We start from the raw sequence: 1,153,433 nt of genomic DNA on the forward strand, positions 1-1,153,433 counted from the left end.
ATATTATATGAAACAATGTAAATTCACTACAGCATCAAAGAAATTTGATATTAAATTTTGTCAATTACAGTTTCACATTGAATACTCTCATTTTGTAATTAAATATAATGAATGTTGCACCAGGGATACATCAAAATTGAAAGGAAACTCTATTTGAAATTTTTATTAGCCTGGCATGACAATTCTTAGTTTTAATCTTCCAACATGTTTTTTTCTTATTGCTCTAAGATGATAATACAAAATATATTAGTCAAATCAGCTAAGTGATATGTTCTGACTATTACTATGCGTTTAATCGCAAAATTATAAAATAACATTAAAATATCTGTAAAAAAATTAATTATTAGGCAAGAGATGTATTATAAATGTTCCGACGATTGAGATAGCATTCTGTAATCCTGGTCTTGTTAAAAATAAAAAGGAGTTCGTTCTAACGCAGAAATGCAGTGCGAGCACGGGAAGTGGAAAGAGGGGGGTGGGGATCGATGAGCGTGAGAAAATGCTGGATCATGGGATGCTAGCATGTGCAATGTACGGAGCGAGGAGGCTAAAGAGGAGGTTAACGTAGTGGCGTGTTAATGAATGTTAGTGGGGTTATCATGGCACTAGTCGTAGCGGGCTTTGAGTCTAGAAATGGTAATAGTGTCAGTCTTTTGTTTACTCCTGCCGTCGATGAAAGTTACTTCGTAGGAATTCTCGTTAACTTTGCGAAGAATAGTTCCTTTATACTTATAAGAGGACGCAAAGGCTTTTGACACACCTGGAGTTGGAGTGGCATCTAGAATCCATACATGTTGTCCTGGTGAGTACTGTATTTGCCTAGAAGTGCGGTCTGCGTACTTTTTCTGCTGTTCGTAACGCTTGTTCAAGTTGTCATGTGCGGTCTTACGTATGGAGGTCAGGAGTTCAAGTCTCTGTGCGTTCGTCTGGGAAACATTGTCGGGGTTCGAAGGAAGGACTGCGTCAGCTAAGATCCTTGGGTTGTAGCCAAATAAAGTAAAATACGGGCTCTGGAGGGATTCAGAATGGATTGTAACGTTGTGGCTGAACGCTGCGCTAGCTAAATAGTCACACCATGAAGCCTTTTTCTCTAATACAAAAACTCTCATAGCTTTCTTTAAGTAACTAAATGAACTTTCAACTAATCCATTCGTGAAATGGGCACAAGTATCTACATATTTTAGTTGTATGCCTGTGATATTAGCTAACTCTCGTAAGAGTAAACTTGAATTGGGTGTTGAACGATCTAAATAGATCGTTTCCGGGATGCCATGAACTAAAAAGACTTTCTCAACTAAAGCTGTTGCTATGTTTTGTGCATCATGATTAGCCAAAGGAGCTGTAATTACGTACCTTGTACAACTATCAACTACCGATAGAAAATATTTGTATTTGTGCATTTTTGAAGAGACTAAAGGACCACATACGTCAATATGAATTCGTTGGAAAGGAATTTGGGCTGGTTGAAATGTTTGCAGCGTATGGGGTTTAGAACCTTGTGGTTTCTTTGATATCTGACAAGGGATGCAATGTCTAACCTTATCGTACACAAATTTCTTCATATTGGGGGAAAAGTAGCGCATAAGCATTAAATTATATGTCTTTTGAGCACCTTGGTGACTTCCATTCATTTTGTGTGCATGAATAAGATCGAAAACTTGATTTCTTAATGCATGGGCAATACAAAGTCTATCCCGATTACCAGTTTTGATTTTATTAGTCCTGTATAAGACTCCATTTTTGAGTACATAAGAATACGAAAGTTTCTCTAGCTTTGGATTACTAGGTTTGTCTTTGTTTTCTAATAAGTCAATAATGTCTCTGAAATAGGGGTCTTTACGTTGTTCTGAACTAATATCAAAATCTGCTGCTTGTGCATGAAATACTTGATGAAAAAATAAGATCATCATCATCATCTATCTTGTCAAGATTAGTCTTGTCAAGCGGTAAACTTGCACGGGAGAGTGCATCCGCAAGTTCATTTTTACTAGCGCTGACATACCTTATTTCGAAATCAAAATTCTGAAAATAAAGGGCTCTTCTTCCCAAAATAGAACTATGGTGTTTAGTTGAACGAAGATAGGATAAGGCTTTGTTGTCTGTGAGAACCACAAAATGTTGATTCATAAGAAAAAATTTGAAAGTTTTCAGTACGTAATATGCACCTGCAATTTCGAGTGAAAATGTGTCAGCTCTTTTCTCTGTGTCTGTTAAGGCTCGTGAACAATAGGCACATGGATGTAAATTTCCTTCTTCATCAGGCTGTAACAAGGCTCCTCCAATGCCAATTCCGCTCGCGTCAATGTATACATATGAGGGGCGTTTAGGGTCATAAGGGCGGAGGATAGGGGCGGACGTGATCATTTCTTTCAGTGTTTCGAAGCTCTTCTGGTGTTCATCAGTCCATTGAAACTTAACATTCTTTTTAAGAAGCTTGAATAAACATTCTGTTGGTCCTGCAAAACCTTGCACAAATCGTCGAATGAAATTTACAAGTCCTAGAAAACTACAAAGCTTGCGTTTGGTGGTAGGGGTGGGATATTCCAAAATAGCTTTCAGAATATGTTCTGAAATCTTAATTCCCTTTTGAGATACTAAGTTACCGAGGACTTTTACTTCGGTAAAAGCTAGCCTACACTTAGAGGGTGATAATTCAAGGGATGCTGTTCGTAACTTTTGAAACACTCTGTCCAGTATGTTGAGCATGTGTGGGAGATTTGAACTGTAAATAATAATATCATCAGTGTAAACAGAAAGTTCTGAACTGTCTATTCCGCTACGGGCAAGTTCGCTTACTCGGTTCATTACACCGAGGGATGTTTTCAATCCCTGGCATAACCTAGCATATCTAAAACTGCCAAGATTGTTAATAGAAAAGGCGGTAATGTCTTTAGAACGCTCTGTTAATGCAACCTGAAAAAATGCACTGGACATGTCTAAAATTGAGTAATATTTCTTTCCAGCCATCTCTGTCATGATGGTTTTTATGTCTGGGGATTGTAAGGAAATCGGAGCTATTATCCTGTTTAGGTCGCGGAGGTCAGAGATAAAACGATAAGTCCCATTGGATTTCTTAACTAATAGGACTGGGTGTCGATAGGGACTCCCTTCACAGCGTTCTATAACACCTTGGTCTAGTAATTTCTGAACTTCCTGTTTCATGGGCTCTCTGTAATGAAAAGGAATAGGGTAGGTTTTGGCGTACACTGGGGTGTCATCTGTCAGTTTGATGTCATATTCCAAAACATTGGTTTTAGTTAATTTATCCCCTGGCCAGAGAAAAATATCTGCATACGTGTATGCGAGCTTTAGAATTTTTTCTCTTTCTTCTCGGGGAATATCAGGGTTAACTGTGAGGAGGGAGGGGTCAAATTTCTTTTGACTTTCACTGATTTGTTGCTTTACTGTACTATTTTCATTACAAGAGTATGAAAATACGACATCTTCACTTTTATGTTCAAAAACGGAAGTAACGTCACTTAAAATTTCACAGGTCGATATTTCGCCTAATATTGTGTCACTTTCCAAAGTGATTGTGGTTTCCGTAGGGTTGTGTATGTGAATGACAGGTGACTGCGGGTTTACTGCAGCATTGGGAAGGACTACTGGATGCTGGCTCATAAGGGAAGCAGATGGTGTAAAAAGTACAGGCTTATGGGTATTAGGTGTCGTAGTGGTAATGTTCAAATTGATATAAGTCTTGGATCGTGGACTTAACTGAACTGTGTTTGAAAGGGTAGCTTTTCCCTCATACACATTTGCATTTTCAATTTGAGTAAATATGTCATGTGACAGCTGGTGAGTCTTGTACTTTGATCTTAAAATACTATAATCTGGAGTACGTCCTAAATGATAAAGAGTTATTGTATTGTCTTTTAATGACATTTCGTACCTCTGTGTTCGTAAAAAGTCATTTCCTAAAAGGGGAGGGACGTTAGTTGAATCTACAGGGAGGTTATTTCAGTCGTTCACCGCCAGCGTGACGGCCGTTCCGCGGACTCTTCATGCAACAGGTCCCGGCAAATTGCGTTCAGGAAGTCCGTAACAGAAACCGCTTGTTTTGTAATGTTTCCACTTTTCACAATTACAGTTACAATTACAATTGAAATAAGCACGTACCTTGTCGCACGGATGCAGGAAAAGGTGTCCTCCCAAATACAAATATTTCTGGCACCTTATTTCTGACATCTAATCTTAGATTAGTCATCGCTACTTTATTCTCAGTTGTCGCGACAGCGCCTGCAGCTTATCGGGGGTTGGGTGAGTTGTCAGCCGCGAGAGGGCGCTTCATACTGCACGTGTCGGCAGTGATGCCAACCGTAGGGACATGTCCCTACGCATAGGGACTTTTCACTAAATTTCGCCCGCGTAGGAACGTAGGGACAGATTTTGCCAAATGAGGGAAAACGTAGGTACTTTTTTCAATCTTGGTAAATTACATTTTATGAATTAGTTTATCTGGATACTTTAGCGAGGAGGAGAAAAAAGAACTAACTAACAGATCTCCATCAGAATTTTGGAACATGTTATCGGTTACCAAAAACTTTCAAGGCAAGTTCCTTTTTGAAAACATTTCCACTCTCGCGAAAATAGTGCTAACATTGCCGCATTCTAACGCGGAAACGGAAAGAATATTTGCAATGTTAAGTGATACAAAAACAAAAAAGGGAAATAAAATAGGACCAAAATTGTTAAAGAATGCAGGAAATACAGCATCACCAACCAACATCTATCTCTTCACAGCAGCAGCATGTATGACTTCAAATAACATAATCAACAGTAAACGACTCAACGTTATTCATTAGGGGTGTGCTGGATTCTTTACTTTAAAAAGTCGTTAATTCTCGACGTTTTCTGCCTTGTAAGTTTCTGGAACTTATCGAAAGTTGTAAGTTTTTATTCTAGAAATGCAAAAACAATCACTTAAAGTGAAAATGACTTGTAAAATTCGAGATTTCCAGTGCTTCGGGAAATTTCGAACATTTCCCGTCCAGAAAATTTTCCGACTTGGTCGGGAAATTGCAAATTTTTCAGTCCCGAATGTCGGGATTTAAAAAAATTACCGTCCCGATCCCGTCCCGACCCAAAAAATTCTGTCCAGCACACCCCTATTATTCATTAAGGCAAGAATTTACAATACCGGACCCTTCTGTAATTTCTATGCTACGTCTTATACTCACGAAATAATTATTCGTGATTATTTATCTCAAGTTAACATGTTGGGGTGAGGGGGAAAAAATGTTCATTAACGTGTAGAAGTTGTAAAATAAGCTTTTCAATTCTCGCAATGATTCTCCGTATACAAGTATGGTAGCCATATTTGTTGATATGAACAAATTAAAATTAGTTACGCTGTCTACAGCGTTGCCACACTGTTGATTTCATACTTGGAGAGCATGGATCGTGTAAGAATGGCGGAAGAGAACAGTAAAAAAGTTGTTAATGTTGTACAGATTGTTAGGTGGAGTGTGCAGGAGGATGGCTGTGGGCTAATTAATAAACTTATGGATTTCAGTATATTGCCCAAAGAACGTGCTTACATGTGACAGCGACAATCACGATGTAGAAGAACTGATTTGATTACAGGTAAATTTGGCAACAGTACATCAATCATAAAATTGCAGGATACGAAAATGGCGTCTTCGATGATGAACGTTTGCCGTTAAAGTGCTACGAAAATAATATTTTTTATCGGTTCGTAATCACAATTACCGCAAAACCATTCAGGAATAGCCCCACTGACCATTCTCGGTAAGTTTAGGTTAAGTTAGGTTAGGCAAACATAGTTAAAATTTGGGCTCGAAAAAAACATGCACGGGTAGCCCAACAAACCATTGACGGATAGCCCCACGAACCATTCAGGTACGGTTAGGTTAGGTTAGGATAGGCAAACATAGTTAAAATTTGGGGTCGTAGTAATATCAGGAATGTATATTTCGTTTTTTAAGTATTGGAAACACAAAATCTTCCGGTAAATAATGAGATCGTGCCGATCGCGGACCACTCAATGTCACTTATTTTGCAATTTCTACACGTGACCCCCCAAATCAAATTTTAACTTCAAATTCGTGATTAGGAGGCCTCAATTAGTGAGTATGCGAAATATTACAAAAAATCGGGGAGAGGTCCTGTATTGTAAATTCGCTCCTTCATTAATTGTGGAAGCACCGAGCAGAAAGATTTGGTAAGTAAATGTGTATATTTTATCTTCCGTTTGCATGCTCATGAGGTGTTTTTTTTTTAGTCACTTTACTTGGCGCAGGGACATTTGGTCAGTTGTAGGGACATTTTGACTACGTCTGTAGGGACATTGCCGAAAAATGGTTAGCAACACTGTCGGCTACCAGACGTAGTGAGTGTAAGCTCATGTTCACTTCTGTTTACGTTTATCAGTACGCGTGTTGTTTATACTGTGTTATTGAGTTCTTGTGCTATTCAGTGCTAGTGTTTTATTGTGTGCTAATTGTTATTTATTCGTTAGTTATGCCGCTAAACAAATATAGTCTTGAACAAAGAGTCCTTATGTACGATAATTAGGTGAAAACGAATTCTTGCAGAAAAGTGGTCAGGGATTACGATAGACAGGATCTCTTGAACCTAAGAAACGTGTTGTATTGCTGTTGAAGGAAGTCATTTTCAACATCTCTTATAACACAGGAGGTTAGTGATCATCATTATTATTACTTTTAAATATCATTTTACGCTTTCGGTTTGCTTTATACGCCGGGATGCTGTCTTCCCTTTCTGTCAACTGAGGATAAAGTAGCGATGTCTAATCTAAGATTAGATGTCAGAAATAAGGTGCCGGAAATATTTGTATTTGGGAGGACACCTTTTCCTGCATCCGTGCGACAAGGTACGTGCTTATTTCAATTGTAATTGTAACTGTAATTGTGAAAAGTGGAAACATTACAAAACAAGCGGTTTCTGTTACGGACTTCCTGAACGCAATTTGCCGGGACCTGTTGCATGAAGAGTCCGCGGAACGGCCGTCACGCTGGCGGTGAACGACTGAAATAACCTCCCTGTACTATTCTAAATGGGTGCGAATATTTACGCTTTCCAATTATGATAGGAAGAACTACAATTTCAGACACACTCAGTTTCGATCCAGACACACCTTGGATTGTGGATTGTACCTTGTATGTTTTTCTTTCAGAAGGAAGAAGATGGGAGGGGTAAATTGAGATTTGGGAACCCACGTCAATAAGTAAATCTACTCGTTTCCCTTGTATGCTACTATTAATAAAGTATAGGCCATTTCTCTCAATTGTAGGAACTTTATCTAATCTGGTATTATCTTCGATTTCGTTCCTGCAAGTCGAAGACCATTTTAGTTTAAACCACTGTCTCGTTGTGGCTTGTAAAAGCAGTTGTCGCTCTCGTGATTATAACGACCGCAAAACCTGCAGGCTGAGGTATTTGCATCGTCGCGATTAGCCTGATCGCGACGTTGAAACCTCTTGTTACTATTACCTCTGAACTGGCCTCGAGAGTTCGATCGAAAGTTACCTCTGTGATTAGCTCTATTATTATTATTCCTGTAAGAAGAGGAGTTATTATTCCCCTTGTTGAAATCTCTGTTCTGTGCGTTTTGATTAGCCGTTTTCGCAAATTCCAACACATTTGAACAAAAATTAAAAAGAGAACTTGCGTTCATCTGTTCGTTCGAAAAGAGGGACATGCTCGACATTTGTGACGATAGTTTGTTTATTTCATCACCAGAGGTAGCACTTTGAGCGTGTTCCACAGTGGCTACGGATGGTGGCGCCGCGGAGCGGGCACTATCAGAACTCGGCACATGATACATTCCTTGATACACTGTGTGGGAATTATTTACGGGAGCGCGATTGGACTGTAGACTTTGGACTTGATGAGTCGATGGTGGAAGGAAAGGAGATGGACACTGGTTGTATGACACAAACTGCTGAATCGGGTTGAGTGGATTACTGGGGAGGGGGGAATAGACCTGTGCATGCGAACAGCTGTGAAGTGGTGTCGGGGTGAATGTCTGGGGCAAGCTCGCCTGAGCGATTGCCTGATCAATTTCCAATTTCTCTTCCAACATACGGGAATTAATTAATGACTGCTGGCGTTCGAAATTCTGTAGGTGGGCAATTAATTCTTCTGTTCTGGCAAAATGCTTGTTGGTTAAACAGCCAATGTACTTGGCTCGCAGTCCCGTGATGATATAAGAGAGTTTGTTCTTCAGTGGCGTTCGGGAAGTATTGCTGGACTAATGCCTTTTTAGCAATAACATAGGTATGGATCGGTTCACTAATCATTTGCTTCTTTGCAAGTATTATCTGTACAGGATCTGCTGATAGGTATGATCCCTTAAATAGCGTACTTAGCTCGTCTTTGATATGGGCGTATGTCAAGTCTACAAAATTGGGTCGTTTCTGCATGTCATGAAAATAAGTTAAAGCGGTGTCAGTCAAAAATAAAGGTAACATCTCTTTACGCTTAGCTTCCGACCATCCTGCGGCGTGTGCTACATTTTGGAACTTGAGGAAAAATGAGTCAATGTCCTTAGGGTCATTTCCGCTAAATGGTGCCGGGTATAATGCAGTGGGGATTGGGGTGGCCATGTTAGTGGTGGAAATTTCTACAGCTACGTTACCAGAACTATTAACAGTGTTAGAGGGAGTTGAAACGGGAGCTGGGGTACTTGCTAAGGGTTGAGGTTGGTTTCTGTCGGGTGTTTGCAGTCCAAGGACAAATTGATGGTAATTTCTATTAGCAGACCTTAACCGTGTTAGTGGAGGGGAGGGAATTGGGGAGAAAGGACGTGAATTTATTGGATTTGCCGTGATTGCAGTAGCTAACTCTATGATTTGGTCGAGGGAGGAATCTAGGTGTTCGTGCAACGCTACCTGTGACGTATTCATAAACGAAGGTTCGTCGTGCTGACCAAAGAACAAATGAATTATTAATATATCGCTGGTCAAATAAGTATAAGCAAGTGTTCTCATTCCTGTGTGAATGATGCTTGAATACATGTTATGCAGAAGAACTAGATTTTGTTGAAAAAGGGGGGGGGGCTCGGCATAAAAGAAAAAGAGGGGTTGTTTTCCATAGGGTAATACACAAAATTGTCACTGGGTCTGACGCATCTTAAGCGTACTGTGGGAGTATGAATTGGAATTACTAAAAATTTACTTAAAAAATGCTCCCAAAGTGTGAGGGAGGGGGGGAGAGAATAATTTAATGTAAAGCAATTCGTACAGGAGGGTACTTAATTGCAAAAAAGGGCCTGAAGCATCTCCACCATGTTGTAATCCCGTTTTACCTGGGATCTGAGGTCACAGGGAAGTTTCATTTAAACATTTAGGTAGAGCTTAATAATATCTGTTGGCTGAACCTGCTCCGTTAGGAGGGTAGAGATATGGAAAGTTGGTGTAAAGGTTATTCACGCTTGTTCATACCTGGTAGGTGTGTGTGATGTCTTGTCCTGATGCTTCTCGCAGACCGAATCGTGAAAGTTGCCAAGGTTCTATCCAGCGACCCTCAGCTCACCAAACCGAGCAATCCCTTGCGCCTTGTAGCATGCTAGGCAGCGGTAACTCCGTGTTCCATCGTCGTAGTTCAGCAGTGTAATGTGTTGTAAAGTAATCGGACTAATTATCCATGTAGCGTCGATGAGTGTCAGAATCCAAAAGAGAGCGAGCTTCGGGTAGGAGCTTGCTTTTATAATCTCAGGCGTCGAAAGGTTGTTAAACCTTTCGAACACGATGGATCTTGTTTAGATCCACGCGTTTGCCTTCCAGTTCCTTGTTTTACGGAAGTTACAAGTTAGCGCATTCTTGGGATCACTCGCTGGTCGGACAAGTTCAGGAAATAAACAAGTGTGAATATTAACATGACGAGGTTTTCTCGGTTTAATAGTCTCCATATCTCTACAATAAATTATGAGCACTTTTACTTGTAAATGTCATCATCCTCCTCCTCCGCAGTTTCCTGCCTCTGGCTGTGTCGGCATAGAAGTCAAGCGTCTCCATTTTTTCCTGGTCTTCCATCACTCCTCTCTTTCCATGGTGTTCCAATCTTGTCCTGTTCTAACACTCTCCACTATCTGCTCTTTCCACAGACATCTTGGTCTCCTTCGATCATTCCAAAGATGTCGATTCCTCTTCTCTCAGTTACATCCACAATTTCTTCAGTCCTTCCTACCAGTGTTCCAATATTCAATGTCCCTATTCGTAGTCCACGTTTGTCTTAAATTTAAAGTCCAGCTTGCTTCTCTCTCTCTTCTCAAATTGTTTGTTTTCGGCTGTCGGCTAATTGGGTCTGTCGCAGTCTACACCTGGGTGGTGAGGCTGCCCCCTGTGGTTTCCCAGGTACACCCTTGTTTTCCGTTAGGGTTCTAACTCCCTTAGCCTTTCTGGATCCCTCCAGGTCCACAAGGCAGTGGAGACAAACACTTTTATGGCGGTGTTTATTTGCCATGACAAGGCTTTCGATGGGTATTTGTGATATTTGCTGAGTATGTCCATGCCATTGGACACCCTCCACACCCTAATAGCCTTGCTGCCTCAGTCCGGGACTGCTTATTTGGATTTCCCCTTATTTGTAGCTACCCCTCATACCCGAGGGAGGTTTCACTATGCGCCACCTGTGACCCGTCCAGTAACTGAAGCTCTCACCGGAACTCGTAAATGTAATAATGTTTATTTATATATACTTCAGAAAAAGGAACAATAATCTGATAAATTGATTATGGGTCCTACGGTTGCATTGACCGTATGGTCCTTACCATACATGTACGGAAATTTCATGGTATGTACGGACGTACGGTCCACACCTTAGTCCGTGCGCTAAATGTATGGCTTGTCAAAATTCGCACTTGCTGTTTTATCTCTAATATTTCCATAAGAAATTCTTAAACCAAGCATACGGACCTGGAGACAAAAATACGGTCTGTTTGCCAAGTGCGTACGGTATTATCATTTTCAAATGTTTGCAACGCTGATTGAAGCAGGGAAAGCAGGTAACTCCAGTCGCCCATTATGCAATCCCATTTCTCTCATTGTTGATTGGTGGAGCTGTCTTGCGTCACGACTTTCGCAGAGACTTGTTCTCGTTCCCCTGGTCTACAGTTAGCTGGTACATGGTATAATTGTTATGGTTACATGAAATTCACAGAGAAGCACTCGCAATGGAACATTTGGAATCAAAATGCAACCTGGGAATGTTATTGTGAGTAAAGAATTCCACACCCTGTGAAAAGCTGTAAATGTGTAAAAAAACAGGCCTGGAGTTAGTGTGACGATTGCCACCACACAGGACCAAGTACTTTTGAAATAGAAACAAAATTTATGCCCATTCACAAGGAACTGGATTTCAAGTAGGAATGCCCTAGTTGGTACTGAACTGGCTACCGTGCTGCTTGAAATGGCTGCTAGACTGTTTTTTTGTGACTACCATTTTCTAATTGCAACTGGCTTCTCGATTAGATGCTGTGGTAACAGCCAATCGGAGCGAGAGTTTGGTGATGTAAAGGATTTTTTGCCTGTACTTTCAGTGTTTTTGGTATATTTAGTGAACAAAATATTTATTTTTATGGATGAATTCATTGAATCTCGTGAGTTCACCTTCTTTTGAGCAAAATTCTAGCTTTATTTTTAATTTTGGCAATTGTAAAGAAAATAGTAGTACATGGGCGAATCAAAAAGTAAGTTACACCCAAACAGTGTTCCTGTACTAAAAGAGAGAAAATAATTATGCTTGGTGGCAGCACTGTCCGGAATATATTCTCCCCATACCCGAAGCAGCCATGCTGCAGCTGCTTTAATATGAGTTGCGCTCAATCGTCTGGTTTTTGTGGACACGAAGGCATAATCGGAGTGAAATCCATCGCCAAATTGTCGATGTGTATGGTGAGAGTGCAATGTCACACCCCATGATCAGGAAATGGTGCCAGATGTTCGAAGAGTAAAGAATGAACGTGAGCGACGAACAGTGTGTTGGGCAACTGTGAACACTATCGAGAAAACGGAGCATGTTAATGCAATCATCCTTGCCAACCGCAACGTGAAACTTAAATTGGAAGTGAACTGAACATATCCTACGCTAGTGTGCCTATGCTGATTCATGACCAGTAGGGTGTACAGTAAACTGTGCTCTCACTGGGTGCCACGATTGTTAACCGATAGCACAAAAGTCAACTCAATTGAAATTGGACAGAATTTTTACACACAAGAAATCGAAAACTGGTCACACGATTCGAAAAGTGTTTGGAATACCTTGGCGACTACGTCGAAAAAAGTTAAATGTTCATACATTTTTGTCCAATAATTACTTTCTTTCTAATGTGTTTTGTTAGTTTTATACGAGGGGGGGGGGGGGTGTAACTTACTTTTTGATTTGCCCTAGTAGTAGGAGCAGGCCCGTAGCCAGGCAGGGGCCAGGGGGGCTCTGCCATCAGCCACCCTTGACATTAGGAAAAACTATTTTGTAAAATTTGTTTGCAGTGAAGAGTGAAAATGTAGCCAACTCACAACTTTAAGGATAAATCCACAGAACATGAACAGCAGCTATTACATTCGCTCATCTTGTTTATGAGCAGAAGTAGCTGCAAGTATTTAGAATATTATCTAGACTTTGTAAGTTCTTTCATAGGGGAGCTTCTTTATCTGTACCTTTGCTGCCCCTGTTGCGGCCTCCATTTATACAGAAATCTGTGACTGTCATCATGCAAATTTCCTTCGCATCTGCATCAAAGTTCAACAGCTCCCAAGTTTTGCGAACGAAAGGGTGTTTCATTGCTTCAGCCGGTGAAGGAATGTACTGTAGGTACTGAGATTCAATATTGTGCATTTTTTGTGTGATATAAATATCTGTATCATCTTAAGCAGTATGGAGTGGGTAAGGGATGATAACAGTACCAGTCAATTAATACTTCGATAGATATTTTAAAAGATGTAGAAAAATGTAGTATTTTTGTGATGTAAATTTCATGTAACGTAATGACCCCTTCACCCCCACACACCTTCATTTAATACTTTTAAATTTTTAAAATATGGAATTGGTTTACCTGTGAGCACCCCCTGGAGATAAATTCTAGCTATGGGCCCGAGTAGGACCTATTCTCCTGCAACGTTCTTCGTCAAGTTGTTCGTCTGCGCAATGCCTTGAGGAAGCAACAGTCTACCAACAAGTTCTGTAAAGAGTATCGTGTGAGGCGAAAACTAGCAGATGAGCCAGTACCACACAACTAGTTCAAGTCCACCTGGAGAACCCAGCAGGAGTTATAGCCTCATGTGATTCAGCCATTATTGATGCAGCTCAATTTGTAATTGGCATACATGCTCAGAAAATGAAAACCTGTATATTCCCTGTCCCAGTTAACTGTAGAGCAGGGCCGTGCATATCGACAGAGGAGGAGGAGGAAAATAGAGTGGTGGAAGTGCAGCGTTGCCAACCATACCATCCTGACCGTACATGTACGGTCCAGACTTTAGTCCATACACTAAATGCAAGGCTTGTCAATATTTGCTATTGCAGTTTTATCCCTAATATTTCCCTAAGAAATTCTTAAACCAATCGTACGGACCTGGAGACAAGAATGGAGTCCGTTTGCCATGTGTGTTCGGTATTATAGTTTTCAAAAGTTTGCAACACTGCACAGCGAAGGAGGAAATCGGGTAACTCCCGTCGCCCATTACACAATCCCGTTTCTCTCACTGCTCATTGGTGGAGCCGTCTTGCATCACTACTTGCGTAGACACTTGTTCTCTACAGTTAGCTGGTACAGATAATACTACTCGTGCTTTTCTTCAGAGCTTGAAGTGAAGATCTGTAGCTGTGTGGGAGTAGGGGATGCTTGGTCAAGGTCTGCAATTGAAACATAACTCATATCTTGAAAACAATTCTAATAATTGTCTGTCAAGCTTCCTGTTTCTGCACAGCATTCCCAGACATTTCTCAAGATGGAAATTTTAACTGATGCATGGAAACATTACAAAATCTGACACAAAATTTGAATAACTGTCATCTTAGTCTCTAAATACTGGCATTATAAGGATTTCATACTAATGAATGGAATAGGTAGGTTAGGTTAAACACCAAATACTAGAAAATGAAAAGTCACTTTAGAATCTGCTGTAGGTCAGGATTGGGTCCAGCAAAAAGTAAAGAAAACTGCAGTCATTCCCCAGACCCATTCCTCAATCGTAGATAAACACATTCTTTACTTCTTTACTAATTTTGACGTTTACAATGTACATCAGTGCAGTAGCATGCCCAGGATTTTGGGTTACATAGCCTATGCATTTTTTGGTAGTTGCCCCTCATTTTGTATTTTTTTCCTATCTTTGACTTTTTTTTTTTTTTTAGAAATTCTGGGCCAAAGGGGGGTTATAACCCCCACCAACCTCCCCTTGGGCACGCCACTGCATCAGTGGGTCTCAACCTTCGTGAGCTTGGAGCTCTGTATATCATTTTTTAACAATTTTATTCATAAAGACCTTTTTTATTTTTTAAACTTTACACATTAATTAACATGTACCCTTGAAATTGAATATTAATAAACAAATTATGGCCTAACCATAAAGAGTAGTAATTTGATTATGTCTAGGCTTGGCAACTAATTTAAACCTAATATATTTGTTAAGTACTGTATCTCATGATATCATGGCCTGGTATAATTGATGCCATGGCCTGGTCTGGCTGTTAGAATCATGGATGTGCATAATTCAAATAACTTATGCTCCTTAAGCCAGGGGCGTATGTTCTAGGCTAGCAAGGGTATCTGCGAAGCCTGAAGCGTAGATATAAAATACAGGAGAAGAATAGATCAGAAATTGTAAATAAAATTATTCATATCGGTGAGATGATGATGGTGATTCTGGAATTGGTAACCTGATTTCTTATAAGATGGTAACCATATTTCCTATTAGTTGGCAACCTGATTTCCTATGAGTTGGAAAATTGATTTCCTATGAGTTGGCAAATTGATTTCCTATGAGTTGGCAACCGGATTTCCTATGAATTGGCAAACTGATTTCCTATGAGTTGACAACCTGATTTCCTATGAGTTGACAACCTGATTTCCTATGAGTTGACAACCTGATTTCCTATGAGTTGGCAACCTGATTTCTTATGAGTTGGCAACCATATTTCTTATGAGTTGGCAACCTGATTTCTTAGGAGTTGGTAAACTTATTTCTATTCATAGTCTAGGACCACGTGACATAATGGGATAGCCCAGATCTTGGACTCTGTATACGGTACTGCCTTAATCATATCTGAAATATGACATTTTATTTACATTGAACAGTCCATCATGACACTGGAAGCATTTCTGTAGTAACGTGTTATGTTTTAGGGGCCTCCCCGATGGCGCAGTGGTAGCGTCATCACCATCAAGGGGTCCCGGGTTCGATAGCCGCTGGAGCCACATCGTGGTTTGGATCCCACTTTAAACTGTAGCTCCAGTCCGGATTAGCCTTACTGTGCATAAAGTGGACTTAAAACGCCAAATCAATCTGTTATGTTTTACCATATTTTCATGTTTGATTTATGTCATTTAGTGTTGCTTCATTTTCATTTATAGCTAATCGCAACAATGAGGATGAGTGATGAATATGATGAAGGGACACTCACAAAGAACACACCCAGGTCAGGATTGGAATCCAGCAAACTGGCGCCATAGCGCACTGTTCTAACCGCTTTGCCATGGAGCTCGACCCGTCTTTCAATGTATCAGGTAATTAAGAAAGTGATACAGGTCAAGGAGAGAGTGTCATGATACTTCCAAGGTCCCCGACATGACACAGCACTGTTAATATGGTTAAGAAAGTCTTCTCACAACTCAATTGGACTTTTTTGGAGAGGGAGAATTTCTTAGGCTAATGGGGAGAGGGTGAATGTAACCAGAGAACAGGTAGATTGATTTTGGAATACATAAACGAATCCTGCACCCCTCAACTCCCCTAATTTCTTCCTCCTAAATTGCAATTAAAAAATTGCAAATAGAGTAGCAAGAATTAAATTAATCTCACAAATCTCGCTAAAGAAAAAAAATGTCCTTCAACACGAGGTTAGAAATGCATATTCAGCATAATTTATCTCTCTCTCTTCTATTATATTTATCAGTTTACAATGTGTTGCTATGCACTATATTGAGGACAATTATTGTCCAGATGAAGCACATCTTCTTTAAATATAATACATGCCCACCTTCCCATTTAAAGAAATGAAGTTGGATCCAAGATGGCGGACGTTGTCATGACATGCACCAAAATGTTTCCCCCTAAGCCTAACATATTACTACCATGACCAATTTTGCTGCAATCTGCACTTCCTTTCATAAGGGGTGGTCAGGGACTTTTGAGTTTGACTCACCCTGTAGAAACAAATGAAGTTATTTTATCTCTAACATTAATCATCACAGAATATTTTTATGCATTTTAATGTAGTTAATCACTTAATCAAAATGCATTTGCACATTTTAGTCTTTATGCATATAGCATAGCCTATCACATCACCATGAAAAATTCGCAAATAATATATATTTAAACAATTAGTGTGACTTGTAAAGGTCCAGGAATTTTAAATAAATTCAATTCCGGTCCAGGAGAGAAAATCAGCAAGCGTAAATGGGTTCTGGACCGTAAGGAACCTTTTTATCTGTAAAGTATTTCAATTCGGTCCAAGAACATTTTTTTCCAGATCAATTTAAATACGGTCCAGGAACTTTTTCCGGCTGAATTAAAATTCGGTCCAGGAACATTTTTCCGGCTGAATTAAAATTCGGTCCAGGAACTTTTCCGGCTGAATTAAAATTTGGTCCAGGAACCTTTTTCCGGCTGAATTAAAATTCGGTCCAGGAACCTTTTTCCGGCTGAATTAAAATTCGGTCCAGGAACCATTTTCCCGGATCAATTTAAATACGGCCCACGAACCTTTTTCTTTTAAATGAAACAATACGAAACTTGTACCGAATTTAAATTGTGAGAGAAAAATGTTTCCGGTCCTACAAGCGAATCCAATAGAACGGATTAGAATTTATGGGCCTGGACCTTTAATAACCCTGCCCCGTAGCCTCCCATCCCCCCCATCAACCCCTCTCTTTCTGCCATTACATACAATTTCAGACGCCGGCCCCCGTGGCGAAGTGGTTAGCACATCGCGCTACGACGCTAGGGGTCCCGGGTTCGAATCCTGGCCTGGGCATGGATGTTTGTGATTGTGAGTGTCCATTCATCAATTTCATCATATCATCACTCATCCCCATCTTCGCAAATTAGTCAAAAGTGGCACAAAAGGCGAAGTAAAATAAATCAAATCAAATAAAAAATGTCAGACGGTCCTAACAGGAGGCAGGAAATACACCTAAGTACGCCAATACTATAATATTTCAAATACAATATAAACAAAATTATACATTATAAATAAATTATGCGCGTCCATTTATTCACCACTGCAACGTTACTTTATTTCCGTCTGCGGAATATTTCTACTGCAATTAACATTGCTTCATGCAGACAGAACCTCAATTTGCTTCAACCCTCCTCGCGACTTGTGCGCCATCTACCGTGTATTTTTTAAAGTTTGACCGTATTCGCGCCAGGTGTGGAATCGTTAGTTGGTTGTTCGTGTGCAGTGTCTGCTTATTTGCTTGAATATACTACCGATTTCTTAAATATGTAACATTATTCTTTAATTAACGTGCCCTAATAATTATCCGTGTGATGTGTAAGCTTCAGGAGGTGTGGAAAACCTTCATGAAAGACGTAAGTACTAACGATAGGCTACATAATCAATCTCTGGCATAGGCGTGTAGATTTTTAAGACTGCTAGTGTCGAAAGTATTAGCAAAATTTTCGATTTAAAGTATAGTCATCGTGGTGATTACTGCTACAATGCCAAAGAAGAGCATAAGCTAAAATATGATAAAAGGCTTTCGTGATTAGATTTCTGATAATTAAATCTATTTGTGTTAATGAAAATACGGCGCAGGAGAAAATTATACAATTCTTTAAAATGACACACAAATGACGCTCGAATTGGTACTACGCCCACTATGTAATCGTGTTAAACGTTGTTTCATTTCTGTGCATAAAGTGGACTTAAAACAAGAAATCAATCAGCCAATTAAATGTTGTTTCTCTGCATACAAATCCCTTGGTGTTGTCCACTTGCATGAACCGACGTAGTATTTATTTGTGACAAGTTGGTCAAAATCGAAGCAGCTCAGCGGTAAGGGGTCGAATGGAAAGTTAACGTGGGTGCCCGAAAACTTCTGGTTTTAAAGTACGTGTTGCAGAATCTATCGTTTTGAAGTAACAGGTTCACCCCTCCTCACGAACATCTGGCCGAGAGAGTCGCACTAATTCAGCAGAAGCATGTCAGTTCCCTTGTATACTTGTTTTCGAGAAGTAAAACTTACCGAAGCATGTCATTCAATTATAGGCAGTCTCGTCCATGGTTTCACAAGTTCCTGTGTAGAACTTGATATAAATTTCATGTTTCGCGTGAATTTGTATCACGGAAATTTATGCAGTATTCTGTCAACTGTTTTATATCCATTAGCAGTGGCGTAGCATGGGCATTTCGGGTGGGAACGCCAAGTCCGAAGGAAAGGTCGGCCCTTTTTTGCTTAATAATTTACTTATGGAATTAGTCGCCACAGGTATTGTTCATTTGCCTGAAGTCAGCTGGGTTTTCAATAAAACATCACCCATGCATGTTTTAGCTAGAAAATGAGATGCCTCACTATGCCACAAATGTTTTGAACTCTGGTGTTTTATACTTTTCGGTATGACGCAAGTCATTAGAAAACCTACCTGAATCACAAGCGCCTCTGAACAACAGTAGACGTCATTGTTGTGGGCGATCCAACTACTGATTGATTTGGTTTATTTTACTTCGCTTTTCTACCACTTTTGGTTAATCGCGAATATGAGTGATGATATTTATGAAGTTGATGAAGGGACACTCATAAAGAACACCCGTGCTAACGTAGGGATTCGAACCAGGGACCTCTGTCGTCTTGGCGCGCTGTGCAAAACACTGACACGGAGGTGGGTGGATGATCCAACTATCGTACACTCTACTGACGTAACAGTGACGATTAGTAATTCAGACCACTTGTTTATTGCATCTTGGAATGGTGATAAACATTTTAAAATAATTTTGTCCACAGACCATTCGATGCTAAGAGTTTTCAAATGAATGCTAAACATTTCCATTGACCATATTAAGCAGTTAGATACTAACGAAAAAATAATAATAATAATAAAAAAATTGTTTTGTGGGTTAAGTGGTAGAGCAGGCACAGGCTGAACTTCTACCACGAGGACTTCACCAATTTATTTGACAAAAACTGTGTTGATCTTTTAGTTTTTAATACACATCGCTGTTCGTGCGATAAATTATACAATGCAATGGTCATTAAGAAATGGTATATTTAAGTTTGGTAAAGTTACGTCAGTCAATATTGGTATTGCAGCATCACATAACACGAGTGGCACGAGCGCGAAGAACTGGGTAGGAATTCTACCGCTGTCGTCTGCTTCAGAAGGCAGGAAGGGTCACATGAACCCATCACGTAGCCCTCTGCTCCGTACGCTGGCGTACGAGAGAGCATTTGCGCGCGTGCTGTAGAGATCCAAGCCTGTCCAAGCTTTCCCTCCAGAAAGACAGAAAGGAATATAGAGTTCTTTACGCCGAACCTGCCCGGCGTCCAGGCAGGAAAGGCATTGAAAAAATATGCTGGAACGAGTGTTGTTAGTGAAGCGTTGCAAGCGGATCGCGAAAAATAGCTATTATAATGCCATGAAGGTCAAACATATATGAAATTAGTCAAGATTTACTTTATATTTACAGCATTTACGTATTTTTGAAATTTTAAATCGGGGAACGCCGGGCGTATGAGCGTACTATAACGCTACGCCCCTGCTCATTAGGCTACAACTGCAAACCGAACATTATGTCGTGAAGTTTTGTTTTATTCTGATCACGTGCATGTTTTCAAGAAGCATATCTCTGCTTTCGGCAACAAATGTACAAATTTGGGTCTAACGTAACGAAAGTAAAGAGTTGCTTTTTCGTTACTTACATTAGTAACGTGTTATCAAAATTACATATGTACAGTAACTGTAATGGTATTTCGTTACTTTGTGTAAATTCAGAACTGAATAATTTATTTGCAAGTACGACACATGCTTTGTTGTGTTGTTCTCATAGTCCGTGATCGACAGTACGACCTCTAGAATTACTAGTAGTACAGGTGGCCCGGTTCTAAATCCTCATTTGGGGCTCGAATCATCATGTGGGGCTCGCAGTGGTGCCAACTCACCCCCCGAAAATTTCACCAACTGATATTTTGAAGCCTTTCACGGTGTATGTTAACCTCACAAGCAGTGTTGCTAACTCGGCGTAGCCTTTTATGGTGTATGTTAACCTCACCAGCAGTATTTCCAACTCGGCGTAGCCTTTCACGGTGTATAATTTTTTTAGCTTTTTTTTTGTGTGTGAGTGTACATGTGTTTGGGCGAGGCGTAGCCTTTTATGGTGTATGTTAACCTCACCAGCAGTATTTCCAACTCGGCGTAGCCTTTTATGGTGTATGTTAACCTCACAAGCAGTATTTCCAACTCGGCGTAGCCTTTCACGGTGTATAATTTTTTTAGCTTTTTTTTTGTGTGTGAGTGTACATGTGTTTGGGCGAGGCGTAGCCTTTTATGGTGTATGTTAACCTCACCAGCAGTATTTCCAACTCGGCGTAGCCTTTTATGGTGTATGTTAACCTCACAAGCAGTGTTGCCAACTCGGCGTAGCCTTTTATGGTGTATGTTAACCTCACAAGCAGTGTTTCCAACTCGGCGTAGCCTTTCACGGTGTATGTTAACCTCACCAGCAGTGTTGCCAACTCGGCGTAGCCTTTCACGGTGTATGTTAACCTCACCAGCAGTATTTCCAACTCGGCGTAGCCTTCTTTGAGGCTTGGGTTTTTTTGCCAATTTATTTAAAGAAAATTCTACTATATAATTTTTTACTGGCTAAGCTAACCTACAAATAGGAATTGGCAGCACTGACGAGGCTCGAATTATTATTTGACGCTTGAAACAAATCGCTAAATATAAAATAAAATAACAATGCCTATGAACCTGTTTGGCTTCAGGAAGCAGGCTATGGAGGCATTCGCCCAAAGTGCACCGTCGCCACCTGCGAGCTTGGACCTGTTACCCTCCCTATTATCTAAACTCAACGGTTTGTTGATTATACACTTGAATAGCATCCTGACCCAGTACGACGAGGATGTGGGCAAAACTTTCTACATATTCAACAACAACTTGAATTATTACCAATTCCCCATCTCCGGCAAACTGCAGTTTGACATGAATCCCGAGAATAAAGGAGAGGCCAAAATTTCCTCCGGCAAGAACATCTATCGCATCAAACACGATAGGATGAACAGTACCACCACGTACGATGTATCTGCTGGCGATCGCCTGTACATAGAGCTCTTGGACGACTACGACAAACTCATCCCTTTTTTCATAGAAATGAAAATTAGCTATCCTATAATAAATAACAATAATGCCTAACGATATTTTTGGCCATACGAAACGCGACGACCATGGCGACGAGCTTCTCATGCTCGACGTCAGGGTCAAGAAGTTGCGAAGCGATCTGCAGGCCCTCCAGTCCACGCTCAACTCCAGCCTCCAGTCCGAGATAGCTAGCTTGCAGTCTCAGTGCTTGGACCCTGTACTCAAGATTGATGCAGAGCTAAAATCGCTGCTGCAAAAATACACCGACCTTGCGTCGATAGACAATCTCGACAAGCTGGCACTGAGTGTGGGCAATCTGCAGAACGAACTTCTGAAGCTGCAACAAACGCAAACCTCAGACGTTGAACAGCTGAAACAACGCTTGCAGGACCAAACAAGCAACATCCAGACCGAACTGCAAACTATCATCCAGAGCATTAAAACACAAGACGACTACGATCGCGTGAACGCTAGTATTGCTAAATTGCGCGAACAGTTTCAATCTTTCAAAATCCCTACGTTGGAAAGCATCAAGGCTGAGCTACAAACGGACGCTTTGCATGCGGCCATCAACGAAGTAAAAACTAAACTCCAAACACTGGAGGATTTTATCAACAATCTACCGTCGTCTAGCGAACTGAACGCCATTGCCCGTAGCGTGGCCAACATCAAAGTCCAACTTGAGACCTACGAGGATTTCGGGAAGCTGCAAGGCACCATAACCCATATTGAGGATGCACTTGCTGTCATTAGAAATGATCTGGCGAACGTTCACGATGAGCTGGAAACCAAACTGCCGGGCATCAGGGATACACTGGCCAACGTTCAACAGCAAATCGCCAAACTGGAAAATCTGAATGCAGAATCCGAGTTGTCTCATTTCCATCACTTGATCGACGACATACAGACTAAGTTGGAAACCCTGCAACAATCTACTCCCACCCAGGATGACATAACACAACTGCAAGAAGGCATACGTGCTGCTGCCGATGCCTCCGAGTTGGACGCGGTGAAAAAAGCTTTGGAATCGCTCCAAAACACGGTGGCCACCCTGCCTACCTCTCAGGAATTGAAAAGCGTGAAGAGAACTCTCAACCGAATACTCAAATCCGACGACATCAAAAACATCCAATCCGAAATTGAATCGATACGGGGGTCTGTCGCGACTTTACCTACCAACCAGAACATCACCGAGCTGCATGAATTGTTTGCGGAAATTAGAACCCAGGTCCACGACCTTGTAATACAGAGCTCCAAGTTGACGCTTGTAGAAAGCCTGCAGCAGATTATTGCCAGCGTGAAAGAGCAAATTGGGAGTATCGAGGCAAGTCAGGAATCGACTATAGCTAATTTCAGCACCCAACTACATGACTTAAATGAAAAATTCAAGAGCCTTATTGTCGATGTAAAGATCAAACCAAACTACGACACTGTTGTTCACGCTATCGAGGAACACCTGGAATCGGTGAATGGCAGATTGGAGGATATAGAGACCGAGGTTCGAACCAACGTAAACACTTTAAATGCCAGCATCGACAATCTCAAGTCTACGATTGTCATCGAACTGTACAGCATACCAAACAGAGAGTTCTCCTCCCCTTTCAATCCAGGTTACAAACTCTACATGTTGACTCCTGCAAAAGCTTATCATCAATTTTTCCTCGCTGGCACACTTCAGTTCGTCAAGGTTTCCTACTGGTCTTTGCCTCACGCAACCCACTACCCAATCATGACCGTGACGAACATTGGCGATGAGCCTAAAATAAGAGGAGTTGAGCTGGTCGATTTCACACACCCCGAAAGTCGCGAGACTGCCTATGCCGAAGATGCCACTCAAATTATCGACATAGAAATAGGTGACAAGCTGTATATAGAAAACCCAGCATTGTCTGCAGCCAGAAATCCCATCCAGGCTATATTCTTATTTTCGCGCCATGTCTAGGCAGGGTATCGTGAACGAGCTGCATAAACCTGCACGACGAAACTACAAACGACTGGCGGTGGTGACCAAAGGCGTGGATGACCTTTGGCAGGCTGATCTTGTGGAAATGAGTAGCGGCAACCTGAAAAATTTACATAAAATCAACAAAGGATACAAGTATCTTCTTACTGTTATAGATACATTTTCAAAATTTGCGTGGGCTTTGCCCCTCAAGGCTAAAACAGGTGTGTGCGTAATGGAAGCATTCAAAACTATTTTCAATGAAAGTGGCAGGCGACCTCGATTTCTTCAAACGGATAACGGAAAGGAATTTTACAACTCGATATTTCAACAGTTTGTTCAGAAACAAAATATTCAACATTACTCGATTTTCAGTCACATCAAAGCCAGCGTAGTGGAACGTTTTAACCGTACTCTCAAAACACGCATGTGGAAACGATTCACGCTTCAAGGTAACCACAAGTGGGTCAATGTGCTTCCGGAACTCGTAAACGACTATAATCACAGTTTGCATAGCACGATACGCATGAAGCCTGCCGATGTCAGCAAGTCTGATGAGGCACGACTGATCTCTACTGTTTATTGCCCCAAGTACCGGCCCACTAACAAAAAACCGAAATTCAAAATTGGAGACCAAGTAAGAATTAGTAAATTTAAGCGCATGTTTGAAAAAGGCTTTACCAAAAACTGGAGTACGGAACTTTTCACTGTTGCTCGATTGTTACCCGGTAACCGTCACACGTATATAATAAAAGATAATCGCGACGAAATTTTGAAAGGGCGATTCTACGAGGAGGAACTCTCTAAAACAAAATACCCCAATACGTATCTTATCGAAAAAGTATTACGTAGAAAAGGTGACAAACTGTTGGTGAAATGGCTGGGACTCGAGGAAAAAAGTTGGATCGATGCAAACGAGGTGATTGTGTAACGGGTGCTTGGGATGTGGTGAGGCGACTACCAGATTTTCCCCCGGAGCGTCAGGCTAGGAAAAACGGCGAACTGTTGCCGGACAACATTCGCTGCCTTATTGTCGGACCTTCAGGGTGTGGGAAAACAACTTTACTTATTGATAATTTTCTTCTTGCTCCCGACTGGTTAGATTGGAAGAACAGGCACTTGTATGTTTTTTCCAAAAGTTTGGAGCAAGCAAAATATCAACAGCTGACAAAACTGTACGAAGGGCTGAGCATAGCTACTTTTGCCTCCGAAGTAATGCCACTAGACTGCTGCCATGAAAATTCGGTGGTGGTCTTCGACGATGTCATCCTGGAGAACCATAACGAAATTCGCAATTTTTTTACACAGGGGCGGCACAGAGGCATGGACTGCTTCTACCTTGCTCAGACTTTTTCTAAAATTCCCAAGCAGCTTCTCCGAGACAACGCTAATTTTATTTGCTTGTTTCGTCAAGACCACACCAATTTAAAACATGCTTACGATGATTATGTAGGCGGGGACATGAACTACAATCAGTTTTCCAAATTTTGCTCTTCATGCTGGAATCAAGATGATTTCGGATTCGCCACGATAGACATGACGAGGAAACCCAATGACGGAAAATACAGAAACAAAATAAACAACTTTCTAAACGTTGCGACGTTACAAGAAACGTCTTGACGTATTATAAATAACAAATGATGAAACGCAAACTCGCAGACGACAACTTGAAGCTGCGCGACTACCTGGCCAAACGCTTCAGGGGTTGGAAATCAGAGAATCGCGGAATTTACGAAGAGAAAAAGCGACAGGACCAACCTATTATTGATGCTATAAGTGGACTAGGTAAAGACATCAAAGATGTTACCGAGCAAAATAAAGATTTAATCAACGAGCTCGTGCCACTTGCTGCTCGAAATTATGCTGTGCCTACACCGATATCCAGTATTCACACTACCCCGTTCGAACTTGGAGCTGCACCTCTGAGACGTCAGGTTCTAGGCAGTACCTCTTCGGACAAGGTAGTTGAATTAGGTCCGTTGGCGAGAGATTACCTGAGCACTGGGAAATTTGAAAAGGACGAGGTGTTTGGATTGTACCCCTCTGTGGAACTTAACGAGGGTGTGGTTTGGAAAATTGGAAAGTCAAAAGTTACGTTCGAAGGTGACGACGTGAAAATTAATTTGGGCGAGAAGAACAGCTGGACTAGGTATCCTGGCACTGTGGGCCTGTGGGAACTTATCACCAAAAAGCAACCTAAAGATTACACAGACGAGGATTACCAAAGTTACACAGAAATTTTAATCATGACGGATGCCCTGTACCAAAACAACGATGCAACACAGAATCGCGTAAAATCAAGCAGTGGAGAAAAATACAGGAACCTCATCAAGCCAATATGGAACCAGCTCAAGACTGGCAGCGGTGTCAAACTCTACAATACCCTACCTAAAGAGTTTGTTTGGGTAGACGACGTAAGGAAGCTTGTAGATCGATTGCTGGTTATCGCAGGCGAGGAAAATGCAGGCAATCGCAACTTCCACAACGAGAAAGTGGGCATCATGGACATGATTAGCACCAAGCTTAGCAACTTTATTGTCAACGACAACAAAGGTATAGGTTACCTTATCAAAATCATCAACACCCTGCCTCCCAAATTCTGGAATGTGGCCGAGGGTCGAGGTCTCGTGAACGACATCATCAACAAGCTACCCTTCGAGATGCACCTACCAGGTTACCAATACTGCGGACCGGGTACTAAACTGGAACGGCGACTGGAGAGAGGTGACAAGGGGGTAAATCTGCTGGATGCTGCATGCAAGGATCACGACATTGCTTACAACACATATACGAATTTAGATGCGCGTCACGATGCTGATAAAAAATTGGAGCATGCCGCGTTCGGGAGACTCGTCAGCAGAGACGCCTCGCTGGGTGAACGGGTTGCAGCATTGGGCACGACCATTGCCATGAATACAAAACGAAAATTGGGGTGGGGGCTGTAATTAAATAACATACAGTAAAAAATGTCTACGCATATAACAGACTTACCAACAGAAGTGTTATACAAAATATTTACATTTACTTTCGACGATAGTCACGAGGATGTTAAAAAGCTTATTGATTTAGTTAAAATAACACCACAATTTCGCTTGCCCTGTGAAATGCTACTTCTGGATCATCTGAGAAAAATAAGCGATGTAAAATCTTCTTCTTCTCCCTATGCTCTTTTTCGGGCTGCTGATGAAAAATTGGCTGATAAGATGGACGAACTTCACGAGTGGAGACAGGGGAGGACATGATATACAGACGACTGGTATGCTTCAAATGCTGAAACCAGTAGGATCATCGATCACCTCATCGCATTAGGCAATGCCAAAACTTTTTTCTATAAATAACACACTGTAAAAAATCTACGAGACCAAAAAAATATTTCTTCGATATGGGTGAAAAAATTAGTGACGTCCAGGCATTAAAACAAATGCTAAATTTGTCAGTCGAGTATGTAAAAATTCAGGAATTGGAAGTGGACAAACCTTACGCAATAACTTCCGGTTCAATTGTTGCAACCCAGTATGGTCCCAAAGTACGTCTGTTGCTCAACGGACAATACAGTCTATTTTTACCAGATCGATACGCTAGCATGTTATCCGACGAGAAGCTATCTATTTTAATCGAGAGTACAACTCGAATCGTGTACAAGGGGACAAAAGAACTTCTTGGTAAGAAAACAAAGCACATAATAGAATTTGTTTAATAGCTGCAAAGTATATATAAATAACATACCGTAAAAAAAATTACACGGGAGGGAAAACAAAAAATCTCTGAACATATATAAAATAACATACCGTAAAAAAAAAAATTACATCATGAAGCCCAAGGGCGTCGTGTACCAGATACCATATTCGAATCTGAAAACGCTGGGTGCCCTCGATGGGTTACTCACCAAGAAACAACGCGAGAAGAAACGTTCATGCTTGTCTAAAGGACACGGAATGAAATTGCTGCTCAGCACTCCACAATTGAAAAAGTTGCAACATTCGCGGAAGCAGCAGAAGATTGGAGGTTTCATATTCAGCATTCCGGCCATCTTGGCAGCTTTGGGTGCAGTGGGCAGCTTGGCAGGAGGCAGTGCTGCCATTGCCAAAACCGTCATCGATGCAAAAAAGAACAAGGCCGAGCTGGAAGAACAGAAACGTCACAACCTGGCTATGGAAAAGAAGGGGAAAGGTGTGACCAAAAAGCGAAAAAGCAACCTCGATGCTTTGAAGAAATATAAAAAAAAGAAGAAGCCCTGTCCAACTTCGATATTGAATCTCTGATCGAACTGTTGGGAATAAGGAACTTCAGGGGTGTTTTCATGTCCGATTCTCTACCCTCTGCTGTGAAGAAAAAGGAGTATGGCGTGGTCAACCTGGACAGTTACAAAAATCCTGGTACACATTGGATATGCTACCTCAAAATTGACGATAACAATGCATTTGTTTTCGATTCGTTCGGTGGCACACCGCCTGCCAGGTTGGTGAAGTATCTCAGTGTTGCCAACCTCTACTACAATGACAAACGCATCCAGGGTTTCACCGATGTTAACTGCGGCCACCTATGCCTTTCCGTTCTCGCATACATGTCTAAAATAAATAACCCCTCAGTGGAGCATTTTCAGAAAGCATTGTGGTACCTAAAACACCATGGGAGTGTTCCATCTCACCAGCGAGACTTCGGTCTTGAAACTCGCGTTGCATGACGACATCATTTATCCTAAATCTATTGCTCTTCGTGCATTCTACAGCATGTACCTGATACCCAATGTCACGGAGCACAATAACAAAATTACTGTTGGAAATGAAAAAATAGTTATCACGCCAGGACAGTACAATCTGTCTACCTTGCAAGCCCAATTGCCAAGAAATATACTGCTATCTCAAAATTCTGTAACTCACAGAGTTGAAATTGTGTCTGCTACGGAAACAGTAGACCTAGGCACTGTTGGAGAGCTTCTGGGATTCGAGAACAACACAAAGCTCGAACCTGGCATCAAGCACATCGGTGCCAACATTCCTAAATTTCTAGCCATCGAAACTCTGAACATACATTGCAACGTGGCAGAAGGCATGATCACCAAATCCTCGGATGGCATCCCAGGCAGCCACAAGCAGACAGGTATCATCGCTACGTTCAAACCAAACTCTGAATTCATGGAACCGATTATATACACACCCTCACCACCGATATACTTCCCTATATCTCGTAATCGCATAGACAACATAGAATTGGCAGTGACAAACGAAAAAGATGAGGTGGTGAATTTTGCCGGAGCTACTACCACCGCCGTCGTGGAGATTAACATATAATAAATAACAATCATGGAGCAAATCGAAAGTTACGAGTTGCAATCTTTCCCACCCAATCGTCGCACGTTCGCCAATTTGAACGAACCGAACAGGGAGATCGAATACGATGTGGACGTCGGGGATGGGTTCATTCACCCTCACAGAGCTGATTTGTATATCAAGTTTGATGTGGTGAAGAGAGACAACGGGGAAGCATTTAACGCCAATGCAAATTTAAAACTTGTGGACAATTTTGTGCCGCATCTGTTCTCGCAAGTGGAAGTTAGAAAGCATGGCACCGTCATCGATAGGGTTGACTACCCCGGGATTACTTCTACAGCTGTGGGAACACTGAAACTCTCCAAGAGCGATGCGGCATATTACCAGGCAGGGGGATTCGAAGCAGATACAAAAATCAAAACTCGAAGCCACACAGTACTGTTTCCCATGCGCTTGCTTCCAGGCTTCTTCTCCGACTACACGGAGATTATGTGGAAGGGTGGCTTGCGCGTCACTTTTCGCAGAAGCGCCAATGACAACGATGTGCTGATGCGTTACAGCACCTTGGGTGCAGACGGTGCAGCACTTGCCAACACACTACCCGACGCAGCCAAGTGCGTCATCCAGTTCATGGAGCTGCGCATGCCTGTGGTAGAATACGAATCTAACTACGGTCTCAAGTACAAAGCCGATATTTTGAAGAACCCCCAAGTACCCATCCAATTTTACGGCTACCAGTGCGTGCAGAAACCTGCTTCTGGCAGCCATTTTGAATTTGATGTTACTACGCAGTTCAACAGCATCCGGTACGATATGCCAGAGTTTACCGTCGTGCTCTTCCAGACGGGGAAAGATAATAACCAAGAGAAAGATTCTAGCCAGTTCGATAATTGCAAAATTAAGAATGTTTACCTCAAAAATGGAAGGAATGAAGTTTTTCCACGCGAGAATTATAACTTAAACATTACAAACGATGATTACCTGAAACTTTACGAGGCGTACACAGCTTACAAGAGAGTGACCTCCGGCAATGTGGACGTGTACTACAACCCCGACGAGTTCATAGCTCGCAGACCCATGTTTGTCATCAACACATCTAAAAGAAAACAGGTGGTTGTTAACGATCGTACCAACATCAAGATTGTATGCGAGTTCCACGACGCCTTGCCTGCAGATACTCTGTGCAGTGTCATTCTTATTGCAGAGAAAACATTTGTGTATGACGTCAAGAATGAAAGAGTAACTGAACAGTTTTAGATACAAAAAAAAAATTAAAAAAATAGCACACAATAAGAAATGTGGAATTTTATATACACAAGTACAAACTACAATAAGCAGTTTCCCAGAAGTTTAATTTTGCTGTGCCATGCATGTAATCGAGGAAGTTGAAGTAAATTAAAATTGATTTTTTTTTCATTTTGCATTGCCTATTACTTTTTGTTGCACTCTGGGCAGGCCTTACTAGTTTGCAGGCGATAGTGGCCCCACGGAAGTGTATGGACCCCACATTCAAGAATACACCTCTTGTCGTCGTGTGCATCCAGAGCAACTTTCCTGACAATATTAGTTGTAAGCACATGATCGACGCTTTGGATACGATGCTCTTTTTGTAGAATGGGCGATTTTGTTCTGAGGCACTCGAGGTAATCCTCAAACTTGAGGTGCTCCCGAACCACTTGCCTGCTTACACCCTTTGCCTTTTTTGTTACAGAACCCTCAGCCCGGATCGCATAGGCTTTGGCACGAAGTCCAGCAAAGTCCACAATCACATCCCCGTCTTTCTCGTCCTTGAGTTTGCCGGGTATTTTTTTGTTTCGGGGCAGAATTCCATACCGGTTTGGCTGGGGATAGCCCGATGTGTCGAAGAGCTTGACAAGAGCTGGAACTTTGGCTATATCACCATACGCATCGGCCGTGCGAACATGGTACACCAAGCTGTCTGTGTCTGTGTAGAGGAGTGAGATATTGTGGTTGTAGTGTGCACGTAGTATGTCGTAATATGTCTCGAACATGCACAACTTGCTCAGATCCAAAACTGCAGCTCCCACATAGATGGGCTTGTTGAGTAGCACCTCGCCCCGGTTCATGTGAATCAGAGACATCTGTTCGTTGTAAATTGTTCGAGATCTGAACAGCGAGCTTGCAACAAGTCGACGACACTGTGTTTTCTTCGTCACCAACCTCACATCAACGCGATTTCGCACATTCTCCATGGTCTTCCCAAATACCGCATTGTTCATTAATTTGAAAAAATCGCGATCAAGTTCCGAAGTGGCAGCAGTGCGATGTTCGGTGTTCAGTTCGATGTACGGCTTCAACCATGGAGACTGCCTGAACAAGAGCACGCGGTGAACTGCTTTGACCGAGACCCCTTGCTGCATTAACCACTGGAGGTTCCGGTAGTGTAGCACATAACGCTTTTTGGGCTCCAAGTCCATGACGAGCTTTGGTTGATCTGAGCCAGGTGGACACTTGAATTCCGGAGCAGGCGAAAGGTCACAGAATGTATCCTGCAGCTTCTCGGGGAAGTCAAGGTCCACCTCGGCAAAAAACCCAAACTCGTCGCACTCTTTTTCGATGTCGTGGTATAAAGGATCAACCCACTCAAACTGTCCTGTTGGGAGTGGCTGCATCATGGAGTGCCCGTAAAGATTATTCACATCAGTGTACATGATGTAGCTTGATGGTTGGGAGCGGTCGTAACCAGTGGCCATGTGCTGATTGTTGGCGTGTGCGAAGCGTTGCGACACTTGGACCATGCCGCCCCGGATAGCTCTCTCGATGAAAAGCATGATATCAATATCGGAGATAAGGGAAAGTTTAACTTTAGTCAGCAGGAGCATGGCCGACCATGCCAGTCCAGGAAGGCTGTAAAAATATACAGGGTCCAGGTTGTAAATGTTTATCGCAGTCGCCCGGAACGCCTGGAACACATCGCCAAGAAGCGTCACATCAAGCTTCAGGTATGCATCGTGGTAATCACCAAAAGTTCGGCAACCCAACTTGACCCACATAGACTGAGCATGCTTGTACTCCTCGTCGGTAATACCTGAACCTCTCAGCTGGCTGTAGAATTTATCCTGGGGAGGCAGCAACTCTTCTTCGAACTTGGAAGGGTCGGTGACGTATTCGTAGGGGTAGACCCCTTTACGTCTGATGAGTGCGACATCTAAGTTCGGGAAACTTGATGTGGTAATGGCTAGTTGGTCGTCTCTGAGCTTCCCAGCAAGAGCATCCAGGCTTGCCTGGAGGAACCTCAGAGAGTCGAGGAACCGAAGCTCGATGCTCCTGTTTTTTGAGTCGCCGGGGATCGGCACCCACTTGCTGACGCTAATATAACGCTCCTCGTTTTGTGCCAGGACATTGATTCTTGCATTGTCGTACCCTAGATGTGTGACCAAGTGATGGAAATCATATCCCGAGCCATTGTGAAAAAAGACCGGTATGAAGCGCGGGTCCCTGGCTCTCAAGTTACACCTGCTGCACCACGGGCCAATGTAGCTTCCGGTCCCATAATGGTCATGGTGGTGGACCTTTTTGTTATCGTCAGTGAAGACCGAGTTGCAAACAGGACAATTTAGAGCTATTTCGTGCTGATGCTTGTCTTTGGGAGACAGAGGCAGCATGGGCTTGGGGGCCAACAGCACCTTCCCTATCTTGATGGCTTCCTGTTGCATTCTCTCCAGGAAGTGTTTGACCGGGTCGGGACCGCGATACACATAGGGCTCGGAGGCAATATGTTGGTCTCGCCACACCACAACATAGGAGTAACTCGAGGCCTCGTGGATTTGGAAAGGAATGGTAGAGGATGTTTCGGGGTTGGGCTCGCAGTTAGACAGAGGTTGAAGAAAGGCCTCGAAGTCTGCTACAATATAGGCAGGATGCTTCACCATAGCACTGTGCCTGCGAAAGCACTCTACTGCACCAGGTTCGGGCAGGATAGTTCGTGCAGGCTTGTTGGTACCACAGTAGAGCATGTGGCGAGCTAGCTTCTCAGCAGCAATGTTGGGACCTCTGATGCGCCGGTAATCCTGCTGTTCTCGATTGCGAAATGTAGACAAGCACCTGCGACACACCTCGACGTGGTGACTATCACTGCTCCGTTGGCTCGAAACAAGCCGAGAGAGCGAGCGAATGAGGGTGTAATGGTGATGGGTTTCGTCCTTGATGAGCAGGAGGTTGATTTCTCGTGCCTCGTTGTTGTTGCTCACGTTGCTCACGCGGATGGGGTAGACCTCATGTTTGTTCTCGAGACCGTAAACATTGATGGCTAATTGCAGGCCCAACAAGTCACGAGCACGAACCTCAAACTTGCGAATATGCGAGACTTCTACAGGGTAGGCAATCCCCGCCATTGCATCCTCCAGTTCCAACTCATACTGCTTGTAGTGTGCAACACGGCGTGGACTCTTTTCCCAAGGTATAGGGTGCAATGCTGCCAGCACCGACCAGAGGAAGCATTTGGTGTCTTTGTTCTGAATATTGAGAATAGCTTTTTTTGCTTTAACCTCGGGTGGCAGGGCAATATAGCTAGACCCTGCCAGTGGCAGGAATTTGTTAAGTTTCAAACAAAGTTTGTGGGGGTCGCCACACAGCGAACCGCCCGAGCCTTCAGCCTGATGCTCCTCGTGCTTTGCCACAAGCTCCTCGACAAACTTGTCGTAGATGCTGTCGAGGTCAGTGACATCTGCCTGATGCAGTGTTTTTGCTTTTGTGGCATGGAAGAATTTATATATTTTATCAGACGGTTTCTTATACTTGCAGCATAGCACAGCATAGAATTTAGTGGAGTGTGTGGCCAATGCATCGTTGAGGATGGATATTATCTTAGCTCGCTCGCTCCCCAGAAAACTACGCACATCGCAGAAGCTGTCTGATGTTATGTCAAAGTCTTCTAATAAATGCTCAAACGCAAACCGGTCTGCTTTCTTCGCCAGCTTGACGCGTTTGGCAGGTGGCGATGCATCGAGAGAGGTTACTTCTACCTTTCGCTTGGAAGGTTGCGGTAGAGATGTTCCAGTGCTCTTGCAAGTAAGCTGGTGTCGCTTGAAGTTGGGAATAGAAATATTTTTTCCACACTTAGAGCACAGTTTGGTCGCACATATTTGTTTTCCCGGCACACAAGTACGACAGTGCCTTTGAAAATGTTTACTTGACACAGCAGTTTGGCACGTAGGGCAATTTTTTACAGAACGCATAATGCAGAGATTTTTTGGGGGTATGTTATTTAATATCCAATGCTGTGCAATGCAAAATATAATTGTTAACTTTTTTTTTAAAAAAAAATCTTTTTTTGAAATATTCTCTATGACCTTACTTAGGTTTTTTCGCCAAATTATATGCTTCTAGTCTCCTATACTTTGGTGGAGCCCGTTCAGGTTCTATCCCCCGCCATGTGGGTTCCTCTGCCAATCCAGCAAAGGTGAGAAATCAGCGCTGTGCTCCGGCTTTAGACAGCCAATAGAAATTTTGCTTACTTAAACCAATCAGAAAACACCACGTATAAATTATTAGCCAATCAAAATCTCTGTTATTTTAGCTATCATATAAAAAAAATGCAAAATATCCCAGTTTCAATTCGATCCATTTATCTGAATCGAAGAAACCGACAATTCACATATCCCCATATCATTGTATGCTTGCCCTATTAGCACCTCTTTTGCTGTTGTGCTCAATTAGTTTTCACTAATTGGCGATTTTCTTGAAGAGGTCTAATAGAACAAGATACGGCGGTATGAGAAATATGCAAATTTAAAGATATTTTAGCGAATTACGCCGGCATAAGCTAAGTTCGTATTGCTAGAAGGCCTTCGTCGTTGCAAGTCACCTAACCCATTCACTGGCAAAAAAAATTAAAAATGTTGACGTACTGAAAAAAAATAACTTGTCCCACTCAAGCATTCATCGAGTTCCAACATTTGTACAGAGATGGCTCTGTTGTTGTCGCTTATCAAATATATATATAATTTTGGAATATCTCTTAAACGGTACGAGATAGCCAAAATCTGTTTGCAGATTTGTAATGTACACTCGAAGATAAGTAAAAGTGTGAATACAACCTATGCTCGGAAATCCAAAATGGCGACCGGAAGTAGGTTCATCTCTTAAACGGTACGAGATAGCCAAAATCTGTTTGCAGATTTGTAATGTACACTCGAAGATAAGTAAAAGTGTGAATACAACCTATGCTCGGAAATCCAAAATGGCGACCGGAAGTAGGTTTATCTCTTAAACGGTACGAGATAGCCAAAATCTGTTTGCAGATTTGTAATGTACACTTGAAAATAAGTAAAAGTGTGAATACAACCTATGCTCGGAAATCCAAAATGGCGACCGGAAGTAGGTTCATCTCTTAAACGGTACGAGATAGCCAAAATCTGTTTGCAGATTTGTAATGTACACTTGAAAATAAGTAAAAGTGTGAATACAACCTATGCTCGGAAATCCAAAATGGCGACCGGAAGTAGGTTTATCTCTTAAACAGTACGAGATAGCCAAAATCTGTTTGCAGATTTGTAATGTACACTCGAAGATAAGTAAAAGTGTGAATACAACCTATGCTCGGAAATCCAAAATGGCGACCGGAAGTAGGTTTATCTCTTAAACGGTACGAGATAGCCAAAATCTGTTTGCAGATTTGTAATGTACACTTGAAAATAAGTAAAAGTGTGAATACAACCTATGCTCGGAAATCCAAAATGGCGACCGGAAGTAGGTTCATCTCTTAAACGGTACGAGATAGCCAAAATCTGTTTGCAGATTTGTAATGTACACTTGAAAATAAGTAAAAGTGTGAATACAACCTATGCTCGGAAATCCAAAATGGCGACCGGAAGTAGGTTTATCTCTTAAACAGTACGAGATAGCCAAAATCTGTTTGCAGATTTGTAATGTACACTCGAAGATAAGTAAAAGTATGAATACAACCTATGCTCGGAAATCCAAAATGGCGACCGGAAGTAGGTTTATCTCTTAAACAGTACGAGTTAGCCACAATCTGTTTGCAGATTTGTAATGTACACTCGAAGATATGTAAAAGTGTGAATACAACATATGTTCGGAAATTTACAGAGTTCATAGGAATTGTTATTTTATAGAACATTGTCAGCCATAAGGTTAATTCACCCTCTTCTCCTCAAATCGCATTACATACATGTGGAAGACAGAGGTAAAAAAAAATTAGGTTAAATTAACCTCTCTCCGAGAACTGACCCCGAGCGCCCATTTTTAGCGAGCGCTATTTCAGCGAGCGCCATTTCAGCGAGTGTTTTTGTAAAGCGAGTTGGCAACACTGCTTGTGAGGTTAACATACACCGTGAAAGGCTACGCCTCGCCCGAACACATGTACACTCACACACAAAAAAAAGCTAAAAAAATTATACACCGTGAAAGGCTACGCCGAGTTGGAAACACTGCTTGTGAGGTTAACATGCACCATAAAAGGCTACGCCGAGTTGGCAACACTGCTTGTGAGGTTAACATACACCATAAAAGGCTACGCCGAGTTGGAAATACTGCTGGTGAGGTTAACATACACCGTAAAAGGCTACGCCTCGCCCAAACACATGTACACTCACACACAAAAAAAAAAGCTAAAAAAATTATACACCGTGAAAGGCTACGCCGAGTTGGAAATACTGCTGGTGAGGTTAACATACACCATAAAAGGCTACGCCGAGTTGGCAACACTGCTTGTGAGGTTAACATACACCGTGAAAGGCTTCAAAATATCAGTTGGTGAAATTTTCGGGGGGTGAGTTGGCACCACTGCGAGCCCCACATGATGATTCGAGCCCCAAATGAGGATTTAGAACCGGGCCACCTGTACTACTATTACTCGATTTGTTTAATCTATAGATTTTGATGTTTTATACAATAAGTATAAAATGTGTGCGCAAAACTACAAATAATTTGGCCCACATAGTGAAAAACATCCTATCTCGGAGTACTTTCACAGTTTTTTATTCGTAAAAACCGGTTGTATGCACATTCAAATAGTGATAAAACACGCGTAAATGATAACGCCACCTATCTTAGCACGTCTAACCTAACAAAAACTTAGAAAATTGCAGGATCGAACCTAACAACGCAATATTATTAAGACTCCTAACTAAGCTATACTTTCGTTTCTATTTTGCACAGTCCTTTGTGCTTTATTTGCTTTATTTTGTTTTATATTTTTATAAAAAAAAAACAATTAATATACTTATTGTAAATTTCTATTTCGTGTTTATGAAGCAGTAGGCAACGTTCTGGGCTGCTTCAGACTAAGGTTACTTCACCATAACATATTTCAGCGAGCTAAAAACAACTGAAAATGTTCATAAACAACATAATCTTAACAAGCCATGCAACGATTTTCAGTTTCTAGCTAGGGTACAACGAAAGGTCAAGGGTACCGAGTTTTCAACTTGTGCATGTACAGGGTGGCCCGTAAGTCCCTACCCATTCACATATTCTATGTGTCCAGTGTAATATTATGCGACGCCATGTTCTGTGAGACATTTTTCGCAACATAGCAGGTTTATTGTACCAAATGCCGCTGTAAAGCTGCCCTCAACTCATCATTGGAATTATAACGTTGTTTCGACACAATGTCCTTTATGTATCTCCAAAGAGAGTTATTATCACACGTTTGCAAGTCCGGAGTTCTTGCGGGCCATTTCATAGGCGCCGGGGATATTTCAGAACCATGACCTATCCATTTGTTAGGAAAAGTGGGCATAATGAGCCGGAGATGGGGATCTTGTTGAAACCAAACCTCATCTCTGATTCTAAGTTCATCGAGTTTCGGTATAAACCAGTGTTGTAACATATTGAGATATGATTTACTGGCCCATGAACATGGCATCGCATAATATTATGCGCAACAGCACACAGAAAAATCTATACACTAGATACATAAGATATATGAGTGGGTAGGGACTTACGGGCCACCCTGTAGAGTTAACTGGAAAAAACAGAGAACAGATGGCATCATTGTGTGAAAAGCGTTGCGCTAATGAAACGTCCAAGACTTCTCTGGTAACTTTAGAAACCAGATTACTTTAGTTTTTTTTTTTTACATTTCATGTGTTGCCTAACGTTAGTTGTGTTGTCAGGCATAGGTTTTTTGTTACCTATTTATACACGCCATATGCATTCATCTGTTTTGTGGCGGTCGTTAACTGGTAATTGTGAAAAGCTAGCGTGACCCGTGTGCGTATTTACAAACCCTATAGTGCTGCAGAACCAGAGGTATATAACACTTTCTTATTGGCTGTGTGCACCGGAAGTGTTTATGTTCCGTGTCCATTGTTCCTTGCTTCTTCATTTACAGCAAAAGTATGGAAAAATGAGCCTTATGATTATATATTAATAAAGTTTGTAATCAGATTGTCGAAATTATGTTAAGAAATATACGTTTATATAATAAAATATAATGTTTAAAATGCTATACGTTGGATATACATAATTTTCTCAATAGTCATTGGTAGTTACAATGTTTGCACTGATGTGACTTTAAATAGAAAAATCATTCACTTCAAGATGAGTTCTGATTTCTGTCTTCTAAAACATTGATTTAAATAATTTTGCTAAAAAGAACCTTAGTGTAAATGGGTTTCTTATCTAGTTGGGATGAATATCTGAAATCTATACTGTTAATTTGAACCCTGCCATCTAGCGTTAACTTGAAGGAACGCTGCATCAACTTCCGGAATGGCAGCCAATCAGTAGCCAAATATCGTTGGAGGTTTTGCAGTACTATAGGGTTTGTAAATACGCGACCCGTGTAGAGGTTCAGCTTTACGTAGTTAGTACCCTTGAAAGCCAGACTGGCGATAGAGTGATTCAACTGTAGATCGTATAGACGTAGTATGAATGAAGAGTCAATTGGTATAGGAAGGATAATTGCATTTTGAAAAGAACAAATAAATAACTGTAATGCCGTCCTAAGTATAAACCAATCGTCAGTTCTAAATGGACAATATTCAGCGAACAACTTCCCCCACAATTCATAGCGCCATATTTGGAGCAAACAAGTTAGATCTTGCGTTGAAAACATGCCGAGTTAAGCATTAGGCTATGCTTATAGTCTTTGCCGAAGTGATTACATGAGGAATGTGTGCTGTTTACCTTTTCGGAAGTACTACACAAAGCGTGTAATGTGGGAAAATCCAAATTTTCTTGCTGTATGAAGAGTACACTGCGTGAAAATTCAACTGTTGAATATCATCCATTCATATCATTACATTGATAACACAAGTGGATTGAACCACCATACTGAAATAATTTCATTATTTTGTAATAACATTAGTCGACACTAAAGTAATTCCTTAACTGCCTTGATTCGATTTCCATGCACTTATTTTATGGAATATTATTCCCATAACCTGAGAGGTAGAATTTATTAATTACGAGTTTATAGGAGACGGTTGAATGCGACTGAGTAGCTAAATAAAATGTCCGATTTTTCACCCTCTCTTCAATTCAGACGAACTATTTGTTTAGTTATCTTGTCAGGTATCTCTACTTGGCTCGTGTATGTTTGTAATGAAAGCGAAACACTAGCCAATACACGATACATGCGTTATGGAATAAAGATCATTTACGATTTTTCATTAGATTGTGTTGTGACTTGACTTTCTTTTTTAAATCCACTTTATTCTCAGGCTAATCGGGACTGGATCCAGTGGCGGGAATAACGCCCCCGTTGTGCGGGCAGGGGGCGCGCACGATCTTCGGGGGCACAGTAAGATTGATAACTAGGGAGCGGAAGTTGATGACCTAAAAATTATAGGTATATGACCTATAGAATGTTCTAAAAAAATGGGAAAAATGACGTAAAAAATGCAAAAAATGACCATTACATTTGTTATAGTTTCAGGTTAAAAATTTAAATGAAAAGGAAATTAAATAAAATGCAATCTTACTTTTAAAAAAAGGCACATTCAATTAAAATATGCAACGAGGATTTCCAATGGAAACAACAGAATAATTTTAAAACAATTTAACGAAAAAGTCGTATACACTGAATGAATTGGTGTAAAATGCATTAATTTCCCGCATCTTTGCCTGGTTATGTAGTGTGGAGTTTTTCTGTGGCAATGTAAAGAAAAAGAAATTATCCACGTAAGACAATTTTTGTATAGAAATGTAACAAATTGTATAACAAATACGGAAACCAAAATCAGGGATGCATCCGGGAAAGGGTGCATAGACACGCACCCCCCCCCCCCCAGGAAAAGTACGTCGGAAAGGTAACGTTTAACATCAGAAATTGTTTGAAATGTCTGAGTTTGCCCCAGACAGACACCTGGTGGTTTCCCCCGACACAACAAAGAGTGTCACCAGTTCAGCATTTCTTTTGCTCGTAAATTGCAATCCTGCAAGATATATAGGCCTATGTTCACCTTGGTGAAAAGACTCAAGAATATTACCCAAATGAAAGAAGTGACAAAATACACCGAATTTTGCGAAAAATGCTGGAAAAATGCCGAAAATCGGGGAAAATGACATAAAACCTGAAAATTGGCAAGAAAATGCACTTTAAAATAACCTTTTTTGGGTTCTAGACGAAGTGTAATATTGTGTATGTTTATTGGGCATCGTGTCCGAGATGTCAGATAAATGATGATATTTCATCAACTTCCGCTCCCTAGTGATAAATTACAAAAAAAACGATAGTTCACAAAAGTTTTCGGCGTTAAAATATATTTTCAACCTAACATTTTATATTTTCATGCCCCTACAAACAGAAAATGTTACTCACTAGAAAAGTAGAAAGTGAATTAGCAGATTAGAAGAAAACCTTCATTAGCTGAATAGTTGAAGTCACTCATTATGTCGCCCAAGGGTAGAAGGGGAGACGACAGGCGAGAAAATGCACTGGCTACACTGACTTTCACTCCTTCCCCTATTACCAATTTCTACCAAACGATAAAGAAAAGAAAAATAACTTTTGCGACGAACTGACAGAAGATGTGTTTGCTTTCTCGACCTCCTGGATTGTTTTAAAGTAAAGATATTCTACCGTGCTTTAGATATCCCAGAAACAATAGATTTCCAGAGTATGAATCAAATCAAATAAAGCTTCACCCTTTTTCAGTCCATAAAGTTGGCCAAAATTACTTGAGAAACACAATGACAAGAGTGAGATATTGTAATTTATGTAGTAATTTTCATATTTGTATGTACCAAATATAAATGTAGACGTAAATTAATAATTTGGAAAGAAGGACTTTATTTTTTATAATCGATTATAGGATCGGGGTGCACAACTGGAAGTTGCGGGGGGGCGCAGATCGTGTTGGTTACGCTACTGACTGGATATACAGTTTAAAGTGGACTTGGCAAAGCGGATCTAACCCGAAACCCCTTGACTACAAGGCGAGAGCGTTACCACTATACATGGGCTTCGCCAGAAATTTTTGTAGGGGTGGTCAGGCCGTAATGTAAAGTGAAATACAGGTGGAGCATTTTCGACTACCTATTTTGTAATGAAGACAGATGATGGAAATTTGACTGAGTAAACAGGGCACAAGTTGAATTACATTATCAATTAACCATTGCTGTTATATAAATAGTAATTTGTAGATTGTCAAGGGAATTGTTACGGGTAATAAGTCATATTGGTGGGAGGATATCCAACCCTTGCATATTAAGCCTTAAATTGATAGGAAAATTATGGTGGGCGATTGAAGAATTTAGTGGGAATTTCAGGTAGCGGGGATTGAGAATTATTTTTTGGGGGAAGGAATAACTATAACTATTACGTCTTAGATTGATTTTTTGTAGGGATCAATATCAAAAGGAAGTCTAAAATTGGCATGGACATTTTTCTTAGGAGGAGTGAGTATTAAATTTGAGGAGGAATAAAGTTTTGATAAAGTTTTGAACGGCTCTCTGTTACTCTTCGGGCTTTGTGACCAAGCGCGTTAAGTCGTCAACTTCCGATCCCACGAAATTTCCGGGTTCGAGCCCCGGCTTCAGAATTGGTATCATGGTATAAATTTAATCTAATCGTCACTAATCCTCATTAGCCGAAAGCAAAAGAAGAGCGACTTGAAATAACAAAAGATACAAAAACAACTTTACCACTCTAGTAATTTCTGATCAATAAATGCGTATTAGTTTTGATTGTTGACCCTTTAATGACAAACTTACGATTATTATTGTTAATATGAATTGCCGTAGAAGAATGACCAATCCGATCATTTAATTCATGTCGCTTTTTTAGTATTTGTTGTCCCTTCGGATCAGCTTCGAAACCTAAGGAGATTTTTAACTGTATGTCTGAAGGTTAGTGACAATGGTTCTTTAAATTACCGTCGCTCTTTCAGCAGGCGCCGGAACTACCTTTATGGCAGTGATCCTCTGTTGCCACGTTTACCTACGATGGAACTCGTGACCAAACAACGAATTAGGTCTACCGCTTGGGCAAGAAGCGGCAACTTTACAAAGCTTTCCTCCCCGAAGCAGCCACCAGGGAAACAGAATTTTGTCAAAATAACCCTTCTGCTCTGTGAATGAACACCTGTTCTAACAGCGTTTCTACTTAATTGGACATTATCCATTGTTTTTCTTTTTGATTGACCTCTTCTCTCATCTTCAGGCGAACAATTTTTGCTATGCCTGTAGTGTGATTGGAACTATGATAGTCAGTGATTTTCCTCCACATCTGGTCCGCTAAGCAACCAGTCTTAGATGCCCATTCGAAATCGACAGCTATAGAGCAAAATATGTTTGAAGTGAAGAGTCTTATGGAATGAAACATAGCTCGACTCCCCCTCACATTTGAATTTTTTTAGATAACTTGCGTGTACTTTGTATAGAAGGCACCACGAGACTGAAAATTCACACTATTTGGCATGGCAAATATACCTTATTCCAGCTTCGCTTAAAGTTTGATGCATATAATAATTGTCAGTCATTAAGTTCAACGCCCTCTGCGCGTGTGTTGTGATGGGTTACCGTGTTCCAATTTTGTTTAAATTCCATTTCATGCTCAGAAAGGCTACCCGAGGTGGGGCCTACAGTTTAAAATTGCATCCGAAACATTAGGCACTTGGGTCTCCACTGGGAATCGAACCTGGGACTCCTTTTTATAGGTGATTAACGCGTTAATGGCTTTACAGTTTCGTGAATTCAAGGAAGCCAAGGTGGTAAAAAATGTGACGAAATGTCTTATACATGAAACTAGCGAACTATATATATACAGGGTGTCGCAAAACACTTTCAACAACGCTTGGGTGCTGGTAGATATCACAAAAACAAGTAACTTTTCCCTATAAAGTTTACCTCGAAAGCGCTTAGTTTCTGCGCTATAAGCGCTAAAAGTCTATCCTGTACGTATGCAACCCAACACAGCAAACGCTGGCTCTGACATAACTATCAGGGGCGCGTGGCAGGGTTGCCACTAGCGTTCCTCTTAAGAGAGACGACTTAAAAACAACATCTCGGTAGTCTTCCCTGAGCAAAATCCAAAACATTAATGGTACTTGCGATGTTGTAAGAAGCATTGACAGTATTTATAAACTGACCAAGACAAATAATGGGCAGACTGAAATTCAAGATAACTAATTCTAAAATATCTCCATAATTGATTGATTGATTTGGTTTATTTTAATTCGCTTTTCTGCCACCTTTGGCTAATCGCGAAGATGAGGATGATATGATGAAATAACAAATGACACCAATGTTTAGACCAGGATTTAAACCCGAGACACCTGGCGCCGTAGCGAGCTGTGCTAACCACATCACCACGGAGTGTTTCGTGTATCATGCAATATTAACAATTGCAAGGAACACGTGAGATAGAGGAAATCCACGAACGAACAAATGTAAGCATGATGTGTTTGCTCCCTCGTTTCGAACACGCAGACTGAAATGTAGAAATTTTCAGCGAAAAGTGCAGGCTCGACCAGAACTCGAACCCGGGTTATTACAATTTATTTGAAAATTATTCCTATCTGTGCTAGCGTTATTGCTAATCGTGTTTGTCTCAAAAGGAAATAATTGCGAGGCTCTTTTAATTTAATGATTGATTCATTCATTGCTTGATTGATTTGCTTTATTTTACTTAGCTGTTTGTGCCACTTTTGGCTAATTTACGAAGATGGTGATGAGTGATGATGATATGAATAAATTGATGAATGGACACTCACAAACATACATGCCCAATCCGGGATTCGAACCCAAGATCCCTAGCTTATTTTAGAAAACAGTGGCAACCTATAAATTTTACTGACAACTGATATGCGTGTAAGAAAAATTATGTGTTTTAAAAATTGGTATCAAGAAAATTCCAACGATTATTTGCAATACTAGGAACATGCGAATTAAAAACTCCCTCCCTCTCTCTCTCTCTCTCTCTCTCTCTCTCTCTCTCTCTCTCTCTCTCTCTCTCTATCTCTTTCTCTCCACTCAAACTGGTTAATCTTGAAAGCTCTATTAAAGAAGTTGTAGGAAGAAATTAATATTTCACTGAAAGGAATCACATTGAGTTCGGTGCATACTTACTGCCTGTACTAGTTTGTTCTGCACTTCACGATATCGTTTGATATTGGTACATAAAGAGAAATCCTCGTGATTTACACTCTTTTCATGTGTGCGAATTAGTTTTCTCATTTTGTGTCTTTGCTTTGCATTCTTATCATGGAACGTGAAAAAAAATAATCAAAAGGAAACCATTGAGTACACGTCATAAATTGTACATATTTATCATTCATTGTAGTAACTTGATATCAACATTGAAATGTAAGATTAATATTTTCGGTATTCACCCAAATGTCAACTTTTAGTTCACCCTGGAAACAACGTTTTGCTGCAAACGAGCGAGATTCTGACATCTAGATGAATTTCCGGAATAATTCTTGTGAATTTATATTATTCTCATTGTACGTAATTTTCCTGCACTTTTGGGCAAATAGTAAATACGAGGACAAAAGATCCGCTGACATTTTTGTCCAGGTCGGAACTCGTGTCCGGAACATTCGGTAGAGAGAGATCATGTGTTTATAACTAAACGTACTCAGTCACCGAAGTGGCTCAAGAATATTCATCTGCCGGAGATTTTTCTTTCTTTTCAGCCTGCTTTTTATAACGAACTCGATTGCAATAGCGCTAGTTCACAATTTTCTAATAAATAAATTGTAATAACATTACAGTCTGCTTGTTCGAAACGAGGCAGCAAACACATCATGCTTACATTTGTTCGTTCGTGGATTTCCTCTATCTCACGTGTTCCTTGCAATTGTTGATATTGCATGATACACGAAACACTCCGTGGTGATGTAGTTAGCACAGCTCGCTACGGCGCCAGGTGTCTCGGGTTTAAATCCTGGTCTAGACATTGGTGTGATTTGTTATTTCATCATATCATCCTCATCTTCGCGATTAGCCAAAGGTGGCAGAAAAGCGAATTAAAATAAACCAAATCAATCAATCAATTATGGAGATATTTTAGAATTAGTAGTCTTGAATTTCAGTCTGCCCATTATTTGTCTTGGTCAGTTTATAAATACTGTCAATGCTTCTTACAACATCGCAAGTACCATTAATGTTTTGGATTTTGCTCAGGGAAGACTACCAAGTTGTTGTTTTTAAGTCGTCTCTCTTAACGAGGAACGCTAGTGGCAACCCTGCCACGCGCCCCTGCTAGTTATGTCAGAGCAAGCGTTTGCTGTGTTGGGTTGCATACGTACAGGATAGACTTTAAGCGCTTATAGCGCAGAAACTAAGCGCTTTCGAGGTAAACTTTATAGGGAAAAGTTACTTGTTTTTGTGATATCTACCAGCTCCCAAGCGTTGTTGAAAGAGTTTTGCGACACCCTGTATATACAAATTGTGTGTGTGTGTAAAACTTTCTCTCACATCCATTTCTCTACTTTCATTTTATCATCATTGCGTTCAATTTTACACCAGTGATTTTTCACTACGTTCTAGGTCACGTCACTTTGTGTTGTAAAGTATTGTCTGTAATTCAGTTTTAGTATAGTTGGTAGGCTTTCACCCTAGAATTTTTAAGGTCGGGGAAGGGAAGTGGGGCTCAACATCTGCGAGTTCAATTGAGAATACGAAAATGGAGCGGAATGATTATATTGCTACAATATCTTCAGGAAAGTTAAGAGTAATATTGAACTCCACCTCATACATCGCCTCTTGAGTAACCCTATGGTATTATTTGTTTGTAGGTAATACGGTATATTGACCATGAATATCAGCACAACCGAACGCATATAACGAGATGATTTATTAGTGTTACCAACCAAGCTAAAGGTGTGGAGTGCGTCCTGTTGCCTCTTTCATTACGGAATTCCACATGTAAAAATTGTTCAGCTCTTATAACGAGTAACCATTATAGGCTTAGACCAAACTCTGGTGTATATATTTCAATTCACTTCCTCAACAAATCCTTTCTCGGTTGACTAGATTTTAAGCGGAGAGTCATGCAGTTGTCTGCGAGTGTTCTTTTTGCAGAAGCAACAGCAGCTCGCTCGCACCCACAGTGCCCCGCCCACTCGACGAGACGCGTTGTCTGTGCAGTGCAGAACAGTCACAGTGTTGCCTCTCTATTCGATCTTTGTATTCTCTTTTGCCTGCCACTACGCACACATTTCAGACAATTCTTCCCACACAACAAATGGAAAAGCAACCAGGCAACTGTTAAATGGCTCTTTTCTAGATTTTGTATTAACGCTTTCCACGGTCAAGATATGTTAACTTGGTTCTGTTTCGTATTCCCACAATTTGGCTTCGTGCAGTAGGGGTTTATATTGCAAGCTAAAAGAAACGTATGCAGATATTGTAACATTTTAATTTTCACCCGTTTCATGATTGTATGAAAGAATATGGTGGTAAAATACACTACTTGAGACAATATCACTAATAAAAATTGGCCGCAACTGTGCCTGAGCGTGGTAAACAGTCGGTTTTTGATCTCGCTGCCGAAATTCCCGGGTTCGAGTCCCGGCCTGACCATAGTTATTAGTGTCCTTTCATGAATTTTATCATATACTAATCCTCATCGTTGCGATTATCCAAAAGTATCATAAATGCGAAGTAGAATTAAAGAAAGATAATAATAATAATAATAATATCAATCTAGCATCCCATTGCTACTTTAACAGTATCCGTTTATCAATTTCATCGATTCATCATTCATACTCATTGTTGCGATTAACCAATAAATGGTAGAGAAGCTGCGAAAAATAAGATGTAAAATAATAACAGAATTTTCTTCGCAGAAAGAAAAATAAATGCTCCCGAAAGCATGCAATACAGGAAAAGTGTGTCCTGTAATGTCAGTCTGTAAGCCAAATGTAACTCACGGAGAAGAAGTTTACGTGAAGGTTTCGTCTTCTACGAAGCAATACAGGCTTGGATGGCGCAGTTGTAGCGTCGTCGTCGTGTAATCAAGGGATCCCGGTTTCGATAGCCGGTGAAGGCACATAGTGGTTCGTTCGGATCCCACTTTAAACTGTAGGTCGACTCCCGATTAGCCTTACTGTGCACTGTGGACTTAAAACACCAAATCAACAACCAACCAACCAATACAGGGTTGGAAACACTACGGTTATAGGTTTGGAAACACTGCACTGCTCTACCAGGCGAAACTAGATGATATAAAATTCCGGGTTGCATAACGTAAGGGTGGGCGTTTCTTAATTTTCCAATGTACATACATGGGCTATATGCAAACAAAACAAATATTTGTACATATGCACATCGTAATTACAATGTACTGTCTGTTGAACATCTTGGCAATTATGTCATAGACTGCTAAAATGAAGACGTTGTACAGAAATATGTAGGCTACATAAGATTTATTTAAACTCTGAATGTAACACTCGTTCATGCTGGTTTATCACATCCACAACTACTTTGTACGTCTTATGTTAGAACTTTAAGTCCAGTGTGTTAGATCTTCCATCATTTAAATATTTAGTTGTTAGATTCGAATGTCATTCCGAAAAGCTAGCAAATATATTGGAAAGTTCCATACTTGATATTGCGTATGAAATGCAAAGTTGGCATTGTATTTTCTGCTTATTTCAAGTTATTTAACGACAAATTTCCATTTCAATCGTTAATGCATGTTTTCCACTTACATCGTAATGTCAATCTTCTGTCCAGATTTGGAAAAAGGAAAACATTTTACACAGATTCCCGTGTTTCTTAAGAGTCAACATCAATTTTGCTATTCGCGCCCATGCTATGTAGCTGGATGTTTAGGCCAGCGAGACAGCGTTGCCACATTTCAGGTTTCCAGCCTTTATATAGCAGGCCGTGACACGAGGCAGAAGGAAACTATATTATATACTTACTTTGGAGGAAACCACCCTCCCAGTGCATTTGTTATGCAGTGTTGCCAACCTCAAACTGTGTAATCGAAAAATGCTCCACCCTAGTATGATAATACAATCGATATTTTATTATGACAAATAATGTACTAATATTATTATATCTTCGATCCACCAAATGAGTGAATATCCATTACAACTTTTAAATTTATTTTTATATTTAACATGCAGAAATACAAATACTTATCTCATATTGTTATTAACTTCTACACGCTTCGTTCATGATAACTTTGAAAGTTAGTGGCAACTTGTGAAATTTTGAAAACCTGGTTACCATTTATTCTTTGCATTATGTGGTAGAGTATGATAAAATTGAAATTCTAACCTCTTTCCTACATTTTACCCTTATTATTTTGATCAAAACTCATTAAACAGAACAAGTATTGCAATAAAGAGGCCAAATGCACTTAAAACATATTATTCACTCCGGCCCCGGTTGCGGAGTGATTATCACATCGCACTACGACACAAGGGGGTTCCGGGTTCGAATCCCGGCCTGGGCATGGATGTTTGTGAGTGTCCATCAATTTTATCATATCATCACTCATCCCCATCTTCGCAAATTAGCCAAAAGTGGCAAGTCTAGTCGCCAGAGTCTCGTTAGTCTGTAAAACACGTTATTAGTGTTACTCAATGACTCATTTGTTGCATGCTGGTTAAATATGTTGACATTTTATTTATTTTAATCACAATATAGAATTAAATATGGACTTACAATTGTGAAAAATATAAATTTTCATTAAGCAAGCGACTCACCTGTCCAAGTAAAATACATTAGGCTTACATGGCATTAATTGTAATGTGAAATTCAAATACAAAATGTGCTATATTTTGTTGTACCATAACAATGGATTACCAAAGTTTCGGCATTCAATATCACATGAAGTAATGGAAGATTATTAAAAATACACAATACCTTTTCGAATGAAGCCCAAGTTCATATTCACATTTAGCCGGACCCTGTGGCCGAGTTGTTAGCACATCGCGCTGCGACGCCAAGGGTCCCGGGTTCGAATCCCGCTCGGGCTTGGTTGTTTGTGAATGTCCATTCATCAATTTCATCATTTCATCACTCATCCCCATCTTCGCAAATTAGCCAAGAGGCACGAAACGCGAAGTAAAATCAACTAAATCAATCATATTCACATTTGAATCATCGCATGCAATAAATTTCTGAATCTCTTCATCCTCAGGATGTATGCATATTGGTGACATACAATGGCTGCGTTGGGGCGGGGTGGGGGGGGGTAGTTGCCCGTCACCCACTTTTGCTCCCTTACTATGGGCCTCTTAATGCTAAGCCTTGTGTACATAGACAAAGTTCTGTCCTCCCCCCCATTTTCGGCACCGAATCGCCGCTACTGGGTGACAAGAATGTTAGAACAACAGATAAATTGTATATTGTCAAGGTTTATAATAAATATGAAGTACAAGACGAACAGAAGATTGGAAAACCTGTGGTATTTAACACAACAAGGGGAAAATTTAGTAATAGGATGAATGTGGAATATGTATGTCGGGAAATTACATATAAAAAATTAAAACCACCAAAATATGTGATAAAAAAATGTGCAAATTTTGACTTTTTTTTTTACCCAGTGCAGTTTCTGACTACTATTTGTCGATAGATTCCTATGCTAACGTATGTGACCAAATAGATATCCATAACTAGGCATTTACTTTAACAATTACATTATTTATCCAAATGTAAAAACCTGTTTTTTCCGGGACCTTAAATATTAAAATGCATTTGGCACATTTGTGGTTTTGGCATTGGTGGGACGGTATATGCAAACATATTGAGAAGAAAAATAGAGTTTACATACCGCGATTCGCAAAGATATTACAAAATAACATTGATTTCAGCATCACATGAAGAAGATATGTAGTTACATATAAATCCGTGCTAATCATCAATTTAAATTTCAATGTTATAGTTCCAACGCAAAGATTTAGTGATTATAGCCTAATTATATATTTTTGCAAACCTAAGTTATAACTAGGGCTAGGATCAGTGATGTGCCGTAGACTATAAGTTTACGTCTACATGCGTTGTCTACACGTAATCTACGCGTAGATTACATAGGGTTGTAGTTTACATAGACTACGTAGACATTCTAAAGTGCATTAAAATCAATTTTCAAGGGTTTCTTGAAAGGAGAGTGACATTTTCAACTATATTGGATCCTAACGAAATGAAAAGAATCCTGTTTACAATAAAATTTCTCTTCTCTTCTATCATCAACTATGGAAGAAGATAAATAGTATGAAAAACAAAAACAGATGGCAGTCGTGAGGCAAGAGTGGTCTTTTTCAGATAAAACACTAGAATATTTCCTATATTAGGTTTCTTCCTAGGTGAGAAATCGTTCGAATTTGGAAGAAAGAGTATGAAAAGTTCTCTTCACACATCAGCAACTGATACGCAGTATAATTTTCTTTTAATTCCACGGCGTCCTTTGCTAAGTTATCACCTTTCGCCATGTTGTTTACATAGATTACGTAATCTACGTGTAGAATGTAGACTATCCTTGTTTACGCGTAGACGCACATCACTGGCTAGGATTTTGATGCAAATGCATATTTTTTTTTGTAAGGCAGAAACATTGCATAAGTAGATAGGAACGTGTTTTACACGTAAGTGAATAAATTGGGATGCCTTTGTTAGGGCATTTGTTTGCATTTTTTGACCCTCATAGGAGTAAAGGTCATTTTTTATAAACTTTTTAAACCGTTTAAGTTATTTTTCGGCCTTTTAAAAGCCATATTATGCATTTTTCTACATTTTGGTGAAAGAAGGCACATTTTACATGCAAATGTAACCCTTTGAAGGAGAGAGGTTCCCGACTCTCGTCTCATTGCCTTCAGCGCAGTTCTGAACGCCTGTGTTTGAAGAAACAAAGAAATTCTGTGCAGTATTGTTGATACAAGCTGTTGTGTAACAATTCAGCTCAAATGATGTGATTTTCCCCTCTATCAGTAAATACATTGTCGCCGAACGGATTATTGTTAAAAAACAAGGGGTACAAAGTTTTGTGCTCTGTATCGGACATTTTGTCAGGGAAACAATTTGCACTCCATGGAATTGAAAGCGACTTAACAGTAAGTGATATTGTTCATTTCAAGTCAAGTTCATTGGAAGTCGAGAGAAGTTTTGTCATGTACAAGGCTCTCTTGTCCGACAATCATTCATTTTTGAAAATTTGCATATGATTTTCATTGTGTGCTGCAACTCAGTACTTAAAGTGTAAAAGATGACAAAAAGTGAACTTTCTTACTTGTACTGCCATATGCAATGAACATGTGATAGATACTGTAACGTTAATTTGTAATTTGAATTTCTCTTGGCAGTTTATAAATTTGTTCTACAAATCTTTCAGAATTTTTAGGTCATTTTTCTAAGTTTATGGAGCATTTTCTTGCATGTATTAGGTCATAAATGCATTTTTAAAGGTAATTTTTTGGCAATTTTAAGGTTATCAAAATCCTAGCCCTGGTTATAATATTTGTACCATGTAAGTAAAATTAGAGCAGGTTGATGAGAAATAGTGGGCAGCAAATTGCAAATATCCTATAAGGAAGCCTTTTACAGTACTGTAATTGTAATTCTTCAAATTGTTCGGAAGGAAGGGCCTTTTGGATAATCCAGATTATCATGGATTTAACAGCTTTAGAATTAGCTACACTGCTGCCACCAGTGTGAGAAAAATTCACCACCTTTGAGCCAAAGAAGAAAATCAGATTCGAACTTCATTTCCTAACGTAGCTTTCTTGTGCGAAAAAGAGCAAGATGTTCCAACAGAATCGAAAGGGATTATGACAACCTAATCCTCTTAGCATAGCGCTGACATTTCACCTGACATAGGCAGAGTACAAACGCGATTAGAAAATTATTTCTTCATTGTGCAAGATGGTTTTCCTCAATCTAGAATTGATTCTGGTGAAAATGCACTTTTTCAAGGAAATCTCGATTTGGACAACTTATCAACATGGCGTTGGACCTTCATTTCACTCTCGGCAAGGTTGCCAACTTAGAAATGCGAAATGTCACTACAACATAAATTAGTTTATTTTACGTCGCTTTACTGCAACAAAATCGCAACGATGGGGATGAATGGCGATACCATGAGATTGATGAAAGGACAATCACAAACAGACGCGGATATGAAACACACTTCCTACATAAGAATCGTCCTGGCTGCAAGTCTAGACGCCAGGGACTCGTTAGTCTGTAAAACGCAGTCCAGGTTGCATTACGTGGGAGAGTGGTTAACTTTTAGGTGCCCACCCAAGGTGGGTAATGACTGTCACCAACAGCCCCCCCCCTTTTGCACGCCACTGATCGTCACACCGCGCTATGACGGCAGGGGTGCCGTGTTCGAATTCCGGTTTGGGCATTGGTATCCTTTGAAATTCTCCCTTCATCATATCATCACTCATCCTCATCACCACGATTAGCCAAAGGTGGCAGAAAAGCGATGTTAATTGATAAAAATAATAAACAAATCGTCTCGACACCAAACATAATTTTGACTAAATTATTGGAAAGTGTAAACACCCTCTTTTCCTTATTATTTTTTCTTCCTTCATTATTTCTATTGTACATTTATCCACTTTTCTTCCTGTATCATTAGTTCAGCCTTTTTCTTATTTCCTTTCATCGTTTCATCTTTTCTTTTCATTCCTATTTTTCACTCTTCTTTTTTCGATCATTTATCTATTTTCCCTTCCTGTATCATTATTTTTCTTTATTTCTTTTATCCTTTCATTTTTCATATGACTTTCATTCTTTCCTTTCTTAATCCATTTTCTTCTTTATTTTCTTCCTTCATTTCATTCTTTCCTGATTTCTTTCATTTCCCATCCTTCTTTCCTGTTTCCGTATTGCTTTCCCAACAGCTTTATCATCTCTACACAAAAAGTTCCTTAAATATGACATTTTCACAGTAACAACAATTTTACAATTACTTTCTTCATGCTATAATTTTGAATTAAATTCAACTTTTCCCTAGTAATTGTAATGCTTCCAAAAATCCTGCTTTGTATCATGAAATTATAGATGATTAAAACTAATATTCCTGGTGTTGAATTAAGGAGGGTACCCATGAAACCATTAAGCATTTTTGAAATTACGGAGAGAATATTTTGAAATTTATTTTAATCACTGGCGTACGCAGAGGGAGGCTAATGGGGCTACAGCCCCTCCCGAAAATTTGAGAAATTAAAATTTCTAATAAAAACAGTAGCTAAAGAACTCGGGAAATCCATCCTCATAATAACCCCCGTTTACAATTTTTTGGCTTTGAACAACCTTAAAGACGAAGGTTAAACATGGTACAGTGGAATCCACAAGTATTACAGTGCAAAGTGTCGATCACCATGTTCGTGCACTTTATTTGTCCTAATAAGAGCTTCAAGAATTAAAAGAAAACTCAAAACAAGCTGTTAGCAACTTCTGCACCAGCATCTACATAAAAATCCATCGCTTGAAAACACATAGGATGTAAGAGAGAAATTAATGAAAATAGTCAGGGACAATTTGCACGGTAATACTCATGGATACAACTGTACTTAAGAAATATTTTAGTGTGTCCTCCCCCTCCCTAGAGCGCAGCTATGTGATATCCACTTTTACAATTCCAGCCCCCTCCGGAAATAAAATCCTGCGTACGCCAGTGATTTTGATGTATATAAGACTATTATAAAGGTAATGTGAAGTTATTATTTGGCGAACTTGTGATGAGCAAGATTTTCGCTCGTTGAGCAGACAGATAATTTACTTGACGCTGTTTGCTCAGTGATCAAAATATCAGTGCGTTTGAATAATCTGTGATCAATGTGGCTGCGTCGAGTGGACAAGATTTCGGTATTTGAAAAGCTGTTAATTATGGAAATAGAATAGTTGATGTGAACAAAACGGTCGACATTTTCATTTTCACACCCTTGCACAACTTTTAAAAACTACGGTGCTTATTTAATATTTATTATTTGAAATAAACAACAGTTTAATTTTAATACCATTACAAAAACTGGAATATTACATCACCTTCTGTTATTTGATCTTCCTCTCTAATTATGCTATATCGCAAGCCGTTCATTATAAATATTTCCTCATTGGTCGCCACTCGCAGCCAGTGATGTGCGTCTACGCGTAAACAAAGATAGCCTACATTCTACACGTAGACTATTTTATACACGTAGATCTATGTAAACAACATGGCGAAAGGTGATAACTTAACAAAGGGCGCCGTGGAATTAAAAGAAAATTATACTGCGTATCAGTTGCTGATGTATGAAGAGAACTTTTCATACTCTTTCTTCCAAATTCGAACATTTTCTCACCTAGAAAGAAACTTAAGATAGGAAATATTCTAGTGTTTTATGGGGAAAAGACCACTCTTGCGTCGCGACTGCCATCTGTTGTTGTTTTTTGCATACTATTTATCTTCTTCGTTCTTCCATAGTTGATGATAGAAGAGAAGATAAATTTTGTTGTAAATAGGATTCTTTTCATTTCGTTAGGAACCAATATAGTTGAAAATGTCACTTTCCTTTCATGAAACCCTTGAAAATGCAGTTTAGATTGTCTACGTAGTCTATGTAAACTACAACCCAGTCTACGGCGCATCACTGCTCGCAGCTCGCCACCCCGCCATCCTCATACGGTTTTCCTCTTCTTCCCTTTGCCTCACGAGATCGAAACACAAAAACGCTATATTCTGTGGCTCAAACCTGTGGCGAGCAAGGTTCAAGTTCGCTCAGTGCTCAAGTGAGCAGCGCTCGCGGAGCAACGCCTATTTGACCGTCAAATAGCTGAGCGATCACGTTGCTCGTTGAGCGCTCAGATACTTGACGCGCCCCTGGTGATGGAACTTTTGTCCTTTCTCTGCAGAGAGTGAAGCAATTACACCGAACATAATAACTACGTAATTTTTGCACGGTGTCTTCTCGAGACCACAAATCTGCTCTCAACACGAGAGCTTTACCGGATTTTTGGTTGAGAATTTTGTCAGAAGTTCGCGTGGGAAAACTATTAAAGTGAAGAACCGAGCTTATTTTCTGGTCTAAAAGCTTCCCGTAATTTTCAGGTTGACACAATCAGATTTCCGGTTTAATAGAACAGAAAAGGCTCGGGAAATTCATGGGCAATTAGACGAGGAAAACTAGATCACAGAATATATCCACGAGGTTCTTCCTTTTCTTCTTTCTCAGAACTGAAACGTCAGCCCTTTTTTGTTCTCTTTACAGGCTGAGTTGTAGTGTAAAAACTAACTGAACAATTGCCGCTGTTGACCTGTTACAGGAATCTTGGCGCGTTGCCAGACTGCACCAAAAATAACAGCACCATTCACCCGTTCCCTTGACCCCCATTTTACGTTCTTCGCCTTGACGGGCCAAGGAAAGTGCAAAACAATTAAAAATTCAACGTACCCGGACCTCTTGATTTAAGCTGTACTGAAAAATTAACCTGTGGCGCGTTAGGAAATCGAGTATTTAGGAGCATTGGAACATCTGAAACCACTTATCAGCTGTCGCTTCGCTTCTACCCGTGGACGAATCGCACTTAAGTTGCGTTCCGACAACGTTAGCAAATTAGCCACTAGGACCGTTGTTCTTAGATCCAAACCTCAATACAACAAATTCTAGTAACTTAATTCGACTTGATCTGTTCTAGAGTTAGATCTTAATTGTTAAGCAAACGGTTCGAAGTTAACTATTTATGACCAGTTTGTAAGAGAAGTGTAACACTTCAATTGCTGATAAAATGAACCATTTAACAAAGTATGCACCGAACGAGAATGTGATATTTCTCAGTGACGTGCGGTGACGTCGACACTTGGGGTAGCAGTCAGTGGCGTGCTCAAAGGGGGGTGTTGGTCACACCCCTCCTCCCTTTAGGGCCAGTATTCCTACAAAAGAGAAGAATGTCAATAACAGGAAAAGATTGCAAAATTATAAATGAGTACTAGAAAAAAGTACACGTAACCCCCACCCACATTCGAAAATAAAAAAAAAACTATTTGATTTGACTCTAAGCCAGAGATCCTGGGTTCGAATCTCGGATTGGCCATTTGTGTTCTTTGTGTGTGTCCCTTCATCAATTTTGTCGTACCAAACGTGGCGGAAAAGCGAAGTAAAATAAACCAAATTGAGCAATCAATCAATGATTTGATTTCATTTTTGTTACTTAGCGTCGCTTTTTTGTCACATTTGGTTAATTGCGAAGATGATACGATGAAATTGATGAAGGGACGAGCACAGGGAACGCCCATGCCCGGGTCGGGGTTCGAAGCCGGAACTCCTGGTGTCGTAGCGCGCTGTGATAACCTCTCCCCCACACTTGGTTGATTTGGTGACAAGTAACAAAACACAACACACTTTTTGTACTTTCTTCAATGATATTCATTTGACTTTTTGAGTTCTGAGATACATTTTTCATTCCAAATTATTTGATTATTCACTGCAACACATAGGACAAGAATGCGCACTCATTACGGGTTCGAATCCTGGTCTGGATTGTTCATATGAGGTCCCTTCACCAATTTCATCATATCATCACTCAATCCTCATTTTCGCGATAACCAAATGTAGCAGAAAAGCGAAGTAAAACAAACCAAGCCAACAACAATATGAACGCACGTTCTCTTGCCCAAATAAATACATCCGTATTTATGACTGTTAGAGGCCAAGAGTAGTATATTTAAATAAAACACTACTTAAACGAGAGTCAGAGAGAGCCTGAGCACATATTTGTAATTTAATCATTATATATTCCATATTTGAAAAAGAAAAAGCATAACATTATTGTCTGCACATAACACGTTCCCATTTCATAAATAATAAAACTACATCCCATATTATACATACGCACATATTGTACAACGTGTAAAATGTTGTGTAAATACAGAGAACATAAGTACTGCAGAAAATTTTACCCTGGGTTCTTTAGAGGATTTACAAAAAAAATATGAGAAACCAATCCCCTATCTGTTCTATAGGAGATAGACTGGGGGACCTGAAAGCCTGGGCTTTCAACCATTGCAGCGGGGGGCGAGGGGACAAGAGAGGTAGAGGTAGAAATCTTCCTTTTCCTTGGGCCGGCCGTTTCTACCTGGAAACTGGCCTGGCTGAAGAAGAGCGAGCTAGGGTATCCAGCCAGCTTTGCCCGCTGATCTCACCGATGGACGAGAAGCGCGTGGAAAAGGAAATGTTGCATATGAGCTGTGGTGGCTTTAACAAGACAATAAATATTGTGATTTGAATATAATTCGAGATGTGAGATTGATTGATCTATCTCTGCTAGACTAGCTACTCCTCAGTGCACGTCGCTGATATTTCTACACATTTCTGCCACAGATAAAATTCCACGCTTACTTTGCTTATAGCGACGAAATTAAATATGAGACTTCTCAGAGAATGGCATGTGGATACTTTTTCAAGAATTTAATGTTTTTGTTCAGTTACCAGTATCGTATGAAATTTCTCTAAACTGTTGACAGCTCGAAACCTTTTCTTCAACTTGTGACACCGTGCATATTCAAACTCAAAGTCCGTCCAAAAAACATTGTTGTAAAGATGATAAACTTTGCTGGGTATTATGACGTCATGTAATTCACTACTCTTCTAATATGGTTATGGACTAACCTGTAGTCACACACGGATTTACAAAACGATTTAAGATTTTGTTACATTGAATTTTTTTTTTTTTAGTTCGCTGGGGGTGCAAAATGTTCCGTGATGCAGGCCCGTAGCCAGGCAGGGGCCGGGGGGGGGGGCTCAGCACCCCCCTGGCACTGCCGCCAGCCCCCTTGACATTAGGTAAAACTATTTTCTATTCTAATTTTTTCGAGGTGAAGAGTGAAAATGTAGACAGTATACAGCTATTATTTTGTTCACAAGTTCGCGAGGGATAAATTCACAGAACATAAACAGCAACTATTAGATTTGTTCATCTTGTTTGTGAGTCGAAATCTAAGTACCGGCAAGTGTTTAGAAGATTCTCTTGACTTTAGAAAGTACTTTAATAGGGGAGCTTCTTAATCTGTAACTTCCCTGCCCCTGTAGCAGCCTCTCGTTTGACAAATATCTGGGACTTTAACGTCATCATCCACATTCCTTCCACAGCTGCGTCAAATGCCAACAGATCCAAAGCTTTGGGAACAAAGTGGAGTTTTATTGCTTCGGCCGGGGCACGGTAGGCACTATGATTGAAGCGAATATTGTACATTTCTACTTGTATGATATAAATACCTGTATCATACAAAGTGTGTATTAAGGGATGGTGTCGGTAGCAGTCAATTAACACTTCAATAGATGTTTTAGAAGATATAGAAAAAACTGTAGTACAGTATTTGCATGATATTTCTCAATTTTATGTTTTATAACAACATAATGCCCCCCCCCTAATTTACCTTGATTTAATACTGTTAAACTTTTGAAAACTGGACTTGGTTTACAAAGCCCCCCCCTGATAACCCATGAGCCCCCCCTGGAGATCAATTCTAGCTACGGGCCTGCCGTGATGTCTTATTGCCAAGCATAATATAGAAGGATGTTTCATTTGTATATTACTTGAAACATTCAATTAAGAAACGTTACTTTTGTTTTTGACTTTGAGTATCGCTTAAGATTTGAAAATCCACAAGCATTTCTTATCTACCCGAATAAAAGAGCTGAAATTTCGACTTCCAAATTCATGCTTTGTCTTGTGTTTCCTCAGTAGAAAAAATCGATTTGATGTACGGTGTACGAAAAGGAATAGTTAGTTTTTCTCTGATGGGAGAGCATTTATAAAACTCTATGAACTCAAAATGGTCAAGTTGGACGAAAAGAAGTAAATGTGTAGGTAATATACGACATGGATTTCAGCGTATCTTTAAACACCAGTTATAATGAAAGCTTTCTCAGAACTTTCCTCCGAAGCGACAAGTTCGCCTACTAAAGACTAGTCAAAGGTTATGGGAAAACTTCGTAACGTCTTGAAGGACCCTTCAAACAGTTAGAAATGTGGAAAACGATCCAGGAAATCCGTACTTCCAACAGACATTAGACTGTTCCAAGAGGTTACAAGTTTTAAAAACTTCAGACATTTCGGTGACACTCCTCGGCATCATTTCTCCTATTAGTTCACTCTCCCGCCGCAACGAGCGCTACGATCGAGAAGCCGAACTTCAATTTGCATGGTGATACAAGCGTAAGAGCATACTAAAGTGATAATTGCAACGCCGACCGACTTAAGATTGGCCGCAAAACACTTAATGCAATAATGGCAATGCCTTTCAAAGCAATTAGCACTGATCTTTGGTTGAGTGCTGCTATTATCGCGTTAGGGAGTTAAGTTTGAGTGTTGCCAAGTACTTTACGTTTCCCTCTTTAACTAAAACGCTTTCGACCATCTTGTATCCGCTCTCGAGAGTTCTTGTACACCTACTCATTCTGTGTAGCTAAGCGTTTTGGGTACTTTTGAAGGGTCATTACATTGTAATACCATAACCGCGTTTAATACTAGCCGTAGGTAACCAGAAGGTGAGTTTATATTCGTCAGGGGAAGAAAATATAAACTGCAGCTAAAGCCTTCTTTTGTTCCGTACGTTTGAAACCACTTTGAGAAACTTGAACAAGTTTTATGAACCAATTCAGAAGTTGGTTTTGTTGTACAACAGTTCATTTTGGAAGATAAATTTAAGCCGAAAGTTCAGTACTAATTACATTTATTTTCAGTTTGTTCGTTCTGGCCTGTTCTAACTTTATTCAACTATTTATATACTAATTTCCTGAGGGTCTTTTTGGTACATTCAATGGCGTGACTGTGAAAATTATGAACAGAACAATGAATTTCTACTGATTTCAGAGTTTTTTTTCGTATTTGATTCAATTCAGGGGAGATCCTCCACTAGTGAAATGGGGTCTTGAAGATATTCATGTTCAGGTACACAGCGTCTAAAAGACATCTGTAAAGTCGAAGTTGTTAATTGGAACCTGCATATAAAAGCATTTCCTTAGAATCTTTAACTGCCGAAATACTTGTATTCGCCAGAAGAATTGTTAAAACGTAAAACAAAGAAGCAAAGTTGTCCGATTAAACAATTGGTTCTGTCATCAGTGACGACGGCAAGAAACATATGAGCGGGGAGGAAATATTTTCTGGGGGGGGGGAGGGCGTCACATCTAATACAAGAGCATTTATTGATCTAGTTTTCCTTGTTTGCTAGCTCGAAACGACATGTTATTATGTCGCATCACATTATCTTATCCAACTAAATCATTAACTCTCCATCCTTCTTAAACCTTGTAACCTTTTCAAACATTGAAAACGATTGATTCACCCTGTAGAGGGATCGTAGTTCAGGAGTTATAGGAAAACCATACGCTCGAAAGCAATTCTTTTCAATCTTTTTTGGACATTGTGAATAGCCGGTTTAAAGACCTCGGTTTATTTTCGCATGTAGTCCTAATAAATGCGCACACATTAGATGATTAAGAACGTGTGTTTTATGGTAACATGTCAGGTGAATTTTAATGTAAGCGAATGAATGTGTGCATCACTCAAGGGGCGCCAACTTGTCAAAATTATTGAGGGGAGGGCTCTGATCACTGAACTAAATTAATGAATGACTCCCTCCCTCCCTTTTTTAAGTTTTGGCCTTAGTGTTCGGAATCTCATAAAAGCTAGGGGTGTCGGGACCAGGATCGTAAAAAAAAAAAAATCCGTCCCAATCCCGACTTTGGGAAACGATTTCCCTACTTTTCGGGATCCCGAACAGTCGGGAAATACCGAATGCTCATTTTAAAATGTCGTTATTTCTCGACGTTTTCTGCATTGTCAATTTCTGGAACTTATCGTAAATTGTTAGTTTTTAATACAGAAATCACTTAAAGTGAAAATGACGTGTAGAATTCGAGATTTTCAGGGCTTCGGGAAATTTCGAACATTTCCCGTCCCGATCCCGTCCCGCACACCTCTAATAAAAGCCCATGAATTCCTCAAAAATATCAAATTTTTTATTCACAATTCGAATGCAGAATATTAATTGTCCACGGATGTCACAAGTTTCGTCAACCTTAATAACAAAATATTCCAGACTTTTATTATCTGATACCCCGGAGCGCAAAACAGATCTTCCTAATATATCAATGATCTCGTTCTGAATGTCATGTTAGAGCCATTTGTAGCCCGAACGTCCCATCCACTACCCTAGTTCATGCACATCGTCTTTCGAAACTCTTTTTAATAAAAAAAAAATTAACAATACTCATAATTACATACTTAGTATATAGTAATAAGTCATATGTTTTGCTGTGTCTGGTCATATCCCCCCAAAGTTGAAGGTTTAGCGGTCTCAGCCCCCCAAAGTTCATGGTCTAGAACATTTCAAATGTGTATTTGAAGTTAAGTTCATGTGGCACAATTCAGAGTAAACTTTACAAGAGAAGCAAAATAATACATTAGATCCTCTTAAGCAATTTTTTTGGGGGGCTCTGCCCCCACATCGTTAATATTGGAGGGCTCGAGCCCCCCAAGCCTCATGGAGTCGGCGCCTATGCTCAAGGTATTTTCTACTGATACGGCGGCAAGGGAAGTGGGGAGCGGGGAAGCGACCAATACAGCACGATAAGAAACGCAGCAGCCAGTAGAACGAGGTTCACGTAGTACTTCTTCCCGTCGCATCGTGTCTCTCGGCGCCACTGCTGTCGTCTGTTTGGTCTGCGGCGTAATCCCCGCTCCCCCTTGCCAGAACTAGGACCGGCCACCGTAAGAGTAGAAAAGACCTATTAAAGATTTTCATATCTACATAGAAAATCCAAAACACATTTCCACGTTACTCACGTATTATGTGAATTCAATTGAAGTTGTACCGAGATCTACAGCTAAATTTGAACGAGGGTTCAGTGCGACGCTAATCTTTACTACACAGAGACACAAAATATATTCGCTTGGATCACCCTAAATCAATTTTGAGGTCCAATTACGATTTTAAACCTTAGTTTTAAAAGTTATTCAAACACAAAAATAGTTATTGGGGTTATTGTAAGTTTTTCCGACTTGATTACTGCCTTCATTTTAATTTTATACTTTCTGAAAATTACGTGTGGGGGGTGTAACCCCTTCAGCTCCCCCTCTGCGTACGCCAGTGTGAACGACCACCCTGTGGACACGAAAGCGAATCAAAGAAACGGAATTTAATTATATCCGAAAAAGTGCTCGAGTATGGACAACTGTTTGAAGCCTCTCACCCCGAAATTCTTCATTTGTCGGCTTCCTCGATTTGATTTGACCGGGACATCAAAGAGGAACGTTCTTTCATGACCGTGTATTGATTTTGACTTGCGGTGGCGCGAATTTATTTCCCCATCCCTCGCAACCATCAACCTTTTCACCCCCTTGCCATCTTTCAGTTTTTATCATGTAATTTTTTTTATTATTTTCGTCGTTTCTATACCCAAACATGTTATTTGATTCCTGATAATTTAAATTTCGCTGGCGTGCGAAATATATGGATTTTTTAATAAGGGGGGGGGGCTACGAAGGTAGCCCGCCTCCACCCGCATACATTCGAGGGTATGCGCTTAATATTCTGGTACCTTTAAGTAAACCAGGACGACAGTTTATCTGAATTTAACGGTTCCCCCGCCTTTTTATTTCTTTACATCTTTATTTTAAATTTTATACATAAATACAAAATGAAAAAAATAAGAAAAAATATACGAGGGCGGGCTCAAAAGTAATGCCTACTATTTTTTTTGTGACGGTGTAAAGACATTTTGGATTTTGAGCAACCATGCATTGTACTCTTCAGACTTACCCCCTTCTCCATTCCAAGTTTCAAACTTCTATCACCAGGGGTAGCTGAACTAGAGCGAGGAGAATGGCAGCATGTAACCATACTATGTCTGTGCACCTGAAACTGCGTCTGGTGACAGAGTTCCTAACAGCAGAAAATGTGTAACAGCAGAAAATGTGTCCCCCAATTGACATTCATCTCTCAAGAAGTTCTATGTCACACACGTTGAGAGTTCCTCGGCAGGGGTTTTCATTGTGAGCATGAACAGCCCAACATCATACAGTACTGACGTTACACATTCATTGCCATAAAAAGCCTTCCTTCTCTGATGAATGTCAATTGGGGGACACATTTTCTGCAGTTAGAAACTCGGTCACCACACGCAGTTTCAGGTGAAACGACATAGTATGGTTACATGCTGCCATTTTCCTCGCTCTAGTTCAGCACCCCCTGGTGATAGAAGTTTGAAACTTGGAATGGAAAAGTGGGGAAGTCTGAAGAGTCCAATGCATGGTTGCTCAAAATCCAAAATGTCTTTACACCGTCACAAAAAAATAGCAGGCATTACTTTTCAGCACGCCCTCGTATTATTCTGTACATACATTGTTGAATTGTTGTTTTAAGTCCACTTTATGTATAGAAAGGCTAATCGGGACTGGACCTACAGTTTAAAGTGGGATCCGAACTACAATGTGCCCCCAGCAGGTATCGAACCCGGGACCCCTTGATTAAAAGGCGACGACGCTACCACTGCGCCATCGGGGAGGCTTCTGTACGTACACTGGTAACTTCAAATTTATATTATTGTGTTCACCCATTCTGGAGACCGGAACAGATCTTTTGCAAAGTATTGTTTATTGTAGATAATAATGAAATAAACAATATATGGATTTTAAAAAAAGAAGCATTTCTTATACCGTAAAACCTCGTTAATCCGTACCCGATAAACCGGACTTCGCTTAATCCGGAGAGGAAAAAGGAACAAGAAAAGCAGAGTGCAATGTTTTAAATGTGGCTGGAAGTCAACAAGAGAACGTCCCAAAGAAAAGGCAGTCAACCACTGATAAAATTCTGTTTCCTGCAGACTTCGTACTGTACTGTATAGTGTATTTAGCATATGCCCTTTAAATACACCATAATAAACGTGTTTTGTTGCTATAAACGGAGTTTTAATGCACTTTCTACTGTTCTTTTACGTTATTTCAGTTAATCCGGACAACTTATTCCCCGATTAGTCCGGATTAACGAGGTTTTACTGTACTAAGATATTTTGCTGGTGAAGCATACAGATTTTGCACATTATATATGTGTACTAGGCTCAGCCGATACCACTTTCAACCGATACCCATAGCGATACCCTTCCCGATACCCAACGATACCGATACTTGAAGAAAGTAACAAAAGTTGTCCCAAAATATTGATTAATATTATTATAAGCATCAATTTAGGAGAGTTTTTCTTTAAAACATTAAAAATTATCTCAGAATATTATAATTAGAGCTGAGCCCGTACCACCATTTGCCGTTAGCGATACTCATCATATCACCAGGTACAACATAATATAATTTGTGGTGCAGTACGAACCAAGTGCTCCAGAAATAATACTAATATATGTGTTTATAATACGTTAATACGTATAATACATTTGTCTATTCATCATAATATGTAAATTAATTAATACATATTGCTGTTATTATTACATTAATAGTAAAAAGACGCTATGAAACAGATACAACAGCAAATATTCATAATCTAGCTTATGTGGAATTAAGACCCACAAAATTTGTATAAAAACAACCGTCCTGGCAAGGAAATTAATGTAAAAAAAGTAAACATTGAATATTTTTTGAATAACAAACAAAATTGTAGGTTCAGTTGATGAAAAGTACAGTTCCTGATTAATATTTTATGTATATTATTATAAGAAGTAGCTTACGTAATTCTTCTTTGTAGTACTACCCTTCAAAGCCGAATGTTCCCAATCTAATCTCGGGGGAAATATCTAGGGCTCGAAAGTTGAGGATAACTCTTTTTTTTCTCCTAGTGTCCGAAAACGAGGCCCAACATAATATATGTTCATTTTGGGTCATTGTACGCCAGAAAAAGGTGGGTTTTATTTGTCCTTTTTGGCGTTTTTTTTGTCTTGGTGGTCCCTTTTTAGCCTTTTTTTAAAGGTTTTAACGGCTTTTTTTGCAACTTCACCTTCTTTCGACTACGTTTTCACTGCCCATTCTTAATTCGAATCATCATCAGTTCATCACCTCTTAAACGTCCTTTCTGTAGTAAAGAAATAAAAAAAAATACATATATTTGAACCATCTCTGAAACGAGAGAAAAACATTTTTGGACTGAAATAAGATGCATTTCATTCATATAGTTCTGTTCCATACCACCAGAATTTTGTATTTTTTTATTCATTAAATAGTTTGGATCACATTTATACGTCCTTTTTTTCTGTTTTTAGGTCTTTTTATATGTCTTTTTTTGGCAATTTATAGGTCTTCAACTTCCGAGCCATAACCCTCGATTGGCCGATACCAGCAGTCACACAAAAGACTTGCATAGAAGGGAAGAATACAGGAAATTGCTGAATCCACTTCCTGCTTGAACGTGGATAAGACAAAGCTAATTTCACAGTGACCTTCATACCTCTCACCTCACCACCTGACCCAGCATTAGCGTCAGCATCCACCTATCTTACTTCCAGGAGCTTTCAAGCAAGAATTGGCAATGAATGGCTTATTTTATTTCCACAGCGTTAAATAAGGAGTTACATGCCTTCATGGTCACATTTGGGTTCATCTTTCACTTTTGATTCATGCCCGTTTCGGCCATTCCCCTCTCGCCCAGTACCGAAGGACTTGTTTTATTGGCTCAAGTGATAACCCGATCCAGAACGGAAGTACTGTTTCGCCCAGAGGGAAATGTCAAAGTAAAAATTCCCAATCGTGTAGAGCCATATACCGGGTGGTCCAAAAGTCACGGAACGGTCACATATCGTGAGAAATACACATCGAATCGGAAAACGAAAAAATATGAGTTTAATAAGTGAAAGAAAGTTATTCAATGATATCACACTTGATTCCCCACCACCGCCCCCTGGGGGTGGGGCGGGGACAACTGTGAAATTTTAAATGGAAACCCCATTCTGTATTGTAGAATCGGAAAGAGGACTTCATTCCGAGTCCAACGAGCTATTAACCATCCTTCTAGCTCAATTAGGAACGGAGATATGGCGATTTTAAATTTTCGCGCGCGCGCAAAAAAAAAAAAAAAAAAATCATCATAAAACCCAAGGGTAGACCTCCTTCCATATACTCTATTGAAAGGTCTTGACGTGCAGATTCCGAATCTGCAATCGCTTTCACTCTAGATTAATTAGGGGCAGAGCGTCCCTTCGATTTTTTTTTGGGGTTTTATGAAATTTTCACTTTTTTTTTTTTTTTTTTTTTTTTTTTTTTTTTTGCGAAAATTTAAAATCGCCATATCTCCGTTCTTAATTGAGCTAGGAGGATGGTTGATATCTCGTTGGACTCGGAATGAAGTCCTCTTTCCGATTCTACAATACAGAATGGGGGTTTCCATTTAAAATTTCACAGTTGCCCCCGCCCCGCCCCCAGGGGGCAAGGGTGGGGAATCAAGTGTAATATCAATGAATAACTTTCTTTCACTTATTAAACACGTATTTTTTCGTTTTCCGATTCGATGTGTATTTCTCACGATACGTATTCGTACCGAGACTTTTGGACCAGCCGGTATATCGAATTCACTCGCGATCTTCTAACAAATCGACTGGAAATGCAACGAAGGATGTCGCGCAACTATTGTGTTTGCCTAACCTAACCTCACTGGCTAATACTATTGCTGATATTGTGTTTGTACTGTGTATTCTTATGTACATGTATCTGTATTTATGTTATTAATGCATTAAACAATGCGACAAGGCTCCCCTTTGGAAGCCACACCTGATTATTTCGCCTTTTACTTTCACATTTCCGTTCACCTTCAAACCACCTTTTAAAAATTCCCTCTGGGCGAAAAGGTAGTTCCGTTCTGGCGCGTGTTATCACTTGGGTCAATAAAACAAGTTTTTTCGGTACTGGGCGAAACGGGAAGACACGTTCACTTTTAGTATTTTTTCTTGTCACCTGCTTCCCAGGGGGAAGGGGGGTTATCTAGCGTTTCTAGGAACATTTGTGGAACTTCTTTTGCTGGGTTCCAAAGCTTTCGCAAGAAAGGATGAACGAACCTTTGAAAAGCGCAAATGTTGAGACGAGTTGTTGCTTTTGGCCACTGTTCTAGCCACTCAAAATCATTGGTATCGGTGGAAAAAATCCAACCGATATTTTCCTATACCGATTAATCGATATCGGCTTAGCCATTTCTATATAAATTGCTGAGGAACATTTCTGGTTTAAGGTCCGCATAATAAGTTCTGCCAGTACACCGAGAAAGCATCGGTGTTAAGTTGCTGGAGAGTTAGGTTTCTGGGAGAAACAAGTTAATTAAGATTCCCCAATAAACTCGCCTGCATCTTCACGGGTCAATGCATTGCTGAGAAGTGAAACTGTTGCCTTGGGGGAGTTATTACATGAAGTACCCGAAGTTTGGCGGACGTTGCCGAAGTTTGAGAAGGAAAATTCGAGGACTGGAAGGAGTTGAAAGTAGAGGGCTGAATAAGGGGGAATAGAGGGAGGACATATTGGAAATTTCCAGTGAGAGATAAAACATAATTAAAGTAGAAAATGTTAGGGAAATAAGTGCAATAGAATCAAGTGGGAAGTGGAAACTTCTCAACCAACTTTCTCCAATATTTTCAGAAAAATTCCCACATAATTATGGAAATTACTTTCCTCCGAAATATTATACAGACGAATTTTCACTGATTTCCGCCTCTTTCAGAATTCACATCTTGCTTTACACCCAATGTAATTTTTATTATGTTCGTCATGTATTTAATTTAATTAACTTCTTGCCTAGTGATTGCATCGAATACTGTGCAGTAAATCTTCTGGACCTTGAAGAAGATGCTGCATGCCAGTGGTGCTCAACCTTCGTGAAACCGCGGCCCGGTAAATTATTTTTACTAAATGTCCGATCTGAACAATTGAAGACTGAAATTGTTAAACGCTGTAAGTGCCACAAGAATTCAAACACTGTTTTCCACGTTAAACTGTGAAATGTGCCATGCTTTATAATGTGGTAACGTGAAAAGTGGCTGGCAGCCCTCTAAGTAGTTCAAAGGGCGTGTAAAAAGGCACTAGTCTGAACGTTCGTACGAGTTGATGTGCTGAACGATGCGATTTCCCAACACTTTCGCTATTGGCACTTCCAACGTTTACCACTTTTAGTCCTCAATTGTACTCGTAAATATCTTCCAAATTTTATTTTTTCACTAACAAACTAACTCTCTAGCCTTCTAAAACCCGAAGGCTTATGGCTGCAGCAACACAAGCCTTCCGCCCATATCCTGGGCAAGATCAATCCAATCTTTTCCATCCTTACCGATTTCCTTTAGGTCCATCTCAACATTATCCCTCCATCTTCGCCTTTGCCTTCCTACAGGTCTTTTACCATCAGGTTTCCTAACAAGAATGTTTTTCACTGTACATTAATTAAAGTGTACACTTAAAAAATATTAATAACTAAACTATGATGTAATCATAAAGAGTAATATTTCGATATGTCTAGGCCTGTTGTCAAATATTAAATTAGCTGGAACCCTTGATATCTTGTTTTTCCTCCTCAGGCCAACATTATTAAGTTAACTTTGGTAAGTGTTGGTTTTCATTTCGATGTTGCACTTTGAACACCTGAAAAAGTCCTAAGTATCAGAATTTTTCACGAAAAAATATTTGTCTGTGAAAATTGCAACGGAAATTAAAACGACATACTTCTGAATATATCTCGACCCGGTATAATTGATGTCAGGGCCCAGTACCGGGCCGCGGTCCGACGGTTGAGAAATGCTACTAAACGTAATAGTAATCCGTTTCTTCTTAGTTGGTGCTAGAAAATACTTTCTTTATTTTGCTTCTTTTGTGACAGTATTTTTTTCAGTTGTGATTTAATTTCCATTTCATTCCATCTTTCACTTTTCTTAACTGAAAAGAATGTAGGTGTAGGAAGGTAGAAAACTACTTATAAACCCTTAATGTGTATCGTATGTGTGAAATCTTCAAGTCAGTCAAAAGTACAATAGCTTTTTCGTTAACATTTATAGATACTTTTCGTACAATTCCCCACAGCGACATTGGTCATCATCACCTAGGAACGGTTAACGCTTCAACTAGGCAACGCTGCATGGTAAATGTTGCCAAATTCGCCTTCGTTTGCTTTGCCTTTCCTGTACAGTGGGATGAACAAGTATTGCTCGGCAAATTGTCCATGACAATTTTAGTTTATTTTTATCTTGCACCCTACGTGTTTTTGAGGAATGGATTTTACATATGCTGGTGCAGAAGTTATCAAAAACTTGTCTGGCACTTTGTTTTAATCTTTGAACCTCTAATTTTAAAACAAGATAGAATAAATATGGTAATGGACAATTTGCCTGGAAATACTTACGCATCCCACTGTAGATGGCACCAGCGTACTCGTGACTTATTTCTTAAACTTTTCTGAACTCAATCTTTTTAGGACTCATGTTGCGAGGATTGAGTAATAAGTTAACAGCACGATCGTAACATGTATAGGAAACATAAAGTAGATGAGCACAATTTGGCAACGTTTAAAGTACAATGTTGCCTAATCGAAGTGTCAACCCTCCCTATAGGAGGATCCCTAACGTGCGGTCACTTGTAATACTTTTTCAAGAAAAGAAAGTTTTCTCTGCCAGTAAGTTCCAATTGCTTTATCTTAAGTGGAGTTCCTTTTCGTCTTCCGAATTCTAGTTTTTAAAATATCGCGACACAGATAATCATGAGAAAAGTGAACAAGATATGGGAAGAGTGTTCGAAAGCTACCGCGTCAGGAAGGCTTAAATACGAGGACATCGACGGTGCTGCCATCTGCCCGGTGGAGTTTTCATTCCGTCGCCTACCCTGATAATGTGGCAACCAGTCAAATTGTGATCGGGAGAGAGTGGGGTGGGAGAGATCTAGGTTCGCCAGATCTCTAACCTCGAATCGCAGGAACAAGGCTCGGAGAAATAGGCTCTTGGAGTCTTGTAACCATTGGAAAGTGTCCAAAAAGACTCCGAATTCTTTGGCGTCACGTCCACTTATTCTGCTGTCTTTTTTTTTCTCTCTCTCTCGTGTCTTTTTTCTGGCCAGCGTTCCGGTTTAGTCTCGCCGTAACAGTGGAGCAAAATGAATGGGCGCACGAAGTGTGGTTTAAAAATTGCTCCCGGTCACCTGTATACAATCTTTCAGAATCTGGGGATCTCTAGGTTACATGAGCATTTGCCCTCATAGTGGTTATAGTGACGGACTCGTTTTCTGGAAGATTCAGATTGGAATCTTCACCTGGACGTTTATGATCAGTTCGGAAGTTGAAAATACATTTTTTCGGGACCGAATGTGGTAGTGCTCAGTTTACATTAGGTATAACCAGAAAATACTGTGTATATATATACCGGGTGGTCCAAAAGTCACGGAACGGTCACATATCGTGAGAAATACACATCGAATCGGAAAACAAAAAAATACGTGTTTAATAAGTGAAAGAAAGCTATTCATTCATATCACACTTGATTCCCCACCCTTGCCCCCTGGGGGTGGGGAGGGGGCAACTGTGAAATCTTAAATAAAAAAAATATAGGAGCGGAGGGGGAAGGGGTCTACCATATACTCGATTGAAAGGTCTTGACGTGCAGATTTTTTTTCTTCCAAAATTTAAAATCGCCATATCTCCGTTCCTAATTGAGCTAGGAGGATGGTTGATAGCTCGTTGGACTCGGAATGAAGTTCTCTTCCCGATTCTACAATACAAAATGTTTTTTTAAAATTTAAAATTTCACAATTGCCCCTCCCCACCCTTAGGGGGTGAGGGTGGGGAATCAAGTGTGATATCATTGAATAGCTTTCTTTCACTTATTAAACACGTATTTTTTCGTTTTCCGATTCGATATGTATTTCTCACGATATGTGACCGTTCCGGCACTTTTGGACCACCCGGTATATTTTGCTTTACAAAAATTTATTTTGCAAATTTGTCAACCTTTTCATAGATGTAGCAGGTGTTTATAAATATTTTTTGGTTTTACTCCAGTGTTCAAAATATAGTATTTATTTTTGCTCCAATTTTTTAACATAGTGCTTTTTCTTACTGAATTCTTGCAACTTTATGGTGATTCCCTTAATTTTAGCAATATTCGCCTTTTGCAACCGACTTTCGTGGCGGAGTGAATAGCAGAGGGCGCTACGACGTCAGGGGTCCCGGGTTCGACTCCCGACCTTGACATGGGTATTCTTTGTGCTTGCCTCTTCATTAAATGAATCATATCATCACTCATCCTCATTGTCGAGATTAGCCAAAAGTGACAGAAAAGGTAAGTAGAATAAATCAACCAATCAATTGAAATTTGCTTTTTGCAGAATTCTACAACGGAACGTTAATCTTTTGCTTCGATTCAGAGCATCATTATCAAAGAAAAAAGTTAAATCTGTAGATTTTTGTTTTTTGTTTTACAACAAGCACATTTATTAGCAATATTGTACAGCCAACGTCAAATATAAATAGAATGTTGTTAGAAGGACAGACTTTAGAAAACCACGGGGACAATTCTACCAGCAATTACTTTAATTTTAGGATGCAAATTGTCTATACGAAAATAGCGGTGGGTTAGCATAGCGCGCTACAACTTCAGAAGTCCCGGGTTCGAATCCCGGCCAGGGTATGGGTGTTCTTTGTGAGTGTTCCCTTCAACAAATTCATCATATCATCCTCATCATCGCGATTAGCAAAAGTGTAAGCCAGCGACGCTAATTAACAAAGCAAATAAAAAATAGCGGTAGACAATTTGCCTACTGTTAATCTTTGCGACTGATTGTATATTAGAATACATAATTGGTACCAAGCAAATTGTCCATTTCCATGTTCATGCACTTTATTTTACCCAATGAGAGCTTCATTGAAACAAAACGCCAACGAGCTACTAACAACTTCTGCAGGAGCATACGTAAACAAATCTACTCTTAGAAAACATATAGGATGCAAGGGAGAATTAATGAAACTAGCCATGGACAAATTGCAAAGCAATACTTGTGCCAAATATTGAAATTGAGAACCTTCTTATTTTATAGATCCGTCAATCTTCAAACTTTCATAATTTAGGCTATCTTTGGCTCTTAATATCTCTAATGGGCACAATGTTAAAATTACGAATGTTAGCTAAAAAGAAGTGCATTCTGATAAGTCATTTACAATTTTTAAATGATAGAAACTTCTTTATTTCAAACCCATTCTGTTCCAACTGGTGTTGTTATGCTACCTACTCCTTGAGATTTTGTTCGGCATAATTCAAATGTCGCAAAATTCCCAACATTCTCGACTCATTTTCATAATCGAACAGGTACAACTGTGGAAGATGTAACACTACACCATACTGTTATCTCGGCCGTCCCTGTGGCTTATCAAATGTGAAGATTCTCACCCACCCAATATTGATAGTTGTATCTATTAACATGCCCCCCCCCCCTCCAACATGAATACTGCCTCATCAGACCACAAAATGTTGTCAGTTTTGGCCTTTCAACATGCCATGACAGAAAAGTTTCTACAAATTCCATCCTCCTGTCAGAGTCCTCAGGAAACTATTGCTGGATGCAGTGTGGGTTTTATCGCTTAAAAGAGATTCTTTCATGAGAAGTGTTGCAGTTGAATAGACTTCCATGACACCCTCGACACACAGATTTCTGGGGACTATTTGTGAACTTATCATTAGGGATGGCAACATTGTTGACTCTCCTCGATGTTGGCCATCTTCCGTCATGTGAAACAAAACCTCAATGAATGGAACGTTATGACACTAGTTGAAACAGAATCCGTAAGCAAATAAAGAAGTTAGAATAATTTACAAATAGGGAGTGACTTGTCAGACACCCTGTAGTAAAACTTGCATAAGAAATACCTAGCAAATTGTCCATTAACATGTTTATTCTCTTTGTTTTACTTATTGAATTGAAACAAAAAGTCAAACAAACTATTGACAACCTTTGCACTGGCATATAAATAAAACATGCAGTGCGCAAGGTAGAAGCGAATGAAACTTAATAGTCGTGGACAATTTTCCAAGCAATACTTGTGCAACCCACTGTACGTGGTGGTGTAACCGTTAGTGTGGCTACAACAGAGACAAAGAAACGTGGAAATATGGTTAAAATATTGTCTATTTCATATTAAAAAAGGCAAGATAGGCCTAATATGCAAGTGTTTCCTCACATTTGATAACGTTGTTACTACATATTGGGGTGACATCCTCCAGTTCAGTCCAGGATTCAAGCGTGGACACACTTGAAATCTAACGTGAATTTCATGGGCGGTAACTGTTATCCCGTACGCTCGAATCGCCAATGCTCTATAATTGCATCCCTTGAATGTGCCTGTTACTGGCACGCGCTAAGTTGGAGAATGTTCAGGTGCTGAGTTGAATGTTGATTAACCGGCCCATTAAAGAACAGCCATGTCGACATGTAACTGCTGCATATTGGTACCGACAGAATTCCTAACGCGGGACAACTTGATATAGAACAATATGGCTTTTCTCACTTATAAACGGAATTGCGAATACACTATTAACGATATTTCTTTATTTATCACTGTAATTAACTTTTATATATTCATTCTTTGGCAACATACTGTCATTACCCTTTTAAGGCATTTCACGAAAAGTGGTCCTACTTCATGTAAATAACAAAATGAAATCTAGAAAATATTATTGTTTTTAGTTGCATTAAAGTCTAAATGTTTTTGAATGCATAATTTGCATATTTCACCAACAAAAGTATCTGTGACATGCTTCACAGACAAATGATGCCAAACTTTGCTACATTTTTGAAACGTCACACACGTAACACATTTTCGTTAACGTTATGTCGTCATACTCAAGATTTTTTTCAATTGTATTTCATGGTTCTTTGAAATCAGTTCATTATGAATATTTCAACCCATTGGCATGTCCAGAACCTTACGTATTATGTGTAAATGCCACGCACGTAACGCTGGAATGCTCCTTTTGCAGAAACAGTAACAAAGTAAGTTTAGTTAATGCATAATTAAAATAATTAACTTTTATGAGCACGGCTCGCCGGTGTTAAAGTTTGTTTCTTATGAACTCCGAAATTTTACTTAATGTTTGTACCTTAAAGCTATTTTTTAATTAAAAATAGCCCGCGTGCCCACACACACACACTCAAACATATGCATTTATGTGTGTATGTGAAAGTAGCCCACTGAGAATGCAAGTGTTCTAAGTTCAACTTGTCACTTTTTCAGAAATTGCATTTAAAGTTTGGCATATTACAGCTGACAAAAAAATGTCACACTTAATTTAAACCATGTTTTATTATCATTGGGTCAAGTATCAATAATGAAATATGTTATTTTTCGATTATATTGTTCATTGTAACCGGGGGGGTTATGGTGCAGGCTGCGCCATCGATATTTTTTTTCGGGGGGTTCCCTTCAAATAATATAAAATTCAACATTTATATATTTTTGCAAAATTATGTAAACATTTTACACCTTAAATGCACCAAATTTAATCCATTAGATGAAGAAAATAAAGTGTTTAAGGGTATTATCGAAGGGGGGAGGGAATATCCAACTCTTACATATTAGGCCTTAATTGGCACGTGGGTTCTGGAGGATGATTCTGAATTAAACTTTGTGGGGACAGTATCCAACTCTAGGTCTTAGATTATGGCGGGTATTTTAGTTAGAGAGGCATTGAGCATTCAATTGAATGGGGTATCTAATTCTTGTGTATTAGTATTGTCTTAGACTGTTGCGGGAATTCTGGTGTGGAGACTGAGAATTATTTTTTTGGAGGAGGCAATATCCACTCTTAAATATCAACAGTAAGTCTAAAATTGGCATGGAAACTTTGGTGGTAGGATTGAGTATTACATTTAAAGGGAAATATAGGAAGCACTTGATAAAGTGCTAAATCTTAGATTGTCAAGGTATTTCTGTAGTGGAGAGAGAGTTCGAACATTAAATTTTGGAGACTGCATTTAGCGATATGGTATCCACACGTTTTCGACCCCGAACGTACCAAAAGAGAAGCTGGAAAAGATTAAATATCTCGGGATCCTAAGAAAGTATTGACACCCCATTAAACTAATATTCTTGAAAGTCTGAAAACAAATGGATGTAAAAATTTTCTTGCTCGTTTCGCTCGCAATAATTTGTTACGAGAATGCGTGTTTGGCGCTTTACTGAGGTGAATTTGAAATGTTATACTATAGCTGCATTACAAGACAAAATATAGTGCTTAGGTTGGTATACTGCTTAATTTAAAGCCGGTGCGTCGTATTATATTATCGCCCTGAGTGTAAGAATTTCTAGCTAGGGTTCTGTAATGTCTCGTGAAACAATATTTGAATCGGTCATACATCTGGAGCATGTTTTTTGGTTTGAATTTTCTACCTTTATCTTAAGGTGTGTAAACATTTGTGTTAAATACTAGAACTAAAAAATAAACACTATTTATGCATGTTTACATAATTTAATTTACTACACTTAACCAATCTATGAGCTAGCTTTAAGTTTTTTTTTCGAAAATCGAACAATTAAAAATATGGACAATTTAACATGGTATTTCATTCAAATAGACATAAATTATTATGTATTCATCCAAACTATTTTGGTGAGATTATGATGAACGATTTTAGGGGCGGTCTTGGGTGATGGACACCCCTGTTTAGGGAGGAGGGGCAGATCAAGTATAGTGTTCAGTAAAGCTAAGAAAAAAGTTACTTCCGGTAGACACGCTGTCGTAATTAAATACTTTGTGGGGATTACGATATGATTTGGGGGGGACCCATGACATGATTGGGGGGATGGGCACCCCTGATTGTAACAATATTACAAATACAAAATTGATACCAATGTTTTCAGGCGTACTTTGGCTAATTCTACCGTTATTACGATCAATCAAAAGGAACTGGGGAAAAATTAACAGGTGAGAATACTACTTCAGGAAATTAGGAACAAAAAGTGTACAATTTATACAACTATTAATAAGTACGTAAAAACTGGAAACTGTAACCGAAACATCACAAAACGTAACTTTTTTCATTGATTCTATTTATGCACAAACCTCAATTTCGCCGCATATTACGCTCCCAGAGCGCATCCCTAATTCCATCATCCTCGTAGATTAGCGGGTTTGTAAGGCAATGGAATACAGATCTTAAAATTTGAAGAATGCTGTGACGTCACTTTCGATGCTGCCAAACGTCTGGGGGATTACGAAACGTTTACGAAAGACGAACGCCGGTCTTTTTTTATTCCTTGGCGGCACAGATGTGTCTATCACACGCATTTATGTTTCCTTGTGCATTCCATGTTACCATTTTGTCCCCTTCCTTCAGGATAATCCACGGTAAATTTGGCAACGCGGCACAGACGACAAGTCTGCTTCGAATCACGTGTTCCAAGTTCGTTTTGCCTTGCCAAGACCCCGAGTCAGTGTTACAATCCCATTTCGCTTAATCTGTTTTTTAGATCTTTTGAATCCTGTTATTACATTGCGAAATCGTGGTAAACATTCTGTTCCTAGTTCGTACACTGAATGTCGAAAACGCTATAAGGTTAGATAATATTGTAGCCACCAAGATTATAAAATAAGGTTGAGCCATACAGTTCTGCTGCGCGCTTATTGGTTGCTGCAGACACGTCACTCTTCATCGTACTTGGGCCACCGTAAACTCTTGTTTCACTGCACGCTTGGACGAAATGCAGCTTCTGTATTTTGGCCTTGCCGCCAGGTGGAGCAGCCATCGGTTACATAAATCTCAATATGTGTTTTCAAGGCCACGTCACGAGTTTTCTGCGATTTGTGGGCTCTGCGAGTATTGGAGTACTTATGACGTCACGCGTGTTGCATACTCTCCTAGGCGCAATAGCTCCAACGAATATTGTGTTCGGTTTGAATGTAATGTTAGGGGACTCTATGGTTCCATAATGATCAAACACTATATTTTCTCTCTATAGATAGTATTCAGAGCCAATCGCCAGTGCAGTGGCGGTGCTAAGGTGGGGCCAGGGGGTCCGTGACCCGCAGAAATATTTCTAGCCCAAAGTTTTAAAAACAATACAATCGTGCTATCAATATGTAATTAAATAATTTGAAAAATATGCTTACCATATACATGTTCCGCAATTGACCTTTGAACTCATGGCAAATTTTGAAACTCTCTCAACAAGGAGAGTGTCTTTACAGTTATTTTAGTAAATATAGGTGCTAATGAAGATTAATTTCCTTCTTTGGCGTTTCTATTTATTTAATACAATAACGAGGTATATTATTAGTAAAGTTGTTGGACTCTTTAGTCCCGACTCTGAGAAGATGATACAATTTATACTCTCAAAGTTGATGAAGATTTATGAGAACAGAATACCGCAGGAACGCACTGTTTTATCGTAAGACATTTGTAAGCAAAGCTAATATATATATATATATATATATATATATATATATATATATATATATATATATATATATATATATTTAGAATATTAACTTTTAAAGTAAGATTATTCTTGTATTTTTATTTACGTACCGTCAGTATTTGGATATTTTCCAATTCATGGTAATGTTTCCACTAAATTTACACTAGGGCCGACTTTGCTTTGAGGAACGCATTGAGATCGTACTGCTGTCTGGGGAGAGAACTTCACGTGCCATTGCAAATGATTTTAATCAACGACACTCCCAATGAGATTCAGTGTCGCATGTGACAGTTGCACAATTACTCCAGAAGTTCTGGGAGACAGGATCAATCAACGTTAGGCGACGATCAGGGCGTCCCAGAACTTCCAACGACGCGTTAGGAGCATTCTGGCACTGGAATATGAGACATTTGCTACAATCATGCAGTCATAACTTTTTCCTGATTGAAAATAGGTTGGAAAAGCCTTCACCATTGCATTTCTCGTGAAATTCTAGCCTGACTTGATATATCACATCACCGCTTTCCCATTTTAAAATTTTTGAGTTGAATTCAATATGGCGGCCACCAATATGGCGGACGTCCGCTTGGAACACAACAATATGGTTCCCCTAGGCCTAACCTAGGGACTTTTGTATCACTCGGGTCATCTTTTACAGAATTCCGAACAGTTCGGGTTAAGTTTTAGGAATAAGTTCTGGCAGTTGTCTACGTAGAAGAGAAAGACATGAGACAGAAAAAAATGGCGCACACAATATTAGGTTGATCACGCAGCTGGTAGCACTTGGTACGTTTGCCAAACTTATCAGCTACTCTTTCTGTTCATTAAACACGGTTTGGGGGTTATACGAAGGCAATTAAACTCGACGTCCAATGTAAGGTATATCCTAATTACGTGGCGCTGCGTTACGCGTGTGTATTTGATTTAACGGCTCTCGTAGACAAACTAACTAACTAACTCTCTAGCCTTCTTAAACCCGAAGGTTTATGGCTGCAGCAACACAGGCCTTCCATCTGTCCCTATCTTGAGCAAGATCTATATACTCTTTTCCATCCCTACCGATTTCCTTTAGGTCCATCTCAACGTTGTCCCTCCATCTTCGTCTTGGCCTTCCTACAGGTCTCTTACCATCTGGTTTCCCAACAAGAATCCTGTAAACTCCTCTTTCCTCTCCCATTCGTGCCACATGGCCTGCCCACCTAAGTCTTCTTGATTTAATTATTCTAATAATATCTGGACATGAATACAAATTATGTAGTTCTAAATTATGTAACCTTCTCCACTCACCTGTCTCCTCATCCCTTTTAGGTCCAAAGATTTTCCTAAGAATCTTATTTTCAAATACTCTCAATTTATGTTCCTCTTTTAATGTAAGGGACCAAGTTTCACACCCGTATAATACTACAGGCAAAATTACTGTTTTGTATATTTTAACTTTTAGTTTCTTAGATATTAAACGAGAAGACAAAAGTTTATGAAGAGAGAAGTAACATGCATTTCCTGAATTAAGCCTACTTTTTATTTCCTCTTTAATATAATTTTCATTTGTTAATATTACTCCTAAGTATTTGAATTTGGAAACTGGTTCAAACGAGTTGTTATCAATAATTAGATTTTGATTATTACCTAACACTTGGTTTCGGCCTGTAAGCATATATTTAGTTTTCTCTTTGTTAACTTCCAAACCTATCTCTTTAGCAGTTTTGAAAAATATTTTAGCATTATTCTTAATCGTATTTATATCATCCCCCAGTAAGTCTACATCATCTGCATATGCTAACAACTGAGTCACACCATTTAATTTTAGTCCTTCTTTAGTTTCTTTTACCTTCCTTACAGCATATTCTAAGGCTCTCGTAGACAAGAATGTCTGAATTCTCGTGGCTGTGCCAAACGATTGCCGCGAAGCCTAAACTTGCCGGGAACGGATATTACGATTTGGCCACCATCAGATTGATACAAGAAATTGAGTATTTTTATGAGACGCATAGGCATCTAGTATCAGAAAGGAACACGCTATCGCTTTGCTGTAGATCAGTTTAAAATATGGCGGCTAATGTTCTGAAGGTACCGTCAGTGATTTTATGTTCTGGAAAATCCAAGGGCGAATAAAATAAAGCACACACGTGTTAGATTATGGTTTGTAGTTCCTTTTCGAAAGGAATGTACAGTGGGATCCTTGAGTATTACCGTGCAAATTGTCCATGACTATTATCATTAATTTTTCTCTTACATCGCTGGCGCAGAAGTTGTTTATTCATTGTTGTTATTAAGTGGGGGGTTGTGTGTCCCGCAACGTGATCGTGCGGTCTACAGCGCCAGGCCATCATTTCAAAACAAGACATGGGCAAGGGGAAAATAAATCATGGTTATGGAAGAATAACCCAGTTATCTTGGACTATATAAAATGCGGAGAGAGAGAGGTTACTTAGGGTCGAAATGGGCGTGGTCGTTCGTGTTAACTCATCATTCATCTTCATCGTCGTGATAAGCCAAAAGTGGCAGAAAAGCGACGCTAAATAACCAAAACTAAACAAAATTAAAGGTCGAAGAATTTCGGTCGTGTCCAGGAAGAAATTACTCGTACCGGTTGGCAACACTGTGGAGCAGAATTTCTTCCCGTCGCCAGAGTGCGCGCGGAACAGTGTGGGCTGCTCGGCGGCCGAGGGAAGAGCGTTTTCGAAAGGCTCGTTCGCGCTTGCCAGTAGCAACTAGTGTTTCGCCTTAGCACGTAGATGCGTAATCGTGCTCCCGAGTTAAGATTTTTTAAAAGAGAATTTCCGTTGATACAGCGCGTCACGTGGTACACTCGGTTAAAACACAAAATAATGCTTCTGTACTCGTCGACAGTGAGTGATTGAATGATATACACGCAAGTATCATTTAGGAGGATCTTTACCAGTTCTGCGCGTGTTTTGTTTGGGGTCAAGATTGACCAGTGTGGAAGATTCGTGTGACGTGTACATTTCGTTTCTACAACAATACACACATGAGCTTCTCTTGGTCGAACATTGTTGTACTCAAGATTTGTAAAATTCTCAGCCAAAGGCGCTGCAAATCTTATCACTCCATCACCCTGACTCCCTGTACAAGTAGTGTGGTGACCAGGCGCTGGTTTCGGAGACCTGTTTGTGTGGTTCTATAGTGTTCTAAATGACTCTGCCGTGGCAGGTAGTATACCCAGCCTTCTTCAGCAGGCACACATGTAAGTACATATGTGTTCTTTCTTTAACATAGAGCAGTGGCGTATTAAGGGCAGGGTTGTTAAAGGACCGGAACCTTTTTTCTCGCACGATTTAAATTCGGTCCAAGCTGTGTATTGCTTCATTGAAAAAAGGTTCCTGGACCGTATTTAAACTGATCCAGGAAAAAGGTTCCCGGACCGAATTTAAACACTTTAGAGATAAAAAGGCTTTTTACGGTCCAGAATCCATTTACGCTTGCTGATTTACTCTTCTGGAGCTTCAACAACACTGATTAAGGGGAAGTTACGCACTATGACCTTGAAATTGAGTTTTTCGCTGTTCGGTGATGTGTGACTTGAGATTTTCACAAATGTGACTCTATGAACACCTACATGATTTTACTGTTCAGTGAGTGATGGTACTTTCAGGTTAACTACTGATGCGATCGCAGAGACAATCTCGAACGAAAGATTTATTCGCAATTTTCTCTGTAATTCGTTCTAGTAGAATCAAGTGATGACTTAACAAGGATTCACATTTGTGAGAATCTCAATTGTCCGTTAGCTTTTTCAGAAAGATAGTGCTACAATGAATCTATAGTGCAAATATAGCGTTTTCAGTGGCGTGTCCCTTCAGATCATGGCATAATCACCATAAAGTATTTAAGTACGACAGCGTGTCTCCTACTATCCTATTACTGAAAGTAGCTTTTTATTTATTTACTGAACACTACTGAATCTAACCCCCAAATCTTCCTTTTCTTCATCAAACGGATTAAATATGGAGTATCTACAGAGCATTCCCTGACGTTTGCTACGAGACTCGGCAGCAAGCTGCCCGGCATCAGCGCTTGTCTTTCCCGGTGCACGGGTAAGCGACAGTCGCTAGAGTCGGCTATTAAAATTACAGTTTTCATATTGTGCACTAACCTTGATTACAGAAGGTGTTGAAAATGATGTCCCTCTGCTGCAACACATTCCTGGCATCTCCGAAGGAAATTGGCATTTACACGTGCAAGTTCGTCTACTGTAATTCTCCCGATTTTTCGTACAATACTCTCTTTTAACTCACGGATGGTGTGCGGATTGTCTTTGTATACTTTATTTCCCCATTTTTCTTTCCACTTTTATTCAGAACTGACCCTGTTACTCTAAACTTTTTTACGAGGTTTAATATAAGCGACTGTTGCGGACCCGTTCACCGGGAAAGACAAGCGCTGATGCCGGGCCGCTTTCGCCGAGTCTCGTAGCGAATGTCAGGGAATGCTCTGTAGTAGCCAAAGTGACTTGGAACCAGCTGAAGTAAATTACTAAGAAAATATATTCTTATATTCCGATTGTACACTCCCGCCTCATCGCACATAGTGCAGCACGGTGTAAACTTTTTAACGTATGTTTTAGAAAAATATATACATGTTGAACTTTATATTATTTTATGAAAGAAATTCCTCCAAATTTGGATGAGGAGGTCTGTGCCATTATCCCTCCGCTGTGGTCACTCTTGCAAACTATTATGTGTAGCAACACCTTAAGAACTTTTATTGGGACCAGTGGCGCAGGAATAGGGGGTAAATTGTGCCTCCTCAATACGTAAAAGGGGTGCAGTGCCCTCCTAAACCCATCAACACATATTGTATCCTCTGAAAATTTGTCTGACAAGTGATAATATTTATAGATGGTAGAAGTAATTTTTAGTTATGTAAAACTTTTGTTTCACCTACACTCTATGCAAAAGCACGAATTACTATTAGGAAATATTATTATTATCTTTTAATCTGGCATTTTTTCAAGAGTGAGTTATGAGTAAATGTTTTCAGGGAATATTAAAATTTCCGAAACGTGTGAACACGCTCTCTTCAAAACAAAAGGAATGGAAAAGTCTATTAAATCGAGAACATGTTCCGGGGTTAAAACAGCCTAGTGTTTTGCCAGTGAAATCATACAGATTAGGGCCCAATACAGTGCTGGTTCTCCATTTCCCCTCTTGCTTTCAGATATGTTAGGTTTTTACGTGAATTTTGTACCCTCTCAGATCAGAAACATTCCTGCTCAGATGGGGACGGAACTTCGAAGTTGTCTGTCACTATGCCTTCCAGGGGACGCCAGGTTCGTTCTCCGATGGAGGCACATTACACCCCACTGTAAACTGTAGGCCCAGTTGTGAGTTTGTGTTTTAAGTCCCCTTTATGCACAGTAAGGCTAATCGGGACTGGACCTACAGCTTAAAGTGGGATCCGAACCACTATGTGCCTCCACTGGGTATCGAACCTGGGACCCCCTTGATTACAAGGCGACGACGTACGGCCAGTTTTGTTCAGCCTATCTGAGCATAACGTGGACTGATAACACGTTGACAACCTTTGATACCGCAATCTTATTGCTAGTGTAGACTTTACGGAGGAGTATCGCAGCGTCACCCATTGTGGTGTAGGTGATCAAACGAGTTGAGTGTTCTACTCAAATTCTCCCCTACCGAGGATTTTCTGTCCGAGTCAGTATAAGCGAAACTTTAGACCTAAGTTTATGACGGCAGAATCAGAAAGATTTCCAGGACTATTTTCATCTGTAACATTTGCAAGATCATAAAAATTACATGTTACTTTGCTCCTCAGGAGACAGGAGGTTAACTAAAGTGCATTTAACTTGAAAATTTTCATAAACCTGAAAATTTAGGGGGGCAGCAAGTGCCCCCATTGCTCCCGCCTAGTGAGAGTGCCGAGAAGCCGCTGAACTGGCCGAGCACATTGAGTGTTTGACCTAGTCATCAACAGTCCCTTTTTCGAATCCTAGCGTGAACAGGATCATTATGCTTATTCATTCTCAGTAGCGTCGAAATTCAACATTACCCTAGACCCCTCAAGATTCTCAAGGTGTCACTTAACTGTTAACATGTGCAAATAATTCATTCTGAGTTGATAAATAGATGGGGCGACTGTTCCAATATCATTATCGAAAATCTATTAGCCTTTCGAGAAGCTTTGTCTTTCCTGTTTTGACGTTTTCTACCTGCAAAGAAAAGGCTAAAGGTAGCAGTGACGTCATTTTTAGGAACCCGCACAAAACCAGCTCTGGCGAATATGGCGGTTGCTCAAGGACAATTATATATTCACTAGGAAAAACTGTTTCACTGACCAGGCTCTGGGAGTTCACGTGTTTTGGTCTAATGTGAGATCATACCTCCAAATGATAATTGCAAAATTCTTTTGAAACTGTCACCATGTCTATTTTTCAACTTGAAATGAATTATTTGTATGTTATAGCTCAGGCATATTGGACGTCATGAATGACAGTATCATTTCTCCTCCTAATATCCACTTCCACAAAACATTTTTTTGTTTTAAATGGATGGATAAGCTTTACTTCACTATATAAAGTCTTGTAACACTATGGTAAACGATATTATGCTCACTAGGTGGCCCTTTACTTTCACGGATTCTGATTGTGTTATGATGACTATACTGAATCCTTTCTCTAGCATACAGTTATTTTATTTACGTACAATTCAACAAGTCACTACCACAATACATTACATTTTGTAAACGATTTTTTTTAAAATTGGTTTATTGGCATATTGGACGTCATGAAGGCGAGACAGTAGTATTTTGCCTCCTAATATCAACTTACACATAACAATTTTTGTTTGAGTTGGATGGATAAGCTTCATTTCACTAACGCTTGTATTCGTTTATCAGATAAGCAACGAAGTTACACTTTTAGAATTCTGAGAAGTTGATAAGGGTGCAGACGATTTCATCTCAAGGAATAAATATACACAATGCTGATATTATTTCAGAGAAGTCAAATTGAAGGGAGTTTCAATGCAAAGATGGTGATTCCGTGGGTGGGGACAAAAACAATCAGACTCCGTAACGTGATCTTGTTCCTGTCTCTCGCTGTTGCGAAAGCGTTTCAAAACCAGGAGAGTCCTATTGGCAAAGGATCAAAAATTCCATCTTGAGCCACCAGGAACTTCCGTTCCGTTACTTCAGAGCCAGAATTATATTCCATATTCACCGCAACCGCATTCATTGCTATTGTGTAATAGTTAACTTCATAGACGGTATTCACCACGTCAGAAGCTGATAAATGAAAGAAAACAGACTAGGGACGGACGTAGATTTTTGATTTGATTTGCTTTATTTTACTTCGCTCTTTGGATAACTTTTGGCAAATGGATGAGGACGAGTGATGACATGATAAATTTGATGAACACAAACATCCATGCCCAGGCCGGGATTCGAACCCGCGACCCCTGGCGTCGTAGCGCAATGTGCAGGACGGACGTCGAATTCAAACGAGAGGTTCTGTATGTTACTCTCGAATTTCTATTTCGTTATTTAAATCTAGATACCAGGCTTCTTTACAAAATTCTAGAAATCCAGTTTTGTTACTCGATTAAAGAATCCAAAATTCTTTACTCGATTCTCGAATTCTTGTTTCGTTACACGATTCTATATACGGATTTTTTTACCCGAAACGGTACTCTATTCATGAAGCCAGGATTAGTTGCTCGATTCTCGAAGCCAGGATTCGTTACTCGATTCTTGGAGTCGGGATTCGTTACTCGATTCTAGGAGGTAGTATTCGTTACTCGATTCTAGAAACCAGGATTCGTTACTCGATTCTAGGAGCCAGGATTCGTTACTCGATTCTAGAAGCCAGAATTCGTTACTCGATTCTAGAAGTTAGGATTCGTTACTCGATTCTAAAAGTCAGAATTCGTTACTCGATTCTAGGAGCCAGGATTCATTACTGGATTCTAGATGACAATATTCGTTACTAGATTCTAGAAGTCACGATTCGTTACTCGATTCTAGAAGCCAGGATTCGTTACTCGATTCTAGGACCCAGGATTCGTCACTCGATTCTAGAAGTCAGAATTCGTTACTCGATTCTAGAAGTCAGAATTCGTTACTCGATTCTAGGAGCCAGGAACCGTTACTCGATTTTAGAAGCCAGTATTCGTTACTCGATTCTAGAAGTCAGAATTCGTTACTCGATTCTAGGAGCCAGGATTCGTTACTCGATTCTAGGACCCAGGATTCGTCACTCGATTCTAGAAGTCAGAATTCGTTACTCGATTCTAGAAGTTAGGATTCGTTACTCGATTCTAAAAGTCAGAATTCGTTACTCGATTCTAGGAGCCAGGATTCGTTACTGGATTCTAGATGACAATATTCGTTACTAGATTCTAGAAGTCACGATTCGTTACTCGATTCTAGGACCCAGGATTCGTCACTCGATTCTAGAAGTCAGAATTCGTTACTCGATTCTAGAAGTCAGAATTCGTTACTCGATTCTAGAAGTCAGAATTCGTTACTCGATTCTAGGAGCCAGGAACCGTTACTCGATTTTAGAAGCCAGTATTCGTTACTCGATTCTAGGAGCCAGGAATCGTTACTCGATTCTAGAAGCCAGGATTCGTTACTCGATTCTAGGACCCAGGATTCGTCACTCGATTCTAGAAGTCAGAATTCGTTAGTCGATTCTAGGAGCCAGGATTCGTTTCTCGATTCTAGAAGCCCGGATTCGTTGCTCTGTTCTAGAAGATGTTATCAAAACTCATCGCAATTATTCAACAGATATTTTTATAGTTACAACAGTCACTTTCCTACATTTATCTGTGTCTACTTGTCTCAATGCTGAGATAGGTCTTCAACATTACATGATGTAACAGGAGCGAACTTCATGTTTTGAACGTGAACATTCCTTTACTTTGGATCGTAAAATAAGTATTCTTATCTACAGGAGCGTAGGTAGGCTGTTGTGGGCCCCGAAAGGCCGGAAGACTGTAATGAGTTTTCCTGACTTATTATTTTGTTAAACTGACCCACTGCAGGTAGATTTTAGTTACGTGTGGGAGCTCACGCGTACAAATGCATGTGCAATAATTATGCAACAATTTCCACTGTCCTAAGCAAAGGTTACTAATGGGTTTAATTATGCTAGGTTTAACGCAATTATTACAAACTGTAAACGTTGGCTGGGAATTCGGCGTATTCGAGCAGCTGACTTGTAAAGACAAATAAACACATCATTAATCTTAATCAGGATAATTATATTTATTTACTATCCTGTATGCTAAAGCTTTTTTTTGCATTCTTAGATCTAATTAATATAAGCTGTAATTTGCGGGGAGAGGGGGTAGTCTGCCCCCAAGGCCACCAGGAATCTCGAATCGTCCCTGCCAGGGTTGGCAAGGTAATTTACTCGTTACGTTTTTAGCGTAAGTTATGCGTAATTTACTTCGCGTAGAAGACCATTTTTTTACGCAGATGTAAAAACCTAATTCGCTTTCGTAAATTAGTCATATAAAAACTAATTATATTGCATTTTAACCTTTAATTTTCTTACATATTTCAGCACAAAATAATTATTTTCTGAAGATTGTTTATTCAGCCACCTCACACCCTCACCCTCCCTAACAGATTTTAAAAATTGATGCATCTGTTGATATATACGGCTGATTACGACAATTTATTTGGATTGGATTTCTAAGTTTTAGTAACAGCTTCAAATTCCTTTTTCATATGTATATATAACTGTAAAATAACACGTTGATTGTCAATTGTTAAACGTTGGATTGAAAAAGAAACAGCTGATTGAACAGAACATTTAACTACTTATTTTATCCGATTTTGCTTCCAACACTGAAAAAATACTTTGCCGTTATTTTAATTTTCACTGAAAAAAATTGTTATACATATTAAATGTTTTTATGTATTCGGAAGGAAAGTTTTTTAAAGCCTTTTTTTTTGTTTTCTGCCACTGCCAACTGCATAACAATAACTTTTAATTTTTATGTTCGATTCTAGGTTTTTACGTTTTACTCGTAATTTACGTGTCATGTAGAAAACTTTTTTTTACGCCTAATTGCACAACTCTGGCCCCTGCTTATCTCCCTGTAACAAAAACTACAAAATACATTCCTATCGATGACGTAGCACTCCCACATGAGGATGCCCGAAGGGAACAGAAGGTTTCGACGTCAATCCCCCCAGTTTGACAGTACGTGTATTTTCCAAATGATACGCCACCTATTTGTAGATCTGGAGCCTGGAGGCAGTGGCGCTAGTGTAGCCACGGTCAAGCCTGAAGTTAGCATATTGTGTAAGGTCACAGATATCATGCATCATCTACCACAGGAAAGTCTTTTTCAATTAGCTGTTACGTCAATGTTACATGTAAAGGTACAGTTACTCACAATGTTGTTCGTACAGATGAATTGTGAGAAGGAAAAGAAAGCAAACGTTATAATAAGCCTTAGTACATTAGGTATTCTACCTACATGTAGTTATAATTGTAATGGTGATTTATCTACAACAGTTTGTTCCCACATAAACATTATTAATGACGAAAAAACATACACTTTAGTGTAAGCAAGGTACTTTTATGTCAAAATTTCTGTTCGTACACTTGCATTGAAAACAGAAAAAGGAACATGAAAATGTTACAAACTGAGATAGTTTAATAGCCAGATGCATAACCCTTGGCCTTAATAACCGCTTGGCATCTCCTGTTAATAGAAGCAACCAAGTTCTTGCAGATATCTGGGCTGATTTCCTTCCACTCTAAAGCGACTGTCTTCTTCGGATGTTCTTTTGACTTTTACTCATGTATATGCTCATAAATACTCAATCGGATTTTGATCTGAACTTTGATCTGGCGCTTTCAACTGCTTTGGTACATTCAAAATCAACCAATCCCTGTTGAGTTGAGGAGTATGTTTGCTGTCGTTATCCTACTGTAACGTGAACCCACGTGACAACCCCATTTGCTATTTATTCACATTATTCTTCAGGATATTATTACGGACATGTTTGTCCATGATTCCATTACTGTCTTGCATTTTCCCAACTCTTTTAGTCGACATACAGGGCCAGATCATAATGGATCCTCCACCATGTTTTACCGTAGGCGTTGTATTGGCAACATTGTCCTGCGTATTTTCCTTCCTCCACACTCTGAACACACCATCTGATTCGTGCATGTTTATTTTGGTTTACTCGGACAAGATCACGTTGCCCCAAAACTCCTGATCCTTATGTAAGTGCTCTTTAGCAAATCAGACTCTGTCGATACGATTGCCCTGTACGAACAACATTGTGAGTAACTAGCCTAAATGGAATAGAATTGCACCTTACTCTCTGCTTTCATATTAATAACTAGCTGATTGCCCGGGCATTTATTTATGCCAATCTTCTATTAGACAGGAATATAATGAATTCTAACTATAGTGTAAAATGAACTTGGAGTTGAATTGCATTGGGAGTGTCACTATTCATCTCAGCGGCCCCGAAAACTATGGATTCCACACTAATATCGGTCGTTTTAAATGTCACCCTCTTCCCAGCCCCACCCCTAGGGGTGCCAGGTTGAACGCCATTGGGAGTGTAACTATTCATCTTAGCGACCCCGACAACTATGGATTCAACACTAATATCGGTCGTTTTCGATTATTTTTACATGTCAGCCCCTTCCCACCCCATCCCTATGGGTGTCATATCCCCACAGTATTTCTTTACAGATTGTAAGTCATATGTGTACCAAGTTTGGTCATCGTGAATGTCACCAATTAGCTTAGAGACTCCGAAAACTATGGATTCGACACTAATCTAGGTCATTTTTAAAATTTTATTTTTCACCCCCTCTCACCCTCCATCTCGATAGGTGATGAACTTGGAGTTAAACGGCATAAGGTGTGTCACTATTCATCTTAGCGAACCCGAAAACTATGTCGCTTCGTAGCATCTCCAACGGAATGTTGTGGATCTCTTGCCGAATTCGCTCCTTCCAATTATCCCTGGTTCTTGGAGGGTTGTCCTTGAATACTTTGGATTTGAGGTAACCCCAAAGGAAAAAGTCAGGAGAGGTTAAATCGGGTGAACGGGCAGGCCACGGAATATCGCCGAATGTGCTGATGAGACGACCATGAAATGCGAGTCTAAGCACATCCATAGACACTCTGGCAGTATAGCTAGTTGCACCATCTTGCTGGAAGAGTTTTTCTTCATCTGGGTCATAGTCAGGAAAAAGTTACCAATATGTCAGAATAACGTCCAGCGTTTACCGTCACCGTGTTACCGCTCAAGGTCACGCCCTTCACTCTCATAACCCCCAACCACGCCCGCCAGCCATTCCTGAAATCTTCCCGTTTCACTGCCTCTCGCAACGTCATGGGCGGATTTACTCTGAGACTCCGACAATGTCATAAAAATAACAATATAAGTTCATGTCAGGGCATTACGGTTTCGTACACAAACGTTTATTTTGCCTATTATCGTGTATAGTGCCTATATGTGCCTATTTTACCTGATTTTCGACACGAACTTGGTATTAAAGCAATTCAAATGTACAAGCCAATATTTTCTGATTGTGTTAAACTTTCACTCCGTATTGTAAGAATTCTACTTCATATTTTTCCTACGTTTTCAACAACCCAAAACTTCTTTCTGGAAGGATGTGTCTTTCCAAAAATTCCTGGCTTCTATTGTACATGGTCAGCTGCCTACTTAAAGAGAAGCAAACGGCGCCATTAACCGTCCCATTTTTTCCTTAAGCTGTAAATTACTTTCATTAAAAAATTGAAGAAACATCTTGTCATTTGCTATCATTGACTATTTCTTAATGACTGCCAAGAGCTATTGTGTGACAGTGATATAGTAGTTATGTAATCAGAACAGAGTAATTAAAGGTCCAGGAATTTTAAATAAATTCAATTCCGGTCCAGGAGAGAAAATCAGCATGCGTAAGTGGGTTTTGGACCGTAAAGATCCTTTTTATCTGTAAAGTATTTCAATTCGGTCCAGGAACCTTTTTTCCAGATGAATTTAAATTCGGTCCAGGAACCTTTTTTCCAGAATGAATTTCAATTCGGTCCAGGGACCTTTTTTACGGAAGAATTTCAATTCAATCCAGGAAACCTTTTTTCCCGCATCAATTTAAATACGGTCCAGGAACCTTTTTTTCAGGAACAATTAAAATACGGTCCAGGGACCTTTTTTCAATGTAACAATACGCAACTTGGACCGAATTTAAATTGTGCGAGAAAAAAGTTCCGGTCCTGCAGGGGAACCCAATAGAACCCATTAGAATTTAACAACCCTGAATCAGAATGTCACTAACAACCTAATTTCTAGCCCTCTTAAACCCGAAGGTTTATGGCTGCAGCAACACAACCCTTCCATCTGTCCCTATCCTGGCCAAGACTAATCCAATCCTTACCGATTTTCTGTAGGTTCATATCAACGTTATCTCTCCATCTTTATCTTGGCCTTCCTAAGGTCTCTTACCATCAGGTTTCCCAACAAGAATCCTGTAAACTCTTCTTTCCTGAGAAGAATGTCAAGCGTATATTATTTTCTTTGCATTTGGTTCTGCCATATGAAGTGTAGATCCACATGTCTACTCATGTGTGTTGTCTTAATTAAATAGAGCATGATTTAAATTGTATTTATAATGGGCCTCCCCGATGGCGCAGTGGTAGCGTTGTCGCCTTGTAATCAAGGGGTTTCGGGTTCGATACCCGGTGGAGGCACATGGCACAGTGGTTCGGATCCCACTTTAAACTGTAGGTCCAGTCCCGATTAGCCTTACTGTGCATAAAGTGGACTTAAATAACCAAATCAATCAATCAATCAATCAAATTGTATTTATTTTGATAGCAGGTTAGTGCCCATTTTGTAGAGTTTAGTGCCTTTTTGCCTGCCTGTTTCGGATTATTTAGTGCCTAAGATTCGGTCTCTAGTTAATACTCTTCAGAAAGACAAGGTCCACCACGTGACGTCATCACGTTCATTGAACATTCCAAATGGACCTTCCTTAATATACCCACCTTGATTGCAGCATGTTTTCTTTTCATAATCTCCAAATAAAATAATCTCCATAATCTTCATTCTAAAGACTAGAAGTAAAACCATAGCTTCATATTAAAGTCATTGATGTATAATATTTCATTCGCGTGACGTATATAACCCGCTCCCTGTACGTTTCTTTCGTCATTGTACCCTTATGCAGCTCTGATAGTTATGGCTTAAAAAAAAACCTCCCATAAATATTTTGTCAAGAACGTTCCTCTGGCAATTTGCCAACCGGGGCGGAAGTATTCATTCCATTATTAGTAGCGAGTCGTTGGGATCAGAAGGTTGCACCAACGCGGAAGTTACTCTGGTTGTCGAATGAAATACGGACGTGTAACTCAGCCTTAGCGGAATCGTGCCAATGATAATAACGCTAAACCATTCTCGTCATTGTTGCAATCATCAGATTTCTTATGAATGTTGTTTCCTTTCGAGTGCTTTCTCTTTAATTGTCGTGGTTTGATTGTTGAACTTCCAGGCAAGGTAATTTACTCGTTCAGTTTTTTACTTAAATTACGAGTAATTTACTTCACGTAGAAAACCAGTTTTTACGCAGATGTAAAAAAATAATTTTCTTTCATTAATTAATAATACAAAAACTTCAGCACAAAATCATTATTTTCTGAAGCTTGTTTATACAGCCACCTGACGCCCTCACCCAAACTAACAGATTTTTAAAAATAGAACTGTTCTTTCCAGTAGCGTAACTTATACGCTCTGAGCCCCCCCCCCCCCGCAACTTTCAATTGTGCGCCCCTATATCTTCTAAAATATTAATTAAATCTACATTTATATTAAGCATATACAAATATGAAAATACATACATGTAATTAGAATCAATGCAAAAGCTGGTACGGAAGGTTAAGACAACAAACAAACTGCCAAAAATTATATACAGTAAAATCTCGTTAATCCGGATCTCGATAAGCTGGACTTCGCTTAATCCGGACATGCATAAGGCCAAAAGAAAAAGCATAATGCAAGGTTTTAAATATGGCTAGAAGTCAACAAGAGAACTTCCCAAAGAAAAGGCAGTCAACCACTGATGGATGAAATTCTGTTTCCCGCAGACTTTGAACTGTACTGTATAGTGTATTTAGGCGTATGCCCTTTAAATACACCATAATAACACCATAATATCACTCTTGTCACTGTGCTTCTTAAAAAAATTTAGATTAATTTTAGCTTGGAAAATTACCTCTCAGCTGATGAAGACGTCACAGGTAGGGTCAAATACAGCATTTAAGCAGTGCATACGTCCAGAATGCAATAGCCAGAATTTTGTTTTCTATCAGGAGTAATTCTGCAACTTCCCTGATAAATTAATTGTTTAATAATTGTAATAAATTATGTGTGAATATACGCGTACAGAACACATGTGTTTGAGACTAAGGAACAAAAATCTCTAAATTTCTCAGGTTTCTGAAAATCTTTGGTTGTAGCCCACCCACCCCCCTGTATATTGTATACCCCTGGTCCCGCATCCAACTAGGGCCGGCCCTGCCCAGGGTTGTGCAATTACTCGTGAAAGAAAAGGTTGTCTACATGACACGTAAATTACGCGTAAAATACATAATACATTTCCATTCGTGTGAGCTTCACAGCATCACTACATATATTTTGTTTCCTTTCTTAGCGTGTCCTGGGTTTGATATCCTGTGGAGGCACTTAGTGGTTCGGATCCCACTTTAAAGTGTAGGGCCAGTGCCGATTAGCCTTTCTGTGCATAAAGTGGACTTAAAGCACCAATTCAATCAATCAAACTTTTCTTTGAGCATAATAAACACCATTAAATGATTACGAGATTAATATAATTTCACCAATAGTGATTCTGATGTCTACAAAGTCATTATGTGCATTATTCTATAAATTATTTATTTAAAACAAAAGTTGTTAATGTCAATATTTTGTTGCATTCACGATAAGATGTCGTATTTCGGAAAACATAGTAGCTAAATTGTGGTTAGTGTGTGGCAGAGCCCACTTGAAAAAAAGACCATTTCCAGACCCAGTGGGTTTTTTCATTAACTGTGGTATTTCAATAATTTCTGAAATGAAGGAACGTCATAGAGGTGTATACTAATGAAGATTGCATTTTAGATTCTTAGAATGCGATCACGAATGTCATTATAACTCGAGATTAATTTTGCTATCTAAAATGCACAACACTTGTAATATTGAAATGAAGTAGAACGAAATATCAGAGCTCAATACACCAATTAAAACGTTCGATCTTTATTAAGAAATTACATAGGCCTATATTAAGCTGTAGATTGTGCAGGTACTTTAGACAAAAGATACCAATATGTATGTTGAACAGCAAGATTGAATACATTCGTTACTGCAGTTTGTATACCAAATAGCATAGAATTACATGATTACTACATTATTTCAATAACACACCTATTACGTTCTACGTAACAGTGTATTTCTTGGGAAAAAGAAACTAAAAACAAAACACAACAGATCGATTTCTCGATTACACAATTTAGTATTAGAAAAAACAATCAGTTCTGTTTCTGGCGGTCGTATATACCCACCTTACCAATCAATATTTAGAGATTCTCTATCATTTGAACGTATAAACCTGTATAGGTCTACCTTCAACAACTTTACGGCCTTATCTACCTTGAGTCTATTGCGTAATTTATTTCAAAAGATGAAAAGATTCTTTCTATTGAACCTTCTGACAAAAGTCGTAATTATTGTATCCATTATTGATACATCATCTGCTAATATCAATTCAAACATATAAACTTGCTATCAACAGAGGTAACCAGGAAATCGTAAGAGAATAAAGGACCCAGGTGGGTTGGTTTTATTTAAAAAAAAACGGGTTTTTTCAAACCCTGGAGTGTGGCCTGGCAACTGTGGATTACTTGAAGCTTCTCGAACAGCTTAAATGAGAGATTTAAGAGTAACGTAAATAGGTATTTTAAGAAGTTAGTCAAGTGAATACTTTATAACCGGAAAATACATTCCTTCCGTGGATGATTAACAGATTCCTTATTAATCATCATTCTTAGAAAATAAGTCTTTTTGGCATTATGTTTAGAACGTGTTTTTGTTCTTAATTAAAACAGTGTTTAAACATGTTTAAAACAAAACCGGTTATATTTGTTTCTTTTCTTTTTAAACTGAGATTTTACCATTTCATCTTATCACCATTCGCGATTAACCAAAAGTGAAAGAGAAGCGAAACAAACATTTCAAAGCTTCACAAACGTGTTCACCAAGATCCAAGGGTGAACCTAGGACACGTGGCTTTGCCGCGCCGAGCACCACGACATCTAGGTCCCGTAGTCTGCACTACAGTTTCCAGTCTATCTCCCCCTGTTCTACTCTTACTCTCAACCTCAGCCCCTTCGTTCCCCCTCTCTCTATCAATCTGAAACTTTGTGCTTCTTTTCTTCATTTCTCTGCCTTCATTTTCTGCCCTTTTTCTTGTAGTTTTACTGTGTTGCGAACAAGAGGATCGCTTCCTCTGATCTCGAACGGAGGTCTCGTACTGTTTTTAGATAGCTTCTTCAGTTCTACCCCGCGGCTGCTAATATTCTTTAGCCCCCCCGGGTCTCCTAATAAGTCTACAGAAACCAAACGCCGCCTCCTCGACGGAAATACCAACTTCGCTCACAAACAGTTATTACGGAAAGAATTAATCAGCACTTTTCCTCTTCTCATTCCCACTCCGAGGCTATTCAAACATCCCTTCCCCTTTCCTTGGTTCTTTGAGATTAGCTCTTAATAATGAATGCGTATCTTGCTGCCCTATCTAGCTTAGTTCACTTCGAAAGGCCCCCCTCAATATTTCATGTTTTATACTTTATTACGATTGAAACCAGGCTTGTAGAAGGTCCAGGAATTTTAAATAATTTCAATTCCGGTCCAGGAGAGAAAATCAGCAAGCGTAAATGGGTTGTGGACCGTAAAGAACCTTCTTATCTGTTAAGTATATGAATTCGGCCCAGGAACCTTTTTTCCAGATCAATTTAAATTCGGTCCAGGAACTTTTTTCCGGCTGAATTTAATTACGGTCCAGGAACCTTTTTTCCAGATCAATTTAAATTCGGTCCAGGAACTTTTTTCCGGCTGAATTTAAATACGGTCCAGGAACATTTTTTCCAGATCAATTTAAATTCGGTCCAGGAACTTTTTTCCGGCTGAATTTAAATACGGTCCAGGAACCTTTTTTCCAGATCAATTTAAATTCGGTCCAGGAACTTTTTTCCGGCTGAATTTAAATACGGTCCAGGAACCTTTTTTCCAGATCAATTTAAATTCGGTCCAGGGACTTTTTTCCGGCTGAATTTAAATTCGGTCCAGGAACCTTTTTTCCAGATCAATTTAAATTCGGTCCAGGAACTTTTTTCCGGCTGAATTTAAATACGGTCCAGGAACCTTTTTTTTTTTCAGATCAATTTAAATTCTGTCCAGGAACTTTTTTCCGGCTGAATTTAAATACGGTCCAGGAACCTTTTTTCCGGTTCAATTTAAATACTGTCCAGGAACATTTTTTCCCGGATGAATTTAAATACGGTACAGGAACCTTTTTTCCGGATGAACTTAAATTCGGTCCAGGAACCTTTTCTCCAGGATCAATTTAAATTCGGTCAAGGAACCTTTCTTCAATGAAACAATACGCAACATGGACCGAATTTAAATTGTGCGAGGAAAAAGGTTCCGGTCCTGTAGCGGAACCCAATACAATTTACGGATACCTGGACCTTTAACAACTCTGATTGAAACCCAACATTATCCTTGTTTTATATTATTCTGATACAATATTTATAATGTTTATCGTATTATTTATTATTTTAAGGTAAAAGTACCCCTGTGCGTGTGCACACATGCCATGGAGTCATATTGTGCGATGTGGAGATAGAGCTCCAAAAATTCTTGATCTTGGCTACAGATGGAATCACGCCCGGTCGCACCCCCCCCCCCCCGGGGTATCTCCTAGGTACCCATTTATACGAGGCTGGGTGGGCGTCAGAGCCGCGCAGAAGCAAGGAAATTTTTGGAAAATGTCCTTTTCCCAGGTAGGATGCTCTACGAACTGAGCTATCGCGGCTCTTTTTTCATTATTGTTGCAAACCTATTTTGTATTTTAGCATCGTCGCCTTGTAATCAAGGGGTCCCGCGTTCGATATCCGGTGGAGGTACATAGTGGTTCGGATCGCACTTTAAATTCTGTAGGTCCAGTCCCAAATAGCCTTACTGTGCATAAACTGGACTTAAAACACCAACTCAATCAATCAATCAAAAAAACTCTTTGTATTTCTGTGTACAATTTCTCTTACAGTGGTATATTCTAATATATTAAGCCGACTTCCATTGTTGAATGGTTAGCACATCGCGCTACGACGCCAGGGGTCCCGGGTTCGAATCCTGGCCTGGGCATGAATGTTTGTATCACTCAACCCCATCTTCGCACATTAGAAAAAGTGTCACAAGAAGCGAAGTAAAACAAACAATCAATCAATCAATCAATCAATCAAACAGTCAAACAAACAATCGAGCAAACAATCAAGCAAACAACCAACCAATCAATCAACCAATCAATCAGTCAATCAATCAATCAATTTTGTTTTAGTTAAGGGACTTATATCCGTATTGTGTAACTGGCAAAAATATAGCCTATGGGCTGATATGCCCATAGTAAAATCAATCAGTTATTATCATTGTATTACCATGCACATTTTCTGTTTTTTTTGTTTATCTGTTTGTTTTTATTCGGGTGCGTAAGGGGTGGCCACTGGGAAGGCAGTCAAATATCAACTTTCCTTTCTTGAAATACACCCTGGAAATTGTACTCTTCCAGGCTATCGAGGTTTTGGCGTCTCCAAACTACAGCCAGTATAATCCGCTGTGGGGTGTGTGTCCTGTCGACGTACGTTTGTGATTTTCCCCTCATCTATTCCATGCAACCACCTTTCATCCTCATCGTCGCGACTAGCCAAAAGTGGAAGAAAAGTGACATAAAATACAGAAACCGAACCAGAGACCAGTTATACAGTAAAACCTCGCTAATCCGGACTAATGGGGGATAAGTTGACCGGTTCAACGAAAGTCCGGATTAACTGAAATAACCTAAAAGAACAGTAGAAAGTACATTAAAACTCCGTTTATAGCAACAAAACACGTTTATTATGGTGTAATTCAAGGGCATAGGCCTAAATACACTATACAGTACAGTACAAAGCATGCGGAAAACAGAATTTCATCAGTGATTGACTGCCTTTTTTTTGGGAAGTTCTCTTGTTGACTTCTAGCCACATTTAAAACCTTGCATTCTGCTTTTTTTGAGGGGGGGGGGCTGTCCGGCTTATCGGGGTCCGGCTTAACGAGGTTTTACTGTAATTTATTTATGGTAGGATATCCATATTGATACAAAGACATAATTTGGTGTATCGACAGACTTATCATATACTATTTTAACAGTTCACTCAAGAATATTTAACCAATTGAATATCGATTAACCAATATCTGGATAGTACTCATAGAACTACAACTCATTTAAATATATAATGTAAATTAATGTTTTAAAGAGTCCAATTATTTTAAAATATGTTACATTATAGTTAATAGAATGTTTATGTACAAGTATGCTGTTTAAGCTTTATCAACCATATAGAGGTAATGTTATTGTGCATTATTATGTTATGCTTTTTGAAGTCAGGAGTAAATTCTTGCTATTTATGTATTTGAAAACATTCTAAATATAGAATAAATCCAATTTATATCAAGATTCGCAGACTTTCGACGTGACCTTCGACCACGTTTTGGGTTTCTCAATGCTCATAATGCCTTTGCAAATATAGGAGTGTATTATTTAATGAAGGGACACGAGTGAGAACGTTCGCTTATTTGAAAAGTTTAGAACGTACATAATATTGTACAAATATTCAAAATAGTATTGTGCCTTTTCTTAATTACAAACTGGTTAAGTAATATCCGTTTCAAAATATTTAGTTGTTTTACATAAACGAATTCAATAACGACACTAAATTGGATAAGCAATATTTACGTCTTTTGTCATTTTCACGTTTTTAAATTTAATTGAAAAATAATTGTATTCCGTCATTATTCCTACCTTGGTTCTGTAATACATTTTGCCGCTCATATTTTGAAAGACAAGAATTCAAGTATAACTCACTCACCGTAGCTTTCGTGGTGAAAATAACCTTTTTTCAAGTTCCCTAGCAACGTCCGTTTCTATGGTCAATAACGAAAATGGCAAACTCGAAATAATTGTTTACGTTTTATTAAGAGCTCTTAGAGGACAAAGCTTCTCGTGATAAGGGAGGCTGGTAGTAACAAATCACAATTTTGTTTGTATTAACTGAGTGCGGTTGTTTGTTTATAATAGATCGCATTGTTGTTTTGTGCTATATTGTAGTGGGATCCATAAGTATTACCAAGAAAATTGGCCATCACCACTTTTACTCCCTTTGCTTTATGCAATGACACAAAACACCAAACAATCTCCTTACAGCCTCTGAACCAGTATACGTAAAAATACTGTCCTTTAAAATACGTAGGATGAATGGTCATGGACAATTTGCTGAACAATACTTATAGATCCCAAGGTACACGTTTTTACTCGCCAGTGACGTCACTGTGTATGAAACTTCAATGTTGTTTCACTCATAGGCAGATGATATTCACGGAACTTGTTACCTTCCACCCCTATTTTGTCAGTGGACTCCTCCAATCTGCGCATGCGCGCTTGGGTTGATGGTATCAACTAACGCAGCCGTACTATACAATCTTCAGCCGCAAAATGCACTCTGCTGTGAAACTTGGAAGAAATAAATGTAGAATCATTTAATTAATTGTAGGTGGTTTGTAGTCTATTAAGATGTCATTTTTTCTAAGGATAGCCATGGAGTGTTTGGGTAAAAAGAAGTTGTGACATTTGCTGCTGGTATGTGGGATCACATATGAATCTATAATACTGAAAGAAATTTGAAATCTGAAATTTGACGGCGAAGAAAAAGGGCGGGCATTTGAAAACTGGATACAGTTTCATGTTTGGAAAGATGTGGAAGGGCGCGACATCTATGTTTCGCTATTCTGATGAAGAAATTTACAACTTTGGCTGTTCTGTTCATATTACTATCTTCAGAAAACCCAGAGTACATAATATATTTACCCCCAGACTTTCCCATTGCCGGGTCTCTCTGCCAAAAATGAATATACAGGGTGACCAACGTAAGAATGCTCCTGTGGCGCAGTAGTTGAAATTTCAACCATAAGCAAGCGGAGGGAGCGTGGGCAATGCAATCGGCTGCTTGCATTGTTTCCGTGTTCCTGCGTTGACTGTGGACTGTCAAAAGGCGTGAGAGATGGAGAAGCGAGGAGAGAGAACAAATGACTGTGCACTTCAGTTCATGAGTTTTCCCTGGCATTATTACCTTGGTAAAGCTGTAAATCTAAAGAATTTAATTTAATAAGAGAACGTTCTACTGACGCTGCTTCCTTCTGGCTTTCATGGCAGCAACTGATGAATGAGAGACTCAAAGTCAATTCATGTTCTTTTATCTTGCTATTATCACAATATTGTCTTTGTCTTTGTTCCTCCTGCTCCTTCAGCGTCTCATTTTTGTACGGCCCCCTAAACTTGCGGCCCCTAGGTTATAGTCTAGTAGTAACCCCCCTGAACCAGTTATAGTCACAAGTCTGACTTCACCACTGAATTCCTGGTGAAATTCTAGCCCAAAACCATACCCCACATGCCCCCCTTCCCATTTAAAGAAATGAAGTGGGTCCAAAATGGCGGACGTTGTCATGACATGCACCAAACAGTTTTCGCCTAGGCCTAACATATTTCTACCATGACTAATTGCTGTAATCTACACTCCCTTTTATTTTATAAGGGGTGGACAGGGACTTTTGACTCACCCTGTATGTTACTGATGATGATTTAACAAAATAAATATAGCCTAAGTATATATCTCTGTGTGAACAGACAAGGTAGCTTTGAAAAAATATATAGACTCCGATTATTTCCGTAAAATCTCCAGTTGACTGCACTGGTTAAGTTAGCGAGCCTACCAACAGTCTATATCGTGAGCAAGAGTGTTATTGATAGGCGCTGGCACGAGATGACGTCATCGGCTTACTTGTTGATTGGATGAATCGCGACTTGTGACACGCTTCCAAGCTTCAAGATGCATACCAGCCAGATATTTTATGGGAATAATCTTACTCTAACTAACTAGCGAGCCTACCAACAATCTAGAGCATGGGCAAGGGGGTTAGCGATAGGTGCTGGGCCGAGATGACGTCATCGACTCACGTGTTGATTGGACGCACAGCGAGTAGAGTTCGGCCAAGGGAAACGAAACTAGCTGGATAGTACGATTCCAAACGCGAGAGGGGAAGCAGGTAGAACACTCACCAAACCACCCTGTAGCATCTTGCTTGCATGGGCTCGCTTGTTGTGTTGTGTTGTCTCTTACAATTCGTAACAAATCGTTTCGAAGTGGAACAAAGAAAAGTGTGACGTTTTGGTCCCTTGTACATTCTACAAAACGCCCTCGACATAATACACAATGCCACAAACCATTCAGTTGCTATATTTTCTTTATTTTATTTATAATACTTTGTATAATAATACTATTATTAGTGAATACTATCCTGATTACTGCTGTGTAGGTTTACAAACAAGTTTATCTACTAATATGATGTAATAAATACTTTTCTTATATACTCTGTTTGCTTATATAGTATATGGATGGCTATTTTCTTTTCATTCTGTACTGTTACGTATACTGTTCTACGTATTTTGGCGGCAATGTTACTACGTTTGAAACTTCATTGTTGTTTCCACAGCAGACCCGTTTCCTGACCCAAAGTGCAGTCACCCCTGTACGTATTTTGCCAATGAACACGTCCAGTTGACGCATGCGCACTTCCGTCCATGGTCTCAGCTAAGGCAGCCAGACAGTACCGACTCGCTCCCAAGCAGAACGGACAGGGACGATACGAAAATAAGCCTACTCTACGCGTCTTAGTTTCTGTTCTGAATGAGCGTTTAGAGTAGCGACCACAAAATAGGGCGAACCTAATTGCTGAGAGCAGCCTTTGATTTGCCAGGCAGCATTTTACAGCGCCGCCGCCTTTGTGAGGAAACAGCGTGTCAGCCAAAGATACTGCCACGGACGGTCTTTGCGCCTTTCCCAACTCGAGCCGTTAAAAACAAGATTACTGCACTTGGCGTAAAATTGGCCTCGGGGTTAGGGCCTCTTCGGTTTTCAAGCGGGGATCTCTCAAATTAGCTCTGAGCTCGCTTTCTTCGTTTGTTAGTTTCTTGCACTCTTTCTCTTTTTACGGGACGTTATTAATAATTTTTGGCCGGCTAATTTCGATCTCTCGCTGCTCGCATGGCCGAAATGGGCATCGGTGCTTCACTAATAAGGCTGCTTTTATCCCGAGTCGAGGCGCGTGCATAACAGGTCAGTCAATTACGGTAGCGAGACGCGCATTGGCTGACTGGCAGTGACGTCGCACGAGGCGTATGGGAGCCGGGAGAAATGTTTGCAGCTTAATCGTCGTGTGAGAACCAGAGGGACGTGGCTCCAATTTATCAAATTTATATGAGAGAGGAAAAAATATATTCTTTGTCTTAAAAAGAATCAGTTGATAGGAGATACATGACTCCATCTTGTTGCTCAGAATTAAAAGTGGAGATGTATAGATCTGATTTCAAATATAGATCTTCAGAGGAGATTCTGAAAACTGCACTTTTTTGGAGTTACGAATCCTGTTTATCTTCAGAAATACACATGTCAAGAGGAACTTCAGAGATATATCACAGATTAACAAGATCGCTTACTTCCTATCTCTCCTTTGTAATCTGTGCGTATACCAAAAATTTACCTTGTTCGGTTTTTTGCAGCCAGTGCAAGGGGCCTGGATATATTTTACAGGGTGCGAAATCCTGGGGGGGATTTCCCCCACCCCACCAACAATCTAGGTATCAAAAATTCCCCCCACCTAAAATTTCCGGGTTACAACAAACAAAAGATAAGCAATTACTTTTAATTTCAAATATACTGTACTAAGAATGATATCGAATACATACACAAATTAGTGTAGTGAGTGTTCAATACATCAATATGCACAATAAAAGTAAAACAAGAATGCAAAACAATAATAACTAAGAAATCTAATTGATTTATATTAACATAAAGAAAGAACTAAATAAAAACTTACACATAATAAAACCACTTCAACTATTTCATAATTTATTAACATCTTTAACCAGTTAGTAAAGGAAGTAGTTTGCTACATTGTAATATCTAATGTACATGAAAGTAACAAATTTATTTTTTGTGTGTAATTAATAATATTTTTAATTACTAATTTAGTAATTTCATTGAGTAATTTATTTTAACTTTTAATAACATTATAAATATGTATTGTATAATTTATATGTATGATTTCGCAACCTGATATTTTAAACTTATAACCGAAATGGGTTTACATTATAACACATAAAAACAGACATAATCAAAGTTCATAATAGTTGTTGTGCACAGACTATTACAATTGGCCATAGCTGCCAGTTCACCATGCATAATAATGCAATATTGGAAATGTCATCTTATGATATATATGACAGTTTCTTTGCTTCCCGTACGACAAAATACGAGCTCGATTATCATGAAATTGTGTTCTAGGGATTGTATCAAGAGGACATGAAAGTTGGTAGAGTCTTTTCTGGAGTTGAAAATGCTTGACTCGTCCTCGGTATAGTCTCGATTTCTAAACATCCATCTCGTTCTTGCCTCGATCTCGTCTCGACACTTGAAACATGTGGTTTTCACAGCGTCATAGTGAAGCTATTCTATTGACTTCTCGTTTGGACGCTACGAACCCTAAAAAATAGGAATGTTATCCTGTATGTATGCAACCACGCATCACATGTTCAAAATTGGAACTAATGGATGGACTTTGTAAGTATTACAAACTTCTCTATAAATAATCGGGTGGATAGGAACTTGATATATTTGAAGACGTTGCATAGAAAACTAGTTTGGTTTTGGTTAAATATCATACCAGTCTCGAACGAGAACGACAGTTTTGGAATGTGGTCTCGATTTTATAGTAATCTGTTTTGGTCTCGTCTCGAATGGTTTGTTCTCGTTCTTGATGTCTCGAATTTCGAGACCGTTGTGTTTATCGAGACTTGTTCTGCCTCATCTCCAGAATGAGGAAGTCTGTATTGTTCTCGGTCTCATTATTGTCTTACACGAGTCGCTACACATACACAATCACACACATACACACACACTTCTAGCAAACTTTGTGTCATTCATGATGTGCTCCATAATCGTCAGCACGTTTCAGTAAAGCCCCGTTTCCATTACCACAAATTTGCCGCGCAACATGACGTGCGGCATGCGACGCGGCATGCGCCAAGCATTTGTTGAAATGGAAACTGTCTGCAACATGCCGCGGCGCAAGTGCCGGGGACAAAATTGCCCCAGACGATTTTGACGCACAACATGCGCCGCGGACAATGGAAACAGCCTGCAGCAAGTTCCTGAGGCACGAGCATGCGCACTAGAGTAGAAAGAGACGACGCGACGACAACCACGTGCTCGCTGCAGGGACGGCGACAGGGGTGGGCACGGGTGGGCAAGCGCCCACCCAAAAAATCCTGTGCCCACCCGATTGCCCACCCAATCAAATTCAATAAGTACATATACTCGGGGATATATGAATGATTAAATATTTAAGTATAACCTGGTGTTTATAACATGTATATTTTACTTGTGAATATTATCTATGCTGGAAATGTTCCCATATTATCAACCCATAAAAAGCCACTTTTGTCATTGTTGAAACAAAAACTGTGATCAAAATGAATACTTCCATGTTTAAAAGCAGAGTAGGCTTAGGAGGCTCAAAATTATGCAGGGTATGATCAAAATTATATCAGAATTGAGGGCGAACTTGAGGACTGCAGCTCCGGGCCTCCACTACGTATGTACAATGTACATTCCGGCCTGGCTATGGTTAAAATAATCTCCAAATAAACAAATCTAAACATCATCTTAGCGTTACTTGTTCCAGCAACACAATAAATTATTTCGACTTTTTAATTAATATTAGAATAATTTAATCAAGAAGACTTAGTTCAAGAAGACTTAGTTAGATGGGCAGGCCATGTGACAGGATTCTTGTTGGGAAACCTGATGGTAAGGGACCAGTAGGATGGCTAAGATCGAGGATGGAGGGATAACGTTGAGATGGACCTAAAATAAATCGGTAAGGATGGGAAAGATTGGATTGATCTTGCCCCGGATAGGGACAGATGGAAGGCTTGTGTTGCTGCAGCCATAAACCTTCGGGTTTAAGTATGCTATATAGCAGCCATGTCCAACGCGTCGATCGCGATTGACCGGTCGATCGCGGGGCGTTTGTTGGTCGATCGCAGTTATCTATTGTAATTATACGAATATACGTTATTTGAATTCAACTTCTATAATGTATAATGGCTGAGTACGTACAAATTTTTGCAAAGATTAACGATTAATAGTAGCTCACTGCCTGTTGTGACAATAAAAAGTAGATCACTGCTTGATTGAAGTTGGACATGCCTGCTATAGAGCATAATATAATTTTAATTAGCTCTGCATTGATATTCCAGAAGTGTTCCTTTTTTTTCATTACAATTTTTATATACCTGTGATCTTCAAATATCAATATGGTATACGAAATATCAACTTTATAGTCGTTCTACTAATAAGAAGGAATCACAACAATCACTACAATACCGAAGGGAATAAATTTTAATAAAGCAGTTATATGTGGAAAAAGCTACAGAATTATTCAATTGCTAATGAGTGGCTTATCTTATTTAGAAATCCTCGTTCCACACATAAATTTTGTCACATGAATCAGCCGAAAATGTCAACAGAATCTGTAGATGCAGCTGAAGTAAAGAAAAAAGTTATGTCACGAAGTATACAGAAGACGATTTTGTTAGTTTGTTTCTAAGCCCACTTTCATGCTCAGATAGGCTAATCGGGACTAAACCTACAGTTTAAGTTGTAGTCAGAACCCGTGAGCATTGTGCTTCCACCAGAGGAGTCGAACACAGGACCTTTTCATTATAATGCGACAGCGTTATGCCATTGGGGGAAAAATATACAGAAAGAATTCGCACCAAACGTGGCATTTTATCACCACAGAACATGCGTCTATTTTAAGAGGGAGATTGCCTGAGACAAATATTTGAGACTTTCGGAAAACAACGTCATTGTTCACGGAATTAGCTGCCTTGATCTACTAATGAAACCCTGTGCAATTGAAACTACCACCTCAACTTTCTAAGAGCTATGGGCTAATGAAACTCCATTTTTGGAAGAGTAAGTTGTGGTTGATTTGTTTTATTTAAAGTCATTTTTCTGCTAATTTTGATAATGACGACGATAAGGTTCAATGGTGATTAGATGAAAGTAACGAAGGGGCGAAAACAAACACACGCTGACACTCAAAATACAAACCCTCATAAATTATTACTTTGACAGTGGTTCCAGGCGCCAGAGACTCGTTGCCCCGAAATAATAAAGTTTCCAGAATATGCTGCACAGGATAGAGGTTGACATTCTAGTGTGTTCGAAATGGTCACGCCATACAACCCAATGAAAAATAGATGAAGTATTACTGGTACGATGAACAACTTCGATGAATTCCTTGTGTCCTAAATCATTTTGTTACCTCAAAAAATATGTTCATGTAACCATACGTGAATTGCTTCTCCCGCATTAGTAATATGACAGTTCTTCAGAAAACAAATAGCAACTTAGATAATAATTTCTTAAATTCTGAACAGATTTCTCAATCTTACTTGTTTATTACTTATGACGAGTGATATTTTGTCAAAATAGCTTTTCATTAGCCTAGGGATACTTAATGGACAATGAACAAATAATTTGTTTTCAGTGTGTGTTTTAAATCATTTCTAATAAGACGTTCATTTTAATCCAAACGTTCATGGCGGCGATTACGACGAGCGGGAAGTGGGGGATGCAGTTCCCCAGCCACTTTTTGCCCCCGCACTATGGCCTCTTTATGCTAAGCCCTTTCTACGAAGAAAACGTATATTCAGGGGTGCCCACAGGGGGCAGGCTGCGCCATCGAGATTCTTTGGGGATTTTTTTCCCCTTCAAATAATGTAAAATTGAACATTTATATATTTTTCCAAAATACAGGTAAAAATTTTACACCTTAAATTCACCATATTTAATCCATTAGATGAAGAAAAGAAATCGTGTAAGGTCATTATTGAAGGTGCGAAGGGGGAGATAAATATCCAACTCTTATATATCAGGCCTTAATTGACACGTGGGTTCTGGGGGAATTCTGAATTAAACGTTGGCGGGGACAGTATTCAACTCTAAGTCTTAGATTATGGCGGGTATTTTAGTTAGAGGGGGATTGAGCATTATGGTATCCAATTCTTGTGTATTACTATTGTCTTAGAATGTTGCAGAAATTCTGGTGTGGAGACTGAGAATTAATTTTTTGGAGGAGGCAATATCCAGTCTTCAATATCAACAGTAAGTCTAAAATTGGCATGGAAATTTTTGTGGTAGGATTGAGTATTAAATTTAAAGGGGGAGATAGAAAGCTCTTGATAAAGTGTTAAATCTTAGATTGTCAAGGGATTTCTGTAGTGAAGAGAGAGTTTGAACATTAAATTTTGGAGACTGTATCTAGCGATATGGTATCCACACGTTTTCGACCCCGAACGTGCCAAAACAGAAGTTGGAAAATACTAAATATCCCGGGATCCTAAGAAAGTATTGACACCCCGTTAAATTAATATTCTTGAAAGCCTGCAAAGAAATGGATGTAAAAATGTTCTTGCGTGCTTCGCTCGCAATGATGTGTTTGTTGCAACAATGTGTGTTTGGCGCTTTACCCCGGCCGGTTCAAATCCGGAAATTTTTCTAACGATGGAAGCGGCCCCGCCGCCCACCCAGCGTCGAATAACATGGGTACCTGGGGGAAACCCTGGGGGGTAAAGGCGGTCAGGGGCGTGATGCTGATCACATCACCTCACTCACGACCGGATCAAGAAAGTGTGGGACGTTACCCCTACACCCCCTATACGCCTTCATGGCGTTGTGCTAAGCACAGGGGAACACTTTACCTTTTTGTTACCTTTTTTTACTGAGGTGGATGCGAATTTTTATGCTATAGCTACATTACAAGACATGAGCAATATTCATGCGTAACATCACTTCTTAAAATATAGTGCTTAGTGTTGGTATACTGCTTATTTTAAAGCAGGTGCATCATTTGTAACAAAAAGCTAAGGAAAAAGTTACTTTCGGTGTAGGGATTACGATATAGTTTCAGGGTGCAAATAATATGATTGGGGGGGGGGGGGCAGATGACATGGACATGATTTTTGTGAGGATGCGCCATTGGCCTTGGCGGGGATGGGCACCCCTGCGCAGTAGCGTACGCAGGATTTCATCAAGGGGGGGTGTTATTTCTAAAACTTTTTTTTTCCAAATTCACATTACCATTGTTTTATTATACTTTAATTAAATAATAATAATCACAATTAATTAATAATACTTATAATTAATTAATTAGCTAAATTAATACTAATAATACTACTAAAACCACTACTACTGCTATTAAGTAGTAGAGATCTACATAAATATAGTATTTATGAAAACATTAGAACGAAATTACTTTCTACTCATTCGATTTTTATCAAATCCTGGGAGCATTTTTTTGTTTCTTTGTTACGAAATAATTGTCTGGTCAACGAGGTGAGACATTTCAAGGGTGAAGAAGATCCATAAATACAAGAAAATATATTAAAATAAATTGAAATAATCAAAGTATGGAACTCATCCAAGGAGCTGCGGTGATCTGGTCGGTAGAGCGTCTGACAAGTGACAATCACGCGGGAGATCTGGATTCGATTCCCGAAATTGGTTGGAATTTTTTCGGCATCTTCGCCGCATAAATGTCCCCTATAATTCACATCTGGATTGTCTCCCTGTTCTTACCAATAAAACATTTTACAATAGTTAAGCTTACTGTCTTTTGAATAATTGTCTAGTCAACAAGGTGAGACATTTTGAAGAGAGACATTCAAACGAGCTGCGGTAAACAATACAATGGGAAGGCGGACTGTTGACTGTATTCTTGTCTGCCTAGCCTTTGTCTATACATTAGCCTCTTAACGTACCAACAACTTTATTTAGTTAATTCTCATTGGTCACACACAAAAAAATACATGTTCGTTGAACACTGGCGTACGTAGAGGGGTGGCCGATGGTGTTCCAGCCCCTATCGAAATTTTGAGAAAATTAGAATTTTCAAATAAAAATCCGTTAAGAACTTTAAAAAATCAAAATGTGTAAATGCGAAACCTCTTTTAAAGTGAATCCCGATTACCATTTTTGTCTTTGAATACAATTTTAATAGACTGAAAAGCTCAAAAAATACGAAATATTTTATTATGCATCCTGACCCCCAAAACGGAGCCATGTGCTATCCACATTTACTATTCCAGCCTCTCCCGAAAAAAAATCCTGCGTACTGCAGTGTATTGAACATTGTTGCAACTGAGATACAAAACAACTTTTTTTCTCTTTTAAATCAGTTACCCTAACCTAACCTCATAAACTCGTGTTTATTTTCAAGGCATCACTCTGAAAGACGCTTGTGTTTGGAATGCTGTGCTTTTCTCCATGCTGCATGGAAATAATAATTCAAATTATTATTATTATTAGTAGTAGTAGTAGTAGTACTAGAAGTAGTAATAGTAACATTATTGTCCCAGATCTTTGACTGTGAAAAATTGGCCATTTCATTTTTTTTCCACAGCAATTTTCATAATATTTCACAAGCTCAAAGGGGGGGGTTTAAACCCCGTAACCCCCCCCCTTGCGTACGCCACTGCCCCTGCGTATATTGTCCTTGCCCCTCAAATCTTGGCACCCTACAAACATTCAGATAGATTTGTCAGTTGTACAAACCTTGTAAGCTAAGAAAAGTAACCTCCAAGGAGTAAGAAAACTCTTTCAGTCAAAAACTTATACGATGAAAATACTATGCTCAGGAACATGCATTTAAATTACGAGAAACTGCACGATTGTCTACCATCGCACTTTCTATCATTGTCGCCGAATACATAAAATCAAGTGTGTGTCTTGTATTTGCAGCACAAGCTTAAATCTAATTCAAATTTATTTCACTGTATTAACATGCATGAAAGAATGTGATTAGAATGTATAGCTGGGGTATGGTTGCGCATGTGTAAACACTTCCTTGAAATAATTGTGTCCATCAGAGACAAAATGAAAGGAAATAAAACAAGATGCGAGAATAATTAGAAAAGAATAAAGAGGAAAACAAGGAAAGGGAAAAGAAGTAAGAGGAAAATCGGGAGTGTAAGAGAGAGGGGGATACATACGTCTTACGTACATATACATGGTCTTACATTTATACTGCCCACCCTAATCTATCACTATGGAGCTTCTGCCCACCCGGTCGAAAATTTCTGGCGCCGCCCCTGGCTCGCTGTTCGGACTGAAGCGGCGTCACGATACAACGTCCTGTTATTTGAGTGTAGTTGCACGCAGGGGCGCCGACTTGTCAAAATTATTGGGGGGCTCTGATCACTGAAATAAATTAATGAATGACTCACTCTCTCCTTTTTTAAGTTTTGATCTCAGTGTTCGGAATCACGTAAAAGCCCATGAATTCCTCAAAAATATCAAAATTTTTATTCACAGTTCTAATGCAGAATATTAATATTGTCCACAAATGGATATTTGACAAGTTTCGTCAACCATAATAGCAAAATATTCCAGACTTTTAATATCTGCTACCACGGAGCGCAAAACAGATCTCCCTAATATATCAATGATCTTGTTCTGAATGTCATGTGAGAGCCATTTGTAGCCCGAACGTCCCATCCACTCTCCTAGTTCATGCACATCTTATTTTGAAACTCTTTTTAGTAAAAATGTTAACAATACTCATAATTATATACTTAGTATATAGTAATAAGTCATGTGTTTTGCTGTCTCTGGTCATAGCCCCCCCAAAGTTGATGGTTTAGCGGTCTCAGCCCCCCAAATTGATGATCTAGAACATTTCAAATGTGTATTTAAAGTTAAGTTCATGTGGCCTGAGTAAACTTTACAAGAGAAGCAAAATAATACATTAGATCCTCTAAAGCAAAATTTTTTGGGGGCTCTGCCCCCACATCGTTAACATTGGGAGGGCTCGAGCCCCCCCAAGCCCCATGGAGTCGGCGCCTATGGTTGTAGGTGAGTGTTTGTTTTGTGGACAATATGGAGTGGTCGAAAGATAAAGTAGTAAAACTTATAGAGCAATATGAACAGGAGTCAGTGTTGTGGAATGTCACCAGTACGCGCCTGCCATAACCACAAACTCTCCACAGCTGTATTGTCCATCTTTACACAACTTAAATCACCACCAAATTATTACAATACAAGAGAAGAAACACTGAACTACTCCAAAGCACTGCACAACTCTACACTGCGGTCCTGCACTCCAGTGTTGTTGCGGGCGTATTTTGCAGAAGCAGTTTTGAGTTGGAAACAGTGCACTAAATGACGCGCAACATGCGCCGGCGCATGTTGCGCGTCATGAGTCTGGAACTTGTCAGAATGGAAACTAGGCTTTAGGAACATATTTGGCTCAAATATGGCGCACTTTTACACGCATTGTTCTCGCGTTGTTCAATTTTAAGTTCACAGCCAGTTCTTATCATTGAAGGCTTTGGAAGCTCAAAAGTTTCAAACATCTTAAACACCTCTCTATCTAACTTTGCTCAGATCTGCAGGAATTTCCCTCGTTCAAGCGTCAGGATTCATTTATTCCCGACACGACAATTACAGGCCTCATTCTCCCTCCTTCGTAGGGAAGAAAAAGTTCTCCTTAAACAGGCCCTTCCTCTTTAATATATCCTGTTTAAGGCATCCCTTTTCATTAAGAACCGTGCTTATGGAGCATATGTAATCAACAACAGCATTCACGAGCGCCTACGGAGGGATGGGGAGGCGCATTATCGCGTCGAAGAACATCCGGATGTTCTGTGCTGTTGTTTGCTAGACTAACACTCACTCGGACGCCGTGAAGCAGTGTTCTCTGCCTGGGGGAGGAATGAATTTCATCAAGCTGCAAGTGTTTGTATAGATGCCCAGCATGATTATTCATGTCGGCAATTCGCCTCGTCACTTGGTAGATTAGTCTAATTACAAACAGTGCTGGAGGAGGTAACTTAAGGCTGGTAAGTATCGCGACATAAATAATTGTGTAACTCTCATTTGGCAGGCGGGTTCTCACATGCTCTTGATAAAGGAGAGGAAGTCGCTGGTTCTGTATTCTGGATTGAATTTGTTATTAGGTAAGATGTGCTTAATTATCACTAGGGCTCCGAAGTTGAGAAAAATACTTTTCTTTCCTAGTGTCCGAAGACGAGGCCCAACATAATACAGTAAAACCTGTCTATCCCGGAACAAGATGGTTCCGAGCAAAATTTTCCGTCTTAACAGTTTTCCTTCTTATACAGGGTTGACTTTAAATACAGTATGGAGCGCTGCATGAAATAATGAGATTTACATTTCGCATTACTTATAATGTGGAGTACTAATGCATGTACGTACATGAATAAAAATGCGATACAGTTGCAATAAGCATATCAGAGATTACAATTATGTAACTACATAACATGTTGGTACAGTTTTTACAGTATTGTAAGAACGTATAGTACGTACTTATGTATCTTTTCGAACCCGGGACCCCTGTCGTCGTATCGCAATGTGCATAGAGGGAAAGAGAAAGATGGAATAAGATAGGTGAAGAAAGATTAACAAGAAAAATAGAAAGATGACGAAAGAACAGAGGAGAAATAGACAAAGAAAGGTGGAGAAAGAGGGTAAGAGATGATAGAAAGAAACTGAATCGTAACAGCTATGAGTATTGTAGCGCATTCTTTCATATCGACAATGTTACCGATAAGCGAGTGGCAACAGAGGCGTGTTCCACTTACAGTATTGCATTGTTTTCTTGCGAGCGAAAAAAAAGGAAGAAATTTCCGTCTTACTGAGAATAAAAACATCTCGTTGGTCTTCAAATGGTGTTCCGTTTCCGCGTTAAGGAGGTTTCCTCCTTAAGCAGGTCATTTTCAGCTATAAAATCTGTCCGTTCTGGGGACTTTTTTTTTCCGTATTTATAGGTTTCCTTCTTATAGAGGTTCCGGGATATGAAGTTTTTACTGTATATGTTCATTTTGGGTCATTGTAGGCCAGAAAAAGGTGTTTTTGTGTCCCTTTTTTGTCTTTTTCGGCGTTTTTTGGCTTATTGGTCCTTTTTTAGCCTTTTTTTTAGGTCTTTACGGCTTTTTTTGCAACTTCACCTTCTTTCGACTACGTTTTTACTGCCCATTCTCAATTCGAATCATCATCAGTTCATCACCTCTTAAACATCCTTTCTGTAGTCAAGAGAGAAAGAAATATATTTGAAACATCCCTGAAACGAGAGAAAAACATTTTTGGACGACTGAAGCAGGTACGGTACAAGGTCCTTTAACCGTAACTTGTCTGGAAGGTCGCGCCGTAAGTGGCAACTTTCTCTTGTTTTGAAAACTTTTCAGTTTTTTCGCACTGTGTGTTCCATACCACCAGATTTTTAAATTTTTTATTCATTAAATATGTAATTAAAAAGTTATTAATTAATTTGGATCACATTTATACGTCCTTTTTTCCGTTTTTAGGTCCTTTTTTGATATTTTTAGGTCTTTTCACAGGTCTTCAACTTCCAAGCCCTAATTATCACATTCGCAACGAGATTGGTACACATGAGCCACTGTATGTAGGAAAGTGGACAAGCCTGGACTCCTTGCGTTGTGGGCAGCGCCGGCGCCAGGATTAATCATCTAGGGGTTCTGAGGGGATGCGGAAAGAAATTTAGGGGGTGCGATGCTGAAAGTATGGAAAAAGTAAAAAAATACGCATGGAACCTTTCAAAACTGAGGGAGCAAGGTGCCAAAACTGGTGGGGGGGGGGGAATTTGCTTTCGCTTGGTAGATAAGGTTTAGCATAGCGCAGGGGCAAAAATAGCAAAAAGCGGGGGCAACTGCATCCCTAATCGCCGCCACTGATTAACATAAATTACTCATTGAAATGAAATTATATGTGTGAAATATATAACTTTTGATTGACATTCATTTTCAGGGAAGCTGTGCCCCCCTTGCCCCCCCCCCCACCCTGGACGTCCATGATGATGTGCATTAAGTCTTACTGTATACTCCAAGAAAGTGACCATACAGTGTAAACATTCAGATAGACGTTGCAGTCTTATTCAACTATGTACTGAAATACAATATGAAATTATCCTTGCCTTTAAAAACACAATTTTTGAACTTTTCAATGTAACCAATGGAGGTACAAAATGCATATAGTAGGGGAAAGTGGGGCACTTTGCAACATGGGCACGTTGCAACAGTGCTTTTTCTGTTATGTAGGATGGCTCTACTGCGTTGCGCTTACTGTCGTTCCAACACACGTTGGTAGGTGTCTCTGATGAACCGTTCGTTACACCAGTTTTTCAGATGTTGTCAGAGTGGAGGAAGAAAGAAGAATTTTGAGGACGGTGAGTAATTTTTAAGAATCTCTTACAATTTTTAATACGCAATTCCTATAAACGACCACAGCATGCGACATGTGGTCAATTGAAAGCATGTTTATTGAAGGTGTGGAAAGTGATATTGCTTTTTATGTTATGCAAATTTTTGTGCAGGCAAGAATAGCTTTCGTAATCAAACATGTCGGTGAGGCAAGTTGCAACAGATGTTGCAACTAACCCCACAATGTTGCAAACTGCCCCATGACAGACCAGCGCTTTAATAAGATGTTGAATGTAATTGTTCACTGTCCCGAATGTGATAAATCGAAATACGGTTTATTGTTTACTAATTTTACAATCTTTTCAAGTAAAAGAAAAATGTGATCGCATATATTTAGTCCTATATTCAGTAACCAACACACATTTTGAATTTTCACTTATTTATTGTTATACAAAATTACACGCACGTCAGTACGGCAAGAGAACACTATATTTCACTTAGTAGTGCTAGATATATACGTAAATTGTGAATGAATTTTTGTTTATAATCATGTGCATGTAATTTCTAGTAGCAGCACGGAACATTAATATTGTTATGCTTTCTGAAATGGTCTCTTTCGTCTTGCAGATTTATTTCTAAAAAATTGTTCCTTCTTATGTTTCCACCGTATTATTATTATTATTATTATTATTATTATTATTATTATTATTATTATTATTATTATTATTATTATTATTATCTATTGTTTCAGGTAGCCTGCAAAATGAGGAACTACAAGAGGAAGACCCAAAAGGGGACTACAGCGCCTGATGTGATGGATAGAGCAGCAAATTTAGTCCTGGAACACGAAGATAACAAAAATGTCAGCTTAAGACAAGTGGCTGCAGAGTTCAACATTCATTATTCAACCCTCTCAAGATACATACAAAAGAAGAAATTACAAGAAAGTGGTCCTCATGAGGGACAGAACGTAAGTTGTGGTTATGCGAAACCGTGAAAAGTGTTTTCATAGGAAGAAGAGAATATCTTCAAAATGTACTTGCAGCGTTCCAGTGAGATTATGTTTGGATTAACACTACAGGAAGTGCGAAAATTGGCTCATCTCTATGCAGTTAAGTTTGATATAAGTGCTCCTTCATCGTGGTCTGTAAACGGAATGGCTGGTATTGAATGGTTCAGGGGATTCCTACAGAGAAACAAAGATATTTCGGTGCGCTTGCCTGAATCAACTTCTTTAGCACGAATGTCCAGTTTCAACAAAGAAAATGTGGGCATGTTTCTTGACAAAGTTTCCGAAGTTCTGTCCAGAAACAATTATTCATCCTCAAGAATTTGGAACATTAATGAAACTAGTGTCACAACTGTCATGAAACAAAATAAGGTTGTAGCTCGAAAAAGGAACAAAACAGGTTGGCATAGTGAGCAGTGCAGAAAGAGATGAACTTGTGACAGTTGCAGTGGCAGTTAGTGCTCAAGGGACTTTTATACCTCCAATGCTAATATTTCCACATAAGAACTTTCGGGACCATTTCATTCGACATGGCCCAACAGACTGCATTGGAGCAGCTACTGGTTCAGGTTGGATGATTGAGGAAACGTTTGTCCAATTCATTCGACACTTCATTTCTCAGGTGAATCCTAAGCTTTAGATGAATGCAAAAATAATAATATTACCCTTTTGTCATTTCCTCCACACTGTTCGCATCGACTACAACCGTTAGATGTCAGTGTTTTTGGTCCATTTAAGAAAGTGTGTGGCCGAGCAATTGATTCTTGGCATAAGAATCATCCAGGAAAAACTCTTACAATCTACGACATACCACAGATAGTTAAAACAGCATTTCTGAAAACAGTTACCCCTACCAACATAACATCAGGTTTTGTTCAAACAGGAATATTTCCCTTCAATTCTGAGGTGTTCCAAGAAAGCGACTTTGCGTCGTGTTTCGTTTCAGATCGACGAAATCCAGCACAACAGATAGATAGTAGGCCTCCCGTATCTGATAGTGATGACATAGTCCTAACTGCCAGGTGCGATGCAGTCAGTGCCAACTAAATCATCTTCAGGTGATGTTCAAAATGAACATTTGCTATCGCAAATTGAAATGCCGGGTCCAAGTGGCACACAAATGTCTTCAGTAGTGAGTAGATCTAAAGTTTCCTTCTCTCCTGAAAATGTTCGTCCATACCCAAAGGCTAAACCCAGGAAAACGACGAATCGTAAACGTAAACGAAGTGCCATTCTAACAGACACACCTGAAGGCTTTGGAAGATGCAAAGAAGAGTAGAGCAAAGGAAAAGGGCAAGAAGAAAATTACGTGCAAGGAAACATTATTCCAAAGTTCTTGCAAAGAATATCACTGTTTAGTGTGTGGAGAATCCTACAAAGAAGAAGAAGACTGGGTGCAGTGCAAACAATGCAAAATGTGGTCCCATTGGCTGTGCGCGGAGAGAAATCCTTATTATGTGTGCATTGATTGCAAATAGTGTCATTTAGACAACGCATAATCCCTGTTGCAACGTACCCCAAACACTGTTGCAACTTACCCCATGCATGGGGCACATAGCAACACTCGGACCTGCTTTAAATTAACAGACTTTTCTCACTTGAGGTTCAAAATTAAAATTTCATATTTGTTTCTTAAGTAGCCAAAAGATGTACCATTTCATAGCATATTTGTAACTTGTTCCAACTGTAACAGTTTTTGAATAAAAAAAATTAAACTGAAAAGTGTTGCAAAGTCCCCCACCTTCCCCTACATTGTATCTTCCGCATGCCACTTCAGGACAAAACGCGAAGTCCACAGCAACTACGCCTTCGTTAAAATCCCTTCTGCCACACTATCACCAGCAACGAACTGTAAAATTTCTTCGTGAACATTGGGCCTCTTTATAACAGTTTTTGAAAAAGCCTGAAATCGTACATTTACTAGACATGTTACGTGGAACAAATACATAGAACGTATTAGAGCCCAACACATATAGTTCTGCCGTGCGATGCGCGACACAACTCAAGAAGCAGTGTTGCTAATGGCGCAGATAGAAAAATCGGTGCAGTGCGCCGATGCACAGCTGTTACGTACAACAAGAAAATTAGATAATTCAGGTCTATCTAACGTTGAGTTTTAAACGTCATGCATTATACCAGGACTAGGATTTTTTCTAACAAGAAAACTGCCCTTGTTACAACTGGCATTAAATAATTTCCCGAGCACTGCTTGGTGATACCTTGAAAGCAGCTGAATTTTTTGCTCCAGTGTGAGGAACAACAAGCAGGTGGAAAATAAGCCGTTTATCAACAATGCAAAAAAAAAAAGCAAAGAAACAAAAAATATAACCTCACATAAGCTGTAGGCAATTATCGAAAACCACAAACAAACCACTTGAAGAAACGAAAGAAGAAAAATTCATAACAACAATGCTGACGGAAAAGAAGGGCCGCTGATCTTTATAGAGGCTGCCACAAGTACAGAAAAGCAGTGGCGTGCCCAGGATTATTGAAAGGAAAGGGTTACGTGTACTTTTTTTTAGTAGTCAGCCCTCATTTTGCCACCTTTCCTTGCCTTTGAAGTTCTTTTTTTTTAAGGAATATTGGACCAAAGGGAGAGGTTATGACCCTCACCAACCCCCCCCCCCTTGGGCACGCCACTGCAGGAAAGTATGTACTCGTACATCGGCATCTCTTTCAGTGCTTGCTTGTCGCATACAATAATAACGATATTACTTCAGTACCTAACATTGTGCTCAATATGACATGACCATGACATAATATGACACTCTAAGGGTTAGTGTTTTCAGTTGGACGTAGGGTGTGCTGAAGGGGGTGCGGAAGAAAATTAAGGGGTGCGGAAGCACCCCCTCGCGACGCCCTGGCGCCGCCCCTGGTTGTGGGTTTCACAAGAATATGGAAGATGGTGGAATCTGTTCACTTTGGAACATATGACCACGAGGCGGCAGCCATGTTGGTTTCTCCAGTGCTTCGAGTGGAAATTCAAAGATGGCTTTCTTCGATTTTTGAGCTTTATTCGTTGCGCCCTTCTGTTTCTGACAATGCTAATCTTGAATTTAAACTTACTTCAAACTAGAAGTTAGCAAGTTTAAAAAATATATGAACATTTTGAATCGTCTATGTCACTCCAATGTCCAATTCGGACACTGTTAGATTTCCAAACTGAATTAATTTTCCTCTTAATCCGAGCCCAATTCTGACGATAGACAAACGTATTTACCATAAAACTCAAACTCTTGGACTATTCTCAGAATATTATGGCACAGAAGTAAAAAAAAAGCCTTGAAAAAACAAGAAACCCTCGTACATGACTGCGAGTATGACCATGAGTCTATCATTGCATTTGTTTTGCAGGCATATACATATTTCTTTTCAATTTCAGTTGAATCTAAAGTTTGTTTACTTGAAACATTTCTAAAGTGCGGCCGACGTTATTCCCGGGCTTCAATAGAACAAGAGCGCGGGTAGATTTCAAGAACATACTCGTCTGATTGGCTGTTTCTAGTGCCTGGCGTTATTCCCGGCCTCCAATAGGATAAGAGCGCTTGGAGATTTCAAGAATGTACTCGCCTGATTGGCTGTTTCGAGCAAACTCCAGTGACGCAATCCCGCAAATGACCAATCACATCACCTACTTCCCTCGGTAACACAACAGCGTAACTGAAAGGGCGTTTTCCCCTATCACTAATTTTTTAAATAATAGATGGCTCTGTTTTCATCCTTGTTTATTTAATTCTAATATTTGTTATACCACTATTCTTCTGACTCCTTTAAGTATTACTTTTTCATCAAGTTCATTTTGACGTTACTAGAGAAAACGCATGACATTTTAAATATATTTGACTTTGTTTAATTGATCAGAATAGGAGGAAGCCCAAAGTTATTTTTGAAAGTATATTCATGATATATATTTAATTTTAATTAGAAAAATAAAGATTGGGTTTGAATCGTCCAGATGGTGTGATAATTTGAATATAGACAATAATAATAATAATAAATGCCGACTGTGCTTATATGATAAACACGTGATAAATGCTTAACTTAGAGATATTTTCGTCATTTGGGAAAGTGATTATGAAGTAATGGCGGCTATTGGGTCCCAAAATGGGAAGGATGGGTAAGGTAGCAACACTGAGGGGACAAGGACAGTTTTCTTCCCTTAAGGTTTAGGATAGTGCGTGGGCAAAAGTGTGGGTAACTACCCCACACGTCCGCCTAATCGCCGCCACTGTTCAGACGCTTTGATACGTAAATGCAGCGGTAACAGCTATGCGTATTATCGAACCTAGTAATGGCTGTACGAAGTTCAATATGTAAGCTAGGATACAGTTTGCAATTTCGATTCAGGTCAATTATTACTTTAACTAGTTTTTTAATTGCTTGAACATTAAGCCTACTTCAAAGAGCAGCGTTTCCCAATACACGAAACTGATTGGTCAAAGGGAATCCTTTAAATTTATTACAGTGTTGCTAGATTAATCCTAGTTTTTGTGAGCACAGTGTTGCAAGCTTACAAAAAAAATCACTAAAAAAAGTTAGTATTGGTTTTGCGGATAACCTTATGCATTGAACAGCACGTAAAGAACAGTGAAGCATTTTATCATTAAATTTAGTTTTCTCTAGAGCAGTAATTCACTTTTACGGTATTTTCCTTATTTTTGGCTTGCCATAGGAAGAGATACATGGTAAATGATAATACTTGAGTTCTGTGACGATCGATTCAATGCAACACTTACCGACACGAAGGTACGTACGTTTGGTCAACGCAATTTTTTGGTCACCCTGTCGCATACACATGGACAAAAAAAAGACCTTCGACAGAATAAAGAGTAGTGAGGAATATCATGAACAAATTGTTGCATTAGGCCCAATATAAGTTACCTTAATGTATTAATCAATATATGGTTCAGATAGGTGTAATTATTGAGTGCATTTTTTACTTAGAATATTTTCAATTCGTAGTCATGTAAGATAATCAATATTCACACAGCGAACACCATCCCGGGAAACGTTTCGTGGGAACATTGATCACTGTCTCTTAAGCTTCCAAAGGGTTATTCACATAGACAGTCCGCATATTAAACTGCTGTACTGGCATAAACTCAGAATTATGTTTTGGTTTTTATTTCAGCACCACGTTTCCACCTGGTGGTGGAAATCTGAACTAATAACCTTTTTGTCAGCATTCGCTTCCCCATAGCCTCCATAGTCTTCTACACCAAGTTTCACTCCAGAGGGTTCTGAGTATGTTATTTGAGCGCCGCATTTCCACCTATTAGTGGAAATTTGGACTAATATTTTTTTTCGTCAACATTCGCTTTCCCATGACCTGCGTAGCCTCTATAACAAGTTCCACCACAATTCGTTGCTTCAAACGAGCTCCAGAGGTTTCTGAGTATGTTATTTGAGCGCAACATTTCCACCTGGTGGTGGTAATTTGAACTATGGTTTTGGTAGCATTCGCTTCCCCATGTTCTGCGTAGCCTCTACTCCAAGTTTCACCACAATTCGTTGCTTCGAACGATCTCCAGAGGGTTCCGAGTATCTGATATTTGAGCGCCACATTTGAACTAATTTTTTTCGTCAGCCTTTGCTTCCCCATTGACTCTATAGCATTTAAACCAAGTTTCACCGAAATCCGTTGCTTTTAGCAGGTTCCAGATTGCTCTGAGTAGGATAAATTCAATTATGATCACCCGGTATATCGCAGAAGCTGAGAAAATCATCCGCCAAGAGACGTATCACACAGCTAGACACGTGAGCTACACTTTACGCTCGATAACGATCTTTAGTTTCACCGCTAAGGAGCGAGACTCGCGCTTGGGTTCAACTGTTTCTTCCGCATAGTCGCCTAGCCAGTTGGTGAATCTAATTTTCCAAGTTCACCAGTAAATTATCAGTCTAAACCTGCTTAATTGGTTCATGTATTAGAAACTGTATGTTCGAGGTGGACAATTATGAAGAGGCTATTTTCGAGAGGCATGAAATTGTAAAACAGGGTGGCAACTCATCGGGCATTCCTTGAATTCCGGGAATTATGCGTGATTTCTGCGTGAATTCTTCTCCGTAGACTTGAAAATTGCAACTTTTATTATTCTAAATTGCATTGAATTTATACATACGAGGGAGAATCAAATGAAAACCGCAATTAATTTTCTTCCACTATTTTAATGCAGGGATAATGTTTGATTCTACATTATTTTTCTATATAGTCCCCTCCCAGTTCAATGCACTTACGCCATCGGATAGGTAGTGCTTCGATACCGCGTGAGAAAAATTATTTCTGTTGACTGTGTAGCCACTCGTGCACCTCCGATTGGACGTCTTCATCAGACTTGAACCTCTGCCCTCCAAGATGTTCCTTTAATGGACCAAACATGTGGAAATCAGATAGTGCCAAATCTGGTGAGTATGGCGGATGTGGTAGGCACTTGAAGCGTAGCTCATCGATGGTTTTCATGGTTGCACGAGCAGAATGAGGACGGGCGTTATCATGTTGAAGCAAAACACATGCACTCAGCAATCCCCTTCACTTTGTGCGTATCGCTGGCCTCAAATGGTTCTTGAGAAGGTCGGTGTAGGTGGCACGAGTCACTGTCGTACGTAAGGGCATGTAGTATTCCAGAATAGGACCTTTCTTATCCCAGAATAAAGTCAACATGACTTTCCCTGCAGAGGGCTGGCTGCGAAACTTCTTTGGTTTCGGCGAAGACGAATGTCGCCATTCTTTGCTTGCACCTTTCGTCTCCGGTTGAAAATGGTGCACCCAACTTTCATCCCCGGTGACAATGCGAGCTAGAAAATCCTCACCCTCCTCTTCATAACGCCTCAGCAGCTCTTGACATGCGTCAACCCGACGGACTTTCAGTTCCTGCGTCAGCTGTTGAGGAACCCACCTGGCGCAGTTCCGAAGCTCATATGCAGCAAGGAAGCCATTTCAGCCAGGGTGACATGCCGGTTTTCCTGAATAAGCCGATCTGCTGCGGCTATGGACTCCTCTGTCACAACTCGCTGAGCCTGACCCGGACGGGGAGCATCAGTCAATAAAGTCATACCTTCTGTGAATTCATTGCACCAATCGTATACTTGCCGCTGTGACAGACAGGCGTCCCAATACTTCGTCTGCATTCTCCGATGAATATCAACCGGTTTCCATAAAAATCGAATAACTCCACGCTGTTCCTGCTTGGTGCAACTGCATAGTGGTGCCGCCATCTTGAATCAGCTGTTACTCACATCCAAGCCCACCTACCGGCACTGCTTCCTACTACCAGCTCGGGAAGACGTCAAGGACTGTGTCTGCAAATTTCCAAACGCCTAGAAAGATAAAAGATTTTTAATGGCACTTTTGCGGTTTTCATTTGACTCTCCCTCGTATAGTTTTCGCAGTTTAACTTTTTTTTATCGAGGAAGGGAAATAAAGCTCCGGGGAAAACAAAAGAGAATTCTCTCAATCCCTTTACGTCTCAGTGTCCTTCGGAGAACAATCTGACAAGCGGAAGATTATTCCAAAAAGTCTTGAAGTTGACTACGTAAATTTGAGTTTGAAATGTTTACAATAACCAATTTTTGGTATATTTGTCGTGTTTGTAGATGTAGTTCAGAGTCTGCAAAATGGCAAATTTAAACTCCGCTCCTTAAATTTAAATATTTAAATATGCAGGGTGAGTCAAAAGTCTTTGGACACCCTTTTATTTTGAAACGTGACACACGAACCATTTCCGGTAAGGTTAGGTTAGGTAGGGTCACGTATAGGTTACAATAGTTAAAAATTGGTTTCGAAAAAAATATGCGTAGCCCCACACACCATTCTCGCATAGCCCCACGAACCATTGACACATAGCCCCACGAACCATTTGCGGAAACGTACCTTCTTCAGTTACAAAAACACATGTTTGGAAACACTGACCGGGATTACGTCATCACACACAGGCTACATCCACCTGGAAGTAAATGTATGCGAGAGCTTTCGTGCATCGGTCACACATTTATATCGAAAAATAGATGATTTACCGGCAAAATTCAATGAACGATGCGAGAAAACACTTCCCCGAACTTCCACAAGTCTAAAGAAACTGCATTCGGTAAGTAATTTCTCCTGTAAATTTGTAGAAATCCGTTTGTCCATTACGAGAAATTTACCAGTTTTTCAATGGACGTTTCTAGTGCAGCGCTTGTCAAACTTCTTTCTCATTGTACCCTAAACCTCTAATATACCCTCACTATAGGTTTTCTCCGAAGAGTGGGTTTTGGGGAATTTTATTGGTTGTCTGATTGCTGGGGCATTTTTAATGTACTGGAGGCGCGTATCTGCAATCGAGCGAACTGGCATTCGGGCTGTATGTGGGAAGATGGTAAACAAATACACATTAGAATCCCACGTTTATTATTCCATTGGGTGTTCCTACATTTTCAATTTTTATGATTGTTTAGTTTATTTATTGTTATTAAGCACAACAGGCGGATGCCCAAGTACAGTGTTCTACATTTCTTGCTTTGAGTGTGTAAATTTACAGTTTGATAAGAAATATTATTGTGCAGAAATATAAATAAACATAAAACATGTCAACGCTAAATTATATGTGTATACAACAGTTAACAAACAGAGTTATAATAATACATGTTAATTGAAGAGAGTGGAATAAAATATCTAACTATTATCTACAAAAATAGCCTACATGATTACAATATTTCAATTATTAAGTACAATGCACAACATATTTATCTTTACACTCAGTATTTCAGATTTACCACCATGTACAAATATATATATATATATATATATATATATATATATATATATATATATATATATATATATATATTTGTACATGGTGGTAAAGATCTGATATATAAGGAGATACTAATATAATATATTATAAATTACAGTATAAATCAAGGATAGAAGCTATTTACCTTGAAGAAATACATTAATTATGTGTGTAAGGACCTGTAAATAATTGACACTGTAGAAAGTACGTATATATATGTAATTGAGTATAAACTACGAAAGAAATATATATTTACAAAAATTGCTCTTATGTTTACATTGTTGACATTTATTCTTTCATTCCTTGAATAACTTTTTTGAATGTCCCAATAGGCATGTGAAATATATATCTAATTTTGGTTCCCTTTCGGAAGATCTGTTGTACAGTTCACACATTCTCCTGATAGGTGATTTATTTATAATGTTCGATCTTCTGTTACTACAGTGAAAGAGGCCCCCTTTGGATCGTGTCTTGGAAATAGGAACACGTATGTGTATTTGTTCTAGAAGATGTTGCACTTGAATATTATTGTTCATGATTTTGTATAAGGAACAGAGCAATTGCATCTTCCTTCTTTTGCTGAGAGAAGGCAGGTTGTGGTGTTTACAGAGGGAAGTGTATGATTCGTATCGGGGATATATGCCTGTTTCTTTATAAGTGGCGTACCTTACGAATTTAGACTGTAGCATTTCTATTTTATGCGTGTACTTTTTGTCCTGAGGAGCCCATATTTCTGCTGCATATTCTACTTTGCTTCGGACTAAAGCGTTAAATATTATTTTCATTATTTCTTTGTTCATAAACTCTTTACTCATTCTAATTGCGTACCCTCATTTACGACCCTTTCAACATGTGTTGCAAATGTAAGTTTTGAATCAAATGTAACTCCTAGATCTCTCATCTCGTTAACCCTTTTAATTTTTGTCTTATTTATTTTGTAATTGAATTCAATTTGCTTTCTGTTGCGCGAGTACGTCATCGCGCAGCATTTTTCTATGTTCAGATTAAGATAATTTATTCTGCACCATTTTGTTACTGTATTGATTTAATTTTGTAACGATTTGCAGACATCAATATTACAAATAGTCCTACCGAATTTTAAGTCATCCGCGTATATGAGTCTGAATGAGTCACGCAGGTACTTTGATAAGTCATTGATTAGAATTAAAAACAACGGAGGTCCGAGATTCGAACCCTGGGGGACTCCTGAGAAAACTGCGAACTCTTCTGTTAAAATTCCATTATATGTTCTGCTTACGGTCTTTTAGATAAGAAGCAAAGAAATTTAGTGCTGGTTTGGAGAGGTCGTAACACGAGAGTTTACTCAACAAAATATCGTGGTTTTACAAAATTAATAATGCAAAACACGTGTATGCTAAGAAATACATATATTTTTTCCCAGAGTCATTGAAAAAAGTTAAGAACAAAAATAAGGGTAGCACAATTTTGGAGTTTCTATTGTAAATCCTCAGAGTTTCTAGTGAGAAAGATGTGCCTGCATAGGCTGACACAGTTTTTTGATCCCTGGATGTGCACTTGAAACTTTCAAGCGAAGATTGGGCTCCAAATTTAGTCTAGTTCGGTACTTGTATTTGGGTACACCACGGACGAGTTCAAGTTCTATCCAAGTTGGGGGTTTTAAGTCCACTTTATGCACAGTAAGGCTAATCGGTACTGGACCTACAGTTTAAAGTTGTAACAACCCCGGATCGTCACAAGTAAAGACGGATCCACCTCTATGTTTGTTAGCTTCTATGATCAACTTTTGTAACTGTTTAATGTAAATAGTATTAGTTCAAGATTGTAACGAACTCGGATCGTCACAAGTAAAGACGGATCCACCTCTACGTATAATCAACTTTTGTAACTATTTAATGGTAATATAGGTAGTTCAATATTTTCCCGCTCGCTTACGCTAGCATCGCCGACCTTATACAGAAGGTTGATCCGTCTATGTGTGTCCGATTTTGACGTCTCACCTACTTTAGGAAAAACCACGGGACCACCAGCGGTTGCCCTCGATGTGAGCACCATGGGTCCTGGCAATAGCCCTGCACCGTAACTTCCATTGTAGGAGGCTCCGTTGAAGTACAGGAACGGGAATCTCGAGCCACTCCTCTTGGCAGGCTTTCCAGAGGCCACGGACAGTGGTGACACGACGAGATGCAAGTGCTCTGTTCTATAGGCCAAACCCGCAAAAATCCATGGGACTGGCATCAGGTGACTTCATTGTTATGTCCTGGAAGCGAATAGCCTGGATGTCGGTGTCTGCCGCCATTTGTTGCAGAAATCTCTGTGCAGAACGAGATGTATGTGATGAGGCCTTATCCATATGCACACGGACCTGATTTATTGCATTTTCATACAAACGGGGCAGATCGTCTGTATAAATTGGTGTGAGGATATGTTGCTGATAAAATGCGGAGTTGATTTTGCAGTTTTTAGGCACCTGCCGAATCGTTAACTTGCCTTCATAGCAGTATCCCGCAACAACCACAAATCTCGTCGCGAAACTTGCTTTGCACTGATGGATGAAGTCAGGACGGGTTTTTGCGCCTTGTGGGGTGTACGTTACGGTTTGAATTTTGCCACAATCGGATAGATAAATACATGCTTCATCGAGTGTAGCAACAAACTTCCACTTTTCCCCGGATAGATGGCGTTCGTAGAGTCGCCTGCAGTGAGTCTTTCTCTCCCTCCGATGGGCCGCAGTGAGGAAGTGTCCACGACTTTTAAACACCATCCCGATCTTTAATTTGTCACGTAGGTTGCGGTTCACAGTTGACTGTGCCACGTGCATTCGTCTTGCCATCACACGTTGCGTAGGAGGGTTTTCCTGTAGGGCAATTGGGTGCAACTTCCGAGCTACAGGTGGAGTCACCGCAGTACACGGTCGCTTTCTACTCCCCTTTGTGGGTGAACGAAGTGCTGGAACGTCGTGGTGTTTATGTCTATTAATTATATTCTTGATGGTCGTTAACCCCAATGCACATCCATTTTCCCCGCACTGTTTTTTTATTCTGTGTCACGGAAAACTTGGTGTGGAAAAGTGCTACGACGTAGCCTTCCGAAAATCGGTTCACCTTGGAAGTCATGATGCACACACCACACACACGCGAACTTGGCGCGATACTAGAGGCCTTTGGCTTTCACCTGCTGTTTGAATCATTCAGATCGGTCGATTCTGTAAGCAGGGGTGAAGGTTTAAAATCGGATACATATAGACGGATCAACCTTCTGTATAAGGGCGAAAGCTTGGCTGGCAAGTTAGTTAGACTCCGCTTGTGGGCGAGAGAAGGTGTGCTCCGCTACGGCGAGAGACCAAACACCCGATCCCTGAGAACTATGGAGTCTCATCTCTCCACTGAAGATACAGTTAGCATTATGGGTAAATTTATGCACATTACGAAATGTTGTCGTTCTCCGCAACGCCCACGCCGTGCAGGTGCGTGTCTACGTCCGACGACGGAGGACGTTGCAAAGTGGGATCCGAACCACCGGGTATCGAACCCGGGATCCCTTGATTACAAGGCAACGACGCTACCACTGCGCCATCGGGGAGGCCCACCATGGACGAGAAATTACTCTCCGAGCTGATCGCGTACCACCCTTATGTAGTTCATGTACCCCTGCGGGTACGCGTATCACAGTTTGAGAACCACTGTTTTAGTGTCTTGTGTTTGTCCTGTGCACTTTAATCCTTTCGTAAGGGGCTTTTTACACCCCCTTTTTAACTCTCAGGAAAGGGTTTTGGATAAAGAGTTATTTCCTCGCATACATTGAAGAATGCAACATGACCATGTGCGACGACGCACCCAAAAAATTTGCTTCATCCATTCATTCATTCAAAGACAAAAATGAAAACCGTGGTTATTATAAAAAGGCGACATTTTCTCAAAATTTCGGAGGGGGCTGCAGCCCCATTAGTCCCGCTGCATACGTCAGCATCAACCAGTGATGTTCGTCTACGCGTAACCAACAATAGTCTACATTTTACACGTAGACAATTTTATACTCGTAGATTACGTAATCTATGTAAACAACATGGCGAAAGGTAATAACTTAGCAAAGGGCGCCGTGGAATTAAAAGAAAATTATACTGCGTATCAGTTGCTGATGTGTGAGGCGAACTTTTCATACTCTTTTTTCCAAATTCGAACAATTTCTCACCTAGGAAGAAACCTAATATAGGAAATATTGTAGTGTTTTATGGGAAAAGGACCACTCTTGCCTCACGACTGCCATCTGTTGTTGTTTTTTGCATACTATTTATCTTCTTCCATAGTTGATGATAGAAGAGAAGAGAAATTTTGTTGTAAATAGGATAATCTTCATTTCGTTAGGAACCAATATAGTTGAAAATGTCACTTTCCTTTCATGAAACCCTTGAAGATTAATTTTAATGCACTTTAGATTGTCTACGTAGTCTATGTAAACTACAACCCAATGTAATCTACGCGTAGATTACGTGTAGATAACGCATGTAGACGTAAAATTATAGTCTACGGCACATCACTGGCAACAACACCGAATAATTCTGCGCCAACACAAACCTGGTCAGGGGCATGTTTCTCAACGTGCTAAAGGCCTAAGCTGATTTCTTTTTTCAATTTAAGGAAAAAAAGACCGTTCTTTTCATTCACTCGCTTTCCTTCCCACAACGCGCCATTCCTCAAGTTAAATCAAATTAAACTACCTCCTTCCACGAAAGAGATCCTTGTTAAGGAAATTTTGACGGAAAGATGGCAGCACCGTCGCCTCTCTTTCGCACCCGTGAATATCTGTTTATGAGAAAGTGGGTCGTTTTAATGAGGGTGCTCAGAACAGCTGAAAATCGGGAAGTACAGCGGCAAGGAGAGAGGGACAAGAAAACCACTTGCGTTTTCTTCTCTCTTGAATTAAGGTGCACAATCCCATTAGCTATGTATTTACAAATAAGCATAACATTTTCGGATTAAGTCTTCCTAATTGAATACAAGATGTAATAGATTTATCTTGTGATTTGTATCTGTTCAGCATAAAAATACAAGTGGGTAAAACTTCGGTATGGTCCCAACACCTCTCACTCGTTTCTTTCGTCATTTTCAACATTCGTACTTACCAGTGGCGTATACTTAGTCCAAGATCTGGGCTCTCTCACTATGTCACGTGGTCCTAGGCTATGAATAGAAATAAATTTACCAACTCCTAAGAAATCAGGTTGCCAACTCCTAAGAAATCAGGTTGCCAACTCATAAGAAATTAGGTTGCCAACTCACAAGAAATTAGGTTGCCAACTCACAAGAAATCAGGTTGCCAACTCCTAAGAAATCAGGTTGCCAACTCATAAGAAATTAGGTTGCCAACTCACAAGAAATCAGGTTGCCAACTCATAAGAAATCAAGTTGCCAACTCATAGCAAATCAGGTTGCCAACTCCAGAATCAGCATCACCATCTCACTGATATGAATAATATTATTTAAAATTTCTGATCGATTTCTCTCCTGTATTTTATTTTCTAGACTTCAGGCTTCGCAAATAGCCTAGCTAGCCCATACCTATTCTGCATTACGAAAGATTCTTCAAGGTGGTATTTCGCTTTTTTCACGAAAATAATTTCAATTTGTGACATGACGAGTAATTATTGTTGTTCCTTATTTCGCTTCCGTAAGACACAATATGGCGAGACAGCTTGACTAGCGTGGTACATCATCATTAGGTATGCAGTGTTTCCAACCTTGTCAACTGAAAAATCCCCACGAACCAATCACCGATAGCCCCAATTCATGAATAGCCCCACGAACCATGCACGGATAGCTCCAATTAACAGAAAAATCCCCACGAACCATGCACGCTTAGCCCCACAAACCACTCACGGATAGCCCCAATTCATGAATAGCCCAACGAACCATGCACGGCAAGGTTAGGTTAGGTTCGGTTACGTTAGGCAAACATAGTTAAAATTGTCATCTTGTTGCAAAAAACGGCGTGGTTGGAAACACTGACAGGGAGTTACGTCATCAAACATTCGCAACATTTGGTTCACGTAGTGCAAGGAAATGAATGGAACGACAATTGTGAGTCGGAGAGATATTTCTGTTCAAAAATACATGATTTCCCGGTGAAATAGATTCCACGATGAAAGAAAATACCTCCACGAACTTCTAAATGCTACAGAAACTCATTTCCGTAAGTAGTTTCTTGTGTAAAAATGAAGAAATCCGTTGGGACCGTATCGAATTGTTACCTACAAGTGTTCTTCGAACCATAGAATATCGACACGTTATGAATAGATCATAAACCTTTTTGGATCAAAAGTTTTATGATAAATTCATATCGTGTCGATATTCTATGGTTCGAAGAACACATATTTTTATGTATTCAATTATTTCTTAATGTGCTTGCTTTTGTATTCATTCTACAGGGTGAGCCAGAAGTCACAGGACACCTTATTTTAGAAACGGGATGGAAAATTAAATATCTGCATAACGAGGCTTACTTTCAGACTATAACCGCAGCATTGCCGATATATTGAAATCCGCCATCTTGGATTCATTTCACTCTTACGTAGTATTGCCAACTTCACATGAATTTTCCCTCCAAAAAAAACAAAAAAAAAAAAAACAGATTTACATGTAAATACATATCTTCATATGAGTCTGAAATCAATGATACGAGGTGTGGCTAGAAAAAAAAACGGACTGTTGCTACAAAATCTTTTATTGGTTATTTTGTACAATATGAACATTATCCCCTTCAAAGTACTCCCCTGCTCTATCGATACACCGTTCCATACGAATCTTCCATTGCTGGAAACACTGCTGGAAATCATTTTCTGAAACCATGTTCATGAACTTCGTCGCTTTTGTTTTCACAGATTCTACAGTCTTAAATCTGGTTCCTTTCAGCGCTGATTTGACCTTGGGGAATAAAAAAAGTCGCACGGAGCGAGATCCGGCGAATAGGGTGGATGTTTTAACACTGGAATCCCATATTTGGCCAATAAAGCCTTGACTGACAATGCCGTGTGGGCAGGAGCATTGTCCTGATGAAGAATCCATGACTTGCTTTTCCACAAATCAGGTCGTCGTCGTCTTATTCGCCCACGAAGGGTCGTCAGCACCGTTATGAAATAATCTTGGTTGACAGTTTGGCCTTCGGGTACCCAATTCGACCTTCTGTACCCGACGTGCATAACATTTTGCTTCATTCTGTTCCTCCTTTCGACAAATGACTGTTTTCCGTATTTACCCGTACACAACATTGAAAATGGATTCGTCCGTCCACAAAACCCTGTTCCACTGCCGAAATGTCCATCCCCGGTACATTCGTGCCCACCGTAGTCGATTGCCTTTGTTCAACATGGAAAGGAAGGGTTTACGTTTCGCCTTGTACACTCGGTAACCGCATCGCTGTAGGTAAGGGCGAATGGTTTGGGTTGACACTTCAATGTGAAAGCGTTCTCGAGTCCACAGTCGTAATTCGGCCACAGAAACATGATTGTTGGTCTGGATATAGCGCCTAAATATCCGTAGGTCACGCACGCTCAGCAGGCGTTTTCGACCGGGGGCCTTACCTGGCTCTGTAGTACCCGTATTTTGGTGGTGTTTGATGATGCAGTGGACGGTTGACTTGGGTAAGTTCAGTTGGCGCCCTATTTCCCGTTCACTGAGTCCATCCCGTTGCAACTCCACCACTCTTCTCCTCACGGTGTTGTCAATAGGTTTGCCCCTGGCCATGGTGATGATGCACTGCGGTTCGTCGGTGCACAGCACGCGCTTATATACGGCGGACTCCCTTATCGTGTCCGTGACGTCATGCTTCCGTCGAATGCGCCACTATCTGGAATTTCCGTATGGGTCTGGTGCCTGGTCGAAGTTCAATGTCACGCGTATAGTTCCCCGTTTTCGTTCTTTACGTGACCTTGGGTGCAACATGCTGGGATCACGATTCTTGCCTGCTCACACGCCTCCTCTTACACACATGCGTCACTTCTGCGGGTCACCCATTCTACAGCCTATGCCTCTGTGCATTTAATCACGTATTCCTTTCTGGTCGAACTTCATTGTCACCAAGGTTGTATATATTCTGTAGGCTAACACACATTACTGAGGATCGAACTTGGATGAAATCTTCATATTTGTCAAAACATGTATAAAGATTGAAGAGATCTGATACATTACATCTAGACCAGCGGTTCTCCAGCTTTGTACCTTTTAGTCCTTACTAAACGTCTAATGTAGCCCCACCAAAGGCTTTGCTGAATAGTGTTTTTTTGATATATTGGCGGCGTGCATCTGCAAGAGAGCCAAATGGCATTCGGACTGTATGCGGACAGACAATAAACAAATAAACATTATAATCCTACGTTTATTATTCTATTGGGTGTTCCTACGTTTTCAATCTTTATGATTAGTTACAAAACAAAAAAATGGAAAACACGTGTATGGTAAGAAAAACTCGGTACCAGTTTTATAGATCGGAGACACATTAAATTCGGATATTTTGTGTTTCGGATGGTTCGTACTTACCAATTGTGTATTGCGGAACATAGTTCAAGGTGCCATTATGCTTTTTACACGAAAAAAACAACAACAATTTTTCACTTTCTGAGTGCTTTTTTTTATTCCTTTCTTCGCTTCCGGAACACACAATATGGCGGGCATATCTTGACTCACGTTGTGGGTATGCAGTGTTTCAACCTTCTTCACCAAAAAATACCTACTATCGTGTTCCTCACCGGTGGAAATTATACATTATGCACGGGTAGCTGACGTATAGCCCGGGTAGCTGACGGATAGCCCCACGAACCATTCACGGATAACCCCACGAACCATTCACGGATAGCCCCACGAACCATTATGCACGGTAGCTGACCGATAGCCCCACGAATCATTCACGGATAGCCCCACGAACCATTTCCGATAAGATTAGGTTTGGTTACGTTAGGCAAGCATAGTAAAAGAAAAAGGGGGTTGAAACACTGACAAGGGCTTACGTCATCAAGCGTACGCACCATCCGGTTGTCGTAGGGCAAGAAAATGAAAGCAATGGCAATATATTCCACGATGAAAGAAAATACCTGGACGAACGTTGTAAACCTTGGAGAAACTCATTTCCGTAAGTAGTTTCTTGTGTAAAATTGAAGAAATGTGTCTCCGATGTATGAAACTGTTACCAAAAACTCAGTATGTTGACCAATGCAGAAGTTTACAGAAAAACAGAGAAGAGGAAGGGATTATCTACGAAGTGAAGTGTAATAAATGTCAGAGTGTGTACATAGGAGAAACGAAAATGAGGCTGAAAGACAGGTTGAAACAACATAGGGATGATGTACGACTTAAGAGGGAGAGAGAAATGCGATATTTAAACACACGAGAGAAACTGGACATGACATAGAGTGGGATGAGGCTAAGGAGATAGGAAGGGAGAAGAGAATGCTAGTGAGAAAATGGAAGGAAGACAAGGAAATAGAGAAGAATGGTGAAGAAGACACAATGAACTGGAATGGGGGACTGAAGATGAACAAAGAATGAAAGAAGGTGTTAGAAAGAATGGAAAGGACAGGAGAGAAAGAGGAGAGAAGATGGAAGAGGAATGAAGAAAGAAAGGAAAAAGAACGTGAGATAAGGAGTCCAACCACTTTCCAGATAGGAAATGTTTAGCTAAATCGCTTGTCAGGTGAAAGGACAGTTGACAAGGGTAGGCCACCTGCTGTAATGTTCCAGAAAAAAACAATTTTCTAATAATCTTGTGTCTGGAGGGGAGTAACTTTTGTATACTCGTATATATATCTTTCTGTTTTATATCTTGTTTCATTTGTACTCGGTACAGAGAGTGAAGAAGACCTTGCTACTTGTAGAAGGTTGAAACGTTACGTTTAGTTTTTGTTTTAAAATAAAATAAATTGTCTGCCTTGGTCAGCATATTGAGTTTTTCATATCGCGGAAACAAGGCTTAATGGTGTTATAAAATGTATCGTAAGAAGTATATATAAGAAACTTTATACTTTTCATGTATTTCTTCCAGAGTTATTGAAAAAAGAGTAAAGAGAAAAAAGTTTGTAAACAGTCAAGCATACTTTTGGAGTTTTCTTTCTTGAGAAGGATGTGCATTCATAGCCTGACAGTTTCTTGATGTCTGCTTGCGTACCTCCCTTCAAGGAGTTCATGTACCCCTGGTGGTACGCGTACCACAGTTTGAGAACCACTGATCTAGACAAATCTCTTCAGTACCTGATCTGAAGTTTTATTTTATTACGCACTGTGCCCTCTTCCAGTTACAGTGCGTTTAGTTTCGCATTTCTCTTCCAATTCTTTTATTACTCTCATAATAAGTTGGCTCCTTTTGTCCCTCATCTTATTCTTGGTAATTGCATTAATAACGAACCGACCAATACACTCCGGCAAGAATTCAAAGGAGCGACTCCGGTTTCTTCTACGAGCTCCCTCTGTGAAGCTCCGGGCTCACTTACCGGAAAAGTTTCGAAACCTGCTTCAGCAGCAGTAATGCATCTCCATGCTAAAATTGGGAAAGTTAGCTGGGGAAAATTCCTCCAAATTTGCTCTAGAAGTTAGCGTTTTTGGAAGTCTTCGTCGAATGATAGGATCCTGATTGCCTCGCTTCATTTCTCTTCTCGCCTCGTTTCGTTCTTTGGTCAAAGCAACGGGTGCGTCTCAGCAGAAGGGTTTTAATAAAATTTGACAAGCATGGAATTTGAACTTCCTGGGAATGATATTTCTTAGGAAAATCTCACCATCAGCCTCATCTTCACCATCACCCTCACTTTCACCATCACCCTCACCCTCACCTTCACCCACCATCACTTTCACCATCACCCTCACTTTCACCATCACCCTCACCTTCACCCACCATCACTTTCACTCAAATCCTGCGAAAGGCAGATGTAATTTAAACCTATAAAATAATACGTATTTGTATTGTTATGTTACGTCACTTTTATGCTAGTCGCGAAGATGAGGATGAGTGATGAATAGATAAAGTTGACGATGAAACAGTCATTACCAGGCCAGGACTCGAACCCGGGAACTCAGCTGACGAGATCGAAAATCGGCGAATTAGCTTTCTCGGTCACGGAACTGGCTATAAACAATACGTAAAAACAAAGTAGAAAATTAAAATCTGTCACACTTTAAAGAAACATATAATATCCATTTTAAATTTGTAAATCATTGCGAAGTTTGCTGTGCAAATTCCATGAACTATAGCTCTCGCCACGAAAATAGTCCAGTCAAGGTCACACGGCCAGTGTTGCCAATGAGCAACAGTTCCAACCGAAGAAATCAACAGCATACGTACAACGCGCGCAGTTTCGTCTGAGCAGCTTAGAAGAAGTGTGGCAACCCTTGAGGGCCAGAGGTGTGGAGGAGGCAGGGAGTGCTCCGACCTTGACTGTTTTCGGGGGGAGAGCTATAGTTAAAAATATTATATAATCTTGTAAGAACGTTGTGTGAATTTTTTTGTCTAAAATGTTTTCCTCCCATGATTACAAATATGAACATTACGACAGATTATGCTTGGAGAAAAGCCATTTCAGATTCTCTCACCCCTTTCCGCAAGCATCTCCACAGAACCATGTTCGAGAATAAGTGGAGCATCACTTTCACACATTCAGCGGACCATCATGCCTGTAGCTAACAAGTAGACGTATATGGAAAGTCACATTTTGCCTAGCAACTCATAACTTCGTTCCCGCCATATTCAGCTTTTAAGAGAGCAACTTTTACAAAACACTGGCTGGCGCTTTTTACATTTCTGCACTCCAATTAGACGCTTCCAGGCAGCCAATTGCCAAGCGAGTTAGTTAGCGAATCATAATGGGTGTGTCCGGCGAGGGAAGGGGGAGGAAAATGTAACGTACTACCCCTCAAGCCTGTCTCGCTTGTCCTCCACCCCCAGAGTATCGATTCTAGTGATTACATTAACGTTCATGTGTATGTGCCCAACTCCCTTGGTCGTATCGCAGCAAAATGACAAGTAATTGAAGGGAAAATGAGAATCAAAATTGCGGGAAACCGCCATTGTGTGTTCACGTGTCTCGGGACGGACGGGCACTGTTAAATCTGGTTGCGTTTCCAATGTGGAAATGAGAAAATTGAATTTCAAGAGCGCGGGCATCGAATGAGCGCATTTCTGCCCAATCGGTTGAGATTTATAGCTTACGATCTATTAGAAAATCCGGACGTCATTGAATTTTATGAAAAGGGGGGGGGGGCGAAACCCAAAATTAATTATTTAAAAAATGTTTACAAGTACAGGTTTGGTATGGCAGGTATACGGTACATCAACCTCTACTTATAGTGTTGGCGTTAAGATGCGGCTAGGCTGGGCCACAGCCCCTTCCAGAGAGAGCGGCTTCACCCAGTTTTCAGGAAACACAATATGTGTACATAATGATATTATTGCCATGTACAATATTATGTAATAACTTTCCAACTTCTGAGGATTTTGTGTACCCCCCCAACACAGTGGCGGATCAAGATAAAATTTTCAACCAGGTAAGATGATTTTTTGTCGGCGACCCCTACTTTCACCTTACCCCGATCCTCCTTTTCAGCTTCCATCAATAAAAGCATGACCATGTTAATATACGATTCTAAGGACGAAAAAGTATAGCCTCATTTTAAATACTTTAAATGTTACTGTTAAAGGACATGTTTTAATTTTGTATTTATTTAATACCTGCATAATGACAGTCAAAATAACATTAATCTCTTAGCTTACATTGCTTCATCATTCTGCAATATACTTACTTTGTTATGCAGCAGCAGTGGCGGCGATTAGGGAGTGGCGAGGGGGCAGTTGCCCCCCACTTTTGCCACTTTTGACCCACCACTATGCTAAACCTTATCTGCAAATGGAAATATACTGTCTTCCCCCCCTCAATTTTGGCACTTTGCCGCCACCCCGGTTTTGGAACCCAATCACCGCCACTGTGCAGCAGTAACTTGAATAAATTCTTGCCTGCATAAATCCAACTCTTTTTAAAACAAATAGCCACGCTTACGTAATAAAAAGTAAGGTTTTGCCCACTTAGTCTAGTCACAAGGATGAGCGATGATCGATGAAGCCACATCCACGCCCAGGCCGGGATTCGAACCCGGTGCACATAGCGTCTTAGCACACTGTACTAATACTCCGCCACGGATGTCCGCAACTGCATAATAGGGTTGGGAAGTTGCACACGTGGAATTTCATTAGTAGTGGGGTTTGACCTATTATAAACTCGAGAAATGAAGAGCTCCCCTCAAGCAGAATTGCCTACACTTAAAACTAGCTCAACATGCCCATATGAGCTTTTTGCTTAAGTGTATCACCCCCTCTAATCCAAGATTTTTGTAAAAAATGCCCTCGAGAATTTCCTGTGAAATGAAGAGCCCCTCAGATTGATTTGCCTACACTTATAAAAGGCACTTCTGTGAGATTGTTGTCCATAAACTTGTTAAAAATATGCCCCTCTTGATATTTTTTTGGCCACACTTAAAACTAGGCCACCCACACCCACACCCACACATATTTACTTCTGGTTTAAGTTCAATTGGATACCAGCTTCAATTTGTTTATCTAATATTAAAACAATGCAATTCTTCTAGAATTGCTCTGTGACCCTCTCATTTCTTACATCATATGTTTACATGTTTCATATTGATTAATGTGTGCAATTTCTGAGTATTGAAGCTTTGCGTGCAAACAAAATTGCATCAGCCAGGAAATTCCCGTGAAAAATATGCCCCCTCGGAATTTCCCGGCTGATGCAATTTCTGAGTATTGAAGCTTTGCGTGCAATGCAAAATTGCATCAGCCGGGAAATTCTTGTAAAAACAAAATTCATGGGAAATTCCGGTTTTTTTCTTCTCGGCCCGGCTTAGGGTATATAAAGAGATTTTGCATTGCATCAGCCAGTATTGTGAGAGTGGTTGAGGAGTACAGATGTGTTGTTACAGTGCTTCTCATACTACAGGCCTGTTTGTTTTAATATAAAACATATATATATTTGCCCCAGCCTGTTATACAAAAAATCAATACATAACAAGGTCATTGCCATTCTAGACATGCATGTCCGTGCAGGTATTTGTGCTAGGGCAGTGTGAATGAATATTTTTTTTTTCCACTTGTAGGCTATTGGCTTTACAACCTGTCATAAGATAAGCATAGAGTTTTGATTTAAAACCCAAAAAAGTTATATAATAAACCGAGGATAAAAATTAATAATAATATTAATATTATTAATATTAAGTATATACACTAAATATACAAATCACACTGCTGAACCCAACTTATATTTTTTATTCAGTATAAAGTTTTGAATTGAAGCCCAGAAAATCTTATATAATAAACAACAACAAAAATGCCAAATCAAAAATATTGCAATCAATGCAATAAAAATATATTTAGCTCTAATTGGGCCAGACACCAAAGGAATTGTAACCCAGACAAATACAGAACTCCCACAAAAATATGCCCCAAATGCAATAGAAAATATAGCATGGAATATTTCACATATAAACATAAAGATACTTGCTCTGCACAGTCATCAATATTGCCCCCACAAGCATCTACATCTGGTCTGAAAAGGAAGCATGAAGCACCTGTTAATGCTGGACCTGCAAAACAGCCACGCTATGCACCACCTATCCATAGCAGTTTTAATGGCCAATTAAGAGATTATCGGTTTGTATCAGAGCCAAGATGTGGTATTGAGAATTTTTTGAACAGTATAAATTCTGATGTGCAGGCAATTCTTAATGCACAAAATGGCTCTTATAAGCTGTCCCTCAAATTGTTTACACAATATAAGAAACCAAATGGCACAAAATTTACACAGCCCCACATAACAGAAACTGTACCTGTATATTCAAATGCAAATTCAGACAAAATAATAAGCAGTTTGATGGATCAATTGAATATTAAACACTCTGAATTTGCAGCAAAAGAGTCTGGATGGAGCCTATGCGGCTCTCCACACAAGTTATATGTTAATATTTCTGAATTCAGCCCATTGCAAGGATCTACATATCTGCCATTACCTGCCAATATTAAAAACAAAAGAGCCGTGGTTAATATAGAAAATACCGACCAGAAATGCTTTTTGTGGTGTATATTAGCTGCTTTGTTTCCAGTTTCAAGAAATCCTCAGAGAATAAATTATTACAAACAACATGAGCACGATTTTGATGAGGCAATGGAGGGTTTAGAATATCCAATATCTGTTCAGAATATTGATAAATTTGAAAAAAAGGCACGGGATATTAATGGCAAACAATTATCTATTAATGTATTTATTTGTTCCACTGGCCGTGGCAATTGCTTGATAGAACCTCTCAGAATCAGTACAATTGATGATGAATCTGCTATTCCGATTGATTTGCTCTTAATTGAAGGGGATGGCACATATCATTACACTCTGATACATAATCTTGAAGCTTTAGTGAGAACACAACTAGACAAATCCAATACAATATTCAAGTTGTGCAGAAGATGTTTAAGTGTATTTGATGGTAGAAAAATGGTGAATGGGGTTCCGGAAAAAAATGCAGAAATTGCTAAAAACAAGTTAATTGAGCATCTGAAATACTGTAAAAATCATAAACCTGTTCATATGGTGATGCCCAATCCAAGAGAAAATGCAGAATTTAAAAAGTTTGAAGCCTTGTTGGAACACCCAGCATATATTGTCTGTGATTTTGAATCAAATCTCAAACCTCTTGCATTCTGCAATCCAGATCCTGAAGAATTTTCAATTACACCATACCAGCTACATGAACCTTCCAGCTTTTATTATGTGATTGTACAGGATGGTGTTGTTAGTAAAGAATATTCATACATGGGAGCAGATGCCATCAAAATATTTGCACATAGAATAGAAAATGAGTGCCGTGACATAGCATCTAATATTTTATTAAAATCAAAACCCATGTTGCCTTTAACAGAGAAACAGATTGAAGATTTCAACAAAGCAGAAAAATGCCCGGTATGTGATTCTGAATTTTCAGATACAAATATCAAGGTGAAACACCATTCTCATACAGATGGTAAATTCAAAATGGCCCTGTGCAATAGCTGTAATATTAAGATCAAGAGACCAAGATTTGTCCCCATATTTTGCCATGGAGCATCCAATTATGATTTCCATCATTTGATCAGATATGAGGGGTTTGACAAGCAGAATTTAAATATTTTAGCTGAAAATGATGAGAAATATATATCTATTAGCAAAATAATTAAAGTTAATGGTGTTCCTATTCAAATAAGATTTCTTGATTCTTACAGAATTTTATCTGCTAGCCTGGCCACACTGGCCACTCAATTATCTGATGATCAATTCAAAATTACATGTGCTTTGTTTCCAAATCAGGACCTGAAATTAATTAGGCGGAAGGGTGTATATCCATATGATTATGTTACAGATTTTTCTAAATTTGATGAATGTTTTTTGCCTCCACAACATGAGTTTTACAGCAAAATCAGAGGATCTGGAATCACTGATGATGATTATCACCATGCCCAATTGATGTGGAACAATTTAAAATGCCAGACATTTGGTGATTATCACATGGCATATTTGAAACTTGATGTGACCCTCTTAGCTGATATATTGCAGGCATTCAGAAAATCATCAATGCAAAATTATGAGCTGGACCCAGTGTATTTTTACAGTGCCCCGGGCCTAGCATGGGCTGCAATGTTTTTAAACACTAAAAAGCATTTGGATCTGATCCAAGATCAAGATATGTATCTGTTTATGGAGCAATGTATAAGAGGGGGGATGGTGCAATGTTCTCAGAGATATGCCAGAGCAAATAACAAATATATGCCTGATTATGATCCAGCACTGCCATCAAATTATATACTATATGTGGATGCAAACAGCCTCTATGGTTATGCCATGATGCAAAAACTGCCATATGCAGGGCTTGAATGGGTTGAAGATTTTAATATTGAGGATCTTCAGGACTTTGATGACAGTAATTATGGCCTATTCTTAGAGGTTGATCTGACAATTCCTGATGATTTACACAACAAATTTTCTGATCTGCCCCCAATTCCTGAGGTTAAGTGCTCACCTGGCTCTAAACAGAAGAAATTGATGATGACACTGGAGCCAAAACAGGGCTATGTCATATATTACAAAAACCTCCAGTTCCTGATGCATCATGGTGTTCAAGTAACCAAAATTGGCAAAGTTTTGAGGTTCAGGCACTCAAAATGGTTGAAACCATATATTGATACAAATACAGAGCTTCGAACATCTGCAAAGAGCCAATTTGATAAGGCATTGTTTAAATTGATGGTCAATTCTGTGTATGGCAAAACAATTGAAAATGTCAGAAAACATACCGATGTTAAAATAATTACTGACCCCAGCCTGAGCAAAAAATTGGTTGCAAAGCCTAATTTCAATTATAGAAGAATTTATGATGAAAATATGGCACTTTTCAACATGAAAAAAACAAAAATTAAGTTTGATAAACCTATTTATGTAGGGGCTACAATATTGGAATTGGCCAAATCACATATGTTAATATTGTATTATGATGTGCTGAAACCTTTTTATGGTGATAGTGTAAAATTGATGTACATGGACACGGATAGTTTTGTTCTTGATATTAAAACAGAAGATGTTTATAAAGATATGTCACAGCCTGAATTGCTTGAATATTTTGATACCAGTGAACATACAATAATTCAACCCCACAACAAAAAGGTGCCTGGCAAGTTAAAAGATGAGACACTTGGTGATGTTATTGTGGCATTTGCTGGGTTAAGGGCCAAGATGTACAGTTTTGAGACATGTAGTGGTGCTGTTGCCAAAAAGGCCAAGGGCATTGGCAGAGTAACTGTTGAAAAAGAGCTTGAATTTGAAGATTATAAAAATTGCCTCAAATCCCAGAGTTTAATCAAAACATCAGAATCCAGAATCCAGAGTGTGGATCACTTATTGACTACAAATATTGTAAGAAAAGTGGCTCTGGACCCACATGATGATAAGAGATTTATTTTATCATGTGGCATACATACTTTACCATGGGGTCATTGTGATTTGAAAAATGGGGATCAATGCACAAGCACAGAGCATGATTTGAAATAAATAAACATGCCTATGAACTTATTTGGGTTCAAAAAACAGGCTATTATGGAGCTGCCAACACCACAACCCTCTTCTGATATAATATCTAAACTGAGTGCCTTGTTAATTATTCATCTGAACAGCATACTTACAGATATTGATGATAAAACAGGCAAAATATTGTACATATTTAACAATAATTTAAATCATTACCAATTACCTGTAGGTGGGCAATTGCAATTTATTACAACTCCTGAGGGTGATGTCAAAATTTCAATAGGGAGAAATATTTACAGAATTAAGCACTCAAACATGATTTCCGGCACCGTTTATACTGTTTCTACTGGTGACTGCTTATATATTGAGGTCCCTGGATCTTATGACAAGCTTATACCCTTTTTTATAGAATTAAGAATCAGATATTCAATAATAAATAACCACTAAACAAAATGCCTAATGATATTTTTGGCCATACAAGACATGAAGATCACAGTGATGAGATTCTTATGCTTGATGTCAGAGTCAAGAAATTAAGAAGTGATTTACAAGCTTTACAAACCACTCTCAATGCCAGTCTTCAATTAGAAATTACAAATTTGCAATCACAATGCATGGACCCTCTTCTGAAAATTGATTCTGAACTCAAATTGTTGCTTCAGAAATATACTGATTTGGCCACATTGGATAATTTTCAAAGTTTGGAAGAAGCTGTAGCAGCTCTTCAAGCCAAATTTAAGACCCAGGCCACCAATTCTGAGCAATTGAAACAGCAATTGGAAGAGCAGATAAATAATGTCCAGGCACAGCTCCAAACAATTGTCAAAAGCATAAAATCACAAGAAGATTTTGATCTCGTGATTTCCACTCTAAAGGAACAGATTCAATCACTACAAATACCTAATCTGGATCCTCTGAACAATGCCATAGCCGAGGTTAAAGAAAAAATTGAGACACTTGAAAATTTTATGAACAATTTGCCATCTTCTGATGCTTTGAATGCAATAACTCGCAGTGTAGCAAATATTAAGCTGCAACTTGAAACATATGAAGATTTTGGAAAAATTCAAAGTTCCATAACCCATCTTGAAGGTACAATAGCAGCAGTGCAAAGTGATTTGGCAAATGTACTAGAATCCAGATTGCCCGGTATTGTAGATACTCTTGTCAGTGTCCAGCACCAAATCACAAAGCTTGAAAACCTCAACACTGAATCTGAACTATCTCATTTTCATCACTTGATAGATGATATTCAAACAAAACTTGAAATTTTACAACAATCCACACCCTCTCAGGCAGATATAGCCCTGCTCCAAGATGCTATGCAAAATGTGGCTGATGCTTCTGAATTAAACAATGTGAAATTGGCACTTGAATTTTTACAAAATACAGTGTCAAATCTGCCTACATCACAGGAACTTAAAAATATTAAGAGGGCAGTGAATCGCATATTGAAATCAGAAGATATCAAGAATATCCAGGCAGAGATCAAACATCTCACTCAGGCAGTGGCCACTCTTCCAACTAATCAACATATTAATGAATTGCATGCCCTTTTTGAGGATATCAGAAGACAGGTCCATGATCTTACAGCTCAAAATTCAAAATTGGCAATTGTTGAAAATTTGCAACAAATTGTAGCTAATATCAAGACACAGCTAGGAACCATGGAATCCAATCAAGCAAATGCTCTGTCTGTTTTTGCCACCCAGCTACAAGAAATTGTGCAACAATACAAAAAACTTGTTGTGGACATAAAAATCAAGCCAGGCCATGATGATGTTGTTAGGACCATCAATGAGCATCTTCAATCTGTAACAAGCAGATTGCTCACAGCAGAAAAGGAAATAACAGGCATAATTGAAAATCCTAAACATACAGTAATTCTTGAATTGTACAGCATCCCCAACAAAGAATATGATTCTCCATTTACACCAGGTGGCAAAATATATATGCTGTCCCCTGCACAATTTTATTACCAGTTCTTTGTTGGGGGCACATTGAGACCTATCAAGATCAAATATTGGCTTCAACCACAGGCACACCACTACCCCACCTTATCAATAACAAATGCTGATAACAAAGTGAAAATCACCAGTGTAGAATTGGAGGATTTTACAGATCCCAATACATTGGAAACAGCCTATACTGAAGATGATGGCTCTTTGGAATTTAAAATACAAATAGGGGACAAATTATATTTAGAAAATCCTGCAGTCTCAGCTGCTGAACACCCTATAGTTGCAATATTCTTGTTTACATATTATGTCTAGAAAAATTATTGTTGATGAATTACACAGACAAGCCCGACATAATTTTAAGAGACTCCCAGTAGTCACAAAGGGCATAGATGATTTATGGCAAAGCGACTTGATTGAAATGGCAAGTGGACAGTTGAAAAACTTAGACAAAATCAACAAGGGCTACAAGTATCTACTCACTGTAATAGACACATTTTCAAAATTTGCCTGGGCTGTGCCACTCAAATCCAAGACTGGAAAATGTGTTACAGAAGCTTTTAGAACAATCATCAATCAGAGTGGAAGATCCCCGCGCTATTTGCAAACAGATAATGGCAAAGAATTTTATAATTCAGTGTTTCAACAATTTATTAAAAGCCAGGCAATACAACATTATTCGAGTTACAGTGACCTCAAGGCCTCAATTGTAGAGAGATTCAACAGAACCTTAAAAAATCTTATGTATAAACAATTTACACTTCAAGGTAATTATAAATGGATTAATATTCTTCCAGAACTTCTACATAAATATAACAATTCTGTCCATTCCACAATCAACATGAAACCCTCTGAAGTAACTTCATCTGATGAGCAAAAATTGATCAGCACTGTTTATTATCCTAGATATCAGCCAACAATAAGAAAGGCCAAATACAAGGTGGGGGATCAAGTAAGAATCAGCAAATATAAGCACTTATTCAAAAGAGGCTTTACAAGAAACTGGAGCACTGAATTATTTACAGTGGTTCAAATTAAACCCGGGACCCTTAACTCATATATAATAAAGGATCACCGAGGAGAAATTCTCAAAGGCAGGTTCAAAAATATTTAACCACACCTAAAGACAATAAAGATGAGGTGTTTGGCTTATATGCTGACACAGAGCTTGATGGTAGCATCATACATAGAATTGGCAATTTCAGAGTAACATTTATGGGGGATGATCTGATTGTATATTCAGAATCTCATCTTGGAGAAAAAGGTGCTTTTGTTAAGTACCCCGGAACACCTGGATTGTGGGAACTGATGACTAGGAAAAGGCCTGGCAGCTATACAGATCAAGATTATGAATATTACAAAGAAATATTAATAAAATCAGATGCTCTATACCAGAACAATGATCCCACACAAAAAAGAGTCAAGTCGAGCAGTGGGGCAAAATACAACAATTTAATCAAGCCTATATGGTCACAAATCAAGACTGGCAGTGGAATCAAACAATACAACACCCTGCCCAAAGAATTTGTGTGGGTTGATGATGTCAGGAAACTTGTAGATAGGTTATTGGTGATAGCTGGGGAGGAAAATGCTGGGAACCACAATTTTTACAATGAAAAAGTTGGAATTATGGACATGATAAGCACCAAATTGTCTAATTTTATAGTGAATGACACTAAGGGGATTGGATATCTTATAAAAATTATTAATACTCTACCACCTAAATTTTGGAATATTTCTGAGGGTCGGGGCCTTGTTAATGACATTATAAACAAGCTGCCATTTGAACTACACATTCCAGGCTATCAATATTGTGGTCCCGGTACAAAATTGGATCATAGATTAAACAGAGGGGATCCTGGTGTTAATCCCCTAGATGCTGCTTGTAGAGACCATGACATAGCATACAACACACATTCTGATCTTGACAAAAGACATGTTGCAGACAAGAAATTAGAAGAGGCTGCATTTGGCAGATTTGTAAGCAAAGATGCTTCTTTAAGTGAAAAAATAGCAGCATTGGGAACCACCATAGCTATGAGCACCAAACAAAAATTGGGGTGGGGGTTGTAAATATGTATATAATAAACCTACAATGAAGGCCAAGGGTGTTATGTATCAAATACCTTATGCAGGTCTCAAATCTCTTGGGCCTATTGACAGTCTTTTAACCAAAAAACAGCGCAAGAAAAAAAAATCTTGTATTGCAAAGGGGCATGGTATGAAATTGTTGCTTAGTACCCCCCAATTAAAAAAATTACAGCAATCAAGAAAAAAATCACATGTGGGGGGATTTATATTTACCATCCCTGCCATCTTAGCTGCTCTCGGGGCTGTGGGGAGCTTGGCCGGGGGATCAGCCGCCATAGCAAAAACAGTAATAGATGCCAAGAAAAATAGGGCAGAATTAGATGAATTGAAGCGCCATAACCTGGCCATTGAGAAACAAGGCAAAGGTGTTAAAAGAGCCATGAATAAGTTTAAAAAAAACAAGAGCCGCTTACAAACCAAGATATTGAAGCTTTAATCAAGCCACTGGGCATCAAACATTTTAGAGGTGTGTACATGTCTGATTCTTTACCAGAACAACCACTCAACAAAGAGTGTGGCATTGTTAATTTGGATGAGTACAAAAATCAAGGCACTCACTGGATTTGTTATCTTAAATATTTAAAAAATGAGGCATTTGTGTTTGATTCATTTGGAGGTGCTCCACCTGAAAATTTAATAAAATATCTAAATTCAGCTAATCTTTATTACAATAATGCCCGTGTTCAAAATTTCAAAGATGTTAATTGTGGACATTTGTGTTTATCAGTTCTTAGATAAATGTCTCAAATAAATAAACCATCAATTGAAGATTTTCAAAAAGCCTTGTGGTATTTAAAACAACATGGGGGTATTCCATCTCACCAGCCAAAATTCAATATTTAAACTCAAATTGCATGATGACATAGTATATCCCAAAACAATAGCTCTCAGGGCATTTTATGGCATGTACCTAATCCCCAATATTACACACCACAACAATACAATTGCAGTAGGGGATGAAAAAATTGTCATTACTCCAGGGCAATATAATCTCTCCACTCTAAATGCTCAATTACCCAGAGGTGTAGTGTTAAGTCAAAATTCTGTCACTCACAGAGTAGAAATTGTATCTGCTACAGAAACAGTGAATCTGGGTACTATAGGAGAGCTGTTAGGCTTTGAGAACAACACAAAACTTGAACCAGGCATCAAACACACTGCTATGAATATACCCAAATTCTTAGCCATAGAGACTCTGAATATTCACTGTAATGTAGCTGAGGGTATGATCACCAAATCAAATGGCATAGGCACTCACAAACAAACCGGCATTATTGCAACATTCAAACCTAATTCTGAATTCATGGAGCCTATTATCTACAATCCATCCCCAACATTATATTTTCCTGTGTGTCATAACAGAATAGATAATATTGAATTGATGGTCACTAATGAAAAAGAAGAATTAGTTGATTTTGCTGGAGCCACAACAACTGCTATCATAGAGATTAACATTTAAATAAAAATACATACAAGAAGAAAATGGAAAATATTGAGAGTCATGAGCTACAATCATTCCCCCCAAACAGGAGGACATTTGCAAATTTAAATCAACCCAACACAGAGATTGAGGTTGATCTTGATGTGGGGGATGGATTTATACACCCCCACAGAGCAGATCTATACATCAAATTTGATGTTGTAAAGCTCGATGGAACAGATTATCCGGCAAATTCAAATATAAGATTGGTTGATAATTTTGTGCCGCATCTATTCTCTGAAATTGAGATCAGAAAACATGGCGTTGTTATAAACAGAGTGGATTATCCCGGCATTACCTCCACAGCTTTGGCCACATTGAAATTATCCAAAACCGAGGCTTCTTACTACAAAATAGGTGGATTTGAGGCTGGTGATAAGATATTATCTAAAAACCACACAGTGCTGTTCCCGATGCGCCTATTGAGGGATTCTTCTCAGATTACAAGGATATTATGTGGAAGGGTGGTTTAAGAATCACATTTAGAAGAGCTGCAAATGATAACAATGCTTTGATGAGGTACAGTGCATTAAACTCTACAGGGGAAGCTCTGCCTAATACCCTACCAGATGCAGGCAAATGCATTATTCAGACTATGGAGTTAAGAATCCCGGTTGTTGAATATGAGGCCAGTTATGCTCTTAAATACAAAGCAGATATAATAAAAAATCCACAAATTTCTCTACAATTTTATACATATAAATGTGTACAGAAGCCCGCAACTGGTACATATTATGAGTTTGATGCTACAAATTCATTCTCCAGTATTTAATATGACATGCCTGATTTTGTAGTGGTATTGTTTCAGACTGGAAGACACAACAATCAGGAAAAAAATTCAAGCAAATTTGATAACTGCAACATCAAGAACATATATCTTAAAAATGGCAGAAATGAGGTATTTCCTAGAGAAAATTACAATTTAGACATGTCCAAGAATGATTTCCTGAAATTATATGAGGCATTTTCGGCATTCAAAAGGGTCACTACTGGCAATACTGATATGTATTACACACCAGATGAATTCAAAGCACAGAGGCCCATGTTTGTAATCAACACTTCAAAAAGGAAACAAGTTGTGGTGAATGACAGGACAAACATTAAAATTATCTGTGAATTCCATGAGGCATTACCTGATGACACCATATGTAGTGTTATTCTCATAGGAGAAAAATCATATGTTTATGATGTAAGAAATGAGAGGGTCACAGAGCAATTCTAGAGGGTCTCTGCATATTACATTGTTTTAATATTAGATAAACAAATTGAACCTGGTATCCAATTGAACTTAAACCAGAAGTAAATATGTGTGGGTGGGTATGGGTGGCCTAGTTTTAAGTGTGGCCAAAAAAAATATCAAGAGGGGCATATTTTTAACAAATTTATGGACAACAATCTCACAGAAGTGCCTTTTATAAGTGTAGGCAAATCAATCTGAGGGGCTCTTCATTTCACAGGAAATTCCTGAGGGCATTTTTTACAAAAATCTTGGATTAGAGGGGGTGCTACACTTAAGCAAAAAGCTCATATGGGCATGTTGAGCTAGTTTTAAGTGTAGGCAATTCTGCTTGAGGGGAGCTCTTCATTTTTCGAGTTTATAATAGGTCAAACCCCACTACTTTAATTGTTTCACTGTATACAAACTTGTTTAATCTAGGAACACCACTGTGGTGATTTATTACAATTTCCATAAACCCGTTGATGATAATTGTTTCCTAAAACTGATAACAGATGACACTGCAACTGTGCTAATATTAATTAGTACAGATTGCAAAGGTTTTACGATTCTGGGTTATATTTTGAACGGAAATTATGAGAAAAAATGCAGTTAGGAAAATAAAATGTTTGTTGTGTTCATTTAAATCATCATCTTCACGCAGATAATATAATAAAAATATATTTTGTTATTAAATTATATATGTTTCCCTTAAAATGCCGTATTGATGCTTGTTTTGACATGCACTTGTATTGTACGTGATCTGGTGTGGTTTAATCATGAATTTTGACAAGTTTCTATCATTACGGAGTACAGAAAATACCGGACGAATAATCTGTGAATATATTTATTTACGCCCACCCACGTTCGCACGTAGCTTAGCAATAACCTTTTGAAACTTTGCTTACAAAGAATGTGGCTATATCAGGTCCTTGCAGTGTCTGTATCACTCAATGCCTTGGTTTTGAAGCCAGTGGGCGTAGCTTACGTTGGTCAGTGCAAGATGGCCGCATATACTTCAACTAATGACTTCAACTATGACAGAAGAACATCGCGTCGCGTGCTGCAAGCGCTCGCAGGCTGGAAGTAGCATGGAAGTAAGCTGCAACTGCAAACGCGGACTCTAGGTTTACACTTAAATACTACAAAAACAAAGTAATAACTAGCTATATTTGCTTATGGAATGTTATTCCTTCAGGTTAGTCACTTTTGTTAGTCAACCACATGTTGAGCAGGCCACCATTGCTTCCTAAATCTTATTCAAAAGTACACAAAATTATATACATACTATCTTCCGGCGGCTTCGAATGTTTTGTTCTGACTTCGCCGGTGCTGTCACGTGACCCGGCTTCAGAAACAACTCACAGAGCTTACTCCTTCCCTTCCTACCTCCACGGGTTATACAGGGTGAGGCAAAAAGATGTTAACACTGTATGGGAGACTAAATATTCGAAATGGTGAACATTGAGCCTGACATTCTGTTCATGTTTTCTGACGAAGCAACATTCCACATCAGCGGTCGTGTGAACAAGCACAACTGTATCATATGGGCGACTGAGCACCCGAAGGAAGTTCGAGAGCACATGCGGGATTCCCCTAAGGTGAACGTTTGGTGTGCCGTGAGCAAATTTGGAGTGATTGGACCGTTCTTTTTTGAAGAACAGACCGTCAGGGGAGAGAATTACCTTGCCATGCTCAGCACGTTCATGGAGGTACCACTTGCCATTCTCCAGGGAGGGTACTTTCATCAAGACGGCGCCCCTGCCCATTACAGTCTGCTGGTTCGGGATTACCTGAACGACACGTTCGGTAAACGCTGGATTGGTAGAGGTGGTCCTCTCCCATGGCCAGCACGTTCAGCCCACCTGACGCCATGCGATTTTTGGCTGTGGGGCATGGTCAAGGATCGGGTCTACGCCAGCAAACCTCGCAACCTAGTCGACCTGAAACACCGCATAACTCACGTCATCGCTGGAATTCCTGCCCAAATGGCCCAGAGGGCCTTACAAACAACAATGAACAGACTCAATTAGTGCATTGATAGGAATGGGTGCCAAATTGAAACCCTGTAACCAAATCCCTGCTTGTAATTGAAAGTCATTAAACACCCATTTATTGTTAACATCTTTTTGCCTCACCCTGTATAATTCAATATTTATTACAAATTAAGATTTTCTGTACAGAAACTTCAGAAGTGATTTCCACTTTGAGAGTAGGAAGTTGCTGGGAGTTTATTTTTGAACCGTGGGCAAGGGAATAGGCACACATACATGCACTGGCATATCAAGGGGTGGGCGAAGTGGGCCACCGCCCGGGGCCTCATGCCTGAATGGGCCTCGCGTTTCATGAGGTGGGAAATATAGAAGTGAGGGTGGGAAATATAGAAAAGGCTAATTTTTGTAGGCAATAAAATTAAAACATTCTCTTTTTATCTGGCTTTAAATGCTTGTTAAACGTTATAATACGTCAAATCAGTGACGCAACATACAGGCGGGCGGGCTCTAAGCCTAAGGGGGTCCAGAAAAAGTAAAAATTATTGTCATCTTTCTCGTGTGAAACATTTAGGCAAAAATTCACGATAACTTGCGTGGACATTTTTACCCATTCATTATTTTCTCGAATAGAAAACAATTTATCTTGTCCTTTATTCTTTCTCTCGACCTCGCACTCTCTATTTTAATAGGTTAACAATAAAGCACCTCCATATGCCACGAAGCAAGTGCGAGGTATTTAAATGCTGGCGTCGTTTTCAACTCAAGAAGGCAATGGATGATATAAGCAGTTCTTACTTCCTTCCCACAACTTCATATTTCATCTCCCGGAAAATAAAGTCATTTTTATGGAGATTGAAATTATTAAATATAATTTTCTTCAGTAATTTATTATTATTTAAATATGATCATTTGCTGACGTCTCCCTGAAGATTTTGTATCGATTCACATTGAGATTTCAAATTTAAAAACTGATGTGGGGGGGGGGGGGGGGGGCTCGCATTCTAATCTCGCCCAGGGCATCGCGAGATGTTGCTACGTCATTGCATACATGTAATGTAACCATTAGAATCGATTCTGTTAGAAAAATGGAGGACAAGCGAGACATACTCGAAGGGTAATACGTTACATATCCCTCCCCTTCCTTTGCCAGAATAATTTGTTTCTGTACTCGTGAATTGTAGTACACTGTAAAAGGAGCAGAAGTAGCGGAATACCCCCATTCCATTGGTTCCACATACTACTGTATTTTAAATTGCAGCTTCAGTCAGGATTTGCATACCTGAAGATAAAGTAAGCTTAAGGCGAACTAGAGCGAACATTAGTTTTGTTTTTAGAATTAGAAGGTTGTTTAAATCGGACTATCCGTTTCTAAAGGTAAAGGTAAAGTGCTCTCCTGTGCTTAGCACCACGCCATGAAGGCGTATAGGGGGTGTGGGGGTAACGACCCACACTTTCTTGTTTGTGTGTACGAATATTTTTTTCCTAGACTGAGAAAGTTAAATATTTTTTTGGGGTTCGTCAGTATCAGGGACAAGCCCGTAGCCAGAATTTTATTTCGGGAGGGGCTCATCCCTTATCAGTCGCCATCTACAGGCGAAAAAGTTGGGGAGTAGAAGCCCCGAAGATGAATTTCTCAGAATATTCCAAATTATTATAAAAGATGTTTCATCACTGCTAAGGAAGTGAAGATAATTACCCCACCATACACTATTTGAATTTAATATTTGTAGGATTTCATGGGGGCTTCAGTCCGCCTGGCTACGTTCGATTGATTAATTTGGTTTATGTTACTTCACTTTTCTGTCACTTTTGCTAATCGCGAAGATGAGGATAAGTGATATAATGAAACTCATGAAGGGACAGTCACAAAGAACTCCCATGTCTAGACCACGATACAAACACCTGCAGTCGTAGTGCGCTGTGCTAACCACTCCGTCACTTTGGTCGGCTCCCCACCAAATTCTATATTCATTTACGATATGAAATAAGCATATTTTGTTCTGGATTTTACACGAAAAATTATAGCAGTCTCCCTCCCCCTCTGACCCTATTTAGCTACTGACCTGGTTTTTAGAACACAAGTATTGTATCGCCACTAAATATACACAAATGTAACTCATGTCGTCCTTCTCGCTTTTGTTTAGTCTTACCATATTTGATAATTACATAAACAGCTCCGAATGTGACAGCACCGATTTAATGATATTAATATGTACATTACAGAAATACAGGTGTATAATCATCATCCAGTCGTGTACTCTGTCATCCTACATTCTACATCTAGCAAGCTCTTGTAGTCATGGTAACCACGGAATGCAAACTTCGTTACTCTTTTTTTCTTTTGTGGCTACCCGAAACATGTTTCTCTGTCCGCCTACAAAGTGAGGTTGTTGGAAGAGATAAGTAACAGAGAGAGAGAGAGAGAGATGTGGAAAGAAATAGATAAGGAAGATGGGCCTAGTGGTGGGGGAATAGAATACGGAGACGAAAAAAGTAAAATTTGATCTAGAATACGAGTGATAGTAAAAGATGAATCTCCAGACAAAAAGGAACACGGGGGGAGATAAAACAGCACAACAGACAATATGGAATGGGAGAATGGAGGAGAGAGAGAGAGAGAGAGAGATAAGACAGACAGGTAGTGGATAAAGAAGAGTGTGAGACAGAACATAAAACAGGCAAGAGAAGATGAGGGATTCGATGCCAGATGAGAGAAATAGAGACTGACACATGGGGATAAAACAGGAGAACTATATAAAAGAGAAAGGAAGTGTAAGACAGGAGATTATAACAGAGAAATAGTTAAGAGAGTGAGAGATAGAGGGGATTAAGACACAGAAACAGTTCAGATAGAAAGAAAGAATGCGGCATAGAGAAGAGACCAAGACAGAGAAACAGATTAGGGAGAAATAGACAGAGAGTGAATATTGGTAAGAGAAAGGGAGCAGATTAAAACATAGAAACAGGACAGATAGAAAGAAGGAAGGAGGCATAGAAGAGGGAACGTTGTGAGATTAAAACAGAGAAACAGGTAAGGAAGAGGTGGAGTGAGAAATGAACGAGATTAAAACAGAGATTAGGGAGAGAGAAGTGTAACATATAAAGGAAGAAAACATATAAAGAGAAAGAGAGGGTGAGAGATAAAGAAGATTAAAACAGAGAAACGGTAAGGAGAGGGAGGGAGTGGAGCTAGAGGTTATTAGGAAGAAAGAGTTGTGCTATAGAAGAGAGGTCTGTCCACCCCATTTTGCCAGAGTATACGTTCTGGCACCCTCTTCGATCAGTACTGCAGCTATTTACACCTGTCATTTTATTTGGGGTCAACTCGCCCCATACGAGGGCCACTATTTATATTTTGAGCCTTGGCAACACTGATTGAAGTTAGGCGCGATTTGACGTTTGCACGGAATCGTCTGGCATTATTGACCATAACGTACTTCAAATGTTTTGTCAATAGCTTGATTTGTGTTGTTTATGTTACCTTGGAGATTGCGCGACAACAATAAAATGGAATTAACTCGTGAACATTTCCGTGCGATGATTTTTTTACGATTTTCGACGTGGATTATCAAGACAAGAGTGCATCGATCAACTTACTTCCACATTTGGCGATGAAGCCCCATCCTTTGCCACTGTGAAACGCTGGTATAACGAATTTAATCGTGGCCGCCATTCGCTCACCGACGAGATTCGCGAAGGTCGTCCAAAATCAGTTGTTGTTCAAGAAAACATTGATGCTGTGCAAAACCTAATACTGCAAGATCGTCATGTGACATACTGTGAGATTGAGGCAACCATAGGCATTAGTTCCACCAGCATATATAAAATATTACATGATCATTTAGCTGTGAGAAAGGTATGTTCTCGTTGGATCCCACACAATTTGACAAAAACTCAAAAAGACGCTCGCGTCAATTGGTGCAAACAAATGCTCAATAAATACAATCGTGGAGCTTCAAAAGACGTATATAAGATTGTAACAGGTGACGAATCATGGATATATGCATATGAGCCGGAACGTAAACAGCAATCGACCGTATGGGTGTTTCAAGATGAACCCAATCCAACAAAAGTTGTTCGCGCTCGAAGCACATCGAAACAAATGGTCGCCTGTTTTTTCGGGAAAACTGGTCATGTGGCAACTGTGCCTTTAGAGGAACGTAGAACGGTCAACTCTGAATGGTACACAACAATTTGTTTGCCAGAGGTCTTCGGTCAAATACGGAAAACAAACAAACGCCGTCGGATCATTCTTCATCAAGACAATGCCAGCTGTCACACATCTCGTCTAACAACCGACTTTATGAACAGTCAAAAAATTGAATTGATGGGTCATCCGCCGTACAGTCCTGATTTGAAACCCAATGACTTCTTCTTGTTCCCGAATGTGGACAACGATTTTCGTCGGCGGAAGGCGCCGTTGATGCGTTCAAAAACCATATTATGGAGGTGTCTCAAGAAGATTGGAAAAACTGCTTTGACAAATGGTTCGAACGAATGCAAAAGTGTATTGCCCATAAAGGAGAATACTTCGAAAAACAATAAAGCAGTTTTCAATGCCAAATTCCTGTTTTTGCATTGTTAGGCTCAAAATATAAATAGTGACCCTCGTAGTATCTAATTAGTACACATAAGAGCATATAGGTGGCAGTGTATAAAAGCTTCTGGATGCACCTTCCAGTCAATTTAAGAAGCGCTTATTAGTTAGTACCCTAGCAACATAAAGACTTAACCAAAAAAATCAGCAAGTTATATATTTTCCCTGTAGAACCTCGCCTCCTGAATTCCCACAATTCCCCTTGCATTTGTATCTCCCACTGCTCTTTTCAAATGATCCCACATGATAGAAGGATTGATCCAAGTAGCCATTTGAGGATCGTCGTTGTAATTTCCATTTAAATACCTTCATTTTTAAAGACCCTAAGGCAATCATTGCTTGTTCCCTACTGCCTTTTCCCTCCTGTGTCTGGCCCGAATTGCCAATTTCCAACCGCCCGCCGAAAAGGTTTGAAAATAGGAGCCACTATCAGGATGGGATGGAGAGAGAGAGAGAGAGAGGACCAGACAATGAAAGGACTGCGAAAAAGCACAGAGGAGAAGAAGAGGATTGAAAACCATGGACGGATTAGATGCAAAAGAGATGCTTGTTCTTTTATTGCTTGGTCTAAAAAAGAAATCTTTCGACGAGGCATCGTATCGTGGCTTTTTTGTCGTGTTGTTTAAAAATTGGGTCTTTCGTTCTGATGTTACTGCTGTGTAGGTAGTTGCTCTGTCTTGTCCCCCACCCGTTTAGTGTTTCTCTTAAATTGGTCCAGGATTGTGCGCCAGGGTAATAAAGGAAGCTACGGAAGACGAGAAGAAAAGACCACCAAACGAACGATGTCACAAAAGAGGTTCTATAGTGGGTAGGGCGTAACTGTGCTGCTTGGGCGCCAAATGCGAGTGACGTAACGCTCACGTGAGTGAAGTAACCATCCAGCTCCGTTCTGCCGCGATAGCTGATTGGCACGACGTGGATGAAGCGTGTTTACTGGAGGGCGGTTTTCGCGGGAAGTGGGTCCAAGTTACATCTCACGTGCTATAGTTCAACAGATAACTTAATATTAGTACTTCTCTGTTCGGATTGGGAATTTAGTTATCTGTGACTAGAGACACATATTTTTGGTAAATAAAAAAAGCAAAATATCAATTTCGGGTTCAAAAGCGGTAAATAAAATAAAATTTCGCTGTTATAGCGGTGATACATATAAAATGAGATTTTGGTTTTAAAAATGTGAATATGACCCAAATTTGATTTAAAAACTGCATTTACTACACAAAATAAACATATCCCTTCTAATAGCACATTTATGTCGTTACCAGAATATAAAGTTTATTCTTGTACAGAGGGGTCCATTTTTGCTTCTCAAATATTTACAGAAGAATTAATCAATTTTCCGTGAATTGCATAACTCTCAGGATAAGTCTGACTTCAGGAAGTGTTGCGTCGGTAAATAAACTCTAAATTTCGTGTTGAAGAGTCAACTTCGCATTTTGCAGTTCATTTCGCATTATTTCGTGACAAAACAGGGTAGGAAAATGTACCTCACACCTTTCAGAGACATGAAAAATTAACATTACAATGTGTTATTTCATATTTCGTGTTTTCGTCAAAAACGAAATATGCATGCCTCTATCTATGACCCATGTAAGCCTTAGTATTTTGGATCTGCTCTTATGCCACCAGATAAATAACTTCTTGTTTTAGTATTACTGATTGCACTAAAGCCGAATCTGAAGGCCCGGGTTCGATACCCGGTGGAGGCACAAGTGGTTCGGATCCCACTTTAAACTGTAGGTCCAGTCCCGATTAGCCTTACTGTGCATAAAGTGGACTTAAAACAGCAACTCAAACCAAACCAAACCAAACCGAATCTGAAGGCAATTTACAACTGCAACGTTCTTCACTTAAATGTCTATCTGGATACAAGTCGTCACAAAGTTAGTCCCCTAACTCCCTGTGTCGGGAACATGACTGAAATTTAACTCTCAAAGCGTGCTGGGTAAGAACACAACACGATCATCATATTTTGTTCAATGTTATAATCTCATACATACGAACCGCCATATACATTTACAATCAATACACAGATTTGTATCAGTGTCTATAGATTAGCAACGTATTGCTCTCTCCACGAAAACAGTCCAGTCAAGGTTGGAGCTTCCGCCTTGCTTCCTCCACACCCCTGGTCCTGCAGGTTTGCCACACTTCTTCCAAGCTGCTCAGTAGACACTTCGCGCATTGTACGTATGCGGTTGAGTTCCTCGGTTGAAATTGTTGCTCATTAGCAACACTGTAGGTGGGTGGCGTGACCTTGACAGGACTGTTTTCTTAGCGTTAGCTTTAGTGCCAGAAGGTATGAAAAGATCAATTCTGATAATAAGGGCTCGGATAATTATGCATTTTGCATATTGCATATGCATATTTAAGGATTTTTAACTAAAAGTTAGTTAGGAGTAATAGTAACAAGTGAAAATTTTATTAAAGAGGAAATAAAAGGTAGGCTTAATTCAGGAAATGCATGTTACTTCTCTCTTCATAAACTTTTGTCTTCTCGTTTAATATCTAAGAAACTAAAAGTTAAAATATACAAAACAGTAATTTTGCCTGTAGTATTATATGGGTGTGAAACTTGGCCCCTTACATTGAAAGAGGAACATAAATTGAGAGTATTTGAAAATAAGATCCTTAGGAAAATATTTGGACCTAAAAGGGATGAGGAGACAGGTGAGTGGAGAAGGTTACATAATTTAGAACTACATAATTTGTATTCATGTCCGGATATTATTAGAATAATTAAATGAAGAAGACTTAGGTGGGCAGGCCATGTGGCACGAATGGGAGAGGAAAGAGGAGTTTACAGGATTCTTGTTGGGAAACCTGATGGTAAGAGACCTGTAGGAAGGCCAAGACGAAGATGGAGGGACAACGTTGAGATGGACCTAAGGGAAATCGGTAGGGATGGAAAAGAGTATATAGATCTTGCTCAAGATAGGGACAGATGGAAGGCCTGTCTTGCTGCAGTCATGAACCTTCGGGTTTAAGAAGGCTAGAGAGTTAGTTAACTAAAAGTGCATATTTCATATGCAGGTGCATATTTGTATGAAAATAAGTTTTGTTGATGTGCATATTTTTGTACCCACAACCAACACCGAGCATATACAGTAATTGTTTTCTTCTCCTCGCTTCTCTTTTCTTTATATTTTCTCTGTCTTCCTTCTTTCAACAACTTCAAACAAGCATCAAAACTATACAATACGTTAAAGAGCCTCCCGTCCATGTTGAAGATCCTATGTATGTACAGAAATTGGATGCAGTATTGAAGAAGAACAATGGGTATGCAACAATGGTGAAAGTTTGCAAAGTTCTGCATACAAATGGAGAACGTGTGCATGATCTGGAACTTGATGTGTCTGACTTTGTTACCCTAAAATACAGTCCACTTGTATCTTGCGAAGTGGAACGTGTGTTTCTGATTACAAGACTACTCTAGCTGAAAGAGTTTTAAGTTCGAAAATTTGAGACATCATGTTGTTATAAAATGCAATCATGATCTTGATCTGTAATGTATTGTGTTTCATTTAACGCAGAACCATATTATAATTGAAAAAAATCTGTGTAGCGAATGAGCATTCATAATAATGCATATTCATTGCTTGGCATGTAATCTTTCACAGTTTGTAATATACAGGATTTATAAATTAAACAGGTTTTTACAGTGCATATTTTACACTTTTTTAGTGCATATTTGCATGCATATTTTGCATTTTTTTAATGCATAACTATCCGAGACCTACTGATAACATTTCAAACTCAATCCACTAATATGCAAGAATATTCAGAATTAACGTTGGGTAATTCTTGCTAGAAGTGTGACGTCATCAGCAGTAGGCTATGGCACATTTTTGAGACTGAAGTTCACCAAGTTCAGTTAACAGATTGTCGCTCTAAGTAGAGTTGTCTGTGATATATCGAAGTAACAAACGTTAAAATAACAACAATTCAAAACAATAAAACATTGAATCATGCAGTGTCGTATCACAATTCCTTATACTTCTTTCATAGCTGGTAATAACAAAAATATTGCGATGAATCAAATATCAATAAATGTAACAATAGTGCTGAATCTTTACTTGTAAGAATATAATATTGTGTTTTTTCTTATATTGTAGGTAAGTACCTTGTTCATGGCGGCCATTAGACTAGGGGAAGGCTTGAGAAGTGATATAACGTAAGTAGTGATTGCTTTCATTGCATTCTAACTGAAATATGTGCATTTTTGAGCAAGATTCGAGATGAAAATCCGTAATAGTGACGTTTTGAGTCTGCGCATCAGTGGCGTATTTATGGTATTTTCTAATGGGGATTGAATGATCCTTCCCCCCGCCTCCCCCCGCCTCCCCCCGTTTCTGCCATAGATTCAATGAAGGTTTGTATTCGGCGTGCATAATTTAATTTAATATAATTTAATATAATTTAACCACAGATTAAAGCGACAATTGTGGCCATCAAGGGAAACTCAATGTAGTACTTGTCCAATTTTTTTTTAGTTTACTGGACTAAATGTAAATTTACCACAAGTATTTATTTAATCCATTGCCAAAGATGTCAGTTATATATAATACTACCTGATTAGCCGGTGTTGCCCGAGTATTTATTTATCCAAATCTTGTATTAGACAGGAAGATAATGAATTCTAACTATAGTGTAAAATGTAATTAAATGTGATCATGAATGTCACCAATTAGCTTAGCGACTCCGAAAACTATGGATTCGACACTAATCTAGGTCATTTTTGGCATTTTATTTTTCACCCCCTCTCACCCCCCAATGCCGATAGGTTATGAACGTGGAGTTGAACCGCATTGGGAGTGTCACGAAAACAATGGATTCCATTCGCAACACAGCCTGAATGTTAGACAACCCGAGAAACACTATCGTTGTGCGGATTGCATAGAGTCACGGGTGTCTGTTTGTGCGGAATTTAATATCGGTGGTTCTCGATGTCACCCCTTCCCACCCCACCCCTAGGGGTGCCAGGGGTGTCTTATCCCCACAGTATTTATTTCCAGGTTGCTAGTAATACGTTGCCAAGTTTGGTTGAACTCGCTCCAGGCGTTCGAGAGTTATTGCTGAACAAACAAACACACACATATACACATAGAAATAAGAGAACAGATTGTGCTTTTGCGTTGACTAAATTTTCCATGAATTGCGTACTTGTTAGAAAATGTAAATAAGTAAGTTAAATGCATAATTCACGAAAAAACAGGGAAGGAACAAAAAGAAATATAGAAGATGATAAAAAAAAAGAAAAAAAAAGGACAAAAAGTACTAAAAAATGACAAAAAGTACTAAAAAATGACCTGCATGCCAAAAATGCTGACTCTAAGTGAAGGGAAACTAACTACTATCAGGTTTAGCATTTGTTCGAGGCTCAGAAAATAAAATAAAGATTTTCAACTTTCCCTGTACTCTCTTAACCCTAATTGACATTAGTTTTATATCACAATTTGCAGTCTTGTTTTGGAAATACAGTAACACAAAACACTGGCGTATTATTGAATACGGACATATTGATGCAATTATTCATTCATTATTTGGCCAAATTATCCTCTTTCTTTGCAAATTGATCCTCTATGCATTCATGCTTCCATGCTCCTTACATTGTAACGTTCTTGAATGTTGCTGACGGCAATTATATGATGAGTGACAAAATGGATTAACTGTTCAAAGGGGAAACAGATTTTCATTGGTTAATACGCTGGGATCCAATTTCATAGTTATTTGACTCCGAACACTGATGCATTGCATATTGATATTAGATTTATCTATTGAGAATTATCTCGCTGTGTGAAGTTACTTGCATGTAAATGCCTCAATCAATGACACCGATTAGGTTTGTCGTCTTGCTGCTTTCCGTTCTGTTGACTGTTTCTGATGCGGTGAGCTCGCTGGTGAGGCGTGTCGAGTGGACCTCTTTGCCGTCTAAGACAGTGTTGCCACAATGTGAGTGCACAATTTCCCTTTCCAAGGGGCAAAATTTCCCTTTTTGGACCATTTTTTCCCTTCACCTAAACAAATATAATAATAATAATTATTATTATTATTAGCAGTGGTAGTAGTAGTAAAAATTTCGTTGGTCCATGATCGTATGAATAAAAAAATGTTTTACAAATTTTTCACATACATGTAAGCTTCATCGCTTTCTGCTCAGATGTCCCAGGAATCCATTAAATCGTTAATTCTAATCGTTACAATTATCCTAAGATACAGAAAAGCGACGGACAATAAACTTAAGAGAAATATAAATAGATACAGGTGAGCAGAAATAAGAAGGATCAGAAAAAAATAAAAATGTGAATATGAAACTGGAATTTGACATAAACTGTAATATATATAGAGTCAGAAGTCTTAAAATTTTCCTGAAATTGTGATACTTTTCATCGAAATTTACTTTTCCCTTTTGGCTAAAACTTCAGTCCGAATTTCCCTAGAAAAAGGGAAATTTCCCTTCATGTGGCAACACTGGTCTAAGGTTGTTGGCTCTCATGCTGATGTAGCTGATGAGACTTGCTGATATCATAAGAAGGGTAGATTATACTGATCGCATTTCCAACTGGCGGCTGGGAAGCGACGAATCAGCGATCATTTGAATTCTCTTCGGCTGACATCGGACATGTTCGAGTCACCCGAACGTTGCTTGCGGGCCGAAACAAATGAGCGCCCGATACACAGCAATGTTGCCAAACGTACTGTAAAACGGAGAGAGAGCAAGTCAGTGCCGTTGCTGGATAAAAGTTGTACAATAGAACACAAAGCCAGGGTTGTTAAAAGTCCAAGAACCCATACATTCTAAAGGGTTCTATTGGGTTCCGCTGCAGGACCGGAAACTTTTTACTCGCACAATTTAAATTCGGTCCAAATTGCGTATTTCATCTAAAAAAAAAGGTTCCTGGATCGTATTTAAATTGATGCGGGAAAAAGGTTCCTGGACCGAATTTAAATTCTTCCGGAAAAAAGTTTCCTGGACCGAATTTAAATTCATCCGAAAAAAAGGTTCCTGGACCGAATTTAAATTCATCCGAAAAAAGGTTCCTGGACCGAATTTAAATTCATCTGAAAAAAGGTTCCTGGACCGAATTTAAATTCATCCGAAAAAAGGTTCCTGGACCGAATTTAAATTCATCCGAAAAAAGGTTCCTGGACCGAATTTAAATTCAACCGAAAAAAAGGTTCCTGGACCGAATTTAAATTCATCCAAAAAAAAAGGTTCCTGGACCGAATTTAAATTGGTCCGGAAAAAAGGTTTCTGTGACCGTACTTAAATTAATTCAGAAAAAGGTTCCTGGACCGTATTTAAGTTGATCGGGGAAAAAGGTTCCTGGACCGGATTGCAATACTTTACAGATAAAACGGTTCTTTACGGTCCAGAACCCATTTACGCCTGCTGATTTTCTCTCCTGGACCGGAATTGAATTTATTTAAAATTCCTGGACCTTTAACAACCCTGCACAAAGCACGGAAAAATAGCACACAAAAACTGTACAAACAAGGTAATGAAAGCAACTCATAAGAACAGACGTACACTTGGCAACGGAAGAGCGATGTTACACCTACAGCTTTTACTTCGCAGCTGAGGCCGTTTACACTCATCAAGCCACACCTTTTAAGACGATTGGCGGACAAATATGGCTATACTGGATTGCAGTGTATCAACCGAGCACTTCGATGTTTCTCGGAATTTTGAGAGAGCGTCCAAACAATGTTTCCAGCTCGAGTAGTTTGTGACCAGACTGAAGAATAACCGCTTGTGCGGCGGTAAACCGCATACATGCAAACAGTTGCAAGTGGTTCCGAATCAGAGCGCAATACATGCTAAAATAAGTATAATGGTGGCGGGATGCCTATGTAGATTATCACATCTCAGGGCAAATAGTATTATTCGTACCAAATAACTATTCTTTTGTCGAGACAGTATAAAATACGCAACGTGTCAAAAGTAATTCTCTTCACAAACTGCACGATTTCTTCAGTCGCATATTATTTTTCTTGATTTCGTGAAGACCGATTTTGAGAATCCTCTCCGATGGCGCAGTGATAGCGTCGTTGCCTTGTAATCGAGAGATCCCGGGTTCGATCCGGTGAAGGCATGGTTTGGATCCTATTTTAAACCGTAGGTCCAGTCTCGATTAGCCTTACTGTGCATAAAGTGGACTTAAATCTCGTCTCAACTCCTTAACAAACCTTTCGAAGAATCAAAAAAATATACAAGTAAATACATTTTTGTCGCTTTGAGGTAAATTCTCATTTTTGGCTAGTCCTCCTCTGTGGCCTTGCTGTCTAAGGGGCTGTGCTTTGGGCTCCCACTGCTGGACCGCATGGGGTTGAGTCCGGGGAGCTACGAGTGAGTAGCGTATTACAATGCTTTACACAGTCCGTTCGAAGAATTTTGAGAATACTGATATTTTATCAGAGGGACCACCCCTGAATAATTATCTGATAAATATCATCGCAATTAAGATGCCAATTTTCCGGTGCAACATGTCTGTTGTCACTCAGGCTGAAGAGCCTGATGACAGTGACAAAGTTCCGATTCATAGGTGGCAATACTTACAGGCAGGAACGACCTTGGCAGGAAGGAACTCTCATTGGCACCATGTTGACAACTGACTCAAGAAGCCCCGCGACCGACAGAACTCGAAGTGCTCGGATCCTACGCTGAAATAAACTATAGGTGAGCCACCAGTTGTGCCTGCGAGTAGTATAGGGGAGTGGAAACAATAGGTGCCATGTAGAACAGAAGAAGTGAAGCTCGATATCTCGGTGCGATGAATGGAACAAGTCATAGAATACTCGGGCGTGGAAATAAATTAGTACCGATGGCTAGAAACCGCAAAGTATAGGCGGTGTGAGCCAATTTAAAGCAACCAGCAATCGTGCGTGGAAACAGACGACGAGATCTGCTGATGTAAAGTTAAGCTGCTAGTTCGGGTAGCTGTTGAACGCAATGTTAAATCATTGTTCCTAGAACCAATCTACGCTTTCATGACTCACAAAATATCTGTTTTATTTCAAGTATTTGCTGCTGTAGTTTGCCTTTGTACACTTATGTACATTTTGATAATCAACTTTAATGCTGAGTTATTCTTCAACCTGCTATAACCTCAGTTGATATGACGTCTGACTACCATGCGAGAGACTCGGGTTCGATCCCGGCAGGGGAGAACCTGGATTTTTACCACCTGTTCAAGCGGCGCCCACCCAGCGTCGTATAAAGTGGGTATCTGGAGGAAACTCTGGGGGTAAAAGTGGCCAGGGGCGTGGTGCTGACACATCACCCCAACCTTCGGCCGTGATCACGAAAGTGTGGTGCCCCAACTCCACACCCACTTTACGTCTTAATGGCGTGGTGTCAAGCACAGGGGAGCACTTTACTTTTTAGATCTGAGTTTTGTTGGTTTCCGGGCTATAGTTTGTCCTTGATGTACATTTTGATATTCAAGTTTAATATTATGCTGAAATTTTGAAATATCGTCCGAGTTTAGTGTGATTGCGGTCTACAGGGTGTATCATAAGCAATAGCGCAAATTGACACAGGTGAAAGTACGCGATAATAGAAGCAAAAAAGTCTCAGTAAACATGGGTCTACAAACGAGCCATTTTCGAGATAATTGCGAATGTGTGGTTACAAGCCGCCACTGACTTCATTGTTTGTAAAAGTCGTCCTAGTTGGTAAAATGCTAATAATATGTGCGAGTGTGTGGTTAGAAGCCGTCACTGATTGCATTTTGCAAACACCGAGTGCTTTACGCCTTGCGCGTTCCGAGGTTTGCTCTTCGTTCACAAAAGAGAACATTTCCGAAAGGTGGCGTTGTAATCAAAGAGGATGGATACAATCAGTACAGAGAATTGTACATGCTTGTGACCAATTCCGAAATGAACCGGGGGTGTTCGAAAGAAATCGAAACTCAATGCGGAATCGCATGCAGTATTGGATCCAGAGGCAAGGATACACTTTGTACCCCTCCTATAACATGTACGAGTGTACAGTAATTGTAACATGTAACATACTAACGTTTGTTAAAGTAAGTAGAATGTTCAATAAAAGCAGTGAGATCTCCAATGATTTTCTTACTGTATTATTAACATTTTACCAACTAGGACGACGTTTACAAACAATGAAGTCAGTGGCAGCTTGTAACCTCACATTTGCAATTATCTCGAAAACGGCTCGTTTGTAAACTGTGTCAGTTTACGCTATTACTTATGATACACCCTGTATAGTTTGCCTTGTACACTTTTGTACACTCACCGCCAATAAAAATGGGACACCTAGATCCTGAAATACACGCTTCCCTGCAAGGCGCTGTGTGTGTGTTGCCTAACTCTACGGCGGTGGCAGAAGTTGCCATTGAAAATTTGCTATTGAAATCTACTTAGCGCCTGTAGAGTTATGCCACACACATAACGTCTTGCAGGAAAGCGAGATTTAAGGAACTAGGTGTCCCATTTTTATTGGCGGTGAGTGTACATTTTGCTATTGAAGGTTAAAATTATGCTATCGAAATTGGAAAATATATTGTCAGTTTTGTTTTGTTTGGAATTTACCCTTGTACATAAAATAATATACATTTTGATTTTTAAGTTTAATGTTATGAACCTTGTAATCATGTGATTTGGTTCCCGGTAGAAGTACATTGAAAGGTGGTTTGTATCAGGCTTGCTACAGGTCCATGAATTTTATTAAATTCAATTCCGGTCCAGGAGAGAAAATCAGTAAGAGTTAATGGGTTCTGGACCATAAAGAACCTTTTTACCAGATACACTTAAATACGGTCCATGGACCTTTTTACCAGGTAAATTTAAATACGGTGTAGGAACCTTTTTCCCGGCTCAATTTAAATACGGTCCAGGAACAACCTTTTTTTAGAATGAATTTAAATTCGGTCCAGGAACCTTTTTCAGATTGAATTTAAATTCGGTCCAGGAACCTTTTTTCTGGCTCAATTGAAATACGGTCCAGGAACCTTTTTTCCGGATCAATTTACATAGATCCAGGAACATTTTTTTCGGATCAATTTAAATTCGGTCCTGGAACCGTTTTTCCGGCTCAATTTAAATTCGGTCCAGGAACTTTTTCCGGATCAATTTAAATTCGGTCCAGGAACAGTTTTTCAGATAGAATTTAAATACCGTCCAGGAACATTTTTTTCAGATTGAATTTAAATTCGGTCCTGGAACCGTTTTTCCGGCTCAATTTAAATTCGGTCCAGGCATTTTTTCCGGATCAATTTAAATTCGGTCCAGGAACAGTTTTTCAGATAGAATTTAAATACCGTCCAGGAACATTTTTTCAGATTGAATTTAAATTCGGTCCTGGAACCGTTTTTCCGGCTCAATTTAAATTCGGTCCGGGAATTTTTTTCCGGCTCAATTTAAATTCGGTCCAGGAATTTTTTCCGCATCAATTTAAATACGGTCCAGGAACTTTTTTCGGATTAATTTAAATTCGGTCCAGGAAATTTTTTAAATGAAACAATACGCAAATTGGACCGAATTTAAATTGTGCGAGAGAAAAAAGGTTCCGGTCCTTGACCTTTAACAACCCTGCCTTGGATACCAGATTAAACTTAAGAACTAGTCTCAATTACACTTTATTAGGACACCTAAAAAAAAAACGTTACCACATTTTCAATGCATATATGGAACGAATAGGAGAACAATATTTGCAACTTCCTCGGTTTCCAAGCGCTAACCACTAATCCACGTAGATAGCAGATTGGTACAGAAGATGCTGTATACGAGGATCGCATTCTATTGGAACACTTTCGCATCTCTATGTTTACACGTGTCGACAAGCCTGTAATATTTATCCCGGCCCAACTTTGGCACTTCCTTCAATCTTAACATCACTTGGAAAGAGGAGAGGTAAAGAAGGGGGGGGGTTACGTCACTTTGCGGCGAAGAAAACGAAGAGGCCTCTGGACAGACGACTTTGCCTGTCAGTCGGCGGAGCTTCCTAAAATAACCACGGGGAGTCAAAAGACTGGCCCTGAAGAAGCTGGCCAGTAAACGCTGCCAGCGGTGGAAATCAGTGTTGCCATCTATCGAGTTTAGGGACCAGGCGGAGTGAATTTTTTTTTCCTGGTTGCGAGAACGTGGCTAAAAATACTCGTATCCCCTTTGCACAAATTCTCGCTGTTGTCTGCTCGAGTGTGTGTCAGGATCGAGGGGATGTGGGTCGCTCTCATTGGCTTCTATGGTACAGAGAAAAATAGAGTTTATTGAATACCACCAGTGGCGTGCCCAGGATTTTCGAAAGAGGGGGGTTACGTATACTTTTCCTCATTTTTGCTATCCTTTCGTTCATTTCATTTTTTTGTTTTTAGAAATACAGGGCCAAGGAAATAGGTTGTGACTAGTGTTGGGCCATATATCGTACAGGCGATATCAACTAGACGATATATCGTTACGGTATTTTGGCAATATATCGTAACAAAGCCTAAGTCTGTACATTTTCTAAAAGCTTCAATCTGACCAAGGTTCGTTCACTTATTCTACCAGCCAGTTGCTCTTCTTAGGCATGTCAAAAATGCAGAGTCAAGTGCAGTGATGTGCGTCTACGCGTAAACAACGATAGTCTACATTCTACACATAGACTATTTTATACACGTAGATTACGTAATCTATGTAAACAACATGGCAAAAGGTGATAACTTAACAAAGGGTGCCGTGGAATTAAAAGAAAATTATACTGCGTATCAGTTGCTGATATGTGAGGAGAACTTTTCATACTCTTTCTTCCAAATTCGAACAATTTCTCACCTAGGAAGAAACCTAAGATAGGAAATATTCTAGTGTTTTATGGGAAGAAGACCACTCTTGGCTCACGACTGCCATCTGTTGTTGTTTTTTGCATACTATGTATCTTCTTCCATAGTTTGTAATAGCTATATATCGTCACGATATTCGGCGATATATAACGTGTCACGATATTTATCGATATATTTCGTGGAGACGATATATCGCCAATATCACGATACGAAAAAATATCCTATCGTATTGTCTGTGACGATATTTTTTGACGATATATCGCGATATCAAGTTTCCGATATCGTCCATCCCTAGTTGTGACTCCCCGTTGGGTACGCCACTGGACACCACTGTGTCATCGTCAGAGAAGCAAATTGAAGCGCCGTTTAATGTGTTACCGAGACATGATATATGGGAACAAATCACATTAACAAATCCTGATTTGCCCTACGAACTGATTTCTGACTAAATGATACATCCACAAATCAGAATTTGTTTATGTATTGTTATTGCAGCCCACAAAAAATTTATATTGAAACGTTCTCCGCCGCTATAATAGAGAGTGTGGTTAAGTAACGAGAACTCCAAAGGTTCACGCTGAACCAACACCTTCTTATGTAAAAGGCTTGCTTACACTCTCTTCGTTTACGTGGAACGTCATCAAAGGTAGACCATGAATCTCATCATATCAACATTACAGTCTCAAATGTGTACACTTTCTTTCACACACACTAGAAGTACCACGTTCAATCCAAGTCTGTTTTCTGACTACTTAAGATTCATTTGCGACTGGAACGTTGTTATTTCGCTGTGCTTCTTCACCTACCACTGATGACGTTGCATTAAACGGAAAGTCTGAGCGCAGGCCTTGTATATAAGAGAGTATTGGTCGAACCCTTACAGGCAATATATGGTAAGACCGTTGTAAACAGTTAGTGTAGGTTTATTTGCAGTGCATTATGTGCAATATCTTTCTATTCTTCGTCCGCTGTAAGAATGAAGTCAATGGACACAAATACATGTGTGTGAGAAATCATATTGGTTGTTCCAACGACATCTATGGAGTAATCTTGCGCGTAGCAATACCGTGCATATGAAAAAGCCATAACATTCAACGTAGCTGCTAGATAGAAGTTGTAGAACCTTGTTTTCAAGGACGTATTTAAGAGGGGGTCCTGTGGTCCGGACCACCTCGAAGGACTTACCAAGTTGTAAAATGAAATAATGAAAATTTACTTTTCAGCACAATACTGTACTTGATTGTACAATAATCTATGACTATTTATTTCCTATAAACTTGGAAGACAAGGATTATTGTTTTTATAATATTTATTATTCTACTGCTTTTGAATGGCAGTACCAAAGAAGATTTATGCACATTACCACTCACGACAATATACATAAAATATTAATCAGGAAATTTACTTTCAGTCAACCGGATCTAACATCTTTTTTTATTAATCGATAAATACACAATTCTTTATAAGGGTCTACCAATTTGAACGTCAGAACTTTGAAAAGTGTTATGGCAACGCTGACTGGAATGACGAGATGGAACTGTGACATCTGTGTGCAGTAGTCTGTGGCAAGTTATCATGGAGAGAGAGATACAATGCAACAACGCATAGAAATTATTCGAATTTATTATCGAAATTCGTGTTCAGTTCGACAAATATTTCGTGCATTGAGAGGAATTTCATCTTTTTTCTGATGAAGAACTTTTTTTTTTCATGGCTACGTTAACAAACACAACTGTAGGATTTGGGCAGATGAAAATCTTCAAGTGATTTTGGACGTATCCCTTCATCCTAAGAAAGTGACTGTGTGGTGTGGTTTTTGGGCCAGTGGCGTGATCGGGCCTTATTCTTTTGAGGACCAACATGGAAATCACGTGACTGTCAATGGGGAGCGATACAGGAATATGGTGGTGCAGTTTTTGTGGCCTAAACTGGCAAATCTTGACATCAACAATGTGTTTTTCCAACAGAACAGTGCAACTTGCCACACAGCTCGCCAAACAATGGAATCATTGTATTTAAAGTTCCCCGAACGAGTTCTGTCCAGAAAGGGTGACGTGTACTGGCCACCAAGATCGTGGGACCAAACCCCCCTGGATTATTTTCTATGTGGTTATGTCAAATCTAAGGTCTATGAGACTAAGCCACGCACAGTTCGTGACCTGAAACGATCATCGACTGAACCATTGAGGCTATACCGCTCAATATGTGTGCAGACGTACTGGAAAATTGGACATTCAGAATCCATTCCACCCGCCGAAGCAGAGGAAGACATTTGAACAACATATTGTTCAAAACATAATGCCATTGTTTGCTCTTCAAAATAAAATAAAAATATATATGTCATTATCACGTGTAGTTTTCATTCTATCTAATTTTAAAGATCTGACGTTCAAATTGGTAGACCCTGACCTGACATTAATTTCCTTCTTTTTATACAAATTTTGGCGATCTAAAGTACACGCAAGCTACAAAATAAATATATGATATTATATCTATATCCTTACACCATATTCTTAGGTATTCATGTGATAATAAAAATGCATTATTAACAAATTTACATATTTTAATCAATATTTGATTTAATTATAACTTAATTATTTTAATTTAAACATTTACATTATTATTATTATTGAGACTTTTGATTCGGACCCCCCCCCCGAAATGTATTTCTAGATACGTGCCTCCTTGTATTATAAGCTTTAAAACTACCACCAATGTATTCATGCGCATAATAACACCAGAACACACACGAAAGGAACTATTTCTTATAACTAGGTCTCGGAAGTTGAGGAAAAATCCTTTTTTTTCCTAGTGTCCGAAGACGAGGCCCAACATAATATATGTTCATTTTGGGTCATTGTGGGCCAGAAAAAGGTGGGTTTTATTTGTTCTTTTTTGCCTTTTTCGGCGTTTTTTGGCTTATTGGTGATTTTTTAGCCTTTTTTAGGTCTTAACGGCTTTTTATGCAACTTCACCTTCTTTCGACTACGTTTTTACTGCCCATTCTCAATTCGAATCATCATCAGTTCATCACCTCTTAAACATCCTTTCTGTAGTAAAGAAACAAAAAGAAAGAAATATATTTGAACCATCCCTGAAACGAGAGATAAACATTTTTAGACGACTGAAATAGGATCCGAAGTCCTATTTCTGTAATACTAGTGTGGTTAGGCCAAATATGATTCTTCAAATATGATTTTTCAAATTATGTTAATCTAAAAAAATATATAATGTCTGAAAGAAGATGCATTTCATTCATATAGTTTTTTCGCACTGTGTGTTCCATACCACCAGAATTTTGAATTTTTTTTATTAATGAAATATGTAATTAAAACTGAAGTTATTAATTAATTTGGATCACATTTATAAGTCCTTTTTTCCGTTTTTAGGTCCTTTTTTGATATTTTTAGGTCTTTTTTTGGCAATTTATAAGTCTTCAACTTCCTAGCCCTACTTATAAGTTACGTGGTTTTGTTTACAATAACTTCGATCTCGTAGTGGATAGCGAATACGTAGACGGAAAAAATATTTCTTCTTCCCTTGAAGAAACCGTGTTGAAATATACAAAATTTCAAAATTGTCTCACGAATACGTCATCTTTATAAAGTTAATGATTTACCTGCAAAATGTCTTGATTTTGACTGCGCTTAGAAAAAGAAATCTGAATCCGCCTAAGAAAACAGAAATGGCGCGCATTACAAATTTAAACTAGGCATTTTTATTTTCTCCATCATGCACTTCGCCATCGAGGACTATAATTTCTGTTGTTCACTCCACTTCCGCCTCCGAGAACTGCATTAAAGAAGCTTTGGTGATTTCCTTACCCGTAAAAACGGATCCAGTATGCGCGAATAACCGTCACAAGGAAGGCAGAAAATGTTATGGCTCTCGTTAAGCACAAATCCTTAAAAACTATATCCAGTCTTCCGTATGCTCACAAGGTGGCTCTGCAGTCGTTAACAAAGGAACATCGCATCCAGATTCAAATGACACAGCAATTTTATCGCTGCTCGAAAGGAAACGTTGCATAAAAATAGTTTTAAGATATCCGTGGAGATTTATTTCATGTAAGCAACGGCGTTAGTGGCCTTAGGAACATATTTCCTTCGCATTCACAATTGTAACGTTGAATGCTTACATTAATTTAATATTTGTATAATACGTATATGTTATGGGATAATATATTAAGTATGCACACGATTCCGTTCTCGTTTACCCTGTTGTACAGGGTGGTCCAAAAGTGTGGAAACACATGAATAAAAATTGAATGGCATTATATTTCCAACAAATAACATTGCAGGTTTGTAATAGGGGTGTGGGAAAATGTTATAGGGCATATGACGATGACGGCCGCCATCTTGAATGCAACTTTTAAAGTATCAACATAGGGTCCTATCTCACTGCGCAAAACAAAGAATGTCGCAGCTCGTCCGATTTCAAGTGGAAAAATTGCATCGATATCACCCGTTCCGATGTCGTGGTGTTTCCATATTTTTGTCCATCTCCTGATAAGATGATTGATGAAAAAAATAAATTAATGAACTGACAAGCATCGGTTGATCAAAAAGTATAATAAGTCGAATAAGATTCAAAACCTTCTCGACCAGGAAAGAACTTCAAAATAATTACCAGGAGAAAAATTATCAACATTTACCATAATTACTTAAAGCTGGCTACCCTGCTTACTGCGACGCGTAACTTCAATATCGTACAGTACGCGTATGCCCGTACGCATGAGTGCACAAAGCAATATGACGAAGGGAGGCAAGGCACAATACCAATGGACTAAAAATAAATATGCACTGGAAGATTCATGAGAAATAGGTTTCCATGGAAACGCCAGTGTTTTTTTTCAATAAATACTATAATCCTCTACGTCTCTTGTTTCCCCTTTAATACCAAAGAAGTGGATGATCATATATTCGGTACTTAAAGTATACAATTGGAACTTAATATTCGTTAACCCAATATTTATTACAAAACATATTAGTACTTATACTTTCCAAATACAATTAAATCAACAGAAATGTCTATGGATTATCTCCCAGTTAACCTAGTTTAATTTGTCCCATTTGATAGTCAGCCAGTCAGTAAGTAAAGGCTACACGAGTCAGAGCAAATCGCAACCCAGCCCAAAACCACCCACAGCCAACTTGACCCGGAGCAATCCACCTAAAAAAATCTAAACTAAAACAATTTCCTTTTCTTGCACTTTTAAAAACTCAAAATAAATCAATGGACTTTAGGTAAATTACACCCGGCCATGAGGGCCTATAAAGGGCGATAGACTGTAATGCAATATACTCAGCCTGTCCAGCCAGTGTCCAGTACGTCAGAAGTCTCTCGTAGTCGACAAGGATCTGCCACGCTAAACTTCTCGCTCGCCCAGCGCAGAAGCCCAGCCAATGGCAGAACCTTCCAGAGTCACCTGTCTGTTGAGTCTCCATCCGTCATTCATGAGCAATATTACACTATGGGCTTACAATACACATTTCCGAAAATTAAGAAAGATATTTTATTTTATTCGTGCTTTTTATGTGTATATGTTTCCTGTGAATATAAATTTGCACACTGAAGCGTGTAACGAAAAGAACGTGAAATATACCGGGTGTCTATAAAGGATGTGTACAACTTCCTTTTCCTGTAGAATGAAAACTAATATACATATGTCTTCTCTGTTACTGGAAAACTAACTGACAACTGTGAAAGTTTGGCAACGTTTTGCTAGTTCGGGACTCCGGCGAGTGGTGGCGCTAGTGGGCTCAATAAACAGAAATGGCGTCTCCCCAGGAGAAAGCTGTGTGTGTCTTGTGATTTTTTCTTTGGCGCTTTATCAAGAATATTGTCTACAAGACGTACGTGGTTTATCGCTGCGAGTACGCATTAACGCAGCCTTTGGTCGTGTAACACCGGACATTCTGTAGCGTACATGGGTGGAACTGGACTGTCGTCAGGATACCCTACGAGCAACGAAAGGTGCGCATGTGCAGACATACTGACCGTGTTGCACAAAACCTTCACTTGTGGCATATGCTTGAGGCATATTAGTACCTTGTAATATATCGTCGTTTCATTTTAAAAGGAACCTGAAAGTGTACAGTTCATTTGTGGACACCTTATAGTTAGGGCAAGATTGGGGAGTAACCTGTAACGGTTACTCGTTACTTCAGCGTTATTTTACTTACGATATATTTGTTGAATTCAGAACTACATAGTTTCTTTATCCGTCCGAAGGTTAAAATGGGGCCTTCCGATTGTGTATTCAAGCAGTGGCGTACACTCAGTCCAAGATCTGGGCCATCTCACTATGTCACGTGATCCTAGGCTATGAATAGAAATAAATTTGCCAACTCCTAAGAAACCAGGTTGCCAACTCATGATAAATCAGGTTGCCAACTCATGATAAATCGTGTTGCCAACTCATGATAAATCGGGTTGCCAACTCATAGGAAATCAGGTTGCCAACCCATAAGAAATAAGGTTGCCAACTCATAGGAAATCAGGTTGCCAACTCCAGAATCAGCATCATCATCTCACTGATCGATTTTTCTCCTGAATTTTATTCTCTAGGCTTCAGGCTTGCAGATAGCCTAGCTGAGCCTAGAATATACGCTCCTGGATTCAAGGTATATACACTTTTATGAGAACCCCTAAAATGCAAATGTATAGTATGGGAGACAAAAAAAAATACAGTTCACATGTGTACAGTCTTGACACCTTGAGAGGTTGCTGTACCGTCGCTAGTTGCAGTGGCGGCGACTGGGTTCCAAAACTGGGGGGGGGGGGGCAAGGACAGTGAATGCACCTTCCCTTGGTAAATAAGGTCTGGCATAGTGCGGGGGTAAAAGTGGCAAAAAGGGGGGGCAACTGTCCCACCCCCCCTAATCGCAGCCACTGGCTAGTTGACTTCATGCAGGGCGGTCCGTTCTTAATTACGTCAGCTTGGTAGATTTCATATGACTGCTACATGCGGCAGTTGACCATTTTCGGATTGACGTCTTTAACAAATCACGTCGTAACATTTGCTTGCTTGATTGATTTTATGTTTTAAGTCCACTTTATACACAGTAAGGCTAATCGGGACTGGACCTACAGTTTGAAGTGGGATACGAACCACTATATGCCCCCTCTGGGTATCGAACCCGGGACCCCTTGATTAATTAAGGTTGCACCTTAAAATCCTTTCCCTACCTATCACGATTCATTTTCATCTTCAATATTAGCCAAAAGTGTCAAAAACGGTTGCCATTTGTGTGTCTTGAGAAAGGGTTACCCTTACACCCCAATTAGGGATGGTACCTAGATGAGACTATATACATTGTTTGAACTATCAACCCATTTATTATAAAGGGTTTCTCAAAAAGACGAGATATTTTTAAACGTAGGTACAGAGAAGATAATAAATAGTTGCAAGAGATGTAATCATGAAAATGAATAGTGAAGAGAATGGCATTACATAATTACATACCGATGAACAAATGGGTTGGATTATGACTTGATGATGACGTCCAGTATGTCACCACCTTTTCTAATCAACCATTCCTGCAGTTCGTCGAGAGACATCCTGCAGAGCTCGATGTAACATGTCTACAGGAATCTTGGCGATTCTTCAGTTTCAGCACGTCCAGTCGAAGGGACTGGAACATTCACGAATGAATTCTAGAATTTTGGTCAAAATTTGGGTCATTTTCTGTTGTTAGGTTTGCAACACTGTTAATCAGAAGTCATCGGCCAATGTTGGCCAGTAGGAGGAGGGGACACGAAGACATGCGGTGTTTATTAGAGAACAGCTTATCTAATCAACGAGAATGTTTCATTCAGAAACTTCGTACATGTTGCAAATTCCGATTTTCTATGTCTCCTAGTTACTAGTTTTGTGAAGTGGAAATCTATTGGAATGTTCAGAATTCTATTTGTTAGGGAATCATCGTAAAGTTTAAGCAAGATGTGTCCGTAAACTTGTTAAAGAAGTGACACACTTGATGTAAGTGACATCTGTCGGGACTAACTGAATGCTTAATCAGGAAGAAGTGTATGCAACTCGATGAAGTATTGTAAACATTTTCGGGAGCAGATTCAATAAAGTGTTTAGTGAAGAAAGTGACTTTCAGTAATGGGATAATAGACAGACACGCTGCCGTGTCAAATGACAACCTTAATTTGGTTTTGTTTCTTATGTAGTAGATTTCTGTATGTAGGGTTGCGCAAGTTTGCTGCAAGTTTGCACTGATCTATATACAGTAAAACCTCGTTAATCCGGACTAATGGGGGGATAGGTTGACCGATTTAACGAAAGTCCGGATTAACTGAAATAACCTAAAAGAACAGTGGAAAATGCATTAAAACTCCGTTTATAGCAACAAAACACGTTTATTATGGTGTATTTAAATGGCATAGGCCTAAATACACTATACAGTACAGTACAAAGTCTGGGAGAAACAGAATTTCATCAGTGGTTGACTGCCTTTTCCTTGGGAAGTTCTCTTGTTGACTTCTAGCCACATTTAAAACCTTGCATTCTGCTTTTTTTTTAGTGTTTTGCCTGTCTGGATTTAGAGAAGTCCAGCTTATCGGGATCCGGATTAACGAGGTTTTACTGTATATAATTTGAACTTTGGTTTAGTGCTTGTAGAGTGGAGTCCTCAAAATCGGATCACTTTCAAATGAAGTCATTTTTTGCGACACGAACTGAACAGCATCCGACAGGTACATCATTGCTACATATGTTCCCGAAACGCTGTTTTTTACATTTGCATATTAATAAAGGTACATATTGAAAACTAAAGGAACTACAAAATTATTTTTTTTTGTAAAAATGAACTGCAAACCGGATCACGTGTCCTTGAAAGCGGATCATAGGGTACGGGCTGATATATAACTGTGGTGACAAATATATTTATCCCAAATTTCACTAACACCTTTTACTACACAAAAGTACACTAGATCTGAAGTACTTGCTTCTGTTACAATTTTTGATTGTACATTATTTAAAGGACAGTCTGTTTCGTCCACATTGTAGATACATTGCGGATTTGAAGTCAAGTTAAGCTGTTGCAACACATCACTTAAAAAGTCCTACTACCTTTTCTGAACAGCTCATGGCACGAGTCCTGGACAGCCCTTGAGGTTTTTTCAGTTTCAAAGTGTTATGTCTCTTGATAAAACCATAGTACCAGTTCTTTCCTTCAACACCTTTGTTTTCTGGTAAGCCCTTAGAAAGATAAATTAACCGATCCGCCAACTCCTTTTCTTGTTCTTTGACCAGAGTGGGTGGATGCCCATGATCCTTCACTTCCTCTGAAGAAATTCGTCGTTGAAGTGTTGTATAAGGGACACCGTACAAACCAATGGCCTTTCGGAGCGACAGGCCTTCTTCCTTGCATACACGTACTGCCTCAGGCATTGCAACTTCAGGCCACTGCTTTGTAGGCCTAGGGACGTGTGGTTTGCTCTTTCTCCTTGTCATGGTTCCTTGCAAGTAAAAAGAAAGCAATACCTTAGTGTGCTCAAAATTGTTACACTGTTATTTTCAATATCTAACTATTGTATTTGAATTACATTAATGCTATTATTTCTATTCACGACTTTACTAGTTATAGATCTATCTTTTATATGTTATTAGAAGTATGTGTGTGTGTGTGTGTGTGTGTGTTATCCGTGTTTTCCTGTTTTCTAACATCTACTCATACATTCTGTTTACATATTGTGCTATTGTGTGGTGATCCGTTTCCATTTCTCATACACTCCTCCTTTTCTGCTGAGAGTATCTAACTGATCTCATAACAAAAATAATAACATTGCTGCACACCTAAGAATTAAGTCTAAATTCCACTAATCAATCTGACGTCATCTTCCATCAGTAAATACCCTGATCGACAAACCTGATCGACAAACTTATCTTGATATGCGCGTAGATCTGGCAACATGGCACTTGGTTGCCATGACAAACGGTACTGCCATCTGTTATCGAAAAATTACCGCAAAATCACCTTTAGTACGGCGTTAAAGAACTAGTATAAGAACTGCAAAGTAAGACGAGTAACAGCAACAATGACCATGAAAAAGTCAATCACATCGTATTTGTGTAGTATTCCTTCTATTTATAACACACAAACATCAACACCAATTACAACAATGCTTTACCTTATGAGCTTAACCAAGTACTGAAGAAATATTTCACAGCAGTAAACACGCGCAATGGCTCGCGTCAACGGTTTGTTTCGAATCGCTTTGTCGCAATGAATACAGAGTGAACACTGTACCCGTCCGCTACTGTCTGCACGAGGCATGTGGCCAATCTGTGAGAATGGTAAAATGCATCACCACGTGATCTGTTCAGCGCTGGAGACAGTAAACCTTAGGGCGATCCGGTTTGCAGGCCAATCAAGTCTTTGGGGCCCACGTGCAGTCACTTATTGAGCCACTGCGAAGGCCTTTCCACCCATCTGCCAGCCAACTGAGGCCATTGTCGAACTTTCTCCTCCATTACTAAACATGCTGGTGTGGCAAGCATGCACAAAGATATTGAATTTTCATTTGCCGAGAAATTTCCGTAGGTTTTAGGTTGACAGAGGGCAAGAAACCACCCCTCTTCACTGGTGCAAGTGTGTATAGGAGGCGCCATCTTTAAAGTACCAAAAATGGCGTTTTGAAGCTCGCTTGATTAGTGTTGCAGCCTTGAGGTCGTTTTGTAAATAACAGTTGATACCTCATGTAAATTTGAGCTGTATGCAGTCTGCCCTACAATTTTCATTGGACTTTTAAGGTTTTTCATTTGAATCCTAGCAAGGGCACCCGCAGGATTTTTCTCAGTGTGGGCAGTCTCACAGAAACTTTATTATTATTACATTACTATCACTACTTCTACTACTTATGTTTTTTTTTAAAAAAATACATACATTTGTAATTCCTGTATTCTGTATATCTACGCAATTTGCATAACGGTATACTTAACACTTATAGTTAGTGTAAGCTTAATAATAATAATACCAATAATAATAATTGCTGTAACTTATGGCCTAACCATTCTAATTAAATTCTCTTTCCAGAAACCTCAAGTGGGGCAAGTGCCCCCGCTGTCCCCATGCGGGCACCCATATCTCCTAGTAGATTAATGGATTGATTTCCTTTATTTTACTTTGCTTGTTGTGCCACTTTTGGCTAATTTGCGAGGATGGAGATGAGTGATGATATGATGAAATTGATGGACACTCACAAACATCCATGCCCAGGCCAGGATTCGAACCCGGGACCCCTGGCGTCGTAGAGCGATGTGTCCTAGTAGATACAAACATGTTATTTTTTACTTCAAGAATCAATTCTGCACATCAAAGAAGGTCATACTTTCTCTGTGATTTGAACTCAAGGCCTTTTACAGCACGATACACAAATCACTAGACCACGGGGTGAGACAGAAACCTTGCAGAGAGAGAGTGAGGCCAGCCGACGAGTGGTGCCAAATGATAACGCCGGCATTGTACTATAGATAGCAGCTCTGTCTATAGTTAGTTTGCCTCTGTAGTAAACAGGGAGAATAAAAAAAAGTAGCCCTCGCCGATTTCTCACCTGAATTCCCTTGGCGCTCAATGCGCGGTTAGATGATGACTCATTGCCTGTCGGAAGCAAAAAAATTGGCCCTCTCCGAGATGGCTGAGTCTCGCGCCAGAATTATGAGATTTCAGTATCTGGCCAGCGGACTTTCAACAGCGGGGAGTATGGTGTTTGGGAGAAGTATGCGAGTCTTGTCTGTCCATTCCTCTTTCCTGCCTTGGGAAGTTGAACGTGACGATGGACGAAAGAAAATAAAGAGGAATTGCAGAAATGCGTTGTTGGGAAGGCACGTACGGGGCCAACAGAGAAGGAATGCGCGCGATGAATAAACAGCTATTTTTTTGTTGTTACGGTGCGGGCGCCAACTTATATGGGCATGTGGGGCTCTAGCCCACTCAATAATTTGCCTGTTAGTTTACTTTATTTTTTAAATAGCCTGACACATCCTTCCCCCCTTTCCTTTGTTTTTTAATCTCTTTAATTTGGTATGTGATTTCTGTGTTCAATATTTTGACCCATTTCTGATGATGTCAGAGAATAGCGACTTGCCTGTATGTGTACATCTTGTAAGACTCGTTACCACAGGAATTATGATGTGTATTTTGTTTCTGTTTTGTCTTTTAGTTTTTGGTGGAGTTGAGCTAAACTGAAAATGAATGACTTATGATGGATTGTTGTATAAACCTGTTAAGCTGAATTGTAAGACGTCATAATTTCACAGAAACAATCGGAATTACTCATATAAGTATTTTCCTTGACAAGAAGTAAAATATACTTCTTTATCTTAGTAATATTTTGATTTTTAAAAACAACGAAGTGTTCTTTATACCCTGAATGGCATCTAGCGAATGCTGTGAGAAGGGTTGATAAAGGTACAGGATTTTTAAATAAATTCAATTCCGGTCCAGGAGAGAAAAATCAGTAAGCGTAAATGGGTTCTGGACCGTAAGGAACCTTTTTATCTATAAAGTATTTCAATTAGGTCCAGGAACATTTTTTTGAATCAATTTAAATACGGTCCAGGAACTTTTCCTGATCAATTTAAATTCGGTCCAGGAACATTTTCCCGGCTCAATTTAAATATGGTCCAGGAACCTTTTTTCCGGGTCAATTTAATTATGGTCCAGGAGCATTTTTTCTATGAAACAATACGCAACTTGGACCGAATTTAAATTGTGCGAGGAAAACTGTTCCGGTCCTGCAGCGAAACCCAATAGAACCCATTAGAATTTATGGGTACCTGGACCTTCAACAACCCTGGCTGTGAGTTCTCATGTGAATATGTTCTCGTGTTTTTTTGTTGTTTTTTTTTTAAATAATGTTGATTTGTAAAGAAGAGAAAGAAGAAAAGGAAGAGAAAGAAAACGAGAGAAGATTTGGAATAAGGAGTATGGGGAAGACCACAGAAAAGATGTGCAAAGTGCTTAGGAAAGCGGGAATTAAAACTTACAGGAAGGGAGGGAGAAGCATCTTAGGAATAGCGAGGAATGCAAGCAAGAAAAAGGAAAACAGAGAAGAGGAAGAGGAAGGAATCATCTACGAAGTGAAATGTAAAGAATGTCAGAGTGTGTACATAGGAGAAACGAAAAAAAGGCTGAAAGACAGGTTGAAACAACATAGGGATGATGTACGACTTAAGAGAGAGAGAAATGCAATATTTAAACACACGAGAGAAACAGGATATGACATAGAGTGGGATGAGGCTAAGCAGATAGGAAGGGAGAAGAGAATGCTAGTGAGAAAATGGAAGGAAGCCAAGGAAATAGAGAAGAAAGGTGAAGAAGAAACACTGAACTGTAATGGGGGACTGAAGTTAAACAAAGAATGGAAGAAGGTGTTAGAAAGAGTGGAAAGGACAAGAGAGAAAGAGGAGAGGAGAAGGGAAAGAAATGAAGGAAAAAGAGCGTGAGGTAAGAAGTCCAACCACATTCTATATGGAAGTAATCACCTTTTAGGTAAAAGTACAGTTGGCAAGTGAAAGCCACCTGCTAGAAAGTTCCTAACAACTTTCTAATAGTCTGGAGGGGAGTAATGTTTGTGTATATATCATCCTGTTTTGTACCTTGTTACATTTGTACTTGGTGCAGAGTCTGAAGAAGACCTTGCTAGAAGGTTGAAACGTTACGTTTAGTTTTTTATGTTTTATAATAAAATAAATTACTGCCTTGGTCAGCATATTTAGTTTTTCATAATCATGGAAACAAGGCTTAATGGTGTTATATGTTGATTTGTTATGAAAAGAACGTGTCGAGTCCCAGCACCTAATGAAACAAGGCTCTCATCATTATACACTTATACAATTCCCACAACTATTGTAACGAGCAGTGGCGGCCATTCGGTTCACAAACTAGGGGGGCAAGGACAGTTTACTTTCCCTTGATACATAAGGTTTAGCATAGTGCAGGAGCAAAACTTGCAAGAATGTGGGGGGGACAACTGCCCCTTCCCTTCGGCCCCTCTAACCGCCGCCACTGGTACCGAGTGTTATCAAAACATTTCATAACATTTCGTTAAATTTCCAATACGATACTTTTCATTGTCCTATGTTATTCTACTATCCGTGGTCACATCATTATTAGGGAGTATAACGGCTTATAACCAGGATATAAAAAGCGCTGAAGAATACAAAATATTCACTAAAATTGATGAACATGGACAGATTTTGGAATCGCCTGCAGCGGTGATTCAGGTTCGCAGATTATAGACATCCTGTGGTATGGGTGGTACATAGGTCGTTGAGGGGTTAAGTTCGGTGACCTTGGTTGCCAGCGGATTAGTGTGAAATGCTTTATTCGCCACCATGTGGCGCCTCTGTCGGCCGTTTTCACAACTACGCCGGTGAAAAGTTTTAAAAAAATAATCGAGGATTTTATAATAGTTCAAGCCCTGATTCGAACGCCACTTTGCTTCAAAGAAAGTTCTGACACATCAGTTTCACTCTGTCAAGTCCACTTGGAGCCCTGTATATCCTCCCCTCAAACCTTTCCCACCAGTAGCGTTGGTTTTAGGAACTGACAGCACTTGTCAAGTCCACGTGGAGTAAATGAGACGTTGCCAATTCAGTTTCTTTAGAGATTTCATAATTTGAGATTGCGATTATCTTTGCTAGGTTGCGTCATTGTGTTGTGCTGTTTTTATTTTATGTACAGTGTGGAGACCTTGGGAGTGTAACGTTGTCGCAGTTCGTGTTGGTTGTCTAAACAGTGCAGGTAAACGTGACAACAGCGCTTCTCACGGTTGGCTTCCTCTCGAGCTATGTCCACCATACCGATCTGGCGTTCCAATCAGGACTTGAACTTTACATGTTTCTGTATCGCAAATTATGTCGAAAATTTGAAATCCTTTCTTGGACTTCTTAATTACCGCGTGTATGCAAATTTTCTTATTCCATTGTTGTTTATTTGTATTCATCATTGTTCAGAATACTTAATTAGCCGACCTCCGTGGCGGAGTGGTTAGCACATCACTCATCCTCATCTTTGCGATTAGCCAAAAGTGGCAGAATGCGAAGTAAAATAAACCAAACAAATCAATCAAAAAATATTTAAATATTTTGCAAAGTTTAAGAGTCAAAAACTTATTTATTACAATGTTAAAGCATTATACAGTGGTCTGGGGTATCTCAAACAAGCAAGGAATTTGGTTGGACACAATGAGTTTGAACCCATGATTTTGGTTGTAGCGATCTGGCAACAGTACACACTGAAAGAAATTGGAGTTGGAAACAGTGACTAGAACTCTGTGCGGGGAACAGGAAGGCGTGACCTTGACCCGTCGATTCGAAAGCAAGGAATAATAGCATATTTCATTCTATGGACAATGTGGAACGTGTATTTGAACCTTTCTCGCGTCCCTATGGATCTCCTATCGCACACACCTAAAAAGTTGATGATCCGTAAAGCTCCAGAGCTCTAAATTGCACCAATCAGAAGCTTGCTTGGAACTGACCCGAGGGCCTTTTCCCATTATGGTGTCCCGGTTCTTGGAACACGGTAGGTTGTAATTATACGTTAAGTGACAAACACCATTACATTCTCCACAGAACCTGTGAAAGTAGCACCTTTTTTAGAGCTCAGTATGGCCCTGATGCTTGCATGTATGAATAAAACTGAGGACCCTTTCTATACCCTTTGAAGCATTTATTACATTTTGTATGTATAAATGGACTGAGAACCTGCTCTCATCAAGAGCATCCACTCCCTCAGTTAATGGGTTGTGTGAATATAACAGCAGCTACCCATTTTGCAGCACGCCCTCCATTCCTTATCAATAAAAAGGGAGATAATCTTCTGCCATGAAGAGCACCTACCTTCTTAGTTAATGGGTTGTATGAATAAAACTGCGCACCTACTCATTTCTCCACTTTGTAGCATGTGCTCTATTTCATTTGAATAAAAAGAGTGAGAAAACTGCTGCTATGAAGATCACCTACTCCCTCAGTTAATGGTTTGTATGAATAAAACCCAGCACCTACTAATTTCTATACTTTTTACAGGACGTTCTGCATTTCGTACGAATAAAAAGGCTTAGAACTTGCTTTTATAAAGAACACTCTAATGGGTTGTATGTATAAAACTGCGCACCTACCCATTCCTCTACTTTTTGTAGCATAAACTCCATTTGCATGAATAAAAAGGCTCAGAAGCTCCTATCATAAGGAGAAGCTTCTCTGTCAGTTAATGGTTTGTATGAATAAAACTCAGCATCTACTCATTTCTCTATTTTTTAGAGCACGTTCTGAATTTCGTACGAATAAAAACGCTGAGAACTGCTTTCATAAAGCACTTTATGAATAAAACTAAGCATCTACTTATGTCTCTATTTTTTGTAGCATGTATTACATTTCGTGTGAATAAAAATTAGCACGTATTTTCTTAGTTAATGCGTTGTATGAATAAAACTGAGCACACTTACTATTTTTTTTTTACTTTTTTCGGGATGTACTCCGTTTTGTGTGAATAAGAAGGTTGAGAACCTGCCTGAACACCTACTCTGTAAGTTAGTGGGTTGTAGGAATAAAACTGAGCACACCGACTCATTTCTAAACGTTTTGGAGCACGTACTCCTTCCGTTTGAATAAGACATCTGAGGACATAATCTCTCAGTAAGCAGCTGCTGCAGTGACGAGCCTGTGATCACACATGCGCTTTCGCATTTTGTGCGACCGGTCCCGGCTTCGAGCTCTGGTTTGAACTCCCAACATTTCGGCATCGTGAGGACAACTGAGGAACTACTTGTATACACTAGCAGCGAACTATGATCTGGAAAGCCAGAAGACATTGGTGACGAGACTCGACGGGTTGACCAATGAAAAGCCGCTTGACAGACCTCGAGCAAAAAGTTTTAGCAGTCGCTTTGTTTCTTTACCCAGTATTTTCCAGATGCCTTTGACCTAATCTAAATTTCCTTTTCTTTTTTTGATTTTATTTCGTTTTATTTTCTGAAATTGAACATTACTATGTGTGGTCCAATTTTTCGGTGAAAAACGGAATGTTCCTAGTTCTAGTGGAAACCACCACCTAAACAAACCTACACGACAAACAGATGCTAGTCTAGATGACAGTCTGGAGGAATCTTGTAGCCCTCACCAAGAGATTCTAAAGATAACATTTCCCAACTGTTTCAAGGGGATCTCAATTCTGTTGACATAATTCGACGTCATGAGTAATTCCCGTCCGTAGGACCCAAAACCTGTGACGTATTTAGGAAAGCAGAATCCCTCCCTTCATCCATTGTGGAGCTTCCCGAATGTCTCCTCATTTCAAAGTGGATCCACCTCCCCCCCCCGCAACCTCCCGACGCCTCATTCACACACGTCTGGAGACCATAAATTAAGGGGATGGCTCTCTGCAGGTGTTTCTCCGGACTGCTGCTAGATGCCACCACTTTCGCCTTTCTCCTTGTATACTCGCTCTCTGGTTACCCCTCCTCGTGGGAAGTGGATTTTCGGTGAGGCTCTCAGCAAGCGGCCAACCGCAGAGATCGTGGCGGTGGTTTACTCGTAGAATTGGGGAGAGAGAGAGAGAGAGAGAGAGAGAGAAGAGAGAGAGAGAGAGAGAGAGATATGTTGAAGTTAAGAGAACACAGAAGATAGATCAGTCAAACCCTTCTTGCACGAATGGACGTCCCTTCAGGGACAACAAAAGATTGTACTACAGCTTGGTGCAGATGACCTGAAGCTATTAATTCCAGAACCTGTGACGTCACGAGAGAATTTCGTTCCAGTAGGATGAATTCTTGCCAAAATATTGGAGCCGCTTCTGTGGGCATGGCTACAAACTTATTCGTTTTTTTGCCATCTTTGTTGCTATACATTCTCTCTTTTTCTTGTTTTCTTTCTCTTTATTTCTCTGTATTAATCTCCTTTCTCTCTTCTATTTCTCACTTTCCTCTTCCCGTGTGTTTATTTTTGATCCTTCATTTCAATTTTTAGTTATTTATCCCATTATGCTACTTCTCACGATGCAGATTGCTCCAGATTTATTTTAAATTATTTCATTTCACGTACTCTCTGTTTCCATATCGATCCGTTCCTCTTTACCTCTTTCTTTCGAGTCTATGTTTCTCTTCGTCCTCTAACTTGCTAAGTATCTGTTTCAGCACGTTCACTCTGTGCTGGGGAGCAGGAAAGAATCCCCGCTCCAAGACAGAAACAGATTTTTTTTTCAGTTTCGTCTCCTCAGCAATTATAAGTGGTGAGTCAGAACCAAGAATACTAGTATCTCTGGATTGTGACCAATATTGTTCAGATGAATTCGAGAGGTATGGAATATTAGAGCTCTTAATTTATCTCTGTTTTAATCTCTTCCTCTTCTCCCTCTCTCCCATTCGCCTTTTCTGCCGAATCCATTTCTCTGCTTTAATCCCACACCTTTGATTTCCTTACCAGTTTCTCTGTTGTTGTAATCTCTTCTCTTTCTCCAACATCTTCTATCTCTTTTACCTGTTAATCTCTTTTAATATCCCTTCTCTTTTCTCTCCCACTCTCTATTTCTCCATTACCTGTTCCTCTGGTTTGATCTTCTATTTTTCCTATTTATCTCCAACTTTTTCTTTCTCCTTTCCTTTCTATCCCCACTTTCTCTTTCTCCCTTACTGTTTCTCTGTTTTAATTTGTTCTATTTCCTTTCTAACTCCATCTTCATCTTTCTCCCTTGCCTGTTTCTTTGTTTTAATTTGTTCTATTTCCTTTCTATCTCCCACTTCAGCTTTCTCCATTGTCTGTTTTTCTGTTAATCTCTTCACTTTGCGTTCTATCATTCGTTTCTTCTTCTACCTTTCCTTCCTATCTCCCACTCCCTTTTCTCGCTTATCTCTTTTTCTCCATCTCCTTCTTTCCATTCTTCTATACCTCAGATTAAGCAATATTCAGCAATACTATTCTGTCTGGTGTGATAAACAGCTACCCAAACCTATGGTTAGTCCTTGTGAAAAACTTACCGACACGAGCCCCTTTCTCTGCAACAAGCTCGAATAGAAGCAGACGACTGTGGATTGACACCTCTCTCGGAAAGCAGAGGGCAAACGTCCACAGCTGGAAGGAGAAGTATTCAAGGATCTTTGCCGAATGTTTCTGCCTCCGTGAAAGTCACTGAATGGGAGAGGCGAGATGCCTGTTGTAGCGTGAGGGAAGATGCGAGAAGGAACAAAGTTCCTCCTGTTTCCAGTCAGGCGTGTTCCTGTTGATACGAGACGAAAGTCCTGTAGAGTTCGTCGAAAGCTGAAACTGAGGGAAGTTTCTGAGAGAATGATCCGAAGAGCTGTTAAAAGGGACAACAATTGCCCTTATTTACATTCTGGTGTTATTGACGTCGAAAATAAATATGCCTTCTCGATGGCTCAGTGGTAGCGTCGTCGCCTTGGGATCCCGGGTTCGATACCCGGTGGAGATACAGTGGTTCGGATCCAACTTTAAACTGTAGGTCCTGTCCCAATTAGCCTTTCTGAGCATAAAGTGCTCGAGAATTAATAATAAATTCTGCGTGAATTTACTACACGAACATAAAAGATTACATCGGTGGATAGCACTTTAGGAAAGGTAGGTTTGTAAATGAGTCACCGTGTTTACGCATATAACTTCTTTGGATGGTAAATTATCTTGATTGATTGTAACTCACCTTGCCCATCCTCTCTATCTTTGTACGCATATACACAGCGTTCGGAAGAATTACCTCCACCAAAAAGTTGAAACTAATACTGCTACACTAACAAAATTTTGATTTTCTGTGAAGGTAACTCATCAAGTTTCAGAATATCTAAACTCTGGTCCCACAATATCAAGAGGGTGCTCTGCCCCTTGCCAAGTGTGTTGCAACATCTGTAACGGATTCACACGCGTTTATCATTCTCTGTTGAATATCATCCAGGTTTTGTACAGCCACGGACACTTCTGGCTTTTTTAAAATTTTGAATTGTTGTCTTAAGTCCTCTTTGTGCACATGTAGGCTAATAAGGACTGGACATACAGTTTGATTGATTTCTTTTATTTTAGTTCGCTTCTTGTGCCACTTTTGGCTAATTTACGAAGATGGGGATGAGTGATGATATGATGAAATTGATGAATGGACACTCACAAACATTCATGTCCAGGCCAGGATTCGAACCCGGGACCCCTGGTGTCGTAGCGCGATGTGATAACCACTGTGTAATGTGCCTTCATCGGGTATCAAACCCGGGACCACTTCTGGTTTGTAACGATCTCATTGGAAGTCAGTGAGATGTTGCAACCCAGAAGTGATGGTGAGTGCTCTCGAGTTTGGTAGACTAGGTTTTTTTATATACGCCATCGAAATAATTCTAATAGGGTCAAATCTGTTGACCTGAATGGCCATGCTTTTGGACCTGATCTCACATTCCATCTATTTGGAAACTGTTCATTAAGGTACGCTCTGTTGGGGCCCCATCTTGTTGGGAAATGTACCCTTGTGGTATCCGAGGGATTGCTTAATGTGCAAGCCGTAGCTTGAGCAAAGAATGAGTAGTGTAATCCGGGCATGAAAACCTACAACGACGACTGGAGTTCGTCGTGCTGACCACACGTCACCCCGTACTGGTTGGGTAATCTCCCACCTCTGGTGGTAGGTATTTAGGCCCTGTCTCTCATGGGCTTTTGCGCCACGGGTATTTATTTTGCTTCATTCTTACGTACGCTGATGACATTAACATTATAAGAGAAATTAAGGACTCATTTGACATCTCCAAAACGACATCATTTCTCTGGTGTAAACATAAGTCTCCATGACAACTATATGTGTAATAGCATTCCTAGGGCCTTTGCTTGCCCAGTGTCAATACATCACGACATATGTTTAAAGATCCCAGCCAGCCAGACATTTTGGTCAGCTCTTACTTGACTTTTGTGACAAACTTTCAGAAAATTATACATAATTAAGGTATTACTAATTTGGAGCTTCGTGTCATCTTGCTTTTGGTTAGCCTTCATTTACATTGTTGTTTCTTTCCAGTTAAATGACTCCTGCTGTACCGTAGTAATTATAAGTAAAGAACTAAACACGTAATAAATCTGTTTTGCACATAAATTATTCAATGACCACATTATTATATAAATTAATATATATTATTAATTTATCTAATGTTCATTAATAAAGTTTTAAAATCAATGATGTTTTAATATAAAACAACATGTTTTTCACAATCTTTCAAAGGTTTTAATAAAATAAAGTGAAATGTAATGAAAAATGGATATATCGGTTTAACAATTAAATTCCTTTTTTGATGCTTTTTCGCAACAGAAAATCTTCCTGTTATTCTCCCATCTATTGGCAAGAAAACAAGGTTCAGGTAGCTAAAGTGTAAATGCACTCTTAATACAAAAATAACTCTTCCCACACACCTTACAAGATTTTGTCAAAAATGTCTCACGGAAAAGCACTGAACGATGTTCTGATTAGCTATTTTAATACCGGTTGCTGAACAAATGTCTGAAGGCAAATACGCGAAGCTTTCTTCTGAATGTGGACTCCCGGGTAGCCAAGTGCGCTCTCGCCTTTGGTGCGAGGGGTCTCGGGTTCGATTGATTAGCTGTTTGCTTACTGGTTGCTGAACAAATATGTGAAAGAAAATACATAAAGCTTTCTTGTGCATGGTTTTATTAGTTGTTTTCCAGCTGGTTGCCTAACGAATGTTTATTTTTTTCTGCTTGCTCTAATAAGGTGCTTTCTTGCTGGTTGTTGAACGAATGTCTAAAAGAAAATACGTGAAGCTTTCTTTTGCATGTTCTTATTAGCTCTTTTCTAACCGGTTGCCAAATAAATGTCTAAATGTAAATACGTAAAGTTTTATTTTGTTTCCTGTGATTAGCTGTTTTCTTACCGGTTGCTGAACAAATGTCTAAAAGTAAATAGTAAAATTTTCTTCTGCTTGTTCTGATTAGCTGTTTTCTTAGCGGTTGCTGAACAAATGTCTAAAGGCAAATACGCGAAGCTGCTTCTGCATGTTCTTATTGGCTGTTTTCTTGCGGGTTCCAAAACAAATGTCTAAATGTAAATAGTAAAATTTTCTTCTGCTTGTTCTGATTAGCTGTTTTCTTAGCGGTTGCTGAACAAATGTCTAAAGGCAAATACGCGAAGCTGCTTCTGCATGTTCTTATTGGCTGTTTTCTTGCGGGTTCCAAAACAAATGTCTAAATGTAAATAGTAAAATTTTCTTTTGCTTGTTCTGATTAGCTGTTTTCTTACCGGTTGCTGAACAAATGTCTAAGGGCAAATACGTGAAGATTCTTCTGCATGTTCTTACTGGCTGTTTACTTGCCGTTATCTGAACGAATGTCTAAAATTAATACTTGAAGTTTTCTGCTGCTTGCTCTGATTAGCTGCTTTCTTGCCGTTACTGAACAAATGTCTGATAGCAGATAACTCATCCACAGTCGTGACCACAGCTCCAAGTTGGCAAGAGCTGCCTCTCCGTCTCAGACTGTCAGAGAACACATTCTTCTAGCTTGTTAGAATGGAGCAACTTCGCACACATGAAGAGCTGCGGAGACGCTCAAAATAAGTTCCGCCTACAACCCCTGTCTGAACTGATTGGATAGGTGAGAAAGCTTTTATCTGGTCTCTCAAAGGCTTCTGTGTTTTGACAAAGGCGTCGGTACCGCTTGACATCAACATTCGGAAACAAAACCTTCGGGAGAAGGCAAAAAGAGACTGATGTGTCGATTCGCAGATGTTTCATCTTTTTGCGGTTTATAACACCGCCACTCCCAACAAAGGGAGACATTGTAGTGGGCGTGTCAAAGAGAACAGTTGACGTTGATGACAATGACAATGTGTAATTCATACCATTGATCTGCAGAAGCGACAAAATTTCATTATAAATATATCTTCCGGGCATAAACCGCGCCAAATATTATTTTTCAGAGATTTTGAAAGCTCATGTATCGACAAACGTTTGGGTGATTTTGCCCAAATGCAAGTGCTAGCAAGTATTCTAAGGCATCTAGCTATTGTACGAATTTCAGCTCAATTCACAGCATTTGCTAACCGTGCAACGTATCAGTAACTGAATTTTCGTACGCCATTTTCAAACACTTTGACCTATTTCGTTCAAATGCAATATCATACCAGTATCTGTGCTATATAGCTGCAATATAAATTGTACCTTAAAATATCTATCGAAGTTAAATGAAGCTAGGGTAACTTAGTCATTGGTAGGCCTCCGTGGCTGAGTGGTTAGCTCAGCTGAGCTAGGGGTTCCGGGGTCGAATCCCAGTTAGGACATGGATTTTTTGTATAATTTTTCAGCGCAAAATGCAGGCTCGACCAGGACTCGAACCCGGTCTCTGGCATACCGTGCCATTGCTCTAACCACTGAGCTACCGAGCCGACCTGGCCCCGCCTGATTATCCTCGCCCGTCGGGGGATACTACAGCATAGGGGTGTTCCTTTAAAAGAAAAGTCGGTTGAACGTCTGACTACCATGCGAGAGGCCCGGGTTCGATCCCCGCAGGGGGAGAACCGGGATATTTTCATCTGTTCAAGCGGCTGCGGCGCCGACCCAGTGTCGTATATAGTGGGTACCTGGAGGAAACTTTGGGGGGTAAAGGCGGCCAGGGGCGTGGTGCTCATCACATCACCCCTACCTTCGGTTGTGATCAAGAAAGTGTGGGGCCTTAACTCCACACCCCCTATGCTCCTTCATGGCGTGGTGAAAAGCACAGGGGAGCACTTTACTTTTTATCAAAGTTATCATGATCATAAAATTGAAATGTTGGCATCGACAGAAAGAGAAATAGATAAAGATAAGAGAAAACATAGAAAGGAAAACAAAAGAGAAAGAAATGATAATTAAAAAGGCAGAAAGAGAGCGAAAGAAAGAAGAAGAAGACAGAGAGAATTAAGAAGAGATTGAGAGACATAGAGTGATAGAGAGAGAGAGAGAGAGAGAGAGAGAGAGAGAGAGAGAGAGAGAGAGAGAGCGAGGAATGCAAGAGAGACGTGGGAGAGAGAAAAATCAGACCTCTTCCCCTGCAAGCCTCTCCTAAATCAGATCTCATCAAAAGGTGCGGATTAATACAAGGTAGGGACACATTGCACAGTGATTCGGATTCCACTTTAAACACCTTAACCATTATACAGGGTGTACACAAAGTATCTGACACATTTTAATTATTAATAAATCCGAAACTAATGAAGATACAAATTAACTGGTGGCATTGATAGATAAAGTAAAAAGGTTTTATGTCTTGTATCAGTACACTTCTATAAGTGTGCCTTGTGTCGTACGGAGAATGTCAAGGCGGTAATAGATTTGTTCACACGTTCGGGTCAGTATGTCAACATCCATAGTAGATATCGAGTTGTTTATTCTTGCTTTCAGTTCATATGTTCATCACTTTTGCCTCATAGAACTTTCTGCCACATATCCCCAAAGAAAAAGGAAGTTCAATAGGGGTTCTGTCGGGTGATTTCGTGGGCTAAGGAATCGGACCACCACGTCAGATTCAAGCCTTCGTTCATAACACGACGAACAATGTTGACGAACCTTATAAAAGTGATGAAAAAAAGCCAGGATAAAGAATACAGGACATAAAACTTCTTGAGTTTATCTATCATTGCCACCAGTTAATTTGCACCTTCCTTAGTTTCTGATTTATTAATAATTAAAATGTGTCTGATACTTACTGTACACCCTGTACTATTTGGGAAGCTCAAAGAAAAAGAGAGAAGTGACAAAGAGTTCACGCCTGATGCGTATGTAACCCAACATTCGATATAGTCGTGTGGGTTGCAACCATTCAGGCGCGATAGTGTGTTACACAACGTCACATTTCGTGTTATTCGCATTCCGTGCCCCAGCATTTCCCCAGAATTTGATTATATCTACATAAAACCGTAACAATTAAAAGCTTTGTTGAAATTCCCTATGAAAAGCTCCCGTTTAACGACCATAGAGATTAAATTAGAACAAATACGGGCCAAACATTGAGCCTTGTAATTCGCACGTGGAATTTATTTTGATGTGGTTGCGATCAAACTCATTCCATATTAGGGAGACTCAATTTAATATCCTAACTGGATTAAACCGGAAGTTTATTTTGTAGTGACAATACAAAAATTAAAAATATTATATTATGTATATTAATAGTGGTGATAACAATATATGTCAAAATACAGCATGGTAATTAAGTAATAAATTTAAATACGAGGCAGGGTCATTTTATTTTCCGAACATCTCCAGCTGACTAGCTAGCGAACCTACCAACGGTGTATAGCGTCAGCAAGCGAGATAGGGATAGGAATTGGTTTCAGGTGACGTCAGCGACTCGCTTGGCTATTGGTGACCTCGAGAGTTGTGATTGGTTCCCAAGCTGCAAATGGAGAACAGCCAGATGTGTCGTGAAAATAATATCACTGTAGCAAAGTATGCTAGAGCAACTGATTAGAAGCAATCTTATTGTAATAAATGATTGATACATAATTGAGTGTTACAAAGAAAGACACACATGTAAAGATATAAATATTTTTAAAAAAGTACATACAGTGAACCTGATAGAAACTACGACTAAATAATATGTGTTATTGCGTAATTTATTTATATTATGAATTGACTTCGAGAGAATCCAATTTGCTGATTCATCCAGCATAAATTTTGCATTATGTCTATAAATACGTAATCACAGTTAAGTTTTTCATGTACCAACATTGCGCTTACATGCCATCAAATCTCGGCCTGGGTGTTCTTTGTGATTATCCCTTCATCAATTACATGTAATCATCACTCATTCTCATTGCCGCGATTAGCCAAAAGTGGCAGGAAAGCGACTCTAAATAAAATATTGCAAATACAAATTATCAATCTCTATATGAAAATGTTCTAGTTACTTTGCATATATATATTTACAGATGTTCATGATTTTGTTATGTTGTTGAGCATAAAAGAATGCACGAAGAAATCAATATGTACAGTCAACGGTAAAGATAATCGTAGGCAAATTGTCCACCGCTATTTTAATTACCTTTTTTATTCTACATCCGGTGTTGTTTTAAGGAATGAAACTATGTTGGTTCGAAGCAGCCATTGTTTTCTGCTTATTGACGTCATTATTTCAATACATTGTCATCATATTGTGTAATACAGACTGAATGAAAATGGTGGTGGACAATTCGCCTACTGTTTCTTTCGCCGTTGGGTGTAACTACCTATTTTAGACAAGGCATGTTCTCTGATCACGTGATGTTATAAGAACACTTGAAATGGAATTAGTGAAGGGACGTTTCAGACAATTCTGTTGAAATGCCCCTGTGCTACACCGATTAATTTTTAATAATTAAAGAAAAATTAAAGAAAAAAGGGGGAACACCCGAAGTAAGCCCGCCTCCACCTGAATACATTCGACGGTATGCTCTTTGTATCCTGGTGCCTTAAAATAAACCAGGACGTCAGTTTATCTGAATTTAGCTGTTTTCCCGCCTTTTTATTCTTTGTTTTCATCGTTATTTACAACTTGCATACATAAATACAATAAGAAAAATAAAATTATATATTAGAGCATTGTATACATACATTGGTGTATTGATCCGACCGAAACATGTATTTTGCAAAGTAGTGTTTCTTGATTTAAGGATGTTAGTTTTTTAATAATTAAACTACTAGTAGTGTAGTTTTATGTTGAGTTAGTTTTATGTTAGTTTATGGCTAGTTTTAGTTATCTAACTGTTGTTATTTTGGGTATGTTGTAAATAGGTAGCTCAACTATTCTGGAATCCAGAACAGTTAATGGTTTGAGAGGTTTAAAATTATTGGGTTTTGAGGGCTTAGATGGGGCTAAAATGTTATAGGAAATTCTTTGGAGGGTTGGCTATACCGATTGTACAAGACAGCCAAATTCATAGAAAGTTTCTGTAAAATTTTAAGTCGAATAAGTATACCCTGAGTTTAGTGTAATCTAAGTACAGTTGGCAACACTGCTTCGCGGATATTTTTATTTTTATTTTTAAAGTCGCGTAGCTTGAAGTGCAGAGGACTGCACAATTGAACTCGCAGTAAAACATTCGAGAACGTGGAACAGTTTTTTTTCCTTTATCAGAATTGTTGTAAACGACAGAGAGGAAGAGAATGAGAGCAAAAGAAGAAGTTTGCGTCTCTTTTTTCGCGCCAGAGATATGTGGGAGCGATGTAGAATGGAGATAACCAAGACCGAAACGCATCGCTGTTTAGTGAAATGGCGCGTGTGGTAAAAGGGGGATCGTTCCGTTGCCACGTTACCTTGGGTTGCTATCTGCCGTTAGCTGTCGTCGAATCGAAAGCGAGAAAACCAGGAAATGAGGGGGGAGGGGGAGTGTGGTTTTTTTCAAACGACGCTACGGAGAACTTTCACGGTGCCATTTGCAAAAAATCAACCATGCGCAAGGACGTATTTAAGGGGGGAGGGTATGTGGTCCGGACCTCCCCCCCGAAAAACTTACCAAGTACGAAAACAAGACTAAACAGCTCAAATGTACACTCAACGGCAAAAGAAACAGTAGGCGAATTGTCCACCACCATTTTCATTTGGTCTGTACTTACACAATGTGATGACTAGGGCTCGAAAGTTGAGGAAAAATCCTCTTTTTCCCTAGTGTCCGAAGACGAGGCCCAACATAATATATGTCCATTTTGGGTCATTGTAGGCCAGAAAAAGGTGGGTTTTATTTGTCCTTTTTTGCCTTTCTCGGTGAGTTTTGGCTTATTGGTCCTTTTTTAGCCTTTTTTAGGTCTTAACGCCTTTTTTTGCAACTTCACCTTCCTTCGACTACGTTTTTACTGCCCATTCTAAATTCGAATCATCATCAGTTCATCACCTCTTAAACATCCTTTCTGTAGTAAAGAAATAAAAAGAAAGAAATATATTTCAACCACTCCTGAAACGAGAGAAAAACATTTTTGGACGACTGAAGCAGGTACGGTACAAGGTCCTTTAACCGTAACTTGTCTGGAAGGACGCGCTGTAAGTGGCAACTTTCTCTTGTTTTGAAGCTTTCAGCACGGTGTATACGACCAGACAGCACGCGCCTGCAAAGATCTCAAGTCAGCTAAGGAAGTGCCGCGCAGAGGTTAAAACTGAAGTTATTAATTAGTTTGGATCACATTTATAAGTCCTTTTTTTCAGTTTTTAGGTCCTTTTTTGATATTTTTAGGTCTTTTTATGTCTTTTTTTGGCAATTTATAGGTCTTCAACTTCCCTAGTGACGACAATGAATTGAAATATAGACGTCAATAAGCAGAGAACAATGGCTGATTCGAACCAACATAGTTTTATTCCTTAAAACAACACAGGAATTAGAATAAAAAAGTAATGAAATTAGCGATGGAGAATTTGCATACCATTATCTTTGCCGTTGACTGTATATGAAGTATAGACCGTTAAGTACAAGACGACCTCAAGGCTGCAACACTAATCAAGTGAGCTTCAAGACGCCATTTTTGTCACTTTGAAGATGGCGCCTCCTGCATACACATGCACCAGCGGTTCCTTGACCCCTGGAAGCCTAAAACTCATAGACATTCTACGGCAAATGAAAATTCATGCTTACCAAACCAGCAAGTTTACAAATCGAGGAGGAAGTTCTCCGCAATGGCCTCAGTCCGCACGCAGATGGGTGGAAAGACCTTGGCAGTGGCTCATAACTGACTGCATATAGATTCCAAATATTCTTCTTCTTGAGGTATACAGGCACTAACTCTGAGTTGAAGATATATGTGGATCAGCAATGGGTCTATGTTAAAATGCAGTAAACTTCTGCAACCTTAACACTAGATAAGGAAATTAAGGTTTTAATTTGACTGACCCTCGTACATATTTAGCATTTGTTGTATAGTTCTTGGAAGCCAAGGATTATATTGGGATAATATGACCGTGAAGGTTAATGTCAAAGAAGATTTATGCAAACAACTAATAAAATATTAATCAATAGCTTCATTTTTCATCAACAGTATCTAACAGTCTTTGTTATTCAATAAATATTCAATTCTTTATATATTGGACACTAATTTCCTTGCCAAGTTAGTTGTTTTTTATAAAAATTGTAGCGATCTTAACTACACGTAATCTAGTTAAGTAACTTCTATACTTACACCACTTTTTTTACCTATTCATGTAATAACGGTTATAAAATATGAATATACATATTTTAATTAATATTAATTTAATTTAGCATAATTATAATATAATTATTATAATTGAAACATTTATATTATTATTTTCTCTTTCCGGGGTGATCCTTCCCCCCAGGCCACCCCCCAAATGCATCACTGCATTCACCAGCCTCGGCCCCTGGCCAGTCTCCATTGCATGGTTTTACAATTTTGCCTAATTTTCGGAGATGACCACTCAGAGAATCGAACCGGATCTTCTGGCAAGTGTTACTCCTACCTCTTTTTACTTTCCCCTGTACTCAAACTCCACGAATTTGGCTTGTGCGCCCAGGACAGGAATCAAACCTGGAACCTTCGGCCAGGTGACCCTAGAAGCGTTAATTAATCCATCGGAAGAGCTGGATCTGGTTCGAAAAGGTTTGATTTGGCAACACTGCTTTCAGAACTACAAACACGGGAAGAGCGGACCGCACGTTCGAAAGGAGAGACAGGAGACACATTTCTATTCCTGTCACGCGAGTCACGGCTGGAACTTGAGACGTCTTTAGAGGCGCCATCCACTTCGGACGAACCATCCGACCACGAAACAAAGAGTAAATCGGAAATGATGGAAAATAAAGGAAAGGAGGAGGCTGGAGAGACGAAAACGGAAAGGAAATGTCGTTCACTACTAACAATTTTGAAGTTCTCATCACCGGTCCCCTATTCCCCCCTTCTCTCTCTCTCTCTCTTTCTCTCAAACAAAGCCGCCAACAAGAGGATTCGGGGTCCGAAATTCACGGCAGGACCGGTTTTAACAAGCGCGCGAGTCTAGGCCTGGCTCTGCTGGGTAACAAACGTCTTCCGGTTCCTTGTCTTCATCTTTTTAAATCTCTCATTTTGCTGTTTTTAATCTTCTTTTCTCAGTATCTTCTTTGATATTTTTCTCCACTCATTGAGTCAGCGAAATCTTCCCTTTTGTCTTATTTCGTTTTCGATTCTTCGAAATCTTTCGGTTCTTTAGTACTTTGCTCCAAACATTTTGTTGTTCCATGTTATTTTTCTTTCCCAAGCCAGTCTCCATGACGGAGCGCTTAGCACATCGCGCTACGACGACAGGGGTCCCGGGTTCGAATCCCGGCGTGGATGTTTGTGAGTGTCCATTCACCAATTTCATCATGTCATCACTCATCACTCGCAAATTAGCCGAAAGTGTTACAAGAAGCGAAGTAAAATAAAGCAAATCAATCAATCAATAATATGTAGTCTTTCTTTTACTCAATTCTTCTTCTCTTTCTTTTCTTTTCCCGTTTCTCTGTCTTCTTTTCAGGTAGCCGCGGTGGTCTAACCGGTTGGGCGTCTGACTACGACGCGTAAGACCCGGGTTCGATTCCCAGAGAGCGCGATCTAAGGTCGGAATTCTCCGGCCTTGTCCCCGCATAAAGCGGCTGGCTCTGTGGCTCACCCAGCCTCAAATTAATGGGTACGTGGGGGGTAACGCTGGAGACTGTGGTGCTGATCACATCACCTCCAAAATAGCCGAGGTCCAGAAAACTCCTAAATGTGCCTTTATGGCACGGTGCTACATGCACGGGGAACCTTACCTTTGCCTATATTGAACTCAACAAATTTACACCAATTTACAGTTGTACAATTGTAGTAGTTCAATTTCTTACATAACAAATAGAATAACAATAGCTGGGTTTCATGTGACGTTAGGTTGCGCACAGCCGCCATGTTTGCGGCTAATTTTATTTGTCGTTTTCAAGGAAATATCCACCACGTTCCTTACATCTGCACCAACTGCACGTTTGTCCAGTCCCGCCCGCTTGTTTGGTCCCGCCCGCTTGTTTAGTCCCGCCCGCTTTTCCAGTCCCGCCCGCTTGTTCAGTCCCACCCGCTTGAATTCCGTGTGCTTAGAAGAACTCGCCTCAATCATGGCTGCTCGAAGCCACAATGCAACGGTTTGTGACGTAGGTGAAACACGCCTATACTGTACAGTTTTCTAACATATTTGAATCTGCTTTTAAGCCAGTGTATTCATAACTGTTTCCAAATATGACATCGCGAACAAATCGATGCTTTTATTCCCTTCTTCTATAACATTGTAGAGCGCAGTCATTCTCCAAATTGGTGATCTTTTCATGATACCCGTTCATGCTCTGCTCACGTAGAAGATTCTATCCTTAGTTTTAAATCCCATCCTGAGCCTGGGTGTTCTTTCAAGTGTGTGCCCCTTCATCAAATTCGCCATATCATCACTCACTCATCGTCGCGATTGGCCAAAGTGGCAGAAAAGAGATGTAAAAAAAACAGAATTAAGTCAATCAATCAAACCACCGATGTTCCTCCACGTCTATCGAACCAGGGCTCTCTTGATAACAAGTAGTGTCCAGGCGATATCAACAAGACGATATATCGTCACGATATGTTGGCGATATATATAGTGTCGGCAATATATCGTCACGATATATTGGCGATATATCTTCACGATATTTTGACGGTATATATCGTGTAAGCGATATATCGTCACGATATTTTGGCGGTATATATCGTGTGCGCGATATATCGTCACGATATTTTGGCGGTATATATCGTGTGGGCGATATATATTTACGATATTTTGGCGATATATATAGTGTGAGCGATATATCGTCACGATATTTGGCGGTATATATCGTGTGAGCAAAATATCTTCACGATATTTTGGCGGCATATACCGTGTGAGCAATATATCGTCACGATATTTGGCGGAATATATTGTTGCGATATTTTGCGGTATATATCGTCACGATATTCGGCGGTATATATCGTGCGAGAGATATATCTTCACGATATTTTGGCGGTATATATCGTGGGAGCGATATATCTCCACGATATTTTGGCGGTATATATCGTGTGAGCGATATATCGTCACGATATTTCGCGGTATATATCGTGTGAGCGATATATCGTCACGGTATTTGGCGATATATATCTTTGAGGCGATATATCGCCGATATCACGATTCGGAAAAATATCGTATCGCGTGTGACGATAAATCGCGATATCAAATTTTTCGATATCGTTCATCGCTAAATTACAAGGCGACATAGGGCAGGGAAATCAATCAATCAACATACAACGTTTGTCAGATTTATAGCATACCAAGTAAAAATAGTTAGATCTTCACAGAGCAGTGAATTGATTGTCCCCATCCAGTGCCCGGCCACGTACAGAAAGAATTGCAGTTTCGACGAAACTCGTCGCATCTCCAAACAGCATCCCGGTTCCCTCGGGACCATCATTCCCCGCAAATAGCCTCTCGTGATAGGTGACATGGAATAGCAAAGGGGTGTAAATGGAGAATCCGGCTATCGCGATCGTCCCCAATAGCTTAATTGCGGATTTGCATTGGGGAGCTGTTCCCTACACGGGCACACAATCCCTTTCAATGCGAATAGAACTCACAGTACAATGGTTACTACTCTGTCTGTTTCTCTCCCTCCCCCTCACCCTCTGTCTGTGTTCCTTTCTCTGTGACAGGGTTAGGAGACCAGCCTGGACGAATTCAACTCGACTCTCGGTCCTATTTATTTTTAGTTTTGATCTTGCTGATGGATTAATTTTTCTTACATTCTTCTATTTCTCAGTTTTGCATTTCCCTGTTTGAAACAGGGTTTGGAAAATTTGTGTTTTTTTTTTTCAAAAAAAGAAACAAATAAAACAGTTTTTGTTTCAAACAGTCTTTAAATAAACTAAACGTTTTAAACAAAATTCCAAAAAGACTTATTTCCTAAGAATAATGATTAATAAGGAATGTGTTAATCATCCAAGGAACAAATGTAAACACTTGATTAACTTCTTAAAATAGCTATTTATGTTTCTCTTAAATTTCGCATTAAGCTGTTCGAGAAGGTTAAACTAATCCATAGTTCCCAGACATCACTCTATCCACATGGTATTTACATCACCACCATGCCATTAAACATTTTTGAGTAGAATTCAATATGGCAGACGTCCGCTTGGGACACACACAGGTTCCCTCTAGCCCTAACCTGTTTCTATCATGACTAGAGCCCGGAAGTTCAGGCATTTATTTTCGTTAAAATAGGCAGGCAAAAAGGCATTTATAATGTGGAAAATAGGCACTAAAAATGAAAAAAAGGCAAAATAAACCGAAAAAAGGCACATTTGGAAGTCACTTACTTTTATCTATAATTTCTAGCAAAATGTTAAAATCTACATTGGGAAGAGCATTTCAATTTTCTCCGTCTTGATTGCACATAACTACAAGGTGTTTTGTTTAAGTTCTCAACATTCATTGATAGTCGTCTGTCAGAGAGAATGTTTTTCATAATAAAAGATGATCATTCTACTTCGATAGAAGTTATTGGAGCATACATAAAACAAGCTAATGTAGCTGGACTCATTTTGGTAACAGCATTTTCACCTTTTAGAATATCACAAATTGTTTTCAATTGTTTCAAGTCCTCATTTGCACTCACTACCTGTTTGCACTTTTCCGCAACAGCTGACCCCTTTTCTCCTGGCACTTCCATCATATGCCCCATAGATTCCTCGTAGATTTTCATGGATGCTATAATTGTAATTGTCTCTGGCAATGCACCATAATGTGCAAAAATAAACTTGAATAGCACAGGAGTTTTTCCACTGAAGCTGCTTCATTTTCTGGAAGAGCATCTATCACCTCACTGATTTTTTCAAGGTCGTTATCAATATATAGCTGCTGATATCCAGGTTCCCCATCTGGTCAAGACTGGTTGTGGAGGTAAACTAAGCTCAGATGCAACTTCCTTAAATTTTCAAGTTCGAGAGGGAGATTTCAGAAATATCTTCTTTGTGTTCGAAATCAACCTGTCCACTTCAGCAGTCAATCATGCACAAGGAAATGTTAACCGAAAGGCAATATCCTAACTGAGAATGAAATACATTTTTCTCACACTTTTCTCCTTCAGCAATGTTGAAACATGCACGAGTTCAATATTACTTAAATAAGACGAAAATTACTCGCATAATAAACGGAAGAAAAATAAATGCCAACAACGTTTTTTCGGAGAAAAATAATTTATATACACATTTTTTTTTAAAAAAATGGTCAAATTTCATTGAAAAAGGCAAAAAAAGGCATTATAATTAAAAATAGGCAGTGGGGTCCCAAATAGGCAAAATAGGCAAAATGAAAAGGCTTCTAAAACATTCGAAACAACATAAGAAACGTATATCCGGAAAACTTTTATCAATATATGCAGTAGATAGAAAAAAGGCATTTTGCCAAACTTCCGGGCTCTAATCATGACCAATTGTACGCAGCCTAACTCCTTTATACAGAGCATTCCCTGACATTTGCTACGAGAGACAGCGGCAAGCGACCCGACATCAGCGCTTGTCTTTCCCGGTGAACGGGTCCGCGACCGTCGCACGCTACAGTCTGTTTTTTTCGCTCTCCCTGCCTTCGCTCTCTTTCCCTTTTTGTTGACGTTGCAGACTGACGCCAGTATAATCCTCCCTCGGAAGTTGTGTTGTGTGGTGTCCGTATGTTGAAGACTGTGGCTTAATATGGCACCACAAAAGTTTACATTACAACAAAGGATTTATCTTGTCGAGTGTTACTTCGGAAAGAGGAATTGTGGAGAAGTGCGACGACGTTTTGCAACGAAATTTCCTAGTATTCCCGTTTCACATAGGACCACTATATTAAACTTCGTAAAAAAGTTTAGAGTAACAGGGTCAGTTCTGAATAAAAGTGGAAAGAAAAATGGGGAATCTAAAAGATAAAGTATACAAAGACAATCCGCACACCATCTGTGAGTTAAAAGAGATTATTGTACGAGAAATCGGGAGAATTACAGTAGACAAACTTGCACGTGTAAATGCCAATTTCCTTCGGAGATGCCAGGAATGTGTTGCAGCAGAGGGACATCATTTTCAACACCTTCTGTAGTCAAGGTTAGTACACAATATGAAAACTGTAATTTTAATAGCAGACTCTAGCGACTGTCGCGGACCCGTTCACCGGGAAAGACAAGCGCTTGCCGCCGAGTCTCGTAGCGAATGTCAGGGAATTCTCTGTAGTATACTAGCTGATAGCTCGGCGTTGCCCGGGTATTTATTTATCCCAATCTTTTATTAGACAGGAAAAATAATGAATTCTAACTATTGTGTAAAATGTAAAGAAAGCAAGCCTCACTGGAAATTGTAATATCTTAAAGTTAAAAGGGAGATCCGTCGGAATGAGTGGTATCCGTGGGATAAAAACTGCTCCACCCTCTTCATTTTCTGTTAAGATAATCGCTTCAATTACATTGCCCAGCATCTTCTTTAGACTCAGCCTTGTGCCGTTGCAAAATTTTGGCGCGTCGAGGTTACGTAGTCAAATAATTGGAGATCCCAATTTCATTTTTCACCCCCTCTCACCCCCCATGCCGATAGGTGATGAACCTGGAGTTGAACGGCATCCGTAGTGTCACTATTCATCTTAGCGACCCCGAAAACTATGTGGATTCCACACTGATGTCGGTCGTTTTCGATTATTTTACATGCCACCCCTTCCCACCCCCACCCCTAGGGGTGGCAGGGGTGTCTTACCCCCACAGTATTTATTTCTAGATTCTAAGTCGCATGTGTACCAAGTTTGGTTGAAATTGCTATAGGCGTTCGTGAGTTATGCCGGAACAAACATATATACATATTGTAGCGTGACGTCGGGTAAGGTACGGGATCGAGTCACGCCGGGACGTAGCTCAGATAAATACAGTAGGTCTTAAGTTTGACTTGGCTAACCACCTCTACCCTTAAGGAGGCTGATGAAGGATTGTTGGGAGCCTGTGTTGTTGAACGCTACTCACCCCTTGCTGTTGGTCTGGCCCTCGGCTTCTGGCGTCGGCGACGGTGACAGGTGTCCGCTGGAGAGATCGAAGATGACGATAAGAGACGGCAGGCAATTCGGCGACTTGTTTTATTCTTGCAGATTCTTCGGTTGGCTTAATCCGGACTGCTATGGACTTCTCGCTTGTTGCCGCCTCGTACTGTCGCGATCTCTCAGCAGGCCGTCGTCCTCTTCTCGTCGATCAGTTTGGTGGTGATATTGGAGCGAAGTGAGAGAGCGATTTACTGTCTCCAGCGGTTTTATACATTGGATTTGAGTCATAGGTTGTTGGACTTTGCACCTCCACTGTGCACCTGGGGTATCCCTGGATGCAGATGGAAATTTACAGTGGAGGTGCACTCACCGCCGGCGAGGGCCGTTGCCTTGCTGACTGCGCAGAGCCGAGTGGAAAATTCTAGTTGCTCGGCTCTGCATCCGGTGGAATGTGGGGTGAATGAGCGTTCAACTTGCGAGCTTCTGAGCGATGTTTGAGGCAAATTAATGTTTCGACTTTTATGCTCCCAATTCCTTCATCAATATATACACACATGCATTTATATATATTTATAAATAAGATAGGGCGCATTAAAGGACTTTGGAATCACCCTATACTGGCTCCACATATTACGAAACTTACTTTGCCATGATGAAAGTTCATCCTGACGTCAGCCTATTGAGTGATAATCTTCTCCAGCAAAACTCTCCAAAATCTGCTTCCCGCGAAGTCTCAATGCTGGCAGAGAATCCCCTTATGCCATTACTGTGTTGGTAACTTCCAAACTTTTTCCCTTCTGTGGGAAATCCAATTTCCCAGCATGGCAACATGCTTCCACGCATTGATGGTTGCCCGGCGGGAAAGTTTGTCACGAGGAGGAGTAGATGCGTGCTTGAAGAGGGAAAGTTCGGGTAAGTAGATTTCCCTCAGAAATCATAGCATAAATGCACGTGATATACACCCTTTTTCTCAAGTCGAAAGAGAAAGTACATAAATGTGGTTGTGCAAAAGGTCATGTTTTCATTCAGTCAGTCTTTCTCGTCTTCTGGCTTAATAGGCAGATTATTTTCACTGCAACTTCCAACAAGATCAACTTCCCCTGGGTCCTTTCCCCACTAACAGTTGCTTTCAGCGTATCTTGGAGTAGACACTTCCTTCTTATCCATTGTCCAAACCAGTTTCTTTTTCTATTCTTGATCACTTCCACTATTGTTCCTTGATTTACAATCTCTCTCTACCCCATGAACTCCCCAGCTAACCATTGCTTTCAGCGTATCTTGGAGTAGCAACTTCCTTCTTATCCATTGTCCAAACCAGTTTCTTTTTCTATTCTTAATCACTTCCACTATTGTTCCTTGATTTACAATCTCTCTCTACCCCATGTACTCCCCAGCTAACCATTGCTTTCAGCGTATCTTGGAGTAGGCACTTCCTTCTTATCCATTGTCCAAACCAGTTTCTTTTTCTATTCTTGATCACTTCCACTATTGTTCCTTGATTTACAATCTCTCTCTACCCAATGTACTCCCCAGCTAACCATTGCTTTCAGCGTATCTTGGAGTAGGCACTTCCTTCTTATCCATTGTCCAAACCAGTTTATTTTTCTATTCTTGATCACTCTTGTTGCTTTATTTACAAACTCTTTCTACTCGAGCTCCTTCCCAGCTAACCATTGATATCAACGTTTGTTGCATTAGCTACTTGCTTCTTATCCATTGTCCAAAGCAGTTTCTTCTTCTATTATTGATCACTTCTACTATTGCTGCTTTATTCACAAACTCTTTCCACTCTAGGTCCTTTCCCCGCTAACCATTGTTTTCAGCGTATCTTCGAGTAGCCACTTCCTTTTTATCAGTTGTCGAAACCGATTTCTATTTAGCTTCTATATCACTTCCATTATTACTCCTTTCTTTCACAAACTCTTTCAACGCCTGACATCGTATCTTGTAGCAGGTAGTTCTGTATTATCCATTGTACAACCGGCTTCAATTTTTATTTATCACTTCCACTATTGCTCCTTTTTTCTTACAAACTCTTCCAACCTCTGACCCTTTCCTCCTTAACAATTCCTTTCAGCGAATCTTGGAGTAGCCACTTCCTTCTTATCCAATGTCCAAACCGGTTTTATTTTGTTGATAACTTCCAGCATTGCTCTTCTTTCACCACATCCTTTCAAAAAGAGTATCATCTATTACTCTGTCTGTCCACTTCAGTATCTCCATTCTTTGCTGTAGTCGCATTTCTAAAGCTTCTAATCGCTTTTCATAGCTTCTTCGGAACGTCCAGGTTTCCGCACCATAGAACGCTACACCCCACACAAAACACTTCATTAGTCTCTTATTTCTGTAATCAAAAGCAACGTCCGTGGCGTCATGCGTTCGAATCCCGGCTTGCGTGTTTCTTGTGAGTGTCCATTCATCAATTTCATCATCACTCATCCTCATCGTCGCGATTAGTGGCCGAAAGGCGAATCTAAATCGTATCAATCCTATACAATTTCATATTTTATTATGCCCCGCACCTCCACCACGTATCGTTGCCTTAGGAACCGGGGATCTTCAGACGTCCCTTGAGTTGCGATAGTACTTGTCATCATTCATACTCGCTTGGCGATTAATCTTCATGCGAGAGGTTGTACCTGAATAGCATAGAATGGCAAATGAACACACAATACACACTATTTGGATTCTAGGTCTCACTAAGATTGTCTCGGTAAGGAAAATACCTGTTTCAACTAGAAGCTGATGTTCTCCGAAGACTCACCGTATGGAAGTAGAACGTAGACTTGTTCTTACTGACGTCAATGTGTAGGTAGTGAGAATCGACACCTCTACCTTGGTGTCAGACCTGCATCAGGCCTTCAGACCAACGTGCGAAGAAAGACCACTCTCTCTGAAGTAGTGTCTATTAAGATCTGCTCACTGATCTGATCTCAACTGACGAACTGACTTTGATCCCCCTCTATCAGAATATACACTATTTATCCTCCAAGGATTGCTCTTGTAAATACCAGGTCGATGTACATCTTTACTTCCTCGAAGTTGTTTGTTAACTGGTGCCCTACTAGAATTGATGTAACATCTTTACTCATCAATACTTGGAATTCCTAGCAACTGCTTCCTGGCTGTGCTTCTGATAGACAAGAGTCGAGAGTAATTACCTTTGTGGTCATAATAAAATATGAAATTGTATAGGATTGATACGAAATAACAAACAAGGAAAAAACCTCATGCAATATTCATGGTAGAAACGTAGGACTTGTTGGGATTTGTAGTGTGAAATAAGCCTTGAGTCTTGGCGTAGGATCTACCTTTCCGTATTCTCCATTGTCAGCACCTTTCCATTACAATTCCTGGAAGAGTGACTCTTCAAGTGCACTAACAAACGACGTTACGTATGCAAAATAGCCCAATTGGAGAATAGTAAGCAGAAAAGTGGAGGTATCTGCCGGAAAATGCCATCTATGGATTCCCCTGTGCCAAGAGTGTTTCAAGATCTATTATTTAATTACGATGTTCTGTGGGCGTGGTCTCAAAAAGGTTTCTGTTTTTTTTTTAACCTCACGGTACTCTCCCCTCTTTTTCCACCGTTGATGTCTTCGGGGAGTTGACTGAAAGGTTGGAATTAAGGAAACTAGATTTTCTACCACTGCATTCCATTACCGTACTGAGTGGGTCCGTGTGGGTGAGGGAGGGAGGGAGGGAGGGGAAGTTGCTGTTAGACAATTCAATTATCAGGTTTCGCAAATCAGGACGAGGGGAAGTGAGGTGAGGGGGTGGGGTTGCTGCCTTCATGAAAGGTCAGGAAGGAGGAAGGCAAACTCTGGTTGCTCTGTGATGGCATGCTGGGTACTTTAGCAGCAATTCCTGATGGGAGGAACAAGCAGGGGCGTATCTAATCATTTCGAAAGAGTTCCATGGTCACTTTTTAGTAATCCCTTTTTTCTTTTCATGTCTACATGGACTTTAATTGTATATTTTGTCAAAGTCCAGTCCTGAACATGTCACCACTAAGAAGGTTTTCCATATTCACTCTTAGAAGAAGGTCGAGTTCGTGTTTTAAGTCCACTTTATGCACAGTAAGGCTGTAAGGAGGAGGTTAATGTTTCAAAAGCTCGGGTCCTAAATGATTCGAATAATGAAGTATCGATATGAAGTGTCGGGTTTCGGATATCGGATACTGTAGTCGGGTTTTCGATATTAATTTAGGAGTCTTGATTCTAATATCCAATCCGGATGCGATTTACTATTTTATTTCTAATTTCTCTCTCTCTTCTTGTCTAAAGAAAAAAACAGTTTTGCGCACAGACTTTAAAGCTATCAAAGTGACAACGTTCGATCAAAATCTGTGCGCAAAACAGGTCAGTGAGATTTGTACGCAATTTTGGATCTAAAGTGTGCGCAATTCGGTTGTGGCGGGTTTCCGAGTCAGGTTTGCCTATTGGATCCGGGAGTCGGGTTTCGGGTAGCGGATTGGAAGACAGCTTTCAGATATCGGTCAACGATTTGAATCGTGCTCCTTCCGGACTTAGTTAATTTTGGATTCTGTTTCCAGCATCCTTCTTCTACCGTTGTTAATCTGGATGCGAACATGAACCCGGTCCTTTCATGAATTTAACCATTTATTAGTCTCTCTGTATTCACCGTCAAGAAGTAAGTGGTCTCTGCTTTGATGATAGTGGCTGCTAATGTTTTTTATTCTTTCTCTCTTACTCCCATTTTCTTCTTAACTCCTCTAATTCTCTGATACTCTACTCTCTTTCTTGACTTTGCTATTGAATTATCCTAACGCCGGTAGGCAACACACACAACACGCAGGAAGCGAGTGTTGCAGCACGTAGGTGCCATACTTTTATTGCGGTTGACTGTACGTACATCGGTGCCAAACCTCAGAACGATAAATACTTGATAATGTGTGTCGCGTGAATAATTGAGCGTTTCAGCGTCAAGAAATGTCGCCGCGCACATTTGAACCCTCACAAAATCCCCCAGATATGTCTCGGGAGAAGCTCAAAGTCAGATGCGGGGTGTCTCGAGTGGGTGGAGGATCGAAGGGTGGGGTTGGAAGAGTGATGCATTATTTATAGACGGGGAAAGGGAAGGGGTAGTTGCTTCAGCTGGGGAAGCTTTTACAACCCCTTTGTCGCATTCCAGAGTGGAATTCCTGTCGCAAAATACAAACCTATTTTGTAGAACCCTCCCTCGCATTCTCTTCAAGATTCTATGTTAATTCTTCGTTATCACTCCTTCAAGAATAACAAGTTGAGGATTTCTGTATCCGCTGCTATTTACATTATCTTGCTTTGCCTCGGCGTATGAAAAGGGGTGGGTGGGTGGGCGCCAGAGAAGAATTTCCGCAATCAGGCGATCGACGATCTTGTTAAATCGCTTTGAAAGAAGGCAGAGACTGATGAGCGAACGGCGAGAAGGAATTTGGACCACAAAGGATGCTGGGAAAAAAGGAGGAGAAACGCTCGGATCTCACAATGAAATCGTGCGGCTTGCTGCTTGGGGTGCGCGGAGCAATATTATGGCGGAAGAGATTTGCTTGTGGCGTCACTTTTGGATAGATGTTGCGTTGCAGGCTGAATGTGTGCCAACTGTATATCCATTGTGCCCAGAAAATGTGTTCCGAATATGTGGCGTATATGTTCCGAATGAGTGGTAATGTATTGCGAATATGTGCCGTGTTTCGAATGTAGAGTCACTCGGGGGAATACGCCATACTTTTTTCTTTTGGCGGTTTATAGCTTCGCTAAATGAAGGAGTGTCGCAATGAAAAGGATGTCAAATGAAAGCTACATGTTTTGTTATTGTTACCTATAAGTTTTATTATTGTAAGTCTTATAGCAAAAGAACCATAGAAAAATATACAGATGAACGTAAATTTGGGCAAATCACCCCGTGTTCAGGGTAAAATGCCCACCCATTAGGGGTAAAATGCCCAATACAAGAAACAATTGTTGTAACACTTGACATGACATATTTAAAGGAAAATAATACGCGGCGTTAACTGGAAGATTATTAACGTTTGTTTCGTAAACAGAACATCATTTGTACAGACAAGCATAGCGTTTCTAACAACATTTATTTTGAATTTACCATAGCCTCTTTTACTGTTTACTTTTGTGAGAAATTGCATTGCACTTTGGACACATTGACGTGGATTTGGTACATATTTCATACATCCACATACTACAACGAATACACTGATCCAATCACATTGTGGTCCCTTCTTCTCATAATAATGTCCATGGGCATATTGTACTTAATTTCTGTGCGCATATCACCACACAGCTACAAGCAGAAAATTGAATTACTGGGTTGGCAACTCTGAGCACCATGCGGCAGTTTCGCTCTGCAGATATGTTTCCCTCACTCTTGATCTTTACACCAAATATAATTTAGTTTCTTTCTCTCTTGGGAATATTATTGCACACTGTTAATACAGCAACGTTCAAAAAATTATTACCTCAAAAATTGTCTTCTTACCTCATGAAAATAACCCTGGATGGCTTCAGATTCTTCTCATAAGCTCCAAACCTGCTGCCTCGTCTCACCACGGAGGGCGCTTTCAAACAAGAGCCGCAGAGTTGCCATAACGTTAACGTTGCGCGAGATACGAGGGGGTGGGCTTTTAATCCCGATGGGCATATTCCCCCGAGTGACTCTATAGTTTATATGTTCCGAATATGTGGTCTGTGTGTTCCGAAAGTGTGGTAAATGTTTTCCGAATATGTGGTCTGTGTGTTTCAAATGGGTTGTCAATGTATTCCAAATATGTGGTGTGTTCCGAATGTGGTCCATGTATTCGGAATGGGTAGTGTGTTTAGAACGTATGGTAAATGTGTTCAAATATTCGGTTATGTGTTCCGAATGTGTGCTAAATGTCTTTAAAATGCGGGCCGACGCCACGGGTTCCGGGTTCGAATACCGGCTTGGGCATGCGTGTTGTTTGTGAGTGTCTTTTCATCAATTTCATCATATCACTCATCCTCATTTTCGCGATTAGCTAAAAAGTGGCAGTAATGCGAAGTGAAATTAGCTAAATTCAATATTTCGAATGCGTGGTTTATTTGTTCAGAATGAGTAGTAAATGTGATCCCAATATGTGGCATGTTTCGAATGTATGGCAAATGTCTTCCGAATACATGCTTTATATGTTCTGGATGAGTGATCAGTGAATTCGGAATATGTGGTGTGCCCCGAATACGTGATCTATAGCCATATGTTCCTAATGAATGGCTGGCCATTGTGTTCCGAATACGTAGTCTATGTGTTCTGAATGTGTAATAAATGTGTTTGTAATACAGGGCGCGGCAGAAATATTGAGACGATTTAAAAATCGCGACACCAGAATCTCTCGACAGATGGCGCGCAAATGCATGTGCCATTGTGTACAGCAGTGCATACATAGCCTTCAGTAGCCCTGAAGCGTTGGTCGAGTGAGCATCGTGCATTTGCAGTGGAATGTTACTTTAAGAATAAACGATTAACGATGTAGTTTCAGGCGCCAGTTCAACACTGGAAAAAATGAGAAATTTCCGGCAAGACAGACAATTCTGAATTGGGTAAGAAACTTCAGAAAGACTGCATCAGCCACAAGCAAGAAGAGTCCAGGACGTGTCCAGGAACCGTGCGAACTCAGGAAACTATGGGGAGGGGGGGGGGGGTCAGGGAAGCTTTTCTGCGTAGTCCAAAGCGTTCGGTTTGTCCGCATGCAGTGTCGCTAGGCATGTCTGACAGAAGTGTGCGATGTATTTTACACTTGGGCTTGCATTTTCACCAATACAAAATTCAAATGGTAAACAGCAAATTCTGCTGGATTGCTGTACCATTCTATGACTGCTGTACGCCGAAGTGCAGAGGTTTATTTGAGGGAAAGTGGTGCCCACCTGAGTGAGATTATTTTCAAGTCATAGGCATCACATGAAATGCTTTTGTATGTACTTCCCAGTGATGTACGTGTTTACATTGTTATTCTGAAGTGTAATATAGATTTTGCAAATTCATATTGTCTCAATATTTCTGCCGCACCCTGTACGTTCTGTCTGTCTTCGGAATGAGTGGTAAATGTATTCCAAATATGCGGTGTGTTCCGAATATGTGGTCTATATGTTGAGAATGAGTGGTCATTATGTTCCTAATATGTGTATATATGTACGTGGGCCGTTCAATATATAAGTTTCCGTATGCTGTAAAAAAATTATTTTTAAGATACATTAGAAAACTATACATAAATGTGTAGGAGGATCCTTCCTCACTTCTCCACATAATCCCCATAGAGATTCAGGCATTTGTCCCACCGTTGCACCAATTTGTCCATACCCTTTGCAAGGAAATCAGGGCTCTGGCTATTGAGAACTATTACGCTTCACTTCTTCATCTGTTTCGAAACGGTAACCTTGCAATTCAGACTTCAACACCGGAAAAAGATGGAAATCACTCGGTGATAAATCGGGGCTGTGTGTGGAGGGTGAGGCAGCCGTTCCCACCCCAATTCTTCAATTTTGTGTTGTGTTTGCACTGCTGAGTGGTGGGGGGGGGGGGGGGGCGAGCGTTATCGTCAAGAAGAATGACACCAGCTGACAGGAGACCTGGTCGCTTATGTCGAATTGCGTTTTTCAGTTTATCCAATGTTTGACAATAACGGTCAGCATTAATTGTTCTTCCTCGTTCCAAAAAGTCCATAAGCAGAACGCCCTTAGCTTCCCAGAAAACGGTCACAAGCACCTTCCCAGCTGATCGATCCATCTTGAACTTCTTCTTCCCAGGAGACTGTTTGTGCTTCCACTCCAGTAGCGTACGCAGGATTTCATCAAGGGGGGTGTTATTTCCAAAACTTTCTACAAATTCACATTACCATTGTTTTATTATACTTTAATTAATTATTAATAATAATAAATTAATTAATAATTTTTATAATTAATTAATTAATTGGTTTAATTACTACTTGCAGCTGCTATTTATGAAAGGAATAGAACAAAATTACATTTCTTTTGTTTCAAAATAATTGTCTAGTCAACGGTTATTTGTATATGATAAGTGAGACATTTTAAGTGTGAAGAAAATCCATAAAAACAAGCAAATATATTAAATTTATCGAAATAATCGAAATATGAAACTCATTCAAGGAGCCGCGCTGGTCTAGTCTGACAACTTCGTGGGATATCCGGGTTCGATTCCCGGAATTGGTTGGAATTTATCCAGCCTTGTCTCCGCACCCAGCCTCATAGCAATGGGTACCTGAGAGCAATCCTGGGGGATAAAGGCTGCAGGAGCATGGTGCTGATCACATCACCTGCAAAGTGGCCGAGATCGAGAATGTGTGGGGCCCACCACACCACTACGTGTGCCTTCATGGCACGGTGCTATATGCACGGGGGAATTTACATTACCTTTACCTATGGAACTCGCCCAGGATGATGATGAAGCGCGAGAATACATGTTGCTAAATTCCACTGAGTCTATGTTTTCGTTGAAAAGTAAGTTTATAGACATTCCAACACATTTATCACTTCTAGGTGATTCACTAAGCACTTCTTCAACATTATTTAATGATGTGGATGTAGACTCAGCATCACTTGAGAGTTCACAAGGGGATGTGAGATCAGTACCGGGAAGAACGTTTGCAATAACGTTGGTACACTGCGACGAAGCAAGGAATTTTCACAATTCTCGCGAGAGTCACTGCGCGACTTTTTGCAAAAAAAATTGCAAAATTGAAGTTTGCGGCCGCTTAGATTGTGTTTGGAATGTTGTGTTTTTCTTCATGCTGCATGGGAATAATAATTCAAATTATTATTATTATTATTACTGTCGCAGATCTTTGATTGTGATAAATTCGCCATTTTTATTTTTTTTCTACAGCATTTTCCATAATATTTCAAAAGCTCAAGGGGGGGGTTTAAACCCGGTAACCCCCCCCTTGCGTACGCCACTGTTCCACTCCATGGATGTTTTCTTGAATTCGGGAGTGTAATGATTGACAAATGTCTCATCCCCTGTCACAACACGCGTGCACCATCCATGCTTCTGAACTCCTTATAACGCGAGCCCGCGTTTTCAGAACAAGCATTTACTTTTTGACCTTGAGCGCATGCGCCTTCACGTCTGATAACGAATCCATTGTTGTTCCTTGTAGACGAAGGATGGCGCTTGCCAACCATGTGCTTCTTTTTAATGGTATTGCTTTATACAATATTTTATAGCACAGGGAAACTTATATATTGAACGTCCCTAGTACATATGTAATATAATGTTTGGTGTGTTCCGAATATGTTGTAAATGCATTCATTACGCTGTATTTGTTTCGGATGTTTGGTAAATAGCCTATGTTCCGAATGGGTAGCGAATATATTTCGAATGTGTTCTGAATACCTGGTAGGTGAAATGAAAAAGTCTACACGTTATACGATCAGGATATACACTAAAAGCCTAAATGCAAATATGTTTTAAATGTTGTGGAAATATACCTTAAATATGATAAATATGATTGGATGTAATACTATGTAATGCATTTGAACATATGGTAAATGTACTATAAACGAGTTGTAAATACGTATATGCTTCTAATGCAGCCCGTACCCAGGATTATTTTGAGGGAGGGGCCAGACCCGAAAATGTGTTCAAATAGTTCTGTGTTCCACAAATTAACGTTTTCAAATTTCCTCTAATTTTCTTATACCAGTGCCATTGAAAAGTCATGATAATTCTATATTTAGAAAGTAATACATTTATAAATAAAATATTGCGTATTAGCAATTATTATTATTACAATAACGAACATGCATAAATGTGAGTTAACAAAAGAAAAATATGGATACATTTTCGCATCACGATTCGCATCAGTTCGAAACAAGTGGGGACAGAGTAACGAACGCACTGTCCTGACTAAATTGGTGAATCGGACGTCTGGTAGCCTTGCATTAATGATTATAAAACTAGAACCACCCAATATTGCAGACTGGAGACTTCTACACTACAAACACATTCATTTTATTCAAGGGCAAAATTGAAATTTTTACAAATTTGGAAAGTCGTCCATGTTATTTTCGTACCTTTTGATAGTTATAACACCATTAAGCCTTGTTTCCATGATATGAAAAACTCAATATGCTGACCAAGGCAGTAATTTATTTTATTATAAAACATAAACTAAACGTAACGTTTCAACCTTCTAGTAAGGTCTTCTTCAGACTCTGCACCAAGTACAAATGTAACAAGGTACAAAACAGGACGATATATATGCACACAAACATTACTCCCCTCCAGACTATTAGAAAGTTGTTCTGGAACATTCTAGCAGGTGGCTTTCCCTTGTCAACTGTACTTTCACCTAAAAGGCTAAACATATTTACTTCCATCTAGAATGTGGTTGAACTCTGTATGTCACGCTTTTTTCTTCATTGTTCTTCCTTCTTCTCTCCTCTTTCTCTCTTGTCCTTTCCACTCTTTCTAACACCTTCTTCCATTCTTTGTTTATCTTCAGTCCCCTATTCCAGTTCATTGTGTCTTCTTCACCTTTCTTCTCTATTTCCTTGGCCTCCTTCCATTTTCTCACTAGTATTCTCTTCTCCCTTCCTATCTGCTTATCCTCATCCCACTCTATGCCATGTCCTGTTTCTCTCGTGTGTTTAAATATCTCATTTCTCTCTCTCTTAACTCGTACATCATCCTTATGTTGTTTCAACCTGTCTTTCAGCCCCTTTTTCGTTTCTCCTATGTACACACTCTGACATTCTTTACATTTCACTTCGTAGATAATCCCTTCCTCTTCCTCTTCCTCCAACCACATTCTAGATTGAAGTAAATATGTTTAGCCTTTTAGGTGAAAGTACAGTTGACAAGGGAAAGTCACCTGCTAGAATGTTCCAGAACAACTTTCTAATAGTCTGGAGGGGAAGAAATGTTTGTGTGTATATATATCGTCCTGTTCTTGTACCTTGTTACATGTGTACTTGGTGCAGAGTCTGAAGAAGACCTTGCTAGAAGGTTGAAACGTTACGTTTAGTTTATGTTTTATAATAAAATAAATTACTGCCTTGGTCAGCAAATTGAGTTTATCAACTTTTGATAGGTTCACATTGAAATATTTCATGGTTCGAGGGGGGCATGGCCCCCTCCCATGGGTACGGGCCTGTTCTAATGTGCAAAATGGCTAAATGAATGACAAATGTGAGCGTGTGTGGATTGATAATTACATGTGTACGTGGGCATAGTATGTGATAAATGCAGTTAAGTGGAGTTGCATACCGAAAGAGAACACCGTTGAGGATGTAAAGAAGATTGGAAATCGAATCGAGACCAGGGAAAAAATGCCTTTGCAGGCAACTGCATCAAGACTGCAACTCTTCCCTTCATCGTGATTAGTGCGAACACGCATGTCGCATCGCCGGTGGATCATTACATGCGTGATTATTCTTTCGTCTTCCCCCCAGCATCCGCACGTTATTCCCACCGCGGGAGGTCGCACTCATATCTGATTAACACGCATGGTGACCTCCTCCCAGCATCCATACGCATATGTCGACCGCACCCCTCCCTCTATGCAGTGTTGACTCCATCTCTCTTCTGTCCGCTAATCAGCTCAGCAACTCTGCTCTTGGACATTGTGAGCCCAAGTTAAAGCATGATATTCAAACCAGAGGCAGCTGGTTCGATTCCACTAACTCTCTAGCCTTGTTAAACCCGAAGGGTCATGGCTGCAGCAACACAGGCCTTCCATCTGTCCCTATCCTGAGCAAGATCTATATACTCTTTTCCATTCCTACCAGTTCCCTTTAGGTCCATCTCAACATTATCCCTCCATCTTCGTCTTGGTCTTCCTACTGGTCTGTTACCATCAGGTTTCCCAACAAGAATCCTGTAAACTCTTCTTTCCTCTCTAAGTCGTGCCACATGACCTGCCCACCTGAGTCTTCTTGATTTAATCATTCTAATAATATCTGGACGTGAATAGAAATTATGCACTTCTAAATTATGTAACCTTCTCCACTCACCTGTCTCCTCATCCCTTTTAGGCCTACTCTCAATTTATGTTCCTCTTTGAATGTAAGGGACCAAGTTTCACAACTGGTCCCATTCCTGGTTACTGAAAATGTGCTGTCTATTATCTGATTGGTAAGAAATTTGTTTCAAATATGGCAGACATTCAGAACATAGGAATCGAATGCTCTTCTTGAGCATACCTCTTGTTTTGTCAGAGCAGTAAAGGGCAGTCCGAAATTGTGAAATGTGTTAACCGATTTCGCTCAAACGCAACACTGGAACAGACGTTCAAAGCATCTTGAAGCTAAGTCAATTTCAACTCGAAATCTCTAAATGTAATGGGTTTTTCATGGTCAAGAAATTGGCAACTTTCTCTCACCACGTTTACCATTCATGTGTATCTCTACAGCAGGGGTCGGCAAACTACGGCCCGCGGGCCAGATACAGCCCACCGCCTCTATCTCTATGGCCCGCGAGCTAAGAATGATTTTTTTTTACATTTCCAAATTCTTAAAAATTTCAAAGTGAGATAATATTTAATGAAACGCGAAAATTATATGTGTCAACAGTTGTGTCAACGGTGAACTTCATTCGTTCTCGTGGACTGAACGACCGTCAGTTCCATGATTTTCTGTCAGAAGTGGAAGCTGAATTTCCTGACTTGCCCTTTCATAGACCAGTTCGATGGCTCAGCAGTGGTAAAGTTTTTTCCAGATTTTTTGAACTTAGAGCAGAGATTGAAATTTCTCTCAATGAGAAAAACCATCCTCAACCACTATTATCGAAATTGGAAATTAGCTTTTGCTGCTGATATCATAGGATATCTTAATGGATTTAACTTGAAACTACAAGGTAAAACAGTGCTAATATATGAAACTTATTCTGCGGTAAAGCCATTCCGACGACAACTGGCTTTGATTGAGTCACAAATCATGTCAAACAGCTTAGTGCATTCCGAGGCGATATATTTTCTGAGCTCAAACAACAGTTCCAGCAACGTTTTTCGGATCTTGATGTATGTGCAGAAGACATTTCCATATATCAAAATCCATTTCACTGTACAATCGAGGAACTTCCACCTAACATTCAATTGGAAGTGATTAATCTACAGTGTGATAACATGCAAAAAGGCAAATTTCAAGAGAAGAATCTAACAGAATTCTATAAGTGTCCTCCAAGTGATTAATATGGTGAACTATGATCATATGCTCGAGGTTTGATCTCTGTATTTGGGAGTACCTATCTGTGTGAAAATACTTTTTCAAAGATGATATATGAAAAATCTCAACATGTCAGCATTACCAGATGAACATTTGCAATCAATTTTGATGATAGGGAGTACTAACTTGAACCCCAAATTTGGTGAAATGTTGTCTCAAAAAAGCAATTTCATTCATCTCATTAGTAAAGCTGTGTTTCAAACAATAATTGTAGTCTACTGAGTATTTTTATTACGTTACATGTATATATATTTTTTGTGTAAACTTGTTTTTTTTTTAAGTAGACCTACCTAAAAATATCATCCAGTTTGCTTCTTGGCCCGCAGAGTGTAAAATATTTTGTTTGGCCCTTTACAAAAAATGTTTGCCGTCTCCTGCTCTACAGCATTGTTTCCACCTAACACGTTATGTACAGAAATTCACATACCGCAGTCTTTTTAAAAATGAAAAATATAGAAAGAGGAGCGATTTAGACAAAGGTTTTATCTAATAATCATTACAGAATGGTGTAAATTTAGATGTACTCTGATAGTAGACTACGATAGATTTTCACTTTCTGTCAGTGAGATATAGTTTGAAATTAATCGAAATTCGACTCCTTGATCCGATATCCAAATCTTGGATTTTCACTCGTCATTTTCCGAAACAACCAGGAAGCGAAATTCGGATCTGCCCATCCCTTCCTGTTTTTTTAACGTTAATATCGTCACTCTTCCCAGAGTTAAAATTTACTTCGCCAAACTAGCTTTTAGCTCCATACTCTTTCACATCTTATCCCAGTACCTGTCAATACAACTCCAGCTGTCGCAAGCAACAGGACTCTTGACACGCACCTGCACTGGTCCTCTAGGGCCTGTGAATGGTCATAGCTAGGTTACTTCTCAGTCAGGCTAACAGGCAGGGGCGCCGACTTTTCAAAATTATTGGGGGGGGGCTCTGATCACTGAAATAAATTAATGAATGACTCACTCCCACCCTATTTTAAGTTTTGGCCTGAGTGTTCGGAATCTCGTAAAAGCCCATGAATTCCTCAAAAATATCAAAATTTTCATTCACAGTTCGAATGCAGAATGTCAATTGTTCACAAGTTTCGTCAACCATAATAGCAAAATATTCCCGACTTTTACCACGGAGCACAAAACAGATCTCCCTAATAAAAGATCACATTATATAATAGTAAAGCAAAAGAATTATTGGTATGTACAAAAAAATAAAGAAATATAAATTTACCACACAAGTATAACAATAAATGATCATTATTTTTCTGACAGGAGAATTCAACTAATGATGGTTCACTATGGGATATGTACTGTATATGGACGTATATGAACGATCTCGTTCTGAATATCACGTGAGAGCCATTTGTAGCCTGAACGTCACTCCCCTAGATCACGCACATCGTCATTTGAAACTCTTTTTAGTAAAAATGTTAACAATACTCATAATTATATACTTAGTATATAGTAATGTGTTGTGATGTTTTGCTGTCTCCTGTCATAGCTCCTCCAAAGTTGGTGGTCTAAAGGTCTCAGCCCCCCCCCCCCCAAAGTTGATTGTCTAGAACATTTCATATGTGTATTTAAAGCTAAATTCATGTGGCACAATTCAAAGTAAACTTTACAAGAGAAACAAAATAATACATTAGATCCTCTTAAGCAAAATTATTTGGGGGCTCTGCCCCCACATCGTTAACATGGGGGGGGGGGGGGCTCGAGCCCCCCAAGCCCCATGGAGTCGCGCCTATGCTAACAGGTTAAACAGATGACCAGGCCCTAACTGGTCACTTGTGTCGGATTTATACTTTCCTTTATGAAATGAAAAGTTTATGGATTTCTTCCCCAATATATGTCTTAGATATTGTCCTATAACACGTTTTTCATGCACTTTATGCGAAATATAGGGTCTTTCATTAAGAGTGATACTTTTTAAAATTTGAATAAAAAATAAACCACTCAACGTATGAAAGTAAATTGTGCTTTATTTTGAAGCTTAGACATTGCAGTTATGTTCTGAACAAAATATCGTTCAAATGTCCACCACGTCTTTGAACACACTGACGCACACGATGGCTCCAATTGTTAATCACTCTGTCCAACATTAGTGGCGTTATGTCTGCGATGGCCTGACGAATGTTCGCCTCCAAATGTTAAAAAGTTCGTGGCTTGTCAGCATAGACCTGGGCTTTGATGTAGCCCCAAAGAAAAAAATCCATGGGTGTTAAATCACACGACCGTGGCTGCCAATTCACACATCCACGTCTTGAGATGATCCGGTCGCCAAACTTCTCCCTCAGCAAATCGAGCGTAGCATCAGCTGTGTGGCACTTAGCGCCATCCTGCTGGAACCACATGTTTTCAATATCTATGGTGTCAAGTTCTGGCCCCAGAAATTCGTGTAACATGAATTTGTAGCGGTTGCCATTGATGGTAACGGTTCTTCTCTCATCATCTCGAAAGAAATAAGGTCCAATGACGCCGCCACACCATAAACCGCACCACACAGTGAGTTTTTCTAAATGCAATGGCACCTCATGGACCACTTGTGGGTTCTTCTCGCTCCATTAACGACAATTTTGCATATTGACGAATCCACTAAGACAACAATGCGCCTCGTCTGAGAAGATGATTTTTCCACTGAAATCAGGATCAGTGGAGCCATCGTGTGAGTCAGTGTGTTCAAAGCCGTGGTGGACATTTGAACGATATTTTGTTCAGAACATAACTGCAATGTCTAAGCTTCAAAATAAAGCACAATTTACTTTGATACGTTGAGTGGTTTATTTTTTTAAATTTTTTTAAAAAGTATCACTCTTAATGAAAGCACACGTGTTAAGCCTTCGGTATGAAGAAATTACTTACAAATTTTCCGATTTTTGCTATCTGCCGTCTTCTTTCAGTCGTGCTGATGATAATTTTTTCACCTCCTTCTTTATTGATATTTTTCTTTCCAGAATCAAATACAGGCTGACATAATTTTTACAAAGTTATATAATAACAAATTTGAATGATTTTTGAAAATATTGTCTGACTTTATCTTATATTATTGAATAATTCGAAAGCAAAATAGATTTGAAAAATAATCGCTACCATGTTGAAATATGGTTTGCTATGGTGAACAATAGATGGCTCTGAACTTTGAGTATTTTTGTATAATTTTTCTTTATTGTTCCTGAATGTTTTACTGTGGTAGAATTAAATTAGTATCTTGTAAGTTACATAATTTAGGTTTAATTTAAAATTGAGAAGATAACCATATGTAAAAAGATAACAAAGTTTAATTTGTAATTGTCATAAAGAAAAATGTATGTAATTGCCTTTTAGATAAGTATAAGAAAAGCTGACCAAAGAATTCCATACATGAAATTAATTTCTCTCCTAATTTGTAATATTCTAGTAATTTGTTATCTGTAATTGTGTGTACGTAATCTTGTTCTCTCTTTTATTACAGGTAAGTAGCCAGTTCATGGGACTATTAGAGTAAGTGGTGAAGTACAGGAGTGACCCAACGTAAGTAGTAATTGTTTTCCTGAATTCTAATTGAAATAAGTGTGCATTTGTGTGCAGGCACCTATACGAGATAACAAAAATTGGGGCGGATTTGTTATTGAGAAACAAGAATTGGGAGTCAGGCAGGATCACATCCGTGACGTCAGAAATAGGATGACTAATATTGAAGTCGGACTGACGTTTTAAAGTACTCGCGAAGAAGCACGAACCATGGAACACATAGGCCTGAGCTGCGACTCGAACCCGAGACTTTCAGTAGTGAATTCGTGCCAATACGCTCAGGATATCGATGAAACTGGTTTTAGATATCCTATAGAAGCGACTTTTCAGTTATATATTCCTAGAGGCAAGGCACGTATTTAACCTTACGCTAATTACTGATTTCATGTTTTTCCTTGTTTTATGGGAGAGATAATTGTGGCAGCGGTATATTCTTTTGGACATCAAAGACGCATTCCAGATTTCAGAAGTCATCCCTCGAGACTTGAGTCTCACCCCTACGCGCTCATGGTCGCGCAAGTGTGAAGGCTTGCATTAGTTTCTTGAGGTTCGTTTTCATTTGGTATGTTGATTTGGAGCGAAAGGCCTGCACAATATTTGGCTAACAAATATGCGTGATGGGTCTCCCCGATAGCGTAGTGGTAACGTCGTCGCCTTGTAATCAAGTGGTCCCTGGTTCGATACCCTGTAAAGGCACAGTGGTTTGGACCCCACTTTAAACTGTAGGTCCAGTCCCAATTAGCCTTTCTGAAAACAACAATTCAATTCAATTATGCATGAGCCTCAGCAATGGTACAGCGTTTCTTCACTCTGTTTTCCGAAATGCAAGGTCCATGAAATGTAACAAAAACACACGTGTTAACGAAAAACACTAAGCTTAAGCTCACTTTATGCAAATGTAGGCTAACCAGGACTAGATATACAGTTTAAATTGGTATCTGAACCACTATGTGCCTCCACCATGATCGAACTCGGGCCCCTTGGATTACAAGACGACTGCATTACCATTACGCCATCGGGGAAGCCCAGATGTAAAAGAAACAAGATCATAAATAGTAATAGGTAATTTGCCTACCATTAATCTTGATCAACAACTATAGCACAATTATTACAGTTATTGTAGACTTCTATGTATGTAGCCACCCGTGTATGAAATCTACGATCACCAGGAATGGAACCTTAGGCGTAGAAGACGGTAACGAAAAACTTTCATATAGAGGAGTACTATTGCTGCCAATGTAATATATAGTCTCAGGAACTATATAAGGTGGCTTACATGAACGCGCGCTAATATGTACTATTTTGAAAGTAATTTTTTTAGAGTTGCCACCACTGTTTTTTAACTAGGCACACCCCTTCAGACAGTGATCTACTATCTCTAATATTGTGTTCAATATCAAACTATTATTCTAAGTATCAAAGTGGTAATTTTAAATTATATTCTCTCTTCTTTTCCTTTCATTGATATTTGGCTCTGTAGTAAATTTACATGTAAAATAATATTTTCCTTCATGTTTTCATTACGTAATCAAACGAATAGTGCATATTATTTTTGTTTGAAACATTTGAATACGATTTTTATTTATTACATTATTTATGTATAGTGTGTGCTATCAGTAATTGTGGATATTTTAAAGTATGTCAAAACAATGCACGAAGTCAGGTTTAATGAAATTAGTTGCTTAATTGAAAGCACAAGCGTCATATAAACTTCTAATAAACTGGACACAAACAATTATTTTCACCTGGCCCGGGCCCCTTGAAGATCGGGGACCTTGGACGAGTGTCAGTAGCCCCCTTGCCACCAAATTGCCTAATTTGGTGTTAAAAGTACATAGTTGGCAACAATGCGAGACATTACCCTCCTTCCTGTGGGGAAAATTGCCTAAGTTGGCGTTAAAAGTGCTTGGTTGGCAACACTGCGAGACATTACCCTCCTTCCTGTGGAGAAAATTGCCTAATTTGGCGTTAAAAGTGCTTGGTTGGCAACACTGCGAGACATTACCCTCCTTCCTGTGGAGAAAATTGTCTAATTTGGCGTTAAAAGTGCTTGGTTGGCAACACTGCAAGACATTACCCTCCTTCATGTGGAGAAAATTGCCTAATTTGGCGTTAAAAGTGCTTGGTTGGCAACACTGCAAGACATTACCCTCCTTCATGTGGAGAAAATTGCCTAATTTGGCGTTAAAAGTGCTTGGTTGGCAACACTGCGAGACATTACCCTCCTTCCTGTGGAGAAAATTGTCTAATTTGGCGTTAAAAGTGCTTGGTTGGCAACACTGCAAGACATTACCCTCCTTCATGTGGAGAAAATTGCCTAATTTGGCGTTAAAAGTGCTTGGTTGGCAACACTGCGAGACATTACCCTCCTTTCTGGGCGGGGGGAGCAGTGGCCCTCGCTCGCGCTGCTTGATGTAGGTCCTCCGTTGATTCATGTAAAGGCATTTGTTCCAGAGGCCTCTCCCGGAGGAAGACAGTGTCCAGACAGACAAAGTTGCCGCTTGGCGCCGGGTCTCCCGAGGGAAGCCTGGGATTCTGGAAGCTGCTGGAATTGCTCCCGTTTGGGCTGGAGAACGCTCTCTCAGATTGCCCTTCCCTTGCGATCTGAGGAAATCGGCGAACGCTTTCCCCCGAGGATCTGCCTCTGTGTTGAAAGCAGAAGGTAGCCAGCCAGGAGAGCGTGAAGACAAGTTTCGACAAACGAACGCTAGAGGACTCTGCCTCGAGTATGAATCGGTAATAGATGCTGCTGCTGATGAAATATTAAAAACTCCATGTAGGAAGGCTGAATATTTGCTTTTTAATTATTCCTACTTACACCGTTATTTACAGTTGTGGTTAAGAAAATAATTGTAGAAGCTGATTGTCCGTTGTTACATAGCATCATGGCAAATATATCGTTAATTCTATTGAACAACGAATGAGTCCAGGCAAGCAGTGATGTGCCGTAGACTATAAGCTTACGTCTACATGCGATTACATTGAGTTGTAGTTTACATAGACTACGTAGAGATTTAAAGTGCATTAAAATTAATTTTCAAGGGTTTCACGAAAGGAAAGTGACATTTTCAACTATATTGGTTCCTAACGAAATGAAAAGAATTCTATTTACAACAAAATTTATCTTCTCTTCTATCATCAATAGAGCCCGGAAGTTCAGGGAAAAAAGGCACATTTAGAAGTCGCTTACTTTTATCTCTAATTTCTGGCAAAATGTTAAAATCTAAATTGGGAAGAGCATTTCAATTTTCTCCGTCTTGATTGCACATAACTACAAGGTGCTTTTAAGTTCTAAACATTCATTGATAGTCGTCTGTCAGAGAGAATGTTTTTCATAATAGAAAATGATCTTTCTACTTCGACAGAAGTTGTTGGAGCATACATATAACAAGCTAATGTAGCTGGACTCATTTTGGTAACAGCATTTTCACCTTTTAGAATATCACAAATTGTTTTCAATTGTTTCAAGTCCTCATTTGCACTCACTACCCGTTAGCACTTTTCCGTAACAGCTCACCCCTTTTCTCCTGGCACTTCCATCATCTGCTGCATAGATTCCTCGAAGATTTTCATGGATGCTATAATTGTAATTGTCTCTGGCAATGCACCAAAATGTGCAAAAGTAAACTTGAATAGCACAGGAGTTTTTTCACTTCACGAATTGAAGCCGCTTCATTTTCTGGAAGAGCATCGATCACCTCACTGATTTTTTGAAGGTTGTTAGCATAATATATAGCGGCTGATATCCAGGTTCCCTATCTCGTCAAGACTGGTTGCTGAGGTAAACTAAGCTCAATCGCAACTTCCTGAAATTTTCGGGTTCGAGAGGGAGATTTCAGAAATATTTTCTTTGTGTTCGAAATCAACCTGTCCACTTCAGCAGTCAATCATGCACAAGATATGTTAACCGAAAGGCAATATCCTGACTCAGCATGAAATACTTTTTTCTCACACTTTTCTCCTTCAGCAATGTTGAAACATGCGTGAGTTGAATATTACTTAAATAAGGCGAAAATTATTCACATAATAAACGGAAGAAAAATAAATGCCAACAACGTTTTTTGGGAGAAAAATAATTTATATACACATTTTTTTTTAAAAAAAATGTCAAATTTCATTGAAAAAGGCAAAAATAGCCATTATAATTAAAAATAGGCAGTGGGGTCCCAAATAGCAAAATAGGCAAAATGAAAAGGCTTCCAAAACATTCGAAACAACATAAGAAACGTATATCCGGAAAAATTTTATCAATATATGCAGTAGATAAAAAGAGGCATTTTGCCAAACTTCCGGGCTCTAATCATCAACTATGGAAGAAGATAAATAGTATCCAAAAAACAACAACAGATGGCAGTCGTGAGGCAAGAGTGGTCTTTTTCCCATAAAACACTAGAATATTTCCTATATTAGGTTTCTTCCTAAGTGAGAAATTGTTCGAATTTGGAAGAAAGAGTATGAAAAATTATCTTCACACATCAGCAACTGATACGCAGTATAATTTTCTTTTGATTCCACGGCGCCCTTTGTTAAGTTATCACCTTTCGCCATGTTGTTTACATAGATTACGTAATCTACGTGTATAAAATAGTCTACGTGTAGAATGTAGACTATCGTTGTTTACGCGTAGACGCACATCACTGCAGGCAAGGCATTACTCATCCCATCCTTTCCCACCCTGTCACCCACTTCCCACCCCCACCCCTTGAGAGAGAAGAGAGTCTCTCCCTCCCTCCCTTCTCTCTCCCCCCGCCGCCCCCACCCCACCCCGAGAAAGAAAAAAAAACAGCTTGCTAAGGTTATTTATCTGGAAAACAAGGTTACACGATATCATTGTATTTTAATAAATTCTTATGGATTTCGACCTACTGAACATGGATCAGAAGCATTGTTTGACAATATTTTCGGAAATATTGTATCCACTTGCTTCCTAAAGTACTAGTTTATCTAATATGCGAAATTACTAAATGTCAGTTCAGTTGTTTGTAAATACTTACTTGTGATATTCAATCTGCGTAGTGTCTTTTAAATTGAGCCTTTGTGATTATGAGTTGATGATGTGATGTTTTACAATATTATGTCAGAGTGTCAGTGCTTTTTCTCGTAAATCGCTGGCTAGTGCGCACTTGTACCTTGGCATATCAATAGCTACCACTACACTAAGTCCCGTCCGAAACTCAGTTGTTCTGTGCCCGTATTTAATTTATCTTTATATGAGTTTGTTTTTGTTTCAAGTCCACTTTATCCACATATAGGCTAATTGGGACTGGACGTACAGCGTAAAGTAGAATCCGAACCACTATGTCGTCGTCACCTTGTAATCAAGGGGTCCCGGGTTCGATACTCGGTGGAGGTGCAAGTGGTTCGGATCCCACTTTAAACTGTAGGTCCAGTCCCGATTAGCCTTACTGTGCATAAAATGGACTTAAAACAACAAATCAATCAATCAAACCAACCACTATGTGCCTCAACCGGGTATCGAACCAGGAACTCGCTGATTACTAGGCGGCGATGTTACCACTATGCCATTGGGGAGCCATATATTTACATGTATCCTCCGAGAAAGTGGATATGCAACGTAGCCATATGTAGTTTTGACAGCAAGAGGAAACCGAGTGTTGTAGGCAATGCATTTAAGGTCACTTGGACGAAAAATCACTCAATTATTGCATTGCAGTATGTAAACAGAGAGGAATAAATAAATAAATCATTTAATGGAATCGACGATGAAGTTATTTCTAGCTCCGAGATCTCGCTTCAGATTTTTTTAGGGGGAGGAAAGTAATTATGGGAGACAATTAGAAATTCCATATTTTCGAACTGCTCGATTAACCTTGCTAATGAACGAACCCCCCCAAAAAATGTCGCGCAGGTTATTAAAAAAACAATGACACGTTCAAGGTTTAACGATTTCTTGTATTAAGCGAGTACCTTAGGTTGTTTTAATTATCTGATTGAAAAGTTGATATTTTTCCTCATGGGTTTTTCATGTGGCCGGTACTGTAGCGCCAATATATATGAAACTGACATCCCATCTTCTTTCTTTCACCCTCACGCTTTTCCCCTGTGCTGTTAGGCAACGGCCCTACCACCAGTGATGTGCCGTAGACTATAAGTTTACGTCTACATGCGTTGTCTACACGTAATCTACGCGTAGATTACATCAACTATATTGGTTCCTAACGAAATGAAAAGAACCCTATTTACAACAAAATTTCTCTTCTCTTCTATTACAAACTATGGAAGAAGATAAATAGTATGCAAAAAACAACAACAGATGGCAGTCGTGAGCCAAGAGTGGTCTTTTCCCAATAAAACACTGGAATATTTCCTATATTAGGTTTCTTCCTAGGTGAGAATTGTTCGAATTTGGAAGAAAGCGTATGAAAGGTTATCTTCACACATCAGCAACTGAAACGCAGTATAATTTTATTTTTATTCCACGGCGCCCTTTGCTAAGTTATCACCTTTCGCAATGTTGTTTACATAGATTACGTAATCTACGTGTATCAAATAGTCTACGTGTAGAATGTAGACTATCGTTGTTTACGCGTAGACGCACATCACTGCCTACCACCCCTGACTTACACATACGACACCAGTTCAGGGTCACTACTCATCGGTAATTCTGCGTGAATTTCTCTCCGTAGACGTGAAAAAGTGCAACTTTTATTAATGCTAAAACCATTGAATTAATATATATTTATAAATGCTCTGAGACACGATTTTATCAGGTTAGCTTTTATTTTTATCGAGAAATTAAAAGAAAGCTGCTTAAAAAAACGAATTTTCTCAGTCCGTTTACTTAGTGTCCTTTGCAGAACAACCTATCTGACAGACGGAGGATTGTTGCAAGATAAGATCTCATGAAGTTTATTAGGTAAATTTGAGTTCGAAATTCTCATAAAATTAACAATTTTTCGTAGATTAGTATATCCCGTAACATTTGTGACGTGTTTGAATATGTATTTTGAGTCTGAGTATGTGAAAAGACAAACGTAAACTACATACAGTATGCGCCAAAATATACAGAACTGAAATGAAAAGATGAACAAAAGTATAAGACTTGTTAGAATATAGTGACTGGTCTATATGCAACCCAAATGACAATCGTGCATTTTGGGTTGCATAACTGTCAGGAAACCTAAGGTTAGGTTAGGTTAGGGCATGTGGATTGGACGATTGTCAGTTGGGTTGCATATATACCAGTCACCTTTTTCAAACTCGGTCCACCTTCACGACCGCTTCCGTATGAGCGGAAATAATGCTCAACTATGAATACATTTTCCTCCGTCGAGAGACCCATTTCCAACAACAACTGCACAACACAACTTCCTTTTCACTACTGCGAACACGTGCAGCTGGAGCTATGCCCCGTCGACAAACGCGTGCGCGAGTTTCAGTACTGTATATTTTGGCGCATACCGTATCTTAAATTAGATATTTGATATTCCGGGTGTCCCAGAAGTCTTTCCCTGATTACAAACTTTATTCATATCCGCTATATGCAATGTAGAGATGTGAAAGTGGTGCCAAAATGTTGGAAACTAACCAAGTTTATTTGTTGCAGGTTTGAGTAACGTGGCTGTAGTGTAGCCCTGAAAACCGGAAATGTTCACAAATCACGAGACCCGGTCACCAATAACAGTGCAGAGGAACTTTCAAATGTACAGAATTCTTTTTTCTAGAATATCTGCCATCAATAAGTTGGTATTTAAAAAATGGAATTTATCTTCATTCCCAAATCCTGTCAAGTCCAAGAAACATTGTATGGAAAGATGCCACCCGATGTCAAGAGCATTAATTCTGGATTCCTTGGCACTGACACTGTTACACTACAGCCACATTACTGAAACCTGCAACAAATAAACTTGGTTAGTTTTCCAACATTTTGGCACCACTTTCACATCTCTACATTGCATATAGCGGATATGAATAAAGTTTGTAATCAGGGAAAGACTTCTGGGACACCCGGTATATATATATATATATATATATATATATATATATATATATTATATATATCGTATAAAAACTCTACCGTTCTTATTGGGGATCGAACTTAGGCTATGCCAGCCTAAAGCTACTAGCTTGGTTTGGGGAGAGGTACACTTCTAGCTTGGGGTGACACCCCGGAGAAACAACGTTAACCGTAAACAAGCAAAAGGGGGGCTCGCCCGTGTGAAATAAGAAAACACTTAAACATTGGATTTTAAGACTTCGATGGTTGACTGATCAGGCAGGGGGGGGGGGGGTGAGAACTATAGAAAAGATGATAAAGGCATATTCGTTTACCTGTAGATCTAGATGTGAAGACATGGTCCCTGAAATGAAACTTCAATAGCGCACCACTCTCCGCGGTATCAATCGATAATCAGCCCATAACGTTTGAGACAAGAACTGTTCACGCGATAAATTTCTGAGTATAACTGGGCTGAGGAATGATCTCTCGAACTATTTATGGAGCATTCAAATTTCTGATCGTTAAAGCCGTTGGCGAGTATCGTTTTGTCGTTAACGGTCTTTTATTGCCTAAGGCTGACGTTGCGTTATTTCAAGGCTTCCTGTGGATTTATGTTAGAATCCCGTGTCAGCGGAGATTTCAGATCCACCTCTAGCTCTTCATCTTTGGTGGAGTGATTAGACTATAGAGTTATGACGCCAGGGGTCCCGGGTTCGAGTCACGCCTTCGGCATGATACGATATATATATATATATATATATATATATATATATATATATATATAATGGAATTGAATTAAAAGTTTTGGATACAATGGAAGGACACAGACCCTTTACGTTGTCAATATATTTGTGGGTGGTGAGAGGCGTAATATGTAAGGTTGCAATATTGAAAACATCTGCTTGTACCCTTGAATTTTGTGGAAAGTTCACCTTGAATACCGGGAATTATATTTGAATTTTATCATGATCCGAGAGTGACCAACCACTCTGTATCTCCACTGCTTTCAGCCTAGCGCTTCAGGTATGGTGGTGGGTCAGTAATCTCTGCTTCCCAAGTCCGTGAAATGGTATAAAGTGATTCGATAACAGTGGGCATTTTATAGCAGGTCGCATCTGTGAAATTAGCTTCAACAATCCTCTTGTTAGGCAACACAAGAATAGTGTTTCATTTTTTAATTTATTAGAGTTACGTGAGCACCACTTCTCCACCCCCCGGAGCTTATGGGGAGAGAGAGAGACGAGAGGTGAGAGAGATATAGAGAAACGGACATAAAGGACTATGCAGGAGGAGTGGGAAGGACGCAGAGAGAGAAGGTGGAGATAGCAAGGAAGAGACAATGATAGAAAAAGAAAGAGAGAAGAGAGACAGCAAGAGATAGGGTGGGAGGGAGAGAAAGATGAACAAGAGAGATAGATAATGAAAGAAAAGGGATAGTAATACAGAGGGAGTGACAGAGAGAAAAATAAAATTTGAGAGAAAGAAGAAAAGAGTTTGAAAGAAAAATAGAGTTTGATAGAAGAATAGAGTTTTGGAGAAATAAAAATAGAGATTTGGAGAAAGAAAAATAGTGTTTTGGAGAAAGAAATATAGAGTTTTGGAGAAAGAAATATAGAGTTTTGGAGAAGGAAAAATAGTGTTTTGGAGAAAGAAATATAGAATTTGGAGAAAGAAATATAGAATTTTGGAGAAAGAAATATAGAATTTTGCAGAAAGAAATAAGGAGTTTTGGAGAAGGAAATATAGAGTTTTGGAGAAGGAAATATAGAATTTTGGAGAAAGAAATATAGAGTTTTGGGGAAAGAAAAATTTGAGTTTGATAGAAAGAAAAAGTTGAGTTTGATAGAAAGAAAATAGAGTTTTGGAGAAAGATAAATAGAGTATGGAAGAATGAAAAAGAAAGAAAGAAAAATAGTGTTTGAGAGAAAGGAAGAAGATAGTTGGGAGAAAGATAAGGAAGAAGAGAGTTTAGGAGAGAGAGAATTAGAAAGAGCGAGAAAGGAAAAGAAAGAAAAGAGTTGAGAGAAAGAAAATGGAGTTTGAGACTAAGAAAAAGAGAAAGCAAGAGAAAGAAAGAATAGGAGAGAAAGGCAAAGAAAGAATAAAAGAGAGAAGAAGGGCAATAGGGAGAATAGGAAGGGAGCAGGTGCAAGATAGAGAAAGAAATGCAAGAGATGCAAATTTAGAAAGAAAAGAGCGAAAGAGTTAGGGAACGAAGGTAGAGAAAAGAAGAGAGACGAAGTAACAGAGAGCGATCAACACACACACACACACACACACACACACACACACACGTTATGTGGAAAGGCCAGAAGTTATACAAGAATCGGAGCAAAGATCAATGAGGGAAGAAGAATTGGGGTTGAGGGAGCAGATACCTAATTTGCGATACTCCAACAGGTCCTCAGGCTCCCTGTATTCACCCCCACCCATCACTGGGAAACATTCCCCATTCTGGAAGGAGGGGTGGCACTCCCACCTCCGACTTGGCATTGATTGTGGCAGATGTCGATCCACTTTGGAGGGAAAATTTCCCTCGCGACGTCACTTCCGAGTGCTGCCATCTGGATGCTGGAGGTCTATGAAGATGCACTTCTCGTTGCGGAAGATATTGCATTTCTCCTTGTCACATTTAATTGTTTCGTTTCGTCTGAACGTTCTACAAAGTGTCTCGCAACTTGGATCCTTATTTTCATTTGATTTATGTACACTCAGGAGCAAAATTGTGTTAGATGCCGATGTAAGCTTGGTTTATGAACACTCAGGAGTAAAATTGTGTTTGATCCTGTTAGCTTGATTGAGATACACTCTGAAGTAACACTGCGTTGGATTTTCATATTAGCTCAGTTTATGTACACTAGAGAGTAAAATTGTGCTCGAATCTTATATAAGTTTGAGTTATGTACACTCAATGATTGATTGAATTGGTGTTTTAAGTCTATTTTATGCACAATAAGGCTAATTGGTACTGGACCTACAGTTTAAAGTGGGATCCGAACCACTATGTGCCTCCACCGAGTATCGAACCCGGGACCTCTTGATTACAAGGCGACGACGCTACAACTGCGCCATCGGGAAAGCTTTTAGGTTAAACGGGAGAAAAATTGTGTTGCATCTTGACATTAGCTCAGCTTATATACACTCGGTAGTAAAATTGTGTTTAATCCTGATTTTTAGCTTGATTTATGTACACTTGGAAGTAGAATTGTGTTGGGTCTTGACATTAGCTCAGTTTATGTACACTCAAGTGTAAAATTGTGTTGGATCTTGGCATTAGCTCGGTTTATGTACACTTTGAAGCAAAATTGTGTTTGATCCTAATATTAGCTTGATTTATGTATAATCTGAAGCAAAACTGTGTTGGTTCCTGACATGAGTTCAATTTATGTACACTCGGGAGTAAAATTGTGTTAGATCTTAATATTAGCTGGTTGATGTACACTGTGGAGTAAAAGTATGTTGCACTCATGCACAAACATTTACTACATATTACTGACGTTCCACAGAGGCTTATACAACCTAGCAACCTGATATCTGGGGGCCAATAAAATGCTGAATTGGCCCTTACCGTAAGTATCACAACGCCCCTGATGCTCGAAGAAGTGTTCCTTATATACAGAGTGTCTCAAAATGGTGTTTACACTCTTTGCACGTTAATAATGGGAACAATAATACCGCAAGTATGAACTTTTTTGCGTGTCACATACCTTAATGTTGTAGATGTTCATTGGTGGCAATGCTTTGTCTGCAATGCTATAGAACAGATCGACAAATCAACACACGGCAGATATGGTTTCCACAGGAAGGAAAGTACAGGTAATTGGGAGATCTGTGTTCTTATTTCACACTTCTTACATTGCTCAAGAGAAAAATTACTCACCTTTGCCACTCTGGGTACACTAATTCCTACCACCTTGTGGGCTGTGATGGAACTAAAAACAACAGAATGCGTGCACACGCTCACACACACTCAATGTAGATATTGCAGCTTCACAAAGTCCAGTACAGTTATCTTTAATAGTTTCTCTCTTATTAACATTCAAACATTGTAAACACTATTTTGGGACACTCTGTATATTATTCTTGTGCAGCTGGTTGAAGATTTGACAACAACCTACAATTTCTGACGTCTTATTTTATAAAGGCTGTCATTCAATGACGTCACATTTCCATCTGCATAGGAACTTTTTCTAATACGTTTCTGTGTACATAGAATGGAGTTACTTTGCGTTTTGCTACCGAAAATTGTCACAAGAAACCCTGAATATCTTTTCTGATGGTTTTTTATCAGTAGTAGCACCGCCCTCTTTCCACGTCATCGATGAAGACGGAATTTTTGAGGCCAAGAGCACCGTTCGGCAGCTGTCTGCTTCCATCTCGACAGAAGCCCCCTCCCCTCCGACCCTCTCGTCGGATAAACCATGAAGAATGTGCGATATTTCAGTCTGCAGACATCTCGTCTCGAGCGCATATTTCCAGACGTGGTTCTTGGTCTCCAACTACCACCAGTAACGGGTTGAGAGGAAAAGGGATGAAAAAAAACATACGTAGAAGCTCAGTCGGTCGATTGCCTGTAGAGAAATGTTCATGTCTATTAAACGTAGTGATGGTATAAAGACGGAATAGTAATCATAAGTATCATTTCGTGAACGAAGAAACCTGTCTTGTTTTTGTTTCGTGAACTACGAAACCTGTCTTCGTCTCATTTTGTGAACGAGGAAACCTGTCTTGTTCTCGTTTCGTGAATGACGAAACCAGTCTTCTTCGTGTTTCGTGAACGAGGAAACCTGTCTTGTACTTGTTTCGTGAATGAGGAAACCCGTCTTGTACTTGTTTCTTGAATGAGGAGACCTGTCTTGTTCTTGTTTCGTGAACGAAGAAACCTGTCTTGTACTTGTTTCGTGAATGAGGAAAATGCCTTGTTGTTTCGTGAACGAGAGAACCTGTCTTGTTGTCGTTTTGTGAACGAAGATATCTGTCTTGTACTTGCTTCGTGAATGAGGGAACCCGTCTTGTACTTGTTTCGTGAATGAGGAAACCTGTTTTGTGCTCATTTCGTTAACGAGGAAACCTGTCTTTTACTTGTTTCGTGAACGAAGAAACCTGTCTTGTACTTGTTTCGTGAATGAGGAAAATGCCTTGTTGTTGTTTTGTGAACGAGGAAACCTGTCTTGTTCTCGTTTCGTGAATGACGAAACCAGTCTTCTTCGTGTTTCGTGAACGAGGACACCCGTTTTGTTCTCGTTTCGTGAACGAAGAAACCTGTCTTGTACTTGTTTCATGAATGAGGAAAATGCCTTGTTGTTTCGTGAACGAGGAAACCTGTCTTGTTCTGGTTTTGTGAACGAAGATATCTGTCTTGTACTTGTTTCGTGAATGAGAAAACTCGTCTTGTACTTGTTTCGTGAATGAGGAAACCTGTCTTGTTCTCATTTCGTGAACGAAGAAACCTGTCTTGTACTTGTTTTGTGAACGAGGAAACCTGTCTTGTTCTCGTTCCGTGAACGAAGAATCCTATCTCGAACTTCTTTCGTGAATGAGAAATCCTGTCTGGTGCTTGTATCGTGAGCGAGGAAACCTGTCTTGTTCTTGTTTAGCTAACGAAGAAATCTGTCTTCTTGTTGTTTCGTGAACGAGAAAACCTGTCTTGTTCGTGTTTCGTGAACAAGGAATCGTCTCTCGTTCTAACTTGTCTTTTGAATCTGTCTCGCTCTCTCTTTGTGAACGAGAAAACCTCCCTGATTCTGGTTTCGCGAACGAGAAATTTGACTCCTCCTCGTCTCGTGAATGAGGGAGGGAGCGGGAGAAAGAAAAATGAGGGAAATAGATTAAAGGAAGATATATATTGAGAGCAGCAACAGGAGAGAGGGGAAAGGAGAGGTGTAGACAGACAGACAGACAGACAGACAGACAGAGAGAGAGAGAGAGAGAGAGAGAGAGTGAGAGATTGTAAATTCAGCAAAAACGAGAGAGAGAATCGGACAAGAACACAGAAAAATTGAATGAACGTGATTGAAGAGAAATAAAGGGTAAATAAACGGAGAGAGGAAGTGTGAAAGGAGAATGAAGAAAGAAAAACTATTTTTGAACTAGAGCAAGAAGTAGAAAACTAACGCAAGAGATAGAGAAAACTACAGAAATGCAGGACCGTAAGCGAAAGAGAGAGGCGACAATAAACCACAGCGCAAGTGAATCAGAGTCAGAACACCATTACCCAAGAACAAGGCGCAAGGGAACCCAACTCGAGAAAGCGGCAATGCATCATTTAAGAGAAAGCCCCCAGAAGCCGCCCAGGCCGAAAATCCTCCGCCCTACGCCGAAACTAGGCTTCCAAGTGACGTGGCGGGGTATTTGTTTAGATCAAAAGGTTGCCGCCCCATTTAACATAAAATTAAACCCGTGACGGAAGTGAAGGAGCCACCCTTGAATGAACCTTCCATGTACTTCTCTCACACCCGTTTCCACCCCTAATTCCTCAACTTCCCCCTTGCGGCTGTTGTGTGAGCGTCTTTTTGAGGCATCGTGGGAGTTAAGCTAAGAAACAGCATTGCTACAAATGCCCTTTGGAGTTCTGCGAGTTTCGTTGAACACAGTGGCCTAGAAAACTTAAAAACCTAGAAAACTTATCCCGTTTCCCGAAATACTCGAGGGAAATTTTCATTCTATGGCGAATTCCAAAAGTTCGAAAACTAGCAAAGAGACAACTGAATACATGCTCACATAGCGGACAAAATGTTCTGTAGTTTGTGATTAAAATTAATTTGAATGAGTTTCCAAATTCAAGTACTTAAGAGTGATAGTTATTAACAAGTACACTTTTGGTGCCATTGTTGCCACAAGAAAGCACAATTTCCGTTTCAATGCGCAAAAATTCCCTTTCAAGTAGCAAAATTCCCTTTCAAGCAGAAACATTTCCCTTTCAAGACGAAAAATTCCCTTTCAAGACGAAAAATTCCCTTTCAAGACGAAAAATTCCCTTTCAAGAAAAAACATTTCCCTTTCAAGAAAAAAATCCCTTTCAAGTAAGAACATTTCCCTTTCAAGACGAAAAAATCCCTTTCAAGTAAGAACATTTCCCTTTCAAGACGAAAAAATCTCTTTCAAGACACAAAAATTCCCTTTTGAACCGCAAATTTCCCTTTCAAGTAGCAAAAATTCCCTTTCGAGCCGCAAAAAAATTTCTCTTTTCATCCAAATTTATTTCTGAAGTTTTTTTTTCCGAGAGACGCGTGTCGCTTCCGTCTGCAAGCTCCCTTATATTGAAGAGGAGCATAAAAAAAGTTTTCGAAAAAGCTTCATCTTTTACGCGTTTCGGCATCGTTGCTAAATTTTCTTAACAGCTAGGGAAATACTTCAGGTTCTCATTCGAACTTACATTCCGAAGAAGTAGATGTGTTTTAACGTGATGTTACCTTCCGTAACTATCCGTAACTATCTTTGAAAATATAGGAGAAATATTCAGTTTCATTGACTTCGAAATGAAAATGAAATGCACTATCGTTTTCCTTCACTATACATTTCTTCAGTAGAAACACATATCATCCCGGAATATTAAACCTAGCTCAATCGTGCCGAACAGGAAACTTACCTGAGGGGGGAGAGGTAGGGGGGGCTCAGAGGGCCACAGATGTTTTATCACTAAAATTCAAGAGAGCATTTTCTTACTGAATCAATGTTTTCTTTGTTTTTTTACGTAGGCGCAGATAGTTTAAGAAATTACCATCATTAATAAATATAAGAACCAGTTGTTGCATGAATGTCACACACACATTTTGTCATTCACTGAACTTAAGAAAAACATACTAATGTTGCATGAATCCCCTTTTTGTACATATAGGCGCAGTTATAAAGTAATGATTAGGCTTCGGATAGTTATGCATTTTGCATATAGCATATGCAAATGCATATTTTCAGTATCTTCAGGATATATTGCATATTTTACCGATTTTTTTCTTACAAATGCTTATTCTGCTGTTTCTGTCTGAAAATTTCCTTTCCTTTGGAGCAATTCAGAAACATGATCCAGTATGTGTTCGCGAAGAATTCTGGCTACAAGCTCCTAAAGGACATTTGCTCTATTCATGAAGGGAAACAAAATGTGGACGGTATTACAAGTGAACGGCACGTTTCCGATTTGTTGAAATTGCAACATGCGCCTATTGTTTCTTGTGATGTGGAGAGAGTATTTTCAGAGTATAAAAGTATTCTCGTGGATAACAGGCATATGTTTACTTTTGAGCATCTGAAACAATAAGTAGTTATTAAGTGCAATAGTAACCTTTCATGCTGAGTAGAATGAGAGACAGCTGGTGAAATTCCACCTTCAGTGAAGTCAGACAGTTAGTGGACTTATGATAAAAATACATATACAAAAACCATATGTAAAATATGGTCAATTGTCAATAAGGTAAGTCAAACCATATTTTTTTACTTATGTAAACAGTGGAATTAATAAATAGCTATGGCTAAATTTACCCAGTTTGATGTAAATTTTTAAAATTTTAAATGCATATTTTGATCATTTAAAGAACATATTTCGAACATATTTGCATGCATATTTAAAGTTTTTTTTAGTTCATAACTATCCGAAGCCTAGTAATTATAATAATTACAAAGAAACACCCAACTAATTGTACACTGTTACTGGCATGAGTGCCATACCGGAACACACATCGGGGTGGGGTGGGGGGACTAGGCCCACCATGTGTATTTTGCCTCCTTATGTACTTTACCTTTATAATTTTAAGAACAAAAGAAATACAGAAGCTTTGGTAACACCCTAGGGAAAAATAATTTATTTTCAATTCTTTATGAAAATGTTGAAAAATTGAAAAACAAGATGTGGTGTGCCTCTCTCCCCCCCGGTAAGATAGGATTAAGACAGAAATAAAGAGGAAAAGGAAAAATATTTTTGACCGTAATGAACCTTCTCACCCAGCAGTGAAAGAAAAACAAACTTGAGGAAACTAAGACTTAATGGAGAGAGGAAGAAATAAAAAATCGAGCCTTGAGGAAACGAAGCTTTCTTAAGAAGCTTTAAAGCATCCCCTGAAGGGATTTTTTTTTCCAGAAGAAAAAAATCTTGCAGAAGCTGGAAATCTTAATTGGTCTTCTGTAACTGCAAACGCAGTTATTAGGGATGCCTTTAAAAGTTTATGCCTCGCTTTATATTAAAAATAAACTGTGCGATAATACTTAAACGCGTTAAATTCTTTAACGCTACCCCAAATTAGTTGCAGTTTGATTTTTGCTCAACAGATGGCACTTCAGTCTTTGAAAATTTCCAGTTGTAGTTTTAATTGTTTTAATGAGCAGACACGTGTACAAATACATACACATCAGCCTGTTATTAATATTATTATTTCTCTGCATAATGTAGTTAGTTCATTTACATGCCATCAGGATGAGCTTATGCCAAGCAGTAAATGTCTTGTTTTAAGATTAACATAAACTTTCAAAAAACTCAATATGCTGACCAAGGCAGTAATTTATTTTATTATAAAACATAAACTAAACGTAACGTTTCGTTTATGTTTTATAATAAAATAAATTACTGCCTTGGTCAGCATATTGAGTTTTTCATATCATGGAAACAAAGCTTAATGGTGTTATAAAATTTCAAAACCAAATGCCATACAGATTGCATTGCACAGTTAATTTCATATCGAATCATTGTCAGAGTCACTGTTCCCCAAGTGTGACGAAATATGAGTTTTCTGTATTAGTGTTGCATACTCAGTCAGAATGTTACACACATCCTGGAAAAATCTTATGTATGTTTTGTAAAGTTATGGAAATATGCAGAGGGGGAGCTGATGCGGCTACAATGCCTCTCGAAAATTTGAGAAAATCATATTTTTAAAATGATACGGAAAGGACTCGAGAAAAGACTAAGTGGTAACTGAGTACCTATCTTAAAGTGATCTAGATTACCATGTTTGGTAATTATGAAATATTTTATTGTAGTGGCGGGGTGTCAATACTGGGTAGGGGCAAGAACAGTTCCCTTGGTAGACAAGGTTAGCATTAAGAGACCATGGTACGGGGCAAGAAGTGGAAGGGGGCAACTGCCCCCCCCCGCCCCCTAAGCAAGGAAGTAACTCTCTCACAGTTCCAGCTACTTACTTCTAAAAATAGTTAGTTACAGTTAGAATTCGTAAACACCTTATTTTTGTTGGAAAAATAACAATAATTTATCTGCTACTCGCAACCCTGCACCTGAGTAAAACAGATTTATGATTGTGTTCTGTCCATCTCCCATTATCTAATTAATGTCCCTGGTGTGACACGAAACGTAACGTGTACTCGCCCCACTTCTTTTTCCCGCTTTGAAAAATTCAATAGCTTTAATTGAATGCACATGTGGTGTTCTTTTTTTCGCATTTTTTTGAGAGTTGTCAATTAAAAATCAACAGCAATCAGAATATGCCATGTTTGCAGGACAACTCCCACTTTTATATATGATTGTCACACAATTTTTTAAAGCAGAAGAAATGGGGAAAAAGTTCACCCCGTTAAATTTACTAATATAGGAAACACGATACTGGTGAATGTGATTTGGAACACACCTTGAAAATAATCATCAGTTTCATCATCATCCTCGCCATGAGGTAAAAGTGGCAAAAAAGCGGAGTGAAACAAACCAATTCAATCAATCAATCAATCTTCACTGATTGTCGCGAGTAGCCTATCGAATCAGAAAAGAAGCGATAAGCATTATTATTATTATTATTAATAATAATAATATTATTATTGTTATTATGTCCTTTATTTAGCGGCCGAGGTTCAGCCGTAGGCTGCTCTACCACCTAACCCTTGTCATGGGCTACATAAGAAAATATATGTATATATAATAATAATAATAATAATACATGAATACAGATAGAAAGAATGATTAAAACTAAAGAGAAATAAATAATTTTATATATACCTACAATTATAAATATGCTCATTACAGTAACAGTAGTCATTAAATAATACAAATGTAAACAATATGAGCGTAAAGGCAAACTTCTTTAATTGTGTCATTGCTTACGGGACACCCTGTAGAAAAATGTTCCATAACCGACCGTTAGTCAACTCTGTGTTCTCTCCAGGAGGAATTATTGCAGTAGTGTAATTTAATGACAAGCAGACGCTAACTAGGTTTTACGAGAAACTTATTTAATTATGCCATTACGTTTGGGACACCCTGTAAAAAAATGTACCAGAACCGACCCGTTAGAACCACCTGTATGTTCTCTACAGATGGAATAATTGTAGTAGCATCATTTAATGACAAGCAGACGCTAACTAGGTTTTACGAGAAACTTCTTTAATTATGCCATTACTTTTGGGACACTCTGTAGAAAAATGTACCAGAACCGACCCGTTAGAACCACCTGTATGTTCTCTACAGATGGAATAATTGTAGTAGCATCATTTAATGACAAGCAGACGCTAACTAGGTTTTACGACAAACTTATTTAATTATACCATTACTTTTGGGACACCCTGTATAAGAATGTACCAGAACCCACCCGTTAGAACCGCCTGTATGTTCTCTCCATGTGGAATAATTACGGTAGCGTCATTTAACGACAAGCAGACCCTAACTAGGTTTTGACGAACTCTGATATTTATGCAAATTCTATTCGTGCATCATCGACAAATAACAGCAGAGTGAATATGTGAGGTCACAATGCATGACCACTTTGACAAGCTCCCTTCTGCAACAACCAACATCTGTTGTTCGCTGTGCAGGCACGTGTTGTCCCGACTGTGTGGCGCTGTTTCGACAGTTATCGACGATCATGTAATTCCAGTGACTGGGTCCAATTGGGAAGCTTTGTGTTGTTACTGGCCCATTCAACGGTCCAATGACATTGTGCCACCAACAATGGAAAGAGCCCCACGTAACTGGATGGAACCGAGAAAATAAAGTGTCTGGGATGCCCTCCATCGGTATCACAACACTTGATATGTTGTTTGCCTCCAGCGGGCCTCCACGTATTTGTCAATACTGTAGATTATCTGCAGGGGCAGAGCGTGTGGGTGACTGGTTCAGGAATGTTCGATTTGTAATGTGCTGAACATTACGTCACAGTTGTGTGTTAATTGGACTTTGGAATTTTGAATTCGTTTATTTTGTATATTGTCAACTCTTGAGTGTGTCACAGAGAGGGTTTGCAAGGTAATTTTAATCCTTAAGTTTATTACGTAAATTATGCGTAATTTACTAGTAATTTACTTCGCCTAGAAAACCAGTTTTTTCCGCAGACGTAAAAAAAAACTAGTTTTCTGGGGACACGTTTTGGACATTATTAAAAAGAGAATGGAAAAATAAATTATAAGAGAATGGGATAGTGAAAGGGTAGTGAAGGCGCTGGAAACCATTTGGAATAACGGTTACAGTATAATAGGGGATAAAATAATGTTAATGAGTAAAGAACTAAATATACATTCTAGCCTAAGCCCAGCATTGGCTGAATTGGTTATGAATGAATGGGAAAATAAAGTAATAGAAAAAGGAGGTGACCAATGATTCTGATTTGCAGATATGTGGACGATTGTTTTGGCATATGGAAGGGAACGAAGAGGCAGCTCGACACATTAGCCAAAGAAATACAAGATGAAGAAAGAGGGATATTATTGGAACTCGAAATAGAAGAAGAAGACAAGATAAGCTTCCTAGATATATTGATGAAAAGGAAGATAGGACAAGAAATTGAAATCACTTGGCATCAGAAGAAGTGTGCAGCAGGGGTATTCTGCCACAAAAGAAGTGATGCAAGTGAGGTGACAAAAAAAAATTATAAAGAATATTGAGGACAGAATCAAGAAAATATGTACGAAAGAATGTGAAAAAGAAGGCAAAATAAATAGCCTATGGAAACAGCTGGAAAAGAATGGGTATGAGAAGGAGTATAGACTGGACATAAACAGAAGAAGGAAGAAAAGTGACAGGGTAGAATTGGAAGAGAAAGAAAAATAGAGGTTTGGAATAAGGAGTATGGGGAAGACCACAGAAAAGATATGCAAAGTACTTAGAAAAGCGGGCATTAAAACCTACAGGAAGGGAGGGAGAAGCATCTTAAGAATAGCGAAGAATGCAAACAAGAAAAAGGAAAACAGAGAAGAGGAAGAGGAAGGGATTATCTACGAAGTGAAATGTAAAGAATGTCAAAGTGTATACATAGGAGAAACGAAAAAGAAGCTGAAAGACAGGTTGAAACAACATAGGGATGATGTACGACTTGAGAGAGAGAGAAATGCAATATTTAAACACACGAGAGAAACAGGACATGACATAGAGTGGGATGAGGCTAAGCGGATAGGAAGGGAGAAGAGAATGCTAGTGAGAAAATGTAAAGAGGTCAAGGAAATAGAGAAGAAAGGTGAAGAAGACACAATGAACTGGAATGGGGGACTAATGATAAACAAAGAATGGAAGGAAGGTGTTAGAAAGAGGGGAAAGGACAAGACAGAAAGAGGAGAAAGAAGGAAGAAGAAGGAAGGAAAAAGAGCGTGAGATAAAGAGTCCAACCACATTTCACTTTCAGGTGAAAGTACAGTTGACAAGCGAAAGCCACCTGCTAGAATGTTCCAGAACAACTTTCTAATAGTCTGGAGGGGAGTATTTTTGTGTATACCGCGTGAGGCACCTAAAAGTACCACCTGAAATAGCGAAGAAACCAGAAACAGTAGCGATGTGAGGTTTGCGGGAAACAATAATATCAAATGGGGCTCGTAAATCGGAGGTATGGGGTGGGTCGAAAAATATCGACAAATGGGGCATCTGGAGCAAAGTCATATTTTTTTAAATGGAACGATATACAATAACATGCATAATGTAAAAGAGCACACGCAGAGAAACAACGCCGTTGGTCTCATGCATCTACTGCACATAGGAACGAAGATATGGCCATGTGAAAATATGTAAACAAACTAACAAGTGGCCCACTTGACCGTCAGTACCACGGCATGTAAGACTTCTCAGGTGCCTGACAGAACTGCCTTACGCAGAGCAAGTTTTGATAGCAGCTCCACGAGATCGTGTTAGTTCATAGCAAGCAGTCGTAGTGGTAAGAGCGAAGATTATGGTGTTCACAAACATAGAAAAAGCGGACATAATCCTGATTTATGGGGAATGCCGAAAGAATGCCTCAGAAGCCTACCGTGTGTACGCAGAGAGATATCCGGACAGACGACAGCCATCTCGACGTCTGTTTGGTAAATTATTTATTAAATTAAGAGACACCGGAAGTGTAACACCACGAGTACGTGTGCGGAACAAGCCAACTACAGGTGAGGCAGGTGCAACAAATGTTCTCGTCGCTGTTGCTGTGAATCCGCACGTTAGCTCCCGTGAAATTGCCAGGGATGCTGGGATGAGTCAGCGAAGTGTATTGCGCATTCTGCACACACACAAGTTTCACCCATATCATATCTCCCTCCATCAGGAACTTCACGGGAATGATTTTGTGGACCGTGTTCGGTTTTGTACATGGATGTTACGACACGACACACCCGATTTGTCACGTATCCTCTTCACTGACGAGGCAACTTTTACCAATCATGGAAATGTCAACCTAAGGAACATGCACTATTGGTCTGTGACAAATCCACATTGGCTTCGCCAAGTGGAACGCCAGAGCCAAGGAGTGTGAACGTGTGGTGTGGTATAGTGGGTGAACATCTCATTGGCCCTTTTTTTTATACAAGGGACACTGAATGCTGACCGATACATACAGTTTTTACAACATGAACTGCCTGTACTATTGGAGGACATACCACTTCAGACAAGGAGGGACATGTGGTACCAACATGACGGGTGCCCAGCTCACAGTGCAAGACGCGCTACAGCATGTGTGGCAAATACATTTCCAAATCGTTGGATTGGACGTGGAGGGCCTGTCAAATGGCCGGCTCGTTCCCCAGATTTGACACCGTTAGACTTTTTTCTGTGGGGAAAGCTGAAGGACATTGTCTACCGGGATGTGCCAACAACTTCAGTGGATATGCAACACCGCATTACTGCGGCCTGTAGGGACATTCCCTACGAGATGCCACATTCTGTGCAACGATCTTTGCGTGGGCGCCTCGTTGCCTGTATCGCAGCTAACGGCCACCACTTTGAACACACTTTTTGACAGGTTTTCGTTTCTTACGCAGTGGTTCTTCGACATACTGTCATGGTCATTTTCATTATGCTGTAACACTGTCAAATACATGGTGCTGACGATGTCTACTGTATTTTTTCTTTCTTTAACACGTTCTGTCTTCATCTTGTCCAATGGCTTCCGACATCTCATACTTGTACATGCCGTGGTACTGACGGTCAAGTGGGCCACTTGTTACTTTGTTTACATATTTTCACATGGCCATATCTTCGTTCCTATGTGCAGTAGATGCATGAGACCAACGGCGGTGTGTTTCTCTGCGTGTGCTATTTTATATTATGCATGTTATTGTATATCGTTCCATTAAAAAAAATATGACTTTGCTCCAGATGCCTCATTTGTCGATATTTTTCGACCCACCCCATACCTCCGATTTACGAGCCCCATTTGATATTATTGTTTCCCGCAAACCTCACATCGCTACTGTTTCTGGTTTCTTCGCTATTTCAGGTGGTACTTTTAGGTGCCTCACGCGGTATATATCTTCCTGTTTTGTACCTTGTTACATATGCACTTGGTACAGAGTCTGAAGAAGACCTTGCTAGAAGGTTGAAACGTTACGTTTAGTTTGTTTTATAATAAAGTAAATTTGTGCCTTGGTCAGCATATTGAGTTTTTCATTTTAGAAAGTAACTTTTAATCGGTCAGCCCTAGTCCAGGAATTGTAAATAAATTCAATCCCGGACTGGGAGAGAAAATCAGCAAACGTAAATGAGTTCTAGACAGTGTAGAACCTTTTCATATTTAAAGCATTTCAATTCGGTCCAGGAGCCTTTTTTCCGGATGAATTTCAATTCGGTCCAGGAACCTTTTATCTAGAATGAATTTAAATTTGGTCCGGGGACCTTTTTTGCTGCTTCAATTTAAATACGGTCCAGGAACGTTTTTTCATTGAAACAATACGCAACTTGTACCGAATTTAAATTGTGCGAGACAAAAGATTCCGGTCCTGCAGCGGAACCCAATTGAACCCATTAGAATTTTCAGGTTCCTTTAGCTTTAACAACCCTGCATTAATTATATTACATTTTAAATTTTAATTTTGTTACATATTTCAGCACAAAATCAATGTTTTTTTAAAGATTGGGAACTAGACAATGAACAGTCGTTTCACACCGTAACGGCCGCCCAACCCTGCATTGGGTTGGCAAAATCTTCAAGTGACATATGCCGTCGTCGCATTGTAATCAAGGGATCCAGGGTTCGATACCCGGTGGAGGCACATAGTGATTCGGATCCCACTTTCAACTGTAGGTCCAGTCCCATTTAACCTGTATGTGCCTAAAAGTGGACTCAAAACGAAAACGCAAGCGATATATGTCGCGTGTCGCTTCGGTGTGAAATCTCATTTAGACCGTCATTTCTTAATTAATTGATTTATTTATTTATTTACTGCCCTCAACAGAGTTAAACCTCCAATTACAGATGGCAGAATGGTTTACACAGAAGAAAACAAAAGAACAACGAAAACAACACAATTAGCAAATATATAAACATACATCAACCGATAATACAAGTAATCAATATTGAAATTAAACAATCTTGTCCTTTCTCTTGTCTTTCAGCATACAAGAACAAAGACTTGTGCAATAATTACAGACATAAAATACCTATAGATATATAATTGTAGAATACAATGGAAATAATGGGGAAAATGGTGATAACGAAATGATTACAGTGTATTTGTTGTCATAATTCTGATTCGATCATTTTTTAAAGGTAACCAAGAAAGTTCTTGCCGTTCTAGAGCAGTGATGAACAAAGAGCAATACAGTGGACTGTACGTACCTTTAGGTTTCGAAGTAATCTCCATCAGCATCCAACACCTTTTGCCAACGTTCCTGCAGCTGCACAATACCCTGGTGATAAAACTCGGCAGGCTTGGATGCAAAGAAGTCCGTGAGTGCGTTCCGCAGGTCTCCCTCATTTGCGAAGGATCTCCCACGGAGATGGTTGTCGAGGGAATAAAACAGGTGGTAATTTGTTGGTGAAAGGTCCGGTGAATATGGTGGAGGGTCCTCTTTGCCACATGTGGCTTGGCATTGTCGTGCAGGAACAGCATACACTTGCGATTCACCAATGCCGGCTCCTTCTGCCGAAATGCACGGTGCACCCTTTGCAACTGCTGAGAGTAGAGGTCAGCAGTGATGATCTGACCAGGTGGAAGAAGCCGACAATTCCACCATACAGAGAGCATAACCTTTCGTGGATGCAGAGGTGGTCTTGAGGTGTGAGGAACAGGGTAACTTGGCGACAACCAATGTCTGGTACACTTGGGAGTGTCATAGATGACCCACTTTTCGTCACCAGTGAGTAAGCGATCAAACATGGGTGTTACTCGTTGTTCCTTGTTGGCTGCCGACAATGTGTGGGGGTACCCACGTGCTTAACTTGTATGACTTCCCTATCCAATGCAGGTGCAGTCTGACTGTTTCAGCATAAACATGGAACCTTTCTGCAAGTTCATCACACGTTAGACCACTGTCCTCCTCGATGGCTGCTTTCAGGGCCTCGTCATCCTACACATGTGGTCGTCCGCTGCGAGGTTCATCCGAAAGGCTCACATCTCCAGAACGGAGTTTCTGGAACCAATGCTTAGCAGTGCGTTCGTTCACGGCATTCTCCCCAAATGCCTGGCAAATGCGGCGACTTGATGCGGCAGCTGACAGGCCTAATTTAAAGTCATACAACAATCACACGCGAACAAGCTGCTTCGATACCTCCATTACTCTTCGACAATGGGACGAGCTATGACTGCTGTGTGTGCGCAACGTGCCTGTATTACTAACAGTCGATGGTTAGACTAACTCCCGATCACTTGGCAGGCACGTGCGTCATTTCGTTTCCTCTGTGAGCGCATGATTAATGGGACGTCAAAAACGGCAAGAACGTTTTTGGTTACCTTGTATATAGTTTGAATGGCAATGATAAATCTAAGGCCCGGTTAATAATTGAAAGCTTATTATAGAAATCACACATTCTACTTAATGGGCTGCTTTTATATTTCTCAGTTTTTGGAATTTTGGGAATCGGTAAGTTTCGCCCACGTAAATTACTTTTTCTCGTATTGAATTGTACTTGACTCAGGAAATAAATCAACTTAAGAAGGATCCCAAAAACAAGATTAACGTACACGTTTTTCCTCTACTGAGGAAAAGCTTTTCCTCCAACCAATCGAAGAGACATCCAGCGTGTATCCAGATATGAATTTCCTCTTTTCTAAATTTAGAGAATTCATAGCAGAGTACCAAGGCGTGCATCTAACTTGATGTTATTGAAATATTCTAAATAGTTTTGAGGTCCTGCGTGCAATAAAATTTATTAGGACAGAAAAGAAGAAAAAAAAGTAATAGATGGCTGGCGTATGAGCGAAATGGATAAATTCCTTTTTGTGTTTCCTTGACAACAGCTCTGTACCCTGACGGCGAAATTCCCATATTGTAGTCATTCTGTTATACTTTTTCCAATTTCTGTCTTTTCTCCCTGAAATCTCTCATATTCTCTTCGAGATTCCGGGATATCCATTGAAATGCATCCTTGCAAAGAAGGAGGGGAGGGGGAGAAATAGGTGGTATGGAAAGATTGGAATTACTATCCAGGCTTTTCCTCCATTGTGCTTTCCTAGAGATATGTTTGGACGAAGAGATTTGGCAAAATCTATTTATTAACTTGCCAGCACCCTCATACGGCGAAGTGATAAGTTAATCAGATCCTTCACATAGGAATATGGAATTTTATATAGAGGAAATAGAGTGAGAAAATATATATATATAAAGAGGAAAAAAGCGATGTAAGGAAATAGGATAAGAGCAACGTTAGGTGTATAAGGGGTTAACGTTGCCACAACTTTTTTGCAACATTACCTTGCTGCCTGTGTAATTTACGAATATAACAACAATGCATATTTAAAATATGGTTATTTCGCATGGTAAGCTATTAGCAATCTTGCCAAGGCATTTTTGTATATAATACATATGCGTAACAAGAGAAACCCATGTTTGTAACGTCACAGTTTCTCTTTACAGCTTATGAAAACTTTTCCTGCTCCACCAAAATAGGCAATTGTTAGTCTGGAGAGTTTGATGAATTAACCAATCTCTAACTACACCCTGGTAATGTTTTTTTTGCAGTACTTAGCTCCTGATTATATAGTCTGGGATAAAAATATTTATCATGGGAGTTTCACTTGCATTCACCACATTTCATTTTCTCATGTTCCTTACAACTTCAATATTCACACATCTTTCGAGGGATAATAAAACACATTTTTTCACTAATTACATTCGAAGTTATCCTTATTTGTGTTACTAAACTTATGTTTGTTTTGCATTTGAGTCGCACTGCCATCTAGTGTACGCTGTAGGAAATATAAGCTTTGGTGGACAGTGCACACACAAATTCAGATTAAACAAAACACTCCTATCTGACGTTTGTGGCTCTCATGGTTGTGACCATCCAAACTAAAGCGCATTCAGTGGAACGTTTTTTTTGTAATGTGGATGCAACGTTATCACAACGTTGTTCTCCTGCATACAACATTCATCATTAATACAACATGCATACAACGTTGTGGCAACGTTAGTGTGTTGACTGGTAGAGAGAAAATAGAGAAAGAGAAAAATAGTGATAATAGAGAATGAAGGAGTAATATACAGAGATAAACAGATTGATTGATTTATAATTTTTGGGTGCGTCGGCACGTACAGTGTAAAAGTCCCCATGGGAAAAGTTAAAAATGCAAGTCGTAATTGAGCCTGCATAGGATAAACAAAACACATTACAAAAAAGTAAGGATAGTTTAAGAAGTACCTCAGAATCAGTGGAAGAGGCGCGCTCTTCTCAAAAACCTAATAATATTAGCTAAAATACTGTCATCGTCTCCCAAAATAGATGATAAATCATTGGGAAGGCTTAAACTCTGTCTGAGGTAATTAAAATAGATACATTCAAGAAGAATGTTTCCAACACTTAGCACGTAATAATAAGGGGGGATTATTTTCGGATATCTGGTTCAGGAGTCGGGTTTTTGATATCTGGTTTAGGAGTCGGGTTTTTGATATCTGGTTCAGGAGTCGGGTTTTTGATATCTGGTTCAGGAGTCGGGTTTTGGATATCTGGTTCAGGAGCCGGTTGCGGATATCTGGTTCAGGAGTCGGGTTTTGGATATCTGGTTCAGGAGCCGGTTGCGGATATCTGGTTCAGGAGTCGGGTTTTTGATATCTGGTTCAGGAGTCGGGTTTTGGATATCTGGTTCAGGAGTCGGGTTTTTGATATCTGGTTCAGGAGTCGGGTTTTGGATATCTGGTTCAGGAGTCGGGTTTCGGATATCTGGTTCAGGAGCCGGTTGCGGATATCTGGTTCAGGAGTCGGGTTTTTGATATCTGGTTCAGGAGTCGGGTTTTTGATATCTGGTTCAGGAGTCGGGTTTTGGATATCTGGTTCAGGAGCCGGTTGCGGATATCTGGTTCAGGAGTCGGGTTTTTGATATCTGGTTCAGGAGTCGGGTTTTGGATATCTGGTTCAGGAGTCGGGTTTTTGATATCTGGTTCAGGAGTCGGGTTTTGGATATCTGGTTCAGGAGTCGGGTTTTTGATATCTGGTTCAGGAGTCGGGTTTTGGATATCTGGTTCAGGAGTCGGGTTTCGGATATCTGGTTCAGGAGTCGGGTTTCGGATATCTGGTTCAGGAGTCGGGTTTCGGATATCTGGTTCAGGAGCCGGGTTGCGGATATCTGGTTCAGAAGTCGGGTTTTTCATATCTGGTTCAGGAGTCGGGTTTTAGATATCTCGTTCATGAGTCGGGTTTCGGATATCTGGTTCAGGAGCCGGGTTGCGGATATCTGGTTCAGAAGTCGGGTTTTGGATATCTGGTTCAGGTGTCAGGTTTTAGATATCTCGTTCATGAGTCGGGTTGCGGATATCTGGTACAGGAGTCTGGTTTCGTATATCGGGTTTCGGATATCCTTAAAATATACCAGGAGGTCAGTTGCCTGAATTTTTTACGGTTCCCCCGTCATTACATTTCTTATTTATTGGTTCAGTTTTACAATATATAACATACATATTATTTAGACATTATTTAGAATGTCCTTTGCATACAACAAAATATCTATATTGCAATCTAATCTTAATTTTAGTATCTCAATCAAGGAGTACAAAAAAATATTAAGACAAGTGTTTACAACATAAATTATAAGATTTAGTGTTATACTTAGCAATATATCACTGCATATGAATAAAAATGACTTTTTTTGTCTTGTTCTGTATTGTTTTGGGTGAAGCACTTCTAAATTGCTAATTGAGTGTTATATGATTCTATAGTATAGTTTAGTCATTTATATTACTTTATATTTGTGTATGTGTTCTACCTGTCTTATGTCTCACTGTATTATATTATGTGTTTCTCTTGTTTTTGTATTTGTATTTTTATTTGTATTTTTATTGGCTACCTTCTGTAAAAGGAGAAAATTTCTCTGTTGAAGGAAATAAATAAATAAATAAATAATATAATACATAGTATAAGATATACAGGGTGGCTCAATAAGTCACTTAACACCCTCAGTACAAGGCCACTGCAGCATGGAACGTGAAAATGGCGATGACCAATCGTCGCTTGGCCAAAGGGGAACCACATTGACGTCACCCGCATGGTCGGCAGCCATCTTGATGTCCGCCATCTTGAAATCAACTTCAGAAATTTAAATGGGAAGGGTTGCGCAAGAGGGACGTCATATTGAGCATGTGTTATAACTTTGTGGTATTGTTAACTCTGCAACAATTAAAGTTAGGTGAAAACAAATGTCACAGTTGTTTTCCTGGTAAAATTCTAGCTCATTTTGATATGTCGCACGACCCACTTCCCATTTAAATTTCTGAAGTTGATTTCAAGATGGCGGACATCAAGATGGCTGCCGACCATGCGGGTGACGTCAATGTGGTTCCCCCTTGGCCAGGCAACGATTGGTCATCGCCATTTTCACGTTCCATGCCGCAGTGGCCTTGTACTGGGGGTGTTAAGTGACTTATTGAGCCACCCTGTATAAAGAATAATGCAAACATTGTTAGTTTTTTACATAATTAATTGTGGTTGATCTCTCTATTCTGGGGACCAAAACAGCGTTATTCACTTCGTTTGTCATTTGTTCAACCTGTATCTTTGACGGCGTATTTTGTTATGTATTTAATTTAGAGCTGGAAAACCAAAGCCTGTTAATGTTAATTCTGGCAACCGGAACCAGCAGGGTATAGAAATTGTGTTCCTTAGTTTATTTATGTAGTGCAATTGCATCGATCGCGCCAGCGCAATTAAACCTTAGTGCTTATTATGTCGAACACTTAGAACAACGTTGCAGGTAGGGTACAATCGAGGGGTCCAGTCCTTGGAGTAAATGACGATGTGTGAGACGGCTGTGTCCAATTCACAGCCGCGTTAAGATATCTTCTTCTTGGCCGGGACTATGAGTGCCAAGTAAAGTGCTAGTCTTGAACGTATCACCTGTTCGGCATCTTTGACAGAACCCCAGAGGAAGCCGACCGGACCCGTATCTGGTTTCGAGCCACCACCTGTTTTTCGGCAAAGCGCTGTTGTCACTTTTGCCTGCAGTGTTTAGACATTCATTCATTCACTGCGACGTTTTACACCCAAGGTCTTTATATTGTATAAAGAAATAGCAAAACACAATAACACAACCTAGCAAAGATAGAGAACCGCAACCTCGCGTTTAGAAATCTCTAAAGAAGCTGAATTAGCCACATCTCATTTAGTCCACGTGGACTTGACGAGAGCTGTCCACGTGGACCTGACATGTGGTTGTTAGGGGGAAAACTGATCTTTCGGAACTTTCTTTGAAGAAAAGTGAGGTTGCTTTCGGGACGACAACTATACCAGGCTTGATAGCTTGGAGCCTGTTCCCTGGTATCTCACTCTGCTTGCCACGTGTCAAGAACGTAACAACGACAAACATTCAGCAGGTGCCTTCCTAGCAGAAGGTGGACGAGAACAGAGATAAACAGAGAGAGAACATTGAAAAATAGAGAAATAGAGACACTATAGACAGCGGATAATAGAAAAATAGAGGAAATGTTAAAAAAAAAAACTGTCATTATGTACACTCACGGGCAGTTCTGGGTTGTAACACTCTCATTAACTTTCAATTGTATCTTTATAAGCCAGAAGTGTCCGTGACTGTACATTTATGTACGAACCTTCAACAGAGAATAAATATGCACACACACACACACTTACACATACTCACATATTACGCATACCTACACATGAGTAGATTGATTGATTATTTTATGTCGCTTTGGCTGATCGCGATGTTGAAGATCAAAGGATCTGCCACTTTTTGGCCAATGTCGAAGATGAGGATGAGTTATGATATGATGAAATTGATGAAGGGACACGCACAAGAACACCCAGGCCGGGATTCGAATCCGTGATCCCTGGCATCGTAGTTAGCGCTGTGCTAACTACTCCGTCACGCAGGTCGGCTATAACAAAAACAATAATACAAATAAACATAAAACATGTGCATTTTGAATGCCAGTATTCGTAAGGTAAAAGAAACATCAAGAAAGCATCTTCCCGAAAAGCATCTTCCCTAAGAGAACATTCCCGAAAAGCATCTTACCTAAAAGAACATTCCCGAAAAGCATCTTCCCGAAGAGCATCTTCCATAAAAGAACATTCCCGAAGAGCATCTTCCCTAAAAGAACATTCCCGAAAAGCATCTTCCCGAAGAGCATCTTCCCTAAAAGAACATTCCTGAAAAGCATCTTCCCGAAAAGCATCTTCCCGAAAAGCATCTTTCCTAAAAGAACATTCCCGAAAAGCATCTTCCCGAAGAGCATCTTCCCGAAAATAAGATCACAAATATCAGCCAGTGTGGCCATAGCGTTCTGTACGCCAGAAGAGTTGGGTAGACACTGATCGAAGGCTTACACGCTACACTTCCCCTTTAACAGAGGAATTTTTCCGGAGAACTATTCCCGATGGTTTTGGTTGAAGAATAAGACTGGAAAAAACGGAGGAAGAAGAACAATGTTCTATTTTTTGTCACCCTTGTAGAACTTCTCCCCAATAGCCAGGCTCCGGTGGTAATTCGTGCCCCCCCCCCTCAACAAAAAAGTGAGGGAGGGAATCGAAACGCAAGTCAATAGTCCTCCGTCTTACTTCTTGCCGGTTTCAATGGACCGGGAATGTCGTCATCAACCTTATCCGCGAGATGTCACGAGGAGGGGGGTCCGGAAGGGGACGGGGGTGGTCGAGGAACAATGGGGGGTGAACCCCTGGCTTCATCCCGGATCCGATAGTGCGGGGAAGGGATGCTTCCCGAATTCTTTGATAACCGGGAATTCCAGAGCCCTTTCCCGATAACCCGTACCTCATAAACCTTCATTCCGCAGCGAGGCCAAAGCTATTTCTCCCCAGAAGAGAGTAGGGGGTTGAGGGGGGTGTCAAATGATCTTCGACGGAAGGGAGGAGAGACTGCATTGTTCGGTATATGGGCAGTTCCTAGCGAACTTCCTGCTCTGAGAGCATGGTCCAAATTTGTCGCTCCCAATCCCCTCCCCTCTTTCTCTTTTTTTTTATCGTTATCATCTCCTTTAGAAGTTATTTATCTCTCTATGGCTGTAGTACGGAGAGTTGCACTCTTCTGAGGATGGGGAAAGTTTCAAAATATTCTTTCTGGACAATCGGTACTGACCTTACCGTTTAAAGTGGGCCCGGAACGCGCATTTACAAAACCCACTTGGGAATCGCTACTGTAGACGTGGCCAATAGTACGATGCTTCTTACATAACGCAACGGTCCTCAGACACGCCAGCTGCTACATGCACCATGGAGGAAATACGAGGCCCAGGAGCATATTTACAAAATCCACATGGAAATCGCAACTGTTTGAGTGGTTAGTGACTTCAGCCGATAGTAGCGATACGAGGCCCAGGAGCATATTTACAAAATCCACATGTAAATCGCAACTCTTGCCGTGGTTAATGACTAGCCAATAGTAGCGCGTATTTTACATGACCCAATCGTCCACAGACTCGTCAGCTGTTACATGCACCATGCAGGAAATACGAGTATCAGGGAGCGTATTTACAAAATCCACGTGGAAATCGCAACCGTGGGCGTGGTAGATTTCATCCGGGATGAAGCCAGGCGAATCGAATCCTGGACCGCTCGCACCAAAGCCGAGAGCGTAAATTGTTTGGCTACACAGGAGCCCACGTGGTCAAGTCAGTAGCTAAATAATTCAGGCACGGCACACTTCTGAAATGTAAATACCGAAAGCTTTCTTGTACTTAATCATTCGCAAGTACCAGAACAACAACTCAAGTGTGCGCACATTGCGTCACACCTGGCCAAATTAAGATAAACTGTAAGCCTTGGTAAAGTCAGTGCGGAACTCATAGGATCTTCACGGCGTTAAATACACCCACCTCAACTTCTCTCCAAGTTAAAGTTTCTTCCGCACTTCCTTTGTCCTAACTTTCCCCTTGCGGAGATGCGTAATTTCTCTGGGGGTAGACCCCAGGTGCACAGGAAGCAGTGGCGGGGGAGTGTCCTTGTTCATGAAAGCCTGACAGACTTCCAGGCGGAAGTTGATTTGCCTCCAGTCTGCCACTCAACAGTTTGCCGTCCGCACGGGATCGAGAAACGCAACCTCGATCTCTCTCGTGAAGGTGATGGTTGCATAAACAACAGGATACTTCAAAGGGCGGATGCTCAGGATTAGTGGTGTATTTACCTTTCATTACTGAGGGTGGGGTTTTGTTTTGCGAAATTGTACGTGTCTACAGCGTCATCACACACACCCCAGTCTTGACAAGCAACATGACAGGTGGTGACATCTACACTTTCCAAATTTAGTTACAGGACACGCCCTTCCTTAGCTCTTACAATACTAAGAGTTGTGAAAATCTTCATTGCCTTGTATAAAAGTGACATTAAACTGTTGATTGGCTTATTTTAATTCACTTTTCTGCCACTTTTGGGCTAATCACGAAGATGAGGATGAGCGATGATATGGTGAAATGTCTAGAAACTAGACTTTATACCTTTCTCCGAGTCTCACCTAAACTACTCTTATATCTGTGTGATCAGCACCATGCTTCATCGGTCTTTACCCGTCCAGGTACCCGTTTATTAGAGGATGGGTGAATCCTAGTGTCTTTGGGTACAGTGATATTGCCAGAGAAATTTCCACCTGACGTCAGCCACCACGGGGATCGAACGCGGTACTCCCGAGTTGCCGTCAGACGCTCTACCGTCCTGATCACCGCGACTCCATTTAGATCTGATTGATTTTGCTCCATAGACGTGAAAATTGCAACTGTTATTAATTCAAATACCATTGACCTTTTGCATATTTATAATGACTGGACCTCGTGTTTTAGGTTTTGAACCTATTCTTTTCCTTTACAGGTATGTAAGAAATAATAAGTTGTGTCAGCGTTTCGTTAAAAATACGCAACAACTGATGAAGTCTTATAGTTACTAAAGAAACCTATTTTGCTTGTTAGAACCTATTTTAGGTTTATGTGCCTAAATCGAACGTATTATTAGGTTTTTATATATTTTTGAAGGTTTTACAGGATTTTTATGTCACACAGAGGCATTTGCTTTGTTTGGTTTCGCAAAAATACAATCACGAACGTCTTTGAAACGTCTTCTCTGTCGATTTCCCTTCCTCCAAGTCCATGGTGATTTTTCAAAACTCTAAACAAAGCGTCTGGTGCCACTGTTACCTGTACAATCCGTAGTTGTCTGATCTGTGTGGTCTTGCTCACTTTTGCGTCACTTCCGTGCTTTGTGGCATTCACGCCTTGCAAACTAGCATTTCAGCATTGAAGTTTGTACCACTGTTTTTGTTGAAATATTATTTTCAGCATAAACATAATCCTCACAGACAAAGTTGCGGAGTTTGACTGTGGATGACATGAAAAAAGATTGTTGCCTAAGTAAACAGCGAAGAGTGGATTTTAATAGCAAATTTCCAATGGAAAGTTCTGCCATCGCCGTAGGGTTAGGCAACACCCATAACGGTATGCAAGGTAGTGTGTATTTGAGGATATAGGTGTCCAATTTTCATTGCCGGTGAGTATACCTAATCAGCAGTTTTCAGGAATCTTGAACTATTTTACGTTTTTTTGAACCTACTTCAGAATTTTTGGAGCCTAACTTAAGACTTTTAGGACCTATTTTAGGATTTTTAGGACCATTTTTTAGGATTTTTAGAACCTATTTTAGGGTTTTTAGAACCTACTTTTAGGGTTTTAGGAACTATTTTAGAATTTTTAGAACCTATTTTAGGATTTTTAGGACCTATTTTAGGATTTTTAGGACCTATTTTAGGATTTTAGAAACTATTTTAGGATTTTTAGGACCTATTTTAGGGTTTTTAGAACCTACTTTTAGGATTTTAGGACCTATTTTAGAATTTTTAGAACCTATTTTAGGATTTTTAGAACCTATTTTAGGATATTTAGGACCTATTTTAGGATTTTTAGAACCTATTTTAGGGTTTTTAAGACCTATTTTACGATTTTTAGAACCTATTTTAGGATTTTTAGGACCTATTTTAGGATATTTAGAACCTATTTTAGGATTTTTAGGACCTTTTTTAGGATTATTAGAAACTATTTTAGGATTTTTAGGACCTATTTTAGGGTTTTTAGAACCTACTTTTAGGGTTTTAGGACCTATTTTAGAATTTTTAGAACCTATTTTAGGATTTTTAGAACCTATTTTAGGATTTTTAGGAGCTATTTTAGGATTTTTAGAAACTATTTTAGGGTTTTAGGACCTATTTTAAGATTTTTAGGACCTATTTTAGGGTTTGTTGAACCTATGTTAGGGTTTTAGGACCTATTTTAGGATTTTTAGAACCTATTTTATGATTTTTAAGACCTATTTTAGGATATTTAGGACCTATTTTAGGATTTTTAGAACGTATTTTAGGATTTTTAAGACCTATTTTAAGATTTTTACGACCTATTTTAGGATTTTTACGACCTATTTTAGGATTTTTACGACCTATTTTAGGATTTTTACGACCTCTTTTAGGGTTTTTAGAACCTATTCTAGGGTTTTTCGAACCAATTTTTAGGATTTTTAGAGCCTATTTTAGGGACCTAAATGCACACTTTTTAGAACCTAAAAATCCGAGGTGTTATGGATGACCTGAGGCAAGTTTTTCACAGTTTAGCTTTTACCAAGGAAGGAAAATAAAGCTGAATGGAAAATAAAACAGAATTCTCTCAATCCGGTTACTTGTTAGTGTCATTTGCAGAATAATCCGACAGGCGGAAGATTATTGCAAGATAAGATATCTTGAAGTTGATTAGGTAAATTGGAGTTTGAAATTCTTATACAATTAACATTTTTTTTTGTAGATTAGTATATCCCGTAACATTTGCGACTTGTGTTTGTAGATGTATTTCTAGTCTGAGTATGTGAAATGGCAAATGTAAACTCCGTATCTTAAATTAAATATTTCAAATATATACACCGTTTAATTGAATTATAATTTTTGGATACATTGGAATCACACAGACACTTTTTATTGTTAATATATATTTGTGTATGTATGTGTGTGGGTGGTTTAGAGGCGGTATTGCATAAGGTTGGAATATAGAATTTTTGGAAAGTTCTCCTTGAAAACCGTGAATTATTCTTTAATTTTATCTTGGTCCTAGAGTGGCCACACTATTATAAGAAAAACTCAAATATGCTGACCAAGGCAGAAATTTATTTTATCATAAAACATAAACTAAACGTAACGTTTCAACCTTCTAGCAAAGTCTTCTTCATACTCTGCACCAAGTACAAATGTAACAAGGTACAAAAAAGGACGATATATATGTACACAAACATTACTCCCCCTCCAGACTATTAGAAAGTTGTTCTGGAACATTCTAGCAGGTGGCTTTCCATTGTCAACTGTACTTTCACCTAAAAGGCTAAACATATTTTCTTCCATCTAGAATGTGGTTGGACTCTTTATCTCACGCTCTTTTTCCTTCATTCTTCTTCCTTCTTCTCTCCTCTTTCTCTCTTGTCCTTTCCACTCTTTCTAACACCTTCTTCCATTCTTTGTTTATATTCAGTCCCCCATTCCAGTTCATTGTGTCTTCTTCACCTTTCGTATAATTAGAAAAAGGGGTGGCAGTGCATTTCTCTAATCGCCAGATTCATTGCCGCACCCTATATATACATATCCGCGGTAGCTCAGTCGTTAGGGCGTCTGACTACCATGCGAGAGAACCGGGTTCGATCCCCGGCGGGGGAGAACCGGGATTTTTTTTCACCTGTTTAAGCGGCTCCGGCGCCCACCCAGCGTCGTATAAAGTGGGTACCTGGAGGAAACACTGGGGGGAAAGGCGGACAGGGGCGTGGTGCTGATCACATCACCCCCACCTTCGGCAGTGATCAAGAAAGTGTGGGGCTCTAACTCCACACCTCCTAAACGCCTTCATGGCGTGGTGCATAGCAAAGGGGAGCACTTTACCTTTTTTTATATATACCACCCTTATTTTAAATACTCCACACTTGAGGCAAAAAATGCATAATACATAATTAAGACAAAAATAACTACTCTTTTCATTGAGGAAGAAATTGCAAAAGAAATTACAAATAGAATCCTGAAAAACTCAATATGCAAAAACTCAATATGCTGATCAAGGCAGAAATTTATTTTATTATAAAACGTAAACTAAACGTAACGTTTCAACCTACTAACAAGGTCTTCTTCAGACTCTGTACATTTGTACTTGGTGCAGAGTCTGAAGAAGACCTTGCTAGAAGGTTGAAACGTTACGTTTAGTTTATGTTTTATGATAAAATAAATTTCTGCCTTGGTCAGCATATTTGAGTTTTTCATATCATGGAAACAAGGCTTAATGGTGTTAGAAATAGAATCCTTACATTTCCATTTATTTGAAAATAACATAACTACGATGACCTCCGTTTCATATCACATACACTATCAGCACAGCTATGCTATTAGTCTTTGGGTAGGAATTTGAACCACCTCTTCCCGGATCTGATCTTTAAGTTCATTGAGGGTGTGTGGGAGTTGATTAGAAGACTTTTGCTTTCAAATATCCACAAAGAAAATAATCACACTCGGGCAGATCCGGTGATATGGCTGGCCAAGGAATATCCCCGTTTAGGGTTGCTACGCGTCTGGAAAACCTTGGAAATGAGGGAAATGCCATGGAATTTTGCAGATCGTCTGGAATGTACATGCATTTTGGAGTCTGCAAGAGAAAAGGTTGCAAAATAAACAAGCAGTTCACTTCTGGATTTGGTTCTTGTGATTCCACTCCCCAATACTAGATATGAGAAAGAACATGAAAGTAAAACTTGCAGTTCAAATATCTGATTGATAACTAAAGTACATTGACAATATGATCATAATTATCGGAAGGGTGAAGATGAGGTTATCGTCTATTATGTTATGGATCTTAGTCTTGTTGGACATTTCCTACAGATTATATATTTAATTGAAAAACACAAGGTTCAAAAGCAAGAACCATGATGATATACATGTCTGGGAAAATTTCATTTTTGGACTGGAAAACCTGTTAGGGAATTTCATAATAAAAAATATTAGCAACCCTGCCGTTGTTGTTTTTGTAATTCTCTTACATTGCAAATACTCGCTGTGCCCTGTTCTACGATTTCAACATAACTAAATGGTAAAGGAGGGGCTGCAAGATGGCGCAGTCACGTGGTACCTCTGTTGCAATTACCTATAGGGGAAGGAAGGGTAATGTGGCCAGTGCGGGCAAAGTGGCCATATGAGTTTTCTTCGCTGTATAGTGCTGACGCCACGCGAGAGCCGGGCGAAACAGTCGCCACGGATGCTGTCAGTGTTGTCTGTGACTTCGAAGCGGGAGGCTGCACTATTCTTGATGTGAACTCATTTTATTGTTTTCTCGCAAGTCGGATTTTAGCTACGTGGTACAAATTGTTGATTATAGCTAAATAATAGTAAGTGTTATAATTATATGCTCTTGTGCTGTCTGATCAGCGTGAAATGACCTTTTAAATAATGTGTGTTTGAAAACGCTAAGTCATGTAGGTTAGACGTTAGACCACAGTTTTTGTAATGGCGTCATTCCGGGCAAAGTGACCACGTAACAGATAGACTCGAAAGGCAATGAAGGATGGATTAGATGTTTAAAATGTAAGAAGTGGGCACATGAAGAGTGCGTCGGTTGTGACGCAAATGATGTTGAGTTTGAGTGCGAATTTTGCAAATAGGCCTACGCCTAATCCTTTATTGATAGACTATTGATTACGAATTACTATTTACTTTATCTTGTAAAGATTTCATATTTAAGATAATACTTAAAAAACATAATACTTATTCTTCATGTGTATTACTTCAGCTTGTGTTGATTAAATACACACTCTGAATCAATGTGATTTGTTCATTTACCTATGCAGATAAAATGGGAAGGGGCTGGCCACTTTACCCAACCTAGGCGTGCAAAGTTGCCACTTCGTACTTTTTTTTAAAAAAGTAACTTGTACATTTCTAAACAACAAGAATTAAAAAAAATAAAATAGAAATTGGAAGTAAAGTTATTATACTTACTATTGGTCTATGTTTCTATAACTTTGTTGATTAAAAAGGTATGATAAGAATTCATCAAACCTTAGGGTGGCCATTTTACCCTTCCTTCCCCTATCCAGTGTTGCAAAATCGTCCGATTCATTGCCGCACCCTGCGCAGACAAGGTTCTATTGCCATTCTCTCCAGTGTAGTGGCAACACTGTCGTTGATACAAATATAATTCTCTACAGACAGAGTAATGGTCAGCTGCATTCCTTCCCTGCGCGTTTCTCCAACTCACGTTCGTGCAATTTGTGAGCTTAAATGAAAAAGAAAAAGCAACAACAGCAACAACAACAACAAAAAACAACAACATAGAGTCCAGAGAAGAGCATCTTCGAACCAACGGTTGAAAAGCCGAACAAAGGAGATTTCGGAAACCGGATTTGACACGGCACGTCTCGCTCGGAAAACTCTGGAAACTCTTCCATTTCCTGACCCAACCCACCCCCTCCCTTCCCCGCTGCATCTTTTTTTCTCTCCTACCGGGCAAAAAAAAAAAAGTTGGACATGGTACACGGTCGAAGAAAGGCACGGGAAAGAGAGAGAGAGAGAAAAATGTTACTTTCTATCCCCTGCCCGGTTCTGTTTCCTTGTTGGTTCGTTGCTTGTTGTGCTTCCCTAATTTTCTTGCCCTGCCTTCCTTTGCAACGGAACAGCTCGATGGAAATTTACAGCCAGATTTCAATAGCACAGAGAGAGAGAGAGAGAGAGAGAGAGAGAGAGAGAGAGAGAGAGAGAGAGAGAGAGAGAGGGAGAGGGGGAGGAGGGGGAGTATCCTTTTTCGAATTGACAGAGGAAAAATATCATGCTGGGAACAGCTAGTGGACCTCAATTGCATATTTATGAACATTTTTTATTTGTATTTATCGGAGACTCTTTTTCAAAAGATCATTTCTAGAATCCTCTCGAAAAAGCATTTATGTCATAAAATGCACTTCTACAGTTTTTATGCTTATTCTTTTAATAGCAAACATCACAGACATCACTGTTTAGAATGCCCATTATAAAGGTATGCTAATATTTTCTTGATTTGGTAACATTATAGTATAAGGGTGACGGATTTCTTCAAATTTACAGGAGAAAGTACTTACGGAAATCATTTTCTGTAGCGTTGTGGAAGTTCGTGAATGTAGTTTTGATCCATTTTAATGCGAATACATGTTGTTTTCTGCGAAAATCTCTGTCCGACACGCTGTTTCTGCTGCCGCCGTTTGCTTTCTGCACGAGAGCACAATGTTCCCCGTAGTCAGTGTTTTAAACTCGCCGTGAACACTAGAACATGACGTGTCGAGTATTTTTTTTAAACTATGCTTGCCTAACCTAACTTAACCTAACCTAACCTTACGGAAAATGGTTTTTGGGGCTTACGTGAATGGTTTTTGGGGCTAACGTGAATGGTTTTTGGGGCTAACGTGAATGGTTTTTGGGGCTAATGTGAATGGTTTGTGGGGCTAACGTCAATGGTTTGTGGGGCTAACGTAAATGGTTTGTGGGGCTAAGGTCAATGGTTTGTGGGGATAACGTCAATGGTTTGTGAGGTATTAGCATTTTTTCAAATCCGGGCACGAAAGTAGGTATTTTCCGGTGAACGAGGTTGCAACACTGCATAAATCGACAAAACACTCGCACAACGCACCCTGAACCAGTACGCTATCGCCCGCCATAATGTGTTACAGAATCGAAATAACGAGGAACAGTAAGTACTCGTAAATGTAAGAAATAGACATTATCTTAGTTAGAAATGCATTATTTCACCTTAGGAAATGTTCCGCATTCCAAAATAGTATGTTAGCAATGTACAAAAGTGCGAGATATATGATTTATAGGTATATAATATAATACTATAATAAATTAGTACCCTTGATTTAGCCGACCTTCGTGGCAGAGTGATTAGCACAGCACGCTACGACGCAGAGGTCCAGGGTTCGAATCCTGGCCTGGGTATGGGTGGTGTTGGTGAGTGTAGGGGAGGGTGGGGTAAGTAAGACAGGTCGGGCAAGTGCATAAGGGTAGAGTTCCAACTAGGTTCTTCGGCGATTGGTTTGTGGAAAAATGAGAATTAACATTAGGATGTTGCATAAAGGTTGGTTAAATATTTTAAAGATGTGTTCGGTACTGTCGTCACTCTGTTTCGCGATTGTTGAACCTAACTTATCAAATTTCCGGGAGAGTAAACAATTGAATTGCTGATAATGTCCTGTCAAAGCCACGGGGGGATGAGAAAAGAAAACAAGCAACTTAGTGCTAATTTTAAGCTAAACAAGCATTTTTCCTGCGCATAGGCTAATCATAGAATCATGGCGCAATCTAGATTTATCCACCCCGACATTCTAGAAACTATCCAGTTTCAAGGTAACATTCACGAGGATGTATTAAAATTCATTGATAAATTTGAAAGTTTAGCTATTCTTAATGAGTGGAATGACTTAAAGAAAAGGCAAATGCTACCGGTATTTTTGGGTGATTCAGCATTGGAATGGTTCAATACTTGGAGTCGAACTCAGGAAGCACAGGATATAGATTTTGTAACTTTAAAAACTAAAATTGTGGAAGAATTTACGGAACCGGGGCACACTTTTCAATTAGAAGAACAAATCAGATTACTCTTCCATGAGGAAAATGAACCTGTTTCAAAATAAGAGAGAAAAACAGTTATTGTTATTAAAATTAGATCCTGCCATGGACATTAGTGAGCAAATTAAGCAAATAAGCGGGGGTTTACAACCTAACTATATGAAAGAAGTTTATAACAGGGAATATGATTCAGTGCATGAAATGTTACGAGACCTGAAAAATGTTGAACAATTCAAATATCTTGTGCAAAAACGTAAAATTCTAGAAACTGAATGTGAGACAATGAAAGCTCTGTCATTTTCTGAATCGAGTCGAACATACTACATGCCGACTCAGCAAGCTATCACGTTGCAGCGTACGGTCAATGGTCATGTTGACGTAACATTTTCTCAGGCTAATCGGGAGATCGAGGAACGATTAAATGCACTGCAACAAGACCTTGATCGATTACAGCCGAACACGGGACTCCAGACTCATGAGTCAGATTTAGTTTCGCAATTTCAGAATCTTGAGGCTAAAGTAAATGCACTTGCAGAACATCGGAAAAAACATTCATTTACTGAGTCATCATTCTCATATACAGTTAGAGAAAATGAACATAGAGATATAAACAATAGGAGAACCTATTATCATAATAGTAATCATAGAGCTCAGAATAGAAATACTTGGCATAACAACCAAAATAATAATCTCGACACACAGTCGCAACGTTCGCATCGGGGGCGATGGCGTACCTTGGGTACGATACGATATTTATTGCATAAAATATATCTTTATGGACCTCATACTGGCATCCGGTGAATGTTGCATTATTAAACTCGCATACAGACGTGAAGTAAATAAAACATGTTGGGTGGAGTAAGAGAGCCCACCTAGAATCTTAGACAGTCGCATTTGTTCCAAGTTTGATTGCTTCACTAGTAGGTTATTGTTTGTTGCGTTACTACAGTTATAGTTTAATTTTAACAATTCCCACATGTGTATTGAGTAGTATGCGTGCTAATATTTTTGTTCTGGGGAATGCCCACTCATTCCTTTTGCCAGTTAATTTTGCTGTCTGAAGGACTCCCCAGCACATTCCATTAAAGTGGACACATGATTTAAGTGATTTAGAACGTTTGTGTGGTGAAAGTTATTTGCCAAGTTTCAGTGTTAAATTTCTGTATCTGGCTGGTCTCATTTGCCCCACCTGGTGAGGCAAGTGCGTCCACATGCAGACTTGACTTATTTCAATTTTTTAACAGAGGTTAATTTTTTTTTGTATTTGAACTAGATAAAAATGTTCATAACTGTTCTACGTGTAGCCTGGTAGAAGCTTATTTCTTCTCAAATAAATAATGTGCCCACTATGACCTTTCTTTTCTTAAGGGGTCTCACTTGCCCCACTCTCCCCTACCTTCATTAATTTCATCATATCATCACTCATCCTCGCGATTAGTCAAAAGTGGTAGAAAAACGAAGTAAAGTTAACCAAATCAATGAATTAATCTCTTCAAAAGATCATTTCCAAAACTAGACGGAATTACCGCTTGCCAAGTGCTCTTAACTCCTACTGCATGATGTAATGGTTAGAGCAACGCAGGGGTGCCCATCGTCCCCATGGCCAATGGCGCGTCCCCTCCAAATCATATCATTCGAGCCTTCAAACCATATCGTAATCCCCACAAAGTATTTAATTACGGGTCTACCGAAAGTAGCTTTACTGACCACTATAGGGGAGAGTTGCCGAAATTGGACCGTTGCCTAAGTTGGACAGCCTTTGTTTTTGCCTATAGAAGAGTGTTTGAAACAGGTGAGTTGGCACTACTTGTTGGCGTCAGTGCCATGTACAAATGGCTGAATGGTCAGTCAACTAGAGACGTTCGACGAAGTAGAAGTGCTGTTATTGTGTTTCCATTGTTCGTGTTACAATTATTGTGCTTCGGATCTTAAGCTCTTGTGTAGACTAGGGATAAGTAATCAAATGTCCTGTAGTATATTATAAAAGTGCCATTCATTAACCACTAACTGCATGTGGTTAAACTATGGTTTCGTTGCGTATGTTCGTGTAGCGTCATATTTTTATTAACAGGGTATAATTGCCTAAGTTGGACCACCACTTGTTTCCCAAATTGGACCGGGGTGGACAGAGATGGAATTGCAAATGGCTATAGCAGCATGCAATAATGGGGACTAAGGTTTGAACGAGTGTAGTAGAAGGTATGGTTATTTTGGTTTTACAGCTGACCGAATGTTCAACGTGGATGAGTCAGGTTTCACCACAGTCCAGAAACATCCACAAAAAATTGTAACAAAGAAAGGAAAATCACAGGTAGGTGCTGTTACAAGCGGCGAACGTGGAGTAAATACCCCAATGGTGTGTGCAGTGAGTGCTGCAGGTGTCTAGATACCGTAGACATATACATACGTACATGCCTTTTGTGAACGGTCCAACCTAAGCAACCTGTGGTCCAAGTTAGGAAACCAGTTGCCTATAATGGACCGATGTCACTACTTTCGTTTATGTACCCTATTATATTGGTTCCTGAATTTCTTGTTATAATACATATATGAAGTGAAAGCTAATAGTTTGTGCTTCTCATTCCTACAATTTCGTTCTTTTTCTGTTTTTGATGCAGAAGCAAATATTACAAAATGGTCCAATTTCGGCAACTCTTCCCTACTTGATCTGCCCCTCCTCCTAAACAGGGGTGCCCATCACTCAAGACCACCCCTAAAATCGTTCATCATAATCGAGAATAATCCTTGTCTCGTAATGCAGCTATAGTATAAAAACTTAACATTCACCTCATTAAAGCGCCAAACACGCATCCTAGCAACAGAGTATTACGAGCGAAGCGAGCAAGAGATTTTTTACATCCATTTCTTTGGAGGCTTTCAAGAATATTAATTTAATGGGGTGTCAATATTTTCTTAGGATCGCGAGATATTTATTTAGTCTTTCCCAGCTTCTCCTTTGGCACGTTCTGGGTCGGAAACGTGTGAATACCATATCACTAAATGCAGACTTCAAAATTTAATGTTCGAACTCTCTCTCTCCACTACAGAAATCCCTTAAAAGATTAAGATTTAACACTTCTAACAAGACCTTCCTATGTCCCTCTTTAAATCCTACCTCCAATATTTCCATTCCAATTTTAGACGTACTGTTGATATTGAAGAGTGGATATTGCCTCCTCCAAAAAAATAATTCTCAGTCTCCACACCAGAATTCCCGCAACAGTCTAAGACAATACTAATACACAAGAATTAGATACCCCCTTCAATTTAATGCTCAATCCTCCATTAACTAAAATACCCGCCATAATCTAAGACCTAGAGTTGGATACTGTCCCCACAAAGTTTAATTCAGAACCCCGTCCCCCCAGAAACCACGTGTCAATTGAGGCCTAATATTTAAGAGTTGAATATTTCTCCCCCTTCGATAATACTCTCAACCTTGGATTAAATATGGTGCATTTAAGGTGTAAAAGTTTTACATATATGTTGGAGAAATATAAAAATGTTAAATTTTATATAATTTTAAGGAAAAATCCCCCCACCCCAAATCTCGATGGCTCAACCTGCGCCATAACCCCTCCCTGTGGGCACCCCTGGAGCAACGCTCTTCGAATCATCATTCATCCTCGCGATTAACATTAATAGGTTGAAAAGTGACTCAAAATTAATACAACCCGTCAAGTACGATGTTAATTGCACCCCAAGAATGAAAAACTCAATATGCTGACCAAGGCAGAAATTTATATTATTATAAAACATAAACTAAACGTAACGTTTCAACCTTCTAGCAAGGTTTTCTTCAGACTCTGTACCAAGTACAAATGTAACAAGGTACAAAACAGGACGATATATATATATAGAAAAATTACTCCCCTCCAGACTATTAGATAGTTATGTTTAGTTTATGTTTTATAATAAAATAAATTTCTGCCTTGGTCAACATATTAAGTTTTCATATCATGGAAACAAGGCTTAATGGTGTGATAACCCAAGCATGAGTATTAAGTAACTGAAAAACTATTATTTGTTATCAAAACAAATGTGCTCTGCAAATGATAATGATAATTTTTAAAAATGACTGTAATTTAAACATGTCCATACACGTATTGACGAGCACAACATATCACTCACTGAAAGAAAGCACCATTACAACAAAACAAACACGCCAAAGTTTCACACTTTCACATCAAACAGAAGAAACACAATTACTACTGATGCACACTCAAAGAAAGGATATGCCTAAATAGAGATATTTTAATTATTGTTTCCTTTAGTCAGTGTAACTTGACATATACTTGATTTATTATGTTTTATACTTATTCACAGATGGCAGCATGGTATGATTTGTTCCATTTTGTAAATTGAGATATATATTTATGTGCTTAAATCTAACAGTAATACTAACATTATTTAACATATAGGTTACGTATGATATTCATACATTATAGTGTTTCGTTAATTGGTTATTTTCTATATTATTAATTTGTTCGACGTACTCTATGTCAACGTTCGTCTGTCGTAACTGATTGTATTGAAGACGAGAATAAGAGTATATACGGTTTGCCTGTCGTACTTTGTTCTAAAGACCAGAATATTAAAAACTAATGACAAGGGAAAGCCACCTGCTAGAATGTTCCAGAACAACTTTCTAATAGTCTGGAAGGGAGTAATGTTTGTGTATATATATCGTCCTGTTCTTGTACCTTGTTACATTTGTACTTGGTGCAGAGTCTGAAGAAGACCTTGCTAGATGGTTGAAACGTTACGTTTAGTTTATGTTTTATAATAAAATAAATTACTGCCTTGGTCAGCATATTGAGTTTTTCATATCATGGAAACAAGGCTTAATGGTGTTGTAAAAAGCAGTGGATGAAGATGAGTATAACCAGTGCGTAGTTAGAGATCAGTTAGTTCATTTGAACTCTCCAGTCTAACTATTGCCTATTTTTGTGGAAGTAGGAAAAGGTTTATTATCTATTTGCCTTGACTCATCTCACCCAACAGGCCGCTAGGTGCCGGGGCTTGTCCCGAGTTGATAGCTTTCTGGAGATGAGGCCTGCTCTAAAAAGGTTTATTATCCAGAGTATATACTGTATTCATTAACAGAAGAAGTCCTGGTCTGTCATTGGAACCAGAAGTTATTCATATGTACTTCATAGACCGTCTATTCAATGAAAACGTTGACATTCAATTATTTTGCCATGACGACGTGAAAAATAGCTTTCCCAGAGGATGGATACATTACGGGAGTAATTTCTGGCGTAAAACCTCCACTTTTACCTGTTCTGTTGTGTCACTAAAGGAAGTAGGATTGTAATTGGTCACATGCGGGGTTGCCTTTCCTACGCGTCACAGCAGGCCCTCGGAACAGCCAATCAGACGAGCGAGTTATTAAATTCTTCCCGCGCTCTTATGCTATTGGAGGCCAGGAATGGCGCCACGCGCTCGAAACAGCCAATCAGACAAGCATGTTCTTGAAATCTTCCCGCGCTCTTATTCTACTGGGGCCCGGGAATAACGCCAGGCGCTCGAACCAATCAGAGCACATTCTTGAAATCTTCCCGCTATTAATGCTATTGGAGTCAAGGAATCGCTCCAGTCGAACTTAAGAGGTTCCCTATTTTTGTTGATCCGAGCTAACCACTATTTGCAGTTCCTCCCACAGCAATTCATCAAATCCAAGGTTTACGAACGTAAGGTCAAAGACCCAATGGAGTCACTACATGGCATCAGGACAGGATTAGACTTCATCAATCTAGATTTCTCTCCATGAGTAAATGACGTAGCGTATTTTAACATGAGTGGAGGTCGTGAAGATTTACAATAGTCATTGGAGTTATGTTGGGTCAAATTATACAGTACCTCTTTTTTAGAATTTCAAACTTCCTTGCTTGAATTAGATGGTGACTTTAGGAGCACCCTGTATTTGTTAGATCTTATTACGTGTTTGCATAAGTGCATTATATTTTTTTGTATTAATTTTTAGTTTAAAATATTTTGAACACTCACAGTAAAGTTCATTGTTCATTAATTTAATCATTTGTTCAATTTATAAACACACTTATGTATTAGCGGCATAATTTAAACCAGAGAGATTCCGTTGTCAATTAACTTACTAGGATGTTTTGATGAACAATTGCTAAACCATAGATATGGTCCCATACTAGTTTAAAATTCGATTAACCTCTCATTTTTCTCGTCTACACAAGCTTAATTTAGTTAATAAAACCCTCGACACGTGCCAAACACGATGTATGATGCTTTGCTTTATTTACACATCGCAAATGCCTTTCTTATTTACTGCTTTTCTTTTTCACTCTATTCATGTCTACTCACAGTCACAAGGCCGCGTCTTTTCCCACTCTCTGAAGAGATTTGGAATGTCTTTATCATAAATCTCTCCTTTTTCTACACGTCTTTGTTGCGAGCTCGTTTAAAATTCAAAACTTTTCACAAAAGAAGTGTTTGCTACGGAAATAGTATATTCCGAAGGAAAATACTTTCTTGTAGATTCTTGAGAAAGTTCATAATGTTCTGCGCCCTACAGGGTGATTCAAAACTCTCAAGCAGTGTTATTAATGTTGTCACAAATACATGTTCTGTTGTAGAAACGTGGCGGGGTTCGACCAGGACTCGAACGCATGTCTCTGGGGTTATCGTGCTCGTGCTTTCTCAAGTGAGATACCACGGTAATAAGCTATACGGTCGACGTAACAGTTGACGTCATCAAGTTTCCAAATACAGTAAAACCTCGTTAATCCGAACCCCGATAAGCTGGACTTCACTTAATCCGGACAGGAAAAAGCAAAAAAAAAAAAAAAAAAAAAAACAACAGAATGCAAGGTTTTAAATGTGGCTAGAAGTCAACAAGAGACTTCCCAAAGAAAAGGCAGTCAACCACTGATGAGATTCTGTTTCCCGCAGACTTTGTACTGTACTGTATAGTGTATTTAGGCCTATGCCCTTTAAATACACCATAATAAACGTGTTTTGTTGCTATACACGGAGTTTTAATGCAGTTTCTAATGTTCTTTGAGGATATTTCAGTTAATCCGCACTTTCGTTAAACCGGTCAACTTATCCCCCCATTAGTCCGAATTAATGAGGTTTTACTGTATTGCATTTCAGGAATGCTTGTTATTACAACAGTCACATAGAGACAGCTTAGGTTACACAGTGGATGCGAAAATTGAAAGTGAACCCATGGCATTGTTTGATATTGTTCATGACGTTATTCACGAACAATAAAAGCGGATTTTTCAACTCGAAACATGATTGTGGCACATGCAACCACTCTACACAGAGATGCTTCTCAAGGTCACGAGTCGAGTCTTCTGCTTCGATAGACAAATGTTTCGTGCAAAAGTTGAAAAACTTTGAATTCCCTAGCGAGAAAAGCACTCTGTACACAACTGAAGCACTCAATATGCTGACGAAGGCAGAAATTTATTTTATTAATGAAACATAAACTAAACGTAACGTTTCAACCTTCTAGCAAGAGAAAGAGGAGAGAAGAAGTAAGAAGAATGAAGGGAATAGAGTCCAACCACATTCACTTTCATGAGAAAGTAAAGTTGACAAGGGAAAGCCACCTGCTAGAAAGTTCCAGAACAACTTGAGGGGAGTATTTTTGTGTATATATATCGTCCTTTTCTTGTACCTTGTTACATTTGTACTTGGTACATAGTCTGAAGAAGACTTTGCTAGAAAGTTGAAACGTTACGTTTAGTTTATGTTTTATAATAAAATAAATTTCTGCCTTGGTCAGCATATTGAGTTTTTCATATCATGGAAACAAGGCTTAATGGTGTTATAACTGAAGCAACCAGCAAATTTTGTATGGTACATACTATACAGACAAGTGGGAGAGGGGGATCGAGTAGGCAGAAGCGAAACAGTACAAGCTGCTGCAAGGGCTGGTGTAGTCCACGGGTTTTCTTCGTTAACGTCCAAGAACTGAAGAGAGCCGCCGCCACGAACGTGGGTGGGGTTAAACAGCGGGCGGGTTGTTTTCGTCCAATCACACTCAACCTTAAGCCAATGGGCGCAGCTGTCATTCTGCTCGTCTACTCCACGTGGAGTCCTTGAGCCAATGGGAGCAGCTGTCATTCTGCTCGTCTACTCCACGTGGAGTCTCAGTCACATGACTGCGGATACGCTGTTGCCGTACTTTGCAACTTCAATGTGGAGACTGTGGGAAGTGTGCGCGGAGGGATAAGGTGGCATAGAGTAGATGTGTGGTCAGGGTCGTATTAACCTATGGGCAACTGGGGCAATTGCCCCGGGTACCCCACCAAAAGGAAGCTGTGAAGGGCCTCCACTAAAAAATATTTTAACCATCTGGCTATGCTTGTGAAAATTACATAAGAAGTTGTATTTTCAAAATAAAACAAACTTCAATATTCTCGTATGTCTACACTCTTCTGGATCCAATTGTAGAACAGGTCTCAGTGGATCTGTTTGTAGATATCTGAAGCTCAGTATACTTTATACCATGGATTGATTTGGCTGTGGTGTGAAAATAAGGCACACTTATTCAAACAATCAATTCTCAGATACGATTAAGATAATAAATAATCCTAGGAAGTACATAACTTTCTTTTCTTAATAACATCGTATTAGAACTGTGAGTTTTTCTAGGGGAAAAATTGTGGAGATACTAGCGCTCTCTTTCGGTGCATCAGTGAACTACGGGACATCTAACTTTAAGCAGCGCTTTTGTGAACCGCGCTAACATAAGCTAACGGACGGCGGAATGAGTTGATTGTTTCCTTTCGGCTTTCGTCCATTCTGTACTTTTTTCAACAGTGTGTGACTTACGTGTTATTGTTGAGTACTGACGTGTTATTGTTGAGTACTGACGTGTTATTGTTGAGTACTGACGTGTAATTGTTGAGTACTGACGTGTTATTGTTGAGTACTGACGTGTTATTGTTGAGTACTGACGTGTTCGTAACTAGACATTTAGACACAGAATTTTACTGCTGCTATAGCGCTACAATTTTCGTCCTGTAACTTTATTTTACTGCACTATTCTCCCTGCAAACCTATCTGCGATATGTTCGATTGTGAATGACTACTGATTCTACAATCAGGTCTACCATTTCAACTGCTGAAAATTGGTGGTTAACATATTGAGCTAATAAAGCTTCTAGTAAAAAAAATAAAAAAAAATGGGGGACCCCCACAAAACATTTTGCCCAGGGGCCTCCACAAACTTTGATACGGCCCTGTGTGGGGTAACACTGTGCGTTGAATGTGATTGTTGCAGCTGGTGGGCGCGTTCCGTGGACTTCAAAGGCAGCCGATCGTTAACGTAGCTAGCGCGTCGACTATAACTGCAGTCGCTTACCACCCCCTCCACGCAATCCCTCTCACGTGTACATTAGTGGAGCCATCTCGCGTCACCACTTGCGTGGAGGACTTGTTTTTGTTCACTTGCTGCACAGACTCCCGAGAGAAAGTGTACTGGCCCAGTCCAGCTCAGCGTATCTGAATGGTAAGGAATCCTTTCATGTTGTAACAAAAAACAGGCAGATTTTGAAGCCAGATGACTATTCCCAGCGTTGCCAGTTTTGTCACTGGCTCGATTCTTTCTCTGCAGTGTTGCCAGTGTCACTGCCACCGCCTTTTTTATAAATTGGCTCTCCACGCCCTCAGTGTCTCGGTACTCTTGAGAGAACAGTCCCCAGTTTGTCTTAGGATACCAAAGGACCACTTATCGTCATCTCACACTCGGGGGGAACAGGAGAAGAGGCCCCCTCTTTTCACTCACACAAAATGCTTTGTTTTCCGCTCTGGGTCCGGAGAGCTCTGGGTTAGAGAGTGCATTGCTCTCGCCAGGCTAAGAATTTAGGTCCCGACACAGAAATAGCTCTGTCCACTGTCTCCAAATCGGCCAGGTGAGGGCCAAGAGGGGAGAGGGGGGAGGGAGGGAGGGAAGGATGCTGCCAAGTAGACGCAAGGAATCTCCCGAGATTCAAAGCCAAGAGTAAAGCGGGGAGCAGGAGAACAGCAAGAAAGAATTGGCAAGTTTGGGATCAAAGAGTTGAAGCTCCTAGGAATCGCGTATGGTGTGTGTCGTGTCAGTATCGCTTGTGCGTGTACTGCCTCTTTGAATTTCTTCATCTTATGAGTAGACGTCGGATTTTATGTTTTCAACCTATTTTTTTCCTTTGCAGGTAAATAAGAAGTAACAAGTTATATCAGTTTCATTACAAAACAAAACAACTGCCTAAAATAACCTATTTTGCTTGTTTTAGAACCTATTTTACATTTATGTGCCTAAATTAAACAATTTTTTAAAGGTTTTTTAATATTTTTTTTTAGATTTTACAGGATTTTTATATCTCACAGAGGTATTTACTAGGTTTGGTGGCGAAATATTTCAATGACTGGCGTGTTTGAAACATTTTTTTTGTCGATTTTCCTCCCTCCAAGTAGATGATGTTTATCAAAGCTTTAAACAAAACAAAAAAATGTCTGACGTCACTGTTACCTGCAGACAGTGGCGACGAAAGGGGACAGTTCCCCCCTAATTTTTATCCCTCCACTATAGACTCTTAATGCTAAGCCTTGCCTACGAAGATAAAGTGAACTGTCCTTGCCCCCCCCCCTCCTCCCTATTCTCAGTTTTGGCACCCAATCGTCTCTACTGCCTGCACAGTCCCAAGTGCAAACTTCTGATTTGTGTGGCCTTGCTCATTTTGGCGTCAGTTTGGTCCTTTTTGGCATCCACGCCTTGCGAAGTAATATTTCAGCATTCAAATTAGCACTACTGACTATGTTTCTTTTGAATGATAATTTTCAGCACATGAAATGATCCTCACAGACAAAAGGTGGAGTTTGAGTGTGGATGATGCAAAAAGATTCATGGTGGTCACTAGGACCATGATAAAATTCAAGTATAAATCCTGGTTTTCAAGGCGAACTTTCCAAAAATTCAAGGATACAAGCAGATGTTTTCTCTATTCCAACCTTACGTAGTACCGACTCTCAACCCTCCCTTCCACACACAAAAATATTGACAATATAAAGGGTTTGTATGATTCCAATGTTCCAAAAAAATTACCTAATTAATTTCAAGATATATTATTTTGTAATAATCCTCCGTCTGTCATATAGATTGTTCTTTAAAAGACACTAACAAAGTAAACGGATTGTGAAAATTTTGTTTTATTTACTGTGTAGCTTTCTATTTCATCCTTAAAAAAAATGAATGAAATAAAAGCTAAACTGAGAACTTGCCTCAGGGCATTTATAAATATGTATAAATTTAATGGCATTTCGATTAATAAAAGTTGCAATTTTTCACGTCTACGGAGAAAAAATGGAATACAGAAAACATCCGCTTGTACCTTATTTCATGTCTTGCCAAAATGCATGAGCCAATAATTCACGCATCATTTCCGGTGCCAATAATTCCCGTGTAAATTCCTGGAATTCAAGGAATTCCAAGTGAGTAACCACCCTGATATTGTGCAGCAAATTATACATACGTAATTCATTTTTCATATCAACAAGTAACTTTTGCTAACAGCACAAGTTCAGTATTATAATAATTTGCAGATAATTTTGAAAATGATATAAGGAAATGAAAATTTGTTTAGAAAATTAATATTTAGTTATTACGGTTCTTGAGAAATTTTGTTTTTAACGATTGTATCTAATCAGTATTTTTGATGAATTTTGTACCAAATTAAGTCTTTTTGCAACCTATTTCAGGATTTTTCGAGGCTAATTTAAGGTTTTTAGAGCCTATTTTAGGATTTTTAGAGCCTATTTTAAGGTTTTTAGAACTTATTTTAGAATTTTTAGAGCCTATTTTAAGGTTTTTAGAGCCTATTTTAGGATTTTAGAGCCTATTTTAAGTTTTTTAGAGCCTATTTTAGGATTTTTAGAGCCTATTTTAAGGCTTTTAGAACCTATTTTAGGATTTTTAGAGCCTATTTTAAGGTTTTTAGAACCTATTTTAGGATTTTTAGAGCCTATTTTAAGGTTTTTAGAACCTATTTTAGGATTTTTAGAGCCTATTTTAGGATTTTAGAGCCTATTTTAAGTTTTTAGAGCCTATTTTAGGATTTTTAGAGCCTATTTTAAGATTTTAGAGCCTATTTTAGGATTTTAGAGCCTATTTTAAGTTTTTTAGAGCCTATTTTAGGATTTTTAGAGCCTATTTTAAGGTTTTTAGAGCCTATTTTAGAATTTTTAGAGCCTATTTTCAGGTTTTTAGAACCTATTTTAGGATTTTTAGAGCCTATTTTAAGGTTTTAGAACCTATTTTAGGATTTTTAGAGCCTATTTTAAGGTTTTTAGCCTATTTTAAGGTTTTAAGAACCTATTTTAGGATTTTTAGAGCCTATTTTAAGGTTTTTAGAACCTATTTTAGGATTTTTAGAGCATATTTTAAGTTTTTAGAGCCTATTTTAGGATTTTTAGAGCCTATTTTAAGGTTTTTAGAACCTATTTTAGGATTTTTAGAGCCTATTTTAAGGTTTTTAGAATCTATTTTAGGATTTTTAGAGCCTATTTTAAGGTTTTTAGAACCTATTTTAGGATTTTTAGAGCCTATTTTAGGAACCTAAAAATCCGAGGTCTGCTTATGAGACATTATGTGCACCCTCTGTCGTCCGCCATTTTGTATATTAGACTACCCACAGGATAAGTGATGAATCAGGGGGTGGCCCGGGGGAAAGTGGAAAAGTCACCTCCGGACAGGGGTTTATCCAGAATTTTCCATTTGGAGGGGTGTAAGCAGCGGCGGCGCTTGCGTACCCCTCAATTTTCCTCCGCGCCCATTTCAGCACCCCTTTTTCAAAAAGCAATGTTCAACCGAAAACATTAACACAGTGTCATGTTATGACGTCCATAGGCGCCGACTCCATGAGGCTTGGGGGAGCTGGAGTCCCCTCAATCTTAACGATGTGGGGGCAGAGCCCCCGTAATGATTTTGCTTAAGAGGATCTAATGTATTATTTTGCTTCTTTTGTAAAGTTTACTCTGAATTGTGCCACATGAACTTAACTTTAAATACACATTTGAAATGTTATAGAGCATCAACTTTGGAGGGCTGAGACCGCTAAACCATCAACTTTGGGGGCTATGACCGGAGACAGCAAAACACATGACTTATTACTATATACTAAGTATATAATTATGAGTATTGTTAACATTTTTATTAAAAAGAGTTTCAAAAGAAGATGTGCATGAACTAGGAGAGTGGATACAAATGGCTCTCACATGACATTCAGAACGAGATCATTGATATATTAGGGAGATCTGTTTTGCGCTCCGTTGTAGCAGACATTAAAAGTCGGGAATATTTAGCTATTATGGTTGACGAAACTTGTGACATATCCATCCGTGAACACTTAATGTTCTGCATCCGAACTGTGAATAAAAATTTTGATATTTTCGAGGAATTCATGGGCTTTTATGAGATTCCGAACACTGATGCCAAAACTTAAAAAAAAGGGAGTGAGTGAGCCATTCATTAATTTATTTCAGTGATCAGAGACCCACCCCCAATAATTTTGGCAAGTCGGCGCCCCTGATGACGTAGTCCTATCGGTTGACTCATGTTTGGTATTGAAGTGAGACCGCTGCTATTATTTAGAATAAGCAAGGCAAACATTGATCCTAAAGTCGACGCGCTAGCTACGTTAACGAGCGGCTGGCTTTGAAGTCGACGGAGCGCGCCCACCAGCTGCAACAATACATTCACCGCACGGTCGAGGCTCCACGTGGACTAGACGAGCAAAATGACAGCTGCGCCCATTGGCTCAAGGACACCACGTGGAGTAGACGAGCAGAATTACAGCTGCGCCCAATGGCTGAAGGTTGAGTGTGATTGGACGAAAACAACTCGCCCGCTGTTTATCCCCACCCACGTTCGTGGCGGCAGCTCTCTTCAGATCTTGAACGTTAACGAAGTAAATGCGTCAACTATACCACAGATCCTACTCTGAAAGAGAAGCGCATTTAATTTTCTGAACTAGCGGAAGTCTCTATAAAGATCAGCGACCGGTGTTCTTTCGTCAGCATTGTTGTAAAGAATTGTTTCCTGAAGTGTTATGTTTGTGGTTTTCTATGATTGCCTAAAGTTCAGTGTGAGTTTATTATTTTTTTTTGGGGGGGGGGCATTGTTGATTAACGGTTTTGCAGTATTTTTCTCCTATTGTTCTTCCCCTTTTACCCAAGCCTCACTGGAACGAACATTTTCAGTTCCATTCAAGATATCATCAGGTCATGCTCGGGAAATTATTTACACGGCTCCCCTGGAAAATGGAGGTCAGAAATTACAAATTCATTTCAATTACAGTAACTATTATAATAGCGTTGCAGGAACATGATAACTTCAAACTGACGTTTATTTTAAATATAGACAGAGAGAGAGAGAGAGAGAGAGAGAGAGAGAGAGAGAGAGAGAGAGAGCAACACTAGTAGCGGGGGAAATATACCTATACCTATAGTTCGACCACAAGGAAATAAAACCTTGCGTCAAAAGCGTTCGCGCATCTTCCCTGCCGTTATCGGTGCTCGGGGCAGTGTTGCCAGGTCAGACTTGAAAAAATCAGGAGATTGTTCCACCAGAAGATCTGCTACAAAATCCAATGATCTAATAGTAGCGGATAAACGACGTTTTTTTTTGGGGGGGTGGCATAGGCGTGCGCACTTGGGGGCAAGGAAACGTCCGCAGATTTTTCCCAGCGAGGGTGGAAAGATGTTTTTTTTATTTTTTTATCAGGCGGGTATATATACATGTATAAAATAATTTGCCCACGCTACGAAGTCAGAGGTTCTACCTAGTAAGGCATGGACGTTTCACTGTGTTTGTAACACTTCATCCTTGTTGTCGTACTTACCCGTAGAGGCACAAAAGCGACGTAAAATAACTAAAATAGAAATAGAGTTTGGGGTGGGATAAAATACAACCATCTAAAAATAGTAATGTAGTAAAAGTAATAAAATAATGTCCTAGCACATTTCACAGTTCAAACAGCACTTTTCACGGCTGAGTGGAGTTCCACTCCACATCTCCCCTCCATGTTCAAGTAAGATGAGCAGGAAACGTGATTTTAAGCTGGCCGTTGGAGGTTCCATAGCAATAGTTTATTAAGGAATTCTCCCGATAAATCAATAGGCCTAGCAACGCTGACGTGAGCCGCGCTGAATATTACTTCCCCCTACCCTGACCCGCACTCGCCGGCGCGATGTGCTTCTGCGCATTTTTTTTTTTTTTTTGCTTGTCGTTCCACTATAGTTTTAACCCCCTACCCGTGGAAAAATATCTTGCTTCCCTCTCCCTGAAAATATCCTCCGGTCGTCCATGTATCTTATTGGACTCCCTCAACAAGCTTTTTCTTTCATAATTCTAAACTTCTCGTTGTTGTGCTAAAATCAAGCCAAAATGAAGGACATCGCTAGTATTCTTCAGTTTCATATCACCCGTATCCTATTAAAATTTGATTGCTATTTGATTTTATAGCTAAACACATGCATGCACGTTTCATGTGTTGTTTATTTTCAACATCGCGCCCCCTAATTTTCATTCCGCACCCCCTAAGCGGTTCGCGTACATAAGCTCACCGGCAGGAGCGTATATTCCAGGCTAGCTAGGCTATCTGCGAAGCCTGAAGCCTAGATAGTAAAATATTGAAGATAATGGAAATCCTTAGGAGTTGGCAACCTGAATTCCTAGGAGTTGGAAACCTCAATTCTTAAGAGTTTGCAACCTGAATTCTTAGAAGTTGGCAACCCGCATTCTTAGGAGTTGGCAACCGGAATTCTTAGGAGTTGGCAACCTGATTTCTTATGAGTTGGCAACCTGAATTCTTAGGAGTTGGCAACCCGAATTCTTAGGAGTTGGCAACCTGAATTCTTAGGAGCTGGCAACCTTAATTCTTAGGAGTTGGCAACCTTAATTTTTAGGAGTTGGCAACCTTAATTATTAGGAGTTGGCAACCTGAATTCTTAGGAGTTGGCAACCTTAATTCTTAGGAGTTGGCAAACTTAATTCTTAGGAGTTGGCAACCTCAATTCTTAAAAGTTGGCAACCTTAATTCTTAGGAGTTGGCAACCTGAATTCTTAGGAGTTGGCAACCTGAATTCTTAGGAGTTGGCAACCTGAATTCTTAAGATTTGGCAACCTGAATTCTTAGGAGTTGGCAACCTGAATTCTTAGGAGTTGGCAACCTGAATTCTTAAGATTTGACAACCCGAATTCTTAGGAGTTGGCACCGCATTCTTAGGAGTTGGCAACCTGAATTCTTAAGAGTTGGCAACCCGAATTCTTAGGAGTTGGCAACCCGCATTCTTAGGAGTTGGCAACCTGCATTCTTAAGAGTTGGCAACCTGAATTCTTAAGAGTTAGCAACCTGAATTCTTAAGAGTTGGCAACCTGAATTCTTAAGAGTTGGCAACCTGAATTCTTAAGAGTTGGCAACCTGACTACGGTTGGGATAGCAACGTGGCTTCCTTGAAGACGCCAAGATTGAGCCTAGTCTTCTCCCTTCCTCCATAGCCTAGGACCAGGTGTCATATTGAGCTAGTCCAGGTCTTAGGCTCAGCATACGCCACTGCTCACCGGACATAAGCTCACCTATATTAATGCAAAAGCGGACAAAAGCTCACTACAAATAATGCAATTGTATTATAAAATAATAATTGACTTTTTTTGACGGTGCCTGGTCGCAATTAGCCTTAAACCCCTAGAACGATGCACCGGTAGCCCCACAAACCATTCACGGTAAGGTTAGGTTAGGTTAGACAAACATAGTTAAAATTTGGAGTCGTAGTAATATCAGGAATATATATATATATATAGTATTACATGCCCAACGGATCCAGTCTGTCCCTTCTTTTTTTCACTATATACTCGTAACCATCAAGGACCAATTTCTTTTTTCCCTTTTGTGTACCTATTACTACCATTCGTTTGTCCTCCACTTCCTAACGCTACGCCTCTTGGAATTATAATGTTCTTAATCTGTTACGCTTTAATAATGTTGGTCTAAAGTGAAAGGAACAAACAGCCAATGACGATAGAGAGGGGATATTAGGAGAGGGGGATATGGGAATCGTGTAAATATATAATTTTATATAAAAAATATAAATAAAATTATATGTTTTATATGTAAGTGAGCTTATGTCCGCTATCGGTGAGCTTTTGTTCGCACTTGTAATACAGAGCATTCCCTGATATTCGCTACGAGACTCGGCGGCAAGCGGCCCGGCGCCAGCGCTTGTCTTTCCCTGCGAACGGGGTCCGCGACGGTCGGTAGAGTCGGCTATTAAAATTACAGTTTTGATATTGTGTACTAACCTTGACTACAGAAGGTGTTGAAAATGATGTCCCTCTGCTGCAACACATTCCTGGCATCTCCGAAGGAAATTGGCATTTACACGTGCAAGTTCGTCTACTGTAATTCTCCCGATTTCTCGTACAATACTCTCGTTTAACTCACGGATGGTGTGCGGATTGTCTTTGTATACTTTATTTTTTAGATTTCCCCATAAATAAAAATCGCAGGCTGACCTAGAGGGTTTTTGAAACACCCGTTTCTTGTGAGAGGCGGCGAATAATTTTCCGAGGAGTCGTGAATTGAAGTACTTTTTTGATTTTAATGATCTAAAAAACTTAAATACTATAGAAAATGCCAACGGTTAAACCCTAGACTTGGTCCTAACAAATATTGAGAATGTAACGATACTCCTGTAGGATGCACTAGCGCCGGAAGATACTCACCCCTAGGAATAAATATACCACGCCCCAAACCTAAGCGTAAAACTTCAAACTCGAGTATTATGCGATACAATTTTAAGAAAGCTGATTTCGTCAGTATGTTTCCCAATTTTAAATCAGCTAACTGGGAACAATTACATAAATACAACGATGTCGATCTTGCAGTGGACAAATTTTATGAAATAATTAAGTGTATATTTGATGAATGCGTCCCATTCTCCCGCTCAACTTATTCTAATCAGTACCCATGTTGGTTCACGCTAGATATTATAAAAGGTGTAAAGATCAAGTCACACCATCATAAAAAATGGAAACAAAAACAAGGGAATGTAGGGTATCACGAAGCAAACTTTAAAGCCCTAAGAACGAAATTAAAAGCGGAAATAAACAAAGCTTACCAAAACTACCTTAACAGCTGCGAAGCTAATCTGACTCGCGACCCAAATCTCTTTTGGTCTTTAGTTAAGAATCAAAGGAAGAATCCACCAGCCCAACCAACCAAACTCAATGGTGAACCTATTGATAACAATAACATCCAGAATGTTTACGCTACATATTTCGAATCTGTCTTTACCGCGGAACCATCCTCTTACGAAACCACACGTACGAACGCGCTTCCGAAATCCCAACTTAGTCTCTTAAGCATCCCAGAAATCTCCATCAAGAAACTCAAACCAAACTCAAAGCCATCAAGAAACTCAAACCAAAAAGAGCAGCTGGACCGGACCTAATCCCCCCCTACGTAATTAAAGGTTGCTCAGAGGCGCTCAAGTTCCCTCTCCACACCCTCTTTAATTTAATCTTGAAAACAGAAAAATTCCCCGCAAGTTGGAAAACGACGGAGATTTGTCCAATCCCCAAAGCAGCAGATAAGAGAGACATAAGTAACTACAGACCAATCGCGAAACTGTCAGCTCCAGCTAAACTCTTTGAGCAAATTATTTATAATCATATTTACTCGCATGTCAAACCTATCCTTTCTCCACACCAGCATGGATTTGTAAAAAACCGTTCAACTGTGACTAATCTCGTCGAATTAACAAACTACGTTGCGTCAACTATTGACGATAAACGACAAGTCGATGTAATATACACGGACTTCTCGAAGGCCTTCGACACGGTACACCACGATACTTTAATTCAGAAACTAGCTTACATCTGCCTCTCCCCGCAACTTATAAAACTATTTGCTTCATATTTACAGAATAGACGACAATATGTCATGCACCAAGGACTAAGGTCCTCCTATTACGTAGCCAGCTCCGGTGTCCCCCAAGGTTCGAACCTAGGCCCCCTGCTGTACTTGATTTTCATTAACGATTTACCAGATGCACTAAAAAACTTCGAAAAATTCATCTTTGCTGACGATGTCAAAATTTTCAAAGAAATTAAAAGCGATCACGACTGCACGAAATTACAAGACGAACTTAACGAAGTACTTGATTGGTGCAAAAACAACAAGGTTAATCTCAATCTCAAGAAATGCAAAGTAGTGTCATTCACACGTAACAAACATCCCATCCAATACTCGTATAACATTTCCGACGTAGAAATCCTAAGAGAGAATACTGTAACTGATCTTGGAGTCACATTTGACAAAGTTTTAAATTTCCAGACACACACTGCGCGCATCCTCAGTGAAGCGCACAGGAACCTAGGATTTGTGATGAGAATGGGTAGCCAGTTTAAGAAAAAAGAAACCTTTTTGCTACTTTACTATACATTTGTCAGATCAAAACTTGAATATGCCTCAGTCGTTTGGGACCCGTTATTTATAAAGGAAATCGAAAAAATAGAGAAACTCAAAAATAAATTCTTAAGGTAATTATTATATGAATTAGATGGCATTTATCCAAAATTCACTTCAGGTGACATCTTACGCAACATGCTGAGTGTCCCGTCCCTAGAAAAAAGAAGACACATGCACCAGTTAACCTTCCTTTCGAAACTTGTCAATGGAAAAATAGACTCTTCCGCACTTCTCGCAAAAATAAACTTTTATGTTCCATACTCAAAATTAAGACCCAGAAATGACCTCTTCCAATTTCCACGCGGTAGAACCAGGATGGCTGAAACGGATCCCATGAGAGGTTGTGCGCGTTTTACAATATATATAGTCTCTAATAATAGCTACTCCTGACATAGATCTATTTAGACCTAAAAGCAAACATATTATGTGAACCCTGTATAATAGCATTGTAACCAAATATGTTGTATACTTTATGATATACCACCCTTGTATTATATATAGTTATATATGTATAGTCGTATGTAATGATTATTCTGTTCCGTTTTATACGTAGTTATTTTTTCATTGTCTTTGTTTTCTCTTTCCAATTCTTAATTACTTGTTTTGTCAATATGTATGTGAACTTAACTCAGTTAACCTCAAAACACTGTAACTGGGCATTTGCCTGTAGTGTTTAATAAATAAATAAATAAATCTCATCGAACTTTTATTCAGAACTGACCCTGTTACTCTAAACTTTTTTACGAGGTTTAATATAGTGGTCCTATGTGGAACGGGAACAACAGGAAATTTCGTTGCAAAACGTCGTCGCACTTCTCCACAATTCCTCTTTCCGAAGTAACACTCGACAAGATGAATCCTTTGTTGTAATGTAAACTTTTGTGGTGCCATATTAAGTCACAATCTTCAACACACGGACACGACACAACACAACTTCCGAGGGAGGATTATACTGGCGTCAGTCTGCAACGTCAGCGCAAAGGGAAAGAGAGCGAAGGCAGGGAGAGCGAAAGAAAGAGACTGTATCGTGCGACCGTCGCGGACCCCGTTCACCGGGAAAGACAAGCCCTGACGCCGGGCCGCTTGCCGCAGAGTCTCGTAGCGAATGTCAGGGAATGCTCTGTATAAGACTGGCAGTGAGCTTATGTCCGGTGAGCTTATGTCCCTCCCCTCAGCACCCCTAGATGATTAATCCTGGCTCCATCGCTGGGTATAAGGGTAAATATTAAGCTATAAATTGGGCCTCTGTCAAAACATTTAGGGGGTTTTTGAGGAAAATTTGGGGGAGTGTTGGGATTAATCACTGCCTCCGGAACTGGGAAAGACCCCCGAACATTTCAGTAACTTGGCAGAGCATCCGGACAATAGTTAAGAAATGTGTCAGCAATGTTCACTTTGACCATATTTTCCGTATAACTTTCTCTTTCTGGCTTCTTCGTAATAATAAGCACTGATTCTGTCTTCTTTATAATTAAAAGTCAAAACAATTAACAAATTTAAATATCGTCAGGTTTGATCACTTATAATTATACTCTATCCATGGAATCTCTGGAGCAGGGCAGCGCATAACGCTAGAGAAGGGGAGAAAGCGAGTCGGCGAACGAAGCTGTACACGCTGCTGCAAAGGCTGGTGGCTGCAGTCGCTTTTACCCCTCCACGCATTCACGCTCCCTCGCACGTGTTCATTGTTTGAGTCACTACTTTTGCTCGCTTCAGAGATTCTGGGGACAAAGTATACTAATATACAGGGTGAGTCAAAAGTTCCTGACCACCCCTTATAAAATAAAAGGCAGTGTAGATTCCAGCAATTGGTCATGGTAGTAATATGTTTGGCCTAGGTGGAAACTTTTTGGTGCATGTCATGACAACGTCCGCCATCTTGGACCCAACTTCATTTCTTTAAATGGGAAAAGGGGCATGTGGGGTATGGTTTCGGGCTAGAATTGCACCAGGAATTCAGTTCTGAAGTCAGATTTATGAAAACCTTAATTCCATTTCATTGAAACTCAACAATGGGAACAGAGGCGCAGGGCTCGTACAATGTAAGGTTCTATTGTTGTAACGAATTTCAACTTCTTGCAGCTAATTTAACGGTTAGTCCGTCAACAACTTGCTGTGGAATGGTGGTGACGTGCTTGTATAGTTTTATCGAAATTTACACTTAATTTAATTTAATTACATGTAAGAAGTAAGGTGTAATATTAAAATAATATAATTTAATGCCAATGACATCCCCGTGAAGTTTGATGTCATCCCTGGGAGAAGAGTGACTGATTTCAACACTGCACAGGATATTCAACAGACTGGGAATCTTGCACTTGACAACTTCTATTTTCTTTTCCATATTCAGAGTTCTTTTAAGTTCGCTCAGATAGGCTAATCGAGACTGACCATAATGTCTAAAATAAGATCAGAACAATGTACTTCCACCCGTCGAGAAGAAGTAATTTTAACTCGGCTTCGTATTGGACACAGCCGTTTTACACATGCTGTAAGGACGGGACCTTCTAATGATTGATTGATTGATTTAGTTTATTTTACTTCGCGTTTTGTGCCTCTTGGCTAATTTGCGAAGGTGCGGATGAGTGATGACATGAGGAAACTGATGAATGGACATTTACAAACCACCAAGCCCGATCGGGATTCGAACCCGGGACCCTTGGCGTCGCAGCGCGATGTGATAACCACTCGGTCACAGGGTCCGGCAGGGGACCTTCTTGAATGCTATCCATAATTACTATGTTGTCTTTTTATCTGGACATCAGAATTAAAGCGATTTATTGGCTCATTTAGGGCGTAATTGTAATTTCTTCATTTTAAATTTCCCAATTTTTAAAAAGTAAGTCGTATTATCACTGTCCCAGATTGACCGAAATGAAATCATAAATTCCCCGCTGTAATCTTCATTCTGCAATTTTCCTCCGGTTCAAACGTACTCTGCTTGTCATGTGCAAGAAACCACGAGATATAGCATCTGAGGGTGATACAATGTGACTGAAGCCGCACCCCCTCCCCTTCCTAACCGACACTAAACAATCCACTCCTCCAACATCCCCCCCTCTCCCCAAGAAGCCCCCTCCTCAACGCGTTCGCTCCGGAAACCCCGGAGCATGTCCGTTAATTCTGCTTCATAACGTTTTCTTGGCCGGATTCCAGACACATAAAGATGGGAGAGCCAGCTCTTTAAAGTATTCCCGAATGAACCATAACGGAGTCCCGGAAAGTTCGGGGGATTCTCTATAAACGTGACATATTTTGCTTTTTGTTAACTGGACCTCCGGGATTTCCAGTGCCAACTCGCGGAAAGAGTTAGCTCCCTTTGTCTTCAAGGAGGAATAATCGCTTACCGCCATCTCGCGGCCGTTTTCTGAAGCAGGCAGGCTCTTCCTCCACAATGCTTCGTGTTGGTTCCCAAATTTCATATTTTCAAGAGTTTTGCAGCGATTGATACGCCGGTTTCACTTTTAGCACACTTAAACGAGCTCCGCCCCGCCTTTCGACTTGTGACATCATAAGAATCCCAGTGTGTCAATGCTAAAAGAAGTCCTGGTAAAATTTTACAGTACCGGACGCTTCCGTAATTTCTATCCTACTTCTCACGAAATACGTAGTCCCGATGAAGTATCTGAGGTTAACATGTGGGGGTGACGTGTAGTTGTCTGTGACAGTGACCTGTCTTTCAGCCTCTTACATAGGAGAAACTAAAAATGATGTACGACTTAAGAGAGAGAGAAATGCGATATTTAAACACACGAGAGAAACAGGACATGACATAGAGTGGGATGAGGCTAAGCAGATAGGAAGGGAGAAGAGTGTACTAGTGAGAAAATGGAAGGAGGCCAAGGAAATAGAGAAGAAGACACGATGAACTGGAATGGGGGGACTGAAGATGAACAAAGAATGGAAGAAGATGTTAGAAATAGTGGAAAGGACAAGAGAGAAAGAGGAGAGAAGAAGGAAGAAGAATGAAGGAAAAAGAGCGTGAGGTAAAGAGTCCAACCACATTCTAAATGGAAGAAAATATGTTTAGCCTTTTAGGTGAAAGTACTATTGACAAGGGAAAGCCACCTGCTAGAATGTTCCAGAACAACTTTCTAATAGTCTGGAGGGGAGTAATGTTTGTGTATATATATATCTTCCTGTTTTTGTACCTTGTTACATTTGTACTTGGTACAGAGTCTGAAGATGATCTTGCTAGAAGGTTGAAACGTTACGTTTAGTTTGTGTTTTATAATAAAATAAATTACTGCCTTGGTCAGCATATTGAGTTTTTCAGTCCACGTAAGGTTAGGTTAGGTTAGGCAAGCATAGTTAAAATTCAGTTCGTAAAACAATTCACATGTATTTCGAAAAAAAAAACACATTCTTTCCGCTTATTTACCATTTTCAAAACGCGACCCCCAAATATTAACTTCAGATTCGTGATTACGAGGCCTAAATTAATGATTATGCCAAATATGAAAGAAATCGGAGAGGCGTCCGGTATTGTAAAATCGCTCCAAAATCTTAACCTAAGCCCGCTTTAGACGGAAGTATCTTTCTTAGCATTCGTGTTAACATTTATGCATGACCAACATGCTACCGTACAAAGCGAAAACTCTTATGGCACACCACACGCCATGGAATATTTCATGGCATTTCTCAAGGATAGAATAGGCCCTCTTTCAGTAGCATTTTTCGTAGCCAATCAGAAGCGCGCTCTAGGTCACGTGTGCAGTTGTAATGGCGGCCGCGCGAGATGTAAACAATGTATCACTTCACATTTTTAAAACACGATAACTACTCAACCAAGAGGAATAACGTTTGTATCCAAGTGACACGTGACAGGGAAAGAGAGAGGGAGAAATGAAAATGAGAGAGAGAGAGAAGATAAAGTAATAGCAGAATGCGTGAGTCAAGAGAGGAAAAGAACTGAATGACATAGAGAAGGGAAAGGAATATGGGCAGAAGAAAGAGCTAGCAATGAAAGAGAGGGGGGAGAGAAATGATATAGAGCGTCTCAACCTTAAAAGTCAGTATGGGTTAAATGGAGCGCGGCGTTGCCAGATCAACAAACTGAGGCGCATCGAGTCGCTGTTAATCGCTAATGATAGCGACAAATTTACTTCCTTAATATCGAATAGGAAGTCTTCAAAATCTATGTATTTGATGCATTTTGTGACGTTCAGAACACTCCGCAACATCAGCCGTTCTCTTAACCGCCTTGCTGATATTCATTCAATTTAAAAAGTGATTTAACATGCGCATAACTATTATGCGCTCTTTACCTCGAAGTTTACCTATAATGCGTCTTTTTCCAGCTTCTCTATCCATTATTAAACTAAATATGTAACTTACATGCAATCCACAATTATCGCACAGCACACTGCACTTCCTACGAACCGGGACACCTGCCTACAACTGAATTGTAACCTCGGCGGCGCGCAATAAATTTGATACGCGAAACAGCCCGCGTAAACAAACTACGATTGTGCAATAAATAACGGTGCTGTGGGGTAACAATGCATTCTAAAAATAACTTCAAACAATGGTCAACACTTTTCGCGCTTGGTCTACACGTGTATTGCGACAAACCGAAAAGTTTCTCGCTAACCAACTTTTTCGTGTTACGGTCTGATTATTTATACAAAATATCCAATGTATACGACATAACTCTTGTCGTAAGCAAATTAATTCCGTCACGCGATGAATATCGTATCTACAAATATCATAGATCCCATAGGAAAAAAAAACTGGAGAAGTTGTTCAAGCGGTTTGATATTTATGGCTTTTAAAGTATTTACTACAAAACAATTAAGCGTTTTGCAAAATTGCATAATTATGGAAATTTCAGATCACATGAATTTATGACAGGTTATATAATGTCGTCAGTAAATAGAGCATAAAAAACTCTACAGGATAATGATTTCACTGTTTGAAATTTATGACTTTTACATTTTGTAAATTTTGTAACATCTGGCAACGCAGCGGTGGTAGAGAAGGACAGAGCTATTGGCAAAACTCGTGTATTAGAGAGAGAGAGGGAAGTACTCCATTTACTTCTACACTGACTTTTAAGGTTGAGACGCTCTATAGCAATGCAGAATGCGTCAGTAGAGAGAGAGAGAGAAAGAAGAGAATTTAAGAACATGAAGAAGGAAAGAGAACATGGGACAGAAGAATGAGCGAGCACGAGAGAGAGAGAGAGCATAAGAAATAGTGAACTCAGAGAAGCGAAAGAGACAATCACTGGGAATCATTTGGCCAAGATCCTTGCTTGATTATCAAGCCAGAATCGCAGTAGAAAATATGAATGGAAACGAAGGCCATCCACGCAACCCTTCGCAAATTACGCTGATGGGGGCTGCTGACTCAGCAGGAAAACTCTGAGTGCACGGGGTTCGATCCCCGCCCTCCAGACTCGATAATTACCTCTGCCAGCACTCAATTTTGGCGGCCGTCCAGTGCACACCTGTTTCACCTGCTAGAAAGAGCGCTTGGCTTCCATTCTGCGTTATATTTTCAGGAGTGCAAGACCCTAATTGCCACCCCTTGCTCGGCCAACGAGCTGCAGGATCCTAGAGCGAAGAGCGCGATAGAGCTGAGTTTACGGCTCCTGCTGCCCAATCGCTTGCATTGTACAGTCAACGGCAAAGATAATGTTAGGCAAATTGTCCACCACTATTTTAATTACTTTCTATTCTACGATCTGTTTTGTTTTAAGTAATGAAACTATGTTGGTTGACATTGTTCTCTGCTTATTGAAGTCATTGTTTCAATTCATTGTCATCACATTGTGTAATACAGACCGAATGAAAATGGTGGTGGACAATTCGTCTACTGTTTCTTTCGCTGTTGTGTGTACCTAGGTCTCGACTCGATCTCGTTTCGAGAATCGATACGAGACAGGTTTTCTGAACATCGAGGCTAGAACGAGGCCACCAAGAATCTCGTCTTATTGAAGAGCTTTGGTTTACTTCGACACACAAAGAACACCCATCCTCAGGCTGGGTTTCGAACCCGGGACCTCTGCCGCCGTAGCACGGTGTGCTAACCACGGAGACTGTCAAGAGAGAATATGCTGCATTTGCTTCATTGTGCGTACCAATGTGCTAGCTTGGCTGGAACAGCGCGGTAGGCCCTTAATTCACTCTTGGCAATTTCTGAAGAGGTTGCACACATTCAAGATATGAATACCGTCATTTCGAAGGTTCGTTGTGTTGAAACGAGTTATTAAAACAAAAACAATAGTAAGGAAAATTGTTACCTTGAAAGATCTCTGTACGTCCATATACAGGATGCTTCAAAAGTCGCGTAACCTTAACTTTAATCGTTTACAATATGAAAACCATGAGCGATATTTACATTTGATTTTCTTCATTACGAAATCTTATTTTTTTAATTTACTTTTTAATAATTTTATTTCAAACTTATCTCTAATGGAAATTATATAACAGCTCAAGTAAAGTAAAGCTCTCCCCTGTGCTTAGCACCACACCATGAAGGCGTATAGGGGGGTGTGGGTAACGCCCTACACTTTCTTGATCCGGTCGTGAGTGGGGGTGATGTGATCAGCATCACGCCCCTGACCGCCTTTACCCGCCAAGGTTTCCTTTAGGTACCCCATGTCATTCGACGCTGGGTGGGCGCCGGGGCCGCTTCCAACGTTAGAAAAGTTCCCGGATTTGAACCGGCCGGGGATCACAAGTTAGAGATGTTTATTTTTCTCGAAATACAAATTTGGCAAATGGTGTTAGAACTTAGAGAAAGGTTATATTTGTGTACTCTATTACTCACGTCATGCATTTCACGACTAATACGATTAATGTCCAGCGTTTCGTAGGTTTGGAATAGCAATACTATGGAATTAATAGAACATAGTCTTGCTTGGCAACACTGCAGAAAATGTGTCCCCCAATTGACATTCATCAGAGAATTAAAGTTTTTTTATGGCAATGAATGTGTAACTTAAGTACTGTATGATGTTGGGCTGTTCATGTTCACAATGAAAACCCCTGACGAGGAACTCTCAACGTGTGTGACAAAGAACTTCTTGAGAGTTGAGCGTTGAAGAGGCTTAACTCAAAACAAGCTGCTGACAACGTCTGCACTAGCATACATAAAAATACATCGCTTAAAGACACATAGGATGTAAGAGAAACATTAATGAAAATAGTCATGGACAAATTGCACGGTAATACTCATACTCAGGGATCCCACTATACCATACGATTGATCGATCAGTTGTGTTGGGATTTTTTTCCTCTTTACTATTTAGTACAGCTATCTAACGAAAGATGGCACCACTAGTTTCAAAATTTATGAGGAAGGATTGACGTCTGCTTCTTATCTAAAGGCTAGTTTGATTTAGTCAAGATTGTGTTCATTATTTTTTTGTGTAAACGGATTCAATGAATTAATTATTGAATGTCGTTTTATTCATAAAAGTTTCGTCAAATTGAATTTCCCTAAGAGGATAAAATTAACTCTTTCAATTTATATGACGGCCATATTGAAAAATTGATTTATTTGTTTGGTTTTGTTGGATTTTCGTGGCTGAATATTGTAACGGATAGCATTTTGTGGGAAGTTGATGGTTCTCAATTTCCGGCACACAGATTGTCCGCCATCTTGGATTTGGAGTGGCGCTGTGGTAATCTCATTTTGGGTTTCGTCACAGCATAAAAGCAACGAACAGTGCTTTTATACTTTTTATCCAATACTTACCTCAGTGGCGTATCCTGGATTTTCATAAAGGGCAAGATTTACACAATTTTTTTAAAACATATATATTATGGAATGGGGGATAGCATTATACGTATTCAATAATTACTAAATATTGCATAACGTATAAAGTAATGAAATATGGATAATAAAGGTTTAAAACTCAGCAGGTTATAAAATCACTTGATATTGCGCAGTTTGAAAATGCCTCACATACTCCTGTTTCTTATCTTTATGATTACTACACAGGCCGGTTAAAGAAGGACAAGTCTATCATTTTTAACTATTTCTTGTTTTTCCGAGAAAGAGCGAAAGTTGAATGGTTTTTTAATTAGGTCCTGTATCACACTCTCTGTTTTATTTTCCTTCATTTTTTTTAAATATTTCGGGAAAATACTGCACTAAGTCATGTGAAACTTTGAAAGAGGCCCAGAAATAAAAATAAACCAAACTTTAAACTAAATGTGCATTGCACTGTACCTCCAACGAGAAAAATCAATCGCTGCCACTGATCTTTGTTGAACGAAACAACGAGCACACTCTTCTCTGTAGCTGTCACCTGACCGCATGCAGCCAACGCGATATTCACGCATTGTGAGGAGGTCGCTGATGCGGTACATCCGACAGCTTGCTCTGCGACGACATTAATGAGCATTTCTACATTCTAAATTTCTTCCTATAGGAGAAGTATGTATTTTACACGAGAGCGCTCAACTAAGCTTATATTACATTTCTTGGATCTGAAGTGAAAGGAAGTTATAATTATTTTCCCACAATTGACGCATGCGTCCAGAACACGCCTCTGACTTACCTTGTATTTTACGGTTCTTCGTTATCAAATCTTTTATGGTGGCAAGACCATGACAACTCTCCATGGCCACGTTGTGGGCTAATTTCGAATGTGAAGGACCGGAAAATCAGAATGTTCCAGTTGAATTCAATTACGTTTACCGCACCATACTATCATACAAAAAATTCGTTTCGCAACATATGGCGACTGTGTACAGCAGCGCCACTTTATATACCGTGCGTCCATTTCGATCTTCAGCCGAGAGATCGGGAGAAGCGTGGCGGGCGGCGCTGGCGGAGATGCCGACACTTGCGGCCTGTAATGTCCGCTTATTTTTATGGACATATGCAGACATTTACACAAATATTGCAAAACAAGCACTAACCTGTGTTATAAGAGTTGTACAAACTGATATCCACCAAGTGCCAAGTGTGTAGACTTTCGGGGAGAATACGTTGAATAGCCTGAAACTTTCGTGCCTGTAGCTAAAGTCCTGGGTCGGGCCGAGAACTTATCAGCCCCCCTCGTAACGTGAACCTTGCGGCTGGCATTCCAATCCTCTCACTGACACAACACACATACACACTGCAATAACACAAACAAGTAACGGCAAGTAACCAATAATAACACTTGCGCACAGTACGAAATTAACACGCTCTTGGTTTACATTTGCTCGCCACTATATTCACAGCTCTGTCGCGAAGGAACAAAAGACTCGAGCTCGGAGATTTCGGATTGCAAGGAAGCTCACGAACACCATTGACTTTTAACGGTTTCGTCTGCAGCTAAATCTTGATACAGTGTTGCACACTCGAAACCTCCAAACGATCCCCATCGGCACAAAACTCTTTCAAGGATATAAACTTAAGCAGGACGTTACTGGTCAAAACTATGATTAAAATGTTTCATTATCTGTGGCTCTTAACATCGTTTCTAAAGTGTATTTATTTGTGTATATAAGGGCAGAACTTGGATGAATTACAGATGATAAATTATAACACAGGTTAGTGCTCGTTTTGCAATATTTATATAAATGTCTGCATATGTCCATAAAAATAAGCGGGCATTACAGGCCGCAAATGTCGGCATCTCCGCCAGCGCCGCCCGCCACGCTTCTTCCGATCTCTCGGCTGAGGATCGAAATGGACGCACTGTATATGTGATCATATAATTCAAGTATTTGAGTCCGCCCAGTGCTTTTGAAAAATTTGCCCTCCTGGCTGTGTCTCTTTCAGATTACACGTACTTTGTACTTTTTCAGCCTACTCTGTCTCTGGGATCTGTAGTGGAAGGCCGCGCGTAACTGTAGAGAAGGGGTCAAATCGAGTGGCGGAGCAAAGCAGTGCGCGACAGCAGCCCTTCATGCACTCACATTTCCTCTTTCGCGTTCATTTGCTCGACCCATCTTGCTCAGAGTATAGATACATATTTCCTTGAAGACAATATTGTGATTTATACGCTAACCCCCTTTGACAATTTTCCACAAAAAACACAGTCTCTTTTTTCCAGGCAAACGACACGAGTCGTCTGCAAATAGGTGATACTGATGAATATTTCCTGCGAGGCCTCGTACACAGGAAACAATATACTCTAGGGTGGGCGTAACAACTGTTGCATACGTAAGAGATTACTTCCCTCATGTACCTGCGTGATGTCCTCCCTTTGTGTACGCAGGAAACGGAGGTAAAAGCATGCTCTTCGCTCGTTAATATTTACGCTGTGTGGGAGGGGCCTTGCCTTGGGAGCGTGTAGAACTCATTTGGGTAATTTAGTGCTAATTAAACCAGGAACAACAGGGTCTCTTAAGCTTCGTGCTGGTCATGTAAAAATCCATTTGGAAACGGGTTGCCAACTCTGTGCGTTTTATGTTAGGAAGAGAGCTTCGATTCGTAACTTTTCATTTATCACAGGTCCCCATTATATACAGGATGATCCGTTTGGGATGGAACGAAAAGTAAACGTCGCACTTTATTAACAGTTATTGAGGCGGTTCTCAACTGACGCATTGGTAGCGTCATCGCCTTTTAATCAACAGGTCGCGGGTTCGATACCCGGTGGAGGCACACAGTGGTTCGGATCCCACTTTAAACTGTAGGCCCAGTCCCAAACCTTTCTGTGCATATGCAAAACGGGCATTAGTTGTTGATTGACTTAGCTTATTTTTACCTCTCTCTTCTACCAGTTTTGGCTAATCGCAACGATGAGGATGAATGATGACGAAGGGACAATCGCAAATATATGCAGACGACATAACACGAGCCCCAGAGAGGATTATACTGGCTGTGAGTCCAGACGCCAGGGACTCGCTAGCCTGCAGCAGTCCAGGATGGGAAGGGACATTTGGGTGTCCTTAGAAAGGATCACCCCTTGCATCCCAAACAGGATTGTCTATGAAATTGTATTATATAATGCATTACAAAAAGTAATTAGTGAGTTGAAACGGATTGCTAAAAAAATGCTACTATAATTACAAGGGGTGAATTTCACGTATGCACCTAAATGTCAATCTCTCTCTCCCACGTAATACACCGTGGACTGCTAACGACAGACTGGACAGTGGCCAATACATCATTTCAGAGAGGAGTAGAGGAAACTAGAAGATACCTATCCACCAGGAGCGTATATTCTGGGCTAGCTAGGCTATCTGCGAAGCCTGATGGTTCTGGAGTTGGCAACCTGATTTCTTATGAGTTGGCAACCTGATTTCTTATGAGTTGGCAACCGGATTTCTTATGAGTTGGCAACCTGATTTCCTATGAGTTGGCAACCTGATTTCCTATGAGTTGGCAACCTGATTTCCTATGAGTTGGCAACCTGATTTCTTATGAGTTGGCAACCTGATTTCCTATGAGTTGGCAACCTGATTTCTTATGAGTTGGCAACCTATTTCCTATGAGTTGGCAACCTGATTTCTTATGAGTTGGCAACCTGATTTCTTATGAGTTGGCAACCTGATTTCTTAGGAGTTGGTAAATTTATTTCTATTCATAGACTAGGACCACGTGACATAGATAGCCCAGATCTTGTACTCAGTACACGCCACTGCTATCCACCCTATAATGTTTCATATATTTAAGGGGAAGAATTACAGTTTCGCACCAGTTTACTCAATATCGTCCGAAAGGGCACTGCTACTAAAAAAGAAACAGGGCGTATGCAAGAGTATAAATTTCTCCCCATGTTAGAAGTGGAAGCGTAAGCTAGACACGATATTTGTAAAATATGACGAATAAGAATTTTCAGAATCCCATGTATTCCTTACGGGGAATCATCTTCAAGTTACGGCTAATCAAATGGAAATTTCGACTTTCCGGTCTGTCAGTTACATCTTCAATCTGTCCTCTTTCCTTTGATATATTTTTGTATGCCATCGGAAGTTTGATATTCCCAAGAGAACGAATAAAATAATACTCCCAAAATAGCAATGCATTTCTCTCTTCCTCCTGGAAGTGTTGCCAAACCTGATGCGCATAAAAGAGCTAAATTTCAGCTTAAATGGAGTTACAACTGACTGATTTACGAAGGCTGGATAAAATATCTCCTAAGGTAATTTTAGGTGTCAAAGGGGCGGGGTTGTTATTAGTATTAACTCTAAATTGATGACAGTTTATTCTTTGTTTTCACCGTCTAGATCCTGCGGCATCACCCATTTCAATCGTATAAAGTCGAAAGTAAAGGATTCCCTGATAACAATATTATGCCCATTTCACGTCAACAGGGCGCTATAAAAATGCAGCTGGGAAGGTAAGAGGGGGGATGGCATCATAGTGGGGTACGGGGACGGGTGTTCCAGTTCACGCCAACGAGTGCACGAAAGAGCTAAATCTGGCTCCAAAACAGCTAAGTTTGCAACAGTGATCCTAGCTGCTGATGGCGGAAGAGCGTATCGGAAACTGTTCCTCATGCTCTTAACAACTTCTATAAAGTATTTTGCTACTATTTACATGGAATAGACACCTCAGTGGTGAGTACATTGAGTGGTTTATACTCACCAGATGGCCATTCGCTCTTATACCGCGTGTTTCAAAATGATTTGAACGATTTCAACTCCTTATAATTTTTTTATTAATTGTGCCATTTACTTAGAATTTTACACATAAGTACTATAACTGTCCAAGTTTTAGTGGTAGAAATTGTAAAACAGTAAGTCACAAATGCTCAATGTGAGCTCTCTTTGTTACCCTACATACATCAGTTCGGTAGTCCAATTTGGTAGGCCTGTTGTCTTGAATTGTTGATACCAATTACGAATAAAGTTCTTTGATGATGGTTCTTCACGAAATTTGGTACGAAACTCACGTTCAACACTCACAACAGACTGACTAACGTGAAATTGTAGGACGCAAAATGCTATCTCTACACCACAGGCAGCCATCTTGCAACTTGTCACTCTGCAACCTGGCGGAAGAACTTCGAACTACTACGATCATGCAGAACAAAACTTAAGGATGTGGTCGAAAGTATTTCAATACAATTTTAATTGTTGATAATGTTTTAACACTCATGGAACGATTTCTTATCGTTCAAATCATTTTGAAACACGCTTATATATATATATATACCGTATATAGTCTTCGTCGCATTGCTTTCGTGATTCAATTGATATTACACAGGTTGCTTAAGGACACGAGGGACAGTTTCCACGTCCAGCCAGACGCGAGAACCCGAAACTGCTTCTCCCCACCAATCTTTCTCCACGACGAGCTGGGGAATGAGAGGTCTTTGCATGTTCTCTTGGGAATATCAAACTTCCGATGGCGTAGAAAAACACATGAACTGAAAGAGGACAGGTTGAAGATTTTGCTTGTGTCAGCAAAAGTCGAAACTTCCATTTGATTAGCCGTAAGTTGAAGTTGTAACTTCACTCTCTTGTAATATGTTTTGCTTTTTTCAGTAGCAGTGCCCATTCCGACGATACTGAAATGAATGCATGCCTGATGTGAAACTTTCACTGTACGCCAGGAGTCCCCAGATTTTTCCGCGGTTCCCAAGTCAGATTGTAGGCCTGTCTCTAGTGGAACCACAAGCAAAGAAACCTGCGCAGAAGCACATCGCGCTGGCGGGTGCGGGTCAGGGTAGGGGGAAGGAACATTCAGCGCGGCTCACGTCAGTGTTGCCAGGCCTATTGATTTCTCGGGAGAATTCCTTAATAAACTATTGCTATAGAACCTCCAGCGGACAGCTCAAAAACACGTTTCCTGCTCATCTTACTTGAACATGGAGGGAGAGGTGGAGTTGAACTCCTCTCAGTCGTGAAAAGTGCTGTTTGAACTGTGAAATTATGTCAAACGCTACTCAATTGTTCTAGGACATTATTTTATTACTTTTACTACATTACTATTTTTAGATGGCTGTATTTTATCCTACCCCAAACTCTATTTCTATTTTAGTTATTTTACGTCGCTTTTGTGCCTCTACGGGTAAGTACGACAATAAGGATGAATGATGAAGTGATGTAATGAATATATATGTGTGGGGGGGGGGGGGTTGTGTGTGTGTTTATTTCTAGCAGATGGGGAGGATAGGTGAACCCTAGCATAAGCGTTGTTATCTTCAATTATTGAGGAAGACATGCTGTATAATTCACCAATGTATTTCACATACGTAATTCATTTTCTCATTATGGTGCAGGACGCGTGCCAACCCCTAACCAGTGATGAGCGTCTACGCGTAAACAACGATAGTCTACATTCTACACGTAGACTATTTTATATACGTAGATTACGTAATCTATGTAAACAACATTGCGAAAGATGATAACTTAGCAAAGGGCGCCGTGGAATTAAAAGAAAATTATACTGCGTATCAGTTGCTGATGTGTGAAGGGAACTTTTCATGCTCTTTCTTCCAAATTTGAACAATTTCTCACCTAGGAAGAAACCTAATATAGGAAATATTCTAGTGTTTTATGGGGAAAAGACCACTCTTGCCTCACGACTGCCATCTGTTGTCTTCTTTGCATACTATTTATCTTCTTCCATAGTTGACGATAGAAGAGAAGATAAATTTTGTTGTAAGTAGGATTGTTTTCATTTCGTTAGGAACCAATATAGTTGAAAATGTCAATTTCCTTTCATGAAACCCTTGAAAATTTATTTTTATGTACTTTAGATTGTCTACGTAGTCTATGTAAACTACAACCCAATGTAATCTACGCGTAGATTACGTGTAGACAACGCATGTAGATGTAAATTTATAGTCTACGGCACATCACTGTCCCTAACGATAGCTGTACACCGAACACCAGAAGAAGGCAAATTGATTTGTTCTTGTTAGCATGCGACTTGATTGGTTTCTCGGGAGAATTCCTTAATAAACTATTGCTATGGAACCTCCAACGGCCTGCTCAAAAACACGTTTCCTGCTCATATAGCGGCATGGCCGTCCAGAAGGAAGTGCAAGGATGGTCGCCACCTCCCTCCCCTTCTGGAAAATGAATGTTGACATAAAAATACCTATTATTTGAGACGTATGAGTTGATTTCAGGGATGTAGGAAGGTGATAATTTCAAAGTCAAGTGGTGTTTTCTGAGAGGGCAACATTATTAAGGGGTAATATGACTCGTTTACCCGCCTTATAAATATACATTGTTCCCCCCTCGCTGGAAGAAATTTGTGGACGTCCCTTCCCCCCCACAGTGCGCACGCCCAGCCGCCCCTCCGCCCCCAAGAACGTCGTTCATCCGCTACTATTAGATCATCGTATTTTGTAGCAGATCTTCTGGTTTCCCAAGGAACAATCTCCCGATTTTTTCAAGTCTGACCTGGCAACACTGCCCCGAGCACCGATAACGGCAGGGAAGATGCACGAACGCTTTCGACGGAAGGTTTTTTTCCTTGTGGTCGAGCTATACCACTTACAACGCTCAGTTAGTATGGTTAGCTTGCTTGCATTAAGTTACAAAAATAAACACATATTTCAAATTAAGAAACAATTTATGTATAAAAAGTACTAAATAAGCACATGATTGGATTGATGCGATGGTCCGATTCTAAAGCCATGTGTAGAATAACAAGTGTCACTTTATTGAAAATATTAGAATTTTTCGCGGTGCCCCTGTAGGGCAGCCACGACGCCCCAGGGCGCTGCGACGCACACTTTGGGAACCACTGCACGCCTTAACCCTGTGTTGGGCGTAATATTACGCCCTTGGTCACCATAGCTTATTCTGTGTTGGGCGTAATATTACGCCCGCGAACATCTCTGACTGAAGTAACCTGTGTTGATCGGAATAATACGTTTATTGTTTGTGAAAAATATGTTTTGCTATTGAAGAAACAACCACCTTTTATTTAGTCACGATTTTCAGTGCCGACGAAGAAGAAGAAAAAGAAAAAGAAGAAAAGAAGAAGAAAATGAATAAAAAGTAGAAGAAGAAGAAGAAGTTATGAGCAAAGTAAACTGTTTTTGTGTTATGCTGACCAAGTTCAAACTTGAGTTCGTTTGTGTGCCGCGCTTAGTCAGTAGCTTTATGTACATTTCTTTTGGTATTGCGTTATTTGAACTGTTATTGATTTATTTTTGGTTTTTGAGTTTGTGAGTTTCGAATAGTATCCAATAGTATTGTCAAACAGGATTGCGAAATATTTTTTCCCTCATCCCTCATACCTATTGAAGATATTGCAACGAAACTTGGCCGACGCATTACGTATAAACCATAGCATTTTTCAAGTCATATTATAATGGGGTACCTATATCCAGGGCCGGTCAAGGGGGCCCCAAAGTTACCAAGAGGGGTTTTTCGGAGGAAAATTTCCCGAATTATCCCCGATTTGCCTTTCCGCATACATGATGTACACATATGCGTGGTACCATTTGAAAGCCTGTTCTATTCTGAAGAGAAGGACGTATGAACCATGATACTGGGATAAATTGTGCTGAAGCAGTAGCTACTTAAAAATATTACTACGCAAGCTCAGAAAAAAATACCCAGAACGGGAAACCATTTTGTCAGAAAATTTCACAGGTAAGGGGTTAACTCGAATGATATGAATTTTGTAAAGAAATTTGAACCATAAGAAAGAACAAAAAAGGAGGTTGTTCTACTCAAGAACCATCATTATTTACCGCACTGTTTCTGCCGTGTCAGGCGGACAAATACACACTCACACTTACACAGACAGAGTCAGATCAATACGGGACAGCATCAAGCCATTAATTGCGTTCGACGTGAAAATGGATGCAGCTAAACATTCCATCAAGTTCGATGATTGCCTCTGAGTTATCCGGACATGGGGCGTGACATTGGGATCTGTGTTTCCTCCTTCCCCCCATCCATTCAGCCACTCTCCCTCTCTTTTTTCTTTTTATAATACCGACGTACTATCGACCCTTGAAATTGGATTTGTCCGATCTAATTAATGCCAGGTATTTTTTTTAAACGCTGTGATTCATCCCCCCCCTTTTCCCTTAAAATACTGGCATAACATCTGTCAGATTTCTGCCAACAGTTTTGAATTGTTTCTCCGGACTGTGTTCACCAATGACAAAACGCAATTTCTTATCGTTATAAATATTTAAATAAGAGTGTTATTTAATTACCTTTCTTAAAATTGCTATTCGACATACAATGCGTTTGTCGATCAACTACTTCGCGGAATTGTGGAGGTATTCTATGGTCCAGAAGTTCCCAAAGTGTGCGTCGCGGCGCCCCGGTGCCCTTGGCTGGCTTACAGGGGCACCGCGAAATGTCCCAATATTCTCAGTGAAATGACACCTGCTTGTTTAGTCAAAGAACTCCGGGGTTTTGAAGCTAAATATTTTATTAAAAACTGAAACTCAGGAAAAAGTAAATACATATTTTTGAAGGTAATGTTATCAAGTTTTGTTTGCAATTTAGTAAATTCCAATGTGTGCCCCGTTTATAGCACGGCACACATCCAAACGATAATCGATTTCTTGCAACGTCCTGGCCGGCATGTCTGGGTGATGGTTGCCACAGATGCGATAACTCTTTGCCTTAGATGGTTGACATCGTGAGTTTTCTCCGCATAAACCATGTTCTTCACATGTCCCCATAGGAAAAAGTCTAAGGGAGTAAGGTCCGGACTTCTTGGAGGCCATGCAATAGGCCCTTTCCTTCCAATCCACACTTCCAGTTTCTTTAAACGCCTTAAGCCATTCACGAATGGTTTTATCCGAAGGCGCAACACCACCATACTCGCGTCGACAGTTCCGCTGTTCAGTAATAACAGATCCAGTTTCTACAAGCCATATCACACAGAGCGCCTTCTGTTGTGGCGTCGCCGTTGCACTGAACTGTACTGACTGCGTTCGGCTCGGCCACTTCAAGGTCAAAGTTGCGCAGCGTTGCCAACCTTTGTTGGAATAAATTCCAAACGGTGTGAATAAAACTTAATGAGCTACTGATTTCAAAAGTAATAACTAACCTGAGTTGCCTAATACTGTTTGCGCGCTATCATTGTTTAAAACCCCGGAGTTCGTTTATAGACACCCTGTATGTGTTTATTTTTTTAACTTAAGGCAAGCAACGACACTAACTGAGCGTTGCAAGTGTTAGATAGGCCTAGATTATTATTATTACTATTATTATTATTATTTTACAGTATCCTTCGGTACGTAAAACCATGGATCAGAGATACTATGAAGGACAGTAGCTTAATTGGTCTCTGACTCTGGTTGATATTTGTGCACTGTGAAAGGTACAATAAGCCAAAGAATTGTTCGTTCATCAACAAAGTGATAGGCTAGATGCTTATGATAAGGAAGCAAGGCGAATCCAGTTTCTATCTAAATACTAGAGTCGAATATGAACTTGTATACACCACCAAAGTATTTTCAATACAATTTAAATTTATGATTTGCAAAGTACAGTCCCTACCAAAAGTTTAAGACCACCAACGTTTTTCATATAAATGATTCCTGACGGAAAGTTTTTGGTACAAATATGGAGTGAAATTGTATGGAAGTAAGATAGTGTGTGAGGCATATATTGCCGAAAAAAATATTGGTATACGTCGTGTAGTTCTTGAGATACGAAAGTGGAAAATCAATTTTCTTAACTGAAAAATTCAGCATTTTGAAGTACAGATGAATATGTATACACGTAACCGACGTCGTTGTGACAGTACTGAATTTTTTACAGTGGAACGTGCGAAGGTTTGGGCGCAAGAAAAGAAAAAAATAATTTTTTTCTCATTTTATTTTTTTCCCTAAAATTCGCAAAAAAATAGCGAATTTTAGAAAAAAAAACGAGAACTTTTTTTTTGATTTTTTTTGCGCCAAAACCTTCGTCCATGTTCTACAATACTGGAAGAAATTCAGTACTGTCATAACGACGTCGGTTACGTGTATACATATTCATCTGTACTTCAAAATGCTGAATTTTTCAGTTAAGGGGAGGAGATACAGTTACGCACCAATTGTGCATTTATTTCAATATCGCCCGAATGGGAACTGCTACTAAAAGAAAAACCCTGGGTGTATCCAAGAGTATTAATTTCTCTCCATGTTGCAAGTGCAAGCGTTTTTTTAATGTTGATTATTAAGCTGGACACGATGTTTGAAAAATATGATGAATAAGAATATTTGGAATCCCATGTATTCCTTATGGGAAATCAACTTCAACATCAAGTTACGGCTAATCAAATGGAAGTTTCGACTTTTCCGCTGGTAAAATACATCTTCGAACTGCCCTCTTCCCGTTGACATCTTTTTCTATTCCATTGGAAGTTTTATATTCCCAAGAGAACGAATCAAATCATACTCCCATATGATCAATGCTTTTCTCCTTGCCTCCTGGCAGTGTTGCCAAACCTGATGCGCATAAATGACCTAAATTTCACCTTAAATGGAATAAAAACTGACTTTCAAGATGCTAGATTTATGAAGGCTGGATAAAGTGCCTCCTAGGGTAATGTTAGTTGTCAAAGGGGTGGGGGCACTGCTATTATCATTAACTCTAAATTGATGACAATTTTTTCTTAGTTTTCAACATCTAGATCCGGCGGCATCGCCTATCTCAATTATCCACCGACGATCGTATGAAATAGAAAATAAATAATTCCCTGATAACAATATTATGTCAATTTTACGTCAAACACGGCGCTATAAAGAAGTAGTTGGGTGGGGGGGGGCGACGCAGCCAAGATAACAACACGTCACGTGCAAAATGTATAATTTTGACAGAGGTTGGTCTATGTGGGCCGGAACCAGTGATGGCATCACGATATTCATAGCCGAACGAGTACACGAAAGAGCCAGATCTGGCTCCAAGAGAGCTAAGTTGGCACACTGTCATGGACGGAAGAGCTTGGGAAGAGTCCCGTGGAGACTATAATCGCATGGCCTTAGGCAATTTGATTTTCTACTTTCGTATCTCAAGAACTACAAGACGTACCAATAGTTTATCGGCAATATATGCCTCACACACTATATTACTTCCATACAATTTCACTCCATATTTCTACCAAATACTTTTGGTCAGGATTCATTTATATGAAAAACGTTGGTGGTCTTAAACTTTTGGTAGGGACTGTAGTACCTAATAATAATACTAATAGAGAAAGTTTCTATGACTTTGCCCCCCTGAGAACAAATCCTGCGGGCACCCTATACGCCTTCATGGCGTGGTGCTAAGCACAGGGGAGCACTTTATCTCCTCCCCTTGCTAGCCAGAAATTAAACTCAAGTTCTACGTGAATTTTTAGTCATAAGACAGGCGAAATTTGGCGCATCGAATTAACTATACTGAATATTGATGGTTCTTGAGTAGGACATCCATTTTTTATTCTCTCCTTATAAGTTCAAATACTTCACAAATTCTTTGCCGGCATCTATGGCGAAGTGGTTAGCACAGTGCACTACGGTGACAGGGGTCCCGAGTTCCAATCCCGCCACGGGTGTTCTTTGTGAGTGCCCATTCACCAATTTCATCACGCCCGACTCTGTGGCCGAGTGGTTAGCACGTCTCGCTGCGACGCCAAGGGTCCCGGGTTCGAATCCCGGTCGGGCTTGGTTGTTTGTGAATGTCCATTCATCAATTTCATCATTTCATCAATCATCCCCATCTTCGCAAATTAGCCAAGAGGCACAAAACGCGAAGTAAAATAAACTAAATCAAATCAAATCAAAACCAATTTCATCACATCCTCTTCTTCGCGATCAGAAGAGTGACAGAAATGCGAAGTAAAATAAACCATATCAATCAATCAAACTCACGGTATGCAACCCGAGTCTACACGTGTGTAATGCCGGTTGCATACACGAAAGTAACGCAGTAAAGATTATAAAATTGTGGACCCAAACTCGATCAAATTGTCTTCCAAGATAGGAATTTAGAATTATCATAGAATGCAATTGATTGGTTGATTGAATCGATCCGTTTATTTGTACCATCAGGACAACCGCGAATGGAAGAAAGCGAATGTAGCGTTCCTTACTTTATGTGCAACTGTTTCTCTAGAATCATATCATAGTATATCAGTTACATCAAGTTTCTCACAACTATTGTGATTTATATATGATTATAATGTGCAGGTTATGTTACATGGACTTACATGATATGTTAAAACAGCCAGAGATTACTTAAATATTTTCAAACTTCTTTGGGAAGCCTACCCTGAACCAGCTCACACACTTCACAATATTTCTACTAGAATATTGAGAAGAATGGATCGTTTTCTTAATAAATTGGATCAAGTCTACTGTATTTTTTCAAGAATTATTCTTAATAATAAGAGAGGAATCCACGTATATTGTAATGTTATGTATTTTGAGGTAAGAAAAATTGATCATAGAAAAATAAATAATTGCACTCTAAATCTGTATTTATCTTAAAATAGCAAGTACTTTCCAATGTCTTGTATGCCAGCCTTTTCTTGCCAAATCTAATGAACACTACATCCTGCCATCTCTTGGAAGTAATCCAAACTACTTCCTGAATACAAGTGGTCGATTTTCTTAGTGATACGGGACAATTTTGCAGGTAATACTCTTGTGAAGGACATACAGTATTGTTTATACTAATATTCTCTCTGCAAGTTCTTCATTGCCCAGTGTTGTATTCGGATGATGCGCATAAGACATCCGCGCATTCAGGACTGCCATTACGTCAGATTGACCTGCGCAGAAGACAACCGTGCATTTAGGACAGTCATTACGTCACATTGACCTGCGCCGAGTAGTATAAACCTTCCGTGGTTGGGAGAAGGTCGTCTGCAAAGTGAATCTGACCAGGAGTGTTCACGCGGAATATCTAATTCTCTCGACTTCACAAGAAACAGGGCTCCTAGGTGGTCGGACTTCTATGGAGTTGGAAATTTCTCGCCGAACGAGCCCATATATGCTGCCTGATACACCGTGTACCGATAGATTTCCTGCATGGTTTTTTGATATTTGCACTAGTGTGAGTGTATTTCCATGGTAACGCTTCATGCAAAGAGCCTCAAGCAGAGACTGGTGGAAAACGAATGAAAGTAAACCATGGGCATATTTTCAAATTCAGAATCTGTGGGCAAAATGACCTCTGCAGCATTACCCGCAGCAATATAATCGGAACCTGGATTTGTTTTACCTCCCACTTCCCCCCATCGGTTTATAAACACAAAACAACATGTAGAGTCATTCGGGGTGAAGTCGGCATATTAAGGACAAAATGCAGTAGTATTTGCTTATATAGATAATTATTTGAAAATGAAAATGCATGGTACAAACTTTGAACCTTCTGCAGCAAACGCAATATAAATTTATGTGTATGTGTAAAGTAATAAAATTGTAGGAAAAAAATATAAAGAAGTAGATGCATTACCGGCTTCACCCCAGCAAACGGGGTGAAGTCGGTAGGTGGGCGGGGTGAAGTCGGTAGTACATGTTTATCAATAATCATATTTGTACCATCACATATTCTTCAAGCAACACCATCAGAACATCATCAGGCATCTAATATATCATCACCATCACATCATCAGACGATCATCACCACATCATCACAAGTCATTCCATCATAACTTCTCAACATTTTCCACACACAAAGTACATGGGTGAACCAAGTGCACTTTTATTAATAGTCATACTTTATTCTACCCTGTATAGATCCTATCACCACATATTTAAAAACTACTATTGACCCTATCACTAGGCCTACATTATCATTATGCATCTCTATCATCACGTCATCATATGCATCGGCTACGTCATAACTGCTCAATATTTTCACAACACATTTTCTGTTCAACATTTTCCGCACACAAACTGCAATTTATGAAAAGCGCCGACACAGTATTCATGATACCATTTTGCACAACGTTGACATTGTATCCACTCCAAGAATTTGCTGCACGTCTCGTTGCTGCATGACCGTCCACAAAAACCGCAAATATTTCCTGTATCAGCTGAATCTACAGTGTTTGCCGACCTGTCGTCAGTACTTGCCGATGCACACCGAAGAGACGTAGGTGTGGGCTTAGACCTGCCTCTTCGCCCTGACAGCTTGGAAATGTGATCGGGACAGGTCAGTATTTCAGTTCCCTGTCTGGTTCTTGTTACTTTCTGCTGGGACGCCCCCTTTGCGGGTGAAGGTAGAATCTCCCTCACTCCAGTCGTGACATCCGAATTCTGTCTTGGCTGTTCAGAGTCCGTTGTCCTTGTTTCTTCATTACGCGCCTCAGATAAAGAGACGTCAATAATTTTGTCATCGCTTATCGCCAGCCTGTTCAGTGGAAATATACCAGTAGCTGCAAGCTCGATATTTTCCATGTGCAAGGAAGTACCGACTTCACCCCACACAATAGTGCCGGCTTCACCCCATATAGTGTAGTTCTTCGTTTTGTACCAACTTACAATCAGTTTAGCAAGCAACACGGTACTTACTTTCTACACTATACACACAAACCTTACCTTATCATTTGTAATAATACGCAAACCAGAATAGTTAACGAAACACATTCTACGCCTTAGGTTATCAAGTTGGAAATTTATAAGCGAGGTGACAAAGAGCGCGAATGAGACACCTTCAAAACAAGAAAGCCTCGTGGTTTGCTTGCTGTGCGTTCTTCGTTCCTCGTTTCCTCTCTGGCTGACAGAGTATGACTAACTGGTGCCAAAACAAGAGTTCGTTCAGTCCCTCAATACACTGTGATGTTGCTAGTTCTCCATACGCTTCGCGTTACCGACTTCGCCCCACTACCGACTTCACCCCGAATGACTCTAAATGCATTCGCCTTTGGCGAGTAAACAACAGGTGCCTCAGACGGATAGAATAATTTTCGCGTTTTTCGCGAATTCAGTTCTCATCAAATCTGTTGACTCGTTGCGTAAGCACGTGCTCAAGTTTCGAATCCCGTTTAAGATATTTGATTGATTTGGTTCATTTTTACTTCGCTTCTGCCACTTTTGGCTAATCGCGAAGATGAGAATGACTGAAACTGGTAAAGGGTCACTCACAAAGAACACCCATGCCCAGGTCAGGATTCGAACCTGGGATCACGCTGTGCTGTCCCTACCGCCACACAGGTCGGTGAAGTTTCAGAGTTGATAGACGATATGTCAAGAATGAACCCGTAGAATTATTAAGTTATCTTGCAGTTAACAAGTACTGGGAAGGTATTCAAAGTTCCAAAATTGGTGCAGTTTATGTTTGGTTGTTGAGCTTCACTTTTGCATCGACCCTCGTATATACTGCTGGAGTATAATTTTCTAGAAAGACCAGCGGATGTAGTAAATTTGCTGTGCCCGTTTTAGAGGTAATCTGAGCCTTATAGAGAGCATTTTAAAATGCCGGAGAAAGCAGGAAATTGTGAAGTACTCTCACGACCACCAAAGTGAGGTCAGTATCGGGTCGCTCCTGTTGCCGCGGTTAACAAAGAAAGAGTCGATATAGAGAGTAAAGAGGAACAAATAACAGGGAACGCCGGAAAAGGTGGCCAGGTTAGAAAAAAAAGGAGACAATTACTGCGGCAGGATGACGTCACCGACCCTCCCGGCCTTTGATTGGAGACTGGCTCGGGTCCCAGGTGCGGGTCGGGGTTCAGTCGGGGCCCCCTGAGGCCCCATTAAGGGACGGTCAGAGAAGATCAGGTTGGAGACCGCTCGCGATAGATTGTAACCGCGCCCGGCCGTTTGGGAGGGCGCCAGGCTGAGATGCTGCGCCACCTGGACCTCATCGGAAAGATGCTCCGTGAACAAATGATCCCGCAGGAGTCTCCACGGGGGAGAAGCGGGGGCACTTCCCCCAAGATCTCCACTCGCAAGAGAGGACAATCTCTAATCTGCGCTGGCGATATCTTAGGAGCTTCCAGAAGTAGAGAAATAGAATTAGGTGGATTGAAGAGGGTAAGAAATACCTACAGGGTGTCCCAAAAGTCATGAAACCAAGTGGACGTACGAAACTTTTGTACAAAAATAGTGTCTTGAAACTTGCACTGGGTATTTCCTTTGTCCTTTTAAACATTAAACAGGAAAATGATTCTCTGCATCAACATTCAGTATCAGGAAGAAGTACTAAGGTGTAAAGAAGCTATTGTGTGAGGTAAGAAAAAACATAGATAAAATACAGCTATGGAGTCGCTTGCGATAATTTTCGATGTACATCTGTGGGCCTCTATCGAAGTGATTAATGAACGATAAATCTTGACGCATTTTATGCATTACGGACGATTTATGAGTTAAATAGTGACATATTCACAAAAAATACACAAAAACTAACATATCTTTCTGTTCAATACATTTCAAACCTTTTTTTTTTTATCTGGACATTGATTGATAAACATAGCCAGATGTTGAGCACACTTGGTGCTACCCCCTGACACGAGCAGTGTTGCCAGTATACTTCGTAATTTCGAAAAACACTGCATAAAAGAATTTTACACTGTCGGGAAAGTTCAAACATTTTCTGTCCCACAAAAAATTCACCATATGTAGACGACGTCAGGAAATTTTGCATTCGTAAAAATCTATTGGGAATTTTATTGTATAGCCAGATCATATGTTTTAACTCTTGTAGATGTCGCTAAAATATTTACAAGCTTTATTGTTGGACTCATAATTGTAGTAACCGTATCTGAATAAACATTTTTTAAACAGTTTTTGATTTGTATTGTGTCTTGGATACGAATGCAGTATATCCGTTATAAAATAATAAATTGTAGCCAAAATATGAGTTGAATTTTGAAACCGCAGAGGAAGACTTTATGGAGGATGTTACATCACATTAGACATCAGGACCGTAATTATCCTCCAGACCTCAGAATGGCTGCTGTGTTAATTACATGCGTGTGGGATGAATGTGTGGAGGTTCCCTTGAGAACGTGGGTGTTGAGGGGCGGTTACCTCATACTTTTATGTAATGGCTCTATGACTTTTCCTGGAAAACAACACTTACTTAACTCGCATACAAGGTACTTCCCTCTTTAGCGTACAGGCAAAAATAAGGTTATGATGTAAAATCACACTGAATCAGCCACCTGAAACCCGAAACACACATCAATTTGGCACATTGCTTATCATTCATGTATCTTGAGAGTTGAAACCATATCCTTTTATCTTCTTTCAATTATTATGTATTGTGAAATGCAAGTACAGCTACGGACACGTGATGCTTGCAACTACATCATTGATATTCAGTGGCATCGTTACAACACAGATCTGTCCGAGAGTGTACAATAAGAGCAAATCACATTATTGTATCTGTTGTGTATTTATCGCAATGGAGATTTCATTTGATTTTTGTTACTTAGCGTCGCTTTTCTTCCACTTTTGGGTAACCGCGACGGTGGGGATGGGCGATAATATTTTCAAATTGATGAAGGAATACTCACAAAGAACACCCATGCCGGTTTCGAACCCACGACTCTTGGCGTCGTAGCGCACTGTAACCACTCCGCCACAGAGGCCGGCGGGAATATTCTTGAGAGCAATGCTAGAGGTATTTTTGAAAATATTAATCTTGAAAGTCCTATGATTGTATCTGTTGTAGATTTACCCTATTGGAGGCCTCAGAGTTTTGTGGTTAGTTCATTCGAATCGGCTTAATTACTTTCAATAGATGCGCTTTGTGTGAAGTATGATAAATACAGCAGTCAGCTCACGAGAAGATCCCCAGACAAGGGGAGACGGGGTGCGGCGGTGAAGGGCAGGACCGGTCCATTTGCAGATTTTAGGGGTAGCAGGAAGTCTTCCGCTGCGGTCTATAGTGTCCTTTTGGAAATGCGTGGGAGTTGATTTGCGTCAATCACACAGAGCGTGTGTCTGCGGGAACAGATTACTGCTTTTTTTCAGTGTCCAGAATACTTTTGTATTGCTTATCCTGTGCATTATATAGACCATATTTCAAAGATTTTTTTAAAAAAAATACACGGCAACGACTTTAGTGTTACCAGATGACAATTTTAAAAAAGAGGACATTTTTAGATTGCAAAATGTTAACTTTCGACGAAGATGCAGATGTCAGAAATGCTTTCAAATCAAAACCTCAAGTGGCGCGGCGGTGACAACAGAAGAGACGCAAAGGTCCAACAATTTTTCTTTGTTTGTAGAAAAGTTTCTTGGCTTTGCGCTTGCAACTGAGAGTGTTGTATTTCTTTACTTTGAAATTGAAAACGGAAACAATATTAACAATTATTTACAAATAATATTTTGTTACTAATCTTGAAGTTAAGCAGTTGTCTTTATCCCAGAAAAGATGATATTTCCAATTTTTTCTAAAAACCTGCCCGGACCATTTTAGGACCCGAAAAGAGGTTTTGTCCGGGTTAAAGAGGACGTGTGATAACCATAAATGACTCCATCGGTCTGTAACTCGTTTATTCTGTAATTCTTGACATTCCTACTTACCTATTCTGCATTGCAAAAGATTATTTAACAAGGGATTTAGCATTTTTTTTAAACGAAATTAGTATCTATTGTCGACATGTCGAGTAATTATTGTTCGTTCTTTTATCGCTTCCTGACTACGCAAAGTAGCGAGCAAATCTTGACTAGCGTTGTCGATATGCTGTGTTTCAAACGGCAAAGTAGTGTTTCAACCTTCTTAACAGAAAAATTCCCGCATAGCCCCAAAAACCAATCACGCATAGCCCCAAAAAACATTCTGGATCGTATAAACATCCACGAATAGCCCCAAAAACCATTCACGATAGCCCCACGCACCATCGCGGTAAGATTAGGTTAGGTTGCTTTAGGTTGGGCAATATAGTGAAAAAACTACCCCAAAAACCATTCCCACATAGCCCCAAAAACCATTCACGCATAGCCCCAGAAACCATTCTGGATCGTATAACCATCCACGAATAGCCCCAAAAACCATTCACGATAGCCCCACGCACCATCGCGGTAAGGTTAGGTTAGGTTGCTTTAGGTTGGGCAATATAGTGAAGAAACTGTGTGTTTGGAAACACTTACCAGGGATTACGTCATTAGATGCTCGCAACATCCGGTTCAAGTACATGGATGGAAATGCAAGCAACAGCTTTCGTGCATCGGACGGACATTATTATAGAAAAATACATGAATTAGCGGCCAAATACATTGAAAAATGCGAGAAAACAGTTCTACGACCTTCCGAAATTCCACAGAAACTCAATTCCGTAAGTACTTTCTCCTGTAAATTTGAAGAAATCCGTTTCCCGTCTGTATTAATAGTGAAACAGTAATAGAAAATAAATGCTCTCAAAATTAGTTACTACTTCATTATGTTTGAATTTAGTCATGGTGGCTGTGAGAAGTTTCAAATGTGATAGTGAATAAATAACACTATTCAATAATAAAAAAATAATGGTGACCTATAGAAATACACACCTGCTACAGTTTTTAACCCGCGAAATGAGGAGAAGCTTGTTAAAAGAATGGCTTCACTTTTGATTTGTTTAAATCCACTTTATTCAGACATAGACTAATCGGTAATGGGTATCGAGCTCGGGCCTCTTTGATTACAAGTCATGACGTTAACACTACGCCATCTGGTATGCACTTTTGATCCATACGTTAGTTCTATATGTTACTGAGTTCAATGAACAATAGGTGTGTTTCACCTACGTCACAGTGTGTTGAATCGTGGCTTCAAGCAGCCATGTTTTAAGCCAGTTCTTGTAAGCATACGGTATTCAAGCAGGCACGTGGGAGTTACCAACACATATATTAGTAATTTAAAACAAACGTGCAGTTGTGCAGACGAGACGAACGCTATGTTGTGGATATTTCCTTGCAAACGACAAATGAAATTGGCCGCAAACATGGCCGCTGTACCCTTCTTGACGTCACACGAGACCCACCCATACTCAGTAGTCTGTAAAGATCATAAGTGCCAAGAGAAACAGCTTAAGGCAAGTCAATAACGTGATCAAACACATGCCCCTGGTAGGTTATGCAATTCGCCAATTCCTTGCGTGTTGCTGGATTGCCTACCTCTGAGGCGACTCAAACTCAATCCAACCTTCCTTGAGACCGTACTAAACATGGTGGACGATTTCGCTGTTGACGAATGGACCTTCGCTACGGTACTTGTTGATGCCACAAAATCGGCGGATCATATTACAAACGCCCTGCTGGCTGGACGCTAAATTGTTTCAGTTAAGGGCGAACAAGTGTAATGCGATTAGATACCATCGAGTATACTTAATCCCCGTATTGCCAACAGGATTTATGAGGACTGGCCACACATTTCGTCAGATTGATAGTCATCCTGCCGCACCCGTTGTAATACGATCCGGGCGTCAACGGCCAGACAGTCGTCGGATGAGGGATGGGCCCTGACGGACATATATTTCATTCGCGGGCCGGCCACGAGGCGGTTAACCATTTAATGGATAATTGATACGGTGGCGAGCGTTCGAGCAAAAGGCAGATTAAAATGAATCGGATGGATAACGTGAATCGCATTCACAAATTGACCGCAGATCGCTGCCAGCGGTGTTTTCCAGAAAATGGACACTTTTCGCCGCTCCAATTGCCATTCTGTTACGGTGGCTTTCAAACCTGAAGTTGTCCCGTAAAAAATTGTCAGCTGGCATAATTTCAGTGTTGCAAATGCTGGAGTTTTTCACCAAAGGTTCTGTCTAGTACTAGACCTACGAATATAAAACTGTTACGGTGGTGTTGAAATCTGAAGTTGTCCCGTATAACATTTGTGAATCGCCATAATTGCAGTGTTGTAAATTCTGGATTTTTTTAACCGAAGCTGGTGTCGTGTTCTGAAACTACAAGAAATACAAATATAAAGCTGTTTCTGCGTCGGTAAAATGTGAAGTTGTCTTAAATAAAATTTGTCCACCGGCATAATTGAAGTGTTTCAAACTCTGGATATTTTCAAGAAACTAAAAGAGCTACGAAGATAAAAGGCGGTGAAATTTGAAGTTTACCCAGTATAAAATTTGTCACCCGGCATAATTGCAGTGTTGTAAATGATGGACTGTTATACCAAACTGTGTGTCGATCGATATCTCTGAAACTACAAAAGTCATAAAGATAAAACTTAGTGCATTTGTTAATGTGCATGTGGGTCGGTGTCATATAAGTGAGGAGGCACATATGATACATATGTGACTCCCCAAGTGCCCTCCGATGGTGTGGTGGTAACGCTATCGCATTATAATGAAAGGGTCCCAGGTTCGATACCCAGTAAAGGCACATAGTGGTTGCGATTACTTTAAAATTTAGGCGCCGACCTGCGTGGCGAAGTGGTTAGCGCAGCGCGCTACGCCGCCAGAAGTCCCGGGTTCGAATCCCATGCAGGGCATGGGTGTTCTTTGTGAGTGTCCCTTCATCAATTTCACATTACTCGTCCTCATCGTCGCGATTAGCCAAAGTTGCAGAAACACGAAGTAAAAAGAACCAAATAATAAATTGTAGTCGGTAGTCCCGGGCTTGAGGCACATAGTGGTCCGAATCCCACTTTAGACTGTGGGTTGCAACTTGACTTTACACTGAATATAATCTATACAGTACGCGAAGGATGAGCAGACTATTACTAAAGTTAAAAATTTACTTTCATGTCCTCAGCGCTCAACTGGGTTTTCATTATATTATATAACTTACGTTGAAAGAATTAAAAGAGCACAATTTATCTTCCTTAAATCATTATTTCATCTCATTTGCGACTTTTAACAAGACATTTAAGTCAATCTTCTTACATAACAAAAACGAAACGAAATCCACAACCTTAAAAATATTGACATTGATACACCGTTCTTGATATCAATGGTTCCCTGTTAATTTTACATACATGTGTACACCCAACGGCGAAGGAAAGAGAAGGCGAATTCTCCACCACAATTTTCATTCGGTCTGTATTACATAATGTGACGATAATGAATTGAAATAATGACGTCAATAAGCAGAGAGCAATGTCTGCTTTGAACCAACATAGTTTTATTCCTAAAAACAACACAGGATTTAGAATAAAAAAGTAGTGAAAATAGTGGTGGGCAATTTGCCTACCATTATCTTTGCCGTTGACTGTACAATGAAATAAAACAAAAACTGTTATTTGTGAATGAAGAGGGCAGTCACAGGGTCGAGTCCCAGGTATCCTTTCTGTGCATAACGTGGACTTGAATACACAAACTCATGACTTAAGTTTTGAATAAGTTCAGTATCGTACTACATACAGTTGAAGCGCCTTGAGCCAAGCAGGGTTACTTCCGCGAGTGATATCAGGCATCAGCCATCTTGGGGCTCGTGATGAACTGTTCGGCAGTGTTCTTCATGTGTTCCCACCGGTGAGGCTCGGGAAGACGAAGAAGAATACGAAACACTGTACTTTGTGAACACAACGATATTAGAATAATGTACCCTGTTCACAGTCTGCCGTTTCGGAATTGTCCTGAAGTTCAACAGGCAAGAAGCAGTATGCAAAAGGGTGGAGCAAAAGTTCCAGCAGGGGAAGAAGGACTTGGTTAGACCCGTCAAGTTTGATCTTTAAGCTCGATTCCATGCGTAGGGCGTCGCTTTTCAAAGCACGTCGTTCACGTAGAAAGAGTTTAGGATGCAGGAACGAGAGACAAAAAAGGTGCATCGGTTACTTTGCTATTTTCTGCACGCACCTCGCTCTCCTTGCAACACTTATCCTTGTCTACACCTTAACTGTTGCTCGATCTCTCGACGTCACCGCCAGGTGTCTCTGACTCCCGTGTCCCATCACTTTGAACCTTGATTTTTCGTAAATGCGGTAACAACGAATAACGATAATTGTTGCAAAATAGTGTTTATGTATGTTCAGTGTAATTTTTCAAGCATTAGAAAATAGCTAATTGTGCCATTTACAGCGAATTTCAACACATTTTAAAAACGAATATTTCCGCGAAAATCCAAGATTCTTGTGTGTTAGGCTTAAAATTCACAGCGAATATCCGTGGCGGAACGGTTAGCACAACGCGCCACGACGCCAGATGTCCCGGGTTCGAATCCCGGCCTGCGCATGGGTGTTCTTTGTGAGTGTCCGTGGCTCATCACATCATCACTCATCCGTGCCTCCCCGATGGCGTAGTGGTAACGTCGCCTTGTAATCAAGGGGTCCGGGATTCGATACCCGGTGGTGGCTGGTATCGGATGCATTTTCAACCATTCCTTACAACAAACCAAATTAATATAAGATACATTTTATCTTTCATAAAATATTTGAACTCACGATATTTGACTTGGTGCTAGTCTTAACAATACTGGAAATCTACTCTATTATGCGCGTATCAGCGTGCCACACTAAAGCATACAGTCTCTGTCTCTTTGCAAACCAGCAGCATGGAAAGAGGATAAGTCCAATTCATTGCCCAAAAGGCCGAGGTAGGAATAAAGAGGAGTGGTTAACTCGTAAATGGGTGAACAACTTCAAGGTTCTCTGAAACAAGGAAAACCGTGGTCTTGTGATTTTCCAAATATGGATAATTGCTCTAGGACTAAATATGGAAATCTGACGATTACCCATCATGAGCAAATTGAGGAAATGGACTTATGTACAAAGAGCCACTAAGATCGAAATGACTTTGAAAGGTCACTAGTAAGCAAAGGGACAGAGAAATTGCTGCCCGACGCCAGAATGAACCAACCAATACCTCTGTGTAAGGTAAATGGACCTCACTTTATTTTAAAATCTTGTATAGTCTCCAGCACAGATATTAGGACTTAGCTAGTTTAGGATAGGAACTTAGAAATATTCTACCTATGTAAGAACTGTGTCAATAAACTATACGAAATATGATAGAATGTTTTATATTTTCAAGTGTTTAAGGATTTCAACTACATACCCCATGTAACGACCCTTATTCACCAAAGGAGCCTCATGCCTCAGTAGTGCGGATCCCGCTTTAAACTGTAGGTCCAGTCCCGATTAACCTTTCTGTGCATAAAGTGGACTTAAAAGAACGCTTCAGTTCATCACTCATCTTCATCATTAGCCAAAAGTGGCAGAAAAGCGAGGTATAATAAACCAAGTCAACCAATCAATTAGAATTTACAATATTAATGCGTGTTTTTCAAACTTTTATCAGACAGCTACAATAAACCACGTATAAATGGATGTTTCACACGATTTTTCATCTTTTATCGGAACGTTTTGCTTTACCGACCAAATAGGCGCGGCTCTGACGGTCATAGAGTTTGCACCTGCCGTCACACGGGAGCCGTAACACGCGAGAAATGGAAAATAACTTCCTCGAATGTCGCTACAAACGTATGGATAACGAACAGGCCTAGGTCGTGGCACTTACAAATTAATACACTAGTTTCGAAGTACAATGAAGGTACCGTACCATTCTTTAGGTATATTTAGCAAAAAATGTATGCTAAAATAAATATGCAAATTTTGAGAAAGATAACACCAAAAAGAGAAAAAATCGAAGTTTCTACCAATCACCTATTTCATCGGCTCGTCATTCATCCTCAACGTCGCGATGAACCCCGGAAATGAAAAAGTGACATAATTTAACCTTAGTAGAATCATAAGAACCATCGGGGCTTGGAAGATGATGAAAGGAATTCTTTCTTGACTTTCATGACATTGCTAAACAGTGGACTAAGTAGGTGCGAGAAAAATGGGATTCATGACAACTATATTCGGGGCCTCCCCGATGGCGCAGTGGTAGCGTCGTCGCCTTGTAATCAAGGGGTCCCGGGTTCGATACCCGATGGAGGCACATAGTGGTTCGGATTCCACTTTAAACTGTAGGTCCAGTCCCGATTAGCCTTACTGTGCATAAAGTGGACTTAAAACATCAACTCAAATAAAAAAAGACAACTATATTCCACCTATTTTTTTTAGCCTTCCCGATGGCCTTGTAATTAAGGGGTCCGTGTTCGATACTCGGTTGAGACACATTGCACAGTAGTTTCGATCCCAGTCTTAACTGTAGATCCAGCCCCGATTAGCCTACATGTGCATAAAGTGGACTTAAATCGTATTCTGCTATAGTGCCATGAATTGAAGACTAAAATTGGTAAACGCTGTAAGTGCCACAATAATTCAAACACAGTTTTCCACGTTAAACTGTGAAATGTGCCATGCTTTATAATGTGGTAAACGTGAAATGTGGCTGGTAGCCCTCTAAGTAGTTCAAAGGACGTGTAAAGAGGTCACTAGTGTGCACGTTCTTACGGGCTGATGTGCGGAACGATGCAATTTCCAAACACTTTCGCTTTTGGCACTTACAACGTTTACCACTTTTAGTCCTCAATTTTGAGAAGGTGGTTTTTTTGGTTTTGATTTATGTTTTGTTATTTAGCGTAGCTTTTCTGCCACTTTAGGCTAATCGCGACGATGAGAATGATAAAATTGATAAATGGACACCCACAAGGAACACTTAGCCCAGTCCCGGGCTTCGAACTGGGGTCCCCTAACGGCGTGGCGCGCTGTGCTAACCATTCCGCTACGGACCTCGGTGAGTATCTGTTTTTAATTGTTTGTTTATTTGCTTTTCCCATTGTTAATATAATTCTGTTATAACAATACAAAAAAACAAATATGTCCTCTGAGCCATCCACTTCAGTTTTTGCATCGTCATTTCCCGCCCAAGTGGTCTCTTTTTGCATGAGTTCACATGAACATGAAATTTTAAATAAAATCGTCATGGATACTGAATACGGTCCACCACGATGCACCAGAAGAGACGGCATACTCTTTGTACCGTTAAAAATTTAATTGTAGGCCAGCGAATTCGATGCGCTAGCAGGTGCTCCAGCGCGCGCTGGCTTCTGGGAAATTTTGCCGAACAAAGTGATTGCAAAGACCTTATTATCGGAAGCTGCCCCATTCAATTTAGGCCCCTCCCCGTACTACCTCTTTAGCCAGCGTTCGCATCTGCTGCTTCGATTAACCGGAAAATCATTTAGTTATAGATCTTTGGACTTTTCCACCCCACCCCACATCCCTTCTAGCCTCCAATAAGAATCAAGCAACTATAAATTACGTTCGTGCAGAATGGAATATTGATCAACCCCATTCGATCGTTTTTCCTTTCTATTTTGCACACTAGATGGCTCTGTGTATTGTGTCCCCCATTCAACCTCTCTCCCGCGCACAACAATGCCTACCTAGGTAGCATATTGTCCCTGTAATGGAAGCATTATAGAACCAAGCCAGAAAGATACCCCGTAACGACCTTGCATGTTAAAGAATAAACGAACATAAAATTTTACACCCAGCCACCAATATAATTACTTCTCCCTGTACAGATGAAATTGAAGGCACTATTATTCTCCCCAGGTTCAGCCCTTAATTTTGGGTTAGGGACATAACTCGACCCATGAAAAATATACTGCCTGTTAAAAATGCATTATGTGTTGTTGCAACAGCTGACAGGGCCTCTTGTACATGGGACAAACTTGACGACCATTACGAAAGGGTATTACCGAACACCTAATTCCGGCCTCGTGCATATAAGATTCAATTATTCAAAAATGCCAAAGCGTTGTTTAGAATGGCAGGAATGTTTTTATGGGAAAGCACAAAGCCAGGCTATAAATTTTAGCGTAAAGTGAAGAGAAATGAAACTTGACATCTAAGATACTATTATTTTTATGGCACTGTGTTACGAGAGTAATTGTAGCATCTTTTGTTATTTGAGCTTGGAAGGTAAATTAAGGGAGGTGCATCCCCTAAGCGTTTTATTAAGTTTTAAGAGAAGGACTTAGTCTTGGAAAATTTATAAACGCTTTATAAAAGCATAAGCAACCTGTTGATTGATTAAAGTAGGTTATTTTACGTCACTTTTCTGCCATTTTGGCTCATCGCGACCATGAGGATAAGTTATGATATGATTTAACTAATGGACACTCACAACGAACACCTACGCCGGGATTCGAACTCGGGACACCTGTGAAAACCTCTACGCCACGTATGTCAGCAGATTTGAATTGGACAAAGTCGAACTAACCTTTACCCAGGTTCCCCGCAAACTGGTCATGTATCTTAATTGCCTAACTTGTTGCCCATAATAAAGAAACCAGTAACTGTCTACAAACAAGCATTACGACCTATACCGCGTTTGTTACAACCTGTCCCGGTTCCCGCGCTAGTTGCTCCCTGGCTTTTCTCGGTGCTGGGGAAAGTCAAAGCCAGGCAGCCAATTAAAATACGCAACGTCGCAACAGCGTCTACGTAAGCGCCTCTCTTCTGGCTTCCATTCGCTCCTCGCTGCCCAGCAGACGATTTTTTCCTCGTTTCTCATTGGCACCGAAACTGTCGAGCGCTCCCTAGCGCGGGAAAGGGGACAGGTTGTAACAAACGCGGTATAAAGCGAGTTCTTGACATCAACTTTACCTCAAATAATAATTTAATGTTCATTTCTCATTCCCATTTGATATAGGTGAAAATTAGAAGTTCTTCAGTAAGTTTCGAAGTACATTTTTAACTCAGACATCCCTTTGAAGATCTATGTTCTACAGTTCATAGCATACAGATGGAAACACTGAAATGCATTTAAGAGCTTAATAATACATTGCTAAGTTGAGGAAAACACAAGTAATTCTATATGACTGTGTAATATCTAAGCAGTGACATCTGTTGAATATAATTTTGAGGAGGTCACAAGGTTTCATGAACAAGCATTACAAATGCATATGGTTTCGTATTTTGTTCTTTATGTAGTGTAGAGAAAATCATTCAAGAGCATGATATACATGTAATAAAACAGCCCATTATAAAATCACGAGGGACTACAATGGTTAGCGGATGTAGAGTGAATAGAAAAGGAACTATACCACAGAGAATATTAAGACAAAATTTATATCGAAGAAGGATGAAAGGAGAAACGGAGATGCGATGGATAGTGATGTTGAAAGTATATATGGATGATGGAGATTAAAGGATGGTCAACGAAGATTGGAATAAGGTAGATTGTAGGTTGGATGTGATGGAGAGCTAGAGTGAGACAAGGGCTGCAGTGCCTGACATAGATATGAACAGAGAGGGAGAGAGAGAGAAAAAGGGAAAGAGAAAGATAGAGAGAGGGGGAGGAAAGAAAGGTGGAGGAAAATATAATGGGAAATAGTGATTAAATAGAACGTGGAAGAGGAAGAGAGAGTGAGAGATGATAAGAAGAATTAAGTAGAGAAGAAAGAATAGAGGAAAGAGAGAGAAATAAAGGAAGAGGGAATGAGAGAGAGAGCAATAGAGAGAGGTAGATAAAAAATAAAGGAGAAGTAGAGAGAAAAGAATAATAGATACACAGTGAAAGAAAGAGAGAGGAAGCAATAGTGAGCAAGAGAGAGAGAGAGAAAAGGAGGAAAAAAGGTGGAGGAAAAAGATAAAGGGGAATAGTGATTAAATAGAATGTTAAAGAGGAAGCGAGAGAAAGAGAGTGAAAGAGAAAAAGAAAAATTAAGTAGAGAAGAAAGAATAGAGGAAAGAGAGAGAAATAAAGGAAGAGGGAATGAGAGAGAGAGAGAGAGAGGTAGAGAAAAAATAAAAGAAGTAGAGAGAAAATAATAATAGAGACAGAGAAAGAAAGTGAGAGAATGAAATAGTGAGCAAGAGAGAGAGGGGGAAAGGTGCAGAAAAAAGATAATTGCAAATAGTGATTAAATAGAATGTGAAAGAGGAAGAGAGAGAAACAGAGTGAGAGAAAGAGAAAGAGATAAATAGAGGAAGAGGGAATGAGAGAGTAATAGAGAGGCAGAGATAAAATACAAGAGAAGTAGAGAGAAAAGATTAGACACAGAAAAAGATAGAGAGAAAGAGGGAGTAAAAGAAAAAATGAAGAGAGAAAAATAGAGTGAAAATAATGGAAAGAGAGGGAATGAAAGAAGGAGAAAGAGGATGACAATGATATAGGGAATTGAAGAAAGAAGGAGAGTGTAGGAGAAAGATATCGAAACAGAGGGGATCTCAAGAAAGAGAAAAATATGAAATGTAGAGATCATGGGATCGAAGATTGTAATAAAGGATGATTGTTGAAATGGCAGTTCACCAGGATATGTGGTGCTATAGAGAGAGCGAGAGATGAACAGATTGGGATGGAGAGAAAAATATATTGCTCTTGGTTTTCATGATATTGTAAGCATCCTTTTCTGTTGTTTTTTTAAAATATTTCTTTCATACACTTCACTCTTTTTTTGAATATTGGTGAAAGACACATTTCCCACAGCAATATTCGTAGCTCGAATGCTGGGAACTACAATTTCACAATCCGCGTTTTCAATTAGCAAACTCGCCGTCCGGTGCATATTGAGTTGGTTACCAAGGTGATTTGGAGGAAAAAGCCTTGTCGAAGTGTCTCATCTCCCTCAGAGCGGCTTTGGAGAGAGGAAACGTGGTGGAAACTTTGAAATATAAAAAAAAAATACCGCCGGGGCAATGATCTCGCATCCTGTGTGGATCATATCTTGAATGTCGTCTCAGTAAAACTTGAAAGACCCACTGTTCGTCTTTCAAGCGTTCGCTGTCATTCGCGGCTTTTCCACGCATCATCAGAGAAATCCGTTGGTTCGAGAACGGTTGGGGACCATTGTTGATCTCTCGAGCGGAAAGTAGCTTATTGTTGCCTCTCTCGTGCAATTTACATCCTCTCTTTTATTCATTCTTTCCATTTCCTCCATTCATCATTCTCGCTAAACACCCGAGAGTTGTGCATTGTGATCCACTCTCAAAGCTTTTTCCTTGACGATTCATTCAGTGCATTGTTACAAGCTATAACAGCCACGTTCTTACAGCGTGCTATGATTCGTGAGAAAAGTACACACTTGCCAATCCGAGAGCGCCCTTTCCCATAAGAAGCGGTCTATAGAGAACCACAATATACACCATCGTAAAGAAGCAGATCATTGCGGTGAAGACTTTGGTACGTGGACTCTATCCTACATTAAATAATATTTTGTCTTTAAAAATAACATAAGATGTTTGTTAATTGTGTATATAGTTAATCGTCAAACTCATACACTTCATACAAAAGTATACATTTATTATACCTGGAGTATAAGTCACGAAACTTTCGGAAGGCTTAATACACACATATTGCAGGAAAACGAGATTTAGCGTCTCGATCTACATCCAGTATAATCCTCCGTAGCAGGCCCGTACCCAGGGTAGGGACAATGGAGACCATGCCCCTCCCCCCTCGAGCCATGACATTTTTAAATGTGAACCTATAAAGTGCCACGACGATTTTTCAAACTTGTAAACATTTCAGTTTTGTCCTTGCATAAATTAATGTGTTTATTATGTAGAGAGGCAGTCTCCAGCAGTCTGCGATATTGGGTACTTTTAGTTTTATAACCATTGATGCAAGTCTACCAATGGCGGCGATTGGCGTGGCCTGGGGGTAGTCACCCCCCCCATATTTCCACTCTTGCACCTGCACTGTGGCCTCTTAATGCCAAGTCTTGTGAACCCAGCCCCGGTGGGATTCGGATCCAACTTTAAACTGTAGGACCTGTCCCAATTAGTAAATATGTGCATAAAAGTGGACGTAAAATGAATACTCAAACTTGTCCACTAAGAAAAGTAAATTGTCCCCCCCCCCCTAAGTTTTGGCACCCAATCGTTGCTACTGGCTACCAGGCGAAAAAAAATGCTATCATTTCCTTGGCTAACCATAGCTTGCTTCACATTTAGATTTCTTTATTGTAATAATATTTGCTAATGCATATAATTTAACATATATATTATTCTCTAAAAATAGAATTGTCGAGGGGGGTAAAGGCGGTCAGGGGCATGATGCTGATCACATCACCCCCACTCACGACCGGATCAAGAAAATGTGGGTCGTTACCCCCACACCCCCTATACGCCTTCATGGCGTAGTGCTAAGCACAGGGAGCACTTTACCTTTTTTTCTCCTTTACTTTAGAATTGTCGATGCTGTTCAATGGTTCTGATATAAGAAAATAAAGGGAATTTGAAAACATTTTTGTTTGTGAAAGTCGGAACTATCCTAATACTTCTGACCAATATCGAAGATCGGGTGCCAGAACTGGGGAAGGGGAGGGGGCAAGGACAGTTTTTTTAACTTGGTAGACAAGCATTAACAGGCCATAGTACGGGGACAAAAATGGCAAGAAAGTCGGGGGCAACTGCCCCCAGGTCACCCCTAGGCACCACTGTGTGTAAACACTGATCTGCCCCCAACCTCAAAAATTCCTGGGCACGGGCCTGCTCTGAAGGGTTGTGTTTATCCTGTGTTTTTGCTTTGTACAGTCACGGACACATCTGGGTTGTAATGGCATAATTTACTTTCAATGGAATCGCTACAACGCAGAACTATCCGTGACTGTACACGTATATGCTGAGTGCCTCTTTACAGCCTCACCTTTTACCCTAGGTAAGATAGTTTAGTCCTTAGAGACACGTATTGAATTTAGTTTCGGTAAAGGGCTGGGCACTGTATAATGTAACTGCAACGGTTGCTCTACATCCTCACATTTTAAATAGAATTCAAGGAAACATGTTGAAACATTTATGGACATCATGTATACAGAAAAACAAGACACCGCAAATATTTCAAGGATAAATCAGTAACAGAGTAAAAACATGCGCATATATCTCTCAAAGTGGCGAGATAATCTGGGGATAGGCAGAAGACTGACCCGAACAGACCTTGCTTTGTTATGAATTTCGATCTTAAATCGTAAATGAAATGGACTGATTTGGTCGATTAGGATTGTAAGTACCTTAAACAAGCCAACAATGCTTGTAAACTTATTTCAAATAATCTCACTTTGTCACCCAGCACTCAGAAGTGTCCAAGTCCCTTCTTACTGCTTTGTCTCCATGGTTACCCATAACAGCTCCCAGGTACTCATCTTTCCGTCTTAGCTGTTCCGCGAAGATTTTCAGTCTTCAACAGAGATACAAACTTGATCCTCGAGTCACGAGGGAGCAGTGCTGTGACGCAGATCCTTCTCGCCAGGAGACTATTTACTCCAGAAACCACATTTCATCCAGGACCTCCGATGGGAAACCGCAACAGGATGCTGAAGTTTGGGAGGAAACTGGATGCCGAAGAGCGATCTTGCGGTTGTCTGCTGTTTCCCCAAGAACAAGGATGCTCTCAGACCCAGACAAGTATATAAGACGGAGCATCTTTCATGGTAGAGACGCCTGTACCCTGTCGTCCAATAAGGGGAAAGATGACGTCATCGTGTTATGCACAACTGTAGCATCAGTATATGCTTTCGTATGTCCTTTCTAAGCCATCCACCACATACTTGGTAGGTAATGAACAGGAAGTCATGTGTAATGGGACTATCCTTACAAAGTAATGTGATGTATACCTAATGAACATATAGCAGGTGCTCTCTGAACATCTGCTAAGGATTCGTTGAACAATTTCTAGGCGCTCGTTTGACATACGCTAAGAATTTGTTGAACAACTCCTAGGAGCTCGATCAACATATGCTAAGGATTCGTGGAACAGCTTCAGGCGCTCGTTTGACATATGCTAAGAATTTGTTGAACAAGTTCTAGGCGCTCACTGAACATATGCTAAGGATTTGTTGAACAACTTCTAGGTGCTCGTTGTGAGTATGCTAAAGATTCGTTGAAGACTTTAGGTACTTGTTGAACAAATGCTTAGGATTAGTAGAACAGTTTCTAGGCACTCGTTGAACATCTGCTGGGGACTTGTTGACCAACTTGTAGCCGCTCGTAGAACATCTAAGGATTCGTTGAACAAATTCAAGGTGCTGGTAAAACATAAAGCAGGTGAACATCAAGTAGGTGCTCGATGAACAGCTCCTACACATTCATTAAATATCTGGAAGGTGCTTGCTGAACGTCTGGTGGGGGTTTGTTAAACATCTGCTTATTGCGAAAAGGCAAAATCACAGGAAAATATTATAATTGGTTTCAATGAAGGTTTCTTCTTTTGGGTGGAGGGAGTTACGTGGCGATGACTCTCTTAGGTGGGATAGGTAATTTCTTTGAGGCATAGGTGTTTTAGCTCAATTACAAAATGATGTATCTCCAGTGTAAGATCAAGAAACCTGTTTAGTGTCTGCGAGAGTGCTTGTTGTGGGCTAACTTGAGATACCATGTTTCTTACAATTGTTTCAGAAGAGACGTGTGGTGAGCTCAACCACGTATGTGGTGAACCCAGCTAGGTTGAGGTTCGTGTGTTGATCCGAGCTAGGTTGAGACTCGTGTGGTGAACTGAGCTACGTTGAGACTCGTCTGGTAAAAAAATCTAGGTTTAGACTCGTGTGGTGAACTGAGTTACGTTGAGACTCGTATGGTAAACAAATTTAGGGTGAGACTCGTATGGTGAACTGATCTCGGTTCAGACTCCTGTAATGAAGGGAGGTGGGTGGAGAATCTTGTGTTGAACTAAGCCAGAACAAGACTCGTGTGGTGTAACTTATTAGGTAGGCAGCTAATGTACAATATTAATTTGGTGAGCTAGACTAGGGACAGGCATGTCTAGTGATCTCACCTCGAGTGTGAGCTGTTCTGGAAAAGGACTCCATCTAGTGAGGTTGGGCTCATGTAACTTAGCTAGTCTATTCTGCTTCTGAAGTTGTACGACATGCCCAACAGACGGAGACACACGCTATACCAAATGGCATCAAGGGATACGTGTAAGTGACGTCAGCCTGTCAAAACTCAACCCACGGAACACCAGATGCGATTCCTGCGCTTGCACCTTCACTGTGAAGGAAATTGGAAGATCCCCCTTGGGGAAACGAGTGTCAAACCTCAAATGTCGGAGGTGAGAGAAGCTGCGATGGACGTCAAGGATAGAAACAGCCTTTTCCTGGAGGAGTCTTAGGAAATGAGTTGTTTCCCGTCTTTCTTCCTTCGAGTAACCTTCCTCCCCATCTCCCGCCGGTGAGTCTTGTCGAACAAGAGGTCAAGAGGACAGACGTCAAAAGGGGGAAAGAAAAAGAGAAGAAACTTTATTCCATTAACGCTGTTTACTGTTTTTCTCTGCTTCTTTCTCCCCTGATGGGAAAGTAGAGAGAGCTTGGGGGGCGGAGATAACGGAGGAAGTGTCAGTTCCCGCAAGAAACTGATTGGGTGCGAGAAGTTCTCCGGAACTTGTCATTTGGACAAAACAATCTCTCTCGCGCGTACCATTTGATTATACTTCGAAGTTGGAGAAGGGCTTCAACACAAGATTCGTTGGTTCCAGTATCTGGGTAGCGCCTGTCTCGTACAGTTTTCACCTCTTCCGGTGACACATCTATCTATTCTACCTCTGAAGCGTTCTCGAAATAGCAGAGAAAGTTTTGTTGTTATTATTGTTATTACAATGAATCTAATGAAATCTTAAAAACACGACAAACATTACAGCTCAAATTTACGTGCGGTATAAACCTTTATTCATAAGACAATCTCACTGATCATGTGAGCTTGAAAACGCCGTTTTTGTCATTTTAAAGATGACGCCTCCTCTACACACTTGCACCAATGAAGAGGAGGGGTTGCTTGTACTCTGTCAGTCTAAAACTTAGAGAAATTTCTTGGCAAATTATAATTCAATATCTGTATAAATGCTTACCACGCCAGCAAGTTTACTAATGGAGGAGAAAGTACGAAAATGGCCTCGGTTTGCAAGCAGATCGCAGTGGCTCATAAGTGACTGCACGTGGGCCCCAAAGACTTATTCTTCTTAAGGTATACAGGCACTAACTCAAAGTTGAATATAAATGTAGATCACCAATAGGTCTGCGCTAAAATGCAGCAAACGTTTGCAACCCTACATGCAGAAATCTACTAGATAAAAAACAAAACAAATTAACGTTGTTATTTGACTCCCCCTTGTAATTCTAATACATAGTATCTAGACGAGAACAAATTAAAGCTTTCATTTGACTCTCCCTTGCAATTCTAATACATAGTATCTAGACGAGAACAAATTAAGGCTTTCATTTGACTCTCCCTTGCAATTCTAATACATAGTATCTAGACGAGAATAAATTAAGGCTTTCATTTGACTCTCCCTTGCAATTCTAATACATAGTATCTAGACGAGAACAAATTAAGGTTTTCGTTGGACGCTCCCTTGCAATTCTAATACATAGTATCTAGACGAGAACAAATTAAGGCTTTCATTTGACTCTCCCTTGCAATTCTAATACATAGTATCTAGACGAGAACAAATTAAGGCTTTCATTTGACTCTCCCTTGTAATTCTAATACATAGTATCTAGACGAGAACAAATTAAGGCTTTCATTTGACTCTCCCTTGTAATTCTAATACATAGTACCTAGACGAGACTTAGGTGACTAGAGACTAGATAAGGAGACCGAATAAGGTAACTGAGCAATTTTGGGACATTGCACATAAATTGGAATGTTTTAAATTGTCATGATCGATATCTCGTGGTTTGAATATGGCGGACTTTGAACCTACTGGAAAAATAGGAGTGGTTATTATGCCTGGAGATATTGTAGTTTCGTTTATTCTCTAGATCTCTCTATTTACTGACAGATAATTACCATTACATTGAACTTACTATTTTTTATAGTTTACGCTAATTGTAATTTTCTGCAGAATGGTTATAACATCTCGCGTAGGGATGTGACGACCACCCCATCGCCCAGTGGCTTACTCACTGCAGTTAGTCAACCAACAGAGTGAAATGGTCAACATTTTGCTCTGTTGGGATCTAAAGAGCTGTCCTGTCATGGCTCTATGAGCGTCCCACAATTGGCAGAAGTGGGGTACGGTTGGAGGACTACGATGTGACCCTCCCAGCTAGATCCGAGGGATCCACTGACCAACGACATCTGCGGTCCTCCATTCATATTCGGGGTTAGGCGTAGAACTGACCACTCTGCACTGTAAAGGAAAACATATGTCAAGAAACAGCAATATGAGGGCATGGATGTTCTCAAGGTAGAATATTCCGGATGCAAAATAGTCTCTCATTCTGAAATCGGGCGGGGACTACTTTGGGAGGTCCCTGGACTAAGGATAAGATCTACATTAGGAATACGGATATTAAATTACACATCTCAGAAATTATTAGAATAATTAAATCAAGAAGACTTTACTGGGTAGGCCGTGTGGCACGAATGGGAGAGGAAAGAAGAATTTACAGGATTCTTGTTGGGAAACCTGATGGTAAGAGACCTGTGGGAAGGCCAAGACGAAGATAACGTTGAGATGGACCTAAAGGATATCGGTAAGAATGGAAAAGATTGGATTGATAGGGGCAGATGGAAGACTTGTGTTGCTGCAGCCATACATCTTCGGGTTTAAGAAGTCTAGAGAGTTACACTCTGTCCCAGCTATCTCTGCAGGTGAACGAAAATACGTCTCTGCGCTAGTAGTGTTGCGAGATGGCTCCACCGATGAACACGTGAGAGGGAACGGGATTGCGTGGAGGGGGAAGCGACTGCAGTTACCAGCCTTCCCAGCAGCGTGTACTGATTCGTTCTGCGCACTCGATTTCCCCCCTTCTCTGATACTATGTGCGGCCTTGCTCTAGAGATAGCTCGGACAGGGTATAGTTACTAGTTTTTCAAAGTTTTTACGTTCAGAAATAGCCAAACGTTTTCCATTTCGGGGGGAGGGATGGGTATTCAAAATTAAAGTCGCCTTGTGTCTAAGTTGTTTCGTAACCTGTACATAAGCTGGACTAGTACCACATGATTGCTTAAATTTCACAAGCAACAGGCGAGGCTCAGTGGGGACAATTAAAACATTAAAGCTAATGTTCAACATGGACACAGACCACAGAGTTTCTCTACGTGCTCCGTTGTTTTACCATTATCGCACTCCTAATCCCTTTTCATCTCTTTGTCTCGTGCCCTTTTTCCATGCTCTTCACGTCGCGTTTTGTCCTGCAACATCCTGCTTCAGCGCTTCGCGGTTTTCGTGTCGGCGGACGTCCGATTCCGAGAGAAGCTTTGCCCCTAGCGTGCCGCAACCACACGTGTAGCAGTGTAGATTGGGTTGCGGAAGAGCTAGGATAATGCTGGTTTCCGCTTTACGAATGGGCTCAGAATTGGGGTAAATGGGAACTTCACGTAACTCTCTCTCTCTCTCTCTTCGTTCATTTCCTTCCTTACTCTGTCTTTCTCTGAGAATGTGAATGTCATTCTATCTCTTCTTCTTCTCTTTTCGTTACAATATCTCTCTGTACGTCTTTCTCTTATCCTTTGCTTTACCGTTCTTAGCTATGTTCCCTACTCGTTCTCTCTCTGACCTTATCTCTGAATGTTGGTTGGTTGATTTAGTGTTTTAAGTCCACTTTATGCACAGTAAGGCTAATCGGGATTGAACCTACAGTTTAAAGTGGAATCCGAACCACTATGTGCCTCCACCGGCCCTATCTCTGAATGGGCACGTTCTTAATTTTCTCAATTTCTCTCTCACATGTACATACACAAACGCACACAGGTGTGTGTTTGTATGAGTATATGTTTAAGTTCCCTTTATGCACAGAACGGCTAATCGAGACTGGAACTACTGTAAAAGGTGGGGTCCGAACTGTGATGTTCGGACCCAGGACCCCTTGATTATGTATGTGTGTGTTTCTCTCATGGGTTTCTTAGTCTACAACATTCTCTATTCCTCGTGCTGACCTCCGAGGCGGAGTGATTAGCACAGCCTGCTACAACGCCGCAGGTCCCGGGTTCCAACCCCGGCCTGAGCAAAGGTGTTCTTTGTGACTGCACCTTTATCAATTCCATCACACATCCTCATCTTCGCGATTAGCCAAAGGTTGAAGAAAAGCGAGGTAAAGTAAAACAAATCAAATAATACCTCTCTCTGATCCTGATCCACCATTTTTCTCTGCATTTGTCCTTCCTCCTCACCTTTGTTTCACACTCACATGTACTAGGGCAAGTCAAAAATTATCTGCACTTTCACCAGAACTTTCTTTAGGTTGGCCACACTGCCTTCAGAGTTTGTGTGCTAAAAGCTGGTACTCTTGTGCTTATGTGGCCGAAGATTTATCTTAATCGCTCCTTTTTTCTTTCTTTTGTTACAGAGTAAATATGGCCTCTTGACTGGCAGTATGCACCAAGGTAAAACCGATATCAGTGATATGAAGCTTATCATAAATGATTTCGCGCACAGAACCATGACTAACAATTGCGTGCCCAAAATTTTCTAAAGGGGAGGGTTTTATGTATACTTTTTTTTAGCAGTCTGGCCTCATTTTGCCGTCTTATCCTGAATTTGACGTTCTTTTTTTAAATGGAATACTGGGTCATAAAGGGGGGTTATAATCCGCCTTCGGCATGCCACTGATACCTAATTTGCATAGAGCATGGCACCTCATCAGGTGCCGCCCTGTGAGCCATCGGTTTGTCAGAATCGTCTAGAAACCCACAAATTCTAATGGGTTCTATTGGGTTCCGCTCCAGGACCGGAACCTTTTTTCTCTCGCACAATTTAAATTCGGTCCAAGTTGCGTATTGTTACATTGAAAACAGGTTTCTGGACCGTATTTTAATTTTTCCTGAAAAAGGTTCCTGGACCGTATTTAAATTGATGCGGGAGAGAAGGTTCCTGGACCGAATTGAAATTCAATCTGGAAAAAGGTTCCTGGACCGAATTGAAATTCATTCTGGAAAAAGGTTCCTGGACCGAATTGAAATTCATTCTGGAAAAAGGTTCCTGGACCGAATTGAAATTCATTCTGGAAAAAAGGTTCCTGGACCGAATTGAAATTCATTCTGGAAAAAAGGTGCCTCGACCGAATTGAAATTCATTCTGGAAAAAAGGTTCCTGGACCGAATTCAAATTCATTCTGGAAAAAAGGTTCCTGGACCGAATTGAAATTCATTCTGGAAAAAAGGTTCCTGGACCGAATTTAAATTCATCCGGAAAAAAGGTTCCTGGACCGAATTGAAATTCATTCTGGAAAAAAAGTTCCTGGACCGAATTGAAATTCATTCTGGAAAAAAGGTTCCTGGACCGAATTGAAATTCATTCTGGAAAAAAGGTTCCTGGACCGAATTGAAATTCATTCTGGAAAAAAGGTTCCTGGACCGAATTTAAATTCATCCGGAAAAAAGGTTCCTGGACCGAATTGAAATTCATTCTGGAAAAAAGGTTCCTGGACCGAATTGAAATTCATTCTGGAAAAAAGGTTCCTGGACCGAATTGAAATTCATTCTGGAAAAAAGGTTCCTGGACCGAATTGAAATTCATTCTGGAAAAATGGTTCCTGGACCGAATTGAAATTCATTCTGGAAAAAAGGTTCCTGGATCGAATTTAAATTCATTCTGGAAAAAAGGTTCCTGGACCGAATTTAAATTCATCCGGAAAAAAGGTTCCTGGACCGAATTGAAATTCATTCTGGAAAAAAGGTTCCTGGACCGAATTGAAATTCATTCTGGAAAAAAGGTTCCTGGACCGAATTGAAATTCATTCTGGAAAAAAAGTTCCTGGACCGAATTTAAATTCATCCGGAAAAAGGTTCCTGGACCGAATTGAAATTCATTCTGGAAAAAAGGTTCCTGGACCGAATTGAAATTCATTCTGGAAAAAAGGTTCCTGGACCGAATTGAAATTCATTCTGGAAAAAAGGTTCATGGACCGAATTTAAATTCATCCGGAAAAAAGGTTCCTGGACCGAATTGAAATTCATTCTGGAAAAAAGGTTCCTGGACCGAATTTAAATTCATTCTGGAAAAAAGGTTCCTGGACCGAATTGAAATTCATTCTGGAAAAAAGGTTCCTGGACCGAATTTAAATTCATCCGGAAAAAAGGTTCCTGAACCGTGTTTAAATTCATTCTGGAAAAAAAGGTTCCTGGACCGAATTGAAATTCATTCTGGAAAAAGGTGCCTCGACCGAATTGAAATTCATTCTGGAAAAAAGGTTCCTGGACCGAATTGAAATTCATTCTGGAAAAAAGGTTCCTGGACCGAATTGAAATTCATTCTGGAAAAAAGGTGCCTCGACCGAATTGAAATTCATTCTGGAAAAAAGGTTCCTGGACCGAATTCAAATTCATTCTGGAAAAAAGGTTCCTGGACCGAATTGAAATTCATTCTGGAAAAAAGGTTCCTGGACCGAATTGAAATTCATTCTGGAAAAAAGTTTCCTGGACCGAATTGAAATTCATTCTGGAAAAAAGGTTCCTGGACCGAATTGAAATTCATTCTGGAAAAAAGGTTCCTGGACCGAATTTAAATTCATTCTGGAAAAAAGGTTCCTGGACCGAATTTAAATTCATCCGGAAAAAAGGTTCCTGGACCGAATTGAAATTCATTCTGGAAAAAAGGTTCCTGGACCGAATTGAAATTCATTCTGGAAAAAGGTTCCTGGACCGAATTGAAATTCATTCTGGAAAAAAGGTTCCTGGACCGAATTGAAATTCATTCTGGAAAAAAGGTTCCTGGACCGAATTTAAATTCATCCGGAAAAAAGGTTCCTGGACCGAATTGAAATTCATTCTGGAAAAAAGGTTGCTGGACCGAATTTAAATTCATTCTGGAAAAAAGGTTCCTGGACCGAATTGAAATTCATTCTGGAAAAAAGGTTCCTGGACCGAATTTAAATTCATCCGGAAAAAAGGTTCCTGAACCGTGTTTAAATTCATTCTGGAAAAAAAGGTTCCTGGACCGAATTGAAATTCATTCTGGAAAAAAGGTGCCTCGACCGAATTGAAATTCATTCTGAAAAAAAGGTTCCTGGACCGAATTTAAATTCATTCTGGAAAAAAGGTTCCTGGACCGAATTGAAATTCATTCTGGAAAAAAGGTTCCTGGACCGAATTGAAATTCATTCTGGAAAAAAGGTTCCTGGACCGAATTGAAATTCATTCTGGAAAAAAGGTTCCTGGACCGAATTTAAATTCATTCTGGAAAAAAGGTTCCTGGACCGAATTTAAATTCATCCGGAAAAAAGGTTCCTGGACCGAATTGAAATTCATTCTGGAAAAAAGGTTCCTGGACCGAATTGAAATTCATTCTGGAAAAAAGGTTCCTGGACCGAATTGAAATTCATTCTGGAAAAAAGGTTCCTGGACCGAATTGAAATTCATTCTGGAAAAAAGGTTCCTGGACCGAATTTAAATTCATCCGGAAAAAAGGTTCCTGGACCGAATTGAAATTCATTCTGGAAAAAAGGTTCCTGGACCGAATTTAAATTCATTCTGGAAAAAAGGTTCCTGGACCGAATTGAAATTCATTCTGGAAAAAAGGTTCCTGGACCGAATTTAAATTCATCCGGAAAAAAGGTTCCTGAACCGTGTTTAAATTCATTCTGGAAAAAAGGTTCCTGGACCGAATTGAAATTCATTCTGGAAAAAAGGTGCCTCGACCGAATTGAAATTCATTCTGGAAAAAAGGTTCCTGGACCGAATTTAAATTCATTCTGGAAAAAAGGTTCCTGGACCGAATTGAAATTCATTCTGGAAAAAAGGTTCCTGGACCGAATTGAAATTCATTCTGGAAAAAAGGTTCCTGGACCGAATTCAAATTCATTCTGGAAAAAAGGTTCCTGGACCGAATTGAAATTCATTCTGGAAAAAAGGTTCCTGGACCGAGTTGAAATTCATACTGGAAAAAAGGTTCCTGGACCGAATTTAAATTCATTCTGGAAAGAAGTTTCCTGGACCGAATTGAAATTCATACTGGAAAAAAGGTTCCTGGACCGAATTGAAATTCATTCTGGAAAAAAGGTTCCTGGACCGAATTTAAATTCATTCTGGAAAAAAGGTTCCTGAACCGTGTTTAAATTCATTCTGGAAAAAAGGTTCCTGGACCGAATTGAAATTCATTCTGGGAAAAAGGTTCCTGGACCGAATTTAAATTCATCCGGAAAAAAGGTTCCTGAACCGTGTTTAAATTCATTCTGGAGAAAGGTACCTGGACCGAGTTGAAATTCATTCTGGAAAAAAGGTTCCTGGACCGAATTTAAATTCATCTGGAAAAAAGGTTCCTGGACCGAATTGAAATACTTTACAGATAAAAAGGTTCTTTACGGTCCAGAACCCATTTACGCTTGCTGATTTTCTCTCCTGGACCGGATTTGAATTTATTTAAAATTCCTGGACCTTTAACGACCCCTGTAATCATCTCCCGAACTTGTTGAATCTTGCTGCCAGTGGTGGGGGTTGGTGGGCATCCTGCTTCCGCTTCGTGCGTCCCGCTTTTCCGGTCATTTTTAAACCTCTCGATCCACACACTTCTACGCGATAGAGCACTGTCCTCGTATTGTACTGACAGCCTGCGATGAACTTCAGCTCCTGATACACTTTCAGATCAGAGAAACGGATCGCTGATCTCTGTGTCTTCCTTGGTGCACACTGCCAGCAGAGCGGCCATGTTTACACTGCTAGAAAGGAGCCAAAAATGAAGCGATTAATATGAAACCTCACCCACGTAACCGCAAGAGTACCTTCTTCCAGCATGTCAGCGCTGAAGGCAGTATGGGCAACCTAATGAAAGTTATGGTGAAAGTTCGGATAATTTTGACTTCCCCTCGTGCAAACATACACACATATCCCCCCCCCCCCCCGTCTATGGGCTTGTTTATACCTCTCATGGCTTTCCAATTATCGTCATTCTCTCTCATCGCCTTGTAACCAAGGGGTCCCGAGTTCGATACCCGGTGGAGGCACATAGTGGTTCGGATCCCACTTTAAACTGTAGGTCCAGTCCCGATTAGCCTTAATGTGCATAAAATGGACTTAAACACCAAATCAATCAATCAATCAATCAATCAATCTCTGTATTTTTCAATTTCTCTGATTGTGATTCTCGGTTTAACTGTGGTTATACCTGATCCCCCCCTCTTTCCCTCACTCTCTTCCGAGGTGTAAGGGGTAACACTTCCGTAACTGCAGTCTTGCAGACTAACGAGGCTCTGGCGTGTAGACCTACGGCCAGTAGTGTAGCCCTTATATGTACTGACAGGGTGGCTACTCACCGGGAATTCCTTGAATTCCGGAAATTCCTTGAATTCCGGGAATTCCTTGAATTACGGGAATGAATTAATTGAATTCCGGAAATTCCTTGAATTACGGGAATTCTGCGTGAATTATTGGCTCTGAGAATTATGCGTGAATTCTACATGAATTTCTCTCCGTACATGTGAAAATCTGCGACTTTTATTAATCCAAATCCCATTGAATGTATACATATTTATAAATGCCCTGAGGCAAGTTTTTCACAATTTAGATTTTATTTTTATCAAGGGAGAAGAAGAAAGCTGCTTGGAAAATAAAACAGAATTGTCTGAATCCGTTTACTTTGTTATTGTACTTTGCACAACAATCTACCTGACAGATGGAAGTTTATTGCAAGAAATTGATTAGATAAATTTGTAAATTCTTGTACACGTAACAATTTTTCGAAGATTAGTATCTTTAGTAACATTTGCGACCTGAGTTTGTAGAGGTATTTCGCGTCTGAGTATGTGAAATGGTAAATGTAATCTCCGCACCTTAAATTGGATGTTTTAAGTAGTATATATACTGTTTAATTGAATTGAATTAGAATTTCTGGATACATTGGAATCACACAAACCCTTTATATCGTTAATATATTCGTTTGTGTCGGTGGTGAGAGGCGGTAATACGTAACGTTGAAAATGAGGTAACATTTGCTTGTATACTTGAATTTTATCATGGTCCTAGAGTGGCAACCCTGACTGAGCGCCCCTTTACAGCCTCAGCTTTCAACTAGGTAAGGGAAATTTACTTCTTAGATACATACCGGGTGGTCCAAAAGTCCCGGAACGGTCACATATCGTGAGAAACATACATCGAATCGGAAAACGAAAACATACCTGTTTAATAAGTGAAAGAAAGCTATTCAATGATATCACACTTGATTCCCAACCCCCGCCCCCTGGGGATGGGGCGGGGGGCAACTGTGAAATTTTAAATGGAAATTTCTGAATCTGCATTCGCTTTCACTCTAGCTCAATTAGGGGTAGAACGTCCCTTTCAATTTTTTTTGGGTTTTATGAAATTTTCACTTTTTTTCTTTCTTTTCCTTTCCCGAAAATTTAAAATCGTCATATCTCCGTTCCTAATTGAGCTAGGAGCATGGTTGATAGCTCGTTGGACTCGGAATGAAGTCCTCTTTCCAATTCTATAATACAAAATGGGGGTTTCCATTTCCCAGGGGGCAAGGGTGGGGAATCAAGTGTGATATCAATGAATAGCTTTATTTCACTTATTAAACACGTATTTTTTAGTTTTCTGATTCGATGTGCATTTCTCGCGATATGTGACCGTTCCGGGACTTTTGGACCACCCAGTATGTAGATTTTAGTTGGGGTTTGATAATGTGACGGGTGCAAATAACCCAAGTCCTGATGCACCTATCATTTCATACAATCTCCTCTCTCTCTCACACACAAGCACTGTTTGCCCTTACCTAGTCCTCTCGCTCTTTGTGCGAATTTCTTTCCCCTTTGTCACTGCCCTTCAGTCTGTTTTTTCTCTACCTTAGTTTACGTTCATTTTTCTATAACCCAGTCTCACCCCTCTCTCTCATTACACTCTCTGTCTCTCATTTTATTCAACCCCTGCTACTCTTCAGAACGAACCTCCAGTCATGTGTAGAAGGGAACCTTGTCCGCAGTGTTACCAGCTGCAGAATTAATTAGTTTCTCATGGCTTGGAAGCTGATGAAAAAGTTATTGCCTTTCTGGGGCTTGAAGATAATGCTAAACCTAAATAGTAGTCAGTTTCCATTCAGTTAGAAACAGAAAACATTGTTTTCATTTTGCATTTTCCAGTATTTTTCGGCTTTTAAGCAATTCCTTTTCCGTTTTTGTTGCATTTTCCTTCCGTAACATACCCCATCGGTACGAGTAGAATCTTGCCCAGACTTGCTTCTAGATTTTGTTGGGAAAGAGGTTTTTACACAGGAAACGGCCGATGCTCACCTTGCGGGAGCGTATATTCTGGGCTAGCTAGGCTATCTGCGAAGCATGCTGATTCTGGAGTTGGAAACCTGATTTCTTATAAGTTGGCAACCTGATTTCCTATGAGTTGGTAATCTGATTTCTTATGAGTTGGCAACCTGACTTCTTATGAGTTGGCAACCTGATTTCCCATGAGTTGGTACCTGATTTCCTATGAGTTGGGAACCTGATTTCCTATGAGTTGGCAACCTGACTTCTTATGAGTTGGCAACCTTATTTCTTATGAGTTGGATAACTGATTTCTTATGAGTTGGCAACCTGATTTCTTATGAGTTGGCAACCTGATTTCTTATGAGTTGGTAACCTGATTTCTTATGAGTTGGCAATCTGATTTCCCATGAGTTGGTAACCTGATTTCCTATGAGTTGGGAACCTGATTTCCTATGAGTTGGCAACCTGACTTCTTATGAGTTGGCAACCTTATTTCTTATGAGTTGGATACCTGATTTCTTATGAGTTGGCAACCTGATTTCTTATGAGTTGGCAACCTGATTTCCCATGAGTTGGTACCTGATTTCCTATGAGTTGGGAACCTGATTTCCTATGAGTTGGGAACCTGATTTCCTATGAGTAGGCAACCTGACTTCTTATGAGTTGGCAACCTTATTTCTTATGAGTTGGATACCTGATTTCTTATGAGTTGGCAACCTGATTTCTTATGAGTTGGCAACCTGACTTCTTATGAGTTGGCAACCTGACTTCTTATGAGTTGGCAACCTTATTTCTTATGAGTTGGCAACCTGATTTCCCATGAGTTGGTACCTGATTTCCTATGAGTTGGTAACCTTATTTCTTATGAGTTGGATACCTGATTTCTTATGAGTTGGCAACCTGATTTCTTATGAGTTGGCAACCTTATTTCTTATGAGTTGGGAACCTGATTTCCTATGAGTTGGCAACCTGATTTCCCATGAGTTGGTACCTGATTTCCTATGAGTTGGCAACCTTATTTCTTATGAGTTGGATACCTGATTTCTTATGAGTTGGCAACCTGATTTCTTATGAGTTGGCAACCTTATTTCTTATGAGTTGGGAACCTGATTTCCTATGAGTTGGCAACCTGACTTCTTATGAGTTGGCAACCTGATTTCTTATGAGTTGGCAACCTGATTTCTTATGAGTTGGCAACCTGATTTCCCATGAGTTGGTACCTGATTTCCTATGAGTTGGCAACCTTATTTCTTATGAGTTGGATACCTGATTTCTTATGAGTTGGCAACCTGATTTCTTATGAGTTGGCAACCTGATTTCCCATGAGTTGGCAATCTGATTTCCCATGAGTTGGTAACCTGATTTCCTATGAGTTGGGAAGCTGATTTCCTATGAGTTGGCAACCTGACTTCTTATGAGTTGGCAACCTTATTTCTTATGAGTTGGATACCTGATTTCTTATGAGTTGGCAACCTGATTTCTTATGAGTTGGCAACCTGACTTCTTATGAGTTGGCAACCTGATTTCCCATGAGTTGGTACCTGATTTCCTATGAGTTGGGAACCTGATTTCCTATGAGTTGGGAACCTGACTTCTTATGAGTTGGCAACCTTATTTCTTATGAGTTGGATACCTGATTTCTTATGAGTTGGCAACCTGATTTCTTATGAGTTGGCAACCTGATTTCTTATGAGTTGGTAACCTGATTTCTTATGAGTTGGCAATCTGATTTCCCATGAGTTGGCAACCTGACTTCTTATGAGTTGGCAACCTTATTTCTTATGAGTTGGATACCTGATTTCTTATGAGTTGGCAACCTGATTTCTTATGAGTTGGCAACCTGATTTCTTATGAGTTGGTAACCTGATTTCTTATGAGTTGGCAATCTGATTGCTTATGAGTTGGTAACCTGATATTTTGTAAGTTAGCAATGATTTCTTATGAGTTGGCAACCTGATTTCTTATGAGTTGGCAACCTGATTTCTTATGAGTTGGCAACCTGACTTCTTATGAGTTGGCAACCTGACTTCTTATGAGTTGGTAACCTGATTTCGTATGAGTTGGTAACCTGATTTCGTATGAGTTGGCAATCTGACATCTTATGAGTTGGTAAACTTATTTCTATTCATAGCCTAGGACCACGTGACATAGTGAGATAGCCCAGATCTTGGTCTTAGTATACGCCACCGTCACCTTGGGGGAGGTGAATGAAGGACGGGGCAACATGAACAAAACCAGGTAATCTATTAAGCAAGGTCTTTTTATTGTCAGCACTGAGAGGAGTTACACTGCTAGGGGAGAGTCTGTTCGTACCGAACGGAGTAAGTTAACCCTTTTCCTGTAATCTGCAATTCTCAGTCAGAAGGGCTGTTACTTAAACATCTGTCATGTTACTTGCTTATTACGTAGTTTAGTTACCTCTCATCTGGCCCTTAGGGCCATCGTAGCCAGCAAGTGTTGTAATTTAAGGATGAGCTACGACCCCATTGGTTCGATCCCCCAATCTGCAGGGTAGAACTTTACGCTTCATTTTTTAGATACTTTTTGCTTCTTCCCTGTTGTTTAGTGAATATTAAATACATTTGCTACCGTAACTTACATACCGGGTGGCCAGAATTAAAGTTACCCAACTCAGAGCCCTTTGTAGCCTGTTTGAGGCATCGTAGAACCAGAGCGTATAGAAGGAATAGTGTGCGCACTCCCTGAGTTGCCGTGGTCCACCACCTAGTGTGAAGCAAATCATCCTCTACTGATAAGATTAATGATACATTGCGACGAGTACTTACTTCATTATCATCTGTCCGCAAGGATTGCCTTTTCATGGGAGATTTTCGCTTCTTTACTGTCTTAGAGAGGTATTTGGTCAGATTAGGAAATATATGAGGATCTGCTTCTGGTTTTAATTTCCACCTTTGTCGTGGAATTTCTACTGTTTCGCCATCCACTATGAAAGAATCCACTTTCACTAAAAGGTCAGTGGAAAAATGAATATCGCACACATAGCAAACATGACTTAGTTTTTTATCTTTTCTAGGGATGGCACTCTCCCATTTTGAGAAACCATTACTGTCTTTAGGTGGCCTAAAAAAAATGTCTACTGCCTGAAGAACAGCGGTCATATCCAGATCTACAGCCGGGTACGAAACACGTAGGCATCTTGTAGTTTTCGCTCGTTGCTGTCTCAAACACAATAATAATGCGTTGAACACAACACAAACTAGTCACAACGGATCAATCACAAATCTAACGACACTAAACTCAATAACGTAACAACGTTGTCATTAATAAAAGTACACAGTGTTATTCTAGCACAACAAAACACAACGCTCTACGTAAAGCGCGGCCGCACTGCAAGCAGAAGACGCTCGTCGCAAGCGAAGGTGCTGCCAGTGTTTCGGTGGGGCACCGCTCTATTCACTTGGCTTACGGGAAGAAACCGAAGTGCGCACACTTTCTCTTCTATACGCTCTGGTAGAACTCTCAAATTTGGTGAATCCACTATGCAGACCATGGGGAAGAGGATTGCCATAAAACAATAGTTCGATTTTCCGTCACCAGGTTGAAATGTGGCGCTGTACTTCCATGATGGGTTGTAATAATGACGTAAACTGGTCGAATTGGTTATGGAATTGCCTTTTCCTTGCAATCTTGCAAAAAAACGAGAGATTGTTTTCTCGCAACTTCCAGCACTAACGAAGTCTTTCTAATTAATAACTCAGCTAAATCACTTATGTTTTCAATATTAATTATTAGAGCGCCACATTGCAACCTGGTGGCGGAAAATTAAACTATTTTTTTTTATCGCCATCCTCTTCTTCATGGTCTGCATAGTGAATTCACCAAATTTCAGTTCTACGATGCCTCAAACAGGCTACAGAGGGCTCTGAGTTGGGTAACTTTAATTCTGGCCACCCGGTATTTAATTTTCCTAACTTTGTCTTTTTATAGCAAGTACGTAATTGATCGAATATATGCTCAATGTAAAAACACGTTGTTGTTTTTAACTAAAATCTTTGGCAATGGATTGAATACGAGAATTACGGTAATGTTACTACTCCTCCAGCAAACTTAAAATACTTTGGGTGAAGTCCTGCTTTCAGGTTCCCTTGCTGGACACTATTATTGTTGTAACCTGTGGTTTTAAAGCGAAATTTTTCACAACATAAAATAATAATAATCTGATGCATTCGAAACAAAACTGACCGCCTACTGTAACGTGCAAGGTCTACTGGGAAAGGAGGTGGCTGACTTATACAGAAAAATATATTGTGGTGTATTTTCAAGTGAAAATAAGGAAAACTAAATTAGCACTTGATTTTCCCTCTTTGTTTCGGTAGTTTAAACCACAAAACAACGGATTTCATCGAATTTTTCAACTACTCTCTAGTGATTTATGAAAAACTAGCAGATTACCCGGTATTTATTTATCCCAATCTTCTATTAAAGTTATCCGTGGAAGAAACATGGCGATCTTAAATCCACTCTGCATTACGTAATAGACTGCTCCTGTAACGTGTTGATTGTGATCGAGAAAGGAAGTTTCTCTCTCTCTATCTCTCTCTCTCTCTCAAATGTCATCGTGAATGTCACCAATTAGCGTAGCGACTACGAAAACTATGGATTCGACACTAATGTAGGTCATTTTTGACAACTTAAATTTTTGTAACTTTTGGTAATGTATTGATTAACTGGATGCCGGAGTAAACAGGTCCTGTTTGGTATGCAATTAGCCGTACTTCGGGAATGTGGAAATTATCTTTTTGTCTGGTATTGTAACTGTGAGTTTCTATGTTCTTTGGATAGTTCGATTTTGTTTCGTGTATGAAAGTAAGTGTTTCAAGTATGTACAAACTTGGAAGTGTTAATATACGGAATTTTTTGAAAAGAGGTTTACATGTATCAGTTTTGTGTGCATTTGCCAAAATACGCAATGCTCTTTTTTGAATTTTAAAAATCCTCTGCGATTGAGCCGAGTTCCCCCAAAATTGGATACCATACCTCAAAATACTTTCGAAGTTTGAGAAATAGATATTTAGCATACATACTGTATTGAAACTATTTTTTAAGGTTCTTAATTGGTAACATACGGTGTTTAGCCTCTTGCATAAATGATATATGTGAACTTTCCAGTTTAGGCACTCGTCTATAAATATTGCAAGAAATTTTGTATTGTTAGTAGCTGTTACAACGGCATGCCCTACTGTGAAGTTATCTTGCTTAATAGAAGAGTTTTTGGCTCTAGATACACCACGTCATGAAGTGTAATATCCTGCAAGGTGGGTCCCGGACTGAGAAAGGTTGAAAACCACTGATCTAGAATGATTGATTGATTGATTGATTTGGTGTTTTAAGTCCACTTTATGCACAGTAAGGCTAATCGGGACTGGACCTACAGTTTAAAGTGGAATCCGAACCACTATGTGCCCCCACCGGGAATCGAACTCTGGGCCCCTTGATTACAAGGCGACGACGCTACCACTGCGCCATTGACCTAGAACGAATCTGCAATAATTTGTTTGAGGCCTCCCCGATGGCGCAGTGGTAGCGTAGTCACCTTGTAATCAAGCGGTCCCGGGTTCGATTCCAGGTGGAGGCACATAGTGGTTCGGATCCCACTTTAAACTGTAGGTCCAGTCCCGATTAGCCTTACTGTGCATAAAGTGAACTTAAAACAACAAATGAAGCCAATCCAATGCAATAATTTGTAGAAAGGAGAATTGTCTTCTGTGTTGCCAGCTGTAGAAATAATTAATTCCTGACATGAACCATTTTAAATTCTCTCATGTTGAAGAGCGTACTACGTGGAAACATCTACGTACTTGCATTAAAGTAGTCGTAGTTGAACATTCCAAATCCGACCACACCGAGAATTACACATCTCCTAAGGATATAACTTCCAATGTGCCGAATTGTCCTGCGGCTGAACCGTATGACGCGTTAACTCCTCTTCCCCTTGTCATGCAGATAATTCCCCCAGGACCCTGTTGAACAGCGCCATCAAGCAAGGACGTTAACGCGATGGTGACCATATCCACCCCCTGGTGGCAGACAAGGAAATTACTCCCGTCGTCCCTCGTATAATCGTAAACGCCCCCCGTCCCATTTTACCCCGTTCTTATGGGAGGTTTCCGTTGCATTGTGGGATATAAAGTTTGATGGCCGTTGGCATAACTGATTTGAGGAAGAAAACTGATCGTCCGGTGTATGAGGGGAGTTCCCGAAATCGTACACCACGTGCTCATTTATCTGGGATCAGTTTACATGCAGTGGCTCGTATCTTCGTTAGATGACGATGTGTGTGTGGTGAGCACGTGGCTCTTTCAACGTTCAAATTCGCCGAAATTTATCTCGGTTAAGTGGTGACCTGATTTATTCAATGACTAGCCGATTACCCGACGTTGCCCAGGTATTTATTTAACCCAATCTTCTATTAGACAGGAAAATAATGAATTCTAACTATAATGTAAAATGTAACTAATTTTAAATGTGATCATGAATGTCACCAATTAGCTTAGCGACTCCGAAAACTATGGATTCGACACTAATATAGGTCATTTTTGACATTTTATTTTTCACCCCCTCTCACCCCCATGCCGATAGGTGATGAACTTGGAGTTTAACCGCATTGGGAGTGTCACGAGAACTATCAATTCCATTCGCAACACAGCCTGAATGTTAGACAACCCGAGAAACACTATCGTTGTGCGGATTGCATAGAGTCACGGATGTCTGTTTGTGCGGAATTTAATATCGTTGGTTCTTGATTATTTTTGCATCTCACCCTCTTCCCACCCCCACCCCTAGGGACGCCAGGGGTGTCTTACCCCAATAGTATTTCTTTCCAGATTGTAAGTCATACGTGTACCAAGTTTGGTCCGAATTACTCCTGGCGTTCGAGAGTTATGCCGGAACAAACACGCATACATCCATTTTTATATACATAGATTTGGTTTATTATATGTCGCATTTATTCCACTTTTGGCCAATCGCGAAGATAAGGATGCACGATGAAAATGAATAGTGGACACTGACATGCCCAGGCCTGAATTCGTCATAGCGCGCTGTGCTAACCACTCAGCCACAGAGGCCGGCTCTTGACGTTCTGAGTCAATCTCACTTTCTCCGTAGTGTTGCTCCACATGACATACATTATCTCCATTCCTCTCTCCTATCTCTTTCTCTCTCTATCTGTTTTGCTTTCTTAGTCTTCCTAGCTATATCATTTCTCTTTCATTCCTTCGTTTCATCCTGATTCGAGTCTCGGCCTGAGCATGGGAGTTCTTTGTGGGCGTGCCTTCATCAATTTCATCATATCATTACTCATCTTCATCTTCGCCATTAGCCAAAAGTGGCTGAAAAGCGAAGTAAAATAAATCAAACCAATCAAGCAAACCTTCATTTCTCTACTTAACTCTCCCTCTCTCCACGTGAAACATCATTCTCTTTCTTTATTTTTCTCTTATCTCTGTTTTCTGCAATCCTCTTCTTCTCTCTCCCTCTCTCTTTCTTTATTTCATTCTCTCTCTCTTTCTACCTAAGCCCATCTTTCTTCTTCATTTTTCATGAATCTCCTCTCTCTCTGTTTCCTGCAATCCTCTTCTTCTCTCTCCCTCTCTCTTTCTTTATATCATTCTCTCTCTCTATCTCTTTCCACCTAAGACCATCTTTCTTCTTCATTTTTCATGAATCTTCTCTCTCTGTTTCCTGGAATCCTCTTCTTCTCTCTCCCTCTCTCTTTCTTTATTTCATTCTCTATCTCTTTCACCTAAGCCCATCTTTCTTCTTAATTTTTCATGAATCTCCTCTTTGTGTTTTCTGCAATCCTCTTCTTCTCTCTCCCTGTCTCTTTCTTTATTTCATTCTCTCTCTCTCTATCTCTTTCTACCTAAGACCATCTTTCTTCTTCATTTTTCATGAATCTCCTCTCTGTGTTTTCTGCAATCCTCTTCTTCTCTCTCCCTCTCTCTTTCTTTAATTCATTCTCTCTCTCTCTCTATCTCTTTCTACCTAAGACCATCTTTCTTCTTCATTTTTCATGAATCTCCTCTCTGTGTTTTCTGCAATCCTCTTCTTCTCTCTCCCTCTCTCTTTTTTTATTTCATTCTCTCTCTCTCTCTATCTCTTTCTACCTAAGACCATCTTTCTTCTTCATTTTTCATGAATCTCCTCTCTCTGTTTCCTGCAACCCTCTTCTTCTGTCTCCCTCTCTCTTTCTTTATTTCATTCTCTCTCTCTTTCCACCTAAGACCATCTTTCTTCTTCATTTTTCATGAATCTCCTCTCTCTGTTTTCTGCAATTCTCTTCTTCTCTCTCCCTCTCTCTTTCTTTATATCATTCTCTCTCTCTATCTCTTTCCACCTAAGACCATCTTTCTTCTTCATTTTTCATGAATCTCCTCTCTCTGTTTTCTGCAATCCTCTTCTTCTCTCTCCCTCTCTCTTTCTTTATTTCATTATCTCTTTCTACCTAAGCCCATCTTTCTTCTTCATTTTTCATGAATCTCCTTTCTCTGTTTTCTGCAATCCTCTTCTTCTCTCTCCCTCTCTCTTTCTTTATTTAATTCTCTCTCTCTCTCTATCTTTTCTACCTAAGACCATCTTTCTTCTTCATTTTTCATGAATCTCCTCTCTCTGGTTCCTGCAATAATCTTCTTCTCTCTCCCTCTTTCTTTCTTTATTTCATTCTCTCTATCTCTTTCTACCTAACACCATCTGTATTCTTCATTTTTCATGAATCTCCTCTCTCTGTTTTCTGCAATCCTCTTCTTCTCTCTCCCTCTTTCTTTCTTTATTTCATTCTCTCTCTCTTTCCACCTAAGACCATCTTTCTTCTTCATTTCTCATTAATCTCCTCTCTCTGTTTCCTGCAATCCTCTTCTTCTCTCTCCCTCTCTCTTTCTTTATTTCATTCTCTATCTCTTTCCACCTAAGACCATCTTTCTTCTTCATTTCTCATTAATCTCCTCTCTCTGTTTATGTGTGCCTTTACCCCTCGCTCATATTACACGATTTAACCCACGCTTTCTCATATTTCGTTTTCGTTCGTGCCCTTGGGTGTAAATTTCAATTTCGCCCGTTCTACGCAACCCACATACGGTACGCGACCCGCAGCTCGACAAACACAAAGCACCAGGAAGCCACAGGAGTTCATTACCGTCCCAGCAGGACGCCTGCGAAAAATTAATACGACCGGGAATAGGATAAGAACGGCACGAGATTGCACTATCTCTCGCCACCTCTCCATGACGACGTCAGCGCTACGTCATAATAACGGTGGCAAATGAAGAGGACTTCAGAGCAAGCCAATAGAAAGGGCAGATATAGACGAAATGTAACTAATAAGACATGGCTGAAAGGGCAGGAACCATCAAAATTCCAGCAAGTCCCTCGTAAAACGTGAAACTCACCCGGGGCACATAAGGAAGGCAGAGATGCGACAAAGGCCCCGAGAATATCTGGAGACGGAAGGTAGTCTGTTATCTTCCTGATAGCTGGTTTCAGGAAGGGCCTTCCCAAGTTCTCCAGGGCCGTTCTATCAAGGAGGGCGGGTCGCGTCAGCAACTTTTAGCGGCGGTAATGGGGGTAAGGACAATATAAGTCGTTTAAGCCTTGAATGTGCGGAATTTCAGGTTCTCGTTGGACGAGACGAGAGACCGGAAATGGAAAATAAAGAAGACTGAGTGATTTTTTTTTCAAAAAGGCAGTTTCTCGGTCATCAAAGTTCATAAAGCTAATCCTGGGGGCTGAGTTAGGCTTGTTAAAGGGAGTTGATCACTCAAACTTAGGTCATCAAATGGGTTATTGTTAGTGTACTTAACAGCGAAGTTGTGCGTTTGTTTACGTAACGGCTTTCCGTCTCTGTTCTTGTTCAACTCAGGACATTTCAGCAACAATGTAAAATGTATAAGGGGGTGTGCCAAATTCTGGCTTTTCGCCAGTGACGTATTAACAGGGTGCATTTTTTATGTGTGTTTGTTTGTGCACTGTTTGGTTACTAAGTTACCCTGGATTGAACTTCTCAGTTAGCTTAATTGGGTAACTAAATTGTAGTCCTTGACTTGGTCACTGGTGTCGGAGATTGTACCTTTCTTAAGTTTTTTAGTAATGAAAAGGTATGGAACTTGCTTCCAATAAAGATTGGTTGGTAAATTTGTTATCTCCGGAAAACGGCTGAAATTTGCTAGTTCATTTAATTTGAATATTCGTACTTACGTATTCTGCATTGACAAACATTGTTGAAGTTGGCATTTCGCTTATTTCACGGAAACAAGCTCTATTTGCGACATATCGAGGAAGTTTTCTTCGTTTCTTTTGCCTTCGGTAACACGCAAAATGGCGGTTACAGTTTCACTACCGTATTCGGCATGCAGTGTTTCCACCCCACTGCACCCAAAAATACCTACGGTAGCCCCGCAAACCATTGACGCATAGCCCCACAAACAAATTTGCGGAAACGTACCTTCTTCAGTCACAGAAACACGTGTTTGGAAACACTGACCAGGATTGACCGGGATTACGTCATCACACACAGGCTACATCCACCTGGAAGTAAATGGGTGCAAGAGCTTTCGTGCATCGGTCACACATTTATATCGAAAAATAAATGATTTACAGGCAAAATTCAATGAACGATGCGAGAAAACACTTCCCCGAACTTCGACAACTATAAAGAAACTGCATTCGGTAAGTAATTTATCCTGTAAATTTGAAGAAATCCGTTTTCCGGAGATAAGAATTTTACCGATTGGTTTATTATCAATAATGCACAATACACAATGATACTTAATCCCTGGCAATCTTAGATTTAGGTTAACTGTTGCAGATTTGATGATAAATCTGAAACGGGTAACCCTTCCAAGATTATTCACAATTGCTTTGGTATCGCAAGCAACTAGATCCGAAGCAGCAGGTTATGAGAAACTAGCCCAAGCAAATTGCAGCGTCCTAAGACCTTGTAGTTCTCCCTACAAGGTAAACTTGTGATACCAGCAATAGGGTAAGAAAGCCCAAATATACAGACAACCGGCTTACAAAAAACCAAGGAAACTATGTCGATATTTACATGTAACTATGGATTTACATAATTACTTCATGCAATTTAGAATCTTACAACATTACATAAAATAATCAAACTTGTAAATAACTTACCTTCCTAATATATTTTTCAAATGCCAAAAACGTTTACATAATTATTCATTTTGTTGTTTTTAAAAAACGCAGATTAATTCTCGAACATTCTTAATCTTGTGCAAGTCACAGATAATGTAAGCTTGCGCAGATGTTGATTTCCTGCTTTACAAATGGTAACATGAACTAATTCGACTGGGGCGACACAACTGAGTCGCCGTGACAGTCAGCAGTTTCACGGTTCAACAGATATCGCTATGTACGGTCTTGCCACGTTCCACGTACATCTTTACACCGCTGAATAAAAATCCGTATAAAATCGGTTTCGCAATGTGAATTGACAATGATAATGGAAATTAAAAATAGATGCAAGGAGCTTCAAGACAAGACCAATATTGTATTTGTAGGACAACCCAGCACCAAGAAAAAGTTGTTTCGCAAAATTGATAAGAACTATCTTTTGACCAATTTTAAAAATATGAAAATCAGGAATTATGTTTAAAACCTTTCTGCCAGCAGCGTATTTATATTGCATCACGATCGGACCACCGGTTTTTTTATTTATTGCATTTCAAAGGGAGCGGTTGATTTCAGAATTCCTAAAAACGGTTTGGATTCTCAGGACGATAGAAAATAAAAGGCATACTCGAAAAAAAAATGGTTACCATAGATTAACGCAGAACTGAATAAGCTTAATTTTGGTTTAACTTGTTTTTATGTAGGTCTACTGTTAGAGCCACTCGGGTGAATATGCCCATCGGGGTTAAATGACCACCTCCTCGTATCTCGCGCAACGTCAATGTTATGGTAACTCTGTGACTCTTGTTCGAAAGCGCCCTCCGTGGTGAGACGAGGCAGCAGGTTTGGAGCTTGTGAGAAGATTCTCAAGCCATCCAAGGTTAATTTCATGAGGTAAGAAGACAGTTTTTGAGGTAATAATTTTCTGGATGTTGCTGTATTTACAGTGTGCAATAATATTCCCAAGAGAGAAAGAAACTGAATTATATTTGGTGTGAAGATCAAGAGTCAGGGAAACATATCTGCAGAGTGAAACTGCCGCATGGTGCTCAGAGTTTCCAACCAAGTGATTCAATTTTCTGCTTGTAACTGCGGGGTGATATGCACACAGAAATTAAGTACAATATGCCCATGGGCATTATTATGAGAAGAAAGGACCACAATATGTCTGGATCCAGTGTATTCGTTGTAGTATGTGGATGCATGAAATATGTACCAAATTCACGTCCATGTGTCCAAAGTGCAATGCAATTTCTCACAAATGTAAACAGTAAAAGAGGCTATGGTAAATTCAAAATAAACGTTGTTAGAAACGCTATGCTTGTCTGTAGAAATGATGTTTTGTTTACGAAACAAACGTTAATAATCTTCCAGTTAATGCTGTGTATTATTTTCCTTTAAATATGTCATGTCAAGTATTACAACAATTGTTTCTTGTATTGGGCATTTTACCCCTAATGGGTGGGCATATTACCCTGAACACAGGGTGATTTACTCAAATTGACGTTCATCTGTTTATTTTTCTATGTTTTTTATGCTCTAAGACTTACAGTAATAAAACTTATAGATAACATTAACAAAACATGTAGCTTTCATTTGACATCCTTTTCATTGCGACACTCCTTCATTTCGCGAAGCTATAAACTGGAAAGAAAAGGTTGGTCGTATTCCCCAGAGTGACTCTACATACATCCAACGTCCAAGCGAGAACTTCCCAAAGAAAAAACAGTCAACCACTGATGAAATTCTATTTCCCGCACACTTTCGGGAAGAAGCCACAATTGACACAGAAATACCCTCAGCATATTCTCGTAAAACTGGTCACTATAATACGTGTCTGTACAAACCTATGCCCTTTAAATACACCATAATAAACGTGTTTTGTTGCTATAAACGGAGTTTTAATGCACTTTCTACTGTTCTTTTAGTTTATTTAAGTTAATCCGGACTTTCGTTTAACCGGTCAACTTATCCCCCCCATTAGTCCGGATTAACGAGATTTTACTGTATTTTAATTTCCGAAACACTTGGATCGCAAAGATGAGTGGTGATGCGATGCATGAAGGCTGCAGACGCCAGAACAATGCAGTCCAGTGTGTATTACGTGGAAGGGAAGTTGACACGGGTGCACAAAAAGATGTAAAACATTTAAAATGAATATAGCAGGCTAGAATATGCTCGCTAGATGTCAGCTACATCGAGTTCTAATACAAACATCGTTAAAATCGATATTCAAATAACGCCGATAGCCATCAGTAGGTCGATATTGGAAATCTACGCAAGCTTTCTCAAGCGTTACTTCATCTCGGGACTCGAAATCGTATATATGATTCATTTGAACGTGGTGTTGTGTATCGTCCTGTATATTTAGCGTGCTTTATTGAATTTATAGATGCATTAAGAAATTAGGTACGGTAACAAAATTTTAGCTTCGAATATCATGGAAATAAGCATCTTTTCTTAATTGTTTTGTGAAATGTTTTGGTATAAGATACTGTAGAGACAACTCGTTTCAAAGTTGTAGTAAGGCACAAACTATACCGCGTTTGTTAGAACCTGTCCCGTTTCCCGCGTTAGCGATCGCTCAACAGTTTCGGTGCCAATGAGAAACGAGGAAAAAATCGTCTGCTGGGCAGCGAGGAGCGAATGGAAGCCAGAAGAGAGGCGCTTACGTAGACGCTGTTGCCACGTTGCGTATTTTAATTGGCTGCCTGGCTTTGACTTTCCCCAGCACGGAGAAAAGCCAGCGACCAGCTAGCGCGGGAACCGGGACAGGTTGTAACAAACGCGGTATAGTGTGTTTGTGTAGGAATGTAATATATGTCGTAATTCATTGTTCTTTTGCTAAAAATTAAAAGAAAAAGACTTCCTCATTTTCACTACTTCACAAAATATGTAACCCTGGTTATTGCTTGTCACTACATAATATTTACATTCATACGACTCAATAGTTGCCGGCACCCGTGGCGGAGTGGTTAACTCGGCGCGCTACGACCCCAGGGGTTCCGAGCTCGAATCCCGGTCTGGGAGTTCTTTGTGAGTATCCCTTCATCAATTTCATCATATAATCACCCATCATCATCGTCGCGATTAGCCAAAAGTGGAAGAAAAGCGACGTAAAATAACCGAACCCAACCAATCAACCGAAAACACGCGGTTTTATGTTCGCTTGGCTCGCTGTATTCGCTGAATTTGCTACGCAGGACATAGCTAAATGTGCTGGCTACACTTGCTATGCTAGCTACGGTTGCTATGGCAACTAAGCTTCCCACGCTCGCTTTGCTCGGTGTGTTCATTATTTGCACTATGATCAGGTACTTCGTTGCCTTCTAACCTCCATAGTGATCCCTGATTAAGATGTATTTCTCTTATCTGTAAAGAATTTTAGAGATTTGTAATATACCAGGTGACTAAAAAAGAACGGGAAATTTTGAATCGTGTCGTGGCAACGCTGGGAGGTTGGTAACACTGAATGGCATATACAACGCTGTTCACAACATCTTGCCATTTAGTAACCATGAAGCAGTGGAGCGGTGGGCAGCGTGCCTTTGCGGCCAAAGCATATTTCATTGCATGGCCTCCAAGATCGCCTGACCTCACAGCATGTGACTTCTTCTTGTGGGGTCATCTTAAGAGCGATGTTTACCGTACTCGACCTGCTACGACAGAATAACTTAAGGCAAGAATACGAGAGGATATTACCAGGATTTCTGTTGCAATGTTACGTCACGTCATGCACAATGTATCTCACAGACTGCAGGGATGTCTCCGCAGAGACATCTGTCGGATGTTATCTTCAAGAAATAACTTAACGGTATGAAATTCAACAATGGCACACACTGTATTCACTGGCTTCACTAAATGTTTCAAAATTTCCCGTTCTTTTGAGCCACCCGGTATAACAGTAATTCGAGAATTATTGTATTTTGTGTTTTATTGATAACTGGAAGTAATTTGAGATATTCTTCCATTGCTTCCAAAACGGTACACAAATTATATTTATAACTCTAGAGAGATTCTATTGTTCTCTCCACGAAAACAGTCCAGTCAAGGTCAGAGCCTCCCCTTGCCTCCTCCACACCCCTGGCCCTGCAGGGTTGCCACACTTCTTCTAAGTTGTCCAGTCGACACTTGGCACGTTGTCCGTATGCAGATGATTTCGTCGGTTGAAATTGTTGCTCGTTGGCAACACTGTAGGTGTGGTGGCGTGACCTTGACCGGACTGTTTTCGTGGCGAGAGCTCTAGTAACCCAGAGGAGATATCAGAAGCAACACACACTGTTCCGTAAGCTAAATTTACGGTAATATCCTGGGAAGTAATTGGCTATAAATTATTGTTTTTACGGATAGATTCTTTTGGAGTTTACCTGATGGCTGAGTTCCCATGAAATAAATCCTGGCTTTGGCCTTAATTGTGTAATTTTCCTGCATAGTATGATAAGTGTTAAGCCAAAAAGGATAAGATAGTAAGTATCCCAAATATCTCATCAAGTTCTATGAGCCAATTAAGGAAGAATAAGAAGTGAAGGAATGGATAGAAGATTCTGTGAATTCCGCTTCAAACGAAGAAGGGGCTTGGGGATTGATAACAAATTGCATCAGAAGGTTGCAATTAAGATTGCTTTGGAAAAGCGACAGCAGAGGGTGTTTTTTTTTGGAGCGTAGTTCGATATTTATTCCTCGCCGCTAATTAAATTCGCTGCGTCCTTATTAAACTCGTTAATTCTCTCTCTCTCTCTCTCTCTCTCTCTCTCTCTCTCTCTCTCTCTCTCTCTCTCTCTCTCTCTCTCTCTCTCTCTGTCTCTCTCCTCCTAGAAGCTGGTTCTATTTATATCCTGATCGCTTCTCTCTTGTGCATTGCATTTCGTTGTACAGTCAAGGAATCAGTCTTATTGCCGATGAATTCTCCTTACACTCTATCCCTGGAATCTTTGGAACAAGGCCGCGCATAACGGTAGAGAAGGGGAGAAAGCGAGTGGGCGAAGCGAAGCAGTAAGGGAGAGGAATCTTTGTCGTCCCTTTTTTTAAAACACAAAAATTTGAGTTGGAAAAGCTAAGTGCAGAAATGGAAAACAACACGATTCAGTAGAATATTATATACATTTCTTATACAGAGCATTCCCTGACATTCGCTACGAGACTCAGCGGCAAGCCGCCCGGCGTCAGGGCTTGTCTTTCCCGGTGAACGGGGTCAACGACAGTCGCACGCTACAGTCTGTTTTTTTCGCTCTCCCTGCCTTCGCTCTCTTTCCCTTTCTGTTGACGTTTCAGACTGGTGCCAATATAATCCTCCCTCGGAAGTTGTGTTGTGTCGTGTGTTGAAGATTGTGGCTTAATATGGCACCACAAAAGTTTACATTACAACAAAGGAATTATCTTGTCCAGTGTTACTTCGGAAAGAGGAATTGTGAAGAAGTGCGACGAAGTTTTGCAACGAAATTTCCTGGTGTTCTCGTTCCACATAGGACCACTATATTAAACCTCACAAAAAAGTTGAGAGTAACAGGGTCAGTTCTGAATAAAAGTGGAAAGAAAAATGGGGAAATCTAAAAAATAAAGTATACAAAGACAATCCGCACACCATCCGTGAGTTAAAAGAGAGTATTGTACGAGAATTACAGTAGACGAACTTGCACGTGTAAATGCCAATTTCCTTCGGAGATGCCAGGAACGTGTTGCAGCAGAGGGGCATCATTTTCAACACCTTCTGTAGTCAAGGTTAGTACACAATATGAAAACTGTAATTTTAATAGCCGACTCTAGCGACTGTCGCGGACCCGTTCACCGGGAAAGACAAGCGATGATGCCGGGCAGCTTGCCGCAGAGTCTCGTAGCGAATGTCAGGGAATGCTCTGTATATGTGGGCTGTATATAAATAATATACAAAATACTTGCGAAAAAATAAGTTTCTTAAAAATGCTCAAATGCACGAAAGTAAGGAATGGGTTGCCTAATATCGTCCCCTGCAACCATAATGAGAAAAACTTAAGCAGATGAACGTTGGACTGAAAAGGAACGCAAACGTTTATCTAGGCACTTAAGCAAACTGAACATGTGAAGGGAATAGGTGGCTTCTGTCCTCCAGCACAGTCCTCGTGGCACCACTTTTACAAGTCGAGCATTGCACCCACTTTTCACCATTCCTGTCGGCAGAAAATAAACCATCACAATACAAGCACACGGCATCTTCTTCACTGTCTTCATAATCCTCGTCTCCGTCTGGATAATCGTCATCGCTGTCGTCATCATCTGTGCTTACAAGTTCAGGTTCTTCCTCATCTTCCGATGACGAACTTGGATATTTGATGTTCTTCTTTCTGTTCTTTCTTCAGGCCCATTTCTTTCTTGCGAACTGCTTCCACGGCTCGAACCATAGCTTCTTTATCCCACTGTTTTCTTTGTTTTGTTGGACCAGGAGGCATCTGAAACGATGAAAGCGCAATGTAATTGGGAGCCTAATATCGTCCCGGGGACGGTATTTGCACACATTAGGGGACGATATTCGTATCTATCCTATAAGCACTATGGCGTCGTGATTGAGCATGACGTGGTACGAGAAACGACCAATCAAATACATTTAACTATACTTTACAACCTCTATTTTGATGTACTAGATTAAGGTAAAGTGAAACACCTACCTTTCTGTGGTGCGGTGGTAATGAATACAGCACTCCTAAACTTTTGGAAACAGCAACTTATTTTCCACAACACAATCGCTAGCGTGCACAGCAACCTTTGTTATCTCACTGCATACTAAACAGGCCACGTTCAAATAGTTCTGCCTGTTTTCCGTAGTTGGCAGCACGTTACAACGCCAATACCATGGGGGACGGTATTGGGAGAGGGGGCGATAATCGGGCCCTTCCCCTTACACGCCGTTGCAAACGTTGCTAGCTGCAGTCGCTCGTCCTCCTCCATTGAATCCCGTTCCCTCGCACGTGTTCATTGGTCGAGCCCTATCGAGTCAGTACTTACACAGAGAGTATAGTAATTATGTTTTCCCCTAGATGCTTATGCAATCTGGAACTGATGACATGTTGCGCGTGAAGCATATGCTATCAGGCTGGATTAAGGTACGGACTGGTTTGATATGTTGTTTTAATTCCACTTTATTGCACTGATAGGCTAATCGATAATGGACCTACAGTTTACAGTAGGATCCGAATCAGCTGTGCCTTCACTGGGTATCGAACCTAGGACCCCTTGATTACAAGGTGACGACGTTACCACTACCTTATCTGGGAGGCCCAAGAACGGAATTATATATACACATGCTATCCTGTTTATTTAGCCCTATGAGACGTAGGCAGCAACATAATACCCCCCCTGACAAATTTGTGATTTTGTTGTTGCAGATTTGGGCATGAATCGATCCTGCCCATCAGTTTAATCTCTTGTGTTCAGACGTATTGAATAACATTCATGCAAATGTTCCTTTACTTTATTGTGTGTAGATGGCACCAGTAGCTCACTACATTTTTTCCTTGCCATCTCTGATTGAAGAAATGTAATATTGGAAGATGTGGAGATTAGGTTTTATATATTTTTGGTCTCGACTGTACACATGGGTACACAATGAACATTACCTAGAAGCTTTGCGAACATTAATAAGTGTGCACTGGCCATTTTGTTAGGTATTCACTGAAATATACATCTAGGTGTTTGTTCATAATTCCTATATGTTGGTACAAAATGTTCTTAGTTAATTGTTAAATGAACATCAGGTTCATGCTCTGAATATCAGTTAGGTACTCAACGGCACCAGTTGAACATCTACTTGATACGCACCCACTTATTGTATCATTTTAAGTGTTTAACTAACTAACTCCCTAGCCTTCTTAAACCCGAAGGTTCATGGCTGCAGCAACACAGGCCTTCCATCTTTCCCTATCTTGAGCAAGTTCTATATACTCTTTTCCATCCCTACCGATTTCCCTTAGGTCCATCTCAACGTTGTCCCTCCATCTTCGTCTTGGCCTTCCTACAGGTCTCTTACCATCAGGTTTCCCAACAAGAATCCTGTAAACTCCTCTTTCCTCTCCCATTCGTGCCACATGGCCTGCCCACCTAAGTCTTCTTGATTTAATTATTCTAATAATATCTGGACATGAATACAAATTATGTAGTTCTAAATTATGTAACCTTCTCCACTCACCTGTCTCCTCATCCCTTTTAGGTCCAAATATTTTCCTAAGGATCTTATTTTCAAATACTCTCAATTTATGTTCCTATTTCAATGTAAGGGACCAAGTTTCACATCCATATAATACTACAGGCAAAATTACTGTTTTGTATATTTTAACTTTTAGTTTCTTAGATATTAAACGAGAAGACAAAAGTTTATGAAGAGAGAAGTAACATGCATTTCCTGAATTAAGCCTACTTTTTATTTCCTCTTTAATATAATTTTCATTTGTTAATATTACTCCTAAGTATTTGAATTTGGAAACTGGTTCAAACGAGTTGTTATTAATAATTAGATTTTGATTATTACCTAACACTTGGTTTCGGCCTGTAAGCATATATTTAGTTTTCTCTTTGTTAACTTCCAAACCTATCTCTTTAACAGTTTTGAAAAATATTTTAGCATTATTCTTAATTGTAATCACATCATCCCCTAGTAAGTCTACATCATCTGCATATGCTAACAACTGAGTCACACCATTTAATTTTAGTCCTTCTTTAGTTTCTTTTGCCTTCCTAACAGCATATTCTAAGGCAAAATTAAAGAGCAATGGAGATAATGCATCTCCTTGTTTTAACCCATCATGAATTGTAAATTTGTCAGACATATTAATGCCTACACGAATTTTACTTTCTGTTTCACTGGTGCATATTTTCATCATACTAACAAGCTTCTTAGGTATTCCAAACTCTACTAATATATTATATAATTTATCTCTTTTGACCGAATCATATGCTTTTTTGAAATCAATGAATAGCTGATGGACATTTTGATTATATTCCCACTTTTTTTCAAGTGTCTGTCTGATGTGAAAAATTTGATCTGTAGTTGATCTGTTACGTTTAAATCCACATTGATAATCACCTATAATTTCATTAGCATATGGGGTTAGTCTTGTTAAAAGAATGTTAGACAATATTTTGTATGTTGTTGAGAGTAGAGAAATTCCACGTTAATTATTGCAGTTCATTTTATCACCTTTTTTAAACACAGGAACAATTATGGATTCTTTCCACTGTTGAGGGATTTCTTCTTTATTCCATATTAAACAAATTAATTTATGAATTTGACATATTAATGAATTTCCACCATATTTAATTAACTCAGCTGGTATTAAATCAATGCCAGGTGCTTTGTTATTCTTTAGCCTTTTAATAGCATCTTTAACTTCAGTCAAGTTAGGTTCTGGAACTAAAGGTTCTGCTGTGTGTACTTCATTTACTTCTGATTTATCTCCTACATGGACATTTAAAAGGTCATTAAAGTAGTTCTTCCATCTATTTAGAATATCGCCTGGGTCAGCTAGAAAATCACCGTCTTTATCTTTTATCAAGTTTACTTTAGGTTGCCACTCCTTTCTAAACTCATTTACACCTTTATATAGATCTCTGATATTTTTATTTTTGCTGTTTGTTTCAATTTCGTTAATTTTGCTTTTCAAGTAATCTCTTTTTTTACTTCTAAACGTGCTGTTAACTTCTCGCTTTATTCTATTACAATTGTTTAGATTTGTATCATTAGAGTTATTTAACCACCTAAGTCTAGCCTGATTTCTTATTTCTATTAGATTATGACATTCATTATCAAACCATGGCTTACTTTTTCTCGGTTTATGGTATCCTATACTTTGTTTAGCTGCTGATTCTATTGCATTACGTATGTGCTCCCAATTCTTATTTACGTCTGTTTCATTTATATTTTCATCATCATTTAAATCCTGCAAAACATCAAATCTATTTGACAGTTTAATTTGGTAATCTTTCTTAATTCTTTCATCAGTAAACTTTCCTGTATCAAATTTTATAACTTTTATATTTTGTTGCTTATGATTTATCACTGAGAGTCTTTCTCTTAATTTAGCAATTACTAAAGAATGGTCACTGGCACAGTCAGCACCTCTATGTGTACGAACGTCAATTATACTAGTATACCTTCTCTTATCAATGAGAATATGATCTATCTGATTATGAGTTTTACCATCTGGAGAAGACCAGGTATATTTATGGATATCTTTATGTTTAAAAGTGGTACTTTTCACAATTAAATTCTTTGAGGTTGCAAAAGTAATCAATCTTATACCATTATCATTACTTAATTCATGAAGACTTTCTTTACCAATCGTGAGTTTAAATGTCTCTTCTTTGCCAATCTGTGCATTACAGTCACCTAACAGAATTTTCATATCATACTGAGAAAATTTATCAAAGACCTGTTCTAACTCTGTATAAAAATCATCTTTAGTATTATCATCTTTATCTTCCGTTGGTGCATGTATGTTTATTAAAATAATTTTACACCACCTACCCTGTAAAACTGCATATGATATCCTATCATTAATAAATTCTACTGTTTTAAGAGCCGAGATAATTCTATTATTTATGAAAAAGCCTGTTCCAAAATTATGATTTTCAGTACCACCATAGAAAAAAGTATAATTTTTAGTTTTACAATTCCCTTCTCCTGGCCACCTAACTTCCTGGACAGCTACTACATCTAATTTATACCTAACTATCTCATTAACTGTACACTGAAATGCCCCAGGCCGGTAAAGGCTCAGAACATTCCAGGTGCCTAATTTAATATCCTTATTCCTAACGTAGATCTTATCCTTAGTCCAGGGACCTCCCAAAGTAGTCCCCACCCGGAGATCCGAACGGGGGACTATTTTACCTCCGGAATATTTTACCTTTGGAACATCCATGGCCTTATATTGCTGTTTCTTGACATTTTTTTTTACAGTGCAGAGTTGTCAGCTCTACGCCTAACCTCCAATATGAATGGAGGAACTACTACACAAGACAAACACAAACACATTATACAGCACAATTACTACACAAGACGAACACAAACACATTTGACAGCACAACTACTACACAAGACACACACAAACACATCACAACTATAACACAATATAAACACAAATAAATATATAAATAAAGAAATTAATTTATATATTTTGCCTAAGAGCAATAAGCAGAATATATTGAAGGTTTAAAACCAAGAATTATGTTTGATATCAAACTATTATTTTATGTATCAAAGTGGCAATTTTAAATTATATCCAATAACATTCTGTATCACAATTATTTTTTGTTTACATTTCATTGAGTTTTGATGCTGTAGTGAATTTACACAGTTTTGTATAAAATAATATTTCCTTTTCATGATTTCATTCCATAAATAAATGAATAATTCTTTTTGAAATTTTCGAACACGACATTTACGTACTACTTTGTTTAGAATATGATTTAAGTATTTTTAGGTATTTTAAGTATGTCAAAATAAGGCATAAAGTGAGGAGAATCGGATTAGTTGCTTAAGGAACCACCAGCATCCTGTATTCTCATAAGCAGTGAATGGATTTATATTTAAGAGAAACTAGAAGCGAATCCCATACGTGTGCCACAAAATCGTTGCTTCTGGTGCTGTTGTCAGGCTCGCAACTAGTACCGATGGTGAGGTTAGCAATGGGGTGCTTGACTTGGGACTTTCTTCCAAAGTCGCCAAAATGTTTGTAACAACTAGGAGCCGATGCTGGAGCTTTCGTTCTCTATTGTTGACAGCAATTGCATATAAATAGCAAAAGCAAACAGTTGGGAGGTGTAAAATTGAAAGAAGAAAAACATTTTTATTCGGATGACAGAAAACATAATTAACGCAATTGGAGGGTATAAAACAGGATTTAAACTTTTGTTTGTTTAACGTCGCTTCGGACTTTGTCAGTTATATGCAAGAAATTCACCCAACTTTTTCAGTCACAAGTGGACATGTAGCTATTGTGCGAATATAGAGTATATGTTGAGAAATGTTCTGAAATATAGAAATAATGTGTAAAAGTAAGTAAAATATATAAAATATGAGCCAAAACCTAATATATATACAAATATGGAAAATAAAAATGGAATTTTTCGAGTCTACATGCAATGATGTGCAAAGATAATACAAAATTTCAACTTCATATACAGGGTGTCCGGCTTAGACCTTTAACATTACAAAAGAGCATAATTTTGCAGAGAAACCCAATTTCATTACCAAAATTTACATTTTGGTAGAAAAACTCATGCATTTTTTTGTCCTAGCACCAGCACTTCACACAACCTCGACATGAGCCCCCCTGTGGCACGGCATATGTCGAACCGATATTCCAATTCCGTCCAGGTATTCACTAGCATTTGAGGGGTCACATTGTTAATCGCCTGACGAATTATGTTACGCAGATCTTCCAAGTTCTCGATGGGCATACTGTAGACTTGGTCCTTGTTGAACCCCCAAAGGAAAAAGTCTAGGGGGGAAAGATCCGGCGAGCGCGGAGGCCAAGCAAGTGGTTTAGATCCTCTTCCTATCCATCTTCTGGGAAAATGCTCATCGAGAAATTCTTGTACAATGATGGCAAAATGTGCCGGAGCTCCGTCTTGTTGGAAAATGGTTTCTGGAGGCATTTGAGGCACAGCATAATGCTAAAGCATGTCTAAATAATTCGTTGCTCTCACTGTTTCTTCAGCAAAGAAGAACGGGCGTATTATCTTCCCTTTCATTGACCCAAACCATACATTAACTTTTGGCGAGTCTCTCATAATTTCACGAAACTCATGAGGATTGTCACTTCTCCAAATACGGCAATTTTGCTTGTTCACTTTGCCACACGTGTGGAATGCAGCTTCATCAGAAAAGCACACCTTGCCCAGAAAAGCATTGTTGTTGTCAATTTCGGTTAACATTTTGCCGGAAGACGTCTGCCTTTTAGGTTTATCATCAGGATAATTTCGTTGATCTAACTGGATCTTGTACGCCCGTAGACTTAACCTTTTGTGCACAACGTCATTAATAGTAGACTGAGGAATGTTAAGCTCTAAACTTGCACGTCTTATTGATTTTCTTGGACTTCTTGTGAATGCAGTGCAAATCACTTCAATGTTTTGCTCTGATACCTTCCCCTTCGCGTACTTCCCGCGCACCGACACAACACTTCCAGTTTCTCTTAGTTGTTATCCCACTTAGCAACACTTAAATAGGAATGAACATTGTCGTGACGTTGAAGATTGAATTCACGCCGAAGAGCACGTTGAACAAGCTTTACAGGTTTGTTTTCTGCCAGTGAAAGAACGCAGAACACTTTCTGCTGAACCGTCCACTCCGCCATCTTGGAATTTATGCGTTACACGCGCATGCGCGTCACGTCAACTCGAAGTACTGGTGATTCTCGCAAATGGCCACAGTTGCCAGTCCCATACAAACAATAAGTTTCATTTGAAGTTGAATGTAAATAACGTTATACTGTTTTGTAATGTTAAAGGTCTAAGCCGGACACCCTGTATAAGTATGTATCTACATATAAATCTGTTCCCTGCTCATAATAAAGCATGCACAAACAATATTTTTTATCTGACATGAGGGTCCCTGAATAATAAGGCCTTGGGCGAGTGCCAGAGTTGCACCTCATGAGGGCCAGCTCTGGGGTGTTGCATGATGAACCCTACAAGTGACATTAGTAGAGGAATGCACATTTTGTTTCTGACGAAAACATGGAATTTGAAATAAATGTTAATTTTTCATGTTTCTGAAAGGTGTTAGGTGCATTTTCCTACCCTGTTTTGTCACGAAATAATGCGAAATGAATTGCAAAATGCGAAATAGACTCTTAAACACGAAAATTTTAAGTGTTTAATATGTTAAATATCTATGATGACGTAATTTGTTTTGTTCAATTGGGTAGTCTGTTATGGTTATGGACTAACCTTAAAACATTTGATTGTGGGTTGTAAGGTGAGAGATATTATAAATGTTGGTGGATAATGGAAGTGATTTTGGAAATGTGAATGTGTTAATTTGTGTAGTCAAGAACAATTATGATCTTAATACAATTTTGTTTGTAATAAGAGTTTAATTGCGAGTGCAAGTGTAATATATTAACATTAACTGATATCTAAATATATTTTTGGTGTGCGAGAGTGAGTAAGGTTTACGCAAACATATCCTTATCTGATTTCCCACAACCTGAGGGCTTCATAGTAGGCTGATAAGTCTCATGCTCGCCGTTGAGGAATAAAAGTAAGTTGATCTATTGAGAATAATCCGGGGAACGTAACATACTAGATAGTCGTTGAACATCTGCTTAAGGTTTGTTGAACATCTGTCAGGTTCACGTTGAACATCTCCTAGACAGTCATTGAACATATGAAAGGAACTCTCGTTGAACATCTGCTAGGTGACCGCGAGGTGTATGGAGTGACCTTTCCAAAGACATCAAGATGCCATCCTCCCTTCCATGTAATACAACCTGGACTGCATTTTGCAGACTAACGAGGCTCCGGTGTCTGTACTCATAGCGAGCATAATGCTCTGTGCGGCTCGTGTTGTATCCTGTTCATACATGTTTGTCCTGTCACCAATTCATCTTATCACCTTTCATCCTTATCTTTGCGATTTTTTATGAGTTATTCAACGAGTGCCTAGCAGATGTGTAATGGACACCTAGAGTTTGTTGAACGAGCACCTTGCGGATGTTCAGCGAGCGACTAGCAGATGTTCAACGAGTGCTTAGCAGATGTTTAATGAGCGCCTAGAGTTTATTCAACGAGCGCCTATAGCAGATGTGCATGCAACGAACACCTAGCAGTTGTTCAACGAGCGCTTAGCAGATGTTTAATGAGTGCCTAGAGTTTATTCAACGAGCGCCTATAGCAGATGTGCATGCAACGAGCACCTAGCAGTTGTTCAAAGAGCGCTTAGCAGATGTTTAACGAGCGCCTAGAGTTTATTCAACGAGCGCCTATAGCAGATGTGCATGCAACGATCACCTAGCAGTTGTTCAACGAGTGCTTAGCAGATGTTTAACGAGCGCCTAGAGTTTATTCAACGAGCGCCTATAGCAGATGTGCATGCAACGATCACCTAGCAGTTGTTCAACGAGTGCTTAGCAGATGTTTAACGAGCGCCTAGAGTTTGTTCAACGAGCGCCTATAGTAGATGTGCATGCAACGAGTACCTAGTAGTTGTTCAACGAGTGCTTAGCAGATGTTTAATGAGTGCCTAGAGTTTATTCAACGAGCGCCTATAGCAGATGTGCATGCAACGAGCACCTAGTAGTTGTTCAACGAGCGCTTAGCAGATGTTTAATGAGTGCCTAGAGTTTATTCAACGAGCGCCTTTAGCAGATGTGCATGCAACGAACACCTAGCAGTTGTTCAACGAGCGCTTAGCAGATGTTTAATGAGCGCCTAGAGTTTATTCAACGAGCGCCTTTAGCAGATGTGCATGCAACGAGCACCTAGCAGTTGTTCAACGAGTGCTTAGCAGATGTTTAATGAGCGCCTAGAGTTTGTTCAAGGAACGCCTATAGCAGATGTGCATGCAACAAGCACCTAGTAGTTGTTCAACGAGTGCTAAGCAGATGTTTAATGAGCGCCTAGAGTTTATTCAACGAGCGCCTATAGCAGATGTGCATGCAACGAGCACCTAGTAGTTGTTCAACGAGTGCTTAGAAGATGTTTAATGAGCGCCTAGAGTTTATTCAACGAGCGCCTATAGCAGATGTGAATGTAACAAGCACCTAGTAGTTGTTCAACGACTGCTTAGCAGATGTTTAAAGAGTGCCTAGAGTTTATTCAACGAGCGCCTAGAGTTTATTCGAGCGCCTATAGCAGATGTGCATGCAACAACACCTAGTAGTTGTTCAACGAGTGCTTAGCAGATGTTTAATGAGCGCCTAGAGTTTATTCAACGAGCGCCTATAGCAGATGTGCATGTAACAAGCACCTAGCAGTTGTTCAACGAGTGCTTAGCAGATGTTCAAGGAGCGCCTAGCAGATATTCAACATAGTATCTTCAGAGAGCACGTTTGTTAAGATGGAGCTTCCACCAGAATCCTGTCCCGTTTTCGGTACATGATCTTGTGCATCACCAAAATTGGTCCAGCGTCTCCATCTCTCTATGCCCACATTGCAGGCTTATTTGGCAGCAGCGCGGTGGAGAATCTTAATTGGTTCTCGAAATCCCTCACTCCCTTCCCCCTTCCAGCCCCGGGAAGGAACATTGAACTTCGAAGGAAGTTGGCGCGTTCGGGTGGGGATAGTGAGAAACTGTGTATCACAAGGTAAGCCCTTTAGCGAAGCGAGGATTAACCTTGTCATTTTACTTCCGACACCACCTTACACGTCTAGCCTCTCAGCGCCCTCTTTTTCCCATTTTTTTCTCTATTGAGAATTTGCTTCACATCCAGAGCTAGTGGTCCATTCACAGCTACCATTGTGACTTTTTTATCTTAGGAGACTTGGGATTTCAAAGGTAAGCTTTACACAGTATCCATTATATAGATTGTTTGAAGAAATCAATTAAATGCACTCGGGCATTCCTCTTATTGGAAGTCGAGTTATCTCAAACATTAACACACTCGATAGCGAGAATGGTAGAAGTTCTTAGAAATTTTACATATTTTTTCTGCTTCTCCGTGTCAGTTGCAAGCTGTTGGTAAAACCGGGGAGAGAACGTTTGCTAAGGATTATAGGATTTTTCGGGGATTCGAATCCAAAACCGTGGCAGAGTAGATACTGGAGGGTGTAAGGAGTGACCTTTCCATAAGCACCCAAATGGCAATCTCGCTTCCACATAGCAAACCTTGGGCTGCATTGTTGCTGAATAACTGACTACCGTGTGAATTCATAAACAATGTAATTCTCTGTAGGGTTCGTTGTGTGTCGTCTATATTAGGGATGGCCAAACGGATCCGGATCCGAGAGTTTCGTATCTCAATCCCATTATAATATTACCACACCTTAAAAGGTATTATGATCTTCGATTACAAAGAAATTTTTCATTACTTAGTCCTACAAGATTTTTTCTTCAAGTGTTGTTCCTAAAATAATTTGCTACGCATCGGCTAACACACTCGTGCACAAAAATAATCTTACTTGTTTATCATGAAATGTCAGAGGTGATTTTGTAAATGCCATTGAAAAGAATATGTATTCATTCGAATGTATTGGAAATGAAAACACACATAAATGTGAGACATTCCATTCCATGATGAAACCTTTAACACATATAACAAGATAGAAATGTTATACAAAAATTATACAATTGTTCTACAGTTACAGTTTTAATAATTGAAATAAAACATTATAATATAGGCAGTGTTATATAATTACAAAGTGTAAGACTAACAATGTAAGTGTATTAATTACAAATCACGCACGCGCACTCACACACTATATATATATATACAGGGTGTACCAAAAGTCCCATTACCTCCCTTTGAATTGTAGACAAACCTGCAAAATGTTATTTTAACAGCATGCGTAAGATGAGAGAGGATGGTATACTATTAAATCAGACAAATGACTACCATTTACTCCACAGGATCTGTGCACACCGCCATTTTCATGGCGCAGTATTATTCACCTCCAGGTGCTATGTGAAATCCTCCGTAACATGGCTGGTGTGAGGGAAGCAAACTCACTGCGAACAGCTTTCTTGAAGTTCCTCAGTTGTCCGATAGCGGTTATGGGCGACTTTCTGTTTAAATGCCCCCATAGCGCATTATCACAAGATGTCAGATCTGGACTTCGGGTTAGCCATTTTAAGATAATACCTCAATGATATGTTCAGAGACAAATGGATTGGACGAGGGTCGCCAAATTTACCAGCACCTCTAAAATGGCCACCCCGAATTCAAAGTGGTGGTTATGGGACTTTTGGTACACCCTGTATATTAGCAGGTAAGAATATGCTATTAACACATTCTTACTTTCCAAAGAAGCGCTCATGTGGGATGGCCAAACAGATCCGGATCCGAAAAATCGGGATCCAAGGATTATCAACATTTAGCCTCATCTTCGCGATTAGCGAAAACGGTCAGAAAAGCGAAGACAAATCAAATCAATATCAAATCAGAAACCTCCAAACAAAACTCCACTTTTAAGCAACAAAAATTAATAATTCCCTTCTTAAGGTTGCAGAGCTCATCAAGCTTTCTTCAAAGATTGCTATAAAAAGGTTTTCCCCTAATCAAAATTTTAGAGTATTTTCTACTGGGTTACAAGAAAAGGTTCCTTGCTATAAAAAAGATTTGCATGAGAGCGTGAAATAGCCGCTTTCGCGGAAACGAATTTGGCGCCAAATCTGGCCAAGGTATTCTGGCGCCTTTTCCTCGGTGCAGTGAACAATTCCAGTACAAAGGAGCAATCCTGGACAGGAAACCGAGTGCAAGGCGGAATAAAAACAATTCATCACCGTGCAGTGAAGGTTTATTAACTAACGTTGCCCTTCGGTGAGCATTTTGGTAACTACATGGGTGGTTCCCTGCATTTTTACGCCAATAATGTCAGTCACTAGGAAGAAGCAGTGTTGCCAAACTGCAGTCCAAAAACACACTAGATTATGGCTTTCTGGTGTTTCGTACCTTGCAAAAACTATCGATGTTAAGAAAACAGCCAGAACCAAGCCTTCCTCCATGAGCTAGTGGCTATAGCCAAACATAGTGCGGGAAAGAATATTCAAAGCCAAATTTTGGGCCAAGTTTTTTTTTAATATGTATATTTGACGTCACTTTTCTACCTCCCTAGGCTAATCGTGACATGAATAGTATTTGTCTACGACAACTGGTTTAGTCCCAAGGGAGGCTGGGAAAGAATTACAAATTTTATTCTCATGTGATATATAATCAGAGCTCGACCATAAGTTTAAAGTGGAAACCGGATCACTCCACTGTGTCCTCAACTGGAATTGAACTCGAGGCTTCTTAGTTACAAGCCGGTTCGCTACAGTGGAGGCTAAAAACACACCCCTTGGCGTGGGGATGGACTTTTTTCTCAAAGGAGGAAGGTCGCTTAATTGTAGATGTCGGAGGAAGATTATCGTTAAATTTTTTACGCTAACATAGGATGATCGCTTGATTATAGACATCAGAGAAGGACGATGGCTTAATTATAGACACCTAAGGAGAATGATCGCTTAATTTCATACGTCAAAGGATGGTGATCGTTTACTTTTAGGCGACAAAGAATGGTGTTCGTTTAATTTTAGGAGTCAAAGGATGGTGTTCCCTTAATTTCATGCGTCAAAGAATGGTGATCGCTTAATTTCATACGTCAAAGAATGGTGATCGTTTACTTTTAGGCGTCAAAGGATGGTGATCGCTCAATTTCATACGTCAAAGAATGGTGATCATTTACTACCGTGCGTTCATTTCGATCTGCAGCCGAGAGATCGGGAGAAGCGTGGCGGGCGGCGCTGACGGAGATGCCGACATTTGCGGCCTGTAATGCCCGCTTATTTTTATAGACATATGCAGACATTTATATAAATATTGCAAAACGATCACTAACCTGTGTTATAACACGCAAAAGTTCTTCTGTAATTCATCCAAGTTCTGCTCTTATATACACAAAAAAATATGCTTTAGAAACGATGTTAAGAGCCACAGATAATAAAACATTTTAATCATAGTTTTGACCAGTAACGTCCTGCTTAAGTTTATATCCTTGAAAGAGTTTTGTGCCGATGGGGATCGTTTGGAGGTTTTGAATGTGCAACACTGTATCAAGATTACGCTGTAGAAGAAACCGTTAAAAGTCAATAGTGTTCGTGAGCTTCCTTGCAATCCGAAATCTCCGAGCTCGAGTTTTTTGTTCCTTCGCGACTAGATGAAGACAGAGTTGTGAATATAGTGGCGAGCAATGTAAACCAAGAGCGTGTTAATTTCGTACTGTGCGCAAGAGTGTTATTTTGGTTACTTGCAGTTACTTGTTTGTGTTATTGTAGTGTGTATGTGTGACGTGTCAGTGAGACGATTGGAATGCCAGCCGCAAGATTGACGTTAGAACAAAGATTTTTTTATGTATGACACGTACCTACGTGAAAACAAACTCGTGTCGAGACGTGTGTAGGTAATTTGTACAGAAATTCCCATGCGTTTCAACTCCACACAGAGATACGGTTAGACATCTTGTCCTTAAATTACGAGAAACTGGATCGTTAAATTTTAAAACACCTAAGCAAAAACGACGGATTCTAACCGAAGCAAAACTCGATGATATTGGTGCAGCGTTAGAACGTTCTCCAAACAAACCTCTACGCCGTGTTTCACAAGAGGTGGGCGTGTCAAAATCATCGGCACTTAGAGTCGCTAAGCTACTAAAATTAAAACCATACTCTTATAACACAGGTTAGTGCTCGTTTTGCAATATTTATATAAATGTCTGCATATGTCCATAAAAATAAGCGGGCATTACATGCCGCAAATGTCGGCATCTCCGTCAGCGCCGCCCGCCACGCTTCTCCCGATCTCTCGGCTGCAGATCGAAATGGACGCACTGTATTAGGCGTCAAAGGATGGTGATCGCTTAAATTCATACGTCAAAGAATGGTGATGGCTTAATTTCGTACGTCAAAGAATGATGATCGCTTAATTTTAGGGGTCAAAGGATGGTGATCGCCTAATTTCATACGTCAAAAAATGGTGATCGTTTACTTTTAGGCGTCAAACGATGGTGATCGCTCAATTTCATACGTCAAAGGATGGTGATCGCTTAATTTCATACGTCAAAGAATGGTGATCGCTTAATTTTAGGGGTCAAAGGATGGTGATCGCCTAATTTCATACGTCAAAGAATGGTGATCGTTTACTTTTAGGCGTCAAACGATGGTGATCGCTCAATTTCATACGTCAAAGGATGGTGATCGCTTAATTTTAGGGGTCAAAGGATGGTGATCGCTTAATTTCATACGTAAAATAATGGTGATCGCTTAATTTTAGGCGTCAAAGGATGGTGATCGCTTAATTACATGCGTCAAAGGATGGTGATCGCTTAATTTCATACGTCAAAGAATGGTGATCGTTTACTTTTAGGCGTCAAAGGATGGTGATCGCTTAATTACATGCGTCAAAGGATGGTGATCGCTTAATTTCATACGTCAAAGAATGGTGATCGTTTACTTTTAGGCGTCAAACGATGGTGATCGCTTAATTACATGCGTCAAAGGATGGTGATCGCTTAATTTCATACGTCAAAGAATGGTGATCGTTTACTTTTAGGCGTCAAAGGATGGTGATGGCTTAATTTAATAAGTCAAAGAATGGTGATCTTTAATTTTAGGAGTCAAAGGATGATGTTCCCGTAATTTCATACGTCAAATGAAGGAGTCATTTCACACGGTTTGGAACCTCTGTCTTCGTAGAGCATCACGATTCTGCCACTCTGGCAATGGAGCTTGTCTCTCATTTAAACTCACGCAACATACACTCAACAATTAAGTGCAAGAGCCTGAAATGAAGTGACTTGAACAATCGAACGGTAGAAAGAACTGAAAACACTCTTACCGAAAACAATCACAGAGCTGTGCCGAAATAAGACTTTAGACCGTAAGGTTGATATTTTAGTTTCCGCTCACGTTCTCCATCAAACCCCCTTTCCTCAACCCTGATTCACCTGTTCGTAAGGGGATGAATCTTCATACATCGTCCCCCTGCAGGGAAGCGACGAGGATTCAGGCGTCTGACCAACATCCCACAACAAATGGCCCCAAAGCGGGTTGTGGGACACAAATAGAAAGGATGGGACCCTTTCTGAATAGCGATGAGGATGGGTATTAGGCTCATGATATATAGCTGCTTTGAAACCTTTGATGTCAAAATTGCAATCGTGGTCAACAGTACGTGAGGAAGTTTCGCTATCCCTCCACATTTTCGGCGGTACTTTCCGTCTACGAATTAACGTCCTGCGCACGGCAGAAGTAGTTCCCTAACACGTCCATAGATGGCGACTCTGGAAATTATAATCAGTCGAATCACTGTTTGGCAGGAGGATCAGAACGGCCAATCATAGCTGGTCTTGAGATTTGCAACGATATGTTGCCAACTGTAAGGAATTATCCTACATGTGGGTTTTTGTGACAGTACGTTGATAGCGCGTATATCCTAGGATTTCTTTGTGATAGTAAAAGTTTGAATTTCGATATCACATGCACTTCCAAAGATATAGTGGAAAGTAGCACAGTACCGGACTCTGGATGTTGTGTAAAGTATTTTTAAGACACTATATGATACAGGAAAACCCAAGGAATATAGAGATTAGGTAAAGCCATCCGAAGATTGCCGATCTTGCACGAACGCGTGACGTCACCGGAGAAGCAGTGAGCTCGGCTGAAGCAGACGGCCCCTAGCATTTATATGGGAGATTCAGAGAGCGAAAGTATATTATTACTTTTAGGAGGGGGGAAATAATAATTGTCATCCTTCAAGATGGTATTGAGGCATCCTTTGAATGATTAGTAACATAATTGAAAACGCGCTACTTTTAAAAGGGGGCAAAATACATGTGAAGAAATGTATTTTGAAAATCCATATTCCTGAAACTTTCTGACCGATGCGCTACAAAGAAGTTGCGTGTTCTCCTTTAGAATTTCGTCATTTTACAAATCGTAATATAATTTTGACAAAAACGTGGCATGCTAAAAAAGAATTAAAGAGTTTAAAAAAAATTATTGATTAATAGACTTAGTTTATTTTACTTCGCTTATCTGTCACATATGGCTAATTGCAAAGATGAGGATGCGTGATTATATGATGCTAGTGTAAATTTATAAGCTATTAAAATTTAAAACTTATTCCTGTTCGAAAAGAGAAACTGCCAAGTCAAATTAATATTTCGTAGAAATACATATATTTGTCTTTCATGAGGCCAAGAGAGTATTCGGAGGGGACGCTGGCTTGGGAAGGCTATAGCCCCGGATCTCGATCTGCAAAGGGGCTTCCAGTGGGAAAACATTGCTATGAAATAGTCCAGAAGAAGGGACGAAATGATTTTTTTTAAATGGCTCAAGAATACAAAGATATAAGTGGATATTTGACAAGCTTAGTCTAAAACTTACAACTGAAGTCGTACGTGTGTGGGGGGGGGGGGGGTTGGCTACGTGAGGTAACACAGTGGAATATGATTCACAATACTAAAATTAAAATAAATATGTGGGAACAATAGAAATCAAAATATGTTGTAGCTAGTGACAGCACAATAGTAAATATGGAGGGGTAAATCATATTTTCCTGGGGCAATCATTTTTATTATTCCGATACATACGACACAAAAATGCATATTTTGGCTAAAAGAGCATTCATTCATTTATTTATTTTGTCGTTTTACTGGGGGCAGATAAGAGAGAGAGAGAAATTGTCGAACGGGAATTGGGGGGCGTTCCTGCCCCCCCCCCCCGTAGTGTGGTCACTGCCTATGGCTATGCTGGAGAAGAATGCACCAATTAATACGCTATTAAATAAAACAGATACTTTTAAAACTTTTAATCAAATTATTTGTGAACTATGATTTAAATTTAGAGAGAGCACATACCTGTTTAATTTAATTTGGATGAGTTAACTTCTGAAGACTGCCATTTCCGAGCCTTCTTCCGGTGTAACTACACTGCCCTTTGAGCCGTAGCTGCTGCGTTCAGGTGGCGGAACGAGCAGAATACTAATTAAAACAAATATGTGACAAATATATATATAAAACAAACAACGTGTTGAAGCTATTGACGGCGCCAAAGAAAATACAGAAGACAAAGAACGTGGAGAGTGCAGTGATATTTTACGGGAAGCAGCAGGCACGTATCCAGGAATTCCTTTCGGGGCGGAGGCTGAACACCATTTTTTAAAGGGGTATCACAATTATTTCTTTTTTAATAAATCACTCAAATGCCCAGCACGATACTGCCGAAATATTCACTTTAGAGAGAGAGACCTTCGATCTCTTCGTCTTTCGACTCGTAGCACTACTCGAAGTTCCGCTGTCGTCAATGTCTTTAGCTTTGGGATCGAACTGGAACTAGTAGTAGACTTCGTTACTTTACGGTATTTAGTCCATTTCACTTTCGAATCACTATATCTTATAAAGCAACCAATGGACACTGACTGATCACTAATCGACTGTATGAATTGTCACACTTACCTCTAAAGTCTCCACCCTTATATTCTAGAACGTTTCGCAGATATCAGGATTCGTAAATATTGCCAGTAGTTCGACTCCTTCTCTTTTTCAAGAACGTTCCCTCTCGCGCTTTCCAGAGATTAAAAAATTACAATGAATCCGAATCGCCCTACCTGCGGCGCTACCTTTGTTGTGCAGCTTCCAAATGCTGACAAGTCTCTTCTACATAGTGTTCAAGTTCGCTACGACAGCACCGAAAGCGTAAGAAAAGTTTACGTGCAATATTATCAACAACAGGGTTATAGAACATTCTCCGTCTTGCCTTGATAAGTATTTCTCTCCTAAAATTATCGTCACATTATTCAAGAAGACAAAAACCTAATTTTATCTAGTGTAAAATGAAAACTTTCCTGGTGGGGGGAGTCCACGAGTTACGATCCCCACCTTGGATACGCGCTATAAACAATAACAGGGTCCGTAGAACATTCTCCGTCTTGCCTCAATAATTATTTATTTCCTTAAATTATCGTCACATTATTGAAGAAGACAAAAACCTAATTTTATCTCGTGTAAACTGAAAAATTTCCTGGGGGAGGGGGCTCGAGACACCTGATGCCCACCTTGGATACGCAGTATTAACAATAACAGGGTTATAGAACATTCTCCGTCTTGTCTCGATAATTATTCCTCTCCTTAAATTATCGTCACATTGTTCAAGAAGTCAAAAACCTAATTTTATCATTGTAAACTGAAAAATTTCCTTGGGGAGCGGGGGGGGGGGGCTCGAACTACCTGATCCCTACCTTGGATACGCACTATTAACAATAACAGGCTTATAGAACATTCTCCGTCTTGCCTAGATAATTATCTCTCTCAAATTATCACCATATTATTCAAGAAGCCAAAAACCTAATTTTATCTAGCGTAAACTGAAAATTTTCTGAAGGGGGCTTGAGCCCCCTGATTCCCACCTTGGATACGAGCTGTTACCAATAACAGAATTCTAGAATATTCTCCGTCTTGCCTCGATAATTATTTCTCTCCTTAAATTAACGTCACAGTATTTTATTTGACACCACAAGAAACAAAAAAAATCTCATTTTATCTAGTGTAAACCGAAAACTTTCGGGGGGGCTTGAGCCCCCTAAGCCCCCCCCCACCTTAGATACGTGCCTGGGAAGCAGTCACGTTTATTACACCCTTACATTTACATACAATATTATAATGTTCTGCTTTTAGATCTCGCACAATGCCTTTTTCACAAAAATGGGCAATCCCGCATTCTTTATATCAATCAAGCTGTGATATTTTAGATTTCTTCCGTTAGTTTTCTGATAATAGTTTTCACAGCTTTCCATAGCATTTAGGCATGATTTCAGTTGACAAGAACAAAATAATCTTATTTCAAAACATGAGCAAAAATAAATCCAACGCGCTTAAGTTAAAACTCCTTTACATTGGAAGCCTGGAGAGAACAAAACAGGGGTTCCTTCGTAACACGATTTCTTGAAAACCATTTTACACATTTGAATCAACTTTGTGATAAATTGATTAGAAAGGATGAATCTTAACAGTGAAAGTTGTAACTTTTCCCTTGCTACTATATTTTAGAAGATATTCGTTGTCAAATTTCTCAATATTTGCATAAGGAACCAGCCTTTTCGTGCCGAGTGTTTCGATGGTGACGTCATGCATCCACGGACAACTGCGCATACGATCTGCGCCGCCGAACGAGCACCCCCTGACTCGTACTGGCTACGGTTTAAAGAATAGAAAAACACATTGTTGATCTGAATCTGTTGGTTACAATACTGTATAAGTCTAATTACAAACAGTGCTGGAGGAGGTAACTTAAGGCTGGTAAGTATCGCGACATAAATAATTGTGTAACTCTCATTTGGCAGGCGGGTTCTCACATGCTCTTGATAAAGGAGAGGAAGTCGCTGGTTCTGTATTCTGGATTGAATTTGTTATTAGGTAAGATGTGCTTAATTATCACTAGGGCTCCGAAGTTGAGAAAAATACTTTTCTTTCCTAGTGTCCGAAGACGAGGCCCAACATAATACAGTAAAACCTGTCTATCCCGGAACAAGATGGTTCCGAGCAAAATTTTCCGTCTTAACAGTTTTCCTTCTTATACAGGGTTGACTTTAAATACAGTATGGAGCGCTGCATGAAATAATGAGATTTACATTTCGCATTACTTATAATGTGGAGTACTAATGCATGTACGTACATGAATAAAAATGCGATACAGTTGCAATAAGCATATCAGAGATTACAATTATGTAACTACATAACATGTTGGTACAGTTTTTACAGTATTGTAAGAACGTATAGTACGTACTTATGTATCTTTTCGAACCCGGGACCCCTGTCGTCGTATCGCAATGTGCATAGAGGGAAAGAGAAAGATGGAATAAGATAGGTGAAGAAAGATTAACAAGAAAAATAGAAAGATGACGAAAGAACAGAGGAGAAATAGACAAAGAAAGGTGGAGAAAGAGGGTAAGAGATGATAGAAAGAAACTGAATCGTAACAGCTATGAGTATTGTAGCGCATTCTTTCATATCGACAATGTTACCGATAAGCGAGTGGCAACAGAGGCGTGTTCCACTTACAGTATTGCATTGTTTTCGTGCGAGCGAAAAAATATAGGAAGAAATTTCCGTCTTACTCAGAATAAAAACATGTCGTTGGTCTTTAAATGGTGTTCCGTTTTTGCGTTAAGGCGGTTTCCGCCTTAAGCAGGTCATTTTCAGGTATAAAATCGGTCCGTTCTGGGGACTTTTTTTTTTCTTCGTATTTACAGGTTTCCTTCTTATAGAGGTTCCGGGATATGCAGTTTTTACTGTACATTTCATTTTTCATGTCTTCTTTATTTGATCTTCCTTTCTTTTCTTCATTCATTATGTGATATTCCAACTGAAAGATAGAAAAACGCCCAATTACACAATTTCAAGACGAATGGTGTTTACTTTCATCTGTCCGGTACTGGGAGTAGACCTACCGTCCGGTACTGGGCCATATATACGTGTTACGGTCACAGACGACGCATAGTTAACACGATAGCAAAGGTTGTTAATGGTTTTCGATCTTACTTAATCATAAATTAATATATACCTATTACGATTCATGAAACTTATCCCTTAGGAAAGATTATTCTGCTGCAAATTATCTTCCGTCCTTCACTTTCTTCTTACAACGTGCAGAAGCCGCAACTTGTTGTGACGTAATCTGTGACATCGATTACTCCAACTGCACCAGTAGCTCCATACAGTCGTGTCTAACATTTTCATTGCTGTACGTGTATAACAACTAGCGGGGATACAGAGAAACAGTTACTGTCCGGTACTGTGCAACTATCCCCAACACAGTACAATTACTAAATTCTTATTTTATAGCACATATATGTTTTATTACATAACTTCCTAACCAATACAAATAAATTCCTGAAATAAGTTGCAACACACTCCCAAAAAATGTACTTTCCTTCATATAACAGAATTGTTTTGTTTTTGGGTGCATGTTACAGCGAATTAAACTTAAATATTCTGTTTTGCGAAATAACATTTCTACTTGTATGTTACAAGCTTAAAGTACCGTTAATTTATAAATACTAAATTGAATAGTAATGATTGTATCGTAAGACGGCACATGAACTTTACTGGTAGTCATATTGAATGCCATAGCAACCTTTGCACATTGCCCCTATGATGGCATCAGACGAATTTGTGTTCAAGAATGTTCTTCGACAATCATCTGCAAACTTGAAGCTTGGCTGTCTGACTGAAAAAAAATTAATTTCAAACCACAAATTTTCTTCTGTTACAACCATTCTTAGCAGCATCACATTTCCCTCTCTGGATCCACTTCTAGAATTTTCAAGTGACGTAATGTGTGAAAAGTTACTGCTTTGTACTGGAAGGGATTTATAATCTTAAACATTGACTTTCTTTCATATTAGCTCAAAAACTGCTTTATTTATAAGAAAACTTAAATATTTATTAATATGTTGCGAATTAATTTTTTGGCTCTGACTAATTTCTATTATTTTCGCATTTCAGTTGCGACTTGTTTCACGCTGCTCATTCTCGTTCATCTGCATCAAGGTAAGTTAATATAATTTTTCTACACATTTTCCACTATTATGTATTTTGGCTACCTCTCGAGTTATTCTTGTCACTTGTGGTGGAAAGCATTGTGTGCGGTATCATTGTGTCACGTCTTGAATAATTTCTGATTTATTATTATGACACAGTGCCTTTGTTGTTACAGAGTACATTGTAGCCAAGTTATTAACTTCCAGTTATATTGTTATCTGTAAAAACTCCCCATTCTGTTTCATACGTGTACTGTAGCTTAATTTAACCTGGAATATTAGAAGTTTAAATTACATGAACGTGTATAACAGGTTTACTTCTTTGCAAACCCAGTTCCTGTAAAAATAGAATTTTTCTAGCTTTACTAATAAGCTTTCACAAGGACAAATAAAAATAATTTTCATTATTATCAAATACAGATTTGAGCGTTATAGTGTAATATAATCTACATAGTTTCAAATTACAACTGAGTCATACGCGATGTTTCTTTAATCACTACCTTTCCGCTTCCTCGGATGCATAGTTTGAAGCTACTGCCATCTGTCGTTCATTTCTTATAACATAATAGACCCTTTGATGGAAGTCAAGGTACAGCTCTGACAATGAGAGAAAAACTCTCTGACGTGGAATTTTCAACCCTAGGCGATGCAATCAGCTGACTGCCATGCAGTCAAGCCCCTGCGTTGCCAAAATCTGTGGCGTTGTTCAACATATTGTTTTCAACACACCTATATTCAGTGACAAACCATACGTGGCGAATTCTTTTAATGTTGTCGAATTCTTTGACAACCAAACAAGGGAATACGAGGTGTGGCAGAAAAGTAATGAGACTGATTTTCTTTTAACCATGCAAATCAAGGTTATCCTCTTCAAAATAGTTCCCTTGGGCAGCTACACAGCGACGAAGGCGTTGTTTCCATTGTTCGTAGCAGTGCTGGAAGGCTTCTGATGGAATACCTTTCAGCTCGTCGGTTACGCTCTTCTGGATATTATCCAAAGTATCAAAATGGCGTCCTTTCAAGTGTTTTTTTAGCCGGGGAAATAAAAATAAGTTACAGGGACTGAGATCAGGCGAATACGATGCCTGAGGAACCACAGGAATGCTTCTTTCTGCCAAAAATTCATTGATGGAGACTGCCGTGTGACATGGGGCATTGTCGTGGTGCAGCATCCAAGTGCTAAAATTTGATGGACGGTAGACTGGTTAAAATTTAACTCACTACTGATCATTCTCAACGTCAATCGACGATCTGACCTAACAAGAGACCTCACTCTTTCCACATTTTCGTCCATTTTTGAAGTTGAAGGTCTTCCCGCACAAGGTTCGCCTTCCACTTGTTCTCGGCCTTCTAAAAAGGACTTGTGCCATCTGAACATTTCTGCCCTAGATAGTACATGTTCTCCATAAGCCCTTTGTAACTTTTTATAAGTCACAGTAGCGTATTCGCTAAGCTTTACACAAAATTTGACGGCAATACTTTGCTCATACGTTTTGCCAGTCCATTTTCGTAACGCACCTCGCAAACACACCTTCAATTCAGGCGCTCTCAAAAATCGCCTAGCAACGTTAGCAAGTTGAAACTTGTACTGAGTCAACGACAGGGGTTAACCTAACTGCCATATGAAGGAGAAGGCAGCAGCGTCGTCGATTCTTGCGGAGTGTTGCCTGTATCGTTACTTTTCTGCCGCACCTCGTATATGGCAACACTTTGGCACAAGCGAAGGGGAACATTTTCGTCTGCGTGAGTGAAATGAGTAAACAAATGCTTGTAACACTTTACTATAGGGGTGACGGATTTCTTACTTTTTACAGAAGAAAGTACTTTCGCAAATCATTTTCTGTAGAGTTGTGGAAGTTTGTGAATGTAGTTTTGATACATTTTAATGAGAATGCATGTTGTTTTCTGCGAAAATCTCTGTCCGAAACGCTGTTTCTGCTGCCGCCATTTACTTTCTGCACGAGAGCACAATTTTCCGTGTGTTAGATGACGTAAACCCCGTAGTCAGTGTTTCAAACTCGCCGTGTTTTCTCTATAACATGACGTGTCGAGTATTTTTTTTTAATTTTTTTTTTAACTATGCTTGCCTAATCTAAGCTAACCTTACGGAAAATGGTTTGTGGGACTAACGTGAATGGTTTTTGGGGCTAACGTGAATGGTTTGTGGGGCTAATGTCAGTGGTTTGTGAGGCTAACGTCAATGGTTTGTGAGGCTAACGTCAATGGTTTGCTAGGTATTAGCATAATTTCATATCCAGGGACGAAAGTAGGTATTTCCCGGTGAACAAGGTTGCAACACTGCATAAATCGACAAAACACTCTCACAACGCGCGATGAACCAGTACGCTATCGCCATAATGTGTGTTACAGAATCGAAATAACGAGTAACAGTAAGTACTCGTAAATGTAAGAAATAGGCATTATTTTCGTTAGAAATTCATTATTTCACCTAAAGAAATGTTCCGCAATGCAGAATAGTACGTTAGCAATGTAAAAAAGTGATAGGTAAATGATATATAAATGTCACCCGTATAGTAAAGTAGTACCCAAATGCGCATCTACTTTACTTCGATAGTTGACAGCGGTCTTTGACTTTCTTTAACATTTTTCTTCTGCCAAATATAAACACTCCAATTTATAACAAAATATTATGCTAATCTTTGCCTGAACAGAGAAAAACTCGTTTTCACTCTATTAACAAATACTGATTTTGGCGTTACATTGTAATATAATCCATATATTTTCAAATTACATCTAAGTTATACGCCACACTTCTTTATTCGCTACTTTCCAACTACTTTGAGTACGCAGTTTGGACACTGTAAGTGTGTTGAGTTTCCTAAGACATCTGCCTTCAAAGCTGCTGCCATCTGTTGTTCATTTTGCATAACATAAAAGCGCCCTCGATGAAACTGGAGGTAGTTTGTGGGATACTTTGAAAGAAGCACGTAGAAGCTAAGTAGGCTCTGGGATATAACAAGGAATATTATTTTGTGGACATTTGCGAGGCCTTCATTGCGAGAGCAAATGCGGAAACGTTTTGAAAGCGGCTCAAGACGTAGCGAAAAGGGACTGAAGTATTCAAAAAGTGAGCGTTCCGCATTGTTAGTTGAAAATGGCGGAGGCAAGAGGAAAAAAGTGAGCATCGCAGAGCGAGGAAATGGGGGGGAAAAAGGGACTCCAAACGAAGAGAAAATTGTTATTGTGTTGTTTTTGTGAAAACCTGGAGAAAAGCGAGTTTTTCTCATGGTGTTGTTATTTGATGGAGGAAAGACTACAGGATACAAGAATTTTGAAATGATTTCGAGACAGTTATTTGCTATCGTTTTATTTGATTGTTCTTATTTAGACATACAATGCCGCTTTTCTCTTATTGTTGATAGCTAGGATGGAGATTAATGAAAGTTAGAGCGGAGCGTGGTGCTGATCTCGTCACCTCCACCATGTCTGTAATCGCTTCTGTGCCTCCGTTCACACTGTACTTTACCTTTTTTACAGTAATTATAAACACACACATACAGGGTGACACAAAAGTCATGTTACAGAGGTAAATTGCCACCATGGTCGCCAGACCTAATACCCTGGATATTTACTTTGTGGGAAACAAAAAGGCCATCTTGTACACTAAGGAAATTAAGAGCCTGGTCCACCTCTAAGAAAGTATTACAATCATCATCTCCCAAATTACCCCTACCAGACAGGCACAATTAGGAATATACGCGAAAGGATGAAAAAATATTTTTGACAACACATTCCTAATTACACAATACAAGTTCCCCATCTGACCTTCTGTTGGGAAAGATTAATACCATATTTACCATGTTTGGGAGCTTTTTTAAACTCCAACTGGAAATTGCTTTGCAACATGTCTGGCCCGCCTCAACCGAATTGCGCACACTTTAGATCCAGGATTGCGCATAAATTTCACTGACCTGTTTTGCGCACAGATTTTTTGAAATAAAATACAAGGGTCGTTCAAGGTTGACCGGGACTTTTATTTCTGCAGAGGAAATAGGTAGCAGAAGAAACACCAAACTATGTCAGTTTTTCAAAGTATTCTCCGTGCGCGCCGAGGCACCGTTGCCATCGTTCCGGCAGCTCCCGAATTCCTTTGGCGCAGAAAGAACTTGGTTGTTGTCGTAGCCACTGGAGGACATCGCTCCGCAGTGCTTCGTCTGTCGTGAATTTCTTCCCTCCCAGATGGTCTTTAAGGGGTGCAAACATATGATAATCACTGGGGCTAAATCCGGACTGTAGGGGGGATGGGGCAGAACTTCCCAGCGCATGTCGGCCAGAGTTGTTGTTGTCACATTGGCCGTGTGAGGGCGGGCATTGTCATGGAGAAGAATGACATTTACAGACAACATCCCAGGTCTTTTCTTGCGAATGGACTTTCGTACAGCACCACTCAACAATGTGGAGTAATTCTGGGCATTAATCGTGCTCCCTTTGTCCAGAAAATCCACATGGATAACGTCCTTCATGTCCCAGAAGACACTTGCCATGATCTTTCCACCGGACGGCTGCGTTTTGCTTTTCTTGGGAGGCGGGGAACCTTCATGCCGCCACTCCATGCTGCGTCTTTTGGTCTCTGGGGTTGAATTGTGCAACCATGTTTCATCACACGTGATGATGGATTGCAACAATTCATCACCTTCTGCTCGAAACCGATTCAGAAGCTGTTCACTGACCGTCCTGCGTGTCCACTTCTGATCGAATGTCAGCTGGCGGGGAACCCACCTTGCACAGATTTTGCGGAAGCGTAAGTGGTCGTGAATGATTGTCTCAACACTCCCGACACTGATATTCACCTCGGCAGCAATATCCCGCACTGTTACTCGCCGGTTCTCAAGAATCATTTGCTCAACACGTGCGATATTCACTGGTGTGACTGCAGTCGGGCGAATGTGTCCATGCGCTTCATTTGTCACCAGCTCCCGTCCTTCGCGAAACTGCTCACACCATTCGTACACTCTTGTCCGCAACATCGTTTGTTCACCATACTGTGCTTGCAATCGTCTGAAAATCTCAGCTGGTTTCACTTTCTCCTTCACGAGAAATTTGATTACACGCCGCTGCTCCACAGCCACAGACACACTGCTTGCCGCCATGTTCGCTGCAACTGCTGCGCATGCGCGAAATACGTCATGCCTGGCGCTAGTTACTCGCGAAGGAATACATTACGTCCCCCGCACGTTTCATCATGATCCGGCTATTCATCGATTTTTTACGTACGAAAATCCCGGTCAACCTTGAACGACCCTTGTAGTAAATCATACCAATTTACTCAAACTCAAAAGTTAGGTTAGGTTAGGTTAATGACTGCAAGAACACGTGTAAGTTCACACACACACACACAAGCACAACAGAAGTGAGAACGGCTTGAAAAAATTTTACATCTGACAACATCGCCTCATTTGTTTTGTGCGCAATCCTGTTGTCAACGGGTTATCAGACAAAACTAATAATACCGGAAAAGTGTGCGCAATCCGGCTGTAGCCGTCGGGCCTTATCTTGTAAGATAGTGCTAAGCCATGATATAGTCAGATATTGTCATTTTTTACAGCAGTATTGGGAGTGCAGATTTCCTGAACCGAAACTCGCGAGTTCCCAGTGGGAAACTTAGATTACACGATTCGTGAAACGTGGCATAAGATCCATTCTAGAAATGTCACTCCAAATACTACCCGAACATCATTTTCTTTCAAAACTCTATCGTTCCGGTGTGTGCCTCGTCGAGAAAGCGTGGAGCTTTACATAGAGTTTCATTATCTTACGTAGCGTTATCTGTTATCGCGAATTTAACACAGCGATCCTAGTTTTGATTACTAACAATAGATGGCTCTAGAGTAACTTTCCAGGGAATATATCGATTACAATCAAAATTTCAATCGAACTGAAGGGAAGAACTTAGAGTTTTTGAAGAAATAAATCGACAAGTTATAAAAATTACCATATTTCCATGCCGAGCCCACACGGGTACTACAACTTTGCCCTTTCGGTTCACTCCCAACTGAAAAAAATTGGCGTAAGAAGCATTCATGCGGAAGCCGTACGCATCGACTGATCTAAACCACAAAAGCGAACCCATGTTTAATTAGTTTTTCCCGCCATCCGCCTGCGCTTCCGGTTAAAATGATGTGAGGCTAGAATTCTGAGTGACAGTCCGGGGGGGAGAGAGGAAAAAAAGAAGCACAAAGCATCCTTTTTTTTATTTGTTCCAGGTACAAAAGGGACCCGTGAACAACCCCGTGACAATTGACAGATCTTCAACAGGCGAATTCTAGTGCCTTTGTGGTAGACAGAACGCACTGGTCTTTGTAGTCTTGCAATACGTCGATGGGAGGTGTGCTTCCAGTTTTATTTTGAACTGAGGTTTCAGCACTTGCGATTGAAGTTGCACAAATGATTATATTCTTGTCTGTTATTATATTACAGTATATATTATATACATATACATTTTATGCTTTATAGATGTTCAGAAAATGTTTATCAACTCATTTTTTAAAAACGAAATTTAGTCTCCTAAAGCACATGCGTAGCATATCCGTTCGATTAAGAAATATTGACCCTGGCAGACCTTGTCAGCTCCTGCTCAGAAATGTGTAGGGTAAGCCTTTCACAGGAAATGGTAAGAACACTGGCCTTTGGCGAGAGGTGACGAGAGGCCAAGCGAGGGTTTAAATAGGTGCGCATGAGAGCGACACGAGGTCTTTTAATCTGGAATCATCGGAGAAGCAGTAGCTACTGGTCTTATTTCTAAACCGAACAGGGTAAGCTAGTTTACACCCTTATCTGCCATTCGCATGGCTCACTTCAGTCTAAACCGAATCATGAGTTTATTTTAATGATAAGTTAGACATTTGTACTTGCCGTTTAGGGCTGTCTCTACCATCAATAGTATTAATCGGGAGGGGCAAGTTACACCCCTAATTAAGATCCCCGCGTTCATGTTGGAACGCTACGCATGTTCATAGATTCTGTTTTTGATGTTTTCCTCCTGAAGGGGGTGTTCATGAATTGGCTTTACATTGGCCTTTCCAAAGAGGATGTTCGTATATTCTGTTTTTTATTTGGCCTTTCAAAGGAGATGTTCTTAAATTCTGTTTTTGATTTGGCCTTCTAAAGATGATCTTAAATTCGGTTTTTCCTTTGGCCTTCTAAAGGAGATGTTCGTAAACTCTATGCGTGCTTTGGCCTTCTAAAGGCGATGTTCGTAAATTCTGTTTTTGATTTGACCTTCTAAAGAAGATGTTCGTAAATTCTGTTTTTGATTTTGGCCTTCTAAAGAAGATGTTCGTAAATTCTGTTTTTGATTTGGCCTTCTATAGGAGATGTTCGTATATTCTGTTTTTGATTTGGCCTTCTAAAGGAGATGTTCGTAAATTCTGTTTTTGATTTGGCCTTCTAAAGAAGATGTTCGTAAATTCTGTTTTTGATTTGGCCTTCTATAGGAGATGTTCGTATATTCTGTTTTTGATTTGGCCTTCTAAAGGAGATGTTCGTAAATTCTGTTTTTGATTTGACCTAAGGAAGATGTTTGTAAATTCTATTTTTGATTTGACCTTCTAAAGAAGATGTTCGTATATTCTGTTTTTGATTTGGCCTTCTAAAAGAGATATTCTTAAATTCTGTTTTTGCTTTGGCCATCTAAAAGAGATGTTCGTTAATTCTGTTTTTGATGTTGGCCATCTAAAGGGGATGTTCATAAATTCGGTTTGTTTTAATTTTAGTATTCGAAATACCTTTAAGTTATTGGTCTATGATCGGTGGTAGCAGAAACAATAAGACTTTACGAAAATCAGCAGCAGGATAACAATGCTGCAGCTGAATCGGAAAGAGTGAAACGCTCGCGGGCACCTTCTCCAAAGTGACATTTCCGCAGCATGACGCACGAGTTGAAGGGGAAGGATGGTTTTGCTGATCCCGTGGCCGGACATCTTGAGGACGTCAAAGCGGGTTGCGCCTGTAACCAGATCGGTCTTGGCTTTTATTCCTGTAGGGAGGAGGGATGACCCGCGGTCAGATCCCAGTAACAATGCCCGAAACGATAAATCAGGGCGAGGAAGACAGGAGCCGTGCATGTGACGGTGACAAATGTATCGGTGAAAAGCCGACCGGGCGGAACACTCTTGGCATTCTCTGTATGCTCTCTCTCTCTCTCACTCTCTCCACTTCGGACATCTCATCACATCCTCTTGCGGAACCACACCCAGAGGATTTTCAGCACGCAGACACGCTCTGCACCGAAAGAGATGGCTGCTCTGAAGGGACATGTTGGAGCTCCTGTTACAGCGTCACACTTCTTACATTTAAACAAAATATGCATTGCAGTGTCTCATCTATACAGCTATAAGATGTAGCTTTTAAAATACAAAGCGCATTATACAAACATATTATTCAGGGGTGAGAGAAAGTGATAAAGAGGATACAGACATTGAGATGAACAGAAAAGGAGAGAGGGGAGAGGACAGTAAGGGAAAGTGCAGGGTAAAAAGAAAGGGAGACAGGAATAGAGAGTGAATGTGGTAGAAAGAGGGTGAAGGGAACAAAGGGAGAGAGGAAAGAGGGTGAAAGTGGCAGAAAGAGGGTGAAGAGAACAAAGGGAGAGAGGAAAAGAAAGTGAAAGTGGCAGAAAGAGGATGAAGGGAACAACGGGAAAGAGACAGGGAAAGAGGGAGAAAGTGGCAGAAAGAGGGTGATGGGAACAAAGGGAGAGAGGAAAAGAGTTTGAAAGTGGCAGAAAGAGAGACAGAAAAAGACAGTGAAGGTGTCAGAAAGAGGGTGAAGGGAAGATAGAAGAGACAGAAAAAGAGAGTTAAAGTGGAAGAAAAGGGTGAAAGGGACAGTGAAAGAGACAAAGGGTGAGAGACAGGGAAAGAGGGTGAAAGTGGCAGAAAGAGGGTGAAAGTGGCAGAAAGAGGGTGAAGGGAACAAAGGGAGAGAGACAGGAAAAGAGTGAAAGTGGCAGAAAGAGGGTGAAAGGAACAAAGGTGGAGAGGAAAAGAGAGTGAAAGTGGGAGAAAGTGGGTGAAAGGAGCAAAGGGAGAGAGATACATGCAGAGAGAGTGAGACAGTATGAAAGAGTGACAAGGAAAGGAAGAGCGAGAAAGTAGCAGAGAGTTAAATGGACAGAAACAGAGACAAAGGAAGAGAGAGACAGGAAAAGAGAGAAGGTGTTAAAGTAGCAGAAAGCGCGTGAAAGGGAGTGTGAAATGATGAGAGATATGAAAAGATGGGCAGATATGAGAGTGGAAAGGACAGACAATGGCTGAAAATAAACAAAGTAAGAGAGAAAGGTAAAGAGAAAGTGATAAAGGGAACGAGACAGGAAGACAGTGTGAGAAGGAGAAGTGTACAAGTAGTTGCCGTTACCGAAACTCTATAAAATTCACATTTAATATTGGAATTCGTGGATGTGGCATTTCCAACCTCGCCATACAGATTTTCCCGAGGTTGGCCAGGCTGGGAGATCTCCAGTCTCCACGGTTGTCTCTGTGGTTGTCGGGCATTCTCCTTTGGGCTTTCGACTTTCTGCCACCCCCAGCCGACCTGTTTGTTTTTTCTGTCTGTGCAAATAACGCAGGGGGGAAGCGTCCTGAGGGACTCCCCCATTCCCCCCCGTCGTAGCGGCAAATAACGTCCCCAACCAAAGCTCTGAAAGATTTTTACACGGTGCTGAGATAAGAGAATTTCTCCCTCTGAGGAGCCACAAACGGGATTCGGTCCGATTGTTTTTGCGCTGCGCAGGATTCGAACGCACGAATTTTTCATTCACGTCTACGGGGGGGAGTCACTTGAATCCTCTGGAATACGGAAAACTTTATTAATTATCTTCGTATTTCTTTTCTTCCTGTTTTTTTTTTACTTTGATAGTTCCTCCTTCTTTCTCCGTCTTAGAATGCTGTTTCGGAAATAGCGCTACTGTAGCTGGCTACAAAATTTGTAGCTTCGCTACAATATTCTTGTCGCTTGTAGTAATAAAAAAATGCCATAGCTACATTTCTTGTAGGCGTTTTGAGGTAAGTTTAGTATGTGGCAACACTGTTTAGTGTTAGCTTCTTCGCATCAGAAGAGAAGTATAAAAAGAAGAAATATCACCAATAACTGTTTACTTTGTTTCTTAGCAAAAAGTATAAATACCTCGTTCTGTCCACATCCGTGACGGAATGGTTAAAGCACGCTACGATGCTGGGTTCCGGGTTCGCATCTCGATCTGGCCATTGGTGTTCTTTGTGAGTGCCCCTTCATCAATTGCTGATCATCAGTCATATGCATCTTCACGATTAGACAAAAGTAGGAGAACGAAAGTAAAATAAAGCAAATCAACCGATTTTGCTCGTTCTCGTAAAGATGTTGATTCTTCAATCAAAATGTTCAGAATACTGCCTTGTAAATACTAACAAGGGAGGTTATCAAAGTGTCCCCCTCCAATTTCAATGAAACTAGGCAGGTGTATAAAGGGGCCCAAAGGAAGAAATACGTGTTTTTTTGTTTTGGGCTAAAAAACTTTTTTAGGGGGCAACCCCCGCTCAAATGTCAAGATGAGGACAAATTGAAGTGGGGATCTGACCCCGAAACCACGTAAATATGGCATAGGAAGAAACAGGGGTCATAGGGCCCCTCTATACACCTGCCAAATTTCATGGAAATCGGAGGTGGACACAGGAGTCAGATCCCCACGTCAATTTGTCCTCATCTTGACATTTGAGGGGGGTTTTGCCCCCTAAAACAGTTTTTTAGCTGAAACAAAATAAACACGTATTTATTCCTTTGGGCCCCTCTATACACCTGCCAAGTTTCATGGAAATCGGAGGGGGACACTTAGATAACCTGCCTTGTAAGTACAAATGCAGCAGACACACACACACACACACACACACACACAGAGAGAGAGAGAGAGAGAGAGAGAGAGAGAGAGAGAGAGAGAAAATTAAGTGGGACTGATGAAAGAGTTGGAATAAATGATTGATTGATTGAATTTTTAAGTCCACTTTATGCACAGAGAGGCTAAGCGGGACTGGGTCTACAGTTTTAAGTGGGATCCGAACCACCACTGTGTCATGTGCCTTTACCGGGAATCGAACCCGGGACACCTTGATTACAAGGCGACGACGTTACCACTGCGCCATCGGGTAGGCCCTTGGAATAAATGAGATAGAACAGATAAGTAAGAGGGGGGGAAAGGAAGCGCAGAGACAAGGAGGGAGTATTGGAGAGGGAAAGAAAAGAGACTTAAAGAAATAGAGAGAAAATATTGGGTGCACTGGAAAGTAAAGGAAGAGAGTGAAAGAGAAATAGACGAAAAGAGAGAATTAGAAAAGAAAGAGATGGGAAAAAGAGAGAGATGAAAATAATTGAGAAAGAAAAAGGGAAAATGAAAAGGAGTGAGAAAGAAAAAGAGGACGAGATTAGTAGGAAGAGAGCAGGAAAAGAAGTGGGAAAGAGAAGTATAGGATGGAAAAAGAGAAAGGAAGAAGAGAGAAAGAGAAATAGACATACGAAAGGATGGAGTGTGAGAGAAAGGAAAAAGTATTAAAGAAATAGAGAAAAGAAAATTCAGTGCGATGAAAAAAAGGATAGAAAATTTAGTGATAAAGAAATGTGACGAAGAGAAAGCAAGCATGAAAGGAGGGAATGAGAAAAGGAGAGAAATTAAATATAGTAGGAAAGAAAACGATAGACAAGAAAGATGGGATGGAAAATGGAGAATAGACTGACGAAAAGTGGGAGTGAGAGAGGAAAAGGAAGGAAGAATCAGAGACAAGAGGATGCGGTGTAAATATAAAAGGGAAATGAAGTTGAGTGATTAACAAGTACAGTGTGTAATTATTACTTAACTTTTTTTACAACACAATTGCTACACGCAAAAACAAAGCTATTGTACTTAAAATTGCAGCGTGTTCACCATTCCTGGCACTTCTAACGCTAGAATAATGGCGAGGTGTGTCTTTTGATTGCATTGAAATCCAGCCTATTGTTTCGGCGCGATTCACAGATTGTCAGCGAGCCAAACACGTCATCACGATACCAGTCTCATTCCTTTTGGAACATCCCACGCGAAAAACAGAACCAAGCATGGAATAAAAGCAAGAGAAAAAAACAATGAATGAGAGACAAAGTGAAAAAGGATGGGGGGGGGGACAGTGATCTCGTTCTCTTCTGAAAGCAACAGTGGCGTAACGTGAGCCTCTCTTTTTCCTCCTTCTAGAGCTGCCTTTAATCCACTTTGTTTCTCACAAAAAAGAGCAGAGGGGGGGGGGGGGAGAACAGGGACAAATCCACACCTTCGCAATGCTGCTTGCATACACATTTTCACCAAAACGACCCAGTGGTTATATTCTGTGAATAAGGGAAAACAGCATTAAAAAAAGAAGAAGGATTTGTTTATTCTGTGCTCTTCCTACCACAATCAAGGAACGTGTTCAGAACCACTGATTTCTCTGTCTTTAAAGGTGCAGTTGTGAAGCGCAAGGGGGAGCTGCCTGGCTTAGTATTATCACGTCCTGCTCGAAACTTTAACCCCCCCCCAAAACGCTCCGCACTCCAACCAAAATTAAATCCATTACAGAAATTTATGGCGGTTGAAAATTGCAAGAGGGGACATTGAGAAAGCTTTGAGGAGTCTATGCGGGGAGATTTTCAAGATCCACTTTTCTAGAAAGTTTTGTCGAGTTGGCGGTTGTTACTGCAGGACGGTGATGGTGCTTGAAGGGTAAATGGGGAGATAGAACTACCCTTTTTTTCTTGCATAGGCTGTTTTGCCTTGATATTCATGCTGGTTTGCTCCCAGCTTTAGAACTTGTAGGTACTAAGGAACTAATAGACGAAAACGCTCTAAACTATTGATATCTGAGGAGTTTCGTAACATCCTTTGCTAAAAAGTTCAAATTCCAACACGTTACAGCTTAACCAAGGTGATGAGACCCTTGTGAACTAAAGTGCAGTCATTTGGTTTCTCCTCTAGCCAGTGGCGTGCCAAGGATTAGCGAAAGGGGGTAAGTGTACTTTTTTAGTAGTCAGCCCTCATTTTGCCATCTTTTCCTACCTTTGATGTTCTTTGTTAGGAATATTGGGGTAAAGTGCGGTTAGGACCCCCACCAACCCTCCCTTGGGAACGCCACTGCCTCACCTTCGCTTGTGTCCGAGGCCCTCCGTGTTGCCATAACTTTCCTCACTAGCTTCATTGCCAAAACTTCAATATGACGGCTCTTTTTCCGCTTTTCCTTTATCGCACATCACTTCTGCAACCTTACATTCTGACGTCACCAGAGACTCCTTTTATTTATAGGCTAAATGCCCAATTTGTTAGGTTAGGCCTTCTCTTAGCACAAATAGTAAATTTGCAGTGTATTTTTGCTAATGCAACCAAACCTAACAGACCTAAGCTATCAACGTAGGTAAACCTCGTCTGACGTCAGAACAGGTTGCAGAAGTGTTGTGCGATAAGGGAGACCCGTGTACGGTTATATTCTTCATGACGATACAAACAGTGTTCGTTTTGGTAACGTTTAAGTTTTAATATTTGTTGAGATGTTAAGATCTTAATTGTTTGTTATTTCAAATAATGTGCAAGTTGTCACAGACAACTATAGTTAGATTGATTCAGTTGTGGTTGGAACTTGTGTATATGTTTATAAATGCGTCAAAATATGTTCGTGTTGACGTCACTTTCTCGTCTCAGCAGAGGAAGTGAACCCACCTGAATGTTTCTCACCTGACGACAGACTGAGTTTGGAAAACAGGTGAAGAATCAATAAGAACTTGGAAACGGGGAGAATTCAAGAATAGATTTTCGGTTTTCAAGTTTTCTTCTTGCCGATAAGTTGAAAGTAAGCAATTAATTATGTAATTTGACTTTCGCTATATGTGAGTGAATTGCCCAACGTTAGTATTGAAGGTTCTAGTGTTTTATTGGTAAGTGATTATGAAATATACGCGATTATAAAACTGCGTTTAACTTTGAAAACAATGTTGTGTTTCTTTTCTGTCCAGCAAGCCCTGATGATTTGCAAAGATTCTTATGTTCCCGACTAAAGGAGTAGCGGACTAACTTTCTGACGACTGGTGTACAACCGGGGGACGTTGCAGACGTCGTCGGACGCCAAGTTTCATGACAATATAAACTCACGGAGTTTAAAGGGTGTTCTTTTCTGAAGGCACCCAAATGAAAGCATTCTTGCAGACTAATAAGGCTCTGGCGCCTCGAATAAAATCCTTTGCATGGATTGTGCTGTGGAATGTAGTGTATAAGTATTGACCTTCTGCTGAGGCACCTAATGGTCAGCCTCACTTCCACGTAGTACACCCTGCTAATTGCTTCTTGCAGGACAGGATAATCATCTGTGGAGTAGGTCAAGCTGAAACATGCACTTTGCTGACTGTGAATGTCATTTACGTAGAATATACAGTTCTCAATTTTCAAAATGTTGGTAACTACTTTTTGAACAGCCCTTGTAATTTGAGTGTTTAAAATTGTATATTGACTGAAGCCTTGGGTGGCCAGGCCAGGTGGCACGAATTGGACAGCAAAGAAGAGTTTACACGATTCTTGTTGGTAAACCTGATGGTAAGAGACCTGTAGGAAGGCCAAGACGAAGATGGATGTATAACGTTGAGATGGACCTAAAGGAAATCGGTAAGGACGGAAAAGATTGGATCGTTCTTCCCAAGGATAGAGACAGACGGAAGGCTTGTGTTGCTGCAGCCATAAACCTTCGGGTTTAAGAAGGCTAGAGAGTTAGTAAAGACACTATGGAATACTTTGACATTCTGACATCCGTAAGACAAGGTTTTGGACATATCTTTGCAAGAAGGTCCACACGTGAGCCGTGCTGCGTGGGGTCTTTGAAGGTCCAGGAATCCATAAATTCTAATGGGTTCCGGAGCTGGACCGGAATATTTTTTCTCGCACAATTTAATTTCGGTCCAAGCTGCATATTGTTTCATTGAAAAATTGTTCCTGGACCGTATTTAAATTCATCCTGAATAAAGGTCCTTGGATCGAATTGGAATACTTTATACATAAAAAGGTACTTTACGGCCTAGAACTCATTTACACTAGCTGATTTTCTCTTCCGGACCGGAATTGAACTTATTTGCAATTCCTGTAAATTAACAACCCTGGGATTGTTAAGGATTCAGAAATTCATAGATTCTAATGGGTTCTATTTGGTTCCGTAACAGGACGGGAACCTTTTTCCTCGCACAATTTAAATTCGGTCCAAGTTGCGTTTTATTTAATTGAAAAAAGGTTCCTGGACAGAATTGAAATTGAGCAGGAAAATCTGTTTCTGGGCCGTATTTAAATTGAGCAGGAAAAAAGATTCCTGAACCGTATTTAAATTGATCCGGAAAAGAGGTTCCTGGACCGAATTTAAATTCAGTGTGAGAAAAGGTTACCGCACCGTATTTGAATTGAGCAGGAAAAAAGATTCCTGAACCGTATTTAAATTGATCGGGTAAAAAGGTCCCTGGATCGAATTGAAATACAGGGTGTCCGAGACGAAACACCCTAATTTGAACTGTCTGTAATACGACATGTATTCGATGCATAAAGAAGATTGATACAACAATGGATACACATAGTTATGAAGTTGTTTTTGTGCAGTCACACCATTTCTACATGTGCCCCACGAGTGGCACGGAGGATGTCTGATCGATACTCGATTTCACACCAGGTAGCCTGTAGCATCTGTGGCGTAACTGTCTCAATAGCAGATCTGATCCTCTCACGAAGCTGTTCCTCAGTTGCCACTTTGATAGAGTACACCTTGTCCTTAGCATACCCCCACAGGAAGAAATCCAGGGGAGTAATGTGAGGCGACCTGGGTGGCCAGGTAATTGGACCACCTCTCCCAATCCATCTTTGTGGGAATTCTTCAGTCAATGTGTTCCGAACATCCAAATGCCAGTGTGGAGGTGCTCCATCCTGCTGGAAGAGCAGGTGTGGGTGTCGATGTCTTATCTGAGGGAACACAAAATTAACTAACATATCAAGATATGTGTGACCAGTGATAGTTGCCTCTGCAAAGAACAAAGGTCCAATAACTTCATCCTTGAGTAAGCCACGCCAAACGTTGACCTTCGGGCTTTCTCGTTGATACTCTATGGCCTCTCGAGGATGTTCACTACTCCAAATTCGCACGTTGTGTCTGTTGATCTTACCACTGAGGTGAAATGTTGACTCATGAGAAAACGTAACCTTGGCCAAAAAGTTGTTGTCTTCCTCGATGCGCTGAAGAATGTCTTCGGCAAACGTTGCTCGTTTGGGTTTATCGTCGGGTTTCACCACATGTAGCTTTAGGCGCTTGTGTAGCACATCGTGGACAGTTTATTTCGAGACATCACGCTCACGTGACGCCAGACGAACAGAGTTTTTGGGACTTCTTGCAAATGTATCTGAAATGCGCCGAACATTCTCCTCTGATATTCTTGAAGGGCCACGACCATGTCTCTTAGCAACAGATCCTATCTCTAGAAACGCTGCTTTCCACGCCTTGATTCTCTTGGCATCTGGAGGGTCTCTGTGATACTCTGCACGGAAACGTCGTTGAACTGCGATAATGGACCCTAATTCTGCATACTACCACACGGTTTGTGCTTTTTCAGCATTCGTTGTCATTTTCTTTTTTTCGGTTTTCAACACCTGCAATGAAAATGATCTTGCTATTACATTGCATAATTAAAATTTCCACAGCTAATCTACCATATACCTTCTTCTTCCATTAGCATCACAACCCTTTGTGGGTTTTAGCTTTCTCAGACAAATCATTCCAATCTTTCCTCTTCTTTGCCATTTCTTTCCAATTTCTAACTTTGAGAATCTTTAAATCTTCGCATACATCTTCAATCCATCTCATCCTAGGTCTTCCAATTGGTCGCCTTCCCATAGGTTTCCATTCTAGTATACGTTTTATAGTTCTCATGTTATCCATTCTTTGTATGTGGCCTAGCCATTTAATTCTTTGGCGAAGAGGGACAATAACGCACCAGGCATGCATTTATTCCAATATCGTCGGAATGAGCAATGCTACTACAAAGATCTCCGCCAGAAATGAAGAGTATGAATTTCTCCCCATTTGGCAAGTGGAAGCGGTTTCTTAAGTTGATTATTACGCCTTATGCGGTCTTTGAAAAATATGATGAATTAGTATTTACAGAATCCCATGTATTCCTTATGGAGGAGCAACTTTAAATTCAAGTTACGGCTAAACCAATGGGAGTTTTGTATTTTCCTTCTGAAAATATAATCTTCAATGGATCCTCTACCCCATCATATGTTTTTTTCCGCCATCGGAAGTTTGATATTCCCAAGAGTACCAGTAAAGTAATTCTCCCATATGCGTAATGTTAAATTTCTGCCTGTCTGCTAGCTACCCCCGCCACACGCTTCACCCCTCGAGGCTCGTCGCGGAGGGCAAAGGGGGAGGGGCGAGAAGAGGTCTGTCTACTGGTCACCGAACGAGAAACACATGTTCGTTTTAGAGGAAAAATATTTCTGAAGGGTCCTCCAGAGTAAACAAGCTTGCAGGGTGGGATTCGCGACAGGCAAGAAGGCCCTGGAAGCTCTGAAAAGTAGAGACGGTAGAAAAACAAAGCAGACAACAGGGAATAGATTTCAGGTAGAAAATCAGGAAACATATTATACAGTTTCTTGTAATATGCAGTAACGTACTTGAACAAGCCTGGAAAATTACGGGCAGAATGCAGGAGAGGCATGGAGTTATTATAATAATTATGTAATTCTTCATGGATTTGTCTCAATGTATATGTAACCGAACAAATACAGTACATATTTACATTATATCCATATTTATTTGGTTTACCATTGTTTAACTATTGTTTTAGTGTAACTTGTACCTCTCCTCATTGCAATTTTTCGTTTCCGCACATTATATATTAAACTATGGGACATCTCTGCTTCAAGAACGATGATTTATTAGTGCTGGGGTGGGAAATAAAACTGTGTTATTTTGTTCACAGGGCTTTTTTTTAATTTCCATGAACAAATTGTCCGGATAATTTTGGGATGCTCTGTGACTTCGGACGATAAATAGACAGGTTCTTGTGTATTGAATGTTTATTTTGCTTTTACTGAATGTGAATTTCACACTGAACGTATGTTTAAAACGAAAAAAATATATACTTTACATTTCCTACTTTCAAGCATACTACTACAGAGCATTCCCTGACATTCGCTACGAGACTCGGCGCAAAGCTGCCCGGCAGCTTGTCTTTCCCGGTGAACGGGTCAGCGACAGTCGCTAGAATCGGCTATTAAAATTACAGTTTTCATATTGTGTACTAACCTTGACTACAGAAGGTGTTGAAAATGATGTCCCTCTGCTGCAACACATTCCTGGCATCTCCGAAGGAAATTGACATTTACACGTGCAAGTTCGTCTACTGTCATTCTCCCGATTTTTTGTACAATACTATCTTTTAACTCACGGATGGTGTGCGGATTGTCTTTGTATACTTTATTTTCCCATTTTTCTTTCCACTTTTATTCAGAACTGACCCTGTTACTCTAAACTTTTTTACGAGGTTTAATGTAAGCGACTGTCGCGGATCCATTCACCGGGAAAGACAAGCGCCGATGCCGGGCCGCTTTCCGCCGAGTCTCATAGCGAATGTCAGGGAATGCTCTGTATTTTGCCGAATTTACTTTCCATCATGGAAATGCTTTGGAAATGATCAGAATTCCATCGAATACTATGTTTACTTTTTCTTCGTACAAGGGAACTATTTCAAACAGATTCATACAGTGATCCACAAATAGACAAATTTTGTCAGATTTTTTCGTGTATTTTTCATACATTATGCTTTTCAAGGAGTACTGATTGTAGCCGCTTGTGCGTCATAACCGATGAGTCCTTGAGGAACAATGGACTGGCTAAGCGTGACAGTGCCAGTGACCTGGCTCCAGGTTCGATTCCTGCTGGAGGCACATGACACAGTGGTTTCGATCCTATTTCAAGCTGTAGGTCTAGTCCCGATTTGCCTACCTGAGCATAAAGTGGATCTAAATTGCACTTCAGAAAACTTGTAAGTGGTATGTTTTCCATCGAAGTTCATTCTCCATGTATGTATGTATGTATGTGTGTGTATCAATCCTTTTCTGAAAAATATCCGGTTTCCTTGCATCATTTATTCATAAACTCCTCATTTGCGAAGAATGGACAAATTATCCAGGCATTCTCCAGAATCTAACGTTTACACTGATAGATGATACATATCAGTATTTTTGTTTCCTAACTTCTGTGACTGTAACAAAAGATAATCAGTTTCAATTTCCAATGCGTTTACAAAATTAAACCCAATTTTCTTATGTTATTACTTAATTAACCCCTAATCTGTAAGTAATTATTAATATACTGTATATAGTATATATGTATGGGAGAGAGGGCCAAGGCCCTTCGAGGGCTGTTAAGCCATGGGTTATTTTATATATATATACAGGGCTCGAAAAATCCCTGTCGCCAGGTCGCCATGGCGACTAAAAAATTCAGCCTGGCGACTGTGATATTTTGCTGTAGTATTGTCGTTTTCTTTAAGTTTGCATGTACGAAATTTTAAAGATTCCAAGTTCAAATTGCAGTACAGCGTAAGTTAGCAATTTTTTATCAACGAATTTAGCAAATGATTTTTTTATCAACGTTGTGAACATTCCATAGAATCAGTAACAATTTCTTACTCTTTGTCCTCCAACCCCCCCCCCCCCATTTCCAGCTTTCTCACACGATTTAGCGATGTTTTGAATACGGTGATGTTCAGCTTCTTATAGATTGATCGATTTTTGATTGACTTTCTTTATTTTACTTCGCCTTTTGTGCCACTTTTAGCTAATTTGCGAAGATGGGGATAAGTGATATGATGAAATTGATGAATGAACACACAAAAACATCCACACCTAGGCCGAAATTCGAACCCGTAACCCCTTGCTTCGTATCGCGATGTGCTAACCACTCCGCCACGGGGGCCGGCTCAGCTTCTTGTAGTATGCACAATTGCTAGTAGGTGGTTTCTTGGCGCCTGCTTTTCAAAGCTGGCGCCTAGCTCTGAAGAAGATTTTTCGAACACTGAATATATATATTCACTGATACTTTATTTTCTAACTGTTGTCACTGTAACAAAAGTTACCTCTTTCTGATACATTTTCAAGGACAAAGACAAGAAGTAAGCGGGGTGAAAGTTTGTTGGGGAACTAACATCCGGGACATTGGTTGCTACTCTAGGAATGTCAACATTTATACAGTAATTTGAAAATCATTTGTTTCCAAGAGTAAAAAGAGAGGGCGTCGTGCTAGTATAAGATGTTAGTAACGTCATGGGACTTACAGGTACGAATTCCCCTACATGTTTCAAACCTTCTGTATCTTTATTTACAAACCCAGGCCAGTACTTCAATTTTTTATACTTGGTTGGAGTCCCGCTTGGTTTTTAAAGTTTTGCTATTTACCTTTGGGTTTTTTTTGCCACTTTTTACTAATGTCGACGATGAAGATGAGTGATGATGATTCGCCGGCGGATTTTTGCATATTTTTTTCCTTGAGGAAAATCCACATGCTGTCAACGAATTAATTCATTTGACTCGATTTAAAACACTTGGTGCATATTTGGGTTTGATGTTCATATTAATTGCATATATTAGAAGACTTGGCAGTTTCGTACCAGGTGTACATTTATTTCTACATCGTCGGAATGGGTACTGCTAATAAAATATAACCATACCACATGATATAGTGTGAATTTCTCCCCATGTTGCAAGTGTAAGCGATTTCTAGTTCATTAGCAATACACTATGTTTGAAAATCATGATGAATAAATGTTTATAGAATCCCCTTCATTCCTTATGGAGAAAAAAACGCAACAACTTCACTTTACATCATATGACGGAAATATTCAATGTGATCAGTTCATATGCCGGCCTCCGTGGCGGAGTGGTTAGCACGTCGTGCAGGGTTCATCCCGGGTTCGAATCCCGGTGAGGGCATGGGTGTTCTTTGTGAGTGTATCTTCACATCTTCGCGATTAGCCAAAAGTGAAAAACAGCGAAGTGAAATGAACTCAATCAACTCACATTGTGAAAGGATAGTTGATTTATTATATTATGCATCTCTGCGCCATTGGAAGTTTGATATTCCCAAGAGTATAATAAAAATAATACTCCCATGAGCATTTTCTCAGATTCCCTACAACCATCTAACGATAGACCCCTCCCTTGCCCCAGTAAATTGTGTTGTGACAAATAGTAGTTAATAATAGTAAATAATATAACATTTTGATCTTTTTTCCGAAGGAAATATTATTGTGGAGACCTTCGTGGTTTAATATTCGTGAGCCCTAGATCATGCAATATGCACAAATCTCGATTTCTAGAACAAGAATATGTGCCGTTCAAAATGTTCTGGGTATATGGTTATGTACAGAAGAGGCGATTGGGTGCCAAAACTAGGAGGCAAAGGCAGCGCCTGGATTTATCATCTAGGGGTGTTGAGGGGGTGCGTAAAGAAATTTAGGGAGTGCGATCAGGCCAGTACCAGGATGTTTTTGAGGCGGGCCAAGTCCGAAACCTTGGTTATATATGTATATAAATTGTCATGAAATATAACATAACCCACAGCTCTACAGCACCTTGAAGGGCCTTGGCTTACCTACCGATTGCTGGTCTCCCTCCCACACTGTTCCTCCGTCACCTGTTTATAGCGTGGAGGTCTCAGACCAGTATTGGGGTGACGGGTGATCAGCCCGACGGACCCCCAGCCGTTTTACTGTAGGTCTTCTCGACCGGGTTACGCTCACTCACTCGGAGCTTCCCAATTTCCTCACGATGGTGGGTTGCCACCGGCCCTATACGTAGGCCGAATAAATTCCGACCAGAGCCGGATTCGAACCTACGCCGTCCCGCAGCGAACGATCTCAAGACGAGTGAACGCCTTAACCCGCTCGACTACGGAGGAGGACTGTCATGAAATATATGTCAATTATTAAATAATTAATATCATTAATTAATTCATTTATTTATATATATTTATATTTATAAACATATATAAACAAAATTACTTTGGTACATTTATAAACTAGCAAATTAATTCCTTTAACGACTGGTTCAAAATGTCAAGAAATTAGAAGATAGGTGAAATGTTTCACTTATTAAAAACATTTCACCTATCTTCTAATTTCTTGACATTTTGAACCAGTCAAAGGAATTAATTTGCTACTTTATAAATGTACCAAAGTAATTTTGTATTGCTTTTTATTAAAATGATAATTAAATTTTCATACATTTATTGTGTTATGCTTCTATAATGGTGTAAATCTATTAATGGTCTCTCGAAAGGAAATATTTCCTTATCAGAGTTGTAGCTAGAGATTTCAGTGTCCAGGACGAGAATGATTTTCGCATCCCTGCACCAAATTTGCACCCTCCCCTACCTAGACGTAGCTGGCATACTTAGACATTGTAGAAATTTTATGCACCTACTCTTTTCCGTTGAATTCAATGACAACAACCTTCGCAGCTACAGCTCCATTTCTTACTAGTCCAATTTGATATAATTTTAAAGTCTTATCAATGACTGTAGAAGTACTTTTTTACCTAATGCTGTTACCAGCCCTAAAAAAAGAGGGAGAGAGAGCAAGAGATGTATGCAACATTCACACACAGGCTGACATCATTCTTTGTCATTCCTTCTTTGTATGTATTCGTACCTTGAATGTATCCACCAAAACTATGGAATTATCCTAATAATGAAGAACATGTCTGAATGTGAATTAACCACAAAAAGAGAGCATTTTCTGAAGACTGCAGTTCGAAAAAAGTCAAAAGAGGGAGCAAATAAGGTGAACTGTCCCGACCAAATTGGAACATTTACTAGCTTCGCAGAAATTGTTATAAAACTAAAATTACTAAGAAACTAAAATTACTAAATATAGTAGACTGCAGACTTCTGCATCTCTTTAGAGACAACCTATTCATTTATACAAGAAGAAAATCTAAATTATTGCAAAATCTTTAAAAAAATTATCCATGTTATTTTTGTAGGTTTGCATCAAAATATTTCATGGTGATGGGGGTGAGCGGCTGCCACTTCAGGACCAAACGCACAGTGGACAGGAACTTCGACTTCGTTAAAATCCAATCTGCCACACCATCTCCAATCCAACAATTAACTGTAAAATTTCTTCGTGAATATTGGGCTTCTAATTGTCTCTGAACGTATTGGAAGACAAGGATTATATTGGGATCATATGGTTTGGAAGAACAGGAAGAACGTATTTAGGGGGGGGGGGTCTGGACGCCCTGAGAGCCTTACCAAGTACTAAAATGAAGTAATGAAAATATTAGCATTTGTCGATGGTTATTAATTTCCTCTGAACTTTTTAGAAGGCAAGGATTATATTGGTATCATACGGCTTTGAATGACAATACAGAGAAGATTTATGTACGCTACTACTCAAAATAATTTATGCAAAAAATATATATCAGAAACTCACTTTTCTCCAACTACATGTAACATCATTTTTGTTATTCGGTAAATATTCAATTATTTATCTATTTGACATAATTTCATTGCCAGGTCACTTGTTTTTATGTAAATTATTTCGATTTTAACTACAGATAAGCTACGTAATGAATATGCGCTGTTATATCTCTATTCTTATAGTCATTTTACCTAATCGTGTAATAATAATATAATATTAATTTATATATTGTAATTAGTATTAATTTAATTTTATATAATAATTTAAACATTACTGTTATTAAATATTATTATTCCTGAAAAACTTCGTTCGGACCCCCCCGAAACATATTTCTAGATACGTGGCTGATATATATATACAGGGTGGGCCAAAAGTCGCAATACATAGGACAAATAAATATGTTGTGATAAGAAACAATGTATTCATATAATATCCTCTACGTGGTTACCATTGGTTTGCAATACGTTTCTTCCACTCTTGATGAACACGCATTAGAAAGAACACTTTAAAAAATAAATAAATAGAAAAACTTAAAAACAAAATGTTATTTTCCTATGTATTGCGACTTTTGTTCCACCCTGCGTGTGTGGGTGTGTATGTCTGTATATATAATATTTATGCATATATATATAGTGGTTGTACACACGCACACACATCTCTCTCTCTCTCTCTGTGTGTGTGTGTGTGTGTGTGTGTGTATTCTTCGCATTTGGCTGTTTTTTACTTTTCGGACGCTCTTTATAGCTCACATTTTTAGATTGCGATTTTCAAATCAGCACTGTTGGAGAAGGACAGGAGACTTATAATTCGGTAGAAAACGATAGTTTACCGGTTGACTGAAGGGCAGGTTTTGGCGACTAGTCGATCGAGACTGAGATGGCTGTTTGATATTCGATACCTGACTTTCAAGACTAGTCGGTATGGTATCTGACTGCCACGCGAGATACCCGGATTCGATTAAGGTTGGAATTTTTCCGGCCTTGTCCCCACTTAAAACGGCTCCGGTTTTCACCCAGCCTCAAATCAGTGGTTACCTGGAGGAAACCGTGGGAGGTGAAGGCGGTCGGAGAGTGGTGCTGATAACATCACCTCCAAAGCGGTCGAGATCGAGAATATGTGGGGCCCTATACCCCACATCCACTAAATGTGCCTCCTCTGCACGGTCCTACATGCACGGGGAACTTTGCCTTGACTTCCAAAAGACGAGACCAACGTTGAGACGTGCTTCTCTAAAGACTGAAATCACCGAGACCTACTGTTCGACACTCTCGTCTCGTTGGATAGCTGGTCAATCAGAATGTGTGGCCTTCGAGAAATTTACCTAAACCAAAGTCGCGCTAGACCTCAGAACTCGAAGGGATTGGTACAAGTTTGTTACATCTCAATATTCAAAATTGTAATGACAGGGCCGAGAACAAGACAAACTTTGTAAAATCGAGACGAGACAGAGACCTACTGTTCGATAATGTCCCCCCGTTGGAGACTTTGGTAAACTGTAATGTAGGCTATGGTGTTTGAAAAATACCCAAAAACATAAATACATTATTATTTAATTTATCACATAAAAATGAGAGTAAAGTTAATTCATTTCATTCCTCTGAAGACCTAGGGCGCCCGAAGAATTTTTGTCTGCAGGAAGGTGAGGCATGTCTTCATCTTTAGTCATTAGGAAAATATATATTACCTATATTAATATTATTATTATTATTAGGGCTGAGCTGATAGCGATGCCGATGTATCGGTATCGGCCGATACCAGTGATATCGGTATCAGAAAGTATCGGTTGGAATTCTTCCACCGATATCAGCCGACACTTTCCCGGCATTTTGGTCCTTCACGAGCTCCGCAAAAATGCCGCGCAACCCTTTCGTAGAGTCTAATTATCCTGGAAATTATGCAAAAGTCAAACTTTCTTTTCACCAATTTTTGCACCAATTTTGCAAGACAAACTATATTTCTTTATGACATAATATATATTTTAATATTCTGATGCAATTCTTGAATATTATAAAGCAAATTTCTTGGTAAATCGATACATATAATTGGAGAAGAATATTTACACACCAATATTGATCAATATTTTGAACAAATTTTAATTATTGCAATTTTCAAGTATCGGTATCGGTGAGAGTATCGGTATCGGTGAGGGTATCAGCATCGGTATCGGTTCAAAGTGGTATCGGCTCAGCCCTAATTATTTTACAGATCATAAAATTCTAATTGAATTCATAATACTTTGGCATTGTTGACAAGTTCATATTTGAGTCCACTATCATTATAAAATAATCGAGAAAATAAAAACATATAGAGATCACTTTCTCTGCTCTCCTTCATGGTATCCCTGATGCATGATTTTACGCGCCGAAAGATTCTGCAGAAAAAAAAAAGTAATTGAAAATACCGTCGCGTGTATTGTCAATGTCAGTTTCCGACTTCCGTAAATGATTTCTGCACTTTCTAGATCCCGAAAACGAAAGTCTAGAAATGTCAATACAAATTCAAAATTTAAATTTCATGAACTTGTTCCAGATATCTCAGGGGGAGAAGTTCGCTCCAATCTGGTGGCTTCTTTCCAGACGTCACAGCTTTAAAACTCTCATATTGCAAGAAAGTTGACCGAGGTCTTGTTTGGGTGTCCCTCGCTCCCATCAACAGTCATAAATTATATTGCCGCTAAGTGGACGAGGGAGGCAGCTGTGGACTTGCCTGCTCTTCGAACGACCCGCTTCTTGTGCAGTGTTCCCTTCCGCAGTGTTTCCAACGAGTGTAAACCTCGGCGAGTTTTTAATTGTCCCCCATCGCCATCGTATAATGTCTGCACCATTGATTAATTTTTCTAGTTCCACATTATTTCTTATTCTCCATATATCATGTTCTATCTGTACCGGGCCAAAGATCTTCCTTAAAATTTGTCTCTCAAATATACTTAGTTTGTTTCTATCTTTCTGTGTTAGGGTCCAGGTTTCAGCAGCATATGTAACCACTGGTCTTATCATAGTAAGATATATCTTCATTTTTGTATTTCGTTTCAGAAGTTTCGATTTTAACAGGGATACATTTGCATAATAGGCCTTATTACCTTTCCTTATTCTTTCATCTATTTCAGATTCTATTTTATTGTTTTCATTAAGTGTAGATCCAAGGTATGTAAAATTACTAACACATTCAAAGGAGTAATTATTTATTAATATTGACCTATTATTATTCATGTTTGTTCTATTAATATTCATGTATTTAGTTTTATTTTCATTAATTTGTAGTCCTACTCTTGCAGCTTCCTCACCTAGACTTATAAACGTTTCTGAAAGAGCTTTCTTAGTTCTTGCTACAACAGCTACATCATCAGCATATGCTGTGACTTGTTTTAGTCTAGTACCGAGTCAAAAACTAAATTAAATAATGTTGCTGAAAGTGGATCTCCTTGGCGGACTCCTGTCATGACATCGAAAAAGTCCGATCTTGCATTTTCAATTTTAACTGAGGCTCTAGTGTTTTGAATTGTCATTCGAATTAATCTTACTAATTTATTTGGTATTCCAATTTCTTGTAACCTTTGTAATGTTGTTGGTCTATATATTGAATCGAAGGCTTGTTTGAAATCAATAAACAAAACATGCAAATCTATATCATATTCATAGCATTTCTCGAATATCAAACGCATCATCAGGATGTTATCTGTTGTACTTCTGTTATTCCTAAATCCACTTTGATACTCTCCTATAATGTCTTCAGCATTAATGCTGTTAATTATTGCTGCAAGTATTTTATATAGGTTGTTTAATAGTGATATGCCTCTATAATTTTCACAGACTGTTTTATCTCCTTTTTTAAGTATAGGGCACACTAGTGTATCTACCATATACCACCTAACAAAATTGTCTTGGTTGTTTATTATGTTCAATATAAGTGTTTTAAATTAGGGCGTTTCGTCTCGGACACACGGTACTTTACAGATAGAAAGGTTATTTACTGTCCAGAACCCATTTACGCTTGCTCATTTTTTTCTCTGCTGGACCGGGGTTGAATTTATTTAAAATTTCTGGACCTTTACCAACCCTTGTGCTGCGTCCGTTGTAATACGACCCTCTCCTCTCTGAAAGAAGTGGAAAGGGCAGGGCTTTCAGATGCACCAAAGTACCCCCACTCAGGAGGTCGAGTTTCAGACTTGCAACAGGTACCGCAGGGAAGTGGCGGTTCGTCGTCTGGAACCGGACAGCAGTTCGCTCATCTCTCGCGCTTCAACAGCGAGATGAGGGGGGGGGGATGGAGGATTATGAAAGTGTACAAAGCGGAGATGACAGGTTTATATTCGCGAAAATGCACGAGAAATGCGAGCAGCGTGGAGGATAAAGCGGTTGCCATGGCAACGGGAAGCGGAAGAAAGGCCAGATTAAGAGGACGTTCACTGCAGGACGGAATGCAAAGGTTGTGATTCTCAAACACCGTGTTCCACCCGCAGGTCCCCAAACACCCATATGTTTCCTGTTCCATTACTGTATTCTGTCGTTCGTACTCGTTAGTCTCCCAATGAAATATCATTTGAATGTGACAATATAATCGTAGACACATATGCTTATGTCAAATATCCGTCCTGGCAGTTTCAGCCCACAATCATCTTTTTTTACTTTCATACTATCTGATTGCCCGGCGTTGCCCGGGTATTTATTTATCTGAATCTTCTATTAGACAGGAAAATAATGAATTCTAACTATAGTGTGAAATGAACGTAGAGTTGAACGGCATTGGGAGTGTCACTATTCATCTTAGCGACCCCGAAAACTATGTATTCCACACTAATATCTGTCGTTTTCGATTATTTTTACATGTCACCCCTTCCCACACCCACCCGTAGGGGTGCCAGGGGTGTCTTACCCCCACAGTATTTCTTTCCATATTACAAGTGATACGTGTACCAAGTTTGGTTGAAATCGCTCCAGGCGTTCGAGAGTTATGCCGGAACAAACATACACATATACACACACATACATTTTTATATACAGGGTGTTTCCGGGCTGATGATACAGATTTTCAGGGATGATGGAGAAGGGCACATGTATCAGTTTGAGATAAAGAACCCTGGTCCGGAAACGACTTAGTCGAAAGTTATAAGCGAAAATTGGTGTATGAAGATGTAAATCTTTTATTATCTGCACAAGTTTGACAAGCTGCTACATTCATAACAGATGTTCAATGTGGCGTCGCACAAAGTTCTGGCACCTGTAGTAGACTGAAGAGGATCTCCTGGCAAGAATTCTCGCTGCCTGTGACATTGTTCGAACGACCCCGGGGATGTTCGAACGGGTACGCCAGAACTTTGTGCGACGATATGCCTGTAGCGAAGCTGGGGGACGCCACTTTGAACAACTGTTGTGAATGTAGCAGCTTGTGAATCTTGTGCAGGTAATAAAAGTATTACTTTCGACTAAGTCGTTTCCGGACCAGGATTCCATATCTCAAATTGATAGAGAAAAAGGTCTAAATATGGGCCCCCCTTTTTGTGTTGTCATTTTCGGAGGAAAAAATTAATATATCAAGCACCTTGCATATCTATGAAATATATACTTAAATGTAATAGCATGCTAAAGTATAGAAGGTCTCCATTTTTTTTAAAAAAAAGGCAATTTCCAAAACATGATGAAATGATATATTTCAAAATTGTGGTTTAAATATGGGCTACTAGTGCCAATATCACAAAAAGCAATTAAAATTTAAAAAAAAACAGTCATTTATCGCTAAAACATTATAAAATTCATATTTATGAATAATCTGTTGTTTTGAAAATCACGCGGAATGGGAAAAATCGAAATTAAGAAAAACATCCAAATATTTGTTGAAAATGTGATCTCAACATAAGACCTCATGTCGTAGCCCATATTTAGACCATCACGATATTTTTCTTCTTCAATTTTTTTTCGCTCTCTGTGGTATATATTTTACAAACGAATCATGGTATTATAAAAGCCCACACTTGTTTTATGTACCGCTAATATCATGACCTATACAAAGCAGACGAGAATTCAGAAAACGCCTAGTTATAACATACCTGCAAAAAGTTTTCGGAGGTCGAAATTCTATAACAGCGTTCAAGGCCGAAACTAACCACCACTTTCTCTTGCGAATTGACGCCGCAAACTTTGTCCTTGGCAGATAACCAGTTCCCATAGCCTCTGCAGCACCCGGGAGCACTGATAACTCCAAAACCCATATTTAAAGCTTCTCCTCTACATGTGCCCTTCTCCATCATCCCTGAAAGTTTGTATCATCAGCCCGGAAACACCCTGTATATGAGAAGATATCACTGTTATGGTAAGGCAGCCTACACTACATTTTAACATAGAGATAATGACTATGTTCACTTAAGTTTCAATTCCACTCTGTCGGATCCCACTTTAAACTGTAGGTCCAGTCCCGATTAGACTTACTGTGCATAATGTATACTTAAAACACCAAATCAATCAATCAATCATAAACTGCAAATGATGCACTTTTTGGTGTCATAATACACACAGAAATGAATCAATTGGGAATATGAGACAAGATCATTTCAAAGATAAAAAAATTTCACTTTAACTGTGTCAATTGATGCATTAAAAGTGAAATTTTGAAACTTAATTTTGAAATTCTAATACTTGCGTTGCAAGTGTTCAAGAGTGTGCTTTTAAAAGCCCTTTCCGAAGACACCCAAATATCACCTTCCACACACACCTTGGATTACATTTTGCAGACTAACGAGCCTCTGGCGTCTGGATTCACAGCGAATATAATCAATCTTCTGTGGTTCTTGAGGTCTGTCCATACACAGTGACGGCGATTAGGAACAGTTGCGCCCCCCCCACACATTTTGTCACTTTTGCCCCCTCTAGTTTTGGAACCCAATCGCCGCCACTGCACATACACATTTGTGGTTGTCTCCTCGTCTTCGTGATTAGCCAAGAGTGGCAGAAAAGCGAAGTAAAATAAAACAAATCAATTAAAAGTAAGGATGATTTCTAGTTTCGTTTTTCAGAACGTCGTTCAACACGAGAACGTTTCCATGTCTTTCGCTCTTTCAAAATAGAGTGGAGAAAAATAAGTGATATTACTCGCTCCTCTAGCACCCTAACGGTGCTTCATAGAACAAAAACGCACAGAACCTTTTTTTGTAGAGAATTTTATGTAGATTATTTTTCATCATAACCTTGTTTGCTGTAAAGTGCTTTCCAAGCAAGATATTTGCAAAACACTGATTTTAAGCGCCATTTTTCAAAGATGGCGGCCAAATCCGGGCTGGTACAGGGGTGCAAAATTAATATGTTGTTAAGATTCCTTTTTGGAAGATAATACAATTTGTTCCAGCTTTCCCTGATTTGGACCCCAAAATCATCCCTTGTTGACTGGCCTAATATGCCATTGGCCTGCCTTGAAGAAGCATTGCTCGTTTCATGTTAGACGATTAGATATTGTTCACCACCCCTAGATGAATCAATTTCTAAACATGAGGCAAGTCACTGATAGTCTTCAGTGTTCTTTGCATGCTTTCATAAATGCCTATCAACAGTTGATTAGTATTTGATGTAGTGGCTAAAGTGTACATGCATGTTTCATGCCATCGTATGAGGAATCTTATTTGGAATGTATGTTACGTACCCAATAGGACCCAGTAATGTAAATAGTTTGCCAAAGAGGAATAGAGATGGCAGCACCAGGCGTGCAAGTTTAAGAATTACCATAATATACGTGGATAACTTTATAAATAAGAACAAAGCAAATTGGAAAGATGGAAAACAATAGAATTTAATATAAGAAGACAAAGAATACATATAAAGAAATACATTAATGTATATACTTGATAAATCAAACTAGTGATCATATGTAAATTGATCAGAAAACTAAAGAAGACAAAGCACTGCTACAAATTTGTGTCTGAACAGATATTGCATTTGTCTGATTGATTTACGATTCCCATAGCGGAAATTTTGTTCACATCAGTGGCGGCGCGTTCCAGTCGACGCCTTACAGCACTTTTGGTTGTGCGTTTCAACCGTAGCACCTATTTGGATGCGTGTGTCAGTCGTTTGGCACCAAGTATACACTCTGTTGTACCCAGTGTTGGCGCGTTCCAATCGCAGCCGCAAGGGAGGAGATTAGCATATTTTCCAAGGCTTACGGGGAAAAGGATAAAGGAATTCATTAAATCGTCAAAAAACATAAATAAATGGAAATCCAGAGGGAAGTTCACAAAGAAGGAAGTCCAGATCCAGAACGTCCATTGAGAAGGAAGTCCAGATCCAGACCGTCCATTGAGAAGGAAGTCCAGATCCAGACCATCCATTGAGAAGGAAGTCCAGATCCAGACCAGTCCATTACGAAGGAAGTCCAGATAGAAGAATATTCTAATAGAAAAGAAATAATAAAAAAAAACATATTGAGATAAAACTTGACTGTAGATGAGAATTATAGAGAAAAGTAGCTCATCATGTAAATATTCTATTTCCATGTATCCTTGTTTATATAATATATTCGTTTAAACGTCTCCATTAGAAGGCATCCTGTGTGGTTTCGTTGTCTACTAAGAACCCTACCCTGTAGATAAGCTAGCTGAGGTTTATGATTAAGATTTATGCTCCTTGCACCAAATAGAGGTAGCACGGAGCTCACTAATCATCATTCATCCTAGATGGTAGAGCAACTTGCTGCTCGTAGTGAGCTCGGTGGTAATGAGCCAAAGGTACTAAAGTAAAAGGTACTAAATAAACAACTAGAAATGCCAAACAGTTAACACTTCGATTTTAAAACCTTCGAACCTTAACCATAGGCTAATTACCTGGCCAACGTGAATTCTGATGATGAAGTTGAGACGAAGTTATAGAACGAAGTGCAAGCTTGTTTGTCAGGCCAAGTCAGTAAACTGACTTTCTTAGCAGACCAAAGCCGAAAAGCGCTGTTCACTATTCCAATCCAATCCAAAGAGTGATCCTTCTACCTGTCTCCTCTGTCCCAGTTACCAGTGGAGACTTCCTCCACGCTGATTCGTCAAGTTTTTGACTTCTTAACAAAATTACAACCTGCTTACCTGTGAGCAGAACTCCAGGAAGTATCCTTACACTTGAGTCTGTATATTTGACATGCCTAAGAAGAGCAACTGGCTGGTGGAAATAAGTGAACGTCCCTTGGGTCAGGTTGAAGTTCTGAAGCTTCTAGAAAATGTACACGCTTTGTTACGCTATGTTTGTTTTGAACATCGCACCCCCTAAATTTTGTTCAGCACCCCTGTCAGATGGGGAAGCGAGTTTCGTGAAAATTATCATCGTTCTTGCAAAAGCACACGTATCATCAGCAGTTTCAATTCACAATCACGCAAATCTAGGCGATCGGAAGCGACATGCGAAATACTTATCTGAACCCACTTTCGCAAATCTTTCTGCCTATAGTCTGTCTCTAGAATATGTAGAGCAAGTCCGCACATAAAGGAAGAGAAGGGGAGAAAACAAATGGGCGGAGCAAAGATATGCGTGCTACGGCTGGTAGCTGCTGCCGCGTTTTCCCTTCCATGCACTCACTTCCACTCTCACGTGTTCATTGGTCTAGCTTTCTCCAGTCACTACTTGCGTAGAGACTTGTTTTCGTTCGCTTCCTCCACAGATTCCCGAAGCAGAGTGTATGATTTCAACCTGCTTTTGCTCGTGTCTGTACAAATATGCCTAGCGGCCACTGGGAATCGAACCCGAGACATCTCGACTCCCAAAGCACTTAGGATATAGATCTTTGGGTTTACTAATAAGAAATTGTCTCAATTTTAGCAGTACTACTTCTATTAAGCTTCTGTATAGTGCCTTAGTTAGAAGCAAACTAGAATATACATCTATTGTTTGGTCGCCACTTTACAAAACCCACATAAAACAAATAGAACAAGTGCAAAAAAAGTTTTTGAGATACCTATATTACAAGAGGTACAACATGTCTGCATACGCAAACAGAGTTTCATATGTCCTTTTACTGAAAGAATTCTCATTTATGACACTCAGCAGTAGAAGAGAATTAGGACAACAGATATTTCTTTATAAAATTATAACTGGATTGTTGGATAATATAGTTTCTTCACCAAATATGTTTCAATACTAGCACATGTAATTTAAGAAAAAGAAATTTATTGCTATATAATATCCCTAAAACTGAAAAGTACAAAAAATCACCATTAATTAGAATGAGTAGTATGTATAATAGAATAACATCCACAAATCCAAATATTGACTTTAATCTTAACATTTTGGAATATAAAAATGCTATAAAAGCCACACTTAACAGAGATACTTTCACAAATGGTTGATTATTTATTGTATCCACATAAATGTGTGTGTGTGTGTATATATATATAATGTAAATATATGTATGTAGATAAGCTTAAGGATATGTGCCCATTAATATGTGTATGTGTTTATTTCATTGTTGTTTCTATCTTACTATGATCATATTTATTCTGTACACCTCATGTGAAAGGTGATAATATTGGTTGAGGATATATGAATAATTTATGTGTGTTGTGTATATGTTTGTATGTGTGTATGTATATGTGTATATATATATATATATATATATATATATATATATATATATATATGTGTGTGTGTGTGTGTGTGTGTGTGTGTGTGTGTGTGTGTGTGTGTGTGTGTGTGTGTGTGTGTGTGTGTTGTGTGTGCGAGCACGTCATTACTCTACGTTATATAAGTGTACTTATGTTATAGTTAATAACTATGTAATATGTAAGCATGTTATTTAATCCCATTTATATTCATATTCACATTATTTATGTTATATTAATGCCTCTGTAATTGGAGATATCGTTTCTCTGTAGAAGGCAAATAAATAAATGAATATTGGTCTGGGTTGTTTTTGATTGCTTGCTCCAGAGACTACCTAGGCAGAGTATACCTCGCCTTTGCGTTTGGATTCGCCCACTCGAGCTTAACATTAAGAGGTACAGGGTTCAATACCCGGTGAAGACACTTGTGGTTTGGATCCCACTTTAAACTGTAGGTCCAGTCCCGATTAGCCAATCCGTGCACAAAGTGGACTTGAAATTTACAGACGTGCTTCTTTGCGATCAGACCAACAATGTTATCATTGCTGCCCCTTTCCTCCTTTGTCATGAGTAAATGTTGATGACCTAAGAAATATAGGTATATGACCTATAGAATGACCTAAAAAATGGGGGAAAATGACGTAAAAAATGGAAAAATGACCATTAAATTTGTTAGTTTCAGGTTCAAAATTGAAATGAAATTAAACAAAAATTCAATCTTGTTTAAAAAAAAAAGCACCAAATTCAATTAAAATATGCAACGAGGATTTCCAATGGAAACAACCCAATAATTTTAAAACAATTTAATGAAAAAGTCATATACACTGAGTGAATTGGTGTGAAATGCATTAATTTCCCGCATCTTTGCCTGGTGATGTAGTGTGGTGTGTTTCTGTGGCACTGTAAAGAAGAAGAAATTATCACGATCCACGTAAGGCAATTTTTGTTTAGAAATGTAACAAATTGTTTAAAAAATAGGGAGACCAAAATCAGGGACGCATCCGGGAAAGGGTTCATAGACACGGCCCCCCCAGGAAAAAGTACATCGGAAAAGTAATTTTTAACATCCGAAATTGTTTGAAATATCTCACATACAAGCAGTTTCTAAATATTTAACAATTTTTTTCCACAACTTACAGAGAGTTGCAGTACACCACCATTGTCTTTCGAAGGTTCTCAAACGAGAATCTTCTTCTGTAGTCAGCCAGACTCAAGAATATTACCAAAATGAAATAAGTGACAAAATATGACGTAACAATAAACCGAATATTGCGAAAAATGACGGGAAAATGCCTAAAACCTAAAAATTGGCAAAAAATGCAAAAAATAAAAATGTTAAGTGCTCCCCTGTGCTTAGCACAACGCCATGAAGGCGTATAGGAGGTGTGGGGGTAACGCCCCACACTTTCTTGATCCGGTCGTGAGTGGGAGTGATGTGATCAGCATCACGCCCCTGACCGCCTTTACCCCCCAGCGTTTCCCCCAGGTACCCATGTTATTCGACGATGGGTGGGCGCCGGGGCCGCTTTCAACGTTAGAAAAGTTCCCGGATTTGAACCGGCCGGGGATCGAACCCGGGACCTTGAGCATGGTAGTCAGACGTGTTACCGACTGAGCATTTTAAAATTATCTTTTTTGGGTTCTAGACGAAGTGTAATATTGTGTGTATTTAAAGGGCATCGTGTCCGAGATGTCAGAAAAAAGATGACATTTCATCAACTTCCGCTCCCTAATCATGAGAGTCGTAGTGTATATATGTGACATAAGGAGGGAGACGAGTGGTGCAACCCTTATGGTAAACTTACGTTTCTTCTGCACAAGTTCTTCACCCTTTATCAACTTACCAGCGGAACAAGATCATCCTTCTCAATATTCAGCACGGTCCTCCCCTCGAGAACTTTGGAGTTTGTGTTCGGTTTCCGAGAAATTCAAAAGACCCTTGATGCGCGAGTATCACCATCGCTTCTTTTCCCTTGACCGGCAGCTCCCTTTCATGTCTTTATCCGGAATAGAGGAAAGGAAAGTAGTCCCCGTTCGCTACCAAAGATATGGATCCTTCCGCCATCCGAACCGAGGTTAAATCAAAGACCGACCGGCGGCCCGAAAACTTAAAAGAGGGGGCGCATCTTTCTTGAAGGAAAAGTTCGGCCACAAGTTACCAACGGAGCCCCCCCAATATAAGGAGGGGGGTTGGGAGGTGTCGGATGTTTGATCCCAAACGCCTCGTTTGGAAAGTTTCCAAAAAACGAGAAGGTTTCCAAAAACCTTTCCCCTGACGTGAAGCTTAAGAGGTAGGAAATATCCTCCTCTTTAAAAACGGAATTTTCTCCTTTCTCCAGCCAAAGAAACCGAAGGGAAAAGAGGCCATATTTTACCAAGATACTACGTTCGGATGAGCTAGTGAGCTTAAATACATGATAATGGACTTAGTTGTGCTTTGTAACCTTATATATTAAGTGTAGTGAGTGTGTTGTCTGCTCTCTCATGTACAGTCTTCCCTTGATGCTTGCTGAGGACTACTTCGCCTATCCGCTGCTTCCCGCGCCAATAAAAAAGCAGGAAAGAGGCAATCGAAGCGAACTGCCTTCCGTTTTTGTCAAATTGTTATTTACCTCCAACATTCGCTGCGTGTATTGTTCTTGTGTTCTCTCCATGCTTCCTCTCGAGCACTGTTGCCAACTTCTGATCACACGAAAATCGTACACTCGTTCCATACCGAAAGAGGAAGTTGGCAAGAATCCTACAATTTGAGGACGTTCTTAGTTAACACTTCTGCAAACGCCATACCAAACGAGGAAGTTGGCAAGAATCCTACAATCTGAGGACGTTCTTAGTTAACACTTCTGCATACGTCATACCAAACGAGGAAGCCAGCAAGTATCCTACTGTTCGAGAGCGTTCTTAGTTAACACTTCTGCAAACACCATACTAAACGAGAAAGCCAGCAAGTATCCTACGATTCGAGAACGTTCTTAGTTAACACTTCTGCAAACGTCATACCAAACGAGCAAGTTAGCAAGTATCCTACAATTCGAGGACGTTTTAAATTGCACTTCTGCACAAAACATATCAAGCGAGGAAATCAACAAATAGTATTTTGGACATGACTATTCTGTTCTCTTTCCCTGAGTCGACTGGTGAGGTTTACAGAATCGAACTCTTTGTTGTTTGACATGCTAAAGTAGCGGAATTTGATAGTGGTTGAGTACATAAGTGTTCTTGTTGCTGTCACGAGAAGGGTGATGAAAGGTGTAAGTTAGGTTAGGGAAGTGGAAACTATTGCTGACATGTAGTACAGAAGATGAGGCGAATCAAGATATCTCTGTGCGATGAATGGAGCCAGTCATTTTGTACTAGTGTGTGGAAACAGGCCAGAAGATCAACGAATATCTTCCTATCAGATGTTGATTCTTGTCCATGTTCTGAAAAGATTCATTCAGAAATGGACACTCCCAAGTTTTCCTGTAGCTGTGTGCTGTACAGTTTCGGCTCGTGACTTTGAATTAGGTGAAGAGCTAGTAGGATAAAAATGGGGTAATAGAGGAGTATAGATCAATAGTTACACATACTGATTAGAAAATGCGGTTTCTAATAAGAATGTGTAACTATTGATCTAATTTTCTCTATTTCCTCACATGTCCCTAATCTTAACCTAGTTCAGAGCACTAGTTCGTTCTCTTTATCTGGTTGTTGGTGTTAGAAGTTTCCTGCCCCTGACTTCAATTTGCGTTTTCTCTGGTAGTATAGAGCGACCACAAACAAATGACTTCGGCTAAAATCGTTCGCGCACCTTCCCCTCGATCCGTTTCGCTCGGGCCATAAGCAAGCATGGTTCACCCTGCCCCTCCCCGCCTCGCGGGGGTACGGTGCACAGAGTCGCGGGTGTGCGCAGGCCTTTTTGCTGGTGGTTCCACTATAGCATGTTGTTAGAAGTTTGAGGTCTGTGGACTTCTGTCTCTGTCGTTTAAAGTGTGGTCGGAGTTGGTGGTCCTCACAAGAGCTGTAGTTTGTGGTCCTTACAAGAGCGAAGTTCGTGGTCCTTACAAGGGCAAAGTTTGTGGTCCTTACAAGAACAGAGTTGCTGTTGTGATGTACTGATGATCTGCTGACATCTGCTTCAATATCTGGCTCGTGGAGCTGTATCGGTGTGCCCCTTAATTCGTCATGCTGGATATCTGAAGTTGCAGAGAAGGCCTCTATCATGTACTACTAGCTATAACTACATTAATTAGATCTCGGTAATCATTAGCGGACATCAGCATTTTCCCAAAACTCCCATCTGTAAAAATTGTTAGCAGGAAAGAAGATGAGTAAATCGAAAGAAGGAAAACATGGGCTGACATTAAATCATGTCACATGTGCAAAAACACTCAGAGACCGAGTGCAGGTGATGGAGACTTGACAAACATCAGCGTGGCGCCATCTACCAAACCAACATGCGGTTAAACAAGGCTGTGTCAGTGTTTGGACGACAGTTTTTTTTCACCCTTCCGTGATCTGTCACCCGTATTATTTATTTGATGCGCACTTCGTCCCGTCTCCATTAAGTTCGCCGTGATGTGTTTTGCTGCGGGAGAGCAAAGCGTGTGCACATGTGGTCATGGAGGCGAATCAGATGCTCCATTTGTGGGGTGGAGTTCAGACCTTTCCGTCAACAAGCGCTTCCTCGTATTGCTAGAATCGTATCAGTGTGTGTTCTGTGTGGCGCAGATGGTTCGGTTGCAGGAAGGAGTGTGTTTGTGCATAGGTAGGGGCTTGCTAGGAGACGGACACAGATACGAAAACAGCTTGTACAACATTTAAATCTTAAAAATACACTCTGTCTCGAGAATCTGTGGGGTCAGGTCGCGCATGACGGTAGAGAACGGGAGAAAGCGACACAGTGCGCTGCTGCAAACGGCTGGTAGCTGCGTCTTCCCCTCCATGTACTCACATCCCCTCTCGAGTTCTACTTATCCAGAGGTCTTGTTATCGTTCTGCTCCAGAGATTTTTGGGACAGAGTGTATGTTCCTTACGAACGTCAAAAATATATATAAAAAACACTAACATACTACTACAAACAGGAAATGCATATTGGACAGAGTAAAAAACAGACAGTACAAAACTGTACGTTTGAAGATACGAAAGCCTTTTTTCAAGGTTTCGCTTCATCATGTTATACATACACCCATCTTGGATTGCGAGATTTAAAAATCTGAGGAACCTAGTAGGGCATCTTATTTCAGGAACCATCTTATTTTGTTTCTACGTAGTTTCCTGACCATCTGTGGGTCCAAATACATACTTTGGAATTTAATGAGCAGGATTTACGCAATTCTAACAGACCTTACACACTTTTGCATTTGTGCTGCCACCTGGTATGCTCAATAGAAACTAATTTACACACAGTTTATGAAAATTTTCCACTATTTGTGGAAATTTCCAGAATTAACTTAAAATTATACCAGGGTATCATTGGGGATGACTTTATTCCCGGGGACAAAGAGTCGGCTTGGTTCCCCCGGTGTACAAATAATTACGTTAAGTGATTTAGCTGAGTTATTAATTAGAAAGACATTTGTTAGTGGCTGGAAGTAGCGAGATAATAATCTCTCGTATATTGCAAGGTAAAGGCAAATCCATAACCAATTGGAGCAGTTTACGTCATTATTACAACCCATCATGGAAGTACAGCGCCACATTTCAACCTGGTGGCGGAAAATTGAACTATTTTTTTTTTAATCTCCATTGTCTTCCCCGTGGTCTGCATAGTGGATTCACAAAATTTCAGAGTTCTACGATGCCTCAAACAGGCTACAGAGGGCTCTGAGTTGGGTTACTTTAATTCTGGCCATCCGGTATATATCCTCAAACTCAACTTCATATGGTCAACATTTGTAAAAGTTTACTCAAAGTTTACTTTATGACGAGATAGGCTAAACGGGACTGGACCTACAGTTTAAAAAGTTGTATACGAACCAATTCGGAAAAGCCAATTGGGACAATCAACATGGTATTTTGCCTCAAATAAGAGAATAACTATTCCAGAAGTTACGGACTGACACTCTACAAACAGTTTTCTTTATATTTTATTAGCTGATTACCTGGCGTTGCCCGGGTATTTAATTATCCCAATCTTCTATTAAAGTTGTCCGTGGAAGAAAAATGGTGATCTTAAATCTACTCCGCATTTGTAATAGACTGCCCCTGTGACTTGTTGATTGTGATCGAGAAATCAAGTGTCTCTCTCTCTCTCTCTCTCTCTCTCTCTCTCATGTCACCAATTAGCTTAGCGATCCCGCAAACTATGGATTCCACACTAATATCGGTCGTTTTCGATTATTTTTACATGTCACCCCTTTCCACCCCCACCCCTAGGGGTGTCAGGTGTTTGGACGGCATTCGTAATGTCACTATTTATCTTAGCGACCCCGAAAACTATGGATTCCACAGTAATATCGGTCGTTTTCGATTTTTTTTACATGTCACCCCCTTCCCACCCCCAACCCTAGAGGTGCCAGGGGTTTGAACGGCATTTGTAGTGTCACTATTCATCTTAGCGACCGCGCAAACTATGGATTCCACACTAATATCGGTCGTTTTCGATTATTTTTACATGTCACCCCTTTCCACCCCCACCCCGGGGTGTCATGGGTTTGACTGGCATTCGTAGTGTCACTATTCATCATAGCGACCCCGAAAACTATGGATTCCACAGTAATATCGATAGTTTTCAATTATTTTTACATGTCACCCCCTTCCCACCCCCCACCCCTAGGGGTGCCAGAGGTGTCCACAGTATTTATGTACAGACTGCAAGTGATATGTGTACCAAGTTTGGTTGAAATTGCTCCAGGCGTTCGAGAGTTATGCCGGAACAAACACACACATATATATTTATATATTAGATTTATTTCCATATGATTTGTGAAACATGTAATAAAAATTGTAAGCCAGGAAACTTACAAGTAGAGTCTTTCTTCTTGCATAGCAAAATTTCCTCAAATATATTCTGCCAGGACATAAGAACAAATTTGAAGATAACCAGACTGACAGCATTGGCAAATCCTTTAATCTGGGTTTTCTGAATGAAAGTGGATCAGGACTTAAGAGATTTTTTACAGATAAATTTTAGTTTAGAAACAAATGCATTGTAAGTTTATTCTCAATCTGAAAATATTCTCCTTGAAAACAATGTACAGCACATTGCTCGTCACTGATGTATAATTTTGACCATCAAGGTTGACATTTTTCTGGAAATTCTCAGTAATGCTGTGGAGTACTACTTGGAATTTTCTGTACAGTCTGTTGCAAAGGTTGCAGCAAGACACCTCCAAGTACATTGTATCATATTTCAGCCTTTTTTCACCTCCCTACAGATGTTTCAGTCCACGCAGGTGGGAAATATACGCTGAATATTAACAAGCAGTTTCTCCAAACATGTTTCGCGGCATTGGTATCACCGAGTCTGTTTCCCTATTCCCAGGAAAGGGCGAAAGTAACTTCTGGGTAGCAGGTGTTAGATGTAATAGGGCACACCTGATGCATCTCGTTCGCCGTTCATTAATTATGAACGCATCATCCTCCCACTGGGAAAGCCAAAAGCTTCTACCAATTAGGATCTTTTTTGCTCCCTTTTTGTTGCGCCACCCTCAATTTTTTTCACGGTGCAACATAATATTGGGTGATCGTTTTCACCTTAATGCCCTCGCTTAAGGGAGGAAGTTAAAACCATTAAGGTGAGAATAAATTAATAATCTGCATGCCAAATTAAGTGTTTTTTAGTTGATTTGTTGGGTGCACAGTGTTGTGGCGCCCTCTGTTAGCGTGCAAGGTTGAAGAATTTGCAAGTGAATGGATGGATTCGTCTCGCGTATGCTGCACGTGCTTTGGATGTTGGGAAGAAGTAGTGTTCTATTTAAATATCAAAAGTTTCTTCTTGAAGATCGCTATTGAAGTTACGCCAGTGCAAGATCACTTGCCTCCGGGCAGGGTATGTTACGCCTGAGTGGAAGGGAGTTTAATTTTCTGACGCAATATGTTTTTAAAGTTGGATCTCCGTGGAAATATATTTACTGACTGCGTTTACAACCTGTGGCGTGCATATGACAGGGGCTATTAACGAGGGTAGGTCGTTCCCACCTGGTACACGGAAGAGTTCATTACTTATAATTAATTTCTTCCTTATATTTGAATTATTTATCTCTCTTTTATAAAAAACACTAAGTTGCTGACCAAGGCAGTTTATTAAGATAAGAAACACTTAACAGGTAACGTTTCAACCCTGTATCAGGGTCTTCCTCAGACGAAGAACTAAACTAAAAAGATGAAATATACACACAGAAAGATTACGTACACATAGCAGGGTGACTAGCCACACAAAAACAAACCATGATGACTGTCCTTATCTTGAACGATTTCTCCAAAGGAATTAAATACATGTCGCCTCTTGACAGTTGACTAATGGGTCTACCACACTGACGGGTGGTGGACAGGTCAAGATTAGGAAGAGTCTGGAACTACCTGTTTATCATTCCCCCACCCCTCCTGCCTTTTGGGATCTGGATGAATACCTCCTCCCTTGGTCCTCTCCTCTTCTCTATCTTCCTTGTTCGTTCTTCTTCTTTCCCTCCTTCCTTTTCCTCATCCAACACACTCTTCTTGTTTATCTTGAGTTCTCCATTCCAATTCATGTCTTCTCCTTTCTTCTCTATTTCTTTGGCCTCCTTCCATTTTCTCACTAGTTCTCTCTTCTCTTTTCCTATTCGCCTAGCCGAATCCCATTCTACTTCATGTCCCGTTTCTCTAGTGTGTTTGAATATTGATTCCTGTCTCTCTTCAATCTCACATCGTCCATGTGTTGCTTTAACCTGTCTTTCAGGGGAGTTTGTAGATCAAGTTTTGATAAGGAATCCATGTCCGAAAACATATCGGTTTGGTACTACACAGTAATTTCACATCTCCATCATCATCTAATCGGGAAAAAATTGTGATGGAGTGACACGATGCGGAAAATGCTCTGCATACAGACGTTGCGCAGCTCTACCACTACGTCCAGCTTCGCCGTAAATTAAGAACATGTCGGTGTTCTCGGCAAGCGTGTATTCAGCCATACTCTACTGTCTTCCGCAACGACTGAATAGCAACTGGCGTGAAGGTCGAAGCGCACCGGATTGGAAACGGAGGACGGTGGAAGCAGCACACGTGACATCAGGTGACTGAAGACGTCGCCCTCCGTCAAGTGGGTTGCCTACCGTGTGAAATTATATGATCTTGTCATCTGTGTAGTACCAAAACTGTACGTTTCCTGACATGGGTTCCTTATCAAAACCTCATCTACTACGTCCCGTCTGCGTAATTACAAACCCTATAGTGCTGCAGAACCAGAGGTATATAACACTTTCTTATTGGCTGTGTGCACCGGAAGTGTTTATGATCCGTGTCCATTGTTCCTTGCTTCTTCATTTACAGCAAAAGTATGGAAAAATAAGACTTGTGATTATATAGTAATAAAGTTTGTAAACAGATTGTCGAAATTATGTTAAGAAATATACGTTTATATAATAAAATATAATGTTTAGAATGCTATACGTTGGATATACATAATTTTCTGAATAGTCATTGGTAGTTAAAATGTTTGCACTGATGTGACTTTAAATACAAAAATCATTCACTTCAAGAAGAGTTCTGATCTCTGTCTTCTAAAACATTAATTTAAATAATTTTGCTTAAAAATTAACCTTAGTGAAAGTGGGTTTCTTATCTTGTTGGAATGGATATCTGAAATCTACACTGTTAATTTGAACCCTGCCATCTAGCGTTAACTTGACGGAACGCTGCATCAACTTCCGGAATGGGAGCCAATCAGTAGTCAAATATCTCTGGAGGTTCTGCAGTACTATAGGGTTTGTAAATACGCGTCCCGTCTACAACCCCTACAAGTGTGTAATAGGAATTCTGAATCACCCTGTATATACACTTTCGCATCCTCTGCACTTCACCTCTTCTTCCTTCTTCTTGCTGGCTATACTTAACAGTGCGTCCTCCCTTCCTTCCTATTTTTTATTTGTTTCTCTACATTTTGCCATTTTCCGATTTCCTTTCCTGCAGCGGAGGAGTGGTTAGCACAGGACGCTAAGACGCCAGGAGCCCCTCGTTTGTATTCCAGCTTGAGTGTGGGTGTTCTTTGTGAATGTCCCTTCATCAATTTCATCATCATCCGTCTTCATTTCGAAAACAGAACATATCTCTACCTAACACAAGAAAACATTGTGCGTTTTGGTGTCATTTCCAAAAAGCACATGTCTCTACCTAGCGCAATTTTTGTGTAATAAATAGGGTTCGGATTTTTATGACCGAAAAACTTCTGTAATATGCATGCATTTATGCCCTTAAAATTAGCAAAATATGCCTTAAAAACTGAAAATATGACGAATAGGATATATGTAAAATTTAAAATGACTGACATTTAAAAAAAAATATATGAAACACAATTTACAAAATATTTTTTGTAATTTCTCTACTCTACTCTCAACAACATATCAAATATTATCTAACATTCTTTTAACAAGACTAACCCCATATGCCAATGAAATTATAGGTGATTATCAATGTGGATTTAAACGTAACAGATCAACTACAGATCAAATTTTTCACAACAGACAGACATTTAAAAAAAGTGGGAATATAATCAAAATGTCCATCAGCTATTCATTGATTTCAAAAAAGCATATGATTAGGTCAAAAGAGATAAATTATATAATATATTAGTAGAGTTTGGAATACCTAAGAAGCTTGTTAGTATGATAAAAATATGCACCACTGAAACAGAAAGTAAAATTCGTGTGGGTATTAATATGTCTGACAAATTTACAATTCATGATGGGTTAAAACAAGGATATGCATTATCTCCATTGCTCTTTAATTTTGCCTTAGAATATGCTGTTAGGAAGGTAAAAGAAACTAAAGAAGGACTAAAATTAAATGGTGTGACTCAGTTGTTAGCATATGCAGATGATGTAGACTTATTAGGGGATAATATAAATACAATTAAGAATAATGCTAAAGTATTTTTCAAAACTGCTAAAGAGATAGGTTTGGAAGTTAACAAAGAGAAAACTAAATATATGCTTACAGGCCGAAACCAAGTGTTAGGTAATAATCAAAATATAATTATTGATAACAACTCGTTTGAACCAGTTTCCAAATTCAAATACTTAGGAGTAATATTAACAAATGAAAATTATATTAAAGAGGAAATAAAAAGTAGGCTTAATTCAGGAAATGCATGTTACTTCTCTCTTCATAAAGTTTTGTCTTCTCGTTTAATATCTAAGAAACTAAAAGTTAAAATATACAAAACAGTAATTTTGCCTGTAGTATTATATGGATGTGAAACTTGGTTCCTTACATTGAAAGAGAAACATAAATTTAGAGTATTTGAAAATAAGATCCTTAGGAAAATATTTGTATCTAAAAGGGATGAGGAGTCAGGTGAGTGGAGAAGGTTACATAATTTAGAACTACCTAATTTGTATTCATGTCCAGATATTATTAGAATGATAAAATCAAGAAGACTTAGGTGGGCAGACCATGTGGCACGAATGGGAGAGGAAAGAAGAGTTTACGGGATTCTTGTTGGGAAACCTGATGGTAAGAGACCTGTAGGAAGGCCAATACGAAGATTGAAGGATAACGTTGAGATGGACCTAAGGGAAATCGGTAGAGATGGAAAAGTGTATATAGATCTTGCTCAAGATAGGGATAGATGGAAGGCCTGTGTTGCTGCAGCCATGAACCTTCGGGTTTAAGAAGGCTAGAGAGTTAGTTTAATTTACAAAATAAAATTCGGCCATCTGTGCTGAAAAACGTTTCACCGAACTCTGTCAAAAAACTTTTTAATTTCACACTCTCTGGGCACTTCACTTCGGCATCGTGAAATTAGAACAACGTACGCGTTACCTGCAAAATTTGTTCCCATACTTTCTGGAGCAAAGATGGTATCTGGATGCACTGCGAACTGGAAACTTCAAACCCTAAACGACAGGCTTCCTTTCTCCCCCTTTCTTGACACTGATGCGCTTTCTCACTGAAAATAATGTAGAGGGAGATTATTTCTATAACATCTTTGGCTGGTATGCATTTGAAGCTTCGGAACGAGTCACAACTCTCGAAGCAGCCAATCAACGAAGCGAGCCGCTGACGTCATCTCAACCCAGAACCTATCTCTAAGCCCCCTGCTCAGGCTCCACACGCCCACCAGGATCGCTAGACAGACTCGCGTAGTCCTGTTCCGAAAGTAATTCGACTCTACACTTCCAATGCTGTCTGGTTGCCGTGTATACAAGGGGAGGGGAGGGGCAGAACAGCTAACGATAAGGAAGGAACAACAATAGCCTAACAATCTGTAAGCCGTTTGAGGACAACGAAAAGAATGATTGGAAAAGAATTTCACAGTTTATTTTTTAAAGCACGTCCAGGAAAAATACACCGTCGGTTATTTTCCAACCAAGGTATAAAACAAACTGAAAAAATCCGCCGTTTAGATAAGTTTGCGAAACAAGCCAAGAATTTATTTTTAAACACTGGAAGTAATGGGTGTTCAACATGAAACTATGCTTTTATTCCACACTTTTGGGCCATAATATGCCCTAAACCTAAAATATAGTAAAAATATGCATTTATATGACCAATAAAAACAGCGTTATTGATTTCAAAACACCAAGAAACGTGCTTAAACTAACTTAACAAACAGAAAAGCAGCCCCTGGGAAAATATGATGTCATAAAAATCCGAGCAATAGTAATAAATATTTGAAATCAGAGATAGACTTCATGCTCACCCTGTATTACAGATTTTCCACATCACGGACACCGTGCTATAGTTTCTGTCCGCTCTCGCATGCAATGTTGCCAAGTCTGCGCACAAACAGGAAAATATTGGAGAAATCCTGGCGCCTTTTATACAGCGTAGGATGACCGATGGATCTGTCCAAAGCAACAGTTGGTCAGTCAAGTAATTCTGTGTACACACAGCGCTCTTGCCTGCAATCAATGTTGAACTTTCGCAGTCCATTTCGGATTCCTTTTTCACTCCTGCAGCGCCCTCTACGTCACGTGTTGATTCTCCACATCCTTTTCTTTTGGAAACGGCAGGCGGAGAAGAATGAAACTAGACGAAGAATGGGACAGTCCTGGGAGTGGTCTCAGCAGAGAAGAACGTTCAACGGATCTGGAAGAGAAGATGAGATCACGTGAGAGAGAGAGAGAGAGAGAGAGAGAAGAGAGAGAGAGAGAGAGAGAGAGAGAGAGAGAGAGAGAGAGAGAGAGAGAGAGAGAGAGAGAGAGAGAGAGAGAGAGGATTCTACATTACGTTTGCTCCATTTCCCTTCAATTCCCTCTGGCTTCCGGTTTCACGAGGAGGGAAAAATGCGGATTTCGGACCGAGTCAAACATGCGTTCTGATGATTCCACGTTCACTGGAGAAAGAAGAATTTGAGCTTGACGAAAGGGGGCGACACCTTACAATTATAATTTCAAGCTCGTGCCCCGATTGTGTGCAGGGATCCTTTTGCTGAGCTCGGGCCATCTTATTATTATATTTATTTTTCATATTTACCGTCAGCACTGCTTGTATAAAAGCACTCCAATGCTGCTCTGTACGTTTGCCGATTTGCTAATTTTACATCGCTTTTCTGCCAATTTTGGCTTATCGCAAAGAAGAGGATGAGTGATGAAGAAAAATAAGAAAGGGGATTTCATTAAGAAAATAATGAAGAACTTTTTTTAGCCACTCTACATGTAACACATTGTTGATTCCTTGTACAGTATGAACTAAATTGGAAAATTTAGGGATTGCTTAGTAAATACTCCTGTTTTGGAATGGATTGTTAGTGTGTGGTACATCTTAACTGCCACGTCCTCTCACGTGAGCATCTGCCAGCTTAGCACAGGGTAGAAACAATGAGATACCTCTGGGCACAGATCAGGGTGACTAACACTACGAATATATGGAAAGAAACAACAATAGATTTAACCCACTACGGAGGGTACAATTCGTAATATATTCTTGAATAATAATGTACAAATATTAGATAACTTTGGAGATCTTTCATACAATATTTTCTTCTATTTTTATTTCTTATTAATTGTAGCCAATCTTCTTCTTTGGGCTTCTTCTTCCTATAATTGCTAAGGCATCTTCTTCTTATAACTGATAAGGCATCTTCTTCTTGTAATTACTAAGGAATCTTCTTGTAATTACTAATGCTGCTGCTTCTTGTAATTATTACATATTGTGTATTTTTCCTTCTTTGGGCTTCTTTGTCGATCTTATCCAAATTGACGGAAATATTAAGAAAATCAATCTCCCAGACAAACAAAGAGAAAGAGGTTTGTTAAAGATCGCCGCCTGGCCGGCGCTAACCTTAACTTGGAGCTGCAATAGATGCGCCTACCAAAAGTGCTAGGGTGCCTGCCGTGAAATGGCGCTACACCTGGGAAAAACAAAAGCCGCACGAAACTCTCAGTTCGTGGGAACCGTAATAGACACAGAATCCTAATTACAATTCGACTTCTTTACTTTTATATAATGATCACTTATGCTATTACTGAATATTAATTACCCTTTCCACCTTATTTATATCCTATTATTGTGCTCAGTTATTTTATTTCTTTCATTATAATTAGTATTAATATCTACAATCATTATTTCACCACATCATCGCTTTCCTCCTTCTTCTTTCACAACGGCAAATGTCTTCTTGAGTGCTGCCATCTCTGACCCACTTTTTAAACTGCTTTATGCATCATAAAACATATGCGTCGTTCTTTTTGGATGCTGCCATCTATGATCCTCTACCTCAAACACCAACAATGCAGTTTGTGTACGTGACATAACATTGGATGTGCATCCTACACAAACATTTCATTCATTTTTTATTCCATGAGTTGCCTTAACCTTCTGCTGGGCACGTGGGGTCTCTTGAGACCCCACATGTGGTTTTTCAAGGGTAATGACTAAATTAGATATACCTGTGTCACCAACGGTAACACATCTTATTTTGATTTATTTTCTATAGCATCGTCATATTATAACCAGTGATGTGCGTCTACGCGTAAACAACGATAGTCTACATTCTACACGTAGACTATGTTACACACGTAGATTACGTAAACTATGTAAACAACATGGCGAAAGGTGATAACTTAGCAAAGAGCGCCGTGGAATTTAAATAAAATTATACTGCGTATCAGTTGCTGATGTGTGCGGAGAACTTTTCATACTCTTTCTTCCAAATTCGAACAATTTCTCACTTAGGAAGAAAGCTAATATAGGAAATATTCTAGTGTTTTATGGGGAGGTTCATGACTGCCATCTGTTGTTGTTTTTTGCATACTATTTATCTTCTTCCATAGTTGTTAATAGAAGAGAAGAGAAATTTTGTTGTAAATAGGGTTCTATTCATTTCGTTAGGAACCAATATAGTTGAAAATGTCACTTTCATTTCATGAAACCCTTGAAAATTAATTTTAATGCACTTTAGATTGTCTACGTAGTCTATGTAAACTACAACCCAATGTAATCTACGCGTAGATTACGTGTAGACAACGCATGTAGACGTAAACTTATAGTCTACGGCACATCACTGATTATAACCGAAAAACTAATTTTATTTCTTTCGTTAATTGGTCCTAAATATAATGCCACTTCGGACGGGCACTTGGGGCCTATGAGAACCTCAATGAATATTTCAATTTATTGTTTCTTCTAAAGTTTATTCTGTATGACATATCTTACTATAATAAAATAAATTTAAGATGAAAACACTTATTTCAATTACAGTAATGATCCACCAATTTCAATTTCCTTAAAACATAAAGCTGGGGGTCTTAAAATACCCCAAGTGCCCATCCACGTATTATTTCCAACGTGCCCAACAGAGGGCTCCTTCCAGAAGCTGTTCGATTTGTTTTTAGCAAATCCCACAATTACAACTTTTGGCTTGTTAGTTAAGAAGTTCCCCCAAAGTTCTAGGTAGGAATATGGCGTCAGCTGGTTTTCCTTCTGCCGGGGACAAGCAGATACTTCGAGTGAAGCAGTAAATTAAGATATGGCCAGTGGCGTAATCCTTCTTGTTCAGATGGACCGCAGTAAGGCAATACCGAAATATCAAGAGAAGTTCTACTGGCTGGGGAAGAAACATTTCACAACGGAAATCAAGTGTTTAGAGTCTTTAAACGGAGACGAGTTGGGGGGGGGGGGGTCAAATGGATGACGTTACCTACTGATGGGACAAAGTAAGAACCGATTCCAATGTCAATGATTTCTTGGGCTGATTCCAATGCCTGAAATTTCTTACCGATTCCAATGTTGACAGTACATTGGAATCGTTTCAATGTTGACAATTTCTTGGACCGATTACATTGAAGAACATTTTTTAAACCTTTTTCAATAATTTCTTCGGCAGATTCGAATGCCTGTAATTTCTTGAACCGTTTTTAATGCCGATAATTTCTTGGGCAGATTCGAATACCAGCAATTTCTTGAACCATTTTTAATGCCGATAATATCTTGGACCGATTCGAATACCAGTAATTTCTTGAAAAAATTTTAGTGCCGATAATTTCTTCGAATACCAGTAATTTCTTGAACCATTTTTAGTGCCGATAATTTCTTGGGCCGATTCGAATACCAGTAATTTCTTGAACCATTTTTAGTGCCGATAATTTCTTGGGCCGATTTGAATACCAGTAATTTCTTGAACCATTTTTAGTGCCGATAATTTCTTGGGCCGATTCGAATACCAGTAATTTCTTGAACCATTTTTAGTGCCGATAATTTCTTGGACCGATTCCAATGCCGAAAATTTCGTAAATCGTTTTCAACGCCGACGTTTTCTTGCATCGATTCCAATTCTGACAATACATTAGACCGTTTTCAATGCTGTTAGTTTCTTTACCCGATTCCAATGACGATTAATTTATTGAACCGATTCCAATTTTAAAACACATTTGTTATATTTTCCTTATTGCAAAACTAAACTGCAGTTGACATACCAAGAAGCATATCGATGTCATCTATAATTAAATCTATACTAATGCAAAATTAGAAATCGGAATCTTTCACATTCTGAGTTGGCAAATGTTAGATGTCGCTCTCTTCCAGGGGCGGCGCCAGTAATTTTCGACCGGGTGGGCAGAAGATCCTTATTGATAGATTAGGGTGGGCAGTATAAAAAATGTAAGACCATATATAGTATATATGTGTAAGTAAGACGTATGTATCCCCCTCTCTCTTACACAACCGATTTTCCTCTTACTTCTTTTCCCTTTCCTTATTCTTTTCTAATCTATTCTCTCATCTTGTTCCATTTCCTTTCGCTTTGTCTCTGATGGACACAATTATTTCAAGGAAGTGTTTACCATGCGCAGCCATACCACAGCCATACATTCTAATCACATTCTTTCATGCATGTTAATACAGTGAAATAAATGTGAATTAGGTTTAAGCTTGTGTTGCAAATACAAGGCACATACTTGATTTTATGTATTCGGCGACAATGATAGAAAGTGCGATGGTAGACAATCGTGAAGTTTCTCGTAATTTAAATTCATGTTCCTGAGCATAGTATTTTTGACTGAAAGAGTTTTCTTACTCCTTACTCTAACTTTTCTTAGCTTACAAGGTTTGTGCAACTGAGAAAACTATCTGAATGTTTGTAGTAGCGGCGGTTAGGTGCCAACATTTGTGGGGCAAGAACAATATACTTTTTCTTGGTAGAAAAGGCTTAGCATAGAGAGGCCATAGTGCGGGAACAAACAGTGGCAAAACTGCATCCTCACTTCCCGGTCCTCCTAATCGCCGCCACTGAATGTTTGGATTAAAATGAACGTCTTATTAGGAATGATCTAAAACACACACGGAAAACAAATTCTTTGTTCATTGTCCATGAAGTATTCCTAGGCTAATGAAAGGCTATTTTGACAAAATATCACTCGCAAACAAGTAAGATTGAAATATCTGTTCAGAATTGAAGAGATTATTAGCTAAGTTCAGTGGCGTACGCAAGGGGGGTTACCGGGTTTAACCCCCCCCCTTGAGCTTTTGAAATATTGTGGAAAAGGCTGCAGAAAAAATTAAAAATGGCTAATTTATTATAGTCAAAGATCTGCGACAGTAATAATAATAATAATAATAATAGTCTACTACTACTAACAATAATTTGAATTATTATTCCCATGCAGCATGCAGAAAAACACAACATTCCAAACACAATCTAAGCGGCCGTAAAGTTCAATTTTGCAATTTTTTTGAAAAATGTCGCGCGCGACTTTTGCGCGAATTGTGAAAATTCCTTGCTTCGTCGGAGTGTGCCGACCTTATTGCAAACGTTCTTCCCGGTACTGATTTCACATCCCCTTGTGAACTCTCAAGTGATGCTGAGTCTACATCCACATCATTAAATAATGTTGAAGAAGTGCTTTGTGAATCACCTAGAAGTGATAAATGTGTTGGAATATCTATAAACTTACTTTACAACGGAAACATAGACTCAGTGGAATTTAGCAACATGTATTCTCGCGGTTCATCATCATCCTGGGTGAGTTCCATAAATGTAAATTTCCCCGTGAGTAGATGTTGTCCGCGCCAGTGGCTGTTTGTGCCCTCGGGCGTTTAATATTCGCAATTAATTTGTATGTACTTATAACTAATTTGCACGGGTTTTAATTAATTCGCATGTATTTAGAACTAATTTGCAAGTACTTAGAGTACTTTACATTTATGTATTTGCTTAATTATAACTTTTATGAATATATAATTATTTATTTTATGAAAAATATGTATATAGAAGGTAATTAGAGGTACTAAACGCTATGCATATGGTTTTATATCCATTACTGCAAAGTATGTAATGTATAAATCGATAATATTAATGTTTATAATATTGAAAATAAGAGTTTATGGTTTATGAACCGCTATGAACGGTAGTAATGGGTGTAGGTACAGGTGTTAATGGTACGAAAGAAGACGGTCCCGGTACTCGAACCCGCGATATGCAACGTTATTAATTAGTACTATGTAATAATTGCATTATATTATGAAACACGGTGGTGCAACACGCTAGACAGAATACTGTCTCAGAATCTCGACTCGGCTTTGATGCCAGACAGAGAGAATGAATTAATATTCCGCGCAGGTAGACGAGAAAGGAATTTGGGGAGTGTGCGTTCAAGGTCAAATGACGTCAGAACGCCAGGACAAAGAAGGAATCTGATTCACCAATCAGAGATCGCGTCGGTAGGTTTTCAGAACCGGTTTTTTCAAGGTTAACCAGTACGCAAGAACAGGAGAAAGGTATGCAATACTGTACGGCAGGGGAGGGATTCAACCAGACAACAAAGGATGTCTGGAAATGCGCAGCAAGGGTCAAATCTCTGAAGCTATGCGTCGCTTGTAGAACCGGTTTCCGCCGCCAATTAATATTCCGCTCAGGTTTACCCCAAGGCACAGGACGCACACAAGGAAAAAGGATTTTTGGATACCCAATTAGATTGGAGCGAGAACTTTAATTTGAACAAGGAGAATGAAGCGTAAGGGTTTTTTATCTGTACTAGGAAGAAGGGAGAGCTATCAGGGACTGGGCCTACAGTTTTCACTATTTGCTTTTATCACAGGGTATCGAACCTAGGGCCCTTTGATTATTGATTTAGGTAGTAAATTTATGTTACTGTGTGCTATTTAATATATTATTGAGTTTATTTTTTACCAAACTTTGACTTTATGTCAAACATTTTCACAGCTTATTCTTATTTTTACGAAAATAACACAATTCAATCTGTTCAGGAAAGACTTTTAGTTACATTTTCGACACACAAAGTGTGTGTTCTCAACTTCTATCTGTTTATTGTACAATTTTATTCATATTTTTACCAAAATAACACTATTTGTACTATTCAGGCAACATTTTTTATTAAATTTTGGACTCACAAAGACATTTTTTAACTTTTAACTTATTATTTTACAACTTTGTTAATTTTTTACCAAAAATAACACTATTTGTACTATTCAGGCAACATTTTTTCATTAAATTTGGATTCACAAAGACATTTTTTCAACTTTTAACTTATTATTTTACAACTTTATGTTAATTTTTTATCAAAATAACACTATTTATACTATTCAGGCAACATTTTTTATTAAATTTTGGACTCGCAAAGATATGTTTACAACTTTTTAATTTATTATTTTACAATTTTATACCTATTTTTACCAAAATAACACTATTTATACTATTCAGGAAAGACTTTTAGTTACATTTTCGACACACAAAGTGTGTGTTCTCAACTTCTATCTGTTTATTTCACAAGTTTAGGCTTATTATTACCAACATAATACAATTCAATCTGTTCAGGAAAGACTTTTAGTTACATTTTCGACACACAAAGTGTGTGTTCTCAACTTCTATCTGTTTATTTCACAAGTTTAGGCTTATTATTACCAACATAATACAATTCAATCTGTTCAGGAAAGACTTTTAGTTACATTTTCGACACACAAAGTGTGTGTTCTCAACTTCTATCTGTTTATTTCACAAGTTTAGGCTTATTATTACCAACATAATACAATTCAATCTGTTCAGGAAAGACTTTTAGTTACATTTTCGACACACAAAGTGTGTGTTCTCAACTTCTATCTGTTTATTTCACAAGTTTAGGCTTATTATTACGAAAATAACACAATTCAATCTGTTCAGGAAAGATTTTTAGTTATATTTTCGACACACAAAGTGTGTGTTCTCAACCTTTATTTGTTTATTTCACAAGTTTAGCCTAATATTTACTCAAATAACACGATTTGAACGTTTTTTTTATTACATTTTGGACACACACGCACTCACACACACACATCCACACACACACACACACACAGATATATTTTCCAAGTTTACAGGATTATTCTCTAGTTTGCTCAAATAACACAATTTAGATGTATTTTGAATTAAATTTTGTACACATGAAGTGTGTTTCGTCAAGTTTTACCCTTTTATTTTACAAGTTTAGGCTTAATATTACTCAAATAACACAATTTAATCCAGTCAGGAAGGATTTGTTATTATATTTTGGATGCACAAAGAGATGTTTTCAACTTTTTTACTGATTTTTTGCAGGGTATGTATTAATTTGTATTTATTTTGTTTTGTATCATATATACATTTACAAATTTTTAACTTAGAGTTTAGTATTTATTTAAATCTTTTCAAAAACACTAAAGAAAAAGTACTTTTAGCTAAAATGTAAGCCACAGAATATATTACTATTATTATTATTATTATTATTATTATTATTATTATTATTAGGGTTTACTGATTTCCACTATGCTATTTTTGGTTCTGTATTTCTATATGTATTTATTTAGGTCAGGTTACGCCTGCTACGTAGGAAAGTTTGTTTATTTTAGAGTTTGCTGAGTACGTATTTTGTTACTTTTATACTAAGTTTCCTAAATATATCAGGTAGGGCTCTCCATATACTTTTGTTTTTGCTGTTTGGAGATGATGCGATCAGCATCACTCTCCATCTGCTTTTTATTTTATGTACCCAATATTATTTTGAGGCTTAGTGAATTCTAGAGCCTATTTATGCAGGAGAGAGGGCTTGAAAATTTTGATCTCAGATAACGCACAACTATTATTTTAAAGGATATTTTATATTTATTATGTGCCACTAGAATATCAAAGCTTGCTTAATTTTTATGTCTGTAACGCTGTTATTGTATTTCTAGCTAATTCTTACTGGATAAAGTACACGAAATGTTTTTCATTTCGACTATTTACCTTTATACGAGGCCCAATTTTTAGTGTAACGAAAATTATTGTGTGTCTATAAAGACTGAAATTTTTTACCGATGGGTCCATAACTGGACGCTTACCAACATCGTTCTTTTTTTTTAAAAAAAATAAAAATAAAATATAACCATTTATCAATATATTGACAATTCACAGGACAAGACGAAGTTCAAAGACAACTGACTATATGGACCATAGGTCCACTTGCTAAACTTTTTTTCTAAGCTAGAAGAATAATTTAGCCTTATAGCCTTTTTCAAGGTATTTTTGAAGTATTACTAGTTTTTTGGGTGCATCAACATTTGGGTTATTTCCATTTGGTTTATTATACGAGGCTACAATCACTATCTGAACACTGAAATTCTCTGATTGAAACTAAAACCTTAGGCTGTAACTAGAGACTTAGTATGTATATCGACAATTTATAGGACAACACGAACCTTACAAAGGATTGTAGGTGATGTAGGCCCACACGCCAGAGCTTTGTTAACCTGCAAGAAGCATTTACAGCTAATGCTACGAGAAAATGAGGTTGATTTTTTACTGTTTCACAAAAATGCTATTTTTTATACACCCAATATTTGCTTTTTCAAGTAACTACATGTACCAGAAGTACTTACAGGCCAACTCTAACTAGACTTCGATTTATGTAAATGTAGCAAGAACTATATTTCTGAGGAAGTACGTAAAAGCAGATTACCCGATTAAAGTATCTGAAAAACAGATTTTTCTATGCAAGTATATTTTTATTGACTGGATTATTTAACAGATCAAACAGGAAGACTGCAAAATTCATTAAATGTAGTTCTATAGTATAGGTGGTTTCAGAGATATAAAAAGAACAAATATAAGATTTCGCTTTTTTTGCTTCTGAGGCTAATCGCGACGCTAAGGGTAAATGGCGAGGAAATATAACGGAGGAGAAACATTCCCAAAAGTTATGGGCTGCATGTAAGTTAATACCACAGAGATATTACAGTAGGTGTAGGTTCTACCACCAGAACTTTTCTATTATAATAATACTGGTTATGCTGTACTGTTAGCCAAAGATGCTGATATTTGAGAAACTTAAAAGCTTATTTGCAAAATTTTAGATAAATAATAATCTGTTAGACTGTAAACATATTTTATATTTAGGCTGCACAAGATCCGATGACAAAATTTAAAAATTGTTATCGCCCAGACAGGGACTCGAACCCTGGACAGATTGAATTGTATTATGTTGGTAATAATAAGCCTAAACTTGTGAAATAAACAGATAGAAGTTGAGAACACACACTTTGTGTGTCGAAAATGTAACTAAAAGTCTTTCCTGAACAGATTGAATTGTATTATGTTGGTAATAATAAGCCTAAACTTGTGAAATAAACAGATAGAAGTTGAGAACACACACTTTGTGTGTCGAAAATGTAACTAAAAGTCTTTCCTGAATAGTATAAATAGTGTTATTTTGGTAAAAATAGGTATAAAATTGTAAAATAATAAATTAAAAAGTTGTAAACATATCTTTGCGAGTCCAAAATTTAATAAAAAATGTTGCCTGAATAGTATAAATAGTGTTATTTTGATAAAAAATTAACATAAAGTTGTAAAATAATAAGTTAAAAGTTGAAAAAATGTCTTTGTGAATCCAAATTTAATGAAAAAATGTTGCCTGAATAGTACAAATAGTGTTATTTTTGGTAAAAAATTAACAAAGTTGTAAAATAATAAGTTAAAAGTTAAAAAATGTCTTTGTGAGTCCAAAATTTAATAAAAAATGTTGCCTGAATAGTACAAATAGTGTTATTTTGGTAAAAATATGAATAAAATTGTACAATAAACAGATAGAAGTTGAGAACACACACTTTGTGTGTCGAAAATGTAACTAAAAGTCTTTCCTGAACAGATTGAATTGTGTTATTTTCGTAAAAATAAGAATAAGCTGTGAAAATGTTTGACATAAAGTCAAAGTTTGGTAAAAAATAAACTCAATAATATATTAAATAGCACACAGTAACATAAATTTACTACCTAAATCAATAATCAAAGGGCCCTAGGTTCGATACCCTGTGATAAAAGCAAATAGTGAAAACTGTAGGCCCAGTCCCTGATAGCTCTCCCTTCTTCCTAGTACAGATAAAAAACCCTTACGCTTCATTCTCCTTGTTCAAATTAAAGTTCTCGCTCCAATCTAATTGGGTATCCAAAAATCCTTTTTCCTTGTGTGCGTCCTGTGCCTTGGGGTAAACCTGAGCGGAATATTAATTGGCGGCGGAAACCGGTTCTACAAGCGACGCATAGCTTCAGAGATTTGACCCTTGCTGCGCATTTCCAGACATCCTTTGTTGTCTGGTTGAATCCCTCCCCTGCCGTACAGTATTGCATACCTTTCTCCTGTTCTTGCGTACTGGTTAACCTTGAAAAAACCGGTTCTGAAAACCTACCGACGCGATCTCTGATTGGTGAATCAGATTCCTTCTTTGTCCTGGCGTTCTGACGTCATATGACCTTGAACGCACACTCCCCAAATTCCTTTCTCGTCTACCTGCGCGGAATATTAATTCATTCTCTCTGTCTGGCATCAAAGCCGAGTCGAGATTCTGAGACAGTATTCTGTCTAGCGTGTTGCACCACCGTGTTTCATAATATAATGCAATTATTACATAGTACTAATTAATAACGTTGCATATCGCGGGTTCGAGTACCGGGACCGTCTTCTTTCGTACCATTAACACCTGTACCTACACCCATTACTACCGTTCATAGCGGTTCATAAACCATAAACTCTTATTTTCAATATTATAAACATTAATATTATCGATTTATACATTACATACTTTGCAGTAATGGATATAAAACCATATGCATAGCGTTTAGTACCTCTAATTACCTTCTATATACATATTTTTCATAAAATAAATAATTATATATTCATAAAAGTTATAATTAAGCAAATACATAAATGTAAAGTACTCTAAGTACTTGCAAATTAGTTCTAAATACATGCGAATTAATTAAAACCCGTGCAAATTAGTTATAAGTACATACAAATTAATTGCGAATATTAAACGCCCGAGGGCACAAACAGCCACTGGCGCGGACAACATCTACTCCCGTGCATATAGCACCGTGGCATGAAGGCACACGTAGTGGTGTGGTGGGCCCCACACATTCTCGATCTCGGCCACTTTGCAGGTGATGTGATCAGCACCATGCTCCTGCAGCCTTTATCTCCCAGGATTGCTCTCAGGTATCCATTGATATGAGGCTGGGTGCGGGGACAAGGCTGGATAAATTCCAACCAATTCCGGGAATCGAAACCGGATCTCCCACGAGGTTGTAAGACTAGACCACCGCGGCTCCTTGAATGAGTTTCATATTTTGATTATTTCAATAAATTTAATATATTTGCTTGTTTTTATGGATATTCTTCACACTTGAAATGTCTCACTTATCATATACAAATAACCGTTGAGTAGACAATTATTTCGTAACAAAGAAACAAAAGAAATGTAATTTTGTTCTATTGCTTTCATAAATATATTTATGTAGATCTCTACTACTTAATAAATAGTAGTGATATAAGTAGAAACAGCAGCTGCATTAGTAGTATTATTAGTAGTAATTATACTAATTAATTAATTATAAGTATTATTAATTAATTAATTAAAGTATAATAAAACAATGGTAATGTGAATTTGTAGAAAGTTTTCGAAATAACACCCCCCACCCTTGATGAAATCCTGCGTACGCTACTGGCTAAGTTGCTATTGGTTTTCTGAACTCTCATGTTACTAATGCGGGAGAAGCAAGCAATACACGTATGGTTACATGAAGTTATTTTTTGAGGTAACAAAATTATTTAGGATACAAGGAATTCATCGAAGTTGATCGCCTTACCAGTAATAATTCATCTATTTTTCATAGATGACTTGGGTTTTATGGCGTGACCATTTCGAACACACTAGAATGTCAACCTCTACCCTTTTGCAGCATACCCTGGAAACTTTATTCTTTCAGGGCAACGAGTCCCTGGCGTTTGGAACCACTATCAAAGTAATAATTTATGAGGGTTTGTATTTTGAGTGTCAGCGTGTGTTTGTTTTCGCCCCTTCGTTACTTTCATCTTATGACCATTGAACCTTATCGTCGTCATTATCAAAATTAGCAGAAAAATTACTTAAAATGAAACAAATCAACCACAACTTACTGTTCCAAAAATGGAGTTTCATTAGTCCATAGCTCTTAGAAAGTTGAGATGGTAGTTTCAATTGCACAGTGTTCATTAGTAGATCAAGGCAGCTAATTCCGTGAACAATGATGTTGTTTTCCGAAAGTCTCAAATATTTGTCTCAGGCAATCACCCTCTTAAAATGGACGCATCTTCTGTGGTGATAAAATGCCACGTTTGGTGCAAGTTCTTTCTGTACATTTTTCCCCAATGACATAACGCTGTCACATTATAATGAAGAGGTCCTGTGTTCGACTCCTCCCTCCTCTGGTGGAAGCACAATGCACACGGGTTCGGACTACAAAGTTTAACTGTAGGTTTAGTCCCGATTAGCGTATCTGAGCATAAACGTTGTCTTAAAAACAAACTATCGAAATCGTCTTCTGGATACTTCGTGACATAACTTTTTTTTTTTTTACTTCGACTGCATCTACAGATTCTGTTGATATTTTCGGTTGATTAATGTAGCAAAATTTATGTGTGGGACGAGGATTTCTAAATTGGATAAGACACTCATTAGTAACTGAATAATTCTGTAGCTTTTTCTATACATAACTGGTTTATAAAAATTTATTCACTTCAGTATTGTAATGATTATTGTGATTTCTTCTTATTAGTAGAATGAATATAAAGTTGATATTTCGCATACCATATTGATATTTGAAGATAACAGGTATATAAAAATTGTAATGAAATAAAAAAGGGACACTTCTGGAATTTCAATGCAGAGCTAATTAAAACTATATTATACTCTCTAGCATACTTAAACCCTAATGGCTGCAGCAACACAAGTCTTCCATCTGTCCCTATTGGAGGCAAGACCAATCCAATCTTTCCCATTCTTGCCGATTTCTTTTAGGTCCATCTCAACGTTATCCCTCCATCCCCGTCTTGGCCTTCCTACTGGATTCCTGTAGACTATTCTTTCCTCTGCCATTCGTGTCACATCGCCTGTCCATTTAAGTCTTCTTGATTAAATTATTCTAATAATAATTAAAAAGTTGAAATAATGTATTGTGTTGCCGGAGGAAGTAAGGCTAAGATGATGATCTTATTTGTTTATTTGGAGATTATTTTAACCAAACCCAGGCCGTATGTGGAGGCCCGGAGCTGCAGTCCTCAAGTTCAACCTAAATTCTGATCTAATCTTGATCATACCCTGCATAATTTTGAGCTTCCTAAGCCTACTAACTGCTTTTAATCATGGAAGTATTCATATGATCACAGTTTTTGTTTCAGTAGCTCTTTCACTTTCTAATGATAAAATTGGCTTTTTATGAGTTGATAATATGTGAACATTTCTAGAATAGATACTATTCACAAGTAAAATATATGTTATGAACACCAGAATATACTTATTTATCGAATCATTCATATAGCTATCTCCAAGTATATGTAATTCTTGAATTTGATTGGGTGGGCAATCGGGTGGGCACAGGAATTTTTGGGTGGGCGCTTGCCCACCCGTGCCCACCCCTGTCGCCGTCCCTGCTCTCTTCTCTTTATTAATCATGATTCTCACATGCGCACTTGATTCCATGAATGTGAAATTCAGATATTCAACTTTAAAAAAGGTTTTTTGATCTTTAAGTTTTCTGAACTTCGGGGATGGAGTTCTTCTGTGGAATTTGGAGTTTGTGGAAATAAAAGAAATCGCTAAAAGTTATTGTTGAAGTTGTTTCTTTTATACCATTATATCTTAGATTGAGAGGGAGATAACTTATCTAAGACAGGTACTAGCTACGTTGGACTGTTTCATAAACTAACAAAAATCCTGTATTACTAATAGGTTATGGAATCCACCACTTAAACCTTATACCTCTTTAAAGTATATAGGAATAAAAATTAAGTGGTGGATTCCATAACATAAAGCTACTTAGTAATACAGAGTTTTTGTTAGTTTGTGAAACTATCCAACGTAGCTAGTACCTATCTTTGGGGAGAAGGATAGAAGTTATCTCCCTCCCTCATTCTCAAGAGACGGTTCACCAGGCGCCGGGGCTTGCCTAGTGTGGGTTTCCTGAAGAACGAATCATTCTCAAAAAGGATTAACTTTAACAGTACACACATGTTTGAAAATGCTTCATGTGATTTGCTACTTCTGTTACGTATGAAGAACTCAATATGCTGACCAAGGCAGACATATATTTTATTTTAGAACATAAACTAAACGTTACGTTTCAACCTTCTAGCAAGGTCTTCTTCAGACTCTGTACAAAGGTACTAAACAGGAATATATATACACAAAAATCACTCCCCTCCAGACACAAGATTATTAGAAACTTGTTTCTGGAACATTCCAGCAGGTGGCCTTCCCTTGTCAACTGTACTTTCGCTTGGCAGGCGATTTACCTAAACATTTCCTTTCATCTGGAAAGTGGTTGGACTCTTTATCTCACTCCCTTTTTCCTTTCTTTCTTCATTCCTCTTCCTTCTTCTCTCCTCTTTCGCTCTTGTCCTTTCCTCTCTTTCTAACACCTTCTTCCATTCTTTGCTTATTTTCAGTCCACCATGCCAGTTCATTGTGTCTTCTTCACCTTTCTTCACTATTTCCTTGGTCTCCTTCCCTTTTCTCTCGTGTGTTTAAATATCGCATTTCTCTCTCTATTCAGTCGTACATCATCCCTATGTTGTTTCAACCTGTCTTTCAGCCTCTTTTTCATTTCTTCTATGTAGACACTCTGACATTCTTTACACTTCACTTCGTAGATAACCCCTTCCTTTTCCTCTTCTCTGTTTTCCTTTTTCTTGTTTGCTTTCTTCGCTATTTTTAAGATGCTTCGCTCTCCCTTCCTGTAAGTTTTAATGCCCGCTTTCCTAATCACTTTGCATATCTTTTCTGTGTTCTTCCCCATACTCCTTATTCCAAACCACCTCTCATTTTCTTTCTCTTCTCCCCTGCCACTTTTCTTCCTTCTTCTGTGTATGTCCGTGGCGAAGTGGTTAGCACAACGCGCTACGACGCCAAGAGTCCCGGTTCAAACCCTGGCCTGGGTGTTCTGTGTGAGTGTCCCTACACCAATTTCATCATATCAACACTGATCATTACGATTAGCCAACAGTGGCAGAAAAGCGGAGTAAAATAAACCAAATCAATCAATCAATGAAACCACCATCGCAAGTCTTGTAAACGTATAACAAATAGGCTGCAAAATAGCTAAAGTAGAATTTACAAGTACGTCATATAGATTTTCTTTTTAGCATCTTTGTTGAATACTCTATACACGACAGGAGCGTATATTCTAGGCTAGTTAGGCTATCTGCGAAGCCTGAAGTCTAGAGAATAAAATACAGGAGAAAAATAGATCAGAAAATGTAAATTATATTATTCATATCAGTGAGATGATGATGGTGGAGTTGGCAATCTGATTTCCTATGAGTTGGCAACCTGATTTCCTACAAGTTGGCAACCTAATTTTATGAGTTGGCAACCTTATTTCCTACGAGTTGGCAACCTGATTCCCTACGATTTGATTTTTTTTGATTTGATTTAGTTTATTTTACTTCGCGTTTTGTGCCTCTTGGCTAATTTGCGAAGATGGGGATGAGTGATGAAATGATGAAATTGATGAATGGACATTCACAAACAACCAAGCCCGACCGGGATTCGAACCCGGGACCCTTGGCGTCGCAGCGCGATGTGCTAACCACTCGGCCACAGGGTCGGGCTGATTCCCTACGAGTTGGCAACCTGATTTCCTACGAGTTGGCAACCTGATTTCCTATGAGTTGGCAACCTGATTCCCTACGAGTTGGCAACCTGATTTCCTACGAGTTGGCAACCTGATTTCCTACGAGTTGGCAACCTGATTTCCCACGAGTTGGTAACCTGATTTCCTACGAGTTGACAACCTGATTTCCTACGAGTTGGCAACCTAATTTCCTACGAGTTGGCAACCTGATTCCCTACGATTTGATTTTTTTGATTTGATTTAGTTTATTTTACTTCGCGTTTTGTGCCTCTTGGCTAATTTGCGAAGATGGGGATGAGTGATGAAATGATGAAATTGATGAATGGACATTCACAAACAACCAAGCCCGACCGGGATTCGAACCCGGGACCCTTGGCGTCGCAGCGCGATGTGCTAACCACTCGGCCACAGGGTCGGGCTGATTCCCTACGAGTTGGCAACCTGATTTCCTACGAGTTGGCAACCTGATTTCCTACGAGTTGGCAACCTGATTTCCTACGAGTTGGCAACCTGATTTCCTACGAGTTGGTAACCTGATTTCCTACGAGTTGACAACCTGATTTCCTACGAGTTGACAACCTAATTTCCTACGAGTTGGCAACCTGATTTCCTACGATTTGATTTTTTTGATTTGATTTAGTTTATTTTACTTCGCGTTTTGTGCCTCTTGGCTAATTTGCGAAGATGGGGATGAATGATGAAATTGATGAATGGACATTCACAAACAACCAAGCCCGACCGGGATTCGAACCCGGGACCCTTGGCGTCGCATCGCGATGTGCTAACCACTCGGCCACAGGGTCGGGCTGATTCCCTACGAGTTGGCAACCTGATTTCCTACGAGTTGGCAACCTGATTTCCTATGATTTGGCAACCTGATTCCCTACGAGTTGGCAACCTGATTTCCTACGAGTTGGCAACCTGATTTCCTACGAGTTGGCAACCTAATTTCCTACGAGTTGGCAACCTGATTTCCTACGAGTTGGCAACCTGATTTCCTACGAGTTGGCAACCTGATTTCCTATGAGTTGGCAACCTGATTCCCTACGAGTTGGCAACCTGATTTCCTATGAGTTGGCAACCTGATTTCCTACGAGTTGGCAACCTGATTTCCTACGAGTTGGCAACCTAATTTCCTACGAGTTGGCAACCTGATATCTTAGGGGTTGGTAAATTTATTTCTATTCATAGCCTAGGACCACGTGACTTAGTAAGGTAACCCAGTTCTTGGACTCAGTATACGCCACTGACACACGATATTAACACTGTAGATTCCAGGTTCGAGTCCTAGTATGGGTCTTGGTGTCACTTCTAATCATGAATCCTCATTACCTAAATTAGCCTACAGATGGAGATGTGACATAAAAATAACAAAAATTAATAGAATAAACATTTCGAAGTATAAATCTAATTTGTCTTGACTTGTTATTAGAATCTCTTTGGCGTATCCTGAAAATTTGATCTGGATTACTGCAACAATTCTTATTTATTCTATAGACCTATATTTAGGCTTACCATATTTTTTTGGTTCCAAGCCAGGACATATTCGCGATCAACTCGTTCCTGCTGAATTTCAGTTTTTTTTTACAAAATTGAAATTACTTAAAAGCCTTAAGATTTTATTGGAACATTAAACTACAAATTGTACAAAAAAATATTAACATTATTTTCGAAAATCAATCACTTAATTTTCAAATGTTTAATTGAATAATACATTTTCTGGTGCTTAGGAAACCTCTCTGTTCTAGGTAGCATTATCTGTTAGTTGACTCAGTGAGTTGTATTTTTCACGAGACATGACTTTTTTCAGAAATGGCTTGTTTGTTTTAATAAAATCATAAAATTCACAACATGAAAGTTCTGAATTAATTTTAACATTCACCAGATGTTTAACAGTGGATACTAGAAGTCTACCTCTTTCTGCAGACCAAATATTCCCCATAATTGAAAATACTCTCTCAACTGGAGCAGTTATATTTCAGCAGTATAACAAACCAACTTTTCTTCAAGTTTGTATTTTCTCACACACTGCAAATGATAGTGAGTCAAAATTTGAGCAGTTTCACCTGACACTTCATCGAAATGTAAAAGTTTAACTTGAATTCCCTCCTATGCTGAAATATCTTACAACAATTGGAACAAGTTTTACTTGTTTAAACTATCCATGGATACTGTAACATAATTAATGTTTTCTAAAGAAGGCAACACATTATCGAAAATAAATGAAATTGTGGGTCATATAACTTTTTAACCAGTTTAGAAGTGCAGTCTGATGTGTTGAAACTGAGTTCGTGTCTAGCAGTGTGGTATGAAAATGTAGCTTCTTTATCAGCACGCTCCAGATCACTGTTATTCCCACCTTTGGCTTTAAAAAAATCTCTTATGTTTGCTGAAGCGGTAGCTTTAATAGCACTCCTATGTTGAACTGGTTTTCATACATGGGCTATGTATTTGGCAATGGGCAAAAAAGTGTGGAAAGTGTGTATTTAACGTTAACCTGCAGCAGGAATTCTTGAAACTGTGTGACGACAAAGACAGTGAACGTGTGCAATGTACACTCTGTAATGGAGTATTTTCTCTTGCACATAAAGGAAGAGGTGATATAAACGTGTAGACGAGTTACTTCTCACGCTCGCAAGACTACAAGACGCTCACGGAAACGGAAACGCTCGGAAGTCGATATCTCGAAGAAACAAAAGGTATAATCGATCCTTATAATCGATCGATCCTTGCCGGTCATACATTCTGGTCGTGAATATTCAATACCGGTAGCTATTTTTCATGTTCAGATTCTCAAAACCCCAAACATTTTACAGTCCCGGACATTACCCCGGACAGCAATAAAAAGCCGGGACAGTATGGTAAGCCTTCCTATATTTATTATACAGATCCCTGTGTAGATGATTTAGATATAATAGAAATAAAATACCGCAGGCGAAACAAACAAAGAAGTAAGACAACTTCAAGTGTTTTGACAATTTCGATATTTTTTTATAAAATTTCCCTATTCACTGAAAATTGGACCTGATTTCCCTTCAACAAGGGAAATTTCCCGTCATGTTGCAACACTGTCACTGACAAGCGCGGCACAGGAAACAGGAAGGAACAAGCAGTTTTCTCCCGCCAACGCTGTTTGCAGCGGTGAAATACACCGTAGGCCGCGTGTTTTTAAATAGCCATTCGCTTCGGCTCCCTTGCCCTCCCCGGGGGAGGAAACTCAGTGGTCAGAAGGGTGCGATGAAGAACGATCAGTCTCGTACATAAACAATTCTCTAAGTTCTCTAAATAATTTACTTATTTTCTGGTTTAGAAGCCTGTATTAATAGTTTGCATAATATTCAATGAGCAAATCCTCATGGATTGTTCAAGGTTGAGCGGGATTTTTATTTGTAGGAAAAAAATTGGAAGTTTTACAAGCACCAAGCTACGAGGTGTGGCTAGAAAAAGCCGGACTGTTGCTACAAAATCTTTTATTGGTTATTTTGGACAATATGAACATTATCCCCTTCAAAGTACTCCCCTGCACTATCGATACACCGCTCCATACGAATCTTCCATTGCTGGAGACAGTGCTGGAAATCATTTTCCGAAACCATGTTCATGACCACCGTCGCTTTTGTTTTCACACATTCTACGGAATTAAATCTGGTTCATTTCAGTGCTGATTTGACCTTTGGGAATAAAAAAATAGCACGGAGCGAGATCTGGCGAATAGGGTGGATGTTCTAACACTGGGATCCCATACTTGGCCAATAAAGCCTTGACTGACAATGCCGTGGGGGCAGATACATTGTCCTGATGAAGAATCCATGACTTCCATTTACACAAATCAGGTCGTCGTCTTCTTACTCGCCCACGAAGGATCGTCAGCATCGTAATGAATATTGTTGGTTGACAGTTTGACCTTCGGGTATACAATTCGAATCAATTCACCGACATTTGCAATGTTTGATTCAGTTTTTGACGTGCAAGACCGTCCAGGACGCTTGTCGTTCGCAATCACTTCTCGTCCCTCTCTAAACCTTTGAAACCACTCAAATACTTGAGTGCGTGATAAACACACATCTCTGTACAGTTCCATAAGTTTCTGTGGCGGATTTTCCGTGTTTGATAAGAAACTTCAGACGGTTCACTTCGTCCACAAACTACAGAAGAACTGAGCGCCGCGCACTTTGGGCAATCACAGAGCCGATAGGCAAGATATCACGTTATGCACCCATGCACCGATTATCCTTGACGCGCTTGCCGTTTGTCGACAGCAACATCAATCCGTTTTTTTTCTAGCTACACCTCGTACGTGAGTTTTTCAACGGAATCCCCCTGAGCATCCAGGCACCACTGCCATAATTGTGTCAGTTCCCTGAGTCCTTTGGCGTAGAAGGAAGTTGATTGCTGAGTTGCCGCCGCAGGACACATTTTCTCAGTGTCTTCAATTTCTTCCCTCCCATAAGCGAATCAAACAAATCTGATAGTCACTGAGTGCTACGTCCGGAGTGTAAGAACATGGACCAATACCCTTTCAGAGAGTTGTTGCTGCCAAATTGACCATGTGGGGCCGTGCATTGTCATGATGAAGAATGACATTTGCAGATACATCGGGACGAACTCAAGAAGGAAGCAGTGGCGGCTGTCCAAGGGCAACAAGTGCAGATGTTTTCACCTAATTTTCATATTAATATTGACATTTTTCATTTGTTTGTTAAATTAAACTGTTTCCCAGCATAACGCAAACAATAATACTCAAATATAACGCCGCTCGGCGCTACGCACTTGAAGAGTTCGTCGTAGCATAAAGAAACCAAGGGCAGACGCCGCCAGGTTGCGGAAGACTTTAGCCGGTTGTCATGGCAACGGTGACGTCATCTAGCGTTGGCCTTGAACGGGTGTCGCCTTCCAGGTGCAGCAGTTCTCTCGTCGACAGAAAACATTGCACCCAGTGGTTGTGGCAAAATCGTTGCGTTCTCGCGAGATCTTGTTCTGCGTGTGTGTTTCGTGTTTCCTATCGTGTGTTGTATTCATGTGTTGACCTGTGGTTTGTACAATGAACCCAGTAAATGACTTAGTGTGTAATTTGTTACAGACACTATTTTCCAGATGGACTGATGAAGACAAAAAAGACGTTTTAAATTGTGGGCGGCCCACTGACATACTTCAAATATCAGTTAAGCGAGAGAAAAAGGCAGGGAAATCGTACAACATTAAATTTAAAAGTTCCTGGTTTGTCGTCTTACCTTGGTTGTGTAGTTGTCGATATTTGCAATTGTTGTTCTGCTGGCCTTGTTTACTGTTTAGCAACAAATACAATGTGTGGAATAAAGAAGGGTATAACGATTTTGTCAATATAACGCGTTCTCTGCATAAGCACAATGATTCGGTGGAACATTTTAAGTGTAAGTTACAATTCATTTTTTTGAAAAAAAAAACAACAGGAATACCATAGAAGATGCCCTTCAAGAAAATAGTAGGCTTTTAAATGTACGGTTCAATGAAAATGTACGATTAAATAGGCTTTTCCTACAATTAATAGTTGACGGAACGCTGTATTTATGTAAACAAGAACTTGCGTTCAGGGGTCACGACGCTTAATCGTAGGAATTTCAAGGAACTTGTTTCGTTATTAATATCGAGAAGTTCGTTAGAAATACAAAACCATTACAAGAAAATAAAACACCGTGTTCAGTGGTGACTCTAAGACATTAAAACACGAACTCATTGCATGCATTTCTAAGTACTTAGAGGAATATGTTAGGAATGAAATTAAAGCTTCAAGTTTTTTTTCTGTTCCAAGTGTTTTTCTGTTACTATTTGTTTTTTCATTGCCTATAAATGTAGTTCTTCACCTGTTATTTTAGGCACGAGCCGCTACTGGGATGAAGGCAAATCCTCTGGCAGTTTTATCCTTCCCCAGCTATTTATCACTTTTTTACATAAATGTCTCGGTGAATGTTGAACGACCCTTGCATTAAGGCTAAATGTGTATTTGAGAAAACGACAGTAAAAGCGGTAAAATGGAAAATGCACCACTTGGATCTCTGTGTGTAAAGAATGAACTTCAGTATTTCAAGACTCAAGATCTGACCCAACATTTTCCCACACTTCGAAGGGCCTAACACGCTTAAAAGTTCAAAAGCTCTTTATTGACTTTAAAGGCGTTACGTAGATCAAAATACATCTTCATTTGCTCTGTTGCATTCCTGCGTCAGTGAACACTGTAATAGGTGTACTTATAACTTGGAGACTTGGAGAAGCATGGAAAGGTGATCGGGGCGGGAGAGGAACGCCATATTTCTTGCAGACTTGACGTCTGGAAGCTTTCAATTCTTGCCCAGCTTCCATAAAGCACACGTAAGATTCTGGAATATCCTACTGTTCCTCTCACCACCCTGATCCATACCGACGCTGTCACTCCCAAGAGCCAGGGAAATCCCCTTAAGGAGGGCCCCTTTCGGCCAGTGGTGCCAAGTCAGGATATCAAGAAAGCCCCAAATTGAGTCAAAAGTCACAATTTCTATCTTACTTCTATTTCCACAAAGGGCGACCTTGTGGAAAGTCAACTTTTTCTTCCAACTCTGGAAACGGCTTCCGTGGAGGCTAACGAGGTTCTGGTGCCTGTCCCCATACCCAGTATAATCCTTGTGGATGTTCCCTTCCTCCATTTCATCTCATCATCATTCATCTTCAAAGATGCAGAAGAACGTTGCAAAATTACAACAAAGCGAATCTAACCCCCACTATTCCTTCCCAGTTGGACATCATATATTTGTTGCAAACTTAAAATATCCATGTTTTAATATATCAAAAAAAATGTCACTGGTGGAATGGTGATATTTTGAAACTTCAGGAAGGCCGTAGCCAGAATTGATCTCCAGGGGGGGCTCACGGGTTCTCAGGGAGGGCTTTGTATATCAAGTCCATTTTTCAAAAGTTTAACAATGTTAAATGAAGGTAAATTAGGTGTGTGTGTGTGGGGGGGGGGTCATTAAGTTGCATAAAGTTTAGAAATATCACACAAATAGTACATTTTTCTATATCATTTAAAATATCACTTGAAGGTGGCTGCTACTGAAATCATCCCTTACCACACACTCCATACTACGTTTGATGATACAGATATTTATATTACGCAGAAAAAGATGGACAATATTCAATCATAGGGTCTACTGTACATTCCACTCCCTGGCCGAAACAATAGAGTTCCCCTTCGTTCCCAAAACTTGGGAGCTGTTAACCTTTGACGCAGATGCGGAGGGAATTTGCATAATGACATCAAAGTCACAGATTTCTGTATAAATGGGAGGTTGCAACAGGGGCAACGAAGGTACGGATAAAGAAGCTCCCATGTGAAGGAACTTTCTGAAGTCTAGAGAAGAGAAATCTCCTAAATACAGTTTGCGCCAAAATATACAGTACTGAAATGAAAAGATGAACAAAAGTATAAGACATGTTACAATATAGTGACTGGTCTATATGCAACCCAAATAACAATCGTCCCTTTTGGGTTGCATAACTTTCAGTAAACCTAAGGTTAGGTTAGGTTAGGGCATGTGGAGTGGACGATTGTCATTTTGGTTGCATATAGACCAGTCACCCTTTTCAAACTCGGTCCACCTTCACGACCGCTTCCGTATGAGCGGAAATAATGCTCAACTATGAATACTTTCTCCTCCGTCGAGAGACCTATTTCCAACAACAACTCCACAACACAACTTCCTTTTCACTACTGCGAACACGTGCAGCTGGTGCTATGCCCCGTCGACAAACGCAACCACGTATTCGAGATGCGCGAGTTTCAGTACTGTATATTTTGGCGCATACCGTACTTGCCGCTACTTAAGACTTCTTTTTATAAATAAGATGAACAAATGTAATAGCTGCTGTTCATGCTCCCTGAATTTATCCTTCATCAAAGTTGTGATCAAAATAACATCTGCTGTCTACATTTTCACTTTTCACTGCAAAGAAATTACACAAAATAGTTTTACCTAATGTCAAGGGGGCTGACGGTAGTTCCAGGGGGGCTCAGCCCCCCCTGACCCCTGCCTGGCTACGGCCTGACTTCAGGGCACCCTACGAGAGATCGATTAGAATACTTTAAACTGTCTCTCTCTCTCTCTCACAAACACACACACAGATGTCGCCATGTGTGCATGGGCGTAACTTAGGGCCTAATTTTGAGGGGTCAGAATAAAACTTGGACCTAGCTTTTGAGGGGGCAGAATCAGACTTGGGGTCTAATTTTGAGTGGCCAGAATCAAGCCTAGGACTTAACTTAGGAAGAAGATATTCGAAAAGGTATCCATCTCATAATATTAAAGTCAAGGATTATTTCCTAAATAACTGTAACGTTTGTGAAATCACAAATATTACTCTTTATTATTTTACTCCTGAGATTCCCTAACTTGTAAATTTTATCAAACTTTAAAATTTAAGGAGGGGGCAAGTGCCCCCTTGCCTCTGCCAAGTTACGCCTATGCTAGTGTGCATGTGACCTAGCGTCAGCTATTTATCCACACACCCCAACACCCCGTAACACTTCCACTCAAATTTCCTCAATACCCCTCTAAAATTTTAAACAAAGGCCCAATTTATGGTTATTTTGACACAATTTATACTTAACACCCCCCTAAATACGAATCTACACCCCCAGATGGAAAATTCTGGATAAAAACCTGAGCAGCGGTAACGTCGTCGGCCTGTAAACAAGGGGTCTCGGGTTCGATATACGATAGAACCCAGTAGCTCCAACTTTAATTATTTTGGGACGGGCAAGATCGGCATGAAGAATACTTTATATATGTAAATATACATAAAATGTGTCCTTCTACGTGAATTGGGAGAGGGGCTTTGATGGTGCCACTTAATGGCTTAAACTCTACATTCAGTCCCGATTAGCCTATCTGTGCATAAAGCGGACTGGAAACAAAGTTTAGCCTACCTCATTGGCGTAGTGTCACTAGGACGCCAGTCGTCCCCTGTTCGAATCTAGATTTGGCCATGAGTGTCCCTTCGTCAATTTCATCATATCATCACTCATCCTCATCTTCGCGATTAGCCACAAGTGGAAGAAAAGCAACGATAAATATGTGTGTTTCTCATTCCAATCACGCTATTCGTGTTTACAGTGATTTTTCGGGTCAATGACGGAGAGGGGGGGAAAGTGACCAGATCTGGTTAAGAAACTGCCAAGTCGGCAACACTGCTCCCGACCTCCCACGACCCACCTTCCCAAAGTTTGCTCTTCTCGGGCAAAGTGGGGAGGGTCTTAACTGGGGAGATTTTGCGGGGCAGAGCGTTCTTAGTTTTTCATCACAATGGGAGATGAAGGAGAAGAAGTTGATGGAAGGTGGCGGAGGCGAGAGATGAATGTGGTTGTCGACAGGTTCGAATCTCGGGCACTTAACATCCCTCCGGAGCCGAGATCTTAATTCCTTCTCCAGGGATGGATGTTCTTTTGAAGCTTTCACCGTCTTGATTTCGTTTAGCAAGAGACTCGGCTGCTCCATCTTTGGAGTTTAGAAGATCTGGAAGGCGTTGTTTACGAAAGGGTGTTTCACAGGTTGTCTACCAGTCAAGAAAGTCAAGGAAAAAGTAAAGAAACCAACCAGTAGGTGAAGAAAGTCATGAAAGTCAAGAAGAAGTAAAGAAACCAACAAGTAGGTGAAGAATGTCATGAAAGTCAAGAACAAGTAAATAAATCAAGAAGTAGGTCAAGGAAGTCATAAAAGTCAAGAAGACGTAAATAAACTTACAAATAGGTGAAGAAAGTCATTCAAGTCAAGGAAAAAGTAAATACATCAACAAGTAGGTCAAGGAAGTCATGAAAGTCAAGAAGTAAAGAAACCAACAAATAGGTGAAGAATGTCATGAGAGTCAAGGAAAGAGTAAAGAAATCAACAAGTAGGTCAAGGAAGTCATGAAAGTCAAGAAGACGTAAAGAAACTAACAAATAGGTGAAGAAAGTCATGCAAGTCAACAAAAGTAAAGAAATCAACAAATTGGTCAAGAACGTCATGAAGGTAAAAAGGTAAAGTGCTCCCCTGTGCTTAGCACAACGCCATGAAGGCGTATAGGTGGTGTGAGGGTAACGCCCCACACTTGTCAAGTAAGTCATGAAGATCAAGAAAATCTAAAGAAATCAGCAGGTAGGTTAAGAAAGTCAGGAAAGTCAAGAAGAAGTAAAGAAATCAACAAGTAGGTCATGAAAGTCATCAATAAGAAGTAAAGAAACCAACAAGTAGGTCAAGAAAATCATGAAAGTCAAGAAAAAAGTAAATTAATCAACTAGTAAGTCAATAATAAGTCAAGAAATTATACTTGTGGTCAAGAATTTTTGCTACTACAATGACTGATTGATTGATATAATTTTGCTTCGCTTTTCTTGAATGATTTCGTTTCTATTACTTCAATTTTCTGCTCCTTTGGCTAATTCTGAAGATGAGGATGAACGCTGGTAAGATAAGATAGATTAAGGGACAATCACAAATATATAGGAATGACAACATGAGCCCCACATAAGTGTATACTGGCTGTGAATTCAGTTGCCAGAGCCTCGATAGTCTGCCAAATGTAGTCCTGGATGCATTAATAGAGAAAGCAAGTCTAATTCTCATGTTAAATACAGTTTCAGTTTTGATCTTAACTGACCTTTCGAATGGGGGTTTTCATTAAAAAAATATTTACTTTTTTAAATTGATAATTTGCAACTTTACCTAAGTAGGGGCCATGTAAATAAAGATTAAGAGAAGCAAGTCAAGGTAAATAAAAAAAAATATAATATAATTAAGAATTTTGGATTTGTTATTTTGGTAGACACCGTTTTAGGACGGAAGAAACTACCTGAGAAATCTTAGCCAAGGCTAACACTGACTTGGCTATCCTGGGGGAAAATCATGACTACGAGAGTCGTGCAAAAGTCATAGAGAAGTATGGTAAACTAAACAGTGACTACGAAGGTCATGTAAACGTCTAGGAAATCAACACTGGAGAAAGCTAAGATAACCGTATTGGGTGCGGTTTCCCCGGGTGCCCGGCGCCTCCATCACGTATAAAAACCCCTAATTTTTTTGGGATCCAACTCAGGCTATGCCAGCCTACAGCCACTCGCTTATGCGAGGGACACCTTTGTACAAGTAACTTGGATTGACTGGTCTGGCAAGGTTTCTGGTAATAGAAAAGGATGTTCGTTTAGCTGTAGATCTAGATGTGAATATCGTCTCTGCTGATTTGGTGCGCATGCACGGTCCCTGAAAAGAAACTTAAATGGCGTACCACTCCCCGTTGTAACTCTTTACGTATCAATCTATAATCAGACAATAAATTGGAGGCAACAACTGTTCACTCGATAACTTTCTGATTACAACTAGGGCTGAGAAATAACCTCGCGACCTATTTAAGGGAGATTCAAATTTCCGATCGTTAAAGCCGTTGGACGAGTTCAGTTTTGTCGTTAACGGTGTTTTTTTGCATAAGGCTGACGTAGCGTTATTTCAGCCGATTTCCTGTGGATTTCCGTGTCAGCAGAGTTTACAGATCCATTAAAGGTCGCCGGTGTAATATGCTTGTATGAAGCTACTTCCAGCGCTTTAGCCCTTGCCAAAGAGATTAGTCTATCGAGTTATGACGCCGAGGGTCCGGGTTCGAGTCACGCCTTCGGGGTGATATTCTTTGACCATGATAGTCAGGGAAAATCAGCTTCTAACTACAAGAATCGAGGAAATGGCATGGAAGTTGTTAACCTCTGACTACAAATGCCATGGAAAAGTCAGGGAAATTATCCTATGATCACGAAGTCACCAAAAAGGGAGGTAAATCAGCGTATGACTATGAGTGTCATGGAAAAGTTAGGGAAATTAATGCATGACTACAATAGCCATGGAAATGTCAGGGAAATTAGCCTAAGACCACGAAGTAACTGAGAAGGGGAGGATGGAAATCAACCTATGACTACGAGAGTCATGGAAAAGTTATGGAAATTAACATATAACTACAAAAGCCATGGAAAAGTCAGGGAAATTAGCCCATGACCACGAAGTCACTGAGACGGGGAGGATGGAAATCAGCCTATGACTACGAGAGTCATGGAAAAGTTATAGAAATTAACGTATAACTACAAAAGCCATGGAAAAGTCAGGGAAATTAGTCCATGACCACGAAGTGACTGAGATGGGGAGAATGGAAATCAGCCTATGACTACGACAGTCATGAAAAAGTTATGGAAATTAACGTATAACTACCAAAGCCATGGAAAAGTCAGGGAAATTAGCGCATGACCACGAAGTCACTGAGACGGGGAGAATGGAAATCAGCCTATGACTACGACAGTCATGAAAAAGTTATGGAAATTAACGTATAACTACAAAAGCCATGGCAAAGTCAGGGAAATTAGCCCATGACCACGAAGTGACTGAGACGGGGAGAATGGAAATCAGCCTATGACTACGAGAGCCATGAAAAAGTTATGGAAATTAACGTATAACTACAAAAGCCGTTGAAAAGTCAGGGAAATTAGCCCATGACCACGAAGTCACTGAGATGGGGAGGATGGAAATCAGCCTATGACTACGAGAGTCATGGAAAAGTTATGGAAATTAACGTATAACTACAAAAGTCATGGAAAAGTCAGGGAAATTAGCCCATGATCACAAAATCAATGAAAAGAGGAGGATGGAAATCAGCCTACGACTACGAGAGTCGTGGAAAATTTTAAGTGCCATTGCTGTAATTGTCACGAATGTGGATTTTGCCACATGTTTGTAAACACCTTGATTTGCTACAACTGGTGTTCATGTGTAACAACAATGCTTTAAAATATGTTCTCTAGCGCGAAAAAGAAATCAGGAAACTTATTTCGTCCAAACGAGTGAAAATTTCTTTGTGAATTGCATTTCAGAAGTAAATGAGCTTTTTTTATAACGCCTCTAACCATTTAGCTACGCTTAAACTCCTTCCAGATTTTCAATTTATATTAAAATGTGTGCCACTATTACCAATGTGTTTGCGTATACAAGTCAACTGAAAACCTTAATTTGATTGTTTTTCGTGTAGATTTTTGAGTGTAAGACTTTAACACTTTACAATTTTGAACAGAAAATATTTGTTGGTCTAGAAGACATATTTTCAAGTGCTGATTAAGTGGCCTGCCCGGTTATGTGTGCATGATTGTGTGTGTGTGCGTGCGTGATGCCATTTACGCAACGTCTACAACTTGACTTAAACCTCGTCGCGTTCTAGGATCACATTGGAAACTTGAAAATACGTTTTCTCTCGCTTCCAAAAGTGGATATTTGATATATGGGGCGGGGGATTTCAAATATGTATGGAGGATGTGTGCTCTAGTCTCCTCCCCCCTCCCCCTTCCCTCCCCGACATTTCTGCATTATGCTTCCGTGGCCCTAATGTAGCTGACTTCGCAATTTCTGAAGACGTGCGTGTGTGTGCGTCGGTTATACGAGACGGGAAGGAGAACCATATTTCTTTTCTTCTTTCTCTTCGGAGAAGTTTAATTCGTTCCTCGTAGCTTTCCGGGCCGTTCTTTTCGACGTCAGGGGGCGCTGTGGAATTTAGTGGGACTTTTTGGAAGAGCTTGTGTAGACGTGGAATTCAGACCAATACGAGAAACAGGATGATTTGCATGTATGATGTCACACGTTTCTCACACTTCTTACCAGGAGTTAAAAAGTTATGAAAGAAAACTGGGATAAGGTGGCGCATTTTGCATAATGTCAGTTGGCAACACTGTCCGAATACCCCCATGCTTAAGGATCGGTAAGGCAGTGTTGCCATATCAAGGGACATTTCCCTTTTGCAGGAAAATTCAGACAATTTTAAGAAGCTCGATGGAAAATAACAAAATTTAAGGGACGCTTGAAGATATTAGACACACATATTTCCAAGTGCCAGTTTCATATTCATCATTTTTTGACGTCACATCCTATTTCCACGTCATTGGCTATTTGTGTATTTCTATTTTATTTATGTTACAGCGTTATGTTTGTTATCTACATCTTCAGTTAGAAGCAGCGATGAGAGTGGACAGTGGCGGCGAATGGATGCTAAAACTGGGGGAGCAAGGACAGTTTATTTTTTCTTGGTAGACAACGAGAGCTCATAGTGCGGGGGCAAAAAGTGGGGAGGTAGCTGTTCCCCGTTAGCGTATTTACAAACCCTTGAGTGCTGCAGAACCAGAGAGATATAACGCTTTCTTATTGGCTGTGCGCACCGGATGTTCCATGTCCATCGTTCCTTGTTCGTTTATTTACAAGAAGAGAATGAAAAAATCAGATTTGTTATTAATTTGTAATAAATTTTGTAATTAGATTGTCGATATTATGTGAAGAAATATATTTTTTTACGAAAAACTGTAAACAAGCTGCTATTAAATCGTTTTCTGGTGATAAAAATCAAAGCCATAAAAGTATATTAATGTTTAATATCTCTGAAAGGGCTTGTGAAGAGATTACTGGATTGTAGGAGAAATTTCATATAATTAAAAAATGTCATTTCTGCGTGCAAACCACTTCATCATATATGCCACTGACTTCATTGTGGTATTTTTGCAGCAAGTTCAATATTGGCTACAACACCATTAAGCCTTGTTTCCATGATATGAAAAACTCAATATGCTGACCAAGGCAAGAATTTATTTTATTATAAAACATAAACTAAACGTAACGTTTCGTTTCAACCTTCTACCAAGGTCTTCTTCACACTATGTACAATATGTATGTTACATTTGTACTTGGCACATAGTCTGAAGAAGACCTTGCTAGAAGGTTGAAACGAAACGTTATGTTTAGTTTATGTTTTATAATAAAATAAATTTCTGCCTTCGTCAGCATATTGTTTTTTGCAATATAGGTTAAGTGTGCATATTCTGAAAGATCATAAGTAGTTACACTGCACTGATGGGATTTTGGTAACATTATCGTATGAGGGAAACGGATTCCTTCAAATTTACGGGAGAAAGTACTTACGGAAATAATTTTCTTTAGCGTTGTGGAAGTTCCTGAATACAGATTTGATCCATTTTAATGTGAATGCGTGTTGTTTTCTGCGAAAATCTCTGTCCGACACGCTGTTTCTGCTCCCGCCATTTGCTTTCTGCATGAGAGTGCAATGTTCCGTGTGTTAAGATGATGCAACCCCGTAGCCAGTGTTTCAGCCTCGCCGTGTTTTCACTAGAACCACGTGTCGAGTATTTTTAATTTTTTTTTTAAACTATGCTTGCCTAACCTAACTTAACCTAACCTAACCTTACGGAAAATGATTTTTGGGGCTAACATGAATGGTTTTTGGGGCTAACGTGAATGGTTTTTGGGGCTAACGTGAATAGTTTTTGGGGCTAACGTGAATGGTTTGTGAGGCTAACGTCAATGGTTTGCGACGTATTAGCATAATTTCAAATCCGGACACGAAAGCAGATATTTTCCGGTGAACGAGGTTGCAACACTGCATAAATCGACAAAACACTCTCAGAACGCCCCCTAAACCAGTACGCTATCACGGCCATAATGTGTTACAGTTTCGAAACAACAAGTAACAGTAAGTACTCGTAAATAGAAGAAATAGACATTATCTTAGTTAGAAATGCATTATTTCACCTTAAGAAATGTTCCGCAACACGTTAGCAATGTAAAGAAGTCCGAAATATAGAGTAGAGGCGGCAAATGTGGAATACCGTTTTTGTTTTGAACTATAATTACTTTATTTGTGCACATTTTGATATGAAAATTCAACAAAAAAATTCAATACACATTCCCTTTTAAAAAAAACACTCAAAATATTTGAAATAATTAATGTGCTTTTGAAGAAAAGAACATTAGTGAATAAAGTGCGAAATGTCAACAAAATGAAAGTGGGGGGTAATGTTGAATACAGTATTCCACATTACCCTCATAATTAGAGATTACACAACTTTGACACTTAGCCTTATTGTTCTGTTCATTTCTGTTCATTCGTCATTCGTTATACAGTTAAATGAAAAACTACAAATTTACTTGTAAAAATCGAAAATAAACATATCTCCCTCTGATGCACCAGAGAGCTCATGGGCCCACAATTCACACAATAAACACTGGATCCACTTACTGCCTGGGACATCAGTCGACCAATTCTCTCCACAGAACAAGCACTCAGTGTCTGGGTTCCTCGGACCTACACTTTCACCAATCACACTACAATGATCACAGGTGATTCCATCACTTTCAATGGTCGATTCACTTGTTGTACTTGCAAATGTCTTCCTGCTTCTTGCCACGCTGCGTTCTGGATTTTGCCATTTCATCTTCACACTGATTTCATTCTTTGAAGATACATCTCTTGCACGAGTTGCTTTTCTTTGACTTCTTCTTTTCTGATTCATGAAGAGAGTGTTGTAGAGAATGTTTATCAGGTGTTCCTGTGAGTACAGTTGACGAAGTGGTTCGGTTTCCCTCTTGGATTGTGCATTACTTGTAGTTGGAACTGGAGATATATCCCATGGTGTTACTGCATGGTTGGGTTGAGTTGATCGGCGAGTGTACAGCATTTGTAAACTTTTCACTTGGTGAAGTTGTTTCCTGTACAAGCGGTGTGCGATTTTCAGTTGGCGAAGATGTGGATGGTTGTGAATTAACACTATCAGGAGGTAGAGAGACGTCATTACTGGCTGTGTTGGTAGCTCCAATGAAATCACTATCCCTAAAAACGTTTGGATTCAGGGGATGAATCCCTGTGCATTTGAATCCATTAACAGCAATCTCGCCCGACTGAGCACGTAGGTAAGCTCTGGAAAAGAGTTCTCCTACGTCAAAATGAGTTGCTCTGCTCCCATGGTTACGGAGAAACAATCTTAACTCCTCGTTGTGATATCTCTTCAGAGGGCCCAAGAATGTTCTATCAAGAGGTTGTAGCTTATGTGTCGAGTGTGGTGGCAAAGAAATTATAACAACAGATTCTTCCCGAGCTAGGTCAATAACCTCAATATTCCTGATGTGGCTGTAGTGGCCATCAAGTATGAGGAGTACTGGGTCATCTTTGCTTGGCTTCACTTTACTGATGAAGTGACGAAACCAGTTAGTGAATATTGAGAGTTGAATCCAGCCTGAGGGATGGTACGCTGCGATGGAACCTGGAGGTGCATATTTCATCAGTTGAACATTTTCATTTTTCCTTGGAAAAAATAACATGGGAGGGACAAATGAACCACCCGCACTCAAACATGTTACTACAGTTATTAGTGATCCTCGCTCAGCGGATTTCAGAGTACTCACCTGTCTTTTCCCCTTTAATGCAATGATTTTGTCCTGTTTGGTTTGCACCACAGTAAGTCCACTTTCATCTACGTTATACACACGGTCAGGGGAAAAATTGAACTTCTTGTAGGCATCTTCCAAGTTGTTGAAAAATTTAGCCACGTTTTCGCTACTGAAGACATTTACTCTCGCAAATGAGGTTCCAGTGGGATTTCGAAGAGTCACTACATCTTTATGTCTTGCATAAACAATCTAAACCAGTCTTTACAAGCACATTCTCTTACCACAGAGAATGGGTGCTTCACATTATTTCTAACAGCTAATTGATAAGCAACTGAACAAATGTCACGTTTTGTGAGTCCGTAGTAACGAGATTCCATTTCTAGGACATAACTGACAAGATCATTTTCCATGGCTGGAGAGAGGATTGGCTTTCGACCTACACGTATTCTTGCAGCGTCATCTGCAGATTTGTCAGAATGTTCTCTAACTAATCTAAATAATGTGGTCCATGGAACATCATATGTTTTGCTGGCACGCAGAAATCCCATTTCTTTTTGCCTGACTGCTGGCACTGCCTGCGTCATTTTCTCTGGGTTCCACTTTTGCTGTACTCCTGCTTTCGGCATTCTGGGAGGGTCTGTGAATCTGCAAAATATAAAGAGACCATTTTGAGCATTAAATATGCAGATTAAATATAGGATTTTTTGTCATAATACATTTACAGTAATTATTCTATCTTAACATGGGCACAATTTCAATTTTTTTCTGCAAGGGTTTAGGAAAATCTAATTTCGTAATAAGAACAGTAATAAGGGCTGAAGAAGGAATGGCTGCCGCATAATAAGATCAATGTCGAGGGAATATTTGCCAAAAATGTTCTCATTAACAAGTTGCAGAAATTTTGAGGGTGTCTTGAACCCCCCACAACATGATAAACATTCTCTGCCATTTAGCTGTACCTTATAACTGCATGTAGGAAGTCATAAAACTATAAAAATGTGATTTTAACAAATTGTTTCAAGGCCTGAAAAAGGTAGGGTAATGTGGAATAGTATCCCACATTAACCACCCCCACCTATTCCACATTACCCGCTAACTACTTTTCTTTTTTAATCTTAAATTAGATAATAACGGAAACTTCCAGGACACCTAATTGACAATGCTTATTTAGCTACGACATTGGTGAACAATGTCACATAGAACACTTGCAGAAATCTTACCTTGTGTTTGCTTCGTGTGTACAAAACGACGGTAACGAAAAAAAGTCAGCTCCCTCCAAAACAGCTTTATGTGCTATGTCAGCATACATTCACAGTGGATGACGGGGGTTGCTTCAGTGCTGCCATCTGTACATACCGTCTGATGGTTCCAAACTACCCCGATAGATGGTAGACGTATGTAGTTGTAAATATCATGGTATTCCACTTTTGCCGACCATTCCATATTCGCCGCCTCTACTCTATGATTCGTAGGTGTTTCCCTCATACGATAATAGTACCAGGATTTTAAATAGGAGAATCGCATCGAGAAGAATTTTGCTTTTCTGGCTATCAAACATTAATTTTAAAAACGTCCTAAAAATCATCCATACAAGAATGAGATCATTGATTCTAAGGATAAATCTCTAAAATCTACACTGTTAATTTGAACCCCGCCCTCTAGCGTTTTCCCTAACATCATTTAGCGTGAAGGAACACTAGATAATGAACTTTCGGAATGACAGCCAATCAGAAGCCACATATCGATGGAGGTTCTGCAGCACTATAAGGGTTTGTAAATACGCTCCCTGTTCCCTTCCTAATAGTTGCTACTGAAGATGAATAATGAACTTGTGAAATGGGCGATGGAACAAAGACAATTGCGCATTCATGTTTGACGAGGGTTTGAACCTTGGACACACGGCCCGATTTATAAGCATTTTTATGATTGATTTATTTAACATTTTCTATATACAGCGTGTAACAAAAGTCCGGGAACACTTTTCATTTCAAAGAGTAAAGTTGTAAGTTTTTTTCTCTTTGCAGGTATTACGTGTAGTTCCATATATCGTCGCTAGGTGGTGTCATAATCAAGATGGCGCTTTCTGGAGCTGAGAAGGCTTTCTTCGTGCTAGAATTTGACAAAACAAAGAGTGCAACGGATGTCCAACGAAAATTTAGGATGAAGTACGGGAAAGCAGCACCAACCAGGAAGGCAATCTGCAATTGGCATGTAAAGTTTGTTGAAACTGGGTGTTTGTGTGTCAAGAAGAGAAATAGTCGACCAGGTGTGAGTGAAAATGACATTGAGCGAGTGAGAGAAGCCTTCACAAGGAGTCCGAGAAAATCTATACGCAGAGCTTCACGTGAGTTGGAAATGTTAAGAATGACTATGGCGTGTTTTGCGTAAAAAATTAAACATGAAACCGTACAGACTACAGTGCAAACGTTATATCCTAAAGACGAAGACCGGCCGCTGAAAGCGCCATCTTGATTATGACACCACCTAGCGACGATATATGGAACTACACGTAACACCTGCAATGAGAGAAAACTTACAACTTTACTCTTTGAAATTATGTACTTCGTTAATTTGTAAAGCTACTCGTTTGGTTACAATAAATTTTTTAAAGTGTTCAGGGACTTTTGTTACACGCTGTATACACTAACATGAGCTATTATTATGACAGTTTTTAGACGAAGGGAAATATTGGGTGAAAGAAGAAAATTCTGTCCCTTGCAATGATAGTTTGCCCTTAAAGCCCGACCGCCAAAAGAATAAACTTTATAGCAAACCCAGACTTTCCGCCTCCAGTTGTGGGAGTTTCAAGGGTGGGAAAGCGGTGTTGATACATGCCTGATTTTTGTCCAGTCGTACACGACATCCTTTACTCTCAACATGCACTCGTCGCTCGTATTTCAGGGAGATGCAGTGAATCGGAGACCCAGTCGCTTGCTACGTGCCGGCAAACATTAGGCTTCGCCGTGCTGACCCTGTTGGGGGTGCCGCATGTTTCGAAAACGACTTGAAAAGAAGAATTTGGCAACACAGAATACCTCGAGAATTTCGCCTCACCACGGCAACTGGACAAAGCCGATTGCTTCAGCGGCTCATGTGATCCTCCCTGGACAGAAAGGACAGAAATAGAATCTTGAAGTTTATTATTTTGCCGAACAGGCTTTAGATTATGGCAATACTGCTGCAAGGCTCGAAATTGAAGTTCCAAGATTCATAACATCCAGGGTGGTGAATAAAGTTCCAAGATGAACAACTTAAGGCAGGTCGAAAACATGCGAACGGTGTTTTCGTCCTGAGTTGGCAACTCTGCAGCTCAGGTGCCTGTTCCTTGTCTCATTCGGAACAAAGTTTACCCCTGAAACAGCCGCCACCCAGCGTAACAGTCCGTGCCCAGAGCTGGTTGTGCTATTTCATTAGCGGAACTCTTCAAATTACACTCCCGCCGTCGCATACATAATTAAAAGGACTATTAGCTCGCTTTAGCGGCGCAATACCTCACCCTTGGTATTAATATTCAGGGAATCCGTGTAGCCTGAGAAGAGATATTCACTGATTGGAGTTACTGCCTCTTCGTCCCTCCCTTTTTTCATACTCTAACATCCAACCGCGTGTCGCTTTTAAATCTGGCTTAATATGAGGCAGAAGCTAAGATGGAATTCAAAGATTTTTCTTTTTCCTTTGGAGCTTTCTTTTTTCAGCTTCGGGTAAATTAGTCGTCGAGATCTCCTGTGTCGAATGGGAAGACTTTTCTTCACGTTTGGAATCAGCAATTTGGAGCTCGGACTCTTAGCTGAATGGGAGACGGAAAATTAGACTGGTTTTAAAGTCATTAAATTAGCATATTCGCAGGAATGGAGATTAGGCAGGAAATATTTTTTTTCAAACGTCAGCATCTCGGAGATTTCTAGCTTCATGTAGTACATAAGCATGCATAAACACAAATGAATTCACTAGAAGGGTTCAGAAGGTAAGTTCCAATTCGACGGAAGTTTCTGTGTGCTTTTGTGTGAGCAAACATCTTGTTTGTGTTGACTTGTGTGAGCAAAGACGTTGTTTGTGTTGACTTGTGTGAGCAAATACGTTGTTTGTGTTGACTTGTGTGAGCAAAGACGTTGTTTGTGTTGACTTGTGTGAGCAAAGATGTTGTTTGTGTTGACTTGTGTGAGCAAAGACGTTGTTTGTGTTTACTTGTGTGAGCAAATACGTTGTTTGTGTTTACTTGTGTGAGCAAATACGTTGTTTGTGTTGACTTGTGTGAGCAAAGACGTTGTTTGTGTTGACTTGTGTGAGCAAAGACGTTGTTTGTGTTGAGTGTGTTGACTTGTGAGAGCAAAGACGTTGTTTGTGTTGACTTGTGTGAGCAAAGACGTTGTTTGTGTTGACTTGTGTGAGCAAAGACGTTGTTTGTGTTGACTTGTGTGAGCAAATACGTTGTTTGTGTTGACTTGTGTGAGCAAAGACGTTGTTTGTGTTTACTTGTGTGAGCAAAGACGTTGTTTGTATTCACTTGTGTGAGCAAACACGTTGTTTGTGTTCACTTGTGTGAGCAAACACGTTGTTTGAGTTTACTTGTGGGAGCAAAGACGTTGTTTGTGTTGACTTGTGGGAGCAAAGACGTTGTTTGTGTTCACTTGTGTAAGCAAACACGTTGTTTGTATTTAATTATGACGAACAAAGAGACTTGTGTGACCATATACGTTATCTGAATTGACTTGTGAGAATAAACATGCTCCTTGCGTTGACTTTGAGAGTCAAGATCTTCTTTACGCAAGCTTGTATGAGCAAACATGTTGCTTGCTTGCATTGGTTTCTTTTCTTTTTTGCGCTAACGTGTGTGAACAAATGTGTTTTTTTTTTGTGAGAAAACGTCGATTTCAACAACGTACCATATTTATTTATGCATATATATTTGTGAAAATTCAGGAACAAATTTACGATATACATCTGTACAAAAGAGGCCTGTTAGCCTAAATTCATTAATTATCACGTGTATATTACCCAGAATAATTTTGTTTCGACTGTAAATCAGAAATTTACTTCTGTATACCGTACCGCATTTACGCAAGTATAATCTGTTTTCAAGTACTACATATGCCGTCATTTCCTTTGGCTATGTATGTCTATATTATTCTTTTACGTTCATAGTTAATATACTTTTCAAACCATGTCCGAACTTGAAGTTTACACCTGTTCTGTATATATTTAAGAATTATTGCATTTAAAGCTGTTGTTCCATCTTTTGGCATCTACTCCAAACTATAAATAATGGTTTGAATGTTCCTAATATTGAAATTTGTTTCTTCCATTATAGTTTTTCTTGTATGCACAGCTTTGTCATATTTTGTCGTTCTTTCTGACCAATACTATTCGTTTTATTTACAGGAAAGGAAACAGATTTGATGCTAAAAGACTCATCCTCTTTGATCTCAATCGAAAACAGTCCTCAGTGCCATAATTTCACATTTGGAGACCCTGACAAGAAAGAATTCTACTCGCCCAGATATCCCGAAAATTATCTCCGTGAACTGGACTGCTTTAAAAGACTTGAAGGTAAGTCAAAAACAATATCGGTTTTCTTGTTATTTTACCTGTTTATTTCTTATTTCGAAATTTGTTACGGGTCACAGGCGAACTTGTGTAGTGTTCGAATATAAGGCTGTAAATTTGTTTCTAGCTTGTCCTCAGCACCGCCATCTTCATCACTAGTATTCTGTAATGTAAAAACTGAATCTGGTTGGAATTGTGGACGTTTTAGAGAACATATGCACGTTTGTTGCTAACGTTCTACAATCTTTTAGAATTGAAAATAGAAAGCAGTGTTCCCTGCGTGTCCTCCCGTTTCGCCTTATTGCGTTTTCACCCCCTCCCAATACAATTTGAAATGATTTATGTGACACGAACTTTCTAAGGCGAAACGGGACATCCTGTTTCGCCTTACACACAAAATATTTCCCACCTGGGAATATTATCGACTTGACGGGTAATTCATAATGGGAGCGCAGAGCTTGTGATGTTGCGTACCTTAGCTCCAATTCTCCTGTCGGTTAGGTTAGGTTAGGTTAATAATACATTAATAATAATCAGTGGCTTATGTTGATCCCGAGATCTGGATTATCTCACTATCTATGACACGTATTCCTAGGCTATGGAGGAGGGAAACCCTGAACACCGTGTATAAGTGGATAGACACCCATTTTTCTCGTTCTCGGCGCCTTCAAGGAAATCTCGTTGCCATGCCAAGGGTGGCTAATTTGTAAAATACTAGTAAGAAATCAGGTTGTCAACTCCTGACATATCAGGTTGCAAACTCCTGACATATCAGGTTGCAAACTCCTGACATATGAGGTTGCCAACTCCTGACATATGAGGTTGCCAACTCCTGACATATCAGTTTGCCAACTCCTGACATATCAGGTTGCCAACTCCTGATATATGAGGTTGCCAACTCCTGACATATCAGGTTGCCAACTCCTGACATATCAGGTTGCAAACTCCTGACATATGAGGTTGCCAACTCCTGACATATGAGGTTGCCAACTCCTGACATATGAGGTTGCCAACTCCTGACATATCAGGTTGCCAACTCCTGACGCTAACTCCAGAATCACCATCATCTAATTGAAACGAGTAATTTTATTCACAATTTATAATCAATTTTTCTTCTGTATTCTACTCTCAGGTTTCAGGCTTCGCACATAGTCTAGATAGCCTCCAATATATGCTCCTTATAATAATGACCCTTCATGTCGATAATATTCCCTGGTGGGAAATTTTTTCTGTGTAAGGCGAAATGGGATGTCCCGTTTCGCCTTAGAAAGTTCGTGACACATAAATCATTTTAAATTGTATTGGGGTGGTAAAAACGCAATAAGGCGAAACGGGCCTTAACCGTTCCGTGGACATATTAGTAGGAGGTATTTCTTTCGTCGTCCGATTTCGCCTTCTTTTGTCACCTTGTAATCAAGAGGTTCATGTTCGATACACGGTGGAGGAATGTACATTCAGTCTCGGGAATTTGTGGATTAAGGCCGCGCAAAACGGTGGAGAAGGGGCGAAAGCGATTGGGCGAACAAACTAGCGCGCGCTCTTCCCGGAAAAGTGTGTGTACTCTATCCCGGCAATCTCTGCAGAAAGGCCGCGCATAACGGAAGAGAAGGAAACGAAGCAGTACAAGCACGTGCGAAGCTGCTACAAAGGCTGTCTTTCACCCCCTTCCACGCAATCCCGTTCCCTCGCACGTGTTCATTGGTGGAGCCGTCTCGCGTCACTACTTGCGCAGATACTTGCTTTTGTTCGCTCGGTCCAGAGATTGCCGGGACAAAGTATAGTGGTTCGGATCCCAGTCCCGAATAACCTATATGTGCATAATATGAACTTGAAAAAAAAAAACTCAAAAGTTTCTCCGCTGATATTCGCTGGACCATATTGTTAGTTAGTGGAACACGGCATGTTAATACCAAGCTGAGAGCTCATAACTGCATCCGCTTGTGTCCAAAACTTCAAGATTTGTAGGGAAGTTTGAAGCTGACTTCCTTGAAGGTAGAGCTTCAGAGGTTGCGAGCTTGCGATAATTTGTCAGGCGTCAAGAACCAGGCAACACTTTGTGTTGCCTAGAAACAGGTTTGCTTGACGTAGGACCCTCAGGAGTACCAGAGGTACGTTGAGAAAAGAGAATCAGATAGCGTAAATATTTGAATTATAGAGAAGGGAGAGATGGGGCAAACTTGTTACCCTGCCCCCGTGTCAGGGCAACAGTGTATTTTTTCCTTATTGCAATATTCATTAATATGTTAAATAATTATGTAATTACGTGTATAAAAATATGTTTCTGTGATAAGTGTATCTCAATTTGTTATGCATTTTTAGGTTCGTATATATTCCATTTATAAAAACCATGTAGCTCTCTGTTCTTTCTTCGTGTTTCGAACGTTCAGGAAAAGGCGGGCAGTTTAGCTGTTAAAGATTAAAAATTTTGAAAGAAGGGCCGTTGGCAACAGACGCCAACCAAACATATATAAACTCCCAGATGAGAGTGGGGGAGGTCGGCTGTTGGAACTGAGACTTGGAAGGGAGAGGCTGTTTTTGCTTCGGTCAGCTAGGATCGGAGGACAGGTCTCCCGAAACGGATGCTGTAAGAGATTGGATTGCCGGGCAAGCTAGTGCCTTGGTGTCCAATTTATAGGTAAAAAGGTAGTTTGTACTGGATGTTATTTTGAAGTAATTACGGTGCAGCCTAGTGCCTTGTCACCGTGGAGTGATGAGAAATGTACACGTCGGGCGACCTCGCGCCTGTTAAGACGTTTCTTGGAGTTACGCGAGTCTACCTTGTGACAAGCGTACTCCAGATGTAATTCATGAAATGTAAAGCATCCAGGCACAAACAATAGAGATTTCCAACATCAAAATTAGAGTTTTGGCCCGGTAATTAGAGAATTGAACGTTCGGATACGACTTTTATATACTTCAAATTTTACGTTAATTAAACTATAGAAAATACCCAAAATTTCAGTTTTTAATTTCACAGTTGCTGGACAAGGTAATTTATCCCCTATAGCAATAAGGTTTCGCAAAGGTTATCCGTTGTCTCTTGTAGTTAATTATATAATTATGTTGACTTGTAGCAACCCACGTGCATTGTCGTACAAAGAAAGATACCCCTAGACAAATCTGAGTCGAGTACGAAGTGCACCGCACCTCGAGTGCGGAGGTCAAGTGTGGCGGGGCCAGGCAAGTAACAAACTTAACTTCATAACTTAGTTGTACACGTGAATCTACCAATGGTAAAGCGGCACGGAGTTACTTGTGAGTGTCCCTTCATCACTTTCATAGCATCTCATTATTCATCCTCGTCGTCGCGATTAAACTTCGGGAGACAGAAGTGTAACGTTTTCAGTTTTTCTTAAGTGCAACTTGTGCACAAACAGGCTGATAGGGACTGGGCCTACAGTTTACAGCCGGGTTGATAAAGGTCCAGGAATTTTAAATAAATTCAATTCCGGTCCAGGAGAGAAAATCGGCAAGCGTAAACAGGTTCTGGACCGTAAGGAACCTTTTTATCTGCAAAGTATTTCAATTCGCTCCAGGATTTCTTTCTGGATTTCTGGATACGGTCCAAGAATCTATTTTCTGGATCAATTTAAATGCGGTCCAGGAACATTTTTTCTGGATCAATTTAAATACGGTCCAGGAACATTTTTTCTGGATCAATTTAAATACGGTCCAGGAACATTTTTTCTGGATCAATTTAAATACGGTCCAGGAACATTTTTTCTGGATCAATTTAAAAACGGTCCAAGAACCTTCTTTTCTGGATCAATTTAAATACGGTCCAGGAACATTTTTTCTGGATCAATTTAAATACGGTCCAGGAACCTTTTTTCTCGATTTCTGGATCAATTTAAATACCATCCAAGAACCTTTTTTTCTGGATTTCTGGATCAATTTAAATACGGTCCAAGAATCTTTTTTCTGGATCAATTTAAATACGGTCCAAGAATATTTTTTCTGGATCAATTTAAATGCGGTCCAGGAACATTTTTTCTGGATCAATTTAAATATGGTCCAGGAACATTTTTTCTGGATCAATTTAAATACGGTCCAAGAACCTTCTTTTCTGGATCAATTTAAATACGGTCCAGGAACATTTTTTCTGGATCAATTTAAATACGGTCCAGGAACCTTTTTTCTCGATTTCTGGATCAATTTAAATACCATCCAAGAACCTTTTTTCTGGATTTCTGGATCAATTTAAATACGGTCCAGGAACATTTTTTCTGGATCAATTTAAATACGGTCCAGGAACCTTTTTTCTCGATTTCTGGATCAATTTAAATACCATCCAAGAACCTTTTTTTCTGGATTTCTGGATCAATTTAAATACGGTCCAAGAATCTTTTTTCTGGATCAATTTAAATACGGTCCAAGAATTTTTTTCTGGATCAATTTAAATACGGTCCAGGAACCTTTTTTCTCGATTTCTGGATCAATTTAAATACCATCCAAGAACCTTTTTTTCTGGATTTCTGGATCAATTTAAATACGGTCCAAGAATCTTTTTTCTGGATCAATTTAAATACGGTCCAAGAATATTTTTTCTGGATCAATTTAAATGCGGTCCAGGAACATTTTTTCTGGATCAATTTAAATACGGTCCAGGAACATTTTTTCTGGATCAATTTAAATACGGTCCAGGAACATTTTTTCTGGATCAATTTAAATACGGTCCAGGAACATTTTTTCTGGATCAATTTAAATACGGTCCAGGAACATTTTTTCTGGATCAATTTAAATACGGTCCAAGAACCTTCTTTTCTGGATCAATTTAAATGCGGTCCAGGAACATTTTTTCTGGATCAATTTAAATGCGGTCCAGGAACATTTTTTCTGGATCAAATTAAATACGGTCCAGGAACATTTTTTCTGGATCAATTTAAATACGGTCCAGGAACCTTTTTTGTGGATCAATTTAAATACGGTCCAGGAACCTTTTTTCTGGATCAATTTAAATACGGTCCAGGAACCTTTTTTCTCGATTTCTGGATCAATTTAAATACCATCCAAGAACCTTTTTTTCTGGATTTCTGGATCAATTTAAATACGGTCCAAGAATCTTTTTTCTGGATCAATTTAAATACGGTCCAAGAATATTTTTTCTGGATCAATTTAAATACGGTCCAGGAAAATTTTTTCTGGATCAATTTAAATACGGTCCAGGAACATTTTTTCTGGATCAATTTAAATACGGTCCAGGAACCTTTTTTCTCGATTTCTGGATCAATTTAAATACCATCCAAGAACCTTTTTTTCTGGATTTCTGGATCAATTTAAATACGGTCCAGGAACATTTTTTCTGGATCAATTTAAATACGGTCCAGGAACCTTTTCTCTCGATTTCTGGATCAATTTAAATACCATCCAAGAACCTTTTTTTCTGGATTTCTGGATCAATTTAAATACGGTCCAAGAATCTTTTTTCTGGATCAATTTAAATACGGTCCAAGAATCTTTTTTCTGGATCAATTTAAATACGGTCCAGGAACCTTTTTTCTCGATTTCTGGATCAATTTAAATACCATCCAAGAACCTTTTTTTCTGGATTTCTGGATCAATTTAAATACGGTCCAAGAATCTTTTTTCTGGATCAATTTAAATACGGTCCAAGAATATTTTTTCTGGATCAATTTAAATGCGGTCCAGGAACATTTTTTCTGGATCAATTTAAATACGGTCCAGGAACATTTTTTCTGGATCAATTTAAATACGGTCCAGGAACATTTTTTCTGGATCAATTTAAATACGGTCCAGGAACATTTTTTCTGGATCAATTTAAATACGGTCCAGGAACATTTTTTCTGGATCAATTTAAATACGGTCCAAGAACCTTCTTTTCTGGATCAATTTAAATGCGGTCCAGGAACATTTTTTCTGGATCAATTTAAATGCGGTCCAGGAACATTTTTTCTGGATCAAATTAAATACGGTCCAGGAACATTTTTTCTGGATCAATTTAAATACGGTCCAGGAACCTTTTTTGTGGATCAATTTAAATACGGTCCAGGAACCTTTTTTGTGGATCAACTTAAATACGGTCCAGGAGCCTTTTTTCTCGATTTCTGGATCAATTTAAATACCATCCAAGAACCTTTTTTTCTGGATTTCTGGATCAATTTAAATACGGTCCAAGAATCTTTTTTCTGGATCAATTTAAATACGGTCCAAGAATATTTTTTCTGGATCAATTTAAATACGGTCCAGGAACATTTTTTCTAGATCAATTTAAATACGGTCCAGGAACATTTTTTCTGGATCAATTTAAATACGGTCCAAGAACCTTCTTTTCTGGATCAATTTAAATACGGTCCAGGAACATTTTTTCTGGATCAATTTAAATACGGTCCAGGAACATTTTTTTTGGATCAATTTAAATACGGTCCAGGAACATTTTTTCTGGATCAATTTAAATACGGTCCAGGAACATTTTTTCTGGATCAATTTAAATACGGTCCAAGAACCTTCTTTTCTGGATCAATTTAAATACGGTCCAGGAACATTTTTTCTGGATCAATTTAAATACGGTCCAGGAACATTTTTTCTGGATCAATTTAAATACGGTCCAGGAACATTTTTTCTGGATCAATTTAAATACGGTCCAAGAACCTTCTTTTCTGGATCAATTTAAATACGGTCCAGGAACATTTTTTCTGGATCAATTTAAATACGGTCCAGGAACATTTTTTCTGGATCAATTTAAATACGGTCCAGGAACATTTTTTCTGGATCAATTTAAATACGGTCCAGGAACATTTTTTCTGGATCAATTTAAATACGGTCCAAGAACCTTCTTTTCTGGATCAATTTAAATACGGTCCAGGAACATTTTTTCTGGATCAATTTAAATACGGTCCAGGAACATTTTTTCTGGATCAATTTAAATACGGTCCAGGAACATTTTTTCTGGATCAATTTAAATACGGTCCAAGAACCTTCTTTTCTGGATCAATTTAAATACGGTCCAGGAACATTTTTTCTGGATCAATTTAAATACGGTCCAGGAACATTTTTTCTGGATCAATTTAAATACGGTCCAGGAACATTTTTTCTGGATCAATTTAAATACGGTCCAGGAACATTTTTTCTGGATCAATTTAAATACGGTCCAAGAACCTTCTTTTCTGGATCAATTTAAATACGGTCCAGGAACATTTTTTCTGGATCAATTTAAATACGGTCCAGGAACATTTTTTCTGGATCAATTTAAATACGGTCCAGGAACATTTTTTCTGGATCAATTTAAATACGGTCCAGGAACATTTTTTCTGGATCAATTTAAATACGGTCCAAGAATATTTTTTCTGGTCAATTTAAATACGGTCCAAGAACCTTCTTTTCTGGATCAATTTAAATACGGTCCAGGAACATTTTTTCTGGATCAATTTAAATACGGTCCAAGAACCTTCTTTTCTGGATCAATTTAAATACGGTCCAGGAACATTTTTTCTGGATCAATTTAAATACGGTCCAGGAACATTTTTTCTGGATCAATTTAAATACGGTCCAGGAACATTTTTTCTGGATCAATTTTAATACGGTCCAAGAACCTTCTATTCTGGATCAATTTAAATACGGTCCAGGAACATTTTTTCTGGATCAATTTAAATACGGTCCAGGAACATTTTTTCTGGATCAATTTAAATACGGTCCAGGAACATTTTTTCCCAGATTAATTTAAATACGGGCAAGTAACCTTTTTCCGGCTCAATTTCAATTTGATCCAGAAACCTTTTTTCAGGATGAATATAAATACGGTCCAGGAACCTTTTTCCCCGCATCAATTTATATACGGCACAGGAACCTTCTTTCAATGTAACAATACGCAACTTGGACCGAATTCAAATTGTGCGGGGAAAAAGGTCCCCGTCCTGCAGCGGAACACAATAAAATCCAATACAATTTATGGGTTCATGGACATTTAACAACCTTCGTTTAAACTGGGATCCAAACCATTATGTGCCTGCACCGGGTATCGAAACGTGGCTCCTCGAAGAAAGGCAACATGACGTAACCAAATAGATGTAACTTGTAGGAAAAATACTTTGTTTTTGTACTCAAGTTAATGCACATAGCCCAATCGGGTCTGGTCCTACAGTTTAAATTGATCTACTGAGCTGCGCGTGCCGGCTCAATTACTGTTTGCGTTATATGCTTATAGCCTGACAAGTTAAGTCCCAATATGCGCAGATCGCTGCGGAGCACTTCCTATTACGTCATCCTCCCCACCACTCTTCTACATACTAGTCTGGCCTTGAGACTACGAGTGGTGCCAACTCAGCAAAATTAAGCTAAAACAAATATGACAAACTATTTTTACTGTGTGGATTGACGGTGCCGGCTCATATCAGTTTATCAGTGGTTCATTTGATTTAATCCGGTCTTTGAAAATGCGTGCGGTGCGCGGATCGTAAACTGTAGTATTACGCACGCGAGTTAACGTTTATAACGAAGAGAAACTACTGGGCGAATGACTTCATTTTCTGAATGCGACATCGAGCAGTGACCTAGTTTTTTTTAAAGCCGAGTGGGGTGGGGGTTATTTTGTTTATCGTACAACAATCACTACGAGAAGGCAATCTGATAACACGTCTGCCTGTGTTCTTTTTTAAAGCATTGAAATGTTCTTGCTCTTTACTCTTGGCTGCATATTTTTGAAATGCAAAAATCAAATCATGCCGGGTCCAACGAAATCCACAATCTGCTCTGGAAAGCCCCTTAGAGGACAGGCCAGATAAATTGTTTACAATGTTGCAACATATTTGCGAAATCAGAAGGAGTATATTGTTGTCGAGTCCACAAGCGCCGCCATGGGAGTATCTAAATGGATGGTTTTTCAAGTTTTAAAAGAATTGGATTGGATTGATGTGTTGTTTTAAGTCCACTTTATGCACAGTAAGGCTAATCGGGACTGGACCTACAGTTTAAAGTGGGATCCAAACTACTATGTGCCTCCACCTGGAATCGAACCCGGTACCTCTTGATTATAAGGCGACGACGCTACCACTGCGCCATCGGGGAGGCCAAGTTTTAAAAGAAGGAAAAGATTCGTTGGCGAAAGATGAGCTGAATTTCTGTACTCTGACAGGTAGAAAACAGCCCAGGAAAAAGCGAATACAAATTTCGTTGAAAATCCTCAGACCATTCCGCTCCCTCCTGGTTGCAACACTGCGAACCAACGTCGCTGCGGAGAATGGAGTGGGGAAATGTGGTGTGAGATGCGCAACAGCTATTTGCAGCGTCTTGTTTTTAAACTTGTCAAGTTATAGGAACGTAGACCCCCGTGGCTGAGTGGTTAGCACAACGCGTTGCAACGCCAGGTTCGAATCCCAGGCTGGTCATTGGTGGTCTTTGTGAGTTTGAATTCACTTGTTGTCTAATCGGGACTGGACCTGCAGTTTAAAGTGGGGTCCAAACCACTGTGCAACGTACATCGGGTATCGAACCCGGGACCGCTTGATTAAAACGCTGCGACGTTACCACTACGCCATCCGTGAGGTGTTCTTTGTGGGTGTATCTTCATTAATGTCATGTTCATCGTCGCGACTAGCCAAAACTGGCATAAAAGCGACGCTAAATAACACAAATTAAACATCCTTTGAAACATATTAATAACGGGCAAGGTCACCGCTAAAGCCAAGCCCTGACGCATAAGAAACACTTTTTAAAAAGTGTCTGGAATCATTGCAAAACCTGATTTATTATTAGCTGTGGATGATGTTTGCCCGTGTCAGAGCACAGCGCTAACAGAACCCTCTTCAAGAGAGATTAATGCGAGGCTCGTGTGGGATTCCCGACACCTCATTGTGCGTGCGCACACACACGCACCGAAAAAGCGATATCGTCCTCGCCTTTAATATCCCATCAGCCTTTCTCCATCGACACGGTTCCTCTTCTGAAAGTTGATTACGTTGCGAGGCGAACTTATCGGCAGAAGCTTGCGATCTTCGCCCCATCTCTCGCCTTCTTCGCCGCGATCTTCCCTCTTTTTTTCACCCCACAGCTCAATTATCAGGCCTTATCTTGCTACACTGAGCGTAGGAGGCGCGCCATGCAACGTTCCCGCGCAAGAGCTTCGCTAAGAGACGCCTAATAGCTTCTAGATGGCGCTAACTGCATCGTTTTTGCACCCCCCGTCCGCCCTCGCTTCCTAGATTAATATTCGAGCCTGCAATCTCCCTAAGTTTTGCAGACAAGGGGGAGGTGCAGTTAACGGAGCTCTCGAAGGAATCGACGTAATCTCGAGGAGGAACATGATTGGTCACTTCAAAGATGTCCGGGTGAAATTAGGAACCATCGTGTTAACGCCCCCCTTAAGTCTTTCTTGAGTGGCTCCATCTATTCTTCGCTCTTCAGTTCAAGTATTGTTTACGGTGATCGCTTTCGTTGGTCCCTATCTGGTTCTGACCTCCGTGGCAGAGTGGTTAGTGTCCCTTCAACAATTTCATCGTCCTATCATCACTCATCCTCCTATGAGCTAAAAGTGGCAGAAAAGCGCCACTAAATAATAGAGACTCAAATCACAGTCTCCCTAACTTTAGGCTGGATTCAGTTTTTTCAAGCTTTCTCAAGCCCACAGCCGCAGTTCGCCTAAACTTACTTTACAAATGTCGGTACATAAATGCAGATATACGAGGTGTGGCTAGAAAATAACCGGACCGATATTGCTGTCGACAAACGGCAAGCGCGTCAAGGTCAAGCGGTGCATGAGTGTATAACCTGATATCCTGCCTATCGACTGTGTGATTGCCCAGGGTGCGCGGCGCTCAGTTCCTCTGTAGCTTGTGGACGAAGTGAACCGTACATCTGTGCTCCGTCGGAAAAATGTTAAGTGTGAAAGTGGAACAGCGTATCAATCTCAAGTTTCTTATGAAACTCGGAATATACACCACAGAAACGTATGATTTGTTTCAGGAAGTTTGAGTTTGAGTTTGAGTTGGTGTTTTTAAGTCCACTTTATGCACAGTAAGGCTAATTGGGACTGGACCTACAGTTTAAAGTGGGATCCGAACCACTTGTGCCTCCACCGGGTATCGAACCCGGGACCCCTCGATTACAAGGTAATGACGCTACCACTGCGCCATGGGGGAGGCCCTTTGTTTCAGGAAGTGTACGGAGATTAGTGTTTATCATGCACTCAAGTGTTTGAGTGGTTTCAAAGGTTTAAAGAGTGACGAGAAGTGATCGTGGACGACTCGCGTTCTGGATGGCCTTGCACGTCAAAAACGGAATCAAACATTGCAAATGTCGGTGAATTAATTCGAATTGTGTACCCGAAGGTCAAACTGTCAACCAACATTATTTCATTACGATGCTCACGACCCTTCGTGAGCGATTAAGAAAACGACGACCTGATTTGTGGAAAAGCAAGTCATGGATTCTTCATCAGGACAATGCCCCTGCCCACGCGGCATTGTCAGTCAAGGTTTTATTGGCAGAGTATGGGACCCCAGTGTTAGAACATCCACCCTATTCGCCGGATCTCGTACCGTGCGACATTTTTATTCCCAAAGGTCAAATCAGTACTGAAAGGAACCAGATTTAAGACCGTAAAATCTGTGAAAACAACAGCGACGGAGGTCATGAACATGGTTTCAGAAAATGATTTCCAGTAGTGTTTCCACCAATGGAAGATTCGTATGGAGCGATGTGTCGATAGTGCAAGGGAGTACTTTGAAGGGGATAATGTTCATATTGTACAAAATAACGAATAAAAGATTTTGTAGCAACAGTCCGGTTTTTTCTAACCACACCTCGTAGAGTGTAGTCGTGCCACCTATTGGATTGGTTTTCAACAGAGTTAGTCATTGTTGTTTTGCATACCTGCTGGGTTCTGGCTATGTTGGTAAGGCTTGGCATTAAATAACCACTTACTGATAGGCTTCATAATCTTATGGGGGTTTGGCTACCACACCGATATGATTGGGCAATGGAGAGGTTTGGAAATCATTATTGGTTTTGGTTAGTACACCAGTATGATTGGGTTATGAAGATCCACATAGGTTTGAGAAACCTGATTGGTTCTGGCTTACTAGTCTTGTAGTGGATGTGAAGGAAATTTTGGAGACCTGTTGGATTCCGTTTATTGTCGACTGATACAGTTGGCCATTAAGAACCAGTTATTGATAGGCTTTATAAACAATTTGGGTTTTTTCTACAACTGGTACTAATGGGTAATGGAGGGCATTAATTACTCAGAGAAGGGTTCTGACTATCACTGGCATTAATGAGCAACTGAAGAGCTAATTATTAATAGATTTTGAAACTTGTAGGGGTCTGGCTTACTACCAGTATTGTTGTGTGTAGATATGGATATTTCTATGCATCTGACTCGTATGTAAGATTAGTGATTTGTTAGGGTTCGAAAAGCGTTGAGTTCACTGTAACCGATTTTCTCATGTTGAGCAATTTGGAAGTACCCGTAAGGAAGCATGTATGGACTAGATGACTAGGTAAGTCTTCTCATTGGCTGCAGTCACCGTTGGTTAACAATTAGTAACGAAAGACAGGTGCAAATCCTGCAAATTAGAGGAAGGCACTTTTGGCGTATATGGAGATATAATTTACATTCTTCACAATAGTGCTTCGTTTATCTATGACACTAATAGTGGCAAGGAATATAGTCGTACAATCACGGACAGTTATGGGATGTATTGAACTGTTGAAATTCAATGGGATTGTTACAGCTCAGAAGTGTCTGTGATTGTACATCTACAACAATGTATTTCTCAGCACGTAGGTGCCTGCGTTGACGATAGGAGTCAGTGCATAAAGACAACTTCAGGCGTTTGAATTGGACACACAACTTCTAAGCTCCTTCTCTTCCCTGAGATCCAGTGAATGGAACCTGAACGTCCGTGTCCAACGAAACTGCCGAATAAAACACACTGGGCCTTACACAAAGCTGCTTACGTGACCACCACGTTGATCCGGACAAGGTTCATTCCTTTGTTTGCAACATCGTGGAACCATCAGTGTTAATTGTGATTGCGAGTCTGAGTGTGAAGCAAGTTCCGAACGGGCATTATGGTACATTCAACCCTCTGTTTGTTCGCAGGCTTGCAGTTAATAGAGTGTAAATCTCTGCAAATCCTTTGAAGATTTGCAAGTTGAAGACTGTGGCGCTATCTGCCGGCAGTTTTTGGTGTCCTGCTTTCTCGATCATGCCAGTTGATTGAGGAACCAGGGACTGTGGGGTTTGAAACTCTCGAAACCTGCACATAGGCTATACAATCATATACATAGTATACATTGTTACAATCGGAGGTCCTATGAGTTCTGAGCACTCTTTGTCTTTGTGTGGACATTTCTGGTTTCTAACGGTAAGTTTAATTCATCATAAAAGTTCTTCATTTAACTTGGAATTGACACAAAACTTTTATAAATGGCCAGAAGATGTCAGGACAGTAGAAGTATTGGTATTGTGTTGTTGTAAACTGAAGCACCTTTTCATGAAGCTGAGTTTTTTTTTTCAAAAGAGAACAAACATTTTTGAAAATAAAGACCTTAGTCGTTCTGTATATTTTCTCAACATAGACATTCTCTCCTGGCCTCAATTTTACTATCTCTGTGTTTAACGTAAAAGTTCATGATTTGAAATAACTTCAGAATCAGTTCATTTTGTACACAAATAGGTAACACTCCATAATCCAATTTGTTCCCATACAAAACTTGAGATTACCACCTAGATCAGAGTTTATAGGTTAATACGTTTATGAAACTTATTCAGTTATTCAAATTACAATTTCAACTGTAGGTCAGGTCTGTGTTAACGTATCTGAACATAAGAAGGGCGTAGGACAAGCATTTTCCTGCACAATAGGAAATTCATGAAACGAACTTCCCTTCATTCTACAGCTTTTACTTTTACAGAAAAACACAGAGCAGTGAGCTGATTCAGTTCTAACACAAATTAACAAAAAAACATTATAACTAACTTCGTATCGCATTAATTTGGTCTGTTTTTAACCTTACGAAAGCTACAAGGCAATGCGAAACTGTGTAAACGGAGTATCGTGGAATGACACGCTATGAGCGCCGCAGCGGCAGAAAAGTGTACTATGTCCTGTCTCTGAGAATGCTCGGGGATACGGTATTTTTATGCAGCCGGATCTTCAATGTGTGCCCAGTTCCTCAAGAACAAATGAGTCGGGTAGAATAATGGTCCTCTCTTTTTCATGCGGGCCGGTACGTCGACGAACAGAAAACCCGAGCACACAAACTGTGGCTTTGGAGAGCGGAAAAGAACAAAACTTACCTTTTCCCGCACTCTTCCGCACAAAAGAAGCGGGATTCCACAAGAGAGCAAAAAAAAAAAAGAAGAAGAAGAAACACCGGACAGATCCCTTCTTCCACGGTAATGGAGTGACTGTGGAGGTTCTCGCAGGGCAAAAAGCAAACAGGTCCTTTTCATTGTTGAAGAAAAGAGATGACGTGGGCATTCCGAAGATTTGCTGTGACAGAGATGATGGAGCACGACTGAAGTGGTCCGCTGCTGGAGGACATTTGCCGAAAGGATCGATCACGTGGTTCGCTACTCCTCTTGTCACTTGTGGATGTCCTCCACCAGAGGGGAAAAGGAACAAACCGATAACCAGTGTGATAGAATTACCGCCAATACATGGATTTTTCAGTATCAGCAATTTTCAAGATTCAATCTGGAACTAATTCTATCAACAGCCGACCTCCGTAGCAGAGGGGTTAGCACATCGCGCTACGGCGCCAGGGGACCCGGGTTCGAATCCTGGCCCGGACATGCGTGTTTATGACTGTGCATTAATTTATTTATGTATTGCAATTTCTAGTACAGCAGAAGCCATTTTAAAGAGACACAACAGTAAAACAGTACCCTGGTGTTAAGAGAACACACGAAACAAGATAAACTAAAATAAACAAAATATAAACAAATATAAACATAAACAAGCCAAGACATTACCAAGGTAAACATATTACTTTCACAATGCATTACTTACGTACAATTTTTTCTAAGTTGGTGATAAAAGACGAATATGAACTGAAAATATCTACTTGGTTTGAGATAATATTGCATTGGTTCGGCAGCCTATGGAATAATGAACGTTGTATGAGTGATAGTCTGGGAGTTGCAGTGTGGAAAGTCTCCTTGAGAGTTCGTGGAGTGGGATGCTGCATCTTAGGTTTCCATTAATGATCTTATGTAGTAATTTCATATCTGCAACGTATCTACGTGATTCTGGAGTATTTATGTTTAAGTTTACAAGCAGATCTTTCTTGGGTAGGTGTCTCAGGACCGGCACTCTATATCTAACGATGGAGAGGAAAAAGCTGAGAACATTGTCGATCTTGGAGGTATGAGAATGGGCAGCCATGTTCCAGATGGGTGAACAGTATTCTAGAATGGGGGGCACAAAAGTTTTTAAGCAAATTAGAGAAAGTGGCACTAGAAGCGAAGTAAAATAAAGCAAATCAATCATCACATCCTCATCTCCGCGATTAGCCAGAGTGGCAGGAAAGCAAAGTAAAATAAATAAATCAAAATCAATCATATATCAAGATGATTAAGAGTAACCTAACCTAGCCCGGAACATCCCAGATACTAGATCTGTAACTAGACAGGTATACCCTGTCATCACTACACCTTGGATTTTTAGGTTCTAAAAAGTGCGCTTTTAGGTTACTAAAATTGGCTCTAAAAATAAAAAAAAGTTCTAAAAATATTAATTAGGTTCTAAAAATACTAAAATAGGTTCTAAAAATCTTAATTAGGTTCTAAAAATCTTAACTAGGTTCTAAAATCCTAAAATAGGTTCTAAAAATCTTAATTAGGTTCTAAAAATCCTACAATAGGTTCTAAAAATCTTAATTAGGTTCTAAAAATACTAGAATAGGTTCTAAAAATCTTAATTAGGTTCTAAAATACTGAAATAGGTTCTAAAAATCTTAATTAGGTTCTAAAAATTATAAAATAGGTTCTAAAAATCTTAATTAGGTTCTAAAAGTATTAGAATAGGTTCTAAAAATCTCAATTAGGTTCTAAAATACTAGAATAGGTTCTAATAATATTAATTAGATTCTAAAAATACTAAAATAGATTCTAAAAATCGTAATCAGGTTCTAAAGATATTAGAATAGGTTCTAAAAATCTTAATTAGGTTCTAAAAATCCTAAAATAGATTCTAAAAATCTTAATTAGGTTCTAAAAATCCTAAAATAGGTTCTAAAATTCTTAATTAGGTTCTAAAAATCCTAAAATAGGTTCTAAAAATCTTAATTAGGTTCTAAAATACTAAAATAGGTTCTAAAAATCTTAATTAGGTTCTAAAAATCCTAAAATAGATTCTAAATCTTAATTAGGTTCTAAAAATCCTAAAATAGGTTCTAAAAATCTTAATTAGGTTCTAAAATACTAAAATAGGTTCTAAAATATTAATTAGGTTCCAAAAATACTAGAATAGGTTCTAAAAATCTTAATTTGGTACTAAAAATCCTAAAATAGGTTCTAAAAATCTTAATTAGGTTCTAAAAATCCTAAAATAGGTTCTAAAAATCTTAATTAGGTTCTAAAAATACTAGAATAGGTTCTAAAAATCTTAATTAGGTTCTAAAAATACTAAAATAGGTTCTAAAAATCTTAAATTAGGCTCGAAAAATACTAAAATAGGTTCTAAAAATCTTAATTAGGTTGTACAAATACTAAAATAGGTTCTAAAAATCGTAAATTAGGCTCGAAAAATCCTGAAGTAGGTCCAAAAAAACTTAAAATGGTTAAAAAAATACTGATTAAGTACAACCGTTAAAAACAAAATTTTAAAATAACAGAAATTTTATTAGAAACTACATACAGCAAAAAATATATTTTCTAGCCAAATTTTATTTTGTATACATCGTTTTGTATTTCTGCACAATACCAGGTTGGCTACTCAAGGGGAATTTCCTTAACTTTCGGGATTGGAGGGAGGCAATTCGACAGAGAGTATGTGTCAAGTACGTTACTCATTGAATTTTTTCATCACCAAACAGAGCAAATGCCTCTGTGTGATATAAAAATAGTGGAAAACCTAAAAATATATGTAAAGACCTAAGAATAGGTTTAATTTAGGCGCATAAACCTAAAATAGGTTCTAACAAGCAAAATAGGTTATTTTAGGCCCTATAAAACTTCACCAGTTGTTGCGTTTTTTAATGAAACGTAACTTGTTATTTCTGATCTACCTGCAAAGGAAAAAAAAATAGGTTAAAAACCTGAAATCCGAGGTCACTAGCGGCGCTAAGACTTTATTATTAGGGTGTGTGCGATGTTTATTTAATTAGAAAAACATCAATTATACATTTATTTAGTCTCAACTATAGATGCTCACAGATTGTTGTTGTCATGAAGAAGCGTTTGCACCCCAAAATCATCATCTTTAACTTCATCTGATTTAATAGAGGAAAACAACCAAACCCGGACCACTCCCAAAGCCGGACCGCTTCCTGTTTCCGTAAGTAGCTGCTGCCGCGTGGTGGCAATGGGCGAAACACGTCAAGAATAACGAAAAGATTGCGAAGGGAAGGTATCAGCAGTAACGTGCAAGTATCAGGTGCTGTAGTCCGCCATGACTTGTTTTTGTGTGAATGAAAGTTTGTACATCGGTGCACAACAGTGGGAATTTTGCTAATTAAGAGAGAGATAAGTAGCAATCTTGTTACAATTTAGACACTAGTAAGTATTGTACTTTGAAATATGGTAATGGTTTCTTTGAAGATACGTGTGGTTTTATTGTATAAACAAGTAGACTCCACGAGTAAAATGCCCTAAGTAGGATTCCTCAATGAATGCCAGTGGCGTCTCGTGGCCTCAAATTTGGCCGGTGCTTATTTTTTAAAGAATTTAAAATATAATGACAATTCACATGAATTACAAAAAATAGGTATTTTTTTCTTCTAGACTACAAAACTGGACTTACTTTTTTGAAAGAATTTAAAATGTAATGACAAATTACATGAATTACAAAAAAACGGGTATTTATCTTCTTCTAAACTACAAAACTGGACTTATTTTTTTAAAGAATTTAAAATATAATGACAATTCGCATGATTACAAAAGAAACAGGTATTGTTGTGAAACATACCTTTCTACGAACGTTGACTCCTGTTCTTTGATTGATTGATTTAGTTGATTTTACTTCGCGTTTTGTGCCTCTTGGCTAATTTGCGAAGATGGGGATGAGTGATGAAATGATGAAATTGATGAATGGACATTCACAAACAACCAAGCCCGACCGGGATTCGAACCCGGGACCCTTGGCGTCGCAGCGCGATGTGCTAACCACTCGGCCACAGGGTCGGGCTACTCCTGTTCTTCTGTTCAGCAAATTTTGTTATTACTTTTTCGATGAAGCCCTCTATGTTTGAAATGTATTCTATCTCTATTGTAAGCAAGTGCCAAGGCATTTGGTCTGTCTTGTCCCATCGCATTTCTTAAGCAGGTTTTAATACGCTTCAATGTGCTGAAACATCGTTCAGATTCAGCTGTTGCCACTGGAGTTATTAAAACTATGTTTGTCACTTTTACTGTTTCTGAAAAGGTACCCTCTAAATAATTTTAAATAAAAAATGAATGCAATCTACTGATAGAGTTTATGTTTTTCATCTCTTCACTACAATAAAGAACACGAAGTTCCCTCTTTAGTTTTCCCTCTTCTATGAAGGGATAATAAATCTGGGAAGATGCCTCTGTTTAAAGATTGTTCTCTTTCATTGTGTCCACGTAGAGCAAGTTCATGTCGACCACAGAATTGTAAGCAATCGATAATTCTATTTAATATATGCCTATTTTTTCGGACAAATTCATTGTGTCTTGTAATTGACAGCCTATGTCCTTCATCAATTGTGTTCGAACAACAACCCTGCCAAACTCACTCAAACATAGCGAATGAAAGCTACCAAAACACCACAGAACAACACGCGAGATCGAAGGCGACGCAACGGAACTAGCCCCGATTCAGCACTCAAATCCATTGCACTCTTCCCTCCTCTCTCTGCTAGCATGTGACCTTCACTGTAGCGTAGGTGGGTGTAGGCCACGCCTTCCTTTGCTACTTGCCCCGGAAAACGATAATTGACATCAATGCTGCTAGGAGCGCTGTCGTATCCATTGCAACAGACGATGAATTTACGTGCGTAAAAATCGCCTTTTAAAAGACTGTGTGATAGTTATGCGTTATGGTGATTGATAATTACGTGAATACGTCCGTTTTTCTTTAGGGGCTAAGCCCCGGAAGCCCCAAGGGACGAGACGCCACTGATGAATGCCTAACATTACAATTGTAATTGAAGCAAAGGGTCGTTACTCGTTAGTAAAGCCCTTTTACATATTGTTTCAGATGTTCAAGGGAAAAGGCAATGCAGGTGGGAGAAGGTGGGATGTCCAACAAATGGATAGGGCGATTGACGCAGTTAGGATATTGGTAGTCTATATTATATTACTTTTGTACATCTATATTCTTTATGCAAGCTCAATAAATGTAATTCATTTACTACATATGATATATTTACATTTCTTTGCGACTTTTCCAATTTTTGGAACTGGTTAAAGGAGGGGTCCGACTTGGCCACTTTTTCTCCGTTGTTACTTTTCGTCCCTTTTTACAGAAATGCTTACTGGCAAAGTAAAATGCGCTTTAAGGTGGATTATGTTACTCAAAACGTTAGCAAACATATCAAAGAACCCATTTTATTACATTTCTAATAGAATCAATATGCCATAATGACACCGGGGATGAAAAACAAAACGGGATTCCTACTAAGGTCACTTTCCTCTATGGTTGGCAGAAGGGATACTTGATCTTGCATCTGATAGGAGGAATAGTTGTTTATGTGGTTTTTGAGTCCACTATTATACACAGAAAGGCTAATTGGGACTCTGCGAGCAGTTTAGAGTGCCATCAGAACTGCTATGTGCCTCCACCAACTATCGAACCCTGAAGCAGGGTTCTTAAAGGTCCAGTAACCCATTCCGGTCCAGGAACCTTTTTTCTCGCACAATTTAAATTCGGTCCAAGTTGCGTATTGTTTCATTGAAAATAGGTTCCTGGATCCGGAAAAAAATGTTTCTGGACGGTATTTAAATTCAGTCTCAAAAAAGGTTCCTGGACCGTATTTAAATTCAGTCTCAAAAAAGGTTCCTGGACCGAATTTAAATTGATCCGGAAAAAAATGTTTCTGGACCGTATTTATAATTGAGCCGGAAAAAAGGTTCCTGGACCGTATTTAAATTCAGTCTCAAAAAAGGTTCCTGGACCGTATTTAAATTCAGTCTCAAAAAAGGTTCCTGGACCGAATTTAAATTGATCCGGAAAAAAATGTTTCTGGACCGTATTTATAATTGAGCCGGAAAAAAGGTTCCTGGACCGTATTTAAATTCAGTCTCAAAAAAGGTTCCTGGACCGTATTTAAATTCAGTCTCAAAAAAGGTTCCTGGACCGTATATAAATTGATCTGGTAAAAAGGTTCCTGGACCAATTGAAATACTTTACAGATAAAAAGGTTTTTTACGGTCCAGAATCCGTTTAAGCTTACTGATTTTCTCTCATGGACCGGAATTGATTCTGTTTCAAATTCCTGGACCCTGCCCTGAACCCCTTGATAAAAGGCGACGACGACGATATTACCACTGCGCAAGCGAGGAGGCTCTTGTTATGAGGAATGCATAGGAGATTGTTTTTGAATGGTTGTTAAGTAACAGTTCGTTCTCTGATGGTCAGTTTGGACTGGACCTACAGTTGTAGCATGCCTATCTGGAGCAATCGAACAAAAATAAGTCTGTGCGGAAATAGCTACTCGAGAGGGCTCGATCAATGGAGCTGAATGGATGGGAAAACGCTGCAGCTACCAGCCGCTTGCAGCAGCACGCACTGCTTTGCTCCGCCAACTCGCTTTCTCCCATTCTTCACCGTTCTGCGCGGCCTTGCTCCACAAATTCCCGATACATTGTGTAATCACTATGAAAATTTCGTTAATGATATTATCATTATTATTATTATTAAGAAGAATTTTGAGGGTGTGAAAGGGGATACAGGGTTGCCATCCCATACTGTAAAGAACCTTAAAAGGTCACTACACTGCTACTGCCTCTGGGGTGGTTCTACAGTAAAGAAAGGACCTTACAGGTTCGGGATGTTACCATTGGGGGAAGCGGTAGCTTGTAAGCACTTGCTTTGCTGCATCCTTCATCTGCGGAGGTACCTTGATAAACGCATCCTACACAATATTTTAAAAAAATGGCAACTCATGCATTTTCAGGTTAAAAATGACCTCAGACTGCATTGGCAAAGTTGGTGTATGAGAGAAAAGCATATTACCTGTCTCGTTCTCGAAGAGATGATCAATAAGAATTTCAAAGTTAATTCTCACACACACACACTGTTACTAGTCTCTTAAAACTGTCTCTTAACTTCTCTGCACTTTTATGATCCCAATAAACTTTCGAACTGACGTTAACTTTCCATAATAAAGATCGACTGTCTTCCAAACTAAACCTGCTCTGTTTCAGACTCCCGCTCGACTCTCGTTCAAAATCACAACCGCCTTTCCAAATCCAAAATCCACAACTCTCGTCTCAAACTCCAAAACCCCGACTGTTCTGTTCAAGATTTAACTTGGATGCTGTCCACCTAAGCTCCTCCTACTTATCTCCGTCTCATCCCACTTTACCTCTGAAATAACTGGAAAATGTTTTATGCTAAAGTTAACACATTGTTTAATGTTTCCTTACTGCTACTTGGCTAAGCGCAACTCGAAAATGAGAGGTACGCTACGATATTGTATGCATTTATACAGAGCTTTCCCTGACATTAGCTACGAGACTCGGCAGCAAGCGGCCCGGCATCAGCGCTTGTCTTTCCCGGTGAACGGGGTCCGCGACAGTCGCTAGAGTCGGCTATTAAAATTACAGTTTTCATATTGTGTACTAACCTTGACTACAGAAGGTGTTGAAAATGATGTCCCTCTGCTGCAACACATTCCTGGCATCTCCGAAGGAAATTGGCATTTACACGTGCAAGTTCGTCTACTGTAATTCTCCCGATTTCTCGTACAATACTCTCTTTTAACTCGTGGATGGTGTGCGGATGTATACTTTATTTCCCCATTTTTCTTTCCACTTTTATTCAGAACTGACCCTGTTACTCTAAACTTTTTTTTACGAGGTTTAATATAAGCGACTGTCGCGGACCCGTTCACCGGGAAAGACAAGCGCTGATGCCGGGCCGATTGCCGCCGAGTCTCGTAGCGAATGTCAGGGAATGCTCTGTATTTTTTATTATTCTACGTCGCTTTTTCTGCTACTTTTGGTTAATCGTAACGCGATTGATGATTATATAAAATTGACGAAAGGACACGTGCATACATGACTAGACCGGAACGCGAACCCGTGAACCTACGGTATTGAGATTGAGTCTGGAATCTGTGGAGCAGGGCAGCGCATAACGGTACAGAAGGGGAGAAAGCTAGTGGGCGGAGCAAAGCAGCGCGCGCTGTTGCCTTCAGCATGCAATCACGTCCCCTCTCACGCTTTCACTGGTCGAGCGCTCTTGCGTCCTACTTGCGCAGAGCCTTGTTTCCGTTCGTGTGCTCCGCAGACTAACGAGATACTGTGTAACACACTTAACTATACCCTGTCCCAGAGAAACGAGAGAAATCTATTGGCCATAGCGAGGCATAGACGCCGATGTGCAGGCTGGTAACTTCAGTAGCTTTCCCCCCTCTCCACTCAATTCCGTTCCTCTCACGTGTTCATTGGTGGAGCTGTGTCTCGTCACTACTTGCGCAGAGACTTGCTTTCATTTGCCTGCTCCACAGTTAGCTGTGACGGAGTATACGATACTCGTACGATTCTCAGTAGTACACATTTACAATACAAATTATATTGTTGGAATCAGGGAAAACAGAGCACATGTTAAACAAATACAGAGATTGTTTCTCTGGGAAACAGCTTAAATCCTGTGGCGATGACAGGCTGCATCCTCTTTTGTTTTTCGTTTCATTCAATTAATATTACACCCCAGGTGGGCGCTAATGCCGCTGGTAAAATCAGAGATTTGTTGTTTGTTTGTTATTCGAGTTTTTGTGCAATGCATTAGATTTATTAATGCTATTAGTGTATGTTTGATATTCTCTGAAATGCTACAGAGGCTGGATAATATTTTTAGTTTTCGTGTCTTTTGTCCTTTAAACGCTTTTCTGCGAAATTCTGCGGATTAAGTATCAAAACATATAATCTTCTTAACACTTTTTGTTGCTCATGTTTAAATTCTTTCCCAAAGGATGCAAAAAATTACGATAATTCTACATCCTAATTTTATACTTCTCGGAGCATATACTTCTACTGCCATAAGTAGAGAAATAGCAGTAGAATGTGTAGCAAAAATGTCATCCGCAATTCAAACTTTCAGTGACGTCTTCATATACGAGGGTTGTTCAGAAAGTCCCGTTGGAACGTGGAAGATGTGGGCGAAGTCAAATGCGAAAGGGAAGCAGATAGAAACACCGTTGTTCGTTATCGTTACTTTCCTGTGTGTTTGTGATGTGTAATAGCTGTTAGAACTCGTTATAGTGCAGAAGGCCTTAGAAAGATCGCTTCGCGGGCTTACAGCAGACAACAATATTGGGGGGGGGTGTCTGCGAGAACCAATCAGGTCCGCGAATGAGCGAGCCCGGTTGCCACAGCTAGCTCTCGCTGCACCCTTCTGGAAGGGTGAGTGACCTCTGCCTCTTGCTACCTCGGCCTGTTTTTTCGGCTGAGGAGCAGACGACACGAGAGTATCGGCAATAGTGTGCGAGCGACGTCTGCTGTTAGCCCGCGAAACGCTCTTTCTAAGGCCTTCTGCACTATAATTGTACAGCACGTTGTTAACAAAGTCATTCGAAGAGAAACATGCTTCCTCGTATGCAGCCGTCACCCCTATTTTGCAGTTGGACCAGTCCAGTTGCGCATGCGCACTTGAGTCAGTGACTCATACAAACGCGCTGGCCCTTTCTCTCTAAAGATGGCAGTCTCCTACGTAGTCTTAATTTCGCACCAGACCTTCTTGTTGCACTCAGCGTTCCAAAAGTATTTGCATTTCAGATATAACTCACTTTCGTATTATGAATGATTAACTCCATTATAACACGAAATGTGACGCGAATATTATTAAAGAAATTTGACACTCATGCAGTTCACATATAGCCTTTTTCATTTATTGTTCTTGTTTCTCGACACTACAGAATATCCATGTGTAGTGCATAAATATCTGTTCGGATAATAGATTAATTGATTTGGTGTTTTAAGTTCACTTTATGCACAGTGAGGCTAATTGGGACTGGACCTACAGTTTAAAGTGGGATTCGAACAACTATGTGCCTCCACCGGGAATCGAACCCGGGACCCTTTGATTACAAGGCTACAACGCTACTGGGAGGCCCTAGGGATAATAGACAAATGGGTACAAGAAAACTCGGGTGTCCCCGGCACTTTCCGTGATGGTGTGGTTAGCACATAGTGCTATGGAGTCAGAGATCGTGATTGCAAAGCATCAGTTGCATTTCTTCGTCCTTTTCCATCGCTCTACCATTAATCTTCACCGTCGTGGTTAAACTGGACAGATAAAAGAACGACGTGAAATAAACCGAAAACAAAAACGCACAACGAATCGTCCATATTTCATCCGGGATTCGATATCAGAATTACTACCGTGTTACAATAACCTATATGCCACGGAGACCGTACCAACCTCCAACCGCCGGCGGAGGGCAAACCAAAGCTTTTATCTTCAAAGCAATGGTCCCCCACAAAGAGCTATTTGAATTTGAAATTGCAATATTTCCGTGAAGAATCTATACCATTCTTACTATTAATTATAACTATATTTATTGTTAATTGTCAGTTCTTTATATCAATTAATGTGATCTATTGCAGTGTTTGGAATGTTACGTTTCAAAAAATAACTATTTATAGTTAATCTTTTCAAAAAGTAACTATTTATAGTTGCTATTTTCAAAAAGTAACTACTTATTGTTGCTCTTTTCAAAAAGTAACTATTTATAGTTGCTCTTTATAAAAAGTAACTATTTACAGTTGCTCTTTTCAAAAAGTAACTATTTATAGTTGCTCTTTATTAAAAGTAACTATTTATAGTTGCTCTTTTCAAAAAGTAACTATTTATAGTTGCTCTTTATAAAAAGTAACTATTTACAGTTGTTCTTTATAAAAAGTAACCATTTACAGTTGCTCTTTATAAAAAGTAACTATTTACAGTTGCTCTTTATAAAAAGTAACTATTTACAGTTGCTCTTTATAAAAAGTAACTATTTACAGTTGCTCTTTTCAGAAAGTAACTATTTATAGTTGCTCTTTATAAAGAGTAACTATTTACAGTTGCTCTTTATAAAAAGTAACTATTTACAGTTGCTCTTTTCAAAAAGTAACTATTTATAGTTGCTCTTTATTAAAAGTAACTATTTATAGTTGCTCTTTTCAAAAAGTAACTATTTATAGTTGCTCTTTATAAAAAGTAACCATTTACAGTTGCTCTTTATAAAAAGTAACTATTTACAGTTGCTCTTTTCAAAAAGTAACTATTTATAGTTGCACTCATGCAAGGGTAGCTAGTTATCGTTGTTCTTTACGAAAAGTAACTAGTTATATAGTTGCTCTTTTCAAAAAGTAACCAATTATAGTTGCTCTTTTCAGCAAGTATCTGGCTATAGTGACTCTTTTCAAAAAGTAACTAGTTTCTCTTTTTAAAAAAAATAAGCCTACAGTTAATCTTTCCAAGATCTTTTAAAAGGTTCGTCAGAAAAGTTAACTCGTTACTTAGAACCACTGGTATCATTGAAATGAAATGTTTAAAATTTTGTTTTTCTCGCATTGTATTCAGTTTCCAGGGGGGAGGGCTGTGGCCCCTTTCGGACGCTTATGTGTACATAGGATCGTTTGTTTCCATCAAGGAGACACGTGTAGGTACGCCTGGACTGTCCAATCCAGAAAAGAAATATTAAAAGTGGGCAGACAAATGATTAAGTGGTTCTCTTGTCTCCATGACAAACGACGCCATCAAGAATATGAAGCAATTTGCACCTCTATTCCCGTAGGCACAGTTACATGGGGCGAGCAAGTGATTTTCCATGCCCAGAACATTAATAATATTTAAACACTTCCATTCGGTGTTCGCAAAGCGAGCAAGCTCTTTAATGTGAAGATATAACGTGTAATGTCTGAACTTCACTTCCGAGAAAGGCCTGCAGAGGTCTCTGATGTCTGATGATTAACACAGAACAAGTACACTTTACACAAATGTCGACACATTAACAGATATTTCAAGAAATATTCCTTTATTTAATTTTGATATTGTGAAGTCTTTGTACTTAGCAAAATCGACTTGTAACATAGGTATACATGTGAAGAAAGTGTACATTACCACTGAAATATGATAAATCTAGAATGAATTATATGTACAAACGTATTGATAGCTAACATAAATTTCATGTTATCCTGCAGATTTGTTCACTTTACAGGGTGAGCCAAAAGTCCCATTATCCACTGTTTATTTTTCTCATATTGATGAATAATATTCATGATCCAGTATAGTATAAGAGGAGATACATTTGATCACATGAGGCTATATACAACAACTTCTTCCAGAGTGTATCTGCGTATGCCATCATTTTCATAACAGATAATTATTCGCCTCCAAGTACAATGAGAAATTCTCCTCAGCATTGCTGGAGTGATTGAAGCAAATGAGTGACTGGCTTCTTTAAATTCGTCAGTTGTCCCATAACGTTTGCTAGTCATTCTGTATGATGTAACCCCACAATGCATTATCACACGATGGCAGACAGATCCGGACTTCTGGGTGGCCACTTCAGAGGTGCTGGCAAATGATCAGAACCTCTTGTTTACAAACCCTTAATTGAGATATTCTCATACGGCAATAGCATAATGTGCTGGTGCACCATCCTGCTGGAACCAGACTCGACTCGATTTTGCAGTTCAGGAATAAACCAGTCATGTAACATGGTGAGATTTTTTAATTTGGTTCACAGCTCCTTCAAATAAATATGCACGGGATGTGGCAGACATTGCAGCCCACATCATCACGTACTTCAAGGCGAATATTTATCTGTTATGAAAATGATGGCGTACACACAGACAATCTGGAATGAGTTGTTGTCTATAGCCTCATCTGATCAAATGTATGTTCTGTTATGCTATACTGGACCATGAATATTAATATGAAAAAAATAAATAGGGGTGAACGTTTGGGGAGAAAGCGAGTGGGAGGAGCAGACCAGTGCGCGCTGCTGCAAACGGCTGGCAGCTGCAGCCACGTTTTCCCCTGTCACGTGTTCATTGGTCGAGTTCTCGTGAGTCACTACTTACGCTGTGGTCTTGTTTTCTTTCGCGCAGAATCGAACTTCGGACTTAATTTTGGGGGCGCGGGGAAGGGTTGAAAAGTTTTCGATCTCATAAAAATGGCCTCCAGGTTTCATTGCTAAGTAAGTGTTACATTTACGACATCACAAATATTACTCATGTTCTCCTCACGTCTCAGGACGTTAACAAAAGTAAATTTTCATAAACCTGAAGTTTTGGGGGACAAATACTCCATTTGCCCCTTCCAAGCTACGCCTACGAGTCGAGGCGCCGAAACCTGGCCATATTAGGAGTGGAACTGATTTAAGCGAACGGGTCATAAGAATCGGGTCTTTCCTGACACGTTCATCTAGTGATTACCACCAGCTCGCGGTAGCCCACAAGGTGATATTTCCAGGGAGGGAAGGGATACCGAGGAATGGACCGTTGCACTCAAGATGATTGGACCAGAAGAGTAGAAGAAGAGGGCGCCAGTCGATCTGGATCGCAAACAAAAGGCGACCATAAGAAATCCATTTCCCTCTCCGAGTCGCACCGCTATAACCAAAGTTTTAGAGGACATCGTTCGCTATGACGGGGGGTCCACCGAATGAACCGCTCACGGGGATTACGTTTGTGCTTTCGCTGCCTCGTTTTGTAGTTTGATTCCTGTTCCCCTCCTTGCATCTCTTTTGGAACCGGAAGCATGGCAAGCCCCTTTAGTCATTCGGCTGGAGGAATTAGAGTTGCTGGCCCGTAAACTGTCTGCCTCGGTATGTTTCGATGCCAGAAGATTTTATTGTGGCTTGTAAAACTTTTCTTCTCCCCTTCTTCCCCCACCCTTTGCCTCCACCTTCACGACACAACAGACCAGTGACGTAAGGCAAGTTGTGCTGTTAAAGTCCTTCCTTGTAGCCAAGAACAGCAACAAGGAAGACCATTTGGTTAAGGATGCATTTAAGTACTTAATTAAAATATCGAATAAATTCTTGTTTAGCATTTATTGTATCGCGTGATCCATTTGAGATGTCACAAAGTAAATCGTTGTATACAATAGGTTAATGTGTATCTCTGAGTAGTTTCTTGTAATACCGGGTGGCCAGAATTAAAGTTACCCAACTCAGAGCCCTCTGTAGCCTGTTTGAGGCATCGTAGAACTCTGAAATTTGGTGAATCTACTATGCAAACCATAGGGAAGAGGATGGCGATAAAAAATAGTTCAATCTTCCGCCAACAGGTTGAAATGTGGCTCGGATACCAGTTTAAACTGTAGGTCCAGTCCCGATTAACCTTACTGTGCATAAAGTCTACTTAAAACACCAACCCAATCAATCAAACGAAAAAGCGTGAAGCTTGTTCCCAGTTTATAAATATTATTAGAAATGGCCAAATTCGGATAACATTTTATGAGGCATCGGATACTTTTTTATCAGGTATTTTATCCGGATATCGGATATTCTTATATCCAGATATACGTATTATCCGAATATTCGAATTATCCAAAATGTCGGGATATCCGAATGTGTGCATTAATCGGGACGTTTTATTGTTTTGCCTTTTCACGGTCTATACACATATCCTTTTATTAGTCACGTTCGTATTTCACTGTACAGATATTCTACAAATCCTTCATCAAATCTGTACTATCCGAATTATCCATTACATCCGAAATGGATTTCGGATAATTTGAAATCCAGATATACCTTATCCGGAGCCATCCCTAATAAATATAGGAAAATGAGCAGTGGACCTAATTTAAAATCAATCGACGACCGATCTACCACCAAAAGTAATGAAATTGGCATTAAATGTATAATTAGACATAAAAATAGAGATATAGGAAATAAATTGTCACTAAAAGACGAGACGCAGTCGATAAGAGAAGCATTGGCCATAAGACAAGAGTAAATGACCACCGCATATAGGAAAAGAGGCGCCGAAGTGAAAAAAAATAGGTGCTGAAATGGGGAAATTTGTACAGAAAGAAGGGAAATAACACTAAAATGGAGGAACTAAGACACAAAAGGAGAGAAAGATCATAATAAGGAGGAATAACAAACAGGAAGGTGGGACAATTACTCTAATAGTGGTAAATAGGCATTGAAAGGAGCGAAATATAACTAAAGAGGGGAGTTAGACATCAAAAGGAGGAAAATATCACTAAAAGGGAAAAAGGTAGTCATTAAAGGGAGGAAGATGTCACTAAAAGTGGAAAAGTAGTCATTAAAAGGATGAAAATATCACTAAAAGGGGAAAAGTAGTCATTAAAGGGAGGAAAATATCACTAAAAGGGGAAAAGTACTCATTAAGAAGGATGAAAATATCACTAAAAGAGGAAAAGTACTCATTAAAAGGATGAAAATATCACTAAAAGGGGAAAAGTACTCATTGAAAGGATGAAAATATCACTAAAAGAGGAAAAGTACTCATTAATAGGATGAAAATATCACTAAAAGGGAAAAAGTAGTCATTAAAATGATTAAAATATCACTAAAAGAGGAAAAGTACTCATTAAAAGGATGAAAATATCACTAAAAGGGGAAAAGTAGTCATTAAAAGGAGGAAAATATCACAAAAAGGGGAAAAGTAGTCACTAAAAGGATGAAAATATCACTAAAAGGGGAAAAGTAGTTATTAAATAGAAGAAAATATCACTAAAATGGAAGAAAATATCACTAAAAGGGAAAAAAAAGTACTCATTAAAGAGAGAAAAATATCAGTAAAAGGGAAAAGTAGTCATTAAAGGGAGGAAAATATCACTAAAAGGGGAAAAGTAGTCATTAATTGAGGAAAATATCACTAAAAGGGGAAAAGTAGTCATTAAGAGGGGAAAAGGAGTCATCAAAAGAAGAAGAATATCACTAAAAGGGAAAAAGTAATCATTAAAGGGAGAAAATATCACTAAAAGGGAAAAAGTAGTCATTAAAGGAGGAAGATGTCACTAAAAGGGGAAGAGTAGTCATTAAAGGGAGGAAAATATCACAAAAAAGGGGAAAAGTAGTCATTAAAAGGAGGAAAATATCACTAAAAGGGGAAAAGTAGTCATTAAAAGGAGGAAAATATTACTAAAAGGGGAAAAGTAGTCATTAATTGAGGAAAATATCACTAAAAGGGGAAAAGTAGTCATTAAGAGGGGAAAAGGAGTCATCAAAAGAAGAAGAATATCACTAAAAGGGAAAAAGTAATCATTAAAGGGAGAAAATATCACTAAAAGGGAAAAAGTAGTCATTAAAGGAGGAAGATGTCACTAAAAGGGGAAAAGTAGTCTTGAAAAGGTGGGAAATATCATTTAAAGGGGAAAGAAGTTATCAAAAGGAGAGAAATATGACAATAAAGGGGAATTAGTGATTGGAAAGATGGTAAAAATTACTAAAAGGGGGAAATAGGCATCCTAGTTTTTACAGACCCTTATTATCTTTATTGTCTTTTTGCCTATTTGGAAAGTTTTTAGTGCCTCTGGTTCGTACGATAAGCTGGAGAGACCGGAAAAGCCACGCAGACGAACTGTAATGGGGTGAGAGCACGTATTTCTTAACCGCCCCTCGTATATATATCTATGCATTTGCACCCGGCTTAGGGCAAAGTACCTTATCCATCTCGGCGAACAAAACAGTTATAGTAATCATATAACGTTCCCACTCTCAACGTGGTTTCGTTTTTTGCAAGTTTGTGCTTTATGGCATGTATAAATCTTTTACGTCGAAGAGGAAATATTCCCACGCCTGCGGGGGACAGCAGTTTAAAAGGGGGGTCGTTTTCCCGGTAAAACAAAGCCTGGAGTTTGAATGGGATTCGATTTCATGGGACATTTGCTTTACATTAACCATATACGAGATAGACACAGAATTCCGAAGAGAAATTGCACCAAAGGAAGGGAAGGAGCGAGGGAAGATGCAATCAGATGAAAAATGCTCAAAGGAAAATCCTTGAGGGGGAGAGGAACATGGGGAACAGGAATATTGCTGAAAAGAGGAAGAGAAGTCTTAGCCAAATAAGGAAATGATAGAAAATCTGGGCCCAATCAGACGGAATATGAGAAGCAAAAGCACAGGTTTTGCACAAAAGGGATGTTTTCACCCACATATTGTTGTTTTATGACTCTTGTTTTAAGATCGGTTTATGCATTAATTACACACACACACACACACAACAGAGATCCAGAATCGTTTATTGGGTGGTGTAGCTATTCATTATTTATCTTACAGATGGTTGTCACTCGCTTGACCTAAATGTGAGATATGCGAGATGTTACACTCGATTAGAATGGAAAAAGAAATTACATGTACAATAAATGGATTTTGTACTCTCCACGACTGAACCGATATGGATTTTGATTTGCTTTATTTTACTTCGCCTTTTGTGCCACTTTTGGCTAATTTGAAAAGATGGGGATGAGTGATGATATGATTACATTGATGAATAGACATCACAAACGTCCACGCCCAAGCCAGGATTCGAACCCGGGATCCCCGTCGTCGCAGCGCAATGTGCTAACCACTCCGCCACGAAAGCCGGCTGAACCGTTATGGACATTGTTAGGAAAAGGATATTACTTGCCTCCCGCTTGGACGATGATTTTTCCGACAGATTGTCCTTTCAACAATGGTAATTGTCACACATCTGACCTCCCTGTCAGAATTCACTCTGTTCACGCACCACTGTTCAATAATCGCCCCCCCCACTATCTTGCTGTTTTAATCCCTGCTCCTCACTCTATCTCGTTCACTCGCCCTGTGTCCGCTCTCTCTCGATTCCACAACAGCCTCTCAAGTCAATAACCTAACGTTTGAGTCATTACTTATTAAGCATTCCTTTGTCTGCTTCCTGCTATGTTAATGATAGTAGCAGACTTGTCACTTCTATCCAACGCCTTGGGTAAGATACGTATTATTGACCACTTACTATACTCTGTCCCGGTAATCTGTGGAGCAAGGCCGCGCAGCGAGTGGGCGGAGCGAAGCAGTATGCGCTGATAGCTGGTAGCTGCAGTCACATTTCCCTCTACATGCACACACTGCCTCTCTCATTGGTCGAATCACTACTTGCGTAAAGACTTATTTTTGTTCGCTTCCTCCAGAGATTCCCGAAACAGGCAAGTAATATTGGGAATTTTCATAATTAAATTAATTACAGTGGTTCAACCAATGCGACTAGAAAAGATGGTCAGCTTGTTTTATTTTGTACCGCCCCCACCCGTCAACTTGTAAGGATTACCTGTCCTAAAATGTTCCTAGCATGTTAAATCCTAGAGGATACAGAAAGTATGAAAAGATAAGGTAAGGTTCCGCGTTTGTTAGAACCTGTCCCGTTCCCCGCGCTAGCGATCGCTTGACAGTTTCGGTGCCAATGAGAAGCGAGGAAAAAGTCGTCTGCTGGGCAGCGAGGAGCGAATGGAAGCTATAGCCTGACAAGTCCCAATATGGGCAGATCGTTGCGGAGCACTTCCTATTACGTCATCCTCTCCACCACTCTTCTACGTACTGGTCTGGCCTTGAGACTACGAGTGGTGCCAACTCAGCAAAATTAAGCTAAAAGAAATATGACAAACAATTTTTACTGTGTAGATTGACGATGCCGGCTCATATCAGTTTATCAGTGGTTCATTTGATTTCATCCGGTCTTTGAAAATGTGTGCGATGCGCGGATCGTAAACTAGTATTACGCACGCGCATTAAGGTTTAAAACGAAGAGAAACTACTGGGCGAATGACTTCATTTTCTGAATGCGACATCGAGCAGTGGTCTGGTTTTTTTTTTTTAAAAAAAAAAAGACGAGTGGGGTGGGCTTCGTTTGTTTATCGTACAATAATCACTACGAGAAGGCAATTTGATAACACGCTTGCCTGTGTTATTTTTTAAATCATTGAAATATTCTTGCTCTTTACTCTTGGCTGCATATTTTTTAAATCAAATCATGCCGGGTCCAACGAAATCCACAATCTGCTCTGGAAATCCTCTTAGAGGACAGGCCAGATAAATTGTTTCCAACGTTGCAACATATTTGCTAAATCAGAAGGAGTTAAATAAACTTAAGTATAATGTTGTCGAGTCCACAAGCGCCGCCACTGGAGTATCTACATGGATGGTTTCTCAAGTTTTAAAAGAATTGGATTGAATTGATTTGTAAGTCCACTTTATGCACAGTAAGGCTAATCGGGACTGGACGTACAGTTTAAAGTTGAAATTTCGTTGAAAATTCTCAAACCATTCAGCTCCCTCCAGGTGGAAACACTGCGAACCAACGTCGGAGGATGGAGTGGAGAAATGTGGTGTGAGATGTGGAACAGCTATTTGCAGCGTCTTGTTTTTAAACTTGTCAAGTTATAGAAGAGAGGCGCTTACGTACGCGCTGTTGCCACGTTGCGTATTTTTATTTGCTGCCTGGCTTAAGCTTTCCCCAGCGCGGAGTTCACGCGGTCTGCAGCTGCAACGCCGCGCGGTTTATGCTAGAAAAGCCAGCGATCAGCTAGCGTGGGAAGCGGGACAGGTTGTAACAAATGCGGTATAAGTTGTCCATTGGATGGCATACTTCTTTTTGTTACTTTTTCACTAAAAAAGGTACGAGGGTGGATCATTAAGTACCGCACAACATTTTTCCCCGCGATGTTATTGTGGCTGGGACGTTGAGATTTTACAGAGGTATAGTTTGAAGTTCGCGCTAGAGACGGAATTTGTTCGATCAGGTATAACTCTTGCGGCAGAAGCGTGAATTACTTAACAGAAATGACACGCATGTTATTGTCGTCAACATGTGGAAAGCAAAGAGCTGTAGTTCGTCTTTTGTGGGCGAAAGGACAAACCTGTAGTGAAATTCTCAGGAAAATGTTGGGCGTGTATGGGGAAGACTATTTGGACCGTAGCAACATCTCCAGGTGGTGCACATTCTTTCAAGGAGTCCGTGTGAACCTTGTTGACTCGTCACGTTCCGGTCGACCAGTAACAGCTGCAACGGAACGGAATGTTACAGCCATTGAGCAGGCAATTCTCAACGACCGGCGGATCCATCTGAGAACCTTGTCAGGGCGGTTCAACATTTCAGGCTTCCATCCGTTTGGCCCAATGAAGAAATTCCTAGGTGGCCAACGCTTCAATTCCGATGTCGGTTGTGAGCAGATGGCTGTATTCCCAATTTACGGAGTTCTATGAGCAGGGTTTATTGAAACTAGTGCCACGATGGGGAAAATGTGTTGAAAGACTTGGCTCCTATACCGAAAAGTAGCTAAAAGATGTGGTTTCAATGTGTATAATTTATGTTGTCTTACCTATTAAATCTTTTTTAATAAAAATTGTTGTGCGATACTTAATGATCCACCCTCGTATAAATACGATCTGGGTGTAAAATAAATCCTCAATGTATGCTATATTTTTACCATGATGCCAAACACTGGGTGCTAGGTGCCAGGTTTAGCGCATTATGCTAGAGTTGGCATCACTGCTTTGTGCAGTGTTGCGACAGTAAGTGTGCGTGAGGTATTTCCACAATTCAGATCTGCCAATCCTTCTCATTGCTGAGAAATGGATCCAGGAAGGAAAGTGGGCGCTGGGAAGTCACGAACATGGACTCTTTGTAGGGAGGACATCGGATAACCACAATTTTCGAAAGTTTTCCGGGTCCTGGGACTAAAGGACCATTTCCTCCTTCGGCCAAAGGAACGTGCGTGGATCGGCACGTATCCATTTCTGCCCGAGATGTCACGAACCTTGCCGAAGTAAGCTACGACCACTTCGGAAAGCCCTTCGTCACTCTCTAAGGACCAGTTCCCAGCACCGTGATTTCCTTGCGATCTGCGAAGGGCGAAAGACAGAGCTTAATATGTGGCCTCGAGGATGACCACAGTACCTGGCCTCTGAGGGTCGGTTGAGGAGGGGGCGGGGTAAATCAAGATTTGGATCACCGAGGGCCGAAGTATCTTACAATGCCCTTGTGGTCACTTCAGACGCATCCTTGTTGCATGCTCACTGCAATTCAATTCAGCTCTGAAGATCAAATCACATTTATGCATACGGACAGAACACAAAACGTGTCATTTGACACATACGGGGTGATTCAAAAAGGACTTTAAACTTTGAAAGCATATAGAAATTTATTCAGATAACTTACAGAGTCGGTTGAGGTGCCAATGCAAAGCAAAGCACATCAAGTTTGTCATACAACATTTGTAATGCGGCATACATTCCACCTGAAGTCAATTTCATTCCAGACTTTCACCAGTAAGTCAGGCGTTAATTCAAAGTCTCAGCTCAGCAAGATCAGCAGGTAAAGTTGGTACAGAAACCCGATGTGTAATGAAACCCCCAAGAAAAATCGAGCAGGGTTCAAGTCTGGGGAGTAAGGTGGCCATGCAATTGGACCTGCACGACCAATCCACCAAACCTGGATACTCCGTACGAAACTTACGTTGCACTGCAGTTGCTGATTGCGTCTCGTGAAACCAAAACACACAGCGAGCACGTTCCGCACCAGTAAAATTAGCCATCTTCAAGAAGAATGGTGACAGCGCCACTGGTGGGTGAGTTCGGTACTAATGGATTACGTGAGTCAAAACTTGATCTGTTTTGCTTTGCAATGGCACCTCAACCGACTCTGTAAGTTATCTGAATAAATTTCTATATGCTTTCAAAGTTGTATAGTTCTTTTTGAATTACCCTGTATATGTTGACTCCAATAACACATTTACATTCATAGAGTGCAAATGATTGGTGTGTCAAATGCATAAAAGGGCACATTTAATGCATCAATTAACACAGCTAAATGTGAAATTTTGTTATCTTTGAAATCCTCTCGTCCTATCTTCCATATTGGTAAATTTTTATTGCATCGCGTGGAACACAACAACATATAATTGCCATTTTATGCCGAATTCTTCCTCTGAAGAAGGCTGAAATGTTACATGTATAGAATGTCATGATCTCTTATCTTGCAAGCGTTGTGTTTATAGAGAAGAAAATCATCAAAGATACCATTTTGGGGTTATATTTTCTAACTTTGTTTCAAAGTAAGGATTTTTTTTAGTTATACACGAGCGATGAACTAAAATTTAGACTTTCTGTCGTGGAGTTGACAATTGAGAGTCAGTGTTCGATGGTGCTGCACTCTTGTGTCACAACTGAAGACATGTTAGATCAAGCCCTCTTTTTTTTCGCTGTTCAGGTCTGCTTGAGGAAGTTTCAGTAGATTGGAGGAGAAGTATTGCGTGTCCCGTGGGTCTTCCCTTTGTCGATCCGCAGGGCGGAAGGATACTTTGTGGAAATGGCCGCTTCGTCAAATAACGCCTAAAGATCTTTGAAGTCGCCCGACGCGGTAGAACAAAATGCTCTGATTCCTTCAGGACTTTTGTCTCCGCCATGCGTTGGAAATGACGCCTCGAAGATTTCCTCTTTGCACTCAAGGATTCTCGATTTGATCCCGTCTCCCTGGTGGTGGACTTTGGGTGTGCTGACGAATGTCACACTGAAGAAAGTTCTTTTCATCCTTGTTTTCTGAGAAACGAGAAAATTGCAGTTTAAAAGAGTCATGTGGATTAGAGAAATTAAAAGGTTAACAGTTTCATATATCGGAGACACATGAAAATCGGATATTTTGTGTTTCGCATGGTTCGTACGTACCAATTGTGTATTGTGGAACATAGTTCAAGGTGCCATTATGCTTTTTACACGAAAAGAAACATAATTTTTCACATAGAGAGTAATTTTTTTATTTCTTTTGTCGCTTCCTTAACACACAATATGGTGGGCAAAACTTGACTACCGAAGTGGGTGTGCAGTGTTTCCAACCTTCTTCACCGAAAGAACCTACTACCGTGTTCGTCACGTGTGCAAATTGTACATTATGCACGGGTAGCTGATGGATAGCCCCACGAACCATTCACGGATAGCCCCACGAACCATTCCGATAAGGTTAGGTTAGCTTTGGTTAGGTTAGGCAAGCATAGTTTGTTTTTTTTTAAAAAAAAGGGTTGGAAACACTGACAGAGGGTTACGTCATCAAATGTATGCAGCATCTGGTTCACATGGGGAAAGCAATGGCAATTGTGCGTCGGTGAAATATTTCTCTTGAAAAATATATGATTTCCCGGTCAAATAGATTCCACGATAAAAGAACGTTGGAAACCTTAGAGAAACTCATTTCTGTAAGTAGTTTCTTCTGTAAAAATGAAGAAAAGTGTCTACGATATATGAAACTGTTACCATTAAAAGTACATTGAGGTTCTCGTGTGTTTGAATGCTCATTACTAGAGTCCGGAATTTTGGAAAAATGCCTTTCTTTCTCTGGTGCATTTGTTGATATGTTTTTCTTTATATATATTTTTATGCTGTTGCTAAGGTCTCCAAACTGACCGAGGCATTCGAGCTACTTCCCACATTTGAAAATATATGACGAGCAACCAAGTGTGAATTGAATTTTTTACTATCTATTGTTGGTTTATAAAAAACTTCAAGATATATATATTTACAGCACTAAGGCGCCAGGGACCGCAGGTTCGAATCCCGGCATGAACATGTGTGAGTGTGGGTGTCCTCCCCGATGGCGAAGTTGTAGCGTCGTTGCCTTGTAAACAAGGGGTCTCGGGTTCGATACCCGGTGGAGGCACATGGTTCGGATTCCACTGTAGTTCCAGTTCCGATTAGCGTTACTGTGCACAAGGTGGACTTAAAACACCAATTCAATAATCAATCAATCTTTGTAAGTGTCCCTTCATCAATTTCATCATGGCATCACTCACTCTCGTCGTTGCCGTTAGACAAAAGTTGCAGAAAAGCGACGGTAAATAGCAAAGATTAAATCAAATCACATCAAAATATTATTTTTAATTTCTCTGTAACATACAGCGTCTGTCATTTCTTAAAGAGAGTTCAAAACATGTAAATACTTTTCTCAAAGACAGTAGAATTTACAAACTTGTGCTTAGTGATTACCATTTCAATGAGGAGTGATATTTGTTATAGATCGACCACAAGGAAAAAAACCTTGGACGAAAAGTCCCCGCGCACCTGTCCCTTCTTCCGTTCAGCTCGAGCCATAAGGAAGCATGGTCCACTCTCCCCTTCATCTCCTCGCAGGAGTACGGTGCACAGGAGTCGCGGGTCTGCGCAGGTTTCTTTCCTTGTGGTTCCACTATAGGTGAATACATTGTCACAGATATTGGAGCGAGTTGCCAAGATGTCCATTTATCGGAAAAAGCAGATCTCTCTGCAAAAGTTTAACTTAAGTATTGTCGCTCTTATCTACAGTGTATTGTAGCCAAATTCCTCGCGAGCTACTGGAAATGATCCTGCTTGACGATCCCTGGTTTAGAAGCTCATTCGTTATGCCTATTTTGTATTCTACTGCCTCTTTTTGCCATGAAATCTTAGAATGTTTTTTTCATTTTTCATAATTTATTTTTCTTTCAAAACCATTAGCAGGAAGGACATTATGGTGTTGCCAGAGACAATTACAAAGCTTGATTGATTTGCTTTATTTTACTTCGCTCTGTGCCACTTTTGGCTAATTTGCGAAGATGGGGATGTGTGATGACATGATAAACGGACACTCACAAACATCCATGCCCAGGCCGGGATTCGAACCCGATGTGCTAACCACTCCGCCACGGGGGCCGGCTTGTGTATAATTGATTTTTATTTAAAAATCGTTAGGGCTATTGATTAGCGGGGTAATATGAGACAATTACAAAGCTGGAACTAAAGGCCGAAACTGTTACAGCAGGAAGTCGGACATTTTGGTGCCAGACATTTCGGTTGCGGGGCATTTTCTATCAGTTTTCTCTCTTGCACACCCTTTCACCTCTGACTCCTGATTCGCTTTCAGTGACTGTATGCATGGGCGTCGGGAGGAGGGGGGGGGGGTGGAACCAGTGATGTTCCGTAGACTATAAGTTTACGTCTACATGTGTTGTCTACACGTAAACTACGCATAGATTACATTGGGTTGTAGTTTACATAGACTACGTAGACAATCTAAATTGCATTAAAATTAATTTTCAAGGGTTTCATGAAAGGAAAGTGACATTTTAACTGTATTGGTTCCTAACGAAATGAAAAGAATCCTACTTACAACAAAATTTCTCTTCTCTTCTATTATCAACTATGGAGCAAGATAAATAGTATCCAAAAAACAACAACAGATGGCAGTCGTGAGGCAAGAGTGGTCTTTTCCCCATAAAACACTAGAATATTTCCTATATTAGGTTTCTTCCTAGGTGAGAAATTGTTCGAATTTGGAAGAAAGAGTATGAAAAGTTCTCTTCACACATCAGCAACTGATACGCATTATAATTTTATTTTAATTCCTCGGCGCCCTTTGCTAAGTTATAACCTTTCGCCATGTTGTTTACTTCGATTACGTAATCTACGTGTATAAAATAGTCTACGTGTAGAATGTAGACTATCGTTGTTTACGCGTAGATGCACATCACTGGGTGGAACTGGTCGGTGAACCCCCTTGAAATTGCCAGCGTTCATTTAAAGATGTAAGAAAGTCGAAAGCTTGTTACTCTTATTGTTAAAAACAGAACTAAAGTTAATTTAGTTAGTATTCGAACAGAGAAATCAAAATAATAATGCATTGGATTGAGAACATTGAGTGCAAAATACACGAACAAAGTTATATTCTACCATTTCATCCAAAGAACAATGGTTTCACAACAAACTTTATGAAAAAAAATCCCCCTAAGATTTAAAGCCTTTTCTTGAACGAGACGTGCAAAAGTTAATATCAAAATGCATTTCAGATACTAACTGCATAAAATTCAAAATAAATATTGGAAAATAGTTGTGCTGGTATTCACTCGTTTGGTGGATCGAGTCTTCCCATTTATATAATAATAACTAGCTGATTGCCTGGCATTGCCCGGGTATTCATTTATCCCAATCTTCTATTAGACAGGAAAATAATGAATTCTAACTATAGTGTAAAATTAACTTGGAGTTGAACAGTATTGGGAGTGTCACTATTCATCGTAGAGACCCCGACAACTATGGATTCCACACTAATATCGGTTGTTTTCGATTATTTTTACATGTCACCCCTTTCCACCCCCTCCCTAGGTGTGCCAGGGGTGTCTTGGAGATGAATGGCATTCGGAGTGTCACTATACATCTTAGCGACCCCGACATTTATGGATTTCACACTAATTTCGGTCGTTTTTTATTATTTACATGTCACCCCCTCCCACCCCCACCCTATAGGTGCCAGGGGTATCTTACCCACAGTATTTCTTTCCAGACTACAAGTGATACGTGTACCAAGTTTGGTTGAAATCGCTCCAGGCATTTGAGAGTTACGCTGGAACAAACACACACACACACACATATATAGCATAATATTATTATTATTATTATTTCGAATAAAATTTATTTTTGTTAGTTTATAATATTTATTATTGTATAATAACATTTATAACCGTGGTAATAAATATTATTTTTCTATTATTCAACTTTAATTATTTGCCCGACACCACCTGCAAACATTTCTGGCGACGCCCATGACTGTATGTGCTAAATCTCGTCTACATCACTTAGAAAATGACTTTGTTAGTAAACCCCTCTCACGGTGGGAAGAAAATAATTCATGATGGAGAAAGGAAAAAGGCATCAAATGTTAAGCACCAAAATGTCCAGGCACCGAAGTGTCTTGACACCAAAATTACCTATACCTTGTCCCAGCTAACTGTGGAGCAAGGCAGCGCATTGCGTCAGAGAAGCGAGGGAAAGCTATTGGCCAGAGCGGAGCAGTAGACGCTGAAGGGAAGGCTGGTCGCTTCACTTCAGTCGCTTTCCCCCACTCCATGCAATTCAGTTCCTCTTACGTGTTCATTGGTGGAGCCGTCTCTCGTCATTACTTGCGCAGAGACTTGTTTTGGTTTGCCTGCTCCACAGTTAGCTGGGACGGAGTATAGCACCAAAATGTCCTGGACCCCGTATATATCGGTGCAGCAGCTGCTTGAAGTACCAGCAGACAAAAGTTAGCTCTTGCAGAGAAGTGCAAACGTACAATGAGTGCAAATTTGAAATTGGAAAAATTGAAAACAATTGTGATATTCTCAAAGGTAGAGTCTGGTTGCATGTATACTGCAATTACTTCTGTTGAAGTATAGATCATTTTCTGTTAGGAAAAAGCGTTCTTTCTGATGCATTTTACCACCCAACTTCTCGTCGGTGTATACGTTCTATTTACGTTACTGGGCATTGAAATCCATTGTTAATCCAATCAATGAGGGTTCTTAATTAAGTGATTTTTCCTGTTCTTCCTAATTGACTTATCGATTCCAACAATTAGCTTCTCCCCCATTTGTCTGTAGATAAATAAATGACTACCGCCCCCTTCCTCTAACGCCAGGCGTACTAACTCAGCTTAACTAAAGGGATTCTGTAATTGACATCGAAGGGAAACAGTCGGGCGGCCTGTTCCCTAATTCTCAGTACAGTGTGGTCGAGACATCACCAAACGTAGTGTTATATCCAGTGATGTGCGTCTACGCGTAAACAACGATAGTCTACATTCTACACGCAGACTATTTTATATACGTAGATTACGTAATCTGTGTAAACAACATGGCGAAAGGTGATAACTTAGCAAAGGGCGCCGAGGAATTAAAATAAAATTATAATGCGTATCAGTTGCTGATGTGTGAAGAGAACTTTTCATACTCTTTCTTCCAAATTCCAACAATTTCTCACCTAGCAAGAAACCTAATATAGGAAATAGTCTAGTGTTTTATGGGAAAAAGACCACTAATGCCTCACGTCTGCCATCTGTTGTTGTTTTTGCATACTATTTATCTTCTTCCATAATTGATAATAGAGGAGAAGATAAATTTTGTTGTAAATAGGATTCTTTTCATTTCGTTAGGAACCAATATAGTTGAAAAAGTCACTTTCCTTTCATGAAACCCTTGAAAATTAATTTTAATGCAATTTAGATTGTCTACGTAGTCTATGTAAACTACAACCCAATGTAATCTACGCGTAGATTACGTGTAGACAACTCATGTAGACGTAAACTTATAGTCTACATCACATCACTGGTTATATGACAATGCGAGCTCGGGAGGGGTTTTTTGGTGGAGGCAGAGTTGATTTGTTCTTTATGTAGAGTCGCTTTTCTGCCACTTTTGTCTATACCCTGTCCCAACTATCTCTGGAGTAGGTGAACGAAATCAAGTCTCTGCGCAAGTAGTGACGTGAGAAGGCTCCACCAATGAACACGCGAGAGGGAACGGGAGGGGGAGCGAATGCAGTTACCAGCCTTCGAGAAGCGTGTACTGCTTCGTTCCGCCCACTCGATTGCCTCCCCTTCTCTGCCGCTATGCGCGGCCTTGCAGAGATGGCTGGGACAGGGTATATTTCCGACGATGAACAGCGGCGACTGGTGGGTCTGATTTAGGTGAAGGGCTACAGGGAACAAAGTGTGTTAACAGAGAAAATTAATTACACACACTTATTTGTAAATTGGGTTTTTAATAAGTAAGAACCCGGATTTATAAGTACAAACAAACAGTAAAATAAGCAAGTTAATAAGCACAATAATGATAAAAATAAGCATCAAAATAAGCAAAATACAGGAAAATCTGAAAAAAAATATTTGTTTATTAGATCTCTTAACTTATTCAAAGCTGTTACAGGATGTAAGGAAGGTCATCCTGAGATTTTCTTGTGTGAAGCTCCTGTGTCTGTCAGTAAAGAATGATTTGTACAGTGAAAAGGTTCTTCCCACGTAGCATGACATCACAGGCGCATGTGAAAAACACCACAGTTCTTCGGTGAATTCCTCTTCAATGTCTGTTTCTTCACCAGAAATATTTTTATAAATTTGACACAGTGTTTTGTAACCGGGATTTTTCAGTAATACCTGACTGAGCTTGTCGGACAAAATTTTACCAACACCGTGACTTTCTGAAGACAACGTTACTGAAATTTCATCAATAAGATTGATTGATTGATTGATTGATTTAGTTTATTTTACTTCGCGTTTTGTGCCTCTTGGCTAATTTGCGAAGATGGGGATGAGTGATGAAATGATGAAATGGATGAAAATGGACAGTCACAAACAACCATACCCGACCGGGATTCGAACCCGGGACCCTTGGCGTCGCAGCGCGATGTGCTAACCACTCGGCCACAGGGTCGGGCTCATCAATAAGAGAAAGCGAATGTTGCAATATATTATTTCGAGCTTTCAACTGTGTTATAATATCAGGTAATTTGGAAAAATGATTATGGGTGTACTGCATCTTTCTTTGGATGCCGTTTCTCTCGTGCGGCTATTTAGAAGCATTGATCTCGTCATCCCAATGTCGTCGTGTGATTGAAATAGGATTGAAATATGACACATTTGGGTAAAATATGCTATTTTAAAGCAAAATCATAAAATAAGCAGTTTCCTGCAGAAATAAGCATTTATAAGCACTTTCAACCTTAGTTAAATAGCTCATTAAGGTACGTAATACGAGGTATAGATAACCTTTCTTCTTACCATTAGAAGTCTGGAAAAGAATATGAATTTCGCTTGTGTAGCCCTTCACCACCAGCACGACGCTGGATGATGATGAGTGATGATCTGATAAAATTGATGAAGACACACTCACAACTGGCACACATGTCCAGTCCGGGATTCGAACCCGGGAGTCCTGGCGTCGTAGTACGCTGTGCTAACCACCCCGCCACTGAAATCGGCTTATTGTGTCAGTGATGAATATAATAGTAGAACGTTACTGTTCAGCCCAAACCATAAAGTTTTGTTCTTATATGCGCTTTTTTTGCCTCTTTTTCTAATTTTGGTAACAGTAGTATAAGCCGGAGACACATTAAACTCATTTATTTTCAAATAAAAATCATTGCTACTTACCTCACATGCATACCGGAACATTTTTCAAGCTGGGGATCACCTTTTTTTCCATGAAAAAAGCGTTATTTTTAACAGTATAATCATTTATTGGTCGTTGCTAAATTCGGCGGGCAAATCTTGACTCACGTTGTCTGTCGTCAGCTGATATGCAGTATCGTCAGCTGATGTGCAGTGTTTCAAAACTTAGGAACCGATAAATGCCGCACAAACTATTCACAAAAGGGTTTTAAGCGAAAATTGAGGCTAGACTTTACTTTACGTCCTTATCTGCATGGTGATTGCTTCTTTGCGTTCGCGGTTCGCGATCGTGGTGCGGCACCCGGCATCTCTTCGGGTAAGTACCTTTTTCTTTTTACACTTTCTGTTCACGATAGCCCCACTATCCATTCACGGGGTCGAGGTATTCCTACGAGGTTAGGTTAGGCCTGTTAGGTTAGGTTCCATTAGCACTCATTTCACCCCTAAATATGTGCTTCATCATCTAAAAAATTCCTCAGTACGTTTAATTACGCATATCCGGACAACATCGGTTTTTCTCGATTTACTCCTTCAGGAAATTTTTCCTCGCTTTGGGATTTACGTTGTTGAATTCCTTATAAAATAAGCTTTCCAACGATATATGACACGTATTCCTTAGGAAAAGGACGTAAACTAGAGTCTTACCTTATATTGGAAAAAAAAAACCGCTCACACGTCATCTTGTAAAACTACCGCGTGGTTGCTACACTGACAGGGGGTTACATGATCGAACGCACGGAACATTTGATTCACGTAGTCGACGGTAATGGCGGCACGAGCTATCGTACAACGGAGATGCATGAATGACGAAAAAATACCTTACTTACAGGCCAAATAAGTTGCACGATTCGAAAAAACAATTTCCCCGGCTTCAGAAAGTCCTCAAGAACGCAATTCCGTAAGTACTTTCTCGTCTTTTCTCCTGTAAATTTTAAGAAATCCGTCTCCTGCTTATACTATTGTTACCCTAATTTTCCCTGTCGTTTTTGCAGGTCTTATTTAGAACTAATCATTTTTAAAACCTGTTAACTAAATTTTAGTCGTATTGGATTCTCTCAAAAATACTACATGCGCAGTTTGACAGATGACAAAAAACTTAACGTGTTTTTTTCACGAGATATGCAACTGCTGCAAAAGACATAGGCAGATGGCGCTGTACTAAACATGTTTAAAATAAAAAGGAAATAAGTTTCTTACGACGTTATTGCATTCTAATTGATGCAAGAATTTGCTAGAAATTACAGGAAATAAAATATATGTACAAGTGTGATAGATAAACTCTGTGATCTTTACTGTTATCTTTTTGTTGGACATTACCCCATTTACATTTTATAAAAAAATTATATATATTAAACAACCACGCAGTTCATGTGAGATACGGTATATAATACAATTGTGTACCTCCAAACCTCAGAAGGTTTTAAGTTGGTTTCTGCCTGGTCAGTCATATTCACAAATGCCGAAATAAAATACAAGACAAAGTAAATGACAAGGACTTGTGCTTTAATTACAGATATACCAAACCAACACGTCACATGTGCCAGATTCTGGTTGCTACTAGATGGCGGGTGAAGCAATATCGAATACGATTTCCTTCATTGAATGCTAAAAAGAAGATAAAATACAGATAAATTGTGACGAACTGAACTCTCATACAATTTATTTACCTGATTTCACCACATGAGATTTATGTATTTTGTTTTCTTGCGTTGAGTAACTTATGTTACGCTTGTGCAAGATCAGTTTTAATGTAGTTCTCTAAGAAGTCTGTATGGAGATCATGTGACATTTTATAGTATTAGGATACTGTGGACATCTTTGTGTCAGTTCCTTAATGGTAGAGACGAAAAAATGAAAAAAAAGTATTTTCCATTTGGGCTAAAAATATAATTTATTTATGTATATTTTTAGTTTTGCTGCGTACATTAAAAGGGTGTCGTAAACAGCCCACAGAATGTGTTCAGCAAGGAACTACTTTCTTTTCTTCTTTTAACCATTTTTGTGTCGAGTTATCAGGTCACTGACTTGAAAGAGAACTATTCACATCAACGATAGGTAGAAAAAAATGATATTGAATTGACCTTGTCATAATCCAAAACAATCTTAGGGACAGATTCAGAATTTGACACGTTCAATAAATTTTTAACCTATTGTGGATGTGAACAATTCCGTTTCTAAGTCTATATTTCGACTCAAATAATAAATTCTACATTTTTATACCATAACCATCTCTCTTGGTGGAAAAAATTGAATTGCACTAAGTATACTGATAAAGTAAATGATATGCAGCTCATAAGTCGAACGTGAATGATTCTAGTTTCCAACTTTTCCACGCCTTTAAGCATTGGCATCTAACGTTGCAACGTTGTCTGATTTACGGATGAAGAAGGTGCAGCAATTGGTTGGTTCGAGGATGTGTTCGGTACACGTCACAGCAGGCGCTTCTGGCAGCGAACCAGACTTAGTTCTCTTTTAAAACTGTCCGCGCTATTGTGCCATTAGCCACAAAACGATTTTGGCATGAGTTAAGTAGTATGCTATTGATGATCTTTATTTGATGTAATTTAGTTACGCTATAGATAATTGAATGTATTTCGAGGCTACACGTTTACTGAATTGTTGCGAAGGCTGGAGGTGACTGAAATTTTTGTATATGCAGTTGAACCTCGTTTTTACGTTTTACTGGGGACCAAGGTGAAAAAACTAGAATTCAAGAAAACTTAAAATTCTGCAAACTTTCATACTATTTTACTCTATTTTAACCGTTAAGACTGAATGTGTAATGCGGGAAAATGTAGAATCCAAGAACGTTAAATCGGGGTTCCACTGTAGATAAAAAGTATAGGGATACATACGAAGCAATGGTTTAATGAGGTAGAAACTCACGAATGTTGAAGAAACAAAGATTGATTGATTGAATTGCTTTATTTTACTTCGCTTCTTGTGCTACTTTTGGCTAATTCGTAGCATATCCCATCGGTACGAGTACAATCTTGTCTAAACGTGTCAGAACCTGCTCCTAGATTTTGTTGAGGAAAGTGGTTTTAACACAGTAAGCTGCGGTGGCTCACCCTGAGCAAGAAGTACAAAACCAAGGACGTTGTGAACGGTAAAGAATGAACATGTTATACCCTGTCCCAGCTAACTGTGGAGCAAGGCTGCACATAGCGGCACAGAAGGGGAGGAAATCCAGGGGGGAAGCGAAGCAGTACACGCTGCTGGGAAAGCTGGTAACCGCAGTCGCTTTACCCCCTCCACGCAATCCCGTTCCTCTTACGTGTTCATTGGTGGAGTCGTGACGCATTTTCGTCTTGTTTTCGTTTGCCTGCTCCACAGTTAGCTGGGACAGAGTATAGATGTTTGATTATTCATAAACTTGTAAAGAGATTGAGATATGATAAAGCAAACAGAACAGGTTGTTTAATGCAGAAATCTTATGATGCAACTGGCATGCAAGGTTTTTTCTCTTTTAAGTGGGTTTTAATGAACTATTATTAATATTTTACACAGAGGGTGTTGAACTTAAATGTGTATTGAAGAAAGATGTGAGAATACACATCTTCAAATGATGAAAAAAAGTTGCAAACATTTTCGCCTACATTTTCTGCTCTAGACTTCATGTCTAGAGCTTCTTCAATGCTGAACTCCTACAAACCCTTCTCTGATATTGCTCTATAGAGTCTGCACAAACAATAAGAACCAAGTTTTGATGCTCGAGAGTCTAGTAACAGTTGTTCAATGAAAAGATTCAATAACATAATTCCCTATGTGGGCGCGTAGTATGCAGGCAAAGAATGGAACCAGGAGAGAAACAGAAAACTCTTCACCAATAATGTAACTAAGAAAGCGGCCTCGCTTTTCGTTCACCGTTTCTTTCCCCATTATCCGAACTCTTCGTCTTGCCGTCTCCCCTTCTTCCCCTTTCCAGAGCCCTCCCGCAGTTTCCTGTTGCTTTCGCCCGTCAGCAGCTTTTGCAAAGACGTAGACTCATCTTGATTCAATAATGTTATCCTCTCTCCGCTCTTCTCTCCTGAGATATGCGACTGCTGAAAAAGAAACGGATAGATGGCGCTCTACCGGAGAAAGCTTGAGATAGGGCAGAACGCAGTTTCTCGCGACGCTGTTGCGTCTTACTCGTGCACAAATTTTATACGAATTACAAGAAAGACGCTGCCAGCAAGTTGTAGCACGTGAAACATTATGACCATTGCTGATATCTACTTTCTCTGATCTCGCAATTAAGTATTATAGAAATTATAATATATGATAAACACGCTGCGTTACTCTAGGATGGATTGTTAAATCCAAAGTCTATTAGCTTAGCTAATCGGGAGGGTAAGGATGATTGATATTACATTCCGGCTGTGTTAGTCGCGACCATCGGCGCATGCGCTATCTGGACGAGTCCAGTGGGAAAATAGGGGTGGCAGGTGCAAGTGGAATGCAGACGGGAATTCCCTGAAGATCGTCTGTGCTACATTTTGAAAAGGTTCTTACGAGCTGTAACACCCATCATAGTGTCGTTGGTGACAGATATCTTTGGCTCTCCAACAAGTTACACCCTCTTTGATGATGGTGTATGCCAGATTCCTCGTTCTACGCGTATTGGTAATTAGAGATCACTGAATTACTTAACTTTTAAGTAAATATTTAAGAATTGTTAGCATGGCAATCTTTCGGTTATCTGCGAAGTGGAAAGATGATAGAAAATACAACAATAATAATAAGAACAACAACGAGAAGGAGGGTAAATAATCTGCGCATTCGCATTTCTATACTGATTGATTTTTGTTATTTAGCATCGCTTTTCTTCCATTTTCGGATAATCGCGACGATGAGGATGAGTGATGAAATGCCGAAATTGGGGTATGCCAACCTTACGTGTGCCGGCCCTCGTCTCGGAGTGGTTAGCACATCGCGCTACGACGCCAGGTGGTTCCGGGGTCAAATCCCGGCATGGATGTTTGTGAGTATCCATTCATCAGTTTCATCATGTCATCACTCATCTCAATTTTTGCAAATTGGCCAAAAGTGGCACAAAAGGCGAAGTAAAATAAAGCAAATCAATCAATCAACGTTACGTGTGACATTTCGCACACAAAATTATAGTTTGTAAACATGGGATTGGATTAAAATATTCATAACGAACTCACTTCATAAAATTATGAAGTACTTTGTGGTGTCTACTAACGAATGGAAAAAAAACATTGTATGTTAACATGCATGAAAAGTATTAATAAAAATGTGTTACGCGTGTGACGCTTTACGAATGTAGCAAAATATGATTTAATTTGTCTGTAAATCTACATATGCTAATATTTTTTGTTGGTGAAATATGAAAATTACTCACAAACATTTAAACTTAAAGCAATTAAAAACACTAATAATTTTCAGATTAATTCATGCCGCAATTGATAAACGGACACTCATAAAAAATATCCTTGCTCGGATCGGGATTAGAACCCGGGTGTATATCTCTGCTGAGTTGGCAACCCTGTTTAGGGTAAAAGGAAGGGCAATTGCAATAACAAGGAGTTAGTTGGTAACACTGCCCAAAATAAGGGAAAGAGGAGGAACATGGTTTGGAGCCTGTGGAATCTACACCCAGTCTTCCTTGCGATAGTTACGAGTTCCACTGACGTCGCTTGCATGCTGTGTGAGGGTTTTTTTTCGCCGGGACGCTTTGAAGTAAGTACCGGGCCGTAAGTAGACGTCGCCGGTGGCGAAATGAGGGCCATTCGGTCCGGCGGCGGCGTCAGGACAAAATCTGCCAGGTGAAATGATGGCCGAGTTACGACTGTCTGCTTCCGCCGTCGTAAAAGGTCTCACGTGCTGCGAAAAGACCTCCGCTGGAGGGGGAGAAAGAAGTAATTTCGGTCGCGGAGGTGTTATTTTACAGGCGCCCCTTGCGGACGGATACAAAGCAATGTATTTAAAAGGCAGCAAAATTTGTTCTTATGTACCAGGTGTGTCGTTTAATAATTGTTAATTTCGTCGCTGGATGGCGCTGGAAGCAAGGGAAACAGTCTCAACTGTTACGTCAGTGTGTTGCCAGGACAGTATCTGTCAAAACGCCGTGGGTGTGCAACCGAGTGCGAGTGATCGTGATATTTGGTTTGTGTGGTAAACATGTCGACCTTCAAACCAAATAATGAGCATGTGCGGCACGTCCTGCTTTTCTTGTAAAATCAAAAGAAAAACGTGAGTGAAAGCCATCGTATCCTTGGGGAAACTCACGATGACAATGTCCCAATGCAAGACGCATGTGTGCGTTGGTTTCGACGATTCAAAAGTGGTGATTTCTACTTGAAAGACAAAGATCGCCCGGGCCAGCCGAAAAAAATTGCAAGACGCCGAATTGCAAGCACTGTTGGACGAAGACGATACGCAAACGCAACAACAACTGGCAGAGAAGTTAAATGTTGGTCGCCAAACCATATCTGATCGTCTTCATGCCATGGGAAAGATTTGGCGACAAGACATGGAAAAGTAATTTTGCAGCACGACAACGCCTCATCACACACAGCGAAAACCGTCAGACACACCATTTCTGCACTTGGCTGGGAATTCTTGCCCCACCCGCCATACGCACCAGACTTAGCCCCTTCGGGCTACCACTTGTTTTCATCGATGTCTCACTCACTTTCCCAGCAACACTTCAACAATTACGAAGATGTCGAACAATGGCTTGCTGACTGGATCACCTCAAAATGTGAACGATTTTTCTGGTAAGGCATCCACAATTTGACGAACAGATGGGCAAAATGTATAGCTAGCGATGGCGCATACTTTGAATAAAGCATTTGTTACCTTTCTCCCCAGAAACACTTGTTTTCTTTCGGATCAATTTAAAATTATTAACAGACACACCTGGTATTATTGGAACGTCAATAATATTTAGCCAAAGGAGACGAATAGATGGCGCTCTACCAGAGGAAGCTAGAAATAGGGCAGAACTTAGTTTCTCATTGCGCTGTTGCGTTTTCCTGGTGCACAAATTCACAACAAATTACAGGAACTATACTGTCAGCAAATTGTAGCCCGTGATTTACATGGTCTTTGCTAATATCTGCTTTCTGTTTTCTCTCAATTATATATTATAGGAATTATAAAGCATGGTAAAACAACACAACGACTTATTCTAATCCTAATGGTTTGCGAGGTAGAGAGATTTCAGGCCGAATCGACAAGACACGTGTTGTTTGGATACCAACCATGCAAAATAAATGCAATATTCCAAACGAAGCGACACGACAAGCTGCACGTGTCGCTTATCGCTTGTGTGTCGCTCGGACCAGGCCGTTTTATCAATAACGATGCATCGTGTCGCCTCTGTTGTTCGCGTATGCGCGGTGAATGTTTACTTGTAGACTACAGGTGCCTGTATCGCTTGGCGCTTTGGTGCGAAATCACCGTGTCGCTTCGGTCTGAAAGCTAACTTGATCTCCTACAATTTGGATTTAACTCTTTAGGGAGATTTCAGACCGAAGCGACAGGCGACATACGTCGCTTGGAAGCGATCACCACAACCTGTCGAACTAAAGAGACATGATCAGTTGCTCGGACTGGGCCGTTTTCTCAATACCGTGCATCGTGTCGCCTCGGTCTGTTCTTCGAGCATATTCAGCCTAAGGAAGATTTCAGACCGAAGGCGCAAGCGACAAGCGCGTCATGCCGCTTTGAAACGAGTTAATCAACAGCAACGTTTCACACCGTAGCGGCATGACAGGCCGCGCAAGTATGCGTCCGATTGGTTGTTTTCTCAAGCGACACTTGTCGCTTCGGTGTGAATTCTCACCGGGCGACACGCGACATGTGTCAGCAAGGTTCGCTTCCTGTCGCTTGTCGCTTTGGTCTGTAATCTCCCTTAGACTTGTCGCTTGCCACTTCGGTGTGAATTCTTCATGACGCTTGCCGTTTCTTACCGAAACCTCCCTTACAGCTCGCTTGAAAATGTTCGCCAAGGCCTTTTTGACACACCGACTGAATGAAGATTGTCAAGACAGGGAGGTCCCCGAAATCGATATTAACTTAATTTTGGTATTCCTTCCTCTCTTCTTGAGATCACTTTGGACTTCCCTCTCATTTCCAAAGTGGCGGAAAACGAAAGTCGTGGAAGAAATTGCACATTGAGAAGATCGGGCTTCAGGGAGAGATGATGACGTCACGGCAAACGCAACTCGACTGGTGGAAAGCTCTGTCAGGAGTTAAGAGGGGCTAAAACATTGGATTAACGGGTCGAGAAGAGCATCTCGTGTCTTGTGAAGCAGGCAGGGGCTCGCTTGCATTATATGTAATGCTGACGTCACCAGACACTTTCTTCTCGCGGATTGATTCGGGTGGAATCACGCAAGGTCTGATCCAGAAGTTCGCAGAATGATTATCTCATCCGGTGAATATCACACTTGCGGATGCTTCTAAAACCTCATGCCACCTAGGGCACTCCGTTAGAATTCTGTTACTGTGTTTGATGTATCATCTATTAGGATGAAGACTGATTGATTTATTTTACTTCACGTTTCTGATAGTTTTGGCTAATACCATGGAGGATTATACTGGCTATGGGTGCAGACGCCAGTGCCTCGGTAGTCTGCAAAATATAGGGTGTGCTACATGCAAGTGAGGTTGATATTTGGGATCAGGAAGAAGAAAAACGATGTACAGTCGACATTGAAAATTGAAAATATGCTTCAAGTTTTCTATCTTGTGAAACCCATTGGTGTTACTAGCACCAAATGTTACCTTGCTTTTTTTAAAATATTTAGCGTGGCTTTTCTTCCATTTTTGGCTAATCGCGACGATGTGCATGAGTGATTATATGATGAAATTGATGAAGGGCCCATCATAAAGAACACCCATGCCGAGATTCGAACCTGGAACCCCTGGCGTCGTAGCGCGATGTGCTAACCACTCCGCCACGGAAGTGAGCTACTTTCTTTGTACTTTTGCCACTTCTCCTGTGGGTTCATTGCCAGCCTCTGAGGCGGAGTGGTTATCACAGCAAGCTACGACACCAGGGGTCCCAGGATCGAATCCCGGCATGGGTGTTCTTTGTGTGCATCCCTTCATCATATCATTACTCATCCTCATATTTTAAATTAGCAAAAATGGAAGAAGAGTGACGCTAAATAACGAAAATCATACCAAATCATCGCCGCGATTAGCCATAAGTGGCATAAAAGCGACGTAAAATAACCTAATTCAGTCAATCAATCCTCTTGCCGGGAAATAACTATTGCAATTGATGCTAATCCTGCCAGTCATGAGAATCGAACCCAGAAGTCCTGCAAAACTCCTGACAAGCAACCCGGAACAAATTAGGATCCTCCTTTGACGGCCAACCCGTGGATACATTTCTAGGGGAATCTTCATGAGCTTAAACCGAGAGCGGTCTCCAACCCAAGAATCCGATATTTATTCAGGGCACGGCTCCCCCTCTTCTCCCACGCTCGGGTGCGTTTATTCCTACCCCTCTCGGAAGATCACCTTTTCTTTCATCTTCTTCTTCTTTGTCACCAGATCATCACGCAGCGTCCTTCTTCTGGAGCACGAGTAACCAATAGAACTAGCCCAATCGCCACGGAATTGGTGAGCGGGGAGGATTTTGAAAAGGGGGGAAATACCCCCACCCCTCCGTCCCTCTAGAGAAGGAAGAGCATCTTCTGGGTCTTCTTTGCGGAAGCCATAATAAAGCAATTTCCAGGTTCACGTTGCCGCGTTGCACTCTACCCCCTTTTCCCCCGTTGTGACGCGGACACAAGGATACCTGAGTTGAATACCGGAGACCCACCCCACCAGCCCCCTCTTTCCAACCGCCGAATGGAACTACGTGGGGAGGAAGCCGAGTTTGAAGTTGAAACTGTGTTTTGCTACATTGCAGACTTTTCAGTGCAACAACGCCTTCTTATACACAAGGCCTGCGCGGACACACTTTGCGTACGTGTTACGTCATCAGTGATAGGCCAACGGAGCACAACACGTTGTCACTATCAGCGTTTAAGTCATAAGTGAGAGTTTTTGCACTTGCTCTAATCACACTGCACTCTGTCACTATCTCTGGAGCAAACAACGAAAATAAGTTCAGGATGAGTCAAGAGATAGCGTGGATTGTAAGATAAATAGTAGAAAATGATAACTTTACAATCCCCAGACTTGGTGCATATTCAGTCTTTTTTCTTCAATTATTAGCGATTTTCAATCTGACAAAACATCCTTATTTAGGGGTGGTGATCTCTTAAGCTGGGATCACATATAGGCATACTATTGTCATGGTAAATCCATTTTCCGCCTATTGGGACTATAATGCTGACGATATGTTGTGACCCATAACCTACCATTGATGACGTTGCGTGTTAACATTCTCAGATCAGGCCTTTTGTATAAGAGGGCGTTGCTTCCAGCTGCGAATTCTGCATGTTACCGCGTTTATCGCCAGTAAAGGAACTTTTTATATATATATATATATATATATATATATATATATATATATATATATATATTTAGCATAATGTGTGGGTATTTGCTCATTATATATTATGCAAACTATTAAACAAGCGTCTAAACCAGAATTTAAGTAAGTTATTTAAATAACTTAAAGGCACGTTTATGCACGCCACTGATTGTTCTCCATCACACCCTTCTGACGACAGGGCTTCCTCCCCGATCGCACGCGGGGAGAGGGAGGGAGCCGAAGATAAAGTAGATGGCCTGCGTGGTCAGTTCCACCGCTGCACGCTTTCTGCGCAGCGCTTGGCAGAGGCAGTGTTGCCACGTGAAGGGAAATTTCCCTTGGTGCAGGGAAATTGAGGTCCAATTTTAGGTAAAAAGTGAGATTGTATGAAAAATATAGAAATTGCTGGAGAATCTAAAGTTGTTGGATTCCTCTGTTTGTTTTACTTGCATGCCTTCATTGGAGTTTTATTTCTATTATATATAATTAATCTAGATGGGGTGTATAGTACATATATTGAATTGGTGTTTTAAGTTCTCTTTATGCACAGATAGGCTAATCGGGACTGGACCTACAGTTTAAAGGAGGGTTGTTAAAGGTCCAGGTATCCATAAATTGTATTGGGTTCCGCTGCAGGACCGGAACCTTTTTTCTCGCACAATTTAAATTCGGTCCAAGTTGCGTATTGTTTCATTGCAAAAAGGTCCATGGACCGAATTTAAGTTGATCCAGAAAAAAGTTCCTGGACCGTATTTAAATTGATCTGGAAAAGAAAGGTTCCTGGACCGAATTGAAACACTTTACAGATAAAAAGGTTCTTTACGGTCCAGAACCCATTTACGCTTGCTGATTTTCTCTCCTGGACCGGAATTGAATTTATTTAAAAATCCTTGACCTTTAACAACCCTGGTTTAAAGTGGGATCCGAACCATAGGCGCCGACTTTGGGGGGAGGGGGGCAAGGCACTCTCTGCCCCAAAAATTCACGTAGAAGGGCACCTTTGTATGTATATTTGCATATATGGCCCCCCAAAATATCTTATGGTCGCGCCTCTGATCCGAACCACTGTGCAATGTGCCTCCACCTGGTATCGAAAATAATAAACATATAGGGTGATTCTTTATGTAGTTTACAACTTCAATAAATTAAAATTATTTATTGGAACCACATACAGACTTGGTTTATATGTCAGTATGCAGCAAAACACTTCAAGTTTTGACTCACGAAGTGTGTAGTTGCGGAGTTGATCACATGCGGCGCCACCGGTCTATCGTTGAAAATGGCGACTTTCACTGGTGCGGAAAGAGCTAAGTGTGTGTTCTGGTTCGAAGAAACCAAGTCAGGAACGAGTGTACAGCGAAAGTTTCGCACAGATAACGGCAAGGACCCGCCCAGCAGACCAACAGTGTACAAGTGGCACCAGACATTTATCGAAACAGGTTGTTCTGTGCGACACACAAAGGCTCCAGGGCGTTCACCCGTGGCTGACGATGTGGTGGAAGCTGTTAGGAAGAGCCGCCACGGTCTCCAGATTATACTCCACTCGACTTTTTTTTTGTGGGGGTTTGTAAAAGATAGGGTGTACACCCCTCCCCAACCTCATAATCTTCATGAACTTCAAGATCGCATCACAACAGCCATCGCTAATGTTACCCCTGAAATGCTGGTTAATGTTTGGCAGGAAATTGATTTTCGTTGGGATGTATCCATGATGACCAACGGTGCACACATTGAACCATAACAGATTTCTAATAAAAAAAACTTGAAGTGTTTTGCTGCATAATGACATATGAACCAAGTCTGTATGTGGTTCCAATAAATAATTATAAATTATTGAAGTTGTAAACTACATAAAGAATCACCTTCGTACAATGAATAAGAAATGTTGAGGATTTTTTTTCTTCAGAATACGCCACTGGTTGCTCCATGCACTGCCGTACGCAGAGGGGGAGGCTGAGGCTACAGCCCCCTCCGAAATTTTGAGAAAATTAATATTTTCATATAAAAGCGGTGAAGAACTCGGGGAAAATCAGTAGTAAATGTAATTCGCCTAAAAATGGCCTTTACAATTATCAGCCCTTCCTGAAGAAAATCTTGCGTACGCCAAGGCGTCACGTTGTATGTTCGAATCAAAATGTTGTGTCTGACAGACCATGACCTGCGGCTGTACGTCCACCTATGAATGGGGATGTCCAACGTACGTGGGTGGTAACCTGCCAAAATTATACCAGTGTTGCCAACAGGCGACAAAGACGAGAGGACAGTTGCGAAAAGTTTGACTAACCCGACATGCCAAGCGTAGTTCAACGGTCCCTCTCCCCCCCCACCTCAAGAAAACAACGCTCCCAGATCCTGGCAACACTTCAAGCTGGCATTCGTAATACTGCCATCTTTAGTTCACGGGAAAATATCCAAAGACCTTCAAGCTCTCGTAACAATTCCGTCCCACCTTTGCGATTGCCACACGCCTTCAGCCTTGTATGTGAGCGCAAAGCAAGCATTTCTGCTTGAAAACGCATGATAACGGAGTTAACAGCCGTGAGGAAATGCTAGAGGAAGATTGCACGGTGAAAGTAAGCCAGGGAAAGGAGTTGTACAGTGAGCGGCAATGAAAATGGTTCAGCTAGATCGTGAAATACTCATATTTCATGCTAGTTTACTTCCTCGTAAGTTTAATAGCACTTACGTAATCACGAAACTATTCATAACATCTAGACAAAAGCAAACTACACGTAAATTTTTCATATTTTGAAATATCCAAGAGGTTTTTCAAATTGAAAGGAAAATTATTAAAAATTCGCCCATTCGGCTGCCAAAGTTAATCCGTTTAAGTAAAAGGAAAACTGCTATATTTTGTTCCTTTCATTCAAGTTGTACCGAATCAATTAAATAACATATTAAAAGTATAATTTTACCCTCAAGATGTGTAAAGATCTCAATGATGTAAATCATGACTGTAATATATATTATTTAAAATTATAAACACAAATAACTTTCTGTTGTAAAATTGGTATTTTTTTACTGAAATGCTTTTTCCCGAACACCCTAGACACTTGTTCGTGTAATTTTATTTTGTATTATCTTCCACATTGTATTGCTTTGATATTCGTTGTATTGTTACGCTGTGTAAATTGGTTTTTAAACTAGCATAAATGAGAGACATCTCTAGTTGAGTAGGTAAAACTGTCAAATCCGGGAATCGGATTTCTTCAAATTTACAGGAGAAAGTACTTACGGAATTGAGTTTCTGTGTAATTTCGGAAGGTCGTAGAAGTGTATTCTCGCATTTTTCAATGTATTTGGCCGCTAAATCATGTATTTTTCTATAATAATGTCCATCCGATGCACGAAAGCTGTTGCTTTCATTTCCATCCATGAACTTGAACCGGATGTTGCGAGCATCTGATGACGTAATCCCCCGGTTAGTGTTTCCAAACACACAGTTTTTTCACTATATTGCCTAACCTAAAGCAACCTAACCTAACCTTACGGTGATGGTGCGTGGGGCTATCGTGAATGGTTATTGGGGCTATTCGTGGATGGTTAATGGTTATACGATCCAGAATGGTTTTTGGGGCTATGCGGGAATGGTTTTTGCGGGAATGATTTTTGGGGCTATTCGTGGATGGTCATACTATCCCGAATGGATTTTGGGGCTATGCGTGAATGGTTTATGGTGCCATGCGGGAATGGTTTTTGGGGCTATGCGGGAAATTTTCTGTTAAGAAGATTGAAACACTGCTTTGCCGTTTTAAACACAACGCTTGTCAAGATTTGCCCGCCATTTTGCGTGTTCACGAAGCAAGAAAAGAACGAACAATAATTACTCGATTTGTGGACAATAGTTACTAATTTCGTTAAAAGAAAAGCAAAATCCCTTGTTAAACAATCTTTCGCAATGCAGAATAAGTAAGTACGAATGTCAACAATCACAGAATAAACGAGTTCCAGACAATTCCCGGCTTTGATAGTTTTACCGTTGAGTAAACATGCAATAAAATTTAAGTTTGCGAAAATATCATCTTTCCACGTCGCATCGTTCCAGAGGCGAAGCTGGAAGTGTCTCGCGGGAAAGTCTAATCATACGGCGCCCTCTGCCAGAAGCGCAAGGCGCTAAAATAACACTTATCCAATTTGGAGGACAAAGACTGCAGATCTTAGGGCAATTAGGCATTCCACTCTTTCCCTCGGGAGCAAAAGAGGGGTGGGGTGGGGGGTTAAAATATCGCCCGTCGCCTGCAAGCGAAAAGGTGGTCGCCTGGTTATTGCTCGCTCGCTTCAAAGCGTATTGCCCTTTAATTCGTTCCTTCACTAAGGAAAATCGATTTTGCAATTACGCGTTTACCCCGGTGAGAAGGCTTTCAGCCACACGAAGCTTGCCTTGCAAGCACTGAAGAGATAGGTGTGACTGATATTTCGATATATAGATATAGAATCGATGTTTTTAAAATACAGGGTTTTCCAAAAGTCGTTCCCACATTTAAATTCACTATAACTTTGTAGCGAACGGTGATATTTCAGTTAAATAAGGTTTGTACTGCACACCTGGCAACACTGAGCATTGAGAGGATCACGTGACTGCGAGCGATCAGGTGATTCCAAGATGGCGTCGATTCAGGACGTAGGTGGATTGGCCGCGGTGGAACCATATCATGGCCCGCAAGGTCGCCAGACCTTCCTTCGTGTGGCTATGTCAAGACGGAAGCGTACGCGGGAAACCCAAGATAACTGGATGGCCTCAAAGCAAAGATTTCTGCAGTCATTGCAGGAATTTCGGATTCAATACGAGATTGCAAGAATTCATCGATGTGAATTGTGACCAGTTGGAGGCGTGGGAGGAGGACGACAGACATGCAGTGTTGCCAGGTAAAACTTCAAAGACTGCTGTGAAGAACAGACTTTATTTCACTGGAAAGTCTCTGTTCGTTATACGTTATAGTGAATTTAAATGTAGGAAGTACTTTTGGAGAACCCTGTATAGAAGCGTCTATGCAGCAAAAATTGGAATCGTACATTTTGGAGCCAGACATACTGGTACGGGCAGTTTGGTACCTGAACTTTTTTGTGACTGGCTAATTTTTGGTGCCACGCACTTTGGTGCGAGGCCAATTTTATGCAATCAACATTTATCTTTGCGTAAAGAAAAAAAGTTTTGAATCTATTGCTCTTTAAGCAGCCACAAGTGTTCCAAGTCGAACAGAACAGTTTTTGAATGGTACTTTCCGACGCAGGACTCGCCAAACAATTAGTCAGTAAGTTCTTAATCCTAAATACTTTTACAGTGGTGGCGATTGGGTTCCGAAACCGGGGGGGGCAAGGATGCCTAACTGGGGGGGGCAAAGACAGTATATTTCCGTTTGCAGATAAGGTTTAGTATAGTGCGGGGGCAAAAGTGGCGAATATTTGTGGGGGGGGCAATTGCTCCCCCTCGCCCCCCCCCAATCGCCGCCACTGCTTTTATAGGTGGATAAGAATGGTTAGAATTTATGGGGGCGATACTAAAATAACAGAGTTGCCCTACTAATCTTGAAAAGTCAGAGAATGTCATTTAAAATAGTGTCAAAAGAAATGAAACTGAAGGAACCAGGAAACATAGTTCTACATTTGGCTACTATGTATTGTTCAGGCATTTTCTTCAACAGGTAGAGTCACATTACTCCCAGAACATCTCCTTCTGACTTCGAGAGTCTAGTTAGTGAGCCTGCTAACAGGGGAGGTCGTGACGAAGAGCGTTAGCGATAGGTGCGGGATTGAGATTACGTCAGCGGCTCGCTTGCTGATTGGTGGCATCGGGAGTTGAGACTCGCTTTCAAGCTGCGAATGCAAAACAGTGAGAGATGTTACGGAAGTAATCTCACCTTACCTAGCTAGCTTGTGAGTCTACCAACAGCGTAGAGATTGAGCAAGAGGGTTAGCGATAGGCGTAGCCTTGAGATGACTTCATCGGCTCGCTTGGTGATTGGTGGTATCGGGAGTAAAGGCTCGCTTTCAAGCTGTAAATGCAAAACAGCGAGAGATATTACGGAAGTAATTCTGCTCTATGTTTTGTATTTGGAAGGAAACCTTTGAGAATGGTGCCATCTACGAGTAGATCTGGAAACTGTGGTACATATTTTCACTCTAATAAATTTACCACAGAAGTTATAGAAAGAAAACATTCCATATATATCTTGAAACGACGCCAGAATGAACTAAAAATTGTAACTAACCCCTTGACAAATTTTGACTGTAAAATTACAAACATTGAGAAATGAAGTCTGAAACCACAATGGAAATAGCGAAAATAAAATTTTCCAATACATTTCTTGTAGCTACAATTACAGGCTTCATTTCCTCAGCTGGTCTCCTTGAAATCGACCTCTCGAGTTGAACACTTCGAGAGTAATTATGCAAATGAAATTCACGTTGAGCCGTTGAAGTAAATTAACTGGAATTACGAGGATTTTGCGTAAGTCTGAAGCCGAAGAGAATATTCCCCATTTATTTTTTTTAAGTTGTTACTTATTCTCCCCCCCCCCCTTTCTGTTATTCGGATTAGTAGATTTATCACGCTCCGTTCCCATCTCCAGCAAATCCGCACAGGGCTAAGAGCGCGTTATGTGATCAAAGTTGGGTTTTCAAATAGTTTACGGTTCATATACGAGGGTTGTTCAAATTTTAATGCACCTAAATATCATATCTGGCCGCGTTTCAAAAAATATATTCGGGGTTGCAAACGTTTGTTGCGAGTAAACTGCAGAACTTACCTCGCCGAACGAAGGAACTGTTTAGCAACCTGCAAATACATGCTAACATCACCAAACCTGGCCTGCCTAACCTATTTACATGCTTATTTATGCTGTTATATACCTACGTGGATAGGTTAGGCAGATCAGGTTTGGTCCTGTTAGCATATATCTCCCCAAGTTGCTAAGGTGATCGCTAGCCGCTGGTGTATTCTTGAGTTGTAGTTCACATACGGCGTTACTGAACGCTATGGCTGCTAAGTGTGTGAAGAATCCATGGAAATTGTTGAAACAATTCTTAGTTTTGTTTCTCTGTTACTCGTTTCCATGGAAACGCCATCAAAATGAATGCGACGAATTATTTTAATTAAATTCGACGAAGATCTTAATATTGACTGACTCCCAGAGTGTATTACAAGCGCTTCAATCCTTTTACAAGAATCTTTATAAATTATCGCCTTATAGTGCCAATTGTATTAAATTAGTTCAAACAATGCAAAAAGCTGGAAAAACCATTGAGTTTACTTGGGCAAGGCCTATAGTAATATTACAGGCAATTCGCATGTTCATGAGTGTACAAAGAAAGCCGCGTGGGTAAATTTTCCATATCCGGAAAACGGCTGAAAGAAGCTAGTTGTGTCAATTTTAATATTCGTACTTACGTATTCTGCATTGATAAACATTCTTGAAGGTGGTATTTCGCTTATTTCACGGAACGAAGCTCTATTTGCGACATATCGAGTAAGTTTTCTTCGTTTCGTTTTGCCTTCGGCAACACTCAAAATGGCGGTCACAGTATCACTACCGTACTCGGCATGCAGTGTTTCCACCCTATTGCACCCAAAAAATACCTACGTAGCCCCACAAACCATTGACGCATAGCCCCATGAACCATTCACACATTGCCCCACGAACCATTGACACATAGCCCCACAAACCATTTGCGGAAACTTACCTTCTTCAGTTACAAAAACATGTGTTTGGAAACCCTGACCGGCATTGACAGTGATTACGTCATCACACACAGGCAACATCCAGCTGGAAGGAAATGGATGCAACAACTTTCGTGCATCGGTCACTCATTTATATCGAAAAATAGATGATTTACCGGCAAAATTCAATGAACTATGCGAGAAAACACTTCCCCGAACTTACACAAGTCTAAAGAAACTGCATTCGGTAAGTAATTTCTCCTGTAAATTTGAAGAAATACGTTTTCCGGATATGGAAAATTTACCAATGAGGGGTTTGATTGGTGTCGAAATTAACTTGTAACAGTTGGAAAATCATGGAGATCGTTTGCGGAATTCAAGCCCCAGAAACCATGGGTTCACAATGTCAGTGGTACAAGAAATGTAATTGTTTTAAGCCGGTCCCCGTGGCGGAGTGGTTAGCACGACGCCAGGGATCCCGGGTTCGAATCCCGGCCTGCGCATGGATGTTTGTGACTGTCCATTCATCAATTTCATCATATCATCATTCATCCCCATCTTCGCCAAAAGTGGCACAAAAAGGCGAAGTAAAATAAATCAAATCAAAATCAAAATAAGAAAAAATTTTGTTTTAATTAACAGACTTGAGATCGGGTCATTTATGTACTAGGCAACATTTATTCAGAATTGGAGTAACGAACAATAAGACATGTGAATGTGATTGGGAAAGTGCAGACGCGCAACATATAATCCTGGAATGTCCAAAATATAATAGGGAAAGAAATACATTATATACAACTTTAAATAATTTAGACGTTCAGCTTCCAAAAAATTTGGATGGGTTAAAGTCTGTTAACATTTTTAAGAAAGTGGAACATACCATTGTAAAGGGGAATGTTTTTCCTTTTGAATCTAATGTCTGTGAAATAGGGTGGAAAAGACTGATATTTTTAATGTAAAGCAATTATGTATGTTTTTTATGCATATTAAAATAGACAAAACACGGATTAAAATCTGTTAGGTGTAATAATAATAATAATAATAATAATAATAATAATAATAATATGTCAACCTGAAACCATTGATGTGCAGTAGACTATAAGTTTACGTCTACATGCGTTGTCTACACGTAATCTACGCGTAGATTACATTGGGTTGTAGTTGACATAGACTACGTAGACCATCTAAAGTGCATTAAAATTAATTTTTAAATGTTTCATGAAGGGAAAGTGACATTTTCAAGTATATTGGTTCCTAACGAAATGAAAAGAATACTATTTACAACAAAATTCCTCTTCTCTTCTATTATCAACCATGGAAGAAGATAAATAGTATGCAAAAGACAACAACAGATGGCAGTCGTGAGGCAAGAGTGGTCTTTTCCCCATAAAACACTAGAATATTTATTCTATTAGGTTTCTTGCTAGGTGAGAAATTGTTCGAATTTGGAAGAAAGAGTATGAAAAGTTCTCTTCACACATCAGCAACTGATACGCAGTATAATTTTCTCTTAATTCCACTGCTCCCTTTGCTAAGTTCTTTCGCCATGTTGTTTACATCGATTACGTAATCTACTTGTATAAAATAGTCTATGTGTAGAATGTAGACTATCGTTGTTCACTCGTAGACGCACATCACTGCCTGAAACGTTGCATTTCTGTACGTTATGTAACGGGTATGTAGTAGCCGTTAATGGTTTGAAATTGGTCATGGCCAATTCGTTATGGTAGCTGGCTCACAGTCAAAATTGACAGTCTTTCAAGTAATTTCTCCCGTCAAATTTTTGTAGTGTAGAATGTATTCTGTGTGGTAAGTTTCATCATTCATCACAAATTTTGAGTGACATCAACATTCACTGAGATGGTTACCGAGAATATGAGCTTTGTTTATATACTTGTCACAGTTTTTGACGTATCAACAATGGGATACTCAGCGCACTAGGTTTTATCTATCTACTTATCATTGTTCTTGAGATAACAGCAGATATTGAGAAGAATATCCAAGTACCATCTATATACTCATCACAATGTGTCACATCGTAACCCAATATCTGAGATGATTAACAAAAATCCAATATGCTGACCAAGGCAGAGTTTATTTTATTTTAAAAACAAAAACTAAACGTTACGTTTCAACCTTCTAGCAAGGTCTTCTTCAGACTCTGTACCAAATACAAAAGAAATAAGGTACAAAACAGGAAGATATGTATAAACAAAAATCACTCCCCTCCAGACACAAGATTATTAGAAAGTTGTTTATCTGGAACAATAAGATAAGAACGTGAGATAAGGAGTCCAACTACGTTCCAGATGAAAGGAAATGTTTATCTAAAGGTGAAATAACAGTTGACAGGAGAAGGCAACCTGCTGGAACACCTGGAAAGGAATGTTCCAGATAAACAACTTTCTAATTATCTTGTGTCTGGAAGGGAGTTTTTTGTGTGTATATATATATCTACCTGTTTTGTACCTTATTTCATTTGTATTTAGTACAGAGTCTGAAGAAGACCTTGCTAGAAGGTTGAAACGTAACGTTTAGTTCATGTTTTTAAAATAAAATAAATCCTGTCTTGGTCAGCATATTGGATTTTTTGTAATCATGGAAACAAGGCTTAATGGTGTTATGATTAACAATCGTACCAAGTTTCATGTATCTACTTATCACAGTGTTTAAATAATCAACATCAGTTATAACTTTTACTAAGTTTCATATATCTACCAGAGTTTTTGAGTATAAACCCTCACTGATACAGATAGTCAGCGTACCTACTTTATGAAGTATCAAGAGTTGCGAAACTTATTAGCGAGCCTACGAAGTTTCATCCATCCACTTATAACATTTTTTGTGATATCAACAGTCACTTAGATTGAGAAGAAACTTACCAAGTTTCATTGATGCAGTTAACACAGATTTTGTGATACCAACAGTAACTTAGGTCACCGTAGGACATTGAATGCCCGTAGTTCCATGCGCATTAGGCTTGTGCGCCTGGTACGCAGCTCCGTGGGCAATAGGCTTGTGCGCAGCTCCATGCGCTGTAGTCTGGTACGCAGCTCTATGCGCAATAGGCTTGTGCGCAGCTCCATGCGCTGTAGCCTAGTACGCACCTCCGTGCGCAGTAGGCTTGTGCGCAGCTCAATGCCCAGGCGCTAATTCAAATCCCGTTGGGTCAGCTTTTAATTGCCGTAGAGTATAAATGTTTACTGATTCTTACTCTCGCAATAAGAGCTTTCGAATGAGGATTAACAAGTCAGGTCCAAAACCAGAAATAAGGAAAGTAGCTTATCATAGGTCCTACACGCTTTCCCCTAAGGTAGGTAGATAGTAAACTTACCAAGTTTTATTTGTCTATCAGTGTCTGTGAGATGGATCCCGACTATACGTAGATTCATCTGTCTACTTAATCACAATTCTAAGACATTAATGCTATATGAGATGAATAATAAACTTACCACGTTTCATCTCTGTACCAGGAGCGTATATTCTAGGCCAGATAGGCTATCTGCGAAGCCTGAAGTCTAGAGACTAAAATACAGGAGGAAAATCGATTAGAAATTGTAAACAAAATTATTCATATCAGTGAGATGCTGATGCTGATTCTGGAGTTGGCAACCTGATTTCCTATGAGTTGGCAACCTGATTTCCTATGAGTTGGCAACTTGATTTCCTATGAGTTGGCAACCTGATTTCCTATGAGTTGGCAACCTCATTTCTTTTGAGTTGGCAACCTCATTTCTTTTGAGTTGGCAACCTGATTTCTTTTGAGTTGGCAACCTCATTTCCTATGAGTTGGCAACCTGATTTCCTATGAGTTGGCAACCTCATTTCTTTTGAGTTGGCAACCTCATTTCTTTTGAGTTCGCAACCTGATTTCTTTTGAGTTGGCAACCTGATTTCTTTTGAGTTGGCAACCTGATTTCTTTTGAGTTGGTAACCTGATTTCCTATGAGTTGGCAACCTGATTTCCTATGAGTTGGCAACCTGATTTCCTATGAGTTGGCAACCTGATTTCTTAGGAGTTGGTAAACTTATTTCTATTCATAGCCTAGGACCACATGAGATAGCCCAGATATTGGTTTCAGTATACGCCATTGTTCTGTACATACCACAGTTTGCAAAATATCGACAGTATCTGCCATGGATAGCTAACCTACCAAGTTTCATCTAGCTAGTGGTCGCAGTTTATGAATTATCTGACATAAAGCCAGCTTACCAAGTCTAATCTATCTTATCACACATTTTGAGACATCTCTACTCTGTGAGGTGGATGCCGTTGCTACAAAGTGTCATTCATCTACTTAATCGCAGTTTTTTAGAGATATCACCAGTATCCGAGATGGATACCCCACCATCGTTCAAGAATTTAGCCAGTAAACGCGCTGAATCCATGTTATATGAACTTCCATGTTGCTCAACACAAGAAAATATAGCATCTCTCTTCTTCTTCAGAGTTCCTTCTCTCAAATCCGTTCTCCGCTCCCTCCTTTTGTGTCTCTCTCCGTCGGGCGACCTCGTTTTTTTCATTCCCGGCATGCATCCATTTTGTCTCCGGTTTTAAAAATAAGTCTAAGGTTGTAATTAACTCGGTAGAATCCCACAGAGTCCTAAGGCTTCATTGGCAAGAAGTGGACCATGGCGTCAGAGTTTCCAACCGTACTTTTTTTTCACTAGTTTCGGACGAACACTCCCTCCCCAACCTCCGAGAAGATACAATCGCAAGATGAATGCGTTAGTGGGCGGGGAGAGCTGGATGGTAAAGGGAAAGGTGGGTTAGTTTGATAGCGTTTAAGCCTGCGAGCAAAATGCCGAGGGTAGATAAACTGGAATGATGAAGGGGCGAATTTGGGGAGACCAGGAAAACGTTGAAGGAGAGACAAAACATATTCCACTTCGTTCTGGCGCTCGACAATAGACAAGATCTCAGCAGAGCTTTTGATGTTGAGCTCAATAAAGTTGCCACCAAGGGAATAAGCGGATTTATGAGCAACGAAATCCTTTTAATATGGATTAAAACACAAGATGCACCTGGAAGAGTTGTAGAGTAGGAGGCATGGCCATATGAATGGGGACTAGTAGATGGAATTGGCATTTGAAAAAGCTTTAGAAAAATAGATAGGAACTTTAAAAGTCTTTAAAGAAGAAATTGACACTTGACAATGCTTTAGATCAAGAAATGGGCATTTGTACACACAACGGCAAAATAAATAGTAGGCAAATTGTCCATCACCATTTTCATTCTGTCAGTTTTCCACAATGTGATGATCATGAATTGAAGTAAAAACGTCAATAGGCAGAGGACAACATCTACTATGTATCAACAGAAATTCATTCCTTAAAGCAATACAGGGTGTGGAATAAAGAGTAATGAAAGTAGTGGTGGACGATATGCCTACCATTATCTTTGCCGTTGACTGTACAAGAGTTTAGAAGCAGAAATTGGTACTTGAAAAACTTCCTAAGAAGAAAGTGGCACTTTAAAAGCCTTTAGAACCAGAAATGGTCAATTGAAACTATTTCAGAAGAAGAAATGGACACTTGAAAATACTTCATCAGAGGACTCTTCAAAATATTTTGCAAGAAGTAATTGACACTTAAAGACTATTTTAGAAGAAATAAGTGCTTGAAAACAACTTTTGAAGAATAAATGGGCATTTGAAAAGATTTCAGAAGAGAAATTAGCACTTGAAAAGACTTTAGAAGAAGAAATTGGCACTTGAAAAAAGCTGTAGAAGAAGAAATGGTACTTGAGAAGGCTTTAGAAGAAGATATGGGCACTTGAATAGGATTTTAGAAGAAGAAATGAACATTTGAGAGACAAATGCCACTTTGGAAGCAGCATAAAGGAGAAGAAGACTTAAAATAGTGTATAAAAGATGAAACTATTCCTTGTACATTGATTCAAATATGCATTTATAGAGATGATGCGCAATACGCTCCTGGCACCTTTACTCCGAGGATTGTCCGCAAGTAATCCTTTTAATAAAGGAGCCATATTGCTATAAAAAATCCTTCTTGAAATCACACACCCTAGGAATCGACCCCAGGTCTCCCGCATGGCAGTCAGACGCCCTACCCACTAGGCAGCGGCGCCTCTTAAAATACTAGATGAAAATATACTCTCCAATTCCATTAAAAGAAGGAAACTTGATACCTTACAGAAAATAGCGTGAAGTTTCAAAAAGGGCTAGTAGAAAATGTATGCTCTTGAGAGGAGTTTCAAATGAGAACATATCCACTGGAAAATCAGTAGCAAAAGATCAATATATGCATGAAAAGCATGTGTGGAGTACGAAAGAAGGGAACATGTATTTGAAGGGTCTAATTGTTGTTTGAAAATGCACTGAAAGAAAATAAAGATGTGTCTGTAGTGAAATAGGCTTGAGAGATTAAACACACTAAAAGCACCCATTTGATTGTTTTCGAAACGGCTCGGCAGAGTTAGGACCAGCTGTTGAAATACAGTAAAAGAAGAAAAGTGGCTATGAAAGAAACTTTAAAAGATTTTTCTTTTGTGGACAAGTAAAAGGTTCTACAAGAGAATGGCCAGTTGAAAGGCACTAGATAGGCTTTTGATAAGGTAGTAGCAGAGTTGGGAATCTGTAGATCAGGATATTTATCGAAAGGTGCAAAAAAGGAGAGGGTACTGAAAGGAAAGATGCTTTCATTTCAAAGTGTGATGGAATGTAAAACTGTTGAAAAGATCCATTACTTTTTTTTGTTTGAAATTGTCAAATTAGTGTCATACCGATCACCTTTTATAGATGTCAAAGAGAAGGTGATCGGTCACTAGGGATCGGAAGTTGAGGAAAAATCCTTTTTTCCTCTAGTGTCCGAAGACGAGGCCCAACATAATATATGTTCATTTTGGGTCATTTTAGGCCAGAAAAAGGTGGGTTTTATTTGTCCTCTTTTGCCTTTTTCGGCGTCTATTGGTCCTTTTTTAACCTTTTTTACGTCTTAACGGCTTTTTTTTTGCAACATCACCTTCTTTCGACTACGTTTTTACTGCCCATTCTCAATTCGAATCATCATCAGTTCATCACCCCTTAAACATCCTTTCTGTAGTAAAGAAATAAAAAAATAAAGAAATATATTTGAACCATCCCTGAAACGAGAGAAAAAAACATTTTTGGACGACTGAAGCAGTAACTTGTCCGGAAAGTCGTGCTGTAAGTGGCAACTTTCTCTTGTTTTGAACCTTTCAGTTTTTTCGCACTGTGTGTTCCATACCACCAGAATTTTTTATTTTTTTATTCATTAAATATGTAATTAAAATGAAGTTATTAATTAATTTATATCACATTTATACGCCCTTTTCTTCGTTTCTAGGTCCTTTTTTTGATATTTTTAGGTCTTTTTATAGGTCTTTTTTTGGCAATTTATAGGTCTTCAACTTCCGAGACCTAGTGATCACCTACTTTTTTAGATGTCAGAGGAGCCGATCATTCTTTTAGGCGCCAAGCAAGAGGCGATCGCCCTCTATAGGAGTCAAGGAGGTAGCGATCACCTGTTTTACACGTTATGGATCCGTCCATACCTATTAAAGTATTTGCTATCTCTCTCGCCTTGTAATAAATGGTTCCGGGATCGATATCCGGCCTATTTATCTATGGGCTATTTTCATTCCAGATTAATAACAAAAAGCGAACTTGAATATTTTATTCACTTCAATTCACTACTTTTGGGCATATTAAGTTATTAGCAGTTGGCAACACTGCACTTCACTTCGGAGGATCCTGTTTTTGTCTATTTCTCCTTCCTCTTGGCGCGAGTTGCGATTCTGAAGGGATAACCGCCTCCGACAAAGGGAACCTTATATTGTGCTCGGGCATATTGCGCAACCCAAGCCCAGCACTGAATCAAAAGCTAAGTCATTAAGCCGGTCGGCTCCCTAACAGCTGCGAGGTTCCCACTCTCTCAAGAGGTCGTTTTGGAGGGAGGGTCGCTGCCCCCCTCACCACCCCCTTTCCTTCTTGCTGATTGATGCCCGGAATGTGAGAACAATTCATTATCGCTATTCCTGACTGATATCCTACGTGCTTTGCGAGTCGGGAGGTCTCAGGTTCGATTCACAGTGTCCGTTACACATGTTCTTGTACAGGCATGAGCAAAACTGGGTTGAAATTGTACACTCCGTTTCGGGAATCTGCGGAGCAAGCGAACGAAAACAAGTTTCTAGGGAAGTAGTGATGCCCAAAATTTCAGCCATTTACGTTAGAGATAGTGAAAATAGACACGGAACATAAAATGTAGCTTGAAATGTACTGCAAACAATGTTTCTTGCCGCAGCTTTCTATCATTTTTCTTAGCTGAGTTATTATAATTATGGCTACTGTCTGCAAAGGCCAAAAATGTCTGCCATTTTTAAACAAAGCCAAATTTTAGAATAATAATGCCTTGAACTGCCCTTGCATAGGGGTTGAAACAACAATAATATGATTTTTTAAAAAATGGTCGAGCATTCGGTTTTGCAATAAACGTGATTAGATTCAGGGGTGCCTATCCCCCCCAAGACCCATGACACACTTCCCCCGCATTTATGCCGAATTAATTACTCAAATTATTTTTGTCAGGCAAGACAAGAGGTGCAAGCACGAATTTTTGTCTGGGGGGGGGGGCAAGTACCAGGATAAACGTACCAATAATAATAATAATAATAATAATAATAATAATAATAATAATGGCTTTACTATTGCTACTACTAGCTACTACTACTACTACCAGTAATAGTAGTAGTAATATCAAATACGTTATTATCCTCATAAATTACGCAAAAAAGGGGGTAGAAGTCTGTGCTAAAGCATTTGTTGGAACAAGCGATTTGAAATATTTTTTCAACACCGTCAATTTCCCATTAGCTAATAATGGAAATCAAGCACACAAACTGTATTTTTGAATGGCAGAAAATGAATGATAAATGCAATCCGAAGATACATGTGTAACTTTCATGTACAACATATGTTTTACAAATATGCGACATAAAATAAGAAAATACATATTCAACAAGCTAACACTAAATTGTGTACGTATTCAATACAAATATACAACACATATTATTTAAAAAAAATTTAGATTTAATTTTTGCAATTGAAAACAATATTGATTTAATAGGGCGTAAATAAATTCACTGGACGCCGCGGCATTCTCTCTTTTACAACTTTTTTTTTTTAGATCATTCGGCGCCCATTATGAATGTACATTTACTGCTTACAATAAGTTTATCTGTGGTCGTACTATACAGAAAACTATCTTTATTATGATTTTATGTCAATATTAAATCAATATTACCGTGGAATCGTAAGATTTCATCATATTCATGTGACTAGCGAGAAACATGCGCCAAAAGAAGTTCACAAATTCGTACACAAAACATTTATCCAGTTATTTTTGTTTTGATTCCAGTAACGATGCAGAATTATGAGTGTACATTTACTACAAGTAAACAACAAGAGCAGAGCCATCTACTGAGGAAATATTGCAACACCGGATCTCTATAGCAGATGCCGCCTTACTTGCAATAAATCCGGAGGTTGATGACTTTCAAAGGTCACGCTGACGGCAGTGTCCCCCGCAATAAAGACAACAATACGCCGCCATTTCCCGAAACACCACGTATGAGTTCCTCGAACTCGTTTTCCCTCTTTTTTTATCCCGAATCTGCACGCGATCATTAAGCCATGCAATGAATTGGAAGGAGGCTGAGAAAGAGAGAGAGGGGGGGAGGGAGAAAGAGAGGAGGGAGGGAGAAAGAAAAAAGAGCAACCCGCGGTGTCCCCACCATTCTCGAAATCGTTCCACATTCTTTAATCTACAATGGTTCTACGTTCTCATACCAGCTCGTCCACAGCAATCATTTTCTTCCAGACAATGCTCCGCCCCACACATTATTTTCTTTTTTGTCCCCCTTCTTCTTAATTCGTTCCTCCCCTTCTTCGGTTCTCCATCCCTTCGTTAAAAATAAAACTGGGGAAAGGAGAATTGAGGACCGATGAACGTCACCAGGGCCGCAGCCAGACTGGCAATTAAGTTGGGGGCCCCCGGTCTGGTTTATTGTCGTGTCTTTTCCCTCACTGGGAAATATTTCACCAGGAAAGGACCTGCCACCGCAGCCGTTCGGATGTGCGATTCATTAGGAATCTTAAATGATTCTGATTTATTTTCTTACATACGGACTCTATACTATATATTGAAAACAATATTGATTTAATAGGGTGTAAATAATTTCACTGGACGCCACGGCATTCTCTCTTTTACAGCTATGAACTTGACGAAAACAAGAAAAGCAGATTATGCGAGTGAAGCAACGAAGAAAATTTTACAAAATATTTTTTTATTTGCATAAAATTTGAAATCGAAGGGGTAATTGCTCCTCTGTGTTTGTCCCCCATTGCTACCCTAGAATTGACTTCCGGCGAAGTTTGATGGGTGGGGGCAATTACCCCCTGCCCCTCTGTAGTTGCGTCACTGTATAATACATACAGATTTAAGCAATATACAGAAGTATGTTTACTTTAGATACTTTAGGCTCATTGCCATTGTTAGTCAACCTTATTCTGCACAGTCTGTCTGCTCGACTAACCTTGTATTAATGCGAATACCACGCCCTCTCCCCTCCATCCAAACAGATTCTAGAGGCATAAGAGGTGGTGTTTCATTTCAACCCTATCGCTGCGATCACCCACTGGTAGGTAGAAAAACTATACATAAGAACCAAAACTAGAAATCAATAACAAGCAGTGATGTGCGTCTACGCGTAAACAACGATAGTCTACATTCTACACGTAGACTATTTTATACACGTAGATGACGTAATCTATATAAACAACATGGCGAAAGGTTATAAGTTAGCAAAGGGCGCCGCGGAATTAAAAGAAAATTACACTGCGTATCAGTCGCTGATGTGTGAGGAGATCTTTTCATACTCTTTCTTCCAAATTCGAACAATTTCTCATCTAGGAAGATACCTAATATAGGAAATATTCTAGTGTTTTATGGTAAAAAGACCACTCTTGCCTCACGACTGCCATCTTTTGTTGTTTTTTGCATACTATTTATCTTCTTCCATAGTTGATGATAGAAGAGAAGAGAAATTTTGTTGTAAATAGGATTCTTTTCATTTCGTTACTAACCAATATAGTTGAAAATGTCACTTTCCTTTCATGAAACCCTTGAAAATTAATTTTAATGCACTTTAGATTGTCTACGTAAACTACAACCCAATGTAATCTACGCGTAGATTATGTGTAGACAACGCATGTAGACGTAAACTCATAGTCTACTGCACATCACTGATAACAAGTCAATCAAACAATACGATCCCCCCCCCCCGTGGGCACCCCTGATTAGATTAGACAGGTCACGTTTGGTATGTGCTGTACATGTACTATTACAAGTTAGTGTTAATAACAGAACTAACAAATATATCCCCTTGTACGAACATCTGGTAAGGTAAGAATTTATACTCCTTCCTGCGATTAACTTTTGTGAGGAATGAAAACTAGGCTGCTTAAAATATCTAAATTACTAAACATCCTAATCTAAATTTAAAGTTGGTGCTTAATCTCATAATGCAACATTAAAACGTGAGGTTCTTTGAGCTTATCGCTTCATACTTTCACCCGTCTCACCACAGGCAGATAATGCTACACTAGTGCCATCTGTTATCCATAAAAGCTAACCGATGGATATATGATTTTTATTATTTAGCGTTGCTTTTCTGCCACTTTTGGGTAATCGCGACGATGAGGATGAGTGATGATATGCAGAAATTGATGAAGGGACACTCACAAACAACACCAGTTTGGGATTCGACCGACACGGAATTCAGCTACATAACTCTGGCGACTGGTCCTATGGGTAGTATAATTCTGTGTTGTCCTGTGTTTTGTCCTGATGTGTGCTCAGTTTTTAACCGAAGTCAGAATATTTTAATATTTTAGTTACACTACACGACAATTATGTTATTTTAGTCATGATAAAGGGCTGGACCCCGTATAATGTGACTGGTGCAAAATAGCCTATGTTCTAACGCACCCAAAATTTTGAATTCAAATCAAATCAAATTAATACACGTTGCAGGCTGTATTAGCTTGAAGAGAAATCGTAAATGCGCGCGCGCGTATACGCACATTGTGTTCAAGTACTGACCACACACTTACCATATTTTTTAGACCCACTTATGACCCCCCGTCACTTTCAATGGCACCAGTGACCCAGATAACTGAAATCCGGTACCCGATTTTCGGTTCCGGATTTGGAAAAAAAAATAATTTCGTTTCCTGATTCAGGTACCAGATTTTCGGTTCCTGATTTGGAAATATTAATTTCTGTTCCTGATTAAGGTACCTGATTTACGGTTCCGGATTTGGAAATACTAATTTCGGTTCCTGATTCAGGTACCTGATCTTTCGGTTCGTGATCCGGGTACCCGATTTTCGGTTCCGAGTCTGGAAACTTGTTTTTCGGTTTCGTTTCCGGGTTTTGGAATATCTAGTTTGATTCCGGATGTTCTTTTGTTGATTCGAGCATCCGGATTTCAATTCTGGGCCCGGAAACAAGATTTTCTGTTCTGGATCCGGGTACGTGGTTCTCATTGGATGGAGATCTGAAAATGGGTGTGGATTTTGTTTTCGAGTTGTATCGCATTGTTTTACGAACAAAATTTTAACTAAGCTTGCCTAACCTAACCTAACCTAACCTAACCTTACCGGAAATGGTTCGTGGGGCTATCCGTGAATGGTTTGTGGTGTTACACTTTCCTCACTGCGCAAGACGCCATTTTTCTAGAAGAACGCTCGAACACCGTTGCCAAACTTACCGGCCAGGTCCATCATCCTTAACACTCCACTTAAATAACTGATGCACATTAACAATTTTATCACTCCTCTGTTCCGCCATGCTTCAACGAATAATGCTCTGCACGTAACGAAGCAGTAGTGTGACAATGCTGTAGACAGCGCAACGAATGCCGAACGTCATTTGTTCATATCATCAAACATGGTTCCTATGTTTCTGTATGGAGAATGATCGCGGTAATGAAGAAAGTAATTTTGCAACATATATAGACGTAAGTGTATACAATTTCTATACGTCACCCCCAAATCTTAACTCCAGATACGTTACCAGGACTGCATATTTAGTGAATATAAGAAGTAGGAAAGAAATTGGAGATATTCTCTATATTGTACATTCTTACCTGAAAATGTTTGACTATTCCTAGTAGAATAGTGACGTAGTAACATAATAATAGCCGAACTGCAAGAGATAAATAACAATTTATTCGTGGTGTACAAAAACATTTTAATAGTATAGTATAGAGTCCAGAAGCGTATATTCGAGGCTAGCTACGCTATCTGCGAAGCCTGAAGCCTAGAAATTAAATTACTGAAGATAATGGAGATTCTGAAGTTGGCAACCTGAATTCCTAGGAGTTGGCAACCTGAATTCTTAGGAGTTGGCAACCTGAAAACTTAGGAGTTGGCAACCTGATTTCTTAGAAGTTGGCAACCTGAATTCTTAGAAGTTGGCAACCTGAATTCTTACGAGTTGGCAACCTGAATTCTTACGAGTTGGCAACCTGATTTCCTATGAGTTGGCAACCTGATTTCTTAGAAGTTGACAACCTGAATTCTTAGGAGTTGGCAACCTGAATTCTTAGGAGTTGGCAACCTGATTTCCTATGAGTTGGCAACCTGATGTCCTATGAGTTGGCAACCTGAATTCTTAGAAGTTGCCAAACCTGATTTCTTAGAAGTTGGCAACCTGAATTCTTAGGACTTGGCAACCTGAATTCTTAGAAGTTGGCAACCTGAATTTTTAGAAGTTGGCAACCTGACTACCGTTGGGATGGCAACGTGGCTGTCAAGGATCAGCTTCTTCTCCCTTCCTCCATAGCCTAGGACCAGGTGTCATAGTGAGTTAGTCCAGGTCTTAAGAGTCAGCATATGCCACTGATATAGTCCGTGTGTAAGAAAATAAATCAGAATCATTTAAGATTCCTAATGAATCGCACATCCGAACGGCTGCGGTGGCAGGTCCTTTCCTGGTGAAATATTTCCCAGTGAGGGAAAAGACACGACAATAAACCAGACCGGGGGGCCCCCAACTTAATTGCCAGTCTGGCTGCGGCCCTGGTGACGTTCATCGGTCCTCAATTCTCCTTTTCCCCAGTTTTATTTTTAACGAAGGAACGGAGAACCGAAGAAGGGGAGGAACGAATTAAGAAGAAGGGGGACAAAAAAGAAAATAATGTGTGGGGCGGAGCATTGTCTGGAAGAAAATGATTGCTGTGGACGAGCTGGTATGAGAACGTAGAACCATTGTAGATTAAAGAATGTGGAACGATTTCGAGAATGGTGGAGACACCCCGGGTTGCTCTTTTTTCTTTCTCCCTCCCTCCTCTCTCCTTCTCCCTCCCCCTCTCTCTTTCTCCCTCCCCCCCTCTCTCTCTTTCTCAGCCTCCTTCCAATTCATTGCATGGCTTAATGATCGCGTGCAGATTCGGGATAAAAAAAGAGGGAAAACGAGGTCGAGGAACTCATACGTGGTGTTTCGGGAAATGGCGGCGTATTGTTGTCTTTATTGCGGGGGCCACTGCCGTCAACATGACCTTTGAAAGTCATCAACCTCCGGATTTATTGCAAGTAAGGCGGCATCTGCTATAGAGATCCGGTGTTGCAATATTTCCTCAGTAGATGTCTCTGCTCTTGTTGTTTACTCGTAGTAAATGTACACTCATAATTCTGCATCGTTACTGGAAGCAAAACAAAAATAACTGGACAGATATTTTGTGTATGAATTTGTGAATTTTTTTTGGCGCATGTTTCTCGCTACTCACATGAATATGATGAAATCTTATGATTCCACGGTAAAATAGATTTAATATTGCTATAAAGTTATAATTTTCATAATAAAGGTAGTGTTTTGTATAGTACGACCACATCTAAACGTATTGCAAGCAGATATGGAACTTTAAATTACTCTCTTCAAGTGCGAGTGGCGCCTCTCAGCGGTGGATACTAGAACTTCTTGCAGCGAGTAATTTAAAGCGCAGAAGGTTTGCTGTCCGAGTTCCATATCTGCTTACAATACGTTTATCTGTGGTATGACATTCAAATACGTTACATAATTATGCTTGGTGAACTGACAGCTGTCTTCCCAGCAGTGTACTGCTTCGCTCTGTGCACTCGATTCTGCCCCCTTGTCTGCCGCTTCAGAGATAACTGAGACAGAGTTTAGGCACACGTAAAGACACAGGACAACACAAATTCACAGACGATTATACTAGCTTTTGTTCCAGGCGTCAGAGCATCGTTGGCCTGTAAGAAGCCCGTCAATAAAGGTTTCATGTAGGTAATAATTTCGTTAAAGCTGAATTTTGGTCAGTTGTTAGAACACTACTAGCAGTGTCCTAACAAACATTTCGTAACCTTACCAAATATAAAATACTATTGTTTGGTTCAAGAATCGTTAAGACTTTCAACTAGCAGATTCACATAAAATATTATAAATAGTGAGTTTTTCTACAAAACTATTAATTTTATTCTTCAGAATTAGATTTGTTGATATATTATGAAATGTTACACTATTTGGATAATTTCTAAAAAAGAACGGAAGTTGACAGGTGCCACCGTTCCCGAGATATATCAAATCAAAAATATCCAATATGGCGGACTCTTTTAAAGATGGCGGCCGTCAGCACTCAGGTGGCGATTGGCTACTCAACTGAACATGACTGAAGTGGTATAACAATTAATTCTACCAAGTCTCTTGCTTTTATAAAAAAATTAATGGTACCGCCGGACTGTGATAAAGACGCACTTTTTTGGCACTATCCTCCATTTGGAGACACATTTTCTGATGTATCTTTAAGTAAAATACATTAAAACTTACATCGTTTTAAAGCTTATAAATTGGGCTACAACTTTTATTCGAAACAATTTCTTGTGATTTAATTTGTTGAAAAGTTACAAGGTAAAAACTTTAGAAAGTACTAGGAAAACATCATTTGTTTAAAGATTAATTTTTAAATTACGGCAAAAGCATCAACATTATCAAAAACTTAAACAGAATCTTTTTTGTAGTCCGTTTAATGAGGATTAAGACTGAACAAAGATTTTCTGTCTATGACCATTGGTTACGGAGATACAGGTCAATAACTGAGAGTCTGCGAAATTGAAGTTGGGGGGGGGGGGGCGCTGGAGGTGAAGCACCGCCGGTAGGGGCGGGAACTTTTGGGATTTTGCACTACTAGTAGTGCTCTTACAACTGACCAAAATTCAGCTTTTGCGGAATTATTCCCGACCTTGGCCTTTTTTGTCCTTCATTGACTGACCCTCTAGGGGTGTACGGTAATATGTGGAAGTGAGGTGAAATTTCTGATATTTATCCACAATAGCAGAATGAAAACTTTCTGTACGTCAGAGCGGATGGATACCAGAGACAGTTTTCCTCCGGCCAAACTCTACCTGAGAGAGCCGGAACTAACTTCCTCGCATTCCCTGCTGGAGGAGGTCCTAACTTTTCCAGTGGTGATTAATCGCAGGGTTTTAACTACCCAAATTGACATCCCTATTACCTCTGTGGCCCTGGGCGGCAGCATGTGATATTCGTCCTCCGGGGCGAATTCATAATGTAGTTGTTCTCCTCGACTTGCGAACGTGACCGGAATCCACGTCCGGACTCCGGGACCGGAGCAATTTACATCGGATCTCTCTGTTTCCGGGTCGGGGAAAGGAAGATAGCAGGAGTCATGCGCCGTCAACCGTTTTGATTTTGTTTAATGGCGGAATTACCTGGAGGGATTTTCTTCTACTTTTAGCAGCGTTCTGCGAGCACGTGACTTCCGGGCTTTCCTCCCCGTTGAGTAATGTACGTCATGATTACGTAAGCGTCAAAGCACTACTGTCTAAAGAAGGGCTCAGTCGATAACTCTTTGAGCCGTTTCTATTACTGATTCCCACCGATACCGATAACAATTAGTTCAAAATATTACTGGTTGATTATTCCATTTCAATTGTAAGCATCAATTGACTTGAGTTTTGCTTTAAAATGTTCATATAATGCATCCAACATACAGAGCCCCAATCCCACCACTGACATAAATGTTCTCCATGAAGGAAGTCCCAGAGGTAAAAAGTTATCCATGAAGGAAGCCCCAGAGGCAAAACGTTCTCCATGAAGGAAGCCCCAGAGGTAAAACGTTCTCCATGAAGGAAACTCCAGAGGCAAAAATTTCTCCATGAAGGAAGCCCCAGAGGCTAAAAGTTCTCCATGAAGGAGGCCCCAGAGGTAAAAAGTTATCCATGAAGGAAGCCCCAGAGGCTAAAGGTTCTCCATGAAGGAAGCCCCAGAGGCTAAAAGTTCTCCAAGAAGGAAGCCCCAGAGGCTAAAAGTTCTCCATGAAGGAAGCTCCAGAGGCAAAAAGTTCTCCATGAAGGAAACTCCAGAGGCAAAAATTTCTCCATGAAGGAAGCCCCAGAGGCTAAAAGTTCTCCATGAAGGAGGACCCAGAGGTAAAAAGTTCTCCATGAAGGAAGCCCCAGAGGTAAAAAGTTCTTCATGAAGGAAGCTCCAGAGGCAACAAGTTCTCCATGAAGGAAGCCCCAGAGGCAAAACGTTCTCCATGAAGGAAGCCCCAGAGGTAAAACGTTCTCCATGAAGGAAACTCCAGAGGCAAAAATTTCTCCATGAAGGAAGCCCCAGAGGCTAAAAGTTCTCCATGAAGGAGGCCCCAGAGGTAAAAAGTTATCCATGAAGGAAGCCCCAGAGGCTAAAGGTTCTCCATGAAGGAAGCCCCAGAGGCTAAAAGTTCTCCAAGAAGGAAGCCTCAGAGGCTAAAAGTTCTCCATGAAGGAAGCTCCAGAGGCAAAAAGTTCTCCATGAAGGAAACTCCAGAGGCAAAAGTTTCTCCATGAAGGAAGCCCCAGAGGCTAAAAGTTCTCCATGAAGGAGGACCCAGAGGTAAAAAGTTCTCCATGAAGGAAGCCCCAGAGGTAAAAAGTTCTCCATGAAGGAAGCCCCAGAGGCTAAAAGTTCTCCATGAAGGAAGCTCCAGAGGCAAAAAGTTCTCCATGAAGGAAACTCCAGAGGCAAAAATTTCTCCATGAAGGAAGCCCCAGAGGCTAAAAGTTCTCCATGAAGGAGGACCCAGAGGTAAAAAGTTCTCCATGAAGGAAGCCCCAGAGGTAAAAAGTTCTTCATGAAGGAAGCTCCAGAGGCAACAAGTTCTCCATGAAGGAAGCCCCAGAGGCTAAAGGTTCTCCATGAAGGAAGCCCCAGAGGCAAAAAGTTCTCCATGAAGGAAGCCCCAAATGCAAAAGGTTCTCCATGAAGGAAGCCCCAGAGGCAAAAATTTCTCCATGAAGGAAACCCCAGAGGTAAAAAGTTATCCATGAAGGAAGTCCCAGAGGCAAAAAGTTCTCCATGAAGGAAGCCCCAGAGGTAAAAAGGGCTCCATTACGATCCCCCCACGAAATCGTTTCAAAAGACCGACTTATCCCTTTTTCAAGGGTGAAAAATGCCCTTTTTATGCGTCTCTAGCAAGTTCCGTTTCCAGAGGCTAAAAATTCCTACATTGTTTCTCACAGATCAGGAACACACAGACAATTCCTAGTAAGGAAACTTTGTTCAAACAAGAGTGATATCTGCATAAGAGGATTCAGTCCAGTTGTAGATATTGGTACTCAAAATATCTACATCCTGGCTGTTTTAATAAAATGTTTACACTTATAACAATTATTTCAAGTTTGCAATTTTTGTTGACCATGGAAACGAACATTGCTAGGAAACGTGATGAAAGGTTATTTTCAAAATTATTAGCGTCCGAATTAATTACAGAGACAATGTAGGAATTTGCGGGGAATGACGGAAAACAATTATTTTTCAATTGTTTTTAATAATGTTAAAATGACAAAAGAAGTTATTATTGCTTTCCCAATTTGGTGTCGCTATTGAATTCGTTTATGTAAAACATCTAACTATCTATTTTGAAACGGACATTACTTAGCCAGTTTATTATTAGAAAACAGACAATAATATTTTGAGTATTTGTGCAATATTAGAGCCCCGTACACACATAACGTTACGTTCTAAACTTTTCAAATAGGCAAACGTACTCGTTCGTTTCCCTTCCTTGACTTGACAATAAGCAATGCCGAGTCAGTCACCTGTAGCCTCTTCCTGGTTTCACACCTGCTTACATGTTTACGCTGCTGGTGACCCGGAAGAGCTTAGGTAATGTCTGACACTTCATTCCTGATTGTCAAATTCCTGCCTGGAAAATGATCGTACTGTCTGGGATTTTGGAAGTTCTTTTCAGGAGCGTATATTCTAGGCTAGCTAGTCTATCTACGAAGACTGAAGTCTAGAGAATAAAAAACAGGAGGAAAATCGATCAGAAATTGTAAAGATTATTATTCATATCAGTGAGATTACCGATGCTGATTCTGTAGTTGACAACCTGATTTCTTACGAGTTGGCAACCTGATTTCATATGAGTTGGCAACCTGATTTCTTACGAGTTGGCAACCTGATTTCCTATGAGTTGGCAGCCTGATTTCTTATGAGTTGGCAACCTGATTTCCTATGAGTTGGCAACCTGATTTCTTATGAGTTGGCAACCTGATTTCTTATGAGTTGGTAACCTGATTTCTTACGAGTTGGGAACCTGATGTCCTACGAGTTGGCAATCTGATGTCCTACGAATTGGCAACCTGATTTGTTATGAGTTGGCAACCTGATTTCCTATGAGTTGGCAACCTGATTTCTTACGAGTTGGTAACCTGATTTCTTACGAGTTGGCAACCTGATGTCCTACGAGTTGGCAATCTGATGTCCTACGAGTTGGCAACCTGATTTCTTATGAGTTGGCAGCCTGATTTCTTATGAGTTGTCAACCTGATTTTCTATGAGTTGACAACCTGATTTCTTATGAGTTGGCAACCTGATTTCCTATGAGTTGGCAAACTGATTTCTTATGAGTTGGCAACCTGATTTCTTATGAGTTGGCAACCTGATTTCCTATGAGTTGGCAACCTGATTTCCTATGAGTTGGCAACCTGATTTCTTATGAGTTGGCAACCTGATTTCTTATGAGTTGGCAACCTGATTTCCTATGAGTTGGCAACCTGATTTCTTAAGAGTTGGCAACCTGATTTCCTATGAGTTGGCAACCTGATTTCTTATGAGTTGACAACCTGATTTCCTATGAGTTGGCAACCTGATTTCTTATGAGTTGGCAACCTGATTTCTTAGGAGTTGGTACACAGCCTAGGATCACATGACATAGTGAGATAGCCCATATCTTGGACTCAGTATACGCCACTGGTTCTTTTGTATTAATGAATTTCCATTATTTGTGGATTATTACGCAATAATACATGCTGACATTTTCAAAGAAATCAAGAGCATCGAAAAACCCAAAATGTGGGCGAAGGCATACAAGAAACTTTTGTAAGCCTTTATGGAGAATGTGGTTATACCTATAACACAAGCATGGATGCCGGTTTTTATTACGATACAATTACCACCAAAAATACAGGGTGAGCATACAAGATGATCCAGATTTGTAACATATATGCGGGTGCGAAGATGAGGCCATATTACGAACACTTTCCTACGTGGCTGCAAGCATCCGATTAACACTCCAGAAACTGTAAAAGCATTGCAGTATATTGTTTGCAGATGGTGCCTGAGTTAAAGGCATGCTTAACCTCGGCCGTTTATCGAGGTGGTGTGATCAGTAACCACGCTCCGGCTGCCATTATCCTGACTCGAGGCATCCAATTTGACCCAATTTGCATGGGTATGATTTCGTCAGATACATGAAAATACTTATACGGTATATATAATATAAGCTATGGTATAAAAGCTATTACAGTATAAGAAGATTTTTTCTACATGCTGTACATATGTGATAAAGAAGTTTACATAAATTGTACATTATGTTCACAATATTAAAAACAATTATTAGCATATATACATGTAAAATAAATTTATATAGCTGATTTTTAAAATTAGAGATACATTATTCCATCTATGAAATTGTTGAATTTCTTTGTATACTTGATATTTGTACTCAGTCTAATTTATAGTTCAACTAGCTGATTTCCCGGCGTTGCCCGGGTATTAATTTATCCCAATCTTCTATTAGATAGGAATATAATGAATTCTAACTATAGTATAAAATGAACTTGGAGTTGAACGGCATTGGGGCTGTCACTGTTCATCTTAGTGATCCCGAAAACTATGGCTATTTCGCACCTTCTGTGTAGGCAACCAAATTTGACGTGCGGTGTAGCGGGAAGTATAACTTGCAGGATATGACACACGAAAATGCCACGCAACAGAATGCTATTTTATGTCCCCTTTCCACCCCAACCCATACGAGTGTCAGGGGCGTCTTACCCCAATAGTATTTCTTTCCAGATTATAAGTCATATGTGTACCAAGTTTGGTTGAAATCGCTCCACGAGTTCGAGAGTTATTCCGGAACAAACGTATATACATACATTCATTTTCATATATATAGAAGATAATGTCATGCAGAGCTCTGTCTGTGAGGTATTTATTGATTAGCTGCAATTTTTTCTTTAAGCAAGTGGTATTTTTTAGTCAAGAGGGAAGGTTGTTGTGCAATTTTAAACCCGCAGAATGTGGTGATCTGTCTGTCAGAGTTAATCTGCCAGTCTGGATATGGAAGTTTTGTCTTTGTCTTGTGTTATGTCCATGAATTTCTTTGTTTGCTTGTTTGTCATTAAGTACACAGATAATAGATTTATAAACATACAGTGAGTATAAAGTCATAATTTTATTTTCGCGAAAGACAATTCTGCATGTGGATCTGGATGGTATTTTGCATATAAGTCTGACAGCCCTTTTCTGTAGTGTGAACACTCCTTTTGTATGTACGTGAGCTGGCGTTGTTGACAAGTTTAGACTTGAATCTACTATTTAAATGGAAACTGGATTCGCCTTGCTTCCTTTCCATAAACATATATCATTTTCCTGATGAACAGCTCCTAACTTTTCGCACATCCGTTGCTACGACGAATACGCGACCGAGCGTACCATCGACAAAACATACCAGCGACAAAACGTACCATCGGCAAAACATACCAGCGACAAAACGTACCATCGACAAAACATACCAGCGACAAAACGTACCATCGACAAAACATACCAGCGACAAAACGTACCATCGACAAAACATACCAGCGACAAAACGTACCAGCGACAAAACGTACCTACCACCTGACCGGCTACCTGCGAAGGGTCTTCTAATGAGTCTAAAAATATTTGCGATGCGCCAAAACGTACCACTTGATGGGACGGCATCAAAAATCATTCACCGAAATTACGATTTTATGATTTTCTCTAGTTTTGCTGATTTCCATCACACTTTAGCCACGCTTTGGACTGGCAAAATTACTATATAATGTATATATAGCTATTTTGGCGTGTTTAAAATCTGCTGTGGTTAAGCTGTCGTTCACATTTTTCTTTTGTTTTATCATTTCGTCTTTTCCTCGATTTTCGTTTTAGTTACGTCAGTTCTAACCTAACCTAACGTAACTCAACTCAACCTAGCCTAACCTAACCTTTGTCGTGTAGGTTGCCTAGAGTATCGTTGTAAATCTTGGTAATTGGCGTGTCTTCCTGTAGAACCCTTTTCTTCGCCTCTTGCATACGCTTCTTCACATCTAACTGAGCATCATTCGGGACTCCACAAACGTGATCACTCGATGGGCCACTAACAACTTTATTCTGTTTTGGTTTTAAGTTCAAGAGTTTTCCTTCAAGTGGTACGTTTTCTCGCGGAGTAAATATTTTGAAGGTAGGTGTTTATCTCAGTGGTACGGTTTGTCGCGAAAACCCAAGTGGTACGTTTTGTTGCTGGTACGTTCTGTCGGGACACCGTTACGACAGTCAACATGATTTGAATGTGTCTGGTGAAAACATTCTCGTTATTTTGTCGGACATGAGTTGTTGTAACTTACAGGGTGCAAGTCACAGGGAAAACTATTAGGTTGGTGCGAATGAAATGTCCGGTCCAGGTGCGTCATTGCCAAAGGCCAAAAAAATAAAAAATAAAATACCTGGTTAATCAAAATAGTCGCCGTCTGCAGCCACACACTTTATCATCGCTCAGCCAACAATTGGATTCCATGGCGAAAGAAGTCTGGAGTCTGCGATGCAAAGATCTCCTCAACGGCATGTTGAACCGCCCGATCATCAGCGAAGGTCTTCCCTATCAGGAAGTGATCGAGATGCCGGAAGTGATGGTAGTCAGTGGGAGGGAGGTCGGGAGAATATGCTGGATGAGGAAGGGTTTCATATTGCAACTCATTAAGAGCCTGCACCGTCCTTTGCGCGACATGTGGGTGAGCATTGTCGTGCAACACGAGGACACCATGTCTGTGGATCATTTCTGGATGCTTGCGGAGAAGTTTGCGGTGCATTTCATGGAGTTCAGCACTGTAACGATCTGCATTGATGGTTTCACCTCGCCTGAGAAAGACATGGTGGATCACACCCACCATAGACCACCATACCAGCAACAACACCTTCTGTGGGTGGAGAGGTGGTTTCGTAAACCGCCCTGGGCGTTGATCACGATCCAACCATTCTCCTGATCGTTTACGATTGTCATAGCAGATCCATTTTTCATCTGAAATGACAATCCGATGCAGGAAACAATCCCGGTTATTCCTTACACTCAGAGACCTGCACACCTCCAGACGGCGAGTCTTGTTGACCGGTGTCAAATCATGTGGTACCCATGAGTCCAACTTTTTCACTTTACCTATCGCACGGAGATGCCGAACGACAGTGGTATGGTGTATGCCTAACTCGTCTGCAATGGCATGAACACTTTTCCGAGGGTCCGCTTCCACGGCGTTCCTGAGGAGCTCATCCGAACATGATGTTGGTCGATGGCCACGGGGCTCATTTTGCAATGCTGTGTCACAGGAACGAAATTTGACAAACCAGCGGCGAATGGTGCGTTCATTTACCATTCCTGGCCCAAATGCACTGTTAGAGTTTTTGGCGGCTTGCTGAGCAGAATGTCCCAGTTTGAATTCGTAAATACAAGTCACTCGCAATTGTGTGTTCTCCAAGGTGCACTTTCAGACGACCCTTTTCCTGACTGTCTGGATGCTCCATCCTGTTTGCTGGACGTATACAGAGTTTATGACGTTAGACCCGTGACCTCAGTCAATCCCTGTGTTGTGTTGTTGAGGTGAGTTTCCCACCAGACGTCAAAGTGGACATTTCATTCGCACCAACCCAATATTATTTGTATTAAAATATCGCTACAATTTCACCATACGAATTACATAAACTTTCCTAGATATCTCAGCGGGTCAAGAGCCCCTTCAGCCCCCCGGCGGGCACTCTTGGTTAACGATTGTACATTACAGGGATAAGGAATAAGAGAATTAGCAAGAATTTGCACATCTTGAGGGAAGCAACATCGTATCTAACGTCTCCAGCACAAAAAAGATGCCAGTTGTAGACCAGCTCTGTATGTGGCACAGGCTACTAAAAAGGAGAACTCCGTTTAAAGGATTTGGCTAAAGTCCAGACCGAGGAAGACTCCAGAAAAAAAAGATAGAAAGAATATGAAACAGCGGTGATTCCATGCTCATTTCCCCCTCCAGCGGAACCGCTCCTTGACTGGAATTCCAATGCAGGTCACGGGTCTGGAAACATAGAAGCTGGAGTCTCTTTCCAGGCTGGAACGAGGCTGAACGTCCCATCATAACACCGTGCAGGTCTTCTGTTGCAACCCTGGTGCACCATGAATCATTGAAATATGGCGGTGTCTTGGAAGTTTGGCCGATTCTCTGTGATTCTGGACGGCGGTGGGCCATGGCGGCTGGCGTAGTCACGTGGGAGCCTTCTCTTGTTTTCTTTTATGAGCTTCCAATCGTGGCTGAAATTTGAACCGGCGAATCACAGGATAAACCATATGAATTGTCGATTGTCTTTCTGTGGCTACAATCTAGATGGCACTGCGGTTGCTGATGTGGATCACGTAAGCTTATAACCATTTTGCAAATGCAATTCGCAGCTGGTTGTCGAAACGCTTTCCATTATTTAAAAGATGCAAGCGTAGATGTTTGCCCAAAGTTAAAAATGACCTTAGGAAACATCTGTTAAGGAATGAAATAATTAGAGAACTATGATCAACTAATTTTGTAATATGGTAAACCGGGGAATATCGGGTCACATTTTTTAAAACTGTTTAACTTTGAATGGGTGTCGGGGCGACAGCAACTCAAGCATATTATTATTATTTCTTCAAAGATTTGCACAGTTGAAATTAAATAGAGCAAATATTGTGGCATTTTTCGACTCTCATGACAGAGCTGCAATTAGGGGAGGGGGAGAAGGGACACTGCTACAGAAGGTGAACGGTGAGGGCGACGAAAGATATGGAGTGACAAAAATAAGGAGCGACGAATGAAAAGGGGGGCAAATGATAATGGGCGACGAATGATAATGGGCGACGAATGATAATGGGCGATGAATGATAATGGCCGACAAGTGATAAGGTGCGACGAATGATAATGGGCGATGAATGATAATGGGTGATGAATGATAATGGGCGACGAGTGATAAGGTGCGACGAATGATAATGGGCGACGAGTGATAAGGTGCGACGAATGATAATGGGCGATGAATGATAATGGGCGACGAGTGATAAGGTGCGACGAATGATAATAGGCGACGAATCATAATGGGCGACGAGTGATAAGGGGTAACGAATGATAATGGGCGACGAGTGATAGGGGACAACGAATGATAATGGCGACGAATGATAATGGCCGACGAGTGATAAGGGGCGACGAATGATAATGGGCGACGAGTGATAAGGGGCAACGAATGATAATGGGCGACGAGTGATAAGGTGCGACGAATGATAATGGGCGACGAATGATAATGGGCGATGAATGATAATGGGCGACGAGTGATAAGGTGCGACGAATGATAATGGCCGACGAGTGATAAGGTGCGACGAATGATAATGGGCGACGAGTGATAAGGTGCGACGAATGATAATGGGCGATGAATGATAATGGGCGACCAGTGATAAGGTGCGACGAATGATAATAGGCGACGAATGATAATGGGCGACGAGTGATAAGGGGCAACGAATGATAATGGGCGACGAGTGATAAGGGGCAACGAATGATAATAGGCGACGAGTGATAGGGGGCAACGAATGATAATGGCGACGAATGATAATGGGCGACGAGTGATAAGGTGCGACGAATGATAATGGCCGACGAGTGATAAGGGGCGATGAATGATAATGGGCAACGAGTGATAAGGGGCGATGAATGATAATGGGCGACGAGTGATAAGGGGCAACGAATTATAATGGGCGACGAGTGATAAGGGCGACGAGTGATAATGGGCGATGAAATATAAGAGGCGACAAATTATTGGAGGCAACGAAAAGCTTGCGACAACAAAGAAGCAATGCGCAACTTATATCTTTACTTTTGTAACTAATATTAATATAGAGGTATTCTGTTATATGCTCTAGGTTTCCATAGCCTGGCAATGGTAATAGACTATGCTGATTACAATTGAAAAAATAGGCAAACAATTGACATTACAACCTGTCGACATTTCCCATTCCAAACACGTCACTGTGACGTGTTCTTGAAGGAATAAAGAGAGGTATAAATATTTCGGGAACGGTGGCCGACGGGGAGACCAAGAAACTCCGGGGAATTGCCCCCAAAATGGAACTGACCTGCCCTCTAATGGGAATTACTCGAAACTCCGGTCACGTGCTTCCTATTCGTTAGGCCTTGCAGATTAATGGCGGCATAAAGCACTCCGCGCTGCCTCTTGCCTTCCCTGTTCCGGTGTATCTTCTTCAAGTCCATCTCTCTCTTCCTCCCCCCCCCCCCCCGGCCTTTGTTTCGGAAACCGGAGAAACGAGGCAGCAATTCGGTGAAGCTCCACTTCTGTTCTCGAGAATGGGCTGAAAATATAGATGGCTCTGTTGTCGTGACAGGTTCGGGCGGAAGTGAAAACTGTAAACAATCTAGCGCGCTGTATGAAAAGGGGTGAGAGAGCGGGAGGATTCCTTTTCCGTGCGATTGTTGCTTCCGTTCGTAGCTGAATTCGCACGTGCAGCGGAAAAAGTTGAGGATACAAAGTCCGAAATTCAACATGGAAGAGAGGGAGCCACCGAAACGGTTGTTTATCTTGGAGATTGCCAGCTGTCTCTTTTCTTATACATCACGTTTCAGCATTCTGTGCCTTCATTCTCAGATGCAGCAGTTTTTCTTCGTTTTTATTTTAGTATTTTTTTTTTTACATCCGTGATGGGGATCCGAACCTTGATCCGTGATCCAGTAGGCAAAGGTGCAGGGGGGGGGGGGTTATTTATAAAATTTGGGCCCCTAGGCCATCTTTTTTTGGGGCCTTGTAGACATTATTATTATTATTATTATTATTATAGAGTTTATCTATCATTGTCACCAGTTTATTTCTATCGTGATTAGTTTCTAATTTATTAATAATTGAAATGTGTCAGACACTTTGTTTATACCCTGTGTGTGTATATATATATATATATATATATATATATATATATATATATATATATATATATATATAGTGTGTGTGTGTGTGTGTGTGTAGAAAATGTATGTCAGTGGCGTATACTGAGTCCAAGTGGTCCTAGGCTATGAATAGAAATAAACTTACCAACTCCTAAGAAATCAGGTTGCCAACTCATAAGAAATCAGGTTGCCAACTCCTAAGAAATCAGGTTGCCAACTCATAAGAAATCAGGTTGCCAACTCCTAAGAAATCAGGTTGCCAACTCATAAGAAATCAGGTTGCCAACTCATAAGAAATTAGGTTGCCAACTCACAATAATGCAGGTTGCCAACTCATGGGAAATCAGGTTGCCAACTCATAGGAAATCAGGTTGCCAACTCATAGGAAAGCAGGTTGCCAACTCCAGAACCAGCATCATCACCTCACTGATATGAATGATAATACTTATAATTTCTGACCGATTTTTCTCCCGAATTTTATTCTCTAGACTTCAGGCTTCGCAGACAGCGTAGCTAGCCCAGAATGTACGCTCCTGGTGCAGATTGAACTTTGTACCCCCAAAATCCAAAACCCTCCTGCGCCACTGATGAGAATGAGAGATGCTTTCTCGATCACGAGATAGGGACCTTCCCGATGGCTTAGTGGTAACGCCGCCACCTTGTAATCAAGGGGTCCCGGGTTCTATACCCGGTGGAGGCACATAGTGGTTCGTTTTAAGCAGTATAGGTTTAGGACCGATTAGCCTATGTGTACATAAAGTGGAGTTAGAAAACAAACTCAACCAATACCTCACGAGACGAGACTGGGTCTGCCTCTGGCCTTTATGGAGCAAGGCCGCGCATGGTGGATGAAAAGGGGAGAAATCGAGTTGGCGGAGCAAAGCAGAGCGCGCTGCTGCAAACGTCTGGTAGCTGCAGCCCCGTTTTCTCTTTCAGGCGCTCTTTGGTCGAGCCCTGTCCAGTTTCTCCTTGCGCAGAGAACTTGCATTCGCGTACTCCATAACTTCCCGGGACGGAGTGTAGTTCGGCGGAAGGAAACGTGGTGATATACTGGAAGAACCTTCAGGTTATCTCTACAGAAGCCTGATTGTTGGTTATGACCACAAGCGATCACTAAAAAACCTTCACGGTAGAAGATAAATTCGACGACGCAACCCATGAATTACTAAAAAAAAGAGGAAAACTTTAAAGAGAAAATGAATTCTGCATGATCCCATCCATGTTCCTGCTGTATCGATATCAGCCGTGATACAGCCTTTCCCTCACTTTCATATTCGCTCGTGTAACACGGTGTTTGCAACAAGGCTTAAAAAAAAGATAGAGAGAAAATAGATTTATGTCCGTCGACTGTAAGTTATGAGTGATGTTTATGTATATCCCCCCCCCTGCACGCCACTGATTTTATGGCGTGTTTATGGCCCCCTGACCAAAGGGGCCCGGATCCCTCCCCCCACGCATAAACTTGATGACATTGGTCTTCCAATGAGTGCAAGCAAAATGAATTTCGGAGACGGGGGTGAGGTGGTACGAGAGGGGGGGGCTAATATAAAAATGTTGGCGAGTGATAGAGTTGCTGTTTTATGTCATATTTCGACCGCGTCACCGCCTCGTAGACCTGAAGTGGCTACACTTCAAAGTGCTTCTCTTTTACATGAATTGCGGGCTTGAAGCTGTTCACGGCTATGAACTGTGTAGCGTCACGTGTGGATAAGTATGTCCTTTGCTTTAGTAGCCCAACGTTAAAGATCCAAGAAATAAAACAAGATATATATATATTTATAGACTCTCTATTTAAGATAGAATCCTTCCTTGCATAAAAGGTAGCCCATAAAAGAAACGAATTATTTATTCATGAAATAATATATAAATATATGAGCATAAAGTCTTACCCTAATTATGATTTTTTTTTAGGTTGCGCCTCTGTTACAGGAATTTCAACCATAAGTAGTGTTTCAACAAGATGGTGCACCGCCACACTGGGAGTTAACTGTTCGCCAGTTCTTGCATGACACCTTTCCAGACAGATGGATCGGTAGAGACGGTGCCATATCATGGCCACCGCGTTCGCCGGACATAACCCCTCTGATTTTTTTTATGGGGTTACGTTAAGGACACAGTGTTTAGTTCACCAGTTCCTGATATGCAAACTCTTCAGACCCGAATACGGGATGCTATAGAGACGGTGACGGAAGAGATGTTGGCAAAGACATGGAGAGAAATTGAGTATCGCCTAGACGTTTTAAGGGCAACAAAGGGAGCACATGTCGAAGTGTACTGATAACAAAACATTATGAGTTAAGCTACCATTTCCAACAAACCGCATATCTGTATCTAGCATAGTTCTTTAGCAATAAAAGTTTGTAATCAGGGAGAGACTTTATGCTCACCCTGTGTGTGTGTGTGTATATATATATATATACACACACACACACACATATATATATATATATGTATATGTATATATATATATATATATATTCATATATAATCCTTCATTATGTAAATAGACTACAAGGAAACAATAAAAATATTTACTTACAGAACTACAGGGTGATTTAAAAGTCCCTTAACACCTTAAAGGAGTTAGGCTGGGTACAATCATGATAGAAACAGGTTAGGCCTAGAGATGTTAAGGGACCTTTTAATCACCCTGTATAATGAAACACGAAATTTTTTGCAAAACAATAAGTGAAATAAGTATATTTAGTATAAAGATTTTGCTGTAATCACTTATAAAAACAGCCTATGAGGAAACAAATATTATATATTTACGAATAAAATATAAAACAATATACGATATTTAGAATATTTTTTTAGGATGGAATTCTTACTTTTTAAGACTAGTCTATTAAAAAACGACGAATAAATTATTTACGAAACAATAAACGAAAGAAACATTTTTTTATATTCTTCTTTAATATGGAATTCTTTCTTATGAAAAATAGTGTACAAAGAAACAACATTTTTGTTACAAGACAATAAATAAAACTAGTATATTTACAGGGGGAGCAGAACATTTTGGTGCATTTCTCCTTATATCCTTTCACCTCTTACCTCTGTCATTCACTTTCACTTTTCAGTGACTATAAATACTGAATGTCAGTTACAGATATTGGACATTAAAACTAAAACACCTGGTAAAAAGCCATAATTTTTATTTAATTAGGTGTTGGGCGCCTTTGGCGGCCAGTACAGCAGCAACACGACGTGAGAAGGATCGATAGAGATTCTGCATCGTGTGCAGAGGGATTTGGAGCCATTCCTCCTGAAGCACAGTGACAAGTTCAGCACTCGATCCTCTAACAAACCCCATACAGGTTCAATAATGTTGAGATCCGGCGATTGAGCGGGCCATGGCAGATGTTCAACCTCACTGTCATGCTCATCGAACCACTCTGTGGTAAGTTTAGCAGTGTGAATAGGGCAGTTATCATCCTGAAACACAGCACCACCGTCCAGGCAGAGTGTTTGAACCATAGGGTGTAAATGGTCCTCCAGAATGGTCCTATAGTCCTTGGCAGTGACACGACCCTCGAGAACAATTAGTGGGCCAAAGTCTGCCACGATATTGCCCCCCACATCATCACGGATCCGCCTCCATGTTTGACTGTGGGTACCAAGCAGTCTGGGTTGTATGCATCAGAGGGACTTCTCCAGACGAACACACTCCCTGTTGTTGGGAACACGATGTAGCTGGACTCATCCGAGAATATGACACGTTTTAGGTCATCCAACATCCAGTTTTTATGAGTCTGGCACCACTGAACCCGCTTTACGGCATTTGTGCTACTGATGAAAGGCTTCGGGATAGCAACCCTGCCATGCATGTTAGCCTTATGCAGGTATCGACGGACTGTTTTCGTGCAAACAGGTTCTGTGAGGTGTGTATTCACTTCTGCGGTGATTGCCGATGCGGTGGTTTTCCGTTTTCGTGCAACAATCCTAGTCAATGCCCTGACGTCCCTTTCCGACAACTTCCGTTGTCCCCTGCAGTTGCTCCTCCTGGATGTGGTTCGTCCTTCCTGTTCATATGCACACATCACCCTGGTTACTGTAGCTCGTGAGACGTCACAAAGTGTTGCAGTTTTGGACACAGATGCATGTGTTAGACGCGCCCCTACGATCTGCCCTCTTTTGAAGTCGGATATGTCCCCCATTATATCGCTCTACACACACGATTTGACGTTTACTGACGAACCTCTTCTACTACCAAGGACCCGCAAACGTGACTCATTGCCCATAAGTACGATTTCAACTACCAGATGGCTCTGGTGAGTCCCGCAAACATCCCAGGCTATTTGCGTAGGTGTTTCAGTTTCAATGTCCAATACCTGTACTTCCTAATCACTTCAAAAATGTGTTCTGTAGTGAATTGTTCTCATGGTGGAAACAAACAAATCCATGATGGATTTTCGTATTTAAAAGAAAAAGCCAGAAATGATAAAGTGTACTGGCAGTGCTCTCTGAAGAAGCAGTGCAAGGCCTGTGTCCACAGTGTGAACGGTAAAATTGTGAAATTTGTAAATGAACACACACCTGCACCAGATGCTTGTGGACCAAAGGCTGAAATGAAGACCAGTGCCAACTCAAGAAAGCAGTCAACAACTTTTGGGGAGATTTTTGGAGTCTGCTGAACCTGAAGTGGCGTCTCATCTGCCGCCTATTGACATGATGAAAAGAACACTACGCAGAAAGAAGCAGCAGTCTATTACGGCGCATCCACTGCCTACCAGCCTTTCTGAATTGGAGATTCCAGAAGAATACAGAATCACAAAAACCGGACAGCAATTTCTGTTGTACGATTCTGGCCAAGAGAATACCAATAGGATTCTTCTATTTGGAACTAACACCAGCCTGGAACTTATCAAGAATTCATCAAGATGGTTTGCGGATGGGACATTTAAGGTTGCACCTATCAGCTGTATACAATCCACGTGCAGATAGAGAGCTCGGTACTTTCAGCGTTTTACGCATTGATGACAAACAAACAGCAACAAACATACGTAGAATTACTTGAAAAGGTAATAATTTCTCCTGTTAGAGTTTATTTCTTTAAAATAAGAATATGTATGAAGAAGTTACAAATTCAAGAATTCATACTATATATATATATATATATATATATATATATATATATATATATATATATATATCAGTGGCATATACTGAATTGAAGACCTGGACTATCACTGTAACCCATGGCTCTAGGCTATGGAGGAAGGGAGAAGGCTAGGTTCGCGTAAACCCCTCGTATAAGTGGTTAGACACACACATTTTGCTCATTCTTGGCGTCTTTAAGGAAGCCACGTTGCCATTGCAACAGCAGCAGTTGCAAACTTCTAAGAATTCAGGTTTCCAACTCCTAAGGATTCGGGTTGCCAACTCCTAAGAATTCATGTTGACAACCTCTAAGGATTCGGGATGCCAACTCCTAAGAATTCATGTTGCCAACTCCTAAGGGTTCGGGTTGCCAACTCCTAAGGGTTCGGGTTGCCAACTCCTAAGAATTCATGTTGCCAACTCCTAAGGATTCGGGTTGCCAACTCCTAAGAATCCATGTTGCCAACTCCTAAGGATTCGGGTTCCCAACTCCTAATAATTCATGTTGCCAACTCCTAAGAATCCATGTTGCCAACTCCTAAGGATTCGGGTTCCCAACTCCTAATAATTCATGTTGCCAACTCCTAAGAATTCATGTTGCCAACTCCTAAAAATTCATGTTGCCAACTCCTAAGGCTTCGGGTTGCCAACTCCTAAGAATTCATGTTGCCAACTCCTAAAAATTCATGTTGCCAACTCCTAAGGATTCGGGTTGCCAACTCCTAAGAATTCATGTTGCCAACTCCTAAGGATTCGGGTTGCCAACTCCTAAGAATTCATGTTGCCAAATCCTAAGGATTCGGGTTACCAACTCCTAAGGATTCATGTTGCCAACTCCTAAGGATTCGGATTGCCAACTCCTAAGGATTCGGGTTGCCAACTCCTAAGGATTCGGGTTGCCAACTCCTAATAATTCGTGTTGCCAACTCCTAAGAATTAATGTTGCCAACTCCTAAGAATTCATGTTGCCAACTCCTAAGGATTCGGATTGCCAACTCCTAAGGATTCGGGTTGCCAACTCCTAAGGATTCATGTTGCCAACTCCTAAGGATTCATGTTGCCAACTCCTAAGGATTCGGGTTGCCAATTCGTAAGGATTCGGGTTGCCAACTCCTAAGAATTCATGTCGCCAACTCCTAAGGATTCGGGTTGCCAACTCCTAAGAATTCATGTTGCCAACTCCTAAGGATTCGGGTTGCCAATTCGTAAGGATTCGGGTTGCCAACTCCTAAGAATTCATGTCGCCAACTCCTAAGGATTCGGGTTGCCAACTCCTAAGAATTCATGTTGCCAACTCCTAAGGATTCGGGTTGCCAACTCCTAGGAATTCATGTTGCCAACTCCTAAGCATTCGGGTTGCCAACTCCTAAGAATTCATGTTGCCAACTCCTAAGAATTCATGTTGCCAACTCCTAAGGATTCGGATTGCCAACTCCTAAAAATTCATGTTGCCAACTCCTAAGGATTCGGGTTGCCAACTCCTAAGAATTCATGTTGACAACTTCATAATCGCCATTATCTTCTTATTGAAATTAGTTTTATTCACAGTTTATAATCGATTTTTCTCCTGTATTTTATTCTCTAGGCTTCAGGCTTCGCAGATATCCTAGCTAATCCAGAATATATATATATATATTGCTCCCGAAAAGACATATAACGTCTACTTTACTCACCATTTGTATCAGTTTCAATCGTAGCCACACAAACATATGTATTCCATATATGCATGTTCCAGACAGAGAACCTCTTTATCATTTATAATCTCTGCCATCCAGTGACTCTCTACAATTTCCACAATGTAGTAGAACGTGGCTTCATGGAGTAATGTTTTCCCCTTTTGTTCGCTAATTAAAAATGTTATTTAAAAAATAAAAGCCACCAAGGAGAAAGGGGGGTATGTTGCGGCACATTGTTTGAGGGCACCGCAACACCACACCGGAAACGAGATTCCGAAAAGGGATGGGGATTGACTTCCTGTATTTCCCCTGTTCTCGCACGGACGTTGTGGCGGCGTTTGATTGCATCGAATCGATTTAAACCCTCCCTTCCAATGTAAACTCTCCCACTCCCCTTTCCCCCCCTTAACGCACCTCGTAATTTGCGGTTAAAAGACCGTCATTGGGGGAAAATCACGGTGTTCTGTCTTTTTTCCACCACCAAATTCCCTTTCTCCCCCTTAGTGCAGCCTTTTTTTCTTTACACCTTTTGACAAAATACTTGATTGGCGTTATTGCGTCCACGGCACATCTAAAAATAGTTCTGGAATTCCTTCTTCTCAGATTTCGCCCTGAAATCTTTTCATTCTACGTAAGTTCAAATTCCTGCTTTTTGATCACTGTAGTTCGGTTAGATAATATTCTGATCGGCTGACTTTTCCTTGTGCTCAATTGCTATCAGAACTATACTATTGTTTGTTACTTTAAAATCGGCGGTTCAAGGTCATACTTGCCAACTCGCCGCTCTTCTCTGCTTTCTCTATTTTCTGTCTCTTTCTCATATTTCTCCCTCTCTAATTGTTTCTTTCGCTGTGTGACTTTTGTATTCTAAATGCTTCTCAAAATTAATGTTATCATTAGGCTAGAGCCCACCTATGCCCAGCCGAAGGCAACGTATGTACCCGCCGCGGTAAATATGCGATAACGCCCGGACACCTTTAACTAATTTATTTCCTTAATTTTACCACTTTTTCTGCATTGCGGAACATTCTCTAAGGGAAGTTATGCCTTTTTCCATAAAATAGTGTCAACTTTTCATATTACGAGTGATTATTTGTCTTCCTTGTTCCGCTTGGGTAACAGACAATATGGCATGCACTCATCATGGATCATCGCGCCGTGCTTGTGTTTTGTCGTTTTGGATTGGGTATGCAGTGTTTCAATCTTCTTAACCGAAAAATACCTACTTTCGTGTTCATTATGTCATCACAAAAAACTGACGGATAGCCCCAAAAATCCATTCACGATAGCCCCACAAACCATTGCCGGATAGCCCTAAAAACCATTCACGATAGCCCTAAAACCATTCACGTTATCCCCAAAAACCATTCACGATAGCCCCAAAGACCATTCACGATAGCCCCAAAAACCATTCACGATAGCCCCAAAAACCATTCACGATAGCCCCAAAAACCATTTCTGGCAAGGTTAGGTTGGGTTAGGTTAGGTAAGCATAGTTAAAAAAAAAAAAAAAATTCTCGTAAAAAAAATGCACGTTTGGAAACACTGACGAAACCGTGTGACTTTCGACGCTCTCGCCATCTGCACGCCACAATGGAAACAACGGCATAATATGGCAGGCAATGCAAGTTTCTTACGTAAAAAGTGATTAATTCTTGTTCGGCAGCATTCAAATACAATTTTTTTTATTTTCCCGTGAAAGAAAATACCTCCAAGAACGTCCAAAATGCTAAAGAAACTCATTTCAGTAAGTACTTTCTCCTGTAAATTTAAAGAAATCCGTCCGGGCGATATCGCATATTTACCTCTGCCTCTAAGAAACGCCAGCATTTACTTACTTCAAATATATCAAAAATGTAAAGTAGATTGGCAGATGGCGTTGGTGATTCTTAACCATGTACACGAATAGAGAGGGTCGTATACCAAACATTGCTTTAGTTTTGTTTGAAGATAAATATATACTGGGAATACGAATATAACCTTCTAACTCTTAACTCTATTGTATACAACTTTGCAGGACGTAAAGTGAGGAAATTCCGTATGTGTACACACGTGAATGTGTGATAAAAGTAAAGACAGCAGGTTCTTTCCAAGCTCACGTTTGGATTGCAGCGGTCGGTTCAATTATGTTCGCGTAACATCGTTTACTTTTGTGTTCGAAGGTGCTCCACGCGGTACAGAAACAAGCGGGAATGGGTGGCAAAACTACTGTAAGCCGTAATTTTCTCATTGTAGATGCGATAGTTGCTAATGCACCTTGTTACGAATAGACTGCCATGAGCTCTGGAGGAAATGGCTGTCGAAGAACTTTGACTCATTACACAGGTTTGCATGGGTTTGGGTGACTCAGATGATTGTTGCCCCTGAATAACTTCAGCATGTGGTTTCCAAAAATTAAATCCATTTTTACCCATCACGTGTAATTTTTTCAGAAAAGAGCAATATTTTAACTGCCTTAATTTCACAATAAAATGTGTAGTTCCATGATTTCCTCAATAGATGGCTCTGTTTACATGATGGTAAAATATTGGCTTTCTACAATACAAATCCTCCAATTTCAAACTATCAATTCACATGGAATAGTAAGCATTTAATCCATCTTTCATCCTCACAAGAAACATTTATATGAAAATTGTAAACTTTGAATACGTAAATTCCATTTTCGAAATCTCTTATAAAAATTTCCTTCACAAAATGTCCAATGTGTGTTGATTGAACTTGCTCATGAGAAAAATCATGATCAAGGGGAAAATCCTGACTTGATGGGAAGAAATATATGTCATGTGCATGATCAGCAATCAAAATACTTCCAGAATCACCTATTGGTTTGTAAATATCCGAAACGTCCTTTGATTAAATTTATTTTATTGCGTTCTGTAATAGACTAATGGAATGGCGAATATGAGAATTTTGATTATGAAATTGTGAAAAATCCTGACGTGATGGGAAAAAATGGATGTCATTTCCGTGATCAGCATTCAATATACTTCCAGAATCACGATTTCAAATCATCCAATTTTTTTAAAAAAATGCAGGGTGGTGTTATACTTCCTTTTAACACGCAAACGCGGCACTAAGCCACGCTTGGCAACATTGTCTGAAGACAACCGAACGTTCACGTCCGTGATTGGCATATAGTAATAGATCCTAAGGTCAACAACCTGCTGATTTTACATTCAGTATAGCTATAGGAAGATCGGGACAACTGTCGCTGTTTTATCGTTATAAAACACACAACGAGAAGAATTCGTTAAATACCGTACTATCTGGAGCAGTTATGTAATCAGAACACAAGAAAAATTGTGGGTGGAGCAAAATTGCAAAACAGTATAAGGAGAGTAAGTGGCCAATATGAGGGTGGTGAATAACGAGCAGCTAGGAATACATGAAATGAATTTAGGAAAGACGAGATATGGAGGATGATCACATGAGGGTTGAAAATACGAATCGTGAATGGGGAGAGTGGAGAAATCTGGAATCAGAGGAATGCCGAGGCAGAAGAAATGGACAAACTAGAAACTGGAGATAATCATGATGTAATTTCGAAAATATAAGCAGTATTTAACCTGTATACTAAACTTGATAAATATTAAGTGTATTATTTCAATGTGCAATTAAATTAGAAGCTGCACAACTGTGCTATACCGACTTGAAAATAATGATTCTTCCTTAAAACCAACGACTATTCATTTGTGAGTGATAAGGTTCCGTGGTAAGCACAATAATTGAAAAGTGAGTTCAGAATGTTCCTGGATCTAAGGTACATCAACTTTGTATTGCAACGAATTTTGAAATTAGTTTATTTACGTTTCCGGTTAGGGCTTTCGTAGTATTTATTTTGCCTTAGCACGTTCATATTTACTGGAATTGATAAGAAAGTAAATGTTTAAGGCGGAAAGTGATGACAACCATATTTCGGAGGTTCAGGCTTCTATAAATACATTACCGTCTTCACCGAACTGTACAAGACATTGACTCATCTACATAAATGTTTAACGCTTAACACAATACTTTGAGACAACTGTAGTACGAGCCGCTTAAGGGCGTTAGGTACAGTTTCGAACAAGTGCACATTTATATCAGTTCTGTCAAAATGCTCTTGAATATTGATAAAAATCCTTCCATATATTCTAGGGTATTACTTATCATTGTGTGGCACATTGAAGAAGCTCTTGCCACGTCCCTAGCGTGAGCATCTACCAGCTTAGCACAGGGGAGAGACAATGAGATACCTCTGGGTACAGACCAAGGTTACTAACGCTGAGCATATATGAAAGGAAACAACAGATTTAACCCACTACGGAGGGTACAATTCGTACTATATTCTTGAATAATTATATACAAATATTAATATCTTTGTAAATCCTTTTATACAATATTATTCTTCTAATCTTCTTTATGCTTCTTCTTCTTGTGATCTATATAGCCTCTTCTTCTTATGGCATCTTCTTCTTATGGCCTCTTCTTCTTATGGCATCTTCTTCTTATGGCCTCTTAATTAATATGGCATCTTCTTCTTATAATTAATCTGGCATCTTCTTCTTATAGCCTCTTAATTAATATGGCATCTTCCTCTTATAATCAATATAGTATCCTCTTCTTATAATGATTAAGGTGCCTTCTTCATGCAATTAATAAGGCTTCTTCTTCTTATAATCGCTAAGGTAAGGCTTCTTGTAATCAATAAGTTTTCTTTTTCTCTTTCTTTGTTGATCCAAATTGACGTAAATATTAAGAAAATCGATCCCCCAGACAAACAAAGAGAAAGGGGTTAGTTAAAGATCGCCGCCTAGCCGGCGCTAACCTTAACTTGGAGCTACAGTGTATGCGCTTCCAAATGTGCTTGGGTGCTGCCGTGAAATGGCGCTACACCTAGGGAAACAACCAAAAGCCACACGAAACTCTCAGTTCGTGGGAACTGTAATGGACACCAAATCGAAATTACAATTCGACTTCATTACTTTTGTATATTAATCACTTATGCCATTACTGAATGATAATTCCCCTTTCCTCCTTATTTATATCCTGTTATTATGTTAAATTTATTTATTTACTTCCTTATAATTAGTATTAATATATACAATCACTATTTCATCATATCTGCTCTTTCCGTTATCTCTATTTACAATCGTATAAGTTCTCCTGGGTGGTGCCATCTCTTATCCACCTTCCAAACTGAATTACGCAGCATCTTTTATAACCGTTGTTCCTCTTGCCTGCTGCCATCTATGGTCCTTTATTTCAAAGAATAGCAATGTAGTTTGTGTACGTGACACAAAATTCCCCTCCTCTGGGTAAAATTTTTCCTTCTGAGGAGATTCGTATGCAAGGAAAAATTTTCTTCAACATCTATTCTTACTATTCACTTCTCATATGTACTTTTCAACATTTGTTTAACGTCTTCCGTACAATTATATCTTTTTACATTATCTAAGTTTTCTCTTCTTACTTCCCTTGTCCTCATATCTTGTATAACTATAGTGTTCCTAAACGTTTATAATACAATATACGGACCTTCGTATTTGAAAAACAGTTTTTTAATTGTACGGTCAATGGCCTTACTTATTGGGTGTGTTTTACAATAAACTATATCACCCCTCTTTACTTCAATCTTCTTTCCTTTCACTTCCTCTTTTGACGTCCTCTTCTTTCTTTTGTTATACAGATCATTGAAAAATTCTTTCCTTGTTCCTCTTTCCATAACCTTCTTTGGCCATTCTAAATCATCAAAAATCATCGGCTCTGCTTCATATCCCAAGAAAATCTCTGTCGGACTCATATTTGCCTCAGCTGATATAGAGTTATTTAATAATAGAACTATCCTGTTAATTACTGCATACCACCTTGTATGATGATCATGACAGTACATTCTGAGAAACCTCACAATCTCTCCATTGTAACGCTCAATTGGATTTGAACTTGGGTGATATCTTGTTACATTAATCAATTTTATCCCTTTGAAATATAGATACTCCTTGAAATACTCTGAAGTAAATTGAGTCCCGTTGTCTGTCAACATTTTCTTTGGACTACCATAATGTTTGATGAATCCTTCATCCAACTTCTTGACTATCTCTTTGGTTGTGGCTTTCTTTAAAGGATAGCACATGATAAACTTGCTACATATGTCCACACACGTCAATATATACAAAAATCCCTTAGACCTAGGTAATGGTCCTATTAGATCTATAGAAACCATGTCTAATGGCCATTTCGCGATAATATGTAATTCTTCTTTCCTGAATTTTATCTTTGATGGTTTAGTTTGTACGCAAACTGTACAATTTCTAACATGGTTAACAACGTCACTCTTCATAGTCTTCCATACGTAAAATCTTCTAGCTAATCTCAGCGTTTTGTCAACTCCGAAGTGGCCGGATCCTTCATGCACTACTTCGAGTACTCTTCTTATCAAGGTTCGTGGTACACTAATCCTTACTTGATTCGGATTCTCATAACTAACTTGGAAAACGATGCCATTTATAACTTTGTATCTGTTCTTTATCTTAGACATCCTTGTTTTCGTGTTTCCTTCCTCTCCTTCCAACACCTTGATAATCTCCCTTAATTCCTCATCTTCCTCTGTTCCAACTCGCCATTCCTCTTCTTTAATACCATTTACTTCTTCCTCAACGATAGCGTTGATTTCTAGCCTAATGACTTCCTCTGGTTCCTGATTTCTCTTTAAAGGTGCTCTGCTTAGAGTATCTGCAACATGGTTTTCCTTTCCTTTTATATCTATAACATCAAAACTGTACTGTTGCAGTAATATTGCCCATCTCGTAAGCCTTGCATTCCACTGTCTTGCAGAATTTAACCAAACTAGACTCTTGTGATCTCATACCACCTTGAATCTTCTGCCTTTCAGATATGCAGAGAACTTTTCTATTCCAAATATTATCGCCAAACACTCTAGCTCGCTTATAGTATATGCTCTTTCAAAGTTCTTCAAGCTTCTGCTAGCATATTGTATCACATTATTCTCATTGGATTCGTTTTTCTGAAATAGGTATGCTCCCAATCCAATGTTTGATGCATCGGTACCTAAAAAGAACATTTTCCCGAAATCAGGTTGGCTTATAGCTGGAGCTTGTATAAGGTCTTGCTTAAGTCTTTGGAAAGCCTCCTCTTCGTCTCCTTCCCATTTCCATTTTATATGTTTTCTGAGGAGTTCATATAATGGCTTGGCTTTGCTTGCAAAATTGTGTATAAATTTTGATCGCCAATTACATACTCCCAGGAATCTTTGGAGTTGTTTCCTTGTGTTTGGTCTTGGGAACTTGCTTATAGCGTCATTTTTGTCTGGGCACATCTTTATTTCACCTCCAGATACTACATGACCTAGGAAACGTATTTCCTTCCTTGCAAAAGAGCATTTTTCCAATTTGACAGTTAATCCTGCTTCTGCCAATTTACTTAATACCCAATCTATTTTTTCTATGTGCGTCTCCCAATCTTTCGTATGTATACACATATCATCCACATATATAGCAAGCCATTCTCTTGTCTCTATGCTAAATATTCTATTTAGAGCCGTCATAAAAGCTGACACTGATGAATTTAGACCATATGGAAGCCTTCTAAATTGAAATAACCTTGACCCATATCGAAACGCTGTATATTTTCTAGACTCTTCTTCTATTTCTACCTGAAAATATCCCAAAGTCATATCAAATGATGTGAAGTATATGCTGCCTGAAAAAGTGTGTAGTAATTCATTTATTCTTTCTACTTGATTTCTGGGAAGTAGCACGTGTTTATTTAGCTCCCTTAAATCCAGTACGGGCCTCACACCTCCGTCCGGTTTGTCTACCACGTGCATTGGGCTTACGTGTACGCTATTGGAGTTCTCTATTATCCCCCAACTTAACCATTTCTTCAATTCCTTTTCTACAGCTTCTCTCTTTACAAAGGGTATAGGATATTGCTTTGACACTATTGGACTCGCTGTGTCTACCTCAATCCTATAGGTGTATACATCCGTTACTCCTGGGCGCTGGCTAAATATTCCCCTATGTCTCAACAAAATATGTCCTAAATCTACTTTTTCATTTTCCGAGATCCAATGACACTCATCCACTTTGGCTTGTATTTCTTCTTTCGATGCATTATATTTATGGTCCTCTCTTTCGACCTCTTTTTCATATTCACTTTTTATATTTTCATTTTCAAGTATATCATCGTAGTCTTTCTTCTTATATACTGCATCATGTTTATGATATACAAGGCTTTGCTTCCTAATGCCTATTTTGCTCTCAGAGCCTTTTATTTCATCTTCCATAGGGATATCTACTTTCATGTTCTCCATTGATTCTAGATTTAGCCTTTTTTCCTTTATGTGTATGTGCCCATTGTAGTTTTCTAAGAAAGGTACTCCTAGGATGATATCACACCTCAAACCCTTTATCACCAAAAATTTTACCTCGAAATTAGCTCCTCTGATGCTCATCATTATGCGTACCGTGCCCTGAATTTTGTAGTCTTCATTTCCCGCAGCCATAACTAATCTGACTTTGTCTTTCTCAGAAGCGTCTAATTTTGCTTGTGGGTATTTCTCTTTAATTCTCTGCCAAAATTTATAGCTCATTACTTCGACGACACTCCCACAATCGATCAAGCATTTAACCTTAATTTCAATTATTTCTGCTTCCACATACAATGATCTTCCAGGTTTTAAGTTTTCAAAACTCGGCTCTCCAATCAAAAATAACTTCAGCATTCCTTCTTCGTTTATCTTATATTCTCCCTCCATATATTTATCAGTTTCTTTTGCTCTCACACCTGGGAGTTGCTGCGAGAGCTCTACAAGTTTAGCCTCTCGGCCGCTTCCATGTTCCTCGACTCCTCATTTATCTGCTGCCATCCAGCATTTCCTACTTCGTTCTGCACTTGGCTTCTGACTAATTCCACTGCTTCTCTTCGTTCTTCATTTAACACAGCATTTCCCCTCTCGTTCCTCTCGTTATAATTATTTCCTCTATGTTGCCTTTCATCTATCTCCATCCTTCTTTCTGAGTTTCTTCGATTCGCATTTTGCCAATAATCATTTCTTCCTCTATAGGCGCGGTTTCCTCTCCACGGTCCTGTATTTCTTCTATCATAATTTCTTTGCTCTTCCTGAACATTATTTCGCCTTCTGCTGTTTCCGTTATCTTCTAAGAATCCTCTTCCTCTGCCTCTATATGCATTTCTGACTTCTATGTTCCTAATCCCGAATTCTTGTTTCCGGAATTTCTGCTCTGGACGTTGTTCCTCTTCAGGATGATGCCTCTTAGGATAATATCTACCTTCCTTTTCCTTATCCCATGACCTTTGAGTCTTTTTCAGCATGTCATCTGTTCTGAGGTAGTCTATCAAATCTTCCACCTTCCTTATCTTTACTACAGCCACCGCTCTTTGCGTCCATATTGGTAGCGTTTGTATCACTTGTCTAACCAACTCTTCCTCATTCCATTTTTCATTTAAATTTCTGAAACTCCTTAATGTTTCCCATGTGTGTGCTTCCAAACTCTCAACCTTGGACCAATCTATATATTTTCTTTTCAATGTCTCCAGTTGCCTTTCCTTAATTTCCTCGCTACAATAATATTCCAAAAATTTTTTACTGAACTCTTCGAATGTTCCAAACTTGTGCTGATTTAACTGATACCAGCCTGCCGCCGACTTTTCAAAACATCCTTCGATTAGGTCCAGTATCATATTTCCTGGTATCCTCATTAGCTTCACGTTAGTTGTTAGTTCCTTCAGGAATTTTCGTGGACACTTGTCAGATATATTTCCATTAAACTTGGGCAAGTGTTGTAATTCATTAGGTTTAGGGATTCTTGTCTTATATCTTTCCTCTTCCAAATTAATTCCATTTACCTTGTCCAACCATCTTCCATTGTCGCTCCCTTCTTCACTACTTTTCCATTTCCTTTTCTTTCTCTTATGATTCCTTTCATGCTTTATTTCCTCTTCTGTATTCGATTCATCACTACTACTTTCCTTTTCTATCCTTTTCTTTTCGTACTCTCCTTTTCCATCATTTCCTTCTCTGTTGAAACCTATTGGCTTATCTTGTATTCTCATATCCTCTATTTTAGAAATTATTTCTCTCCATTGTACTTTACTTTCTTTTTTTCTTTGTCGATCTTATTTTCGAGGTTTTGTATTTTCTTATTACTCTCCTCTAATTCTTCCCTAACTTCTTGTCGTTCTCTAATTATCATTTCTCTGAATTTCAAAGTTTCTTTTACTATTGTTTCTCCTGTCGCAATCTTCATTTCTTCTACTCTGTTTTCTACTTCCTCTATTTTGGAGATGTTAATATCTATCTGCTTCTTATTTGCCAAAATTTTGTTTTCTAAACCTGTACTCCTCTGCTGACATTCTTCATTCACCCTTGAAGCTTCCCTTTCGATCTTTCTATTAGTCTCTTCATATCTTTTATCTGACATCCTCATCATTTCTTCTATCTTTCTCTCAAATGTTTTCCTGTTTTCTTCACATATTTCTGCCACTTCTTCCAACCTTTCTTTAACTTCTTTGCTGTTTTCTTCCAATTTTTCTTTAACTTCCTTGCTGTTTTCTTCCAATCTTTCTTTAACTTCTTTGCTGTTTTCTTCCAACCTTCTGCTGTTGTAATCTTGACTTTCTTTTATTTCCATCATCATTTTAATCAACATCTCCATCGTATTTTGTTCTTCTTTCTTTCCTTCCTTTTCCTTTAACTTTACTTTCCTACATTCCTTGCATTCGTATCCTTCTCCCCTTTCACATATCTTCTCATATTTTTCTTTCCGGATTCCTTCACATAACCAGTGTTTCATTTCTTCACATATCTTAAACTGTATTATTTCTTCCTTATTTCCTTCTTCGCCACAACATATATATTTTTCTTCTTCCATTTTTGCTTTATTTATCTTTGCAAATTCTTGTTCTTCGCGTTATTTCAACCTCTGGTCTGTATCGTGCCCCACACGTTGGTCGCCATTAATCAATGCCACGTCCCTAGCGTGAGCATCTACCAGCTTAGCACAGGGGAGAGACAATGAGATACCTCTGGGCACAGACCAAGGTTACTAACGCTAAGCATATATGAAAGGAAACCACAGATTTAACCCACTACGGAGAGTACAATTCGTACTATATTCTTGAATAATAGTGGGAAACATGATAGGATAAGGACCGGAAAGGAAGAGCTCTCTTCAGCAGATTTGTTTACACTTAAACCTAGCTCAACATGAGCATATGAGCTGTTTGCTCTAGTGTGGAACTCTGCCTAATCCAAGATTTTTGTAAAAATGCCTTCTCAGAAAGGAAGAGCCCCTCAGATTGATGTGCCTATACTTACAAAAAGGCACTTCTGTGAGATTGTTGTCCATAAACTTGTCAAAAATATGCCCCTCTTGATATTTTTTTTTTACCCACACCTAAAACTAGGCCACCCTCACCTATATACACACCCACACCCACACCTACACATATTTACTTCCAATTTAAGTTCAATTGGACCTCATCCTCAATCCAATATTAAAACAATGCAATATGCAGAGCTCCTCTAGAATTGCTCCGTGACCCTCTCATTTCTTACATCATAAACATATGATTTTTCTCCTATGAGAATAACACTACATATGGTGTCATCAGGTAAAGCCTCATGGAATTCACAGATAATTTTAATATTTGTCCTGTCATTCACCACAACCTGTTTCCTTTTTGAAGAGTTAATTACAAACATGGGTCTCTGTGCTTTGAATTCATCTGGTGTGTAGTACATGTCAGTATTGCCTGTAGTGACTCTTTTGAAGGATGTAAATGCTTCATATAATTTAAGGAAATCGTCCTTGGACATGTCTAAATTATAATTTTCTCTAGGAAAGACCTCATTTCTGCCATTTTTAAGATATATGTTCTTGATGTTGCAGTTATCAAATTTACTTGAATTTTTTTCCTGATTATTGTGTCTCCCAGTCTGAAACAGTACTACCACAAAATCAGGCATGTCATATTGAATACTGGAGAATGAATTTGTAGCATCAAACTCATAATATGTACCAGATGCGGGCTTCTGTACGCATTGATACGTATAAAATTGCAGAGGAATCTGTGGATTTTTTAGAATATCTGCTTTGTATTTAAGACCATAGCTGGCCTCATACTCAACAACAGGGATTCTTAACTCCATGGTCTGAATAATGCATTTGCCTGCATCTGGTAGGGTATTAGGCAGAGCTTCCCCTGCAGGGTTTATTGCACTGTACCTCATCAAAGCATTATTATCATTTGCAGCTCTTCTAAATGTGATTCTTAACCCACCCTTCCACATAATTTCTTTGTAATCCGAGAAGAATCCTGGCAAGAGGCGCATCGGGAACAGCACAGTGTGGTTCTTAGATAATATCTTATCACCAGCTTCAAATCCGCCTATTTTGTAGTATGAAGCCTCGGTTTTGGATAATTTCAATGTAGCCAAAGCTGTGGAGGTAATGCCGGGATAATCTATTCTGTTTATAACAACGCCATGCTTTCTGATCTCAATTTCAGAGAACAGATGTGGCACAAAATTGTCTACAAGTCTTATATTTGAATTTGCAGGATAAGCTGTTCCATCGAGCTTTACAACATCAAATTTGATGTATAGATCTGCTCTGTGGGGGTGTATAAATCCATCCCCTACATCAAGATCAACCTCTATCTCTGTGTTGGGTTGATTTAAATTTGCAAATGTCCTCCTGTTTGGAGGGAATGATTGAAGCTCATAACTCTCAATATTTTCCATTGTATGTATTTTTATTTAAATATTAATCTCTATGATTGCAGTTGTTGTGGCTCCAGCAAAATCAACTAATTCTTCTTTTTCATTAGTGACCATCAATTCAATATAATCTATTCTATTATGACACACAGGAAAATATAATGTTGGGGATGGATTGTAGATGATGGGCTCCATGAATTCAGAATTAGGCTTGAATGTTGCAATGATGCCGGTTTGTTTGTGAGTGCCTATGCCATTTGATTTGGTGATCATACCCTCAGCCACATTACAGTGAATATTCAGAGTCTCTATGGCTAAGAATTTAGGTATATTCATAGCAGTGTGTTTGATGCCTGCTTCAAGTTTTGTATTGTTCTCAAAGCCCAACAGCTCTCCAATAGTACCCAGATTCACTGTCTCTGTAGCAGATACAATTTCTACCCTGTGAGTGACAGAATTTTGACTTAACACTATACCTCTGGGTAATTGAGCATTTAGAGTGGACAGATTATATTGCCCTGGAGTTATGACAATTTTTTCATCACCAACTGCAATTTTGTTGTTGTGGTGTGTAATATTGGGGATCAGGTACATGCCATAAAATGCCCTGAGAGCTATTGTTTTGGGATATACTATGTCATCATGCAATTTAAGTTTCAATATTGAATTTTGGCTGGTGAGATGGAATACCCCCATGATGTTTTAAATACCACAAGGCCTTTTGAAAATCTTCAATTGATGGTTTATTTATTTGAGACATATATCTAAGAACAGATAAACACAAATGACCGCAATTAACATCTTTGAAGTTTTGAACACGGGCATTATTGTAATAAAGATTAGCTGAATTTAGATATTTTATTAAATTTTCAGGTGGAACACCTCCAAATGAATCAAACACAAATGCCTCATTTTTTAAATATTTAAGATAACAGATCCAGTGAGTGCCCTGATTTTTGTACTCATCCAAATTAACAATGCCACACTCTTTGTTGAGTGGTTGTTCTGGCAAAAAATCAGACATGTACACACCTCTAAAATGTTTGATGCCCAATGGCTTGATTAAAGCTTCAATATCTTGGTTTGTAAGCGGCTCTTGTTTTTTTTAAACTTATTCATGGCTTTTTTAACACCTTTGCCTTTTTTCTCCATTGCCAGGTTATGGCGCCTCTGCTCATCTAATTCTGCCTTATTCTTTTTGGCATCTATTACTGTTTTTGCTATGGCGGCTGAACCCCCAGCCAAGCTCCCAACAGCCCCGAGAGCAGCTAAGATGGCAGGGATGGTAAATATAAATCCCCCCACATGTGATTTTTTTCTTGATTGCTGTAATTTTTTTAATTGGGGGGTACTAAGCAACAATTTCATACCATGTCCCTTTGCAATACAAGAATTTTTTTTCTTGCGCTGTTTTTTGGTTAAGAGACTGTCAATAGTTTTAAGAGATTTGAGACCTGCATAAGGTATTTGATACATAACACCCTTGGCCTTCATTGTAGGTTTATTATATACATATTCACAACCCCCACCCCAGTTTTTGTTTGGTGCTCATGGCTATGGTGGTTCCCAATGCTGCTATTTTTTCACTCAAAGAAGCATCTTTGCTTACAAATCTGCCAAATGCAGCCTCTTCTAATTTCTTGTCTGCAACATGTCTCTTGTCAAGATCAGAATGTGTGTTGTATGCTATGTCATGGTCTCTACAAGCAGCATCTAAAGGATTAACACCAGGATCCCCTCTGTTTAATCTATGGTCCAATTTTGTACCGGGACCACAATATTGATAGCCTGGAATATGCAGTTCAAATGGCAGTTTGTTTATAATGTCATTAACAAGGCCCCGACCCTCAGAAATATTCCAAAATTTAGGTGGTAGAGTATTAATAATTTTTATGAGATATCCAATCCCCTTAGGATCATTCACTATAAAATTAGACAATTTTGTGCTTATCATGTCCATAATTCCAACCTTTTCATTGTAAAAATTGTTGTTCCCAGCATTTTCCTCCCCAGCTATCACCAATAACCTATCTACAAGTTTCCTGACATCATCAACCCACACAAATTCTTTAGGCAGGGTGTTGTATTGTTTGATTCCACTACCTATCTTGATCTGTGACCATATGGGCTTGATTAAATTATTGTATTTTGCCCCACTGCTCGACTTGACTCTTTTTTGTGTGGGATCATTGTTCTGGTATAGAGCATCTGATTTTATTAATATTTCCTTGTAATCCTCATAATCTTGATCTGTATAGCTGCCAGGCCTTTTCCTAGTCATCAATTCCCACAATCCAGGTGTTCCGGTGTACTTAACAAAAGCACCTTTTTCTCCGAGACGAGATTCTGAATATACAATTATATCATCTCCCATAAATGTTACTCTGAAATTGCCAATTCTATGAATAATGCTGCCATCAAGCTCTGTGTCAGCATATAGGCCAAACACCTCATCTTTATTGTCTTTAGGTGTTGTTAAATATTTTTGAGCAAGAAGACCCAATTCAATAGGATCCTGAGTTGCTTCAATTCTTCTAGGAGCAACAGGACTAGGTGTATGAATACTGGAAAGTGGGGTGAATGGATAATCTAATATGTTCCTTGCAGCTACAGGTACAAGCTCTGTGAGCAAATTTTGATTCTGCTCTGTAACAGTTTTGATATTCTTACCTAAATTATTAATAGCATCAATTACAGGCTGTTCTGTTTGTTTGTGTTTTTCATAAATTCCTCGGTTCTCTGATTTCCATCCCTTAAATCTTTTTACAAGATAATCTCTTAATTTAAGATCATCAATGATTGGCCTTTTCATGTTTATTTATATACGTCTCAACGTCTAGAAAATGTTTCAACGTCTAGAAAATTGTTGATTTTATTTCTGTATTTGCCACTGTTAGGTGTTCTTGTCATATCAATTGTAACAAACCCATAACTGTCCTGGTTCCAGCACTTGCTGCAAAATCTGGAAAAATCATTGTAGCTCAGGTCCCCACCTACATATTCATCATGTATGTGTTTGAGGTTGGTATGGTCTTGATGAAATACACATATAAAATTGCTGTTGTCTCGGATCAGTTGCTTGGGTATTTTTGAAAAAGTCTGTGCCAGGTAGAAGCAATCAATGTTTTTGTGCCGGCCCTGTGTAAAGAAGTTTCTAACCTTGTTTTGATTATCCAATATAATATCATCAAACACAACAACAGAATTATCGAGACACTCATCAAGTGGCTTAACATCTGGTTCAAAAGTGGCAATATCCAATCCATCATATAGCTTCATCAGCTGCTGATATTTTAATTGTTCCAAGCTCTTAGAGAAGATATACAAGTGCCTGTTTTTCCAGTCTAACCAGTTGGGTGCCAATAAAAAATTATCAACTAATAGTGTAGTTTTACCACAAGCAGATGGCCCAACAATAAGACACCTAATATTATCAGGTAGCAATTTGCCATTTCTCTTATTCTGCTGTTCAGGTTCTGGCAGCCTTTTTATAACATCCCAGGTGTTCATATTATCACTTTGTTTGCATCGATCCAGCTGTTTTCCGGATGACCCAGCCATTTGACAAGTAATTTGTTGCCTTTTCTGCGGATGATTTTTTCTATGAGATATGTGTCAGGCTGTTTAGTTTTGCTGAGCTCTTGTTCATAGAACCTGCCTTTGAGAATTTCTCCTCTGTGATCCTTTATTATATATGTGTTAAGGGTCCCGGGTTTAACCTGAACCACTGTAAATAATTCTGTGCTCCAGTTTCTTGTAAAGCCTCTCTTGAATAAGTGCTTATATTTACTAATTCTTACTTGATCCCCAATCTTGTATCTGGGTTTTTTTGCTGTTGGCCGGTATCTAGGATAATAAACAGTGCTGATCAATTTTTGCTCATCAGATGAGCTTATTACTTCAGAGGGTTTCATGTTGATTGTGGAATGGACAGAATTGTTATATTTATGTAGAAGTTCTGGAAGAATATTAATCCATTTATAATTACCTTGGAGGGTAAATTGTTTATACATAAGATTTTTTAAGGTTCTGTTGAATCTCTCTACAATTGAGGCTTTGAGATCACTGTAACTCGAATAATGTTTTATTGCCTGGCTTTTAATAAATTGTTGAAACACTGAATTATAAAATTCTTTGCCATTATCTGTTTGCAAATAGCGCGGTGATCTTCCACTCTGATTGATGATTGTTCTAAAAGCTTCTGTAACACATGTTCCAGTCTTGGATTTGAGTGGCAAAGCCCAGGCAAATTTCGAAAATGTATCTATGACAGTGAGTAGATACTTGTAGCCCTTGTTGATTTTGTCTAAGTTTTTCAACTGCCCACTTGACATTTCAATCAAGTCGCTTTGCCATAAATCATCTATGCCCTTTGTGACTACTGGGAGTCTCTTAAAATTATGTCGGGCTTGTCTGTGTAATTCATCAACAATAATTTTTCTAGACATAATATGTAAACAAGAATATTGCAACTATAGGGTGTTCAGCAGCTGAGACTGCAGGATTTTCTAAATATAATTTGTCCCCTATCTGTATTTTAAATTCCAGAGTGCCATCATCTTCAGTATAGGCTGTTTCCAATGTATTGGGGTCTGTAAAATCCTCCAATTCTACACTGGTGATTTTCACTTTGTTGTTAGCATTTGTTATTGATAAGGTGGGGTAGTGGTGTGCCTGTGGCTGAAGCCAATATTTGATCTTGATTGGTCTCAATGTGCCCCCAACAAAAAACTGGTAATAAAATTGTGCAGGGGACAGCATATATATTTTGCCTCCTGGTGTAAATGGAGAATCATATTCTTTGTTGGGGATGCTGTACAATTCAAGAATTACTGAATGTTTAGGATTCTCGATTATGCCTGTTATTTCCTTTTCTGCTGTGAGCAATCTGCTTGTTACAGATTCAAGGTGCTCATTGATGGTCCTAACAATCTCATCGTGCCCCGGCTTGATTCTTATGTCAACAGCAAGTTTTTTGTATTGTTGCACAATATCTTGAAGCTGGGTGGCAAAAACAGACAGAGCATTTGCTTGATTGGATTCCATGGCCCCTAGCTGTTGCTTGATATTAGCTACAATTTGTTGCAAATTTTCAACAATTGCCAATTTTGAATTTTGAGCTGTAAGATCATGGACCTGCCTTCTGATATCCTCAAACAGGGCATGCAGTTCATTAATATGTTGATTGGTTGGTAGAGTGGCCACTGTCTGAGTGAGTTGTTTGATCTCTGCCTGGATATTCTTGATATCTTCTGATTTCAATATCCTATTCACTGCCCTCTTAATATTTTTAAGTTCCTGTGATGTAGGCAGATTTGAGACTGTATTTTGCAAAGATTCAAGTGCCAATTTTACATTGTGTAATTCAGAAGCATCAGCCACATTTTGCATAGCATTTTGGAGCAGGGCTATATCTGCCTGAGTGGGTGTGGATTGTTGTAAAATTTCAAGTTTTGTTTGGATATCATCTATCAAGTGATGAAAATGAGACAGTTCAGATTCAGTGTTGAGGTTTTCAAGCTTTGTGATTTGTTGCTGGACACTGACAAGGGTATCTACAATCCCAGGCAATCTGGATTCTAGTACATTTGCCAAATCACTTTGCACTGCTGCTATTGTACCTTCAAGATGGGTTATGGAACTTTGAATTTTTCCAAAATCTTCATATGTTTCAAGTTGCAGCTTAATATTTGCTACACTCCGAGTAATTGCATTCAAAGCATCAGAAGATGGCAAATTGTTCATAAAATTTTCAAGTGTCTCAATTTTTTCTTTAACCTCGGCTATGGCATTGTTCAGAGGGTCCAGATTAGGTATTTGGAGTGACTGAATCTGTTCTTTTAGAGTGGAAATCACGAGATCAAAATCTTCTTGTGATTTTATGCTTTTGACAATTGTTTGGAGCTGTGTCTGAACATTATTTATCTGCTCTTCTAATTGCTGTTTCAATTGCTCAGAGTTGTTAGCCTGGGTCTTAAATTTGGCTTGAAGAGCTGCAACAGCTTCTTCCAAACTTTGAAAATTATCCAATGTCGCCAGGTCAGTATATTTCTGAAGCAGCAGTTTAAGTTCAGAATCAATTTTAAGAAGAGGGTCCATGCATTGTGATTGTAAATTTGTAATTTCTAATTGAAGACTGGCATTGAGTGTTGTTTGTAAAGCTTGTAAATCACTTCTTAATTTCTTGACTCTGACATCAAGCATCAGAATCTCATCACTGTGATCTTCATGTCTTGTATGGCCAAATATATCATTAGGCATTTTGTTTAGTAGTTATTTATTATAGAGTACCTGATTCTTAATTCTATAAAAAAAGGTATAAGCTTATCATAGGATCCAGGGACCTCAATATATAAGCAGTCACCAGCAGAAACAGTATAAACAGTGCCAGAAACCATGTTTGAGTGCTTAATTCTGTAAATATTTCTCCCTACTGAAATTTTAACATCACCCTCAGGGGTTGTAATAAATTGCAATTGCCCACCTACAGGTAATTGGTAATGATTTAAATTATTGTTAAATATGTACAATATTTTGCCTGTTTCATCATCAATATCTGTAAGTATGCTGTTCAGATGAATAATTAACAAGCCACTCAGTTTAGATATTATATCAGGAGAGGGTTGTGGTGTTGGCAGCTCCATAATAGCCCGTTTTTTGAACCCAAATAAGTTCATAGGCATGTTTATTTATTTCAAATCATGCTCTGTAATTGGGCATTGATTCCCATTTTTCAAATCACAATGCCCCCATGGTAAAGTATGTATTCCACATGATAAAATACATCTCTTATCGTCATGTGGGTCCAGAGCCACTTTTCTTACAACATTTGAAGTCAATAAGTGATCCACACTCTGAATTCTGGATTCTGATGTTCTGATTGAACTCTGGGATTTGATGCAATTTTTATAATCTTCAAATTGGAGCTCTTTTTCCACAGCTACTCTGCCAATACCCTTGGCTTTTTTGACAACAGCATTACATGTTTTAAAACTGTACATCTTGGCACTTAACCCAGCAAATTCCACAATAACATCACCAAGTGTCTCATCTTTTAACTTGCCGGGCACCTTTTTGTTGTGGTGTTGAATATTCAAATAGTCTGGCAATTCACTGGTATCAAAATATTGAAACAATTTAGGCTGTGACATATCTTGATAAACATCTTCTGTTTTAATATCAAGAATAAAACTATCCGTGTCCATGTACATCAGTTTTACATTATCACCATAAAAAGGTTTCAACACATCATAATACAATGTTAACATATGTAATTTGGACAATTCCAATATTGCAGCCCCTACATAAATAGGTTTATCAAACTTAATTCTTGTTTTTTTCATGTTGAAAAGTGCCATATCTTCATCATAAATTCTTCTGTAATTGAAGTTGGGCTTTGCAACCAATTTTTTGCTCAGGCTGGGGTCAGTAATTATTTTAACATCGGTATGTTTTCTGACATTTTCAATTGTTTTGCCATACACAGAATTTACCATCAATTTAAACAAGGTCTTATCAAATTCGCTCTTTGCAGATGTTCGAAGCTCCGTGTTTGTATCAATATATGGTTTCAACCATTCTGAGTGTTTGAATCTCAAAACTTTTCTAACTTTGGTCACTTGGACACCATGTTTCATCAGGAACTGGAGGTTCTTGTAATATATGACATAGCCCTGCTTTGCCTCCAGTGTCATCATGAGCTTCTTCTGTTTAGAGCCAGGTGAGCACTGAACCTCGGGAATTGGGGGCAGATCAGAAAATTTGTTATGTAAATAATCTGGAAATATCAGATCAACCTCTAAGAAGAGGCCATGTTCTCTGTCATCATAGTTCTGAAGATCCTCAATATTGAAATCTTCGACCCATTCAATCCCTGCATATGGCAGTTTTTGCATCATAGCGTGACCATAGAGGCTGTTTGCATCCACATACAATATATAATTTGATGGCAATTCTGGATCATAATCAGGCATATATTTGTTATTTGCTCTGGCATATCTCTGAGAACATTGCACCATACCTCCTTTTATATTTTCCTCCATAAACAGGTACATATCTTGATCTTGGATCAGATCCAATTGCTTTTTGGTGTTTAAAAACATTGCAGACCATGCTAGGCCCGGGGCACTGAAAAAATACACTGGGTCCAGTCCATAATTTTGCATACAAAATTTTCTGAATGCCTGCAATATATCAGCTAAGATAGTCACATCAAGTTTCAAATACGCCATGTGATAATCACCAAATGTCTTGCATTTGAAATTGTTCCACGCCAATTGGGCACGGTGATAATCCTCATCAGTGATTCCAGATTCTCTGATTTTGCTGTAAAACTCATGTTGTGGAGGCAGAGAACACTCATTAAATTTAGAAAAATCTGTAACATAATCATATGGATATACACCCTTCCGCCTAATTGATTTCGAGTCCTGATTTGGAAACACTGCACGTGTGATTTTGAATTCACCATCAGATAATCGAGTGCTCAGTGTATCCAGGCTTTCAGATAAAAATCTGTAAGAATCAAGAAATCTTATTTGAATAGAAAATCCATTAACTTTAATTATTTTGCTAATAGATATATATTTCTCATCATTTTCAGCTAAAATATTTAAATTCTGCTTCTCAAACCCCTCGTACCTGATCAGATGATGGAAATCATAATTGGATGCTCCATGACAAAATATGGGGACAAATCTTGGTCTCTTGATCTTAATATTACAGCTATTACACAGGGCCTGTTTATATCGACCATCTGTATGAGAATGGTGTTTCACTTTGATATTTGTATCTGAAAATTCAGAACCACATACCGGGCATTTTTCTGCATTGTTGAAATCTTCAATCTGTTCCTCTGTTAAAGGCAACATAGGTTTTGATTTTAATAAAATATTAGATGCTATGTCACGGCACTCATTTTCTATTCTATGTGCAAATTTTGTGATGGCATCTGGCTCCAAGTATGAATCTATTTTGGTAACAACACCATCCTGTACAATCACATAACAAAAGCTGGAAGGTTCATGTAGCTGGTATGGTGTAATAGATGATTCTTCAGGATCTGGGCTACAAAATGCAAGAGATTTGAGATTTGATTCAAAATCACAGACAATATATGCTGGGTGTTCCAACAAGGCTTCAAACTTTTTAAATGTTGCTTTTTCACTTGGATTGGGCATCACCATATGAACAGGTTTATGATTGCCACAGTATTTCAGATGCTCAATTAACTTGTTTTTGGCAATTTCTGTATTACATTCAGGAACTTTTTTTGTTGTTTTTTGACCATCAAATATATGTAAACATCTTCTGCACAACTTGAATATTCTATTAGATTTGTCTAGTTGTGTTCTCACTAAAGCTTCAAGATTATGTATCAGAGTGTAATGATATTTGCCATCCCCTTCAATTAAGAGCAAATCAATCGGAATAGCAGATTCATCATCAAATGCACTGATTCTGAGAGGTTCTATTGAGCAATTATCACGGCCAGTGGAGCAAATAAAAACATTAATAGATAATTGTTTGCCGTTCATATCCCTGGCTCTTTTTTCAAATTTATCAATATTCTGTACAGACATTGGATATTCTAAACCCTCCATTGCATCGTCAAAATCATGTTCATGGTGTTTGTAATAAGTTATTCTCTCAGGATGCCTTACAACTGGAAACAAAGCAGCTAATATACACCACAAAAAGCATTTCTCATCATTATTTTTAATATTGACCACAGCTTTTATGTTTTTAATATTAGCAGGTAATGGCAAATATGTGGAACCTTGTAATGGGCTGAATTCAGAAATATTAACATATAACTTGTGCGGAAAGCCACATAGGCTCCATCCAGACTCTCTTGCCTCAAATTCAGAGTGTTTAATGTTCAATTGATCTATCAACCTGCTTATTATTGTGTCTGAATTTGCATTTGAATATACAGGTACAGTTTCTGTTATGTGGGGCTGTGTAAATTTTGTGCCGTTTGGCTTCTTATATTCTGTAAACAATTTGAGAGAGAGCTTATAAGAGCCATTTTGTGCATTTAGAATTGCCTGTACATCAGGTTTTTTACTGTTCAAAAAATTCTCAATGCCACATCTTGGCTCTGATACAAACCGGTAATCTCTTAATTGGCTATTAAAACTGCTATGGATAGGTTCATAGCGTAGCTGCTTTGCTGCTCTGGCATTAAGAGGTGCTTCATGCTTTCTTTTCAGACCAGATGTAGATGGTTGTGAGGGCAATGTTGATGGCTGTGCAGAACAAGTATTTTTATGTGTATATGTGAAGTATTGCATGCTGTATTTTCTATTGCATTTGGGGCAAATTTTCGTGGGAGTTCTGTATTTGTCTGGGTCACAAATCTTTTGGTGTCTGGCCCAATTAGAGCTAAATATATTTTTATTGCACTGATTGCAATATTTTTGATTTGGCATTTTTGTTGTTTGTTTATTATATACAATTTCCAGGGTTTCAATTCAAAACTTTATACTAGATCAGTTGGGTTCAGCACTGTGCTTTGTGTGTGTGTGTGTATATGTGTGTATGTATGTATGTGTGTTAATATTTCTCGCTTTGGTATTTATATAAAATTTCCTGGGTTTTTAAATCAAATTTTTATGCCTATTATGACAAGTTGTAAGGCCAATAGCCCACAAGTGGAAAAATATTGATTCACACTGACCTAGCGCAAATACCTGCACGAACATGCATATCTTGAATAGCAATGACCTTGTTATGCATTAATTTTTGTATAACAAGCTGGGGCAAATATAAGCCTGACCCTAAATAAGAGTGGATTACAACAAATATCAGATTTTTTATTGTTCAATATGAATATTTAAACCAAACAGGTCTGTAAGTATGAGGAGCACTGTTAACAACACATCTGTTCTCCCCTGCCACTCTCACAACACTGACTGATGCAATGCTCGGAAATTTCTGTAACTAGCGGCACTGGTATTGATTTTTGTTTTATATGTTCTCCCCAGCGCCACTAGTTATAGAAATTTCCGAGCATTGCATCAGTCAGTGTTGTGAGAGTGGCTAGGGTCCAATTGAACTTAAATTGGAAGTAAATACGTGTGCATATAGGTGTGTGTGTGTGTGTGTCTTGGCATAATTTCAGGTGTTGACAAGTTTATGGACTGGCTGATGCAATTTTTGTAAGTATGGGCAAGGAGCTCTTCCTTTCCGAGCAAAAATCTTGGATTAGAGGGGGTTCCACACTAGAGCAATGCTCATGTTGAGCTAGGTTTAAGTGTAAACAAATCTGCTGGAGAGGAGCTCTTCCTTTCTGAGCAAAAATCTTGGATTAGAGGGGGTTCCACACTAGAGCAATGCTCATGTTGAGCTAGGTTTAAGTGTAAACAAATCTGCTGGAGAGGGGCTCTTCCTTTCTGAGAAGGCATTTTTACAAAAATCTTGGATTAGGCAGAGTTCCACACTAGAGCAAACAGCTCATATGCTCATGTTGAGCTAGGTTTAAGTGTAAACAAATCTGCTGAAGAGAGCTCTTCCTTTCCGGTCCTTATCCTATCATGTTTCCCACTACTATATACAAATATTAATATCTTTGTAAATCCTTTTATACAATATTATTCTTCTAATCTTCTTTATGCTTCTTCTTCTTGTGATCTATATAGCCTCTTCTTCTTATGGCATCTTCTTCTTATGGCCTCTTCTTCTTATGGCATCTTCTTCTTATGGCCTCTTAATTAATATGGCATCTTCTTCTTATAATTAATCTGGCATCTTCTTCTTATAGCCTCTTAATTAATATGGCATCTTCCTCTTATAATCAATATAGTATCCTCTTCTTATAATGATTAAGGTGCCTTCTTCATGCAATTAATAAGGCTTCTTCTTCTTATAATCGCTAAGGTAAGGCTTCTTGTAATCAATAAGTTTTCTTTTTTCTCTTTCTTTGTTGATCCAAATTGACGTAAATATTAAGAAAATCGATCCCCCAGACAAACAAAGAGAAAGGGGTTAGTTAAAGATCGCCGCCTAGCCGGCGCTAACCTTAACTTGGAGCTACAGTGTATGCGCTTCCAAATGTGCTTGGGTGCTGCCGTGAAATGGCGCTACACCTAGGGAAACAACCAAAAGCCACACGAAACTCTCAGTTCGTGGGAACTGTAATGGACACCAAATCGAAATTACAATTCGACTTCATTACTTTTGTATATTAATCACTTATGCCATTACTGAATGATAATTCCCCTTTCCTCCTTATTTATATCCTGTTATTATGTTAAATTTATTTATTTACTTCCTTATAATTAGTATTAATATATACAATCACTATTTCATCATATCTGCTCTTTCCGTTATCTCTATTTACAATCGTATAAGTTCTCCTGGGTGGTGCCATCTCTTATCCACCTTCCAAACTGAATTACGCAGCATCTTTTATAACCGTTGTTCCTCTTGCCTGCTGCCATCTATGGTCCTTTATTTCAAAGAATAGCAATGTAGTTTGTGTACGTGACACTCTTTATGCTGATCTAGAAAGTGACCAGTTAATAAAATATCAGAAAATGTGTATACGTTCTCATATATTTCTTATGGGGAATAAAAGTGCGCCATCTTTAATTAAAATTATTCACAAATCAAAGCCACATTTTGGTAATTCCGGTCTGACGTCACTTCCTTCGACTTTTCTTTTCTGGTCATGTGGTATTACAATTTTATTATCATGTTAGTATAGTAGATAGAAAGTAATATAGTGAAACCTCGATTTTACGTCTTTCAATATTTTATAGCATTTGCTCTATTTCGGGTCATGGTGTATGAATGTATGTTGCGGGAAAATAGGAACCCGCGAACGTAAAATCTAGGTTTCACTGTATTTCCATAAGGGACAATGTAAAATAACAACTTCTCGCTCTCCATGAAGAAAAGTGTACCTCTAGTCCTTAAACAAACAATCGCATTTGAAATTTCGATACCTGTTGAAGCAGCACTGTTTCCCACAGACGCGCATTTCCCATAAACTACAATGTTCCCCCATAAAGTATCCTGGAGCCATATATTTTCACCAACACATGTTTTCGACGCGTGCTCTGAGCCCCCTCTCTCGGTGAAATATGGCGGAATGCAAAATTGGTACAAATGCTCTCTTACGTATACATATCCCCAGCCGAAATGAATCTGTGGCCAGAGGAAGGGGGCGTCACAACTTGGGCCTTCAGCTGGCGTTCCCATCCATCACAAGACTCGTCGCTACGACGTGGTGCGATCAATAACTTCGCGGACTGGTCGGAGTGGATGTCGCTCGTGAGCTTTGTTTCTAATGAAATACTACAGGTGTATCCTTGCTTGTAGTCACGTACCGATTCGTATGATTTTCAGCCATTCCGACACGAGTGCGCATTCTAACATATCTACATTTACTTGTGTATGCTCAGTATGAAATGAGCCGCGTTAAAAACGATCCGTCATGGTGATCCATCATGTTGAGAGGTCGATTAACGACTTCTAAACCGAAAATTCCAGGTTTGAATTCTTGCATAGATGTTCGTTTGTCAGTGTGCCTTCATCAAACTGCATCTAATCATCCTTATTATCGTGATTAGACTAAAGTGACAGAGCAGAGACGTCAAATTAGGACAATACAGTAATTAACTAGACTACAAAGAAAATTCAATGCTATTAACGATTTTATACAAGGCTGTCCAAGCCTTTTTCGTTTTTAGTTGCAAATTTGCTCAAAAGATGGCTCTGTTTTTAAATTTATGTCTAGTAAGTTAATTGCATGTGCTATTCAACTTAATGTTCAGCAATCTATGATATAGTTAATCATCTTATCGTGTAAAAAAAGGTTTGTCATAGATTCACTTTACATCGCCACTACAAACCTTGCAGATCTAATCACAGCTAAGTTTCTTGTTGAAGAGTTAGAGGTTCATTTCATTTACTTTCATGGTACAACAGCAGGTGACAGTACGGTACTGTGTGAGCAAAAACCAATCACGTTTGCGAACTGGCCACCGATGTTGCCCAACATTGTCTCATTTATGTTGAGGTCAGTGGCCTCTGCTTGCTATGGCTGGCGCGCCAGAGGTTTATTGCTTGTGACGATGTACAAGTGACGTAACACTCAGTGGCGGGAAGCAAACAGAGTTTTGACAAAACAGCAGTGTAGTAGTGTACTAGAAAATATTTACTTCTAAAGTAGCGCTGTTTGCTGCTCTAGAATCGTTATTTTCTACGTTTTATTCTAAGTATGTTATGGCAACTGTGACAGAAATCCTGTTAATAACATGGTCCCTGGATATCAGAGAGTCGATTTGTGGAAATGACTCGTTTCTATGAATTAACGTCACTCTCATCTTCAGGAAAAAGCAGGGGGGTGGGGGCTAGAAGAAAGGGGAGGAAATGTTATTCAAGGAAACCGTCACTCAATCAATATAGCAGGATTTAATTAGGTTGACGATGAGCGTTTTGAGTGGAGTTATTAAATCCATTAGTGGACTAATTTGGATCGTTCGTGGGAATTTCCTCGACTTCAAGATAAACAGGAGACGGGATAGAAAGCAGATTCAGTGTTCCTTTTGGATGACGACTGAACCCTTCTTGCTTCTTGGGGGCGAGTGATTCATCTTGGAGTTCATTGTGTTTGTGTCAAGAAGTTCTTTTTTTGTTTAGAGTGCACTCTAAGCCGAGATGGCCTAATTGGGACTGGACCTATAGTTCTACTGAAATTTTCCTTCGCTGAGAACCATACTCGGAATCCCTTGAATGTAATGTGACAGCGTTAGCTACTACTACTCTCGGGGAGGTTCCTGTTTGTATCATGAGAAACCTAATGTTCGTGTGTGTGTATCTGTGTGTAGAGATATTTTATGTGTCATTTGGTTCTTTTATGTGGTTTTGTACCTATCTAGGTTAATCACCGTTAGAATGAATGGTGAACTGATGAAGTAGTTGAGGAGGAAAACAAAGTTAAATCAGAAACTGTCAGTAGCGTAGCGTCCTAATACGCCCATACGCCCGGCGTTCCCTGATTTATAATTTCAAAAATGCTTAAATGCTGTAAATATAAAGTAAAACGTGACTAATTATATGCATGTTTGAGCATAATGGCATTATAAAAGCTATTTTTCGCGATCCGTCTACAACGCTCCACTAACAGCTCTCCTTGTAGCATTTCTCTAATGTCTTTGCTTGCCGGACGCCGGCTAGGTTTGGCGTACAGGACCATACCTGCCTGTAGGCAGAGAGAAGGAGGGAAAGCTTGTGGCTTGTGGCTTGCTCTCGCCATACGCGGGCGTACGGAGACCTGATTGGTTCTAGGGGCCATGTGACCTTTCCTGCCTTCCGATGCAGACGACAGAAGTAGAATTCCTACCCGGTTTTTAGCGCTCGTGCCTCTGCTCATGATGTGTGATGCTACAATAAGCAATATTGACTGACGTATCTTTCTTTAATGACCACTGCATCGTGTAATTTATCGCAAGAACAGTGAAGTGCATTAAAAACTAAAAGAACAAAAAAGTTTTTGTCAAACAAGTTGATAAAGTCCTCGTGGTAGAAGTTCAGTCTGTGGCTGCTCTACCACCTAACCCACAAAACTATTTATTTAAAAAAATATTTTTTCGTTAGTATCTAACTGCCTAATATTGTGCCAGTGGAAATGTTTAGCATTCGTTTCAAAACTCTTAACATTGTATGATCTCTTGACAAAATTATTTTAAAATGTTTATCAGCATTCTCAAGATACAATAAACAGTGGTCTGAAACTCTGAATTACTACTACTAGGCACTGTTACGTCAGTAGAGTGTACGATTGTTGGATCATCCACCCCCCTTCGTGTCAGTTTGTTTTGCACAGCGCGAGAGGTTTCCGGTTCGAATCCCGAGCCTACGCATGTTTGTTCTTTGTGAGTATCTCTTCATCAACTTCATCAATATCATCACTCATATTCATATTTGCGATTAGCCAAAAGTGATAAAAAGCGAAGTAAAATTAACCAAATCATTCAATAGTTGTATCATCCACAACAATGAAGTCTACTGTTGTTCTAAAGGCGCTTGTGATTGAGGTAGGTTTTTTAATTACTTGCGTCATGCCGAAAGGTTTCCTTGATTATAAAATATTGTTTTGCTACACATGTGTTACGTGTGGAGCAAAATACTCCGAATGGTGTGCGGTGTTTCTGACTTGAGCAATCTAATTAAAAATGGTATAGAACAACAGTGCTCCAAGCATTTATTGCACACTGAGGCATCTTATTTTCTACATAAAACAAGCATGGATCATGTTTTATCGGAACCCGGCTGACTTAATGAAATAAACACAATGAGATTGTGATTTTACATTGACAATACATATGTTGGCTAATTCCATAAGTAAACTCTTAAGCAAAAAAAAAAGAAAAGACCTACCCTTCCTTCTAACTTGGCGTTCCAATCCGAAATGCTCATGCTACGCCACTGGAAACTGTAGATGTGGAAAACGTAGTGAGGTGGTAGAGGGGGCGGCCCTATTTTCTTTGGGAACAATGGCATATAATAGGCCCCTAAATACCATACAGCGTGCTACGCCGCCAGGGGTTCCGGGTTCAAATCCAGGCTTTGGAACAGGTATTATTTCTGAGTGTCACTTCATAAGTGGCAGAAAAGCAACGCTATATGACAAATATCAAATTAAATGGAAGACATGGCTTTGATGGTTCTTATCGATTGTGTGCTGGATGAACCCGGATGAACAAGGCTTTCTTGACACACTAACACTATACAGCACATGCGTGTTTGGAAAATAACAATACAGTTACTCTAGTCTGAAAAATGAACATTAAGTTATCGAGGCGTATAGTGTCACTACTAACCTCAACTTAGTTTAAGGCAAGGTGTTTCGGATTTAGTAAATGAATTACCTGAGTGTACAGAAGTCCGGTCCTGATGTTCCTACTACACTAAAGTTCAAATCACCAACACTGAGATCTTCTGTAAACAAAACCACGTGCGTGCAGAAAGCATTGCAAACTCATAGAAGTAAAATAATCCACACGAAAATCCAGCGTTGTTACAGGATTCATTACGTAAAGTAAAACAACGGCCAATTTGTAGTATGGGATACGCTGCCGCAAATGACGTCTCACTTTAAACCCAATGTTCTTTCTTTTGTACTTATTGCTTCACCTTTATGGTTAACTCTTCGCACCAGTAATCATTTCCCATAAATTTGGCTTCTCTCTTGCATGCGAATTGAATATATTTTACTTGCATTTTTTAGACAAAATGATATAACTGTGGTAATGTATATTTCTAAGGTTTGATATAGATAGGAGTGTATTTGAAATTTGTTTGTAAATTGTATCTTAGTAAATAAAATATATAATAGGCATAAACAGCCATTTGCAATGCTGCAAGTCCAATAAATATATTAATGATGATGATCAAAACAAGGCAAAGAAAGTTCGTAAATTTATTGCGGTTGGAAACTTTGACAAGCATCCTGATAACGATTTTTGTTCCGCCAAATATAGTGCACTTCGTAAAATAACTTGGTGACATGGCAAGGTAAGATAAGTGTGAACATTTTGTAGGAATATGAATTGTAACTTTCAATGAGCTTAGAGATTTGTGTACATAATGATATTTTATAACATTGGTTATTTTCTAAAAATAATCTTGTGAACAGCAAGGAAGTAGTGCAACTTAGTAATATTGCCTGACTTATCCTTAGAAAATTAACATGCCGAGTTCTATGCGTGCGGGAAAGTCTCCGTTTACTCCGAGCTTGTTTTCAAAACACCAGCAAGGATAGCCTTTGAAAAGGGGTGAGAAACAGATTCTACTCAATATTTATGTAACGTTCTGTCAGTAGTATCCTGAGAAACCAGTAAATGAAGTGGTTAAGTTGGTATCCCAGTGCTGTGGTGTGTCAGTGTCTGCAGTTTTAAGGGTTATGAACGAGAGAATGGCCGGGAGAGTAACAATGTATGCGGCTGCATATTCGTCTGATGTTTTGAGAGGGAGTTCTCACATTCAGAGGCTCTTATATAAAATAAATAGGTGCGGCGATCTATGAGTGTCACAGCAGATGATTGCGGTCATGAATCAGCTGACGCGGAGTGATACATCGAATCGGTGAGACGGTTTGTTTACAGAAGGTCTCAGGGTTGGTGATTTACACTTTAGATGAGGAGTTCTGAATGGGACCACTTTTGCTCGCTCGTCCTCGTTAATCGTAGACACACACACTATGTAAAATATCAGTTCTGGCAGTTTTAGCCCAGAATCATCTGCTTCATTTTCATATATCACTGTATTGGCAAGATAGACTGAACTACAATTTAACATGGAGATAAGGACTATGTTCACTTAAGTTTCAATTTCACTTCGTCTTTCACTTCACGATCCATATTTCAAGGCCCACTACCTCGGACAATTACGGTTGTACGTGTACTATTGGGCTTCGAGCGTAAACCGCCCTTTTTGCCTGTTCAAGAGTTATTCGCTCGAGCGAAGAAGCTCTCGACTCCGTACGCTATCTAGCGCCATCCGTGCGAACTATTTGGCTCCCGAGCGAAATCCTCTTCCTGCGGCACTCTAATATACACTTAACGTTGTAGGCTTGCTTATCCGTGACCGAAACTTGATTTTCACGTCATCTGCATATGCGTCCGCGAGTGTGTGTGTGTGTTAATGTCCACTAGAAGGTCCGACCTTGCCAACAGCCATTCGTTCAGCTGATACAAGTTTTGAGTTTCTGCCAACTCTGTATCCATTGACTTTATTCACGAATTGATCTTGCGAACTTTTTCCCTCCTCCTGCTAATGTTTTGGCAGCACTTTCTGAACGCGAGGCCGCGAAAGATCTTGTACCCTAAGGAAGATTCGGCCAAATGACGTTGCGTGGATGAATACACTAAGGTGCAGTGGCGTGTCCTCGGCACAAACAGCCCATTGAGGGCCAAGCGGCTTTTCGTTACGTCAGGGCGCCATGTCCTATCGCCGCGTTTTCTAGTTTTTGAGACCGGAATCCTCCATCAATCTTGCCCAGTAGCGCACAAATACTCCAAATAGGGTATGATGAAGAATATAGAGAATGTCTCTAATTACGTTAATATTTTGTATACTAACTAAATTTCGCCTTCTAATCACGAATCTGTTGTTAAAATGCCGCGGACGCGTGTAAAAATTCATGGGTAGCCCCACGAACTATGCACGGGTAGCTCCACAAACCATTGACGGATAGCCCCAAAACCATTCACGGATAACCCCACGAACCATTTTCGGCAAGGTTAGGTTAGGTTCGGTTAGGTTAGGCAAGCATAGTTAAAATTTTGTTCGTAAAACAACGCGACAAAGCTTTTTAACAACAATTCGTGATTAGAAGGCCAAATTTAGTTCGTATACCAAATATTAACGAAATTAGAGACACTCTCTATATTCTACATTGGCTCCAAATAGTACTGTCTGTTTTCTTAATAATAAACTGGGTAATTACTGTCCACTTCAAAATAGCTAGATGTTTTACTTAAACAGCGACACCAAATTGAAAAAGCAACATTACTACTTCTTTTGTCATTTTTACATTTTTAAACATAATTTACACAATTGTTTTCCTTCATTCCTCGCAAGTTACTACTTTGCCTCTGTAATAATTTATGACGTGCATATTTTGAAATACGAAAATTCAAGTATCATTCACTTACCCGTAGTTTTCGGGGCATCCTTTCTTTAAGTTCTCTAGCAACGTCCGTTTCCAGGGTCAACAACAAACATGACAAACTCGAAATAATTGCCCCGATGGCGCAGTGGTAGCGTCGTCGCCTTGTAATGAAGGGGTCCCGGGTTCGATACCCGGTGGAGACACATAGTGGTTCGGATCTCACTTTAAACTGTAGGTCCAGTCCCGATTAGCCTTCTTGTGCATAACGTGGACTTAAAACACCAAATCAATCAATCGAAATAATTGTTATACCTCTAAATATTTTATTAAAACAATCTCGATGTAGGTATTTTCGTACTAAGTACCAGTGGCGGAGATAGGGGGTAGGGATGGGCAGTTGCCTCCTACTTTTCGCCACTTTTGTCCCCGTACTATGCTTAACCTTATCTACAAAGGAAAATAAGATGCCTCCCCCCCAGTTTTGGTACCTTTCCATTCCCCCCGGTTTTGGAACCCAATCGCCGCCACTGTTGAGTACCAATATCTTTACTGGATCTTCTCATGGATGTGTCACTCTTGTTTGAAGCACGTTTTCGAACTAGGAATTGATTGATCTGTGACCCAAACTTGATTTTCACGTCATCTGCATATGTGTGGGTTGTGTGTGTGTTAATGTTCACTAGAAGGTCCACCTTGCGAAAAGCAAGGTTTCTCTGAAAAACAATTTAGGATTCCCCCTCCAAAACGGAGGTTGCAATGGACGTGAAAAAATGACATTTTTACGCTTAAGAGCGGGGCAAGCGAGTGATTTTTAAATTCTCTCGTTGTTTTCAGAGAATTTAATGGGGAGTCTTAACGGAGCATTTTTTGCCTCTGGGGCTTCCTTCATGGAGAACATTTATGTCAGTGAGTGAGTCTAAGGTAGACGTATTTAACTCTGTTCTCCGTTCAGAATAATGCTGTTCATAGTAATTATTTTTCCACTTTGTACATAGTAACCTGATACAAAGTTCATTAGCTGATTCAACTTTTTGAAGGCAATTCCTGGCTGTCGGAAACCATAGTTCATAATGATAACACCATTAAGCCATGTTTCCATGACAACCAAAAGCTCAATATGCTGACCAAGGCAGAATTTACTTTATTTTAATTCATAAAAGTAAACGTTACGTTTCAACCTTCTAGCTAGGTCTTCTTCAGACTCTGTACCAAGTACAAATGAAATAATGTACAAAACAGGAAGATATATATACATGAGAATCTCTTCCCTCCAGACACAAGATTATTAGAAAGTTGTTTATCTGGAACATTCCTTTCCAGGTGTTCCAGCAGGTGGCCTTCTCCTGTCAACTGTTGTTTCACCTGACAGGCGATTTAGATAAACATTTCCTTTCATCTGGAACGTGGTTTTCTCACTCTCTTTTTCTTTATCCTTTCTTTCTTTATTCCTCTTCCTTCTTTTATTCTCTTCCGCTCTTCTCCTTTCCGCTCTTTCTAACACCTTCTTCCATTCTTTGTTTATCTTCAGTCCCCCATTCCAGTTCTGGAAAGGTATGCTCCAGATAAACAACTTTCTAATAATCTTGTGTCTGGAGGGGAGTGATTTGTGTGTATATATATATATATCTTCCTGTTTTGTACCTTGTTACATTTGTACTTGGTGCAGAGAAGGTTGAAACGTAACGTTTACTATTATGTTTTAGAATAAAATAAATTCTGCCTTTGTCAGCATATTGAGTTTTTGATAATTCACAAGCATATTCAAGAATAGGACGAACTAATTATGATAATGTGTGTATGTACTTCCGTTAGTATTAATATTAATAAAACATCTTCAGGTGCGTTCCTTAGCGCAGTTGGAAACTTGGAAGTCTCTTGGAGAAGTATAAGACGGAAGGTACATACCAGTTTGCACTTGTTTACATAGGATCTGTTCAGCCTGTGGTGTTTGCGCTCATATTGGGGTGACATCTCAAACTCGCGGTGAGCCGGGCAATTAATTAAATTGTCCCACAATGACTGAGGAAGCCTTCTTGCGTGGTAGGCCTTGTACGTAAGAAACTCCCACCGAGGCCTACGTGTCGACTTAGAGCGTAATCAGCTTTCGGGGCGGATAGAATTCCTCGGCTTCCATGGGTATTGTCGCCGATAGCGTGGGGTTGCAACCCCCCAACCCACCCCCCGCGGCCTCTTTAATTAGCGCCCTTGTAACACTGAATGTTGGGACGTGATGAGGAAGCGAGGTCATTGTGTTCGTGGAATTTATTCGGCCGGTCCCGTGTCGAATTACTGCACACTTGCTGTAGGGTTGCCACATGACTAGTATTTTCTCCATGGGTGTCACTGTAGAAGGGTGTCATGCTTCCCTCAGGGAGATTTCACACCGAAGAGACAAGTAGCTTCAGGATTTTACTAATTGGACGCAGGCTTGTGGGGCCTATCATGCCGCTACGGTGTGAAACTTTGATTGGCTCTTTCCAAAGCTGCATGTGTCGCGCGTCGCTTCAGTCTGAAAGGTGCTTTAGCAGTGGTTTCCAACTTCAAAAGGTCCGAGGGCCAACATTATATCCAGCAGTTGATTGGCGGGCCGCATTTTTTTGAGGGGTGGGGGGATTAAAAATTACAAAAAATGTAAGTACTGAACTGAAAATGTAGTACTTTCGCATGATCCAAATTTCTAAAATGCTGCAATAAAATAATGGAATCACAAATCAAAATTGAATAATTAGAATTTATTTCTCAAAAACCCAATACTTATGGATGAATACAAATAAGAATCCTTCATAGTAAGTGTTCAATGTGAAAATTGAGCCCGATCTGTTTCTTTTATAAAAGTTGGAATGTCCACTTGAATTTCTGTATTTGAAAGTCTCAGATGGTGAAGCAGAGAAGAATCTGCCAGTCAGCTTCTGTAGCGGTTCTTGATGAACTTCATTAAAAAAAAAAAAACACTTTCACACGTGTATGTGCTGCCGAATATCGATGTCATTCTTTGATCGAATCAATTCTACCTGTGATATTGTCTTTCTTCACAGAGCTTCCATTCCTTCAGTAAAAATAGAACGTAAAAATACATAAAATTAATGTATTTTGCAAACTGGCTTCGCGACCCGCAAGAAAAGACATCGGGGGCTGCCAGTTGGAAACCCCTGCTTTAGAGACTTTAAGACCGAAGCGCCACACGACAAGCAACACAGGGGTTTCGCACCAAAGAGACAAGTGACACGAGTCCCTTCAGTCTATTAGCAAATATTCACCGCGCATGCGCTAGGTGACAAAAAGGAAGTAAGAAAGTGGCTCAGTCCGAGCGACACGCGCAGCTTGTCGTGTCGCTTCGGTTTGGAAGGTTGCATTTATTACTGAGGGTTTGTTTCCACGTGTGACTTTTCGCTTTGATCTGAAATCTCCCTTCTATTCACGAACAGTAGGTTTTTACAAATCTCTTCCCGCCAAATAAGCACTAAGTGCGCCAAATAAAGAACCAATCACAAACGACTTGATCAGCTGGCACCTGCAACTGATTGGTCCGTCACCTATCACGTGCTCATGTACGCCAAAAGTTTTGGAGCGTACACGTTTTTCTTCAAGAATTATAGATGGAGAGAATCTTCTTTATTTTTCGATTAAATAACAACTCTTGCGTAAGAAAATCCCCGAAAATTTATTCGAGGAACTAAAAGCAAGAAGGGAAATTCACAACTACAAAACAAGAGAACAGCAAAACTTGAACTTTTCACTCACTGGAAATTTTCAAATCGTCTTTTACACTTTCCGCAGCAAAAGCATGGAATGAACTCCCCCTTCCATAACCTCCCTCCCCAGCCGTAACAAATTTAAAAATAAGATAAAGAATCTACTGTTAGATGAGCAATATCTCTGTTCAAGCTCCCACGAATAGCACTACACAATACAGCTTAAACTGCATTCAAGCCTCGCCAATCCCTGACAAATCTTCAACCACTATACTGTAATATTTATAATATTTACATTGCTCTATCTTACCTCACAAAACTAGCATAATTATGTACATTAATATCAATATTCTTGCGTGAATCTCCTGCTCAGAAATGTTCAGTACATGTGTGTGCGCGTGTTTCTTGTTTTCGTGAGTTTTTATTAAAAAACTGTCTTTGTTCATGTCCTTGTAACCATTTGTTTTTTTTTATTTTTCATTATTATGATTTTCTATATGTACAACAGGTAATAACACTATTAAGCCTTTATTCCATGATATAAAAACTAAATATGCTGACCAAGGCAGAAATTTATTTTATTATAAAACATAAACTAAACTTAACGTTTCAACCTTCTAGCAAGGTCTTCAGACTCTGTACCAAGTACAAAAGTAACCATTTACACAACAGGACGATATATATATGTACACACACACAAATATATTCCCCTCCAGGCTATCAGAAAGTAGTTCTGGAACAATCTAACAGGTGGCTTTCCCTTGTCAACTGTACTTTCACCTGAAAGAGAATGTCGCTGGACTCTTTATCTCACGCTCTATTACCTTCATTCTTCTTCCTTCATCTCTCCTCTTTCTCTCTTGTCCTTTCCATTCTTTCCAACACCTTCTTCCATTCTTTGTTTAACTTCAGTCTCCCATTCTCTATTTCCTTGGAATCCTTCCATTTTCTCACTAGTATTCTTTTCTCCCTTCCTATCTGCTTAGCCTCATTCCACTCTATGTCATGTCCTGTTTCTCTCATGTGTTTAAATATCGTATTTCTCTCTCTCTTAAGACGTACATCATCCCTATGTTGTTTCAACCTGTCTTTCAGCCTCTTTTTCGTTTCTCCAATGTACACACTCTGACATTCTTTACATTTCACTTCGTAGATAATCCCTTCCTCTTCCTTTTCTCTGTTTTCCTTTTTCATATTTGCATTCTTCGCTATTCTTAAGATGCTTCTGCCTCCCTTCCTGTAAGTTTTAATGCCCGCTTTTCTAAGCACTTTGCATATCTTTTCTGTGGTCTTCCCCATACTCCTTATTCCAAACCTCCTATCCTTTCCTTACTCTTCCAATTCTCCCCTGCCTGTTGTGTACCTGGTTACTTTTGTACTTGGTGCAGAGTCTGAAGAAGACCTTGCTAGAAGGTTGAAACGTTACGTTTAGTTTATGTTTTATAATAAAATAAATTTCTGCCTTGGTCAGCATATTTAGTTCTTACAACAGGTAAATATATAAACGGGGTTAGGTGGGAAAACAGTCACAGGCTGCACCTCGTCCTTCAATAAAGAAAATTTGAATTTGATTTTGAACAAATAAGTACACAAATATATAATAATCTATGCTATTGTTCTACATGGAATAGAAGGTAGACGTGCTTAGTTCGCGAAGCACATAGGAACCAATATTTCCAATTCCTTATTTATTAAAATGTATTTGCAAATACTTAGTAGACGCATGTGCCTTCATCCTTAGATTTTTACTAGACTTTTTAAAGTCTGTCCTGAATTACACGATTGGCTACAGTGTGAGCTGCTTGAAGTGAAATTTCTCAAAATCTTGCCTCCTAATAATGCCCTGTTGTACGATTTGACTGAACTTACTTGCTTCACTTACAGCTCGCACTGGAAAAGTAAGGTGAAGTAAAGGACAGGTATTGTTGTAGAGTTATCAACCATGAAATTTCGGGATGTGCAGTGTGCAATGGTGCCACACGTAGGAAGAGCAAAGCGATCAAGAACCAAGAGTTTATCTTTCCAGCGCACAAATGGCAACGTTCACGATGCGGCGTTGCCTAGTACAAGCTTCAACTTTTTTGAAAGGGAAATAGACAGTTGTCTTATCTGACTTTTCCAAACAAATAAGCCCCTACTTACCTAGGTAAGCTATATTTTTGTATCACGCATATATTACAAAGCAGAATGAGAACATGCATTGTCGTGAACATCGGAACAAATACGATACGAGCAGTCAATCTGGCAACAGCCCAAATTCTGCCGGCCGTCTAATTTCATGCACCCGACTATAATATACACAAAATATTTGTTCACAAAGAGTGTTTCTGTGTCTGAAGGGACCTAACCCTCATCCAATTAGTACTTTTATTTTATTTAAAAAAGCACTTCCTCGTTTGTCGTAACCTTAGACTTCGGTCAAACCACGTGATACGAACCTGGGGGTACGTACTTGACTATACTATTTATACCACGGCTACATAAATCTTATTCTCAGAAAAGGCTCCTTCTTCTTTCTTTTCTTCCTTCTATTTTGGGAAAAGGCTTCTTCTTCTTTCTTCCTATCGTTGATTAGTGAAATGACTTCTTCTTCTTTTCTTTCTTCTAATTTATTTTCTTTCCTTTTGAAGCGTAATCATATACGTGCTCGCTTTCCCCGTTTTTTGCATTATACAGCAACTCAAGCTATACTTATAGAAAGATTAGGGGCGTCTAAACTGCAGTAGCGCCACTCCTATATAACGACCAAAAGGGGACTAGCCCAGGATCGCTAACAGCAAGCGCTGCCTATGGCCCAGTGCGTCTAATAAGGAGCACAACCGTAAGTGCTGCGGGGCGTCTAATTTGACACAGCGCCACCGAGGGACGGACAAACACAAGAGCTGACGATGTTCTCCTCGTCAGAGGTATTAAATCAAATTTTGATCACTAGGATCAAAAAGGATACATTTCTGAATTAATTTGCTCACTTATTAACTTTCCTAATTGTTTCATATACGAGCATATTCTTAATTATCTTAATTTGTTATTTACAACATTTTATTCACTCCTTCTATAATTTTTATACTCTTGCTTTATGTATTTTGCATTTACTATAATATATATAATCACTCTTCTCCGCTTCTCGTTTCTACAATGAACTCTGCTCTTCTTTATATGGCGCGCTGCCATCTATCGTCACTCTCGGAAAACATTTCTTCCTTGCATTTTTCATTGTGTCGTCGGAACTGGCACGTGACACACGATACCGATGCATGAAAATTGTAACAACTAAAAGTTGTTGAAAATATCATTAATGTTAGTGGTTGAGTATGCCAATGCAATTATAAGTATCAATTTTGTTTTTTGTATTAATATATTAAAAAATTACTACGTCAGAATATAAAAATACTGCGAGTATCAGGCGTTACCCGTGTGACCGGAGGGGGGGGGGCGCATTGAGCATTTGTAAACTTTATTATGAGTATATATAAATTTTAGGGCCTTCTCTTTCAAATGTTATGTAGAACATTCACACAGGGTGCATAGTTCAGGAAATACACGGTACGAAATCAAGTTAATCTTTTTGAATGGCGCTGTATATTGCCGGACCCCATATCCTTTTTGTCCTGAGTCTGGACTTGTGGGCTCATCTCACTCAGCTTTGGCATGCAATTCTGCGGAGCAATGCTGCTTCTTGTATAAACATGATGCATTTATGAACATAAAGAAAAATAAACCGCCATACAAGTAGATAAATCACAAGTCGGAACGAAATGACATGTCGGAGAGAGAATGAATGTAGCCATTCATGTTTTCAGCTCCAGAGAATAACTTCTCCGTCCTCTCTGTCAAGTTCTTCAATGCTCGGAATGGATTTCTTCAAGTTCCAACGGAGCGAGCCAAGAAACTTGGCTGATTGATGCGCGAATCAGAGTCGAGAAGTTCCCAAGAAGGAGAAGAGAACACGCGGAAGCTGTCAGAGAGATGATTATTTTATATTCATGACAAATCTCGACACTAAGCGCTCACCAACTTCAAATTTAAATCAGAAAAGGTTTCCGAAAGTTGATTCCGAACTGAAGAAGATGCTAAATGTGTTCCAGATGCCTTGAGGAGCGGAATAAATGTTGAACAACTGTGATAATTGTTCTGGATAGTGATATAACAAGGACTTATGATGTTTATTGTGAGCGTCCGTGTTAATTATAGATATCTCGTGAACTACTGGAGCTAGAGAGTCAAAACTTCGTAGACTCATAAATGTGCCACAGGGAATGATGTCCAAACCAGACCCGGGGTGTAAGAGGAGGCCCTTCCACGTAGTACACCCAATTGTCAATCTCACTTCCACGTAGTACACCCAATTGCCAACATAATTTCCTTGTGGTACACCCAATTGCCAACCACACTTCCACGTAGTACACCCAATTGTCAACCTCACTTCCACGTAGTACACCCCATTGCCAACCTGACTTCCACGTAGTACACCCAATCGCCAACCTCACTTCCACGTAGTACACCAAATTGCCAACCTAACTTGCACGTAGTACACCCAATTGCCATTCTAACTTCCACGTTGTACACCCAATTGCCAACCTCAATTCCCCGTAGTACACCCAATTGTCAACCTCACCTCCGCGTAGTACACCCAATTGTCAACCTAACTTCCACGTAGTACACCCAATTGCCATTCTAACTTCCACGTAGTACACCCAATTGCCAACCTCACTTCCACGTAGTACACCCAATTGCCAACCTCAATTCCACGTAGTACACCCAATTGCCATTCTCACTTCCACGTAGTACACCCAATTACCAACCTCACTTCCACGTAGTGCACCAAATTGCCAACCTAACTTCAACGCAGTAGACCCAATTGCCAACATCATTTCCACGTGGTACACCCAATTGCCAGCCACACTTCCACGTAGTACACCCAATTCCATTCTCACTTCCACGTAGTACACCCAATTGCGAACCTCACTTCCACGTAGTACACCTAATTGTTAACCTCACATCCACGTAGTACAACCAATTGCCAACCTCAATTCCACGTAGTACACCCAATTCCATTCTCACTTCCACGTAATACACCCAACTGTCAACCTCGCTCCCACGTAGTACACCTGGACTGCATTTTGCAGACTAGCCAAGCTCTGGCGTCTAGACCTACGACCAGTATAATCCTTGTACGTCTTTGGGTGTGTTGTCCTGTGTTTAATCCATGTGTGTACTAAGTGCCTCTTTTAACCCAGATAAGAATATTTTAGTTCCTCAACATTACAGTTATGTTAAGGGGCTGGACTCCGTATTATGTGACGTGTGCAAAATAGTCTGACAGACTCAAAATTATATCAATCAATCGAGGATAGATTCCTCGAAATGAGTTCGAGACTGACTTCCAGAGTCTCGTCTGGTTCGAGGTTTCAGTAAATTACATTCGGTCCCGGTATTCTCTGGAGCAAGCGAACAGAAACAAGTCTCTGCGCAAGTAGTGACCCGAGAGGGGTCATCAATGAATTCGTGACTGCTCGCACTGCTTCGCTCCGTCCACTCGCTTTCTCCCCTTCTCTGCCATTATGCGCGGCCTTTCTCCACAGATTCCCGATTCACATTGTGCAATGTCAAACATGGTCTGTGGGGTGCCTGAAGTAAAAAATATGCGTGGGACTGTGATGAAAGATGTTCGGATTAATTCAATAGGTTATAATTCCTCAATTCTTGTGACATACTCTTAACACCTCTGTCCGAATTATCTTTTGCTTCACAAGCAGTGTGCAACATAACGTTGATTATCATAATAATGTGCTTAAAATATTTTGGTTTAAAAGTCTTAGTAATAGGAAGAAATATTATAATGGATATATAAACAATTAATGGTATTTTAGAAAATACGTACTTCCTCGATTAAATATGGTTTAATAAAGAAAAAATAATATACAGAATTGTTTGATTATTAAGATTTGAAAAACTTAGAAATACAAAACTCACCAATGTGTCACAGTAACACTATCCTTGCTACTAACTACCAGTATATAGATCTTTCACATCTGGTTGACAGTCAATACTGTGAAGTAAAAAATATTAATGGAATGTTAAATATCAATGTTAGTACATATATTTCTTATGTTATATATACATATGTTATATAATTCTTATATTACCCCTCGCTACAGAGTACTGATTAACGTTGACACCTTGTAATCAAAGGGCCGGACCCTGTGGCCGAGTGGTTAGCACATCGCCCTGCGACGCCAAGGGTCCCGGGTTCGAATCCAGCTCGGGCTTGGTTGGTCGTGAATGTCCATTCATCAATTTCATCATTTCATCACTCATCCCCATCTTCGCACAAGAGGCACAAGACGTGAAGTAAAATAAACTAAATCCATCCATCAATCAATCAATCGTAATCAAAGTATCCCTGATTCGATTCACAGTGCTTTGAAGTGTACGTCCAGTGCCTGTCCACAAAGAGAGAAAAACAGCAGCGAAGTAAATTAATTTGGATCCTTTTTTATCTCGAGAGTTTGCAACACTGCGTCAAGATTTTGCTGGTCAAGTGCTTCACATACCGAGCCACGCTGTCGAACTTACAAAGTGTGCGTTTCATGCTGGCTTGGAGGAGCGCCAATGTTGTCGGTCGGTTCGCTTGATAAAATGCAAAGGAAACAGATTAAACAAAAAAAGTCATGGCAAGGTTTGTGGTAAATAAAGTATGCGGCTAGCTTCACTGAACGCGGAAAACATAGCGAAATGAAGGTAATAAGAGTAAAGAAGTGGTAACGATGGAGAACACACACATAATGATGTCGTGCCCGCACGGAACGGGAGCCTTTGTAATTTGAAATTAAAGGGATGATCGGAAAGTTAGTTTACGTGGCTTCAAAAAGTATGGCAGCTTCAAACTTTTCCACATCTTTCTGTAAACTTGGAGATTTCGGGTACTTTAGAGTTTGCCACACTGTGTCCTCCTTGAAATTGTCATGTTTTGTTGAATTTATATTTTTTGTTACTTTCGTCGCTATTCCACATCTCCAGGTTAATCGTGACGACGATCATGAATTGAAACCCAGAACATCCGGCTTCATAGCATGCAGCTCTAACCACTCTCCACGTCGTCTGGCTGATTTAGCTTAAAGTGGAATCTATAGCCTGATGTCAAGAGGTTTTCATGCTTATTTACGTCATAGTTACCTAAAGATTTATCTAAATGGTTGCATATCTGGTTACACGTTCTGTATAAGTTACTTGTAACTTGACTGATTACATAATTTTTATTAGTCTATCCTGAACAAATTGGAGTCCCCTACTTTAAACCTTCATTATTCAAATAGAAATTCGAATAGATTATTAAATCGTCCGTATCTATTTGCAATTTAAAATTTAACTCTTCGGAAATCAATAAACACTTGGGTAAGTGATAATACCATGATTTTTTGAAAACATGTTAACGCTCGAAAATGTTAGTTGCTGCAAAAAAAGTGTAATGAATCTGCAGGGACATGTTAAAAAACACATTTTTCACCCATTGAAAATCGCAATAATGCGAATTGTGAAACTATTCGCGAATTTCAACGCATTTTGTGCTTATACATTGAAACACCTTGTGTTTTAGGTGTAAAAAGAAAAAGTACCATACTTATGCATGTATAACGCGTGTAATGTCCAACATTATATCAAAGAGAATACTATAATGGGTGTTACAAATTAAATAATTCCGGCAGTCACATAGAATGACGTTTAAATGGATATTTCTAACGATTTTTCACATTGCACATACCTTTTTACTTTACCGAGCGAAGTGGTGAGATTTTGGCGGAGATCACGTCCGTATCTACCGTCACAAGCGAACCGTAATATCGGTATTTATTCCGCGAGGAATAATGGTCAAACCAGTTGCAACACAGCAATCTGCCACGAGCAGGCATGGCCCATATGATCAATTTAAAATATTAATTTAAAAGCACAATGAAGGTTTCGTTTTAGATATGTAGGAAGAAAATGTGATGAAACGCGAAATTTTGAGAAAAATGACATTAATACACTGAAGAACTTACCCCTTGAGATAAAGTCACAATTAGCACTGAAATCTGCTATCTAAGAATTTTACTGAATTACATTGTCTGTTGGGAAATAAGAAAAGGAATATCAGAGCCATCTGTTATCAGCTCCGGCTACTAACTCAGATCCACTCCCCGACGCTAATGAAGCGGAGATTTTGTTAATTACCTTTTTATTATCTTCGTCTTGATTCCTTTTGTTTAATTTCGATACGCCCCCCGCGTCTTCAACCCCCGGCTACTTTATTTCGCAATGTTTGATCCCAAATGTTCACTGCTTCTTCCTCGAGGCGAGTCTACTGTCCTCTCTGGCTCGCGGAACAGCCCGCTTTCATCAAAGAAAATTGCAGTCTCTTCTCTTAATGTATTTTTCCCCTTAATGAGTAGATCATCTGATAGGAACTCGCCAATGTACGAGGGTCAATCGATAAATGAATCGTGCTTCATGGACTTCCGTGAGGAACAATTCCTTTGCAAACATTTAAGTTTGCCTCAAGTTTTTGAGCGCTCAGTGATCATTGCTCAACTGCTCAGTCAGCAAACATTTCCCTGAGTTATCGCTCAAGAAAGGGGGTGTCCGAAACGAGCATAATTCTCTCTCTCACTGTACAGTCTTGAAGCATTGGACTGGAAGCGAAAATCTTTCGAACTGCACTTCGACTGCAGCGCCTCATACGATCAGTAGGTATAACTAAGAACACTTTGTTTCCCGCTTTATAAACACCTATTTTCACCACAGAAATCTCATTTTAAAAAGTTCTTACACTTATATTTCCACACAATAGAAAAACTACAGCCAAACAGCTGGACTTCCATGTTTTGAAACAATCGAATGATTACAGTAATTGAGTGTGCAGTGACTTTCGAGCTCCACGAGGTGACGTCACTTCCGACAAGACCGTATTTCAAGCCAGCTTTTTACATCCAGGTCACGGAGTATGAGGCAGCTGACGTCATTGGCGTGGCGTCACCGGAGTGACGTGTTTGTTGTTAACGTTGCGCACCTCAACATGATTCTTGAAGAAACAAGAGTAACTCATATATATATATTTCAAATTCATTTTTCTTCCTTATTTTGAAAACCACAACGATAAGACATTTTCAGTATAGTAGTTAAACATATTTTTAAAAAATGAGAAAAATCTATTTTCGAGCTCAAGTACGCTTCTGTTCCAGAGATTGCGTTTCATAAAAAAATACTTTTTGATCGACCCTCATATAATACATAATCATATTTTAGCAAAGCTGTGTAACAAATATCATCAAAATCGGTGACTATGAGGGTCAACTCCTTCCTGTCTGAGTTGACATGGAATGAAAGTGTGTATGTAGCAGTACTGCATTATTCTTTCGAATAGCATGGAAGTGTTCCCCTCTTATACCAATTGAAAGTGCAATTTGTCACGTGACCAACAACTTGCATTATGGTTCTTAGTAACAATTTTAACGAAGTCTCACATCTCCTCCTGGGCAAGTTTCATTAATCCTCATTTTTCCTATTTTTTTTTAACGAAAGTCATAAATTATATTTAAATCTGTATAAAAGAAAAGTGCTTTACGCATTTACTTTCAAAAATTTGTCAATTTAACAATTCAAAACACATCTTAGCTCTGCGAGAATTACCATAATAATATTCTGCAATTCATGACTACATCTTTTTTGCAATGTATTTCGCAAACTACAGCTGGCAACACTTCACTTGGCTCAGCTACCTGGCTGACATCTGCCGTCATAAATCAGTACTAGTCCAGTCGTAAAGTCGGTTTTAAAATCTCAAGGTAGTTACGATCAGCTGGTCCCTGAACGTCGTTGCCCCCTCTCCCCCCCTTCCATACCGCCGGCTCCAGGCGACGTCGAAACGTAATATCCTGTTTGCGAAATCCTGTAGACGCGCAGGGAAGGGAAGGGGGCAAGGGGGGGGGGCGCTCAAAGATGCTGAGTTGAATCTCGCCAGATGAGATGGTCCGTTCGCTGCCCCTCTTCATTCCGTTCGCTTCGATGCTCCGTCCACGTTATGCATTCAATGTTATAGACCCTTCGTACGCTACCAGGATAAAGTGTAATACTACGTAGGTTGTTAGCATTGTCATATGTACAGGGCGATTAAGAAAAATCGTGCAAAATGGAAACGGGAACTATACGCACGGCCATGAAATCAGGCGGGTGGCAGTAGTTCGCGCTGTTGCCACGTCGTAGCCCGACCCCGTGTGTTCGGAAGTTTAAGAGAACGAAAGATTTCGTTTTAGAGTTGGTCTTTGTAATCCATGTGATAAACAAATCGCGAGAGGACCTTCAAAGTAGAATCAGAACCATTGCACTCTGTACCTCCACCAAGGATCCACGATGTTTACAGAAACCAAAATTACATTTTAAGTCCGAAATATATAAGCTTGAGATTACCAAAACTCGGACTTAATATGAACCCTCATAGTTGTCTTTATGTGAATTTGATACATACGAGGGTTGCTCAGAAAGTAATGCTCCACATTTTATTTCTCATTACGGAATGACGAGGGCAGTGTGCAAATGTAAGGATAGCAACGTTGAAGTTTAATGCCCACATGTGTGTAAGTACATCGTCGACCAATAGATAGCGCCGCAGTAGTGGTCCGTGAAAATGGCGTTTGTGAGTGACACGTTACAAAGAACGAGCTGTAATTGAGTTCTTGGTGCCGGAGAAAGAGAGTGTGGGAAACATTAAAAAAAACCGGTTGTGTACTGTGTGTGGACGTTCTGTGGTCTATAGGAGCACCATTGGACGCTGAATGCAGACAGAAAGTTCAGAAAGTGGAGAAATGGAGCTCCAAAATCGGTGACACGAACTGGTACAGGGAAAAAATTCATGCCTTTGTTTCGCGCTGGCGTAAGGCCGTAGACGTAGATCGAGATTATGTAGAAACGTAACATGCGTAAAGGAAACATTCAGTTATACTTTGAGTGACTTTCATACATTTTGGTGGCATTACTTTCTGAGCATCCCTCGTAGTATATTGCAGCATGTTTTTAATGTATAGAAAAATGTGCAAATTATATTTTCATTGTTACTTCCTATAATCCTACAGTATTTTCTGTATCTCTCCCATGAAAGTGTTCTAGATCCGCCTATGGTGTTAACATTTGCAGGAACTTTTTCACCCAGAAAGTGCAGTGAATCAGGGCGTCCCGGATTTGATTTTCGGTGCAGAAACGTACAGATTTTGTTCGAATCCCACTTTAAATTGTAGCTGCTTTTCCAATTTGCCTGTCTGATTAAAGAAACAACCCTTCTCGGAATACATCCCGAATTATTTTCACAGAAAAGTGAATGTATATGATTTAGTGAATAATTACGATGGATGGCAACACTACTCAACAATTCCGTCGGCGCTCATCCTTACGAATTCCACATTCCGATCCCTCCGGCGTCGATATGGATGGTATGCTGCCTATGGGGCCGTACTAATAACTATGCCAGTACTTTATAAGACTACGTGAGCCCCTTAGTGTGCATTAAAAAAGCGGAAGTAGAATTAAAATGCAATTTAGAATGTGCCACGTGCCACTGTAAAAAAAAAGCTAAGTCGAGTATTAATGGAGCCTCGTTAAGCAAGGGTACAAAGTTAACTTTCATCTTTTAAGCAACGTTGAAGCATCGTTTGACATTCGATCATTTAACTTGGCTCGCTTTTCACTCAGGGGATTCTCATTTTTGAGGTTACGTCATTCATGAGTAATTCTATGAAGATTAATGCCTTCTTTATTGAAAACGTAGAAAAATATTTTCTTGTTCTCAGTTTAATGCCCACATGTGTGTGTGTGTAAGTACATAGTCGACCGACAGATAGCGCCGCAGTAGTGGTCCGTGAAAATGGCGTGTGAGTGACACGTTCTCAGAAGAAAATGGTTAAAATCATTATACTATAAACAAGTTTTGTATATTTGGAAAACTGACATTAATTTTCCCTGTAAATTTCAAATTTCGGGAATACGAAAGTAGATTACTTTGTTCATCACAGGGAAGAAGTTTCACTTACGTTGAACATAAGAAGATTGAAAATACAATTCAGTAAAAGAGTCAACTTTACTTTTCAGTTTTTGCTTTGAGTGCATTAATTTTGTTGTATATAAGTTGTAGCGTAAGGATGATATAAACGTTGTTCTTTGTTCCAAATTTCGAACAATCATTATTCAACAATGTCATTGTTAAACGATTGCCACTATAATTGATAACAGTAATCGTGAAAATTTTAGCCCTGTTCGTTTGTTATTCTCATATACGTGATATTAAATAGAAATTTAGATCAACTTACAAGAATGTTACATACTGTTGTAATACAAGTTGGTATTAAGCTAAAATTCGAATTTTTTGAAACGAAATATTGCCTTGCTCGCATTGATAGGCTGTTATTAATTGAGGAACAATTATTCATTGAAACGGGTGCGAATAGTACCAGTGAAAAAGCATCCTGCTGTTGATCACGCTGTCTTACGCTACCATTATAGTCATTCACATTGACTACTTTCTGGCTGTTGTTACTTCAGCGCCACATTACCACCTGGTGGTGGACGTTTGAACTATATTTTCATCAGAATTCGCTTTGTTATGGTCTCCACAGCCTCTATACCAAGATTCAGCGCCATGCGATGCTTCCAAAGTTCTCCAGAAGGTTCTGAGTAGGGGAATTTTTATTCCAAGCGCCACATTTCCACCTGGTGGTGAAAAAAGGAAGTAAAGTGTTCCCCTGTGCATAGCACCACGCCATGAAGGCGTATAGGGGGTGTGGGGGTAACGCCCCACACTTTCTTGATCCGGTCGTGAGTGGGGGTGATGTGATCAGCATCACGCGCCTGACCGCCTTTACCCCCCAGGGTTTTCCCCAGGTACCCATGTTATTCAACGCTGGGTGGGCGCCGGGGCCGCTTCCACCGTTAGAAAAGTTCCCGGATTTGAACCGGCCGGGGATCGAACCCGGGACCTTGAGCATGGTAGTCAGACGCGTTACCGACTGAGCCACCAGCAAATTTGAACTATTTCATTTTGTCCGCATTAGCTTCCCCGTGGTCTCCGTAGCGTCTGTATCGAGTTTCATGGCAATCCGATGCTTCAAACGGTATGAGTAGGCGACTTTATGACCACCCGGTATTTTTCTTGCTCTTGAAATAAGGTGCATGTATATGTGCCGAATATCCACAATATATTGTTGTTGTTTTTTTAACGCAAAATATTATGTAATGAATTTGTCTTATCATTATGTTTGAAGTGGGTTGCTCGTTGGTAACGATTTATCACAGAATAAAAATGTTCCACAAACAGTTCTCATTGTCACTATAAATCCAGAATGGAATCTAAAAGCACCTACGCGTAAACAACGATAGTCTAAATTCTACACGTAGACTATTTTATACATTTACATTACGTAATCTATGTAAATAACATGGCGAAAGGTTATAGCTTAGCAAAGAGCGCCGTGGAATTAGAAGAAAATTATACTGCGTATCAGTTGCTGATGTGTGAGGAGAACTTTTCATACTCTTTCTTCCAAATTCGAACAATTTCTCACTTAGGAAGAAACCTAATATAGGAAATATTTTAGTGTTTTATGGGAAAAATACCACTTTTGCTTCACGACTGCCATCTGTTGTTGTTTCTTGCATACTATTTATCTTCTTCCATAGGTGATAATAGAAGAGAAGAGAAATTTTGTTGTAAATAGGATTCTTTTCATTTCGTTAGGAACCAATACAGTTGAAAATGTCACTTTCCTTTCATGAAAATTAATTTTAATGCACTTTAGATTGTCTACGTAGTCTATGTAAACTACAACCCAATGTAATCTACGCGTAGATTACGTGTAGACAACGCATGTAGACGTAAACTTATAGCGTACGGCACATCAATGCCTACGTGCCAATTTTATAGTTTCGCGCATCTGAATTCAACAGCGTTAATCCTGCCGGTCATTAAAGAATGGCGAACCGGGGTGAAGTCGATGTTCAGCTCAAATCTTCATGGCAAGTAGACAAGACTCAGGTTCATTTACCTGCCGCTTTCAAGACTTGAAATTTTCGCTGAGACAGTGCATCATTAATAACTCTCCATCCTTCCCTACCCAAGTTCATAGTTACGCAACTCTAGTTAGGTTATTTTTAGTCCATATTTTTGTCTTTTTTCTCGTCCCCCTCCCAGCCACAACATTTGGGTCGGTAACAACCAGCTCGACCTGAAGTCAGCCAACTGTCTTAAATGAACTAGCAGAAAGAAGATGAACTGCTTGGCTCAACCCAGATCAGAAGACTTCTCCTCCCAACCACAACCAGGAATGGCCACGTGATGTCTTCATGGAGCTGGATTTGTGGAGGGAGGAGTGACGTAAGAGTGACATTGGCTTAGAATGTCACGCTCCTAAATCAACTTGTAATCTTTTCCATCGTTTCCACTCATTTTAAGTACTTTTGCATACTCCTCAAAAAGTCTTGTGTATCATCTTTGGTTTGCAGTGATAAAATAATAGACCTAACTTCTATATTTTATTCTACTCTAGTGGAAGTCTTCAATCTTGTTACTGGAACTTTCTCTATTTTTCTGCTGTTGTGTAAATCTTGTTCAATGTCTGAAGTCTTTATTGGAACTTTATCTATTTTTCTACTGTTTTGTAAATCTTGTTCAATGTGTGAACTTCTTACTGGAACTTTCTCTATTTTTCTAGTGTTGTGTAAGTCTTGTTCAATGTCTGAACTTCTTACTGGAACTTTCTCTATTTTTCTACTGATGTGAAAGTCTTGTTCAATGTCTGAACTTCTTACTGGAACTATCTCTATTTTTCTACTGTTGTGAAAGTCTTGTTCAATGTCTGAACTCTTTACTGGTTCCTGCTGTTGTAAAAGTCTTGGAAGTCTTGTTCAATGTCTGAACTTCTTACTGAAACTTTCTCTATTTTCCTGGTGTTGTGAAAGTCTTGTTCAATGTCTGAACTTCTTACTGGAACTATCTCTATTGTTCTACTCATGTGAAAGTCTTGTTGAATGTGTGAATATCTTACTGGAACTTTCTATAGTTTCCAACTGATGTAAAAGTCTTGTTCAATGTCTGATCTTCTTACTGAAACTTTCTCTATTTTTCTACTGTTGTGTAAGTCTTGTTCAATGTCTGAACTAACTTCTTACTGGAACTTTCTCTATTTTTCTACTGGTGTGAAAGTCTTGTTCAATGTCTGAACTTCTTACTGGAACTTTCTCTACTTCTCTACTGTTGTGTAAGTCTTGTTCAATGTCTGAAGCCTTTACTGGAACTTTCTCTATTTTTCTACTGTTTTGTAAATCTTGTTCAATGTCTGAACTTCTTACTGGAACTTTCTCTATTTTTCTACTGATGTAAATGTATTGGAATTATATTTCAATCTTCTTACTGGAACTTTCTCTATTCTTCTGTTGGTGTGAATGTCTTGGAAGTACAGTTGAATCTGATTACTGGAACTTTGGTTGAAAGTCTTGGAAGTCTAGTGCAACCTTAACTTATTGGAACATATTTTATTTTGTTCACTGTCTGACCTCCTAATTGGAACTTCTCCTATATTTTACTCTACTGTTGTGAAAGTCTAATCAAAAGGCTTCACTTATTATTAACTAATCCCTGCAAATTTTTACTATATTATTCAGGTATTGAGTAATACTTAAATAATACCAACCATAGACAATACCAATGCTTGGACAGTGGTAGATAGGCATATAATTCCAAATGTTGCAAGTAGCGCCATCTCTGGGAAAGTTTGGCTATTCCTGTACTAAGATCAACATTATTTCCATTTACGACAAGGTACAGTCCCGTTCAAAAAAAATTCGCATGAAATATAGTCCAGCGTCTCTTGAAATTATGTTGGTAGCTTTGCAACAAGAAAGTGCTGCAATAAAAAACGATCTAAAAATATGAATGACGTTGGATTCGGAGGAGGTAACGTAGTGACTCGCAGTCTTGTTCACAGGGAGATCAACAATGTTTTTGAACGGTACGGTACCTATCTTATTACGCGAAGACTTCTTCTTTGAAAACCAAACACCTCAGAAAAACACGCTCTTTCAGCCAATTACGTACCATCTTCTTTCTCCACAAGCCCACTTCTTCTAGCCTAACAGTCTGGAGAAAACAATTTTGATTGCGTATGATGTGAGCTAATATTTCCTCAACGTAGCAATGTTAACTTGTTTGAAAATCGCGGACGGAATTTTCTTCAAAGTAGATTGAGTGACCTCGCCCCCCTTCGCGGAAACCAAGAGCAAATACGGATTCCGAAAGCGAGGTATTGTGAGGACTCGTGCCTCGCTGAGAGGAACATACGAAAGGAAAGGATGCGATGACTCAGAGGGATGCTGGGAGGTGGGGGAAGGAGAGAAAGATCTCTTCTGTAACATCATTTGGCATTCGGCCAGCGGCTGCTAAGATTGGGCAGAGCTCTTTTCTATAATTTGAGGAATCAGAGAGTCGCTTGTGGGTCTCCCACTCCATATCTTCTGCTTTCTCGAATGCAAAGTAAATAATTATCTCCTCTTTTCTCTCTCTCTCTTTCTTACGCTATTATTTATCTCTCTCTTTCGCCGCATCTTCCTATCTTTTCTTCTCTCTCTTTCTGTCGCTTCCAAACTCTCAATCTCCCTCACTCATTCCCCTCTTAATCTCTGGCCAGCCCCTGCGGCGAAGTGGTTAGCACATCACGGATACGAATCCTGGCCTGGGCATGAATATTTGTGAGTGTGTCCATTCATGAATTTCATCATATCACCACTCATCCCCAACTTCGCAAATTAGCCAAAAGTGGCACAAAAAGCGATGTAAAATAAAGCAAATCAAATAATCTTCTCTCTTCTTTTGCTTCTTCGCATACTCCCCTCATTCTCTTTCGCTCACTTTCCTTTTTCTCCCCCGCTCACTGATCTCTTTATTCCTCGACCACTCCCCTCTTTCTCCCTCGCTCAATCCCTTCATTTTCCCTCGCTCACTCCCCTCTTTCTCCCTCGCTTACTCCATTCTTTTTCCCTCGATCACGCCCCTCTTTCTCCCTCGCTAACTCCCTTCATTCCCCCTCGCTCACTCCCCTCTTTCTCCCTCGCTTACTCCCCTCTTTCTCCCTCGCTCACTCCCTTCATTTTCCCTCGCTCACTCCCCTCTTTCTCCCTCGCTGACTCCCCTCTTTCTCCCTCGCTGACTTCCCTCTTTCTCCCTCGCTCACTCCCCTCTTTCTCCCTCGCTCACTTCCTTCATTTTCCCTCGCTCACTCCCCTCTTTCTCCCTCGCTCACTCCCCTCGATAACTTATCTCTTTCTTCCTCGCTCACTCCCCTCTTTCTCCCTCGCTTACTCCCCTCTTTTCCCTCGCTCACTCCCCTCTTTTCCCTCTTTCTCCCTCGCTCACTCCCTTCATTTTCCCTCGCTCACTCCCCTCTTTCTCCCTCGCTCACTCCCCTCTTTCTCCCTCGCTAACTCCCTTCATTTTCCCTCGCTCACTCCTCTCTTTCTCCCTCGCTCACTCCCCTCTTTCTCCCTCGCTCACTTCCTTCATTTTCCCTCGCTCACTCCCCTCTTTCTCCCTCGCTCACTCCCCTCTTTCTCCCTCGCTGACTCCCCTCGATCACTTATCTCTTTCTTCCTCGTTCACTCCCCTCTTTCTCCCTCGCTCACTCCCTTCATTTTCCCTCGCTCACTCCCCTCTTTCTCCCTCGCTAATTCCCTTCATTTTCCCTCGCTCACTCCCCTCTTTCTCCCTCGCTCACTCCCCTCTTTCTCCCTCGCTCACTTCCTTCATTTTCCCTCGCTCACTCCCCTCTTTCTCCCTCGCTGACTCCCCTCGATCACTTATCTCTTTCTTCCTCGTTCACTCCCCTCTTTCTCCCTCGCTCACTCCCTTCATTTTCCCTCGCTCACTCCCCTCTTTCTCCCTCGCTAATTCCCTTCATTTTCCCTCGCTCACTCCCCTCTTTCTCCCTCGCTCACTCCCCTCTTTCTCCCTCGCTCACTTCCTTCATTTTCCCTCGCTCACTCCCCTCTTTCTCCCTCGCTGACTCCCCTCTTTCCCTCGTTCACTCCCCTCTTTCTCCCTCGCTCACTACCCTCTTTATCGTTCTAAGAGTTTTTTTGTTTGAGTTGGTGTTATAAGTCCACTTTATGCACAGGAAGGCTAATTGGGACTGGACCTACAGTTTAAAGTGGGATCCGAACCACTATGTGCCTCCACCGGGTATCGAACCCGGGACCCCTTGATTACAAGGCAACGACGCTAGCACTGCGCTATCGGGGAGGCCTATATCCTTCTAAGAGTTTGGCGACTTATGTGGCAGAGTGGTTAGGACAGCGCTAAGAAGCGAATGATCTCTGGTACGAATCGCGACCTGGACATGGGTATTATTTTAATGTATCATTATCAATTTCATTATATCATCACTCATCCTCATCATCATGATTTGTCAAAAATTGACAGAAAAACGACGTGAAAACCTAATTCAATCAATTAATGTATCTAAAAGCTGTTTTAACCCTCTTAATGCAGAGACAGTCTAATCAGGACTGGACCTACAATTTAAGTTGAGATCAAAACCAATGTCCTGTAACCTACAAGTCCCGGGTTGGAGTCACGATCGATTGCACAGTGATGCGAATCCCACTTTAAACTGTGGGTCCACTCTGGATTAGCCTCCACTGTGGAATATATGTCTCTCGGGAATCGAACCAAGGACCCTATGATTATAAGGACGCTTCAGTAACCAATACAGTCCCAGGAATATGTGGGAAAACGATGCGGCGATGTTGGCGACATCTATGAGCAGTCGATTCGACTATTTGTCTCGAGTTGCTTCTAAACTGTTACGCTAGATGGCAGAATCGACGATCGCTATCTAGAGTCCGTGGATGTATGACTTGACGTCATATACGAGTACTTGCGATCCATTCTCCTTATGGAGAGCTGAGATTTACTTACAATATGGCGACGTCTACCAACAGCTGATTCTGGTAGTTCAAGAAAAGAATTACTGTAAGTTTCTTTATTTCAAAGTAAGAATAATAATTATCATCGTAAAATTAAGATGATTATTTCCTAGTAAATTGTACGTGAATTTGTGAGTTTCTATGCAAAATATGTTTGTGTTCCTCCATTTAAGAATTTGTGAATCTAGTTGATTGGAAAGGTTGATTATATTAATGTCGAACTTGTAACTAGTAATATTCCTTTAGTTGACACGAGAAAAGTTGATTCTGGTTTGTGCGTTCGTATTATTGTTTATATGATGTCGAAAATTGAATAATTCGAAGTGTAAAGGCGACGTAGGCTACTTACTTTCTGGTCACAGTCCAGAATAATCAGTTAAGTTACTTCTTCTGTTTAAAAGCATTATGTGGACGATGGTAAACTTAGCGTGGAATAAATATAATGTCCATCAATGAAATTTACGACCTCGTTCTATTTTTATGGACTATTTCACAAACACAGGGTGTTCGGCTTATATGTATAATAAAAGAAATGGCCATAAATTCTTTATTTATAGATATTTATTTATGAAACTCATTATCCAGATTGAAGAAAGTGGAAACTTTTTTATTTTAAAGTTATGTCCCATAAACCTCAACATGGCTTCCGTTGGTGGCACGACAAATATCCAGTCGGTATTCCATCTCCCTCCATGTGTTTTAAAGCATTGTAAGTGTTACATTGTTCACTGCAGCACAAATTCTGTTACGTAATTCTGCAAGATCATGCACCTGTGTACAGTACACTTGGTCCTTAACAAATCGCCACAGAAAGAAAAAAAAATTCAAGTGGAGTGAGGTCTGGGGATCTGGGAGGCCACGGAAGAAAAGTTGATCCTCTTCCGATCCATCTATCAGGAAACTGCTCATTCAAAAAATTGCGAACTTCTATGGCGTGGGGAGGGGGGAGCACCATCTTGCTGGAAAATTGTTCTGTGAGGGAGTTGAGGCACAGCGTACAATTGAAACATATCAAAGTAAGTGTTGCCATTAATCGTGGGCTCGGCGAAAAAGAAAGGGGCCAATGATTTTGTTATGGACAACCCTAAACCAGACATTCCATTTAGGCGAATCCCTCTCGTATTCAATGACGACCCGGGGATTTTCTCACCCCCAGATGCGGCAGTTGTGCCTATTCCCCTTACCAGATATGTGGAATGTTGCCTCATCTGAAAAAACAAACAGATTCGAGAAATGCATTGCCAGTGTCAATTTTTTTTAACATGTCAATAGCAAACTTTTGTCACACTTTTCTGTCATTCGGCAAAATCTTCTGATGGAGTTGCATCTTGTATGCCCGTAGGCGCAATCTTTTGTGAAGCACGGTATGCACAGTTGGTGGGATGTTTAGTTGTACACTAGCTCGTCTGATGTATTTGCGCGGACTTCTTTGAAACACCTCTCGAATGCGTTCAACGTTCTCCTCTGACACTTTACGCTTGACATGCTTACCTGCTTTTGACAACAGACTTCCAGACTCTCAAAGTTGTTTGTCCCATTTCATAATTGACAGGTAACTTGGAGCAGCTGACCTCGGTGGAAGGTTGTACTCAGGACGAAAAGGGCGCTGCACACGCAACGCAGATTTACATTCCACAAGCGACAACACACAGAAAACCTTTTGCTGAGCCGTCCACATTGTGACTCACTCTTCACAGCGTGGCGTGACTTTTCTGCGCATGCGCATTGGGGCGCGACTTATCTACACGTTGCACATGCGCATGAGTGGATTTAGAATTTCCAATATTGCTCTTTTCAATGGTGCCAACCGTTACTTATTAGCACTAATACTTCTTACGTCATAAAATGTTCTTATGTTATACATATAAACCGAACACGCTGTATATTGTGTATAATATATAGTATTTCTGTCAAAACAGCAAGATCTTTGTGATTATTTCAATGGAATGTATCAAGTAGTAGCATTTAAAGTGTCTGGAAACGTAAAAGAAACACTAAACAAGTTCCTAAAATGAGAATTTCCTACTTAAATGCCCTGTACGCTTTCACGGTCAGTCAATGTGATTTCATGTAAGCTATTTGCTATATTTTCATCTATGTTCCGTATGGAAGAGTAGGAGAGAGACGAGATATTATCTCAACCTCTTCTAACGTCAAGTGCAAGGGGAGATTATAATTATTAACTGACATGTAAGGGAATATAAGTTTATAATATGCTCAACAACTCTCTTCTCTTGTTGTCTCTCACTTCCCTATTTCTCTCTTTCTCTCTCTTGCTTCTCTATTTCATACAACCTATCTTTTATTGTTATTTCTCTCACTTCCTTATTTCTTTTTTTCTCTCTCTTGATTCTCTATTTCTTTCAACATCTCTTTTGTTGTTCTTTCTCTCACTTCCCTATTTCTTTCTTTCTCTCACTTGCTTCTCTATTTCTTCCAACCTCTCTTGTGTTGTTCTTTCTCTCACTTCCCTATTTATTTATTTCTCTCTCCTACTTCTCTATTTTTTCACCCTCTCTTTTCTTGTTCTCTCTCACTTCCCTACTTATTTCTTTCTCTTTCTTGCTTCTCTATTTCTTTCAACATCTCTTTTGTTGTTCTTTCTCTCACTTCCCTATTTCTCTCTTACTTCTCTATTTCTATCACCCTCTCTTTTCTTGTTCTTACTCTCACATCCCTATTTCTTTCTTTCTTTCTCTCTCTCTTGATTCTCTATTTCTTTCAACATCTCTTTTGTTGTTCTTTCTCTCACTTCTCTATTTCTCTCTTTCTCTCTCTTGCTTCTCTATTTTTCACCCTCTCTTTTGTTGTTCTTTCTATCACTTCCCTATTTCTCTCTTTCTCTCTCTTGCTTCTCTATTTTTCACCCTCTCTTTTGTTGTTCTTTCTATCACTTCCCTATTTCTCTCTTTCTCTCTCTTGCTTCTCTATTTTTCACCCTCTCTTTTGTTGTTCTTTCTCTCAATTTCCTATCTCTCTTTCTCTCTCTTGCTTCTCTATTTCTTTCAACCTCTCTTTTGTTGTTCTTTCTCTCACTTCTCTATTTCTCTCTTTCTCTCTCTTGCTTCTCTATTTCTTTCAACCTCTCTTTTGTTGTTCTTTCTCTCACTTTCCTATCTCTCTTTCTCTCTCTTGCTTCTCTATTTCTTTCAACCTCTCTTTTGTTGTTCTTTCTATCACTTCCCTATTTCTCTCATTCTCTCTCTTGCTTCTCTATTTTTTCACCCTCTCTTTTGTTGTTCTTTCTCTCACTTCCCTATCTCTCTTTCTCTCTCTTGCTTCTCTATTTCTTTCAACCTCTCTTTTGTTGTTCTTTCTCTCACTTCCTATTTCTTTCTTTATCTCTCTTGCTTCTCTATTTCTTTCAACCTCTCTTTTGTTGTTCTTTCTCTCACTTCCCTATTTATTTATTTCTCTCTCCTACTTCTCTATTTTTTCACCCTCTCTTTTCTTGTTCTCTCTCACTTCCCTATTTCTCTCTTTCTCTCTCTTGCTTCTCTATTTTTCACCCTCTCTTTTGTTGTTCTTTCTATCACTTCCCTATTTCTCTCTTTCTCTCTCTTGCTTCCCTATTTTTCACCCTCTCTTTTGTTGTTCTTTCTATCACTTCCCTATTTCTCTCTCTTGCTTCTCTATTTTTCACCCTCTCTTTTGTTGTTCTTTCTCTCAATTTCCTATCTCTCTTTCTCTCTCTTGCTTCTCTATTTCTTTCAACCTCTCTTTTGTTGTTCTTTCTCTCACTTCTCTATTTCTCTCTTTCTCTCTCTTGCTTCTCTATTTCTTTCAACCTCTCTTTTGTTGTTCTTTCTCTCACTTTCCTATCTCTCTTTCTCTCTCTTGCTTCTCTATTTCTTTCAACCTCTCTTTTGTTGTTCTTTCTATCACTTCCCTATTTCTCTCTTTCTCTCTCTTGCTTCTCTGTTTTTTCACCCTCTCTTTTGTTGTTCTTTCTCTCACTTCTCTATTTCTCTCTTTCTCTCTCTTGCTTCTCTATTTCTTTCAACCTCTCTTTTGTTGTTCTTTCTCTCACTTTCCTATCTCTCTTTCTCTCTCTTGCTTCTCTATTTCTTTCAACCTCTCTTTTGTTGTTCTTTCTATCACTTCCCTATTTCTCTCTTTCTCTCTCTTGCTTCTCTGTTTTTTCACCCTCTCTTTTGTTGTTCTTTCTCTCACTTCCCTATCTCTCTTTCTCTCTTTTGCTTCTCTATTTCTTTCAACCTCTCTTTTGTTGTTCTTTCTCTCACTTCCCTATTTCTCTCTTTCTCCCTCTTGCTTCTCTATTTCTTTCAACCTCTCTTTTGTTGTTTTTTCTATCACTTCCCTATTTCTCTCTTTCTCTCTCTTGCTTCTCTATTTCTTTCAACATCTCTCTTGTTGTTCTTTCTCTCACTTCCCTATCTCTCTTTCTCTCTTTTGCTTCTCTATTTCTTTCAACCTCTCTTTTGTTGTTCTTTCTCTCACTTCCCTATTTCTTTCTTTATCTCTCTTGCTTCTCTATTTCTTTCAACCTCTCTTTTGTTGTTCTTTCTCTCACTTCCCTATTTCTCTCTTTCTCTCTCTTGCTTCTCTATTTCTTCCAACCTCTCTTTTGTTGTTCTTTCTCTCACTTCCCTATCTCTCTTTCTCTCTCTTGCTTCTCTATTTCTTTCAACCTCTCTTTTGTTGTTCTTTCTCTCACTTCCCTATTTCTCTCTTTCTCCCTATTGCTTCTCTATTTATTACTGTTTTTCCCACTTTCCCATTTCTCTCTTGTCTCTCCCTCTCTTTCTCGCTTCTCTATTTGTTCTCTCGTTTCTATCGCTTCCCCTCTGTCTTAACTTTTTGATTGTGCCACCCCCTCCTCCCTTGGAAAATTTTCTGCGTGCGCATGGGTACACGTATATAATTTCTTGTGTATTAGGTGCATTCAAATGAAAGGGTCCATTTCCTTGCAGAAACTTTATTACAGTAGTTGGCTACACATATTCACCGTATGAGGTAAGACACTGGTCCCACTTTGAAACAAGGTTATGAATTACTTGGTAGAAGAAGTCCTTGTGCTGGGAATGAAACCATTCCCTGACAGCTTCCTGCAGCTCAGGACTCGAGGCAAAGCGTCGTCCTCTGAGTTGTTTCTTCATAGGTCCGAAAATGTGATAATCACATGGACTCAAGTCAGGACTGTATGCAGGGTGGTCTAGCACTTCCCAATGGAATGATTGCAACATATCCTGTGTGTGTCTGGCTGTATGGGGACGAGTATTGTCCTGGAGTAAAATGATGCCTTTGCTGAGTTTTCCTCGACGCTTATTCTTGATTGATGTCCGTAGACGATGCAGTGTTTCACAGTACGTGTTTGCGTTAATTGTGTGTCCCTCCGGAAGGAACTCCACTAGCAGTGGCCCTTGGTCATCGAAAAATACTGTCATCATAAGTTTGCCGACTTTAGGTAGTGACTTGCTTTTCTTTGGTTTTGGTGATCCTGTATGCTTCCATTCCAAACTGTCCCTCCTTGATTTCTGGCTGGTAATACGGGCAGATGGATTCATCTCCAGCAATGATTTTGCTGATAAAATCCTCACCTTCATTCCTGTATCGCATCAAATGAGCCAATGACATTCCCATTCTGCACATTCTTTGTTCCTCTGACAAACACTTTGGCACCCATTGTGCGCACACTTTCCTGTAACCCAGTCTGTGCCTCACAATGTCATGCACACTACCCAATGACACGTTCGCTAATAGCTGCCAGGGATATTCGTCTGTCTTCTTGAATAAGGTTGTCAATAGTAGCCACTGTCCAATCAGTAATGCGATTTTTCAACTGTCCCGGCTGAGCATCGTCCTTCAATGTGTTTCGTCCACCACGAAAATGCCTACACCATTTTCTCACTGTTTTGTCCGATACACATTTTTCATACACAACTTTCAATCTCCTATGAATGTCCGCTGGATGTACTCCTTCAGCATGAAGAAACCGAATGACACCCCGCTGTTCTTCCTTGGACACGTCCCTTAATGGCAGCTCCATTGTTCAGCACAGCGTTCCACCTGGGGGGAAGAAAGTGAAGGTGATTAGATAACGGACACGTGCTACCTGGACACACTTGCGCATGCGCAGATGCCTCATTACTAAAACGTCACATATACCTGTGGGTATACAAAACACATTAAATTACTGTCTCGTATAAAACGCTTTTTGAGAAAAAATAAAATGGACCTTTTCATTTGAATGAACTAAGTATATCGAATTGTGTGCACATTTTCTATTATTTTCAAATGCATTTACTCCAGTAAATTCGAATGAAATTTCTCAAAATTCTTGTCTTTTTTTCCCCCAGCCGAACCCGGTTTCCTGATAAAGCTGGACTTCAGGGACAAATTCTACATTGAGCCAAGCGAAAACTGCCAGTACGACTACTTGGAGATCAGGAACGGAGCCCACGGATACTCGCAGGTACTCGGCAAGTACTGCGGGCAGCAGTTCCCGCCGATAACCTTCTCGTCAGATCGCTTCTTGTGGCTACGGTTCCACACGGACTCGAACCTGGAGTACTCAGGATTCAAGGCGGTTTATCAGTTCTTTCCACGCCCCACATCACGTGAGTTTATGCTTCTTTTAGTTGTTCTTATTTGTACAGTCACCGGCAATAATGTCACACTGGTATTGTGAAGTACTAGTTTCCCTGCAAGGTGTTATGTGTGTTGCATAACTCCACAGGCGCTAAGTTGATTATAAAAGCAAATGTTCACACAGAACCCAAAACGTGTCAATTGACACATATATTTTGATTTCAAAAACACGTTAACGTGAATAAACTGCAAATGATGCACCTTTTAGTGTGTCAAAATACACATAGGAATGTATTAAAGGGTATTTTTATGAGATGAAGTTCCGTGTGATGCACTAAAATGCATCAATTTGGAAGATCAGACAAGATCATTTCGAAGATAACAAAATTACACATTTAGCTGTGTCAATTGATGCATTCAGAAAACACCGAGTTAAAACATACCTGCACAAAGTTTTCGGAGGTCGCAATTCTATAACAGCGTCCAAGACCGAGACTAACCACCACTTTCTCTTGCGAATTGACACCGCAACCTTTGTCCTTGACAGATAACCAGTTCCAATAGCCTCTGCCAGGCTGCAGCACCCGGGAGCGCTGATAACTACAAATCCCATATTTAAACCTTCGCCCATATTTAGACCTTCTCCTCTAGTAGTAGCAGTAGCAGTAGTATCATCATCAGCAGCAGTGGTAGTAGTAGTAGTAGCAAGAGTAATAGTAGTAGTAGTAGTAGTAGTAGCAGCAGCAGCAGCAGTAGTAGTAGTAGCAGCAGCAGCAGCAGCAGTAGTTGTATCATCATCAGCAGCAGTGGTAGTGGTATTATCAGCAGCAGTGGTAGTAGTAGTATCATCATCATCAGCAGTGGTAGTAGTAGTAGTAGCAGCAGTAGTAGTAGTAGTATCATCATCAGCAGCAGTGGTAGTGGTAGTATCAGCAGCAGCAGCAGTGGTAGTAGTAGTAGCAGCAGCAGTAGTAGTATTATCATCATCAGCAGCAGTGGTAGTAGTAGTAGTAGCAGCAGCAGTAGTAGTATCATCATCAGCAGCAGTGGTAGTGGTATTATCAGCAGCAGTGGTAGTAGTAGTATCATCATCATCAGCAGTAGTAGTAGTAGTAGCAGCAGCAGCAGCAGCAGCAGCAGTAGTAGTAGTATCATCATCAGCAGCAGTGGTAGTGGTAGTATCAGCAGCAGCAGCAGTGGTAGTAGTAGTAGTAGTAGCAGCAGCAGTAGTAGTATTATCATCAGCAGCAGTGGTAGTAGTAGTAGTAGTAGCAGCAGCAGTAGTAGTATCATCATCAGCAGCAGTGGTAGTGGTAGTATCAGCAGCAGCAGCAGTGGTAGTAGTAGTAGTAGCAGCAGCAGCAGCAGTAGTAGTAGTAGTATCATCATCATCAGCAGCAGTGGTAGTAGTAGTAGTAGCAGCAGCAGCAGCAGTAGTAGTATCATCATCATCAGCAGTGGTAGTAGTAGTAGTAGTAGTATCATCATCAGCAGCAGTGGTAGTAGTAGTAGCAGCAGCAGCAGCAGTAGTAGTATCATCAGCAGCAGTAGTAGTAGTAGTAGTAGTAGTAGTAGTAGTAGTAGTAGTAGTAGTAGAAGCAGCAGTAGTAGTATCATCAGCAGCAGCAGTGGTAGTGGTATTATCAGCAGCAGTAGTAGCAGTAGTATCATCATCATCAGCAGTGGTAGTAGTAGTAGTAGTAGCAGCAGCAGTAGTAGTAGTATCATCATCAGCAGCAGTGGTAGTGGTAGTATCAGCAGCAGCAGCAGTGGTAGTAGTAGTAGTAGTAGCAGCAGCAGTAGTAGTATTATCATCAGCAGCAGCAGTGGTAGTAGTAGTAGTAGCAGCAGCAGTAGTAGTATCATCATCAGCAGCAGTGGTAGTGGTATTATCAGCAGCAGTGGTAGTAGTAGTATCATCATCAGCAGCAGTGGTAGTAGTAGTAGTAGTAGCAGCAGCAGAGCAGCAGTAGTAGTAGTATCATCATCAGCAGCAGTGGTAGTGGTAGTATCAGCAGCAGCAGCAGTGGTAGTAGTAGTAGTAGTAGCAGCAGCAGTAGTAGTATTATCATCATCAGCAGCAGTGGTAGTAGTAGTAGTAGCAGCAGCAGTAGTAGTATCATCATCAGCAGCAGTGGTAGTGGTAGTATCAGCAGCAGCAGCAGTGGTAGTAGTAGTAGTAGTAGCAGCAGCAGTAGTAGTATTATCATCATCATCAGCAGTGGTAGTAGTAGTAGTAGCAGCAGCAGTAGTAGTATCATCATCAGCAGCAGTGGTAGTGGTATTATCAGCAGCAGTGGTAGTAGTAGTATCATCATCATCAGCAGTGGTAGTAGTAGCAGCAGCAGCAGCAGCAGCAGTAGTAGTAGTAGTATCATCATCAGCAGCAGTGGTAGTGGTAGTATCAGCAGCAGCAGCAGTGGTAGTAGTAGTAGTAGTAGCAGCAGCAGTAGTAGTATTATCATCAGCAGCAGTGGTAGTAGTAGTAGTAGTAGCAGCAGCAGTAGTATTATCATCAGCAGCAGTGGTAGTAGTAGTAGTAGCAGCAGTAGTAGTAGTATCATCATCAGCAGCAGTGGTAGTGGTAGTATCAGCAGCAGCAGCAGTGGTAGTAGTAGTAGTAGTAGCAGCAGCAGCAGCAGTAGTAGTATCATCATCATCAGCAGTGGTAGTAGTAGTAGTAGTATCATCATCAGCAGCAGTGGTAGTAGTAGTAGCAGCAGCAGCAGCAGTAGTAGTATCATCAGCAGCAGCAGTAGTAGTAGTAGTAGTAGTAGTAGTAGTAGTAGTAGTAGTAGTAGTAGAAGCAGCAGTAGTAGTAGAAGCAGCAGTAGTAGTATCATCATCAGCAGCAGTGGTAGTGGTATTATCAGCAGCAGTAGTAGCAGTAGTATCATCATCATCAGCAGTGGTAGTAGTAGTAGTAGCAGCAGCAGTAGTAGTAGTATCATCATCAGCAGCAGTGGTAGTGGTAGTATCAGCAGCAGCAGCAGTGGTAGTAGTAGTAGTAGTAGCAGCAGCAGTAGTAGTATTATCATCATCAGCAGCAGTGGTAGTAGTAGTATTAGCAGCAGCAGTAGTAGTATCATCATCAGCAGCAGTGGTAGTGGTATTATCAGCAGCAGTGGTAGTAGTAGTATCATCATCAGCAGCAGTGGTAGTAGTAGTAGTAGTAGCAGCAGCAGCAGCAGCAGTAGTAGTAGTATCATCATCAGCAGCAGTGGTAGTGGTAGTATCAGCAGCAGCAGCAGTGGTAGTAGTAGTAGTAGTAGCAGCAGCAGTAGTAGTATTATCATCATCAGCAGCAGTGGTAGTAGTAGTAGTAGCAGCAGTAGTAGTAGTATCATCATCAGCAGCAGTGGTAGTGGTAGTATCAGCAGCAGCAGCAGTGGTAGTAGTAGTAGTAGTAGCAGCAGCAGTAGTAGTATTATCATCATCATCAGCAGTGGTAGTAGTAGTAGTAGCAGCAGCAGTAGTAGTATTATCATCAGCAGCAGTGGTAGTAGTAGTAGTAGTAGTAGCAGCAGCAGTAGTAGTATCATCATCAGCAGCAGTGGTAGTGGTATTATCAGCAGCAGTGGTAGTAGTAGTATCATCATCATCAGCAGTGGTAGTAGTAGTAGTAGCAGCAGCAGCAGCAGTAGTAGTAGTAGTATCATCATCAGCAGCAGTGGTAGTGGTAGTATCAGCAGCAGCAGCAGTGGTAGTAGTAGTAGTAGTAGCAGCAGCAGTAGTAGTATTATCATCAGCAGCAGTGGTAGTAGTAGTAGTAGTAGCAGCAGCAGTAGTAGTATCATCATCAGCAGCAGTGGTAGTGGTAGTATCAGCAGCAGCAGCAGTGGTAGTAGTAGTAGTAGCAGCAGCAGCAGCAGTAGTAGTAGTAGTATCATCATCAGCAGCAGTGGTAGTAGTAGTAGTAGCAGCAGCAGCAGCAGTAGTAGTATCATCATCATCAGCAGTGGTAGTAGTAGTAGTAGCATCACCATCAGCAGCAGTGGTAGTAGTAGTAGTAGCAGCAGCAGCAGTAGTAGTATCATCATCAGCAGCAGTGGTAGTAGCAGTGGTAGTAGTAGTAGTAGTAGTAGTAGTAGTAGTAGTAGTAGTAGTAGTAGTAGTAGAAGCAGCAGTAGTAGTATCATCATCAGCAGCAGTGGTAGTGGTATTATCAGCAGCAGTAGTAGTAGTAGTATCATCATCATCAGCAGTGGTAGTAGTAGTAGTAGCAGCAGCAGTAGTAGTAGTATCATCATCAGCAGCAGTGGTAGTGGTAGTATCAGCAGCAGCAGCAGTGGTAGTAGTAGTAGCAGCAGCAGTAGTAGTATTATCATCATCAGCAGCAGTGGTAGTAGTAGTAGCAGCAGCAGCAGTAGTAGTATCATCATCAGCAGCAGTGGTAGTAGTAGTAGTAGCAGCAGCAGCAGCAGCAGCAGTAGTAGTAGTATCATCATCAGCAGCAGTGGTAGTGGTAGTATCAGCAGCAGCAGCAGTGGTAGTAGTAGTAGTAGTAGCAGCAGCAGTAGTAGTATCATCATCAGCAGCAGTGGTAGTGGTAGTATCAGCAGCAGCAGCAGTGGAAGTAGTAGTAGTAGTAGCAGCAGCAGTAGTAGTATTATCATCATCAGCAGCAGTGGTAGTAGTAGTAGTAGCAGCAGCAGTAGTAGTATCATCATCAGCAGCAGTGGTAGTGGTATTATCAGCAGCAGTGGTAGTAGTAGTATCAACATCATCAGCAGTGGTAGTAGTAGTAGCAGCAGCAGCAGCAGTAGTAGTAGTATCATCATCAGCAGCAGTGGTAGTGGTAGTATCAGCAGCAGCAGCAGTGGTAGTAGTAGTAGTAGTAGCAGCAGCAGTAGTAGTATTATCATCAGCAGCAGTGGTAGTAGTAGTAGTAGCAGCAGCAGTAGTAGTATCATCATCAGCAGCAGTGGTAGTGGTAGTATCAGCAGCAGCAGCAGTGGTAGTAGTAGTAGCAGCAGCAGCAGCAGCAGTAGTAGTAGTAGTATCATCATCAGTGCAGTGGTAGTAGTAGTAGTAGCAGCAGCAGCAGCAGTAGTAGTATCATCATCATCAGCAGTGGTAGTAGTAGTAGTAGTATCATCATCAGCAGCAGTGGTAGTAGTAGTAGTAGCAGCAGCAGCAGTAGTAGTATCATCAGCAGCAGCAGTGGTGGTAGTAGTAGTAGTAGTAGTAGTAGTAGTAGTAGTAGTAGTAGTAGAAGCAGCAGTAGTAGTATCATCATCAGCAGCAGTGGTAGTGGTATTATCAGCAGCAGTAGTAGTAGTAGTATCATCATCATCAGCAGTGGTAGTAGTAGTAGTAGCAGCAGCAGTAGTAGTAGAATCATCATCAGCAGCAGTGGTAGTGGTAGTATCAGCAGCAGCAGCAGTGGTAGTAGTAGTAGTAGTAGCAGCAGCAGTAGTAGTATTATCATCATCATCAGCAGTGGTAGTAGTAGTAGCAGCAGCAGTAGTAGTATCATCATCAGCAGCAGTGGTAGTGGTATTATCAGCAGCAGTGGTAGTAGTAGTATCATCATCAGCAGCAGTGGTAGTAGTAGTAGTAGCAGCAGCAGCAGCAGCAGCAGCAGTAGTAGTAGTATCATCATCAGCAGCAGTGGTAGTGGTAGTATCAGCAGCAGCAGCAGTGGTAGTAGTAGTAGAAGTAGCAGCAGCAGTAGTAGTATTATCATCATCAGCAGCAGTGGTAGTAGTAGTAGCAGCAGCAGCAGTAGTAGTATCATCATCAGCAGCAGTGGTAGTGGTATTATCAGCAGCAGTGGTAGTAGTAGTATCATCATCATCAGCAGTGGTAGTAGTAGCAGCAGCAGCAGCAGCAGCAGCAGCAGTAGTAGTAGTAGTATCATCATCAGCAGCAGTGGTAGTGGTAGTATCAGCAGCAGCAGCAGTGGTAGTAGTAGTAGTAGTAGTAGTAGTAGTAGCAGCAGTAGTAGTATTATCATCAGCAGCAGTGGTAGTAGTAGTAGTAGCAGCAGCAGCAGTAGTAGTATCATCATCAGCAGCAGTGGTAGTGGTAGTATCAGCAGCAGCAGCAGTGGTAGTAGTAGTAGTAGCAGCAGCAGCAGCAGTAGTAGTAGTAGTATCATCATCATCATTAGCAGTGGTAGTAGTAGTAGTAGCAGCAGCAGCAGCAGCAGTAGTAGTATCATCATCATCAGCAGTGGTAGTAGTAGTAGTAGTATCATCATCAGCAGCAGTGGTAGTAGTAGTAGCAGCAGCAGCAGCAGTAATAGTATCATCAGCAGCAGCAGTGGTGGTGGTAGTAGTAGTAGTAGTAGTAGTAGTAGTAGTAGTAGTAGTAGTAGTAGAAGCAGCAGTAGTAGTATCATCATCAGCAGCAGTGGTAGTGGTATTATCAGCAGCAGTAGTAGTAGTAGTATCATCATCATCAGCAGTGGTAGTAGTAGTAGTAGCAGCAGCAGTAGTAGTAGTATCATCATCAGCAGCAGTGGTAGTGGTAGTATCAGCAGCAGCAGCAGTGGTAGTAGTAGTAGTAGTAGCAGCAGCAGTAGTAGTATTATCATCATCAGCAGCAGTGGTAGTAGTAGTAGTAACAGCAGCAGTAGTAGTATCATCATCAGCAGCAGTGGTAGTGGTAGTATCAGCAGCAGCAGCAGTGGTAGTAGTAGTAGTAGCAGCAGCAGCAGCAGTAGTAGTAGTAGTATCATCATCAGCAGCAGCAGTGGTAGTAGTAGTAGTAGCAGCAGCAGTAGTAGTATCATCTTCATCAGCAGTGGTAGTAGTAGTAGTAGTATCATCATCAGCAGCAGTGGTAGTAGTAGTAGCAGCAGCAGCAGCAGTAGTAGTATCATCAGCAGCAGTGGTAGTGTTAGTATCAGCAGCAGCAGCAGTGGTAGTAGTATCATCATCAGCAGCAGTGGTAGTAGTAGTAGTAGTAGCAGCAGCAGCAGCAGCAGCAGCAGCAACAGTAGTAGTATCATCATCAGCAGCAGTGGTGGTGGTAGTATCAGCAGCAGCAGCAGTGGTAGTTGTAGTAGTAGCAGCAGCAGGAGCAGCAGTAGTAGTAGTAGTAGTATCATCATCATCATCAGCAGTGGTGGTAGTAGCAGGAGCAGCAGCAGTAGTAGTAACAGTAGTAGGAGCAGCAGCAGTAGTAGTAGTAGTAGCAGCAGAAGTAGTAGTAATCACGGTTACTACGTATCTGAAAAACCTGAAAATGCCAGGAAATTTGGCAGATCATCTGGAATTTACGTGCATTTTGGAGTCTGCAAGACAAGTTTATTTATTTATTTATTTCCTTCATCAGAGAAATTTTCTCCTTTTACAGAAGGTAGCCAATAAAAATACAAATACAAAAACAAGAGAAACACATAATATAATACAGTGAGACATAAGACAGGTAGAACACATACACAAATATAATGTAATATAAATTACTAGACTATACTATAGAATCATATAACACCCAATTAGCAATTTAGAATCGTTTCACCCAAAACAATACAGAACAAGACAAAAAAAAAACAAGAAAAAACAAAAAAACGTCATTTTTATTCATATGCAATGATATATTGCTAAGTATAACACTAAATCTTATAATTTATGTTGTAAACACTTGTCTTAATATTTTTTTGTACTCATTGATTGAAATACTAAAATCAAGATTAGATTGCAATATAGATATTTTGTTGTACGCAAAGGACATTCTAAATAATGGTGAATTCTTGAATTTTTCTGTTTTAGGAATATCATAAGACATCAATTGCCGCAGCCTTAGACCACATTTCTTTGCATTGAAACATATCTTTTGGAGAATAGTAGGGTTATCTATGATACCAGTCTTTGTTTTGTACAGAAATATTTGTCGTGTTATTTCCATTCTATTAATAAGACTTTCATAATTAAACTCATTAAGTAGGTCATTGTATGATAAGTTATTATAGTATGATGGTACATTATACTTTTTGTAATACAAATATCTTAAAAATCGTTTTTGAATTCTTTCAATTACCAACTCCTGGGATTTATAATATGTAAACCAAACATTAGAACCATATTCAAGCTTACATCTAACTAATGCATTATACAAGAGAGAAATACTGTCTACATTAGTTAGATTCCTCGTATTTCTTATAAGAAAACCTAATGATCTAAATGCATTGTTTACCATGTATGATACATGTTTGTTAAACATCATATTACGATCCATAATAATGCCTAGGTCCTTAATAAAATTTATTCTTTCAAGCTCTTCTCCACACATAAAATAGGAGATTTTAGAGGTATTTATTTTACTTGATAACTCCATAAAAGAACACTTCTTGATATTAAATTAAGGTCATTGTTTATACTCCTCTCATACACCATACCTAAATCTCTTTGAAGTTTCCTAATGTCTCCATCATTATTAATTTGTTCATAAATCTTTATGTCATCAGCATACATGAGACATTTAGAATATTCAATTTGTAATGGTAGGTCATTTATAAACAATACAAAAAGTAGTGGACCAAGATTCGATCCTTGTGGTACACCTGACTTCACAATATATTCAAACGACTTCGATTGTCTATAGGTTACATATTGTTTTCGACCATTAAGATATGAGGCCATGAGAGGAAGAAAATCACTAGTCAACCCGAAACTTGAAAGTTTGCGTAATAAAATATTGTGATTAATTGAATCAAAAGCCTTAGCAAAATCAAGATAGATCGTATGTATAGGTAATCGATTTCGATTGCAAAATGAACAAGTGATCCAGATTCGGTTCTTGTGATTCCACTCCCCAAAACGATTCAGTTCAGAAACTTACGATTCTCAGTCTGGTACAAAATTTTGGTTCCTTCAAATTTCGGTTCTGCATCCGTTCTATCTGCGATCTAGGTTCTTGGATTCGTCTCGTTCCTAACCTCTTTACATTTAAATATGCACAGCATCTGGAGAAATTTTTGTTGTGTAGGAAATGCGCTATAAAGTGAAAAAGGTTTGTATTGCTTATGTAGATAGTGTCTCATATGAAGCTTTTAGTTGGCGGAGATGCATTACAGCCGATAAATTTGTATCAGTTGTGACATCATGATGTTGTTCGTCGAATATGCACGTGTTTTGTGCGTGTAGGACAAAATTTGCTTTTGAAAAACTGGAGCGGAGTGTAAGGAATTAAACGTACGCTGGTCGTAAAGCAGTGCTAAATATTTTGCTTATATATTTTTTGCTTATTATTTAATTGAAAACACAATGTTCAACAAAACATGTCTGGAAAAAAATATTTTTTTGTACTAGAATACCTGGAAATGTCAGGGAATTTCATAATCAAAAAGACGTAGGAACTCTGATAATAATAATAATAAGTATTATTATTATTATATACCAACCGTTAAGAGTTTCTGTCTGTCTATGTTTTCACGGTGGTCATATGTAGGTAGTCCCTGAATACAGGATGTGTTTAGCGAATATCTGATCTAATGCCTGGTATGTTTATTTATCTGTGTTCAAAACTCCATTTTGTCTAGTAATCTGTGGTGGAGGTACACGTGATGAGATGATGTGTATCACAGTTCAAAACGGAAAACAAATGGAAATGAAATGAGAGAAGAAAATATAACCCTGATTCTGCCTGCCTGCCTCATTGACTCACTTGTTATCTACATACCTTGGTCCGGGGGAAATTACTTTAAATCTCGATGTTGTGAAAAGTTACAGGCTAGTTTCTTAAAGCCACGTGTGGTACTTGATTTTGTTCAGAGTTACCTAAACAACAGGGAAAAAGACACGTGCGGGTCTCTTGTTTTTCACCTCTTGAGCTTTCTGACAGCAGCACCGAGCGACTTAAACCCTAAGATTGATCTACTGCAGCTGACCTCTCCTGTAGCATCCCCACCACGCCTCGCCGTACGTTTTGTCTATTTTTTTGCCTTTCCAATCTTCATCTTGGTAGCTTCTTCTTTACTGTTGCCTTCTGAACTTCTCTTCTGTTGAGGCCTCTCCTCTTTTTTTTCTAACCGATTTGTTCTTTTCCCATCTCAGAATTTCTCCATTTGGTACTTTGTCTGCTTGTGTTATTCCCAGAATTCGTCAGCTACTAGCAACTGTTTTCTTTTCTACACCAACGAGCCACTGATGGAATTGGCTACCTTCGCAAGTTGCAGTAGGGCTTCGAAATTGAAGACCTCAAAATAGCCAAAAATGGACATATAAAAATACCTAAAAATACCAAAAAAAGGACATATAAATGTGATCCAATTTAATTAATAACTTCAGTTTTAATTACATATTTAATGAATAAAGAAAATACATAGTTCTGGTGGTATGGTACATACAGTGCGAGAAACTGAAAGCTTCAAAACAAGAGAACGTTGTCACTTACAGCGCGACCTTCCAGACAAGTTACGGTTAAAGGACCTTGTACCGTACCTGCTTCAGTCGTCCAAATATATATATATATATATATATATATTTAGTACAGAAAGGATGTTTAAGAGGTCATGAACTGATGATGATTTGAATTGAGAATGGGAAGTAAAAACCTAGTCGAAAGAAGGTGAAGTTGCAAAAAGAAAAAGCCGTTAATACCTAAAAAAGGCTAAAAAAGGACCAATAAGCCAAAAAACGCCCAAAAAGGCAAAAAAGGACAAATAAAACCCACCTTTTTCTGGCCTACAATGACCCAAAATTAACATATATTATGTTGGGCCTCGTCTTCGGACACTAGGAAAAAAAAAATTTTCCTCAACTTCCGAGACCTACTTATCATTAACATATCCTGTCTAATATCCTTCCATTTTATCCAGCCTCAATGCTTATCCTCTCAAATAACACCAGCAGGAGAAATAAATGACGTCACCTACCACTAACATGAAATATATATATGGTTTGGTCATTCTGACGTATAAGGCAGAAAAGCCAGTACAAGCAATCGGCACGGCAAACCAAATGGAAAGTAATGCATAACATGTTGGTTCGGTTCTGTTCGGCACACTTCGGTTCTGTTCGGCACACTTCGGCTCTGCTCGTCACACTTCGGTTCTGCTCGGCACACTTCGGTTCTGCTCGGCACTTAAGCGGAACAATCCGAATGCCTCCCCGAGAATTAAAACCAATTCTGAACATTCGTCTCGATCCACCTAGACCACTATGGTGCATCTCTATTCATTACTGAACACACTCTTGTGCTGTTGTATGGGGAAGAGAGCAGGAGAAATGAAGCGGGACTTTCCCTTTATACCGTGCGTCCATTTCGATCTGCAGCCGAGAGATCGGGAGAAACGTGGCGGGCGGCGCTGACGGAGGTGCCGACATTTGCGGCCTGTAATGCCCGCATATTGTTATGGACATATGCAGACATTTATATAAATATTGCAAAACTAGCACTAACCTGTGTTATAAGAGTTGTTCAAAGTGATGTCCACCTACACGCCTGGGAATTTCTGTACAAATTGCCTACACACGTCTCGACACGAGTCTGTTTTCACGTAAGTGTCATACATAAAAATTCTTTGTTCTAACGTGAACCTTGCGGCTGGCATTACAATCGTCTGACTGACACAACACACATACACACTGCAATAACACAAACAAGTAACGGCAAGTAACCAAGAATAACACTCTTACGCACAGTACGAAATTAACACGCTCTTGGTTTACATCTGCCTGCCACTATATTCACAGCTCTGTAGTCGCGAAGGAACAAAAAACTTGAGCTAGGAGATTTCGGATTGCAAGGAAGCTCACGAACACCATTAGCTTTTAACGGTTCGTCTGCAGCGTAATCTTGATACAGTGTTGCACATTCGAAACCTCCAAACGATCCCCATCGACACAAAACTCTTTCAAGGATATAAACTTAAGCAGGACGTTACTGGTCAAAACTATGATTAAAATGTTTTACAGAGTATTATCTGTGGCTCTTAATATAATTTCTAAAGCATATTTATTTGTGTATATAAGGGTGGAACTTGGAAGAATTACAGAAGAACTTTTGCGTGTTATAACACAGGTTAGTGCTCGTTTTGCAAGATGTCCAGAAAAATAAGCGGGCATTACAGGTCTCAAATGTCGGCATCTCCGTCAGCGCCGCCCGCCACGTTTCTCCCGATCTCTCGGCTGCAGATCGAAATGGACGCACTGTATAAGTACCCATTCCTCTGTGACGTCTCCGATCTAGGTTCTTCACAAATGTATCATGCACCCTGCTACCTTCCTAGCTACGTAATCACTGATTACTAATCAGTTACATACCTGATGCTCTCTGCTGCTCCTAAAAAGGTAAGTATACACTAAAACATTTCTTAAAACATTGTCATCATCTCCCAACATGAATAAATAACAGTTGGGAAGGTTTTTCTGAGGAAAGTAAATTTGATTTGACTGATATGGTTTATTTCACTTCGCTTTTCCGCCACTTTTGGCTAATCGCGAAGACAAAGATGAGTGATGATATGATGAAATTGATGAAGAGACCATGCCCAGGCCGGGATTCGAACCGTGTGTGTGTGAATTTTATTTTTATCACGAGATTTTCACAATGCACTTTGACGGAGTGGCCATAATCGCATCTGGTTTACCACTGGCGCTATCTCTGATTGTGTGACATTATTACCAATAACGGTACCCTTGCCCGTCTGTACCCCTTGAGAAATTGAAATATTTTGCATAGTTTATGTAAATTATGTTGTTTATGAACGTTTTCAGTTGTTTCTAGCTCGCTGAGATGTGTTATTGTGAAATAAAGTATGTCTGTTACTTTAGCATGAAGAAGAACAGCCGTAAAGCTTCCTGCAAAGTGAATATAGCACCCATCACGACATTCCACAACAACAGCAGACGGGACGCTGCCTACCGTTTCAGAAATGTATTATAAAATAAAGTAAATCAGACACGTAGGACTGAAAACTTATGAAACCAAACTAGAAGTGAAATTACACTGGGGAACAGTGAAATTGCGGCACAGTGTTTGAGAGCTAATTTAGAGCGATTTCATGCTGCTGAATAATGATATAATAATATATTTCCTGAATTGGCTCTAATTTATGAAATAAATGCAACTAAACCAAAATGGCGGAAACATAAGACATACATATAAATGAACTTCCAACAACAATTTAATATTTCTTTTTATTATAAAAATAATATAATATAGGCCTATGATCGTAATAATTAATGAAGTAACAAACTATGTGATCATTTTCCTGCTGTATTGCACTAGCACTTTCATCTGATATCTCAACGTCAAAAGGTACATACTGGTAAAGGTAAATTTTCACTGTGCAGTATTGGCGGCTTTGCTGACTTTACATTAGGGTACACCCAATTACGGTTTTTGAATCTATTCATGCCCTTAACATTCACAGCACAAAAATAGCAATCATTAACATGATTTTTTGGTTCACTCCATGTCATGGGCACTCCAAATTTGAGTCCCTTTCTTCCGCCTTGGCCCCAATAACGAAGTGATTCCAAACAAGTTTTGCAAACTATCTGTGGGACCCATTTTTTATTCTGTTGTCCCAGAATTTTGGCAAAATAAGCCTGATACAAATATTGAAACACTTACTACGTGAGGAACTCATATTTTCAATGTCTTCACATTAAACGCATTTCGCTTAGTTATACTACAAAATTCAACATTAAGAGATATACTGCCTGGCAACGCTTCATAAGTTGCCTAGCAACAATTTACAAATAAATAAATAAGTTTCTTAATGGGAATTTCAGCCCATTATCAAATTTTGATATTACCGAGAAAAGCGTGGAGTAATTTTACCTCCTACATTTTCCATGGTGTGTTTATTTTCATAACTGGAGTCAATTCAATTGAACCAATCATACAATTGGCAATCACAGCTGTTTTGTGTGCTGAAACTGTTATTAAACTTTATGCCACAAAATAAAATATTTTTTTCTGTTCCCCAGTGTTATCGTTAGAAGTGTTATATTTATTGGTGTTTATACTAATACATAGATAGGTTAGGTCTGGGCTGATAGCAATTTTCGACGATTTTTTCAAGTTGGGAGTGCTAAGTTTGGTGAAGTGATATTTTGCATGGCATGTGTTCTTTAGCTATATGAGTGTGCATGTAACAGATTTTTACTAATAAAAAGCTGGGAAAGTTCTCCGAGATGGAAGGTTTTACATACTCAGGCCATACTTTGGGATCAAATATCTCAGTTTGGTTCTGTTAACCTTAGCGTGTAGCAGAACAGCGCGGGGGTTCGTGCAAGTGAATATAGCACCCAACACGAAATTCCATAACAGCAGCAAACGGGATTTCGTCTACCGTTTCATAAATTTCTCGAGGGGGTACAGTGGATCAACAGCCCCCAAATGACATCCTTACTAGGTTAAACATTATTGAATCAAATGTATAGTATGTGACAATAAATTTATATTAAATATATACTGATATTCCTATTTGTCTTCTTATTTTGTAGAAATTCCAGACCCTCCCTCAGAGATGTGTGTTAAGAATATAAACGGGATAGAAGGAATAATATCAAATAAAGACATAGAACAAGAACGGATCGAGTATAGCAGAAAGCATCCCTTCCCCTTGGACTGTATGTGGGTTATCAAGCTGGAGTCAGATTACAAGGTGAGTTGGTATAACTTCTTTTCCTGTTCGAAACACGAGAACCATGTTATAATTACTGTTCACAAATTATACTGATATGAGGCCGTTTTGCTTCAAGGAAAATATCCATATATACTTATTTTCAGATATGATGGGATAGGTAGGGAAATAACTTTAATATACATTTTGGAGAAGGTGCATTTGAACTGGTAATAACAAAACATTTACAGAAATTTGTCAATTTTGTTTGGCTGGGGAGCAAAATTTTCATAACGTGTGCAAATTTATGCGGGGATTTAGCCCCCATGATCATCTTTATGACTACGCCTCTCATGATGTTATTGAAAAGCACTAAACTGTATTTATACAAAATATGTTACCATTCTAATAGCACATATCGGAGCGTAATTAGGTTTTTCCTGTGCAAAGATTTTTTTTTTTTTTGCAGCCAAACTGATCAGTGTTCAGGGTTTTGCATATCTCACAAATTGTAGAAACTGCTATGTTGTACAATAAACTTTAATTACAGTGAACATTACAGTGTATAATGAAATATTTCCTGTTTAGTCAAACAAGAAATATGCATGTCGATAGAGATCAACAATTATGACACGACCCTCGTATATAATTTTTTGTTTACACACCTAAGCTTTATTGGATCTTTATAATCATGTCTTAATTTGGATTTAATTCGTGAGTATTTATTTAAAACGTTTCTGTATATGGTCAAACGCGTTGCGTGCATGTAAGTATTGATAAGATATCTTAAAATGGATTTCACCATTCAATTTGGCAGAAAATTTCACATGACATTGATATGCCACATTCTCCTTTTCCTATTTTAAAAGAATATGTTGAATCGAAAATGGCGGATACAAAATGGCGTCAAGTATGCAGTATTTGGTCTCCTGGATACTGCATGTGGTTCCATTCATGTACAGTGACATCTGTAGAAATAATATTGTTGGTTCCACACTTTTGAATAACCCTGTATTTTCCATTCGCCTTAGTATCTTTTAAAATATTATTTTAAAAGCTTTATACGCTGAGCATTTAATCGTTCCATGAAGATAGGACTCAACTTATTCTCGAACCTGGAATAGTGGAAGTGGTGTTGTCAACACCACATCGCGCCCGCCTTTACTCTAGGAATTAAAAGTTGGGCGAGCACCAGATCCGATGACGTGAAGTACTAATTCTGAATAAAAGATGGCACCACCGTCAATCCTGTAAAATAGAGCAAGAACTTTCACAAAATCTTGTTGCGAAGAATTGTATATTCTCAAACTATTTGCGGTATATGAAGTATTTCAATCATGAAGTAATAATTTTGTTAAAAATACTATTTTGTTAATATGTGTCACACCTTGAACTGAACTCTTGTCTAGGATAGAAGTGTTGCCTTATTTACATTAGCTGCCAATGTAAAAGAGATGGAAAAGAAGAGCGCAAGAACATTATCCAAAATTTATGCAAATTTCTCTGCAACGCCCTGTATTTTAAAAAAACAATCAAAATACTTGTATACCTGTCTGCCTTTGGTTAATTTTACTTGGAGTTATCTAACTAACGAACTAAATGTGATCCTAGTTTTACAAATTTTGCATTCACCCATGTGAAAGTTCGTAAGCAACGCTCAAATATTCCTGCAGCTCCAAATTTAATATTGAAATTATTGCATGAAAAGAACAAGGGAGTAGTACAATTTCGTGACCACTAGCATGAATTTGTTTAACATTATTTTATTGCAAGTATTTTTTTTATAGAAATAAGGGATCTCGGTACGCTAGGAAAAGGGGTTCTGTCCCTCCCCTCCTTCTTCATCAAGCGAACAGAGGTTATTGGGCTGTGCAGGTTTAATTAATTTAATCAGACTTCATTCTGCACCCGCTAATTACACAAACACTACCCCCGTAAGTCTCCTCTTTTGAAACGTCCGAGCCGATTGTGATTGCGAGACGAGAGACCCCCCCCCCTTTTCATCAGGTTGCGCCTCGCTTCCTGGAAAGAGACTCTGCATCACGTGCTGAAGTACAGTCGACATCAATAGTGGTTGCGGCACTGTATCCTTGCAGGTTCGTGACCCGAATTACCTCTGAGCATGTCGGTTTGCCTACTTTCAAGGGTGGAATCTCTTATGCTGTTATGCAAGAATAAATGACAGCTCATTTTTCCTTTTGCTCATGTGCAACTATCTTCCTTGCTACAGGTACAGTGGCGTTTATGACAATCAATACCATATGGGTCATTCACATCGGTAATTAATTTGGTTGATTTCATTAATTTGCATCTGTAAGAGGTAATTTTCAAAGCTGCCGCCCTACATTTGTTATTCATCATTGTGGGCTGTCAACTCTAGAATCGCTCATTTGATGACAGCAGCATAGTGGACAGCTGACCGAGCTGTTCATTTGAACTGATTGCATTCAGAACGTGTCCTCAGCTCACTGGGTGATTCGGTAAGCACAATTGTTGTTATCCTTTGGTACGGTTTGTGAATGTGATTATCATGTTAAGAAAAACAATGTCCAAGTAGTGCATTTTATGTTTAATACACTATCTTAACTTGATATATAGATGCAATGAGGCACGTGCAATGAACATTACATCTCCGAACAGATGAAAGGAATCGTTTCCAAGAACGGGGAAAAGGAGCGGTTCACATGGACTCGTCGTACAAGATGGTAAAAGACATGGACGTTTAAATTTTGACAAGCAGAAGGAATCCGTAGAAATCGTTGTGTTCCAGGGATTATGAAGTGATCGAAACAGTGCAAATAAGGCACTAAGGACTGCAATTTATGTTTCGAAACGAATATGGAAAGGAACGATTGTGTTGCGATGGATAATTGAATTTATGCCGGACATGGTGATCTTGGGATTGGTTTCCGCGGCAAGATCGTAAGTATCAAAACCTTCTTATAACTAAGTGGCGCCACATAATTGCAGGATAAACTTCGTCATAACAATACATTCCTGCGATATATTATATGCTAGCATGCGTGTGCGTTCGGAAATGGCCATATTTCGGAAATACGTGTGATCGAAACACGTGGTCGTATCCATACGCATCGGTAGCCATTTTGAGGAAAATTTAAACTACTAGTCTTAAACATTTGCATGGAGATCAGTTATCATAAGTATTCTGTTATATTTATGCCTAGCGTATTCTATATTCACTTTTAGCAATTTGTAGCCTAAAGAGTAAAATTGTTAAAACAAGGTCAAGGTCACGTGATGTATTCACAGGTGTGAATGTTTACATATTGCTGAGTGACAGTTATTTCCTTAGCTAAATTTATATTTCAAGAATTCAAATTTTCATTTGATGGTGAAGATATTGTAAGTTCGTAACAGTTTCATAGATCGGAGACACATTAAAATCGGATATTTTGTGATTCGCATGGTTTGTACTTACCAATTGTGTATTGCGGAACATAGTTCAAGGTGCCATTATGCTTTTTACACGAAAACAAACGCAATTTTTCACATTCTCAGTGTTTTTTTTATTCCTTTCTTCGCTTCCGGAACACACAATATGGCGGGCACATCTTGACTCACGTTGTGGGTATGCAGTGTTTCAACCTTCTGCACCGAAAAATACCTACTATCGTGTTCGTCACCGGTGGAAATTATACATTATGCACGGGTAGCTGACGGATAGCCCCACGAACCATTCACGGATAGCCCCACGAACCATTTCCGATAAGGTTAGGTTAGGTTTGGTTACGTTAGGCAAGCATAGTAAAAAAAAGGGGGGGTTGAAACACTGACAGGGGCTTACGCCATCAAACGTACGCAGTATTCGGTTGCCGTAGGGCAAGCAAATGAAAGCAATGGCAATTGTGCGTCGGTGAGATATTTCTCTTGAAAAATACATGATTTCCCGGTCAAATATATTCCACGATGAAAGAAAATACCTCGACGAACGTTGTAAACCTTGGAGAAACTCATTTCCGTAAGTAGGTTCTTGTGTAAAATTGAAGAAATGTGTCTCCGATGTATGAAACTGTTACCTGTAATTTCAATCTATGTGAAATTCTCCAAATTTTTCTATTTCTAAAATAATAAGCTTCACCGGTATCAAGTAAAATATTGCCGTGTATTGTATAGGAAATGTCACCATAATATTTGGTGATGGCTTATATTATTTGGTTTGCATTGTTTTAAATGATACGGTCAGAGTTTACTAGGGCCAGACAGACGTAATAATGTTAGCTGGAAAAGTAACGTGCTGCCTAATTAATTAACGTTGAATGTTTGTTGTAAGCCTGATCCAAGCTAAATTAATTTTGACCTGTACTCTAAATAATAAAAACATCTGTTGCTATTTAGTGGCGTTACCATTTAACCTCAAAGGTCCCTCAGTGTAGAATATAGTGTCTATGAATGTACTAATGAAATAATTCTCTTACAGAGGGGGAATTCATATCGCATTGGTCACTCTGTCATAATTGTTGCTCTTGAGAACATGGGTACAGTGTGGGAGTAATAACAATGACAAAGGGATTGGACAGTGTCTATCTGGTTTGAATTCTCAATCTATACATTTTCCAATCTGTAGGCTAGTCATTCTCAGGCATTGCTGCTCAAGGCCATGGATATCGAATATCTTTACTTTTAAAGGTGCACATGCATAAGGGCTTGGTGGGAGGTTCATGGGTGGTACGTCCATTGAAGAACATATGATCTGGTGATTTCAGATTATTGCCTAACATTCCAGTGGTCAACGCTATGGAGTAAATGGTTGTATAGGGTGTTCCAAGAAAGGGAATATATCTTCTAGTAAATAGGATTGCAACCGGAGTGAACTCTAACTTAGGTTTCATGTAAAATAGATTGAACGTTTAAATGTTATATCGCGTTGTGTGGCATAGTGTGTTTGATCTTATTTGATTCTCGTGGTCCTCTTGTCATAGCTACCAGCGCTACCGATGAGATGGGAAGGCTTTGAAACTCGGGGCTCGAGCGAATGAGGTGGGAAAGTTCAAATAGGATAAAGTTTGATTAAATTTCATTCCGCCAGTTTTAGCTCGCTATTTAGGCTTTGAATTTCATTTAGACTTCGAGTCTCAGTTTATGTAGCAGTTCACTGAGGCTCGTTGCACGTTGGCAGAGAATTTCGTTGGGTAGGGGGGAGGGGATGCACGAAATATTTTTTTCTTCTTTCTATTATTCTTTCTCTCATCCTTGTTTTTTTTCATTTCATTATATAATTTCTCTGTCTTTCTTTTGTGTTCTGATTCTCTATCTCTCCTCATAACATTCTCTTTTCTATTTATTTTCCTCTGCGCGATTGATGGCAGAGCAAGCTGGTGAAAAAGTAATTAAATAGAAGTGCGTCATGGGCAATAGAAACCTAAATGTCTGAACAAACTGAGGATAATATAAGGTTAAATCGATGCTTAAACAAGCTGAGAATAATAAACGTTAAATAGAAGTGCGTTATCGATGCCAGAACAAGCTGAAGATAATATTAGGTTAAATAGAAGTGCGTCATTTATTTATATATATATATATTTATTTATTTATTTATTTATTTATTAAACACTACAGGCAAATGCCCAGTTACAGTGTTTTGAGGTTAACTGAGTTCAGTTCACATACATATTGACAAAAAGTAATTAAGAATTGGAAAGAGAAAACAACAAAGACAAGGAGAAAAGAACTACGTATAAGACGGAACAGAATAATCATTACATAACAACAATATATAATACAAGGGTGGTATATCATAAAGTATACAACATATTTGGTTACAATGCTATTATATACAGGGTTCATATAATAAGTTTGCTTTTAGGTCTAAATAGATCAATGTCAGGGGTATTATTGGAGACTATATTGTACAACGCGCACATCCTCCTAATGGGATCCGTTTCAGCCATCCTGGTTCTACCGCGTGAAATTTGGAAGAGGTCATTTCTGGGTCTTAATTTTGAGTATGGAACATAAAAGTTTATTTTTGCGAGAAGTGCAGAAGAGTCTATTTTTCCATTTGCAAGTTTCGAAAGGAAGGTTAACTGGTGCATGTGTCTTCTTTTTTCAAGGGACGGGACACTCAGCATGTTGCGTAAGATGTCACCCGAAGTGAATTTTGGATAAATGCCATCTAATTTATATACTAAATACCTTAAGAATTTATTTTGGAGTTTCTCTATTTTATCGATTTCCTTTTTAAATAACGGTCCCAAACGACTGAGGCATATTCAAGTTTTGATCTGACAAATGTATAGTAAAGTAGCAAAAAGGTTTCTTTTTTCTTAAACTGGCTACCCATTCTCATCACAAATCCTAGGTTCCTGTGCGCTTCACTGAGGATGCGCGCAGTGTGTGTCTGGAAATTTAAAGCTTTGTCCAATGTGACTCCAAAATCAGTTACAGTATTCTCTCTTAGGATTTCTACGTCGGAAATGTTATACGAGTATTGGATGGGATGTTTGTTACGTGTGAATGACACTACTTTGCATTTCTTGAGATTGAGATAAACCTTGTTGTTTTTGCACCAATCAAGTACTTCGTTAAGTTCGTCTTGTAATTTCGTGCAGTCGTGATCGCTTTTAATTTCTTTGAAAATTTTGACATCGTCAGCAAAGATGAATTTTTCGAAGTTTTTTAGTGCATCTGGTAAATCGTTAATGAAAATCAAGTACAGCAGGGGGCCTAGGTTCGAACCTTGGGGGACACCGGAGCTGGCTACGTAATAGGAGGACCTTAGTCCTTGGTGCATGACATATTGTCGTCTATTCTGTAAATATAAAGCAAGTAGTTTTATAAGTTGCGGGGAGAGGCAGATGTAGGCTAGTTTCTGAATTAAAGTATCGTGGTGTACCGTGTCGAAGGCCTTCGAGAAGTCCATGTATCTTACATCGACTTGTCCTTTATCGTCAATTGTTGACGCAACGTAATTTGTTAATTCGACGAGATTAGTCACACTTGAACGGTTTTGTACAAATCCATGCTGGTGTGGAGAAAGGATAGGTTTGACATGCGAGTAAATATGATTATAAATAATTTGCTCAAAGAGTTTAGCTGGAGCTGACAGTTTCGCGATTGGTCTGTAGTTACTTATGTCTCTCTTATCTGCTGCTTTGGGGATTGGACAAATCTCCGTCGTTTTCCAACTTGCGGGGAATTTTTCTGTTTTCAAGATTAAATTAAAGAGGGTGTGGAGAGGGAACTTGAGCGCCTCTGAGCAACCTTTAATTACGTAGGGGGGGATTAGGTCCGGTCCAGCTGCTCTTTTTGGTTTGAGTTTCTTGATGGCTTTGAGTTTGGTTTGAGTTTCTTGATGGAGATTTCTGGGATGCTTAAGAGACTAAGTTGGGATTTCGGAAGCGCGTTCGTACGTGTGGTTTCGTAAGAGGATGGTTCCGCGGTAAAGACAGATTCGAAATATGTAGCGTAAACATTCTGGATGTTATTGTTATCAATAGGTTCACCATTGAGTTTGGTTGGTTGGGCTGGTGGATTCTTCCTTTGATTCTTAACTAAAGACCAAAAGAGATTTGGGTCGCGAGTCAGATTAGCTTCGCAGCTGTTAAGGTAGTTTTGGTAAGCTTTGTTTATTTCCGCTTTTAATTTCGTTCTTAGGGCTTTAAAGTTTGCTTCATGATACCCTACATTCCCTTGTTTTTGTTTCCATTTTTTATGATGGTGTGACTTGATCTTTACACCTTTTATAATATCTAGCGTGAACCAACATGGGTACTGATTAGAATAAGTTGAGCGGGAGAATGGGACGCATTCATCAAATATACACTTAATTATTTCATAAAATTTGTCCACTGCAAGATCGACATCGTAGTATTTATGTAATTGTTCCCAGTTAGCTGATTTAAATTTGTGAAACATACTGACGAAATCAGCTTTCTTAAAATTGTATCGATGTCAGAATAACCTGAGGATAATCTAAAGTTAAATAGAAGTGCGCCATCAATGCCAGAGCAATCTGAGGATAATATAAATTTAATTAGAAGTGCGTCATCAATGCCAGAGCAATCTGAGGATAATATAAAGTTAAATAGAAGTGCGTCATCGATGCCAGAACTATCTGAGGATAATATAAAGTTAAATAGAAGTGTGTCATCAATGCCAGAACAATCTGAGGATAATATAAAGTAAAACAAAAGTGCGTCATCAATGCCAGAGCAATCTGAGGATAATAATTTAATTAGAAGTGCGTCATCAATGCCAGAGCAATCTGAGGATAATATAAATTTAATTAGAAGTGTGTCATCAATGCCAGAGCAATCTGAGGATAATATAAAGTTAAATAGAAGTGCGTCATCGATGGCAGAACTATCTGAGGATAATATAAAGTTAAATAGAAGTGTGTCATCGATGCCAGAACTATCTGAGGATAATATAAAGTTAAATAGAAGTGTGTCATCAATGCCAGAACAATCTGAGGATAATATAAAGTAAAACAAAAGTGCGTCATCAATGCCAGAGCAATCTGAGGATAATAATTTAATTAGAAGTGCGTCATCAATGCCAGAGCAATCTGAGGATAATATAAATTTAATTAGAAGTGCGTCATCGATGCCAGAGCAATCTGAGGAAAATATAAAGTTAAATAGAAGTGTGTCATCAATGCCAGAACTATCTGAGGATAATATAAAGTTAAATAGAAGTGTGTCATCGATGCCAGAACTATCTGAGGGTAATATAAAGTTAAATAGAAGTGTGTCATCGATGCCAGAACTATCTGAGGATAATATAAAGTTAAATAGAAGTGTGTCATCAATGCCAGAACAATCTGAGGATAATCTAAAGTTAAATAGAAGTGCGTCAGCGATGCCAGAACAATCTGAGGTTAATATAAAGTAAAATAGAAGTGCGTCATCAATGCCAGAGCAATCTGAGGATAATATAAATTTAATTAGAAGTGCGTCATCAATGCCAGAGCAATCTGAGGATAATATAAAGTTAAATAGAAGTGCGTCATCGATGCCAGAACTATCTGAGGATAATATAAAGTTAAATAGAAGTGCGTCATCAATGCCAGAACAATCTGAGGATAATATAAAGTTAAATAGAAGTGTGTCATCAATGCCAGAGCAATCTGAGGATAATATAAAGTAAAACAAAAGTGCGTCATCAATGACAGAGCAATCTGAGGATAATAATTTAATTAGAAGTGCGTCATCGATGCCAGAGCAATCTGAGGATAATATAAATTTAATTAGAAGTGCGTCATCAATGCCAGAGCAATCTGAGGATAATATAAAGTTAAATAGAAGTGTGTCATCGATGCCAGAACTATCTGAGGATAATATAAAGTTAAATAGAAGTGTGTCATCGATGCCAGAACTATCTGAGGATAATATAAATTTAAATAGAAGTGTGTCATCGATTCCAGAACTATATGAGGATAATATAAAGTTAAATAGAAGTGTGTCATCGATGCCAGAACTATCTGAGGATAATATAAAGTTAAATAGAAGTGTGTCATCAATGCCAGAACAATCTGAGGATAATATAAAGTAAAACAAAAGTGCGTCATCAATGCCAGAGCAATCTGAGGATAATAATTTAATTAGAAGTGCGTCATCAATGCAAGAGCAATCTGAGGATAATATAAATTTAATTAGAAGTGCGTCATCGATGCCAGAGCAATCTGAGGATAATATAAAGTTAAATAGAAGTGTGTCATCGATGCCAGAACTATCTGAGGATAATCTAAAGTTAAATAGAAGTGTGTCATCGATGCCAGAACTATCTGAGGATAATATAAAGTTAAATAGAAGTGCGTCATCGATGCCAGAACTATCTGAGGATAATCTAAAGTTAAATAGAAGTGTGTCATCGATGCCAGAACTATCTGAGGATAATCTAAAGTTAAATAGAAGTGTGTCATCGATGCCAGAACTATCTGAGGATAATCTAAAGTTAAATAGAAGTGTGTCATCGATGCCAGAACTATCTGAGGATAATATAAAGTTAAATAGAAGTGCGTCATCGATGCCAGAGCAATCTGAGGATAATATAAAGTTAAATAGAAGTGTGTCATCGATGCCAGAACTATCTGAGGATAATATAAAGTTAAATAGAAGTGCGTCATCGATGCCAGAGCAATCTGATTAATATATAAAGTTAAATAGAAGTGTGTCACCGATGCCAGAACTATCTGAGGATAATATAAAGTTAAATAGAAGTGCGTCATCGATGTCAGAGCAATCTGAGGATAATATAAAGTTAAATAGAAGTGTGTCATCGATGCCAGAACTATCTGAGGATAATATAAAGTTAAATAGAAGTGCGTCATCGATGCCAGAACAATCTGAGGATAATATAAAGTTAAATAGAATTACATCTTCGATGCCAGAACAAGTTGATGATAATATAAAGTCGAATATAAGTTGGTCATAAATGAGTATGAGCCTTTCTCTATTATAAATGATTCCGTAAATTCCTCATGTAGGCTATTTAGGTGGGCAGAATGGTGGGCTAATGTTATTTCCCGATGGGGTAAACGATAACTTGCGTAATTACGAAGGACGTTCAGAAACAGGCACAAAATCTATATCAACCACATAAATCAACATACTTGAACTTACTTCAACGAACGTATTAAGATTCTTTCGATAATTTACTTCCAATTTCGGCTCATGCCATTGATCATAATAATAATAAACATCTTTTACCAAATTTATACTCAATATTGATTGCGGTTTTTATTCTTGTTAGGGATGAACTTATTAAGGGGGTTGCAGGAGGGTGCACGTCCCCTACTAAATCTGAAAGTTGCAATAAAATTCGTCAACTAACGAGACGATGATCGCGTTCCCTCTTTACCTATAAAATTTAGCGATCACGCTCCCAGGGACGGCTGAACAGAAAATGTATCTTCACTGACTATAACAGAGAAAGGTTTGGTACCACCGAGAGAAATTCGTTAATCCGCTTCTGATTTAGAAAACAGTTTTACACGAGTTAATTCAAGGAGCATATAATATACATAAAAACCCACAGCACAAGTATCTTACAATTTTGTAGTAACTCTAGCTGGGTTTGGTAACATCCCAACATATCGATGCCAGTAGTCGCATATAGGCTCCTCCCACACGCTGCTCTTTACTCTACTGCGCAGGCGCGAGTGGGCGACTGCGCAACTCCCTGCGCAGAAGGCTATTCGACAAGATTCACGACTTCAGACATAGATGTCAGGAAAGTAAATGAACTCTGGTTGGTGTCATGTTTGTTTTCAAACTCATGTTACAGTTTTTAGCTTTGGCCAGTAAATAGGATACATTTAAAGTAATATAAAAACGGTTTAGTGTTTCAGGAAGTTCAGTACGGCGTGCGACGTTCTCTTTAGGCAGTTTACAACTTGGGGGAATATTTTTGGGATGAAATTGGGAGATGCGCGTCACTCCTGGTAGAGTATTTATTTCTGCCTCAGAATTTTCGAACTTAGGATCAAGGAGAAGTCTTCACACGCGTGGATGTTGACGTTAGAAGCTGTGCTTCTGCATATACACGGGGAACCTTCACTTCCTGTTATCGACAATGCTTGTCGCATAAATCAGGAGTCGAAGTAGGTTAATACCCACGGACAAATTGGAAATGTGTGTAGCAAAATATCAGGCCAGGAAGTTGTAAAAGGCCATCCATGTCTGCTCTGTTGAATGTTGGTTCTGGTGGTGGGGTATTTTGAAGACATTCCTTCTCGTATCTATCGGGAATTTTCAGGACTCAATTTTGGTTTCTCAGTAGTTCTCTTGCACTCAACAGTTTTCGCTGTTATTCTGTTCCGTTATGTTAGGTTCCTGGTTGTGCTTGTCACGCTTAATCTGTTTCGCATTTATTCCGGCACACATAATACTGGAGAAAATGCAGAAGACATAAGACTTTTCTTCTCTGAGGGTTCAGCATCCTCCATTTTGAACGTTTTGAACCTCCTGTTCAGGGTTCAAAATCGTTGAAGGCTGGTGGGGTGGAGTAGCATGATCTTTGTTCTCTCTCACACACACACACACACATACGTGGGTTAAGTCATACGTCATGGCAACTATTTTTTTCTCGCGTACAGGGGACAATACGAAAAATCTAAGACATACGTTTGAAAGTGTATGGAATGTACTGTCGAAAGAAGCCACCAGATGGTGTATGTGAACAACTGTGGGGTAGTAAGCACGCACCCAAGTTCAGTCGGTGAGTGACGGCGTTCGAAAATGGACGTCATGAAGCCGGGGCAACGTTCGTACGTTAAAATAGCAGTTCTCCGTGGCAGAAATGCACGGGAATGCCATACAGAGCTACGGGAAGCTGTGGGTGTGCATGCCATGCCCTATCGAACAGTGGCGAGGTGGGTGGACGCCTTCAAACGGGGCAGTGTGTCAAGATCTGCCTCATAACAAAACACTGTTGTCCAATAGCTATCCTGTGTTCTGCCTCGTCCCTACGACAGTCTCCTGCATCCAGACTTTATCTGGTGGCTTCTTTCGAAAGTACATTCCATACACTTTCAAACGTACATCTTAGATTTTTCGTGTTGTCCCCTGTTTGCGAGGAAAAAAACAGTTGCCATGACTTATGACTTAACCCTCGTATATATCTAAACTCCGTACAAGCTAACTGTAGACCAGGCGAACGAGAACAAGTCTGCGAAAGTAGTGACACTAGACGGCTCCACCAATGAACAGTGAGAGAAACGGGATTGTGTAATGAGCGACGGGAGTTCCCCGATTTCCTCCTCAGCGTTGCAACCTTTTGAAAAGGATAATACCGAACGCACATGGCAAACGGACCGTATTTTTGTCTCCAGGTCCGTACGATTGGTTTAAGAATTTCTTAGGGAAATATACGGTACAGTTGGCAACGCTGCGCTTTCAACACTCTATTATCCTCCTCCTCATCTGCCAATATGCGCGGCCCTGCTTTACAGTTAGTTGGGACAGGCTATATATATAATTTTTATTTTTTTACGTATGAAAGTAAATCACTAGGTATTTAAATATACATATTAATATATAGAGTAAAATATATTAATATGAAAATATAAAGTAGCAAATTAAATATTTTACCAACTGATTAAAAATGCCAAGAAATTACACAATAATTGAAACAGTTTCATTATTTATAAGTTTTTCTTTTTGGCTTTCTATTAATATAAATGAATTACAATTCATACCTAGATTTGTCTTAATTTTTGTTTTACTTATATTGTGCATGAATTGTTATTGGTGTAGATCGTTAATGGTCTCTTGGAAGAGAGAGAGAAAGCATTCAACACTAAGAAATGTACACACACACACACACACACACACACACACACACACACACACACACACACACACACACACACACACACACACACACACACACACACACAGGACAGTAGCAAGGATTTTATTTCGGGGAGGGGATATCATCCCTAATCAACACGGGCTATAATTGTCATTTTACAATAATAACTTTTATAAGTCATTAAAATATAGCTACGAATTTTAATCCAAATTTATTATTATTATTATTATTATTATTATTATTATTATTATTATTATTATTATTATTATATAAATGGAGAAACTTTGCTTCTCGATCCACCTCCCCCCATATGATTAAATGTCCAATAAAACGGTTGTTCATTATTATTTCTCTTACATTTTGTACAGTTAGTGTACTGAAATTCATAGTTATTGTATTTTGTTATTAACTTTTACGCATTCCGTTCAAAAAAAAAAGTTTTAAAAGTTAGAGGTAAATTTTACTCATAACGTTTATATTGTGTGACCTGTCACAAAGAAAACTATATATTTTGGACGCTGTGGATCCATTTATTATTTGAATTAAATGGTAGAATATAAACATTAACCTGGTTCCTCTATTATACACTAAACCTTTTTCGATCTAATGTTTAATCCTGCTAAGGAAGTAAAATTAATTACCACTATACACTATTTAAATTAGATATTTGTAGGATTCCTGAAGGACTTGAGCCCCCTTAGCCCTCCCCCTGGCTATGTGCTTGGAGACGCACTTTATTCTTCGTTTTTGTGTGTGTTTTTTCGATATTATCCTTCGTAAAGTACACTTCTAGTCAAAACTAATTGCTTATATTTATTGTAACAAAAACTCTCCCCCCTGAAAACTTTTGGTGGGGGATTTTTAAGACAAGATTTGTCCGTGGGGGGTAAACCCCCCTGGCTCCCTCATTTTTTCTCGCCCTGCCCCTAAGAAGAAATCATGTGACACCGTGGCGGCATTTTTGACACCAAGAGGTGTCAAGATTACCGAGACACATTGGTGGAAATCAGGTTAAGATATACCACAGTCCCACGACGAGGGACCCTGAAGAACTTAAAATTTACCCCAGATCCCAGAAACAGCCAACCGAACCCCAGCAGACATTGATCTCGCTTGCACCGTCCACACAGCGATCCTGGAATTAAATCACCTTCCAGCCGCCCTCCAGGGACCGGAGGGGACAAAAGCCTTCTAGAAAGTCTGGAACTCTTAGTTGCAGAAGTTTCTCGAGTTCTGCACCGGGGGCTGAACGCCAGACTCACAGGAGTTCATCTGCGTTATGACGACACAGCTACTCCACCTAGCGGGCATGTTGAAATAGGCTCCCAAATAAAATTCCATAATCGACTAACCAGAGAGAGAGACGGGTCCTGCAAGACCTCATTTTGAGAGTCAATAGACTTGCATCCTGTTACAGAGAGGTTCTTTTGGTGTACCTAAGCCGGAGCACACAGAAACGGTTACCATGTTAAGTGTTTACATTGTGGAGCGGACCGAAAGCAGGGTTTTTGGAGGGCTGGATCCAACAATCAAAGTGCATGGCTTGCTCATCAAGAATCCACGTTCCTATATGCAGATGATGTGTGCTTGAGTTTTTACGGCAACGTTTCATCTACATGCGTTGCACAGCTAAAAATGTTAATTGAGGTTTTCTAACGTGATGTGAGCTCTAAGAATTGAATAAGAATTGAAAACAAAATGTCCAGGAAACAGAGAGCGCTCTCTTTCTCCGGAGTCAGAATGTTAAAGAAGAGAGAAAAGTGATCTGTATGCGTTAGTTGTAACCGTCGACGCAAATGCGCATGCGCCAGGTGGATGAGTTCAGTGACCGAGTGGGGGTGACGGCTGCAAGTGGAACGCAGACGGCGAAGCAGGTTCTGTGTTAGTCGCGACCGTCGATGTAAGTGCGCATGCGCCAACTGGACGGGTCCACTGGCAGAATAGGGGAGACGGCTGCAAGTGGAACGCAAACGGGGAAGCAGGTTCTGTGTTAGTCGCGACCGTTGATGTAAGTGCGCATGCGCCAACTGGACGGGTCCACTGGCAGAATAGGAGAGACGGCTGCAAGTGGAACGCAAACGGGGAAGCAGGTTCTGTGTTAGTCGCGACCGTTGATGTAAGTGCGCATGCGCCAACTGGACGGGTCCACTGGCAGAATAGGAGAGACGGCTGCAAGTGGAACGCAAACGGGGAAGCAGGTTCTGCGTTAGTCGCGACCGTTGATGCAAGTGCGCATGCGCCAACTGGGCGGGTCCACTGGCAGAATAGGGGAGACGGCTGCAAGTGGAACGCAAACGGGGAAGCAGGTTCTGTGTTAGTCGCGACCGTTGATGTAAGTGCGCATGCGCCAACTGGACGGGTCCACTGGCAGAATAGGGGAGACGGCTGCAAGTGGAACGCAAACGGGGAAGCAGGTTCTGTGTTAGTCGCGACCGTTGATGTAAGTGCGCATGCGCCAACTGGACGGGTCCACTGGCAGAATAGGGGAGACGACTGAAAGTGGAACGCAAACGGGGAAGCAGGTTCTGTGTTAGTCGCGACCGTTGATGTAAGTGCGCATGCGCCAACTGGACGGGTCCACTGGCAGAATAGGGGAGACGGCTGAAAGTGGAATGCAAACGGGGAAGCAGGTTCTGTGTTAGTCGCGACCGTTGATGTAAGTGCGCATGCGCCAACTGGACGGGTCCACTGGCAGACTAGGGGAGATGGCTGCAAGCGGAACGCAGACGGGGAACCAAATCCCGTCAAAATCGTTCTTGTTACACATCCGAAGAGTTCGTTGCGAGTTTTGAAACTATCAAACGTCGCAAAACAGAAAATGTGAGTGGGATGTAAGGAGGTGACCTTCCCTGAAGGCACTCAAATGTCAACGTCTCTTCATTTTTACAGGCTGGCGAGGCTATGGCGTCTGGACTCACAGCCACTATAATCCTGTGTGGGGCTTATGGTGCGTCCTGTTTATGTGTGTGAATGTCGTGTCATCAGTTTCATAGTATGAAACCAAATTTCGATCCAAATCCTTTGACAACCATCCAAGTCCACGCCTTATCACAACAGAATGTCTGAGGCCGCCACTGTGTTGACTGAATTTATAGCAGAAAATATTAAATATGCACCGGGGCCCCAGGCTCCCCTCCCCCTTCCTAATTACGAACCTGTTGCTTCAGTTTAGAATGGGCGTGGAGGTTTCAACTTTAATAGACTTGAAACCAAGTAACCAGCAATAACATTTCCCTAATGACATGTGCTGATCATAATCTACAATCTTGAAAAACTTTTAAAAAGGGAGAACGATGCCCCCATGGTTGACTTATTGATTCGGGCTGCGGCTTGTGAAAATGGACCGAGACGGTATTCGTTTGATGGATGCCTCTAGGTCTCGCCTTTCACACTTCCTTCCGGTCGCCGCTGACCGCTTCCTCCTCTCGGCGGCTCTTTGAAACGTTGACATCCGCGACAGCTTTCTCCCCACCTCTTTTTCTCTTCGGTCAGGCAACCCTTTCACGCTTGTCTCCCTAATCCCGTGGCCGCAGCGGCGCTGCGATATATCTCCGGGCATTGATAGGCTCCGCCTCAAATTACTCTCCCCAGAATGTCGAGAGCTTGAACCTGTGTGTTCTGGGAGGTTGGAGGAGATAGGTAATCTACATTTCTATAGTGGTAGCCAACACCGTTGGTGTAACGTAACACCCTGTTGTTTGGGTGGCAAGAGTGTGAATGCATGTTAGCAAACATGGAGACATGCCGGTCATGGTTGTCCTTAATGCACCAACACCGTTATTGGTTACTTTAGGTTATGTAGTAGAGAGGGTTTCGCTAGAACGCCAAATAGTTCGCACGGTCGACGCTAGATAGTGTATGGAATTCAAACTTCTTCGCTCGAACAGGCAAAACAATCGGTATACGCTTGAAGCCCAGTAGTACACGCATAACCGTCTGTGCCTGTGGTAGTGGGGCCTCAAATATGGATAGTGAAGTAAAAGACGCAGTGAAATTTAAACTGAAGTCAACTGTAGTCATGGTATCCTTGTTAAAATGTACCTTAGCCTATTTGTAGAGGAAACGAACGGGAAAAAAGGGTCCAACCCCGAAATAATTGCAACACAAATGTTTTATGTGCCAGATTGTGCGGAATGGTATAGTGCATAATATATTAAAAATCCGCCATCCAAATGTTTGGGAAAAATCCGCCATCTTGGAAAATGGCGGCAAAAATTCAACTCAAAAATAATTAAAAAATAATATCTCGAAAACGGTGCATTGTACACAACAGGTGAAGATAACCAAAATGAAAGAACAGAAAATTTGCTAAATTTTTGTTTTTGTTTGATAGAGCTACCATATATCTTAATTGAATTAGAAAGATTCAAATATTTTCCTTAATTCTTCGAATTAGCGTAAAAGTTGGTTTCTGACACAAAGAACAGCAAATATGTAAGAAACTATGTAATTTACGTTCTAAAGTCACTGAACCAAATTCATAGCTTATGATTTCCTCTAGGGGTTGTTTTTTATTTCGTGCCTCTAGAGTCAGGGGTTGAGGAGATATGTAGTTTAATGCAGAGTCATGTGTTTCCCTAAATTTGCGTTCCATTTCCTATGATATTGGTTGATTGATTTATTGATTTGATTTTTTTTACTTCACTTTTGTACCACGTTTGGCTAACTTGCGAAGATGGGAATAAGTGATGATATGATGAAATTGATGAATGGACACTCACAAACATCCATGCCCAGGTCGGGATTCGAATCAGAGACTCCTGGCGTCATAGCGCGATTATATTGGTGAGAACGTAATATCTATACATTGTTATATGCAGTGTTTCCTTCGTGGTGTTTGTTAGTTACATGTTGTTTATGTTGCTTAAAAATGTATGCACACAGTGGCGGCGATTAGGTGTCGTCTTAACTGTGCGGGGGGGGGGGGGGGCAAGGATAGTTTACTTTACACTGACTGCAATTAGAGAGAAGCGTATTGAAAATAGAATTCGGGCAGATGTTTTTGGGTCAAATCCACTGGTAGACAAGGCTTAACATTAGAGACCACAGTGCGGGGACAAGTGTGTATGGGGGTAGGACTGCTCCCCATGACCCCATTCCTTATCGCAGGCACTGTCAATACATTGAACCAATATGATATGGTAAAATACGGTTCTAAAGGGTCACTTTGCCTTAGATTCCATTGCAGAATTTTTCGTAGATACCTGGTGCTAACATGTTAAATGGCATCATTTCCTCTTCATACAGACGTGCACTTGTAGCACAGGTGTTACCCCTGATGCAACAAAAGGAGAAAATTTGCGTATGAATGTCAATTGGGGGGCACATTTTCTGCAGATAGAAACTCGGTCACCACACGTAGTTTCAGGTGCACCGACATAGTATGGTTACATGCTGCCATTTTCCTGGCTCTAGTTCAGCAACCCCTGGTGATAGAAGTTTGAAACTTGGAATGGAGAAGGGGCAAAGTATGAAGAGTACAATGCATGGTTGCTCAAAATCCAAAATGTCTTTACACCGTCAAAAAAATAGAATGCACTACTTTTCAGCCCGCCCTCGTATATATAGACTGGCGTACTTTCGACGTGGCGTTTGGCCACGTCTTGAACTCTCGCATGCGTGACCTTCGGCCACGTTGTGGGCGCAATCATATTATAGATGGGTTCGTCAATAAAAACCACTTTGAAAATGTCTGCGTGTTGTATTGGATGAAGGGGAACGTGTGTATAAGTTCGCTTATTTGATAAGCTTATAAAGTAACATTATGTGTGTACGTGCTCTAATATTGTACAAATATTCAACATATTATTGCCTATTTTCATAATAATAAACTGGGTAGATATTGTCCGTTTCAAAATAGTTAGATATTTCATATAAACTAATTTAATAGGCAGTATTTACGTCAATTGTCATTTTCACATTTTTAAACGTAATTGATAAATAATTGTTTTCCGTCATTCCACTAAAATTCTTTTCTATCTTTCCTCTGTAATAAATTCTGACGCTCATATTTTGAAATATGAAAAGCCTAGTACAACACCATTACCGTAGTTTTGGGATTGAAAATAAACGTTCATTAAGCTCCCTAGCAACGTACGTTTCCATGGACAACAACAAACAAAGATATTAACATCTTCTTGTTCAATAGTCATATCACTAGTATCTAGTAGGTTTTAATATAACTGTAGGAAATTACCTTGAATAAATACATAGTGTTCAGCACCAACATTAGTACTTTCTTTATGTTCTTCAGAATCAGTGCTATATTCCAACAAAATATCAAAGAATTGTTTGTTATTATTCCTCTAAACATTTAGTTGAAACAAGCACGATGTAGATATTTTCGGATTGAGTATACAAACATCTGATTGTATCTGGACTGAATCATATCCTTACTATGTAGATGTCACCCTTGTTTGAGGCACCTTTTCAAAAGCAGGAGTTCATTCATCTGTGTGCTATTGATCTGTGAGAAATATAATGTAGCTAGACAATTAAGAATTAAAGGAAACAATGCGTGCTGCGAAATATGTCCGCGGAAACGGTTGCTATGGACATGAAAAAAGGGCATTTTGAGCCAATTGAGCGATTTTTTTTATTTTCTCGGTCTTTTGGGACAATTTCATGGTCGTAATCGGACATTTTTCGCCTCCGGGGCTTCCATCATGGAGCACATTTATGTCAGTGGGATTTGGGCTATTGGACTCGCGCACTTTCGACGTGTCCTTCGGCCACGTCTTGTACGCTCGCCGGCGTGACAATCGATCACTTTTTGTGTTCTTGAATGCTCTAAATGCATTTGAAGATATCCGAGTGTGTCATTGGAGTAAGGGAAACGAGTAAGTGCCTTTGCTAATTTGAAAAGTTTAGAACGTAACGTTATGTGTGTACGGGCTCTAATATTGTACAAATATTAAAATTATTATTGTCTATTTTCTTAATATTAAATTGGGTAACTAATATCCGTAAATTAAATGCTTTATACATACGAATTCAATAGCGACACTAAATTGGAAGAGCAACATTTACTTCTGTTGACATTTTTGAACGTAATTGAAAAATAATTGTTTCACGTCATTCCCTTGAAATACCTCATACCTCTCCTATGTAATAAATTCTGGCGCTCATATTTTGAAATTCGAAACGTGTAGCATAATTCACTAACAGTAGTTTACGGGGTTAAAATAAACTTTCATTAAGTTCCCTAGCAACGTCCGTTTCCATGGACAACAACAAGCACGGCAAGCTCTAAAGAATTGTTTGTTATTATGCTCTAAACATTTAGTTAAAACAAGCACGATGTAGATATTTTCGCATTGAGTATACCAATATATACGTAATTGTATCTAGACTGAATCTCCTTATGTAGATTGTCACCTTTGTGTGAGGCACCTTTTCAAAACCAGGAGTTGATCCATCTGTGTGTTACTGATCTGTGAGAAATATAATGTAGCTAGACAATGAAGAATGAATCAAACAATGCGGGAAAAAAATGTGCCATGGTTGCCGGGTTGCTAAGGACGTGAAAAAAGGGCATTTTCACCCTTAAGGAAGGGCCGATTGAGCGACTTCTTAATTTTCTCTGCCTTTTGGGACTTTTTCATGGGGGGTCGTAATCGAGCATTTTTCACCTCCGGGACTTCCTTCATGGAGAACATTTATGTCAGTGAGTGGTGGGATTGGGGCTGTATACAGGGTGTCATTTTAATGGCGCCCACGGACCACGGGAACGTACAGAGCGTACAAACAACTTTTCTCAGTAACATTTTTCTCGTTGGTGCGTAGTTTCGCCGCTACAATCGTTCAAAAAAGCCCGTTTTACCGCCTGAATGCTGGCAACCACACACAACATTTGATTGCATTTGAGATGTCATTTCCTGTCGTGAAGCGATGCGTTCCAGGGTTGCCAGGAACACACATATTCTGTGAAAAACGACATAGTCAAAATCAGCCAGATTATGTACCCTAGAACAAAGCGTTCTGTAACCCAACAGGAAGTGAACAAACTATACGAAAAATGGTAGAAAAAAAGGAATTCAAATAGAAGTGGTCATATCGAATTTTGTCTCAGCTTATATATCAAATATTTGCAAATCTCGTTGCCTAGTTGGCATCTACAATTTAGTCTATCCACTTCGTCCTTCTGATACTCGTTGTCTGTGACACACTGAACAGTTGACAAAATAAAAGTGAAGTAACTCAAAATTACAAAGGTAAGTGACACGTAATGCAATGTATATTAACGACATTATGCGGGAATGGGCACAAATGGTTGAAAATAAAGGTTTATCTACGCACCGGATACACATGTAATAGTTTGCAACATTACTGTGAATATGGCAGTATATTCCCTGCTGATTCATGATTAGGTTGTAACAACCTAACAACCCGTGCTAATGCGTGTTTTTGCCATAATGTAACAACATGAACCTCGGATACTTCCGCTATCAGCACCACAACACCACAATACATGTATCAGGACAAATGGATATACAAACCTGTATATATCAACCTTGCAACGACATTTGCAAATATTTGACATGTATCTGGGCGTAAACAGCCAGATGTAAACTGTAAGTCCAATAAAATTTATTGTTGATGATGATTTAATTTGACATGTAGGCTAAGAGACAAAATCCGATATTGTCATTTTGAATACGTTGTTTTTCTATCATTTTTCGTATTGTTGGTTCACTTCCTCCTTCCCCTGGGATGACTACTGGTCTTCTGGCTGGTAGGCTGTGTTTCCCTAGATGTTCGGTCTACTGGACGCAATGTTATCTACGTTTTACAGATCATAATGTGGTTGGTAGTTTGTAATTTCTTCCCAAAATTTGTGTGTTCCTTGCAACACTGCCGTGTACTGTTTCGCAGCAGGAAATGACGTCACAAATACGATCAAATGATTTTGAGGTTGCCAGCATTAAGGCGGCAAAACGGGCTTTTTTAACGACTGTAGCGCCAAAACTGCGCACCAACGAGAAAAATGTTTCTTAGAAAAGTTGCTTGTTTTCATGTCCTCTGTTCGTTTCCGTGGCCCGTGGGTGCCATTAAAATGACACCCTGTATATATTGGGGTCGCGTACTTTCGACGTGGGCTTTGGCCACGTCTTGTACGCTCGCATGCGTGACCTTCGGACACGTTGTGGGCGCAATCATGTTATGGATGGGTTTCTCAATGAAAACCACTTTGAAAATTTCTGCATGTTGTATTGGATGAAGGGGAACATGTGTATAAGTTCACTTATTTGATAAGCTTAGAAAGTAACTTTATGCGTGTACGTGCTCTAATATTGTACAAATATTCAACATATTATTGTCTATTGTCCGTTTCAAAATAGTTAGATATTTCATATAAACTAATTGAACGAGACACTCGTGATTTCCGAAACTGTTGTAATTTTTGTTAATTTTTAAGCATGGTGGGTGAGGATGCTTGTTTTACACCGCGTACCCGTGTTGGGAATTGCACATTTGCCTTTATAATCCACTCATCGCCGTAGAATTAGGCAACACACCGTCTTGCAGGAAAGCGAGGATTTCAGGTTCTAGGCGCCCCATTTTTTTTTGCCTGTGACTGTACATTAATAATTGGAGACCAGATCGACTCTGTGTCATGTTTCGATACCAACCTCCCGGCGGCTTTCGTGGTGGAGTGACCGCGTAAACCTGGTTTAGACGGAATAATTTCCAACATTTTTACTAGCATAAATGCTTCCGAAATCATTACAGCACTTTTTTTGGAGCAGACAGTACTTTACACGAAAGTATTTCATGTAACATTCCGGTTAGTATTTGCGATGCGAAGCGTTCAGAGAACACAAGACAATATAGGGTGATCCGTTAGAGATGTGCAACGTCCCTCTAGTGCACTTCTTAAAATAAAGTTATACCACGGCTACAGAAATTTCTTAATCTCAGGGGATAGGTTCTTTATTCGAGAATTCCAAATAAGAAAGCGTTTTATAGCCAAGAAGATATAGTTAAATGCGGATCTATATTCTGAAAACTGTACACAATACAGAGAAAATATATAGCGAAGCTTGTATATACATTGAAATATATATATATATATATGCTGTTTCCAAATTTACGTCGGTTATATTCTTCTTATAAATATATGCATAATTGAAAGGAAATCTTCTTCTTCTTTTCTTCTCACAATTTTGGGGAAAAGGCTTCTTCTCTTTTCTATCGTTGATTAGTGAAAATGCTTCTTCTTTTATCTTCCTTCTACTTTGGTCAAAGCCTTCTTCTTTTTTATCTCTGATTAGGGAAAAGGCTTCTTCTTCTTTCTATTTTTGGAAAAGGCTTACATGCTTGCGCTCGTTTTCCCCGCTTCTTTGGCACAAGCTATACTTATAGAAAGATTAGGGGCGACTAAACTGACAGTAGCGCGACCTTCTATGTAACGACCAAAAGGGGGATAGCCCAGGATCGCCAACAGCAAGCGTTGCCTATGGCCCAGTGCGTCTAATAAGGAGCACAACCGTAAGTGCTGCGGGGCGTCTAATTTGACACAGCGCCACCGAGGGACGGAAAAACACAAAAGCTGACGATGTTCTCCTCGTCTGAGGTATTAAATCAAATTTTGATCACTAGGATCAAAAAGGAGATACATTTCTGAATTAATTTGCTTACTTATTAACTTTCCTAATTGTTTCATATATGAGCATATTCTTATCTATCTTAATTGGATATATACAACATTTTATTCACTCCTTCTATAATTTTTATACTCTTACTTTATGTATTTTGCATTTACTATAATATACAGGGTGTCATTTTAATGGCGCCCACGGACCACGGAAACGTATAGAGGACATCAAAACAAACACTTTTCTCCGTAACATTTCTCTCGTTGGAGCGTCGTTTCGGCGCTACAGTCGTTCAAAAAAAGCCCGTTTTGCCGCCTGAATGCTGGCAACCACACACAACATTTGATTGCATTTGTGACGTCATATCCCGTAGTGAAGCGATGCGTTCCAGAGTTGCCAAGAACACACATATTCTGTGAAAAATCAGCCACATTATGTACCGTAAAACAAAACGAGAAAACACGTTCTGCAACCTAACAGGAAGTAAACAAACGATGCTAAAAATGGTAGAAAGGAAATAGAATTCAAATGGAAATGGTCATATCGAATTTTGTCTCAACTTAGATGTCAAATATTTGCAAATCTAGTTACCAAGTTGGCATCTACAATTTAGTCTATCCACTTCGTCCTTCTGATATTAGTTGTCTGTGACACACTGAACAGATGACAAAATAGAAATGAAAGAACTCAAAATTCCAAAGGTAAGCAACACATAATATAATGTATATTCAGGGCATTATGAGGCAAGTGACAAAAATGGTTGAAAATACAGGGATATAAATAGTAGTAAAACAAACTCTCCGACGACTGTGTTTATCTACGCACCGGATACACATGTAATAGTTTGCAACTCTGAACAGGGCAGTATATTCGCTACTGATTTATCATTAGATTGTTACTGTGGTTGTACGTATTTTAGCCGTAATGTAACAACGTGAACCTCAGATACTTCCGTTATCACCACAAAGTACCACAAGGCATCTGGACACAAACCTGTAGATATCAACCTTGCAACGAGATTTGTAAATATTTTACATGTAGCTGGGCGTAAACAGCCACATGTATGTTGTAAGTACAATAAAAGTTATTGTTGTTGATATTTGACATGTAGGCTGAGACAAAATCCGATATTGACTCTTCATTTTGAATACGTTTTTTACCATTTCTCATATCGTTGGTTCACTTTCCCCTTCCTCTGAGATGACTGCTGATCTTCTGGCTGGTAGGCTATGATGTTCGGTTTACTGGACGCGTTTCTCGCTTCGTTTTACAGCTAATAATGTGGTTGGTAGTTTGCCATTTTTCACAAAACTTGTGTGTTCCTTGCAACCCTACCGTGCGCTGTTTCGCCGCAGGAAATGACGTCACAGATACGATCAAATGTTGTGTTGGGTTGCCAGCATCCAGGCGGCAAAACGGTCTTTTTTGAACGGCTGTAGCGTCGAATTGACGCACCAACGTGAAAAATGTTACTGAGAAAAGTTGTTTGTTTTGATGTCCTCTACACGAATCTGTGGTCCGTGGGCGCCATTAAAATGACACCCTGTATATAATCGCTCTTCTCTGCTCCTAGTTTCTACAATGAACTCTGCTCTTCTTTATATGGCGTGCTGCCATCTATCGTCGCTCTCTGGAAACATTTCTTCCTTGCATTTTTCATTGTGTCGTCGGAACTGGCACGTGACAGTTGTCAGAAAAGTAAACCGTTGTGTACAATAGGTTAATGTACGTATCTCTGAGCAGTTTGTTGTAATATATGCAGAAAGGATTTACAGATTTACATGTGCAGGTTTACAGACGTCAGCCGCGTGGCGCTAGCGTTCATGGTAGATAAAGATAGTGGTCACGCCACAACAACGCACAATGTACCGTATGGGATGTGAAATTTTCGAGTGTTATATGCACACTAGTACAGCCACATGGCTTAAGTCTGTAAACCTGCACTCACTTAAATCTTACATCTTTTCTGCATATATTAGAACAAACTGCTCAGAAATACATACATTAACCATGTGACGTTCCTTTCTGGTGTTCGCCACTGGATCACGGATCACTACGTCACGGTAGCTACCCAATCTCCCTGTGCGGCGGAGTTATGAGACTCTCCTTAATGTTATTCTACACTGAGCATTCTCAGGACGTAACGATTTGAAAAAAGAAATAGCTTCTTGCTATTTTACAAATTTAATAACCCATTTTACCTTTAAACAATCACTGCAAAACAACAACAATATTCACAAACGCAATCACATTTCAATTAAGTTGCGGCTTTTCCTTTAAAACAGTGTTTTTCACAAAATAAATATCATCTCACGCTACTCAACTTACTTTTTCCTTCTCACGCACTGTTGTCCCGGCAACGGAATCAATAAAAGATTGGACAGTTCTACAAATATTTATAAACCGGAAATGACTTCCGATTCCGATATTGCGAAATATTAATATATTTAATATATTTAATATTAATATATATGTAATAAAATATTACATATGGCCAAAATAAACAAGGCGTATCAACCTATTGTACACAACGGTTTACATTTCTAACATCTCAAACGGATCACCCGGTATATACAGCACGAAAGGTATAAGAGTTACGCAATTTTCATTTAATAACAAATAAATATAAACAGGAAGAGATGTAACATAAAAGACGAAGGACGGGATATCGCGTAAACAAACTGAAACTACACATTTTCTTGACACGTAACCATCAGTCTCACCTATATATTTAGTTATTTCTGCCCACGAGCCTGGTGCTTAGAACTAATTTATTCTTCCATGCGTGTACTGTATGCGCTATAAAGTATGTATTTAAGCAGTGCCATTGATTTGCAACCAACACCTTTTTGTAGGAAACGTTATTCCTGTCGGTTGAATAGTTATGGGCTTTCAAAAGTGTGAAGTGATGTGCTTGCATCTCACTCGGCCGCCATTAAATCTGCACTCGTGACCTAGAGCTCGCTTCTGATAGGCTATGCTACTCGCAATGCTAAGGAAATTAGGACCAATCCTATCTGTGAAATATGCCATGCAGTATGCCATCAAAATGCTGTAAGATTTCTTCACTTTTACGGTAGAATTTGATCGTTAAGAAAAGTGCCAAAGAAAGTATGCTCTCCTCTAAAGTGGGCATAGCACATTACAAAGCTAGGTTCGAATCTTGATTACTGTGTTTATCTCATCACCATTCATGTTCATACTTGCGATTAACCAAAGCGGTAGAAGAGGAACGTAACCAAAACAGAAATGGAAGACAGAGTCCCTAGCGACGCATATACTTACTAATGTTGGAAACCATGTCCTAAAGCTGACAAGAGACTCACAAGGATACACGACCTTTGAGGAGCAAAATCTTACCCGAACCCAACTCTTCCCTTGGCGGTTTTCGAAGTTCTGTCTTTTTGGCCTCGTCACCCCGATGCCCCGAAATAAGGCTCGAACACCGTGTTCAAGGGAGAAAGAGCCCCCGTTGTTCCGTCGCGTCACATTAAAGTAACAGATCCTCTGAGGATATCGAAGGGAGAACGACAGAAGATTTCCTGTCACCTCTCGGTTCCTCCTCGCAATATTTTCTCTTCCTTCCAGTTTCCTCTTTCCCCTGTCCGCACATCTTTTTTTCTTGTCCCGACAAGTCGTTCCGGACGAATCCCTCGGGATAATCCTGGCCGGCTTCATCAGTCTTCGGAAAAGGTGAGACGGGATCGTACAAATGGCGTCTTCTCGCTTCTTCCTCTGGGCGGGGTTCTGAGGCATCTGTAGCTCTACTGCCTTCGCGAGCTTCCCTTTAAAATGGCTTCTACGCTTTACTTGTGACACACGCTTGTAGCACATTTCTATAGATATTTCTTATTGCTGTAATGCCAGCAGATATGTTACGTCTCAACATTTTTTAAGTGTACTGTCATTGGATAATAACCCGTGGCCAGTGATATGCGTCTACGCGTAAACAACGATAGTCTACATTCTACACGTAGACTATTTGATACACGTAGATTACGTAATCTATGTAAACAACATGGCGAAAGGTTATAACTTATCAAAGGGCGCCATGGAATTAAAATAAAATTATACTGCGTATCAGTTGCTGATGTGTAAGGATAACTTTTCATACTCTTTCTTCCAAATTCGAACAATTTCTCACCTAGGAAGAAACCTAATATAGGAAATATTCTAGTGTTTTATCGGGAAAAGACCACTCTTGGCTCACGACTGCCATCTGTTGTTGTTTTTTGCATACTATTATCTTCATCCATAGTTGATAATAGAAGAGACGAGAAATTTTGTTGTAAATAGGGTTCTTTTCATTTCGTTAGGAACCAATATACAGGGTGTCCCAAAAGTCCCTTAACAGCCGTCCTAGAGACGTGTAGTGCAGAGATTGCCATGATTTGAGTATATAGTAATACTGTAGGGGTAGGGGGAACATGATTGCTGTGGGTGACCATGGCGGCGGCCATCTTGGTATCCGCCATATTGGATGAAGGTCATTTTTTTTAAATGGGAAGGTATATGTGTGGCACATAATTTTAGGCTAGAATTGCACCAGAAACAAGAATATGAAGTCAGTTTTCAGATATCTTTAATCTGTGAAAGTTATTGATGCAATGTTGAATAAATGATGACGTTTGATAAAGTATGGAAATTCTGATAACTGATGTCATATCTCTTTTGTTGCAAGTGTAAGTGACAAAGAACATGATGTTATCCAATGAGGAACGAATTGAGATCATCCTCATTTCCGCCGAAAGCAGTTCACGGGACATTGCCAATGACTTGAATCAAAGACATCCGCTTAGGCCGCCAGTGTCGCATGTTAGTGTGGCCAATGTGATGAAGCGGTTTAAAGAAACGGGTGCAGTGCACGATAGACGTCTATCGGGAAGACCAAAAACAGCCACGGATGAAGAAACAACAACGGCATTTCTGGCATCATTCGTGAAAAAAGTATTCGACGACTATCCGCCTAATGTTGTGTTAGCAAGAGTTCGATTAGCAGGATTATGCCAGAACACAAGTGGCATCCCTACAAGATGCAAACGCAACAACATCTCAGTGAAGATGATCTTCATAGGAGGGTGGAATTTTGTGAGTGGTGTGTCGTGCAACTTGAACGTGACCCTGACTTCTGGCGAAACATTCTGCATAGCGATGAGGCATTTTTTTTATACCAATGGTGAGGTCAACCGTCAAAACTTGCGGTATTGGTCCTCTGAGAACCCGCACTGGGTAAACCCGGGGAACGTGGTTGGGCCAGCAAAAGTTATGGTGTGGTGTGGAATTTGGAATACCCAAATCATAGGTCCATTTTTCATTGAGGGGACAATGAATGCACAGACCTACCTGCAGTTGCTACGCGATCTTGTCTTACCTTCAGTGTGTATGCCGGATGGCTCTTTCCTAGAATTTTTTTCAACATGATGGTGCACCACCTCATTATGCGAACATTGTTCGGCAGTACCTTGATGTTCAATTTCCTGGTAGGTGGATTGGCAGACGAGGACCAAGAGACTGGCCAGCCAGGTCCCCAGAACTTACTCCTCTTGATTTTTACTTGTGGGGACATCTTAAGGCCATGGTTTATGCAGTTCCAATACGTGATATGCGTCACCTTCTTCAACGAATCACTGAGGCCTGTGCCGCTGTCACTCCTGAAACTCTTTTGAATGTTCGCGTGCATGGGAGACTTGCTTACGGATGTGTTTACGGGAGCATGGTAAGCACATTGAGCACATTTCGTAGCGCAATAACTTTTCACAGATTAAAGATATCTGAAAACTGACTTCATATTCTTGTTTCTGACGCAATTCTAGCCTAAAATTATGTGCCACACATATACCTTCCCATTTAAAAAAAATTGAACTCCATCCAATATGGCGGATACCAAGATGGCCGCCGCCATGGTCACCCACAGCAATCATGTTCCCCCTACCCCTAAAGTATTACTATATACTCAAATCATGTCAATCTCTGCACTACACGTCTCTAGGGCGGCTGTTAAGGAACTTTTGGGACACCCTGTAGTTGAAAATATCACTTTCCTTTCATGAAACCCTTGAAAATTAATTCTAATGCACTTTAGATTGTCTACGTAGTCTATGTAAACTACAACCCAATGTAATCTACGCGTAGATTACGTGTAGACAACGCATGTAGACGTAAACTTATAGTCTACGGCACATCACTGCCCGTGCCGCAACAGCCCGTGAGGGCCAAGGCCTACCTACAGATCATCCAACCAGGCACGAAAAGACTTGAGGTCAGCACGACGAACCTCCAGTCATTGTTGTAGGTTTCCATTACCGGGTTACGCTATTTATTCGTAGCTCCCTAATTATCTCACGATGGTGGCTATGGCCGAAATCTCTGGAGAAAAGATTTTACGCTTCTCTCAGGAGACTCAAACCTGCGCGCGTCCCGTAGCAGGAGGGAGCCCAACTCATCATGCCTTAGACCACACGTCCACGGTGTTGGACAATTAGGTAATATGATAAATAAATATAATTACTGTCCCATAGGAGCCTGCAAATTTTGAAGGCATGTTCACAATGTGCAGCTCAGATCTGTGGCTATACCTTGGATGTCCATTAGATATTTCTGGCGGACATCCACAAGGTCCAGCTCATATCTGCGTATATCCATTGGACATACAGTTTTAGATTTTTGGATATCCATGAGACATACACAATGTCCAGCTTAGATTTGTGTATATCCATTAGATATCCAGTGTTAGACTTCTAGATATCCTTGAGATATCTAGTATGTATCCGCATTTGATTCAAAATTGCTATATGTGTGTAGGTGGCTATCCCAAGAATGATCTTTTCGTATCCAAAATATGTGTGAAAAATACCTAGAAGAGGACCTAACGAGTCCAGTCAATTTTACATCAAATGTCTAATTACTGAACTACTCGTGTCTTTCAAGATGAGTTTAAAATGAAGTTTTGTCTTATTTTAAGACAAAAGTACATGTAGATTAGGTGTAGGTTACCTAACTTTAAAAAAGAAGTTCATGATCCAGATATATGGCAATGTTAATCTCTAACTGATTTTATGCGTACCATCATCTTTAAGTATATCAAACCTTGAAATAATAAAAATGAATCATTCATACAAAGATATGATTTCCAGACGTTGAATATTCTATAGTTACTAACTTATTTCTCAAGATTCAGTTTGCATTTGCAACACACTATCTATTTTATTGTTCTAAAAGAATAACTGTTGTTCTAGAACCAATATTTACCTTAAATTAACATTTGCTATATCTTTGTACATGATTACCAAGAAATAATAGCTGCGATTTGGTGCCAAAACTGGAAGGCCAAGGACATTTTACTTTTCTGCGCTGGCAACTGCCCCCACGCCCCCCCCCCCCTAATCGCCGCCACTGCCAAGAACAATTCATGAGATTCATCTTCTTGGGCAAGCATTATAATATGAAAATGAATATCACGAACCACAATAGTAGTACACTTATAAAAACATACATAGATGGCAGCACTCACGCATCAAATAAGTCGAATGGAAGTCTGTCTACTGAAACTCATCCTAACCTAACACAATTATTGCGTTTTAATGCAATGCACTTAAAAATAAAATATACAAGCCAATTTGCAGATCAAGAGAGAGATAATAACAAAACAATTGGTAACTTGTTGAAAGGCATTGCACGAAAATAAATATTTAAAATATTATTTAGTATTCCTTTAATCTTGCCCAATGCCATCTGTAAATTAGTATGCCCTACGAAGAGTTCATTGATGTTTGAATGTACGAGACTATAATTCGTAAACAAGCTTACGTTGTAAAGAAACCCGTCTCGCCACAAATTGTACGAGTCGCACCTCTATTTTTATGACCTTTCTAAGAATCTAAGAATTTGAGAATTGTATAAAATTAAAAATGAGTTCCACCTCTATATTGGTAAACTTACTTTAAGAATATACTTTTAGTAGTTTATTTTTCTCCGCTTGAGTACGCTAGCATCGCCGTCCCTATATAAAGGCGAAAGCCTGGCTGGCAATTTAATTCCGCTCCGACCTCGGGCGAGAGAAGGTGCTCTCCGCTCAGGCGAGAGTCCAATCACCTATAAGGAGAGTCACTCCGCCCTACCCGGCGAGAGACCCAGAGTAGCAAAGGCTCCATCTTCGGATAAGAGAAGCTGAACTCCGGACGAGAGATAAGAGGTTGGACTCTGTCCATTAGCCAGAGAATCCGCTCCATCTTCGGATGAGAGAAGTTACGCTCCGTTTTCGGACGAGAGCAGTGGTCTTGTTCTAGCTAAGAACACGCTCCACTTTCGAGTGAGAGAAGTGACTAATCAGCTTTCCTTTCCCCCCATTTCCCATCTCATTCATTCTTTTAGAACCCCATCTCTTTAATCAGACTCGAATGTTTACCTCCAGCTTATGTTAAAGCTAACCCTGGTGTACTCACTGTATCGCTCTGGCTTAATCTTGGGTAGGCCTTACAATGTGCAACATACACCCGAACCCTGAGTGTAAATGGAATCTCATGCCCCGACTAGATAAAAGGTTAGCATTATGGGTAAACTTGAGACGACGGTAGTGAGAGATCAATGCCTGCCTGAGGACACAGTTTCAACGTCTTAAAAAATGGAAATCTTTGTTATTGTGATTGATGTTAAGGTAATTTCTATCCTGTGGTAAGTATAAATAATTACCTCTAGTGTCAGGAATACTGGGCATAAGAGCCCTGGCATTTTCTCATGTAATGTACAGTTAACAGCAATAAGATGAGGATAAAATCCATGGGAGCTCCCAGTTACTTCGCATTTTGGCATAATGTACAGTCAGAAGCAATAAAAGAACTTCAATAGCAAGTCTTCAAAAGCAAGGTTCGGCCATATTCATAGATTTAGGCAACACGCATAACGCCATGCACAGGTATCTCATTATTGCTGCTGGCTATACCAAAAACACGCAGAGGTTTCACTCCTTTGTCATTATAATGTCCAATTTGTTTCTTATTGTAATATTGGTTGTAAATAAGCATTAGGTTTTATACTAGTATTCCTGTTTCCTTTCAGATACAACTAAGTTTTCCTAAGTTCGAGCTCCAGAAGATTAACGAGTGTGGCGTGAACGTGATAGAGGTTTTCTACGATAAGACGGATGCAGAACACAGGCAGGCAATGTACTGTGGGAGCAGAGCGGACCCCAAGACCAGCGACAACAACATTGTCAACATACGTTTCTATGCGGAGAAGGACGGGGTCAACTCTACTTTCGAGATCCTCTTCACGGCCTTGAGGAATAAAGGAAGTGAGTATTGTCATCGAACAAATGCCAACCATAAATATTCTAACACTCATGCAGCATAATCTCGAAGGATATCCATTGGATGTCCATTAAATATCCAATTTTGGTATCCACTGGATGTCCATTAAATATCCAATTTTGGTATCCACTGGATGTCCATTAGATATATATTTTGGATATCCATGGGATGTCCATTAAATATCTAATTTTGGATATCCACTAGATGTTCATTATATATACTGTTTTGGATATACACTGGATGTCCATTAGATATCCAATTTTGAATGGAATACATTTTATTTTGGAAAGCTCAACACAGAATAACATCCAAATACAATACTAGTACAAATACATTTGTTTTCAAAGCAATGGCGTGCGCAGGGGAGGGATGATGGGGTTGCAGCCTCACCGCACTAGAATGCAGCTATGCAATTTCTATCTTTAAAATTCCATCCCGCCCCTGAAAACAAATCCTCCGTACGCTGCTGATTCAAACTAAAGAACAATACACACATTATTAAAACATATATTCGTCAAGGAAACATCTATTGGATATCCAGTATGTATGTTTCACGGATATTCTGTAGATAATTTTGGATACGTTTTGGACATCAGTTCACGTGAATGGGACGTTATGTGGAAGTTGTCTGATTGACATTATGGTGTGCCTAAGTTCTGAACTGGACATAATTTGAATGTTTATTAGACATCAACTGGACTGCATTAGATCTTTCTGGATATTTTTCACACATATTTCTGATCCGAAAGGAACATTGATGGACCTAGTTTTAGGCATAGCATCCGTTTTTTGGATATGATGTGGATATCCACGGGATGTCCTTTGGATATCTAATTTTGGATATGTATTGGACGACCATTACATACCCAATTTTGAATAGAAGACATTTCATTTTGAAAAATTCAACACAGAATAGCATCTGAAGATTTGTGCCGATATCGTGATGCGATGTGTGACCTGCCAACGATGACGTTGCATGCAAAGAGTCGTCACGACGGGCCTTGTTAGAAGAAGGCGTCGGCAGAGGATAAGTCCGCATGACTCTTGTTTCCAGGAGAATGCCTTTTCCTTCACAACGACATTATCCGCACTTGTGACGGACTATTAGAGAGGCATCCGGCATCCATGTTTTTCTCTGTCGCTCGTTTACGCATGTAGCGCCAACTGGCGTTTCAAATGGCGGGGAAAGTCGTTTTCAGTTACAGTTTGCCCCCCCCCCCCTTCGCCCCGCTTTTTCCTCTTCAACTTCAAACTTTGTATAGTGGTATCTTTCCTTCTTCACGGCCTGTGTCTTCCTAGATGCTAATATCGCTCTTCTTGTGTATATATGTCTCTCTCTATTCTGGGAATCTTGTTCTGCCTTTGCGATGAGTCGTACTGTTGCCATGGCGACGATTTTCCTTGACTGGATCCGGACGGGAAAAGGGACGCGAGAAGCTCTTTTCCCTGAACGCAACTCACTCCCAGCCCTTTCTCTAGCGAACTTCAATGGCGAGAAAGATGAAACTTGATGAAAATGTGAGTCTTCCAGGAACTTGCTTAGGAATCTCAGATTGTAATATGTTCAGTGGATTGGCGTACCTCCGACAGATAAAGACATTTTTAGCATTGCAAATTTCTACGTCTCCGCTTCAAGATTATATTGCAATTGTAACGTTCAAAAGGTAGCAATGGCGTCTCAACGGAGGGATCGAACCCAGGTCAGCCGAGACCCCCTCCAATACACAATACTTATTATGGTGATTGTCGACAACATTTGATTCATTGAGTTGGTGCTTTAAGTCCACTTTATGCACAGTAAGGCTAATCGGGACTGGACCTACAGTTTTAAGTGGGACCCGAACCACTATGTGCCTCCACCTGGTATCGAACCCGGGACCCCTTGATTACAAGCCGACGACGATACCACTGCGCCATCGTGAAGGCTATTGTCGACAACCGAAATAAAGTTCAGTTACTTATTATTCTAGCAGAATAACCAAAGGGAAAGTGAGTTGGCTACACTGTAAAACACCGTAAACAGAAACTTCATTATTTCAAATTCTAACAATTAATAATAATAACACGTGGCGCAACAGTCTATTGAGTGAAGGGGCCTACCTACCCGCCTGATCCTACTAACTCACTCACCCGAGGTGGGAGATCATCCAGTTACGGGGTGGGCGTGTGGTCAGCACGACGAACACCCAGTCGTTGCTGTAGGTTTTCATGACCGGGTTACGCAACTCATTCTACCAATTAATATAAGGAATAGACAGTTCTGTAAATTTTTAAATTTGAAAAATGAGATATTTATCTGGGAAATTACACAATGTAACCTTGATGACCAAAATTTCCCGCAAGGTTTTGAATATTTTTCTTGAAGTTGTGTAAAAGAAGAATAATGTATTTCCGTACGCGATATGTGAAAGAAAAAAGAAACGCGATTTGGTCGGATAGTCTTTCCCTAGGATCTAATGATGATAATGATAGTTTGGTAGTTTATGATAATAATTATCTAGTATTATTATTCATTTTTTATCGACGGGCTGACTACCTTCCAAAAATTTCTGACCAGAATGTTTAACCTAACAATTGGAAAATCATATTTTTCTGTCTCGAGGATATTTCAGGGTGTGTTGAGCTCAATACGACCCTCTACATACGCCACTAGTTCGTTCATCCTTTTCCACGTACTGCTGTTAAATGTTTGCGGTGCAGTTTCCTGATTAAGAAACCCCACCGAAGTTTTTCAGATTTTCAGAACGGCATTTTCAGAATATATTCACTGAGAACTATAAATAGACATACGACTCGCGAAAGTCCAGAAGGTGACTGCCACGCGAGAGATTCCCGGGTGGGTGATTTCACGTCACACTTTTTCCAGCAATGTCCCTGTATGTAGGAGCTCTTAATATTGGTTTGAAAGGAGCACGGGTAGCTTTATCTATCTGGTACCCCTAGGGATGGGGGTGGGAAGGGGGTGACATGTAAAAATAATTAATCGAAAACGACCGATATTAGTGTGGAATCCATAGTTTTCGGGGTCGCTAAGATGAATAGTGACACTCCCAATGCCGTTCAACTCCAAGACAGCCCTAGGAGTGGGGGTGGGAAGGGTGTGACATGTATAAATAATCGAAAACAACCGATATTAGTGTGGAATCCATAGTTTTCGGGGTCGCTAAGATGAATAGTGACGCTCCCAATACCGATCAACTCCAAGACACATATGGCACCCCTAGGGGTGGGGTAGGAAGGGAGCAACATGTAAAAATAATCGAAAACGACCGATATTAGTGGGGAATCCATAGTTTTCGGGGTCGCTAAGATGAATAGTGACGCTCCCAATACCGATCAACTCCAAGACACATATGGCACCCCTAGGGGTGGGTTGGGAAGGGGGTAACATGTAAAAATAATCGAAAACGACCGATATTAGTGTGGAATCCATAGTTTTCGGGGTCGCTAAGATGAATAGTGACGCTCCCAATGCCGTTCAACTCCAAGACACTTCTGGCACCCCTAGGGGTGGGTTGGGAAGGGGGTAACATGTAAAAATAATCGAAAACGACCGATATTAGTGGGGAATCCATAGTTTTCGGGGTCGCTAAGATGAATAGTGACGCTCCCAATACCGATCAACTCCAAGACACATATGGCACCCCTAGGGGTGGGTTGGGAAGGGGGTAACATGTAAAAATAATCGAAAACGACCGATATTAGTGTGGAATCCATAGTTTTCGGGGTCGCTAAGATGAATAGTGACGCTCCCAATGCCGTTCAACTCCAAGACACTTCTGGCACCCCTAGGGGTGGGGTAGGAAGGGAGCAACATGTAAAAATAATCGAAAACGACCGATATTAGTGTGGAATCCATAGTTTTCGGGGTCGCTGAGATGAATAGTGACACTTTCAATGCCGTTCAACTCCAAGACACATCTGGCACCCCTAGGGGTGGGGGTAGGAAGGGAGCAACATGTAAAAATAATCGAAAACGACCGATATTAGTGTGGAATCCATAGTTTTCGGGGTCGCTGAGATGAATAGTGACACTTTCAATGCCGTTCAACTCCAAGACACATCTGGCACCCCTAGGGGTGGGGGTTGGAAGGGAGCAACATGTAAAAATAATCGAAAACAACCGATATTAGTGTGGAATCCATAGTTTTCGGGGTCTCTAAGGTGAATAGTAACACTCCCAATGCTGTTCAACTTCAAGTTAATTTTACACTATAGTTAGAATTCATTATTTTCCTGTCTAATAGAAGATTTGGATAAAAAAATCCCCGGACCATCAGCTAGTATAATATAATTATAGGGAGGAGTTTGTTGTGATAAGATCAGGGTATGCCATTTATCAACTTGATGGTTCTTTTCATGGGGAGTCCGAGAACATTTTCGCAAACTAACACAAGAAGTGTACAAAATATAAGAATTAACTCCCATCTCAAACTTGAGTTTGAGTATACCATTGCTTAAGGATTAAGAAATGTACTGAACATCGAAATGAGATATTAATATTAGAAGGACAACAATAGCACGTTTTAATATGAATCACTATTATTAGAAGAAATCACAAAGTGTGTGGCAGGTTTTTCATTGCACAAATAGTATTGTCAGATTTCCTAAGAATTTCAGAGTTATAGTATGTCTTCGGGAATGTTGTAGAGAATCGTTCAAAAACAATTCTTATTCAACCACCTCGCATTTTTCAATGTATTTGGCCGCTAAATCATATATTTTTCTATAATAATGTCCGTCCGATGCACGAAAACTGTTGCTTGCATTTCCGTCCATGTACTTGAACCGGATGTTGCGAGCATCTGATGACGTAATCCCCGGCAAGTGTTTCCAAACGCACAGTTTTTTCACTATATTGCCCAACCTAAAGCAACCTAACCTAACCTTACCGTGATGGTGCGTGGGGCTATCGTGAATGGTTTTTGGGGCTATGCGGGAATGTTTTTTCAGGGAATGGTTTTTGGGGCTATGCGGGAATTTTTCTGTTAAGAATGTTGAAACACTGCTTTGCCTTTGAAACACAACGCTAGTCAAGATTTGCCCGCCATTTTGCGTGTTCAGGAAACGAGAAAAGAACGAACAATAATTACTCGATATGTCCACAATAGATACTAATTTCGTTAAAAAAAAAAAAGCGAAATCCCTTGTTAAACAATGTTTCGCAATGCAGAATAGGTAAGTACGAATGCAAAAAAGTAGAGAATGAACGAGTTAGAGCGATTTTCCGCATATGATAGTTTTACCAGAGCAACATGTAAAGGTGTGAGGGAAAACGTATTTATTTGTTTCTTTGCTGACTGTTTTCCTGACACCTCATGTGATTGTACATCCCAGGCGGCATGGTTGATATGGCAGTGTAAGCTTCCCCGAAAGCGTCGTAGCTTTCCAGCTTCGATAACAGGTGGAGACACAGTAGTTAGTATCCAATTTCGCACTGTAGGTCAAGTTCCGATTAGCTTATCATGAATAAAGTGGAATTAAAATAAAACTCAAACCTTAGAAATAGAGTTTAGCCACCATGCTTACCAGATGTCACACAAATACGCCAACCAGTAATCATAAAATGAAACACCTCGAAATTATTTTGTGTCATGGTGAATTAAAGAAAAAAAAATGACAGTCTGTATGACTGGTAAGCCAACATGAAAACTTTCCTAATTTTACCCATGAATTTTCCTAATATGCATGCATTAAATACATGACAGAATATTTTTATGGAGATTTATCATCTCTGGCTATAACTGTTGGGTTATGTTGGAAAGTTAAATTCCATTCCAGTATCTGATTGAGTGATTTGGCGATTATTGTTGTGAAGTTTCATTTTCCCTGATTTCCACACGAGTTAGCTGGTTCACTAACTAACTAACTCTCTAGCCTTCTTAAACCCGAAGTTTCATGGCTGCAGCAACACAGGCCTTCCATCTGTCCCTATCTTGAGCAAGATCTATATACTCTTTCCCATCCATACCAATTTCCTTTAGGTCCATCTCAACGTTGTCCCTCCATCTTCGTCTTGGCCTTCCTACAGGTCTCTTACCATCAGGTTTCCCAACAAGAATCCTGTAAACTCCTCTTTCCTCTCCCATTCGTGCCACATGGCCTGCCCACCTAAGTCTTCTTGATTTAATTATTCTAATAATATCTGGACATGAATACAAATTATGTAATTCTAAATTATGTAACCTTCTCCACTCACCTGTCTCCTCATCCCTTTTAGGTACAAATATTTTCCTGGATCACTAGCGTTCTATTTACAGTGCGGATTCTGTGAACCCTGCGCCTGTCGCTTGGAGTCTCTCTTGTGTTGAGTATGTGCTCCTTACAAGGAACGAGAGAGCATTGTGTTTAGTCTGTGGTCCTTACAAAGGCCTAAGTAGTTTTATGTTGAGTCTGTGGTCCTTACAAGGGCCAGAGGAGTCTTGTGTTGAGTCTGTGGTTCTTACAAGGGCAGAAGTAGTCTTGTGTTGAGTCTGTGGTACTTAAAAGGGCAGAAGTAGTCTTGTGTTGAGTCTGTGGTTCTTACAAGGGCAGAAGTAGTCTTGTGTTGAGTCTGTGGTTCTTACAAGGGCAGAGGTAGTCTTGTGTTGAGTCTGTGGTTCTTACAAGGGCAGACGTAGTCTTGTATTGAGTCTGTGGTTCTTACAATGGCAGAAGTAGTCTTGTGTTGAGTCTGTGGTTCTTACAAGGGCAGAAGTAGTCTTGTGTTGAGTCTGTGGTTCTTACAAGGGCAGAAGTAGTCTTGTATTGAGTCTGTGATTCTTACAAGGGCAGAAGTAGTCTTGTGTCGAAGTCTGAGGTCCTGACAACGACCAAAGGTGTCTTGTGATGACGCTGTGGTCGTTATAAGAGCCGAAGGACTCTTGTTACTAGACTGTGGCTCTTATAAGGGCCGAAGGAGTCTTGCGTTGAGGAGTCTGTTCTGCTTACAAGGGCCAAAGGGCTCCTTTGAAGGAAATCCCAGCATCTCATTTTCTCTTTTCAATTTATAGCAATTTACAGTTATTTCTCATGGGAGAGGCTCTTTGTAGAGAGATAATAGTTTCTTGCCATTTGCCGAAGCAACAAAAGTATCCTTTTGGTCAGCATTTCTCTCTGAAGCTGGGTCATTAGAAAGGCGATCTCACTTGTCACTTCTGTAGAAACACTGAAAATGTCACGTACCACTAAGCTTTGTCTGCAAAAGCGCACGATAGAGGGCAGTGGTTCCTTCTTTAAGAAGGAGGATAAAGATGACGATCTTCTTCAGCATCTTTTCACAAAACATGAACTCGACTCACAGAACATCACTTCAGAAAGAAAACTGTGCTATTTTCAAGTTGTAGCAGTAATGTGTGAAACATATTACGTTCAACTAGTTCAGCTTCTTCATGCTGTTCTTATGTCTAGTATTAATAATATAGATCCTCGTTATTGTATACTGATGTGTGAAAGAGGGTTGCCAATTTGGTGCGAAGAATCTCAGTTTTAGTCAATCTGTAATGAGTTATAGCTTCACTGGGGAATTTAAAATCTACATTAATGCAATGTAATTAATTTGTAATTACTAGAGCCCGGAAGTTTGGCAAAATGCCTCTTTTTATCTACTGCTTATATTGATAAAATTTTTCCGGATATACGTTTCTTATGTTGTTTCGAATGTTTTGGAAGCCTTTTCATTTTGCCTATTTTGCCTATTTGGGACCCCACTGCCTATTTTTAATTATAATGCCTTTTTTTTGCCTTTTTCAATGAAATTTGACCATTTTTTTAAAAAAAATGTGTATATAAATTATTTTTCTCCCAAAAAACGTTGTTGGCATTTATTTTTCTTCCGTTTATTATGTGAATAATTTTTGCCTTATTTAAGTAATATTGAACTCACGGATGTTTCAAGATTGCTGAAGGAGAAAAGTGTGAGAAAAAAGTATTTCATGCTGAGTCAGGATATTGCCTTTCGGTTAACATTTCTTGTGCATGATTGACTGCTGAAGTGGACAGGTTGATTTCGAACACAAAGAAAATATTTCTGAAATCTCCCTCTCGAACCCGAAAATTTCAGGAAGTTGCGATTGAGCTTAGTTTACCTCCGCAACCAGTCTTGACCAGATGGGGAACCTGGATATCAGCAGCTATATATTATGCTAACAGCCTTGAAAAAATCAGTGAGATGATCGATGCTCTTCCAGAAAATGAAGCGGCTTCAATTCGTGAAGTGAAAAAAAAACCTGTGCTATTCAAATTTATTTTTGCACATTATGGTGCATTGCCAGAGACAATTACAATTATAGCATCCATGAAAATGTTCGAGGAATCTATGCAGCAGATGATGGAAGTGCCAGGAGAAAAGGGGTCAGCTGTTGCGGAAAAGTGCTAACGGGGGGCGTGAGTGCAAATGAGGACTTGAAACAATTTAAAACAATATGTGATATTCTAAAAGGTGAAAATGCTGTTACCGAAATGAGTCCAGCTACATTAGCTTGTTTTATGTATGCTCCAATAACTTCTGTCGAAGTAGAAAGATGATTTTCTATTATGAAAAACATTCTCTCTGACAGACGAGTATCAATGAATGTTCAGAACTTAAAAAGCACCTTGTAGTTATGTGCAATGAAGACGGAGAAAATTGAAATGCTCTTCCCAATTTAGATTTTAACATTTTGCCAGAAATTAGAGATAAAAGTAAGCGACTTACAAATGTGCCTTTTTCGGTTTATTTTGCCTTTTTTTTTCATTTTTAGTGCCTATTTTCCACATTATAAATGCCTTTTTGCCTGCCTATTTTAACGAAAATAAATGCCTGAACTTCCGGGCTCTAGTAATTACGCATTTCAAATACACTCGAACTGATATTATTACTATTCCATAATGACAATGATATACACTTAATATTACTTTTATTGAATTAGGCCTCCGGTTTGTTTCCCACTCCAAGACAACCCTGGCACCCCTAGGGGAGGGGGTAGGATGAGGTGGCATGTAAAAATTATCGAAAATGACCCATATTAGTGTGGAATACATAGTTTTCGGGGTCGCTAAGATGAATAGTGACCCTCCCAATGCCGTTCAACTCCAAGTTCATTTTACACTATATACCGTGCGTCCATTTCGATCTGCAGCCGAGAGATCGGGAGAAGCGTGGCGGGCGGCACTGACGGAGATGCCGACATTTGCGGCCTGAAATGCCCGCTTATTTTTATGGACATATGCAGACATTTATATAAATATTGCAAAACGAGCACTAACCTGTGTTATAAGAGTATGGTTTTAATTTTAGTAGCTTAGTGACTGTATGTGCCGATGATTTTGACACGCCCACCTCTTGTGAAACACGGCGTAGAGGTTTGTTTGGAGAACGTTCTAACGCTGCACCAATATCATCGAGTTTTGCTTCGGTTAGAATCCGTCGTTTTTGCTTAGGTGTTTTAAAATTTAACGATACAGTTTGTCGTAATTTAAGGACAAGATGTCTAACCGTATCTCTGTGTGGAGTTGAAACGCATGGGAATTTCTGTACAAATTACCTACACACGTCTCGACACGAGTCTGTTTTCACGTACGTGTCATACATAAAAAAATCTTTGTTCTAACGTGAATCTTGCGGCTGGCATTCCAATCGTCTCACTGACACGTCACACATACACACTACAATAACACAAACAAGTAACTGCAAGTAACCAAGAATAACACTCTTGCGCACAGTACGAAATTAACACGCTCTTGGTTTACATTGCTCGCCACTATATTTACAACTCTGTCTTCATCTAGTCGCGAAGGAACAAAAAACTCGAACTCGGAGATTTCGGATTGCAAGGAAGCTCACGAACACTATTGACTTTTAACGGTTTCTTGTACAGCGTAATCTTGATACAGTGTTGCACATTCAAAACCTCCAAACGATCCCCATCGGCACAAAACTCTTTCAAGGATATAAACTTAAGCAGGACGTTACTGGTCAAAACTATGATTAAAATGTTTTATTATCTGTGGCTCTTAACATCGTTTCTAAAGCGTATTTTTTTGTGTATATAAGAGCAGAACTTGGATGAATTACAGAAGAACTTTTGCGTGTTATAACACAGGTTAGTGATCGTTTTGCAATATTTATATAAATGTCTGCATATGTCTATAAAAATAAGCGGGCATTACAGGCCGCAAATGTCGGCATCTCCGTCAGCGCCGCCCGCCACGCTTCTCCCGATCTCTCGGCTGCAGATCGAAATGAACGCACGGTAGTTAGAATTCATTAGTTTCCTGTCTAAGAGAAGATTGTGATAAATAAATACCCTGGCAACGCCGGGCAATCAGATAGTCTGTAATAAAATTAGTCATAATGTGAATCCTTGTTGCATAAAATAGTGTTATGTTATCAATTTGTAAGCCGCTCTCCAGGGCTTAAATTAACCTTTCGTGAAGGTGCGTACTACGCTCGTCAGCATATACTTTCTTTCGTTTTAAGTTTTTGAAAATTTGGAATCCGCATTGCATTCCAGTATATACGGTACATTTTGAGATTGATAGTGATTGCTGTTACTACCTTTTCAAGCATTCCCATTGGCTGGTAGCTTTTTTGGGGGTATTTAATCTGTGGTGATTAGGTTGGGTTTGGTTCTCTTAGAAGAAGACGACAAGGAAAAATGGTTGTAACAGCAGTACGGACCTTTGGCATTAGCAGGATAGGTGTAATACGGCTGTTCGTAAACTCCAGCCAACTCAGCCCAGATCTTACGAGTGGATTACGCAGACGTCACACGAAACGTCATGTCGACGTCACTAGCGAAGCTGTCCCACGCTGCAGTTTACGAACAGCATGGATTATGGCGTGGTGGATCGTCTGCTTGACTCTTGAGCATGTTTAGAAGCAGTTCACTTTCTTTGGAAGTGGTATTAGGCACTAAAGCTCACATCAGAAATAATTATTTAGTAGTATTTTATTGGGTGGTAAACTTAGTTTAGTGTACAGCGTATTAACACCAACAAATAACATTGAATCATGGTAAATGAAATGGCTTTAAAAATATTTATTTCATTGCAGTTAGATCAAAAACTACTTTTTTCATTGATTAATACTTTTTCCTCTTCGAATACAACTTTTTGCATATTTTCCCCATATATACATCTACGGAAATACTTATAAGATAACATCACATGATAATATTAACTACATCTTTCCCTTCAGCTGACTTTCTGACTTACGAAGGCATCAAATAAAAATGAGCCGCCCATTGAAAGCTGCTGCGTCGTGGTTTCTGCTAGTTCTCGTCTGAAGTCAGCCAACTCAGTCGCATCGAGAACACCTTACAAATCGTATGAGTCAAGTAAGCCGGATACGTCACCGTGACGTCACAGAGCCGGAAGTGGGCGGAGCTAGCCGTACTTGGATTGAGTTTACGAACCCGGCTTCGTCTGACTTGGCTGGAGTTTACGAACAGCCGTATAGTGACGTGGCAGCTATGTTTCCAAGATGGCGGCGTTATTATATCTCTGTCTACAGGTAGGGTCAAGTGCCCATATTTCGGATAGGTTCCTAATTTCGGATACCAAGAAGTTTCCACCTTAGAACAGCAGCGCCGAAGTGCAGATAGTGCCAACTAACACGCTATTCCGTCCCCCAGTTTCACCCTTGTGCGTGACCTTGAGCATTGTTTCTTTAGTGTGTGGCTGATATTTCTGACTTTTCCGGAGTTTTGATGTAATATTTCACCATCCAAACTTAAGGCCTACAACTAGAAGATTAGTATTTACTCACTTCTGTCTAAATTTTATATAATCTTGAGAGATTCAGCAAATATTATTACGTAGTTTCAGTCCCATTATTTCAGAGGGGGAACGCACAGAATCGCCATGTTGAATATGCGACTGGGTTTCCTAATTCTGGATGCTACACGGGTACCTAATTTCGACTATCCGAAATTGTGCACCCTTTCCAAATACTCATTAGTAACCCTATCCGAAATTAGGAAATACCCTATCCGACATTAGGCAACCTTTTTTGTCAGACTAAAAATATGCATACAATTCTTTGTTTCATAAAATATACCAAGTATTTCTTATAAATGTTAATATAACTTTCAGAATGTTCAATGTTTATCAACACATTTATGGCTTATTTTGTTTACATTTAGGTACTGAAAATCTAATTTGAAATTAAGTATCCGAAATATGGGCACTTAACCCTACTGGATTATTTATGACGTTTTAAATGTTGGTGCCTACAATAATTTCCTTGGGAATCGTTTTTTTCTGTCGAATTCTCGTCAATTCTGACCTGAAAGTACATTAACAGTACATCTAATCCTGTACTAACTGACCTTCATGCTTCTTTATTTTCAGAGGCTAATTGTTTGCCTTCGGAGTATGACTGCCAAGACGGGTACTGCATTGATGGCAGTTTGAAGTGCAATGGAAGGAAAAACTGCAGGTTCCAATGGGACGAGGACAAATGCCAGGTGAGCGTGAGTCAGGGGCGTAGACATGAGCAGTTTTCATAATCATCTATACAAGGTGGCTCATATTGTATCTATCAATTTGAGTTGGCAACCCTGCCAGAATGCACGTGCGCATGTGTGGCATATCTACATCCTTGGAGAGTTGGGAGTCGGGCAATTAGTATACCATGGAGCGTTGGCCGGTGCAGACGTGGATTGCAGCGATGGAAGCGAGGAACAATGATGGTCGCTACGCATCAGTTCCAGTGACACGCAGCATTCTGAGGTGGGTTAGACAGTGGAGAGCCACGGGTAATGTTGTGAACCGCCAGTTCCCGTGGAATGTACGCTATTCCACAGGACATGTTGAGACACGCGTCATGAAAACCTTCCCGCATCGACTCGAACAGTGCATCCAAGCAGAAGGAGGACATTTAGAGCACGTTATTTTCAAGGTATTGCCCATATTTTACACTGTATTAAATGCCCATTTGTATTTTATTTCATTACCATATGAAGTTACTGCAAGCACTCACTGTCTTTCCGTTGTCATTTGAAGTTGGTAGATACCAGGAACGTATATTCCAGGGTAGCTACGCTATCTGCGAAGCCTGAAATCTAGAAAGTAAAATCCTGAAGAAAAATCTATTAGAAACTGTGGATTAACCTAATTTCAAAGAGAAGATAATGGCGGCTCTGAAGTTGTCAACTTGAATTCTTAGGAGTTGACAACCTGAATTCTTAGGAGTTGGCAACCTGAATTCTTAGGAGTTGGCAACCTGAATTCTTAGGAGTTGGCAACCTGAATTCATAGGAGTTGTCAACCTGAATTCGTAGGAGTTGTGAACCTGAATTCGTAGGATTGTCAACCTGAATCATTAGGAGTTGGCAACTTGAATTTTTATAAATTTGCAACCTGACTACCGTTGGGATGGCAACGTGGCTTCCTTGAAGACGCTAACAATGTGCCTCCCTTCCTCTATAGCCTAGAACCAGGTGTCATAGTGAGCTAGTTCAGTTCTTAGACTACTCAGCATACGCCACTGGTAGATACATATGCGCCACCCTGTAGTAGAGCAATAAATTACACACACACACACACACACACAAAAACTGGCCCAGGAACAGGGATTCACAGGGTACATTGCTATCACATAAGTGTTTACATCATGTTCCTCCTTGACATATTGGTCATTACTCCCCATTTTCGCCATTCTGTAGGTTATGTCCGATTGTCAGGGGTCTAAACTTAACTTCGGTGTTTAGAAAATTGCAAGTCTCTCAACACTTGTCTAGAACCACATAACACGAAAAAGAATTAAGACAATCTGGATTTATATAAAATATCCCTGTACTTTTGCAATGAAACCCTTCTTGTATGGTGAAAGTGTCAGCACAACACTTCGAAATATCCAATCAGTAATCCACTTTCATCAAGTACATTCATTTTCACGAGATTAAGCTATCGAAACATAAAAAAGATGGAGCAAAGAAATATACTGCAAATTAACCGAAAACATAAATGTTTCTCAATTTAAGAAATCAGGATGGCATGCAGATTGGCCATCATCTTTATAAGGATAGAAAATTTGCAACCTAGTATACAGAGGTTGTTCGCTTTATATCTGACCATTTTCGATTCGGTGCTGCCACCTGGCGTATCATGCTGGAACTATGGGTCTGCTGGCGGGAGCAGTGTTGTGTCTGACCTTGTAGGTGCGTGAGTGTTGGTAGTGAATGTTATCAAATGGCGCCGAAAATCAACCGGTATTGGGAGGGTTACGTAATGGCCCTTTTCCATGCTAAGTTTTCATACGTACGCATTGTGAAACAGTGTCCGGAGAATGGGTTAACACTCGGGGTGACTACTGCGAAAGCTATTGTGGCCCGTTACACACAACAGGCTCTCCTTGCGAAACATTCACCAACGAAAACCACCAGGAGAAGGGCTGCAAGCAAAGTGTCACCCGTAGTGCGGAGGGAGGTCCGTCGATTGGCGCGCCAAGAGAATCCCCCGACTCAACGTGATATGGCCCACAGATTTCACCTCGCACCGTCAACTGTGAGCAAAACAATTCGCAAGCGCCTCGGGTTGAAGTGTGTGCGGAAGACCCGTGTACACCACCTTCTACCGTGTCACATTGCCGAACGTAAGACGAACTGCAGGAAACTGTATGAAAAGTACCTGGCGGGTTCCAAATGGAAGAAAGTTGTCAAAATGAGTGAACCATATGTCCATCTCACTGCTGGTGGTCACATTCGGGCGATCACATACCGTGACATTGACGGCAAGGGGAGCAACTTTGTTCGTCAGTGCAGGGAAAGTTTCCCTTGTGCCTTTATGGTTGTGACGGGATTCGGATATGAAGGTAAGTTGATGATACGCAAAGTGGACAAAAACGTGAAGGTGAATACCAGATACTTCCAAGACTCCATTCTGACACCTATCTATTGGAGAGACATCCCACAATTGTATGGAATGGACGCGAACCAGGTGATGATCCATATGGACAAAGCTTCGAGTCATACCGCCCGAACATCACTACGTTTTTATCAGGAAATAGCAGAGGAATTAGGAATTCGTGTCATTCCGTAAAAAGCCCAGATGCCAGTCCAATGTATTTTTGCGCATTTGGACTGTTGAAACGACGTCTTCAACATCGCCGCCCGCGCACCCTGGATGGTCTATGGAACGCTTGCAGGGAGGAGTGGGACAGAATTCCCATGCATGTCCTGCGCCGGAGCTTGCTGCAATGGAAACTGCGATGCCGGGCGATAGTCCACAATGCTGTGGGTCCAATAGAACATGATCGGTGGTGTCGGCGCGGTATCTCTTAATGTGAGTACCCGTCAAAAATGGTCGGATATAAAGCGAACAACCTTCTGTAATCAGTTAGGCACCAAGTTAAAAATTAATCGCATTCTACGTCAAGTAATTTCGAGCACTGCTTTCTGTGTGTGTGAATATTGATTTCTTATTATTGTTTCCAACTCACCTATTTCCGTTAGATTTTTATATTTTATATTCTTCTGAAATCTCCACATATCTGTTTTTGAGACAAAGGTGTGAACAAGAGGGTGTGAGATTTCTGAATCTTAACCAAAAAGAAGTTTTCCTTCTGCTGGTAAAACCGTATTATTTATAAAAGCAAGCAAGCCTTATCATTTTATATAAAAGCAAGTTTTCCTGTGAAGTCGCCATCCTGGGAAAATGTCCTTTAGACATCATATTATATGGTAATATATCTCCGGGGAAAATGAAAATTCGTGCTTCTTCAGCCACAAATTTCTCCATTCGAACTTTTCATTTATGTCTTCTCCAGTTTCTTTTTCTGGATCCCAACATCATTATTTTCCTTTCACTCCTTGAAGAGTTCTGCTTTAAATAGCTCGAGCACAGCTTTAGCTTCCGCGAGAAGCAAGCTACGGAAATGTTTAGCCATTACCTCACAACGCCTGTGAAATCCACGTTCCCCAAATACATAGAACAAAGTGTAAAGTAAGAAGCTTTTTGAAAAATTAGTTACCTTTTGGTTCTTCTTCGAGACACCGGCTTCCTAAGAATGTATTACAACTGGTAACGCCATCTATTGTCGTTTTTTTTCAAGATGTTCATTTGTCATGACCATTGTGTGCGAACGAGCACGTATTCTAAAGGAAATTAAGCCTTTTGGCTCAAAGTTTTGAATACCGACAGTTCTTGACGTCGTTGGAGAGAAGAATTTCCATCCGCCATTGGTTATTTCTCAGCTACAAATGCTTTCTTACCTTTTGGAGATGTCTTTAAATGTTCTTTGAGAACCAAGTCCTTACTTAACTGATAAGATCCGGGAACATTAACTTTAATCCTTGGTTTCTATTATTTCGAAGTATGGCTCGAAATCGCACCAGTATACGAGCGTAGAGGGATCGCGACTGAAATCGAACCGAAATAAAAGAACTGTTTCAGACGTACTTTCAGTTTTCCTGAACCTGAACTAAAACGGCAGAGGCAAGTTTCTGTCTCGCGGAAGTGAGCGTGGAATTTTGGTTCAATTTCGGTTCAAATTTGAATTGGCTTCTACATAATTTCAGTTTCGCTACCCCGAACGGTAAATTTCTCGTATCGGACAAACGGCTGAAAGTTAGTTAATTTAATTTTAATATTCGTACTTACGTATTCTGCATTGAGAAACATTGCTGAAGGTGGCATTTTGCTTATTGCACGGACATAAGCTCTATTTGCGACATATCGAGTAAGTTTTCTTAGTTTCTTTTTGCCTTCGGTAACACGCAAAATGGCGGTCACAGTTTCACTACCGTACTCGGCATGAAGTGTTTCCACCCCACTGCACCCAAATATACCTACGTAGCCCCACAAACCATTGACGCATAGGCCCACGAACCATTCATATATAGCCCCACGAACCATTTCCGGTAAGGTTAGGTTAAGTATGGTCACGTATAGGTTATAATAGTTAAAAATTGGTTTCGAAAAAAATATGCGTAGCCCCACAAGCCATTCTCGCATACCCCCACGAACCATTGACACATAGCCCCACGAACCATTGACACATAGCTCCACAAACCATTTGCAAAAACGTACCTTCTTCAGTTACAAAAACACGTGTTTGGAAACACTGGCCGGGGTTACGTCATCACACACAGGCTACATCCACCTGGAAATAAATGGGTGCAAGAGCTTTCGTGCATCGGTCACACATTTATATCGAAAAATAGATTATTTACCGGCAAAATTCAATGAGCGATGCGAGAAAACACTTCCCCGAACTTCCACAACTATAAAGAAACTGCATTCGGTAAGTAATTTATCCTGTAAATTTGAAGAAATCCGTTTGTCCGTACGAGAAATTTATCCCCCGAACTTGTTTACTGCGAGGCACATTAACAGTTCACTGAAATGAAATTTTTGAAAGGAAGATTCAGTTCGGGAGTACTGAAATGTTTAGGTTCAGGTTACAGTTTCAGTCTTTGTGTAATTAAACAGAGCATATTTAGTTCGGATTTGAAATATAATGTAAACCAGTTCAAGAAATCAGTCTCCTTGCGTGACAAGGTTGACCGTTTGCGCATTTTCTTTTTCCAGTCAACTTGTGAATGCGGTTTCATTTCTTGCTCTCTGATTGGCTCTTGGAAAGTTACGGTGCTGTGATTGTGACAATATCTTGTTTGCGCTGTACGTTAGGTTAGGTTAGGTAAGGTAAGGTTAGATTAGATTAGATTAGAAAGCAGCACATTTGCGCTAAAAATAGGAAATAAGACAATCTCACAATCACAGCACCGTAACTTTCCAACAGCCAATCAGAGAGCACCACACGATCGCTGTTTTGTTTCGTGATATTTTGCTTGTAGGTTACTGACGTCAGTGCTATCGGCTAGCTGATTGGTGTTGTGCTGCTTGCAAGAGGGAAGTGGAGGAAACCGCAGTGGAATGTCTGGCAATCGCAAACTAGGTTCGCTCCGTGGCAATGTGTATTACATCCCGTCATGATCTCTCATCCGCACATGCAAATCGTCCCGTATTGAATCAGATCCAGTGTTGCCAATTGTTGACACGGCCGTGCCAGGTTCAACCATAGGATATTAATAGCCATAAGAATATCTTTATCTCAATAAAATTGAGAATGAGCAACATGAGACTGTATATTGGTATACACATGATACCTCCCAGAGCACGGGAAAACATTAAGATTGCAGTAAAAGAACAAAACTCAGGACTTAACGTTTTAACATATAGATTCAGAATCTATTTATCTTGATTATGCAATTAAGAACAAAATTGTACATATAACGAAACGCACTAAAAGTCACAGGTAACAGCAACACAAAAATTATCACATGCACTTCCATTAACTTCCCGCAACAAGATTCATATCTATCAGGCTGGATGGTGTACTTCAACAGTCTGTTCATACGTCCGGGAAGGATATGTCATTGTATTGGAATTGTGGTATATCAACTCTGGCTAGGGTGTTCATTTTTAAACTTAGGCGTGCTGTTCCGTTCTTTCTGTCATTACAAGAAGCATTTTATAAGATGTATTCTCTTACATAGATATATTCGTATTGTGCGTGCCTGTGAGCTGTGACATACGAGAATTCAAAGATTTGAAAAAAAAGAAAACTAATGGGGAAATCATTTCGAACCACTTTCGGTTAATCTTAATTACAAAATGTCTAGAATTATTGTAAACAATATACAAGTACAAAAAACTCCATATCGTTAGTTCCATGTACTATCTAAAACGTTCGAAATTATGGAAGGCTTATAATAGAAATAATTAAACGAAGGAAATCATTTTCATTTAAACTTCTTCAAGAAGAGAATGGAGAAGCACAGAAGAAAGAATTACAAAAAATATGTGTAAAACAAAATCAAGAATTTCGTTCCTGCTTGTAATTAACATTGACAATTGTCCGTTCATCTAAGTATACATTACAATTTCACTTTTCCTGTTCATGTTTGAGTTTTGGTTAAAAGTCCACTTTATGCACAACTAGGCTAATCGGTACTGGACCTACAGTTTTAAGTGAAATCCAAACCACTGTGCCTCGACCGGGTATGAAACTCGTGACCCCTTGATTACAAGGCGGCGACCTTACCTCTTTGCTTTCGGGGAGGCCATATTCTCGCAGCACGCATATTTCGGCATTCTACTTTTCAAGTGAGTCATAACCGCTATACCATTTTTCTTTTTTAACATTTCACAATTTGGTTGGATTTCTGATAGCTAAGCAGTACACCGTTTCCAGTCTCCTGCATTCAGAAAGTTAAACATTGCAGCTAATTGTCTTTTCCAAATTGCCCCAATTGTCTTAAAACCACATTACCATAAATAAGCAGCATATCGATTTCCAGGTTTCTGCTTCAAAAATTAAAATGTTAAATATGGCAACCCGGCTTTTCTGTATTTTTAGCTTTGCTTTTTCGTTCCTTTCGTTGCGGAGTGGATATCACAGCGTGCTACGACGTTAGGGGTTCCGGGTTCGAATCCTGGCCTGCCATGTATATATTTATGTTCCTTCATCATATCATTATGCATCCTCATCGTCGCGATTAGCCACAAGGGGCAGAAAAGCGACGCAAAATAACAACAATATATGAATCAAATGAATGAATCGTTTCCGCAGTACCATAAATAACCATTAAACACTAATTTTACTTCATAGCTTTAAAAATATAAAAATAACATATCATTTAAAATTTTCAAAATCGGCTGTATTCAAATTTATGCTATCAAAAAATTAAAACAAAATTTGGCAGCCCTGAATTTTTGGTGTTGTAAAACATCTCTATTTAGTCATATATGCAGTAGCATTAATATCCAGCATACATATTTTCAACTTACTTGTTTAAAAATAATAAGGTTAGATATGACAACCCAGCATTTCCAATTATTAAAAACTTTCCTATTTGGCTGCATTCACGGTAGCATAAATAACCAGCATATTCCGATCTTCAAATTTCTGTCTTCAAATACAGAATGGTTAAAATTGGTTCCCTGCATTTCCAATTACTTTAAACTCTCCCCGTTAACTATATTCAAAATGGCACATATAACCAGCATATTGATTTTCAAATTTCTATTTATTTATTTATTTACTTCATCTTTTGGATGGCGAAGTTAAGGCACAAGCCTTTTCTTACACTTAACCATCTCTACTTTACATTTTACAAATTAGTTGAAATATCTAACAGTTTGCGAAATATAAAAGATCAAAATACCCAAGAAAATAAAAATACACAAAAAGAGAAAAAAAAAACGATAAACAAAACACAAGAAGACAAAACACAAAAATACACATATATGATGTAAGAAACGTAAAAAATGCACGTACAGCATGAACACACACATAACAAAAATACTTAAAATACAGAAAAGTCGGTCGGTGTTTGTCCTACAAATTTAGATCAAGAAAAGGTTCATTTTATTGTCTTTCCTTGTTTTCAGTCCTGGTAAGTTGCCTCCAGAAGATGCTTTCTTAACTTTGATTTGAAATTGCCGAGAGAAGAAGAGTTTCTTATGTCATTGGGGAGGTCGTTCCACGCTCTGGTGGCAGTAACCGTGAAGGAATTTCCGTAAAACGCTGTCTTGTGGGAGGGGATGGTGAGCAGAGAGTTGTTTCGTGAACGGGTAGCAAAGGTGTGTGTTGCGTTTAGGGGTTGAAATCGTGAAAATAGGTAAGGGGGTTCTCTTGAATGCACTATTTTGTAGAGCATGAAAGGTCGAACCAACCTAGGTCTTTGAAAGCCGGGGTAAGGTGGTCAAAATGTTTGATGTTATAAATAAAACGTACACATGCATTTTGTATTCGCTGCAGACGTCTTGCTAGTTCACCGTTGAGGTCAACATACGTCAAGTCGCAGTAGTCTATTTGCGACAAAACTAGCGATTCCACAAGTGTTTTCTTTACCTCTTGTGGTAAGATGTTTTTTTAGGCGGTACAGTGAGTGTAATGCTGCGCAAGATTTCTTGCATATGGCCTTCACATGGTCACTCCAGGTGAGGTCTTCGTCCACAACAATTTCCAGGTCTTTGACCGAAAGTGATAGTGAAATGGGTTTTCCGTCTACAAGAATGTCCGGGATGGAGGACTTCGCTGTTGTGGATATGAGGTGCCGTGAGCCAATTAAAATACATTTAGTTTTCTCAGCATTTACTCGTAGACCGTTTGCCTGAGACCACTTGCAGACGTTCATAATATCAGCGTTTAGGGCTTTGATGGCCATATTGATGTTTGTTTTAGGAAACGATAAGTAACATTGGACGTCATCAGCGTACAGATGGTAATTCGTTGATTGAAATGTTTCCGATATGTCATTTAAGTACATGGAGAACAGTAGCGGAGACAAAACGCTTCCTTGGGGAACACAGAAATATATCGGCAGCCACGACGACTTGAAAATAAAAATAATATAGATATGGCAACCATGGCACCAGCGAGTGTTTCGAATGAAACGGCTTGGTCTTTTGTCCTCTGTACACATTGAATCACTGTTCCTCTGCGCGCCTCACAGCTTTCTGGCATTCCGAAGATCGGACCGATTCTCTGCAGTAGTTTGGCCAATTTCAGTCTGTCGAACCATTATTGCGGACCAAAACTCACCTCCGCCGCGGCGTGGACTGTTATCTCAAACCGATATGTCGGAACTGTTATCCCCGAAACTGGTTTCTGAACTGGTGCAAACCAGAATGCATGAGGAGCTTCTAGGTGTATCAAAAAGTAAGGTAAATTTTCGATTTATTGAAAAATATGCATAGAAAAAAATATGAAACTGTAGTATGTTTGACACATGGTATCACACTAAAATTCGACATAGGAACCACTGCCTTCGTGCTCATATCGTGTGAGGTGGGTCAGGGAAATGCCCATTCGGTGGTGTTTTTGGTCCTCACTCAGATTTTTGGGCACCCAGCGCGCGCACACTTTCCTGAAGTCAAGTTGGTCATGGACGATACTCCTCACTGAACCATATGAGATGTTCAATGCATCAGCAATGTCATGCAACCTGACTCTTCTTCTTCACGAATCATCGCATCCACGTCTCGCACATTGCTGTCGGTGATGGACGTTGCTGGTCTGTCACTACTGTCATCATGTCACACTACTCATACCACTTGCAAATGAGTTACACCACACATACACTTGTTTCTGCGACATAACACTCTCTCCATAGACCTCCAACAATTCTCGATGAATTTCAGATGGTTTCTTTCCCTTGACCCATAAAAAAAGATTAACACTGCGCACCTCCTCCTTGGAGTAATGTTCAAATCGTTGCGCCATCTTTGAATTGCTCTAGGTACCAGACGGGTTGACGTAGAAGAGTATAATTGCCGTCAGACTTGCATCACCTTGGTATCTGACACATACAAAAAATTTAATTAGCTACACAAAAAACTCTGGTTTTTACAGAGAAATTCACCTTACCTTTTGATACAACCTTAGTTGCGGTTCGTCTGGGCCGGAGTAGAAATTGCCAGCGTCAATTCCAGTTCGAGTCCGAATTACCTATCCGATTTTGGTCTCCAGCGCCTAACTATAATTGATAAAGCGAAGAGTGATTCAGTCTGACCCGAACCAGAACTCAAAACCAATCTGGAACATGGCTGCCCATTCTCATACCTCCAAGATCAACAATGTTATCAGCTTTTTCCTCTCCATCGTTCGATATAGAGTGCCTGCCCTGAGACACCTGACTAAGAGAGATCTGCTTGTAAATCTGTATATTAATACTCCAGAAACTCGTAGATACATTGCAGATATGAAATTGCTATATAAGATTATAAATGCAAACTTAAGATGCAGCATCCCACTCCACGAACTCTCACTCAGAGTGCCTAGACATAAAACATGGAGCAAGGAAACTTCCCACACTACAACTCCCAGACTCTCACTCATACAACGTTCACTGTTCCATAGACTACCGAATCAGTTCAATATAATCTCAAACCAAACAGATATATTCACTTCATATTCATTTTTTATCAGCAACATAGAAAAAATTGTACATAAGTAATGCTTTTGTGAAACTGATCTTTATACCTTTTAATTTTTTTTCTTGTTTTATTTTTGGTTGTGTTTTTAATCTTAGTCTATTGTTTTATTGTTGTTTATTTCTGGTTTAAAATAAAAAAAATGAATTTCAGTCGCGATCCCTGGGCACTACTGACATTTTTAAAGGTGGGGGTGAAGATTCAAAAGAAAATAGAAATAGGAAAATAGGGCTATTGGCCCGTTTTATAAAACGAAGTCCAAAGAGGGTTCTGAACAAGTTGAGATTACACATGTCTATTTTCTAGTAGATTCTGCTCATAAGGAACATTATAGAACCAATCGTTGAATTCATGCTCGGTTTCAATGGTTTCCTTTGTGTGTGATTATTTTTTCCAGGTATGTTGAACCAGTGTGAATATTTCCACGCCGGTGTTTTAACCGGTGTGGTGATTACGACACTGGCGTTTTGAACCAGTGTGGAGATTTCGATACCGGTGTTTTAAACGAGTGTGAATATCACCACGCCGATGTTTTGAACCGGTGTGGGGATTTCCATACCCAATTTACAATATATTTGTTACTCTGCTAAAGGAAATTTTAAAATAGAAAGGAAAGTACATCTTATTGAACATGCCATAGAAGAAATATGCATAGCTTTTTACTGCAAAAATGAATTCAGCTTTAGTGAAGTTTCTTTCGAATTGTGCACAATTTCTTCTAGATTTTCCTCACATACAATGTTCAGTACAGGGTGCTCAGAAAGTCTCGAACCAATGATGGTAGTGTTTTATGATTATAGGTGAGCTATGGAACTGACGAAAGACGACTGAGTTCGAGAGGTCAAGAAGCCACAATAAAATTAAACATTTATAAATGTTTCTAAATAACTAATGCATGGACTGCTCACATTTTGAGGAGAGTTCAAGGAAACATGTTGAGATGGTGGAGAACATAAGTTCCAGTTATCTAATTGGTTTCAGACTTTATGACCACCCTGTATTTGATTCCCACATTAAGTTCTCTACTGTTTTAACTAATTTGTATTATTTTGTAGATCCAGCAGAGTAAATTCCCCGACATCACCTCGGAGCACATCATCATCATCATGGTTATCGGCTGCCTTATCATCTTCGGAATGTGTTTTGCCATGGTGTTCAATTGCGTCAAGAAACTCATACAGGATCACAGGACAATGCAGGTAGGCAAGATGTTGTGTACTTAAAATTGCAGCGTGATAGATTTGGCTTAATTTACTCATGGTAAATTGTGGGCGCTGCTTTGAAGTGACAGTTTTCTGAAAATGTTCTACAGATTACTCTTGAAGAAGCATAAAGACTGCATATCTTTTGTGGGAACGTTTGAGCGCTTCTAAAGTTGGTTTCGTCAGGCCAAACACGGCTGATATTTTATATCCAATGTCTTCTCCTCTTCTTCTCTTTCTCCTTCTCTACGATTTCTTCTCTTTCATTATCTTCATTTCTTCTTCTCCCCTTCAGTCTCTATATCTTCTCCTATTCTTCAAGCTCTATCTTCTTGTCTTCCTCCTTCTCTATGATTTCTTCTCTTTAATTATCTTCATTTCTTCTTCTCCCCTTCAGTCTCTATATCTTCTCCTATTCTTCAAGCTCTATCTTCTTGTCTTCCTCCTTCTCTATGATTTCTTCTCTTTAATTATCTTCATTTCTTCTTCTCCCCTTCAGTCTCTATATCTTCTCCAATTCTTCAAGCTCTATCTTCTTGTCTTCCTCCTTCTCTATGATTTCTTCTCTTTAATTATCTTCATTTCTTCTTCTCCCCTTCAGTCTCTATATCTTCTCCTATTATTCAAGCTCTATCTTCTTGTCTTCCTCCTTCTCTATGATTTCTTCTCTTTCATTATCTTCATTTCTTCTTCTCCCCTTCAGTCTCTATATCTTCTCCTATTCTTCAATCTCTATCTTCTTGTCTTCCTCCTTCTCTATGATTTCTTCTCTTTCATCATCTTCATTTCTTCTTTTCCCCTTCAGTCTCTATATCTTCTCCTATTCTTCAAGCTCTATCTTCTTGTCTTCCTCCTTCTCTATGATTTCTTCTCTTTCATTATCTTCATTTCTTCTTCTCCCCTTCAGTCTCTATATCTTCTACCCTTCTTCAATCTCTTCGCCTTTCTCTCTCCTTACGTCTTCACATCATATTCTCTTCCTGGATTCTACCTTCTCTTCTCTTCTCTCTCTCTATGTCTTCTTGTCTCTCCCCATCTCTACTTGTTCTTCTATTGCTCCATCTCTATGTCCTCTTTCCTTCGCCTGTACAAGTTCTGATGTCCCTACGTCTTCTTCTTTCTCTAGATAATTTCCTCTCTTTATTTCTGTCTCATTTTCTCTCACTCCCTGTCCACTTTTTAAAAAATCTTCGAGTATGAATTTATGTATCCTAACCTCTCTCTTTCTTACTCTGTCTAACTAGTGACAGACACGCACAGCCTAAATCCATAGTCATAGAAATACTGGAAAAGCCGTGAACGATAGTTTACATATAAACAATGGGAGAATGTGTGTGTTTATACGAAATAAAAATCAGAATTTTGTCTCTAGTTGCCATGATCGGAATTGATATCTCACATTTACATGCAGAAATTTATTTTAGTACCTAAAGTTTCCGAGCCCTGGTGATCACTTCATCACGTTCCCGTCATATTTATCATCTTTACCAGGTCTTTGTGCAGAATCCGACAGCCTATCCATCGTGCGGGGTTTTCCTCACCTCAACCACCTCTTAGGATGGACGGGTGAAGATGTGAGGTTCCTCAGGGAGGCAAACTTTGCCTGGCACATACCCGATGGACTTTTTTGAAGCGGGGCTTCCTCTTCTCCACGCTTGGCTGTAAAAGAATGGCCTTTATTCGCCTTTCACCTGTGTGGTCACCCAAGCCCCCCGCCCCGCCCCACACACCTAGGAGATCTCACGCTCGTCAGCCTCGTGAAAGGGGTCAGTTCATAATGAAGACGAATGGCCCCGCTGATCTCTTGTGTCCTCGGTTCACTCAGCAGGCTAAATGAATGCCTTTTGCATCAGCGGTTCTTCATGCCTCTTGGATTTGCCTTCCCGTACAGCAGTTTTATCAATTTTTGGTCTCTGCGAGCAAGAATGGAGAATTTCTGACTTTCTTTTGATGAATGAGCTCGCCGAATAAAACCTCTTGGGTTTGGGCACTGGAGTACCCAGATTTTTATTTGGGGAAGCCGAGTCTGAAGCTCCAAGGTGAGCGAGGATGGACTCTTGCCCACCAAATTACCCTACATTACAATTATTTATATGAGATAAATTCATACTCGAAGATTTTTTAAAGGGGACAGGGAGATAGAGAAAATGAGACATAGAAACAAAGAGAGAAAATTATGTAGAGAAAGAGAAGAAGACGTAGAGAGATCAGAACTTGTACAGACGAAGGAAAGAGGACATAGAGATGGAGGAATATAAGAGGAGAGAGATGAAGAGGAAGGGGCGGTACAGAGAAGAGAAGGTAGAAACCAAGAAGAGAATATGATGTGAAGACGGAACGAGAGAGAAAGACATAGAGACTGAATGCGAGGAGAAGACATGGAGACTGATGTGGAGAAGAAGAAATGAGGATGGTGAAAGAGAAGAAATCGTAGAGATGGAGGAAGAGAAGAAGACAGAGACTGAAGAAGAGGAGAAGACATAGATGGGAGAAGAAGAAATGAGAATGGCGAAAGAAGAAATCGTAGAGAAGGAGGAAGAGAAGAAGTCAGAGACTGAAGAAGAGGAGAAAACATAGATGGGAGAAGAAGAAATGAGAATGGTGAAAGAAGAAATCGTAGAGAAGGAGGAAGAGAAGCTAGGGACTGAAGAAGAGGAGAAGACATAGAGACTGATGTGGAGAATAAGAAATAAGGATGGTGAAAGAAGAAATCGTAGAGAAGGAGGAAGAGAAGCTAGGGACTGAAGAAGAGGAGAAGACATAGAGACTGATGTGGAGAAGAAGAAATGAGGATGGTGAAAGAAGAAATCGTAGAGAAGGAGGAAGAGAAGCTAGGGACTGAAGAAGAGGAGAAGACATAGAGACTGATGTGGAGAATAAGAAATAAGGATGGTGAAAGAAGAAATCGTAGAGAAGGAGGAAGAGAAGCTAGGGACTGAAGAAGAGGAGAAGACATAGAGACTGATGTGGAGAAGAAGAAATGAGGATGGTGAAAGAAGAAATCGTAGAGAAGGAGGAAGAGAAGAAGCTAGGTACTGAAGAAGAGAAGAAGACATAGAGACTGATGGGAGAAGAAATGAGGATGGTGAAAGAAGAAATCGTAGAGAAGGAGGAAGAGAAGAAGCTAGGGATTGAAGAAGAGGAGAAGACATAGAGACTGATGTGGAGAAGAAGAAATGAGGGTGGTGAAAGAAGAAATCGTAGAGAAGGAGGATGAGAAGAAGCTAGGGACTGAAGAAGAGGAGAAGACAGAGACTGATGGGAGAAGAATTGAGGATGGTGAAAGAGAAGAAATCGTAGAGAAGGAGGAAGAGAAGAAGCTAGGGACTGAAGAAGAGGAGAAGACAGAGACTGATGGGAGAAGAAATGAGAATGGTGAAAGAAGAAATCGTAGAGAAGGAGGAAGAGAAGAAGCTAGGGACTCGAGAAGAGAAAACATAGAGACTGAGGGGAAGAAGAAGAATTGAGGATAGTGAAAGAGAAGAAACGTAGAGAAGGAGGAAGAGAAGAAGCTAGGGATTGAAGAAGAGCAGAAGACGTAGAGACTGAAGGGGAGAAGAAGAAATGACGGTGAGAAGAAGCTAGGGGCTGAAGAAGAGGAGAAGACATAGAGACTGAGAGGGAGAAGAAGAAGTAAGGATTATGAAAGAGAAGAAGATAGAGAATAAAGAAGGTGAGAGGACAGACTGAGGGCGAGAAGAAGAAGTAAGGATGGTGAAAGAGAAGAAGACGTAGAGATGGATGAAGAGAAGAAGATAGAGATGAAGGAAGAGGTGAAGATTTAGGAACGGAGAGAGAGGAGAAGACGTAAGAAGGATGAAAGAGGAGAAGACGTAGAGATGGGCGAAGAGAAGACTACATTTGCTCTACCAAACGAGATAGAGACATCTCTGGTTTCGCCATGTTTCGGAAGCTCTGTTTGTAGAGACGACACGGTGTACCAGAGACCCTTGTTCCAGTACTGATCGAGCTAACAGTTCTCGTCCGAAATTTCTACATAGTTACATTTTCTGTGTTTGGTAAATCATAACGGAAGATGAAACTGCAAACGAGCTTCAGACGAAGTGACAAGAGACACGTGTCCCTTCAGAAATAAATGTAATCTTTCGTACCGAAGCGACACGACAAGCTGCACGTGTCGCCTCGGTCTGTTGTTACCTTACCCATGAATATATTTGTCGTAGTTATACAGAAGGTGATCCCATAACGTTCTGTACGGCCCCCGTTGGATCAAGCAGTAGAATTTCACAGGAGCTACGTGTATTTGTTTAAAGTGACTGTGCTTACGGCGGACAGAGAATAGATATCTCATTTTATTGTGGGTCAGTGTACATTAGCACTCAAGGTAAATTTCTCGTAAAGGACAGACAGCTGAAATTTGCTAGTTCATTGAATTTGAATATTCGTACTTACGTATTCTGCATTAAGAAACATTGCTAAAAGTGGCATTTCACTTATTTCACGGAAATAAGCTCCATTTGTGATATATCGAGTAAGATTTCTTAGTTTCTTTTTGCCTTCGGTAACACACAAAATGGCGGTCACAGTTTCACTACCGTACTCGGCATGCAGTGTTTCCACCCCACTGCACCCAAAAATACCTACGTAGCCCCACAAACCATTCATACATAGCCCTTCGAATCATTTCCGGTAATGTTAGGTTAGGTAGGGTAACGCATAGGTTACAATAGTTGAAAATTGGTTTCGAAAAAAATATGCGCAGCCCCACACACCATTCTCGCATAGCCCCACGAACCATTGACACATAGCCCCACAAACCATTTACGGAAACGTACCTTCTTCAGTTACAAAAACACATGTTTGGAAACACTGACCGGGATTACGTCATCACACACAGGCTACATCCACCTGGAAGTAAATGGATGCAAGAGCTTTCGTGCATCGGTCACACATTTATATCGAAAAATAGATGATTTACCGACAAAATTCAATGAACGATGCGAGAAAACACTTCCCCGAACTTCCAGAAGTATAAAGAAACTACATTCGGTAATTTCTCTTGTAAATTTGATGTTTTGTTTATTCTCTTTGTAGTAGTTGTACCAAATTATTCAAGTACATTTGCTATTTACAAAAATTCAATTTTAATCCTTCAGGCAACTTTTTATTTCATTTTAAAAAAATAATAGTGGGCGATTCCACGTGAAATCAAGCAGGCGTCGACCTCTAGGATATTGATAATTTTTGCGAGCCCAATGAAAAACATTTCAAAGGTTTTGCATAAAAACCAGATTTGTCAAACTTTCAGGGGTGGGACAAGCAAAACAAGCAAAAATACGCTCGAAGCCCAGTACAAGTATAACCGTAATTTGTCTGTGGTAGTGAGCCTTGAAATATGGATCGTGAGATGAAAGACGCAGAGAAATTGAAACTGAAGTGAACATAGTAATCTCCATGTTGAAATGTAGTTTAGTTTATCTTACCAATACACAGTAATACATAAAAATGATAAGAGATGATTGTGGGCTGAAACTTCCCTCGAGCGAAGTGGCTCTCAATTCCGTACGCTATCTATAGCTAGACCACAAGGAAAAAAACCTTCCGTCAAAAGCTTTCGCGCGTCTTCCCTGCCGTTATCCGTGCCCGGGGCAGTGTTGCCAGGCCAGACTTGAAAAAATCGGGAGATTGTTCCTTGGGAAACCAGAAGATCTTCTACAAAATCCGATGATCTAATAGTAGCGGATGAACGACGTTCTCGGGGGTGCGGGCGGGATAGGCGTGTAAAAATAGTAATGTAGTAATAGTAATAATGCCCTAGCACAATTGAGTATAGTTTGGCATAATTTCACAGTTCAAACAGTACTTTTCATGGCTTGGTGGAGTTCCACTCTATATCTCCCCTCCATGTTCAAGTAAGATGAGCAGGAAACTTGTTTTTGAGCAGGCCGTTGGAGGTGCCATAGGAATAGTTTATTATGGGATTCTCCCTAAAAATTCAATATGTCTGGCAACACTGACGTTGGCCGCGCTGAAGGTTCCTTCCCCCTGTCCTTTTCCCCGGTTCTGCACGGGTTTCTTTCCTTGTGGTTCCACTATAGCGTCGAGTGTGCGAACTATTTGGTACTCGAGCGAAATCCACTTCATGGAGCACTCCAAAATGGGTTCATAATGATGGAACCCACGAATGGGCAAATTGCAAGAGGTCAAAGGCCAACACCTGCCTCATTTGACGTGGAATCTTCCAAATGCTTATAGGAGAGTAACACTACGTGCTTGTATCGTTGCAGGAACATGCGAGACAATCCAGGGAAGGCCGTTTGGACGACGTAGCGAAGAACATCAGCAGAGAGTCCTCGCCGCATCCGAGCAGACACAGCTACATGCCGGAGCCGCCGGACGATCCGGGCTGCTACGTTCCCGGAGGAGAGCTTCCGGTCATCCTCAACAAGAGGTCCAACGGGGATGCTGTGTTCCTCAAGGAGAACGAGATGGGCGTCGAGATGAGGGACAACGAGTGCCAGACGCGGGACAGCCTCCTCCAGAACAGGGACAGCGACAGGAGCTGCACCCCTCCTCCCCCACCCCCTCCGGCAGCGGTGAGGTTCAGCAAAGGGCCCACCAATTTCGGGAAGCCAGCGAGCGCGTTTTCCACCTTCCGAGGGCGCGGCGATAAGGGTAGAGAACTGGCCGCCGTCCTCAACCAACCTTTGGACCCACCGCATAAGTTCCGGGCTGAAGCTGTCATCGAGATGCAGCAGAAACAGCAACAGCAACAGCAGCAGGCTGGACGTCCGTACAGCATCGAATCGACCAAATCGGCTCCTGACGTCATCGTGACTCACTGACGTAGGTGTCCACGTGGGGTGGCCCTCTGACGATCGTTTCTGGAAAGTCGAATCTAGCTACCCCACGGGACAGGAACCAAGAACAAAAAAAGTGCAAAGACCACAAGAGAACGAATAGATTTCTAGACCACACACAAACACACTCAGAGACAAAAAAAGACAATGCATATTTTGTAACGTGTTAGTTCACACCCAGCCGACTCATATGAACACACACACACACACAAACCCGAACCGATTCCCAAAGGCTTTCACTCGGAACCAAAAGTGACGTATTGTTATACATTAGCACCAATAGTTTGTGCCTTAACTGGTAAAGTGTGCGGCAAAACAGTGAAGTGAGACAAGAAGACCGACAAACACAGAATAGTGCGTGTGTTATTTTGGACATCATTTTTTTAAAACGAGAAAAAAAGATACTTTTTTTATTTTTTCGGAGAAGCAAGTGGCAATCAATTAGATGGATTTTAAAGAAATGGTGCACCATTTTTTTTTCCGTATCACCAAGTTACTGCCAGAAGATATTGACTGCGCACAATAGGCTATGGAGGTGTGATTCATAAGTTGCCTACCCACAATTGTTATTGTTCATTTTTTTGTTGTTTTTATTGAAATACATGTTTTTTCTTTTATGGTTCTCGTTGGAGATTTGTAAGAGAGTATGAATGAGCATTTGTTGAATGGAAATATAGTTGTTTTTCTAGTTCCGGTACATTACCATCACTAGTGTACAGCCTACATTGTACAGGGTGTCTCATAAGTAACAGCGCAAACTGACACAGGTGAAAGTACACGATAATAGAAGCAAAACAGTCTCAGCAAACGAGCCGTTTTCTAGTTAATCGCGAATGTGTGGTTAGAAGCCGCCACTGGCCTTTTGTAAACGTCGTCCTAGTAAGTAAAATGCTAATAATGTGTTCGAATGTGTGGTTCCAAGCCGTCACTGCTTGCATTTTGTAAACACCGACTGCTTTACTCCTTCCGCGTTCCGAGGTTTGCTCTTTGTTTACAAAACAGAACTTTCCGAGAGGTGGCGTTGGAATCAAACAGGATGGATACAATCAGTACACAGTCTAGTCGTACTGTGGGAGTGACGTCAATTGTGCTGCGTACTGACTTACATTTTGACATTGACACTTGGCATTTTACCAACTAGGACGACGTTTACAAACAATGAAGTCAGTGGCGGCTTGTAATCACACATTCGCGATTATCTTGAAAACGACTCGTTTGCAAACCCATGTTTACTGAGACTTTTTTGCTTCTACTATCGTGTACTTTCACCTGTGTCAGTTTGCGCTGTTACTTATGAGACACCCTGTATACTTGGTTACAGCTGATTTGTGGTTGCAGGAGAAGTAAGAGTTGCTAAGACCATAACTTCCAGAAGACCTAAATATTTAAATCACAAGCCTCTCAATCGCAAAGTTCACCTGCTTTAGAAGCTTCTTGGTAGAAGCAGACCAGTCGAGCATGAGCGCCATTTGGTGAGTAGCGGCAGAAATTCTAAGTTCTTTGGATAACATGCGAACTGATCGAGTGCCGAGGCTGGAAGGATCGTAGCGGGCTGTGCTAAAACAACACGAGTCATCCTGCCCTCTTGCGGAAAGCTTGGGCTCACACCCAAACTCCCTTGAATGTCTGTGACAAAGCCAAATTCAAGCATTATTCTGACATCCAAATTCCATGATGCTTTGGAACAAAAATGGCGCATATTTATATCTAGACCTCGAATTTTTGGTTTCTAAAATTGGTTCTAAAATCTTAAATTAGGCTTGAAAAATCCTTAAGTAAGTTCCAAAAACTGAAAATGGTTCAAAATTACTGAATAATACTGATTAGTCCTTAAAGAAACAAGATTTCAAACAGCAAGAAATTTTTATAACAACCAAATATTAATTTTTTTAACAAATTTTCATTTCTACGCATCATTTCCTAAATTATCCACAATATTTTAATACTATACTTGTTGATATGAAAAATGAATTGCGTATGTATGATTTGCTGCACAATATACGTAGCAACCTTTCTCAAGTTATCCACAGCCAAACTCCGCCTTTTGTCTGCGAGAATCATCTTATATGCTGAAAATGATTTTTCAACAGAAACATTGTCAGTGATGTAAATCTACGTCCGTGAACCTGCCCCCCACATAGAGCACTAACGAATCTGATAGTGCCATTCGTTAGTGTTTCGTTAGTGTTGTTAACTACTGTTCGGGGTTTCTACCAGTCAAGAAATTATGCTTGTGGTCAAGAATTTTTGCTATTTTTTTTTTACAATAACTTGAATTTACATTGTTATTTACCTGTACTGGGATTTGGTAAAATTGAATATTTGCAAATCTAAAATTATACTGAGTTGTGGTTAAGATCTGATCACTGATCTTGTCCCTCGTGGTGAGAGTTTTTTATTAAATAAAAATATACAGGGTGTTCCGTTCAAATCTCCCTAATTTCAATTAATCGCAAAAAAGAAAGCATGAATGATAGAGCAATGAAATTTAATAGAAATTTTATTTTCCACACACTAATACACCTCCACATGTGCTCCATTGGTAGCACGAACAATATCCAGTCTGTATTCAACTTCTTGCCATGCTCTCTCCTACATGTCCCCTGTTACTGTTGCAATCGTATCACGTATGCGGGTTCATAACTCTGGGATGTTATTCACTGGAGTCGCAAACACAGGATCCTTGACGTAACCCCAGAGGCAGAAGTTCAGCGGAGTGAGGTCAGGTCGAATTTCTTCCACGTTTTCCTCCGGCGAGCTCCACCAGATTGTTTTAGGACACTGCCGGTTGTTAGAAACTTACTACACCACAGCCTAATTGATTTAGCATCAGGTGCGACTCCTCCGTACACTCGTCTGAAATTTCGTTGCGTTGCAATCACAGATTTTGTCTCAGCATACCACACCACTGCCTGCGCGCGTTGTTGAACAGTCGCAGTTTTATTTATGCGACCGTGGCGCTGCGTAGTGAGCAAACGGACAACTTCAAGTCATGAAAACAAAACTTGGAAGATCTGGCCTTTCATTTGGTGTTACAGTTATTTGACAATTCATCGGACTTCGTTCACAGTAATTAATTGAAATTAGGGAGATTTGAACGGAACACTCTGTACCGTATATTTTCTTAATTTCCGGGCGATTAAATAAATGCTAAGAAAAAGGAAAAAAAGTCAAGAATTTTGAATTTGTTATTTTGGTAGACACCCTGCTGTTAAACATTTCGTTAGTGCTTCATTAGAGCAAGATTAATTGCAAAACCAAACTTTGGGGGTTCAGATCACGTTGACCCCATGTAGACCAATGTCGAATGTAATAGTGTCATTTATTAGTGCTTCGTTAGCGTTCTAAACCACTGTTAACTATTTCGTTAGCACTTCCTTAGAGCAGAATTGGTCTATGTTTACGGTGGTCTTCCCGTGGAGACAACATATCGCCGATATCACGATGCGGAAATATATCGTATCGTATCTTCTGTACGATATTTTCTTGGCGATATATCGCGATATCGTCCATCCCTGGTTAACAGAGAGCGCTACGATACCAGGAGTTCTGGGTTTGTGAAGGAATCCGGGAGTAGGCATGATTGTTTTTTTTGAGCTTCTTTATCAATTTCATCATACCATACCATCACTCGACACGCACCTTCTGCCTTTATGTTAGTCGGTTACAACCCTTTTATCGGATTTCGCAAAAGCTTCTAAGGGTTAGTAGGACCAAACCCTTGCGTGGTCTGTGGTGCAGGATCTATTTTTAATTATCACCTATGTAGGTTTGAAATGAAAGATCATTAAGATCCTTTACTCTAAGATTTATTTAAACTTCCGATGATATACAAACACTTTTCAAACAGACAATTCGCCCGATACAACTTGTAGGCCTAAACCTATTAGTTGTACCGAAGTCTATAACGCTGGTCTTTTTGATGATGCAGGAGAACGCCTTATTCAGAGTTGGGTTTGTGGAATATCTGCCAAATGGAGTACAAGTACACCAGCCAATCCGAAGATTGAAGCAAGATATTACCCAACGTCCCCTGAACCATCAACCTTTCGGCAACCAGGAGAATGTCCCGTAGGCTTACAAAAGTCTAGCTCTTTTATATCATAATTTTGTTTACAATTTACCATGGTTACTACATAGTTGTTTTATATTTCCATAGTTTCAGCATTTTTATTATATTTAAGGTAAACAATTCATTACGTATTGTAACATTAACAATAACATTTTTATGGAAAGAAATCTAACAATCTTTAGAGAAAAGATTCAACACTATTTCTTAACAACATAGATTTTTATAACATAGACTGAATAGTTTAGTGCTTAAAAGGCATGTGTTCACAGGGGCGACACACACTCATCCTTATAATTAGCCAAAAGTAGCAGAAAAGAAAAGTGTACTAAACCACACCTATCAAATAAGTGAACGCAAGAACTAATACTATTACATTCGTTAGTGCTCCAAGGAGGAGGGGCAACGTGAATTTAGCCCCCTACCAGTTCTTGTTTGTAATTACTCTTGTTCTAATAAAGCACTAACAAAATTATTAACACTAGTTCATAGCACTAACGAATGGTACTATTAGATTCGTTAGTGCTCCATGGTGGGAGGGGCAATGCAAACTTAGCTCTCAATAGGATTTTTTGTAATTACTCTTGTTCTAGTGAAGCACTAACGAAACGGTTAACAGTAGTTGAGAGCCCTAACGAATAGAACTAACGAAACGGTTAACAGTAGTTGACAGCACTAACGAATAGCACTATTAGATTCGTTAGTGCTCCATGAAAGGAGGGGCAATGCAAACTTAGCTCTCAATAGGATTTTTTGTAATTACTCTTGTTCTAGTGAAGCACTAACGAAACGGTTAACAGTAGTTGAGAGCACTAACGAATAGAACTAACGAAACGGTTAACAGTAGTTGACAGCACTAACGAATAGCACTATTAAATTCGTTAGTGCTCCATGAAAGGAGGGGCAATGCAAACTTAGCTCTCAATAGGATTTTTTGTAATTACTCTTGTTCTAGTGAAGCACTAACGAAACGGTTAACAGTAGTTGAGAGCACTAACGAATAGAACTAACGAAACGGTTAACAGTAGTTGACAGCACTAACGAATAGCACTATTAGATTCGTTAGTGCTCCATGAAAGGAGGGGCAACTTTAACCCCCAACAGTTTTTTTTGTAATTACTCTTGTTCTAGTGAAGCACTAACGAAACGTTAACAGTAGTTTAGAGCACTAAGGAAGCACTAACGAATAGCACTATTAGATTTGTTAGTGCTCCATAGGTGGAGGGTCAACGTGAACTTAACCCTCCTACCGTTTTTTGGGAAATTACTCTTGTTCTGATGAAGCACTAACGAAACTGGTAACAGTAGTTGAGAGCACTAACGAAGCAGTAACGAATAGCACTATTAGATTTGTTAGTGCTCCATAGGTGGAGGGTCAACGGGAACTTAGCCTCCAAACCTTTTTTCTTGTAATTAATCTTGCTCTAATGAAGCACTAACAAAATGATTTACAGTAGTTGAGAGCACTAACGAATTGCACTATTAGATTCGTTAGTGCTCTTTGGGGGGACAGGTTCATGGACATCACTTAACTCTATAGACTCAATATTGGGTGACTGTTCATATTCGTGTGTCAGCTCAACCAAGCACAAAATATATCTTCATGAACTTGTTTTCAAAGCAAATAGCTTTAGTGAACTCTCTATAGTTACATTTCGCGGGTGAAAACAGTTTCTGTTGAAAGCAAGGATCATTGAAGATACTATGCACAAATATCAACCGTCGTGAGGAATATGAAACAAAACATTAATGTGATGTCCTGCAGCTCTGAGCGTTTTTGAATGCCTAGACTGTTCTTGAGGTATTGTCACTGCCCTGGAATTAAACTTTAAAAATAATGATTATCTTAAGTAAAATTATTGTAGAATGGAGCCTTCACTTCATTGTTTATGTATTTATTGATTTGCTTTATTTTACGTCGCTTTTTTGTGCGACTTTTGCATACTTTGCGGAGATGGGAATGAGTGATGATGTGATGAAATTGATGAATGGACGCTTACAAACATCCATGCCCAGGCTGTGATTTGAACTCGATACCCCTGGCGCCATAGCGTGATGTGCTAACCACTCCAACACGGGTGCAAGGAACTTCTCCATTGTGTTTTATCTTCAGTCGAATGAATTTTAATAGTTACTGTAATAGATCTCAACAATGCATATAATCGTTGAAACGATGACTATATTGTTGAATGTTTGATCCACAGATAAATGCTGTAATATATTTTGTTGCTGCATTATAATGAATATTATATCTGTCCGGATATTTAAAAGAAAACTTAGACCACATTCGCTACCTTATTTTCGTTGCCACGTAAACTTTGGTTATACCTGACATGAATTTGAGTTTTTCTTTAATTTTTAAGTCCAATTTACGTCAGCAGCGTCTGGTGGCTCTAAATTAGGTGAAGAGCTGATATGGAAGAAATGAGGTAAATTTTTTTGATTTGCTAGAAACCCCCTAATAAGTATGTGTAACAATTGATCTATTTTTCTGTATTACCCTTTTTCTCCCTACCAGGTCCTCACTTAACCCAGAACCACTTTATGTACAGCTAGGCTAATCGGGACTTGACATACAGAGATCCGAAACACTACATACCCCAACCGGGTATCAATCCCAGAACCGCTTGATTACAACGCGACGATGTTATCATTACGCCATCGGGGAGTCATCGAATAGTCATTGTTTGAACCTACAGCTTGTGGCAGTGTCCGAAAGGTAAAGAGCAGACTTGAAATATGGTCTCGACGGAAGTGACGTCACATAGTGCGGTTTGAATGCGGCAAGTACACGAGCAGTCGAGACCACAGCGCGGAGAACACTACGCTGCAGGCTTTTGATTCGATTGATTTGTTGTTTCAAGTCCACTTTATGCACAGTAATGCTAATTGGGACTGAACCTACAGTTTAAAGTGGGATCCGAGCCAATATGTGCCTCCACCTGCATCCATCGGGCAGGCCGTTGCAGGCTTGATCACGCGACTCCTGCACTCATTGTTCATTTGTTTGAAATCACGGAGGTAGTTTTTTTTGCGCATATTCTCTCTCTCTCTCTCTCTCTCTAATCATGGGACTGATTTCACTTCCGGGCCTCCTAATACCATAGTAACAAGGACCGTCGCCTTGGAAACAAGGGGTTCCTGGTTCAATTAACGATAAAACTACGGGGTCAGCTAAGTTAGTAATAAGGTCTCTTTTATACAGCGTATATTGATACACTTGTAAGTTGAATTGTATCATCTGCAAATAGGGAGTATTAATTGAGGTGATTGTACAAGGTTTCAGATATTGCTTTAAGCTGTAAGTCACGTCCCGAGTAGCCTATCTGACCAATAGAGATAAAAACATGATACAATCTTGTCCTGTAGGTTATGTCTTCTGCTAAGTACGGCGCTAGTTTAGCATAGATTATTTCTGTCTTGAGCTAATGAGAAAATGCATTACGTATGTGAAATATATTTGGTGAATTAGACAGCATGTCTTCCTCAATAATTCAAAATAGCAACGCTTATGCTAGGGTGCCACCCATCCTCCCCATCTGCTAGAAATACACACACACACCCACAAACACATACATGTATAACATAATTTGCCCACGCTACGAAGTCAGTGTTTCTACCTCGTAAGGCAAGGACGTTTCACTGTGTTTGTGTCACTTCATCCATTTCATCAGTTTTTCATTCATCCATATTGTACTTACCCGTAGAGGCACAAAAGCGACGTAAAACAACTAAAATAGAAATAGAGTTTAGGGTGGGATAAAATACAGCCATCTAAAAATAGTAATGTAGTAAAAGTAATAAAATAATGTCCTAGCACAATTGAGTAGCGTTTGACATAATTTCACAGTTCAAACAGCACTTTTCACGGCTGAGTGGAGTTCCACTACACATCTCCCCTCCATGTTCAAGTAAGAGGAGCAGGAAACGTGTTTTTAAGCTGGCCGTTGGAGGTTCCATAGCAATAGTTTATTAAGGAATTCTCCCGAGAAATCAATAGTCCTGGCAACCCTGCCATGAGCCAGCGCGAATGTTGCTTCCCCCTGCCCTTTCCCGCACCCGCCGGCGCGATGTGCTTCTGCGCAGGTTTTTTTGCTTGTGGTTCCACTATAGCGTTGTCGATGATCAGTGGGTTTGCAGTGTTGTAACCTTCTTCACCGAAAAATACCTACTTTCGTGTTATTCATTTTGTATTTTTTTCCGGGTTCGAAAAGCCCACGAACCATGCACGGATATCCCCCACGAACAATACACGCGTAGCTCCACACACCATTCACGAATAGCCCCACAAACCATTCTAATAGCCCCACAAACCATTCATAAATACACAAACCATTCATAAATAGCACCACGAACCATGTATGCAAGGTTATGTTAGGTTCTGTGGGGTTAGGCAAACATAGTTAAAATTGTCATGTTCTGGCAAAACAATGGCGAGTTTGGAAACACTGACCGGGGGCTATGTCATTGAACGCACGGAACATTTGGTTCACGTAGTCGAACGTAATGGAGACAAGAGAGACATTAATGTCGAAAAATACATGTTTTACAGGCCGAATAAATTGAACGAAGGGAGAAAACACTTCCACGAGCTTCCTAAAGTCTACAGAAATTCAGTTCCGTAAGTACTTTCTCCTGTAAATTTGAAGAAATGTGTTTTCCCTATACCATACTGTTACCAATAAATGTTATATTTATTAACAGAAATATTCTCAAAATGATCTAAATTAGCATTATTTGGCTACTGCAGCGATAAGAATTATATTATATATAGTTAGCTGTTATTTTTTATTCATGGAACTGCAAAAATGTGACTTATCCAATAGTTGGATTTAGCTGTTGAAAGGGACACGTGTTACATTCATGCAATTTTTCTGCACGGAGCAAGTTATGCGATCCATACACAAATTCTGCAATTTTACGAATAAAATAAATATATATAGACCCTATTAAATGTATATCGAAAGGGAATAAACACCATACTTTACCCATTACTTCTTAGCAGGCAGGCAGGCAGACAGAGAGCTTCCTTGGTCTAACATCGTACGGCGCGCTGCTGCGTGGCTAAGCGTGGCCGTCAGCTGACTGGCTGCTCAGTGGTGGCAACCCCATTTCCAATAAATTCCCTCTTAGATAGAGAAAATTTCCCTTTTTCTAAGAAAAGATTCCCTCGTGGAAATTAAATTTCCCTCGATTTGTCAGAACATTTTCGGTAACAGTTCGGTATATCGGAGACACATTTCTTCATTTTTACAGAAGAAACTACTTACGGAAATGAGTTTATCTAAGGTTTCCAACGTTCGTCGAGGTATTTTCTTTCATCGTGGAATCTATTTGACCGGGAAATCATGTATTTTTCAAGAGAGATATCTCACCGATGCACAAGTGCCATTGCTTTCGCTACGCGAACCGGATGCTGCATACGTTTCATGACGTAACCCCCTGTCAGTGTTTCCAACTCCTTTTTTAAATATGCTTGCCTAACCTAACCAAACCTAACCTAACCTTATCGGAAATGGTTCGTGGGGCAATCCGTCAGCTACCCGTGCATAATGTACAATTTGCACACGTGACGAACACGATAGTAGGTTATTTCGGTGAAGCAAAAACTACTCTCTGTGTGAAAAAGTGTGTTTCTTTCTGTGTAAAAAGCATAATGGCACCTTGAACTATGTTCCGCAATACACAATTGGAAAGAACGAACCATGCGAAACACAAAATATCCAATTTTAATGTGTCTCCGATATACCGAATTGTTACCACATTTTCAAAGAGCCAAGATTCATCACAAGTGTAACGGGTTATGAAAGTAAAGAGCATTTATATTCCAAACAGCAGTATCTGGATACAATTTGCCACAAATATAAACTCACTCGCTGAATAAGTTAAATGTCTAGGAAGAAAATCATGTACTTGGAGGGAGGGAAATCGACAGAGCATGTTGGAAACACGTTAGTCATTGAATTATTTTCTACAAATAAAGCAAATACCTGTGTGTGATGTAAAGATCCTGTAAAACCTTCAAATATATATAAAAACCTACAAAAAAAAGTTTGATTTATGCGCATAAACCTACAATAGGTTCTAACAAGCAAAATAGGTTATTTTAGGCACTATACAACTTCAACAGTTGTTTCGTTTTCTTATGAAACGCCAATATAACTTACTTCTTATTTACCTGCAAAGGATAAAAATAGGTTGAAAACCTAAAATCCGACGTCTAGTGATATCACAGATATCTATCATCATAACCTACTGTTTTGTATAGCCAATGGACTTGTCGTACGGGAAAACAAGCTCTTGTAAGTCCGCGTCAAAGAAAATGTGCGTCTGCGCATGCGCAAAGAAATAGCGTCATGCGCGGAGCGAATGAAAACTCGTGACAAAGAATCTGGTAGTTTATCTTCTCGACGAACGTCTACAAAATCTTATTTCCCTGCACCACAAATGCCTTATCAATGGCGGTGCCTACAGAAGGGGCAGCTGGTGCTATTAAGATTCTGACCTCAATACATTTGTGGCAAATATATCTCTATCCTACCACAATACGTACTCGAACATTGTATACAAACAAGTACATATTTCCGGCTTTGCTTCACTGAAAAGAAGTATTTTTAAGCCTTAAAACTGGTTAAATTTTAGTTATTTAGAGTCGCTTTTCTGCCACTTTTGACTAATCGCGACGATAAAGATGAGTGATGGTATGATTTTTGGTTATAAAAGCAAACTATTGGTCAAAATGTAATGAAATTTGCTACGGTTATACCTTGGTATATAAGCATGGTGACGTCACAGCGAGTGTTGGACGTGGTCGCCATTAGCATCAATCCATGCCTGCACATGTTATTTCCAGTTTCTTCACCAAATATTGAATGGAAGAATTTTCAGACGGTTTCCGGGGCCAAAACTGTGCAAACACATGCTGTTCTACTCAGCACACAGTCATAATTGTGCTGCTTTGTTACTGTAGTACTATAACCACGAACCACTGATTGTAAGCACGAACTTTCAACCGAACCCGAACAAACACGAAGCATCATTAGGTGCGTCACAACAGCAGGGCCAAGAACTCAGACTGAAAGCACACGTCCGTACGATTGGCATTTAACGGCAGAATCGTCCAAACGCACGCGCATGCCCACACAGAGACTAGATACTGTGGCGCCATCTCTAATGACGTCACCATGCTTCTCACACACCAAGGCATATCCGTAGCAAATTTCATTACATTATGACCAATAGTTTGATTTTTATAAGCGTAAATAAGGGGCCGAGAGGGGAGTGAAACACTCTTTAGAACTGACGGCATATCATGAAAAGAGTATTATATTTTGGTCCTGGTATTTTAAATATCCAGCTTCTCAATTATGCGGAGGAGTATCACTTCTCCATGACCTATCTCAGTCCAGTGACGTATACTGAGTCCAATATCTGGGCTATCTCACGTGGTCCTAGGCTAAGAATAGAAATATGTTTACCAACTCCTAAGAAATCAGGTTGCCAACTCGTAGGAAATCAGGTTGCCAACTCGTATGAAATCAGGTTGCCAACTCGTATGAAATCAGGTTGCCAACTCATATAAAATCAGGTACCAAATTCATAAGAAATCAGATTGCCAAGTCATAAGAAATCAGGTTGCCAACTCATAAGAAATCAGGTTGCCAACTCATAAGAAATCAGGTTGCCAACTCGTATGAAATCAGGTTGCCAACTCGTATGAAATCAGGTTGCCAACTCATAAGAAATCAGGTTGCCAACTCATATAAAATCAGGTACCAAATTCATAAGAAATCAGGTTGCCAACTCATAAGAAATCAGGTTGCCAACTCGTATGAAATCAGGTTGCCAACTCATAAGAAATCAGGTTGCCAACTCATATAAAATCAGGTACCAAATTCATAAGAAATCAGATTGACAAGTCATAAGAAATCAGGTTGCCAACTTGTATGAAATCAGGTTGCCAACTCGTATGAAATCAGGTTGCCAACTCATAAGAAATCAGGTTGCCAACTCATATAAAATCAGGTACCAAATTCATAAGAAATCTGGTTGCCAACTCATAAGAAATCAGGTTGCCAACTCGTATGAAATCAGGTTGCCAACTCATAAGAAATCAGGTTGCCAACTCATATAAAATCAGGTACCAAATTCATAAGAAATCAGGTTGCCAACTCGTATGAAATCAAGTTGCCAAATCCTAAGAAATCAGGTTGCCAACTTGTATGAAATCAGGTTGCCAACTCGTATGAAATCAGGTTGCCAACTCATAAGAAATCAGGTTGCCAACTCATATAAAATCAGGTACCAAATTCATAAGAAATCAGGTTGCCAACTCATAAGAAATCAGGTTGCCAACTCGTATGAAATCAGGTTGCCAACTCATAAGAAATCAGGTTGCCAACTCATATAAAATCAGGTACCAAATTCATAAGAAATCAGGTTGCCAACTCGTATGAAATCAAGTTGCCAAATCCTAAGAAATCAGGTTGCCAACTCGTAGGAAATCAGGTTGCCAACTCGTATGAAATCAGGTTGCCAACTCGTACGAAATCAGGTTGCCAACTCATATAAAATCAGGTACCAAATTCATAAGAAAAAATGAGATTGCCAAGTCATAAGAAATCAGGTTGACAACTCATATGAAATCAGGTTGGCAACTCCAGAATCTCAGTCATCATTTCACTGATATGAATAATTTTATTTACAATTCCTTATCGATCTTCCTCCTGTATTTTATTCCCTAGACTTCAGGCTTCGCAGATAGCCTAAGTAGCCTACAATATAGGCTCCTGTCTCAGTCATAGATTGATATCGAGCACTTTTCCAAGATTTTAGGATCAATGGGAACCCTTGCAACAAGCATCATGACTTAGAATCAGAGAAAAAAGAGTTGGTATTATTTTATTCTTTTCGGCTATCATTGATCCCATATCAATGGTGTTTCTGCAATGCAACGAAGAACCTTATCTTCGAAGAAGAATTTCCCGTCTCCACAGCAACCAGTGCTGGAGTGGATGTCGGGTGTCATCGATCCTACTTTTATCAGCTACAAACATACTCGTCCTGGGGACAGGTAAGTCATAGAGAGAAAAAGAGATTGGTTAGCTGTGTCTCGGTTCAAAGAAACCGCGCTGAATGAAAGAGGGAGGGTCGGAAACCGCACACAAGTCAAACAAGGTCCTTATTTCGATACCGTCAGATACGAGACTGACGAAAGCAGCTAAGAGGAGGAATGTTTCTGAAAGGAAACTGTTTCTTTGCATTTTATTTTATGCTGCTTTGATTTCTTTGCATCGCATCTAAAAACTTCGAATTGAAAAGTTAAGATTCGAATGTGCGTATCAAAAGATCGTCCTGAAGCACAGATGCTTGATTAATACTGTTGAAACTTTCACTGGGTCTGCATTCGTAGAAATAGTTGCGGTGGTTCAGTCGGTATAGCGTGTCACGGGGGAATCTGAATTCATTTCCCGGGGAGGGTGACTTCAGGAAGGAATGTTTACGACAAGGATCCTCGCGGAAAAGGTGGCCAGAGGGTGGTGCTGATCATATCATCTTTACTATGGCTGAGATCGAGAATGTGCGGGACCCTACCTTGCCTTCTTGGCAAGATGCAATGGACAGGGGCGGCAGGGACTGATCCACGATGTCGGCGTATCGAATCCCATTGTCGCTGTTTTCTGGCTTTCGAGACCAGTCAGCCCTACACCACAAATCTACAGAAACTATCCATAGAATATCCCAGATCAGATTCAAGAATATTATGGATATCTATTGGACGTCCAATGGATATGCAGTCCTGGATATTCATCGGACGTCCATTGGATGTCCATAAGGTCTCCAACAGTCCAGTATATCCATAGGATCTCCAGGATATCTGCGGGATATCCAGATATCGGCACGAATATCCAAAATATATCCATTAGCTGTTCCCTGGACATTCATTTGTTGTACCTAGGTATAGAAGGTAATATTGCTTCCAAGTAGATCCCCAATTGTCCTCACAATGTTGGGTAAACACAAAATATTGTAGCTCCCACAAGGGATCGAACCCGGGACCCCTCGCACCAAAGGCGAAAACTCTTTATGTTGTAATGACGATGAACAAAAGCCTGTGGTCTGTGGTAAATAATTTGGTATGCCTGAAAAAGTAGAAAGCTGAGCAAATGTGGTTTTTACAGAACATACCTTAGCCCAATGGTTTAACAACAAGACCGAGGGTCCTTTTGACACTAAATCTAAATCTCCTCTCGCTCGTCTCAACGACACTCACCTCGGTACAATTCCTAACAGAATATTTGAACATAACAAGAGCAGCCATTAACATATACACGCCATTGAAATCCCATGTAAATTTTCGTCTCTTTAAAAACTCTCCGGGGAGCGCAGGGCTCATCCCGAAATCTGTCAGGGAAGTGACGAGTTGCCCTCTTGGGAAATCCCCCAGTGATAAGCTTGGAATTGAGAGGGAATTGACAGCGATTCCACATTCCTCAACGCCACAGCTGCGTGTTTTACTGAGCTACAATAGCCCGTCTGAGCACACTTGATGCACAGATAAGCTAATCTGGATCGGACCTACAGTTTAAAGCACCTCCACCAGGTATCGAACCCGCTACTCCTAATTGCAAACCTACAACTTTACCACTACAACATTGAAGAGGCCAGATTAAAGTCCGTTTTATGGCAAGATTGGTTAATCGGAACGGAACCTATCGTTTAATGTGGGATCCGAACCACTATGTACCTCAACCGGGTATCGAACCCGGAACCCCTTGATTACAGGGCGACAACGCTACCACTACACCATCGGGGAGGCCCCGCAGTGCCCTCTCATTACAAGGTGGTGTAACAGCTCTCGGTTACACGTCTGTACCTTCGATGTATCATACTTAACCAAGGATCAAATAAAGTATTAAAATCCAGTGTATCCACCTTCACGAGAAAACAATGCCCAAAATTTTTAAACAGTTGCACTATTGGCCAACTGAAAAACATACTTTATAATAGTCGGGTTAACAAGTTTGTCAGTATCATATATTTCTTCGCCGTGCCCCGTGGTGGAGCAGTTAGCACATGGAGCTACGACGCCAGGGGTCCCTGGTTCGAATCCTGGCCTGGGCATGGATGTTTGTGAGTGTCTATTCATCTATTTCACCATACCATCACTCATCCCCATCTTCGCAAATTAGCCAAAGGTGGCACAAAAAGTGAAGGAAAATAAAGCAAATCAATCATACATTTCTTCAAACATTCAATACACGTTTGCGCTCCGTTATTTCTTAACTGTTTCTATGAATCAGAGGGCCACCTAGGTTCAGTGGTCGACTCGCCACCGGACGTTTCGATCCATTCATAAATTTGATCATCTTTCATACTCAACGTCGCGGTTAGTCGAGCGAGGCAAAAATATAACATTGCGTGGGTTTTCTTTCGGCTAATCGTGACGGCGAGGATGAAACGATGAACAAGTTAAGACTGACCCAAACCTATAACCACTCAACGCGCTCCTCCACCACTAAAGCTGGTACCGAGACGAGACCAAATCAAGAGAGTCTCGTCTCGTTCCAGTTTCGGTCCAATATTTGAAATTTGTACAGTCACCGGCATTAAAAATGGGCCTAAATCCTGAAATACTGACTTTCCTGCCTAACTATACGCTGATGATCCAAGCTTCCCTGCCTAACTATACGCTGATGATCCAACTTCAATAGCAACTTTTCAATAGGAAGTTCTGCTGTCGCCGGAGAGTTAGCCAACATACACAACATATAACTGTATTTCAGGATCTAGTTGTCCCATTTTAATTGCCTGTGACTGTACCTAAAACTAAATTTGCTTTTACTATGCTACCTCAGCACAGCACACAAATGTCCAAAAGACATCCATTGGATATTCGGGTCGGAAGTTCTGGATACTCAATAGATATCCAGGAATATCCAATAGATATCCATTGGACGTCCTCTGGATATCCCTTTGTTCGCATATGTGATATCCTGCGGATATCCAGAAATGGATATGTTTTGGACATGTTTTAGACATCAAGTGGGACGTTATCTGGACATTATTTGCTTTGATTTAGACATTCTTTTGTACGTATTTTCGATATTGTATGGACACACATGTACCAAGTGAATAGCTACGTGATTGCTCACAGGAAACTCATGTTTCATTTACAACAATTTCAAAATCAATCCGTTAGTCAAACGTGAGCCTATGCTGCATGCTTGAATGCACTTAGGATTAAATTCCGTTTGGGGGTTCGTGGCGTCTAAACGTTGCGTCAAGCAAAAATCCTTTATAGTTATACTCGTCTGGTCTTGAGCCGTTCATACAACCGAGGTAGCAAGAGTACTAAATACAGATTGACAAACACTTGGAAGTTAAAAAAAACACACAGAGAAAGATACCATCCCAGCATTCGACTCGGAATGAATGTATGCTCTGTCCCGGGAACCTCTGGAGCAAGCGAGCGAAGACAAGTCTCGCAAGTAACTCGAGAGTGCTCGACCAATAAAAGCGTGAGAGGGGCAGTGAGGGGCATGGAGGGGAAAACATGGCTGCAGCTACCAGCCGTTTGTAGCAACGCCCACTACTTTGCTCCGCCAACTCCTTCTCTAATGTTATGTGCGACCTTGCTACAAATTTCCCGAGACAGTGTAGTAGCTAACGTTTTCGTCTCGTAAACATTAGGTTCTGGGTTCGATTCCCTGTCGGGACATATTTAAATTGAACAGATCCCGATTACCCTACCTGATTACAAAAGTAGGTAAAGTTCCCTGTGGATATATTGATCTCGGCCATTTTGGAGGTGATGTGATCAACACCACGCTCCGGCCGCCTTTATCAGCCAGGGTCGCCCCCAGGTTACTATTGATTTGAGGCGGGGTTAGCCCCAGAGCCGTTTTATGCGAAGACAAGGCCGGAAAAATGATTACCTTAGATCGCCTACTCCGGGAATGGAGCCCGGGTCTCCCACGTGGAAGTTAGACGCCCTACCGGCTAGACCAACGCGGCTCACAAAAATATACTTGAAGCAATCGTTTGCATGGAGTAGCTGAAGAAAACCACGGCCCGATTTGACCCGAAATAAACAGTAAATATATTATATTCTCCTTAGAGCTACATCTTCACTCCCAACCCTAAATCTAGTAAATATCGATTTGATGACATCTTGAATTTCTTCCTCACAGCTTCGCTCTGTACTCAGATGTTCCTGAGTATGATATACACAAGGTCCTCGTTATACTGTTCAGGACCGTTCGTGTGTATGTGTGTGGTCACAAACTAGACACAAAAAATCAAACCATAAATCAGCATTGGCTACGTGTGTGTGTGTGTGCAATTCGTTATTCGCAATGACACGGTGATAAATATCCAATTTTACTAATGGCCGTTTGGTTCCCTGGCAAACAACGTGTTTTATGGCACCCGGTGAAGGAGTGCGACTTTCGCAGAGGGCAGCACTGTGCCTCTATAACTTGCTAAGGCTTTTTCTGCCTTCACACTCCCGATACATATAAAGGACATCGAACGAGAATTGATTTCGCTTGTTCGGGGGACAGTGTTTGGACGAGTGTGTAAAACCAGTGGCGTACGCAAGTGGGGGTTAACGGGTTTAAAGCCCCTTGATATTTTGAAATATTATGGAAAATACTTTAGAAAAAAATTAAAAATGGCTAATTTATCACTTTCAAAGATCTGCGACAGTAATAATAATAATAATAATAATAATTTGAATTGAATTATTATTCCCAACATTCCAAACACACGCGTCTTTAATAGTGAATGCCTTGAAAATAAACACGAATTCTTGAAAATTATATGAGGGCAACTATGATTTAAAAGAAAAAAGTTGTTTTGTATACAGCTGCAACAATGTTCAACGAACAAGTATTTTTTTTTTCTGTAAACAATGAGCATTAACTAAATAAACTTCTTGGTTCGTTGTAAGCTGCTAATGTAGACAAATGCTAGGCCAACAAGAATACACGATCACCAGTCCGCCTTCCCATTGTTTACGCAGTGCGTTTGAATTTATGAATTTGAATTACAATAAGCTTAACTATTGTGAAATGGTTTGTTGGTAAGAACAGCGAGACAATCCAGATGTGAATAGTAGATTTTAAGGGCGGTATTGGCGCGTTTCTCATATATCTTTACAGTGTAGTTTTGATCCGTCGATATGTCTAAACAATCTAAGCGGCCGCAAAGTTCAATTTTGCAATTTTTTTTGGCAAAAAGTCGCGCAGTGACTCTCGCGAGAATTGTGAAAATTCCTTGCTTCGTCTCAGTGTGCTGACGTTATTGCGAACGTTCTTCCCGGTACTCATTTCGCATCCCCTTGCGAATTCTCAAGTGATGCTGAGTCTACATCCGCTTCATTAAATAATGTTGAAGAAGTGCTTTGTGAATAACAAGAAGTGATAAATATGTTGGAATGTCTATAAACTTACTTTTGAACGCAAGAATAGACTTACAAGGGAGGTTATCTAAGTGTCCCCTCCGATTTCCATGAAACTTGGCAGGTGTATAGAGGGGCCCAAAGAAAGAAATCCGTGTTTTTTTGTTTCAGCTAAAAAACTGTTTTAGGGGGCAACCCTCCTCCCTCAAATGTCAAGATGAGGAGAAATTGGAGTGGCGGTCTGAACCCGAAAACACGTAAATATGGCATAGGAAGAAACAGGGGGCATAGGGCCCCTCTATACACCTGCCAAATTTCATGGAAATTGGAGGGGGACACAGGGGTCAGATCCCCACGTCAATTTGTCTTCATCTTGACATGTGAGGCGGGTTTTGCCCCCTAAAACAGTTTTTTAGCCGAAACAAAAAAACACGTATTTCTTTCTTTCGGCCCCTCTATACACCTGCCAAGTTTCATGGAAATCGGAGGGGGAGACAGGGGTCCCATCCCCACTTCAATTTATCCTCATCTTTAGATTTGAGGAGGGATTCCACCTAGAACAGTTTTTTAGCCGAAACAAAAAAAAAACAACTTATTTCTTCCTTTGGGCCCCTCACACCTGCCACGTTTCATGGAAATCAAAGGGGGACACTTAGATAACCTCCCTTGTTAGTGGAATTTAGCAACGTGTATAGTATTCTACATCGCGCCTCATCATCATCATCCTTCGCGAGTTCCATATGTAAAGGTAATGTAAATATCCCCGTGCATATAGCGCCGTGCCCATGAAGGCACATGTAGTGATGTGGTGGGATCCCACACATTCTCGATCTCGGCCATTTTGGAGGTGATCTGATGAGCACCACGCTCCGGCAGTCTTTATCCGCCAGGGTTACTCTCAGGAACTCATTGATATGAGGCTGAGTGCGGGGACAAGGCTGGAAATATTTCAACCAATTCCAGGAATCGAACCCGGATCTCCCACGAGATTGTCAGACTAGACCACCGCGGCTCCTTGGATGAGTTTCATATTTTGATTATTTCAATTAATTTTATATATATGCTTGTTCTTATGGATTTTCTTTACATTTAAAATGTCTCACCTATCATATACAAATAACCGTTGACTAGACAATTATTTCGTAACAAAGAAACAAAATAATGCTCCTAGAATGTGTTAACAAGTGAATGACTAGAAAGTAATTTTGTTCTATTGCTTTCATAAATATATTTATGTAGATCTCTACTACTTAATAATAGTAGTGACATTAGTAGTAACAGTAGCTGCATTACTAGTTTTATTAGTAGTAATTAAACTAATTAATTAATTATAAGTATTATTAACTAAATAAAGTATAATCAAACAATGGTAATGTGAATTTGGAGAAAGTTTTAGAAATACCTCTCCCCTGATGAAATCCTGCATACGCTACTGTGTAAAACAATATGATACGCCTTTCATAAATAATATTGAGTTGGAATCAGTGATGTGCGTCTACGCGTAAACAACGATAGTCTACATTCTACACGTAGACTATTTTATACACGCAAATTACATAATTTATGTAAACAACATGGCGAAAGGTAATAACTTAGCAAAGGGCGCCGTGGAATTAAAAGAAAATTATAATGCGTATCAGTTGCTGATGTGTGAGGAGAACTTTTCATACTCTTTCTTCCAAATTCGAACAATTTCTCGCCTAGGAAGAAACCTAATATAGGAAATATTCGAGTGTTTTATGGGGAAAAAAACTGCTCTTGCCTCACGACTGCCATCTGTTGTTGTTTTTTGCATACTATTTATCTTCTTCCATAGTTGATAAAATAAGAGAAATGTTGTTGTAAATAGGATTCTCTTCATTTCGTTAAAAACCAATATAGTTGAAAAGGTCACTTTCCTTTCATAAAACCCTTGAAAATTAATTTTAATGCACTTTAGATTGTCTACGTAGTCTATGTAAACTACAACCCAATGTAATCTATGCGTAGATTACGTGTAGACAACGCATGTAGACGTAAACTTATAGTCTATGACACATCACTGGTTGGAATTCAGAAAAAAATGGCGCGAATGAATGACGCAATTATTTACTTTTTGCTCACGCGCGACTACCACGCTACACACACGTCAAGAGTAAAATCGAAGCAACACGATTTGTCGTTAGCGGAGGGAACAAGAAGGTGCATCCCCCATTAATCGGGCAAAGTAATAGGCTATATGTATGATATTGATACATTATGCAGCACTAACATCGAATAACTCAAATTAACGAACCATTTGATACGGCGAGTGTACGGCGCACAAAAGTCATCCTCACTTCCGCGTATTACACTCCCTTAACTGCTTCTTGCAAGGCAACGAGGCTTTGGCGCCTGAAGTAGTGTTGTCATGTGTTTGATTGTCCTTGCGTATTCTGAGTGCCCCTTCACAGCCTCGGCTTTCAATAGGTAAGGAGATTTTGTCTTCGGAAACAGAACAGTAGTAGTATAAAAGTATATATTATAAACTCAAGAAAGTATGAACCCCCCTGAAGCAGATTTGGCTACACTTAAAACTAGCTTAACATGCCCATATGAGCTTTTTGCTCAAGTGTGGAACCCTGTCTAATCCAAGATTTTTGTAAAAAAGCCCTCATGGATTCCATGAGAAAGTATGACCCCCCTCGGATTGATGTGCCTATACTTACAAAAGTACCTTTTGTGAGATTGCTGTCTATAAATTTGTTAAAAATATGCCCCTCTTGATATTTTTTTTGGCCACACTTAAAACTAAGCTACACACCCACACCCACCCACATACACCCACACATATTTACTTCCGGTCCACTTCCGGTCCACTTCCGGTCCACTTCCGGTCCACTTCCGGTTTGCCTACTTCCGGTCCACTTGTGGCAAAGTTGTGGCCTATTTCTGGTTTATTTATATTGCATCATGCTGTGCAATAAATTATTATCCAATATAGAGTTTTGATTTGAACCCCAAGAAATTTTATATAAATACCAAAGCCAAAAATATTAACACACATACACACACACATACACACACACACAAAGCACACAGCTGAACCCAACTGATATTTTTTATTAAGCATAGAATTTCGATTTGGACCCCAAGAAATTGTATATAATAAACATAACAAAATTCTAATATTTATTTTTGTTTAACAGGCACAACAAGTTCTGAGCACATAAGCAGGTTCTGAGGAATACAAGGCAGCAGCAGCAGCAAGCAATTAACTTATAGAAGGCAGTGTGTATCCTATCTAATTGCATGGATAATCTTGACACAGGATTTTTTGAGAGAAGATGTATTTCAAAATACATAAAATCTAAGTCACTTGTTGATGATTTAAAGTTTTGATTTTTTGGCCTGTCCGAGTATGACCTGTTTACAGTGCAAAATGAAACTGAAATGCAGTGGGTGCTTGCCAGTAACAGGCTATTCCAATGCCTGTATCTCAACTATATCACCAAGTTTGAAAGGCTTGTATACAACAGGTGCAGGAGAATTGTTGGATTGTTTGTTAATTTTTATACAGACAGGTGCTATTATGATTTAAGGTTGAAATTGTTTAACAATTATTGGTTCAACAATGCTCATAGCAATTGTTTAGAATATAGGATGTGCATGATTGCATCTCAGAGTTCAAATTGGAGACATTATAAATATTCAAATAAAATTATTAACAGGATATCTAAAAATAAGAATATTGAATTTGTTACAACTGATAATGGGCATTTGTACAATGGTGAGGATTTCAATCCAGAGTTTGTATCATATTCCAAGTGTATATGTTTGAATGAGCTTGTTATGTATTTTATAAGGCAAAAATTTAGAGATTGCACTTATGATTGTATTGTTGAGGCACTGGGGCAGAATAATTTGCATGACATATGCAACTGTGGGAGAGTTTTGTCCAGCCTCTCAGTGTGATTTCAGGCACAGGAATCTGGCAGTTGGGAATCAACCCGCAGCAGGCAGCCCTGATTATTTCAGCAGAGACAGCAATCAAGGTAAATAAATATTTGCTGCAAGTGTAAATCCCTGCCCATCACAGCCAGGCTCGGGTCTGTATGCAGGAAGAGGCAAGATATTTGTTTGAAATCTGCTCTGAATTCTGTACTTAATAATAGCATCACAGCATAACTCTGATAGAGATAGGGATATTGAGTATCAATATTCAGAACAAGCCTCTATAAGATATGACAACCTGCAACAATCTGGATGTATGAGATGTTTTATTGATTCTGTATTTTTCAGGCTCTCTTGTTACAATCTTGTTTCTCTCTATTGCCATCACTATAACAATATCTGCCACATGTTCTATGATTATATGCTCTATAGGATCTTCTCAGTGTAACAAATTTCCTGTCTTGTTTCACATGCAGTTCCAAATCCCTGCCCATCACAGCCAGGCTCGGGTCTGTATGCAGGAAGAGGCAAGATATTTGTTTGAAATCTGCTTGGGTATAATTTTCTGAAGCCTGTACCTAATAATAGCATCACAGCATAACTCTGATAGAGATAGGGACATTGAGTATCAATAAAATATTCACATGCAGTTCCAAATCCCTGCCCATCACAGCCAGGCTCGGGTCTATGTGTAGGAAGAGGCAAGATATTTGTTTTAAATCTGTTTGGGTATAATTTTCTGAAGCCTGTACCTAATAATAGCATCACAGCATAGCTCTGTCAGAGATAGGGACATATTTTTCAGGCTCTCTTGTTACAATCTTGTTTCTCTCTGCATCACTATAATAATATCTGCCACATGTTCTATGCTAACAACTTCAATGAAAACATATCTGTAATCAATAATTGTCAGTAATTAATTCTAACGAGTTTAATTTTTAATAGGCTCTTCTCTCTTCAGTGTAAAAAATTTCCTGTCTTGTTTTACATGCAGTTCCATCCCTGCCCATCAGTGCTGTAGAAATATCAGCCAGGCTCGGGTCTAGGAACAGGCAAGATATTTGTAGTTGAAATTTGCATGCAATAATCTGGATGTATGAGATTTTTTATTGATTTTATGTTTCTGTATTTTTCAGGCTCTCTTGTTACAATCTTGTTTCTATCTGCAACATTGCCACCACTATAATAATATCTGCCACATGTTCTATGCTAACAATTTTATCATCTAAACCTGAAAACATATCTGTAATCAATAACAGTAATCAATTCTAACAAGTTTAATTTTTAATAGGCTCTTCTCCTGTCTTGTTTTGCATGCAGTTCCATCCCTGCCCATCAGTGCTGTGGAAATATCAGCCAGGCTCGGGGGGTCTGTATGCAGGAACAGGCATAGTTGAAATCTGCTTGGGTATAATTTTCTGAAGCCTGTACCTAATAATAACATCACAGCATAACTCTGATAAAGAAGCAGCCATTAATGCAGATATTTGTGAAAATATTGACAGGCAAGACAGTGACCCTGGAGGTAAATCCAGAGGACACTGTTGCTGCTATAAAACAGAAAATACAGGATAAGGAGGGAAACCCTCCCGATCAACAGAGGCTCATATTTGCATGCAAGCAGCTTGAGGATGACAGGGTGCTTTCAGATTACAACATACAGAAGGAATCAATAAAATATAGCTATATTCAGAACAAAACCTCTATAAGATATGACAACCTGCAACAATCTGGATGTATGAGATGTTTTATTGATTCTGTATTTTTCAGGCTCTCTTGTTATAATCTTGTTTCTCTCTGCACTATCACTATAATAATATCTGCCACATGTTCTATGCTAACAACTTCATAATCGATGCATGAAAACATATCTGTAATCAATAATTGTCAGTAGTCAATTCTAACAAGTTTAATTCTTAATAGGCTCTTCTCCTCATCAGTGTAACAAATTTCCTGTATTGTTTCACATGCAGTTCCATCCCTGCCCATCAGTGCTGTAGAAATATCAGCCAGGCTCGGGTCTGTGTGCAGGAAGAGGCATGATACCTGCAGTGGTACATAAAATTTTGAAATCTGCTTGGGTATAATTTTCTGAAGCCTGTACCTCATCACAGCACAGCTCTGTCAGAGATAGGGACATTGAGTATAAACTTAATTGAAAACATATCTGTAATCAATAAGTCACTAACAAGTTTAATTCTTAATAGGCTCTTCTCTGTGTTGTTTCACATGCAGTTCCATCCCTGCCCATTAGTGTTGTAGAAATATCAGCCAGGCTAGGGGGGTCTGTATGCAGGAACAGGCATAGTTGAAATCTGCTTGGGTATAATTTTCTGAAGCCTGTACCTAATAATAACATCACAGCACAGCTCTGTCAGAGACAGGGATATTGAGTATAAACCTGTATAAGATATGACAACCTGCAACAATCTGGATGTATGAGATGTTTTATTGTTTTTATGTTTCTGTATTTTTCAGGTTCTCTCTTGTTACAATCTTATTGCCCTGCTACATGTTCTATGATTATATGCTCTAACAACTTATCTGTAATCAATAATAATTATTCTTGTCAGTAGCTCTTCTCATCAGTGTAACAAATTTCCTGTTTTGTTTTGCATGCAGTTCCAAATCCCTTCCCATCAGTGCTCAGCCAGGCTCGGGTCTGTATGTAGGAAGAGGCAAGATATTTGTTTGAAATCTGCTCTGAAGCCTGTACCTAATAACAGCATCACAGCATAACTCTGTCAGAGATAGGGACATTGAGTATAAATTTAATTGAAAACATATCTATAATCAATAAGTCAGTAATCAATTCTAACAAGTTTAATTTTCTTCTCATCAGTGTAACAAATTTCCTGTCTTGTTTTACATTTCCAAATCCCTTCACATCAGTGCTCAGCCAGGCTCGGGTCTGTATGCAGGAAGAGGCATGTTTGAAATCTGCTCTAAAACCTGTACCTCATCACAGCACAGCTCTGCCAGAGATAGGGACATATATCTATAATCAATAATTCTCAATAATCAATTCTAACAAATTTAATTTTCAATAGGATCTTATCATCAGTGTAACAAATTTCCTGTCTTGTTTTACATGCAGTTCCAAATCCCTGCTCATCAGTGCTCAGCCAGGCTCGGGTCTGTATGCAAGAAGAGGCAAGATATTTGTTTGAAATCTGCTTGGGTATAATTTCCTGAAGCATCTACCTCATCACAGCACAGCTCTGTCAGAGATAGGGACATATATCTATAATCAATAATTCTCAATAATCAATTCTAACAAGTTTAATTTTCTTCTCATCAGTGTAACAAATTTCCTGTCTTGTTTTACATTTCCAAATCCCTTCACATCAGTGCTCAGCCAGGCTCGGGTCTGTATGCAGGAAGAGGCAAGATATTTGTTTGAAATCTGCTCTGAAGCCTGTACCTTATCACAGCACAGCTCTGTCAGAGATAGGGACATTGAGTATAAATTTAATTATATTCAGAACAAACCTCTATAAGATACGACAACCTGCAACAATCTGGATGTATGAGATGTTTTGTTTCTGTATTTTTCAGGCTCTCTTGTTACAATCTTGTTTCTCTCTATTGCCATCACTATAATAATATCTGCCACATGTTCTATCTAACAACTTCATAATCGATGCAAAAAAATAAACCTGAAAACATATCTGTAATCAATAATAATCTTGTCAGTAATTAATTCTAACTCATCAGTGTAACAAATTTCCTGTCTTGTTTCATATTTCCAAATCCCTGCCCATCAGTGCTGTAGAAATATCAGCCAGGCTCGGGAAAACACACATATGGCACTTCTTCTATAAGCTAATATTGTTCCTAGCATATAAAATATTTGACAGGTACAAAGTTCTGTTGTTTCAACAATAATCTCATTTTACCTTGTCTGCTGTCTATGCTTTCTATGAACCTGCTGAGATACTCAGGGCTGCTTGCTGTACCTGTTGAACAGGAAATACATATTAATACTTGTGCTAATTTATAAATACATACATATTTAAATATTTATTCTGACAGGGTTTGAATCCTGTTAATCCTGACATGGGTTTAACTGCTATTCACTCTACATATTTGACTGCTGTTTATTCTGTATTGTTTATTCTACAGGTTTGAATGCACTCTGTGCCATTCCACATGCTCATTCTGTAATGTTACGGGTTAAGCATGTTTGCAACCCATAGGTTATTGTGATTTGAAAAGTGGCAATCAATGCCTATTGTTCCTATATAAATGTTTCAACGTATGTTCTGGCTTTGGTATTTATATAAAATTTCTTGGGGTTCAAATCAAAACTCTATATTGGATAATAATTTATTGCACAGCATGATGCAATATAAATAAACCAGAAATAGGCCACAACTTGGCCACAAGTGGACCGGAAGTAGGCAAACCGGAAGTGGACCGGAAGTGGACCGGAAGTGGACCGGAAGTGGACCGGAAGTGGACCGGAAGTAAATATGTGTGGGTGTATGTGGGTGGGTGTGGGTGTGTAGCTTAGTTTTAAGTGTGGCCAAAAAAAATATCAAGAGGGGCATATTTTTAACAAATTTATAGACAGCAATCTCACAAAAGGTACTTTTGTAAGTATAGGCACATCAATCCGAGGGGGGTCATACTTTCTCATGGAATCCATGAGGGCTTTTTTACAAAAATCTTGGATTAGACAGGGTTCCACACTTGAGCAAAAAGCTCATATGGGCATGTTGAGCTAGTTTTAAGTGTAGCCAAATCTGCTTCAGGGGGGTTCATACTTTCTTGAGTTTATAATATATACTTTTATACTACTAACAGTTTTACATTTTGTTAAGCTAGAGGCGGCTATTGGGACACATTTTGCCACTTTTGTCCTTGCACTATGCTAAACCTTATCTAACAAGGGAAAGTAAGCTGTCTATGCCTCCCCCAGTTTTGGCAGCTTGCCACCATAGTTTTGGAACCAAATCGCCGCCACTGTGTTAAGTAGTGAATGGATGCAAGCAATAGGGATACCACTACTTTGGATACAGATAATCGGGATACAGCTCATTGGGTTACAAATAATAGGGATACAGTTAATAAGGATGAAAAACTCAATATGCTGACCAAGGCAGAAATTTATTTTATTATAAAACATAAACCAAACGTAACGTAACGTTTCTTCTTCAGACTCTGCACCAAGTACAATGAAATGTAAAGAATGTCTGAGTGTGTACATAGGAGAAACGAAGAAGAGGCTAAAAGACAGGTTGAAACAACATAGGGATGATGTACGACTTAAGAGAGAGAGAAATGCGATATTTAAACACACGAGAGAAACAGGACATGACAGAGTGGGATGAGGCTAAGCAGATAGGAAGGGAGAAGAGAATACTAGTGAGAAAATGGAATGAGGCCAAGGAAATAGAGAATAAAGGTGAAGAAGACACAATGAACTGGAATGGGGGACTGAATATAAACAAAGAATGGAAGAAGGTGTTAGAAAGAGTGGAAAGGACAAGAGAAAGAGGAGAGAAGAAGGAAGAAGAATGAAGGAAAAAGAGCGTGAGATAAAGAGTCCAACCACATTCTTGATGGAAGAAAATATGTTAGCCTTTTAGGTGAAAGTACAGTTGACAAGGGAAAGCCACCTGCTAGAATGTTCCAGAACAACTTTCTAATAGTCTGGAGGGGAGTAATGTTTGTGTATATATATGTTGTATATATATCCTGTTTTTTACCTTTTTACTTTTGTACTTGTTGCAGTCTGAAGAAGACCTTGCTAGAAGGTTGAAACGTTACGTTTAGTTTATGTTTTATAATAAAATAAATTTCTGACTTGGTCAGCATATTGAGTTTTTCATATCATGGAAACCAGGCTTAATGGTGCTATAATTAATAAGGATGCAAGTGATAGGGTGTATCCTCATCGGGATAAATTAATAGGGATGCAATTAGTATGGATACAGCTAATAGGATACAATTAATAGGGATACAAGTAATGTGGATACATCTGTTTCCAGTGGTGCAATGCGTGAAATTGCAAAAGAACACACTGCTTGCGAAGAAATCAAGAACGAAACCATTCTTTCAAGGTGCCTTGAGCGCAAGTGAGCGGATCGTCGGAAAAAAAGAAGATACAACCAACTCTGCCAAGGCTGGTTGAGTGTTCCCACAGGCGGCCCGAAGGCATCTTAGCGCTTAATCCTCCTTCCACCTCCCGTACCGCCTGAAGAGGATGTTAATTTGCGGATGTATCCCTCCGCCCCGTTGGCGTGAAAGTTGATGAAGCCGGGACGTAATGTATTCCGCCGGAGGAACTAGTTACGGCATCTGGCGAAGTTCTCCCGTCCCCCGTCTTGGTCCCAGGTACCCCCGAGGAAGTGAGACGGAAGTGCTAAAAATGAAAATGACGAAGCAAGGCGTCGTAAGTCTTCCTAGGCTGAAACGCCCTCCGCGGAAGAAACGCGTTGGAGCTGTTCTCACGGTCTCCGATGCAATGGTTCGTATTATTCTTTTTCCGCAGTGAAAGCACAGTGCGAGACAAAAGTCAAATTACAAAGGTGAATGTCCACCACGGTCGCCAAACCTAACACCCGTAGATTTTAACTTGTGGGACAGAGTTGAGGAGAAATCTGCCATTTCCCAAATCATCCCAACAACACAAACAGACGTCTTGCCCAACTGGGAGCATTCATTCAAGCAGATGGTGGAAACAGCATCAGAAGTAGGAATGAAGGAAAGTTGAGCAAGAGAGTACAGAGAAAGGGAACAGGAAATATGAGACAGAGTACAGAGAGAAGATTAAGGACAAAAGAAGCAGAGAGAAATGGTGTGAAAGATGGTGAAGGAAAGAGGAAGAAGGATAGGAAAGAAGGGGAAGAGAGTATAGAGAAAAGGAACAGAGAATATAAGAGAGCAGAGAGAAGATTAAAAAAAGAGAAGCAGAAACAGAGAGAAATTGTGTGAAAAGATGGTGAAGGAAAGAGGAAGAAAGATAGGAAGGAAGGAACGTAGAAAGAGAGAGTGTATAGAATATGAGGCAGAGCAGAGAGAGAAGGTTAAAAGAAGAGAAACAGAGAGAAATGGTTTGAAAGATGGTGAAGGAAGAAATATAGTAAGGAAAGTAAGTTGAAGAAGAGAGTAAAGAGAAAGGAACAGAGGATATGAGACAGAGAAAAAAGAGAAGATTAGAGAAAAGAGAAGCTGAGATGAATGGTGTGCAAGATGGTGAAGGAAAGAGGAAGAAAGATAGGAAGGAAGGAAAGCTGAGGGAGAGAATACAGATAAAAGGAACAGAGAATCTGAGACAGAGCAGAGAGAGAAGATTTTAAAAAATAGAAGCAGAAGCAGATAAAAATTGTGTGAAAGATGGTGAAGGAAAGAGGAAGAAAGGTAGGAAGGAAGGAGAGAAAGAGAGAACAGGAATAGACAGGATAAAATGAGTAGAGAATATGAGGCAGAGCGTAGAGAGAATGTAAGAGACAAGATAAACGGGGATATATATAGGAGAAGCAGTGTAACAGAGGGTGTGGATAAGAGGAAGAGATATGGGGAAAATAAGAAGAGAGTACAGAGTAGAGGAATGGACAGGTAAAATAGAATCGAGAGTACACAGAAGGGCACAGAAAATAGCAGGCAGATATAATTACTTTGTGGAGGAGAATGAAGGGACGAGAGAAGAGATGGAGGATTATATAATGGAATAGCAAGAAATGAAGAGAGATAGTGATAGATGAGTAGAAACTTAATAGATTCCTGCAAAAATAGGTACTGATAATGCAATATGGAGTAGGAACGTCCAAGGACTGTAACAAGCAAATAGAAGATTCAGTCCATAAAGAAATATGATGGACGATAAGCAAAAGAGCAGCGGAAACGAAGCAATGACAAACAGGAAGACGTGAAGAGACAGAGGCATTTTGGCCAACAGAATCCCCGGTTGTTTTACATTACAGAGGGAGTTGCACACCCAGTTTTACCCGAAGGCAGTAACAGTGGCAATACACAAAAAAATACGCACATAACTAAATAAAACCCCGTCGTAGCAAGCACATCAGGACAGGCATGGGAGGAAAAACCTCAAACATTACAGATCAAAGGAGAAGAATTGCAAATATATTCAGTGCTGCAATTGAACACAAATGCTTGCTGGGTCTACCGCGGATTACAATCACGACCCAAAAAGCGGAGGAACGCAGCGATACGCAATGTAATGGCCTTGCTTAATAAACCATGCGATGCACTTTGCGGCAGTTGCTAATTTGTGATGATGCGTTCTGCGACCTTCCGAAAAGAGGCACAGATGTTCTGACAAATGAACCGAGTATATATTTATACCATCCCCCCCGCCCCCTGTTACTATCGATTTTTAACCCCATTTGTGGCTCGCTTAATACTGTTCCGGAGGACATATTTACGGAAATGAAAACCGGTATTGCCGATAAAATATAGCTTCTACGCCCCTTAATACATTTTGATGACTTTCTCCCCCTCCTCCCAATCCCTTTCGGCTCGTATCGTTCGGAATATAACATATGCACATGCTATCAATCTTCTGGTTGTGTGTGTGGGTGCCCGAGGCCATGTGTGTGTGGTCTATGCTCCAAGGTTCTCGTTCAACTCCGACATCAAACAGTTCTAAGCGGGGTAGTTGCGCTCATTTTACTAGATACTGCTATCACTAAAGGGCGGGCTATTCTATGAACTCGTTTTCCTCATGAAAATTCGCACGCTTTGAACATATACGAGGTCTGTCCAAAAACTAATGAATCCTTCAAGGTGCATTAACCTCCACTGTTAATGCACAGCTCTCCGTAGCGAATTTGCTTTAATCTCTTCCATCTTCTGGTAAAGGTGTTCTCTTAGGGTGGAATTCATGCTCTGAAACAAGGAGAAGTCCGCAGGTGCCAAATCAGGAGAGTAGAGAGGATGCACTTCGCGAAAAAACTTGAATAACGAGCGCAATGTATTTGCATGTTGCTCACAAAGAACACCCATGACCATGCTTGGATTCGAACCCCCGACTCCTAGCCTTGTAGGAGATTATAACCACTCGATGCGGCGGCCATTTTGGGAGGGGGTACGATCTTAAATGCTTCGCCTGAGCGAAACGACATGCTTATATTCATAATTTTCCACAAAATTGCCCAGTACTTCTCTTACTATTTAGTAGAATACAGGAACTCATTGAGAAATGGTACAATATGGTGTCTACCAAAATAACAAATTCAAAATTCTTGACCTTTTTATGACTTTCTCTTGAGCTATCTTTCTTTCTTCCCCTTTTCCTTAACACTTATTTAATCGCCCCCTTCTTAGGTATAGTTGGAAATTGAGAAAATATATATTTTTGTTCAAGGAAAAACCCGTACCACGAGGCCGGTAAGATGAAAACTGAAGCTGTACTTTAACAAGAGATTGTTAGACTTGCTTTGATTACACCAGCCTGCATTTTTGAAGAAAAAATCGGATGATTTTAAATCAATAGGTGATTCTGGAAGTATTTTGAATGCTGATCACGGAAATGACATCAATTTTTTCCCATCACGTCAGGATTATTCACAATTTCAGAATCAAAATTATCATATTTGCCATTCCATTAAGCCTATTACAGAACGCATCAAAATAAATTTAATCAAAGGAAAATTCGGACGTTTACAAACCAATGTGATTCTGGAAGTATTGTGAATGCTAATCATGCACATGATATCCATTTTCCCCTATCACGTCAGGATTTTTCACAATTTCACAATCAAAATTATCACATTTGCCATTGCATTACGCCTATTACAGAACGCAATAAAATGATTTTAAACAAGGAAATTTCGGATGTTTGCAAACCAATAGGTGATTCTGGAAGTATTTTTAATGCTGATGACGGATATGACATAATTTTTTCCCTAGATGGGGATTTTTCTCCGTCATAAAATTCAATCAACCCACTACATTATAACATTTTGTGAAGGATATTTTCCTGAGGGATTTCGAAAATGGAACTTATGTAATCAAAGTTTACAATTTTCATGTCAATGTGTCTTGTGAAAATCAAAGGTGGATTAAATGCTTACTACTTTGTGCATTTATAGTTCAAAATTGGAGGATTTGCATTCTAGAAAACCAATATTTTATCATCATTTGAACAGAACCATATACTGAGGAAATCATGGAACTACACATTTTATTGTGAAATAAAGGCACATTTTCTGAAAATAACTAGACGTGATGGGTAAAAATGGATTTCATTTTTGGAATCAGCATACTGAAATTATTCAGGGACAACAATCATCTGCGAGTCATCCAAACCCGGCCTGTGTTATTAATGCATGTAAAAATTAATTCTTCAGACTTCATCCTGGATGGGGAATGGCTACGTTATTTAATGTTTTTACAAAACTTCACTTTGTTTCTTAAGAATTACATTCTTGTATGCTGAACAAATCTTAACCACAACTCAATACGTTTTTAGATTGCCAGATATTCAACTTTATCAAATCTCAACACAGTTATATAACAATGTAAGTTCACTATACTGTAAAAAATGGCAAAACTTCTTGACCACAAGCATAATTTCTTTCTTTTTCTTGACTTTCTTGGCATTCATGAGTTTTGGTTGAGCCCTTGAGAAAAATTATCACGTAGGTTTATACTTCCACAACCTGCAGAAAGATTTTCTCGCACAGTCGGCAGTGACACTCTCCCATTAGAAGAAACTCGTGTTTGGACATGAGTGCTGCCATCTACGTCTCGGAGCGAAATTAAAAAAGTTTCACTTCCTGCGATCATTCTTCAATTTCCTCGAACGTCAAGGCTGACATTTCTGGCGCCGGGGAAATTTTCAGAATATCTGAGGGGTTGAGCAGGTTAATTGCCAGAGCGAGTAGACGACAAGAACAAGAAAGGAAGTGAAGTGGCCGTGAAAACAAGGAAATGAAAGTTCCTCGTGAGAAATTTTGGAAGGAGGTGAAAAGGAAATTACAAGGATAGAAACAGGGTTCGGCAGAGAACAAGGGGTTTGAAAATCGGGAGAAATATGACCTTGTAGTCGTGAAGGGAAGGGTATGTAACAAGCAAAGTTCATGGTATTTACTACGTGCACAGTGGCGCCAACTTATGCGGGCCTGTGGGACCCAAGCCCAGGGAGTCGTAACGTACCCAATTTGCGTTACACGGTACGTTCCATTTTGTAGGAGGAAAAGTATGGTTCCACTGCTGGTACCCATGTAACGTAACGAAATGCAATATGTTATAGACTGACGTTACAAGGAACGTAACAAAATGTATTGTGGTAGATATTAACGTTATAAAGGAACGGAACGAAATGAGCACATTGGAACATAACGTAATATGCAATATGGTATATACTACCGTTACAAGTTACAAGGAACGTAGTAACGAAATGCAATATGGTATATACTAGCGTTACAAAAAAACGTAACGAAATGCAACATGGTAGTAAATAACGGTATACATAGGAACGTAATGAATGCAATCCTCCGTAACGGAATGAAGTGAAAGGCAATATGGTTAATTAACGTTACATAGGAATGTAACAAAATGTAAACCACTGTAGCGGAACGGAACAAAATGCAGTTGAGTACATACCATCTACATAAGGAACGTAAATAAATTCAGTATGGTAGATGTTAACGTTACAAGGAAAGAACAATTCACAAATGTTAGCTAGTAACGTTATAGGCGCGTGACGAATATAATCTATTTAACATCACGGAAGAAAAAGGAATAGCCAAAATCTCTTACCTTTCATTGGAACATTGCGAAAAATAACTCAGTATATCGTATGGGATTAATGTGAAATAGCCGTGAAAAATATGGTTGTTTGTAAAAAAATGAATTTCAACCAGGGTTGTTAAAGGGTCAGGAATTTTAAATCAATTCAATTCCGGTTCAGCAGGGAATATTAGCAAGCATAAATGGATCTGGACCGTAAAGAGCCTTTTTATGTATTTCAGATCGTTCCAGGGACCTTTTCTCCTGATCAATTGAAATACGGCAAAGGGACCTTCTTTCCGGATCAATTAAAAGACGGTCTAAGTTCCATATTGAAATGAAAGAATACGCAACTTGGACCGAATTTAAACTGTGCGATAAAAAAGTTTCCAGTCTTGTTGCGGAACCCAATAGAACCCATTAGAATTTATGGGTTCGTGGACGTTTAACAACCCTGATTTGATATTAAATTACATTTTTGGCTCGAAACTGAATAAAGCTTCCAACTAGTGTAGAAAGGAGTAGCAATAGGCGTGCGCACGGGGTGCAAGGGGAGGGGTAAAATGCCCCCCTCGTCATGGACATCAGAGAAATATGCCATATGCAATTGCATATTAACCCGATAATAGTGTTGCCCCCTCAAGAAACACCACTTGAATTCGAAATTATCGCATTCCTGCATCCCCATTATAATAATTAATGTAAATTAGTATGACAAATCAAATTATACGTGTGAAATATATACTTTTAGCTGACATTCGTTTTCTAAAGGGGAGAGGTGGCCATCCTCGCCCCCCTTCCAGATTTCCATGCCCTTATATTATTATACTTTATTCCAGAAATTTAGGGTAGAGGAATCATATCGCCGGTTATTAAACGATATTATGCTCTTGAAGAAAATGAAGTATTTTGAAGCCGATGAAAGTTCACAAAGGAACAACGGCGGAAGAAGGTGTTGTGGCACAACCACAGGGGGCAGGGTAGATTAGCCCTCAAACTTGTACAGAAATCAATTCTAGGAGGTAAGGAAGGCAAACATTGGACTATAGAAAGAAAGGTTGCAGAATCTAAGAGTAGCAAGACAAAAGGATACTCAAGATGGATTTAGTTTTCACGTCTTTCGTGCACTATTTCTTCCAGACGGCAAGAGCACCTGCAAGGGGGCACAGAGGGGCAATTGCCCCCTCTCGATTTCTATCTTTATACCAATTTTAAAAAAAGTTATATAAACTTGGACAGTTGCTGCTGATTACGGTGTAAGTTTTGTCCGTGTAAGGTAATAAATAGATTTATTATTAATTTTTGAAGCCGCACCGTTCATTTATAAACACACTGTATATGAGTCATTGTGAATTCGAGTCAATTTAAACATTTTGCGTTGTTGCGAGATTATCTATTAGGATACAATTTGGACATAAACAATCTAAGTAGAAAAAGTGCATCTTGTATATCAAAATTGCCATGTCCATCTGATCTCCGAAAGTAGTGTTTAGCACGTCATTTTTCAAGTATATGATTGATTGATTTGGTGTTTTGAGTCCACTTTATGCACAGTAAGGCCAATCGGGACTGAACCTTCAGTTTGAAGTAGAATCCGAACCACTTGTGCCTCCACCGGGTATCGAACCCGGGACCCCTTGATTACTAGGCGACGACGCAACCACTGCGCCATCGGGGAGGCCATTTCAAGTATAGTCCATGATTGTATCTAGTATATGAATGAGATTTGTCCCTCCTCTCAAACAATTCGTGGCTTGTCCCCACCGAACGAAGTGTGTCACTTATAAATTAAGTTTCCGAAAGCAGGCATTATGCATGAACAGAACAAAAAATACTCCTGAGAAATTACAAACATTATAAGCCAGTTCGTGACCGGGAGTTATTGACGGTCTCCCCCCCCCCCAACCTATCCACTTTAGGTCCCGGGTTCGAGTCCTGGTCTGTAAATATCTTTTTTAGGTGTCTCTTCATCAATTTCATCTATTTATCATCCATCTTCATAGTTTCGATTAATTATAAAAGTGACAAAAGCAAAGCAAAATAAGAACAAATAAAAATAATTGCAAAATGACTACAATGTCAGAACTACATTTGAAAAATAAAATGCGAGCAGAAGATTCATTTTCAAACAGGTATTTGGGTAGAATTGTGTAGACAGACAGCATGCTCCCGAAAGTTGCCAATCCACGTGTAGCATGACCTTCGATACTGGGGTTGCGCTTTTTCAGGAAAGTTTTCTCGACCCTCCTCAGGCGTCTTATCAAGAATGCCTCAGTGTTCGTAGCATTGCCAACTTATTTTCCGTCGGAAAAAGTATTTTTCCTCCTATTTAATCTGCGGTTGGCTCTACAATACATACAACAACTGAATTACGGCGAAGTAGGTTAGAAACCCTGCGTGCTCAACAGCAGCTTCGATAAGGCACCTGATTGTTTCGAGCTGAACCAGGAAATGGGCGATCTTTATTCCCCAAGGCCATTCCGTAAAACTAATGCCACAAGAAGTTTTCTGTGTGGATTTGAGAGCATGAAATTGTAGGCTGATGATAGTACTAGAAGACGTCAAGTGGATTTTTTTTCTGTTTCGTTATGTTATATAGCTTTCCTACCTATATAGTTTGAATAACTAATCAATCATTTGATGAGTAGACAAACACGAAGAAGCCGATCCCGTGGCAAATTAGTTAGCGTAATACACTGCGAAGTCTAATGTCGGATTAGAAAATATGGATGGGTCATTTGTCTTTATACCACTTCCATCACCTATCACATCCTTTATCATCGCGATTAACCGAAAGTGGTAGACGCGAAATAAAAATAGAACCTTTGCATGAATGTCCGAAAAAAAGGCAAGGGCACGAACCACCTGGAAAAGGAAAGTCAACCAAAAATTATATATATCGCGCAATTGCATTTTAGCTATAATAATATATGTTAATTATTGCATGAACATGCTTGAGGGGAGGGTGGGGGAACACAATTTTTATCCCGAAATTTTGGAATTTTGAGAGTTAGCCCCCTCCCCCTCGCCACATATTTGCAAAAATTTCATATAGTCTGAATCTCTGGTTCATTCCGCGTACAACGGTATATCACTCATCTCTCTAGGACAATTAGCTTCCGATCTACACTTATTTAATTGAAACTCTGCATTTTGCTCAAAATCGGCTCGGTACCCAGAGGCTTACTTGTGAAAAAGGTCTTGGGCGTCAAAAGGTTAAAACAAGACAAACTTTCATTCTAACCTCAGTCAATTGTGGGAGCTGCTTAGAAGTAGTAGTGTTGCTGGTATGGTGGACTTCGGTTCTTACTTTTGCTTTTAACAGATAGATACATTTTGAATAATAGTGAAATCAAAGTAATCGATTATTCTACCGAATGACAAAGTTATAATGGAATTGTGTTATCTCCATTACAGAACAACTACCTAATCTCATTCAATTCCAGTGTTCTATCTGGTAGATAGATATATCAACCTTTGCAATGATGTAAACTTTCAGTGCAATGGCGACAAAAGTCCAAGAACTATAATGTCAAACTTTAAAGGTTTCCTGACAAAATAAAAAAGGGACAGATCATTTACATTCTCAATGGACATGTTGAAAAAAAGACTAATATTCATTTTTTAAAATTTCTTTTTTTAGCGTAGGTAAAAGGAAGTCACTTGAATAAAGTGGGAATATAATCAAAATGTCCATCAGGTATTCATTGATTTCAAAAAAGCATATGATTCGGTCAAAAGAGATAAATTATATAATATATTAGTCGAATTTGGAATACCTAAGAAGCTTGTTAATATGATACAAGTATGCACCAGTGAAACAGAAAGTAAAATTCGTGTGGGTATTTATGTGTCTGACAAATTTACAATTCATGATTGGTTAAAACAAGGAGATGCATTATATCCATTGCTCTTTAATTTTGCCTTAGAATATGCTGTCAGGAAGGTAACAGAAACTAACGAAGGACTAAAATTAAATGGTGTGACTCAGTTGTTAGCATATGCAGATGATGTAGACTTATTAGGGGATGATATAAATACAATTAAGAATAATGCTAAAATACTTTTCAAAACTGCTAAAGACATAGGTTTGGAAGTTAACAAAGAGAAAACTAAATATATGCTTACAGGCCGAAACCAAGTGTTAGGTAAAAATCAAAATATAATTATTGATAACAACTCGTTTGAACCAGTTTCCAAATTCAAATACTTAGGAGTAATATTAACCAATGAAAATTATATTAAAGAGGAAATAAAGAGTAGGCTTAATTCAGGAAATGCAAGTTACTTCTCTCTTCATAAACTTTTGTCTTCTAGTTTAATAACTAAGAAACTAAAAGTTAAAATATACAAAACAGTAATTTTGTATGTAGTGCTCGTATTAAATGGGTGTGAAACTTGGTCCCTTACATTGAAAGAGGAACATAAATTGAGAGTATTTGAAAATAAGGTTCTTAGGAAAATATTTGGACCTAAAAGGGATGAGGAGACAGGTGAGTGGAGAAGGTTACATAATTTAGAACTACATAATTTGTATTCATGTCCAGATGTTATTAGAATAATTAAATCAAGAAGACTTAGGTGGGCAGGCCATGTGGCACGAATGGGAGAGGAAAGAGGAGTTTACAGGATTCTTGTTGGGAAACCTGATGGTAGGAGACCTGTAGGAAGGCCAAGACGAAGATGGAGGGACAACGTTGACATGGACCTAAAGGAAATCGGTAGGGATGGAAAAGAGTATATAGATCTTGCTCAATATAGGGACAGATGGAAGGCCTGTGTTGCTGCAGCCATGAACCTTCGGGTTTAAGAAAGCTAGAGAGTTAGTTAGTTAGTTTAAAAGGAAGTAGCTATAAATGAGTAAATAAAAAATATTACGTGGCAGAGTGGTTAGCACAGCGCACTACGACGCCAGGGGTCCCGGTTTCGAATCCCGATCTGCACATGAGTGTTCTCTGTGAGTGTCCCTTCGTCAGTTTCAGCATTCGTCGCTCATGCTCATCTTCGCTTTCTGAACCGCCAGGTGTACAGCACCTGGCGCAGCGTTTCGCGTCCGAATTCCAGGAACAGGCAACTTACGGTTACCTGACCAAGTAGCGTTTCGTCCGAGGGCTACCATCCTAATAGTGTTTAATGAAGCAAACTCTTGCTAACACTCTTAAATGCTCCATCGAAGAAAATATATATTTTTTTGTTTTAATATTTCTTTCCCTCTGGAAATTGCAAATCTCACCTTCGTAGTTGACAGATAGTAAGAAAGTGTTGCCATCAGCCATGACTAAAATTTCTAGATCCAAGTTCACTTCCTCTCGACGATTTGTTTTGATTTGATTTGTTGTTTTAAGTCCACTTTATGCACATTAAGGCTAATAGGGATTGGACCTACAGTTTAAAGTGGGATCCGAACCACTTGTGCGTCCACCGGGTATCGAACCCGGGACCTCTCTCTCGACAATTTGTCTTGAGTCTGCACTCCGCTGTCTATGCAATGTAGTTTTAAAAGTTGTAAACCGAGGTATACTAGTCACCAATTCCATCGCTGCCAGTGGTTAGTCAAGGTGTGACTCATCATCAGCCAGGATCGAACAAAACGCAACTCATTAAACCGTCGCAGACGAACTGTAGCATTTTTCTAGAAATTTCGCTTTCGGACGAAACGCTACTGAACCGTACAGCAGTCCCAATGCCTACTCCAAGTTGCACAGCTGCTTTCGGAGCTCTTGGTTTGGAAAGGGGGTCGGGATGAGGAAAGGGTCTTGATTTTTTATACTGAAGCTCCTTCATTTCATTCTCCTATTTCTCTTGGTTGAATTTTCTGAGATACGGAATCTACCTCATTTTGCTTGTCATTACGTTTTATTGCATCACCCACGGTACGCTTACATATACTACTTAACATTTTCAATTTCCCTGTACCCTTTGGTTAGGTACGGTAAAAATAAATAGCTGCCATTCGTCAAATGTTGTATTTTTGTTTTTGTTACCCATTTTTCTCGTACTTCAGTCAGGGAGCAATGCAGCTACTGGTAACAAATGTAGTCAGGAAGTAGCATCAATTGTTCCTTCCCCGCACTGTAGTTGACCAGTAAAAAAAAACGATGTAAAGCCTCGTTTCTATTACCACAAATTTGCCGCGCAACATGACGCGCGGCATGCGACGCTGCATGTGCCAAGCATTTGTTGAAATGGAAATTGTCTGCAACATGCCGCGGCGCAAGTGCCGGGGACAAAATTGCCCCAACAATTAAGACGCACAACATGCGCCGCGGACAATGGAAACAGCCTGCAGCAAGTTCCTGGGGCATGCGCACTAGAGTAGAAACAGACGACGCGACTACAATCTGTGGTCCAACAAGATTTAATAACAATGCAAAATCACTTACAGTCATTCTTACAAAGTTTTCGTATCCACTTTGAAGACGTAAGTCTCTCATCAACGAGTTATATGCTCCTTCCGAATTTCTTTTCGCTAGAAAACTTCTAATCCACCATCTAGGTCGTTTTCGCCTCTTATTTTTACAAGTTCATGGTACGCGCCTGCCATAACCACAAAACCCGCCATAGTTGTATTGTTCATCTTTACACAAGTTAAATCACTACCAAATTATTACAATACAAGAGAAGAAACACTGACTACTCTAAAGCACAATGGAACAACGCTACACTCAAGTCCTGCACTCCGGTGCTGTTGTAGGCGTATTTTGCAGAAGTAGTTTTGAATTGGAAACAGTGCACTGAATGACGCGCAACATGCGCCTGCACATGTTGCGCGTCATGGGTCTGGAACTTGTCAGAATGGAAACGTAGCTTAACAGAAACAGAAGGCTTTCACGATTTGTCTGAATATTAAAGTGATCTCTTTTTTCACACCCAAACATAAATAACTATTTTCAAATATTTAAACGTAACAGGGGTGTAAGGGGTGACCTTCCACGTATTACATCCAATCCTCAACTTCATTCCACGTAGTACGCCCTGGACTGCTCTTTCCAGACTAACGAGACTCTGGCGACTGGCCCTATGGCCAGTATAATTCTGTGTGTTCTCCTGCTTTCTGTCATATGCGCTGAGTGCCTCTTTACAGCCTCAGCTTTTAACCTAAGTCAGAATATTTTAATATTTCAGTTATGCGACATTACAGTTATGTTATTTGTTATGGTAAGGGGCTGCACCCCGTATAACGTGGCGGGTGCAAAATAGCCTAAGTGCTGACGCACCCAATTTTTTTAAAAAAAAGTTACATATAACTTTAAGAAATGCGTATAAATATTTCACCATCGTTTATATTTATGTACATGTTGTTAATTTTCAAATATTGTGAAGGAATGCAGCAAGATGCTACGTATTTGATTACTAATGTGAGCCACTGTATATGTTATGTTTTTATTTCATGAACAATGTATGGTCAAACATTATTTTGCAGAGCTCCGTGGCGGAGTGGTTAGCACAGTGCAATACGACGCCACAGGTTCCGAGTTCGGATCACAGCCTGTGCATTATTTTCTTTGTGATGTCCTTTCATCAATTTTGCCATTTCATCACCCATCCTCGTCTTCGCGATTAGCCAAAACTGGCATAAAACCAAATTTAAATATAACAAATCAAAATCAAACATTACTTGGCATGACAAGAATGGATAGGTTATTTTGAAGCTGCTGTTATTAAAAGCAAATTGTATGTAGCTTTCCTAGACAGAAGTTTCACACAGAGAAACTGATTGATTGGATAACGGCTGCGGATTCCTACTCGAGCAGAAAATATATATATTTCCATTTATTACTTACAACAATAGCAGACTGATTTCCTGCTAAATCAAAGAAAACTTGCATTCACAGTTACAAATTGACGTGTTGAATGAACTTAACTACAGATTTCTCTCACTCCAATTCTGATTAATCGAACAGCACACCACAACGTGGGTCATTATATATTTCCAGCTTACTCTCGAGTTCCTCAACTAAAAATAAATTGACTGCGAGACAAAAACTCCTCTCCGATAACACATTATATGCAGATTGTACGTAAGTTGAAATTCCATCATAATAATAATTTGAATTCTTCAAGTAGTAGCTACAAATATAATTTTTCATACATATTTTCTTAGCAAAATATGAAGTTCCTCACTTCACAAGGATAACATATACACAGTATTTCACAAGAGTTTTTAGTTCGAGCTAGTCGTAGGCCTAATATGAATATAAACGTCACTTCATTACTTAGTTAAAAAAAAAAGTGCCAGGCAATCAGAATTCAAGGGTATGCCTGAAACTATTTGTAGTGTCTCATGTATAAAGGGGGCTTTTTAAGTAAAATGAAGGATACATACCACATGCTTTGGTCAATTCAGAGTAGTAGAAACGTAATTATACTGCATGTTGCAACTGAAACCGTAGCCTCGAAGGCCGAAGTCGTTTAGTAATCCATTCATACACTCGGTACGTACCAAACATTTCAAGTTCGAGTAGACATCTGGGCATGGCTGTTTTTTTTTATAACATCCCTTCATAGATTTAATATGATCATCATTCATCTTCATAGTCGCGATTATCTACAAGTGGCAGAAAAGCGATATAAAACATGAATAATACAAAAGTATAACAAACAAAAGAGGATAAAAGGATGAACTGAGTTTGAGTTAATTATAGGAAGTTTTATAAAATTACTGTTTCTTGAATAATCTTGTCCTTTGTTCCGATTGTATTTCTCAGTCACACGTTGCTCAATATCCATGTCGACTGCCGTTCTTGCGTTCTTGAAAATTACTTTCTTGTCTGTCTATGACCTTCTTTCAAACGTGGTAGGTAGGCGGGCATTCTGTCTGTTTCTACACCAAAAAGTTTAATGCACCTCCTGTCCAAGAAGACAAGAATTACTGAAAGTAATTTTCAAAATTGTAAGCGGATGAGGGCCCTTGTAAATGATAAAATATACTGTCATTTTATTCGCTTAGTTTTAAGAATCACTTTCCATACAATTCTTGCCTTCTTGAGAGTCCAATGGCCCTGTCTAGCTACAGACCAGTTGCACAAACGCGGTTTCGTTTGTTTCGTACAACAATTCCATCTAACATTTCGTTGCTACGCATTTTCTACTTGCCAAAAGTGCCTTTCATATCGCCCCAAGGCGTTGTCTACTCGGATGCTTCGTGATCGAAAGTCACGTGTACAAAGTTTCAGGATTCAGATTTTCCGATTTTGCGTGGTGCTGCTGCTATCAGTTCGGTTCGCCTTCTCAAGGTCGCGCAACAAGCAATTATTTTTGGTCTTCCGATAGGAGAAAGCTTGCCTCTCGCTTAGGTGGACGAACGATTGGCACGGATGATTTTTTGGCTCGACCATGGTTGGTCCTTTATGTTTCGTCCTTCAGCAACTTAATCTAAGCACGAATCATTCTCATCGCCAAACTGTATTTTTTTTAAAAAAAAATGATGTAACACATGTAAACAGAGAGAGAGAGAGAGAGATGAGATAGATAGATATAAACGTTTTCCCTCAACAAACGTTTGCTTTGCTATCGTATAAAGTGAACGTACATGTTAAAATTCATCTTGCATAAATAATCAAATTAGAACAAATTCACATAAAGCGATTAAGTATGCAGAAAAGAAATATATTTGTGATAAATACATAGTTAATAAGTAAATTCCAATAACCAGAACTTTTGTCACGCCGAATCTTGTTTACGGATGTTTTCAAACGTTTTGTTTTACAATTTAATTTTTTCACTGACATCCAAAACGAAAATACGTATTATAACTTAGTGACTTTCAAGGGGTCAAAGTACTGTAATGTTAGTATGCTGCCGATCATAATTATGAGGCTTCTTCGAAAACGCCTTCGATAACGGTATTTGCTATTCGTAACGGATATGTGTATCACTTTTTCGAAACAGACTTTTGTGGAGGAAAAGAACTGTAACGTTACAAAAGTAACGAGCACAATTATACGAGAGACCTATGTTATTCTCTCCGGAACACGGCATCGGACACGGTATTGCACATCGGAACGTCTGCATCATACCAGCTATAAATAACGTTGTTGCTTTGAGAAAAGGAGTGTAACGTTTTTACAACCGTGACCTCAATTAAGTTACTGGTTAATTGTAACGTTACTATCACTTTCCACACACACTAAAGTTACTAGTCAATACGTGACGAACCTCTTTCTTACCCTGTAACGTTACTGGGTGCCGGCAATGGATGTAACGTTAAAGTGTCACGTGAAGACCTACTCCTTTAGAGATCAGTTATGGTTCGGTACCGTTATGCACACCTGTAACGTAATGTTCATATACCTGAGGTAACGTTTCTGTTCACGAAAAAAGTTCTTCTGTTTCTGGTTGTAACGTAACGGAAACCGTAATTGAAAATACCGTTCCATTTCGTTACGTTACGACTCCCTGCCCAAGCCCCTGGAAGAAATAGACATATCAAACGCTATATAAACAGAAAACAGTTTGTTTCATCAGGAAGCATTTAGTACTGTTTTATAGAGAAAGTCTTCAAGTTTACGACCCCCACTTTTCGTTTGTTTTCGTGACGTCAGCATCACGTGAGTCGAGCAAGATGGCCGCTAGTCCGGTGAAAAAGGCTTTTCTGTGTGCTTGAATTTGCAAAAACAAATTCTGTTACTGTCGTACAGCGCAGTTTTAGAACACGGTATGGCAAACAACTACCCACAAGGCAGTCCATCTACGCTTAAAACAAGATATTTGAAGAAACTGGTTGTCTGTGCAAGGGGAAAGGTTGTGTTTGGGGAGAACTGGACCATTACATTGATATCTGTCGTTTTACAAAAGGGTTACACATAAAACATTTGTAATTTAGCCATGTAAACTTCAGGACATTCTCTTCCAACCATGTAATTATTTTAGCCACGTTATTAAAACTCTTGTTTCAGTAAAACTTTGAAACTGTCGATTTCTTTTACGCTCACTCTGTATTATATTTTAGAAATAAGGTTCATGCAGTTAAGAAAACAAATGATTCCGTCATTATACAAACTTAATTACTAACTGAGTGTTGTCAAAATGTTTCATAATAATTTCTTACATCTCTAATATGATAGTTTTCAGTGTCCTGTATTATACAGGGTGTACCAAAAGCCCCATTACCCTCCTTTGAATTTTGAACCTGCAAAATGTTATTTTAACAGCATGCGTATGATGAGAGGATGGTATACCATTAAATCAGACAAATGACAACCATTTATTCCAAAGGATCTGTGTGCACAGCCATTTTCATGGCACAGTATTATTTGCCTCCAGGTGCGATGTGAAATCTTCCGTAACATGGCTGGCGTGAGGGGAGCAAACGCACTGCAAACAGCTTCTTGAAGTTTCTCAGTTGTCTGATAACGATTTTGGGCGACTTTCTGTTTGATGTGCCCCATAGCGCATTATCACAAGATCGCAGATCTGGACTTCGGGGTGAGCATTTCAGAGGTACTGGTAAATTTGGCGATTCTCGTCCAATACATTTGTCTCTGAACACATCATTGAGTTATTCTCTTACACGTGTCAGCACCTCTGAAATGGCCACCCCGAAGTCCATATTTGACATCTTGTGATAATGCGCTATGGGGGCACATCAAACAGAAAGTCGCCCAAAATCGTTATCAGACAACTGAGGAACCTCAAGAAGCTGTTCGCAGTGCGTGTGCTTCCCTCACTCCAGCCATGTTATGGAAGATTTCACATCGCACCTGGGGGCGAATAATATTGTGCCATGAAAATGGCGGTGTGCACACAGATCTTCTGGAGTAAATGGTGGTCTGATTTAATGGTATACCATCCTCTCATCATACGCATGATGACATAACATTTTGCGGGTTTGTCTACTATTAAAAGGGGGGGGGTAATGGGACTTTTGGTACACCCTGTACTATGCGTGGTCACATCCCTCGCTTTCCAGAATCCACCGGTGGACGCGCTGGTGCACCGCTGATGCACGCTTCGGCTTTCTGTATTTCACCGTTGCGCACCAGAACTTTCACCAGGTTAAAAAATGACGTCATCAATTTACACCAGCCTCAAGAGCTGGTCCGGCTGGTGAATCAAAATGGCGTCGTCTGCACTGAAACGTGTTCTGTTTCATGATATGAGTTCTGTAGGCAGTAGTACCGAATGTCACGCCGATTTTGTTGCACGGAAGGCGAATATACTGCTTGCACGTATGAACTGTCGACATTTTAAATACTACTGCTCCTTAACTTGCAAGGAAAGTGAAATAAAGTATACCGATGCATCAAAACATCATAGGCGGAGTTCCGGAGGGGCCAGGGGGGGGGGCGCCCCCAAACTTAAAAAGGACTAAAAAATAACACATGATTAAGTTCAGTTACTACATTTTTGTTATAAAGTCATACCGCAAATCTTGACGTTTGGCATGTGCGGTAATTGCGCCGCAATAGCGGGACTTAGCCGATTTGATTGATGTTTACAGTTTCAGGAAAGAAAAACTTAAAATAACTTTGTGTTGAGTCAACAGTTATTGCTGAGGCATCAAAAGAACTTTTCAAATTTAATTTTTCGAACATTTCTGAAGATTACTATTGTACCGTAACGTTTTTAAAGTAATACGAGTATTGTATCAATAAAGAATTAATGAAATTCAAAGTGCAATAATCGTACTGTTTTGCTTCTTTTAAAACTGACAACCAATATACTAATTAATATTTGTTTACTTAAGTGAGGAAATTTAACATTTTCAAATCTAAAAGAGCTAAAACTCAGTGCTTTTAAGGGTTTTTTTGTTTTTGTTTTTTTTAATTTCCGGGGGAATGCCTCCGGACCCGTTATAAACTAGAAGATATTCAATAGCTGAGGATCATTGATAGGGGTGTGCGGGATCCCGAAAATTCAGGACCGGGATCGGGAAAAAAATTTCCCGTCTCGATCCCGACTTTTCGGGATCCCGAGCAGTCGGGAAATACCGAATGGTCATTTTAAAAGATTGTAAATTCTCGACGTTTTCTGCATTCCTAGTGTCTTGAACTGACAGGAAAATGTTTGTTTTTTATCCCAGAAATGACGTGTAGAATTCGAGATTTCTGAGCTTCGGGAAATTTCGAACATTTCCCGTCCCGAAACGTTCCCGACTTTGTCGCGCAATGGCGAATTTTTCCCGTCCCGAATGTCGGGATTAAAGATATTTCCAGTCCCGACCAAAAAAATTCTGTCCCGCACACCCCTAGTTCTTGAATATCCCCTACTTTATAATATCATATGCTTCTCCCAGAGTCTGCCCCCCCCCCAAAGCAAAAGCTCAAACTCCGCCCATGCAAAACATGCGTCCATCTTCTGCTGCAACGTGCAGGAAAGTATCTATTAGCAATATTCGACATTTTTACAAAAGAATACTATTGAATTTCGTAGTGCACATGCAAAATAAGATGCCGTTAAGTGAAAATGTATAATATTTATGAAATATCTTCTGTGATTTAGTCACCATCAGTGATTTTTTTATAATAAACGTGATTATGCGCGCGCATTCCGAAACTAGCTTCCATTTGCTGACGTCCCGAATGTGACGTCATTTTCGGTGGACCAGTCTGATGTACGCTGGTGAATTCTGGAAAGCGCGGATCTTTATTTTGAAAGTAAGGAAGGGTAAGAGCTTGTAACTAGGATGAGAGTCGCTAAAACTAAAAAAGTCTCAAAATAGGCACGCACAAAAGCACCGAAAATGCAAAATAGGCACAAAAATTGATAAACATCCACAGAAATTTTCTTATTTTCCAGGATTAGGCGCTAAAAATGTAGTTATCTGAGAAATGGGCACTTATCACAAAAATAGGCAAAAGCAAACAAACTACATTTCCTCCCCCCCTTTCTCTCTCTCTCTCTCTCTCTCTCTCTCTCTCTCTCTCTCTCTCTCTCTCTCTCTCTCTCTCTCTCTCTCTCATGTTCCTTTCCTCTTTCTTCTCCTTCTTTCTGCGTGAGAAAGAAAAGATAAATTTAAGCTGCTTCCTCTTTCTCATCTTCTTTCTCTCACGAAGATAGAAAAGAAGGAAGTGGGACATCCGCCCCTGGAAAAAGAGGGGGAGAGAGAGAGAGGGGGGGCGATGAAAAATAAGAAAAGACGATTCTCTCTCTTGTACTCTACCTCATTTCCTCCTTCTCACACTTCTTTAATTTGTAAAGGAAAGGGGAAAACGAAAGGGAGGAAACATCCCTCTCTCATCCCCTCTCTCTCTCTCTATAAAAAAGGAAAGACCCAATGAAATAACTCGATTAGGGTGAGATCATATATTTCTGTCGGAAATGGCCTGAAGCCGTCTTGAAATATAGAAGCCTACATTTTCTGGCCAAGAAACAAAAGGTTGTGTCCTAATTGCGAACAGTCCTAATTGCGAACACATGAAAGTAAGAAATAATTCAATGTCCTAATTGTGAACACATGAAAGTAAGAAATAATTCCATGTCCTAATTGCGAACACATGGAACTGAAAAACCTGTTTGCAAAAGCAGATAAGGGTTTTGAAGTACAGAGGCAGCTGGTTTGACATCTACTTTGTGAATCCCTCCAAGGCCTTTCAACAGTGACCTAGGTAGGCGACATCCAAGAGTGGAAGACATACCGGTTGGTCCAAAAGTCCCGGAACGGTCACATATCGTGAGAAATACACATCGACTCGGAAAACGAAAAAATACGTGTTTAAGTGAAAGAAAGCTATTCAATAATATCACACTTGATTACCCACCCCCGCCCCCTGGCGGTGGGGCTGGGCAACGCTGAAATTTTAAATGAAAACCCCATTTTGTATTGTAGAATCATAAAGAGAACTTCATTCAGAGTCCACGAGCTATCAACCATTCTCCTAGCTCAATTAGGAACGGAGATATGGCGATTTAAAAAAAAACACGTAAAAATTTCATAAAACCCCAAAAAATTAAAATCGCAATATCTCCGTTCCTAATTGAGCTAGAAGAATGGATGATAGCTCGTTCGACTCGGAATGAACTCCTCTTTCCGATTCTACAATACAAAATGGGGGTTTCCATTTAAAATTTCAGAGTTGCCCCCGTCCCACCCCCAGGGGGCGGGGAATCAAGTGTGATATCATTGAATTACTTTCTTTCACTTATTAAACACGTATTTTTTCGTTTTCCGATTCGATATGTATTTCTCACGATATGTGACCGTTCCGGAACTTTTGGACCACCCGGTATAAAATACTTAAAGGTTGAGGCAGAAAGCCTAATGAGATGATTCTCAGATGATAATGAACCTTGAAGGTATAAAGCGGAAGAAGAAATATGTTTTATTGGACGAAAGGATAGCGAGAATCGCTTACAAGGACATTGGTGACATTCCTACATTATTAACATAAGTGTCATATGTTTTGAAATTTGTATTTGAAATTTAGGCAAAAGTTGATAATTGTATTATTAATTGACAAGCTCTTGTCAGTTAAGAATTGTGCATTGTTTAGTCGTATAAAAGTAGGCTACACTTTTATTATTAAATTATATACACTTCGTCAACGACTTTAATATTGTCGAATTTTCTAGGTTCCACATTCGTCAAGAAGGCACGGGAAGTGCGAGAAGATGTAGGCAGGATTGTTAAAAGGTCCAGGAATTAACAAATTCTAATTCTAATGGGTTCTATTGGATTCCGGGGCAGGACCAGAACCTCATTTCTCGCAGAATCTAAATTCGGTCCAAGTTGCGTATTGTTTCATTGAAAAAAGGTTCCTGGACCGTATTTAAATTGATCTGGAAAAAAAAGGTTCCTGGACCGTATTTAAATTGATTCGGGAAAAAAGGTTCCTGGACCGTATTTAAATTGATTCGGGAAAAAAGGTTCCTGGACCGAATTGAAATACTTCACAGATAAAAAGGTTCTTTACGGTCCACAACAAATTTACAGTTGCCGATTTTCTCTCCTGGACCGGAATTGAATTTATTTAAAATTCCTGGACCTTTAACAAACCTGGTTGTAGGTCCCAAAGCAGAAAAATGTGTTCGCAATAACCTTCGAGGTTATTCCTGTTGAGGCAGCAAGTGTTCGCAATTAGGACACAGCCCTTCGAGGTTATTCCTGTTGAGGCAGCAAGTGTTCGTAATTAGGACACAGCCCTTTGAGGTTATTCCTGTTGAGGCAGCAAGTGTTCGCAATTAGGACACAGCCCTTCGAGGTTATTCCTGTTGAGGCAGCAAGTGTTTGCAATTGGGACACAGCCCTTCGAGGTTATTCCAGTTGAGGCAGCAAGTGTTCGTAATTAGGACACAGCCCTTCGAGGTTATTCCAGTTGAAGCAGCAAGTGTTCGCAATTAGGACACTGCCCTTCGAGGTTATTCCTCTTAAGGCAGCAAGTGTTCGCAATTAGGACACAGCCCGTCGAGGTTATTCCTCTTGAGGCAGCAAGTGTTCGCAATTAGGACACAGCCCTTCGAGGTTATTCCGATTGAGGCAGCAAGTGTTCGCAATTAGGACACTGCCCTTCGAGGTTATTCCTGTTGAGGCAGCAAGTGTTCGCAATTAGGACACTGCCCTTCGAGGTTATTCCGATTGAGGCAGCAAGTGTTCGCAATTAGGACACAGCCCTTCGAGGTTATTCCGATTGAGGCAGCAAGTGTTCGCAATTAGGACACTGCCCTTCGAGGTTATTCCTGTTGAGGCAGCAAGTGTTCGCAATTAGGACACTGCCCTTCGAGGTTATTCCTGTTGAGGCAGCAAGTGTTCGCAATTAGGACACAGCCCTTCGAGGTTATTCCTCTTAAGGCAGCAAGTGTTCGCAATTAAGACACTGCTCTTCGAGGTTATTCCTCTTAAGGCAGCAAGTGTTCGCAATTAGGACACATCCCTTCGAGGTTATTCCTCTTGAGGCAGCAAGTGTTCGCAATTAGGACACAGCCCTTCGAGGTTATTCCGATTGAGGCAGCAAGTGTTCGCAATTAGGACACTGCCCTTCGAGGTTATTCCTGTTGAGGCAGCAAGTGTTCGCAATTAGGACACTGCCCTTCGAGGTTATTCCGATTGAGGCAGCAAGTGTTCGCAATTAGGACACAGCCCTTCGAGGTTATTCCGATTGAGGCAGCAAGTGTTCGCAATTAGGACACTGCCCTTCGAGGTTATTCCTGTTGAGGCAGCAAGTGTTCGCAATTAGGACACAGCCCTTCGAGGTTATTCCTCTTAAGGCAGCAAGTGTTCGCAATTAAGACACTGCTCTTCGAGGTTATTCCTCTTAAGGCAGCAAGTTTTCGCAATTAGGACACAGCCCTTCGAGGTTATTCCTGTTGAGGCAGCAAGTGTTCGCAATTAGGACACTGCCCTTCGAGGTTATTCCTGTTGAGGCAGCAAGTGTTCGCAATTAGGACACTGCCCTTCGAGGTTATTCCTCTTGACGCAGCAAGTGTTCGCAATTAGGACACAGCCCTTCGAGGTTATTCCGATTGAGGCAGCAAGTGTTCGCAATTAGGACACTGCCCTTCGAGGATATTCCTCTTGAGGCAGCAAGTGTTCGCAATTAGGACACTGCCCTTCGAGGTTATTCCTCTTGACGCAGCAAGTGTTCGCAATTAGGACACAGCCCTTCGAGGTTATTCCAGTTGAGGCAGCAAGTGTTCGCAATTAGGACACAACCCTTCGAGGTTATTCCTGTTGAGGCAGCAAGTGTTCGCAATTAGGACACTGACCTTCGAGGTTATTCCAGTTGAGGCAGCAAGTGTTCGCAATTAGGACACATCCCTTCGAGGTTATTCCTCTTGAGGCAGCAAGTGTTCGCAATTAGGACACAGCCCTTCGAGGTTATTCCGATTGAGGCAGCAAGTGTTCGCAATTAGGACACTGCCCTTCGAGGTTATTCCTGTTGAGGCAGCAAGTGTTCGCAATTAGGACACTGCCCTTCGAGGTTATTCCGATTGAGGCAGCAAGTGTTCGCAATTAGGACACAGCCCTTCGAGGTTATTCCGATTGAGGCAGCAAGTGTTCGCAATTAGGACACTGCCCTTCGAGGTTATTCCTGTTGAGGCAGCAAGTGTTCGCAATTAGGACACTGCCCTTCGAGGTTATTCCTGTTGAGGCAGCAAGTGTTCGCAATTAGGACACAGCCCTTCGAGGTTATTCCTCTTAAGGCAGCAAGTGTTCGCAATTAAGACACTGCTCTTCGAGGTTATTCCTCTTAAGGCAGCAAGTGTTCGCAATTAGGACACATCCCTTCGAGGTTATTCCTCTTGAGGCAGCAAGTGTTCGCAATTAGGACACAGCCCTTCGAGGTTATTCCGATTGAGGCAGCAAGTGTTCGCAATTAGGACACTGCCCTTCGAGGTTATTCCTGTTGAGGCAGCAAGTGTTCGCAATTAGGACACTGCCCTTCGAGGTTATTCCGATTGAGGCAGCAAGTGTTCGCAATTAGGACACAGCCCTTCGAGGTTATTCCGATTGAGGCAGCAAGTGTTCGCAATTAGGACACTGCCCTTCGAGGTTATTCCTGTTGAGGCAGCAAGTGTTCGCAATTAGGACACTGCCCTTCGAGGTTATTCCTCTTGAGGCAGCAAGTGTTCGCAATTAGGACACAGCCCTTCGAGGTTATTCCTCTTAAGGCAGCAAGTGTTCGCAATTAAGACACTGCTCTTCGAGGTTATTCCTCTTAAGGCAGCAAGTTTTCGCAATTAGGACACAGCCCTTCGAGGTTATTCCTGTTGAGGCAGCAAGTGTTCGCAATTAGGACACTGCCCTTCGAGGTTATTCCTGTTGAGGCAGCAAGTGTTCGCAATTAGGACACAGCCCTTCGAGGTTATTCCTGTTGAGGCAGCAAGTGTTCGTAATTATGACACAACCCTTCGAGGTTATTCCTGTTGAGGCAGCAAGTGTTCGCAATTAGGACGACACAGAAACAAAAAGGACTTTTTATGGTAAATCTTCAGCCTATTTATGACGTACATTATTGCATAAAATAATAAAACAAATCTCCGAATTCGGTTTGACCAATGTTTTTTCAAAAGTTGGCGGCACGGTATATGTAAGATAATTTTCCAAGAAACTCTGACTGGTTTTTACATTACTCAAGAGAGTTGATCTTTTCTTCCTGGGGTCTTGATTTGATTTGATTTTAGTTTTATTTTACTTCGCGTTTTGTGCCTCTAATTTGCGAAGATGGGGATGAGTGATGAAATGATGAAAGTGATGAATGGACATTCACAAACAACCAAGCCCGACCGGGATTCGAACCCGGGACCCTTGGCGTTGCAGCGCGATGTGCTAACCACTCGGCCACAGGATCGGACTTCCTGGGGTCTTGCCAATAGCGTTGTTGCTATCACTGTGGCATTGCAATCAGAGGGTTCCGAGTTTAACGCTCGGTGGAGGCACACTGCATATTGGTTCGGGCCGCATCGTGCCGTAAACTGTAGGTCCAGTACCGATTAACCTACATGAATACAATATGGACAAACCTTTACCCTCTTGATTTGGTTAAGTTCTCCTTCCTGCCATTTTTTTGGCTAATTTCGAAGTTGAGGATGAGTGACATGATGAAATTGATGAGGGGACTCACAGAGAACTCCCATTCCGGGATTCGAACCCAGGTCACCTGGCCCGCGGAGGCCGGCCCCACAGTATCGAAAATAAACGAGGTCTTATGAACAGACTGGTCTAGTTCAAGGTTTCACAACGCTGCGTATCTAATGCGGTGTTCACACGTCTTGAGTTCACGTTCATAATCGAACACCCCCGATTTGCCTGCCAGGGGACAGTTAAAACAAAGGTCAGCTGATAATACGCCACTGCGAACAAGGCTGAGCATTCAAGCTTATCTTTATTTATCGGCACTGAAGGACTATTTTTGTTCTAATCTCAGTCTTGAAGCGAAAGGCCTGTTCTTCTTTTTGCTCTGTAGGAAAAGTCTCGTTATCGTTTCGGTCTTGAAGGGAAAGTCTCGTTATCGTTTTGGTCTTGAAGGGAAAGTCTTGTTAACATTTGGGTTTTGAAGGGAAAGTTTCCTTATCGCTTGGATTTTGAATTAAAAGTCTCGTTATCGTTTCGGTCTTGAAGGGAAAATCTCGTTATTGTTTTGGTCTTGAAGGAAAAGTCTTGTTATCATTTGTGTTTTGAAGGGAAAGTCTCCTTATCGCTTGGATTTTGAAGGAAAAGTCTCGTTATCGTTTCGGTCTTGAAGAGAAAGTCTCGTTATCGTTTTGGTCTTGAAGGGAAAGTCTTGTTATAATAACAATAATATGCTATACAATGCGGTACTGAAACTTCCCTTCAGCAATCCTTTAGCCATTGCTTTTCAATCCCTCCCTCCCCTGCCCTTTAGTTGGTTCCTCTCTATGAGTATAATTAGCAGCAATGCAAACTCTGGGACATCTACATTTAAACTTCCTGTTGTTCATTAACTACCGATGCATCCCTTCCGTTCCCATTCCCCCAGAGGGAGATGACAAGGGAGAAAATCCCAGTGGACGCAAGGGAGAAGTTTCAGGTAGGTTAATGAAAAGCTCACAGCACCTCAAAGCAAATTAAGTCATTGCTGGGGAGGGAAATAGGGGCATTAATTAATAGATCTGCTGACTGGAGGACTCTGAGGATACAAAGACTCTCTTCAAAGATCTTATAAAGAAACGTAAGTTTATGTCTGTTCCCTGTGCTTCCTTGTAGCAATGATCCAAGTGAAAAAATGCCCTTGGTCCAGGGACGTTTCGTAGTGGTGTTCACGGGAGCAGATGAACACCCAACTAAAAAAAAAGAGCAAGGTAAAATAAACACGCCGACCCAGAACAGTAGCAAAACGGTGCCAGTCAGATAAGCTGGATTAGCGCTTTCGGCGCGAAAAGAAAAATTTGACATATGGCTTGTGATTCACTATTTCACAAGTAAAGAATCAACAATCCATTACATGCAAATGGCATTTAACAGAGTAAACTGAACTTTTAATCACCATTAACATATGGAAATTAGCTAAGTAATGAAGAACATTAAATAATTGTACTTTAAAAACATGCATGGTGTTCTTGTGGGCCACTACAACTTGTTTCGGCTAATACAGCATGTTGTGTGGGCTTTTACAACTAATGTACGAAAGCATGGATCATGACATGAGTTGGAATACCGTGCAAGAGGACATACACAATATGCGAATTAGACGCTTTTTTTTCCTTTAACTGCATACTGGTGTCAGTAGTGCGTATCCTGAATCAATGTATTTTTCTTAGTCACTTTTTCACTTCATATACGTATACGTATCGCTCCAGCCAACTCAGTGCCGAATAAAGCTAAAAATGCGCAGATTTGGAGCATTTAACGTTGCTCAGTCGTTATGACGTCTGACTACCATGCGAGAGACCCGGGTTCGATTCCCGGCGAGGGAGAACCAGGATTTTTTCCATCTGTTCAAGCGACTCCAACTCCCACCCAGCGTCGTATAAAGTGGATACATGGAGTAAAGGCGGCCAGGGGCGTGGTGCTGATCACATCACCCCCATCTTCGGCCGTGATCAAGAAAGTGTGAAGCCCTAACACACACCCCCTAAACACCCTCATGGCGTGGTTCCAAGCACTTGAGAGCATAAGAGCCAAGTCAGAGCACAAAAGAGCCAGAACTGGTCCCAAAAGAGATACGTTGGCAACAGTGAAGGTATTCAAGTGTTGCACGAAAGCAGCTGAAGTTTTTGCTGTTTGTGTGCATTGCGTCGTGTACTCAACCGTTTTTAATCATTAGAAATTCGGCTTTAAAATAAAGAGCCCGTTTGCCATTTCTATTTTGCATAAAACGTGCAACGGACCGAGAAGAACAATAAACCGTCACAAGGTCTGCGAGCTCTCTCTTTATTTACATGCGTCATCACTGGTAGGTCATGCATCACACAGCATTACAGCCGTAAATATGTTTACTTACACATTCTCAACAAATACTAGAAACACTTCTTACAAACTACGTCATTTCTTTTCATTTAGCATACATTTGCGGCTAGAATACTGATATCATGTTGTGATCCTTGACTTACTACGGATAACGTTCCCTGTACACTGCTCAGGCCTTGTACATAAGAAGGTGAAGGTGCTGGTTATATAAGCTCGACTTTAAACATTTCAAGGACAAGGTGGGTGGATCGGATGGGATAATCACCACACCAGTGGCAACACTGTCGGGTTGAGAGAAAGTAGGAGAGCGATCAAGAGAGGGGGAGAGGGTTGACCTTGAACCGCCGATATTACGAAAGCAAACTTTAGAACGTAATGCTGGAAATTGGAGCCAGCAACCTTTCTAGTTACATTTGCGAATCTAGGATCTTGCCTCAGCGCTTCTATTGGCAAAATTAAAGCTAACAGCAGTGTGTAAAGGGTTGCGTACAGATAACTGACGTCATTCGTCGCTTCAGCCTACGCGGCAGATAAAATTGTGGCCCCCCCCTGAAGCAATCTATTAGAAATTAAGCGCATGGGGCTGTCTCTTAAGGTCACGGAAGGATAGGCGAGGCGACGCGATGCGATGCGGAAACGTACTCCTTACTTTTCCTCACCTCCCCCCCCCCCCCGCTCCGGCGCGACACATGCGACAAGCAAAACTCAATTACCCACGCTCAGCTTTCTAACTCAATTTAGCTGGAAGGATTTGCATTATGTTGTTAGAATAATTATCCCTTGCTGAAACCTTCCATCAAGAAGCATAGCCGCGAATGCAACGTCAACTACTGCCATCTAGTGTTGGATTTTTTGTAATAGTGAGGTACTGGCAACTATGGTAAACCGAGCGGCTCTCCTTTCTGTTCAGGAACTCGTCTGGAATATCGTCCCAGGCAAACCTGATGATTGTTGACTTAGTAACAATGGGGGGTGACTTTTCCAGCTGCCTGTGGCAGTGGCAACAAATTTTTATGATTAGTTTCTGACCAAGGTAGAAATTCATTTTATTATAAAACATAAACTAAACGAAACGTTTATTATTGGAACTCGAAATAGAAGAAGAAGATAAACTACCTAGATATATTGATGAAACTGAAGAGAGGACAAGAAATTGAAGAGGTGTAAGTGAGGTGACAAAAAGAAATTTTAAAAAGAATATGGAGGACAGAATCAAGAAAATATGCACGAAAGAATGTGAAAAAGAAGGCAAAATAAATAGCCTATGGAAACAGCTGGAAAAGAATGGCTATGAGAAGCAGGATAGACTGGACATAAACAGAAGAAGGAAGAAAACGGGCAGAGGAGAATTGGAAGAGAAAGAAAAAGAGAGAAGGTTTGGAATAAGGAGTATGGGGAAGACCACAGAAAAGATGTGCAAAGTGCTTAGGAAAGCGGGACTTAAAACTTACAGGAAGGGAGGGAGAAGTATCTTAGGAATAGCGAGGAATGCAAACAAGAAAAAGGAAAACAGAGAAGAGGAAGAGGAATGGATTATCTACGAAGTGAAATGTAAAGAATGTCAGAGTGTGTACATAGGAGAAACGAAAAAGAGGCTGAAAGACAGGTTGAAAGAACATAGGGATGATGTACGACTTAAGAGAGAGAGAAATGCGGTATTTAAACACACAAGAGAAACTGGATTTGACATAGAGTGGGATGAGGGTAGGCAGATAGGAAAGGAGAAGAGAATACTAGTGAGAAAATGGAAGGAGGCCAAGGAAATATAGAAGAAAGGTGAAGAAGACACAATGAACTGGAATGGGGAACTGAATATAAACAAAGAATGGAAGAAGGTGTTAGAAAGAGTGGAAAGGACAAGAGAAAGAGGAGAGAAGAAGGAAGAAGAATGAAGGAAAAAGAGCGTGAGATAAAGAGTCCAACCACATTCTAGATGGAAGTAAGTATGTTTAGCCTTTTAGGTGAAAGTACAGTTGACAAGGGAAAGCCACCTGCTAGAATGTTCCGGAACAACTTTCTAATAGTCTGGAGGGGAGTAATGTTTGTATATATATATCGTCCTGTTTTGTACCTTGTTACATTTGTACTTGGTGCAGAGTCTGAAGAAGACCTTGCTAGAAGGTTGAAACGTTACGTTTAGTTTATGTTTTATAATAAAATAAATTACTGCCTTGGTCAGCATATTGAGTTTTTCATATCATGGAAACAAGGCTTAATGGTGTTATAGTTATGGATAGTTTCGCCTCTGAGCAAGGATGCCACTGAACGGAATGTATTTTTCTGTACTTTTGTTATTTAGCTTCGATTTTCTGCCACCATGGCTACTCGCGACGATGAGGATGAGTGGTGATTAGCTGATGAAGGGATGGAAATCACAAAGAACACTCGGGAATTCCAGGGGCGATACTGAAACTCGACCACTTAACCCATTCAGCACAACAATAATATATCTTATACAGGGTGTCCGAGAAGTTCCCGTACCCTTGGCTTATAATACATATCAGTACATATTACCCCTATACAGTATTGGCCATTGTACATATTGTAAAAAAGAAGCACATTTCCTTGTTTTGAAAGTGTTCTAACTAAATATATTATATATTTGACGATTGTAATAGCATTTTATGGGATTAAACAGTGTGTCTGCTTCCATATTATCTTGTTTCCCACAATCCTTTCTGTTACTGTGTTCAAAAAATAGGTGGCAGCACGATTCTTTGTGCATTCGCAAAAATGCCTGGAACAATACGCACATTGTTTATCGCGTAATTTATGCTGTTTGTTTGGTTATAAAGGAAATAATATTAATTCTGGTTGTTTTAAGGGCGTTCTTTATTTGTACCTCCGGAGCAACATGTAATTTCATAAACCACGTGGTTTGAAGTTTAGAAAAAAGAGTTAAATGGATTTATACACAAACAATGATTAAAATGGGCCAAAGGTGGTCATACGAAGTACTAACAGTACTTGCAGTGTGTATAACAATACAATATGTATCACAAAACATTAAATCTGTCAAATGTCTCTACATAAAGTGAATTAATCTGGGTTCAATTTTTTCAACTAATGAGTCGAGTAATATGGCCTATACTGTGTGTGTGTGTATATATATATATATATATATATATATATATATATATATATATATATATATATATATATATACTGGGTGAGTCTTTTAAAAGAGGCCCCGTGGAAAATGTGCTCCTTGCATGTAGGCAACCCTGGTACACCGAAGAGAAGAGCGGGGTAGAGAACAGTCCAGGATATCTGTGCCAAGCAGTTTAGACAACTTGACATAAACGTAAATACAGTACAGCGTGACAACAACCTACCTAGAGAAGGTGCTGGAAATGTCCTCCGTTGATCTCGAGGCACGTGTGCAGACGATACCACATGTTCTGAAAAGCACGGGCGATAACATCCTGCGGGATGGCCTGGATAGCTGTGATAATTTTGTTCTGGAGTTCTTCGAGTGTGTGAGGGTTGTTGCTATACACCTGTCCCTTTAGAGCTCCCCACAAGAAGAAATCACAGGGTGATAAATCTGAAGAACGAGGTGGCCAAGTTTGGTTCGTGCCACGGCTGATGACGCGATCAGGCGGGAACACTGACTCAATGCGCGTGATCGTTGCACATTCTGTATGCGCCGTGGCTCCATCCTGCTGAAAGTAAGCGTTCCTTCGCTAATCCTCAGTCAGTTTCCCGCCATTTTGCAATCAGTTTTTGCATTACTGGTGTGGTTGGGGCCTTCGCTGGAACTCCATTCACCGCCAACTCCGTCGTAAACAAATCTGCACACTGTTTCCAAGAACCGAGGCGTGCATACGTCTCGACAACAAAGATACGGTGCTGCACCGTTAACACCATGCTGACCCACGGAACCACACTCGCAACTTTCCTCGCCGCTCAACTGCACTCAACTGACCTGCACGCTGCCTGCCTCCAGGTCATCATTGGACACTTTCTTTTCAATCCTCCTCTATGTCATGTTGTCGAAACTAGTTTGCACCGATATCCTGGACTGTTCTCTGCCCCGCTCTTCTCTTCGGTGTACCAGGGTTGCCTATATGCAAGGAGCACATTTTCCACGGGGCCTCTTTTAAAAGACTCACCCATGGCAATTATTTATTATATGTATCTATTTATTATTATACTCGTATTTACCAATTATTGCTATTATTTTTACTACTACTACTACTACTACTACTATTATTTTTTAAATTACATACAATTTTAATTTAATATTCTGTGTATCTATATACAATTTGCAACTGTATACTGACGAAAAGCTCTTTTCTATAGTGTGTGGTGTCTCCACTTAATTTAGTTTCATTACCACAAGAAAACTAAATTAATTCTAATTTCGTTCTAATTGTCTAATTCATTGTTTCTATATCTTAAGCTCTGAAGTATCCTTCTTCATTTATGAAACAAACCTTAGTTTGAAGAATGTATTTATGATAATTTTCATAGCCTTTTCATTGTTCAATAATCCTACAAAGTAAATAATGTGCATGATGTCACATCCGTCACAAAATTTGTCACACCCGTCACAGGCAAAAAATGATTATAAAAAAAGTATATAGTAATATTTTTAGAAACCGAAAGCAGCTAAATATCGAGTCAAGTTTGCTTTGTGAACTAACAAACTCTCTAGCCTTCTTAAACCCGAAGGTTCATGGCTGCAGCAACACAGGCCTTCCATCTGTCCCTATCCTGAGCAAGATCTATATACTCTTTTAAATCCCTACCAATTTCCTTTAGGTCTATCTCAACATGATACCTCCATCTTCGTCTTGGTCTTCCTACTGGTCTCTTACCATCAAGTTTCCCAACAAGAATCCTGTAATCCCCTCCTTTGCTAAGAAAATAATTAAAGAAAGAATGAAAATTTGTCTGAATGTCACACCGTCACCACGGACTTGCCCTTCAATCGAGTTGAAAGTCATGTTAAGATTAATCCTTTGATACGGCTCCCTTTAAAATTATATTTTCCTCGTCATTATTTAGTAATAATAATATCTACTTTATCTGCCCAAAAGAACAGTTTTTCCGGCCCTTCCACCAAAGGAAGAAATTCAATTCGATCACTGTGTGAAAATATCGAGAGTTGGCAACACTGTTTTTAAAAACCTGAACTGCGCTACGAGAAGAACTTATACATCATTAAACTAGTTCCTATCTTGTCAAAAGCTGTTTCTATTGCTTGTAATCCCATCGTACAGATTTTTCAGGGGGAGAGGTACAGTGACGTTCATTATTTACGTAATGATCGCAAGTACCTGAACAGGAGGATTTTGAACTGTAGCGAGCTAATGCGATGTAAAAAGGAGATTATTTCAACAAGCGCCCGACTTCGTAGTGAAAGGATTATGCAAACATTAGCAAGGAGCCGCCTCAATTGTTATTCCCTGTATCTGGTGCACGCACCATAGTAACATTAAACCAATTACGAATATAAACAAAATGCTATTTGTGTTGGCAGAAATCCTGCCACTACTGCATTTGTTTTATATCTCCTTTAGTGAAACAAGCTCTTATTCTTACATTCTGTCCCGGTTATATCTGGAGCAAGCGAAGGAAAACTGGTCTCACTTATCGCACACTTCTCAAGCACCTTTTGGTCAGGCAAAATTCTTCCGTTGTTTAGTTAGGCACGTTACTGTTCAAGGCTCTTAGTTAGCATAATACTCAGAGGGGGAGGGGGGAGGGAGAAGGGAGAAGGAGAGAGAGAGAAGGAGAGAGAGAGGGGAGGGAGAAGGAGAGAGACAGAGAGGAGACAGAAAGAGAGAAGGGAAGAGAGAGACAGAGAGAGAAAGAGAGACACAGAGAAAGAGAGAGAGAAGGAGAGAGACAGAGAGAGAGGGAGAGAGAAGGAGAGAGAGAGAGAGGGAGGACGAGAGAGACAGAGAGAAGGGAAGAGAGAGACAGAGAGAGAGAAGGGGAGAGAGAGGGAGAGAGAGAGAAAGAGAAGGAGAGAGAGAGGGAGAGAGAGAGAAAGAGAAGGAGAGAGAGATGGAGAGAGAGAGAGAGGAGAGAGACAGAGAGAGAGAGAAAGAGAGAGAGAGAAGGAGAGAGACAGAGAGAGAGAGAAAGAGAATGATAGAGAGATGGAGAGAGAGAGAGAAGGAGAGAGAGAGAGAGAAGGAGAGAGAGAGAGGAAACCGGTCTCTCTTTCTCTATCTCGCTTTCACTTCACCTCCTACCCCTTCCCTTGCCCCTCCCCCCTCTCTCTCTCTCTCCGATTTCTCTCTCTCGCTCTCGCTCTTTCTGAGAAAGAGGGGGAGGGGTTTAATTTTTTTCTCTCTCTCCCTCTCTCGGAAAGAAAGAAAGAGAGAAAGATAACCTACAATTTTTGGCCAAGCACCGAGAAATTACATGGCTGGTGGTCTCGCTTTTAGCACACGGTATTGAGCTCCGCCCCGATCAGTAGTTACGGAGCTTTTGGGGGAGGTGGGGTGGCTAATTCCCGCCACAGCAATTTTTCGCTGAGAAATATACGCATAAATAATAAATATCCTTCAGAATCTCGTTAACTCACCCCTATCACCTTATCCAATAAAATGTTTTACATTTCGTCGGTTATTTCGGTTCATTCTGCATATCAAACTATTACTGCATATGGAAATTATTCATTGCTGGTCGACATTTTGTCATTTTTCCTTTCACAAGTCAAATATTATGTACGTCTACTCCTTATCCACCCCGAAGAACTATAATCCTTACGCCACTGATGAATTGAACCTTAACGTTGACAGGAGGATTGTTGAAGGTCCATGAATTGAAATTCAATTCCGGTCCAGGAGAGAAAATCAGCAAGCGTAAATGGGTTCTGGACCGTAAAGAACTCTTTTATCTTTAAAGTATTTCAATTCGGTCCAGGGACCTTTTTTCCGGATGAATTGGTCCAAGTTCGATATTGAAATGAAACAATATGAAACTTGGACCGAATTTAAATTGTGCGAGAAAGAAGGTTTCGGTCCTATTGAAGAACCCAATAGAATCTATTTAACGGTTCCTGGACCTTTAGCAACCCTTGTTGAAAGGCAGTGGCAACACTGCCGTATTGTAATCAAGGGATCCAGGATTTGTAATGACCCCGAGTTTGCCATTACTTCGTGGTTTTATATTATTATTATTATATCTTATATTATTATTTCATGCTTATTATAGTTGAAAGTATTATACAGTTAATAATTTCTGAGTTAAATTCTTTATATCTATTTGTTGTTTCATGTTTCTGGCAAACGCCGTTCGTTTCTCTTATATTTTGAAAGCCATTGTTGATTTATTTAAACTCTTGTGGTGTGAGAAGATCACGCGCTTTTCATTGTATTGTTGCCACCACATACCTAAATTCTCTGTGCCAGATTACTGTACATTTCTAATATATTACTGTTTGCTTTTATCAACTTCCTTGTATTAAAAGGTTATTGTGTCTGGTAACACTGTGTAACTGGGGAGGTGTTTTCGCCTTCCAGAAAAACGGTTGGTAGTCGCGCGGAGATATTTGAAGTAGCAAGAGGTGATTCGCGTTACGGGAAAGATAGGCTTACGCATCTCGTGCTGTACCGTTCGAAAGTATTTTTAATTGTAATTTTAGTCTTACATGATATACGTGCGTGTCTATAATAAACGTAAAGTTGAACATATTGCGGTTTTTCTTTTATTTCGAAAGTGTATTTCGTACTTGTGGATACCTGCATCAGGAGGACAACCTCGTAGGTTGTCATTGGACTTCACCTGTGGATCCAAGGGGAAGGAACGCAGTAATTCAACCCGAACCCTGGGATTATACAGCATGCTCTGCTGAGCTTATAAGGTAAGTGTACTTGTGAAGTGCACCGCTACGCGGGACGTAGCAGATTCGATCCCCGGTGGAGGCACGTTGCACGATGGGTTGGCTGGATTTAAAAAAATTGAGTGCGTCGGTGCTTAGGCTTTTTGCACCAGTCACTTTATACGGGGCCAACCCCTTACCCTAACTAAAATCCACACGTGTCTCTGAGAACCAAAATCTCCTTACCACAGTAGCGTAGCGTCCTAGTACGCCCATACGCCCGACGTTCCCTGATTTAACATTTTAAAAATGCGTAAATGCTGAAAATATAAAGTAAAACGTGACTAATTATATACATGTTTGAGCATTATGGCATTATAAAAGCTATTTTTTCGCGATCCGTCTACAACGCTCCACTAACAGCTCTCGTTGTAGCATTTCTCTAATGTCTTTGCTTGCCGGATGCCGGCTAGGTTTGGGGTACAGGACCATGCCTGCCTGTAGGCAGAGAGAAGGAGGGAAAGCTTGTGGCTTGGATCTCTACAGCACGGGCGAAATGCTCTCGCCATACGCTGGCGTACGGAGCACCTGATTGGTTCTAGGGGCCATGTGACCTTTCCTGCCTTCCGATTCAAGGCGCTGTACTTCCGATGCAGACGACAGAAGTAGAATTCCTACCAGGTTTTTCGCGCTCGTGTCCACAGACAAAACTCCTGCCTCTGCTCATGCTGTGTGATGCGACAATACGCAATATTAACTGACGTATCTTTAATGACCACTGCATTGTGTAATTTATCGCAAGAACAGTGAAGTGCATTAAAAACTAAAAGAACAAAACAGTTTTTGTCAAACAAGTTGATAAAGTCCTCGTGGTAGAAGTTCAGCCTGTGGCTGCTCTACCACCTAACCCACAAAATTATTTATTTAAAAAAAAAAAAATTTCGTTAATATCTAACTGCATAATATTGTGCAAGTGGAAATGTTTAGCATTCGTTTCAAAACTCTTAACATCCTATGATCTCTTGACAAAATTATTTTAAAATGTTTATCAGCATTCTCAAGATGCAATAAACAGTGGTCTGAAACTCTGAATTATTAATAGGCACTGTTACGCCAGTAGAGTGTACGATTGTACGTGTTTTGCACAGCGCGCTAAGACGCCAGAGGTTACGCATGTTTGTTCTTTGTGAGTGTCTCTTCATCAACTTCATCAATATCATCACTCATATTCATATTTGCGATTAGCCAAAAGTGGTAGAAAGCGAAGTGAAATAAACGAAATCAATCAATAGTTGTATCATCCACAACAATGAAGTCTAGTGTTGTTCTAGAGGCGCTTGTGATTCAGGTAGATTTTTAAATTACTTGCGTCATGCCGAAAGGTTTCCTTGATTATAAAATACTGTCTTGCTACACATGTGTTATACGTGCGGAGCAAAATACTCCGAATGGTGTACGGTGTTTCTGACTTGAGCAATCTAATTAAAAATGGTATAAAACACCAGTGCTCCAAGCATTTGTTGCACACTGAGGCATCTTATTTTCTAGATAAAACAAGCATGGATCATGTTTTATCGGAAGCCGACTGACTTCATGTAATAAACACAATGAGATTGTGATTTTACATTGACAATACATATGTCGGCTAATTCCATAAGTAAACTCTTAAGCAAAAAAAAAAAAAAAAAAAAAAAAGACCTACCCTTCCTTCGAACTTGGCGTTCCCACCCGAAATGCCCATGCTACGCCACTGCCTTACTAAGGGTAAAAGCTGGGGCTATAAAGAGACACCAGTGGCGGCGATTAGGTTCCAAAACCCGGGGTTCAAGTTGCCAGAACTGGGGGCAAATACAGTATATTTTCCTTTGTAGATAAGATTTAGCATAGTGCGGAGGCAAACGTGGCGAAAATTGTGGGGGGAACTGCCCTCCCTCGCCCCCTGATCGCCGCCACTGGTCAGAACATATAAGGACAAAACGCAGGACAACACTACAACAGAGGATTATACTGACTGTGGTTTCGGGCGCCAGAACCACGTTTGCCTGCAAAATTACCGGTGTGTACAACGTGGTTGGGTGCCGGTCCCCGTGGCGGAGTGGTTAGCACATCGCGTGGTCCCGGGTTCGAATCCTGGCCTGGGTATGGATGTTTGTGAGTGTCCATTCATCAATTTCATCCAGATCTTCGCAAATTAGCCAAAATTGGCACAAAAAGCGAAGTTCAATCAATCAACTTTTGGGTATCTTACCTGAAGGTCGACCCTTACACCCCGCACAATGAATCGGGTCTCCACTAAACTGTAGGTCCAGTCCCGACTAGCCTGCCTCAGCCTACAGTGGGCATTAAGAAAGCTTTTGTAAGGTAACACTCAGGACACCGATGAAGGAGAGACAGACAACACACAACACCACAGAGGATTACATTGGGTGCCAGAGCCACGTTAGCTTGCAAGAATACAGTTCCAGGGTGCACTACGCTCACTTTTAAGAGCCTTTCAAGAAGAGCACTCCTCAAGATTCGCGGTTGCGGAATGTGTCGCGCTAACCACTCCGTTACATAGGTTGGCACAAGGTTTCAATTAAATACATGTAGTCACCCCCTTTTTACCGAGTTAACGCAAGCTCCCTGGGGTTGAAGGTAAACTATCTACACGTGCTGAATATTCAAGAAAAGAGAGAGAAAAAAACAGGTAAAAAAAAAAGTGAATAATGCTTCCTCATTTCGAAGCATTTACTCTTTTTCTTTAACCAACCCTACCATTTTTTTCCTGGTTCTCCCCCCCCCCCCTTTCCATTCTCCCACGTGAATGTGATTTGACGCTATGTTCCATTACAGCAAGAGACTTTTCCCCCAATCTTTTCCTCCCCTTAAGCCAGTACTAGACGAAAATTGACAATGCTAATGTGGTTTCACTTTGCCTCTACTGCAGCGCCGCCGACGGCAGGTCTGGAAAGCACGAATTTGCAATCTTGATGTCTTCACGGTTTCCCCTTTTTCAAAGAGCAAGAGAGCGTAGTGGGGGGTTGAGAGGGAGAAGAATCCCCCCCCCCACGTGTTAACTTTCAAAAGAAGACACAGAGAGTGAGATTGCTGCCAGTGTTATTTCAACTGTAACAGAAACCTCTCTTCGTTTGTATCCACGAAAAGGGGGGGGGGGGAGAAAGTGGTGAAATTTACACGAGGGTTGCGCGATAAGTTGAATGTCTTCATATCACAGTTGTAATGACCTTGAGCGCGATGTATTGTTGCTAGTTGACTGGAAATAACGGGTTTTCAGATTTCATTGCATGGTTTCGAAGTCACGTGTTTTTCGGAATATTTACATGCGATAAAATTTATGAATTTATTGTGGAAATAAGTACAGGGTGACTCATAAGTCAGTGAAACATTTTAGAAATTCGCCACAGATAAACCATGCAACGGATAGTGCTAATTCTGATGCCGATTGAACAACGAACTCCAAGGTTAGGTAGAAAACCGCATGAGCGCAAAGTTACCATGGTTTGCCGCTAGGAGGCAGTAGCAGCAGTAGTAGCAATATGACGTAGACGTTGTTTGTTGGAATAGGCAAGAAACTTGTCCGCTGCGATGATTTTGTGCAAAATTTCATGAGCCATGAGTGTACAACAGTATCAAAAAGTGATACGAGGAATTCCGACTTGAAGGCTGTCTCGGTTAGATATATACATACGCGTATGTAAACACGGTTTATTTATTATAAATTTCTAGATTGTTTCACTGACTTATGAATCACCCTGTATATTAACATATTTATGTTAGGTACAATCTATTAGGTTAATAAAGATCGTGGGATATGTGCTGAGTGGTCGGTTCAAGATCTAGTCTACAAAGGTTCGAAGAACGAGCAAGACATGGGTTCTCCATTACGTTTTTTATTCCATCCACTTCATCTGCTCGGTGAGCGAGCGCGTTTATTGGCCGACTCTATTTTGTCACTCGAGGTTCAGGGTTCGAGTCCACAACTTGAGCATGAACGTTTCTTTGTGATTTTCCCTTCATAAGTTTCGCTTAATATACGCAGAATCATTCTCATCCTCGCAATCGATGGAGTCGCTTCATTACCAATAAGTTTGTTGTACAGTCACGGACATTTCTGGCTTGTAACTACACGATTGATTTTTAATGGTATCGTTACAACCCAGAAAGTGTATGTGACTGTACATCTACTTTATTCTCAGTAAGGCTAATATGGACTAGATCTGTAGTTCACGCGGGATCAGTGTCAGTGTTGAATGTGCCTCAACTGGGTATCGAACCAGGGAACCTTGGATTACAAGGCCACAGCGTTATAACTGAATTCTCTGGCACTTCCTTCGATAGAGTGATTGGTTAGGTTTATTTTACTTCGCTTTCCTTCCGCTTTCGGCTAATCGCGAAGATGAGGATGAGCGATGATATGAAATTGATGAAGGAACACTCACCACAAAGAAAACATGCCCAGGCTGGGATTTGAACCTGGGACCTCTGGCGTCGTAGCGCGCTGGATGAATTTCATCCAGCACCTCCATGTGCAGAAGGGGAGAAAAATGTAAAGAAATTCTGGTGAGACTGAGACACCGAGCGTCTCGTCTTGTTCGAAACTTGAATATTTTTGTCTCTTATCATACGACTTTTTCGGAAATACCAAGGGGGTGGATAATGGTGTAATGTGCAAAAAATGTGTTTTTCATTGCATGTTTTAAAAAACAATTGCACCTACAGGTTTGAGACGACACCTAGCGGGTATCGAGATAAGTTTTCACATTCACTACACGAGACGAGACTCTATTCAAACTCGTATCTGTACCACCACTAAAAAATTTAATCTTTCCCACGTCAGTTTTCATTCTTCAAGTTCGTTGTGGTGTGCACAGAAACGTGTGTCCCATCACTTATATCCGTCACTGCACGTCAAAGAAAAAGTCTTATCTGAACTGAACTACCCCTTTCGTATCAGTTTGTGCTTAGTATTAATCTTCGTTAATCTTAACATGTCTGTAACGTCTCCTGCAATCTCTGTTTTCATTCATGGTCATTTGTAAGCAAGCACAGACACGCTTGAATCTGACCCTCCGTGCAAGAGCTCTAGGAGACAGAGACTGAATGAGCTATTTGCTATGCGCACACATAGATGACAGCACTGTGCAAGACCGAGACCAAGTTCGTTTTGTTCCTGTACCAAAATTTAGCCACACAGAAGAAGCTGTGGCCTGAGGCGTTTCACAGTTTTATCTTATCTCCGCAGCGTGTCGCTACTGGTTCTCTTTGTATCGCAATCAACGTGTCGGAACCTTGGCAAAAAAAAAGAAGAAGAAAAAGCGAACTACATTTAGTCCTATGACTGATGAACACAGATTAAGGGGTTGGCTGAATGTAGGCAAGAAACAAGGGAGCATCTCAAAGCAACGCGAATACGAAATAGAAGGGGAGAAGGGAGAAGGAAGAATATATAAAAAAAGAACAGCCGTTATATCTGTCGCGTCTCATTAAACATAGCTGTTGAATAACAAAAACACATGCAAAACATGGGAGAGAACACTGCAGATAATCTGGCAACATTGTTATATTATTCGCTGGGGGGACGATGACGTCAAAAGGCTTCTTGATTCGCGGCTCAAATTAAATTCCGGAAAACTTGCAAGACAGTTTAATTACGATGGGAACAAAACAAATGCCTTAGGGAAGTCTTTGAAATTGGTTATATTCGGCAAAAGCTATTGAATTTCTCCTGAAGACACAGAAAAAAGCCCTGTTGGAGGCGAAATAAAGAGAACACAGAAGTGATACAACACTAGATGGCTCATTAGCATGCTACTTATTTTTCAGATCTCTTTGGTACGAGAGAGCAAGTTCGTCACAGAAAAATACCATACTTTCGAACGAACATAAATTATCTATAACAATCAATAAGATAACAATACTGGCTCACTTTCCAAAGCAAGAATAGCTAAAGGACATACGTTTCATTGCCCTTAGGAAGGCTTAATTCCGTACACAACCGCAAAAGGGGAGGGGGGAGACTTATCTATTATGAAAATAAAATGAAGTTCGAAAACTCCATATAAATTCTGCATGTCATTGTGTTTTTCAAAGGGTCTTTCTTTCTTTTCAATAAAGCGATGAGGTATTAGAGCCGATATACGACGAAACTGTTATAATTATGGGGAGGGGGGCAAAATTGACATAAGTGGTGATTTATATATGTTTGTATGCAACAGGTGGGGGTTCACACACAATTTTTCTACCCGAACCTTTTTTAACGACACGCTTAGTAAGACATAACTGCTTTTTAATAGTTACCTTCAGAATTTGCGAAACGTAACATGTATAAAGGATATTTGCGAAAGTAATATGTTAAGATGTGTTCATTACCTAGAAGTGTACCTAGATACATTTTCATCCAAAATGCGGATTTCTTGTATGATATTTAACATGGCAGCCATCTTGAAGTCCTGGACCAGAAAACGCTGCATGACTTCTTGGTTGCCGCCATGTTGGTCACATGCTCAATCTAGTATCCTACGACTCCTTTCACCTTAGCATCCAGAGAAGACGCATGGTTGGAACAGAGTAGCCAAATTTAACTGTTCCTCTACGTTGAAAAATTCAAGTTATCAATTTATAGCAAAGAAAAAGAAAAAATGAAAGAAAGGAAGGGGAGAGAGAGAACAATGTAAAGCAAAGAATAAGATAACTAACTAACTAACTCTCTAGCCTTCTTAAACCCGAAGGTTCATGGCTGCAGCAACACAGGCCTTCCATCTGTCCCTATCTTGAGCAAGATCTATATACTCTTTTCCATCCCTACAGATTTCCTTTAGGTCCATCTCAACGTTGTCCCTCCATCTTCGTCTTGGACTTCCTACAGGTCTCTTACCACCAGGTTTCCCAACAAGAATCCTGTAAACTCTTCTTTCCTCTCCCATTCATGCCACATGGTCTGCCCACCTAAGTCTTCTTGATTTAATTATTCTAATATAATAATATCTGGACATGAATACAAATTATGTAGTTCTAAATTATGTAACCTTCTCCACTCACCTGTCTCCCTTTTAGGTCCAAATATTTTCCTAAGGATCTTATTTTCAAATACTCTCAATTTATGTTCCTCTTTCAATGTAAGGGACCAAGTTTCACACCCATATAATACTACAGGCAAAATTACTGTTTTGTATATTTTAACTTTTAGTTTCTTTGATATTAAACGAGAAGACAAAAGTTTATGAAGAGAGAAGTAACATGCATTTCCTGAATTAAGCCTACCTTTTATTTCCTCTTTAATATCATTTTCATTTGTTAATATTACTCCCAAGTATTTGATTGGATTGGATCGGATTGATTTAGTGTTTTAAGTCCACTTTATGCACAGTAAGGCTAATCGGGACTGGACCTACAGTTTAAAGTGGGATCCGAACCACTTGTGCCTCCACCGGGTATCGAACCCGGGACCCCTTGATTACAAGGCTACGACGCTACCACTGCGCCATCGGGGAGGCCCCCCCAAGTATTTGAATTTGGAAACTTGTTCAAACGAGTTGTCATCAATAATTAGATTTTGATTAGATTTAGAAAAAGATAGAAGGAAAGAAAGAAGGGAGGGAGAGGGAGAGAGAGAGAGAGAGAGAGAGAGAGAAAGAGAGAGAGAGAGAGGGGGGGAGATCAATGTAAAGCAAAAAAGAAAGAAGGAGAGATAGAAGGGGAGAGAAAGAGAACAATTTAAAGCAAAGTAAGTGTTGATAACGTTACTTCTGCAAAAAGTAACTTTTTTACAGTTTCAGCTACTTTTAAAAGTGGCTATCGTTTGAATATTTTAGATCAAAACTCGAAAATTGTTTCAAATATGATTCTCAGTAGAATAGTTACATATTAATATCGATCAATATTTTGAATAACTTTTGATTGTTACAATTTTTAAGCATCGATTGAGCACTAATAGTACTAATATGTCTCGTATATTTGTTACTAACTTCTTCTTGGCTTGCGTAGCGAGTTGGAAGTAAAAAAAATGGACACCTAATTTGAGAGTGCCACGTGTGTTCGTTACGAGTACTGACAAACTGGTGGTCGCTGTACAAAAGGCCCTTTCGGCATCAAGTTGTCCTTTACATATTCCTCATTCCAACAAAGGAAAAGAGCCGCTTCCCGCGGGCGAAACGCGAAATGTTCCTATGCGTCCCGTCTCTCGGATTCACCCGCTTTCGAGCATGAAAATCGCGCCTATTAAACGCAAATGAAAGACGAACGTCCACAATTCCCCGCACGGTGAAACTGACACAGGTACAACAGAGGAGAAACAGTTCCTAAATAACCTCTCGTCACGACGCTTTCGCAATTCCCCCCCCCCCCCCCATCCAGATGAAAGAAGAAAAATCAACCTTCCATAAAACTGCGATGCGCCCAACACCCGTTTTTTTCCCACAGTTTCGTTCCCGCGTTTTTGCGTACCGAAAAAAAAGGCGGTTTAAAAACAAGTTTTGCAACAATTACGCATGGATGCAAGGATCCTGTAACAGTGCACCCTTGATGTGAGCTCATGGAAGTTTTTACGATTTCACTTCATTGGAGACTACAGTGCAGAGAGGATTCGAAAAATCATGTTCTGGGAAAAGGACTAGGCATAATTTCACAGAAGAGTTCCTACCCAATGTTGCCAACCTTACAGTTCCACTGAGGCAGAGTTGTCAAAGGTCTAGAATCCATAAATTCTAATGAATTCTATTGGGTTACGTCACAGGATCGGAACTTTTTTTCTAGCACAATTTAAATGCGGTCCTAGTTGCGTATTGTTTCGTTTCAATACGGAACATGGACCTTATTTAAATTGATCCGAAAAAAAAAGGTTCCTGGACATCGAAAGTTCCTGGCGGGACGAAACAAATGAGCATCGGATACACAAAGTGGCGGCGATAAGGGAGGCGAGGGGGTAGTTGCCCCCACACTTTTCGCCATTTTTGTCCCCACATTAGCCTATCTACAAAGGGAAATATACTATCTCTGCCCCCCAGTTTTGGCACCTTGCTCCCCCGGTTTTGGAACCCAATCGCCGCCACACACAGCATGTTGCCAATCGTACTGTAAAACGGGGAGCGAGTTGATAAGCGCCCTTACTGCATAAAAGTTGTACAATTGTACACAAAGCACGGGCAATTAGTACACCAAACACTGTACAAACAAGACAATAAAAACCGTTGACAAAAACAGACGTACGCTTGGCAATGTTGTAACGGGAGAGCGATGTTAACCCTACAGCTTTTACTTCGCAACTGAGGTTGTTGGCACCCATTCGCGTCATCCGCCAATTGGACCTGCAATCGGTATAACGCTTATAGCATTAGCTATTGGCTAATGGCACGGTGAACGTTTTAAAAGTAATGCTGCCCGCTTAAATTTGACAAATGTTTAATTCTCACATTACAGACAGGCGATTTTGAACAATATTCAGACATATTTAGCGGCAATACAGAAATCATATTCACCGATTTTCACGCTCAATGTAAAACCGGCCAATACAGTCAATTATTAGAGCTTTTGCTCGTTTCACAATGCACAGAATATACTCCCAGAGGGAGAACCGTTCGCAATCATGAACTGAATCATTGCAATTGAAACAACCGTATAAACTCGACATCAGCGCTCGGTGATGGAATTTTTATAACATTCACGCCGCTCGAATATCGGAAATCCAGTGAAAGGTCGAATAGGGCGATAAACAACCCGATTCGTGTTCAATTGTTTCCAGCGATCGGAACTACAACGCGCAGATTAGCAATATGGATTCCGAAACAATTTCCTCGTCGCTAGCACAATTAGGCAAAATGATAGGGAGATCAACACGTTAAATCAACAGTTGCAAATGAATCTCGTGGGTTAAATTGAAGAGGTATTATTGCAAATTTTTGTCTAGCTCCTAGCTCATCGTTAGGGGAGGGGGGATCAACGATATTTGGAGCTTTTTCTACGGTCAACACAACACCGCATAAAGTATTATGATTGGTTAGCTAAGCAATCGACAGTCAAGAATGGTTACAACACCATTAAGCCTTGTTTCCATGATATGAAAAACTCAATATGCTGACCAAGGCAGAAATTTATTTTATTTAAAAAAATAAATTAAACGTAACGGTGGCTCATTCTACCATGCTAAAGGTCCCGGGTTCGATCCCCGGCCGGTTCAAATCCGGGAACTTTTCTAACGATGGAAGCGGCCCCGGCGCCCACCCAGCGTCGAATAACATGGGTACCTGGGGGAAACCCTGGGGGGTAAAGGCGGTCAGGGGCGTGATGCTGATCACATCACCCCCATTCACGACCGGATCAAGAAAGTGGGGGGCGTTACCCCCACACCCCCTATACGCTTTCATGGCGTGGTGCTAAGCACAGGGGAGCGCTTTACCTTTTTTTTACCTTTACGTAACGTTTCAACCTTCTAGCAAGGTCTTCTTCAGACTCTGTACCAAGTACAAATGAAACAAGGTACAAAACAGGAAGATGTATATACACAAAAATCACTCCCTTCCAGACACAAGATTATTAGAAAGTTGTTTCTGGAACATTCCAGCAGGTGGCCTTCCCTTGTCAACTGTACTTTCACCTGACAGGCGATTTAGCTAAACAGTTCCTTTCATCTGGAAAAGTGTGTGGAAAGGACAAGAGCGAAAGAGGAGAGAAGAAGGAAGAGGAATGAAGATATAAAGGAAAGAGAGAGTGAGATAAAGAGTCCAACCACTTTCCAGATGAAAGGAAATGTTTAGCTAAATCGCCTAAGTACAGTTGACAAGGGAAGGCCACCTGCTGGAATGTTCCAGAAACAACTTTCTAATAATCTTGTGTCTGGAGGGGAGTGATTTTTGGGTGTATATATACAGGGGATGGAGAAAAATATGGAAACACCTGCTATAAAACAGGTAGCCATTTCAAACACGATTTGCGTCTGAATGGTAGGTGGCGCTGTGGTCACTGGCACTTCCTGCGAGGTATACACCCTGGCCAACCTGACAGATGGACCAGTTACATTTCAGCGACCGGTCCGTGCAGGTTATCGTGAATCATGTCTGAGCTGACAGAGTTTCAAAGAGGGCAAATTGTGGGTGCGCGTATGGTGGGAGCTTCCGTGAAATGTTTGGTGTATCAAGAGGCACAGTCTCGAAGATCATGACTGCCTACAAGACTTCCGGAAAAACCTAAGACCACTTTGTTATGTAAACGGGTCTTTCAAGATGATGTGTACAGTAACGAACTCTAGGGTTAAATATAAGAAGTAGAGATGACGTCAGGCGTGATCTGATTGGTGCTGCACAAGACGAGCTCGAGTGTTCAAGAGCTACCAGGAAGGCTGAAGCACTCGAGTTCTGGGTAGCACGCCGATCTGATACACTGCACGTACACTAGCGTTATTCATGTAAGGTAGAGTTCGTTAAGTCTAATTGGTATTTGGTATGTGTCTTTAATTTAACTTAGATGAATTAATGGAACGATAGAATGGTTCCAAAAGATTTTGTTAACCTTATTATATTTTTCAATTTGGTTTCAATACGTGCAATAAAACTCATGTTAATATATAACTTCATCTGGTTTCTTTGAAACATGCTGGTTTTAATTGTAACATCTGTATTTTTCAATGAACATTCTCGAGACGCATAGGACTATCTATAGCATGTTCCACTGCGCGGTCACATCAGCCTCGTTTCCTCACGGGAGTTTGGTTTTCTCGAAGGAACCGAGGGTGGTGATAAACCGCATCAGCGAAGCACCAGCGTGGACGCAAGTGTGTGTTGCGTGACAGAGACAGACGCACATTGGGTAAGATTGTGACCAAGCAGAAGATCACCACGGCTCCAAAACTCACTGCTGAGCTGAATACAGTGCTTACAAACCCTGTTAGCGTCAAAACAGTCAGAAGAGAACTCCACAAGCAGGGTATTCATGGCAGATCTGCAATTCCCAAACCACTCGTGACTGTTGACCATGCTGCTAGACGGAGACAGTGGTGCAACGCCCATAAAAACTGGACAATGGAGCAGTGGAAGACTGTCATCCTGTACATTGTTTCCAACTGCTGGCCGAGTGTACGTGTGGAGAACGCCAGCACAAGCGTACCATACAGTCTGTCTGTTACCGAGAGTGAAGCATGGCGGTGGTTCAGTGATGATTTGGGCAGCCATCTCCTGGTATTCTGTCGGACCCATCGTCACCCTGCATGGACATGTCACGCACAGGGACTACGTAACCATTTTGAGTGACCAGCTGCATCCAATGGTGCAAACTTTGTTACCAGATGGTGATGCCGTGTTTCAAGATGACAGAGCCCCTGTTCATACAGCACACATCGTCCAGGACTGGTTTGATGAGCACGAAGATGAAGTGTCACATCTGCCATGGCCTCCACAAACGCCAGACCTCAATAGTATTGAGCCCCTGTGGTCGGTTTTGGAGACCAAGGTGCGAGCCCGCTTCTCCACCACCATCGCCTCTACAACAACTTGCAGCTGCTATGGAGGAAGAATGGTACAACATCCCTTTGACAACCATACGCGACCTGTATTTGTCCATTCCACGTCGACTGCAGGCCGTTCTGCGTGCCAAAGGTGGTCCTACTAGATATTAATAAAGGTAATGTGCATTTCTGCAGGTGTTTCCATATTTTTGTCCATCCCTTGTATATATCTTCCTGTTTTGTACTTTGTTACATTTGTACTTGGTATAGAGTCTGAAGACCTTGCTAGAAGGTTGAAACGTTACGTTTAGTTTATTTTTTAAAATAAAATACATTTCTGCCTTGGTCAGCATTTTGAGTTTTTCATATCAAGAATGGTTCTCACACCTTTTTCTCATTGTACCCTTTAGTCTAATGTGCTCCCAACATAGGTTTTCTCCGAATGGTTTTGTGAAATTTTTTTGGCTCCGTGATTGGAGGGGCTTTTTTAATATGTTGGAGACGTGTATCTGCAATAGAACAAAATGGCATTCGGGCTGTATGAGGAAAGATGGTAAAAAAATAAACATTACAATCCTATATTTATTATTGTGTTGGGTGTTCCTACGTTTACAATCTTTATGATTAGTTACAAAAATAAAAATGTGAAACACATGCATGCTAAGAAGTAAAAAACACAAACGAATTTTCATTTTTTTTCCCGGAGATGTTGAAAAAAAATAACGAACAAAAATAAGTTTGTAAGACTGTCAAGCACAATTTTGGGAATTTTTATTGCAAATCCTTAGAGTTTCTACTGAGAAGGATGTGCCTGCATAGCTTGACACAGTTTCTCTATGTCTGGTTCAAGCGGAGATTCGGCTCCAAATTTAGTCTACTATAGATTTCGCACGAGGATTCTATTTCAAAACATAAGAAACAAAGACAAGAGTGTCAATGAGTTCTAAAACAATGAAATCTGAAAAAAGTAAATCTGCGCTACACACCTTCTGCAAAAATATTGTCGTGTGGGTATTCCCGACATTTCTCTTCCGATCTGATCGTGTACCCCCTTTCAAGTTGTTCATGTACCCCTGGGAGTACGCGTACCACAGTTTGAGAACCACTGGTTTAATAACTCCATCAAAGGTACAGTCTCGGACGCTTCTGGGTTGTAACACTATCATTGACTTTCAATGGATACGTTACAACCCAGGAATGTTCGTGACTGTACAAATACTATGACAAGTCATCATGAGTTGTTTTGTGTTTTTCCTTAAATCACCAAATATTTCTTATCATGGGAACTTTTCTGCAAGAATGATACTATCCGTGTTTTGCTCTGTGTTTGATTCATTGATTATGTTTATTTTACTTCGCTTTTCTTCCACTTTTGGTTAATCGCGAAGATGAGGATAATATGAGCCGGATGAAGGGACAATCACAAACGTAACAACACTATCTGTGAGTTCAGACGCCATGTCCTCGCTAGCCTATGCAGTCCACGGTGTACTACGTGGAAGGAAGACTGATATTTTGGTGTAATCGAAAAGGGCCACCTCTTACATCGCTGTAATGTTGTCTTTCTGATTGACTTATTGATTTGGTTCATTTCACAAGATGCGCCATTTTCCAAGATGGCAGTCGCATTTTTTGGGAAATCTCAAAAACGCAGGTACATATCGGATTCCCTTGACATTTGTTACCGTTGCGTAAAAAATCAGCTCTCTAGCTCAAAAGTGAAAAATCTTCAAAAAATTTTCTGTACTTAGCTTTTCTGCCACTGTTGGCAAATTGTTAAGATGATTGATTTGGTGGTTTAAGTCCACTTTATGCACAGTAAGGCTAATCGGGACTGGACCTACAGTTTAAAGTGGGATCCGAACCACTTGTGCCTCCACCGGGTATGGAACCCGGGACCACTTGATTACAAGGCGCCATCGGGGAGGCCCTCGTTAAGATGAGGATCAGCAGTAGCGTGGATAAGGTGAAAAACCTTGGGGGGGGCAAAGGACAGTTTACTTTCTCTTTGTAGACAAAGAGGTGATAGTACGAGGACAAAAATGTGAAGAACTGGGGGGGAGTGGCCCCCCACGCACCCTAATCGCTGCCACTGAGGATGAGTGATGATAAGAGGAAATAACACTCATCCTAAGGTCGGGGTTTAAATCCGGGATGCCTGACGTCCTTAGCGCGCTGTGATAACCATTTCACCTTAGCATACTTGATTAGTATTTTCTAGTATCACAGTAACTGATTAAATCACTGGGTTTGTATTAAAGTCATAGAGGTGTTAGAATAAGTATAGTTAAAGCACTAGTGTAATTAACATTGCATGCTAATGTAGAACCATTGTCACTAACAATCAGAGAACTAATGTTTGATTAATTTTTCATCAGTTGTGAAATCGAGACATTCATGATGTATGAATAACAAAACTGCTGCAGCATATCAGAAAAGTGATGTGGCACAACTGTTGTATAAAAAACAAATTTTGCATTGGAACAACCATGATGTAAACATTATACCTTTTGGTAAGATATATATGAAAACTAATGTGAGAAAAATGTTCTACACTCCTGTTCACATAAACTAACAGGTTGAAAAATGTGCCTCTTTATCTGAACAGGAGTGTACAAAGAAGGTTTGGGGTGGAAGCATCTGTTCGGATGATGACATTTTTGTATATTGGTTTGATTCATAATGTGCATCTTTTTTTGATGAGGCGTTTCATTTATTTGCATGTTCTTGAACTAATAAAAGCATGGGAAAACTAAACTTGACTGTTTTTAAGTGTAAAGAATCCAAGTAAGAGACCCAACCTCCACTCTCTTCTATCTGATAGGGAATAAGGGAGGCAAAGGCGGTCGCGTAACAGGAAGTTCAACGAAGTGCTCCCCTGTGCTTTGCACCACGCCATGAAGGCATATAGGGGGTGTGGAGTTAGGGCGCAACACTTTCTTGATCACGTCCAAGATGATCCCCAGAGTTTCCTCAAAGAACCCACTTTATACGACGCTGTCTGGGTCGCTTGAACAGGTGGAAAACATCCCAGTTCTCCCCCGCCGTGGATCGAACCCGGGTCCAGTGTTGCCACATGAAGGGAAATGTCCCTTTTGCAGGGAAATTCGGACCGAAATTTTAGCCAAAAGGGAATTTCGATGAAAAATAACACAATTTCAGGGACATTTTAAGCACGAGAACGTGCCCTCAAATTGTGGCAACACTGCCCGAGTCTCTTTCATGGTAGTCAGACGCCCTAACGACTGAGCTACCGCGGCTGCAATACACTAACGGACATATTTATGGTCTTCCCGACAATCAAGTAGCCACCTATTTCGATGCCTTGTGTATAATAGCTTCTACAATTGAAGAGAATTTCTCCCTAATTCAACAAATATTTAATAGGATTTGGAAAGCACACATGATAGTTTGAATACCAAATACAGAAAATTCACATACTCTGAAACCATAGTTTTGGGTCATCCTTCAGCGAAAGGGATGAGAATTTCAGACAAAATCATTAATTCAATCAAGAATTTTCCAACACCTAGCAATAAGAAACATGTCAAAAGCTTCTTAGCGCTTTGTTCTTGCATTAGAAAATACGCTCATTACGAAAAGTTTGCAATATTGTTATATTAGGCAATAGGTTTTGATTGAATTGGTGTTAGAACTCTACTGGATGCACAGAAAGGCTAATAAGGGCTGGACCTACAGTTTAAAGTAGAATCCGAATCACTATGTGCCTCCACCGGGAATCGAACCCGGGACCCCTTGATTACAAGGCGACGACGATTGGGCGATAGGTAATAGCTAGGGTGGCATATATTGACGAAAGCACGAGAACGTCCAGTAGGCAAATATAATATTTTGTTGAATATATAACTATGTATAGAGGAGATGGATGGCCGCGGTGGCTCAATCGGTAACGCGTCTGACTACCATGCTAAAGGCCCCGGGTTCGATCCCCGGCCGGTTCAAATCCGGAAACTTTTCTAACGGTGGAAGCGGCCCCGGCGCCCACCCAGCGTCGAATAACATGGGTTCGTTCCTGGGGGAAACCCTGGGGGGTAAAGGCGGTCAGGGGCGTGATGCTGATCACATCACCTCACTCACGACCGGATCAAGAAAGTGTGGGGCGTTACCCCCACACCCCCTATATGCCTTCATGGCGTGGTGCTATGCACAGGGGAACACTTTACCTTTTTTATAGAGGAGAAGGTCTAAATATGGGTTTTGTAGTTATCAGCGCTCCCGGGTGCTGCAGCCTGGCAGAGGCTATGGGAACTGATTATCTGTCAAGGACAACGGTTGCGGAAATAATTCGCAAGAGAAAGTGGTGGTTTGTTTCGGCCTTGGACGCTGTTATAGAATTGCGACTTCCGAAAACTTTTTGCAGATATGTTTTAACTCAGCGTTTTCTGAATTCTCGTCTGCTTTGCTACGCCCCTTGGGGGTAACCAGGATCGCTAATAACAAGCGCTGCCGATGGCCCAGTGCGACTAATAAAGAGCGCAACCGTAAAGTGCTTCGGGGCGTCTAATTTGACAACAGCGCCACCGGGGACAAGCAACCAAAACAAAAGGCGACGCTCTCCTCACCAGAGAATCAAAAAGAGATAGATTTCTGAATTCGTTCGCTTACTTAATAACTTTCCTAAACGTTTCATATGCGGCCATATTCTTAATTATTTTAATTGAGTATATACAACATTCTATTTATTTCTTTTATAGTATTTGAACTCTTCTTTTATATATTTCTCAATTTACTATAATATATATAATCCCTCTTCTCCGCTCTAAGTTTTTTATAATTTTCTTTGCTCCTCTTTATATAGCGTGCTGCCATCTCTCGTCGATTCCGAGAAACCATTCCTCCTTGCAACTTTCATTGTGTCATCGAAACTGGCACGTGACAGCTTTTTATAGGTTATGATATTAGCGGTACATAAAACAAATGTGGGCTTTTATAATGCCATGATTTGTTTGTGAAATATGTACCACAGACAGCGAAAATTAATTGAAGAAGAAAAATAGCGTGATGGTCTAAATATGGGCTATGACATGAAGGCTAACGTTGAGATCACATTCTCAACAAATATTCGGATGTTTTTCTTAATTTCGATTTTTCCCATTCCGCGTGATTTTCAAAACAACAGATTATTCATAAATATGAATTTTATAATGTTTTAGCGATAAATGACTGTTCTTTTAAATTTTAATTGCTTTTTGTGATATTGCCACTAGTGGCCCATATTTAGACCACCATTTTGAAATACATCATTTTACCTTTTTTTGGAAATTGCTATTTTTTTAAAAAATGCTATTACATTTAAATATATATATTTCATAGATATGCATTTTAAAGGCAGGTGCTTGATATATTATTTTTTTCTCCGAAAATGACAAAATAAAAAGGGGGGCCATATTTAGACCTTTTCCTCTAATATATAACAATACTCCAAACTTCTTTTGAGGAGTGTATATGTCCGGTTTCTAATTTGTAGCGGATAACATACATGAACTTTTGAAACAAAACGTTCCATTCACGTGGACAGAGAAGCACCAGAAAGAGTTCGATGAACTAAAGGATAAAAATCTCAGTTCTGTTCTAAAGCCGTATTCTCAAAACAAGAAGAACTATCTCATAACTAGGAAAGGGATTTTAAAAATATAGCTGTATTCATGCCGATCATTTGAGATATGTATTTTAGAACATGAAACCAAGTAAAATGAACACACTTTGTTGCACTTTTTCGTGAGATTAGCACATTTATCCATTTTTTTTCTTTCATGTTTTGTTAAAAAAAATTGAGAAAAATACATGATTTTCACTCTTCTTGAGGAGATACATAAAATCCTATAGTCTCATTTTGTAGAGAAGAACGGGAGATATAAAATGGTATAATATAAATTATATATTGCTAATTACTAATTGTTAGGGCTCGGCAGTTGAGGAAAAATCATTTTTTTCCCCCTGTGTCCGAAGACGAGGCACAATATATATGTTCATTTTGGGTCATTGTAGGCCAGAAAAAGGTGGTTTTTATTTGTCCTATTTTGCCTTCTTCGGCGTTTTTTGGTTTATTGGTCCTTTTTTAGCCTGTTTTAACGTGTGTTTTTTTTTGTTTTTTTGCAATTTCACCTTCTTTCGACTACATTTTTACTGCCAATTCTCAATTCGAATCATCATCAGTTCATCACCTCTTAAACATCCTTTCTGTAGTAAAGAAATAAAAAAAAAGGAACTATATTTGAACCAAGCCTGAAATGAGAGAAAAACATTTTTGGACGACTGAATCAGGTACGGTAAAAGGTCCTTTAACCGTAGCTTGTCTGGAAGGTCGCGCTGTAAGTGGCAACTTTCTCTTGTTTTGAAGCTTTCCGTTTTTTCGCACTGTGTGTTCCATACCACCAGAATTTTGTATTTTTTTTATTCATTAAATATGTAATTAAAACTGAACTTATTAAGAAATTTGGATCACATCTATATGTCCATTTTTCCGCTTTTACGTCCTTTTTTATATTTTTAGGTCTTTTTACAGGTCTTTTTTTTCGCAATTTATAGGTCTTCAACTTCCGAGCCTTACTAATTGTGTTATTTGCTACAGGCTGCTGCGTTTCTTATCGCGCCAGATTGGTTGGAAAAGAGCTATAACTGATAACGGACGCGTCTACAGCTGGATTTGCAGCGACCTTTCAAACCAAGCATTTGTTATTTCTACAAAAAAAAAAAAAAAAAATTCCTGCTTTAAGTTGTCTATTCTTTACTCCCCCGCCCCTTTCCACGTTTAATTCCGTCCCTCAGGTGGCTGCTCTAACGCGTCGATCGCAAATCGAATTGTTTCCTAAGTGGATTACGACGAGTTGTCATGGAGACGTGTGTTGTATTTTTGTGCCGGAGTACTTGTGCTTTCCTACCGCTTACTATTTCTCTCTGGCCAGTCTTAATGTGTTTTCGACTTCGGGCGAGAGGCGGATAATTTTTCGATCCACGCTAATACCTGGTGACCTTTCGTCCAGCATTAAAATCTATTCTATCCTCTCTTCATATCACGGCTGGTGTGTGAAGGGAAAATGGGGCACACACTGAATTGGAACGGTGGCTTTATATACAGGGTGGTGCAAATTTAGTTTCACAGTCTTTCTTTCTTTATTATTTTACAGATTGCTGGCAGGCAACCTGACAGTCCAGGACACAAAGTGGATCCTGAAAAATTACTGGAAATATGAAAACGTAGAAACGTGCCCCAGAAGTGGAGAGAAACCTTCCACACTGTAACAAAATAACAATACTACTGTCAACCTACTCTTGCACCACCCTGTATATATGTGTTTGTGTGTATGTATGTATAGCGTGTTCGGCTAGTAGTGTAATATGGCCGGTTCTACGTCATCTTCTTGGTCGTTTTCCATCCTTTTGGTCGTTTTCCATCCTTTTGGTCGTTTTCCATTTTCTTGGTCGAAATGCATCGCTACTTTTGTTTTAAGACCTTTTACGGACTAAGTAAACCTACAAGGGTAGTTTTTGTCTACGTATTTCTTTTTCTTATGACCTTTTACGATCTTACGTGATAACATATTCGCTTTTTTTTACGATCCTTCACGAGTTAGAAAACATGCACATACTTTGACCTACTTGTGTAGTAGTGTAAAAGTAGCGGTTCAAACTCATCATAAGTACGAAAGGGCTCTCAGAGTAATCTTCTACGACGTATTTTTTGGGGGCCCACGACTTTTCACGATGTGTTTAAACCTCATGGAACTTTTTTTTCCTTGAGAGGGGCCCTCGGCGTAGCGTTTCACAAGCGACTCTAAAAACATTACTTTTTTTTCACCTCTTGCAATCTTCCACGGGATAAATTAACCTGCAGGAGAGAAAAAATGGAAACTTAACGTGAGTTTTGTTAAGAAAAATCCCTGCCCCCCCCCCCCACCAAAGAAACACAGTTCTATCGACAACGCAACTTGCATGCACGAACTTCACAGCGGCTCGGGGGAATGTCCTTTCTCTCTCGACCTAGTTTTTTACATTGTCATACATTACAGCCGGAAGTCACGTGACATCTTTTTTGGACCAAACCCACCCTCCCCCTTGAACTTAGGACCACCAAATTTTTTACACGTACTCTGCATCACCAAAATCGACAAGAAATTATTTGGGGGAGATTTTTCGATTTATTTTTGTCCTATCTCTCACCGTTTTCGAGATATTCGCAATTTTAGGTTTTTTAACGCGGGACTTGGAACAATTTCAGAAGGGGTTCCATGACGGACTATGTTAATTTTGTTAGGAGATCAAAGAGGACATCGAGACTCGGCCAACGCACCAAACCCGAGATCTCTACGACTATTTGTTTGGAAATTATGAATGATCAAAGTTTCGAGTGTCGGACCAAACCCCCCTTCCCCCTGAAGTTAGGACCACCAAATTTTGTGTACGTACTCTACATCACTAAACATTCCCTTGTCGATTTTGAGACTCTAGAATACGTATACCAAGTTTGGAGGTCCTAAGTTCAGGGAGGAGGGGGTTTGGTCCGACACTCGAAACTTTGATCATTCATAATTTCCAAACAAATAGTCGTAGAGAGCTCGGTTTTTTTTGCGGTAGCATCGTCTCGATGTCCTCTTTGATCTCCTAACAAAATTAACATAGGTGATCATGGAAACCCTCTGAAATTTTTCTAAGTCCCGCGTTAAAAAACCTAAAATTGCGAATATCTCGAAAACGGTGAGAGATAGGACGAAAATAAATCGAAAAATCTCCCCCAAATAAACCCATGTCGATTTTGGTGATGTCGAGTACGTGTAAAACATTTGGTGGTCCTAAGTTCAAGGGGGAGGGGGGTTTGGTCCGAAAAAGGTGTCACGTGACTTCCGGCTATAATATATGGCAATGTAACAAACTAGGTCGAGAGAGAAAGGACGTTCCTCCGAGCCGCTGTGACGGTCGTGCATGCAAGTTGCGATGTCAATAGAACTGTGTTTCTTTGGGGGGGCATGGGTTTTCCTTAACAAAACACATTATGTTTCTCCTAGGTGAAAAAAAGAGTCGCTAGTGTGTGAAACGTGTAAAAAAAAGAGTCCCATGACATCGTGAAAACTCTCGGGCCTCCGAAAAAAATACATCGTAGAAGATTACTCTGAGGGCCCTTCGTATTTATGATGAATTTCGTACTTACGATGGCGTGTAAAAAAACAAAAAAAAACAACAATGTCTTTAGGTTAGCTTAACCCGTCAAAGGCTACTCCGAGGGCAAGAAAAATAAAAAAAAATACATCGTAGAAGATTACTCTGAGGGTAATGCACATACTCATCGTACTTATGATGAGTTTGAACTGCTTCTTTTACACTACTACACAAGTAGAGCAGTGGCACGGGTTCTGCAACCGAAAATGGCGCTCGGTGGCGCTCGCAGTGTTGCCAGCGCCTTACTTGAAAAAATCACCAAGGTTTTTGTTTTTGGGTCTAACCTAACCTCAAGCAAGGAGCTGGCCACACTGCGAGCCCTATTTTCGGGCGCAGTGTTGCCAACTCACCCCAAGAAAATTTCACCATGTGATATTTCACAGGCGAAGCTAACCTACAAATGGGAGTTGCCAACACTGATTAGTGGAGGTGCACGGGTTCTGTGCTATTATTTGTGATTCAGTGTTGCCAACTCACCCCAAGAAAATTTCACCATGTGATATTTCACAGGCGAAGCTAACCTACAAATGGGAGTTGCCAACACTGATTAGTGGAGGTGCACGGGTTCTGCGCTATTATTTGCGATTCAGTGTTGCCAACTCACCCCAATAATATTTCACCACATGTTATTTTACAGGCGAAGCTAACCTACGAATGAGAGTTAGCAACACTGGTAACATCAATTACGGTTCAGTGTTGCCAACTTACCTGAAGAATATTTCACCTTGTGATATTTTACAGGCGAAGCTAACCTACAAATAGAAGTTGACAACACTGGTAACATCAATTGCGGTTCAATGTTGCCAACTTACCTGAAGAATATTTCACCTTGTGATATTTTACAGGCGAAGCTAACCTACAAATAGAAGTTGACAACACTGGTAACATCAATTGCGGTTCAATGTTGCCAACTTACCTGAAGAATATTTCATCATGTGATATTTTACAGGCGAAGCTAACCTACAAATGGGAGTTGGCAACACTGATTAGTGGAGGTGCACGAGTTCAAGAACATCAATTGCCAGTGTTGCCAACTCACCCTAAGAATATTTCACCATGATATTTTACAGACGAAGCTAACCTACGAATGGGCAACACAGACTAGTGGAGGTTGGTGGGTTTTGCAACATTAATTGCCAGTGTTGCCAACTCACCTTAAGAATATTCCACCATATGATATTTTACAAGCGAAGCTAACCTACGAATGGGCAACACTGACTAGTGGAGGTGACCGGGGTTGCGTCCGAATCAGCAGCAGATGTCACCTGCACCGTTACATCCGGGGACTCAGCTAATTTTTGTTGCCCGAATTTGCGGTAGACGTGGAGTCGGAGGGAAGAGCAGAGAGGCGCGACAGATGCACGCTTGAACTCGCTGTGACGCAGCGCTTGGCAGCCATATTCTAACTTTCATTTTGTACAGGCAACATTTACTGATTAGAGGATGTAAAACTCAGTTATATTTTAATATTTTATCGATAATGCAGAAAACGTAAATGATGAAATAGCGTGTTATATTTTTAATATGAGTAGTTAGGTGGAAATCATTGACATGTTTGTTTGCGCCCCCACGCAGTGGGTGAAGTTCGGGCTGACACCTGGCGGGAAAAGTGACAGCCGTACTACAAGGGGACATGCAGATTCGGACGACTTGGACGTGACTTCGACGGCACGCGAGAGCAACGGGGAGAGAACAGGGTGGAGCGCTTGCCAATCCGGACACGGCCTTTGTAAACCTCTCCTGCGGGAACGAAGTGCTGTACATGCATACGCGCGCGCTGGCGCCTCTTATTATTTCCGTATTGTGACGCAAGCAAACAAACAAATAATTTTTTTTATTTTTTTAAGATTCCTGGCCCCTAACCCCGCCAGGGTGCGTGGTGCCCAACCCAAAAAGGTTCTAATGGCTGCGGTTCTAGATAGCCGCACCTCTGTAGGGTTTCACGTGTTTTTTTTTTCCCCCAAACTTCCATGAAACCCTACAGAGGACCTCCGTAATGCATGCAACGTGTACTAACGACTCTAGTGTTATTTGATGTTGTAATATTTTTGGATATAGAATTTTGTGAGATATAGATAATAATAATTATGTTTATTATAATATTTTTTGATGAAGATGGAGAATGTATGTGTGTGTTACAAATAAAGTTGCATGCTTATTTTTTCTAGTGTGTGTGTATGTGTATGTGCATGTGTTTTTTTGATGTTCGACAGCATCTGAAACGATAAAAAAATTTTATTGTTAATTTTCTCATGTAAAAACAACAACAACAAAATTTTTGTGCAAAAATTCTGATTGTCTTGTGCTATAGTGCAAAAACTGATGATATTGTAATTCATAACTGATGAAATTAATATTGTAACTGATTTTGAACTAGTGAAATTTTCGTATTGTGCCATTGAAACTGATTGTGCTAGCACAAAAAATTTCTTATTGTGCAAGAAAAAGATGTTAAAAACCTGTTAAAACTGCTCTGTGACCCTCTCGTTCTTCACGTCGTGGACGAAGGACTTCTCGGCGACCAGGATCACACTGCATACGGTGTCCTCGGGCAACGGACTGTTGAACTCGCAGACGATCTTGATGTTGGTTCGATCGTTGACCACCACCTGCTTCCTCTTCGTGGTATTGATGACGAACATGGGTCTGCGGGTTTTGAATTCGCTGGGCGTGTAGTACATGTCCATGCTTCCCTCGGTCACGCGTTTGAAAGAGGTGTAAGCTTCGTAAAGTTTGAGATAATCGTCTTTGGTCATGTCGAGGTTGTAATTCTCGCGCGGGAAGACTTCGTTGCGTCCATTCTTGAGATAAATGTTTTTGATCTTGCAGTCGTCGAATTTGCTGGAATTTTTTTCCTGGTTGTTATCGCGACCAGTCTGAAAGAGCACTACGACGAAATCTGGCATGTCGAACTGTATGTTGTTGAACTGTGTCGTCACGTCGAATTCCATGTGACTCCCCGATGCCATCTTCTGCACGCACTGGTAACCGTGAAAATGAATCAGTACCTGCGGACTCTTCAAGATCTCCGTTTTGTACTTGAGGGCGTAGTTTGTTTCGTATTCCACGATCGGCATTCTCAATTCCATGCTCCGGATGACGCACTTGGCCGCTTCGGGTAATGTGTTGGCTATCGGCGTGCCGTCGGCGTTCAAGTTGGTGTATCGCATCAGTGCGTTGTTGTCGTTGGCCGCTCTTCGAAACGTGACGCGCAATCCACCCTTCCACATGATCTCCTTGTAGTCCGAGAAGAATCCCGGCAGCAGACGCATGGGAAAAAGCACCGTGTGACTTCTAGTCGATATTTTGGTCCCCGCTTCGAATCCTCCCGCCTGGTAGTATGCTGCATCCGTTTTGGATAATTTCAATGTTCCCACTGCCGTCGACGTGATGCCTGGATAGTCTATTCTGTCTATGACGGTGTTGTGTTTCCTCACCTCCACCTGCGAGAACAGGTGAGGCACGAAGTTGTCCACGAGTATCAAATTTGCATTGGGCGGAAACGCTTCTCCGCTTTCTTTCTTCACCACGTTGAATTGAAGGTAGAGGTCCGCTCTGTGAGGATGAACGAACCCGTCGCCTACGTCCACGTCGTATTCGATCTCCCTGTTTGCTTCGTTGAGATTGGCGAACGTGCGACGGTTGGGGGGGGAAAGATTGCAATTCGTAACTTTCGATTTGCTCCATTTTTACTATGCGTGTTATTTACTATACGTTGATCTCCACGATGGCAGTGGTCGTTGCACCTGCGAAATCCACCACCTCGTCTTTCTCGTTTGTCACCACCAACTCTATGTCGTCTATGCGGTTGCGGCATACTGGAAAATAGATCGGCGAAGAGGGTGTGTAGATGATCGGTTCCATGAATTCGGAACTGGGTTTGAATGTGGCTATGATTCCTGTCTGCTTGTGACTTCCTAACAATCCGTCCGAGGATTTTGTGATCATGCCTTCCGCCACGTTACAGTGAACGTTTAGAGTTTCTATGGCTAGAAATTTAGGAATGTTGGTTGCCGTATGTTTGATGCCAGCTTCGAGTTTGGTGTCGTTCTCGAAACCTAAAAGTTCTCCCATGGTGCCCAGGTTCACGGTCTCCGTCGCCGACACGATTTCCACTCTGTGCGTGACCGAATTTTGAGAAAGGTACGTGCCTTTGGGTAATTGAGCTTGCAAAGTGGAAAGATTGTATTGGCCTGGCGTGACGACGATGTGTTCGCTTCCGACGCTAATTTTGTTGTTGTGCTGCGTGACGTTAGGTATGAGGTACATGCTGTAGAATGCACGCAGAGCTACGGATTTAGGATAGACGATGTCGTCGTGCAGCGTGAGTTTCAGGATCGAAGATTCGCTCGTGAGATGGAACACGCCCATCGTATTTAAGATTCCACAATGCTTTCTGAAAATGTTCCACCGACGGGTTATTTATTTTAGACATGTATGCGAGAACAGAAAGGCATAGGTGGCCGCAGTTAACATCGGTGAAACCCTGGATGCGTTTGTCATTGTAGTAGAGGTTGGCAACACTGAGATATTTTACCAACCTGGCAGGCGGTGTGCCACCGAACGAATCGAAAACAAATGCATTGTTATCGTCAATTTTGAGGTAGCATATCCAATGTGTACCAGGATTTTTGTAACTGTCCAGGTTGACCACGCCATACTCTTTTTTCTTCACAGCAGAGGGTAGAGAATCGGACATGAAAACACCCCTGAAGTTCCTTATTCCCAACAGTTTGATCAGAGATTCAATATCGAAGTTGGACAGGGCTTCTTCTTTTTTTTATATTTCTTCAAAGCATCGAGGTTGCTTTTTTGCTTTTTGGTTATACCTTTCCCCTTCTTCTCCATAGCCAGGTTGTGACGTTTCTGTTCTTCCAACTCGGCCTTGTTCTTCTTCGAGTCGATGACGGTTTTCGCGATGGCGGCGCTACCGCCGGCCAAACTTCCAACGGCCCCCAATGCCGCCAGGATGGCTGGGATGCTGAATATGAAACCTCCGATCTTTTGCTGTTTCCGTGAACGCTGCAAGCGTCTCAATTGAGGTGTGCTGAGAAGTAATTTCATTCCGTGTCCTTTCGTCAAGCAAGAACGTTTCTTCTCGCGTTGTTTCTTGGTGAGTAACCCATCGAGGGCACCTAGATTTTTCAGATTGGAGTATGGTATCTGGTACACGACACCTTTGGGCTTCATGTTGATGCTCTATATGTTATCTTCACGGTATGTTATTTATATATATGTTCTGAGATTTTTTTTGTTTTGTGTAATTTTTTTCGGTATGTTATTTATATATAAATGTTCTGAGATTTTTTTTGTTGCGTGTAATTTTTTTTTCAAGGATATACTCCGCGCAGAGCCCTTACACAAATTCTATTACGTGCTTTGTTTTCTTACCAAGAAGTTCCTTTGTACCCTTGTACACAATTCGAGTTTTGTTCTCGATTAAAATAGCTAGCTTCTCGTCGGATAACATGTTAGCGTATCGATCTGGTAAAAATAGACTGTATTGTGCGTTGAGCAACAGACGCGCCTTGAGACCATACTGGGTAGAAACAATTGAACCGGAAGTTATCGTGTAAGGTTTGTCCACTTCCAATTCCTGAATTTTTACATACTCTACTGACAAATTTAGCATTTGTTTTAATGCTTGGAGGTCACTCATTTTTTCAGTCGTCATATTGAAGAGAAATTTTCAGTGTGTGTGTTAGAGAAATTTAATTTTTTTCACAATGTGTGTTATTTATATATACACTGAAGATTATTTTTTTTTCACGATGTGTGTTATTTTATATATATTTTTTTTTCACGAGATTTTTGTATCGAAGATTTTTTTGTGTGTGTTAGAGGAAGAAAGTTTGTGCTTCGGAAAATGCGATGATGTGCGTGATGATATCTTCCGTCTTTTGTTTCGACTTATGCCAATCATCTGTGAATCGTCTTCTCCCCTGCCTCGCCTCATGTAGTTCATCTAACCTATTGTTTAATTTTTCCCCTGCGGCCGAAAAAAGAGTGTCGAGATCGTCGCACCTCATGCCGCTAATTTCCCGAAGATAATCCTTGACAGCCATTTCACAAGGGATGCGAAATTCCGGCGTTGATCTCGCTATGATCAAAAATTTTCTTATATCCTCACAATCTCCGTTTACTGCATGTTTGAATATTTTACACAGTAGTTCGTGTGGCAAGTCGGTTATACCAGACATGATGTTTTTTTTTTACTGTATGTTATTTATATACCCCACCCAAGTTTTTGTTTTGTGTTCATGGCTATGGTAGTGCCCAGTGCCGCAACTCTTTCTCCCAGCGATGCGTCTCTGCTGACGAATCTTTCGAAAGCTGCGTGCTCTAATTTTCTGTCTGCTTCGTGACGTGCATCCAGATCGGTGCGAGTGGTGTTGTAAGCGATGTCGTGATCTTTGCATGCGGCGTCCAACGGATTCACGCCCTTGTCTCCTCTCTCCAATTTTTTCTCGAGTTTGGTACCCGGTCCGCAGTACTGGTAGCCAGGTAAATGCATCTCGAAAGGTAACTTGTTGATGATGTCGTTCACGAGTCCCTTTCCTTCGGCCACGTTCCAGAATCTCGGAGGCAGCGTGTTGATGATTTTGATGAGGTAACCTATGCCCTTGTCGTCGTTCACGATGAAGTTGGAAAGTTTGGCGCTGATCATGTCCACAATTCCCACCTTCTCGTTGTAGAAATTACGATTGCCTGCATTCTCCTCTCCTGCAATAACCAACAACCTGTCTATGAGCTTGCGCACGTCGTCCACCCAAACGAATTCTTTGGGCAGGGTGTTGTAGAGTTTGACGCCGCTGCCTGTTTTCACCTGGTTCCAAATCGGCTTGATGAGATTCCTGTACTTTTCACCGCTGCTCGATTTCACCCTATTCTGCGAGGCATCGTTGTTCTGGTACAAGGCATCCGTCATGATCAAAATTTCCTTGTAACTTTGGTAATCTTCGTCGGTGTAATCTTTCGGCTGCTTTTTGGCAACGAGTTCCCACAGTCCCACCGTACCCGGATACCTGTTCCAACTATTCTTATCGCCTAAATTAACTTTAATGTCGTTGCCTTCGAAGGTGACTTTCGATTTCCCAATCTTCCAAACCACACCCTCGTTGGTTTCCATACTCGGATACAATCCGAACACTTCATCCTTGTCGAATTTCCCCGTGCTCAGGTAGTCTCGTGCCAAAGGCCCCAACTCGATTTTATCCGAAGACGTGCTGCTTATGGCTTGACGCCGTGCCGGTACGTCTCTTAGTTCGAACGGCGTCGAAGGAATGCTCGAAATAGGCGTGGGTACGATGTAACTTTTAGCTGCAAGTGGTACGAGTTCGTTGATCAAATTTTTATTTTGTTCTGTGATGCCTTTAATTTCTTTACCTAGATCGCTGATGGCGTCGATCACAGGTTGATCTTGACGTTTTTTCTCTTCGTAGAATCCGCGATTCTCGGATTTCCAACCTTTGAAACGTTTCGCGAGGTAATCGCGAAGCTTGAGATTTTCGTCTTCGATTTTTCGTTTCGTCATAGCGTTATTTATACACGTTGTTTCTCACAACGTTGCAACGTTTAGAAAGTCGTTGATTTTGTTTCTGTATTTTCCATCGTTGGGTTTCCTCGTCATGTCGATCGTCGCAAATCCGAAATCGTCACTGTTCCAACAGTGGGAGCAGCATTCCGAGAATTGATTGTAGTTCATGTCTCCGCCTACGTAGTCATCGTACGCGTGCTTGAGGTTGGTGTGATCTTGACGAAACAAACATATGAAATTAGCGTTGTCGCGTACTAACTGTTTTGGAATTTTGGAAAACGTTTGAGCTAGGAAGAAGCAATCTATTCCTTTGTGACGACCTTGCGTGAAAAAGTTGCGAATTTCATTTTGATTTTCCAGGATGACGTCGTCGAACACAACGACTGAATTTTCACGGCAATCGTCGAGTGGTTTTATTTCAGATGCGAACGTTGCAATGTCCAAACCATCGTACAGTTTCATCAGTTGCTGGTATTTGGATTGCTCCAAACTTTTCGAGAACACGTACAGGTGCCTGTTCTTCCAATCTAACCAATTCGGTGCGAGGAGAAAATTGTCCACGAGTAGTGTCGTTTTCCCACACTCAGAAGGACCTACGATTAGACAGCGGATGCTGTCGGGAAGCAACTCACCGTTTTTTTTTTTTTTTTCGTTTGATTTTCCGAATCCGGTAGACGCTTCACCACGTTCCACGTACTCACAAGATCACTTCGTTCGCGTCGATCCAACTCTTTTCCGGAATTCCCAGCCATTTCACCAAAAGTTTGTCACCTTTCCTACGCAAAACTTTCTCGATGAGGTACGTGTCGGGATATTTAGTTTTAGAGAGTTCCTCTTCGTAAAATCTTCCTTTCAAAATCTCGCCGCTACTATCTTTTATTATATACGTGTGACGGTTTCCGGGTAAAACTCGAACCACGGTAAAAAGTTCCGTGCTCCAATTTTTTGTGAACCCCTGTCGAAGGTGCGTTTGAATTTGCTGATCCTCACCTGGTCTCCAATTTTGTATTTTGATTTCTTGGTAGTCGTGGGAGTGTACTTTGGACAGTAAACTGTAGAAATTAAACGCTGCTCGTCAGATTTCGTAACATCAGCTGGCTTCATGCCTATCGTTCTGTGTACCGTATCATTATAGGTGTCAACGAGTTCCGACAGTATGTCAACCCATTTGTAATTTCCCCGAAGCGTGAATCGTTTCCACATGTGTGTTTTGAAGGTTCGATTAAATCTTTCCACGATGCTGGCTTTGATGTGACTGAAGGTTGAGTAATGTCGAATGTCGTGTTTCCGAATAAACTTTTGGAATACGGCATTGTAAAATTCCTTCCCCTTGTCCGTTTGCAAAAACCGAGGTCGTCTGTTGCTTTCGCGAAAAATTAATTTGAATGCTTCCGTGACGCACATCCCCGTTTTCGCCTTCAAAGGTAAAGCCCATGCGAATTTCGAAAATGTGTCTATGACGGTGAGGAGGTACTTGTTGCCCTTGTTCAATTTATGTACATTTTTTAGATTGCCGCTGCTCATCTCCACGAGGTCACTTTGCCAGAGGTCGTCGATGCCCTTGGTCACCACCGCCAAACGTTCGTAGTTGCGGCGTGCAGGTTTATGCAATTCTTCGACGATGGCTTGCCTAGACATTTTTTAGAGATTACGTTTGAAGAGAAGCACCAGCGTGATGGGATTCAAAGAGGGTGGCACTTCGCTCGTGTTTTGAATGATCAACTTATCGCCCGCACTCACGTCGAAAACGGTAAGATCTTCGTCTTCGTGTATTTCATATACGTTGCGCGTTTCGTTCCAACGTGCCAGAGGAATATTTCCTGCTTTCTGAACACCACGATTCGATATTAAGGTCATGGTGGGAACGCTAGCTTTTCTGCCGTGAGACCAGTACGAAAATTCGTTTATCTGAATCGTGCCATCGAGGAGAAACTTGTAGTACGGATGATAAGGATGCAACATGTACAGTTTGTTACCTTCGACGAACGTGGAGATTCTCTGCTGATTGGGTACGCTGTTGATTTCGATGGCTTGCAGAGAATGCAGTTTAGCGAATTTAGTATCGACGCTAACGAGGTTGCTGTGAAGCTGTCCCAGTGTATTTTGTACGGGCAACAAATGCTCGACTATAGTATCCGTTACTGTAGAAAATGAAGGTTTGATTTTCACTTCCACGTTCAACTGCTTGTAGTTTTCGTTAAGTTCTTGTAACTTGGCACCGAAAGAGGCCAGCGTCGATTCCTGCGTGGATTCCAGCACTCCAACTTGATCTCTGATGTTGACGACAATACTCTGAAGGTTCTCGACTTGATTCAATTTCGAGCTCTTCTCGGTAAGATCGTTCACGATGCTTCGCATCTCTGTAAACTGCGTGTGAAGATCGGCGACGCTCTGCGAAGTGGGCAGCGTCGACACCAGCGAACTAATTTCCTCTCGAATCTGTTCCACGTTCGCCGTTTCCGTTTCTAGTCGTTTCAGCATACGTGATATGTTCCTTTTTAAAGCGTGTAATTCTTTGGAGGTGGGGAGATTGGCCACCCTACTCTCGAGATCGCTTAACGAACTTTTGATGTCGCTCGATTCGGATAGTGCCGTCACCGCCGTTTTCAATTTTTCCAAATCTTCGCTCGAAGGTACGCTCGTCTGTAACGATTCCAAGTCACCCTGTATGTTGTCCAGCACGTGATGAAAATGAGCAAGATTGGATTCGACGTTCAAATTTTCTAAATATTCGATCTTCTGCTGAACCGTGCTTAACGTGTCTTGAATGCTCGTTAACGCGTTCGCTTCAGCGTGAATATTTTTAATTTCTTCGTTGATCAACTCCAGAGACGCCTGAAGCGTAGCGATGGTGGTTTGAATGTGTTCGAAATCTTGATAAGCCTCCAATTGAATTTTTATGTTCGCAACACTTTTGCCGATGACCTGCAGTTCGTCTGACGATGGTAGGTTCGTCATTGTATCTTCCAAAGTCTGTAACTTGGATTTAATTTCTTCCAACGTGCCGGTGAATTCTTCTTGTAATTTGGAAATAACGACATGCATGCGTTCTACATCAATATCCTTCACGACAGTTTGAAGTTCAGAGAAATTTTTTTCGATTGCGGAAGTTCGTTCTTCGATTTCGAGTTTCAATTTTTCCAAATCTTCATTTTTCGATTGAAATTGCTGTAATTTGGCCAAATCATTTTGAAGCGAATCCACGCTCAACTGTATATTTTGAACGCTGTCGTAAGAAGGTACGTCGACATAATTTTTTATGAGCGTTTTCAGTTCGGAATCGATTTTCAGAATAGGGTCGAGACATTGCGTTTGGAGCGTAGCGATCTCGGACTCTAAACTTTTGTTTAAGGTCTCCTGCAAAGCGATCAAATCGCTCCTCAACTTTTTAATTCGGACGTCCAACATGAGAATCTCTTCTGCGTGGTCTACACGCTTGGTGTTGCCGAAAATATCATTAGGCATTTTGGTTAACGGTTATTTATAATAGGATAGACGATTCGTAATTCTACGAAGAGAGGAACGAGTTTGTCGTAATCTCCCAGGAGTTGAACGTAAAGATAATCTCCTGCGGAAACATCGTACGTAATGTTAGAAAGCATCTTGTCGTGCTTGATTCGAAAAATATTTTTGCCGGTAGATATTTTGATTTCGCCTACGTTTTCCGGATTCACGGTGATTTGAAGTTTCCCACCGATCGGAATTTCGTAAAAATGTAAATTGTTGTTGAAGATGTAAAAAGTTTTGCCGACGTCTTCATCCAATTTCGTCCAAATGCTGTTGAGATGAATGATCAACAGACCGTTGAGTTTAGGTAACACGGAAGGTAAGACTTCATGATCTGGTATGGACGGTGCAGTTTCCATGATGATTTTTTTTTTGAAACCGAACAAGTTCATAGGCATGCTGGTTTATTTGCACTGTGTGCAATTCTTATTTATTTCTAAACGACGATGTCCCCAAGGCAATGTGTGGATTCCACACTCGAGGACGCACCTCTTGTCGTCGTTGGGATCCAGGGCAATCTTCCTCACCTTGTTGGTGGTCAACACATGGTCGACGCTCTGGATGCGCTGTTCTGCTCTTAGAACCGACGACCTGGTTTTGAGGCAATCCACGAAGTCCTCGAATGTGAGATGCTCCCGAACCACCTGTCTGCCGACACCCTTGGCCTTTTTGGTAACGCTGCCCTCGGCTTTGATGGTATAGGCCTTGGCGCGAAGACCTGCAAACTCGAGAATCACGTCTCCGTCCTTCTCATCTTTGAGTTTGCCAGGCTCTTTTTTGTTGCGGGCCAGGATGCCGTACTGGTTCGGCTGGGGATAGCCCGAGGTGTCGAAGAGGTTAACCAAAGATGGAACTGTGGCTATATCCCCGTATGCGTCGGCTGTGCGAACGTGGTACACCAAGCTGTCCGTGTCCGTGTAGAGAAGCGAGATGTTGTGGCCGTAGTGTGGACGTAATATATCGTAGTACGTCTCGAACATGTGGAGCTTGCTCAGATCCAGAACAGTGGCTCCAACGTAGATGGGCTTGGTGAGCCTCACCTCACCTTGCTTCATGTGAATCAGAGCCAGCTGCTCGTTATAGATTGTTCGAGACTTGAACAATGGACTTGCGACAAGCTGACGACATAGCTCTTTCCTCGTCACCAATTTTATGTTCACGCGATTCCGTACATTCTCCATGGTTTTGCCAAACACCGCATTATTCATAAGCTTGAAGAAATCCTTATCAAGCTCGGACGTGGCTGCGGTGCGGTGTTCAGTGTTAACATCAATATATGGACGCAACCATGGAGAATGCTCGAACTTGAGGATGCGGTGAACTGTGTGGACCGCGACCCCTCGCTGCATCAACCACCGGAGATTCTGGTAGTGCAGGATGTAATTCTTCTTGGGTTCGAAATCCATGACGAGCTTCTTCTGGTTGGAAACGGGTGGACACTTGAACTCGGGTGCAGGGGGGAGATCGCAGAACAAATCCTGCAGCTTCTCGGAGAACTCAAGGTCCACCTCGGCGAAGAACCCATGTTCCGAATCGTCGAAGCTTTCGATGTCGAATTTGGAAGGATCGGCCCACTCGAACCCTCTAAAGGGGAGTGGCTGCATCATGGAGTGCCCGTACAAGTTATTCACGTCCGTGTGCATGATGTAGCTCGACGGTTGGGTGGAGTCGTAGCCAGTAGCCATGTGATGGTTGTTGGCGCGCGCGTGCCGTTGCGACACCTGGACCATTCCACCCCGCACGGCGCGTTCCACAAACAGCATCATGTCTACGTCCGAAAGAAGCTCCAGCTTGATTTTTGTCACCAGAAACATAGCTGACCACGCCAGTCCGGGGAGACTATAGAAGTAGGCGGGGTCCAGCTTGTAGATCTTCATTGCGGTCGCCCGGAACGCCTGGAACACATCGGCAAGGAGCGTCACATCAAGTCTGAGGTAGGCGTCGTGGTAGTCTCCGAGAGTTCGACAACCTAGCTCGCGCCACATGGACTGGGCGTGATGATATTCTTCGTCGGTGATGTTCGAGCCTCGTAGCTGACTGTAGAACTTCGCCTGGGGAGGTAGCGACGTCTCCGCAAACTTGGTAGAGTCGGTGACGTATTCGTAGGGGTAGACCCCCTTACGCCTGAAGAGACCGGCGTCCAAGTTCGGAAAATTCGCAGAGGTAATAAGCATTTGTTCGTTGCTCAGCTTCCCTGCAAGAGCATCGAGGCTAGCCGGGAGAAACCTCAGGGAGTCGAGGAAGCGAAGCTCGACGGTAGAGTCTGCTCCCGGGATCGACACTAGTTTGCTCACACTGATGTAACGCTCCTCGTTCTGGGCGAGAACGTTGATTCGCATGTCGTCGTACCCAAGATGCTTGATCAGGTGGTGAAAGTCGTACCCCGAGCCGTTGTGAAAAAACACAGGGATGAAGCGTGGGTCCCGGGCCATACGGTTGCAATCATTGCACCAAGGACCAACGTACCTACCGTTAAAGTGATCGTGGTGTCGGACTTTACGGTTGTTGGCGGTGTACTCCTCGTCGCAGACAGGGCAAGTGATGGCCTCATCGTGTCTACGTTGATCGTCGGGGGACAGTGGGAGCATAGACTTGGGAGCCAACAGTACCTTCCCTATCTCGATGGCCTCGACAACCATCCTCTCGAGGAAGTGTTTGGCTGCGTCGGGACTACGGTACACGTAGGGCTCGGCGATGATGTGTTGGTCTCGTCGCACCACAACGTATGCGAAACTGGATGCCTCGTGGAGTTGGTAAGGGGTGGTGGAGGAAACTTCGGGATCGGGATCGCAAGTGGACAAGGGTTTGAGGAAGGCCTCGAAATCCGCGATGATGATAGCGGGGTGCTCCACCATGGCACCGTGCATGTGGAAACGCTCCACGGCGCCAGGTTTGGGTAAGACTATCACCTCAGGCTTGTTGGCATTACAATAAAGTTTGTGGCTAGTGAGCTTCTCGGCAGCGATGTTGCGACCTCTGATGCGCTGGTAATCCTGCCGTTCTCGATTACGAAATATAGACAAGCACCTGGGACAAACTTCTATGTGGGTTTTGTCTTTGCTCAGCTGGCTCGAAACAAGCCGAGAGAGGGAACGGATGAGGGTGTAATGGTGGCGAGTTTCATCCTTGATGAGCAGAAGGTGAATTTCCTGCGCACCGTCGTCGTCTACGTCGCTCACCCGAATGGGGTACACCACATTTTCGTCGGTGGCGCCATAAACGTTGATAGCCAACCGAGGGTTGTGTGTACGGGCCTCAAACTTGTGAATGTCCGAAAGCGCCACCGGGTAGTCGATCCCAGCTATCGCATCTTCCAGCTCTGGCTCGTAGGGTAGGTAGTGGTTAACTCGGCGTGGTTGGTTTTTCCGGTCGACAGGGTGTAATGCTGCAAGCACCGACCAGAGAAAGCACTTGGCGTCACTGTTTTGAATGTTCAGGACGGCCTTCTTTGCCGCAATAGCAGATGGTAAGCGGACGTAGCTGGAGGCGGAGAGAGGCACAAACTTGCAAAGTTTGACGCGCAGTTCGTGAGGCTCACCACACAACGAACCCCCCGAGCCCTTGGCTTGATGTTCCTCCTGCTTTGCCACCAGCTCCTCGGCAAACTTGTTGTAGATGACTTCGAGGTTGTCGACATCTGCCAGATGCAGCGTCTTCGCCTTGGTGTTGTGGCAGAAGCTGTAAATTTCATCAGACGGCTTCTTGTACCGACAACGTAGCGATGCGTAGAATTTGATGGAGTGCGTTGCAAGCGCATCGCCGAGGATGGAAATAATTTGGGCTTGTACGTTCTCCAAAAAGCTACGCGCGTCGCATGAGTCCTCCGAAGTAAGAGGAAAGTCCTCTAACAAACGCTCGAAAGCAAACTGGTTCGCTTTCGCAACAGTTTTGATGCGCTTGGCGGATAGTGGCGAGTCGGCTTCCGCTTTCCTTTTGGTTGACGGTTGAGCACCAGATGTACTTTCGCTTAGACAAGTAAGCTTATGCTTCTTGGCATACGCAATTGTAATGTGTTTATTGCATCCGGAACACAGTTCGGTGGCAGCCAAATGCTTGCCTGGCACGCAGGTGCGACAATGTCTTGCAAAATTTTTGCTTGATATAGTTCTTTTACACACAGGGCAACTTTTCATGGAGCGCATTTTTTTCGGGGTATGTTTATTTATATGTGATCTGTTGGTGGTAGAGTGTTGTCTTCCTCAAATATGTGCTTTAATCAACCCTATAAAAAAATTAAAAAAATATATAAGAAAAATATGATTGTAGATAGAAAAAAATAAATATTGTATGCATGTGTAATTCTATTTAGCTTATTTTTGCTAGACACAAATCTTCTTCAGATTTTATTGCCCACTAATATATTTTTCTACCAATCTAATAGAGGTGTGAAACTATGAAAATGTTCTGAGACAATCTTCTCTAGAACATTCTTCCCCAAAGCTAATGTTAACAACCTGTTGTAACCTAAGCATCGTGTGTATTGCATCCGGCGAAGCCACGCTAACGCCCAAGCAGCTCGCTATTATGTACCTGCACGCTCCGGATGTGCTGACGATCTTCCATCCCAGCTCGCTGTTGTGTGCCTGCATGCTCCAGATATCTAATAATCTTCGGGCATCTCGCCCGCTCTGAAACAAAATATAAACAAAACAAATTGTATACGCCCAAGCAGCCCGCTATTATGTACTTGCACACTCCGGATGTTGGGGGTAGGTGTACTGACGAGGCTTGCCGTTGTGTAACTTCCGTCGTCCCAAAGCCTACGTATTGTTGAATTTGCGTTATTGTGTCAACATTGATAGCACACGCAGAGAGGAGAGGGAACAAAATTGTAGTTTTTCTAGATGTGTTTGCGCCATAATACAGAAATAAAAAAGAGGCGCCAGCACGCGCGCGCGTGTGGCACATCGTTCCCGAGAGAGGTTTACAAAGGTATACAAACATTAGTGCCCCCGAGACTTGGAAGATTACGATAAAGTGCATTCGTATTTCAGAAATGAGAAAATGCATTATTTACTCATCACGCTGTGTCAGCGCAACGAATAAATACGCGAAACGTAATCTGCCGATGGGCGCGCGCGCGTGCGTGTGGCACATCGTTCCCGAGAGAGGTTTACAAAAGTCACGATATACATTGGTGTCCCCGGGACTTGGAAATAAAATATCATATGGTAAAATATTCTTGGGGTGAGTTGGCAACACTGAACCGCAATTGATGGCGCAGAACCGGGTTGATTACACTAGTCAGTGTTGCCAACTCCCATTTGTAGGTTAGCTTCGTCTGTAAAATATCACATGGTGGAATATTCTTGGGGTGAGTTGGCAACACTGAACCGCAATTGATGGCGCTCAACTGAGCTGATTACACTAATCAGTGTTGCTAACTCTTATTCGTAGGTTAGCTTCGCCTGTCAAATATCACATGGTGAAATATTCTTGAGGTGAGTTGGCAACACTAAACCGCAATTGACGTTGCTAGTGTTGCTAACTCCCATTCGTAGGTTAGCTTCGCTTGTAAAATATCACATGGTGAAATATTCTTGGGGGTGAGTTGGCAACACTGATCGCCAATTGATGCTGGTGAACCCAGCTACCTCCACTAGTCAGTGTTGCCAACTCCCATTCGTAGGTTAGCTTCGCCTGTCAAATATCACATGGTGAAATATTCTTGAGGTGATTTGGCGACACTGATCGCCAATTAATGTTGCCAGTGTTGCCAACTCCCATTCGTAGGTTATCTTCGCCTGTAAAATATCACATGGTGAAATATTCTTGAGGTGAGTTGGCAACACTGAACCACAATTGATGTTGCCAGTGTTGCCAACTCCCATTCGTAGGTTATCTTCGCTTGTAAAATATCACATGGTGAAATATTCTTGGGGTGAGTTAGCAACACTGCGAGAAAACCTCAAGCGTTGCCAGCTCTTTGCTTGAGGTTAGGTTATACCCAAAAACAAAAACCTTGGTGATTTTTTCGAGTGAGGAGCTGGCAACACTGCGAAAATAAAAAGTAGGTCAAAGTACCCTTCCAGAACGCAGCATTCCACCTACTACTAAAGTTAGCTTCGCCTGTAAAATATCACATGGTGAAATATTCTTGAGGTGATTTGGTAACACTGATCGCCAATTGATGTTGCCAGTGTTGCCAACTCCCATTTGTAGGTTAGCTTCGCCTGTAAAATATCACATGGTGAAATATTCTTGGGGTGAGCTGGCAACACTGCGAGAAAATGAGGCTTATGCCTTACGAGAGAAATCCATTAAGGCGAGCCTCACCGAGCCTCATTTTCGGTTTCAGAACCCGGGACACTGCACTACTTACACAAGTAGGTCAAAGTATGTGTATGTTTTCTAACTCGTGAAGGATCTTTAAAAAAAGCGAATAGGTTGAGTTATATCACGTAAGATCGTAAAGTAAAAGGTCATAAGAAAAAAATACGTAGACAAAAACAATCCTTGTAGGTTAACTTAGCCCGTAAAAGGTCGTAAAAACGAAAGTAGCGATGCATTTCGACCAAGGAAATGGAAAACGACCAAAAAGATGGCGTAGAACCGTCCATATTACACTACTATTACTCATTCGGAAAAATATTTCGCAAACAAAATTACATTTAATGCAGCACAGAAATAGAAATGTAAAAACCAATTCATGCACATTCAGAAGACAGGTAAGTAGTTTTTCATCCTCCTCCAGCACAAAAAATATGGACACTGAACAAAAAATGTCGGAAAGATAAAAAAAGTAATTAAGTCTGTACAGCAAAAAATGCAATTTTGAGTCTACGTTTACACTCTGTCAAAACAATAGTGTATATTTTCCTACTTATTTAAAATTGGTCACGCATTAAAAAGGAAAGATGCAATTTACAACTTCTCCGGAATATAAATGGGCCTAGTAGCATCTTCCGTTCTTGGAATTTTTTTTGCAAAGGTCGTTCAATTACAATACATTTTTAGGCATACCTGACAACGAAGATATTTCTTTCTTGTCACTGCGTTAATTAAAACAATTTTTCACATTGTTTATTGGTGTACTACTTTTCAGAGGGAATAACATTCGTTATTTCTCGTTTTACAAAATATAAACAAGGTAAGCACAGCTGACATGTGGAGTGCAGTTCATGTTCGGATACACCCTACAATCAAAGAACATACTACGCAGAGCCACCAGATGCAAAGCAGCTTTTAGCCCAAGCTCAACCAATGATTTGCGAGCTTGCAATCAACAGGCCTTTTGTAAAATGAAGGCCTATTAAGGTTTTTGAATTGCACGTCAACCTACTTGCGGACGACTGGCGCTTTGAAGTCTGTCAGCAAGCTACTTTCGAAGGAGTCGGGGTTCAGCGACATGCCCTTTGCTTTCAAAGGATGTCGTGTATTGTGTGAGACGGGCCTCAATAGTAACGTCTCTTTCTTGCCCCTTGTATGGCACTTCGTAAGAAACGTGCATCTACGGAAATCAGATAAAAGATCCACTTCTAAAGGAAAGATTTGCATGTTCATGAACATTTAGCAGATTCTGTGGAGTAAATGGAGATTCTTGTATGTTGGTCATCAATGCATTAAATGTTATGGAATGTCTGGTGATGAAGGCTTCTGCGAGTCTGAGTATTGTTTTAAATCTGCCTTGTGCACAGTTTAAATTGGAATCACTATCAGAACCACTATGTTCCTCTACCGGGTATCGAACCTGTGGCCCGTTGATTGCAAGGAGACGATGTTAACACTACACCATCAGGGAGAACTAATGATGAAGGCAATGGTGATAGTAATTTCTTTGCAATTATTATTACTCATTTCATGAAAATTGCCCCGTTAAATAGCAGTGCACAAGATGTTGTTAAATAGTTTGCCTAATCCTCACGGTGGCTAGGCGCGCAAAGTTATCGACTTTCCATTGTGTCATCGAAGACCGAGGGTTCGAATTCAGCCCTTGTCATGGGTTGTGACATGTGACATGTAATCATTGTCGTGATTATCGAAACGTGGCATACTATAACAAAAATACAAATACTTTGATGACAAAAATTGTTGGTGATTTTCTTTAATAGAACAATTCCGTCCTTCTTATAAACACGGTGATTTTTTCTTGCTTTCTGTGCTGAAAGAAGCAAAAATGTCGAGAAATTGCATTTTAACTTGTTCTGTTTAAAATTAAACGAAGGTCAGGCGTAATGCGGCAAATCGAATAGTACACTGTAACTTTGTATCGCCAAAGGAATGCCAAATTTAATATGTGTGCTACGTTTGGCTTAGCAGCGAACAAATGTGAATTGTGAATCGCTCACGTTCATATTACTACAGTGACAATTCCAGGAAGATATATTTTTCCGACCTGTACTTTTGAGAGAACATGATTGATTGATGCGGTTTATTTGACTTCGCTTTTCTATCATTTTTGGCCAATCGCGAACATGAGGATGAAAGGTGATATGATGGAATTGATGAAGGGACAATTACAAAATACCAATGTCCAGGTCGTGTGCTAATCACTCCGACACGCAGGTCGGCATTTGAAAGAACAGGAAGCAGTGGTTGGTATATTCTGGACAAGCTTTAGCTTGGATATAATTTTTCATTAATAAGCGAGTATTGTAAGGTTTTTATTTTGTTGCTATTTGCTTGCTTGGTTTATTAATAAACCATGTTAAAATAATAACTGCGTGATGTCACACTCAAATTGAGTGCAAGAAGCACCGAAGCATATCACACTGTAGTTCCAAAATAGAATACAACTGAAAGTAAAAAAAATCAGTAATTTTATTGAATCAAACACTTGTGATTATTCAGATATACTACAATTGTAAGACAACTAATGTATATTGGATTCTCAAGTAGGTCCGTCAGGTTTTTCACATGTGCATTGTTTTAATAGAAAGTATTGACTGTTTCAATTGAATGACTGGAATGAATCTCAGTTGTATTTAATAATTTTGTATTAAATATTTCTAACTATTTATCATGCCATTTATCGAATAAATAATGACTTCTTATTGTATGCGTGAAAAGAAATTTAAAAATACACATTTTTAAACATTTGAAAACTCAGAGACACAAACATAGAACATAATAACCTTATTATTGTGCAATAGGAAATAAACAAATATAATAAAAATATTTATACTAAAAGATACAAATATATTATGTAAGAACAACAACTTATTATTGTATGAGTGCAAAAAAATAATTAAAAATAAATTTGAAAATCAAAAACACAAACAAAGTTTGCAAGAATCATAATTTTACAAGCAAAAATAAATAAATATCATAAATGTGTATAAACTCAAAGATACATGTAGAGGAGAAGTTCTAAACGTGGGCCCTTAATATATCAAGCACCTGCCTTTAAAATACATATCTATGAATGTAATAGCATGCTAAAAGTATAGAAAGTCTCCATTAAAAAAAAAGGAATTTCCAAAAGATGGTAAAATGATGTATTTCAAAATGGTGGTCTAAATATGGGCTACTAGTGGCAATATCACAAAAAGCAATTAAAATTTTAAAAGAACAGTCATTTATGCCTAAAACATTATAAAATTTACATTTATGAATAATCTGTTGTTTTGAAAATCACGCAGAATGAGAAAAAAATCGAAATTAAGAAAAATATCCAAATATTTGTTGAAAATGTGATCTCAACATGGACGAACAATTGAAATAACATAAAAGATCAAAATAAAACAATGAAATATATTCATTTTTTATGTATCAAGATGGACAATGTTCTATGTAGATGACAGTGTCTATAATTTGCAGAAATCGCAAATATACAGACCTTTGTCCGCTCCTGCACACTCGTTGTGTGCCCACAAAGAACAGGATTGACACATCACCCACAATTCATTAGGACGGTCTTCAGAAAATTTTTCACTGCAAAACATGCACTCGGCATCATTATCTTGTGGCTGTATTTCTCCGAAAGGAACTTCAATATCACTTTCGTCACTTTCAAACAACTGCATCCTAGTGACAACCTCTTCTTCATATTCATCTGAATCGCTGCTGTCCGCATCTTGCTTGAGTTTCGTCTTTCGTGCTGCAAGGTTTGATGAATCCTGTTTGCAGAGGATTCATTTTGCTTTCTTCTTTTCTTGGTCTTCTACCAATGACTTTCGTTTCCCTTCTCCAAAATCCTCTTTCCCTTTCGTGGTTTACTTGCCGACCTCTCCATCGATGCAGAAAGAGCAGCCTTGTAGAGAGATCCCGTAACACAGAAGCCACCGCAACCTTCGGACCTCGATTACTCGCTTTCTTTGTGATTGATGGAACAGACGAGATATCGAATGGGCTAATGAGATCTCTTGATATTCCTTGATGATTGGTCTCATCCTGCATGCAATGTGGCACAGTCTAGCGAGCCTCCTGGCGGTGTTCGACCTCGCTGGGTTGATCCACTTGATCCAGGGATTGCGTCGGGTGACATCTCAGCTGAGGAACACGTCTTTGACAGATTCCCTTTGACCTTCAATGAAGTCCACCTCGGAGAAGATATTTTAATTCATGGGGTAGGTTCCTGTTGTTCTAAAACCACTTACTGCAACTTCACCGGTTTGGACCTTCAAATAAGCTTTTCCAAAAAGCTCCATCATGTCGTAGGGAGTGACAGGTTTCCACATCCGCACATCCACACTTCCTCGCTATAGAACACCTTCAAGGGTCCCATGAAAGTTTTATCTAGCGGTTGAAGCTTGTGCGTTGAGTGCGGAGGCAGGGAATTTATGGTTATGTGGTTAGCTCTGGCAATGTCAATGACTTCCATATTCCTAACATGTGTGTAGTGTCCATCCAAGATAAGGAGCACGGGGGAGTTTGCTGTAGAGACAACTTTTTCGATGAAATGGTTAAGCCATTTCGTAAAAATGTTGGCTTGAACCCACCCAGATGGATGTGCGAAACCAATAGATCCCGATGGAGCACCTCGCATGAGCTGTTCGGACATGTTCTTCCTTGGAAACACGATTGTTGGGGGGACGAAAACTCCACTAGCACTCATGCAAACAATGATTGTGACTCTTTCTGCTGACGTGAGTGCAGCGATTTACCTCTTTCCTCTCCTTCCGATGACGTAAGGTAATTTACTTTGCACTATCTCGACGTTTTCTGTGTTAAATCCTAGAGCTCTGGAAAATGAGGTGCCACTCGGTTTTCGCATAGACAAGACATCGCTGTGACAACGAAGAAAGAGATCTGCCCATGTTCTTCCTGCCTCAGCTGACCGGAAAGGATGGGATATGTTGTTCTTTTCTGCAACTTGATAGGCAATTCTCTTCAGATCGCCAAATGTAAAACCAAAAAATCTTTGTTCCGTGAAAAGCAAATATGACACAGCGACTTCTCCAGTTCTTCCCCTAAGATTGTCTTTCTTCCTAACTTTATTTTTGATGCTTCAGCCGGCGTCAATGAATCATTCTTGCTAAGTCTTTGCAAATAGAACGAGGAACTTTATGAACAACGGCCGCTTTATGACAACTCATTTTCTTCGATCTTACGTCTGCACTTATGGCACTCGTCATATCATCTTGATTTCATATATTTCGTTTTCCCTTCCTTTCGTAGCATGGCTTTGTACTGGGCATTATAAAACAAAAATAAACATTTATTAGTTCTTTGTTTAAGTATTACTAATATGTGGTCTAAATATGGGCTTATTCAATTTATTTTCGCACTCTGTGGTACATATTTCACAAACAAATCACTGAATTATAAAAGCCCACATTTGTTTTATGTACCACTAATATCATAACCTATACAAAGCAGATGAGAATTCAGAAAACGCTGAGTTAAAACCTGCAAAAAGTTTTCGGAGGTCGCAATTCTATAACAGCGTCCAAGGCCGAAACTAACCACCACTTTCTCTTGTGAATTGGCGCCGCTACCTTTGTCCTTGACAGATAACCAGTTCCCATTGCCTCCACCAGGCTGCAGCACCCGGCAGCGCTGATAACTCCAAAACCCATATTTAAACCTTCGCTCATATTTAGACTTTTCCTCTATAATATGTAAAACCACAACTTTTCATTGCAAGAGTGGTACATAAAACATAAACATTTATACATTGAAAAACACAAATAAGTAATGTAAGAACATGTCTAAATAAAGGTATTCAATTGTAAATGTAAAACAAGCAAATTTTTAAACGAAAAACAGTGGGATGACAAAGTCCCTCTCGCGCCTGCTCATGTTGTAAGAAATAGAGCTCCCGCCCGAGTGTTAAAAGAAACCCACCCCCTTTCCAATTTTAGGCACATACACAATATATTTGTTGTTAACAATAAATTAGGCAGATAGACAAGTAGAGAAACAGAGAGAAAGGAATCGAACCCATGGGCTGCATAATGTATTGTACAATTAGTGGTCGACTTTCGATCTCGGCACAGAATTACAGGGGTGGACATGGATTTAATTTGCAAGTTTATTTAGCCCTGTGAAGTTGGCTCCACCAGCACATGGTACAAACGATTGAAATATGTCATAAGATTCTCCTTCGTTTGTGCCGCTTTTACTTTCGTTTGTACTATTACGGTTCTCAAGTAATCGTAAATTGAATTGGGCGGGCCAACTTGACGCAGCCCGCCACAGTTTTGTACCGTCACAAAAATAATGACACTGGAATATTTGACGTTTGTGTAGTTGTGTGCCACATTTTATTTCGTTTGTACCGTAATGGTTTTCGAGAAAATCAAATTCGAATTTGGGGGGGCTGCCCCCCACTTAAAGCTAGATGACAAAAAACGTATGAAATAGATTGTATTTCGTTTGTGCCGGTTTGTGTCGTTCAAATTTTTGTTTGTACCATTTCGGTTTTCCAGTAATTACTAATCAAAAATGGAGGGTTTGAAGCTACTAAAAGCTTCCTAACTGTCAAGTTGCCCCCCACCATGACAGAACTAAAATTCAAGCAAGTCGCTGTGTAAAATTTCGTTTGTGCCGGTTTGTGCCATTAACATTTTCGTTTGTACCTTTACCGTTTTCCAGTAATTTGTGTTCAAAGATTGCGGACAGTAAATCACGGAATCTAACTTAATTCATGTTTTCTCCGTTCCCGTAAACGTGCAAACAGTTTAATCCCTTCTATTCATAGCACATCGTTTGTACCTGTTTGTACCGTTGAAATTTTCGTTTGTACCTTAACCATTTTCCACTAATTTTTGTTCAAAGATAGCGGACACTAAATCACGGAATCTAACTTAATCTATGATTTCGCCTTTTTCCGTAATTTATTTATTTACGACTTTGTTTACATGGCGAAGTTAAGGCATTAATCCCTTCTCTTCCACTTAACCAATAACTATAGTGTTCAATTTTTCTTTACAATTAATTGTATTCAATTAAAAAATGAAAAAAATATAAATGAAAAATAAAGTGACGTCAAATATTCAGAGTATTTTATGTCTAATACGAAGCGGATGCAGGTATTCTGGATTCGCTGTAGGCCTTTACTTGGTCGTGATTAACGTCCGAATAAACAGTGTCACAATAATCAATTATAGGGAAGACAAGAGATTGAACAAGTTTGGTTTTTATACATTCGGGGAGGAAGTTTTTAAGCCGGTAGAGAGAGTACACCAAAAGCTCTTTTACATACTGAAGTCACGGGTTCTCTCCAGGGTGCTTAGTCCCGACTCTCAACACGTGAGAACGGAAACGACCATTTCGTTATCACCCCAACTCGTGATTGGAGAGAAAATCGTAGTCCTGACTGGTCGTTAACGAGTGCCGACTTCGATGGCTTACGAGTTCTCGCTAACGACTGAGAATATAGTCTGTGATGCACTCAAAACAAGTTTGTCGTAGAGGCTACACCCAAAGAACCAATCAGATGGCGAGAATTGAAATCGAGAGTCGTGAAGAATCGATCGATCTTCCTAAAAATCGATTGTGGTTTGTTTACTGTCTTATGAAGTTGCCCAAATGTCGAAATTGATCTTAAATGTAAAACTGCACGGAAAAATAAATAGTGAGTTTATTCGAATAGATAATATTCATGTATGTATGTGAGTAGCACTCCATGCGGATTTTTCGGAAGAAGAAATAAAACAAATCTATGCACTTACCAAATTAGCTACTAACGTCAACTTAAAAAAGGAAGAAAAAAGTTGTACAATGTTATGAATGTCCAGCCCAATATTTTTTAAAGATGTAATAGTAGTTTTCTTCACTGCATAGAAGGCAGGGAGAGGGAGGGTTGTTTCTTTCAAATTTATTATGAAAAGAGGTGTTTCAAATATGTGGTCCAAGTTCCGATCGTTTAATTCAAAATTAATGGTATTTTTTACACGGCTCGATTTTTTTTTCTGTATTAACACATCGTTACCACACATTCTTTATAGTTTTAGTGATTTCTTGCTGCATCTCGTGTGAAGAACGATTTTTCCCCTCCACACATACCTACATGATTGTTTGGGAGTATATATATATTGCAACATATTGAAGGTTAGGTTTTTCTTGGTAAATAATATTTTACGAAATTTTAATGGCAAAAACACACACATATTCCTAAAATGAATGTTTTGCTTGTCTTTGATACAAATAGCTGATTGGTATCTTACGTTTTAGGTTAAGCAGGTTAGATTTAAGGCTCTTAGAATTAATAAAACATTCCTAAATACTTTTGTTGTAAGGTTGGGTTAGTCAGGTTTAGGGTTCTTAGCATTATAACAATATCTCTAAGTGAACAAAACATCCAGTCTCAAGCACAAAACTCCCTTCGAACCTTGATGAAAATCTGCTAAAACTCCATGTCTTACATAACCGGAAACCAAGAATGATTATTTGCTGCAAATCACAGCTACTCGTGTAAGCTCCTTTAAAAATCGAAGTATCTCGGGTAAATAATACTTTGTGTAGAATTTAACAGTGTTAATTCATTTCTCCAAGCTTCAAACTTACCTTCACATATTGTTTCCAGTATTCCAAACTACTTTCTAATACATCTATAAAATTTGCAAAAATGAAAAAGAAGAAAAAAGAAAAGAATACCATTCAACATTCGGAACCGTTGCCAACTTCTCTATTAATGGCAGAATATTGATTTTCGGTAGGTAATTGTGGGAGTTTGTGAATGAGGGGTGATTTTCTATGAGCATTGTAGGAATATGTATGCATTTTATCCTAAATTTTCCAAATTTTATTTACAAAAAAAAAATATTGAAAAATCGAACGAAGACATCAAACATTGGGAAATACAGGAGTTTTCCATTGTTGACATAACATTAAAGTGCAAAAGCAACCTTTTGATGTAATTCTTTTATGGCACATTCCTGGTAAATCCAGGTTCCTCCCCTCACTAATTCATAATTTATTGAATGGAGATGGAAGTATACAGAATTTCTTTGCATTACCAATTCAAGTGTGATTTTCCTCAGTGAAATGTACAGAAAACACCTCAAAAATGACAAAAATATGCTGTCATACAATGAATTTGCTAAAAAATATGCCTTAGGTTTTTTATGCATTTACATGACAAATGACAGCATCATCATAGCGTTCACAGAAGATAGGAAATTTAATTTGGTGTGGAGAAACAAGCTAGGATAAAAACATGACAAAAATTTGAGGCCTGTAAGGGGAAAAAATCTGAAAATATACTTACTGATTTCATAAAGGTGCTTTGTCAAAAATGAAAATTGTTACTTCTGGAAGTTTATGACAGCCACACAATCTTCATTGTGTACCTCAACCTATCTACTTACCATTCAAGTTAACATTTCTGGAGGTGTGAATATCCTTAGCTAGTTATATGCAATAGCTTATGGCAAGTTGTGAATATGCTTAACTAGATGGCACCTCCATTGCAGGAAGAACACAGTAATTGCATGACAAATTGTATGCAGTAACTTATTAATGCCTAACAGAACCAAGAAGTTACAGAACTGGCATTGTAAATTTACACAGAGATCCAAGTTGTGGAAATTATGGGAGTGCAATACACAGGTTTTTTTTTTTTTGGAAACTCTGTGAGCATTGGCACATAATACCAAAGACATGTTTTTCCATTTCATAAATTTTCAGTCAATTTTAATGTCTCTAACATGTAAATTTTGCATTCCTAGATGCTATTTAATGATTGGTACAACAACTATAATTCCTCAAAACTTTTTATTTCAGTCGTTATAGTACGGAGACAGTGATGTGAAAAGATTTATGAATTATAATGACAATCTTAGTGTAGGATTTCCCTTACTCTTTGAGTGGAGTGGAGTTTTAAGTCAACTTTTGTGCACAGATAGGCTAATTGGGACTGGACCTACAGTTTAAAGTACGATCCGAACCACTATGCCTCACCGGTTCTCAAACTTGGAACCCCTTGATTGCAAAGCAAATATGTTACAACTATGCCATTGGGGAAGCACCCGTACCATTTGAAGTAGATGATGTAATAAAAATTATTGTGGATGCCGTATGAAAATTGAAATATAGCATCAAAAGGTAAAAATAATAATAATAAAAAGTCTCTCAAGAGATTGAAAATGAAATCTGGAGTCCCCTTGATGTTGAGGTAATTAAGATTTGACTAATCTATTAATGGGGAGACTGTTCAAAGAAGTCCTCCCATTAATGACTATTGCAATATTGTTGTACGAGAACCAGTTGGACCTAACTTAAATTTATGTAATTTTCACGAGTGATTATGTCTGAATATAAAAAAGTCAGTAATTTGAAGATACTTAAATCCTCTTTACCACTAATGAGAAAAGCTGGACATGGGTGAATCTGATTCCAAACACGGCTTTTTTAGAGTTACGTTCCTCTGGTTCTCACACGGCAACATATGACATGAGGTCGTCTTTATGCACAAAGAAGCTACAGTTTAAAGTGGTATCTGAACCATTAAGTGCCTCTGCTGAGTATTGAACATGGAATCCCTTGATTACAAGATGGCAACATGCAACATTTCCAATACACCAATGAAGAGGCTTGAACTGTCAGTGAGCAAATGAGTAAAGTAAACCAATTTTAGATAGAACAGCACTGAAAAATATATTTGCAATGAAACTTTTCTAAATTAAGTGGGAGGTGATTGTGTACATTATGAAACATGTATTCATGAAATCAGATACACACTGATGCAGACCTTTTGTACACAGAAAAGGCATAGTTAAAAAAAAAAAACTGACTACATGGGAACTTTGCATGTAATATCAGCTTTCTAAAACTTCAGGAAAACCCTTTTGTGTGTTCTGTTACAGCTCTTGCAATAACAATGTTCTACAACAACACACTACTTTATGGCAAAAGTAACTAAGGCAATGAAGTACATTGATATTTCATAACGACAAACAAGGCTTAAAAACTGTTGCAAAGGGGAAGCTTTAAACAGAATAAAATAAACCTTTTCATGTTTCATCTTGCATATGAAAATATAAATCTCCTTTCTTTAAAGAAATATATTTTAAGGTAACAGCCATCCAAGCCATATGAAATGGCTGATGTGCATTTTACTGAAAAATTATCTGAAAATTCTGGCTCAAGCAGATATTTAGTTTTCTGTTGGTTGAGTCCCAATCTTCAAGAAAACTTTCCAGCAGGTAGTAAAAATAAATAAGTGAACCATTTAAAGTATTCAATAATTAAATGAAATAAGTGAGGAATTGGCACTGCTAACAATATTGAAATAAAGTTCTGGTGTACCGTTACAATGTTATATTTCAAAAAGAATGTCACAGAAAACCTATTTCACACAAACTTAATAACATTAAAGCACATCTGAAGATTCACACACACACACACAGATGCAGAGTTGACAGTGGATAGGAAAACTGAATTTTCTTCCATCCCTCCATCTTTGATTTTTGTTGCCATAGGAGGGTGATAGTGAAGCACCATGTTCTTTAAAAGACACCTCCATTTTTGTTTTAGGATGCCAATGGTCCAAATGGCATTAGACAGCTATGCACCTCAAGAGTGTTTTCACCAGCACCATCTATTGGTGTCATGACCCATGGTCCTCTGGATACCCACTGTTACCTGCAAAGATAAAGAAAGGCCTGTCCTGAGTTTCCACTGTAGATAATAAATATCCCAATAACAATTGAAAGTAACTTCACTTAAAAGATTTCAAAGGATCAGCAGGAATTCAAGTATTAACTTATGAGCACTTCTATAATCTATTGCTTTACTTCAAAACATCTAAAGTGCACATATCCGGTGATAGTCCCCCCAGTGTCTTATGAAACAAACTGTATGTTAAATTTGGCAATCCTCTAAAGTGCCACATTTATATAAATTTTGAGTACTTTCGTTTAAATCGCAATGTCAATGTTTGACTTCCAAAAATACGCAAGTGTTCCACAAAAGCTCTATTTCCATAGCAAATGGAATGTTGAACAAATGAACATGTAATAGTCCCATCTAGTTGCTGCACTTTTTTACACTCTGTGCAGTGCAGGTGTATCCAGTGTCAAGAGTAGTGCAAGGAAATCACGTTCAACCAACTAGACGGAAAGCAGTGTTCCAGTTAAGAAGATTCAACAAATGCCTGTCTGCTGCTTTGAATGGTCATTTGATTAGTTAGCACACACGACGTGACCATACACCAGTCCGAAAGGTAGTGCAGATGGTGCAGACACCAAATACACTACTTGACTCCAAATCAACAAACTAGACAACTCAGTGTTGCACCGTGCAACCAACTAGACGCTTCAGTGCAAAGAGAGTCAAAAAGTGCAGTCAACTAGACGGGGCTAATGTGTTATGACTCCTAGGTGTTTTATAAACTTGCATACAACATCCTCAATTTACATTCTACAAATTCTATTACATTTCAATAATCTTGTTATTCATATCCAAATTAAACATGTATCATATTTAATCACATGCTCATTGTGTGGCAAACATTATAGATTATGCTAACTGTGAATGTTATGTGAAGGCTTCCATGAAAAGTATTGTCTGGAATAAAAATAGTTATATGATTTTATGAAACATTCACGTAACATTTCTATTAATAAAAATGCTTCCACATAAAATTGTCCCTAGCATGGTCTTGTTGTATACTGGTAGGGTTTCTTCTTATTATTATTATTACTACTTGTATCTAAGAATAAAACGTTTTGATAACATTTGAAGAACTCAGAAATGTTTAAGTTTAAAATTTACGGATAATGCACATTTTGTAATAATAAAAAGGTGAGAGAAGAGAATACTAGACTTATTGTAGAATATAGATAATTATGAAACAACATTGCACATGTATTCATAATACAGTAATGGTAATAAACATAGTACTTCACATCTTTAATAATGCAGTTCATATATGAGATGAGTGCAATTTAAATACTTCATGGAAAAATTATTAACAATAATTATTCCAGACTTAGAACATCTACATACCTAACAGCCAAGTGTTCCTTGTACCTGCCTTATTCTTATACTGACAAAAGTATCTGATGTTGGAATTCCTCATGTGTCCACCCTGGATACTGAGAGTAGTCACAATATTTTCATTTTAATCGGCTATCTGCAAAAGAGGAAAAGTACTGTAACTTTTGCACAAATAATTGGGTTAACAAGTTGAGGTATTGATCATAATAAGATACTGCACAAAGTTAATGATTTTTTTTAAATATATATATATATATATATATATATATATATATATATATATATTCATGTTATTCTGAATGAGAAATACCATCCATCCGATGTTACACATTACTCAGTTGTTTACTTCTGATTTATTTGAAAATAGCAACTGTTTTGAAAACCCCACAAATTCACCTTTTACTGTGTTCCAATAAAAAATAATAAAATATTAAAAGAATATCACTCTGGAACTGTTATTGCCATGAGCACCTTTGATTTGGTTTGTCTTAACAATTATAATTGTATTGTTTTGTCCATGCAAATAGGAATACGAGATAAAAAGTGATACAAATTTGTTTGCTAATCCAGAACTATATGGATAGTATTGAAAATAAACTAGCATGTTCACTTGCACAATATACCTACCTACATGGCCAGTCAGCCACTCATTTCAGTATTTATGTTTTATTAAATTTTATTGTAGAAGCTGTCTAAAACCCACCACATGATGGATGTCAATAGGTGTTATTATAATGAAACAAAAATAACGTACACTATCTTACCTCCTTTTAACATCCAGCTGATCTGCTTGTATCATTGGGAACTTCATCCATTGTGAGGAGCAATAACCACGATAGCACTGCACACTTGCTCTATACACTGGCTGATGACCTATAACCATCTGGCTGGTACCTCCATGTTGTGAAAATGAGAGCTTCTAGCACCTATAAAATTATGTCAGAAAAAATAAATATAAATTCTCTTACAAGGAAACTTCTATCAAATAGTTCCCACTGACTAAAAGATTTTCATGCTTAAAATAAATTCATGCTACCCACTATCAACACATGACATAAGGTAGTTAAACTGAGTGCATTCTGTTGATGGTTTCATATAGAAAAAAATATTTTCCCCTTTTCAATTGATGGTTATGAATACAGTATTCCAAGTACCCCCTCCCATGCACACACACATATATACATTACTAATGACATTTTTGTCACAAAAAAAGGTTTTCTCTCACCAGTGTCTGGGCAACTGAATGGAGTACTTTCACTTTTACTGGTGCTTAGGCGTTTAGGTTAGATTTTGTGATTACAATAAAAAAAAAAGATAATTTTACATTCCCGTCGTGATAAAAAAATAGATTTGGGATAAATTCTAATGTCCGTAACTCTGTAAATATACGTTTCTATGCTCCCAAGCTTCTGATATAGTCTTAACAACAGTTAATCTTTCCATGGGGAATTTTTCCTGGAAATTCGAGGGAGTACGTAATTTAGTACACTCGACCTGCAATTAATACAACTTAAAACATAGTGTCAAAATTTCCTTTAAAATCTTTATCATCAGTTCACGTACTGTATAAATCATGTGTACCATTTTTTCCCCCTATATATAACATATGGTAGTGGTGCCTAATTGATGTATTTTATAGTACCGTAATTTCATTTATTGTTTGCAACAGGACAATATGTTGCAGAAAATTAATTGTTCTTATTTTGTGCGGCATCGTTATTTTACATTTTGATGTGACGTTGGTGGAATGTTGGCATACATTTCCCAGGTGTATCAAAATATATTTTGCAGTAGTATTTTATTTCGCGATTGCTAAGCTTAAGGAATGTTGCAAAAATATCAGCTCTAATTCTTACAAAGTACGTGGAACAATGTAATTAACAATAAGAAGGAAAATGGCACGAAGTATTTAATTCTTTAGGTACATTGTAGCAACAATTCACAATACATACGTATTTCACTCTCCCCCAGATTTGTTCCAATTGTCCTTATGTTCATACCCAATAATATTAATAACATACTAACATGACGTACTTACTCGAAATACGACTGAAACGAAGTGGGCTTGCAATTCTTCTTTCTTCAAAACCATCATCCGCAACAGCTGATAGTGTCCATCTTGAAAATCTGCAGCCGTGAACGAACTCGGTAGGTGCCTGGCTTGTGAGTAGGTTCCATTCGTTTTCTGTTAGCGCGTCCGTAACCGTATTCGTTAACGAAGAGTGGAGACTACACTAAATGGCATTCGTTAGCCTTTCTTGACAAAAACGTCACGAACTCGTTAGACCTTAACGTGTTGACAGTTCAAGACTTAGGCCCCAGGTAAGATGATGGTTGAGCATAATTCCCAGATTTTTAACTGTAGTGGAGACAGGCAAGTGTATATCATTGACCGCAAGCTTAGGGAGATTTAATTCGTCAATTTTGTTAAGAATCTTTGGGGAGCCTGCGAGCATACACTGGGTTTTGGTCGGGTTGACGTGCAAGCCGTGGTCTACCGACCACTTGTTGATTTTCTTCAGGTCGTTGTTTACACATTCGGTTGCATACAATATTTCTTGAGGAGGGAAGGAAAATTATAATTGAAAGTCGTCGGCATAGATGTGATGCCTACAGTGGTTAAGCACAGGCGGGAGGTCGTTTATATACAGTGTAAACAGGAGGGGGCCCAGTACGGTGCCTTGAGGGACGCCACAGGGGATGCTTTTCCAGGATGACCTTCGATATGGGTCGCCGACACATTGTTGACGTCCATGCAGGTAGGAACGGAACCAGTCAATCGTAGAGTTCCAGAAGCTGAATAGGGATGATAGTTTAGTGAGTATAATTTCGTGGTCAATGGTTTGGAAGGCTTTGGTAAAATCGAGAAGAACAAGAATTGTAAGTTGTCGATTGTCCATGTCGTTGGTTACGTTTATGAGAGCCGTGCATGTGCTGTGGTTGCTACGAAATCCAGATTGAAAGTGATCTATTAGGTTATTTCGTGCTAGGAAGTCACGGGTTTGACCACTAATAAGATGTTCCAATGCCTTAGACAGAGCTGCTAGGATGCTGATTTGTCTAAAATTGTTTATATTGGTTTCGTTGTTTGTTTTAGGTACCTGGGCGAGTTTCCAAAGCGACGGAAATGTGCCAGAAAGCAAGGAGAAATTAAATATGTCCGTGATAGGAATAAGGACGTGGTGGAGGATTTTTCTGATCATGAGAATGGAAACTTCATCTACTCCTACGGCAGACGATTTTATCTTAATTAAAGATTTTCTAACTTGTTCCGGTGAAATCCAGGAAAAGCAGGAGTATTTGTGGAGTGCGTTGCGATATTCCGAATAGTTTCACTTTTAATGCTATTTTCAATAATCGGCAGGTCACAAAAATGGTCATTCGGTACATCTGGTGCAAATTTTGGACTGTGGTCGTACTTTTTCTGTTTCCCGAAACCTAGATTTTTCATTTTTTTTTTTCCAGAGAACGTCCGGTTTATTTTGCTGGTTGAGCAATTCGTATGCAAATCGGCCCTTTGCTTTCCTTACCTCCTGATTGCAGCGGTTTCTCAGGGTTCTATAATTTTCAAAGCCGGATGTGCTAAAGTCATCGTTCTTCACGTCATTCCTGTATTTGGTGTAAGCTCTGTCCCGCATGACCATAAGACGACGTACGTCGTCAGTCAGCCAGGGGGTGGGGGGAGGGCATGAGACTCGTTTCTTTCTGACGGGAGCATGTTTATGGAACAGTTGAAGAATAAATGTATTTAACAGATGAACTTGCTCGTCCACTGTGCGTAGGGTGCTAATTTCGTGCCACGGAACGAGTGCAGCGTCTTCGTTCAGGAGGGTTTCGTCTACCTTCTTAATGTCCCTGTAAGTTACATGTTTGGGCTTAAATTTTGGAACGTGGACGTTATATTATACATAAATTAAATCCTGATAGGAAATCCCAGGTACCGGAATTTGGCCGCGGCTCGTTTTCATTCGAGACCAGGATGACGTCAAGCCAGGAGTCTGAAGTGGCCGTGTGGTGGGTTGGATTTAGGTGACAGATTGTGAGATTTAAGGCTGAGAACGTATCGCGGAATTGCATAGCCTCATCTTTGGTGGTACATAAGTCGACATTCATGTCTCCCAAAACAAAAATTGCATGCAAATATTTTGGCAGAAAGGTTGCGATATCGTTTTCAAAGTTTTCGAGGCGAGTGCTAGGTGGTCGATAGACTACGGCAAGGAGGAGTTTTTGTTGACAGACGGTGGTTTCCATAATTATATCGCCAGGCGATTCCGAAAGGATTTTGGCAGGAATGTCCTCGCGTAGATAAATTTCCACTCCCCCTCTCCTCTTCCCGATTCTGTCTCTCCTTTATAGACGAAAACCTGGAAGGTGAACCAGCTCACTCGAAAGGCTCTCCTTCAGCCACGCTTCCGACGCGAGCAGAGCATGCACGTGTTTGTTTATTTGGGCAATATTTTGGACTTCAAGGAGATGTGCGATAATGTGCATTGATGTGGATGACGTTGAGGCTGTCCGAGGGGAGGTTCAGCTGCGGCCCAGAAGGTGGGTCGCCCATGGCATGGCCGTAGGCAGGAAAAAATTTCGGGGGGAGGGGGGTTCATTCATAATTGTTCCCATGGGCGTCGCCAGAAATTTGAATAATAGAAATAATAACAATAATTGTACAATAATAATTAAAATTTCATAATAATAATACTAATAATAATTATTATTATTGTTATATCCTTGAGGGGGCTTACTCAATCCAGCAGATGAGTGAATATCCAGCACAAGTTTCTTTTTTTTTTACGTTTCATACAGTGTGTACTGAAATGCACAATTATTATACTTCATCATTAAACTTTAGATACCTTAAAGAGAAAGGCTTTAAAAGTTAGATGGAAATTTTAGTCATAAAGCTTTTGTTGTTTGACTTTAAAATTAAATTTTTGGAATTTTGAAAAGTGTGGAACCAGTTATTATTTTTAAAAACTTAGCCTGGTGCATGGATTGTAACCTCAATCGCGAACGTAATGCGCTAAGAAACTGGAGATCCTAGGTTTGAACTCCTATGAAGGGGGATTTTCGACTTTATCGGACAGGGAATTTAAAAGCTTGAAAGGGAATTTTGGGACAATCATAGGGGAATCTTCAGTCTATATTCCTTGTGACGCGGGAGCAACACTGGAAAGATGACGACAGAAGTGAAAATGGAGGGGTCGCGGGTGGGCTACGATTCCGAGAATAAATCCTGTTTCACTCAAGTTTCAGAATTCCAAATGTATGAAAATTCTAGCTCGATCGTTTCAACATTGTCTCCATGTATTTTTGTGATGCTTCGAAAAAAAATTGAAAATTTGTGACAGGTTTTGGTTTCTGAACTTCCATTAATCCAACATGTCAGAAGTTTCGAGGGGGTTTTGAACCCTAGAAACCCCCCCCTCTAAATACGGCCATGGCCCATGGCCATTTGTGACACCGGGCTTGGGGAGCGAAGGTCGTTGTCTCTTGCTGGGGAAGTGCAGATATTTCGCAATTAACTGAAAAATGCCGACGTCGGTGTTGCCGAGAGGTTGCCGGTGGGCAAACAGTTTGAGGGGTTTTAAAGCCAGCGGTGGTCACAAGGAGCGGCGGCTATAATCTGTCCCAGCTAACTGTGGAGCAGGGAAACGAAAACAAGTCTCTGCGCAAGTAGTGACGCGAGACGGCTCCACCAATGAACACGTAAGAGGAACGGAATTGCGTGGAGGGGGAAAAGCGACTGCAGTTACCAGCCTTCCTATCAGTGTCTACTGCGTCGCTCTGTCCAATAGATTTCCCTCGCTTCTTTGACACTCTGCGCGGCCTTGCTCCACAGTTAGCTGGGACAGAGTATAGCTCGCCGGGAAATAAGAACGTGTCTGCCGGCAAACTGGATTCAACATCCGCGTGGTTGGAACCGCTAGCTATGCAATGAAATACGCTCGTACGATTGACAGTTACAATTAAAATGAACACGTACCTTGTTACAAGAGCTGCTGGAAATGATGTCCTCCTGCATCCACACATCTTCGGCGTATTTATAGAAAACTTTCACTAACACGTATCAGTAGTTTCTCTTCCGAAATTGCTTCAGTTTCTCTCCTGATATTTTCTTTCACATATATTAATGGTGAATGTACAAATACAGGGTGTCCCACGAACGGCGCAACTGGGAATTAAGAGTGACGTTACTTTGTAACCGAAACCTGTACATACATAAGTCATACACCAAATGTTAGCCCTGTCCAAGTAGATATTTTTAAACATAGAAACAACAAACGGGGTGCAGTGTTGTTCATGCAGTGTTGCCAAATGTAAGTGAAAGTGTAAATTTATTTTTCCACAAAGCATGGAAAATTGCATGTCAAACATTCGTACGGAAATTTGGACGTCAATTTCCACCTTGGGTAGGTGGACTATTTCGCCATCTATAGTTCAGAGAAGAAGACCGATCGTTTTCGCGTATAGTCAATCCTGAAATGCCTCGTAAAGGCGTACCGGTCCAAATGGGTGTTCTAAAAAAATTATGAGGTACAGTGGCAACACTGTTGATGTTTGAAGGCAACAAAAGGTGTGTTTAGTGATGGTCTATGACATGGAAATACTGGAAACAGGAAAAAAAGAAAATGTTAGTTAGCGCTGAGCTGATACCGATGTCAGTGTATCGTTATCGGTAAGTATCGGTTGAAAGTTTCCCACCAATACCTTCCCATACCATTGTTTTTGAGTGACTAGAACCAGGCCAACAGCAACATTTGTCCTTTTCAAAACTTCGTTCACCCTTCCTTGTGGCAGATTGGAAGAAGTTCCGGACATTTAATCTTTCGGAGAATTACTGAACAAACCTCCACTCTCCTGGGAAGCAGATGATTGACAAGATCAAAGGCATGGGCAAAGGGAAAACTGCACTCTATATGCTATGCGTCTCAGCATAGCATATAGAGGCGTTATTTTAATAACTGTATTTGCATTATATTTTTACAACGCTCTTCTCCCTTTCCATGTAAACACTGTATGAATAGTGTTTACATGGAACTGAAGAAGAGACACAATCAACCGTTTATTCTTTGTCTTGTAACTGAAACACGTTAAAAAGTCTTGCACCATTTCAAAAACCTCTTTTCTCTAGGTCGACAGAGAAGTTCACATACAAGAATTCCAAATGTCATACGACATTTTAAAGTGTCATAATGCTGCCTGAGAATAATTTGAGAGTTATTTCATGTCATGAGAAAAGTTGATTTACTGGCGGTAACCGTTGTTACATGGAAACACCACTCGCTGCTAAATTTGAAAGGCGACATTAAGTCTCAATCAATTCCAATTCTGTCGTGTATTAATTGCCGCGTGGGATTGAGTGTGATGTTTACTGTGTCTCAAAATGAATTACCATTTGTCTTAGGTGTATTTATAACAGTACCATAATGTGTACCATTAAAAAATAAAAATAAAATAATGCAATCAGGTAAAATCTACGATTTGAGTTCGTATTTGTTGTTTATATTTGCCCAAAATTAAATTTACATTATTCTGGCTTTGTTTGAATTGAAGTACATATCTAAACTTCCAGTATTCAAAAATATTTTAAAAAAACTCATCGAAGTAATTTGGTCTATGATGGATCAGGAATGTACTTACGGTAGATTTCCAATTAATGCAAAAACGCACTTAAGTTTGATTTCACTAGGTTTTACTTGATTATTCATAGGTATATGTACGTACATGTACTTCATACGGATTACCAACACATACAAACAAATAGGAATGTGTTATGGTGGAATTTCGACTAAAAAATTAAGATTTGATACAACAAGCGTCTTAAATAGTAATCCTAAAGTAATAAAGTTGTTAAAGATTGCCAACTCTCATAGAGCGTAAAATCTAAGATGTGCGTAAAAAACCTTTTTCCCACAAAAATTATAAAACTTTTATTTACCTTTAATAATTAAAAAGAAATACAAAACACGTAATGGAGTATTGTAATATCTGTTTTATTGTACTAACTTTATTTTACAATCATATTCATGTATTAAAACTGTACAATTTTATACTTATTACTTAAAAAATATTAAGAAGTTGATATGCTGTGCATATAGTTGTAACAGTGTGAGTTTGGATACACTGATCATCTAAAAGATAGCAGACTCAGAGGATGGAGTCGTTAATTTCAACGGACACCTAAATTGGGTCTATTTTGCTTCCAAAAGCAAGATGAATCCATGAAACGTAATTGTCTTGTGAAAATAGGATTCGTACTTGTGTTTTGATCTTAAAAAAGGCCATGGAAAAGGCGTTAAAGTGAAAAGGACTTAATAATAGTGTTGTGTCGGAAAAACGAAGATCGTCGGCCATTTTATTTTCGTAAGGAACATGCAGATAAGTATCCTTGAATTGACAAATATACAAGATACAAGTCAATAAGGTGTAGAACAATTGTTTATTTGATATTTGACGCATCCACTGAACTTTGATATAGAATGTGGTAATTTTGTTCTTCGATAAACTCATATAATTGATACTGGTTATCTCAATCAAATCTACGTAAAGTGAATGATTTTACATGCGATCACAAAGTGATATGGTATCTCGTTTATGTGGAAAGGAACATGAAAAGATGTAAAAGGGTGAAATCTAAAATATAAAAATTTAATTTATGATATCAATATAATGAAAAGTATGTGATACACAAGCTTGAATGTAATTCTAATTTTTTTTAATACATTGTTCATTTGTTTTTGATTTCTAGTAGAGTACAACACACATGTCTTTGCCGTTGCGTAGATACCAATTTTCGTTTCGTCTCCCTCTCTCTTAGCATCACGTGTTCTACCCTGGTCGCCAACCTTCGCTATTGTTGCCATATTGTCATTCCATTCCTGGACACACTCGCGCAAACATCATTGAAAACAATTGAATAGCGCTCCAGCTCGCGGTTCACACCGTTCGGCAGGAACGGTAATGCAGCAATATAGCACGGCGTAGTGGTTGCTTCTTTTATGCAGTGCATGTTCAATGGCTAGCTAGTAACTAGTGTTGCCAACTGTAATAATGAAGCCCTATTTCTGTCACGGAAGGGGAAAGGCAGGTAAAGTGACGGTGAGTTTTGTTGGATTGGAAGCACCATATTTTTATTTTATACTTAGTATTTGACCGGTTTGACGTTGTGTGCGAGTGCTTCTGAACTGTAGACAATTTACCGAACCCATAGCTGTGTTCAATGTTATCTACTGATTATAATCAGGGCTAGGATTTATAGGTAAATACATACTTTTAGTTTGACGAAATATCGCTGAAATTTTGTGATATCTTTGCGAATAGTAATGTTTGTAGTGATTTAAGGTACATTTTATTGTCAATATTTTTCCATATTTCTAACTTTAATAAATACTTTCTTTTACATATTTAAGGAAAATATACTTAATTTTACATATTTCAACAGGTTTAATTCACAAATTGTTCATATTTCATAATTGTGAAATTGTTCAAAATAAATAAATTATGTGGCTCCAACAGCATTTCAACTCTTGGCTCCGGCATGTGTTCTTGTAGAAATTGCATAGAGGAGGCTGTCACTTTTGCTGCTTAATGCGATGCATATTGTTTTCTGTGTTAAAATTGCCATGCTTTGATGGGTGACCAAGTTCATAGCAGGGCCGGCGGAAGGGGAGGGCGAACCGTGCCACCGCACAGAGCGGCAAAATTTGAAGAGAAGAAAAAAATAAGCCTATTGAAAACTGTGGTTGAGCGAGATATTCTTTTGCGCTTAATAGTATTGAAATAACATAAGCAGTCTCATTATTTATTTTATATTTCGATGTATTACTTAGGAATATATTGATTTTCAATTTCCCGTTGCTGCGTAACGGGGGTGGGGGTTCGAAATGGAGCGGCATCTGCCGCCACCACCCAGGGAGGCAAAATGACTAGCACCGGCCCTGGTTCATAGCAAAAGAAAAATCCGCGCAGCTTATCGTCTAGTGGCAGTATATATATATAAAAAAAGGTAAAGTGCTCCCCTGTGCATAGCACCACGCCATGAAGGCGTATAGGGGGTGTGAGGGTAACGCCCCACACTTTCTTGATCCGGTCGTGAGTATATGTACTTGTTATTGTTGTGGAAGCCGGCATCGTTTGTAAATGTACAACAAAGGCAACCGACTGTCGCCGATTACAGAGAGGAAATAATAATACTGCTTGAGGAGGAGTGTTGTGGTCCAATTGTCGCGGTTTAACACGTTGGCATGCTATTATCTGCCGTTGCAGTTCCGTACCAGTGTATACGGGTTTTGGGAGTGAACAGTTAGAACGCCACCAGTGCATTAATGCAATAAAAAATAATATTTATTTTTATTTTGTTTGAAATCACTCAAATAAGGAATCGTATGAAGAAGTCTTCTTTGCAGCATTTTTGGTAATTTTACGTATGTGTTAGTTCATATTTTGCAAATTTTTAGTCCATATGTATGTAGCTACATACAACGCCACTTATTAGTACATATTAATCCTAGTCCTGGTATAATGCATGACGTTTAAAACTCAACGTTAGATAGACCTCAATTCTCTAATTTTCTTGTTGTACGTAACAGCTGTGCATGGGCGCACTGCAGCGATTTTTCTATCTGCTCCATTAGCAACACTGCTTCTTGAGTTGTGTCGCGCATTGCACGGCAGAAATATCTGTGCTGGACTCTATTTTCATTTATGACACTTAAAGTGAATATAAATATCGAGTTATGTAACTAGGTAAAGCCAAATATTTGACTTGAAATTCTGATATGATATAATTTTAATTTCATTAAAATTCTTAATTTCTAATTTGTATCTTTCATAACTTACGATATGTCACGACAGTACAGGCATTCGTGCTGCAATTTTATCTTATGCAAGATGTAGTTCAATAACAATTTTCAAGTCCCATTCTTATAGCTTAGTAGTGGGGTTTGTGGTATTATAAACTCAAGAAAGGAAGAGCCCCCTCAAGCAGATTTGCTTACACTTAAAACAAGCTCAACATGAGCATATGAGCTTTTTGCTCAAGTGTGGAACCCCCTCTAATCCAAGATTTTTGTAAAAATGCCCTCATGGATTCCATGAGAAAGGAAGAGCCCCCTCGGATTGATGTGCCTATACTTACAAAAGGCACTTCTGTGAGATTGTTGTCCATAAACTTGTCAAAAATTGATATTTTTTTTGCCCACACTTAAAACTAGGCCAAGACACACCCACACACATATACATACACACCCACATACACACCCATATACACACCCACATACACACCCACACCCACACATATTTACTTCCGGTCTAAGTTCAATTGGGCACCAGGCTCAACTTGTATATCTAGTATTAAAATAATATAATTCTTCTAGAATTGCTCAGTGACCCTCTCATTTCTTACATCATAAACATATGATTTTTCACCAATGAGAATAACACTACATATAGTATCATCAGGTAAAGCCTCATGGAATTCACAGATAATTTTAATATTTGTTCTGTCATTCACCACAACTTGTTTCCTTTTTGAAGCATTGATTACAAACATGGGTCTCTGTGCTTTGAATTCATCTGGTGTGTAATACATGTCAGTATTGCCAGTAGTGACCCTTTTGAATGATGTAAATGCCTCATATAATTTGAGGAAATCATTCTTGGACATGTCTAAATTATAATTTATATAATATAATTATAATTTATTTCTCTAGGAAATACCTCATTTCTGCCATTTTTAAGATATATGTTCTTGATGTTGCAGTTATCAAATTTACTTGAATTTTTTTCCTGATTGTTGTGTCTTCCAGTCTGAAACAATACTACCACAAAATCAGGCATGTCATATTGAATACTGGAGAATGAATTTGTGGCATCAAATTCATAATAAGAACCAGATGCGGGCTTCTGTACACATTGATATGTATAAAATTGCAGAGGAATCTGTGGATTTTTTATTATATCTGCTTTGTATTTAAGAGCATAACTGGCCTCATACTCAACAACAGGGATTCTTAACTCCATAGTCTGAATAATGCATTTGCCTGCATCTGGTAGGGTATTAGGCAGAGCTTCTCCTGTGGGGTTTATTGCACTGTACCTCATCAAGGCATTATTATCATTGGCAGCTCTTCTAAATGTGATTCTTAACCCACCCTTCCACATAATATCTTTGTAATCTGAGAAGAATCCTGGCAAGAGGCGCATGGGGAACAGCACTGTGTGGTTCTTAGATAATATCTTATCACCAGCCTCAAATCCACCTATTTTGTAGTATGAAGCCTCGGTTTTGGATAATTTTAATGTGGCCAAAGCTGTGGAGGTAATGCCGGGATAATCCACTCTGTTTATAACAACGCCATGCTTTCTGATCTCAATTTCAGAGAATAGATGAGGCACAAAATTATCTACCAATCTTATATTTGAATTTGCCGGATAATCTGTTCCATCGAGCTTTACAACATCAAATTTGATGTATAGATCTGCTCTGTGGGGGTGTATAAATCCATCCCCTACATCAAGATCAACCTCAATCTCTGTGTTGGGTTGATTTAAATTTGCAAATGTTCTCCTGTTTGGGGGGGAATGATTGTAGCTCATAACTCTCAATATTTTCCATTTTTTTCTTGTATGTATTTTTATTTAAATGTTAATCTCTATGATTGCAGTTGTTGTGGCTCCAGCAAAATCAACTAATTCTTCTTTTTCATTAGTAACCATCAATTCAATATTATCTATTCTATTATGACACACAGGAAAATATAATGTTGGGGATGGATTGTAGATAATTGGCTCCATGAATTCAGAATTAGGTTTGAATGTTGCAATGATGCCTGTTTGTTTGTGAGTGCCTATGCCATTTGATTTGGTGATCATACCCTCTGCTACATTACAGTGAATATTCAGAGTCTCTATTGCCAAGAATTTAGGTATATTCATAGCAGTGTGTTTGATGCCTGGTTCAAGTTTTGTGTTGTTCTCAAAGCCTAACAGCTCTCCTATAGTACCCAGATCCACTGTTTCTGTAGCAGATACAATCTCTACTCTGTGAGTGACAGAATTTTGACTTAACACTATACCTCTGGGTAATTGAGCATTTAAAGTGGATAGATTATACTGCCCTGGAGTGATGACAATTTTTTCATCCCCTACTGCAATTGTGTTGTTGTGGTGTGTAATATTGGGGATTAGGTACATGCCATAAAATGCTCTGAGAGCTATTGTTTTGGGATACACTATATCATCATGCAATTTGAGTTTCAATATTGAATTTTGGCTGGTGAGATGAAATACCCCCATGATGTTTCAGATACCACAAGGCTTTTTGAAAATCTTCAATTGATGGTTTATTTATTTGAGACATGTATCTAAGAACAGATAAACACAAATGTCCGCAATTAACATCTCTGAAGTTTTGAACACGGGCATTATTGTAATAAAGATTAGATGAATTTAGATATTTTATTAAATTTTCAGGTGGAACACCTCCAAATGAATCAAACACAAATGCCTTATTTTTTAAATATTTAAGATAACAAATCCAGTGAGTGCCCTGATTTTTGTACTCATCCAAATTAACAATGCCACACTCTTTGTTGAGTGGTTGTTCTGGTAAAGAATCAGACATGTACACACCTCTAAAATGTTTGATGCCCATTGGCTTGATTAAAGCTTCAATATCTTGGTTTGTAAGCGGCTCTTGGTTTTTTTAAACTTATTCATGGCTCTCTTAACACCTTTGCCTTGTTTCTCAATGGCCAGGTTATGGCGCTTCAATTCATCTAATTCTGCCCTATTTTTCTTGGCATCTATTACTGTTTTTGCTATGGCAGCTGATCCCCCGGCCAAGCTCCCAACAGCCCCGAGAGCAGCTAAGATGGCAGGGATGGTAAATATAAATCCCCCCACATGTGATTTTTTTCTTGATTGCTGTAATTTTTTTAATTGGGGGGTACTAAGCAACAATTTCATACCATGGCCCTTTGCAATACAAGAATTTTTTTTCTTGCGCTGCTTTTTGGTCAAAAGACTGTCAATAGTTTTAAGAGATTTGAGACCTGCATAAGGTATTTGATACATAACACCCTTGGCCTTCATTGTAGGTTTATTATATACATATTCACAACCCCCACCCCAGTTTTTGTTTGGTGCTCATAGCTATGGTGGTTCCCAATGCTGCTATTTTTTCACTCAAAGAAGCATCTTTGCTTACAAATCTGCCAAATGCAGCCTCTTCTAATTTCTTGTCTGCAACATGTCTCTTGTCAAGATCAGAATGTGTGTTGTATGCAATATCATGGTCTCTACAAGCAGCATCTAAAGGATTAACACCAGGATCCCCTCTGTTTAATCTATGATCCAGTTTTGTGCCTGGACCACAATACTGATAGCCTGGAATATGTAGTTCAAATGGCAGCTTGTTTATAATGTCATTAACAAGGCCCCGACCCTCAGAAATATTCCAAAATTTAGGTGGTAGAGTATTAATAATTTTTATGAGATATCCAATGCCCTTAGTGTCATTCACTATAAAATTAGACAATTTGGTGCTTATCATGTCCATAATTCCAACCTTTTCATTGTAAAAATTGTGGTTCCCAGCATTTTCCTCCCCAGCTATCACCAATAACCTATCTACAAGTTTCCTGACATCATCAACCCACACAAATTCTTTGGGCAGGGTGTTGTATTGTTTGATTCCACTACCAGTCTTGATTTGTGACCATATGGGCTTGATTAAATTATTGTATTTTGCCCCACTGCTCGACTTGACTCTTTTTTGTGTGGGATCATTGTTCTGGTATAGAGCATCTGATTTTATTAATATTTCTTTGTAATCCTCATAATCTTGATCTGTATAGCTGCCAGGCCTTTTCCTGGTCATCAATTCCCATAATCCAGATGTTCCGGCATATTTAACAAAAGCACCTTTTTTCTCCAAGTCGAGATTCTGAATATACAATTATATCATCTCCCATAAATGTTACTCTGAAATTGCCAATTCTATGTATGATGCTGCCATCAAGCTCTGTGTCAGCATATAAGCCAAACACCTCATCTTTATTGTCTTTAGGTGTGGTTAAATATTTTTGAGCAAGAAGCCCCAATTCAATAGGATCCTGAGTAGCTTCAATTCTTCTAGGAGCAATAGGACTAGGTGTATGAATACTGGAAAGTGGGGTGAATGGATAATCTAATATGTTCCTTGCAGCTACAGGTACAAGCTCTGTGAGCAAATTTTGATTTTGCTCTGTAACAGTTTTGATATTCTTACCTAAATTATTAATAGCATCAATTACAGGCTGTTCTGTTTGTTTGTGTTTTTCATAAATTCCTCGGTTCTCTGATTTCCATCCCTTAAATCTTTTTACAAGATAATCTCTTAACTTAAGATCATCAATGATTGGCCTTTTCATGGTTATTTATTTATGTTTCAATGTCTAGAAAATTGTTGATTTTATTTCTGTACTTGCCACTATTGCGTGTTCTTGTCATATCAATTGTGACAAACCCATAACTGTCCTGGCTCCAGCACTTGCTGCAAATCTTGGAAAAATCATTGTAGCTCAGGTCCCACCTACATATTCATCATGTATGTGTTTGAGGTTGGTATGGTCTTGATGAAACACACATATAAAATTGCTATTGTCCCGGATCAGCTGCTTGGGTATTTTTGAAAAAGTCTGTGCCAGGTAGAAGCAATCAATGTTTTTGTGCCGGCCCTGTGTAAAAAAATTTCTAACCTTGTTTTGATTATCCAGTATAATGTCATCAAACACAACAACAGAATTATCGAGACAGTCATGAAGTGGCTTAACATCTGGTTCAAAAGTGGCAATATCCAATCCATCATAAAGCTTCATCAGCTGCTGATATTTTAATTGTTCCAAGCTCTTAGAAAAAACATACAAGTGCCTGTTTTTCCAGTCTAACCAGTTGGGACCCAATAAAAAATTATCAACCATTAGTGTAGTTTTACCACAAGCAGATGGCCCAACAATAAGACACCTAATATTTTCAGGTAGCAATTTGCCATTTCTCTTATTCTGTTGTTCAGGTTCTGGCAGCCTCTTTATAACATCCCAGGTGCTCATATTATTATTTTGTTTGCATCGATCCAGCTGTGTTCTGGAAGTCCCAGCCATTTAACAAGTAACTTGTTGCCTTTTCTGCGGATGATTTTTTCTATGAGATATGTGTCAGGCTGTTTAGTTTTGCTGAGCTCTTGTTCATAGAACCTGCCTTTGAGAATTTCTCCTCGGTGATCCTTTATTATATAAGTGTTAAGGGTCCCGGGTTTAACTTGAACCACTGTAAATAATTCTGTGCTCCAGTTTCTTGAAAAGCCTCTCTTGAATAAGTGCTTATATTTACTGATTCTTACTTGATCATCCACTCTGTATTTGGCCTTTCTTGTTGTTGGCTGATATCTAGGATAATAAACAGTGCTGATCAATTTTTGCTCATCAGATGAAGTTACTTCAGAGGGTTTCATGTTGATTGTGGAATGGACCGAGTTGTTATATTTTTGTAGAAGTTCTGGAAGAATATTAATCCATTTATAATTACCCTGCAGTGTAAATTGTTTATACATAAGATTTTTTAAGGTTCTGTTGAATCTCTCTACAATTGAGGCCTTGAGGTCACTGTAACTCGAATAATGTTGTATTGCCTGGCTTTTAATAAATTGTTGAAACACTGAATTATAAAATTCTTTGCCATTATCTGTTTGCAAATAGCACGGGGATCTTCCACTCTGATTGATGATTGTTCTGAAAGCTTCTGTAACACATGTTCCAGTCTTGGATTTGAGTGGCACAGCCCAGGCAAATTTTGAAAATGTATCTATGATAGTGAGTAGATACTTGTAGCCCTTGTTGATTTTGTCTAAGTTTTTCAACTGTCCACTTGCCATTTCAATCAAGTCGCTTTGCCATAAATCATCTATGCCCTTTGTGACTACTGGGAGTCTCTTAAAATTATGTCGGGCTTGTCTGTGTAATTCATCAACAATAATTTTTCTAGACATAATATGTAAACAAGAATATTGCAACTATGGGGTGTTCAGCAGCTGATACTGCAGGATTTTCTAAATATAATTTATCCCCTATTTGTATTTTAAATTCCAAAGAGCCATCATCTTCAGTATAGGCTGTTTCTAATGTATTGGGGTCTGTAAAATCCTCCAATTCTACACTGGTGATTTTCACTTTGTTATCAGCATTTGTTATTGATAAGGTGGGGTAGTGGTGTGCCTGTGGCTGTAGCCAATATTTGATCTTGATTGGTCTCAATGTGCCCCCAACAAAAAACTGGTAATAAAATTGTGCAGGGGACATATATATTTTGCCACCTGGTGTAAATGGTGAATCATATTCTTTGTTGGGGATGCTGTACAATTCAAGAATTACTGAATGTTTAGGATTTTCAATTATGCCTGTTATTTCTTTTTCTGCTGTGAGCAATCTGCTTGTTACAGATTCAAGATGCTCATTGATAGTCCTAACAACATCATCATGGCCTGGCTTTATTTTTATGTCCACAGCAAGTCTCTTGTATTGTTGCACAATTTCTTGTAGCTGGGTGGCAAAAACAGACAGAGCATTTGCTTGATTGGATTCCATGGTCCCTAGCTGTTGCTTGATATTAGCTACAATTTGCTGCAAATTTTCAACAACTGCCAATTTTGAATTTTGAGCTGTAAGATCATGGACCTGTCTTCTGATATCCTCAAACAGGGCATGCAGTTCATTAATATGTTGATTGGTTGGAAGAGTGGCCACTGTCTGGGTGAGATGTTTGATCTCTGCTTGGATATTTTTGATATCTTCTGATTTCAATATCCTATTCACTGCCCTCTTAATATTTTTAAGTTCCTGTGATGTAGGCAAATTTGATACTGTATTTTGCAAAGATTCAAGTGCCAATTTCACATCATTTAATTCAGAAGCATGAGCCACATTTTGCATAGCATCTTGGAGCAGAGCTATATCTGCCTGAGAGGGTGTGGATTGTTGTAAAATTTCAAGTTTTGTTTGGATATCATCTATCAAGTGATGAAAATGAGATAGTTCAGATTCAGTGTTGAGGTTTTCAAGCTTTGTGATTTGTTGCTGGACACTGATGAGTGTATCTACAATCCCGGGCAATCTGGATTCTAGTACATTTGTCAATTCACTTTGCACTGCTGCTATTGTACCTTCAAGATGGGTTATGGAACTTTGAATTTTTCCAAAATCTTCATATGTTTCAAGTTGAAGCTTAATATTTGCCACACTCCGAGTTATTGCATTCAAAGCATCAGAAGATGGCAAATTGTTCATAAAATTTTCAAGTGTCTCAATTTTTTCTTTAACCTCGGCTATGGCATTGTTCAGAGGGTCCAGATTAGGTATTTGGAGTGACTGAATCTGTTCTTTTAGAGTGGAAATCACTAGATCAAAATCTTCTTGTGATTTTATGCTTTTGACAATTGTTTGGAGCTGTGCCTGGACATTATTTATGTGCTCTTCTAATTGTTGTTTCAATTGCTCAGAGTTGGTGGCCTGGGTCTTAAATTTGGCTTGAAGAGCTGCTACAGCCTCTTCCAAACTTTGAAAATTATCCAATGTAGCCAGGTCAGTATATTTCTGAAGCAGCAATTTGAGTTCAGAATCGATTTTAAGAAGAGGGTCCATGCATTGTGATTGCAAATTTGTAATTTCTAATTGAAGGCTGGCATTGAGTGTAGTTTGTAAAGCTAGTAAATCACTTCTTAATTTCTTGACTCTGACATCAAGCATAAGAATTTCATCACTGTGATCTTCATGTCTTGTATGGCCAAAAATATCATTAGGCATTTTGTTTAGTAGTTATTTATTATTGAATATCTAATTCTTAATTCTATAAAAAAGGGTATAAGTTTGTCATAGGATCCAGGGACCTCAATATATAAGCAGTCACCAGCAGAGACAGTATAAACAGTGCCAGAAACCATGTTTGAGTGCTTAATTCTGTAAATATTTCTCCCTACTGAAATTTTAACATCACCCTCAGGAGTTGTAATAAATTGCAATTGCCCACCTACAGGTAATTGGTAATGATTTAAATTATTGTTAAATATGTACAATATTTTGCCTGTCTCATCATCAACATCTGTAAATATGCTGTTCAGATGAATAATTAACAAGCCACTCAGTTTAGATATCATATCAGGAGAGGGTTGTGGTGCTGGCAGATCCATAATAGCCTGTTTTTTGAACCCAAATAAGTTCATAGGCATGTTTATTTATTTCAAATCATGCTCTGTGCTTGTGCATTGATTGCCATTTTTCAAATCACAATGACCCCATGGTAAAGTATGTATGCCACATGATAAAATGCATCTCTTATCATCATGTGGGTCCAGAGCCACTTTTCTTACAATATTGCTAGTCAATAAGTGATCCACACTCTGAATTCTGGATTCTGATGTTCTGATTAAACTCTGGGATTTGAGGCAATTTTTATAATCTTCAAATTTAAGCTCTTTTTCCACAGTTACTTTGCCAATACCCTTGGCTTTTTTTACAACAGCACTACATGTTTTAAAACTGTACATCTTGGCACTTAACCCAGCAAATTCCACAATAACATCACCAAGTGTCTCATCTTTTAACTTGCCAGGCACTTTTTTGTTGTGGGGTTGAATCCTTGTATGTTCACTGGTATCAAAGTATTTAATCAATTCAGGCTGTGCAATATCTTGATAAACATCTTCTGTTTGAATATCAAGAACAAAACTATCCGTGCCCATGTACATCAATTTTATATTATCACCATAAAAAGGTTTCAACACATCATAATACAATGTTAACATATGTGATTTGGCCAATTCCAATATTGCAGCCCCTACATAAATAGGTTTATCAAACTTAATTTTTGTTTTTTCATGTTGAAAAGTGCCATATTTTCATCATAAATTCTTCTATAAATGAAATTAGGCTTTGCAACCAATTTTTTGCTCAGGCTGGGGTCAGTAATTATTTTAACATCGGTATGTTTTCTGACATTTTCAATTGTTTTTCCATATACAGAATTAACCATCAATTTAAACAAGGCCTTATCAAATTGGCTCTTTGCAGATGTTCGAAGCTCTGTGTTTGTATTAATATATGGTTTCAACCATTCTGAGTGCCTGAACCTCAAAACTTTGCCAAGTTTGGTGACTTGGACACCATGACGCATCAGGAACTGGAGGTTTTTATAATATATGACATAGCCTTGTTTTGGCTCCAGTGTCATCATGAGCTTCTTCTGTTTAGAGCCAGGTGAGCACTGAACCTCGGGAATTGGGGGCAGATCAGAAAATTTGTTATGTAAATCATCAGGAATTGTCAGATCAACCTCTAAGAAGAGGCCATAGTCACTGTCATCAAAGTCCTGAAGATCTTCAATATTAAAATCTTCAACCCATTCAAGCCCTGCATATGGCAGTTTATCCATCATGGCATAACCATAGAGGCTGTTTGCATCCACATACAATATATAATTTGATGGCCGTGCTGGATCATAATCACGAATATATTTGTTATTTGCTCTGGCATATCTCTGAGAACATTGCACCATACCTCCTTTTATATTTTCCTCCATAAACAGATACATATCTTGATCCTGGATCAGATCCAATTGCTTTTTGGTGTTTAAAAACATTGCAGCCCATGCTAGGCCCGGGGCACTGAAAAAATACACTGGGTCCAGTCCATAATTTTGCATAGAAGATTTTCTGAATGTCTGCATTATATCTGCTAAGATGGTCACATCAAGTTTCAAATATGCCATGTGATAATCACCAAATGTCTGGCATTTTAAATTGTTCCACATCAATTGGGCATGGTGATAATCATCATCACTGATTCCAGATCCTCTGATTTTGCTGTAAAACTCTTGTTGTGGTGGCAAAGAACACTCATCAAATTTAGAAAAATCTGTAACATAATCATATGGATATACACCCTTCCGCCTAATTAATTTCAGGTCCTGATTTGGAAACAATGCACGTGTGATTTTGAATTGATCATCAGATAATTGAGTGGCCAGTGTATCCAGGCTAGCAGATAAAAATCTGTAAGAATCAAGAAATCTTATGTGAATAGGAACACCATTAACTTTAATTGTTTTGCTAATAGATATATATTTTTCATCATTTTCAGCTAAAATATTTAAATTCTGCTTCTCAAACCCCTCGTACCTGATTAGATGATGGAAATCATAATTGGATGCTCCATGGCAAAATATGGGGATAAATTTTGGTCTCTTGATCTTAATATTACAGCTATTACACAGGGCCATTAAGAATTTACCATCTGTATGGGAATGGTGTTTCACCTTGATATTTGTATCTGAAAATTCACAATCACATACCGGGCATTTTTCTGCATTGTTGAAATTTTTAATCTGTTTCTCTGTTAGAGGCAACATGGGTTTTGATTTTAATAAAATATTAGATGCTATGTCACGGCACTCATTTTCTATTCTATGTGCAAATATTTTGATGGCATCTGGTCCCAAGTATGAATATTCTTTAGTAACAACACCATCCTGTACAACTACATAATAAAAGCTGGAAGGTTCATGCAGCTGGTATGGTGTAATTGAAGATTCTTCAGGATCTGGATTGCAGAATGCAAGAGGTTTGAGGTTTGATTCAAAATCACAGACAATATATGCTGGGTGTTCCAACAAGGCTTCAAACTTTTTGAATTTGCAATTTTCACTTGGCATTGGCATCACCATATGAACAGGTTTATGGTTGCCACAATATTTCAGATGCTCAATTAACTTGTTTTTAGCAATTTCTGCATTCTCTTCAGGAACCCTCTTCACCGTTTTTCTACCATCAAATACAGTTAAACATCTTCTGCACAACTTGAATATTGTATTGGATTTGTCAAGTTGTGTTCTCACTAAAGCTTGAAGATTATGTATCAGAGTGTAATGATATGTGCCATCCTCTTCAATTAAGAGCAAATCAATTGGAATAGCAGATTCATCATCAATTGTACTGATTCTGAGAGGTTCTATCGGGCAATTGCCAGTGGAACAAATAAATACATTAATAGATAATTGTTTGCCATTAATATCCCGGGCCCTTTTTTCAAATTTATCAATATTCTGAACTAACATTGGATATTCCAAACCCTCCATTGCATCGTCAAAAAGATGTTCATGTTGTTTGTAATAACTTATTCTCTGAGGATTCCTTGAAACTGGAAACAAAGCAGCTAATATACACCACAAAAAGCATTTCTGGTCGGTATTTTCAATATTAACCACGGCTCTTTTGTTTTTAATATTATCAGGTAATGGCAGATATGTAGATCCTTGTAATGGAGTGAATTCAGAAATATTAACATATAACTTGTGTAGAGAGCCGCATAGGCTCCATCCAGACTCTTTTGCCGCAAATTCAGAGTGTTTAATATTCAATTGATCTATTAAACTGCTTATTATTCTGTCTGAATTTGCATTTGAATATACCGGTACAGTTTCTGTTATGTGGGGCTGTGTAAATTTTGTACCATTTGGTTTCTTATATTGAGTATACAATTTGAGGGAGAGCTTATAAGAGCCATTTTGTGCATTTAGAATTGCCTGCACATCAGGATTTACATTGTTCAAAAAATTCTGAATATCGCATCTTGGCTCTGATACAAACCGGTGATCTCTTAATTGGCCATTAAAACTGCTATGGATAGGTGCATAGCATAGCTGCTTTGCTGCTCTGGCATTAACAGGTGCTTCATGCTTCCTTTTCAGACCAGATGTGGATGGTTGTGGGGGCAATGTTGATGACTGTGCAGAGCAAGTGCCTTTATGTTTATATGTGAAGTATTGCATGTTATATTTTCTATTGCATTTGGGGCAAATTTTTGTGGGAGTTCTGCATTTGTCTGGGTCACAAATCTTTTGGTGTCTGGCCCAATTAGAGCTAAATATATTTTTATTGCATTGATTACAATATTTTTGATTTGGCATTTTTGCTGTTGTTTATTATTTACAATTTCCTGGGTTTCAATTCAAAACTTTATACTGAATAAAAAATATCAGTTGGGTTCGGCACTGTGCTTTGTGTGTGTGTGTATGTGTATGTGTGTATGTGTGTTAATATTTTTGGCTTTGGTATTTATATAAAATTTCCTGGGTTTTTAAATCAAATCTTTATGCCTATTATGACAGGTTGTAAGACCAATAGCCCACACGTGGAAAAAGAGAATAAATATTCATTCACACTGACCTTCCGCAAATACCTGCACGAACATGCATATCTAGAATGGCAATGACCCAGCACTGAGTGTTATGTATTGATTTTTGTATAACAAGCTGGGACAAATATAGGCCAGACCCTAAATAAGAGTGGATTACAACAAACAAGCTAGATGTAACAAATATCAGGCAACAATATATATTTAATATTCATATTAAATCAAACAGGCCTGTAAGTATAAGAAGCACTGTAAAAACACATCTATTCTCCTCTGCCACTCTCACAATTCTAGCTGATGCAATACAAAATCTCTTTATATACCCTAATTTCACGGGAATTTCCCGGCTGATGCAATTTTGTTTGCACGCAAAGCTTCAATACTCAGAAATTGCATCAGCCGGGAAATTTCCGTGAATTTTGTTTTTTACAAGAATTTCCCGAGGGTTTTTTCACAGAAAATTCCGAGGGGGCATATTTTTCACGGAAATTTCCCGGCTGATGCAATTTTGTTTGCACGCAAAGCTTCAATACTCAGAAATTGCATCAGCCGGGAAATTTCCGTGAATTTTGTTTTTTACAAGAATTTCCCGGCTGATGCAATTTTGTTTGCACGCAAAGCTTCAATACTCAGAAATTGCATCAGCCGGGAAATTTCCATGAATTTTGTTTTTTACAAGAATTTCCCGAGGGTTTTTTCACAGAGCAATTCTAGAAGAATTACATTGTTTTAATATTAGATATACAAATTGAACCTAGTATCCAATTGAACTTAAACCTGAAGTAAATATGTATGGGTAGGTATGGGTTTAGCATAATTTCAGGTATAGCCAAAAAAATATCAATTTTTGACAAGTTTATGGACAACAATCTCACAGAAGTGCCTTTTGTAAGTATAGGCACATCAATCCGAGGGGGCTCTTCCTTTCTCATGGAATCCATGAGGGCATTTTTACAAAAATCTTGGATTAGAGGGGGTTCCACACTTGAGCAAAAAGCTCATATGCTCATGTTGAGCTTGTTTTAAGTGTAAGCAAATCTGCTTGAGGGGGCTCTTCCTTTCTTGAGTTTATAATACCACAAACCCCACTACTTAGCTTGTTAAGGTGAAATTGTAACTATTGCGATACCGAGAAGATAGGCACATAATTCTATAATTCTATTATTGTCTATATAGAGACACGTTTTATATTGCATTGACTATATAAGCGATGGAAAAGAGATCTAAAGTGCGATTGTAGATAAATATTACAGCCTCACAAAGAACAACATTGCTATTCTTCCGCAGCCTCCATATTCCCCGGATCTGGCCCCAGCTGATTACTACCTCTTTCCGAAGATGAAACAGTTGCTCAAAGGGCGGAGATTCGCGTCAACTGACGAAGTCAAGACGTATGCGACCCCCGCTCTGAAGGAGGTGACCAAAGATGGCCTCCAGTGCTGTTTTGACAATTAGTTTGAACTCTAACAGATGTTCTTCACTGCCCAAGGTCATTGCTTTGAGGGTGGTGTTCTGTAAAAGGGTGTAGTGTATGTGCAATAAATGTTAGTGTGCATAAAGTGGACTTAAAAACATCAAAGCATTCGAATGATTACTTTTTAGGATATAGGTTTCAAGATATATCCTACACTCGACATTTGGACAAAAAGACAATGATTCACATAAATGCAAGTATTTCTACGTTTTCAAGCTCGAGGTTTGTTTCCAACGCCATAGAGTTTTTATATTGTTATTTCATTAGCTCTCCTACCTGCTTAACCTCTCTATCAAAATCACAACCCATTGTACAAGTATTTCACCACAAATGGCAACCAAAGATGCACTAAGACCCACACCAAGAACAACAAAAGGACCTTGAAGATGGTTTAGAGAGATGCGAACATTTTGTGAACTTTCAGTAGGTTTGCTCGTGAATAAGTCATCGTACCACTTCTCAGTTAGACCAGATTGTACCATATTCTGAATAAAGAAATTCATTTTCGCTAAACATGGAAAACCTATAGGTACAAAGAATGCTTTGGTTCCGAAGGAAATCGGTTCCTTTACAAAATGAAGAAAACGATCTTTTGTTTCTCCCAGGGCGAGAATGCTTCGGTACTCCAAATAAGGTTTACTTCCAAAAGTGGCAACATTTTTCTCGTGAGCAATCTGATTGAAAACTTGCGTGAACCCAGGAAACTTTACAAATCTCTTGTTCATATTCAAAAGATATACATTTGCTGATTGGGACAACAAATTTTCCAAAGGTTGCGCGTAGGTAGTAACATGGAGAGTGGATTCTCCTACTTCTTTGATGGTATCCATATTAGGGTAGAACTCTTGAACTGTGGTCTTCTTGAAAAAAGATGCCTGGTATAATGTGCTCAGAATCAGTGTAAAGTAAACGACGATTATGAATATTGTTTTTAAAATCTTCCTTCTTGGTTCTCTATGAAGTGACTGGGAGACAAGAATGGCTAGAAGGGTGAAACATGCTCCACCGCCGGATTGTATCAGGTGCCAGGAATCATTACCTTCAGATTGGAAAAATGCGTACAAAATCCATATGGTTAGAAATGTAAAACCGATCGCCATCCAAGTAAGAGATTGGAAAGATGTAAACAAAGCAAGCCATGATGGTAGAGGTTCTGCCTTTGGCACCACGAAGCCCACTTCCGTAATCATTATTGTAACTGTGAAATCAAGCACTTTGCTTCTTGCCACAGTATGAAACAAAGAGTTCAGACACAAATCAGCTTTCCCGTTTATAATGTCTCCAAGAACACCAAACCACGAGCCATTTTCAAGCTCTCTGCCTACGTTTAACTTATCGTATTTTATCCTATGGTCTGCAGTGAAGTTCATGCTCGTCACGACTGCTTCAAACATTTTCCCCCCGATCCCTCGGTACTCCACTGCAGATCCAGCCTTTAATCTCACATCTTCAAATGGCATACTGGGGCAACTGGTGATTACCATCACATATCCGTTCAGATTTGTACACTTGTCTTCAAGAAGACCGCTCACATCATCTGGGACTTCAAATATCTCGAAAGAACTGAGGGTTTTCCTAAACGGATTGTAAGTCGTTGTTTTGAGGCAAGGCTGATGATTCAAAGACCTTGAAGTGCAGTCGCTTTTTACACTCGTAACGAAAACATTCAGCAATCTGTATTCCCATGCAACGACGGCGAGAATTTCTTGTTTTTTTACAAATTCATTTGGTGGTAAAACCACAGCAACAAGTTTTCTCTCGCCAGGATAACCATTTTCTTTCACGCAAGACAAGAATTTACGTAGAGAAACCTCATCTTCAACAAATAGTACTGCTATGTTACTTAGGTAAGATGGGCATGGTTTCCAGTTTTCTGCCTTTCCCTTGTCACTCGATCTTTCCTCGTCAATTATTCTCTCTTGAAATATCGTCATTGAGAAATGCATTTGAGCATTTGCAGCAATCACTTCAACCTGTTGAAGATCTTTATTGGAGCTCAATATTGAAATGAATGCGTTCCTTGGAAATAAATGTACATAGTATTTCAGAAGGACATTAAGGTTATCTCGAGCCAAACGTTGAATGTCTATATTAGACTCCACCGATTGCAGGTGTAAGCAATATCCACCCCGAAGTATTACAAGGAATAGCAGGCTCTCAAGAAGTAGCTTCATCAGTTTGGTTGATATCCCTGGAATATAAGTAAAAGTCATTTACTGAAAAATCACAAAACTTTACCGTTTCAGAATACGTTGAGTGAACTTGAACCAAGAACACATTTGAAATGTACACACTGCTTTCAAAATTTGAGTTCTTTATTGCTCTTATGAAACAGATATATTAACTTGTATTACATCAGAGTATTATACTTTCACCAGTGGCATAGCAAGGGGTGGGCAAGGAAGGCGACTGCCCAGGGCCTCGCGCCTGACGGAGCCTCGCGTACCATGGGTTGATACGCAAAATGTAATAAATAGATGTGAGAAAAAATAAGGAAAAGGCTCATTTTTGTGGGCAATAATATTAAAACATTCTGTTTTTATCTGGCTTTAAATTCTAGTTGAATGAATACATCAAATGAGACAGGCGGAAGCCAGCCAAAAAAGTAAAATACAGTCAGTCAGATACAGTCAGTTTTAGTACGAGCATTGAGGCAGTGCTAAATTATCAGTCAGAGGATGCAGAAGTAAGAGCGAAAAGTCTAGGAGAAGGGATAAAGTCTGGGCTTCCAGACTGGCACCATAAACGGACACCTCGTTTTAAGCAGGCCATGGCCCAACATCTCGAGGGAGCATCTCCACACAGTGAGAGACAGGTATACCTTTTCCATTAGCCAGTCTGTAGGGGTTTAATACTCAAGTGTTGTGTTTTGCCATTAAGTGTGTGTAATTACCTCTCGCACCTTACCACCAAGCCTACCATGAATAGCGAATTGCTCAATGGACAAGGATGAATGATTAGTGAGTTATATCACCCAGTTCGATCCCACGTACCGAAGGGTATGATACATGGTGGATATGCTGGGTAATGTAGCTCACTAATCATTCAATCTTGTCTATTGAGCAACTCGCTATTCATGGTATGCTTGATGGTAAGATGAGAGAGGTAACAACCACACACTTAATGGCAAAAGACAACACTTGAGTATTAAACCTTACAGACTGGATCAGCATGGTGTATTGAAATAATAATAGTAATAAATTTTCTTGATTAAGCGGGCGAGGTTCAGCCAAAGGCTGCTCTGCCACTTAACCCTTGTCAATATGATAATACATATAAGATGAGATAAACTGCGTATGGAGCAGTAAGCTAAATGTAAAATAATACACAGATACATGAAAAAAGAAGAAAATACACAGAAATTGGTTGCATACAGAAAAGTGTAATTACAAATACAAAATACAATAGTAATAATAATCCAATCCCATACAGTGAGTGACTGGATTGATACCTTCAGTATGTGCCCAGACTCTGCCATTAACAGCAGATTTTTTACTTTGCCTTTGAGGTTTAGTGTGTTGTTTATACTTGCGATGTTCGCAGGCAATTCATTCCATGCTTTGGGAGCCGAAAAGGAGAAAGATGATTTGTAGACCGTGATAGAATGATGGGATAAATCTAAATTGTTCCGCTTGCGGGTAATATACGATAGGTCACACTAAAAGTTTTTAGACACGCGCAAGTAAAACACTGGAGACCAAAAGTATGAATGCTATAATTTTTCAAAGTATTCTCCATGACAGTTGATACACTTGTTCATCCGCTCAAACCAAGTGTGAAAGCACTGGGACCACACATCTGCAGGCACCTCTTGAATGCACTGAACGAAGGCGGTGACTGCCTCCTCGGGAGTAGGAAATGAAGAACTTCGTAATGTATCCTTGATTTTAGGGAACAGGAAGAAATCACAAGGGGCGAGGTCGGGACTGTAAGGAGGATGAGTCATTTCTTCGATGTTGGAATCTTTGAAGAATTAAATTGATCGTACTGCTGTATGGCTGCGCGCATTGTCATGATGCATAATAATGCGACTTCGTAGGCGTTTTTCACGAACTTTCCGTACGATCTCCGGTAAACAAACCGTAGTGTACCATTCAGCATTAACGGTCCGACGTCCCTGTAGCGGCACTGTTGCAATATGGCCCGTCCGACTGAAGAAAGTGGCAACCATTTGTTTGCCAACACTTCGTCCCTTCCTGACTTTTGTTGGTGGGTCTTCATCCGGGAAGATCCACTGCGTTGACTGTCGTTTGCTCTCGGGTTCATAACAGTACACCCAAGTTTCGTCACCTGTTACGATGTCATACACTGCATTTGATTGTCCTTGGTTAAATTTGTCCAGCATTTTCATGCACCATGTGACCCGTGCCTGCTTTTGCTCCTGAGTAAGATGGTGTGGGATCCATCTGGCACAGAGCTTCCTGACACCAAGGCGGTCATGCAGGATCGTTTGAACCTGACTCATACCAATACCCAGTGTTGCACTAATAACTGCATATGTCACCCGGTTATCCTCCTCTATCATGCGACGCACTCTGTCGACGTTTTCTTGAGAAGTTGCTGTCACAGGACGACCATCACGTAATTCATCACTGAGTTTCTGACGTCCACGTCGAAATTCTAAAAACCAATTAAACACAGTCGCACGGCATGGGGCTTCCTCCTGAAATGCATTTCGGAGCCTTTCATAACATTGCTGCTGCGTTAAACCTGCTCGAAAATCGTAAAAAATCATTGCTCTGAAGTGCTCCCGTGTTAAATCTATTTTACTGTACCCACACGACAATAATTGACTAATTTCTGGCACACAACAAGTAACAACTATAAATTCTGCAGCATTATCTCACTTCACAGACTACTAACTTCAACATATCCTAGAGACAATGTATTGCTGCAATCAGTGTTGCCGCACCTAAAAACTTTTAGTGTCACCCACGTATTTATGGATTTTCCTACGGGAATGCATTTTCTCGAACAGGTACTGCGGTTTACCTTCTGTCAGTATGCGGCGGATGAAACAGAGATAGTGCAACTTCCTTCTGTTTGCCATGGTAAGAACCTGATTTTTATTTAAAAATGGAAGAATATGGTCAGATCTTTTCGCTTGAAAAATGTATCGGAAGCACACATTTTGCACCATTTGCATTTTTTTACTGTGTCAGAGTTGAGGGCCGCAAACAATATCACAATAGTCGAACAATGGGTAGATTAATGCTTGGATGAGTCTTAGCTTGCATTCCGCAGGGAGGAAGTCACGGAAACGATTCAGATTCCTGAGTGTTCCATAAGCTTTCCTACACTGCGTGAAAACTTTTATGACTTGCTGCAAATCTACAGTCTAAAGGGTGAAGAGAAGGGGGCCTTATATCGATCCTTGTGGCACGCCTGCTTTTATAGCCTGACAAGTTAAATCCCGATATGCGCAGATCGCTGCGGAGCACTTCCTATTACGTCATCCTCCCCACTGGTCTGGCCTTGAAACTACGAGTGGTGCCAACTCAGCAAAATTAAGCTAAAACAAATATGACAAACTATTTTCACTGTGTAGATTGTCGGTGCAGGCTCATATCAGTTTATCAGTGGTTCATTTAATTTAATCCGGTCTTTGAAAATGCGTGCGGTGCGCGGATCGTAAACTGTAGTATTATGCATGCACGTTACGGTTTATAACGAAGAGAAACTTCTGGGCGAATGACTTCATTTTCTGAATGCGACATCGAGCAGTGGCCTGGTCTTTTTTAAAGCCGAGTGGGGTGGGTGTTCTTTTGTTTATCTTACAACAATCGCTACGAGAAGGCAATCTGATAACACGCTTGCCTGTGTTCTTTTTTAAAGCATTGAAATGTTCTTGCTCTTTACTCTTGGCTGCATATTTTTGAAATGCAAAAATCAAATCATGCCGGGTCCAACGAAATCCACAATCTGCTCTGGAAAGCCCCTTAGAGGACAAGTCAGAGAAATTGTTTACAATGTTGCAACATATTTGCGAAATCAGAAGGAGTTACATAAAGTTAAGTATAATGTTGTCGAGTCCACAAGCGCCGCCACGGGAGTATCTAAATGGATGGTTTCTCAAGTTTTAAAAGAAGTGGATTGGATTGATTTGTTATTTTAAGTCCACTTTATACACAGTAAGGCTAATCGGGACTGGACGTACAGTTTAAAGTGGGGTCCGAACAACTATGTGCCTCCACCGAGAATCGAACCTGGGATCGCTTGCTTACAAGGCGACGACGCTACCACTGCGCCATCGGAGAGCTCAAGTTTTAAAAGAAGGAAAAGAGTCGTTGGCGAAAGGTGAGCTGAATTTCTGTACTCCGACAGGTAGAAAACAGCCCAGAAAAAAGCAAATACAAATTTGCAGCACTGCGAACCAACGTCGCTGCGGAGAATGGAGTGGGGAAATGTGGTGTGAGCTGCGCTACAGCTATTTGCAACGTCTTGTTTTTAAACTTGTCAAGTTATAGCGTTATGAACTATTTTCTCGAGTACTCTAGATAGCAGAGGCAAAAGACTGATACGCCTAATGTCAATGCAAGTAGTGGTGATTCGTGCTTCTTTCCATTTTTCAGGAGAGACGCGTTAGCGGAGATAATACATAAGGAACAAAAGGTTTGAGCATTTTAGTGCTGATACCATCTACTCCGAAACTATGGACTGGCTAAGTCGTGCGTCACATCCGGTTAGTTGCCTAGGCAACCGCCATGCTAGTTTCCAATCAACTGATAAGCGTGGTTGATAGGGCGTGCAGTGCGTAGGAATAAACAAAAAAACGATGGTTATGTGTTTTGTACCAGACTGTAAACATTACAGTGAGAGAGATTCGTGTAATTTCTTTCGTTTCCCTACGAACGAAGTTGAGAAGAAGAAATGGGCGAAGGTGATAAGGTAAGTGCAAAGTAAATTTGTGCACATGCATAGAAAAAAGATAGTATTATCATCATCCCGATGTAGAAATAAAATTAAAGACATGTTCATAGCTTTTTCCGTTCCGAACTTCGGTATAAAATAACTGTAATGGTTTCCTGGAACGCTTCATTAAAAGAAAGTGTATTCTGGCATGTAAATCAGAATAAAAAATATCGCTCGTTTGTAAGTGCAGGGTAAACTTCATTTTTAGTTTGTAGTAGAGTATTTCAATGTTATTCACTTTCATATGTGATGCTTTCTTTATTTACGCAAAATTTATTTATGTGATGCAATTAGTAAGTGGATAAATAGTGTATAAAATAGCGACAACTAAGTTTTTACTTTACTAGAGACAGATACAAACAAAAAAAAAAATGAAAAAGTTCATATGCAAGCCGGAGCCGTACATAAGATAATTCTTGTAGCTAGACCCATAAAATAGGCAATTTCCATTGCTTTTTTTTCACTTTGCTGGGCTAGATTACTTCATATTAGGATACTAGTTATGTTTGTTTCTTTCTTATAACCAAATTAGTGACAGATATGATAGTTGTCTTTACTTTTTTTTTCCTAGAAGAGAAGATCGATCTCCATCCAAACATTCCTTAATTTGCAGTTGCCATTTTGTAAACGGGGATAAAAGTAAAGGGCCGAGCATTTTTACAAGGAATGCTGACAAATATATGAGATTCACATCTCCAGAAAAGAAGAAAAGAAAATATAGGTAAGTGAAATGGTAACAGTTTCGTACATCGAAGACACATTTCTTCATTTTTACAGAAGAAACTGCTTACGGAAATTAGTTTCTCTAAGGTATCCAACGTTAGTCGAGGTATTTTCTTTCATCGTGGTATCTATTTGACCGGGAAATCATGCCAGTTTTTCCAACCCACCCCCTTTTTTTTAACTATGCTTGCCTAACCTAACCAAACCTAACCTAACCTTATCGGAATGGTTCGTGGAGCTAGCCGTCAGCTACCCGTGCATAATGTACAATTTGCACACGTGATGAACACGATAGTAGGTATTTTTCGGTGAAGAAGGTTGGAAACACTGATATTCGAAAACAAAAGAAGCAATATAATTCGCAAAGTAAGCGATATCGCACTGTTACGTGCATTCGGTAGTAGTTAGAAAAATGCATTATTTTAGTAGAAAAAGTGTTTGTTTTCGTGTCAAAAGCATAATGGCACCTTCAACTATGTTCCGCAATACACAATTGGTAATTACGAACCATGTGAAACATAAAATATCCTATTTTAATGTGTCCCCGATCTATGAAACTGGTACCAGTGAAATAAAGCAGCATTATACAATATGTACTCCCCCTCCCCCATCTTGCTCAATGTCAAATGAAAGTCCTCAACAATTCAATTTTTGGTTAATTTCAAATTTAATGCTAAGAGAACCAAACCTGGTCTGCCTAACCTAACTGCGAAGGTATATATTAAAAAAAAAAATCTTAAGTAATCGCTAAAACTTCGCAGTGTGTTAACAGAAGTAAATGAAAATCAAACTATATTAAAATTGCATGATAAAATCGCAATAAAACCAAAGGAAATTGGGCCGTTAATTCACAGTAATTTTGTACATTACTAATATCTGCTACATTCCCGCCCTTGCTGCTTAATATTTATTAACAACATTTACCTGTAGACAGGTAAATGTTGTTAATTACATGTTCAAATTCTCGCAAACAAATACGTTGATGCAGGAAGTGATAAGAGAAACAAATAATATTTTAATTATTCACTCGTTACGTTAATTTGTACTGAGAAGTTTGATAATAATGGGTTGTCCAACATACTAGTAATAACGAGACATTCTCTTCATAGTATTGGTCCGCAATATGTTGCAGCTTTTAACGACGCAAAGTTACAAATTGCACCCAATTTTCTTTAAAAAGGATCTCCGAGAGAGAACATTACTCAAATTTCACTTACCTCCACGTCGTAACTTTTCTTCTTCATGCTGGCGCTGATGGACCCACGAAGAAAAGACATATCTCCATCATACGCCCGGGTTCGATATCCGGTGGAGGCACAAGTGGTTCGGATCCCACTTTAAACTGTAGGTCCAGTCCCGATTAGCCTTACTGTGCATAAAGTGGACTTAAAACACTAAATCAATCAATCAATCAATCAATCAATCATACGTAACTTTATCGACGTGGCCTGAATCAACAGCATTTTCACCTCGTTCTACAAGTTTCACTTCGTCGTGGAAGTACTCCACAATTGCATGGAACTTGATCGAAGTCATAACGTAGTCTTAAAAACAACGCACCTGCCCTTCAATAGCTTCCTTAGCAACCAGTTGTTTAGAAACAATATGGCTGCCTATCAACGGACGTGACGTCATGACTTAACCAGTCCATTTGAGCGTATGCTATAAATAGTTTTATGTACATCTTTTTCAGTTACCTCAGTAAAGTTAAAATATTGTTCAGCGGTGGAACAGGTTTGGTCCTCGAAATGCTTTATTTGCTGAGCCTTAAGTGGAGGAGGAATTTCAGATTCATTGGAAATTTTATCAAAATGTTCATCAACAGCATCTGAATCTTCAGTGGTACTTATGAGCGAGAATGTATTATCGTGAGACTATTTATTGTTAACAATACCCAATTGTTTCAACTCATTCCATGTTTCTCGCCGGTTTAAATTTAAACTTGAAGGTAAGATAATTAAGATTTATTTTCTTGTCTTATGACAGTTGTAAAGTTTCGAAGTTCTTTATATTGTTGCCAGTCACTTCGATTGTTCGAACGTTTGAACTTTCGTAGCGCGTTATCTCTGATTCGCATCAACAATTTAACATTACTGGTGATCCACGGTGCATTTTTCTTATTGTGTTTTACGATTTTTAGAGGTGCGTGCGTGTGAAAAACATTTTGCATATTTGAGGTCAAAAACTTCACTTTGTCATTAACATCATCAAGTGAGTAAAGCTTTGACCAATCTACATCAGTTATATCTTTTGCAAACATTTGTTCGTTGAAGGTAGTTATTAAAATTTCTAGAATATACGTACGAGGGTCACTATTTATATTTTGAGCCTTGGCAACACTGATTGAAGTTAGGCGCGATTTGACGTTTGCACGGAATCGTCTGGCATTATTGACCATAACGTACTTCAAAGGTTTTGTCAATAGCTTCATTTGTGTTGTTTATGTTGCCTTGGAGATTGCGCGACAACAATAAAATGGAATTAACTCGTGAACATTTTCGTGCGATGATTTTTTACGATTTTCGACGTGGATTATCAAGACAAGAGTGCATCGATCAACTTACTTCCACATTTGGCGATGAAGCCCCATCCTTTGCCACTGTGAAACGCTGGTATAACGAATTTAATCGTGGCCGCCATTCGCTCGCTCATCGACGAGATTCGCGAAGGTCGTCCAAAATCAGTTGTTGTTCAAGAAAACATGGATCCTGTGCAAAACCTAATACTGCAAGATCGTCATGTGACATACTGTGAGATTGAGGAAACCATAGGTATTAGTTCCACCAGCATATATAAAATATTACATGATCATTTAGCTGTGAGAAAGGTATGTTCTCGTTGGATCCCACACAATTTGACAAAAACTCAAAAAGACGCTCGCGTCAATTGGTGCAAACAAATGCTCAATAAATACAATCGTGGTGCTTCAAAAGACGTATATAAGATTGTAACAGGTGACGAATCATGGATATATGCATATGAGCCGGAACGTAAACAGCAGTCGACTGTATGGGTGTTTCAAGATGAACCCAATCCAACAAAAGTTGTTCGCGCTCGAAGCACATCGAAACAAATGGTCGCCTGTTATTTTCGGGAAAACTGGTCATGTGGCAACTGTGCCTTTAGAGGAACGTAGAACGGTCAAATCTGAATGGTACACAACAATTCGTTTGCCAGAGGTCTTCGGTCAAATACGGAAAACAAACAAACGCCGTCGGATCATTCTTCATCAAGACAATGCCAGCTGTCACACAACCGACTTTATGAACAGTCAAAAAATCGAATTGATGGGTCATCCGCCGTACAGTCCTGATTTGGCACCCAATGACTTCTTCTTGTTCCCGAATGTCAAGAATAAATTGCGTGGACAACGATTTTCGTCGGCGGAAGACGCCGTTGATGCGTTCAAAAACCATATTATGGAGGTGTCTCAAGAAGATTGGAAAAACTGCTTTGACAAATGGTTCGAACGAATGCAAAAGTATATTGACCATAAAGGAGAATACTTCGAAAAACAATAAAGCAGTTTTCAATGCTAAATTCCTGTTTTTTTATTGTTAGGCTCAAAATATAAATAGTGACCCTCGTAACTCGCGTGAGGTTCCGGTTTCTGCAACAAGAAATCAGCGTATGCAACGCAGTGGTCTGATTTACCGATGGGGACAGTGACGTCAGTTTAAAACAGTAATTCTGTATTGTCAACGGCTATGATGTCAAGCAGCGTTTTACTTTTTTCGATGATACGGTTTGGCTTATGAACTATTTGCGTTAGTCCAAATGAATCAAAATTCGATCTTAAAAACCGTGTTTCTGGTTTATTTGGGGTGAGATAATCGCAGTTTACATCTCCTAACAGGAAGAGATTATCAACTAGTGAATATATTTCGGATATTAATTCTTCGAACAATGTAAGTTTTGTGGCCACGGTGGCTCAGTCGGTAACGCGTCTGACTACCATTTTATATAGGTCCCGGGTTCGATCCCCGGCCGGTTCAAATCCGGGAACTTTTCTAACGTTGGAAGCGGCCCCGGCGCCCACCCAGCGTCGAATGACATGGGTACCTTTGGGGGAGGGGGGTGTAAAGGCGGTCAGGGGCTTGATGCTGATCACATCAACCCAACTCACGACCGGATCAAGAAAGTGTGGGGCGTTATACGCCTTCATGGCGTGGTGCTAAGCACAGGGGAGTACTTTACCTTACTTTTTTTTATGTAAGTTTTGTGTATGGGACATTGGGCGGTCTGTATATGGAACATACACCAAACTGTTTATTCATGTACTTCAGAATCAAAGTTAATGTTTCGATGCCTTCAGTATTTACTTTCGTCTCTATTGTTCGAACAGTTAAGTTAGATTTATGAAAAACTACAATTCCGCCACAGTTTTTCTTTGTTCTATTTTTTGTTACCGTTTCATAATCCTGTATACTAATAAGAGATAGAGGTGTTCCGTCCTTTACGTAATGACAATCAAATCGAAGTCTCCCTCTTTTACAACAAGCCGCAGCTCGTCCATTCCAGAGAGCTACACGGAAAAATGAGTCACTGCTTGGCCCTCCCCCTTCCCAGCAGCTGGTCCTTGCCTCAGGTGTTAACAGCAACCGTGCTCACATTTGAGCCCTTGCAAGGAATGCAGTGATGCTTACCAACTATTGAATACTTGCTATTCAAGATTAAAGGCTTACCTTGTCATGTGGAACAAATGACAGGTCGGGCAGGTTGATATTTGGAAACTGAGGTAACACGATTACACACATTTTCTTCATTACGTCACTCTTATAGGATAAGAAAAAAATATATAAAAGAATATGTTGAATATATATGCGAGAAAGAAAATGAAAAAAGAAAGAAAAAACGAGCGCACACGCAATCACGTATACACATATACTATTGTTGCTAAATCAGATTCAATAATAATAATAATATGATATAGTGAAGATCTTAAAGTACGTTCCATTATGCGGCAACGAATTAGATAAGCACAATATGTAGTTCAGGTGACTTCGAGGAGGCTACAACGACAGGTGCTCCAGTTCTCTCGTGCGGAAGATGGTATGTTTCCTGCCATTCTCGGTGCGTACGATGATACGACCATCCTCTGTGTAGCAAGAGCGCCGGCCAAATTTGTCTTTAGCCACTCGCAGGATCTCTTGGCGAGTGGCCGTGAGGGACTCCGTGATGAAATAGGAGCACCCGGCGTCCCTTAACATCCTCTTGGAGGACCAAACCAGGTGGCGAATTTTGTATGTGAAGAACTTCACAATTAAACACGTCTCTCCTCTTGTAAGGCGTCGGCCACGGAGTGATTCTGTTTTCCCAACCGGTGACAGCGGGCAATTTCCTCGCTTCGGACGTTCAGATTCAGTGTCTTGTTCAGCACATCCTCCACGTTCTCCTTTATGGTTTCTTGAAAGCCGTGGATAAGTATGCACTCCCTACGCGAGTACTGCTCCATGTCATCGAGCTTCTCTTCTTGCGGCTCCATTTTAGCCAGCATGGAGAGGAAATCTTCTCGTTGGTGCTTGAACTTTTCTTCCATTCTGGTCTCCAGCTTGGTAAGTTCAACCTGTAGCTTCAATATGGCTTCCGAGTTAGGAGGAGCACTGGTGATGTTACTTCTCATTTCGCTTTCAAATGCATCCTTGAATGAAGAAAGTTCACTTCGCACTTCTCTCTCAAAGATTTCGAGACGATCGGTAAGTTCTTTCACTGGAGCGCGTGGCATCTTCGGTTGGTACGCTTGAGCCAGGAATGATAAAGCAAAGGTCTCACTGAACAGAAACTGCTGCTTTCTTTCGCTGTGTGGAGATGCTCCCTCGAGATGTTGGACCACGGACTGCTTAAAACAAGGTGTCCGTTTATGGTGCCAGTCTGGAAGCCCAGACTTCACTCCCGTCTCCTAGACTTTAGCTCGTACTTCTTCATTCACTGACTGATAGTCTAGCACTGTCCCAATGCTCGTACTAAAACTGACTGTATCTGACTGACCATTGACCCCGTCCTCCCAGACCCAGACATTTATTCCAATCGAATTTACTCAGTAATGTCCACTCAGTTACCTGTAGTCTCTTCCTTGATTGCCATCGTTTACACCTGATTACAACGATGGCGATCAAGGAAGCTCGGCAATGTCTGACAAGACATTCCTTAGCTGTTCCTAGATATTTTCTGTCTGGAAAGGTGATGGCTAAATGTCTTGGATTTGGAGTTCGTTGTACGTTACATTTTCAAGGATTCTACAGATCGTTACATATTACTAGGGACATTGAATTTTCGCGATTCGCGAAATCGCGAAATGTGAAAAAAAGATGCAATTTTGAACATTCTGCACGTAACTACACCCACAATGATGAAATATGCATGAGTTTTATTCGCGAAGTAATGCGAAATGTGTGCTTTCCACGAAATGAACGCTTTTTCGCGAAATAACTTTGGAATATCATCAAATTAAGTACAAAAAAAGCAAAACCCGGCAATCGAGGTTGTGCGCGCAAACTGTCGATTTGTAAAGAAACGTTTGCCTAAAGTTTCCTACCACTTGCAGCTGAAGAACGTTTTATCCTCGATCACATCAGGAAGACGCTGCAAATTGGGATTTCCCATGCACATAATCTCAGTTCGAAAACTTCGCTCCGTGTCAAGCTGCATTCCTTTCTTCCCCCGAATGTCTACTCAACTTCCAGTTTCATTGAACTTGCTAGCTGTAGCAGCGATAAGATTAGTCTGTTCCCGCACATCAAGGGAAACAATGGTGTCATTTGTGTTCAGTCATGAATTAATTTTGTTTATCATCACGTGATTTTCAACATGTGTTTGTGTATGTGCAGTAGGGATTATTTTATTTGTTGGACAGCAAGGATATCCTTTAAATACATACAATGAATAAATCGCTTGAGATATGCAATTTAGAAATGAAGTGATTTTGTGTTGATGTTTTCTTTTTGGTTGGACAGGTAAGTACTTGTGTATGTGTACAGTATATAAAAATGAAGTAGTTTATCAATTTATAGCTCTTTTGTATGTTGTTTTCTCTCAATGAAAAAGTGTGTGCCAATTATTTTTTCCACCGCTGGTATATACCGCTGATCTAACATTTTATTTACCGCTCTCCTAAGTTTTTATTTACCATAAATTTGTCTCCCTACATATTACCTAACACTTGGTTTCGACCTCTAAGCATATGTTTAGTTTTGTCTTTGCTAACTTCCAAACCAATCTCTTTAGCTGCTTTTAAAAATATTTTAGCATTATTGTTAAATTTGCATTATCTACATATGTAACAACTGAGTCAGACCATTTAATTTTAGTCCTTCATTAGTTTCTTTTACCTTCCTTACAGCATATTCTAAGGCAAAATTAAAGAGCAATGGAGATTATGCATCTCCCTGTCTTACCCCATCATGAATTGTACGTTTGTCAGGTATATTAATACCCAGTCGAATTTGACTTTCATTATTGCATATTTTTATCATATTAACAAGCATTTTAGGTTTTCGGAACTTGACTAATATATTATAGTATAATTTATCTCTCTTAACAGAACAATATGTTTTTATTTTAAAAGTAATGAATACCTGATAAGCATTTTGATCATATTCCCACTTTTTTACAAATGTCTGCCTGATTTGAAAAAAAAATATCGATAGTCAATCTGTTACGTTTAAATTCACGTTGATAATAACCTATAAGTTCATTAGCATATGGGGTTAGTCTTGCTGAAAGAATGTCAGCTAATATTTTATGTTGAGAGGAGAGAAATTCCACGGTAATTATTACAGGCATAGTTTCATCACCTTTTTAAATATTTCTTCTATATTCCATATTATACAAATTAATTTATGAATTTAACAAATTAACGAATTCCCACCATAACTAACTCAGCTGGTATTAAATCAATGCCAGGTGCTTTGTTATTCTTCATCCTTTTAATAGTGGCTATAATTTCAATCACGTAAGGTTCTGGAACTAAAGGGTATGTTGTGTGTACTTCATTTAATTCTGATTTATCTCCTACATGAACATTTAAATGGTCATTAAAGTAGTTCTCCCATCTATTATATCGCTTGGATCAGCCAAGAGTTCACAGAGTTTATCTATTATCAAGTTTACTTTAGTTTGCCACGTTTTTAAAATTCATTTCCACCTTTATATAGCTATATATCTGATATTCTTATTTTTGCTGTTTGTTTAAATTTCGTTACTTTTGCTTTTTACTTCTAAACGTTCGGTTAACTTCTCGCTTTATTCTATCATAATTGTTTAAATGGGTATCACCAGAATTATATAACCACTTAAGTCTAGCCTGATTTCTGATTTCCATTAGATTATAACATTCCTTATCAGACCACGGCTTACTCTTTCTTGCTTTATGGTATCCTATACTTTCTTTAGCTGCTGATTCTATTGCATTACGTATATCTTCCCAATCCTCATTTACTTCTGTTTCATTTGTATTTTCATCATCATCACGCAAAATTTCAAATCTATTTGACAGTTTAATTTGGTAATCTTTCTTAATTCTTTCATCAGCAAATGTTCCTGTTAAATTTTAGAACATTGAGATTTTGTTGCTTATGATTTACCACTGAGACTCTTTCTCTAAATTTAACATTTACTAAATAATGGTCACTGGCACAGTCAGCGCCTCTATGTGAACGAATTATACAAGTATGTCTTATTTAATCAATTAGAATATGAGTTGTTGAGTTGAGTTGGTGTTTTAAGTCCACTTTATGCATAGTATGGCTAATCGGGACTGGACCTACAGTTTAAAGTGGGATCCGAGCCACTTGTGCCTACACCGGGTATCGAACCTGGGACCCCTCGATTACAAGGCAATGACGCTACCACTGCGCCATGGGGGAGGCCCCTCAATTAAAATATGATCTAGCACATTATGAGTTCTACCATCTGGATAAGACCAGGTATATTTATGGATACCTGTTATGTTTAAAAGTGGTACTTTTCACAATTAAATTCTTTGAGGTTGCAAAAGTAATTAATGTTATTCCATTATCATTACTTAAATCATGAAGACTTTCTTTACCAAAAGTGTGTTTAAAAGTTTCTTCTTTACCACTCTGTGCATTACAGTCACCTAACAGAATTTTCATATCATACTGGGAAAATTATTGATCAATAACCTGTTCTAAATCTGCATAAAAATTATATTTAGTATTATCATATTTTTCTTTCGTTGGGACATGGATGTCTATTAAAATAATTTTGCACAACCTACCTTGTAAAACTGCATATGATATCTTATCATTAATACATTCTAACGTTTTATGAGCCGAGATAATTATATTATTTATGAAGAGATCTGTTCCAAAATTATGATTTTCAGTACCACAGTAGAAAAAAGTATAATTTTTAGTTTTACAATTACCTATTCCTGACCCCCTATCTTCATACACAACTACTATGTCTAATTCATACTTAAGTATCTCATAAACTGTGGGCTGAAATGCCCTAGGCCTGTAAAGGCTCAGAGCATTCCAGGCGCCTAATTTAATATCCTTGTTCCTACTGTACTCCCTACCCATATAGTCCAGGGACTTCCCAAAGTAATCCACGCCCGGAAATCCTAATGGGGGGCTATTTTACCTCCGGAATATTCTATCTTGAGAACATCCATGACCCCATGTCGCTGCTTGGAAATCAATGTTGATGAATTTAATATCGTTTTTGATTTGGTTACGTTACGTCCATTTTCTGCCACTTTTGGCTAATCGCGAAGATGAGTATCAAAGATAATATGATGAAAGTGATGGACACTCACAAAGAACCCGTCGTAGCACGCTCTGCTAACCACTAAGTCCCGGAGGTCGGCTTGATAAATTTAAGTATCTTCAAGAGTACATTTCAATTGGTAAAAATAATATTGGTTGGCCCAGAAGTACTGGCGTTTTTTTCTAAGTGAAAATTTTGCGTGAAAAATAAAATGTGTTGGCAACGTTTTATGTTATTCGATAGAGAATTATGTGCTCTACAAAATAGTGTGTTTAGTCAAGTCGACAAAAAAGAGCATTTTCGACACCTTCTGCTTTTTGCGTTTAATCGAGGTGCCAAAGCCACAGAAGCTGCTCGAGAGATTTGTGAGGTGTATGGCGAAGAAGCGATGCCTCTTAGGAGGGCTCAAAATTGGTAGAGGAATCGCTGCTTGTGTCCATGAGTTGACCGATGACGGGCAAGCAAACCGGCGGAAATCGTGGCTCGTTGATTTCTGTTGTCGTTCAAAGCATGCGGAACCCATGCGCCCATCTTTTGAACCTTTCCCATCGAGTGAAGGTGTACTGTGAGAGCATTCCATTATCTCTGCCAATTCCCTCGTCGTTTGGCGTGGATCTTCGTGAATAAGCTGATTCAGTCGCTCCTCATCGAACTGAACGGAGCGTCCGGTGCGATGCATGTCTTTGAGGTCGAAATTGCCGTCTTTGAAACGCTTAAACCAATTTTGAGCCGTCCAAGAGGCATCGCTTCTTCGCCATACACTTCACAAATCTCTCGAGCAGCTTCTGTGGCTTTGACACCTCGATTAAACGCAAACAGCAGAAGGTGTCGAAAATGCTCCTTTTTGTCGACTTCACACTCCATTTTAATGACCTGAAAAGAACAAAAAGGATATCAGCATAAAAAAACTAAACACACTATTTTGTAGAGCACATAAGTCCTCATTTCATTAAGATTGTAAAACTCACGGATTTATGTCGAACAAAATCCTTCCTTAGTGGATTTATGTCCCGTTGCTGGAGGAACCTGAAGTAAATACTGAACCCTGCTGTCAAAACTTTATATGTCTAATCATGATCAATATTACTAATATAAATATATTATGTACACGCAATATTTCCAAAGTACAGCTTCCATTGTTTACCATAAATATTCATTTTCACGTTTGTTGTAATAGCGGATATACCTCGGAACAATTTGTTGCGTGTCTTTCGTATAAAAGGGTGAACTAAATCAATACGTGACGGGGCTGTTATTAGCGATATGTGCATTTTATACACATCATCAAAATTGACGCAATAATTTATCACGTGTTACAAAACTTGTGCTTTCCATAATGATGCTTTAATTTTTGCGACGATAATATCCACTACGATAAGTAGCATGATACATGCTCCGTTAATAATTTAAATTGTGCCTGTGTTGCTCGTATGTTTGCTAGAAGTACACTGGAAACAAATAGAATTGACTAAAACAAACCACTTTACAAGGCCCTCTGTAAGCGCATCCTTCGTGCGCACGTAGTGACTTCAAAGGGCTTGTTCAATAAATTCGTGAGAGGGAACGTAAGTGCATGTAGGGGGAAACGCGGCTGCAGCTAACACCCGCTCTCCCACTTTCTCCCCTTTCTGTACCGTTATGCGCAACTTTGCTCCAAAGATTCCAGAGACAAAGTATCCTCACGCTTACGTAAAGTCAGGGGACTGGGACGGCATTATTCATTTTCAGCATTTAAGGGGAGGAGTGACAATTTCGCACCAGTTACAATATCGTCGGAATGGGCACTAATAGAGGAAAAGGTCATTTTCGGAGGAAAAAAATTAATATATCAAGCACCTGCCTTTAAAATGCATATCTATGAAATATATACTTAAATGTAATAGCATGCTAAAGTATAGAAGGTCTCCATTTTTTTTAAAAAAAAACAGCAATTTCCAAAAAATGGTAAAATGACGCATTTCAAAACTGTGGTCTAAATATGGGCTACTAGTGGCAATATCACAAAAAACAATTATTTTTTTTTTTAAAAAAAAACAGTCATTTATCGCTAAAACATAAAATTCATATTTATGAATAATCTGTTGTTTTGAAACTCACACGGAATGGGAAAAATCGAAGAAAAACACCCAAATATTTGTTGAAAATATGATCTCGACATTAGAACTCATGTCATAGCCCATATTTAGACCATCACGCTATTTTTCTTCTTCAATTTATTTTCGCTCTGTGTGGTATATATTTCACAAACAAATCATGGCATTATAAAAGGCCACATTTGTTTTATGTACCGCTAATATCATAACCTATACAAAGCAGATGAGAATTCAGAAAACGCCGAGTTAAAACATACCTGCAAAAAGTTTTCGGAGGTCGCAATTCTATAAAAGCGTCCAAGGCCGAAACTAATCACCACTTTCTCTTGCGAATTGGCGCCGCAAACTTTGTCCTTGACAGATAACCAGTTCCAATAGCCTCTGCCAGGCTGCAGCACCCGGGAGCGCTGATAACTCCAAAACCCATATTTAAACCTTCGCCCATATTTAGACCTTCTCCTCTATTAAAAAAAACAAAAACTGAACAATATACGAGAACATGAATTTCTCCCCATGTTGCAATTGGAAGCGTATTTTAAAGTTGGTTATTAAGCGAGATACGATGTGTAAAAATATGATGAATAAGTGTTTATAGAATATCATGTATTCATTATGGAGAATCAACTTCAACTTACGACTAATCATATGGGAGTTTCCACTCTTCCAAGTACAAAAACCTTTTCAACGTATCCTCTTTCCGTCCGTGTACTTTTCTACGCCACTGGATGTTTGATATTCCCGACATAAGATATAAAAATAATGCTCCTATAGGTATGTGCTCAAGTGTATTTCTCCGTCGCACAACTCCTCTCCGAAGCTAGGTTGCCTGTATATTTATGGCAAAAGTTGGTTTATGTGCGCCGGATCCAGTGGTGGCAACATAGTGAGGTATGGTGGTGGACGCCCCAGTTCACAGCCAAACGAGTGCATGAAAGAGCCAGACCGAGCTCCAAAAGAGCTAATTAGGCAACAGTGATCTCAGCCGCCGCAGAGAGGAAGGCCTCGCGGAAACCATTCCTTCATGCCCTTAACAAAACGCACTACAGACGAGTAATATTTAGTTTTGAAATTGAATAGTAGTTTCGTATTTATTTGCGATGTTTTCCTCCACCTTCACAAACGCTTTAAACACCATTGAAAATACTTAATATATATGAATAATATTGATAAACATATGTTACGTTTCAACAACTGCGGGGTGTGACCCACTCAACACTGTGTCTGTAAACACACACACTCAGATGAAGAAACAAAGTTAATTTCCCTCAGCACCCGGGAACTCCAGAGGTCCGGTCTGGACCCATCTCAGGTGGGCATAAAGAATGACTCGAGCCACCGTATATACGTTTATATCGATTTATTATGCAAATCAGTTTGTGTACATCTAGGTAGGGGTGCCAACAGGGGGGATTCATGAATGTTCCAGTCATGGAAATTTTGAGGGGGGGACAAAATTTTATAGTTTAGCTACCAATTCTATATATCTTCACACAAAAATGGGGGGAGGGGGTCGTTTCGGTTGCTTGACTTGTTATTGATTTTTAGATATGGTTATTAGTAGGGCCGGGGACTTTATGTTATAACATATTTTTTATTTGGCATCGGATCGATTTCTGGGGTCAGATCTTTACATATCTGATGAATATGACCCGAAATAGACGAACTTGATAAGGCATATTTTGACATATTTTAGCAATATCGCGTTTTTACAACATATTTCTTCAATGTTCTCCAAATAAGACATATTTCTGTATAATTTCGTAATTATCTTGCATGTAATCGGTTATTTTACAATTTATCCTTCGTACCTTCAGCGCAAGAAAGTTCATATTATCAGTGGCAGATGAAAGGAAATTACGAACGAAGAAATTAAGATCACATGAATTTTGTACCAATTAGTACATAACAATAATACTCTCTTTTTATTATTCAGCTGACAATTGATAGCCGTGCGAACATTATTGAGGAAAAATGTTCTCTGTCCTTGTTGTGCGAGCACGAGAATCACCGGACAGGAGATAAGCTAGTTTCAATTGTTCTCATTTCTTTACCTTTTTTTAACTTCTCACAACAATGAGTCACTTTTACCAGAGCTGTAGTGAGCTGCCAATTGTGCTTTAGTTACCAGAAATGAAATATTTTGAGTGTTTTCCCATTGCTTTCTTCTGTTAAAGAAATTTTTACTTCATTTAATAACTCACCCCAGTCGATCTTTCCTGGAAGATTCTGACATCCCATATAATGAGAAATTCGAAAGTACTGTTGTGCATATTTTTGCTTTACTGGAAATATTTCTGCCTTTTTCTGACATATTTTGAATTTTTCATGACATATTTTTCAATTTTTATGACATAATTACATACATATTTTGCAGTTTTATAGGACATAAAGTCCCGGGCCCTTGTTATTAGTAGGGCAATTTGGTTGAAATGAAACACCACCTCTTATGCCTTTAGAATCGTTTTGAAAGGAGGAGCGTGGTATTCGCATAATACAAGGTTATTCAAGCAGACAAACTATTACTCTTTCGGCACTGGTGTTGTTTGTGAACAACATCTTGTTTAATAATTTTTTGTGGGTAAAATATAGCCTACTTACGTTGCCAACAATTGTGGTTTTGTTTCCATGTGAGAACAATAAATATTTAGTGTGTTGTAAAAAAAAAGTGGGTTTCGTCTATATTTTGCACAACAAAACATACTATTTGTTTAGGGTTGTGTCCATTGTTGAACATGCTCTACCACATGGACCTGAAATGTGTGTCATTGTTTTGGTTTAGTTTTTTTTTTTATGAAGTGATATATCCTTATGAAATAATGAACTGCTTGACTGCCTTAATATAAAACTTTTGTTATTGTATGATTTTCTCTTCTTCTGCAATGTTGCCAAAGTTACTGTTGTTCACAAACAACATTGGGACATAATGGTTGTGTTTCTGAAAGGTTTGGCACAGGGTAGAGTTTTCGTAGAGTTATGTCGTGGCTGAATCGATGTAACTTTGATAGAGATTTTTCAGATCCGCAGGTGCCCATTCAATTTTTCAGTTACCAGTGCGTGCAGAAACTCGCTTCCGGTAATCATTACGAATTCTACGTCACGACGCAGTTCAACATACAGTTCGACATGCCAGATTTCGTCATAGTACTCTTCCAAACCGGGAGAGACAACGACCAGGAAAAAGATTCCAGCAAATTCGACAACTGCAAGATCAAGAACGCATACCTCAAAAACGGAAGCAACGAAGTTTTCCCGCGCGAAAATTACAACCTTGACATAGAACAAGATGATTTTCTCAAATTATACGAAGCGTACTCCGCTTACAAAAGAGTGACCGAGGGAAAGATAGATGTATACTACACTCCAAGCGAATTCAAGGCACACAGACCCATGTTCGTCATCAACACGTCGAAGAGGAAACAAGTGGTGGTCAACGAAAGAACAAACATCAAGATCGTCTGCGAATTTCACAATCCAATCCCCGACGACACGTTGTGTAGCGTTATCCTGGTGGCAGAAAGTCGTTCCTCCAAGATGTCAAGAACGAGAGGGTCACGGAACAGTTTTAACGTCAAAATTAAGAACAAGTATCACAATTTTCACAAAATTATCAAAAATTCAAAATACTAAATTACAAAAATCGTAAAATGGCGACCGGATCTCGGTTAGAGATATCGCGAACCCCCCCTGTCGATTTCGACGACGTAGCGAAATTTCGAGGTCTTGAGGTCAAGGGTGGGTCAACTGCTGAAAATTTTAGTCGTAACTTTCGAAAGGATGATCGCACAAACGTGGGGTTTTTGCGTTAGCATCGTCTCGGTGTCCTCCATGACTGGAAGAAATTGAAAATGGCGACCGGAAATAAAAAAAAGGGTTTACACTACATGTATACGTAGGTTAGTTTAGTCCGTAAAAAATGTTCTCGTGACAGATTACAACTGGAGTGAATGTATGTTACCTAACTCGTGAACGATCGTAGAAAAAAATATAGGTAAAGTTATATCACGTAAGATCGTAAGAAAAAGAGGACGTAGACAAAAAACAACCCTTGTCGGTTAACGATGCCCGTAAAAGGTCGTAAAAAAGTGAATAGGTTAAGTTATATCACGTAAGATCGTGGCATACCTACAAAGTATGAGGCGAAGAAAACCGAGATGCGATGAAAATTGTACTGGAACGTCGTCGAACGCCATAAAATCTACAAAAAAAATCGTCATAATATGATACAACTGAGGCTAAATGCACAGAAAAAGGGGATACCTACTAAGTATGGTGTGGAAGCGCTCTTATTACTCTACTTCGGCTTATATGTATAATAAAAGAAAATTGTATAACCTAAAAAGTATTAGTGCTAATGAGAAACAGTTGGCACCACTGAAAAGAGCAATGTTGGAAATTCTAAATCCACTCATGCGCATGTGCAACGTGGAGATAAGTCGCGCGCCAATGCGCATGCGCAGAAAAGTCACGCCACGCTGTAAAGAGTGAGTCACAATGTGGACGGCTCAGCAAAAGGTTGTGTGTGTTGTCGCTTGCGGAATGCAAATGTGTGGTGTGCGTGCCTTTTTCGTCGTGAGTACAACCTTCCACCGAGGACAGCTGCTCCAAGTTACCTGTCAACTATGAAATGGGACAAACAACTTAGAGAGACTGGAAGTCTGCTGTCAAAAGCAGGTAAGCATGCCAAGCGTAAAGTGTCAGAGGAGAACGTTGAACGCATTCGAGAGGTGTTACAAAGAAGTCCGCGCAAATCCATCAGACAAGCTAGTGTACAATTAAACATCCCACCAACAACTGTGCATACCGTGCTTCACAAAAGATTGCACCTACGGGCATACAAGATGCAACTCCATCACAAGATTTTGCCAAATGACAGAAAAGTACGGCAAAAGTTTGCTATTGATATGTTAGAAAAGATTGACACTGGCAATGCATTTCTCGAATCTGTTTGTTTTTCAGATGAGACAACATTCCACATATCTAGTAAGTTGAATAGGCACAACTGCCGCATCTGGGGGTGAGAAAATCCCCGGGTCGTCATTGAATACGAGAGGGATTCGCCTAAATGGAATGTTTGGTGTGGGGGTTCTCCATAACAAAATCATTGGCCCTTTCTTTTTCTCCGAGCCCATGATCAATGGCAACACTTACCTTGATATGTTACAATTGTATGCTGTGCCTCAACTCCCTCACAGAACAATTTTCCAACAAGATGGTGCTCCCCCCCACGACAAAGAAGTTCGCAATTTTTTTGAATGAGCAGTTTCCTGATTGATGGATCGGAAGAGGATCAACTTTCCTTCCGTGGCCTCCCAGATCCACAGACCTCACTCCACTTGATTTTTTTTCTGTGGGCATTTGTTAAGGACCAAGTGTACTCTACACCGGTGCTTGATCTTGCAGAATTACGTAACACAATTTGTGCTGCAGTGAACAATGTAACACCTACAATGCTTCAAAACACATGGAGGGAGGTGGAATACCGACTGGATATTTGTCGTGCCACCAATGAAAGCCATGTTGAGGTAACTTTAAAATAAAATAAAAATCCCACTTTCTTCAATCTGGATAATGACTTTCATTAATAAAGAATTTATGACCATTTCTTTTATTATATATATATATATATATATTGTCGATTTTACACAAAGAACACTATTTGAGTAGGTGTTTTATTCCTTGGATATATTTTCTAATTAACTTTTCTTAGGTTAACTATATACGTATATGTGTGTGCGTGTCTATTCCAAAAATGTACACATACTTTAAAAGGCCTCAAAAAATGGCATTGGAAAGGCGCACATTGCGGTGTTGGAAAGTGCATGTCTGGTTCGAACGCCTAGTTCACAGCATACCTGATATACTCCGTGAAAATGTTTGACGAAGAAGATTAGGTTTTAGCAGCAGCTCCGTCCACGGAGATTTTGAATTCGTCCGAGTCTAAAAAATTGGTGTCCTTCTCCCGTTTACATTCTCTTGAAAAATGGATTAATGTTTCGTTCAACTTCTCCTTTAGAAGTTCCAAGTGAGACTACAATTCCCACTAACAAGTCGTGCTCTTCGTTTCGATTTCTATAGTCCTCCAATCTGCAATCCCATAGTTGCGGTACATTTCTATTAATGTTATAACTTCCGAGTTTGTCCACTCCCATGATTAAAACTCAAAAGTTGGAACAAACAAGACCGATCCTTCCTCAACCTGTCTAGACACGCTCGGCGTCAAATCCACTTCGCGCGTAAGCACGATTTCCTTTTAAGTACACCGATACTAGTCCGCTTGCAAACGGCATACCGATCGGCCAGCCGGCATAGACCCATTTGTTCGGCGCGCTTGAAGCGTTACATTCCAAGCCACGGTACAAAACAGGCAAGGGTCGACGAATTGAAGGCAGCAATTGAACAAGAATGCGGCCAAGTAGACAAAGGAATAATCTGGACGACCACCACACACCAAACATGTGGCCACCTAACTCGCCAGACCTAACCTAACCATTGCTTCGCATTTCAGGCAGTGTCTGGACCAGAACGGTCATCAGTTTGAAAACAGACGTGGGCAAGGAAAAAATATTCGTGTTTGTAGACTTTTAAATTATGAAAATGAATGGTTATAATCATTCAAAGTGTGTATAACATTTCATTGGGACACCCTGTATAATTTTAATCTTCATCTACACATTTGTTACGAGCATATGTTTTTGTGATGTAATTTTTTTCAAGTTAAAACTTTGGCTGCCATGCCCACTTTGGCGAATTCTCTGTAGCACTAACAATTTTACCGCCAGCGAGACAACTGTGCACTTCCTGCAAGCCAGTTGAAGCGCCAACGGACAAATGTTCGAATTCAAATATAACGTACTATTTTCACACAGTTTTGTCCGGAGGCAACAGTAATTCTATTTTGGTCCGGTGGGAACGAAAATATTATTTCACTAGTAACATAGGCGTAACTTGGCGGGGGCAAGGGAGGCTCTTCCCCCCAAAACTTTTCGGGCTAGTAAATTTAAAAGTTAATGATACTTTTGTTAACCTCTTTGAATCTGAGTAGCAAAGTACTGAAGTGTAATTTTTTTATGATTGTGCAAATGTAAACTATTCAGCAAAATAGTTCTGGACGCTATTTCTATGGGATGGAAAACTTATTAATTCTGCCCCCCCCCCCCCAAGTCAAGTCCCAAGTTTCATTCTGTTCTTTCCCCACAAAGTTAAGCCCCAAGTTTAATTTTGCCCCCCCCCCAAAGTTAGCCCCCCCCCAAAGTTAGCCCCCCCAAAGTTAAGTCCCAAGTTTGATTCTGCCACCCCCAAAGTTAGGTCCCAAGCTACGCCCATGACTAGTGCAATATTTTGTCATTAATATATTATTTTACTCCTCAAGTTACTACTGTCTCAGTAGTAACAAGAGTAAAAGAGTACTAATTTAAAATCTACCACCGGTGACGTCACATTTCTAAGCCGCTGGATCATGAGAATGCGCCGGCCTATATTAAGCCTGCTAAGGACAGTGCTCCATAATGGAAGTGTGTTGTCAACAATATGGAAAATTTTCATTTTATGTTATCTTGATAGAAATTCATCACGCATCGCTTAACAATAACAAAATTACTACAAATTGCAGGAAAAGAGCGAACAAATTACAGGCCAAGATTAAAAACCTACCCTTACTGACATTAATGAGCATTTTCCACCCCCTGTGCAGTGTTGCCACAAGATGAGAGCACAATTTCCCTTTTTAAGGGACAAAATTTCCCTTTCTGGACCAATTTTTCCCTTCACCTATAATTAGTATTATTATTATTATTGGTGTATTGGTGGTGGTGGTAGTAGTAGCAGAAGCAGTAGTAGTTCAATTTCCGTTGGTCCATGTTCGTGTGAATAAAAAAATGTTAAACAAATTTTTCACAAATCATCGGTTTCTGGCCAGATGTTCCGGGTTTGAATCCTGGTCAGGAATCCATTTAAGTGTTAATTCTCATCGTTACTAGTATCCGAAGGTGCAGAAAATCGCCGTACAATAAACGTAAAAGAAATATAAATGGATCCAGGATTGCATTCAAAGGACCAGAAATAAGAAGGAACACAAAAAAATAAAGAAATAAAAATGTGGATATGAAACTCGAACTTGACATAAACTGTAACAATGCAGAGTCATATCTGTTAATTTTTCCCTGAAATTGTGGTATCTTTCATCGAAATTGCCTTTTCCCTTCTGGCTAAAAATTTGGTCCGAATTTTCCTGCAAAAGGGAAATTTCCCTTCATGTGGCAACACTGCCTGTGTGTTTTGTCTATCTGTTCCCACTTACAGACACGGACTCTCCCGTATTTCCCGGGATTTCCTGTATTAGAGCTACTTTTTTCCCTCTTTTATCATCCCGGCTCCCGCATCGACATTCCATTTCTCCCGTATATTTCATTAACAACCAAAAATCGCGAAATTTGAACTCATTTCGAGATCGGCGAACCATACGAAACTTCAAGTCGACTGCAAGATCTTGCATGTTTTATACTTGGCGGGCGGAAAGGACATCATATCTTGCAGTAGTCGATTGATGCTTAGTTCTGAGAAACCTAAAAATTTGTACTTTTTTTTAATTATCTATTGTGATCTGTATATTACATAAAATGTTAATTAATTCTTTGGTTTGATATTATCCATTCAATAAACATTTGCTGAAGTGATGACGCGGCGTTAAAAATGAGGAAAATTTATCGCGACTAAATCTCCCGTAATTTCAATACCGAAAGCTACAACCAAGTAACCCTCTAAATATACCACAGTACATACTATTGGGGCCAAAACAGGTTTAATGTCAAATACAGGGAAACTCTGGACATCTAACACAGCTCAAACGCTCCGCGAAAAAGACAAGTATATCCCAACAATGAACAGAACTAAAAAAAATAAAGTGCCAGACAGGGTTGTTAAAGGTACATGAATTGTAAATAAATTCAATTCCGGTCCAGGAGAGAAAATCAGCAAGCGTAAATGTGTTCTGGACCGTAAAGAACCTTTTCATCTCAAGTATTTCAATTCGGTCCAGGGACCTTTTTTTGGCTGAATTTTAAATACGGTCGAAGAACCTTTTTCTGGCTGAATTTAAATACGGTCCAGGAACCCTTTTTCAATGAAACAATAAGCAAGTTGTACCGAATTTAAATTGTGGGAGGAAAAAGGTTCCGGTCCTGCAACAGAACCCAATAGAATTTACGGTTTCCTGGATTTTTAACAACCCTGGTGCCAGTACATTCCTCAATAGTAAGGCTAATATTAACCACACCTACTACTAATATCGACTATATCTGTTTCTACTAGACTTCCTCATACTACTGCATAGACTACCCATCAGAGGCGTCTCCTGAACGCATGCGGTGCATGCTGCGCATGCGTCAATTGTGGCGAAAAAGGACAGCTTGCTCTGCGACGACATTAATGAGCATTTCTACATTCTTATTTCTTCATATAGGAGAAGTATTTATTTTACACGAGAGCGCTGAACTAAGCTTATATTACATTTCTTGGATCTGAAGTGACGCATGCATCAATTGTGGGAGAAGAATTATTACATTCTTTCACTTCAGATCCAAGAAATAAGTTTAGTTCAGCCCTCTCGTGTAAAATAAATCTCCTATATGAAGAAATTAGAATGTAGAAATGCTCATTAATGTCGTCGCAGAGCAAGCTGTCCTTTTTCCCACAATTGACGCATGCGCAGCATGCACCGCATGCGTTCAGAAGATGCCTCTGCTACCCATCATCAATTGATACGAAGTAAGAATTTTAAAAAAAGTACCAGAAAATAGAGTAAAACTACATTCTAATGATTTGAAAATATTTTATTTAAATCAACAACATTATAAAGTAACAATATTCCCTCTAAAAATATAAAAATATATATATTCTCTGTATATTTTTTTTAGGTAATCCCACAAATTCCGTATTAACACCAATGAATTACGACATGCATTACAGATACAACTTTACCCTGAATAAAATTCAAACTGCTTATCACAATATACCTGACTTCCCTGGCTTACACTGCCTATGTTGTACGGAACATAATTTTGTACGTTTGTTTCGCAAGGTGCCTCATATTATTTCGAACGGGCCATCAAACGGAGAGACAAATTTTCATCATTGTTCTAATCACATTCCAATATTATGCTCTAAAGGAGGCTTTGGCAACACACGGGCTCTTGTGCAAGCTGGCGAACTGGAACACTTTTAGCGGATTGCGGGCGAAAATACATTTAGAATATCGAATTACTAGGAATTAACGTTTGCAATTCACCTTTCTCAATGAATCAATAGTCATCACTTAACAGTAGAGCCGTTGGACATGCGGAATATGGGTGCTTTATTTTCAATCTGTGAATGTGTGCGACTTCATAGCAGCCTCCGTGTATATCTTCTGCAAGTCTGACATATACGAGGGCTGGGGCATAAGTCATGGCAACTATATATATATATATATATATATATATATATATACGGTATTGGCCATATTATTGGACTCATTACTTGAAAAAATGAAACAGATTAACTCACTTTATGTACAGAAATTTGACAGATTTAATGTTTTGTGATACACATTGCATTGTTATACACACTGCAAGTACTGTCAGTAATTCGTATGACCACCTTCGGCTCTTTTCGAGCCTATTTTAATCATTGTGTGTGTACAATTCCCTTTCATTCTTTTTTCTAAACTTCAAACCACGTGGTTTATTAAATTACGCGTTGCTCCACAGATACAAATAAAGAACACCCTTACAAAAACCAGAATTAATATTATTTATTTTGTTATAACCAAAGAATGGCATAAATAACACGGTAAACAATGTACGTATTGTTCCAGGCACTTTTGCGAATATGAAAAGAACCGTGCTGCCATCTATTTTTAGGACACAGCAACAGAAAAGATTCTGGGAAACAAGATTATATCAAAGCAGACAAACAGTTTAATCCCATAAAAAGTTATTACAATCGTGAAATTTATTTAGTTAGAACACTTTTAAAACAAGAAAATGTGCTACTTTTTTACAATGAGTAAAATAATTTGGCCAATACTGTATATTCTCCAAGTTCAAAAAAGGGTGGACCTCCCCGATGGCGTGGTGGTAACGTCCTCGTCTTGTAATCAAGGGGTTCCGGGCACTGTATAATGCGCCTCTTTTGTTCCTGTAATGCTCCTATGCTTTCAGACTTATTATTACTCTTGTAGTATTGGGACGTTTCAGGAGAACCCACGCTCCCTACATCAGACATTTATACTTAGTTCAGACTTGTAAACACATTTGGCACGATGCTATCTTTAAGAGTCATTACTCGCTTCCCTATCCTACACCTGGTACGCATTATCTGCATTGTTCATACATTCCACGGTACCATACACTGCCCCCCTTCCACTTGTACATTTTGGATTTTAGTGCTGGTCCTGCATTCTGCGAAAAAAAAAATAGTTGACATGAATTATGCCTCAACCCTCGTATATTCCATGCAAAACCAATAATTTTTGTTATTAAAATTGGAATAGAAATTGGAGGTCTGGACCTGGCGCAAACATAGAGGATAAAGAAAGAGAAAAGTAGAAGAAAAGAAAGAATCAAAGGGAAAAAGGATATAGCAGAGAGAGAGAGAGAGAGAGAGAGAGAGAGAGAGAGAGAGAGAGAGAGAGAGAGAGAGAGAGAGAGAGAGAGAGAGAATAGTATAGCCATATCCACAGAAGCTGAGACCATCTGAAAATATTTTGGCAGAAGACAAATTCTCTGTGACGCCTGTAACAAAGGCTTGGACATTATGAAATTACTGCAGTTGAATGGTGTTTTAAAAAGAAAAAAAAACACGCTTTTATCCAGATCTTAGCGAAGTTCCTACGACTGGCACTGTCAATACTGGCTCGGAGAAGGGTCAGAAAAGCGCAAGTTGTAAGTCAAAACGTCATTCACATGTCGCTTACGGCAGGATCAAGAATACTGATTCGCGCGCTCATGCTACGAAATTTTCCTAACATGCGATCAAGTCCAAAAAGTATATTTTTCATGTTTTCTTTAGCATGGTCCAACGAAGTGGCCTCCAACGTCCCCAGATCTAAATCTAGTCACTCGGCGGGCACTTCGTAGATACAAGGCACTGACGGTCTACAGGAGAGTATTTGAAGTGCAAATAGATGGATTAATACCAAACGTGTGAACAAGAGTGCACCATAAAGGGAGAAGAACATAGGTGTAATAATACAAGAGAATGTTTTGTAAACAATTATACAATACCCTCAATACTACACTGTTGACTTGTAATTTCTGTATGGAGACTTCTGTAACACCCTGTTCATTTCTATATCAGCTAACGTTGTGACTAGCTGGGGAAGGGGACCTTGGATTACATAGCACACCTACCAGGGCTGTGGTAAAAATATAATGTAACTATTCATATAACATAACTTGGCCTAAACGTTATAACTGAAATTGTATTTGGGGAGGGGCATACGATTCTTAACCCCGATTCTTATTCTTATGTAAGTCCTTTGGCACCAATATGAGCAAAAGGCTACGAAATAGGATATAAGCTAGTATGATGAACAACATATACATATTCTTCCAATAGGCAGTGTAGCCAAGGCATATAATGAAACTAAATACCAGTGACTTTAGACTGATTCCTGGGCTTTCCGGTATTCGAAGACGCTTCCTCTTTCAATAAAAGATGGCGCTTTCTTCGCAGCTTCTGATTGGTCATCTGGAACATCCTCGGGCGAACCATAGCCACCTCCGCCTGGCGTCATTAGCCGAAACACATCCTGGAAAACAAAAGAAAAGCAATTGTCAAGTACTGTCTGTCCAATAAAAATTGCAATTTAACTTCTTTCATGCGTATGTAGGTAGTAGTCGACGTATTTAATGGACCGCGTCAAACAAGAAACGCGCTACTATTTGATGTTGTCATAAGCCACGCCCACAGCTGCTATTTCAACGTAGGTTTGTAAATATGCTGCCGAAAGGCCTTGAAGACAAATATATAGGTTGATTAAGTGGTAGTTAGAGTTTGTAGACGACAGCTTGCCCCACAGCAAGGCGCGGAGTGAAAATACGCAGATGATATGCGCTGTAGCCACTTGCGCATGCGCATAGTGATTAATAATGATATAATGGGTGTGGCAATGAATCGGGCGATTTTACAACACTGGATATAGATAGTTGTTGCGCCAGAGGTAACACGTGACTACCATTCAGTTATGATGGAGTTCTCGTTTCCCAATCATGTCATCTCAAAGAATTGGGATATTCCTTGGCCCACCAGAGCACCGGATCTCTTCGCTTGTGATGATTTTACTTGAAAGCAAGTCTTCCAACCACAACTCCGACGCAACCTTAATGAACTTAAGGATCGGATCCGGGAAGAGGTGGCTCAAATTCCTGTGACGATGCTACTCAACGTGATGTGTAACCTGACAGAAAGTGTTTGGAACGAAATGGAGGCCATCCTAGTAATGTTATATTCAAATAAATCAAAATGTAAGAATTGTATCTTCTTTTGGCATTTCTTCTTCTTCATTTTGTTTTGTGTTTTGTTCTGTATTATGTAATATCTTGTCTTAAGTGTGGAGTTTATAAAATTGCCCGATTCATTGACGCACCCTGTATTACATCAGACGACACCTTGCATTTGATACATGCAGTGCTACTGCGAAATATGCGGTGTTGAGTGTGAGCGCGTAGCTTTTTTGCACTAAGAGAAATACATACTCGTAAACTGACGTTCTCGTGAATGCCTCAAGCAGCATCACATATTATTTGCAACCGCGGAAAATGCATGCTACACACGCACAAAGGAGTCTGTCCAACAGCAGTGAAAGATTATCTACACTGAACATATAGCAAAAACCTCTCGGATGAAGCAAGCAACAATGATAAAAAGGAAGAAAAATTGACCTGTCAAAGCAAGTTTTCATTGCAAAGCGATTCCTTTCACATGTTGAAGAGACCCCGGACTGATGTTTACCGCCTTTTCATGGAAAGTCAAGAATGTCTGCAAATAGGAAACAGAAATACTGACACAGGATCTTCTGTTCCTTGAAATCTACATTTTATCATTACACCATTATACTGATCGCACTTTCAGCTGGCGGCTGGAAAACAACGAATCTGCGATCAGCTGAATTTTCTTCGACTGACATCGGATAAAGCTATGTAGCAAAAAGTAGGTCAGTTGAGCACGAGATCAGTATAGAATACAGGATTGGGATATCAGATCGAGTGAATATCGCGCACGTTTCCTAAAATTTTCAACACCACCCCCAAAAAAATGCTATGGTGCGTGTTATACATGGAATAAATCTGACAGCTACATGAAACCAAGTGTAATTGGGTGTTTCCCACAATTTCTCACCTCCTATCGGAAAGTTCACGTTACCGAGCAAAGTGGCGCGGGTTTTGGCGGAGATTGAGTGACCACCTACCGTCACGAAGGAGCCCTAACATCGGTATTTGTCGCGTGGGAAACGTTTTGCGTCAATGACCAAAGTGACGCAAAGTTTTGGTGAAGATCAAGTGCAATCCTACCGTTACAGGGAATCCGCAGCATCAGTTTGTTGCGCGAGAAATAATTGAAAATTCATTCCTCATAAATCGTTTCCAAGGTAAGAAAAATCCACGGACAGGTGTAGGGCGTGCGACCTAGAAATTATAATACTTGTTCGAAAGCACAATGAATGTATAATTTTGAGTTTATTTCGCACAAAAGTGTGATACAATAGAAACACGAATTTTGAGGGATATAACACCTAAAAGTACAAAAAAATGGCACAACTACTGGAAAACAAAACCTCCGAAAAATCGAGTTAAAGTAGGTTTCAGGCGGAGCACCTCCTTTTTGATTGCAGATGACATCATTCTCAACATGTAATACACATGGATGAAAAGATACCATGGATTAAATCCCTTAAGCGAGACCATCCCTCGGTCTCAGCGGTTGAGAAGAATATATCCTTACGTATTATGCTACCCGCACTGCGCGCAGGCATAACGTGCTGCCTATCATCGAAGGATAAACATCCCTTTCTACGCTAGCTGGCTCCCAAGCGGCGAAAACGGGGTGCGAGCAGACGTGAAACAGGAAAGAAACTTGCATTCTTTGAATCTTCATCTCCAATCCCCCCCTCCCTAACAGGTGAGACGCGTGAGAATGGTTGCAGGCTCGATCTCGGGATAACGCATCCCGACATCCTTTCGGGCGTTTGATAATACACGGGAACGACCTACGGCGCTACGACTCGCTCCCATGGGATAACAAGGGAAGGGGGGGGGGGATACCACAAATGTCAATGTTCCTCTTCCGAATACTCATTCCGCGTTTTATCCCGATTCGAAGCCGCACCGGGGGGCGAAGGTTAAATCCTCGCAACGTGACTCCAGCCAGTCAGCGAGCCTATGGATATAAAGAGCGTGTCGGCGAGGTACATTGATGATATATCCTCCTATTTCGTAACACTTCCCTCTCTCCTTTTTTATCCCATGGAACCCGAAACTCCGCGCTGATCACAAGACCAGAAAAATCAATTTCCCACAACATGAAAAGCGATTCAGACTACATTTTTATCCCCTCTCACTCCTCGCGCAAGAAAGAAATTCGAGCATAGGAGGAAAGTCCACGAACTCGGCGCCATCTAACTTTCTCTTCGGTAAATAATAGCATTAAGGGGGAAACTGGGGGGACGTGTACTGCTTTGCCTTTGAAGTAAAAAGGGTTTGTTTCTGCTTTTAATGATAATACATCACTAGAACGTTGTTGGCTTGATATGAGTAACTTCCAGCAAAAGTTTCAATGTACTTTATTCAACCAAGCACTCCAAGGTTTATTGTTTCTATTACAATAAGCCTTTTCAGAAACTAAAATCAAAAGATATTTTCCATCAGCGCAAACAAGGGCTTCTTCAAAGTGAACGACATGGGATTTCGTGTACAGTCGGACGCAAAAGTGGGTTCATATAGAAGGAAAATTAAATGAGCACTATCTGTAGAGATGTTTGGAGACGAGACTTTTTCAGTGTATGCAGAAAACATTTTTTTTAAATATATATATATATTCATTCATTCATTGTTTTCTGCCTAATTGGCAGGTTTTTCACTGCAATCTCCAGCTTTCCCTATTCTCTGCCTTACGCTTCGTAATAGCATACGACCCAGTTAATTTAATATCATCCAAAAGCTGATATCTCTTTCTTCCACGGACTTTTCCTCCTTCAACCATTCCCTCCAAGGCATCTCTTAGCAGGCAGTTCCTTCTTAGACAGTGTCCTAACCAGTTTCTTTTCCTCTTCTTGATGGTCTCCAGTATAGATCTTTTTTCACCAACTCTTTTCAGTACGGCTTCGTTTCTTACCTTGTCCGTCCATTTTACACGAAACATTTCACTAATCCCTTCCTTAGACCTATGTCCATGGGTCCACAAAAAACATTTTTTCTTCTATTGAAAGCTTCATTTGCTATTGCGATTCTCATTTTCACTTCTTGTGTGCAGCTCATGTCACTGCTTATAGTGCATCCGAGGTAGTTGAAGCTATCCACTTGCTGGATTCTTTCACTGTTTGCTCTCACATTAATATTCCTTGGTTTCCGTCTTATAACCATTGCCTTTGTCTTCTTTACATTAATCTTCATTCCATACTGCTCACAGCTGCTGTTCAACTCTTCTAACATACTATTTATGGTTATTTCATTCTCAGCGAATAATGCCATGTCATCAGCAAATCTTATGCAGTTTATTCTTCTTCCTATATATATATATATATATATATATATATATATATATATATATATATATATATATATATATATATATATATATATTGCTTGTTTGACGCCTAGTTCCGAGGATACACACTCTAGAAAAATGGAATTTGATTCCAAATGTATTCGACCAAGTTGCACAGGTTCAAAGTTACCGTTGTCAGGTAGATATCAACTTGGAATGTCGAAATAAGGTTCGTAGGAAGTAATTTGGTTGAAGTAAAAATACCCAGTGGCAGCGATTAGGGGGACGAGGGGAGGCAGTTGCCCCCCACTTTTCGCAACTTTTGCCTTCGCACTATGCTAAATCTTATATACAAAGGGAAATATACTGTCTTTGCCCCCCCCCCCGTTTTGGAACCCATTCGCCGCCACTGACCATACCTTATACCTTATAATTTGGAACATAAAAATGATGTACAACACAAATTGTAGTGGGTTCCAGGTTCGAGTTCTGGTTGAGCCAGCATTTTTCGCTTAGATTATACTGAACGCAACTTCATCTGGCGGCTGGGAAACAGCGAATTCGACTGACATCGGTAGAGGCACATATTTTTGGTAATTAAAAAAGCAAAATTTCGGTACAAAAACAGAGTCGATTTCGGGTTCAAAAGCGGTAAATAAAATGAAATTTCGGTGTTATAGCGGTGAATAATCACATGAAAAGTGCTATATAAAATGACATTTTGGTTTTAAAATTGTGAATATAATCCTAAGTTTGATTTTAAAACTACACTTATTACACAAAATAATCTTATCCCTTCTAATAGCACATTTATGTAGATACCAGAGTATTAAGTTTAGTATTAAGTTTATTCCTGTGTAAAGGGGTTTATTTTTGCTTCTCAAATATTTACAGCAGAATTAATCAATTTTCCGTGAATTGCATAACTCACAGGATACTTCAGACTTCAGAAAGTGTCGCGTCGGTATATAAACGGTAAATTTCGTGTTTAAGAGTTAATTTCGCTTTTTGCAGTTCATTTCGCATTATTTCGTGAGAAAACATGGTCACAAAATGTATCTCACACCTTTCAAAAACATGAAAAATTAACACTACAATGTGTTTTTTCACATTTCGTTTTTTCGTCAAAAACGAAATATGCATGCCCCTAGACATCGGGCATTTTCGAGTCACAAGGTACCGAACGTTGGTCAGGGGACGAAACAAATGAGCGTTGGGTCCACCACACGTTGCCAAACGTACCTTAAAGCGAGAAAGAGCCTTCTCGGGCAACGATATTACCAGCACCAGAAATCAGCGGGATGTTAATGATACAACTGCACATGCGGTCCTACACGAGGGAGTTTCACACGCAAACACTCTACACGCAAATAGACAACTGGCCAAAACAGAAGTACGCCTGGCAACGTTGCTTCGGGAGAGCGATGCGACCTCTTCAGCTCTTTCTTCGCAACTGAGTTTGTTGACACCCACCGAGCCCTACACGCCCCCGAAGACGATTGGGCGACAGAAAGGGTCACAAATAACCGTCAAGGTCAGCCGCCAGTTGGAGTTCCGTCCAGTATAGTGCGTCGTATATTCTCGAACGATATGCACTGGACCTTAATCTCGTCGTGTCTCGATTTTACATCACAGCTCTCTCTCTCTGGTTTGAGAAAACGGCCCAGTCCGGGCGACATTATGCTGCTTGTTGTGTCACTTCACGTACTTCTGAAGTTTCGTTCCCAAGTGACACGAGTCGCTTTTCGCCTGCCGCATCGGTGTGAAAGTTCCCGAGAGTTACTATCTGCATTCTTGTTTGTTTGATATTTTAAGTCCACTTCACACACATAAAGTCTAATCGGGACTGGACCTACAGTTGAAAGTGGCATCCCAACCACTACGTGCCTCCACCGGGTATCGAACCACAGGCCCGTTGATTACAAAGTGACCAATACGCCTCCGTTTACTATGCTTGAGCTTTTGATAGTTAATCAGAGGACAGCGCATCCTTATTGAAATTGAAAATACCAACAAAACTGAAAATAGTGTACGTAACCTCCCGAGTTACGTAAGTACAGTAAAACCTCGTTAATCCGCACCCCGATAAGCCGGACTTAGCTGAATCGGGACAGGCAAAAGGAAAAAAAAGCCGAATGCAATGTTTTAATTGTGGCTAGAAGTCAAGAAGATAACTTCCCGAAGGCGGTCAACCACTGATGAAATTCTGTTTCCCGCAGACTTTGTACTTTACTGTATAGTGTATTTAGGCCTATGCCCTTTAAATACACCATAATAAACGTGTTTTGTTGCTATAAACGGAGTTTTAGTGCACTTTCTACTGTTCTTTTAGGTTATTTCAGTTAATCCGGACTTTCGTTTAACCGGTCAACTTATCCCCCCATTAGTCCGGATTAGCGAGGTATTACTGTAATGCGTTCCTTGAATTTACGTAAGTCGAATTTGTAGATTGCTTAAGTATAACTTCGTAAGAAACTGCAATATTTATTATTATTATATGTATGTATGTTGGTTGATTTGTTGCTTTAAGTTCACTTTATGCACAGTAAGGCTAATCGGGACTGGACCTACAGTTTAAAGTGGGATCCGAACCACTTGTGCCTCCACCGGGTATCGAACCCGGGACGCCTTGATTACAAGGCGAAGACGCTACCACTGCGCCATCGGGGAGGCTATATTTATGATATGTATGTGTGTGTATTATTTACACAGTATTATTTTATAAATGAAACATCAAGCAGCAGTATAAACTCGGATATAAACTATGAAAGATACAGGAAAATAATATAGAAACAAAATGAAATCACACTTTTCAAAATAAAAAAATGTCTTTTGACAGCTACGTACAGTTATTACGTAACTGGGAATTTACGTAAGTCGCGTATTACGTAAATCTGGGGATTACTTTACTTAGAAAGGACGCCAAAGCGAACATTTTCCAAAACTAAGGGAAAAGGTTCCTTAAGGAGATAATTTACATCGCTTCTTTATCTCTTGGGTTAATCGTGACTATAAGGATGGATTATGAACTGGTGATTGGACAAACACAGTGAGATATCAATGCCTGGCCCTCGTATATCATGTACCCCCTGCTCTAAGGATGCTCGTCAAGTCACTCCATGCACGGGGAGGCTTCTGTCGTCAACCGGCTTGACGAAAGGGGCCAGGGAATCTTCAAATTCCCGTACCACTTGGATGAGCGCTTCAACTTCCCTAACTTTCCCAGAGATGCAACAACTCCCCCTCATCTCCCGCAGGAGAGCGGGAAGACGGAGATGTCTTTCTTGCAGCTTCCCGCCGAGACAGCCCTCGGGAGAAAGCGAGACTCCATTTATCAAAGGAAAGGTCGTTCCGTGCATAATTTTTTGAGGATCATCTTGAGTTCGTTGGAGAAAGAAAGAAGAAAAAAGGTCGCTCCATCCTTCGGCAAACTCTTAAGTAGACTGAATATATCAAGTATGGTATCAGCACTTTCGTATTGGCCGACCTACGTTCGCGTCCATTGGGTTACGGATGGTAAAAGATGAACTCTGTACGTTAAAGGGGTGGATCATGATAAATTCAGGATGGTTCATTGTTTAACGGGTGCGGTATTTTTGTTACAATGCAGTGGTTCTGTCCTTGGGGCTCTTGCCCACATGCTCGCTTGTTTTTCCTCTACTTTTTATGGGCCTTCTTTCATAAGCTCCGAAGTTGAGGAAAAATCCTTTTTTTTCCTAGTGTCCGAAGACGAGGCCCAACATAATATATGTTCATTTTGATCCATTGTAGGCCAGAAAAAGGTGGGTTTTATTTGTCCTTTTTTCCCTTTTTCGGCGTTTTTTTGGCTTATTGATCCATTTTTAGCCTTTTTTAGGTCTTAACGGGTTTTTTTTGCACCTTCACCTATTTTCGACTACGTTTTTACTGCCCATTCTCAATTCGAATCATCGTACCTTTTTATACCGTATCACCTCTTATATTGCAGAAATTGGCGTGTAAACCAGAGTGTTCTAAACGTATTATCTTAAAATTTGCGAAGGAAATATTATGACGAAAATAATTGTAATTCCAGAAAAGGCATTCCTATAACATTAAGTTCTTGCCAGTCAGAACTAACCTATGTATTCGCAATGAACAAGGCTGTTCACGTGTTCAGCCATTGACTGTTACAAGGTTTGCTTTGTCACCCTAATGGGAAAACCCTCTACCGAGTGGCTGAATTATAGTAAATACTGCTATACTGATAGGGCATAATTCATCTCCAAGAAATGGAGCACAGATTTTTGCACAATATATTTGTTTTACACAGTAACAAGTGGCTTTGCTGTCGCTTCCGCAGCTCATGCTAAGTTGACGGGGTGGGCAGAAGCCCTGCCTGCACGCATTTCTAAGTGATGACGTCAGACGTCATCGACGTCTACGACCTCGTGTCTGTAGAGAGGACGTTTTCACATCCGTGACGTAGGAGGTGAATTTCAGCGGTGTTTGAAGGCGTGTTTCTCGAAAACCAAAACAAATATCGCCGAGATAGTTTGCTCATCTCATGTTTGTGTTATTATCTGTAAAATGAATGGATTTAAAACGTTTTCCATGTCAAAGTGGAAATGTCCATTGGGTTTCACATTCTGTGATCACTGAGAAAATATTTTTTTAGCGTTAAATTATTATTTTCATTAAAATTTTACACTTTTTCACTATCCGTTGTCGGGTAATTGGTTGATGGTTAAGATTAGTGCATGCCAACTGACTAACTGATAGTGGTGAATATATGTGATGCGCATGGTATACAACTTATGTACGTAGATATGTTGTGGACATGTACTTCCTTTGATATTTAATTCTTGTCTGTTAGTTTTATCTCGTTGGCCTCAAACAGACCCAAACAAGTGCTCTTAAGATGATCTGTGTCCAAATCATAAACTGTACTAATTTGAAACTGCAATGGTTCATTAGTAACAGTATTGAGTCAAGCATACTAAACTTTAATTAGTTCAGTAAATGGTCCCATTGCCCTCATTAAAGGAACGGCAAGCTATGACTGGCAGAGAACAAATCACGTGTTGTCTCCCTGGCAATGGCTGCCGCACACGACAGAGTGGCGGGAGCGGTACCAGGATAAAGGCCATCAAAACATCTCCAGTTGTGCCACTCTAACGCAATCAGTAGAATAGAATAGAATAGAATAGAATAGAATGGTCTTTATTTAAGCAGGCGTGTTTCGGCCTCATGGGCCGTTCTTACAACCAACCCTTGTCAAAGATACAATAAATGAATAAAAATAAAAATAAAGAAAAAAAACATAATGATCATGATAATACAATAAAGATAATATAAAGATTATACAATGATAAAATAATACATTGAATAGATTAGTATATGTACCGTTGAGTAAAGATAAGTAATAAGTCTTAGGTAGTTCAATGTGTGTGCGGGGGGGGGGGGTAGGTTAGGTATGCATTATATGATGTATAAGTGCAGGTGCAATTGTTAACATATGAAGGTTAATGAAGTTGTTGGGACAATAGTAAGTTCTTCAGATTTTTCTTAAAACTTTGATGGCAAATAATGTTAGTCAATGGTGCAGGCAGTTTGTTCCATTCCCTGATCCCTGTAACAATGATGGACTTGTTATATGTGGCGGTTTTATGTTTGGGGATTTTTAGATTGTGCTTCTTGCGGATATTATGTTCGGCTGATGTTCTACGAGAACAGATCTTATCGGATAAGTATTTTGGGGAGCCACTCTTAAGTATTTTGTGCATCAAGGTGAGTGTTAAGTATTTTCTTCTATTGTTAATGTTTAGCCAAGAAAGTTTCTTTAAATAGGGGGATACATGTTCCTTTCTGTTTAGGTTAAATATGAAACGTATACAACAATTCTGAATTTTTTGAAGTTTATAGTTTAAGCCCTGGGATATATTACTGTACACTGGAGCGCAATAGTCTAATGTGGATAGGACGAGTGCTTGCATAAGACGATCTTTAACATTAGCGTCCAGAGTATGTTTTAAATGATACAAAGATTTAAGTTTCCCCATACAGTTTTTCACAATAAATTCGACTTGTGGCTCCCAATTTAAGTGTCTATCGAACACAATCCCCAAGTTTTTGCTTGTATCCACTTCGCTTAACGGCATACTGCCAAGAGTTGGAGGAGAAGGTGCGTTTTTGTGAAGTTTCTTAAGGGTACCATGAGTTCCTATGGTCATGAAGCAAGATTTTGATGGATTTAATTGAAGAGAGTTTCTCCGTGACCAATTTGTTATAGCATCAAGGTCGAATTGAAGTTTGGTAATCGCATTATCGTAGTTTTCTGTATTACACTGAATATAGATTTGCGAATCGTCAGCATACTGATGGTAGTGGCAATATTGGACAGCGCGGTCGAAATCAGCTACGTAAATCATGTATAGTAGTGGACCCAATATACTTCCTTGAGGGACGCCTTGTTGAACAACTAACCATTTAGAGTATGTGACTTCCGGTTCCCGATATTTCACACGTTGTTTCCTGTTGCCGAGATATGATCGAAACCAATTTAACGCGTTTCCGGTAACGCCATAGTGATACAGTTTGGCCAATAGCAATTCATGATTGATCGAGTCGAACGCTCTTGAATAGTCCAACAAGACTAAAAGTGTAACTTCATTTTCATCTATTCCTTTACTTACATTGTCTACGATATCTACCAGCGCAGTGCAAGTACTATGCATTTTTCTGAAGCCAGATTGAAATTGTGGTAGGAAACCTTGAATATGTGAAAGTATTTGTTCATAAATTACTTTTTCAAGTATTTTGGACATTGTGGATAGAATGCTAATAGGTCGTAGATCTTTTATTTCTGTGGGGTTGGATTTCTTAGGTATAGGTGTTACTTCGCATTTTTTCCACTCTTGAGGGAACCAACCTTTGGAAAGGGAAAGATTAATAATGTGCGTAAGAGCTTCTAAGCAAAAGGGGATGCAATACTGTAAAACAGTTAGGTTTATGCCATCATAACCGCACGCTTTTGATTTCATTTTGTTAAAAATTTTACGTACTTGTTCGCTACTTACTGGGGTAAAAAAGAACGTGTCATTGTTGGGTTGCTCAAGATACGTGTTAGTTTCATCAATCACCGCTGCATTGTTATCTGAGGGTGCACTCGGCTTAACAAAGAACTCGTTTACCGCATTCGGCCGAAATGTATCTGAGGAGAGCGCATTACTCTTTTTATTTGGTAAAAGTCCCTGGCTTCTGAGGTTAGACCATAAATTTTTAGCATTTTTTACATTCATATTTACCGTTTCGTTATAGTGCTTAAATTTTGCGTTTCTGACTGCTTTTTTGGCTCTGTTTCTGAAGTATTTGTACGATAGGAGAGCGTCTGGGTCTCCTGTATTTACATATCTCAGATGAAAGAAGTCGCGCAACTTCCAGAATTCCCTTACTTGATTTGAAATCCAGGGGGCGGGAGGTTTGGTTACACGAATTTTTCGCTGGGGGGCGTGCTTATCTATTAATCTGATAATGTTATCATTCAAGGCCTCCACCGCTGCATCTACGTCCTCGTTTCTTTCGATTTTACACCATTCCACATTTTCCGCGTCTTTACGAAACTTGTCCAAGTCCATGGTTTTGAAATTTCTAATTTTGATAATTTTTTTAGGTTGTTTTGGTGCGTACAGGTCAAATATGGAGTATGTTATATGGTGATCTGTGATTCCAGGTAACTCGCTCTGCCCAATTTGCTTTACAATTAAATCTTGTGAACAAACGATTAAATCAATTAATGACTTTGACGTCGCTGTCACTCTGGTTGGCTTGGTAATTAATTGTTTCCCGTGAACTTCCTTGATTATACTCTGAAGGAGTCTAGTACTGCTTTCGTTTTTTCTTAACATGTTGATATTCCAGTCGCCTAACGCAATGAAGTAATCGTAATTTAAGTATAGGTGTTGGAGGATATCTGCTACGTGACTGATGTGAGTATAGCTGACATTTGGGGGTTTATATGCTACCATAAGTCCAATTGTTTTCCTATCGATAGTTAATTCGATTACAAGGTACTCTACGCCGATATCATTATTAACGAACCCGTCTAAAAGTTTCCATTTAAGCGATTTAGATATGTATAAGCACACACCACCTCTAGATTTGTTTAATCTATCTTGTCGAACTAATGTGTAATTTTCGATGTCCACTATATTATTACTAATATTCGGTTTTAACCAGCTTTCTGTAATGGCTATCAGGTCAAAGTTTAAGTTCGATATCATTTCTTTAAATTCGTCTATGGAGTTGAGTAAACCTTGAATATTTAGATGACATAATTTAAAGCCATTTTCAGATCTATTTATTTCAGCTTCGAGCTGTTCCTTTATATTGTAATTGTTGTGGCGGATATTAATGGGCGACTCATCAAAGTAACTGGAGTGAATTCTGATTGGGATTGGCGTTTCTGCACCATTGACTACATTGGTAGGGTCATTTATATTTATCGTTTCCTCCACTGTTGGTCATGGAGTATATATTCTGTCCCGAGTGTGAATTGCATATGGCAATAACAATGAAAATGTGCATACGCATAACACTTAATTCAAAAAAACAGGTGCTAGTTATCATAGTGACTTATTACTACAATCAAATTTTTAAAAATGTAAAAAATAAAAATGTAAATGTAAAAATTTAAGAATAAAAAAGTAAAAATTAGTATAAAAATGTGAAAACTGACACAAAAGAATAAAAAAAAAAAAATAAATAAAAAAAAAATGAAACTATTTGTTGATTAACTAAAAATGGGAGAAATATAGAATTTTGAGCTTGCCGATATATTCTGGCGTGAGTTAGAATACAAGCTGAGGGTTGTTTACATTTATATAACAGTCTATTATGCGACAGGTTCATGCCCTCCTTTCGCCACCATTGAGGAATGCAGAGAGTATTGCAAGGTTTGTATGGTTCGGCGCGGAATGTTCTCCTGCATTCCCCTCCCCTCTACTTTTGACCGGTCACCGTTGCCCGTACGTCATTGATGGGGAAAGCAGTTCCAAAAATAAACACAACCACCGTTAGGAGGGGAGTGTGGCGGGACAGCGTTACTTTCTGCTGAACTTTGCGATGTCCTCCGGGTCACTAATCCTAACCACGTTTCCGTTGTGTAGGGCAAGTACATTCCCATCGGTTGTCCATACTCGTTCGAATATTTTACTAAGCCTTACCTTGTGAAAAAGGTCCAAATTTGCTTTCGTGAGGTTTTCAGTTATGAAAATACCTGTCCCTGTAGCCTTGAGGTTCTTCTTGTTCTTGTAGACCAAGTCTCTCTGGGCGTAGGTAACAAAGCGCGCAATGATCGGCCGGGGTTTGCCATCACGTCGCGGTGCTCCCAGTCGGTGAACACGATGAAACACATCTTGTGGCACTTTCACTTTCACCTGCTCATTGATGATTTTTGAAGCAATCACTTCACACTTTTCACCCTCACTTTCGTTGATGCCATGAAAAACAAGGTTCAGGCGACGGTCATATTGTTCCAGGGAATTCAGATCCTTTCGCACTTGCTTCACTTGCTTGTCTAGCTCAGAGATTTTCCTCTCGAGATCGTTTTTTACTTCTTGAATGGCATCCTCCACGGCAGATTTAATTGCAGTGGTCAGCGCTGGTTTAATTTCTTTCAACACCGCATCACTTGCAAATGCCAGGGCGATGCGTCTGTCCAGGTCTCCGAACTGTTGGTTTAGTTCCTTGGCTATGGCTGTCGAGATGGAGTTTTCAATCCGTTGCCACTCAGCCTTGCTGATTCCCATTTTTCGGGCAATACTGCTCTTAACAATTAAAAAAATTACGACAGAGTAAGTACTTTTGCTGCAGTATCCCCTCCTCCGTGCAAGCTCGGGTTGGGTAGACGGACCTTCTTACATGCGGTTCACAGCGGGCGACTCAAGCGGAAAGAGAGAGCTATTCATGCACGTCCGAACTCCTTGACGGCTGACTCAAAAAAAAAAAACTTTTTGGAAACGTCTTTTCAGTGACGGACTGAAATGAGAACATGCTGACTTGAACATTACGCGTGCTATCACCGGGCTAATGAGATCTCGACTGGCAGCATCCCTACGCCTGGTCCTCGGATGGAGAAGGCTAAGAGGAAAGTTATGTCGCGTCAAAGGTTCGTCCGACGAAGGACGCTATTAATTCATGGCAATAATGGCAAAGTTAGGAATCTCGCCCAATAGCAAAATGCCTTCATTTGAGCTTCCAATTTTCAGGTTTCCGATATCGACGGCTTGGTATTGCGATCTTCAGAATGGATATATTTTATATATTTTTTTCCTTTTCGCCTAAATTTCCATGCAGCGAGGGAAATTTCCCTTGATGCGGGAACACTACATTACTCTCTGAAGCGTCGACACAATCAGAGCAGAATTTCCTTTTCCCGGATAAAAATTTCCCTCTAACATCTATATTTTCCCACCTATTAGAAAAATTGAAATCTACCGTCAGGAAACTTTATCATTGTTATTGTTATTATTAACCCAGAAACATCAACCTAATGAAATATTAAGTAAACCTGAATTATAGAAAACAACATTAAGATTATTAATAACAAACTCCATACTTTGATAAAAAATATACAAAATATGGAAATTTCAATGAGAGTAATTATCTCGTTATGTTTATACTATTACAATAAGTATTAAATAATGGGAAGCTTATTAATTGTCCCATTCCAAGTTGTTAATATTTGCGGAGAATAATTCAAACCACGAAAAATTCTTCGAAGAGAATGTGTCTTTTTTATTCCCTGCAATATATTCATATATTAAATACAATTTTCCCTTTCATCTAATATTTTACCAAAATTTCCCTAGAATGGGGGAAATTTCTTTCCATGTTGCAACACTGCATTACCCTCTGGAAAGTATATCTCTTACAATTTATGTAGTCTTCTCAGTTCACACATTAGTATGCTCCTGGATGGAAGCAATGCAATATTCACTGGCTAAATATTCTTGTATGAACTGATCAGCAGATGCAATTTCAATATACTAGTACATGATAGGTCAATCCGGTCAAAAATATTGAATGTGTGAATTCTGAAATTTATACGTCGAAGGCTACGCTACTGTTCAGTTCCCTCCCCCTCCCCACATAAATGTATGTCTCAGTAGAACAATACAGTATAGAACTTTCAATCACATAAATTGTGTCCTCGTATCTACCTGTTTCTAAATAATACACTGGTTAGATTGTTGACAAGAACAGACAAGTAGAACGGGCCGATTGAGAAGATGGATATCGTTACCGAGTTGATAATTCTATACTGCTCGCATTTCCAACTGGCGGCTGAGAAACAACGAATCAGCGATCAGTTGAATTCTCTTCGACTGACATCGGGCATTTTCGTGTCACGTGGCACCGAATGTTGCTGGCGGGACGAAACAAATGAGCGTCGGATACATAGCATGTTGCCAAATGTACTCTAAAACGGAGAGAGAGCTACAGTCCCGCAGAATTAACTTGAGAGAAATGGCCGCTCTGTGAGTGATGCAACTGCGCTCGAATTGGCCAGAGCGGGGGACTTCCCGCTGTAACGCGCCAACGAAACACTAATGTTCGGGCGCGCGAAATGTTACCAACTGTTGAAATGACTCACGTGTGGTGACTGGTGAAGCAAACGAAGCGGCAGTGCATAGAGCCTCCATGTTTTCAAATTACAGATTAAGGGTAAAGAATAAACTGTTTATCCATTTATTGTGGAAGATAGAATACTTATAATGCTTATAATTTTCTTAGCATGTCCTCTTAATACAGTGATATTTCCGTTACACAATGTTATTTTTCAAATCTCCCATCTCCCGTTGTCAGCTGTTTGCCCGTGATTCGCGTGAGAGTCAAATGTTCGCTGTAGGTTGGTACTCTTGCAGCGGCGCCGGCAGCCATTTGTCTAAGTTAATTCTGCGGGACTGTAGTTAGTGCCGTTACTGGATAAAAGTTGTATGCTACAATAGTACACAAAGCACTGACAATTAGTACACAAAACACCCAAACACTGTACACACAAGCTAATAAAAGCTGACAAAAACAGACATACGCTTGACAACGTTGTAACGGGAGAGCGATGTTAGCCCTACAGCTTTTACTTCGCAACTGAGGTTGTTGACACTCATCGAGCCACACGCTTGGTGTACAGATGGAGCTGTGTAGCAAAAGGTAGGTGAGGCGCCAGTCAACATGTCAAAATTCATGTTTATGTTTTGTATAGTTCCGCGTTAATGGCGACCATCGACGAAGTGCGCATGCGCCAACTGGACGAGTTCACTGGCTAAATAGGGGTAATGATGGGTATAAGTGGGACGCAGACGAGGAAGCAGGTTCTTTGAAAACTGTCTTTATTCCACTTCTAGACAGGTTGTTGCCCCTTGCAAAAGCCATCAGAAAACGAGCAATAATACACAACCGAACGCAAACAAACACCAGCGTAGTTTCGCGCATGTTTCTACCTATCCCCCCTTTGCGTTTGGATTCGCCCACTCGAGCTTGGCGCGCCTTCCGCGGCCCTACAATATCTGGTCACAGTACAATAGCAACCATTACAACCACAGAACCAGGGGCGTACTGAAAGCGAGTTTATGAGGGGTACGAACTTTCCCCATGAAGGAAACCGGACAATATATTTAAGTCGCGTCATTTTACCATCGACAATGCACTCATAATGAACTCCACTCCTCCTCTTTCAAAACGTTCCTCTACGCACCAGAACATGGACATGCAAATTCCGCAGACACGGTGCTAAATTATCAATGAGGTGACATGATCCTCAGGCAAAGCATGTACCAATTGTTGGAGGCATTGTTTAACAACTGCCGTGTCCACCTTTTCGAATTGATTGTTAAAACTAGCACGACCGTGCAGGCCTCTCTGTACCTAGCACAATGCAGCTAATAATGTTATTTATACACTCGTGTACGATGTCGCATTACACGAAAGAACAGGCTCTGATAACAATCATGCATCGGCATTTCTATCGTTTCACAAAGTGGAAATTTTGTATATTAATGAATTTGTACGGGGCAGCGGACCACAAGAAAGGTATCCTGTGATGTTGATTAACAAAAATTGTGCAACGTTAATAGAGAGATGGAACAGAAATGCTGCCCAGCTTTAGTTATAATCAACAATCAGGAGTCGGATGAATATTTCTTTTGGTCTTAGAAACATTTCAATTACTAAGATATGTATTATCTCATCCCTCTGCTCTCGGTAACGAGATTGAAAATTACTTTCCAGAAAGTTACAGTGAATTCAATTGCATTCGAGACCAGTGATGTGCCGTAGACTATAAGTTTACGTCTACATGCGTTGTCTACACGTAATATACGCGTAGATTGCATTGGGTTGTAGTTTACATAGACTACGTAGACAATCTAAAGTGCATTAAAATTAATGTTCAAGGGTTTCATGAGAAGAAAGTGACATTTTCGACTACAATATATTGGTTCCTAATGAACTGAGAAGAATCCTATTTACAACAAAATTTATCTTCTCTTCTATTATCAACTATGGAAGAAGATAAATAGTATGCAAAAAGAATAACAGATGGCAGTCATGAGGCAACATTAGTCTTTTCCCCATAAAGCACTAGAATATTTCCTATATTAGGTTTCTTCCTAGGTGAGAAATTGTTCGAATTTGGAAGAAAGAGTATGAAAAGTTCTCCTCACACATCAGCAACTGATACGCAGTATAATTTTCTTTTAAATCCACGACGCCCTTTGATAAGTTATCACCTTTCGCCATGTTGTTTACATAGATTACGTCATTTACGTGTAGAATGTAGACTATCGTTGTTTACGCGTAGACGCACATCACTGTTCGAGACCCATTCTCGTATTTTGAAGGTTCACACATGTTGTCAGTAAAACTAAGAGATCAACTGTGTGATATCAGCTGTGATTCTGGCATTAAAACTAAATTTTTAGATTCAGACTTTAAAAGTTTTGGATATCTTTAAGAGGTGAGTATCCTGTACTTTCGGATGAGGCCATTAAATTTTCTCATGCAGTTCTCAACCTCATATTTGTGTGAAAAAGTGATTTTCATCACTGATTCAAGTGAAATGCAAGTAAAGAAATAGACTTAAGTTAAAGACCATTGAACCCAACATACCCCAGTTTAAGCGGAAAAGGCAGCCCCTGCCGTCACATTAGTTCGGTGGGTAAAAAAATGTTTTCAATTTCAGCATGTGTGTTTAATTACACGTTAGACTAGAGTAAATTAGTCTTTCAAATTACGTATTTACTTTTCTAGAATGAAGTATGTGTAATTTGTTTAAGCAAGAGTAAAAGAGGTATTCTTAAAATTCTCGATGTTAGCAAAAATATGATTATAAACTGGGTGCACACCCCTACAAGTAATTCTTCCAGTGCCCATGCATATTTATTTATTTATTTCCTTCAACAGAGAAATTATCTCCTTTTACAGAAGGTTGCCAATATTTTTTTTAAAAAAAAAAACACATAATATAATACAGTGAGACATAACACAGGTAGAACACATACACAAGTATAATGTAATATAAATTACTAAACTATACTAGTATAGAGGAGGAGTTCATTATTAGCAATTTAGAAGCGCTTCACCCAAAACAATACAAAACAAGACCCAAAAAAAACAAGATGTCATTTTTATTCATATGCAGTGATATATTGCTAATTATAACTCCATTAAGCCTTGTTTCCATGATATGAAAAACTCAATATGCTGACCAAGGCAGAAATTTATTTTATTATAAAACATAAACTAAACGTAACGTTTCAACCTTTTAGCAAGGTCTTCTTCAGACTATGTACCAAGTACAAATGTAACAAGGTACAGGAAAAGGACGAATGTTCCTGAACAACTTTCTAATAGTTTGGAGGGGAGTATTTTTGTATATATATCTTATATCTTGTTTCTTAAAAATCGTTTTTGAATTCTTTCAATTACCAACTCCTGGGATTTAAAATATGTAAACCAAACATTAGAACCATATTCAAGCTTACTTCTAACTAATGCATTATACAAGAGAGAAATGCTGTCTACATTCGTTAGATTCCTTATGGGTTCCAAGAAGTGTAATATCCTTCAAGGTGGGTCCCGGACTGAAAAAGGTTGAGAGCCACTGCACGAAGGCCTAGGCTCAAAACGTGGACGGGTTTATTGGCGCCAACTTATATGGGCCTATTGAGCCCGAGCTAACACAATATATTATTTGGTACGGTCAATAAATGACCGGATTAGTGCCGTGAAAAGGCGAAATAAAGTGTCAGAGTGATGAAACTTACGGATGTGTAGACCAGGCTGGGGTACGCCACATGTCTGCGAGACGAGTTCCAGATCGCGTCGCTAGGTAGCAGCACTGGCAGGGAAGGGAGGTTGTGTATGCATAATTTGCCAGTCACTCATTCAGTGAAGTGATTCATGGCGTTCACAGTGTCAGGTGTCACAAAAGAGGCTCAGCGATCCGTGATACAGTTTTTGACGGCAGAAGGCAACACACCAGGGAACATTTACGAGCGTTTGACTGCTGTGTATGGTGGTGAGTACATGTCCCGAACAAAAGTGTATGAGTGGGCACACATCAGTGCGCTAAACACATGAAGGTCACACGGGGATAGGTCAGGGCTGTAGGGAGGATGATCTAAGCATTCCCAACCCATTTGTGCGATCATGTTTCACCTCACTGACTGACTGGTGCCTTGGAGGCACATTGCACATACACAACCTCCCTTCCCTGCCAATGCTGCCACCTAGCGACGCGGTCTGGAACTCGTCTCGCAGACATGTGGCGTACCCCAGCCTGGCCTACATATCCTGTAAGTTTCATCACTCTGACACTTTATTTCGCCTTTTCACGACATTAATCCGGGTATTTACTGACCGTACCAAATATCACTGGCCTGCCCTTCCCTACATTGATTGAATTATTTATTTCACTTCGCGTTTCTGCCACTTTTGGCTAATTCCGAAGATGAGGATGAATTATGATAATATGAAATAGATGAAGGAACAATCACACTTACGGACAATACAAGTCTCAGAGGATTATACTGCCGATAGGTAAGAACGTGAAGTTGAGAAAAGCAGAATAAAGTGTTAAAAATATATTTATGTAGGTTTCGGAATCGCGAAATAACGCGAATTATGCAATTTTTTTTTTAGAATAACACCGAAATTTTGGACTTTAACGAGAAAAAAAGCCGCTCAATATGCAAATACAGAGTTGCCTGAAGCTCTGGGAGTTGTTATTTTTAGCATGCGTGAAAGTTCGGTTCAAGAGAGATTGTCGTGATTCATTTATTACAGTTTAGGCGTTTAGTATCTATTGTATATTTAGTGGCCGATGAGATGAAATATATTTTCAAAGAGCAAGAAATTTGGTCATTTCTCACAAAGGTAAGCCATATTTTTATTTTGTCATTAAAACTAAACTTTGTCTCAATTTTACGGAATTAAAGCAATGTGAAAACCTTAGAACGAGTAGTAAAAAACGCATTTAAAAATACACAATTTTAAATTAATAGCACAGAGTTTTGCCCTAAACCGCGAAAAATAATACCGAATTGCAATAAAAAATAACAGATATTATGGGGAAAACAAAACGAAAAATACACGTCCCTACCCATAGGTCCACAATCAGAGAACTAAATGCATCATATCGATTGATGTACTAAAGTGTGTTTTGTGGCTTCTTCAAAGAATCAGATTCACATTTGATGCATTTGGGTGCATTTTTGTATGTCGTGAATCAAACACCAGAGTGCATCATTTGATTCAAGTGAGGCGAGATGCACCAGTTGATGCATTTTTTTCAATGATGCACTTAAACGTTTCGTCTGAGCTACATACACTCTGTAGCTCAGACCAAACGTTTAAGTGCATCATCCAAAAAGATGCAGGAAGGCGCATCAAGGAACATCAACTGATGCATTAAAGTGCATCTCGACTGTAATAAATCCTCACTTGAATCAAATGATGCACTTTGGTCTTTCATTCACGACATACAAAAATGCACCCAAATGCTTCAAATGTGAATCTGATTCTTTGAAGAAGCCACAAAAAACACAATTTAGTGCATCAATCGATGCATTCTGGTGCATCAATCGATATGATGCATTTAGTTTTTTGTGTACAGACGCCAGAGCCCTGCTACTCAGCAAAACGCAGTCCAGGGTCCCGACCTCTCTACAAAACTTTCTGGCGACGGCCATGATGTCAAAGATGATTGTTACACCTTCTTTGTCCCTGAAGTAGCCCTTGGCAACGTAGAAATCCTGAGACAGGCATACAACATATTCCACAGCAACAGTGCCAGACAATAAAAGAGGTCGTGAAGAAACGATGTGCAAAATATAGACACAGGAGTGACAAGGCGAAAGCACAGAAGTTAACGAAGTAGAAAAGGTTCTTTAAAAAATCTCCAGTCGTCAGCTTGAAAACTCATTCTCGTGTCATTTGTTTTGGCGCTATTCCAGCAGGGGACGTGTTACACGTATTCGTCATTGTCAAACACAATTAACCCACGCTTGGAAGGTGAAGTTAGGAAATCAATGGTGCTTTACGAAAAGAACTAGATGCACATGCTTTTTCAAATGTCCGTCCTCTTTTCATCTCTGGGACTTCTCTTTCACTAATCTCTCCCAGTGGCGTGAGGTGGCATTTATCCTTGCGGAAGCAGGGAAAGTCTTTCTACCTTCAAAACGATCATTAATAAATGGTTATTTGAAGGTGAAAAGTAGTAAATGTCCGTTGATTTCAAGGTTTGTAACAGATTTCTCAAACGATCATGCTCATGTATGTTATTCTGTCAAAAATTATAGTTCTTGCTCTCTGTTCTGCTCCAAAAGCTTTCGATCATGAAAAAAAACAACAAAAAAAACGCTGATCTGCCTCAACACTGGCAATGGCATAATATATAGTTTGCAACACTACGGTAGCTACAGCACCAGACCTTACTGACGGTACTGCGCAACCCCTGCTGATTGGGGGTAAAGGTATAATACATAGATGCTGGCCCGTTATTGGATGGTTCAAGGTCACCGAGTCCCATTTTCATTTCTCGCTTCCCCTGGGTAGAAATGCACAGATGTTTTGTCAAATCGCCACAATATGGTGCTAAGGGTTGCCATCTCGAAAACAAACTGACTAGAAGGACTACTACAAGTGCATTCCTTTGAGATGGTAGAAAATAATTATAGAGAAAAATAAGTGAAATACTGTTGGGCCAGCGCAGAGAAAAAAAGAAGTGAATATACGTTGTATTATACAGAATACAACTTAGAGGGGGGAATGTGTTCTATATCTTCTATATATATATATATATATAAAAATTGATGTGTGTGTTGGGTGTGTATATTTGTTTGTTCCGGCATAACTCTCGAACTCCTGGAGCAATTTCAACCAAACTTGGTACACGTATCACTTGCAATCTACAAATAATATTTTGGGGTAAAACACCCCTGGTAACCCTAGGGGTGGGGTGGGAAGGGATGACGTAAAAATAATCGAGAACCACCGGTATTAAATTCCGCACAGACAGACACACGTGGCTCTATGCAATCCGCACAACGATAGTGTTTCTCGGGTTGTCTAACATTCAGGCTGTGTTGCGAATGGAATCCAGAGTTCTCATGACACTCCCAATGCGGTTAAACTCCACGTTCGTCACCTATCGGCATGCGGGGGGGGGGGGGGGTGAGAGGGGGTGAAAAATAAAATGCCACAAATGACCTAGATTAGTATCGAATCCATAGTTTTCGGAGTCGCTAAGCTGATTGGTGACATTCACGATCACATTTAAAATTAGTTACATTTTACACTATAGTTAGAATTCATTATTTTCCTGTTTAATATAAGATTGGGATAAATAAATACCTGGGCAACGCCGGATAATTAGCTAGTAATATATAAATTTATATTTTCTCAGCACCCAATAAGTATTAAGATTGCATATTAGTAAGGCAATTACTTTCAGTTGGAGACAAATACATTCAAAATTAATCTGAACCTCTTCATACAGGAGGTGCAGAAGGGAGTAGACGAGAATAGAATCTAGAGGTTATTATACAAACTCCTGGCGAGTTTTCCACACAGCATGCACCTGACGCAAACACGTTTCCTTGCCCCCATCCCTACAGAAAATGGAAAGGGGGAGGATTTAGAGAGAATTGCCCGAAGCGCCCTCGAAGTTCCACAACAACAGAGAACATCCATTCCAACAGAAGATCAAAAACATACTCCGTGCCGAATACACGGGGAACGGAATGTTCATTAGATCAAATTTGACTGGCTTCAACGTCCGGCAAGATCAACTGGGGAATAACAGGACTGTGTGTATACAGTGAATAAGATAAATACAGTATTGCGCAATGTGATGGAATTCCTGTACAAGTTACGGTCGTAAAATTGTGCCGTCTGCAGGGATGAGATTGCGAAATTTCCAGGGTTGAAAGCTGAGTTTTGTCTTAAGTCACTTTATGAGCAGACAGGGTAATCAGGACTGGCCCTACAGTTTAGGGCGTGATCTCCCCTGTTGCTGCAGCTATTCGCTATGTCAGTTGCTCTTTGGTGTTGACTTTTACTTGGTACACCCAAGACTTAATGAAACCACAGACGAAAAAGTCTATGGGAGTCAGGTCTGGAGAGCGAGTCGCCAAAAGTCTTGGTGAGCCACGGCCGATCCACCTGTCGGGGAAGGTGTCAGCGTGAACAACATTCATTAGCGATATAAGGAAAATGTCAAGAGACTTTTAAATCACCCTGTATATGTTGTTGATACTATATGGGTCAAGACTAGTTTCGCGTCTGGATATCATCCCTGTGTGCCTTAGTCAGGAAGACCATACCCAGGAGAAACAAACCGTAACGAGATTCCTGGACAGAGAAAAACCTTTTTAAATTGAACGAAAACGACCTCGGATACACGTTCGGCAATCTCGCGTTAACTTCATCCCAGCACGGCAACGCGAGGTCTCACACTAAACTCCCCGTCAACGATACAGGTCGAACCCTCGCGGCTAAAAACAGGCGAATTAAGTTCTCTTGGAGCGAGCGAAAATTAAATGACCACGAGGAACCACCAGAAGCAAGGAAACAAGGTCGAGAGGTTATTTGGAAGTGCGGAACTGTGACAATTCGACCCTTCCTCAAGCCAAAATGCATTACGGCCACAAGGAAATCCCTTCCCTTCAGTTAACGACTATTGTACGATGTTGATGCCTTGAAAGCCAACCCAATCACTCGCTCTATATCGAAACCTGACTTTATTTCGAAATGGGGAGACAGGACTTGACGCCAATATTTTTTCTCGTGTCGCCCCCCCCCCCATTATTTTCCTCTCGCCCCCCCATACAAATTCCTTTCCTCGAGGGGCAGAGATATTTAATTTAAAACTGACGCCCTGGCACGGTACGTGTTGGGTCTTTCCCTCTCTCTCTCCGCTTCTTTTCTCGTCTGTGTCCTCCAATCCTCTCGAGTTACTCCCGATGGAAGCTTACAGAACTTGACCCTCGGTGGAGGAGAAATCGAGTTTTTCTTTGCGGCGAGTCAAGTACGTGTGAGCTCCTCTTCACATCCCGTCTTGTAGGCTGAATCAGTTTGTTGGGGAAAATTTCCCTCCCAGATATATCTGACCTTTAAAGAAAATCCCTTTAGGTACAAAAAAATCCCTCAGGCACAACACCATTAAAAAAAAAACATAAATTGATAAAATTGATATATTTTCCAACGAACTTTATCGAAGATTACACCGCACTTGAAAAAGAAATATTCACGCCTCTGTCTCCTCCCTCCCCCCCCAAAAAAAAAACAAGTAGAAATGAAAATACACTGCACATAGACAAATTTTTAATATCCGCTTTCCTCAACTATAACCGCGATGCGTGTAGTGGAACTGTACAGTATAGGAAAAAGTTCGAGTTGCGGTGGAAGTACAAACACAAACGTATCGTCACTTTTAAAATTCTGAATTTACACTTGCTACAGAAGATTATGTGACAAAGGAGTTTCGAAACTTAGCACTTAAGTCTACTTTATGCACAGATTTGATCAATCATCAGGATTTGGACCCATTGGTCTACAACGCAGTGTAACTGAAGAACGGTGTGGTGGAATGCTGCGGAAGGGAAGAGACCTGCACATCCTCCCTACATCCCAGACCTTTCGCCTTGTGATTTTCACATATTTGGCGAGTGACTCTTGACATGCACAAATTCTGAATCAGCAGCCTCGTTAGCCAGTGTGGCTAACTCAATGCTTTGAAAAGTTAATGAGAGTAACTAAGTTTCAGTTCCATTCACTTCCATGTAGATAAGCTGTAGCTTGTAGGGCGTTTTGCACGTGTACACGGATAGAGGGCAGTTATGTTTTCATTACTGTGACCTAGAAATTAAAGCTAATTTTCATTAAATTACGAGGTGCATTCAAGTTCTCAGGTCGCCTATTTTTTCTTCATTACTAGAAGCAGTTATAGACGTGAGAGTTGTTTGAGAAGAAGCATCCATTCTTGAAGGTTGACGAGGCCAGATGACAGCACGAAATAGACCATAGGAAGCTAGTGGCGCTATCTAACGATGGACTTGTTATTATCCATTTTCTTCACCTGCGTGGAGTAACACCCATCGATATTCATCTTAAATTGACTGAGACATGCTGTGGTGGTGTCATGGACGAGAGCAATGAATGTTCGTGGGTCTGATAGTTCAAGGAATGTCGAAAACAAACCAAAGGAGCCTCGGCCACGAACCAGACGCCAGTTACTCCATTGCTGAGAAAAGGGATGTTTTGGGACTGCGAAGGCGTTATACCCACACAATGCTATCCTAAGGGTACCACAATGATGGGTACAAGCTATGGAACTGATTTGAGGACCAAGTTACTTCCAGCATTGCGAAAGAAACGGCCGGAAATGGCTGAAGCCGTGTTCTTTCATCAGGACAACGCACCTCCACATTGGGCGGCCACTGTTCAGCTGCTCTTCATGGAAAACAAATTTGAAGCGAATCACTTGCTCCGTCCATACTCCCCTGACCTTGCACCTAGTGATTTTTTGCTTTTCCCAACGCTGAAGGACTTTCTCTGGGGCCGCACATTTTCCTCTCGTGCTGCTAATGCATCGGCAATTTTCCAGTGGGGCAAGCAGACCGCTAAAGAAGCGTTCGCTGCGGCATGGCGTCGACATTGCGAAAAGTGTGTACGTCTAGAGGGAGACTATGTTGAGAAGTGAATGAAGTTTCATCTCTGTTGTGTAAGTTGTTGATGAAAGAAGAAATAGGAGACCTTAGAACTTGAATGCACCTCGTATAACAGACTTTATATGTGTATATATATATTTAAAGTAAACCATCAAACACGGATTCTTGTGGTGACATCGCTTTTTTAATGAAGATAATACTACCCGACCATCAACTTCCTCGTACAATTGACTGTTGAATGTTCCAAAGAGTTCTTTGGCTTATTCCGCCTTGATACTTTAGTTTCAGCCAGTCCTGATTAAGATTACTGTCGAGTTGAACGAGAGAGCAAAGTTTCCCCAAACCGCCAATAAATTTGAGCGAGCAATGCAAAGGATGGGGGAAAAGGGAAGACATTTCATACATTTGCGGTGGCAAACTTTATTTCCTCTTCCTAGTCTGAGGATAGAAACTTAAGAGAACAACCCCCCCCGGTATAAAGAGATAAACTGGAAACTCACTGGAATTCAACAATCCCCTTCCAAGAATTCCATTAAATTTCAAGAGAGATTTAATTAAAGCTGCTTCGTAACAGTTGTAGTACCTATTTGTCATTGTTAGCATACACTACAACATCACAAAATATTAACGACTTTGATCTGTGTCAAAATGAATACCGTAAGGTGCAACACTGCTTGACGTCACAGGAAGCTCCTGACTGACCAACGAGCAGCAGATTTGGCGTATAAACGCCGCCATATTCGTAACTCTGACGTGGAAATAGTGTTGCGTTGAATGTAAAAATCAATCTATACCTTGATTGATTGATTAAAATCAAAATTGTAGATCCGTCAGCACTTAGGCTACTTCCACCCGTCACATTAGTGTCGTACCGTAACTCAAATCAGTAGCTGTCTCTGAGGACGAAAATCTCCTTCCCTAGTTAAAAGCAGACGCTGTAAAGGGTCATTCAGGACAACACATAGCCCTACAGATGATTATATTGGCCGTAGGCATAGGAGTAACTTGACGGGGGCAAGGGGGGGCACTCGCCCCTTCAAAATATTAAGGTTAGTAAATTTAAAAATGAAGGATACAATTCTATAATCTACTGGGACCTGAGTATCAATATATTGAAGAGTATAATTTATGATTGCGTAATTGTAAGTTACTTAGCAAAATAGTTCTGGGCATTTTACGAGATGGAAAACTTGTCGATCATATGTCAAAGTGTCTAGTGTGATTCTGACCCCGAAAGTTAAGATCCAAGTTTGATCCTGCCCCCGAAAGTTAAGTCCCAAGTTTGATCCTGCCCCCGAAAGTTAAGTCCAAAGTTTGATCCTGCCCCCGAAAGTTAAGCCCCAAGTTTGATCCTGCAACCGAAAGTTACGTCCCAAGTTTGAACCTGCTCGCGAAAGTTAAGTCCCAAGTTTGAAAATGTCCCTGAAAGTTAAGTCCCAAGTTTGATCCTGCCCCTGAAAATTAAATCCCAAGTTCGATCCTGCCCCAGAAAGTTAAGTCCCAAGTTTGATCCTGCTCGCGAAAGTTAAGTCCCAAGTTTGAAAATGTCCCTGAAAGTTAAGTCCCAAGTTTGATCCTGCCCCTGAAAATTAAATCCCAAGTTCGATCCTGCCCCCGAAAGTTAAGTCCCAAGTTTGATCCTGCCCCCGAAAGTTAAGTCCCAAGTTTGATCCTGTCCCCAAAAGTTCAGACCCAAGTTTGATGCTGCCCCCGAAAGTTAAGTCCCAAGTTTGATCCTGCCCCCGAAAGTTAAGTCCCAAGTTTGATCCTGCCCCCGAAAGTTAAGTCCCAAGTTTGATCCTGCCCCCGAAAGTTAAGTCCCAAGTTTGATCCTGCCCCCGAAAGTTAAGTCCCAAGTTTGATCCTGCCCCCGAAAGTTAAGTCCCAAGTTTGATCCTGCCCCCGAAAGTTAAGTCCAAAGTTTGATCCTGCCCCCGAAAGTTAAGCCCCAAGTTTGATCCTGCAACCGAAAGTTACGTCCCAAGTTTGAACCTGCTCGCGAAAGTTAAGTCCCAAGTTTGAAAATGTCCCTGAAAGTTAAGTCCCAAGTTTGATCCTGCCCCTGAAAATTAAATCCCAAGTTCGATCCTGCCCCAGAAAGTTAAGTCCCAAGTTTGATCCTGCCCCCAAAAGTTAAGTCCAAAGTTTGATCCTGCCCCCGAAAGTTAAGTCCCAAGTTTGATCCTGCCCCCGAAAGTTAAGTCCAAAGTTTGATCCTGCCCCCGAAAGTTAAGCCCCAAGTTTGATCCTGCCCCCGAAAGTTAAGTCCCAAGTTTGATCCTGCCCCCGAAAGTTAAGTCCAAAGTTTGATCCTGCCCCCGAAAGTTAAGCCCCAAGTTTGATCCTGCAACCGAAAGTTACGTCCCAAGTTTGAACCTGCTCGCGAAAGTTAAGTCCCAAGTTTGAAAATGTCCCTGAAAGTTAAGTCCCAAGTTTGATCCTGCCCCTGAAAATTAAATCCCAAGTTCGATCCTGCCCCAGAAAGTTAAGTCCCAAGTTTGATCCTGCTCGCGAAAGTTAAGTCCCAAGTTTGAAAATGTCCCTGAAAGTTAAGTCCCAAGTTTGATCCTGCCCCTGAAAATTAAATCCCAAGTTGATCCTGCTCGCGAAAGTTAAGTCTCAAGTTTGACTCTGCCCCCAAAAGATCAGACCCAAGTTTGACTCTGCCCCCAAAAGATCAGACCCAAGTTTGAAAATGTCCCTGAAAGTTAAGTCCCAAGTTTGATCCTGCCCCTGAAAATTAAATCCCAAGTTCGATCCTGCCCCCGAAAGTTAAGTCCCAAGTTTGATCCTGCCCCCGAAAGTTAAGTCCCAAGTTTGATCCTGTCCCCAAAAGTTCAGACCCAAGTTTGATGCTGCCCCCGAAAGTTAAGTCCCAAGTTTGATCCTGCCCCCGAAAGTTAAGTCCCAAGTTTGATCCTGCCCCCGAAAGTTAAGTCCCAAGATTGATCCTGCCCCCGAAAGTTAAGTCCCAAGTTTGATCCTGCCCCCGAAAGTTAAGTCCCAAGTTTGATCCTGCCCCCGAAAGTTAAGTCCCAAGTTTGATCCTGCCCCCGAAAGTTAAGTCCCAAGTTTGATCCTGCTCGCGAAAGTTAAGTCTCAAGTTTGACTCTGCCCCCAAAAGATCAGACCCAAGTTTGATGCTGCCCCCGAAAGCTAAGTCCCAAGTTTGATCCTGTCCCCAAAAGTTCAGACCCAAGTTTGATCCTGCCCCCGAAAGTTAAGTCCCAAGTTTGATCCTGCCCCCGAAAGTTAAGTCCCAAGTTTGATCCTGCCCCCGAAAGTTAAGTCCCAAGTTTGATCCTGCTCGCGAAAGTTAAGTCTCAAGTTTGACTCTGCCCCCAAAAGATCAGACCCAAGTTTGATGCTGCCCCCGAAAGCTAAGTCCCAAGTTTGATCCTGTCCCCAAAAGTTCAGACCCAAGTTTGATCCTGCCCCCGAAAGTTAAGTCCCAAGTTTGATCCTGCCCCCGAAAGTTAAGTCCCAAGTTTGATCCTGCCCCCGAAAGTTAAGTCCCAAGTTTGATCCTGCCCCCGAAAGTTAAGTCCCAAGTTTGATCCTGCCCCCGAAAGTTAAGTCCCAAGTTTGATCCTGCTCGCGAAAGTTAAGTCTCAAGTTTGACTCTGCCCCCAAAAGATCAGACCCAAGTTTGATGCTGCCCCCGAAAGCTAAGTCCCAAGTTTGATCCTGTCCCCAAAAGTTCAGACCCAAGTTTGATCCTGCCCCCGAAAGTTAAGTCAAGTTTGATCCTGCCCCCGAAAGTTAAGTCCCAAGTTTGATCCTGCCCCCGAAAGTTAAGTCCCAAGTTTGATCCTGCCCCCGAAAGTTAAGTCCCAAGTTTGATCCTGCCCCCGAAAGTTAAGTCCCAAGTTTGATCCTGCCCCCGAAAGATAAGTCCCAAGTTTGATCCTGCCCCCGAAAGTTAAGTCGCAATTTTGATTTTGCCCCCGAAAGTTAAGTCAAGTTTGATTCTGCCCTCGAAAGTTAAGTCAAGTTTGATTCTGCCCTCGAAAGTTAAGTCCCAAGTTCGATTTTGCCCCTCCAAAGTTAGGGTCCAAGTTACGTCCATGGCCGTAGGTCTAGGCGCCAGAACCTCGTTGGCTTCACCCCTTACATCCTAAGTCTGTGCTCTGCATATTTTTCGAGGATAATGATATTGTGACCCTACAGTATGTAATTCCCAGTCGCTTTCCTATGCTGTTGAATTGGTCCCATCAAGTATCAGTTCACCTTACACCCCCAGAAAGCGAACGAAAACAAGTCTCGAGAGGGTTCGACGCGTGAGAGAGGAAGCGAGTGCATGGAGGGGAAAACATTGGGCATTGAAATTCAATTACTGTGCATTTAATACTAAATGTGACGTAATAAAGCATAGGTGTATATACTGTATATACCTAGTCATAACCGATGTTCCTACCATGGTTAGAACCACGTATAGGCCTCCCCAGAGGCGTTAAAAACTTCCGAGATCTGCGAATCCCTTCCTTCTCCTATCGCCCACATCGAAAATGTTATTCTGCGCTTTACGCCACACACCTCGTCCATAACGTTCCACGAAAGCTGCATAACTTGCAGTTCAAAAGGTGCTTTCGTAATTCAATTGTTGAAGCATTCCGCAAAAGATCCCAACAAACACGATCCTCGCAGAAGCGTTCAACACGTCTTCACACCACGACGTTTCTCTGCAGACTGGAAGAATGGCGCATCGCTAGCGCCACAGCAAAGCAGGGTCTCACTTATCGCACAACACTTTAGCAACCTTGTGTACTGACGTCACGGGAGAAGGCTTTTTTTAATTTTAGGATACGTGCCTACATTGTTAGGCTAGGCTAGCTAGGTTTAGTTCTCTTAGCCTAAATAATAATTTTTAATTGTATTTATGCTAATGGAACCTAACCTAACCTCGTAGGCATTCCTCGTCTGACGTCAGAACACAAGGTTGCAGAAATGAAGTGCGAACGGGCAGACCCAGCGAAGCAGCGTTGCCAGGCTCAATGAGCAGTGTTGCCACATAAAGTCCTTCAACTGGAATGGTACTGTTCGCAAACATATGACTTGGAGTATCTGAAAATAGAGAAATTTATCCTACGTTCCATCCAGCGCTTACTTTTTCCCGTTCGTTTTCTTCTCTCTTCGGCTGAACCTATTACACCCAGTCTTCACAACAAGGACAAAAAAGCCTGACATCTTAGAAAGATGCTCTGCTCGTAAACGCAGCAAATTCTTTTCCTGGATAATTAAATCTCTCTCTCTCTCTCTCTTTTCACCACGATTCCTTTCAGAAATTATTGCCTCTTTAATCCTGTCATTTCGCTGCCAGCGTTATCTCTTCTCTTCATTCTTTAATTAACACAACATTTCTTTCAAACGGAACAGACAAAAGATGAGAAATTGAGAGAAGAAAAAAGGGTGGATAGGTTGCAATGTCCCGGAGACTGAAGTGGCTTTAGAGAAGCAGATCCACAGAAATCATTACGGTTCAATTCAAGAGGAAAAAGCTTTGTTTGTGGAGGGTTTTTTTTCACGTCCTCGGGAGTTAATTAGGGTTCAAAAGTTCCCAAGAGGATCGAACTTTGAGTCACCAGATTAGGAGTCAATAAGCGTAACCCCTGACATTGTGACTGCTACAATTTGCTCCTAGACTAGTGACGTTATGCAAGTTAGAAAACTGCGATTTTGTAAGTGATTAGCAAACCATAATCACAACTGTGATACCCGGTGAGGCACAGTGGTTCGGATCCCACTTTAAACTGTAGGTCGAGTCCCAATTAGCCTATCTGTGGATAAAAGTGGACTTAAAAGCTCAGTTACATGAAGCTGTGAGTAGTTGCTATTTTCTTTTAGCTCTCATTTAAGAGAAATCGGACCAAAAAACAACAAACAAAAACCATGAAGTCTATTATTCTCACAGATGGCGTAAAAAGCGCCAGTCAATTAACACTTAAAAGTGGTACGCCTAACATTCATTCTGGCGTTCACAAATAAATGGGTGGAATCAGATTAATGTAGTTGCCTACACTGAAATATCGCATTACTTGAAGTCACACGTAATTGTTGAGTTGCGTTCGACAGTTTAAAAGTGATTGTTTGCGGAGATTGTTGTGCAAAAGTTTGCGGAGAAATGGTGCAGTTTGCAATTGAACACCGGATAGATATTGTTAAATTTTACATAAAGACAGGGTCCATTAAAGAGACTAAAGAAATGTTTGTGGCGAAATACGTCGGTATGAAGCCTCCCACAACCAATGCAATTCAAAAGATGTATAACAAATGGAGGACTACAGGATCCGTTAGTAATGTTTTGAAGAAGAAGCGTCCCACAGTGAAGACCCCGGTGGTAATGGACAGAATTCGCAGTAACATATTGAGAAGCCCCAAGAAATCGATACGAAGATTATCTCAACAAGTTGGTGTATCCCGCACAACATGCCATCGTGTACTAAAAGAGCTCCATTTCCGACCATTTCGTGTGACCGTAGTGCATGAATTGAAAGAACCAGACAAAGCTAAACGAGTTACTTATTGCAACTGGATGTTATCTTCGATTGCTGATGGTTACTTGGATCCTATGCTCTTCTTCATGACAGATGAAGCTTGGTTTCATCTTTCTGGTTACATCAACTCACAGAATTGTAGATTTTGGTCACAGGATAACCCACACGTCGTGCATGAGGAACCTCTTCACCAAGAGAAGATAGCCGTTTGGTGTGCAGTGTCGGGAACACGCATTATCGGACCAATTTTCTTTGAAGAGACTATCAACAGCGAAAGATATCTGCAGATATTTGAGTCGTTCTATGCACAGTTAACAGAAAATGAAAAAAGACACGGCGTCTTTCAACAAGATGGTGCCACTGCCCACACCTCCAACAAGAGTATGACCCGTATAAGTGAAGTGTTTCCCGAAAACAGGCTTGTCAGCAAAAACCTTTGGCCTCCACGATCGCCGGACTTAACATATTGTGATTTTTATTTATTGGGAGCTCTGAAGGGGAAAGTGTACGCTAATAACCCTCATACGATAGACCAACTGAAAGAGAACATCACAAACGAGATAAATAACATCTCCCCTGAAGAATTACGACGTGCTTCTCAGAACATTGTACTGCGAGCGCAGCGATGCCTGGATGCTGGTGGATGGCACTTTCAGCATTTGTTATAAACCAGACAGTTTTACACAGTAAGTGTACCTAACCTAACATAAGATGTGAAAATGTAATTATATGTCTTGAAACTCTGCAGTATTTACATATGAAAAAACAATTCAACTAGTATGAAAAGCAGTCAGTGAGTCGTACCACTTTTAAGTGGGACACCCGATATAATTCAATAGGGGTATGGGATTTCTGTAACAGTGGGTCGCCAGTAACCCGTGAAATGTGAATTTATTTAGATGTAGGCAAGGTTTCTAGCCACTTGATGCAAGATCCGGATTGTATGGTGGATGTTCAAACAACGAACGGTGTGAAGTGTGTGGACGAGTGGTGCCGTGCTGGAAAACGTCCTTGGAAGTCATATGGTGTTCACTGTATTTTAAAAAAGATAGTATACCAGTACGGATCATCTGACCATCTTGTTAATGATGGCGTAGCCTAACACGATAGCAAGCGTTCACAGGACTGTCGAAATGTCGTGCAGCTGCCTTGTGGACCACGGGAATGCGCAAACTCAGTCGTAACACGAGCGATAAGCGTCTCGCACAACTGCAGCGCAGTTAAAATGTTTGACCCTCCGTTCCGAAGGGAACTGAAGGCCACTGGCCTTCTGGGTAAAAGGGAGGGGGCGGGAGGACACTGACTTCACTGCAAGATCCGAATGATGCTGATAAAACCGTGGAAAACACGAATGTTTCCAGTTCAGCTGTAATTTAGCGTCGATAACTCACTCAGTGATGGGGTTTTGGGGTGGAATTGCAGAAGGAATTTACGACACCCTGTCTGTCCTCCATTCAAAGCGCCTAACCATTACGCGCGGAAAGTACACCCAGACGTACATGCAAGAACGCACACACTGCAGCGTTCATAAACCCGGGAAAGTATCGCCAGTCGGATGCGCTTCAAAAGAATAACAGAAGGGGGAGTGGATGCGAAGGGGAAAAGTTTTATGGCATCTCGTTTCGCAAGATAGCGTTCGTCACTTCTTTTTTTCCCCACGAATGGCGGACTAGGATTAAGTGGTGCTAAGCTGCTGGATGACTAGACATTTCTGCCAAATGTATTATGGAGGTAGCGAGTTCCCTGTTTATTATTAGTAATACTCTGACAAAACAGAATCTCGTACAGTAACAATAGTGAGATATCAACTTCTACATTAATGCCTATTATTATTACACATGTCGATTTGCCAGTACTGGAGGGGTATAATAATTGTAACTATTATTTATTATTAGTACTTAAACACAAACTTATGTAAACTGTGCTTTCTTCTCCCATTAGTCTTCTATCCTTTCGTACTATTTTTAAAATTATAATACATATTACTGCTATTATTAAGAGGTATATTTTTAAATGTAAATCGATTTGAAATTGATTATTTTTCTTTACCATGTTGTCATCTGCTCTTAACTACATAGCTAATGATAAGGGTTATGTGTTAGAGCAGCTATGGCTAAAAGTCGTCCGCTAAATAAGGTATTATTAATATTGTTCTTATAAGCTGCGGATCTCATTCCAGGATGTTGGATCCAGGATTAGATATTTGGACATCGGGTACAAGATCAAGACGTTGGATATCGGATATACAGGATTAGAAACCATGTAAAAGGTCTTTCATTGAGAGTGATACTTTTTAAAATTTGAAAAAAAAAAATAAACCACTCAACATATCAAAGTAAATTGTGCTTTATTTTGAAGCTTAGACATTGCAGTTATGTTCTGAACAAAATATCGTTCAAATGTCCACCACGGCTTTGAACACATTGACGCACACGATGACTCCACTGATCCTGATTTCAGTGGAAAAATCATCTTCTCAGACGAGGCGCATTGTTGTCTTAGTGGATTCATCAACACGCAAAATTGTCGTTATTGGAGCGAGAAGAAGCCACAAGTGGTCCATTAGATGCCATTGCATTTAGAAAAACTCACTCTGTGGCGCGGTTTATGGAGTGGCTGCCTCATTGGACCTTATTTCTCTCGAGATGATGAGAGAAGCGTTACCGTCAATGGCAACCGCTACAGATCCATGTTACGGGAATTTCTGTGGCCAGAACTTGACACCATAGATATTGAAAACATGTGGTTCCAGCAGGATGGCGCTACGTGCCACACAGCTAATGCTACGCTCGATTTGCTGAGGGAGAAGTTTGGCGACCGGATCATCTCAAGACGTGGATGTGTGAATTGGCCGCCACGGTCGTGTGATTTAACACCCATGGATATTTTTCTTTGGGGCTACATCAAAGCCCAGGTCTATGCTGACAAGCCACGAACTTTGGAACATTGGAGGCGAACATTCGTCAGGCTATCGCAGACATAACGCCACTAATGTTGGCCAGAGTGATTAACAATTGGAGCTTCGTGTGCGTCAGTGTGTTCAAAGCCGTGGTGGACATTTGAACGATATTTTGTTCAGAACATAACTGCAATGTCTAAGCTTCAAAATAAAGCACAATTTACTTTGATACGTTGAGTGGTTTATTTTTTTTTTTCAAATTTTAAAAAGTATCACTCTTAATGAAAGACCCTTTATATGGGATCCAGGACTAAAAATTTCGAATTATGATTACGAAGTTGGATTAGGGACTTTGATATCACATATGTATTTCGGATACATATATAATATGTCGAGATTTTGATCCAAGATCGAAGGGTTCAGAATTTGGGTTTCGGATTAGGGGATTGGGATATCGTATTCAAGATTCGGACATCATAGCCAGGATTCGAATCCAATTAGGACTAGGAGGTGTACATCCACTCCCAGCTTCATGAGTCCCTTTTCGAGTGAGCTCCATGCAACAATCCATTTCGGGACGAAGCGCTAAAACCGTCGGGGGGTATGGAGGATCCACCCTCTACTTTGCATGCAGAGCCGCCCCCACAGACGAGAAGCAACGGCAGAATTGCTCCACCCCCTCCTGGAACTATAGATCAAGTGCCATCGCGGCGAGAGGAGGAGCGGACGCCGCCGGAATAACGTTAGGACGCCCGTCCTTACCTCGGCGCCGGTGATTTATTATGTAAAACTGGCGACCGCGGGCCCCCGTACGCGGTTCCTCCCTGCCGGACCCGTCGACGGTTTAATCCGGTTAGGTCCTAAACGCGAAAAAGAGGAACTCTGGACAAGGAACGGTGTCGGGAACGGGCAAGGAACCAAACTGGCTCGTATTTCAGCTCGAATGGCGGTCCGGAGGATGCTCGCCTCTTGGTAAGCTGCCCTGGGCCTTAAAGAACAGGTCAGCAGGTCGGAAAATAGAGATTAGACGCTGGCTGCATCTTGGCGCACGTAAATTGGACTCGCGCCTTTGACAATTCGAAGTTATCGTCCTTTTCTGCATTTCCACTTATCTGGAAGACACTAGCCTTCTGGTAAGTAGCCAGATGGTGGCGTTGTTCTCCCCCTTCCATTTGCGAGAAACATATTTGAACCATACCTTTCTGAAACAGCCTTTTCTATATAGGAAGATTTTATTGACTTCTGTTATTTATCGTCGCTTTTCTGCCACCTTTGAGGAATATCGGCGATGAGGATGAGTAGTGATATGACGAAATTGATGCCGGGATTCGAATCCAGGACCCCTGGCGTCGTAGCGCAATGTGATAACTAGGGCTAGGATTTTTATGACCTAAAATCACAAAAATATGCAAAATAAAATATGCTCTTATAACCTAAAATTTTACAAAATATGCACTATAATTTGAAAAATATGCCTTTATAACTGGACTGTTTCAAACATCAATATCTAAATGCTGATATATTTTCACATATGTACTATTTTTAGTTAACTTTATGAGCCCTGAGTTGCAATGCACAATGAATACTTTCTCTAAATTCTCAAAAAAAAAAAAAAGATTTTGCTGCAGTAAAAAAAAGAAGTAAACATGGGAGTAAGAACGGATCCACTTCGAAAATGACTATATTTGTTGAAAATGCAAAAAATGTGCTGAATATGACCGAAAATCCATCACAATATGCTCTATCACGCAGAAATGGCCAAATATGCCAAAATATGCCCTTAAAAAGCACCTTAACTTAAACAGTTTCTTCATGATTTGAATTTCTATATGTTTGGGGAACACATCACCCTTAGCAAAAAAAAAAAGTATGCTAAGTCATGAAAATCCTAGCCCCTAGTGGTAGCTAATCCGCATCGGAGGACGGCGTAAATACAAAGAGTACGTTTATTTAAATTTTACGGTGTTTTAATTTTTAAGAAAAGCGTACTGGACTCGCGATCTTGTCACCCAACGACTCAGTAGCCATGAGTGTTTTTTTGCCACTGTCCTGTCCATTTATTTCATCTAGTTATCATTCATCTTTACCGTTGCGATTAGCCTGGAGGGGTAAAAAAGACGTGTGAAAAGTACAAACGCACAAAAAACTCGTAGCCCAATAAAAAAGCCTCCTTATTGTTAACAAATATATTAATCGTCAAACTAAGAATAACACAATCATTAAAATTTTCATAAAATTCATAAATTTGTAATTAGTACACACTAGAGGGGTGCAGTCCACTAGCGCACAAAAATGTGAAAGTGTGCGCTCGTGGTATATGTCCACATCTATGATTGTGCAATGGCTGGCCCGTGTAGTCATTTAATTGCATAAAAAGTATTGGACATGTGTATAATAACAAAACTTTCATGAATACAATGAATGACTTTGTAACTACTTAAGTACTCGTAAAACTATGAAAATACTGGGATGTGGCGAATAAAACTGGTTAGGTTAGGCCAAAACAGTTGGCACAACGTGGATTTTTGTGCGCTCGTGGAATACATTTTTAACCACAAGCGCACGCAGCCTTTTGTTTCCTCCGTAACATGGCTGGCGTGAGGCAATCAAACGCACTGCGAACAGCTTCTTGAAGTTCCAAAGTTGTCTGATAACGATTATGGGCGACTTTCTGTTTGATGTGCCCCCTAGCGCATTATCACAAGATATCAGATTTGAACTTTGGTGCTGGTAAATTTGGCGATCCTCGTCCAATCCATTTGTCTCTGAACACACCATTGAGGTCTTGTCTTAAAATGGCCACCTGAAATCCAGATCTGACATCTTATGTTACGGAGGATTTCACATCGCACCTGGAGGCGAATAATACTGTGCCATGAAAATGGCGGTGTGCACACAGATCCTCTGGAGTAAATGGTGGTCATTGGTCTGATTTAATGGTATACCATCCTCTCATCATACGCATGCTGTTAAAATAACATTTTGCAGGTTTGTCTACAATTCAAAGGGGGGGGGGTAATGGGATGTTTGGTACACCCTGTACACTATACTTTAACATGGAGATGATGACTATATTCACTTAAGTTTCAATTTCACTTCGTCTTTCACTTCAAGATCCATATTTGAGGTCCCACTACCACAGACAAATTATGTTTATATGTGAACTTCTGGACTTCGAGTGAATATTGCTCGTTTTGCCTGTTCGAGCGTTATTCGCTCGAGCGAAGAAGCTCTCGATTCCGTACGCTATCTAGCGTCGTCTGCGTGAACCATTTAGCGATCGAACGAAATCCTCTCCCTGCAGCGATCTTCTACACACACAGGTATGCATCTAGAAATATATTTCGGGGAGGGGTGTCCGAACCAAGTGTCTTAAAATAATAATAATAACCATAAATGTGAATAATTATAATTAAATTGAAATCTTGAAATTAATATATTTTTATTACATAAATAGGTAACAAGACCGTATAAGGGTAGTGCAATAACAGCACGCATTCATTATCTAGCTTACGTGTAGTTAAGGTGGGCAAAATTTCAATGAAAAAACTGCCCTGGTAACGAAATTAATGTCAAATAGATAACGAATTGAAAATTTATTGATTATCAAAAAAGGATGTTAGGTCAAGTTGACAAAACGAAAAGTTCCTGGTAATGTTTTATACATATAAATCTTCTTTGGAACTGTTATTCAAAGTCGTATGACCACAATATAATCCTTACCTTTAATTAAACAAGTATGTTTTCGTTATTTTATTATATTCAATTGCCGGACCCTGTGGCCGAGTGGTTAGCACATCGCGCTGCGACGCCAAGTGTCCCGGGTTCGAATCCCGCTCGGGCTTGGTTGTTTGTGAATGTCCATTCATTAATTTCATCATTTCATCACTCACTTCGCAAATTAGCCAAGAGGCACAAAACGCGAAGTCAAATAAAGTAAATCAATCATTATTCAATTTTAGTACTTAAAGCCCCTATCACACGGAACTGGATTTCTAGTAGGAATGCCCTAGTTGGCACTAAACTACTTTCTAGGTAGCAACCATGGCCGCCTGGCTGACTGCTTGACTGGTTTGGAGGAATAGGACATGTTCTAATTGCTACTTGCTTTCCTAGACTGGATTCTGTGAAACAGCCAATCAGAGCAAAGTTCCGCCATATGAAGATAATCTGTGAGTGTGCAAAGGAGCGCTTTTGTCTGTGGTTTCCGAGTGTTACTCCAGCAATGTATAACGTATACAGCATGAAAAGCGCGTTGAGTTACACCATCTATGCTGAGTGCACGGTGTTTACATTTGAAACAACTAAAATATTCTTCCATGCGTGTACAGTAAACGTTGTAAAGTATGTATTTAAGCAGCGCCATTGTTTTGTACCTAATAACGTTTTATACGAAACGTTATTCCTCTCGGTTGAATAGTTATCGGCTTTTAAAAGCGTGAAGTGATACATTGTTTACATCTCACGCGGTCGCCATTACAACTTCCCTCGTGTGGGAACAAAAGTCTATCGACACGTACGCTGATAAGTATCGTGTGAGGCGAAAACTAGCAAATTGGTAGCCAGTCCAGCGCCAATAGGGCATACCTACTGGTAATCCCTCTAAATACAGCGTGTTTCAAAAAGAATATACGTTTTACAAAGTATTATTTTGTCCAATATATCGATCGCTGCGCCCCGGCTCGGCTATTAGAGAAACGAATACATAGTCTAGTTTATATAATAGCCGCTAGATGTCAGTTGTGTTCTGTTTTGCTTGGTAACCGTCAGTTGTTTGAAATGGCTACTCCGCAGCAGAAATAATTTTGTGTTCTCGAGTTTGCGAAGTGCAATTCCGTGATTACAGTGCAAAGACGTTTCAGGTTGAGGTACCAAATTGATCCTCCGAATGGGTGGAACATTCGCAGATGGTATCGACAGTTTCTAGATACAGGATGTGTTATGTAAAGGAAAGAGTCCTGGCCGCCCTCGTGTTCCTGAAGAAAATGTTGCACGAATTCAAACTGCTTTCCAACGTAGCCCTTCAAAATCAACTCGTCGTGCCAGTCGGGAGTTACAACTTCCTACAACAACAATTTGGCGTGTTTTGAGACGTCGGCTGGTTATGAAGCCGTACAAGGTACAGCTGTTACAAGCTCTGCGTCCTGATGACAAATGCAAACGTGTGGCATTTTGTAACGAGATTCTTGATGCTATTGACAATGACAACACTTTCGCACAACGCATCGTGTTTAGTGATGAAGCTGCGTTTCATGTCAGTGGTCAGGTAAACAAACATAATGTTAGCATTTGGGGCCTACAGAACCCACATGCATTCATTGAACATGTACGAGATTCGCCCAAAGTGTGTGTTTTGCGCGATATCCCGATCATCTGTTTACGGCCCATTCTTCTTTGATGGAAACACGGTTAAAGGTCAGCAGTATCTCTCTATGTTACAAAACTGGTTGTTTCCGAGGCTGCACGAAGACAACTTCATTTTTCAACAAGACGGGGCACCCCCACACTGGAGTCGCCAAGTGCGTGATTATCTGAATGAAACTACAGAACCGTTGGATTGGTCGTCAAGGAGCTGGCAACTTAGCATGTATCAGCTGGGCTCCACGGTCACCGGATTTGACACCCTGTGACTTCTTCCTGTGGGGTTTCATTAAAGACAATGTTTATGTACCACCACTCCCACAGAACCTGGAAGAGTTGAAGAACCGGATCCGTACTGCCGTAACATCAGTGACGAAGGACATGCTTGCCCGAGTATGGGAGGAATTTGAGTATCGATGTGATATTGTTCGTGTCACTGCTGGAGGACATATTGAACATCTGTAATCTGAACTTGAGAGGTTCGTAAGTATGTGTGTCAAGTTTCATCTTCGTATGTCTTAAAGTTTAATAAATATATGCATGCGAAATACGTAATTCTTTTTTAAACACGCTGTACATCCTTGCACACGCACACAGGCATGACCTCGCTGAAAGCATTCACGTATCAACTCTGAGCCCCCCCCCCCCCAACAGAATATATGTCTAGTTATGTTGCTGTCAACTTCTCCGTTTATAATTCGAGTCCAGCCGAAACCAACACGGTGACTACCGATACAATAATAGACCGACTTTGATCTTCTGTCGAGAAACTGAGACCACGGGGTTTGGGGAGATGGAAAACAAGTCAAAACTTCACCTACCCCGAAAGCAATTCGTTTTCGAACCCTTCTCGTACGAGAGGAAGGAAGCTAAGATAATCAGCTCATAAATAAAACAGGGGAATCTCTTATTATCTTGTCCCATCGACTGAAAGTTCTCTCGCGATCTTTCGTCGTCTTCTTTTTTTTAACCTTTTTCCACGTCTTATTTTTTTGTGAATCCTAATAAAGATTCCTTGTTAGTTTCGAAGTTTCTTCCATTGATTCTCAACCTGTGCTTGGAGCTATGAGATTGGTCTCCTTCAATGGTTACGGAAGTGGGATGAGGGGGTTGGAGGGTGAGGTATCAGATCAGGTTCTTTGAAGAGGTCCGGGGGTAAGTTAACTCGCCGTATCCAGTTTAATCGAAAAGGGAACGCTGGGAAAACTTGAAACCCGATACAGAATTAGAGGAAGCGGATTAAGAATGTGAATGAGGAAAAGGGTTTAAAAAATTCCCGCAGGGGGAATCCCCCTTCCTCCTTCTTCTTCCTGGAGGCTCTCAAAGTTCCTTTTGCGTGTCAAACCACAGCTGGAAACCTTCACAACAGTAACGAATTTTTCTTTTCCTTAAAACGAACAGAGTTTTCAATTGAGTTTCCGAAAACTATAAAATACAATCCTTCCCCAGAAAAAGAAAATATTGTGAAAATTTCATGAAATACTGCGGTTCTGGTATTTCGACGATTTTTCTTTCTCGGAGGGGGTTGGAATTGTAAAGGGGGATAGTAATTACAGTTTTTAACCTTAGTTTTAAAGGTCATTCAACGAAAAAATATGGTAATTAGGGGTTATTTTAAGGAGATTGATTGATTAATTTGGTATATTTTACATCGCTTTTCTGCCATTTTTGGCTAATCGCTAAGATGAGGATGAGTGATGATATGATGAAATTGATGAAGGGACAAACACCCATGCCAAGATTCGAACCTGGCGCTGTGCTAACCACTACGACACGGAGGCCGGCTTTTTAAAAAGGAGATTGAACTTACAATTCTTTAAAGTACATTACTGTTTTTATTTGAATTTTTTCTCAAAATTTCAGGAGGGGCTGTGGCCCCTCTAAGTTCCTCCCCTGCATACGCCAGTGGATGAAGCCATGGTAGCTTGGGCGTTTGGTTTTGGACCTTCAAGGTATCAATTTTATTAGAGACTGGGTGAACCCCTGAGCTGCTCCTTGGAAGGGCATCCAGAAAAATTCCCACCTCGGGATTCGAACGAAGGTCTCCCACACGGCACCTCCAGTTTGCCACGTGAAAGATTTAGTTTAATTTACACCGATTAGAAATAAAAAATTTATCAACCAGCATAAAACCTTAATAATTCCAAAAACACAATTCCAAAATACAATCTTCCGATGAAACAGAAAACACGAACGAGCACCACAGACTCCCTTAGCAACCAAGATCACATCGAAGACATCTACGTTTGACAGAGATAGATTGAAAAATTCTTAACCTCATTTCCTACAAGATTTCACACAAAGAAACAGGACTGAGGAACGGAAGGGAAGGAGGAGACATGTATTGGAAATGAGAATCCAAGCAGAAAACTCCAACAATAGCCGTGTCATTAATTTTAAATTTGTCACCGGAGACTTCAGCTTAATGAAAAGGCAGTTGATGTGTAATTAATTCCGCATCATAAAAATATGAAAGGCTTAACTGAATTAAACTTCACGGGAAGAAAACAGGATCGGACTACTTTTAATAGGCTGTAGACACTATTCACATTCTGCTCTATTAAGAAAACAAACTAAGTTAAACTACGCATGAAAGAGATCTCCGGACTATTACGTCTTGATTAATGATAGCTTCTCCTCAATCCAATATTACTCACAATGGGAATTTTTCAATTCTTTTCTTCTATTGTCCAAAATGCTATTCTTGATCATCAACATTATTAAGATGCGTATCTGTTCCGACATAATTTGTCATCTCATGACAGTTTTTATACAAGACATGGCCTTTGGCGATACAAGGACAAACACCCATAACAAAACTATGTGGGCTATTATTCGGAATAAGGGATTCCAATTGTTACAGGCAATAATTACAAAGTGTTAATCACATGATTGATGGGCTGTTCCTCCAGAGATAAATGAGTTTTCTTAAGTTCTTGTGTGCTTAACACTAACCTAATATCAATTAAGGCTTGAAAATCTGGACAGGATATTAATTATGCCACACAACAAGATTAGCTGTCATTGGGAAATATTAATTGAAAGCTATTCAATGTAAGACCTAACATGACCATAATATTATCACTAATTTCTAGGCCTGAACCGATACCGATTATATCGGTATTGGAAAGTATCGATTGGAATTCATCTACCGTTACCAGCTGATACTTTTCCGGTATATTGGTCTTTCACGGGGTCCGCAGAAATGCTGCGCAACACTTTCATGGATTCTAATTATCCGGGAAATTGAGCAATATTCAAACTTCCTTTCTATTTTGCACTAATTTTGCACAAAAAACTGTATTTTGTGATTACGTACTACCTATACTGATTAAAGGTAAAGTGCTCCCCTGTGCATAGCACCATGCCATGAAGGCGTATAGGGGGTGTGGGGGTAACGCCCCACACTTTCTTGATCCGGTCATGAGTGGGAGTGATGTGATCTGCATCACCCCCCAGGGTTTCCCCCAGGTACCCATGTTATTCGACGCTGGGTGGGCGCCGGGGCTGCTTCCATCGTTAGAAAAATTCCCGAATTTGAACCGGCCAGGGATCGAACCCGGGACCTTCAGCATGGTAGTCAGACGCGTTACCGACTGAGCCACCGCGGCCACCCATATGTCGCACGACCCCCTTCCCATTTAAATTTCTGAAGTTGAATTCAAGATGGCGGACATCAAGATGGCTGCCGACCATGCGGGTGACGTCAATGTGGTTCCCCCTTGGCCAGGCAACGATTGGTCATCGCCATTTTCACGTTCCATGCCGCAGTGGCCTTGTACCAGGGGTGTTAAGTGACTTATTGAGCTATCCTGTATATTTAATTCACATATATTTAAAAAAAAATGCTCTTTGGGGAAATTATGAAACATTAAAAAAAAAAGGTTAGATATAATTCATATATATTTAAAAAAATGCTGTTTGGGGAAATTACTTAAAGGGTAGTCAACACTCCTTTTTTGGACTTTGAGGTGGATGCGCCTTCGGTCTCAAAGGCCATCCCCTGGCTGCACCAGGCCAAGATTCAATGCAAGAGCCGCTTCTAATATACTCAAGCTTTATTTGATTTGATTTGCTTTATTTTACTTCGCCTTTTGTGCCACTTTTGGCTAACTTGCGAAGATGGGAATGAGTGATGATATGATGAAATTGATGAATGGACACTCATGAACATCCATGCCCAGGCCAGGATTCGAACCCGGGGCCCCTGGCGTCATGGTGTGCTAACCACTCCGCCACAGGGGCCGGCCATTATACTCAAGCAAACTTATCATTTCAGTTTTGGGGGTTGAACGAGACCTCTAGATTGTCGATGGTGACCTAACATCATAAGATCAATTACAATCTGCTACAAAGAAATAGCAGCGGAGAGATACAAAATTAAGTGGCGATTGGACTTTATTCACTGAAAACTTGTCACTCAATGATGCTACCACTGTGCCATCGGGGATTCTCATTGCAATTGCTCAGTTTTTCCTACTAAAAGAGACAGTAAAAACTAAACGTTAGAGGAGACAAATAATCCATAGGCATGTATTTAGAATTTAGAACTATATTTTGGGACTATGTATCATGGTGGTGGGATAATAACGTTAATTGGTAAAGGTAAGGTAAATTCCCCGTGCATATAGCATCTTGCCATGAAGGCACATTTAGGGGATGTGCCTTCTCAATCTCGGCCATTTTGGAGGTGATGTGATCAGTACCATGCTCCAGCCACCTTTACCCCCCCTGTACCCATTGATTTTAGGCTGGGTGTGCCCCAGAAACGCTTTATGCGGGGACAAGGTGGGAAAAATTTTGATCTTGGATCACTCACCTCGGGAATCAAACCTGGGTCTCCTGCACAGTAGACAGACACCCTACCGGTGCCCTACACCTTTCTAACGCCCATGTGGAGAGAATGGCTTTTGTGATTCAATTCTTATCTCGTGAAATGATTAACACTTTAAAACAAAACTTTAGTAACTTATATAGTACAGTTCCAGTATTACATTTTATAAATATTCTGAACTATTTTGAATTTCACAACTTTGGTAAGAGTTTTCTTTCACACAGGTATCGTCTCAGCTCTAGTAATTATTAAAAGGGTATTATGCATACTGCAACTAGCAAACTGTGAGTTAGTGTACTAGTAAATTTATTCATTGCAAAAACTTTAAAAAGTGCAAACTTGAAAGCCAGTTGCACTATGGAATAATTACAACTTGATATTACACTGATAGATTGGATTGATTTGGTGTTTTAAGTCCACTTTATGCACAGTAAGGCTAATTGAGACTGGACCTACAGTTTAAAGTGGAATCCGAACCACTATGTGACTCCACCGGGAATCGAACCCGGGACCCCTTCATTACAAGGCGACGACGCTACCACTGTGCCATCGGGGAGGCCTACACTGACAGAATATTGGTTATTGGTGAATGGAAATTTTAAAATAGTACCTTATCGGTATGAGCAAAAATTTCACACTGGTCCCTCCCAACATTTTTACACTAACAATCAGTGGTGGCACCTGGTGAATAAACTGGAAGGTCGATAGGTTACAAATTCCATTGACTAGTAATGTGATTTTATATGACAAATGCCCAGGTGCATCTCGTGGATTTTTTCCCTGGGGGTTCACAAAAGTAATGTGAAACCAGTGGCATGCCCAGAATTTTCGAAAAGGGGGTGGGTTACGTATATATAGGTGCATTCAATATATAACCGGAAAAGTTGTATAAAAAATTGAAAGTACGACCATGTTTGGTGTTTGTTATTTTGTGGTGGCGTCCTAGAACTATTAACAGATGGGCCTGGCACGCCTGCCTCGCAAACAGGGTGCTGGGAATCAGTTAAACAAGATGGCGGCACCCTTGCAGGTTTGCACCAACTTGGAGCAGCGAAGTGTCATTAGATTTCTGTTAGCTGAAGGGTTGAAACCAATCGAAATTCACCGTCGGATGGCAGTGCAATATGGTGAAAGCTGTTTGAGTCAAACACAAGTGTAGGAGTGGGCAGAGAAGTTCAAACAGGGTGTAACAAGTGTTCAAGATTCGCCACGTTCAGGACGCTCTGTCTCTGCAGTCACGGAGAACAACATTGCGCGAGTTGACGGGTTGATACGGGAAAACAGGCATATTACGGTGAGTGAGATTGGATCAAACGTTAGTGTCGGATCAGCCCACCATATTGTTCATGACGTACTAATGTTCAAGAAAGTGTGTGCGAGGTGGGTTCCAAAACATTTGACACCAGAAATGAAAGACAGGCGAATGGATGTGTGCGACAGTACGAGGCTGAAGGGGAGTCATTTCTTCACCGTATTGTCACGGCACCTTCAGATTATCACATTTTTGGCCCACTTAAAGATGCTCTTAGTGGCTAAAGGGAATTGGGAGGCTTGTGGAGCGCTGGCGCAGGTGCATTGAACTTGAGGGAGACTACGTTGAATAATTATCATGTGTTGTATTCCATTCGGATAATAGATTCTGTAAAAAAAATGTTTCTGGTTATTTATTGAATGCACCTTGTATTTTTTACTATTCATTTTGCCATACTTTTCTACCACTGAGGTTCTTTTTCTTAGAAATGCAAGGCAAAAAGGGGAGGTTACGACCATCATCGACTCCCGTTTGACACATATGAAGCATATTCAACTTTCCGCAAATAAGACTTTCTCGGCCAAACAAATACTATGTTTATGCGGGAGTATGAAGTTTTATAGTCGGGATATACAAATGAATTACGTGCTGAAATGCCAATAAATTGTGCCTTTATGAAAAATTTTGAGGTTGCATGGGAAAAGAATGAGAACGAAGGTGTTGCGGATGTGTTTATGAATCACTGGCCCGTGCGTCACTGACGTTCCCTGACTCTTCCGTCGAGAAAACCTGTGCCTGTTCACCAATTTCATCCTTATTCTCATCATTATTGTTACTCATGATTGGCCTATCCCATGTTTCAGCTTTCCCGATAATAGTGCCTTTCTTAATTGTAACATTATAATTTAAAGGATTTGTGATCCAAATGAGATTCGAATCCGGATTAATAATTGCTCTGGCAACCATCAATCCCGTTTTCTCTTGAAACTGTAGGTCCGGTTCCAAGAGTGTCCTATCTTTGTCATATGAATTAGCCAATTTCAATGGAGTGCACAAATGTGTCCTGGGTTTCACTTTTATCTTTTTAGCAGCTACAAATTCTGGTTGCAAAACATGATGTAACAAATGGGAAACTTTGATTGACACGTCAAAAGCTTTCTTATTCTCATTTTTAATTTGGTTTCTAGGAGGTGTGCCAAATCTATTCAATGTAAGCTTATTTTCCTCAAAATCTAACTTAGCCTTTTGTCCCTTCAAGAAATAATTTCCTAATATAGTAACTTGATTAAAATCCTTAACGATTCTAAATGGATGAACAAATGTTTGGTTATGTATAGAAAATGGTAGCAACACAATTTCCTTAACTGTCAGTTGACTATTAGTGACCCCTCTAATCGCAGTATTTATATTAAATCGCTTGGCATTGACTGGTATGTTCTTATCGCCCGTTACTGAAATTTGACTTCCACTATCCAGGATGAACTGTCGAATTCCCCCATCTACTTTCACATTGATGTAAATCAAATCTTCAGAAGGAAAAGTAGAGACCGTTAGAGTTTTTCCCGAAGGTCCTACACCTAGGTCCCCGTCATATGTAGGTCTTACTCGTTTAAAATTGCTTCTGTTCTTACGAAAAGTAGAGTAATTTGCATTTACATCCTGATTAGTATGGTTATTTGGATCTTCGCGCCAATGTTGTTGCTCCAAAAATGTGCGCGGCGATGAAGATGAAAAGTGCGAACGCTGAAATCGAGGGTTACTGCCATTGCGCCATCGCCCCCTACGCGAACGTTGCGACTTTGTGTCGAGATTATTATTGTGGTTGTTATGCCAAATATTTCTATTCTGCCACTGTGTGTGGGCTCTAGTGTTACTATTATTATAATAGGTTCCCCTATTGTTTCTATCTCTATGTTCATATTCTCTAACTGGATATGAGAATGATGACTCAGTAAATGAATGTTTTTTCCGATGTTCTGCAAGTGCATTTACTTTAGCCTCAAGATTCTGAAATTGCGAAACTAAATCTGACTCATGAGATTGGAGTCCCGCGTTCGACTGTAATTGATCAAGGTCTTGTTGTAGTGCATTTAATCTTTCCTCGATCTCCCGATTAGCCTGAGAATAACTTATGTTAACATGACCATTGACCTTGCGCTGCAACGTGATAGCTTGCTGAGTCAGCATGTATGGTCGACTCGATTCAGAACACGACAGAGCTTTCATTGTCTCACATTCAGTTTCTAGAATTTGCCGTTTATGCACAAGATATTTGAATTGTTCAACATTTTTCAGGTCTCGTAACATTTCATGCACTGAATCATATTCCCTGTTATAAACTTCTTTCATAAAGTTAGGTTGTAAACCCCCACTTATTTGCTTAATTTGCTCACTAGTTTCCATGCCAGGATCTCATTTTAATAACAATAACTGTTTTTCTCTCACATATTTTGAAACAGGTTCATTTTCCTGATGGAAGCGTAATCTGATTTGTTCTTCTAATTGAAAAGTGTCCCCCGGTTCCGTAAATTCTTCCACAATTTTAGTTTTTAAAGTTATAAAATCTATATCCTGTGCTTCCTGAGTTCGACTCCAAGTATTGAACCATTCCAATGCTGAATCAGCCAAAAATGCCGGTAGCATTTGCCTTTTCTTTGAGTCATTCCACTCATTAAGAATAGCTAAACTTTCAAATTTGTCAATGAATTTTAATACATCCTCGTGAATGTTACCTTGAAACTGGATAGTTTCGAGAATGTCGGGGTGGATAAATCTAGATTGCGCCATGATTCTATGATTAGCCTATGCGCAGGAAAAATGCTTGATTAGCTTAAAATTAGCACTAAGTTGCTTGTTTTCTTTTCTCATCCCCCTGTGGCTTTGACAGGACATTATTAGCAATTCAATTGTTTACTCTCCCAGAAATTTGATAAGTTAGGTTCAACAATCACGTAACAGAGTGACGACAGTACCGAACACATCTTTAAAATATTTAACCAACCTTTATGCAACATCCTAATGTTAATTCTCATCTTTTCACAAGCCAATCACCGAATAACCTAGTTAAAACTCTACTCTTGTTTATTTGCGCCTTACCGCGTAGCATATTGCTAGGCCTACCTTTTGCTTTCTTTTCTTGATCTTTGGTAACAATTGATAATTAACACAACGTGAAGCGCTAACAAGTGAAAATTCCGGCGCCATATCGCACGTACGTAATTTGAAAAGCTAGAAGGCTCTATTATTTTCATCATATTTCGGGATGAAATAGATGAAAATCGCAGTATTTCACGTACTGCAGTGTTTTCGCATCGCATTTGCAAAAAAATGGATGAGAAGCCCTAAGCAGTCTCCACCACGTAACGCAACTCCCATGCTGCGTTTGGGATCAAAATAAGAACCTCTAGATTTAATTGGGTGATGTAGCTATTCCTCATTCATCTCTCAGATGGTTATCACTCGCTTGGCCTAAATGTGATAAATGCAAGAGGTTACATTTAAAGGAATGGCGATAGAAATTAGCTTAGATTAGATATGGGTTTTATACTCTTCATGACTGAACCGATATGGATTGGTTAAGAAAAGGATATTACTTGCCTTACAAATATATGAAGATTGTTCCTACACTTGTCCTCTCAACTATCACTTGTCTGACCTCCCTGTCAGACATTGAATCTATCACACACCATCGTCCAATAATCGTTCTCCACTTTGCTCCTCTCTCACAATCCGCAGACCTTACTCTCTCTCGTATTCTCGCCAACTGATCACACCTCCTGACAATTCCAACACTCATGCCACATACGCCTTCCAAGTCAATCACCCGACCTTTGCCTGATTACTTATTCAGCATTCCTTTCTCTGATACCTGCTATGCTAAGACTTTATACTTCTTACCCAATACCTTGGGTACGATACGCTTTCATCCAGCCCAAATTATAATGAACAACATATCAATTGTAAGCCATACCTACAATTTAAAAAACGACCCATCAGAAGTGGTCTTACTGTTATTAAAGAGGAATCGCACATGACATGTGCACACCAGAAATCAAACTTGAAACTCCTCGATTGAAACGCGACAGCCTTGTTAAAAGTTTGGGTGAGCACACACCTTATCTAGCTCTGCACGGAGTTTTTGAATCCTTTGAAGAGGGGGAGCATATTGTCTACAAAACTAAACAGGTCTGTGCATACGCTGATGACATAGTTCTAATAACACGAAATGTGAATAGCCTAAAATAACTTTGTACGAAATTGATTCAAGAAGGAAGGAAAATGGGTTTGAAAATTAATGGAAGTAAAACAAAATATCTCAAAATGACAATAAAAAATGGAAGAAATCGTATGCAAGACCTCAAAGTTGACAAGTATAACTTTGAAGAGGTTGAAAGTTTTGTTTTTCTTGGCTCAACAGTTAATAATAATAATAAAGTTAGTGAAGAGAAAGAAATAAGAATAATGGTAGGAAATCGAGCATCCTTTGCAAATCTCACACTATTAAAATCACATTTAATATCAAGATCAACAAAAATGAAAATACGAGGGTGTACCCAAAAGAAACCGGAATAACGCTGTGCTGGGCGGATCTTCTGTAGTACGAATTTTTTCCCGTCAGACAAACATTAAGCAACTCGTTTGAGTTCAGTGCACCCAGTGGCTTTGCCGGGGAAGGTTGTCTCGGGTCACGGTGATTTTTTTCGCAAAAGCAGTTTCGCTCGCACCTCATTTTTTGTGATGGCCGATGTAAGAGAACAGCGTGCGACTGTGAAATTTTGTTTCCTGCTCGGGAAAAATGCCGCAGAAATGGTTGTGATGTTGAACACAGCTTACAAGGACAGCGCTATGGGGAAAACTCAAGTGTACGAGTGGTTTTCTCTCTTCAAGAAAGGTGACATGTCGAGTGATGACGAACCCCGTTCTGGACGTCCGTCAACTTCCAGAATGGACGAAAATGTCGATAAAATTCGTGAACTTGTGCTCAAAGACCGACGACGGACCATTGAAGAGCTGGGGAAGTTATCTGGACTATATTGGAGCTCGGTTCAGCGAATTTTAACGGAAGATTTGGGAATGAGAAGGGTCGCTGCAAAATATGTGCCTCAGAATCTGAGTGACCAGCAAAAAGAGTGTAGAATGGAAACATGCAGTGCTTTGAAAGAAGAGCTCCGAGCACAAGTTTTTGGTAAAAAACAGCATGACTCTATTGCCCCATGCCCCTTACTCACCTGGCCTCGCCCTGCGAGACTTTTTTTGTTTCCCTGAATGAAGAGGGACATGAATAGACAGCGATTTGACAACGTAGAAGAGGTGAAGAAAAAAACGAGGAAGGAGCTGTCAGCCATCACAACAGATGAGTTTAAAAAATGTTTCCCAGAATGGAATCACAGATTGGACAAATGTATTATATAAAATAAAAATAATTAAAAAAGTAAAAAAAATGGCTTTTTAAAAAAAATCCTGTTTCTTTTGGGTACACCCTCGTATATAAAACACTAATAAGACAAGTTGGAATATTAGAGCCGAAGATGCCAACAAACTACGTGTATTCGAAAAATAATACGAAGAATTTATGGACCTATCAAAGATGGAAATATCTGGAGAATACACAATAAAATGGAAATAGACAATATATTAGAAAAGGAAGATATTGTGAAATTTGTAACATCAAATCAATTAAGATGGATTGGACATGTTGAGAGGATGCAGGAAGGAAGGATACCAAGAGCTATTTTCACCGAGCCAAGATGGAAGGGAGAAGAAAAAGAGGTAGATCACGAAACTGCTGGCTAGATGAAGTGGAGTGTGATCTGAAAACCCTAGAAGTTAGAAACTGGAGAAATGCTGTAAAGGATACACAAGAATGGAGAGCTGTAATTGGGGAGGCCAAGGTTCATCCAGAACTGTAGTGCCGGATAAGTAAGTAAATACACAACTTATCTCTAATTTCTCTTCGATGGACTGGGATGTTTGTTTACGTTAATATATCCATTTCTAGCAGTCATTTCTTACCTTCACAGACTGCAACTCCATCAAACAATGTTACCAGCTTCTGAGCTGACTGCATTAGCTTTAGTATCGATAGAATGGTATACATAAAGGTGTCCAAGAAATCATGATATAATCTCAATTTTAACTACGAAAAACATAAAATAAGGGCTAAGTACTTACATTTGGTCCCACATCCACTCCAGTCTTTCCTCCTAGATTTATCAGTCTTCCATCAGCTTTGAGAAGTAAATTTAATCCCTTTTGTCCTGGGAGGCCACCTGAAATAAAATAAACAGGGAAGATGAAAATAACCACAACAGAATTAAAATTATAGTATTGAGTAAGCCATTAAAAGATAGGTGAATAAAATAAATTCATCAATGACAAATGAACTGGCCTTTCACTGACAACAGAGAGAGAGTAACGGAAGTAAAAAGAGCTGCTTGAAGCAACGCTACCATGCAAGAGTTCCGGGTTCCGGGGGAGAACAGAGATATTTTTCACCTGTTCAAGCAGCTCCGGTGCCCACCCAGCATCATATAAAGTGAGTACCTGAAGGAAACTCTGTAGAGTAAAGGCAGCCAGGGGCATGGTGCTCATCACATCACTCCCACCTTCAGCTGCGATCAAGAAAGTGTGGGGCCCTAACTCCACACACCCTACATGCCTTCATGGCATGGTGCAAAGCACAGGAGAGCACTTTACTTTACTGTTTGAAGCAACACTGGAAACATAGGTGTCTGAAAGGAGTGGCAAGGGGGAAACCATGCCTCCCCCAACCCTCCTGGGAAAAGAATGTCAGCCTAAAACTATGTATTTCGCACATATAATTTATTTTCAGTCACAGTAATAATTAGAGGCATGCAAATTTCATTTTTGATGAAAACACGAAATATGAAATAACACGCTGTAATATTCATTTTTCATGTTTCTGAAAGGTTTGAGGCGCATTTTTCTACCCTGTTTTGTCACGAAATAATGCGAAATGAACTGCAAAATGCGAAATATACTCTTAAACACGAAATTTACCATTTATATACCGACGCGACACTTTCTGATGTCTGAAGTATCCTGTGAGTTATGAAATTCACGGAAAATTGATTAATTCTGCTGTAAATATTTGAGAAGCAAAAATGGACCACTTTACACAGGAATAAACTTAATACTCTGGTAACGACATAAATGTGCTATTAGAAGGGTTAAGTTTTTTTTGTGTAATAACTGCAGTTTTAAAATCAAATTTAGGATTATATTCACAATTTTAAAACCAGAATGCACTTTATATAGCACTTTTGATGTGATTATTCACCGCTATAACACCGAAATTGTATTTTATTTACCGCTTTTGAACCCGAAATCGACTCTCTTTTTGTTCTGAAATTTTGCTTTTTTATTTTCCAAAAATATGTGCCTCTAGTAATAATCTGCATTAAACTCTATAGTAGCTACAAGTAAGAATGACACCAGGTTGTTCCAGCAATGTGATAACTTCAAACTGTGTTTTTAAGGGGACAGCACCGATTGGGAAAAACATGCCCTCCTTGTCCATTCCTGAAAAAAATTCTGCAGATGTTCATCACTGGGAGGAAGAAAGCCCAAGGGTTGAAGGGTAGACCCAAGGAAAAGATTTGAGGGCATGGTAGAAAATTGATTTGATTTATTTCACTTCGCTTTTCTGCCAGTTTTGGATAATTGCAAAGATGAGGAAGAATGATGATACGATCAAAAGCATGAAGGGACAATCAGAAACACACTTGGACAGGACACACATTTGGGTGTCTTCGTAAGGGTCGCCTCCTACACTCTGCATGGTACAAGAGCTCAACACGATGGCCACAAACCAAGAACAGTAAAAGTACATGGTGTTTCACTCGCTCTCGTCCCATGATTTTCACTTATAAAAATCAAACTATTGGTCATAATTAGAGCCCGGTACTTTATGTTATAACATATTTTTCAATTGGCTTCGGATCTATTATTGGGGTGAGATCTTTACATATGACGAAAATCAGCCGAAATAGACAAACTTGGCAAAGCATATTTTGACATATTTCACCAATTTCGCATTTTTACAACATATTTCTTCAATTTTGTTGTAATAAGGCATATTTCTGTATAATTTCGTAATTCTCTCGCACATCATCGGTTATTTCATAATTTTTTTCTTCGTAGCTTTAGCATAACGGATAGTTCATATTGTCGATGGCAGGATATGGAAATTACGGAGGAATTTTCTTAGTACAGAACAATATAATACCCCACTTTTTTATCCCTCCGACAATTGATAGCCATGCAAACATTATTGAGGAAAAATGTTCTCTCTCATTGTTGCACGGGAAGTAAAGAAGTTTCACTCATTTCTTTGCCTTTTTCGCTTTTCACAAAAATCAGTCAAAAGTAAAAATTACATTAGGTACATTACAGCCCCTACTCTACTCTGTCGGGTATGGGAGAAATTCAAGAGTACTGTTGTGCACATTTTTTACTTTACTGGGAATATTTCTGCATTTTTCTGACATATTTGTAATTTTTCATGACATATTTTCCAATTTATGACATAATTACATACATATTTTTCAGTTTTATACGACATAAAGTCCTCGGCCATAGTCATAATGTAATGAAATTTGATACGGATATACCTTGGTGTGGTGACATCACAGGAAGTGTTGGAAGTGGTCGCCATTAGCATCAATGCATGCCTGCGTACGCCTCTCCATGTTACAGAAGGTAGTCCCCAACAGATCAGGAGTCAGAGCGCCAATTTCCCGCTGAATGCTGTCTTGCAGTTCCATGATAGTCCGTGGCTTGTTGCGATAGTCCTTTCCTTTTTCCAGTACGTGCGAACGATAAACACACGCTGTTCCACTGAGTACAGACTCACTGTACTGCTTTGTTACTGTACTATAATCACGAACCACTAATTGTAAGCATGAACTTTCAACCGAATCCGAACGAACATGAATGACTATTAGGTGCGTAACAACAGCAGGGCCAAGAAATAAGACTAAAACCACACGTCCTTACAATTGGCATTTAACGGCAGAATCGCCAAGACGCATGCGAATGCCCATGCAAGGAATAGAGAGACTGTGGCATCATCTCGAATGACGTCACCATCCTTCTCATGCATCAAGGTATGTATGTAGCAAGTTTCATTGCATTATGACCAATAGTTTGATTTTTAAAAGCAAAAATCAGTGGCCAAGAGCGAGTGAGACACACTGTAGGTTGAGGTACCACTGATAGTGTTGTGAGCAGAAATACTACCTTGGTAAAGTTATCAGCAATATACACAGTCCGACAATTATGTCATGAGACAGTCATTATCAAATGAGAAGGAAACAAAATATTTGAACATTGCCTGTATATTACTCAAAGTACATCCCCCTGCATCAATACAGCAATTGGCATAGTTGGCCAACGATTTAAATGCCATCTGCAAGCCTTCATATGGTGTGACTTGAAGATTGAATGTCACAACATGTTGGACATCCCTGTGTTCATCAAAAGTGCTGAATTTCAGCAGCAGAGGGAGATAAATCTGGCAAGTAGAGAGGATGATTCAACACACTCACTTGTCTTGGACTAAGAATGCCTAGACAACCACTGCTCGCTGACACCGTGCATTATCATGGAGCAGGAACCAATTGATCAGTTCAGGGTACTGAGGTCAACATGGTCAGTTCTCTTTCATAATCATTCAGAGCACTATGATAGTAACAACCAATTACAGTTTCAGCCTCTAGAACAAATATATGATTAATAAATTCCTTTGCTCTTGAGAAAAACACAACATTGTCTTCACCTTTGATTTTAGGAACTGTATTTCCTTGCCCCTTCATTAGGGTGACCAGATGTCCTCCTTTATCTGGACATGTCCTCCTTTTTAGGTGCCTGTCCGGCATCCGGGCAGATTTTTTTAAGAATCGGTAAATGTCCTCCTTTTTGGTAAAACGCTTCCACTCATAACGATCAACCAGGTGTTATTTTACATGTAAAGCTTATCACTTGAGGCACGATAAGTATTCTAGCAATGCTCACTGAGCACCTGGGAGCTCAACCACTACCATCTTGCTCAAATGAGCCTTCAACGCACAGACTGCAGTTCATTTTCGAGTCATACGTACACGACACAGAAACGCGTAATGAGAAGTTTGATTATTAATAATATTTACATTTATGAAACACCAAAGTGCAAACCTCCATGGCAGAGTGGTTAGCACACAATGCTATGATGCAAAACGTCCCTGGTTCGAATCCCAGAACTGGAAAACAGTGGCGGATCCAAAAGTTACACTTGGTAGGGGCGCATTTCAGTTGGGTATCTCACCTCGCAGAAAATCAATTCCAACCTACATTTGCACTAGTCTATACAAAGGAGAAAGAATACTATAAAAAGGAACAGTATTGTTTTGCAAAAATAGGGATCCAGGGCTGGAATAGATTGTTGATATATGTTGGAAGAAGCACATTTTATATATTTATGAAATTAATGGTAATGAAAAATGTGATGCAATTTTTTGCGGTGTCCTCCTTTTTGAATGTATGTGTCTGGTCATCCTACTCTTGATAAATTTAGCAACTTCCATTGTGCGATTTCTAGTTTCATAGGAGGAGGATCATAGGGAAAATGTTCTGTTTCGTCCTTCACAACAATGGAATTCAACAAATGTTTGTTTATTCCTGCAAAAGTAACAGAATAGCAAAGTTAAACAAATCAAATTAATCAATCACTGAAGGGGTTCCAGGTTCGATATCTGGTTGAGGCACATAGTGGTTCAGATCCCACTTCAAACTATAGGTCCAGCTTAAAATAAATTTCGATACCAGTATCGAAAGTATTGTTTGGAATATAATCACCAATACAGCTGATACTTTTCCAGAGCCCTCGCAAGCCCATCACAAGTTCATGAGGTGTTCTCAGGTTGTAGAGTATGGACCACAGTACAAGAACACGTTACTTCACAGAAAGAATGCACATGTGGGAAAACATAAAATAGTCTCATTACTTAATTGTCGGACTGTTTATAACTGAATTATGTGTTCGAACAAGTTGTATGTTACGCATTAATAAAATGTAATATTAGGTTGTACTGGACCACTGGATTTCTCATTTTGAAAAAAACAAAAAAAAACTATGATATTCTAAACTCTGAAAAATCACATCTGTTAAGAATTCCTTCTGCAACATTCACATCAATCTTCATGTGGTTTACCTTCACTGTTGCCTGGATATTTCTGATAGTTTCGTGTCACTGCAAGCCTTTTTCTATCACAGATGATTAGACAACACCGAAAACAAACCACACGAAGATTCACTTGAATGCTCTAGAATTCGTATCATTCTATAGAATGAAGGGATCTGAACCAGTTAATTTATGGGGTGATGTAAACTACTCATCATTCATCCTCTTGATGAGACCACTCGTCATTGGCATGACGAGTTAATGCTTGGCATGCGAAAGGTACAAATTACACAAAGGAATTAAACTACTGAAAAGACAATGCTAACTCGTTGGATTTTGTGAACCGTTGAACCTGTATCATGGCTGGGTGTAGGATAATTACCTGTCTATGTGAAGTCTTTAGCTGAATGAAAATCGCGAAGTCCTCTGTAAGCTTCTCTCCTATTTGTTGGCCAGGGCGTTGTTCTACTCCTCACCTACTGACTTGCTGACCACCTTCTCTCTCTCCACTCAATCTCCAAAGTCAGTCCCTTCCCAGCTTGTCTCACCTCTATATTCCCTGGCCATCGAGCTCTTCCTCGATGCCGAATCGCCGAATTGTGTTTATTATAATTGCTACCATGCAAACCGCTGACACCAAACCCAGAAGTATTACCTGCTTCCTGAATGCTCAGGAGATTTGCATGGCACAACACAATGCATTGTAAACATGCCTAAGAGGCTTGAGACAGCTGAGAAAAACAAGTGAATGCCCTGGTCAACATGAAGCGTTCAGAGAGACTTTAATAAAATAAACATACAATCCTATGGATTGATACGTTCGCGCCGCCTAGGAAAATTTTCTCCTTTGAAAATTTAAAAGTCAAATCGCAAAGCTAGACATGACTCAGGTTCGCCAATTCCATATATTTTCTTAAAAAACCAAATATACAGAAGAAATCCACCATAACTGTCTGTTGTTTGCCGTATCCCGAAGGAAAGAAAAGTTTCATTCCCTAAACTTTATAATAAATAATACCCTTAATACTAACAAATTCGTATGTTTATACGATGTAAAAACAATAATATATACTATTATAAAACTAGAAATCACAAAAGTTCGTGTCGTTAAGCGAAAAAACTCTTAATATATCACATGTGCGCGTACGTAATGTTTATTATGTAGAATTGCTCATCCACCTGCTCCTAGTCAAGAGTCTGTGATGCCTCGCCAAACGGTGTCTACTCTGTGTCACTCGCGAGGCCAACGACTGGGCTGGAGCGTCTTTGCAAGATAGAGCGGAATTCACAATGTTTGTTTATATTGTCACTCGATATAGACTCTTCAAATAAATAGAAAAACCTTAAAAAGGTGCACAAGTAAGTACACGTAAGTAAGCATGTAAAACATTGTCACATCTCACTGTTTTGTCCGTGTGAAAGCCTGATTATATCAAAGTGCGTATGTTTTACGAACTACGTAGCCAGTGCACTCCTAAAATCGTTGAATATATAAACTTGCACGGCTATGTTGCACATTCCAATGTATTATTATACAATAATCGATGCATATAGTGAGTTACACTGAAAACTGTCGCCGGTAAAACTTAATTATAGCGTTCAATTTTCTTCTCTACGTTAAACTGTACACTGTATACATATATATATGGCTTGGTGAATACCTTTGTATGACTGCACACAAAATTAATAATCTTGCGAGTGTCAAAACTATGTGCTTGAGTTATAAATATAAAAAAAAAAAAAATGTTCTGCGAACAAATGTGTCGCTTTCGACATTCCATGTTGGTGAGAAAAAAAACAAAAAAAAATATATAACGATAATAACTGCATGCGACAAACATATGCATAAAATATTGGCACTAAAGCATGCTTTCTAAAATGTTCGAAAGTGCTGTAATTATGTTTTTTATTGCTTGCATGTCCGTTTATTATTCAAAGTGCAAAATTGCATCTTAAAAAAAAATTACGCACTAATTGATGCTAGCACTGGTCAATTGACACCACTGGCGCTTGTCGCTGCCTTGTAGTATAATGTAAACTTGAATGCATATAAAACTGATTCTCATGCATGGCACAAAACTGAAAATGTATATAAAGGCTATGGAAAAATATTGTTTCCCATAATGCATGTTAGATGACCAAATAAATACACTTGATAGGAGCTCGCATGTGTATGTGTAGAAACACTGTAGCACAATTCTGTAATTATTGTTTGTGACCAGAACTGCTGTTTGTAGAATGTATGTTTTCTCTGCTTCCTCTTCTTTCTGGATTGCTTGTCGTCTTGACTGCATTGGGGCAATGTAAAAAATGTGGTAAATTACCCGTAGAACTTGGGAGATAGGAAAAAATTGTTGTTCGAACTGCAAACAGTGTGGAGGGAAATTTTATCTAGCTCCATCACTAGTTGTCGTTGATAGTGTATAGTCTGCTATACTGGGAAATGTATGATTGACTACATTCTTCCTGCGAATACTACGAATTCTAAACAATGCAATTTTTCACAATTTGTGACATAGCAATTTCTGAAAAGAGGAATTCTTAAAAATACTTTGTTGGTGTCCACCAAAGGCAAAGAGTGGCGTTAAACCAATTACATAACCAACTTACCATGCAGGCCATATGGTGAGAGAACTCTTCGCTCTGTGAGAATGGATAAGGTCAATGGCCTCCGGAACAGAAGTTCCCTGGTCACCCCGTCTCCACCATTATACTTTCCCCTGCCACCTGAATTCTCTCGTAAGCTGAACTGGTTAAGGATCACGGGGTATCGCCTTTCCAGAATCTCAGGATCTGTAATGCGAGTGTTCGTCATGTGTGTGTGGACTCCACTATACCCATGCCATGTAGGTCCCTGTAAAATAAATATATAAAAAGTAAATAAAAATAGGTTCTTCATCTTGACTGTAGTACGTGTTGATTTGTAACCATGGAGCACATGCTTTTTTTTTTTTTAATTACGAGGGGAAGTCAAAAATTATCCGCACTTTCAACATAACATTCTTTAGGCTGGCCCCACTGCCTTCAGAGCTCACGTGCTGAAAGATGGTACTGTTGTGGTTACGTGACCGAGGTTTCATATTATTCGATCCATTTTTCTTTATTTTGTAACGGAGTAAACATGGCCGCTCTGCTGGCAGTGTGCACCAACGCAGAACAGAGAACAATAATCCGTTCCTCTGCTCCGAAGGTGTGTCAGGGCTGATTTTCACCTTAGGCTTTCAGTACAATACGGGGACAGTGCTCTACTGCATAGAAGTGTATATGAGTGGATCGAGAGGTTTAAAAATGAAAGGACAAGCGGGAAGCACGAAGCGGGAGCAGCACGCCCATCAACCTTCACCACTGATGGGAAGATTCAACCAGCTCAAGAGATGATTCTGACGAACAGATGGGTTACACAGTGGCAGCCGATGAGGTGGCATGCTCTCTGCAAATTGATCATCAGTGGCATGCCTGAGTGGAGGGGGGGTTGGTTGGGGGTCATAACCCCTCCCCTTTGGCCCATATTCTTAACCCTCCCTTGCTCGTGCCAATATTCCTAACACTAGGGATGGGACCGATTAATCGGTACTCTATCGGTATCGGCCGATATAGGCATATCGGTGTATCGGTTTATCGGTAAAATTACCGATTATTTTACCGATCCGATATATCGATAAATATCTGATAGTTTAGTGCAAAATTCTGCCATTTTGTTGTAATTTTTATGGATAATCTCCATGCCCTACTTTTTTAAAAAGTAAATGTCTAAATATGCAACTTCTTTTGCACTGCAATCACTTTGTAACACACATTTTTTAAGGAGGTCAATGAACCTTTCAGGTTTTTCCAGGACCATTTCTAATTTTATATCGGATCGGTAGAATATTGGTTATCGGTATCGGTAAATTTTATATCGGTACTTTATCGGTATCGGCCAAAATTTCATATCGTCCCATCCCTACCTAACACCGATGTTCGCGTGGCATCTGACAAACTCATGCGATGACCTGCGTTGATAACATATTTCTTTGAGGATTATTGTGGTTCAGATGAACCGAAGCGTGAACACAATTGTATTTCAAACCAATATATTTATTAAAAAAATATGAAACCTACATATTTAATAAAAAATACAAAACTCGAGCAATACACAACAAAAACTTACATTTTTAGTTGGATAAAACACATTATTAGCCTTGTTGTTTCTAGAACTCGTGTTTTATAACATATGTTGTATGTACGATTTTGTAACATGAGCACTCTCGTGGCGTCTGAGAGAGACTGTGTAGACAATATCACTAATAACTTCTCACCGCACAAACTTGAACTGTCGAAGCTCGTTCTGAATAATCATTTGCTCATACCAGAAAGGTACCTGCACGGGGAATACCAGAGCTACCTCGTTTCAGAAGTTATCATTACTGATAGACTCTCTGGCATCTCGTAGACGCCATGCGAGTAACGGGGGGTTAAAACAAAAAGAACGTCAAAGGCAGAGTAAGACGGCAAAATGAGGACCAACTACTAAAAAAAGTGTACATAACCCCCTCCCCTCTCGAAAAATCTGGGCACTCCACTGTTAGTCATGGTTCTGTGTGCGAAATCGTCCACGACAAGCTTCAGATCACCGATCTCTGTTTTCCCTTGGTGCACATTACCAGCCGCACGGCTTTGTTTACTCTGTTACAAAAGAAAGAAAAAAATGGAGCGAATAATATGAAACCTCGGCCACGTAACCACAAGAGTACCACTTATCAGCATGCGAGAGCTGTGGACAGTGTGGCCAACCTAAAGAAAGTTACGGTGAAAAGTGTGAATCATTTTTGACTCTCCCTAGTACTTTCACACCAACATTAGAAGGTACACAGCACATCATGAAACTAAGCGAGTCTCCAAGGCAGAGTGGTTAGCAAATTGCGCTACAGTGCCAAGGGTCCTGGGTTCAAATCCCAGCCTGGTCATGGGTGTTCTTTGTTGAGTTTTCCTTCATCTATATTTCATCATATCATCACTCATGCCCATCTTCACGATTAGCCAAAAAGTGGCAGAAAAGTGTTGACTACCCTAGTTTTAATTCAGCATCCAAATGTTCTCTCAGTAATCAATTCTCTAACAAAGGACATAAAAATTATGGCTGATCCGATACTAATACTGATAGTTTTGAACTAAATCAGTTCAAAAAAGTTCAGAGCATTTATAAATTTTAACATGTAAGTAGGACTGAGTAGATACGCTGATACCGGTGATATTTGTATTGGAAAATATTTGTTAAGATTCTATTTACCAATACCTGCCAATACTTTTCTGGCATTTTGATTGTTCACAAGGATGGCAAAGATCCCACTCGACACTCTCAGTCTAATTATTCTGGAAGTTATGCAAAAGTCACGCATGCTAGAGGAACAGATTATAGCTCATTTGTTTTTCAGTACAGTCTAGGCTACAAGCTTATGGTCGAAAAACCAAATTTTTATTTACCAAATAGAAGAAGACAAAAGGAAAAAAATTTTTTTTTACGTACTGTATGCAACACCAGGATATGAGAGCATATTGCAGGATGTGTTCTATTCTCGTGGTAAGAATTGCACACTTGCTGCTGATACTTTCAGAGAAAAAAAATATAATGTAAAAGTCATGAGTGTTTTCACTGGGAAATTTCTTTCCTCAAATAGAGCCAGAATCAAATTAAACATTACTAATTGCTAATAACGGGTGTTTCACTCGGGGCGGAACCCTGTATTTCGTTCATAACTCGAACACTAATAAAGATATTGCAACGAAATTTGGAGTGAATTTACCTCAGTTCATGTGAAGTCTGGTGACAGCATAAGAAGTGCTGGAAATGGCCACCATTGGCGTCTTCGACATGACAATCAAAACAGCAGCGTACCTAGACATCTTCAACTGCTTTCTGAACTAACTGGACGATGAGGAATTATCCATTGATTATTTCCAGCAGGATGGAGCAACACCGCACACCTTGCGCGCAAGCATGCCCGAAATCCGGTCTTTTTTCGGCGACCGCGTAATTTCCAGGGGACTTTGGCCACCTCACTCGCCCGAACTCACGCTGCCTGATTTTTTTTTTTTTGTGCGGACATTTGAAGTCGCAGGTTTACGCCAACAAACCGCGAACCATAGAGGCCTTGAAAGCAAGCATCAGTGGGGCCAACAATGACACCTGACGTAATGAGACGGTTCCACGACATGGAACGCTGTGTCGAATGCTGCCTGGATGCCAATGGTGGCCATTTCCAACACTTGTTATGATGTCATCCGACTTCGCATGAACGTAGGCCAGTCCACTCCAAATTTAGTTGCAATATCTTTATTAGTGTCCGAGTTATGAACGAAATACAGGGTTCTGCCCCGAGTGAAACACCCTGTACAATGCCTCAAGGCTTGTGTAGCACTGAAAAAGTACGTACCTCCGAACATTACTTTAGAAAGGAAAAAAGTGGCATATGTGTTGCATCTCGGCATTGACTCACCTAAATGCAACCTACATGTTACATCCCTGCATTTAAGGGTTAAAAAATCTAATACAAATATTGCAATACAATACTTACTGCACCAGCTCCTCCTGCTACTGTTTCATAATATCCCCATTTTTCTTCTCCCAGGGTGAAGTTGTTCATGCAACCGCATGATGCAGCACATGCTTCAAATGCCTTCAACACCACATCCACGATTCGCTGCGAGGTCAGCACATTGCCACCAACCACTGCAGCCGTTTCTGATGGGTCCAGCAAGGAGCCTTTGGGTACAATCACCTTAACAGGCTTCAGGCAACCCTGAAAGAAACATCATCACATGATTAGTACGTGGAAAAAATAACTACTTCTACCTCAACCTAAATTTGGTACAAAATGTTCTATATACAGTGGAATCTCGATTTTACATTTCTCAGGGGACCAAGCTGTAAAACTTAAAATGTGGGAAATCAAGGAAAATTTTATATTTTATAACATTTTGTTATGTTGGCCATGGTGGCTCAGTCGGTAACGTGTCTGACTACCATGCTAAAGGTCCCGGGTTCGATCCTCGGCACCCACCCAGCATCGAATGGCATGGGTACCTGGGGGGTAAAGGCAGTCAGGGGCGTGATGCTGATCACATCACCCCCACTCACAACTGGATCAAGAAAATGTGGCGCATTACCCCCACACCCCCTATATGCCTTCATGGCATAGTGCTAAGCACAGGGGAGCACTTTACCTTTTTTTACCTTTATGTTGGAACCACGAATCAGGGAATATAAAATCGGTTGTGCTGTACATATCTGAGGCAAAAATATTCTAAACAGACGGCCATGAAATTAGGCAGGTGACAGAAGTTCAAGCTGTTGCCACGTCGGAGCACAACCCCGTGTCTTCAGAGGTTTAAGGGAATGAAAGATCTTGTTGTAGTTTTGGTCCTTGTAATCCATGTGACAGAATTTTCCCACAAAAGTGCCTGTGTGAGAAAGAGAAAGAGAAAGAGAAAAAGAGAGAGAGAGAGAGAGAGAGAGAGAGAGAGAGAGAGAGAGAGAGAGAGAGAGAGAGAGAGAGAGAGAGAGAGAGAGAGAGAGAGAGAGAGAGAGAGAGAGAGAGAGAGAGAGAGAGAGAGAGAGAGAGAGAGAGAGAGAGAGAGAGAGAGAGAGAGAGAGAGAGAGAGAGAGAGAGAGAGAGAGAGAGAGAGAGAGAGAGAGAGAGAGAGAGAGAGAGAGAGAGAGAGAGAGAGAGAGAGAGAGAGAGAGAGAGAGAGAGAGAGAGAGAGAGAGAGAGAGAGAGAGAGAGAGAGAGAGAGAGAGAGAGAGAGAGAGAGAGAGAGAGAGAGAGAGAGAGAGAGAGAGAGAGAGAGAGAGAGAGAGAGAGAGAGAGAGAGAGAGAGAGAGAGAGAGAGAGAGAGAGAGAGAGAGAGCGCGCTTTGCTTTCCCACATGTAGCACCAGCGCAGTTTTGCCCAGCTACCTATTTTCATAGCCGTGCGTTTAGTGTATTTCACTGATCTGCTCAAACTGTAATATACTCACATGAATTTAACAATTCACTGTCTAGTGCTACAGCAGAAATTCCCACTCATAGGGAGGGGGGGGGTATGGGGTGGACCTTCCAGGTTTCCAGGTCATCTGAAAATGCTGTTTCCACTATATCTATACTTTTGAAATGGAAACATTAAAGCCGTTGACTTGGTTGAAGGAAACCTATTTTTAAATATTTTATTTTGCTTATAAACACCTCTTATACCAAATAAGGTTTGCAAATATTTGAAAAGTCCATATTCATTGCAAGTTCAAAAATCATATTTAATACAGTTGAGACTGTTTTATACGTAACTCAGTTCTGCGTAATTCTGTGTTATATGTAAATTACGGAAGGTCCCGGAAAAATATAATTTAAACACATGTTAATTAAACCTCATTTGTAAGTAATGTATTTATATGTAATTCCGCATTATACATACTAATTTTCATAAAATGCAGTTGTATTGTACTTAACCAAACTACAACAATGTCACAGAAGTATACATGTCTTGTCATTACAAAAACACAAGGCAAGTTTCAAATATGAAACAGGATAGGCGATAACTGATATTTGCCATTTTCCATAATAAAAACAGAACAGCGGTTCCTTCAGTGAACGTTTTCAGTTGCTACTGGTTGGCTGTGAAGAACAGAAAGAGGAAAAGTTACACGCTTAACCAAAAAGTAAAATTTATATGGGAACCTACATTTATACGCTAATCCATATATGCTTCAAATAACTAGGAAGCACAATTGAGAGAAGTGGAAGAATAGATGAGGAGGTAAACAGAGGACAAATGGGTGGTGGACTATATCAAAGCGTTCAAAGATTAATATGGGACAGGGGTGTACCTATGAAATGCAAGACGAATATATAGGGACATGCATATTTTGTCTTTGACGAAAAACGAAATGTGAAAGAACACATTGTAGTGTTAATTTTTCATGTTTTTGAAAGGTGTGAGATGCATTTTGTGACCATGTTTTGTCACGAAATAATGCGAAATGAACTGCAAAAAGCGAAATTAACTCTTAAACACGAAATTTAGGGTTTATTCACCGTTGTGGCACCTTCTGAGGTCTGAATTATCCTGAGAGTTATGCAATTCCCAGAAAATTGATTAATTCTGCTGTTAATATTGGAGAAGCAAAAATGGACTCCTTTACACAGAAATAAACTTAATACTCTGATAACTACAAAAATGTGCTATTAGAAGTGAAATGTTAATTCAGTGGAATAAGTGTAGCTTTTAAATCAAATTTAGGAATATATTCACAATTTTAAAACCAAAATGTCTTTTTATATACCACTTTTCATCCAATTTTTCACCGCTATAACACCGATATTTTATTTTATTTACCGCTTTTGAACCTGAAATTGACTGTTTTTGTACCGAAATTTTGCTTTTTTATTTACCAAAAATATGTGCCTCTAGTAATATATAACACATACTATGTGCCAATAATTATGTATGGAGCAGAGATTTAGACAATGACACAGAGAGAGAGAGAGAGAGAGAGAGAGAGAGAGAGAGAGAGAGAGAGAGAGAGAGAGAGAGAGAGAGAGAGAGAGAGAGAGAGAGACAAAGATGCAGGCAGTGGAGGTGAAATTTTTAAGGAGTATTTTGGGGAAGACTAGAAGGGATAGAATAAGGAATGAGGAGATCCGACAGACAGTGGGTGTGGTGAAGCTTCAGGACAGGATAGATCAGGCACAGATAAGATGGTTTGGACACATGATGAGATGAAGAAAGACTACCTGGAGTGGAAATAAGGCAGAAGGCCAAGGGGGAGACCAAGATGTCGGTGGAAAGAGCAGATAGCAGAGAGTGTTAGGAGAAGAGGACAAGATTGGAATACCGTGGAAAGAGAGGAGTGGTGGAAGACCAGAAAAAAATGGAGAGGCTTGACTTCTATGCCAACCCAGACAGAGGCAGGAAACTGCGAAGGATGATGATGACGGTACTTTAATAATGATATGACATGGTATCTAAATCTGATTTGAAAGTAATTCTCAGTTATACGTATTATTTGCTCTTCACCTTGACATACTTGTAACTCAGGTTCAACAACCGTAATTCAGGATTTTTCATATTTTGTGAAATTCCCTGATGTTTTCTGTGAGTTTTAGCCATACATTAGTCTCCCTGACTTTTCAAGGTCATTCATAACCTGCCTACCTATTTGCCTCTCATTATGAAATTCTACAAACTGGAATACTGTATTAAAATATCCATAACTGAAGAGACAATAAGTAATTACAAATGAATGTGACAAAAATACATTTAAGTAAAATACTGACATCAAAAATTATGAAACAAGAAGTTAAGGGTGTGGTAAATGTAAAGTTTACAAATACTGATAACTGATATTGTACCAATGAGATATAAAATGCACAATATTTCATGAAGAACCTGTATTACTTGTTAATCTCCTTGATTACTGTACGTAAAGACTGGTGAACTCTATCTTAAGAAATGAAACTTTGAGTTTTTGTTTGAAGTTTGACTAATTGGTACTGCACCTAGAGTTAATTGATAGATTGATTCAATTAGGTTATTTCACGTTCCTGCCACTTTTGGCTAATCACGGCGATCAGGATGAGTGATGGAATTGAACACACAAGAACACCCATGACCAGGCCAGCATTCGCAAATAAGAGACTGCTGCTGCATGCTGCAGTGGCGGCTCAAGGGGTAGAGCCGCCGTCCCATGGCACTACCCTCAGAACTCAGAAGAAACGCATACATCTCCAAGTATTGTTAAATGAATGCATTGATAGTTTACAGACAATCGGTCAAGCTGACGTGACGACCGCCACAACCTCCTCACTGCATCGCCAGCTGTTTCCTTCGTACCCTTGTGAGGCAACAGTCTGTGAAGCCCAAGAGCTGGCCTAACCAAGTTGACATATGTGCAGAGGATTGAAGAAGTCTCAGCGAGGAACATTTCCACCATGAGCCGAGAACAGAGTGGCAGGGGGCGAGGCTAGTTCATAAGAAACCGTGCCCGTCTTGGCCTGGCACGGCGGGGGAACTTTCGCAGTGTTGACACAGTTGCCACCTTCAGAGAAAAGTCACTAAATATGACTGATTTGTAAGACCCCTTGGGGAAGGGAAGTAATTTCTGCCTACTTTTGGAGAAATGAACCTAGTACTTTTCCAAGCTTTGGCATTTCAACAATTTCTTTTCATAACAAATATATTTTCGACATCCAGTTAGAATACGTGTGTATTATGGAGGAGGAGAAGGTGATAGGATTTGTTTTTCCTTTCCTCTTGTAATTGTTATATTTTTGAGGAAGTGTCCTGTAGTGTATAAAGATAGGTTAGTGAGTGAACATGAATCGGATTAGTATGTTATTACTTAAATTACTTAAACACACGTTGTTTTCCATGTTACCAAACAAGGATAAACATCTTGGCCACTGGCACAACCTCAAGGAGGGGGCGGGGGGGGGCATTGCAGATGTGTTTTTTTTTTTATCACGTTGGCACTACCCATCATAGTTGCTGCCGGCTGCCACTGGCATGCTGTGTTAACCACTTCCCCACGGAGGCGGACTGCAGTTAGTTAAAAGTGGGATCTGAACTACTATATGCCTCCACCAGTGATCGAACCCAGGAATCCTTGGACATCAAAACAAGGTGACAGCATTACCAATATGCCATCCGGAAGCCCAAAATTTAATTTGTTGCACTTTGGCTAGATTATAATTTTACCTATTGCTTGGTGGGCATTTCAATGATGATGTGGATGGCTAATGCATCACAACAATCAAACAAGTGTACTGTGTTTTCCATATCTACAAGAGCATTCCCTGACATTTATTACGAGACTCTGAGGCAAGTGGCCCGGCATCAGAGCTTGTATTTCCCAGTGAACAGGTCCGCGACAGTCACTAGAGTCGGCTATTAAAATTACAGTTTTCATATTGTGTACTAACCTTGACTACAGAAGGTGTTGAAAATGATATCCCTCTGCTGCAACCCATTCCTGGCATCTCACAAGGAAATTGGCATTTACACGTGCAAGTTCGTCTACTGTAATTCTCTGGAATACTCTCTTTTTAACTCACGGATGGTGTGCGGATTGTCTTTGTATACTTTATTTTTTACATTTCCCCATTTTTCTTTCCACTTTTATTCAGAACTGACCCTGTTACTCTAAACTTTTTTACGAGGTTTAATATAGTGGTCATATGGGGAACGGGAACACCAGGAAATTTCATTGCAAAACGTCGTCGCACTTCTCCACAATTCCTCTTTCCGAAGTAACACTCGCCAAGATAAATCCTTTGTTGTAATGTAAACTTTTGTGGTGCCATATTAAACCACAATCTTCAACACACGGACACGACACAACACAACTTCCGAGGGAGGATTATACTGGCGTCAGTCTGTAATGTCAACAGAAAGGGAAAGAGAGCGAAGGCAGGGAGAGCGAAAAAAACAGACTGTAGCGTGCGACTGTCGCGGACCCGTTTACCGGGAAAGACAAGCGCTGACGCCGCCGAGTCTCGTAGCGAATGTCAGGGAATGCTCTGTATATCACGGATAAGTAGTACTAACCTGGTTCAGAGGAACGTCATGCCCCACCATACATCGCAAGCAGTATATCAATGCACTTAATGTGATTGCACGAGGAGCGTTCCAGTTACCCCACACCTCATATCCAGAGCCACTGGAAATATGTAAAAACAAAATTAAAATAGAAAATATCAAGTGATAGAATATGCTATCATAAAATAAATACCGCACATCAACTATTCAATAAAGAAAAAAGGTGTCTCACAATTATTCAACTTAACAGATACTGCATGAAGTATGACTATAAAATAGGAAACACCGTGAAAGTAACCTTACCAGATTCAGGCTACTCCACAATTTTGGAAAAACAAATTTCTTGACTTTGCCAGTTTTTACACGCATTTTTTAAAATTAATTTCCGAATATTGTGTGGTGACAATGAGCAAGTTTTCAGTGTGAAACTTCGCTTGTTATTCAAGATAATCAAGTTTATTGAACATTGTTAAAAAAATGAACAAAAAAAATTACAAAGACAATTTTACACAGAATATCTCTCATCAAGAAGCTGGTTCAAGAAAAAAGTGGAATTGATTTTAATTTCCAATTCCTGGCAAGTAAAAATATAATTGATCTTCCCTGAATTTTCCAGGTTTTGTGGTGTATTTTCAAATTTTTCTTTTTCCCTTCATAGGTTCATTTCTCTGAACCACGTATACTTATTTAACCCTTAATAACACACACAGGATACAGACATACATTTGGTGATACGAAGAGATTTTTATAAAGGCAAGGATGGTACAGTCTGGTACAAACAAACCACAAGCAATCATTCTGAAACCAGTGGATAATCTAATATACAGAAAATCCACAAGATGGACATCTAGATTAACTGAAAATTTGGATGACAAAGTAAGTAAATATCAAGATTTCTAAAATATGTATAAAACATTTTCAGATACTCACACATGCAATTTAAAGGCCTCCCCAATCACATAATGGTAATGTCGTCACCTTGTAATCAAGGGGTCCCGTGTTAGAGAGGCTTCCCTGATGGCATAGTGGTAACATCGTCACTTTGTAATCAAGGCACAAGGTTCGATACCTGGTGTAGGTACATGGCCCATTGGTTCGGATCCCACTTTAAACTGTAGATCCAGTCCTGATTAGCCTTTCTGTGCATAAAATGGACTTAAAATTTCAATTCGTTCATGCAATTGAGAGCCATGATGATCTAGTCTGTATCGCATCTGACTGCCACGCACGGTACACCATGATACTTTAATTCAGAAACTAGCCTACATCTGCCTCTCCCCGCAACTTATAAAACTACTTGCTTCATATTTACAGAATAGACGACAATATGTCATGCACAAAGGACTAAGGTCCTCCTATTACATAGCCAGCTCTGGTGTCCCCCAAGGTTCGAACCTAGGCCCCCTGCTGTACTTGATTTTCATTAATGATTTACCCGATGCACTAAAAAACTCCGAAAACTTAATCCTTGCTGACGATGTCAAAATTTTCAAACACATTAAAAGCGATCAAGACTGCACGAAATTAGAAGACGAACTTAACGAAGTACTTGATTGGTGCAAGAACAACAAGGTTAATCTCAATCTCAAGAAATGAAAAGTAGTATCATTCACACGTAACAATACTCATATAACATTTCCAACTTGGAAATCCTAAGAGAGAATACTGTAACTGATCTTGAGTCACATTCGACAAAGATTCAAATTTCCAGACACACACACTGCATGCATCCTCAGTGAAGCACACAGAAACCTAGGATTTGTGATGAGAATGGGTAGCCAGTTTAAGAAAAAGAAACCTTTTTACTACTTTACTATACGTTTGTCAGATCAAAACTTGAATATGCCTCAGTCGTATGGAACCCGTTATTTAAAAAGGAAATCGAAAAAATAGAGAAACTCCAAAATAAATTCTTAAGGTATTTAGTACTATATAAATTAGATGGCATTTATCCAAAATTCACTTCAGATGACATCTTATGCAACATGCTGAGTGTCTTGTCCCTTGAAAAAAGAAGACAGATGCACCAGTTAACCTTCCTTTCCAAACTTGTCAATGGAAAAACAGACTCCTTCGCACTTCTCGCAAAAATGAACTTTTATGTTCGATACTCAAAATTAAAACCCAGAAATGACCTCTTCCAAATTCCATGCAGTAGAACCAGGATGGCCGAAACGGATCCCATGAGGAGGCTGTGTGTGTTGTACAATATATTCTGTAATAATACCCCTGACATTGAGCTATTTAGACCTAAAAGCAAACACATTATGTGAACCCTGCATAAAAGCATTGTAACAAAGTATGTTGTATACTTTATGATGTACCACCCTTGTATTATATATTGTTACGTAACGTTATTCTGTTCCTTTTTATAGTTTATTTTCTCATTGTTTTTGTTTTCTTTCCAATTCTTCATTACTTTTGTTTTGTCAACATGTATGTGAACTTAACCTCAAAGCAGTGTAACTGGGCAGCTGTAGTGTTTAATAAATAAATACCTTACTCTACCTTTCCACATACTCACCATACCAATTCAAGCACTTATCATACCAGTTTATGATCGATGTACCAATTTCCATTTACCATTACCATCAGTCTTTCTCCGCACTTCTCCAAGATCTCATTTTTCTGCTCTGAGAAAAGGACAGCCATCTCAAACAGCATTCTTTCCCATGAGGCCCGGCCTATATTTAATATTCAAGAGAAGGAAGCCAGTGTGTTCCCGCAATAAACTTTGATATCCATCCAGTCCACATTCGGCTCATGTCACCATCAATTAACGTTTGGCTTGATCGTTAAAATTTAGAGAAGCAGGGGACCAACGGTGAGATGCAGCTAATCACGAAACTTCAAACAATTTAAAATTTAAAAACCCCAACGTGACTCTTGCCCTCATCCTGAACAGCAACCCTCTGTTCTTGAGGGAGTAAGCAGCTGCCCAGGCCCGGAATCAAAACAACAGTTCTACACATAACAGACTGAAACAGACAACATAACTGCTGCGAGCGCGCCAGCCAGTCTACAGTTTGGACATTTCCTTGTCAATGTGACGGATACGAAAATTTGAACTACAACCCTACCCGAAAATATCTCTTCGCCTCAGTGAAGTTTAGACAGCCACAGAATGCATACCTCTAACGAACTGTCCCAAGTGAGTTAGTCACACCCAAGCTGTGAGCAGTTAAAATTAATTAGAGCGAGATACTTTTCACCCTCCAAATCAACTCGCAAACAAGGAGCTATTGTGTTTCCGTGATACACGACTATCGCTCTTCAGTGCAAACTTTAAGTCACGTGAGGGTGGAGCTATAGTAGACTGGCCAATAACGAAGAAGGAATTCCACCCCGGTGGCAGCGTAGCCGGAGAATCAAGGGTGAAACCACGATACATCGACATCAGTCCCAAGACATCGCTCCAACTCTGCAGAAGAGAAAAACTTTGCTGAAACAGTTTTCGGTACATCGCTTGAACCCATAAGAAGCTTCAACACAAGACTCCAAAAGAGACTTTCATCTTCACTTCAGTGCGATACAGTCAAACTTGATTGTTTATTAAGAAGTGCATCAGTAAAAGTGTTTATGTGTACAGAACATCGAAAGCGCGGCTCGCGACCGTCTCTTGTCTCCACCCAGTGCATGATGGGCCTATCGCCTCACTGTGACAGTCAGCTGTTATGGTAACGTATGTAGTGTGATGAGACGATGTAAGTATTTGGATAGCTCATTAAATAATTTCTTTTCATATGTCTCAGTGTCCTAATTTCTTGTAAATAACTATAATTGTGATTACTGAACTTGGCTCGTGAATGAAGACCAGTGAATAAGGACTTGAATGGCCTTCTCCGCTGGCCGAATTACTGGCTGTTAACAAAACATAAAATACACTTATTTGATATTGTACACTTGTCATGAATTTTTCTCGTGTATTTTCTTGCAGTACTATGGATTAACTAACATCCCATGTCCAAAACTAAAGATTCGAACCTATACACACGTTTTCCATTATAAGTTTGTTGATACCAACATTTTTGCCGCCAATGTATTCAACCATGTAGTGACAGCATCTTGAGTTCATCAGCCATGGCTGACGTCATTACTGCACACTTCCGTTATTTGCTTATGAATTTCACTGGCACAAACTTTTTTTGCATTCAAAAACTTCACACTACACACCTCACACTTGGCAGGATTCTCAATTTTGTCGCACATGTTCAGGACTCGCAGCTCAAAACCGTACACATATGCATACATGTCTGCAGTCTCAGCGCTTAGCTCTTGCTGCTTGGCTGAAAGGGGATAGGTGGAATGTGCTGTGTGCTAGTTGAATGTTCTTCTTTCCAGAAAGCAATTTACCATGGCTGATGAACTCAACTACATCAAGTACAATGATGATGGTATCAAGAAAATGGTATCACGCTAATAAGTGCTTGAATGGGTATGGCGAATATGTGGAAAAGTAAAGTAACGTATGTAGTTCCTGTACCATAAATTTTTTGCGCAGACCATTTGTGTTTTACACCAAAACATTTCATTGTTTCTGGATGACCCTCGCACACTTTTGGCATAACCTTCGGCAACGTCTTGTGCACTCACATCTTGAGATGGGATTATAAGATTACTAGTCATGTAAAGTCCAGACTTCTAAAGACTAAAAATTTAAGCTACAAGTTTCCATGCCATAAATCATACCTGAAATCAAAGACAGCTGTTCCAAATTCAACATCAATATTTATTTTCAAGGCGATTCTGGAGCCGTCGTCCATGAAATCCTCCACTTCCAAAATACTTTTTCCGGTCCGAGCATGCACTTTCTTCCCAATCTCTTTTAACATGTCTCGGACAGCTATTTCAGCATTGGCCTGTATGTGGTTCATGTAGGCCTGTACAACATCCAAACCATAAGCGTCAATCAACTCGGCAACAAGATGTATTCCCTGAGAAAAAAAGAAAAAGTATGGTAAGCAAAAAAGAAAGGAACAATGATGATATTTCTTTTTCCAGTTGTCATAATCATTAACCTTTAGCCGCAGCTTGTAAACCCATTGCGGATGGCTAACATGCCATTTCTTGAAAACTACACATGATATTCCAGTTTTGTCTTTTTTGTTCATTGGTATAAATACAAAAGTATGATTATTTTCTTGTAGTTTACGGTTATTACAAGCATAAGAAAACAGTTTTTCGTTGCGACGTTTCAGGAGAACACACGCTCCTTTCATCAGACTCCTGAAACGTCACAACGAAAAACTGTTTTCTTATGCTTGTAATAACCGTAAACTACAAGAAAATAATTATACAATGCAAGCAATGCGTACATACAAGAAAAACTACAACAGTATGGCTTACCCGAATTACAAAACAATATATCCCTTGTTACTATTATTGAAGAGAGCAATTTGAAAAAGTCTTTTGTTACCCTCTTGGTATTATGGGATAATTTTATAAAACTGGTTATAACTTCTCAACCACTGATTATTTATGATATATTTCACTTTTACATGCAACGAGAAGAGAAGAACACTTTAAAAACATGCAACAATTAGGGGTCCAGTGCAGACCTGGGGGCAAAGAGCCAAAATTAGAAAATTTTCTGAAATTAGGCAACATTTTCCATAATTTGCTTTTTCTTTGTTTTTTTCTTATTTTCTTTCAAAAGTTGGGGCTCGGGCATTACATATCCTCGAAGAGTGGTCTTTTGTTATGCTTCCGTCCAAATTTGGTCCATCCAGTGTCCATACAACCGAAGCAAGAAGCGAAATTTCAGAAATTATTTCGGTAAACTGGGCAACACTACTGCTCTCCAACATTTTTTTTTCTTTTTACCCAAGAAGTTATCAGTCTGTTTTGAACGAAGCTTTGCATAGCTGTAGGAATGTACCTCTGATACAAGCTACATTTTTTCATTCACTTCGGTCTACTGTGGGGGCCACAGAGGTGTCCTTATGTCATTTTTTTAAATTTCAATCTTCTGCATCTACTTCTTCCTTTAACAATAATAATTGGGAGGTACAATTTCACCTCAACTAAAATTCCTGGGACAAGGTTGGATGAGATCCCACCTAAGATCACCCACCTTGAGATTCAAACTTGGGTCTCCCATGTGACACTCATATGCCCTACCAACAGGCCCATCATGACTCCACTGCAGTAAAATTCCATAACATCTGGCACCCTATTGAAGCAATTCCTTTCGTCATCTACCAGCACATAGCCATAATACAAGGCGTATTTTTAAAGTAAGTACCATTTTGAAATTCCGCCTCTACAGCGCTGCGGTCGGTGTCATGTATACATTTGCTTTTGTGTATCTAAAATGCCTCCGCCAATTGAGAATCCGACTGAGACATATTTCGCGACAAACCCAGAGTGGTTTTCAAACGCCCCCCAACCTCCAAAACATCCTGGTCCACAACACTCCTTCACCACACATCCAACACCTCCCCCCCCTCCCTGCCCCAGGTGCAAGACCTGTCCCATCCTCATTACCTCTCACACCCTCCAGGTGCACACGGCCACTGGCAAATTTACCCTCCATCCCAAAGGGACCTGCCATGCCTCAAACCTTATCTACATCCTCACCTGCAACATCTGTGGTGATTTTTACCTGGGGGAAACCAACGGCCCTCAACCTCCGCATCAATAACCACCGATCTTCCACCCACAACCTGGACTTCACTGTCGCCGTTCACACCAACCAACACAACATCCCTTTCAATGACTACTTCCGGGTAGCAATCATCATCTCCTACCCCAACCAGCCAACACCTCTGTTTGCAAAAGATGGGAGAGGGCCTATATATCGGCCATGAGTGCAACCACTCCACCTGGCCTGAACAAGGCCACCCAGTAATGTCCATCCCTCACCCACTGTCCCTCCCAAGCCATCCCTCCCAACTCATCCTACACACTGTTTTTTCGTTATACGCACCGCTTCTTCTTCGATGGGGAATTGGCAACTCTGCAGGGCCCCAACTTCCGGTTCCGTCTCTTTCTCCTCACACCGATGATGCTACGAAGTTAGCGAAAATTTTGAATTTTTCTACTGTCCGGTGAGTGTTTCCTTTTACCTTCTTTGATTTTTACTTAGCCCTTTTGGCCCTCCTTGCTTTTATCTTATGTATATATATATGAGAGAGACAGAGATAGAGAGATAGATAGATAGATAGCGATAGAGAGAGAAAGGAGGGGCTCTCTTTCTTTCCTTCTTTTTTCAATATAAGTGCAAGAAGTAATGCAGTCCATTAGGAAGAACCACAATCAGTAGTACTAAGAATTCCTACCTTCTTGTTTGCTGCAATTTGGGCACGTAAATCCGACAGGTTGTCTTGCAGGTTCCTTGTTCCGGAGCAGCCTGGAACCTCTCCAGGTTTCATTAATTCAGCGATTAATTCCTTCTCCATGAAAACGCCTCTGTTGACAATTTTGAAACTCTTGAAACTGGCTCCCTCTTCCACCAGATATTTTGAATGAGGGGGCATAGACCCTGGAGTCCTTCCACCAATATCAGCATGATGGCCACGACTAGCCACAAAAAATACTGGCCTTGGTTGGCCCCTGTAAAAAAAGTTTCAATTTTTTTTTATATTAATCATATACGAGGGTCACTATTTATATTTTGAGCCTTGGCAACACTGATTGAAGTTAGGCGCGATTTGACGTTTGCACGGAATCATTTGGCATTATTGACCATAACGTACTTCAAATGTTTTGTCAATAGCTTCATTTGTGTTGTTTATGTTGCCTTGGAGATTGCGCGACAACAATAAAATGGAATTAACTCGTGAACATTTTCGTGCGATGATTTTTTACGATTTTCGACGTGGATTATCAAGACAAGATTGCATCGATCAACTTACTTCCACATTTGGCGATGAAGCCCCATCCTTTGTCACTGTGAAACACTGGTATAACGAATTTAATCGTGGCCGCCATTCACTCACCGACGAGATTCGTGAAGGTCGTCCAAAATCAGTTGTTATTCAAGAAAACATTGATGCTGTGCAAAACCTAATACTGCAAGATCGTCATGTGACATACTGTACGATTGAGGCAACCATAGGCATTAGTTCCACCAGAGCATATATAAAATATTACATGATCATTTAGCTGTGAGAAAGGTATGTTCTCGTTGGATCCCACACAATTTGACAAAAACTCAAAAAGACGCTCGCGTCAATTGGTGCAAACAAATGCTCAATAGTTACGTACAATCGTGGTGCTTCAAAAGACGTATATAAGATTGTAACAGGTGACGAATCATGGATATGTGCATATGAGCCGGAACGTAAACAGCAGTCGACTGTATGAGTGTTTCCAGATGAATCCAATCCAACAAAAGTTGTTCGCGCTCGAAGCACATCGAAACAAATGGTCGCCTGTTTTTTCGGGAAAACTGGTCATGTGGCAACTGTGCCTTTAGAGGAACGTAGAACGGTCAACTCTGAATGGTACACAACAATTTGTTTGCCAGAGGTCTTCAGTCAAATACGGAAAACAAACAAACGCCGTCGGATCATTCTTCATCATGACAATGCCAGCTGTCACACATCTCGTCTAACAACCGACTTTATGAACATTCAAAAAGTCGAATTGATGGGTCATCCACAGTACAGTCCTGATTTGGCACCCAATGACTTCTTCTTGTTCCCGAATGTCAAGAATAAATTGCGTGGACAACGATTTTCATCGGCGGAAGATGCCGTTGATGCGTTCAAAAACCATATTATGGAGGTGTCTCAAGAAGATTGGAAAAACTGCTTTGACAAATGGTTCGAACGAATGCAAAAGTGTATTGACCATAAAGGAGAATACTTCGAAAAACAATAAAGCAGTTTTCAATGCCAAATTCCTGTTTTTTCATTGTTAGGCTCAAATAATAAATAGTGACCCTCGTAGTATAAGAATCTTTCTTAACAAACTTAGGTGCAATTTTTTTATTATTTCTTAAAGAAATACATTAGGGATGAACCAATATGAAATTTTGGACAATACTGATAAATTGATTTGTTATTTTCAGTCCACTTCATGCACAGAAAGGTTAATCAGGACTGGACCTACAGTTTAGTGGTATCCGAATCACCGTGCCATGTGCCTCCACCGGGTATCAAACCCGTGACTCCTTGATTACAAGGTGACGAAGTTACCACTCCATAATTGGTTGTTGTGCGAATTACTCACTGATTTCAATTTAATACGTATTTTAAAAATACAAAAACTTTTTGTACTTACGTTTCGTATCTGGTTTTCCAATGAACGACGTTTCGAGAACAACTGTTTCCTTCATCAGGTTCTTAAGTTACATAGGAATTCATTGAGGAGGCATCCTACAGTCAGTACGGGGGAGTAAAATTGGAGGTCGCATTTTTATAATTTTATCTTTTTAAATGGGAAGGGTTATTTTAGCCAGAGATGGTTTTACACCGTGATTTTAACAATAACGTTGGCCTTGGAAGTTTTAAAGGGATTTAGTATGGATTCCAATTTTTCCTTTAGTAATATCCAAACCTGTATCCTTGTTCCTGGAATTTTGAGAGAAAAGAATTGACGTGGCTATGGTGTATTTTGGAGAGCCTACGTAACTTAAGAATCTGATGAAGGGAACAGTTGTTCTCGAAACATCGTTCATTGGAAAACCAGATACGAAACATAAGTATAAAAAGTATTTGTATTTTTAAAATACGTATTAAATTGAAGTTAGCACTATGCTAACAAGGAGACCTTGATACTGATAAAGTACTGATATATAAAATTTACTAATACCGATAACCAATATTCTTGATTGTTTGGTTGATTTTACTTCACTTTTCTGCTTCTTTTTGCAAAAATGAGGATGATATGATAAAACTGATGAAGGGACACAAAGAACACCCATTCCCAGGTCAGGATTCAAACCCTGGCCCCTGGCATCATAGTACAGTGTGCTAACCACACCACAATAACCGATATTCTACCAATCTGATGTAAAATTCGAATTGGTTCTTGAAAAACGTAAATGGTTCATTGATGTTACCAGTAGACTGCAGTGTAAAAGAAGCTGCATATTTAGAGAGTTACTTTTTAAAAAAATACAGGGTTATTCAAAAAGAAAGAGCAATTTCAAATGCTTATTTCTCACGAACTATAAAAGATAGAAAAACGTGAGAAGAAGGTTCAAAGTTTTATAATCCTTCCTATTAGTTCCATTCAATACCTGCAACGGCGTTTTTTTTTTCCTTTACAGGTAAAATGGCGACGCCACAGGAGAAATGGAGTACCATTTTGATGTTTGTTGGGCAACACATGGTGCTCATGTTGAGTGCCTACATTAAAACTTTCAACAATAAAACTTTGAACCTTCCTCTATCCATTGACGTATGGCATGTGTTTCTATCTTTTATAGTTCGTGAGAAATAAACATTTGAAATCTGCTCTTTCTCTTTGAATAACCCTGTTAATGGATTGTTACTTGATTGTTACACGAAGAAGAACAGAGAGCTACATGGTATTTATACATGGAATAATACGAACCTAATAAATTGCTTTACACTAATCTCACATATATATGTTTGTATTATTTTCCTGTAGTTTACGGTTATTACAAGCATAAGAAAACAGTTTTTCTTTGTGCACTTGATTACCCAATTAATTAATTAACATATTAATAAATATTTCAATAAGGAAAAAACACTGTTGCCCTGACACGGGGGCAGGGTTACAGGATTAATGATTATATGCTTACATACATAAAAGTTATAACAAGATAGCAGAAATAAATACATGAAAGCAAATTACTAACTATTAATTTCGGTGGACCTTGCCATCAACAATAGAAACATTACAAATAAGGCTCATGGATAAAATAATTTGCTTACATGTATGTATTATACTACTGTGTCTTTTATTCCCTAAACATGAAGATAGCACAAAGTTGCACTAAATTATATGATATTTATAGATGTATCGATCATTAAAATTATCGGTAATTTTACCGATATGGCCACATCGACAAGTACCGATAGAATACCAAACTGTTCTATCCCTAAAATATATACATATTATGTTTGATTCTTTAATAAGTTGAATTGAATTTCTGGAGAAAATAACTTTGACACAATAAACAGTCTTATGTCCTGTACTGGAAATTACATTATTATTCACTATATAGTTATAAACACCATACTGAAAATTTTGTAAAATTTCACACTCGTTTGGATCATCAGATCTACTGGAAGAAAAAAACCCTTGTATGTTACATAGTTTGTTGCATCAGTTGCAAGTGGAGAAAGACATTTAAAAGAAGACATTACTAATATAAAAAAATAGTAACATCTAGTAATAAATTATCAAAATTTGGCATATAAGATAATAACTAATAACTGGCAATTAAACCATCCTGGAACTGATTCAACAAGTTATATAACACACAACCGAAATATTTTCCTTCCAATTCCACTTCTCTGATTGTGCAAAGGATACGTTTTTCAAATGTTACCTATTATAAAATGCCAATGTGCTGTTTATAAATATCATGAATAATAATAAACTAACTTTTTGTCACTATGCAAACTCACAAAATATAAAATACAGCTTTTAACACATTCTACCAGGTGTGCCGGTTAATAATTCTTCATTTTGTCACTGGATGGTGCTAGAAGCAAGGGTTAGTGCACAGTCTCAACTGTTACATTAGTGTGTTGCCAGGACAGTACCTGTCAAAATGCCATGGATGTGCAACCGAGTGCGAGTGATCATGATATTGGGTTTGTGTGGGAAACATGTCGACCTTCAAACCAAATATGGAGCATGTGTGGCACAGCACGTCCTGCTTTTCTTGTTCAATCAAAAGAAAAACGCAAGTGAAAGCCATCGTATCCTTGTTGAAACGTATGGTGACAATGTCCTAACGAAAGACGTGTGTGTGCGTTGGATTCAACGATTCAAAAGTGGTGATTTCAACTTGAAAGACAAAGATCGCCCGGGCCAGCTGAAAAAAATTACAAGATGCCGAATTGCAAGCACTGTTGGACGAAGACGATAAGCAAACGCAACAACAACTAGCAGAGAAGTTAAATGTTGGTCGCCAAACCATATCTGATCGTCTGCATGCCATGGGAAAGATCCAGAAGGCAGGAAAATGGGTCCCACATCATCTGAATGACAGACAAATGGAAAAGCAAAAAACGGATGTGAAGTGTTGCTGTCTTCGCATGAAAGAAAGTCTTTCTTGCATCGGATAGTGACTGGGGACGAAAAATGGACCTACTTCGAGAACCCAAAATGCAAGAAGTCATGGGATGACCCAGGACAACCTTCAACATCGACCGCAAAACTAAATCACTTCGGAAGGAAGAGAATGCTGTGCATTTGGTGGGATCAGAAGGGTGTGGTGTACCATGAGCTTCTGAAACCAGGTGAAACAGTGAATGCCGTTCGTTACAGTCAACAACTCATCAATTTGAACCATGCGTTGATCGAAAAGTGCCCAGATTGGGCGACAAGACATGGAAAAGTGATTTTGCAGCACAACAATGCCTCATCATACACAGTGAAAGGCGTCAGACACACCATTTCTGCATTTGGCTGGGAATTCTTGCCCCACCTGCCATACTCACCAGACTTAGCTCCTTCGGACTACCACTTGTTTTCATCGATGTCTCACTCACTTTTCCAGCAACATTTCAAGAATTATGAAGATGTCGAACAATGGCTTGCTCACTGGAACACCTCAAAATGTGATCGATGGTGCATACTTTGACTAAAGCATATGTTACCTTTCTCACCAGATACACTTGTTTTCGGATCAATTAAGAATTATTAACCAGCACACCTGGTATTCTGTCCAAAATATATATATATATAAAAAACAATCAGTTCAGATGTTAGAATAAATAAATTCAGATATGGAAAGGGGCTACTAATAAAAATAACTCACGGATAAAAAACTGGTGTGATCACAGTTAAATCTGGCAGGTGAGAACCACCAGCACAAGGGTGGTTGGCAAGAATTACATCACCTTCGTGAAAATTGTCTCCTAGAGTTTTCATCTGCAATAAACAAGAGATTAATGCACATTTGTAAATCAAAATTTAAACTGGTAAAATCAGGACATCACAGAAATCTACTCATCTTGTAATCGAAAGGTCCCAGATTCAGTGCCTCGGTTCCCACTTTAAACTGTAGGCCTAGTCCCAATTCGCCTCCCTATGCATAAAGTGGACTTAAAACGAAACACAAAAATCTCCAATGTGTCCATATTAAAACAGCCACCTGCTAAAGGTGATTCAAGATTCACATATTTAGGTACAAAATTTTGGTCCAGAATTGATTAGAAGCCATTCTGTATTTCGCTCTGTACTTTTCACTTAGTTTTGATACTTAAAGGTAAAATGTTCCCCTGTGCTTAGCACCACGCCATGAAGGCATATAGGGGGTGTGGGGGTAACGCCCCACACTTTCTTGATCCGGTCGTGAGTGGGGGTGATGTGATCAGCACCATGCCCCTGACTGCCTTTACCCCCCAGGGTTTCCCCCAGGTACCCATGTTATTCGACGCTGGGTGGGCGCCGGGGCCGCTTCCAACGTTAGAAAAGTTCCCGGATTTGAACCGGCCGGGGATCGAACCCGGGACCTTTGAATGGTAGTCAGATGCGTTACCGACTGAGCCACCGCGGCCAACCTAGTTTTGATACTTAATTCTCAAATCCAGGATTTCCAACCAAGTATTTGATCTACTAATTGACACTTAATTCTCAAATCCAGGATTTGCTACCTGATTTTCAAATATTACATTGATGTTGATTATCCAAATTTATTATGACGTGATACCCAGTTCTAAAAAATAATAAAAAATAATAAAATATCAGATCCACTAATTCCTACTTCATACAGAGATAAATTCAACAACTTAAAGCTCAAGTTCAGTCTTTTTAAGGTTATAACTCAGTGATAAAAATGTATAAAATAAAGTTATATTTAGTGCATTCTATATAGTAAACAGACATAACAAATTACATACATTTGAATTTTTCTTATTTTTCATAACTTTTCGACCTCTGTGGGCTAATTTGAACGATGAGGGTGAATGATGATTATGATGATTACATGAAATTAATAGAGATTCACAAAGGAGCATTCAGAACAGGACTCAAACCAGAATCTTCAGTGACTGAAGCTGAACCACTCAACCTGGTCAGTTGCTAAGATGACATATGTACAAATAACCACATTTGCAAACGAGAAAATAATTCTTACCTGATATTGAACAGTCTCCTGCATGGCTCCTAAATGCACAGGGATATGAGGAGCATTTGAAACAAGGCCTCCATCTGGACCAAAAAGGGCACAGGAGAAGTCCAGCCTTTCCTTGATGTTTGTTGAAATTGACGTTCTTTGGAGAATTCTGTAAACACATAATTTTCCTTCACTAAGTTCATGCACCACAAATAAACATGTTCATTCAAGGAACTTAGTTCACTTAAGAGCATGCGAGACAGTCTCCACTTGGCTTTTCCCTCTGAGTCAGTGTTGCCAACTTAGCTCTCTTGGAGCCAGATCTGGCTCTTTCATGCACTCGTTTGCCTGTGAACCGGGGTGCCCACCCCACGACTCACTATGATACCATCACTGGTTCCACCCCACATAGACCAACATTTGCCATGATTATACATTTTGCACGTGACATGATATTGTTATATTGACTGCCTCGCCCCACCCCCTCTTATATCCCCAGCTCCTTTTTTTATAGCGCAGTGCTGGCATGAAATTGGCATAATATTGTTATCAGGGAATCCTTCATTTTCGATTTTGTATGACCATGAGATAGGTGATGCCGCCGGATCTAGATGGTAAAAACTAAGAATAAATTGTCATCAATTTAGAGTAACGGTAATAGCAGCACCCCACCCCTTTCACAACTAACATTACTCTAGGAAGCACTTCGTAAATCTAGATCCTTGAAAGTCAGGTTTAACTCCATTTAAGGTGAAATTTAGCTCTTTTATGCGCACCAGGTTTGGCATCACTGCCAGGAGGCAAGGAGAAATGTATTGGACATATGAGAGTATTATTTGATTTGTTATCTTGGGAATATCAAACTTCAGATGGAATAGAAAATGATATCAACGGGAAGAGGGCAGTTTGAAGAAGTGATTGCCCAGGAGAAAACTCGAAACTCCCATTTCATTAGCTGTAACTTGATGTTGAAGTTCGTTCCCCACAAGGAATACATGGGATTCCGAAAATTATTATTAGTCATATTTTTTACAGGTCGTATCTAGCTTAATAATCAACTTTGAAAAACGCTTTGACCTGCCACATGTTGAGAAATTCATTCTCTCTTGTACCCCCATGTTTTTCTTCAGTAGCATTGCCCATTCCGACGATTTTCAAATAAATGCACACATGGTGCGTAACTGTATCTCCTCGCCTTAAGCTCAAGTTGCTGTTCGTTTGAAACATGATTATTATTATTAAGACATGCCGATTTTAAAAATAATGTCTTCTCGTGTTATGTAACAACTTTAAAAATTGATGGGGGAAATCTACAAATATGCACTTACATCAGGCTCATAGCCAGGATTTTATTTCAGGAGGGGCTCATCCCTTATCAGCAGCCACAATCTAAAGGTGAAAAAGTGGGTGGGGTGAAGCCCTGAAGATTAATTTCTCAGTGTATTACAAATTACAAGATGTTTAATCTTGCTAAGGAAGTAAAATAAATTACCACTATACACTATTTAAATTAATATTTGTAGGATTTTGGGAGGGGCTTCAGCACCCTTAGCCCTTCCCCTGGCTATGTGCCTCACGCACATTACGTAATCTGACATATTACTAAGGCTGAGCCAATATCACTTCTAATGGATACTGATGTCGATACTCGAACACTGATTGGGCTTCAAGCAAACTGTAATATTCCAGCTTGTTCATTACAAATTAATAGACCAATAACACTGGTCGACATGGGTTTCGATGTCTCTCAGATGACTGTTGTCTTAAATAATTCTGGCATGCTTAATCACATCTAGTTTTTCTGATTACAGCAAAGTATAAACTGCCTTAAGTTTACAATAAAATGTGTAGTTCCATTATTTCCACAATAGATGGCTCTATAAAGTATTGATTTTCTACATTAGAAATCCTCCAATTTTGAACCATAAATGAATATAGAATTGTAAACATTTAATCCACCTTCCACATGACACATTGGCATAAAAACTGTATGGATTTTGGTTACCTAAGTTCTATTTATGGAATCCCCCATAAACATTTTCATCACAAAATGTCCAAAAGTCAATGTTATACTTTCGTGTGTTCATTGACCTTGGTGACATGGAAAAAAATCCTGACATGACGGGGAAAAAATGGATGTCATTTCCGTGATCAGCATTCCAAATACTTCCAGAATAACTTATTGGTTTGGAAACAACCGAAAATTCCCTTGTATAAATTTATTTGTTTGTGTTCTGTAATAAATATAATGCAATACCGAATATGATAATTTTGATTGTAAAATTGTGAAAAATCCTGACATGGCAGCAATGGATATCATTTCCATGATGAACATTCAAAATACTTCGAATGATTGATTGATTTGGTGTTTTAAGTCCACTTTATGCACAGTAAGGCTAATCGGGACTGGACCTACAGTTTAAAGTGGGATCCGAACCACTACGTGCCTCCACCGGGTATCGAACCTGGGACTCCTTGTCAAAATACTTCGAGAATCACCTATTGGTTAGGAAAAGAACAATTTTTTTCTTCCTCCCAAGATGTCAGCCAGTGCAGTTACTGAAAAAATGCTTGCATCCAACTGTTGGAAGAGTTAATAAAACATTAAAATGCTGACCACGGCAAACTTTTATAGTATAAAAATATACATAAAACATAACGTTTCCATCCTCCAACAGGGTCTTCTTCAGATGAAACTTCACAACAAATAAATCTGAAGAAGACCCTGTTGGAGGGTAGAAATGTTACATCTTATGTATATTTTTATACTATACAAGTTTGCTTTGGTCAACATTTTAATGTTTTATTAACATGGAAACAAGGCTTAACAGCGTTACTGTTGGAACAGGTACATCAAGAGTTGAGGATATGTATTTTGATGATTCAAGCACTTATATACGGCTACCATACGCCCTGGTTTTACCGGACATGTCCTCTTTTCGGACCCTGAAATTTGCATCCGGGCAGGTTTTTACTTTCTGTTAAAATGTCCGGGTTTTTACTTTTATCCAATCATCATAGGTCAGAGATCACGAAGTTACAACTTTTCGAATCATTAAACGTCTGATGTTGGCAGTACTGGACGATGCGCTAAGCGTTAGTCGTTTGTTGTTACAGTTTCAAGTTCCGGTCGATATGATTTCTGTGTCATTCGTTTGTTCGTGTTTCGAAGTGGAAGTTAGAGTTTGCGAACACGGTGTAAGCTACTAATATGCCTAAAAGAAAGTGCAAGTTTACTAATGAGTTACAAGAAAAGTATTCATGTTTTCGACGTGGTAGAGACAATTTTGAAGGCGAGCGTATGGCTAATCCAGAATACACAATCATAAGAATAGGTTAGTTCAATATAACAGGGTGGACGTCAATACTATAAAGTCAGGTTAGGTTAGTGTGGCAGTATAATATCATGGAGAATAATATTTTATTTAATGGTGATAAATTGTGTGATTTATGTAATGTTTTTGTGTTTGTGAATAAATTGATGGTGTGTGTGGCTTTCGAAGAAAATGTCCTCTTTTTAGCATTTCAAAATATGGTAGCCCAACTTATACAGTAAGAGAAAAAACAGTAACAAGGGTAGATAAAGATGAAGCAAGTAAAGGATCCGACACAAAAGGACCCATTGTATTTCCCACCCCCACTCATACAGATGCAACTGAAAAAATGTCTGCAACCTAGTGTTGGCAGAGGCACATCAATAGTCAACAATGGAATGGAAGAAATTTAAAAATTTTCTTAACTCATTACAAACTGCTTTCTACTGCCTCAAATGAAAAAAAAAAAGTATGCAGTACAGACAGCAGAAATCGTACAATGTATTTATCAATGTATTCAGATTCCTAAAAGTTTGAAAAAAAATGCAGACATTTTCAAACCTTGCTGTCACTTTGAATCATGCTAATAAATAACTAGGGCTCGGAAGTTTAAGACCTATATATTAGCAAAAAAAGACCTAAAAATATAAAAAAAAAGAACCAAAAAACGAAAAAAAAGGATGTATAAATGTGATCCAAATTAATTAATAATAGGGATGGGCCGATATGATATTTTGGCCAATATCGATAAAGTACCGATATAAAATTTGCCGATACCGATAACCGATATTCTACCGATCCGATATAAAATTAGAAATGGTCCTTGAAGAACCTGAAATGATCATTGATCTCCTTAATAAATGTGTGTTTCAAGGTGACTGCAATGCAAAATAAGTTGAATATTTACATATTTACTTTTTTAGAACGAAGGGCATGGAGATTATCCATAAAAATTACAACAAAATGGCAGAATTTTGCACTAAATTATAAGATATTTATCAATATATCGGATCGGTAAAATAATCGGTAATTTTACCAATAAACCGATACACCGATATGCCTATATCGGCCGATACCGATAGAGTACCGATTAATCGGTCCCATCCCTAATTAATAACTTCAGTTTTAATTAAATATTTAATGAATATGCACGGCACCTCCTTATCTGACTTGAGATCTTTGCAGACGTGTGCTGCCTGGTGGTATACACCATGCTGAAAGCTTCAAAACAAGAGAAAGTTGCCACTTACAGCGCAACCTTCCAGACAAGTTACGGTTAAAGGACCTTGTATAGTACCTATTTCAGTCGTCCAAAAATGTTTTTCTCTCGTTTCAGGGATGGTTCAAATATATATATATATTTTATTTCTTTACTACAGAAAGGATGTTTAAGAGGTGATGATGATTCGAATTGAGAATGGGCAGTAAAAACGTAGTCGAAAGAAGGTGAAGTTGAAAAAAAAAGCCGTTAAGACCTAAAAAAGGGTAAAAAAGGACCAACAAGCCAAAAAATGCCGAAAAAGGCAAAAAAGGACAAATAAAACCCACGTTTTTCTGGCCTACAATGGCCCTGGACCTCGTCTTCGGACACTAGGGAAAAAAAGGATTTTTCCTCAACTTCCGAGCCTTACTAATAACACATGGTGTGAAGTAGAGGAACTCTTTTTCACAAATGGTTTATTACACTTCACTTTTCTGTCACTTTTGGGGATGAAGGGACAATCACAAAGAACACTAATGACCAGGCTCAGATTCGAACCCAAGACCCCTGGCACGTAATGTGCTGTGCTAAGCATTCCACCATGGAGGTATTTTCTTTTTCTTTTCTTCTTTTTTTTTTACGAATGATTCTGCCCAACTGTACAACTTATGCCCTCAAAATCAATAACTTTAATGAAAAGAACACAAACCTTCCCATTTGTTCAGCAATGCTCATGAAACGGTGTGAAAATATGCTCAATTGGATGGAATCCAATTTTGTATCTATCTTCCGTATCTCTCCGCTTCCTATTGTTATCTTAATGTTGCCATCTTTGGTGACTGTTGCCTCACAATTTGGTTCCACAATGATGGTGCTTAAGTCGTCCATGATGATTGCCGGACCAGGGATCTTGTGACCAAATCGAAGGTTTTTCAAAATGTGTACAGATGTTTTCATGTACCCATCTTCAAAATATACTTTTGCCACCTGTAATAAGACAAAGATAATTATTTATCAATATATTCAATATGAAAATTTATTACCACATATTGTGGCTTGTCTGATGTAGGGATGTTAAGTGCCAATTGTATTTTTTTTCTTTGTTCTTTAATAATTTAAACGTTGCATTGAGTATTATTGACAGACATGAAATTTGGTCATTTAAAAAAAAAAAAACTAAGCTACTTCCTGTACATTGCAACATGCAAATGAAGACACATGAGTGATATGGAGGTAGGATCACACACATTCACAACCTCGGCCATTTGTGGAGATGTTACAGCACCTTGCAACCATTACCCTCCCCCTCCCTTCGATTGCCCCTAGGTACACATTTATTAGATTGTATTTAGAGATATTGGTTTGACGGTTTGAAGTTCCCCATGCAGTACCGTGAAGGCATATTTAGGGGATGTGGGGGTAGAGCCCCACAGTGTCTTGATTTTGACCATTTTGGAGGTGATGTGATCAGCACCACACTCCAGCCACCTTTACCCCCAGGGTTGCCTCCAGGTACCCATTGCTTTGAGGCTGGATGAGCTGCTTCATGTGGGGACAAGGCTGGAAAAATTCCGACCTTAGATTACCTACCCTGGTATTCGAACCCGGTCTCTGGGGTCCCGGGTTCGAATCCCACTCAGGCTTGGTTGTTTGTGAATTTCCATTCATCAATTCCATCACTCATCCCCATCTTCGCAAATTAGCCAAGAGGCACAAAACGCAAAGTAAAATAAACTAAATCAATCAATCAATCGAAATTGTTCTCCCGCATGGCAGTCAGCTGTCCTACCAAGCAGACCACGGCAGCTCTGGACTTACGGTTCATCTTTCCATGCAGTTTTTGTTCACAATCGATTTGTTTGTTTGTTTGAATTGTTGTTTTAAGTCCACTTTGTGCACAGAAAGACTAATCGGGACTGGATCTACAGTTTTGAGTGGGATTCAAACCACTGTGTGCCTCCACCGGGCAGGGGCTGCACTGAGGGCCTAATGTTAGGTACTGAACTGACACTTCTGTTATTATTTACAACAGGCAAGCATACATAGCTGTGTCAGTTGTTGTATGTTTTGCTTTGCACTGTTGATACATGGTTTTGTTGTCCGTCTACTTGTTCTTCGTCTTTCCATCAAGTCGAATTGGTCAGTTGCTTTCAATATATGATCAGGTCGTTTTCGGGAAATTATTTAACGTGAGTTGCATCGTGACGGTAATTTCCTTGTTCTATTTGTTTCAGTAAACGTACCACTTCAGACTTTTTCATAGCCTGTTACGAAGAAGCCAGAAATTCGAGAAGAAATTATATAGTTCATTGTTGGGAACAGTGCGGCTCAATGGATTTTAACAAAGAAGTTGCTGTGTACTTAGCGTTTTGTCCTGAAACCACAGCATCTGCACAGACGGAAGGTAGGCTATGTATTATGTGAAACAAACGCATATGAAAAGAGAGGTAAGAAAGCAAAGAAACTTTTTTCAGAAAAGTGAAGCAGTCCAAAAAACGCAAGTTGATAATTCCATGAAAGTGACTACATGATTTCATATTTATTGTGTTATTTTCTATTTCAAATTGCATGATTAGGTTGCCTTTCTTTTACCCAACGCACACAAACTGAACACTCAGCAGTTGTTGTCACCTATACAACATATTTGACATCTGATTAATAACTGAATGTTGTACTTCAATTGGTTGTGCCTTGTAATCAAGGGATCCCGGGTTCGATACCCGGTGGAGGCACATAGTAGTTCGGATCCCACTTTAAACTGTAGGTCAAGTCCCAGTTAGCCTATATGTGCATAAAGTGGACCTAAAACAATCTAAAGTTGTGGAACAAGGTAACTTCAAACTGAAGGATTTTTTTTTGAGTAAGGAAAACTATTTGGAGGGAAAATATACCTCAACCCTCTCAGTGGAAAAACGCATTGCCTTGCTTGCCTTTCCATGGAAAAAATCCTTCAGTCGTCCATATTTGACATTGGCCTACCTTGAACAAGTGCTTCTTTTCAAATTTCCAAACGTTCTTGTTTTAAAATCAGGCAAAAATGAAGCAAGCCGCTAGTATTCCTCAGTTTCATTAGCACATTATCATAGATGCCTACTAAAAGTTGATTGATATTTGATTTAGGGACTAAAATATGCATGCATATTTCATGTTTTCTTTATTTTCAACGTCGCACCCCCTACATTTCATTCTGCACCCCCTCAGCACCCCTAGATGATTAATCCTGGCACCTCCACTGCCACCGGGTATCGAACCTGGGATTCACAATCGATTTAACCACCTGTCGGCTTACTAATTATTAGAGTACATGCCTGAGAAAGCTACCAGGCAGATGGCAAAATCGATCACAAGCAAGAACTGTGCGGAAAAATGAACAATAAGTTTATTAGAGTGAACATTTATTATTAGAGGTTCGTTTATTCCTGGAGCCACTCCATGTAAGGACATGGCATGAAAACTGTAATCACCATATATGCCAGATAAGCGATGATATAATATTTTTAAGAATGTATTTTGGTATAGCCAATGTAATTGTACAGTAAATATCATAACTTCATCAAAAGTAGACCACTTAATGCAGCCAGCATATAAAAAGACACAGTCGCACATTTCTACATGGAAGTATAGATGTAACCTTATTTCCTCAAATACAAAAAGAAGTAAGACAAATAAAAAGACGTACAGTGTCCACTGGAGGTTCCCCTGTTGATTCTTCAATAGAGCTGTCAATGTCAATATGGGTCTTCCCAATGCCTCTAACTCGAATGTCATCAACTATCACAGGTCGATCAGCTAATGTGAAGCCAAATTCGGTTTTGTATCTGAAATTAAATGTAAAGTATAACTACCCCTTAACTACCATGGATCGTCTCGCAGACCGTGCTCAATTTATCTTTTAACTTTATTTCTCGCATCCCTCCAACTACAAGTGAACCCTTCTCCATACCTTTCAGTTGGGACTACATGCTATCAAAGTCAAAGGACTTATCTTTGTTCCTTCAAATCTTAATGAATTTTATTTTCGGCGAGCAGTCTGACGGATGTACCATAATGGTTAAGTTTGATTTTTGTTACGTTGTGTTAAAAACAGCTTGTAAATCATTTTCAATTTCAGCAAAATATTACTTTGAACTACCTCTCCTCCGACAACATAAAAATGTCAACATTTTTATAAGAATTGTTTCAATTTTTGACTGATTTTCTTCCTCCTTGCATAATTTACATTATGTTTCCTCAACTAATCAATAATAACTGAAAACTGATTCACAATATTCTTCTATAACCATGTCAAGTCACGCGAACCGTGTCAAAAATTGAAAATAGCAAAACAGCTAGTTCACAGTTCAAAATTAAAACAGCAGTCTGACAGACACCTCCATAGTAGTTGTGTGATTATAATGTCCATAGTACATAAGGGTTAAAGGGATCTCTCTTGATGCAATTATGAAATACACAGTTACTTTTATTAACCCCTTAAGTGTGGATGGCGTATAAGTATATACGCCCTCTGCATTGTGCTGCTGTGCGGAAGGCGTATATATACGCTTTATGTTTGTTTCAACTATATTCGATTTACTGTGGTGTATGTAAGCACACAGACATTTGGTGAGATAGTTCTAACTGTAGTAGAAACAAAAAATAGTAGCACGAGAGGAAAACGATGAAAAAGAAGAAGACGAAAAGAAAGAAGGGAAAAATTAGTTAGGTGCCAGTAAAGTTATCCCTGTATATTTCCTACTTCCTGTGCATTTCCTACCCCCTGTGCATTTCCTACTACCTGTGAATTTCATATTCCTTGTGCATTTTTAATCCTTTGTCCATTTCCTACTCCCTGTGCACTTCCTACACCCATGCAATTTCCTACTCCCTGTGCATTTCCTATTCCCTGTGTATTTCCTACTCCCTGTGCATTTCCTTTAACCCCATAAGTGTGGAATTTTTTTGACGAAAAAACTACATTTTCCAGTAGCGACTTGTTCAACAAATTCCACACTTAAGGGGTTACACTAAACTAAACTCCATTGTGGAATGGCCTTTTGAGGGTAAGGGCCTACCAAGCAACTCGTCATTGGCTGATGTGTGATCAGCGCATAGAATTCCATTCCCACTGTTTTCTGACATTTTGTATTGGATAATGCTATTATCACCTTCAAAATTGTCATAATGATGTTCAATTCCTTGTGGGGAATTCCCACAATGAATTGAACCTTCTTCTGTTTCAAACCCTACACTGCACTTGAATTATGTCAGGATAATAATCAATTGGTAAAAATATTCTCCAAGTTTATGACAATGAACACAAACCTTTCAAGAAAGAAACTTGAAATAATAAAAGTAGTAATAACAATTAACATGAAAGCTGTATTCATAATTGGGAAAAGAGAAACGTGGTAGTATATAAATACAGAGAAACTAGTACTCACTTTTATCCGCGAAGCTGTTTTTTCTTTTTCGATTAATTTCAGTGGCAAACAAAAGACGCACGCCAAGCAACAGTACAGCAAGTTCCAACGAGGATGGTGGCAGTGGCCACTGAAATTAATCGAAAAAGAAAAACTAGCTTCGCGGATAAAAGTGAGTACTAGTTTCTCCGTATTTATGAAAGCTGTAATTGTTCATTGTTGGTTCTAAGAAATGGCATCATAACGCACATTCTTTGATCTTTGGGGCAAAACAAAAAGGACTAACGGTACTTCCTCTTTAAACCTGTGCACTAATTTTAATTTTAGTACACAACTCCAATCAGGGTTTCCCAAATGATATAGTAGTAATGTCGTTTTCTTGTAACCAAGTCCTGGGTTCGATACCTAGTGAAGTGGTTTGAATCCCACTTTAAACTGTACGTCCAGCCCTAATTAGCCTTTCTGTGCATAAAGTGGAATTAAAAGCAAACTCAAACCAAAGAAATACATGCAATTTACTGATGTAAAATGCCATCATAATGAAACGACACACTGGCATGTCAGTGGCAAGAAAGGAAAATAAAAAAAATTGGCTATCGTAAACTAAACGTTAAACAGGTTAAATAAAGGAGGATATAATTGATTGAATTGGTGCTTTAAGTTAGGCTTACCATATTTTTCAGGTCCAACTCGTTACTGCTGATTTTCAGGTTTTTTACAAAAAAAAAATGAAATTATTTAAAAGCCCTCCACACCATCATCCATGAGGAGTTGAAGATGAAGAAGCTGTGTGCCCAACGGGTGCCCCATTCCCTCACCAGAGTGCAGAAACAGCAGCGTGTGGAGATATGCGAACAGTTGGTGCAACAGTACAGTGCAGATCCAGCGGAGTTCTTTGAGCGTCTGGTCACCGTTGACGAGTCATGGTTCTTTCATGAGCATCCAGAAAAAAAACGCCAGTCTATGGAGTGGAGGTATACTGGGAGCCCTCGTCCCAAGAAGTCACAGCCGGGACTATTCGTGCACAAACAAATGGCGATTGTGTTCTAGGATCAGGAAGGGATACTTCTCGTGGACTGGCTCCTTCCCAATACAACCATCAACAGTGATCGGTACTGCAGTTCACTACTCCAACTCCGCCAACACATTCAACAACGCCACCACGGACGTGGCGTTCTTCTCCAACAAGACAATGCGCGCCCATAAGCCAGTCGCCAGACCATGGCACCGTGCGTGAACTAGGGTTTACTGTGTTGCCACATCCTCCATATTCGCTGGATCTTGCTCCTAGCGACTATGCCCTATTCGACGCAATGAAAGAGGTCATCCGGGGTAAGAAGTTCACCACAAATGACGAACTTCATGCAGTTGTCCGCCAGTGGAGCCGGAAACCCCCCCAGAATGGTTTGCTACGGAAGCTGCCAGAACGATGGCAACAGTGCATAGACATTGGCGGGGAATACCTTTAATATAATCTGTATTCGATTGTTCAATAAATGGTACCTGTGAACACAAAAAAATTGTAGTGCCAATCATTTCTGAATGCCCCAAGTAATAATACTCTCTCAACTGGAGCAGATGTTCCAGGCAAAGACATAGCAAACTCAACCATTTTAGAAATGTTGGTACATGAAATATCAGTCTTTTAAACACCTTAAAAAGTGGTCGTGAATATTCAATACCGGTAGCTATTTTCATGTTCAGATTCTCAAAACCCCGGACAGCACTAAAAAACCAGGACTGTGCGGGTTAATCCTGGACATATGGTAAGCCTACTTTAAGTCCACTTTATGCACAGTAAGGCTAATCGGGACTGGACCTACAGTTTAAAGTGGTATCCGAACCACTATGTGCCTTCACCGGGAATCGAACCCGGGATCCCTTGATTACAAGGTGACGACGCTACCACTGCACATTCGGGGATAGTATAAGGAGAAACAGAAATGTGCTGATCAGCCAACCTTCACATTTATAACTTTCCTGATTTATTTCCTTCTTTATTGGATGATTTTTTAATGTTTTAATTCCTAAGATTCTGTGAGAAAGAACCTGGAAAGTTAGGCAGAAGAAGCAAAGTTAAAAAAAAGCATTTTTCATAAAATATGGTAAGGTGGACAACTAAGAAGAATAGAATCATCTATTGAAATCAAACTGACCTGTCAATAAAAGTCTTCATGAAATCTCTGCCTCCACAAAAGCCTTCTGGGACAGAGCCTTTAGTTGCGGAACACATTAGTGCACAGTCTGTTTTGTCGTATCTCATGTGAAGATAAGGTTCTGTCTCAATGTAATTGTCTGCAAAGCCCTGTTTCCTCAATGACTCGCGGCACTGTTCCGACAATGTAGAAAGCCTCTCGTTGAAATACGAGAATGACTCTGGAGAAGAAAGGCAAGTTCCAAATGTTCTAAATAAATCATGCACGAAACATATATAGTGAACAAGAAAAATGACGAAATTCTGAGATATGATAATAAATATGACAAAAGAGCATTTCAGTAACATGAAAACACTTGGAAAAGAATCTTATATTTTGATAACATTACAAGTTACCCAAAACTTATTTTGCCATACTTAAATTACGGTACATATTGGTAATGATTAGACAACAGATTTTAGGCTTTGAACGTATTTTTTCCTTTACAGGTATGTAAGAAATAATAAGTTATGTTAAAAAATGCAACAACTGATGAAGTTTTATAGTACCTAAAAACACCTATTTTGCTTCATAGAACCTATTTTAGGCTTATGCGCCCAAATCAAGCCTTTTTTTAGGTTTTTATATATTTTGGAAGGTTTTTACAGGATTTTTATGTCACACACAGGCATTTGCTTTGCTTGGTCACGAAAAAATTCAACGACGAATGTGTTTGAAACATACTGTCAGTTGATGTCCCTTCCTCCAAGCCCATGGTGATTTTTCAAAGCTCTAAACAAAGCAAAATGCCTGGTGCCACTGTTACCTGTACACAGCCCAAAGTGGTCTGATCTGTGTGGTCTTGCTCATTTTCGCGTCACTTTGGTACTTGTGGCATTCACGCCTTGCGAACTAACATTTCAGCATTGAAGTTTGCAAAACTGACTATGTTTTTGTTGAAAGAATATTTTCAGCACATAAGATGATCCTCCCAGACAAAATTGCTGAATTTGACTGTGGATAACATGAAAAACGATTGTTGCCTAACTATACGGAGAAGAGTGGATTTTAATACCAAATTTCCAATGGTAAGTTCTGCCATTGCCGTAGGGTTAGGCAACACACATAACGTTATGCAAGATAGTGCATATTTCAGGATATAGGTGTCCCATTTTCATTGCCGGTGACTATACCTATTCAGCATTTTTCAGGAATTTTGAACTATTTTAAGTTTTTTTTAAACCTACTTCAGGATTTTTCGAGCCTAACTTAGGATTTTTAGGGCCTATTTTAGGATTTTTAGAGCCTGCTTTAAGAACCTAAAAGCACACTTTTTAGAACCAAAAAATCCGAGGCCTAGTAATGATACAAATGCGGTCCTCCAAAGTTAAAGTCAATATATATATATTTTACACAGCGGAACCTCGATTTTGTGTTTCTCAGGGTACCAAGCTGAAAAACTTAAAATGTGGGAAAATGTACAATCAGGTTTTCACTGTATAATGCTATGATGAATCAATCTTACGACAAAGGACATAACGAAGACTACTTCCAAAGTAATACTGACTGAAAGTCAAATACTGGAACTTGTAAAATTCTGATTTTAAAATCTTCATCACAGAGGATAAATTGATATACAGTGCTATTGACCAAGTGAGTTCTGGAAAGATTTCAGAGTTTTTGAGAGCTAGCGTCACTCATCATCGGAGAGAAGTGCAGTGCTCAGTCAACCCAACTATTTCCAGTGGACACTCAGCACTGCCCTTCTACCATTAAGATGGGAGTGACATTAGCTCTCAAAAGCTCGGAAACCTTTCCAGAACTCACCTGGTCAATAGCCTGAGAGAAACTGCCCATCATTCGTCAGCAGGAGAGGTTCACTACTTATTTGATATGCAGTAGTTTAACAAGATGAAGCCGCGGTAGCTCAGTAGTTAGGGCATCTGACTACCATGCGAAAGACCCAGGTTCGATCCCCGGTGGGGGAGAACCGGGACTTTTCAACCTGTTCAAGCGGCTGCAGCAACCACCAAGCATTCTATAAAGTGGGTACCTGGAGGCAACTCTGGGGAGTAAAGCAGCCAGGGGCATGGTGCTGATCACATCACCCCCAGCTCGGGCGAGATCAAGAAAGTTTGGGGCCCTAACCACACAACCCCTATACGCCTTCATGGTGTGGTGCAAAGCACAGGGGAGCACTTTACTTTTTAGCAAGATTGATGCGAAACTTGGTTTCTTACATTGAAAGAGCATAAATTAAGAGTATTTGAGAATAAAATCCTTAGAAAAGGGATGAGGAGACAGGTGAGTGGAGAGGTGAGTGGAGAAGGTTACATAATTTAGAACTACATAATTTATATTTTGTCCCGATATTATCAGAATGATTAAATCAAGAAGACTTAGGTGGGCAGGCCTTGTGGCATGAATGGGAGAGGAAAGAGGAGTTTACAGGATTCTTGTTGGGAAGCCTGATGGTAAGAGACCAGTAGGAAGGCCAAGACTAAGATGGAGAGATAACGTTGAGATGGACCTAAAGGAAATTCTTGTTGGGAAACCTGATGGTAAGAGACCTGTAGGGAGGCCAAGGCGAAGATGGAAGGACAACGTTGAGATGGACCTAAGGGAAATCGGTAGGGATGGAAAAGAGTATATAGAACTTGCTCAAGATAGGGAAAGATGGAAGGCCTGTGTTGCTGCAGCCATGAACCTTCGGGTTTAAGAAGGCTAGGGAGTTAGTTAGTTGGACCTAAAGGAAATCGGTAGGGATGGAAAAGAGTGGATAGATCTTGCTCGGGATAGGGACAGATTGAAGGCCTGTGATGCTGCAGCCATAAACCTTCAGGTTTAAGAAGGCTACAGAGTTAGTTAGTAGTTTAGTAAGCATGTGGGAAGTGCATAATGGCATGTGATGGACACAAAAATTAAATATGCCATTATCCAAATGCGACTCAAATTAAATATCGTCAGCAGTCAGGCATACCACATAATTGATCCCTCTATTCTGGCAGTTGGTACCAAGGAGCAGTAGCAGAGACCATGGACAAACAGGTAACAATAGCTCACCTGCCAACTTGATGCATAACAATATGCAATAGAAGCCCACCAAGCAATAATACAAGAAATTTCCATGCGACTCAACTTACCACAGCACAAGGATGGTAAAGTTTTAATAGTAATAATTTAATTATTAATACTTATTACTAATAGTAAACAATTTAAAATTATAATCAATAAAATTTCCTCTCCAAAAATTTGGATGGAACGTTAGCTTGACATACGCACATTAATTATATTAACCATAACAATGTTGTTTCAAAATTTAACTTTACTTGAGTTCAGTTTTTAATTTTAAAAGACCTAGCTTTGCATACAACCTTCATAACGTTTTCAACCAAAGTAGTGTGACCAATTCTGATTTGATTTCACTTAGTGTAAAATGTTTATTGAACCAATGGGAAGGGTTTGGACCCGTTATATTGTTCCCATGGCGGACACCTAAATTAATAAGAAATAAAAAACAGTTCCGTGGATAAGTGAGTACTCCCATTCAGCATGTTATAGTATTTTCTTATAAATGTGTAAAACATGGTACATACCTGGTTCATAGACTTTAGCGCAAGGTTCCTGGGCCTCGTGTACCACATCCGCAAGGGCCATTCCATATGCCGAGAGAATACCAGCATACTTGTGTACATACACTGTGCTCATGCCAAGCGATCGAGCAATGGAACATGCATGTTGGCCTCCAGCACCTCCAAAACATGACAAAACATGGCGAGATGTGTCGTATCCTTTGGCCTGGAAAGTAGGAGATATTTCAGACCATACGCGCAAGCATGTATTAGATATTGCTCAATGATTCACTGTCGCAATACAAATAATAGTTATTTAAAGTCAGTTTCACTGGCAGGAACAAGTATCAGATCCAAATTTGGGTGTAAATTAGTGCTGCATTTGACGGTAACTAAGGTGTTTTGTTGTACCATGCGGATTAGTTGTCTGGTATCTACGCGGTTCATGAACCTTCACATTTTACTTTTTAAGTACACTCCTGTTCTCATAAAGTGGCACATTTTGTAGAGGTTGGACAGTTGTACTATGTGCCACTTTATCTGAACAGGAGTGTACAAGAACATTCGGCAGCCTTGAGCATCTTGCTTGCACTGGTGGAGGACAGTGAGCACTCCATCCATGTTACAATGTTTGCTGCCGGTAAACCAACTTATACCACATACCGTATTTCCGAGTGTATAATGTGTGTACGTGTATAATGCACGTGCGTGCATAACATGCACCTTATTTGTTGATACGGAAAAGCAACAAAAAATTATATCTCGTACATAATGCACAGCACAATTCAGATTCAAGATATGGCTTCCTTAGGTGTACGTCGTTAAACTGTTGCTATGTCAGTCAATAACAAATTACATCATGCCTATTCTATCAGATATTAGAATAATTAAATCAAGAAGACTTAGGTGGGCAGACCACGTGGCACGAATAGGAGAGACCACGTGGCACAAATAGGAGAGGAAAGAAGAGTTTACAGGATTCTTGTTGGGAAACCTGATGGTAAGAGACCTGTAGGAATGCTAAGACGAAGATGGAGGGATAACGTTGATATGGACCTAAAGGAAATCGGTAAGGTTGTTAAAGAGTGGATTGATCTTGTCCAGGATAGGGACCGATGGAAGGTTTACTGCTGCAGCCACACACCTTCGGGTTTAAGAAGGCTAGACACTTAGTTAGCTAGCTATTCAACAAGTCACCAGTTGCTATGTGGACCGAGATGAGAATATAGTCTTGTGTATACAATGAGTCATCAATCCATGCAGCCCCTACCTCTGCTATGTATCGCAGCCCAAACCATTTACTTTTATAAAAACCTTGTTTATTCTGTAGTAAAAGAAAGCAAAATCAAGGTAGGATAGAGGGTGAGTTGCTGCTTTCAAATTGCAAGTTCTGTGGTACGCACAGGAAAAACGGCAACAATACTGCAGCTCAAAAATTTGACAATGGTGAGGTAAAAATCCCTAGGTCCACTGTTTCCGATGTTATAGTGAAGTGAAAACATGAAGGGACGTGTACAACCCAAAGGTGTGCAGACCGACCTCCCATGTTGACCTCCAAAGACCGTCAAGTGTTAAAGTTGGTTGTACAGTGTAATCATCAATCATCCATTGCCACCATCACAGGAATTCCGGACTGCATCAGGATCTACTCCAAGCACGATGACTGTTCTGCGCGAGGTGCAGCAACTTGGTTTCCATTGCTGAGCAGCTGCCCATAAGTCAAACATCATGCAGGCAAATGCAAACGAAACCTCGCATGGTGCGAGGAGAATCGAAACTGGACCATAGAACAGTGGAAAGCTGTTGTGTGGAGTGATGAATCACGGTACATAATGTGGCGATCCGATTGTATGGTGTGGGTGTGGAGAATGCCTGGTGAACGACATCTACCAGCCTGTATAGTGCTAACAGGGAAATTCGGGGGTGGCAGGGTTACAGTGTGGTCATGTTTCTCCTGGAGGGGGCTTGACCCCCTTGTTGCTTTACATGGCAATGTCACGGACAAGCTTACATTGACATTTTAACCACTTTCAGACTGCCTACCGTCGAAGACCAGTTCGGGGATGACCAGTGTGTCTTTCAACATGACCGAGCACCCGTCCATACTGTGGGGGAGTGGTTTGATGACAACCACTGTCCCACTAATGGATTGGCCTGCGCAGAGTACTGATTTGATCCCATAGAACATCTCTGGTTATGTTTTTGAATGCCAACTTCGAGCTAGACTCATTTTTGTGCTCCACGAGGCTGCCATTCCCCAGGAAACCTTCCGGCACCTGATTGAAAGTATGCCTGCGAGAGTGAAGGCTGTCATCAAGGCTAAGGGTGGGCACACACCGTATTGACTGCCAGTGTTTCCGATGGAGGGTTGCCCAAACTTGTACTTCATTTTCAGGTGGGAGTCTGGATACTTCTGATCACATAGAGTATGTGTGTTATACATAGTGGTATAGTGAAAACACATGTGGTTTCTTGTTAGCTGTCGGAATTATTCTATGTACAGAGTGTTTTAAAAGTCACGCAACCCAAGCTTTGAAAATTTATATCATGAAAACCGTAAGAGATATTTACACCGGGTTTCTTGCATTATGAAGCCTCATCCATTGAGATATTTTTCAATGCTTAACATTATCAATTTATTCCATACAGAAAATTAAATAAATTAATAACTGGCAGAAGGCAGCGTTAAAAGTTTTCCAGAAATGCACTTTTGAGTGACAAAACTATGTAAGAAATAATCGGAGAGTCATAATTAGACGTCTAATAAGTGATACCATGCCAATCTGTCATTTGCAACAAACAATGATCATGTACAGCATTTGATGGATTTATGACTGGCGATTTTATGGGTTTAGTGAAAAAGTGCCATTTTTGGCACATATCTCCGTAGCTGGCAACACTATCAGGTCGAAATTTGGTCACCAGACGCACGCAACATGTGCCTAAGTATTGTTCATACATTTATGTGAAAAATCTTAAATCATGATTTTGTACCGAAATTGGACTCTTGAGAGAATCCTACGCTAACCCTGACTACCCTGAATTTTCTTTGCTCACGCTTCGCCACTACAGTGCCTGGTTGATTCAGAATTAGGTATTCATTGGAGCAGCATGCATGCATTGTTGAAGAGTATTTTACTATCCATTCTTACACTCATGTGCAAGAGGTTTTCCAGAAAAAATATCCTGCTTCTACTGTACCTTACAAGCAACTGCTTTATGACTAGTGCGTCGATTTCGAGAAACCGGAAGTGTATGTGACAAAACACGAAGTGGTCGCCCATCAGTTTTAACCCTTGCCGCAGGGGGGGGGATGTGCGTATATGTCTGAAACAATCTCCAACCAAAAGCTTGAGGAAACTTGCGTCCCAAGCCGACTTGTCACTTTCCAGTGCTCATACGTAGGGGTGTGCGGGACAGAATTTTTTGGGTCGGGATGGGAATTTTTTTAAATCCAAGCATTCGGGACAAGAAAAATTTGCAATTTCCCGACAAAGTTGTGAAATTTTCGGGACGGGAAATGTTCAAAATTTCCCGAAACTCTGGAAATCTACAGGTCATTTTCACTTTAAGTGATTGTTTTCGCATTTCTAACAATTTTCGATAAGTTCCAGACATTTACAATCGAGAAAACGTCGAGAATTAACGACTTTTAAAAATGACCATTTGGTATTTCCAGATTGCTCGGGATCCAGAAAAGTCAGGAATTCATTTCCCAAAGTCGGGATCCAGACGGGAATTTTTTTTCCTGATCCCGGTCCCGACTTTTTGGGATCCCGCACACCCCTACTCATAGGGATGTGAAGAAAACTACCCTAACACCATATCGTGTTCGCGCTGTTCAAGAACTGTGAAACCTTGATAAGGATAAATGCTTGAATACTGCAGGTGGTTTCAATTTCTCATCGAATAAAATGGCATCATAATTCTTCATTTCGTTTTGTTTCAATGATGAAGCTTGGTTCCCTTTGAATGGTTATGCTAACAGCCAAAACAGCAGAACATGGTCTGCTGAAAATCCTCATGTGTTCCACAAGGTACCGCTTATAAGAAAGGAAAAAAAAAACCCTTAGGAGTTTGGTGTACTGTGACACATGAGTATTTCATATACTATTGTTGTCAGACTGTTTTTGTTTTCCGACTTGAAAACATTTGATTCATTTGCTTTATTTTACTTCGATTCTTGTGCCACTTTTGGCTAATTTGCAAAGATGGGATGAGTGATGATATGATGACATTGATGAATACGCACTCACAAGCATCAATACACATGCCAGGATTCAAACCTGGGACCCTGGCGTCATACCGCAATGGGCTAACCACTCCGCCACTTGACAACAATCAACAATATTAAACACCAACAAATGATCCCACATATTGTTAAGAGTTCCTATTTACTGTTGAAGATCAATTCTCAGATGTTTTCAGCAAATTAACAATGTTTATAAAATATTTTAATTGCTTTTATTTGGATAAATTTAAATAATAACATAAATTTATTAACCTAGTGATAGCCTACATGATTAGTTTAATGATTTATTGGGAACACTTAATGTCAAAATTGTAATATAGAAAAGTAGACGTGTAGTAGCCGCATTTACGACTTGCCCTTACCATTTTGTAACAAGCTCCTGTCAGCTGTGTTGGAATGGCAGGGTTGCCAGGTGCAGAGAAATTTACACTTGATAGTCAAATTTCAGCCCAAAAGTATGATTTTGATTTTTCACGTATAAGTATGGACAATACTTAGGCATATGTTGCGTGCGTTTGGTGACAAAATTTCGACCTGCTAGTCTTGCCAGCTACGGAGATATGTGCCAAAAATGGCACTTTTTCACTCAACCCATAAAATCGCCAGTCAAAAATCCATCACATGCTGTACATTATCATTTTTTGTCATTAGACGTCTAATTATGACTCTCCGATAATTTCTTACATAGTTTCTTCACTCAAAAGTGCATTTCTGGAAAAATTTTAACGCTGCCTTCCACCAGTTATTAATTTATTTAATCTTCTGTATGGAATAAATTGATAATGTTAAGCATTGAAAAATATCTCAATGGATGAGGCTTTATAATGCAAAAAACTTGGTGCAAATATCTCTTACGGTTTTCATGATATAAATTTTCAAAGTTTGGGTTGCGTGACTTTTGAAACACTCTGTATAACATGCACCACATTTTTTGAGTCAAACATTTTGGAAAAAAGTGTGCATTATATGATATATTTTTTATACCAGTAGTGCCACATATGCACCTGATGGCAAAAAATGTAACTACTTTTTTTCATCGCATCCTCTTTCCCATGGTCTGCATAGTTGATTCACCAAACAGGCTCCAGAGGGCTCTGAGTAGGGGAACTTTAATTGTAACACCCGGTATATTTAGCTTTAATATAAGGAAACTTGCTTATTAAACCAGAATTTAAGAAAACTATTTAAATAGCATGTGCAGTTAATGCTTTTCTTTCTACATACTCGATGGGGCCTGTCTAGTTTGTCGCCTATCACTTGTTACTTCAATCTGAAAGTTGCCTAAAATATCGGGAGATCTAAGTAATCTCACAATAATATCAAACACTTCATGCACATAAAAGAAATGATAAAATGTTCACACAAACCTGTGTTAACGCTCTGATTGGCCTTGACATGGTCTCATTGGCAACACGAATAAAACCCATTGCAACTTCTTCCACGGTCATTTCTTGCTTCTTACTGCCTTCAGGGCTGGATCTGATGAAATTGTTGATCTGAAATAAAGGCAAACATTTAAAAATCATGAAGATTAGTAATATGTCAACTTGAAATCACCCTTATAGAACAACTTCAATCTTAAAAAAAAAAACTGTGTTGTCGTGTGTTTTGTCCTTGTTTGTGCAGAGTGCCCCTTTACGGCCTCAGCTTTTATCTGAAGTTAGAATATTTTAGTCTCCGACTTTACACTTGTGTTATTATTTATATTCTAGATAAAGTAAGGGGCTGGACCCCGAATCATGTGGCAAGTACAAAATAGCCTAAGTGCTGATGCACCCAAAATTTTATATTCAATCAATCAATCTATAAAAAACTTCTGCATGAACTACTTGTTCCTATTCCGATATTTTGTATTTTTGCCTATTTGGCATTGTATTCTGGCATGAACTACTTGATCCTATTCTGATATTTTGTATTTTTGCCTATTTGGCATTGCATTCTGGCATGAACTACTTGTTCCTATTCTCATATTTGTATTTTTGCCTACTTAGCATTGTATTCTGGCATGAACTACTTGTTCCTATTTTGATATTTTGTATTTTGCCTATTTGGCATTGTATTCTGGCATGAACTACTTGTTCCTATTCTGATATTTTTTATTTTTGCCTATTTGGTATTGTATTCTGGCATGAACTACTTCTTCCTATTCTGATATTTGTATTTTTGCCAACTTAGAATTGTATTCTGGCATGAACTACTTGTTCCTATTTTGATATTTTGTATTTTTAACTATTTGGCATTGTATTCTGGAACTTTAAAAAAAGACATGTCGAACATAAACTAATCAAAAAGCTGCCAAACAAATGGGATGTCAAACTTTAGGTAAATAAAACCCTCTCAAAAAGAAAAAAAAAATGTTAAACATACATAAAAAATTGGGGTACAGTGCTTCATGTAACTTGTACTTGAAACATTACCAAAAGTAAATAATATGAAAACACAAGTACAGTGTATCATAAATGCATGCAAACACGTGAACTCACTTCAGTGGTAAGCTGACGAAATTTTTCCAAAGTGGCCGTCTTGTCCAGCGGCATATCCTCAGTGGGGCCAAAAATCTTGGGAAAGTATTCCGGAATCAATCTGCCCAGGCACAAATTGGCATCGGTCACTGTCAATGGTCCTCCTTTCATGTAGCACACTGGTCCGGGATGTGCTCCGGCTGACTCTGGTCCAACAACAAACATTCCTGATCTGAAGAACAACATGGAGCCACCCCCCGCTGCTACAGTGTTTATATCCAGCTGGAAAAAAATGTCTCAAAATTACGAGGGTTAGTCAAAATGAAAATCTTAAATTAATATTCATAACCTTGAAATGTGCAGAATATGGAAGGCATAATCCAGAAAAAAAAAATTAGCCGAATATTGAATAATTTTCTATCTGAATTTCAGGATATCAGATATTCTCATATCCATCTGGATACCTGAATTATCCAGATATCCAAATTGTCTACATATCCAATATTCGGATTATTTGAATAATTTGGATATTTGGATTAACTGAATAATCCATGTATTCAGATTATCCAAAATGTATGATGTCCAAATGTCTACATTATGTGGAGAGTTTTATTGTTAATCCATTTTACAGGCTATCAGCATACTGTTTCATTCATAATTTTCATATTTCACTGTGCAGATTTTCTACAAATACTTCATCAAATCTGTTCTATCTGGATATTCAAATTATCTGTATATCCGTACTATCAGGATATTTGGATTATCTGTGTGGATAGCCAAATTCTATGGATATTCAGATTATCCAGATATCAAAATTCTCTGGATATTTGGATTATCAAGATTGTTTGTTGCATCAGAAATGGATATCAGATAATTTGAAATCTTGATATCAGTTATCTGGATTTTGTGGTTATCCCTAGTATACACTTCTTATTTTTCAACAAAGTCTTCATGGAGTTCAATATGAGTATTCCAGTGCTTTGGAAGTGCATGGATACCTATAAAAATAAGTATTTTGGATGTGACTGTGCCTCGATGTGTCGCACTTAGTCGAAGAGAGGCCTCACCTACTCCGCTACCGTTGGAGTGCATGTCCATGAGAACCTGCTCATTTTTATCAATACAACCCCTTGGAACATCCATGCTCAGGCAGAGGCTCAAATGCAAAACATCTGCAAGAACATGAGTCAGGAGTGGTGTATCAGGGTTTGGATATGGGTTTCATGGGGTTCATATACCCTAGCTTTGGCCCCATTTTCTTTTTAAAAAAATGGGGAAGGTATAACGGGTGACTCTTTCCACAGACACCTGAATGTCAACCTCCCTTCCACACATTACACCCTGGACTGTATTTTGCAGAGTAGCAAGGCTCTGGTGTCTGGATTCACAGCCAGTATAATCCTCCATGTGGGGCCCGTGTTGTGCTTTCAATGGATGTACCCCTCATTTATTTGCTCTATTTCACTTCGCCTTTGGTGCAACTTTTGGCTAATTTGCGAAGATGGGGAAGAGTAATGATATGAAATTGATGAATGGACACTCACAAACATCCATACCCAGGCCAGGATTCGAACCTGGGACCCCTGGCATCGTATCACGATGTGCTAACCACCCCGCTACAGGGGCCGGCAATGTATGTTTGTGAATGTCCATTTCACTTTATTGGCATTCATTCTCATGTTGAGTTTAACTAAACCTCATCTTCGTGATTAGCCAAATGATGCACAAAAAGTGAAGCTAAACAAATAAATCAATCACCCAATAAAAAAATGGGCATAGCATGCATGAATGATATCAAAATATTGAACGCCTGAAAATGTAAAAAAAAATAGACAATGTATCCCTCCCCTCCCCTTATGAAGTTCCTGGGCAAACCACGGTGAGTCAGACATCTACTATTCTTTGCCAATCAAACGGCAAGAATAATGATTAATTTACTGTCGGTGGCAAGAATAGTGCGATAATGAAAACTTGCTACTGTGAACGAAAATAAATAAAACCAACTTATAGCGATCAAAGCGAATAGGCTGCCCATATTCATTGTAAGATAAAATTATGCAATGAAAATGTACCTGTGGAGCTTGTATTGTTACCCCTGCGGTAGTTGACTCAAAAACATGATCGTACTCTCCAGCGTACCGGCTGACATCAGTGGAGGTTCCGCCCATATCAAAACCTATCACAGGAAGATCAGATCCTCTTTTGTATGTTGTTAAGGCGTAACCAACAACTCCACCTGCAGGGCCTGACAGGATTGCTCTCGATCCATTGAATCTGGAGTAAGAAAGTCAGAAGATGTAAATTGTTAAAACAGGTATGTCATCGAGAGGGTGCGATACATTATTTTCCAAAGTTAGCTGGTTTACCAAATCAACTTTTTTCATACACATAGAAATTGCTACAAAATTTGAAGTTGTTGGACTTCTGTTTTCATGTTACTTGCATTGTTGTTTTATTTCTATTATATCTAATTAATATATAATAAATACTGTGTTTACACGTGTATAATACACGTGCGTGTATAATGCGCATCATGAATTTTGATAGGGAAAACTGAAAAACAATTTTATCTCATATATAATCAAGGTTCCTACACAAAATCATGCAATTTTTTTCAGGACATTTCCAGGACTTTTCAAGGATTTTCTACAATTGCTCCAGGACAAGTGTAGAAAGTAAGCATGGCAAAATACACATTATTACATATTTTCTTTTATTAAAAAAAAAAAGTTTTAAATTTTCTTAATGCAGGCTCCCAACTCCCCTACACCTGCTCCTTTCCACACATTTCATTTCTTAGTGTAATGAAGGTTATTTAATTTTTACAATACAGAAAAAATACAAAGGTAGAAAAAATAAACACAAGTATAAATAAGTTTACAAAAAATTACCATCTTGTATTACAAATAAACAAGAATAATATCCTTAGAAAACTTGGGAATATTTAGGATAGCAAACCCTTTTTTTTTTTAACCATTATTATTATCATCATATTTTCTACCTCTGAGCGATACAAAATAATACAAAAACGCGGGGCATTATACTTCAATAACAAAAATAAAACTTATCACAAAACTATGACTACAGTACACAGCAACGTGACATAAGTAAATAAACCACTATCATGACACTGGCCTGTTTTAAATGAATAATACTTATTGTAATTCATACAAATAAAATGGGGCAAAGGAATTTCCAGGACAATCTCCAAAATTCCAGGTACAGCTTGGAAAAATGTGAAATTTCATAACATTTTCATGCCTGGAAGGAATATTTTAAAATTCCAGGTTTTCCAGGACACGTAGGAACCCTGATAATGTCCAGTACAATCTAAGTTCAAGCAATTACTTTCTTAGTTGTTGGTCGTAAAGCTGTTTGTATGCCGATCAACAGTGACGGGAGGTGCATGCTCGAATTCCGCCAGAACGGCACTGCTTTTCGTGGTGTTGCAGAACATTACATTACAAAGTGAAAAATTGTGGGACATGACCTTTAAACTTTTATACGTAGTTTTGCTCATTTCATCTTTATAGGAGGCAAATTCAGGACCCTCAAACTAGCAGTTAGCAGCACAAGATTTCTTCCATTAAGGCATTGACGCATTCCATATATGTCATATTATTTGGCCAGTAATACATTTTAATTAATATTTTATTTTTCCTTATCTTTTCTTTCATCCAAGGTACCATAAAAATCAGAACATTCCTTCTGTGGTGAGCTTATTTCAAGCGCATTGCACATTAGAGTCACCATCTTGAATGGAATACTGTTGCCCTATTCAGAAACTTCAGAATTCAATTTTACAACGATACATGATGGGGTTCCATCAACATGAAAAAAATCAATACAAGTGTCACAAAATCATGGAATGACTGTACGGTTTCTTGTTGGATGTCCGAATTATTCAGTGCATTATACGCAGCACAGTTTTTGGGGGCAAACATTTTGGAAAAAAGTGTGCATTATACATGAGTAAATACAGTATATACAGTAAATAAGATCAATTGTTGTAGTAAAAATTTTCAGAATACGCCACTGTTAAGATGCACATTTATTTCAACCCTGTGAAAATGTTCACAAGTATTAACACAGTGATTTATATGTTACACGTTTCTACTCAGATGGCAGCTGTATACAGATCTCTTAAGCCAAATATAAGGCTGAGCAAGGCTGAAATGCAAACCAGACATTCTAGCCAGCCACAACAAACACCCAGCACCACACAAAAAAAGCAATTTGCCTTCCCATATTATCCTACCACCTCCAACTGCCTAACCAAAACTCTCAGCCCTTACAACATTAACGAAGCTCACAACCAACTTCCAAAATAGCCAACAAACTGAGCAAACACATGTAGAGTGTGTGCAAAGCACATTACATCAGCAGATCCATTAATGATAGAATCCATCAACACCTAACATATGCAAAGAAAAGCCGAACCCATCATCACACTTACCAAGCACATCAAACACAACCACCACAAAATATATACCACACACATACCTCACACCTAGATTGGCACAAAAATCAAGGAAAATCATGCCATTATGCGGTTCTCACATACATTAAACATCAAAGGTTGACACGTGCACAGGTGGATCCCCTTACTGCAGCAGTAGGGTGCAGTCTGTTTCTTTTTCTCTGTTTTACTTTTGTCAAGTGTTATTTCGAGTGTATTCTGGAAAGAAAGTCCATAACTTGTGGACTATCCAAAAACCATATCCAGAAATGTACAGTCGTTGTCGCGTGCCTCGCGTGAGATGGAGTTCGGAGGCTGAGGTCCTGTGAGGCCAGAGGCTGAGTTGGATGTCGGAGGTTGAGGCCATGTGAGGCCGGAGGCAGAGATGGAGTTCAGAGGCTGAGGCCAGAGGCTGATATGGAGTTCGGAGACTGAGGCCCTGTGAGCCCAAACTTGAGCTTGGAGGCTGAGGCCCTGTGAGGCCAGAGGCTGAGTTTGATGTCGGAGGCTGAGGCCACGTGAGGCTGGAGGTTGAGATTGAGTTCAGAGGCTGAGGCCCTGTGAGGTCAAACTTGAGCTTGGAGGCTGAGGCCCTGTGAGGCTGGAGGCTGAGTTGGATGTCGGAGGCTGAGGCCATGTGAGGCTGGAGGCTGAGATTGAGTTCAGAGGCTGAGGCCCTGTGAGGCCAAACTTGGGCTTGGAGGCTGAGGCCCTGTGATGCCGGAGGCTGAGGCCATGTGAGGCCATAGGCTGAGATGGAGTTCAGAGGCTGAGGCCCTGTGAGGCCAAACTTGAGCTTGGAGGCTGAGGCCCTGTGAGACCGGAGGCCAAGTTGGATGTCGGAGGCTGAGGCCATGTGAGGCTGACCTTCAACTCGGAGGCTGGACCTTGTGAGGCCGAAGTCAATTGACCATCTCTGGTTGGCACCGAGAAACAGCAAATGACGTCACAGACAAACAAGAAACAACAGTGCACCTAGTAGCATACTGCAAAACTAAAAACAACACAAGCTCGCCAAGCAGCATTACAAACTCTGGTTATGCGAACGTTAAACAAAACATAAGTCACAAAAAACTCACTACTGCTTACGTGTGGTTTAACAACTTCTCTCCAAGTTCTGATGTTTCACACCCATTGCTGGATGCTTCCCTGGTTGTCCAAACAACTCAATGTCTTGCATAAGAAAACACACATCACTCTCTATTGTGACCCCATTTAATAGCTTCACTGACATGCTACTGCCAGCTGATGGCCGGAATGCAGTTTCTCTAATCTTATTCCATTTCTATCCTGCAATGTAAATTGTTTGGTCAACCCTCAAGAAGCATTTGGCAATGAATCCGAAATGTCAGAATTTGGAAAGATTGATTTGCTTAATTTTACTTTGCTTCTTGTGCCACTTTTGGCTAATTTGCGGAGATGGTAATGAATGATGATAAGATGAAATTCATGAATGGACACCCACAAATATCCATGACCAGGCCAGGATTCGAACCCAGGACCCCTGGTGAGAATTTGAAAGAACTACCACCTACCACCTCCAACTGCCTAACCAAAACTCTCAGCCCTTACAACATTAACGAAGCTCACAACCAACTTCCAAAATAGCCAACAAACTGAGCAAACACATGTAGAGTGTGTGCAAAGCACATTACATCAGCAGATCCATTAATGATAGAATCCATCAACACCTAACATATGCAAAGAAAAGCCGAACCCATCATCACACTTACCAAGCACATCAAACACAACCACCACAAAATATATACCACACACATACCTCACACCTAGATTGGCACAAAAATCAAGGAAAATCATGCCATTATGCGGTTCTCACATACATTAAACATCAAAGGTTGACACGTGCACAGGTGGATCCCCTTACTGCAGCAGTAGGGTGCAGTCTGTTTCTTTTTCTCTGTTTTACTTTTGTCAAGTGTTATTTCGAGTGTATTCTGGAAAGAAAGTCCATAACTTGTGGACTATCCAAAAACCATATCCAGAAATGTACAGTCGTTGTCGCGTGCCTCGCGTGAGATGGAGTTCGGAGGCTGAGGTCCTGTGAGGCCAGAGGCTGAGTTGGATGTCGGAGGTTGAGGCCATGTGAGGCCGGAGGCAGAGATGGAGTTCAGAGGCTGAGGCCAGAGGCTGATATGGAGTTCGGAGACTGAGGCCCTGTGAGCCCAAACTTGAGCTTGGAGGCTGAGGCCCTGTGAGGCCAGAGGCTGAGTTTGATGTCGGAGGCTGAGGCCACGTGAGGCTGGAGGTTGAGATTGAGTTCAGAGGCTGAGGCCCTGTGAGGTCAAACTTGAGCTTGGAGGCTGAGGCCCTGTGAGGCTGGAGGCTGAGTTGGATGTCGGAGGCTGAGGCCATGTGAGGCTGGAGGCTGAGATTGAGTTCAGAGGCTGAGGCCCTGTGAGGCCAAACTTGGGCTTGGAGGCTGAGGCCCTGTGATGCCGGAGGCTGAGGCCATGTGAGGCCATAGGCTGAGATGGAGTTCAGAGGCTGAGGCCCTGTGAGGCCAAACTTGAGCTTGGAGGCTGAGGCCCTGTGAGACCGGAGGCCAAGTTGGATGTCGGAGGCTGAGGCCATGTGAGGCTGACCTTCAACTCGGAGGCTGGACCTTGTGAGGCCGAAGTCAATTGACCATCTCTGGTTGGCACCGAGAAACAGCAAATGACGTCACAGACAAACAAGAAACAACAGTGCACCTAGTAGCATACTGCAAAACTAAAAACAACACAAGCTCGCCAAGCAGCATTACAAACTCTGGTTATGCGAACGTTAAACAAAACATAAGTCACAAAAAACTCACTACTGCTTACGTGTGGTTTAACAACTTCTCTCCAAGTTCTGATGTTTCACACCCATTGCTGGATGCTTCCCTGGTTGTCCAAACAACTCAATGTCTTGCATAAGAAAACACACATCACTCTCTATTGTGACCCCATTTAATAGCTTCACTGACATGCTACTGCCAGCTGATGGCCGGAATGCAGTTTCTCTAATCTTATTCCATTTCTATCCTGCAATGTAAATTGTTTGGTCAACCCTCAAGAAGCATTTGGCAATGAATCCGAAATGTCAGAATTTGGAAAGATTGATTTGCTTAATTTTACTTTGCTTCTTGTGCCACTTTTGGCTAATTTGCGGAGATGGTAATGAATGATGATAAGATGAAATTCATGAATGGACACCCACAAATATCCATGACCAGGCCAGGATTCGAACCCAGGACCCCTGGTGAGAATTTGAAAGAACTACCACCTACCACCTCCAACTGCCTAACCAAAACTCTCAGCCCTTACAACATTAACGAAGCTCACAACCAACTTCCAAAATAGCCAACAAACTGAGCAAACACATGTAGAGTGTGTGCAAAGCACATTACATCAGCAGATCCATTAATGATAGAATCCATCAACACCTAACATATGCAAAGAAAAGCCGAACCCATCATCACACTTACCAAGCACATCAAACACAACCACCACAAAATATATACCACACACATACCTCACACCTAGATTGGCACAAAAATCAAGGAAAATCATGCCATTATGCGGTTCTCACATACATTAAACATCAAAGGTTGACACGTGCACAGGTGGATCCCCTTACTGCAGCAGTAGGGTGCAGTCTGTTTCTTTTTCTCTGTTTTACTTTTGTCAAGTGTTATTTCGAGTGTATTCTGGAAAGAAAGTCCATAACTTGTGGACTATCCAAAAACCATATCCAGAAATGTACAGTCGTTGTCGCGTGCCTCGCGTGAGATGGAGTTCGGAGGCTGAGGTCCTGTGAGGCCAGAGGCTGAGTTGGATGTCGGAGGTTGAGGCCATGTGAGGCCGGAGGCAGAGATGGAGTTCAGAGGCTGAGGCCAGAGGCTGATATGGAGTTCGGAGACTGAGGCCCTGTGAGCCCAAACTTGAGCTTGGAGGCTGAGGCCCTGTGAGGCCAGAGGCTGAGTTTGATGTCGGAGGCTGAGGCCACGTGAGGCTGGAGGTTGAGATTGAGTTCAGAGGCTGAGGCCCTGTGAGGTCAAACTTGAGCTTGGAGGCTGAGGCCCTGTGAGGCTGGAGGCTGAGTTGGATGTCGGAGGCTGAGGCCATGTGAGGCTGGAGGCTGAGATTGAGTTCAGAGGCTGAGGCCCTGTGAGGCCAAACTTGGGCTTGGAGGCTGAGGCCCTGTGATGCCGGAGGCTGAGGCCATGTGAGGCCATAGGCTGAGATGGAGTTCAGAGGCTGAGGCCCTGTGAGGCCAAACTTGAGCTTGGAGGCTGAGGCCCTGTGAGACCGGAGGCCAAGTTGGATGTCGGAGGCTGAGGCCATGTGAGGCTGACCTTCAACTCGGAGGCTGGACCTTGTGAGGCCGAAGTCAATTGACCATCTCTGGTTGGCACCGAGAAACAGCAAATGACGTCACAGACAAACAAGAAACAACAGTGCACCTAGTAGCATACTGCAAAACTAAAAACAACACAAGCTCGCCAAGCAGCATTACAAACTCTGGTTATGCGAACGTTAAACAAAACATAAGTCACAAAAAACTCACTACTGCTTACGTGTGGTTTAACAACTTCTCTCCAAGTTCTGATGTTTCACACCCATTGCTGGATGCTTCCCTGGTTGTCCAAACAACTCAATGTCTTGCATAAGAAAACACACATCACTCTCTATTGTGACCCCATTTAATAGCTTCACTGACATGCTACTGCCAGCTGATGGCCGGAATGCAGTTTCTCTAATCTTATTCCATTTCTATCCTGCAATGTAAATTGTTTGGTCAACCCTCAAGAAGCATTTGGCAATGAATCCGAAATGTCAGAATTTGGAAAGATTGATTTGCTTAATTTTACTTTGCTTCTTGTGCCACTTTTGGCTAATTTGCGGAGATGGTAATGAATGATGATAAGATGAAATTCATGAATGGACACCCACAAATATCCATGACCAGGCCAGGATTCGAACCCAGGACCCCTGGTGAGAATTTGAAAGAACTACCACCTACCACCTCCAACTGCCTAACCAAAACTCTCAGCTGTGTAAGTAAATTTTCTGCCCTCTTTAAAGGAGCTTTCAGGCAATTGACAAGCAACATGTGCAACTTGTAAATGAACAGTCAGTTATAAATTCATCCATTCTTAGCAGTCACATGGCAAGCATGTCAAACAAATTAACAAGAAATGTATGTAATTAAGAAGAACTTTTGTGATCATCTAACAGTACAAATTATTAAACAAAACATATGTCACTACTTACTTGTAGTTTAACAACATGTTTTGTTTAATAATTTGTACTGTTAGATGATCACAAAAGTTCTTCTTAATTACATACATTTCTTGTTAATTTGTTTGACATGCTTGCCATGTGACTGCTAAGAATGGATGAATTTATAACTGACTGTTCATTTACAAGTTGCACATGTTGCTTGTCAATTGCCTGAAAGCTCCTTTAAAGAGGGCAGAAAATTTACTTACACATTCATTGGCGTAAGACCTCCATCACTCTGCATAAATAGTACATTTACTCCTTTCAAATTATTTTTGAATCCTGAAGAAAATCCCTACAATAAACAAAGAAAATTAGATCAATTACAGCAATTAATATCACATGAGGTTTAAATGAAAGGACACAGAAAGAAATCAAGAGATTCTCTGCAGATATCAACCAGGTCAGTTCCAGATATGCTTCCGAGCTATCAAGAGCTACGCCTTTCTCATCAAGAGAGGAGATCCCTGATACCCCAAGAGAATATCTTTATTATACACAACTAGGAGAACGTCAAGGTTTATGTCAAAGAAAGAAATTATTATACTAACCGTAATTATACAGGGTTAGCGTAAAAGAAATAGACAGTTCAAACGCTTTATGAATTGAAATTTGTTTGTTACATCAGAAAGCATTTAGTACTGTTGTATAGAGAAAGTCTTCATGTTTACAACCTCTGCTTTTCGTTTGTGTTCCATGACGTCAGCATCACTTGAGCACTCTTGACCAGGTGGAGAAGGCTTTCTGCATGACTGAATCTTCATGACTGAATTTGCAAAAACAAATTGTTACTATCGATCAGTGTCATTTTAGAACACAGTATGGTAAGCAACCACCAACAAGGCAGTCAATCTACGATTGGAGCAAGACATTTAAGGAAACTAGTTGTCTGTGCAACGGGAAAAGTCCTGGGAGAGAAGAACTGGACTATCGCATTGATATCTGTCGTGTTACAAAAGGGTCACACGTAGAACACTTGTAACTTACCACTGTAAACTTCCGGATGTACTCTTCAAGCTATGTTTTTCAGCCCTATTATTAAAACTCTTCCTTCTGTAAAACTTCGAGTGTCTATTTCTTTTAGACTGGTCCTGTACTTCAAAATAATATTCTCAGAATTCCTACAATTTTATCACAATTTCAAACACAAAATCACACAGAACTTTCATTAGTTTAACTAATTTAACAGCTATTCTGTATTACAACTATTGTTACTACGATGCATTGTTACATGACTTAGAGAAAGAAAGGAGAAAGGGAGGAGGAGGGAGAGAGAGAGTGAGAGAAAAAGCGAGAGAGACAATTTAAATTTAAACATTCCAGCACTATTTTCTTGTTTCTTTGATATTCTGTCAGGCCAATCCTGGTTGTTTCACAATTTTAAATACACTGTGACATTATTTAAATGAAAGTTGGATCTTGACAGACACACATAATGCATGTCTCCAACAAATAAAAAAGTACATATTTTATAGCATTTAATACAAACTGGATGTCCTCAAGTGAACAGCCCACAAGGATCTAAAGCATATGTTCAGCATAAGAAAAAAGAAGTACAAAAGCACACAAACATGCGGATGTGATTTACCCACCTCTACATATTTTTTTATATGAGGCGTGAGGTAAGCATCGGCACATGCTGTAAAACCTCGAGGAACTATTCGAACCATTGGCATCACTTGGTGGGAGAGGGAGACATGCTTGAAACCTACTTTCTTTGCCAATCTTCCCACCATCAGTTCATGTTCCACAAACCTGTAAAATAAAGAGATAAGATATGATATCCCTACATATCTCAAGATTAAAGTGCTCCCCTGTGCTTTGCACCATGCCATGAAGGCGTATAGGGGGTGCGGAGTTATGGCCCACACTTTCTTGATCTCGGCCGAAGGTGGGGGTGATGTGATCAGCAACATGCCCTGGCCACCTTTACCGCCCAGAGTTTCCTCCAGGTACCCACTTTATACGACGCTGGGTGGGAGCAGGAGCAGCTTGAACAGGTGGGAAAAAATCCTGGTTCTCCCCCGCTGGGGATTGAACAGGTCTCTTGCATGGTAGCCAGATGCTCAAATGACTGAGCTACCATGGAATACAGTGGAAACTCAATTTTGTAATAAAGTACATGTTAATATATGTGTAAAAAGCACCAAACTTCAGCTGTTCACTGCTCCAGCAACAAAGAACAATTGAAAAATTAAATGTGACTGCTTCCTGCAATATATATGTCGTCACTCCCCAATACAACCAGTTTTTTTTACGCTGTCACTTCTACGACAAATATTTAGAAATAAGCTCACCGGACAAAAAATTAGTCACCCCTGAATAGTAGGAAAGTATATATAACCAGGACGAGAAATGATGAGCCCCTCTCAGGCAGAATTGCCTATACTTAAAACAAGCTCAACATGAGCATATGAGCTTTTTGCTCAAGTGTGGAACCCTGTCTAATCCAAGATTTTTGTAAAAATGCCCTCGGGAATTTCCTGTGAAATGATGAGCCCCCTCAGATTGATTTGGCTACACTTACAAAAGACACTTCTGTGAGATTGTTGTCCATAAACTTGTCAAAAATTGATATTTTTTTGGCTACACTTAAAATTAAGCTAAAACCCATACCCACACATATTTACTTCAGGTTTAAGTTCAATTGGATACCAGGTTCAATTTGTTTATCTAATATTAAAATATTATATGCAGAGACCCTCTAGAATTGCTCTGTGACTCTCTTATTTCTTATTTAGATCAAAATGATTAATGTGCACAATTCCCGACATGGTAGTATTGAATTTTTGCTTTGCATGTTTCAAGTAATTCTCCTCTGTGTCAGTGTTTGTTTAGATCAAAATGATTAATGTGCACAATTCCCGACACGGTAGTATTGATTTTTGCTTTGCATGTTTCAAGTGGTTCTCCTCTGCGTCAGTGCTTACAGAAATTCCCGAGTATTGAAGCTTTGCGTGCAAACAAAATTGCATCAGCCAGTATTGTGAGAGTGGCTGAGGAGAACAGATGTGTTGTTACAGTGCTTCTCATACTTACAGGCCTGTTTGATTTAATATTCATATTAAATATATTTCTGGTATATTGAACAATATTTTGCCTGATATTTGTTACATCCAGCTTGTTTGTTGTAATCCACTTATATTTAGTCAGGCTTATATCTGTCCCAGCCTGTTATACAAAAATCAAATACATAACACTCAGTGCTAGGTCATTGCCATTCTAGACATGCATGTCCATGCAGGTATTTGCGGAAGGTCAGTGTGAATCAATATTTATTCTCTTTTTCCACTTGTGGGCTATTGGCTTTACAACCTGTCATAATAAGCATAGAGTTTTGATTTGAACCCCAAGAAATTTTATATAAATACCAAAACCAAAAATATTAACACACATACACACACACACACACACACACACAAAATATACAAGGCACACAGCTGAACCCAACTGATATTTTTTATTAAGCATAGAATTTTGATTTGGACCCCAGGAAATCTTATATAATAAACCAACAACAAAAATGCCAAATCAAAAATATTGCAATCAGTGTAATAAGAATATATCCAGCCCCAATTGGGCCAGACACCAAAGGAATTGTAACCCAGACAAATGCGGAACTCCCATTAAAATATGCCCTAAATGCAATAGAAAATATAGCATGGAATATTTCACATATAAACATAAAGGTACTTGCTCTGCACAGTCATCAACATTGCCCTCACAACCATCTACATCTGGTCTGAAAAGAAAGCATGAAGCACCTGTTAATGCTGGACCTGCAAAACAGCCACGCTATGAACCACCTATCCATAGCAGTTTTAATGGCCAATTAAGAGATTATCGGTTTGTATCAGAGCCAAGATGTGATATTAAGAATTTTTTGAACAGTGTAAATCCTGATGTACAGGCAATTCTAAATGCACAAAATGGCTCTCATAAGCTGTCCCTCAAATTGTTTACACAATATAAGAAACCAAATGGCACAAAATTTACACAGCCCCACATAACAGAAACTGTACCTGTATATTCAAATGCAAATTCAGACAGAATAATAAGCAGTTTGATGGATCAATTGAATATTAAACACTCTGAATTTGCAGCAAAAGAGTCTGGATGGAGCCTATGCGGCTCTCCACACAAGTTATATGTTAATATTTCTGAATTCAGCCCATTACAAGGATCTACATATTTGCCATTACCTGCCAATATTAAAAACAAAACAGCTGTGGTTAATATAAAAAATAATGATGATAAATGCTTTTTGTGGTGTATTTTAGCTGCTTTGTATCCAGTTTCAAGGCATCCTGAGAGAATAAGTTATTACAAACAGCATGAACATATTTATAATGAAGCAATGAAGGGTTTAGAATATCCAATGTCTGTTCAGAATATTGATAAATTTGAAAAAAGGGCCAGGCATATCAATGCCAAACAATTATCTATTAATGTATTTATTTGTTCTACTGGCCGTGGCAATTGCTTGATAGCACCTCTCAGAATCAGTACAATTGATGATGATTCTGCTGTCCCGATTGATTTGCTCTTAATTGAAGGGGATGGCAAATATCATTACACTCTGATACATAATCTTGAAGCTTTAGTGAGAACACAACTAGACAAATCCAATACAATATTCAAGTTGTGCAGAAGATGCTTAAGTGTATTTTATGGTAAAAAAATAATAAAAGGGGTTTGTAAAGTGAATGCAGAAATTGCCAAAAACAAGTTAATTGAACATTTAAAATACTGTGGCAACTATAAACCTGTTCATATGGTGATGCCAATGCCAAGTGAAAATTGCAAATTCAAAAAATTTGAAGCCTGGTTGGAACACCCAGCATATATAGTCTGTGATTTTGAATCAAATCTCAAACCTCTTGCATTCTGCAATCCAGATCCTGAAGAATCTTCAATTACACCATACCAGCTACATGAACCTTCCAGTTTTTATTATGTTGTTGTACAGGATGGTGTTGTTAGTAAAGAATATTCACACATGGGACCAGATGCCATCAAAAAATTTGCACATAAAATAGAAAATGAGTGCCGTGACATAGCATCTAATATCTTATTAAAATCAAAACCCATGTTGCCTTTAACAGAGAAACAGATTGAAGATTTCAACAATGCAGAAAAATGCCCGGTATGTGATTCTGAATTTTCAGATACAAAAATCAAGGTGAAACACCATTCTCATACAGATGGTAAATTCAAAATGGCCCTGTGTAATAGCTGTAATATTAAGATCAAGAGACCAAAATTTGTCCCCATATTTTGCCATGGAGCATCCAATTATGATTTTCATCATTTGATCAGGTACGAGGGGTTTGACAAACAGAATTTAAATATTTTAGCTGAAAATGATGAGAAATATATTGTTATTAGCAAAATAATTAAAGTTAATGGTGTTCCTATTCACATAAGATTTCTTGATTCTTACAGAATTTTATCTGCTAGCCTGGCTACACTGGCCACTCAATTATCTGATGATCAATTCAAAATCACATGTGCCTTGTTTCCAAATCAGGACCTGAAATTAATTAGGCGGAAGGGTGTATATCCATATGACTATGTTACAGATTTTTCTAAATTTGATGAGTGTTCTCTGCCACCACAACATGAGTTTTACAGCAAAATCAGAGGATCTGGAATCACTGATGATGATTATCACCATGCCCAATTGATGTGGAACAATTTAAAATGCCAGACATTTGGTGATTATCACATGGCATATTTAAAACTTGATGTGACCCTCTTAGCTGATATATTGCAGGCATTCAGAAAATATTCCATGCAAAATTATGAACTGGACCCAATATATTTTTACAGTGCCCCAGGCCTAGCATGGGCTGCAATGTTTTTCAACACTAAAAAGCAATTGGATCTGATCCAAGATCAAGATATGTATCTGTTTATGGAGCAATGTATAAGAGGGGGGATGGTGCAATGTTCTCAGAGATATGCCAGAGCAAATAACAAATATATTCCTGATTATAATCCAGAATTGCCATCAAATTATATATTGTATGTGGATGCAAACAGCCTCTATGGTTACGCTATGATGGATAAATTGCCATATTCAGGGCTTGAATGGGTTGAAGATTTTAATATTGAGAATCTTAAGGATTTTGATGACAGTAATTATGGCCTATTCTTAGAGGTTGATCTGACAATTCCTGATGATTTACACAACAAATTTTCTGATTTGCCCCCAATTCCTGAGGTTCAGTGCTCACCTGGCTCTAAACAGAAGAAGCTCATGATGACACTGGAGCCAAAACAGTGTTATGTCATATATTACAAAAACCTCCAGTTCCTGATGCATCATGGTGTTCAAGTAACCAAACTTGGCAAAGTTTTGAGGTTCAGGCACTCAGAATGGTTGAAAAAATATATTGATACAAACACGGAGCTTCGAACATCTGCAAAAAGCCAATTTGATAAGGCCTTGTTTAAATTGATGGTCAATTCTGTGTATGGCAAAACTATTGAAAATGTCAGAAAACATACCGATGTTAAAATAATTACTGACCCCAGCCTGAGCAAAAAATTGGTTGCAAAGCCTAATTTCAATTATAGAAGAATTTATGATGAAAATATGGCACTTTTCAACATGAAAAAAACAAAAATTAAGTTTGATAAACCTATTTATGTAGGGGCTGTGATATTGGAATTGGCCAAATTACATGTTAAAATTGTATTATGATGTGTTGAAGCCTTTCTATCGTGATAATATAAAATTGATGTACATGGACACGGATAGTTTTATTCTTGATATTCAGACAGAAGATATTTATCAAGATATGTCCCAGCCTGAATTGCTTGAATATTTTGATACCAGTGAACATACAAAAATTCAACCCCACAACAAAAAGGTGCCTGGCAAGTTAAAAGATGAGACACTTGGTGATGTTATTGTGGCATTTGCTGGGTTAAGGGCCAAGATGTACAGTTTTGAGACATGTAGTGGTGCTGTTGCCAAAAAGGCCAAGGGCATTGGCAGAGTGACTGTTGAAAAAGAGCTTGAATTTGAAGATTATAAAAATTGCCTCAAATCATGTAGCACCATCAGAACATCAGAATCCAGAATTCAGAGTGTGGATCACTTGTTGACTAGCAAAATTGTAAGAAAAGTGGCTCTGGACCCACATGATGATAAGAGATGCATTTTATCATGTGGCATACATACTTTACCATGGGGTCATTGTGATTTGAAAAGTGGGAATCAATGCCCAAATACAGAGCATGATTTGAAATAAATAAACATGCCTATGAACTTATTTGGGTTCAAAAAACGGGCTATTATGGACCTGCCAACACCACAACCCTCTTCTGATATGATATCTAAACTGAGTGGTTTCTTAATTATTCATCTGAACATCATACTTACAGATATTGATGATGAAACAGGCAAAATATTGTACATATTTAACAATAATTTAAATCATTACCAATTACCTGTAGGTGGGCAATTGCAATTTATTACAACCCCTGAGGGTGATGTTAAAATTTCAGTAGGGAGAAATATTTACAGAATTAAGCACTCAAACATGATTTCTGGCACTGTTTATACTGTTTCTGCTGGTGACTGCTTATATATTGAGGTCCCTGGATCCTATGATAAGCTTATACCCTTTTTTATAGAATTAAGAATAAGGTATTTAATAATAAATAACCACTAAATCAAAAATGCCTAATGATATTTTTGGCCATACAAGACATGAAGATCACAGTGATGAGATTCTGATGCTTGATGTCAGGGTCAAGAAATTAAGAAGTGATTTACAAGCTTTACAAACCACACTGAATGCCAGTCTTCAATTAGAAATTACAAATTTGCAATCACAATGCATGGACCCTCTTCTTAAAATTGATTCTGAACTCAAATTGCTGCTTCAGAAATATACTGATTTGGCCACATTAGATAATTTTCAAAGTTTAGAAGAAGCTGTAGCAGCTCTTCAAGCCAAATTTAAGACCCAGGCTAACAACTCTGAGCAATTGAAACAACAATTGGAAGAGCAGATAAATAATGTCCAGACACAGCTCCAAACAATTGTCAAAAGCATAAAATCACAAGAAGATTTTGATCTAGTGATTTCCACTCTAAAGGAACAGATTCAGTCACTGGAGATTCCTAATCTGGACCCTCTGAACAATGCCATAGCCGAGGTTAAAGAAAAAATTGAGACACTTGAAAATTTTATGAACAATTTGCCATCTTCTGATGCTTTGAATGCAATAACTCGGAGTGTTGCAAATATTAAGCTGCAACTTGAAACATATGAAGATTTTGGAAAAATTCAAAGTTCCATAACCCATCTTGAAGGTACAATAGCAGCAGTGCAAAGTGATTTGGCAAATGTACTAGAATCTCGCCTGCCCGGTATTGTAGATACCCTTGTTAGTGTCCAGCAACAAATCACAAAGCTTGAAAACCTCAACACTGAATCTGAACTGTCATTTTCATCACTTGATAGATGATATCCAAACAAAACTTGAAATTTTACAACAATCCACACCCACTCAGGCAGATATAGCTCTGCTCCAAAATGCTATGCAAAATGTAGCTGATGCTTCTGAATTAAACAATGTGAAATTGGCACTTGAATTTTTGCAAAATACAGTATCAAATTTGCCTACATCACAGGAACTTAAAAATATTAAGAGAGCAGTGAATCGCATATTGAAATCAGAAGATATCAAAAATATCCAAGCAGAGATCAAACATCTCACTCAGACAGTGGCCACTCTTCCAACCAATCAACATATTAATGAACTGCATGCCCTGTTTGAGGATATCAGAAGACAGGTCCATGATCTTACAGCTCAAAATTCAAAATTGGCAGTTGTTGAAAATTTGCAACAAATTGTAGCTAATATCAAGCAACAGCTAGGGACCATGGAATCCAATCAAGCAAATGCTCTGTCTGTTTTTGCCACCCAGCTACAAGAAATTGTGCAACAATACAAAAAACTTGTTGTGGACATAAAAATCAAGCCAGGCCATAATGATGTTGTTAGGACCATCAATGAGCACCTTGAATCTGTAACAAGCAGATTGCTCACAGCAGAAAAAGAAATAACAGGCATAATCGAGAATCCAAAACATACAGTAATTCTTGAATTGTACAGCATCCCCAACAAAGAATATGATTCTCCATTTACACCAGGTGGCAAAATATATATGCTGTCCCCTGCACAATTTTATTACCAATTTTTTGTTGGGGGCACATTGAGACCAATCAAGATCAAATATTGGCTTCAACCACAGGCACACCACTACCCCACCTTATCAATAACAAATGCTGATAACAAAGTGAAAATCACCAGTGTAGAATTAGAGGATTTTACAGATCCCAATACATTAGAAACATCTTATGTTGAAGATGATGGATCTCTGGAATTTAAAATACATATAGGGGACAAATTATATTTAGAAAATCCTGCAGTATCAGCTGCTGAACACCCTATAGTTGCAATATTCTTGTTTACATATTATGTCTAGACAAATTATTGTTGATGAATTACACAGACAAGCCAGACATAATTTTAAGAGGCTGCCAGTAGTCACAAAGGGCATAGATGATTTATGGCAGAGCGACTTGATTGAAATAGCAAGTGGACAGTTGAAAAACTTAGACAAAATCAACAAGGGCTACAAATATCTACTCACTGTAATAGACACATTTTCAAAATTTGCCTGGGCTGTGCCACTCAAATCCAAGACTGGAAAATGTGTTACAGAAGCCATCAGAACAATCATCAATCAGAGTGGAAGATCCCCGTGCTATTTGCAAACAGATAATGGCAAAGAATTTTATAATTCAGTGTTTCAACAATTTATTAAAAGCCAGGCAATAAAACATTACTCGAGTTACAGTGATCTCAAGGCCTCAATTGTAGAGAGATTCAACAAAACCCTAAAAAATCTTATGTATAAACAATTTACACTTCAAGGTAATTATAAATGGATTAATATTCTTCCAGAACTTATACATAAATATAACAACTCGGTCCATTCCACAATCAACATGAAACCCTCTGAAGTAACTTCATCTGATGAGCAAAAATTGATCAGCACTGTTTATTATCCTAAATATCAGCCAACAACAAGAAAGGCCAAATACAGGGTGGGTGATCAAGTAAGAATCAGCAAATATAAGCACTTATTCAAAAGAGGCTTTACAAGAAACTGGAGCACTGAATTATTTACAGTGGTTCAAGTTAAACCTGGGACCCTTAACACATATATAATAAAAGACCACCGAGGAGAAATTCTCAAAGGCAGGTTTTATGAAGAAGAGCTCAGCAAAACTAAACAGCCTGACACATATCTCATAGAAAAAATCATCCGCAGAAAAGGCAACAAGTTATTTGTCAAATGGCTAGGACTCCCAGAACACAGCTGGATCGATGCAAACAAAATAATAATATGAGCACCTGGGATGTTATAAAAAGGCTGCCAGAACCTGAACAACAGAATAAGAGAAATGGCAACTTGTTGCCTGATAATATTAGGTGTCTTATTGTTGGGCCATCTGCTTGTGGTAAAACTACACTAATAGTTGATAATTTTTTATTGGCACCCAACTGGTTAGACTGGAAAAACAGGCACTTGTATGTTTTTTCTAAGAGCTTGGAACAATTAAAATATCAGCAGCTGATGAAGCTATATGATGGATTGGATATTGCCACTTTTGAACCAGATGTTAAGCCACTTCATGAATGTCTCGATAATTCTGTTGTTGTGTTTGATGACATTATACTGGATAATCAAAACAAGGTTAGAAATTTCTTTACACAGGGCCGACACAAAAACATTGATTGCTTCTACATGGCACAGACTTTTTCAAAAATACCCAAGCAGCTGATCCGAGACAACAGCAATTTTATATGTGTGTTTCATCAGGATCATACCAACCTCAAACACATACATGATGAATATGTAGGTGGGGACCTGAGCTACAATGATTTTTCTAAGTTTTGCAGTTGGTGCTGGAACCAGGACAGTTATGGGTTTGTCACAATTGATATGACAAGAACACTCAATAGTGGCAAATACAGAAATAAAATCAACAATTTTCTAGACATTGAAACATATATAAATAAACATGAAAAGGCCAATCATTGATGATCTTAAATTAAGAGATTATCTTGTAAAAAGATTTAAGGGATGGAAATCAGAGAACCGGGGAATTTATGAAAAACACAAACAAACAGAAAGCCTATAATTGATGCTATTAGTGAATTAGGTAAGAATATCAAAACTGTTACAGAGCAAAATCAAAATTTGATCACAGAGCTTGTACCTGTAGCTGCTAGGAACATATTAGATTATCCATTCACCCCACTTTCCAGTATTCATACACCTAGTCCTATTGCTCCTAGAAGAATTGAAGCTACTCAGGATCCTATTGAATTGGGTCTTCTTGCTCAAAAATATTTAACCACACCTAAAGACAATAAAGATGAGGTCTTTGGCTTATATGCTGACACAGAGCATGATGGTAGCATCATACATAGAATTGGCAATTTCAGAGTAACATTTATGGGAGATGATATAATTGTATATTCAGAATCTCGTCTTGGAGAAAAAGGTGCTTTTGTTAAGTATCTCGGAACACCTGGATTGTGGGAACTGATGACTAGGAAAAGGCCTGGCAGCTATACAGATCAAGATTATGAACATTACAAAGAAATATTAATAAAATCAGATGCTCTATACCAGAACAATGATCCCACACAAAAAAGAGTCAAGTCAAGCAGTGGGGCAAAATACAACAATTTAATCAAGCCCATATGGTCACAGATCAAGACTGGCAGTGGAATCAAACAATACAACACCCTGCCTAAAGAATTTGTGTGGGTTGATGATGACAGGAAACTTGTAGATAGGTTATTGGTGATAGCTGGGGAGGAAAATGCTGGCAACCACAATTTTTACAATGAAAAGGTTGGAATTATGGACATGATAAGCACCAAATTGTCTAATTTTATAGTGAATGACACTAAGGGGATTGGATATGTCATAAAAATTATTAATACTCTACCCCCCAAATTTTGGAATATTTCTGAGGGTCGGGGCCTTGTTAATGACATTATAAACAAGCTGCCATTTGAACTACATATTCCAGGCTATCAGTATTGTGGTCCAGGCACAAAATTGGATCATAGATTAAACAGAGGTGATCCTGGTGTTAATCCCCTAGATGCTGCTTGTAGAGACCATGACATAGCATACAACACACATTCTGATCTTGACAAGAGACATGTTGCAGACAAGAAATTAGAAGAGGCTGCATTTGGTAGATTTGTAAGCAAAGATGCTTCTTTGAGTGAAAAAATAGCAGCATTGGGAACCACCATAGCTATGAATACCAAACAAAAATTGGGGTGGGGGCTGTGAATATGTATATAATAAACCTACAATGAAGGCCAAGGGTGTTATGTATCAAATACCTTATGCAGGTCTCAAATCTCTTGGGCCTATTGACAGTTTTTTAACCAAAAATCAGCGCAAGAAAAAAAGCTCTTGTATTGCCAAGGGTCATGGTATGAAATTGTTGCTTAGCACCCCCCAATTAAAAAAATTACAGCAATCAAGAAAAAAATCACATGTGGGGGGATTCATATTTACCATCCCTGCTATCTTAGCTGCTCTCAGGGCTGTGGGGAGCTTGGCTGGGGGATCAGCCGCCATAGCAAAAACAGTAATAGATGCCAAGAAGAATAGGGCAGAATTAGATGAGCAGAGGCGCCATAACCTGGCCATTGAGAAACAAGGCAAAGGTGTTAAGAGAGCCATGAATAAGTTTAAAAAAAACAAGAGCCGCTTACAAACCAAGATATTGAAGCTTTAATCAAGCCACTGGGCATCAAACATTTTAGAGGTGTGTACATGTCTGATTCTTTACCAGAACAACCACTCAACAAAGAGTGTGGCATTGTTAATTTGGATAAGTACAAAAATCAGGGCACTCACTGGATCTGTTATCTTAAATATTTAAAAGATGAGGCATTTGTATTTGATTCATTTGGAGGTGTTCCACCTGAAAATTTAATAAAATATCTAAATTCAGCTAATCTTTATTACAATAATACCCGTGTTCAAAATTTCAAAGATGTTAATTGTGGACATTTGTGTTTATTGTTCTTAGATATATGTCTCAAATAAATAAACCATCAATTGAAAATTTTCAAAAAGCCTTGTGGTATTTAAAACATCATGGGGGTATTCCATCTCACCAGCCAAAATTCAATATTGAAACTCAAATTACATGATGACATAGTGTATCCCAAAACAGTAGCTCTCGGAGCATTTTACGGCATGTACTTGATCCCTAATATTACACACCACAACAACACAATTGCAGTAGGGGATCAAAAAATTGTCATCACTCCAGGGCAATATAATCTATCCACTCTAAATGCTCAATTACCCAGAGGTATAGTATTAACTCAAAATTCTGTTACTCACAGAGTAGAGATTGTATCTGCTACAGAAACAGTGGATCTGGGTAGTATAGGAGAGCTGTTGGGCTTTGAGAACAACACAAAACTTGAACCAGGCATCAAACACACTGCTATTAATATATCTAAATTCTTAGCCATAGAGACTCTGAATATTCACTGTAATGTGGCTGAGGGTATGATCACCAAATCAAATAGCATAGGCACTCACAAACGAACTGGGATCATTGCAACATTCAAACCTAATTCTGAATTTATGGAGCCCATCATCTACAATCCATCCCCAACATTATATTTTCCTGTGTGCCACAACAGAATAGATTATATTGAATTGATGGTCACTAATGAAAAAGAGGAATTAGTTGATTTTGCTGGAGCCACAACAACTGCAATCATAGAGATTAATATTTAAATAAAAATACATACAAGAAAAAAATGGAAAATATTGAGAGTTATGAGCTACAATCATTCCCCCCAAACAGGAGGACCTTTGCAAATTTAAATCAACCCAACACAGAGATTGAGGTTGATCTTGATGTAGGGGATGGCTTTATACACCCCCACAGAGCAGATCTATATATCAAATTTGATGTTGTAAAGCTCGATGGAACAGATTATCCGGCAAATTCAAATATAAGATTGGTGGATAATTTTGTGCCTCATCTATTCTCTGAAATTGAGATCAGAAAACATGGTGTTGTTATAAACAGAGTGGATTATCCCGGCATTACCTCCACAGCTTTGGCCACATTAAAATTATCCAAAACCGAGGCTTCTTACTACAAAATAGGTGGATTTGAGGCTGGTGAAAAAATTATATCCAAGAGCCACACAGTGCTGTTCCCGATGCGCCTGTTGCCAGGATTCTTCTCAGATTACAAAGATATTATGTGGAAGGGTGGTTTAAGAATCACATTTAGAAGAGCTGCAAATGATAACAATGCTTTGATGAGGTACAGTGCAATAAACCCTACAGGGGAAGCTCTGCCCAATACCCTACCTGATGAGGGCAAGTGTATTATTCAGACTATGGAGCTAAGAATCCCAGTTGTTGAATATGAGGCCAGTTATGCTCTTAAATACAAAGCAGATATAATAAAAAATCCACAGATTTTTCTACAATTTTATACATATCAATGTGTACAGAAGCCCGCATCTGGTACTTATTATGAGTTTGATGCTACAAATTCATTCTCCAGTATACAATATGACATGCCTGATTTTGTGGTGGTATTGTTTCAGACTGGAAGACACAATAATCAGGAAAAAAATTCAAGTAAATTTGATAGCTGCAACATCAAGAACATATATCTTAAAAATGGCAGAAATGAGGTATTTCCTAGAGAAAATTATAATTTAGACATGTCCAAGGATGATTTTCTTAAATTATATGAAGCATTTACAGCATTCAAGAGGGTCACTACTGGCAATACTGACATGTATTACACACCAGATGAATTCAAAGCACAGAGACCCATGTTTGTAATCAACACTTCAAAAAGAAAACAGGTTGTGGTTAATGACAGAACAAATATTAAAATTATCTGTGAATTCCATGAGGCATTACCTGATGACACCATATGTAGTGTTATTCTCATAGGTGAAAAATCATATGTTTATGATGTAAGAAATGAGAGAGTCACAGAGCAATTCTAGAAGAATTGCATTGTTTTAATATTAGATAAACAAATTGAACCTGGTATCCAATTGAACTTAAACCGGAAGTAAATATGTGTGGGTGGGTATGGGTGTGGGTGTGTATGTGGGTGTGGGTGGCTTAGTTTTAAGTGTAGCCAAAAAAAATATCAAGAAGAGCATATTTTTAACAAATTTATGGACAACAATCTCACAGAAGTGCCTTTTGTAAGTGTGGGCAAATCAATCTGAGGGGGCTCATCATTTCACAAAAAATTCCCGAGGGCATTTTTACAAAAATCTTGGATTAGACAGGGTTCCACACTTGAGCAAAAAGCTCATATGCTCATGTTGAGCTAGTTTTAAGTGTAGGCAAATCTGCCTGAGAGGGGCTCATCATTTCTCGTCCTGGTTATATATACTTTCCTACTACTCCCCTGCACAAAATCAATGTGGTTTCCTGATGCCCATACAGATGGCGTTGCAGAGGAGTGGCGTGGTGCATTGTGTCTGGATCAGTGCTATGTGACTATAGCAGTAACATGGAGTGCGGAAGACGTTGTCCAGTATGGGAATAGTGTGTCAAGATGGCAAAGCCAGGGATGTGTCGGAGTGGCAAAAAGGGGCTATCGTGTTTGGGCGTGCCATGGTCACACAGTGAGTAAAGTTGCCAGATTTGTTGATGTATCGACGTGAACTGTCCGTGTGTACAAGGAATGGTGTACCATTGGTAGCAATGAAACATGGCATGAGAACTGTGGTCGGAAAAAGATCTTAACCCAGAGGGACCGGAGACGAGTGTCACATCTTGTGAATGACAATCGGTTTCAAAGAAGACAGGAATTGTTGCAGTCAGTGAATGAGGTACCTCGAAAGAGGCCTTTGCTCACAGCGACACATAACGTTGCACGTCTGACATGGGCCAGACAACACCGAACTTGGACAGTGGCAGACTAGAGGTGTGTAAAGTGGTGTGATGAATCGCGATTTTGTCTCTTTTTGAATGACGCAAGACGTCGAGTGCACCAACAGTCAAATTAGGCATTTCATCTGCAATGTGTGGAGGGTGTAGTTCAGGCAGGGAGTGGTTCTGTGATGTTTTGGGGGTGTTTTTCTTACTATGCACTGGGCCAGCTCATTCAGGTGACCGTGAACATGAACCAGTATGTTTATTTGAACATTCTCGATGATCAGATGCTTCCCTTGTCAACATCTTCGTGATGAGCACACTGTGGACACCCCCATTTACCAAGATGACAACTACCATGTTCACAGGGCAGCACACGTATGTGAGTGGTTTGATGAACACTCAGGCACCCTATCACACCTCGCCTGGCCTGCTAAATCACCTTATAATAATCCCGTACAACATTTGTGGGACTATTTGGAACAGCGGGTGACATCAGCATCCCGGCAATTTGGGAGCCTTACATGATCTTCTGATCAGCGAGTGGTGTCAACTGGATGTGGAATACCTGCAGAACCTTGTGGACTCCTTACCTCGCCAAATCGAGGCGGTTATCAGGGCCAGAGGCGGTGTTACTCGGTATTAGAGTGATGTCTCCAGGGGGTGACTATTTTTTGTTCGGTGAGCTTATACGATGAGGAACTGAGTTTCCTACACTCCAGCCGTAAGTAAGAAAGAAAAATACATACGTGTACGAATGCATGAGGACCACAGCAAGACTCTCGATGCCAGTTTTTCTTAATGAGGCAAGTTCAGACTCTAATAATTCGATATCCAGTTCTTTAGAAACCAACAACTTCTCCTTCGTGTTTCCAGTAACTTCTCTCCAACTATGTTTCAACTGGCAGTCTGGCTGAGACGTGACAACACGTTCATCCACTTCAATCACTTTTTCATACAAGACTTCTGGACTTCTAATTTGCTGTAAAAGCAATAATCAATACTTAAATACAAATATATACAGGGTGGTTATAAATTATCAAGCACATTTCTTCAAGTAAGAAAAAATAACAAAATAAAGTACCCATATTTCATTTTTTTGTTATTTTTACATTAATGTTTTAAGTCCACTTTATGCAGTTAGGCTAATCAGGGATGGACCTACAGCTTAAAGTCCGATCTGAACAACTGTGCAATGTGCCTCCACCATGTATCGAACCTTTGATCACAAGGCGACGACGAGTTTCTTGTTTTTAATAGACCGTGCTGAACAGTTTTGTTTGCAATGCCTACAACATTTAACCTCCTTCAAAATAACTTCCACACGAGCTCCATGTGCGGCACATAAAATATCCAGACAATATTGCACTATACGTTATGCAGCATTTGGGCAGTTGTTCCTTCAATGACTTTAATGATTTGTCTTTTAAATTCATCAATGTGACTAACTTTTGTTGTGTACACCCTATGTTTGACAAACCCCCAAAGAAAGAATATAGTGACGTTATATGTTAGAAGAGTTAAACAGCAGCTGTCAGCAGTACGGGATGAAGATTAATGTAAATAAGACAAAAGCAATGGTTATAGGACGGAAACCAAGGAATATTAATGTGAAACCAAACAGTGAAAAAATCCAGCAAGTGGATAGCTTCAAGTACCTCGGATGCACTATAAGCAGTGACATGAGCTGGAAACAATAAGTGAAAATGAGAATCTCAATAGCAAAAGAAGCTTTCAATAGAAGAAAAAATGTTTTTTTTTGTGGACCCATGGACATAGGTCTTAGCAAGAGATTAGTGAAATATTTTGTGTGGAGTGTAGCACTATATGGTGCAGAAACCTGGACGTTGAGAAGACTCGAAGCTTTTGAAATGTGGACATGGCGAAAAATGGAGCGTGTAAAATGGACGGACAAGGTAAGAAACAAAGCCGTACTGAAAAGAGTTTGTGGAAAAAGATCTATACTGGAGACCATCAAGAAGAGGAAAAGAAACTGGTTAGGACACTGTCTAAGAAGGAACTGCCTCCTAAGGGATGCCTTGGAGGGATTGGTTGAAGGAGGAAAAGTCCGTGGAAGAAAGAGATATCAGCTTATGGATGATATTAAATTAACTGGGTTGTATTCTATTACGAAGTGTAAGGCAGAGAATAGGGAAAGCTGGAAATTGCAGTGAAAAACCTGCCAATTAGGCAGAAAACAATGAATGAATGAATGAATGAATGTCGCAGATTTAATTTCATGAAACCAAAGAAAGAAAATGGCTCTCTCTTGAATGGCAGCCATCTTACTCCTAAGGTTCTGTCCCTTGCCACAACGGTGCCATGTATGTTTGGTTTATGTTGACACAAACTCTTACAGCTGCCCTAACGTCTGCAACAAAAGAAAGGTTGCTTCACTTATGTGTTGGCTTTTAAATTCATGTAAAAAATGCACTCAATAATGTATAACCACCATGTATTTCAAAATGGTGAGGGATAGTACAGCTAATTAATTCTAAAAAGATAGTACTCTTGGTAAGGTTTTCTGTTTAGCAGTCAACAATTTCATTTTTGGTTCATTTTATCTTTTATCTTTTTTTTTATCTTTTGCTTTGTATTTTGTAATATTGTAATTCTGTTGTTTTGTAGTTTTGCAGTTTTGTAATTTTTAAAATGTATATTTAATCTTTATTATAAATATTTTTAATATGATCCTTTGTAATTGGAACTATTGGTTCTGTTAAGGATCTTTTGCTAAATAAATAAATGTTATTATTACAAAATAATACTGTAAATGTTACTATTAAAGTGGTTTCTATTCTTGTGGCAATGTTCAATGAGCGTCAGTTCCAGCAGGAGACAGGGAGGGAAGACAAGAACATTACTATCGAATTAAAAGTTATACATACTCGATTTTGAACTCCAATTAAAAATTAACCAGTAAACCTACATAAAAAAGTTACATCAAAATTTAGCTTATTCAGTTCTACGTTAATCTATGTTAACCAATTTTTTTAGTATGCCTTCTATTTTTCATTGCGCTGAGAACAAAAAATTGCCTTTTCTTTCTCTCTTTGAAATTCTGTAAATCAAAAACGGGTTGTCCGATCCTTGTGAAATCGTAGTAGGATGCAGGCAGAAAGGCTTTGAACACAATTGTTAATATTCAGGTTTTCAAGTTTCGTCAAAAAGACAGTTAACATGCCTAATCTGCTAATTGGTTCTTTGGTTTCAATGAAGGAAGGGCCGATATTAAATTTTGGCTGATACCGATATAAAAATTACCGATAACTATAACAGATATTCTACCCATCTGATATAAAATTTCAAATGGTCATTGAAAAACCTGAATGGTTCAATAAACAACCAAAAATTAATTATTACTACAATTAAGCCATCAACTCTCCACTTATGTCCCCACGTCTAACAGAGGCAGGTGGCACGAATTTAGCCGGACAAATAAATATTAAAAATTAAAATCCTGTAATGTTTATATCCATAAATATTATAACAAAATGGCAGATTATTGCACTAAATTATAATATATTTAACAATACATCAGATCGATAAAATTATCAGTAATCTTACCGATGCACTGATGGCTATATATAAGTCGACACCAATAGAGTACTGTATAAACTGACCTATCCATAATTTCAATGTTTCAAAAATCACAGTGAGCATTACATATGAAGGGCTCGGGTGTAAAACATGGTAAGTGACATTTTGGTCATTTTAGAGTTACAAAGTGCATCATGTAGTCCATTGTAAATGGAGTCGAATCGTACTCGAAGTGTTTCGTTTCATCAACAGATGACAGAGCTAGACATGTTGAAAGTTATTGTATCTACCAGTTGATTCATGTAAAGTATGGTAAGTAGCAAAGATGGCGGCGAAACTGCTGTTACTGAATTGCAACGTCTCTCATAAAGTTCCTGAATATTGAGACCACAATGAAGATGAGACTGTGTTAGAAAGTGTATATGATTCACATAAAGACCTGGAATATATACCACCAAAAAAGAATGAGGACAACGAAGAGGTTGCCAATGCAGATCCGACTAAAACTGTGGATGGCCAGGTACAATCTATTTCATGTAAAACATGGTATCTATTGTTTACATTCAGAAGTGCTCATATTGGCAGTTTTGAAAATAATTTTACTCTCATACCTGGATGTGAACGGCAATCTAGTTGAGAAGCATATACTTTTCTTCTACTAGATATAAATAACTGTAGTCACATAGAAATTCAATTGATTTTCAATTGGGTATGTGCATTTAAGGCTGCTTTAAGATACCATGCTTTACACTTGAGGAATATGTAATATGATCTGAATCGTATCAATTATTAGGAACTGTTTAGTTTCTTTATTAAATATTTCTTTCATAAATCGGTAATGAGCATTTTAAAAGTTATGACATTTTTATGGTGGACCTAATTACCTATTTGCAATTTATTTGCAATTTAATTAACTTTCGTATTTATGATATTTGCTACTTTCAAGAAAGCAAATTATTTTATTGTTGATATCGCAAATATGCATTCTTCTTGGTTCGAAATTATAACTATTTTAATCCATAAGAGCTAAATTTCAGTGAAAACTATTAAAAACATAAGTCCTATGTACATTTGAAATCATTCTTTACAAATATGTCAAGTTAAGGCAAAATATAACAGGATGCTAGGAGGGCATAATTGATGTCTTTATTGATTTGCTTTACTTTTCTTCGCTTTTTCTGCCACTTTTGGCTAATTTACGAAGATGGGGATGAGTGATAATATGATGAAACTGATGAACGGACATTCACAAATATCCATGCCCAGGCTGGGATTCGAAACCAGGACCCCTGGCATCGTAGGGGGTGCTAACTACTCTGCCATGGGGGCCGGCAATTGTTGTCTTGAAGATAGAGATTTAAACATTATGTATAAATTGCTTATTGAATCACAACAATCTAATATTGCCATTGTATGCAATTTGGATAGTCTACGTAACACAACTCTGTATCAAGAGAGGCTTGTAAATCACATTCAACTTGGCATGCTGAGGTAATAAATACAGCCTCTGTGTGTATGTGAGGTAGATATGTGAAGCTGGAAAATCGCTCACATAAAAACATTTTTAACGAATATTGATCTCCATATAGAGATAAGGAAGTTTTTTTTTAATCACAACCATTCAGTACTTATTTTTTTAAAATACTAACGTAATAAAACTAAGAAATATACCTTTCTAATGGTGTTCATTTCAGTCATAGGAAAACAAAAAGTTATTACAGCAAGTAGCTCAGGTTATTGTTTATTGAATAAAATTATTATTATAAAAGGCTTTCATTTTTGTATTACAAATTGTTATGGCTGCTATAAAGTCTGTCAAAATATTATTGAACTGACATAATAAGTCAGCTTGAATAAAGCAGTCTCTGATCACTCATTTTGATAATATCGTTGCATGTAAAGCATGGTAACTACAACAATTTCTTGAACAACCCTCAAATAAATCACACGTAGCACTACAGAAATAAAATAATTCGATGAAATATCATGTTTGTATGATACAACTGAAATTTGAAACTCAGATTTTTTTCAAACATCAACTTTTAATATCTCGACACCTGCCTTTTGTCACTTACCATGTTTTACACCCGAGCCCTTCATATTTGAGTACATAAATAAAACTGAAATTTTACCAAATCAAATATTTTAGGCCTGGCTTGATTTCCAATGTGTAATAGGTCCTTGAAGCCTTTTGTAATAACTAATGCCATTCTTTCTCCTTTTCTTTCCAGAAGTGCATTTGTTGCTACTGTGGTGCCCATCCGAATCCAGTCTATATGTGAAGTATCTATTGGTTCCGACTGTGGCATTCTTGTACCAGTTTCCTGCAACAAAGAAAAAATGTAAAATTCACTCGATGTTAGATTGAAAACTATTGTTATTTTATATTTCAATGTTGAAGTCTTGTTAACAAAAAGAAGCACATAACTAAACTAAATACATCGTGCTTTATATTAACATCTTGCCTACCACTACGTACGGACCGTACGTAGTTGGTACTATTGGCCGAAAAGGAAATATTCTTGCATGGTAATGGCCAAGAAAACGTACGAATGCCTCTGGTTGGGAAGGACCAAAGTCTACACCTTCCTTTCTAGACTTCTCTCTTTCTCTATCTCCTTCTTTCTTTCTCTGTGGAAAGAAGAAAGAGGAGAAGAGGAAGAAGAAGAGGATATTGTACCTCTCTTTTCGGGAGAGAGAGAGTTAAAATAAAGAAAGAAGTTTCTTCTCTCCCTCTTCCTTTTGTTTTTCCCCTCTTCGTTTTCTTTCCATCTCTCCTTTCCTTTATTCTTTCTTTCTATTCTTTTCTCCCTTCCTATCCCCCTTTCTTTTCTTCAGAGAGAGAGAGAGAGAGAAAGGTTATTCTCTCTCTCTCTCTTTATTTGTTTCAGGAGAGAGAGAAAGAGAAATAGAGAGAAAAAGAGAGAGAGAGGGGGGAGGGAGTAAAGTCGATCCCACCCTTCCACTTCTCTTCTGCTATACTTTTCCCCTCTCTCTCTTCCTTTCTCTCATGGAAAACGGGGAGGGATGGAGGAGAGAGAGATAGAGAGACAGAGACAGAGAGAGAGATAGAGAGAGAGAGAGAGAGAGAGAGAGAGAAAGAGAGAGAGAAGAAAAGAAAAGCATTTTTCGATACTCTCTCTCTCTCTCTCAAGAAGAAGAGAGAGAGAGAGAAGGGAAAGAGTAAGAGAAAGAGGATCTTATTCTCTCTCTCTCTCGAAAGAAAGAGGGGATAAAGAGGAGAGAAGAAGCAAGACACTTCTGCCTCCGGGATCAAGAAGAGAAGATGGAGGGAGAAAGAAAGATAGAAGCTCTCTTATCCCCCCCTCTCTCTCTCTCTCTCTCTCTCTCTCTCTCTCTCTCTCTCTCTCTCTCTCTGGAAAACCCACCCACCCAGGACCCCCATCCCCCCGACCATTTTCTTGCAACCACTACCACCAGACCTAAGAAAGAAGGTAGAGACAGAGAAAAAGAGAGAGAGATTTTTCTTTTTACTTTTCTTTCCATCTTTTTCTCCCTCTCTCTCCGTGTTGCTGTGATCAAAAACTTGCATATACAGGGTGTCTCAAAAGTAATAGCACAAACAGACACAGGTGAAAGTACACGATAATAGAATCAAAAAAGTCTCAGTAAACATGGGTCTGCAAACGAGCCGTTTTCAAGATAATCGCGAATGTGTAGATTACAAGCCGCCACTGACTTCATTGTTTGTAAACGTCGTCCTAGTTGGTAAAATGCTTTCGAACACCCCTGGTTCATTTCAGAATAGGCCACAAGCATTATTCTCTGTACTGATTGTATCCAGCCTGTTTGATTTCAACGCCACATCTCAGAAATGTTCTGTTTCGTAAACAAAGAGCAAACCTCGGAATGTGCTAGAAGTAAAGCACTCTGTATTTACAAAATGCAAATAGTGACGGCTTCTAACCACACATTCCCAATTATCTCGAAAATGGCTCGTTTGTGGAGCCATGTTTACTGAGGCTTTTTTGCTTCTATTATCGTGTGCTCTCATCTGTGTCAGTTTGCGCTATTACTGATGAGACAGCCTGTATACACATAAATTTCAAAATTGAATACCACACTGGCGGGCAAAAGTATATAACATCCACATTGTACGAGGGGAAGGAGGTGATAACAGGGAGGGTAGGGATAGAGGAAAAGGTATCTTGGCTCTGCATAGTCTGTTAAAAAGAGTGTGTCTATGCTTGTTTCTAAACGAGCAATGGAATTAGAGATGATTTGGTGTTTGTTAACTCCACAATCACAGGTAGGGGAGGGATTTTGATGTATCCTTGCTAGGTGTTACTTCGTGTAAACGTGTCCTGTGGAAGGTGAAGTGTGAAGGTTCTTCACGAGGAAGTTTGAGTTTATTAAATCACGGTTATTTGAATATTTTCTCAGTGTGCCATGTATCATTATCATATATCGCTATGTATTGGTAAGATAGACAGATTAAACTACATTTTAACATGGAGATGATGACTATTTTCACTTCAGTTTCAATTTCACTGCACCTTTCACCTCACGATCCATATTTGAGGTCCCACTACTACAGAAAAATCACGGTTACACATGAACTACAGGGCTTCGAGCGTATACCGACCGTTTGAATTTTCGAGCGTTATTCGCTCGAGCGAAGAAACTTTCCAGTCCGTAGCCATCTAGCGTCATCCATGCGAACTATTAGATGATCGAGCAAAAAGGCCTCGATGCAACACTCACTGTAGTGCACATTATGGATAGTTCCCCCTCCCCCCCCCCCCCAAAGAAAATATTCCATGCTCCTCTGGCTCACCACTGAATTATTTTCTGGTGCCATGACTGGGTTATAATAGAGTATTATGTAGTCAGAGGTCGTAGGTTTGGATCATGGATAAAGCAAGAATATTTCGGGCATTATCGATGATATTGCCTTGTAATCAACGGGTCCCGGATTCGAAACCGGGAGTAGGTTCATGTTGGTTTGAATCCCCCTTCTTTTCAAGACTGTGTTTAACGCCATTTCTCTAAACAATGTCAGTCTGATTTGGCAGTTCGAATTTATGGCAGCACTTCATTGGTACAGACCAGCCAATTTCAAGAGTTTCTGGACTCGGCAAAATTTCTTTTGAACAGGACTGAGCAAAGGTGAGTTCTGAAAATATCGAAATCGTCGCTCCACAGGGCAGACAACGTTCTTGTTTATTCCGTACACACAAAACACCTTAACACGTTTACATATTTGCTACTACTACCTCCGTGGCAGAGTGGTTAGCAAGGCGAGATACGACACCAGGAGTAAACTAAACTGTAAGTCTAGTCCCGATTATTCTATGTATAAAGTTGACTTTAAAAACAAACTGAAACGCATGTTTCACTGTGTATGTTTTAGTGAAAACAGTAAGATTTTTAAAGCGAGGTAAAATTGTGAAAATATTAAAAAAATAATAATTAAGATATGAATAAATGTCGATAGCCCATTGGATGTCTACAATAAAGCGATCACTCATCTCCCAACTCGTGCCTTCCATGAACCTGGTAGGGAGCGGTCAACAAATAAATTATGCACACCCCCGGCTAATACAACAGATATTAAGACCCAAGCAAGATGTGAGGGCACCGGCCTAAAATGGCCCCAATTGTCAAATATTGTTTTCTAAGTTCTACAAGGGTCGTTCAAGGTTGACCAGGACTTTCGTGCGTAAAATATTAATGAATCAATGTAGCGCTGCATTACTAGGGCAGGACAGACCATGATTCCTTGCGAGTAACCATGATCCTTTGCGACACATTTGGTGCATGCGCAGTAGTGTAGACAAAGATGGCGGCAAGTAGTGTATCTGTTGCTGTGGAACAGCGGTGTATAATGAAATTTCTCGTGAAGGAGAAGGTGAAACCTGCTCAAATTTGGCGTAGACTGCAAGCACAGTATGGTGAACAAACACTGTCACGGGCAAGAGTGTACGAATGGTGTCATAAAAGTTCCCCTCCACCCAAGAAAAGCAAAGCGCTGCTGTCTGCCGGTAAGATTTTGGGAACAGTCTTCTGGAACATGAAAGGTGTTATCCATGTGGATTTTGTGGAGAAGGGTGCCACAATTAATGCCAAGTATTACTCAACACTGCTTCACGGTGCTGTATGTGGAGCTGTTCGGAAGAAAAGACCTGGAATGTTGTCGAAACACGTCATTCTTCTCCATGACAATGCCAGGCCCCACACGGTCCATTTGACTCAAACAACACTGGCCAGTGTGCACTGGGAGGTTTTACCACACAGTCCTTACAGTCCAGATTTATGCCTCAGTGATTTCCACTTGTTTGGGGCACTTAAAGAGCATTTGGGCGAGACACACTTCCAGACAGATGAGGAACTCAAGAACGCTGTCCTGCAGTGGTTACGACACAAACCTACTTTTTTCTACGCCAAAGGCATCAAGGAACTTCCACAACGACGGCAATGGTGTCTGGATGATCAGGGGGAATACTTTGAAAAACTGACATAGTTTGGTGCTTCTATGCATGTATATTTCCTGTCTAGAAATAAAAGTCCCGGTCAACCTTGAACGACCCTTTTAATTGTGCACAGATAGTCTAATCGTGCCTGGCCCTACTATTTAAGTTGTATCCAAACACCTATGTAACTTGTCTCTACTGGGAATCGAACCCAGGAATCCTTGATTACAAGGCGACTATGTTGTCACTGTGCCATTGGGGAGCCATGACTGAACGATTTTTCTTGAACAAGGAGTGTAACAGACATTAACAAAATAAAATAACTGTGCATTTCTGTGTATTTAAATGTATACTTCTTCATGTGGGGTTTCATCAAAGACAATGTTTACTTGCCTCACTTCTGCAGACACTGCCAGAATTTCGAAGGTGAATCGGCACTGCCAACGAAAATGTCACTCAAGATATGCTTGGGATGATTTTGCGAGAATGGGGGTACCGACTGGGTATCTGTCCTGCCGCACGTTGGGTGTACATCAAATGCATCTAGGGTCTGTGTGAGACTGCAAATATCCCTAAAATCCTGGTAACTCATGTATTTCTGTTCATTGTTCGTGAAAAAATTATTACAAAATCTACCAATAATTTGTGCACACCTTGTACAACTCGGTATCTGTCCTGCCACCCGTTGGGTGTACATCAAATGCATTTAGGGTCTGTGTGAGGCTGCAAATATCCCTAAATCTTGGAAACTCATGTATTTCTGTTCATTGTCATGTAAAATTGTTTTACAAAATCTACCAATAATTTGGGCGCACACTGTACAACTGCATATCTCTCCTGCCACACGTTGGGTGTACATCAAATGCATTTAGGGTCTGTGTGAGGCTGCAAATATACCTAAAATCTTGGTAACTCACGTATTTCTGTTCATTGTTCGTGTAAAATTGTTTTACAAAATCTACCAATAATTTGGGCGCACACTGTACAACTGCGTATCTGTCCTGCCACACGTTGGGTGTACATCAAATGAATTTAGGGTCTGTGTGAGGCTGCAAATATCCCTAAAATCCTGGTAACTCATGTATTTCTGTTCATTGTCGTGTAAAATTGTTTTACAAAATCGATCAATAATTTGGGCGCACACTGTACAACCACACGTTGGATGTACATCAAATGCATTTAGGGTCTGTGTGAGGCTGTAAATATACCTAAAACCTTGGTAACTCATGTATTTCTGTTCATTGTTCGTGTAAAATTGTTTTACAAAATCTACCAATAATTTAGGCGCACCCTGTACAACTGCGTATCTGTCCTGCCACACGTTGGGTGTACATCAAATGAATTTAGGGTCTGTGTGAGGCTGCAAATATCCCTAAAATCCTGGTAACTCATGTATTTCTGTTCATTGTCGTGTAAAATTGTTTTACAAAATCGATCAATAATTTGGGCGCACACTGTACAACCACACGTTGGGTATACATCAAATGCATTTTGGGTCTGTGTGAGACTGAAAATATTACTAAAACCCTGGTGACTCACGTATTTCTGTTCATTGTTCATGAAAAGATGGTCTTACAAAATCAACCAATAATTTGGGCGCACCCTGTAGAACTGCGTATCTGTCCTGCCACACGTTGGGTGTACATCAAATGCATTTATGGTCTGTGTGAGGCTGCAAATATCCCTAAAATCCTGGTAACTCATCTATTTCTGTTCATTGTTAGTGAAAAAAAAATCTTACAAAATCGACCAATAAATTGTGCGCACCATGTACAACTGTATATCTATCCTCTATCCTACCATACGTTGGGTGTACATCAAATGCATTTTGGGTCTGTGTGAGACTGCAAATATTCCTAAAATCTTGGTAACTCATGTATTTCTGTTCATTGTTCATGAAAAGATAGTCTTACAAAATCTACCAATAATTTGGGCGCACCCTGTAGAACTGCGTATCTGTCCTGCCACACGTTGGGTGTACATCAAATGCATTTAGGGTGTGAGACTGCAAATATTCCTAAAATCCTGGTAACTCATGTATTTCTGTTCATTGTTAGTGAAAAAAAGTCTTACAAAATCGACCAATAAATTGTGCGCACCCTGTACAACTGTGTATCTATCCTGCCATACGTTGGGTGTACATCAAATGCATTTTGGGTCTGTGTGAGACTGCAAATATTCCTAAAATCCTGGTGACTCACGTATTTCTGTTCATTGTTCATGAAAAGATGGTCTTACAAAATCAACCAATAATTTGGGCGCACCCTGTACAACTGTGTATCTGTCCTGCCACACGTTTGGTATACATCAAATGCGTTTAAGGTCTGTGTGAGACTGCAAATATCTCTAAAATCCTGATAACTCATGTATTTCTGTCCATTGTTCGTGAAAAAACGTCTTACAAAATCTGCCAATAATTTATGCGCACCCTGTACATCTCAACTGTATATTGATGTATGTAATGTAAAGTTCTCCCTAGAAACTAGCTTCCCCCCGCGCACACACACATTCCCGATCTCGGCAATTTTTGGAGGTTGTGTGATCAGCACAACGCTCCGGCCGCCTTTACCCTCATTTACTTGAGGCTAGGGGAACCCCAGAGCCGGTTTATACAGTCTAATACGGAAAAATCCCGACCTTACACACCCACCCCGGGTCTCCCGCTTGGCAGTCAAACGCCCTACCTTCTTGTGACGTTCTTATCAGAAACCTACAGCGTTGTTTCGTGCGTGTTTGTGCCTACTCCCCTATCGATTGTACACTCGTCCTCTCTATCTAGTCTTCTGCGGACGGACAGTATTTACTGTGGATAAATGAGTGCTATATTCTTGGACAGTGTTTCCCACTTTTCTTCCTTTTGGTCATCTCGTAGCCCTATCCTTAAAATTGAACTGATTTTTTTACTTAGAGTAGGTTTTCTGCCACATTGACCAATCGCGACCATGAGGATATGAAATTGATGAAGGGACTTTCATAAAGAACACGCTTGCCGAGGGCGGGATTCAAACCCGGGATTCCTGCGTTGTAGCGCGCAGTGCTAACCACTCCGTCACGGAGGTTGGCACTATCCTTAAACTGTACTCGCTCCGCCAATTGACGTATCTGTGCGAAAATATGACTTAAAAAGTTTTCCACACGCCAGTGACACAATATAACAAGATTGGCTGTTACACGTACACATATGGCATGATAGGAATAATATTCTATTCAGAAACATATGCCACTTAGCAGCAGATCTAATTGAAAACGAAAGGTGATTAGTGCTGAGTCATTCCCGTTTCAAGGTGCTTCACGATATCTGATCCCTAACATCACTTTTGAACTTGACGTTATCTCAATGCTGCAACTATGATATATATATTTCGCTCAAGGACAGGGAATTACGTAAAAGGTTTTGTAAACAAACAACTCCAGATGATGTACTACTATGTGAACATAAAACTGTACCAAACTCCATGATTCGTGGTAACTTAAAAAGACAATTTCCTGAACGTTCTGTCTACAGGGTGTCCGATAAGTCTCGCGAAATCACAAAATCTTTCACTTATTTGTTTTCAGGTGAATTATGCTGACGCAGGTTGAACGTATTGAGATCATTTTGCTGTGCAGAAGTGAGGGTTGGTCACAGAGAGTGGTGGATGATGAATTTGACAGACGTCATCAGTGCAGAGGTGTGAGACAAAGTATGGTCTCTCGATTGCAGGAGAAGTTCAAAGCAACAGGATTGGCAAATTTGCCGTGATCTGGACATTCATCCACCCCCTCCCCCTGAAATTCTTGTAGCAGTTGTAGCAAAGTTCCACGCCAGTCCCCCCCCCCCCACAAAAAAGGCCCTATGTCGGCCAAGTAAGGAATTAAACACACCATGATATTCTCAAAATGGAGGTTTTTCCATCCATACAGGTAAGCTCCCAGTTTTGTATTATCTGTCTGAAGATGATACGGACTGTAGGATGGAAACGTGTGAGTGGTTCCTTGATGATTCCTCACGAAAGTGTTATTTGAATTTAAAATTTTGGGTGTGTCAGCCCTTAGGATATTTTGCACCCGCCACATTATACGGAGTCCAGCCCCTTACCTTAACTAAAATAGCATAATTGCAGCGTCGTGTTACTAAAATATTCTGACTTTCGTTAAAACTGAGGCTGTAAAGGAGCACTCAGCACACACAAGGACAAAAAGCAGGACAACACACACAAAATTATACTGGTCATAGTGCCAGTCGCCAGAGCCTCATTCATCTGCAAAATGCAGTCCAGGGTGTACTACGTGGAAGTGAGGTTGACAATTGGGTGTACTACGTGGAAGGTCACCCTATACACCCTACAAAAGTGTCATTCTTCTTCGAAGTAAATTCCTATGTAAAAGGAGAAGTGAACAAACAGAATCTCTGAATACTGATTCCCCACTAACCCACATTGGATCGATGGAAGTAAAGAACAAGGAGCACAGAGCATCATGGTGTGGTGCAGAATCTGGAACGACCACATCATTGGATCATTCTTCTGTCATGGAAAGGTGAATGCAGAAATGTATCTCAAAATGTTGAGAGATCAGCTTATGCAGGAATTTCACCTGCTAGGCGAAAGACCAGAATGGTTCATGCAAGACAGTGCTCCACCACCACCTGTGTGGGATTGGCTTGGCAGCAACTTCCCCGATCGGTGGATAGGACACAGAGGACCCAGCGAGGCTGCCTGGCAGTAATGGATGACGATTGGGTGCCAAGCAGAGGGATACCTCTTGCATTTCTTCCTGAAAAGTGATATTGTCAGAACGAGTGCTACAATACACTGTAGAACTGCCTCATGCTAAATCTACTTCTAACAAGCAGCTCCTCAATTATCTTCACGATGCTGGTTCAATGCCAAAATATTGGGGTTGGGACCACTCTCATTAAAACCATATGGCTAAATGGGAGCCTTAAAAGTTTTACAGCATTATGTAAAACTTAGTTCAAAAGTTTGCTTCATTGCCTATTTTGATTTTTTGAGCAAACTTTGACACTTATGAAGGCTATTTTAGCTGCCAGTATCTACATAAAAGTCCTACATTTACTAACAACATAAATAAATATTATTGGGTGGTGGTGGGGGATAAACGAGGCTGGCTTCCTCAGCAAAGATGAAGATGAGTGATGATATAATGAAACTGATGAATGGACAGACTCGAAGAACACCCATACACAGGTCGGGATTCAAACTCAGAATCCCTGGAATTGTAGCATGAGGGTGCTATGTTATTTCATACTTACTATTTAGTCCAAATCAGCACCGGATTAAGATGAAATTGGGCCTCAAGCTTGAAATCTTCGGCGAACAATAAACACAACGACATTATAGTTATGTCACAGCGCAAAGAATAATAGTAACTGTATAATAAGTAATGCTGCATCTAGGCGTCCGAAATTGGGGCTCAAAATTTCATTCTAAGATTTATTTTCAGGTTAATATAGCAAAAAAAAAAAAAAAAAAAAAAAACTGTTCAGCTTTTGGAATATTCCTGTCTGTTTTCATCTGGGCCTAATGCTGCAGCATCAATAGCACCCACCTTAATCCGGCCCTGGTCCAAATGGTTCCACAGTTTAAAAAATTCCAAAAATCTAGTCTTTTATGTGAGAAGTCAAGCAAAATAAACTTTATGAGTAAAATTTCCCACTAACTTCCAAACATTTTTCTAAATGAGGTATGTAAAAATTACATTACACTAACTGCATGAAATGTAGAAAAATGATGAAAAATGGTTGTGCTAGATATTCACTCATCTTGTGGATTGAGTAGGAAAAATCTCACCCAGGATAAAATAAAAAAACTGGAATAAAATTGGCTTTTTAGTTTATAATAGTTATTATTGCATGATAATAGTTATTATTGTTTCTGTTATTCAAGTCTCATCACTGGCATGACTCCTCTTTCCGCCCAAACATTTTTTTTTTCGTATGACCATGACTGTCTACCCTAGATTTGAACATGTATCTCAGCACTGCCAATACTTTCAACTAAGGGTGTGCGGGACCGAATGTTTTGGGTCGAATGAGAAAATATATAAATCCCAACGTTCGGAAGGGGAATAATTACTATTCTTGACCAAGTCGGGAAATCTTCCAAATTTCCCGAAGCTCTGGAGATCTCGAATTCTACTTGTCACTTACACCTTAAGTGATTGTTTTTACATTTCTGGAATAAAAACTAACGATTTCAGTTCCAGACACTTAAAATGCAGAAAACGTCAAGAATTAAAGACTTTTTTTTAAATAACTTTCGGTATTTCTCGACTACTCGGGATCCCGAAAAGTCAGGGAGTCATTTCCCAAAGTTTGAATCGGGACGGGAACCCTTACTTTCAACATTAACCTACATCAGAGTGCTTTTTGTCTTTTTCCTAGATACCTGATAAGTTTGAGATGCCCTTCCATATTAGTGAAAAATGCGATATTTTGTGGAAATTGAGGGTGAATGCAGTTGAGTGTCCAAGATGGAGGTTAATCCAGATCATAACTAGGCTTGCCAACTTTAAAGGATAAAAGTCTGGGAGATTTTTTTACAGCTGCCAAAACACTAATTTCCTGAATATCAGCTGTTAACTTGTCTTCCTACTGCGAATACGAAACTGAATCGACTTGATAAAAATAACCTAACAATTTGTAAGCAAAAAATAAGCAAGCACAAGTAAGTAATGCTTTTTTTTTAGCAACGCCGAACTGGCCATGACAACAATACGAACCCTTAAACATACTTAATCCCACTGCATGATGTACTTCCTATTTCTCCCTTCTCACATCCATGTAAACAATGACTCATTTTTCATGAATCTTCAAAATAATATTATGGATGTTTTGCAATAACAAATCTCTTTGCTAGGAAAATGCACACCAAAAGAAAATAAAAAAGATAATAATACTAAATCCCGTCATTCCAGGGGATAAGAGTTTGTCCGGGAGACTGAGTTCGATTCCGGGAGGGTTGGCAATCCTAGTCAAAATCCCCCTTTAGCCCATAATTCCTAACAAAAAGAAGTCAAAGGCAGGAAAAGATAGCAAAACGAGAACTGACTACTAATAAAATACATGTAACACCCATCTCTCCACCTTTTTAGAAAATCCTGGGCAAGCCACTAGGTGAATATATGTACCATGCACAAATTCAGTATTATCACAGGGAGTATATGTACACATCTGCATACTATAAAAAAAAATAATTACAAAAATACAAGCAGAATCGTTTATATGTATACCTACCTCACCTTGTAACCGAAACCTTTCCTCCCAAGCAAAAAGCACTTAAAATAATAATTATAATTAAATATGAATTTATTATTAATATAGTCTAGAGTCTATTCATTTCTGGTTGGTGTTCCGTGTGTAGCCACAAATGAACAAACATTACATTAACATTTATATATTATAGCTTTAACATTGTCTGAATTGCAAATATTTCGTTGCTTACAGATTGTTGGTTAGTCGGTTTATTCTCCCATGACAATTGTGAATTTTGCACGCTACTTTGCGGGAATACGTTTACAGCAGAGAAATGTGGCGGGGCTCCGTCCTCCCAACTTTACGTCTCTGCGAGCATTCTGAGGCATGGTCGCGAGGGAGGAGAGTGCCACGTCCTCTTACGTGAGCATCTACCAGCTTAGCACAGGGTAGAGACAATGAGATACCTCTGGGTACATATCAGGGTGACTAACACAACGAATATATGGAAAGAAACAATAGATTTAACCCACTACGGAGGGTACAATTCGTAATATATTCTTGAATAATCATGTACTAATATTAGAAAGCTTTGGAAATCTTTTCATACAATATTTTTCTTCCATTTTTATTTCTTATTAATTGTAGCCAATCTTCTTCTTTGGGCTTCTTCTTCTTGTAATTACGAAGGCTTCTTCTTCTTGTAATTACTAAGGCTTCTTCTTCTTGTAATTACTAAGGCTTCTTCTTCTTGTAATTACTAATGCTGCTTCTTCTTGTAATTATTACATATTGTGTATTTTTTCTCCTCTGGGCTTCTTTGTCGATCTTATCCAAATTGACGGAAATTTTAAGAAAATCGATCTCCCAGACAAACAAAGAGAAAGAGGTTAGTTAAAGATCTCCGCCTGGCCGGCGCTAACCTTAACTTGGAGCTGCAATAGATGCGCCTACCAAAAGTGCTTGGGTGCCTGCCGTGAGATGGCGCTACACCTGGGACAAAACAACCCAAAAGCCGCACGAAACTCTCAGTTCGTGGGAACCGTAAAAGACCCAGAATCGTAATTACAATTCGACTTCTTTACTTTTATATAATGATGACATATGTTATTACTGAATATTAATTACCCTTTCCACCTTATTTATATCCTGTTATTGTGCTAAGCTCTTGCCCAGTTTCTAAACTGCTTTATGCATCATCAAACATAAGTGTCGTTCTTTTTGCATGCTGCCATCTATGATCCTCTACCTCAAACACCAACAATGCAGTTTGTGTACGTGACAAGAGGCAAGGCAATGACACGCATGGCAGCTGTGCATGGGAGGATGGACACTTCGTTGTCGGAAACCCAAGCCCCTAGGCGAAACTGGCCCTCTCACCGAAGAATGGTAAACAATGAAGAGTTACCAGAAGCACTGAAGTTAACATAAGAAAGAAAATTACCAACCGTTGAAAAAAATTATCCTGTACTCCGTAATCTTATTCACTTATGATATAAGCGTAGAGCAATAAATAACGTAATTTCTAATGAGGAAAAAATAAATCATTGGTATTTGAAAAAATACGGGCTCTTCTTTCAGTTTTGTTATTTAGCATCATTTTCTGCTACTTTTGGCTAATCACGATGAAAGTGAGTGATGGAAGGACACAGTCACTCCAGGGACGGGATTCGAACCAGGGACCCCTGAATTTGTAATGCGGTATGATAGCCACGGAAGTAGGCTACAGTTATCGCATGCGCTGTATTACTTCTATGTTTAGTGGAAAGTACATATGGATTACATTGATGTAGTCTAAATCATGTAGATTTAAATACATGTATTGTTTCAAAAATTCCTGATAATGTGGCAAAGTTGTCTGACAACTACTTTTCTTCATTGCTTTACTTCAGTTAAATTACAAGGTGATACGGTTAGGAGTTTATTCTTCCCCCATTTTTCATGAGCTTCATTTTACTATAGTAGGTGCCAAACTAAAACATTATATTTGTAAAAGCAAATATCACAATTCGTTTTCACGATGGCTGTTATATAAATTAGAAATTCATCATACCAGTTTGCCTTTGCTGCTAAAGGAACCTGTGAACTACACACTGTGCGAATTAAGCTTCTTGCTTCGAGGTGGGGGGGGGGGGATGCCCACTAGGTGGCGTATTTGTGATTTTTCATTCATAAAAATACTCACTGTAACATTTGGCAACTGTGTGCATATAAATCTTATAATTTCATTATTTTATTTCACTTCATTATTATTATTATATTTTTCATTGTTCCAGATTACTGAATATATATGTATATGTACTAAAACAAAAGCAACAAACATTAGATACCTATGTTCAACAATTTATAGGTAAATCTGTTTTTCTTTTTCATTATTTATACATATACGCGTATATACCTATATATTTAATTGTTCTTATTTGTATCGATATGTAATCCCTTTCATATTTTTATTTTTATTTTTTTCTCAATGTATACTCTTTATTCCACTGTATTGATCTTTCAGACAAGGGTCTGTTGTAAGAACGGTCCTAGAGGCCGAAACATGCCCGCTCCAAGAAAGGAGATTTTATTATTATTATTTCACTTCGAGGGGTAGTGTTTGGGGGGGGGGGGGGTATGCAAATTTGAACTAGTATGTGATACCAGTCAGTAAACTAAACTAACACTTTGTTTGCCTTGTGGTTCTGAGGTCCATACAACATTGGTTTTAACGTAGGTCATCAAATTATAACATTTAAACCGTAATTTAGAAATACTTAGTTTAAGAAAACCCAAACTCATACACAAAAATAGCTATCGAACTATATAGTAGCACAGAAAACTTGATCAAATTTCTATTGCCAAGTTCAAAAGTAGTGTCCATTTAACCTACCTGCAACTTTCTTGTGAACATTTTAATTTTAATAGGGTGTCCACAATGAGACTCCAACATTTTGAAAGTCTGTAACTTTTTCATTTCAGATTGTACAGCTGTGATTCCGGAAGAAGCAGAAGCAGAAACTCAAAAAGTTTATGTGGTAACGTTTTAGTGCGCGCAATAGCCGTAGTGGCGCTGCAACAATCGATTGTTTGAAAATGGAGGTTCCAAACGAGCGTGCACAGGTTGTGTGGTGGTATGCAGAAACAAAATCAGTTATTCAAGTGCAACAAAACTTTCTTCGTGTGTACAATAAGGATCCTCCGACATTCAAGACTATCAAGAAGTGGTGCGATCAGTTATTGGCGACCGGCAATGTTTTGAAAGGACACGGTGGTGGTAAACCCACGGCGTGAAATCGACCGAGGCGCCCATGTAGAAGTGCACTGAACTGAATTTTGTGAGTTACACTGAAAACCTGATGAGTTACATTATCATTTTTATGTATAGTAATTATAGTACACCAAACTGATTTCGTTTCTGCATACCACCACACAGCCTGTGCACGCTCGTTTGGAATCTCCATTTTCAAACAATAGATTGTTGCAGCGCCACTACGGCTATTGTGCGCACTAAAACGTTACCACATAAACTTTTTGAGTTTCTGCTTCTGCTTCTTCCGGAATCACAGCTGTACAATCTGAAATGAAAAAGTTATAGACTTTCAAAATGTTGGAGTCTCATTGTGGACACGCTGTATGTAAAATACCAGCACCATGCCATTAAAACTTAAGTGGAAAACAGCCTGATGTTGTTTCGACTCGTAAGGTTGGTCGGTTTCCGAATGGTGTCATTTAATGCACAAGGCTGAATGCTTTTCCGCAGAGAAATCATTGATGACTGGACCATTTATGGACAGGAATGATTTTTCAATTTTGTTTGTTAATAGTTAAGAAATAGTATACTGTATGCTTTCAATCTCATTGTCTTTGAGGGGGATAAAAAAAATCTCTTTAGCCAGGGATAAAATGTATTGTGGGAGATTGGGGGGGGGGGGATCGCACACTGGAACTACAAATTCCTGAAAATATGGCAAAATTGTCTGGCAACCACGAGGCAATAAAACAACCATTCGATAAAACAACAGTATTTGCACTTGTAGTTTCTATGCTTTCCATTGACTAAGTGAGGCTTTTTCGGTAGTACGATCCTCACGATATACAGTGTGGTGAGAAGTTTCTCTAGCAGAAGTATGAATGAAAAAATAGTAGAAAAATAAACGTAAAAACTTGTTGATAACACGGTTGCTAAAATCTTGTGTGTCCTGGAAGAACTTTAGCTACAAGCATGTCTGTATATTGGTAGAGGTTCTGGTTATAACATTTCCCGTGAGATATGTACTTCGGTGCCCTATTTCACATATCAATCAGTCATGTTAGACAGGAAACTTTTTCTGTCTCACTTTTATTAGCAATTTTCACGTAAATATTTGTTATTATGCTTATCAAGCTGCATATAAATCTCTCTTCTTCGAATTTTCACCTCTGTTAAGTTAAAAAAAATGCTACGATTAAATCTGTTAGGACTCTATTTTTATGCTGGCCCCTGCGGCGGAGTGGTTAGCACATCGTGCTGCGATGCCAGGAGTCCTGTCCTGGGTTCGAATCCTGGCTTGGGAATGGACGTTTGTGATATCTATTCATCAATTTCATCACTCATTCCCATCATCGCAAATTAGCCAAAAGTGGCACAAGCTAACTAACTCTCTAGCCTTCTTAAACCTGAAGGTTCATGGCTGCAGCAACACAGGCCTTCCATCTTTCCCTATCTTGAGCAAGATCTATATACTCTTTTCCATCCCTACTGATTTCCTTTAGGTTCATCTCAACGTTGTCCCTCCATCTTCATCTTGGTCTTCCTACAGGTCTCTTACCATCAGGTTTCCCAACAAGAATCCTGTAAACTCCTTTTACCTCTCCCATTCGTGCCACATGGACTGCCCACCTAAGTCTTCTTGATTTAATTATTCTAATAATATCTGGACATGAATATAAATTATGTAGTTCTAAATTATGTAACCTCCACTCACCTGTCTCCTCATCCCTTTTAGGTCCAAAGATTTTCCTAAGGATCTCATTTTCAAATACTCTCAATTTATGTGGCACAAGAAGCGAAGTAAAATAAATCAAATCAAATTCTATTTTTCCTTCCACTTTTCGTGATATTCGTATTACTGTTAAATAATTGATTGATTGAGTTGGTGTTTTAAGTCCACTTTATGCACAGTAAGGCTAATCGGGAATGGACCTACAGTTTAAAGTGTGATCCGAACCACTATGTGCCTCCACCGGGTATTGAACCAGAGACCCCTCCATTACCAGGTGATGATGTTACCAGTGCACCATCGGGGAGGCTCTGTTAAATAATTATATAATTTATTATAACAGGTGCTAACGTATAAAACATGGTATTCGGAAAACACTAATATACCAATTTCTAATCATGTTGGCTGTTTTACGAAATTCGTCATTTAAACTCGCATTACTAGTAGAGCAAATTTGTGACCTATTGCTCCTCCACGTTGGTTCATCACAAGCTGCCACTGCATCCCAGCATTCGCCTGCAGTGACAGGCAAATGGAGTCCAATAGTGTGACATCACAGTAAATGACGCGCTGGGACCTGAGTCTAAACAAATAAACATATACTTTTCTTCGTATTCAAATCAATGGTATTTTCCTTCGCTTCAATTATTGCGACAGAATTAAGAAACAAAATTGTGATGTCCATCGTACATCAATGTAAAGATGAGATTTCAGAGAATACGTCTATATATAACATATACCTTACAGATGAGAATGCAAAGAATAATGGAGTAGGAAATCGAGTAAAGCTAATGCTTTGAAAGAAATCTCAGCCAATGGGCATCCTCAGTTCAATCGCCTCAGGCAGCTGGTTTCCCATCATCTATAGTGGCAGCGTGGACAATAGATCGGGTGAGCTTCGGCTCAGCTTTGACTGTGCTTGGAGCTGGAATGTTTTGAAAATGAATGATTTTCTTACTCCGGTTATTCTTTACCTTATCCTCTGTAAGATATGTGTGATATATAGTCGTATTCTCCGAAATATCATCTTTTCATTGATGTACGATACGCACCATAATGTTGTTTCATGTCACAATAATTAAAGCTACGGTAACGGTTAAGATTGTTTTATGATTTCTCCTAGCACAAAGACTAATTATCATAGAATTTTGGAAATCATTGTCACACAAAATTTGAACCTTCCTTAAAGTAATGAGCACTGTTCGGACTCGAAAAAATGTTATTTATGTTTTAAAAAAAACTTGAAATTACCATACGCACTTCTCATGGACAAGATATTCTCCGTTGACAAGCGACAATAAATATCGTAGAAGCGTGGGAATGAATGTAGAAGTAAATCGGAACCTTAGTAGAATGCATTTAGGGACTTTATTTTAATGCTAAGGGAACCTAACCTAACCACGAAATCATATATTGAACAAAACCTTAAGTAATCGCTAAAACTCCGCAGTATGTGTTAACAGACGTACATCGAAATCGAACCATGTAAAAATTGCAGTCGTAGCATGATGAAATCGCAATAAAACAAAAGGAACTTGGGCCAAAGCGACCCCTTCCGAAGGAAAATAGCATTGAAATGGATAGGAAGAAAACAAGTTCTCTCGTTGCGAAGACTAAGTCCCAGCGCGTCGTCTGCTGTGACGTCACCACTAATGGACTCCATCATGAGTTGCTAGTACGAAAGGTTGCTGTTTTTTAACCTGCTACCTCCAATATGTGGTTCCATTTAAGGAAAAAGGGAGCAATTGAAGGTGACGGGAGTGTTCTCCGATTTATTTACTAGAGAATGTACTAACCAAATAAGTTTTCGGGATGAAGTATCAGAGGTTCTGATGTCCCGGTCACTGTTTGAAATTTGGATATTACGTGTGTAAGGTGTAATATATTGCTTTTCATAATGGCGATATTTCTTCGGAAAGAAGTGAGGAAGCCATGTTTTGTGGAATATAGCCACTGAGTTGCGCTGCCTTAGTGTTATTTGAAGTATGTTTGCCAAACCTAACAATAAATGTGTGACCGATGCACGAAAGCTCTTGCATCCATTTACTTCCAGGTGGATGTAGCCTGTGTGTGATGATGTAATCCCTGTCAATCCCGGTCAGTGCAAGAATGCTGTGTGGGGCTACGCATATTTTTTTCGAAACCAATTTTTAACTATTGTAACCTATACGTGACCCTCCTAACCTAACCTTACAGGAAATGGTTCGTGCAAAACTTACTTCATACATCGAAAATATGGATTATTTCCGTGAAAAAAAGGAAATGGCACCTTCAAGAATCCTTAGGAATGCAGAATACGTAAGTACCAATGTGAAAAAGAAGAAAATAAAGGAATTTCAGGCGTTTCGGGGATACTTAACATTTAATCTCACCTCTTCCAAAATTCGTCGGATTCCTTCTCTTGGCGCATCAGGGTAATTTACAGGATCAACTGAGAGTAATTTCATGACACGGACTTTCCCATTAGGACATCTTGCATATATGTCAGTAAATGTACCTCCTCTGTCAATAGCAAAGTGAAATTTTCCGGAAGAACCCATGTTTCTTAATACACACTTGCAGCGGATAAAAACCTGTACCGTCAGCAATCTTCTGCTAATAATAAAATACATGCTGTGCACAGATTATATACTTTCACAGAATACTTTCAATAATTTTTCACACTGTTGCGAAACAAATAGAAATTATCGTACGCAACTCATAATTTCTAGGAAAGAATCAAAGCGTTAAAATTATGTTCTGGCGCCAGTGCTGTATCATCCGGACATGATGTACCCTGTAGATACGTATGATCAATGACATTTTCAAATTTAAATGCAATTAACTTGGAAAATTGAATTTCATCCAAAGCTGTTTCTTTGACCAGGCCCATAGTTTGCTATATAACAAATTTTCAACCCTGCAGAACAATGTCGTCTGTGATATCTGTGACCGGCTTGTGACAAGAAGAATAGTCTGTGTTGGTGCTTTGTTGTTTGTTGATGCTCGTTCGTTTCATGTGCCTGCTTTGAAAGATTTACAGATTTTTGTTGCACATCAATTTTTGGAAAAATATGGCCAGTCGTGAATTATTAACAGATCAAGGTCTCAGAGTTGATGGTCGTCGTCCCCATGAATTGCGTAAAATCCAATGTAAAATGGGAGTTTTTAGTCAGCCAGATGGAAGCGCATATCTTGAACAAGGAAATACGAAGGTTCTAGCTGCAGTTTATGGCCCACATGAGGTAACTTTAGATTACATTTTTTTGCGATTTCATCATACTACGAATGTAATTTTTACATGGTTCGATTTCGATGTACGTCAGTTAAGACATACTGCGGAGTTTTAGCGATTACTTAAGGTTTTGTTAAATATATGCTTTCGTGGTTAGGTTAGGCAGGTTAAGTTTGGTTATCTTAGCATTAAAATAAAGTCCCTAAATGCATTCTACTAAGGTTCCGATTAACTTCGGTAGGTAAGTACGAATGAAATTAATTTAAAAATAAACGAGTTAAATGTGTTTTCACTATATCTAACTAGTACCTTTACTTCTACATTCATTTCCACGTTTCTACGATATTTATTGTCGCTTGTCGACGGAGAATATCTTGTCCATGAGAAGTGCGTAAGGTAATTTTCAAGTTGTTTTTTTCAACATAAATAACTTTTTTTCGAGTCCAAACAATGCTCATTACTTTAGGGAAGGTTCAAATTTCGTGTGACAATGATTTCCAAAATTCTAGGGTAATTAGTCTTTGTGCTAGGAGAAATCATAAAATAATCGGGAACGTTACCCAAAAACCATTCACGATAGCCCCACGGACCATTTCTGGCAAGATTAGGTTGGGTTAGGTTAGGTAAGCATAGTTAAAAAAAAATCTCATAAAAAAAGGCACGTTTGGAAACACTGGCGAGACCGCGTGACTTTCGCGCCATCTGCAGGTACATAATGGAAACAATGGCATAATGTTGTCGCTTTACAGAAAATGCAAGTTCCTTACATAAAAAGTTATTATTTCTTGGTCTGCAGCATTCTATGGTGAAGTTTTCAGTTTCCGCAAAAGAAAACACCTTGAAGAACTTCGACAATTCTACAGAAACTGATTTGAGTAACTAGTTTCTCCTGTAAATTTGAAGAAATCCGTTCGGGCAATATCACATATTTACCCTTATTTCATTTGTATTTGGTACAAAGTCTGAAGAAAACCTTACTAGAAAGTTGAATCATAACGTTTAGTTTATGGGTACTAATCTGATATTCCCCGGACAGATTTCTTCAAGTTTACAAAATAAACTACTTACGGTAATAAGTTCCTGTAGGATTGCCTAACATCTGGAAGGTGTTTTGTGTGATGTGGGAATGTTTCATAGCGGAAATTCAACCATTGACGCATAGCCCCATTAACCATTTCCGGTAAGGTTAGGTTAGGTAGGGTCACGTATAGGTTACAATAGTTAAAAATTGGTTTAGAAAAAAATATGCGTAGCCCCACACACCATTCTCGCATAGCCCCACAAACCATTAGCGGAAACTTACGTTCTTCAGTTACAAAAACACTTTTTTTTTTTAAAAAAAAAATTGCAATTACTTTGATCAAAAAAACGTGAATACACGTTACAGAATGTTCCGCGAAGCAGATAGGTAAGTACAAATGTCAAAAATTGACAAAACAAAGAAGTTATAGGTGTCCGGGGAATATCAGATTTTTACCAGTTTATGTTTTAAAATAAAATAAATTCTGCTTTGGTCAGCATATTGAGGTTTTGGTTACATAGAAGTAAATCGCAACCAAAGTGGAATGCATTTATGCACTTTATTTTTATGCTAAGAGAACCAAACCTGGCCTGCCCAACCTAACCACGAAAGCATATATTGAAGAAAACCTTAAGTGATCACTAAAACATCACGGTATGTGTTGACAGACGTAAATCAAATTCAAGCCATGTAAAAATTGCATTCATAGCATGATGAAATTGCAATAAAACAAAAGGAACTTGGGCCCATTTATGTATTGTTGTCTTGGATATCAACTGCTGCTACTATCTACTTCATGTGCATTGAGTGCAAAGGGGTTTTCTGCTTCAGACATGCTTTCATTGTTAGGTTAGGCAGGTCATGTTTACAGTTCTTAGCATTACAATTATGTCCATAAATGCTTTCAGCTGCTAATCGCATGGTGTCTAGTCTCAATCAATATCCGTTCAAGCCTAATGTGAAAATGCAAGAAAATTCAGTGTCCAAGATGACAGTAAACAAGGATTGATTTCTTGCTGGAAAGTGCAGATGTTTGTGTGAGCTTTTTATTACATGTTTTCTCCAATAATTAGTACTTTACAAAACTCTAAACTGCACTAATTACTTTCTAGAAGATTCAGACTTTCACAATATTTTTTACAAAACCTCCAAATGCTCATAGTACTTGCGAAAATCATTAAATATTTTGAACCATTCCCACATGGGTCTTATAAAAAGGCTGTCGCAGAGAAGGTGAGACTAATTCCTTTATAGGAAAACAGCGACCTCCATTGGCTAGCAAATGTACTAGGGCGAAAATTTGGTTCATTAGCTGCCGATTGAGACCAAAATGAGCGCAATAGGTCAAAAAGTATTGACTGCGTAGCAGTTAAAAAACAAGCATGTGCATGGACCCCTCCAAGAATCATTAAAATGAAACAAAAAAATTATGAACCACAAAATTTTTATTCAGAATCAGCCATATCGATTAGACGTACATGTTTTTCAAAATAGGCACCATTGACAGCTAAGCAAGTGTCCATACGCTCCTGCCACTTTGTGAATGTCTTTGAAAATTCGTCGTCAGGTAGCGAACTGAAGAAAACTTGAGCTGCGGTGATCACTTCTTTGTTTGTCATGAAATGACCACGTAAAGCGGCCTTTAAAAGTGGAAATAGCCAAAAGTTGCAGGGTGCATCGTCCGAGCTGTATGCTGGATGCGGATAAAATTCTGTTTCTCTGTTCGTCGCGTAATCCTGAAAAACCCGCACGGTACGCGGGCATGCGTTATCATGGTGCAATATGAAGGAGTTCTTCAAATGCGGCCTCTTTTTTGCTACGTGCTGGCGCTGAGTCTCAATGACTCCTTGGTAATACTGTGGCTCTACTCAGTCTGTCTTGATCGGCATATGTTTCCGCAGCACTTTTCTCTAAACGCCAACAAAATTTTATGGCATGTCGCTGTTCATCTTGAATACTCATCGCGATAAGCAGTGTTATACACAAAAACCTGGAGGGGTAAACGAAACACGTTCCACGCAAATCAACATAGCTGCTCACTAACGTAGTTTCGCGACTAGTGCCGAAACCATAGGCAGTGTTGCCACGCCAGGAAAAAATCTGTCTCACCTTCTCTGCGACAGCCTTTGTACAAGTAAGATGAAGAAAGGCAGAGACATTGTAGGCAGGCTGACGAGAAGATAATCACATTTGTAATCAGTTATTATTGTGAGAATTAATATTTGGACAGAATTCATTTAAGCAACTAAAAAAATTAAAATATTTTAATTATCATTCCCCTTAGATCAATTTCATAAGGTTTACCTCTGCAGTCCTTGTTGGATTCGTAACACACGATAAGAACAAGGATCTCATCTAAGCAAGTAATTTTAGGAGTAATTTTAATGTCGACAATTTCAGGGAAAACTAGGAATCATTCATGATCGAGAATTGTATTTGATTATCAGTAAAAATTTGATATGAGTATTAATCTAGTGCTATAGTTAGTAACAACATGAAAAATGTCATATAGTACCATGGTATGTCTATTTTTTTTTTTCAGATTCGTGGTAGTAAGTCCAAAGCTCTACACGATCGAGTAGTTGTGAACTGCCAATATAGTATGGCTACGTTTAGTACTGGAGAACGCAAGCGACGTCCAAGGGGTGACAGGAAATCCCAGGAGACATCAATGCATTTGAAACAAACGTTTCAAGCTGCTATTAAAACAGAACTGTATCCTCGCTCACAGATTGACATATTTGTAGAGGTAAGCAACAAAATAATTCAGTTGTACAGTGTTTTTCACGGTCGAGTTGGTCGTGGAGCGACGGCTTGCGTGTCTGCTGGCAAATTTCATGCAACATCCACATAATAATAATTTTTATTGTAGAAACATATGAGAACATCACATGTATTACAATCATCAGAAATATAACCTAGCCTTGTACTAATAAAGTATATATAAATCTTACAAACAAACATCCCAACAGCATTTTAGAAACGTAACACCACTTACATAAATTTAGTAGTTAACATTATTATCTTACAAGGATAACTATTTTACCTAACAATATTAATTTCAAAGAATTCTTCTACCCTATATATACAATTATCAGTCAATATTTTTTGCAGTTTTCTTTTGAATTTTAAAAAGGGCAGTTGCCTTAAAGACTGAGGGAGAGCATTGTGAAACTTAACTGACATGTAGTAAAAGGTTTTCTGTGTCTTGTTGTAATTCCATCTAAACAATCCCTATTTCTGGTTTGATAGGTATGTGAACACCCTAACTCCTCATAAATGTGAATGTTTTCTTTTATATAGAGTAGGCATTGGAATACAAAGATAGCAGGAGCTGTCATAATACCTAGTCTAACGAAAGTTAACTTACAGTGGCCACGGCTTGGAAGACCACACATTAATCTTACACATATCTTTTGCACTCTTAATAACCTTTTTATTGAAGGCTGATGACCGCGAAGTAAGGTACCATAGCTTAAGTGACTGTGTATCTGTGCATAATAAACAGTTTTTAGAACCTTCAAGCTTACACACAATCTTAACCTACGCATTCATACAATTACACTGACAGTTACAATGAAAATGAGCACGTAGCTTGTTACAAAAGGTGTTGGTAATATTGTCCTTCTGCATCCACATATTTGCATATTTATAGGAAAATTTCACTAACACATATCAGTTCCTCTTCCAAAATGTCTTCAATTTCTCACCTGATGTGTTTTTAGAACCTTCAAGCTTACACACAATCTTAACCTACGCATTCATACAATTACACTGACAGTTACAATGAAAATGAGCACGTAGCTTGTTACAAAAGGTGTTGGTAATATTGTCCTTCTGCATCCACATATTTGCATATTTATAGGAAAATTTCACTAACACATATCAGTTCCTCTTCCAAAATGTCTTCAATTTCTCACCTGATGTTTTCTTTCAATTCTTGTAATGTATGGCTTCAGGCTCAAAAGCTTGGTAGGTCACCATACAGACATCATGGACATCTGTTTCTTGTGCAGGCTGTCAAGAGAGATTTTTGAGGGGTATGTTCCAATCGTGCTCCAACGCCATCTAGTTTCTCCTCAGTAAGCACATGCCATTTCACTAGGCTTACCATATTTTTTTGGGTCCAACCCAGGATATATTCGCTATCAACTCGTTACTGCTGAATTTCAGGTTTTTTTTTACAAAAATAATAAATCTAGTACTTTTTCAGAACTTGAACCAAAACCTACCTTTTGATTTTGAATTACCTTGTTCAACAATGTACATTCATCAAATAGGTCATCAATATTTATGGCATCTTTTACAATTGCATTAATAAGTTGTGCACACTCTTGTAAATCAGACCAGGCAATTTCAGTTTGTAAATTCATCCACTGAAGCTTACTAACTTTATCAAAACTTTTTCTCCACAACTATAAGTATTGTATACTAGAATTATGAAAATTGTCTACGCTTGAGAAGAATTTTTGTTCCTGAACATAATTATTTTCTTTTAGAGTGCATAGCAATTCTTTGGCAGAAGATGGTATAAATTTATGGGTTTTGCTTTCCTGAAGTTGACAAATTACTTGAGAATATGTCTGAAATGCTTCTGTTGCTGTGATAGAATTAGCTTCCAATTTCAAAACTACATTATTAAATAACTGTACAGAATCATACAAAAATTTATAAATAGTTATAATTATCAAAAACGTGTAGACGAGTTACTTCACACGCTTGCAAGACCACCAAGATGCTGACGGAAATGGAAGCGCTCGGAAGTAGATATCTCGAAGAAAGAAAAGGTATAATCGATCCTTAAAATCGATCGATCCTTGCCGGTCATAAATTCTGATCGTGAATATTCTATAACGGTAGCTATTTTCATATTCAGATTCTCAAAAGCCCGGACATTTTGCAATCCCAGACATCACCCCGGACAGCACTAAAAAACCAGGACTGTCTAGGCTAATCCTGGACGTATGTTAAGTCTACATTTCACCCTTCACCCTGTTTCCCTAAATTTGTTTACAATTTTTAAAAATTGTGTCTGTGTGAAAGAGGAACATCTTGGTATTCTGCTGCAAAACTCATTCTAACTTCCCTACAAGAATTCGAATGTCGTAAGTCGTACATATTTGTTTTAAATTGTATGTATAGTGTGGCATTATTAGACTGCAGAAAAGCACCAGTAATATGTAAACTAGAGCAAAACAATCTGAAACATGTGTTAACGCCTTTATACTTCATAAACACATGCAAAAAACACCAGCTATCTGGATACTGAAGCACTGACCTCCAGTGTCAAAGTCAGCGTACAGCTGTGTGTCTAAATGCTGGCAGATGTGATCTTACTTCCCAGAGTGCTAGTCGCCACTCCACGGCCAACTTGACTATGAAAAGCACTGTGTTTTCATAGTTCTAAGTTGCTATTTTGCATTAAACATGAGGAAATATTGGGGAAAAAATGATAACTTATTTACATAATATGTAGGTTTAAAGACAATTGTCTATGGTTACAATTAAAGTTCCCATACTCAGAGCCATCTGGAGCCCATTTCAAACATCAGATTGCAGTGAAACTTGGTATAGATGCTATAGGGACTGTGGGGGAAATGCATGTTAATGAAAATAAAATAGTTCAAATTTTCACCAACAGGTGAAAAGGTGGCCCTGAAATATGGTGCACAGTGAACAAAATCTTGCTTCTGATTATGCTGTCCAACGGGTCGTTTTGGCGTGCATATTAAACACTGCTGTACTGACATAAAATAAAAATAAAATTTTGCATGTCCAATTTCTGGTTGTTATTTCAGCGCCACATTTCCACCCGTTGGTGAAAATTTGAACTAATTAATTTTCATCAGAATTTGATTCCCCGTGGTTTCCATACCCTTTGTACCACATTCAAATGAGGTCCACCAAAGTGTTCCAAATTGGAAAATTTTAATTCTAGGAGCCACATTTCCACCTTGTGGTGAAAATTTGAACTATTATTTTTGTCAGCATTCATTTCCCCATGGTCTTCATTATATGAAAAAAAAATTGTGTTTATGAATGCCTGGTGTGCACTATCAATTGATTCAGATGATAATTTGATGCTGGCTCTTTGTAATCAGATAATTTGGCATTCTGGTAAAGAATTTTTTTGTATTTCTATTACATGTGGTTTATGCACATTAGATGGGCAAAGGGTCATACATTGTTGGTTATCAGCATAGCCCATCAATAAACTGATGGTGCCTCATGTAAATTTTGTGAAACGTATTTTCTTGAGTTCGCAAAACAATTTTCTTATCGTTTATTTGTATTTTTGTTATTTAGCATTGCTTTCCTGCCATCTTTTCAAAATAAGCAACATGTTTTACCGGTATTGGACAAAATTATGGAAACAGTAGTTACTTTGGCGGCTGTTGTTTTCTTCTGCGACGGCCACATACACTTCAAGGCCCTGCGGTCCCTCTCCTGCAGCTTCGTCTTTCGACCACTATTGTGCTTAGCAGACCCTGTTTTACCGTGCTCTGTGCATGCGGTCATGACTTTCGAAACCGTGCCTCGTTTTACACTGCATAACGTCGCTATTTTGCTCCTGCGAGATGGGCACCAACAATTCGACCTCTTTCAAACTCTGTCAGGTTGGACTTACTGGTCACTCACCACACCTGCAACAAACAAGAGCAGGTTGATTTCCGCCATACTGTGTTACCAGACTTCTACAGGTGTTTCCATTATTTTGTCCAATACCTGTGTGTTCATGGTGGATGCAGTGAACACTGTCTAAGTATTATCTACGTGAAGTTTCGTGTTTCCGTGTGGCACAATTGGATAGTTTTTTCCGATTAATTTCGAAGTGCTGTATCCTTATTCAATAAAGGCAGTGAAAAAGCTATCCAATTTTGCAACACGGGAGCACGAAACTTTGCGCAGGTAATGTTGTATGTTGTTGTTGCATGAAGCTCTAAATTGTTGGTATCCTACATGTACAAGGGTTGATCAAATGAAAAGGTACAAAACGTCGTAACAACGGAATCGTTTATATAATACCGATGCCGCGACGAACGTAGCGTGATATGTAGGGGTGCGATTGGAGTCGCCACGCGGCATCGGAACATGCAGGGGAGAACAGAGGCTCCGATACAGAGTGCCGTCCAAGTGTCGCGGCAGTGCATGTTCGGACAGGATGGCATTAACATTGGCAAATTCGACTGTTGAGGAGCAGCGAGGCGTTATCCGTTTTCTGACAGCGAAGGTGTTAAACCGGCCGATATTCATCGGCGGATGGTGAATGTTTACGGGGAAGACTGTGTGTCTGGCAAATCAGTGAGGAAATGGAGTGCCCAGGTTCAAGTGGGAGCAGCTAGACCATCTGCCCTACAGTCCAGACTTATCCCCCTGTGACTTCCATGTGTTTGGTCCCCTGAAAGGAAAGCGCTTCACCTCGGACGATGAACTCAAGGATGCTGTGAAGGACTAGGTTGCGTCACTGCCAAAGGAATTCTGGGAAAAAGGAATCATTCGGCTCGTTCATCAATGGGATCATTGTGCTCAGGCCTATGGAGGATACTTTGAATAAAGTATTCATTTACACCGACAGTGTCGTTTTGTACCTTTTCATTTGATCAACCCTTGTAGGATGTTAGGAACATAGAGTGATCTGTTATTCAGTATACTTTCATATTTTACAGGTCTTGCAAGCTGATGGATCGAACTATTGTGCATGTGTGAATGCTGCAACATTAGCCCTCATTGATGCAGGTATCCCAATGCACGACTACGTGTGTGCATGCAGTGCAAGTCTTGTGAACGAAACTCCGTTAGTGGACATTAACAGTTTGGAAGAGAACCTTGGAGGACCAAACCTGACGATGGCTGCTCTCCCGAAATCAGAACAGATTGTTCTTCTCGAAATGAGTCAGCGTTTCCACCTTGATCACTTCAAGAAAGTGATAGCTAAGGCTCTCGAAGGTTGCAGCAACATATATGAGATTTTGGACATTGCCGTGAGGAATCACATGGCTGAAGTTGGTGCAACATTAGAATCTGGTTTAGATGGTCAAAGTGCTAGTGGCATCTAGTTCTAAAATAAATTGGGTTTCACAGAACGTTCTTGTTTGTTAAAGAGAAACAGCATATTTGTAAAAATATGAGAATAAAAATATTTCTTAAATATCTTGTGTTTGTTAAAAAGAAACAGCATATATGTAAAAATATGAGAATAAAAATATTTCTTAAATATCTGGCGTTTCCTTTGAAATCAGATTTGTAATGATTTGGGTACAGATTTGGAGGGCTTAAAAACTTGAAAATATGCATGCATTTAAGCCCCCAAAAGTTACAAAATGTATTCCAAAGCTACTTCCTGCATATTTCAATATCCCATAAAGGCTTATGGATGGGAAGGTGGTTTGATCAGCACCAATCTCCAGTTGTATCCTCCTTCCCTCCAGGGACTAATTTCTTAGATACTGGTTCAACCCCAGACACACTCCAAGCAGATATTGTTGAAAAAACTTCCACTTGAAATCATCGTCCCCATAGCTCAAACATTGCAGCCCCATGTTCTAACAACTGCAGCACCGAAACTATACAGCTTGACAAAGATATTATAACTGAAGTGAACGTTAAATAAATATTCGCTATGTATGTTCATGATAATGCAAACAGTGGGCACTGAATAAAGCTGACTAGGGCTGAGCCGATACCACCATTTGCCGATGCTGATACCAATATCCTGACCAATTCCAATACCTGTGTTTGTATAATTCCAGTTTAAAATAGCAAATGCTAGTTACTGAGTCAAAACAACACAACACATTCTATCAATGACATTAAATAACTCCCAAATTATTCTTATGTAGCTTTATAGCACTTTAAAATGTCTTCTGACATTTTACGTATGTGAACTTCTTTCTTCCCTCAGACGATGCAAAAAGAAGACAAATAAGTTTTTGAAATGTTGCAAGCCTTTTTAAAGTATTGCAGTTACATTGAAAAATCTTCGGTGTCCCTGATTCATTTTATGATCCCCAATTTAATGTAAACAACATTCTTGTTGTTTTGATTAACCTGGAGGGTGAGAAAACTATGTAAAAACATATACAATTACAGATATATACCAGGTGGTTATAATTAAAGTGACGGTGTTCAGAGTGGTACAGCATGGGCTGTAATGAGAGTAGCAGTCTGAAACTTCGTAGATATGCTAATGAAGCAATGCACTCGCGAAATATGCACAAAAAAAAGTTCCAATTCTCGCCACCAGGGTAAAAAATGGCGCTGTAAGCAGTCAAAACTTGGTATAGTTACAGGAAAAACACTTTAAATCGCAGAAAACAATACTCTTTGTAATAAAATATCGCTACAATTTCACTATTCGAATTACATGAACATTACTAAAGGAAAAAGCAACAAGCGTCACCAACAACAACCAGGGAGCTCACACAATGGTTAGGCAATGTCACCGACTTTGACGTCAGAGTTACGGAAAGTTCCACGTTTTGACTGCTTACAGCGCCATTTTTTACCCTGGTGGCGAGAATTGGAACTATTTTTTTTGTGCATAATTCGCGAGCGCATTGCTTCATTAGCATATCTACGAAGTTTCAGACTGCTACTCTCATTACAGCCCGTGCTGTACCACTCTGAACACCGTCACTTTAATTATAACCACCTGGTATTTAATGCTCTGATGGTCATTATTCTCTGTCATTTGCAATAAAAACAAGTCACTGCAGTGTCGGTATCGGCCAGCAATCACATAGAAGAGTAGAGTACAAGAAAATTCCACAATACCACAATCCTTCCTCCTACAGCAACATTCATTCCTTTCCATAGAACTCCAGAATGAGCCTAGCATGATAATACTGCTGGTTTTCAAGACGTCCACGTTCTTACCCAGGCTATGAGTTTGGAAACAGGAATTGGCAATGAATGGTTTCTTTTATTTCCACATATTATTGACCACTGGGCAATTACATGCCTTCAATGTCACGTTTGGGTACAGTGCTTTCACTTTACTCCTGCCTTTGTGATGTTTGTGATCTATTAGTAAAACACATGCAAGCGGTACAGTATAATATGAACCTTCTGTCTTAAAATAGGAGAAGTACTTCTCATTTCTGCCGTTAGATGGTAGCTACATTTGACAGCCTAAGTTCCTCCACGATAATGCCAGGCCTCATACAGCAAGGGCAACAGTAGACACTGTGCACAGGCTTGGCTTTTGAGTTGCTTTCCATCCTCCATACAGCCCTGATCTGGCACCATCGGATTACCAGAGCTAAGTCAGTTAGATGAAGCAGTCATAAAAATTGCCTTTTCACTTTGTGCTTGGTATTGGTGCATGTGAGAAACATCACCTTCTCCTTACCACCTAACTCTACATATCCAGTCGAGGTCGTGTACGGTACGGCTGATTGCTGATGACGCCATTACGTCTACACAATGGGCCACGTGTACCAGAACAGTAGATTTCTTGAATTGTACAGTTACAACAAAAGGCGTACAATTATGTAAGGCTGTTAAGGATTATTTAAGGTATGTAGATCTCCTCTGTGAAAATTGACAATGAGATAATAATAAGTATTCTTAAAAAATATATTCAAAAATACTAAAACTTATTGTACTTACGATTAGTGAGTATGTTTTCTTTCCGAATGACGTTTCAGGAATCAACTGTTCCCTTCATTACGTTCTATCTTGATTAGCGAGAACACATAGCCATGCCAAATTGAATCAAAAGCAAGGAAAAAGGACATAGGAAAAACCATGGTAAAGAAAGGAATTTAAAGAAAAAAACTTGCCAAAACATTTTAAAACTTCCATCCCTACTCTCATTCTGTTATAAAACCACAAAAGTTAAGAAGTCAATTTAAAAAAACATTTAGACTTAAAAAGTTAAAAGACCCACGCCATTTCACATTCCCCCAAGGGGGGAATTCAGGTTGCCTTCTCACAGAATGCAGGAAGTTGTCCCTTTCCACTCCCCGCTCACACATTTCCCCTTACCTCCCCTACCTGCTTACGTCACGTTGTATTTGAAGTCTCGTGAATTACGTCTGGGGTAACATGAAAACCTATTTTTTTATACTCACGCTTTTCCCATCTTATAAACATCCTAATCCAAATCTCAACATCATATCCATCATCCCTATTTAATTTATTAGTCCTATCTTTGCAAATGTAGGCAGCCTCATATACATTCCTGCTAATTTGTTTTCATTCCGAACAACCTCCCATTTCTTAATTTTATGTCCCTCCTCAATAATATCCTCTGACAGCCCCATTCTATGGACTCCCTCCCTGATATCGTTGTCTTGCTTTTAAGAATACTTATTATTCTGTTATTGTGAGTAATTCACACATCCATAAGTTATGAGTTAACAATGAGAAGTGATAGTTTTTGAACATTAACATGACGAAATTCCAAATGACTAATTACTCATCCATGTATTGAATGAAATTGAAACATGAACAGAAGTACGAGATTTGACTTTAAAAATACCTGCATGAATAATTCACGAACATAAAGTTGGATACCGCACGTTAAGAAATTGTGGAATCGTATTGAACTTTGAATGGACACTAATAACAATTATCAGTTTGCTTTACCTACATACTACAAATTACGATTGAACGCTAAAGATACATTTTTTGTGCAAAAAGCTACGTAATATCTTGTTAAGGTCAACAGTAGACACTGTGCACAGGCTTGGCTTTGAGTTGCTTCCCCATCCTCCGTACAGCACTGATCTGGCACCATTGGATTACCACATCTTCGACCTTTTGAAGGAGGCACTGCATGGTCGTTGGTTCAGATCAAATGACGAGGTCCAGCAGTCGGTGCAGACGTGGCTTCGTGAGCAACCAAAAACCTTCTTCGCGGATTGGATACAGAAGCTGATTGCACGGTACCAGAAGTGCATTGCCGTGCAGGAGGGCATATGTGAAAAAGTGATATGTGTAGTTGTTGTTCTTGTGTGGAAATGAACATGTTATGTGAAAATTGCCTTTACTTTTTTATTTACCCTCGTATATATATTGTTATAAAATTGATGCAATTGTGGGATGATTGGGCAGCCTATGGTTGAGAATGTAATTTAGTGTTGTGCATTTTTTTGAATCATTAATTGTTTCCGAATGAGTAATAAAAAGCAGGTTATTTAATCTATGCAATGCTTTTACCTTTTAGCAGAAATTCATTACATTAATGATTAAGATGTAGCATGAGAATTGCTTGTAGCACAAAAAGGGTACTAACATTGAAATAAGAGTGATATATGCATGTGTATTACTAACCTAGAAGTAAACATTTTTGTAGAATGATGAATATCATGTTTTGAATATTGAGTGCAATGATCCATTAATAAATGTTTTTTTAATAAATGCTTGCACATATATGCATAAGCTATACCTTGATTTATTTGTTGGTGGTATTGAGGGAAAAACATATAATGAACATATGGATCTGCACATATTTTATGGAAGTTACATATGTAATCCATGTTGGACCCTATCCACTTGAATAGGGATTGCCTCGTTCTTGCTTATTGGTTTATTTCTGCGATACTGCAATGTTTCCATCATAAGGATGACGCAAAGTAAGTAGTTGTGAGCAAAAATCCCATTTTTGCATGTCTTCCTGTTAAATTGTTGTGTTGTTCAATAATAACCAAATCAAGCGTTACACCTTTGATCTTGTCATCTGCTTCCCAGGAGGGCACACCATTTCTCAGAAATTTACATTCCTCTGAGGAACCCCAATCTATCACAAGTAAGAGTGAATGAACCTTCGAAAAGGACAAATCTTGACAAATGAGTTGTTATTCTTGGCTGCTCGCTAGCCACGCAAAATCTTTGGTGCTGGATGGTATCAGCAAAGAAAAATATTCAACCGATACCGAAACCGCTGGTATTGGCTCAGCCCTAGAGCTGAAGAAGGAAGAGGAAGGGATTATCTACGAAGTGAAATGTAAAGAATGTCAGAGTGTGTACATATGATGTACAACTTAAGAGAGAGAGAAATGTGATATTTAAACACACGAGAGAAACAGGACATGACATAGAGTGGGATGAGGCTAAGCAGATAGGAAGGGAGAAGAGAAAGGGAGGCTAAGGAAATAGGGAAGAAAGGTGAAGAAGACATAATGAACTGGAATGGGGGACTGAAGATAAACAAAGAATGGAAAAAGGTGCTAGAAAGAGTGGAAAGGACAAGAGAGAAAGAGGAGAGAAGAAGGAAGGAATAAGAGCATGAGTTAAAAGAGTCCAACCACATTCTAGATGGAAGAAAATATGTTTAGCCTTTTAGGTGAAAGTACAGTTGACAAGGGAAAGCCACCTGCTAGAATGTTGCAGAACAATTTTCTAATAGTCTGGAGGGGAGTAATGTTTGTGTGTGTGTGTGTGTGTGTGTATGTATGTATGTATGTATGTATATATATATATATATATATATATATATATATATATATATATATATATATATATATACCGTGCGTCCATTTCGATCTGCAGCCGAGAGATCGGGAGAAACGTGGCGGGCGGCGCTGACGGAGGTGCCGACATTTGCGGCCTGTAATGCCCGCATATTTTTATGGACATATGCAGACATTTATATAAATATTGCAAAACGAGCACTAACCTGTGTTATAATAGTTGTTCAAAGTGATGTCCACCTACATTCACACATTCCTGGCATCGTTTGATGAAATTTTGATTCACACGCAAAAGTTCTTGTTCCGTAATTCTTCCTAGTTCTGCCCTTATATTGTCTTTTAGTTCGTCGATGCTATGAGGGTTATTTCGGTAGACTCTATTTTTCAAGGTTCCCCACAAATAATAGTCACATACGGTTAAGATCTGGCGAACGTGAAGGCCATAAACCTCTTGAAATTATTCTATCATCAAACACCTCCCTTATAGCGTGGCCGAATCTTGTTGAAAATACCCATATTGTCTCTCATTATCTGATAACAACTGAAAAAACGGCGCGAGTATTTGTGTGCGGTACCTCTGAATTTATTGTGTCTTCAAAAAATATAGGCCCTATTATTCTTTTGGCACTTACAGCACACCACACACCAATTTTTGCATCGTGTAACGGAACTTCGTGTATTATTCGGGGATTTTCAGTGCTCCAGTATCTATTGTTCTGTGAACAAACATGACCACGCAAGTGAAACCATGCCTCATCCGAAAAAATTATTAACTGTGGATCAACAATACCATCTACAATATTCTGCAAAACCCAATTACAGAAATTTACTCTACTTACGTTGTCAGGGGGCCGTAATTCTTGCACCATAGAAACTCTGTACGGTTTTAATTTTAGTAGCTTAGTGGCTGTATGTGCTGATGATTTTGACACGCCCATCTCCTGTGAAACACGGCGTAGAGGTTTGTTTGGAGAACGTTCTAACGCTGCACCAATTTCATCGAGTTTTGCTTCGGTTAGAATCCGTCGTTTTTGCTTAGGTGTTTTAAAATTTAACGATCCAGTTTCTCGTAATTTAAGGACAAGACGTCTAACCGTATCTCTATGTGGAGGTGAAACGCCTGGGAATTTCTGTACAAGTTGCCTACACACGTCTCGACACGAGTCTGTTTTCACGTAAGTGTCATACATAAAAATTCTTTGTTCTAACGTGAACCTTGCGGCTGGCATTCCAATCGTCTGACTGACACAACACACATACACACTGCAATAACACAAACAAGTAACGGCAAGTAACCAAGAATAACACTCTTACGCACAGTACGAAATTAACACGCTCTTGGTTTACATCTGCCTGCCACTATATTCACAGCTCTGTAGTCGCGAAGGAACAAAAAACTTGAGCTAGGAGATTTCGGATTGCAAGGAAGCTCACGAACACCATTAGCTTTTAACGGTTCGTCTGCAGCGTAATCTTGATACAGTGTTGCACATTCGAAACCTCCAAACGATCCCCATCGACACAAAACTCTTTCAAGGATATAAACTTAAGCAGGACGTTACTGGTCAAAACTATGATTAAAATGTTTTACAGAGTATTATCTGTGGCTCTTAATATAATTTCTAAAGCGTATTTATTTGTGTATATAAGGGTGGAACTTGGAAGAATTACAGAAGAACTTTTGCGTGTTATAACACAGGTTAGTGCTCGTTTTGCAAGATGTCCACAAAAATAAGCGGGCATTACAGGCCTCAAATGTCGGCATCTCCGTCAGCGCCGCCCGCCACGTTTCTCCCGATCTCTCGGCTGCAGATCGAAATGGACGCACTGTATCTTCCTGTTTTGTACCTTGTTACATTTGTACTTGGTGCAGAGCCTGAAGAAGACCTTACTACAGGCCCGTAGCTAGAACTGACCTCCAGGGGGGGCTCACGGGTTATCAGGGGGCTTTGTGAACCAAGTCCATTTTTCAAAAGTTTAATAGTATTAAATGAATGTAAATTGAGGACTAAAAGTGGTAAACATTGTAAGTGCCAAAAGCAGAAGTGTTGGGAATCGCATCGTTCCGCACATCAGCCCGTAGGAACGTTCACACTAGTGACCTCTTTACATGCCCTTTGTACTACTTAGAGGGCTACCAGCCACTTTTCACGTTTACCACATTATAAGGCATGGCACATTTGACAGTTTAACGTGGAAAACGCTGTTTGAATTCTTGTGGGACTTACAGCGTTTACCAGTGGCGATGCTACATAAAGGGCAACTAGGGCACTGCCCCACAACAATTTTAACATAAAAAGTTCATCTGAAGAGACGATCGGTATATACGCGTAAATATTTTTTTTGTTATTTTCCCTCAACCCCTACGTTGCTGCAACCAGACTTACAGGGTATGCACCCTGTGCGAGGTTAATATATTTCTCCGTCCTGTTGGAGAGAGTAAAATCTCGGCTCTGCCCCGGAAACGTGACGTCACTGACTGATCCAAACATTTAAGCATAGGCAAGGGACGGTCCCCTCACAATGGAAAAGCGAAAAAAATCGTAGCCGTCTCTGGGCAGGAAACGAGGTGCCCTGCCCATTCATGTTTGCCTATTTCACCGTTCAGTGTTTCCAACGCTTGGCAGGCAGTTCATTCGTTCTTCAAGCCTGCAGCAATGAGATAGAAAAAAATCCCTCGAATGCTTTTCTTCACGCTTGTTCCGGCGACCTGAAAAGTTGACAACACTTTTTATTGCACAAACTAGTCCCTCGTATTTTTAAAAAGATCCTCCTTTCTTCCCATTGTAATACGGATTTAGATTTGAGTTAGTGTGTGAGTTTGCGTTGCGTTCCGTCTGTGCGTATTGGTCGCTTATGAAATAATTAGTTTTTCGCGATTTTATAGTTACTGTACGTGTTTATTTATTTGTATAATTGTGTCTGTGTTCCAGCAACTTGACATGCAGAATATCTTCGTAAGTATAAACGAACTTTTTGGGGGTACATGGCCAATGTAAAGTGTTGTAACTGAACTTAACGGTGCATCATCTTCCTAGTTAGTCATTGATATTAGTGGATACTTGGTGAATATGAAATTGAATCATGTAGAAACTTTAATATATACGCCTTTCAATTCATTGACAATGGAAGAGAAACTGCAGTGTAACATTTTTCTAATCATTCCAGTATCTACCCAAAGTTTAGTTACTGCAAGCGTATAGGGTTCCGACGTCAGTATTCGAGTTTTTTTTTATTCATGTAATTTGTTCCATATGTTGCTGATTTTTCGTATTCCTACGTAGTGAGCATTTAATGCTCTTTGGAGAGATATCTTGATCAGAATGTTAATTTTATTCCAAATTGTTCGAACAATTTACTTACTCCATATCAAGGAACTCTCCTCAAAAACCTTAAAGAGGAATATAGAGGTAAACTGCCCCCCCTCCCTACCGAAAAGAAAAATGTGCCCTGCCTGACTGAAAAGGCACGCGCCGCCCCTGGCGTTTACCAATTTTAGTCTTCAATTATGAGTGTCTGAGGTCATTAAATTAAATTAAAATATAAAAATACTACAGTTTTTTTCTACATCTTCTAAAACATCTCTTGAAGTGATATACCATACTATTTTTGATGGTACAGATATTTATATCATACAGATTAAAATGTACAGTCACGGACACTTCTGGGTTGTAATGACTTAATTTACTTTCAATGGAATCGCTACAACGCAGAAGTGTCAGAGACTGTACAATATAAACTTCAATCATAGTGCCTACCGTACATTCCAACCCCGGCCAAATCAATAAAACTTGGGATCTGTTGACATTTGACGTAGATGTGGAAGGAATGTGAATGGACGTTAAAGTCAGAGATTTCTGTCAAACGAGAGGCTGCAACAGGGGCAGGGAAGGTACAGATAAAGAAGGCGTCCTATGAAAGAACTTTCTAAAGTCTAGAGAATCTTCTAAACATTGCCGCTGTTTAGACTTCTGAACAAATTAATATATTCTGTCTACATTTTCACTCCACCTCAAATTAGAATACAAAATAGTTTTACCTAGGGGGGCTGGCGGCAGTGCCAGCAGGGGCTGGCGACCCTGTCAGGATAGCTCAGCCTCCCCTGGCCCCTGCCTGGCTACGGACCTGCTTTACTAGAAGGTTGAAACGTTACGTTTAGTTTATGTTTTATAATAAAATAAATTTCCGCCTTAGTCAGCATATTGAGTTTTTCAAAATTATGTTACAAGTGTACTTTCTTTGGTTGGTGCTTACCGCTGACCAGAGTTGCCGAAATGAGCGTTTGGTCATGACAAACAATGATAACTAGTGTCGAACCCATGACCCCGGGCATCATAAATCGATAAGCTAATCACGTCATAAAAGTAGAAGTGTGCAAGTATCCGAAAAAATTTCCCATCCCGATTCCGACTTTTTGGGATCCCGAGCAGACGGAAAGTACCGAATGATCATTTTAAAAAGTCGTTAATTCTTGACGTTTTCAGCAATGAAAATGTATGGAATTATCGGAAATCGTTAGTTTTTGTGCTAGAAATGCAAAAACAATCGCTTAAGGCGATAATGACGTGTAGATTTCGAGATTTCTGTAGCTTCCGCCAATTTCGAATATTTCCCGTCCCGAAAATTTCCCCGAGTTTGTAGATAAATTGCGATATTTCCGTTCCGAATGTCGATATTAAAAAAAATTCCCCTCCCGAACAAGAAATCCTGTCCCGCACACCCAAAAGAGGGCCAGCTGGCGAAGCTCCTACATTTTTTGGTGGAGGTGGTCGTGTACGATTTGGATTCACGTGAAGAAACAAATCCTGCAATTTATTTGGCAACCTTGACATTCCAAAAAATGGCGTCTTTTGTAGCAAGTAGTGTGTGTAAAGTCCCTGTAAATTATGTTCTTCCTGTCTGTGAGTATTTGTTCGATTTTTAACAATGTTTAGTTACGAAGTAGTACTTTGTATCTTGTAATGTTAGATTAATTATATATTCGGATATGCTTATCGGAATTGCATGAAATGGATATATTTTACCTTGGCATTTCGACCTACTTTGTAAATTGCAAGTCACGAGAATTGAAGTAGAAAATAAATATAATTTATTTAGTTTAATTTATATCTATGAACTTAAATTATTCCAGAAAAATATGTTCTTGCTGAGAGTGAAAAGGAATAAAGCCTAATGTCTGACATTTTAGACCATTTTATCTTGTAAAACATTGTAATTCTTAGATGGGTAAAAAAATTACTATTCCACAAACACGTCACTTTTTCGTTTCGTCAGCTTTGACGTTCGGGTACTATTATCGTATGAGGGAAACACCTACGAATCATATATTTCGGACTTCTTTACATTGCTAACGTGTTGCGGAACATTTCTTAAGGCGAAATAATGCATTTCTAACTAAGATAATGTCTATTTTTTCTATTTACGAGTAATTACTGTTACTTGTTGTTTCGAATCTGTAACACATTATGGCCGTGATAGCGTACTGGTTTAGGGGGCGTTCTGAGAGTGTTTTGTCGATTGTTACAGATTCGGGAGCGATTTTACAATACAGGGAATTTCTCCATTTTGTTTGAAATTCGGCATACTCACTAATTTTGGCCCCCTAATCACGAATCTGCAGTCAAAATTTGGCGCTCACACGTGGAAATAGCAAAATAATCGAAATTAAGTTCTTATTTCCACACCCTCGATTTCCGAATTTCCCGCCGGTTCCGGGCTCCGCCCCTGGGGTAATCGACCTACCGCCCCCAACCGCTATCGCGGCCCCGCCTCCGCTCCGCTCCGCTCCGGCTTCCCGCCTATATCTATAGACTCCCTGTTAAGGGCATGTTAGAAAGTGGCCGGATTCACCTGCCCCAAATAAGCGCCAAATTTTTACGTGAGCGCCAAATTTTAAGTGCAGATTCGTGATTAGGAGACCCAAATTAGTAAGTAACCGAAAATTCAAACAAATTGGAGAAATTCCCTGTATTGTTAAATTATACCGTCGATTTATGCAGTGTTGCAACCTCGTTCACCGGAAAATATCTACTTTCGTGCCCGGATTTGAAATTATGCTAATACGTCGCATTTACGTGTAGAACTTGTAAAATAACCTTGCGATTTACCACGTTCATTGTCCATGCACAGCAATTCGGAACCATCTTTCTTTCGCAATTCGTTAATGCTCTTCCTTTACGCACAACACTCTTGCAACCTTGAATATTGACGTCAGACGAGGAATGCCTACGTGGTTAGGTTAGGTTCCATTAGCATAAATACAAAGAAAAAATAATATTTTCGCTAAGAGACGCGTTACCTTTGTATTGCGTAACATGAAAAAGGTCTCTCCTGTGACGTCAAAACACAATGTTGCTACAGTGTTGTGCGATAAGTGACACCCATTCGGGTCAGAACCATCTTTCTTTCGCAATTTGTTAATGCTCTTCCTTTACGCACAACAATCTTGCAACCTTGAATATTGACGTCAGACGAGGAATGCCTACGTGGTTAGGTTAGGCCTGTTAGGTTAGGTTCCATTAGCATAAATACAAAGAAAAATTAATATTTTCGCTAAGAGACGCGTTACCTTGTATTGCCTAACATGAAAAAGGTCTCTCCTGTGACGTCAGAACACAATGTTGGTACAGTGTTGTGCGATAAGTGACACCCATTCGGGGGAAATGGCTTGTTCCGTGGAGCTGCTGTTCTTATGGTAGGGTTACGTTACTTTAAGAAAACATAGTTTATTTCTTTTTTTTTATCGATCCGCCAATTATTACTTGCAGATTCGTGATTAGGAGGTCTCAATTAGTGAGTCGGCGAAATTTCATAGCAATTGGAGAGTGTTCCGGTATTGTAAACGCGTTCCAAAAAAAAATTAAAAATACTCGACACGTGGTTCTAGTGAAAACACGGCGAGGCTGAAACACTGGCTACGGGGTTGCATCATCTTAACACACGGAACATTGCACTCTAATTCAGAAAGCAAATGGCGGCAGCAGAAACAGCGTGTCGGACAGAGATTTTCGCAGAAAACAACACGCATTCACATTACAATGGATCAAATCTATATTCGGGAACTTCCACAACGCTAAAGAAAATGATTTCTGTTAGTACTTTCTCCTGTAAATTTGAAGGAATCCGTTTCCCTCATACGATAATGTTACCGACGTTCGTACTTATCTATCTGCTTCGCAGACCATTCTTGAAGATGTATTCGCGTTTTTTTTATGAAAGTAATGTCAATTTTTCACATTACGAGTACTTACTTATTTGCGTTGTTTCGTTTCCGTAAGAAATAGTATGGTGCGTACACCTTCGCAGATCGTCGTGCGTTTGTTTTGTCGATGCAGTGTTTCCAACCTTGGTAACGGTTCCGATTGTTTTATGATTTCTCCTAGCACAAAGACTAATGGTAACAGTTTCATACATCAGGACACATTTCTTCAATTTTACACAAGAAACTACTTACGGAACTGAGTTTCTGTAGATTTTAGGAAGCTCGTGGAAGTGTTTTCTCCCTTCATTCAACTTATTCGGCTGGTAAATCATTGCCACCATTACCGTCGACTACGTGAATCAAATGTTCCATGTATTTGATTATGTAACCCCCTGTTAGGGTAGCAACCACACGGTAGTTTTACTAGATGACGTATGAGCGTTATTTTTTCCAATTTAATTTTTCGTTTGCCTAACCTAGCCTTCCGTGAATGGTTTGTGGATCAATTTTTGCTTAAAAACCTTCTGTGCAGCATTTTTTTGTTAATAAGTTTGGAAACACTGCATATCATCTGACGATAGACAACATGAGTCAAGATTTGCCCGCCATATTGTGTGTAACGAAAGCGAATTAGCAACGATAAATAAATACTTGTAATGTGTAAAAGTATGCTTTTTTCAGTGAAAAGGAAAATCCCACATTAAAAAATGTTCCGCTATGCATAACAGATAAGTACAAATGTAAATAAGGAAATAAACGAGTGAAATGTTTTTTTAACTATACCATACTGTTACCAAAAAAAAGTTATTTATCTTCAAAAAAACAACTTGAAAATTACCATACGCACTTCTGAGTGATTTTACGATACCTGACCCTTCTCCAATTTCGTTCATATTTCGCATACTCACTAATTTAGGGCTCCTAATCACGAACCTGAAGTTAAAATTTGGTGCTCACTTATGGAACTTGAAAAAGAAGGTGGTCAGTGATCGCAACCGACAATGCACAATTGCTCATTATTTATCGCAAGATTTTGCGTTTCGATAATTTAAAGAACAAAATATATAATCCTGATATTACTACGACCCCAAAATTTGACTATGTTTGCCTAACCTAACCGTGCATGGTTCGTAGGGCTATCTGTGAATGGTTAGTGGGGCTATCCATGAGTGGTTCCTGAGGCTACCCGTGCATTGTTCAAGGGGTGTAATGCTAATTGCGACCAGGCATTGTCAAAAAATGTCAGTTTCGTAGCACTTGAGAGACAAATTTTAACCACAGAAACGTGATCAAGTGTCCTAAATTAGTGAGTATGCGAAATATGAACGAATGCACCCGTATCATTAATATTTACCCAACCAAAACTTACGGAAAAATGGACACTACTTCCTTCCTTCAAAAGACACCATCTTCCACACATGAACAACTGACTAACTGAAGGTCTCACTTATCACACAACACTTTATCAACCTTCTTGTGTACTGAACGCAACATAATGAATAACGGGTGTCACTTATCACACAACATTTTAGCAACCTTCTGAATGCAACGTAACGAGTTGTGAACATCACTTTTTCACAGGAGAAAACATGGCTACTTCGTTGTTTATGTATCGACAATCACTGTGGTAATTCACAGCTCTATTTTACAACTTCTACACGTTAATTTTCAATTTCTACACGTGGCCACCAAATCTTAACTGCAGATACGTCATCAGGACTCCGTAATTAGTGAGTATTAGAATTAACGAAATTATGCCTTTTTTTGCTATTGTAATCACAACTTTCTACACGTTATTTTGAAAGTTCCACACGAGAGCGCCAAATTTTAACTGCAGATTCGTGATTAGGAGCCCTAAATTAGTCAGTATGCGAAATATGGACGAAATTGGAGAAGGTTCCGGTATTGTAAAATCATACCTGCACTTCTCATGGACAAGATATTCTCCGACAACAAGCGACAGTAAATATCATAGAAGTGTGTGAATGAAAGTAGAAGTAAATCGGAACCTTAGCAGAATGCATTTAGGGACTTTATTTTAATGCTAAGGGAACCAAACCTAACCTAACCACGAAAACATATATTGAACAAAACCTTAAGTAATCGCTAAAACTCCGCAGTATGTGTTAACAGACGTACATCAAATTCGAACCATGTAAAAATTGCATTCGTAGCATGATGAAATCGCAATAAAACAAAAGTAACATTAGCCCCAACCTTTGTAACCCAAAAAGTACTCAAGTGATTATTTTTTTTAAGCTTGTTTGGAAATGGTTTGTGGGGCTATGCGTGAATGGTTTTTGGGGCTATCCGTCAATGGTTTGTGGGGCTACCCATCTTTCAAGTCCCCAATTACAAAATTCAGTGGATCTTCCACACACGGTATGAATTTCACCACGCATCCACGACACGTTATCTTTTCGGAAAACAATGGCATGGTTGGAAACCCTGCAATCGACAAAACACAAGCACAAAGCACGATAATCTATGGAGGTATACATGCCAAAGACTATTGTGCATCAGAGAATTAATTTTCAACAAAAATAATGAATTTCCGCTATGATATATTCCCACATGACAGAAAACTCCTTCCAGATGTTAGACAATGCTACAGGAACTACTTAGAAAGGTGTTTCTTGTGTAAAAATGAAGAAATCTGTTTGTGGAATAGTAAATTTGTACCCTTACATGTGACACATGACCTGAACATTATTGCTTGCACAGTAGTAGGAGTCGAAACGAAATTTTTATAATTTCACTCAATTTGGTACATATGTACAGTCACTGACACTGCTGGCTTGTAACGATTGCATTGAAAGTCAATGTATTCATTACAAGCCGGCAGTGTCCGTGACTGTACAACATTTACGCGTCAAAGTTTACACTTTTAGTTACAAATACAGTTTAATAACATAATGTCAGAGGACAAAATTAGTGTATGTGAAAGACCTACTTCTGTTATTTTTAAAATAAATACAGTAAGGAATAAAGATTACTACTTCGATGTGATCCCAACACCTCTCACTTGTTTATTTTTTCATTTTGAACATTTGTACTTACCTATTCTGAATTGCGAAAGATTCTTCAAGGTGGTATTTTGCTTTTTTCACGAAAATAAATTCATTTTTTTCACATTACGAGTAATTATTGTTCTTCCTTTTTTCACTTGCGAATCACACAATATGGCGAGACAACTTGACTAGCATGGTTGATCATCAGTGGGTATGCAGTTTTCCCAACCTTCTCAACTGAAAAATCCCCACAATCTTCTTGCAAAACAACGGCATGGTTAAAGACACTGACAGGGGGTTAAGTCATCAAACGTATGCAACATCTGGTTCATGTAGTGGAAGGAAATTAAAGCAACGGCAATTTTACGTCTGAAAGATATTTCTGTTGAAAAATACATGAATTCCTGGTGAAATACATTCCATGATGAAAGAAAATACCTCCACGAACTTCTAAATGCTTCTGAAAAAAAGGAAGAAATCCGTGGGGACAAAATATCGAAGTGTTGCAGTATAGTCACATTAATTTATTTACATGTAGAGTGCAACTTTCTGATCTGCATAGTGTCCAAAAAACCTGCCAATATATCTAATTTGACTGACAGGGTTAGGTACACAAATTTATTAGACCTACAAATCTGGAAACGTTTTTTTCTCATGAATTAAAAATTGCGAATACCGATTGTGCCCTGAAAATATTGTTTTTCTACAATTAAAAATATAGTGTGAATTTTGCGTCATTTTAATAAGGATTAGAGTTGCAGCCTTTGCATATGTATGCATGATAATTCATTTGGTATGAATTTACAATACCAGAAGTATCTCCAATTGCTTTCAAATTCGGCATACTCACTAATTTTGGCCTCGTAATCACGAATCTGCAGTTAAAAATTGGCGGTCATGTCTAGAAATTGCAAAATAACCTTGTCAATTATCGCTATGATTCTCCATACACTAACATGGAAACCATGAAGACTTCTTCCTATCCTCACAATGGTCTTGCTCAAGTGTTGTGCAAAAAGTGAGACCCGTTGCATGGAGTGTTGATTTGCATGTGAGAAAATGACATCTTGCGTAAAGGTAGAAAACATGTTTGCCCCACGAACCATTCACGGTAAGGTTATGTTAGGTTAGGCAAGCATAGTTAAAATTAAAGGTCATCATAAACATAGTTTTGAAATGCTAATCATTGCAAAAAAAATAGTTGTTTTCTTCATAAATGAAGGGTATTTACTCCGTTCACGGACCCACTTTTTTCGACTTATTTTTCTAGACGTGACCACCAAATTTTAACTGCAGATTCGTGGTTACGAGGCAAAAATTAGTGAGTATGCCGAATTTGAAAGCAATTGAATATACTTCCGGTATTGTAAATTCGCTCCATTCATTTTTTAATATTGTTTTCAGTGTTTCTTTTCCTTGTATCATTACGTGAGTGTTTTTTTTCCTTGCAGATCTTGCTCGTAAACTTTCAGTATCTGTGAAACAGGAGCCAGGCCCATCCCGTAAAACAGACAATATTGTATTTGTAGATGGCGTCCGAACACCTTTCCTTTTATCTGGAACTGACTATGCTCGGCAGATGCCACATGAACTTGCTAGAAATGCGTTACTGTGAGTTTTTGTCTTCACTAACATGTATTTTCCTTGTGTATAAGGTCTCCATATACATCTAGCAAATTTCAGCTTTTGACTTCCAAATTTATTTTGTTGCTTCTGGCTAATACATCAATCTTTCACCTTGTACTGCTTACAAAACTTCATGTTACCTCAACTTGAATCAATGTAAATTTGTGTTAAAATGACAGCAATAATCCAGTTTCCAAACTAAAAAATCCACAACCTATTTTTTTCATACATCATAAGTATGAAGTTCATAGAAATTACATATATGACCATGCCAATTCAATGCCATTAAAGTCCCATGGAACACTTAAGATGCTCTTCGATTTTCTTCATATTTGGCATACTCAGTAATTGATGCCTCCTAATCACGAATCTGAAGTTAAAAGTTGTCGGAAACGTTTAGAAATGGCAAAATAAGCAAAAATAAGGCGTTAGTTTTCGGAATGGAAACAATCTATTTTCGCGAAATTTTTTGTTTCACAAGGAAATATTTATATTCCTGATACTACCACGACACCAAATTTTAACTATGTTTGCCTAACCTAACCACACGTCAATGGTTCGTGGGTTAGCGTCAATGGTTTGCAATTATTTTGCAATTTCTAGACGTTTCTGACAAATTTTAACTTCAGATTCATCATTAGCAGGCCTCAATTAGTAAGTATGCTAAATATGAAGAAAATCGGAGAGGGGTCCGGTTATCTTAAGTCATACCAAGTCCCATACATGTAGCAATTGACTTTGTGTATAAACAGCCTCAGTAATTGTGTGTATTGAGTCTATGACATCTCTGATAGTGTAAACAATGAAACTATGTTTTATTTGCCTGGTGGAGGAGGCAGATAGTGGCTCAGATGTAACTTTAAACTGTAAGTCCAGTACTGATTAGCCTATCTGTGCGTGAAAAATCAAATTTAGACAAACAAACAAGGCAACGGTTCTGATTGGTTTATGATATTTTCAAATTCTCCTAGCAGGAAGACTAATTATTGTACAATTTTGGCAATCATTTTCACACAAAATATGAACTTTCCTTAAAGTAATGAGCACTGTTTCGATTTCGAATAAGAGCTATTTATGTTGAAAAAAGAACTTAAAAATTATCTTACTCAAGCATATGCGCTTCCCATGGACAATGTACGAAGTGCATCCAGAAAGTAAGTTTCCCTATTTTTTTCCCGTGAAAATAAACATAATGAGCCGTGTAAATTGCGCATGCGCAGCAGAGTTAAGACATATCAATCATATGCCAGGTGGACACATCCCGCCCGTCACCAGTAACGAGGCAGCAGTGGTCCGAAATGGAAGCTCGTATTCCTTCTCCCGCCGCATGCGAGTTTTGGTCGGTGATAAAGTTCCTGAATGCACGAAGCATTGCGCCAATTGACATTCATCGTCAGCTCTGTGAGGTCTATGGGCCGAACATTATGAGTAAGCAGATGGTGCGTCGCTGGTGTCGGCAGTTTTCGGAAGGTCGTCAAAGTGTCCATGATGAAGAGCGCAGTGGGCGTCAGGTCCCTCATCACTGATGATCTGGTTGAGCTGGTGCGGCAGCGCATCGTAGAGAACCGTCGCTTCACAATTACGGAGTTGGGTAGCCTTTTTCCGCAGATATCGCAATCCATGTTGCATGAGATTGTCACGCAGCGCCTGTTGTTCAAAAAATTGTGTGCCAGGTGGGTGCCGAAAAACCTGACACCTGAACACAAAATGAAATGTTCAGGAGCAGCACTGACATTCCTGCAATGGTACCATGATGACGGCGATGATTTCCTCGACAGAATCGTCACGGGCGATGAGACGTGGATTTCGCACTTCACCCCGGAAACCAAGCAGCAGTCAATGCATTGGCGGCATAGTGGATCTCCGGTCAAGAAGAAATTCAAACAGAAAGTGATGTGCACCGTGTTTTGGGACAGGAAGGGCATTTTGCTCATTGACTTCCTCCCCAGAGGTGAAACGGTGAACGCTGACCATTACTGTGAAACACTAAGGAAATTGCGACGTGCCATTCAAAACAAGAGGCGTGGCATGCTTACTGCAGGTGTTGTGCTCCTCCATGACAATGCTCGTCCACATACGGCTCGGCGCACAGCAGCTGTTTTGAAGGAATTTGGCTGGGAGTTGTTTGATCATCCACCTTACAGTACTGATCTGGCTCCCAGCGATTTTCACGTTTTCTTGCACCTCAAGAAATTCCTGTCCTCCGGTGAGCATTTTGGCAACGTCGAAGAGCTGAAGACGTCTGTCACACGCTGGTTCCATTCACAGGCGGCAGAGTTCTACGACAGTGGGATCCAAAAGTTGATACCACGATACTACAAGTGTCTCAATTCTGGTGGTTGCTATGTTGAAAAATAGCTGAACCTTTGCTGTACCTGTTGCCAATAAATGGTTTCCTGAAACTGTGTTGTTGTTTTTTTTAAAAAAAATAGAGAAACTTACTTTCTGGATGCACCTCGTATTTATCATTGACAAGTGACTGTAAGTATTGTAGACTACTCAAAATCAATGTAGAAGTAAATCGGAACCTGAATAGAATGCATCTAGGGACTTTATTTTAATGCTAAGAGAACCAAACCGGGTCTGCCTAACCTAACTACGAAAGCATGTATTGAACAAAATTGCTAAAACTTGGAAGTATGTGTTAACAGAAGTGAATCAAAATCGAACCATGTTAAAATTGCATTTGCAGCATGATGAAATCACAATAAAACAAGAGGAACTTGGGCCAACAAACAATTCCCAGTGGATTGAAACCTATTTTAAAGTGTAGGTCTAATCCATATTAGTGTTATGTGCTCTAATCTTGGTGTACTATGTAAGAACTTTGTTTAAATATCTAGACATGATAAGATAGTATGAAGCAATGGTACAAAGAGTTTTTGGTATGAATGCACAATATATATATTGTCTCCAATTCCTTTCGTACTTCTTATAATCACTAAATATGCAGTCCTGGTAACGTATTTGGAGTTAAGATTTGGGGGCCATGTGTAAAAATTGTACACTTATGTCTATATGTTGCAAAATTACATTCTTCATTACTGGAATCATTCTCCATACATAAACATAACAACCATGTTTGATGATATGAACAAGTGACGTTCGCCATTCATTGGGCTGTCTACAGTGTTGCCACACTGTTCCTTCGTTACTTGCAGAGCATTAGTTGTTGCTTCGTCAGTGAGAATGACTAGGTAGAAGAGCATGTGGAATGCAGACTTTGATTAGAGGTAGGTTTGGTACTGGTGTTCGAGCGTTCTTCACGAAAAATGGCATATTGGGCAGTGAGGAAGCTAGTGCTACAAAACTTATATTTTGTTATATTTTTCTTAAATTCCAACTATACCTAAGTATGGGTAAATTAAGTAAGTGTTAAGAAAAAGGGGGTGGGGTGATTAGGGTCTTTCAAAGTCCACAACAATGGCAATTTTACTTGATCGTACAATTTGTTTTAATTTAATAAATTTCATTTTCAAAAATGTACAGGGCATTCCACTAAATACCATGCAAGTAACAAAATTAATACAGGGCATTCCACGAAATAACAAAATGAATCAATCTGAAAAGTATTATTGTTTTTAATTGTGTTACGGTTTAGATGTTTGTGAATGCATATAATTTACACATTTCACCAACAAAATTGACTAGTATCTGTAGCCTATATACTTCACAGACAAATGAATTCAAATTTTGCTACATTTTAAAATTATAACACACCTTTCAACACACAGCCTAAATCATCACACTCATTTTCTTTTCCGTTTGTTAGCAGACACCATGAAGTTCTTTACTGCGAAATCAGATCATTATGAATATGTTAATCCAATCTCATGAGCAGAACCTTAAATTTTGTGTGTAATATATCACACACGTAACATACATATTTATGTTCCAGGGGCCTTATCAAGAGAACCGGGATCCCCCGGGAAGTTGTTGATTACATAGTGTATGGCACCGTTATACAGGAAGTGAAGACGAGCAATGTTGCACGGGAAGCTGCCCTTGCAGCAGGGTTTGCAGAGAGTACCCCAGCCCACACTGTAACTATGGCATGTATCAGCTCAAACCAGGCTATGACCACAGGTATGTGGAATGCATTATGGTATGCATAAGTTAGATTAATAAGTACTCTACTGATATCAGTTTATTGGTGACATAACCGATAAGTTAAGTAGGCCTGAACCAATATTACTTTGCACTAGAGTACTTTCCTGATAAAAAGCCACCTTTTTGGAGGAAAAACGGGAAATTTTTGCCATCCCTGTACGGTAAAGAGGAAAGCTAGCTGGCAAGACTTGTCAGCAATTGCTCTGGAGCTTTTAGACGGAAGCGACGCGTGGCTCTTGGAAACCAACCCTTTCAAGTGAATGCAACCTTTCAAACCGAAGCAACATAAGCTGCAAGTGTCGCTTGCAGGGAACTTTCAGACTGAAGCAACAAGTGACATGTGCCACTTGGAAGCAGACTCTCAGTAATCCTTTCAACGTTTTGTACCAAAGTGTGACAACAAGCGAAACATGTCACTTTCATATTGCTCGGACTATATTGTTTTCTCAATGGCGTGCACCGTCCCACTTCGGTCTGTTGTTCTTACATGCATGGTGAATGTTTTGCTTTATACTGAAGAAGACTGCATCGCTTGTCACCTGTGACTTCAGTGTGAAAGCTCCCATCGTGTCGCCTCGGTCTTGTTTGTGCGTGCGTGGTGAGTGCTTGCTTATACACTGAAAAGACCCTTGTCACTTCAATGCCCTCCCCTATTGTCATGTGTTACTTCAGTCTGAATGCTCTCTATACTTTACAAGATTGTTCGCTACTTTATCAGAGATTAAGATTTAATTTAGCCTGTAAATCAGAGAACAAATTGAAAACACTGTTGTTGGATAAAGGCTGACTTTTTGATAGTTAATAAGAAGGGGTCTGATGTTCAATCCTCAGTGGAGGCAAGAGTGCTTCGGATCTCATTTCAAACTGTAGATCTAGTCCAAATTAGACAGATTTTTTAATGGTGTATATGTATTTATTGCGGCCAATCTTATTTCCTTCTGCATCAGCTTTAGTGCAAGTGTTTCTCAACCACTGGGCCGCAAAGGTCCTTTGCACCCAGGGGTTGACAACTAATTTAAATCTAATTTTATATTTGACAGCAAATTTATACATAATTTAACTGTTTATTTCTCTTTATGATTATTTCATAGTTTATATTAATTAAAGGTGCATGTTAATTTAGATGCATAGTTTAAAAGATCAGAAATGTATTTCTGAGTGAAATTTTTGGGTTCAGGGCATTGACTTGTAAGAAATAAATTTTCTGGGCTGTGCTCTCGCAAAGGTTGAGAACCACTGCAACAAGCAGACAAAATACATCACTAGTTGCTCCGTAACCAGGTTTAACTGCCATTTAACCAAATTATACAAGATGTACTGGAAAGCCAGAATACAAATATATTTTACTGAATACAAAATTTAATGTAAAGAGATTTGATACTAGATTTTCAAAAGGTAGAGCAGTATTTTATTTTTTGCATCATGTACGTGTTTGTATAACAAATTCAAACATTGAAAATCGTATCATATTATTAGATTCTATTAAAAATGTATGCAAAACTACTCTAGTTATGTGAATATGTTTATAGTACATAGATATATTTAATAAGCCTACTGAAATATGAAGATAACACTCGGAAAGAACCGCCCATTCAAAAAAGCCAGCTTTCTTGAAAGCACTGTTTATGTCTACCTATAAATTACATATTGTAAGTTGTATTTTCTATTTAGAAATAAGTGTCTATTTTACAGTAGGGAGATAAACGAAAACCATGGAAACTGAAAAATACTGCCAACTCCTGTATTTTCATTGATTTGAGACACTTTTGTGAAAAAAATATGCTTCCAACTCTACTTTGCACCGATACCGATACTCAAAAATTGCAATAATTAAAGTTTGTTCAAAATATTGATCAATATTGGTGTGTAAGTAATCTTCTCCAATTATATGCATGAATTTACCAATAAATTTTCTTTAGAATATTCAAGAATTACCTCAAGAAATATTAAAAATAGATGTTATGTAATAAAAAAATACAGTTTTCTTTTCATAATCTGTGCAAAATAAAAAGAAAGTTTGAATTTTGCATGATTTCCAAGATAATTAACCTCTGCAAGAGTGTCGTGCTGCATTTTTACTGACCCTGTGAGAGACCAGTATGCTGGAAAAGTATCTTCTGGTATCGGGAGATGAATTCCAACTGATATTTTCTAAAGTTAACTGATCAATTGTTTCTGTAACAAGTTTCCCGCTGATTTGGCGAACCTGGAAAATATTGAAAATATATTCAAAAACCTTGAAAAACATGTGCAAGTACTTAAGATGTCGGGGGTGGAGGTGTCCATGTTAACCCTAGAACACTACCGTGTTTCAATATTACAGTATAACTACCGCTACGTAAATTTTACGTACATGAAGAAATCTATTTTTAAAACAACCTCTACATCATGAAAACAAATTTCTATTCATTGTGAACATTATTTTATTTATTTTTCCTTATATTGTAATTTTATTCATCATTTTAAAATGTATAAACATGGTTTTATTAAACATAGAATATTTTAAGAGAAGGTCTTGCTTGACAAGCCCATTCTTACATTAAGAATGAAGGCGAAAAGTTCGAACAATGAAAAGCAAACAATAATAATATTCATAACGCTGTAAATAAGGAACAAATGTAATTTTTAAGTCTTGCAAGAAAATAGTGCATGCTTTTAAACTTTCGTTTTCAAAATCTAAGTATCCAATTCAAATTTACAAATGTCAAAATTACGTTCGAAAGATATTTCTGATTTTTACAGATAAGTAAAATTGACGTACAGTGCACAACATAACAAACCAAATCAAGAACATCAGAGCTTATACCCTCCTTATGTGTTCTCTTATGTCCGACAGACAACTTGAGGCACTGCTAGGCAGAAGGGTGAGTGGGTGTGAGGTGGGAGGTAGGGGAGGAATTTGTGCGCAAAGCATACGTAAATTTTACGTACGGTAGTGTTCCACAAATTGGCTTCCCACAGGAGCAGTACGTAGTTGTCATCCTCCTTTTCTTGTAGTTGCAGAATCTGCAATACTTTCGGTTCCCTTGTGACGTGGCTGCTACTGTACTTGTCTCTTCCTTCTCCAGTACCTTCAAAAAGCATGAACTGAATTTGTGAGAATAGTCTCTTTTCTGAGTTGCCCTGATTGTTGTAGAAGTTGTGAGTGTGAATAATGTATCCATTGATCGTTGCTATGTTGATCATATTATAGAAAAGTGAGATATTATAGAAAAATTCACGCAAATCTTACGTGAATACAAATGGCGTTATTACTACATGCACGTCAAAATTACGTGCAAGATTTTTCTTCTGTTACTATCGCTACGTATTATTGACGTACAGAGTCCCACATAACGCACAAACTAAAGACGTTCACTGCTTCCGCCCTCCTTACTACAGTACTGCCACGTGCCTGACAGAATGATAGAGGAATACCATAGGCGGAGGGGTAGGTGCGTGCGATGTGGGAGGTAGAGGAAGGAAATGAGCGCGAAGCACACGTAAATTTTACGTACGGTAGTGTTCTAGGGTTAAACTATCCTAGAATGGTCTGGAAATGTATTTTAAAATTACCTGAAAACTTATGGGGAATTTTTGCGATTGTAAGTGGAAACCGTGTATACATAAACTGTAATTGAGAGTAGTGTACTGTCATGGTTTTATGAGGGCATGATTCATATACTAGGAGCAGCCCCGGCCCTAGGAATTTTGCAGCCCCGTGCAATTTTACTTCTTGCTCCCCCTCCCCCTCTTTCAAATATGTACAAAGAGAACATAATGTATGAACAACTAGGCTCTCCTGTTTTGTTTCACTATTTCTTCATTACTATTTATACTGTACATAATTATGTACATTTTCCAGAACGTTGAACATGGAGTAACATATCTTCACTTCATCACTATTTACAATAAACTATGTATGTACAATTATGTACACCATGATTTCTTCATGATTACACTATTCACTTTCTTCCTTTTCCTGCCTTAAGTTGGAAAGCTTACAAATAAACGTGTCTAGCTTTTCTATTTGCAAAGTCGCGAATAACAAGACCATAGTCTAAATTTTTTAACTCTTTCGGCGTCACTCAAATGTGTATTTTATTCTGTTGGATCTGTATATTCTTCATACAGTTCCACTACATCCTGAGCACCGACAAATGGAGATTCTGTTTCACTTTTCTTTGCTGAAATACACCATTATCATCAGGATCGCAATTAGAACAACCTGCCACGAGTTCAGAGTCACCAGTTTCGAATTCTTAGGCTTTCACTATATTGCGCTCTTTTTCTCGTTTGTGTTTACAATATCCTGCACCCAAGAGTTTTTTTCCTTTTATCAGACATACCTTTGTTTACAATTACAAATGCAAGAAATAATTTTTAAATCTCTTACGACGACTTGACAAACCAGTTGTTTTAATGACCACAAATGCACAAGTCTCTCAATACATTGTCACACTCAAACGTGTGCGCGTTCTCACACACGACATACACTAACAGCACTATCGTTACACAGTCAAGATCGTTAATGAGGTGCAACCAGCAACGACAGAAACTTACTTACTATTGCATCTTGCGCGATTCGGCAATACCTATCATCACCACCTTTCACGATCAACACGTCAAAGAACAATGCAGCTCTATTTCCGACTATGCGACACGTCAGTTTAACTGAAACCTCGATAACCGGGGGCGGAGGACTGGCGGATTGGCGCGATCAAACAATAGATAACCTTGTAACTTGGCACTGCACACGCACAGTAGACGTTGCTTACGATTTTCACAGACAATAATAATAGCTGCTGCACCGCTTTCTTTCGCAGTTACTCTTTGCTTTTCTTAACCATTTCTGCTTTATACTGCATATGCAAATGGATTTAATTTGAATTTTCTCCGCCCCAAGAAGACCAAACTGCCTTGCACGTACGGTACGGCCTGCCCTGAATATGAGTTTGTAAAATTCTAAGGCAAATGCCGCTGGACAAGTCGTACATGGAGCACACATTGACCATTTGTTCTTGCCAAGATATAGGCTTCATATTCTTTGGTTCCTGCCATCACATTTGCCTGAGAAATCAAGGAAGTCAATTTGCAACAATTTGTCTTGTAAAACAATATATATAGGTGTTTCAGTGCTATAACCATGTAATTATGGAATATCTATTGCAAATATGTAGTGGTGAAGGTAAAAGTTCCCCGTGTATATAGGAGGCACATTTGGGGGATGGGATGGGGGTACGGCCCCACACATTCTCGATCTCGGCCATTTTGGAAGTGATTTGATCAGCACCTCTGGCTGCTTTTACTCTCCCCAGGGTTGCCCCCAAGTACCTATTAATTTGAGGCTGGGTGAGCCCCAGAACTGCTTTATGCAGGGACGAGGCCGGAAGAATTCTGACCTTGTGTCACCCTCCCCTGGAATCAAACCTGGGTGTCCTGCGTGGCAGTCAAACACCCTAGCCCACTGCAGGTTGTAGTATAAGTAATCCACAAAGAAAGAGATCTTTATCTGCCTCATTGTATATGTCTGTCTTGCATATCCAAGAACTTGTATCTTTCTTGCCCTCTGGTGATAGAATCATTAGTGAAGTAATTTTTAATGTTTTCTTTTTTAAAGGAATTGGCCTAGTTGCTGCTGGTGTGTATGATGTAATTATTGCCGGAGGCGTAGAATTCATGTCTGACGTTCCAATTCGACACAGCCGGGCTATGAGGAGGCTCATGCTGCAAGCAAACAAAGCAAAGACCTTGGCTCAGAAATTGCAGCTTCTAATGCAGTTTAGGCCTTCGTTTCTTGCTCCTGAGGTGAGTTCTTCATTTGTTACTTTTTCGTCTTCTTCTGGGTACCAGCGTTTCGTTTGAATAGGAGATTTTGTTTGATTATATGCTGTGCAGAGCTTCTGCATGGCCAGCGAGATGTTTCACACTCACATCTTTATTGAAAGCGTCCCAGGTTTCGATTCCCTTTGTGAGCCTCCAAATTTCAGTGTTGACCCAGAATTGTTAGGACAATTGGTGGCCTCCTTGGAAGCAATAACAGCTGACTCCAGTCTCGAAAGCCGGAAAATAGTGGCAATGGAACTCGATCGTACTTTTACACAATTAAAAACCACTCAACATACTTTGATGTTGGACCATGTAGTTTAGTTTGCTGAGCAAAGAACATGACACCGTAGATGTTTACCTGACCTATCTACACAAAATAGCTTATGACTAGATCATTGGTAAATAAAAAAGCAAAATTTCGGTACAAAAACAGTCAATTTCGGGTTCAAAAGCGGTAAACTAAATCAAATTTTGCTGTTATAGCGGTGAAAAAGTGTTATATAAAATGACATTTTAATTTTAAAAATGTGAATATGATTCGAAATTTGATTTAAAAACTGCACTTTCTACACAAAATAAACATATCCCTTCTAATAGCACATTTATTTCGTTACCAGAATATTAAGTTTATTTCTGTACAATGGGGTCCATTTTTGCTTCTCAAATATTTACAGCAGGATAATTCTGACTTCAGAAAGTATCGCGTCTGTAAATAAACTCTAAATTTTGTGTTTTAAGAGTTTATTTCACATTATTTCGTGACAAAACAGGGTAGGAAAATGCACCTCACACCTTTCAGAAACATGAAAAATTATCATTACAGTGTGTTATTTCACATTTTGTGTTTTCGTCAAGAACGAAATATTCATGCCTCTACCTATGACCCACAAAGGATAATAGAAAGTTATGGAAAAATTTTGGTTCAACCAGAGATCAATCTTGGAACTTGCATATTCACTGCCAATATACAGGGTAATTCGGAATGAATGGTGCAACTTTACACAGTGACTTTACTATTTGTGATAGAAAATCAGACAAGGCATCAACATGAAGAAAAAGTGTGGAAGTTTTACTCACATTACAAAGATTCAACATGGGTTTATGCAATAATGAAGTACATGCTATGCACGAGACAGCAAGTTATTGTCCATGGTTTCGAAGACACTAACAATTCACAGTTGTAACTTTGGAAAAAATCTTTCGAAAGGGTGAAACATGTGCATTACTACCAAAACGCATGTGGAAATGTCTTTGCACCATTTTGAGTGAATCAGTTCTTGATAGCTCCAACACACAATACGTCTTCTACTGGTCACTAGCCATTTTGCAACACTGGCGATCCTGGTGGAACAGCGGAAAACCAGCATAGGCCCACTTAGTGAGGAGAATACTTCCAGAGTTTTACTTTATATTAAGTCCTTGTTGATTTTCTATCATAAATAGTTACTATAACGTTTTTTTTTCTTTTCTTTTAATAGTGGAAGTTTTATTCTTCCGTCGAACAATGTCAATAACACAAAAGGAGACCAGCAGTGAATTTTTAGATTTTAGTATCTAAGTATTTATACACAAAAAATACTGTATTAATATTTATTAAAGGCCCAGGTACCTGCCTTCCGCGGTTTACAAACGACTCCGGAATACACAGATTAGTCAGCTTCCGGTGTGAATTTGTTGAGATATTAGACCAAACTTAGTGGTTACTTCACTGAGTACTTACATCTTCGATGTAACTACTTAGGTATTCAATTCACTTGGCGATAAACATGCTAAAGAACACTAACGGTGAACACTTAGGGGGAGGGGGGGAAGCACAAATCTTGCTGATAATGAGTTGGACGTCTTCAATCTTCTAATCCTCCCTCCTGTCGTTGGTTCATAATAAAAATGTAGCCTCTCTTCTTTAGTAACCTTTTCTCATGTTCTGGTAGAGATACTGCACAGGCCGATAGTTCACTCAAAGTTTATTCTATAGACACTATCTCTCTTTCCGGCTGAGATCATGGCCATTAGTTCACTCACAGTTTTTCACGGCTCGCGAAACCAATAACAAACGTAACACGGATCCTAACCGTATCAATGCTTAACCCAGACTGTCTTCTCTGCAACGCACATCAACCGTTCACTCGAAAAGACGTTAACTTCTCTTGCCGCCCTTTTTTCTCCAGCGAGGGCAGGTCAACTTTTATAAGGGGTGCTTCAAGATCTGTTACATTACGTCGTCATAACTGTAAAGTTGCACCATTCATTTTGAATTACCCTGTATTTACTAGAGCTCTACAATATCTTCCTTTCTTTCCATTTTGGGTATTTTTTACATAACTTTTCTACCTCTTGTGTTAATCGCAATGATGAGGATAGATGATGAAATGTGCAATGGGACGAATACAATGCTACATCCATTTTTGAACCTGGGTTCTTTACCTTTGTAGTAGGGATGGGCCGATACCGATAAAGTACCAATATAAAATTTACCGATAACCGATATTCTACCGATGAATATATGTGTGCTTCAAGGTGACTGCAGTGCAAAAGGAGTTGCATATTTAGACATTTACGTTTTTAGAAAGTAGGGCACGAAGATTATCCATGAGAATTACAACAAAATGGCAGAATTTTGCACTAAATTATCGATATATTGGATCGGTAAAATAATCGGTAATTCTACCGATGCACCGATATCGGCCGATACCGATAGAGTACCAATTAATCGGTCCCATCCCTACTTTGTAGCATATTGTACACACCATTCTTGACAGGACAGCAGGAGGGCAGATATTACATACAAGTTATTATTGTTAATTTACCATAGATTGTTTTAAACATTATGTGAAATTTGTTGTCTTGTAGCTCCCAGCTGTTGCAGAATTCTCCTCAGGTGAAACAATGGGCCATTCAGGAGACAGACTAGCAGCTTCATTTGGAATTACACGCCGAGAACAGGATGAATATGCCATGAGATCGCACTGCCTGGCACAGAATGCTTACGAGAATGGACACCTTACTGATCTGATTGCTTACAAAGGTATGGTTCTTTGTTTTTATGACTGATAAGCAGGCTTGTCTAAAAATTGTGGATTTCTAGACAAAAGCATCAAATTTTTCACATTCTTTCTGTACACATGCCGAAACAGCTTATCATTGTCTTCTTCGAAATACATTTTTTTTTTACCTCTTCCTTTCAATTCAATTTTCTTAATGCCAAGTTGAACTGAATTTTTAAAAAATTGTTCATGAAGTCTGATCGTACAGCCATGGCACAGAATGAAAATTATGTTTATATACATATACATATATACATAAAGTTTACAACAAAGTGGCACACAATTGCACTAAATTGTAAGATATACAGGGAAACTATAAATGATTCCTTAGGTTTGAAAGGGCTGCATTAAAAAATATATAACACATACAATAAAGATTGATAGAGGAAAATAAAAAGAAACTGTCCAAGTTTCAGACACACTTTCAGAAATGTTCAATGTGGCTTCCTTTCGTCACACTACACACATCTATGCAATAGTCTAGTTTGCCCCACACGCGCTCTAGCATATCACTACTAATGGTTGTAAATGCAGGTGTGATGCCATCCTGCAACTCAACCAAAGTTGTCGGTATTGGTGGCACATACACTGTGTCTTTCACATGCCTCCAAAGAAAAAAATCACAAACCATTAGGTCGGGAGATCTAGGAGGCCATGTGAAAAGCGCTAAGCCATCTTCAGCACATCGCCCAATCCAGGCATTTACACTGGCAACCAGTTTCCTTAAACTGCTGATGCCATCACAGAATGCTTTGGTGACCTGGCGGTGCAGTTGAAAACCGTCTCCATAATGCACGATGTACAATAACAACAGAAAAACACTTCTCATACTCCAAAACGCAGAATGCTTTCTGCTGCATAGATGCCATTTTGGAAACTAGGTTTGTGCTGCCATCTGTCGGCAGGTGCCGAGGTTACAAATATGAGAAATGAAACTTTCAGATGTGTTCTTTTGTTTCATGATTAGCACACTTATTATATTAATAGTTTTGGAAATATTTCACTTTAAAACCTGATGAATCATTTATAATTACCTTGTATACATATATATGTTGGATTGGTAAAATTATCGGCAATTTTACTGATAAACCAATACTCTGATATGCTTACATCAGCTGATACCGATAAGGTAACGATTAATCTGTCCATCTCTAATATATTTCTCACCAATATCCTGCTGGGAAAGAGGCACATTTTCTAAATGCCGAGTTGCCTCTACATGGTAAACGAACTCATTGGATTCTTGGCAGGTCATATATGCAACTAACACGCTCTTGCCAAAAGTGGAGCACACAGGTGCGAGCGGTAGTGTTTCCTGAAACAAATCAAACAAACATACAATACATACATGGAATGCAAGTCATAGAATTGTGTAGCTCATTTGGTTTCTGTTCTAACGTCCGAATCACACGGAACTGGATTTCCAGTAGGAATGCCCTAGTTGTCGCTGGACTGGCCACCCATTTGCTGATTTTCGTCTCGCACGATACTTGTCACCGTACTTGTCGATAAACTCGTGTTCCCGTAAGACATTGCGCAGGACAGACAATCTGTAAAGATGGACGAGCAATTTGAAGAATGTTGTAGGAGAATTACTGCTTTGTGCTTTTATTAAAACTAAAAAAAATGTATGGACTAGAAATTGGCCCGAAAAAAATATGGCATCAATGTGTAACGAACGAGCTTTTTAAGTAACTCGGGTATGCATATTCATTGCATACATGAGATTCGCAGGATTCATTCACAATCAAACATTTATTAAATACTAGGGATGGGACCGATTAATCGGTACTCTATCGGTATCGGCCGATATAGGCATATCGGTGTATCGGTTTATCGGTAAAATTACCGATTATTTTACCGATCCGATATATCGATTATTTTCTGATAATTTAGTGCAAAATTCTGCCATTTTGTTGTAATTTTTATGGATAATATACATGCCCTACTTTCTAAAAAAGTAAATGTCTAAATATGCACTCTTGCACTGCAGTCACCTTGAAACACACATTTATTAAAGAGGTCAGTGAACCTTTCATGTTCTTCAAGGACTATTTCTAATTTTATATCGGATCGGTAGAATATCGGTTATCGGTATCGGTAAATTTTATATCGGTACTTTATCGGTATCGGCCAAATTTTCATATCGGCCCATCCCTATTAAATACACTTTACTAATCATAGAAATTTTCATTTCCAACTGATTATATTTGTCACGTACAGTACACATCTTATCGCTTTGTATAAATACCTAAGTATTAATGAACTGGACACGAATGCACTGCATGTCGTCTTTTTTTTTTTTCTCTCCGAGAAACTAACAAAAACAGCCAACATTCGGAAGCCGCAGACAAAAACTCTATGCAAACTCGCAGCTTATCTTCACATGGCCAAACTTTGCTCTGATTGGCTGTTCCACAGAATCCAGTCGAGGAAAGCCAGTAGCAATTAGAACATGGCCTATTTCTCAAAACTAGTCTAGCAGCCAGTCAGGTAGCCAGTTCAGTGCCAACTAACTGGATATCCATTTTCATGTAATTTGGCCTTTAGGTACATGCCACTAAATGTCAATAATTAGGGATGTGCTGAAGCCGATTACAGATGTATGAAAATCGGCAGAAATTGACACATGGGCATCGGTATCGGAATCGGCAAAAATCCGATATTTAAACCGGTACAGATTATACTAGGGTTTTACCTTCTAATAAGTTTTATATTCTAGTTTTGTAAGATTTATTGAAAATTTGGTTATGATTCGTCATTATTGTAGAGTTTTTGTAATAAAATTATTGTAAACTCTCATTCAGAGGATCAACCTAACTCAAAATCGGAAATAAAACCGTATATTGCTGAACCAGGATCTGCTGTTGTATTGAAAATTCAAAAATGAGTATTGAAACCTGAAGCAAGTGCTGAGTAAATACTTGGGCATACCTGCTGCATCAATATTCAGTGATTGAGTGTTCAGTGTTGCTGAACAGATTGGCGATAAGAGAAGTAGTAGGTTACTTCCTGAAGTGCTTCCAAAACTCATGTTTCTGAAGTTGAATCTGGCAGCAGTAAATTGCCACCATTAAGAACAGGAATTAATTTTGCATTTCAAAGAACTGCTTGTGTACTAATGTTAAATCTCTAGGTTCACATAACCTTTTGTAGATGCAAATGTACGTTCGCATCTCTTGAGAATATATATGTATATACATATGATATGCAATAGAAATGTACATACCAAATAATTTTTTGTCATGCAGAAAATAACATCCCATTTCTGTTTAATAATTTTATGTATCGGAATCGGTTAAATATCGGCATCGGTTCCAAAAATTATCGGTGAGTACATCGGCATCGGTAAATTTTCAGCTTCGTCACATCTCTATCAATAATATACAAATGCCACCACCACAAATGTGCCTGTACAATTCTAACTTCAGTTCGATTTCTGGCAGTAAGACACCTTTTCTGAAGCATTCTTTTATTTTAGTTCCAGGAAAAGAAGACCTGATTGTTAAGGACAATGGAATCCGCTGCTCAACACTAGAACAACTGTCCAAATTGAAACCTGCTTTTATTAAACCTCATGGAACAGTGACTGCTGGGAACGCATCATTTTTGGTAAGATCATTGGTTACGTATGCTATGTATGCAGACAAATGCAGGGTGCTTGAAAATTTTCATGTAGCACCTGAATTTTCAAATTCGGTACTAAAAAATACGAGGGTTATTTTTTAAGTAAGGTCCGTTTTGCAAATAAAACGAAGTAAGTAAATGTTTTTTAAAAAAAACATTTATTTTCTGAATTTACATACACTTCTCTATTTTTATACATATGGCAATCGAAATTTCTACCGTCATGCAGCTAAAGGTTAATGAATTGCATTTTAGGTTTTGCAGCCAAGGCCACTTTATGACTGTATTATTTGGTCTAGGAATTAATTCGTGCGGTTGTTACGCACACATTGAAGCTGTAGTTCAAACACAAAATACATAAATACCTTAAGAAAAATATTGTCCATCGCGAGCCACCACTTTCGCCCATCTGTCAGGCAAGTTACGGATTCCGTGGCGAAAGAAGTCCTCATCCTTTGAAGCGATCCAGTCAAAGGCCCTTTTTCGATATCTTCTGAAGAAGTGAACCGCTGTCCAATCAAATCGTTATTCATGCAATCGAACAAGTAGTAGTCCGAAGGAGCAACGTCTGGTGAATACGGCGGGTGGGGTAAAACTTCCCATCCAACATTTTCTAAATAGGTTTTGACCGGTTTTGCGACATGTGGGCGAGCGTTATCATGTTGAAAAATAAGTTATCATGTCTGTTCTCCCATTCTGGTCATTTCCTAGCCAGAGCTTGCTTCAAACGCACTAATTGTCGTCGATAACGTTCTCCATTAATAGTTTCACCCGGTTGCAGAAGCTCATAGTACACCACACCTTTCATATCCCACCATATGCACAGCATAACCTTTGCACAGTGAATATCTCGTTTTGGTTGTGATGGACCTGGTTCACCTGGCTTCACCCAGGCCTTTTTTCGTTTCGGGTTCTCGTAATGGATCCACTTCTCATCGCCAGTAACAATGCGATGCAAAAACCCCTTTCTTTTCTGTCTTTGAAGCAGCAATTCACAAATGGTTTTTCGTCTTTCAACGTCTCTGTCTTTCAATTCGTGTGGAACCCAATGTGGCATCTTTTGAATCATTCCCATGGCTTTGAGGTGTTTGGAAACTGTTGTTTGATCAACGCCTAATGCTTCTGCAAGTTCTTCCTGCTTTTGACACGAATCCTGATCGAGCAATGCTCTCAATTCTTCGTCTTCAAAATTTTTTGGCTGTCCAGGTCGCTCTTGGTCTTCCAGGCCGAAATCACCACTTCTAAACCGTGCAAACCACTTCTGACACGTTCGCTCAGCTAGCGCATGGTCACCATACACTTCACCAAAATACGATGACTTTCGGTAGCACTTTTCTGCATGTTAAAGTAATAAAGCAGAACACCCCGCAAAAAACACTTATCTGGCACAAACTGCACCATGTTCAGTTGACTACAAAATGCTGTTGTTGACGCGTCAATCAACTGCCCTATACTACGAATGATGCGCGCTGACAGGAGTTTTCAACGCATGTGTGGCTACACGGAACTGTGGGATGATACGCTCGTTATGCCATCTCTTGTCCAGGCGCACGAATTAATTCCTAGACAAAATAAATGTGGGACTTTTCCACCTTCAGTTGTTTGTATTATGGTAACTTCAGGGAAACTGCCCTCAGGGGTGTAATTGTTTATGTGAAGGTGCTCAGAAGTCCATGGTCCGAGGTTCGAATTCTGTACAAACCATAGCCCTTTCATTATTGGTTCGCAGTTCGTCGTCATCGCTACAATCAAGAAACATTGATGTCTTCAAGGGGGTGGGCGACACTGACCCGTAAATAGTTGTCATACAAATAAACTTTCTGGATGTATTAAATGCATGAAGTTTGTTTTCAACACATGATATTCACGCATGGTCAGTCTGGGAAGAAAGCAATCATTTTGGCAAAAGCCGTTTGGGAATAAAAATCATGCATAGAATATATTGAACACATTATCATTTAAAAAGCTTGGCTCATGCCATACACCAACATTATGCTATAATAAACAGTACTCACCTGAACATACGTGGTTGTAATCCTATATTTTCCATTATTTATTTGACTTCTTCAGGGATAAATTTTAAAAACAGGAGCACTTATTATTACTGGAGCACCAAAGATATGAAAGTAGATATCCATGGTAAAATGGTTATAGATTATATGTAAATGACATAAGGTACAGGCCACAAGTTCTGTAGGAATAACTAACATTCAAGGTTAATACAAGGAATGCAAAGTTATCTAAAGCCCGACCGGCCCGACTTCAGGAAACCCAGACTTTTTGGCCCCAGTTGTGGGAGTTTCAAGGGTGGGAAGGCGGTGTTGCTACATGCCTGATTTTTGTTCAGTTGTCTACGACACCTTTTGCTGTAAACAAACGCCCTTTGCTTGCTTTTCAGAGAGGCAGGGAATCGGACACCCATTCGCTTGCGACACGACGGCAACCACTAGGCTTTCCCGTGTAGGACTTTGTTGAGGGTGCTACCTGTTTCGAAAACGACTCGAAATGGAAAATTTGTCAATGCAGAATACGTAGAGGCATGCAAATTTCGTTTTGACGAAAACACGAAATATGAACATGCTGTAATATTTATTTTTCATGTTTCTGTAAGGTGAGAGGCGCATTTTTCTACCCTGTTTTGTCACGAAATAATGCGAAATGAACTGCAAAATGCGAAATATACTCTTAAACACGAAATTTACCGTTTATATACCGACGCGACACTTTCTAAAGTCTGAAGTATCCTGTGAGTTATGCAATTCATGCAAAATTGATGAGTTCTGCTGTAAATATTTGAGAAGCAAAAATGGACCCCTTTACACAGGAATAAACTTAATACTCTGGTAACGACATAAATGTGCTATTACAAGGGTTAATTTTTTTTGTGTAATATCTGCAGTTTTTAAATCAAATTTAGGATTATATTCACAATTTTAAAACCAAAATGTCATTTTATATAGCACTTTTGATGTGATTATTCACCGCTATAACATCGAAATTGTATTTTATTTACCACTTATTTACCACTTTTGCTTTTTTATTTACCAAAAATATGTGCCTCTATGAATACGAGAATTTCCTCTCGCCACGGCAACTGGACCAAGCCGGTTGGTTCAGCGGTTCATGTGACCCTCCCTGGCTTTCAAAGGAAAAGACTAAAATAGAATTTTAAATTTTATTCTTTCACCAAACAGGCTTCATATTTTATTTTCATTTTTCTTTTTCTTTATTTTATTTTAAGACTGATGGAGCTTCTGCATGCCTCATCACAACAGAACAGAAGGCGAAGGAATTGGGATTGAAGCCGAAAGCTTATTTCAGAGACTTCATGTATGTTTCACAGGATCCGAAAGACCAATTGTTGCTTGGGTATGTTATGTGTTAAAGTTATTTTATGTTTAATGTACGCATGATCCAAGTTATCTAATTAATTTACATTGGAACCTCAATTTTACGGTTTTCAGGGGACCGAACTTAAAATGCAGCAAAATGTAAAATGGAGGAAAATTTTATAGCATTTTGTTCTGTTGAGGCCATGAAATTTGAATGTACGTATAATGCAGGGGAATGTAAAATTGGGGTTCCATTGTATATTTTAATTTAATTTCTTAGGTCAGGAATTATTGGCTAGATTCGTGGTAGAGGTGTACATTTTGATTTGTAGTTCTTAATGTTCTACCAGGCATCAAATTGCTAGATGTTTTGTTTTTATTAAGAAATCAGATCTGAGCCATATGACTTGCAACTAGAGGCATGCACATTTCATTTTTTGGCGAAAACATGAAATGTGAAATAACACATTGTAATATTAATTTTCCATGTTTCTGAAAGGTGTGGGTTGCATTTTCCTATAATGTTTTGTCACGAAATAATGCGAAATGAACTGCAAAATGCAAAATAGACTTAAACATGAAATTTGGAGCTTATTTACCGATGCGACACTTTCTGAAACTAGAATGATCCTTTGACTTATGCAATTCACAGAAAATTGATTAATTCTGCTGTAAATATTTGAGAAGCAAAAATGGACCTCTTTGTGCAGAAATAAACTTAATATTCTGGTGACGACATAAATGTGTTATTAGAAAGGTATTTTGTGTAGTAAGTGCAGTTTTTAAATGAAATTTGGGATTTTATTCACAATTTTAAAACCAAAATGTAATTTTATATACCACTTTTTGATATTGGTGCCCTGAAAAAGTAATACATATCAAGGTTCAACAATCATCTATTGCAATTATACATTATCAATCTACCTGAGTTTTGGTTTTAAAACATTCATATAAAATCCACTTTTACCACATAGACAGTGGTGGACCACAGCTGGTGTTGATATTCTCATTGTACTTTTTCATGCCACTAGCATTGTGTTTATGACATTTTTTTTGTTTCTTTATAATTGTTAGAATTGTAATCTGTTTAATGCATGAAGTTTTTAATTTTCTTATCTTTGATGCAGTGGTGTAATTGTTTTTATTGTAGACCCACGTATGTAACACCCAAAGTTTTGGATAAAGCTGGTCTAGGTCTGAAGGATATTGATGTGTGGGAGGTGCATGAGGCCTTTGCAGTGAGTAATTTAAACTTCAATTGACCTGTTTGTTGCCAGAATAAATACTTATTATCTGATGTATTATTGAGAAAATTTTACCTAGGGATTTTACGGAATAACTCATTTGGTTTTCTGTTAGTGAAAATATTGTACAGTACAGTCAAAGACCCAAGTTTGATCATCGGTTGAGATGAACAGTATAAAAAAAATATGTTCTGTGTTTGCTTCATTATTTGGTCATGGAGGAAACTAAAACTTATTTGTTTCCTCCAACACAACAACGGTTTCTCACCTCAATTGTTTGTGACATTGTTGTGAGTCAATAATTATGTCGAATTATTACAACGTATTGATTAAAGTAATCTGTAGTAGCATAAAAGTAAGTAGAATGAACTGTCAAAAAAAGGAAGCTGTGCATATACAGGATAGTATGGTGTGTGTGTGTGTGTTTTAAGTCAGTAAACAAATAAAGGGCCTAAGAGCAAATGTTAACGATGGGACATTTTATATGAGTAAACACATCAAATAAACTTCTCCTGGCTTCTCCAATGATGTAATGTGGTCGCCTTGTAAGCAAGGGGTACCTGGTTCGATACCTGGTTGAGGCACGAAGTTGTTCAGATTTCACTTTAAAGTGTAGGTTTGGTCTCGATAAGCCAATCTGTGCATAAAGTGGTATTAAAAACAAACTTTATAAAAATAATTCTGGAGTCCAGATTACCCAATGAAGCATACCTTCCCTGGAATATTTTTTTTCTGAAAGAACATCCAGCTCTGTGAAACTTTTGTAAGGGTGTTAATAGAACATTTAATAAAAAGAATATTTATGTATCAAGAATGAAGTTAAGAAAATCTGTCATTTTTATCACAAAATCCACTTTTGGAATATTTTTTGCATAGATTTAGTGGAAATGACAATTTTCATAATCTCCGCAATATTCACAGTCTGCACATTTCATACAGTACAACATAGCTAGATTCTGGGTGAAATTCACATCACTCCTTTGTAACAACAATAACACTTATTGCAGATTGGCTAATAAAAATACATTGGTAACTGATCAACCCTACTTCGTTACAATATTGGACTGGTACGACAACTATAATGACTATGGCTGTGCCGATACCAATGCTGATACTGTTACCGATTCCCACTGACATACTTGAAAATTGCAATAATTAAAATTTGTTCAAAATATTGATCAATATTGGTGTATAAATATTCTTCTCCAATTATATGATTAATTTACCAGAAATTTGCTTTAGAATATCGTGAATTACATCATAATATTTGATTTGATTTATTTGATTTTACTGCTGAAAAACCGCGTACATGCTTAGGACAGCAGATTGTGATGACATATGACATATACACAATATTACAATTAAAAATTAAAAAAAATAAAATGTGTACTACATGAAAAAATATAGTGAGAATAGCAATTTCATTAAAATTAAGAAAAATACAAATTTGAAATGTACAATGTAATCACATATGTTAAAAAAACAGTTAAAAGTAAAATTACACATGTTATTATCACAATAAAAGGTTACTAAGCCTCGCTTCAGGTTAAGTCTGTAGCAGGTTTTTGCATATGTAGATCCAAATGTGTGCGCAGAATATAGTTCTGCTGAGACACGTTCCATTCCGACAGGACTGCACACTTGCAAGAAAACAGTTATTTAATATAATATACAGACAAAATAATACATACATTAGCATGGATCTGCAGATTCGCCAACTGGGATATCTCTATGCTGAAGAATCGCTGAAGCTCATGAGCGAGACGAGTGAGACTGAATATGTTGCAAAGTGTGTGGAATCAGTGACACCAGTGGTGCACATCCCACTATTTTAACCCTATTTTTATCATGATGTAGATATAGATATTGTGTAATAGCAAAATATAGTTTTTCGTGCAATATTGGTGCAAAATAAATAGAAAAGAAAATACCAGAATAATTAGACTCAGCGAAAGAGTTGCACGGCATTTTTATGGACCCTGTTAAAACCAATATGCCGGAAAAGTATCAGCTGGTATCAGTAGATAAATTCCTACCAATACTTTCCGATACCGATACATCGGTATCAGCTCACTCCATATAATGACAGTAGGTACTATTGAATTGTGTGCTACAATCCAAGGTAGACTTAACAATCCTGTATTTTATTTCAGGGTCAAATTCTTGCAAATCTGAAAGCGTTAGATTCAGATTGGTTTGCGAAGACGTACCTGAAGCGCAAGAGTAAAGTTGGTGCTCCACCGCTTGATAAGATTAACTTGTGGGGTGGTTCTTTGAGCATTGGACATCCGTTTGCTGCCACAGGTAAATTATTTTCTCTTTTTGGTTGTTTTCTTATTTACCGGTAACATTCAACCTTTTAATTTCTGTGCTTGGAAAGTAAAATTTGTTATTCAGATATATGTTATTTCAACATCCCCAACACTGTTTACAAGTTTTTGTCATCTTGGTCCCCTGAAAAATGTAAAATCGAGGTTTTATTGTTTGTTGTGAATATTATTTTTATCAACACCTTGAATAGTTATTATATGCCAGCCCCCATGATGGACTGGTTAGCACATCACGCTGCAGAGCCAGGGGTCCCGGTTTCGAATACCGGCCTGGGCATGGATGTTTGTGAGTGTCCATTCATGAATTTCATCATATCATCACTCATCCCCATCTTTGCTAATTAACCAAAAGTGGCACAAAAAGCGAAATAAAATAATGCAAATCAATCAATCAATAGTTAATATATGCTTTAATAATTATTGACTTCACATTTAATAATAGTATTGAGTCTCTCGTGCATGTTCAAAATCTAGTGCACAGGTACACACAACAGAACTCACAAACACCACTTATTAATTCACTGCATAATGAACTGTTTTGCTGCTGCAAGCGATTTCAAATATTCTTGTCACTGCTGATGTAGAGTGAAGTTGCCCTCTGTAAGAAAAAGCATTACCAGAACATGCTGCCATCTAGTGTGTGGCATTTGAACTGTTTTCGAAAGAAATAACTTGCTTGGGTTCTGAACAAAGTAGAAACTTGTACTTCCTAGTGTATGTAAACAACAAATGGCAACAAGGATAATTTATCCACTCGGTGACGTACATGCCCAGGATTTTTGAAAGGGGTTTGGGAGTACATATGCTTTTTTTAGTGGTCCGCCCTTATTTTGCTGTCTTTTCCTGCTTGTGATATTTTTTTATTTAGGAATACTGGATCAAAAGGAAGGATTATAACGACTACCAACTCCACCCCACCCCCCCCCTCTGAAGGTGCCGCTGTATCCACTTCATTAACAATGAAAATCTTAACACGAAGGGGGACTCTGAGCTATGGCCCTTTGTTCAAAGAATAGTGGTAGAATTTATATCAGTACTTCAGAATACTTTTTTTTTAAAAAAAAATTCTGCAATCAGCATGTCAAAATCCCGCAGCAAAAGAGTTGAGAAAGAAGAAGTGATGCAAATGTGAAGTTTGTGTAAAAAAATGTTAAGATGCATATACACACCCACTCACTTCTTGTCTGAAGTATCGCAATAAACATTTCAGTAACGTGCAACTTAAAAAAGGCGTGGACTGATATGAGCTGATGAGGTACCAGTAATAAATTTCTCAATACTGATAATGACATCAACTCCAATTTTTGCCACAAGTTCTTATTGTAAAATTAATGAAAATTTCTCACTTTTCATAATTCACAGAATAATTTGAATTTGGTCCTGTGAGAAGCAGAGGAACATAACTAAAAAAAAGTGTTTTCTGGCTTTGTTAATGTATCTTCTCTTCAGAGTTTTATTTGGATTCACATCTATGTATCTCCATTTTCTCTCTTTAGCGGTAAAAAAGGTAAAAAAAAAAGTAAAGTGTTCCCCTGTGCATAGCACCACGCCATGAAGGCGTATAGGGGGTGTGGGGGTAACGCCCCACACTTTCTTGATCCGGTCGTGAGTGGGGGTGATGTGATCAGCATCACGCCCCTGACCGCCTTTACCCCCCAGGGTTTCCCCCAGGTACCCATGTTATTCGACGCTGGGTAGGCGCCGGGGCCGCTTCCACCGTTAGAAAAGTTCCCGGATTTGAACCGGCCGGGGATCGAACCCGGGACCTTGAGCATGGTAGTCAGACGCGTTACCGACTGAGCCACCGCGTCTGGTAGAATCACTTAACTCCAATACAGGAATACATTATTTCCTCTCTCCGGTAAATTTGATAATTTGGAGTTAACGTCCCTGATTCTCACATGTCAGTGATATTGATAATTATAGTATCATTCTAATCATAGTGTCAAATATAATGTTGTTTAAAATAATCATAAAAATGGAAAAGTAACTACTGAAAGTTCGTTTTTTAGTAGTTAGCAGATTACTATGTATGATTGATGATTAGAGGAATGCATATATTGTTTTTGACAAAACACAAACTGTGAAATAACACATTGTAATGTTAATTTTTCATGTGTCTGAAAGATGTGAGGTGCATTTTCCTGCCCTGTTTTGTCACGAAATGATGCGAAATGAACGGCAAAATGTGAAATAGACTCTTAATTATCCTGTCAGTTATGCAATTTATGGAAAATTGATTAATTCTGCTGTAAATATTTGAGAAGCAAAAATGGACCCCTTTATACAGGAAGAAACTTAATATTCTGGTAACGAAATGTGTTATTAAAAGGTATATGTTTATTTTGTGTACTAAGTGCAGTTTTTAAATCAAATTTGGGATTATGTTCACAATTTTAAAACCAAAATGTCATTTTATATACTGCTTTCGAACCCGAAATTGTGCTTTTTTATTTAGCAAAAATATGTGCCTCTATTGATGATGCTTCTTTTTTATGCTAGGTGTTCGCCTGGCAACACATGCAGCTAACAGACTGATCAAGGAAGATGGAAAGTATGCATTCATTTCCGCTTGTGCTGCTGGTGGACAGGTAACTTGCATTTTATTGGTTAATATCTTCAGAAAATACTGTTGCTTCATTTCTGAAGTTAGCATTAGAACAACTGGTAAGGTTTGCATGCTGCTAGCATTTAGTGAGCGTAAGTTTTGGAGTTGTGTGTGCATATGCAGTTTCTTTTCTTCATGGGGACTCGCTCTGTAACAAGTTGCAATTGAGAGCGATTTTCTGCGTATGCTACAGTAATGAGATGTCCTCAGGGCTGTGAGTCTTTCAAGTACAGACTATACGGCAGTATTGATATCTAACAAAATTTCCTACCCCCCTCTCTTCTTTCTCCCCTCCCCTCTATCTTTCTCCATCTCCTCTAGAATTTATGAACATGCTAAGTATTGTATTAGTATTTTGTTAGGGGTACACAATGTACAGGGTGGTCACAAGGTGGGCATATCCCCGCTATATTTTCGACACTACGATGGTAATACAGGGTGGCTACTCACCGGGAATTCCTTGAATTCTGCGCGAATTATTGTCTCCGGGAATTATGCGTGAATTCTACTTGAATTTTTCTCCGTAGACATGAAAAATTACAACCCTTTTAATACAAATCCTATTCACATGTTATGCAAATAAAAATTATTTTCGTAAAATTTTCTTGCTTGCTTCGCTCGCAATTCCTCCTTTTCTTAGTCTTATCAAGTTTATAACCGTAGCTAGGGGACCTCAATTGATTGATTGATTTTTGGTTTTAAGCCCACTTTATGCACAAAGGATAATCGGGACTGGACCTACAGTTTAAAGTGGGATCCGAACTACTGTGGCATGTGTTGAAAAACTAATTGAAATCGTTTGTTCGAACACAAATGCTTTAGCACCAACTTCTACCCCCTTTTTGCATAATTTACGAGGATAATAATGTCTTCGATACTACTACTACTAATAATAATAACAACAACAACAACAATGTTGGTCCTGGCAGGTTCGAATCTCGGCTTAGACATGGATGTTTGTGACTGTCCATTCATCAATTTCATCATATAACTCATCCCCATCTTCACAAATTAGCCAAAAGTGGCACAAGAAGCGAAGTAAAACAAATAAATACTAATAATAATGTTATAATAATAACATTATTAACACTATTATTATTAGTATGGTTATCCTGGCATTTTCTCCCCGCCTGCTCAGACAAAAATTTGTAGTTGCGCCTCTGATTGTAAATAGAAACTCAGCACCTTAAATTAAATATTTTAATTGAATTATAATTTTTGGATGTTGGAATCACATAGACCCTTTATATTATTAAGATATTTGTGTGTGGATGTTGAGAGGTGGTAATACGTAAGGTTGAAATAGAGAAAACATCTGCTTGAATTTTTGGAGAGTTCACCTTAAAAACCGGGAATTATACTTGAATTTTTTCATGGTCCTAGGGTAGCCACCCTGTAATAGTTGGATTACTTGATATGACCACATACTTGTGTCATTGATTAACCACCTCTGGGACTTCTTCGAGGCCCTGCAGAACGTATTGAGGGGAACGTCACCGCCAGGAAAAAGGTGTTATTCACACTTGCATCGCAAAGTGTGCCACAATGTGGTGCAGAGTTCGGCCGTGCTACGAAAAATATTGTCTCCATACCGATGTTCCGGACATTTAAACCATCAGGTATGTGTTCATATCAAGCATTTAACCATAAACATCGTAGTGTAGAAAATAAAGGGGGGTATGCCCACTTTGTGACCTCCCTGTATACACTAGAAAGTTCTATTGGTGGAAACTATGGTGATGTGTGAGAAAATTGGGTGTTTTATGTGTACTTCTGTTATTTCTGTTTTTACTGAAGCTCAGCCTACACTGATGCTTAAAAATTCTAACATTTGTTGTAACAGTTGTCCAAAATACAAAGTGGCGCAAAAGTCATCACCTGATTTTCTTAGCCTATAGTTTAGGTTTTAAATTAAACAAAGTAGGTTTTTTGAGTTAAACTTTTATATATACTTGTAAGTTTTATGTTCTCAATTTTTAAAGATAACATCCAATACAACCACCATTCGAATTGATGCAAATTTGGGCTATTTTTTATTGCGTTTTCCATGGTGTTGAAAATCTGCGGGGAAATGTTTTCAATTTCATGCTGAATATTGTCCTTTAGTTGCTGTAACGTCTCTGGCTTTGACTTCAAATATCCCCAAAGGAAAAACTCTGGAGCGATTAAATCGGGGGACCTGGCCTGCCCTGGCAAATCACCAAAACTGGTTATTACTCTGCCCAGAAAAGTGTCATGCAAAATTGTCACAATTTTTCCATGTTCTTGTGGGGTGTACTTATTCATTTTCGCACACAATAAATTTCGTGAGTATCTTCTATTTAACTGACAAAACACTACTGATATAAACAACGAGATGTCAAAATAAAGGTCAATTCAAATAGGATGATGACTTTTGCACCACCCTTTATTTACTAATATTATTACCAGGGTATCTACCGGTCAAGAATGCCAACGTCAAGAAATTTTACAGTATAGTGAATTTACATTGTTACATAACCTGTACTGGGATTTGATAACATTGAATAGGTTCTGTTGACTGTCTTAAGAATTTCATTCTTGTATGCATGAAATTTTTGTATTAATACAACCTCTGACAATAAAGTTCGGTGAATGATCCTGAATATCGAAAGTAGACGAATTCTTAATGAAACCTACCTTACTGTCCTTCGAAGTAGTCCCCTCCCATGGCTATGCACCGTTGAGAACGGCTGTACATGTCCTGGAAACTTTTAGAAATGTATTCTTTCGGGATGGTGTTCAAGACCCTCGTCACGTTCCGTTGGATGTCCGGAATATCCTCAAATCTCTGACCTTTCAAAGCGATTTTGAGGCGTGGGAAGAGAAAGAAATCTGGAGGATTCAGATCCAAATTTCTTGCAATGCATTGCTACAGAGGATGAGAGCTGGTGTGTGAGGTGCGACCCTGAAACGAAACGCCAAAGCATGGAATGGCGTTCTCCTGCATCACCCCGTCGGAAGAAGGTCAAGGCGGAAAAATTGTTGTTCTCTCCGGCAGGAATTCCTTGTGGATCATGCCATCACTGTCAGAGAAACTGATAAGCATCGTCTTGATGCGTGATTTTTACGCCTTGACCTTCTTCCGACGGATTGATGCAGGAGAACGCCATTCCATGCTTTGGCGTTTCGTTTCAGGGTCGTACCTCACACACCAGCTCTCATCCTCTGTAGCAATGCATTGCAAGAAATTTGGATCTGAATCCTCCAGATTTCTTTCTCTTCCCATGCCTCAAAATCGCTTTGAAAGGTCAGAGATTTGAGGATATTCCGGACATCCAACGGAACGTGACGAGCGTCTTGAACACCATCCCGAAAGAAGACTTTTCTAAAAGTTTCCAGGACATGTACAGCCGTTCTCAACGGTGCATAGCCATGGGAGGGGACTACTTCGAAGGACAGTAAGGTAGGTTTCATTAAGAATTCGTCTACGTTCGATATTCAGGATCATTCACTGAACTTTATTGTCACACCTTGTATAAATATTGAATAAAGTAATGTGGCACTGCCCCATCCAGGATGAAGTCTAAAGAATTAATTTTTGCATGCATTAATAATTAAAGCAAGTCTAAATCTCATGTTAAAGTACAGCTTCAGTTTTCATCCTATCCAGCCTTGTGGTAAAGGTTTTTTATTAAATAAAAATATATATTTTGTTAATTTCCAGCTATACCTAAGTAGGGGACGAATAAATAAATGTTAAGAAAAATGAAAAATTAAAGGAAAGAAAGGTCAAGAATTTTGGATTTGTTATTTTGGTAGACACCCTGATTACGTAAGAATTCTCCAATTATATGCACCAATTCACCAGTGTTGCTTTAAAATATTCTCTAATTACATCCAGTTTTTCACACAATACTGGTTGCAATATAATGGAAACTTCGAAAGATTCTGCAAAAGTGTTGTGTAGGGATGAGTCGATGCTGATGTATTTTTATAATTTTGAACAACTTTTAATTATTACAATTTTCAAGCAGCGCTATTGGTTCAAAGTGGTACCAACATTTTGGGGGAGGACTGTAGAAAACAAAATGCTGTCAAAGTATACTTTCTATTACCAGTACCCTGGTACTGATACACCAGCATTGGCTCAGCCCTAGTTTTTACACATGTATTATTTTAACTAGGGATCGGACTGATTAATCGGTACTCTATCGGTATTAGCCGATATAGGCATAGTGGTGTATCGGTTTATCGGTAAAATTACCGATTATTTTACCGATCCGATTAATCGATAAGTATCTTATAATTTAGTGCAAAATCCTGCCATTTTCTTGTAATTTTTATGGATAATCTTGATGCCCTATTTTTAGGTGGCCGCGGTGGCTCAGTCGGTAACGCGTCTGACTACCATGCTCAAGGTCCCGGGTTCAATCCCCGGCCGGTTCAAATCCGGGAACTTTTCTAAGGATGGAAGCGGCCCCGGCGCCCACTCAGCGTCGAATAACATGGGTACCTGGGGGAAACCCTGGTGGGTAAAGGCGGTCAGGGGCGTGATGCTGATCACATCTCTCCCACTCACGTCCGGGATCAAGAAAGTGTTGGGCGTTACCACCACACCCCCTATACGCCTTCATGGCGTGGTGCTATGCACAGGGGAGCACTTTACCTTTTTTACCCTATTTTTTTAAAAAAGTAATTGTCTAAATACTTCTTTTGCACTGCAGTCACCTAGAAACACACATTTATTAAGGAGATCAATGAACATTTCAGGTTCTTATTGGACCATTTCTAATTTTATATCGGATCGGTAGAATATCGGTTATCGGTAAATTTTATAACAGTACTTTATCGGTATCAGCCAAAATTTCATATCGGCCCATCCCTAATTTTAACCTCTCCATGTACTCACTGTGTTTGACTCATCTGAAGATGACTGTGATAAGTAGAGAAGAAATAATAATTACTACTAGTAGAAGTATAACACTGTGTTTATATTTGATTTTTCTATAAATTATTCATTTACCTTCTTTGTGTATAAATATATACATGTTTACATATTAGGTACAAGCAATAATGCCATCCTGGTTTATGAGCAAAATAAAGTGCACAATTTTGTTATTGTTCATGTTTATGTAAAATCAAGTAGTATACCTCGGTTTTGCAATAGTAATTTGTAATATTACTTTTTTACAATGCATTCTGGTGATGGGAATTAATCAATTAATGAAGTTAAAAATTCATTTGGGTCAATCCATACCAAATGATCCGAAAAAAGAATAATTGATTGTTTGACCATTTAAAAAAAAAATGTGTATTATATTTTAAAGAGTAGTATTTTGTATTCATGTACACAATTTTAGGTCTGTATGGTATGTGGTAACAGGGTAATAAAAGAAAGAAACAAACAAAAAAATTATATATTTTTGATTATTTTTTGGGAGATTCTTTTCCTTCGTATGAAACATGTTGACCTTAAAACTAAAGTGACATACATTCAGTTTGCGCTAAAATTGCAGGTTTATTGACCTAATACTGATTAATTAACTGGTGTACTTCTGGTGTTTTCATACAGTTATATTAACACTGTTTACTTTTCATTTCAGGGTGTTGGTATGCTGCTTGAGAGACACCCCGAGGGCAAAGTGGAACCAGCATTCATTTAAAGAGAAAAATTGCAAAATTATGTGTGTGTGATACGCAACATAGCAATGCAATGTATATAAAATAATTAGTGTTAAGAGAGAAATATGTGATGATAGCAACGCATGACGTATTCTCACTCATTTGCACCAGTATTCAAGATGTTTTTCTCAAATCTTGGCCTTTTGATCTGATCATTGTTAATTTTGTGATAATTTCAAATATGAATTTGTGGATTGAGAAGAATTACTCGGGGTATACACGAAAGATAAACAATTATTTTGTTAGCTGTATGATAACTGTTCAATACATATGTAGCCTTCTTTGAAAATAAAGTTATTACAATATATTTTACAAAATTAGTTTGCTCAGTATATTTCTTATTGCAATTATATATTTCCTTCTATTTCTTTAAAAATACAATTGTACTGTTTACACAGAATGTGCCAACATTTCTCTCTAAAGTGCAGAGTAATGATAAAATGTTACAGTGGATCCCCAATTTTACATTGTCCTGCATACAGTACATACAGTTGTCATTATCCCAGAGTGACATAGCAAAATGTCATAAAATTTTCACCAATTTACATTTTCTCACATTTTAAATTTATCTATGTTGATAAATGCAAGATTTATGATTCCCTATATATAAACACATGCACAGACACTCAAAAGTTAGTGTAGACATGCTAAAAACTGTAGCAAGAATAACACATTCAGTCTGTCAATGTCTATTACCTGTGCCAGCTAACTGTGGAGCAGGGCCGTGCATAGCGACAGAGGAGGAGGAAAATTGAGTAGGCGAAGCAAGGAAACCGGGCAACTCCAGTCGCCTCCCCCCCTCCATTATGGAATCCCATTCCTCTCATTGTTCATTGGTGGAGCCATCTCACGTCGCTACTTGCGCAGGGACTTGTTCTCGTTCGCCTGCTCCAGAGGTAGCTGGGACAAGATATAGTTATTTTTCTGTTAACCATCTGCCAGTTACAGATAATTGCCCATCATGACGAGCCCCAGATTTTTTCAATATGAAAGTAAACTGGGGCTGATTGTAGCCACATTTCACAGTAGCAAGTTGGCAATCCTGAAGCATGGAAATATTAGAAAATCTCTTGGTGTACAGTTCCAAACCAAATTTCATGTTGTGCAACACGGTATAAAATGATAGAACTATAATAACACATTCATGCTGCTCCTGAAAGCAGGTTTTTGCATTACAAACAACAATGGCCAATCTCTCTGATTGTGTATTGCTGGAATGAAATAAATTTAACCCGGCAGGTAGCATGCTCTCTGCTAGAACATGCGCTACGTAAAAAATACCCACAATCAAAATTGCTTCTTAAGGCGAAGAGTGACAGTTTCACACCAGGTGTGTATTCAGTATCATTGGAATGGGCACTGCTACTGTAAAAATGAAAACACTACAAGAGCGTATTTCTCCCCATGTTGTAAGTGGAGGCAGTTTTTGAAGTTCATTTTTAAGCTATGTACAATTAGGGTGACCATAATATTTTGACCCAAAAACGGGACGTCTCGATCAAGTCAGCTTACCCCCTCCTGAAAAATCAGCAATCATAAAATACTATTATTATTAGTTAAACTAGAAAATATGTTAGCATTCACCAATTCATTAGGAATTTTCTTTTGAGTTTGTGTTGATACGCAGAATGTAAATTCATCGTTCAGGCCCACTTTGAAACAACATGTACACTTTTTGTTTTTGGTCATACTTATTCACTGCTCTAGAAAAACGGAACCCATACCAAACAATAAAAATCACTACACGAGCAAACGTCTGCCTGCTCGAATCTTCGTGACGGAATTGTAGCATTTGGATTGTTACCTGGCAGGAAAACGACGTTAGATATCAAAAATAACAAATTTCTATGAATAACTTGAAAGTGTTTATAAAAAGGTATAGACTTCATTTTAGCATGAAATGTCTCAAATTTAGATCTAATTTTCGAGCTAACTTCTAGATTTTAATAAAACCTTACATATTGTGGATTTTTAAAATATGGACGGGATGACCGGGACACGTCTCCTTATGGACGGGATGACCGGGACATGTCTCCTTATGGATGGGATGACCAGGACACGTCTCCTAAACGGGTCTGTCCCGGTCAAAATGGGACGAATGGTCACCTTATATACAATCCGTAAAAAAATAATGAATAATTATTTATAGACACCCATGTATTCCTTATCAGCTTCAAGTTACAGCTGCCTGACCCTGTGGCCGAATGGTTAGCACATCGTGCTGCGATGCCAAGGGACCCGGGTTCGAATCCTCCTCGGGCTTGGTTGTTTGTGAATCTCCATTCATCAATTTCATCACTCATCCCCATCTTCACAAATTAGCCAAGAGGCTCAATACACGAAGTAAAATAAACTAAGTCAATCAATCCAGTTACAGCTAGCTAATCAAATGGATGTTTCAACTTTTCATAACCCAAACAAAATCTTCAATGTGTTCTGTTTCCATTAATGTATTCCATCGTAAGTTTGATATTCCCAAGAGAACATGTAAAATAATACCTTCATTGATTAAGTTTGGGAAATAATCACCAAATCGAAGGATGTTGGCTTACCTTCTTGTTTATTCTAGACGAACACTACAGCTACACTACAAACACTGAGTAATACCGAAGGAAAACACTGAGTAATAACGAAGGAGACCGCTCCAGTCGTTGTCCTCGCGATGCCTGGAAATCTCCCTCTCTCTGTTTTTCGTCCCCAGTCTTTCACCCCTGCTTCCAGGGGTCAAATCACCTCGCGTCTGGTAAGGCGGTTCCTTCTCCCCCCGTTAGGTGGCAGCAAAAGTCAGCGGCTTTCGGTGGCTGTCGCTACACCAGCCCCCCACGGAGAAAAAGGGTTACACCTTGTGTGGGAGGCGAAATGTTACGCGTCGACCAGAATGGGTGACATAGTCACCTCTTGGTGACGGACTCTCTTGACGTTGCGCCGATGGTGGTTGGTTGGTGGGGGGGTGCGTTGGTGTCTCTGAGGAATCCTTGGTGTGTGGGATGTCCTCCGTCCAGGTGTAGGCAGGTTTGACCCGGTCAATGCTGACGCGGGTCTCACGACCGTTGAGACGCAGGGTGAAGGTCTTGCCGTCTTTGCTTAAAACTTGGTGTGGTCCGGAATACGGTGGTTGGAGGCTGCCTCGTACGGAGTCGTCACGGAGAAAGGCGTGGGTGCAGGTTGACAGGTCCTTGAATACGAAGGTGCTGGGTTGATTGTGACGGGAACCGGATTGTGGTCGCAAGCGAGCCATGTGTTGCCGAAGTCTGGAAATCAGGTCGGAAGGGTCTTCCATCCGGGTGGCTGTTGGTGGCACGATGAGCTCTCCTGGGAGTCGGAGCGGTTCGCCGTACACCAGTTCGGCAGGCGATGCTGCGAGGTCATCTTTGATGGCTGCGCGAATCCCAAGGAGCACGAGGGGCAGGGCTTCTATCCAGGTGGAGCCAGGGTGGCACATGAGTGCTGCCTTGAGGTGGCGGTGAAAGCGCTCGACCATGCCGTTGGCGCACGGGTGGTAGCTGGTGGTGCGATGGTGCTCGGAGCCGATGGTCCGTCCTAGTTCGCGGAAGAGTTCTGATTCAAATTGCCGCCCTTGATCTGTTGTGATGCGGGCGGGGGAACCGAATCGCGAGATCCAACACGATGTGAAGGCCGTCGCGACGTCCACCGCGGTGATGCGTTCCAAGGGGAAGGCTTCGGGCCAACGGGTGAAACGGTCCACGGCTGTCAGGCAGTACTTATAGGGTCCCGCTGATGGGAGAGGCCCGATCAGATCGATGTGCACGTGCTGAAACCTTGCAGACGGAGGAACGAAATTGCCCAATGGAGCGTGCACGTGTCGGGAAACTTTGGTGCGCTGGCAGTCTTGGCACGATCGGGCCCAAGCGCGACAGTCTTGCTGGACTCTGGGCCAGACAAAACGCGACGCGATTAGGCGCGCGGATGCTCGGGTACCGGGATGACTGAGGCCGTGCAAGGCATCAAATATGCGTCGGCGGTGCGCGGCGGGTACATACGGCCGGGGTTTCGCGGTGGAGGTGTCGCAGTAGAGCTTGACTTCGGTGCCAGGTATGTCCATGAGCTGGAGGTGGAGGTCGCAATCGCCGTTCAGGAGCTCACGGAGCTCATCATCCTCTTCTTGGGCGGAGGCGAGGGAGCGCAGATCGGGGGAGGGGGTGTTCCCGCGAACTGCATCCACCCGCGATAGCGCGTCCGCCACCACGTTAGAGGTGCCTTCAATGTAGCGGATGTCCGTGGTGAACTGAGCGATGAAGGAAAGTTGGTTGAGTTGCACTGGAGGTAGTTTGTCACGCCGCTGCTGGAAGGCGTAGGTGATGGGCTTGTGATCCACGTATATGGTGCAGTGTTGCGGTTCCAGGATGTGACGAAAGTGCTGAACGGCTGCGTAGACTGCGAGAAGTTCGCGGAAGTACGGAGGCCACTCGGACTGTTTGGTGGTGAGTTTCCGGGAGAAAAAGGCGAGGGGTTGCCACGAGCCGTTGGCGAACTGTTGCAGGCATGCACCGACGGAGGTCGCGGAGGCATCGGTGAAAAGTCCCAGCGGGGCCTCGGGATGCGGATGGGCCAGGAGCGTGGCGTTGGCAAGGCTGGTCTTGCAGGCCTCGAAAGCTTGTTCTAGGTCCGGCGTCCATGGGAATGGCTGGGATCCTCGGAGGGTGGTGACGGCAGCATGCCGAGGAAGCGACGCACGCCGCGAGCCGTGGCTGGTCGTTTGAAGTCCTGTAGGTCTGCGATGCGGTCGGGAAGCGGTCGTGTGCCGGCAGCGGAGACTTCGTACCCAAGGAACGTGACGGAGGGGGTCCCAATCACACACTTCTGGGTGTTAATCAGGATGCCGTGGTCCGAGAGACGTCCGAAGAGGGCGCTTTGGTGTTCGCGGTGTTCCTCGTGGTTGCGTGATGAGACGAGTATATCGTCGATGAATGGAAAGCAGAAATCCAGTCCTGAGAGCACTTCGTCGATGAAACGCTGGAACGTCTGCCCGGCGTTGCGTAGTCCGAAGGTCATGTATGGGAACTCGAACAACCCGAATGGCGTGGTGATCGCTGTCTTCGGGATGTCGTCTGGGTTGACAGGAATTTGTGTGTACGCCTTGACCAAGTCGATAACCGAGAAGACGGTGCATCCGTGGAGGTGGTTGCTGAAATCGTGGATGTGCCTCACTGGATAGCTGTCCGGAATCGTCCGGGCATTGAGGCCACGGTAGTCCCCGCACGGTCTCCAGCCCTCCGTTTTCTTGGGTACCATGTGCAGCGGCGAAGACCAAGGGCTGTCGGAGCGACGTGCGGTGCCTTCGCCCAACATGGAGTCGAATTCGGCCTTGGCTATTTGTAGGCGATCTGGAGCGAGGCGGCGAGGTCGGCTAGACACGGGGGGGCCCGGGGTCGTCCGGATGTAGTGAACCGTGGAGTGACGAACTTCTCGCGGCGTGCCGGCGGGACGCGTGAGCGTCGGGAAATCGGCTAGGACGTCGCTGTATGAAGAATCGTTCGACAAGGCCTTGATGCTGGGTTGCATAGTGTTCGTTGGCTGGCAGGGAGCCGAGAGTCCCGTTCGTCCATCGAGCAGGCGCTTGTTGCGACAATCCGGCAGCAGCTCAAAGTGGTCCAGGAAGTCCGATCCGATGATGGGCACGGAAACGTCCGCGACGACGAAACGCCATGAAAACTCGCGACGCAGGCCGAGTTTGAGGCAGAGGGGCAGAATTCCGTATGTCTTGATCGTCGAGTCGTTTGCGGCACTGAGCACGTAATCGGTCGGATGGCGTCGGTCCGGGAGCAAACGTCTCGGGAAACAACAAATATCCGACCCTGTGTCGACGAGGAAGCGGTGGCGGCTATAGCGGTCGGTCACGTACAGGCGGCTTCCACCAGGACGGCAGCCGTTTGCCGCGACTAGCGGCTGCCGTTGGTGTTTGTTGTCGCGGGCGCGTACGTGCATGGGTCGTTGCACCTCTGAGCCTGGTCGCCGAAGCGGTGGTGATACCAGCATATTCCCTCATCTCTTCCTCTTGACGGCGATCTGCGGCCGTAGCGGCGCGGGCTGGTACGGTCACGCGATTGCGAGCGGCCGCGGAAGGCGCGAAAGTCGCTTTGCAGGGATGCGACTTGACGAGTTAGCTCCTCGACGCGTTGGAGAAGCCGAACCGTGTCGGAGGCGGGCGCGAGTGGCGTCGCGGTCGCGGTCGCGCAGATAGCCGGCGGGTTGGGCGAGACGAACTGTGCGGCGATGTTGCTTGTCGCGGGTTTGAGCATGGGGGGGGGGGGGCTCACCTCCACGATGCGGTCCGCGAGCGTGGCAATTTGGTCCAGCGGAAGTTCCGAAGACTGCACCTGCAGAATCGCTTGAACTTGAGCGGGCAGGCGTTGGAGCCACAACGTGCGCAGCAAGTCGTCACGCATGGGAGTGGTGCCTGCGAGTGACTGGAGGTGACGTAGGAACTGGGACGGTTTGCGACTGCCCATTTCTTCTTCCATCAGGATCTGCCGCAATCGTTGATTTTCAGACAGGGAAAATCTTCGCGTGAGTTCCGTCCGCAGCCGGGTGTAAGGGTCGGTTGCCGGTGGTGTACGTATAATGTCTCTCACTTCGAACGCGTACCGACCTTCCAACTGTCCCACGACGTACGCGAACTTCGTCTCCTCCCGGGTGATGTGGGCGATGGTGAACTGGGCCTCCACTTGGGAGAACCACAATTCCATGTCCTCGGGCCAGAATGGGGGGAGCTTCACACTCACTCGATGTACGGAGTCCTGTTGCGATTGTACTGCGTGCGGTGCTGGAGTCCTCGGTTGAAGTGCTTGCTGTCTGAGTTGCTCGTTTTCCCGCCTGAGTTGGTCGAGCTGCGCTTGAAGTTCCTCTGTCATCGCGGTGTAGTTGGTGCGTCCAGAACAAAGGGGGATTGGGCGCGTCGTCTAGCGTGAACTTGTTCGATCCGGCTGGTATGGTACACAAAGGGGGTAATCAATTCACGGCCCCCAAAAAAACGATCACGTCGGGGTCACCAGTTTGGGAAATAATCACCAAATCGAAGGATGTTGGCTTACCTTCTTGTTTATTCTAGACGAACACTACAGCTACACTACAAACACTGAGTAATACCGAAGGAAAACACTGAGTAATAACGAAGGAGACCGCTCCAGTCGTTGTCCTCGCGATGCCTGGCAATCTCCCTCTCTCTGTTTTTCGTCCCCAGTCTTTCACCGCTGCTTCCAGGGGTCAAATCACCTCGCGTCTGGTAAGGCGGTTCCTTCTCCCCCCGTTAGGTGGCAGCAAAAGTCAGCGGCTTTCGGTGGCTGTCGCTACACCTTCATTGATTAATCTAGTTTTATTAATTTTAAACAGCACACAATTGATAAAAATGTTGAAATACCAAACTGAAACACGTGAGTTTGCGTTTGGTGAAATTTACCCAGGCTGTGGTTCTACGGCTCTGCTATTGAAACTAACACTCGGAAGGGTTCACTGCAATGATACTGAGAAGAATGTCATTGGACAGTCATTGGAAATGATCAATAAATATACATATATTTCAAAATTGACTGGGTAATTTTTACCCATGCACGTATCCTTAATGGTTAAAAAAGCAAGGACTACAAATTTGGATTTTTTTCTAAGAAAGATCCATCTCGTATATGCAAAATGCTGTTACAGAGCAGAACAGACATAACAGTTGGGCTGAAAAGTTCGTAGGCTGACTCATAGATGGCGTTACTAGAATTAAATCCATGTGATTTTTACTTAGTACTAACCTTCAAAAGATACGTGTATAAATTTCACAGCTGCCGGATAATTAGTTCGTGAGATATAGCATTGTGAGTGAAGCAGCTTTTGTTATTGTGAAAAAATGGATAAAAAAGAATTTCGTGTGTTAAAGCATTGCTTTTTGGCGGAAAAAAATACTGTTGAAGCCAAGGCTTGGCTTGATAAACGTTATTCGGACTCTGCACCAGGAAAATCAACTGTTGAGAAGTGGTTTGCTAAATTTAAACGAGGCGAAATGAGCATCGAAGACGATGCACGCAGTGCAGTGGACGCCCCAAAGAGGCTGTTACCGATGAAAACATCAAAAAGGTCCACAAAATAATTTTAAATGATCGTAAAGTGAAGTTGATCGAGATAGCTGAGATTATTACATAGCGTTGTTGGAGCGTTTAAAGGATGAAATCACGAAAAAACGGCCCCATTTGAAGAAGAAAAAAGTGCTGTTTCATCAAGACAATGCACCGTGTCACAAATCAATGAAAACGATGGCAAAATTATATGAATTAGACTACGAATTGCTTCCCCATCCACCATATTCTCCAGATCTGGCCCCCAGTGACTTTTTCCTGTTTGCAGACCTTAAAAGAATGCTCGCTGGAAAGAAATTTAGCACTGATGAAGAGGTAATCGCCGAAACTGAGACCTATTTTGAGGCTAAAGAGAAATCGTACTATAAAAATGGCATCGAAAAATTGTATGACCGCTATAATCGTTGTATCGCCCTCAAAGGCAACTATATTGAATAATAAAATCGAATTTTGTCAAAAAAATATTTTTACTATGTTAGCCTACGAACTTTTCAGCCCAACTGTTATGTTTAAGATAGAGAACAAACCAACCCTTCAGTGAGAATTATTCATAGTTCAGCTTCTAAAAATTTAATGTCTTCAAGAGTAGAAGACCACTTTTGCTTGCTCAAACTCAATTGAATTTCCCACGCTTGCCCCGAGCGTGATTCACTCGAATGTATAGAAAATCAAATATCATTTCAGTGTGACAATAATCGTACAAATATATGTGTAAAGTTCATCCTGGTAGTTTCAGCCCATAATCATCTATTCATTTTCATATATTGCTATGTATTAGTAATAGACTAAATTACATTTTAACATGGAGATAATGACTATGTTCACTTAAGTTTCAATTTCACGCATCTTTCACGAAGCATATTTGAAGGCCCACTACCACAGACAAATTATGGTGATACGTGTACTACTGAGCTTCAAGTGTATACCGCTAGTTTTGCCTGTTCGACCGAAGAAACAATCTATTCCATAAGCCATCTAGCATCATCCTTGCAAACTATTAGACAATCGAGCAAAAAATCCTTGATGCAAAACACTAATGTCTACATTATGAAGATTATAGTAGAATTAAAATTAACTTTTTAAGTTTTCTCTGTGGTAAGATCACTCGACAATAAAACTTGTGATAAATAATTGGTGGTAGAACTTAAACTCATGTTGTAAAAAAACTAGCACATCAAGCTACCACCCATAGCACTACATCAATTTGTTGCTGAGACAAAGGGTGTCTGAAGACTGGATGTTTTGCAGTACAGCCACGACAAGTGATTTCTTGTGACCACATTGCTTAATTTTCATGATAATATGCAAACTACCAAGACAAATCGAATGTTTTTGGTGAATCATTTCTTATGTTGTCCAGTACGAAATGTCAATTGCTCAATGAGGCAGCCATATTGCTTCCCACGTTAATCTGTAACTACAAGGAGGAGTAGGAGTTAAGCTGCCACCTCGTGTCTAGTTATGGAACTAACTACACTAAAAAATTGACATTTTCACAAACTTCTAGTTACATTCTAAGTTTCAGCTTAATCTTAAGGCCAAATCACACACAACTGGATTTCCAGAAGGAATGCCCTAGGTGGTGCTGGACTGACTACCTGGCTGGAAATGGCAGCTGCTAGAACAGGAATAAGCGTTTAGGAATTATCCATAGCAATGAGATTTGCACATGACAGATGTCATTAGCTGAACACAATTTTTTTAAGGGGTATAGATAGAACCTCACAATTATATGTTTAAGATCAGTGGTGGCAATTTGGTTCCAAAACCGGGAGGGGGTGGGGTGTAAGGAAAGTTTACTTTCTCTTGTTAGAGAAGGCTTGAAATTAAGAGGTTATATAGTATGGAGGCAAAAAAATGGGGACCAACTATCCGCTAAATCGTCACCACTGTTTAAGGCTGTGATTTTTATCAGAACGTGAAGTCGGAACATTTTTTACCACTCGAGTCCTCAGTTTAAATTAACCTTGTATGCTGGAACCATCTTAGCATGTACGTTCGCCCATTTCTTCTCATCAGGCATCAAAACATCTGTGTACCAGGTAACCAAAAGTGTGTTTACGAAGCTGTTACACATGCACGGGATGGACAATCAATCCACTCGACAACACGAGATTGAAACTGTGTGCTGCGAACTGGACGCAGACAGTTCTCGAATATTTCGCTGATTCGAGCCTGAACACCACTAATGTGTCTTGTCCTCCCATGTTTGCAGCTCTTTTAAAAGCCGAAACCCACCAAATTGTTCATATTCAGGCCTAAGCACTCGCAAGTGTTCAAAATTGCCTGTCACAGCTTCAGCAGTCTTGTCATATATCGGCACGAAACAAAGGAAGACTTCTATAGAATACAGCTGGATAGCGAAACAATTATTGCACAGTGAAAACCTTTCCTTTCCCAACACATCTAATGTTTCTTCTCCCAATAGGATCAAATGCTTACTCATTTAGGTATCCCCAGTGACGTGCCCAAGGGAGGGTTGGTGGGGTCATATGCCCATTTGACACAGTCCTTAAAAAAAATAACGTCAAAAACAGGAAAATATGTCAAAATGAGGACTGACCACCAAAAATAGTATGCGTAACCCCTCTCCTTGCCGAAAATCGTTGGCACGCCACTCTTTATCTCGGACACATTTTAAAAATTAACTCACCAGAAGTTTTTATAATTTCGTATTAGAGACTGAAGTAAAGCACCTTTAACACGATCAAATAAATTATGAACAAGTCCTTGAATTGAACGCTTAAAAGGAAATGACGTCAGAGACAACGGCATTTTTCTCATTGGATCCAAGGTTCGGTCAAAGAATTGCTATTTAGGACTGGTTCTAATTAACGCGTATTTATATCCTCAGTATATTCTAGAACGTTGCGCAGATATACGATTTATAAATATTGCCAGTAGTTCGACTCCACACTCTACTTATTCAAGAACATTCCCTCTCGCGCCTTCCAAAGATTAAAAATTACAACGAATCGCTCTATGTGTGGTGATACCTTTGTTGTGCAGCTTCCAAATGCTGACAAGTCTCTAAATAGTGCTCAAGTTTGCTGCGACAATACTGAAAGCTCAAGAAAAGTTTACGTGCAATATTATCAACAACAGGGTTATAGAACATTCTCCGTCTTGCCTTGATAAGTATTTCTCCCCTTAAATTATCGCCACATTATTAAAGGAGCAAAAATCCTAATTTTATATAGTGTAAACTGAAAAATGTCCTTTTCTGGGGAGGGGGGCTCGAGCCACCTGATCCCCACCTTGGATACGCGCTAGTAACAATAACAGGGTTATAGAACATTCTCCATCTTTTCTCGATAATTATTTCTCTCAAATTATCATCACATTATTCAAGAAGCCTAAATCCTAATTTTATGTAGTGTAAACAGAAAAAAATCCTAAAAGCGGGGGGAGGGGGCTCGAGCCATCTGATTTCCACCTTGGATACGCACTATTAACAATAACAAGGATACAGAACATTCTCCGTATTTCCTCGATAATCATTTCTCTCCTTAAATTATCGTCATATTATCTTATTTCACACCACAAGAAACCAAAAACCTCATTTTATCTAGTGTAAACCGAAAACTTTCCGGGGGCTCGAGCCCCCTAAGCCCCCCTCCTTGTATACGTGCCTAGGTACATTCAGATACACCTTACGCCGTCTGAACTTGGTCTGGCCTTGAATTCCTTCATCGATCGGTTAAATGTCACCAGGATCTTGAATATAAACTGTAAACTGATATATTGATAAGAACAATGTGTTCGAATGTGTGTACAACTACTGCCATGAATGAGTGTGTGCTTAAAAGTGTTGTAACGAGATAAAGTAGACACCGTTCGATTCTCCCGCTATCCTTACATGCATAGGAACAAGATATGACTGGGCTACGAGAGGTATGTGGTTCTTTTAAATTTAACGTGACTATAATTAAACTATATTAAACAAACTAAAACAGTGTTACTAACCAGAATATTCCTATTCTTTATTGTTCACGAAAGGTTAAAACGATGTGAGAGAGTGTTGTTATTTAGGGTACATTTCTCTTTTACACTCAGGACGCATGTTTACACCTGCCAGTTTCAGCAGCGAGGTCAGGAAAATAAATATAAGGCGGAGCGAAGGGCAGGAGGAACTTTTGTTAAAGTTCATTTTAAGTCTACTTTTGCTCAGATAGTCTCTAATTGGGAGTGTAACTAGAATTTCAAGTGCGATCCAAAGAACTGCGCAATATGCCTCCGCCCATAGGCGGATCTATTTTTCTTTTCTGGGAGGTAGCCTACACAAAACATTCTCTCACTCTCTTTCTCCCTCCCCCCTCTCTAACTATTCACATCAATTCCCAGAACCCTTTGATTACTCGGTGACATCATAAGTAGATTTTTGTGAAATACAAATAGTTTTACTTTATTTGTATTACCGGCACTAAAATATCATTTATTAGTACTCACGCAACTGACTTTGGTGCAACATTAGGATGCACGGAATACACGTGAATGTACGTATCTTAAAATTGAATACGGTAGGGAGTCCAAATCAACGCACATCATTTCTTCATGACAGTTTAGCAAACATTTTTCTGGTCTGCAATTTTTTTAACGTTAGTTGTTATTGATTTGTGCATTACAGTCAAAATATTAATTATAGCCTACTTGAGAAAATGTACTGCAGTGTTGCGAAGGACGAACTTACAAAATGTTATCTTTCGTGTCCGAATATTCTGCAGCGCTGCTATTGCTTTCGTTATCTGACGATTTCGCGATGATAGGTTTTAATTTTTGGACTAGAAAAGAAATAGGGTGTGAGGATTATTCGGTGAAATACATTATTTGTTTTTTGTTTTTTTTGCTTTTGAATGAGAAAGATTGAAGTGTATCAACGCTTTTCGAATAAGACAAAAAAAGCTGTGTTTATGTTGGCAGTTTTAGCTCACAGGTTCCTTCGCGAAAAAGAAAAAAAACACAGGTGGCTGGCTGGCATGATGAATGAAATGTCACGAACAGACGCTATCGTGCGGCTCTGGGTAGAACTACAAGGAGTGTTCGTTCAGCTTGCGTTCCTTTATTTCCTACCGATCATATACGTCAGACCTTGGAGTATAGCTTTAGACTCGGCTACATTCGAGGTCGAAGCTTTCCGGGGAAAGAAACACTCCCACAGTGACAGCTTCTCAACCTGTCACTCCGTGGTGGACATTATTTTTCATCAGGACATATCCAAAGCAAGGTTCACGTTCCCTAGAGGTGGGTCTGAAGTGAATAAAAAGCAGTCAAAAGTCAGCTTCGGGACTCGCTGGAGTAGGCACTTCTCCAGATTATCGTGTTCCCTCTGAGCCACAGACTATTTTGCTTTTTCTTCGTCTTCGCTTCAAGGAATCTTGCCAAGATCACCAGCTGTGTTGTATAATCAATCCATTCGTTTATTCCCCACGAGCAAGGAAGAAGAAAACGCAGAGCTTATTCCGTCAGAGAGTATAAAATGTATTGCCAAACCGAAGAAAAATTAACTGTTGTGTCCAAAGATAAGAAATAACAAGGGAGTTTGTTTTCTTTGCATTTAAAGGCTTTAAACATTGTTTGAAACATCTAAATCTCCTTTTTTTTTTAACATCCTACGTCCCCTTATAAAGGAGGCATAACACCAAAATTAAATTCACATCGCCACTTTTAAAATTACTGTCCACAAACATGTGAATAAGTTCGTAATGCAATTTTGAACACTTCTAAATTTGCAAATTAAATGAAGAAGTGATTTCGCAAACGTCGCAATTATTTAGCAAATAGTAATTGTGAACGCTACTTGTATGAGATGGAAAACGGTTTCGACAATTCCTCTCACTCAAAAGTTAAGCACAAAGTTAGATTCTGCCTCCTCAAAATTAAGCCCCAAGTTACGCTCATGTGATATTTTATGAATATCTTATATATACTTATAAAACTAAATTAACTCATATACAGGGTGTATCATAAGTAATAGCGCAAACTGACACAGTTGAAAGTACACGATAATAGAAGAAAAAAGTCTCAGTTGAGTAAACATGGGTGGCGGCTTGTAACCACATTCGCAATTATCTCGAAAACGGCTCGTTTGCAGACCCATGTTTACTGAGACTTTTTGCTTCTATTATCGTGTACTTTCAACTATGTCAGTTTGCGCTATTACTTATGATACACCCTGTATATAATCATGGACATCCGGAAAGAGGGGCAAGGGAAGGCCACGGCCCCCTTGGAAAATGAATATCCACCAGAAAAGTAGGTATATATTTCACATATAATGTCATTTCAGTCACAGTAATTTATGTTAATTGTTATAAGGGCGTTGAAGGAACATTATAATTTCAGACTGGAGCAGGGGGGGGGGGATATGCCTCCATTGCCCCCCCCTGGGAAAAAATACCTTGCTTGCCCCTCCCTGAAAGAAATCCCGCGGACGTCAATGTATATTGTATTAAACGATTTGCTTTTTTATATGTAATAATTGATTAGATTGATTATTATTAATATTTAGCGTCGCTTTTACTGCCATTTTTGGCTAATCACGACGATGAGGATGAGTGGGGATGCTAGTTGGCATTGGACCTACAGTTTAAAGTGGGATCCGAACCACTGTGCCTCCACCGGGTATCGAACCCTGGACCTCTTGATATCAAGGCGACGACGTGACCACAACGCCATCGGGGAGGCCTGAGGTCGGTTCTTATATGTATAAATATGTAGAATAATATAGTAATTCATATAAAGGGTGTTTCATAAAGTGCGCAGTTTTTGAAAATGCAATAACTCAGCCAAAATTGCATGAAAGTTGATATTTTGTTTTTTATTATTTTACACATTCATTACGATTTAATAATTTAAAAGTTAAAAGTGTCCGGCATATGCCCGTATGCGATTTAAGAGAAAAATGATGTCTGGCATATGTGCACCTCCGTTTCGTAAGCAGGCAGTAACTCGATCTGTGAAGTTCACCATGACTCTTGTGCAGACGTCTCTGTCGATTGAACCAATTACCCGTTGGATTTCCCTCTTCAATTCGGGGATTGTTTGAGGTTTGTTCATGTACACTTGTGACTTCACATAACCCCATAAAAGGAAATCACATGGGGTGAGGTCACAAGACCTCGGATATCACTCATGGTCACCACGAAGTGAGATCACGCGGCCAGGAAACTTTTCTTGCAGTAAGGTTATTGTCTCGTTGGATGTGTGACAGGTAGCCCCGTCCTGCTGAAACCACACACTCACGGTATCCAGTTCATCCAGAGCAGGCCACACAAAATTTCGGATCATGTCCCGATAACGAGGACCGTTTACCGTAACTGCATTTTCGTTCCCATCTTCAAAAACGAAGGGGCCAATCACACCTCCTGACCAAAATCTCAAACAATCCCCGAATTAAAGATATAAATCTAACGGGTAATTGGTTCAATCGACAGAGACGTCTGCACAAGAGTCATGGTGAAGTTCACAGATCGAGTTACTGCCTGCTTACGAAACGGAGGTGGACATATGCCAGACATCATTTTTCACTTTTAAATCGCGTAAGGGCATATACCGGACACTTTTAACTTTTAAATTATTAAATCGTAATGAATGTGTAAAATAATAAAAAACAAAATGTCAACTTTCATGCAATGTTGACTGAGTTATTGCATTTTCAAAAACTGCGCACTTTATGAAACACCCTTTATATCCACACACACATACGCATGTGTGTATTTGTGTGAATCAAGATATTACTCACCCCAGAAGTATTCAATGATTTTCGCACCCTTGTGCATATAAACTCACTCCCTAGTTATCCTCTGCAACAAACTATCGAAGATATCTGCAAATGTAATGTGCACAATAATAATAATAATACATTTTCTTTATTAAGCATATGGATGTTCGCATTTAAATTATATTTGTATGTCATTGTTTGGAACCAACAAGTCGTCCTCGAAATACCGTTATCTCTCCGGCATTAACGGTAAACGCTAGACTCGCATATTCAAGCTGTCCAGCGGACCCCGTTGTTCTTTCGGAAAGACAAACTGCCGGTCATCAACACCCTGGGACACTTTTCGTTTTCTTCTTTCTCCTCTTTTTTTATTCCCAACTTGACTCTCACGTGCGCGTCTGTGCACAAAAGAGAGGCCGTCAGCGAGAAAAACGTGGCCCCCGTTTTATCTTGAGCACAAGAATTCCCTGCAACAAATCAACGTCATGGGCAGGACAAACTGTAACTGGATGATGCATGGGGGTCCTTCTTTGGACTGATACTGTATCCACTGTCACAGAAAATCACACAATGGCAGAAATATTCGATTTTTGAAGAGTTCCTTTCTTTTTTATCGTTAAAAAAAATGTCGAGGTTCGTAGCTTCAAAATCTTGAAGCTAATGACATATAACCCAACTTTTAGACAATCTAGATCGTATTGTACTGGCGTTCTGATATTCTTCGTTTAAAGAAATGATGGTAATTCAAACAGGCCCGTAGCGAGTGGCAGGCTAGGGAGGGAGAGGGGCTGAAGCCCTGGGTGCCATTGAAAGCTTTATTTAAAGGCAACAAGTCAATATTTTGTAAATTTTACTTACAATAATAAATAGTTTCTAACGATGTTATTTATTTAAGCAGAGTTGAAAAATTTGAATTACATTATTTATACCATACTCTAAATTCTATTATTATTCTTAAGTTTTTGTTCCTTTACTTGTAGTCTTAGATTGTGGTAACTAACTAACTATCTCTCTAGCCTTCTTAACCCCGAAGGTTCGTGGCTGCAGCAACACAGGCCTTCCATCTGTCCTTATCCTGAGCAAGATCTGTATAGCTACTCTTTTCCATCCCTACCGATTTCCTTTAGGTCCATCTCAACATTACCCTCCATCTTTAAAGTAGTAGAAAGATTAGTACGTTTTTAAAAAATATTTTCTCAGTTCTTTGCTGGAACCAAAGATACTAAAAGGAAAGTTCCAAATTATAACTTGTTGCATAAAACCCTACTTTTGAGTTTTATTTTTGGAAAATGGCTAGTTTTATAGCCATACAGCCTGGGGCGGCGCCAGAAATTTTCGACCGGGTGAGCAGAAGCTCCATATTGATAGATTATGGTGGGCAGTATAAATGTAAATCCATATATAGTATATATGTGTATGTAAGACGTATGTATGTATCCGCCTCTCTTACACTCCCGATTTTCCTCTTACTTCTTTTCCTTTTCCTTTTCTTGTTTTCCCCTTTATTCTTTTGTAATCTATTCTCGCATCTTGTTCCATTTCCTTTCGCTTTGTCTCTGATGGAACAATTATTTCAAGGAAGTGTTTACCCATGCGCAGCTATACATTCTAATCACATTATTTGATGCATGTTAATGCAGTGAAATAATAATAATAAGCTTGTGTTGCAAATACAAGGCACATACTTGATTTTATGTATTCGGCAACAATGATAGAAAGTGCGATGGTAGACAATCGTGAAGTTTCTCGTAATTTAAATGCATGTTCCTGAGCATAGTATTTTCATCGTATGAGTTTTTGACTGCAAGAGTTTTCTTACTCCCTGGGGGTGACTTTTCTTAGCTTACAATGTTTGTACAACTGACAAATCTATCTGAATGTTTGTACTAGCGGCGCTGCATCCCCCACTTCCCGGTCCTCCTAATCGCCGCCACTGAATGTTTGGATTAAAACGAACGTCTTATTAGGAATGATTTAAAACACACACGGAAAACCAATTCTTTGTTCATTGTCCATGAAGTATTCCTAGGCCAATGAAAGGCTATTTTGACAAAATATCACTCAAAGTAATAAACAAGTAAGATTGAAAAATCTGTTCAGAATTGAAGAGATTATTAGCTAAGTTGCTATTCGTTTTCTGAACTGCCATGTTACTAATGCGGGAGAAGCAATACACATATGGCTACATGAACATATTTTATGAGGTAAAAAAATTATTTAGGACACAAGGAATTCGTATAAGTTGATCACCGTACCAGTAATACTCCATCTATTTTTCATAGATGACTTTGGTTGTATGGCTTGACCATTTCGAACACACTAGAATGTCAACCTCTATCCTGTGCAGCATACCGTGGAAACTTTATTTTTTCAGAGCAACGAGTCCCTGTCGCCTAAAACCACTGTCAAAATAATAATTTATGAGGGTTTGTATTTTGAGTGTCAGCATGTGTTTGTTTTCGCCCCTTCGTTACTTTCATCTGATCACCATTGAACCTTATCGTCGTCATTATCAAAATTAGCAGAGAAATTACTTAAAATAAAACAAATCAACCAGAACTTACTCTTCCAAAAATGGAGTTTCATTAGTTCATAGCTCTTAGAAAGTTGAGGTGGTAGTTTCAATTACACAGCGTTTCATTATTAGATCCAGGCAGCTAATTCCGTGAACAATGACGTTGCTTTCCGAAAGTCTCAAATATTTGTCTCAGGCAATCTCCCTCTTAAAAAGGACGCATCTCTTGTGGTGATAAAATGACACGTTTGGGGCGAGTTTTTTTCTGTATATTTTTCCCCAATGACATAACGCTGTCCCATTATAATGAAGAGGTCCTGTGTTCGACTCCCCCCTCCTCTGGTGGAAGCACAATGCACACTGGTTCGGACTACACGTTAAACTGTAGGTTTGGTCCCGATTAGCCTATCTGAGCATAAAAGTGGGCTTAAAAACAAACTAACAAAATCGTCTTCTGGATACTTCGTGACATAACTTCTTTTTCTTTACTTCAGCTGCATCTACAGATTCTCTTGACATCTTTGGCTGATTCATGTGGCAAAATTTATGTGTGGCACGAGGACTTCTAAATAGGATAAGCCACTCATTAGCAATTGAATAATTCTGTAGCTTTTTCCATACATAACTGGTTTATTAAAGTTTATTCACTTCGGTATTGTAGTGACTATTGTGATTCCTTCTTATTAGTAGAACGAATATAAAGTTGATATTTCGCATACCATATTGATAATTGAAGATGACAGGTATATAACATTTGTTATGAAAAAGAAAAAAGGGACACTTCTGGAATTTCAATGCAGAGCTAATTAAAACTATATTATACTCTCTAGCGTACTTAAACCCGAAGGTTTATGGCTGCAGCAACGCAAGCCTTCTATCTGTCCCTATCCGGGGGAAGATCAATCCAATCTTTCCCACCCTTACCGATTTATTTTAGGTCCATCTCAACGTTATCCCTCCATCTTCGTCTTGGCCTTCCTACTGGCAACTTACCATCAGGTTTTCCAACATGAATCCTGTAAACTATTATTTCCTCTGCTATTCATGTCACATGGCCTGCCCATCTATGTCTTCTTGATTAAATTATTCTAATAATAATTAAAAAGTCAAAATAATGTATTGTGTTGCTGGAGGAAGTAACGTTAAGATGATGTTTTTATTTGTTTGTTTGGAGATTATTTAATCCATACCCATGCCGGGATTTATATACGTATGTGGAGGCTCGGAGCTGCAGTCCACAAGTATTCATTTGGTCACAGTTTTTGTTTCAATAGCTCTAGTAATTACTTTCACCTTCTAACGTCAAAATTGGATTTTTATAGGTTGAAAATATGTGGACATTTCTAACATAGATAATATTCACAAGTAAAATATACATGTTATGAACACCAGAATACACTTATACGTATATTGAATCATTCATATATCTCCAAGAATATGTACTTATTGAATTTGATTGGGTGAGCAATCGGGTGGGCACAGGAATTTTGGGGTGGGCGAACACCCACCCGTGCCCACCCCCAAGCCGTCCCAGCTCTTCTGTTCACACTAACACCATGAATGCAATTCGATGGCTGTAAAGATTTGATTTTCAGTTTCCGATTCGTCCATTCTCGTAACCAATAAGGTTTAATATAATAAAGCCCCATGAAAGATAGCAACGTTTGCACTCCGAAAGTCATGACAAAACTCTTTTTTGTTCCAACGATGCGTGCAGGATCAATACACTCTTGTCTGCATTTTGTACAATACGCTGGAAATTACTTTCTACTGACACGATCATGCATACGCCCTCGCTTCATTTGGCCCCCCCCTTTTTGCCCCCCCCCCACTGTTCAAAATCGCTCCCCCTTGGGATTCGGTCCCAATACGAATCCATTGTGCGCCGTATTGAGGTTATAATGAGCCAGCTATGGAGTTGGGTGATACCGAGGCGAGATAACTGCGTGGGCAAAGGGCAAATTAAATTTTAGCGCGTTAGAATACTTTGCAAGGAGCTGTTGGATTTGACGTTTGAGGCTGATTTAGCCCAATATTAAATAGCTCGTAGGGTGTTCAAGCGACGACTATAGCAACCAAGGACCCTGCATATATCACTCAATTTCTTGGTCTTGAAGCCAGGGGGCGGAACTTATGGTCTGCGTAAGATGGCTGCATCTGCTTCAACTGACAGATGAACATCGCATCGCGTGCTGCTAGGTTGCAACTGCAAACGTTCGTGCTCGTGTGACTATTTGGAGATTTGAAAGCTGAAATGTATTTTATTAGGTGTATACCTAGGAAATGAGTATGTGGTTAACTACCACTCAATATAACATGTCGAAGTTCGTAAATAGTGGAGATTTTTCGTATGTGGCGTGACGGGTCCACCTATATGGATTTGTCTTAAATAATTTTCTTCTTCATTTGGCTCGCATTTTTGCTTTCTGATCAAGAGTGAAAGGTAAGGTCACGTGTACAATTTCCATTATTAGAGTTAGTTGTAGTGTGTTTTTGTAATATTTAAGTGAAGTGAACGTTGTACATGCTAAACAGACCACCACTGTTTCCAATTAGTATTCAAAAGTTCACAAAATTTGATTCATTATAGCGTCTAAGAATGTTGTGGTCTGACTATAGTCACGTGACCCGGCTTCAGTTACAACGCGCAGAGCTTGCTCCTCCTCTTTCCTTCCTCCATGATAGTAACAATAGAAGAAATAGTTTGCACTGTTGGAAGTTAGCTAAAATTTACACTATTCTTCCATTAAAATTTAACAGCCTGCCAGTTAATTTACAAAAAAGGAGACGCAATCGTTTTTTAGTGAGTGCATACGAATTCAAGTGGCGCAACCACAGGGGGGTCATCGTCCCACAAACCTTGGACTGAAATGAGTTCTAAGGGGGTCAAGGGAGGCAAACATTGACGGGCAAGTGTACCTGCAGGGGGCAATTATCGTCTAACAACTTCAATTTTTTTGCAAATAAAATTTTACTTTTCGTAAAATTTTCTTTCGGGACTGGTCCTACAATTTACAGTGGGATCCGAACCACTATGCCATGTGCCTCCACCGGGTATCGAACCTGGGACCCCTTGATCACAAGGCGCCGATGTTACCATTACACCATCGGGGAGGCACAAAAGTTGTAAAAGAGAGAATGCATTGGCGTCCCGTATTTGCGCCCTATTAAATCAACATTGATTACAGCCTGCAAAAAAAATTGATCCAAACATTTTCTTGCTCGCTTCGCTCGCAATTTATCATTGTTCTCTGCAATGCATTCTGAATTTCCAGACAGAGAAATAAGACTTGTCTTAATTGATTTTATTTTAAATGCATAAACAATTCTTTTGAGGAAAGGGAACGTGCTCATTTTCAGAGACAATTTATGTAATTTTAGCTGTTGGTTTATTGTGAGATGGATGAATTGGATGTGTAATGTATTTAAATAATATACGTTGTATATAATATGTACTAAAGAAACTTTGAATACGTACACAATTTAGTGTCCACGTCGCTCCATGTTGCATATGTATTATGTGAAATATATATCGTGCATGAAAGTTATACATGTTAATGTAAAAAAGAATCATATTTGGAATGCATTTATCAAGCATTTTCTGTCTTTCAAAAATAGTTTGTGTGCTCGTTTTCCATTATTAATGTTATATTGAACGTGTTGAAAAAATAATTCAAATAGTTTGTTCGAACACAAATGCTTTAGCACCAATTTCTACCTCCTTCTTGCATATTGCGAGGATAATAACGTCTTTCATAGTACTACTACTACAATTACCACTTCTACTACTACCGTATCAATCCCTAAGATTATATGTTTATTTTAAAAAGCCTCTCTGAATGCTTCACGTTTACCAGGGCATTCACTTGTTTTTCTCAGTTGTCTCAGCGTCTGAGGCATGTAAACAATGCACTGTGTTGTGCTATGCAAACCTCCTGAGGTATTCAGGAAACAGGTAGTTTCTTCTGCCTATGGAGTCAGCGGTTTGCATAGTGGCAATTAAAAACACGATTCGGCATGGAGGAAGGGTTCCATGGCCTAAGGATATAGAGGGGAGGCAAGCTGAGAGGGGACTGACTTTGGATTGGAGTTGAGAACGGAGAAGAGGTTAGGAGAGCAGTAGGGCAGAAGTGAGACGACGCTCTGGTCAACCAAGTGAGAAGCCAACAGAGGACTTCGTATATTTTATTCATCGTAATTATCTTCATTCGTCAGATAGACAGGTAACTTTCCTAACACCCAGCCATGATTCAGGTTCAAAGGTTCACAAAACCCAACGAGTGACCATTGTCTTTTCTAGCTGATTAGTTCCTAAATCTTATCTGTACCTTTCGTATTGCCAAGCGTTTACTCATCATGCCAATGACGAGTGCTCTCATCATAGAGGATGAATGATGAAAAGCTTACATCACCCAGCAATTAATTGCAAAGTAACTGGTTCTGATCCCATCATTCTATAGAATGATACGCTACTACTACTACTAATAATAATAATGTTGATCCCGGGTTCGAATCCCGGCTTGGACATGGATATTTGAGAGAGTCCATTCATCAATTTCATCATATCATCACTTTCCCCATTTTCGCAAATTAGCCAAAAGTGGCACAAGAAGCGAAGTAAAATAAAGTAAATCATAATAACAATAATAATGTTATAATGTTATAATAATAACTATTATTATTAACATTATTATTATTGGCATTATTACTTCTTCCGTAAAGAAAATGGTATGTACAAGGCTGAAAACTAAATATGATTCTTACTCTTCTTTTCATGTAGCTGTTTCCCAGGATGACTATGATGTACTATTCGATGAAAATATCTGGCCTAAAGGGGTATTAGTAACAAGGTTTTATGGCGAATTGAAAAATAACAATATAGTTGCCAACAAAAACAAAAGTGTATCTGATACAAATAGTAACAGTAAGTCTGGAGAATACTCAACTTCAAAAAACTAAGTTTGTCTTTCCTTAGTAATAATATGATTAAATGTTTTTATCAGAATGTTAGAGGAATTAACACCAAATTTGAAACATTAGTAAGCAATATAAATATTGAAAATTATGACATAATTTTTCTTACAGAAAGTTGGTGTAAACAAGATAGAGATTATTTTATAGATTTAGATCCAATGTACAGGGTGATAAGAAAAGATAGAAATCTGGATTTAAACAAACAGAAATCTGGTGGTGGTGGTTGTCTTTTATTTATTAAAAACAAGGTTCAGTTTGTGATCTTGGAATCACCTTTTACAGAATTGGATGTAATTTGGGTAAAATTAATGTCAAATAATTCTGATCCAACCATAATAGGATTGCATTACTTGCCACCTGATTTAAACTGTGACTTGTTTGCAAACTACTTTGATTGGGTAGTTCAAGAGATGTTAATGAAACACAATAAAATAACTTTAGTTGGAGATTTTAATGCTGGTGGAATTGACTGGGCTACTGGAAATTTGTATTGCTCTAATTATTATGTTAAAAGAAAGGCTGAAAAAATTGTTGAAATCGCAACACTTTCTAATCTAATTCAGCACAATGTATCGTATGACCCTTCACTGCCTTTTAATGTTTTAGATCTTCTACTTACTAACATTTCCACTTGTAACATTAGTTTTAATGAACATCCTTTATCTAAAATTGATAAGTTTCATCCACCGTTTTCATTTTATTTTGAATTGGATAGGTCTAAAAAAGACAATATAGATACAAGGGAAAATAATATTTATAGATGTCTTAATTTCGCCAGAGGTGATTATGTGAATGTTTATAATGAATTGTTGCATTTACCATATATGGTTGAAATATCTAATGATGTACAACAATCTGTTATGGAACTGACTAGAAATGTGTATGCAATATTAAAAAACAATATTCCTTCAAAAGTTAAAAGAACAAACAATCAACTGCCTTGGATGACAAGGAAACTAAAGAGAATGATCAATAAAAAGAGAAGGTATCATGATAAATTTAAACTTACAAATAAGTCTGTATATTACACTACTTATTCCCAATTAAGGAAAGATGTTAAAAAGGAATATTCTAATGTAAAGGAGCAATACTACTCCTCCTTAGAAAACAATGTTAATGGTGACAAGAATGTTTTTTGGTTTCACTTTAATAGAAAGAAGAGAGAAAATACTATCACTGAAATTATTTATGATAATGATGTACTGTTCAATGAATATGATATTGCTAATGCTTTTAGTGAGCTTTTTCACAAATCTTTCTCAAAAAGAAGTCATGTAAATTTTAAAAATATTATTCTTCATTCATACACCAACTTAATTGATGTACCTGTTATCTTGGAAAAGGATGTAAGTGATACAATTAACAAACTAAAAGGCAGGTCTTCAATAGGTCCTGATGGCATACCTAATTTTATTTTGAAAGCAAACAAAGATGTTTTTGTACCATTGTTAACTAAAATTTACAACATGTCACTTACTTCTGGAATATTTCCAGATATCTGGAAAAATGTGTTTATTGTACCTGTAACTAAAAACAAAGATGGGAAAGCCAATGATCTTAATAATTATAGACCAATTACTATATTAAATTCCATGGCAAAGGTTTTTGAACACATAATTGCTGACTATTTGTCTTTTTCTTTTAAACAATATATTGATGGAAATCAGCATGGATTTTTTAGAAAAAGGTCTACTATCACAAATTTATTGGTTTTAATAGACTCTCTTAAATCTAACATTAGGAAGCAATCCCAGACCGATATTTTATTTATTGACTTGGCTAAAGCCTTTGATAGTGTCAGCCATCAGTTATTAATTTACAAACTCGACCAAATGGGATTATCACCACGATTTCTGAAATGGTTTTCCAACTTTTTAGTAAATAGATGTTTCTCTGTTAAGATTGGTGAAACAAATTCTTCTAAACAAGAAATACTTTGTGGAGTACCTCAAGGGTCGCCACTCGGCCCAATTCTGTTCGCTGTTTTTATCAATGATGTTACATTATGTTTTAAATCTAGCACATGTTTACTATATGCAGATGATATAAAAATTTTTAAGAGTATTTTAACAAATAATGATGTCGCTCAACTTCAGGCTGATCTCGATAGATTGACATATTGGTGCAAGATTAATGAAATGGAAATTAACTTGAAAAAGTGTAAAGTTTTAAGATGTACTAAGAAAGTTCATTATATAGTCTCCAACTATTTTATTTATGAAAATAAAATCCAAGTGTGCGACAGTCATAAAGACTTAGGAATAGTAATAGACTCCTCTCTCACATTTGATGAGCACATTTCAGAAATTTGTAAAAGAGCAAAGCGAATGCTTGGTTATATATTTTTCTCATGGAAAGTTTTTAAAAAGGAAGATACCTTAATATTCCTGTATAAAACGATAGTACGTCCTATTCTTGAATATGCAAATGAATTATGGTTTCTGACTGCAACCAGTCACCTTCAAAAAGTTGAATCAGTTCAAAAACTTTTTATCAGGTTATTATGCACAAAGTTTAAAAAAAATTACTATGACCAACATTACTCTGAATGGTTATCACAGTTGAATATGTTTTCCTTAGAAGAAAGAAGAAAAATGAAAAGGTTAAATTTTGTAGAGAAGATATTAAATTTCCAAGTTGACAGTGAATACTTTTTGAAAAATATAGCTTATAAAATTCCCAGATATTCACATAGGTATATCTCAATTCTCACATGCCTAAACAAGGCAAGAGGTTTAGTAGCTGATCTTGTTGAAACCTACAATTTGAATTTAAGTTGATGTATAAAATTGTAGGATCTACTGTTTTATTTTATAATTATGTATTCAATTTTTTTAACTTTGTATAACACAGTGGTTGTTTAATCGTTATCATCACTTCAATAAATATGATCATTATTATTATTAGAACAATACACAGTTAATTGCACAATATTATATAACAATAAACAATTATTAGTATCAGAGATATAATAGATCTCATTGAAAACTGTAACTTGAAGTGTAAATGTGCTAACTTGTTATGTTATGTTATTCTGCAGCTTATGTATTTTATTCGTGTAACTTTGTACTTTTGTATTTGACTTAGTGCTGTATTAGGTTTCATACTGTGCTCAACACTTAAAATAAACTATTATTATTATTATTATTATTATTATTGGTACGTTTATCCTGGTACTTGCCCCCCCTCCCAAATTCGTGGTTCCTGCCTGTGCTGTAGCTAGATAAGTCGTTGCGTTCCAACCTTTTGAACCGGGGATCGAACCAAGGGGTGTTGCTCACCCCCACGAATTGTAGCATCTAGCTTAGCATTTAGTAATTAATGTAAAACTCATGTTTTAGATTTAAACACTTCTGACCGAGCAAAGAGAATGGCAGGTTAGGGTGAAAGTAACTTACCCTGCTCGGTGAACGCATAAATCTATAGCTCCAGCTGTTGCTCCTCTAGACTATTACTAACGAAAGACCTCTCACCTGGTTTTGATCTATTTCCTTGACCTTTGCTTACTTTACTATAGGTAAGCGTCCTCACAGTTTCCTGTGTAAAACTCCTTATTCCACAATATTCTAGGAGCAAGTCCTGGCAAGTTTTGACATGATATTTATTCGTTTGTCGGGCGGGAATGTTACGATTATAGAGCCCGGAACTTTATGTCCTATAAAACTGTAAAATATGTATTTAATTATGTCATATAAATTGGAAAATATGTCATGAAAAATTACAAATATGTCAGAAAAATGCAGAAATATTCAAAGTAAAGCCAAAAATATGCACAACAGTACTCTCGAATTTCTCCCATACCCGATAGAGTAGAGTAGGTGCTGTAATGTACCGAATGTTATTTTTACTTTTGACTGATTTTTGTGAAAAGTGAAAAAGGCAAAGAAATGAGAACGAAACTTCTTCACATCCCGTGCAACAATGAGAGAGAGAACATTTTTCCTCAATAATGATTGCATGGCTATCAATTGTCGGCGGGATAAAAAAGTGGGGTATTATTGTTCTGTTCTAAGAAAAGACGGCATCTTCTTACGTAATTTCCATATCCTGCCATCGACAATATGAACTATCCGTTGTGCTAAAGCTACGAAGAAAGAAAAATATGAAATAACCGATTATGTTGGAGAGAATTACAAAATTATACAGAAATATGTCTTATTAGAACAAAATTGAAGAAATATGTTGTAAAAAACGCAAAATTGGTGAAATATGTCAAAAATATGCTTTGTCAAGTTTGTCTATTTCGGATGATTTTCATCAGATATGTGAAGATCTCACCCCAATATTAGATCCGAAGCCAAATGAAAAATATTTTTATAACATTAAGTCCCGGGCCTTATGAAGTATGCAATTGTATTGTGGACATAAATTGGTATAACGTCACAACTTTCTTCTATCTCCCTCTCAGATGTTTCTCTTTTCTCTATTTTATTTTCATCTCTTCCTTCTCTTCTCTTCTCCTGGTCCTCTCAGGCTGTGACTAGTGTAGGGGTGGCTAAATCCGGATCATTTTCAATCCGCGGATTATCCGAAATGTCCAGATATCCGAATGTGTGCCTTATCCGAACAGTTTTATCGCTCATCCGTTTTACAAGCCATCCAAAGTAGTCTTTCATTCATCATTTTCGCATTTCTCTGTGTACGGATTTTCTACAAATTCATCAAATCTGCCCTATCAAAATACTCGGATGTCCGGGTAATTTGAAATCCCGACATCCGTTATCCGGAATCTGTGGAGGAAGGCCGCGCATAACGACATAGAAGGGGAGGAAATCGAGTGGGCAGAACGAAGCAGTACACGCTGCTGCGAAGGCTTCTAACCGCAGTCGCTTTTCCCCCCCACGCAATCCCGTTCCCTCTCACGTGTTCATTGGTGGAGCTTTCTCGCGTCACTACTTGCACAGAGACTTGTTTTCGCTCGCTAGCTCCATTGATACCCAGAACAAAGTATAATTGAAAATTTATTGTAAAATGTTTGTATTGTACTTCAGATTAAGGGACAAAAATCTTTAATTTTTGAGACGTCTGAAAAATTTTGCTAGTGACAATGTAAAGTACATTAAAATTAATTTTCAAGGCTTTCATGAAAGGAAAGTGACATTTTCAACTACATTGGTTCCTAATGAACTTAAAAGAATCCAATTTACAACAAAATTTCTGTTCTCTTCTATTATCAACTATGGAAGAAGATAAATAGTATGCAAAAAAAACAACAGATGGCAGTCGTTAGCCAAGAGTGGTCTTGTTCCCATAAAACACTAGAATATTTCATATATTAGGTTTCTTCCTAGCTGAGAAATTGTTCGAATTTGGAAGAAAGAGTATGAAAAGTTCTCCTCACACATCAGCAACTGATACGCAGTATAATTTTGTTTTACTTCCACGGCGCCCTTTGCTAAGTTATAACCTTTCGCCATGTTGTTTACATAGATTACGTCATCTACGTATATAAAATAGTCTACGTGTAGAATGTAGACTATCGTCGTTTACGCGTAAACGAACATCACTGTCGCGTACTCACATAGGCCGACCCTGTTAGAATCGAAGTAGGCAGTAATAATCGAAATAGTCACTAATTGGCTATTTTAGTTGCAATATAATTTACGGATAATGATTGTAGTATCCAGTATTGAAAGTCTAATAATCTGTTCACGTTGAAGAAAATACGTATTCATTCCATAATCCGGACTCCTGTTATAATCCGCTGACGACCAAGGTCGGTTTTCTTTGCAAAAGAGGAGAGAGAGAGAAAAGGTAGGAATATTTTATGATGTTCAGAAAATAAATCAGATCAGGGACGGAGCCGAATCTAATTCTTGTGACTCAAAGTCGGGAGAGTTTTGGAGACCCTTGCAAACAGAGTCGAGATTATATTTGCACCTTGAAGAACAGAAAAGTGTATTAATTCCCACTTCAACTTGCTTCCCGTCAGATTTTAGTCTCTAAGATTTTTTTTGTTCTTCAAGTTTGTTTAACTTCATTTACATCAATCGGTAAGACGCTGCAAAAACACGTGACCTGGTGTTAGAAACTGGTAAAGCATCCGATGTTATTGACGATTTCTCCCGACGGAACGAATCCTCAAGCTTATATACGAGGGCTATTCAGAAATCAACTTCCGATTGGCTTGTGAAAAGGAATACATAATCGCAGCGACATGGCGCATGCGCAGTAGCCAGCAGTTTGAGTAATCGCTTTCCAGCAGTGTTGCCACATGAAGGGAAATTTCCCCTTTTGCAGGGAAATTCAGACCGAAATTTTAGTCAAAAGGGAAAAGGAAATTTCGATGAAAAATACCACAATTGCAGGGAAATTTTAAGGTCATCTGATTATCATATTACAGTTTATGTTAATTTTGAATTCAGATCCACATTCTTATGTTCTTTTTTCTTTTTTTTGCTATTCCTACTTATGCATCTTTGGATAAATAGTAACGATGATGATTAACGATTAAATGGATTCCTGACCAGGATTCAAAGCTGGGACATCTGGTCAGGAAGTGAGGAAACCGAAATGTATTTTTTAAAAAATATTTTTTATTCAAACGAATATCGAATTCAACGGAATACTTAACTAAGTACTACTACTGATTCCACCACCACCACTAATAATGCTGCTACTACCACTAGTACTAATTATTATTATATAATTTGCTTAGGTGAAGGGAAAAATTGGTCCAAAAGGGGAAATTTTGCCCCTTGGTAAGGGAAATTGTGCCCGCATATTGTGGCAACACTGCTCTCCACACGCAATTTTGCTTCAACAGTGCGCGAGTAGGAACTGACGAACATGGACGCTCGTGTTACTGATCCCGCCAGTACGCATGCCGCAGGGCCGGATTAAGACGAATTTGGGCCTGATGCTTGAAATCTTCGGTGAACAATAAACACAACGACGTTATAGTCACGTCACAGCGCAAAGAATAATATTAACTGTATAATAAGTAACGCTGTGTCTAGGCGTCCGAAATTGGGGCTCCAAATTTCATTCTAAGATTTATTTTCAGGTCAATATAGCAAAAGAAAACTGTTCAGCTTTCGGAAAATTCTCGTCTGTTTTCATGTGGGCCTATTTCAGGAATGGGCCTAATGCTGCAGCATCAATAGCACCCACATTAATCCGGCCCTGCGCATGCGCCATGACGCTGCAGTTATGTATTGCTTTTTACGAGCCAATCGGTGCTTGATTTCTGAATAGACCTCGTATTTCTTTAAGTAATCACTGCCAATAGAAATAAGGTATAACTACTTCTATTTCACAAATATCTACCAACTCTATCATCTTTTAATCAAAGGGTCCTGGGTTCGTTTCCTGGTGGTTGTTCAGTGGTTCAGAGTTCAATTTGAAGGCTGGATTCAACACTGACAGCAATGAAGTTGGGGACAGATTCGAATTTATATATGCGGAAGGCTGCAGCCTAAGGCCCCTATCCTCTAAACAGTTTCAATTACAGCTTTAGGCCAAGTTATATCAGGTAGTTGGTACACCCAAAGGCAAGAGAAACAGTAGGCGAATTGAAAATTGAATTGAATTGAAATAAAAACGTCAATAGGCAGAGGGCAGCACCTTCTTCGAATCAACAGAATTCCTTTCCTTGAAACAGCACAGTGATTAGTTCTTGTAATTAGACGCGTCGTATTATTATACTATTAATATTAACTTAATAATACTCAGCGGTGAACGGTGAGACTCGGTGAAGTACACAGACTCCTCTCAGGTACAGGGATAGTGTTAGGCAAATACAATATTCACAGCACAGAGAAACAAAACCACATTACTGCAGTATGTATAAACTGAAAGGTTTTATTCTTTATTTATTGCAATTATAATGCGAATATACTTGAGACGAAGGCGAGGATTCCGCTTTGTCGATGAATTGACTCAACTAAAACGCATAAACTCAATGCGTGGCTACCGGCAAGCCTATGATCACATAGACCTAGCTTGCGCCCCGAACTACCACACCAAGAGATATGCAATGATAACTGAGCCAAAATTTGCTCTTTAGCCTTTTATTTCCAAATTAATCCTTAGGCTAGCTTTATTATTTAACGTAGAATGGTTGCAGTATTGTGCATATCATCAATGCATGACTATCGGCGTACCTATGATCGCATAGGCCTAGCTTGCGCCTCGAACTACCATACCAAGATGTATGCACAACACCGAGGAGTTCTTTTTAATTTTAAAAGCTTCGTCGATCCGTGGCGAAAAAGTGTGATATTCTTACGCGATATCCTCGCTTTTATACTATTTTCGAGAACACAGATTAAAGTACAGATGAATCACTCACTATCTACAAAAGGATACTATCAACAAAACTGACATCTATACATCTTTAGAAATACAAATTCGTATAGTGCACTGTTGCAAACATGAAGATACATTAAACTACTCATAACAGAGTATAAAATACAATAAACATTAAACAAAAGATATATATTACAAACAGGGTGCAATATTACATATAATAACACAACATTTACGTGTCCTTTCATAAAAGAATAATATATCAGTGACATATTTTAATGTTCTGACGTCACATAAAAATATGGATCATATCAACAGGACGTGAAATAAAAAATAGCGATGGACAATTTGCCTACTATTTTATTTGCCGTTGACTACAATTTCACAACATTTTGAATATTTTCTTTCATTTTGTGTCCCTTCTCAAAGCAAATTTCCCTCCATTGGAACCCTGCTTGCAGATATAGGCCCGGGCCTGATTTGGTGGGGAACTATGGTAGCCCTCACCCCAATTCACACATTTATTTACCCGTGGACAAAAAAAACAAAACACTGTTCAGCTGTTCACGGACAACGCGCTGCACCCCAACTGGGACATACGAGTTCGAAAGCAGAAAGCCCTGGAGCGAGTTATCACGTGCAATAGCGAACCTACCGATTTCTTGTAACGAGTCTATTACATATGCATGGGCAGCTAACCTGAGGTTTACCCTAGGTACATGGAAACCATCCACATTTGTAAATTAGTTTTCGGAGTTTCGCTTGACAAATTGCCTGCGCTTTCTGCGTTCGTCTCATCAACAATTTACAAGCCGGCATGTCACGCGTGCGATGGCGTTGTGCAATATCCCCGCTAGATGGAAGCACCGGCGTAAGTTTGCTCTCTTACCAACTTTGAGCGCTGTTATGCAAGCTGGTTAGTTTATCTAATAAAATTCAGGTGCAACTTTTTTATTCCTTTTATCCCGTAATACCACAATGCAGATCAAAGGCAAACACATAAAGAATTATGTTAGAAATATTTAATTACTCACAGAGAAGTTCATGGATAAGTTAAATAATTATCTGATCGTAGATTACAGTAATCTAGAGGAACGATAATAGGTTCAAATATAAATACAGCTCCAGATGATCACACGATAAAATAAAAGCAGAAAGACGACCGCAGTAGAAGTGTTATTCCACGTAGTGGACGCTTTCGACCGAGTTTGGATCAAGGGTAGGGTGACCAGACATCCTGATTTTCGCAGGACAGTAATTTTTTTAGGGTCATGTACTGCAATCTGCGATGCTACTTCAAAAAACCAAATATGTCCTATTTCAATACTGTCCTGCAAAACGTCCAGTCGAATTATTTACCTCTATGAAACTCATAGTGCCTTTTAAATTAATAGTATTGCTTTGTTAGTTTGGAAGGAAATACTTGTAGATCTAAAAACATTTCACGCTCGCTTCGCTCGCAGCATTAGTCTTGCTGTAAAGCTTATATTTATTGCTTAGAAGCAGATATTGCATGCAAGCTGTTCATGATTTGATATGCGAGGTACCGAGTCATGACTAAACGTTCATGGGCACTTTGAAAATTGAAAATAGCCCAATTCTGGGGATTTATATGTTTGATGCATTGATGAGATTATCGCTAGAGCTGTGGCAAAAGACAGATATATTCTCAGTATTGATTGACATGTTATTATCATTTCACAATGTATGTTTTTTCTGGTAAGAAAGGAAATAAAAGAAACAGTAAGAACGAGAGAGACAGGAACGTTAATCTGTAAAATTAATAAGATAGAAAAAGGGAAAATGAAAATGGGAAATATGTAAGAAGAGAAGACCTCCGAGGCGGAGTGGTTGAACGCTAGTAAGCCAGGGGTCCTGGGGTCGAATCCTGGCCTGGACATGGAAGTTCTTTGCGAGTGTCCATTCATGAATTTAATAATGTCATCACTCATATTCATTGTTGCAGTTAGCCAAAAGCGACAGAAAGGCGACGTTAAATCCATGGATGTCCTGCTTTAAGTTTCAGAAAATCTGGTCACGCTAATCAAGGGCCTTGTCAGGAAACCCCTTCATCTCCTGAAAATCTACGTACAAATAAGGGCGCTCCTTGTAGCAACGTTCCAAGGGGCTACGGCATACACAATGGCCGGTCAGGAGTTCGCCAAGGGTCGACGCTTGGACCAATCCTTTATGCATTTCAAACCGGACGCGCTGGTGGCGCTATCTTCTTTCCGGTTTATGATATCGGTGCAGCCTACTTTGCAGCGTGAAATAAGCTATAGTGGAACCACAAGAAAAGAAACCTGCGCAGAACCTCATCGCGCTGGCGGGTGGGGAAAAGGACAGGGGGAAGGAACCTTCAGCGCGGTCAACGTCAGTGTTGCCAGACGTATTGATTTCTCGGGCGAATTCCTTAATAAACTATTGCTATGGAACCTCCAACGGCCTGCTCGGAAACACGTTTCCTGCTCATCTTACTTGAACATGGAGGGGAGATGTGGAGTGGAATTCCACTCAGCCATGATAAGTGCTGTTTGAACTGTGAAATTATGTCAAACGCTACTCAATTGTGCTAGGACATTATTATTATTTTATTACTATTACTACATTACTATTTTTAGATGGTTGTATTTTATCCCACCCGATAATCTATTTCTATTTTAGTTACTTTACGTCGCTTTTGTGTCTCTACGGATATGTACGAGAAATGGATGAAGTGACACAAACACAGTGAAACGTCCTTGCATTACTAGGGATAAACACTGACTTCGTAGCGTGGGCAAATTATTTTATACATGTATATGTGTGTGTGTGTGTGTAGCATATATATATATATATATATATATATATATATATATATATTGAACGCAGCAACATAGAGGCCATAACTGACGAATAAAGCACGTGAGTGTTAATAGTAAGAAATTTGCTAGAGAAACTTCCATCGGCTTGAAAATACTTAATATTTCTATCCTTAATATACTATTCTATACTTAAATCATAGGCGTGCGCACGGGCGGAAAGGGGGGCAATTGCCCCCCTAATCATGGACGTCCGCAGATTTTTTTCCCACGGAGTGACAAACAAGGTATTTTTTCATGGGGCGTATTACCTCGATAATAGTGTTGCCCAACAAGCACCACTTGAATTTGAAACTATCGCATTTATCGAAATTACTGTGGCTGAAATCAAATTATACATGTGAAATATATATATTTAGGTTGACATTCGATTTCTAAAGAGGGGTGGCCATCCTTGCCCCCCTTCCAAACGTTCAGGTTCCTACATTATTAAATTTTCACCTAGAAATTTAGTGCAGAGGAATCTTATCGCCGTTATCAAACGATATTATACTTTTAAAGAAAGATTATGTATTTTCAAGCATATTAAAGTTCAAAGCAACTTCGGAAGAAGAGATGCAGTGGCTCAACCACAGTGGGGCAATGGGCATTGCCCCTCTCCAACCTTAGACGGAAATCAATTCTAAATGGGCAAGGGAGACAAACATTGAGGTAAAAGAAATCAAGGCTAGTAGAATCTAAGATACTCAAGATGGAATTAGTTTTCATGTCTTTCTTGCATTATTTCTTCCAGACGGCCAAGAGCACCTGAAGGGTGACACAGAGGGGCAATTGCCCCCTCGATATCAAATTTTATACAAATAAAAATACATTTCGTAAAATATTCTTGCTCGCTTCACTGGCATTATCTGCTTTTCTTACAGTCTTGTCAAGTTCAAAGCCATAGCTAGGGGGCGGCGGGAGTTGGTCCTGGGCGCCGAACGATCTAAATGAAAAAAAGGAATGTAAAAGAGAATGCCATGGTGCCCAATGAAATTTTTTGTGCCATATTAAGTCAATATTGTTTTCAGTTTGCATAAATTTGGAACTAAAAATTTTCTTGCTCGCTTCGCTCGTAATTTTATTGTTTCCTGTAATGCATTGTAAATTACCAGAGAGGGAAGTTATAACTACTAAGTACTTCAGACTATTGCTGCTAAACAGTTTGGTCTTAAATGCATGAACACAATTGTTTGGATGAAAAGAAGCGCGGCACATTTCAGAGACAATGTATTTATTCGTTATGGTTACAGCGCCTGTGTTGCTGTATTATAATTATATACACCCATCAATGCAATGAAACTAAAAACAGTGAGATAAAGTGAGTTTCCCCCCCCCCGACTGAACTTTTATCAATGCTTTTGCCCCCCCCCCTAATCAGAAGGTCTGCGCACGCCTATGACTTAAATACTTAATTTTCTACAAAATTATATAGCGGCATGGTCGTCCAGAAGGAAGTGCAAGGATGGTCGCCACCCCGCTCCCCTTCTGGAAAATGAATGTTGGCATAAAAGTACCTATTATTTCAGACGTATGAGTTGATTTCAGTCACAGTAATTAACATCCATTATTATAATAGGGATGTAGGAACGCGATAATTTCAAACTCAAGTGGTGCTTTCTGAGAGGGCAACATTATTACGGGGTAATATGCCTCGTTTACCCGCCTGATAAAAATACATTGTTTCCCCCTCGCTGGAAAATATCTGTGGACGTCCCCTTGCCCCCCAGTACGCACGCCTATGCGCCCCCGCCCCCGAGAACGTCGTTCATCCGCTACTATTAGATCATCGGATTTTGTAGCAGGTCTTCTGGTTTCCCAAGGAACAATCTCCCGATTTTTTCAAGTCTCACCTGCCAACACTGCTCCGAGCACCGATAACGGCAGGGAAGATGCGCGAACGCTTTTCACGGAAGGTTTTTTTTTCCTTGTGGTTGAGCTATAGCTGGATTCTCCAAAGCTATACCGCGGATTGGTTGAACGCTAGTAAGCCAGGGGTCCTGGGGTCGAATCCCGGCCTGGGCATGGATGTTCTTTGTGAGTGTCCATTCATCAATTTCATCATATCAACACTTATCCCCATCTTTGCAAGTTAGCCAAAAGTGGCACAAAAAGCGAAGTAGAATAAAGCAAATCAATCAATCAATTCGTGGTCTGGTAAACTAATGCGAACCGGACCTTCAAACTGGAATCCGACCCACTGTACAATTGTGCCTCCACCAGGGAACAAACCCAGGACCATTTTATTACGAAGTTATATCATTAGATTTTTAAGAAATACAAGTAGTTATACGATGTCGGTATTAAAAGTGATTTCAGAACGGGATAATTTATTGATTGATTTGTTTTAAGTTCGCTTCTCTTACACTTTTGGCTAATCGCGAAATGAGGATGAATAGTGGTAAGATGTAATGAATTAAATGACAAAAACACACACCGACAGGACACAACAGAGGCCCCACAGAGCATTGTACTGGCTGTGAGTTCAGAAGCCAAAGCCTCGTTAGTTTGCAATACAGAAAGGTATGAGCTTGAGAACTCGTTTCTTCGAAACTGTCACAAACATGGAGGACACTTAACCTAGAATACATTGGCTTGGTGTCCATCAGATAACATTATTGCTCCGAACTCGATTTCCCGTGTCTACATATTCAAGAGCCTACTGTAATCTAGTCCCGTATAATGTATTTGTGCTCGAGCACTTTCTGTTTGTTGTAATACAGTAAACCCTCGTTAACACGAATCCCAAGGGACCGAAAAATCAAGAGTTCGTGTTAAAAAAAATTCGTGCTAACCGGAGACCCAAATTTTATTGTTGCAATACAGTTCTTTCTACACATTAACCATTTACAATACGTATTATGTATGTCTTTATATAAAACACTACTACAGTAATCAACTTTTAAAGAAAGTACTCATAGATCATTTGCTGGTGAAAAATTCCTGTATATTGCGCTGTCCTAGACGGGAACGCAAATGCCTGGTAACTTCACGGCCAACTGTACTCATAGCTTCCGTAAAACTATCGGTCAATTCCTACTGGCTACGTTTTAAAGAATAGAAAAACACATCTGAACACAAAACTGAATTTGTTGGTTAAATACGTATAAGCTCATTGTTGACGCGATTGTCGAGCAATTGCACCCAAGTTTTAATCTTGATGTTACTCGTACTGGCTATGTTTTAAAGAATATAAAAACACATTTGAACACATTGTTGATCTGAATCTGTTGCTTACAATACTGTATAAGTTGATTGTTGACAAGATGATAGAGATTGTTGAGCGATTTCTTACATACCTAACAGAGGAACGACAGAGGAACAACAAAAAAATTATGAAAAACTTTGAAAGTTCGTCTTAAATGACTGAAAAAACAGTTCGTAATTCGTGGTAACCGAAATTCGCGTTAACCTATAAAACTTTCTATAAGATATAATACATCCCTGCCGGGACCAACATTTTGTTGTTGTTAACCGAATGTTCGTCTTAAGCGAGTTTGTGTTAACGAGGGTTTACTGTATAATGCTATCAATAATTTTACAATACTTAGGCATCCATTCTGGGAGGGGCACGTGCCCGTCCCACTAAATCCGCCAATGTCCAAAGCTATACGCCAACAAATGCAGGCATTTCTGGTTAACGAAGTGGAGAGTGAAGACCATTTTCACGAAGAGTACTGCCGTCTTCCTCAGAGACGCCGGGACCAGTGGCAGAATTTGACTCTGTTCGGTACCCTTTGCCCGACGCTAGACCACTTCAGACAACACGCCGATGAGCTTCTACATGAAGGCAACCAGGACGGGTAAAACTTTCATATAAGTGAGACGGATTTCTTACTTTTTACAGGAGAAAGTACTTACGCAAATCATTTTCGGTAGTGTTGTGGAAGTTCGTGTAGTTTTGATCCATTTTAATGCGAATGCATATTGTTTTCTCCGAAAATCTCTGTCCGACACGCTGTTGCTCTGCTGCCATTTGCTTTCTGCACGAGAGCACAATGTTCCGTGTGTTAGATGACGTAAACCCCGTAGCCAGTGTTTCAAACATCGCCGTGTTTTCACTATAACATGACGTGTCGAGTATTTGTAATTTTTTATTTTTTTTTAAAACTATGCTTGCCTAACCTAACCTAACCTTACGGGAAATGGTTTGTGGGGCTAACGTCAATGGTTTGTGAGGCTAACGCCAATTGTTTGCGAGGTATTAGCATAATTTCAAATCCGAGCACTAAAGTAGGCATTTTTTGGTGAACAAGGTTGCAACACTGCATAAATCGACAAAACACTCGCACAACGCGCGATGAACCAGTACGCTATCGCCATAATGTGTGTTACAGAATCGAAATAACGAATAACAGTAAGTACTCGTAAATGTAAGAAATATACATTATTTTCGTTAGAAATTCATTATTTCACCTAAAGAACTGTTGCGCAATGCAGAATAGTACTTTAGCAATGTAAAAAAGTGCGAAATAAATTATCTATAGGTGTCACACCTATATGAAAGTAGTACCCTAGGAGGACTGTACTCCATCTTCAGAAACCTAGAGCTATCACTAGAGACCCGCACAGGATCTACGGACTGCCATACTCTATGCTATCCCAGTGTGGCATAACATAGTCAGATCCATCTAAGCAAGGCAACGAGGAAAATCAGCGGGACTAGACGCCAGCAACAGGCAGATCCAGAAGAACCTGGTGCTCGAACTGCTGTAAGACATCATCACCAAATTGAAAAATTCTGGTGCAACCTGAGAGCACATTCCAATCCTAAAGTCAGGGGCATTGGTACACAGCTGCTCGAATTTTCCACCACCAGGGTTCCACGTTCCTAGCAACAGAGTCCTAATTCGATGATTTGAATCGTTTCCAAGCAATGAACTGTAAAGAGATTTGATTAAGACCACGTGTTTACTAGCAATAGACTCTTCATTTGTTTATTCGAGTTGGTTACTATCAATGGAGTGTGAAGGCAATTATGTACGACCTCTCGTCTCCTAGCAACAGATTCCTGTTTTCGTTACTTAATTCGTTTCCCAGCAACGAACTGTGAAGATAATTCTTTACGATCATTCGTTTCCTAGCAACAGACTCCTAATTCGTTGATTTGAATCTTTTATTAGCAATGAACCGTGCAGATATTTGATTAACACCACGCGTTTACTGACAATAGACTCTCAATTTGTTTATTCGAGTTGGTTACTATCAATGGAGTGTGAAGGTAATTATGTATACAACCTTTTGTCTCCTAGCAACAGATTCCTAATTTTTCTTACTTGAGTCGTTTTCAAGTGATGGACTGTGAATATATTTGTTTAAGATCATGCCTTTCGTAGCAATGGACTCTCAATGCGTCTGAGTCCTTTCCCAGCAACGACCTGTGAAGATAATTGTTTAGGACTTTTCGTTTCCTAGCAACATACTCCTAATTCGTTGATTTGAATCTTTCACTAGCAATGAACTGTGAAGATATTTGATTAAGACCGCGCGTTAACTAGCAACATACTCAATTTGTTTATTTGAGTCGTTTCCCAGCAACGAACTGTGAAGATAATTGTTTAGGACTCTTCGTTTCCTAGCAACAGACTCCTAATTCGTTGATTTGAATCTTTCACTAGCAATGAACTGTGAAGATATTTTATTAAGACCACGCGTTTACAAGCAACAGACTCAATTTGTTTATTGGAGTCGTTTCCCAGCAAACAACTGTGAAGATAATTGTTTAGGACTTTTCGTTTCCTAGCAACAAACTCCTAATTCGTTGATTTGAATCTTTCACTAGCAACGAACTGTGAAGATATTTGATTAAGACCACGCGTTTACTAGCAACAGACTCAATTTGTTCATTGGAGTCGTTTCCCAGCAACGAACTGTGAAGATAATTATTTAGGACTCTTCGTTTCCTAGCAACAGACTCCTAATTCGTTGATTTGAATCTTTCACTAGAAAAAACTGTGAAGATATTTGATTGAGACCACGCGTTTACTAGTAACAGACTCAATTTGTTTATTGGAGTCGTTTACCAGCAACGAACTGTGAATACAATTGTTTAGGACTTCTAGTTTCCTAGCAACAGACTCCTAATTCGTTGATTTGAATCTTTCACTAGCAATAAACTGTGAAGATATTTCATTAAGACCGTGCGTTAACTAGCAACAGACTCAATTTGTTTATTTGAGTCGTTTCCCAGCAACGAACTGTGAAGATAATTGTTCAGGACTCTTCGTTTCCTAGCAACAGACTCCTAATTCGTTGATTTGAATCTTTCACTATTATAACAATGAACTGTGAAGATATTTGATTAAGACCACTCGTTTACTAGCAACAGACTCAATTTGTTTATTGGAGTCGTTTCCCAGCAACGACCTGTGAAGATAATTGTTTAGGACTTCTACTTTCCTAGCAACAGACTTCTAATTCGTTGATTTGAATCTTTCACTAGCAATGAACTGTGAAGATATTTGATTAAGACCATGCGTTTACTAGCAACAGACTCAATTTGTTTATTGGAGTCGTTTCCCGGCAAACAACTGTGAAGATAATTGTTTAGGACTTTTCGTTTCCTAGCAACAAACTCCTAATTCGTTGATTTGAATCTTTCACTAGCAACGAATTGTGAAGATATTTGATTAAGACCACGCGTTTACTAGCAACAGACTCAATTTGTTTATTGGAGTCGTTTCCCAGCAACGAACTGTAAGATAATTATTTAGGACTCTTCGTTTCCTAGCAACAGACTCCTAATTCGTTGATTTGAATCTTTCACTAGCAATGAACTGTGAAGATATTTGATTAAGACCACGCGTTTACTAGCAACAGACTCAATTTGTTTATTTGAGTCGTTTCCCAGCAACGAACTGTGAAGATAATTGTTTAGGACTCTTCGTTTCCTAGCAACAGACTCCTAATTCGTTGATTTGAATCTTTCTCTAGTAATGAACTGTGAAGATATTTGATTAAGACCACGCGTTTACTAGCAAAAGACTCAATTTGTTTATTGGAGTCGTTTCCCAGCAACGAACTGTGAAGATAATTGTTTAGGTCTTCTAGTTTCCTAGCAACAGACTTCTAATTCGTTGATTTGAATCTTTCACTATCAATGAACTGTGAAGATATTTGATTAAGACCACACGTTTACTAGCAACAGACTCAATTTGTTTATTGGAGTCGTTTCCCAGCAACGAACTGTGAAGATAATTGTTTAGGATTCTTCGTTTCCCAGCAACAGACTCCTAATTCGTTGATTTGAATCTTTCACTAGCAATGAACTGTGAAGATATTTGATTAAGACCACGCGTTTACTAGCAACAGACTCAATTTGTTTATCGGAATCGTTTCCCAGCAACGAACTGTGAAGATAATTGTTCAGGACTTTTCGTTTCCGAGCAACAGACTCCTAATTCGTTGATTTGAATCTTTCACTAGCAATGAACTGTGAAGATATTTGATTAAGACCACGCGTTTACTAGCAACAGACTCAATTTGTTTATCGGAATCGTTTCCCAGCAACGAACTGTGAAGATAATTGTTCAGGACTTTTCGTTTCCTAGCAACAGACTCCTAATTCGTTGATTTTGTAACGTATTGTTGAGATGTCCGAAAAGAATTACGAAAAGAACTATAAACACCCCTCCTGAAAGTGGACTATGTCTCGCGGGAAACAGCAGTGTCAGTTGCTTTTGGCGCGAAGAACAGTAACGATCAAGCGTGGGAAGCCGTTGGAAGGCCGCGCAGTTTTCCTCGTGTTAAGACTGAAAATGTAGTCTTGTCGATTGAACGGTAGTTCGCAATCACGTTAAGAAGAAGTTAAAACTATGAATCGGTGACTGTCCGTCGTTAGTTTTCGATATCCACGAAAACTGTAGGGTCTAAGTTGGTTGGCCCGGAAGCTACAGTGAGGAAGATGGAAACGTGTGCCCAGAAGCATGGGTCTGACGTGATCAGCTCCAAAGGATTTAGTCAGCTGTTCCAGAGAGTTTTCTTATAATTGGATCCGAGTTTGCAGAAAGGAAAGTGAAGTGAAAAACTTAGTGCTAAAGTGAGACGTGATTACTTTGATAATAAAGAGAGCTCTCGTATTCAGTGATTAAAGTGGTTGTTACAAAAGGGTGAAAGAAAAGCGCTATTCAGAAAAAAGGTAGAGATCTCAAAACAGGCTAGCCTTTGGTCATGTAAGTAAATGTAGTAATATTCAGTAATTATTTTTAAACTCAGTTATTATAAGAGTGTGTAGCTACAGAAATGTATTATTATTATTTTTTTTTAATACAATCCAAAGTGCCGCTTTAATCCTCGTATTAAGTTGACTTTTATAAATCGAGGACAAGCGGGAACTCAGCGGCCTTTTACTTTAAATTTTATAATTGTTTACTAAAAGTTATTCCCTAATAAATGTAATTTTTATTGGATACGCAACTTGAGAGTATTAATAAAACCTGAAAAGGAATTGTTTCCCTCTGAACGAAAGCTAGAAACGACGCAAAATCCACTTTTATCGTTACAATTTGAATCTTTCACTAGCAATGAACTGTGAAGATATTTCATTAAGACCACGCGTTTACTAGCAACAGACTCAATTTGTTTATTTGAGTCGTTTCCCAGCAACGAACTGTGAAGATAATTGTTTAGGACTCTTCGTTTCCTAGCAACAGACTCCTAATTCGTTGATTTGAATCTTTCTCTAGTAATGAACTGTGAAGATATTTGATTAAGACCACGCGTTTACTAGCAAAAGACTCAATTTGTTTATTGGAGTCGTTTCCCAGCAACGAACTGTGAAGATAATTGTTTAGGTCTTCTAGTTTCCTAGCAACAGACTTCTAATTCGTTGATTTGAATCTTTCACTAGCAATGAACTGTGAAGATATTTGATTAAGACCACGCGTTTACTAGCAACAGACTCAATTTGTTTATTGGAGTCGTTTCCCAGCAACGAACTGTGAAGATAATTGTTTAGGATTCTTCGTTTCCCAGCAACAGACTCCTAATTCGTTGATTTGAATCTTTCACTAGCAATGAACTGTGAAGATATTTGATTAAGACCACGCGTTTACTAGCAACAGACTCAATTTGTTTATCGGAATCGTTTCCCAGCAACGAACTGTGAAGATAATTGTTCAGGACTTTTCGTTTCCTAGCAACAGACTCCTAATTCGTTGATTTGAATCTTTCACTAGCAATGAACTGTGAAGATATTTGATTAAGACCACGCGTTTACTAGCAACAGACTCAATTTGTTTATCGGAATCGTTTCCCAGCAACGAACTGTGAAGATAATTGTTCAGGACTTTTCGTTTCCTAGCAACAGACTCCTAATTCGTTGATTTTGTAACGTATTGTTGAGATGTCCGAAAAGAATTACGAAAAGAACTATAAACACCCCTCCTGAAAGTGGACTATGTCTCGCGGGAAACAGCAGTGTCAGTTGCTTTTGGCGCGAAGAACAGTAACGATCAAGCGTGGGAAGCCGTTGGAAGGCCGCGCAGTTTTCCTCGTGTTAAGACTGAAAATGTAGTCTTGTCGATTGAACGGTAGTTCGCAATCACGTTAAGAAGAAGTTAAAACTATGAATCGGTGACTGTCCGTCGTTAGTTTTCGATATCCACGAAAACTGTAGGGTCTAAGTTGGTTGGCCCGGAAGCTACAGTGAGGAAGATGGAAACGTGTGCCCAGAAGCATGGGTCTGACGTGATCAGCTCCAAAGGATTTAGTCAGCTGTTCCAGAGAGTTTTCTTATAATTGGATCCGAGTTTGCAGAAAGGAAAGTGAAGTGAAAAACTTAGTGCTAAAGTGAGACGTGATTACTTTGATAATAAAGAGAGCTCTCGTATTCAGTGATTAAAGTGGTTGTTACAAAAGGGTGAAAGAAAAGCGCTATTCAGAAAAAAGGTAGAGATCTCAAAACAGGCTAGCCTTTGGTCATGTAAGTAAATGTAGTAATATTCAGTAATTATTTTTAAACTCAGTTATTATAAGAGTGTGTAGCTACAGAAATGTATTATTATTATTTTTTTTTAATACAATCCAAAGTGCCGCTTTAATCCTCGTATTAAGTTGACTTTTATAAATCGAGGACAAGCGGGAACTCAGCGGCCTTTTACTTTAAATTTTATAATTGTTTACTAAAAGTTATTCCCTAATAAATGTAATTTTTATTGGATACGCAACTTGAGAGTATTAATAAAACCTGAAAAGGAATTGTTTCCCTCTGAACGAAAGCTAGAAACGACGCAAAATCCACTTTTATCGTTACAATTTGAATCTTTCACTAGCAATGAACTGTGAAGATATTTCATTAAGACCACGCGTTTACTAGCAACAGACTCAATTTGTTTATTTGAGTCGTTTCCCAGCAACGAACTGTGAAGATAATTGTTTAGGACTCTTCGTTTCCTAGCAACAGACTCCTAATTCGTTGATTTGAATCTTTCTCTAGCAATGAACTGTGAAGATATTTGATTAAGACCACGCGTTTACTAGCAAAAGACTCAATTTGTTTATTGGAGTCGTTTCCCAGCAACGAACTGTGAAGATAATTGTTTAGGTCTTCTAGTTTCCTAGCAACAGACTTCTAATTCGTTGATTTGAATCTTTCACTAGCAATGAACTGTGAAGATATTTGATTAAGACCACGCGTTTACTAGCAACAGACTCAATTTGTTTATTGGAGTCGTTTCCCAGCAACGAACTGTGAAGATAATTGTTTAGGATTCTTCGTTTCCCAGCAACAGACTCCTAATTCGTTGATTTGAATCTTTCACTAGCAATGAACTGTGAAGATATTTGATTAAGACCACGCGTTTACTAGCAACAGACTCAATTTGTTTATCGGAATCGTTTCCCAGCAACGAACTGTGAAGATAATTGTTCAGGACTTTTCGTTTCCTAGCAACAGACTCCTAATTCGTTGATTTGAATCTTTCACTAGCAATGAACTGTGAAGATATTTGATTAAGACCACGCGTTTACTAGCAACAGACTCAATTTGTTTATCGGAATCGTTTCCCAGCAACGAACTGTGAAGATAATTGTTTAGGACTCTTCGTTTCCTAGCAACAGACTCCTAATTCGTTGATTTTGTAACGTATTGTTGAGATGTCCGAAAAGAATTACGAAAAGAACTATAAACACCCCTCCTGAAAGTGGACTATGTCTCGCGGGAAACAGCAGTGTCAGTTGCTTTTGGCGCGAAGAACAGTAACGATCAAGCGTGGGAAGCCGTTGGAAGGCCGCGCAGTTTTCCTCGTGTTAAGACTGAAAATGTAGTCTTGTCGATTGAACGGTAGTTCGCAATCACGTTAAGAAGAAGTTAAAACTATGAATCGGTGACTGTCCGTCGTTAGTTTTCGATATCCACGAAAACTGTAGGGTCTAAGTTGGTTGGCCCGGAAGCTACAGTGAGGAAGATGGAAACGTGTGCCCAGAAGCATGGGTCTGACGTGATCAGCTCCAAAGGATTTAGTCAGCTGTTCCAGAGAGTTTTCTTATAATTGGATCCGAGTTTGCAGAAAGGAAAGTGAAGTGAAAAACTTAGTGCTAAAGTGAGACGTGATTACTTTGATAATAAAGAGAGCTCTCGTATTCAGTGATTAAAGTGGTTGTTACAAAAGGGTGAAAGAAAAGCGCTATTCAGAAAAAAGGTAGAGATCTCAAAACAGGCTAGCCTTTGGTCATGTAAGTAAATGTAGTAATATTCAGTAATTATTTTTAAACTCAGTTATTATAAGAGTGTGTAGCTACAGAAATGTATTATTATTATTTTTTTTTAATACAATCCAAAGTGCCGCTTTAATCATCGTATTAAGTTGACTTTTATAAATCGAGGACAAGCGGGAACTCAGCGGCCTTTTACTTTAAATTTTATAATTGTTTACTAAAAGTTATTCCCTAATAAATGTAATTTTTATTGGATACGCAACTTGAGAGTATTAATAAAACCTGAAAAGGAATTGTTTCCCTCTGAACGAAAGCTAGAAACGACGCAAAATCCACTTTTATCGTTACAATTTGAATCTTTCACTAGCAATGAACTGTGAAGATATTTCATTAAGACCACGCGTTTACTAGCAACAGACTCAATTTGTTTATTTGAGTCGTTTCCCAGCAACGAACTGTGAAGATAATTGTTTAGGACTCTTCGTTTCCTAGCAACAGACTCCTAATTCGTTGATTTGAATCTTTCTCTAGCAATGAACTGTGAAGATATTTGATTAAGACCACGCGTTTACTAGCAAAAGACTCAATTTGTTTATTGGAGTCGTTTCCCAGCAACGAACTGTGAAGATAATTGTTTAGGTCTTCTAGTTTCCTAGCAACAGACTTCTAATTCGTTGATTTGAATCTTTCACTAGCAATGAACTGTGAAGATATTTGATTAAGACCACGCGTTTACTAGCAACAGACTCAATTTGTTTATTGGAGTCGTTTCCCAGCAACGAACTGTGAAGATAATTGTTTAGGATTCTTCGTTTCCCAGCAACAGACTCCTAATTCGTTGATTTGAATCTTTCACTAGCAATGAACTGTGAAGATATTTGATTAAGACCACGCGTTTACTAGCAACAGACTCAATTTGTTTATCGGAATCGTTTCCCAGCAACGAACTGTGAAGATAATTGTTCAGGACTTTTCGTTTCCTAGCAACAGACTCTTAATTCGTTGATTTGAATCTTTCACTAGCAATGAACTGTGAAGATATTTGATTAAGACCACGCGTTTACTAGCAACAGACTCAATTTGTTTATCGGAATCGTTTCCCAGCAACGAACTGTGAAGATAATTGTTCAGGACTTTTCGTTTCCTAGCAACAGACTCCTAATTCGTTGATTTTGTAACGTATTGTTGAGATGTCCGAAAAGAATTACGAAAAGAACTATAAACACCCCTCCTGAAAGTGGACTATGTCTCGCGGGAAACAGCAGTGTCAGTTGCTTTTGGCGCGAAGAACAGTAACGATCAAGCGTGGGAAGCCGTTGGAAGGCCGCGCAGTTTTCCTCGTGTTAAGACTGAAAATGTAGTCTTGTCGATTGAACGGTAGTTCGCAATCACGTTAAGAAGAAGTTAAAACTATGAATCGGTGACTGTCCGTCGTTAGTTTTCGATATCCACGAAAACTGTAGGGTCTAAGTTGGTTGGCCCGGAAGCTACAGTGAGGAAGATGGAAACGTGTGCCCAGAAGCATGGGTCTGACGTGATCAGCTCCAAAGGATTTAGTCAGCTGTTCCAGAGAGTTTTCTTATAATTGGATCCGAGTTTGCAGAAAGGAAAGTGAAGTGAAAAACTTAGTGCTAAAGTGAGACGTGATTACTTTGATAATAAAGAGAGCTCTCGTATTCAGTGATTAAAGTGGTTGTTACAAAAGGGTGAAAGAAAAGCGCTATTCAGAAAAAAGGTAGAGATCTCAAAACAGGCTAGCCTTTGGTCATGTAAGTAAATGTAGTAATATTCAGTAATTATTTTTAAACTCAGTTATTATAAGAGTGTGTAGCTACAGAAATGTATTATTATTATTTTTTTTTAATACAATCCAAAGTGCCGCTTTAATCCTCGTATTAAGTTGACTTTTATAAATCGAGGACAAGCGGGAACTCAGCGGCCTTTTACTTTAAATTTTATAATTGTTTACTAAAAGTTATTCCCTAATAAATGTAATTTTTATTGGATACGCAACTTGAGAGTATTAATAAAACCTGAAAAGGAATTGTTTCCCTCTGAACGAAAGCTAGAAACGACGCAAAATCCACTTTTATCGTTACAATTTGAATCTTTCACTAGCAATGAACTGTGAAGATATTTCATTAAGACCACGCGTTTACTAGCAACAGACTCAATTTGTTTATTTGAGTCGTTTCCCAGCAACGAACTGTGAAGATAATTGTTTAGGACTCTTCGTTTCCTAGCAACAGACTCCTAATTCGTTGATTTGAATCTTTCTCTAGCAATGAACTGTGAAGATATTTGATTAAGACCACGCGTTTACTAGCAAAAGACTCAATTTGTTTATTGGAGTCGTTTCCCAGCAACGAACTGTGAAGATAATTGTTTAGGTCTTCTAGTTTCCTAGCAACAGACTTCTAATTCGTTGATTTGAATCTTTCACTAGCAATGAACTGTGAAGATATTTGATTAAGACCACGCGTTTACTAGCAACAGACTCAATTTGTTTATTGGAGTCGTTTCCCAGCAACGAACTGTGAAGATAATTGTTTAGGATTCTTCGTTTCCCAGCAACAGACTCCTAATTCGTTGATTTGAATCTTTCACTAGCAATGAACTGTGAAGATATTTGATTAAGACCACGCGTTTACTAGCAACAGACTCAATTTGTTTATCGGAATCGTTTCCCAGCAACGAACTGTGAAGATAATTGTTCAGGACTTTTCGTTTCCTAGCAACAGACTCCTAATTCGTTGATTTGAATCTTTCACTAGCAATGAACTGTGAAGATATTTGATTAAGACCACGCGTTTACTAGCAACAGACTCAATTTGTTTATCGGAATCGTTTCCCAGCAACGAACTGTGAAGATAATTGTTCAGGACTTTTCGTTTCCTAGCAACAGACTCCTAATTCGTTGATTTTGTAACGTATTGTTGAGATGTCCGAAAAGAATTACGAAAAGAACTATAAACACCCCTCCTGAAAGTGGACTATGTCTCGCGGGAAACAGCAGTGTCAGTTGCTTTTGGCGCGAAGAACAGTAACGATCAAGCGTGGGAAGCCGTTGGAAGGCCGCGCAGTTTTCCTCGTGTTAAGACTGAAAATGTAGTCTTGTCGATTGAACGGTAGTTCGCAATCACGTTAAGAAGAAGTTAAAACTATGAATCGGTGACTGTCCGTCGTTAGTTTTCGATATCCACGAAAACTGTAGGGTCTAAGTTGGTTGGCCCGGAAGCTACAGTGAGGAAGATGGAAACGTGTGCCCAGAAGCATGGGTCTGACGTGATCAGCTCCAAAGGATTTAGTCAGCTGTTCCAGAGAGTTTTCTTATAATTGGATCCGAGTTTGCAGAAAGGAAAGTGAAGTGAAAAACTTAGTGCTAAAGTGAGACGTGATTACTTTGATAATAAAGAGAGCTCTCGTATTCAGTGATTAAAGTGGTTGTTACAAAAGGGTGAAAGAAAAGCGCTATTCAGAAAAAAGGTAGAGATCTCAAAACAGGCTAGCCTTTGGTCATGTAAGTAAATGTAGTAATATTCAGTAATTATTTTTAAACTCAGTTATTATAAGAGTGTGTAGCTACAGAAATGTATTATTATTATTTTTTTTTAATACAATCCAAAGTGCCGCTTTAATCCTCGTATTAAGTTGACTTTTATAAATCGAGGACAAGCGGGAACTCAGCGGCCTTTTACTTTAAATTTTATAATTGTTTACTAAAAGTTATTCCCTAATAAATGTAATTTTTATTGGATACGCAACTTGAGAGTATTAATAAAACCTGAAAAGGAATTGTTTCCCTCTGAACGAAAGCTAGAAACGACGCAAAATCCACTTTTATCGTTACAATTTGAATCTTTCACTAGCAATGAACTGTGAAGATATTTCATTAAGACCACGCGTTTACTAGCAACAGACTCAATTTGTTTATTTGAGTCGTTTCCCAGCAACGAACTGTGAAGATAATTGTTTAGGACTCTTCGTTTCCTAGCAACAGACTCCTAATTCGTTGATTTGAATCTTTCTCTAGCAATGAACTGTGAAGATATTTGATTAAGACCACGCGTTTACTAGCAAAAGACTCAATTTGTTTATTGGAGTCGTTTCCCAGCAACGAACTGTGAAGATAATTGTTTAGGTCTTCTAGTTTCCTAGCAACAGACTTCTAATTCGTTGATTTGAATCTTTCACTAGCAATGAACTGTGAAGATATTTGATTAAGACCACGCGTTTACTAGCAACAGACTCAATTTGTTTATTGGAGTCGTTTCCCAGCAACGAACTGTGAAGATAATTGTTTAGGATTCTTCGTTTCCCAGCAACAGACTCCTAATTCGTTGATTTGAATCTTTCACTAGCAATGAACTGTGAAGATATTTGATTAAGACCACGCGTTTACTAGCAACAGACTCAATTTGTTTATCGGAATCGTTTCCCAGCAACGAACTGTGAAGATAATTGTTCAGGACTTTTCGTTTCCTAGCAACAGACTCCTAATTCGTTGATTTGAATCTTTCACTAGCAATGAACTGTGAAGATATTTGATTAAGACCACGCGTTTACTAGCAACAGACTCAATTTGTTTATCGGAATCGTTTCCCAGCAACGAACTGTGAAGATAATTGTTCAGGACTTTTCGTTTCCTAGCAACAGACTCCTAATTCGTTGATTTTGTAACGTATTGTTGAGATGTCCGAAAAGAATTACGAAAAGAACTATAAACACCCCTCCTGAAAGTGGACTATGTCTCGCGGGAAACAGCAGTGTCAGTTGCTTTTGGCGCGAAGAACAGTAACGATCAAGCGTGGGAAGCCGTTGGAAGGCCGCGCAGTTTTCCTCGTGTTAAGACTGAAAATGTAGTCTTGTCGATTGAACGGTAGTTCGCAATCACGTTAAGAAGAAGTTAAAACTATGAATCGGTGACTGTCCGTCGTTAGTTTTCGATATCCACGAAAACTGTAGGGTCTAAGTTGGTTGGCCCGGAAGCTACAGTGAGGAAGATGGAAACGTGTGCCCAGAAGCATGGGTCTGACGTGATCAGCTCCAAAGGATTTAGTCAGCTGTTCCAGAGAGTTTTCTTATAATTGGATCCGAGTTTGCAGAAAGGAAAGTGAAGTGAAAAACTTAGTGCTAAAGTGAGACGTGATTACTTTGATAATAAAGAGAGCTCTCGTATTCAGTGATTAAAGTGGTTGTTACAAAAGGGTGAAAGAAAAGCGCTATTCAGAAAAAAGGTAGAGATCTCAAAACAGGCTAGCCTTTGGTCATGTAAGTAAATGTAGTAATATTCAGTAATTATTTTTAAACTCAGTTATTATAAGAGTGTGTAGCTACAGAAATGTATTATTATTATTTTTTTTTAATACAATCCAAAGTGCCGCTTTAATCCTCGTATTAAGTTGACTTTTATAAATCGAGGACAAGCGGGAACTCAGCGGCCTTTTACTTTAAATTTTATAATTGTTTACTAAAAGTTATTCCCTAATAAATGTAATTTTTATTGGATACGCAACTTGAGAGTATTAATAAAACCTGAAAAGGAATTGTTTCCCTCTGAACGAAAGCTAGAAACGACGCAAAATCCACTTTTATCGTTACAATTTGAATCTTTCACTAGCAATGAACTGTGAAGATATTTCATTAAGACCACGCGTTTACTAGCAACAGACTCAATTTATTTATTTGAGTCGTTTCCCAGCAACGAACTGTGAAGATAATTGTTTAGGACTCTTCGTTTCCTAGCAACAGACTCCTAATTCGTTGATTTGAATCTTTCTCTAGCAATGAACTGTGAAGATATTTGATTAAGACCACGCGTTTACTAGCAAAAGACTCAATTTGTTTATTGGAGTCGTTTCCCAGCAACGAACTGTGAAGATAATTGTTTAGGTCTTCTAGTTTCCTAGCAACAGACTTCTAATTCGTTGATTTGAATCTTTCACTAGCAATGAACTGTGAAGATATTTGATTAAGACCACGCGTTTACTAGCAACAGACTCAATTTGTTTATTGGAGTCGTTTCCCAGCAACGAACTGTGAAGATAATTGTTTAGGATTCTTCGTTTCCCAGCAACAGACTCCTAATTCGTTGATTTGAATCTTTCACTAGCAATGAACTGTGAAGATATTTGATTAAGACCACGCGTTTACTAGCAACAGACTCAATTTGTTTATCGGAATCGTTTCCCAGCAACGAACTGTGAAGATAATTGTTCAGGACTTTTCGTTTCCTAGCAACAGACTCCTAATTCGTTGATTTGAATCTTTCACTAGCAATGAACTGTGAAGATATTTGATTAAGACCATGCGTTTACTAGCAACAGACTCAATTTGTTTATCGGAATCGTTTCCCAGCAACGAACTGTGAAGATAATTGTTCAGGACTTTTCGTTTCCTAGCAACAGACTCCTAATTCGTTGATTTTGTAACGTATTGTTGAGATGTCCGAAAAGAATTACGAAAAGAACTATAAACACCCCTCCTGAAAGTGGACTATGTCTCGCGGGAAACAGCAGTGTCAGTTGCTTTTGGCGCGAAGAACAGTAACGATCAAGCGTGGGAAGCCGTTGGAAGGCCGCGCAGTTTTCCTCGTGTTAAGACTGAAAATGTAGTCTTGTCGATTGAACGGTAGTTCGCAATCACGTTAAGAAGAAGTTAAAACTATGAATCGGTGACTGTCCGTCGTTAGTTTTCGATATCCACGAAAACTGTAGGGTCTAAGTTGGTTGGCCCGGAAGCTACAGTGAGGAAGATGGAAACGTGTGCCCAGAAGCATGGGTCTGACGTGATCAGCTCCAAAGGATTTAGTCAGCTGTTCCAGAGAGTTTTCTTATAATTGGATCCGAGTTTGCAGAAAGGAAAGTGAAGTGAAAAACTTAGTGCTAAAGTGAGACGTGATTACTTTGATAATAAAGAGAGCTCTCGTATTCAGTGATTAAAGTGGTTGTTACAAAAGGGTGAAAGAAAAGCGCTATTCAGAAAAAAGGTAGAGATCTCAAAACAGGCTAGCCTTTGGTCATGTAAGTAAATGTAGTAATATTCAGTAATTATTTTTAAACTCAGTTATTATAAGAGTGTGTAGCTACAGAAATGTATTATTATTATTTTTTTTTAATACAATCCAAAGTGCCGCTTTAATCCTCGTATTAAGTTGACTTTTATAAATCGAGGACAAGCGGGAACTCAGCGGCCTTTTACTTTAAATTTTATAATTGTTTACTAAAAGTTATTCCCTAATAAATGTAATTTTTATTGGATACGCAACTTGAGAGTATTAATAAAACCTGAAAAGGAATTGTTTCCCTCTGAACGAAAGCTAGAAACGACGCAAAATCCACTTTTATCGTTACAATTTGAATCTTTCACTAGCAATGAACTGTGAAGATATTTCATTAAGACCACGCGTTTACTAGCAACAGACTCAATTTATTTATTTGAGTCGTTTCCCAGCAACGAACTGTGAAGATAATTGTTTAGGACTCTTCGTTTCCTAGCAACAGACTCCTAATTCGTTGATTTGAATCTTTCTCTAGCAATGAACTGTGAAGATATTTGATTAAGACCACGCGTTTACTAGCAAAAGACTCAATTTGTTTATTGGAGTCGTTTCCCAGCAACGAACTGTGAAGATAATTGTTTAGGTCTTCTAGTTTCCTAGCAACAGACTTCTAATTCGTTGATTTGAATCTTTCACTAGCAATGAACTGTGAAGATATTTGATTAAGACCACGCGTTTACTAGCAACAGACTCAATTTGTTTATTGGAGTCGTTTCCCAGCAACGAACTGTGAAGATAATTGTTTAGGATTCTTCGTTTCCCAGCAACAGACTCCTAATTCGTTGATTTGAATCTTTCACTAGCAATGAACTGTGAAGATATTTGATTAAGACCACGCGTTTACTAGCAACAGACTCAATTTGTTTATCGGAATCGTTTCCCAGCAACGAACTGTGAAGATAATTGTTCAGGACTTTTCGTTTCCTAGCAACAGACTCCTAATTCGTTGATTTGAATCTTTCACTAGCAATGAACTGTGAAGATATTTGATTAAGACCATGCGTTTACTAGCAACAGACTCAATTTGTTTATTGGAGTCGTTTCCCGGCAAACAACTGTGAAGATAATTGTTTAGGACTTTTCGTTTCCTAGCAACAAACTCCTAATTCGTTGATTTGAATCTTTCACTAGCAACGAATTGTGAAGATATTTGATTAAGACCACGCGTTTACTAGCAACAGACTCAATTTGTTTATTGGAGTCGTTTCCCAGCAACGAACTGTAAGATAATTATTTAGGACTCTTCGTTTCCTAGCAACAGACTCCTAATTCGTTGATTTGAATCTTTCACTAGCAATGAACTGTGAAGATATTTGATTAAGACCACGCGTTTACTAGCAACAGACTCAATTTGTTTATTTGAGTCGTTTCCCAGCAACGAACTGTGAAGATAATTGTTTAGGACTCTTCGTTTCCTAGCAACAGACTCCTAATTCGTTGATTTGAATCTTTCTCTAGTAATGAACTGTGAAGATATTTGATTAAGACCACGCGTTTACTAGCAAAAGACTCAATTTGTTTATTGGAGTCGTTTCCCAGCAACGAACTGTGAAGATAATTGTTTAGGTCTTCTAGTTTCCTAGCAACAGACTTCTAATTCGTTGATTTGAATCTTTCACTATCAATGAACTGTGAAGATATTTGATTAAGACCACACGTTTACTAGCAACAGACTCAATTTGTTTATTGGAGTCGTTTCCCAGCAACGAACTGTGAAGATAATTGTTTAGGATTCTTCGTTTCCCAGCAACAGACTCCTAATTCGTTGATTTGAATCTTTCACTAGCAATGAACTGTGAAGATATTTGATTAAGACCACGCGTTTACTAGCAACAGACTCAATTTGTTTATCGGAATCGTTTCCCAGCAACGAACTGTGAAGATAATTGTTCAGGACTTTTCGTTTCCTAGCAACAGACTCCTAATTCGTTGATTTGAATCTTTCACTAGCAATGAACTGTGAAGATATTTGATTAAGACCACGCGTTTACTAGCAACAGACTCAATTTGTTTATCGGAATCGTTTCCCAGCAACGAACTGTGAAGATAATTGTTCAGGACTTTTCGTTTCCTAGCAACAGACTCCTAATTCGTTGATTTTGTAACGTATTGTTGAGATGTCCGAAAAGAATTACGAAAAGAACTATAAACACCCCTCCTGAAAGTGGACTATGTCTCGCGGGAAACAGCAGTGTCAGTTGCTTTTGGCGCGAAGAACAGTAACGATCAAGCGTGGGAAGCCGTTGGAAGGCCGCGCAGTTTTCCTCGTGTTAAGACTGAAAATGTAGTCTTGTCGATTGAACGGTAGTTCGCAATCACGTTAAGAAGAAGTTAAAACTATGAATCGGTGACTGTCCGTCGTTAGTTTTCGATATCCACGAAAACTGTAGGGTCTAAGTTGGTTGGCCCGGAAGCTACAGTGAGGAAGATGGAAACGTGTGCCCAGAAGCATGGGTCTGACGTGATCAGCTCCAAAGGATTTAGTCAGCTGTTCCAGAGAGTTTTCTTATAATTGGATCCGAGTTTGCAGAAAGGAAAGTGAAGTGAAAAACTTAGTGCTAAAGTGAGACGTGATTACTTTGATAATAAAGAGAGCTCTCGTATTCAGTGATTAAAGTGGTTGTTACAAAAGGGTGAAAGAAAAGCGCTATTCAGAAAAAAGGTAGAGATCTCAAAACAGGCTAGCCTTTGGTCATGTAAGTAAATGTAGTAATATTCAGTAATTATTTTTAAACTCAGTTATTATAAGAGTGTGTAGCTACAGAAATGTATTATTATTATTTTTTTTTAATACAATCCAAAGTGCCGCTTTAATCCTCGTATTAAGTTGACTTTTATAAATCGAGGACAAGCGGGAACTCAGCGGCCTTTTACTTTAAATTTTATAATTGTTTACTAAAAGTTATTCCCTAATAAATGTAATTTTTATTGGATACGCAACTTGAGAGTATTAATAAAACCTGAAAAGGAATTGTTTCCCTCTGAACGAAAGCTAGAAACGACGCAAAATCCACTTTTATCGTTACAATTTGAATCTTTCACTAGCAATGAACTGTGAAGATATTTCATTAAGACCACGCGTTTACTAGCAACAGACTCAATTTGTTTATTTGAGTCGTTTCCCAGCAACGAACTGTGAAGATAATTGTTTAGGACTCTTCGTTTCCTAGCAACAGACTCCTAATTCGTTGATTTGAATCTTTCTCTAGCAATGAACTGTGAAGATATTTGATTAAGACCACGCGTTTACTAGCAACAGACTCAATTTGTTTATTGGAGTCGTTTCCCAGCAACGAACTGTGAAGATAATTGTTTAGGTCTTCTAGTTTCCTAGCAACAGACTTCTAATTCGTTGATTTGAATCTTTCACTAGCAATGAACTGTGAAGATATTTGATTAAGACCACGCGTTTACTAGCAACAGACTCAATTTGTTTATTGGAGTCGTTTCCCAGCAACGAACTGTGAAGATAATTGTTTAGGATTCTTCGTTTCCCAGCAACAGACTCCTAATTCGTTGATTTGAATCTTTCACTAGCAATGAACTGTGAAGATATTTGATTAAGACCACGCGTTTACTAGCAACAGACTCAATTTGTTTATCGGAATCGTTTCCCAGCAACGAACTGTGAAGATAATTGTTCAGGACTTTTCGTTTCCTAGCAACAGACTCCTAATTCGTTGATTTGAATCTTTCACTAGCAATGAACTGTGAAGATATTTCATTAAGACCACGCGTTTACTAGCAACAGACTCAATTTGTTTATTGGAGTCGTTTCCCAGCAACGAACTGTGAAGATAATTGTTCAGGACTCTTCGTTTCCTAGCAACAGACTCCTAATTCGTTGATTTGAATCTTTCACTAGCAATGAACTGTGAAGATATTTCATTAAGACCACGCGTTTACTAGCAACAGACTCAATTTGTTTATTGGAGTCGTTTCCCAGCAACGAACTGTGAAGATAATTGTTTAGGTCTTCTAGTTTCCTAGCAACAGACTTCTAATTCGTTGATTTGAATCTTTCACTAGCAATGAACTGTGAAGATATTTGATTAAGACCACGCGTTTACTAGCAACAGATTCAATTTGTTTATTGGAGTCGTTTCCCAGCAACGAACTGTGAAGATAATTATTTAGGACTTCTAGTTTCCTAGCAACAGACTTCTAATTTGTTGATTTGAATCTTTCACTAGCAATGAACTGTGAAGATATTTGATTAAGACCACGCGTAAAAAGCAACAGATTCAATTTGTTTCTTTGAGTCGTCTACTATAGCAATAGAGTGTGAAGTTAATTATGTATGACCTCTCTTCTAAGGAGGCCATCGACCTTTGTAAGGGCTCTAAGCGACAGACGCAGGGTGAGAAGCTGGAGAGCATCTCAGGGAAAGTTGAGTGATTTTTAATCCAGTCTCAACATTTCGCCTGTGGCGGCGATGAGATGCTAGGAACACTACTTTTTTTGCAGACAATGACCCTTGCCTGTATGTATGCACCTTGAGGTCGCAGAATGCAAACTGCAAGAACGCCAGTGACGTCAGGAAACGAAGCTTAACAACGATCGCCAAGCAATCAGTCACAATAGGTTTGGCTCCATTGTCTTGTTGCTCTTTCCATATTTGTTTCAAATCGAGTTTACTTCAGTAGCCTATATAATGTTGGCTGAATGGGCAAGTGCGTTCAGTGGTCGAATTTCGATCACGCCAAAGAGAAGAGATCATTTTAACTCGGCTTCGCATTGGACACAGTCGTCTTATACCGTCATTTGCTGCTAGGGTTGGACTCTCCCATCTGTCGTGTATGAAATGTTGTTTGAGCCGGCCCTCGTGGCGGAGTGGTTAGCACATCGCGCTACGACGCCAGGGGTCCTGGGTTCGAATCCTGACCTTGGCATGGATGTTTGTGAGTGTCAAATCATATCATCACTCATTCCCTTCTTCGCAAATTAGCCAAAAAGTGGCACAAGAAGCGAAGTATAATAAAGGAAATCAATCAATCAAATGTAGTTTGAAGTGTTGGGCATATTCCTATCCAATGTGGCAATTTTAATTTCCCCAAACAAGCTTTCAAGCTTCCCAAATGTTTATCTTCCATGTTGGGAGATGATTGTAGTGTTTTAACCAATGTGTTTAGCTTTTTGAGAAGTACAGACCTTTAACACTGTATCTGAGTGTTTTACCTTTTTAACATGCTTTTGTATGTCTTATGCAGGCACATTTACTGTCTGCTCCTTGCATCCCTTTTTAACTCTAAGGTAAGGATTTTAGATAAGGGGATTTTCCCCGTATATTGTGATGGGTGCAAAATGGCCATGTCGTGCTGGACCAAAATATTTTAATTAATTCATTCATCAAATCATCACTCATCCCCTCGCCGCGATTACTCAGAAGTGGCGGTAAATCGACGTAGAGGGAGATTATTTCCGTAACCTCTTTGGCAGTTATGCATTTGAAGCTTCGGAACGAGTCACAACTCTCGAAGCAGCCAATTAACCAAGCGAGCCGCTGACGTCATCGCAACCCAGAACCTATCGCTAAGCCCCTTACTCAGGTTCTATACGCCCACTAGGCTCGCTAGATAGACTCGCGCAGTCCGCTGGAGATGTTCCGAAAGTAATTCGACTCTAACATATAACACAAAAGGAAACCACTGGGCTCAAACTCCACCAAATCCTCATTGGCAACCAGAGACGTCTCCTGAACGCATGCGGTCCCATGCGGTGGGAAAAGGACAGCTTGTTCTGCGACGACATTAATGAGTACTTCTACATTCTATAGGAGAAGTATTTATTTTACACGAGAGCGTTCAACTAAGCTTATATTACATTTCTTGGATCTGAAGTGAAAGAAAGTAATAATTATTTTCCCATAATTGATGCATGCGTCGCTTCAGATCCAAGAAATGTAATATAAGCTAAGTTGAGCGCTCTCGTGTACAATAAATACTTCTCTTATAGAATGTAGAAATACTCATTAATGTCGTCGCAGAACAAGCTGTCCTTTTCCCACAGTTGACGCATGCGCAGCATGGCACCGCATGCGTTCAGGAGAGGCCTCTGTTGGCAACAAAGAGTAATGTAAAAACCTGGAAATGTATTTTTTTTTTACCACTAAGAAAGCAATATATTTACTTCACATGCTTTTTATTGTCATATTAAGGCTATTTCTTGACGCCTGCTCACACCCTTAATCCATTTTTCCAAAATTAAGCAATCTGTAGGCTATATAGATCAAGGTATAGGCGTAACTTGGCGGGGGCACTCGCCCCCTACAAAAAATTCAGGTTTGTTAAAATTTACAAGTTAAGGATACTTTTGTTAAGGTAAGGATGTCGAATCGACCCTTCCTAATAGAAACATGTATCATACATCGTTTGAAAGGGGATGAATGAAGGATTCCAGAAATGTAGGTTAGGTTAGGTTAGGGATTTAAGGTGAGGAAACAATTCGAAGTGGGTAAATAACTTAGTAACTAGTTTCTTGAACCTCCATAATAAATGAAACATAATGAGCCTAATTTATGTGCAGATGTAAGGCTAGATACCTAATTTGTTATTTTAGGCTTGTTGGGTTTAGTTATCTTGGCATAAATAATACATTTATAGTGTATTTATGCTAAGAGAACCAAACCTAACAACGTAGGCATTCCTCGAGTGACGTCACAAGGCAAGGTTGTCCTTACTTTGTGCGATAAGGGAGACAAATGAAGTCAGGATCTGCCTTAGGACAACCTTCAACAATAAAATCACCAAGAACCATATATTTCCCAAAACAAATTGAAGAGAAAGAATTTTAATTGACGAAAATAATGTACAGCTATTAAAAAATAGAAACTTCAATATCCAAAAATATAATGAAAATCATAAATACGGATGAAAACACGAAATAAAGTATGTTAAATTCTAGTGGAAATTCGCATACATATCCACGTTAAAAACCAAAGTTCGACCTGGCAATACTGCGTGTTTACATGGAAATATGATAAATAATAAATATGTAAGTAATGTAAGAAAGTTTATATTATTTCAAAGAGCAGGAACTTCTAATTGAAAAATGCACAGCGCCAAATCGAAGCACGAAATGAGTACTACGAGTGAACATATTTTTTTGACGGCGAAACTGTAAAGTACAAGGGTCGATTGTGCAGTATAGCCTTTGTGAACATCCTAAGACCTGAGAAACTAAGTAATAAATAATAATATTTATGATTTCACAAATGTAACAGTTATTTAGCAAATAATCCTATTTTTATAGGATGAAAAACGTTCTACTCTGCCCCTCCCCCAAAGTTATGCTTCACGTTCGTACCTGCCCCCACAAAGTTAAATCCCAAGTTACTCACATGGGTCAAGGAATTACATATTCAGTGGATCTCTACGTAACGCCCTTCGTCCTAGTTTCCCGATGGTCACTTTTTCTAGAGCAAAACTTACTTCTTTGTCTATGTTTACTTAGTGCCTATTGTGTTATTATTTCTCAAATTGCTTCCCGTTACAGGCTTTTGCTGTTTATTTTTTAATGTTTTATATTACTTTACATTTTACACTTTGCAAAATTTCAACTTTCTTACTTGGAAAGTTTCTATTCATGGGGTGAGATATTTAATGCGCCTGTGCTACCATCTTACGTGCTAATATTGTAACTCGTGAGTCGTGACAAAACCTTAATAATAAACTAATTAACTAACTCTCTAGCCTTCTTAAACCCCAAGGTTCATGGCTGCAGCAACACAGGCGTTTCATCTGTGCCTATCCTGAGCAAGATCTATATACTCTTTTCCATCCCTACCAATTTCCTTTAGGTCCATCTCAACATTATCCTCCATCTTCGTTTTGGTCTACCTACTGGTCTCTTACCATCAGTATAGGCGTAGCTACGGGGTGTGCCGGGTGTGCCTAGGCACACCCTAATGGGCTGCTTTATCAAAGGGAATTAAATACAGATATTTCAATAAGAGAGAAATAAGCGGCAGTTTGTAAGAAGTTGAAAATGTCATTACTTGGTACAAACGTGTGAATTATCGTGTGTCTATAGTTTTTCGATTTTTTGATGTCATTGGAGAGGGAAGATATTTACTGCGTTCTACTCTGTACTGCAGCACCCTTCTTCTATACCTGTCACAAGCTGCACGTGTGAGAGAGCTTTCTCCAAGCTTACCCAAGTTAAAACTAAATTAAGAGCAACTCAGAAACAGGATAGATTGGAAGCCCTGCTCTTGCTATTTGTGGAACAGGAAAAAGCTTAGTCTATTGATGTAAATGAAGTTATTGACGAGTTTAAGAATATTGTACCCTTTGACAGACGTCTCTTGTTATAGATGACGTGTATTTTGATGTATTTGTTTGTAACATTTATGAACATTTTGTGTGTGTGTAATTTCTATGCAATTTGATTTTTTCTACTACATACATTCAGAAATTTTCAACACTGTCATTTAGTGAATTTATATTCCCTTACAAACATCAGTGCAGTTAAAGAACCAAGTGATTGTGTTGCAAAATATGCTATTAAAAAGGTACAAGATCTCATTTTTTTTCCTTTGTGCACACCCAAATATAAAGTTCTAGCTACGCCTATGACCATCAGGTTTCCCAACAAGAATCCTGTAAAATCCTCTTTCCTCTCCCATTCGTGCCACATGGCCTGCCCACCTAAGTCTTCTTGATTTAATGATTCTAATAATATCTGGACATGAATACAAATTATGTAGTTCTAAATTATGTAACATTCTCCACTCACCTGTCTCCTCATCCCTTTTAGGTCCAAATATTTTCCTAAGGATCTTATTTTCAAATACTCTCAATTTATGTCCCTCTTTAAATGTAAGGGACCAAGTTTCGCATCCATATATCGTATTACAGGCAAAATTACTGTTTTGCATATTTTAACTTTTAGTTTCTTAGATATTAAACGAGAAGACAAAAGTTTATGAAGAGAGAAGTAACATGCATTTCCTGAATTAAGCCTACTTTTTATTTCCTCTTTAATATCATTTTCATTTGTTAGTATTACTCCTAAGTACTTGAATTTGGAAACTAGTTCAAACGAGTTGTTATCAATAATTAGATTTTGATTATTACCTAACACTTGGTTTCGGCCTGTAAGCATATATTTAGTTTTCTCTTTGCTAACTTCCAAACCTATCACTTTAGCGGCTTGAAAAATATTTTAGCATTATTCTTAATTGTATTTATATCATCCCCTAATAAGTCTACATCATCTGTATATGCTAACAACTGAGTCACACCGTTTAATTTTAGTCCTTCGTTAGTTTTTTTACCTTACTAACAGCGTATTCTAAGGCAAAATTAAAGAGCAATGGAGATAATGCTTCTTCTTTTTTTACTCATCATGAATAGTAAATTTGTCAGACACATTAATACCCACACGAATTTTACTTTCTGTTTCACTGTTTAGTAGATTCTGTTAACGATGTAACTTTAATTCAAAAAACGGAAGAAGCTCTTACTGAACTACAAAGCTGGTTTTCAGCAAACAAACTTTCTATGAACAACGAAAAAACGAATATAATAAAATTTGGTGTATCTAGAGCCAAAAACTCTTCTATTAAGCAAGATAATTTCACAGTAGGGCATGCCGTTATAACAGCTACTAACAATACAAAATTTCTTGGAATATTTATAGACGAGTGTCTAAACTGGAAAGTTCACATGGATTTGAGAACATTAATTACGCAAGCTTTCACTGAAATTACAGAAGACATGTGTCGGAGGGTGATCAATAACCTAACTGTTCGTTTGACTACAGTTGTGTAGTGCAATGGTGGTCATATTGAGCATGTTTTGCATTGAAACATTTTTCCACATTGCTATGTTCACTGCAATGTATGTTTTTTTGCAAAATGTTGCTTACTAAAGTTTTTACACTAAAAAAAATGGGGTATCATTTCGTGCGGCACCCTGTAGATCATTTATGCAAGAGGCTAAACTCCGTATGTTATCAATTAAGAACCTTAAAAAATAGTTTCAATACAGTATGTATGCTAAATATCTATTTCTCAAACTTCGAAAGTATTTTGAGGTATGGTATCCAATTTTAGGGGAACTCGGCTCAATCGCAGAGGATTTTTAAAATTCAAAAAAGAGCATAGCGTATTTTGGCAAATGCACACAAAACTGATACATGTAAACCTCTCTTTAAAAAATTTCGTATATTAACACTTCCAAGTTTGTACATACTTGAAACACTTACTTTCATACACAAAACAAAATCCAACTATCCAAAGAACATAGACACTCACAATT

The 1,153,433-nt window shown here is 39.6% G+C and overlaps 6 protein-coding genes and 1 long non-coding RNA gene across 7 annotated transcripts; 3 read left to right on the forward strand and 4 right to left on the reverse strand.

The window, feature by feature from the left end:
* The first annotated feature begins 80,122 nt into the window (after positions 1 to 80,122).
* Neto (Neuropilin and tolloid-like) lies at positions 80,123 to 701,664 on the forward strand. Its single transcript, XM_083113526.1, has 9 exons — positions 80,123 to 80,665; positions 377,595 to 377,639; positions 464,023 to 464,190; positions 622,247 to 622,507; positions 636,887 to 637,047; positions 669,933 to 670,167; positions 682,496 to 682,611; positions 694,144 to 694,287; positions 700,539 to 701,664. The coding sequence occupies exons 1-9, from the start codon at positions 80,614 to 80,616 to the stop codon at positions 701,094 to 701,096; spliced, it is 1,740 nt and encodes a 579-aa protein (XP_082969652.1). The 5' UTR covers positions 80,123 to 80,613; the 3' UTR covers positions 701,097 to 701,664.
* Positions 701,665 to 816,870: 115,206 nt separating this feature from the next.
* On the reverse strand, positions 816,871 to 818,927 carry LOC145980320 (uncharacterized). Its single transcript, XR_014440839.1, has 3 exons — positions 818,806 to 818,927; positions 817,532 to 817,693; positions 816,871 to 816,903 (listed from the first exon to the last, which is right to left on the reverse strand). It is a non-coding gene; the product is annotated as an uncharacterized LOC145980320 (long non-coding RNA).
* A 22,805-nt stretch (positions 818,928 to 841,732) lies between these two features.
* On the reverse strand, positions 841,733 to 843,394 carry LOC145980236 (putative glutamate receptor). The gene has a single exon (XM_083113251.1). The coding sequence runs from the start codon at positions 843,392 to 843,394 to the stop codon at positions 841,733 to 841,735; it is 1,662 nt and encodes a 553-aa protein (XP_082969377.1).
* Positions 843,395 to 870,726: 27,332 nt separating this feature from the next.
* LOC145980375 (5-oxoprolinase) lies at positions 870,727 to 1,031,429 on the reverse strand. The gene is made up of 21 exons (XM_083113439.1): positions 1,031,215 to 1,031,429; positions 1,012,382 to 1,012,573; positions 1,007,459 to 1,007,691; positions 992,284 to 992,446; positions 990,901 to 990,986; positions 983,038 to 983,239; positions 980,987 to 981,247; positions 979,871 to 979,999; positions 974,276 to 974,477; positions 970,701 to 970,920; positions 966,825 to 966,963; positions 963,855 to 964,132; positions 958,652 to 958,799; positions 957,332 to 957,444; positions 951,702 to 951,975; positions 949,111 to 949,355; positions 944,431 to 944,542; positions 938,425 to 938,649; positions 934,481 to 934,724; positions 926,862 to 926,959; positions 870,727 to 873,707 (listed from the first exon to the last, which is right to left on the reverse strand). Exons 1-21 carry the CDS (start codon positions 1,031,380 to 1,031,382, stop codon positions 873,558 to 873,560), a joined length of 3,882 nt encoding a protein of 1,293 aa, XP_082969565.1. The 5' UTR covers positions 1,031,383 to 1,031,429; the 3' UTR covers positions 870,727 to 873,557.
* A 346-nt stretch (positions 1,031,430 to 1,031,775) lies between these two features.
* On the forward strand, positions 1,031,776 to 1,041,265 carry Ski6 (exosome complex component Ski6). Its single transcript, XM_083112924.1, has 3 exons — positions 1,031,776 to 1,032,066; positions 1,035,620 to 1,035,826; positions 1,040,745 to 1,041,265. Exons 1-3 carry the CDS (start codon positions 1,031,896 to 1,031,898, stop codon positions 1,041,132 to 1,041,134), a joined length of 768 nt encoding a protein of 255 aa, XP_082969050.1. The 5' UTR covers positions 1,031,776 to 1,031,895; the 3' UTR covers positions 1,041,135 to 1,041,265.
* Positions 1,041,266 to 1,051,296: 10,031 nt separating this feature from the next.
* Positions 1,051,297 to 1,090,397, forward strand: Mtpbeta (mitochondrial trifunctional protein beta subunit). Its single transcript, XM_083112943.1, has 11 exons — positions 1,051,297 to 1,051,396; positions 1,058,159 to 1,058,318; positions 1,062,232 to 1,062,419; positions 1,068,043 to 1,068,230; positions 1,071,102 to 1,071,276; positions 1,074,777 to 1,074,907; positions 1,078,164 to 1,078,291; positions 1,079,405 to 1,079,492; positions 1,081,652 to 1,081,802; positions 1,084,331 to 1,084,419; positions 1,090,001 to 1,090,397. Exons 1-11 carry the CDS (start codon positions 1,051,336 to 1,051,338, stop codon positions 1,090,058 to 1,090,060), a joined length of 1,419 nt encoding a protein of 472 aa, XP_082969069.1. The 5' UTR covers positions 1,051,297 to 1,051,335; the 3' UTR covers positions 1,090,061 to 1,090,397.
* Positions 1,090,398 to 1,095,979: 5,582 nt separating this feature from the next.
* On the reverse strand, positions 1,095,980 to 1,096,951 carry LOC145980238 (uncharacterized). The gene has a single exon (XM_083113252.1). It carries the CDS (start codon positions 1,096,949 to 1,096,951, stop codon positions 1,095,980 to 1,095,982), a length of 972 nt encoding a protein of 323 aa, XP_082969378.1.
* Between the last annotated feature and the right edge of the window lie 56,482 nt (positions 1,096,952 to 1,153,433).

Source organism: Lepisma saccharinum, chromosome 27 (genome assembly GCF_977018435.1).
Source record: "Lepisma saccharinum chromosome 27, izLepSacc3.1, whole genome shotgun sequence".
Taxonomy (NCBI): Eukaryota; Metazoa; Arthropoda; class Insecta; order Zygentoma; family Lepismatidae; genus Lepisma; species Lepisma saccharinum.

What these genes read in the sequence shown, in the direction of transcription:
- Neto (XM_083113526.1), top strand. Translation starts at nt 80,614, where the DNA reads ATGACTCTGCCGTGGCAGGTAGTATACCCAGCCTTCTTCAGCAGGCAC. An exon ending in GGCCTTGAGGAATAAAGGAA is followed by an intron (nt 670,168 to 682,495) that starts GTGAGTATTGTC and finishes CTTTATTTTCAG; the next exon opens with AGGCTAATTGTTTGCCTTCG. An exon ending in GGGACGAGGACAAATGCCAG is followed by an intron (nt 682,612 to 694,143) that starts GTGAGCGTGAGT and finishes ATTATTTTGTAG; the next exon opens with ATCCAGCAGAGTAAATTCCC.
- LOC145980236 (XM_083113251.1), bottom strand. Translation starts at nt 843,394, where the DNA reads ATGACGATATTTCAAGAGAGAATAATTGACGAGGAAAGATCGAGTGAC.
- LOC145980375 (XM_083113439.1), bottom strand. Translation starts at nt 1,031,382, where the DNA reads ATGGGTTCTTCCGGAAAATTTCACTTTGCTATTGACAGAGGAGGTACA. An exon ending in GTCCTCATGCATTCGTACAC is followed by an intron (nt 992,447 to 1,007,458) that starts GTATGTATTTTT and finishes TTTATTTTACAG; the next exon opens with GTTTGTGGAACATGAACTGA. An exon ending in ATATAAAAAAATATGTAGAG is followed by an intron (nt 990,987 to 992,283) that starts GTGGGTAAATCA and finishes TGTTTATTGTAG; the next exon opens with GGATTTTCTTCAGGATTCAA.
- Ski6 (XM_083112924.1), top strand. Translation starts at nt 1,031,896, where the DNA reads ATGGCCAGTCGTGAATTATTAACAGATCAAGGTCTCAGAGTTGATGGT. An exon ending in CAGTTTATGGCCCACATGAG is followed by an intron (nt 1,032,067 to 1,035,619) that starts GTAACTTTAGAT and finishes TTTTTTTTTCAG; the next exon opens with ATTCGTGGTAGTAAGTCCAA. An exon ending in AGATTGACATATTTGTAGAG is followed by an intron (nt 1,035,827 to 1,040,744) that starts GTAAGCAACAAA and finishes CATATTTTACAG; the next exon opens with GTCTTGCAAGCTGATGGATC.
- Mtpbeta (XM_083112943.1), top strand. Translation starts at nt 1,051,336, where the DNA reads ATGGCGTCTTTTGTAGCAAGTAGTGTGTGTAAAGTCCCTGTAAATTAT. An exon ending in CTTGCTAGAAATGCGTTACT is followed by an intron (nt 1,058,319 to 1,062,231) that starts GTGAGTTTTTGT and finishes TTTATGTTCCAG; the next exon opens with GGGCCTTATCAAGAGAACCG. An exon ending in CTTCGTTTCTTGCTCCTGAG is followed by an intron (nt 1,068,231 to 1,071,101) that starts GTGAGTTCTTCA and finishes GTTGTCTTGTAG; the next exon opens with CTCCCAGCTGTTGCAGAATT.
- LOC145980238 (XM_083113252.1), bottom strand. Translation starts at nt 1,096,951, where the DNA reads ATGACAGAGGAACTTCAAGCGCAGCTCGACCAACTCAGGCGGGAAAAC.